Source organism: Anser brachyrhynchus, assembly GCF_964034855.1.
Source record: "Anser brachyrhynchus genome assembly, chromosome: 5".
Lineage (NCBI taxonomy): Eukaryota > Metazoa > Chordata > Aves > Anseriformes > Anatidae > Anser > Anser brachyrhynchus.
This window is the reverse complement of record NC_137699.1, coordinates 30,865,574-32,019,006: the sequence shown is the minus strand read 5'-3', so window position 1 is coordinate 32,019,006 and position 1,153,433 is coordinate 30,865,574. Positions and strand designations below refer to the sequence as shown.

The 1,153,433-nt window shown below is 39.7% G+C and overlaps 32 protein-coding genes and 5 long non-coding RNA genes across 147 annotated transcripts in view; 13 read left to right on the top strand and 24 right to left on the bottom strand.

Annotated features, from left to right (window-relative positions):
* LOC308196175 (cytosolic phospholipase A2 epsilon-like) overlaps positions 1–2,738 on the bottom strand; it is a 17,873-nt gene extending 15,135 nt beyond the window's left edge. For both annotated transcript variants that reach the window (XM_080594843.1, XM_080594844.1), the window contains exons 1-2: positions 2,585–2,738; positions 1,855–1,935 (exon numbers count right to left, since the gene is read on the bottom strand). In XM_080594843.1, the coding sequence (XP_080450969.1) occupies positions 1,855–1,935; positions 2,585–2,632 (129 nt within the window). In that variant the 5' untranslated portion in view covers positions 2,633–2,738. The remainder of the gene's footprint in view (positions 1–1,854; positions 1,936–2,584) is intronic.
* Positions 2,739–4,488: 1,750 nt separating this feature from the next.
* On the bottom strand, positions 4,489–41,456 carry LOC308196173 (cytosolic phospholipase A2 epsilon-like). 7 transcript variants are annotated; one of them, XM_080594837.1, is made up of 23 exons: positions 40,621–41,298; positions 38,141–38,253; positions 36,671–36,802; positions 28,355–28,427; positions 24,589–24,725; positions 23,210–23,341; positions 21,702–21,742; positions 20,708–20,750; positions 19,862–19,919; positions 19,272–19,438; positions 19,068–19,154; positions 17,836–17,873; positions 15,737–15,884; positions 14,715–14,851; positions 13,932–14,154; positions 13,437–13,551; positions 12,332–12,469; positions 11,082–11,189; positions 9,678–9,869; positions 8,707–8,873; positions 7,273–7,459; positions 7,074–7,117; positions 6,480–6,616 (listed from the first exon to the last, which is right to left on the bottom strand). In XM_080594837.1, exons 1-22 carry the CDS (start codon positions 40,676–40,678, stop codon positions 7,077–7,079), a joined length of 2,535 nt encoding a protein of 844 aa, XP_080450963.1. In that variant the 5' UTR covers positions 40,679–41,298; the 3' UTR covers positions 6,480–6,616; positions 7,074–7,076. The 7 variants fall into 7 exon arrangements, with proteins under 7 accessions (XP_080450967.1, XP_080450962.1, XP_080450961.1 ...); XM_080594836.1 differs by lacking the exons at positions 7,074–7,117; positions 40,621–41,298 and adding an exon at positions 41,322–41,456 and having other exon boundaries at positions 5,255–6,616; XM_080594835.1 differs by lacking the exon at positions 7,074–7,117 and having other exon boundaries at positions 5,255–6,616; positions 40,621–41,297.
* Positions 41,457–45,139: 3,683 nt separating this feature from the next.
* On the bottom strand, positions 45,140–76,022 carry LOC308196179 (cytosolic phospholipase A2 epsilon-like). 5 transcript variants are annotated; one of them, XM_080594855.1, is made up of 20 exons: positions 75,853–76,022; positions 74,629–74,701; positions 64,320–64,456; positions 60,930–61,061; positions 59,815–59,855; positions 59,346–59,388; positions 58,633–58,696; positions 57,658–57,821; positions 57,295–57,387; positions 56,555–56,592; positions 55,960–56,095; positions 53,995–54,131; positions 53,311–53,533; positions 52,619–52,733; positions 51,965–52,102; positions 49,903–50,010; positions 48,638–48,832; positions 47,995–48,161; positions 46,663–46,849; positions 45,140–46,485 (listed from the first exon to the last, which is right to left on the bottom strand). In XM_080594855.1, the coding sequence occupies exons 1-20, from the start codon at positions 75,877–75,879 to the stop codon at positions 46,277–46,279; spliced, it is 2,427 nt and encodes an 808-aa protein (XP_080450981.1). In that variant the 5' UTR covers positions 75,880–76,022; the 3' UTR covers positions 45,140–46,276. The 5 variants fall into 5 exon arrangements, with proteins under 5 accessions (XP_080450981.1, XP_080450982.1, XP_080450980.1 ...); XM_080594856.1 differs by lacking the exon at positions 75,853–76,022 and adding an exon at positions 75,806–75,826; XM_080594854.1 differs by lacking the exon at positions 75,853–76,022 and adding an exon at positions 75,701–75,754.
* Positions 76,023–79,253: 3,231 nt separating this feature from the next.
* Positions 79,254–105,534, bottom strand: LOC308196171 (cytosolic phospholipase A2 epsilon-like). Its single transcript, XM_080594829.1, has 20 exons — positions 105,142–105,534; positions 103,535–103,607; positions 95,730–95,866; positions 95,200–95,331; positions 94,282–94,322; positions 93,432–93,474; positions 92,919–92,982; positions 91,868–92,028; positions 91,572–91,664; positions 90,901–90,938; positions 90,056–90,212; positions 89,429–89,565; positions 88,351–88,573; positions 86,948–87,062; positions 86,155–86,292; positions 85,326–85,433; positions 83,157–83,348; positions 82,519–82,685; positions 80,862–81,045; positions 79,254–79,973 (listed from the first exon to the last, which is right to left on the bottom strand). The coding sequence occupies exons 1-20, from the start codon at positions 105,517–105,519 to the stop codon at positions 79,735–79,737; spliced, it is 2,820 nt and encodes a 939-aa protein (XP_080450955.1). The 5' UTR covers positions 105,520–105,534; the 3' UTR covers positions 79,254–79,734.
* A 2,304-nt stretch (positions 105,535–107,838) lies between these two features.
* Positions 107,839–140,507, bottom strand: LOC308196178 (cytosolic phospholipase A2 epsilon-like). The gene is made up of 21 exons (XM_080594853.1): positions 140,361–140,507; positions 139,874–139,909; positions 134,185–134,257; positions 129,806–129,942; positions 129,382–129,513; positions 128,726–128,766; positions 122,230–122,272; positions 121,672–121,735; positions 120,227–120,369; positions 119,986–120,075; positions 119,268–119,305; positions 117,272–117,407; positions 115,326–115,462; positions 113,919–114,141; positions 112,877–112,991; positions 112,027–112,164; positions 111,643–111,750; positions 110,999–111,190; positions 110,363–110,532; positions 109,458–109,644; positions 107,839–108,649 (listed from the first exon to the last, which is right to left on the bottom strand). Exons 1-21 carry the CDS (start codon positions 140,385–140,387, stop codon positions 108,441–108,443), a joined length of 2,439 nt encoding a protein of 812 aa, XP_080450979.1. The 5' UTR covers positions 140,388–140,507; the 3' UTR covers positions 107,839–108,440.
* A 6,427-nt stretch (positions 140,508–146,934) lies between these two features.
* Positions 146,935–214,189, bottom strand: PLA2G4F (phospholipase A2 group IVF). The gene is made up of 42 exons (XM_080595704.1): positions 211,970–214,189; positions 207,709–207,781; positions 204,907–205,043; positions 203,408–203,536; positions 201,942–201,982; positions 201,325–201,367; positions 200,017–200,083; positions 199,556–199,725; positions 198,607–198,720; positions 198,109–198,146; positions 197,006–197,141; positions 196,137–196,273; positions 194,817–195,039; positions 194,152–194,266; positions 192,779–192,916; positions 190,677–190,784; positions 189,669–189,863; positions 189,195–189,361; positions 188,466–188,652; positions 186,957–187,183; positions 186,274–186,346; positions 184,551–184,606; positions 170,547–170,630; positions 168,250–168,322; positions 167,315–167,451; positions 165,490–165,621; positions 162,347–162,387; positions 161,778–161,916; positions 161,060–161,123; positions 160,302–160,468; positions 160,057–160,149; positions 159,674–159,711; positions 158,488–158,623; positions 157,726–157,862; positions 156,206–156,428; positions 155,417–155,531; positions 154,296–154,433; positions 153,689–153,796; positions 152,689–152,877; positions 152,039–152,205; positions 151,038–151,218; positions 146,935–149,204 (listed from the first exon to the last, which is right to left on the bottom strand). The coding sequence occupies exons 1-42, from the start codon at positions 212,195–212,197 to the stop codon at positions 148,966–148,968; spliced, it is 5,403 nt and encodes a 1,800-aa protein (XP_080451830.1). The 5' UTR covers positions 212,198–214,189; the 3' UTR covers positions 146,935–148,965.
* Positions 214,190–214,331: 142 nt separating this feature from the next.
* Positions 214,332–237,882, bottom strand: VPS39 (VPS39 subunit of HOPS complex). 2 transcript variants are annotated; one of them, XM_080594827.1, is made up of 26 exons: positions 237,638–237,882; positions 236,145–236,210; positions 234,727–234,791; positions 233,880–233,922; positions 233,301–233,351; positions 232,792–232,886; positions 231,467–231,565; positions 230,769–230,861; positions 229,024–229,207; positions 228,393–228,513; positions 227,884–228,004; positions 227,251–227,380; positions 225,957–226,099; positions 224,960–225,103; positions 224,263–224,404; positions 223,870–223,956; positions 222,404–222,477; positions 221,711–221,809; positions 221,315–221,432; positions 220,706–220,834; positions 220,119–220,221; positions 219,159–219,204; positions 218,415–218,564; positions 218,127–218,261; positions 217,777–217,868; positions 214,626–216,849 (listed from the first exon to the last, which is right to left on the bottom strand). In XM_080594827.1, exons 1-26 carry the CDS (start codon positions 237,708–237,710, stop codon positions 216,774–216,776), a joined length of 2,679 nt encoding a protein of 892 aa, XP_080450953.1. In that variant the 5' UTR covers positions 237,711–237,882; the 3' UTR covers positions 214,626–216,773. The 2 variants fall into 2 exon arrangements, with proteins under 2 accessions (XP_080450954.1, XP_080450953.1); XM_080594828.1 differs by lacking the exon at positions 233,301–233,351 and having other exon boundaries at positions 214,332–216,849; positions 237,638–237,881.
* A 2,169-nt stretch (positions 237,883–240,051) lies between these two features.
* Positions 240,052–264,082, bottom strand: TMEM87A (transmembrane protein 87A). Of its 2 annotated transcripts, none has more exons than XM_080594860.1 (20): positions 263,896–264,082; positions 263,115–263,175; positions 259,527–259,624; positions 258,501–258,617; positions 257,217–257,270; positions 257,072–257,128; positions 255,299–255,449; positions 254,492–254,553; positions 252,482–252,665; positions 251,456–251,555; positions 250,667–250,760; positions 249,419–249,487; positions 248,323–248,431; positions 247,053–247,111; positions 246,692–246,795; positions 246,269–246,342; positions 245,007–245,068; positions 244,312–244,367; positions 242,994–243,024; positions 240,052–242,054 (listed from the first exon to the last, which is right to left on the bottom strand). In XM_080594860.1, exons 1-20 carry the CDS (start codon positions 264,028–264,030, stop codon positions 242,013–242,015), a joined length of 1,719 nt encoding a protein of 572 aa, XP_080450986.1. In that variant the 5' UTR covers positions 264,031–264,082; the 3' UTR covers positions 240,052–242,012. The 2 variants fall into 2 exon arrangements, with proteins under 2 accessions (XP_080450986.1, XP_080450985.1); XM_080594859.1 differs by lacking the exon at positions 249,419–249,487 and adding an exon at positions 250,045–250,116 and having other exon boundaries at positions 263,896–264,031.
* A 41-nt stretch (positions 264,083–264,123) lies between these two features.
* On the top strand, positions 264,124–287,755 carry GANC (glucosidase alpha, neutral C). 5 transcript variants are annotated; one of them, XM_080594831.1, is made up of 24 exons: positions 264,124–264,257; positions 265,189–265,251; positions 266,547–266,655; positions 268,260–268,387; positions 268,925–269,107; positions 270,216–270,261; positions 271,287–271,353; positions 272,713–272,809; positions 273,356–273,536; positions 274,019–274,172; positions 274,499–274,734; positions 275,706–275,832; positions 276,868–276,947; positions 277,860–278,003; positions 278,426–278,522; positions 278,900–279,001; positions 279,483–279,726; positions 281,406–281,470; positions 281,743–281,819; positions 282,826–282,900; positions 283,052–283,165; positions 283,609–283,721; positions 284,148–284,251; positions 284,971–287,755. In XM_080594831.1, exons 1-24 carry the CDS (start codon positions 264,229–264,231, stop codon positions 285,024–285,026), a joined length of 2,691 nt encoding a protein of 896 aa, XP_080450957.1. In that variant the 5' UTR covers positions 264,124–264,228; the 3' UTR covers positions 285,027–287,755. The 5 variants fall into 5 exon arrangements, with proteins under 5 accessions (XP_080450957.1, XP_080450956.1, XP_080450959.1 ...); XM_080594830.1 differs by having other exon boundaries at positions 270,219–270,261; positions 285,083–287,594; XM_080594833.1 differs by having other exon boundaries at positions 285,083–287,594.
* A 152-nt stretch (positions 287,756–287,907) lies between these two features.
* On the top strand, positions 287,908–320,250 carry CAPN3 (calpain 3). Of its 7 annotated transcripts, none has more exons than XM_080594848.1 (23): positions 287,908–290,319; positions 295,883–295,952; positions 296,822–296,940; positions 297,654–297,787; positions 298,194–298,362; positions 299,027–299,167; positions 301,716–301,799; positions 302,225–302,310; positions 303,049–303,126; positions 303,584–303,744; positions 304,275–304,444; positions 305,907–306,115; positions 306,759–306,795; positions 307,832–307,849; positions 309,100–309,201; positions 310,483–310,560; positions 311,245–311,302; positions 311,821–311,885; positions 312,894–312,962; positions 313,522–313,600; positions 315,405–315,521; positions 315,885–315,943; positions 317,192–320,250. In XM_080594848.1, the coding sequence occupies exons 1-23, from the start codon at positions 290,026–290,028 to the stop codon at positions 317,216–317,218; spliced, it is 2,424 nt and encodes an 807-aa protein (XP_080450974.1). In that variant the 5' UTR covers positions 287,908–290,025; the 3' UTR covers positions 317,219–320,250. The 7 variants fall into 7 exon arrangements, 6 of the variants coding, with proteins under 6 accessions (XP_080450974.1, XP_080450973.1, XP_080450972.1 ...); XM_080594847.1 differs by having other exon boundaries at positions 304,275–304,462; XR_013952116.1 differs by having other exon boundaries at positions 304,275–304,462; positions 315,405–315,943.
* On the bottom strand, positions 313,480–315,406 carry LOC308196186. Its single transcript, XR_013952117.1, has 2 exons — positions 314,290–315,406; positions 313,480–313,665 (listed from the first exon to the last, which is right to left on the bottom strand). It is a non-coding gene; the product is annotated as an uncharacterized lncRNA (long non-coding RNA).
* On the bottom strand, positions 320,092–361,852 carry ZNF106 (zinc finger protein 106). 3 transcript variants are annotated; one of them, XM_080594815.1, is made up of 22 exons: positions 361,717–361,852; positions 353,264–353,349; positions 351,903–351,964; positions 345,949–346,143; positions 341,580–343,676; positions 340,386–341,007; positions 339,516–339,585; positions 337,348–337,502; positions 337,192–337,252; positions 336,522–336,863; positions 334,414–335,191; positions 333,993–334,048; positions 333,357–333,502; positions 332,766–332,900; positions 331,732–331,848; positions 330,496–330,687; positions 329,117–329,179; positions 328,237–328,356; positions 327,695–327,766; positions 326,255–326,326; positions 325,472–325,618; positions 320,092–324,482 (listed from the first exon to the last, which is right to left on the bottom strand). In XM_080594815.1, the coding sequence occupies exons 2-22, from the start codon at positions 353,315–353,317 to the stop codon at positions 324,426–324,428; spliced, it is 5,613 nt and encodes a 1,870-aa protein (XP_080450941.1). In that variant the 5' UTR covers positions 353,318–353,349; positions 361,717–361,852; the 3' UTR covers positions 320,092–324,425. The 3 variants fall into 3 exon arrangements, with proteins under 3 accessions (XP_080450941.1, XP_080450942.1, XP_080450943.1); XM_080594816.1 differs by lacking the exon at positions 361,717–361,852 and having other exon boundaries at positions 334,414–335,188; positions 353,264–361,616; XM_080594817.1 differs by lacking the exons at positions 351,903–351,964; positions 353,264–353,349; positions 361,717–361,852 and having other exon boundaries at positions 341,580–343,699; positions 345,949–346,077.
* A 139-nt stretch (positions 361,853–361,991) lies between these two features.
* On the top strand, positions 361,992–379,823 carry SNAP23 (synaptosome associated protein 23). The gene is made up of 8 exons (XM_080594867.1): positions 361,992–362,122; positions 369,081–369,187; positions 369,750–369,791; positions 370,564–370,612; positions 371,395–371,512; positions 374,782–374,934; positions 375,493–375,637; positions 378,232–379,823. Exons 2-8 carry the CDS (start codon positions 369,131–369,133, stop codon positions 378,295–378,297), a joined length of 630 nt encoding a protein of 209 aa, XP_080450993.1. The 5' UTR covers positions 361,992–362,122; positions 369,081–369,130; the 3' UTR covers positions 378,298–379,823.
* A 4,360-nt stretch (positions 379,824–384,183) lies between these two features.
* LRRC57 (leucine rich repeat containing 57) lies at positions 384,184–389,450 on the bottom strand. Of its 3 annotated transcripts, XM_080594866.1 has the most exons (7): positions 389,318–389,395; positions 388,550–388,714; positions 387,710–387,845; positions 387,493–387,618; positions 386,343–386,611; positions 385,679–385,864; positions 384,184–385,077 (listed from the first exon to the last, which is right to left on the bottom strand). In XM_080594866.1, exons 4-7 carry the CDS (start codon positions 387,569–387,571, stop codon positions 385,036–385,038), a joined length of 576 nt encoding a protein of 191 aa, XP_080450992.1. In that variant the 5' UTR covers positions 387,572–387,618; positions 387,710–387,845; positions 388,550–388,714; positions 389,318–389,395; the 3' UTR covers positions 384,184–385,035. The 3 variants fall into 3 exon arrangements, with proteins under 3 accessions (XP_080450992.1, XP_080450990.1, XP_080450991.1); XM_080594864.1 differs by lacking the exon at positions 387,493–387,618 and having other exon boundaries at positions 389,318–389,450; XM_080594865.1 differs by lacking the exon at positions 387,493–387,618 and having other exon boundaries at positions 388,550–388,728; positions 389,318–389,441.
* HAUS2 (HAUS augmin like complex subunit 2) lies at positions 389,430–393,851 on the top strand. The gene is made up of 6 exons (XM_080594863.1): positions 389,430–389,758; positions 390,020–390,112; positions 391,480–391,549; positions 392,383–392,515; positions 393,093–393,201; positions 393,313–393,851. Exons 1-6 carry the CDS (start codon positions 389,501–389,503, stop codon positions 393,460–393,462), a joined length of 813 nt encoding a protein of 270 aa, XP_080450989.1. The 5' UTR covers positions 389,430–389,500; the 3' UTR covers positions 393,463–393,851.
* A 2,155-nt stretch (positions 393,852–396,006) lies between these two features.
* STARD9 (StAR related lipid transfer domain containing 9) lies at positions 396,007–502,860 on the top strand. 14 transcript variants are annotated; one of them, XM_080594813.1, is made up of 35 exons: positions 396,123–396,139; positions 400,484–400,634; positions 410,760–410,829; positions 413,469–413,585; positions 443,036–443,152; positions 445,163–445,195; positions 445,282–445,343; positions 445,935–446,047; positions 450,346–450,415; positions 452,922–452,994; positions 453,930–453,997; positions 455,244–455,341; positions 455,554–455,754; positions 456,153–456,250; positions 457,936–458,013; positions 458,864–458,938; positions 459,658–459,837; positions 463,842–463,893; positions 464,799–464,936; positions 465,835–465,917; positions 466,984–467,087; positions 469,220–469,267; positions 476,312–476,502; positions 480,039–480,522; positions 481,401–492,542; positions 493,300–493,497; positions 493,791–493,974; positions 495,317–495,463; positions 496,090–496,195; positions 496,797–496,939; positions 497,551–497,615; positions 497,703–497,908; positions 498,333–498,412; positions 498,765–498,923; positions 500,114–502,860. In XM_080594813.1, the coding sequence occupies exons 4-35, from the start codon at positions 413,583–413,585 to the stop codon at positions 500,213–500,215; spliced, it is 14,901 nt and encodes a 4,966-aa protein (XP_080450939.1). In that variant the 5' UTR covers positions 396,123–396,139; positions 400,484–400,634; positions 410,760–410,829; positions 413,469–413,582; the 3' UTR covers positions 500,216–502,860. The 14 variants fall into 14 exon arrangements, with proteins under 14 accessions (XP_080450933.1, XP_080450939.1, XP_080450935.1 ...); XM_080594801.1 differs by lacking the exons at positions 396,123–396,139; positions 400,484–400,634 and adding exons at positions 400,930–400,954; positions 401,075–401,138; XM_080594807.1 differs by lacking the exon at positions 400,484–400,634 and having other exon boundaries at positions 396,007–396,139.
* A 1,028-nt stretch (positions 502,861–503,888) lies between these two features.
* CDAN1 (codanin 1) lies at positions 503,889–532,889 on the bottom strand. Of its 2 annotated transcripts, XR_013952115.1 has the most exons (29): positions 532,670–532,889; positions 530,001–530,701; positions 528,226–528,450; positions 525,774–525,967; positions 525,206–525,328; positions 524,441–524,519; positions 523,916–524,036; positions 522,775–522,884; positions 521,998–522,087; positions 520,836–520,911; positions 519,580–519,788; positions 518,713–518,827; positions 517,749–517,892; positions 516,933–517,099; positions 516,235–516,316; positions 515,479–515,568; positions 514,264–514,318; positions 513,196–513,329; positions 512,486–512,589; positions 511,453–511,602; positions 510,933–510,996; positions 510,358–510,436; positions 509,743–509,833; positions 509,213–509,370; positions 508,970–509,077; positions 508,555–508,618; positions 507,203–507,405; positions 506,403–506,510; positions 503,889–505,602 (listed from the first exon to the last, which is right to left on the bottom strand). XR_013952115.1 is itself a non-coding variant. In XM_080594826.1 (28 exons), exons 1-28 carry the CDS (start codon positions 532,763–532,765, stop codon positions 505,477–505,479), a joined length of 3,975 nt encoding a protein of 1,324 aa, XP_080450952.1. In that variant the 5' UTR covers positions 532,766–532,887; the 3' UTR covers positions 503,889–505,476. The 2 variants fall into 2 exon arrangements, 1 of the variants encoding a protein (XP_080450952.1); XM_080594826.1 differs by lacking the exon at positions 509,743–509,833 and having other exon boundaries at positions 532,670–532,887.
* Positions 532,890–533,055: 166 nt separating this feature from the next.
* Positions 533,056–535,761, top strand: LOC308196182 (uncharacterized protein). The gene is made up of 2 exons (XM_080594862.1): positions 533,056–533,677; positions 534,354–535,761. Exons 1-2 carry the CDS (start codon positions 533,170–533,172, stop codon positions 535,010–535,012), a joined length of 1,167 nt encoding a protein of 388 aa, XP_080450988.1. The 5' UTR covers positions 533,056–533,169; the 3' UTR covers positions 535,013–535,761.
* Positions 535,762–539,048: 3,287 nt separating this feature from the next.
* On the bottom strand, positions 539,049–630,368 carry TTBK2 (tau tubulin kinase 2). 8 transcript variants are annotated; one of them, XR_013952114.1, is made up of 18 exons: positions 629,996–630,368; positions 608,511–608,670; positions 603,431–603,578; positions 598,747–598,820; positions 596,932–597,072; positions 594,096–594,200; positions 580,594–580,632; positions 576,255–576,320; positions 575,596–575,688; positions 574,436–574,561; positions 572,576–572,733; positions 569,168–569,384; positions 567,611–567,822; positions 566,430–567,033; positions 561,507–561,755; positions 548,299–549,566; positions 544,603–547,309; positions 539,049–544,262 (listed from the first exon to the last, which is right to left on the bottom strand). XR_013952114.1 is itself a non-coding variant. In XM_080594818.1 (17 exons), exons 2-17 carry the CDS (start codon positions 608,577–608,579, stop codon positions 546,841–546,843), a joined length of 4,038 nt encoding a protein of 1,345 aa, XP_080450944.1. In that variant the 5' UTR covers positions 608,580–608,670; positions 629,996–630,368; the 3' UTR covers positions 539,049–546,840. The 8 variants fall into 8 exon arrangements, 7 of the variants coding, with proteins under 7 accessions (XP_080450944.1, XP_080450946.1, XP_080450945.1 ...); XM_080594818.1 differs by having other exon boundaries at positions 539,049–547,309; XM_080594820.1 differs by lacking the exon at positions 629,996–630,368 and adding an exon at positions 629,600–629,908 and having other exon boundaries at positions 539,049–547,309.
* A 208-nt stretch (positions 630,369–630,576) lies between these two features.
* Positions 630,577–645,288, bottom strand: LOC308196679. Its single transcript, XR_013952339.1, has 6 exons — positions 644,333–645,288; positions 642,828–642,872; positions 641,369–642,532; positions 640,923–640,981; positions 639,175–639,276; positions 630,577–635,754 (listed from the first exon to the last, which is right to left on the bottom strand). It is a non-coding gene; the product is annotated as an uncharacterized lncRNA (long non-coding RNA).
* LOC308196674 (photoreceptor outer segment membrane glycoprotein 2) lies at positions 638,262–652,835 on the top strand. Its single transcript, XM_080596067.1, has 3 exons — positions 638,262–640,951; positions 643,484–643,730; positions 645,184–652,835. Exons 1-3 carry the CDS (start codon positions 640,371–640,373, stop codon positions 645,448–645,450), a joined length of 1,095 nt encoding a protein of 364 aa, XP_080452193.1. The 5' UTR covers positions 638,262–640,370; the 3' UTR covers positions 645,451–652,835.
* UBR1 (ubiquitin protein ligase E3 component n-recognin 1) lies at positions 652,037–721,482 on the bottom strand. 4 transcript variants are annotated; one of them, XM_080595924.1, is made up of 50 exons: positions 721,323–721,482; positions 720,845–720,921; positions 719,855–720,318; positions 719,714–719,771; positions 707,978–708,234; positions 705,384–705,462; positions 703,122–703,232; positions 700,979–701,109; positions 700,340–700,481; positions 695,870–695,932; positions 695,437–695,560; positions 693,478–693,585; positions 692,918–693,006; positions 692,036–692,134; positions 691,231–691,388; positions 690,491–690,590; positions 690,062–690,190; positions 689,066–689,249; positions 688,045–688,106; positions 687,725–687,835; positions 686,758–686,823; positions 686,493–686,594; positions 685,401–685,464; positions 684,888–685,012; positions 683,878–683,930; positions 682,932–683,034; positions 682,381–682,429; positions 681,183–681,337; positions 680,686–680,785; positions 678,854–678,963; positions 677,594–677,683; positions 675,991–676,178; positions 673,891–674,093; positions 672,297–672,390; positions 669,699–669,851; positions 669,145–669,242; positions 668,345–668,438; positions 667,645–667,793; positions 666,647–666,702; positions 666,286–666,382; positions 665,515–665,582; positions 664,522–664,672; positions 663,566–663,653; positions 661,843–661,976; positions 660,549–660,657; positions 658,708–658,764; positions 658,136–658,213; positions 657,362–657,532; positions 655,092–655,193; positions 652,037–654,615 (listed from the first exon to the last, which is right to left on the bottom strand). In XM_080595924.1, exons 4-50 carry the CDS (start codon positions 719,729–719,731, stop codon positions 654,474–654,476), a joined length of 5,214 nt encoding a protein of 1,737 aa, XP_080452050.1. In that variant the 5' UTR covers positions 719,732–719,771; positions 719,855–720,318; positions 720,845–720,921; positions 721,323–721,482; the 3' UTR covers positions 652,037–654,473. The 4 variants fall into 4 exon arrangements, with proteins under 4 accessions (XP_080452050.1, XP_080452049.1, XP_080452047.1 ...); XM_080595923.1 differs by lacking the exons at positions 719,855–720,318; positions 720,845–720,921; positions 721,323–721,482 and adding an exon at positions 718,430–719,186 and having other exon boundaries at positions 700,340–700,478; positions 719,714–719,746; XM_080595921.1 differs by lacking the exons at positions 719,855–720,318; positions 720,845–720,921; positions 721,323–721,482 and adding an exon at positions 718,430–719,186 and having other exon boundaries at positions 719,714–719,744.
* A 146-nt stretch (positions 721,483–721,628) lies between these two features.
* On the top strand, positions 721,629–752,377 carry TMEM62 (transmembrane protein 62). Of its 3 annotated transcripts, XR_013952332.1 has the most exons (17): positions 721,629–721,932; positions 723,433–723,544; positions 724,657–724,794; positions 725,883–725,928; positions 728,219–728,360; positions 730,448–730,572; positions 730,719–730,841; positions 731,901–732,056; positions 733,543–733,702; positions 735,424–735,537; positions 736,504–736,588; positions 738,140–738,244; positions 739,093–739,211; positions 740,145–740,569; positions 747,383–747,496; positions 751,846–752,100; positions 752,232–752,377. XR_013952332.1 is itself a non-coding variant. In XM_080596021.1 (15 exons), exons 4-15 carry the CDS (start codon positions 724,755–724,757, stop codon positions 740,469–740,471), a joined length of 1,542 nt encoding a protein of 513 aa, XP_080452147.1. In that variant the 5' UTR covers positions 721,712–721,833; positions 721,880–721,932; positions 723,433–723,544; positions 724,657–724,754; the 3' UTR covers positions 740,472–740,883. The 3 variants fall into 3 exon arrangements, 2 of the variants coding, with proteins under 2 accessions (XP_080452146.1, XP_080452147.1); XM_080596021.1 differs by lacking the exons at positions 747,383–747,496; positions 751,846–752,100; positions 752,232–752,377 and having other exon boundaries at positions 721,712–721,833; positions 721,880–721,932; positions 740,145–740,883; XM_080596020.1 differs by lacking the exons at positions 747,383–747,496; positions 751,846–752,100; positions 752,232–752,377 and having other exon boundaries at positions 740,145–740,883.
* Positions 724,728–730,439, bottom strand: LOC308196676. Its single transcript, XR_013952337.1, has 3 exons — positions 730,150–730,439; positions 729,144–729,877; positions 724,728–724,825 (listed from the first exon to the last, which is right to left on the bottom strand). It is a non-coding gene; the product is annotated as an uncharacterized lncRNA (long non-coding RNA).
* PTGR2 (prostaglandin reductase 2) lies at positions 733,813–761,527 on the bottom strand. 2 transcript variants are annotated; one of them, XM_080596060.1, is made up of 10 exons: positions 761,438–761,517; positions 757,619–757,687; positions 756,209–756,327; positions 754,667–754,858; positions 753,538–753,708; positions 752,379–752,588; positions 751,420–751,541; positions 750,490–750,577; positions 749,744–749,783; positions 733,813–734,570 (listed from the first exon to the last, which is right to left on the bottom strand). In XM_080596060.1, the coding sequence occupies exons 2-10, from the start codon at positions 757,653–757,655 to the stop codon at positions 734,515–734,517; spliced, it is 1,035 nt and encodes a 344-aa protein (XP_080452186.1). In that variant the 5' UTR covers positions 757,656–757,687; positions 761,438–761,517; the 3' UTR covers positions 733,813–734,514. The 2 variants fall into 2 exon arrangements, with proteins under 2 accessions (XP_080452186.1, XP_080452185.1); XM_080596059.1 differs by lacking the exon at positions 733,813–734,570 and adding an exon at positions 745,216–748,530 and having other exon boundaries at positions 761,438–761,527.
* Positions 761,528–761,591: 64 nt separating this feature from the next.
* Positions 761,592–842,687, top strand: MIDEAS (mitotic deacetylase associated SANT domain protein). 12 transcript variants are annotated; one of them, XM_080595981.1, is made up of 16 exons: positions 761,592–761,672; positions 765,775–765,811; positions 765,924–765,967; positions 779,704–779,790; positions 816,474–818,157; positions 823,489–823,809; positions 825,339–825,684; positions 826,149–826,215; positions 829,920–830,062; positions 830,946–831,049; positions 832,364–832,439; positions 833,652–833,740; positions 834,894–835,043; positions 835,247–835,420; positions 835,710–835,909; positions 837,333–842,687. In XM_080595981.1, the coding sequence occupies exons 5-16, from the start codon at positions 816,703–816,705 to the stop codon at positions 837,550–837,552; spliced, it is 3,345 nt and encodes a 1,114-aa protein (XP_080452107.1). In that variant the 5' UTR covers positions 761,592–761,672; positions 765,775–765,811; positions 765,924–765,967; positions 779,704–779,790; positions 816,474–816,702; the 3' UTR covers positions 837,553–842,687. The 12 variants fall into 12 exon arrangements, with proteins under 12 accessions (XP_080452107.1, XP_080452109.1, XP_080452112.1 ...); XM_080595985.1 differs by lacking the exons at positions 761,592–761,672; positions 765,775–765,811; positions 765,924–765,967; positions 779,704–779,790 and adding exons at positions 788,098–788,170; positions 789,431–789,775; positions 792,919–792,994; positions 795,799–795,999; XM_080595986.1 differs by lacking the exons at positions 761,592–761,672; positions 765,775–765,811; positions 765,924–765,967; positions 779,704–779,790 and adding exons at positions 779,849–781,065; positions 792,919–792,994; positions 795,799–795,999.
* Positions 842,688–844,462: 1,775 nt separating this feature from the next.
* On the bottom strand, positions 844,463–868,893 carry LOC308196673 (dynein axonemal light chain 1-like; the record flags this gene model as incomplete). Of its 2 annotated transcripts, XM_080596066.1 has the most annotated exons (10): positions 844,463–848,461; positions 849,931–850,077; positions 850,474–850,600; positions 851,570–851,625; positions 854,368–854,423; positions 855,414–855,523; positions 858,856–858,894; positions 863,919–864,371; positions 865,025–865,227; positions 867,930–868,893. In XM_080596066.1, 10 exons carry the CDS (start codon positions 868,891–868,893, stop codon positions 848,412–848,414), a joined length of 2,205 nt encoding a protein of 734 aa, XP_080452192.1. In that variant the 3' UTR covers positions 844,463–848,411. The 2 variants fall into 2 exon arrangements, with proteins under 2 accessions (XP_080452192.1, XP_080452191.1); XM_080596065.1 differs by lacking the exons at positions 863,919–864,371; positions 865,025–865,227; positions 867,930–868,893 and adding an exon at positions 861,076–863,798.
* On the bottom strand, positions 868,696–874,330 carry LOC308196667 (acyl-coenzyme A thioesterase 1-like). Its single transcript, XM_080596049.1, has 3 exons — positions 873,610–874,330; positions 871,673–871,875; positions 868,696–870,380 (listed from the first exon to the last, which is right to left on the bottom strand). The coding sequence occupies exons 1-3, from the start codon at positions 874,313–874,315 to the stop codon at positions 869,775–869,777; spliced, it is 1,515 nt and encodes a 504-aa protein (XP_080452175.1). The 5' UTR covers positions 874,316–874,330; the 3' UTR covers positions 868,696–869,774.
* A 5,105-nt stretch (positions 874,331–879,435) lies between these two features.
* On the bottom strand, positions 879,436–885,274 carry LOC308196670 (acyl-coenzyme A thioesterase 5-like). Its single transcript, XM_080596058.1, has 3 exons — positions 884,474–885,274; positions 881,463–881,665; positions 879,436–880,994 (listed from the first exon to the last, which is right to left on the bottom strand). Exons 1-3 carry the CDS (start codon positions 885,081–885,083, stop codon positions 880,413–880,415), a joined length of 1,395 nt encoding a protein of 464 aa, XP_080452184.1. The 5' UTR covers positions 885,084–885,274; the 3' UTR covers positions 879,436–880,412.
* A 3,117-nt stretch (positions 885,275–888,391) lies between these two features.
* On the bottom strand, positions 888,392–891,060 carry RIOX1 (ribosomal oxygenase 1). Its single transcript, XM_080596022.1, has one exon. The coding sequence runs from the start codon at positions 891,034–891,036 to the stop codon at positions 889,210–889,212; it is 1,827 nt and encodes a 608-aa protein (XP_080452148.1). The 5' UTR covers positions 891,037–891,060; the 3' UTR covers positions 888,392–889,209.
* Positions 891,061–897,707: 6,647 nt separating this feature from the next.
* On the top strand, positions 897,708–993,219 carry NUMB (NUMB endocytic adaptor protein). Of its 16 annotated transcripts, none has more exons than XM_080596017.1 (12): positions 897,708–897,820; positions 945,787–945,903; positions 957,753–957,896; positions 969,776–969,850; positions 975,111–975,143; positions 980,684–980,758; positions 982,638–982,778; positions 984,164–984,365; positions 986,256–986,555; positions 988,372–988,521; positions 989,376–989,519; positions 991,282–993,219. In XM_080596017.1, the coding sequence occupies exons 3-12, from the start codon at positions 957,771–957,773 to the stop codon at positions 991,983–991,985; spliced, it is 1,950 nt and encodes a 649-aa protein (XP_080452143.1). In that variant the 5' UTR covers positions 897,708–897,820; positions 945,787–945,903; positions 957,753–957,770; the 3' UTR covers positions 991,986–993,219. The 16 variants fall into 16 exon arrangements, with proteins under 16 accessions (XP_080452143.1, XP_080452130.1, XP_080452145.1 ...); XM_080596004.1 differs by having other exon boundaries at positions 975,066–975,143; XM_080596013.1 differs by lacking the exon at positions 897,708–897,820 and adding an exon at positions 898,213–898,456 and having other exon boundaries at positions 975,066–975,143.
* Positions 993,220–994,583: 1,364 nt separating this feature from the next.
* Positions 994,584–1,066,123, bottom strand: PAPLN (papilin, proteoglycan like sulfated glycoprotein). Of its 16 annotated transcripts, none has more exons than XM_080595978.1 (31): positions 1,065,989–1,066,123; positions 1,056,406–1,056,502; positions 1,045,306–1,045,458; positions 1,034,289–1,034,351; positions 1,022,969–1,023,084; positions 1,021,522–1,021,582; positions 1,021,124–1,021,226; positions 1,020,089–1,020,219; positions 1,019,629–1,019,752; positions 1,018,786–1,018,866; positions 1,017,925–1,018,097; positions 1,017,208–1,017,331; positions 1,015,982–1,016,108; positions 1,015,209–1,015,274; positions 1,013,024–1,013,231; positions 1,010,995–1,011,171; positions 1,009,513–1,009,669; positions 1,008,802–1,008,888; positions 1,007,984–1,008,266; positions 1,007,736–1,007,853; positions 1,006,908–1,007,037; positions 1,005,045–1,005,696; positions 1,004,079–1,004,216; positions 1,003,097–1,003,221; positions 1,002,029–1,002,167; positions 1,000,467–1,000,604; positions 999,701–999,828; positions 999,027–999,135; positions 997,528–997,703; positions 996,916–997,122; positions 994,584–995,159 (listed from the first exon to the last, which is right to left on the bottom strand). In XM_080595978.1, exons 4-30 carry the CDS (start codon positions 1,034,343–1,034,345, stop codon positions 996,947–996,949), a joined length of 4,104 nt encoding a protein of 1,367 aa, XP_080452104.1. In that variant the 5' UTR covers positions 1,034,346–1,034,351; positions 1,045,306–1,045,458; positions 1,056,406–1,056,502; positions 1,065,989–1,066,123; the 3' UTR covers positions 994,584–995,159; positions 996,916–996,946. The 16 variants fall into 16 exon arrangements, with proteins under 16 accessions (XP_080452104.1, XP_080452105.1, XP_080452091.1 ...); XM_080595979.1 differs by lacking the exon at positions 1,065,989–1,066,123 and adding an exon at positions 1,064,546–1,064,823; XM_080595965.1 differs by lacking the exon at positions 1,045,306–1,045,458.
* LOC308196683 lies at positions 1,023,101–1,038,315 on the top strand. The gene is made up of 3 exons (XR_013952344.1): positions 1,023,101–1,032,724; positions 1,034,407–1,034,716; positions 1,037,184–1,038,315. It is a non-coding gene; the product is annotated as an uncharacterized lncRNA (long non-coding RNA).
* On the top strand, positions 1,045,187–1,053,848 carry LOC308196685. The gene is made up of 2 exons (XR_013952347.1): positions 1,045,187–1,045,327; positions 1,046,398–1,053,848. It is a non-coding gene; the product is annotated as an uncharacterized lncRNA (long non-coding RNA).
* Positions 1,065,332–1,089,771, bottom strand: PSEN1 (presenilin 1). Of its 5 annotated transcripts, none has more exons than XM_080596054.1 (11): positions 1,088,521–1,089,771; positions 1,085,992–1,086,135; positions 1,080,839–1,081,092; positions 1,079,615–1,079,756; positions 1,078,464–1,078,531; positions 1,076,481–1,076,701; positions 1,074,177–1,074,275; positions 1,072,665–1,072,751; positions 1,071,635–1,071,802; positions 1,069,764–1,069,882; positions 1,065,332–1,069,459 (listed from the first exon to the last, which is right to left on the bottom strand). In XM_080596054.1, exons 2-11 carry the CDS (start codon positions 1,086,073–1,086,075, stop codon positions 1,069,304–1,069,306), a joined length of 1,398 nt encoding a protein of 465 aa, XP_080452180.1. In that variant the 5' UTR covers positions 1,086,076–1,086,135; positions 1,088,521–1,089,771; the 3' UTR covers positions 1,065,332–1,069,303. The 5 variants fall into 5 exon arrangements, with proteins under 5 accessions (XP_080452180.1, XP_080452179.1, XP_080452181.1 ...); XM_080596053.1 differs by lacking the exon at positions 1,088,521–1,089,771 and adding an exon at positions 1,088,157–1,088,419; XM_080596055.1 differs by lacking the exon at positions 1,088,521–1,089,771 and adding an exon at positions 1,087,023–1,088,133.
* A 1,731-nt stretch (positions 1,089,772–1,091,502) lies between these two features.
* Positions 1,091,503–1,125,226, bottom strand: RBM25 (RNA binding motif protein 25). 6 transcript variants are annotated; one of them, XM_080595994.1, is made up of 20 exons: positions 1,125,026–1,125,202; positions 1,119,320–1,124,388; positions 1,117,938–1,118,058; positions 1,114,918–1,114,967; positions 1,113,733–1,113,903; positions 1,112,572–1,112,629; positions 1,111,432–1,111,592; positions 1,108,119–1,108,301; positions 1,105,878–1,105,931; positions 1,105,534–1,105,617; positions 1,101,687–1,101,973; positions 1,100,582–1,100,786; positions 1,100,172–1,100,261; positions 1,098,877–1,098,950; positions 1,098,056–1,098,206; positions 1,097,310–1,097,634; positions 1,096,033–1,096,307; positions 1,095,494–1,095,592; positions 1,094,249–1,094,296; positions 1,091,503–1,093,032 (listed from the first exon to the last, which is right to left on the bottom strand). In XM_080595994.1, exons 3-20 carry the CDS (start codon positions 1,118,041–1,118,043, stop codon positions 1,092,940–1,092,942), a joined length of 2,514 nt encoding a protein of 837 aa, XP_080452120.1. In that variant the 5' UTR covers positions 1,118,044–1,118,058; positions 1,119,320–1,124,388; positions 1,125,026–1,125,202; the 3' UTR covers positions 1,091,503–1,092,939. The 6 variants fall into 6 exon arrangements, with proteins under 6 accessions (XP_080452120.1, XP_080452121.1, XP_080452118.1 ...); XM_080595995.1 differs by having other exon boundaries at positions 1,124,277–1,124,388; XM_080595992.1 differs by lacking the exon at positions 1,119,320–1,124,388 and having other exon boundaries at positions 1,125,026–1,125,226.
* A 3,935-nt stretch (positions 1,125,227–1,129,161) lies between these two features.
* On the top strand, positions 1,129,162–1,152,281 carry ZFYVE1 (zinc finger FYVE-type containing 1). Of its 6 annotated transcripts, none has more exons than XM_080595999.1 (13): positions 1,129,162–1,129,302; positions 1,129,969–1,130,841; positions 1,140,545–1,141,049; positions 1,142,952–1,143,166; positions 1,145,290–1,145,396; positions 1,146,356–1,146,464; positions 1,147,043–1,147,140; positions 1,147,248–1,147,365; positions 1,147,734–1,147,904; positions 1,148,718–1,148,898; positions 1,149,405–1,149,518; positions 1,150,129–1,150,263; positions 1,150,588–1,152,281. In XM_080595999.1, the coding sequence occupies exons 2-13, from the start codon at positions 1,130,344–1,130,346 to the stop codon at positions 1,150,818–1,150,820; spliced, it is 2,484 nt and encodes an 827-aa protein (XP_080452125.1). In that variant the 5' UTR covers positions 1,129,162–1,129,302; positions 1,129,969–1,130,343; the 3' UTR covers positions 1,150,821–1,152,281. The 6 variants fall into 6 exon arrangements, with proteins under 6 accessions (XP_080452125.1, XP_080452128.1, XP_080452124.1 ...); XM_080595998.1 differs by lacking the exon at positions 1,129,162–1,129,302 and adding an exon at positions 1,129,337–1,129,630; XM_080596000.1 differs by lacking the exons at positions 1,129,162–1,129,302; positions 1,150,129–1,150,263 and adding an exon at positions 1,129,340–1,129,630.
* Positions 1,152,282–1,153,433: the final 1,152 nt, after the last annotated feature.

Below are 1,153,433 nucleotides of genomic sequence, written 5' to 3'. Positions count from 1 at the left end.
GCTTTGGGCTTTTTGCAAGTGATAAAATTATCATTGTGGGAATCAGCTCCCATCCAGCTATTACACAAATCTGGACTCCTGGGTTACAGAATATGATTTTCTCATATTCCTGCTCTTTAAACATACAGTACTCCTAGTACTGTATCAGTATTCATAGGCTTGATGGAATATATGCCCATGTGGTGTCTCTCATAATGTTTAGCCCCAGCTACAGCTGGGGCTAACAAATATATGTTGTCCATACTGGGAGCAGTTAACAAGTAGGTTAGCGAAGAACAAGGTAAAAGTAACCTTCATGTAACCAAAGCATTCAGTCCTAGGAAAAGCCACAACATCATCGGTGCTGTTCAGCTGCATTGCCATTGGCTGTGTGCACAAATCAAGGATGTCAAACCCCAGCTGAGGATCCAAACAGCAGCTCTGGATACAACCATCCACTTGCATTCATGTCTAAAACCTAATTCTAAAGGTACAGAAATGAGGGAGCTACAGGTGGAATAGGTTCATAACATAGCCAAAAAGTACAGTAATTACCAAAAGGTGAGGGCACTGTGCAAGCCCTTGATGCTCAGTGAGGACAGAGCAAAGGTGAAGGAAACTGAAAGCAGATATTTAAGAATACGGCCTGTACTATCTGTATTTTTCTGCTTAGTCAATTTTTACTTTCCTTTACTCTCTTTGCAGCTTTATAAGAATTGCTGACCTTGTTTTTGCTATATAAAGCTACTTTACAAAGCTGCCTGTAAACTGTTGAAAAGCAGGCAAGTGTGGGTTGCCACTGCAAAGCGGGGAGCACAGAGCCCCTCAGGGGAGCTGGGCTGCCAGGGATGCCAGGCAAGGGGCCACAGTCTGGAATGACGAAGAGGAGTGAGGAAGGGCAGGTGTTGTCAGTGGCTGGCTTTGGAGAAGACATTCTCCTGGAAGGGCTCAACTCTGTTTCAGGAACTGGGTTCCCTGGAGTAACCCTCGTGGCCTGTGCTGTTGCAAAAGCAGCAGAGAGGGAGAACAGATTGAGGCAAGTGCTCAGGCACGTGGACATACCCTGCCATAACCAGCTAACCTTGGCTTAGACATGACAGAGGTATAGATCATGAATGGATGAAATTCCATTGGCAGCAGAAAGGATTGGTTGTTCCTTAAACTGTAAGCCCAACACTCGCTGCTCTGCATCTTAACTCAGCTCTGTTCCTAATTACTATTCTAATAACTATTATTCCTTAGACACGGTTCCTAATTATTATTAAATGGCAGTAAACTAGAGAGAAAAATCTCAAAAATCTCTTTAAGCACATCTGGTCCTATGATTTCTAGGAGGAAAGATTTCACATAACATGCCTGAAGTCTCCTGGAAAACTTCCTAGCTGGGATTAATTTTTTTTTTCTTTTCTTTTTTCTTTTTTTTTTTGGAGAGGCCAGAAGTAAGATTAATCCAGGAAATCAGGTGTTAAAAAGCCTCTTCAGGATTGTGACATGCTCTTTGTGGGAGCAAGTGGTTTGATTTTACAGTTATTGCTACCTACTCTGGCAGTAAATTTGTCCTTATGCTTTGGCAAGACATATGGAGCAGAAAGCCTAATCAAACCCATCCTTGTAAAATTATTAAACTTATTCAAACAGGATTAATTTTTCCTTTGCCAAGGATAGAAAACAACAGCAGGACTTGAACGTGAAGCAAGACTGCGTAAGCAAAGTGATCAAATGATAAGCTGGATGGTGTTTTGTGGAGGCAGCTGGATGGGTTATGAGACCTAATTACTGTTCAGCAGACACTGAAACCTATCTCTTCTCACCCAGGCTCCACCCAGCAGAAAAGTCTCTTCTACGGTTTTCTTTTAAAATTCTCCTTTATGGTACCTTTGTAGCCAAAGTCCACTGCTCCCCATCAGGATTCAGCCGCATAATTCCTTCTAGTGCACCAGTTTGGGTGATCAGCTCCTGCAACAGGAAGGGCCAACGTTACCCCTGGAAAAACCATCCTGTCTCTTATCAGCAATCCTCATTAGGAATTCACAACTGCAGAGCAATGGAGGGGAGCCCACGGTCGGTGCTGCCCACGGGGCCTCAGCAGGTAAAGATCCTTCCAGCTGTGCCCAGTGTCGCTGCCTGCGCTGTGCTTGCCCCACCAAGGCTGGGCAGAGGCGTAGCAGCCAAGCAAGGTCCACCCTTTGTGTGACACACCGGCAAGGACGACTGTTCCTAGCTCTGACTGTTAAAGGAACAGCAAACCTGCCTCTAGAAACACACCCTGTAATTAATTCTTCACCTTAAAGTGCATCTCTATGCTACTCAATACTTTTTTCTAAGGTTGCATACGGCACATTTCTGAAATGAAGAAAACCCCAACATATACAAAATACTCCTTTAGTAATCAAACTCTTACTCCCCAAGCAGTTTTCCCTTTCTTTCCATGTCTTGTTCTCATTTTTAATTTCCATAATGAGTTCTTGAAACACTGACTTTCTTATTCCTGTGCAGAGTCACTTACAGTCATTAATAGGTCAAGAAAGCAGTCCCGTCCGTGCACGATGTGCAGCATAACCTGCTGAGGTCCCAGACGCCTCGTTTTGCTCTGCACCCTTCTTACCTGAGACAAAACACCACCTGGCTCCATTGTGGCCGCTGTTACATACATGTCCAGCGTTATCTCTGGCAATGCAGCTTCACATCTCCCAGCTTCCAGAGGCACCAATAGTTTAAATGTCTCAAATGCAGGTGAGCAACTATTTTATAAACTGACTCAGAGCCCCACCTCTGCCTGATTTCTTAAACCCAGCTATTCCCCTCCCATTTTCTTATGCTAGGAAACTGAATCTTGTAGTAGAATAAATAGAAAAAATACTTCTCTCTGTACAATGGCTGGAAGAATGCTGTTTGAGTGACTTTGCCCAACACTGGCCAATGGGCCAACAATGCCCTTTTACCTGAGCAGGAACTTTCCACTTAGCAAGGCCCCAGTAAGATGCAGAAACAGTATATAACCTAAATGCAGTTAATCTGTGATAGTAAGTAGACAGGGTACAACAGCTAATAGGGGAAAAAAAAAAAAGAAAAAAAAAGAGAGGGACAATACTATTGCTCTCACACTAAAGTTTGCAAAAGCCAGCTGAAGGGTTTCTATACCACCTCTCTGCACTCCCATGCTTAGGTGTGCAGAGCAGGCACACTCACATGGTGTTTTGTCTCTACTCTGCCAAGGTCCAGCAGTGTTGGGTCTCTCCCCAAGCAGTTGTATCCTTTTCCCCTCCTTTCCTATGGCTTGTTATTATTACTTCTGTTTAGACGAAGAGTCCTGAAGCCATGATTTTCCTTAGCCTAGCTCCACCCCGTAAATACTTCTATGCTGCTTTCCAGCTCAGACTGACTCTGGCTGTAACCTGGCTCCTGTGACTGACCCAATAAACCCTGCCAGCCAGAGGCACAACTCAGCACTGTCCACCCACTGCCTTCTGCAACACCAATGGGAGGGCTCCTGGGCTCCTTCACAAAACCACCACTGCAGTGGGACACCTGTGTTGGCCTCTGCTAGCACCCAGCTAACCCCTATGTTATGAGCAGGGCTCCCAGCTCACTGGAAAGGGATTAAAAGGAGCATCAAAGGCTGTTGTATCTTCAGCAGGTTAGAGCAGAGAAAAATCACTGGGGTAAGGGAATCCTTTGGCATCCCTGTTCTCCTGGTGTATTACCTATGAGCAAAAAGTTAACTATTTCCTGAGCATTCCTGGGCTTACTTGTTAAATATTGTTACTAGCCAACACAATTCCTCTGCACATTCCCATGCAAATATCACCAGTCATCACAGTCACCTCGGTAGAATAAATTTTTGCTATAGGCTATGTTGTTTCACAACACAGTGAAGGATTGTGTCTACCTACCTGGCGTGTTTCCTCTCTATGCCAGTTGCAATTAGGTAGCTTGATGAAATGCATTTTTCATTAGATCATAGAAAACCCTTGGCAACATCAGCATCTTTCAGCCACAGTTAAAGTCAATACCCTCTTATGACACCTCCCTGGAGAGCTAAGCTATAAACCAGGACTGGGGCTCTGAATATGTCACTTCCACAGTGCCAATGGCCAAAAAACTCTCAGAGGCCCTGACAGCAGGGCTCTGCCATCCCACTTTCCCCTAGAAAATGAGACACACCAAATAGGAGAAGCCTGGTGGAGCACCATGTAGTCCTAAAACCACTGGAGTGTCCAGCAGAAAGCGCGTCAACTGAGGTGACACAAGACTGGGGCTGCCTGGTAGGACATTTGGGGAAGGTGCAATCACTCCTCCATTTTTACAAATAGCATTTGCAGTTCCACATCAGAGACAGCTCTTGCAGGAGGGAGGGACATGGCTCTCTTTGTACTCCTGCATTCGTCTCTGAGACATACCTTTGCTCACAATGCTCACGGCAAGTATTTGGGACACTCTGATGCTCTTTGCTAAAAACAATTTTGCTTTCCTGGAACAAGGAACTCATTGTGAACCTGAAGCATATTACTAAAATGCCTGAATATGTGGAGCAAGGCAGAATTTTGTTTTGCAAACAAGCCTTTATTGTCCAATATTATATACACAACATTTTTGCATGTAACTAACATTTCCTAAGAGCTGGAGGTGACATGAGATTATGGCCAAAACTTGTATTTATTTTTTTCACACCAGGGACTTCAGGTTCCAATGGAGGCAATTCCCAGGGTTATATGCAGAACATATAGCACCATATTTCAGATTATGACCCATGAAACTAGAATAGAACAAAAAAACCTGGCATAAGTTTATATTAGTTCAAAACTCAAAGGGTTTTAAATATTCATATTTACACTCTGATTTATAGGCTTGCAATATCACACTACAGATGCACAAAAAATAGTTTTGTTTGACATCCTAAATGAGAAAAGCATTGGAAAAAGTCATTTTTGAACCCATTTTTAAAGATAAGTTTGACTTAATAAGTTTCCTTGCCAAAATGGGAATCCTCAGAGAGTCATTTTGCACCAAGAGAAACACCTTATTTGATTATAAATGAAGCTTGTTATTTTCAGGTTGGGTACCCTGGGCTTACGAGGTAGGCAATCTATTAAAAAGAACTTCTGTTTCAAAACAGAGATGTTATGGAAAATATTAATATGAAATGTTTCAACTTACCCAAGCATTTTTCCCTGGTTTATTTCAGCCTCAGATTATGACATCTAGGTAACTTGTTTAGATAGATTTTCTGATAGATTTTCTCACTGAATAGACTTTTTTCCCCAGTTCCCCAAAATTTATCAGTTGTCATCAAGACACAGAATTTATTAATATAAATGTGTATTTTCAATTTGACTTGCTCCTGGAATGCAATGGTTGTTACAGATATATAATTTTTACAGCTCATCCTTAGCACTTTCAAGAGTTCAGAAAAGACACTTTCCATAAAAGGGAATATGAAGAAAGGTATGTCCCAAACTGTTTAAACAAATTCCACTGAGTTACGTAACAAAGTTTTTTTATGCTCTAGTGGAAGTTAAATATATTCATTTCAAGCACACATTTCTTTTTCATTTAAGAAAAGAAGTTCAATATGAGAACTAACTCAATTGGGAAAAAAATCCCATTTTTTTTTTTTATTTTGAAAGATTCAAAATAAAATTTTGACTTTTTTATATCAACACAATCAAAACTGACATAAATTCAAAGGAAATTCTGATGTTCCCAAATGATATCTTGCAATGAAAAAAAAAGAAAAAGAAAAAGAAAAAGAAAACTCCTACAATACTTCCTCCTACACTGCTCCTTCCAATCTATGTGTGGTGCATTCGCAGTCCAAGATTGCTCTGGAGATGGATGTGATTCACAGGGCTGGCCGTGTGCACACACTTGTCCCTATTACATTTCCAACCTCTTTAGCTGCTCTTCAGTACACTTGCAAAATAGAGTCAACTCAGGGATCTGATTCCAGCTTCCAGTCGTGCCTCAGGTTTTCTTCATTCTTCCAGGTTGGGATGCATGTTGTGTTCCATGAAGAAAAGTTGTAGGGAGCAGACATTCATACCCATACCCCCTTCTTGTGGCCTGTCAGTTTGTTAGTTGGGTTGTATTACTGTAGCACTTTGGTGTTAGAAAATGTTTTTTTTATATGTCATATAATAAATTAGGCTTAAAATAAGACTATTTTTAAAAATATAACAAGGATTTTAGGTAAAGAGTGTTCTACAGACAACCTTAATTTAGGGAACAAAACATGTAAAGATTTTCCAGGCAACGTCTTTGCCTAAAGAAGCCACTTCATGGGAATGAAAATAAAATAAAATAAACACTAAGCCACCTGGGGTAGTTTCTTTCTGTAGCGCAGAATGGCCAGTGTTCAAAAAGCTATGTTCTTCATGTGTGCTAGAGCATGTAAAACTCCTCCAAGAAGACATAGGCAATCAGATGTGTGATTAGCACATGTTTTGCCTTCTTTGCATTGCTGTTTGCAAGGCCTGCATAATCATCTGAGAGTTATTCAGGATATTGTATTCACTGAGGTTCAGCAGCCGGCGGTAATTCTCATCAGTATATCTGACCGAGAACATGCAGTAGGGGGAACAGCGACTGGTCAGATCGAGTTGTCCTCCCTCCATCTCTGAGCAACAGCGCTTGACACCTGGAGAAAAACAGAAGTTGTTGCTGTAGCACGGTGTGCATCTCTGTCAATGACAAGCTGTCCACAGCAGCCCCAAGAGGGGGGCTTTCCTCCAGGAGAGAAGTCACTGGGTTTAAATGCTCCAATAATTCAGTCATTTAAGGCCACTACTAGTCAAAGGCACATTGTGTGCATGAAGCAATGAGGGCAGAAGGGAAAAGTGAGGGATAACATTGGGAAGAGACTGATCTTGACATTGCAGGATTTGACCCTGAAAGCCAGGTTCTTGCTGCCACACCATTCACAAGTGGCAATGTGCATCCTCAAAAGTAGAATTAAATCCCTGGACAACACAGAACAAATGCAGGGGGATATACTTCTCCCATGATTTTTTCTTATAAATAGCTAGCAACACTTTGTTACAAATGGGAGTGACGTGAAGGTAAACACCATGCAGAAGACAAGGGCTGTGTCTAACCTTTTAGGGCCACAAAGATGACATGAATGACATAGCAACTTTGACTGGAATAGAGAAAGAAAATCTAATTAGCTAAAGCACTCCCTGATGAAACCAGCCAGCAAAGACAGCCAGCAGCAGGGAAATAAGGCTCTTTCTGAGTCAGGGAAGTGGGTAGTGTTGTCTTTTATTTGATATTTTGCCACCACTTTTAACTTACCAGGTGCTTTGTACTCTCGGAAAGTATCATTCACAAGTGGAAGAAAAATCACAATGGGACATCCTGGCGAATCTGAATCTTGGAAGATGTAGCACTCCTTTAGATTTTTCTTATCTTCATCACTCAAAGAAATTTTGGGGAATGGGATTTTCTGCTCCGAGTAGTATTTGCATGCCTTATCTAGAGACTAGTGTACCACAGACATGATCAGCATTAAAATTCAACTTGGCAGTCCTAAAGTCCTAAACTGGTTATCTACCATTAAGGTTTAGAGATTTAAATCCATAGAGTGGGTTCCTTCTTATGAAGGGCTGCTATACACAGAAATACCACATACTGTAACCAAAATACTAATCACAAGCTGTAAACACAATTTCAGAGTTAGAGAATTCATGCAGGATGCTGCTTTGTAAAAACATAAGCAGTTAGAAGCTTAGGGTAAATCATGTAGTGTTAGCAAGTGAAACAGTCCATTGCATAGAATTAATCAGAAAAATAAACCACAGCAAGAAAACATTTAAGGTATCTTACTACATGCTTAGAAGCCAGGAGATAATAAAGATTGAATGTGCAATTATATCAGTGTCTGTGCAGGCATTAAAGCAGTGTTCCTTTAGATCAGTGTTTTACTGAGAAATTCTGAAGTACTAGGCTATAATGTGCCTTTTCAGCTCAGCAGGCCAAGATGCTTATTACTAAATTTCTAACTAAACTCAGTTACTGAGGTGTAAAGACCCAAACTCTTTTTCTGGAAGGCTTTTTAGACAGCTAATTAGTTTTACCTCTATGAAACTGGAATTTCTGCAGGAAGATGTTTGTAATTGAATTTTCCTAGTAGCATCTTATTTCCCAGCCCAGAAATAACATCTGCCCTTGACTATCCACTTAGCCCCTTTTGTATTCTATTTTAAGTTAAAAGAAATCGCTCCTTATTTTTACGCATATTCCTGTGCAGGATCTGGAAATCTGCCCAATAGAGCATAAATCTTTAGAGGCTCTTCCCATCATTCTGGAAGAGACTGTGCTGATGTCCTCTTGAATAATTCAATATGTTCATAAGTCAGCGAGGGAGATTCCAGGAGAAGCAGGAACAAATAGGAAAGATAATTATTACAGTCAAAAACATAACCCTGACAGAACAGTTCCATCAAAAAGTCCTCCTCTGGTGTTTCTAAGCCATGGGTGCTAATAGCAAGATAATCTGAAGGGGGATGTATTCAAAGGAGTGACTGACATCAGAGATTCTGAAATGAGGATTTAGACAATTTAGCAGATTAATTTCTCCTTCCCTTGAAGAAGAAATCAATAACCTCCTCTAGCATTTAAAGAAGGGGATACAGTAATTAAAAACTAGGCAACTGAAATAACTAGTATTTTTATGTGCTACAGGAAAGCAAAAAGAGAGACAACACACTGTAACAAGATCCTCCTCACCGATGTATGTGATCCAGTAGTATAACTTAAATATATGATGACATCCACTTCCCTCTGTGGCCTTAAAAGTGGTGGACTGCTGGTGTTGATGAAAAATCCAGCGTCTATCATACCCAGGTGATGGGGATTTTGCATCAGCTGGTTAGGACGTGAGTCTAACACGGTGTCTAAAAGGAAAATAAGAAATGATATGTTGGTATTTTGACAGAGAAAAAATGCAAGGTGGATCTGACCATCTCACAGACCTGGTTTAATTTCATTGTCATAATACAGGAATGTCATATAGGCATGGGAGGGACTTCAAAACGCCACCCAAATTACTGTTCTTAAAAATCTTCTATATTGAGCTTCCAACCAAGCTATTCCAGTAATTTGCCATACTCAGTAGCATCCATAAACTATATCTAACCTTTATACTAAATCTTTCTAGCTTCATTTCAAACATTGTTTCATGTTTTATCCATCACTGATATGAAGTACAAAATATCCTTGTCCTTTTTTACGTATAGGTTTATGCTTCCCCCTGTTCCACTGTCCTTTGGACTACAAAGCCTCACTCCTTTCAAGCTTTCTCTCCTACATCATATATTCTGTGATATTCCAGTTGCATCTGAAGATAGAGGCACAGCCTTGCTGAATTAAGATGTCTCCCGTGTTCTCTTTGCTCTTTTCTACCTTAAATTTGGTTCTGTCAGCAGCAAGTCTGCCCACTCAGTCTGGGCCACAGACATCTCAGCTAAACCGCATAAACACACACTTATATTTAAAAACAGACTTATATATCTGGCAACTCTTAGTCTTTTCTCTCCATTCAGAAAACAAACAAAAACAAAAACAAAAAAAACCAGGCACTTTTGAAAGAGAGGTTTTTTTTTTTTTTTCCCCCTCCCAAGTCTGATAGGTTTCTTTCTTAAATTCCACCCCAAAAATCACCTGGATTTTGATACCTCCTAAATATGCGTTCCTATTACCTTTCCATCGGCAGAAGTGCTCATTCTCAAGGTAGTTGTTATGCAGCTGATAGCCCCTCAGGAAATTGTGATGCTGGGCAACTGAGAAGCGGTCGGTTAAAGCACCCCGAAGAGCACTGGAGAGGGGCCCAGGAGGAGTGTACATGCGAGTCCTTAGTTCATGGGGCCTTGTAGGCAATACTGGGTCTTCATCTAGAGCAGGAGAGAAACACTGATGAATGATTAATTAATTCATTTTCACCTCTGGTTGGCCTGGTGTGTAATAGATCTCAGAGTTTCTTCTGAGATGGCTCACTAACACAAAAACTATTCTGGAGCAGAAGAGTGGCTGCTGGACAAAGCTCTGCAGATGGTCTTGAATTTTGGGCTAAAGACAATTAATCAAAAGCCGTTTTTTGTTCTGGAAAACAGACACTTTAAGGGAACTAAGCAATTCAGAGAATTTCCAGTCAGAAGGAAGGTTGCACATCCACATAGGAAGGTACCATGAAACAGAGAAATGGAGAAAATGGGGCTTAAGCATATACCCCACTCACTCAGAAGGGCAACAAAAGGGTATCACAGGGTCTATATCAACAGTGGACAGCTTCTACCTGATAATCACCCACAGCTACATGAGAATATGCTTAACAAGGAGAATAAAAGCATTTCAGGAAAGCCTAAGAAATACATTCATATTTAGAAACTACAGGAAGTTTCCAAGGTGTCTACATTGGAGCATATGTGGGTGAAAAGCAGAAATGGCACTAGGTGTGGTTTCTCGAAATCACAGCCTACTTTGCCAGACCAGTTGGCTGACAGTGCAGCAGGAGAGACTCGGCAGTTTTTCTCACTGCACAGATATATTTCTTTGTTTTCAGGATGTCTGTAATTATAGCTGCCATCATGTTAAATGATTTAGCAATAAAACCATGGTTTCTGTATTGCTTCAGAAAATACCCTCTGGGCCTCGTTTATCTTTGTTCTATGATGAATCCTGCAATAATGCAATAATTACTGTACTGAGTAATAAAATCTAAATTCAGGAAATATTGATTAGCCAATTGATATTCAGGCTTATTCCCTGCACAAGCAGTAAAATAACTTTATTCTTTGCCACCGATTCTTGGTTCTGTATGGCTGAGTGAGAATGGGAAATGCCAAAACATTTCCTGTGAAATGTGTAACCTCTGTAAAGCTTCCTCTTAAAAACAGAAACTTTCAGTCGGTAGCATTTTCATAAGTCTAATAATTACAGCAGCATTTCCCTGATTACTCTCTTCCTTTTAGGCTTTACGATGTGAGGGGAAGTTGCTTTCTTGTAGTAGGATCCAGTTTGCTGGCTTCAAACTAGGTGAAAGGATGATGTCAAAAGACATCAAAAAGACTAAGGCACCACAAATGGAAGGTCTAAAAATTTCTCACCGACTTCGTCTATTCTGTCCTGGGTCCATCTCTTCCAGAAGTCTTCTGAACTGTGGGACAGTCCCCAGATTTGTAATAGGTTCACAGAAAATATACTGCTCCACATACCTGTAAAGGGAATTACTGAACATAAGGATACAATTAAGAAGAAACTGCCTTTTTCCTTCTCTTTTGATCTTCTGAATTCCTTTTTTTTCTTTTTTTGCCATAATTCAAATATTTCTAAACTTTTGGGCTGTTAAATTTATCTAAATTCTCTACTGCATCATCTCTAACTGAAGACCTCAGTTCATACTGCTGTCAGTTCTGTGCCTCATCTACTGCATGGCTCTGCTGCACAGTAAAGGAAGATGACAGTGGGAGAGAGGCAAAGGAGCAAAACCCACTCATTCAAGGAGCAAAATAAGAGCTTGGGTAATGCATACATACACAGTATTTGGCAAATGAATTTCCCAGTAGTAGCCCAGGTAAAAAGGGCCAACCTGAGAGGTAGTATTTTAACAATATCCCCTGGAGCTGCTGGCTATTTAATACCGCATCATGTGTGCTGAGACTGAGGAGCTTATAAGCAGCAAGAGTGTAAGAAGAGATGACTGAAACCAAACTCGCACTGCTCTGTATTCATCTGTTGGTTTGTTTGTGATTCTGACTACTCCAGCCTAATTCCTTAGCAAAGGAACTTTATTGCTTTTTCATACAACCCATCAGTACAACTCAGGCATTGATGAAAGGGATTCAGGCACCTTTTGCTTCTGGTTTCATTTTTAACCCCAGACACCTTGCATCTTTAGTAGATTGGATTCCCTACATCGGACTGAAGTTATACTTCACGGTGGAAGCACAGCTGCATGTTTCCTGCAGCGTCAAAACGTTCACAAATTGGAGTGCATTCAGAGAGGAATCAGAAGAGTAGAAAAGAAGTGGGAAACATTCCTTACGATGGAAGAATTAAGGGGCTTCATCTATCCCATCTATAAGATAATGTTTAAAAGATTAAGCATACCTTGAGAGTGATAAGAAACTTAAAAAGGATGAGAGATCTTCTACTGTAGTCTTTTGGATAAACTACAATACACCCCCATCTCCCAGCAGGTGATAGCACAGCAGCAGTTTTTGCATGTTTGACCAGAAATGTTTGCATGTTTGACCAGAAATGTCCACAATCTGGTTAACAGCATTGGACACACTCCTCCCCATCTTCAATTTCCATCCCCCAAGTGCCCCTGTGCCAGGGCAATGCAATATATCACCTTGAAGATAGCAGATCCGGGATTCAGGGAGTTTTTTTAACATGCGTCCCATGAAGAACTCACTTCCAAAATTCTCTGCAGGGATGAACGCACCGTACTTCAGCAACCCCACCTCGTAGGGGGTGAACTCTACCCACTCTGCAATACAGCCACAAAGGGACAATGTGAGCTCTTCCAGGCTCTCTGCTTGGTATGAAGCTGCTAGGACAAAACCCAGCCTGAATTCTGTTTGCTCTGCTGTCTTTGCAAAGCCTTGTTTATGAACAACCGCCTTCCAAACCAGGCAGCTGAGCTCAGACATGGTGGTAATGGGGTTTCCTCAGTCACAAGGAGGTAGGAGTGGTCTGGGCAGTGATGGTGGTGCCAGTGGGACAGGGCACATATGGGGCACGTGGCAAGACTTCGGCTCTGAAACACCTCACGTGCTTGCACCAATCCAGGTTTCACTATACCCTTGCATATACCACCTCTAGGTGAAAGTACCTCCACAGTTATCAAGACAGTTGACAGAATAGGATGCATTTCTTTCCCTTGAATAATTTAGGTATGTACTAAGACAGGTGCCCAGCTCTTCAAGAATGATTTTGTTTTAAGTGACCAGTTATGCTCTTTATGTATTGTAGTAAGGAAGACAGAACTAGTCACTGAGTTTCTCAGATGTCCCCTACAAGTAAGGTGCTATTGTCTGATATAACTGCAGCGCGAGCAAAGTCTGGGACAGAAAGATCATAGGCCATAATTTCCTTTTTCTTCAGAACTGAGTCATTTTTTTCACCTTAAACATGAAAATTTAACCTGATTTTCTTCTCCTCTTCTCCTCAAAACAAACAAACAAACAAACAAACAAAAAACAACCCACCAAACAAACAAACAAACAAAAACATAAAAACAAGCAAAGAAAAAGATTCAGTTGGGAGTAGATCAGCTGCTTTCCCAATCTTTGTCATAACTATCTTGTCTTTCTTCATATTTAAAATATCACTGGACATTGGCAAACAGACCGGGGCTGTTGTCTCTAAGTGCTACCAAGCAGAGAAGAGCAAATCAAATCATAGGAATCATGTTGCCAGTTTTAACCCCATGGGATCTGAAATATCATCCTTACCTTTGAAATCCTGAGTGCTGTAGTTGTCCCGGACGCAGACTGACACATAGATGGGCAGTGGGTTCTGGCCATCACACAGTGCTTCTCTCTGCTCTGAAAGTTTGTGGGGGTCTTTCTGGTTTTGAAGAAAAACAGTTTTGTGAGGAGAGGTGGAAACAATACATCTCAAAATCTTTCTGTATGTGTAATCTGGACTTCAGGCAGGCTGCCTGAGATCACCTCCGATTTTATTTCAGCACCATTCAGAGTCTAATGGCACTTTCCAAATGGCTGCATTCACAACCTAATTTATTGATATATAGGATGCATATCTCCTTAGGCAGACTATTGAAGAAAATAAAAAAGTTTGAGCATTTGTTGACATGGACAACTCCGCTCTGTTTTGAGGTATGTCCTCTGAACCGACAGGCTAATTTTCTCTCTATTTATTAAAGGCAAAAAATAAATAAAATAAAACAAAACATTGTTCTCTAAGAAAAGGGATAGACATCATACCCCATCATTTAGTAAGTATTCAATCATGAGTCCCCAGAGATCTATAAATGATGTCCTGTATCCTTCTTCTTTCCGCTGACATAGCTGCTTATTGTAATACTTCATGCGATCCATAGAAAAGCAGCCCATCTTGCATTTGGTTGCTTGTTTCTGTGCTTCAACAATATGCGAGTCAAGGTCCTTCTGTGACCAGTAGGCATCTCTGTATAAATTGGCCATAGTCCTGGAGAAAAACAACACAGAAAACAAAAACTAAAAGAAGAAAAAGAAGAATTCTTTTTTTTTTTTTTTGCTTTTAGAGACAGAGATCTACATTTAGGTATTAATTTATGTTCATACTGCTTTATTTTTGCCGTTCCATTCAGCAGAATGATCTCTTCAGATTTTCTATGATTGTTTTAGAGATGGCCCTGAAAGATATGGCACACACTTATTAATGTTCTTGAATTTTTTAACGACAAACTTGGCAGCACCATTAGCAATACAATTGCCAGATGTAAACATGAAGCATAAATTAGGCAGAAAATTACAATTATTTTTGCTTGTTTTCAAGAATCATAAATCAGTTCACACCAGCAGCTGTCTCTTGTTTCTGTATCATCTGAGGGCCTAAAAATTGTTTTAAAATAAGAAAAGACTGAACCATTATTTTTATCTTTGGAGGAGGTACTGATTTTCTGTAGCAGACTCTTTGGCAGTTTCCAGCAACCCTGTGATGGTAGGTCCCTGCAGGAGCATCACCCCAAAAAGCTTGGTCCAGTGTCCTGCACAAGCTGTCCTTACCACGTGGTGCCAGACAGCCCACTGATGTATGTTACACAGTCCAGGAGATTTAATTTCTTGAGTCCCATGAGACTGCCGTATAGTCCTGTCATTGACTTCAGCCCACCACCTGTCGTGATGATAGCTACAACAGGGACCTGTTGGACAGAGAAAGATGGGACATTTACACTGATGGCACTCAATGGACTGACATGGGGTCCAGCCACTGAATCCAGCCTGGGTCCTGATCTCACGGCGCAGGTCCCTTTTAGGAAGGAAAGGCTCCAAAATGGCAATGACTATTACTGCTGCTTCCCTTTGGATAAACATGGGATTAGAGATTAACCTAAACCTGGGTTCTTGCCCATCTCTAGTTTAGGGAAAGCAAGGACCCAGGGGAACAAGAGAAAACCCTTCTGTGGAGGCAACGATATATTTTCTCTATATTTCCCATTCCTTTGCCACTTTGTTCTGTATCTTGCACCTACTACTGCTGTTCAAAAATTCACATGCCAGCCCCACCAAGAAATACACCCAGTTCACACAGTGTTGCTAAACTACCTTCATCAATGTTGTTACTCATCAGTATCATGAAGTTCCTTTAAAATACAGGATATTTACTTTGAGGAATTTAAAAATTGCAAGAAAAGATATTATAAAATGCATTCAATGGAAATGCTTATCCTAAGCTCTCACAAAATGATGAAATTTGAACAATGGAAGAAATCTTTGCTATGCAATGTATTTAACATGCACATAGTATTTCTGAACCAAGGCAGCTATAGAATAGGATGGAAGGGATGAACGCACTGCAGATCTGTCAAATTTCAAATTTGGGAGTCATATAGGATACAACTACTGCAACTAATGTTTCTCAAAATAACAGAACTTGGCAGCAAAAGCAAAAGATGCATGCACTAGCTGGTCCCTACACAACAGACACATGCAGCCCGTTTTGCTGACCACTTATCTAGAAGGGAACACAAAGGCACTAGCAATGCAAGATCCTCCTCCCTGCCCCCCCCCCCACCCCCCCGCCATACTTCATGATCCTGCAGATCCTGTTGTAGGTGAAAAACATTTTTCATGGCACTTGCTACATATTTCTTCCTTTTGCACAGAAAAGCCATCTCGTCTGAACATAAGTCAAACCCAAAACGCATGTCCAGGTCTTGGCGGCATGAGCAATTACTAAGGTAAAAACAGACATATATTTTACATATTAACACACACATACCAATCTTAGGACTTAGACCAAAGATTCTCTACAGTGCCCTTCCCTTTACACAGGGTTATTCAATGTGACAGGAGAAAGAGAATATTCTCACTATTTTTAAAAGTAAGAAAACATATTTCAATTAGTAAGCTTAACCAGTAGCATTATATCCCATTAGTAATAACTAATGAAGAAACAAGGTACAGCAATTTAAAATGAAACCAAATATTTAAATGAATATTTTAAAACTAAAAGGACCACATATTTCAAAAATCTGTGCAAATGTTCCAAAGTGAGTGTACTGATATCCACTTTTATGGGCAATTCCAACATATGTTTTCTCATTCCAAATCTAAAATAAAGACAAATTTTCAAATGTTGGCATTTCCAACTTGAAGGAAATGTCCCATTTTGAGCAACTCAAGTGGGAATGCATCCCCCTCTAGCGGTGAACATGGCTGCAGAAAAAAAAACATCTATCTCTGAGGTGCAGGTGGCCAGGTAACCCTGACCTGCCATCTCTGGAAGGATGACCTCGGTGACATCCAGCCACTGGATGGATAGAGATTTGTCACCGAATTTAGTGGGGCAGGATCTCAACCCTGCTGTTCTGATCTGTCTGCACTTGCACAAGGCGTCTCACATGTCAGTGCTGCCACCTGTATTTCATGGCAAGCTTTACTCAGAAATCAGAAAGCACAATATTCTTCTGATGAAGGCTTTATTGGCATCAAATTTGAAATTTAATAAGTCATTCCTAATAACTCACTGTTTTAATATATTCCCCCGTGCATTTGTGCTCTTGTGCTCACTAATCTGACTCCTGTCCTACAAGACTTCACCAATGGGCAAGAGACCTGCCATAGTGTATCAAGGACAGAGCTACCTATGGACTCTCTGGCTGGCCAGCTAGCCATGGACAGAGACTGTAAAATAACAGGATTTTGATTTTACTTTCAGTGACAGAACTTTTCTCTTCTGCTAAGTCCATAATTTAACTGAAACTAGCAATGAAATTTATTTATGAGATTTTTCCTCCATCGGATTTAGATAAAATCAGCCAGACGATTACAACTATATTTGTAAGTTGAGCACACACAAAGAGAACTGAGTTAGGTGGAGCTGCAAAAGTTTGTTTCTATTGGATATCAGGATATAAACAAAACACTTTTAAAGTTGTCAGAATGTGAAATAAATAGATGGATTTTTTTTTCCTGTCCTGGAATAACACCGTTTTTCTTGTTGTCATTGACTATTTGCCTTTCTGGATGAAATGATAGGAAATTCTTTTTGAATTCAAAATTAAATTATTTTTCTCTTTTATTTCATAGTCAGGCACAAAGTGAAAAGACCAACTTGCCCATTTCTGTGTGTTACATATGGCTATGGATAAAATGAAACATCTTCATGTTTACTGCTGGGTATTAATGAGCATGTCTATAGAAGTCAAATCACTAGCCTTATTGTTTACCTTAGTTTCTGCTCAATATACTGAATAGCTGGACTTTACAGAATACAAGGTTCATTGTTACTGAATATTGACAATTAGGAAAAGAATGTTCATAATTTATTGTTATTCATAATTTCTGATCAAGTTTAAAATTTGCTCTTCTCCATTCTGGTTTTTGTTTGTTTTATTGAACTTTGTTCTTTTTTTGAATTTGAGAGACGGAAATTGATCAAAAACAATCTGTGGTCAGAGACTAAGTAATAATGCTAAAATAAATACATGTTAATCAACATTTATTTATGAAAGTCAAAGCCTCCTAAGACTAATTATATATTATATACTGAACGTGTGTTTTATGTTTTCTTAAAAGTACATTCTAGTTTTCACACTGAGGATGTCTGCTTGTATCCTTTCCATGTGGTTAAAACAAAGTGAAAATCAACAGCTCAAACCTTTAGGAACAGAAAATCCCTTACCATCTTTCTGCTTTCACATTCAAATCAAATCTTTTCTCCTGAAAAACAAGAATATAAACAGCACATTTTTATTTTATTTTTCCTTTTACTTTTTCTCCTTTCTCTCCTGGGGTCAGAGCTTGATTTAGACCCCAGCAATGTCTGGCAAGGATAAAGTTATATGCCTAAGATCTCTGCATATATTCCCATACTCATTCATTTATCCTCAGTGGAACATTCTTACCCACAGATCCCAAATGCTTCCAGGCCACAAAAAACATTAAAAATCTTGGTGCAAAGGATTATGATGCTCATGTAGTAGGTCCCATTTCCTGTGTTATTCAAGAGCTTTTTGCAGCATCCTGAAATACCACTGTTGTGTGCTTCCCATTCTTTATGCTGTAACAAACAGCAGATCTTTGACATCCTGCCTAGTCCTGCAGTGAAGAGACTGCAGTTCTGTACTCACTACTGCCAAGATTTCACCCTGCCTTAAAATCCTTATTACAACCTTCATATTGTTGATTAACTGACAAAAGGTGTTCCATTCTCAGGGGATGTTTTTATGGCCCTAAAATCTGATGTTCTACTTCTTCGCAGCCTAACAATTAGTATTTGGATGAGAGTTTCCCACATAATCTGGATATATGTAGGTGTTTCTTAGCGGAAACACATTATTTTATAAGCAAGGATCTATTTCTTATTCTATTTCTTATTTCTATTTCTTAATATTTTCTTGTGTTAATTTCAGTCAAAATTATACACAATTATTTTGAGCAATATTCTAACTACATTATTTAAAATTCTGATACTATATGTAATTTTTTTTATACTTTTTATATACAGTCCTTTGAAGTACATGGTCTACTGAAGGCATATTTATAGACTGTTTCCTAGTTTGTGTCCAAGAGGCAAATTTTTATTTGGACACTAAGCAAAAGCGTGAGTCTTTGGGTAAACATGGAGAAATCCTGTGAAGTGAAGGAATCATCATATTTTCTGGCATTCTTGCAGGTTGCTATATCTGCTGCTAATGGCACATAATGGAGACTAAAGGACAGACAACCTGCTTCCATGGAGAAAACAACCAGAGAAACAGAGCTCCTGTTTGTTCAAGGTCTGAGAAAAATTCAGAATATTTCTAACCTTCTAAGCAGATATCTACAGGGACTCCAGTGGAACAGTATTATGGGGGCTCACAGAAAGAATGATTTCTACTTGAGTGACCTTTTGTTCCTGGAAGTGATGCTCACCTCTGCAATTGTCGTTTTCCTTCCCATAGGCAGCGAATTGAGCATCAGCACTGGGGAGCCTGTTTCTGTACTGAACCTACAGGTCCACTGGGAAAACAACATGCTTTAGGACCAAAACAGTCATGGGTTTACCCTCTTTGCCTCCTCCCACCTCCTAGAGTGTGACTCATGGCCAGTTCAATATTAAGGCCATTTGCAACATACAGGGTGGTAGCGCCTCTTCTTTGGCAACATGACATCCAGCGTTGGCTCTGCATACTTGATGTAGTGGAACTTGGTGGGACCTGATGGGCTGACCACTCCGTCGGGGCCCAGTATGATATCCTGTGTCCCTTCAAAGGAACCTTTCACAGTAAGGGAAAGCTCTTTCTCTAAAAAAGCAAACAAAGCACATGAGAAATATCAGTACGATTTAACTGGTAAATTGTGCTGTCTTGATTAAAGGCAGACAGCTGAGGTGTAGAGATTGGACCACAGCTTTGTCTAATGGAAAACATTCTGAAAGGAGTGCAAAAAGTGCTGGGACTATTTTTAAAGAGGACTCTGAATATTCTTCCTTGTAGGTACAACCAGGATATCAACTTTGTCAGTTCTAATAGGCGTTATTGGCATATACCTAAGGGAGTATGAGATGCAGTCACTGAGGATTATAGCAACCTAATGGATTTGCCTGGTGTTAATCACACTGAATAATGCAAATACGATTTGTTTCATCATTCATTATAGGACAGAGGCATCCTCTCATCAGCAGGCATGTGGTTATTGTTAAATAGATACTAAAGTAATAACCTTACTTGATTTTTTCTGCTCCTTCTCATTCACTTCAACTTCCAAGCAACAAAGTTCACGACACTGTAAAAGACAGAGAATAATGAGAAAGATCATCCGTTACTGAGAGCTATAAATCAGTTGGCTTTTGGGAAAGTCTAATTGCCTGAAGTGTCTAATCACCTGTCTTTTCTGGACTTCTGTCTAGTAGCCACTAAAAAGAGGGAAAAGCTTTGAAGAGACTTGTAGAGCATCCTCTAGTGAAAATGATTTGGCACAATAAGAGGAAAGTACCAAAGAAGAAAATCTGGAGCATTTTCAAGATACTAGCATGCATACAAAAGATCACATGGGGAAAACCATAAATAAAAGATGTGGTGCTGAGAGATCTAGAGTCAGTAACAGAAAGCATTTTCTGAAAAAACATTGCTATTAATGGTGTGGATTTTTTGTTTGATTGGTTTGTTGTTGTTTTTGTTTGTTCTGTTTTATGGCATTCGCTTCTCTTTCACACAATCTAATTATGCTAAGTCAATTATTTAGTGCTGAGCTTACCCACCAGGCATGACTCATCTCCCATGGGGGAAAACAGCTGGTTAGGTTATCAGCAAGTGGCTTCACAGTCATATGACTGTGCTTTGATAAAGAGCAGTACATTTTTGAAGCAGTACTCATACCAGAGGAAGGGCAGAGAGGGATCTTGAAATACAGGACAAACAGAAAACAATAGGATACAGAAAAGAATTGGCATAGAAAGAGAAAAGAATTGGCATACTGGGTATCTTATAGTTCACAGTTTCTCTAACCCCACCTTTCCTTACCCTTTGTATTAAGGAAACAGTTACAGAAAAATTCTTAGGAAAAAGACATACCACTAGGACTCCATTGGTAGCAATGATTTCATGAGGACCAGACCTTGGATAAGAAAAAGAAAAACATGGATTTTTAGATCAAACTTATGCCTACTTATCTTTGTCCATGGTGTTGCTCTTTTTCCCCATTTAGAAGGATGACTGCCCGAGGAACCCCAGCAACCACACAAGACGCTCCTTCCCACACTTGCTTGGATTGAGCACTGCTCTGAAGGGACTTGCCCCAGTACCAAAGCTGAGTGATTTGCATCATGGCTACTTTTCTGCAGAGCAATCTCATGAAAAATGAAAATGGAAACTGCAGCTAGGCAGTCAAATTCTTCCTGTAACTAGAATATGGAGTACATATATTTCATCGGTAACATGTTAATACACCAGCATATCCCTGTAGGGAAGGCCAGCTCTATGTATTTGCTTGTATGCAAATACAATCAAAGGGACAGAGGATATGAATTACAGGAAAAAAAAAAATCAGATCATGCTGGAGGAAAAGCTCTGCACCAGAGCATCAAACATTGACACTGTGTCGAGAAGGGAAGAAAGAGAATTTGTAGGACCAAAACAGTGCTGCAAGGGAAAAATCAAAGGAGGCTGAGATACAAAGGAAACCTAAACAGAATGGCTCAGCATCAGAAGTCTGTCCAGTGCAGATACAAAAACAGGCATGAAAAGATTGATAGACATGCATGCACACACAAGCTTATGCACACGCACTTGGAAAGTCTTCTGAAATGTCCCACAAAAGACAGTCTGATGTTGGGGATGGAAGAGACTATGCTGGGAGATGCATTTTGAAAACAGCTACATACAGAACAAGCTGTCAGGAGGGATCAGCCAGGTGTTTAACTCCAGCGCAGGCTGCAGCAATGAAGAAAAATCTGGCACTTTTTAACAGAAATCCCACAAAGTGAGGCTTCTAGTGCTGTTTCTGTGTTTTAGCATTTAATGATTTTTGCATTCTTTAAACAGTAAACACACAAAGCCTATCACTTACATGGCTTCCAGTTTGAATTCAACCTCTAGCTCCTCCTTGGCCTGGAAACAAGAACAAGAAATTAGATGAAGTAGCTATGTAATGCTTTCTCCCTTGTCTAAACCTGGGTCTCCAGTACGCAATATTGAAGTAATTGGATACAACATACAGCCTGTGATAAACGTACCTGACTGGAAGGTCTGAAACAACCATTTCAAACCAGATAGCTTAACAATTCTTTCCTCACCATCTACCTTCTACAAGATATATCAAAACCACCTGTATTTTTATCTCATACCGTGAAGTTGCTCCAGTAAAAGAATTTGCAACTTGCTCTGTTGTCTCAATTCAGCCTTTTTTCCCTACCTGTTCCTGTCACTGTTCTTCCACAATGAATTGTCCTTGCTATTAGCTTGAAAGTTAAGGCACTTTCCACCATCACGTTAACATAGTAAACAGAGACTGGTATTACTGAGTGATTCAGTCACTGTTGTGCAACACACAATAAGGCAGTGTTGATAAGTATGAGCTAGTTGTGAGTGACCTAGTTTAGTTACCAGAAACAATCTGTCCATGGTAGCAAGAAGTTGCAGGATATTTCACTGATCTTATCCAGAGATCTCAAAGAGAATCAAGACTCTTTTTTCCCATTTTATGGATGGGTAAATCAGTCATTCACAGCCACAAAACAACACTAATCACAATACACTAGTACTTATCACTGGCTGAGTTAACATTGCAGTGCACAGCAGAGGACATTGCTGGGGTATGCACAGGGACACCTTCAGATTTCTTGCCTGGCATGCTTTTGATGTGAAAGGAGATGCAATCAAAGGAGCAGAGGGCAGTGGCTATGAATTACCTGGAAAAAACTTCTTTACAGATTGTTCACTCTGTAGCAGCTGTGCAGCTTTGGTATTGTTCAAAGATTGCTCGGTTAGATCTCTCCCCCACATATAACACTGTTTCAGTTATATGTTCTTTAACCATTTATAAAAATACCACAAGGAGGGGCTCTCCAATCCAGATTTATGACTGAATTTTTTGTATTTATATTTTGAATGGCAATGAAAGTACACCTTATTGGGGCAAGTGATCCGCAGTGGATTCAGAAACCTCACTCCAAGATTTTGGAATCATTGTATAATTCCCCACTAGTTTCTTGGTTGCTATATTTTAAACCCCTACCTGATCTAAATGATGGAGTCACATAGCTGCTAGATCAGTGACAAATTGGAGCAAAGTCCCTGAGTTCATTCACAGGAAATAAAACAAGGATACTCTGCCAAGAACATAAACTAATGCTGACAAGTAGCTGTAGCCAAAAAGGACTTCTTCATGGAAGATAACATAGAGAAGAGCTGCGATATGCATTGCCAGAGACATCGAAGTAGGGCAAAGCAATGCGATACATAAGCCAGGAAGCAGCAATACATTACAATTTATAGATAAGGCTTGAAAACTCAGGTAAGCGTGCCCTCTACACTCCATTCTGCCCGATCATGCAGGCACTGATCTCACAATCTCACCGTTGAGCTGGGCTTAAAATACAGGAGCACTGTTCTATCAATTGGAAGTTTAGCAGTATCAAAGAGTGCACAGAGGAGATGGTCATCTGGAGTAGCAAAATCCTCATCATACACTGTCAGCTCCAGCACATTCTGGAAAGAGAAGGAGAGGGATTTTAGAGTTTCTAAAGTCTGGACATCACTGACTCTAGGGAAGGAGGAATATTGGGAATGTGTGTGGGAACAAAAATTGAGGAATTAAGTATCATCTTTCTTGGGAGAAACATACTATAATTTGAATTCTCCCCCATTTCAGCTTAATTGCCCCAACATGAGTAATACAACTGCTATATCTACATGACAGCTTATTCAGCTTCCAGATTTTCTATCTACCTTGCACTGACTGGTAAGAGTCTCTAGTCTGCCTAAAACTTGAGAAAAGTGCTCAGTCCCTGGCCCTCTGGTAACACTAGGCTAGCATTCATACACACTGTATCAGGCTATGCAGACTGAAAACATCTTGAATAAAAATATTCTTTCCATCATGTTATACTCCTGTAAAAGCCAGTGTTTGTAGACTGGCACTTGAAAATACAAAGATTGTGTGCTTCCAACACCATCCCACCAGGGATAGGCCAATAAGGTCTCAAACAGCAAAGAGCAGCTTTTCATTCATCCAGTGTGGTTCATAAAGCTGCCTGGGTAGGCCAGAGACACCAGGAATGTGATATAGCACGTCCATGAGGCACAGCCACTGTGCTTCCACGACACAGGAGAAACTGTGTTTGCCCACAAGTTCACATTCAGTAAACCAGGCTACACAGAAAGCTTATCCATTTTGCAGAAGAGATACTGGGGAGAAATACCAGAAGCAGGCGCTATCTGCTGTTGCACTTCCACACTGTTCAGCAGCACATGAGATGCATGGCACACCAGTTACACACCAAACCTTTGTCTTATACGTGCATTAGTAGGACCCAATGCACAAATGTGTTCCACAGAGCTTTGGCATGATATGAAGTTTCCCCTCACAGTGTATCAGCTGCAAGGAAAGGCCATGTGGGGATGGAGTTCTACAAAAAGTCTGAATTCTGAGACCCCTGCTTGTTCACATAATTTCCAACAAACTGTATAGAATCTCTACTGCTTATTTAACGTCTAAGGTTTGCTGTACTAATTTAACTCTGAACTCTGGTTATGCCTCTCTAAGCAATTTAAACAGCACCATCAAATGTTTCCAGGCATGGGCACTCAGCCATCTTTAATGATCAATAATTTGAACAGTCTCTTATCTTATACTGTATCTTAAACAATTCCTGGGCATGGTTCATGGGATAGATAGGACCCACCATACACAAACATCTTCAGGATGCTTCAAGCAGACAACTCTGGCTCCTTACCTTGACCTGGCTCTGGATCCTGAAGTAGAAGGTTTCATTCCACACTGGGTCGTTGGAGTTTCTTATGGTTTTGGTGCGGGACTTTTCAATTGTTGCAGTAGGCAACCACAACGACACGTAACAATCAGCCTGGCTTACTGAGTAGGGAAAGAGACAGAGCATTGTTAACGTGACAAAGTAAGCAGTGCTGCATGAGACTGAAAAGGTGATCTTAGGATACCAACACCAAGTGTGATTTATTTAGAGGCAGATACACCTGAGGTAACACAATTCTTTTCAAGATATCCTTCTGAGAGGAAAAAGCACAGACAATAAGATGACCTAGAACAGGAGGTGTTTTCTGTTCTTCCTTATGTGAGTTATGGATGACAGTGAAGTGTATAAAACAGCATCAGAGTTTCCTGTTAGTGAAGGATATTCCATCCTATTTCTCAAAGTCACCTAAATTAAAGCACATCTCAAATAACTACAGCTAAGTACACAATGTATTCCGTGCAAAGGGAATGTTATATATCTTCATACAATTCATACAAAATACTGAAGGAGCCTTCAGCACTGCAAAACTTTCTCTCACACAGACATTTCTTAACAGTAAAATGAGCAGATACATAATGAAAAAAGTAACTAAGTCTGAGAATGGGCGTCCTTTGATAAGGAACTTTTGAGAGAGATAAGTGATGACAATAAATGGTGAGTACCCTTCAGCAGCAGCAGGTAAGGACTCTGCAGGTAGGTCAGGAGAACAGAGCTTGCACATCCACTCATGCAGAAAGACAAAAACTTGCTGGGCTGCAACAGAAGTTTTTTCTTGTCTTCTGCTTTTCTTTCCTTGTCCTTATGGTTTTGCAATATGTCTCCCTACAGCCATTTGTTCTGTATCAAACTGCGTGGAGGATGCATTTTATGTTGTTGAAAGTGTATTTGTTCAAAAAAACTCCCTGCTTTTCTTTTCGTGTTAGCATGAAGAACTGAAATTCAGAAATAGCTTGAGAAATTACTTAATGTTTTGTGCTTCATCAATTGACATTTTATTATTTTTATTATTTTTCTACTTGTTTTAATGTTATAATACAGAAATAAAAAAAATCTGCTGTAATTTTTCTAAAAAAAAGTGGAGAAATTAACATATTCCTGCAGAGTCAAAAAAATTAAATTTCTCTGATAGAAAAGTTAGGTTAGAAAATATTTGGCATGCCCTAACCCTCTCCTGGTCTTTCCCACTTTCCATATCTCATCTTGAACTAAAATACACATACACATACATGTATGTATTATTAGGTTCTGACAGCAGCTTAAGTGTCCTGTCTGGAGTATTATCTTCTGCTCTAACTAACTCCTACCTTCCCACCACTTTTCTCTCTTAGCCCCCTTCCTTGTACTTTATTTCTGACTATGCTAGTCAAGAGGAAATTCTGCCTTCAACATTCAGGTTTCTTCCTTTTCTTAAGGAACAAAATCACAAAGAGAAGAAAGGTTTACTAAGGGCTACCTGTCTGCTCTGTGTTCAAGCCCACAGGCAGAAGCAACAGAAATTACCCCAGTAGTATCTTTTTCCCCTGCACAGACAGCATAATGGGCTTCACAGACCGATGAGAGTGCGAACAGTGATTCTCAGGGATGTCACTTCAGATGTTTTGTTTGAATACTATAACCCTTTGCTTTCTGCTCTACTCATAGGCATATCCTTCTTGCATTCAGCTGTGGGAGACATACCCAGGTCTTCACAATTCCCGTGAGTACAGATAAACAATAAACAGCATCAAGAGCCTCATTAATAGACAACAGGGAACCACTGCAGCACAAAGTTGATGCGTATTTGCAGCAAGCTGCTAGGAAACTGCTAAAATTGAAAACATTGGCTGCTAATCTTAAACGTCTCCCTGGTGAGGGTTGGTCTAGTCAGCCCAGCCAGCCTGGCTGCCTTGCACTTTTTGCCTTGCTTATGCACATAAGTACCTCTCTGAAGGAGGGACTAAGTGTCTCATCCGCACCTTTTCCTTGCAAAGAAAGCTGCTTGTCTTTATTTCATTTGTAGACAGAGTTGATTTAGTGCCTAGATTTTAAGGCTGGCCTCCTTCTGTCTTAAAACATCACTTTTAATTGCCTACTACTTGTCCAACTCCAGTATTCAGTCTATATATTTCCAGGAAGCAAAAATGTCTGTCTCGGATGGGGCACTTTGAGAAATTCTTAATCATTTTACTGCTGGGCAATAGCCCTTTTGCACCTTTCTACAGAGTAGAAGAAAGAAGCTAATTTGTGGTGGACCTAGTGAATATATCCCTCTCAAAGTTCTTTATGAGCATTGATTTAATTCTGTAGGACTGTTTGTTATTTTAATTTTTGTTTTTCATCTGGGAAACTCTATGCAGATAATGCTTCAAATAATTTTGAAATTGCAAAAACAGGCATTCATGTTTCGATTCCCAGAAGTAATAATAATGATTTTAAAATGTTTTTAATGTAATTCTGTATGACTACTACATGACTTTGGTTTATCACTGGAGATCAATGCCTGCTTGGTTTACAAAGTACTCTGTTCTACTGATGTGATTCATCCTTCTTGCATATTAATTGTACTTTGAGATACAAAGCATATCAAGCAATCTTTAATTATATGAGTGGGTGCAGGCAAAATAGTTAGCTGTGCATTTAATTCAAAATACTGCTTCAGTTCTGCTTGCACAATCCCCTTCTACAACCTGGTTATTTGTGATTTTGTCTTGTCACCTGACATGCAGAAGAGCTTAGACAAGTCCTTGATGAAACTTTTCTCTTTTATTGCATCATCACACATGTGCCACAGCCATGGACAGGGAGGAAGATGCAAGTTGCAGAGAGTGTGACCCAATGAAACAACCTAAGATATGGCTAATTTATATCACTCAGAGCTGTGACACAGGGAAGTCGTCTGATACACCTTGCAGAAAAACAAGAAAACCACAGAGTATTGGAGGGGGGATCTTGCTCTCATTCTCTTGCTTGGTGCTGGTTTTTGTTTTGTTTTATTCCTCCAGGTTTCATATGTGCCAGCCACACAGAGGTATCCTTTGGGCTAGAGAATGAACAGGCACAGCAGCAAGGGTCAGCAACACTGATCAATGTCTACTTAGCAATCCCTCAGCATCACTTCTGCTTGTTAGAAACTGACAAGAAACTTCTTAGAGAACATTGGAAGTACATCTAAATTCATGAATCGCAGTTTTTATAAATGTATTAGAAAAACTGCAAATTTACTGGTGGGCATAAGAATACAGTCTTTTTCATCGGTACATGTCAGAAAATTTCCTTTCTTTGGGAGAAAGTACTTATCCTCAAAAGCACATTCACTTTTCACCCAGAAACCACTGAAATAACATTCAGTGAAACAGCAGGAAGCAACAAGGACTGACCTGGTTTATAACAGTTAGTTTAAATAAACACTGGATTATTTTAGAAATACTCGCAAAAGGTTGCTTTATAGTTATAAAGAAAACTTTTTGGCAGTACTCTGACATACCACTTACCTTCTTTTGAACAATATGCTGTTTTCCATACTATATACATATTCTCATTTAACCATTTATCCTTGCAGGATAAAATAGATCTTGATTCTTATAGTTATCTAATAAGCAGGCATCCCAAAGTAATGTATTTTTTTAGATATATCCTAGTGATGCCATCAACTTTACTTTTTTGATGTTTACATTTGTGTTTACAGTGTCCAGTTATCTCCTAAGTACTTTCAAGAAAATGAGATATTTGAAAGAACAATAGAGATACTTACAAGCATCTGCTCGCTGGAGATTTCTCATTCGGATGATCCTCACGGTCAGCAGGTAGCAGGGAGACGATTCTATCTAGAGAATGGTAGGAAACAGAGTATGAATAAAAAATTCAGCAGAAAAGAAAATAACAAACGTGCAACCTAATCAAGTGCTACAAAACAATAATACAGTCAATAAGAATTATTTCAACCTTCTCAGTGTTCTGCAGATGAAAATCTGCAACAACACAGAGTAAAAGCAATGGTGCAAGGATAACTGTAGGGGGTTAGAGCAGAGAGCTCGGGACCCCCTGCCTTACCATGGTCTTAGTGGGCTTGAAGAACACAGAGAAATACAAAGTGATATTTCCTATAACTGTTTTCCTAGCCTGCAGCAATTTGCAGTTTAAGGGCATTCCAAGCCAGGTGTGGTTTCTTTTTATCTGTCAAAAGCTTCTGCTATTAAAGAAGCCTTATTTGAACATTTTATACATTCTACTGTCTTAATACTGTGTCAGTCAGAGGCTGGTTGGCTCATTAGAGCAAACAAGAAAGGAATATATTCACGTCAAATGAGACTGTATGCAAAATGATTGCAAACGCTATAGAATATAGCTAAAATAAGTCTCTTGAACACAACAAATGATTTGGTGAGCACCATGATGTAGTTGTCAAAATACTGCTATTCTTCCTCTAAGTTACAGTCACTGTAGTATCCACCTATGAAGCCCCATTGCACTGAAAAGATATCTGTGGAGAACAGCTGTTGTTGCGTGGTGCTAAGCACTGCTCTGAGAGGTGTTTTTGACTTCTGCTTCAAAAACATGGAACAGCTATCTCCTAATCTCTCTCTTTTTTTTTCCCCATTACAACTCTCCAAGACAAAAACAAGTAAACAACAACAATAAAAAATGAACAAACAAACAAAAAAGCAATACTCTAAGCTGAGCTTTTCTAAATCACAAGTTCGTCATAAACTAATGGCTGAGAATTACGTCCAGAGGATTTAAGGGCTTAAGGAGTTAGGTATGGGTTGCCTTTGAGAAAAAAATTAACACCCCCTTCAAAAACCCTAAAAAAGGAAAGTGCTTAAGTTCTTCTGGCCCCTTTAAATATCTCAGCCAAAATCTTCTATAAAACAAGTCACTCCAGATTTTGTGACTGCAGGCACCTCTTCCTATTTATTATTAGAGGATAACGTGATTTCCTTCTCCTAAGGAAGGTGATTTCCTGCTGGCTCATTCCAAAAAGCCATCTCTGGCTCAGCCCTGTCTGCAGAAGGCTACTCTAACAAAGCCAATAAATAAATCAGCATTTCCTGCTACTGTAACACATGGTCATTTCCTCACACTCCTACAAACGTTTCTACCTGCATAAGTGGTTACAGCGGAGCCCTCCAAATCATTCTGTTTGACAATTGCTATTTTTATAAACTGATTTCCTCTCATTTAGGAGCATCCTTCTATTTCTATAGCACTTCAGAAACTTCCTAGAATGACTATAAACAGACAAAATAGATGTTAAGGCAGATAAAGAGAGGCTGGAAGAACCTCGCTTAAAACAATATGTATACTTTTGCCAATTATTTTTATTTTATTTTTTAATAGAACAGAACAAAAAAAAAGACTTTAATTTCAGATGGGAAGACAACTAGCCCTCTTCTGTTACAACAAATTATTTTTTCTACATGTGTTTAAAATCCTCTCACCTTCCATAACACATTATGCTATGTTAAAAAGTTACACTAAGATCTTAAAAAGGGTTCTGTATCCTCCTGTATGTGCCACAAGAAATCCTTGCTTTCTGCCTTACTTAGTACTTTTATTTCATGAAATTCACTCTCAGCAATTCACCTGCATTCTGTTTCAAGGAAGCATAACAGAAGCTGCCAAATCTGCAAGCAATAACTGATAGAGTGGTATGTCCTCAGAGCTACCCCATGCTCTACACAGGCTCACATTTCTGAAACAGTACAACCATATTAACAAAGTTCCCCACCCAGTTAATTATCTTCTCAGCTGGATAATTAGCAAAGGTGGATCACCACACTCACCTGTTAGGAACGAGCCTGGGCACCTTGGAGCCCAGGATATGCCCTAGAAGGCAGAAACTCATTGTTCAGTAGGATCTGCATAAGCGTGGAGCTGTTCGCATGCAGCTGTTTAGCTCAGGAGAGTTCGAAGATTGCACAAGGTGCTGCCAGCTCATGGATCAGTTCCAGTTATACTTCCTCAAGCAAATGGCTCCCTTGCTTGAGTAAGAACTGATTGATTCCGTATTTGCAAAGCAGTTTGAGATTTTTAGATAAGACACATTCAGGAAGTGCACTGGCTTGGTTGATTGTTTTTTGTTTTGTTTGTTTTTTAAATGATTTATTACTCAGTTGCTGCCATCTGATCACCTGTCCCCTGGTCCCCATGTAATGACTTTCTAATGTCAAATTTGGCCAAAGTTCCCCATCTGACATGGGGAAATTGATTCTCAGACATGTGGGTTTCACTAATAGACATCCTGAAGTTTCACAAAGAATCAGTGGCTTCATAGAAGCGACACAAGTTGGTTGCTGCACTCACACCGTGGGAGAGGCAGATGCTATGAGACAGCCGCCCGCAGAGAGGCAGCAGCCAGGCAGCCCCACCACCTGCTGGTGGGGTACCAAAACCGAGGAGACCTGAAATCACCCAGTGGTCAGATCTCATTAGTTCTGCTGCTCCCTGGAGAATTTGCTATTTTAATTAATTTCAGTAACTTATCAAACAAAGGAATTGTATTTAAACTGTGACAATCTTAACATAATGTATTAGCGTCTAGTTATACAAAGAAAATACCAGCTACGCATGCCTAAAATGAAGGATATAAGTTCTGTTATCCAGTTTACTTAAAACCTATTATGATGTCTTTACAAAAAAGTGTTGCTGCTCTGTCACCTTGTTCCACATACCAAGGGTTTTTAGCATTGCCTTGCATGGTGAAAGACCCCAAGCAGAGTCCTGCCTGGGACAACCCTCATTTAGCTCTGTAACCTTGCAGTTTTGCTTTTAACAAAAGCAAGATTGATTTAGCCACTCTGTGACTGTTCCATTGATTGTCAGTCTGCTAGCCTGTCTTCATTTCAGTGTTTCCCAAATTGTGCTTTATGTACATACTCGTATAACAGAACTGCAAACAATGTACCATGCTGGGGTGCCAGTGCATAAGCAAAGCTTACACTGCTAGTTTATCTGTACTCCCAGGAAAACAAAGTTTTACAGGGATTTTTCAAACAGCAGCCCCATCAAACATAGAGCAGACTTCATATTCTCTTCCACTTTTCCACCACTTCTCAAAAGAGAGAATACTGTAGTATGAAACTTGGCACCAAGTTACTGTGTTGGTGGAAATAAAGGATTCCTGCACCGTATGAATGATCCAACTTTCTCCCACCCAGTCTAGTAAGAATCTGAAAACAGAATTTTCTCTGTCATGAGTTCTCCAGGGATTCCAGGCAGTCTACATTCCTGACATATTTGTGTGTCCCTATGTCTATCCCAGCCCTCTCTAAAGTCACACTCAAATTCACATGTAGGTATGTGTGGCATGCATCCATCTCAAGAAGCACAGGTGTAAATACTCCAATATTTTAGCTGTGTAATATACATCCTGTCACATCGCAATTGGCTATGGAGCTCCAAACTGACAGTTCTTCCTAATAAGTCCACGAGACCAGAGAATGGTTATTCTTCTTTACCTTTTTTACTTGCTTTTCTCTCCATGCCTTTCTTCAGCCTTTAGACTTCTTCATCTAACAGACTCTTCCAACATGGGCTATTGCTAGCAGCATCTTCCTAGCTTGTGATTTCAATGGTACAGACATTCACTACTCCACCATGCCTACTGTAGATTACCCCAGCCTCACAGTTGCATAACAGTATGGTCAAACATACACCAGGTCAATGCATATTTTGTTTTTCTGTGTTAGCTGCCTGTTTTACCATAGATATTTGATCAGTTATCAGAATATGGTAGCTGCTTGCCCAAAACAGAGAACAGTCATCCAACGTCACTGACTCCAGAGGAGAATTTGCTCTTGAACTTCCAGGGACAGACAACGCATTCTCAGTCTTGATTACTGCCCTTTATAAATAAGTAAATTTACTTTTACAACAGTTGAAAAAGGCCACTTCTACAGATCCAGCTGAAAAAAAAAAAATGTTATCTATGAAAATCATGAAAAGAGCTTCCTCTCCACCCACACATTTTCCCTGCACACCCAATAGTAATGCCTCTATCCATTTCTGTGTCATCTACTGGCACAGCAGCCTTTCCTGGCAAAGATAACTTCCCTACCTTTACTAACTTCCCCTTGCAATCCTGGCCCAGAGAAACATTCTGCTGAGATGAAATCATGCACAGGATGTCACCAGGGCACTCCTTTCTTCATCTCTGGGTGCTACTTTAACTAGATGGCAGCCAGGGACCAAATCAAAGGAACTAAAATACTTTGCTGCTGACAGTGCATCTAGAGTTGGTACTGTGTGAAGAAGTGCCCATCTTGAGCCATCTGTGAATCAGGCCTCTTTAGACAGTGTGTAACCGCAGGTTTCTGTGGGGTATCTCTATAGGCCTATTTGGGATTCTTCAGGTTGTGCACGTCACGTAGTCAAGCCAGGCCCCGTCAACCACTGCCATGGGATATGCCAGGGGAGCCCACCACGGCACGCCTGCTCGGGTTAAGCGTGGCTAGCTGCTGGTTTTGGTGACGTCTCTGAAGTTCTTCCTCATTCTTGAGGAACCCAGGCTCCACACCGGAAAAGCAGCTGCTCTAATTGCTTCCTTCTTTCACCTCCTCCAGACACTGGGGCTGCACAGGAGCCTGGAGAGTGCCAAGGGGACAGATGCCAGCAATACAGCTGCCACAGGCTGGTTTTCACAAGTTGCTTGTTGCATGTTTTAGGAACATAACTTCTAATCAGACCTTCTTTTCAACAAAGTTAACAGAAGTCTTGCTTGGATGTTGTTGAAGTCAAACACTCTCATAGCCAGACAGAAACACTCCTTTCATGCATACAGCCATGATAATCCTGGTTTCAACAGGGAAAATTCACCTGTGCCTGCAGCAGCATGACAGGTGTAGACTAGGACACAGGAATTGTGTCCTTCAGATCATTGCTTCCTCATACACATATCCATCATGGGCTACTGAATATTTCCAAGGAATAAGAGTGTACACGTGGTGCTGTGCTTGAAACGTGATTCCAAAAAAAAGCGGGATTTCAGATACTGATCAGCACAACATGGGTACTGTCAGTGCACTGTGATCCCAGCTTCTGAGGAGGCTTACTATTTTACTGACAACTCAAGCTACTTGCTACATCAGTACTCTTAAAATTGTTCTCCATCTTTTAGTATTTCCACTTATTCAACAGTTGGATTTCTTCCTATTTTGAAAAGTACATCCATTTGAAAACATAAAACATTGAACTACTCATACAAAATTATTTCCACATGTAGAATTTTAGCCAGGGGAATAAGATAGGCCATCAGTGAAAAGACACAGCTCTTTTGTCCTGTTTTGCTCTTCATAACCAGAACAAACATGAGAGAAAGACACTAACTGGGTCATCTGACAGAGGGTTGAGACTCGTCACACGTAATTCCAGCTAGCTTTAAAACAGGTGTTTACACTGGACAGCTGTTAGGCATTTCTGGAGTCTCATCCTAAGGCAGACATTACCACAGGACATGCATCACCCTCTGAAAAATCTCTGTGTATGACTACTGATTCTCAGGGGAATCTAGAGGTCTATCTCAGGCAGGCATGTTTTACATTTTCAATGTCAAATGTGAGTAAGATAGACCTTATTTCAAAGCTAAGAGCTAATTGGAAGTGGCTTCCTTTGTCTTATTTTTGAAGCAGGAGGCATGCTGGAGTGCATTATTTCAGCAGCAGGGATCTCATGCCTGCTTCAGATCCTGATTCACTCCAAGCTCAGTGACAGCACGTGCTGCTGCTTCTCATAACTAAATCTAGCCTGTATAAGAGGCAGCAGCTTCAACCTCCTCCTAACCTTGTCATGCAGGGAAGAAGCTCCCCACTTTTCCCATGATCTTAGGAGCTGCTTCCAGCTCCAAAACCCAGTGGAAGCCAGGGTTCCTGCTTTGCACAGGGGTGAAGAGTTTAACCTGTCCCCCTTCTGTTAAAGTGCTGCCGTTCTCACAGCAGCATAAACTCTAAAAGAACAAGGAGTCCTTACCTGGCAGTGAAATGAAGTACCATTCACTGAAAGTATGAGGTATATGAGGTATCTTAGCCTCTTTAGGGCATGGCTTATGCTATATTCAGAACTATACATCCATTATTTCACTTCCCTTCCTCCACATAAATTGTTGTATGAAACCTGCTGCAATCCTTAAATACTTTAATATAAGCACTGATGCCTGCAACACCAGATCTGGCTCTGACTGCAGCTTTAGCATAGAGCAAAGTACCAGTCAAAGCCTGTATAATATATATTTCTTAATGCAGATAAAAATCAACATGTTGGCATAAAGGCACATGCATTTGCTGGGATCTGCTGTAATAGATATTTCTAACAGTTGATTCCTCTTAGCAGCCAACAACCCTCACTTAAGTCTTCCGATGTTTCGGTGATGAAATATTTACATTGGAGCATAACATTTACATAAGAGCATGTAATGTGTCCTTCATGCAAACACATGATATGCTGCAATAATGAAGTGATAATCATACAAGCACATAGGATAGAGGGCTATGTTCTAATCATAGAAGAGAAAACTGTGATCATGTAACCAGATGCAATAACAACAACTCTGTCCGTCACCAAGGGATTGTCATGATTTTTTGGAATTTTGAAATGTGAAAAATAATCCTTCTGTAAGAAACAGGTGCAGTATAGTGGTCTACAAGAAGGTTATGATCCCATACACATAAGATGCTTCTTTTGGTCTACTACTATCATATCTGCTTCCTCAAAATTTCACAACCCTGAAACGTCTTTGATCTAAGCCTATATCCTGAGCGGATAATGCAAAAACAAGCATATCATTGTGTGGGATTAAAAAATGAAGACAAGAAGTTACCTGTCGTATGCATAATTATCATGGGTAATTATAGCCCAGGAGTTCAAATCTTTCTGCTTTCCCTCTTCATGACTTTGGGTTTCTTATCACTTGTAAGTAGAAAGCACTGTACTAAAGTCTTATCAACTCATTTTTTCTCATCATGTTTTTTCTATCTAGAAAATTCTTCACCTAATGAATGTTTCAAAATTTTGGTATCCCTACAGACTGGAGATAACAGAGATTGTAAGTTAAATATTTGCAAGATTAAAAGCCCAAAAGACCCCAAACTGGTAGAATATATCCTGAGAAAATATAGTAAAATCTTTACATGACTGATTTTATTTTTTTTAATACAAATCCTAATACTGGGTAAATAGAAAAGCTAAACTTTGAAAAAAGTAGTGTATGCAAAGAAGTAAAAAAACTGGGAACGCAAATGTGAATTTGCTTTAAAAGTTTTTGTTGCCTAAATTTTACAAGGACTATCTCCATGTATATCTAGTTTATTGCAAAGCTCACCTGCTTACTCATTTACAATATTACTTCAACTTCTAGATAAAGTTCCTATTTAAGCTTCATTCTGTCTCAATATAATGTGTCTAAATCAATTATAATGCAAAATGCCATGCAATTATCTAGCTCAGAATCAGACAGTTCTTTGGAAAACATTGTTATATGTGATTCAAATCTTCATTTACGCTTCTCTAATCCTGACAGATAGGAAACAATGCCTGTATTTACTGCACAAGCGGCAAAGTATCACAAATGAGAACCCTCATTGAAATTAGTACATTCAAACATCACTCTATTCCTAAAATTCCCCATTACAGTTTTTTTTCTGATGGAGCATAGAAGTGGTGAAAAGACAGGGATCGATAATCTAGGACTTCCCCATAAATTGCTAAACTAGAGATTGCACTGGAAAAATCATTACAGCAAAACAGGGATCACTGTTATCTTTGACCATTTCAGTTATGAAAAGCATTGACGAAAAAGAAAGTGCACCAATGGATTTCCTTTACAAATAAGTGAAGGATGAAAACAGTGTGCAGATATTCTGCATAGTTCTAATAAAAGGTAAGAGAGAAATACAATGAGCAATTCTGGAAATCACAAATGTAAGTGGAATAAAACTATCCAATCAATAAATTTAGGGATGTTTCTCTTGTACCACTCAAACACCTGCCATCATTATTTATTTGCCTGAGCCTTCTCCCTTTCAGCAAAACAAAACCTTCATCTCTTTTTGGTTCAAAATTCTCTTATTCATAATACCTTGAAATCACCTTTGCCTGGTTCAGTACTTCGTTCATTTTCTTCTTGAGGTCTAGTACCTCCAAAAGGATCAAAAGAATCAAAAGAACCCAAAGAGTCCAAGTCCGAGTCTAAGTCTGAGTCGTCTTCATCCTGAAGAAATAAACGATAACATTAAAGCAACAACAACAACAGTATTATCAGGATAGATTATTAATTCCTACTTGCAATAACTCATGCTTAAACCCCAATTAGAACAGCTGTTGGTTACTCCCTGTTGTGGCACGGCACTCAGCATAATGAACAAACCACCACATGGTTTGTTGTACATGGGCACTAAATCCAGGGGGCAAGGGGGTGCACTTTTAACAAGTCAGTGAAGGAGGAGCAGTTTTAGTCAGAAGATAACCAAAAAGTGCCTGAATTTATTCAGTGAACAAAGGTTTGCTTTTTGTTTTGAATATGCTCTTTTGGCAACCTGCTCTCATTCTCAGAAGTCATTAAATCTTGATGAAAAAAATAATCCCGATCTGTCTACTCTGGGTTCACACTTCAATCTTGAGACATACTGTAATTGCAAAATTTTATAGATAGTATTTCATTTTTTCCGCCCAGGAAACAGAAGTCCAAAAACACTTCTAAAATGTAAAGTGCCCACTTCTGAAATGCTTCATAGGAAAACACCGCTGCGAGACAGTTCCTACAAAAATGTCAGAAGTATTCTGTTTCTGTTTGTAGAGTACTTCCTGAAGAGACGTGTCCTTACCCAAAGAGCACAGAGAAAAATATATAACATACTTCAGTTAAAATTAAATGCAAAGCTTGAAATGACACAAAGAATGAAAAATAAAATGGAAAATGGAGCAAACTGGGAATGTTGAAATTATATTAATTTCCCATTCCACATGCTTTATCCTGTCTGTAGCTCTTTTACAAGAAGAGAATGAGGTTCTTGCGTTAATTATAATGTATCAAAATTTTGTTATTGATACACACATGCTTTGTTTTTAATAAGAGATATCTGATTCCGGAACAAAAAGCTGTACTGAATACAAGAGCTTTTCTTTCCTAAAAATGTGAAGTATGGAAAACATTTTTTATTTATTTTTATTATTTATATTATTTGGAAGTAGCTCTGGGTTTACACGGGCAATTCACTCTCCTAAACATTGTCTCTGTCCGTGTTCATTTTTTCCACTTTCTCTAATTTTTCTGTTTCCTTGATAGGCAGACTTTCATTTTGCCCATAAAGCTGAAAGCTTTGGCTCCAGTGAAGGCAAGAGGATTTTTGCCACTGATAGCCATGAAAAAAATGTTTCACCTTAAAACTCCTTCATGCAGAGGCATTGCCACCTGGTCCCATCAGACAGCAAGTATGCACAGTACCATGTATATACCATGTATATCAATACAATCATAAAAACAGGTTTTGTTTTCTGTCAAATACATCTTAACTGGGCCGGTAACAAACTTTTAAAGCTGATGTCTTACCTCCAGTGCTTTGGTATCTGATGGTATCATGGTCTTCCCTGGATACATATAATAGAACGATTCAGGCACATCCACGGGAAGCAGTTCCTGAGACATGTTTGCAGGGTTTACTCCTGTAGGAGTCAATGACAAGTTATTTTATAAAATGACCTGAGGCCCCACCCATCTCATCTCTATAAGTAAAGGTCTCCCCTCCCATTGCTGGAGATGATGGAGCACCAAGGATGACTGCTCTAGGGAAGGCTCCTACAGGACAAGAACAGCTGCTGGAAGGGATGTGGTACCTTGCTTTAATCAGAAAGCGACGGCACCTATCCCATCCTGTGCTTGTCCCTGGGTCCCTCCATCACTGCCACCCTTTTGTCATGCCTGCAAAGAGGCACAGTTCTGCACCCCACAGGAGCTATCACCACCACAACCCCTGCCCCAAAGGTGTCATCCCCACCACTTGGCAGGCTATTGCACCAGCCAGCAGTTTCCAGCTCCTGCTGGGCTGCCTCCGATTCTTGCTCCTTGGGAAGCAAGGCCAAGACTGGGTCTTTGGTTTGCAGAACTGAGCTGTAGGTAGGAGAGGTGAGGGTCGGGTGTGGAGGAGGTGTCCCTGATTGCCTGCAACAGCAGGGAGAAAGTGGTGGATGTTTGCAAGGGTTAGCGAAGATCTCGAGGTAAATGCCTATGGCTACAATCATTACCCAGGACTACTGAATCTGACAGTATCTTAAATTAGACAAAAAAAGCAAGGAAATATATAATAACTGTGCAAATCAGGTAAGAATTATGTTTTTGTACATTTTCCAGAGAAATGCAACTGAACTTTAGACAGAAGCTGCTGGAAAAGTGTATCAAATGAAATAGGTGAATGTAATATACTATCCAGTGTTTTAGCTTTATTTTACAGAGATTTTATTCGACTAAAGAGCATGAAGAAAAGAGCACACGAACATCTCCAGGCATACCCACTGGAAATTACCATCTTCAAACACAGAAAAACAAATGAATAACAAACTAGCAGCTCCAGTAACAGTAGGCTGTGTCATAGCATCTGCATTTCCAGCATGAAAAATAGCTGTGCCCATAAAGTGCAGGAGCATCTTCTGGCCTCAGGTCACAGACTGTGCTGCATCCTGGAGAACTCTTGCAGCTGCATTCAGAGAACAATCATAACAATCATTCCTCTTTTTTTTTTTTTTTGGCCTTGTCAGTAAAGACCTGCCTGACCTTGGAAGACCTGCCACAGGACACTAAAAATACTTGTATACTTGTTATTAGACCAGGCCAGCTTTCCCAAGGCTGATTAGTTCAGAGAACCATCAGCATAAATGATGATGTTCATTTGGAAACCCCTCTAAAGGTGATGAATCTTAGGAAAGTTCAGAATCCTTTCATCAAGGAAACCTGTGGAGAAGAATACCCAGATTCTGCATACAGACTTCCATGTCTGTGGAGTTAATGCCCAGTTACATGCATACAGGACCATCTGGAAAGATTTCTATGGCCTTCAGTGAAACCAAGTTATTCTGCTCCTACCTGACTGACTCCACAGAGAACACCATAAAAGAAGAAAACTCTGAGGCTGCATTAACAACTAAACTAATGTTATTTAATTTAAAATCCGACTGTACAAATCTGGATGGTCTCAGTTTATAGAATGAAGAGCAAAGACTCCAAATGGAATTATTTTGTTCATTTACATATCATATTTCAGTAATTTGAGGATAGATAAAGCCAGGTAACCAAACTGCCTGACATCTAACTCTAATTCATGGCAGCAAACAGCACACTACTCTCTTCCTTGAGTGCTTGCCATACCTAGCCTGGGGTCATTCTGACAAGCTGAAAATACAAAAAAGACCAGCTGTGAGCACTCTTTGCTCTCAGACACATAGACACTTCTGCAAAAAAAATGGAGAGCAAAATCAAATGGGCATTCTGGCTCAGCTACATCCTCTTCCCACAGAAGGAACAGTGTCTTAGGCCATCACTTGTATCATCAGTGAAGGAAGATTTGGAGAGGAAAGGAAACTCACTGGAGACAGGGGCACTGCTGTTGTCTACATCTTTACCCTTGACACAGGTAAGAAATCTGGGAAATTAATTTTGAAACTAATCTTTAACCAAACAGTAGTACAATACTATAATACATTCCTGTTAGGACATGATGATGATACTAAGAAAATTATGGCGATTTATATCCATCACATTTATACATAAGCATTTGCATGCATCAGGGCAAGACAGTTCTAATACTGGGAGATATTATTTTCTGAGTAAAGAGACTGGCATCAACAACGATTTTTTATATCGCTGCACTCAAAGTTAAATGCTTGGCTACTTTTCTTTCACGTTACAGTTACTGATGTACTGGATAAAACCCAGCACTTACACATCCTAGAGCAGCCTATATAAAGTAGAGACCTATGCTCCATTTTGTGTCTCTCAGATTTTATGCATTTTGCAAACACACAGTACTCAGTAGTTACCTGTACAGCGATAAAGTCCTCCATGCCTGCAGTTAACTGACCCAAGGGCATTTTCCATACTTGGAGAAGGTTTCCCAGGAACAGAGTAAACTAGAAGAGTGGTTTCCAAAGTCTTCTGAAGACTCAGAAGGAAGTTCAACCTCCATATTTCTTCAGACTACATGCAAGATTGCCAACTCCTTATGAGCTGGAAACCTCCACAAGAGCAGTGACTGGTGTGACAGTTCCTCCCATGCCCCAAACTAGCTGTGTGTTACAGGCCATCAGTTCCTGTACCAGCAGCAATCATGGATCAGAGCTTAAGAATGGCCAGAAAGGTAGTTTTTGAAGCTCTACACTAAGGATTTACAGAAGGCTTTTCTGCACATTTAACCAAAACACTTTAATCTGTATCAAATTATAGGCCTTTTCATGCAATTTTTGCCCATATCTTCTCCCACAGATCCTGGTCTCTGTGAGATATTATATCATCAGTTAAATCTCAAAAATAAACCACATCATACATTTACCAAGTAGATGGCAAACAAAACAACTACAACTCAGGGAGGAATTTGGAGCATGGCTTGCTTTCAAGACTGGTTGGAATAATTTTGGATGTCAGCCAGCTGAGTAGCAGAAATTGCAAAATTAAAGAAGTAACTATTAATTGCTTAAGATTTAAAAGTGCATAATACTATATGAAGAAACTTGCAGCTCCCTACCTGATAGTTATCAGCCTCAAAGGATGATCCATTACCACATCAGGAGAAAGGAAATAGAAGGGGAGCACACATTTAATGTATTTACAACTAATTTACAGATTATTAGCTGAAAGAGGGGAGGGTGCAAAAAGCAGCAGCTGGCAGGAAAAGTCATACTGCTAGGGGCTGGCTTTTCCCAGTGTGTAAGGGAAGAGAAAAGAAGAGAAAGCTGCAAGTTGGCAAATACTCACAGCCTGTATATCTTGACTCTGTGCAGCACAGCAGCCAGAATCTCAGTGGTAGTAGTTTTTAATGCTATCACGTTTTCTGGATTACAGTTTTTCTGGTTGTTATGCTTTTTAATGGAAGAGCCTGTCAAGACATCTCTGAAGAAAGCAGAGGAAGGATATACATTGATCTCCATTTTAAAATGTTTGTCTCCATCCCCTTCTCATTCCTGATTTCCTCCTTATTTTTTTTTTCCTTCCTCCAATTCCCTGCCAGATTTCCTTTCTCATTGACTTCTTGGCTTTCCAAAATATGTCTTTCTTTTTTCCCTCTTAATACCACATAACTATAATTCCCTTTTTCAGTTCTATTCAAATGATCCAAATTTTTTTTTCCTTCTTCCTGTCTTCCCTCCCTTGCCTTTTATCCCATCTGTTTTCTTTCTCCTTTTTCTCTCACAACTCCTCTTTACTGCAATGGTACCTCCAGAAATTTCAGGTCTGAATGATGGGATCTTGGTCATACTTAGAACCAGCAGGAACACTACAAGTTTAGTATTTTTTAGTATTAGTATAGTATTTGGTATTAATAGTATTATAGTATTTGGTATTATAGTATTTGGTATTAGTATAGCAGGGATCAGGCCATAACATCCTGGTGAGACACCTGATCACGTAGAAAAAATATGATAAGAAATGGTGGGCTGAAGGGAAAGGAAAGGAGACCTCAGAAACCAAGGAGCAAGAAATTGGAGGCATGACAAAACATCACAGAGTTTTGATATGAAGTGTGGGGAGGGTCTTGGGGAAGTGCTTTATGAATGCTGTGGGTGTGGTGGGCTTAGATGGGAAACTTTCAGTGGATAGGCTTTCAGAAGGAGCTCAAAGGTCTAAGTGTTCAGTGGCATAAAAGACACAGCTGTCACCCATTGCTATCTGTGGACCAGCATACTATGATGAGGGTATAAGGAAACCAACCCTGTCAGAAAAGAGACCTTGATGGCCTCCTCTGAAGCATTGTCACTCTCTCTAGTAACATGATGGGTAATTGCACATACACAGCAGAGTTTTACACGTGGACAGGTTTTAGCACAGGGTTTCACAGAAGGGAGTCCTGCTCTATCACCCATATTCTCTTGTATCCGCTGTGGCAAATACTTCCCATAATTTATGTGGTGCAACATGTCGTCTCACAAACGAATTGCTCGCTTCGCTCAGACAGTTTATATTTTTTTTGTTTGATTACTCTATGGGTTACAGAACAGTATTAAATGGTGCTGCCAACCACAGCAAACAAAACGACACAGTGGCTAAAGTACTTTGAGAATCCCATTTGCTTCTGCTTCCTCAGCAGCGCTCGCCTGACAGGACTGTCCATGTACTCACACACCACACAAGGGGTTCAGAAATCCCACTGCTGTTTTCCTTAGGTTCCTACAAGCTGACTCACCTTCCTGAACTGCCCAGTGCTTGATGCTTCTCTGTGATAATCGGAAGGGCTGGGGCAAAGGTGCAATTGCATGCTAATACCTTCACTTACCTCCACATAATGAATAGGTAAGAAGGAAAAGCCAGACACAGAAAAGATGCAGGACATATTCATTACAACTAAGAAGGTCTCTGTGCTAGTGTATGTAATTCCTATTACCACAGCTGTCAAGACTTCTGCCTTTCAAAATATTTAGGAAAAAATCATGTTTACGATATTAGTGCCTAACTCTGAAATACAGCACAGGCCTGGATTTTTTCAGCATCTCCCCCTCTAGTTTGTTTCCTGCCTTAAGGGGATGATTTCATGGTATTACTCCTATTTCCTGTAAAAAGGGACACTCCCAACCTGCAAAACCAAAGGTGCTTTTAAATGCCACATCTGTAGCTATCACCTGCATTCCTTCAATGCCTTAGTACAGCCCAGAGGCTGCATGCAAAGAACACACCCAATTTGCAGCGAAGCAGAACATAAAATGCCAGAGGACAAAGCCACACAAAGCTCCTGCACTGGCTTGCAAGCAGAACTGACCACCAGGACTTTCTGCAAGCATTCCGTTCAATTAATTAATAAATTTAACGATAAAAAGCAAGCAGCAAATTAATCAGCCCCTAAGTCATAAAGCAGCTCTACTAAGCATGGACCGGGAGTGCTGACTAGATAGGAGTCAGAACAGGCCACTGCTGAGGAAGAGGCATCTGGAGCCACTGCTACTATTGTAGTACCTCAGAGAGGAAGAAACCAGCTGTCCCAAATGACTGTGCTCCCTCCTTTCCCCATGATGGACACACAAAGACAGGCTGCCTTGTCACATATTTCAGCTCAGGTTGCAGGGGCCTGCATGACTTTACAGGCCAAGACAAGGCCTGCTGTGCCAGGGGAGCACACGTGAGTCATGGGCGAGAAGGCCGCGCAATGGGCTTGACTGCAGATGACAAGATGGGTCTGGTGTCCTACACCCCAGCTCAGAAGCGTGACATGTGGGGTTGTTACATGTATTTGGGTGAAGGCCCCCACAGCCCGAGGATGAAGGATTAAGTGAGAACTTTTTCAGGGCCCATAACAACATAGGACACATAGGTATTTTCAGGGTCACAGCAAGGACCTCGCTGTGGGACTCGGGTGGCTGTAGGTAAGGGAGCAAGCTGCAGAGGTACATCTGCAAGAAGCAAGCCATGGATGTTTGAGGATTGCAAAGGGAAGATTGACAAGAAGATCCAGTTCTCATCCAAGATCTTCACCCACACCAGAAGCACCACTAGCAGCTATTGTGCAGGCCCGACCAGACTGCCTGTGGGTAGGAAGGGCACCTGGGGACAGGCTCAGCCCCTGTAGGGTGGAGCAGAGGAGGGGGTGCTCTAGTGGCACACTCAAACCAACAAACAAAAACACGGCAAGGGAAGCAATGGATTTATAGTTAAGGGCAGGAAAGGGAAAAGAGAGGCTGGGCTCTTGAAACTTGGTGTCAGTAAAGATCTTGGAAGGCAGGAAAGGGAACTCATTTGCAGCTTTTGAAGATGCCCAAAACTCCATCTGGAAGACAGGCAGGTGGGAGAAGTAGCAAAAATATGTGTCACCCCAAATAGATTTGCCATAATGACAAGCAGGGAAGCCCAAGAGGGAGTTGGAGCTAGGACAGAAGAGAGGCAATGCCGAAGGGGACTGAGTGATTCAGCAGCAGAGATCACAATGAGAAGAACCCTTGATGAGTACAACCATGTAAACAGTCACTGCAGCTCCGTGGAGATTTAAACCAGGGCTGCAAATTGGATGGAGGTGTGAGGGCCTAGAAAAGCAGCTGGGGCAAGGACACACCACCCCTAAGGGGGCTGATGTCATTAGAGGTGAGTATAGGATAATGAAGAAGACAAGGGCTAAAAGCCATAGAGGTATGCTTGAAGCAAGAGAGACAGAAGATGACAGCAAGAGAGGAGAGAAATTTTCAACCTTTTCTAAGTTCATGTTTCGTTTTCAATTAAGGATTTATCTTATATTTTGGCTATGATTGTATCTATTCAAGGTGAACACTCATTGTCCTGTGTGTGCTAACATGTTACTTCAACACAGACAAGTTACTGTGTTTTATTTAAATTTGAAGTAATTAAAGCGCAGCTGATACTGACTTAAGCATTACTTTTTTTTTATTTGTAAGATCAGCTTCTCTGTTGTAACAAAACAGGTTTGCTGAGTACTTGCATTATTAAAATCATTCATAAAACAAATAATTATTTTGGTCTCCATCTAGAAAATAAGCAATCTCAACAAATCGCCTTATGCTATTTATAGTAGTTGCACAAAGCCTGTGTTACTTGTATATATTCAAGGACTAACAAAGTTACGTAATTACCCATGAATTGCCCCAGGATATCAGTGTAAAACAGTTAGCTTGTCCTCTTACCACAAAATCTGAATATCTCTCAGTTTTTAATGTTTTTATTCTCACAGAATCCCTATCCCATAATAACAAGAAATACTATTAGACCAGTTGAAACTAATGGGAAGTAGATGATGAGATGGATATTCTAAACACCATAAGTATTTAAGGAAAAGCACAACCACAGGTCAGGTACATACGCATGCACCAGAAGAGCAGTTCGTGACTCACTACAGGGTATGGAGCAGTCACTTCCAGAGGATTTTCCAAACCCAAATATCAGTGGCATAATAAAACTGGTAAATTCAGAAGCATGGAAAATTTGGATTTTACACGTGAAATCTCAGTTTTTCTATATCTTTTATGTTTAGCTTTGCATGTTATTTGCAATAAAATTTCAGGCTGACATTAAAACAAAATCTAGTTTTCTCTTATTCTTTGAGATTGTCCACTTTTATTACATGTTTTTCTATTGCATTGAATTTGCAATAAATTAAACAACTGTATCTCATTTATCTTCACATACAACTTTTACTAGTGCAATAAATTTTGAGTTATTTCACTGTTCCACATTCATGCATGCAAAAAACTCATCAATAAGCCCCATATTTCCTAACCTTTGATTTACTGCATATAGAGATATATATAGATAAACACATGAAAAAAAAAATCACAAGCAGTGCAAACCTGCTTAAATAAAGCACAAGATTGATCATTAATCTTTTTGATGGGCTTATCCAGGATTGCCACTTGGTGGAGAGGGACTACAGGCTGAAATAAGTCTTAGTACTTTCCCAAGTCCATATATTCATTCATCAACAGGTCTTGATTCTTCTGCAGGGGAAGAAAAAGTGATATAGGCATCTTTCTGAACTCAGGACAGCATTCATTTTTTGTGTTGCTGTTTCTGCTCTATTGCTGAACTCAAAGCCTGAAGAATCAGATGCTTGTTGTTCTGAATGTTGTAGCTGGTCAGTTTTACCAACTTGTCAAATTGGTCCTCTGTGTAGGTAAAGCTGTTTATGCAGTATGGGGAAAAAAGGCTGGAAACATCCACATTGCCCTCTGCCATCTCAGCAGGGCTACGCTCCACACCTGCCAAATCAAGAGAAGTCATTGATAGGGCATAGAGATGATCATACATCCTGCTTTCCAGGTGGAGACCAATGTCTCTACCCTGACACCCACATTCCTCCCCATGGGAGCCATGGCAGCTGATGCCACTGAAGGGTGGGTGGGTGGTAGGAGGACCAACTCTGTCCCACAGCTTACCTGGCTCTTTGTATTTTCTGAACGTGTCATTCACCAGTGGGAAAAACACCACTGTTGGTGCCCCTGGGGTCTCAGCATCTTCAAAGATGTAACACTCCTTTAGATTTTTCTTTTCCTCTTCACTCAGGTGGATTTTAGGAAATGGGATTCCCTGTTTTAAGAAGTACTTGGAGGCTTCTTCCAAAGGCTGCATTCAGACAGGAAAAAAAAAGTCAGAAATTCTGTCCGTCTTCACAATGCACAACACATCCAGCAAAGGCACTACACAAAGATCAGGGAGCAGCTTTCACTGCCAGTGTTTCTTCTGGTCTTTGTCTCTTTCATGAGAAATTAAGTTTTGGTTATCAACAGAATTTCAAGATTTCAAGACTCCAACTTGCACTCCTGATTGTTGTCCTACCTCCTCTTTCTCAGCCTTTATCTGCAAGATAAATAAGATGTTCATAACTGTGGGGTAGGGGTGGCCCAGTCACTTAGAACACAGAAACATGTCCCTTACTGGAGAAAATCCTGAAATGAGCAGCATGGAGAGGAATTTAAGATGGTATATTTTTAAAACATCAATTCACAGAAGTACAAAAACTTCATTAATTTGGCATGAAATATTTAAAAGCCTCTAACTGTCCTAGATGCCTTAGATAGTTATATAAAGTGATGTAGGCATCTGGGAGCAAATGTCATATTGACTGAAATGTTAACTTCATCTTGGGGTGGATAAATTCACTTCTGAAACTGGGAATTTTATTCCTGAATCTGGTTGCCATTTATGAAAACTTTAGTCTTCAAGAAGCTCTGTCCATCGGGTACCAGGGATTATAGTTCAAATCATTAGCTATTTTTGCCATACTTTCTGTTTCAAATAAAGGACAATTATTATTCTCCATGACTTAGAAAAAAAAATCAAACTATTGTATTAGAGAGACAAATTACTTGTAATTTGCATGTGGATATCTTTAGGAGGTATCACAAGAAATTAAATGAGTTCATCAGTGGTCAATACTGGTCCCAGAGAAACACCCCATACAGAGTACATAGTGAGCTGTATTGAGGTCCAAGGAGCACACAGGTGTAGAAGGTAATGTTTGCCGATCACAGGCTTAATTAAAATACAAGATTTAGAAAACTGATACTACTTCTGTTGTCCTTAGGGGACTGGCTGTGGTATGTTAGCATTAGTGTGAGACCCGGATATCTAGAAAACTGGAGCTGTACACCAAGAATCCTTTTCTCCCAATATCAGTTTCTTCTACATAAATTATTCTGACTCCTTAGGATTTAAAAAGGGTGAAAAGACAGTTGTCATTACTGACAAGAATAGAGTGGTCATCGCACCGATGTCTGTGATCCAGAAGAATAATTTAAGTGTAGGACAACATCCACTTTTCTCTCTGGTCTCATGAGTGGTGGGTAGCTGATATCAATGTATCCTGCTGTGTCGGCAAGGCACAGGAACTCTGCTGTTTCTGTCAGCTGGTTGGGGAAATTCTCTAGTACAGTATCTAAAAGGAAATATTTCTTACAATGAGTGATTCTCCAAAGAAGTAATATATTTGCTGTTTGGCTAATAAAAGAGGGAATAATAATAATAATAATGAAATAAATGCCTCATTACTTTTTCCAAGACCCTGCTGCACTCCTGAAGTTCAGTCTTAACTCAGAAGAGAAAGATCTATCCACAACAAAAAGAGCTCCTCATGTCTGATGCTGCTGTTTTTGCATTCCCAACAAGCAGTAGCTGCCCTTCCCCAGAATCAAAAGATTTCTTGGAGTATCTGTTAAACATTTTAATTTCAGTAACAACAGAGCTGTACCACAATTACAGCTGTTTCGCAAATTCACATATGAAATTTGACTACTTATCTTGAAATTTTTGTTTCCAAAGTGAAGAATTAAGCCTGTTCATCATCTGCCTTCTCTTCACTAAGAAATATACCAACCATCTAACCAGCAGAAATTAATATTCGAAGATGGTTACCTTTCCATATATGAAAGCTTTTGCTCTGAAGGTATTCATTGTGCATCTGGAACCCCTTCAGAAAGTTGTAGAACTTTGAAACCATCACTCGCTCAGACAGGACCTCCCGAACAATGCCCATGATGCCACATTCAGGGGTGACTAAGTAAGTCTCCAACTGATGGTTCCTGGCTGGTAGAGAAGGCTCATCTCCTTCTGAGAGGTAGAAGAGATAAACAAGTTATTGTTTTGAAAGCATTATTTGCAATACTTAAAATGAACTAAATTGTAATATTATAATAATAATAATAATACATAATTATATAATTAAAGTGTACCATAATATCAGCTAAAGTAAAGAAGATCCTAGTAAGACATGGCAACATACAATCAAATAAATACCAGAATAGGAACAAGAAAATCAATGTTCAGTAAAGTATATTCCATAAAAAAACAAAGTGAGAACAGAAACAAACTTCTTAAAGCTAGAAAAAAGTGATCTATTGTTTGATAGAAATCATAGGTGGATTCCCTGTGTGAAAATCAATAGAGGCTAAGAATCCAGACCAGTTTATTTCAAAGCTAGTCCAAACTGGCTTTGAAAAAAATGCTGTCAGAAGACTTAGACATGTGGAAAAGAGAGAAAAAAAGGATTGTGCTAAATGACACCTCATCAGATTGAGAATGAGGGCCAATAACTTTCTGTCATCTCTGGCATTTACTGAGGGAAGGGTTCTGCAACACTTCCCTGGAGAAAGTGGTGAAAAGTATGTGAACCAGATTCATCGATCACATTTGAACACAGGGAAGACAGGCAACACCTCTAAATAGGACACAGAGTTCCACATAACTGATACATCCAAGTCTTTAACAACAACAACAGACAAAAAAAGTGTGATCTGACAAGGCAGACAGAGAACACAGCACTGAGTTTGTTTCAACATGCAGGTTTCCTGAAAGGCCCCTGGCAAAGATTATCTGCTTAAAACTTCGGTAGTTTTATATTTGGTGGCAAATCAACACTTACACAAATTCAGTGCAAGGGTGACCAGTGGAAATAACATTGCTATGGATGAATGCAGACAGAGAGTAAAGTGAAGTAGATAGTGGCAACACGAACCCCCAGGGGACAAAAAAAAAAAAAAAGAAAAAAAAAAAGAAAAAAAAAGCCAAAAGCTTTAAGATTTACAAAGATATAAAGATATCCTGCTATATGTATCTGGATGTTATATTCATTTATAGATTTGTAAAGCAACAGATAAAGTAGAAACAGAAATATAACCAACCAACATCAACAGCCCTGTGTTGGGTGCACCTCAGTGAGCACCTTTCTGAAGGATCCGATGAATGCCAGGCATCCAAGAGGTTGTATGAAAATACATTGCTCCACAGGCCTGTACAGTGATAGAGAAAAGGGTAACTGCTTAGAAATACTTAAATGGAAAATATCCCTTTGCTCTTTCCACAGGTTTTAAAACATAACTTTTCAGCTCTTGCAAGGAGTCTCAGAATGCCGCAAGGTTTCTGAACTCTAACCAAAAATGGTACTAAGTTCTTTTACAGCAGCTCACAGTTTATCCTCCAGAGGAACCTACATGGTTTTAAACATTGTGCCAGGCCTTCAGCCACCATAATTCATTGTCATATACAGTTATTACCAATATTTTGCAAGCCACTTTTTTCTAGCCTGCATATTCTTGTCCTATAAGCATCTCTCAAAGAGTAAAACCATGCCATTTCACATAAAGTAAGAGTCTGGTCTATAAAATGTCATATACAACTGTATACATAACTAAAGATTTAGAGTTTGCTCCTGAACAGCCAGGATCCAAGTAGTCAGAATACAATTTGGGATGGTCTGCAAAGCAGTCCCCTAAAACAAGACACCTTCAGTGCCAATTGTACACTTTCCCTTGACACCAGTTGAGTGAGACTAATCTCCCCCACATCCCTCTTCTTATTCCCATTGTCCTTAGTCACTTTTGTCCTTGCACTTAAGACATTACCTCTCCCTGCAAATGACACCTCACTTTTATCCTTAAATAGCCATGCTTAACTACCAGTACATTTAATTGTATCCCAAGAGGGCACTTAGGTTTCATCACTAGGTGGCAACATAGCTCTAACTCTCTAACCTTTCTAAAGATGCACTTTAGGGTCACCGGCCTAATTAAGGTACTGGGAGCAAGAACCCAGAGCTCAACCCAAACTGGATGTGCAGGGTGTGCTTGCTACCTGGCCACCTTGGGTATGACCACACCACTGTCATTGCTAAGCTGCAATGGAGGCGAGATATTCTCAGAAGGCTTCACAGTCCCACGTAGCTCCATGATCTATTTCCTATCTCTGGCTGACAGCCCAAGGCACTTAACAGAAGAAGAATACATGAAAATGGGAAAACATAAATGGGTCTCTTCCCCACTCTCTAGCATCTCGCGGTTCTGGATTTGGTACTTGCCTGGCTTGCAAGTCTTGCAAGTCTTCCTCATGCCCAGGTATTTTCTCATGTTAGTACCAATATGACTCTGGGTTCCTTTTGCATCATACATTGAGGTGCACAACTTCTTTGCACTTCAAATAAGGAATACAACACAATGTTGTTTTTCATCTGGGCTTTTCAGTCGTAACTAAATCCTTTCTTACTGGTCTTCTTGGTGTCCTGTTGTGTGTCATGCTTATTTACATGTAATGCACCTGTTGTTCAGAGTTAAGAGCAGAAGGACTCTTCTGCAGACAACTTTACTCCCATGAACTAGCATATAAAATGGTATGGTAGAGAATTCTAGCACTGTACAAAGTTAAAACAAGAAGAATTGCATAAAAACTGCAAAGCTGTCCTTCATGCTTTCCTGGGAGCAATTCACACATTACTGAAATAAAAATGGCAAAACTCACCACTTTAATCATGCAAGAAAAACTTAAAAAAAATAGAATACTATTAAACTTGCAAAAATATCAATAACATTTGGGAACACTACTCAGAATTATCATATTATATAACAACTTCAGTATAACAACATTGCTTTTGTTATAAAATAGTCCCATTTATAGACAAATTTGGCTTTAAGATTCCAGTTTCAAAATATAAATGTTTTCCCTGTGGAAAACTGCTACTGACCTGTTGAAAATAAACTTCCTTACGCAGCCCTGAAACTTCAAGCATAAGAAACACAATAGTGAATAGTGTTATTTGAGATGTTCACCTAAGGAATGCATCCAAAATTGAGAACAAAATGTCGTACTTTATATTTCAGTCCTGCATGTTGCAGAGCACTGTTGAATATGCAGGGACTGTATATATTAGGCACTTTTTTAAACAATCCAAAGTTTCTCAAGGGAGCACATCACCTTTCATGAAGCAGATCCGAGACTCGGGGAGCTTCTTCATCAAGCGACCCATGAAAAACTTGCTGCCAAAATCCTCTGCACGAATGAAGGCACCATATTTTAAGAACCCAACCTCATAAGGTGTGAACTCAATCCATTCTGCAGAGACACCAAATGAATATTTAATTCAAAATCCTTTCCATACTTTCTTGAAAGAAATGCTCTGAAATGGCAGGGAAGCAACTGCAGGACAAACCCTATCAGCAGGGTGATCACAGTCTGGCCTTCCTGAGGGTAACGGTATCATTCTGATAGTTTCAGTCACTCACTCAAGTAATTTTTCCCAAACTTGTTCCTGCAGAACTTCCTAATGAGCCTCTCCATATATGACATAAATGAAGTTTATATCAAAAAGGGTCAGCCTAAGTTACTCCACGTGCGGAGGTAAGGCTCTGATTTGGGAGTGCTTCGGCTGCCCTAAGGAACCTCCCCCAAATTTCTCCTGTCCCGTAGGAGCTGGGTTCCTTCCAGAGCCTGGGCACAAAGTCTAAAAATGGAAGATGAAAAGGAACTGGTTACGAATGCTATGGTTCAGTAGTGCAAGGGGTTGCAGGGCATGCAGTAACTGATAATACAGGTACACTGAGTCCAGATAGAGCTCAGTTTTGTCATCACCTTTAAACTCTGAAAGGCTGTAGTCATCTTTGATGTTGAGGATCATGTAGATAGGTAGGGGATTCTGACCCTGATTCAATGCCTGTCGCTCATCTGAGAGTCTGTGGTTGTTTTTCTGAGAATTGACCAGAAAAAGAGAAAGAGAAAACCAAGAAACCTTGTGACAGTGTACGGGCTTGCAAGATTATAGGAAAATAAATACCTGTTTCCAGCTACAATTTCTTATTCTCTCCATTCACTTTGAGTACAAACAATTTATTTAACCAAAGAATGATCTAAGCATTCACACACCCACTAAGGCTTATTTAATTACAGTAGAACTACAGGATGTTTTGTGGTACAGTGGGCTGTCATTCCTCCAAATAAGCGCATCCATTTTACATGGATTATTTAAGTTCTCACAGGGATGAATGGAGCAAAAGAAACCAAAGGCAGGACACCAGTACTAGGTGTCCTAGATACATGTATATACAGTATTAGGTGTATTAGATACATGTATAAGGAGATACAGGTTTCTTGCTCTACTGAATATCTCTTAGGCTGGTAATTATATGTTAAGAGGTATGTGGGGTCAAATGATCTTTGTCAGTCAGCAGAAATCATCTGCCTGATAATGCTAGCACCTGTCCCTGGAGCTTCATTTTCTGTACAACAGTATTCAGGAGCTGTTACGGAAAATACAGACATGCTACCCCATCACTTAATGCCTTTTCCAGCAGAAGCCCCCATAAATCGATGCTAGAGATCTGGTATCCTTCTTGCTTCCTCCGATTTAGTTCCCGGTCATAATACTTCAAGCTCTCCAGGGAAAAGCAGCTCAGCTTGCATTTGGTCATATGTCTGCGGACTTCACCAATTGGTCCCAAGAGATCCTTGTGTGACCAGTCAGGGTTCTGATACAAATGTGACAAGGTCCTGGGGAAAAGAAAGAAGTATGTTATCACATTTTTAAGTGTGCTTTCACTTTTAAGGCTTGGATTTAAGGACCACAACAAACAATCTAGCTGAGGTTCATAAAAAGGGCTTTGGGGCTCAGTACGTTATGAAAGAGAAAAGAATTTTTGATTTAGATCCCATAGAAATCTACCACATATGATTAAATAATTTCTTGCACTTCATTAAATCAAGGTGCTAAGCTTTGAGTTAGCTGTCAAATATAAGGCAGATGGAAATTAAGATAGAGTTGATTTGGGGTAGAAATTGAGAAATCTGATGCAATAGGAACAACTAAAATGTTTTACAACATGTTCCTTATGCAACAATAAAAAAGCTTGAAACTAAAAATATACACCTTCCTTTACCAAAACAAAGAGAATAAACCTCATATAGCAGGCTATAGAGTTGACAGACGACATCTTTGTTCAGGATTTCCTTACCATGTTGAGCCAGATGACCCAGTGATGTATGAAATAGCATCTAAGAGATCCAGCTTCTGAAGACCCAGCAGGTTGCCTAACAAAGATGTCAGTGCCCGGGTGCCACCTCCTGTTGTCATGACTGCTACAACTGGTACCTGTTTAAGCATAAACACAGCAGCTGGTAAGCAACAGCTTAGTACTCATGAGCAGATGTTGTCACAGCTAAATGAATCACAGCATTTCGGTCCTGCAAGAAATTCTGACATCTCACCATTTCCCCAAGCAGAGGAGAGAAAGAAGAAATGTTGGTATTTCATATAGAAATTTAAAGAAAATAGACAGTTTGGTAGTTTTGACATTTTTCAGCTAAAGAGACTGGGCTTCTAAATTCTTACATGCTGGCTTACTGAAACAGCTCATAACTTTTTTTCAAGGCATTTCAATCTTATGCTGTTTTCCTTCGTGTAACATAATCTCCTGAGGGGTCTATTTTGAGAACCAGAAAAGCTCATCCTCTTTTGTAAGTCAAATATAATGACTGGATTATATTTCTCATAAGGTACCTAGAGTACATAATTGCAGTGATGAACCACAAAGCCTGATTGCATAGAAAACTAAATTATATTACAGGAAGACACATTTCTCCAAGTAAAACCCACTGAGAGAAGAGGGGCCAAGTGACATTTTCTATACACATTTCCTATACACATTTCCAGGCAATCACATCAAGGAAATACTTAGCGATGCTTCTTTAAACTGATCCAAATCAAGCATTTCAGCTCAAAGCAAAGTATTCTGATTTCGGTTTAAGTATGAGGAAACATTCCCTTTTCTTGTTGGACAACCTGAAATTAGTAGCTAAAAGTAGTCCCATAAAAAAAAGTAAAAGCTTAGACTCCCCTCCCACCCTCCACCGCCCAAAACCAATATGTTAATGAGAAATGATCTACTGGTATACTGGTGTGATTAGTTTGTGTACAGGGACACCATTTTGATGATCTTAGAGATCTGTTCCAGCCTAAATGAGTCTGTGATTTATAGCACCCAAAGACATACTGTCATGTCATGCTTAATATGCCTTTGGCGCAGATGTTCTGGGCAAGATGAAAAGCACAGGTGAAAAGAAATCCTCAGAATGAAAAATTCTTCATTTCTGTAGTGCCTGATCACAAGCCATATTCCCTCCCTGAAACACCAACCATCCCCATGCCGGCATGTACATGAACAAACGCGAACCCTAACTCACTGAGTGCTAAATTCTGAGGTATTTTGTGCCTGCTGCCTCCTCTTGTTTTCACCCTAATATTTTCTCTAATAAGTGCCATAAAAGACTAAGGTCACTCTAACAGAAGGAAAAAAAAAAAAAAGGAAAAACAAAAAAAAGAAAAAAGGAAATCAATTCGACATTTTGAAAGACTAGAAAATTTATTTTGCTTGGATTCCCAACTGGAAAATGAAGTTTGAAACTCAGATTTGTTTCTGAAGGGGCTGTGGTTCTTATGCTCTGAGACTCATTTTCATTTTGCACTTCAAATGGAAGCTTATGGGATCTGGCTTATCCAGACTGATGCACAATTTCTAGACACAATGGTCCCACGTAGGAGAGATGAGAGGAAAATGTTGAATAACATTGTGCTGTTAGAGTAACAGTACAGCTGAAATGGTGACCACTGGAGAGAGCTGGTGATAAGGAACATCATCATCATTCAGTATCATTTCAAGTGCTAGGTTTTTTCCACTCAAAAGCTGACAGTATAAAATGCCCTATCTGGGGCCTTGGTAACTGAAAGCTCAGCTAAAAAAAAAGTATGATTCTCCAGGACTGGGATTAACAGATGAAAAAGAAGTAATGCAGAAAAAAATGCTGATTTTTATGTGGGGCACTGAACACATCAGTGCTGGTTAAGGAACAATATACAAACAGCTATGGACAACTCATTTCTGTTACACAACACAGTCCAGCCCCAATAGTGCTCCCCATACCTCATGGTCTTGTAGGTCCCGTTCTAAATGAAGTGCTTTTTTCAGAGCAGAAGCCACCAATTTCCTCCGTTTCTGTAGGAAATTTTTCTCCTCCATACATAGATCAAACTCCAGGCGAACATCTAATTTTCTTGACCTCAGACAGAGTCCACAGTTAAACAGGATATAAAAAGCCTATGTACATGATCAATTCCGATTAAGGTCTGGACCTATGCTTACAAGTCATAAACTTTACAATAAGGCTTTAAAAAGATGGTATTGTGGCCCCATGAAAGCATACCAGAAAAGACTAAGTTACCAGGTTTTGAAGTCTTACAGAAAAAAAAATAGAAATACTGCTTTTTTTTTTCCACACTGCTTTTCAAGAAGTGTCAAACATAAATATTGTAGTCCATAAACAGATACTATAAACAGTGAAATTTTTTAAATTCGTTGCCTGAAGACCTTTATTTTTATATATATACACAAGTATCTCGGATTCTTTACAAGCAAGGAAAATGAGAAACATTTTTCTAAACATGTAGCTCCATGATTTTTTTTATTCAGAAAAGATCTTTTTTTCACAACCACAAAACCCAAAGACACAATTTCTTACCAGTCAGTTGACTTCACATGTAAACTGATTATTTCATCCTGAAAACAAACAAACAAAACAACAATGAAAAAAACCACACAACACAATATAAGTATTGGAGATGATTTTATGCCCTCTCTTTTCAGTCAGCTTTAAAGGCCTTCACTTTTTCTGAGAGCAGTGTTAGAGCCACAAAGCTGTAACAATGAGAAATTCCATCCTATTGTTAGAACTTCTGCAAGTCCATTGTATTTTCATTAAAATTATTTATACTAAAGTTTAAGCTTAAAGTTACACAGAGCAGTATACAGTAAAAACCAACATGAGGTCTGCCAGTGTGCCCTGCCTTGCTTCATTTTTTGCATATTCACGGACCTGCAAACTTCAACACAAAAATAGGACAAAAAAGCCAGGTGTGAGTATCATAAATTGTCAGAATCACAGACATAACTTCAAACAAGCCATAAAGTCTGAGATTTGTCTGCTTCATCGTGTGAGTTTTAATTAGTAAGTGTTATTTAATCAAGTCCTTTCCTTTAAATAATCACCAAAGGACAGAGCATCTTAAAGAAACTCTACCCTTCCTACATTCCTCCCTAGCACAGCCTTTTATTATTTTGCATAGTTTTCTAATGCTTGCAGATAATGGAGGCTAGCACTTAGATATGTAAACTTCTACTTCATGGTAATGTAGTAAACTTATGCCCATCGATCTTGGGGCCATAGCTTTTGATTTATTCTAAAAAGTTGGTATCAATCACCTTTGCTACTGCTACTTTCTCCTTGAAGGGAAATGAATCCAGAGGAATCCTGAGGGATGCACTGCAATCTCTTTTCTCTTCACATGAGGTACCCTGAAAAATAAAATTTAATGTAGAAAAATATTTAACGTATATACCACAGAAGAGTACTGTCACCAACCTATCTTTTTGAATAGGGTCAACATTCAGCAATTTCCAAGTTGGCATCTATTATTTAGGTGTCTTAGTGGGTACAGCACTCTTCCAGAGCGGAAGATCATGGAAGATGACTTTTGATTAAAAATACAAATTCTTTCCATTTGTCTCAGTGAAGTATGGAAAAACATGATCTTACTGCGCTCTCTCAACCTGAAGATCACGTACCAAGCAGAAGGGTGGCTTCTTTTCTGCCAGAGCCATGCACAGCTCTGGCAGACTGTACTTGATATAATGGAAGATGAGGGGCTTTTTGGGTTGCTGGGCAGAGCCCAGTGACAGAGTCTGGCTCTCTTCATATGAGCCCTTCACTGAAAACAAGAAGTCTTTTTCTAAAGAAAAAGGATGAAATATATACAGAGAACATAATGGTTATGATCACAGAAATAGAACATTAAACAGTCATTTAGAAGTAGTTCTTTTTATATACAAGCCATTCAGCAATGCTTAAAAGTTCCTAGACTATCTTTATCCAAACAGGAAATATTACAGGAAACGAAACAAAACAAAACAAAAGAGCTTGTAAAAAAGCATTAGCTGTTTTGGAAACTCAGACCTGTAGGAAAACTGGGCAAAATGTAAACTGCTGAGACAGAATAATGTATTTACTTCCATTTTACAGCGCTAATAAGATTCATGCTCTAATTGCAAATCCCAGTTTTAATAGATAGTTAGCATAGAACAGACACAGCATGGACACAGACAAACCATCCAACACCTGTGCTTATTACACAATACTATTTACACAATAATATTATACAATATTACAAGATACTGTGTTTTTTTCCATCTCAGTTTCATCATAGTAGTGTGCTTAAGAGAGAGAGAGGTAGACCTATACAGAAATGCAGCATGCTTGAAGAGTTGCTTGGACTACTTTTGCTAAGCCCAGTGTTGTCCCAAGTCATAACTTAACTAAGGTGATACCCATCCTACTATCATAGGGACATTTAGGATTCCTATAAGGACAAAGAAGGGAAATTACTGGATAAGACAGTGACAAAAAAAGTTCTGAAATATCCAAATGGTTTATACTTCACGGAGTTTAAAACCCAGTCACCACGTTTTCTTTTTTTTGTATTGCATTTTTTGATGTTAATAAAAAATGTCAAACATATTTTTGTTTCTAGTTTAAAGTCTAACCTGAAGCTTCTTTCTTCATCTGTTTATTGTCTATCAGAACTTCCAAGCAGGAAATTTCACGAGACTGCAGAAGGGATGAATGATGAGACAATTAAATATCCAAAATGTGCGACACCTGAGTCACTTCACTGCTATTTATTTCTGGCCACCTAGGTTTCTGGGGTCTGAAGAACAGTCCACTTTGTGTTTGGTAGGCTTGTAAGAGAAAGATTTTGGCACTCTGATGGTGTGCTGGGGTTTCAGCTGAAAGAAAAATGGCTGTGGCAGTGTGGTCTGTCTGCAGGGACAGGGCTGGGAAGGGAGAGGATATAACCAAGGAAGGAACAGGAGCATGCTGAGGATTCCTGAGGGTGAATTGATAGGCCAGTCAAATCCACATCATCCAAGATACGGATGGCTGTGAGAGAGTCCCTAGAGCAGTCCCCAGAAGGGATGACACAAAGGCAGTAAGCCAATGAAAGAGCACTTCAGGCTTTGCCAAGAAGCTTGCCATCAGCTGTTAATAGAGGACATATCTGTGGATATCCCCAGTGACTGTGTTCACTCTTTCCAAATACATACTCCCCCACAGAGCCACACAGGCAGACAGCTGCCAGTGTCTGACCCCCTTCAGCTCTACCTGCAGTGAGATGTTGGGGCACCTCCCACATTCATCCCTCCCAACACTAGTAGGAAAATGAACACAGCAGAAAAGAGAAATAGTTTAAAATTACCACTAATACACCATTATTGACAAGACTTTCAGGAGGAACCGGACTGAAAGACAGAAAAAAAATGCAATCAGAACTAATATGTACTAAATACCTCTTTAAATGAACAGCAGGAATAACATTTTCCTTAAAGGTTGTCTCAACTAGGACAGTCTGTAATAGGTCACTGATTTTTTTTTCTGTTTTCAAAGACATCTGAAATATGGTTTTCTTATATATATTTTTTTATGGTAATGAATAGTAAGAAATATTTAGCACACTTGTTGCAGTTCTTAGTATCTTTCTCCCTCCTCCAGGAAATATCAGAATAAATTAGCATCCAGGATGATTCTTGGTAGATAAGGAACAGAGTGTTTTTGCCAATATGCAGCTAACTTGGTAAACACTATCTGTGGCTGCGATGCTATTTTAAACTACATTAAACCCTAGCACATGTTTTACAGTTCTTCAGTTCCATATGGATTTTACTCACATGCTCTCTGATGCAAATTCAACCTCCAGCAGCTCTTGTGTCTGTAAAAGATTAATTCATTTTAAGCATTCAAATTAATTTTCTTTCTTGCTAACTATGCTTGCTAATGATTATTTGGGCTCCTGAAATAGCTCTTAAAGTCTAATTTTCCTGTTTTAGGGTATGCTCAGATGATTGAAAGCAATTGAGTTAAAGTGATTTTGGAAGGTATTCTCCCTCCTCAGACTGCCTGTGCTTGTCCATTAAGTAGTGAGGCAGAATACAATGATCACACAGGGAATCCCCAGTCCTAAGTCTGCCAGAAGTGTTGGCTTAAAACTGTCTTTGGCTTTTTTGGGTAATGCTATCAGAGGACTGATAGTCTTGGATAGCACCGGGCATTCTCGATTCTTCTGATGGGAAGGGTTCCCATAACAAGGATAATACATTGACCAACTACTAAACGAGTTTATAGACTTCCTGCCGATATTACCTCTGTGTAAGCTGAATACCAATACTTACCAATAAGAAAAGTCAGTGAAACAGCATATCTACAAAAACATCTAAATTGGACATCCTTGTTGATGTCATCTTATATGTATTCAGACAGACTAAAGCAATGAAATACAGCAGATGGCCATCTACCAGCTTTAACATCTCAGCACGAATCTTTGTGTTATATTTAGGAATGCATGAAAAATTTACAGGCCAGGTTATCAGTTTTTAACTGAGCACTCCAACATCTGTGTCAGCATATGCCAAAACTCATAAGTGCTGGTCCCAGGAAAAGAAATTCTGACAGGAAAACTTTGCTCAGTGGTGATGGGATCTTCTATCCCCAGCAAAATCTATTAGAGCAACAGAGTCAAGAAAGAGGAAAAAAGGGAACTCTGCTGCCAAAAAAAAAATCCTACTAAGAGGGCGGAGGAGCTAACAAAAACCTTCAGCATGACGTCCAACAGAAGGAGCACTTTGCATTCTATTGAACTAGGTCTGAATGGTATTTTTCAGATTAATAAAGTACAAATGAATATGAAATAAACCCTCCCACCTACAATTGCTTTACAATAAGTTATTTAGGAGGTAACAGCAAAACTACGTTCCTTTTCTGTGGCCACGGCTACTTTATTTCTCACCTCTGGATTTAATCGAAATGTCAAGCGAACAGTTTCTCCAAGCTGTATTTTAGCAACATCAAAGAGGACAGTGAAGAGGAGGTCATCTTTAGTGATTGCATTTTCATCATAGACTTTCAGTTCAAGAACATTCTGTGAATAGAGGTAGAGGATTAAGAACATTTCTATTTGGAGACCTGATGGAGGAATGAGATGATGTGCTCAGAGATTTAAGGAAGACAGAGAACGGGGAGACATGAGAGAGCATGGTCAACTTTTCATCTACATAGAGCTGAATAAAAATATTCAGAATCTTAAAATAGTTGAGTTTGCTGATAATTTTCCCCTGCAGAGTAATTTAAATGACAAAGGCTAGCAGAACCATTGAACGCACAGGTCCCATGTTGGGAAACACGATCAACCTCTAGCTTGATTTGAGGTCACCATTTTTCCCCGAACTGTAGGAAATCACCCAGTGGCCAAGACTTTATTATTATTATTGAGGAAAAAATATATATGAATATACATATGTGTGTGTGTGTATCTTTGGATATAAGCAGTGATTAAAATACATTAAGGAAGAGCCATATAACTACTGAATTATGACATAATTATATCCTGTAAATTATTAATCAGATCACACATGGAGCTAATTACCAAGCAATCTGCAGAAATGGATATCTTTTTTTAAAATTGGCAAAAAACATCCACAGAAGCAGCAGAACAAAGGCCTATTTCCACTGGATTTCATCCTGCACCTCTCAACCTTCTGATCCTTCCTGTCATGGCAGGGAGCTTCTCCTCTCCCTCCTCTGCCACCCATGGTCTGGCCTGGCAGGAGGGGACGCAGCTCCACCAGGGGCTTCTTGCAGCTGCACGCCAGCTGGCTCAGAGGTGCCTCCCACAGTGGTGAGCAAAGTAACGTGAGCAGCTGTTTTCCCGGTGGGGAAACAATTCAGGCCCCAATAGGCAGCTCATTTTCATGAAAATTACAAGGACCTTTTATCTCAGAGGTTGCTCCTTATCTGTCAGATTCAAGTGAAATTTGCCAACGGGTTTGATGATTATCACACTGATGGGCCCACAATCTCACACACAAACACATCCACAAGAAGTGTGATCGCATGAGCTTTGTTGCCTTAAAAGTTGAGAATAAATCACATAAACTCAAAAGTCAACTGAATATACAAATGGTCTTAAAGAAAGATGAACCAGTTCCAAGTATTCTGGGAAATATCGACATCTAACCTTTCTGGAAGAAGCTGGTAAGTGAGAGATGGCAAGTGTTAGCAAATTTCAGTTTGCAGTTTGATGTCAGAAGACAGAAAGGCTGCTCTCCTTTAAGGGCACAAGTGTAAACGCATTACACTGTGGTTCAAACAGAAAAAATTATCCTCAGTGCAGAGAGGGTCATCCATGGAGCTCTGAATTTCTTTCCACCACCTTGCTAAGAAAAACAGACTGACAAGAAGCAGAGAAAAGCAGCCACAGCAATTAGGTTCACAGGCTGAAGAATATAAGAGGATGAGAAATATATATATCACAGAAATATATATTACAGTAATAGATACATCTATTATTGCAGCAGACTGTCCTTATTTGGCTAAAATGGTGGACATTTTCTAGTGTTGAAGGCAGAAGGGCCTCTGGGTGGTTCCCTGCTCCTGACAGAGGACATGAAGGCACCAGGTGCCTTGTGAAAGCGCTGGCAGAGACACACCATCCGGAGTTGACCCTCAGAGGGACTGGAGGCTGCCAACTTGGTGGTGGAGAGGCCGCCTGCCCCGTGCAGCAGCCTGGGGAAGCCCATCCTCACAGGCGGTGATCTGTCAGAAGTTCACCAGAACAGATCCCTTCCAATAAACTCACCAGTTCCTGACAGGAAACAGCGGAACATCAAAATGTTTTTATATTCCATGGTAACAGTGTATTGTGCGATTTTACTGAGCTCTAGCTCCCACAATTTGGCAAGATGAATTCCTGAACTATACACATGACAAGTGAGAAGAAAATAAGCAGAGCACCAGACTCTGGCTCTGCTCAGAAGGCAAGGAGCAGAGTAATTCCAGTGTATGCAGAGAAAACCATGAGAGCCTTAACTTGGTCTTTTGAACTCAGACAGCAGTGAGGTTGCAGTGGCAGACATGCCAGCGTGTTGTTGTCCAGAATTCCCAGAATATGTTTGTGCAGCCCACACTAAAGTGACAGCAGCCACTACCATACTGCTGCTGCTGCTCACCAAAAATTGCTGGGGCTACTGCCATATGTCCTGCCACAAATTTACTGCAGAGTAAACATAAGTCCTTGCAGGACTGGTTCAAGTAGCTTCCTGCGGCCACTGGCTGTGACATGGTTTTTTGGCTATTACATATGGTATCGCAATTTTGAAATACTTGTCATACACAAGCCATTGCAAAGTGCTAATGTTCTGGTGCAAGAGGTACAGAGCAGTGGGTGTTTGCTCTCATGCTAAAATGTTCATGCCTTGCCTTCTGCTTTCCTGCTAAACCTGAAGGGCTTGGTGAAATTGTGCCTCAGCGGTGTTTTGAAAGAAGCTGGACTTTTTTTGGTCTGCAAGGAAAACACTGGACTTAGGCCACAGACCAGTAGACGTGCTGAAGCTGAAAAAGTGTATGAAACAGGACCAGCACCACCTCACCTGGCAGAACTGAGCCTGAGGCTCATGCATAGGCAACTTCCGCGGACAAAGGAAAGAGGTATTGTTGACTGAAGACCCTGTGGTGGAGCTGTTCTGAGTGTCCTGTTGGCATTGATGATAAGACAGGTGGGGGAATGGCCTGCTGATTTGGCACCTGGTGGAACTGCAGTTCACCTGCTCTGTCAGCAGCACCAGGAACTGAAGGGTGCAAGTCTTAAAACAAGGTTTGATAGGCTGTAAGCCAACCTTTCTTCATGCCTAGGGCTATCTTAAGCTCTCACATTTATCACCATGGTAAAAACTTAGCTGGCCTTCTGCAAACTTGAAAATTTTGTTTTGTTTGCCTTTTTTTTTTTTTTTTAAGTTGAGGTAATTCCAAAGAAATAGTAAAAAAAATAAAAAAATAAAAAAAGCACTCAGGCTTGCTTTCATTACTTAGTTCATATGTGTCTGTCTTATGCTCTTCAGTCTACTCTGAAATTCTCACCTTTACTCTTCAAAAAAAAGGAAAAATAATAAAAGAGAAAAAGTGAAAAGCAGTAGAACATTATATGAATAGTTGTGAAATATCTCATCTATCTACTACACAACACAAAAATAAAATTTAATTTTGCTTCTGCATGCTACTGCACATTCCCTTACCCACCATCCCTCCAGTCTCTCGCACATAGCTATTTTTATGGTACCCTACATATGGATCACAAAATGAGATCTCCGCCCAAATAGAAAAACAAATACACTCTGCATCTTACTTTTACTTGGCTCTGGATCCTGAAGCAAAATGTTTCATTCCAGATTGGGTCTTTGCAGTTCTTGATGGTTTTGGTCCGGACAGTCTCAGAGGAAGCAGTAGGCAAGGACAGGCTTACATAGCAGTCAGTTTGACTAACTGTATTAAAAAAGATATATTGTAACTAACATATTACGATAAAAATCTTAGAACATAAGCTTATAGCACTGCATAGATGGTAAGCTGCAAAAAGGAGATACTGTTTTTATTACTTTTTCTAAACATTCTTACTCAACAACCCTCACTACTACTTGTTCTGTCAAGCAGGTTGAAGCTCTGGTCATTAATGGAGATTCAGAGAAGCTAATATCCTAATATATCGATACGTCCTAATATCCAATTATCCCAGTAAAAGGAACTGGTGAGGAAAAAAAAGAAAAAAAAAAGCGCTATTTCTATTTAACATATTGATATGTCCCCAGTTTGTTGAGACCCTGAAGTGAAGAGTATGGCAGGACTCACTCCCTCTGCACTCTTGTTCACTCTTACCAGCCCTCCAATTTGGAGCAAATCTGCTATCCTAGGTTCTGTACATTGCTCTGTACTCATGTTTAACACAACAGACATTTCTTTTGTCTGCTGGGCAACCACAGTTGTCTCTAATGTCTCCAACCTTTAGAACTCATTTTGTAATCACAGTAGCAGGTCATATTTGGTGTAATATGAGACAGTTTGGGACTATGGGATACATCCTGAGAGGCAGCGTGACCAAGCAGGTAACCTGCTGGAAAAGGTCTCATGACATGTTGGCTCCAATCCCAGCTCTGTTCCAGGCTGCTAGGTCATTGCAGGCAATTGCTTCCATTTAAATTAATCTTCTCTATCTGCATTTTCCCATCAATACAACAGTGATAATGATCATTTCCTCTTTTGTAACTTGCTTTGACATCCCATGATTAAAAGCATCACACACAAAAAATAACTACTATTATTATTACCAGATGACCCACAAGAAAAGAGCACCTTATCAGTAATTATGTTTTTCTTTCTCTGTCAGTCTTTGGTTCTCATTCCACACTTTCTTTAAACTTGTCGTATTACTCATGTGGCAATGAATAGGTATTGCTTAAAACAATTTCTGCAATCATGTTACATATGATTTATCTTTCAAGTCTTCTCATACAACCTGAATATGAAACATCTTCCAGTTTTTCAGCATGCATTTGATAGTTTCCACCTTACTGTCCACAGTGGAGAAGAAAAGACTTCACCATTACAAATACAGACCTCTATAATACTTGCAAGTAATATTAGGATAATTTAAACTCATTACTATAATTTTGAAATGCCAAATACATGTAATATACCTTTAGGTAACAATTTATTGGTTAAGGAGGTCATAAAAGCATTTTTTAGCTGTCTTCCCCACAATATTTTCTACAAGTCTTCCATTGATTTTTAATAAGTGAAAAAGAGAATATTAACTTTGAATAGGTACATCCTCAGGCAGTGCGAGAGGAGAAGGTATGTGTGTTTCTGAGAATTTGTTCACTTGTGGTCTGGGAAATCTCTTTGTCATACATACTAGATAAGAAATTTGTTTGAAAAGATGGGCTTTAGATAGTTTCTTTATCAAAGAAGCCAGTGCTACACTCTTGACCTACATCTAGATAGAGCTGTGTTGGGAACTTTCTTCAATCTGTCATCCTCTCTGAACACAGTAGACCTGTAGCAAAAGTTACTCCAGTCTTTAACAAGGCTGTTCACCATTAATAAGAGCAAAACAAACTCCCACAGCCTGATGATCTACACTAACACCGGCTCAGTTAGTAACCAGTAAGGCCTCAGTCTCAACATAGCCCAAGACAAGAATGCAGATAAAGACATTTGAATATGAAAACAAGCAATTACAACTAGATCACTGCATGAAAAATAACAAATGATGCCACAAAACTATACTGCTGTTGGACTTATCAGATAACTTACAAACACAATGTAGATTTATATAACTATAGGACCAGATCCCAAATACATAATGCTAGATGTACGTGCAGGAGACTGAAATGTCTGCATACACTCCCAGCCATGGACAAGAACAAGTGGATGCCCAGTGTCTTCCAGGTTCTAGCTCTCTTCCACTCACTTGCCACCTCAATCTTTAAAGACTTAACTGTGACCAATTATTGAAATGAAACATATCCAGATTGAAGAGGACTGTCTTCATCAGCCTAGCATATGAGAAAGAGCTGAAGGAATTGAGTTTGCTAATTCAACAACAAAGAATGACAAAGAAGAGGGTAACAATCAGTTATGGAATGTCCAAATGAGTGTAAAAAAAGAGGACAATGATCAGTGTCTCTGCATGGCAAGGTGGAAATAAACAAAAGATGTAGTAGGAAAACTGTTCCAGCTCTAAAAGTGCTCTAGGAAGCTCTATTGAGAGCCTTTTTATACATTTTCTATGATTCATTTCAGACAGTACTCCTACTCAGATAATTTATCAGAGACAGATAAAGTAAATTTGATCGTGCTTCAGGAGAAGAGGACCAGTCTAGGTGAACCTACAAATGTATCATATGGAATCAGGACTTGCTGCCACGTGATGCCCATGTTTATGCTGGAAGGCAATAAACAGAATAATCATGGCATGATTATTATATATATCAATTATATTACATGGAAACCAACTAACCAGTCTCCCTCCCAGACTTGACTGTCCGGGAAGGAAGTGATAGAGAAATCCTTATACTGTACACGAGCCCAAGTGAAAAATTCCCAGATAATATCTGGATGATGGAAGGCCTCATTATTTGCAAAACTACTGCAAATGTCAGTGACAATTTTATGATCCAAATTTTGAACATACAGGGCATAACATAGACAGAAATTACAGTTTGTTTTTAGTTTATTTCCTCATTAGGTCTTGATTAAAAGTTTATATCAAAGCAATGGTTCATCCTGATGTATATACTATGCTTTGGATGTGTACCATGTGCACAATGGTACAATCAAGTCTTCACATTATATATATATCTTTTCTACAAAGACGTCACTGTCAGCTTCTTTTACATCAAAGTAAACCACTGATAAACACACAGCATCCAGACTGTCTTTTATCATAGGACTACAACTAATCCCCTTTTCACTGTTAAACTAAATTAGTTCACACTTCTGGCTGGAATCCTCCAGTTTTCCCAACTGATCTAGGAGTTTACAGCAACTTTTCTATGAATAAGAATGAATGAAAACATTAAGAATATATATGACTTACAAAAAACATTTTCACCCTAAAACTTTTCTTTCTCCGTTTTCTTCTTGAACAGAAAGGGAACGTGGGAGAGAAATGTTGTAAAGATTAGGCCTAGATAAATAGAAGATGAATACCTTTGCCAGGCAGACATTCAAAAAGATTGTCAATTTAATAGCATAATAGGATATAAGCACCATCTCCGACATTTGTGAGCGAATCTTTCTTTTAAACTTCACTGGCTACTATTGCAGCACTACTTCATTGCCTCTTACTGAGGATACAGCAAGACAAATTACCTGGGAGGGAAGCCATAGACTCATGTGGAAACCCTCACGTGCCTTTTCAGTGATGCAGACTAGCACTGCCATGTAAAAAAACCACTCTTCTTTACATTGGCCTCCCACGTAATAGCAAATTACCTCAAGATTCTTGGCCATTATCTGTAAGGTAATCAATGGCCTCAATTCAGCAAAAAGTTTGGCTGAAGTTCCTCTCTGGAGAACATCACTGATAAAAGTCCTCAAGGGCAAGGTTTTCCCTGGCACTGCTTCAGGACAGGCCTCCACAGGGACTCTGACATCCCACAAGCCCTATCACATTGCTCTTCTAGCAAAAGGCTCACCTCAGCAGCATGCTTCATCTCATGCCTGTGAAGGAGCGCTAAGAGCACGCATACATAAAACAAAGCTGCTCTCTGCTCAGCATGTACGGGAAGGAGTGAATCACTGATTACAGTATCAGTCACATTGCTTAATGCACAACTGGATAATCTGCAGATACTGTTGTCTTGATGAAACCGGAGCAATAAGGACTGAATTAGAACAGATTCTACGGGATCTTTAATAGTACGTAAGAAAATCTGTTGGTAGTCAATGAAAAAGAAAAAAAAGTATTTTTCACATTAAAATACTGAAGGCAGGAAGTTGTACCTTCTTCTCCTCCTCAAAGGACTATCTCAAATATCTTGAAGCAAGTCCTGCAATGAGTAAATATGTGTATCAATCTTCACGTTCTTTATGAATTTCTCGGAATGTGCCACATAACAACTAATAGTACATCTGCTGATATTCTATTTGTGGTCACTGTTCAGTGTCAAAGTATACTTTGGTCTTAAATGCAATACACTACTGTGCAATAGTAAGCAGGATACAGAGTAAAAATATGATCATTATCAAAGATGGTCAAAAATGCCAAGGTACAATAACTTTTAAGAAGACGTGGGAGATGGTAAGCGTGGGAAAAGGCACTGCTCAGCTTAGCTTCATAAGGACTGAGAAGGCATTACACAACTCAGCCCAAAGAAATTTGTAAATACAGAATGCCTATTCAGAAATCAGAACACATATGGCATTGCTATTATCTGTTGATAACCCCTGAAGTTGCCTGCATATATTTGAAAGAAACTGAATGCTAGTCTTGTGCTGTGTTATTTATTAGCACAGCACTTCATGAAACATATCTCAGCTCTTGCACAGATGTCTATCCAAGTTTGCTGGAACTTTCCAAGCTCAAACATGAGCTTGTCATGTTTGAAACAAAGTCATGTTCTGAGCAGTGTGCCACAGCCTATAGCTCTGCAATCCAAGTGGCGGAGAAAGAATGAAGGGCCATGAAGCTCTGTATAGAACTGTGTCTTCTCAAAACACATGGTTTGGTTCTACATTGCTGCCATCATCACCTACTCATTCCAGCCTCTCTTCTCCACCCGAGCTTCTCCCTTGTTCATTTCCATTGCCTCCACCCTCTTCCAACCTGTTTTAAAACAGGTTTTGAGATTTAAAAAATTATAAAACATTTAAAAGCCCATTTCAACCATTCATTAGATAGGTATTTCCTCTAAACAATAGGATAGTGAAGTCTACTAAGAGCATGTAGTACCACCGAAGACTTTTATAAGATCATCCCTGTTCAGTGAAAGACAACAGCTGCAGTACCACTTGTGCTGGTACAGTATTAGAGCGTGATAGCTGCTCCCAGCTTTCGCCTTTGAGACAGGGATGAGCCTAACACTTTTATCAAAGTTGACTCCTTTCACCAGTCCTTCAGACTCTAAACTGTTTATCCTCCTAATGCCCCTGCAAGGTGCCTAATACCCATTCTGCAGTCCTTACTTTAGAGATGAGGAACTAAGGTTCTGAGTAAAAACACCTTTTCCAAGGTTACACCACAAGTCTACAGCAAGTCATGAGGGAACATTGTATGTAATCACCTTTAACCACCAAAACAGCTTTCTATTCTTGCACACAGAAGGTACACAGAAGTCAGCATGGCTACAGGAAGATGCATGTGTGCTTACATAAAACCCATTGATACCTAGCAGTAGGCATTTCCACCTGCAAGGAGGTGCCCTGATCAGGATTCCTAAACAAATAACATTTTAGCCACCTCCTTGACTGTACATGTATATATGTATACATGTATATGTACATGTATATACAGTACACTCCATCTTGGTGTTTCTACCAACAATTCACTAAGGGTCTGAGAAACAGGAAAGGGAAAGGCCTAGAAATAGTCTTCTGGACTAGAAAATAAACAATATGTGTGATCAGAGGGAAACTGGTTTTTGCACATAGATGGTAGCTGTGAACTGAAGAAGAGTGGGAGCAGAGTTGGATGATGAGTGAAAGAAAACAATGGGAAGATTTAATAGAAGGGAACAGAGGTTGTTAACAACTGCAACTGTAAAGTTGATTCAGACAATATTCATTAAGATCACCCATCCATTTGTTCTTCATATTATTAACCGTGGCTGTTACTTTTCTATGAGAAACATCGGTCAGGACCAGAGCTCCATTTTGCCAGGTGCAACTAGTAGTTATGCAATTAGACCTTGATCCTGATCTGAACAGCTTTCAATTACAGTAAGAAAAGCCTTGCTTCGGGTATGACATCACAGGGAGGAGTTTCTGGTGATCAGCAATTGCTTCTTTTGTGTGTTTTTATTTCAGTTTCTTAACTAATTAGGAAATCACTGTTTACAAGCCTTGTTGCAACTTTGTAGTTATCTACATAACTATTTCTCTGTCTTTGTTCATGTACAAGCATTGACCCATTGTCAAGCATTTCTCTTAGGCTGCCTTTAGGATTTCTCTCAATACAAACACAGCCCTCCTGAGGGGCTAGTAGCATAAGGAACCTATATGAGATGTCTTACAGGGGCAGCAATGCTCTTAATCATAGGACCATGTTTGAGGATTTCCCTCAACCACAGCAAAAGTCAGTGACAACATTCATTTTAACAGAAGACTGATTTCACCCTAAGGCATTAGTGCTGGCTGGCTCACACTATCTGTCTGCCTGCCTCACACTACAGCCGCTGCTGGCCCCTCGCACTCATACTACAGGCAGTGGAAAGGGTAAGAAGCAGCGTATGCAGCTTGTTTAGCATGTCTTCAGTCATTCCTTTTCCTATCAAAGTTTATTTTGGACAACAGAGCAACTAAAGTCTCACTATGGTGGTTTACCCAGGATTTAGATGATATGTGGAAAAAATAGTAACACTGCCTTTCAACTTTTAAAATCAATGATCAGTGCAGTATTATGAGTTTGTTACTGAAATGACACAGCAACAAGACACAGATTTAGCACTATAGCAAGATATAAAGACAAGTTTCATAATTTATCTAATGAAAACACTAATTTAGAATTAGGCTGTCACTTTAAAAATAAAAAATAAAAAAATGTATCACTTGGGCATTTCAGGAAACACTTTCTGGAACCTTGGACTTCGCTAAATGCAAAGTAGGGCAAGATGGTCTAGCAAATAGCCTCACTGAAAACAAGATCAACAATGAGGAATTTTCACAGTATGGGTCTAATTCTTGTTAGGTTGAAATGCAGTTGTACTTGGCTTGCAGCGAAGTCTTTCCAGAAAGAAATTCTTACATGTTAGAAATGCAGAGTCCTGCACAGAGGTGGCTTCAAAGGGGGCTGTGAAGAAATGAATGTGGGGACATGAGGATGAAGGCTCAGCTCTCTCTTTTAGAGATCTTGGCTGGTGGATCAGCCCTTGACAAACAAGACTTTTGCAACAACTGATCTCTTCCCACACATGGTGGTAGCTTCTGAAAGCCAAGCTCCACCACACCAACTGACAGAAAAAAACAAGGGAAGGTCACAGGAAGCCACTGGATGGAAGAACAAATTCAAGGCCTTTCAGTAGCAAAAGCCAAACTGAGTTTGCCACTGCAAAGATGAGCATTTAAATAGTAGCAAAGGTTTTTGTGACAAGGAAACCAGAATCTGGACAAAAATTGTTGTTGGTACATAAAGATTACATTGGCTCAAGAAGAGACTAGAAGAGTGGCTGCATTCACAGACATGCCGTTTGGCCTGGGATAGCACCACATCTGAAGTGCTTGGAGGATGAGAGAACACTACACTGTTTCACCTTACCCTCATCCTCCTCCCCAGGCAGGTGCCTTTGGCTGCTCTCAGACTTCAGCAGGAGAGACCTTTGGTCTGATCCAGTGCAGCCATTCCTGTCCCTTGTGCACTTTGATGGGAACACAGGAATGTGGAGAGGCCATGGGCCTTGGCCTGTGACTCCTGTACCTGGTGGTTCCTGCTGGCTACAGTTCACAGCTAACTCTTCTCCCAACAGCAGCAGCAAGGCTGGCTCTTCTCTGCCAGGAGAAAACAGCCATGGCCATATATCTGCCCGTAGGAATGTGTCACAGCTCCCTGTTTTGCCTGTGCCTCAAGCCACCCTGTTTGGATGACGGGTGTTCAGACTTTGGGCAATTAAACACATTTGTCCACACACTATCATGTACAGCTGCAGAGAAATAGCACCATCCAGACAGTGAATCCAGATTCTGCTGGAGCAGCGGGTACATTTGTGACAGCCACAAAGCTTTCACGGTTTAAAAACAAGAGACAGCTGCAGCTGTGCAGCTGTTAATGCTAAGTTGTCTGCCAGTTCTGGAATAAATGCAAGGGTGCAATTGTCTTTGTGTGAGAAAGAACCCTAAATAATATGTAGAAAAGGCCTTTTCAGGCCAGCCAGAAAATATCAGAATTTCTCTAGAAGGCATTTCTGCTGCCCAAGCAAGGCAAATAAGATTAAAAAAAATAATAATAATGTCCATAACTATTTAATGCAATATAAGCACCCCAAAGAATACTACTGAATCAGGAGCCAGACCTTGTGAGACACAGATCTCTCGGGAGATCTGTGGGAGAGTGGTGTGGTGAAAAGCATGCCTTAGTGTTTCTCCTGTCCAGAAGCATCTGCTGTAGGCCACTTCTGAGGACTACAGAACCAGATGAACCTTTGGACTGGTCTGGTATGACCATTATTACAACTTTTTATAGAAAAACTTTAGCTAAACTCAAATACGCCCAGAAATCGGGACACCATTGTCTTGGGAATTATGTGGACTACTTAGATTGTAGTTGCCTGATATCCTACATATGTTGGAGCAAATTCTTCTGATTCATGAGTAAGCCTTACTCATATCAGATTTCAACACACATTAGTAGCCTAATTCTTGTTATTATGCTCACACCACATACAGATACGACCTTTTGTTTGACACAAAAGAAAAAAGCTAGGAGATCATGATCATAGCTTATTGACATAGATATCCTGTAATATAAAAACAAATCCTCTATTATACAACTTGTGCAAGATCTAAGGAGGCAAAGATGCTGTCGATAGCAGCTCCTCTGCACAAAGGAGGACACTGGCTCTCCTTTAGCTGCACAGTGCCACAGAGCAAGAAAAGCAAAGCATACTTGTCTTTGACACACGGTCTTCCAAAAGCTACAGTTTGGCCTAATCCGAATGACTCCATCAAAGCACAGATAGGTTTTGCAACTTAAACTATTTCTGTTCCCTCTTTCAACTCTGTCAGCAACTCCCTCTCTCTTAACAACTTTAAATTATACAAAAATAGTAAATAAAACAAATAACTGTGAATGGGAAATATAGCCACTGTTCTCTGCTTTTTCTAAAATATGTTTTGTTTGAAATGTTTCAAATACTTACAAATATGTGAGTAAATTCGTGAATCACATGAGAAATGCATTCCCACAAAAAGTATTTTCCAAAATAATAACTGAACAAAGACTAATCCTAAGCCTGAAATTATTTGTAATTTTATTTAGAGATGCTAGTGTTAGTCTTTTGGATCTATAATGTAAAGAAAAAATATATATATATTAGTCGGTTTCAATTTGCTTTTTAACAGTGAATAATTTATCATTTATTGACCTTTAACAGCATACACTAGCCTTTTAAAATGGTGAGCAAAACCTTTGAGGTCAGTCCAATATTTTTCAGAAAGCCATGTGGTCTCCATGGAGGCAATTATTCTTGCTGAGTTCACTTGGGTTTGCTTACTACATAAAGGTACACATTCACTTCCTTCCCACTGCATTCCTGCCTTGTGTTTTCTCTCTGAGACAGATATTTGAGTTGTCCCATCAGCTTGGTTTGTCCTACATGAGTAACCACTGAGATTTTCTCTTTTCCACTCTCACCCACTACACCAAGCCCCCAGAAACATTTCAGTCATATTGTTTTTGCCTTGCAAGTCTGGTATTTCAAATACATTCCAGTAAACCGTTCCCAGAAAAAGTTGTTTGACAATAAGCTATATAACGCCTTTTTTTTTTTTCTTTTTTAAAAATCAGATATAGAAATATAGATGTGCCTGAATGTACTTCTACTGCCTGCAAAAGATGGACAGGTGATAGCAGAACTCCACATATTACCCCACAGCCTGTAGCAGCCACTCATCATCAGTGCTGGCATTTTCATCCAGAAGCAGAGGCACAGCCTGCATCACAGCACGTCAGAAACTGTAACTGACACTTACTTGTTAGCAGTTAAGACACTTCACAGAATACCACGGTTGACTTTTGGTATTTCCATTAAGAGTAACACTTCTATAAACTGAAAGGTATTGTTTATAAAAGAGTGTGTTCTAAGAATAGCACATATTCAAATATGGAACAATATCTGAAACCATGGTGACGCTTTGTACACAGATACATGTTACAGTGTTCAGTTATCCTCACTGCTTTCAGAATTGAACTACTGGGAAGTGCAAAGAAAAACTGTGATACTCACAGAGATCTGCCTTTCTCAGATTTCTCATCCTTATGATTTTCACAGAGAGGGAGCTGCACGGACATTCTTCACTCTGCAGGAACATGACAAAACAATTACTCGCATAAACATTAGATTGTTTATGCTTCATAAATCATGTCCTCCCGTAAATGTTTGTTGCAATTTTCAACACCATGCGACAAAATAGGAAGACTAGTTCTCCTGCCGTCTATCACTAAGAGGTCTTTAACTTTACTCTTTCTCATGAGGCTCTTTTAATGGTTAAGGGCAAGGGGGAAGAGCAGAGAGGATGAGGGGCCCCATTCCATGCTTTGAACACGTCTCCCACATGAAGACCATTGCAAGATTCTGTTCATTACTCTCCCCTCTTTTTGAAAAGATAAACCTATAGATTTGTAGGGTTTCTTTAGCCAGTTTACATTTTCACTCTGTTTATTTGTTAAGCCATGGAGGTCCCACACTGGAGGTCTCTGAGCCCTTCACTGGTTTCAATGAACTCTTTTGCTAACACATATCCCTGTTATGCAGAAATGCTCCGTAATTTCCATTTTACAGCTAGTGAAGATGGGCACAGAATGATTAAATAACTCATTTATAGTCAGAGAGCAAGTTAATTTCAGAGCTGAGGAGAGGACAGAGCATGAGACTTTCTGGAGCCCAACAGAGAGTTTTGGGGCTTCCCCTGCCTACGTTCCACCAAAAGAGAAGAGAAAAAATAAATAAATTCACAGACCAAGATTTTCTTGGGTGTCAGCCATGCACAAATGTCAAACTAGTTCTATCTTTGTGTCCATGATTAACTACTGTTGTTAGTCTGTGTCTCTCCTATGTAAACCACTACCAGGTGGTTGCTAGCACAGCTACATAGGCACAGCAAACGACAATACTCATAGCTGACAAATGCTGCACTGAGAAAGATCCCAACACGCTTGCATCAAATCACAGTTTCAGCCCAGGTCCTCAGCAAACTTCTGTGAGAAACCTCAGACTTCTTCCCAGCCCCTGCATGGGTCATCCAATGCAGCTGAACTTCTCTCCACCACCAAAAATGCCTCCGCAGGGATGTTAGTACCGGCAAAGCCGTCAGTCTGCCTGACGTAAGTAAATACATGCAGAAAGTTGGACTAACAGCTCCTGAATCCTATTCTAGGCACTAGAATCCCAGTCACAAACCCACCCCAGGTCATGTTCAGCTTCTAATGAATTTTGGTCTGAATTTCTTACCTCACGAGCACTCCAGTAGGATCCCATTGTGCTCCCAGCTGCATACAAGTCAGATACAGGTGTCACGTTAGTGTTAGAGGCAACAGCTGGCAGTGACTCATGAAGTACCTCTGCAAACTTTAAGGAGGCACCTGTTGAGCACCAAGTGGCTTATCTCTGCCCCACCTTCTTTATTGCCTGAAAGGGAAAGTATGAAGAGAGAAGGGGAGGGAATTTGCTGAGTTTATTTGATAGCTAAACACCACAGGTGTGTGTTGGAGGAAGGCTGTACACACCAAGATGCTTAGAGCTATTAGCAAATCGAGATTAAGGAGTGATAGTGTACAGCACTTGCATAGATACCTATGACCTGGCAGTCTAACAATGCACAAATCAGAGAAGATAGCAGTAGATATGTGTAGGCTGAAGGAAAACAGCAGCTCAACAGTAATTCAATCAAAAGTCAAAGGCATTGTGGACAAAACTTTTAAAGATTCTGCATTTCAACCAGATTTTATTTACTTTCCTAGGGTAGAGTTACATGCTGGTAGATTTTTCCCCGCTTTCATGTGTGTACTTGTTCAGTTTGATTATATGTTTTCCTTCTTTCAGGACTCACAAACAAGCAAAAAAAAAAAAAAGTAAAAAAAAAGTAAACCAAGACAAAAAGAACACATTTTCCTCCAAATTTGGGCATACATTCATTCATCTTAAATGCTAATGTCTAGTTGTTTTCAACACGATGCAGTGTAATTAAATTGATATAAAAATGACAACTTTTTTTTCTTTTTTTCTGGCAGAAAACTGCAACAGCAGATATGCAGGTGCATAGCCCTTCCATGTATCCCGCTACTGACATGCCTAGATATCTGGTATGAAATCACGATTTGAGGTCTGCTGGAGCTGATGCTGTATTCTCACAAAATGGTGGTAGTACCCATCACCTGTGTTCCCCTTCTACACGCATCAGGAAAATGCACAACAAAAAACCTCAATCCTGTACAACATTCCACCAAAAGCATTCTGTGTGGTAAGAGATCTTCAGCATTGTAATAACATTCCTTAAATCCTAATTTCTTCTATTGGCCTGTCTGCAACAGTCATTCCCAAAATCAAATCATCCTACTTTGTACAGTACTAAATAAGCATTACCAAGCTCAATAATCAGGTAAACCAAGTAAATGCACGAAAAGGTGCTGAATCAGACAAGCAGCCTTGGCTGTTTGTTCAAAGCTGAGAAACTTGATCAGGAAGTGGGTAAGCCTGGACTGTTTTGTTAGCTTCTGCAGTGGCTGAGCTGTTGTCTCCTGAGCCTTCCCCTGGGAAAGTCTGACTTGAATAGTTCAAGGAAAGAAAAACTCTGGGCCAGTCTCCAGGCCTCTATCCCCTCCTCCAGAGGATCTCTTAAATTCAGTGGAAGTGCCCCCCACAGTAAGCACTGGAGAGCATAGATGGAGCTTGAGGGATCCCATCCTAGACACTGGCTAGCAAGTGCCTCTGCTAGAAGAGGGCCTAGTGGTAAGGCCCAGGACAGGTACCTGGGACACATCTAGCGTGAGCCTACAGAACAGGAAAAATCCAGTAACAGAAAACACAATGACAATGTCCAAGAAACTACTGTTTCTGTTTTGGGTCACGTTTTCTGATATTTTAGGGTACATCTCAAATTCCGTTAATAGACATGCAGAAGGTGTAGCAGGCTGTAGGAGGTACCCTTAGGTCCATTTTCTAAGGAATGTGTATTTTCTAACTAGCCTGAGGCTGGTAAAACCAGGAAGGAGCAGGTGCTCACCATTTACCATCAAAATTTCCTGAGGTAAAATCAAGCAGAGTATCTAACAGGGTAAACTTCTAACAAAAGAAAAAAAAAAAAAGGCAACAGCTGAAAAATGAAATTGAACCAGGGTACCCCAGGAGCCCACAGACTTGACAAAGCTGATACAACACTCAGATCTTTGCAGTAACAGGACAACTCTCACAAACATGATGAGACCCTCCCTGGTAGGCACTGAAGATTCAAACATGATGCCCATTTTGACAGTTTGGGTTCCTTATTTTGAGCTTATCAGTGGCTTTTTAGACAGAACATCAGACAGGATTTAAGATAAGGGTGAAAATATCTACATGTCTTGCTGGTAAATGCGTGTAGAGAAAAGCCTCTTCTATAGCTCTTGCCTATTTCTTTTAGGCCAGGCTACACAAAGAGGTAAGAGACTCTCCTGACTCTCATCCTGGCTGGTCAGCTGCCAGCTACTGTCTGTTTCACAACCCTTTTGTGGGTCTAGGACCAAAATAACCAGCTCCAATTCTAGAAAAGACTAAAGACCAATTATCTTTCCCCAGTAATTTGCCTCTGAGGAAAAATTCATATCAAAAACAAACTACACTTCCCTCTATAGTGGTCTTTTCTTGACTGTTGTGTGTTTCAGTAGATTCCTTTCTCTGAGCAGCTGAGCTTTTTTTTTTTTTTTAAGCAAAACAGTTAATATTTTTTTTTTCATAATATCTAAACAACTGCCCAAAGGGGGGAGAGGATTTACTTATGAAATTTCTTGTTAGCTGAAGTGGAAGAAATATAAGATATTTATTCTCTTATATATAAACACGCATGTGCAGTGATGGTTGATCAACATCCATGATTTGGCAGACAAGCTCTCACTTCTTTGGAATGACACACAACCATTTCCTGTTCCTGTTACAAACTGGTCTCCTGGACAGCTTGAAGAGGAGTGCTGCTTTTTGTTTATGGATTGCTCGTCAGGTTGCCTTCATCATGTGTGTACGCACATCATTTAGTGCATTCCCAGGAAATGCTTTGGACACCTCTTCATCTGTTCTTTGGTAATCGCGGTGGTTGTTTGAGAGCTGTTACATTTTTGTGTGTGCTTAAATCAGCTTTTCCCCCTCAGCCACTGTACTTCAATACACTTGTCAAATAACTAGGTTACTCTGTGACAATTGTATCTTAATTTGTACTTGCAGATGTACTTTACATTTTATGGCTGTTTAACAATTGTGATGCAGTGAACAGAATATTGTTATCTTATTCCATTTCAATGGTGTGACTGTGTGGATGCAATTATCATACACCTTGCAATCCCCCTCACATACTACTTGTTTTGGTAATATTTCATCTCACTACATTGAACAAGTTCCAGATGATGCTGAAGCAAAATCACTTTTCAGGGAGGTAACTGCAGTACACGCATGTGACCCAAGACAGAACAACTGATTGTCAGAGAAAATGGCAGTAGCCCTTCAAAACAAACTCATAAGTTTGATTTAATTGTTAAGAAGAGACACTGAAGACCTAAAAGTCACCATCTATATATATATTTATCACCCATCACAAGTCTGAAAATTTAAGTATCCTTCATGTGATATTTCATGACAATTCATAAAAAAATATCAGGGCAACAAAATTTTTATGAGGTAGAACACCATTTAATTCAAGTTATTAAAACCAAATAAAATATTTTTATATGTTAAAATCACCACCTTCTGTCTGAAGATGGCTTCATAGATCTGTTACCAATGGTCACAATGAAATGCCAGAATATTTTGCACATGAAAAAATACTAACAACCAAACCATTAAGATACTGCAGAGAGAAAGTTAAAACTATTCCCCTATCACACACAGCTGAATTTGCATTCTGTGCATCACAATGAGATGGTGTTAACAACAGACCAGCCTGTCTGATATCAAAACTCCTGACCAAAAAAAGCAACTATATCAGTAAACCAAACCATGTGGCTCTGAGGTCAGTACTTCAAGTTTTCTTTTTTGAGAAGGCTACTTAGAAAGAGATGGCGCCCGCCAAGAAGAGTGAAGTAGCTACTGCATTTGATATATAATTCTGTGCTGTCATGATAAATATTTAGTAAGAGAGGAAAATGCTGTTCAACCAGAGGCCTGTGCCTGTGATACTGGCTGGCTCAGAGCTTGTTTCTTCCGTGCCACAGCCATGCGCAAGGCCTGAAGAATCATGTTCTCATTGTTCATTATGTTGTAATTAGTCAGCCTCTGAAGTTTGTTGAAATCTTCTGCTTTCAGCGAGACCTCTCTCGTTGAGTACGGAGAACAGAAACTGGAGAGATCAATCTTGCCCTGTTCCATTTCCGCAGCACTACGAGCCATGCCTGTCAGGGGAAAAGAGGAAGGTGTTTGTATAGTCCCAGGGAATTATAGTCCTCTGATAGACTATGTCAAGAATAATTTAGAGAGATCACATATGTGGTTGCTATGAAGACAATTGCAGTGCTCTGATCTCTGAAAAATGTACTTCTAAACAAAACCCTTTTCGAAAAAGAGAAAAAAAAAAAAAGCATCACTAACCATTCCATTGCAACCAGCACCGTCTACTGGCCAACTCGTGGCATGACATTTTTTGAGAGTTCACAGGTCATCAAGTCATACCATTAGGGTTCTTGAGAAGACTACATGCTAATGGTAAAAGGAATAACGAGATGTACAGGGCAGGAGGAGGCAGAATATTAGTAGCCTTGGAAATCATAATAAAAACAAAGGCAATGTGTCAAACAGTGGTCCGAAAGAACACTCTGACTGCATTTATCAAGTCTTAGTTTACATACTATTGCTTTGATTTCCCAGAATATACAATCAACATGTTAAACAGTGTAAAAAGAAAGCACAGTGGCCCTCCACAGGTCTATACTCTAAAGCTAATTCTCCCTAGATCTGAATGTCATAAAAATACATATTTGAAAACTAGGCTTTGTTCTACACCCTAAAGTAAAATTTTGGACATCACAAGGTGAAATTAGATCCCATTCCTCTACTTGAGAAACACATTTCTTCTTTCACTGAACAGCACCAAGATTCAAACTAAAATTATGCCCAAGATTTCACTGATTTTGCAAATAATTTGTGTCATCCCCTTTTGCAATGTATTCACTAGTAGGAACAAGCAAGCAAACAAAGGATTTTTGTATTGGGTTAAAGAAGAAACTCCCACGGAGTGAAGAAGTTAATTGGGTCAATAAAACAGCTGGGTAGTGCTAACTTACCTGGTGCTACGTATCTTTGGAAGGTGTCATTCACTAGTGGAAAATAAAGCAGGAGAGGAGCTCCCGGAGTGTCTGCACCATCGAACATGTAACACTCCTTCAGGTTCTTCTCATCATCCTTCAGCCCAATGTTGGGAAATGGAATTCCCTGCTCCGAGAAGTAACTGCAAGCCTGCTCTAGAGGCTGGTCAGTGCCCAACAGCAGCAGTGTAAGAAATGGAAAAGATACACAAGATCAGGCTACTGCTTCATGTTAAGCTGCACAAAATAGCCTGATAGCACTGGAAGGTTAGAGATAATGTGAGCACCTGCAGTCCCTACTTCTTCTGTTGCCTAAGGAGCTTTTTGAAAATAAACGTGCAGGAAAACACTTGATATTAAGTTGGTAAAGAAGATTTTAGATCAGTACCAAGGCACATCTTTAAAATGGAAATATGATTTAGGAACAGAACAGGTAATTTGAAAGATTGTTACAGAGCATCATTAATTAAAGAACTAAGAAAAATTTGCATCTAAACAAAAATAAATTTTCAGTCCAAGACAGTAAGGATTTGCAGTCATGTTACCTGTTTATATAGCAGTTATAATTTGTGAACTGACTTCAATAGATTTTAGCAGGGTTTTGAGACCAACTTCCCCATTTTAAACTTTGAATTTTAGAAATAATATGAATTTTCAAGCTAACATATTTTAAGAGTATTAGACTTCAAAATATAACACTAAAAGCATTTATCACAAAGCTCATTTGTGATGACCAAACTTTGTTAAATTATGTGACAAAACACTGAAGCACCACCTTTTTTATGTGAATTAAATATTTTCAGAAGAGTTCTGGCTACCAGAAGGAAATGCAGTATGAGTTACTACATGTGGTTTTTTTCAGCTACAGTACAGAGACAAAAAATTTTCATGTGGCATCACAGTGTAAGAGCAGCATGAGAGTATCATCCACTTATAAAATAATGACAAAATCTTAACCAGTGAACTTCACATTTTCTATGGTGCCTTTCAGGAGCAGGTTTACAATTACAAGTATGCATTTGGAAGACTAAATTTGTCTTCTTAAGTGGTAAATACCACTTCTGAAAACTATATAACCATTTTATAATCAGATTTCTTCAAACATAGTAAATGCATTTGATGTTTTACTTCAAGCTCACCGCATTAGGAGAAAAAATGCATTCATTAAAAAAAAAAAAAAGAAGAAATTCTTGACTCTCTAAGTTGTTCTTGGACAGCTGAAAACCACATTTAAAAAAATTAAAAGAGAAATAAAAATTTATACATTTAAGGAAAATGCAGAATAAATTATACATATGAATCACAGAAAAATTTTTTCCAGTTATATTTGTGCTATAAAATCTTATATTAAATTGTAATGGAAGTTGCAGCTCAACCATAATAATTTCATTGTGCCACTCTGCACTTTATTGGTGAAGCAGAGATCTCTGAGTATTCCATTTACTGTTCTTTCGAAAGTGATTCGAGGAAAAAAATGGAGTTGTTCTTCCCTGTGGGAATTTCCATTCTTCTTCTAAGGTTTGGAAACACAGTTTTACTAGTTTCTACTAATAACATTCTACAGACACCTATCTGAAAGCTGAAGAAAGCAAAGGAAAAGCCATTATTAAACAAAGTCATTTTTGAGACTTCTCACCAAGGTCTGCGATCCACCCGTGTAATTTAAGTGTATGATGACGTCTACTTTCCTCTCTGGTCTCATAAGGGGTGGACAGCTGGTTTCAAAGAAGAAAGCTGCATCCACCAGCTCCAGGTGCTCTGAATTGCCTCTCAGGTCATTAGGAGAGGTGTCTAGCGAGGTGTCTAAAGAGTGACAGATTTGGAGTTATTTACAAACAGCAGAAAGACACCTGTCAAGTTAGAAAACAAAAGAAGAGTGAGCTTTCCTCCCATGCAGGAATTTCCCTTTGCTTTTGGATGCCATGCAAAGGTTCCTTCAGCCTCTCCACTCACATTTTGTCAGTCTTTCCAAGCCCATAAGCTTCACCAAACCCATGGCTGGTTTTCCATATGTGAAGTCCCACCCCAATGATTTTCATCTCAGGAAGGACTGTCAGTACCAAATCTCCCCAAAACTGAACAGTCATGTTATTGGAAGTGAGGGATGTAAGGAGTTACTTCATTTTCCCTCTCTTTTCTTTCAGCAAAGGATAACAACTGACCACAAAATCCGTTCTGTTTTCTGCAGGATGTACAAACGTCCCACACTGAATTCCAACCCCTGTGCCTGCTCAGATGACCACTATGGCACATGAGCAGAAGTGCTGTCTACACCTTTCCATTTTGCAAACTGCTCGTGCTGGATGTACTCGTTGTGCATCTGGAAGCCCCTCAGGAAGTCGTGGTACTTGGAGACAGCAGGGCGGTCCGTCAGGATGTCCCGGAGAGTTGTGGAAAGGCTACTGGTAGGAGTGAACATGCAGGTAGCCATCTCGTAGGGCTTCTCAGGCAAGTCTGGTTGTTCCTCTAGAGATACATGGCATAAATTACACACAAATTATAGTCACAATTAAGATGTGAACCGGATGCAAAGAAGAGAAAGGATCAATGACTTCCCCAACAGTAGTAACAATACGTTTAGTGCTCTTTGTGGTCACCTTTTTAAAGGCCGGACCTGAAAGTTGCTAAGCATCAGCAAAAAGCAGTACAAGTTTTTTGACCCAGGGCTATATATGCATTTGAAATAAAAAGTGAGAATTAATCTGAACAGTATTGCCACAACATTTGCAACTTGTAAGAATCAAATGATAACATCCCAAATTAGTTCATTTCTCTGCTGACAATGGACTCACAGCAGCTCAGCTTCATGGAATATGAAAATTATTGCCTCTATAGATCATTTCTGGATGCTCTTCTGAATGCACAGGAATATATTTTTCCTCCTATATGCAACTAGGATAGAGAATTTGACACAGGTGTCTTTACAATTACATATCCAGCCACTCTTCAAGCCCATAGTATTTGTGTGTGTTTAACCATACAGCACATAAACATGACATCTGAAGTGGAGTTAAAGAATTCAGTGCTGAATGCGTTACACCATTAATTTAAACATTTCCATTTTAGCAGTGAATTAATAGAATAGAATAGTTCAGTAGGAAGAGACCTTCAAAGATCATCAAGTCTGACCTCTTCAGGGCTAACCAAAAGTTAGAACATATTATTGAGGTCATTGTCCAAATTCCCCTTGAACACTGACAGGCACAGGACATCAACCATCTCTCTAGGAATCCTGTTCCAGTGTTTGACCACCCTCACGGTAAATAGTTTTTTCCTTATATCTAGTCTGAACATCCCCTAGTGCAGCTCATCCCATTCCCATGTATCCTGACATCAGTTACCAGGGAGAAAAGACTGGCACCTCCCTCTCCACTTCAACTCACAAGGAAGTTGTAAAGAGTTATTTTGCCTTATGGTCTGCAGTGAGTTCCAGACAAACGTTTGATAAAATATAAACTCACTTTTCTAAACCGTGATTGGTCATATTTGATTGAAGTAGCATTTTTCTCATAAAACATGAGGATTTTGGTAGATATTAAAACAATTTTCCAAGCAAACAAAAAGCAAGTAAAATCATTTCATTTATACATTTGAAGAGGTTACTGGTTTTAGATTGGGCTAAATTTGAAATTCTAGGCTTATTTTGAAAAGAAAACTTGAACATTTTTAAATTAAATGTTTTGACTTAAAACAGTTTGTTCAGTTTGGTTTGCACATCTGAATTCAACTCAAACTTGCAAATTATTTATATAAACCCAAATATGGTTGTTTTGTTTTGTTTTTTCCCAAAATAAACATAGCCCACAGAAATGTCACGTGAGTCCATTCAACATGAAACCACTGATTTCACTTGAATTTTAACAATGAAGTTGCTCATGGGTATTTTCAAGGAATGGTCTTTCAGTCCAGAGCTGTCCTTCTCAGCTGGCATAATAGAACTCTACTCCACTGATCTCCTCAGACCTCTGCTAAATCTTGCAGTTCAATCAGATTTTGAGGGAGGAATACACAATGCAGGGGGAACAGAAACTGGAGAAAAAAAAAGAAAAAACTCTCAAGCTGCTCAACAAATAGAGATGCCATGAGGCTTTGATCAAAGCAAGTCTTCCCAAAAGTATTTTAACTCAGCACTTTAGGGATCATGTTATATAGCCATCCCTATCTTCTTTCCATCAAGGTCTGTCTGATAGTGCCTTACCTTCTAATACAAATCTCACTAATGCCAGTCTCAGATTAAGAAAAGCACTAGCTATTCGGCAACATCAAAGCACTTAATTTTCCCAGTACTTTCCCTAACCCAAGACTGAGAGCACCAGGCTGACAGAAGAAGGCAAAACATGGGAAATGTGAGTGCAGTTACTGTATCAGAGGTATGTTATTTCGTCCCATATCAAAGGGGCCTGGAGGAGGGAGGCCATAAGTCAAAAGGCACTGGAGATTTACCTATTTCAGTCACTTTGTCTTGGGTCCATCTGTGCCAGAAGTCCTCTGAATTGTCAGCTGCATGCCAGGCATCCAAGAGATTTTTGGAGAAGATACTACTCCACATTCCTAGGAAGTCAGCGATGGATAATGAGTAGTAGTGAGGTAAACACAAGGAATTGATTACAACAAACAAACAACAAAAAAACCTGCCTTCTGCTCCTTTCACGGCACTTTTCTAACTTCTTTTTTTATTAATTTCTTTCCAACTTTTACATAAGCCTAGACATCTATTTCAGTGATAGACTGACAGACTTGACTCAGAATGCAAACTCATTTCACAAGAAATTTTAAAGTTCTTTTCCTCCCACCTTGTTTTACCTAGAACAACATAAGTTTTGACAAATACTGCATTGCTATTTTCTTATTTTCATTTCCTTTTTCTTTCTATAGTGAAATATTTTCAACCAGCTCCTTCACTGACTCCCCTCCCTCATGTCCTATTTATTTCTTATTATTTCCCTCAGCTTCCACAAAGTTTCGTAGACTTTCAACTTCTAAAAGGTTTTGCACTTTAAGGTCAATGGTGATGTTTCAAACACACTTGCAAAGGTACATAACTTGTTTTTTTTTAAGTTTCATTTTCATAGTCCCAATGACAAAGCTAGCTGGGCAGATGAGTGAGTTTCAGGAGACGTGCTGAATGTAACTGACGGAGATACTGAACCACTTCTGACATGACCCAGTACCTCTGCTACCACATGCAGAACAACGGTTTGCTATGGATTAATTTCAAGAATCATTAGTGTTCGTATTAAATTCTTGTCAATCCCCCAGGCTGGTGAGTCACCTTGCATGAAGCAGATCCGGGACTCAGGGAGCTTCTTCATCAGGCGACCCATGAAGAACTCACTGCCAAAATCCTCTGCACGAATGAAGGCACCATACTTCAGGAAGCCCACCTCGTACGGCGTGAACTCCACCCACTCTGCCAACACACAAGCCAATAATGTTAGCTCCAGCAACCAAGGGGACAAAATGCTGCTAAAAATGGCAACGTCAACAGACACTGAGTGAACCTTTCAAGTGTCAGCTCTTGGAGGTGGCTGGTTTAGCTCATGCCCAAGGCAAACCCTGCTGACTGATGCCTCTCAGGTCTAGTAGGCGATCGAACCCACTATTGCACTTTCCACAAGGTTTTGAAAGAATAAAGTGAGGGCTAAGGGAAAATTTAAGCTTCTTTTTATCTAGCAAGCAGGAAGCTTTCTCATGGAAGGTGGACTAGAATTCAGTCTGGTTTCTACTGCATTTATTACCTTTAGCCAGCCATGAAAAATATACATTAAGTCAACTTAGAGCTTCTGTGAGTCATTTTCTTTAAGAATTTGAAGTTTCTGAGGTAGTGTCATGGATCTATGTCATGTTAGCAGTCTGAAGTTAATGTCTAAATATGCACACTTAATGTGACAGGGGATTTTACAAAATGTTAAACTGTTGCTGTCGATCCTATGGCTTCCCAGCTATTGTTTACATCTCTCAAGAGGACTTCTGGCTTGGAGCAAGAATTCGAAATGATCTGTCATTGTTTACAGGATCTATACCTATGTTAAAACATAGCTCTTATCCCAGAATTGAAACATTACCTCTAAAATCTTTGGTAGCAACTTTGTCCTTGACACTGAGGGCAAGGTAGATAGGCAGTGGGTTCTGACCCTGATTCACTGCCCGACGTTGATCAGAAAGTCTGTGGTAGCATTTCTGGATTAAAAAGAAAAAAAAAAAAAAAAGGTTTGCTGAAAATCAGTTCCATAAAGACATCAGTGAATATGGGATATTATTTATCTGAATTTCCTCCTAGGTTTACTTCCATATGCCCAATAAACAAAGGATAAGAAAATCATGGGAGCAGGAATAACTCTCACTAAGAGAAAGAGACATGTTCTATATTCAGTATATGACACCACTAATGAAGTACTTCACATGCTTTCCTAGCTTTATATTTTCAAATGTAAGTGAAAAAAACAAACAAACATGGCAGATCTGGCTAATTCTGCTATTATCGTATACTTATCTATATAACTTATCTATATATATCTTATCTATATCTATTCTCTATATCTATTATCTATATCTTATCTATATAACTTACCTATATAATATCCATTTAACATGAGTTCTTCAAGGCAGGATGTTAATGACGGTTCTAATCAAGAATTTTCTTGAAACTCATACTGAAGTTTAATATCCCTAGAGGAAAAATCCCTGAGCTGTCCAATACTAATGGCTTATGTTTTACATGAAATTGATATTTTGAGTGTACTTAAGCCAAATGAAATATTAACACATTTTCTAGGAAGCACTGAGGCCAGAAATACACTGTGAAATCTGATATGAAGTGCCAGTACTTTTTTTTTTCCTGTTTCACTTGGACAAAATATAAACCATTTTTTATGGGGTTTTAAAATAAAATAGCTTTTTCTCCAGTTAACATCATACTGCAAGTTTACATGGAAACTTTTGCTTTTGTCATTACAACAGAATTAGGAAGGAGCGGTCCTGCGAGACCAAATCAAACGCAGCTGAAACGCACTGCAAAATGACAGTTCCTCAGCAAAGATCTCTCAGGAGCTCTGGATCAATACTCTTTCATAGCACTAATTCAGGAACTACATAGGGGGATACATCTGCAGTATATTCAATGTATGACTTGTGTAAACACTGCAAACACTGCAGCAGCAGAGACATTAAACGTAGGGCTATAAAAAACACCTAAGAATCTTGAAAAAATCTTGGAGAGCTACAAATGTTAACTAGTATGCCAGTTACTTTAGAGTTAGTCTAAGCATTTCTGTTACATTTAGTCACACTTTAGGCTTCACTGTAGACATACACTGCATCTCCAAGTTATTAATGTAAATAGATGCTCTGCCTGCATACCAAGTATAGTGTTATTAGCCAGGCACCTCCTCCTAGGATTTAATTTTCTTGTAATAATCATAAAGATCATGTCACCAACTTTATGAGAAGAAAGGTGAATAGACATTACCCCATCATTTAACATGGATTCAATCATGAGCCCCCACAGATCAATAAAAGATGTCTTATGTCCTGCTTGGGTCCTTTGGCTCAGCTCTCTGTAATAACTCCTCAGACTTCTTAAGCAAAAAGCACCCATCTTGCACTTGGTTGCTTGCTTCCGAGCTTCAATAATTACTTCTCCGAGATCCTTACGTGACCAATCTGCATCTTCATACAGTTTGGTCATGGTCCTGTAGGCAGGAAACACAATGGGGAGGGGAAAGAAATGAAGATGATGGTTTTAAAACTGAGAGGATATACTTTGCAGAGCTTTGGGCACCTCTTATTGTTTTAGCTATATGTCACTCACCTACTTTGAGCTTACTTTGAACAAAAATGCAAATCTAAAGGCAATAAATCATAACCTCTTGATCTGGAAGCCAACACAAGCAGCTGCACCAGCTGTCTGTGTTGTTTCTGTCCAACAGTAATTAAGCATACAGGATCATTTTGCATTGGATTAAGGATTTTTGCACTACCAGTAAAGTCTCATATTTTAATTAGGGATAAATTACTTCAAAGACACCAAATATTACTGAGGGGGAGAGGAGAGGCAGGCGCTGATCTCTGCTTTCTGGGGACAGCAACAGGACCTGAGGGAATGGCATGGAGCTGGGACAGAGGAGGGTCAGGCTTGGTGTTAGGAAAATGTTCTTCACCAAGAGGGTGTTTGGGTACTGGCACAGGCTCCCCAAGGCAGTAGTCACAGCACTGATCCTGCTGGAGTTCAAGAAGTGTTTGTACAACACCCTCAGACACATGGTCTCATTTTGGGGTGGTTCTGTGTGGAGCCAGTAGCTGGACTCGATGATCCTTGTGCGTGCCTTCTACCTTGGGATATGCTGTGATTCTATGATGATTCTGTGAAAAATGTGGCACATAACAGGCCTTTCAAGGCCTATTATGAATGCCCTGGCATTCATAGGCCTAATATGGAAGCAGTAACTCATGACCCCTTTTACCCTTGCTGAGATCTAAAAACCTGGACAAAGCATGAGATTTGCTTCACATAATATCCCAACAATAGTATCAAAATGATTCCTCACCATGTTGTGCCAGATGAGCCACTGATGTATGAAATGCAATCCAGAACGCGCAACTTTTGAAGACCCAAAATGCTGCCATACATGGCAGTGAGTGCTCTTATCCCACACCCTGCTGTTGTCACAGCCACTATCGGCACCTGTTCAACACAAAGAAAAGGGCAGGAAGCACGGGTGGAAAAGTGACATCAAAGGACATTCACATCAAAAGAAGGCAGACATGAAAATGCAATATCCAGATGCTAGTAAAATAAAACACGTGGATTAGAGATAAAGTAATATTGGTCTATAAGCTATAAGCAATGTGAGTTTCTGGCCATCCCTGTGGAATATATTAACAGATCTGTGCACTTCATGAAGGATTTTTAAGAAAGATGGACCAGAATCATGGTTTGAAGTTCCTTTAAATGATCACTTGAAAGCCAAATGGAAATAGAGAATTTGCTCATCCAGATTGCTGAGCAATCCAGCTCAGATCACCCTGGATGCAAACAGGGCCCAGGAGAAGGAGCTGCTGACATAGGTCCTCATGCTTCATCTGGACAGAGGGGAGATAACACTCCTGTTGCCATCTCCAGGCCCAAGGGAAAGAAGAGCGAAAAATCCCACAGCAGTGCGTTTCCCAGCTACCTCGTGGTCTTGCAGGTCTTCCTCCAGATGAAGAACATCCTTCAGTGCAGCAGCAACCACCCTCCTCCGGTTTTGCAGGAAATTCTGTTCATCCGTGCACAGGTCAAACCCCAGGCGAGCATCTAGGTTTCTTGGCCTGAAACACAGACCCTGGGTCCTGAGACCAGGGCACCAACATTATATATTATTACTTGCTGTGGTCAACTCCAGTTGTGCTTGTGCGTGTGTTTACAAACCAGTTAATGGACAGCATAATGTAATAAATGAGAAAGAGCAACACCACAGACAGGCCTCAGCTAATTGCTGTAGCTGCTACCAAGAATGCAAATGGGAATGCAGGGCAGAACATGACATACTGCTCTGGTATTGGAATGAGGTACCTACAGCACTTTTCTGGTTTTGTTTGCTCATATAATTGATTTTTCACGTTTCAGCAGTGCCTACCATATGTGCCTGTAACTAGATAACTGCTGTCAACAGCCACCATGGTTAACTAGGGAAACAGCTACCACGCCTTGTCTTTATTTTGTTGGTATTATACAGAAATATGATTTCTGTGTAGAACTACTCTCTCCATCTGTGCGCATAACAGTGCACACAAACTGAGACCTACTTGCTTAAGTGCACTACAAGCTCAGAAACTTGGAGGAAAAGGGACCCATGATTTAGTTATCCATCACTGAATAAGGACAACCTGGCAATCAAAAGCCTGAGACCAGAAGTGGAACACACCTCTGCTTACCAAGGTCTGAGCATGCATGGCCCCATGCTGATTTCAAATGAGCTTTGTGTACTTGCAAATGTCTCCCAGTTACAGTATAAGGCATTGCTGGAGACTCACTTACCATTCATTTGCCTTTACATACAAGTCGATCGTCTTGTCCTGAAAATAGCAAATGAAATAATGTAAGCATGCTCAGGTCATTAATCCTGTGTATTCCTCCGCCACACCATCTACAGGCTGAGTTTTACTCTTTTTGCTGCTGTATGTGGCCAAGAAATGGTCTGGGTTATGAGGTATATAACAGGCCCCAGTGCAATCTGAGCTGGATAGAAACATAGACCCTCAGTTTTCCACAAATGAACACTTAGTTTGCCCTTTTTTTTCTAGGAAGCTCATTAAAAGCTGAACACCTGAACCACAGGCATGTGGATGTTCTCTGTTTTACCTTCTGCTTCAGATTGCCCCTTTGCAAATTATCAGTATTAAATGTCACATATACTGTTAGCTCACATACAGTGTTGATAAACATATTAGATATGCCCTTAAGAAATTAGTTTCCACTCAGGACAGGGTTGAACAGCATGCCTGGAACCACATGCAGCACAAAAGCCAAAATAATCATAATAATAAAAAATATCGCATAGCTATACTGTCACTGACAGTTATTCACAGTTTACAGCTGCAGCATGTGTTGTGCCTGACTGGATCCAAGTCACTGGAGTGTAAAACCCATATCACCCCCCAAAATGAGTATGTATTGGGATGGAGTTTTATTAAGAACTCACTTCTCACCTGTGCTACTGTTATTTTCTCTTGTATAGGAAGCAAGTTCAGAGCTACAGTCACAGACTCATTCATATCCCTTTCATTTTGGCTTGATATAGACTGGAAAAAAAAAAAAAGAAAAAAAAACAAACATAAAAACATAATGAGGAGAGTTACACAAAAAGACAAAAAGAAGTAAAAAGCAGTCTCCCCAGCCTCACATATGTGTGTTCACTTACCAATTCCCTGCATACACAGACCTCAGAGGTCCCCAAAGAAGCACACAGCAAAGAGCCATCTGCCCGTTAGGGGCGACCACGTACCCTGCTGAGCCGCCTCCGCCGCGGCAGCGCCACGGCCAGCGCTGACTGGTGGTATTTGATGTAGTGGAACCTGGCCGGTGCAGTCGGGCACAGGCAGGAGCTCAGCGTGTGGGTCTGGGTCCCTTCGTATGAGCCATCCACTGTTAGTGCAAATTTCCTCTCTGAAGGGATGACAGAAAAAACATTGTCACATCCTCACGAACAGGCCTTGCTATCTTAAAGCTAATAATACTCAAAAACACTGTGTGTCTGCCCGCACTTCTTAGCTATAAGAAAATTTCCATCTTGTGGGGATCTGAACTCCACCAGTCCTCACCGAATTCAGCAGGATTCATGGTTGTTCACCACAGATCGCAAGTAATTTATGTTGGGTGATAAAAAGGTGTTTCAAATTTAAGTCCTTCTAAAAAATGTGATTTGCAGTGTGAAAGTATCCCTTTTTGGTTTGCACCATAGCGTGTGAGGTTGGAGCCATCAGGAGATGCCAGAGCACAATGTTTTAAAAATTGCTTAGGAAATACATAGGTCCACAAGCATAGGCTTAACACAGTACTGATGTGCCTCTTTAAAATGTGCAACAGGTACTTTTGCTAATATATTGTGTGTGTCTCATGTTTCACCTAGTGGCATGTTTTATATTTTTACACCTAAAGAAATTTTTAAAAGTGAAATTGAGAAAGAGAGGCTCAGTCCTCATCCTGCCCATTTTCTTTTTCTTTGAATCCAAAAACAAGGATTTTGCTCCAGTTGAGGACTCGGAAAAATTCAATGCCCTGCACAAATGATTTGGAAAGTTATAAGCATCTGACAAGATATTATTATGGGGGAAAGTCTTTTGCAGGGAAACCAGACAACAAGCTCATCAGGCTGCACTCTGCAATTATCTCTGCGGTTTTGATCAATTACAGTCCCCTCCAGAGGCCACTGACATTGCTGAGATTTTGCTTTGCATCTTCAACCATTTTAAACCAAGGTGTTCAAGAGTAAAATGCTGAGCACTTTTGCTATAAAGCAGCCTACAGATTTGCTCCATAAGTCAGCAAAGGCTCACCTGTGCTATCCTTCCTCATCTTGCCGCCATTCACCTGCACATCCAGACAGGAAACTTCACGGGACTGGAAGAAACGACCAGAGAAAGAGAAAAGGCATTTGCTGCTGGTCAAGCTTGGCCTCAGCCAAACCCCTATGTACATGCCCAGGCTGGTGCCAGGCTGTCACCCCCCCACCAGGTCAAGGGAAGTGGCATTTGGCATCAGGAAATAGGGCCCAGGGGAAGGGGTGCAGGGTGGGCACCCCAATGAGGATGCTCAGCTTGGTTGTCCCCACGTATCGGGGGATGATCATCCACACCAGCCCTGCTCAGTTTGGGCAGAGGCAAGCACTGGAGGCAGCTGCAGCCTCTCCCAGCCTGAGTCACCAGTGCAAATTGCTGGCACCAGCATTTGCCTGCCCCATGTCCAATGCCTCCATGCCACTCTATGGAGCAACTGCCCAGCACCTTTAATCCTGGTTCTGCAATAAGCATGGCCATACAGCAGGGAAAGGGTTAGGAAATAAAAATTACCACTAAGACGCCATTAGTAATAATGTTTTCAGGAGGATCCGGACTAAAAGACAAAATAGAAAACAATCAGTTCACAACTAGCACTCTCCCAGTTCTTTTTTCTTTCATTATCTTTAGAAGCCTGTCTTTGGACAGGCAACATGAGTAAACAGCATATGAAATTCTAGCTGGACACAGTCCAATTTGCCTCTCTTAGGCTGAACATTAAGCCTGGGTACTCTATTTATGGAGAGCTGCTGAACAGAGGAGCTCCTTGCTGCATCAGACAGGATCATTTTCTGACTCAAAAGTACAGGAAGGGCAGAATTAGACTATTGCCCTATATTGCTCAGGTTCAAACCTGGGCGATCAGTACTGAAAAGCTGGTGAATTCATCCAACTTGCAACAGCAGCACTAGGACTGATTTTCTTTCCCATTCTCTCCATTAACTGTACAGTCAGCATAGAAACACAGTAAAAATATATTTGTAAATCTATTCCCACAACTCAAATTCCAAGTATTTTCCCACATTCTTATGACAAAGCAAACATCTGGGACAGACATCCCAGGAAGGTGTAAAACTTAAAATATCCTCCTGCAAAGAATGCCCCCTGCAGCCTGGCGAGCAGTAGCAACCAGGAGACATCTCCATGCCCATGTCAGTGCCTGTGCTAGCTCTTCAGTGTGTCTGGGTGCCTGGTATGGATTCACCCCTTCTCTGCTAAATGACGTACACAAGCATTTCCTGAACACCCAAAATTCCCTCTAGTTTATTCAGACTATGACAGTGTTAGGAGGGGCTGCAAGCATAAACAGATGTTTTGTATATCAGAAACATTTGTTTGCTTGCATTTCTGTTGATTGACTCACCTGCTCTCCATTGTGAATTCAACCTCCAGCTCCTCTTTTCCCTGGGAAAGAAAATGAATTATGTCACTGCATGTGGATTCCTCTGTGCTGAAAAACACCCTACAGGAATCTGTGCTCCTCAGGGAACTGGCTCCAAGCCAGTGTCCACCTTTAGTTTCTGCACACACCACAGATTTCATTTTCTTTGTGTTTTATCTGTTATACTTCATATTGCATACTTCTGATGTCGTAGCCATTATATCAGCAGGCTTCTAGTTGACACTTTGTAAGCCAAACATAATATATATTGCAAGATCTCTTGACAGTTGCTCTGCATTTCCGCAAGCTTAGATTCACCCTCCACTGCTTCACAGGCCACCTGCAATTCCCCTTTCCCGCTCACAAGCTCTCACTGCTCCCCACTAATTCTCAGCATCAGCAAGACTGAATTTCTCTGGTGCATCCAAATCACCCTGCCCCTCTCCCAAGCCTCACCCACAACCTGAGTGAATGGGCCTGGTGGCACATTAACATGGCAGCACAGTTGGGCATGCAAAGCCCAGGGTGCTCTGGAGAATGAACTTTGGTTATGAAGTCAAGATCGCTATTTTTTATATCAGTCGGACATGAGCCGCAGCTCAAAACCATGAGCTCCAACTGCAAAGGAAAGCCTAAAACTCTCAACATTTTGACATCAAGTAGAGCAACCAAACAAGCCTGATAATGTTGGCCAACTCTATCTGTAAAAGCAGCACCCAAAATTTACTGTAATTACTGAGGCAAAACTGGGCACCAACCCCTGAAACAGACGGGCGTGTTCTGATGACTAAATAGACAGTAGGAAAGGCCTCTATACTGGGCAGGTGAGATGAAAGCTGAGAAAACCACATTCTCACCTGACCGTGTCCCCTTAGCTTTGTCTTTGAATTTTATTCCTACCTGTGGATTCAGCTGGAAACTTAGCTGAATGTTTTCTCCGAGTTGGATTTTGGAGACATCAAAGAAAACAGTGAGGAGATGGTCATCTTGTGTCATGTTGTCCTCATCACAAACTTTCAGCTCCAGAATGTTCTGGGAACAGAAAAAATAGATTGTATGAGATTTAAAAAATATAAGATGCTACAGTTACTTCAGTTCAGCTGGAGGAATTTGGGTAAGAAGTTCAAGAAGGAATGCAAAGGAAACAATAAAATAGAAGTTTTACAGTTGTTCTCTACAGGCTCCATTGACTATGCAGTAATATACAGTCTTATGCACATGTCAAAAGCTAAATAACTGCAGTCAGACAGTGTGAATACTTCATAAAGAAACTCAGGAAGACCCACAGTGTGGGAAGCTATGGTACCATTTCATGTCTGGTAAGAAAAATGGCTTTTAGGCAAGGAAGGGGGCATCTGGGCCTTCAGCCTGATCATCAGGAGGTGGGTAGTAGGCAAATGCCGACTGTTGGGGATAGCTGTGGTTCCTACCTTAACCTGGCTCTGAATCGTGAAGTGGAAGGTCTCGTTCCACGTTGGGTTCTTGGTGTTTGGAATCGTTTTGGTGCGGAAATGCTGCACCGAGGCTGTTGGCAGGCTCAGGCTCACGTAGCAGTCAGACTGGGTTACTGCAGAAGAGAAGGGAAGCGTGAAAGCAATGGACCAGGGGGCCACATTTGGTACCCCGTAAGCTGTGGCACTGTATGAATTTTTAAGCTCTGTACACAGGACAATATGCACAATGTGAGCTGGGATTCTAGATAAGGTGCCATCAAGTCAGTGCTGTATGGCCAAACTGACTCCACTCTTTGTGAAATCCTAGCATTTTTCTCTTCTTGAGAGCTACCTCTTTTCATTGCGGGAAAAATAACAGTGAAAATAACGGAACATGCCTTAATGTTTCTGGGGTAGCTCTGGCTGTAAGTTCTGTCCTGTCTACTTTTCAGAGCATCCTTTCCTTCCATTAGCACATCTGGCTGCCAACACATTGGCAGTGGAAACTATTTGCACTGAAGGTTCTTGTGAAGGACCATTGCTGTCAGAGGACAGATCTCTGCTGAGGCACCTTATCTCTGGCTGCCTTCTTCCCTTTGGAAGATTAAAGGGAACACACACACTGTGAGAGTTCAACAACAGAGCTTCTCAAGAAAAGATGCATGTATTCCTGCAGAGGAAATAAACTGCATTTAATCCTTTGCTAAGTGGATTAAAATGAGCACATGGAAGAAAGGAATTGGAAATACTGTACAGTTTGAAGGTGTAGCATTTGTTTTGAGAAGCAGCTGTCCTGAAGGAGAGTTTTAGCCAGTAAAGCTCTATTAAAATATTTCTTAATCTCACTATTTTCACCTCCACCTTTGTGCCTCAGAGTAGCAATGACATTTGCAATATGATGTACAGATGAAAAAGCTTGTCCGTGCTTCCCAGCACATACTGAGATGACGTTGCTGCTTTGCACAAGATGGCATTGCTTTTGCTTTGTTGTTTCAATTAAGGGTGTGTTCAATTCATAAAGTTCACCTGTGAATTTGAATGTGCCTAGTTGCTAAGTGGGGCAAACTTTAGGGTTTTCATTTTCCTTTCCCTGACGAAGAGGCTAGCTGTGAAGTTTGGCTTCCCACATGAGCTCCTTCATAAGTGAGGAATATTTAGGACCAAGGTTTCAGAATGAAACAGTGTTCCGCAGCTGTCTGCAGTGCTTAGATCATCAATGAGCACTTTCATTCTGAAGTCAGAATAATTTGCCTGTGAATGCTTTTTGTCATAGTCATTAAGCAATAAAATCCAAATGTGAATCATGAGATGAGCAATTCTTTGGATTCACACTCCAGAGTCGAAGATGACCACCATACAGAACACATTTTTTTGTTAGGAGCAAAACTTATGTAAGTACCAAAGATAACATGATGGAATATTGCCCATAAATGCAAATCCCATCATCAGCATTGCATTTCCTCTATTTTTAATGCCACCTACTTGAGCATTCCTGCCATTGCATAGCAAACACACCTTCATATGACTACACTTAGCCTTGTCCCACTTAGTTTTATCAGTAGGTCTGACTTTTGGGAAACACAGAGTAAATGACTTGGCCCCTTAGTGCACTCTATGTGTAACTGAAGAATTAACAAAGCAAACTTTTTTTTTTTTAAATGATCCCCTATGAGACTTAAGTCATCTTTGTTTGAGTAACTTTGACTGATGAAGGTAGTTGTGGAATATGCAAAAATATATAAATTATAAGAATACCAAAATACATAGAGATATCCAAGTTTCTAACAGTCCTAATAGCTTCCAAACTTCCATGTCTATAGAGGAAAAGGCTGTATGAAAACATTTTTTGATGCTTGGTAACTCCAGATTGAGATCCACACATTACTGTCGGATCTTGTCCCCTCTAGGAGGAGGATCAGAAGGACCCACTGAAGTTTGTGAATGACCCTGATATTCTGCCTGATTGGCTGCAAGTATGAACTGGTGTGAGAACTGGCACTCCACTCTGCCCAAGCCTATCATTCACACAGCAAAACATCACATCACGTTATATAAAGGGACTCTTTGTGTATATATACAAGGCTCCCATTACCAGGCATGTGCAAACAAATTGTCATTATGGTACGTAAGCCTAAAAGCCAACTGACTACAGGAGATGAACAGCAGCAATGATGCTCACACATGATGTACCCATCAGAACTTCCCAGCAGCAACCTGTGTCCCTCCCCTTGACCATGACATGTGAGCAGCTGTCGAAACATGCTTGAGATGGTAGCTGTGGTATCACCATGGGGCAATATCCTGCCAAAAGCAGGTGTGGCAGCAGGTGCTTATGAAAGCCCAGTCTCTTCATGCAGTTATTACACTAAGTTTCTAATTAGCTTCCAGGATAGCAGCAGGACTGGATTTTAATTGTGCTTTACCATTAGAAAGCATTACAGTGACATGACCAATGCTAAACAACACGATGGCCCCAGTACCAATGCTGTACCCCTAAACAACAGCAGGGCACCAGCTGTTCTGGCTCAAACTGAAGTCTCACTCCTCTCATAAACAGCTCAAATTCAAACAAGGTTAAACCAAAATTTTAACCAAAATTTTTAATTTTATTTTTTTTCCCTCTTTTTTTTTTTTTTTTTAATGTGGTCTCAAACATTGAACTGCTTATCCAGGTCATCTCTGTGATCACAGATGTTCTTCACTTGGACCCATCCATCTCATGAAATACAAACTATCACTACCAGCTGAGGAAAGCATTTTTATTCTTCATCCAGCACCGGGGAGAAGAGAGACCTGGCTATGGATGGGTAGAGTGGCATTGCTACCTTCTAGAGTAAAAATTTAGATATTTTAGATCATTAATTAATTAATTTATTAGGATTTTTTTAAGACATGGGTTACTTCTGTGGAAATAAAAACCTTCATTTCCAAGGCCCTTAACAGACTTATGGTATTCATTCAGGCCTGGGAGAACGCTTCCTGCCTCCTGGCAACATTCAACATTAATCTCCATCACCTGCTAGCTAAACTTCAATAAAAAGCTTTCACGCACTCTCCCACCCTGCCCTTCATTTAGGGTGGCACACACTACGGGTATCCATAAAACTATCATTTTCATTTACATCTCTATAAAGCTGTCCTTTGCTGAGATTATGCCAAACAACAACAATTTTTCTGTTTTCTTGGCCCTTGTTGGGCTTTATCAGTCCACATCTTTTTATTTTATAATGAGATTTCAAGCAGCATCTAGAACAATAGGCTGTTGGTACATAATTGCAACTGCTTAAATATCATGGTGAAGTAAGTAATAAATAACAATGAAACTATATCAACAACAGTGCAAGAACCAAACACCGGAGGAAGTCTGCGGGTTCCTCTAATAAATATCACATTAGACTATAGTTCCTCAAACAATAATGTATTTCACTGGCTATGTTTCATTTCTGGATCTCAAGGATCTTTCCATTAATTGATTTCATACATGTCAGAACTGCAACTGCAATGCCATAAAATATTTTTGAATATGTTTTTAAATAAAATATAAACTATACTTCACAATTCTATAAATTATTATATACAAAATATCAAGCCTTACCTTAGAAAAAGATCCAAAATGGAACTTTGCAAAATTATCAAGCCTAAAAAAAAGCCCCCTCCCCACCCCCCGAACTTCAGAAAACATCATTATTGCACTTAAAAAATGCTGAAGAATATTTTTTAACTCTATGCCAGTCCATTTAGCCCAGTGCTCCTCAGCGTCCACTGAGGGCTATAAGATGTTTTCAGGAAGCAGGAAATGATGGCTTGAAAATGCTCATCTCAGCATTTCCATCCAGTTTTGCTTTTTTACTTTTTTTTTGTAAACCTTAATACTCTGAGGCATTTTGTTTTGTTTTAGTTTGATTTGTCGATTCCACTTAATTATTTTTTTTTCTCTCCAGAAATCTTGTTCTTCAGTCCTTTTGCCCTTTTTTAGGAAAGATCTTTGGTCTTACTAGGGTTAGACATCAGTGTCAGAGGAGCCCGTGACCTATATTTCGTGAGTGTCTGAGAGGGCAAACATCAGATAATACTCTTAGCCCTCACAGTTTTAAATTCAGAGACTTCCTAAGCCAAATTTCATTGCACTTTTTTTCTTCTAAGAGTTTGTCCAGTCTGCCTTGAACCCACCCAAATTTTTGCCATACGTAGTCTCCTGCTGTGAGGAGTTCCCTAAGTGAAACAGCTGCGGAAAAAAAGAAAAAAAAAAAAAAGACACTTTCTTCTGTTTGTTATCAAGCTATGATGGCTGCCCAAGGCCTGGAAAAGGCTGAGCATGAAATTTGAAATTCTTTACAGAAAAAGTACTGTTTTTAAGGGTGGATTGGATTGGTGTACATACAAGTCTCACACCATTAAGGAGTCAGGATGCAGATGAGGTCCACACCCAGATCTGGGAACTGGCAAGCGTAGCTGGTCCAGGAATACTAATAACCCCAATGAGCCTGATGGGGATGTGGGTGTGCTCAGTGGGAAGGGGGAATGTGGAGATCATAAACAAGCCACTAAAGTCACAGGTGATATCAATGATGTCACCGATGCATCAATACACAAATGGAATTAGTGTTGACATATAATTTACACATTGATGAATCAGTGGGAAAAAGATGGAATAGTACAAGGATGTATTAAATAAATTAAGGGCTAAATACTAGAACGAAGCAATTCAAATAGTCTTAGATCAAAATATTATCTTATGCACTGAACTTCCATTAAGGATGTAGTAATATCTGTTTTGTAGTAGATATTAGTGAAGTTTTGCGACTATTATGGTGGATTGTTTTTCCCATTTCCATTTATTATCTAGAAGATAAAGCAAATAGAACAACAATGAAACTAAGATGTGGTACCAGGTTGGGAGGAATTCTAAGTACAAGGTGAGTATTAAACACAGTGATACAAAGACTGCAGAAATCGTGCAAGAAATGGGATTCATTTCCAAAAAAAAAAAAAAAGGATGAGCATAACTGGAGAGAAGCAGAAAGAGCTGATTTAAAACACAGAAAATGTTTAAGATGGCTTGAAAGTAGGTGACACTTTCCACCTGGTTCTATCCAGAAAGGTTTCCAGGAAACGGAAAATTATATAAAAGAGCTTGAAAAGGATGAATGAAAAAAAAAAATCAGTGTTAGGAAAACGGTATTGTAAAGAAGTCAGCATAGCTGGTGATGGATGCCCACATGCTTCTGGGTTCCCTAAGGCTGTGCCAAGCTAATCTTTAGGGAATTGTAAAGATGACTGAAAAAATTTTTAAAATATTCCACAGCATTACACATACAAAAAAAGCTGAATTCTGTGAGTAGTGCATTTTTCATTTTAAGTCTCCTAGTTTGCTTCTTCTCAGAGAAAGTCAGATAGTTACCAACATGAAATTTGCACTAGCTTTTACATTGCCAGTAACTTTAACCAGCCATTAATTTATTTAAAAATTTGAATCATGTTTATTTTATATAATCAAGGGTACCTAAGTGAAATATGTGACTTAAACAAGTCTCTCTGTATATCAAACTACATGCTGGAAGCCTTAAAAGCAGATCTTCCAGAAAAATGTTATTGACAAATTTCACACTCGACAAAGAATGAATGATACTGGAAATAAACAGCAGTCAGTCAAAAATAGATTCAGAAATTAAGTGTATGCAAGGCAGTGTCATGACTGCTACAAAGTTTGTAATCCTCCAAAGTTTGTAGTCCTGGGTACAAAGCTGAATTTAAGGGAGGTGACATTACTAGTTGAGTCCTCAACTCCAGGAGAGATAACAAGAAATCCTAGTCAAGGCAACCAAAAAGCAGACATATCACTCCTGTTCCTTTGTCTTCCACCGGATGGAGGCTTCAGTCCATTCAGACTCACAAACTGACACGCTCACAGGCTGTCTGTGCTTCCTACCTGCAAATCTCCTAGTATGCCAGTTTGGATACCAAAAGACTGGCTGCCCTGCTTCACAGGGAAGGTATTTCTTCTATATCAAAATATCATTCCTAATATTCCTTCTACATCTTGGACAGTTCTTTTAGGGATTTTCTTTCCTTACCCAGTGTAAGTACCCAACAAACAAAGAATTCACCTTTACAAGTATGGTATTTGTTTTGTTTGTGCCATCCATGGTTTGACTTACATGACCGTTTCAAACAGATAACAGCTTGGCTATGTTGGTGGTGAAATGTTTGTCGCTCTTTTTTTTGCAAGCAACATCCAGTACAGGCTTCATAGTGTAAGGTAAAACAGCCTTAGCCTGGGGAGCCTATGCAGCTCCAGACCCCAGGCCATGCTCTGAATGCACCACTGCCTTCAAACCACTCCTTTAGGCAGCGGTACAGGCTGGGAACATGCGTCTGGCTGGGAAGCAGAAATGCTCAAGCATCTCAGTACCTGGTCCAGGCTCTAAATATTTCTACTATTGGGAAGGAAAGCAGCAAGACAGGCAACTCTCTTCAGAACAGAAATAGTTTGAAGCCAAAAATAAAACACGTTGATCTAGATGAGAATAAGACATAGAAGAATTTTGGTAAGCTCATTCTCATGTGGAGAGCTTAATAGAACATGAATATCTGTGGAGATATTTAAGGGCAGTATTTTTCAACACTTCCTTCTTTCAGCTCAGAGTGCACTTCAGTACCTTTAAGTAGATTTTAGCTATAGCAAGAGATTTCTGTCCAGCCTCTAATTGAACTTCAGATCTCCTTTCTATACAATACAAATAATTCATACAGACTCTTCTTCCCCATGCATTCAGCAAAAAGAAAGTACCTTAATTCTTGTCAATAAAAATGAGAGTGAGAAATTTCTATTCATATACCTTTGGGCTCTAGAGGACCAATAGCAGAACTCAAGGCAAATCACTATAGAAAGGCCCAAACAAATCTCTTGTACTGCATCATTTTAACTGAACAAATTTAACTTCGTGTGGTTCCTACAGAAACATTGTGGATTGAGACCTTCTTATCTATGTAAATGAATAAACACAAGACAATCAGCCATCTCCTCAGACTGGAGGTGATTGTCACTCACACCTTTTTCTCTTCTGCTTTACTGTTGTAAACATTACTAAGAATAAAACCAGCTAATAGTGCAAGCACTCAACTAAGTTTTGAAACACACATCTCCTATAGCTGAATCAAATGGGACAGTCATAGAATCATAGAATTATTTAGGTTGGAAAAGACACAGAAAATGATCTAGTCCAGTGATCACCTAACATCACCAAGTCCACCACTAAACCATGTCCCTAGGCACCAAATCCACATCTCTCTTAAATACCTCCAGGGATGGTGACTCTACCACTTCCCTGAGCAGCCTGTTCCAATATTTAACTAGTCTTTCTGTGAAAAATGAATCTATGAGAGATGTCAAATATCCATTCCTAAGCTCACATAAAATGATCTGTGCTATGGACAAGTTGGACATTACTGTAAGAAGGAACCATTGAAGTGACCACCACCTAAACTTCTCATTGCAGCATTCCTTATGACTAAATAACTGTTCTTTGTTTTGCATTTGAATCTGCATTTCATGCATTCTGTGCAAAAAGATCTTCTGAACTACAGCTGGTGGCTGGACCTCAGCATTACACTGGCAAAGATCTAAGAATATATAAAATTCTCTAACTACAGTTTTTCACCTTCACCATACCATAGTTAAACCTCTTCTCTGTCTTTCCCTCTCCTTTTATAAATACTCTGTGATGTTTGTGACACTCGGTTATTTTCCAGGTGGTTTTATAAGCACATGGACAATCCAGGGGTATAGTAAAAATACTCACACAAGTCTGCTTTCCTGGCGTTTTTCATCCGTATGATTTTTACAGTGAGCAAGTTGCATGGAGAGGGTTCTGTCTGTAGAACAGCATAAAAAAACATGGGATTAGCATGCAGAGAGAAAGAACAGAAGCATAGTCATAGATGGTTGGTATTGAAACATTTAATTGAACACTATCTAAAATGTTTCCAGACTGAGGTTCTTCCTTGTGCATCATCTTCTCTGTCTTCCCAGATTTACAGCCAGGTGTGGCCAAAGACCTCAAATGCACACTCAGCCACAGACCAAACCTCCAATGCCCTCCATTTTCCATTCTGAGGAAACTTGTGGAAACCCTCAACTTGTGGTGGCTGACTGACTCTTAAAATGCAACCACAGAAAAATAAGTGATAGTGAACATTGCTGTGTTATTAATACAGGTGATACACATCTTGGTCTGTGCAAATTCAGAGGATGTCATATATATCTACTATATTTCACAATAAATAGTTGACAATCTAGCAGGGCAGGAATTAGTAATGATATCGTGATGTAACGACACTGCATGTCAGCTGGTTTATAGTCATATAGCTCCATTGTTATGTTTGACATAGGGCAGCACTGGTTCTCAGACAATGAAGAATAAAAAATATCTTCCAGGAACCTAACCCAAATTTCTCAAAAGGGGGCAGTGAAAACAACTATTCTGTAATTATTTATGTCAGAATAATTCACTTTATCCGTTTTTCCTTATGCAAAGGTCACAGAAAAGTGTCATTGGAAATCCTGTAAAACCACCTAAACATCGGTGGTTATCAAAGATATTTAACAAACCTGCCAGGGAACTGGTTTGATTTTGTCATCCTCCCTCATCTAAAGCAAGGAGTGGACAAACATGGTACTTAATCAAAAGTATGGAGGCTGAAGGTGAGGTAGTTTACCCCCTAGATAATTGTTTGTGTTTTCTTCTTTTTTAAAGGAATAAAAGGAGAAAAAAACTGCATTTTTAATGCTCTGAACCACCACCAAACAACAAAAATAGGAATAAAGAATAAAGTCTCTGTAGCAATGTAACAAATATGTAAGAGAGCGCTCATGCACACTACCCATAAAGCAGGGAATATCACTGCAACAAATATGTAGATAGCTGTACAACAATGAAAGCCTTCTGTGTTACCGTTCATTCCCTCATGCCCCCAAGTTCCCAGAATTTCTAAGAGAGCTCATATTTCATTCCTTACATAATATCAACTTTCTGTCTTTCCCTATGCACTCATTGACATTAGTAATGCCTCTTTGGTTTTCCTTGGTGGGTTGTTTTGCCTAATCCCATTGGAGGGAATTGAAAGACAACAGCAACATATAAAAAGATGTCTTTTTTTTTTTTTTAATTGGAGATTTACAAAATATAGTAAAATTACAGCAGCATTAGAGCCTTTGCATTCCTCGAGGGAAAACACAAATTGGGCACAAAACCCAGGCAGAAGTCACCCACTGCTCTCAGCTCTGGTGCTGAAGAAGGAATCTCAGAGCTGAAGACACAGGAACAACAACACTTCCCACAGAAGATCCCCACTACTGCCAAGGCTGCCTACACAGTTCATCCCAGAGCCTCCTCTTCCCTTTTCTTACCTGGCTCGTGCTGTAAAACACCCCCATCGTGGTCTTCTCCGCGTTCAAGCCAGGTGCGAAACGCGGCAGCGGATGGGTGCGGAGGAGTGACCACGAGGCAGCTTCTCGCGCTTTAAGCTGCCTGGAGCAGACAGACAGGTGTGTGGGTGCCTGACTCAGAGCCCGCCTCGCCCCAGCCACTTGAGCAATTCCCCAGTTCCTCCTCCTCCTCGCTGCTGGCAGGTGAGTGCCTGCAGCTGACACACAGACACCCCAGCTCCGGCAGCGCAGGACAGCCTTGGCAGCTGTGGTCAGAGGGGCATCAAGACCCAACAGGGATCTTCCCTTCAGAGTTCTGGGCACTGAACAAATATTTGGTACTCTTGTGAGCATCCCCATTCCTTCTTTAGGGGGCCAAAAAGCTTTTGCATCATGGAGGGCTGTCAGACTGCAGCCTCTTGTGCAGAGTCAGCTGGCATCAGGCACGGTCCATCTGTCTGCCCAAGAACAGGAGTCAAGGGCTTCTTTGGACAAAGATATCCGAACAAATCATTGTGCAGACAAAATGGTTGTAGTTTTTTATTGCCTATAGGGAGAAGATGGGTATTTGCTTAAAGACAGATCTGAAAGACAATTTTTCATTCCTATCTCACCTTCTATGGTGCTCTCAGGCAAGAAGCTCTCATTCAAACAAGCAGTTACTGCAGTGAAAAATTGTGCATGAAACTTTGCAAATCAGCTGTTGAGACTGTAAGAGCTTCCATAGTAAAGGCAAAGCTTTAACAGTTCACCCACTTTCTCAAAAGTTTTAATTTTGTGCACCTAAATCAAAGTGCTGAAGCCAATGATCTCAAAAAGAATACATTTGTAAGGGTGTCACTTGAAATTAATGTTAATTATTCTTCATGTTCTAGCATAGTCGTTCTGTCTGTGCATTTATGAGACCCCTCTGTGCAGGGCACTGTTGGCATCACATTAGGTGGTCCCTGAGTGAAGGAGTGCACAAAGTGAATACACAAGACATAATGAGATGGAAGACAAAAACGAACAAACACATTACCACTGATATTATGGAATTTAATTAAAAAATGGAACAAAATAATTTCACTTCACTTTGCAATGGAATGAGAATTGATTGATAAATCTAACTTCACAGACATGTTATAACTTGAATTTCATAAAAGGTTTGACATTTAAAGGTACCCTACCTTACGAAATGGGTGCAACAAACACCATCCAAACATTAAACAGATGACGGATGGGTAACTAACAGATCACAAAAAGCAGTAGTCAAAGGAAATATTCCTAAAGTGATTGCAAACAGCTCAGTTTTAAGCCTATTGCAGGTTTTATAAATAAAAAATATTTTTGACACCCTGTTTCAAACAGATGATACTGAAATATTGGGAAGATAAAGAACTGTGGAGTGATCTGAGGGCTGGAGGAACTCCCTTAAAGAAGAAAAAGCCAGCTTTTGTATCAGCCAGCAGGACACAATGCAGGGATACCCCAAGGCTGACATGGGAAGGAGCATAGCTACGTCAGTGCCGTAATTAGTCATGGTTAGAAGATGGACTAATTAGTTCTTATGAAAAGTAGGGTTAATGTGGCTCAGGCTGTCTCACGCACCTATCTGTCTTTTTTCTGTCGTGTTGTTGAACAAGTTTTCCCTATAAAACAGACAGAAACAGCTTCCATCCTGCTCAGTTTCATTTCCACCAAAAAGGCCTAGTATCCATGACGGTCAAACCAAAGATAACCCTGGGAAAAACCCAGATCCCTTGAGCTGATTCTAGTGTTCTGGAGCTGAACTACAATTAGAGTTGCTTCACACCACGCAGAGCTAATAATGTCAATCTACACATGCAGTACTGCACGCAGTTACACCATGTCCTTCGAAGTGCTGCAGTAGCATGAACACAATGAACACTTTCATAGGTCAAAAACATGGCCCAGTCCCTTTCTTTCACCACACAAATTGCTCCAGGTGCTCCTTCAGCTGTTTTTCCCATAGCACAGAAGTATTTTTTCTCCCATTTCCTAAAACTTGGTTCCATATTAACAAATTTGTCACTTCAGAGCATAATCAAGACTCTCCCCTAATCTCAACACCTGTCCTATCCTGGAGAGTTGGTCTTGTATTCATAGCAATAATAAGACCCTTTTATTATCAAAAGCCAGATAACCCCAAGCATCACCTGAGCTGCTGTGAACAGTCTCTTTGTGTATCACAACTGCACAGTGCAGGGCTGCTATTGTGAAAGACTGAATTTGTCATCTAGTCATTGCAGAACTGTGAGAAAAGAGCCTCAGGCAACCACCTTACCCCAGAAAACCTCTAGGATTTTTGACAATGAGGAATCACTCCTTCAGGATAACTCTGCAAAAGACCATTTGCAGGGAAGCATTGAACAGCTGCAAAACTATGTCTGGAAGGTTGTTCAAAAGGTCTTCTTTCATTACCATATTCTGTGCAAGAAGCTAGCAGCCACTTCCCATCCTCTGAGACAAAACACTGGAAGGAAGACTGTTGACAAGAACACTCAAAGCAGGTGAAGATGAGTGAAACACAAAAGCCAACAACAACTCCAAGAGCGAATGAAAGGAGGAAAAATTGGGAAACATGACAACTATTAAGGCTGATATATAGGTGGTTCTGTGAATAGCAGCTCAAAGAATACTTTTGACCATATGAAACAAAGATAACCTGATTCAGGGTGGGTTTTGATTAATTTTTTTTAATGGATGGTGAAAAATCTGTAGATTTTAACACTGATTGTAACTTGAAAAAAGCTTATTTTCAAAGACAGGTGAAGAAAGCCAGCTGATTTAAAAAAATTATAGTAGACAATAACATCAGAGATAACTTTCAGGGTGTCAATAATTAAGATAAGCAATAACAAACACAATGGATTAGCTATCAATGAGAGAAATTCCAGTTCAAGGGATTGCTGTTCTGCTGAACAGAAAAACACATACGAATACTGGTTTGATTCACATTTTTAATGTGCTACAATATTTCACCATCTCAGAAAACATGATATTAAATTATATGGAATCTATCTCCATTGGTAAAGTAACAAGGTAACAAAACTAAATGTAAATCTGCTGCTTTGAAACTTGTTTTTGATTAAACCACTGTAAATTACAATGTTCATCTGAACAGTCAATTAAATAGGAGGATTTGAAGTCCAGCAAGTCCTCAGGATGACACATTTTCTACTGCAGATTAAAGTGTCAAGCATCAAACATTTTAATCTCACGAGATAACACACAACCCCAGAAATATCACATGGAAGGTTAAAACTAGCAGATGATAGCTAATAGTTTCTCTGCTTCCTCCGTGCCACTGCCATGCGCAAGGCCCGAATAATCAACTTCTCATTATTCAGGACATTGTAATCAGTCAGCTTCACCAGTTTGTCAAAATTCTCTTCACTGAAACACACCTCCCTTGTTGTAAATGGAGAGAGAATAGTGGAGACATCAACTTTGCCTTCAGACATCTCTTCAGGACTCCTTTCCACACCTGAGGGAAAAACCACAAGATGCACCCATCAGGTTTTATTGCAGCATGCGATTCCTATCACTCATTTAAGTAATTATAGGTAGAAAATGGAGATTTGGAGGGAAAGAGATGATTTGTCAGAGGGATGTAAAAGTGGTCAAGTAGTATCATGTTTTTCAGTGTTTGTCCAAACCTGATGTACACCCAAATGTCTGGGAACGAAAACAGCACATATTATCAGCAGAAGCATTTGTAGACCACTCATTAGACAACAAAGTCTTGGCTGCTCAAACTAGGAAAGAGATAGCAAGAGGAAAACGAATCATCTTATACTGGGCGAAATAACACTCACTGGAAGATCAGGAGAAATGATGGCCCTTCAGAGAGAGATCATAGCTCATATTAAACAAACAACAACAAAAAAAGAGATCTCAGTCCACTCAGTTCTGAAGTGATGAATGAATTATCCCCCAAAACTTCCAGAAGGTTGTGCTTCTTTTTGCAGAGAGTGGTGCATAACAAGTGTATGTCAATAGAGTAGAGAACCTGCTACCTATGCTGTACATATTTTGGGAGTTTCACCCTTGTGCTATATTTACAAAATCCTGTGGAATAAACGCCGGTTTTCATCTCAGATGTATTACGAGAGCTTCTGTAGTTCCTACAGTTCAGATATAATGAGACAGTATTTATCTTTGTCAGTGATGAGACTGCCAATATCAACACTAGAACGAAGGTCAGAATTGACAGTGAGACATTAGATATGAAATGGAGAGGACACACCAGGCAATTGACTTTTTATTAAAATTGCTAGCCACAGATGACTCACCAGGAGCTTTGTAATTCTTGAAGGTGTCATTTACTAGGGGAAAAAAGAGCACTGTTGGAGCTCGTGGACTGTCAGAATCTTCAAACACATAGCATTCCTTCAAGTTTTCCCTGTCTTCCTCGCTTATCTCAATTTTGGGAAACGGAATTCCTTGCCCCGATATGTATTTTGCAATCTGGTCCAGAGGCTGGATAAATGAATAAAATAAATAAGAACAACCAAAAATCAGAAGAGATCTAGAGTTTTGGGGGGGGGTCTTTTAAAAAAAAATAAAAACAAACAAACAACAACTTCAGCAGCTAACATTAATATTCCAAGGCTTGGATCTTCCTCTGGGAAGACATTGATTTTCAGAGAGAAACGGCTGTAACCACAGCATACATTACAGTTATCTTATTTCCTTCATTGCTTCAGGCAAAATAAGAAAATAGTCACTTTATACAAACTTGCAAATACAGCCAAAAGCCAGAGGACTGATTTTACAGTTCCAATTAAACATGTTCTATAAATGGGTTCAGAAGGGAAAGGCAAAGAAACTGCAAGAACAGAGAAGGAACCAATCAGTCCAGATATTCCGCATCGCCTTGACTTCATTGTTTACAGCTTTCCCAGTCTTTCTGTCCTCTGCGTGGTTTGTGACTGTTTGCTAATGACTTCCTGTTAACAACTATCAACATACCTTATGATCTCATAAAAAAAAAACACAATTTGTTTTAACGGCTATATTAACTGTAGGCCTACGCTTATTTTCATATTAATCTCCCTAAGTACACAACAGTAATTATATTACTTCTCATTATTAACCAAGTCCAGTTTCAGCCAGTCCATTTCCCTAAGACTAATATTAGAAAAAAAAATAAAAGACGATGAAGGAAAAGGATCTCAGATGCCGTGACTTTTCTTACCAGTGTCTGGGACCCTCCACTGTAATTTAAATGCAGGATGACATCCACCTCCCTTTTTGATCTCAAAAGTGGTGGGTAGCTGGTATTGATGAAAAATCCGGTATCAACCAGGGAGAGCTCATCATCTGCTGTTTCCATCAGTTTATTTGGGAAGGAGTCTATCACTGTGTCTGAAACCCAAATATTTCTTGTCAATAAGTGAAAAACAAGATTGACTGCTCCTCGTAGAAAGTTAAAGATGGAAGAATGGAACCCCCATTTTCCCTGCCTTTGATGACTCACAAGCAGCACTGATTTACAGGAATAAATGACACAATACAGTTCCTTCCTTCCTGGACACCTCATGCAGCTTTGGCCCTAAAGGATAGGTCACTCCTGTCTCCTCAGGTCGAGCTTGCATTGTCCACTGGAACACAATCCCCAGACAACCAAGTTCAAATTTACCCCCAAAACAAACAAACAAAAAAATGAAATGCATTTCAAATCTGGTTCCCGTTTCTTCCATCTAAGGAAGGGAGAAGTGGAGTTTCAGAAGTCAGTCATGTTTCCTCCTGTCTCCGCTTCATAAATCCTAAATGAATTCCCAAGCCTAAACCTGCCCAAAATGTTACTGAAGAACGTGCTATGTTACTGTGCCTTTCCAAGTACAGAATCCATCGCTCTCCAGGTACTTGCTGTGCATCTGGAAGCCTCTGATAAAATTGGGATACTGTGCAATTGTTGGGCGTCCTGTTAAGACATCTCGCAGAGCAGAGGAGAGGGTGGATGAGGGAGCGAGTAGACATGTGTCAATCTCATAAGGATTCATAGACAGAAAGGGTTCTTCCTCTGCAAGAAAGGAAGAAGTAGTTCTGAGTTTAGGACACTTTCCTGAAACAATCAATATTTTTAAAAACTGAATAACTAATAAACACAGTTGTCACCATCCCAAACCTGAAGGTAAACCAAATGTAGTTATTAGCCCTGAAACTTGTAACTCTGAGCCCAAATCAAACTCAGAATTACACTCTGAATTAAATGACAGCTACCTGCAGGCAGCAAGATCAAGGCAATAAACAATAAACTCAACCTCACACTCTAGGCTTCCTCAAATGATGCACACCTCTGTTGCAGCGTGAGGTGCAGAGAAGATCCAAGTGCTAAAACACAGGTCAACAGCACTGGCCTTTGAACAGGAAACCTCCAGAAAACATGTGACTGTCACTCAGCTGGAAACATTAGCTAACTTACGGGGCCAGTCACTCTGGTGGTAAAAATAAATAAATACATAAATATCTCACCGATATCTTTTACTCTGTCTCTGGTCCACCTACACCAGAAGTCCTCTGAATCAGCAGCCAAATTCCAGACATACATCACATCTATGGAAAATATACTACTCCACATGCCTGTAATGTGAAAGAGAGAATATAAACTGATTGGTGGAGTAGTTTTGGAAGAATTTTAATTGATACATACCTTCAGTCATTCCCCTTGGATACTTCCTTTCTGTCTGGATGGATATCTTCGTGGGCACACGTGCTAAGTACATCCTCACTAATGCAATCTCACACCTGCTCAGCCTGTTTGCTGGTGTCTTCACAGGGCTGTCCTCCACAAACCATGTGCTCACTAGCACCAACTCTCTTTTGAGTAGGCCACTTTTCCCTCTATGCAATAGTCACCTTGCATGTAGCAGATCCGAGTCTCTGGAAGCCTCTTCACCAGCCTTCCCATAAAAAACTCACTTCCAAAATGTTCTGCAGGAATAGACGCTCCGTATTTCAGGAGACTGACTTCATAAGGAGTGAACTCCAACCACTCTAATGGAGACAACAGCCAGATTGTGAAAAGGTGATAAAGTGTTAACTACTGCTAAACAGAATAGTGACTATGTACAAATTAAAAAGACACTGTCTAGCTCATAACATGCTGTTTGCCAGCTAGTGCTGTACCTATATTGCTCACAGTATGCTGAGAGAACACATGATGCTTTCACATCAAGGGAGGGTAGTCCTAGGCTGTGAAGTCTTTTGACACAGCAGTCTCCAGCAGACAAACCTTGGTATGAATGAAACTGTAAGCATTCGCTGCAGTTACTATTGCCCAAAAGCACGTATTGCTCAGGTATAACATCGTTGCTTTAGGGCAACAGTGACAGAAAGCCTAACATTCATCTGGCATCATGTACTCAGCTGTCCATATTAAATAAATACCGTGAAAATCAATAGCAGAGGAAACTGATTTTTGTGCCACTAGACCCAAAAATATGAAGTTCTCTAAGTATTCCAAATAGGACTAGGTGTAAATATCAGAAGTCAGTTTAATTAACAAGTTCCTGTGACCAGGATAACTTGTGAGTTTAGCATCTCCTCTGGTATAAATATATTTTTGCTCCTAGCAACATTGAGAAACGATCTTTTTGTGATTAGAACAAAAGGAGTATTGTGTTATTGAAGCTGATTACATCCGATTAGTCTTAGTTCAGATTACTTAAATTATAGAAGTATTAGGAAACTAGATTATAATCATTACCTCTGAATGCCTGAGCACTATAGTTGGACTTGAGGTTGATGGCCACATAGATGGGCAACGGGTTCTGACCATTATCCACTGCCTGCCGCTGATCGGAGAGTCTATGTTCGTCTTTCTGGTTTTAATTAAAACTGGTTAATGGAATGAGGTGACAAACAACTTGTACTTGAAATTATATAATGTGAACTGTGAGCTTTATCCAGACTCTCCCTCCTGATTTCATCTCACTGGACTGTTCACAAGTCTATCTGCCTTGGCATATTCCAAACTTGGCAAGTATCCCGCAAGCAACAGCCCCTACATGGGTTCTCAGATTTTGAGATACACAGAGAGGTTGAGTGTAGATTTAGCAAGGAAAAAAACAGTTCCCAGAAATAAATACGTGGCTAAGTGAAAGGTAAGGTACTTTCCTTGGCTGGATTTCAGGTAACAGATTTTATCAGATTCTAATATCATTCTCAAGCATATTCATATGCAAGAATATATCGTATTGCACATGACAATGTAAAACTTCCTTGTATAAACATAAACCAGGAGTAAACTATTAAGTTATGCTATTTTAAAAGTAATGATATTTCTATCAATCTCTCTTAGGCCTTGATGACATATTTAAAGAATGGCCTTTCCTATTATTTGAATAATCCCCCTATATAAAGCCTGTAACTAAAGCACTTTGTAAAAGCATATGTTCAATTATGTGAGTGAAGTAAATTATTTCTAATTTATAAGGACCTCTTCTAGTCATGTTTCATAATATAATGTTCAAAGTGATTAGGGTACATTTCCAAATACATTTTTCATAAGGATTTTTCTTTCTTTCTCAAGAAGAGAGAACACTTTTGAAATGCCACAGCTCCTTCAAGGTCAACCTCACTTTAAAATGAGAGTAGTGTTTTAATAATGAACCTCAATATACAGCACTTAATCAAACACTAATTATTTGCATTAGTAGTACTTAACAGCATCCCAGGATTTATTTTTTCTCCTTTACAGTTACAGATGTTCATCAGGCTTCTGGGAAAAAAAAAAAAAAGAGTAATACCTTATCATGTAGCATGGATTCAATGACAAGCCCCCACAGGTCTATGAAAGATGTGTTATGTCCCTCCTTAGTCCTCTCCATCAGGTCATTATAATAGTACTTCAGACAGTCCAGACTAAAACAGCAGATCTTGTTTTTGGTTACTTGCTTGCGAGCTTCCTTGATTGCCTCTTCCAGATATTTTTGTGACCAATTAGCATCTTCATACAAATTTGCCATTGTCCTGAATAAACATTAGAAGGGAACAATGAAAGAGAACTGTGTAGTTTGGCTTCAGACAACATTTTTGCAAGCTATTTGCCAGTTTCAATTCGTATGCGGGTTCACAACTGAAAACTAAACACACTTGTTCGCTGTCAAAATGAGAGGATTTCAAAACCTCTCCCAGGCTTTCCTTGCTTTGATGGTAAGACTTCGCAGGCTCAAGAATAATCTGAGAAATTCAAGGAACTAAAAACTGCCTAAGGCTATTAAATACACTGACTCCACAAGCCCTCAGAAAATCCTTTTCTTGTAAGGTGAGAAACACTCTAGGGAACAGTCACTACAAGTTTGCTCTAGTCTAATATTTTTTCCCAGGTATCTGCTGCTGACTCCTGTCTGTGAGAGGACTGGGCAGTTCTCGGGTCTGTGGCATGTCCTGGTATGACCAGTCTTATCTGTCTCCTTGAAATCACAGACAGGTACACTCAGATCTCCACATGCATCAGAGAAGCTGAAAGAATACTTAGACAAACCTGCCATTAAGTTTTGGACGTATATAAAGGACTGACAAAATTCACTGAAAAAGCTGTCTCCACTTTCAGACAAGTGTAGAGGAGTGGATCTAGCTAGAACCCACGTGCTTAAATACTTTAAAGGTATTTTAAATGTGACATTGTCTGCTGTATACCCACTGGGAGAAGAGAGCACTTCATAATGAGCAACAGCAATTGCAGTCTGTCTGAGGCTGGTAACTCAGAGTCATTTTCTGGATCATCTTCAACAACATTAATTCCACTAGACCCAAAAATGTCCTTTACCAGAGGAAGATGCACTCTAAATCCAAAATGGAAGTGAGATTAACCAGCAAATGGCAGGCATAAATTCTTCTTCCCATCTTTCTTCAATTTCCCGTATAAAGACAAATTCACTGCATTCAGTCTAAGGTATAATTGATAAAATATGAAAAGGTAATACAGCATTTACATGAAATATCAGGCATAGGCTGTGTCAATGTGGTGACAAAGCAGCTGATGAATGTGATGATCACTTATTGGGTATGTTTTGTTTCTCGGTTCTAGGTGGAAATGAGAAAATTGAAATCTTTTGCTTTACTAAATGCATCATAAACTGATGGTGCTCTACAAATAATCAATAATATCAAGCACAGAGAACAAACATGTATCTTGTTTGGGTCATTCTTACCATGTGGTACCCGATAAACCACCGATGTAGGAAATACAGTCTAACAGATTGAGTTTCTGGAGACCCAGTAGGCTGCCATACATTGCTGTCAGTGATCTCGTCCCTCCCCCAGTAGTCGTGATGGCCACCACTGGCACCTGTTCAACACAGCAAGGGAAAATGATAGAAAAAGCCATGCACATACTAGAGATGAGCCTCTTACTGCAGAAATCAAATAATAGGTTATAGGCACTGATAGCAAGCAATGGCATTACTTTGTGTAAAAAGGGCGTGATGCAAAATGCTTCCATTGTCACCATCGGATTGATTGGAGAGGTAAGGCTCACGTCTTACCCACTCAGATTGGGTTGGGGGAAGTTGTTTACTTAATATGTAATTGGAAATCAACCTCATCACCCTGGAATTCTTCTCAAGGTGTATTATTAGAAGCCGGCATAAAAAAAATACAGGATTTACCATGGCAGGGCAGATTAGGGATTCATGATTCTGCCCCTAACAATGATCAGTGTCTCAGAAGAATGCACAGCACCCTGTAATCAGCCAAACCACACAATAGCTGAAGCCTTCCTGACCTCAGGCCAGAAATTACTTTATGTCCTGAGGCACAATCATTGACAGAGCTTTTTTTTTTTTTTTTCCTTCCTAAATTCCAAGTGCAATTGAAGAGACTATTCTTCTCTTAATCTTTTCCTAATCTAGTATACCATTTGCTTCCGTTAACATCTCGAGTTGTGTGGATGCTTACATGCTGTATGGGAAATGTCTATTTTTACCTTTCAAGTACTAACTTCCAATTTCATCAAGTGATCAACTGTTCTAAAGACAATGAATAGAACTTGAAGAAATTATTTCTTCCATCTTATAAAACTACAAGAAACAAAAATAGCTGTTCTTCCTACCCTGAACTTAATAACAACTTAAAATATAAGAAATTATACAATAATAATGAGGAAAAATCTGATCATCTTCATTAAAATAAGAAAAAAATAAATATATATTTTAGGAAAAGGGAAAACCAACTTTTTCAGCACAAATTAAAGTTCTAATGATACCTTTGAACTGAAGATATACATTTTTTTAAGCCAGTAAACAAGGGAGTTAGGATATTTTCAAAATTGTGAGATTAAATACATGAATAGCAGTGCCAGAGTAACTAGACCTTTTTCAAAAACAAACTTTCGTCTTACCATTTTGGCCTTACCATCTCAACCATTTTTCCATGTCTCAGGAAACTCTCAGACAACTATGTAAAAGTGTTCCCTTTTATCTGTCAGCTAACAAAGATTCTTGCAGTTGGTGTGTTCGTACTTTTCTGATTTTCTACAGTCCAACTAGGCTTAAGCAGTTACAAAGCTTATACTGAAATATGGAAGTAGGAGGAGGACCTACAGTGATAAAGCTAAACAACTTATAATCAACGATTTCATCTGTACAGCTCAACTATGCTATGAGATTCACTCTCTTTTTCCAGCTTGGCAGATTTATTCCAATAGTAATTTTCCCAACAATGCATCTTTTCTGCTGCAGAAATGAACCAAAGTATTTTTAATTGTGGTTTCTGTGTGAAAATTTAACTTCCTCATCTCAGACTCCTCTTATGAATGCCATTAATATCGTCTTGCCTCTCCTACTGAGCTACAGCAAGCTATTCCCCAAACAGCACCCCCCAGCTGTTCTGTATCTGCTCACCATAAATTTTCTTCCTGAGACACATGAGCAATACCAGGAATAAACAGCAATGGGTTAAACTGTGTCTGTAAAGGCACATCATGCCTTCTCCACACAAACCAGGACACTGGCTTCTCTTGCGAATCTCTTTTTCTAGGTGGCTGGGCCTGCCCTAGAACAGCAGGATTAATTAAGCTATTTTACTATTTCATGTTTCAGTTTGTGATCCAGGCCCCAATCCCTGGAGGAGAATCACTACCAGGGACCATATGGCTTGCCTCATGCTCTTTCAGATCTTCCTCCAAATTAAGAATCTTTTTCAGAGCAGCAGCAACATATTTCTTCCTTTTCCTCAGAAAGTCCTGTTCCTCCATGCACAGGCTAAACCCCAAGCGCACATCCAGGTCTCCTGAGCTGGAACAGACAACAGGACAAATCAATGCACATGTCAGTTATAGCCAATTTCAGGACCTGTAAGGGCAGTTAGTCAGTAAACTCCACAAACAAGCTATTTCTAAGTCTACATATTATTCAAGAAATAGAAGAAAAGAAGCATTTCTATTGGCAGCAAGAAGTAGTGAAGATAAAAGAAGTGTCCAAGGCACCTTAGATTTCTTGTGAATTAGGGCACAAAAGGCAAGACACAAGCTAGAGAAAGATTGACAAAAGAGGTGTGTTTTTTCCTGTATCTATTCCGTTCTGTCACCACAACATCCTGGAAAACTCAACTGATGCCAACATCACCTGTTCTCAGGTTTTGACTGCTCACTAACATTATCTGAAAGTGAAGGTCTTAATGAGGAGTTTGATGGAGCTTGAAATCACAGGACAAGTCCCACACCATCGCTGCTCAGACTGTCCCATGAGATCCAGCTAGAACTGGAAGCTTTGCAGCATTGCCTGTCCTTGCTTATGTTGGATAAATAGATGAGTAATCCTAGGCAGTGCACATGACCCTCGTGGTGAGCATATTTTCTGCACACTGTTCTGCCTTTGTTGGTTTGTGGTGGTCGCTTCACCTGTGCTTATCAATATGCTCACTCACAGCTACACTGATTTGTAATGCCTTTCACCTGTGTGCTGAATAGATTTCTAGGTAAGCATTTACAAGCTTCATCCTGCAAATATGTAAAAATATCCATCATTTTTTTCTGCAGACAGCCACACTGAATTTTCTCCCCTGAAAAATGTGAAGTACAAGCCACAGGTTTTGCAGAAAAAAAGAACAAAACCAAACAAATGGCAATTAAATTTTTTGTGCCTTTCGAAGGGGCAAATATGCTTATTACTGAAAAGGGCACTCAATATTACCCAAATCTTCTGTATCACATCCCCCTCTAGTGGCTGAAAAATATTATTTTGAACATTACTTTCATTAGTATTCCACGAACACAAATGTTTCAAGGGTTAATGTTAGTATCTTCTGTTCTCCAGAAAAATTTGTACATGATAGCTTAATTTTGAGAACAGAATAAGGTGATTTGATTGACCTAAAAGCAAACAACTTTTTAGTGTAGATGTAAAAACACTAGCGCTTTCTTTTCTTCAGTTGCTCTTTCTATAATCTGTAAAATTGACATTTCAGTAGATTTCTTGTGGGCTGAGATTGATAAGGTAGATCTCTGTCCTATGCTCTAAATTTTATCTACACAAACTCCTCCCATACTCTGAATATCAGAGTTGCTTCCCCTGCATATGTCACACAATAGTGAGGTTGTTAGTGGTTGAGTTAACCATATGGAGTCTTCAGCTGTACCATAAAGCCTCATTCTTTTCAATTTTACCCTTCGCTGCTGCCATTCTGTTCCTGTGAGGTGCAGAGGTGCAGCTGGTCAGGTCCAAGTTCACATTTTGCTCAGAAGCAGAAGGGGCAGAAGCCAGGCTGCCCTTCAGTTTGATTGTTTGGGAGTTTGATTTTTTTGTTTGTTTTGTTTTGGTGAGCTTGCAAAGTCAAAGAGGGATAGAGTTTATTTCACTCATTATGTCAATAGATTTGCATAAAGTGGTAACAAAAATAATGTGCAAAAAGTGTAATTTCATTCATTTCTAAGAATGGTAGTCATAAAATGAGATAACTTACTCTGGAAAAAAAAAGTCTCAAACTCACATTGACTTGCATGATCCTGAAACTACAATGGATTTGCACTTACCTCAGGCACCACCTGAGTACAGGAGAAAGCACCCACATGGTGTTTTCCTCTCTCCACTGACTAGAGAAAAAAATAACTTGTTTACAGTAATCCTGCACACTAGGACAAGAAGAGGCTATCTTACCATTTTCTTGCTGTCAAGCACACCTCAAAGGACTGATCCTAGAAATCAAGAAAATAAAGTTAATTACTACCAAATTTTAAAATATTTCTTTCCTTCAAGCTCACACAAGGCTCATTCAGTAAGAAAGGAGCTTCTCAAAAGATAGTTCGTATGACTAGGATTCATATTGTTCTGGAACCAAATTCACTCTTATCTAATAAGCTTCCTTGGGACAGTGAACTTGCATGTTACGCTAACTCACAGCATGCACAGTTAGAGCAAGCACAAGAACCAGAAAAGTTATCTCACTGAAAAAAAAAAAAAATATATATATATATATATGTATATACACACAAACCACTCAACATCAATATTTAGGCAACATCCGAATTAAAAATCCTTCCAGAATATAAGCTTAATAGCTATTGTAGAATTACCCCAATAACCATAAAGAAACCTTGGAATACATGTGCATATGACCATCACTTTTGTTCCTTGAAACCACCTAATTCTAATTTTGGTATGTGGCTTTGCAAAGATTTAACTATTATTACAGTGATTGCTACCATCTGCTTCCTTTAAAAGCAAATAGGACAGTCTTATTTGTTAAAAAAAGATTTTGAATAAATATCCATGCAATTTTACTCAGTGATTTTGCATAGTTAGTAACCTTATCTCTATCAGGATATAATTAAGCACAATTTGAAACTATTTATTTCAAAAGGTCCACAGAACTCACCTCTTCTACCATTATTTCCTTCTGCAAAGGGAGTGAATTCAGAGGGAAAGAAAGGACCCCGTAGTTCTGTGTTTCATTTTTATCTGCCAGCTGAAACAATGTGAAAAACAGGGGGGATACATGTGAAAGGTTTATCATCTCTAGTACTTCTCTTAAAAGGGCTAGTTGGCTTCACTGTTTACATTCAGTTCTTCTGCTAATTTCACTATGGTTAATGATAACGTACAGAAGGGGCATATACCTCTTCTGGTAATGTGATATCCAGTCTTGTCTGGTCATTTATGACACAGTGAAATACGATGTTTTGAAGAACGGGGTCAGCGCCCAGTGAAATCTTCTGGCTTCCTTCATGGGATCCCTTCACTGTAAACATAAGCTCCTGATCTAAACCAAAAGGCAGGGAACAAAGAGAATTTTAAGTGGTTTTTTTTTTTGTTTTTTGTTTTGTTTTGTTTTGTTTTTTTAACTATTCCAAGGAAACACGCATAACTGATAAATAAAATCTGCCTTTAACATGTACGCTTTTTGTCTGACCTTTCTCACACTACAATCATTAAGTAGACTATGGGTGGCCAAAAGAAATCAAAAAATAATATAAAACACTTGGTAGATCTGTATAAATCATTAATACACAGAAATCACGCACTTTTGAAGTCCTGTAGTGTGTCATTACGCTTTCCAAAAATACATAAAACCAAAACTTTGATTTAAAGGTGTGTCAGTTTAAAGAAGCTTTGGATAATTCACACAATTAAAAAATCATTTATTGGATATCAATCTGTTCTGGTTCATCTTGTATATTTTATTGTATATCATATTTCCTAGGCAGGCGTTTCAGACTCAAAATCACGCAGAAATACTTGACACATGCCCTCTGCCATTACTCCTCCATGATAATTGTGTCACCAAAACTGAAACTGCCTGCCAACGCAAAAGCTGTTTCTTCACAGAGAAGTCTCGACATTTACAGAGAGATTGTATGCTGTTCCCTTGCAAGATCATTGTGTAATTTTAAGTGACTAGCTTTTCCTCCTCATGCTACATTTCAGACTGAATCATTTTACCATACAACTCAGCCATTGCTACCATTTTCTTCATAAAGGTCAATTTTCCATTCATGAACTAAGTAGAAATAACTGATTTCTTGAGATCTGCCCCATGAGCACCATTACATGAGCTGTTTGTTTTAACTGAATGAATTTAAAGACTATTGAGGAGTTCTGCTGTATTTATAAGGGCTATATTTTACAGGCAAAGTCCTGTTTTGCTAGTGGTTTGCATACTCAACCCCAAATTAAACATATAGGATAAGCCTTCTCTATATTAACTTGATTATAAGATAATTTTTTAAGGATTCAACTTAGTTAACAATTTTGAACTGACAATAACTAAAGAGAATGCACTAGTCCTCTTCCCCCCCCCCCTCCCCCCCCCAAAAAAATAATTCTGGTATATATGGCATTAGTTTTGCATCAATTCATCAATTTAAGATCTGCCAGGGAACCAAATACTTGAATAACTTAAATTTAACAGATACAATCTTTCTGCAAGGCTGAGCATGGCAAAGTTAAGTGTTGTGTGACACAGCTAGTGTAACATGCACAACAGATTATTAGTTTTTCAACATCTGTTATGACAACTGAATCACAACACAAAAACAATAGGTTAATGAAGCAATAACCTCACTTGTGGATTGCTGCTTCAGCTTGCCTGTATCCACTCTAACCTCCAAACAGGAAACCTCGCGTGCCTGCAATAAGAGAGGATAAACGATGATTAAGAGATGTGTAAATATCTTTGCAAGTTATTCATACTGTCCTTCACCAACCCCTCTAGCTCATCAATGGGCAACATTATTATTATCTATTAATATCTGCTCAGATGATGTAAGGATAATACTGACATGGTATTTTTTCTAGGTTGGAAAGTAAAGAGAAACAATTCATGAGCTGCTTGAACCTGGAAAGCCAAAGAAGTGATAAAGATGAGACCTATTCAAAATAACAGGTGTATTGAGATACCGATCTCTTTTTATGAGTGTTTTATCTCTTTCTTCATTAACCCTTGTTAGTTCTGGGCATCATGTATAAACAATGGGTACAAAATTACTCGTTAGTGCCAACTACAGACCTTTATTCTCAGTAGGACAACCTGGCTGACAGTACTGGCTTTGGGACATAGCTCAGTTTCCAAAGTTAAAAGTATTATGCAGTCATACGGAAGATAGTAAGAAATAAACATTACCACTAGTACTCCATTAGTAATGATGCCATCAGGATAGTCCAGACTGAAAAATAAAATGGAGAATGCAATGTTATCCATGGAACAACTCGGATAAACATTTGATTCTATCTGTTAATACATAGCTCATTTCATTCACCCACCCCACCCCACATCAGCTTTGACATTTAATGTTCATTCTCATTCACAAATTCTTTAAAGCTGTTAACAAGCAAAATTCTAGCGGACCATCCCATCCTTCTCTCACAATAGAATACGAAGCTGGGCTTTTACTGCTGTGGTTTTTCATCTTTGCTTTAGAAAAACACGTAATGAATACTGATGCAGAACATAAAGATTGAGGAGAATCTGTCCTGACTGTTTCAAGCATTATACAGTTTGACCCAAGTTTTTATCCTTGAAAAACTATTCGTCCAGTTTTCCACAGAAACATTAAGGTGGGAGACATTTTACTCACTTCTATAAAAAGACTTGCAATATGGACATGAAATTTTTACATATCACTATGTGAGAAGATGTGTTTCCACTTACCCATTTAAGGGCAGAAGTAGGTTCATATACTGCAGAAACCAATTTTTATAAATATTTTTCCCTCAAAGAATAAAACAAAGCACACACCACACAGGCAGTTCCTCATTAAAGATATCTTATAATTTAATATTTTATTAAATTGCCATACCTCATATAACTTATATTAGTCCTAAGGGAATACGCAAACACAGAAAATTATAAGGATTTAGCACCAGCTCCTCAATCTGACGCAGACAGCATGAGTCATTTATTCAGACTTTACAAACTACAGATTACACATCCTGTAGTCTCACAGTTACATAGTTGTGCATTTATTCTCAGCAGAAACTATGCAATAAGCTTCCTTTACAACCAGATTCATGACTTTATTAACAAATTAGATTATTTTTCATAAACTATTAGATACCAGCACAAACACATGACAAAAAATAGCTAAATGCAGCAAACACCACTCAAGAAAAACTATACAGTGGAAAGAAACAACAGTTAAGCACTGGAAAACATTACTTAAGAATTCTGTAGGATCGTCTCATACTGAAAGTATATTTTAAGAGTTCAAAGAACATCAGGCATAGAATTCACGCAGGTGTTTCTACCTGTTTGTAGGGAAATGGACTTAGTTACTACTCAAGATTTCTCTCAGACCCAAACTTTTGTACTTACTTAATTTGTAGTCAAACAGTTTTAACATTACATACATGTCATACAGTGTCACTAGCCTAAAATACTTCATTAAGTAATTTAAGGAAAGCAGAGAAAGAGCTTGACAGATATTAAGATTTCAGCCTGCATACCCAGGTAAAACGAAGGTGGAAAGATAGGAAAAGATGTCCCTAAACGGAGATAAGCATCCAGTAGAGTGTAGTGTTATTTCAGTTACTGTACCAGCGAAGTGTAAAGTTAGACTGATAATTAGGAAGTCCAAAAGCTTCTTCCACCCTTCAAAGAGGGTGGAAGAACATGTACTGTTGCACAGAGCAGCTTGGAAGACTCCTAAGAAGAGCAAGGATAGCACAGGCTTTAAGCACTAACAGACAAGATGTCCCGGGGGGGGTCAGTTGTGTGGACACAGCTGTAAAGCCAGCTGCTGTCAGCTGTTGGTTACTCCACGTTATGCTTTCAGCCTTTAGACCTTGAGTTTCAACGCTTCTGCTATTCAAAGCACAGGACACTTACTATCTGTTAATTTCCCTAACACACAGTCTGCTATCACACAGCCCTCATTACACATACTAACACTTCTGCTCTCCGCTCCATCACAGCTTGTGATTTGTGGCCTTTAGAATGCAGGTCTCAGTTCTATTAAGCAAACTAAGAGCACACTGTTGCCTGCAGCAGGGGAAGCCAAGAACAGATATATGGGTGCCTCCCCCACTGAACTTCTGTTGAACAGGTACCTAAGACTATGGTGGACTTTGTTACCCATGGGATCATTTCCCATCCTAAGCATCTGCAACACCTGCAGATCACATCACATCAACACCAGATCACATCGTCTTTTCCTCCTTCAATCATACCTGGTTCATAATGAAACAGTCAACATTGTCAGGAAGTTACAGCCACATGGATTCTCAGATTACAGCTCCAATTTAGAATAGAAAACCATACTGTTTCACCTGAGAATCTGGATTTTTGGATAGCTACGTACAGTATTTTAGTTCTTTCATGGATACAGCTTCCCATTCTTTTAGTGGTTTCCACACACTATTGTCTACTTTTCTGATGACCTGAAAGATGGAGGACAGTATGATTTCAATAAAGAAAATTTTATTAGCCTCAAAGATTCTTTGGTGGTTGTATTTCTTGACTTAAAACTTCTGCTTTAAGTGCTCCTTGAGGACTTGTGACTTCCTGCCACAAATACAAATATGAACAGCACACTTAGCCCTTGGTGGATTGAGACTCAGCCCACTCAGAGTTTTCTCAGCAGTGCCCAAACCGAACTGCTGGCATGAGCTGCTGTTCCCCACACGCAGAGGGAGGAAATTTCTCGAAGCAACACAGCAGAACTACAGAAAGAAAAAAAGGTTTTTATTTTCTAAAAATCATGTGTTTGCCATATTGCAATAATTAACATTCAAGTTTTATACAACTTTTTGTACATCTATTTACATTTATTTGTGTTAAGTGGGCTTTGTTTTAAACACTTTCACATTTGGAAAAAATAAAAGAGAAGGGAAGAGCTGATGGGAAAGGTAAGAGTGGTCCTTCATTCTTCTAAGAACTGTTAGAGATGCACCTCCTCAACTCAGGATTTCTGAAAGATAGAAAGAGGCCAAAAAGAAAATCAGCCGACCCGGAAATACCCAGACCCCCTCAGACCTCTCCTTGGAAATTCAAAGTACCTTTTTAGTTCATCAGAAGTCTCTTTGTGGCCACTTAATACCAGGCCTAAGTCTTCAGTAAAAGTCAGAGGGGAGGGGGATGTTGAGGGAGCGAAGCCACCTAGTCCAGCGGGACCCTGTCCCCGTAGCAATTCGTAAAGGCTCATGTTGTTGCTGGACCCTATCAGTTGAAACACAAAGGAGAAAGCCCACGTTACCATTGATAATCACCACAAACTAACACAAAAAGCACTAAGAGATGAAAATCTGCAACCTGTGTACAACAACCTTACCTTTTCTGTCACTGCTGCTCAAGAGCAGCAGCTCTCACGCCAGCTGGGCTCGTGCTATGGGCCCATAAAACAGGTGTTTGCAATCCCTTGGCTCGGTTGCTGGTGAAAAGGCACTTGGAGGAAGGAGCATGCCTTCCTCTCTGTGTCGTTAGGATCAAACGTCTGGCTCAGTGCCTGCCACAGGTAGTGGCAGCAAAGAGGGGTGCATTTGCAGGTACTGCAGGCAGTGACGCAAGAGTCAGGCAAAACTAGAGAAGGTATTTATGACGCAGTTGTGGAAACCAAGTTACCAAAGAAGAAGTTTTCTTACATTTTAAGCCAAAGATAACTGGAATGAACGCCAGAACCAATTTCAGAAAGATCAATGATGTATCATGAGGGAATTTTTAAAATGATGTTTCGTAGAAGTAACCCAAAACACAATTTTTGCAGTGAGGTCAATAGGCAAACTAAAATAGGCATGTGACAAAGCCATTCTTGTAGGTGCAATCCAGGAAACTTTCTTGGCCTGGGGTTACACCTCATGTATGATATTATTCATCTGAAGTGCTGGAAAGGAAGAATGGCCTAATACTGTAATTTTTGCAGCTGGTAACCTGTAGTCTGGAATGTAGATGTGGAAGGAACTACTTCAAATAAATAGTGTCAGATAATGTTCTGATGGTAATCATTTCCAAGATAAACTGCCATATTTAAAAAAAAAAAAGGAAAAAAAAAAAGCATATTGTCATTGTTCTCATCACAATATCAGATTTGTAGAAACTGTGCTGCGTGGTAAGCTATACTTCCTGTCATCGCTGTAGCTGGCTGTCCCCCTCTGAAAATTCTCTCTCATCTCTGTCAACACTTCTCCAGACCAGCAATGCTTTTGGGATAGCTTAGCTGTTTAAAGTGTCTGCAAAAATTATGGGAAGAGGCACTTGCACAGTCTTCTATTTGGTTCTCAGATCACTAAATAGCTGGTGATCTCTTTCTGAAGAGATCTTTTCCTCAGTACTTTCTTCCAAAGCTTCACTGTGTCCCCTCCATTGCTTAGGCTCAGCAGCCACCAGTTCCCCCTCAAGTTTCAACAGTTAAACCTTGATTTGGGGAACCCAGCCTCTTCAGTTTCCTTTCAGCAAGGAAGTCTCTTTTGTTATCTCTGACTGTACTACAGCATCTCAGCAGGAAAACAGTGACACTAACATACTTTAGTCTCTCCACAGAGTATGTCCACAATTGTTCCTGGATGCTGTTCCTTTTCCTGGTGTCAACTCTCAATCCGGGTGTCCTTCTCAATGGGAGAAATAGTCAGCTTTTGTTTCAAACTTAATATCGTTTTTCCCAGGGCTCATTTTATCCCTCTCTGGACAACCAAGGATCTTAATTTGGCCACTGGGCTCTGTTCTCTTGCCAAAACCTGCTGAGCTTGTTCAATACAGGCGAGGTCAGTTTGGTCCATAGCTTTCTGATGACCCATCTCAGCTATTTCAGTATTTCAGACTTTTTCAGGGCTCCGTAGTTTAACAAAGGTGATGCAGTCCATGTTCTCTAAGTTTAGTCCACCAAACCTTTCCTTAAAGGTTTATTCCTGACATCACGTTTTGCTACATTGAGGGGAAAAAAAAAATCCCTCTCCAGGTCAAAATTAGTACATTAGTCCCTGAGGTACCACACTCCATGAATAAAGAAGTGAATCAGAAGTGTTCTTGTTGTAGCAAATGACTCATGATTTTGATCTGTTTTTAAAAATCTCTTCCTTGGGACTGCCAAGGGTCCTTCTTACTTGCAAAGGCCCCAACATCATCTTCCAACCAGTAGAATTCTCTACTTCCAACCAGCAGAATTCTCACTCAGACAGAAACTGCAGAAACTGGTTCATCTCTGACTGTATCTATAAAACATGTCTCCAGGAAAATGCAACTGGCTGCAAGGTCCAAAATAATAGTTTCACACACAGCCAGCACTCACATGCTTCAAGAATTCCAGCCTCTGCCCCGTATACAAACCCACCCCTGCACAACACCCAAGCCAAAAACCTGCCCAGCCGTCCCTCATCAAAAGAACAGGATTAACAAGAGTATGATTCTATGTACCAACTTCACAAGCCATCCTCTAACTAGAAAGACCTTGGATAGACTGTGTGGGATACCTACTGCAGCTCCTTCCCCATTGCCATTATTGATTTCATGACACCAAGTTGCGATAGGCACCATTTGTCTTGCTGGTGCAGGGCCTTCTGACAGTTTGGGTACACAGTAAGCAACAAACAACCCACACTGGTGAGTTTCCATGAGCTGTAATAGGAGAATTTAGGACTTTTTTTTTTCTCTCTGATGGCTCTTTTCCTTGTGAAAAGAGACTTCTGCATTCATAACACTGAAATACTGCTCTTTCTCCAGCAATTCCTAATTTCTAGCAGGAATAAACACACTACTCAAATTCTTCACCAAAATATTACCATGACAAGCCTCCCAAAGTGACCCAAATACCTGATCAAGGTCTCAGCAATACCTCCCACCTCTAAGGTTGTTTTAGCAACACTTTCAGTCCAGTAGCATGGATCAAACTGGTAACAGAACTCCTTTCAAATAACTGCCCTCAGTCATAAAGCATATTATGGAGATAGACACGATCCTGCCTCAGACTCCCTCTTCAGGTGGTGTGACAAGCTCACAAATTTCCCCACAGTATCAATTAGCTGAAGCAAACATGTTCCCGAAACAGTTAAACACCTGAGCTCCACTGACAGCTTTCAAGCCGAACAAGTGAAGCTAGTGCTGCTCCTCCAGTTTTCCTGGTTCCTCAGTCCTCAGCCTCCCACAGTGACCTTGCTCTTTTCTTTATGCAAAATATTTAGTTCCTCTCCTTGCTGGAACTGATAATCAAGTCTACCACATCTCCCTGTGTGTGGCCAGATGAGCTAAATATATCAAGTTACAGGAGAGCTTTTTTTTTTTTTTTTTTAAACTCTGTGGATTTGAAAAGCAACTTCCCCTCAAAAGAGATGATATAAGATATTAAGACTTGGCATTCCTTCTTCTAAGGGTCAAAGATTCTTGAATAATGTAGATCTCCTTGTCCTTCTTCGTGTAGTAATCCAATGAGGAAAAGAGGACTGGAGAAAGTAGGTGCCCAGGAGGTATTAGTCACCCCAGAGGTAATAGCCAAACTGGGCAAAAACGGCTTTTTCAGATATTTAAAATCTAAAAATCTGTATTCTGTAATCCCAATTTACTAGACTCGAATGAAAATATCTAGATACTATGTTCAGAGAATGTAGGTTTGAGAAGCACTGTCACATATGAACCAACCTTCCCGACTTTTTACACTGAATACGAGAGTTTATATAGAATTTAGGACTTTACTCACGTGTTCTGCAATGTGAACTCCACCTCCAGTTCCTCACGTGCCTGAAAAGAGAGAAAAGGAAGAGGAAAGGTATATTACTTTTCTTCATAGCTTCCCTCACACCAGTTGCATATCATTTGTAAAATGTACATTTATAATAGCACTTGGGAAAATTCCCTGAACATAAGAATACTTTGCAGAAGAAATTGTGTTGCCAAATAAAGACATTTAAGATACTGAAAAAGCATTTGCTTTTGGTATTTTGGCATCTAAAGCTCATATGAGCATGTAGATGTATGATCTGATTATTCTAAAACACCAATTTATCAGATTTAGATTCCCACAAAAAGAATCAGCTGTGTTATTATTATGACAGTTCAAATTGGATGAGAATTCAGAACTTGTACCAAGAACCAACACACTGTGCCTGATATATTCTGGATGAAGGCACCAGGACAATTACTTCTAGCTGCTTAGAATTTGAGCATATAGATTTGTTCTTATGCAAAACAACTAGCATGGAGCATTGCTACAGGGATTTTAATTCTTCCTTATAATAGCAGGAAAACACAGTTCAAGTAGAGCTTTATTTTTTTTTAATAATGAAACACTGTATGAGGATATGCTTAGGTGGAATGACAGAATTTGCTTTTGTTCTCACTGATTCCATTGCTCACCAGTGGATTCAGCTGAAACTTCACTCGAACAGTACGTCCTACGGTGAGTTTATCTATGTCAAAGAGAACTGTGCAGAGTTCATCATCCCTGGTGATTGTGTCTTCATCACAAACCTTTAGCTCCAGTACATTCTGTAAAAAGAGTTTAAGAATTTTATAACCTTTCTACATCATCTTTCAAAGAGCTCCAAAAGGCAGGAAAATCTGAAGACTAGGATTTCTTTTTCCTCTCCAGTTTCAGAAGAGGAAATTTAATAGCTTCTTACTGTTTCTGAAGAGTGGATGTTTACGTAACAAATAGCTGGAACAGAATAATACCAAGGAGGATGTAAGTAACTGTAGTTGCTGTAGTTTTGCATTACCTATTTACTATCTGCAGATAATGAATAGTGAAAAACATTTGAAAAACATTTATTTTCATTACCTTGACTCGTCGGTCAATCTTATAGCAGAAAGCTTCGTTCCAGACTGGGTTTTTGCTGTTCCTGATGGTTCTGGTCCGAACCTTCTCAGTTGAAGCAGTAGGCAACCACAGCGTCACATAGCAATCTGAAAGGGTGACTGCATAACAAAAAGATGAGCAGAGTGACAATGCGCCTAGAAAAAGAATTACTGCAATGTCTAACTTTAACACTAATAAGTTTGAGATAACACAGTAGGGGATTTTTTTTTTTTCCTAAATTACATAGAGTAAGGAATAAATAATACAATGAGGCACTCACTGGAAAATAAATATCCTCACACATTTGTCATGCTCATTCCCATCTTTTCACTTCTAGTTAAACTTATTTTTCTCTTAAACATTACTTTTTATTTGAAATAGCACTGTACTCCACGTGTAGTACAGGCACACCTATCCATGCTGCATGTAACTCAATATTCATGATTGTCCAAATGACTTGGGCAGAGAGTAGGCTAATGTTGCCAAAACACAAGAATACTTAAGAGCGTATGCCCTCTCCCATATGCACTCACATCAGATGGCTCCTGTATAGCTCAGGCAACAGACCTCAGTCTTTGATCTGGGGTGGAAATAGACTTGTCTTCTAGCATGTCCTCCCCAAATGCTTGTTTAAATGAAGACAAATTTTATTTATGTATTTATTTTAGCCAAAAAGTGTTCCCCCCATTAAAACTGAAAAATTTGATTTCCTTGTCACAAACCAGAATGTGACAATTTCATATTAATATATCTGAGAATTTTTAGAAGCTTTGTCTTTCTCATTAAGTCTTCTCTCAGCAACACTATTAAGTTACTCTTTATCCTACTTCTTTCTACTACTCTATCTGCTGACTGGAAAATCTTGCCACCACTCCTGTCTGGGAAAGGAAACACCACCAGAGATGTTAGCTCCTTCCATATTCTGACCCCCTACATCTGGAGGGAGAATCACCACAGAGTGATTTACAGAAGCTTGTTATAGGCTCCAGTGGCCTTGGTCTCATACCTGTAACACAATTCATGTTCTCCAAATTTCATGTTAGCAATGTTTAACCAGTCATCTGATTCTCACAGGAATCTTGTGAGTCAGAAGAGGTCAAATAATTCACCCATAGTCAATCCCTGCATCATGCCCCAAACCTGTAGCAGTATCATTACATCATATTAAGTACAATTTTCTTCATATATTTCCTCTTTATCTTTTAGTAACAGCTACAGAATTAGGTTATTCTAGCAGATGTATTTTTCTCAAGCTGTGCCCTTATCACGCAATTAACCCATACTACTGCAGTCAGGAAAACCTTGGTAACAACCGTGGGAAGGACAGCGTTTCCAGGTGGTGCCCTTAGCCAGTTGTGATCAGAAAAGCAAAACCAAAGACCTTCATCAGAGGCACAACTGTAGGCAGATGAAAATTTAAATAGTTTTTGGTGATTAATACTAAAGCTTCTATTTTCAAAGAGCTTGACACACGATTAATTACTTCACAGTGGCAATGTAAGGATTAAGCAAGTGCCTTCAGAAAACTTGAATAACTTGCCCAGGATCCCATAATGCATCAGCATCCAGTCCAAAACAGACTAATTTCCAGGCCTATATCTAAATCTATTAAAATTGTCTTACACTGCAACACTAGTAGGGATAAATATTTTTAAAGCATGCTTATTTTTCACTAGTAAAATAAATAGTGATGGAAGACTCAAAAACCAAGCAGAAAGATTCACTTCAGTAAATTAAGCACAAATACTTAAATAATAAGAACATATGAAAAAAACACTGAAATAGGAAACACCGAGGTTTAATTAGAAAATCAGTAAAGCTAAAGCAGAAGAAAAATATTAGCTCAGCATTGTAACAAAAAGCCTACTGTTACCATTATAAAGAGGTAGAAAAGGGGTATTCTCCTACACTTAAAAATTCTGAGGCTTTGAAGAAAGCTAGCTGAAATGTTGAATTCTCAAACTTTTTTTTTTTTGATGCCTCAGAACAGGTAAAGCCCATCTGCTATATCCTTCCCACTATAGACAAAAAGACACAACACTTACTTTTCCCCACAATAATCTGAGTTTGCTCAGAAAACAAGTTTTTGGCTGAGAAAATACTCTTGCTTCAGAGTTTTCAAATCTCTCTGCCAAATACACTTTAAACAAACCTGTGAAAAGCCAAACCCAAGTTCTGAATTTGGTGCATTTTAAGGGAATAAGGACACTACATGTATCCATTCTCAGGACCTGAACACAAAGAAGTAAGGCATTATGTCGTGACAGACAAACTAGTAGCCTTCATGAAGAAAGACCAACTATTCACGGTGGTAAGGAGCAATTGTGAGTAATTTGTTCCTGAGAAGGACAACCACAATGAACTGAAGCATAAGCAGGTAACCTGCTGGAGTAGACAAATGCACACACAATTGTGAATGCAGGGTTGCAGATGCAATTGCAGTGACTACCCGGTCGAATCACATACTTGGTTGATGCAAATCACCACTTAGACATTTGAACATCTGTGGTTTTTTATTGTAGTTGTGAAATAAAAAGGCAGCGCATACAACTATAAGCCTACAACTAAGTGCATATCTTTGAAAAATTTAAAATGTATCTTTAATCTCTAAGAAACCCAGAACTTTACATCTTATAAATCTCTATAACTGTGTCTAATGAATCAAATCCTATTTTCAAATTACATGGCAAAAATTACCAAAAAGAAGTTTGATAATCCCTAATTTCTAGATTAACAAGCATCAAGATATAAGCAGTAAATAGAGAATTCAGTAAATTGTAGTGAAGTTTTCATAGCTGGAAAATGTAAGGTACCTGATAAATAAGTTCAGTAGTATTACACTGTGGAAAGCGCAGGCTTAAGTAACAAAGAATACCACAAGTGAGTGAAACAGATTTGTTCTCTGATAGCAATCATTCATTCAGAAATAATTGTTGCACAACTTCCAACAATATTAACCCTATCAGCAACCACCAAATCCAACTTCTGACAACTTTTCCCCCTATTATTGACCCATCACACCACTTAACGTCTCAAAATATATATATAGTACATTAACTGAAATTTACAGTTGGTTTCCTAAGAAACTATGACACACTGCATGACATTTTGTATGTACCATAAGACAATTAATTTTTAGCTATGCTCAGCAAGATTTTGGAGAAAATATTGTGGACTATTCCTCTTTGATTTACTTCTTTCCAGTTTATTCTTGTGGTCTTCAGATTTGGGACTTTTTCTACTTTCTTCATCTTTGTCTTTTTCCTTCATGTCTTTCCAACCTCTTTTACATGAAGCTTCACCATGAAAGTGACCCTCAGTGGCATACGCGCATTTTGAGAGGCACCTGAACAAGTCCCAGTGCACTCTGGAAAGCAACCCACATCGATGGAAATGAAGTGTGAGCAAACTCGTCAGTAAATTGTAATGTTTTAAAAATTCAGAATTGAACCAGTCCCTCCACTGGGTTAAGTGCAATGTCTAGACAGTAAGCACTGTTCTCTCCACCTACTCCAAGTCCCATTCTCCCACATAGGATTTTCTTTTTAAGTTTGCTGCCACACTCTGGTCAACAAGCTGATACCCACTAAAGTATGCTGACACAGAGAAGAGGAATCGTTACAGGACTTCCACAATGGGATATTATCAGACTCCATAGACTTCTTTGCTGAATACATTTTTTTTGTCTTGGGGTAGTTACTCTATTAACTTTTGTCCTGTGATCACACTATGACATTTTTCTCTTGCAGTCTTTATTCTAGACATCTTTTTCTTGTTTCCTTTCACAAACCTCACTTTAACTCCTTTAAAACTTTCACAGTAGCACTCTATTTTTATTTACTTATTTTTAAATTGTTCAGCCCTCTAATTAAACACATTCTCAGACTGAATTTTATCTTTTTTTTTTTAAACAAAATCTGCAGAACATCCATATGATTATACTTCCATTGTTTTCATAGACTTTCCTGCTACTTATGATTTTACATTTGCATCATCAATCCTCTCCTTCCTTCTGAACAGGAATTCTGTTGGAAATACTCAGCTTTCTCACCCAAAAGTAAAAGAACTTCCATAATGTAAAGAACAGCCCTCTGATAATCCTGATGCCACAAGGATAGGAAATAAGTTTCATATAACTTGGTATGAAGGCATGAAATCAAATGCATCACCTTGCTCAAGTTAGCCTCTTTGCACTTAAGAGCAGAAAGCAATGCTGCAGTATCACAGTAAACCTAACTCTTGAAAGCTTACAGCAACACATGTCAGTATTCCCACACAATTTAAGGACCATAATGATGACCAAATATTTACTTTACTTTAAGAAACTGTAAGAAATATTTGACAATTGCAGAAGTACTCACGCAAGTCTGCCTTCCGTACATTCCTCACTCTTAGTATTTTTACAGTCAGCAAGTTGAAAGGAGATACTGGTCTCTGCACAACAATTAAAAAAAAAAAAAGACAACATTGAGATGAGGATCGTAATCTATAATCAGAATAACGCATGCTGTAACCCTGAAGTTAGAAGTACCGGAGTAGTTGGAAAAACTAGATGAATTTTTGGCTCAGAACCTTCTTCAGGTCTGTTTAAGCACCAGCAGATTTCAGACCCATATGAGTTGAGAACAGCTGCTGAGTTTAGTTTGATAAGGATCAGTTCTTTCTAACACCACTCCTTAACCATCACAGTGAACACCCCTAAAGCGTACTTCTCAGCGTCCTCAGGTCCTACACATGCATGGCCTGCAATATAGTAGACTGCCTGTGAGACAAGTGTAGCTGTCAATAGCTTGTGCAGGTAGACCTAAGTGAGCAGCACAAGTTTCCGTACACAGTCTAAAAGACCAGAAATGGAGCTGACAGTCAGGAGATACTTCTCACAAAGGCTCTGATCTTCAGCCCTAATTCCCATCAGAAAGATACAAAACTCTTCCCAGAGATGATCCTGGGAATTAACTCATAACTCTACTGATTATCAGACACCTTAAGCTAAGAAATATTAATTTTATAATACCTCATAACTTTTTGTATTGTGGTTGACACGCTTGAGGGAAGGGATACCATCCAGAGAGACCTTGACAGGCTTGAGAGGCAGGCCTGTGGAACCTCATGAGATTCAAAAGGCCAAGTGCAAAGCCCTGCATCTGAGCCAGGGCAACCCTAAGCACAAATACAGGCTGGACAGAGGATGCATTGAGAGCAGCCCTGAAGAGAAGGACATGGGCGTGTTGGTTGATGAAACATGAGCCAGCAATGTGCACTTGCAGCCCAGAAAGCCAACCACATCCTAGGCCGCATCAAAAGAGGCAACAAGGACAATCAGAGGGCTGGAGCATCTCTCCTGCGAAGACAGGCTGAGGGAGCTGGGTTATTCAGCCTGGAGAAGAGAACACTGCAGAGACCTCATTGCAGCCTTCCAGTACCTAAAGGGGACCTACAGGAAAGCTGGGGAGGGACTCTTTGTCAGGGAGTGTAGTGATAGGACAAGGAGTAATGGTTTTAAACTAAAAGAGGGCAGATTTAAAATTTATATTAGATGTTAGGAAGAAATCCTTTACTCAGAGAGTAGTGAGTTCAGAGGGTGGTGAGTACAGAGAGACACTAGCACAGGTTGCCCAGAGAAGCTGTGGATGCCCCATCCGTGAAAGTGTTTAAGACCAGGATGACTGAGGCTTTGAACAACCTGCTCTAGTGGGAGGTGTCCCTGACCATGGCGAGGGGGGGGCTGGAACTAGATGATCTTTAAGGTCCCTTTCAGCCCAAACCATTCTGTAATTCTGTGTGCAATATTAATATGTCTTATTCCTCAGGCTATAATTAAACTTTCTCCCCTTTTCACTTTGGGGATAACTACTTAACGTGTTTCTCTCCCCTTCCATATTAACATCTCCTATGTTTCATTTGTACCATCTTTACTTTTAAAACCAGTGCATGTGTATATATATACGTATATATATACACAATCATTTCTCTTAACATTTTCTTTAAATTGGTATTTAGCTTTGAGTATACTGGTTCTATATTAGACCAGAAATGGATGTTTTGTGCCCCAGAAATGTGTGTAATCTCTCTATCTACACCAACTGGTAAGAAAATGTTAACTCTCCTCATAAATACTCTCATGCCTGTATTCATAGACTATTCATACTATGCCCTAATAAGGGAAATATAGTGTCCTGTCAGAACCACAATTTTATTACTTTTCATCTGAAATGCTGATATTATTCACAAGAGGCAAAAGTAAAAATGATTTTGCTGATGTTAACCAACCATCTCTTTCATACACACTGCACACTTTGACTGAACGTCTTTCCAGCTGCAGCACTAGTCTTATCCTGAAGAGTTTCACAACACTTGGACAAAATTAACCAAATGGAGCCATGACATGACATTAGACCCTAACACAACATGATGAACCAGATCCTTGTCCTCACCAATGAAGCCCTCAGCCTCTCTAAAATGCAGTTGAGATGGAAAACTGCCTCCAAGAAACAACCTGACTAACCCCTAGCGTATCCCTCTCCTACTTCCCTGAAGGTCCACAAGGGGCCTGAAGAGACAGAGCTGAAGGCCAGTGAGCCACTGGCAGAAGGGTCAGAGCAGTCACTGACACAGGCACATTCGTTCTACTTGATGAGACGACAGCCTGTCCAGACCCTACTGCAGGGCACAGTTTCATGGTGCAGTTTAGAAGAACCTGAAGTGTCAGCTATGCGATATTTCGGCAGACCGAAGGGCTATATGTTGCTTGTCAGGTAGGGTAGATAGTGGTATCTCACTACAGCCCTAAGTAACGTACTGAGATAGGATTTAAGATTGATGCTCCTGTGCTTAGCTTTCCCCATTAGGTGGGCATACCTACTTACATGGTTCCCTGCTCAGCTATTACAATTCCCATTCCAGTGCACCTAACTCTCCAAATACATTAAATCAGTCCTCAATGCCTCAGTCTGGGCTGTAGAAATTTAGAAGTCAAACCTTATAGCTCCTAAATTTAGGTGTGTGAATGCTTTGTTACATTTAGATCCCAGCAACTTCCTCAAAGTCACACAGAAAAAAAATATTGAGGAGCGTATCTTAAACTGGATCATCTGTTCTCAGGCAATGACTTCCAAATCATGAAATATCCGGGTTAGAAGGGACCCACAAGGATCATTGAGTCCAACTCCTGAATCTTTCCCTTTAAATCATTCCCTTTAATCTGATGATGACCGTATATCATCGGCTGGGTGAATTCTGAGGCCAGAAGCCTCCAAGGTCAGCTATTACACATACCTCAACTTTCGGCTTCTCTATTTATTTAGTCTGAGACCTGACTGTTACCTCATCAGCCGGAAACACAAGCCAGGCATTTTAATAATCACTGTTGAAGCTACTTAAATATATGAGATTACAAGAGCAGGACTTGGTCACAGTATCCTACGTCAGATAAAAGTTCAATTAAGTCCTGTGGCATGCTTGTGCAACCCTTACATATCTGTTCCTGGGGAAGTCAATGGAACTGTTCACAACCATGAGTGCTCAGCTATATGAATACGAGTAACCTAACTAGGCTCTAAAAGCATTATATTTTAGTAAAATTCCTTCTACATTTCTACAGAAGTGTAAAAGACCGATGTCTTTTACAGATTTTTTTTCCTTGGGGAGACTAGAGTGAAACACATACAACATTCCCAAGTTAAATCAAGTGAAAAGGCAATTATCAAAGTAAAACAGTGTGTCAGATATATTTGGAGCAGAGTACTCTTCCCTTAGCTTTCTCTTCAAAAAAGAAACTGAAATCTCATTACTAACTAAAAACTTGAAAGGCCAACAAAGAAAACACTCAGCCCTGTCAGAAAGACTGGTTCTGACCTCTTGCCTTGGTTCTGACCTCTGTCAGGTCTGTGGCACCTTTTAACTTCAAAGAGTTTTGGAGCCTCAAGGGTGGGCAGGATTTCATAGAATCATTTCATTATGTTACTATGTCTACCACCTCAGGCAAGGTCAGATGCATAAGAAACACTTTCCTTGTACTGTGTGTTTTGTATTTAGTCCACCCAATTTAAAATATCCTATTGCTGGGTCTTGTTAAAAATCAATGGAGCTCACTGGGGTTATCCCAGAATGAGAAGAAATGGAGCAGCATTGAATCAAGGCCTGGCTTTTTCCAAACGCTACGTAAAAATTCTGTGGCTTCAGACTGCCATTTTCATGTGGTTTTCCTTCTCTTCCTGTTTGTGACTCCACAGCTCAAATCCCACACTAGAACAGATCCAAAACTCAGAAGAGAAACTGAGTTAAACATTTGCACAGTTCAACATGGTTTTTTGTCAAGAACATGTTAGCCTACATTATTCTGATATGATACAAAAAAAAAAAAAAACACTTTTTGGTTACTCAAATTACTGTTTACATGTTTGTTTTGCTTCTCAATTTAGGGTCACTACCTACATTTTTCCACCAAATGTTTTATATTATCCTTTTAATTTAAATGGCCATTTAAGTTTTAATCACAGACATTCCATGGGTTGCCCTGAAATTGACTAGTAACAAAAGCTGTTTTCCTTACTGAGCTATGAAGTGACATAAAAACAACTTAGATATTCTATGTTTATATATCTGCCATTTCTACTATGTTTACATATTTACAAACTACTACCTACCAGGTGAAAAAAAAAGGCGGGGGGGGTGGGGGGTGGGCAGGGAAGTGTCAGACCCTTACTGATTTCTGCCTGGGAGCCCTGAAGAGTCAGGCTCTTTCTGAAAGAGACTTCTGAAAGATGTCAATTTCCTTCTTGAAAGACTCAGGGTGGTACTCTATATCATATTTACTATATTCAGTTTGGTTTAGCCATGCTAAATACTTTAAAGACAAAAGTGAACTATACAGGTCTCACACCTAGAGACTTATAAACAAAATTAAAAGCACTAGCGGAAAAAATTAAAAAAAAAAAAAAAGAAAAAAGATCCTGTAAACACAGGCTGAGTTTACAGGACTAAAAATAACAATTTATAGAATACTAGTATAGAGGGACTGGGATTCTATACACAGAAGCCTAAACATCATTTTAGAAGCTACGTCTTGAATAAACTCTGCCGACAAAGTCTTGTTTTGCCATAGCATTTCTCTTTGACTGAACATAGAAGGCATCAAGTGGCTCTCAGGCAAGATCAGGCATCAGATACTATGGATAACAGCAAACATTCATGAGACAAAGACCAAAATTATCATTTGGGAGAGCCTCCATAACACCACAAATTTCCACTAGAATCACATGCAACCAAAGCTCAAAACAAACCCATCTGGTAAACCACCACATCACTGAAGCAGGGCAAGAGCATCAAGCCCACAGCAAGTTTCTGAAGACAATCCTGTTCTGATGCCACTGCCCCCATTTGCTGACTCCTAACATCTTATCTGACATATTTTCCTCTATGCTAATATGTCTTAACATGAACATCTGCTAACTGCCCAAGAAGTTTTTATTTGCCTGCACGAAGTACTCATCCTCAGTTCAATCTCTAAAAAACACCCTGTTACTCTTCCCTCTCACCTCCCACTACCAGGCTAATGAGACCAGAGATACAAAACATGACATTTACTGCAGTTTTACATGTTCCGAGACTGTGTTTTCCATCACTGTATCGCCCAGTGAATGTTAAGTTCTATAACAGGTCATTACAATGCAAAGAAAAACTACAAGAAACACTGGAGCACTAAGAGCAATTGAAAGACCCACTCAAACACAGCCTTCTTATGAAGGAATAACGTACAAGGCAAGTGGGCATTTCATCCCAGGAAATCAATATACAAAAGAGGGCAGGAATTCAAGAATGAAAACATGTGAAGTACAAACCTGCCCAGATATAGCACAACAGTATCATAAGCATCTGAAAAGCAAGGCAATATTTCACCTACAGAGCTGAAGTTGCAGCTCAGCCTTTCCACGTTCAGTAAATATGCCAGTACAGTTTTCCCCCGAGCCATTGAATTCCCAACATTTTTTCTAGTGCTTTACATTCAGCACTGGACAGCATTTAATGAAGGGCCAACTAATAACTACCTACCGTTCTCTCCGCTGTCGCTGAGGTGCCCGTAAAAGTCTAGGAAAAACAACGCAAGGCAAAGTTAAGAAAACTGCATGTTCAACTTCTATTTTAGACTGACATTTAAAAACATCTCCCATTCAAAAACATACTTAGGGCTACGCGTATTAATGACGGTCATTAGGTGCTTTACTGATTACCAAACCCACGACAACAACTCTATGCCAGCTTGTTGTTTCCTTGACCTGAAGCTTTTCTTTTAAGCAAGCACAGTAAGTAACACTGCTAGCCCTAAAATTTATCTTGAAAATATACACGCCACAAGGTTTTGTATAAGGCTAGAGTAAAAAAACACTCCTTGCAACCATGAGATCCAAGGAAGAGCAAACTTGCTTTCCCTAGCTTGCCCATACACCTGAAACAGCTTGTTCTCTGCTGTGACCAATTGAACTGGAAAAAATCAGACAATTTTACCCGCTTCATGATTGCTATGGGTCTTTATTCTTACCTCATTTGAACTTAAATTTGATCCCATTGCAGCCCCAGTTGCATGGAAGTCCACTGACAAAAGATACCGAGCCGGATGGACTGGCAGGAACTCCTCATGCAGATTAGGGGTGGAGGAATAGGGATTTTATGACCAGGCTCTCCCGCCCCACCCCTTAATTACTTGCAGTCATTAGGCAGTCCCCTCCCTGCTTCCTGCAGCCTATTAGAGCACTTCTGCTGAGTCAGCAGAATGCAGAGAGATTTCTACCCACTGTCATGTTTTTGGGGGACACTGAAACTACTTTCTGCCCAGGGATTGCTTTCTAGGAAATACTGCTGTTAATGAAGTTTTGCATTTATACAATACTAACCCTCAAGTGAAGTGCTTGTTACTAACCAAATCACAGCTACCATAGTACTGTAGGGTACTAGGGAGAGGTCTCAACAGCTACTTTCTAAACCCTGAACTCAAGTACCTGTAGCAGATTCCTAGAGCAGCACGCAGTTTGGCAAGGTAGATTAACTCATTTCAGTGTCACAGCAAACTTATTGACAGGACACATGCTTTACTAAATATATTTGGGCTTCTCTGTGCTAGTCTCTGCAACCTCACCGAGTGCTCGTTGTCCTTTTTCTAGAAATTCAGTGTACCCCTAGGAAGAAACAAAAAAGAAGCCCTGTCCAAAGAAGCTTGCAGTTAGAGCTTAAATGCAATGAGAGGGAAGGGAGGAGCTATAAGCAGTGGGTGGAACAGGGGAGCGGACGGGACAGGCAGGAGAGGGCTGTGCGCTTTCACATGGGCCTGGAGATCACAGCAGTTCACTGGTCCTCAGAGCTTGCTTTAAAGGGTTCTTTTATGTGTTCACTCTCACAGGAGGTCCAACAGACACCACAGGGGAAACATCTGAGCAAAAAACCCTCCCTGCTGCCTTTTTACTCTGGTGTGAATTGACTCATTGCCTGTAAGAGCAGCGTATTACAATAACCCTAAATTAGCATGTGTGCACAGACTGGTAGCTTTCAGAGTGTGCAAGAGGAGATTCTAGCTCTGCCACACTCTTTCCTTCCTCTGTGCCTGATGACAGGAGGAGGCAAGTACACACTCTTGCATCACAGGACCCAAGTAGGGCACAGAGCATGTGGTGAGGAAAAGTTTAGTATCTTAAACTTATTTTTAAATGTCTCATTCATATTGGTAGCTAATTCATTTCATGTGGGTAAAGAAAGTAACCTCACGAACTACAGTGGATGCCACCCTAATGTACTCGCCTGTGCCATGGAGGCCAGTATCAAAGGAATGCTGCAGAGGAAGAGAGGACATTGTCCAAGGAAAGTTGCTAGAGTAAAATCCTCTTTTAACAAAGAAGTCTCTTCCTTCTATATTGATGCTCATGTGACGAATGTTCAGAAGGCCTTATCCAGAACACGCAGTGCTACTACCTGATAGTTTCCATCTACACCATCTAATAACCTGCCACTTGCTCCATAGTCTCACATTGCACAGCCTTCTCAACAGAAATGAAATCAGAGTAAAATGGCTCATAGTCTGAACCTGCAGCACTTGAAAGGCTCTTTGAATGAAAGACCAAAAGATAGTTCCAATGGGTGTTAGTATCTCTACACCAAACTTCTCCCTTAATCTCCCTTAACTTCTGTCTTTATTACTTTCTATCTGTATTAAATGCTTATGAACAAATTAAGGCAGAGCAGTCACAGTTGAGAATCATCTATTTCTGCTCTTGCAAAACTAGTCTGTCCAGCTTTAGAAAGAAGACTATTTTCCTGCAGAAAATCCAATATTAAAAAAAAAATAAATAAAGTAGGAATCTACTTGCATTAAAAATGTCTGTAAAACATTCTTTATGAAATGAAAAGGGGATAGGTTATTCAGGTCAATTTCCCCAAGCTGTCCCAGCAGATACTATCCCGGAGAAAGACATTCAGAGGAGCCCTACCCTCTCCTCATGCAAATAGAATCGATTACTTGGTCCATTTCTTAGCCATGAAACAGAGCAGGTCACTTATACCATCCCAGCTATTTCACAGCCAATACAAGACTGCCTCAGCATTGCTTTCTCTTACTCACGTCACTTAAGATCCACAAACAGGATACCACCACTTCACAATTCAAATAATTTTTTCCAGAATCCCTGCGCCTTCCCTCCTGAACAGCTTAATATTCTCTTTCTCAAAATATCATCATTATTCCCATACCCAAAACACGCCCCTAAATAACTCTCCTGGTCATCACCACCACCAAGTCTCGTTGCTGATGTTGCCTTCCCTTAACCACTGCTTTTCCCAGACACGCTAAAAAGCTTTGGAAGATAAGAACTTCAAAAGCTCTTTGAAAGCCAAGAATTATGATTAACAGTATTTTCATTCATGCACTAAGTTAATGAAAGAACTAAACACTGAATGCTCATAACACCAGTAACAACATTAAGTTCTTGTCATCAGTGAGAAAGCTTTAACTGCTGATCGTTTGTCCCCAGGGAAAGGTCATCACTGGTGTCTGCAAGGCCTATGCAATCTGTGCCCAAACAAATTGTGATTTTGTAGTTTGTTCCAGTTTTCACAGTATCACAGATTTCTAGGTTGGAAGAGACCTCAAGATCATCGAGTCCAACCTCCGACCTAACACTAAGTACTCCACTAAACCATATCGCTAAGCTCTACATCTAAACGTCTTTTAAAGACCTCCAGGGATGGTGACTCCACCACCTCCCTGGGCAGCCCGTTCCAATGCTTAATAACCCTTTCGGTAAAGAAGTACTTCCTAACATCCAACCTAAAACTCCCCTGTCGCAACTTTCGCCCATTCCCCCTCGTCCTGTCACCAGGCACGTAGGAGAACAGACCAACCCCCACCTCTTTACAGCCTCCTTTAAGGTAACTGTAGAGAGCGATAAGGTCGCCCCTGAGCCTCCTCTTCTCCTCCTCTTCTTCTCTTTTGTGTTAGGGAACTACAAATGTGTCCCTAGGATTATGATTTCAAAAAAGATTTCTACCTTAAAGTTTAAGAATCTTGTGGGTTTTTTTGTTTTGCATTTTTCTGGAATTCTTCCACAATTCAAGGAGACTTTCAAAGACAAACATCAAGCATGCAATCAATGTGTGAAATTACTCAAAGTCTAATAAGCCATATATTGGAACAGTACAGAGTTTTTTGACCATCACATTTCCAGAGTGAATAATATAAAACCAATAGTGTTCTTCGTATAGATGCTACTTGCACTCTTATTTTGTTTTTTAAAGACTACGGAGACTGTATTACCGACAAGAAAACACAAAGCAGTCTTTAAAGCTCCAAGCAATAATAAGGAAAGTAAAAAGGAAGTTATAATTTTCCTCTGCTCTTCATCTGCTCTGTAGTGCACATCTACATGCACACACTTTTGTATTTGTGTTAATTTAGACAAAGTGGAGCAAATAGAAATACCTTGTTGATCTGAGGCAGTCAAAATTAGTCAGAATGCCTTATTGCAAGCACCAGCTTCCCCAGCAGATACACAGTTATTTGAATAACTTAAGTGCAATAAGTTGTGGGTAGCAATAACAGCTGCATATAGCATCCTATGATTACCTCATATACTAGTTTGTCACCTTCTGATAATCCAGGACTACAGAAATGCATGACTAATGGGGGATTTCATATTGCTGCAAGAGAGAAGTACAATTGTACCACCTCTGTGATGACAATGGGAGCTGGTCATCATTTAATCACCTTAATTAGTGTTTAAACACCTAAACTGGTGTTTAAATTAAACAAGAAAGGTAGTTAAATATCTTAAAACATGCTAAAAGTGTTACAAAATGACAGCCAGATGTCACATTAGAAAATGAAATATTCAGAACTCACAAATAATGCAAATTCACAAATAAATAAATACAGTGTCAGGTCTACAGATTGGGATCTTCTCTGGCTTCAGCCTTTCAGTCTTTTTTTTAAACACATATCTGTAGGCTGCAAAATCTACACAGACCTCATCCTGCCAAGCAAACAAGACAGAAAGCAGTCCGAAGCCAAATTCCAATTGCGCAATGGGGCTAAGCTCAATAGTCTCTGCACATGAGAAGATTTACCATGGATAAACAGTGCCACCTCCTTCCCCAGGGCCTCAGATTTCAGTCTCTGAAAAATTCAGCTTTGGATGGATGCTCTTGATCTTCTAACTTCAAGCAATTGCACAGTGTAAAAAAAATAGCTTTCATATCAATGCATCAGCATTATATTTTCATATTTATACACACCCATCCTTCAAAACTCTACAATAGCCTTGAAGCGAGGGCTACAGAAACCATTCCATCAGTGCCTACTGTTTCTTTTTCTGTCAGGTGGGAATCATAAGACCTGTATGGTGCATTGCATGCAGATCTGCAGAGATGTTGAATGATAAAAGAGAGATATGGAGGTTGTCTGTTAGCTAAATAGAAATCAGATGTCACTATGATTTTCGGCATCATACACTAAAGTCTGAGTTGAAACACCTAGAGTCAGAGTTGCACCTTTACAGAAGCAAGAGGAGAGCTGCACTAAATCTGTGAAAACATGACTTTGGAGAGATGCTGAATGAATACAGAATTTTGCAAAGGATATTATCTTTGAGACAAACAGATCAATTTAGAAATATCAGTAACAAAAATTAATTTGTTCAACTGAAACTATTTCATTTTTTCTTTAAAGCACATTTATAAAAATTTCTAACATAGTTATTTTGAACTAAATTCTTTTTAAGTTTTACTTTTTCCAAAGTCAAAGATCTTTCACTACTGATATCTATCTTACTTTAACCAAAGGAACCTGTTGAAACAAATTGCTAAAGTGTTTCAAATGGTCTAAAGTGACCACGGGTGCAACTTAGAAAAAGTCTAAAAAAATCATTTATCACTCGTTTGTAAGCAGGAGAGAACTTCGGTCTAAAATCTGAATTCAAATTGCTCAGAATTCAAGGCGCAAAATCAGACACTGAAAAGAGAAATTACACCACCTGACTGATACATATGAAGGAGGACTTCTGCCTTTAAAACACTATTGAGAAACTTGATTAAAAATGATTCCGCATGCCCTTGATACGTGTTGCAGAGATAAAGATCTCACTCCTCCTACTCACTCACAGGAAATAACTGGGTGGTTTTGCTATACAAAAAGCATCAGTAAAGTATTGGCTCAGCCATTCCCAATATATGTAATCCTGGCTTCAGCTCTTTGCAAAAGAACTTCAAACCCAAGCCCCGTCTCAAAAAGCAGCAGCTTCAGACCATCATCTCTAACTCTCCTTATGCTCTGTAGATCTGAATCTCTCTCTCCTCTCTCCAGGACAATCTGAGGTTACCTGGCCTTCCTACCTTCATTCAACACTTCAGAAACCCTTCAAACAAGGTTTTCCCTAACCTTGTCAGACAACGTGTGTGAGGCATCAGCTAATTAGCCAGTAGCTCCTTCAGCATAAGTGTGGCAAGACACATAGCCCAGGACCTTTACAGAGAGATCTACAGCCCATCTGAACCTGAACCAATTCTCAGAATATCACGAAGTCACCTCACGTCATCAGCTAATTAAGACATTAATTACATCTACAGTCAGCCTGAGAGATGTTTGAGTCCTAACAGAGACTATAAATATTCACAGCTAATTGCTTCCAGGAGAGTGCCATCACATTTAGCAGAGCTTGTGTGACAGGTCACAAATGAGTGTTTTCAAACAATAAATTGTTGTTCACCTATCTGGATGCAGATCAAAACAATTTTGACAATGCTGAATCACTTCAAAAATCCAGCTGATACATAACTGGGCCTCAGCTCCTCTTAAAAAATAAATAAATACCCACACTAGTAACTGAACTTGTTCTCTCCTTTGTTATTTTTTATTTACAGTTAGCAAGCCATTTGAACAAACATCTCTTCCCCTGTACTCTTACACTACCTTTCAGCATAATGTCACAGGCAGGACTCTGAGGTATTGCTGCAATACCAACTGCAATACAAACCAGTTTTAACAGGACAGAAAAAGAGGCTTTTGCTTCCCCAGACAAGTCAAATGAGCCCATTGTGGAGAAAACTCATAAACCACTAAGGTAAGTCCACTGAATTTGGTAATACCAGGACACACGCTAACCTCGTGTGACGTTCAGTCTTTGGAGCCTGGTCCCAACACAAACAACAGCATTTGCCTCAGTTTCTCTCAAGTCAAAATATCAAGCTGCTAAGATAAGCAATTTTGACAGTCTAATATTTTCAATGGCTTTCTTAGCAGGCCCAGATTTCTTAAAATGGACTCCCCCTTTCCACAGCTCATTCTAAGCCATCCTAATTTTCTGGATCTATTGCCAAATACTCACACCAACGCATCACCACCACACCTTAGGTGAGTAAAGCTCAAGGCCTAATGCCAAGTGTTGCAACCAGCACCAGTCAGTGGAATACGCCAGCACAAATTGTACTGCCTCTGTTACACCTTCCTGGAACTGTGGAAAGGATTATTGAAAAAATGTTTAAAATACTTAAAAGATAAATAAAGTTTCTTATATCCCATAACATTATTGTTTAAAATCAAACTTATGAATGCAATTGCTCACAAAAAATTATTGCCATCTTAATGGTGAAACAGATGTCGAAATTACCCTAGCCAAGGTCCAGCAAAGATGAAAAACTGGCTTTCTGGTTAAGATTATGGGGCTGAAAAAGAAAGATTTATCATCAACTGAGAAATAGAAAAGAGTTCTTGGACACAACCATCCTAGAACATTGAAAAGGAGTCAAAGAGGTTGCTGCCAACAATAGCTTGCTCTTATGAAGGGAGGCATTTGGTTTGATTCATATTGCAAAGCTTGACAGGAGATAACAGCTAATGAATTTGAACTGTTGCATAGGACTTGCTTAGAAGTAACAAAGTATGATGTTATTTCCTACATAATAAAATAATAAAAAAAAAGATCTCTAAGACTGGATAAAAGAGATGACTACCTTCCGACCACTGCACAAGTTGCAGACACAAGATGCCATTCTCCCAGGACAGTGCCAGCATACCATACTGCTGGCATATGGATGCACTTTTTTTAATACTCATATCAGAGCAATGAAAGACTGCAAAGGGGTACAGAAAAAATAACTGAAAAGAAGTAGGTACGGTATAGAGCATTGGCAAAGCACTGCACTCCCTATTACTGAACAAATACTTCAGTATTTGCAAGTACTGGTTATTTGTACTTGTAAAACTCTCGTTATCAACCCTCATCTGGGCTCTTGAGGAGAATTTCCTTCCCCTTTTCATCTTGCACTGTTCTGTTGAAGCAGCGGTTTCTCTTTATCCTTCCTCAAAGGTTATTAGCAAAGTTCATGCTTGCTTTTGTCCCCTCAGTATTTGGTTTCTTGGTATCAGAAGCAAGAAGAACTTTTTCCCAGATAAAGCCACTAGATTAACTGAGTGTGCAGAACTTAATAAAATTACATACTTCAATGATTGCATCTGTAAGACTCATTTTTAATAAGATTATGTGTGGTTATTTAGTATTTGAACAGTAGCTATTACACAGTATTTATATTGCTATGCACAAGAGAAAGTAAGATCTTCGAACGACCAATAAATACATCATCTTAAACAGACCTTAATCTAAAATACATATGAAAATCTCGTGAACACTCCCCCAGGAATTTTGGATGTTGGTGGAAATAAAAATGTAGCAGCAGTTACACATTTACCATCACAATAATGCAGAAGTCAAGGAAATCGGTATCACAAGTTTTGTTGGCATCATGGACATATGTGAGCTTAGAGAAGATTAATAAATGAAGATACGATTACGTCCAAAGGCTAGGCTGTTGAACTCTTTTTCCAAACCCAGTAAGTGTAAAAGTCAAAACCTTAACTGTCTTCTTCAGCTTCAAAATCCACTTAGCAGGCAATAAATAGTCCAGACAAAAGTTCAGCAAAAAATGGATGCAGTCAGATGATTTTTGTCATACAGTTGGCAGAAAAATTAGGCTATTTGTTATATGTTGATCACTGTCATAGTTCATCAAAAATTTAGACTCAATACAATGACAGCCAGACAGGTAAATTCACTGAAGGTTAGACTTCTGCCTGAAAGATGGCTACTGAGAAAATAGAGGACATCACGTGCAGTTCCATTCTTCAGTTATCAGTCCTCCTTTTCCAGATGCAAGCATATTTTGGTATCTGGTTTACTTCTGTCACAAGCAGATGTCTAAGAGCAAAGGAAAGCTTTGCTTGATCTTTGCTTTGGTCTCTGGGTCAAAGATAACATACCGCCAAGAGTTGCAACTAAATTTGGAATAGACCTCTGTGAGGTTGAAACCTCATCATTTTATGGCTGTATATCCACATGGAGCCATTAAGCTTGATTAGTGCCTTCCCATTCACTAGAACAGTGGAGAAAGTTTCAAAAACTAATCATGATTTGCCTAGAACTTGAACATCAGAACCAGCATTAATCCTGACACACAGTACTAAATAAAATGAATGATTTTCCTTTTTTTTTCTTTTTTAAAACAAGCTAACATGCACTTTCACTCTGTATAGATTCACATTCCCTGGATATTTACTAGTCCACTAACAAAATGTCTATATTTCTCCTTCTAATGAGATTGGTCAAAATATTCTTTTAAGACTGTTTAGATGACTGAGGTTGTGAGCAGTTTTTAAATTGCTTCTTTCGTTCCACTGCAGCTTGCAAAGCTTGAAGAATTAAATGTTTATTATTCAGGATGTTGTAGTGGCAAAGGTTCAACAGCTTGTTGAAATTCTCTTCAGTATATGTAAGCAGACCAGTGCCATAGGGAGCAATAGAGTTGGACACATCTACTCTTCCCTGTTCCATCTCCTCAGGACTGCGCTCCACATCTGAAGGAAACACATAGCAAAGTTCAACACAGCAAGGCTACTGTGATGGAAAACTCCTTCCATGCAATGCTTTAAAACCCACACTGACAGCCCCAGTAAACTGAATTCTTTCAGGAAAATGGTTCAAGATTTAATTGCCACATAGATACTGCTTCTGCTCTACTAACAAAATCCAGCACTTTATTGATTGGACACAATCACGGCTGATCCAGAATTGATTGGCAGAACAGCTTCATCATGCAAAACACTTTCCTCTCAAAATTACAGTTTTCCATGGGAATATTTCATTTTTGCATATTTGGAATTTTATCTTTTTAACTTTTCCATTGGGTACGTGCAGATGACAGCTCCTTAACTACCAACTGGTAGAAAATTATTCCAGAATGCCCCTGGATGGGGAATTCTCCCTCTCAGGTTGCTGAGATTTACAGTATTCTAAACAGATGTGAACAGGACAAAAGATGAACTACATAAGGTCTTTCCAATAAGGCAGTACATTAATTGTGTTTGTTTGTTTGTTTTGAGGAAGGTTTCCTGGCCCATACTAAATTGGAAACTAAATTGGAAACAAAGCTAGAGTTGACACATGCAAAAGAATCAGCAAAATGAAACTGAATTTGACAAGTAATTTTTCTAGTGAAACAAATAAATCACTATTTACTCTATTGTGGAATTAAAGAATATAATCGGACAGCTTTTCAAAAATGACAAATATCATACTAGGTCATTACCCTGGCAAAACCTTTTATCCATTATGCTTTCCACACTTTCTACTCTCATTTTTCCCCCATGTAAACTAAGTAATAAGAGGATTCTAAGCACATTAACAATGTAAACCGTTATCATCTCTTTTACAAAAGACTGTTAAGTGATAGTGGTAACTACTGTTGGTTGACGAGAAGCTCAACATGAGCCAGCAAGGTGCACTTGCAGCCCAGAAAGCCAACCACACCTTGGGTTGCATTAAAACAAGTACGGCCAGCTGGCTGAGGGAGGTGATTCTCCCCCCTCTGATCTGTTCTCATGAGACCCCACCTGGAGCACTGCATTCAGCTCTGGGTCCCCCAGCACAAGAAGGGCATGGGAGTATTAGAATGAGTCCAGAGAGCCACAAGGACAGTCAGAGGGCTGGAGCACCTCTCCTTTGAAGACATGCTGAGGGAGTTGTGGTTGTTCAGGCTGGAGAAGAAAAGGTTCCACAGAGACCTCACTGCAGCCTTCCAATGCCAAAAGGGGGCCTAGAGAAAAGTTAGGGAGGGACTCTTTGTCATGAGTATAGTGATAGGGCAAGGGGGAATGGCTTTAAACTGAAGGAAGGTAGGTTTAGATTAGATATAAGGAGGAAATTCTTTACTATGAGGGTGGTGTGGATGCTCCATCCTTGGAGGTGTTCAAGGCCAGGCTAGATGAGGCTTTGAGCAACCTGGTCTGGTGGGAGGTGTCCCTGCCCATGGCAGGAGGTTAGAACTAGGTGATCTTGAAAGTTCCTTCCAACACAAACCATTCTGTGATCCTGTGGTCAGTGGATATAACTTATTAGCTGCCTCCTGTCTTGAGCTATCAAAAGAAGGCAAACAGTCCCAGATGACAGACAGTGAGTTTTGCCTCAAGCTACAGCTCTTCATGCTTCTAATTTTGAAACCCTTCTGTTCGATCCCTGATTAGCTGGCCAACATTATGTCTATCACAACAACTCTGTGACTATGGTGACTTAGCCAACGAAGAAACTTTCCAGTCTTGTTTTAGAAAGCATTGAATTCAGTGGATAATTTGGATGGAACAACCTCAAAAAAAAGAAAAAAATGAAAAAAAATATTAATGCTGTTAACTTACCTGGTGCCTTGTATTTTTGGAAGGTATCACACACAAGTGGAAAATAGACCAAGATCGGTGCCTCTAAGCTGTCCTTAAACACGTAGCACTCCTTCAGGTGTTCTCTGTCCTCCTGGCTCAGCTCTGTGGAGGGGAAGGGGATCCCTTGCTCCAAACAGTATTCTGAGAATAGGTCCAGTGGCTGGATCGACAGAGAGGAGAAGTGTAACACACAGAGGTTGAAGTAAAGCTAGAAGAGCCCATAACTGAAATTTTTGTCTTATAAATCACAGATTGTCTGTTCACAAATACAGGCAATTACACACTGGAGTAAGCATAGTCTCAAGTTTAATACATTTGGGTGATATAAATTTGGTTGATTTGCTAACAAAGTACATGTTTAAAGTAAGATTACTGTTCTCTGAAATTTATATTAAGGACTTTTTTTTTATTTAGTGGGTGCAGTAGCTGATTTAGATAAGGAAATTTTGATTACACATGGTGTCTCACAGATCAAAGGTTCTTGAGTGTTTGCATTCTGTGCATTTAGCAATCAACTTTTTCATGCCTTCCTACAAATAAATTACGTTAACTTCCATCATATACCCCACAATGTTTCTTCAAACAGCAAAACATAAGCCTGACAAACTTAGGCAAACACCAAGTCAAAGAAAAAAGAAACTCCAAATTTTCATACAAAAAATAGCAAAATTAAGCATTAACCAATTACGTTTTAAAAGTTAGTTAACTAAGTATTGAGGCACTTAGCAGCACAATGACAAAGCTGGACAGATACACAGAATAGATAATCTATTTCTCTCTCTGTGCGCCCCAAAAAGCTACTGAAAACAGGCCCAAAAATGATTGCGTCATCTTGGTCATAGTGTTGACTAGCATCATTGATACGATAATTTAAATTAATCAAAACCTGAACATTTTCTGAAAAATAAATAATATATTTATATTTCTGATAAATTTAGCTGGAGTCATACAGATAAAGAACCACCATTTCAACACATCACCAGAGTCTGTGATCCTCCGCTGTAATTTAAATGCAAAATGACATCCACTTTCCTCTCTGGCCTCAAAATGGGTGGGCAGCTGGTATTGATGAAGAAAGCTGTATCCACCAGCTTGAGGTAGTCACCCATTTCATTCAGTTGGTTGGGAGAAGAATCAAGCACTGTGTCTGAAAGTCAAAAACTTATATGAACAATTAATTACAGAAAGAGCAAGTCAATTTCTTTCCAAAACAGCGTAACAAAGAAAGCAAAGATAGATTACACTTATATTGGTATTTGACATCATTTCAGAGTCCATAGCTCAGACTTGAGATCAGCGAAATTGAGCAGTTCTGAGACTCAGAGTCATCCAAAATAATACATTAGACTGTTCAGTGGAAGTTATACATGATTCTTTCATGGCTTTTCCTAGGAAGAACAGAGCTGAAACAACCCTGCTGTTGCTTCTCCAAGACAGAAATGAGATCAGAAGTAAATCACCTGTGGCTCAGCAAACATTCTACAGAGAGCTTCCCAGTCTGTGCAATTAGCTGGTTATAACAGTATTATTCAGAATCTGCCTTTATGGTAAGCCTTATCAACTATTTGTCCCAACAGCTATCGGCTCTCAAGTCACCTTCAAAGATGCATCTAAGAGCAGATGCTCTTACCTTTCCACATGCAAAAGTTTTCATTCTCTAAATACTTGTTATGCAGCTGCAAGCCCTTAATGAAATTATGATAGTTTGAAACCACCGGCCGTCCTGTCATCATTTGTCGAAGAGTATTGGAAAGGCAACCTTTGGGAACGGATAAGGAAGTTTGCTCATGAGGCCTCTTGGGAAGAAATGGGTGTTCCTCTGCAGAAAGAACAAGAAGAGGATCTATGTCTGCATTAGCATCTATGATACTATTAATAATGAAGAATGAGTCTGAATTTATGATTGTTTCACATCAAGAAGTTGTCTGAGTACCTTAGCAAATGACAATGAAAAGAACTACTAATTAACTAGCTGAGCTCAGTGAATCCCCTAAGCAGAGCAAGCTCAAAATCATCAACAGTGAACAAACAGAACAGGGTTATTGCAGCAACATGCAACTTGGAGAAAATAAATGAACATAAAATTTAAAAAATAATAATAATTCCATGTCCAGCAGATTGCCAGAACTTATCAAGCACACAGAAAAAGGTGAGCTCAAGCCTGAGGGGACTGCCTGCTGGAACATGGAGAAATTAGTGTGGAGAGTGCACCCACAAAGCAGAACATACCACCTGTGTCGACTTTAGTGAAGGGGCTAGACAGCCACAGCTATAGCCTTGTCTGATGGGGTGCATGCACCATCGCACAGACTGTTCTGGGCAGAGGTGGGTTTCAGTGTCACAGCATCACCTTGCTGCTCCCTGCCTAGCCTCTCCTTTCCCAAAGGACTCGTGGTAACCTTCTCATGACTAACAGAACTCCCCAGGGATGCTGCACAGTGAGCAGACCAATGTTTTTTCCTCTTTTCCAGCACAACTGTTTCTTTCCTGCTTTTTCTTCTCTCCCAAAGACTTGGTGACCCCTATAAAATATGGCACAAAGTCTAAACCCTCCAAAATATCACGCTTCACATTTCAGAGAGGTGGGAACATGATGCAGATGTAAGCAAAAAATAATCCAAATAACTAACCTATTTCATGCTCAGTGTCTCGGGTCCATCTGTGCCAGAAGTCTTCTGAATGACCGGAGAGGTAGACAGCATCCATAAAACTCTGGGAGAATATATTACTCCATGTGCCTTGAAAGTTTAGAAAAAGTCATACTCAGTATTACTTTTGAATTTTTAGAGCACGGCTGTGGAGACCTACTTGGATGCAGGCCCTGTGGTTGTTTAAAAGAACACTGTCTTACTTATGAAATACTAAGATTTCCAGTATGAATACCAAATGCCATGCCATTCCATATAATGTTTGGATTATGATTAGACCATTTTAAAAACTCAAGTTGCTCATAAGAGTCAGACTGTAATTTTAAATACTTCAAAAGCTCATTTCTGTTTTGCTCTAACATGTTCCAGTTTGCTCCAACCTAAAAAATCCAGCAAATTCATTGCCATCATCTTAGAAGTTTGCTTCTTCTTTTGACACTTTTGGCTTATTCATTTCAAGTTTAAATTGCATGACATACGTGATCTGGTATTAGTGTTGCTAGTTGCAGACCAGTAGTTATTAAATGCCAATTCTCTGTAGCCAACTGTGTGTTTGTAAAGTTGATGTTTTCCTGAGATAGTAAATCACCTTCCAAGAAGCAGATCCGGGATTCTGGGATCTTCTTTATCAGGTAGCCCATGAAGAATTCACTACCAAAATCCTCTGAACGAACAAAGGCCCCATATTTCAGGAAACCCACCTCATAAGGCGTGAACTCCACCCACTCTGCAAATAAGGCATCAAGTAGGACTTATTTATGTGAACAAACGCAAAAGAACCAGCTCGTCAGAGAATCAAATGCTAGAAGAATAAGGCCTGTAGCTTCAGCATTGGTGACTGACAGTTTGAGCAAACATATTTTGAAACAAACAGGTGTCCCTCAATGTGTTGTGTGTTAGATTGGTGAACACACAAGCTTAATTCACCTCCTCCACTAACACATTGAAAACCCATTCAGATTAGGGTTCAGATCCATTTCTGTACAAGGAAGAAAAAAAAGGGGGGGGCTGGAAGTCCATGAATTGCTAAGGACCTCCACAAGATGTGGCGTTTTTAGTTCTTTCAAGTCAGTAACAGCACCAGCTACCATTCATTCTTAGCCTGATAGTCACTGCCTTGTTGAATCTCAAAAAAGCTCAGCTATACTGACCAGAATCCACCCAAATCTTAGCTGGACACAATGGGACTGCAAATTGTGTCTGGAAGCAGATGACCGGGTACAGTTCCAGTTCATTTCAGCCAGAAAACGCCATGGAAATAGCCAGTGGTTGGCACCACACTGTTGGCACATACTCTTAGATCTCTCTGGCTGCTAGGAAGCTCCTGCTCCCACCCACACTTCTCTTTTCCTCCCTGCTCTTCACAACTCTCCAGGACTACTGCCGCCTTCACAGTAAACCACCAGCTAAAAGGGCCCGTGCGGAGTAGGTGGGGAGGAGAGAAGAAGATCAGTGGTTTCTCTCAAGGCTGCCAGAAAAAGGCCTCTCCACACCTTGCAGGGCAGTAGTGTCTTTGCACTGTGATCTCCCTACCATATTATCAGGATGTAAGTTTTTCATCCAAGTCAGAACCCAGACGTGAAAACAGGAAAAGGAAAGGAATTATTTAAAAGACTTATTAGCTTGGACTTGCAGTAAAAGCTTTTGGCATTCACTCAAACTTAAAAAGAAGCTCCTTAGATCTATACAAATGTGTATAACAATCATTACCTTTAAAATCCAGAGTGGTAAAGTTATCCTTGACATTGAGGGACAGGTATATGGGCAGTGGATTCTGTCCCTGATTCACTGCCAGCTGCTGATCAGAGAGTTTACAGGTGTTTTCCTGTACATGAAGAACAGACGTCAATGAAAAAGATGAGCATGCTGCATGGACTTAATATGGTATCTAAGCATGGACTGTCGATGAAACAACTAAATCTCAGCAGATTTTGCTCTACATACTTCCGTTGTTTGACCACATGAATGTGATCATTTTCTTCTGTCTGGGACACTCTAAAACCTTGCCAACGTGTTATCGCTAACACTTCTGGGGTTTCGTTTTGGAATCGGGATGTAGGGGAAATGTGGCAAAAGTATTTCTTTGGTCACTAGCATGTGACTTGATTTAAGGAAAGATAAAGCTATTTAGCTACCTTGGAGGTGCTTCAGAGCAAAGTCAACCAAGGGACATCTGAATACCATTCTATTGTTTTTTGGTATGACTATATATTGCTATTTTTGAACTTTGCTACTCCTCCTCTGTATGTTACTAGAATAGTCATTTGATCTGAAATTAAAAGAGGAAAATCAGTTTCACAAAACCCTGCCTTTTTACATGCTCTGACATTTCTCCCAGATGCTAACATTTTAGGCTTACCATATTATTTTTCTTCTAAAAAGCCAAAGAAAGGGCCCTCCGGAGTTTTGAGAGCCTTTCATATCAGGGTATAACTGATTCTAGCATTCTAGACATGAAAAGTTAGAAGCCCTCTGGAAAAAAGGATGGATATATAATACCTCATCATGTATCATGGAGTCAACGAAGAGTCCCCATAAATCTGTGAAAGACAGCTTGTGACCCTCTTGCTTTCTTTCACAAAGCTCCTTTTCATAGTATTTCAGATGATCCAGGGAGAAACAGTGCAGCTTGCTCTTGATCACATGCTTCCGGATATCCCCAATTGGCCCTCTCAGATCTTTCTGTGACCAATTTGCATCTTCATACAACTTTGCCATGGTCCTTTTCATGGTAAAAAGAAAGGTTCAACACTGAACGTGAAAATTCACAGGCTTATATTACACACATGCATTTTGTTTCGGGTTACATGAGGTTCTTACCCTCCAAATTTTGCCTTCAAAAGCTCAAGCAAAATTTAGACTATACAATGATCTTTTTTAATTTATTTTTTTTTCAGGGAAGTATTCAAAATCATCTTAGCTTGTTTATTCTCAGAATCAAAAGAATAATAAAAGGTCACCCAAGAATTAGTACAAGCTTTTTCTAGAATTATCCTTCAACCGTCCAGGTTCATGCTGCAGCTTCTGTCTGAGGCCAGCTCCCTCAGCTGTTCCAGAAGCTGTGTGAAATGTTAAGCACTTTATCAGCAACCATTGTCTTGGTCAAACACAAGACCATCCTTCTCTGAAGCAGGCTGTTCAACAAGGACTCCTGGCACACATCAGTGTGTCAGTGAGCCAGTCTTTTCAGTTCCCAGAGTTTGGGGAGATTTCAGTCACCCTTTCTCATCCTGACTGTTCCCCTGCCAGTTCTGTATCATATCAATCTTTACAGTAGCCTTCCAGACACAAAATGTTTTAAAGCCCTAGACACCTGCTTGCCATGCAAGGCATTCAACTTCTTATGTACCACACTCTGCATTCCTCAGAGTTTTTCTTTTAATTTCTCCCTTTCAGAGCTGCATAGAAGTTGAACTAGATAAATACATAACAAAAGGATTTCTGTGATGTGTTACACACAGTCTAGGCAACCCAAGAGACGCACAAAGAACAGGAAAACAGTCATCCCCTACTCTCACTTCCTCATTGCTATCAAGCCCACTTGGTTCAAGTCTGAGTCCTTGCAGAGATTCAAGTCCCCAGAACTCCTGCTTCATGGCTTTTCTTGCACATCTACAGCATCTTCTCTGACTCTTGATTAAGATCCGATTAATCTGCACTAGCAGTCAAAAGTCCTCCTACAGGAAGCAAATTCTTACAGTACTAAGAAAATGACAGAATTTTGGGCTACCAGGTCCCATTGAGTCCCTTGTTGTTAGCCATGAACAACAACTTTTCATATAAAAGGAAACACTGAAACATCTCTACCACCCCATCTTAAGATAGGAATCTTTTCTGCCAGGTAAATCTGGGAAATGAAAAATGGATAAGCGTCTAACAGATACACTTTGTCATACAGAATTTTCATTAAAAAATATGTGCATTACACCCCATTCCCTGTTCCAGACACTAAGCAATATTCTTCACCAGGTTAATGCTCTGCCAACACCAACATCAAATACAAGCCCAACTCTCCTTACCATGTTGTGGCAGACAAACCACTGACATACGAGGCACAGTCCAAAACACCCAATTCCTGGAGAGCCAGAAGACTGCCAAACATCGATGTCATGGACCGCACTCCCCCTGCTGTAGTCACAACTGCCACCACTGGCACCTACTCAGCATACAAAGGCACAGTCATTCATTAACAGATGAAATAGAGAAGTGATGCATATGCAGAAAAGGTAACAGCAATATCCTGATTTAGTTAGGTTTAGACTCCATTCAGTTTATTCATGGCAGTGTTTAGGTGTATGTCTGAATTGTGTAAATTTTGGTGGTACTTCGCATATGCTGAAAGCATCATCCTGATCAGTGATGCTTCAGTAAGTCAGGAGCTGTAAGGATGCCTATCTAAGCTTATGATTGAGCTTACTAGTTCTGAGTATAGGCCAGAGCATCAACTGTGCTTCTCACTGCAGCCCCTTGTGGATACTGAGCAGACACCATTCATGTGTCCTGCAGGCAGGCTGCTCTAACCTCCACCTAAGGGAAGGTTGAGGACGGCAAAGAATAAAGGAGCTACAACTGACATACTGACATCCTTTCACCTTCTGTGCCAAAAATTCTTGGATATAGTCTCAGTGAAATGAGAATCTGGTTTATACACTTCAGTCTGACTAAAAAAAAAAAAAAGATGTGGAGGAGTTCTAATGCATAGGCGTGCAAGTACATACACATCTACTGCATTCAAAGGGGGGACAGAATACTTGAAGTCCCCGGGTTACTGTCCCACACACCTCATCCTCCTGCAGGTCTTCATCTAGCTCAAGAATGTTTTTCAGAGCAGCAGCAACTATTTTCTTCCTTTTGCAGATGAAATCCTTTTCCTCTGCACATAGATCAAACCCCAAGCGTAAACCTAAATTCTTGCAGCTAGGGCACAAGACCAAAACAAACAAGACACGTTACCTGTAAGACATTTCTAAAGCTATTTCTCAAGACATCAAACAAAAAATCAGCATCAATAATAAACCAGTTCAAATAATAAACCAGTTCAAATAAAAGCTATTTCTATGCACATGAAGACCCATATATACAAATGAGCGCAGGATATCACAGGCCCTGTATTTTTGCCTTACTATGGAGAATTCACGCAAACATGAGTGAATGAAATGAATCAAGTTCCCTGCTGATGAAGATCAAGAAACATAACTGAATTCCACCTGTTTCACACTAAGCCCCCAAATCTGGATACCTCTTTGTGTTATTTTCCTACATGTTTCCTGAAGAGCAGGGTGGGCCTAGCCATTACTGAAACTTAACACGCCTAAGGAAAAATTAAACGCTAACCTGACCCTAATAAGGTGTTAATCTCATCCCTGCTGATAATTTCGACTGTAAATACTGGATTGTAAATACTTTTCCCCTAAGAGGTTATTTTGTCCTTTTTGTGAGTTATGATCAGCAAAACTTCCGATTTATATGTCTGCTTGCAATGTGATGAACTAATCAGTAGGGGGTAATGTTGCCCTTCAGAAAATCACTGCAAGACAGTCTATAAATGAATTTACTCACTGCCCACTTGTTTCACTGAAAAACAACCTGCAGAGGATTGGTAAATGATGTTAGAAACATGTCAGAAATGTGTTACATGTACATGTATGTATTATAAAGGTTACAAAACTGAGGTATTTTTAAGCATCAACATTAGGAAGTATGAACATTAGGAAAAACATTGTGACTCATCACATCCCGTGATTACACACCATCTATTCCATGATATATTCTGTACTATACCAACCAATTCAAAACCATGGATTTATTAACCCCTCCCCATATCTTAATCTCCATTAATCAATTAGATTTTTTTCCTGTTTTCAAAATGATGAGCTATTTTAAGCTGTACCTTCCCTTAAGCCAAAGAACATAATATGAAAGGATGGGAGATGGCCAAAGTAATCATTTAAAAGAAGTAAGATTTACCTATCTTCTTCCTTCACAGACACCTCATAAGATTCACCCTGTGAATCAAGAATGAAAACACCATAAATTTGAAACAGTACTGAAAGTTTGCAAAGGCACGTGTTTACAGTCTTAGCAGTTATTCAGATAGTCTAGTGGTAAATCTTTGATCCATTTCTCAGACCTTCAACATACAAACATCACTACATTCTGCTTTTAAAATACATTTGAAGCGATGTTACTTTTTCCTTGAATACCAGATGTACATTCAAGTGTATGCAAAGCTGAGCATATTCTCAGCTATTACTTCTTTTTAGCAACAAAATTAATAATGGACTAGGTATCACATAGATATAGCTTACCCTTTGCTGAAATAATTGCAAACACTGTCAAAGTTTACTCACTCTCACTATTGTCACTTTCTCTCCCAAGTCCAGAGAATTCAGAGGCATAGTAAGGGGACTATTTACATCCATTTCCTTCCTATTTGAGCCATGCTGAATTAAAATGGGAAAAAAGTGTTATAAAGGGAAAATAATTTACAACCTATAGGTACAAATCTACCAGGAAAAAAAGAAAAAAGCAAATTCATCATGCTTCTCTCAAAAGTTACTTCAGCTGTAATCATTGTCAATAAACAAAAACATACACCACAGTAAAAACGCCCCTTTGGCAACACCATATCCAGTTGGGGTTGACTGTGCTTGACATAATGGAAGGTGGGTGTATGACTGTCTCTCTTGCTGCAGGAAGGACCCATGGAAACGTCTTGGGTTTCTTCATAGGATCCTTTCATTGTGAAGGTGAAATCTCTCCCTAAGAACAAAAAGCAGAGGAAAGAGAAATCTTAACTGCATCTGGCCCTGAAAAACAGCAAAAGAAAGAGAACCAAGTAAAGTTTCAGCCTTAATTGCAGTCAACACTAATTTGGCCCATAATGTTTGTCCTACTCAATCAGTGTGAACAAGGACCAGACTGAATAAGCACCAAATGGCCATGCAGCATTGCAGCTTCTCCCTTGCCATGCAACAGAGAGGTTGTGTCAGGCCAGTGGATGCCACTGGTTGTGTTTGCACCCCCCTGAGCTTCCACCGTAGTCTTTTCACTCTTGATGGTTTTGTCTCCCCTCTTTTTCTTCTGTCCTCATCAGCAATGTTTCTGTTCCATCACGTTGCAGAAGCGTCTCTGAGTTTTTCCTCAGCCACCTCCACAGTTTCCCTTAAGCTACATAATCATGACATCTACAGATGGCTCTTCCTACTAAGCGGGTAATTCCGGAAACACTCAATCCCCAAGCAGCTCAGACACAAACAGAGGAGGCTGAAATGAATCAATTATGCTCCAGATTCAGCTGCATCTTCCATAGCAAAAAAAGCAGTGAAAAACCATTTAAATCAATAACCTCACTTGTGTTAGGGCTCTTGATTTTTTTGTCATCCACTTGTACTTCCATACAGGAAACTTCTCGAGACTGGAAGAGATAAACAGTATCATCACCGGTCACAGAAACAGTTCAGAATCCTCACTGAGGATCTAGGGGGCCTGTGAAGGAGAGAGCAGGTTTGGCCATGGTGTCCTGTGAACTTCAGAAGTTACAGAGGTTGATTCTCAGTTTGTATGAATCATGGAAGCAATTCTGTGGTCAATGTAACTGGGACTGCTGAGGATATATCTTATTACATTTAAATATCATTAAGTCCCTAACTGTTAGTATAAAGAATTTTTCATCCCATCTAGAAGGGTTTTAATTCTTTTCTACAGAAGGATGAGCTAAAGGATACCTACAAGCTCTGCAGAACAGCTGAACGGATGGGCCTGTACTTTAAGACCTGTGGGTTGAAGCTGAAACTTCCCAAGAGTGCTGCACAGGAGTAAGTAGCCGCACAAAAACATCTTACAGCACTTTGGGCATGGTGTGAAAAGAGCCTTCAGATCCAAGATTGACATCAAGTGATAAGCTCTGCAGTGACACTGGATTCACTTGCTTCTCTAGTTTCCTTGTTATGTTTACAGTCATTTCATCAAGTGAGCCCCTCACTGGTTGAGTGATCCATGCCTCTCCCAACACAGAATGCACTACAGGGATGATGAAGTTCAAAGCTTTACAATCACACCTGTGTCTTACCTGAAAAACAAAGTCTATGCCTAGAGGCATAATTCTTCCAACTGCATCCTTCAGTTCTGCTCTACAATAAGAACTTAAGCATAAAAAAATGCTTACCACTAGGACACCATTAGTAATTATCTTTTCAGATACACCTGGACTGAAAAGAGAAAAGGAAAAGGCTTATTTAGTGGTGGGTATATGTGGGATAATCCTTCAAATGCAAACAGTTTGCTTAATGTTTTAATGACTGAGCACAGTTTTTCTAGACTCCAAGTGCCATCAGCTGTGCCAGGTCACAGTCCCACAGCTCTTAGGGACTTCCCCTCTTTCTTATTTCCCCAGTCAGCATCATCTCTCCCAAAGCTGAGTTACAAAATAAAAACTTCCCCTCAGCTATCAATGGTAACTGTGACTGTCACCCAAGGAGAGATTTCACCAGATTCAGGATAGAGAGGGAACCATTGGGAAGAGGACAAGTCGAGATGTCTGAGCATATGTACATGGAGCCGCTTCCCTAATTCTGCATTATCACTCTAAAATATCAAGTCTTCTAATAACAAATTCTGTAACATTTAGACGTTACTCACATGTTATCCAATAGAAATTCCACTTCTAGTTCTTCCTGATTCTGAAAATAAGATTTAGTTTTCTTTTAAGGAAAATGAACAAATAAGGTTTTTTCTTTTGATGGAGCATGAACGATTTTGTATAAACCTCTCCTTCAAGGTTTTGCTTTTCTCACAACCTTGGTGTCATAGTGCACGTGGATGGAGCCTTCTTCAGACACCCTCTTGTTTCACATCTCTCCACCACTCTAGCATTTGCAAACTAGCTGTCCCCCCAGGCAAGTATCATAGAACATGTTGTTCGTTTATTAGTGGGAAAGTATTAGTGGAAGATATGAAATGCAGAGAAAGTGAGGGACAACAGGTGAATGATGTAGAAGAAAATACTTAGAATAAATGGACCCAAGTGGTGAGAGTACCTGGGTTAAAACAGAAGAATTTGCAGAGTATGGTGATTAAACTTGAAAATACAAGTATAGGAAGATACCGACTTGGAAAATGAAAACCATTACAGTTAAGGGAAGAAGAGAGAATGGGAAGACTGAAGATGTAAAAGGAGACAAGGGCAAGAGTTCACAAGGGCCAAATCAAGTTGAAAAAAGAGGAAAGTGTATGAGAGCAGGGAACAGTAAGAAGAAAAATTAACACATGAACAGATGGGAGGGACTGAATAACTGTATTCCTTGACTGCAGCGATTTGCTTGATCAGTCATTCCTGTGTATGGGACACAGCCAACCCAGGAAATACCATGCAAAAAAAAAAAAAAACATGCATCAGAGATATCTTCTGCATCATCCACAGGGAGGAAAACACCAATTAGTGGAAGACACAAATCTTTCTGAAAAGCTCCATGTGGTAAAAAAAAAAAAAAAAATCATATTCAGAAGAGCTAACATTTACTGCCAAACATCCTTTCAGTCTGGCTGCACAGCATATTTTAACTTTGTGAAGAGACTGTGAAAACCATTTCAAGTTTGATAATATAGCTGCCAACAGAAAACCACCACTACGGTAAAAGCAAAAAGTATTTTTGTAGTTACTACTTCACATCAGTAAGTGAGAAATTTCAGGTGATTTAGAGCTGGAACTATGGCACATAACTCAGAAGAGGTTTTCTGCTTACTCATTTCGCACAAAGTGTCCATTTCATGAGAATTAGGTCAGTTCCAACAGTTCTTAACAGAAGGCTGAAAGATGGATTTTAGGAAGCAGTCATCTTACACAGATACAAGATAGACTTCATCAAGTGTCAGACTGTAACCACTGTGACCAGTCAGTGCTATACAAGCTGATGGTCTGTTCCAACCTCATCCAAAGTACAGCAGAAAAAATGTTCAGAAGAACTTGGCTTATAATATATATCCAGTTGTGCCTGTCTTACGTTCCCATCCTTCTTATTCTGCTGTATATACACATACATACATACACACAAATTGTATTTCTATCAATTCCCATTCACATTTTTGTGGGTGAGAAACCTGGAGCAAAGCAATGGAAAGACTTGTTAGACCACACAGTGAGCAAGAAGCACAGCAGGAAGCAGTCCTTTTGTTCTGACATAACCCATCCGCTCTCCTCAGCCCTCCTTTTTAAGATCGCTTGGTAGATGAAAAATCATTACGGGCAGACGTGGCAGTACTATTATTACGGTTGCCCAGCATGTTTCATTACTAAAGTCATTTTTAAAAAATTAACCCTAAGTGCTCTAAAAATCCACGTTCAGACCGCAATCTGTGATGTCTCATGGGCACCCAGGTAGGAGTTATGGTCTGAACAAGGAGAGCTTGACCAACACATTCCCAAGACACAGCTCACCGTGCCCTATCTCCCCAGCTTCCGTTTTGCTGAGCCAATGAGTTAAGCCAGATCCACACACACTTCAGAGCAAACTCACAGCTTGAATCACACATCCAAATGATCTCAGTCACATCAGGCTTATGTAAGGAAGGCCTTAGCATGCTGAAGTGGGTATATTGAAATTCTTAGTAGGGACTGGCTTTCTAGAAGAGTAGTTAATAAACATCTTCCAAAGCAATGATAATATAATAAATAACAGGCAAGAGCCTTTTCCAGACAGCCTGGCACAAGGGTTTAGAATTAAACAGCGCATGCACAATTCCTAGGAGCTGTGAACTCAAGCCCGTGTCAGAAACGTGAAGAAGCTCTGAAGTTAGGTTACGACACAGCCTTCAAGCAGAAAAGGTGTTTTATTTTGCAGAAAATAATCTGAGTATGTATTTTACCCTCTCAACAGATGGGTGTGATTTCTCTACCTGTCCTCTCAGCTACTTCACCCACCCAACACTGCATAACAAACTCTTAATCCTCTTTTTAATATAACCAATTTTCTTTGAAATACATGCAGTACAGAAAACTCGCAGGCCACACACTGACCTACAAGAAAAGAATAAAAACACTGAGGAGGTTCTGACTCATCAAGCCTTATCCATTCTCTGCTGAAATAAAGCTCAGCTGCCTGAAAAGAAATGTGTAATCATGTAAGAGAAGATTGTGAATAAACTTCCTGAGAGTTTTGCATTAAAATGTTGTTTTTTTACCAGAAGGAGGGGAAAAATATTTTTATTAGAATATACAGACATTTATCAAGCATGATGCCTGAAAGGACAGGATAGAGTTTCTGAAGAAGCTGAGAGGAGGTTCTCCCAACAAGCTACTGGCCAAAGATGCAGCTTCCCAGAAAGGGGGGCAAGTGGGAACTTTGTTCCCATCCCTGCTCTGTCAATCTCCTACAACACTGCAACAACGAGATCTCTAGCTATCAGATTCCTCATTTTTCCCTGTTGACACCCCTCAAAAAAAAAAAAAAAAAGATGTTCTATAATGGCCATCCTTTCTAGTGCAGAACAGTAACATTTTTCAGATCTCAAAATAAAAATCAGAACAGGAAAGCCGTTTTGCATCTAGTTGTAATCACAATTACAATTAGTGTAACTGTTGTAGGTGACTGTTTCTGACTTCTCCTAAACCTTGAACATTTAACTTCGTACTTTAATAAGGACCTTTTAACATAGTTTTCATGTGCTAACATTAAACATTGTATTAAATAACTGCAATGTTTAATATAGGCACTATGTTAGGAGAAAATTTTGACCAAGATTATTTTGTCTGTCTACCTAATTTCATTCATCTTTTCATTTCTCACCTCTGGATTCAAAAGAAAATTCAGGTGAACCTTTTTTCCAGGTTGGATTTTAGCTACATCAAAGTGAACAGTCAAAAGCTGGTCATCTGGTGTCAAAGTATCTTCATCACAGACTGTCAGCTCCAGGATGTTCTGAGGAGAGAGGCAGAGAAGGACATAAATGCCCTACTTGGGGACTAGAGATTCTGGAGGGAAGGCATGAAATGCTCCTGCAATGGTGCAGAGCCCGGCTGGCTGCAACAAGGCTTCATTCAGCTGTGCAGCCCCTGCAGCTCAGACTGCAAACTCGGGGAGCAACCCTAGAGAGGTAAATCATCAGATTTGCCAATGAACAAGAGCTCAAAATAAAGGTAGCGAAAGTGATGCGCATGATGGCAGCATGCACTGGAAAGAGTAGAGACTACACATATTGCTCATCGACACCTTTTTGGAGTCAAAATTTCTATCTTGAAAAATGTCAGCATATCAGCTGAAAGTAACAACAGAGGGCAAACTCAGCCCTTTACAAATGGAAGGTAAAGCACGTCAGCTTAAACTCTTTTACCAAGATTTAAATTGCAGTGATTTTCCTTGTATTTCCTCTGGGCTCAGGTTACTCACAGCAGCCTGAAGAGACACTGCACTATTAAGCCATAAGCCACTGACTCCATGTCTAGATCTTGCTACTCACACTCTGCCTGATAATCTATTTCTGCTAACCTTACAAACATTAACTTTACCAAAAAAAAAAAAAAAACCAAAAAAACACTGCTCTGGGACAGAAAGAAAAAAGCTCTCAACTTTATTCCAAACGATCTAAAACACTTCTAAGCTTACACTTCTTTGAAGCACTGGAAGGGCATGATTCTATTATAAATCTATGTCAGATGTAAGGTTTGATTTCTTGCAGCCTATTAGGCTTCTGAAAACGTGCCAGTTTAGTGATGGAATAGTTGGTATTAAAAATATTTTTTAAACCGTATTAAGGTATGTTACCTCTTATAATTCACAACAGCTTCACTGTGTGTGTGTGAAGCGGGTATTACAAGCTCACAGCAACACAGAGTGAAAATGCCTTCAGGATTGCTCATAAGAAAATATCACTAATCCTTTAAAAAGTTTATAAGACCTCCTACTCAATTCTTGGGGTCCAATCCCTGAAAGATGACAAAGACCAGTCAGGGCAGCAGAGAATCCGTATCAAGGTTTGTATGCTTACTTACTGCTAGGAAACACAGTCATTCCTATGTGTTGCAAATCTCTCATGTTCTCTGTGACATCTACTAAAAACATCCTTCCAAGTCCATAGAAATACCTTAAGTTCAATACTTAAATCCTAGTACTGCTCATACCTCAAGATGTCTACATTGAGCTTTCTACCAGCTCACTTCCAAAAATACCTAACTATTCTCCTCAGCAACCACTCAGGAAAAATCCAATTTTCTATGTCTACTTTCTGTGCTTTTGGGGGCATGGAAAAGTGACAGGTTGGGTTGCACATGAAAGGGAGGAGTGGATACTGTAGGAATAAAAGTCAGGAGTTACTTTGGTAATGTGTAACTGAGGATTGTGCTGGGTGAGGCTGTGGGAGATAAGAGGTAGTGCAGCAGCCATGACAGACTTCATGTTGGGAAGAGGGCTAAATAGGATTCACAGAGAGGAAAAATGGAAGCACTAATGCTTCCAGAGAGCATTAGTGCTCGGGGACTTGGTGTCTCAAGTGTCTGACATCAGTATGACCCCGTCAGTATACGCCTGCAGTGTGCAGCTGGTGCCAGAGACACACAGCAGGTAAAGATACCCCCTTTAGAAAGTCTCAGCTCATGAACACAGGTGTGGATCTTACCTTCACCTCACTTTGTATCATGAAGTGGAAAGTTTCGTTCCAGACAGGGTTTCTGCAGTTGGATACAGTTCTCGTCCGGGCTTCCTGGTGTGAAGCTGTGGGCAGCCACAGCTTCACATAACAATCAGTTTGGCTCACTGTGTTAAAAAAATAAAAAAAAAAAAAAAAAAGATGCATAATTGCTACAGTAGTACTATTTTTTATCATCTTTTACTCAGTCAGGTGAAGAAAAATATCCTCTGAGCAGTCCTAAATACTTCGTTAGACCCAAAGGAAAACATTCTGTGTTTATAGCAATTTAACTGTGTATAAATTTATGTCAATTTCAAACAAAAGCCTATTCTAAACTACTAATACTATTTGGTAACAAACAAAAATCAGTTTTAGCAATACAAAGTGTACTGGCTCTTCTGATTATTTTTTTTTTTAAATACAATTTTCAAGTACTTGCCAAGTTCCAATCAAATACATATATGACTTCATACCCTGAAACTTCACTCTTCAAAAAATGAAGAATATTTTTCTGGGGTCTTTTAGACCTGTTTCTAATTATAATGGACAAGACATCCACAGCCAAATAGCAATGAAGAGACGAACACAGCACTACCAAGTACAGCTACTGATCTTTCCTATATTTCCAAGTCCCCCCTTCTGAATGAAAATTGGCAACTTGTGGACAAAGGGTCATCAAAGAGTCAGGGAATGGAAAATATCAGAGAGCAGTCAGTGAAGGGAAGGATTACTTCTTTCCTGACATAGAATTTGTTCTTTTCTATTTTCTAAATAATTTTGAGTGTAAATGATGATGAAAACAGATATAACTTCATCAGTCAAAAAACAGACACTGTGGTAATCCAAGCAGGTGTACAAGAGCATTAAGGTCACCAGTAGTGACTCCCATGATAACATATACACATGCCACCGGTGATACTTACACAGGTCTGCTTTGCGGAGATTTCGCATACATATAATTTTTACAGTAAGCCAACACAAGTGAGGTATTTCTGGCTGCGAAACAATGAGAAAAATAATTATTAGCAAAGAACTCAGACGTAATGAACTCAACCTCTCCTATAGCATAGCAAAGGAGACACCTAGAAAATAAGTAATTATAGGCCATTCTCACATATTAATGTAGTGAATAAATGTTGTCTTTTTAACTATTTGCAAAAATTTCTGAGCGTAAATTCTTTCTTGTGATTAGACACCATATAAAAATAGATTCCAGCTTTGTTTACTCACCTTATGTGTTTTTTTCTTTCTTGTTTGCTTGTTTTGTTTGTTTCAGCTTTGTTTTTTAAAGGTTCAGGTTTTAAAGTTTAATTTTAACGCAGAGTAGTAAGAAATATCACAAGATAGTTTTCACAAAGACAACATTACATAATCGCTCCTATATAATCCAGCTACTTCCAAACTATAGGGTTTGCTTCTCTGCTTTCAGGCTGACTAAGCACAACAGATTACAACAGAGCATTTTCCAGTGTGTTTGCCCGGGTACCATGGGATGCCCTCCTTCCTCAGGCAGGGACTCCAGCCCATGTGCCACATAACATTATTGCAGAACAGTACAGATACACTCCTTTTTATAATGCCCCAGTCAAAATATCACTGCTACCAGCCAATCTGGCTGCATGATACCTAACACTACAATTATTATAGCAAAATACACCATCCTTAAAAACACATAAACAAATAAAAGATATAGAGAATGGTTCTAGAAATGAACAGCCCAGTATGGGACTCCAGAGCTCTTCCAGTTACATCAGGAGGAAGAAGGCTGAAATCAGAGGCTTGGGTAAGCATTCTTCCATTTCACATGAAGGTCCAGCTCCCTATAAAGTAGCTCTAATGCTTCAGTGTATTGGCGTATAACAACATATTCACATCCAATAGCACAGGGCTCTACAGGGCAACGGCTTGAAGGCTGCACAGCCCTATCCATTTTTAGTCTTCTCCCTCCCACTCTCCATCACAGCTACATACAACACTATACTTGGTTACAGGAAAAACAAGACAATCCTGAAGAACATCAGAAATAAAATGCTGCATACAGAAGCAGTAGCTCCATTAAAATGAAAGGAATAATTAAATCTTCAAAGCATCATGACTTCTAATAAATTGCTTCCTTAGGACCTCCTTGTATACCTCTCATTTTGATATACTAGTTTCTTGACAGGAACAGATTAACCACCTAAAAAAGTAAGTCAACTTCCTAGATGCTACTTACAGCCCACTGGAAAATTCTCAGCCCAATATTTTTGTCTCACAAAGTATGATTCAACCAAAACTAGCAGGTTTGGAAGAAACCCATCAACCTCAGCAGAATTTTTGGCAGCCATGTTTCTAAAGTGGATGTGAAGAAAATGGCAGGAGTTGGTGATCAGAAATTCTGAAAACTCAAATTTTCATCCTAGATACAGAGGATTCATTTTTAATCCTCAGTTTTAGTAGTGTACGTAAAAAGAAGTTTAGAGAAAGCTTATTCATGAGACAGCTGAAGGACTAAAAGAAATAAATACACAAACAAAAGCAATTATTATTCTGTAGTACTAGCTGGTAGCGAGGTCACTGCTCTCCCAGATCTAGCAAGCAGCTAGTTTCATAATTTTACATTGAGTACAGCAAAGAAGCAGATGCAGGAAAATCCCCACCTCTCCCTCAAAAATGTTTTTTCCCATAATTATTTTATAGCTGTCATTTAAACCAGCCATAACTCAGAAAAGGGAATAATTTGTTACATACTCAGAATGCACCTCATTCAAGTACCTTCCAACACCTTTTATTATTTCAAATTCATAAAAGCTAGGGATCAGAATTATTTTCAGCAGCAGACAATGAATAATGCATTCTATCTGTCAATCCATCTCCATAGAGCAAAAGAAAAATTATCTGAAGAAAGCCTTGGGTGTTACGAAGTATGCCTAACGTCACATTGTGGTGTCACAGTAAAGTCAAGACTAAAATCTAGCTCTCCCGGTTCCTTGCCCAGCATCTAAACCACGAGTTCATCATCTTCTTCACCTTCCCAACCCCCAAGTCATAGTAAACATTTTCCACTCTAGAGAGCACAGTCACAGAAGAAATAACTATTCTCTTACCTAACTGTTAAAAAATAACACCTCTCATAATAACAGTCAAGCTCAAGGAAAGACAGGAGCTGCTGATGGAAGACTCCGTGTATTAGAGCCATTGTTCATACCCTGCAGCCCAGAGGTTGTCCTCTGTACAGTACCTCATCTTCAGCACTGCACGGTCTTCCATGATTCCTCTTCTTGATTCCAATTTTCCTGTGTGGATTTACTCGGATGAATTGATCCTGGGGATGAGGAAACAAGAGGGGCCAGTGATGAAACCCACCAGTCAACAACTCCTGGTTTTCAGTTTCTACTAAGATTCACCAGGGCAATAGCACAGGGGTTTGTCTTTTCTCCTCCCCAAGATGACATCTCCATCTGACCAGTGATATCTATTTAGTTACTCTAGTAAATCTGCCAACTACAAACTTATTTGACATTTAAGGACCAAAATAAACCAAACACTTGCTTTTCATCAATCTCAACTAAAATAGCCAAACAGAACCTCCCACCCCACTGCTGATTTTCTCTTACCAAAGGTGAATAGGCTGATGAACCCATTAGTAGCTCTACTTCATAAAATGCAAAGCTATAATGGTCCAGTCTGTATGCCTCACAGCTGGCAGGTGGTTCCTGGAACACACTATTCTCCAGCCAGCTGAGGCAGGGAAGAAGAGCTGTATAGATTGACTCATAGCTCCACCTCCCACTGATTTCAAAAGTACAAATTATGCACTAGTTCTTTGCCACAAAGATTTCTTTCACCGCTGCAGTGATTTAGGGGAAAGAAAGACACAGGTCAAACATTTCATCTTTGTATAGTCCCAAAATAAAATAGCTCTTCATTGCTCTAAGGTTTGAATAACCATACACAGAAGGGTATGCTGGGCTAGTTGCAACCCTCACAGACTAGAGAAGACCAAAGAGAACATTGCATCTACTGTCATCTACTGAGATGTTCTCTAATCCTAAAATCCATATCTGTGTTTTGGCAGCATTAAGTGAACCGATCTGAACTTCTAAACAGCAGCATTCCAACTCTACCTTGGCCAGGAATGTAACTGCAAGGGTTTTGCCAAGATCTCTACCAATCACAGCTACAAAATGAATTCTCATTTCTCATGTGCGGTGGCAAATAAAGAAAACAGTTTAGAGCCTTTCTCCTCTCTTACTTCTGTAACATAAGGGATGTTATTGGGTGAGCAGAACCAGAAGGAACTTTTGTTATTGAAATATATTTCTTAGTGAACACAATGCTTTCAATTAAATTATGTTAGAAACACATAATTACATGGCATTTTTTCAAAATATTTAAACATTCATGTTTAAATTGTCATCTGATTTCCTTTTCATACTAGAATAGTTTGACATTATTTTGTTACAGCACATAGTAACAAGAGTACCTAGCACTATCACTAAAATATGACAGAAGCCACCTATTGCACTAAGCATTTTTAAAATCACTAAATTACTATTATTGAATAATAACAAACTGCAATTGAAATAAAAGTTTGTTTGCCTTTGTTTTTTGACATTCCCAAATTTCCTAAATCAGACAGAAAAGTACTTTTTGACGCAGCAGGACTTAAAGAAATTAAAAAAAAAATCTGACTTGCAACCATTTCTAACGAAAGTGTCTTATTCTAACCATCCTGTAAAGGAGAGCTGCCTTAGGACAAAGACTCAAACAATAATAACGATTAGTCTTCTCTTTCATAGGCTCAGGCATTGAACAAAAAATTTTCTGCCTTAGGGTGTGCTATCATTGATACGAAGAAGTGTGATGAGTTCTCACCCACAGTTTTTGTTTGGTTCCTGGACTTTTTTTTTTTTTGTGGCACAATCTTTTTACAACAGAGAGCTAATTCATTTTGATTATATAATAATACTTTTGAAGTAACACTCATTGATTTAAAGGAAAAGATTCAGCTAGTGCCGTTACAAGAGGTTGAACACAACAGTCAATGCATCACTTAGCTCAGACTCTGAAGTCATTTTATGGCTCATTTTGATGACAGCGGGTTCTCTCTAGTTCTTCAAGATCAAAAGTTACCCATACAATTAATATCTCCTATCCTTTCGCAATCTCCGTATTTATGCCTTGTGTGGACTTGATAAATTAAATTAAGCAATATCAACTATTCAAGCAATGATGGGCAGATGTAGCCCAGCAATGGTACAAGATTTCTTGAGGAGCACTGTGTATCATGAATAGTAGTGCAGGTGAGTCAGAAGGCACATGAGGAAAGACAAGACAGTATTTCACCAATACCATTATAACAACAGAAGTCTTCAGCAGTACTAGTTGCATGGCAATATGAGGACTGAAGTTGCACATGTACCTAAACTGGGTCACATACTTACAGCACAAGTGCCTGGGGTGGCAAAGGAGCAGACTATTTGCAGTAGGGTCAGCAGAGGATCAACAGCCTCTAGGGAGGCAGCTGTGAGAGCTGTCAACTCCCAGTTGCCACCGAGATCCCAGATGAATTTTGACACAGGCTCAGAATTACCTTCCTCATACAGAAGTCTGAGACTGATAATCAGTGGTATTTCCAAATTTTCACAGAGTTTCTACATCTAGTATGAGGCAAAGGGGAAAAACAAGCCTTGGAAGACTGCTACCTTCTGACAGGAAGGTGCTGTTGATTACAAGCTAAAGAGACCTCTTCGTCTGAGATGTGTCCCACCAAAGCACATACAAAGTACCACAGGGTACAACTTTATTTCTGAACATACTAATTGTTTTGTTCTTTACTCCGAAGCAAAATCGGCTGGGCAATTACTCTAAAAATCAGACTTCATTTACCTGACCCAAATAGAACAGCCCCAAACTGAATCAGTCATAATCCCCTGTTGAACTCAATTATGACAAAATCCCAAGTGACGGTGATTGAAATCAACAAGACATTAGGTCTCTAAACAGATGCTCTGAAAATTGTATGCTTGTGTTTGGGAAAGATGAGGAACAAGAGACATCAAACAGCATTTCTTGCTTTGATAAATACAGACAATACCACAAGAAACATCTTTGCTGTGTAACAATCTAACAAGTAACTTGTTAGACTTAACATTGTCTGTTGCACTTAAATTGCACAATTGTGTTAATATCCTTTTAGAATTAAGGTTTTGTTCTAACACATGATTCAGTAGAAAAAAAGACATACATTGCTGATTTGGGCCTTATTTGCAAATTTGTTGATTCATTTTCCTCAGATTATTTCCTAAGTACTTCAGTACAATTAGAAGTGAGCTGACACAAGTGGCAATGCTAATAGATGCACAAGTTGCCTTGTATTGTTGCTGAGGAGACAGCTCCTGAGGACTGAATTGCTCAGGAGCACCTTCCTCAAAAAACACTCCTAGAGTCACCGCATTCACCCCTCAGGGAATGCTAACTCACAGCACCCAGGATCTTCAGCTCAGACACACAGCTGAGATCAGAAAATAGCATCTGTTTATCTCTAATGCATAGAAGACAGGGTGGACCCACGCTAAGGGCTCTAAAGTGGAATCTACACAACCAGTCAAGTGTGCAGTTGGGCATGTGAACTAACAGCCTCAGGGCCATGGGATTAATCACACTAAGACAAGAGAAAAGATCCCAGGACATCTTCAGTGCATGTTCTTTTTTGACACTCACTTTTATTACTTGATTACAGTATGTATTGAGTATGAATTTCTAATTGCAGCTAAATCACCATCACTAGTTACAGGAAATAAACAGGCTAAAACATTCTCTGGTAGTGCAGAGAAAAGCTGAAACTTTCAACTCTCTTTAGTGACTATGATAATCATCCTGACACCACTCTGACACAATAGTTAGTTACCTATAGCTAGAAGCTTGCTTTCCTCACCCTACCTGCACCCCCCCACATCTCGTTTTTTTTTTGTTGGTTGTGGTGGTGGTTTGTTTTTTAATTTTGGAAAAAATCTGTGCACGGGCAGCTAGTAGACATGTAGCAACCATGAAGTATTAAAAAAAAACCACCTAGCAATGACCTTGTCAATTATTTTATTCAAACACTTATTTATGCATGGATTTGATTTAAGACCAGTTGAGATCTTCTGTCATCTGACTCTGCTAGCAAGACTATGAGTCTAGCAGCCATATTCAAGCAGACCTAACACTTGAACTCCACCATGCATATAAAGCAAGTGTCATAACTTCTCAAGCAGAAAGAATAAGGGCTTAAAAGATTTAGGCTGCTATAGGTAAATCCCAGAAAAAAAAAAAAAAGCTTACAGCAAAGCCTAGTCTAGGATCTATGTGTGTGTTGCTCTTGTCTGACTAACAAATTATACAGTGAAGTGACACATTGACATAATTGTAATAAACTGTGGTGGGTTGACCCCAGCCAGCAGCTAAGCACCTACACAGCCACCTACTCACCCTTTCTCCCCCATCTAGTGGGACAGATGAGAGAACACGAAGAGCAAATGTAAGCAAATTCAGAGCTTGAAATAAAATAAGTTTAGTAAGTGAAGAAAGAGGAAAAGAAACAAATGATGCAAAAGCAATCACTCACTAATTCCTATAAGCAGATTGATGCCCCGTCAGTCTCAGAGCAACAGCTACCTTGGTAAACAACCTCCCTGCCTTCTTCCTTTACCTCAGTTTTTATCACTCACCATGACCCTGTATAGTATGGAATACTCCTCTGGCCAGCTTGGGCTAGCAGTACAGGCTGTGATCCCTCACAAATTCTTGTATTCCCCTAGCCTGGTCAGTAGGAATGGGTAGAATGACAGGAAAAAAAACCAAAAACAAACAAACAAAAAAACCACCAAAACATGCAAGCACTGTTCAGCAATAGCCAAAACACTGCTGTATTATCAACACTGTTTTAGTCACATATTCAAAACACAGCTTTTCTTCATAACAGCCTGTATGGTACTAGCTCCACTACTGCCAGACACAGTACATAAACACAGACATTTGCTTAAACTGGGAAGACAGGAACTTGACCTGTTTTCAGGAAACAGCTGTTTGCCAATGTTAACATGGTAGTCCCTACAAGTTGTGTCATACTCTATCAAAAGAACGAATATCAACAGAATAAAAGATGAGCGGTAATTGTTCTCAGCATTAAATACCATCCAGGCCTTCTTCACTCTAAACCAAAGACAAACCTCAATAGTGAAGACCATCTTTACTTGATACACTTTGTTTAGTTACCCATTTGACTTGAGATGCTCTTGAGCACTGAACACCTAACTTCCCCAGGTGATAACAATTAGAGTAATCCAGATAAGGCCCATGCAAAATGTCTAATGAAAAGACAGCTGTTCTGGAGGAATAATCATCCATAAAATTCAGGCCTGATATCCAACACCAGACTTTTTTATATAATGTATAGCAAAATACAGTTTTCAATTGGATAAGTTTTTATTCACTTCTGGAGTGAAATTATACATTACACACACAAATCCTTCTGTTTTAGTGTCAGACTGAAGTAAATACATCAGACAGGAAAGACTCAAGTTTTCTGAGTACTGACTTCAGTTTATTACATCTCTTCCAGGCAAAAGCCATGCAAAAGGCTTAGAGAATCTGATCTGTTATTGTGGACAGTGCAGTTACTTATAAGTATTTTGTCTGAGCCATCCTTAGAGTAAGTCACATTCATCTAATTATACAGAGAGCAGCAGCTAGTGAGAGGTATCATTTCTTCCACCCCCTTCTGCCCATACAGAACTCTGCTCCACTCCTACAAAAGGAAGAAAAATTGTCCTATTAGCAAAGTTTTAGACTTCTAAGTGGTACATAGCTGGCATCAGTTTTACGGCACCTCTGCTTGTGACAGTTAGACAGTGGCTCAAAATATCTCTCCACTATGCATCCATTTTTTGAGAAGAATAACCTCAAAAACTGTGCTTATGGAATAAGCAAAAGGACAAGATGATACTCACTCTTCTTTCCTTCCTCTTTCTCAGGAGCAGTGGATGACAGGTACTGATGAAACATACAGCATCAACGAGGTATAGTTTGTCTTCTGACAGTAGAGTTGCCAGTCAGTCACCAGCATAATACTCAGAATTGTTCTTCATTGTGCAAGGGAATAAAAAGATTCTCCATCATAGACCTTTATCCCATCCTAACAGGGTTCCTCAGAGAAAAAGAGAGGCTTTGATTTGTTATAGCAATTTAGCTTTTACCACAGTGGAATAGGTGCCACAAAAGAAGGACTTAAGGAAAATTTATGTAAACTAAAGTAGTCCTGCAACTCTCCCTTGAGGGGTGCAGGGAGGGGGAGGTGGGGGAAACAAAAGCCATAAAGAGTTTCCAAAATGCTAGAGTTCTTCCCGTGATTCCACTAAGCAATAATTAGTTTTTAGTATATTCATAATTTCCTAAGGGATCATAACAGATCATGACGTTTTGCACTTTCTATGTAAATTATAGAGTGGTGCATTAGACTAAAGAGTGGACCTGATTTCAAAAGTTCCCATCTTCTTCATTTGTTAAGGGATTATCATACTTCAGCCTCAGTTCATCCAGAATTTGCCTAATGAAGTAAGTGTGAAAGAGCCCCATACCAAAAATAATAATAATAACAATCAGTTATGCAAACATCCTCTCTTATATCCCTAAACAATTTAAGCTTTACAGAACTGAAGGAGAACACATAAAAAATAAATGGTTGCATCACATGCTCTGGACAAGCAGAACTGTCCGACCTCCAAACAAAAAGCAGCATCTCGGGGATAGTGTTGAGAGATAGGTGTAGTTACAGCTGCTGTAATCTCCTATGAAAGAGTGCCACCTAAGGGCTGATTGTAGGGAGAGAAAGCGCACAACACCAGGAACAGAAACAAAAGGCCTCAGAAATCCCACTGAATTAGCTATATCATCAACCACGTAGTTTCATGATCATTGGTCAGAAAATAATAACAAATAATAATAATGACAATAAATAATATTTTCCTACTGTAGCTAATTGGTAGCTAATCTTGTAGCTAATTGGTTAAGGTACCTTAACAGAGGATTCACCAGTATTTCAGAAGACTGTGAAAGCATACTGCAATGTTTTCCTACGGGGGTTGTTGCGAGGAAGGGAATCACTAATAAAAATCTCAATCCTCTATTCAGCTATTTCCACAGGACTTACAAGAATTTGTCGTTAATAAATAAGACCAATTCAGTTAGGATCAGCCACAGGTTAAAAAATGTTCCAGGAGAATATGCATGCCCACAGAACATGATCACGTAAGACTTGATGCTTTACAAAAGAATCAGTAAAAAGAATTACCATTTCTTATGAATTTTTTTCAGCTTAATCCTATTCATATTTGTAAGTGAAACAGGGGCCACATAATAAGGCCTCATAATATTAGCACAACACAGCTTGGGGATTTTCCATTGACCTCTGAGTCAAGGTTAATTGTATAAAGCAAGGGGCAAAAATCAAATATAAAGGTTAAAGACAAATAAGTGTACAGTTATTGACATCAGAAAGTACGCTAAGCATATATACTTTTGTGCCACTCTGAGCAGAGGAGGATCCATAACTACTTTTGACTTCCTACACTGCTTATGGGTATTTGCAAGTATTTTCAAACATGCCGTTAGTAATTAATCCCTAAGATGTAGACCCTGAACATATAGGTTGAATTTCCTACTGAAGAGACTTGTCACAGATATGTATTAAAAACCTTATAAAGAGTAAAATAGCATGGATTATGAATTATCTTTCCAGTATTTGGATAAAGTTTATATACAAATAGATTCAGTTTATCTACTGATAGATTCAGCAAAGAGAGAGAAACCTGAATTAGCTAACAATTCACCAATAGCTAATGTAGTAAAATACAGCAAGATGTATTCCACAAGAGTTCTAATGTGGAGTTGTATCTATGAGAACCTGAACATACATATGAGCAGACATACATCCATGTGCTAATAGGAATATATTAGATAACGATCATTGGAAGTGTTTGCATACGTTGCCATTTCCTTTCATTTTCCTCATTCATATTGAGAAACACATGGCTTCAAATAGTTTCTACTAGTAACATTAAAATTCTCAAGTGTTCCTGTAGTGTACACCAACATGAAAAATATTTTCAAGAACAATTGGCAAAAGATGACTAAAGGATACAGGTGCAGTCCTGTTTAGCTCTCTGGCACAACTCCTTCCAGTAACATATCAAATGCTCATGTATTTCCAGGTATGACCCAGACCTTTCTGGGACCAGGTGGCATCCTGACATAGTACTAAAGACACTCAGTGTTAGTGAAGTAATTACTTCTGAAAGGTAAATGTCATATAGCCAAATATCTTCCATGCCTTCTCTCTACTTACATTTTAAGTATTCTGTATAATTTATCTTATTTCCACTGGTTCTTGGTCTGAAAAGTGGCTGAAAGTCATGAAGGAAGAATGACAACATGAGGACCACTTCAGTGAGAAGAGCTGTGGAATGAGTAAGTCTCAGGAAAAAGGAGACCAAAGAGAAAAAGAACAAAAAACAATTCCCTTCAAGCAGACTGCTCACAACTGAAATTCTTTGTAACTAAGAAAACAGTTTGTTTTCCAAAGAGTTTTTCTGATATGATATGGCTCTTGGCAACTGAGTTTTAGCATGCTCAAATTACCCACCTCAAACCTTCCTTTCATTTTTGTCACTGTGAAAATCTCCATCATTCACCTTGTTACCAAGGCCTGCAGAAAGTTGGGCATCTGGTACTTTTCTGCAGCCTTTCTCCACAGCTACTCTCCACAGCAACTCTTACAAGTTGCTAAGAATTTCATTCATGTTTTTATCTCACATCTTGGAATCTGTGACTTCTTCATTTCCTATTCTGTCATATGAAATTTTGTTCCATTCATAAACAAGAGCATATCTGCAAATTAGCACTCTCCTTGTCCCCCCATTTTTTTTGCCGTCATCACCCTTTGATGCACTTCCATGTGTTTTTGTCTCATCACTTACAGCACTAGAAATGTGTTTGCAGTTTTAGTCCATCAAAGTTTTAATTTTCTTTTGACACTTGAGCATGTGTCAATTCTTCAGACTCATCTTGATAAAAAAAAAAAAGTCTGAGCAGAAGTTCCCTGTTCTCCTTCAGTATAAGCAGCATCACCAACATCCTGGTATCACCTTCCCCTAGTTCTTTTCCTAGTAAATCCACTTATCTCCAACTATTTTATTACCAACATTAATATCAAGTAAGCTGTTCCTCAACACTACATCCTGTAATTTTCCAAGTTACATATTCCTTTCCGTTTCCCTAATGTAGACCTCACTTCGAGCTCCTGAAGGGTACTGTGGATTCGACAGGGCAGGGATTTCTGCATGTAATGCCAGTACATCTGTAGTGTTACTCTGTCAATAGTGACATAAATGCTGCTGATAATTTCATAGCATCCTACAAATGTGGTTGCCTTAACGCAAATAATTACATTTCCCATGGTTTTATTTCAATCTTAACAGCTTATCATGTGGAAACAGAAGGGTTACTGGTACAAGCGATACAGTTCAGTTGGTTTAACTTCTTGAGCCCTAAGAGCTGTCCACAAAATGATATCATTGTTCTAGTCCCACACAAATTACCATGATTGCCACCACTGTTACCTGTTTCTAAAGAAGGAAATGTCTCAGAATGAGCTAACAAACTGCCTCACCATGTAAAAGAGCTTTTGGAAGGTAGAAGAGTTGGCTATGGAGGGGATCTCAAATATAATGAAGTAAAAAAATAAGAATTCATGATTAGAGACTGAAAGTGTGCATTCTATCAGGGTAAAAAATTACCAGAGCAAAAATTATCTCAAAGAAATTTTCCATGAGTAATTTGTATTTAGAAAACCTGTTTTTGAGGCAGACTGAGAAGTTAATCAGGGATGATCTTACCTTAATCTGGCAACAGTTCAACCAGAATACTTTTCCTTGATTTTTTTTATTGCTATTTCTTCCTGACACGTTGCTTTAATGCTACTACTGCCGCATTTTAAATGAACCTATGGTGTGATATTTTCCTTAAAGCATCACATACTTCTCTATGCAGATTTCAGCAATGGATCCACAGTAAAGACCAAGGTGAAATTCACAGATAAAGCATGCTTAAACTTGCTGTGCTTCACAATAGAGTAATGAACACAGCTGTCTAAATGCCATTTTATAGAACTCCTCATTACAAAACACAGGCTAACTTCTGCAGACGAAGCATTCAAGAAGCACTTGTAAAATACAGCCTCAGCTACTCTGAAGCTATTCTCCAGCCAAGCTTCCCATTTCCAAATCTCTTTTCAATTTCCCTAATTTCCTGGCAGCAACAAAATTACCTGGTGAGTTGGAAAATAATCTTAACAGGAGGGGATCTCCATTTCTATATAGTGTCAGCTTGTGTCCAAATGGTGGAATGCTAAAGGAGAAAGATTTCCACACCTTACATTTAAAATTCGTTTACTAACCCTGACAATGACATAATGTCACAGTAGTACAACTGTTGTTTAGGTTTACATACAGTCAGCCCCTTTACAATGGGATCACATAAAAACACTGGAGATAGAAAAAAATATATTGCTAAGGTGCAGAATCTATCCAATCTACATCACTCTAATCCATTGGGGTTATGTAACGATATTTTTTGTTTGTTGTGAAGCTTTAGGCTGCATGTAAAAATTTCATTACTTACTAATGATATTGCAGGACTTTAAAGACAGAGAGAGAGAGGGAGAGAGAGAGGGATCTGAATATTAATCCATCATTTTCTGAAGAGCTTTCATTCTCCTCCGAGTTATCACACCTAGTTAGTCAAGCTTTGCAGCTCTATGTGCTTACCCTCCAGGTAAACTCAGCCTGGTATTTACATGAAAACTCGTGGATGAAACCATACGAGGCAACCACGTGGGTATGAATCAGTCTCTGTAGAATTCTCAACATGATTTCTGATTTGTAGGACACTACATAACTCTGAGTAGAGCTGAGCTGACTTGAATGCCATGGTCAGCAACCCAATAACCAGTTCACCAAGAAAACAAACAAAAAAAAAAAACAACAGCACACACCAACAGCACTGCTGAGCTTAACTGCAATCATGGGTAAATGTACAACAGTCAAAACCACAAGCATGACTACACACACAAGAACCTACAGCAGGGAAGACGGCATACACTACCAAGAAATTTTGCTTTCAGAAAAATACACTTGTCTCCAACTATTGTTCTCTAGCAACGAGATTTTAAATGAATTCCCATGTTTTTCTTTGTCTTTCACTGTAAATCTGCAGCTACTGCTGTCTCAAGAAGGGGTGGTTGTACAAATCTACAAAGTCTACACTTAAGCAACAGAAGCTTTCCCTGCTCTTTCCTGTATTGCTAACCCTGATTCCAATTGATATATTTGGCCCTGAAGTTTAAAGATCCTTCTGTCAGAGATGGCTCATCTCAGAGACGTTTGCTGAGACAGTTGCAGGAAATAGCATAGTAGTAATATCATTTAATGGCATGTGCAGTAAATATAGCAGCCTACTATAGCAACAGTTTAATGAAGTTACTGCTCCTGTACTTCAAGGTCTTGTGTTATAACACGGTAAGATTATAAATGTAACCAGTGCTGCTGTGTGGAAGAGCAGTGGAGGGACATTGCAATGTAAAAGAGCACTCTCCCTTTAATGCGTTTAAAAAAAATTGATTATTATGAAAGAGCATGTGTATACCTGCGTGTCAACGCAGAAGCACAGACCGTATAATCCAATCACTCTGAGGATGAAATCTCACTCTCGGGACACAATAAAGAAAACACCCCAAGAGGAGTGTAGAGCAGCCAGCAGTGTGGGGCTGAGGTTTCTTTGACAGCCCGAGCCAGGCAGCTGCAGCGGCAGCTCAGTGCTGACACTGCTGACACTTAACTCATGATGTAGACCAAGGACAAGGCGAGAAGGTATCTTGAAGCACTTGCACAGATACCTCCCCTCGTGTATCAGCTGCCTAACCATTCTTGACTTAGAACTCCATATCCTCTCTGCAGTTGTTTCAGAAGTCACTTTTTCTCTGTGCCTTCAGTTCTGCATGCTCACAGCTAACTAGCCCCATGCAGTGTTACCCTGACACAATCACAGAGCCATGGGACCTGCCATGCCACCTGGCACACAATTTGCTGGGGCATGGGGCTGCAGGGAGTGTAGTGTAGCTGTGCTCTTTGGGACCTTTCCTCATTTGTAAAACATGGATAAGAGTATCTCACTAGCAAGCAGTAGTATTAAGAGAAAAAACACATTTCTGATTGTATTTTGTGATTGGATACTGTCATAACAGAGCCCACAAAGCCAAGTTGGGTAAACATTTATTAGGACATTTAAGGACTGTCCAAAGAAATCCCATGCTCTATATATACTAATGTGGGGCGTTTCAAATTAGATCATTCCTTTTGCTCTTTCCCCACCCTTTGGAAACTCATTACCCTAGAAATGGCTGCCAAGCCTTCTTTTTCTGCAAATCCTAACATATGGTTTCCTGCAGAATAAGCAGTAGTTCACTACTCCACCCTACTTTAAGTACTAACTTCCTGCCATGTTTTGCAAGCTGTTACTTCTTGCAAGTACATTAAACTACTTTGGTGTGTTGCCCTGTGTTCATTTAAAAGCTTATCAGTTGTACACAGACCATTCACTCTGAATGTTTATGAAGAACCAGAATAGCTCATGTTTTCCTGCTGTAAATAAAACAGTGCTGTAAAAAAAATAAATAAATAAATAAAATTAAATAGTTACTTAGGACCCAGATTCTCCACTTCCTTTAATGTCTTCAGATGATTCCCATAGCACAGCTGGTACCCCTTTTGAAAACTGTATGACAGTGAAAAATCTCATCTCTACTTGCCCTGCAGCTCCCACAACTGACTCTGTCCTGCTCACAGAAACCTTTTGTCTTTAAGAAAAAATGAGCTGCACCAACCTCTACAACAGTCTTACCATATGAATTAAAATAAATCAATTATTTTTTCAATACTATTCAATATTAGTATTGCTGCAGAACCAGCATCTGTTGTATATGGCCCTACTAAATGCTACATACAAAATACAGTTTTTGCATTTCAAATTTTATGAGTTCTTTTGGACAGCATGAGACAGAGAAGATGAAGGAAAAGAAAAATCAAAATGAGAGCCCAGGTAGCACTCTTGGGTTAACAGTTGGTAAGAGCAATTCCAGTCCTCTGCATTTTCCCTACAGTATAATATGAATTTTTTTAAAATTATTTCACAGGATTAATCTAAAGATAAGGTTGTTTAAGTCATCCAAGTTCCCTTCACCAACAACAGAGCTGATAAAATATTTGTGTTTTTTTCCCCTCCATTACCCAGCAATCTTCTAGTGTGCATCTATGTTCATATATAATTCATTTAATTGTGAAGTACAGACATTTTACTATGATATGCTTTTCAGGAAAGACTAAATTCATAACAAGTGTTTCAGTGGACACTGCTTTATACCAACAGATGACTGAAAGGGATGCATGGGTTATGAAATCCACCAGGTGTAGACAACGACAAAATAATTACATGGTGTTACAGGAACTTCCCTTTCTCTAAATGACTACAAAGTAGGACCACAAAACAATTTCTAGAGCCTCATAATAAATTTTGTCTGTCAAAAATCAAAAAGTGCAATTACAGCAGAGCAGAGATTAGATCAAGGACACCACTCATATTCTACATCCAGGCAAGAGGGAGAAATTTAGCAAGTAAAATTCTGTGTTCTGAAGTTGTTCATGCCTTGCAGTCATAGGTCAGCAACCAAAACACTATACATGGTGAGAAATTCGCTTTTGAAGACCAATATGATAAACTTTCAAGCAGTTAATTTCAGCAAATAAGCAAGTGTTTGATACATGGGGGAAAAAACAGTGTGGCTAGTTTGGGTTATCTATCAGGAGGTGTATATGATCAGTTACGTGCACCCTGTCTCAATACAATGAAGTCTCCTTGGAATAAAACTAGTATATGAGAAAGACAAAATAGCCTGCAGGCCAGTTTTGTACACATCTTGTTTCTGGACTAACATGCAGCCTGCATGTGTACCTGCTCTTACAAATGAACAGTAAGAACGAACACTTAGACACTTAGGAGTTCTTCAGACAAAACAGGAGCCTATGGCTCCTTTCCCCTTAAGCACTCCTTTGTAAGAGAGCTCTAACAGCTCAAGCAAGAAAAACCTTACCTGCTTCCTGTTTCTCCTGAATGTTCCTCTGACTTGGGATGCAAGGCTGATCTCTCCTTAGTAATGGGCTTGAATTTAAATGCCAGAACAGAAGGCTCATTACTTCTACAGGACAAGAGGCACTTTTAACAAGACTGAAGAACATATGAAGGGCTGTGTGCACAGACTAGTCTATAGATAAGTCTTCTACCATAACATGGAGTTTCAAAAGAGGTGGCTACTTACATGCCTGTTTAACAAACTAAATTGAACTATTAAGGCCCCATATCTTGTTCAAACAGAAAAGCACTGCTACTATAGACAAAATTGCCAAGAAATTGTGCCTTAAAAGACTCCCCTGTATGTGTCCAGCAAATTTGAGTGGACCAAGTTTTGCAAAACATTCCCTTTTCACATCTATACACTGCTATCCAAATACCCACACCGTGGAATCATCTCCTATTAGGAGAGAACCTCAAAAGCAAGTAATCAAACCATGCAGTTCATTTCAGATTCACATCAGAAGAAAAAACAACACAGGAGGAACACAGGAAACTCCCATCTAGCTATAAATTCAAAAGCAATGGCAGCAGGATGAAAGGCAGCTGAGTCAAGAACACTTGAAAATCCTGCATGGGAAGGAAAATAAACAATGCATCACTAAACATGTATGGAAGATGTCAGATTCCTACAAAGCAGGTAGCTTTTTGGCACCAATGATAAATAAAAAAGGGTAACATTAAATTGCTGTTTCTCATATTTCAGCTTGAAGAAGTACTAAGGACATAAAGGATATGTCCTTCCAGATATCAAGGAAGTTTAAACACCCAAAGTCACTGTCTGGAATGTATATAAAAAATAAACTCCCCCCCCCTTTTTTTTAAAAAAAAAAAAAAAAAAACACTTCCTCAAAGAGAAGCTTTATAATGAAGAGATGAGTTTCTACTGCTGTGCGGCACCAGCCTGAAATGAAGTTGCTAAGTTACATTCCCACCTCAGTTATAAATGAAGTAGTAAGTGAAGCTGTACAGTACAGTGTTGACATTTTGCTTCCCTCTTATTAGAATAAGGACTATTAGAATAATAATATTGAGCGTTAATAAGAAAAACTGTGAAAAACTTTAACAGAATTAATATTTATTAGAAGAGGAACACATTTCAAAAAAGACATCAAGAACCTTATCTGTTCATACAACTATACATCATTTCAGAAAATGTTCCTCTCTCCAATTTTCAAATAAACAATCAGTACATCCAGTTCAATATAAAAGCCACAAAACTAAACAATACTTCTTTGAGAGGCTTTTGTATTAGGTATGTTCCAACTGCAAAATTCAGTCCTTTCCTCTGACCTTTCTGCAAAGTGAGGTAAATTCCAAACCACAGCACAGCAGCATCTGACATTATTTATTAACATTTATAAGGTCTTCCTACTTCGAACATCAATGTTCCGATAACATGGAAACACACAAATTAATTCCTTGAAAAAAGGTCTGTCTGAATTGCAAGCCCAAGGTTTAAAATAAAAAATCTATTTCAGATTCCTCCAAAGAGTCTTCTTTCCTCTTATGCAGAAAGACAAAGATTAAACTTGTAGCATTTATTTATTTTGAAATTTCATCAGCTTGTGATGATCAAACTACAGGAAGAAGCAGCACAATCACATGATGTGTCTTCAATTCTTAAATATATAAAAAAAGAACTACTATTTCCTCAAAAAAACATGTTTACCAAGCTAAGTTACTCTGCATTGAACTTTTGGGACACTGAAGGCCATTACTAATTCTTGAGACAGGTAAGAAGGAAATACCAGATATCTTAAAAGTCATGAATAGCAAAAATGGTTAACAGCTACTAACTGTTCAGTCTTATAAATATATGGGCAACCGCCAGTAGCAAGTTGAAAGCAAAAGGACATTTTCTCTCTCAGTGCATGGTTACAATCCATTGAATTCTATGCCAGATGAGGTAAATGGTAAAACCTCATGGAGGTTCAAAAAGCAAGACAGATAAAGACATGGAAGAAATCAGCATTTCTTCATAACTACCAGCATCTTTGACAAGAGATTCTTTATCCACGAATCAGTGGAGTTTGTGAGATTATCTCCAGATGCTCGCACTCTTTGCATAGTTCTCTCTAGTCATCAGCTGCCGTTAGATGAGATACCGGGCTAAATAATTTCCTCCTTTTCCACAGTCACACACAACCCTCTTTTTTCTATTTGACATAACAGTACAACACCGATGTTACTATCTCTTGGGTTTTTCTACGAACATCTGATTTCTTGAATGGATTTTCAATGTCACATGCGTTATTCCCTTTCCAAGACGACAGTTTCCAGCTATCAGTTTTCAGCTTTCAGGCTTGAACCACATGGCTTTGGTACACTGCAGCCTGCCTTTATCCTCACTTATGGAAGCTACTCATGTATTGGACATATTGATGACATTCTTCCGCTTTCTCCTTTGCAGAGCCAAGTTCAGGGTTTTGAAGAGAGTGTCCTTGTTGTTCAGAACATTGTAGCGATTCACTTCCACTAATCTGTGGAAATCATATGGCTCAAGGGTGAAATTTAGTGTACGGTAAGGAGAATCTTTTGTCTCAATGACAAAATCACCAAAGGATTTCTCATCTTCTGACTCGCGTTTAATGCCTGCAGGAAGAACATACATATATTTCTTAAAACGTCTCAGCAGTGGCAGACTCATTTTAGTTGCATTCTGCAAGGAGGCTATCACAGGTAACTCTGTTGAACCTCAAATCTTTCTCCAGAGCTCTTCCTCAGGCATTTCAGCTCCTTCAGGACACAAAGTGCTTGGAAACTGAAGACAAAGCATTATTACCTCTTCTACCTCCACTAGACTCCAAAACACAGGATTAAAACACATTTTCATTATGATAAATTTTTTAACACGTCCATAACAGCCATGTTTCCAATAGGTAATATAAAGCTCAATTCTTCCTGGAAGTGCTATTAACTAGATACTAAAAGATACTAATACCCTGAGTTCAACTAACCTCAAGAGGATAGTATAATTGTTTAAAATATGGCAACTAGTGTTTTTTAGCACCCTAACACTGAAATCTAAACACTAATATTGAAAGCTCAATATTAAAGTCATTTGCTAAAAACACTTTTGCTTCTTGGTACTACAGAAAGAACAGTCTTGAACCCTAGTCAGGCCTACCAATTTCAATATCCTCATCTTTGTGAGGTAATGCAGTGAGAGCCTGGCAATAGTCGTAGTATTAATACAGAAAGCATTAACAGGGTAATTTATGTTTCCCTTGTCTGGTCAGTCCTGCATATTCTTCTCTCCATATTCCAAAGTTTTTCTCAGGATGCTGCTCTCTCCCAGTAAGGGAGAAATACGGCATGGAATTTTGTTTGTCTCTACCTAAAAGTATAGCTCTAGGCTTCATTCCAGCACTCTTGCTTGACAAACAGGGATAGACCTTATGGTCTATATTAATCACATTAACTGAAACAGGGATTGTTTTCCTTAATCATTTGACCGTTACACTGCAAAGACACAAGACACTTAGCACTGTTATATGATCTGATGTACAGACTGGTCCACAACACTTTGCTACTTATTGGCTCATTCATATCCAATAAACCAACTTATTATTTAATCTGATTTATAGTGCTTTCCTGTATTTAGGGTAATTAGAATAACAATATCAGACATCAGGACAGACTGATCAGAAAGAAGCAAAAGCATTACCCATTTTGATTCTTTATGCCCTTTAGGTGGTTTTATTGTTTGCTTTTTGTTCCTGTTTTTTGTTTTGTTTTTTAATTGCCAGCCTCTTCTCTGACTCTCCCTTCCAAAAATCTGGTGGAAGTTGATCCTGCCTTAAATGAATGTAACAGTTTAATAATTTATAGGTAAATACTAAGGAGAGTGAAAGTAGGAACACTGAACCCTTACCCGGAGCTTTGTATTTCCGGAAGGTGTCATTCACTAATGGGAAATGGAGCACAATGGGAGCCTTTGGATTATTGTTATCCACAAACATGTAGCACTCCTTTGGCTTCTTTTCATCTTCATCAGTCAATTTGATTTTTGGAAAAGGAATCTCCCGCTCCTCACAGTATTTCTGAGCCAACTCTAAAACCTGTTGTCAAAGAACAAAAGTCATTTTGATAGAATACCAGCCATACCTCTAAGATTGCCTGACTACAATACTCAAAAGAAGAGAGATTCTATCAGAAAAAAAAATCCAAACAACTAAAAATTCATCTTCCAGATTGGATGAAGCAATTTCCCTGGCTGGTGATACAGAAGAAAGAAGAGTAAAACTAGGAACTGCTACTAAACATCAACAGTTTGCAACTAAAACCCTTTTTATGTTTTATTACTCTATATCTATACCTTGAGTTTTCTGCACTTTAAAATAAACACTAGTATATACAGGACATAACTTGCTTGCATGAAAAAAGTCACCAATAGCCTCTTTTTCATCAGAAGTATATAATTATGTAACAAAGATCTTACAAGCTAAGCAAATATTCTTATTTTAGGTAATATGACATACTTAGGCTTTTGAATCAAATCTTATTAGTTATCACTTCCTATCTCCTCATCTGATCTGCTGCCATCGTAGATATCATTCTGTGCTCTTATCCTCATGTAATAATGCTCAGCGATGTCTCGCACCTCAAACGGAGCTTCCCAGGAAAAATTGAACGACAAAATAACATCCACATCTCTCTCTGGCTGAAGTACCAATGGAAAGGGAGAGTTGATAGAAAAGCCACCATCCACTAAATACAAGCTCTCTTCCATGGGGGTCAACTGGTTAGGAAACGCATCCAGATGAGTGCCTGGAAGACATTCCAAGTAACTATAATGCTTCATTACACACCCCTGGGTACAAGCAACAAACAAAGTTTATGCTGGGGTTATACGAAAAAAGACATTCCAACACACATATTGAACTGAGAATGGCCTATAACATCTGATAAGGAGCTTGCCTCATATGAGCGAAGACAAATAGTGGATCAACTTTTTCCTATAGCATAAGAAGAGGTAAATTCTCTCACTTCAATGGAATAAAATCTGTCTGGACATGGCCCGTTACAGAACATGAACACACTACCCTATACCCCAGATATATACAGGTTCATTCACCTTTCCAAACCACAAATTTCTTGACTTTAACATAATCTTTATGAAGATACAATCCCTGCATGAAGTTGAAGGTCTCTCCACACGTGACCCGGGACTTGAAGAAATCCTGGAAAATTTGCAACAAGGGGCCCCCAGGTATAACCAAGCGAGTCTTCAGTCGTGTTGGATCTCGGAAATGAGATCTTCGACAGTCATCTACAGAAACCACAAAAGGGTGCAGAACAAATAGACAATGCTCATCCAGCTTCATCATTTCAATCAGACTTTTTTCTACAATGTTTAATCGGTTGTCTGAACACTGATTTTGTCCTCTAATTAAAAAATATTGTAATGAAATTTAAATAAGCTGCCATTTCCATGGTTGGATATTTACCTGCCCTATTTAAAAGGGATTATTCAAATCATTGTCCCTTTTCATCTCAAATGCACACAAAGAAACCCCTGGTAGCAAGTGACAACTTCTTCTAAGACAACAACAGTATTTATAGTTACAGCAGCAAAAGTGTGAAAAATAGGTCTGCAGAGAGGAAAAAAATCTCTTCTGCCTCTATTCCCTATGAGGTTATAAACATGCACCTAAGCAACTCTCAGCTTTTAATACACTTCCTTTTCACTACTAGAGAGGCATCATACAAATGGAGAATACAGACATTCAGCCAGATTATCCAACATTTAAAAAAAAATTAGGCCAAGAAGGGAACTGAGAACTTATTCTTTACCTCCTGCAAAGCTGTTAGGTTTCTGCCCTTCTCTTCTTGTGATAAGGACCCCTGAACTGCAGGAGGTGTTTAAGATAGCTCCCAGAACTAGCCAAAGTTATAGTCAAGGTCAGATTAAAAAACAAACAAACAAAAAAAAGAAAATTATACTCTATTCACTATGTATGCAATAGTGATATGTATGCAATAGAGTAATATACAGCACAAGAGCAATCTGTCCAAACCCATCCCTTATGCTAGCTTTGAAAACTACACACAATACATTCTTTAAATTTTTAAGTGTTCTTACCTATAACTTTGATAACATCTTTGAAAGGCTCTAGAAAGCTCAATCCTGTTCCAACTACTTTCAAGCAGATATCATCCAAGCTTGCAGCGAAGGCACTGCCCCACATTCCTGCGTAGAAGTAAGGAATAATTTAATACTTGAAAGGCTTTTTCTGGTATAACCAAAAGGCCTATGACTCATCATCATGGAGAAGGTTGCCACTCAACTCCTACTATTCTAATATTTGTTGTTTGAGCTTAAACCTTTGAGTGAATCATGACAAATTCTGATGCAATAATCTAATGAAGAAACTTCTATGAAAGGGAAGCTCTTCTATGACAAAAAGAAAGATGGAAAGAGAATGGGAAGACCTAAAGCAGTAGTTTTTGGCAAGTATGATTGAGAGTGGACTGGGTAGAGATACAGGGAATTAGAAGAGACTTAGTGCCTAGCTTTGCGGACAAACCTGCTGAGACAGAAGCTTAGCAAGGTATCCAGAGCAGACTCCAAGCAATAGTGATTGGGAAAGAAGTTCTATATTTCAGCTACATAGAAATACTTGTCTGAAGAAGCAGCTGCGCAGCAAGCACAGTTGCAGAGGAGTTGGAACTGGATGATCTTTAAGGTCCCTTCCAACCCAAGCTGTTCTATGATTCTATTATTCTTTAAGAAACCTTTAAGAGCTCTTGCAGGGCCTAAAGATCTTCTGACCCAACTAAAGAATTCCAGCTTTAAATAACTACCATTGTGTTCCAAATCATGGAAAGAAAATAATTCCAGTACATTAGCTTGAGTTCTTTTACTCTGACAAAAATATGATATAAACAATTTACAGTCTTCACATTCCTGACTCTGTTTCTAATAAAACAGCATCTTTGTATGTAGATCATCACTGCCTGCATACACCTTGAAGGATAATGCTTCAAATAGGATGCAGCTCTTAAATGCAAAGGCCGTTAGGACTCTCTATGATCATATGATATAAACAATTAAGATTTAAACATAAGATATAAAATAGACATAAATAACATAGGATATAAGCAGATATAAACAACTAAGGCAAATTGAATAAACCACCTAAAACTGAGACCTAGAGAACCACGCTCACTAACAGCATCATCTCTAGCACCTAACCCAATTTTGCCTCACCTCCTTGATGCACTAAACTCATGAGGGGTACATCACGGCTGAATTTGTTACTCAGGCACACCAAAGCACTAGTTCCAGGAAGGTAGAGAGACAAATGTCTAATACCACAACCACAGCACTTGCAAGTACCAATAAACAAGGCAGTAAGTACCAATAAACCTTGGAAAAGAACAACACTATCCCAAGCAAAAATATTTTGAAGCACAGGATGATTCACTTTAATTTTGAGGAAGCATTAGTCTTCCCTGGATTTTGGTCTACAGTAATTGTACAGTAAGTTTGATGTACAGTAATTTATTCCTACAAGAATTTCATTTTAATTGAGGGAAAGGTTCTCTAGTTAAAATACACATCCTGTTCAGCAACCTGTCTGCTCTCAGTTGAACACTGAACATTAAACTGACACTCCAAATACTTCTTTCTCTGTTCAGGTTCTGAAAAGTATTATATATGAGGGATCTTAAGAGACCTTTCACTAACACAGAAGATAAAGCTGACAGAAGGTAAATGATTTTCTGGCAAGCAGATAACACTATTAAAAACAAAAACCTTCAGAAATAAGGAAGAAAAGATGCTAATGGAATGAAGAAGCATGCTATAACAGACAACATCAGCTCCTACAAGTATGACTATATCTAAAAGCAATGTGATGCTACACAGCTGGGCTGAATGTTAAATTTTCTGCAAACAGTAATATCAAAAATATAAACCCTCATTTTCTGAATTAATATAGACACATTCACTGGGCTTTTGTAACAACACTAGGAGCTAGTATTTAAAAAGAGTCTGTAGACTAAGGAGTATCAGACTATAATACCATAAAACTGCACCTAAACCTCTGGAGAAAGATTTGACACGTTTACCCTCTTCAAACTCTTTAGAAAGGGACAAAAAAGCATAGGTTTAAGTTGATAAATCCTAAAAGCAATGTGGCTTTCCATCTCCCCCTTCTGTTTATTACTCTATGCTCATACCTTGTAGAAAACAAATTCTAGGCTCTGGACGTTTCCGGATGAGCCTTCCCATGAAGAACTCACTGTCAAAGTCCTCTGTTCGGACAAAAGCTCCATATTTGCGAAACCCAACTTCATAGGGAGTAAACTCACACCATTCTAAGAACAAGACAACCAATTAGTGAGTATTTACTCACCTCAAAGTAAGTGTAGGTAAAAAAATACTCATCTGATTTCTGTTTACACAAGTGTGACAGAAGGGAGTCTTTTCACTAAGTCTCTTCGACTTCTTTCACTATTACTGTGAACTTCCCTGCCATTCTTCTCATGGAGCCTCCATCTTACATACACATTAATATCAACTGCTGTACAGGCTTTCACTGACTCAATACAATCTCTTCTCTTCCTGGCTTTTTGGAGAGGAAAAAAAAACAACTTTTTTTGCTCCGTTTTGACTGTTACTGCAGAAATATCCTGCCCATTTCACCTCTACTTTAAACTTTTTTCATCATGTCAAAGGGAAGCTACTTCAATTTTCCCAGATTTTCCTCATGCTGTTTACTATCAGCAAATATTACAGTACTGACTTCACATCTCAGTTGACATACAGTGTTAGAATTCATTGTCTACTTATTGAAATGTCCCTTCATGCTTGAAAGCTTTCCACAAACATTTGAGAATTAAATTCATTGTCCTTCAACTTCTGCTATAAAATTCATTTTCCTTACGTACACTCACACACACATTCTTCCTGAAAAAAAGAAGAGCAACAAAAAGGAAAAAAATAATAGCGGTACGCAGATGGACACAACAGTTTGTGTTCCTGTCTCACTCTGTGATTGCTTGTTGCCTCGTGTTTAAAGTTGTAAGTGACATGGAATAGGACTGGCCTTTTTGTTCTGCAACTGTACAACCAACAAGAACCCAGGCTGTTAAATACCACTATTTTCATGACATATGCTGCAAGTTTTCCAATCCATCATTTTACCTGAATTTTCCATAAATCAGATATCTGAGATTATAAAAGAAAAATCCCAGCTATTTGAAGTAGGTCTCTTGATTACCAAGTACTTCAGTTCTCCAATGCAGACAAAGACTTACTTATTACAACAATCTTCCCTCCTTCTCAGCTCCTGAATATTTCAGACATTTTCTTGTAAAACATGCAGAGTGTCCAGCTGAGCTAATGCTCTTCCTTCATAGCCATAATGAAAACATTTGTAATTAGGATGACAACACACTGTTATTCATTACCCTATTGCCTCTTAAGCCGAGTTATCTGTTGTCAGCTGTTCATTACCTGAGTAGTGAGTTTCAACAAAAGACAATTGGAAATGTGTAGGTGAAAGGAATTTAGATTTTAGCAAACCAAAAGAAACCTGCCATGTTCATACCTGCAAAGTCACCACTACTAATATTGGGTCTCACATTGACAGCTGCATAGATAGGATAAGGGTTCTGGGCCCATTTCACTGCTTCTTGCTGATCAGACAGCTTTGATGGATCTTCCTGGTTATAAACAAAGAAGGAGAAACATACTAAGATAAATTCTGTCCCCATACTTCAATAATTTGAAGCTGTTTCTTACCATCTGACTGACAATTCAAAGTCCCTTTCCTCCCTCAGTCCATGCATGTAGTTAAGTTTTGTCAGGATATTTCTGCAGTTGTATAATTAGAATATCAGGTGTTATTAACAAGCTACTTACCCCTCTGATTTCAATTTGCGTAACAAATACTGCACAGTAATACAGTTTTGCAAAACCGATATCAACATTTTTTGGGCTTCGCCTGCCCAGTACAAAAGCTATTCATTTAACAAGTTATTCCAAATAAACGCTCAGTTTTTCTATAGCACTAATATATAAAATTTCAAAATTCTTTAGTAAAGAGGGGTGCTGGGATATCTGAGGCAGAAAGAAACAAAAACCCTCTATGTTTATTCCTCAACACTGTCTATTCCCAAACAGCCTATGAAGGCAGAGACTAATTAATTTATTGACATTCAACATACGGGTGTGCTGAGGTCCCAACTGGAAGAGAAACATGAACTCTTTTACCTTCTGTTGTAGGAAATACTCCACAATAAGGCCCCACAAATCTGTGAAGGAAACTTTCCGTCCACTACTTTCCATTGAATTCAACTCCTGAAAATAGTATTTCAGTCGTTCTGGGGAAAACGCCCCTCCTTTGCTGCTGGACACAGTATCCTGAGCTCTGCTGATTGCATCTTGAAGATCTTTCTGTGACCAGTGAGGGTCTTGATACAATGTCGATAAACACCTGAAAATGATTACATTAATGTCATCAGTAAAAGCAGCCTTTATGTTAACAATGAATTATAGCTAGATATTATTACTTCTGTGAGTAATATTTACTTCATGGCTTGAGAAGTCTAGCTAAAAATAAGACATTGTTAAGAGCCAGTAATAATGGATCTCTGTGCTCTAAAACATGCTGAGAACCCTGAGACCTGTATGACAGCTTCACCCTGATTCCTAACTTATCTTTCACGGACATTATAAAAATCATATATTAGCTCACATGCTAACTTATGAGTTAACTTCAGGCGATAACGACTCTGAGAGACTAGCAGACAGCAAGGGTGCTATTGCACAGTAATAAAGGCCATAGCCTTCATCAGAACATAGGTCTGGTTAAAATGAGACATTAGTTTGGATGCTTGGTTTGAGGATGACCATATTTATTTGAAAGTCTGACTTTGAATCAAAAGGTTAGTTGAGAATGCTATACAAATAGAAGTTCATGCACAAAGCTATGGAAGGGAGGGTTATATTGTCAAGACTCAAAACTCAGTTAAATCATTTCACGAAAACAACATGTACTTATAGGAAGGATGGATTTCAACACACACTCCAAAAACTGAGCTACTGAAACATTCTAGCCATGTCTGACACTTCAGCACATTACTCCAGACTACCAAATCCAGTGCTATTCCCCCACTCAGCTGCATATGCCATTTCAGAAGGTAGTGACTTAGTGTTCTGCATACACGTTTCCAGTGTTGCACCACCTTGGTTATCTTCTTGGCAATAGTAAGTCCATGGGGAAAGTTTTTGAAGTCAGGGTTCTGAGGGAATACACAGCAGCTTTATTCGTGTAATAAGTTCTACTACTAGTTGCCATGCTTGCTAAAGCAGCAGATTTATAAATTTAGCCAATAGCTGTATGGTTTACAAGTGATAATGAATCTTTGACTCTTTAGGATCCCCATCAGAACTCTCACGTGAGATCTGATTAAATATTTAACTTCATTGTCTGTCTACAGATGGCAAAAATACAGTTCTGGCCTTATTTTTTGCATCAATACTGACATACTCAACTATAAGTTTCCGGAGTCAACACTGCACACAACTTACCAAGTAGAGCCAGAAATCCCACTCAGATACAGCGCAGCATCCAGAAGGCCCAGCCGCTGAAGCCCAGCTAGGCTGCCGTAGAATGAAGTCAGTGCTCTCATCCCACCTCCAGACCCCAGTACTGCTACAACTGGAACCTGCAGCCAGCAAACTCAGGAGTGTCAATCATAGACTTTTGAATTGCCAGTAAATCAACAGTCACACAGAAGTAATCCTGTTCAAGTCTCATACTTAGATAGGAAATGAAATAACTGTTCCATTTACACTTCAATTAATTTTAGGTTTTATTTCAATCAGCACTCTTTTCCCTGTTTTGTAGTTGAAATACATGGCTTACTACAAAAACAGAAGTTATCTTAGTGACAGTGACTTACTGAAACTGTCATGTATATTAACAGACATTTACTTGCATGCCATACAACATACACATTAGAATAAGGGAAAAAAAAAGGGAGCAGTGATTCTCCTAACAGCACCTGAAGATCACAGGGGAATGTATCAGGATATCTAGAAATAACTGTCTCCAAATCAGCAATTTAGAAGCTGGTTCTCTATGCTGAGCTTCAACTAAACCATTCTAAAATTGTCTCTCCCATCATCACAATTCAGAGCTCGAAGTCCAATATATAGGAGCTCAGTTAAAGAAAGTACATACATTCTGAAATTTCAAATTGTTGTGTTCCAAATCACACACATCCCTCAGAATTTTAGAAATACAAGATGTAAGACTTTGGAAATGAAATGCTGCAGGGATCTCTCATGTTAAATGTAAACCATATTCTGTTGGTTATGGGCAAAGAATTCTACAATACCTAACTAATTATCAACAAAGCACAAAGGATTGATGAATTTCTGTCTGTGCTCAATACCTCATCTTTCCGAGGGGATTCCTTTAAATTAAGAGTCTTCTTCAGCGCCTCAGAAACTACTTTTTTCCTTTTGTCCACAAATTCTCTCTCCTCTTTACAGAGGTCAAAACCCAGACGTATATCTAGATCCCAAGTGCTGAAATAGAAATCAAAGCATACACAAAAAACAGTAAGTTCTGCAGGATTTGTAATTTCCTGGGAAAAGCATTTTCTGTAAACACATTCTAGGTGCTGACATGAATCACTGGATCAAACTGTTAGATTGCTACCACTCAGACTGCTGTCTGGAGTGTATGTCAATTTACTAGCTATTTTGTAGTAAGAGCATTTAGAATTAAAAATGAAACATCTCCCTGTAGTTTTTCTCTCTATGTCTAAATACAAAATTTGTGTCAGGCAGTCATTCAGGTTAAGCTTCAGGAATTTCACAGACAGGAAGAAAAGATTCTCAGCGGTTGAAAGAAAATTGTATGAGGATCACTTGAGAACACTGCATTGACATGGATGGAAAATGAGGGGAGAGTGATTTCAAAACAGAAGATTCTGGACTTAAGTGTCAGGAGGATATAACAGGAAAACAATAAACTTGCTATACGAGTTTTTGAAAGGGGAGGGGGATCTTCAGTTAATGACTATATACCCAATTACCCTACCAACTCATATGACAACTTCTCAATTTTGTGTTATTATTTCTTTAGCACTCCTTTTTTGCACTATTCCCCCATTCAAGCTCTTCATACATCGAGCTGTCCTTCCCTATTTGTCAGTACAGCACCGTGAATATTCTCAGAACTATCTGCATCTATCACAACTACTTAATATTTGCACCATCAGCTTCCCACACTTCATATGTTTAAGTGTTAGGAAAACAGAAAATGTTTTTCATATTTCAGCAGGATTGACACCAATCCAAGAGATAGTGTCTTCAAAGAGAATAGTCACATATGTGAAAAGAAAAATCATCAAGAAGGTTTGCTGTTGAATCTGTCCCAAGAGATTGATTGAGACAGCAGAGTTTCCCAGAGCAGCAGGGATAATCACTCAGCTCCCTGTGAGAGTTAAGACCTTTCCTCATTTTAGAGGTCTTTGAGGTTCCCACTCACCTCTCTTCAGCTTTCAAACTTATATCCAAACTTTGTCCCTGTGAAAACAGAACAAATCTTGCAATTGGTAGCAACTGCACAGGTGGCACTACTAACTAAAGATTATTACATCAACATGGTCACCAGATACTAACTAGAACAGCACTCATTCACAAAACTACCTCTGTGGAACACCTTTTTCTTCAGTCTATTCCAAACATTTTTAGTAGTCTGAAATAATTTATTTACAGTGACTAAACATGTACTCAGAGAGCAGACAAAACATTTATTTCTTCTGCAAGCTTCTGGCTTCTCTCCTCCTCAGATATTTTTGATTCTCATCTTTGCCAGCCATGAAAACATTTTTAGAAAAGCTGCACTGAGTAATCTCGCTATTTCGTTCTAGATCTACAAGAAAACAGCACTCGTAAGAATCATGTGCAGTTTAACTTTCCAAATGCCTAAAACCGGTGGGGGGTATTCAAAGTATGTTAAAATAGGTGCAATAGTTGACATTACCTCTCCCAGAGAAACAACTCTATCAACTTCTTGTCCAACAGGAAGGGAATTAACTGGTACAGTCCCCTGTCCCAGAACTGTAGTATGCTTTTCAATATCAGGGTTCATCCCATCCTAATAAAAAATAAAATGTTGCGTGCTTCAGAAAAAACGTTAATGATATGACTGTCATTAAAAAAAAAAAAAACATAGTAAAATAAAATAGCAAAGAATCCTGGAAATCATTACAACTAACCCTTTTCCAAAGCAGTCTAAGGCTTTCTGAGACCTTGGACTCCTATCCTGCTCTCTGCTTGAAGGATCTTTGCTGGGATTATTTCTGTCACTGAAACAGCTGTTTTTATTATTATTATATTTCTCTAATATAGCTGTCTGCCACACACAAAAACCTTTATCTCCAAACATAGTATTTTCCCCTAAATGGTTGTAGTGATACGTGTCAGAAAACCCACAAGGGAACTTGTATAGTCTTCAAAGCAGGATTTGAAATAGAGAAAAATGAATCCATATGAAGTGATGATAAATATCAACCTAAGCCTGCCCATCGATTCCTAATGCAGAACCAGGAAATACATCAGTTGAAGACAGAATTCTAGCCTAGAAAATTCTGATTTGACCTGGTACAACATTAGAGAGTTAACTCTGATTCTTATATCTGAAAGGTGTATCTGGAAGTGATAATTAACCTTAATAATGGATGACCCTTTCAGCACCACAAGTACCAACACGAAACTTGCTTTCAGTGCAAGCTTTTGAGATCCATGCATACTTAAACAATATATCCAAAACTGATATCCCTGGACATCTGAAGACATTCGCTGCCTTCCTATGATCAAATGAAGGCCATTCAGTTTATGTTTAAAGGCTTTTTATAGACCAGACACTGTTTTCAGGGTGGATTTATTCAAAAGTGTTTATAACTTTCGTAGCAGCCAGGACAGCTACTTACCTGTAGGACAGATATGGTTTGCTCCAACTCCACTTGCAGTTCTGGATGCATTTCTTTGTCCATGTGAAAAACAAAGGAGGTTCCATAATCCTTCTCATTATCTGGTCTCCAAGGAATACACAGCTGCTTCTGATACGCCCCTGGAACAGACAGCTTGACCTCGCAGCTACCTGTATATTAGAATAAGAAGTTTAGACTGCAGAATCCATTTGCTGAAAATCAAATACTTTTGTCAAATGTAGCTGAGAATATGAAAACACAAGACACTCAAGTCTCTCTCATGGGGCATCCAATGGAAGTGACCCAATATTATTTTGCTTTTAATACTAAATTAACTAACAAAGTCAATTTTGTAGCCAACAAATAAGAATACACTTGGTAGACAGTAAGGAGTCTCCCCTCTCTCCGGGAATAAACTTGCTGAAAAGTAGGTCTTCCTTAGACTCTGCAGGCAGACATACCTTGCTGTTTCTCTTTCATTTTTTCTTCTTTGTTGACGGTGCCTTGCAGAGACAAACAAGGATGAACCTATGAAAAGAAGAAAACAGCTCTGGTTATGAAGTTTGAATTCATTTTTTTGTTGGAGCTTAATCCACCCAGTATAGTAGGGATTCGGCTTACAGCTACAATCTTTCAAAAAAAAAAAACGCAAAAAAAACATTATTTGAATGATCAATATAATCCATAAAGAGCAAGTATTGTTTTAGCAAGAAGGGATTATATGCTCTAGTTTCAGAATAAAAACCACTTCTATTCCAGATTTTTTTTCAACCTGTACCTCATATTTACAAGTTTACCTTTTTCCTCCTCTTTCTTTCTTCTGTGTATGTTTATCTTTTTTTTTTTTTTAATGGACATGTGAGTACCTATACAGAATCTGTTCAGATCCTAGAAAACGCTTCATAAATTCTACCATGACATTTTGTCTTGGATTATCCATGTCCTCATGAAACAGTGTCTCACACCAATCCATCTTCACCTTCCCTTCTAGGACAGGGGATACAAAATTTATTTAGCCATAACTGCTCTCATAGATAGCAAACATATCTACTGCTTGAACATAAGACTGATTTGCTGCGGGAAATATGAACACAAGGGGCTCTATACTGTGAAACAGTCTGCAGAACTGAGCTATTACAAGCCATCAATTTTTTCCTGAAAAATGGAGGGAAGGAGTTCTCTCATTGTTGAAACGCAGAGTTTTAATGTGCATTTCAACAATGAGAGAACTCCTTCCCTCCCTTCTTTCCCCTATTAAAAATTGGCATTTCAGCCCCTTTCCTTTGGAAAAAGAAAAAAAAAAAGATTTTTAATGTATAATGTACTTTTTCTTTTTTTTTAAAATCCTGATCACCCGAAGAGAACAAACAAATACCTCCAGAATTATGATCTACTTAATAATGGCAATGAGAAAATCCTAGAAATAATAGATGTTAAGATAAGGAGGAAGACTACACCCAATCAGCATCTAGGCTAGAAAACTCAGGACGGTCCTCAAGACTCACTAGCCTTCTTAAGAGTTTTTTGTTTACATATTTTAAACAGGTATACTGGAAAAAAAAACACCCTTCCCAGGAGTTGGTATCAAGTTTCAAAAACCTGAGGAAATTTTTTAAAACAGCAAATTCAAAAGCAGAGGCAACTGCTGGAGAGAATATGAGTTATTTGGATCCAGGAGTTGAATCTTAAACAATTCTTGTCCTCTAACTATTAAACACCTACGTTCAGGGGTAAATCCCAATGCCCATAACTGACTTCAGTATACTCACCACAAGTACTCCATTGGTCAATACCTCTGTAGGGGTATCTGAGCTGTGAAAGGAAGAGGTTTAATGCAAATGAGTTCTAGTTTTAATTTTTGTGTCATCCTACTTTACAAACTAACTCTCTGGATAAGAGGCAGGAGAGGAAGGTCCTCATTGCAACATATTATGCAAACTGGACTGACACTATTTCCCTTGGCAGAATAACAGAAAAAAAATGACTGAAGGAAAAATTCCTCTACCATTATAAATGTCATTATTTTGATAACCTAAAGAGAAGCTGAGGTTAAATAGACTGTCATACAGATAACCTGTATACTTTAAGTGTGTAAAGCTTTCCACTCTTAACTAATTCAGCTTATGCAAAATATGTTGAAGCAACTTCCTTTGCAGTGTTGCCATTCCCATAAAAATCAAACTTTTATTTCCTCTTTGGTACCCCCAAATTTTGGTGGTTGGCACTTTAAGGACACTTGCAATCAGCCATTAGTGACCAACTTACGCACCACAGAAAAGCATAACGCATTAGCCTTCTCATGGAAAAGACTGTCACTGCTCAGAAAAAAGCGACTAATACATCTCTCTAGAGCACAAATTCATTTAGCTCTTCAGGTAAAACTCACCATTTCTCCAAGCAGAACTCTACATCCAGCTCTTCATTATCCTTTAAAAATAAAAGTTGGACACAGGTGACCCTTGAATGTGAGTATGATTACGACAATCTTTTCCATGAGATTAAGTTTTTCTCCTGTTAAAAATGATAGTAACTACTTCTGTTGCTTTTACAAAAACTCGAGCTAAGTTTTAGAATGCTTAAAATTCAGCCTTTTTTGTTGCTGTTCTTTAAACATTCCTGTCCTCCCAGGCATTTTCTATGTGACCAGACACATCTATGTTTGATGAGACAAGTGCACACAAGTGAGACTTGGCTCTCCGATCCATTACCCTGCTTTTCAAAAACACTCTTCCAGCTCAAGCACCACTGCAGTGCTGCCTCTGAAAACAGCTTCTACAGGAGACTTGGTGTTTCTTCCCATTTATTATTTCAACAGACTACACTCCTAGCTCATTGCTGCCTTTATTTTGTCATGTATAGACTTTGACCCCCTGCCATAGCAGTAAATGATTGACCCAGCGCAGCTTTTAAAATAACTAAGTAGAAGTCAACTTCGGTGATTCTCTTTCACTGAAGTTACAGCTTCCAGTTCCCTAGTTACTGATCAAGACTACTTTTTAAGCATTCAGCAGATAGGATAATGTTGTGGGAACAATAGAGTTACTAAGCCTCCTTCTGTGATCACAAATCATTTAGAGGGCCTGTGACACTGACCAAAACCTCCCTGCTAACTGCATACCAGTTCATCTGCTTCTGACCATACCGTCAGCACTGAAGCCAGATTTCTCAAGAAAACACATCATTAGCTCACCTGTACTCCAGGCCTATTGTGTTTGAGGCAATTACAAAAGAGATCGGATTGGTGACATGATTTTAGTTATGTAAAATAAGCTGTCTTTTTGCAAGGCCATAAATCGGTGCATAGGGACTGACAGCAGCTCATAGGCACCAATGTCATTCTCATGAAGCAGAAGTTACATTTAACTGAACACAGCTCAGTAAAAAATAAACTGTTCTTAAGCTTTTGACTTAGTAAACACAGAGGTAGCCTTTGCAGCAGTAAATTTCTTCATTGCAAACTGATGATGATTAAATAAATAAGATAGTCTGCAATCCACAAAACAGCTGACCACAAATGCCTTTCATTTTAAGCCCAGTTTACAAGTCTCTTGCCTGTTAAAAAAAAAAAAAAAACCTTCCAAAAGATTTCAACATCTTCTGAAAGACAGAAGTCACCCCAAAGTTTTGTTTAGCTGCACATCCCAAAGACTGTGGAACACACACAAAAAAAATCACTTGCTATTTTAGAAACATCTCAGATAACAGTAAGCCCATATACACTGCTATCTGTTGCTACATTTTCCCCTTGTGGCCTCTACAACAGTCAGATGCATGGAACAAGCATGTACTGCTTGATTTCTGTAACATGAGCTGTAGCTATTCAGAGCTCCGGGGAAGGAGCTGTGGACTAACCTCGGGGTTCAACTTGAAAGTGCGCAGCAGAGGCTGACCTGGCTTCATACCTCCTACATCGAAGACGATGGAAGTGAGTTCATCGCTGACTAGGACATCCTTGTCATAGAGTGTCAATTCCAGAATGTTCTAAAACCAAACAAACAGTCTCAAGTGAAGACAGAAGGACTTTCATGAACCTCAATAGCTGTAAACAACAGTCATTTTTTGCATTAATCAGTACCTCTGCCCTTTCCCATCCCTGAAGGGAATTCATTATATGCATATTCACTTATGCATAGTTAAGCACAAAGCTTCTATTTGACAGTGTTTAGCTAAAGCTTTTTCTCAGCTTCCCAGCTAGAGAGAGGTCACAGCAGAACATGTGGGGGGTTCTCTCCACCAGGTTGCCACAGATTTGCCTGAAGAACGAAAAGCGATATCCACCCTTTCAGCATGACTCAGTCGAGGATATTGCAGGGACCTATCACTTCTTGCTCAGCACTGTCTCAGAACAGTTAAGTTCAGCAGAAACTAACCGAAACAGAAGCAACAAACTACATATGGCAACAACAAAAAACAGCCTTGAAAAAAAATAGTTTTCAGCGAAACAAGGCTGAACTTAAATTTGTGCTGGTTTAGCCTCACAGCAGCAACCAGACTGCGGCTTCATGAGCCTGCAGGGGAAGAAAAAGCACACACACTCAAAAGTTTAGTTTGCAATTTTCTTACAATTTCTCTAAGTCCATTAGCATTCCACCTTCATCACCAACCACTACAGAAAGGCACTCCAGGTGAGAGGGATAATTTCTTGTTAATAAACCTTATTCCAAAGCCTAGGATGTTATTCAAAGCAATGGTTCAATGCTAAAAATAATCTTTTAAAAATACTTTTTCCTTCCCTCTGCCATGAGATTACTTTGAGAATGAATGCTGATATCCTAAAAAAATTGTTTAATGTTTCATTAGGTCCTGCTAAGAGGACCTAACATACTGTTTCTATTAAGAGCTTGAATTTAGCTTTTCTTGATCATTGGAACTAATGGCTAGACATCGATGAAGGGACAGATAAGACATCTGGCTAAGCGAGAGTGATTTGTAATTTAGTTCCCATTACCTTCCCTTAGATGCTTGGAATCCTAGACAATATGCAGTGTAAGACAAGCAGAGCTAGAAGAAAGCAACAGCTACAAGGTGGAAGTAGAAGCAACCATCAAACAGTAACATGCATTATCAAAAATTTCATTTATCTGATAGTGCCTAACTTCCCTTTCTTGAGTTGCATAACAAGGACATTTACAGTAAATTCTAGTTGTAGTTTGCAAAAAATGGTGCAGTTATAAACAGCTGTGGTTATCACTAGACGTGTTACAGCTTTTGGTACCACTGAAGAAGACCACCACCTTACACATGCCAGTGCTTTTGAGGATAAAGATCCCTTGGTTTTGAATGAATTGTCAAAAGCAAGCCAACATACAAATGCAGACAGTCCAACCAGCTCCACAAAGGGCGTTCCTTACCTTGACAGCACTATGGATTCGATACTGGAAGGTTTCATTCCACTCTGGGTTATCAGAGTTGTCAACAACCTGAGTTCGGTAGACCATGGGAGATGCAGTGGGCAATTTCAGTTCCACATAGCAGTCTGCTTTTGACACTAAAGCAGAGAGTGCAGAGACATATCACAACTACTTTAATCAAACACATTCTCTCCCATGAACTCCTAACTTACTAAATTGCATTGCATCATAAAAAATAATGTGCAAAATTAAGAGCAAATCTGTAGAGCAAATGTATTTAATGAAGTGCACATCTTTAAACAGCAGCAAATTGAACATTAGGTGTCAATGTTTCTTCTTTCTGGTTCATCCAAACCATAAAACCCTTCATGAAAAGGACTACTATTCAAAATGAGGAAGATATTTCAGAACAGGACTGCTGATACCAGGGCCAAGGTAAGATCATTTCCTTGCCGTCACAGTCCTGTTAATTCAGCATGAACTATTGTGAACTTCCTTCCATTAATTTGCCCTGAACTTACCCCATGAAATACAAATTCATTTTTAAGGTTTTGCTTTCAACACCAAGAATTGAGTAGTGGTACTGTATCGAGGAACAATGCAGCTATAATAGAAAAGGAACTAACTAACTAGACTCCTTTACTGCTATTTCATTTTCTGAGCTACACACAGCTGCTGCCAGACCACACTGTTGGTCTAGCCTCTCTCACATAATACATCCTTTCACAGAATTACAGAATGGTTGAAGTTGGAAGGAACCTCTTGAGGTCATCTTGTCTATCCCCCTGCTCAAGCAGGGTCATCTAGAGAAGGTTGCCTAGGACAGACTCCGGTGAAATTTTTAATATCCCCAAGGATGGTGACTTCAAAGACTCTCCAGGCAACCTGTGCCAGTCTTCAGTCACCTTCAGTAAAAATAAATAAAATTCTCATTATGTTCAGCTCGAACACTGTGCTTGTTTGTGCTCATTGCCTCATCTTGTCACTGAGCACCACTGAAAAGAGCCTTGCTCTATTTTCTTAACACTCTACTTTCAGATATTTGTACACAACGAAATTTGCAAGCCTTTTCTTCTCTAGGTTAAGTAGTTCCAGCTCTCTCAGCCTTCGCTCACGGGAGAGATGCTCCAATCCATTAGTAGACTTAGTGGCCCTTCACTAGACTTTCTTCAGTAGTTCCATCTCTCTCACAGCAGACAGAACAGCACTGGACACAGCACTCCAGGAGTGGCCCCACCAGTGATGAATACAGTGAAAGGATCATGTCCCTTGACCTGCTGGCACCACTCCTCTTAATGCAGCCCAGGATACCAAGAGCCTTCTGAGCAGCAAGGGTACACTACTGACTCCTGTTCAGCTTGGTATCCACCAGGACCCCACATGTGCTTTACTGCCAAGCTGCTTTCCAGCCAATTAGCCCCCAGTACATACAGGTGACTGGGGCTGATCCTCTGCAGGTGCAGGATTTGTCACTTCAGCTTGCTGATTTGCATGAGGTTCCTATCAGCCCACTTTTCCAGTCTGTCAAGGTCTTTGAACAGTAGCATGACCCCCTGGCACCATCAGCCACTCCTCCCAGTTTTCTGTCATCAGCCAACTTGCTGAGGGAACATTGCCCCATCATCCAGATCATTAATGAAGATGCTGAAAAGTAGTGGACACACTATGTACACCCTGCAGTACAGCACTACCTACTGGTGTAAGAATCACTGATCACTGTCCTCTGAGTTGTGCCATTCAGCCAGTTTTGAATCCACTTCAATGCTCATCCAGCCCATACGTCATCAGCTTTTCTATGAGGATCTTACCAGACGCAGTGTCAAAAGCCTTACTGAAGTCAAAGTAGACAATATCCTCCACTGCTGTAAGCCCATCTTGTTTGGCCAGGAGATCAATCTCCTCTATTTTCATTCCCTGAAAATAACTGATTCTGTCTTAAGCGTCCTTCCTTCTTCCAGTTAAGGCCTCTTTAATAATGCAAATGTGGAACTAGAGTTGAACAGAAAGGCCGTAACTCTCGTCACAATACACATGTTCAAGCCCTCAACATTTCAGCAGCTTTCCCATTCCCTGTACAATCATTTAACATTACAGTGGTCTGATGGTGGATGTCACAAACAAACTTAAGTCAAGCAGACCATCTTACTGTATTAACTCTAAAAATTATTCAGGACTCAATTCCTTCAAAGATCCAAATACCCCAAAACAGCCCTGAGAGCTTCACTCAACACAGATGCATAAGAGGAAGGGAACATATACCCTGCTATCACAAAAAGAAATAGGTTAAAAAAAAAAAAGCTTGTCTTGGAATCAGTCAATCACCTACCCCTTAAAAAATTTCAACAATGTAAACAAAATAAGCAGAAATATGAAAGAAAATACTGTAACTAACTGAGAAGAACATCTGGAAGCTAGAATTTAAGTGAAAATTTATACTTGCAGGTACAGGAAGACTGTTCAGCAACTGCAAGGGTGAACCCTCCCATAACCTGAGTGCTGAATTCAGACAGAGGACTATCAAACAGGCCACAGTAGGTCATCAAGAAAAGGAGCAAGGAAGTAAAATGGTACTAGGACTCACCTTATCTTGTTCTGCAAAGCAGTAGGGTTAATCTGTAGCTTGGCTACACATTACACCTTCAAAATGTATATATACATAATGACTTACAAGAAAGACCGTTGTACAAACATAAAAACAATACACTACATGTAGTTAAGAAGTTCACATAACACAGGTTGTATTGTTACAGATGACCTGTGAATAAAGTATCTGTTTTCATAATACGTTTACTAAATACTTACACAGATCTGTACCCTTGATGTTTCTGGCTCGGAGGACTTTTACAGTTAGGTTGTAGTAAGGGTGCTTCTCCCACTGAAAAGACAGGAACAAGGCTCAGCATGCAACTCAACTGCAATACCTGTTCTGTAACCACACTAGTATCAATCCAGAGAGAAGGTCCAGACCAGTCAGACCAAAATAAACTATTCATGACTCCGTTTGGGAATACAAACAGTATTTTTAGTTTCCTGGAGGAAGTCTAAAGGAGGCTAGAAGTAAACTCAATTCCCTTTCAGCATGGCAACGAATGATTCTTAGGGTAACTCCTCACAGACTTCAGAAATTAAGTTCCTGATTTAGGGTTTCCTGTAATTATAGATCATTTTTTAATTGCTTCATTAGCTCATTCCTGATGAAGGAAAAAAAAGAAACTGAAGCTCCTCAAATAATTTCAATTATAACTTGCCTAGTTTCTTCAGAGCACTTGCTAAGGGCATATGCATGGTTGAGTAATAGCAGATGTGGCAAGAACCTTAATAGTTGAATTAATTAGCCTAATGTATGAAGATGTAGAAAGCACATGCTGTTTACAATGAGGGAAAAAAAAAAATATACTTTCTTATAGAAACATACTTCATGGCAATTTAAGCAACAAAAGAAAATCCTGAAATTCCTGTTCATTCCGGACTGTAATTCATATCAGTACTCTAAAAAGTGCATGCTACTTTACCAGTATAGATCAAAAAGCAATTCTTGTTCTTGAAAACTTCTGCAAGGCTATTTTTGGAAGGTAGTACCTAACTGCCCAGGTATGAGGGAAAATATAAACCTGACTAAATCCTAGACAATCATGAAGGAGACAAGGGTGAGTGGCAGGGGACGACAAGAGAAAATAGTTTCAAAGGATTTGGTGCAGACTGGACAAAGGCAATTGTGTAAGGCTTGTGAACAGAATTGGATTCTGCCTCCTATTCCTTAGTTATAAGACAAACCAGGACAAAATAATGGCCAGCTACAAACGTTTCTATTAAATCCCACTTCAAAATGCTTTCCACAACTGGTCATTAGCCGTATATTCATCATTTTCTACATGGTGGACTTGAGACCACAGTTTAATTTCAGATATGCTAAGCATTCATTGACAACTGAATTCAACAGGATCTTTGCTTGAAACAAAGTGCTGTAGAGTGCCAAATGTTATATCAAAATGCTGGCCCTTCGTATCACTAATTAGGATCTCAAAAAAATAAGAATAAACAATGAACCCTTGACTGTCAAACTGTTCTTGAATACTCCCTATCTAATACATGGAATTGCACTGTGCAGTCACAAACTCATGGAGTTTTCCTCATTTCTTATCACCTTAAGATATTTGGTAGCTTTTGAAAAACAGGGTTTGAATAACAGACTAAAAAACAGGACATAACTAGTACACTGAACATCTTTGTACTGAGTGCCATCCACCATGAGCACCAAAGCTAAAAGTTACGTGCATAGCCTAAGATACCTCATACTCAACTGCCAAATAAAATTTGAGCAAATAAACTCCAATTATGCTATTACTAAAGAGTTTTTATTTGCAGCATCAACACATTCAAGATGTTCCTTCCCCCATTTGTTTCTGGTAGCAAGACATGCCTTTACTTCTGATTTCATCCTGAGCTCTGCTCTTCAGATGCTTTTTCTTTGTTTTTAAATATTTCCTAATCACCTGTATTTTTTTTTCAGTCACAGCATAGTTTCTCAGGCAAAGCCTGCCCTTCTTTCTACCTCCTCAAGCTGTGGAATGGACTACAGAAAGAAATTCAAGACTGCGTAATTTATTCTCACCAACCTCCTGAAGGTGCTACAACTCTTCAGGTTGTTGAAAAGTGAAGCTACATCACCATACTCTCACTGCTGCCAAAGCCATCTTCACTAATGTAGCTATCACCTTGAATTCAGCCATTAATGGCAGAGGAAGCACAGAATACCATAAAGATAAGCACATTGCTCTTTTACTGCACACCATCTGTCAACACAGTCACATGTTCAAAAGTTCCTTCCAAAGGTCTCCAGCACCCATTGATTTGAAGCCAGTCATTACATAGCTGAGGATACATTTCCCATGCCTGGATCATAATTTAAGGGCATATAGTGCAAGAGAGATCTTCCTGTGCTCCCAAGGCTGTGTTATCAATATGCCAGAACCTCACCTTCTGCCTCTTGTAATTATATTTCAGCCAAGGTTGTAGCATACTACAAGATGAGCTTACAGAGTAATGAAGCCTGAGTATTAGATGTGCTCTATCTGAACAAATCTCGGAAGAGGCAGGCAAGAAATGTGTGTGGGAAATTTATGACAAATAACTACGGTTCTGTCTACACCAGCATACATGACAATGTACCAATGTACATGACAATAGATGCAAGCAACAAATTTCTAATTTGCAGTTTAATGATTCTTCAGAACCACCCCTTTTTCAGAGCTCAGGAGAATCCGTCTGAAACAAAAAACATGAAATCCTCAAGTGAGAGTACAAGACTCAATTCTCACACCCTCAGCCCTGCTAACAACTGCCTGTACCTTTCATCTAAACTGAAGGTGGTGATGCAGCAGCGAGGGACTGTAAAACAGGTTATCCCAGGTACAGGATCCAGTAGTCTTCACTCATATATCCCAGAATACCTACCTTTATACAGTGGGATGTAAGTACTGAAATCCTCCCCACATCTCACAGTGGACACAGAGGACTCACCATAAGCATGACAGTTTAATTAGAGAAATGTTCACAATAGTAAATAAAAATGCAGCTGCTAAACCGTAGTTTGTGTTTGCTGCTACCAGGCAAAGGGGTAGCTAAGTAAGAAAAATCAACTTTATCAAGGGAGAATGTCCCCCCCACCCCCCATTTTGTTCTTGCTCCCAAGTAAAAATGCTGCCTACAAGTCCCCTCCTCCTAATTTCAGCCACGGTATCTTGCCAAGTTTGCTATTAAACCCAAAAGCAAATTCCTATCTTTCCCAGGTACTCTTTGCATTTTCCCTCTTTGTCCTAAGTGTTCACCCACCGTTAGGTATGGAGACTAAGACCCTGAACTGCAGTCTTCTGGAAGACAAGTTTTATAACCAGTCAGGTGATAACGAGTACTGCAAACAGCTCGGTATAACAACAGCAGTGGCAAACACTGGGCTCACTCTAAGCTTACGTTGCTTTCAGAATTGGGAAACAGGCTAACTTTGGAAAATTTATTAGAATAGATTAGATCATACTGAATTCACCAACAAAGCCAAAGACTGATATGCTTCCCTTCCCTTGACCACTTGCTATTAAAAAGTCAAAACAAAATTTCTCCCTACCAGTCAACACAACCTTGCTTTTTTAAGTAGTGTCTATTTTTTTAATGTATTGATTTATGTAAGGAGCACTGGAGTGAAAGCACCACATCCTTTGATTTACTGATTAATGAAAATCACAGCAGGCTAATAGCCTCTCCTACCCTGACTTGCTAAGTAGCGAACAACATTAAAAAAACAACACTCAAGTCAGCAACAATCATTTTGTATCACAAAGCAAACAGTAGACCAAAGTGGCAGCAAACCATCCTCTGATATTTAATGGTCACCTCAATTTTAACTTCCAGATTTATGGTAAGGGAGACAGGTAATCAGGTGACAGATCAGATCTTCCAGACAAAGACTCCTTCTCAAACAGCTAAGTACAATTCGAAATTGAGGTTATTGGCCATACCGCCTTGTACAATGGACTGATTATAAAGCAGCTGAAGGGCAAACACATTGTAACCGCTTATCAAATGTGCCTGTACTGCATTATGAATGGGTGGTTTAAGTCATACTCTAAAGCAGACAAACTATAAAGCCCTATGGGATAAGATGGACAGCAAAAAGGAAGGGAAAGGCAGTCAAGGATATTTTACAAGAAAACATGTAAGCACCATTCTGTCTCTACTACTGAGAAGCCTGATATGCTGGAGTTCCCCCAAAAAAGTATCAGCTTGTGTTCCCCAGAACCCAAGGAAACAGAGACCTGCTCTGCATTGTTTCACGCAGAACCCAAATTTATATATATATTTTTTTTTTAAAAAAAAAAGAATCTACATCAGCATTTTCGTTATCCACATCAGCATTTTCGTCATCCAAAATTTTCATCCAGTGATAAACTTTTTGGTTAATCTCTGCAGAAGTGCAGGACTGGTTTTTACATATGTGCACTAACAGGAAGTCATTGCCAAACAGATCAGCTAAGGAATGCTGTCTCAAAGACAACACAATTGGTCTTACCCGCCAGTGATAAAATCCAGTCTCTTTTCTCTCCTTTCTTTGGAAAAGCACAGCTGCCAGAAAAGGCAGCACTCTGTGTGGAACCGGGCCCCGAAGCACCTCACAGAACATGGAAAAAAAATGGCCTGTTATCTCAGGAGAAAACCTGGCAAGAAAACACAGAAGAGTCCCTAGGTTCCTGACTGTGAAGAGCTGCTTACTACAGGCTTGGTCTGAAGTTTTGCACATGAGCAGGCTTCGTTCCAACTGCGAGAAGCAGAGGTGTGGCTTGTGCTTGCCAAACAACCCAGTTCAAAGCCTCACTGGCAGGTTTTTCAAATCCTGTTGCAAGATAGCAGCAAAGCAGCACTGGACAGGGAAGCTCTGAGTAGGAGGAAGTACTGCTATGATTAAGCCACAACCTCACAACTGCCAGTCCAGATTTTCTTTGACCTGATTTAGTACTTTGACTGTTTCAAAACCTTTCCAGATTCCAGCACACCATAAAAGAACATTTTAAAATAGAAATGAATTCACATCTTGCAAGCCAGAGGAAAAGCTGTATTTCTTGTTGCCTGCAGCTGTTCACAGAAGTTTCTGGGAGGCCTGAAGTGAGACACTATGGCTTGTCCTGCATTAGGACTCGGAGAAAAAAAAAAATACAGCACCATATCTAACCTTGCACTGTGTGAGCTGTTTGCACAAATCCATTATTTATACTCCCCCTTTCCATGTAGCATTGTCTTCATTCTTCCACCAAAGGTTCTTGAAAAGTTGTACAATAGATAAGGCCATGGTTCTATGTGCTTTAAGAAATATCATAGTAGCAAAGGCAATTGTTTGCTCGAAGTGATGTTTGTTAACAGCTGCTGACAGCTGTCTCACCTGCAGGTTTTTACTAAAGAGTAAAAATTGAAAAACCAAACAAAAAACTGCACTGTTTCAACAGTTAGAAAGTGGTAGCAAACATATGAAAGCCAGTAATGTAGCATGTCACCAGCACAGACAAACGTGATAACGTGACACAATCTCAGTAAGGTCCCATTAATTAGTCATTTCCTGTCATTAGTGTCATTCACTAGCTTAGGATTTAAGAAAATTAATAAAGCATCGGTGCTGGTATTTGTAGCACAAACAAGTCAGTACTAGTCAGTGAATCCACAGACTTACAGTCAACGCACAGGCTGAAAATGAATACAGTACCATTGCAAAACAGCCAGCAGTTGCTTTAAACTCCCATGTTGCATTAAATGGTATGGTAAACACAGCTGAAAAAGCAATTTCTTTGCATTTCTCCATACCATTGCACTTAAAAGTGAAGGAGGACCCTATTCAGTTATATTTATAACAGAAAAATTACAGAACCATAAGCATGATTTAACTAATATAGCTCATGCATGTAAATTACGGGAAAATTGAGGCTGCCTCATACAGTAAGCTAACATGGAAAAATCACACATTCTAACAGTTTATTACAAGCAGTATTAAAAACATCCATTTTATCTTGCGAGTGCCCAATTTTACTTAGATCAGTCTTACCTGCCTTTTCCTGAAGTTCTCTGCACTCTTCCAATGAGATCTCAGTACAAGGATTGTATGTTTATAGAATTTCTCTCTCACAAGAAAAACTGAAAGCTCTTTAAAACATATACATAAGAACAGTTCCACAGTCACATATCATGCACAATGTTTGGGTACAGCTTTATCTATCTGTAGATACTGTTGACAGCCAACTTAATATCAAAAGTAGAGTTGCTTGCTTCTGTCATTTCCTATCCAACTAAGAAAACAAAGAAAATGGCTTCAAAACATGAGAAGAGAAAGATGGCCTCACATCTGGTAACTTTATTTCTGCTAGGATTAGTATCCCCACAGTGGTAAAGGTAGATGTCTATCTACATTTCATTCAGTTAATTTTCTGTCAGCAAGTATGAACAATTAACACCATTGCTAACCGGATTATATAGTGCATAAAATGTGCATAAGTAAGGCAAGCAACCCCTTTTTGCTCCCATTAACAGCACTGAAAGGAGAGCTGCAAAGTCAGAAAAGATGAAGATTCCAAAGGACAGTATCAATTTATTTTTTTTTTATTCTCCATGGGGTGTTTTTCTACGGAAGTAACAGCATACCAATGCCTTCAACTAACTGTCATGAAGACAAAGACTCTTCCTCAGAGACTTAATCTCCTTCCTATATGATGGGAAAACTGGACATCTGTATTTCATTTCCAACACTAGGCTCCTCTATGACCTACAATTCAAGCAACTGCAAATCTGTGAACCTAAACATTTCCTGATTTGGTCACACAGAGTTCAATCACCTTCCCCCTGAAACAGCATAACACCACTCAAAAAAACATGTCAATAATTTTAGTATTCTCTAGTAAGTATGTGTTTAATGGTATAAGACTTTCAAAAACATTATTCAAAGAATACAGAAGTGTTTTTAGTAGGATTTTGAGAACATTCACAAGCAATTTATGAACTTGTCGATCTAAAAACCAAAGTTGTGAAGTGGTAATAGCTTCATATGACACCATCTCATTTGGATTACACATTATTAAAGCAGGAGTGATACTGGGAGCCCCTCCATTGAGCCTGACTTCCAGGAGAAAGCGAGGACTAACATACAAAAAATAATCTAGAGCAGCCCAGAAAACTTAACCTCACAATGACTGAAACACACTGGTTCACAACATTTATTACAATCCATTGCTTTAGACAAACCTGCTGTATGGTTCAGTAAAACCAAACCACATTGCAAGAACCAACCAAAATATTACGGCACAAACCACATCTCTGTAAAAGGTATGCAAGAGAGGTGAACAGAGGCACAACCTTAACCGTGAAAGTAAGAGCACAATGGAGTTCCTCATATGTGAATACAGCTCTCCTGGTAGCAGATAACTAACGTAAATAAAAATCATACTAACAGCACTAAACCTAAGATGGGTAAAAATCAGAGCAATATTGTTATATCTGTATACAAAGAATACAGGGCCTTGATAAATACCCTTCTGTCGTTCTCAATGATCTGTAAACACAACTCTCCCAAAACATCCTCCCTCTGTACCTGAACTAGTATATAAAGGTCTATACAGAATGTGCAAATTGAATATAAGTATTTTTAGGCTCTCTTCTTCAAATAGAAGAAATACAAGGTTAAAAACACCAACACCACCCATCCCCTCTTCTCAGCTTCTACAGAAAGACATCAGTAGCAATACTGCCCAAGATCTCCAAATACAAAAGTAGCAAAACACTGGACCAAGAAATCCAAAGGAATGCACAGCATATAAACAATAAATACAAACACATGGAAAAATAGAAGAACAGTTATCAAGGGAAATTATTAACAGTGATAAATGAAAGTCAATTAGGACTCTTGCCAGCCTACAGCAGATTTGTTCCTAAAAACACACCCATGTAACAATGGCTTAACTAAACCTATGAAGTTAGCTGAGATCCAGTTACACCTTAGGCAGACAGGCTTTATTACTTGATCATTAAGAGGTGGTATCTGACAGTTATATGTCATGCGCCATATTATTTAATCATTACATATTTATAAGTATTGCTAGACCAGAATGTTTAGAGTCAAAGATCAACTCAGTTGGGTTACTTGCTACTGCTGCCTTTTCAGTAATGATGCTCAGATTATTTCTGCACGAAACATTTTAATATCCCTAGTACCAACTTGCTAGAGATTAAAGATTTCGGAAAAAGAAGTTAGACAAAAATATTACAGCCTACAACGAGTATGGTACAATCCAGTTTTTGTAGTTAAGACTTCTGGCCCAAATGTAACTTCAGAACAGTACCAGCCTGCACAGAACACAACTGTTCTAAAGCATTTAAAACAGAGAGATATTGAAATAGTCTAGATTTTACTTCAGTGCTGGCAAGTGAGCCAGGGACTGAAGAACTTTATATACACAAATCGCAAATGTAGTCTAGAAGCTCAAGCAATAACTGTAGTTCAATCCCTTGAAAAGTTGTTTTACAGGGTGTTCTTCGCTTTTTGGTATGAGTGCAGATGTGAACTCAGAACACTCTCTAAACTTCCAGAGATGCTACAAGTGACCATGCAGTGCAGTGCAAACAGCACAGAAGTTAATTAAATTTACAGCTCTCAAACTAAAGTTTGTGTTTGTTTGTTTGTTTTCAAAAAAAAAAAAAAAAGCAGCTCACCAGTGGTATCTACTATTTGCCTGACAACCCATTGTGGAAATTCTGTTTGTCAGAAGGTCAGGTGATAACACTGAATATCAATAAAAACATTCCTTTGGCCAGCATTTAAGTATTCCCATTACTGGGATGAAAAATAAAATTATTGTCTAGGTTGAGAAATAGGCACAGAAGCCTTCTCTATGCTAAACACCTGGTGATCTCCATGCAATGCTGATACAGCTGCAAAGACTTCAAAAGATTTTTATTTTTTTTGAAGAACTATTTACATACAAGACCAAATCACAATGTTGTTACTCTAAGGAGGTAAGCTTTATAGTAAAGCTTGACTTGTGAACACCCTACAACTGTCTGATAACTCACAAGGTTGGAGTGCATTACAAAGCTCACTGCTGATCAGTTTCTATTCTTCATCTGAGAGGTCCAATGTAGTTGCCAGCACTATAATGACATGGTTAAAGTCAATTTCTAGTAAATCAATACAGCCAGATAGGTACAGTCAGTCCATAGATACAAATTACTTCTACCCAGTGTAAGAGAACCTAGAAACAAGCCTCAAAAATCTCAGAAGTATCAACTTCTTAAGCCGTCACTTCTGAATTTCATGAGTGTTGGTATTATTGACCATGACAAGGTCAGGTGTCCAATGTGTTGACTTCTTTGGAGCAGAAATAATGCACAACTATTGCATTAGGGTATCGCGCAAATGCACTGTAAAGAAACAGAACACAAAAATCAATGTAAATACGAACAGTTTTCCCAAACATGCCCTTCAAAGCCTTACTGAAATTTACAGCATTAGAAAAATTCTAGACAAACCAATACTGCACATGCAAATTTAAATTCTGATACTACAAGCTACACACTAGTGACAAACTTGAATATGCAGAACAGTAAGTATATTCAGACCTACATTCATTAATATGTTTTGGAAAAAGGATCATTCCCTATCATTGTGAATGCTACTGATATATCAGAATGGTTCAAATCAACAAGAATGAATAAACCGATCGCGTGGCATTCCAATGGAGTTTCAAACCCAAAAAAGAAAAAAATGCAAATAAAATTTATCTTCCATACCAACCCATAATTACAGAATAGGGTATAGCAGAAGAATAGTTATTGGCATACAAGCATTAAGTGAATTAGTTCTACTTTTACATATCCTAAGATCATTACTAGACTACCAGAAGTAAATCAGCTAGGGAACCACAAAGCCATAAAAAGAGAGATTCCACATACATCTTCATTTGAGATTCTTTACATCATCCTCAATTCTAGCTAAAAAGCAGGTAGTAGGCAGAGTTCTTACAGAACATTCCAAATTCAGTATGACAAGTGACTTTTTGCCCTCTAGAATTGCAAAGTGAGATGTCTTAAGAATTTCTCAAGGCATTTTATTCTGCTTTATTGAAAGCAGGATTAAAACTCTTGCAATAAACTTCACTGACTGAACTTTGATGTTTTCCCAGCCATCGAGTGATATATTTTCTTAATTTGAACATTCATCAAATTTCTCCCTCATACTGCTGTTCTCTCTATATATAATGCACATTGAGTTTTGCAACATTCTTACTTTAAGTATACAGATTCGTATTCAATTCTGTTTCCCAAACTCTAAGGTACATACTCTCTTACCTGTTGCCTATCTTCTTTTTACATACAGTGCACACCTTCTCCTCTGTAATTATGCACTTCACTTGCTGATGCAAAATTCGCTCCTCCTGGACCTACAGGATGATAAAAAAAACTTTATCAAAAAGCAATGCCATGCTGCAGTTCCTTTCTAGCCTGGTGAAACTGAAAACCGTCATAACATTTGATTTTCAGTGGCTATATCTTTATTAGCAAGTTGTACGGTATACAAGAAGCAGTTCTGTAGAGCTACAGCACCATCTAGAGGACTCACACCCCATATAAGGAATAGTTAGTTTAAATATTGAGTTTTGAAACACCATTCCAATAAATAACGGATGGTGGGTACTTACCCTCAGAAATTCAGCATGGAGAAGATTCTTGAGTACTTGATTGAATCTCTTCTTTTGGGCATTTTCTTCGAGGACTTTCTCTAGGAAAATTCGAATCTCACTAATCTGTGTATTTGCGGGTAGAAGGTTTATTGCCTAAAGCAAAATAACCTTAGTTAGGAAAAATTTTAAAGGAATAGAGAACAAAATAGAACAGAACCTGACACACTTAGCTTTGACAGTGTTAGTCTGTTCACATTCCTACTCCAGTATCTTCTAACAACAGTACAGACACTGAGTCTTTGTTACCTTGGTGGTATCCAGTTTGCTGTGATGCAGCTCCAACACCTGCAGAGCAGCCTGCAGATTGGCTTGAGGCTCCAGCACTTCCATCTTGATTGGCCCTAAGCAATGAACACTAGGCGGGGAGAGATACATCCGGAGAAGGGATAGATAGACCTGTTTCACACAAAAGGAAAGCTTGTGAAACCATTGCACTCATCCACAACTGACAATACTAGTAGAACCCAGAGACAGTACTCGTGAAGTTGTACCTACTCCATTCAAAACTCTAAAATGGTCATTTAAACAGGTTTTATCTAAAACGACAAAAAAAAAACCAAAGATGTTCAAAGCCTTTTAAGACTTACATTCTATGCTCAAGTTTTTCTATTAAAGTAGTATTTTTTTAAACACATCTCCCTCATTTATCTTACATAACACACGTATCTTTAGAAAGCCGTGTCATTGATTTTTAACTCATGTGTAAATGTAACTGGGATAGGAACACAGCAGGTTTTCCTCTGAATTCCAAAAGAAATTTTCTACAGAATATATGCTCAATTCAAATGATATGGTAACATTCACAACAGAAAATAAAAATCAGTGAAAGCTAGTAAATCCTAACTTCCAAAAGCTTATACATAGTTTCCTGTCCACCTAAAAAAACTCCGAAGTCTATACAGAGCAAAAACTTTAAACTCCCTAACATGGCATGAACAGCCTAACACATCCTCACAGAAAAGGGAATACTGTAAAGATAAAGCTACTTACATCTTTGTTGCCGTCTTTGTTTCTGTCGTAATGTTTATGGCAGTAGCTAGAATAGAGAAGAATTACATAAAATGTAGGGACAGTTTTGGAACCCAGAGGATCATTCCAGAGAAATTAACATTTAAATGCTTGATTGCTGAGGCCATCCACATGAGATGACCATACATCCAATTCTGATCAATTGGATCAGGTCATGCAACACTGCCTTATGTGACAATGCTGAGAAAAGAGAGGTTTTGTGCAAGTTTCACACTTCCAATCAACTTACAAAGCTTTCATACAGAAACTAAATTTAATGACATTCAAAAAAATAGGAGGGGGGACAGACAATGTGATTGCATCTGAATCACAAGGAAAAGGTGTCCATTAGTGTACCACTACATACCACAGCTGAATGTCCTGTAACAACCATTTCATGAAACTAACTTTAAAAGAAGCTATGCTGAACAGCCCCTGCTTTTCAAACACATCTGTCAGTGCTGGCTAGTTTTATTTTCAGTTAAGTACTTTAGATTCACTTAGAAGGTTCCCTGGCACAAGGGATCCAGCAAAAAGATGCACCTTTACTGGAGGGCTGTGTCAAACTGAAGGTACTTAACTTTGCATCTGGGATAGTCAATCTCAATCACAAGAGAAGGGAAGCAAAGCGACATACACAAGTTCACAAACTAAAGACCAGTGGAAAGATGCATCTGACAAGGCGGAAACAAACAACTCATTAATGACAGTCATATTGCTCTAGACTAAAAGTACAGTGACAGAAAGGTAATCCTCAAGGGGATGATGTCATTATTTGTAATCAACAGATACCTGAAGAGCATGAAACTCAGGAAAACATGGAAACACAGAAGATCCTGAAGGCTTACAACACTCACTCCACATACAACAACATTTCGCTATACAACCTATTTGTAGCACAGTGAGCAAACTAACCCTTAAAAAAAAAAAGGAAATCCTTACTCTTCAGCCATGTTGGTGTCCTTCAAAATATGAACATAAATAAACAGAGCTTGCTCGTGCTTCCCCATACGACCCAAGAGCAGAGCACGTTCTTCTAGAAGACCTAGTGAGATAGCATGAAAGTCTAGTCAACAGCTACACAGAAAAATGACAGCAAAAGGTCCATTACTTCCATTACTGACCAGATTAACAGAAGGAAGCATAAGGTGTAGTCTAAGCATAGACTCAAGTTACACTGAGACTAAGTATACTATACACTAGAAGCAGTAACATTTCATGAATGCTTAAGTAATCGTAGGATACAATAAACTTCCGATCTGTTGAGCTACTCAAGGTCACCTAAAATTCAGGCTAAATATGTAAGTGATAGGAGATGCCACAAAGTCTTAGGCCGTCACTTAAAGGAAATCTGCAGAGACCAGAAACCCAATTCCGCCAGCAAAACCACAGCAAATATACACACCAGTGGTTTACAACAGACCTAGCCATCTTCTGTTTCCAGTTACCATAATTCTATAACAACTAAGGAAGTTCTGCTGTAAAATACAAGAAAAATGATTTAGTTAGTCTATGGAAATTGAACTCACCATCAAAGGGAAAGTCACTAATTAGTCGACTAGGTTCGTAACAGCTAGACTTCTCCAAAAAAAGAAGAAGTTTTTTCCGGTAATCCCCCAAGTCTCCTCCTTCCTCCCCAGCAGGCACTGGAGTTTTATCTGTATGAAATAAAGAAATATCAGCTAATGTACTACAACTATTGCACTACACTAGTACACAAAAGAAGATAGAAACAAAATTATGAGGACCTACATTCTGATGAACCTATTATATGGAATAAGAATCAAGTACACCTGAGAAACTAATTCAGCTCCCTAAAACATGTTAACCAGTGGCTGATTAGACAATACATGATTATTCAATGCCCTCCCCCTGCCCTTAACATGCAGAATAAAGCAAGCAGTAGCTGACATTTCTCCTAATCATGAACAAAGTGTAACTAGGTTCCTTAAGATTTCTAGGGAGGCAAGAAACCAGACTCCCTTATAAACCCACAACTTCCGTTGTTCCAGTTCCTTCATAGCATTTAGCGTATCTTCCCCTGGATATTAATAGTGCAGGCTTAGAGCAATACACTGTGAAGGCTTTCCCGCACCGTCCCATCCCCTGGTCTTCCCACCAGAAAAGGCTAAACATACCTGCAGGTAAAGAGTTGAGATATTCTTTCATTAAGCCCTGCACTTTCTCACAGTACAGCTGGATCAGACAGTTGTGAAAGTCTGCACCAATTTCTTCCCAGACATGAATGATGTGTTCCTGTAAATACATGTTTAGGTTCGGCTAAAGATACTTCCTCTGGAAAGTAATTTATTAAAAGCAAGCAACAATTCATTCCAAGCTTGCCTTTACCAAGCTCAACTTTAAGAGTTCATATTTGAAGTCATATTCTGCTTGCTCTTAGTTATTTTTCTCTGTACAACTTATGGCAAAGCTAGAGTTCTCCAAGACAGCATCATGCTCCAACACCTTGAGAACTAAAGACTTACATGTAATGCATACTGAACGTAATGCACTAAAACTAACTGAGTTCTTACCAGATAAGGAATAGCCAAACTTTTAAAGTTTTCTATCAAGAAACTGAGCACTTTATCTCGTGGCAAAGCTTCCACTTCAGGGAGGTCTTCTGTAAATATCTGTAAAATAAAAATTTATTCACAGAATATATTTTTTTTTCTTAAACGTTACAGTGTATTTTATCTGAGACACTGAAGCCCAGCATATCACCACATAGGCCTAAACAGTAAGCAGAAGTATTCAAAAAAAAAAAAACTGAGCAGCTTATTTAGGCACCTAGAAGCTGTGTCATATCTGAAATGGTTAACAAACATCCCCACTTCTGCCCTAGCTAGCACTTATCTTTTACAGCACCCAGCACCTCCTAAATACAGGAAGTCAAAGAAAAGTTAGAAAAGCAAATTAACATTTGACATTTAAATATTAATTTAGGCTCTTTTACAAAAATCGTGATATTTAAAAAACATTAAATGTTGTATCAAATGTAAGGGTTCTTAGCCGCTTATTACAACGTAAGGTATTCGAAGAATGGAAGAAACAGAAGAAAAACTGAAAAGCTGTCCTGCTCTATCTACTGATAAGCTTACCACAATACTGAACACAGACAATACCATTTATACACTAAGCTGGATTTAACGTTAACACATGGATTCTTAAATCATACACTGTACTAAGAATCTCAATGACAAGGTACCTGTTTAAGCCAAACTTACCTTCAGTCCATCTTCAGGAAAATCTCTTAGCACCCAGACAGAGTAAGAAAATACTAAATGCAAGTTCTCTGTGCCTGGAACACAAGAATTAGCAGTGCTCAGTGTTAGACTCCTGAAGATCTACCTACTCACAACACAAGCAGATGCTTTCAGAGCTGGCAAATCTTCATTTACAGAAAAACCCTTTTTTGTTTTCTCCTCTATAATCAAGGAAATCACATTCCAGGTTAAAGGCAATTTCATTACTTCGCAAACATGATTTCAAACAGGAACAAGTAATGACACTGTCAAATTCTAAACACCACAGAATTTATACAAGTCAGACCAAAACCTAGCTCTGTTGTCTGAATCTCTTCCCAAACATTTTCCCTTACGAACATCAGCCATTTGTTTTTATTAGGGGAGAAAAACACTATACTTTTAATTTGTGTAATTTCCTTCAGACAGTTTCCAGACTTTCAGTCTAATGTCTTTATAGCAAAGGGTCAAATATTTCATAATAAGTAGTAAATGAACAGCTGACATAGGTCCATCAAGATGAATTTATCCAAATGACAATCCTTTAAAAAAAAAAACAGAAGTTTGTTTTGTAAGGCTATCTGAATGTCACATACGCATCTCATTCTCTAAGAGATGAGTGGCGTTAGCAAATTACACCAGTGAAAAAGAAGTGTAATGTAAGAGACATGGCATAAATAGGAAAGGTCTCAATGTCAAGGTAAATAATGTTTACCTTTGAAAAAACATGTTGCTAACGAGAGCCAGCAAGAGCTCTTGAAAGTAATAATAATAAAAATATATATTAATCAGATTTTACCAATAATTTAAGACTAGGAAATAAACCCCTCATAAACCACTCTGGATGGTTGTGTCTGCTTTACTAGTACTGTGATACATCAGAAATAAACGGTATCATTGGATGGGAGAGGACTATTCTCATCATCAGCAAAACCAAAAACGGCCTTGGAAGTTCACAATAAATAGTCAACCAAGCAAATTGTTAGTATGACGCTGTGAACAGCAACTCAAACTGTTAGGTTATGACCTAGATTTCTCTATGTACAGCAAACAAAAACTTCATAAAGAATTCTTCATCTAAGAAAAAAAAAACAGCAGCTAGCAATAAGACTTTCAGCTGAAAAGCCTAATCCAGAAGTCAGACTTAGTCAGTGACAGCAGATCAACACTGGAATAAAAGACAAAATACTGTGGCATATTCTCTACCAATGAATTTTTGTTATTTTTCTTTTTAAATGAGAAATAAGGAATGTTTTCCATTAAGATACTTAAGTTTAAACAGGACACACCTGAAATTAATCTTTAAAGTTTGCATTATGTAAGAAAACAGACTAGATGACAGGGGTGTCCGTTAGCTTGATAGTACCTATCAAGTTGCTGAACAGTAAAATAACCAAAGCCCATGAATAGTTAACATCTTCACAGAAACAACGCTCTCCATCATTTACCCAAATGCTGCAGATATTGCACTGTCCTCTCATGACCCTTCAAAGGTGAGTTGGCTTTCTTTGACTGATCCACCAGTACCTGTAATGCTTTCAGAAAAACGAAGAGATTAATTCCTTTGCAACCATGAGTATCATTCCAAATTGAACCAAAACAAAAAACATATATGTTTCACATTAGGCTACCTGAGAGCAAAAAAGCTTTGTTGTAAACATGCAGGTCAGACAGGTAAGGAATTTCATCAGATTCAGTAAGACAGATTTCATCACAGGACAGACCCAGAAACAAGTTCTCTTCAGGAAAATTATCTTCAGTGGGCTGGCAATAAAGACTCAGGACTAGGAGTACATGCTCCTATCCCTTCTCTCCTCTCCCCAACCCAACATCGTACCTACCTTTCTCATGCAGACCTTTCTTCTCATACAGTATTATCAGCTCACTGTATTTGTGTGCCTTCTTTAGTACATGCTCACTCTCCTCAATATGGCAGTGATTGTTCTCCAGACGTAGCAATGGTGCCACAAGTGCTACATTTGTCTGCAAGCAAAAAGGGAGCATTCAAACATACTTCTAACGTGCTCCTCCTAAGCTCATAGTACACAAAGTGAATTGAAACAGAGAAATAGCACAAGAAGTGACTGCTTAACTTCTTACGTCAAGTCTCATCTTCCTTAAAAATTTCTATTCCGTAATTTGTTAGAATAGCAGAAAAACCAATACATCGGAGCTATTCCCTTTCTAGAACACAAGTCTACTTTGGAAAACATTGTTCACAAAGATGACACCCTTCTGCATTTAACAATAAATACAACACAATAAGCATTTCTCAAAACTTCAAAACACGTTGACAAGGCGATGTTCTTTCGACAGAGGCAGCCACCCAAAACAGACACAGCTGCTTTGTTTCACGAAACTGCCTCCTGACCAATGAGGAAACTAGCTAAGACTAAAGACTCCCAGACCATTTTTAGACCAAAGTGAGATGGCTGTGGGAGAATTTTGAAAATACCTCCTTATCCTCCTCCTCAAATTTTCCTTCTAAAATACCAATGCATTTTATAGGGATGACCTTTAAGCCAGTCAAAAACTCACATGGAGGTAACACTTCAATAGTGTGGTATCAATGATTTGTAGCAGCTTCTTTTTGGATTTGATTGTTGGTGTTCCTTCCATAAGGGGCGAAGTACTGGATTGATGGTCAGAATCATTTAGCTTCTTTACCAGTTGACTTCTTTTCTGGAGGACGTAAAATGAAATTTTAACATGGAAAGGCAATGAATTTCTCCATTCCACCCCAACAAACATATCCCACCAAGTAAAAATAAATTATATCAATTTAATAACTTATTTTATCAATCGGTTCCTAAAGAATTTTTATAATTTCTAACTATTCAACACGTTTCCCACATCATTTAGGTGTGTACATTTGTTTTGAAAATTTATACTTTTGTAAGACGTCTGAAGTCTCGAGAAAATCATCAGAAGGAAACAGTTAACCTGAACAGAGACATTTTAGAGAAATCAGTAGACATTTAAAACATTTGGAGGACAATCTACAATTTGAATCACTATATGCAAAAAATATGCCCCTTAAAACACAAGCTTCCTTTGTCTCGTAAGAATGGCAACAGAACAGTTCAGAGTCCAGTTGCAAGAAAATGACAGGGAGCTATAGTACCCACTACCTCCTATTCCACTTTTTAATTCATGCTTTTGACCCATCTCCTGGACAGAGTGCCCTCCATAAAATAATCATAAAAAAAAGAAAAAAGATGAAGAGCCCAAGTCCTTTTTGAAAGGCTACTGAAAATAAAATACTAGACTCACATTTGGATCTAGTCCATGAGTAAGTTTTACCCAGACCTCACAAAAGTCACATGTCTCTCACATATCTGTGTAATGTCTCACATCTTCCAATTTCACCGCTTTTTCAGGGCCTGCTGCCATAGAATTTCCAGCCATGAAGACAGCCTATTAAGGCTAGCCTGACAGAGCTGGAGTAGGCAAACTGCTTCCTGCACAAAGCTACCCAAGCAAATACACTACACCTGAATAACCCTGCTCTAAGAACAGATATACGAGCACTCACTTGAGTTAGGTAGTCTATCAGAGCTAAATGTGCCTTCTCCAACTCTGCCCCAGAGAGCCCTGGCAGGGGGTTGGGATACTGTAGCTGTTTCCTGTAATCTGTGGGCAGGAGGTCAGGATACAGACCCATCACATGAGTGGGATCTAAGCAAAAAATAACTAGTATTAGTAATCATTCATAACATACTATTTTTGCCAACTCTTAAACATAACTTGGCCTTTGAGTACAGTTAGCTTTCCAACAGAGTTGTTTGTTGTCAACTTGCAGTCCACAAGGTTTCAGGTAATACAACGTGCTTATTATAAAAAATAAGCTAAAAAGGCAAAAGCAGCAAGAGAAAGACTGTTTTTAAGTCCAAACAGAACAAGTTTCAACCTGCGCTCTTGGCACACACTGAAGACAATCCATTATAATCCTTTTACTGCTCTTCTTGCAGAATCCCAGCACTAACAACTCTGACAGTAGGACAGGATTTCTAGGAACAAGCAATGTTTTAAGAAAAGATTTACTGGGCTTTCGAAACATGAACTGAATAGCACTGTCTGCACTAATGAGCATCCATTTTCATGGAGTTTAAACAAATTCAGAATTACTGTCCTCTAATTTATGCTCTAAGTATTTCAAGTTCTAAGTCCTTCTCTTCCACTGTAGTTTTCAAAACTAAGTATGATGTTAAACATCACCAAGGAATGTAAAAGTTCTAGATTTAAATGCACAAGGGATGTGCTGTCAACAAAGAATATCAGTCTTAAGCACTATTCTATGGTACAGTCCAATTTTCAGGTGGTCTTGCAATTAGTACAAACCAGAGGAATAGCAGAGACTATTTTGACTTCCAAAATAACAGAAAAGTTTCCTGGCTTTGGTAGCTTAGTCCATTAAACAGGAAACAGGGCTGAGGGTCCTCATCATGGTCAGAGAACAAGGTGTAGCAGATCTACAGAAGTTCCTAATTTTCCTTTCCAAAATACAAGATGACTTTTGACAGCTGTTGAAACCCTAAGCTTTAAGGGTCTGTACATACCATATACATTGCAGAAAAGGTTACCAAACAACTACACCCTGCACAAAGGGCAACTTCATGTTTTACGTTAATTAACTTCAGTTACTTTAAGTCAAATACTATAACCAGTATAAGAGGCAAAACAGCTGTGTAGGCTACTTTCCATTCAAAATGAGACTGGTTTGCACAAGATGATACTATTTTAAAACAGAACCGAAACATACAATGATCTTCGAGCTTCATTTCATCTCTCCTAACCAAAGCAATCTTAAGGCCAACCCAAGCATTTACCTGTACCAAGTTTGGCAAAAACTTGCATGGATTCATCAAAGCGCTTCTGACAGAAGAGGTTGAAGGCAAAGAGGTTCTTGATGTGGTGTATTTGTTGTCGCTTCTCACTATCTGAATCATCTTTCATTTCCTACACACAAATTGATAAACATTAAAAACTTTGGGCCATCACAAACGATAAGAAAAGCTCTAGATAAATAACAGAAGTATTATCTTTTGGAGAGATTATGAAATCTAGAAGCCTGCCTTATTCAGAGAAGGATAATCTTCCCAAGTGAACACCTCTGATACTGATTCTCATGTGCTACATTTATTGTGTCTCTGAGATAACCTGAAAGGTTTGAAAGCTATTTCTGGTTATCTAAATACTTGCTATATCATAGCAAGTCTGTCACCATTCATTTGCCTTTTCAAATTTTTTTCCAGTTAGCAATACAAAAGGCAATTAATTCATTTTAGTGTATCTCTAGAGAAGTTTTTGGAAACCAGAAAAACCTACAGCCGTAAGAGCAATGTAATTAAACATACCGCTTCGGCATCTCTAAGAATTTACTGTTTCAGGAGTAACACAGATAACTATTACAATAATTTGCAGTCATTTCACTTCAAAACCAAAGAATTTTGAGTACTTACTGCCAACTGCAAAGCCAATTCAAATTGTTTATCCTGAAGAAGTTGCTGGATCTGTGTGGCTATGGACACTGGGATGAGTCGCCAAACAAAGTGATTACTTGCCACGTATATAATATTTGTCCTGCAAAGAAGTCAAAAGGTCAGTTACCAAGTTCCAGCACTGAGAAAGGAGCAACACTCATACAAACAATCCTGGTTAATACATGCACGTATCAATCAGATACAAAGGCAACTTAAGCAATATTGCAGAGCAGAACGGAGCAGAAATATCAGATATTCATACAGAGCATATATGAATATAGAGCAGTAATCAGATATTCACAAAGATGCCCAACTCTACCATAAGCTCCTTGAAGTACAGCACCCATCTTTCTGTGCATAAACAACAACAGACTGCTTCAATGCTGCTACTCAAGCCAGGGGAGTCAGAAGAGCTCCTATCCCAGTTTTTCAGCATGCTACCACACATACAGACAGCTCAACAAAAGCAATCATGCTCTACTTAGTACCCTCCAGAGGTGATGAAGCGTGGTCTCTGTAACTCAATACTCTGTACCAGCAGTCGGGGTTCAAATGTGCGGATCTCCACATACCTTGGCAGAACAGCAATAATGTAGGGAGGCTGGTGCTCTATTTGCAAAACAGGTGAAAATGTAAGTTAATTGTTCTCTCTTGAAACAAAGCAAGGCTTCCTTTTTTTTTTTTTTTCCTCTTCTTGAAATGCATGCCTTTTTTACTTATTAACAACAGAAGTCAATGCCCAAGGCTGACAGCAAGTTGCTAACAAGGCTTTTTGTTCATCTTTCAAGATACAGAATTCCTGTGGCACTCAGGTACCCACAAAAACTACAATGCTTTAACACACTGCCTTCCATTTCAAATCTTGTCCCTGTACAGGAATAGGCAATAATGCCTGTTTTTCAAGAAGGAATCAGGCAAGCAGACTAGAAGTAAAGAAGGGGAAGAAACAAAAATAAAGAAATCGAACTCTCCACAGCTGGAAAGTACAATTTGAAATACTTTAGAAACATGCTGTCACACTCCAAACCCAGCCAGTTTCTAAACACCAGGAATGCAACAATTTTAATCGCTTCCAAAGCAGTAAAGGGACAAATAAAAAAATTTACTGTTAATTCTCACCCATGGCTATAGGAATATCTGTCCAATTCAAGGCACATTTCTGGGTACAGATCCCTTCTTCATTGAGCACAACAGTTAGATCATCTTGGCCGACTGCAACTTTTCCATCTGCTACAGGGGCAACCAGTGGTTCCAACTGCTTCCCTGTTGGAAACAGTTCTTTGATGGATCCTTTTCCATCCACCTAGGATAATAAAGAAAACAGAAAATACATTGTTAAAAATAACTATTTCAAACATGCAGAAAAGCAAGTATCTGAAAGTAAAAAAAATCCATACCTAGTAGAAACATTCAGAACCCAGATTAAACACTAACAGGACAATTGTGATTTTAAATGCTAGCAACAGTATTTTCTGCATATCAACACTTCTCTTGCTTGTACATCATTTAGAAATAAAGAATTACTGCTCTTGTGTCTGAGGTGACATATCCCTATTACTATGGCAGCAGCTGAGCACAGAGATTATAAAGGCAGATAAAATGTCTAGCATCACTAAACATCACTAAGAGGTCCAAACACCTCTTGGAGTAACTGCAAGATTTAATTTGGGCCAAAACTTTAACATTGTTTGATTTCTAGCATGAGTAAACATTGCCACATAAGAAACAAACTAAAAGTAAAGCAAACTCCCCAGCCTTTTTCCCTGCCCTAGTTTCTCATTCTTGTGGCCACACACTGTCCAGGGAATTGAACTCAACCACACCACCACACACATAAAACCAAAAGAAACAAACAAAAAATCAGAGATGTTTCATGAGTTGGTCTAACAACTCACTGCTGCCAAAATGGAGAATCTTACTCCCTCAACTCCAGCTACATGTTCCTGTTGCTTCTCTTGCATTACAAGTCAAGCACTCTTATAAAAATCACCAGCTAGCCAGCAGAAAACAATTCCATAAAAGCGTGACTATTTTTAATGCATATTTGGTGAAACGAAGCTATTCAGTGATGGGCTGGACAAGTAACAGATCCAACCTGAAGTAGACACTTGGACAGCAATTCTCTACTCTGGTTCCTTGAGCAGCTGCACAAACATTTGTACCACTAAAACAGCAGGAATCAAAATCTACAAGAGGGATACAGAAATGCACCACTTCCAACAGCAGTATCAGCTTTAAATGACTGTAAAATTACCGCACCGTTTTCCCATCAACTAAAAAACAGAGTTGCCACTGTACATATGGTACACCTCATCCTCACCTCATTTTCCTATAATATAAGCAGAAGCCAATTTTAAAGGCAAAAAAGTGAATCGACTATAGCTATCATATGAAGCATAAGTGGAGACTATAACACTAAATTAACAACAGTAAATTTAGAGACATTCAAACAGAAGCTGCCACAGTTCAGCAAGAGAATCAAAAAAAAAGGTAAGTTGCTCTTTGTCCCAGACAAGAAATTATTTGTCTTTCAGTCATTTTAGAGTTAAGTCCTTTCTTAAAACACTAGATAAAATGTTTACAAAGACTGCTGCCCAACCAAAACATCTTTTCTGATGTCTTTTTTCTGCAAGAGCTTCAAACACTACATCCAACAGTGATAAAGCAACTATCAATTCCTGACAAAACCTCAGTTTAAAGAGGACATATTTAGATTTACCTTTCCAAAACCACATAAAACAGGAACACCAAACACTGTTTTTCATATAATCTACCAGCTAAATTCTTGAGCGTAGGAGCATCTTACATAGTGCCTACTGCTATTCAAGTCTCCTTAAATATCATATTCTAAAATCCGTTCTTACCCGTATCAGATAATAGTCCCTCTTGAAACCTACGCAGATTGAGTTTTCACACCAGGCCATAGACTTGGGTACATCAGGTACACTGAAGTCCCCCTGGGGAAAAAAGTCAAAATGGTAGTTACAAGAGAAAATCAAGTGACAGAGTGTAACAGACAGTACTGTTGTTGACATTGTGTTCCCCAGCACACATACACCAGACTTCTGCTGGCCAAGGAATAACAGTATTCAACTAACAGGCCAAATTCACACAGAAAAAAAGCATGCTGCAAGTCAGCTGTGTAAATGCTACAAAAGCAGCATAGCTGAATAAGCAGTAGAAATATTTAAAGAATTATCACTGTGGTATTCAGAAGTGCAGTTCTCTGCGCTTGTCAGCAACTACCTTCTGACTTAGGACCCACTTCCATAGTGGTATTGACAGGTATATATTTATAAAGGCTGCTTGCTAATGCATTTCACTAACTTACAAGCACACTATAGAACACAGCCTTTGACTTACTTCATGAAACTGCATTAATGCCATCAACTGTGATTTAAATCCTGTATTTGTACTTCTACATGCTGCTGTTTTGATAAATCACTGCAAAGCCAACAGGACTCAATGCTCTAGAAGTCAGTAGTGCCTCTAATAGGGATTCCACAAAAAGTAGTAGAGTCCCTGCTGAGGCATGCTAGACTATAGAAACAGTCCAACTCACCTGTAGTTCATGGAACTCTCTGTCCTTCCAAAAATAAAGTTGTAACTTCTTCCTCACTGCCACACACATTCTCAGCACCTCTTCCCCTGTATCTGAATGCTGTGAAAATACAGACCTAAACTCATTAATACTAGAAGGCAAAGAAGATAACATAAACCCCAATGAATCCTCAGTGGCAGCAAGGCTGTCAGCTGACAAGTGGCTTTGTTCATCCACACCAGAAAGGGATTCCCTAAACTTGGAAACACAGAGAGAAGGCAAGCAGGGTATCTGAGAATGAACTTTGTTTAGATGGCAAGAATTGTGACACCAAGGAAATACAAGAATAAAAAAATAAAAAGAGCATGGAAGACAGGCACATGCAAACAGAAGATACATCGAGAGCTATCAGCCCAGCCCTGAAGACCAGGATAAACAGCTTGAACTCTGTGCAGTATAGCAAAGGGGAGGAAATGGAACAATGCAAAGAATGTGTTACACTGATAAAAACATTAATGGCTATCTTTTATATTCCACCCTGATGGAAGTTTCCTGACAAGAAACAATAGCAAAGTTAAGTGCCTATACACACACTAACAGTAAGGCACTTCGGAATGACCAGATTTAAATGTGCCTCAAAAGACATCACACCTAGGAAGCTCTAAGTACTTACTATAAAATACTTAATACTAAGCTTCCCATGGTGCAAAGAGATAAAAGTACTGATGAAGAGCACTAACCCACATCTTCTGATTATAAACAAGATTTCTGAATAATACAAGTAGGCTGAGAAAGTCAGTTAGATAAAAATAAGTCACTCAATTAACAATAACACATTAACAGAAAATAGCTGTACCTCATCAAACCATTTTATGGCCTGAATCTACCATAACTGCCCTGGGAGTCCTTGGGCCAATGCAGCTTAACAAACAAAAATGCAATAAATATAGTGATGGAGATCCTTGCTGTAGGGAACCATTGTGACCTAGTTCACCAACAATTTAAGGGATGGGAATGGTTTTTACATTCAAGAGGACCTTTCAAAAAAAGGGCACCTTCAAACTTACCACAGGATGAAAATGACTTCAAGTTTTCTATTAGGAGGTTCAAGGCTACAAGCACAACAGACATAGGAATATACATAACAGAACACAGGAGGAAGATTATGGGGCCTCCAATCATTGCCTTAAGGAAAGCTTCAACATCTGTTACATATTTATTTTAAGAAGCACCAAGGAGCTTGTAAGTTACACAAAACTAATGAACGAAATCTATACAGCAACATAAAAAGGTACACTTATTACAAAATGGTAAGGACATCTGTGCCGCTGTGTTCATCCTCTTACCTGAAGATCACAAGTGAAGAGAGACGCACCTTTTGCCTTGGAAACTGTAGTGATTTGTTGAAATGTCAACAGGTCGTGGACATAAATGTTATTTTCTGTTTTAAACAAAATTCCTATTATTTTTCAATATTTAACACACATTGAGCTCATTGCTTATTCAAACAAATTATCACAGTTTATGTTTACATAAAAAGAAGAACTTGTGAGAGAAATTAAGAACTCCAAGAAAGAAAAAGGAACATTTTCCCAAAAACTGAAAAGTGCTGAGGCACAGAAAGACATGCAGAAGAGAAGACTAACACCAAGTCTGCTAAAATTACACGAAGGAACTGAGAACAGGTGCTAAGCAAGCAGAGGAAGCGAGAGTGGGAGACAGCAAACGGACCAGACTAGAGCAAGTTCATGATGGGAGATTGTATGAACAAAGACCATTTTGAACTGGCTCCTGAAATTAGTAGGAAGTGAGTAGTTGCAAATGGAGGATGCTGTGGTCAAGTTTTTGTACGCACGAGGACGCAGGCAGCAGAAATCTACGCATGCTGGAGTCGGAAGAGCCGGGACTTGGAGACCATAAAGAAGGGAGTAGCAACATAAGCAAAAAAAGACATAGGAAGATCATAAGGCTAAACAGAAGCCAAAGACAAGCAAATTTAGATCTTCCAAAGGAGAGTAAAAGATCACTATATAATAAACTGAATTTGGTGCAATACATCTCAGGTAATTTTCATACAGAAACAAGTTTGGACAACACAAGTTTTAGCACCTATCATATCTACGTGTATATATATGCCAATACATACAATTTTATATATATATATACACACACACAATTTAATATATATTTTTTTTCCATTTTTAATCACAAAACTTGTTGTTAATACTTTGTTCTCCAAGTTGGCTTGCAACAAGCAAAGCTGCTTCTCATTCTAAGCTGCATAATGCTTCCTCTGCAAGGTGAAAAAGCCTGAATACCAGACAATGACTTTCCAACAACTCGAGCACTATGCACGTGCGGAAGGAGTGCAATTGTTGGCCACATGTTGCAACAGCAAGAGCTCACTAAATATTACAACCTTTTCTTTACTTACCTAACAGACTGACCAGAATTTTAAACTGAGAAACAACATGAATCTGAAAGAAAAAATTCTAATTAGTGGTTCCATTCATAGACTATACCTCTGAAAGAAGCCTGATTATAGATCAAGAAAATACATCTTGTGTGCTCTCAAAATAATTAAAACAGCAAGGCAGCTATCTATGCACAACCTTCCTCCTAGATTACTGCAGCCCCTTTCACTTACACGCAATTTGTCAAGTAGCACATAGAGCTTGCAACCTAAGCTAATAGAAAACGTTGTAGTACATGGTACATTACTAGTACAGGTGTACCTCCGAACACATGCACAAGCATTGCTGCAAGAGACTGCATAATCTTTTTTGATATAAATCCTCTCCTAAGTATCAATGTAGTCAATGAGCCAAGTTCTTCCAAAAAAAAAAAATCATATAGAGGTAAGACTGGCAGTAGATAATCAGATACTTCAGTTCTAAATTCCAGGTAACAGGAATTATATTCACATTGCCACATTTCATTCAAGAGTCAAATTAAGTATTGCAGTCTGTTGGTATATTAACATAAATTTTATAAATATTCTCAGTCAGAGTAGATGAAGATTTACTGCAAACAACAGCATTTCCATACAGGCCAGAAATAAACCCCTACATCCTAACATTTCTGTTCTAACAAACAAACCAAGCATATCGCTATTATGGGAAGACAGTGGGCAAAAACACCAGGCTGTGCTGCCCCTAGAAGAATCTACATCTTCAGGATTTTTTTTTTTAAGCTTAGCACAGATTCAAGTCATACATTTGAGATTTTATTTCTTGGCTGAAAACACTGGAAAACTTTTCCAAGAAAATGTTATTTCCTACCTGCTGAATCTTTTTTGAGAAGTTCTTGTTGGATTTCTCTAGTGTCACTTCAAATCTATTGCAACCTACCAAAAAAGATTTAAGATAGTATGTAAACTGAAGTTGCCCTTAAATTTACGACTGAATAAAATCTTACACTGAATAGATCACAAAGAATTATGAAAGTAAACTTGGCCACGTGAAGAATAACTCTTCTAAATATTTGGGCTATCTTTAACTTAACAGCTAAATGCATCAGAAGATCTTCTACATAATCAGGTGAAAATTTAAATTATGCTACTTGTGCTTGTCTGAGAACCTCATCAACAGTTATGTTTTTGCCTTGCTGGGATTTTAGGTTACAAAATTTATTTTATTATTTTTTTTGGAAACCCATAGATACAAAGATACCCATAAAGAATCTATCCACGCCAATCAAGTATCAGAAACTTAAAATGCTAGGGAACACATCACTGCAAAGTAGACAAGGAATAAACATTACACCACAAGGGTTTAAAAGGAGTTTTATGGATAAAGACTTACAGACACTTTCTGATGATAAAACCTCTCCTGGCACTGATGCAAAAAAGGGGGAGAAATTTACCACGTGAGATAAGACACTAGCAACTCAAGACTAGCACGTTCTGATTGGAATAGATGGCCTACAAGTTTCCGAAAAAACAATCTGAACTCAGTCTCAAGAATCCAAGTAGCTACAAATGAATATCTTTCCAAGAGCTGATGAACTTCGAAAGAGATGTTTGTTTTCTTCCTCTGCTGTCCCACACTAGACTACATTACTGTGTTCAATAACATGAGTTTCTAAATAATAGCAGATATTGCAAAATACAAATCCATCCAGTGAAAATCAATTTTAATTAAATTTCAAATAGAACAGTGCTTTTTGTGGCATCTCCAGAACAGACTATGAACACTTATAACTGTCTAAGAGAGAGAAAGAAGAGTAAATATACAACAGAAATAGTTAGGAGGGCTCCTTCTCTCCCATCCCATGATGCTGATGGGCCCACTGAATAAAGCTGCTCTTTCATTCGTTTACTAATCCAGTCTTTTATTAATAGATAACAAGCATTAGACTTCTGACAACTAGCACACTGTCCGCTTCTCTGCATGTTTATGCACAATGAGTACTGTATTCAGAGAAACTATACTAACTTCCTGCAAAGAGAAGGTCCAGAGACCTTATATAAAGCATACTTTAACACAGGCAACAGGATAATAGTACCAGCTATCCTTCCCAAACACTTTATAAATGGTATGTACACTTCTATCAAAGATCCCATGCAAATATTCTTTCAACTCTAGGTAGGCAAAATCAGCAATTGAACATATTTGTGGTAACGTTACAGCAACATCTGAATTGCATGAAATAAAATTAAAATAATAAATTTTTCGTGACATACTTAAAATCAACTTACCCATGTCTTTCTTGATCCTGTAAAGAAGAAGATGCCCTTGTTTGGTACCAACAAGGAGCCACTCCTCTAAAAAGAGTAGAAAGGAAAGAGTCTAATCATTACCAGCAAAGACTTTCTTGGCTAAGCAGCGTTTATCAAAGCACCTGGAAACATGGTTCAAAAGCCAAAGAGGACTTCATGTGGTGACTGCACACAAGTCTCCCACCATCTCGCTAGTGCTGGTGATAGATAGATAGCAGCTTACATTCTCAGGAGATGATGGACAAAAATCAAACAGTAAAACAGAGGCTGCAGCCAAAACATCACATCCTGCTTATTCATATGACTGTGAAGATAAAAGCAATTGCATCTTTTGTACAGTCATGAGAGGAAATAATCTATTCTTCAGACATAGTCCCAGAGTGGAACACTGCTACGTAACGGAGAAAAATTGTCAGGAAGACAAACAAAGATTTCTGCCTTTTTTTTTTTTTTCCAAGAATTAGGTTTTTTATAACAACTTTCTGAAATAGTCAGCTATGCCTGAAGCAACTGTAGTGGCTTTGCTTAAAAAGCATTTGAATTGCTTGGACAACCAACAGTCACATTCAGATTTACAAAAGAGAACCGAACTCATTTAGATACAAACTCTGGCAAAGTTTCAGACTTTGAATTTACAGCATTTACAGCATGCAAAAGGCATAATATCTTTACCAGGTCTCAAAATCTGACTGAAAATTTTCCTCCTTGCTTAAGATCATATAGGAAAAAAGTACATACAAGTATTTCTTTCTACAGCTAGTATCTCCTCACTACCAAAGATACTTGTATTTTAATTAAGTTTTGTTTCCTGCAAGCCCTCCCTTCCATTGGTTGAGGGAAAGGTTTTAAAGCCAAAATTAAACCTTTTTATGCAACCTTGCTGTCACGGGCCCGTGGGCTTTGGTTCCTTTCACTTTGGCAAAATAAGTGCTTTCAAAGAGATAAAGTTTAAAACCTCAACACAAAAATAAATGATCTTCACGTCTCCTCTACTACATAACTCCAAACAACTCATGCTGAAACGTGGGAGCTTTATTAACGTTACAGTGTTCTTCAGACAGATGAAGGGGTGACGATTCCGCAAAGCGTGGGGATTTTTATTTCCAGTTTTGTCCCACTGTGGCACATCTGCTGGAAACTGCTCAAGCGCTTGGAGAAGCCTCAGCGCTGCGCGCAGACCGGTCGGTGCCATCACCTGACTAACAAACACCTCACCCGACAGGCCCCACACCACAATCCCTACATTTTCAGAACACTAACGCACACAAACGGGCTCTAAAATCAAGCTTTCAACGCCTTAACGAGATAAAAATCAGGCGGAATATAGACTACGGCTGTTCTTCAGCGTCGAAGCGGCCGCGCTCCCCGGACCCCGAGCCTGTCGGAGACAGCCGCCCCACCGCCGCGGCCCCAGCGGCCCCAAGGAAGGAGGGCTGGCGGGGTTTCGGCCCGGGAAGCCGGGGGAGGCTCACCCCAGGCCGCCAGGCAGTCGATCTGCAGCGGCAGCTTCTCCAGGATCGGCACATGCTCGAAGGCGTCGTGCATGGCGGCGGCTCGGCTGGGCCCGGCTGCCGCAGCGCCCGCCGACCGGAGGCTGGTGGGCCCGTACGGGGCTCCCCCTTCTCCGAGGCGGCCCCGGGGGTGGCTCCGCCGCCGCCACGGCCGGCGGCTCGCAGCTCCCCGCCCTTCCCGGCAGCCTCCGCCGCCGCCGCTTCCGTGCCGGGGCTCCGCCCGCCCGCCGCGGCCCGCCCCGGCCCGGCCCCGCCGTGGCAGCCGCACGCGCAGCCGCTGAGGGGAGCCGCAGCAGCGGTGTGCAGTTGGGGCCGACCCGAAATGGGGCTTGAAGGTATGGGGGTTGTTTGGTCTTCTCGTAATAACCTTAAAGCGGGGGAGGCTGTAAAGACAAAAATTGACCTGCATAGCCTGAAGAAACCAGGTGAGAACAGCAAAGTACCTCCCGTGAGTAACTCTTTCTGGAGGTCCTAAATTTCTCCTCTCTTAACACGATGGCATGTGCAAACTGATGTTTTATTCCTGTTAAAAGACTGAAATGCCATTGCAGATGAATTAATTTAGCCAACAAAGTTCACCCTTCACAAGGAAATCTTTGCCTCATCGCTTCCAGAAGAGGTGCAGCTGCATTTGTTCTGGTACAACACTCATGAGCGCTGACCAAGAAGCTAAACTATCAACACCGAACAAAAAAGAAGTACTGAGTTCTCCAAGCATCTTTGCTGACAGGCTGCTGTTTGAGAAAACAGGGACTAAAGATGGTTTGTGGTGGGAGATGTAAGTACAGGAATAGAAGAGCAAGTGAGGTACTCTTACATCCAGCTTCCCTGCTCAGGGATGAAGCCTAAAGCATGAAACCATGCTGTCGCATCTTCTTCACCCATAATAGAACTGATACCTCCAAAAGGAAGTACGGCTCAGGCACATGCCTGGTCTCCCTGCGTAAGACTCCTCCAAAAGGGAGAGGAGCATAGCACCATTTAGTGAAAGGAAATGTAAGATTCAGTATCACCAGGTAATAAATTCCTTTGCATGGGAATAGCTGTAATCCATTTCTGCCAGAGCACAAATTGTGCATGAGGTATTGGCCTTTTCAGCCTTAAAACAGCAGCATACTTTTCCATTAGTATATAACATAAAATGACATAGTGATCAGAATGATTAAAAAAAAAATTCCAAACACACACCCCCATGCCTGTTACATAACACAAACATACTCTGTCCTACCCTGGGTCTTATGATCTTGACTCACTGTGTGCCTGTCAATCCTGTTGCATTTCTGTGCCACACCATAGGATCTCTTACTGCTTGGTCTCTCCTTTACAGTTTCTAGCAGAAACATCACCATAATAAAAAGCTGGTCAACATCATCATTTTCCTCACTACTACTACTTTTAGTATTCCATGTGGCATGTACATGCTACAACAGTTGTATCAGTAATACCACGGCTAATCTTCAGAAACAAAATCCACACGTAGAACAAAGATTAAAAAAAAATCTCCCTGCATTTGAATTGCTGGCAGTGTGCATTCACAACTAAGAACAGCTTGTTGAAGATTTTTAAGAAATTTGGATACTGACTGCACATACTGTTTCTATATACTGTTCTAATCATTAAAAACATATGCAGATACCAGACCTAAAACACATTTTTTCCTTCCTGCTCGTTGTTCATCGGGCCTTCAGAGTGGTATGTACAGCTTGCTGTAAAGTTACAATACTTGATTTGAAAGAATGTATATAAATTTTACTTAAGTCTGTGTAATTAAAAGTTAACAATCTTGCAGGATTTGCAGTTTCATGCATTCATACTTTGGGAACTGGTCTCCAATAAAAGCTTAGCGTATGACTCCAAGTAAGCGTAAGTCTGCTGCACATGAGGGAACAGATGTTATTTACCGAGGCTGCAGCAACCCTGACAAATAAGTGGAAAAAATAAAACAACTATCTAAGGGAGCAAGAAGCTATAATCAGAATATCTAATGCAGCGAACGACCTATGGAATTCAGAACAACTTCTATTACTGGTGGAAGATACAATAGGGATAGAAGGGAAGAAGGCAAAGAGGACAGGTCAAACCGAATGTAGCTGTAGGCTCAAAGTATCACACCACTACTATATTTATTTTGATCTTTAGATTATTAAACTTGGACTAGAATCAGGGAAACCATTTAAATCTTTGTTTTGTTGAGAAACGTATGATTTACCCTGTTTGCTCTTCAGTAAACAAGCTTAATGGGGACAAAAAGAGCTATTAGAAAAAACTGCGTTATAAATGTAATGCCATAAAGAGTTAAGAAAAAGTGAGGGAGTTTTGTGAAGAGCTTAATACTACTTGTTCTCTCACGAGTAAGAAAGTTGAAGGAAACGATGTAAGCCTTTCTACTCTTTGCCTAGCTTTTATTAAATAGTATATACAAACTTCTTTTGTGCTTCCAATAGAGAACATTTTGCCTTGTCTCAAAAATAAACAACCCAAAACAATAGGACTAAGAGGAAAAAAAACATTAAATAGTTCCATGTTGCTTTATTTCACAAAATTTCTTCTCCCCCAAGGGCATGGATGCCATCTGGTTTCATCTTTATCAATTATGTATAGCGAATTAGAAGTCGATGTGTTTTCTCATTAAAGATCCATCCCCTTTTGGCCACAGGTAGATGCTGGGGGAAGTACTCCAACAAACCTTGCAGAGGCAGGTGCTATAGGCTCTTTTTTTTCTCTACCCATCTGCTGAGGGTTTGCTGCCTCCACAACACAGCTGACAGAAGACACTGAACTTACACTTCAACTACTCTACTGTAAAGTGCCATATTCCAGCATAAGCTGCTGATGAAGATGAACTAGAGCTAAGCCACCCCTCTTTACAGTGGAATCAAGTACAGGCACACATTCACTTCTGCTGACATAGCTGTGAGTGAAGAACAAGAAAAGCTGACTCCCCAAGCCCTTCCAGCAGTACCCGCAGTAGTTAGCCTACTAGCAGCTCCCTAAAAGTCTAACTCTGCTGACACGTACTTGGTAATTGTCAGATGTAAAGATTACGAACCCATATTAGAGCTTTTGTCATACAGTCTACATTGGGATTCCAAGCAGAAGTTTTTGCAAGCAAAGCCTCCACAGCCAAACACAACATAAAAACAGAAAACTGTCCAAAAGCTCTTTTTCATTTGAAAAGGAGAAAAAAGCAATTGTATACAACAAAAATCTACAGCATTGACTTAAACACAATGATCTTATCAGAGTACCTCTTGGCCAAATGGACCAACTGGGACAGGAAGGCCCATCGTCAAAACATTTCCAATAGAGGTAATTCTAAATGGACATGAGAAAGTAAAGTATCCCAGCACTGTGTAGTCCCATCAAAGCCTCTTCCAAGTAAGCTAAGTGGTGCAGCAGTGCTTGCACACTCTGGAAAGCAATGCCATCTTCCCATAAAAGAGCGCTGACTGGGTAGTGTGAGATGTTACATGTGCAGGGAGGAAGAGTTTTGCTGAAGTCTAGTTAGTATCTGCTTAACATGAATAGTCAAGCACGTGTGGAGCATTGCAGGAGTGCATTTGGTTTTTCTGTTATGTTTTTTTTTTTTAATTAAACCATGCAACACATGGAAGGTAGGGGCAAATATTTTTTCCAGGCATCCACCACATTGCCGGCAATGAGATGTGCCACAACAGCAAGTGTTAGCTCTACACAACTGTTACCTATAGGTCAATGGCATTTTAAAATAGAAAATCTCTTACACAGTGTTATGAATAAAATTGCACTTGATTTTGTTAAAAACTCCTATCCCTGTAACTTTTCCAAATATCTCTTTTCTGACATAGTAATTTTCTTAGTTAACAGGAGCTTCTCTCTAAAAACCTTTCATTCACGTTGGACATGCAACACAGAACAGCCTAAGCCCTTACCTACCAGAAAATAGGTCTTCTGTTTCTTCAGTGCTTATTTCTATCTGTTCCCACCCTCCACCAAAAAAGGTAAAGGCAATTCACCTGCAAGTGTCAACTTTAACACTGAAATACAAACTCCTCAAGCAGACATTAGGAATTTTAGTTTCACAGATTAAATATTTGAAAAGTTACAGAAGGTGCTGGAATAGTACACATTTAAATTGCTTAAAAATCCAAACTTGCAGCAACTTTGTAATTTCAAAATTTCCAAATGGTTTATCAATGTCCTTGTGAACTTCTTCCACAGCAAGACGTCCTCGTGACAATAAAGCATCAAACTTCCAACAAGGCTGTGATCAAGTAACAAATCAGCAGGATGCACTTGCTCCACCAAGCAACTTTAAAAGAGGCGTCTCCACTTCCAACAACGAAAGCCTTATCCTTCATTCCATTTTGGACCTTTCAAAGTGTGTAATCATTCTTTCCTGCAAAATAAAAAATCCCAATTCTGTTATTTCCACCAATAGAAATATATTACTCAGAAATCAGGAGGTATGCTATACACATTCACAACAAATGAATGCTCATGTGCACTTTACCACAGGAGTCCAACTTACAGCAGATATACCTCTTCTTTTAGAATGAAAAGTTATACTCTTCCACCCACAAGCTCTTCATCCATAGAATTATAGGATATAGGTCACATCATTCACGCATGTATTATTCACACGTCCACATCACAATTTCCACTACTGTGGAAATAACTCTTCCTAACTAGCTGATGGCTTGTGCTCTTTGCTTCTGCTCCACAAACTCTTAATACAGACTCCCCTTTCAAACATTTCATTTCTTCTACATGTATTATACTGCTCTTTAAATTGACTGAAACTGTTACAGTATTTAACAGTATCTTGATGCCAAGAATATCTTTGCAACAAAAAGTTCCAAGGGTATTCATTACCCACAATGTTAATCAAAAATTTTCTCCAAGCTATACAGCTCACTTGCTTTTCCACAGCATCATATGTCTCCATAAGAATTCAACATAACAAAGAAAGGAGGAGAAACTAAGAGTGGGAAAACCAGAACTATCCCAGTATGAAAAAAAAATTTGCATAGGTACACAGTCTTCAACAGGAAGGGCTTGTAATCACGAAAACAATGGTTTCTTTCTGCTGAACTGTGTTCTTCAACATAGGTACAATGATCCCTGAAATCATGAGCATGCAAGCAGCAAATCTTCACGACTTATTTGTATTCTTAGAAGTTGTAACACAGTTATGGCCACTATCCCTCCCCTTGTATTTTACTGCTGCACTAGCAAGATCAGATGCCAGTTCTAATAAGCCAAGTCCTTCACAGCTGACTCATGACTCCTTTGGTATGTCAGAAGACTGTTTTGTACTGAAGATTGGTTTACTGACCTCATCTGAATCCAGAAGAGCTGGAAGCGCGCTGCAAGGGAAACAAAAGTTGTTAAGATGGTTAAAGCACCTACTGAGCACATATGTTGACAACTGTTCTCGGCCTTATCTTCTACCTTAAGCTTTTTAGGGCAAAGGAGAGCAATAACGAAGATAGACCTTTCAATTAAGCACACAGAAATTACAGAAAGACATACGAAAAGAGGAAGAACCCAAGCAGTATCTTATCAATGACCTTCACAGCTTAAACATTATTTCATCACGGCTTCTAAACTTCTCATTACCTTCTGAACAATTTCAATGTTGCCATGAAATAAGTTGAACACACAGTATCTTACCAGTCTGGCTCCAACTACAAAAGGAGCATTTTGCAATGTAGAAAAAATCTTACACCACACTGAAGACATTCACAATATGGGACCCTGTTGTTGGAAAAATCCTACAAACCACACAAGTTACACTGGTACCATAGCCTTTTCAGCTACAATGACCTCCCACTTATGTACTGGGATCTCATCTCTCCACAACCCTGATCAACATACTTTCAAGAACAGAAAGTGAGCCTTCCTAGCTTATACCAGTCTTGTCCTTAAGGAATCCTACCATTCTTAAAAAAAAAAAAAAGTGCTAGACCAGGGAAAACACTTAATTTAGAAACTGCACTTTCCTCCACTTGAAGCTTGATTTCTTCTCTTCAATTGACTTCAAGCAGAAGAATTCTACTTGAATCTAGAGTCTTTGCCAAAATTCAGTGTTCAGATTTGTGAACATGAAGTGTCTGTCAACTTCTGTTTTGCTATGAAGAACTTAGACAGACACTGACCTTTTTAGGATATAAAAAATAGTATTTAAAGCAGAACAGATACGGACTGCATATACAGCTGACTATATTGCCAGAAGCGTAAGAATGACTTAGACATACCAAATAAAGTACAGAGCTAAATGAAATTCCATGGTTTACATCCAGCAAGATACCTGAATAAATTTTTAGAGCACTGAACAGAAAGAGGGGGTTCGTTTGTCCTTTGTTTTCTAGATTTATTTTCCTTATCTTTAGTGAAGTGCAAACAAATCAGTCTGTGGCTCCACAGTCAGAGAGGCTGTTCCTTAAGTCAGCATGTGTTCAAGTGGCAGGAACCGTAAGTCTGAGAGACTGCATAAAGCCAGGTGGAAGCATGCTAAAAGTCACGAGGCCAAATCCAGGCTGAACTCAGTATCTGTTCATGTAAGTGCAGCATGCAAGTTATAAGAACACAAATATATTAGAATGCCCTATGTCTGAGGAACCCACTTTTATTGTGACTACAAAAATACTCACACATCAGTCACCGAAGAAGGAACATTCTCTTCTACCCACTTCAGGTCATCCTCCTGCTACAAGTGCAGAAATTAAATGGAAAACAGAAGTCAGTTTTCCCAAAATGCTGTCAGATACAAACCTTTTTCTTCTCAGCCTACTTGACGAAAAACCTTCAAATTGATTTCTGAATTACAGAAAAAGTATTCCAACAGGAAAAAAACTAACTTGCTAACAATTTAGATTATCGATTCTGTAATACTCTAATAGCTACTAGGCAAAGCAGGCCCTCATAACATCATTTACAATAATACACACACCACCCCAATTGAATAACTGGTCAAAAAAAATCTCAAAATTACAAGGCAGTTTATTTAAAATATGGTTCAGCCTCCCTGTAAGCCTGACAAACTTGTTAAAACATATTATTCATTATCAGACTACAGTATTTCGAAGTTTTATCTATATTGCATTGTGCAAGCATTCCTGAAGAACAGACTGCATTCTAAAGTCTCCATTGGCATTAACAGGAAGTTACATGAAAAGCCTTTACAGAACTTCTGAAAAGCAAGTAAACACACATGATACTTGGACTCACTCCCACTCTAGAGCAAACCAGGAAACTCATTTATAGGTTGAAAACTTTGCATATTGTGAGCTACTACTGGGGGCAGCCAAAAGGGTTATGTTCCTCTGGGTGGTAAGGACATACTTACAGCTTTGTTTGCTTTCACATTCCCATTTGGTTCTTGCTTTGTACTTCTCATTTTCATTCCTTCTGTACACAAAAGGAGGAAAAAAAAAGACTATGGTAACTAAACTCTAATTGCTCAGAGACTGTAAATGAAAGTGTTGAGTGCTCATCTAATCCAAAGATTAAGAATAACAAGTTACTGATTAAGACAATACTTTTTCCCCATTTGAAAGGCTTGTGATACTTTATGAGAGGTGGAATACTTACTTGTCCTGAATTTTGCAATTTTACCTAGAAAATATCAATTTATACTCCTTTTCTCTAGACTAGACATAAAAAGCATAAAGCTCAAAGACACGGCTGCTCAGAGAGGCTGTGTCATCTTCCTCCTTGGAAATACTTCAACAGCCATCTGGACATCGATGGTCCTGGGCAAGCTGCTCCAGGTGACTATCTCCAGAGGTACTTTCCAACCTCAGCCATTCTGTGATATATGCAACTCCCCAAATTTATTTCAGCTCCTGACTGCTGATCAGCCTTGTTTAAGAGCTGAGAAGCAACACACATCTCCCAGCCTGGCAGACAGCCAATACAGCTGATTTAATACAGCTGATTTGGCAAACACATTTAGGAGATAACACACACTTTCTCAGCTCCTAAGTAAATCAAACAGCACTGATATATCCCAGCAGAACTAATTTCAGGACAGACAGCAGCAGTGAGTATATATCACCCTACCCTTTTTAAGAAATGGCTTTGTTTCAAGGACAACAGATGTAGTAGGGAGATGGGAGGCAGAGAAGGTTATTATAGTAGGAGGAGATGAATGGACAGAAAGGTGCCACCTTGTGTTATAAAGCAGGACTGCTTCAAGGCCCATCAGTATGTTTACACTGGACATTTGTGCAGAATTCAGAGAACATGTAATATATATATATATGGTTCTTTAAATTTTAAGAAGAGGAAGTGCATGAGCCCACTGTCTAGCAAAAGTATGAGACCTTTGTCATCGTAACTGGATCCAAACATATGGCTTTTTTTTTTGAAGTAGATATAGTAAAACAACCGTAACAGCAGCATCTTCAGTGTCATCTGAAAACCCCAGGATTAAACATGTAATATAAATGTTAAACAAAGCCAATATTCCTCTGCAACTGCATAAATAATTGCAACAGGCAAGCATGTACTCCACGTTTACAGCAGTAATGAACTTTATATTGAAATAAAGAACACCTCCCCAGGTTTCTCCAACACAAAACATGTGGAAAGAAATTTTGCTCTTACCAAAGCTTTCCTTCAACATTGGCTCTTTCTGCTCATCATCATCTTCTTCTTCAGACAGCGGTGAGAAAGCAAACCTTTAGGAGGGAAGGAAAGCTATCTTAGAAGAACACATTTTACCATCTAAGAGAGTCATTACCCTGACATTCACATCACTTAATTATTCTGTGTAGCATATTGTTTTGAAGACCTATGCTCAGCTACATACGAGTTCAAGCAACTTCTTTTCAACTAAGGTCACCACCAAGTACAGATTCAATTTTATCTATGAGACTTCTTCCATCTACTTTTCTCAGGCCCTACATATACTGCTTGGTATCCTATGCACCGATGTACTGCAACTAAAGTCATCCCTGAGGACTACTTTGGATAAACAAGGATTGCAGCAAAAAACACATTTTTTCAAACAGTTTAGAAAATCTGAACCTTTGGTTGTTAGCAGATGGTCTCCACAAAATCATGATGACAAAAAGGATCATTGAAAACAATAAGCGCCAGATGGCATCATCCACCCACAGCTCCTGCCAGTCCTGTCAAGGAAAACGGCAACACAAACAGAAAAAGTTGAAAAGAGTTTCCACATCCTCTTTCCATCTTTCCAAGGACGAATTATAGACATCTGACAAAGAGGCTTGCTTCCTTTAACCATATTTTACCATACGGTATACTACTCTAGACATAATCCACAGAAAAATCTGTTCGAGAATCCCCAATCTCACCTCTTACACTGCCAAATTTAAACTTACGAAGAGGCACCAACTACAGAAAGTATTCAGTATAAGCTCACCGACTGACAGTCCACCAGCCTGAACTTCATGGTGGTCCAAATGATAAATACAATGGATGCTGCAAGATGAAAAACAAACAAGCTACTTAGTACTACTACAAAGTACATTAGTGTTTGTATACTACTAACAGGATTGTGTTTCCCAAACAAAGGGTGAAGACTTCAATAGTGAAATTCTTGGAAACTAATTAATTAGGTTTGGAAAACATGAGATTGCCTTATTGCACTGACCGTATCAAGATGTTTAGGCACAGCCCAGAGTATTTTTTACTGGTTTGACAAACCAGAGACACAAGGCGTAAGTCAAACAGGAAGTACTTTAACGAAAATCCTCACCCCTATTTACTGTTCTTATATTCCTTTCATCTACTTTTCAAACCATGGTTTCATTATTGGTTGACAAACAAAAGCTATCTTGAAATAACTGAACATTTGATATTCCTGAATGTCTAGGCATTCAGATCTTGACACATAAGAGTCTCAGTGCACAAACTAAGCTCTCACCACAGTTTTAAAAGGCAAGACTTCCCTCCACTGGAGAATTCTACGATGATTAAGAACCAAATGCTGCAAGGAATTCAATCAGAGCTTTCAATTAAATGAATGCTGCTGCTTTTTTGTTTAAAGTTTAAAAAAAAGATAAAATACAGTGGTTAGAAGCTTTCTGCCCATCATATAGATGGCACTACCAAATAGATGAGAGAAGCAAAGCAGCACTGAGATTTATTCTTGGAGTTCAGTTTATCACTCCTGTCAAGAGACTCTGAATCTCTATTAGTCTCTCAGAAAACAGGCAGGACATTATGTTACAACATGAAGAATAAAGTTTTTCCAAGAGTCACCCTGGTCTTCACCTAAGGAGGAAGAACCACCAAAAATGATCTCAGTAAAGCACAGCCTGGAGACACCTTAAAGTTCCATTACACAGTGATACTGTGATTTTGGTACAAACTACCACTGGGATGTTAACAACACAGGATAAAACTGCCAGGTGCAAAAGATTATTAAGAGGAACAAAAGCACTCCATTACAAGAGCTCCACAGAAGTACCAATCTAATCAATTTCCTGACTAATAATCAACTACCTCTGAAGTATCAATGTAACACTTGACAGAGACCCACAATTAGAAATGGCTCAAGTGTTATTTCTAACATTTTCATTGCATTTACAGAAAAGTCACTAAACTGAAAAATCTGCTTTAGTGAGCAAATCAAGCTATATAAGTAAATAGCAAGCGCTCTTACATGATTCTTGTAATTTTCTGCTTACCTGCTACTGCCATGATGAGTGTGTTGGTGAAGTGCCGATACAAAGAGAGTTTCACAACATTCCTTCGAAGTTTTAGCAGTTTCATTGTTTGAGTCAAGCTGATGAATATGTATGAAAAGTCAAGGAAAGCCTCTGAGGGAAAAAGCTGCCCACAGACTTAGGAGAACATTGGTCTTAGGAACAACAGCCCCCCCCACCCATTAACACAGCCCTCTAAAATATAGACCAGACTCACAGTAGAAGAGGTCATCCTGTGGCAGTGATGTCAAACAGATGGATCTAACCCTTTCGTGCAATTTAGTTATTTAAACCTAAAATTTTTGTCACACCAATATGCTATCCAAACAGCTACTTTGGACTACAGTCCATTCCTCCACAAGAGGCGTCAGATGTACTTTTGATAAATGAAAAAAAAAATCAAGGCAACAAAACAAGTTCTTAGGGGAAGGCATGGTGGTAAGAGAAACATGGGGCTGTCATAACTGGGCAGCAAGCTATTCGTGTTTTAAATAGTTCTGCAATTGACTTTAGCTAAAAACACTATGAGGAGGTTTTGCTATGCGTTGCTTTGAGATCAGCATTTTTATAGCAGTTACTCAAATTACAATTACGGGTGCTTGGATGCAATAAATCAAGACAATGAAAAGTTAACTCCACCCCATGTTGTCACCTAACTACTTCAAGATTTATGCTGAAAATTTACCTGAAAGTTACAAGAATTTCAGGTTTGGTGTTGTTAAGAAGCCTTTTGTCAAAAACAAGCAGTCTTCTCCTAAGGTTATTACTGTTGTACTGTTAAAGTGTCACATTAGAACAAATTAATTTGATTCTTTAATACACAGAGACTGATAATTGACTTAACTAGTTTATGTTTAGGTAGCCAGTAGATGTGTTAGAACAGCTCTCGGTTTCCTTTGCAGTGGCTGAAGCAAAGGCTTACCTGAACACTCAGTTACGGAGTTCCTATTAACTTTACTAGAAGGAACATATGCTTGAAGCTCATTTAAAAAAGAAAAAAAAAGTTCAGCCAAAACAACTCCCCGAAAAATAAATTGGAAAGAAAACACACCACACCAAGTAAAATAGTGAAGGATATCCACCAGCACAGGGCAGTATCTAGGAAAGCCAGGGGAATAAAAGCCAAGGAGGCAAGATCATTCTGGGCCTGGAGACAAAGAAAGAGCCAGTAAGAACAAACCGAAAAGGAAACAAGGCATAGAAGAAACGAGGAGGAGTGTCAGACTATTTTATAAGAAACCACAAATAGTGCACGACAATGCTTCCGAGTTTCACTACAGAAATAGAGGGTTTGAAACAAGTGTTCAACCCAATGCACAGAGGGGTTTAAAAAGAACAAAAGCAGACTATAGCACAGTCAGTTCCAAATTCTCCACCAACAAGGCAAGAACTAGTTTCCAGATTAAGTTAATTTAGCACTGTTAAAAAGAGATGATTGTTGTGATACGGTCTGGCCACTTCTGTTACAGAAAATCAGCTTGTTAGAAATGTAGTAATGAACTCTTCTACACCATCCATAGAAGAACTACATGCTCCACCAGTATCCATGGGTTTCACTGAAAGTGGCAGAAATTGCCTTTCTGTATCCATCAAAAACTAATAAAGTTCCAAATGACAAAATCAAACCACTTTTCACTGCTTTTAAAGTGTCAGACATAAATAATTCTGTAAATTTTTAACATTCTGGAGTTTATGAAAGGATATCCACAAAACAATACAGGCATCAATCAAGGACAGGGCCAAGTTTGCTATCAGAGCCACAGTGTCATAGAAAAACTGAAAAAGTACCAAATATACGACATGTTAAATACCTTGTCCCAAGATATCAAAAAAAACAACAGAAATTCACACCCTGAGATGCACTTCCAGATTCAAACATATATCAGCACCACTCACGTGCGCTTCCCCAGGTCCAGCCTCAAAAACGAAAGTTTTTTTGTTTGGTTGTTGGAGTTCTTTTGTTGTGTGGTTTGTTTTGGGTTGTGTGTTTTTGTTTGTTTTAATATAAAAAAAACTCATGGCCGAGTGAATTAAGCTGTACATTTAGGTCTGGATCTAACTCTATACCCCAAGATCCCTACCTAAACTGAATGAAACCTGGCTAATCACAAAGTTCTGAAAATAATTTCAAAATTCACAAAATTATATGCTGATGCATAGAAAAGATAATCTTAAAACTGGTAATCCCACTAATCCTCATCTACAGTCTGAGTTTAACCACTTCACTCTCTGTTCCCTTCTTTCAGCATAGCCCTGGGACTCTTCATTGGTATATAAGACAGTAGCATGTGTAGCATACGAAAAAAATAAAGCAGTAGTTACTGACCCCTGTGACTCTAAGAACACCTTCCATGCCAGAAAATAACAGATAAAGGGCTCCAGCCATAACTACTTTATGAAGAGTAACTCCAAGACGAGGCCTGTAGGAAAACAAAGAAGTTTTTATATAAAGTGTGGAAGAAGAGCAAAGTCATATCAGCTTGAGTCTAGTGTAAGGCAAGATGCACATAAGACAATACTAGTAACTCAATTTTATTACGGTGCTATAAGCTTATGACATGGCTAAGGAAGAAATTGGTAACAGTTAACCTATTTGGCTTTTTATTACCATTTCAAGAAGACCCATGCCATATCTTCTTCCCCAGTTCCCCCAACATACCTCCACTTGCTGGAAGTTCCCAATGCCACATGAGATGTTATTTTACCGCTTGATACAAGATGAGGGCAGACAGATGAACAGCTTATCTTGTCAGCAGAACTCTCCTACAGCAGATGCTTATTACCAATTCATGACCTCCCCTATTTCTAGAAGCTCTTCCTTGCCCAAAAGGGGCATAAAAAGCTCCCACTGCAGTCAGTGAAATATCTCAGTAGTGAGACAAACCTACTCAACAGTGGTAAAGGCAAGAGGATGCAAGGAAAAGCAATTACTATATCAAACTGTATGTCTATGTTGGTCAGGACATCTAGAGCTTTACAGCACTTAGCTAGTTAGAAGTTAGGTGCTTTAGATAAGTACAGGGAGATGAATACTACCCTAAGTCGTTAAAGAACAACATTGAAAAGACTTGAATACAATACAACCACACTCCACACCTCTAACAGCATTACTCACTTGACTATTCCATATCCCAGGCTGACTATAATGACCAGAGTTCGAGCCAGTGACCGTTTCACAGCAGAAAGCAGTTCTGCCAGTATTAGTGCTCCTTGTACTACCAAAAGGAGAGAGAACGAAGCTAGGTTATTAAAAATATAACTTATGTTTTACTGAATACTGCATATGATTGTAGCATGAGAGCAGACATGATAATTTTCAGGAAGTAGGCTGTTAAAATTTAAATTTAAAGTCCTTTTATTTCCCACATCCAGAGCAAGCTTTCAGAAAACACAGGTCTCTTATTGTTAAAAAAGAACAAACAACACACACACAAAAAAAAACACAGCACACTAGTGAAAAATTAAGTCTAAAGAAAGTGAAGAGCAAGTGAACCGTAAAATGTTTATCCACAAGATCAGTCTGGATGATCTTTCAAGCAAGTATACCATGAAAACCCTCTGCACTGTGGGTGTGACTAATAAGTCAAACTTCATTATGACTTTGTTTAACTTCATTTGCATGCATCCATGCTAAAAACTCAAAAATAGTATCTCAAGGGTTTTTTTTTTCTTTTTTTTTTGAGACTGATTTGCTTAAGGTGAAGTATCAGGCTGTTGGCTGAAAAATCAGTTAATCTGCAATACTGTCATGATGAACAAGGAATTTCAAAGTCTCTCTCCAAGGCTAATACCAATTATAAAAAATGAATTACAAACTACACTTACAAAACCCTGTTTTAAACCTCAAGCATTACAGTGAATACTTTCAAGAATCTAGCATTCTATATTCCTCAGATACTACATTCAGAAGTCAGAGACAGTCACAGCATTTTAATTTTAGAAGCGCACACGTGGTCAAGAGATCATAAAAAGCATCATATATTAAAAAAGAGTGAAGGAACTCTGTTCCCTGTTCTTTGTTTTGAAGCAATCCTCAAGTAATCACATACTTACAATGCATTTGTCACCCCAATTCAGTATATGTTAGTGTAAGGCTTTAGGGCTATACTCAATGAGATTGCAAGCTGCAGTTTTTACCTACCGGATTCCCCCGTGTAGCGGATATTCTGGAACTCTGCATAGAAGACTGCTTTCTCAAGCATGCCCAGGAAGATAACCGCACCAATCCAGAACTGGATCCTCAGGAGATCCCGCCAGTAACACGCTGACCACGCAAGCCATAGAACCCCGAAGAATACGTACACAATACACATCACCATGAAAAACTATTACATAAAGAGAAGAAAAAAAAATAGGACCCTTAGACCGAAAAAGAGAAATACAGATGTAAGATAACTCTTTCTCCCTATGAATATCACCTGTTAAAGGTTTGAAACACATTGCTTCATTTGTCTTCTCTAGATTCTATTACAGTGACAATCTAGTTTCTTACTGACAACAAAGATGCAGAGAAACTGAATTTCTGAAAAGTTTCTCTTGAACAGCCATCTGCCAATCTATTCACAGGCAATGTTTAAACATGGTATCACATGCTACTCGCTTCAAAAAAAAAAAAAACTCAGATAAGAGTTTTGTCAAGAGATCAAGTACCAAAAACCCTGCCCTTTCTCATACATTATTCTTTATATTACTAACTTCCTTGTACACTTACAATACTCTACAAATGAACTTATAAGTCCCCTTTACACACCATTCCACAGACCAGAGATAAACAACTGATGGCTGTAATTCCTCTGTGCAAATAATTCGACAGCTCTCAAAAGCTAATTTTTAGCCAACTCAGTTTTTGACCAAGCTTTCCTTGGTCAGTCAAAAATCTGGAACTGAAAAAAGAAAGCCCCAAACCCATTTCAACGTTATCATCTTGTGATTTTTCCAGTCTAGCATTATCTGCTTCAGATGAACTTTCATAGTTTATCTCCTATGCTGAACAATCAGCTTGACAACGCTACTCAGTGCTGAGTTTTGTAAATCACAGCAGCATACCAGGGCAAGTTAAGTTATCAGAAAGCGCAATAAAATTGAAAAAGAAGAGGGATAAGAAGGAGAGAAAGATATGAAATGAATAGCAGGAACTACTTAGCCGAAGTATAGGACAGTGATAATCAACGACTCTCCTCTTGTAGAGGGTAGTCTTTTGTTTGTTTGTTTTTGTTGGTTGGTTGTTTTAAATCAAGCAAGCACTAAAGTTGGCTGCAAGATCCTCTGAAACCTTCACAAACTGAAAACATCTCCCTTCAGAGAACAGCTTAATAATCCTTAATGCATTTTCATGCCAGAGTGATCCATGCAGTTCACGTTAGGGATCTAGACATGTCAGTTCACATTCAGACATTCTGTTACAGAAATATGTAGACAGAAACCTTTTTCTAGACTTGACACATGGGAATATTCATACCAGTGAATTATTTGGCAATAAAACTGCTGAAGCTTTCATTTCTGCAGTGAGTAAAACATCTCGTTCAAAAATGCAATGAGGCTCTCCTCTTTAAAGGCTACTCTTGCCAATACAATCAGCCTACAGTTCTTACTTGTTACTGATCCCCAGCTAAAGTCTGACTACGCTAGATAAGTTCTTTCATTTTCTTAGCCTCCTCTAAAGAAGCAATTAATGATCAAGTCAACAATCCCTCTGAAGGGGAATTAGGTCTTCGTAGTTCAATTATGCTTTCATTGTCAGGCAGTATTGAGGACTTTCTCATGGCATGGAAGACGGCTGGTGGAGGAGAGAGATGAGGCTACAGAAGAATAAAGCAATGACAAAGGAAGGGGTAGCTGTAAGCAAAAACATAAAAGAACAACTTTTCTAAGATATGAGCTAAGGAGAAAAACAAACATCAGTAAGACTGCTCAGTTTAGAGTTAATGGTACCGCTACCTTCCGGAACGACAAATTGATAGGCATCGAGTCCAATACCTGCAATTTGCATCTGTTTTCTCTATCCTATACGCAATACAAAAAACTCTCTGCTAAAATTAGTTATTCTAAGCTACAGGCTGAAGCATGAAGTATCCTGAAGTATGGAAGGAGAGTATTTGAGATTTACATCCACTGACAGCTTTATAGGTCAAAGAAAAGCTGTTTTACTTACAATCATCAGAGGATAGTCTGCAAGTGATAGATACTCATATGGCCCCTTCAGTTCTACTGTCACTGTCAAAAGACAATACAATAACCAATTCAAACAAGAAGCAAAAACAGGAAGCCAGGATAAAGTACTTAAATGATTTTTACTCAAGCATAAAGAAATTCCAAATCTTCACATGGAGCAAGCTTTTAAATTTAAGTTAACTTTCTTTAATTAAAGTGCAAGATTCAGAACACACTCAGTTAATTAGATTATATTAAAGCCATTTAATATGCACCATTACCGAGTAACTTATGGTAGCACTTAAAGTGAAAGTACTTTGTGCTGGAGATTTCTGCATAACAGTGAAGTTATAAAACGCACAAGTTCAAACTTTTTATAAGAATTTTAAAACTTCTCTAAAATTTGGATATGTTACCAATACAGTTAAATATACTATAATAAAGATCATTGTTGTCACTTCGAAATTATATATTCTAAACTATTTAAGCTCTTTAATATAAGTCACTGTGTTGGTCTGGACATCTTTTAAATACCAAACCTCAAAATTGAACTACTCAGGATTCTTCCTTACTTCCATCATTACACTAACAGACTAACAGCCTTAGAATCTTCAAAACACTAGCAATTTTCTAAAGATGAGAATAGTTGTGGTAGGTACTATTTACAGCTACGTAAAGTAAAAGATACTGTCTTATAAAAAAGAACTGAATAGTATATGCTAAGAAGTACCTTAGAATACAGGCAGAATGGTATACATTGAAAACTGCAATATCTATTTTTAACTTACTATAGAAATAGCTATCTTACTTGTGAAGAGCTTCTCTTTGACATTTGAGGAAGGTGTTGTTTTCTCCGTTCTTTTAACTTTAGTAGTAGAATCTTTTGTAGATGTAACTCCAATTTGTACAATAAATATATATGGCCCATCTCGCCAAGTTTTAATAACAGCATTCATTGCCTGAAAATAAAATGTCTATATGTAGATAGCACAGCAAAAAAGGAACAAACAAAGATGACAAAAGCATGCTCTCCATAAGTGAGTGATATTTTCCATGTAAAAATAGTAAATTCAACTCTTCCCAGGCCTAAAACTTCTTAATAAATAATTTATATGCAATTTCTGAATGTACTTGTGAGACATAATACCGTAAAAAGTCAGTCTGACACAATATTTTAAAAGATAGTCTAGATTTTAATCCAAAAGAATCATGAAAAGGCAAGAGGTGATCAGGGCTTATTTACCAATTGAATACTGCCTTATTGCAAGAGTCATTTCAAAGGTACTGTAATAGGGTCAAATAATTCAGCAAAGCGTCCGAGTCCTTGTTTTCAGTCTAGGAATATTAGGACTGTCAGAGATAATTACTTGCCAAACACTTATTTGGATGAAGCAACAGGACAACTACACACAACTTGGTTTTCTGCTGAAGACTGAATTTTCTAGTGTAAGATAAAAGAGGTAGTTGAAGAGAAGTAAAAAAAATTCCATATTAGTCATTTCCTGTGGAAACTACTACTGCATCTGCAACAGCTCTCATACCTGTAAGATTCAAATCCTGCTAGTAAAGTAAGAATGAGAAAGCTTGCCCAGACTAAATATTTGCACCATAAAACAAATACAAATTCAGGGATTTCTTTTGAGCTCCAGTACCCCAAACCATTAGTTCCACAATTGAGGAAGATCCACCCACCTCAAAAACTGCCATAATATCAGAAGTTAAGGTTAAAATTAAGACTACCTAGACATACATTGTTTACACGACCTTTGTAGAATTAGCACAAGACTTTTCATAATGGCCTCTCCAAGAGAATGTCAGTATTAAAACCATGCATTTCTACTATAAATCTTCCTGCCTACAAGACCTAAAGCAAACAGCATTTTATGCATCAAAAAGGTTTATGCTAATATTGACTGGAATTAAAATGCTTAGTTAAAAAGTTAAGCTTTGATGAAAATATATTTTTGTACACTACTTTTGCCTTTAAAACACCTCTTGCTGCATTGATTCCTTATTACTACAGTCGCGCAAGTCTACATTTTAGCTTTAAGGTAAATGGCCCTGTTAGTACGAATGGAGTTAAGCACATTTTCTTTGTTGGCACCCAGGAAATGCAGTGTGAAGTTGATAATTGTTCCTGGCTAACTCTCGAACAGAATACATAACATAAATGCTAACAGATTTGAAACCTCAAAAGAAATCATTCAACTTGCTACGTACACTATTTTAAAAGATCAACTAGGCCAAGATGAAAACCAACGTAACCCCTAAATACTAGGGACCATTAGTGATCACTTAGATCATATCACTGATTACTTATCTTCAAGCTAATATATTTTGCGTACTTGAAATTACCTTTCTTTTTGGTAAGAATTTTATTTTTTGATTTATACCATTAGTTTGAATGGTTTGCGTTATTTCACACACACACATCCAAATAAACAAAAAAAAACACACCACACCAAACACACACAACTTCACTATCCCTGTAAACACTAGTAGTTTTTTTTAGAATAAGAAATATAAAAATAAAAAAAAAGACTGCTGGATTCTAAATTACATTTAAATTCAATATACATACAGTTTTATCTGCCACCATTGTGTGATTTGCTGCACTCTCCTTCTTATCTTTTACACCCTTAGAGAAAAAACAGAAAATGGATAAATCAGTAGGTCAAAATTCTCTTTCACGCCTACACTCATTCATTAGAAAGAAAAAAAAATACCTCTTGTTTCTCAGGTGAGAGAGGCTCTGGATGAACAAATTCTTTATAGAAAATCTGAAAGATCAAAAAAAAAAAGTACCTCATTTATAGGCATTATAGTTTAATATGGCATTACTTTACCAGAGCAGTAAACTTGAGTTTAAGGAAGGATTATCAGAAGAGCAGTACTGGAGAACTTTCATTTCTTTAAATCAAAGAACTATCCATTTGCGGAAGGAATCCTGACTACTTAGATAAATATTGTCATTTGAGAGTTGCTTCCCCCCCCCCCCCAGACAACAGGTCTCTATTTTTAGAACTAGACTCACAGACATGACAGCAGTGAAATTAATTTCATTTTCCAAATAAGAATCTGTTGACCATCTCCATCACTAGATGAAATCTATACAGAGAAAAACAAAATCTGAAGATTTCTGCCTCATTCTATAGAAAAAAAAAAAGTCCCTAGACAAGTGGGTGCTTATTAGGGATCCAGATTCTTCACATATAAAATGAGTTAGGGGCTTGCAAGAGACATCATTAAAACCCTTTTCAAGTCACGTTTAGGCAAACATTTCTCTTTAAGAAAAATGCTAGATTCAATACTTAGACAATTCCCAGTACTCATTATCCACACCCCTTTACCTAAAAGTAGGAGTAGTTCAATAAAGGGACAATTCTGTCCACTTTACCTTGAATCCTTAAGCAGACCGTAAAAGACAGAGCATTACATAGACACTGTCATTAGTATGACTGCACAGCTTCCCCTCGCGATATACAGCTTCCATGGAGGCTATGTTTGCACGTTACTTCACTATGTTATGTCACGCTTACTTTCTTGTTTCTTCCATTTGATTTGTTTCGACTACTTTTTGCACTACTTATTTTTCATTTTTAACTTACTATCAGTGTTAAGTAGCCTATTTTACAACACACTTATTTCTATTATTATAAATGATCATTATCTGAGCAAAAGTCCCAGTCCTTTAATGACCTAACTTCAGTAGGAGATTCACTCCGTAGCCAGAGACACACACTTCTCTTCTAGCAGCAGACTTCTGTAAGGCAATTCTTAGTGTTAAGTGAAATAGAAACGTAGAACACAGAACCACAAATGGAAAGAAGCGCTGGGCTTTAAAGTGCAGGGCTTTTTCTCTGACAAAAGAGAAACAGGCAAAAAGTAAGTACCTCCCAACCTTAGGAAATCCTCACATAAGCTACTAATGCACTTAACAGGAACTATCATCTTCTCTGTATTATTGTACAAGAGACCAGAGTGGAATAAGATTTCTGGGAATAAGATACCTGGGGCCTGAAGAGCTCAGAGCAATTTGGAAAGAGTAGAGACGCTGTGGCATAGTATCCTGACCAACCCGGATGTTCTTCAGATGTAGTCCCAAAATAGTACTCTGCCTGTTCTTCCTGCCAAACACAGAACAGAATTTACATTGGCATCCATTATATCAAATGTTTCATATGAGTAGGCAGCTGCAAGACCTGGGAAGTGCCAAATCTTCCCCCTGCATATACTCTTGAGCAGAATTTATTAGGATAAAAGCCATCAAGCCCACGCATGACTATTCTTCCTCCATTTTTTTTGTTTTTATGTATGTATATATATATATGTATTATATTCATTTATATATACATATACACACACACACACACAAGATTTAAATATTAATACCCAACTGAAAAAAAAAAAAAAAAATCTCAGTACTCCTACATGGGAGGTGCAGCAGCCAGTATAAACTCAAGTCTATATGAACAAACTCCAAGTCATTCTACTAAAGGTCTCAGTACTATGCCAGGCTAGTAGTTAACAACTGTCACAGTTAATATTTTAAGTAAACAAGAAAAATGTATTACAAACAGTATAGTTGTGTTCTACCACATTTGAGAGGCATTATACAGATCGAAAGACACATTTTGTTTAAGTCAAAAATACTTATAATACGCATGCAGGAAAGTACAGAATTAAGACTAAAGCATCTTTTTTTTGTATTTGCTATAATTAATGTTCTCATCTAACAGATAAACTCACCCACTTCAGTTTAGAGTTGATGTACTTATTTCAGAATTATTCTAAAACCATAATTTGACAAATGCTTCTACCTTACTCAAAACCCAAAAAATGTCAGTAATTCCAGACAGCTGTAGGTCAGTTCTTCTCCATCACCTTCCCACTGATACAGAAATTTCTTACCTTTCAGTGGAAGAGCATCTCTTTTAGACCCACCGAACAAAGATGATGCAAGTGAGAAATATCCAATCCTCTCACCCCCAGAACTGCTAAAAATCATAGCCCATGTTTTTCCACACAATTCTTACCCCAAAGTTGAAGACTTCATTGTAGCAATCAGAGTATCTTAAGTACCAAGTAACATTGTAACCTTGGGAGGGATCACAGGCCTTCTCATCCCCTTCAACTAAAAAGATAGGAACATGTAAGACCACCTTTCCACGTCATTGTTCTCCTTCCATTCTGTGCCAAACTACTGTAATTAAGTTTAAATGCAAGAAGTAAAACAATAGAAAAACATTATCCTCAAATAATCCACTAGTGTTCAGTGGAAAAAAAAAAGCATATGAAAAACAGAATTTGACTGCAACATCACATTAACTCCATTAAAGAGCTGAAGATCATTTGGAATTGTTTTTTTCTTGAGACAACCAGGGATATCCCAGCAACTGCAAACACCAAACAAGACAACAGGGACTCCCAGTGATCACAATATACAACATTATTTCCCTTTCCAAGATATTTGGGGGACATAGCAGGTGTCTAAAGCTAAGAACAAGTTAATACTAAAGGTGATTTGCACAGAACTGAAATACACCAATATTTGAGTAATACTTAAACAAACTGATAACACCACCAAGACAGCAGAAGGAAAGGTAAAGTTTTGCAAGTCAACATCCACCCCCCACTCCCAAAAGACAAACAATCCATCCATAAATTAGCTCACTGTCAAAGCTGCAATGCTACCTAAAACCACAATAACGCAACTTTTGCCATTTTGATATTAGACGAATAGGCACGGAAGATGAAACACAAGATTTCACCTACTTATGAAAGATTTTGTCACGGTATTTGTTTCAGATCTCACACCAAAACTAAAGTCTGATGAAGAAAATTTGATGTCGAGAAGGTAAACTTCACACGTAAACGAAATAAGCAGTGATTATTCAGTCTTGGAAGAGCCATTTAATGATTATATTTCAGTTTCGCCACTAAACAGATGGCAAAACAAAAATCAATGAGTTGACAGTATGTTTCTAGTGCTAATAAGTTCCCACAACTTCACAGTGAAGGTTTATCTCATACTACACCCCCACAAGTTTGTTACATGTGGTGGACTTTTAATGAACATTTCCCTATTGACCCAAGAAGAGAAAAAATATCCAACTAGTTGGAAGACCCTGCCAAGGAGCAGGAACTGACTTTAAGCCGTATGACTTCAAACCAAAGGAACTGTAGCCCTATGTATAGAGCTACAAACAAGTGGATCCCCAACACCAAAGATTAAAAAAAAAAAAAAAAAAAGAATGCAATAAAGGCAATCACTGAAATCTAACAGTTTCCTTATGACACCTTCTGGTATACATGCAAGTAAGACATATGTTTTCCACATAGCCCTAGATACTGCATATGGCAAAACAATGAAACTAAGAGGCACCATAAACACTATAATAACGTGGGTTGATAGCAAATTCTTTGGTGACAAAGGCTGTTCTGATAAAATTGATCAAGTGAGGAATAACCCTGAACAGTGCAACAAAGAAACAGTGTTATTTTAAAAATATTTTTAATCACATTTTTACCTATTAAAAATAGATAGGATTATTGAAGCTCTATATTCAGCAAGCAGCAGCAACAACTAAAGGCAAATCAGGCCACAAACAGAGTAACGCACCAATCTAGGCAATCACCACAGAAATGTTGAGAAGAAAGCACTCTAAGAAACACAGAGAAAGCACCCATGGCATTTACTGAATTCAGCAACAAGGAAATTGAAGTTCCTTTGCCTTCAAGCAAAGCCAGCAATATTCAACTCAAATGCAGTCCTCATTTATAGATGAGAGCGGGATTTCCACCATGATCCTAGACAGGAAACCAGATATCTTCAAGAACAGCACTTGAGAAAACTATCAGATAAAAATAAATTCATTACTGATAATACTTAACAGTGGCAGTTTTCCCAGTCAAAAGCAAAAAAAGAGCATTAGATACCAACACACAATATACACCATAAAAATCAAGAAGGGGAAAGAAAAAGAGCAGGAGGAAATACAGTTGCTATTCTAAATTCATGTAAATTTTTTTTTAATCACACTGGTATGTAAAATAGAGATCTTCTCAGGTAATTTTAAAGCTTAATCCCTGTTCAAAGGCTGACAAGCAGAGCGTAGTTGAAGTCTACATCAGGAGCCTGAAGATGTAATTCTTACTGCCAGATCTGCCACAAACCTCTCTTGTAACAAACAAACTATTTTCCCCATGCCTTAATTCCTTCCTTCTCTGTTATTTCAGCTGTACTCTTCATGATTAGACTTATCACACACTACTGCAGGGACTCAAGTCTCACATGCAGTATTAGTATGCTATAAAAAAACCCTACCGAACTTCCAGATGCCCTTTCAAAACCGCTTCCTTTTTCCCCAAGCATCAGATTTGCAGCTGTCTTGATGCAAGCTGTGAAACTCAGCATTTGAGCTACACTTGCAAAGTGGGAAAACCCTATTCCTTCAAAATTAACCACCTTAATACTAGCCTCCTATTTCAGATTCCTATGAGATTAATGGAGACACTTTAACAAGCTCCCTTTGAAACAGTCCCAAGATGGGCAGGCATCCAAAATTAAACCTGAAAATCCATATAGTAAGCATAGTAAACAGAACAGAACATGGAAATACACAATTTTATCAAGAAGCATCAGTTAATCCTACCACCTTGCCTTCTTTATAACTGAGAAAATTAATCACCGCAGTAACTACGTATTAAAGTGACAAAAGCACAGATCCCACTAAATATTTTTAGAGTGGCTTATTTCCTCATTTAACACAAATGCAGAAAGCCATTCACAGACACTGTATCTGTATAACCACCCAATTCACATCAGGAGAGCAAGAGCTTGTCCCTCTCATCAATGGTAACAACCAGTGCAAACAACCCCTTAAAAGTGCTCACAGCACATGGTAAAGATTCTAGCCTTTCTAAATCAGTCACTTACACAAGTCACCAATGTCATCTAGTTGCCATCTCAGTGCTGTCTTCAAGTTTACAGATCATAGGCTATTTTACAGACACTCCTTTGAGCACTGACCTACACAGCCCATAGCCCTGGTCACATCAGAAAAGAGCAAAAGAACGAAAAAACATGAGGGCTGCAAAGATATTTTCTCTGTAGCTCACTCGTATACACTGTGATCAGGAAGAGAGAACAGCTCTCAGAAGACCCGTCATAATGTCCAATGTCACTTTATAACTGCCAGAGGTGCCCACCTAAAAAAAAGGATCAGGGCCTCAAAAGCACTGGCTTCAGTCACCCAGTCAGGGCCAAGACTTCCCACAGGGACAATGTAGCACGCCTTCCTGCAGGGCTCAGCACATCCCACGCCTCGCTACCCTGAACCTGAAATGTAATGGTACTCCCATCGCCCATCTCACTCTTTCCACACACAGACCAAACACAACAATCCGCTTCCGCTGCAGCCAAAAGATACCACAGCTGGGAAGCTCCAAGGCTGTTATTGAACCCAACCGTATCAGACCTGTGGCTTTGATCCAATGCTAGGAGGTGAGCTGTCACTGCAACAAGTGTCGTTAAACACTTCACAGTCTTTTAAGTCCCAAATGCAAAGTAAGGACCCTGTCTAACAGCAAAATGAGCAGGATAATCCCCTGGGAGCACTTACATCTCAGGAAAATGGTGGTGTTGCTGAAGAGAATCTTCCCAAAGTTAAAAAACTTCTTCCCCTGGAAAAGCAAAAGGAGGAAAAGACATTAGTGGGCTTAATGTCACCCAACTTAAATGTCATTTTCCCTCAGAGTTTTAACCTAATGCAAAAATGAAAGTGAATACCAATTAGGAGCCAGCTTTACTGGATTTTCCGGTCATGCTTCATCACCCCTTCAATCTGCTTTTAAAGAGAGCTTGACAAGCTTTTCTTTTCTTTTTTTTTTTTTTGGTTCTGCAAAACCGAATTAGTTTACCACCACTTATTAAAACGATTTGCATTTCCTTGCTGATAAGGTCCAGACTTTATCCAAGCGAGCAAACTTTCCTCCTTAAGAAACAACCGGAGCGTTCATCCCAGCCCTCTCAGCTCCTTCCCGAAGCTCAAAAGTCTCACAGAAAACACGCACTACTCCCTCCCACAGCGCGATAAACACGAGATAAAAGAGCTTCTCCCCGCACTTTCCAACAGGCACGGCAGCAGAGAGGCGCTGGAAGCCTCCCCGGCGGCCGCAGCCCCGTCAGCGCAGCCCCTCGGGGGCGCGGGGCCCCGGTGTCCCGGGGCCAGGCCCCGGCACAGCCGGGCGGCGGGGGCTCCCCCTCGGGCTCCCGCCGCGGCCCCCTCTCCCCCTGCGGCCGAAGGCAGGCAAGGGGCCCAGCACCAGCCCCGGAGCTCCGAGCCGGAGCCGCAAGGCTACGGGCAGGCCAGGCCGCGGCCCGGCCGCCCTCTGCGCACTCACCATGGGCACCGGCACCCGCCATTTGGAGAGCTGCCCGGCGCCCGCCGCGCCCGCCAGCAGCAGCAGCGCCAGCAGCCGCAGCACGGCGGCCTCAGGCCGCCGCCGCTCCCCGCACCGCGGCGCCTCCGCCGCCATCGCGCCGCACGGAACCCGTGGCCGCGCCCCTTCCGCTCCCCGCGGGGCCACCCCGCCGTCGTGGGCGAGAGGGAGCGGCGCGGGGGGCGGAGCAGCCGCTGCCCGGCCTCCCCTCCGTTCCTCTCCGCTTCGGAGGGCACGGGGCTCCCCCGGGAAAGCCCGGCCTCCGCTGCCGCCCCTCCGGCTGCAGCAGCCGCGATGGAGGCGGCCGCGCCGGGGGAAGCCAGGTAACGCTGCCCGCTAACGGCTCCTGGGCCAGCCCGCGGCTCGCTCCCGGTTGTGCCGGGCCGGTAGCACACAACGGAGGGCCCGGAGCCGGCCGCCGGTGGGGACAGGCCTGCAGTGGCCGTGGCCGAGCCGCCCCCGGCTGCGCGGGGCCTTCAGCTGACGGGAGGGGGCCGGGAACGTGGCCGGAACGGGTGGGGGGCTGCTGGGAGGTCCCCCGGGGCTGTAACTACTCGGCGAGCTGTCACTGTCACCCACGGCTGCCCTCTGCGTTTGTATATGGTGTGTGTGTGTAATTAGTGTTCTGTGAGCGTCAGCTCTTCGTTTGCCAGGACTAAATAAAACCTTATTCTCTTCCATGCGTGGCTGAACTCGGTATGTTAGGGGAAACATTTTGATGACAGGCATTATTGGCAGTCCACTGTTTTCAGGCAAGCCAAAAATTTACACTTTTCTAGTAGATCTAGAAGTTCTCTCAAGTCCCGAGATAACGCAGAGCTGTTGGTAGAGCCAACATAAGCCTCCTCTTCGTTAGTCCCACTGCAGGCAGAAGAGGGACACAGGATTCCTACGTTTCGGCCAGTCCTGTCTGTCAATTTTTATTACTGGAACATAATGTTTAAGGACTGCAGAGAGAGAACTTGCTTCAAAAGGCAAAGCACCACGAATTCACTTATGCAGAAATTCAGCTCTGTTAGTCACAGATCCAACTGGCTGTCAAAATTCTCAGTTTAAAAGGAAATGGTTTAGCTTTGAACTAAACGCATACAAATTCTTCCTATATCCAAACACAGTAGTTCAGAGTCCAACAAGTTTTATGTCATGGTTGTCTCCACTCTCCTTAATCATCACCACTCTAGAGGGAGACACCCATCATCTGATCTGTCAACAGGTGGTTGCTGAACACATATAAATGTTTTCTGCTCTTTCTAGTGTTCAAGATGAAGCTGTGGACAAAAGCAACTTTAAGGAATGCAACCAGATTGCTTTTTACAGGTAAAGAGAAGAATTGTAGTGTAGGGTTTTTGGTTTTGTAAACTGTTAAAAGTTAGAGGAAGTAGTTTCACTTTGATTTTTAGTCACAACAACTGTGCTACCTTCAGGATGTTCCTTTCAAAGTGAGCATCCCACTAACTGGTCAGCATATTTTAAAAGGTGGAATCTCACCTCCATTGTATTTTGTCTAATGTTGCCTGGGTAAAGCAAACAACTGCCCAGTGTTACACCAATTAGCCTCTGACATACTGGGTTATTGTTTCAAATACCCAATTCTGTTCTGCAGGAAATTATGTTCCGAAGCCCCAGATAACATTTTGCCAATGGGAGCAAGACATCTTTTCACATCAGCCCTCTCTAGCCTGTCACCGTTTTAACTTAAGACATCTGATTTCTCGACAGGAAGTTACTGCACACTGGCAAGCCTCAGATCATGTTTTTGCTCTACTTTTAAAATAAATCCTTTGCGTGATTGCTCACATCTGCATAATGTCTGTTTGCAAGGAAACCAAGTCAGTTTATTGATAAAGAAGCGTCCCTTCGAGGTAACCTCAACGACACCCATCTTCAAGCAGTTTATAAAACCTGGGATCAGCAAGGAGAATTCTCCAAACAGCTGACAGAGCCTTTATTTCAGGGCCTCTGTCCTAAAAACATCATCAGGACCAAAAACTGCAGTCAAAACTCTGTAGCAGCCCATCCAGACTTTGGCCACTCTCCTTGTTCAGTTCCTGCTTTCATTTTTGCAGCTCAAGCATTGGGTCTTGCAAAGCAGAGAGCCATTTTAGGTCAGTAGGTTCAGGAGTATCCCCTGAAAAGCAATTTCCTCAGTGTATATCCAGGAGGTTACAAATTACAAGCATGTATTGCTTCATCACTACAGAATGTAGAAGCTGTTCGCTGGAGGGTTGGAAACCAAGCAGTGGTATATATAACAGAAAATAAAAAATGGATTATTCAGCTGAAATTTATGGGGTTCTGAAAAGAAGTGGAATATAACTGTGCAACTTCGATTTTAGTTGGTCACTTGAATTTACCCTGTTATTTAAAAAAAAAAAAAGATTTTTGGGATGGTGTTGTTTGACCAAGCCCCTCTATTTTCCATCTCATTCATATACACATATGTTTGCTTAGAACTTTATTCCCTCTTTTTCCCCTTTACTTGAAGCACTGATAATAATTGAAAAAATTCAAGACAAATTATTAGTAAACATTTCCAACTTAATGTTATGTCCCTATGTGTGATATAAGCCACAACAAGTAGGGAGACTAAAAACAATTCTCTGTCTTGTCAGGCGTCAGAAACTTCTACGTCCTGGAAAATCCTTGTATCGAGCATTGCTGGATTCAGTCACATTAAGTGATGAGAATGTCAAATTCCAAATTATTCATGAGGAGAATAAGGTGAGATCTTACCTAGTATAAGAAAGAGCAGTGAATATTATCACCAGGTCTGATAATACTTGCAGAAGGTTTTGAGGTACTCCAGTGGTAGGTACTTATGATGCAAAGTATCAGCCTAAAGATGTCCTTACTAGTCAGTATTTATTTAGCAACTTGAGACTGTGCAAGAAAAAGGGACATTTTAAGGAACTTAAAAAAAAATCTGTACTGACGTTATTAAAAATCTGAATAGAACTCTTTTTTTATGTGAAAAAATGTTTTTAATTCAGGTTTCCTCCACTATTCCAAAATAATACATTATTTTTCTGAAATGGAATAAGAAGACATATGTTTCAGCACCTCCTAAGCATACCTTTGTATTCCCGTGTTTGACGAATGGTAGCTTTTTAGGAAAAAAAGTCTTTCTCACCTATCAAATTATTCATATGTAAAAAGAGAGCCAGGAAGAGGAGTATCTTCCATTTCTCTCATTTAACAGAATACCAGCTAGCACTCAGGGAAAAGGCAACCTAAGCCGTCCTCAGATATGGGAGTTTGGAATTGCAGCTCTCCCCATTCCGTGCTCTAAGCATCCCATTACGCAGATAATGTGCATGAATGTATTTTCTGCCTTCTGTGTTGATCATGACCTTTGCAGTCAGCATAAAAAAAGGAGGCTGTCTTTTTTTTTTTTCTTTTTTTTTTCCCACCTAGATCTTAAGGTAGGTGAAAGACTGAAGACCCTGCAGTTCTGTAGACTGGGGGGTTATTCAAAGATGGCATAATGTGAAGTGTATCCTAGGAAGCAGAATCTGGAACTCCAAATTAATTTTTCTGTCGTGCCTACCCCCCATCTAGTCATATGGCTCTTTCATTCTTTCATGTCTTTGAAGAGAGTGGTGCTGATTAGCTCCCAGGTAAAAGGAAATGATAGCAGGCCAAAATTCTTCATCCAATTTTTGTGTCTCATAGGAGAAAAGATTCAGAAAGTGAAAAAAACAGAAGGGGAAAAAAAAAACATAAAAAACATCTGATTTCTTGCATAGAGATTCTCCACAGAATAAAAATGAGTCATTTTGTGTGACCTAGAACAAAGTGAGTTCACAGTTCCCTGAAGTATAAAATAGCTAGTTACACATATTTATGAGTAGAGCAGTATCATCCATTTTTCTTCAGGTGTCTTTCTGACATGGGTCATCAGTCTAAGTACCACTGTGAATACCAGTGAACACAGAGCGCTGATGGTTTTGCAAAAAGCCCTGATCTCGGTAGTACCCTGCTCTCACTTTTACACACCACTAGTAAAATTACCCAAACTTCAAGGTTAGTGTACACTATCCCTGTTTTCTTTGCTGCTTGTGGAGAGAGCTGCAAATATGCTAGGCATGAGAAACATGAAGATAAAGGGTCCACTTAAAAAGAGTTGCTCTTCAAAGAAGAAAAGTGGAGTTAGCTAGTGTAAATGAGGTGGATGGTGGTTGTTATTTTGTAGTACTAAAGAACATTAAATCAGAAAGCAGGCATGTGTGTTTTTTTCCAGACAGTAAGTGTCTGATGATGTTAAGTTGAAAAGTAAGTTGATGTTTTTTTATCATTACCAGTTCTATATGTGTGTTTGCTCCCAGGTTCTTCTAGAAGTAGAAATTTATGAAATAGAAGGCAATATATTTAGGCTTAAAATTAACGAGGCAGCTCCTCTCAGAGCAAGATATGAAGTTCCTGATGTTCTTATAAAGGAACCTACCACTCAGAGGTAAGTGAGGGGACAATGATTTAGCACCTTAGTTAGTAACTTTACAGCTTCATTTGCAAGGTTGTTTTGCCTTCTCCCTCATTTGCACTACACTACAGTCGACTCTCCACATTATAAAGTTGTTACAGGAAGAGAAAATAAAAATGCACATGGTTAATTTGCTTTCAAATATTCACGTTAACTACATAGGAGAAAGTTGTGTCATATATATTAGAAACATGAGGCTGTTTGACTAAACTGAAAAATAGTCTGCTTGTTACACTGCATCATTTTTACTAAAGGCATTACATGCTAATGTGAAAGGAATGGAATCTCTGGGTAGTTTTCATGGTAGTTCTGCAGCCACCTGTTGCACTGTGCAGTGAAGCCTGAACACAGCATGTATTTCTGGGGTTCATCACCTCAGCACAAGCCTTGAGGTTTTGTAACGTACGCAGACAGTCTTAGCCTATCTTTAGTTTCAGATTGTTATTTAGTTACAGTGGATTTCAGATGCTGCTGATTCCTATAAAACTGTTGTTGCTTTTCATTTGACAGACTCTCTATATCCCAGAAGGAGGCAGGTATTTTGATGCTGACTAGTGTTAATAAGGACTACATGCTTCAAGTCACAGCAAACCCCTTCCAGGTTGAGCTACTCTCCAAGGGTGAGACTGTTCTGAGCATGAATTCCAATGGGTTGTTATATTTTGAGCACCTACAACCACCTCCTAGTGATAGGTACAGTACCTGTCTATCCCACTATTTGGTAATTGAGCTGTAGCTGAAAATAAACAATTATATTGGAATAGCAATTTCTGTGATAGAAACTCCCACACGTTGAAATCTGTCTTCTCTATTACTTCATGCCAGTAAGTATGCTAGTGAAGTTTTAAAAAAGAATGTCTAAATCAATTAGCTGCAGCCTCTTTGAATCCCTTACAACAGCCATATGCTCATGCTAACCTAAGTTATTGGCCAATTCTTTAATAAACTAAAGTGTCTTGTTCCCCTTGTCTTTTGGGAAATGAACGATGGTAATATGATAAGGTTCTTAGTTTTGCCTCATTTTATGACTAAACTTACTCTTCAGGTAAGTTTTGTTCACCATATAAGCTCTTCAAGTAAGTTACAATATGCCATATATGAGCTTGCAGATCAGTCCCACTGCAAAGTGCTGGAAGAAAGAGAAATTACAAAGCAGACCGTGTCATGGCTAGGAAACAGGCATAGCAAGCACGTTTCTCATAGAAAGAATTATTTGAAAAAAAATTATTTAACAGAGAGCCCTTAATAGAGAACAAAGACATGAGGATCTTCTGGGTGGGTAAAATGCTGGCACAGATAGAAATAAATGTGGAATCTGAAAGGATGAATTTAATTCAAATGTAGAGTGAAGGCTATTTTAGGACATCAAATATTAAAATGATTTGCCAATCAGAGCTCTCTACTATTATCAGTTTTCAGAGTAGTCTGGCACCTTAGGACACAAGGAAACAATCTCAAGTTGTTCCAGGGGAGGCTTACACTGGATAGTTGGAAGAATTTCTTCATAGAGAAGGTGGTCAAGCATTGGAAAAGGCTGCCGAGGGAAGTGGCGGAGTCCCCATCCCTGGAGATGTTTTTGAGTTGTGTGGACATTGCACTAAGGGACATGGTTTAGTGATAGGTCAGGTAGATGGTTGGACTCGATGATTTTTAAAATCTTTTCCAATCTAGATGAGTCTATGATTCTAAGGCACTTATATAATATGTAAGGCAATGCATAATGCTATATGGTTTTTCTGTTTTAAATCCCTCCATATGTTAATAATAAACTGATTATTTTTTATATATTTGTTTTCACTAGAAGGTCTACATCAGAAAACGAGGAGACAGCAAGTGATTCTTCTAAGGTAGCCTATGCTTACTCCAATTCCATCGTTAATATTTTGTAGAAAAGAGAATTGATTAAATAGAATCACATTTGTGATTTCTTCTGGTACTATTCTTACAAACAGCCAAACTAACATGCAGCACATAACATACAGCAGATTGCAGTGACTTCATCTTTTTCATGACACCAGAATACGGTTCTTTTTCTTCCCTATTGGAATGTATTACAGTGCGCTTTGGGCTTTGTGGGCCATTCATTCACATGAGAGATGATAGTGACTGAAAGTCCCACATCAGCTATTCCTTTATGAGATGTATCAAATATATTTTTTTCTTAATCTAATCAATTTTCCAGTGAAATTCAAAGAGGATCTGATATTTCATATAGCAGTATGTGTTTTACCAGGGCTGTAGGAGGCATCAGCATGTAGATCTGGCTTAAAATGTCTTCCATGGCCATTGTATTTAGATTTTTTTTTCTCTTTTGTTCTTGATCTCTCATTTAATTTGGACTACGTATGTAACAGGGAGTTTCCTGGTGATATTTGCTTGTTTTCAAATTCCCTTTTCCTTGCAAAGAGAGTTTCAAAAGAAAGAGACCTCTTTTGTAACAGTCCAAAGATATACCTATACATACATCCATGCTTAGTACTGCTGTAAAATTCACTCTGGAAAAAGACCAGGTCCTGGCAGTGCATATAGGCACATGCCAGTTTTCTCAGGAGGCTGAGTTATGCCCATGGCATAATTTTAGCCTCCTGTAGAGCAGATGGCTTACTGTACTATCCTGTTAAAAATTGGAGGAGCTATGCTGCTTTCAGCATACTTGCATCTGAACTCTGGATTCTGCCAGGGAGTGTTCTTGCTTTGGAGGATTCACACTGCTGCAGCAGAATCTGAATTGCATTTTGGATTTATTTATATTAGCCATATTTGACAAAACAAAAAAAAGTAACAATGCATGCATCTCATGAATAAAGACAGTTTTCTTAGTACATGGTGTGAGTAGTTGCACTTATAGGCTTACCTATTTCTGTTTATATAGGAGAAACAGGAGGATCTAGGTCTCTGGCAAGAGAAATTTGGTAGTTTCCTGGATATCAAAGTTCATGGTAAGTCTCAGTCTAGTTCTGAAAATGCCTTTACTGCTTTGTAGTTACCTTTATTCATTCATATTTCTGTTTAGCTACTTAATGTTTATCAATGTCTCACTCACTCCTTTTAACTTGCCTGTAAGGTGTCAGTGGGTAACAAATCTGACAGAAGCACTGGAAATAGTCATTAGATTTCTGTTCAGCAGGAAGCACATTAAATGTGACCCGTTTCATCAGCTAACTGCCATTTCTGAAAGAGTGTAACACTATCTGCATTGGCTGACTACTATGTAATACACTATTTCTTTTTGTTGTTGTTTTCTGCTTTTTATATATTAGCACATAACATTGATTTCACGTTTATTCTGATGACATATCAGAAATCATGCTATCTAAGCAATAATTGTTGCAGAGAAACTTCTTAAGTGGGGGACTACAAAGGAAAGTACTGAGCAGTCTTAAGGGACACTAAGAAGGGGATAGATATTTGGAAGTCAGAAGCTCAAATACAGTTTAAATTATGAATTACCAAAACTCATGACCCTTTCCTGTCTGTCCAGTTGCATTCTGCATTAACTAATTCTGTTAGCTTTGTCTGTTACTTCTATCATGCTGCCTTCTAGGGCAACTGGCACTGCCCAGCAGCTGCAGTATGCAGAGGGAAGTCTAAAAGAGCTTCCTTGTGGTGACAGAGGTTTCTGCTCTTCACCATTGAGACACGCAGAGGGAGGAAGCTTTTGCCCTCGTTATTCATGCTGTGTCTGACATATTAGGCCAGCATCATGATTTTGCTGCTTCTCTGTATTGGGGGAGTAAAGTCCCTGGGGTAAGATTCTGATACCAAAGCCACTGCTTGTCAATCTAGAAGATCTCTGATCACCTGCCAGAATTTGCTCTGGATTCACTCGTGTGATAAGATGACAGCACTTAGCAGAGGCCCTTGAGGATGCTGCTTCTTTGGCTGAGGCTGAAGAGAAGAGTGTAGAAAACAAGCAATTCTGACTCTGATGTTCACTCTGCTGTACCACTGTGCTGCAAAGATTGGCTTGTAGTTGCTGGGATAGAAACAGGAGATAATTTTAAGCAGTTTTACTACATAGTAAAGGAACTATTATGTGCTTTTTTTTGCTTTTTTTTTTCATTTTATCTTCTTAAGCAGATCAAAACTGGAAGAAATACAATAAAACCTGTTGAAAATGTTACCTCTGCAGTATATAAGTAATGGTGAACGAAGTTGAAAACAAGTTTGAAATAGCTAATTGTTAAAACTTGATTTTTTTTTTTTTTTTTTTACAATTAGGTTGTGCTGCTTTATTGCTTTCAGCTAAGCTTGAGACTGGAACTGTGTGCTCTTCTCTTTTAATGTTATTACCACAGGTCCAAGTTCTGTAGGTGTGGACTTCTCTTTACATGGATTTGACCATATTTATGGAATACCACAACATGCAGAATCACTTCTTCTCAAAAACACAAGGTAAAGCTGGCAGATTGCATTATTCCAGAGGAGAGCTGTAATACTGTGTCAATAATTTAATAAAACAGCAGCTTGAAATATGCGTATTATATCACATATTTTATTTTAATGATATAGCAAACTGAATCATAGACTGTCCATGGGGAGTGAGTTGTTCTGCTTTACATTCTGCAATTTAATGAATGACCCCTTTTGTTCTCTCTCAAATTTCCATGCTGTCTTTATTCAGAATTTCACAATTAGTCACATCTAAGCAGAATTCTTAAAAGAGCAAATCCATGGGGGACAGGAGACTTCAGAATTCGTAGTTTAGGACTTGGAATAAATGAGTAGTATTCTCACTGATAGCCAAAATATTGCTTGATTGAGATAGGTAGGACCAAAGCAAAGAAGCAGTAGTATAGAAGGTCCATGTTTCAGCCTGGAGGGTAAACAAAAGACCATAATACAGAGTGTTCACTGAGTTCAGTGGAACAACAGTAGAGCTAAAATTGGCCTGGTTCAGGATGCTTACATCTATCAAACACATCTTTTTCTTTGTCCTAGCGATGGTGATGCCTACCGACTTTATAATTTGGACATCTTCGGCCACAAGATACATGATAAAATAGGTATTTATGGTTCAGTGCCCCTTCTCTTAGCACACAAGCCTAACAGAACTTCAGGGATTTTCTGGCTGAACTCTTCAGAAACGTTGGTGGATATTAATACAAAGGCAGTAGCTGAGGTGAGAGTTGCCTGCTTTCCTCGGAGTTTAATATCAAAAGAAAACACTACAAGGCAGGGCCAATAGCAAGACGGCAACATCACTGGAGACTGATCAACTCTTGAGCACAAATATGTGAATTATATTAAAACTGAAATAGTGAAAAAATCTTGCTTTATCCCAACACTTGATTACATGATTAAAATTGGTCATTTTTCTTTATTACTCATGAATGATTCTAAAGCAAATGCACAGTGAGATTAGAAACTAATCACAGAAAAGTTGTAATTACTTAGCCCCTCGTCATTTTATCTGATCTTTAACTGTACCAGTAACCAGTATGCAAAGTAAAGTATTTGTTAAGAATATATAGTAAATTGTGTATTTCTAATACCTGCCAGATATGTGTTAGTTGTAGAATTTTATTGGTCTCCATCTTTGATCCTTTAATGAACAAAAGTTTGATAGAGAAGAATTCAGCTCTACTTTGGTTTCCTTTAAAGCACATACAGTCCGGATCTGCTGCAGATACTGCTAAGCAGAGGGCGATGCCTCTAACTGATGTGCGCTGGATGTCAGAAAGTGGGATCATTGATGTTTTCCTGCTGATGGGACCCACTGCGTTTGATATCTTCAAACAATTTGCGCAACTGACAGGTACTAACTTAAATAATTGGAGTCAGCCGGTGTGGCAAATATACCTGGAAGATTCCCTGAGGAACATGCTGAACTCAAGAGAAGGTTAATATTTACGTAGCCCATTGTGTGCAGTAGGCCAGTTGTTCCCAATCACTTGGGAACAATTCCCAATCCCCGTCACTTGGGTGTGAAGAACATGCTCTAGACTCAATGTAGGCCAGCATTCCCCAGCTCCAGACAGTTATACGTTAATCACGGCTCTCAAGTTAACTTTTCTGTAAAGTCGTCAGAAGAAATTCTGAAAAACATTAACACTGTTAGCTTCATTCATATACTCTTCCTAGGCACTCAAGCCCTACCTCCCCTTTTTTCTCTGGGCTACCATCAGTGCCGCTGGAATTATGAAGATGAGCAAGATGTCAAGGCAGTAGACGCGGGTTTTGATGAACATGACATTCCATATGATGTGATATGGCTGGACATAGAACACACAGATGGCAAGAGGTATTTTACGTGGGACAAGAAGAAATTCCAGAACCCCAAGAGGATGCAGGAACTTCTCAGGAAGAAAAAACGCAAGGTAAATAATATATCAGAAAGGAATAAAATACTAATTTGTAGTGTGAAGTTACCCAATCAGCCTTAACCAAGGTACTTGAGATACTGGAAACAGTGTAACTGCAACGAAGTAAATTAGATTGTGTTGCAGTCTGGTGATGATTCTCATGTGCAAGGTTTTTTAATCCACCTCTTCATGCTGTTACATTGTTTCATAGTTAGTTCAGTACCCTAAGCATCAGGCTGTTTGACCCCTTTGAAGCTGTATCTTACAGAAGCAGCCCAGTGCTGTCCCTGATCAAAAAAGGAGAAAATCTTTCTACGTAACGTGAGCTTTCACCAATATGCTAACCTTGCCTCAGCTGTCCTTGCTTCAGTTTTTCTTTCTAATGTACACGTTTAAAATCTGAAAATTGTGAATTGCTTAATGCTTGATCTTTGCCAACAGGGGAACTGTTGAAATAGCATTCAAGTTTTATAGTCTCTTAGTTGGAGCTATAGTACCTTCTCAGCTTTAGGGCAAGGCAGTTAATGGCAGAAGAAGGTACCTGCAAAATGCAATACTTGGATGTTAAAAACAAGAAGAATTTCTGTTGTTGTTGTATGTCATACAAACTAAGATATATTTAAATGTCTTAAGGCAAATAAGTATATTTTCCCATTCACAGAATGTAGCCATGAATTAAACATTGTGTTTTCAGGGAGTGGGGTATTAGCTTTCAACTGAAACGTTTCAGGGGTCTAAGTATGAATTCATTCCCTCCTTGTAAATTATCTATTACGCATGTGTAGTATGTATGTAGGTATAGTATAGCGTATGTAGTATATGTGTAGGATATACAAACACAGGTAACTGCTTTCTAAAATGAGTGACATAGCTACCTTCTTTACCTAAAATGAACTCTTTATCTGCCTTGTATCGAAAGTTAAATTTTACTGTTTCACTAACTGGAGTTGATGATAATGATGCACTTTATTTTCTTATCCTGGCAGCTTGTCGTCATTGTAGACCCCCACATTAAAGCGGATCCCATGTATGCCCTGTATTCACAGGGAAAAGACAAGGGATATTTTGTGAAAGACAGAAATGGACAAGATTTTGAGGGCATCTGTTGGCCAGGTAAAAAAAAAACAAACAAAAAAAAACATGTTCCATCTGCATTTCAAGCAGTTAATTTTAAAAAATTTGCAGAATTGGGAGTCATTAAGGTAGAATTAATTTCTCACGATGCTTCTATTTTTTTAGATATTCATAATTTCAAATACTTTTGATTAGTTTGGCTTTTGTACGTTCATGTTCTAATTGCCTTGGTTGTACAACTTTGTTGTGTCTGTTGGCTCTGCAGATAGTCCCATGGCCTAGAGCTAGAAAAATTAAATTTTTTGATCAGAACTGCCATCCCTCTTCTCAAACTTGTGCTGGTTAAAAGAAATCCAGCCTGGTCTGTTGCACTGAGCACAGCTGTTGTAGGCTGGGTGAAAATTAAGCGAACCATGGAACTTAAGACTGATTCAATCATAATACAGTGATTTGACATGCTGTTTTTCATGAGGTTTTCTCAGAGTGAGTTGGTAGAGGGCAAAGGAGGTTGTCCTTGTTCTTTGCAGACAGCCCACAAACATGGTGGAACATCAATGAATATGGAAAAAATCAAGGATATATTACAACTTCTAGTAGCATGGCAGTTTTTAACTATTACCATTTTAACTATTACAATTTTATTCTCCCTGTGCATATGTATGAACGTAGAACTGCAACAATAGGTCTCTCACTCATACATCTCAGGACGTTGTTATTCAGCGTCACAATGGCACTTTCCTGTTTCAAGTTCAGAACACCAAGGGTGCTGTTTTTCCCTGGCTTCCTGTTAACATCCAAACATTTTTCAAACAGCTGGCATTCATCCTGAAATGGTGCTGAGCTTCAGACCTCCAGAGTCTACATGTGTTGATCTGCATATAGGGGACAAGAGGTGTATCGAGTTCCATGTTGGCCTGGAATTTGTTTTGGGGCTTTTGTCTTAGAAACAATATCAACCACATTATTGCTGCCTAATTATGGAAAGCATTCTAGCTGTAGGCTGCTGTATTTAGGCGCAAAGAAAACACATACTCTTAAGAGCAGCTAAATAACTGGGATCTCCCACATCCACAGGTTCCTCTTGTTATCTAGATTTCACCAATCCTGAAGTGCGAAAATGGTACGCAGATCAATTTGCCTTCAAAACATACAAGGTGTGTATTGATTTGTTCTGATCTACGTGTTCCAGAAAGCCCAAAAATGGGGAAAAGAGAGAAGATAAAAAACTGGCTAAGCAAGTTGGTGGGTTTTCTAGTTGTATGATCATAATGTACATGAAAATATCGTGAGAAACTGAAATACCATAGAAGGATTTTCTCCATGGACTTGTCTACACTGAGAAAGCTGGAACCTGTACTCTGCCACTGAAACTGCTTACTTAATTGTAGCAGCAGGATGGAGAGTGCAGGCTTTTTAGCAGTCCATCATCTAACACCACTGCTGCATTACCTGTTTTTACTACCATGACAACACGCAAGGAGTGAGATGGGAGTACTCTCATAGCTCATGGTCACAGCTCCTTCACATTCCTTTCAGCACTTCTGCCCAGTGCTGAAGGTGCCTGGGTGGACACTGCCAGACACCTCCAGCTTCTCCCACCCTCCACTGATGGGTGCTTCAACATTACTGCTTTTCAGTAATGTTGAAATCACTTCCCTAGCAGACTTTGCTTGACATTTCCCCAGTGCTTTTCCTCTACAGTTTTTCTTTTCTGACCTCTGTTTTATTTTTCTTCATGGCTGTTTAATGCTTCTCTTTTGGCCTTCCCTGACTCCTTTCCCTTACCAGAGGGTGGGAACAGCAGGTAGCTTTGCAACTCTGCTGAATTTTGTGAGAAGTGCAAAAAATAAACTGAGCTTTTAGGCTGCCACCCTGAACCTAAAGGCCACCAAGAGAGAAGGGGGGAATGACTGGCATCTTTCCAGTGACCACAGGAGCATAATAACCGTACCTTGCTTTGCTGCTGCTGCTGCTCCTACTCAAATCCCAGACTAGTCTGACACCCACTAGAGATTTAAGTCTCAGCAATGTCTGTCTTATGTCCTAACTGCAACCCTGTACCATAGGGGTCCACTAATATCCTCTTTGTGTGGAACGACATGAACGAGCCATCAGTTTTCAAAGGGGCAGAGCTAACAATGCAAAAAGATGCTGTGCACTACAACAACTGGGAGCATCGGGAATTACACAACCTGTACGGATTCTATCAGGTAGAGTATCCGGAGACAGACCAGGAATTATCTGTCCTCATAAGGTATGACTAATGTGATAAGGATTGTATTTAAACAGTAGTAGGTATTCTCTAACCTCCATCAGGTTACAGAATGAAATTCTGCTGTGATAGGTATTGCTGTATTTGAAATAAATGTCTCTGTGATTGGTCACAAGATAGTATGACAATATCCATACATCTCTAATGTAACAATGTAATGACATTGGCTGTGACTACACAAAATTAATATTTTTTTGTTGTTCAAGTATATTGTAGTAGGAAAGTGTTGGTTTAACAATAGCTATTATTTGTGGGCACACATTTCTTAATTTTCCTGACTAGGAAGGGCTAAAAAGGCAGCATTGCAAATATTTTAACTGGAAAGCTCATCCTCCTGACTTTTGTATTCATGATTTTCAGCAAATGGCAACTGCAGAAGGACTTATCAAACGGTCTTCAGGAAAAGAAAGACCATTTGTTCTCACACGATCGTTCTTTGCTGGATCACAGAAGTATGGTAAGCAAGGACTAGCTTTCCTTCTGGTTTGTTTTCTTGAGCTTGGTATGTAGTAGTTAAGTTTAGAGAGGACAGCAACTCTCTTAGAAATACTGAAATAGTGAGATCCTACAAGTGCAAGTGATTAAAAAAAAAATCAGGAAGGGCTGGCAAAGCATGTACAAGTTAAAGTCAGAATAACAATCTTTATCCTGGGACAAAACACTATGGTTTTTGGATATTTCAGGAGCATGCATATAAAGAAAAAAAAAGAAGTTACAATGAACAGCAGTTCACCAGTGTTCATGACCATCCCTGTTTTCTTTCCTTAACTGCAAGCATAAGTTGAATCATACACCCGACTTTCCTGTGTAATCCTGAGACTGAGTATTTTTCAGGAGCAGTGTGGACTGGAGACAACACAGCCGAGTGGGGTTACTTGAAAATCTCCATTCCAATGCTTTTGACCATCAGCCTGGCAGGGATTTCGTTCTGTGGAGGTAAGCTATTTAGTTGGAGTTGCTCACTATACAAAATATGCTAGTGCCACCAGACTTCAACACAGATAGTGAAAAGTTCAACAGCATTTCCAGTTGGATTCACAGATGAGTCTGATTTCAGATGCTAAAAACCTGTCTCTCACCATCCTCTCATCTCACCTGTCTCCTCTTAGTCTTCTGTAGCATTTGTGTCCTGGAACAGCAATCTCTAGGTGATGGTCTGTAGCATCACTGTGGCAGTCCTCTGCCACAGGGGAAGGCACTCAGCCTCTGAAATGTCTCTTGATATTTTTATTAAAGGATAACTTGTTACCTCCATTTTCCACTCTTGATTGGGCAAGCAGCTACTCAACAGCAGAACTTCAAATACACTGTGAAATTCATGAATTTGTATCCTTGGAATGTTTGTTAGAGGAGAACTTCAAGTTTTTCAGAATAGTTGTCAAAAATGTGTATTTTTATTTGTCTGTGCAATATCTAGCTGATGTGGGAGGGTTCATTGGAGACCCAGAACCAGAATTGCTTGTTCGATGGTATCAGGCTGGAGCCTACCAGCCCTTCTTCAGAGGTCACTCTAACATGGAGAGCAAACGGCGAGAACCATGGCTCTTTGGGGAGAAGAACACCCAGATCATCAGGGAAGCCATTAGAGAGCGCTACGTCCTCCTGCCATACTTATACACACTGTTTTATCGGGCATACACAGAGGCTGAACCAGTTATGAGGTAAGCACTTAAGTCAGGAGCTTTAGTGATTATCCTCAGGAAGTTACTTAGACAAGGGACTTAAATTACTGAATTACTGTCTCTTACAGTTGTGATTATTTATTTAAATAGTAAAAAAGAAAAAGCACAAAAATGTCTACATTCTGTTTTATTCCTTTCTGCAAGCCTTCATAATGTTACCAGAGAAATTTTTTTCTTTTTAACCAAATGACACCTAGAACTCACTAACTCACTTACAGTCTTTAAATATGTTTTTAAAGGACCGTGCACTCCAAAATTCTCATAGTGAAGAACATTATATAGGATTCTCACCCACACTTAAAACCATGCTTAATGGACTCTGAAGTTGCTGACCTAAAAACATAAAGGCCGTTTTGCCTTTCATGAAAATACTCATTATTGCTGAATTGTTACTGTTATAAAAGCTTATTTCATATTGATAACTTGCTCATTTATCTCTGTAGTATTTTTTATATCATTATTCTTTTAGTAGAGAATCTAGTAATCTAGAACAGAAATTAAATTAGAAAATGAGTTTTTGTCCTGCTCTTCTTAACCTAAGAAAATGTTTCAGTGGAACTGAATGCAACAGTCCTTTGAGGAAGAGAGGAATTGTCATCTATCTCCCTGGTATTGCTGTGACTTTGAGGTTGCTCTTAGAACTGTCTTTTTGCAGCACATTTACCTTTACTCATTGCTATGAAAATAAAATACATCTCCTATTTAAAAAAAAAAAAAAAAGCCTTTTTGAGAAGATTGAGTGGGTTGAGTTTAGAATATGATTTGCATTATAGACATTGAGTGAGCATGGCTGCACATTTATAGGTGTAGATGCCCCCGTTGTATGCACTGACAGACAGTGGGTTTCTGTCTGTCTTGAAATGAAGCTGGCATTGACGTGTACTGCCCACAATGTTAAATAAAGCCTTGAATATGTTGAACTTACTGTAATAGGTACAGAACAAAAGAGGAAACATGGTATTTTTCTCACAGACACGGTGGAAAGTGCGTCTCATTAGCAAGCGCATGACCAACAAGGCTACAGTGAACAAGTGAAGGTCTGTAAGTGAGTGGGTGAGCCAGGCTTTCTTTGTAAGGAAACCCAGAGAATTGCTGCAGACTGTGATTTGAATGAGCTGTTTTTCTTATACTCTCTCAAACTCTAAATGTATGACACCTATTGTGCACCTATTGCACTTCCCTTTTTTGAGAACAGAAGTTGAACTTCTGGTCGAGGTTATCCAGTCTGTGACAGGAGACATACTGCAAAAGCAGTGGTGAGCTGCCAAGAACAGGAAGGACTGTCCCTCAGGGACTAGCTCATCAGGTTTCAGCATTGCTGGTCAGCTTTGGTAGAAAGGCTCATCCATCTCTCCTTTGCTAGAGGGAAGGCGTCTGTAGTGCAAGTTCATAAGGAAGAAGGCAGGAAGGAAGTAAGCCAGGGTTTAGGGGGCTAAACAGTAGGCATATAGGAGTGCCATAGCCTGTGTTGTACTGGGAAATCTCATCAGTGACTCTGAAGTGGTACTTTAGGGCACAGAAGAGGACATTACTCTATCTTTGGTTCTTGATAGCTTTTAAGGAGAGGGAGAAAATGGAACCTAAAAATGCCAGAAAGTCTTGAACAAGCTGGTGGGAGAAGATAAACTAACTGAATTCCACTGTCTGTCTTTCTGCAGGCCTCTCTGGATAGAGTTTCCAGGGAAATTAGAAACTTTTGGTGTGGAAAATGAGTACATGCTAGGTAAGCAGGTGTGGGTGGGTGAGCAATACAGCCCAGCTGCATTACAGTACCGTAACAGAATGAGACTGAGCAACCATGAGCTCCTCACACGTGCCTTTTTTCCCAGTACAAAGTGAACATAAGCACCTGCCGTGGCTCAAGCAAGCCCTTAAAATAGCTTTGGGAGGTTGGCAAGCCCAAGGCAACACCAGAGCACAGTGCTGCTGCTGTGATGAGATGCAGCTTTGAGGACCACAGCGGTCACTCATTGCCACGTTTATTTTTTTCTCCAGGAAATGCTCTGTTGGTGCATCCAGTCACGGACAAAGAGGCCAAGGCAGTGAGTGTTCTACTTCCAGGGTCGGAGGAGGTGAGGATCATACAAAGCTGCTCAGCCCACAGAAGTGTTTTATATGGCAACCTCCCAGCTCCCCACCTCATAATTGCTGCACACTGCCACTGTGCTGAGTGTTAAGCCATTCTGTGTCACTCTGAGCCTTCCTTACATCTTGATACATCACGCACCTCACAGTAAATTTATTTCTGTGCTCTTCCAAGCTCTTCTATGCACAGATCTCAGGTCTCCTATAATTTATATCTCCCCTCAAGGCTCACTGCTTCTCATGAAACACCAAAAAACCAACTTCACTAAATTATCGATTCCTTTTCTTTTCTCATGTATTTCACATAGGGTTAATCTTCTCTTTTCACATGGAAGAAAAGGGCTGTTTGAAGGAAGGTCATAATGAAACCAGAGGGAAGCTGAAGGAAGGAAAAATTATAACAAGGAGATACAAGCTTCATTAGCCTGGGATGTGCATAGCAAACACTGACATGTACAGAGATCAGTACCTCTCTGAAACTGAGTTATTAATCCACAGGATGGCACTGTGATCCACTCCTACACAGACCATTTGGCTGCAGCAGCTGAGAGGTGGAGGAAGGGAAGGAATTTCAGAAAAACAGTTCCAAAGGGAAAATCTGAGTTTCAGCTCTAGAGGCAAATAGAGGAAAGACAGAAGTAAAGGAGAGTGCTAAAGACCATGCAAAGCTTTGTGACTCCACTAGTGCACCTGAGGATACTAACAATTCTTTCCTCAATTTAAGGAGAAAAACAGATGAGGCTCTCCAAACATGCTAAGAAAAATATTTTTATCAAGATCTCTGTAAGAATTCAGTACCTGCCATACCTAAAGTAGTTAAACCTGCTGGCAAGAGCGGTGCGTGGGAAGTTTCAGGTGTAGCTCTTTCTTGTGACTTGTTATTAGCAACTTTGTTGTTATTTTTTACTTCAATATAAATATGTTCATTCTGGAACTCAGCATTTCTATATCTTGCCATATATGGTGTGCTCATTCTTTTTCTATTTTTCTTAGATTTGGTATGATTTCAGAACATTTATACAAATGAAAGATCCAGGCACTCTGAAGATCCCAGTAACACTGGACAAAGTATGTTAATTAAATAGTTTTCTTTATGTGCTTGCAGTAAAAGTTTATTTCTGAGGTTTGATAAGAAAGAACTTAAGTTTTCCCTGTTCCCAGTTCAAATTATACAACTAAGAGTTTGTGAACCTTTCTACCCTGGCCTTGTTTTTGGCAGATTCCTGTATTCCAGCGAGGAGGCACCGTGATACCTCTTAAGACTGCAGCTGGAAAATCCACTGAATGGATGATAGATATTTCTTATGAACTCCGGGTGGCCCTGGACACAGAGGTACTTTGAGGTGACATTCCCTTTACAAAGTTGTCTTTTAATGCATTTATGCTTTTTTAGGTGCTTGTTCTCTGTTCAATGAGCATAGTGGTATCTGCATCTGGATTTCCAATGGCCCTCCTCTACTGTTCTTTATTGTCAGGGGGCTCCCACCTCCCTACCACTGTTTCCTCAGAGTAAAAGTATCAGTGTAGCACAGGCAAAACATTTTTGTGATCTTTCTCAGGCCTCTGCAGTTCCCTTAGAAGAAGAAACAGAGAATTGGCAAGCTACAAATTTCTTGGACATATAGACAGAACTTCCCACAACTGTCCTTTCTAATGAATGAAGTGACATCTGACACCCACATTAATAACATGTAGTGAGACTTTTTTCTTTTTAAAGGTTTCATTGTCTACCCCTAGAAGCTGCTGTTAATTTGGACTCTATCTGGTGTTTCACAGGCCCGTGCAATAGGTGAGCTCTACCTAGATGATGGGCATTCATTTCAGTACCTCCACAAGAAGCAGTTCCTGTACCGGAAATTCACTTTTCACAAGAACGTTCTGTCTTCCAGGTAACAGCAATTGATGAAGGCAAAAGCCACTCAACATACTGTCACTGGAAATGCCTTTTCTAGTTCATTATGACTGCCTTGCAAATAAGGAAATATTAGTATTATCTATTGCTTAGTGAAGTTCCAAAAATATCACTAAATACTTGTAAGTAAACAGATCCTAAATATGCCACTATCACACTTCTACTACTGAAATCTGCTGCTCATGCATAAATAGTACTGTGAAGTGTATAAATAATAAAGGCATTTCATTATTCCCTCAGGCTTCAGAGATATGCAGTAGGTGGTCCTCAAACTACAAAATTTAACATGGAGCAAAACTGTAGACGAGGTTAAATAATGTAGCCAAAAGCATACTTACAATTCCCTTATCTCGTAAATGAAAGAATATAGACAAACTGTATGAAATAATTCTCTTTTTTTCAGCTGCATGGATGAAAGTGGACAATACCACACCACATGTGTAGTTGAACGGGTGATATTTCTGGGACTTGGACAACAACCCACTTTTGTAACAGTCTGCTCCAAGGGTAATGCATTGACTTTCATTTTACTACAATTATTCAAAATACTGTTGTACTGCTGCCATTCATTAGAGGTGACAAACTGACAGCTCTACAAAGAAACTGTTATAGCACAGGGAACATCTTTGTTTATGTACTGCTCCTTGGGTAGCAAGGACAGAATATAGTGAAAGTAGCCAGCAGCTAATCACCACTAATATTACGTGCAAACCTGAAGAACACTTGCTTAGAAACGCAGTGAATATATCCGTAGATGTGCTTCAGAATTACCAAGTTCTGATAGCTGTCCTACACAGAATACGACCAGAAATAGCATTTTGATTGAAAAACTGTTTGGTCCAGGTACAGGTAAGATCTGTAAACTTGCATAATAGTCAAAAACAGGAAATTTGCAGACAAAAAAAAAATTTACTTTGCTCATTCAAAAGCCCCTGGACATCCTGACTTTTTGGGGAACTCTAGAAGTTGTGTCTACATGTATAGACAGAAGCATTTACAGAAAGGGCTTTTTGCTTCTGGCTGCTTTCCAACCACATCCCTTCACCTTGTGAATCATGTGGGTATGGATTTCCTGCCTCTGCCTGTCAAACTTAAGGGCTTTTAGAGTGCTTGAAGTAACAACTATGCTCAAACAAGGCTTAACTTTTGCAGAAAAATCTGAATAATTCTAGGAAAACTGATGTACATTAAGTCAGTGATTTGACTACTATTTGTTTTGTATTTAGTTCTTTCCACCAGTGGCAGGGAGTCTGAATTGAAAACTGGAAGGAGTCATGCATAGTTGTGTTTCAAAAGTGTTTACCTAAGTCATACAGTAAACTCTCTCGTCCTGTTCAGATGGGAAAGAAAAAGAAGTGGTTTTCACATATGATACGAAGACCTCTGTGCTGATGCTGGAAAATTTAGCCCTGAGCATTGATACTGACTGGAAGATTTGTATCAAGTGAAAGACAAGGCAACTTCTTCAGAGAATTCATTGAAAGGTTAAAGGGAAATCAGTTTGGAGGACTTAGAGCATTCACCTGAATCCAGTCAAATCAAGGAACCTATTTCCTGCCCAGTCAACCCCAAACTAACATCTTTTCTTTTAAAACACCAATTTGAACTTGGATAGCTCTTCTGTTCAGCAAAGGTAACAGCACTATGATTGTATCTGTGGGGAAAAAGGTAAATACTATCTGTTCCAGACTAGCTTCATTTAGGCTTTAAGATTAAGTTCTGCTTTCACTTGCACCAAAAAAAATCATGAATTGATGGTGTGAGATTGTGGCTTATTGGCATGGGGTTTAATGTATTTAGCAGTCCCACCTTTCACACATCAAAGTACTTAAGGAGAGATAAACTGTGCCAGTTTGACAAAGAACGTCATTAGGTACACCTGATACAGAGGTTATCATCAGAGTTCTGTCTGCAAGCTGCCTCGTGAAAATAAACCCAGAAGGAGACACCCAGGGTCATTACAGATATTTCCTCTTTTAAGTCTTTATGACAGTGCAAAATTAGGCAGTCTGTACAGGAAAGTAAACAACAGGCTAGCTGAACAGTTCACAGTCATTGAAAGTAAAGTTTGAATAAGTAGTGCCAGTCAGTTTCATGATAGTAAAAGACAGTGATGTGGAAGTGCAGAAGTCTTTCTAATAGCGGGTGAAACTTTTTCTGAAAAGGCACAGGTCTATAGCAGTGGTAGCAGGTTGGGGTAGCTGCTAGACTCCCATGGAAACATCTTCCACAGTATTGCTCCTCTCTTTCTGCCAGTGCTACTTAAACAAAAACAAACGTACAAAGAAAAGGAGAAGGTATTTTGTTAGGAAAGAATTGACCTGTTTCGAATAATTGAATGTCATTGGTTAAAGTTAGCCTGGTGAAGCAACAGTCCTTACGTGGAGCTCTGTTCCTCCACATCTTCAAGCGCTTGCTAAGATCTGGCTTCTGTTACACATAGTTTAGTAATTTCTTGGTCAGCTTTTAGAATCTGGCTGAGATTTGAGCTTTGTAGGTGACAGTGAGAAAGCTTCTTCACACAAAGGAAATTTGAAGTGCTTAAAATTTTCTTTATAGCAGAAAATGTTTAAAGTTAATGGGATAAATTCTGCATTTAGCCATCTGATTTCATATTTATTCCCCTATTCTTTTAAAATTGACCCTAATGCTCCCCTGCCTCTTTTTCCAACCATCTCTGCATACAGAACTGGTGTGTCCTGCTGTTTTCTTTCCTTTCAAAACTAGAAGACATCATGAGAGTCCTACGTCCTGCCTATTTCCACAGCCATTTCCATATGAGGTCTCTCTCTTCACAGGCTACCCACTGCCCTACAGTTCAAGTTGTTTGCCCTTTCCATTTGCTACACCTGTGAAGTATATTTAAAACCAGTTCTGCTTTGAGTCAAACCTAAACGTGCCATCGGTTGTGTTTTGTGGATATAAAAAGGCAGATATTACTTGATATCTTTTAATAAGATAAGGAAATATTTTCTAAAAACATTAGTGAATTAACTCTTAGGAAAGAGAGAAGGACAGTCCCTATTTTTGCCCACTAAAAGGGACATAATAGTCCATTTGTATGTTGTTTCCTACTCCTCATCCTAAACCCTCTCTGTGCTTGGCCAGTCATTTCCCACCTGCTGCTGTTTGTCCTCTGCAGGGCAGACTTCTGGGAATACCAGCACAGACTACATGTGACTACTACACTCTTGAGTACCACGTGCAGTTTGTTTCCCACCAGACCCTTAAGTTCCTCCCCCCCCCCCCTTCTGTAGAGCTGTTTTCCGCCCCTTCTAATAGACACCATGAACCCCCAGTCCAGGGGCTGGGAATTAGCAGCCTAAATACTGCTGTGCTTAATGCGGATAAGTAAATCCAGGTGGAACAGTAGCATATAGATCTTATACATCTGTGAGAAGAGAGACAAACCCTATTTTTGAGACAGACCCTATTCTTCTATCAGTTTCTAAGCTTTAATTGATAATTGCTTCTTTTATTTAAGCATAGCGATGCTTCTGACAGGGTGTAATTATTGTCTGGAGCATTTTAGTGAAATGTTTTAACTGATTTTTCTGAAATTTGAAAGTAAAATGAAGTAACAATGAAGTGAATTGTATGCTTATTCCTTCCAAATTTCTTTCTACTGTTGAGAATCATTTAAGTATTATTTGAAGTGTGTCTGATTAAAGTGAATGGCTAACAATTATGCTATCATTCTCAATATATCTGCACCACAGAAAGTACTCATAGGTCAAATTTTCAGTGTTATGAAGTGCCTATCTTCTGTGGATTTCAATAGGAATTATTTGCTCAAAACCTTTTCGCAGTTGTCTTTATATAATAAATTGAGGGGAAAAAAATCAAAAAATGTTGTTTACATTCATGTTTGTAGCAACTTGTGCTTTTCCACACATTTTGCCATAAATCAAGAAATAAGTTTGTAATATATCTCTACAGAAAGTAATTGAATTCAGATACTGAAAACAACAGCAGATAGAGCTTCATAAAAATAAAATAGAAAGATTATCATCCATGTAGATCAGTTTTGCTTTATTTCAGCAGGTGTTGTGGATTGGGGTACTTCTACTCACAAGAAATACTATTGCAAAGGGTGTTTTGATTCCTAATGGACAAAGGGATTTTTTGCTGTTTGTAGCAGACAGTGTATCCATTCTTTTCTATGGCAAATGGTGTTTCTGTAAAGACACTTCTTTTCTTTCACTAGCAACTCCTGTTCATCACAAAAAAGACCAAATCATCTGTCTAGTGTAAGAAAAAATAGAAAAGAAGAAGCTGTTTTTTGAACAGATATAAGCAGAAAATACTCCTGAACATCCGTAAAGAGCAACATTGGGTTAAAAGTGAGACATGCCATTCTGCCATTTCCCCACTCCAAGAACAAATATATATAAGCCACTGCTAATCCTTCACTTGATTCTTCTCAGCAGTCTACAAAGAGTCTGTCAGGTATCACACCTTGTGCTACTATTGTCTTTCCAAAACAGAGCTCTGTGTATGAGACATAACAGATAAATGTTTGTATTGGGCAAAACAGGAGAAGGTGAAAGAAAGAACATATGCATATGTTCCAAAATGAGCATTTTTTCTGAAGTTGTGCAGTGAGAGGCCCTTGCATTTTACTACTTGCATTGCTCTTGAAAAATCCTAGAGTGACACATGGCTATGCAGGACAGCTTGGCAGAGACACGTCAAACATGAGACCTGCAACCCTTGCATCTGAATGTAATGAGGAAGTCATCAATTCTGCAGCTGGACAACCTATCGTGAAGCAATTGCATTCCTATTTCCAGACACAGTCAAATCTGTCCTTTCTGACTGCCCTGTTGGTGCAGGAAGCTTGTAATTCATGATCAAAAGAAAAATGTCATCATTAGAATCAAGAGGATTAATAACTTGTAACTCCTACAGGTTAGTACAGCTTAACTATATTACCTTCTTCAAAAGGTTGCCCTCATGGAGGTTTTAAAAAGGGAACAACGAGCTATAGAAATGGTCTGTTGTACTCGATTTGAAATTAGTAAATTGAGCAAACAGCTGAGAAACAAAAAAAAAAAAACAGTGCTTTGGCATAATACCACAGTATTAGAGCAAAAGGTCAGCGATGCGTACATCAGCCAGACTCCAGATACTAGTTTCACTAGGCAAAAATAACATTGATGTCACTATGTGATTTAAGACTTCACAATCAAAAATAAAAATCAAGGTTTAGGGGGCTTTTCTTGACATACAGAAAATGTCAACTATTTAAAAACTTTTTATAGAGAAGAACAATGGGGTTAAGGAAGAGCAACTTGATTTTCTTTCATAAAAACACTGAATTTATCCCTTACCCCACTCTTGTGTTACAAAATAAATGTGCCAAGTCAGACATCTCTAAGACTAGTATATCCTAACACACACAGAATGGCCCAATTTCCATACTGGCCCCCTTACAAATTTTAGTGCCCCTGTATAAAAAGGTCCTTCTCACATGAGAAGTAGGTATCACCAAGTGAATCTTAGCGCTCACAAGCTGCTCTCTCTGATGTTACCTGGAGGATCCAACTCCCAGCTGGCAGGTGTTGAAATGACCTCAGTAGCATCAAATAAAATTACTGTTTTTGCTATTGGGACTGTGTCTTCAGATAATCATCTCTATAAAATGTTTGTTTTTTTTTTTCTATAGCAAAGGGCAGAAACAACAAGTCAAGTACAACAGTTCCTTAAGGAGTGTCAGGACTAGTTTATTGGCTAGGGAGACCTCATGAGTATGTTCCCAAACCAGTGGGAGTTTCACTGTTTTTTCTCTCTAGCAAAGGAAAAGAGGAGCTGCATGCACCAGGAGTCAGGCTGCACCCAGCTCCTGGCCCCAGCACAAGCTGTGCAGCAGACTGACACCACCACGCTAACCCCCTCCCTATCACTTTCCCTCTCTCTCACTCTTTGCCTGTAGATATTTTTAGATTTCACGGGTTAAAGCTCGCCTCTTCTCAGTGTTTCTATACACAGGGCCAGCGCACACACACATGCGCTAGTACAACTCCAGCACAGGAGTCAGCCTACAAATTACCTTGTGCCACATCAAGGAACAAATTCCAGCTTCTTACAGCAAAATACTGCGGCCCTTCAAGAAGATGCACGATGTGCTCAATCACAAGGAATTTCATCGCTTACAACTTTGACTAGGAGATTTTCAACAGAAAGAAAAAAGGGGGAAGAACAACTTCCTCTTTTCACAAATTTCCTTCTAGTTTTCAAGATCTTGCTTTCTTTCAACACTTGCTCGAAGGCTGATTCCCATGCCGTCCGCCATAAATGCAGCAGTGGCTCAGCAGACAGCTGCTGGGTCAGTTCCCAGCACTACTGTTACCACTACAGCTGAAGGTACAGGTGGGGGCACAGGGGGGATTTATTCTGCCATTATAAGTCGCAACCAGCCCATTATCAAAGTAAAGGAAAAGACCTATGAAGAGCTTCACAAGAAGTGCCTAGAGAAAAACATTCTCTATGAGGATCCTGATTTCCCACCTAATGAGAGTTCCCTCTTCTACAGCCAGAAAATCCCCATCAAGTTTGAATGGAAAAGACCACGCGTAAGTAATACATTTGCTGATAATTTTTTGTTTTCTGTAAATTGTTCACTATGAACATACATTCTTCTTGCAGAAGGAGTTGGGGGGAGAATAAGCTGGAAGTGTATTTGCTTAGAGCTCTCCTGGAAGATAACTAGCTAGGCTCTAGAAGCTCAGCAAGTATACATACTTCGGTATTTATGGCCAAAATACAATAAAAACAAAAAATAGAAGGAAGTATGTAGAAGTATGGAACTTAATTTTATTCCTACATGACCCGCTAGGAATTTTCTCATCTGACAAAAAAATTGTCCTCGTTGTTCTGCAATATACTGCTGGGTTTGCTGAGGCTTAGTGTTTCAACAGTACCTCATTTCACTTACAACTTGTCTTTCATATTCAGTTTTCCTAATCTGTGAAAATAAAAGGACAGACAATATTCCAAAACATGCTTTTATTCAGTTGTTAGTTCTCCACATTGCTTAATAGACTTGGCAAGGTTGGTTAGCTTTTTATCTGCTTGCCAAGAGCATGGGTGTTGCAATCACTATGAGGACAGACTCCTGCTTACAAACCCTCCTTCCTTTTAGTGTCTTGTGGCCATTCCTGAGCCAGCTGCCTTCTTTACCACACATGGAAGAATAATTCTTCAATTTATAACTGATTCCCTATCCTACTGCAGGGCTAGTTTTCCTCTTTCTCTGTCATTCCTGCTGGGCATCTGCTGTTTTCTAGCAAGCCAGCCCTGGGATGTCCCCTTGTCCCCTGCCTGACAAGAATGTGGTTCTGAGGAGCTTCACAGAAGCCACACCTCTCCAACACTGAAATCTGTGCTTCAGGGACAAAGTTAGCAGAGATAGATAATACCAACTACAGGAACATCAGTAAATAGCAAAAGACCAGGCACTCTAGTGGGTGGCTGTTACACAAGGAGAGGCAGGCCACACGTTGCCCTCACAGCAGCATGAGGGACATCTGGGTGCCCTGTGCATCTGCACTGTCACATGGCAGGGTGCAGCTTCACGCCTTCATCACCATCACCGCAGCTGCATCAGCTCCTGGAAATGGGTGTGAATGAGCTAAATGCAGCCGTGATCAGTCATCTTTAAAGGATGGGATTTCCCATATTTCTACAGGGAGGAATGCGGTATGGCAGTATAGTGGATAGGTACCAGCACCCTAGGGCAAACAGTCTACAAGTGTGAATATGAAAATATCAAAATATCAAAAACGCAATGCACCATCACCTTTGACTAATATAAATGAGCGTGTGCAGATCAAGCCTGTTTTTTTAGAAAGGTTCAGACTTCAGGACCTCTATCCCAAAGGTATTTCTTTAGGCCAGTTATTAACAATGAAGTTTTCTCATCCATACTTACTATTCACATAGCTACAACACATCTGAGACTGTATAAAACTCAAAATACAATCTAATTACCAAAACCAAAGCTATCTTTGTTTTTGCAACACAAGAGTCAGGCAAATGATGTATCCGTGACACCAGTCACAGGTTGGAGCAGATGCAGGGGCTCCAGAGAGTAGGGGTCATGGCCTGCTGAGTGCTGGCATGCTATGGGTCACAGAACCAGTCGGTCCTGACCCTAACGTGGGTGGCTACCCTGCTTGGGGCCCACTGGGCCTTGGTGGTTGAGATGCCTGTGCCTTCTGTTGCAAATGTATTTCTTTTAAAGCTACCCTGTAATTCAGGACAATGCTGTACCCAGCAGGTCCCCAAAGAGGGAAGAGCTGCATGTGATGCTTGCTTCTTTTACAATGGACCCATACCATGACTGCAAAATGAAATTTCTCTTGAGACCTGATGCAAGTGACCTATATATGTAGATCTCAGATTGACACAAGACTTTGCTTTATTGGACTTTGAAACTGAAGAATATATCACTGGCAGCAGGGCATGTCTGATAATATTCCACACAGGAATAGACATGACAGGCATATTAAAGAACATCATAGACTCAAAACATTACATGTTTTATAATACCATAAAGATATGGATAAGTTTTGTTCTTATCAAATTGTAATGGCATTTTTTTTGGCAAAGAAAGTGGCTAGTTTATAAACTGTGGTCTCGTAAAGTGGTAACTTGAAATTGAAGTTCACATTGAATTTGAGAACATATTCTAAAAGAAAACAAAATACCAGACCGTTCAGAAAGTCCCGAGAGAATATCCTAATACTAGCTTCACTCTAAATCCTTTTCCTATAGTGTATTGCATATGTCACTTACTCCCAGAAATAGCAAATAAACAAGTGGTCCATGTGATATAAGATTTTGTTTGAAACAGAGAGCTGGGAAAGAAGTGACCTGTTCCTGACTGCCTCTGGCTTTCTCTGTCACCTTAGCCATGCCATGCAACCAATTTATATCCAACTTCTTTCCCCCCAAAAAAAATAATGTAGGAGAATGATAATATCCATGAAAGAGTGATGCTGGTAGTAAATGAGCATTATTTTCCATGACACAAATCCACATGGGATTGTTGAATGAAAGTTTCTCCAGAATTTCCAAGTATTTTTCAAGGAATCACAGTCAGTCTAAAGGGCGCTTATCTGCCATTCACAAACACCGTAACCAAGCACTGGTAGCAGTGATGTTCCTCAGCTGAACAGCATGGCTGAGCTGAGGTCTCAGCATTACGTACTAACACAAGGAACGCCTGCTGCTGTTTCTGGGATTTCGGCAGGACCCCACAGCAGGGACAAGATCCCCCTGGAGCTACCCCCTGCTATCCTGCATCTGACCCTGCTGGCTCTTCCCTTCACAGTTGGGGCTCCCCAAGGGCCAGCTCCTCTGCCACCGCCTCCCAAAGTGATTGGGCACGGAGGTCACAAGGAGCGTCACCGTCAAAAGGACGGCTGCCACACAGGGCAGCTATGAAGCCTGCTGCGGGGGTGGCAAAGAGGCCTCTGTAATTCTATACTGTGATGGCCATGCCACCACCTGAATGTGAAGAGAGGACCTCGCAAGCACAGCTTGGGCAAAAGCCAAGCAACAGCTATGGCAGCCTTGTCCTGCTGCGCTGCAGGCCCCGTGCACGGAGGGAATCGGCCCTCCAGCCGAAAGCAACCAGAGGAGGCTTCAGTGCCTCATCTGACCAGGCTGCTGAGGTGCACAGTATGGTTTATCAGCTGGTGGTGGTGACAAGGGCATCTGGAAGAGTTTGTTTAATGTTACATTGAACTAGGTCACAGGGAAGCATAGGTTTCCTGTCATAAAATTAGATTGCTAACAGCTCCTAGGTAGATGTCCTGCTTTCCTCTGGAAATTTCACATTAGCTCTGGGAGATGAGGACACTGCTACCACAAAACAAGGACAGTGTTTATTACCAGCAAGGCAGGACTTTCAGCTGAGGGGAATCCAACTCTGGAACTCTACAACCAGTTTGATGTCTGACAAGGGTGGGCTCTGCCTTGAAGCCTGAAGTGCAGCCATGTCATGGCAAACAAGGTCTGGACCATAAGGGGCCAAGGGAAAAGCAGCAGCCCATGAACTCTTTGGCCAAGAAGATTCTTCCTCTGCTTGATGGGATGGGTTTAGGGAATTTACTTAGAAAACTATAGTCTATTACAAGCATTTTTTAAAGGAATAAATGCCTTTTACTGCAACAGTATAACCTGACTGCAGGACTTTTCCTGACAGAGAACAAAAGCTAAGGAAAATGTAACAGAAGTCAGATGCCATTTTCAGTTGCATGCTGCCTTTGTGTTTTCCATTGCTCTCTTCCAACTAGCACATAAGTACTCTGTCCAGAAAACAGCATGCACTATGGATGGTTTTTCCTTTAGTTCTGTGTCTGTTGCTGCAACGCTCACTCTGGCTCTTTGTAATGAAACTACAATACAAACTGAATCAACACAACAAATATAAAAGGTCCATTGGACAGTACCCAAGGCAGTCTGAGTCACACTGATCAAAGGAGACTCTTTCTAGATGAATTATGGCATCAGTGAGGTGCATCCTATTGGAATTCTCTCTGGTAACTTGACCTCAGAGATGAGGAGCAACCTGTTGCTCAGCCAGGAAGACTGGAAGATCACATGAATTAACTGCATCTTAAACACCAGGTTGTCTTGCTCTGCTGACTGTTTCTCATCAGCCTTGGAAGATGTTGAAACCTTTCCCTGCAACCTTGGCTGTACTCAGCACAACTAGCACAGCCGGAGATGAAGCAGAGTAATACAATATTGAAAGCATATCCACAGTGTACTAAATGCATCTAGCCACTGTGAAAAAAAATGCAAGAAAAGCATTTTGGTCATGCCTAAAATCAGTCCATATGGCAAATGTATGATTCCCTCCATTGTATTCCTTTACAGATCATCCTCCAAAGCAAATGAGCTCAAGATGTAGTAAATTGCACTGAGTAGCAATTAATCATCAATGTATATTTAATATTTGGAAACAATTAAGCATCATCTAACTACTTTAATCTAAAATACAGCATGCTGAATTCCAGAGCTGGTTATTTTAGTAGTAGCAGGGTCAGGACGTAAACGCAGCAATGGTGGAGGGAAAAAAATCCCAAAGCCTGATATCTCACAGCTAGTTTTCAAGACAGCACCATGACAATGTGAGGAAGCTAGTGGGTGGAGAACAGCATGAAGTTATCTCAAACAGCTGCCTTGACAGAACTGGACCTCAGAACAGCTGACTGAGGCTTGAAATAACAGGACAATCCCTCCATTCCCTTCCACAGGGAGAGTAAGGCTGCAGGGAGCCGGAAGAGATGGTCTCTATCTGGCTCTATGACTAATCCAAATAGTTACATCAAAGCAACCCTGCTGAACACTGCAATGGAGCAAAAAGTGGGTCAAAGCCAAGTGAAACTATTAGACCTGAAACATGAGTCTGGGAAAATCCAGGGCTACCCTGATGACATGGGAAAATGCTTCAGTACACAGAGGTAGCCACCTGTACAGTCAATTTTTCCACTCACACAAGCAATTATCAGTTGTATTCTCATTCTCCTTCCCACTCCAACCCTGTGATCTTCCAGCAAAATGGGTTCTTGGACTATGTCTTCTTCCCCATTTGCAGCTATTCAGGAAACTAGTCCTCAGATTGCAATATCTTTCTTTTCTTACCCTCGCAAGAGATGGTCCAAAAGTTAGGTGTCTTCCTTTTCTTCCCAAAACCAAGCATTTGAATGTGAGGGATGGGATAAAGCAGAGACATTAGAGATAGATTGTTTTTATTTCCCCCTGTAGGACAGATTATACCTACCACTTTCCTTGCCTTTCCAAACCCTGTGGGGGTTTTCATCCCATTTGGAAACCAACGATGTAGTGAATATGGAAAAGATTCTGTGCAAACACTGCAATAGTCCCACCTCCATTTGCTGGTGCTTCCTACATAGTTCTTCCCTCTGCTGCCTGAAACCTGGAATATTCAGATTCCAAAATATTTCATTAGTGAAGCTCTACAGATGAAACTCTGAAAGAGATTTTCATATCCACAAACTGTCTTACAGAAAAACCATTATCCTAAAACAGCCTTTATTTCTGTGGAAAACAGGCATCCCAATGCATGCTTTTTCTTCTCAAAAATCTGCTTATATTTTACAGGAAATCTGTGAGAATCCACGATTTATTATTGGTGGAGCTAACAGAACAGATATCTGCCAAGGAGAATTAGGTATGAAATTGTTACTTCTTCCCTGCACTTTTTAGTCTGCATCAGAGTTTAGCTCTCACTTAATTTACTTTTGCTTCCAAGGTGACATTTTAAATTCTCTCAGTATAATACTACACATGTACTAATTCTTTCTCTATAGCAAAATGGTGATATCTGCCTACTACCAGTCTAGGGAAGAACTTTGACCAAACAACTCTGCTTTTCATCAACTAATATCATGACTGTGTTACAAAGCACCACCTGGCAAAACTTGGTCTTTCTCTCAAGCATAGAGGATGAACAAAATAAGTCAAGATAAGAGATAAGGAGCTACTTGACTTGGATTAAAATCTCATCAGCTACCATTGTATTGTTTCAGATATTTAGTCTTGTTATTTTCAAACAGGAGCTTCTGGAGGTCTTCAGCTAAGTGTGTCTTGTAGTCAAGGGCAACCCCTATACTGAAGAACTTAAGCTCAGAAGCCCAGAAATACTTTGATATATAAAGCCACTACTTATGTACAAGTGACACCTCTGCAACTGTCATCCATATGGCGCTTACCTGCGCTGCTTTGGAAAGTCATTCCCCTCTCAGCTTTTCCATGTCTTTCACGGTTTTATAACAAATCACATGACTGTCTTCCTAATATGTATTAATCTTTCCATTCTATTTAACAGGTGTATGTAGCCAATAGTGCCAATGAGCACTTCCACGGCATAAATAAATAAGTGCTCAAGTACTGCAAAACACATTGAGAACAGCCCTTTACTGAAAGGCCATGGCATGCTGTACTAAGAATTAATTTATCACTTTGCAGTATCTCAGCTTTTCCCTCTGATTCTAGCTGCTCTGTCCCTTAATTTTGTCTGCTGCTTCCTCTTGTTTACAGGTGACTGCTGGTTCCTGGCTGCCATTGCTTGTCTGACACTGAATAAAAAACTGCTCTGCAGAGTTATACCTCATGACCAGTCCTTTATACAAAACTATGCTGGCATCTTTCACTTTCAGGTGAGTCCCTTCATCTAGCAGTAAGCAGATGTAATTATATTCAAAGCTCAGCTCTTAGCACCCTGTTCCCTCCCTTTCCTTTCCCCACTCTGTGGAAGTATGAGCAAGAGCAGAGAAGGAATAAGGATCAAATTCCCTCACCCTAAACTCTTCAAACAGGGCAGTCACAGAAGGGCAATTAGGGAGCATTAACCCACCAACGAAGCATGTGCAGATCAGCAAGGCCTGTGTGTAAGGGAAAGCAACAGGTGCTTGGTCCTGCCTCGCTGCTCGGATGCAGTGCTACAGCCAACACAAAGACATTGGTTGGCAAGAGCAACTATTTTTAGACCCACAAGCAGCTGGTCTCTGTCAAAAACAAGTTCTTGAAGAACTGATTTTTTTTTTTCCAGAAAAGAATGGCTGCTCTGCGTATTCCCCATGGTTCTCTTAAGAGACTCCCTTAAGATGGATGCATTGCCCTAGGTACTTCAGTATGGCTGCCTCCCTCCCCATGTCATTGCTTTTTGGTCCTGTACTGCAGGACCTGGCAGTACAGCTTCACCCCAGCCACAGGCCTTTCCCCATGCTTGTCCAAAATCCAGGTGGCTGCAGGAGCACCAGGTAAATCTGAAGGACTTGAGATTCAGCATAAACCAGAGCAGCTTTTCAGCCAGGTTTCCCCCTCTCTGCACAGAATGAACCCAGAGGTTTTTCTGTTTGCCTTCATTCAGTTTTGGCGCTATGGAGACTGGGTGGACGTTGTCATCGATGACTGCCTACCCACATACAACAACCAGCTGGTCTTCACCAAGTCCTCCCAGCGCAATGAGTTCTGGAGCGCTCTCCTGGAAAAGGCTTATGCAAAGTAAGAACCACCTGCTGCACCATGCCACACTCCCTGTGGTTGGGGAGGTGGTTAAACTCATGTACAGGACTTGTCAAATACACGTAGAGAAGCTCTGCATATACCACTGCCTTTTTGCATAGAGTCTAGTGGATCAGAATTAGGGATGGGGTAAAGCACATTTTCAGGGTATTCATTCAGAAGCCTACATTTTACTTTCAACATCTTTTTTATTTGCAGGTGGCATTTTTTAAAACTATAAATTTAAGGGTTAGCAAACAGATTCATTTAGTATATGTATATATATATTTATACATACACACAGTAGATAAATATATTACATATAAGAGAAAAAATATATAGTATATACATGTACATATCTTTATCTATGTAAAAGAGACTCTTGCTATTCTTTTCTCATTCCAAGACTCCACGGGTCCTACGAAGCTTTGAAAGGAGGCAACACCACAGAGGCCATGGAGGACTTCACAGGAGGAGTGACAGAGTTCTATGAGATAAAGGATGCTCCTAAAGATATCTATAAAATCATGAAACATGCCATTGCCAGAGGATCCCTCATGGCCAGCTCCATTGATGTGAGTCCATATAAACTTTACAGATAAGCCTTAAGATATGCAAAAATCTCCATTTGTAATCAAATATATACCAACTTTTGGAACAGCTTGGTTTAGTCCACATAAGCAAACATCCATTTGTAGGAGATAGGGCAGCCTGCACTAAACACTTATCATTAGAGAATGGAAAGTTCCAAAAGGTAAGTGAACAGAAGCAGAAGAGGGAGGTCAGGAGAAGGGGTCCAGCCAACAAAACCATCACCCCCCCCTCAGTGCCTTCACCTCAAGTAAAAAGAGGTTAGTAGAGGGGTGCTGCAACTTGATTGAGATGCAAATCTTCATGTCAAAGATGCTCAAAGTGTCCAAATGCTTAGGAAGTTAATCCCTTGATTCCCAACATAGCCTTAGATCGTCTATATTCACTGTGGTTAATTTAGAAGTGAAAGTAAAAAACCACTAGTTTCAATAACTAGTGTGACATAGCAATAAAAGCATGAGAACAACCAGTGATACCAACCACTGTAGATGAGTATGGACCATCTTGAAGAGATAAGAGAAGAAAAGCTATCTAGGCTTTTTTTAAAAAACGAACAAACAAAAAACACTCCTCTTTCTTGTATTATTTCTCTTTGCTCTCCCTGCCTCCTCTTTCCACGCTGAACTTTTCTCCTATTCTCTGTCTCAGGATAACTTAGGCTTTTCCTACGGATCAGCTCCTCGAAGCGACATTGGCGAACTGATTGCTCGAATGGTGAAGAATCTAGAAAATGCACAGATGTCTCACCCCACTGTGGACTACCAGGGGACAGATGAAAGGCCAGCCTGGGTTTGTACATTTCTAGAAGTAGTTAATTTCACAGGACTTTTATTTACAGAACAGTTAGAGAAACATATCACTTACAATTTTAAATCCTTATTTCACTTCACTGAATTATCCCAACAGTAAAGATCTGTTCTTTTGAATGCTATTTGACATACATGTTTAAGGACTTCAGTCCTTCCAAGTGTATCCATCACTGATACACCTATCTAGAGGGCTTTGCTGATACTGATGCAAAGGGCTGCTGACTTCTGGTACAGGCTTCCAATTTTCAGAGCTTACTTGTACAGTAGAAATGAAAGCAGATTCACATAAAATACGTCTAAGTTCCACATTTGTTATTAAGTTTAGTAACAGGAAACGATTAATGCATTTTAGCAAGTCCCTCACTTATGGAGGATGTAAAGAGTGAGAGAATTAAAATATTAGGATGGAACAAGTTCCCAGACTGCGTGGGGTTTTTTGAGAAAGAAATTAGTAGCAAGCTCTGTATAGCTCTCACTCCAGGCACAAAAGGTCTTGGTGAATTTACTTTGAAACAAAGAACTATGGAACACTGCCCACAAATGGAGGGGAGTCTGCTCGTGGGGTGGACTTGGAGTGAGTGAACACTCAGAGATAGGTGGAGAGCTCCTATTAGATTACTGCCTTTACGATCCTAATTTTAAAAGCACAACAAGGAAAAGGAAAAAACATGTCTAGTTTGGTGTGTGTTATGAAAAAAATTCATATGCTCAAGTTGCTGTGTATCTAGAAAAATAAAAGGAGGGCTATTAAAAACATTAGATAAAAACCCCATATCTTAACTTAAAACTTAAAAGCTTCCAAATCTGTAAATGAACACATTACTGTCCCCTTCTCTCTACCAGACAGTTGTCATACCTTGCCTTTTAGGGAGCTGTGTTTTAGTGACAGAAATTACTTCTCTCACTTTACCGAGAAGAGAAAAAAACACCAAAAAAGCATACTACATTTCTAAAACTTTTGATTATGCAAACTCTTCTGCATTTGCAGCAGAAGTAGCCATTTTTTCCGCTTTAGTCATCCATATTTAGTCTTCCTGAAAGACTGAAATGGTGTAACTCTTTGGGAAAGCCCAGTTCTTTTGCACGCATGACTGTCCAAATCACCCATGTTCTGAGGGGAATTTCCCCCTTGGTCACTGTCTAGTGATGGAACGTTACGAAACTCTTTCTATAGTTGCTGTGCCAGCAACTGTTTTGCTGCTGGTTGTTACACTCCTGAGCCATCACTAGAAAATATCATGGCTCTTGATGGAAAGAGGCAGACAATGCAGACCTCAGAAGCACTCCAGAGAAGTGGATCAGGGTTCCAGCAACAGAAAATAATGTTCTTAAATAGAAAAGAGTGAAAGGGGTTCTGCTAAGTAATGAAAGTGACAACATGAGAAGAAATTAAGAAAAATGGAAATAGATAGGAGGTAATAGATGGGAAGAGTATAGAATCTAGAGCAAGATAAAGAAACAAGAGCAGAAAGGAAATAATGGAAAATAACTGTGACAGCCAAGAAGTATTTGGATGAGATTCCTCCCTGCGCAACCTGAGAATGTAACTGTGTGACCTTACTAATTCTCCATTTCCAGCCCTGACTTTCTTATGTCCTCAGATGCATCAAAAAACAGATGGAAGAGTTACTGGCAGGGCCTCACAGTCATTTCTCTGTGAGGGAATGAAGGAAGGGAAGTTTCACACATGGTCCACGTGCACTTAGTGTAGCCTTCCTTTCCCACTATTCTTAGTGATTTCTCCTGCAAGGATACTGAACTATATAAACCTGCCACCCTGCTCTCAATTCTTTATCTCCCACGTAAGTAGTATTTTCAGACTTATAAATAAAAATGCATCACTTACAGTAACAGTTGATTACCAAGACATCAAATGTATTTATATCTGCTGAAGAAAGCTACACCCTTCCTGTGTGCCAGCTGAAAAAATTACAGTCACAGAGATTATGGAATAAAATGTACATCTCCACAGGAGATATATATATATTTTTTTAATAGTGTAATTTAGTAAAAACAGTATGAACTTTTTTTTTTAACATTGTTGTGATAACATTGCAGCAGTGTGTTAAGATGAAAGTATCCTAATACATGTTGAGCTGCTCTGAAGTTTCCAGTTTAATCTGCAATAACCTTACTGAGCCATACAAGAACACACTATTCCAGGCTGAACAGTCCTACTAATAGAAAATTTAATCATTTTGATTAGGTATGCTATATACTAGCATGTTCTGAGTGGAAAAAAAAAAAAGCAAACTACACAAAGGGGAAAAGGTAAATCACAAATTGTCCTCTACAATGAATATTATTAACTTTTTGCTCTTTAAATTAATTCTTCACTCCTTTTTAATCAATAATGTTAATTCTGTGGACACTAAGCTTGGTCACCTTGATAAATGGGAAAAAGGGAACAAGACAAAAAAAAAAAAAAAAAGACTTCATCACCCAAACAGCATCATCCTCCCTCCCGCCTCAGAGCAGCTGGCTGAGCTTCTCGTGCCTTTCACAAATTTTTATCCTGTGTCTAACAGACCATAGTGCCAATGCAGTATGAAACCCGGATGTCTTGTGGGCTGGTCAAAGGTCACGCCTACTCTGTCACAGCTGTGGAAGAGGTACGTACAGTCCCTTTCCTCCTACTGTGGGGACCTGTGGTCTAGAATGGCATAGCATCATGCACACTGGCAAAGTTGGGAATTGGGGGGCAAAAAAAGAGAGGAGGGGGAGATGAGTTATGAAACAAATCTAATAATTAAATGAAAGAGCAGCATTGTGGAGAAACAAACCCAAGTTTTGGCTTTCTGGGTAAATGGGTGTTCCTCCATGGTCTGCATGGGCAAAGGTGGCCATAGCTGGCCACCTCTTGGTCTTACAGTCTCCCTGCACTCGCTCAAGTCAGGTCAGGCTGGGTGATGGCCTTGAAAATCACCATCACTTGGGGGAGCTGGTATCAGGGATGAGTCAGACAGAGCATTTCCTTTTTGAGCCTATTTCTCACAAAATAATTCAGCTGATTTATGTTGCCTTCTCTTTCAATTAGACAATATTTAAAGGGGAAAAAATACGCCTGGTAAGGTTGAGAAACCCTTGGGGACAGGTGGAATGGAACGGACCTTGGAGTGATAAGTGAGTAAGAAGCATCCAGCAACTTCATTTGATTTAAACAAAAAAAATAATAATGCAGCTTCATTTGCCCTTAGACAGCTTGTGCATGGTCCTAGTATTTAACAAGGAGGTATTTAAATGGTCTTTTCTGGCATTTTGAAGAACATCATATTTCAGTGCTTAGATAAAGCTGTAGAAAGCAAAGCATACCTAGAAAAGATGTTGAGAGAAGGGGATTTAACCAATGGAAAGCCAGTCTAATGATACATTTAGTCTGTTTTTACTGTCTAGCAAGGTCAGCAATGTTCATATTCAAAACAAGAAGTTAAAGAATTTACAGTAGAAGAATCTTTCAAGTTATGGAAAAACTGGGTGAAGCAAGATGTCAGCACATGAGCATGTTTGGATGAAGCTTCTCATCATGTTTTGCAAAAAGGAATTTCAGTAGCTACTCTGGCAATGATCGTCTGCAAGCACTTTTGTCATTATGCTAAATAAAATAAAGAACAGATTTCTAAGAGCTGCTAGTAGGAAGTCTGAAGTGAAGGTGGAAAGGAGCAGAGCAATTCCTTCTCCGTTTGAGCATGTGGAGATGGTAGCATTGAGAACAAATGGTTGCAGATCTCACAAAGCAATTTTTTTTGTCAATGTAGAATGACAACACTTGAATTTCAACAGAGACTTACAGTAAAGAGCAGAAATTTTTAGAGAAAATTGTGTATTGCAAAAGTGTAATGTAGCTTGTTTACTCCTTTGAAGATCAGAAGAGTGGAACTTCATTAATGAAGCAGAGAAAATCCGTCTACAACACAAGATCGCAGAGGATGGGGAGTTCTGGTGAGAATATCAGTCAAAAAAATTGTGTTTCTCTAGATGTGCAACTACAGCAAAAATTAATCATACTGCACTACTTAAGTGTGTTAAAACAATTACAGTAATCTGTTTCCCCTCATATTTCCAAATAACCCCTGCTCTGCAATCTCCATCTCCCACCAGGGTTTATTGAGCCCTACCAGCACAGTCCCTCTAGTTATCCCACACTTGACAAGCTCTCTATCCTTCTTCCTATGCACCATCCTCTCATTTTGGTGTCCCCCATTTTGGAGCTGTACCTGTGTTAATTGACCAACAGGTCAAATGCGTTAGGAAATCACAGAGCTCCCATGTCAAACTTGCCCTAATGGGGGCAGTAATGTGGGTCACTCTCCACCACCTCTCCAGGAGCAGTATATCTTTCAGTTAACCACCCACCATGTACATTCATTCAGATTCATCTTCCCCTCAATTCCTCCAGGATATCTTTCGAAGATTTCATGAGGCATTTCACAAAACTTGAGATCTGTAACCTCACACCTGATACTCTGGAAGCTGATAAACTCCAGACCTGGACTGTGTCAGTCAATGAAGGGCGCTGGGTGAGAGGCTGCTCAGCTGGAGGCTGCCGCAATTATCCAGGTGAGCAATAAGTCTTAAGAGATATCACCACTTTGACAGGGACTATATTACATCCCACAGGCTACATCAGTGCTCAGCCATAGGAAATCTTTGATTCCTCAATAGATGAGCCAAGCGATTTTCCATCTGGAAATCTTCTGTCATCATGTTTGTGACAGTACCTCATAAACCCAAACAGGCAGGCCTGGCAAAGATAAATCATTGTTCAAATACTTTGCAGTGCCTCAGGTAAGAGATATCAATTTCACTCTATCAGCTTGATTTCACTCGGGAAATCCACGGATAAATTACGCCAGCTTTCAGTTCTTTGTATGTTTGTCAGATGCTAATTCTTCATTTTAAATCTTCCTTATAACTATGTAAAACTGAAAACACATGAAAATAAATAAATACATATAAATAGAAACCCAATTTTATCCTTTCCCTCAGGAATCACAGACAGGGAATGGAGAAGTTCTCTTTGGTCATAAGTATTGTTAGAAAACTGAAGCTTTACATGTTTGCTTGGGGTTGTTGGTGGCATTTCACAGATACATTTTGGACCAATCCCCAGTATCGTTTGAAGCTCCTGGAGGAAGATGACGATCCTGAGGATGAAGAGGTTATCTGCAGCTTCCTTGTTGCACTGATGCAGAAAAACAGGAGGAAAGAACGCAAGCTGGGAGCCAACCTGTACACCATTGGCTTTGCCATCTATGAGGTACCAGCTCTAGACTTGGTTCTTAGCATCAGGTCCCCACTTTTGGCAGTATGCTTTTACCAAGAGTCACTGAATTGTTCATCCTGACTACATGAATTGCAATTTTTACTTTGCAAGGAAATGAATGGAAAAGAATAAGGAAATTCACGGCTTTATAATCATTTAGCCCACAGTAACCTCAGGGTTTACCCTATCTATAAGTAACGCACTTTTAAAGGCTTTTATAGTGACTTAAAGCCAGATTTTAACATTTTTTTCCCATATATCCTTCAATCTCCTATTCATCCACGCTGAAACTAAACATTCCAATGGTAGAATCGTGTAAAAAGGGAAACATACCCAAGACAAAGGTAGTGATCAACACCTGTCCCCCTAGTGACTTCAGGAAGAAGTCAATTTGCTCAGTCCCTTGCACAGGCATATTTACTTCAAGTCTTAATGGATCTCATATAGATCCTAAGAAATCTGCAAAGGAAAATAAATTGATTAGAATATTTATATAACTTGGAGCATTTTCATTACTGGCTGCATCCCCAGAAATCTATGTGAAAACCCTTCTATATGATCTATAAGCAAGTGGGCTCACCTAATACCTCTGTTTCTTCCCTTTGTTTCTCCCTTAGGTGCCCAAAGAGGTATGAGCTGAATGGGAACTGGCTGACTTCTTGGGGTGTTCTCACAGCTAGAGTTACTGTTCTGCCTGTCTGTAAGCCAGTAGGAAAATGTCTGGTCAAGTTTTTTTTTCCAAGGATGTTACAGAAGTGAAACCACTAACCTTTCTGCTTTGAGTGTTTAGTAATATTTTGTAAGTCATTTTGAATTCCTTCTCGCTCACACCCTGTTTACGTCTGCACCTTTTACTCAGTCCTTCTTTTCTATTCTATGTGAGGCCCAGCCACACCTTTCAGAGTTGGTTGGTAAACCTGAACTGCAGGAAGCAGCATCAGCTAGCACTTAGACATTACACCCCATGCAGAAGACCCTTAAACCATTTCTGTTTCCTCCTGCAAATAATGCCAGCTGCCCTAGAGTTTGCTCTACAGTCTCAGAACTTGTTTGGAAAACAAATGGTATTTTCAGCCATTGAAGAAAATGCATTATAAGTGCACAGATGGAGTCGTCCTGATCCTGCCAGTAGCTGAATCTTTGGCACCACAAGTTCTGCAAATAAGCTCACATGAAGGCTGTGTTACCTGAAAAATGTAAAGTTGACAATGTAAATGGTGTGTTTGCAGACTTATTTTAAAGGTAGTTATTTCTGCAGAAGACAACTAGTATGTGTTTTTAGCCCACAATTCTTGACTTCATATTTGAATGAATACCTTTCATGAACTATCTTTAGCAAAAAAAAAAAAAAGCTTCTGCTGCTGAATTTGTGTTTTCTGTCTTGACCATGTGCTGCTTGCATGAGGAGCCACCTGGTAAATGGATAAGACGACATGCTAGTTCCTTTGTTCTGCAGATGCATGGCACTAAGCACCACTTGCAAAAGGATTTTTTCCTCTACAATGCCTCCAAAGCTAGAAGTAAGACCTACATAAACATGCGAGAAATCTCTGAGCGCTTCCGGCTGCCTCCCAGCGAGTACGTTGTCATACCATCAACATATGAACCCCACCAGGAGGGAGAATTCATCCTGAGGGTTTTCTCAGAGAAAAGAAGTCTTTCAGAGTAAGTCGCAGATGTACTTATCTGTCTCTAAAGGTAGAGGTGAGCTCACTAGTCTGTTATTTTCCCAGTCTGCAACACCCTGCTCTTCATTTTCTTAACCCCATTAGAAACTCCAAGCTGTGAATTTACTTCCACAAGTTTACCTTATAGTTTAACAAGAACCTGTTTAGAATTGTCTGTGGATAAGCTTCCTACTTGCAGGATACCCTTTGTAAACATATCCTCCACCATTTTTATGATGAAAACAAGTTTGTTATTTACTGCTCTGTGTCATGAACAGAATACAGGAATAGGTAGTTATTCCTTTTACATCCTGCTCTTCAACTAGTTTTCCAGAGCTCAAACTGCAGCCAGTATCACTTCACTTAGGCCATAAAGCCTCTGTTTTACTCCCGGCTGTTGACATTCAGTGTTGTGAAGGCTCTAAGAGGAATAAACCAGGCAGCAGTGCTCCTGGCAGCAGTACTTGGGATGCTCAGCTCAAACTGGGGAAGTTACATCCAGAGTCTGCTGCTGTAATGCTCAGAAACCAACCTATACCACTGCTGTTTGGAAAGTTCAAGTGGCTGCTTACTAACCAGATAAACAAACACTGTTCTGAACAGCTACTTGCCTGATTTATTTACTTTCTGCTTTCTTCTAGGGAGGTTGAAAACATGATTGAGGCAGACCGTCCATCAGTAAGTACTGTCCTGTGCCTCTTTTGTGTGTATAGAGGGGAGGGAGGGAAGGAGTGTCACATTTAAGGAAACCTATAGCAGGAAACCATTTACAACTACGTGACAGCTCCTTTAACATAAATTCTCACATTTTCTCATCAAGATACTCCTAATAACACTTGACATTATATATGCTACTTTCTGATTCAGACAGACCAAAATCTTTTTGCCAGATTTGAAATCTGCCCCTGGCATGAAGGTGTAGCATACTAAACCTTGCCTTTGCCTCCATCATTTGAGAGTATTCAGGTACTGGGGGAAGCCTAGCTCTGTGCTCTGGGATTTTTTGTTTGTTTCGTTGTGAAATTAGCATCTCATCTAATAAAGAAAATAATGTCTTATTTTGAAGAACAAGCTTTCTGGAAAGGGATTCTAATGATACTATGATTCAAACTATAATCCATGAGAAACTAACTCTGGCCTGGGGTTTTACACATCTGTATAGCAATAAATTAGAGCATACAGTACATTTAGATTTGGGGGGTGGGATCGGGGGGAGGGGGGAAATGCCCTTGTGCAGAACTGAGCTTCATCAAACCTTGCTCAGAAGTGTTTCTCTTCTGTTTGCTGTCATGATAACAGAATAGCTGTCCAAATCTGGTGGAATTTAATTGCCACTTCACATAGATTTGTGGGCACAGAAGTCCAATTTCCACTGACTGGTTGGGAAAAAGAAATAGAATAGTCAGAGATAAAGATACAGTAGAGATTTCATTCAAGTATACAGAGCCCCAGACAAGATGGGCCACCGTTTTGTTATGTTTTCCTCAATTTCTGTCCTTCAGTATGCAATTTCTTTACGGGTGTATTTTCCCTTCCTTTTGAAACCTGTGTGAATATAGGAACTAGATAGAAAAGAGCAGCTTCTTTTCTCTTTCCCTTTCTTACATTTATTTTCCCATTTCTACAGTTATACTTTCTTTTTTCTATCTCTGAATAATGTGGCTAAAATCTGTAATTCTGTTTAAAAAAAATTATTGTGTTTTTGTTCAAACAGAAGAAGAAAAAAGGCAAGGTGGGTACTTGTGCAATTTGCTGAATGGCAACAAGGCAAAAAGCATGTGCAATGCATGCAGCGGAGTTCCTCCATATCATTAGTGAATTCTCTGCATCTAGAAACAGATCTAGTTAGTCAACTAATTATCTAGTTAGCACTGAGTCAGAGGAAGTTTTCAGGGAGCAAAGATTTTGCCTTCCTACACTAAAATCTGATGGAATACAGCTATAGCATCAGGTACCTCTCTCACTCAAGGAGGGGGCAAAGCCGTAACAAAACTTGTTCAGTTTTATAAGCTTGAACCTCTGAGTTGCTCAGATGATCCTCCTGCCTGCCCCTCCACAGGCACCCTCACACCTCTTTCTGGTGAAATGCACCCCTTCTCCAGACACATGCCCTCACATTCCCTTTCCATCGCCCAGTGCATCTACTCCTCTTTCCTAAGTTTCTGTTCACCAGAGTTCAGGATTCTCCTTTCAGATCTATGCAGTATATTTAGCAACCGAAAACCATACTCTGAGGTTCCAAGGAATAGTATCAGCCAGAGGAAGGGTACAAAAAGACCCACAAGGGAAACATTTTGAGGATGAATGTGGTTGACTCCAATTTGGATTCTTCTTTCATATATACCCCAAAATTGTCCACAAATCAACATAAATCAGATCACCATATACAATTATGTTTCCTACAAGGACCTTGAAAATCTAACCAGACATGTTAATCTCAAGAGAGGTTGATTGCAATTAATACTCTAGGATAACACATTCACATCTGGTAGCAGCTTTCTTTGCTTTAAATACAGTAAAACAGAACAATTGCATGTGGCTCCTTAGAGTTGAATGCCTCAAGAATTAAAAGAGAAATAACATATGATTCACATAATTAACAAGCTCCTACACAAATACACATTCTTCATGCAGGATGTGGATTCTGTTCTTCTTTCAGTGCTACTGTCCTTCATAGAGAAGGGAAAATTCAGATGAATTGAGAATCAGTGAGACATTATCTATACATTTTTTTAAAACAACATTTAAAGTGTTAGTGCATTTCTGAACAGGAAAGCAAAGAAGCCAAAAATTGCACAAAGACTTCTGTAGATTTCTTTTTGGCATGAGAAGAACAGTAACTTCAGAAATTCCTCTTTTTTTTTTTCCTTTCCCAGATCTGTCTGCATGCACTTTACCACAAAATGGGTGTCCCCAAATACTTTCCCTACTACTGTTTCTTGTGTAATTTCCACTTCTCTTTTACTGTCTTCCTTCTTCTAGCCTATCATCTTTGTTTCTGACAGAGCAAACAGCAATAAGGAGCTGACAACAGATGAAGACGCTGGCAAAGATGGTGACAAAACCCACATAGATAAGAAAAAGGTTTCTGCAGCAACTGGCAAGGCTGGGGAGCTTGGTCTGGCTAGCATGAAAGAGTGGCTGTAGAAAGCACAGGAATTGAGCAAAGAAGTGTCTTTAGATACCCAACAGCATTTCCTCAAATCTCAACATAACTTACATCTATTTTAGGTGGATCTAACGAGCATGAGCAGAGACTATCCCTTCAGTTATTTAGTGCCTACACTAACACTGTAATAATATAATATTGAAAACAGGCCCTGGTTGTTCTCCTATACAGGGATCCTGACTGTGAGAGACCTCTTCCCTGCAAGCAGCATAGTTCAATCCACTGCTGCTCAGCCCCCCAAACCAGCACCCACTTTATATAGGGCACACATGCAAATAGCACTCAAGGGGCTTCAGGAGCTCCTGGAAGTGATCACAACTTCTTCCCATTACAAGTTACATAGCCCTATACCAGTCCTTGTTAGCCAGAGGACAATAGGCTGAGTAACCCCAGGTGCTCCTGCACTCTTTCCTTTCATGACCAGAGAGGAGAAAATCAGGACAGTGAAGTCAGAATGTGTGCTTGCCGAAAATGGGTGAGAGGCCTGAGATGCAACATCAGATCCTGCACCCAAGCTCATGGGTTTTGGAAGCATTGCTTGCATGTCTGTTTGCAAAGTGGGAACCAATCTTAACTTGCCTTTGTGTTCAGACACAGGAAAATAAGGACTAAGCCAAGAGCTTAATTTGCTACACACAAGGTAATATTGCAGGGAAAAGCATATGAATAATTCCTTTTCCAGTACACTTGAGAGTGTACATCTCAGAGTTCAGGCCTGGACTTCACATGTGTCTGAGAAAAAGGAAAACAATGAGTGTGAAATTATTGCATGTGATGTGTCTCTAGAAAGGGTCCTCCACATTATAAAGTGCTCTCAAGCCCCTAAGTCCCTCTGGACAATTCATAGGTTACATGGCAGCCATCGAACATGTTTTCCTCTTCTGCTCCAAATTTCTGCTTTGCAATGTTTCGAAACAAAAATTAGAAAATAAACATCCATCAGGGAAAGTAAACATTTAGGCTTATTTCAAGAGAAATGAGAGCAATGAGATGAAGCTAACAATGCAGCAGTCTTGCCAAGGAGTACATTTAACAAAAAGGGGAAAGGACCAGAAGGGAGACCTTTTCCTCTGAACAGTTCCAGCATCACTTAGAGGCTTGTTTGTGTGAGAGGGGAGTGAGACATCCAGCTCTTACATAGCTTCATTTTCCTGCTGGGCTTAGGTTGTATGTTTTCTTTGCTTTTATCTTGTCAGCGTCCTTCAGCAAAAGCTCGTGAAGAGAACGAAGAGGAAAAACAGTTTAGGAATATTTTCCAACAGATTGCAGGAGATGTGAGTATGCTACCAATTTCTACCTCTGCCTTCAGAGCAGCATAGCCACAACAGAAACTAGAACAACTTCACAGATTCACGACATTTTAAAACTTATCAAAATTTCTTTTGAGATCTAAAGCTAAGCAAAAGTAAATCAAAATTGAATTAAGCATACAGCTATCCTCATATGTACATCTAACTTATTCTTCTAATTGTGTACAAGGCAGCCTTATTTAAATTCAGATTTTTCTTTCTGTAACTACTGCATGAGGCTGTTTGGGATTTCTCCAGCAATTTTGCATAGCATGTGAAGTTATAAATACAATGCTGTCCAGTATACACTTAGCTAAGGAAGTCGAAAGTAGAAACAGATCAAAAAGCTACATAAATCAAGAGGGGTTACAGAGACTTTCACATTTTGCTGCTTGGCTCACAGTGACTTGAAATTACTGGTTGTTCTTCTAGTTGTAGTTTAATAAACACTGCACAGTAACTTCAGACCTGCTTTGTACGGAAGATGTAGCTGCAGTCTCAAAGATTTGAACTGCTGCTTATACAAACCTGGAATGCTCTCTATTTTGAAGCACACACCACATTTAAAAGTGACCTGAGACTTCATACTTTTAGCATATCCACCCATAAAATGATTTTTGTAATAAGGAATGTTGTAATTAATGGTTTTCTCCCCCCATTTCCTACCAGGACATGGAGATCAATGCTGAAGAGCTCAGGAATGTTCTAAATAATGTCGTAAAAAAACGTGAGTTTTAACATGTTTTTCAGTAACCCCGGACAAAGAAATCTGTGATATTATGTACCCCTCCTCCTCTGAGTTGCACTCTCAAAATTCCTTATGGCTGCAAATTCACAAATTTCCTGGTTTCACTTCTATGTGATCTGCATCTGAGACTTTACCTAGCAACATTTTAATAGAGATGCTATCTATGACTGATCAAGTACCGATAATGCAGTAATGAACAGAAGTTAATTGGAAGCACCACACATGATAATACAGTGCTTCTAGCAGTCTGCAAATGGTGTTAAAAAACAATTCCTAGTGGAGAGGTAGACTTTTCTCCCTGATTATCAAACTTCATCTGTCATTCACAAACAGTAATATTACTTGGGGCCTTTTCAGATTCCTTTCTCACTCATTTCTTGCTGAATGAAGCAAGCAGATTTGGTTTCTACTTTCTACTTGGAGTAGAGTCCCACCTAAGAGGAAGAAGCAGTTGCTGACTTGCATGATTTGTTTTTATCTGGGATGATTTATTTCAGATAAGGACCTAAAGACAGAAGGATTTGAACTGGAATCCTGCCGCAGCATGATCGCTTTAATGGATGTATCCTTTGCCAGTGATAGAGGATTGCTTGATACCACACTAGCCCATCTGAGTTTTACTTTCCCCCACCACACGCAACAGATCGTTTTTGAATCAAATGCAACTAAGTAAACTGGAAAACAGAACAGTACATCATAGTCCAGGTTCAGATAACGCAGCATTCCCAGTGTGGCACATCTTACTTGCAGTCTTCTTAACACTAGAGTAACAAAAATATACCAAAATACAGAACTACAGCATAAGTAATTCAGTATAACAACTTTCCTTTAACCTATCTCAACATAACTGCTGTTCTTGCCAACAAGCTTAGTGTAATTCTCTCTTACCTTTAAGTTTTTAAATGTATCACATATTGCACTGTATACTTAGTACGCAAAGCATATGGAAAGTGTCTCAGAGTAAGTACAATAAAGCATACAAGATGCCACATAGGGTTACCTCCAACACATCACTCAAGTTTTCCTATTTGACATAACGTAGGGTTTTGAGAGAACTTAAGCACATTCAAACCAAACCGGACCAAAATTATAAATACAACCTAGAGCCATAACAGTTGGAGGCTAAACACATTTTGGCAACATTCAACATTTTGCCTGATCCTCAATTTGTTCAAGCGAGGCAGAAAGGCTTCGCTCTAGGATAAAGCTCAGATATCATAAAAAATACTGAGGAAACTTCACCAGTATAAGCACTTGAAAGAGCCCTATAAAACATCCTGCTCTTATGTACTTTATAACAGCTCCAGGAGCAAGCCTCTTTCCTGTTTTAGAGGTTTGCTTCTACTCAAGGAAATAGTGTCTCACAATCCCGAAACAACACACAATTCATGGTAACTAAAGTGTTCATAAATACTTTGCTGCACTCTCTAACTAGCTGTCAGTACTGAAGAAATTCTGAACTAGGTTTCACATTCATCCCCTCTCACCAGGAGCTGCAGACTTATTTCATTTTCCCTTTAAAATACTGTTGTTGTTTTTTGTTGTTGTTACCTGAATGCTTGCATCGCAGACAGACGGCTCAGGGAAGATAAACTTTGATGAGTTTCGACATCTCTGGGACAAGATTAAAAGCTGGCAGGTATTGCTGGTATTCACAGCGATGTTCTTCAGAGCTTCTGCAGTGTAAAAGCTTGTGTAGGAAAACCAGATCCCTCTACATACACCACCACAACAATGAAAAATATAATGTTCAGAAAATTGCAAATTAGCTTTTAAGGAGGAAATTAATGTCTTTCTTCATCTTACTCTCAGCCTAAGAAAATTTCTGAGGCTCCAGCTTTCCTGTAAAGATTTCACCCCATGAGAATAGCAGAGAGACACAAGGTGGAGGAGGAGGATAGGAACTAGAATAAGGCATTGCAAATAACTTAATTAGGACAATCAAGAGAGAGGATTAACAGCATAAACTCAAGCCAAGAAAGGAGGGTCTCTAGAGGAGAGCATTTTGTTTCTCACAGCACAGATCTAATTTATATGTTGGTAATTAGAGGACTGCTTAGCAGCAGCAGCTGCAAAAATATGAGGCAAATGGCAAAACCTTCAAGTGCCTGAGGATACCACTCACATCAGTGGGTATGTTCAACAAAAGAACAAGCTTTTTATTTCTGCTGTGTATTTATTTTTATTTTTTTTTCCAGAAAATTTTCAAGCGTTATGACACAGATCATTCGGGAACCATTAACAGCTATGAGATGCGCAATGCAGTCAAGGATGCAGGTACTTCCCCCAGTGTCCAATGCCCAACAATCAAAGAAACCTTATTTTGCTTGGTGTGTCACAGGCTGAAATCAGGAACACAGTGCAGCGTTTAAAGAGGACCCTAGAGAAATTTAAAAATCCTTTTTTTCCCCAACAGAGTTTCTCAAGTATCCAAACTGCAAGTCTTGTACCAACTAAACAGATTTTTGAATGTTTCAGTGGATAATACATGATTATCTCAGTCTCACAAATCATCAAATCCAAAGAAGTACCAAGTTAGCATTCACATTTGCCCAGTTTTACCCTTTTATTGAGTGCAATGTTCGATTACACAGCACAATGCTTGTCCAACTGCCCTAGCAGCACACAGGAGATGCAACAGGAAGTCCAGCTGTTGACAGATGCACCTGTAATCATTCACTCACCCACCTAACCTACCCACTTGCTCTCACTTAAGCTGTGGATTCTTTATTTTTGTGTAAGTAACAATCAAAGAACAGTGGAAAATTTTCATCCCAATTGTACAGAAAACCGAGACAGAGCAGGTCAATGTCCAAGCTTCTCTTAGAGGCATTTGGATGGACATTTCTTGGTTTCAGTTCATGTTTCTTTGCAACTAAGCCACCTGGACTCAGTCTCCTGTCATGCATGTGCAGCACAAAAAAAAAAAAAGTATTTTTGTAGAAGTTGCAGCTAATGAAACTCACCCTGCAGAGCCTTCCAACATTTTTTGCTTCTCTGGACAGCAGGCTTCCCCCAGCAAATATCTTTACCAACAGCTTTTTCTCTAAAGGGGTGAGATGACTTCTTCACTCAGAAAAATCTGGAGTTTTATTATAAACATAAATGGGATGATTTCAGTGACACTTCTTCACTGGTATCTTGATACATCAGTTACCAGTTCATCAAGGAATAAAAATTGATGGCTGTATGTACTTTATAAAAGATCAGCGATTCAGTTCTTTGTTAAGGACAAAACTACATCTGGATTTGGCCTCTTGCTACAGTAGAAATATGGGTCATTTTTATTTTCCAGGTTACTATTTTCACCAGGAAAGTTATCAGTGTTTTTTATATATATATATACACACACATATAATAAATATAAATAAGTAAATTTATACTTAGATAAAAATATAAATAAAATAAGTATATATATTGTATATATATATATTTATATATATATGTATATATGTATATAATATATATATGTGTATATATATATATATATATTTAAATACCTCCTGACTTGACTTCAGAACTAAGAACACATTTCACTATAAAATTTCTTGGTCTCAGCCTTTCAGCATATAGACTGCACATGACCTTGTATTTAGCCATCAACCATCAGTACTCAAATCATTAAATATGCTTTAGGAAGCTAGGCTGCATATTGCAGCAGTCAGTGCCACAATTCAGTAACACCAAGATGAGCGGTTACAACCTTATCCTATTTTTTGACCATTGTGTAATTGTGTTTTCATAGCAACTTCCTCATACATTTCTGTTTCTCAGTTTTTGCTGCTTCACTCTCACCAGGCTAACTGAAGTTGTAAACTCTTCAGTGTACACTTCTATTTACAGCATGAGCTAACGTATATGCTACCAGAACTCCCAAACAGTAATGTCAAAATGTTACTTCTGTTTTAAGAAAGCAGCTCAACACAGGGCAGCCCCTTGTAGCTTTACTTAATATCCTCTAGCTTGAGCCCAGCCTGGCCCTGGGAAGCACTTATGGCCAAACCTTTCCTCTGGGACTGACTGGCACTGGTGCTTCCCCTCAGCTGTGGCCCAGCTGTGCCCCATTTCTGCTCCTCTGCAGGATTTCGGCTGAACAACCAGCTCTACGACATCATTACAATGCGCTACGCTGACAAGAACATGAACATAGATTTTGACAGCTTCATCTGCTGCTTCGTGCGACTGGATGCTATGTTCAGTGAGTGGCTGCCCCCATTTTACTGCATTGTTCCCTCCCCCATCCTCAAAATGCAGTCATACTCAAAGCAAACTTTATTTAAACCACTATTGCCTACAGATAGTTTTAATAATTTAAGATATTGCTTAGGGAATCAAAAATATGACAGTCATCCTGCACACAAAAGATAATAAGCCATTACATTTCTCCTTGTATAAGCTAAGGCAAAGCATAGCAGAAACACTTGCTGACCAAGTAAGTAAATATCTGCACAAGTTTGCATAACACAGCAGTAATACGATTTAGTTTGCTATGTGGGATCTTCTTTACACTTTGTCTGCACTAATTTAATCTATTCTGTATATTTTTCTTCTGTTGTTTTAGGGGCATTCCACGCCTTTGATAAAGATGGAGATGGAATCATTAAGCTCAATGTGCTGGAGGTAAACTGCTTTATGCCAGTATTTCTAACACATCACTATACTAATTTTTAGTTGTATTATTCACTGTACACATCCTCAAGGGAGGCTATGCAAGTTGGACTGAAATTGTCATCCAAGTCAGTAAGAGTCCACAAAGCCTCCTCAAATTTTTGCTGTGGATTTTACCCAGAAAACGTCTGTATACATGATCTGCCAGCAACAGCTGCTGTGTAAGACCCCAGCTGGTGCTGTAGGGCACAGCTGTGGATTTTTCGTATCATTTTAAAGTGTTTCAAAGCAACTTTGAGTGATTTTTATGAGGCAGTTTAAATTAAACACACTTCTTTATTTTAAAGGCATTAGCTGATAACGGGGGTCATCATAGTTCCTTACCTTTTTTAAATCTTATACAGAAGACTTAGAAAGTTTTAACATAAGATCATGTTTTCTGCTAAGGAGAACACACACAAAAAAAAATTACTTTTTGCAAGAAAAGGAGGAATAGGAGAAAAATGCCTTAGACAAAATTCTCCACTGCCACTATGCTTCATACTAAAAGTTAGCAAATAGCTGCCTTCCAGCTACAGAGGTTATGGCATTTCAATAGTAGTGGCATGATCTTAAATTTCTTCCCAGCATTGGCTCACGTGTTCAAGTTGTACATCGCCTTGCCCAAGGTGCTGCACTGATCAGGGTGTCTGAGAAGGGACTCAAGCCTCAAATGCTGTCAGTCCCTCAGCACAGGATGTGCCTGCACACAGCGAGGAGCTGCAAGGTGTCTTAGATCCCAGTCTTTACTACACAAAGTTCAGCTGCTCCAGGAACACGGCCCATAGTTAGGCAGCTGCTCCTTTGCTTTCCCTCTCCCCTTCCCACAGAATGTACAGACTTCAGCTGTAATTCCCATTCAGCAATCAGCCCTGATAATAACAGAAATCCTGCTGTCCAGAAGCACAGCAAATTTGAGGACTAGAGGAGGGAGGGGCACAGAGATGCAACATAGAAGAGCATGGACACTATTTGTACATACAAGTTAGTGCGGGAAGAGCATAAGTAAGAGGACCACAGCCTTGAAGAAGCAGTGAACCACGGGCAAGTTAGTACATCTAAAGCTGTTCCTTGCTCATTGACGTGCAGCACATTTCAAGTCATGAAAAGGGCAGATAGAGAGGGAATTGCCTTCCCTGCTTCACCTCCCCTTCTTTGCCCCCACCTCCCCACTAAGTCCTGCCTGATCTTTAATTCCTTTACTTCTAACTCTCCTTCCAGTGGCTGCAGCTCACCATGTACGCCTAACACCAGAGCCCTCTGCCACCTTCATCAAGAACATGCTCAAGACTTCTCTTTAAGTAATGAGCTCCATTCATCCTCAAGTGCAAACGAGCATTTCACAATATATATGTGCTTCACTCACTGAGATAAATGGCACATGAAAGAATCCCTTGGAAAAGACACAGCTGTACTGCAATAGACCAGTGCTCATAGTCTGTAACTACTTTTGTAGTATCTCTATGACATTTTACTTTGGGCAGCAAGGATTAATTTATTAATGACTGTGTTAAGATGTTTCTGCGTGGTAAAGACATGGAGCGTGAACCATTACTCTGCTTACGCTATTGGGAAAGTGTTGCCTCAAGTCAGTGCGAGTCAGGCAGAACTGGGACTGTATCTGAACTGCGAACGTCAGAGATGTTTACTACCACCTCGGAATTAGTCGTTAACTCTTTGTTCTGATTTTGGTACTCTCATTTTAGCCTCTTCATAATGTGAAGTATTTCACATGAGATTGTGCTAACTGCATTAATATTATGCATCCTAATAATGTATGTCACTGTAGCCATGCAGGTTGGTTCTCTGCTGTGCTAGAAACGTGGAAGTCAGGCACAACAGACTGCACCATCTAGGTATGTCTTGGTCTAATGCTTCAGGAAAAGTGGCAGAACAAAGCAATTTGTCTCAAACATTTTCAGTATCCCCGTGCAATCTGTTAACGCACTGGATAGCTTTACTTTTTCATCGTAACTGCATTCTCTGTAAAGTTGAGAAAGTGATGTTCCCCTTCCAAGAAAGCCACTCAGGAAAGAAAATCTCCTATACTTACGTGTATATATATATATAGATGTAAAACCATACATGCACACTTTTTTTGTCCTCAGGGTTCTATGTTGTTGACTAACAGTTTCTGGATTCTGTTTTAATCTCAAAAGCAGCTGGATCCCAACTCAGACAGAGTCCTTTCCCTTGAACTGGTAATCAAGTAAAAGCTACATTGTTGCTTTGTAAAAGGATCACATCTACTACTTTTACACTGAGGAACACAATATTGCCTTTTATTATTGTATGATCTTCTCAAGGCAAATAATTTAGGGGTTGTTGTATTAGTGTGTATGTCGAGGCTAGCCTAAATTTTCCTTCCTAAAACCCTCCTCTGTGCTGCCATCCCATCAGTGATGTGAGGATCCTCTAAAAGCTGTTTCCACCTCGTCTCATTTGATCACGATCGCTTTTGCAGTTTACATGCAAACTCAGGAGCCAATGATTAGGAGGAAGATTAAAAAATTACTAACTACAACCTAGAGGTAAATTTTAGGGACTCAGTAAATTAAAATAACACCTGACTAATGCAGAGAACAAATGAGCAGTGGGTTTTTAGTATAGGTTATCCACTAAAACAATGATTAACAACACACTTAAGGTATAGAAGTATTTCCTGACATTATTCAGTATTTCTTTATTGTAAGAGGTGAGTTTTAGCAGAATCAGACACTTCACGTTGGTGTGACCACTTTGGGAAGATGGTTAGAATGTGTGAGTAAAGTTTAACTGAACTGAAAATACATCAACTGAGTTTTGACCTTTCCTTTAGGGTTTATTTTTTTTAAGGAACAAAGAGGGATGAATACTGAGCACTCTTCCATCATTCTCGTGAATATAGAGCAGCTTCTGTACTTTTATTGCAAATGTGAAATCAGTTTAAGATCTTAAACACCAGTCAGTTCACGATCTGAATGCATTAAAAAAAGCAGGTGAGCTTGACAAGCTTTCAGAACTGATCAATCACTAATCAATACAAAATAGGATAGAAAAACATGCACAAGAAAAGGATGTGAAGAGACCAGACTTGGTCTGGAGAACCTTCTACTGAGAGGAAGCCCTTGCCTCATGCATGTATGCACAAAACTTTTGGTGAAGTCTGTATTTTAAATAGTGTGTTCTATTTTCTAATTCAATGTTAACATAAATGAAAAGTAGCTAGTCAAATTAAAAGCTCAGGGTTTTTTTTTTGTTTTTTCCCTTCTTCATGTGAGGCTTAAAAAAATGCAATCTAAGAAAACATTAGAATAGCTGCCTAATTAAGGCAACAAAAGATGAATAGTCTTAGTTCTCTAGTAGTGCAAAGTAACAATGCAAAACAAGCTACTATTGTAAAGCAAAATCGCAAAATCAAATCCTAGCATACTTACTCTGGTAAGTATCACATTTAACTGACTGATCACTAAGAAACAGAAAACCTTTTGACTATAAAGTTCTTAATGTTGTCTTGCACTGTAACATACTCTAAAAGAGAAAGAAAATCCTATAGTTCATGTAAGGAAGAGTTATTCTCCTTCAAATTCAACTTTTGTTTTAACCCAAATTAAGATTCTAAGATGACTCGAAGACTAGGAGCCCTAGGTTCCAGCCACACAGTATCTCCAATAAACTATTATTTTCCACAGAAAAATATGGCAGAGATGTTCTTGGTTGGGGTCTTCACAGGATAAAAAAAACAACAAAATCTATTAGTCAAAAAAATAAATAATAACACAGGATTTTTGATTTGCAACTCAGACCTTGTCCTTAAAGTCCTGCTGAGTGAACAATCAACAGCTCTAGAGAAGTTCTCTTTGCAACAAGCCACAAAGCAAGGGAGCCAGTGTCATCTCAGAGGCCCCAGCTGAGTGGACAGTTTCCATTTTTCCTGCAGAACTATGAAGTCTAAGATTCCTGTGCACTGGGAGTGAAAATTTGCAACAGTCCTGTCAGTTCTGGAGCCTGGCCACTGGAATATACAGCTCCAAGGTGGCCAGTCCAATTTTTTCTGACCCTCAAAGGTAATGTCATGTTCTACCAAACCCTAGGGAAGAATCATGATGTTCAAAACAAAGAAGAATCAGGCTTACAAACCATAACAATATAAAGAACTTTTATTTTTATTTTCTTTTCGTTTTTTGCTGTGTAAAGTTTTGTTATTACACTCACAGCTTTGTAACAAAATGAAAGAGGAAAAACAAGGTCAATCTGTGCAAATGTTCTACACAGCTTAAGTTATTAAATATTCAATCATATTGTTTTATCCTGTTTTCTTTCTTCCAAAACACTTGTTGTGTTTAACACTTGCAGCACAATGAAGTTTGAGAAGCTGGCAGGTGCATATAACAGAATATATACCTACACAGTTTGCTCTTACTTACAGTATCAAATATTTTACAAACAGCAGCTGAGACTGCTTCCTTATCCTTCCTCAAATATTCTGCAATTCTGGACAACTTAGATTATGTTTGAATGAGAGTACCATACAAGCCTGAAAACCAAGATTAATCCGTACCTGTGTTTTCATTAAGAAAAGGGGAAAATACCATCTCAGCACCACATTTGTTTCTGGAAACCTACAGCTTATTGTGAGCTTTCAGTTATTGTTTTACCTTGATTCAGCATAATGCACACTTTCAAACTGAACAGTCAAGATCTGCACTACTTCAAAGACATCGCACAGCTGAACTGCAATCCGTACAAGTTACACATGGCAAACAGAAGCTGGGGTATTGAATGCATTTTTGTTCCAACAGATCCAACGGTTTTCTCTCTGGCCCCTTCCACACAAAGCAGCAGCAGCATTAGGCCATACAGTGTTGCACTGTCAGTTAGCTGTTATTTTTCCTGTGATTTGAAAGGAAAAGGAGCAAGGAATACAGACCAGTCTTAGCATTGTCTTACGACAAAGTTGTTGGGTAAGGTTAAGCTTTGTGGCACATTTGAACTTTTAAGTGGTCACTTTATGCTATTCAGTCTCCTTTTTGAGCCTGAGTAGGCCTTAACATACATATGCTGCAGCCAGTTCCTCACTTTTTAAGAGAATGATATCCAACTGTGCTCAGTAATGCCTATCCCATTCTTTCTATTACAAAAGAGTACAATAGCTTTGAGCACTTGCCATCCACCAAGGAGGCTCACAGCTGACTAAGTACAATGTCAGTACTGCTAAAAAGAAAATGGTGGCTTGTACCTGAAAGGGACTGCCATATTCAGACAGCCGCGTGGCAAGTCCAGAGCTCATTGTTTAACATTTGACTTATAAGACACAGCTAACCATAAAATAAATCCTCACTCTACTCACTCTTCCACCCACAACTTTTTAGTTGCATAAAAAACAAACTTTAAACTAGAACAGTTCTGAGCAGAGGCTTCAGATGTGCAGTGCTGCTTTTCAGGCAAACAGTATCCCCAGTCAAATTTTCACATAGTCACCTTCCCTAAGTTTTTTCACTTTTTGACCAGAGGTGTATCAGAAGTCAGAACCATAAGTTGCAAGACTGGAGAGGATCTCATTAACGGCTACCAATCTAATACATCAGTTTACCATCTCTCTCCTCTATGTGTAGAGGAAATGAACGGCCATTAATGAAAGCTGCATTTCCTAAAGAAGTTCAAAGAAGTCTGTGGAACTTTACATCCACATGACAACTTTATAGCAAATCCTTTTCAGATATCCTCAGGACAAAGCAGCACAGTATTTTCCTCTGAACCCCTGAGCAATATTATACACGTGTGTGTTTAAACTTATGAAGCAAAATTTTTATAAATACTCGTGCATCTCTGCTATTTTCCTGGCTCCCATCCATTTTAAAACTCTAATAATGCACCTGAAACAACCTAAGTAGCAGCAAAAGACACCACTGTTAAATCCGGATTTCAGAAGTCCAGGCTTTTGGAAGGAGTGTTTTCAAGGACCAAGAAGGAAATATGGTCTACAAGAAAATGAAGTCTGCTTTTACACCAACTAGAAAAGATAAACCCATTAACTAATCAGGAATGCAAATAAAGTGTAATAACTGCATTTGTTGCAACACCTACTGAGAAGGATCTTTGCAGGTTCCTGAAAACAGTCATCAGCTGGCAGAATGAGAAGAATCACAAATTATGAAAATCTACTCACACGCCATTTTTACAACGATACAACTACTCCATATGCTTGTCCTCAGAACACACAGCTCCACACCATCACTTCAATAACAGTCTATGAAGAATACATTGAAAAGTTCACATTGTTTTTTTCCCCACACCTTTACATGCTCCCTCACTGTGGTTCAAAAACTCTTGAATATCAGTAATGTTGGAAATGGTTTAAGTCTGATGCAGCCCCCTGCTTCTACGCCATGAACAGAAAAAAGAGAGAAAACACTCCTGAAGACTCCAGACCAATCAGAAAACATTTACACTGCTCAGAGATTTCCATGAACTTGATTCTCTGAAATTGTTTCATCCACAGAATAATAATAAAAAAAAAGAATAAAAAAATCCACCCCCAAAAAAACACATAAAACTCTCAAAACTGCCTGGGGCCTAAGTCACATATTGTTTTTATTTCTCTGTCTACAAACAGTTTAATTAAAATAATAACAATAAAAAATACAACAACAAAAAACACTCAAAAACAAGAGCACTGGAACCTCAAGGATTCCTATGTGTTTGAAATAGGATGCTACTGTAACTTGTTCCTATTTTATTCCTGTCTCTCAAGGAAAAAACATCAATGTGTCAAGCAAATACAGAGAAATGATGCTCATGTGCTAAGACAAAATAAAAATTGTGTGCTTCAGAGAAAGCCCTGAAATTCCTTCATTTGATGGCAGAGCTGAGCATCCATGGGCTTCTCTCAATCACAGTCTCAGCCTAAAAAGACTTTTTTTATAGTCAAAGAATTAAGGTATAAAATTTATTTGGTCTATGGCTGGCATATGAAGTTTCAAATCAGTGGCAAATGAGATACCCAGTGAAAACAGTCATGCAATTTGTTTGAAAAGCGCTCAGTTTGCTTTTAAGCAGCTTGGTTTTGACACTGGAATTTCTTTACCTTCTGTTATAGTTTAAGGAAACCTGTTTTTTTATCCTGAGCTGTAAATTAGTCAAAAGCGAACAAATATGTCCTTGCCAGATTAGTCTTATTGTTTAAGAGAGCATCACAAATGTAAGAATTCCATTTCACTGAACTTCACAGGCCAATGAGAGCAAGTTTGCAACCCCAAGAGACAACTGCAGAGGGACCTGGACAAGTAGAAACATTCCCCTCTGCACTGGCTTCCCTGCATAAATTATGTACATTTCTGGAAACAAGATTTTTACACGCAATATGCATTTTGTATCCCCAGCTTCTGCTTGAAGAATTTTAGACTTTAAAATCCTTTAAAATCCTGCTCCATTCTTTCCAGTTGACTTTTTGTGAACCAAGCATAGCCCAAGCAAATCAAGCCAGTTCACAAGAGAAACAAAATACCATGGAAATAGATGATTTGGACACATAGTGCCTTTGAATTTCTACTTGTTTGCTATGCAATGCAGATACAGGAATTCCAAATAAAATAAAGAATCCAACTCCGGTATTGTATCAAGGTTGTAGTGGTTATACTGGTATTTAACTGAGAAACAAAAGCTGATACTGGTTCCTCCTTTCCCGAACATTAGGACCTATACGAGACTAAGATCACAAAGCATGTGAGTGGAGATGCTTTGCTGCTACTGGCATACCTTTCAAAGGACTGCTTTACAAAAACAAAACAAAACAAAACAAAGTCCTCCACCACCAAAATACCTCAGGAAGTGTAATATTTAGGGAAGTCTGTCACTGTATATATTGTGTCAATTATAGCAATTTTTAGACAATGATTAAAAAATAAATTACAGTTAACATTAAAAAAACTGATTCCAGTTCTCCATAAAATACTGTTCCTTTTTCTGAAGAAAGCCAATATGTACAGTGGACACTCAGGTTACACTGTCAGAATTTGTGACATTCTGGCTTGCAGATTTTTATTAAAATCAGCTAAAAAAATGGATACAACATAAAAACAGTCATATGTCAGTTAGACACTTAATAGGCTTCAAGCTGAGTGTGCAAACACCAGCATCCATTGTAATCTAGGTTCTAAACACCCCTCTGGACTTCCCTAAAACTCTCAAGAATATGCTTCTTCAAAAAACAAGGCAGACAAGAGGGGGGAACATTCTTATTTGTCAGTGAATTAAAAACTTGCAAGAATCTTATATTTGGGCCAAGTCTTTATAGACCAACCTTATTTCTACAGAGTGCAACACAACCTGCAGTCTCTGTAGCAAGGCTTTTCAGCCCCACTCCCTTTTTGCACTCCAAGTGTGAAAAGAAAGAGTAAAGACTGGAGTAAGAAACTGGTGTTATTTGGAATAATTCTGACATAAAATTACTTCCCAATGTGGGAGGTGAAAAGCTTCATGAGTCAATCCTGCTGTCATCTTCAGCATGTCTTTCTATGTGTCCTACAGCATCCTAGAAAAGAAACAGAGAAGTCAGGTAAAAAAATAACACCAAACTGCAAAAGATTTTAGAAACCTCAGTGAAAGTGACATTCTGGATAAAATGAATTTTTGGCTTAAGGTTTCTAAAAACCGATACAGAGCTATTAAAAACATATAAGGAATCTCAGGTACCATATGATTCAAGGCAAATAACACAACAGCTTACTTGCTGACTTAGAAGAGCATATTAAGTAAATACATCATATCCATAGCAAGTGCTTAAATGCTAATTAAGGACTCTACTTCTGTTTTTAATTTCTAAAAGAAACCTCCTTCCATTGTGTATTTTCAAAAGCATTCAATAAGGAGGCAGTTTATATCACCAAGGAGTAAAATGTGGGTTTTATTGATCAGTGTAAATATAACAGCCCTCCCAATTCCTTCCATATCACTTAATCCAGCTGGCATCCATTTCTTATGCCTCCTTCAATTTTCTCCATCTGTGCTAATTCAGAAATTCATGCATTATATATTTACATAAAGACTGCTAACAAAACCAATCTCATGTAAAGAATAAACAGCATCAGCATCCACAAAAATGAAGGGTGTGTGTGCGAACAGAAATTAAAAGAATAAAAAAAATACTTCAAACTGATGCTTGTTCATCTTAAACGATAAAACTTATCCCACAAAAACTGAACATCTTGAGTATAGTTACCAAAATTTCTTTTGGTATTTTGAGAATTTTACCAGTTACATTTAAGATTTTAAGAACAAAATGTTTTAAATTTACCATATCCATGTTATAGGCAGCTGCACTCCTCATCTATCACAAGCTGAACTCTGTTAGCCTTGCGTGACGTAACTATATTCAGTTAGGCCCATTACAAATAGAAGAATTTAACCCTCTTTCAGAGAAATTGAAGTCCCACACTTGTGGCGACAGCACTTACTTGGTAGTTAGGATTTTTATCTTTCTATTATTTTTCTATATATAACAATGTTATTTCAACCACACACCTGCTTGGAACCTTTCCTGGAAGTAAAGAAAGCATCACAGTTCTTCCAACGACATTTTAGGGTCTGAAAATTTGGGTTGGTGTGGTCAGTTAGCAAGTGTTGTTTCAGATGGTCGACAACGCCAAAGATCAGTGAACATCCATGCCACTGGTAGAAAAAACATGCCAGAATAAATTAGGGCAAAAGAACTTTAGTTAATGCTTTTATTCTTGCATCTCAGCAATATTCTGTCAAGACTGCTCACACACATGCCTCCTATAACTTTTAGCCTTCTTATTCCATTTTTATTCTCAGTGGTCTCTTCTTTTAATTTACGTTTTACACAGATTCTTACTGCCTCTAGCCAAACCTATGCCATCAGTAAGAATGGAAGGAGGAAGAAAGGCACTTAGCCTTTACAGAATTTAAATTTATCTTAGACAAAGCCATTGGAAATTTAATTGAACTTACTTAGTAAAGTAAAATAGTTTTTCTGTGTCACTCAGCTGAAGGTTTTTTTTTAATGTTTTAAGAAATTACATGTCACTATCTAAAGACTGAGCAAAAGAAAAATAATTTAAGACCCTACTATTGACTTGCCCCAAAGCACACACATACAAAGGTCATGAGGAATGCAACTGGCAGTGTATATATATATATATATATATATATATAGGTATTTGTAAAAGACCTAAAAGTTCTAATAAATTAGAACTCAATTTATTCAAGATTGACTAGTGACCACCTCCAGAAAATTAGTCTAAAATTGTAACAAAGTAAGCCTAAAAACATTTTGCTCATTACCCAGCAACGATAATTCTGCATGAGATTAAGCCTCACAGCTCTGACACTGCCATCATAGCATCCAGTGTAGATCTGTAAAAGAAATATTTTTGAAGCAAGTTGGGAATAATAGAAAAAATGAAGTCAAATTTTGAAGGAGGCTTCAGTATAGCATGTTAGGAGAATAACAACAAAATATCAACATGCAAGGTTTCCAAATTTTAAAAGTGTGTCTAAGTTAATTCTTTTGAGATTTGCATTCATAGTTTATAAAAAACACCTACTAATGAATAAGAAATGTTTCCATAACTTCTGTCATTGATAGTGTCATTTGTGTAAGAGTTCAGAAAACAAAAAAACAATGTTACTAGCCACTGAAGTGGAGAAAAGCAAAGAATCTTAGGTGTAAATATCACATTAAATATACTTCCAGGGCTTAACGGGTTAAATTAATATAAAAAAAGGGATGGCATGGAAAGGTGAGCAAGAACATCAGAATCTCAGAAAGAAGATTCTTGTAGTACAACAAAGATTAATTAATAAAACCAAGTCTTCAGATAATACAGAAAACTCTACAAGATGAAGATTTAATTTGTTGTTTATTTCAAGTCTTTCTGCCTACGGGAAACTCATCACTGGAATATAACTGCCAATCTGCTGTGGGTAAGAGACTACACCTTACCTCTTAGGCTATTACAGAAAATTATTGTCCTTCACTCTTCAAAAGCTGCTCATCTGAACACTTCTCTGATTTCAGAGTGCCCCAAGCAGACTATTACTGTTGGAGAGTTCAAGCCTCAGACTGTAAGCACATAGCCTGGATGCACTTAGCTCTTCATCTCACTCACATGAGAAGTGAAGCTAGGGCTATAGGTATTCCAATTCATAGATAATTTCTGTTATTACAGATAACTATTATACCCTTTCGTTTTACAATCCAGAAGAAAGTTGGCAAATTCCTACACATCAGGCAAGTAAGTGCTCTTAATCACTATTTTATGGAAGTATTTATCCAGAAGTACTTCAGAATCCTATCTTGCAGTGCAGACACATGACAAAATCTGTGCATGTAAGTCAGTTGACTAACTTTGCCTAGGTTCTTTCAAGGGTTACTAGATTTGACAATGAGTGAAGTTTTTCTCTAGCATCTGTTTCACTGTCTTTCATAGAAGACAAACAGAACTGATGCTTGAAAAGAGGAAACACTTTACTATTTCTAGATTCTTCATTGTAATCATCACTGTACACAGAACTACTGTTTTAAAACGACAGTAAACTAGAAGGTAATTTTCCCCCTGACAATACTCTTACATAAATACAAAGCTGCTGTAGCAGCTTTTTAGCTGACACTTCTAAATACCTCTGTCTTAGTTACAGAGCAAGTTGATTTCATTATCTGAAAAAAATAAAACTGTCTATATGCTCATGGATATAACAACCCAGTGAAAAGAAGGAAGTTACCATGCTCTTATGGATGGTCATACACATGATCATGTCTGTGTGGCCTCCATAGACTTGCAAGCGGTCATGTGACTTGAAAGAAACAGAAATAGACATTTAATGGCATGACAGTTAATAGGTATTTTTCACAGACATGCAAATGATGATGCTTCCTAAAAGAAGTTTCCTGGGTAGCAACCAATGCCCCCCTGGTGGATTCCAAGCTTTGTAGCCTCTATGAAAGCTCATTATTTTACTTGCATTACTTCTGTAACCCTTTCTGTCCAACCAGGCACTCGGTCCTTCACACTGACAAAACCAACAATTGCCCACTTTTCTGAGCTGTCATAATCCTTGGATAACCCAAGTTCTGAAAAAATGGTTTAGGTTTAGCTCTTTTAAAACCATGTATTTTGGCTGGTAAAACCAAATTAATTCTGAGTGACGGGAAAAAAATCAGTGGGCTGGAGAACTGTAAGCACAAAGATGACCTCCGCATTTGACCCTGAAACCATTAATTAACACATTAGATAAATTTCATTAATAACCATCTATCCTCTTACCTGTAGTTCATAAACACGAACAAATTTATCTAGACATGCTGTCACCATCACTTTCCCTAGAATGTTCACAACCGTTACTGCGTGGTTATGGCCTTTATAGATCCGTATCAGTTCTCCAGTCTGTGCCAAGAAAATGCAGAGATGATATGTATTGCAAAATTAAACAGAACAGTTTTAGTTTTACATAGATAGTGCAGCTAGCTTCAATGCTCACCACTCAGAGTACAGAAACACCCTTTATTAGACTTCCTGTGAAAGCACTTCTAAATTATGATCAAATGCTATTTATCCTTTTCTTTGCTTAAGTTAACAAAAAGCCATTCCAGTCCAATAGAAATGCATGCCACTATGAAGAGACTTCTTCCCCTCTTTCCATTATTAGCTACATGTTCCCACCTATCCTGCAACTGGCACTCTGCTATTAGTACTAGAAGTATTTATGTAGCCACAAAAATCATTGAGCAAATTCAGCTAAATAAAGAGAAATAAACAATCTTGGGGGGAAACTAAGTAAAGCTGTGGTAAGTTTTAGTCTCACTCATTGCAGCTATGAAAACCCTTTCCACATTATCAGCATCTTTGTAGTAATATTTGCAAAACCAAGATCCCCAGATAAAAGGGTGCTGTATATCATATTAGAAGAATCAGCAAGTTTAATGGATGTTTCCCAAGGTATTTTACCCTTTACTTCCCCCCCTAATTACTATAGTGCTTTGTCACATTAACAAAATCATATGACTACCTTTTCTGAAAGGTATTTTTTCCACCGTCATTCAAACTTTTTGAAAATACTGACTTTATAGCACAGTCAGTAGACTTTATAGATCGTTTTCACTGTCTTAACAGCAGAAATCATTCCAACTTGATATATTGGACTTACATGAATGTTGTGGGCATGGACAGACTGATCACTGGAACCACTGAATACTAGATCATTCACAACCTTTCAAAAAATAAAAAGAATAGTTTTTATTTCTGTAGCAGACATGAAAATGGGCAAGCAAAGGATTCAGGCGCTGCTCACTTTAAAGCTGCACCGTAATATTTCCTGTATCTGGCAGGCCTAAAAAAATCAATTGAGTACGAAAAAAAAATGTACACATAGTTCTTTATGTAAGAGCTAGAAAATGTTCTAAGCTAGCCTAATGGTGACTTCACAACTGGCATTAGACACTTAACTTGCAGCCCACCAGGCTATGTCATCCTACCCATGGACTACTCTCAAGGACAGCTAAGCAGAAGATCAGAGACCAAGTGAACTGAATGCAAAATACAGCTCCCCACACGCACAAAAAAGCCCAATGCTTCCTGGAAATATTGCATCTGTGGTGCACTTTGGTAACTCAAGACAGTGCTCCTGACAAGTACTAGTATAGAAAGGAAGCTTAATAGATCCACCATGGATCACGAAGGGACCACAGGATGCTGACACAAGCTGGACTAGGGCAAAGAGCTCACAGGGCAAAGAAGGCTGTGCCACTGCACCATTTTGAAGATAAACACAATTTACAAAACAGTCATCCCCCATCTGTAGATGACTGTGGTCAGAGCAAAGCAGCCAGACAAGCGTATATTCCAATTTGTAATCTCAGACACTTCATGTTACATCAATCAGGCTAAACAATAAAAAAATCATTAAGTGGACATGCTTATGTCATTTAGAACAATATAATTAAAACAATTATAAACAAGTCACATTATCTGAAATGTGATATATGTGATGCTGTGAGGACAGAAAGCTATACCACTAATCAAGTCCTTTTACCAGTGTCCTAAAATACATCCATGCTCAGCAGGTCAAAAGTTTCAAGCCTAGCCTGTAAATAACCACACTTTATGTATAGAATGAGTAATGATTCTTCTATTAAAAATGAAGAATATTTTTCTAGAGTTACATTTTTCTTCCCCAATTTCCAGAGAGGTTTGTACAATCAAGCTATGTGAAAGCTAGCTTCACCTTTCCCCCAACTTTCCCTTCATTCTCCCATTTCGGGGAACTCACATTAAACCGTTTCCCTGAATCATCTAACAACATGAAATAAGCATGCTTCCTACACATAAATATCAGCATTTATGCTGGGAACACGAGATATGGCAGCAAGACAGAATTTTCCTACCAAATTTCTCAATTTTCATTATTTAAGATACAGAAATAATCTATTCCCTACCATGATCTGCTAACTATTAGATGAAGAAGTAAAAGAAGAACACACAGTTTTATGCATTCTTTGTCAAAAATGTGTTTTTGGAGACACTTGCCTTCATGCAGAGTATAGTCTTGCTGTGCCCTTCCAGAGTTCTGAGAAGCAGCCCATTCCGTGCATCTCGCACACTGATGGTGCAGTCGTAGGAGCCCACTACCAACAACTTGCGTGCTCCTTCCTGAGCTGTGGCTAGGCAGCTCACTGCTCTAGGGCCGTGGCATTCAAAGGTGTCAACTTGCTTGTTGTTCTGTTAGGGGAGGAAAAAATAGTATTTAAGAATTAAAACTTTGCTCTAACACTGACCCTAGATCGCTGAGTCCTTTCTGTGTGGTACCCGGTATAGTATCTCATTTCAGATCAGTAACACAGCATATCAACAGCAGTAAGAGTTATATCTTAACAACTAAGTTTACAAATCAGTGAAATAACTCCTTATATTGGGCTTTGATTTTCTGTATTTAAAAAACAACAACCTTAATTATTGAGCAAAAGTTGAGTAAGTCCTCCTTCAGAACTAGAACAAGCAGAAAATAGTACTTAGAGAGAAAAATGCATGCAGGCGCACATATGTATCTGTTCTCAAAGTTCATTAATGAAATCAAAGCCTCTATGATATTTCACAGTACTTAATCAGCAAATGATTTTATAGTAAGAAAGACTTTTTCCCTCACAACAGATTTAACATAAGGGCTATCTGAAGACAATTTAAGATATTCCACTAGGACATTAATACTCAAGTAAAGAAAGCTTGGTAGATCCATAAAACATGGGCGTGAAAAGTAAAGAAAGAATAAATTTGAGGAATTAGTCAAGGATCCATAAAAAGAATAATCAGAATAATAATTCACTTAGCTTTCTTTGCTAGAAACCCATGTGAACAAGTCCCTGGAACTGCAAATGGAGCAGGCAAAACCAGCAACACATTAAAGTCTCTCACACTACTTTCACAGGCAAGAAAGGATTCACAAGAGGATTCACAAATAATCATCTCTGTCAGCAAACTCTCATGACACACAACTGGTAGACTAGGTGGAACCTTAATATCACCAGGAAAAATATGACAACACCGTAGCAGTTAGGAGAAAGGAAACTGGAAGGAAGGGGAGATGGAACAACTTTGTGCACTAACAAAATCAAGGGCCAAAATGTGGGGCCAAAAGTGACCACTTACACCAAAATACTTTACTTACAAATACACTTACTACTCAAGAGAAAGAAATCAAAGAAACACAAAGTGAAGAGAAACAGCATCACAAAAGGCTTTTAGGTGCCAATATTTGAACAAACTAACCTTTATGCTGAAGGTAACTACATTGCCATTAGCAAGGCCTGCATAAAGGATTCGCCATCTGCTGTGTAAACAGAGGACTCGATCTTCCAATTTAAACTGTTCCATGCATTCTTTGGTCTGGAAACAGAAAGAATTATTCAAAGTTTTCTAAACAATTCAGGGAAAACCAGCCTGGAATGAATAATGATTTTCACCCACCAGCCACATTTTTTGAACTAGCAAAGCAGGAGAAAAACATCTCAGTGTCTGCTGTCACCTGGCAGTTTGATTCTGGTTTTCAAGCAGCTCACTCCCATCTTTGAGACTTGATGTTACTTCAGCAAGCAGTTATAGCCCTAAAAGCTTTCTTCTAATCACAGCCTCAAATGTATATACAAGTTTAGACTAGGCCATATATACAAGTTTAGGCCATATATGAAAAACACCCTGTTACATGCTTGAGTTCAAGAAATGCCCATGAGCTTCTCTACAGGAAACTACTATGAATCATCAGCTTAAGAGTCAAAACCTCTGGCAGTTTGCCCCCTGAAGCAGATATTTAATGATTCTATGATTCTAGTCCTTGCATCTACATGTTGGACAAGCTTTCCTATCGTTTCTCCTTTGAAATCCAGCCTCAAAAAGCCCCAGAATGCTCTTCCACCTGTTCTCTCAATAGCTGATCTACAGAGAGCTGCATCTTACATAAGCAATGAAGTTAGAAACACAGATAAGACAAATTGAATATTCACGGTCAGACAACTGTCCTGCACATTAGTGTTCCCGATATTTGAGATCCCATCATGTTATTCTGGTGAAAACTGCAATAATGAACTAGACAAAGGATCAAAAGATTACACTAAATGGTTAGTTTTTTTGTTTGTTTGGTGTTTTTTTTTTGGTTGGTTGGTTTTTCACTCTGCTCCACTCTAACAAGGTATAAAGTGAAGTTCATGCCCAGCTCACATGGGTTTAAAAGGCTTGTTTCATTTATATTTGCAAAGAAACATTACATAAAAAAGCAGTACATGTTGATCACCACAGACTTTGAGTACCTTGATATTGTAACAGTTGATAGTGTGATCACTTGAACCAGTGTAGAGTGCAGCATTCTTCCCATTTGTCTGAGTGACCAGGAGGCAGTTCACTTTTGAAGTATGTCCTTCAAAGATAGCCACACACTTCCTGCTCTAGAAAGCAAAGCATGAGGTCTGTCAAACTAAAGGTCTGTAATATCTCTCAGGACAGGCTGCGCTGAGAGGTTGTGGAGTCTCCTTCCCTGGAGGTATTCAGAAGCCATCTCAACACAATCCTGGGTAATGTGCTCTAGGGAAAACTGCTTGCGCAGGGGGGTTTGGACTAGATGATCTCCAGAGGTCCCTTCCAACCTCAATCATTCTGTGATCTGTGACTGACAGAGAAGGGTGGGAGAGCTAACAAAAACATTACGATATGCAATGATCTCCTCTTACCCCTCTCATAGGGTGAAATAGTGGAAGGGGAGAGGAAGAGAAGTTTGAAGAGTAAAAACTTTAAGTACTCAAAAGAGGAGCTACTTCCTTAATTACATAATAAGGCTTTACAAAAACAGAGTTGCAACCTTGTGACTGGAATTACTCTTAAACCAATGTCACAACCTTACTTACAACAAGATTGTAAGCACAAACAGTTTTGTCTGCTGAGCAGGTGTACAATAAATTCCCAAAAATCTGAATAGCATTCACTGCAGCCAGGTGTCCTTCAAAGTTCCCCTCTGTCGGTTCTTCATCCTCACCTGGCTCTGACGACACTTCTGTAGGATAGAGACACATGTACTTGGATTACTTGAATGAACTCAAGCAAATACTGTACTGTTTTTTGTGTTACCAAACAGCCGAACTATTATGGGGGCTCAGCATCTTTATAGTCAGATTTCACTGCAGTTCTCAGCTGGAGCCTGTAAGTGGCAGAACGTAATATAAAATACCAGAAAGATCTTTGTATGATATAAAGTCCAGAAAGATCTTTCAAATAGCTAAAGGATTGTATTAGTTTTTGTCTGACAGCTCTATTGAGACCGTGTAGAAGTGTTTGTGTGGAATGGGGTGGTGAGGACTCAAGGCACAAAGCATTCAACAAGGGACAGGGTAAGTGAGCATCCATCACTTTACACTTCATTTTTTTTAGAGCAGGTTTTTGCCTTCAGGGCTAAATTCCTCTAGAAGCAGTTTGATCTAGTCATAACTGGAATTCTTGCAATATATCATACAAAAAGTACAAGATGAAAAGCTTAAAAGATATACCAGATGAGTTCTTTGATTCTCTTAGTGATGATATTGAAGTCTGCGTCTCAGCCACACTGTAACACAGAAATTAAGAGTGGAAGGATTAGACTTTGCTCATTTTCAGACAAGACAATAGTATGAGTAATACTCCAGAACACAGGACTCTGCACTATGCAGAAAAAAGCCTAAAACAGGTAAGCTCAAAAATATAGTTTCCATGCAGTAGGGCCATGTTCCAATTATCAGAGAAATTGGTAGAGAACAATACACATTTGTTTGGTGGATCAAAGAAGCAAATTTAATTTATGACATACAGAGGGACACATTTTCTCTCATTTCATTTCTGAATTAAATTAAAATTTACTGATGTTGTAAAACTTCCTGAATAGGAAAAATACATATATATATATTGTTTAATGCTTTTGAGCACTAATCTCACCTTTTTTTCACATCATCCCTATAATTTGTGCCAATCTCACTGGTAGAGCTCACTTCATCATAACCTGAGCAAGATGCCTCTAGGACTGCTTGGTCCACATTGCTGCGTGACTCCCTCTTTGATGGGCTGTCTGGTTTCTCATCTCCTGATTCTGATGAACCAATGTCAACCACCTCGCATTGTGGCGTTGCAATTTCCACTAGTTCCAGAGAAGCATCACTATCGTTCTCATCTTTGTTTCTTGCTGCTTGAGTAGTAGCTCCATTCTCCTGCTTTGGGGGAGTGGACGTAGTGACTTTTTCTCCTTTAGAAACCTTTCCACTCTTGACTTTCCGGATGGGCTTAGAGTCATTTACATCCTGTTCTGTGTCACTGTTCTCTGGCACATGAGCTGCCCTCAGAGTTTTCTTTTTCCTTAACTTTCTTCTCCTCCTGTTCCCTTTTTCTGTGGGGACTAGAGTGTTTGCTGTCTGTTGTTCAGACACATCTGCTGACAGTTTGGGGGTTTTATCCACTGGCATTTCTAGAAGGACTGAACGATCTGGAAGCGAGGTGCTACACTGATCCAGTAAAAAGCTTTCAGTCGCTTTATCACTTGCTTCTCTCTTGCTGAAATCAGACAGCGAATGAGAAGGATTTTCAGAAAGTCCAGCTTTTCCCCTGTCTCCAGCAGGCTTGTGAACGTTTTGATTAGTGTTTTGGAAACAAGCTGTCAGCTCTGACAGGGATATGGTTGCAGAGATAACTGGATGCACCAAAGTTTTCTGGCTGATCTCTTCTGAAGAAAAGAGACCAGTGTTATATTCGATCTCCACAGCAATAAATATTTATTCAAAGTTTGCTTTCCCTGCAATTTTCTGTTTATACTTAAATGTGCATGTAAAAAACATACTCCTATGTGTTCGAAGGATATGTACACGTGCAAATCCGCTATTTAAATTAGCTATCCAGCCTTTAAAAAAATGTAGCTTGAGAATAAAATGTTTACCTGTATACACAGAATCAAAGGAACGGGGCAAATCATTCAAGTCACTAGCTGACTAAATGCTTTTGAATTTCTGAGAAAAAGCCATTGGTGAATCCTACATTGTTGGGTTAAAATGCTATCACCCTTTACTGTGTTCTCCCTTACCAGCAGTCACCATTACTGTAGAAGACTGGTATTAACCAATGCGTGCCTAATACTCTTCAGCTGCTCAATGACATAGCTTGTGCTTGACCCATCTATACAGAAGAAATGAATACTCAGATGAGGTCTAAACAGTTACCGTGTTGAATTATACCAGGGCAAAGGCGCACAAACCCTTGTAATCTGAATACATCTCTAACATCACTCATTACTCATTTCCCACAAGAAAGGGCAAGGAAGGCACTTGGTCACTTAAAACAAACAAGAAAATAATAGCAATTGGCAACTTAATCTGAAATTCCTAATCCCCAAATTATTGATTCTGAGCACTCAGAGTACTGTAGGTGTTAAAAAAGTGAGTAAGGAAACTAATTCAGTGCAAGAAAAGTGAATTACTCAATTGCCCCGTCGGGAAGCAGTTAGTAGTCCCTCAGAATGCTGGCATTGAGGGAGGAAATATACTCTTTGTAATTAACCAGCAGGGCCTAACAAGAACACAGAATACTCTTAATGCAGTTGGTCATAATTTTTTAAAAGGCTTTCAAGCACACGTTTTTCCTTTGTAAGTAGATTTTCAGCTACCGATATTCTTTATAATGATGCAGAGTAGAAGAGAAAAATTATGGGGGAGGTTTTAAGTCTTTTTCGTTAACTAAATTATTCTGAGAGGATATAACATGAAAATTCATGTTTGTTTCATTTTTAAAATAAAGCTATTAGACTGTAAATGTATAAATCTACAATTTGCATGTATTTAACAATTAAAAAATGCGGAGTCCATTTGGATGTGTTGTAAGGATGGTCCCACCTTCTAAGAATATTAAGTTGCAAAAGGACTACACAAGCCAATGGGAGTTCATTCCTGCACAACAGGCTGCAGAGGTTTGACACCCAGCTTGTATTCTTCTGGGGAAAAAAAAAAAAGCATTTCCCATATCTTCTTATCACTATTTTTTAAAGCAAATATAAGCCACCATACCTTCCTTCTGCTCCACAACTTCTGTTCGTGAAGCACATAGAGAGTTCTGGAGTACACAATTCATATTTTCTTCCGAGCCTTTTGGAGACACAGGTTCTCGTTTAACTTGTACTGAGGAGTCTGCAGGAGTAGTCAATGTGAGGCTAGAAGATGACTGGAATGGCGTTGGTGTGTTGACACGAACAGAAGCTCCCAGTGGAGGTACAGGAGACAACGTGTCCAAAAGGGGCAAGAAGGAGCCCCCAGGAATCAAATCAGCTGCCACCTGAGATTTGCTATTTCTTCTCTCACTTGAGACACTGCTGGAAAGTTGCTCTGGCAATTCAGAAGGTTCATATGTTTCTAATGGCAAAAGAGGGGAGGAAAAAAAAAAAGAACAAAAACACATACATAACTTACAGATTCTTGCAATAAAAGTCAGCAGTTCCAAGAGCTCATTTTCTCTGGCAAACAGACAAGGAAGAGAAAAAATTGCAAGACAGCCACTAGACAACATTATCAGAGACAACAGATCATACCTGAACAATAACGACTTCTATATGGAAAGCCCTCTATTTTGTTCCACATTTTAAATGAGTCAGCTTGAGATAAATGCAATTTTTACTAGACACCAAGTTCAAAGAACATGCAAGTTAGCATTCCACTGCTGTAGTTTGTTAGTATGTCCTACCTTGTAGCCCTTGCAAGATCTGGATTCTCTGGCTTCTCAGTGTGCTCATTTCCATTGTTATCTGCAAAAAAAGTAGTGATTTAAACCAACTCTACTTAAGGCAGTTTCTCAGGCTGCTAACTTCTAGGTCAGACAGTCTCAAAAGCCTACTGTTACCTGTTGCTTTAATACAAGGAACCGTTGAACCTCAACATATGCAGCCTGCAGGGCCGCCCTAGCCTGCAAGAGACTGCTGTCCACACTATTCAGGGACTTGCTCAATTCTTCTTCTCTCAGTGAAATAGCCAACAACTGGTCTACTTGAGAACGTTCTGAAAAACAAACAAACAAACAAACAAAAACAAAACACAACAACCCAACACATAATTTAGCAATAATTGTATATGGCAATACATTAAAATAAATTACACACGATCGCTAAATAAATACTATCACCTCTGAATGTGAAAACAGATTAAGTCAAGCATTAATAGTTGCAGAAGAGGCTGAAGAAGAGTACACACAGGAACATTCATGTATTTATTACATGGAAGAAGAGTGAAGTCAAGAATTTCTCTTTATGGGATCTCAGCTTTGACCCTAGCAGCTTTTTTTTTTTAATTGTAGTTTTGCCAGCATTGACTTAATTTGTTGAACAAAAGAAGTCGCCCTCTTCCACAAAGATTTTTTGTTGAAGTATATATACATATAAAGTACAAGTACACAATTTTCATTAATGTAATCAAAAAGGCAAAGACTAACTTAATCTAAACATGAATTAAGTTATTCAGTTAATTCAGAGGCCATGAAAAGACACATGAAGACAAAAGGAAACAAATGCTAAAACCACGTACTATCCAAGATAGCATTTGGGCAGTGAGATTTGTATTTGCAATCTCAAGACAGAGTCTCCAAGCTCTGTACTCAATAAAAGATCCTCCTTTTTCAAAGATTTCTCTACAGAGATGCTTCAAGCCAATTAAGTTTCAGTTTGTGCACTGCTCAGCTTAATTCAGGTTATAGTTTCTTTTAGTAGATTTACACAATAATACGGTGCTGGAAAAGTCTCTCTTTTGCATTACTTTGCTCTATGTCAAATGCATTATTAGAGTAGTAGTCTCTGTAATAGACAGTAGTCACTGAAGATATAGGCTGATAAAAAACACTTTTTCATGTAGGGAAAGACTAGCTCCTACAAGATCCATATTAACTGCCCTGCTTTCTGAACAACTCAATAGAAATTTAAAAAAAAAATAAAGAGAGAGAAATGGAACATTTGAAAGCTGTGTTTGTAGCTTAGCTATGAAAACTAAGCTTCTGGTCCTAAAGCTCCCAGACGATGATGTAATGATTTAGCTCCCAAAGAAAATATTCTTCCTAAAAGACAGATGATTAGCTTTGCTATGTGGTGATACGGACGTGTTAGATTTCTTTGAAAAAGACCTGTCTAATGCCAAGATTAGAGCTGCTTTCTTTGTTGAGGAGAAGGAAGGAAGGAATGAGGCATTCCATATTCATTTCAATTACATCCAGAGAAGGAATATTCAAAATTGAACACAGCCCAGGTAACTCAGTGGCTCCTGTACAAGTTTTCTGGTAAGAACATCCAGAAGGAGAACAGGAAAGCTGAACTACTGAACTAGAATGGAGTGATGAGTGCTCTTTTCCCTTCAGAACTTCTGTCAGGAGAGGCAGCAAGACTCTTTCCCCTGAGCGGGGGAAAACACAGGTCCCATCTGTGCAGCTGTGAACATGAACTGCAAGCAGGAAGGAAGCACAAAGTCTTCTCTTAGAAACAACCTCTGACATTAATATGGGACTCTTCAGAGAAGAATGTGTTATGATGACAGTAGAAGGCAACACTAAGGACAACTTCGTTAAGTCAGGGCTCATCCTGAATGCCTCTAAACAAGTATAATTTTGATCAAGCTAGAAACAGGTAATAAGAGATACAGAAGACTTGTTAGGCAATGGTACAAATTGGGAAGAATCCAGAAATGTCAACCCCTGTTCCTCTGCATCTTGTACTGTAAAATGGAAAAATTAGAACATCATTCAGAGAGGAATGTACCAGTGGATTCTTCCACTGTTTTAAATTTCAGTAGCCCTCTGGAAGTCAGGACTCCCACAGCAGGATAGAGAGAGAAGGGACTCCACTGTACCTGGTTGCTCTGGCTCTAATCTTACAGGTCTCGCAGCCCTAATAGGAGTACACCCTATAACCTTCAGTAAGAGCCAAGAAGCACCAAAGTAACATTAAGGAACTGCCATTTTAGCCCAGTCAGAATACTACTAGGTATTTGTAACCTCTATCCTAGACAAATATATGCATGACAGTCACTCACCTTTTTTACCTTTGATTTTTCGTCTTTTATTATTTCTTTCTAGACTGGGGATTTCAGGAGAGGATCCCTCCTACACAACAAACAAATAAAAACACCACACACCTTTATTAAAAAAGTTGCAATGGCAGTTTTGCCTAAATCAAGAAATCAAACAATCACATTCTCAAGAAGCATCACTTGTACCCACAGGGAAGAAAATATACAACTTTGCACATTCTCATATAATTTGTCCTTCCCTCTCCTCTTAGAAGTAGGGAGGGCAACAAAGTGGGTGCCATGTTTTCATCTCAACTAGGACAAAATATTAAATAAGCAGGCAGCCTTCTACATGATCCGATGTTCAATACCACACGTGGTTCTGATTTTCTACTTCACAGATTTAGTTGATAGTGTAAAGAATGAAATCACTGAGGAATTAAAATTCTTACTTTCTGCATATAACAAAACCAGTCTGATTATTTTGATTGGAGACAATGAAACAAATTCAGATGGAGAAAGTTGTGGCTTAGAGACAAATGGGCTATCATCTTGAACATTTTTTACCTCATTTGAAGTACATAATTTTGAAATATTTTAACAAATCTTGTTTACTAGCATAGTGTACCAATTACCAAATCAAAATTAGAGAGCAATTGCTGTTCCTACAAATTAAAAAGATTAAGCAGAAGTCCTGCGCTAAAAAGAAGACTGAAATGAAAAAGATTCTTAAAAACTAAGTCAAATAAGCCAATTACTTTGAGCTTATCAATGTACAAGAATCAAATGAAGAAAAAGCCCTCCTTACAGAGATCATTCCAAGGTGGTCAAAACCACTGTCATGGAAATAACATATTTTAGCACACCAAAGTTGCACAAAAATTGTACACTTACTCCTGTTGCTCTTCGCTTCTTTCCAATTCCTTGGCTGTCATTCTGCTCAGTACCAGATGTGCAACTACTGTCGGTAGCTGCATCTATGTTATTAGACACTGCAAGAAGTACATCATTTGAAGTCAGAGTATTTTCTTCTGAGATTTCCAGTACATTTTGCTTTTCAAGAAGAGGTGTTCTCTTATCAGGGGTCTCCTGCTGTTGTTTTGTGAGGCCTGTGACCTCACAGGTGGCCTGTAGGCTGTGTCTCCTTCCAGAAGTCTCAGTTCTTTCAGACATAAATGGTGACAAAGGAAGAGAAGAGGTCTCCCGCTTCAAGTCAGCCTCAATGTCAGCTCTTGCCTCATACGCAGACGTTATGTGATGTGAGTGGCTGGCTGCAATTATTTGCCTTTCCTTGCTTTCTTTTGTTTTGGCTTGTTCACTGAAGAAGCTATAAGCAGAAGGGTTTCTGTCTGCAATGACACTGCTTTCAGAAAAGCTACGTTTTCTGGCTGACCCAGGCACTGCTAAGGAAATCCCTTCCCACTGGAATCCTTCCAAAGTAGACAGATCAGATTCCTCACTGAGTTCTAGACCCTCTTGATCATTTTGAACAAGAGGCACCATTTCTATACCAAACCTTTAACGAGAAAAAAAGAAAGATAATTACACATGCGAGAAACAAGCTGAAAAAAGACTCCCCCTCCCCCAGTTGCACATTATTGTCTTACGAGATCTAGCAACTCATTACACTGGTATTCTGCACCACTATCTCACGTGGCAATGGAATTGCTTTTGTGTATCACAAAATCAGATTTTGTTGCTAAGAACTGACAGCATGATCTCCAAGTCAGAAGAAAAACCTTCATTAGGTTTTAGGGACTCTAAAAATGTGAATAGCATCCAGAAGATCTGTTCATCCTGTTTTTACATTCTTTCGCTTACTAGAACTTGAAATGCAAACGTGTTGCTAGTGTCCATAGTCAGATATTAAGCACTGATTATGAACTGATCAGAACCTTTTCTGAGCAGCAAACTACTGTTACTCATTTGTGAATAGACTTCCACAGCGGCAATCACAAAAACGCGAAGTATTTGCACACGCAAAAGACAGCTGTATTAGAATGCTTCATTCTGGCATTCTCTTAAGACCTGGGGTAAAACAACCCTCTCCCCTAAACACACACATGGTTAGACTTGAAAGTTACCAACCTTGGTAAACCTTTGCCAAGTTCCTGTTTCTTCTTGGTTACCTGCTGGATGACTTGATCCCAGTTGACATTTCGCCGGGAAGCACTAAGAATTTGCCTGAGGGTGGGTTTAAGCCCTGACTCCTTCTCCGTCTCACTTCTCCGATGGCCACTCACATTCCGAATGCGCCGTGCGTTATTCAGATTGGGCTCAGGAAGATGTACTCCCACTTTGCTCTTCAGACTAATATGTCGTGTTAGATCTCTTTGCAGAGAGGCAGGGAGGCCAAGTTTGCTTAAATCAGGAAGGAGGAGGCCTACTGATTGGCTTCCTCCTTTCTGCAGATCGTGATCTGAAGGATTTTCAAAACCTTCCATTTCAAAGTGAGCACGTGACTTGACACGCTCTTCATCCCCTTCTCCTTCCTGGGAGGAGGTTTTCAAACCTACATGCAAGTGGTCTCGATTGCTTGATGGAGAAACTGTGGATTCCATCTGCAATGCAGAATCTTTTAGATCAGCAGAAGCAACACTTAGAGCAGATGGCTTTTCATCAACTTCCTTTTCAGCAGGTTTACCTTCTGCAGTGTCACAGGGTAAACAAGAACTAACAGAAGGACTCAGCTTTTCAGCTCTTGTTTCTGATTTCTCACTTCCTGTTAATTCATCATCACTCACATCTTCTAGTGAATCTAGTCTGAACTTGTTATTTGGTGATATTTTCTCAGCTTCTTCCATATTCTGATCACTTGTACTCTTACAAGAGTTTACGGGAGCATTTTGCAATGAGTGGTTGGATTGAACATCTTTGGATTTTTGTTCTGCTTCACTCAAGTTATTAACAGGCTCTCCAAGATCACTGTTAAGCATGTCTTTGTTGCCTCGTAAGTTAACAGCACATGCACCATGCAGCTTTGATGAGTAACAGGGGGAGTTGTTAGTTTCCAAGTTCAGTGCATTCAAATGGTTCTGCTCTTCACTAGTAGTTGAGGATAACAGCAGCCTGACATTTTTTAAGAGATTATTTGTGTCTTGCTTTTGGGAAGACAACTTCATGTCTGTGATATTCAGAAGAGGAGATTTCAGCAATGGCATCCTACTACTTCTGCCATCATTTTTGTCAGGTTTTTCATCACTAGCACAGTCCTTCACTACCTTGCAAGAATCAAGGTAATCTGGGGTTACATTAGAATGGGAAGATGCTTCCCATTTTTTAAGTTTTGGGAGGCTCACGCTGGCTTCACAAGTTTTTCCCTTACTTGATATTTCAGTAAAAGGTATAAACACAGAATCCATTTTATCTGGAGTTTTAGAAACATTCTCTTCAGACCATGGTTGCTGCTCTGCAGCTTTCTGGGATGGGTAGGGAGTCCAGCGATGTACTTTATCTCTGGAAGGACTCCCACTTTTTCCATTGTTCCTTGAAATTTTGTTTTCTGGTTGCTTGGAAGTACCAAAATCCAACGCCCCCTCACTTGGAAGTTTATCACTAGTAAAATCAAGTGAGTCAGTCCTATTACTTCGATCTCTGTATGGTAGAACATCGATAACGTCCTTCTCCTTCCACTGCCATGTATATCTTTCCTTATTATATTTAACTGGCTCTAATGAATATGCATCTCCAGAGCTTCCAAAATTCCAGCTATTTGCACCATGAGGATTGGACTTCCAGTTTCCTCCATAACTCTTGGAATTCCAGCTAGAAAAATTACCCGTTCCTTCTGAGTGCCAAGTAGAATTTCTCCCCCTGCCACTGTGATGCCAATTTAATGTTGCTCCTCCTCGCCCACTTGGATGCCAAACACTTCCAGAATTCCCATAGTTATGCCGATTTGAAGGGCTTCCTGAAACATTTTGGTGCCACCCAGAGCGTCCCCTTGGGCCACCCGGATGCCTGTTTATATTAAGGTTCCTCTGAGAGTGTGAAAATTTTCCTTGTCTAGGACTAATATAATCATCCTTTTCCCATTTCCAGTCTCTTTGTGATGCATTATGATGATGCCACGAAGACTGATCATAAGCTTCTCTTTCTTTGTATGCAGCTCTTTCTTCTCGCCTTCTCTGTGATCTCCTATCATCACATTCTAATTCTTGGTTTGCACAGCATGCTTCAGCTTGCCTACAAAACATTTCAGACAAAAACTGATGCTATAAATAAATAGATAAATTCTGATGCTATCCCAACTAAAATCCAATGCTACAAAAGCCCCCTCCATTTAACTTGCAGTAGGAAGAGAATGTTTTATATAAGAAGAAATGGAGACCATTTATTTAGCTGCTTTACTGTTCAGGGTTCTGTAGTGTTTGACTATCAAGACTAGTGTTGTACCTTTATTTAAACCTGGTATTTCAAAATTGCTCTTACAAGAGCAAGTGATTTGATGCAGGGACAGTTCAATAGACTAGTTCTTCATTATTTCCGTTTAAGTCAGAAGAGAACAGGCCTTTCTATTTACTAGGTATTGGACTAAGAGAACAGACAAAAAGAAAGCTTCCTTCTATTCTATAATCTTTGCAATTTGAGTAATCTTGATAGAAAGAAGAAAAAAATTAGTCAGATTTCCTTTTCTTGAAGACTACTCTGTTGGTACTAGATAGCATAACTAGTGTGAATTGATGCAAAATAGGAGGAAAGCTAGGCTGAGAAAAGCAGTTACTCTACTTATCAGAGAAAACAATTGAGATCATGTGTCAGTTTATTAAGCTTAAATAAAAACACAGATTTGGAGCATCCACAGAAGTTGTGCCTCAGATACAAAAAATATTTTGTCTTGTTTTAACTAACAGACAAACAGTCCACTGCATGCAATGACAAATCTGTAAGAGCCTCCCAGAAGCACTATCTACTGCCCTTTGGATAATACTTACACTTGGCAGTCTGTCATGAACACGTGGTAAATTATCACATGTACATTTAAAGACAAATGCTACCTTAATGCTGACAGCTATTCCCAGGATCAGCACTCTAAATATTCTAAGCATTTATTCTATAAAATGCGGAATTTTTAATAAAAGCGTTTCAAAAGCTGATTACAGAAATAGCACTCTAAGTCCCTTGTTAAGCGAGTCAGAAAGCTTTCACACCACTCTGTCTGCTAATGGGAACAGATTTACTGGTATCAGTAAACTGAAAATTTATATTGTACCAACTTCTAGGATTTCGACATATTCCAGTTTCGCTAAAAGACACACAAAGAATTACTGTCTAATGAAAAATGGGCTACTGCATGAGATAAAGCAAGCTTTAAGACAATAATTCAAATAAATGATGCATCAGTGATACCTTTAGTTCTAGGAGCTGGCTCAACTAGATTATGATCTAATGGAAACAATTTTGCTGTATTAGTAAATTTAGCCATGTACTTTTTTTTTCCAAACCTGCATCCAACAGAGATTTTATAAGATTTTAGTTGCCTCAGAATACCACTGTACTGACAAGCATTACTCTTTTTACCACGGAACTAAGAAAAATGATGTTGTTACTACCTACACCAACTGATATGAAAACATGACCACCATGCAGCAACCAGGATACCCTAGTATGGCTGAATGGCTTCAAAACTAAACAATCTCCTTAGCTTTGTGCATTTTGAGACACTAATTGAAATTTCCAGCCATAAGCAAGCAAGATCTTTCAAAAATCATGTGGCTCCTTAATACCATTGTCATGCTGTAAATCTATTGAAACAATATATTCCCAGTTGGAACATCTCGCTAGCAATGCACACTTGGAGAGTCACATGCAAGACAAAAAGTAGTACTTGTTACTCTCTGCAGCTTTCTGTTACACAGCCAGCTACTAGATTTATCTTTAGCTGATAGTAAGCAGGAAGGTAAAACATGGAAGAAATTTCATTCAAGGATTATGGGATTTCAATGTAACACTAACAATCCAATTCACTTAAAAAATAGACAAATTAAAGGTTTACAATGAAGCATGTTCAGCAACAGTTTTGAAAAGGCCAGGTTCCTACAGAACCACGCTCCTACGCCACAGACGACAATACCAGCACTGTCACATTTATTGAATCCTTCAGTTAAAATGCATATCAAATATTAAAATAACAGCATTAGACCTCTCAAAGCACAAGATTCCACATTAGGGACTTGAGCACAGCATAACTGTTTTTTTTGTTTGTTTGTTTGTTTTTAATCTATAATGGAGAATAGTTGTACTTCCTACAAATAGTGGATCAATAGAACATTTAGCAGAATCATGTTTACATACTGAAATTATAATCTCCACACAGTTCTCCTGGACTGCTCTCATAACAAGTATACTGCCTGCATGCAGTTTACATTTCATGAGCACCTAGTCCTTAGGAGCGTATCACAACTATACCAAATGCACTCCTATAATACTACACTTAAAAGAAAAAATGAAAACTCACCGGTTCCGTTCCTTCCTTTGCTTGATTAGTTGAATGAGTTCTTTGTCAAGGTATTCTTCTTCTGCCTCCTCTTTCTCTTCCGCTTTATCATGGGCATCAACATTGTCTTTGTGCAGCTGGCTGGAGATGTGCTTGGCATATGCTGACAAGCCCACCACTGTCACCCTGCACACCTGGCACTCGTGGTTGCTGTCCCTAGGAAGAGAGGCAGAGGGTGGACTTTCAATTCTGCCAACAGGCATGGTAGGTTATCTCTAGTCTTACTTTGTTTCCTCTGAATGTGCCTGTCTTTAGCAAAGAGCTTGCGTTCAAGGCAACTAGGTTTTGCTCAGTATATTTAAGTTACTTGAATTCTTTGGCTTTTTCATTCAAGGTCTATTTTTTTGATGGTAAGTTTTAATAGATTTTTTTCCAACAATCAAGAGGTAGAAGACTTGGTAATAAAGCTGTGTTAACTGGTAGGAGGAATTCTTCTTGAATTGTTGTACTCAAAATCTTTTCAGAGGAAACAGAGTGAGCGAGGAGGCAGAATGGAAGGCTTACAGAGCTAGCAGGAGCTGCTCTGAAGCCCATCCATGGTGCCAGCTGCACTGAGGAAGCCTGGTGACAGCTTCTACATTTAATCTTTGCCTTGAGCCTTCCCCCAGTGAAATTTAGAAAAAGGAGGAGGCAGTACGTGGATACAGCCAATCCTAATAGAGCACAACCTAAACTGGGACAGCTGAGACTGCTGCCTGGAATCCAAAGACTCCAGAGCACAGCAAGTGATGGGAGGGTGTCTTCAGTTCACTGTACTTTATTTGGTTCAAATGTGCATGAGGTCTGCTTTCCACTTTAGAGGACATATCTTAAAAAATACAGTAATTATTTCAGCTGGAGGAAGTTGACAGCTGTGTCGGACAAATGGATTCACTCATATTTCAGTGAATATTGAACTAAGGTTACAACTTTTTTTTTTTAATAAAGAAATTCAGATTTCTAAAAATACCTTATTTGTTCTGACAAATCCACTTGATAATCCAGTTAAGGAAATAGTTTTTTAATAATAAACCTAAACAAGGGAAGTATGTTCACCAGTTTAAAAAAAAAAGTCAGAAAAAAGCATAATGCACTGCAGACAACCCAGTGAAACCAAGTCAGGACTCACTGCCTGCCTCTACAATGCTTTCTACAACTCTGTCATTTAATTCATAAAGGCAGATTTACATATCTCAATGGCACCCTTGAGACTGAAGTCTTGTAGCAGTAGCTTTATAGTACCAACACAAACTTCCTGACTGGAGTCAAGAAACCGGGATCCTTAAATGAAAATGTCAATCATAAATCCATAGTTTTTAGAAAAAAAATAAAAATAAGATGATAAAAAGCTTCACTCAAAATATTAGGCCACTATCCTTACTGGAGTGCTTAACGGAGTATCTGCAGTTAAATACTAAAAGCAACGTTTTATTTCTGCAGTTAAATACTAAAAGCAACGTTTTATTTTTGCTACAGTTACGTTTTTCCTCATATCATGGTTGAGATATTTAACCAATTAAGTCATTCAGGCACAATCAGAGGGGAGGTTGTTTTTAATTTAAAAATTAATTTAAATGAAAACTCATTCATAAAAATTATACAATGAATTTATTGCATGTTGCTGCCTGATTCCAGATGAAACTTTTGGATAAATTTCAATTACAAAGTCAGCAGCTTACAGATTTACCCTGTGTTTGGAGAGGTGTACTTCATTTTGTACACTTCACACTCACCAAGAACAGTCAAAGCCTAGATTCTGTATATCATAATTCAGGCTATCTCATTAACCCAATGAAGATAACCATATACAATTAGTGAATTTTACTAATGCACTGGAAGAATGCTCTTTGCAATCATAAATGACCCAGCTATGCATTGCTAGTAAGTTTTGTTTTTAACTTCGGTCAGCACACAATACAAATTGCAGATTGTAAGCTGATTTCTTGCTGAAAAAGGTGCTCTCTTTCCATAATGTCCCACGTAAGTCAGAAGGACACTTCAACAAGAAACACACCTCAGGGATACTAAACAGTTTTTTGAGAACACTCCAAATCCTTCTTAAGGCCCACGTATCAATTCTTTCATAAAATTTCTATCATTCTCACTTACAGACTGACTAAATACATGCAACGTTTCCAATGTATTTGGACTTGGACAAAGCCAGTGAGTTTATTAACTGACTTAAAGACAAAGAACTTGTTTCTCTCACTTCTAACTGGTGTGACTTGTTACTAAGCTGTGGTTTTGGACCACTCCACAGTCTGAAAAGAAAAGACTCAAGGGGGGTAAGTATTACAACTCTATAATCGAAACAAACAAAAAAACACAACCCATACCCACACTTCTTTCCCTCCATGCACAACTACTTCAAGTAAAGAAGAACTGTCTGAGAGCTTGGATGGTTACACTAATGGGAAACATGATTTCTTTCACTTTTTTCCTTCCCCCATTCCCACTAATATCAGCTGTAATTGGGCGCATTCCCACCACACACACACTGATCTTGTCTATGCATTTCCCAACCTTAAAGGTCAGAGCTTCATCCCCTCTGAAACACCACACAGTCACAGCTGTTCAAAAAGAAGACCAGAAGCAGATAGAAATAAACAAGAAAAAAGTATTCTCAGTATGACAACATTCCAGAGCTTTATTTTTCTGCATGCGTACTTCAGATGGCAGACTCGATGTCCTTCGTACAAGAGCATTATTTCATTTTATTTTTTTTAAAAGAAGCTTACTAAAGCTTTGTATTTGACATCCAGTTTCCATTACATATCATAGGTAATAAGACCTCAAGAAGAGGAAAGGTTTCAGAAAATTTTTCTAGCCCTTGAGATTACCAAGTTAACTTTAGAAGGACAAAAGCAAGAACCAATATATGCACCTCCTTCACCTCTTCCTTACAGGAAATCTAAAAAAAGTGACTTCTAGATGGATGTTAAATTTGAAGGTAGTAAGATGCTGATATAATACACTTGGATGGTATTATCTTCTGTCACACAATGCAATGTGTGACCCTTATGAGGCTGTTGCGTTCCAAGTAGAAAACGTAGAACACAACCATCTTGCTATACAAGGCTGTAAAACTCCTAAAAAACTTCTATCAAACTGAAATGGGAAGGAGAGAGGCACAGAAGTGGGCAAGGCTGTTACTGCACCGTAAAAAATCAAGTCCATAAACCCTTTTTGAGAACAAATTTCTTCTATGAACAAATTTGAGAACAAATTTCTTCTATGCATTCCTGTAAAAGAAGGGATGTAGACAGTTACCTTAACATTAAATTTCTATTATGAAAATGTAATTCTGATGAAACGAGTTTAATTTTATTTCAGTCTTAAGGAAATAGGAAGCCAAGAATCATCAATAACTTGCAAGCTACTGTGGACATACGTGACTTCTAAAAATTAGTGTCACCTGCATAAATTTGTCATAAACTAGAAAAATACTGATTCAGAAAACCAGAAATAAGATACCAAGGTATGTGAAATTTTAAGCTGTAATCCCACCACTTTCTGTCCCTGTAGCTACCCTAATCTCAGAATCATTGTCTGAATAAAGTCTAGATGAGAAATACTCTACAAGTTAGCTGACCAGAAGCCCTACTTAAGCTTTTAGTGCTGAGGATATTCTGGTTTCTGAGCAACCACTTCCCAGCTGTTCAGAAAGAGAACAAATTCTTTTCACTCTCAACAGTACAGATACTGATGAGTATGATGTGCCTGATACCAGGCACATTTCAGAATGTTCCTAGCTCCCAAGACCCTGTTGTGTGGGGCCACAGCAGAAATGAACGCAAGATGATCTAGGTTTTTATTTATTACTTCTTTCTAAATAAGCAGCTGAACTCTGAAGAAAAGACAAAGGGTTAAGCAAGGGATGGCAACTGTAGGGGAAAAAAGGTGGTGGAAAGCAAGGAAGTTGTTGTTTCTATGCCCTCCCTCTTTAATCCAAAGCAAGTTTTATTTGAAAAATTAAATAGCCGCCAAGATGATGTTTCATACATTTCCTCAGTGTGACAAAACACCAACTCTATCAATTGGAAATCTGGGCAACTTTTCTGATCTCACTGAAACAACTTTAAGTTCAAGAGGAAAAGCTTACTTGATTTTCTTTACCATTTGTTGTAATATTTTGATAGATCACAGGCTCTGTCTAAAGACAGACTGATAGTAGAGATTCTGAAAGCAGAAGTTCTTTTCCCACTTTACTAACCTGTCGTGGAACCTCAGACAAGTTAATCAAATTTTAGGTGGAAGTCGAAACTGGTTAACAGTTTACTAACAGTGAATATGCAGCTTGAGGTAAACAATGTATTTTTACCTATACAGCATAAAATTTACAGAGTAGTTGAAAGTGCAGAGCTCCAATCCTAGCTGCAGTCTTTGTGCATCAGAGATGACAGAAACTTGCTGCAGACTAAAAAGTACATTAGAAGTAGGATGCCTTGCAATGCCTTGACTGTCCTGCAATAAAGGTTTTTTTTTTTTCATTTCATTGCAACTATTATAAATGCTAGCAGATTTAAGTGTGCATATTCCTATTCTACAGATTTTCTGGAGGACTTAAAGTAGAAACACATCAGGTTGTTAATTTAGACAAACTACAGCAATAATTAGCAATTACACGGAAGAGTAGCATAAAATATTATACAGCTTGCTCAAGCACATTCAGCTGCACTATGTAACGCAATCCTGCACTCCAAATGTGGACTCTTTTTTTGCAGCTACACATATGCTTTGCACACAAAATATTACCTAAGAAATAGATATCTAACTTTTGCTAGTCTTGAAGCATTATAAAATAAAGCCGTTTAGGAGTTTTACTAGAATTCAAACTGACAAAATTTAACTATGTTGACATTAGCATCTAACATAATATGAACCAGTCTTAGTTTCAGTCTGCTTTTGTTCAATAGTTAATTCTTTAAAAAAGGGGCCTAGAGCAACAGCAGCTGCTCCCATTTTGCAGAAAAAAAAAAGAGAATAAAAGCTAGTGAACCGAGAACTAACGTGAACAGACGCAGTCTACAATTTACCTTCCTTGGATTTAAGACAGATGTCCTAATAAAATGGATTTCCGACACCTAAGAGTTGAAAGAAAATCATTTCTTGTTCCTTTAAAAGGTGTTGAAAATAGATGTGCTATTTTCATATGATATCTGTGGTGCATGATGACTATAAGTTATGACTATTGCCTATGACTATTGTCTGTAAGTCAAATATTTAAGCGCAGACCATCTGATCTCTGGCTACCTCGAAAGCTGAAAAATCAACTGAATGCACTTTCAAGTGCACTCTGGTTGCACCCTGATTCCATATTATCAGGATGATATTTTAATACTCCTGAAAGCCCTCCTCCTGCTTTCCAATGGCTATAACTAAATCCATGGAAGCCACCATCCACCCTGGCTAACTCCATTAATTAAACAACTGGACCAGAGTGGCAGAGAAAGAGGCTTTCACATGCACAGATGAAGCCTTTACATCCAAGATGTCAGACTTTTTACAGAGGTTTAGAAGATCAACAATTATTTCTGCATCACTTTAAGCTTTTAAAGATGATTTTAAAAGGAAAATACCAGTGTTCATAATTCTGCTAAAGGCAAAATTCTAGTGCTTCCAAGAAGCCAAAGATGAAACAGCCAAGAACTAAAAAACACATTTCTGTTTGGTCAGTTGGGTTTTGTTTTATTATTTCATTACAGTCCAAGAAATGCAGGAGAGCATTTTTTCATATCATTTGTTTCAGTTAGCAAGCCTCCCAAGTTTTAGACATTCAGAGAATATGGTGATTGCCAGCTTTATCATAAACCATGCAAATGAGTGATACATAAAATAAACTATGCAATTCAGCTTGTATGGGAAATCGCACGTGAGTTCTTCCAGAGTATAAAACAAACTGCACCAAGAGGACAGATTCAAGATTGTTCTCATACCTTCCCTTCAGGTTTTCAAGTTCTCTGTGGTGAAGCATGCTTCTCATGTGTTCTTCCATTTCCTTCAACCAGGAGAAAGAAAAGTAGAAATGGTCATAGCAGAACAAAATGGTGTATTGCATTTGAAAAGCTCACTTGTGAAAACTCTCCTGCCTTGCAGGAAGTCATACCCTGCTCCTGTAGGGCTGCAGCAGTTGCTTTTCCTGTTTCTATTACCATGAAAGTGCAAGTAGTCACACTCTTAGAAGTCATATAGTGTTACCTTCTCAGCAGAAGGACACACTGGAGTCATTAGAATTCAAAAGGTGTGCAAAATTCCAGGAGAAAGGAGCATATGTAGCAAAAATTATTACACTGATTTTTGACAAAGTACTGTCAATCATTTCTGTTAAATGTCTCATTGATATCACCTCCCCAGCAGCACAGCAATTAAAATACTGTTTTCCTGTGCAATCTCAGTAGTCTCTCTGTATTTGTATTGACACAGATGCAATTTCATCATCAAATACTATTTTACTCTGCTAGCTGCACTTCAGAAAGTGAAATGAACATGTCAGTTTGTTGTTTACAGCAACCTTGATCCACAAACTACAGTGGTAGTGTAATTAATTGGGAATGAAGGAAAGCTGCTGGAGGAGAAAGTTCATAATTCAGGGAAATAAAACAGTTTGGAAGATTTCACTTTCTCTTGGTGCTTGAGCCAAAACATTTAGAAATCTTCAAAGAACAGGTACTAATCATTATCCTCCTCAGTCCTTAAATTCCCATCTGCAAAGGGAAAGCAACATCTTCAGCCCTCAAGAGTCATGTGAATTAATACATTGGCATTTGCAAAATATTCATGTGCCAGGTGGCTAAGTAATATATGAAAATCGAAAAAAAAACAACACTGAGCTTTAGTGCAGGCTTTGCATGATATCCAGTAAACAGAAGACATATACTAAATGGCAACATTAATGAAAACATGTTATGCTGTATAAGTCCACATTTTCATCCATATGGAACCAAGATAAAAGCCCAAAAGGAAAAAAGTGTATTACATGGTATTCTTAACACAGCACAGCTTATAGCTGAATAGGTTTTTGAGTGATTCACTTTATTAGCTTGATACAACAATATTAAAAAAAAACTCAAAGCCCTCAACGTTTTTTGCATTCAAAATCAAGGATCCTGCACAGCTCATTTCAAAAAGATGCTCTAAAGCACATATAAAAGTACTACTTGATTTGTGATAGATCTAGATCTATACATTCCTGATACAGAAAAAAACCTTAAGAGTTCCCACGATTTTAAAATGGAAGAACTACTTACACACGTTTAGTAATAGTATCTACTGATGTTAGATGTAAATTATTATTTACCTTTTTTGAGCTGTACACAATGTGACATAATATGCATTTTCGTTCTCGAACCATGCTTATTATTCTGGAAAGGTCTTATCCTATACCTGCAAATAATTTAAGAAGAACCAACATTCAGACTTGGATTTTTCTTTAATTGGTTTCAGTAAGCATTACTATTCATGAAAACATCTGTGCAGAGATCTTTTAAGAGAATACACACCTCTCACACATAGTCAACATTCTTCAGGAAATATGAGATAGTTTTGAGTATTCCTCTAAACTGCTCTTAAAAAAAAAAAGTAGATTTCCCTTGCTTTCACTTTTTTCCCCTTGTCCTCCAACACATGACACTCATACTACAAGCGAGCAAAGACCTGTAGGATTGCTCACAGATACTCAAATCAGATTAACAAAAAACTTTCCAGCTAGCATGATGAGAGGGAGGTAAGGAATTGAAGAAACCAAGCAGGATGAACTCACATTTTTATTACAGTATGTGTTGTATAAAGCATGTTTGTTCATTATTTCCCATGGCTATATTAAGAAGAATTTATAACAGTACACACGACAACTCAAGTAAGAAAATCTATAAAGATCTATAAGGACCTAAGAAAATGAAATGAAGGCTATTCATGACAACCAAGACTGATGGTCTTCATGTTTTATCAGTCAATTTATTCACTGTAAAATAAAACCTGAAGTGATTTAAATTCAGTATTTTTCTTCTTGATCTCCGTAAGAATTACATGTGTGTATATTGAAATACCCAAAAGTGTTTTAAATATATTCTCTAGCTTTATCACATGGACACATCATTTATTTGAAACATTAGTAAAGGCTATATATTTTCATTATTTGTTCCCAAAGGTACAAAACTATTATATTCTGGTGCAAAGTTTTTAATAAACATTTTAACACTGATCCACAGAAAATGTGCATATATGCATGTGAAGTATCAGCAGGTTAAACTATTATTTTTAATAATTTTGTTTAGTTCATAAGGAGAGCAATTAAATTAGAGGTACCCATATGTCTAGGTTATAATATGAAGGTGGCTGCATCTGCATAAGTAACAGGACATAGTCATTGCCCTTTTCTTTCTCTCAAGAGACATTAAAATGGGAAATGATCAACTCCTACAGTCACTTTTGATTGACTTGTCTGAGGCAGTTCCTCACCTTGTAGCAGAAAGAAATGTATCTTTCTACTGCCAATACTATTATTCATTTTTGTATCTCCACTCAAAAAGGCAATTCATCCCTAGCTTTGCTATTTTACATTAGTCAACTTCAGAGCTAATTTGGCAAATAGCACCAAACTTAACCTGCAAAAGCCTTCAGAAGCCTTCATCTGCATAGCTCATGCAGCCTACAAAACAAATCCCAATTATTCACCACCAACCTTCTGTTTCTGAGACACTGAACCCTCAGAAGCTGGCACTGACCAGAAGCTGTGAGCAGGAACTGTATTTACACCAAATCCAGAGCGCACAGAATTAAAGCAGCTCTGACCTTCAGTGCTGCTGCCCAACTGTAAGCAACAGAATAAGCAAAACCACACCCACTCTTATTCAAAATGTGGTTCTTGGACAAATAACTCCTTTCCTCTGGATTTGCATGTCCACTTACATCTCCTGTATGCACCAGCAGATGTCCAGCATAAAGGGAACTCAACTGGGAGCTGCAAGAGTCCTTAAATTTTCAGTGATAAGAAAGCAGTTTCCTCCCTAAAAAAATTCCATTACCATACCAAAACAAACATATTTAAAACAAAATAACAGATTCAATCATCTTGTGTTACCTATCCAGCATTCTTGGGGTGCCATTCTTGAAATACTTGATGGTGTTTAAATACGCATTCTCCAGCTTTATCGCATGGGTGCCTGATATACTTGAATCATTAGTAACAGCTATGTATTTTGACAAAGCATCCACAAAGGCACAAGATCACTCAGAACTCTGTACCACTCCAGGTCACGCAGGGCATACATATAAACTCACAGGACACCAGAAAGTGCATGCAAAAGCACCTGGCTTCAGAGAAGGTCAGAGCACAGAAATACAAAATTTCAGGACAAAATCTTTTGCATTTATCCACATCCTATTTCCAGACCATAGAAAATACAACTTGTTTGTAAACATACTCATATAGCTTTGAAGCTAACTTCTTTAGCTGCTCAGTTTGAGCAGAGATTAGCAAGTGAGATATCAGCCTCAGAGATAATAACCTCCTGGAAAACCTATGCAAGTACAAGAGCACATCATTGATGTACTGTTTAACATATAGATCCGTGCAGCTGCAACGGATCTAAGAGAATTATTTATTAGTGTACACACAACAGGTTTGGATACATACTCAATCCAGGAGAGCTGTTTGAACATGATTAACTTGAAGCCACTCCTGAAAAGCAAAGGATGCAAATGCTTGCACCAATTTTGCATGAAAACACGCTCTACTTCCCCAATACTCTTCACTTGCACTACTTTGTCATTTAGTGGAATAATACCCTATATGTGTTTAGGATCTTGCTCAAGACTACTTCAAGCACCTACAGAATTTATTCTGCACAAGGGTAAGACAGCAGCATGGGACTCAAACCAGGCCAAACAGGCCAGTAGAGCATGGCAACCTGCAGACACCAGTTAGCACATCACATTGAAACGCTTTCACAAGCAGAACTAACATTACACCTGTTTTGGCTAATTAAAACATATAGTAACTATACACGATTACAGGAAGAGTTTTAGGCTAACTGCCCAATCAACTGAGCATTACTTATGACAGAGTACTAAAAATACTAATGGAATTCAAATGCTATTGGATGTCACTATGAAAAGCAAAGCTTTCACCTCCACAGAGAGAGGCCCTTAGAAGCAAGGGCTCAGAAGCAAAGAGATTTTGTAGATACTACAAAATGCATATACAATGACTGGGAGAGGACAAATCCATGTTCTATTTCCAGATCACCTCTTGACTTAGTGCCTACACAGAGATAAACCACTTCCCTTCATGCTTCGCTTTCCCACCAATCCTGCTATAAAAGCCAAGGCTCACTTCAGTGAAGTACTTGAATTTCACTGTAAATATTTTCACAAAGTACTCCAAAAAAGCAGTACAAATTCAAGGTATTCCCTCATTCACTACGTAACAAGAACCAGACGGCTTCTGTGCCATGTACTCAGTAATGGCATTTCCCTCATCGTACGCTGGCCTGGTCCATCATACAACTTTTCAAGCTGAGAAATTTCAGAAACAGAGCTTTCCCTGCACAAATGTAGGTCTGATTAAATCCCTTTTAAAGAAAATAAAAATCCTATACTTAAATACTTAACAACCTTCAGGCCTTTATCAAGTTTTCCAGTTTGTGCTTTTCAAGTCACCAACTTACCACACAGCACAGAGAACTACTTCTTAAGGGGGCATTAAGTGGAAAAGGAGCCAATGCAAAACCAAGCACAGTCCAAGAGTGAGCAAAGATAAGATTTTGCCAACAAGAACCACCACCACCATGGAGAAGCAGCAAACCTCAACAGCAGAATGTCAAGCCTTCAAAACAAATGAGATGTCACGACAACTTCCTATTTTGAAGTAACGTTACCAATCAGTAGGGGATTTTTGCTTGTTTTAAAGCAAAGAGATGGATGTATTTTACAACTCTGTGATGTAAATGCAATTTGCCCACACCCTGCACCTGCCCAGAGCCTGGAAACAGCACACATGTTAATTAACTTCAGCAAGTCTGTTAGAGCTTTTGGAGAATGCTTCTCACAAGTAAAAATAACCTACAAAGAAAATAAGGCATTAGACTACTTCCTGCTACAACATCCATTTGCCTCCAGTTATTCAACCTCACCGGATAGCATACATTAAAAACGCATGTCAAGGCTAAATCCGCTGCAGATCAGTGGCTGAACACCAACTATATAAAGCCACAAGCGCCCCGGAGTGGGGCGGGCAGCCCGGCATTCCGGCTGCCTAGGAATCCTCAGCAGGCCTCAGAGATGGGCAGCGCTGGACCAACAAAGAGCCAGCCTACACGCTGTGTGTCCCTACAGGCAGCAGCGGTGACTTACACCTGACAAAAACAGGAGCCTGGAAGTTCATCGTGGCATAATGCCCTTCAGCAGCACATTCCTCAGCCCCTCACGGGGATGTCATTGTCGTTTTGCATCAGGGAGCTCTCTCCTGAGGCAACCGGTTGCACAAATGGCCAGGCTGAGCTGCACGAGAGTACCACAGCTGCCACAGGCCAGGCAGGAGAGGTGTGAAGAGAAGAAAGAAGCAACTCACTGCAAAGCGCATTCAGGAAACCTTTTGTTGGTTGATGGGAGGAAGAGGTGGACACCAGGTTCACCTGGAGGGAAGCCTCCGGTCTAGAAGAATGAGAAACAGGTAGGGCCTTTAGGCCCTAGAAAGCACTGAAGTAACCGCTGCTAGGCTAGAGCATGGGTAGTTTGGTTAGCAGCAAAACTTCCTTTGCCCATCTGCTGAGAAGCCTGGTCTTCACAAGAAAACCTGGAGAACACCACAGACATCTGAAAGTGGTATACAACCACCTATTGCAACCAACTAACGCTACATAGCTAATCAAAAACATAACCAAATAATTTATTAAAGCCTAGCAAAAGAGAGGTTTTCCTAAGGAAAAATTTTTATGACTATCAAATCATTTCCCTGTCCTACATGCTGCTGCAAAAGCCCTTGTACAGACTGCTGTACAAAACCAAGTAAATCACCATAATGAAGAGGGCCTATAGTCAAATTTCATCCCCTCAAGCAGAAGTTATATGGAATAAAGCACCAACATTCAAAAACTACCTTTCCTTTGCAGAATCACTGCCCTTCAGGCACCTGAATTCACTACGCATCTGCTTGCTAGACTCTTTCCCCAATTACCTGAATGTTACTTCAGGTAATTGGGGAAATTGCCCAGTTACTTCTGGGCATACGTGGGAGGTATTTTAGCATTCCTGCAGAGATGCTGATCTCTGCAACCCGGCCTGATCAACAGCCAAAAACTTACGGACTTACTATAGTTAAGCCATGACTAACAGCATTATTTTCCCCTAGCACATGAACAGAGTCATGCATTACACAAACTAGTTTGTGGTCATATTTTTTCTGAACACGGCAAAGGAAATAACTGTATTGCAGCACAGTAGTTACAATACTTGTACAAGATGCAAAACTTCAATTCCTCTCTGCTTCCCTGTGATTTAACTTCATCCTCATGACTGAGGGTCCCTGAGGGCAGCCGGAGGGCACGGGAGATCCCTCAGCACCGAAGCAGCACTACTGAACAGCAAAGGCTGTAACTGAGCTGCCAAGTGATCAACTATTTTGACACTGAGCCAGGAGATAAGAGTTGTTCCATAGATCAAAGTTCTCTAAGTTCCTGTTAAAAGCAATGAAGTTAACTACACTACCCTCGAAGACATCTGCAGGAAGTGCTCGTATGTGATCCCATGAATACTGCTGTGCCTTTTTTTTTTTTTTTTTACAATATACAGTGAAGGTATACTGGAGATAAGGAGACCATAGAGAAGTACCTTATACAACAGACCAGCACGTACGCAGGAACACCTGACATGAACACAGACTTTTCATTAACGATTACTTTTAGTACAAGCAAAGCTAAGAATGGGCTACAGACCAGAAGAGTATATACGCCTTAAATCACAATCAAACTGGCTTTCTAATTTCCTATATATAAGCAATGCTAATAATCTCCCAACATCCAAACTAAGCTTTCCTTGCTGTAAACTGAGACAGTAATACCTCCCAGTGAAAGTAAATACCTTACTGCTATCTTACTTATCACACTGGAAGATTCAGGAATACACACTGCCCTAATCTGAATGGAAAGCTGTTCAGAACCACTGTTGTACACTGTCATTTCAGAGACTTAAAAACCACACACCTGGACAACTGCTGTTTTCTCCTGTATTTCCAGTTCTTCTCCAGACTTATACAAACTCTGTTTCCTCAGGTGTTTTCCTCAAACACCTCATTTTTTGAGTGTACTAAAATTCCTGTTCCTCTTTCCAAATTGCCTACAACACTATTAAGGAAAACTGGACACACTACTCCAACTGAGACCCCTATCATTGCCCTTTGGAGAGGGGCCTTTTACTACCATTATAGCCTCAAACACCAATTGAGACAAAGTTTTAATAAGAAGCAACACAATGATGCACAAAACCTGGGACAAATAGCCTACTTCAGTTAGATATATCTGTGACTTCCAAAACAATTCCTGTCAGCTTATTCTGATAATCTTGCATTGCTTTGTAAGAGGTCTTCAATTAACAGACCCATATAAGAAAGACAGAACTAAGTACAAAATCAAGTGGTTGGTATTTCTGCAACATTTGGCTGTTTTATTAGGTTTGTATTGTTGTTGTTCTGTTTTTCTTCCCCTTTCCTAGGTATTTGAGCTTATGGTACCCTTCACAGGTGAGCAAACTACATCTCTTTCACAGACTGGAAGTTAAGAACAGGTACTCAAAAAACAAATCAAAACAGACTGCTTTACACTTCCTATCTATTGCAGTTCCACAGAAGCAGGTAGCTGGCTTTAGAAAATGACTCACGACTCCCTAACAAAGGTGTATGCACCACGTACTCAGACTTCCTAACAAAGGTCTGAGCACTAGAGAGTATTTAGTCGCTCACTGGGCTCTTTATACAATCACAACAGCATTAAAAACCCCTGTGGAGTGATTTGAGGCACTCAAACCAAGGTAGTCAGGTCCTTTGTCAATATATGGAACTTTAGTGACAAGTAAATTCAAGCTAAGGATCCCAAACATTAGGCTGGCAGTCATCAATGATTCAGCAATAGAAATACAAGCTTCTGTCCAAATTTTCACACCTCTGAAAGACAGTCATTTCGTTCCAGTGATGAATATTCAGGGCTCCATCAATTTGGGATCAAAATGTAGAATAGCCTAGGTCTAGATGAAAAAAAAAATCCCTTACCCAACAAATAATACTTATTTTCCTTTTTTTATTTTAAATAAAGCAAAAGCATTTTTGTAAAGCATTATATTTTTTCATTTTTGTATAATCAGCTCGAGTCAGGTAACATCTCAAATCTTATGTCACCATCTGGTGGCAAAGTTCACAGAAGACAAGTGTCAGATATTAAGAAGAATTTTATCAAGCTAGATTTGTCTCCAGATATCTTATGAACTTTGTCTTTAAAAGATAAAGCAGAAAATCAATGGAAAAACGTATTCATTTTATCTAGATGAAATTATCTAGGAATCTTAGTATCCCTGTACATAGTTTGAGTATGTATTTATATAACAGTCGTTGTCATAATTTTATTCTTTGTACTGAATAAATATCAGAGCCCTGCATAGGTTATGATGCGTTTGGCTAATATCTCTTCAAACACATGACATTTTCGGTCATAGGTGCTAAAAGTTACCTAAAATTTGGTCACAGTGACTGAAGTGATGGACTAACACAGTTTGGCTAAAACCAACTATTTGCTTGAATTCAGAGCGCTAGAATATATAGCATCTATTTACAAAACTTTACGTACAAAAATCCGTCCATGATGGAACATACATGGTGATGCAAACAGTTGTCTTTTACTGCCAGTTCTGTTGAAGCCAAGCAAGGACTGAAAAAATACAGCTGTCTTTAACAGGAGACACAGTCTCTTCTCAGGTCAGGATTGGAGTTTATTTCCGAAGGTAAAGAAGTTACAAACCGAACTTCACTGGCCCTAGGGTCCTGCAATATTCACCCCCAAACACTGCAATCCTAACGGGGAAGTACTTTCAAAGCTCAGCAAACCCATTAACGAAATTAGGATCTATCAGTTCAGCGAAGCAGTCCATCAGCTTAATGAAGTAACTGAGGCTTGGCTGAATTAGGCAGCCAATGAGAGACAGCCACAAACAGGCAGCAGAGACCTGAGACAAGCGGCCCCGGGAGCTCCCGCTGCAAACAAAGCCCGTCACACCCCAGCCCTCTCCTTGCGGGTCACTCCTCAGCATCTGCCTGCCCCACAAGCCTCGGCAGAGCTGTACCGCAGGGAGAGGGAAGGAGAAGGGAACACCACTGCAGCGGAGCACCAAATTTACACCGACATAAAAACAAACCCTACTCTCCCATAGAAATAACAAACCCTTACAGAACAACCCCAGAAACGCAGCACAAACACTGTGAGGCTGTGGTTGCCACGTGTGTAAACTTTTAAAAGCCCAGACCCACCAGCACCGCTGGGAAAGGCTCTCCGCTTCAGCCCGCGCGCGCAGCGCTGCCTGCTAACGCTCCCCTGCTCCGCCGCACCCCGAGCCCGCTACCGGGGGCTGACCGCGCCCAGCCGCGGGGCCACCGGCCGCTGACCGCCGCCTCCCCTCGGGCTGCCACTTGCACGTCCTGCAGCCCCGACCCCCCGCCGCCCTGCAGCCTCCCCCGGCAGGCCCGGAGCCGCGCCCGGTGCCGGTACTCACCCGCGGCGCCCCCCGGCGGGGCAGCGGCCCGCCCGCCCGTCCCATCCCCGCCGGCACCGAGCGCCCTCCACCCGCCCGGGCCCCGCCGCCGCCGCCGCCCTGCAGCACCAGTGCCGCGGCGTCCCCCGGAGACCCGCGGCGCACGGGGAGGCGGGGCAAGCTCTCAGCGCAGCCAATGGGGCGCTGAGGAGGCAGCCGCGCTGCAAGCCGGGAAGCTTTCCTCTCTCTCCCGCGGTGCCTGCTGGGAAACGTAGTCATGGTGGCTGCGCAGTGCCCGGGCGGAAGGGCGACCTCCATTACGCGGCCGATGGGCGGTGCTGCCTCCCGCTTCCGCGGGACATGGGCTCTTAAAGGGTCGGCGCGGCGGGGCGAGGCTCGACACGGGACGGCTCAGCTCGGCTCGGCGGTAGGTGCTTGTCCCCGGCTCTGTATTCTTCCGAGGCGCGTTTTGGGGCAGCGCGGTCGCTTTTCCGGGCCCAGCCGGGGGCGGTGGAGGGGAGCGGAGCGCGGGGCGGCGGCGTTAGTAGCGCCCGGTGCCCGGGCTGTCGGAGCCTGCTGAGGAAGGCGATAGGGAGAGCAGGAAGCGTGCGGGGACGGTTCCTGCTTCGGCCCCGGCCCCAGCGCTGCGGCCGCGTTGTTCGTTGGGCTCGGGGGCGTGAGGGGACAGAGGGCTCCGTCCTGCTGCCGAGACTGTGCACCGGTCCCCGTTGGGTGGGCACAATAGCCTAAGACGTAGGATAACCCTTTAGTGTGTCTAAGGAAGCGTCTATTTTTTAAAAAAAAATCTCCTTCTATGCTGGCGATATGAAATTTCTGAAAGCACAACAGCAGAACAAATCCTCGATAAAGATTCCACCTACCCTGTAGCCTCTCTAGTTTTTAATCTTTACAACAAGGCCTAGAAACTTCATAAATAATGGTCATTTTTCCTAAAAATACCATTTCCTGAATTTATCATCTCATGGGGAAGGCAACAGCTCATTTTCTCGGTGAAGGAGCCGACAGAGCATCCCTGGTCACCGGAGGCGGTATCAGAGCTGATGGCTGAAATTACAGCTCGGGAGATTCTGGCTCTCCGTCAGCTGCTGGAGCAGCAGGGTTATGTCACCTCCTGGCTCATACCTTTCTGATGAGGTTATCCTCAAGAAGGCGGAGGCTGCATCTCTCAGTCATGTTTTAGATATATCAGTTGGGAGATACTGAATATTTCTTCCTTTGTACTTGTATATGTAAAGACAGAAAATCAGTGGAAAGCATATTTTAGTGTATTCAATAGTGCATTATATTAAAAGGATTCAAGTACAAGAATTCATTTGTAATTTACCTGAAATGAAGAGGTAACCAAATATGGGAATTCAGGAATGGGAGGGATAGGATTCTTTCATACCACAACGTGCTAAAAATGAATAATGTGAACATAGTATGTATGAAAACTTTCCACTTAACTCTACAATGTGCAATGTCAGACTGTAAAGAACTTGCACTACATACCAAGGAGAAAAACAGCTTGAGGATTTAAGCATGGAGCCTTGCTGGAATACTTCATAGGACTTAAGTAGTTTTTATTCGTGGCTTGGGAATAGCTCCTCTAAAATCATCATCCTTTTGTGCTCAGAAGGGAAACAAATTTCTAGTTTCAGATTAGCAGTGTGGGAGGAAACCTTGTGGTGTTGATTAGAGCAGGCTAGGCTCGAATAAAGAGGACTGCTAGACAATGAGGAATTAATCCATGATATTTGGCAAAGGCAATGGATGTCTGACACTTCTGAAAGGTCTTTGGTCTGTTGGAGACACAGAACTGCTTCATGTCTGCCAGAGATGCAGGGCTGAATTTGGTGACCATTCAGGATGGGTTTGTGGAAGTACAGGTGATCAAAACAATTTTAGGTCTAATGCAAGCTAAATCCATCTGGTTTAGGAAAAGTTGTCACTTCTGACAGTCACTCCCTTTCAAAATTAAAATGTTTTAAGTGTATTAGGTCAGAGGAACGGAAGAAACGCATACAGTCTCTAGCTGTAATGATGTTGTAAAAATATTCCTATACTGAATGCAGGTTTCAAACAACTTCTGTTTACAGTAGGTATCTTGATATCCTTTCCAGATGCAGACGGTGTAATTGTGGCTCAAGAAGCACTTTTGTAGGCATTCTGGTAGCTTGCAGTTGGTATAAATTCATAAAGATCTGTAAGTCAGAAACTACTTAAAGGTTTTGAGTGCTTTGGATAGCACAACTTCAATATACCATGACTATTATGAAACAAGGAAGTAAACTTTCTGTTTTTTCTTAGAGTTAGTAAGTATTAGATTTGCTTTGCAGCCTCTGCTGGAGAAAAGCTTATTCAAGCTGTGTAAATTGACTGCCATAGCTTTTATTACCTTGAAAGCATTTACAAATATTTTTCTTGTGCTTATTTATAAATGAAAGCCAGAAAAGACTATTCAAAATACATCAAGAGCAAGGTTGCAACTTGCTTTCTTTTATATCTGTGCCTTGCTTATGCTGGAAACCGAGTGTTGGTATAACTCCAGTTAGATGAAGAAACTACTGAAACGCTTCAGGTGCCTTATGTGCATGTACCAAGTGAAGATGTCTAAGCCAATCATGCTTTGAATGGGTCTGCTAATACATGCTAATACAAGCCCCAAAGCGCCTCTCATATCACTCATTCCTCTGCAGGGAATAGCTTAATTGGGGTTTTAAACTGTTCTGTAAAATTGCCTTTGATCTCTTTTCCTTGGCCTTCTCTAACATAAATCTTTTGTATAAGAGCCTCAATTCAAGGCTTTTCCTGGGGTTTTGGAGCCACTAACTTGAATGTGTAGCAAGTAGGGGGGGGAAGAAGTCTGTGTAGACATGCATTTCTTTCCCTTATCTCCTTGTTCCTCTTGTCCAAGTGATAGAAGTAATTTAACTCTTGTCCATGCTCAACTAATATCAAAATTAGAATGTTTTGTTCTGGATGATAGCAGTAAGCTTGTAGAATATCTTAGCACAATTTGTGTCAACTTGTGAAGAGATAATGTCTTATCTAATGCTTGTGGTCAGAGCTGGAAATTTAGAGAACTTCCTCCTGTCCCCCAGTCTCCTAAGTAAAACATGTTGGAGAAGGCAGACCCTTATGATTTGCAGGCCTCGTGTCTGCTTGCTGCCTGTGTTTCTCAATGAGCCTCCCTTTTTATAGGGCAGTGATAGTTAAGCTGAAGAATGTATTGTCTTCTAACTTGGTAGAAAAGTTTCATGAGGCCCATTACTTCAGGAAAATATGCTTTTGATAGCAGCCTCAGCTCTACACTGTCTGTAGGTGCCAGGTTTTTGTATGTAGGGGTGGGCTACAAGGGGAGTTGCACTGGAATGTGTTTAACCATAATCCTTGTAGTCTGGTAGCTGAGTAAATACTGCAAGGAGCTGATAACAAAAAGCAAATATGGCTGACTCCACGTCCTTCTTTAAAGAAGTTCTGCTTTGAATTTAGGCACACTGCAAATGGATGTATAGGTCCTTGTGAGGCATGCCTAGGTTCTTGTTTAAAACTTGTTTCTCTCTAAACTGGAGTACTAAACTACAACAGCAGAATGCTTTTTTATAAGGAAGCAAAGAAAATGGACATTGATACTAAAAATAAATGCTTGTGTTTAGCAAAACTTATATTATGATAAAAAATATATGCCACGAATATTTCAGTCGCATTGAGTGTTTTCTAGAAAGAAAGACTGGGGCCTGTGTACCCTGTATGTGTGTATCTTGTGTTCTGTTGGGTTAGCTGAGCTACTCTGCCAGTAAAAATTGCTTTATCTTAGGTGCTATGTTCTTTAGGGAAGTCTTGCAGCATCCCTACCAGCTAGGCACCTGCGATGTTCCAACTACTCCAATTAGACACCTAGCTACAGAGTGTATTTCTCCATTGTTGGAAACAGGCTTTTTTGGAAATGTTTGATTTCTTCTCAGTTACTCCCACGTGCTTGTTTGGGTGTTACAAACCGCTGTGTGATGAGCAGTCCTAGGGAATATCTCTGTCTGGCACTGCCTTCCTCCGCAGAGCTACTGCAGTCTGCAAAAGCATGGCTGACCAGCTCAAATAGGAGAATCAAGTTACAGCCTGTTTTGGAGTCCATCAATTTTGGATATTCAACTTTGAACAGGCATTATAATAAAACCAATTCAAAAAGCATGCTATCCGAGGCCTATCTTAAGAAGGAAATGCATCTTGTACATAGCTCTAATGGCAGTGGCTGAAAAGTGAAGGTGGGTAAGCTTTTTGTGAAGTCCAGAGAAACAGAAGGTGCTGCTGCTGTTTTCAGTGGCATAAGATCTCAAGAACTGATCAGAAATGACTGGAACCCTCTTACCTGTGAAAAAGCTTGTCAGAACACCTGTCTCAAAGAGTCCGAGTGGTTTGGTTTGGCTTCTTCTGACAGAGGTCCATTATCCTAGCAAGTGTAACTGAGCATGTGAACTGTCTCTCCAGATTTTGATGTTTTGTCCCACAAGAGGCAAAACACTACAGGTATCCTAATATGAGCACCAGAAGAAAAGCACAGGCATAACTCAGCTTCGAGTCATCCTGGAATTGACTGGGTTAAGAAGGTTTTGCTCCATATTACGGGTGTCTGCTTTGTGGAGGGGCTCTTCTCTTCTGTGTCATGCAGCTGGATTTCTTCAGTGTTAGGTCAACTCACAAACAGTTGCAAGAACAACAACCATTGGTCTGAGGGAAAGCAGGACGGAAATGCTGTGGATTTCCACAGAACTTCTTGCTTTCTGGCAATAGAGTTGTCTAGAGAGCTGTGAGAAAGCTAGAGGAAAGCCAAGATCATCTGTGAGCTGATAAAACTTGTAGTTTCAGCAACAAGTGCTTACGTTTTCAAGCTGTCTGGTCTCGGATGCAACCTCTGACACTTTCTGGGTTTAATATTACTCCAAACTTATTTGTGCCAAATATGGATCGCTAGTTCTTTAGTAAGGTGATGTAAGCAGGATGAAGTTGGGGAGGTACGGTTTGATAGCTAATAGTACATGAAGTAGCTCTTCAGGTAATTCCATATTTCAGCATTGCCTTGTCTTTCATAAGACATTAATAATTCTGCAAGCCCAGGGCGAATTTGGGATTGCATAGGTGAACTTCAGTCCTGAAGTTAATTATTGCCTCACGGTAATATGTTACCTTCCAGATTATACCACCAAGAACTACTAGCTTGAGAATTGGAAGTGTTGGCTGTTGTCTCCTTCTCCTTTCTCAGTCTCGCTGCAGTTCTGTTTTTATTGTCCTCATGAACTTGTAGCTCTAGTGGCACAGGATGACATTCTGGCAGTACTGAACCAAGTACAGAACTCCTTATCTGGCCAGATAAGGTTTACACTCTTCCTTCAGACTTTAGGCGCTGTCATGACATGAAGGTAGTAGAGCAATGTATTTGCTAGTATTTATTCAAAAAGGCGAGAGCCTTATTACCCATTGAAGTCTTATTTTATAAACAAATGTTTATTTAACACATGGCTGAGAGTTTTATTTAGTGTCATACCCTGCTTCAGAAGCACAGAAACTGTTACTGTATTGTGTAGTGGTGGCCGTAACAGCCTGGGGCCATCAGTTTTGCTTACGCTGGGTAGCCTGACCCCACAGCTGCAAAGAGAAGCAGGACACCAGGGCTGCTGAGAAGGAAATCTCTAGATTGCTCTGGGAACACAGCTGCGTGTCCAGCCCTGTTCTGCAATTACAATGGGATTCTTGGGAAGCTGTTGCACTTGCAGGGCGGGGGCATGACATCCCTTTGGCTCTCTAAGACGAGAAATGAGTTTGATGGCTCCAAGCTGCAGAAGCATTTGACTGTTGCAGGTTTGGCCAGGCCTTCCCTGCTTCAGGTGCCACACAGTGACAGCAATCAGGATAGTAAAGAAACAGTTGTTCAATGTCAACTGTGTAACTGAGATTTCATCCTGCTTCTGAATATTAAGTAAATGTAATGTTAACTCTTCCAACTTAGTACTAACTTAATAAGTTCCTGATTGTACGGTCAGATGACTGGACTAATGTGAACTGAACTATTAGGCCTTATGAGAGCTTTTTTTCTTGATTGAAAAAGAAAAGTGTTGATAGCTACTTAGAAAAACCTCAGTCTTAGACTGAAGAGGTATGTCACATGCTAAAGACAGATCTGCTGATATACTCCAAATCCTGAAGTACTTCAGTTATATGGGATTGTATCAGATACATGTGCTTCCTATAAGGAGCTGTGAACATGTGTTCCCTAGCTGACAGCTGGGTGAATCTGGATGAATTTCTCCTTCTAGGAGCAGTTACTAATGCTATGCCTTCTAAAATATGGTTTTTGTAAGGAAAAATAGAACATGTTTTTGCCATACAAGCAGGACATTTTGGAGTGGGTATCTGGATAACCTGAATTTAATTGGAAGCTACTGATATGAAAGAACAAAGATGAAAAAACAACTCTTAAAGAATTTCCTTAACTTCAGATTATTAATGTCTTATGTAGCTTGGGACTTCTGTTCTTCCTGTTGCTAGGAGTACTGCCTTTATTAGCATTCCTCCAACAAAAATGCACAGTCTTAGCTTTAAAAAACACTTCTCTGATAACAATACACAATCTGTCAACTGACTTGCTTTTTCCTGCTGTCTCTTCAGGCAAAAATATCTCCTATTTACAGTAGAAGTTAAACCATAGTGTATTAGGACTTGAGTTATATCTAAAGAAAAATCTTGGTCCCATCTTATTACAAGGAAAGTGAGCTGAAACATTTGCAAGAGTTGCAGAGATACCACTTATAACTTCCTGCTGCTCTTGCATCTGAGGGATTCACCATATCATAACAAGAATTATTTCTAAAGTGCTCCTGGAATCCCTTTAGGTGGTGCTTGGTCTGTGTTAGTGCTTCCTCTTTGGACTGTCTTGTCAAAATCCTTCACATAGAAGGTGAAGAGCACTTAAGGTTCATGCTAGGAATTTAAGTACTTCAGAAAACTATTTCTTTCCAGATTACTGGGTAAACAAATGTTTTTCCAACATGGAAAGGCTTTTTATTTTAAGACTTGTCTATGTCCTGATTTTTGTCTTAAGCTAACAATAGATAGTTTTCCAAAAATGCTTATGAAGTCAAGTCTTGGAAAGGAAACAATTTCATGTACTGATTGTTCCTGCATTTCTTATAGCTCTTTGGTTATATTAGGTCAGCTGAACAAATCTTTTAGTGCCTTCTGAACATATATTGTGTTACGCCAAATGAGATGTGTATGTCTTCATTCTTGGAATTGTCTTGTTGCAGGGCAAAATACTGATAAAAGGCTGTTTTGACTTAACCAATAGAATTATTTCAAGTGTTCATACTGTCTGTTATCTCTTTCTCCAGGGAGAAGATTCTCTTTTAACTTGATTACTTGCAAGTGATAGTTCTTCATCATGGCTGAACTATCGGCTGAAGAAATTCATCTGAGGGCCAACCAGGTCACTGATGAGGTAAATACTTTAGGAGGCTATCTGGGTTTAGAATAGTTACCTGCCAAGATTACAGTATCTTTTTAAAATAATCTAGGGTGATGATTTTGCAAGAGTATAGCCAAGTGTTCAAAACCTCTCTTTACTTAGTAAATACTAGAGCCCAAACTAAATTCATTCTTAGTTTCAGGAATGAACTTTTCAGTTGTAAAGCCACCTACTTGGCGAGGCAGATTAGGCAGATTAGGTGCAAGGCAGATTAGGTGCTTATGCGTGATTCTTAGTCATGTTGACACTTCATGCATCTAATTCCTTTCTAATGAATTTTAGTTAAATAAAAATATACTTTCTTTGACTTTTGTATGGGATAAGCAAATTACTGTTAAGTACTAGAAAAAACAAGAGTTTCTGCAGTGGCTAATTAACCTCTAGGATGGTGATAGATAGCTGCAACACAGATGTAGTGTTACATATCGGCAGGCTGATGAACTTGTGTAAAATAGTTGCCTTACTACAATGAACTAGTGAAGAACACTTTCAGAGACTGATATGCTATTAACACTCAAAATTCTTCTCTTCCTAGTCTTTGGAAAGCACAAGGAGGATTCTTGGCTTGGCCATTGAGGTAAGGAAGCTTTTTTCCGCTAGGGCTTTATACATTTGAAGTATGAGAAGCAGCATTTTAACTATCAAAAAGTGATCTTCATCACTTTCTGTCTTTCTCAAACTTTAAAAAAAAAAAAAAATGTCATGGAGTTAGAATGACTTAAACCTAATGTTTTCAGATTATGTAATTAAGGTCACAGAAAGGATCGATGTCCTTTTTGACTGCTTTCCTCATAAGCAAAATAGCCTGGTCTCCAAACGCTACAGATCAATTGCATACAGTTCTGTGTCAGTCAGTCGTGGCTTTGGCAGTTTTGGTTCTCATAGCACTTCGCATGTTTCTTCTAGCTCACATTGTCTGTGAATAGTGTGAAAATGTCCTGCTTTGAGGAGGAGGGTATGGCTTAGTAGAGTGTGGTAGGGTAGTAGAGGACAGGGCTGTTCCTGCTTCTATACAAAAGTAGTTCTGCATATACCTTCTTACCATCTGTTCATCAGTTGTAATGTTAAAAATAATTAAATATGATAGCTCTCTCGTAGTTCAATCTAAGTATTACAATACATTTTATATTCTTTTGGTAATATAAAAGAAACTGAGATAGCATAACAGGTAATGATATTACCAGGCTAACGTAAGATCCAATTTGAGGCTTAGTGTACTTTACTACAGAAGTTATTCCTAGCATAATATTCTATTATGAACTTGAATTATAAAATCTACTCTAGAGACCTTCAGATTTTGCACTGGTATATTGAAGACTGTTTTTATGTACACAAACTTCTTTCTACAGTCTCAAGATGTTGGCATCAAGACTATTACGATGCTGGATGAACAAGGAGGTGAGTTCTTCCTTCTTCCTCCCAAACATAAATGATATATCCTACAGTTGTTAGAAAAAGGATTATAATTCAAGAGTTGTGGAAACTCAAGGCTTTTTAAAAACCTGTGTGTGAAGGTAGGTGACACGCCATAGGATGTGAGGAAATGGTCTTAAGTTGTGCCAGGAGAGGTTTAGATTGGATATTAGGAAGAATTTTTTCATGGAGAGGTTGTTGAAGTATTGATGTGTGCTGCCCAAGGATGTGATGGATTCCCAAGCTCTGGAGGAATTTAAGAAATGTGTGGATGTGGCATTAAGGGACACGGTTTAGTGATGAGACTTGATAGGCCAGGTTGATGGCTGGACTTGCTGATCTTGAAGGTCTTCTCCAATCTAGATGATTGTGATTCTGAAAATGAGATCTATTAATTGGCTATTCCCATGCATTTGTAGCATCTACAGGACAATTTAAAGTAGTTGAGAAACTAGTAGTAACAATGTGATGCACCTTGTGCTACTGAAGCCATTGCTTTCCACAACAGCAGGACTGACAGCATTTATTCAAAAAGCAGCAACAAAAGGGCTGTTCTGAGGATGGGGAAAATGGTTTTGATATAGTAAACAAAACTTAATTACTTAATCTCTTTCTACAAAATAAATTCCAGAAAGCAGGAAAGCAAAAAAGACACTTGTCTTTATATCAGGATGGAACTGTATCTTGTAAGTTCCTGCTGTAAAGAAGTGTAAGTTCACCCCCACCTCCAAATGTGTGTTTATTCAGGTTACTTGTTCTTCTTCTAGAACAGCTAAATCGCATAGAAGAAGGCATGGACCAGATAAATAAGGACATGAGAGAAGCTGAGAAGACACTGACAGAACTCAACAAATGTTGTGGGCTCTGTGTCTGTCCTTGTAACAGGTTGGTTAAATTGTTACACAGGTCTAAAGTTCTTGGATGTTCCCAATAGCTATTGCACTGGGAGATGGTCTTTTATAAAAGTGAAAATGATGAATCTCTGGGAACTTTGTTTTGGTTTGTGGAGGTGCACACTTTTAAAATCATATGAGACTAGCTAAAGCTTACTTACATCTGACCATATATTGTGCACCTTTCACTGTAAATGGAGCTACTGTGCAACATTTTGCACATTTGAACCCTAAACTCCATAAAGCAAAATGGTTCTATGATTCTGAAATGTCTTTTCAGTAGAATAGTACCAATGTACATACAAATGAGACCAAACTGGACTACAAATAGCTGTATGTAAATGCCTGTTTCCCTTAGAAATGTGATCCCACCAATCATTTATTCTCAAAAGTACTTCTCTGCTAACTTATATAAAGGCTGGTAATGGTGGACCATTCAATGTTATAATTCAATATCATGCAAAAAGATTTGTTTTGGAGGAGGGTAGTATTGGTTTTCCAGGCATTTAAAAGGAGTTCATGCTTTAAGGAGGAAGAGAGTAGAACAGATGTTGGTGTTAAAGCTTTAATATTTCACTAGTGACTATACAAACTCTTGCATGTGTGTTTCATGGTAATTAATATCACCTGTGTGTTAGCTTTTAGCTCTTTAGCATGAGGGAAAAAACCACAACTTACTCAACTGAGAGGTGGTAGAAACTTGAGTAAAAATCCTTTGGAGTAGCTGAACCTGCTTATCCAACAAAATAATACTTAGGGGATTGTTTGGGACAGATATGAATGTGGCTTCTAAGACTGAAAATCTTACCTTTAGTATCTTGAAAAAGCAGATCGTTCTGTTTTGACCTCTAGATAGGTGTGCATACTGTTTTATATTAGTTTTATCAAATTGATGGACTTCAAGCACTTTGACACACACAGTCATTGTTTTCTGTAGTTGGCTATTTTATTCCACTGAATTTAATTACACAGCTTATTGCCACTGAGCAAACTCAGGATCTGTAAACTGTTCCGGCACCCCAAATACATGAATAAAAACAGAAAAACATTGTGTACCAAAATGGGAAGTAATATGCAGGAAAACTTAATAGGTAAGTAGAGGGCAATGAGGAAGAAAACGAATGCTGTTCATATACTTTCTGGTACATGAAACTTTCTGTTAATGTCAGAGTTCTTTGCCAGCTGGCTGTCTCCAGAGTTTTTCCTTTTACTAAAGGTAAATCATAACATTTAACAGATGAAATACTGCTTTTTCTCACTTCCACTACACTAAGTTCATTCACAAAAGCTTTGCAAAACCACAAAATACTAGCAGTACTCTAATATAATCTGTGCACTAATATCAATTTACCTGTTCGCTGGTCTTTACTATGATTTCTTCTCCATTCTCTCCTAACACTGACGCTTGCTTACTTAAAATGAAGACTAGGATAAGAAGCTGTATTCGCTTAACTGGTGAAAGTGGATTTTAGGACAAGGTCAGTCTTATTAGCGCAGTGTGTATGTTTAACCAGCTGTCTAAGGTGATGCTTCTCCTGGATGTGTGCTTGCACGTGCATGTCGTTTGCATGCATGTCTCCTTGTGATTGTGATGTGTTGTAACAATAAATGTCAACTATTATAGATTGCATTGGCTGTGGGAAGCTTGACCAACTGCTTGAACCCTTGCTGTTTTGCTAGGCTATATAGATTGCCTTACTCTTACAGACACAAAACACAAGAAATGTGAATGCATAGTAGCTTAAAAAACAACTCTTAAAAGATCAGGTGATGAGATTTGTTCTTAGTAGTTGTGTTTAGTTTAAGTAACAACTTCTGTTTCTAGTGGTCTAATTCAGATGTGAAACTTTTCAGGCTCCTTTTTCAATAAATTCCTCACTGTTGCCTCTGGCACTGAATACTTTGTTAAATCAAAAGCCAAGTGTACAAATATCTCCAACTGCTGCAACTTTAGCATGAATGAGACAAAAATGTAATGCTCAATCTTGTTGCAGAAAACCTAAGGAGGTATTTAAGGCTCTGTAGGCACAAGCTGTTAGAATTGACGAGTTCAGGTTTCTTTAGGATTCTCCTGGGTGCAACATTTCCATTATGAACTGAGAAATGACTCCTTTCCTTCCCCTTGAGGTATTCATGCTAGGCTGTATTTCACATCTCAGCTCCTATGAGAAGTAATTTCCTATTGTGTTTACATAAATGTTCAAGGAATTAGAAGAGGATATTTCTTCATTATAGCTGATTTCACACCTTTTCAAATATGAAACATCTGGGCTACTGATGTTGAAGACACTATAAATATTGAAATATATTACTTCACAATTAGAAGTTAGATGTACTGGAGACACACACACACACACACACATATATATATATATATATATATATATATATATATATATATATATATATATATATATGTTGACTTTCACATGCTTCCACCAAAGCAGAAAAGTGGCAGTGGGGTCTGGGTTATCCAAACTCAAAAGTGACAACAAACAGAATGTTCTTCTCAAAATATGTTCTTTAGATATCTACATTGAAGTAATTTCTTGTGACAACTTACTTCTCTGTTAATTTCCTTTCTCTCTTGCTTTCGTAGATATGTTTTTGTAGATACATGATTCTTCAGATTGCTTCATGTTAGTGTTCTGTGGGCTTGCTTGTTTTTTTTTTTCTCGTGTATTAAGTGTAATGGTAATTTGCAGAGTGAAGGAGCTGTTACTGTTTAAACATGATTGTTGTTTTCTAATGTTTCTCAGGTTCATTTTGGTTAACATCAAGAAGAAGGACTTGGCTATAGAAACTGTTGAACAAAACAGTAGAGATGAATGGTGATCTTGCATAGTGTAGCTGCTTGTATTAGTGGGAATTTTTTTCATTCATCTGCTTTTCTTCCCTCAAAACTACCTAAGCATCACATTAGGTTAACTCTTGTTTTAAATGCAACTTCATGACAATGTAAGCTTTCCTGATACTGTTGTAAGCTTCCTCTCTTCTGTTCCCTGCTTCAAGGGAAATACTGTCTCAAGTGTTAGTACAAGCACAAGATTAGCCAACTGTCCCTAGAGTAACTTGGTTATGTTTGTACTATCCTGATAAAAGAAATTGTAATATCTAGACAAGGCTTTTCATATCCAAAAATCTAGTATCTTTAGGGCACAAGACAAATGTTTCTGACAATCCTAGATTAATTCAGGACTTCAATCAGGATGCCATTTTTTTCTGATGGAACAGTTCAGATATCCGTTTTTTATGGAGTAGGACGAAGAACTTTGAGTCTAGCAAAGCATACCGAACAACATGGGGAGATGGAATGGAGAACTCAGCAGATCATGTGATATCCATGCAACCAAGAAGTATAAATCAGCAGCAACCTCAGACTTCTGGAGGACCAAGCGGTGGATATATTACACGGTTTGTTTCTTCATAGTTATCTATCCTAAATGCAGGAATTGTAATCTACCAGTTGTCAGCTTCTTTCAGATAGAATTTAAGTGAAGGTGCTAAATAACAAGCTCTTTACTGTTACTTGGAGGATCTATTAGTCTTTGCCATCTCCTCTCCAAGTAGCACATTTTCAATAGTGTAATGTTTCACCTTGTACTTCCTTGCTCTTGCTCTATAGTGAGAACAGTAGAGTTCTATCTAGTGTTTCGTTTCTGATAATACTGTTAAAAATGTCAAGTACTCTTACTGCCATACAAGTACATCTGAGGCAATTTCTTAAAATTTCTCTAGTAGCTGCTATTTTAAATTCTAAGGCTATTTTTTTAGTAGTGGGTAGCCTAGAATCCTCTTTTTGGTGGACTGCCTGCTTGGAATTTATCTATTTTAAATAAGAGAATACCTTGGCTTGACTACATTGGCTGTCAGGTGACTTTGCAACAAAAAAAATCTATTAGAGTAGAATAATTTTAGGGTATAGTAAAGCAAGTTCTTGATTCATGGAAACACTCTTCAATATTTGAACAGGATAACAAATGATGCCAGAGAAGACGAAATGGATGAAAATCTTACTCAAGTAGGAAACATTCTTGGGAATCTGAAAAATATGGCTTTGGATATGGGCAATGAGATTGATGCCCAGAACAAACAAATAGACCGGATAAACGTAAAGGTAAGTGTCAACAGTGTTCTCTGCCTTCAGTGTAAGGATTGTTACTGAGAAGTGATAAGGCTCACTGTCTAATTGACCTGTATTTGCAGTAAAATATGCAATTAAGATCATAGCATCCTCTAGTTGTCATGACTTGAGTGAGAGAGAGAACTTGGTGTTTGGGTATGTAGCTGAAAACTCAAGTGCTTTAGAGTGTCAGAAGTCTTAAATACAGCTCTGGTCACTGCTTATTCTGAAAGCAACTAAATTACATTGGATCAGGAGTGTAGACTTTTTTGTAAGTCTGAGATCTTTGCTTTCAGGGAATCTTATTGTGCATGGTAGCAAATAGTTGGTGGTTCTGTGTGTTGTTTTAAACAATAGCTAAACTCATAAGGAATTCTTTTTAAAAATAAATACCAAAACCCAAACTGCTAGGTATTTCTTTGCCCTAACTCAAAATCTCTCCAGGCGTGTCCATGAGAAATAACAGCTTTTGTGGATGCACGGGGACATGGTCTGCTTTCATCTGCACATGAAGTTAGCTAGTCCCAGCCAGAAAAATCTCCTTGTGCCACCACTCTTCCCCATTTTTTTTTTTTAAGATGAGCTTCCTCAAATAGATTAATCATACATAAATCTGATTTGGGGGGTTTCTTCCAGTGAGCAACCAATGAGGAAGTTGGTCATATTTCAGAAATCCGCATATTTTAAAATGAACAGAAGCTCTTTTACAGTCTTCTTGGTTAAGAAGGGAAATAGAAGCTTTGATGAATGGTGTATGTTATGGATTTTGAAAAAGCAGAAGTAGACACGTTGCTGTAAACTTACAAAAAAAAAAAAAAGACAAGATGGGAAGTCAGATATCACTGAAAAGCCCAATAGGATTAACAGCTCTCAAATATTCAGAACAAGACTGGCTAGTGTGACATAGATGCTGCTTGTGCCTATGTCAGCATCTCAGTTTTGACTAGTAATTAGTAGTAGGTGTTATATTAATGTCAATCAACATGATCTTATTGGACGTGTCTTAATTGTCTTTCACTGTTCTCTGAAACTGCATATCTGAGGTAACTTCCAAGTGAAGTAACTCAAACATTTTAAAAAGACACTAGAACTAAAGTTCATCAGAATTCAAAATGTGATGTGAAACCCTTAGCACTTACAAAGTGGACTGAAAATTGTCAGTCAAATTAACTGCAAATAGGAATTACTATTTTTAGCATTAGTGTTTCTGTTCTGGTAGTTTCAAGCATCTATTTTGTCTTGATGCTTTCATTTTAGTGATCTGAATAAATCTTGTTCATTAAATATTACTAACTTCTATATAATCTAAAATTAGAATTTCTTTATGAAAGAGCAATAAAAATGCCAGCTGCAGCTCCTGGCTTTGAGACTAGCAATCTGACTATGGTCCAGCATACTTTAATTCTTTTCTGCAAATAACCATTTTTAAATGCAGTGAACAACGTGGAAACTGAATCAAGATGTTGAAGGTAAATCTCCAAAGGACAACACCATATAAAGAAACAAGGAGCAGTACTTAGCTTAATTCCAGGAGAGCTGATACGGATTTTTTTTTTAAGTCCAATCTATGTGGAAAGTATAGGCTTGATTGGGTGACTCCAGGTAGCCTGCAGTGTTGTTTTACAATCGTAGTCTGAATATATCCCTAGTAAACACATTACTGCCTTTTCCTTGGAAGAGTATCTGCTAGCTAAATCCATGTATTTCCAAAATGTGGGTGGCTTTGTTTGTGTTTTTGACAAATTTTTGTAATATATTTCTGCTACGCCCCAGCCATCAATGTGAAGGGCAGGAAGGAAAGAACATGATGGAAGGGCTTGAACTGCTGATGTTGTCATGCTAGTTAATTTCAGTATGAGTTTGAAATGGCTGATCATTGCCATAGGTAGAGCTTCTCGGGAGTTCCACTCCTCGTGGTGAGAGGAAAGGCTAGCTTTGTGCTTATTAACCCTATTGCTCATTCTCTACAGCAGACTGGATAGGGTATTTCAAAGCCGCTTATCATACCATTCAGTAAAACTGTATCTTGATACTTGTTCAGCCTATATACAGTGGCTGACTTTTTGTGATGCTCTGGTAGCAGTAAGGCAATAACAAAATAAAGGGCTTTACTTACAAACACCATGCTGTTATGATACCATGACACTATAGATGTGTGGGTGGAAACCAGGGATTTCCACTTAGCAAAACAATTCTAACATTATGCCTAGAGGTCACTTTCAGTTTCATCATTACTCTTAGTCCATAATATTGAAGCCTCTCTGTAGGGGTTCTTATGATGTCCAAGCACTTGGAGAGAGGTGATCCTTAACTCTTTGTTCTGTAAATTCTTCCTGACTTGCTGAAGCAGGCTACTCTATATTTTGAGGGTTAGCTAAAGACTAATTTTTTTCTCCTAATTTTGTTTCTGATAAAATTGACAGCCTAAGATGATTTAAAAATAAAATAAATTTACTTCTATCTTATAAAAATGGCTTCTGTTCTGTCTACTGTGAAAATATTCTGCAATTCAAAAGTTCCTGTCAGTTTAAATCTTTAGGGTGTTTTACATGCAGTTTGCAAATGACCTATGAATTTGTCTTTTTCAGGCAGATACAAACAGGGATCGCATTGAGCAAGCCAACATCAGAGCGAAGAAACTCATTGAAAATTAAAACCCTCTGTCATTGTTCAGTGACACTGTCTTTCCAGCTGCAAGCCACCATATTCTTGGATCTGTGAAACTTCCTCTATTCTGAAATGAGAGGGGCTGGGAAAAATGAAGCAGTACCCTTTCTATAGGGATTCCTTTTATTTTTTGTATTGCTTCATGTAAACGTGGTCTTGACTCCAAGAAAGCAGTCAACTTAACTTCCTCCTACTCATTTACCTTCACTTTCTTAAACTGCTCAGGGCTAAAAGTGTCATGGCTTTGAGAACTACTTCATGTTTTATTCCCCACCCCCCCCCCCCCCCCGTCTTTTTTCTTGCATCCAAAATACAGTTCTTTATTGAAGTTGAATAAGCAGGGTAACGTGAATTCACAGTTGTGGAAAGTTGAGGAGGGCACTTTGCACTGTTTGAAATACCTCATAAGTTAAGTGTCTTCACTAAAACAGGGACTTGGTGAGTATTGTCAGACTTGTATCTCTAAGCAGGTTAACCATGGCTTTACAGTTCAGACCACATGACTGGTTTGGGGTTGAGCATGTGGACTAAAACATTCAAGAGGCCCACTGATTACTACTTCTGGGTTGAGGGCTTTAAAAACACTTTCTAAACATACCAACTTTAATGTAAAGCTAACTGGAGGGGTGTATAGTTTTCCATTTCTTCACTGTAAATTGATATTTGGAGGCCATGACTAGGAAATCATGCTGCATTTTTCTAGTATTATTGTGTGTTTATATAACTGATCTTAAACTCTCTGTGCATGCAAGTAGAATACAATAAAAATCTCCCTGAAGCGTTTCTTTGATGGAAAACTGTGTCCATCGTCTAAAAGTTAGGTTTTTAGTGTTTGAGTGAGGCATCTGAACTGGAAGGAACTAAACAGAAAATGAGTAGAAAAGCATGCAGCTTTCTCACATCCCATATTGGATTCTATTTTGGCCAGTTCTCACTGGAGTTCAGTTTGTCTTTCTCCAGTGCAAAAGTGACTGAGATCATGCAGAGTTTGTTCTCAGAAGTGACTTTGGGGGAGCTTCGTAAATCTACTGAAAATGAAGATAAGTTTATTATACAACTTCTTTGTCATAAGTCTGGAGGAAGCTTGAAGTATGTAAGAACTGTTTGCTAGTTGTAAATAAACTAGTTCTAAATTAATTCCTGACTAGTTTATTATTACAGAACTTGGATCTGGCAGTCGGAAATACTCCAAGTTGATTACAACTAAAATGTTTCTCGTCTTGCAGAATAGAAGACCAGGTGAGGTAAAGCTTTACTCTAATGAGGAAAAACACTTCTATTTTACTATGATACAACCAGACTTATTCCCAGGGTTTTATTGATTTTTTTTTTGACAGTCCACAGGTTATCTTTGTAGCTATTAATAATAAATCCTAGGGCTAAAGAGATGACACTAATCTGCTGAAATGTAAGACGAACAATGTTAAATGTTTTTGTTTTCAGAAGTACAATCAGTGTTACGAATATATTGTCAGTTTGTTCCCAGCACAACTTGTTAAAAAAAAAAACAAAACTGACCAAAGGATGAAGATGCTGCATATAATAGGCCAGTAGTAGACTGTCTTATGTAGGACAGAGTGTTTTTTTTACAGGGACTGGATATTTTAGTACCATGTCTTGGCTTCTGTCTGGCATCCAGTAATTATTGGAAAGCTAATAAATTCTGAAAGTTCGTTATCTACCCCTATTGGTAATGAAGACTACATGCTTAAAAACACAAGTGGCAAAGAAGTACTTGTAAGAACATTGCATAGTAAATTTCTAACAGCCTCTTGCTTGGGAAAGTATAGGGAATTTGAATGTTTTCCTTCTTATAAACTTTGGGTTAATTGAAGGAATATTTGCTGATTATGAAAGCAAAGCATGCATTATTTAGCTATGATTGTCTCCTGGAACAGAATACTAAAGCAGTTTTGTGTTCTGCTTAGACCAGTGCAAATCCACTCTGTAGCATCTTGAAACACCTTGGAATGTTCTTCTCCCTTGCTATTGCAAGTCCATGTTCTTGACTTGCCTGTGCTCTAGCCACAAATTCTCATATTGACTGAGAGAATGCTGTGATTGGTATGCAAAATCTTCATGTTGCAATGCATATCACAGAAGGAAATAATTTCCAAGACTCTAAGCTTATGTATTAGCTAAATATAATCTTTTCGATGCAACAGGAGCCAAACCTGTCAGGGAGCTGGTGCCTTCATGTTAGTGAACAAAACAGTCTGCTTCTTGGATCATTTTACTGTCATCTGTAGAATAGATGCTTGCTTCCCATGTCTGTGGAATGTAATCAACACTTGTGCATCTTTGTATTTCTGGATTCTATTAAGAATGAAGGTTTACAGTTTCTGCTTTTGATTGTTAAACTATATTGTGCACAACAAAATACATACTTCTATAACTAAACATGGTTTAGAACTATTTTGTCTTAGAAATGTTTTTGTTTAATTTCCTGTCCTTGAAAAACTTGGCAGAACTAGTTGCTACTATGCAACCAGGAAGTTTCCCTTCTATTTTTATTTCTCGGAACTCCTGATGTTAACACAGGAAGGGATGTGGCTGGGAAGAGAGGAATATTCTGATCTTTACTTTTCTTAAACACTCTAAGTTTTCATCCCTGCATAATCAACATCGCCTGACTTCAAACTATCAAATGTGTCCATCTCTTTGAAAGACTGGTAAAGCATGGGACTACATTTGAGGATTTTAAAGGGACTAGGCCAAATAAAGCTTTCCTGTCGAGTATTGGTAATACTTGCTAGGCATCTATCTCGTCACATGAGATCTGGTGATTTAACCTTCTACCAATGCAATTTCACTTAGAGAGCAATTTAGGATTGTATTTTCTCTGTACTGGAGCATCAGATTCCCAGAATGCTCTTAGGAGTTGGAGGGGAATACAGACCTGCACCAGTTTTTAGTTGAAAGAACAGTGGTATCTGGGAGTGGCTTGGAAGAAGCGCTCTGCGTACTGTGGTGGAGCTGCCCTAGTATATTTCTACCAAAATTTAGGGGAAAAAACTATTTGAGACCACCTGAGCATATAATTACTGAGCATGTACTGTATGTCCCACATAGACACTTAGACCATGATAGCTCATGGTAAACCATGAAATTCAAGCTAGCGTACTAGATGAAAGGTGAGTTAAACCTGTTGACAGAGGGTTACATCTACATACAGCATGAGCTGCAGCACATGTTGCTTGTGCAGTAACTTGCAAAACTTCTTCCTCTGAAGGCTCTATTGTGAAACAGTTTGTGGTTAACACAATGCAGTGACTTGCAGATGCTAATTCACCTTTGCTGCACTTGAAACAGCAGAACACTATCTAAATGTTAATTGAATAAATATATGAAGTGTATCTGAATACCACGAAAAACTGGAGAGCAAGTGAAATCAAACGGAAATAAAATACATGCATGGATTGTTAAATGGTTACTTTTTTCTACCTCAGTAATTCCTAAGCTAAGATGCAAGTATAGTTACGCATGAAAAGAAAATTAGCAGTTTGTCACTTCTCCCCACACCCACTGTAATGCACAATTACTAATAGGTTAAGTGTACAGAATGTTATGTTAAATGACTTGAACGTATTTATTGCTGTGACCTAAAATGTGAGGGTGTCAGCCAGCTTTTTTTCCCCTGAAACTAACACCCTTCTGTTTCTGATAGAAATTTGGATAATCCAGGACTAATTCACCAGCAATCAATATTTGGCATGGTGTTTTCTCCCCTTTGCTTTACAAAACTTTTGGTAGCTGTTGTAACTCCGGGGTAGCAAAGGAGCCTAACAATGTGTAACTGAAAGGTTTCCATATGCACTGATGGTTACGTAAACAACAGAAATGTTGACTTAGTATCTAACTCCAATATTTCTAAAAACAGTAAGCTTTGTTTTTTATAGCAATGCTAACTGCATCTTTTTCTTCCAACTGTTCTGTTGCTGATATTCCCATACTTAACTACACCATCTATTCTTACATATCTTTTGACTAGTCAAAGGAATCCTGCTAAGTAAATGTTAAACTTCAGAAAAGTAGCATGTCTGACCACAGATTATCCCAGCAAAAAGACCTCAGCATAATATTGCAAAGTGGATGGCCTACTCTTTCATGCTCGTCTGACTGGGTGAGTTGCTCCTTTCTCATACAATGGGAAACCTGCCACATAAGGGGCCTTGCTCTATGGATGTCTCAAGCATTGCAAATCTGTAGGAAGAAAGCTAGTATTTCAAATGGGATTTTAGGTATCAAGTAGAAGGAGCTGAACTTGAAACAAGTCTGGGGCTTTTACCTATTCACTGCCAGATTTTTACATGTTGTAACCTGTGAAGTATGTTTGTATGGAACTGAACAGATTTCTACCTTCTGACTACAAGGCCCTGCAGTTATGCTGACATACATGGAGTGTTCTTGAAACATTCCCCTAGTTATGTCTTGCAAAACAAAGTAGCCTAGTAAACATCATCCTGCTGTCAGCTACTTCTGACTGGAAGCTACTATTTTTTTTCTATAGAATAGCACCTGGAATGGGAATTTCTTAAGTAAAACTGGCTCCCTGCTGTTGTCAACCTGTTGATTGTCAACCTGTTTATAATGACAACAACACTGATATAAGGTATTTGCCAGCCTGGGAACTCAGAGCATCTTTGAAATGCAGCTGGGTAGCTGAGAGCCTGAGACATCCTCAGATGTCCTTGAGAAACATAAAAACAAACTGCAACAACTGTCCCCCTGGAAACAGTAGAAATTCATCTAGGAAACCTTTTTTTATAAAGTTTGGGGAAGCAAAAGTTGGTTCGAGGAGGAAATAAACATGGTGGTTCCAGGTAGGAAAATAAAAGGTAGCAGGAGCAGATGGTGATGTCTCTTAACAATCCAAAAGTAACTTATTGTCTATACAAATTGGGGCTTCTCTGAGAGCTCTCCTGGGAGAATTTTTCTGCTTGAGATCTCTAGGACAGACTGGACCCTTGCTGGGAACATCTGGCTGATTCTGGACTCCACAATGCAGGTCATCTCAGAAAATGAAACTTTGTCTATTATTAGCTACCCCCAGTCCTGGAAGCAGTTTGGCAAATGCTACACCATATCGTAACACTTTAAATAACATATAGGTGTGCATAAAGTACTTAATCATAAATACATACTTGCTGTACTAGTGGCTATTTGTACTGATCTGTAATAAAGTAATGTAAGAAATAAAATGTGTCCTTGCGTACTATGGAGTTCTACAAACCTACCCTTGCAATCTTTGCATACCCACAGGCTATTCAAGAATGGATTACAGCCATCCTTTGAATACTGAACTGATGTCCCGTAAAATGTTTTTTAATAATAAGTATTACTGTGTAAGACTTTTCTGAGCATCTTATAAAATAAACACTTTATCATAATTATGGTTACAGAGATTGACACAGAGGTCACTTCGTTTTTCTTAATGTTTTCTTTCTGTTTGCAGCTAACAACCACAGTGAGTACACTTAATGATTATACTTGCACCTTTAAGGAGTTGACTGTATAAGTGCCTTTCTTGCCTCGTGTAGGAAAGGGAAAGGTTAGGTGTAGAATGTTAGTTAATATATTCAGTGAGACTGTAAGACAGTCTCATTAGGAATAGATGCATCCACGTTTATTTTGCCAAGAAAAGCACTTAGTACAGTTCTTCCTACTTCGCTGTTTTGAGGATGCAGTACATCTTAACTGAATTACTACCACAGTGTTTACATACTTGACTTCTCTGCAGTCTCAAAGCAGTTGAAGTACAACTGTTACCAACAGCTGATGGAACCGTGTATCTACAGTGATGTTTTTTAATGATACCTTTGTACTATTGGTTAAAGTGACAACAGCAGCAGCTACACCAAATAAGCTTGAAATTAATTTTTGAAAACAATTTACTAAAATAAACAAGTACATTTTCATCTTCAGTATAAGTTAAATAACTGCATACATTTTTAGGTCTTTCTAAATGCTTTTGATAATAAGGCAGCAGCAGCAGTAGGGTGACAGCTAAGACTTTTACAAACAGTCAGTGCAAGGATTTTATATTTTCCAGCAATATACATTTTACTGAATACATTGAAGGTGAACCTCATCTTTATTTGATGCAGCTCAAGCAGAATAGGACTGTAGTGCAATTCCTGCTTATGGGAAGAAAGTCTACGAAGGATGCTCAAACCATGATTGGTTCACTGGAAGCAGCTGATAAAAATTTAGCCATAACTGTGTGCTTCATTAGAAAAACTTGTAGAGGTTAAGAACTAAAACGTTATTTGTCGAAGTTCTTCTCTGTAGAAGAGTGCTTACTGCAAAATATACAACTTTTCAGATCTCCTTTGATAGCAAAACTTCCATGTACTAGCATGGAAAAATATTTCCAGGAGAAATGACTCTTATAGCTTAACACACAGCTTCCTGATGAAGGGGAACTGGCAAATTTGAAATGCTCTTTCCCTTTCTCTATTAAAGAATGAGCCCTGGCAAAGGAGAACATGTATTGTGTTAAAAGCTATAGTGGCTCAAAATCAAAACTGGCCCCTAGACAGGTTTACCCCTTCAGTACCCGTGTTCTCTAGTTCCAGTTTATTCAATATGGCCTTAACAGACTGTACGACTGCTACAGGGGAGTACTCTGATCATCTCCTTCACCAGCCTTGCTTCAGGTCTGTGAAGCGGGTGCCTCAGTCACTAACTCTTCTTATCAGGGATACACAGGATCAGAACAATGATCACGCAAACTTCTTCTTTGTAGCTGTAAACCGTTCCATGTACTACAAAGGAAAAAAAAATCTAAGTCAGAAATTAATACAAGGTTCATTACTATTGAAAGCAGCTAAATTTCTCCTTCAGACTCAAAAGCACTCTGAATCTAAAGCATTCTTTATTTCATAGATGCCAATGTTAGTGTTATAAACAAAAAAACAAACCAAAAACAACAGCTTTCTGCCATTCGCTGTAACTGATTCGTACTCTAGAATAGTCCATATGGTGCAGAAGTCAAATCTGAAGTGTTAAGGATAAACTGATGTTAAACCCTTAAGACTGCAGTATGACAGGAAGCCTCAGCCTCTTTTTTTAATCCTGCTTTTCCATCTCATCAAAGTGAAGACTTGCGTCAGCATACCTCTCATCATCAGCTACCCTTCAAAAGATGCTGATGAAAGAACAGAGATCACGAATCCTATAAGAAAGGTAATATTTGACAAGTTCTTGAAATTCTTTTCAGCTGTTAAGAATTCAATACACGTGACAATACCAATAGAATGTTTATGCTTTCATTCACCAACGTAACAGCTGTCTTAGAATTGTGAGGAGGTACTGGGTAAGGAGTTCACCAGAAGTTTCTTTAAAAAAAAAAAAAATCATATAAACCTTGTCATAACCCTCCAGTTCTCTGAGTTTCTTGATTTCAAAGAGGTTTCCTTCAACTGCAAGCAGTGAGATCTGGGAATCGCTGAGGATGCTTTGAGGAAGCATGCTGAGTTCTAAGCAGTTTTCCTCTAAACGCAAGACTTTGAGGCGTGGACAGTGGGAGATCTGCACTGAGATCTGGGAAATCTGGTAGAAATAAATTTTGAAAAAGTGAAATGGGATTAAAATGTTAGTTATCCATGACTACTTAAAGTGACCTGTGTTTCAGACTAATATGGAACAATTATCCTACTGTAAATCTAAATTATATTAACAGTAACTACTTAACAGTGTGTAAGAAGCAATAATAACGGTCAAAACGTCCAACTAACCTTCTATTTTTCTGTGATGACAGGCAATCTACATGGCAGTTTATCAGATTCCTACTCAATAACTGTTCAAATACTTTCTGTATGATTAAAGTCAGTATTTATTAGTTAGTCAAATCAGGCAGTTGGATGTTTCAGACCATAAATTCTAGTTATGATCTCTCATTTCTACAGTGTGAAAGTGGTATGTCTTTCAGCTATACAGTTTTGATCATGTCAGCTTAGACTTAGTATGACCACAGAACATTATATAAACAGCTCTGTCCCAAATCCACATGCTATCTCAGTTACCGGACCTGGTTCTGATTCAAATTGAGTTCAATAGCCTGCAATTCTCCCACAGTGTCAGGTACATTTTGGATCTGGTTTTTGGAAAGATCTACCACATCCAAGTGACGAAGACCACAGAGTTGCGTTGGCACAGTCCGAAGCTGGTTTCCAGAAAGACTCAGGGTTTTGAGAGCTGAAAGTTGTCCAAACGCAGCTGGTAGCTGCCTCAAGTGATTGCCATTCAAATGCAGTGTTTCCAGTTTTTTCAGTTTACACAGCTCCTCAGGCAGAGCAGCTAGAAATAAATCACAGAACAAAGGGAACGACCTAAACAAAGAACAGTAAAATTTCATACCCATTTATGTCAAATAAGCTTCTGCGTGGAAAACAATTATTTCCCACAGGATTCCTCCACATTTTCCAGTGAAGGCACAGATCCCTACACAGAAGGCACACATCCCCTACACAGAAACAGAAGCCCATTGACAACACGATTTCTAAACGTCTTGCATAAATATCTCAAAAATAATCTGCAAACAAGGTAGACCTTCAAACCACTAGCTGAAAACACTACTCTGAGAGGATTTTACACCATCAGCTACACCCTTTACTAACCACTTTGCCAATGTATTCTATGACATTTGATATACCACACAGTTCACAGCCTCAGGTCTGCTGCAACCCTTTAAAGGTATTACTCAACTCACTCAAAAGTTCTCAAACAATCCATACCATATCAGATAAGTCTCACTAGGTAAGCTCTCCTAGGGTTCATCCATCCCTCATTCTGTCTACACACACCTGTAGCACTCCTAAGCTGCACTATGGAAACAAAGAGATTTGTAAATGACATTTGTTTTTCAAAAAGGCAATTAATACACAATGACCACATAAAAACAGTTAGCTTCTTCATCTCATCCTAATTTTTCCATAAAGAGGTAAGAAATGTATTTCTCATCCAAAAGACAGCATCTCTCATAGCATAAAGTTGCCTGAATATTTTTGAACTTCCATTGATGTTTGTCCATGAGGAGCAGCAACAACCATTCAATGGCCAACATTTTCTACGAACCATCTTAATAACCTGTTCTCTATGCAAATACTAAACCATCTGACACTTAAACTTTCAGATCAGATAAGTCACAGCACACAAACCATATGGTTTTAAGTACTTACATGTCATTGTTAAACCGATAATACAACTAAGCTGGCAACTAGTTTTGAAGAATTTATGTTTTTTTTTTTTCCTGTACATGAATTCCAAAGATTTCAGTTTAGGTGACTAAACTTCCCATTTACATCCTGTGAGAGTTAAATCATTACATTTAGTTTTTGATCAGAGAAGTCAGATATTACTTTAAAAATCTGTGGAGATAATAATTAGCAGGCATACTCAGTTTGTTGTTGTTTAGAACAAGGCTCTTCAAAAAGGAAAACTTTCCAATGAGTGGTGGCAAAAGCTCTATTTTGTTGTTTGACAAATCTATTGTCCTCAAGTTGCTCGTTAGCTTCTGCAGATCTTCAGGAAACTAGGGGAAATAAAAAAGATACATCATCTAAATACTTGATACAACTTCAAATGTTCAAGTTATGTAGGTCTAAAATTTTAACTGAAATACATATCTAGATTACATGCTGTAATATGTATCACAATGTCCAGTCATTGTAGTGTGCAACTAAGTCGACAGATTTCTCCTCTGTATTTTTTTTTAAATATTTTTTCTTCTCAGGGAAGGAAAAAAGATATAAAGGAGACAGTCTAACATCTAGGAAGGGTACTTTTAATACAAAGAATTTAAATTAAAAAAGGAGAAGGAAGTACAGACTGTTAATGACTACAGTTAAATACAGTGCAAATATCTAAGTATGACAAATTGTGGAGTATCTTTCTAGAAAATAATACGGTTATAAAATTTACATTTTCTACCAAGTTTCTAGTCTTTCTTTTTTTAAAGCACAACAACATTTTAACTAATACTTCTTCAACATGCATTCATTCTAAAGCATACGATCAGAAGCATGCAAGTGTCCTGAGAGACAAAGCCTCAATCAGGAGACAATGCAAGCAAAATTCTTCTCTGCCAAAAAGAAAGAAAAAAATCTTAAAATATGATTTATCACTATTTATGAGAACCACGTGTATGCAGTGCATTATGACAACGAGGGGGGAATTCGCCTCCAGAAGTGCCAATCATACAAACAAACAGCCAGGATTCTATTACAGTTGTATTACCTCTGTAAGTCCCTTTCCTGTTAGCTGAAACACACCAGTTTTCTGTGCTGTTTCCAGGTGGGCTTTTAATGCGCTATTTCCCATCCTCACACTTCTTTGTCAAGCGTACAGAGCCTGTCTGAGCGATAGTTTCAGCCAGTTTTTCTGTTGTTCTGTGCTGGAGGACTGCAATAGAAATTCTGTTATAAAGCAAATGTAAAAAGTCATTTTACGAGTACTGTCTTAACACTAAAAGCTTCTCAATACACTGAACCATTTTGCTGCTGCATTTTCATCTCTCTAAAATTTTGGATCTTAGAATATTTACCCAGCTTAAGACGCATTCTTTATTGCAGTCTGCATATTGAAATAATGCAATAAATATGGTTAAAACTATGGGGAAAACTTTATAGTTCCCACGTTTCTGCTCTTTTGGGGCCCAGTTATATAAGGCTGTTGTTTATGGAGACTCTCCGTGATTTCAGTGGCATCTACCAGGACAGAGCTGCTTTTAATCCTACAGTTTCGTTCAGTTTCCCGGAAACACTCAGAGACCCTACTCCTTTCTCTTCCTTCTCCGTGCAGTTACTGCCATCCCTCTCCTGTCACGCCAGCAGAGCTTAAGGAGCTTCAGGCCGGAGGATCAGCAGGGGCAGAGCCAGCAGCCCCCGCTCCCCCGGACTCACCCCGCCTGCTCCCCGGGGCTCCCCGGCGACGCTCGCCCCGACCCCAGCTCCCCAAGCCCCGCCGCCGCTGAGCGGCTCGGGGAGCCCCCGCACCGGCACCTACCGACCCCAGCGGAGGCAGAGAGGGAGGGAGCCGCCCCCGCCGCGCCTCCCCCGGTCCCTCAGAAACCCGGCACCGGCCGCCCTTCCTCCCTGCCTCCCCGGAACCGGAACGCTGTCAGCAGGGCCGTCACGCCGCTCTAAGCCTCCTGCTCCTGCATCCGGCCGCCCTTCCGGCGCGGCCGCCATGGCGGAACGTCGCGGCTTGGTTTCCGCGGCAACGGCGGCCGCCAGCCCCGGGCCCCGCGGAGGAGCCGCCGGCGCCAGGCCCCGCGGAGCGGCCGGGCGGGCGCGCAGCGCGCTGAGGCTGCGGGAGCGGGGGGCAGCGGGGGCCGCCAGGGCGCGGAGAGCCGCCGCGGCCGGCCCCAGCCCCTGGGAGTCCGAGGGGCCCACGGCGGCGGCGGTCGTGCTGGCACAGTGCTTGGCCGAGGGCTTCGTGAGGCAGGTGCGGGGCCCGGCTGTCGGGAGCAAATCCTTCGCCTCTGTCCGCATAAAGGGGGGCGTTCTGCTGCGGCGGTTTTGTCCGTGAAGAGCCTAAAAGCAGCTGTTCGGGTTTACAAGCTTGTATTTTATCTTTTATGGGTCTGGTTGTGTGGCTTGGAGTAACAGATACGCAGGAAGTGCTGAACCGCGCTGCTGTGCCAGTCTTGAGAGTTTACCTGATGCCTTCTTGCTGCTGACTGACCTCGTTGCCTTCCTTTCACAGGAGACATTGGATTCAGTATGTCAAAATACCACATGCTTTGCAAAATTTGCCGAGAGGGAAAAAATTGCGAACATTCGGGCAGAAATCAATGAGGTACAGCCTTTACTTCTGTCAACGTACTCTTAACGCTTCATACTTAATACATTTCACCCAATGTGGCAGCAAACTGAAATATGCCGTTGTTTCATGTTTGTGTTTTGCTTTTTTTTTTTTTTTTTTTTTTGGTGTGGGGGGCGGGCTTGTTCTTCTGTTTTGTTTTTAACGGTTTAGCTGTTAAACAGTTGGCAGTTTTTTCCCAGTGGACTGAGTTGTCATAAAGCAAAGAATAACAAGATTAAATAAGTTTTCAGTGTAATCGGAAGGATGTAGTAGTTTGCATCTTTGACAGAAGTGTTACCTGAAGCTTTTCAAAGAAACTAAAGAACAAATAAGAGTTTATAGTCCACTTATATTTCAAAGAATGTTTTTCTTTTTAGGCATCTGGACCATTTTGTTGGTTACCTCAGTCATTTCCTACTGTCTGAAATGGATGGTTGATTTGCATTTTATGTTGATGTTTTCTTAGCATTTGCTCACTAATATGTGAGATGTATTTATTAAACAACATGGTGTGAGCTCCAGCAGCTACAAAGCATTACTGCGAAAGTGTAACAAATTCACTGGTCTAATTTTTTGGAGAATGAGTAAGTAGGCATCACCCTGTAGCAGAAGGAAGGAATAGTTTACAGCTCCTAGTGAGGTGGATATTTCCCTGCCTTTGTTGGAAGGTTATACTTACAAAATTATTTTTTGGACAAATGTTTGATATGCTGTCAGTGAAAGAGGTTAATTTTTGTCTCCTCTTAAGGAAGGCGAAGCAACGCTTCTGTGTCCTGAAAAACTATGTCATTCTGTTCTGTACTTTCCTTCAATCTTCTCCTGTCTAGCCAAAATGATCACAGCTTTCAGCCACAGGAGTAAGCATGCTGCTCTTATGCTCATTTATCATTGAAAAGAATTAAAGCTAAGAGGTTAACCAGAGAGGTTCCCCCTCAGCTTAAAACAATTAATATCACAAAACAGTGTTTGCCAAAAGGAGGAGACTTAAGCTTTGAGAGGTTCTTTAGCAGGATATAGGCTATGAAACTGCTTTGTAGGACATGTGAGCATCTGTGTTTTAAGAATGAATTGCAGAATCTGTCTCTTGCAGCACAAGTTCCCAATAAATCACCAAAATATTTTTTTTTGTATGTGTGGTTTTGGTTTTTTAACTGTCTCTTCCTATTAACCAGCAAAAAAAACCACACACCTTGAGGGAAATTGGTAGTATGCTCTTACGCACGTGGCTACTCTCTCACAAGTGCACTGTCCCCCTTCTTACCTCTCCTTCCCTCACCTTTTCCCTGCCCCAAGAGGGCCAGCAGTATTTGGATAAGTATATTAAAAATTCATTTTCATTTTGATTTTTATTCTTGTTGTAGAAGAAACTGGAAACTGAGATCCTGCAGTTGGAGAGGGAGACAGCAGACATTGTTCACCCTTTTTACTTAGGTAAGTTTTCTATGTACCATGGTGGGGGGGAGAGGGGAAACACAAGAGTTTTAATTTTAAATGACTGCCTCAGCAGATTTTTTTCATCTAAGTACATCACACTTCTAGAAGTTACTGCAGCTGTTCCCACTGCGTAGCTTGTTAGAGGTGGCAAGTATATTATTAACCTTCCCCAAAAGAATGTTTGCGTAGTATATGAACTTAATCAGAAGGACGTGCAGTAGAATCTGTGTGTGTCTGTCTGTGTCTGCCCTCAGCTCCCCAAGTTCAATGGAACGTCAGGAGTACTGAGATCATCAGTCATCTGTGTTGCTTCCTTTGGCATGTGTGATACTTTACTGCTTATCCAGTAACCTGATGCGTTTCTACTTCATCTGTGGACCCTAGAATTACTTGGTTTTTTATTTTTGGGGGAGCATATGGATTCATTTCCTTGGTATTTCTTGCTTTTCCCCCTATGACTTGACGGATACTTAAAGATTCTAGTTTGCTAATACTGCATTATGCTAGTAAAGTATACTGTAATATTTCAATCCTATGGCATAGTTTTAAGAAGTGGGTTTGATCTCTTCAAGACAGTTTACTTAGAACTATAGATGATGTAAGGCAATTAACAAAGCTGTATCTCTAAAAACTATATATGACTTTCTTTGAAGTGCGTGTTGATGTTAAGTCCTATAGTATCCAACACAAGTCATTCTGACTAATGATATCAATCTTGAGTGTACACTATCCTGAGTGATAGAGCAGATTTTTTTCTTCCTTTCTAAAGAAGAAACTTTGTTCTTGTTCCAGCAGGACAATAGCTTCAACTTTGCAATTTTATTTTATAGACAAAAAATGCCAGATATTGCAAGATATGAACAGACACTTGGAAGCAGTACTGAAAGAGAAGAAGAAACTTAGGAAGAGGCTGTTGAAGCCTATATGTCAAGAGAACCTTCCTGTTAAGGCTGAATATCACAAGTAAGCATATAAAAAGTAATGGTTCTTTGTTTGAGTGAGTCCAAATTAGTTTGAGCTAATTATATTTTAGAAAAAATCAGATGCTTTCATTCACTTCTCTGTGAATGTAATCTTTTAATGAATATTTGCTTAGTTGATTGGTCTTACTTTCTGAAGACTACACAATTGATTATGTATCTTTTTAAATGGATGTGTTAAATTCTTGATTCCTTTCGCTTCTCCATAGGTAGGAATCACTACTGTAGCTTTTGGTGTCTTCTTTCCACTATGACTTGCTCAGAATAAGTGTGTGGATGATTCCCAGAGATACGTAGTAAAAGTTTAAAAAATAGCGTTTCTCCTCATGGTCTAAAAATCTAGTCTAGTTACAGAAGTATGCACTTCAGTAACTCCTGCCTTACTTGTTGTTGAGAGCCATAAAAGAATTGTAATTGCACAGAAATTAATTACGTGACTAGGAACTCATATAAAAATGGAGAAGAGGACTAAGGAAACCCATAGTGGGAAAGAAAGGAATGCTTGAAAGTATTAGATCCTGCATTGTTTGCACAACTTCTGAGCTCATTCTTGGCTACAGGTACGTAGTAGAGTTGTTGACTGAGGCTGTGTCTTTCGTTGAGAAGCTTGAAAGTCATTTGCAAAGTGCGAAAAGTATCCCTCAGATACCAACTCTCATGAAGAACATGGTGAGTAGCAAAAAAAAAAAAAGCTTCTCAATGCTGTTGAGTTGCTTAGATTGTTTTTGTTTCCTGCTAGCTTGACAGGTTATAGAGATGAAGTCTAATTCTCTTCTTCAGGACATTGCTTTGACAAAAACAGAGGTGCTGGTGACAGACTTGGAGGAGCTGACAGAGCAAATATTGAAATGGAGGGAACTGCAAAAAGAAACGTATTCTGATGGCGTCTGCAATACTGCCGAATTGGACTTTGGCTTATCTTTAACCTAGCACATCATTTTTTTTTCCTTATATAGGATGGCTATTCGAAGAACTGCAATTTAAGCCTGTTAAAACTACAACGTAGTTGTGCCTTAATACAACAGGGACTTTGTAAGTAGTTCTATTTATGTTCTGACATTCTAGTTCAATGATTATCCATTCTCCAACTTTGAGCAGTAGCTCATAGGAAGGCAGACTACTGAAAAGACTGTTAGGGAGTTATTTTTTGAAATAGTTGGGCAGGATTCCCTCGGAGCCTGTATCTTCAGTGCAATTTTGTTTTGATATTTCTCATGTGTTTGCTATAATGTGTCTATTCATTTTTGCAAGTATTTTGATAATACACTGTATTTTGTATGTACCTATAAAACTTCAATAAAAGCACTAGATTTTAAGAACCAAGTTTCTTGGTTTTCATTTTGTTATGGAATCCCACATTTAAAAACCAAAGAGTGGTTCTAAGTGCTATGGAAGCACTATAGATAGGAACCTAATAGTTCAAACAAGCAATTATATTAGTTTTAGGTTACAATTTATTACAGCTATGACACGGTTGATTGGGAAAGCAGGGAATGGACTTGGTGATGTTTAGCAGTTCTACAGATTTGTAACCCATGTTTCTATGATAGTGATAAATACATTCTTCAGTCTCTCCTCTTCTATTGCTTGCCCTGTATTCAGTGATCTCCTTAGAATGTAATTTTTTCCATAAGTATGACTGACAACTTAGCTACTGTGCCTGTTCCAATTCACAGTCTCGGTAGCTTTTATGTCTTGAAAAGATGTGTTGGTAAAACGTCACTGCCAGGACATCTATAAACCAGGACAGTTGTCTTTTGTGAACACCCAGTTTTATATTGAAGAAGTGGAACAAACATGCAGATATATTCCCTTCTGTTACTGCATCCTCAGTTATCTTAATTCTTCTTAGCTACAACTTGATTTCGATTTTTAAAAGTGAGTCCTGTATTTTTTTGAAAATAACCACTAGGTGGCTCAATACCACACAAATTTCACCGTAGTTTAGGAGAGGTGCATCAAAACAAAGTAAAATTAAGGAAAAAATAGTTAGTTCTATGTTGAACACCTTCTGTTCAGAGTTACTTGTAATTGGTCTACTCAGTATTAAATATTTGAAAATTTCCAAGAATTCTGTTATTAATCTTTTTAGACTACATTATTCCAAAGGGTATGATGTCAAAGAGTATAACTTAACAATTCTCTAATATAGTATACAAATGCAGCTGATTTTCCTGTGCAGATTTTCCTCTCTTCTGCTGCCAAGAAATGTTAAAAAGACAAATTACTTGGATTAAGTCAAGCAGAATGTCAAGAGATAGGAGGATCTGAGCATATAAACTGGAGTTTGAGTCCTGTAAGCTTTCATCGGATCCCATTGTGGGATTTGAGCCCGAGGTCCCCCATGGTTCATTTCATACTTTGAAAATGATGGTCTTTTTATGCAATTGCAGAGAAGCTGTGATTTTTACATTCTGTGAGACTGGAAGAAACAGAATCCAGACTTCTGGAATTATGGTTCGTTGTCTATATTGCTGGTTTAATCTCTCTCTCAAATTGTCTTACAGTGATGCTTTAGGTCAGTCAGGTAAACTAAAGATATTGTAATCTAAGGCTCAGAGAGATAGGATGAGAACATTTCTAGTTAGGTTATTCATTATAATTCCTTGAAATGAAGATGAATTTGTACTTTTGCCATATCCAAAGAGCGAAGCATATTTTCTTGTTTTACTCCAGTATTGGAGACTTGTCTGTGGAAATGGTAGGGTTTAGTGAATGCAATTTGTCATTGATGTACTGATTCTTTCTTTAGTATGACTGAAGGGCTAAATCTATTGAATCAGACGGTGGTTCACAGCTTGTAGTATTTATTTTAACATCTCTGTGGTGGGTCATGAATTGGGAAAAGCAAGTCTGAAGGATTCATTGTATACCTTCACTCTGGAAGGTTTCTGTATTGTGGTATCTTTCATTTAGATTCCATGTTTCTGGAGCTTAAGTCAAGTCACCTAAGGGGGACGTCTATACTTAAAGTATATATAAATAGTGTAATTGAAAGGGAATGTAAGCATAGATTGCTTTATAACGTGAACCTATCTGCTGTGAAAGTACTGTAGTTGAGTGTTCAGATACAGCCCAATTTCTAGTATTTAGAAATACCCAAACCAGAAGCAAGTGCAATAAAATTAACAACTTTTGTTTTGTTTTGCCAGTCAGAAATCCTGTAGTAGGCCTGGTATCCTGTTTGTGGCTGACAAATGCTACTTGCTCTCACCTCTCCTCAGTCATGTTGGTATTTGACAGAAACAATATTCTAAACGCAAATTGTTCAAGTTTTGGTGGGTTTAATATTAAGTGTAAAACCTTTGTCAAGGCAATAGACTAAAATTGCTTTAAATTCATCTTTGGAGGTTTCAAATCTGCAGGAGGGCTAGCTATTGCCACCACTCCGCTCGCCAAATCCGGTGAGGGCGGTGTGAGGGCAGCGGGCCCAGGCCTGTGCTCGGGCCGGGCCCGCCCCGGGGGCGAGGCGAGGCGGGGCCGGGCGGCTCCGCCCCGGGGCGCGGAGCGGGGGGCGCGATGCGGGGCTGGGGCGCGGGCGGCCGGGCTTGAGGCGAGCCATGGCCAACGTCAAGGTGGCCGTGCGGGTCCGGCCGTTGAGCAAAAGGTGCGTGGGGGCGCCGCGGGGAGGCTCCGTGACAAGCTGGGGTGCGAGGCGGGGCCGGGCCGGGCGGCGCCGTGCTCGGGACGGGGAAGGGGGAGCGGGGCTGCGGTCGTCCCTCCGGCGCGCCCAGTGGCTCGGGAGGCTTGCTTAGGAACCCCGAGGCTTCCCTCCTCCCGGGCTCCCCCAGATGGGACAGTTGTCATCCAGCATGAGGGAGGCTTCTCTTCCCCCTCCGTTGTTGCTGGATTTTCCAGAGCCGGACATTCCCGCTGGCGCTCGGCGCTGCTCCGCTCCCTCCCCGGCTGCTCGTCTCCAATAGGAAGGGCGGCAGGCAGGCAATATGGCTTGAGGACAACTCCCCCAAACAAGAAGGTGCCGCAGCACAGCGCGCTGGTGGGCTCTGGATCTAACGTGTGGTTGAAACCCTGCTGCAGGCTGTGGAAGTTCGGGGAGGAAAAGGAAGGAAAAGCAGATTTTAGTGGCTAGTAATTTACGCCTCCTGTCAGAGGAATGCCGTAGCGCTCCGGGCAGAACTGCTCAGAGGGCTGTCGCAGAGATTGGAGGCTGCCTTCTGGTTAGTGTGAGTCCCACGTTGCCTTCTGACTTCACTGCCTTGTGTGATAAATAACCCTTTCACGGAGCGGGGAAAATGATTCTGGAAGAGGTGCCCAGCCAGCACACTTGCCTAGTTGCTTAGCCAGCAATACAGCAGCACACTTTGCACTTTTAGGTTATGATTTGCCTGTGGACTTTTTGTAGGAAGATAGCAGAGAATGCTGAATAAAGTAAAATAATGTAAAAACAAATCCCAAATAAACTAAAAAACAACCAACCGAGCAAAAACCAACCAACGAAACAAACAAAAACCATACAAACAAAACAACAACAACAACAAACTGCTAGTCTTAAATAATAGAAAAGGGAAAGGTGGAAAGTAATTTACAGGTTTTCAATAAATTTTACCTTTGGCTCAAAACCAACTGATCTAAAAATATTCTAGCCATAATGACATTAAGAAAACAGATGTTCGGGTAATATAATTCTGATCTATAACACAGCTGTGGATAGAACAGATTTTCATAGATAGTGGCATATTTTAAGAAAAGTTGCAGCATGGAATTAAGCAAAGTTTAGCCTTTCATTGCTTAGTGTTGCTTTAATGTTGGAGATATTCTCTAATTTACTTCCGTACTGGTAGTCATTCCTAGCACTGACTGGTTAAATAAATTGCCATTATACTCTCTAGAAATAAAAAGCAGTACACAAAGCAGTACACAAATGCGAAGTATTAACATTAAAATGCCACTTTGGTAATGAGATCAAGTTGTTCAGACCATAGGACTCTTTTGTTTCAGCCTTGCAGAGTTACTCTGGAGATTGCAAGTACTTCCAAGTTTGACTTGACGATGTATTTCATTGTGCAGCCAATTACATTTGTTTCTCCCACAATAGCATTTGGCTTTGCATCGCTTTTGGCTTATTGTTTCTTCCCCGATGGGCAGTATCTAACAGTGCATACGTGATTATAGCATTAAATAATGCCTATAACTCTGACAGGTAGGGTGTGACAAACAGTAAAACCTTTGGCATAGTCAGCGTGGGCCAGCAGTTTGATAGAGGGTGTAGTTTGGGACGGTGGGTGGGAACAGAAACACAGCCTGGTACACAAGGGTGAAATGAATCTGGCACTGAAATGGAAATGTTTGTACAAAGGGGAGAACGGAAACCCAGGGGATAAAATGGGCAGAGACTGTTAAATAATTCCACCTGCTCAATCTGTGGCAACATAACTGATGGGATGGGGAGGCAGAGACCAGTCTTGTGATATTAGGCCCCAAAGGCAATTGCTGTTTATTCCCTGCATTGTGTTGCCACAGCTGAGGTCAGCAAAAGTATTCATGGTGGCTTTTAATTTTTCATAAGGGGGAAGGAGAAGTGGTCAAATGTTGTCTGTGAATGCTCTGAACTTGCTTTATGGTCTTGACCAAAATTGCCTGAACATAATGACTTCGAGGCAAATACCACATATGTGAACACTTAACCTTGATAGAGACTGCAAAGCCTAAAGCTTTCAGTGAGAATAGAGGCCTACTCTTTCTATTTCAGTTTCTTAAACCACCTCCATATTGTGGTCACTTACACCTCTCACCCTCTCTATACACGCACGCCATGATGGCCATTAACAGGTGCCCATGTTGCCAGAGCTCCTAGGATCTCCTAGGTGCTTCAAAAGGAAAAGCTACCTGCAAAAAAAATTCGACTTAAACTGAAGTACAGTAATGTGTGCAATTGCAGTTCCAGTGATTAAACTTTGATTTTTAAGAGTCCCGAAAATGGAGAAGCTATGAGCAAACGCTAGCACCAAAGCGTTAGTTAGTTGGTCGTTTCTAGACTATGCAAACTTTACGTACTTATTTCTTCATTTAATTTACATGGGCAGGCAAACTTCGTTTTTGCATCTTGAAGTTTACAGAATATTTGGAAGTTAAAATATCTTAATATGGGACATAACAAAATCCTACTTTATGTATAAAGTATCTATTTATTATAAACTATTTTAATCACATCTGCTACTTGCTGTTTAGCGTAAGGCAAAGAGTGGTCTTTTTGTTTTGTGCCTGTACAGCACCCATCACAATGTATTCTTTGACACTCTGTGCCAGCTCTTCAGCTCCTATGCACAAATAATCCCCCATGGTTAAAAAGCACATACAGTTGTACAGAGTGCAGAAATTTTTCCTTTGACTGAACTTTAAATAGCTTGTGGCTAATGTTCTTCATAATGCCATCAGTCATTCTGTAACAGACTAAGCTATTTTTTGGCATCAAAGCATTGTCAGAAAAATCCCTTGAGTATGTTCCGTGGAGTGGCATTGCTTCCAAAAATCTTTATTACACATTTACAATTATAAGTCCAAAAAAAATTACATTGTGTTCACATGAATACTTGTTCTCCATAACTGCATTTGCCCCTTTTTGAACATCCGCAGTGTTAGGCATGCCTGTTGACTATTTAGGTAGGCCAGTAGAAACCAATGCTAGTTTTTATGTGCTGCTGGCTTTAAAAACATGTCTCTGTGGTAGCCTGCCCCAGTTGCAGTACCTAGTTGTGACAGCCGATTTCTCTTTCTGTGGTCCTCAGCTACGTGGTGCATGAGAGGAGGAAGGGGAGGCCGTGTCTGCACACGGGTGGTGTGTCCAGGACCGCATAGTCAGGACCAGCACAAGAGGGACATGGATGTATTAGAAAGAGTCCAGAGGAGGGCCACAAAGATAATCAGAGGGCTGGAGAACCTCTCCTATGAAGAGAGGCTGAGGGATTTGGGATTGTTCAGCCTGGAGAAGAGAAGGCTCCAGGGAGACCTTTCAGTACCTAAAGGGGGCCTACAGAAAAGCTGGGTAGGGACACTTTGTCAGGGAGTGTAGCAATAGGCCAAGGGGGAATGGCTTTAAACTAAAAGAGGGTAGGTCTAGATTAGATATGAGGAAGAAATTCTTTGCTATGAGGGTAGTGAGGCACTGGAGCAGGTTGCCCAGAGAAGCTGTGGATGCCCAGTCCCTGGAAGTGTTCAAGGCCAGGTTGGATGGGGCTTTGAGCAACCTGATCCAGTGGGAGGTGTCCCTGCCCATGGCACAGGGGTTGGAATTAGATGATCTTGAAGGTCCCTTCCAACTCAAACCATTCTATGATTTTATGACTGGGATGGAGCACAGCTGCCTCAAGCCTTTTCCTCCATGATCCATACGCAGGATGCATTCCCTTTACACAGTGGACTTTGGGAACTGCTATATACACAGTCTTTAAGATCAGAAAAAAAAGAATTTTTTCTAAAAAACAGCACTCTATACCACAATGAAAAGCCTCATGCCTTACTATAGGATTCTCTTCTTAGCATGCACCAGTGACTAGAAGACATTGCATTCCTTCACGGATTGTGGCCTGGGTAAAATCATTCACAGCAAGGTTATTTAATGGAATTGTAAAATGATAGCGTTGATAGTTAAATGTTTGACAGTAGGGCATGCAAGCTTCCCTGTGACACTTTTTGAGAGTTTAACATACTTCATTGGGCCCTGAAGTTTGGGAGCTCCTTGTGCAGGACACAGCAAAACAGAAGGTATTTTCTGCTGTTGAAAATCTCTTTTCAGTTGCCTCTGGTGCCTGGAAAAAGAGAGACTGGCAAGGAGTTCTTATTGGAAAGGGTCTTTCTGGGATCTTTATTAACTTCACAAATGAACTCCCATCCTCCATGAACCTCATAGACATGCCACCTAAAAGAGTCACTAAGCAGGTGAATTAACCAGAAAGCTGTCCTTCATTTTTTTTCTGTTTTGCATTGTTTCCAGGTTCTGACTTGAAGGCCTCCTGGCCAGCTATTTATTTCCCAGTCCCCTGATGAGCTCTGGAGCCTGTCCTACACACTGGCAAATGAGAGCTTCCAAGAAATGTCTGGGTAGTCCCAGGTGGCAGAGCTGAACCCAGCTTCCAGCTGTGCAGGTGCTTACTATCACAGTCTGAGCCTCAGCAGTTTTCCTTGCTGCTGCTGCTCTCTGTGGTACAGTCCTCTAATGGCTGTCCTGTGGTGCAGCAGGTAATGAGGCTTGAGGGTGGGATAGGGAAGGAGGAGTTAAGTTTGAAGTCTTAAGACCACAGGTGATGGCTGTGAGCAAGCCCAAGGCTGGGGGGGTCTTTGCCTGGGGTAGTAAGGTAAGTTTCTGTGTGAAGATTTCCAGAAAAGAGCTTAGTGTGTCAGGCTAACCTGGCAGTATGTTGAGTTTAGCTGTGGTGAACAGCTGAGAGAAGAGCTATGCTGATTGGTGTGATATCGTGTTAATATTTAAAAATAATTTCTATTAAAAAGGAAAACTTTATGGAAAAGCAGAATTGCTTTAAAGATCATTTTGAAATGATGCTATGTCTTTATTAAACTGCTGTAGGATCAGCTTCTTTAACTAGTCTATGCTGTGGTCCACCTCATTTGTTATTTCTAAGCACATTGTGGTAAGTAGAAGGAAATACTATTTTGTAAGAAGGACTTGTGGCTTTATAGGTTGTGATATTAGGTGTTTTATATGTTTCTGCATAACGATAAGAACTTAGATACAGCAATCTTGCCTGCTCTTGACAAGAGTGGTAACTTACAGCAACTTTGGTAAAAAACTTTCGTTTCATCGTATGCATAACAGATGTTAAATGTTGTGTCAAAATAAAACTAAAGCAATAACAGATTGGAGGCTATTGTTGGTCTCCCTCCTACGCCATCAAAATGAATGTGATTGTCCTGGTTATACAAGCATGTTCCCTTTACAACATATATTCTTCACTGGTTGCTTGCTGTTGTCCTTTTCAAGCATGTTTTGAAGCAACCATGGTCTGGTTCTTGTATCTCCATCTTAAAACTCCTTAAAAGGACCATTGTTGAGAAAAATGTATTCTGAGAAAAACATAGCCAGGTAAGTTTAGGTTATTATTTCAAAAACTTTACAAATTGGATTTAAAAAAAAAAAATGGCATTACCCTAGTTTATTCAGTATGTTGTGATACACATTTGCATCAAATACATCTGAAGTAGTGTAATGACACAAGGTGCTGGCATCATTAATATTTATAGTTTATTTTTGTTTACAATTTCAACTTCTGCTTCAGCTAGCTTTTCTCTACCTATTAAATAGTGTTTAAGAAGATTTTGTTTGTGTTTACCTTGAAAAGTCAGAGTTAGTAAGAAGAGAGCATTTGCTTTCCTTATAAAGGTTGATGTGAGCATTTTTTTCTTCTTTTTGATGCTTTTCTCTAGCTGACTTAAACTTTACTCTGAGACCCAAGTGTATGTTGGATAAATCAGCTCTCTGTTAATGGAACATTGCCATTATCTCTATTATCTGCTTTATGGATGTTCATGGAAATAACTTGCCTAGAAGTAGGTATATTTTACATTAGCACAAAAAAATAGTGATAATTTCTCTGGAAGATGGATGGATTATAATTTAGTTTTATTATTCAACATATTTTTCATATGGATGTGATTTTGAAATGTAAGGCAAAATACTGCATCCTTTCAAGAAAATGGCAAAACTGTTCTAGATTTCGAAGGGACTGGAATGTCTCAGTGAGAAGAAAAGGTATAAATATAGGAAACACCAGGTAACAGGCAAGAGTAGAAAACACCTTTTAGCTTGTTTAGTACTGCTAGATACTTCTCATGCTATAACAAAATTTAGAGTAAGGCAGGCCATTGAACACAGTGTAGTGAAATGTGTCTTCTACTCTGACTGTATCTCCTTACCCTTCTCAATCAGCTATTATAATTTATATTTTCTTTGCTACTTTGGTGATTAATCCTCTCACACCCAGACAAATGGCAGGCTATTTTTATCTTCTATGATGGTTAAATGAGTATTGTTCCTCTGTGTCCTGTTACTTAACAATTCCTCTTTTCAGGCAGTTGTAGTTGAGCGCTCTCAAAAGCTGTGGGGTTTGGGCCTGGTACCTGATGGTGAAAAAGAACTGTTTCAGGCCTCTAAGAGTTGCATCTGAAAATCTGCACAAACTCCATTGGTTATGCATTGTTCATGATTTCAAGCTTTTTTTCCACATAAGAGCTGGGATTTTTGAAAGAAAAGTTGAGGTTCAAATTTCGTATTTATAAAGTAGGTCCCTCTCCCAAAGAAATGTATTTTAATGTTTGTGTATCCTGTTTTGTAGACTAGTCTATTGTTAAGGTTATCTTGACATCTTTTCCTCTCTCTCTAGTTAGTTATCTTCCTTTGCCCAGTCTATTATTTAAAGTTTCATGTAAACTCTACTTGAGGTGGCTGCTCTTTTCTCTTAGTGTCTATACTTGGCACTGTCAGGTGGCTTTCATAAGCCACATCTGTGGTTTTTATAAGGGTACTGCATCAGCAACCTCTCCCAGATGTATTCTTCTTGCAGTCGCACAGAGCAAGTTTTCTATCTTATTTTTAAAGGGCAGACTTTCTAGCTTCTTAAAAGGGTAGAACTCTGCATGTCCTGAGTGACCGAATGCTTCAAGGCCAACAAAACCCATTCCACGGAAGATGATGCTTCTGTAATGATGTGCGACAATGCTGTGCCTGTACTGATGTAAGCTGGGAGGAGCACAAGGCGCTAACTTCTGGCAGTGTGCTCTCTAAAGTAAGAGGCTGATGGTCTTCTTTTCTCTCACGTGTTGCCTGTGCAAATGCAGCTGCAACAACAACACTGCTGCAGCCTTTTGAAACCCTTCTAACTGACGCTTTGTGTTTTCATAAAACACTTCCTCCCGAGTCCTAGAAATATTTTACAAACATCAGAATGTTTTGGAGCAGGGATCAGATTTTTTTTAATGAGAAAAGTAGGACAAAACGTAGGGCAAAAATCGGGAAAATTGTAATTAAATAACCTGTAAAACCATCTCTGTGCTGGACAGTTTTGTTCTCTAAGACCACGTATTCTGTCTGAGAAAAATTGTGTTTATGTATGATGATGCGACTGTATGTGTGGAGATAGCTGTACACCTCCCCAGGGGCATGGTGCAGAGGCTGGAAGCTGGTCTTGTGGGACCTGTGTGCAGTACATGGTGAGATACTAGCACTGTGCACAGGGAATTTATGCAAACTTTGGGTAGGGCTTCCCCAATTTCCTTTTCTTTACTCTTTTTTCCTACTCTCTTAAACTTTTCCTGCCAGCTTTCCTTCTGCAGTTTTCAGATATAGATTTTGAAAAAAGACAGTTTTGCACCTTTGTTTTTTAGAAGGTGAGGGTTCACTGTAGGAGCTGATTGTGGTGCAATGGGAGAGAGAACTAAGCAAGAGGGATGAGAGTGCATTCAGCATTCAGTGAAACTCATTTATTTAACTGTGATCACAGATGGAGGTTCTGTCCCAGCGGAATGAAGACTGACCAGTGTATCCAAATTCTGATTTGCATGGAAATCACATGGCATTTGCACAGGATTTCTTTGTTGTATAAGTTCTTTAATTGTACTGTCCTATTACTCAGTAAACGGCTGGGAAATCAAGGGTGGAGAAATATGTCCTTTGGATGGAACTGGTCTGCAACGTTGCTTAAATTGTCCTTATTTCATGCTTCTTAAATGCTGATGGTATGACAGAAGAGAGGAATTTTTCTTCTCCTCTTCCCTCCTCCCTTCAGTGCCTCTGGAATAACGCTGCTTTCTTTCATACAAGGCTCTTCAAAGCACTGGTGGATCGTTAGGAGCATTTCTGACTTGGATTGCTCAAGGAAGATGCCTGACACTCTTTGAAGCCTTCTACTGCTAGAGCAAGATGGTGCAGACAGGGACACCATAGGAGGCCATCCTGTGCTTCCTTTCTGAGCTCATCAAGATGCATAGCAAAAGCCTGAGTGTGATCTAGAAAATGTCAACTGTTTGAGCAGGCCTGTATCCCTACAGAGCACTGCTGATGTCTTGTGTTTATCTCTGCATCAAATATTCTCGTTTTTGTTGCTGTATAATATTTGCAAAGAAGAACAGGAGGTAACCACACTAGGATGGTGGTGGTCACTAGGAAAGGTGATTTTTTTTTTTTTTTTTTTGACCATCAGATTGTGTCAGCTGTTGCCAGAGCCAGTGGAAGCTTTATACAGCCAGGAGTAGCCTTGAAAGAACTTGAGCAACATGTCTGTTACAGCAGTGGGCTGTCTTAGTGAACTTTGTGTACTTGGCTTCAATATGGATTTTTAAATTATTTATGAACATCTGTTCTCAATTTGGTAGGAAGATTGCTGACTGGGTGTGCGCTCCTCTTTTGCAAGACCCAGTAAAACAATTAGGACTTAAAAAGAAATATCCAAAGTGGTATTGGGCAGCTGTACATAATGAAAAACACTGGCAATGAGTTTTAGGTAAATTATCTTGTATGCTGATACTTCAAAAATAAAAACAAATCCTGCATTAGCCAAAGGGAATGTGTTCAGACTGTTCGCAGCTTGCGACTTTCCCATGTTTCAGCAGCAGGGCTATGGATACAGATTATGTTGGTGTCATGGAGGGATGCTGTGTTTGGGAAAGTTGTGGTTGCAGGTACCTCAGCTTGTCAGGAGAGTGCAGAAGCTCCAGTGGCTGAAGGCTTTGACATTCTTCTCTACAACTTCTGATGGAGCAGCAGAGACTCTTAGTACTCTTCTCATTGCATCCTCCAAGCAGGCGTGTCCTCAATCTGTTTTGTCTAAGGTGTCTTTTCTCTCTGAAGACTAGCATAATTTAGAAAATATGTCCTATTGTTTGTTTCTTAGTTTCCATGGCAAAGGTCAGTCACTCAGGAGGTGCAAAGTCAGCAGTTTCTCAACAATACCTTTGCCAAGGCCACCAATAAAGAGGAGGCAGAGGCACTGTACAATATACTAGTAATGGAAGGTTAAACCTGAATACCCCCTGAAGTCTTTCCTATACAGACCTTCAGACTTTATAACCAAGAAAAAGCTTGGGTTAGATTTGCCACGGGATTATACTGCAGCTCCTGGTGTGGTGATTGCAGGGGGTGGCACTGGACAACACAAAATGTCCCAGGTAGAGGTGGAGGTAGTTTGGTAAATGCTGTACCATACTTAGAGACTTCCATGGCAATGGATCACGCACTGAGAAGCGACAGTCCCAGAGATAGCAGCGGTGTCTGCTGGCCTGCATTGTGCCAAGCACGCTACGGGAGTGCTTTTGGTTGTGTTTTTAGGCAGTGTGTGAAAACGCTCTCTGTCACAGAGGGCTGTGCAAAGCTGCTATTTCAATAAAAGTCTAGAAAACAGTATTTAAGTGAATTGTTCCAAAAAAACAGAACCAATGGGATTGCCCATGCCAGCAATAATCTCTGCCAGAGGGGGCAGACTGATGGTTGCTGTACTGCTTTCGAGCTGGCACTACCACCTCTGTCTCAGTATAGGCTGAGATTGGTTTTCGAGTTAGCTTGGGTGATGGGAATTGGCAGGAAAGGCATAAAATGCATGCAGCAATTACTTTGCATGATTATTTTCAAAATTTTTATGAGTAAACACATACTCTATTCTTTCTCAAATTATCAAGGGTTTCTCGTATTTGAGTGGTATATTTTGGCCTTAGTATTTTTAATTACTTTGAGTAGTAGGCGGTCAGTATTTGTAGAAGCTGTTTCGTTGTATGGCATGATTACTGCGAATGATTCCAGTATTTTTGGTTTACTGTATGAACATGTTTTTAAACAGGCAACTTTCAAAAGTCAGTTCCTTTGTTCTTTAAGGAGCTGTTATTCCTTAGATGTTAGTCCTTTGTTTAAGGACTGTTATGTGCGAGGATGGAGGCAAATTTTATAAAGCCTGAGCAATTGCCCTTCTTCTTCCCACCCACTGCTTCCTCTAGCTCTGTATACCTACTTGCACACTGCATCTGACCTAGTTTCAGTGAGATCCAGCAAGATGTGGCAACGTTCCTCTCAGGGGTCTTGATCCTTGATTCTTTTCTGCTGGCTCGTTCTTCCAGGTCTTGCAGAGTGTCTGCTGTCCTTCTGGGATTGCATTAGCTTTACATGTGGGCTGCAACAATGATTTGTCATTGGACCAGCAACTGTTAGAGGAGATTTTCCATTGAGCTTCCCGTGTTTTTTGGCTGGATTGCCACAGCAATTTGCTTCCATCGGGTCTCTGTTGTAGCTCCCTGTTACAGCCCTGCTGCTGCATTTTGTAGTTTTGTCACTGTTCTATCACTGGGTTTGCGTTTTGCTAAAACTTAGTGTCTGGGAAGATCCAGGATTTGACTGGGCTCACATACCATGAAATGGTCTTTCTGCCACTCTGCGTGAGAACAAGTTGTCTGTACTAAGTAAAGTAATCTAGAAGGAGAAGCATTTCCCACACACGGCATCAATTTTTCAAAAAGAGAGAGAAGGGAGGATAGGGAAGCTGAATGTTAAGATTGCTGTGACTTCTGAGCAGTGGGAGTCAAACATATTACAAGAGAAGTGTACTTTGGGGTTGATTTTATTGGTACTTTCATACCTGTGGAGCAGAGCATCCATTCTTAAGGATGAAAGATTGTTTTATTGGTAAAATGCACACTGTGGTACACATATGTAAGGTTGTATGGGTAAATACATTTTTTGTATTATCTGGAGTTAAGGTCAGAACATCTACAACAGCTGAAAGTGTGCTTTACCTGTTGGACTTCACATATTAACCAAAGTTTGGGAAGGGAAGCCCAGGTTTGTACCTAAATGAGGTATGAATAAACATATCTTTACACAGAGGTTGAATGAAAAGTTTGTAGAACTGGGGACAGCTACAGGTCCAGGTTTGTTGTATGCTCAATGCTCTCAAGCTGTAAATTGCTGCAGAAGGGAGTCTCCGTTTCCACCACTGCATGGTCACGCCCTTTCTCTTGCTTTGTCTTTACCAAATGTGTTACCACTGCATCCAGTCTTCTGAAATAGCTTGCTGGCCTGGGGCACACTGTTTATTTATTTTGCTGTGTTTGTTTTCTGATCACAGCTGATTTGAGTCATTGCACAGGGGTGTGATTCATAGATCAGATACAAGAAATGAAGTGAGAACACATGGGAAGCTTTGGAGAGAAGACAAATTGCCCTTTGCAACAACAGCCTGCAGCTGAGACAGATAAAGTAGGCTGTGAACCTGTGCCCAGAGCAAGGGGAGACATTGTTCTGTTTATGTTTGCCGAAGGCTTTCTTGTTATGTGAAACTTGAACAAAGCTACTTGATTGCTACATAAAGTTTTTTTTTCTGTAAAGAGATATCATCATAACACTGAAGTGTAAGGTGATGTGGTAATTTTATTTTCAGTTTGTATTGTATTGTTTTTGTAAGCTTATAAATATGAGCGTATTGATTTATGTGTGAATAATTTTCATACCTTGAGAGTCTTGCATTTGGAATTTCTTCTTTAGCTTGAGTCTTCAGTAATTACTTTGGTCTGGGAGTACAGTAGTCATTAGAACCCATTGTGTAAAGTCACTTGTTCGTAGGGTTTGTATAGCAGATGTGGGCTGCAGGCAGTGAGTTGTGTAGTTACTGTTGGTGGGGCTGGGAGCGCTGCTTGTTGTTTAGGTTGCCTTATATATGTAATGAGAATACCCTGGCATTTAAAGCTATTGGAAGGTACTGAAATTATTCTATGCACGAACACCTGCCTCAGGCTACCTATTTTTAAATTTCATCCAGAGCAGTTCAGCTGCTACAGAAGATGAGGGGAAATTAGGTTTTAAAATATTTAAAAGCAACTTAGAGTGGCCTTTTATTTGAATTTTCCAATTATTTAAAACTGGGGAGGAATAGGAACTCCCTGAACTTTAACTGAGGTGATAAGGCTGGAGGAGTAACAGTAGGACTGAAAAATAGAGAGTGGACATGGGATTAGGAAGCAGGATAAAGCCAAGATTATGCTGGGGCAGTGGAGAAGGAGGTATATGTAACTGAAACAAGCTCCCTCCTATATGATCCCTCCAGTTTTGTCTTTCGTGTGCTGTTCTTAAATTGTGGTGGAATTCTCAGCCAGAATGTCCCATTTCCTCTTAGATTTGCTCTGCTGTAGACGATAACTGTAAGTTTTGTCCTTTGGCTCAGCTGGCAGAGGTTTATGTATGGGTATGGAAATCCCCAAACTTACTTTTCTGGAAAACACTTGCTTTTCAAAATACCTAGGAAATTGCATGCATACAGATTAAATGCATCTGCAGATTTCTACCTTAGAAACCCGAACCTCCATCCTTAAGTACTTCTCATTCTTCATTTGTTCTTTAGGGAACCTTCTAGTGCCGCTGCTGGGTATCCAGCTGTATGCAAGGCAAATCCCAGGAGCATTTCTCTTTCTCCTGGGATCTAAAAGGGGGTTCTGGTGGTTGTTGAAGTACTCAACGCTCACAGCTTGACTGAAACCTAAGGGAGCTGTGCTTGAACCATGTGTGTATTTTCTGTGTCAAGTGCTTTGCAAAAGTTCATATTACAAAAGCTACAAAGTTCTGTGTGTCTCAACACTCAAAATTAGTAAAGCGAGGCACAGAGACACTAAGGTAAAACAATTTTCTAGCTGTAAAATGGGTACAGTGTATGCTCAGAAACGTATATAAATCTTCTTCATGCTTATAAAGCTCTCAAATTCTACAGCGATCATCTCTGTGGAAGAGTTGATAGAAAAAGTAAAAGCGGTGTCCTAAGGGTTCATTTTGAATGTTGTTTTGAATGGGGGTAAACAGTGAGACTCCAAAGGCAGGCTGTAGTGTGCTAGGTACTGTCTGAAAGTTAGCTGTCAATGAAAGGAGCTTGCACTTGGTCAGACAGTATGTACTATTCATACAAATGTAAGGAAATCTGTTAAAAGAGAGATTTGGGGCCGCAAATGAGTGGTGGTCAATCAGGTTTGAATTTTCTAACTCTATTTATTTGGTTTCTAACTGACTAGATGATACCAAACCAGCTGTTTATCAAGTGATATGTATACAGCTTATCACTGCTGATGCTGTCTGTCCCTTCAGCTTACTTTTAAACAAAGCGTGATAAAACTGCACTGGGGATGAAATTGATTTTATTTCTAATTGAGTTTTATTCCAGCTCTGCCAAGGCATTAGGCTTCATCAGAACAAACATTCTGATAAAGCTGCAGCTTACAAGGTTTGTCAGAACTGTTTCAATATCAGAGTGCAAAGGAATTGCACTATAGAAGGAATACGACAGGTAAAACATCTTTCCCCTGTTCTTAGCATTGAAGTGTGTATTTATTTTCTGCTGTCAGATAAGCAGACTGATAACCTCTTCTTCTTCATTTCTCTCTTACTATGTATAAAAACAATCCATGCTAGTTGTTGAGGGGGACAAGACTCAATGCTCCTATAAATAAGAGCATGCTTAACTTGAAGTATCTATCATGGTGTTGGCTGATAAAGTTTTTTGATTTGTACACATGCTATTTTTTCATTCTTTCCACATCCTTTTTTTTTTTTTTTTTTAGTAGAACTCATCCTTGGAAGCAGAAGTTGTATGTGGTAGATTCTAGTCATAGCTGTGTTCAGTGGGAATTTTATGCAAGTATATACATGAGTACATAGTCCTTTGCACTTGTGGAACAATCCTGTATGTTTACGTTTCAGGACAGTTTTGTTTTGCTAAAGGTAACTTGTTTGAGGACTACAGCAAACAATTTGGATTATGTGGTAAAAATTAGTGTTACTTAATGAAAGCTTCTGGCTTGTGGGTCTGTGATGTGGATCCGTACTCTACAAAACGTTGCCAGTCTACAAGGGCTGTGCTCTACTTCATAGTAACAATGCCAGTGCAGTTTTTAAAAAGTGAAATTACATTTCCTTTAAGTATACATTGTTTTTCCTTATAAATATAATTTAGAATAACAACTCTTAATTTGAAATACAATTCTGTTTTATTCTATTTTTGAGGACAAGCGCTTTGAAACTGTTTGACCACAGTGCTGTGTTTTTTCCCCTCTTGCTGTTATGATACCTGTCTACAGATCCGTGAATGATACTTCCTGTTATACTGTCTTATACACTGTTTTATATCTGGTTTGAAGGTCTTTCAAGTAAATGCACGTATCTGGGGTTTATGAATTTGAAATGCATCTTTCTGTGTCTTCATATTTTAAATGAATTTTTCAATGTGTTTTGTTTCCAGGGAGAGTGCGGAAGGAGGAAGAGTGATTGTAGAAGTTGATGACAAAGTAGCAACAGTAAGAAATATAAAGGTATGCTTTCTGTTTTCTTCTGTCTCTCAGTGTAATGATTCTGATGTGATGCTTTTCTGTGGTTGGCTGTTGGATCACTTTAAAAGAAATACTAAGGGAGACATTTAAACTGGCACAGCTCTTGATTTGCATTGAAAGTTGTTTTTACTTTCTTTTGTTTGTAGACAGGGAATGTAGCATCTAACTGTTATCTGTATTTTGTTTTTATTAAAGCTTCTGTGCTCTGGCTGCATGCCGTTATTCAAAGCTGTTAATAAATTGTTTGGGATTTTGCACTTATCTTACTGTAACTAACATCTGGGTGATTTCTTTCCACGTTTCTCTCCTCCTCTCATATTTACACTAAGAGTGTAACTGACTTGCATGAAATAGAGCAAAATGTTCTGCTATGCTTCATGCCTTGGTAAAAGACCAAGAGCTATAAGAATCAATTTAATGTAGCTGTCTTCCACTGAGAGCATTGGAGTTTACACGCATGGGAATCAACCCTATGTTTTAGACTCCTGTACTTAGATACTACTACTTATACTTAAAGCTGCCATGCTCCTTCACTGAATTAATGGGAACCAAGCTATTTTGTGTTGTCAAACTTCTGTCTGCTTGAAAGGCAAATAGATGAAATTACTGAGGTGACAGTGGAAATTCTAAAAGATGGATGCATTTTGCATTTCTTTATATCTGCAAGCAACCCAGTTATTCTAGAAGGCTGACTCGAGAAATACATAAGGTTTTGATAGAAACTTGGGCAAAAATAGAACAAATGGTTTTGGACTCTACTTTTTTTCCATGGGGATTTTGTGGTATTCACAGTGGGTGATCGTGTTTTTTAAAGACAGAAGAAGGAAAAGCATTAGCGGTATACAAGGTCTTATGGATGTGAAGTGTTGCTGATCTATATACTTCATTTGTTTATTGGTACTGGTGTTGAGGCACTGGTGCTTTGAGAGTTTGCTACTTCACCGTCAGAATTATGGCACTTGGGCTGACTGAGTTCCTGTTAGTAGGACAACACTTTCTCTGAAAACAGAGCTAAAAGTAGTGCGTAATCATTTCTTCCCTACTGGTCAGGTGTGAAAGATTGCTTTTTGCAAGTCCGTATTTGCAGAGTCTGAGACACACTACTTCATGAAAGACCTTTCCCTAATTCCTTGTACGTGCGATAAAGCTCTCCAAGAGACACTTGCTCTCCAGCTGTAAGCTGTCCCTTATTTTCTTTGGGAAGGCCTAGGTTGCCATGGCAATGCTGCAGGCCTCAGCTGGGAGGGCCCCTGCAGGCAGGTGGAGGCCTCAGTCCTGCAGCTGGGTAATTGGGCCCAGCTGGGCCCTGTGAGACCTAGTGGGTTATAATTTTATTTTTTAAAGAGGAGCTGTGGGCTGCCTTGGGGTGCTAGGAAGATAAAGCAGGCTCCGCAGGCCAGGTAGGGTTGTTTGGAGATGCAAGAGCCAGATCGTGAACATTTCTCTCATGATGTTTCATAGTTGGTGAGTTTCATAAAGGGAGTGAGTTTGTTTTCTGTGTAAACTTAATTTAGACAGCCCTTAATAAAGCCAAGTTAGTTTACCCTAGTGCATAAACTAATATTTATATACTAATATTGATGTTGTATTTGGGGTACATGGTGGTTTTAGTTCAAAACAAAAGAAAACCCTGCAAGTCAGTAAAGATCCCAGGGTTCACAAGGTACAGGCAGGTCTGCTTCTGTCAGGCAGGAGGGTATTTTCCTGAGGTGAAGGGATGTTTTTTTTGTCTTGGGCTGTTTTGGTTTGGTTTTGTTTGCTTTTTTTACATGCTGCCATATGAAGGCAGTGCTGCAAGCTATCTTTGTATATTTCTACAGAAAATCTAAGGAAATAAAAGGTAACTGCATAAAAAGACCTCTGAATCACAACATGGTGGAAACATTGCTGTAGATGATCAATAGGTTCATAAATTTGTTAGGTCTGGCTAAAGGAAATTTTGGGTGTACTTGTATCAATGTAACAACTTCAGAATCAAGTGGTGTTTGAAATAAAATGCCACTTGATGAAATTCCTTTAATTCGAAGATAACTTTAAATTACTTCTCTTTTATTTTGCTTTTTCTTGGTTTAATAAAAAAAAAAACATGTGCAAAATTGTCAGAGGGGCCTGTAGATTAATTTTCAATATTTCAGTCACTATTTCTGACTGCTCTGCTTGGAAAGGCTTCACTCTCATTACCGTTAGCCACTGCAGCGTGCAGTTACACCAAAAGATGTATTAGCTTGCTGACACAACAAAGCAAAGGGGTAATAGGAATAGGCCTGTGTTTTTAAATACAGAGTGAAAAAGTTTTTTTTCTTTTCACTTTGTGCCTTACTTCTGCGATGCAGTTCTCTTGTCATTTTTCAGTTTCACTGAGAAATATGGAAAGAGTTGTGGAGCCTTCCTGCTAATATAGGCTGAAGAACCTTATCTGTAGTAAATGATCCCTTCAGCAGATCTTTCATGGGCATTCCTGCCTCAGTCAGTGAATCAAACGAAAATGAATGAAGAGGATTAACTGTTTTGCTGTTCCTTTTCCACAACACAGATCCTAGATAAATTTCCTATTACTTTTTAAAATGCTACTTTTTGGTCAACTTCAAAGTGAAGTCTGTCTTTTTTCCTTCTGTTGTCAGGCTGACAGTAGGCTTGATGGCACTTGGGACTCAAGAGAAAAGACTGTGGCCTTCAGTTTTGATTACTGCTATTGGTCAGTTGATCCTGAAGACCCAAAATATGCATCTCAGGAAATGGTAAGTGATGCTGTTCTTCATGTGTCTTCCCACCCTGTTCTGTCCTTTTCACATTTAAAGTAAGTGATTGAGAGGTTAGATGAAATTTCATTTTCTTACCTGCCCCCATCTTTTTCTTATATTGGTTACAATACCCTTGTTTGTCAACTAATGTAAGCTTTCATTAGGTCTGTCAGTTTTGGTAGTGATCATTAGTTGCGATGATCTGAGGACTCAAGCTTAGCAAGGAGAATTTTGCAGGGGGCCTGAAAGGAATCTTCTCAAAGAAGGAAGTTCTAAAATTAAACCAAAAGTTTCAAAGTTGATTCTACCAAAAGGATCAACAGTGATCACATCTTTAAAAAAAAAAACAGTACTAAATTTTATTTACAGTTTATTTTGAGCACTTTTTCTTGCTAAATTATGAGAAGTCTCTTAACTAATTAGGACTCCTTGTAGTTTCAAGTTCCAATCTTTGATTAAGAAGAAGGTTGAAGAACTCAGTATTAAAATATGATAAGATTTTCTTTATTTAAAAATAATTATTAAATCTACTTTAAATAAATAACATGCATTGCAAAGCTATCCAAAGATATCTCTATGAGTGCATATAATTATGTATGTCAGTATTAAAATAGGCTTTTACTGCACTTTTTTTTGTCTTCAAAGTCATATCTTATTTCACTTTATTGTCTGGGCAGTTGTTCCCAACATTCCAACCTGTGTAACTGTGTTGTTTTTCGTAGAAAAACAAGCTTTTCACAGAAAGTATCACTTAAGACTGAACTAGTCCTGTGAAATTCTTTTTTTTTTTTTTTGGTGGCATTGAGTACAGGATTGTTTTACTTCTAGGAGTCCATCTTTGAATAACTATCAAATTTGGCAATTATCAGAATGTGTCAGATTCTTGATTGTGCGAGAATTTCTGCTTGGCACAGCAACATCGAAGAGATTTTGGGAATTCAGGAAGTGTTTAAAAAAAAAAAAAGCGAACTCTTCTCTCTAAAGAAGTACAGAGCATTGGATAAACTTCCACTGTAGGGATTGCAAATAATGTCTTTGTGGTCAACTGTTTTTTTGTGTGTGTTTTATGTTGTTTTTTTTCTTGATGTTGGTTGATTTTTCTCCCCAACCGCTTTATGTTTTCTGACTTGCTTATTTGGGTGTTGTGGTCTTCATAAGCTTCTTTCATACAACTAGAAGTATGTTTTTTAGAACTGTTGAGAATACAGTTGGCTTTCTAGCTGACAAGGTTTAGCAAATGAAATGTTGATAAATGCAGTCTGCTGAGTCAGCTTTGTCTCTACTCAGTATGAAAAGCAATTGGAGCTGCCAAATGGAAAATATAAATATTGGCTAGAAAGTGTAATAGTTGTTGTAAAATATATGTGCAACTGAAAAAGAACGTCAAATACAATATAAACAGCACAACTTCCTTGCTGGGTCTGAGTAGGTATTTCAAATACTTTGGGAGTCTTGCATTAACATAAAATATAGTTTTATCCAATAAAAATGCTAAAAGGGAAATGTGAATTCACTGGCCATAGAAGATTAAGTAAATAGACCATAGTTTCCTTACTCATAGCATAGCTGCTGAATGTGCCTTCTGGCAAAAGGACATCTGTTCTGCTGCATGTAATCGAGTTGCTGAGCCTTGGATAGACCTGTTTCATGGGTTAAGAAATGTTTAAAGAGGGACTGGCACTTTGAGTGAGACCTGGAGTCATGAGTGAATTCTTTGGGCTTTTTACCTCTCTTGGTGATTGTAAAACCAGTAAAGCATTACTATAATCTCATTTAGAAGAGGGCTGCTGGCATACTGCAATTTTACTGTTCTTGTCTGCTTTTATCTGCCCCATACGCTGTATGAATGAAGTTTATTGTACTAATTCCACATTTTGAACTCAACACTGAAGTACTGATGAAAGTTTCTAAGCCTCCTTACAGCAATGATGCTATTGGCAGCCACGGGAGGTTCAGTAACGTTTTCCTCCAGTAAAAGCTTTCTTTCATGAGCTGACCTTGGATTACTTTTTCCTTGAAGATGTCATGCCAACTGTTATCATACATGGTAGGTGTATTGTTTGAGGAGGCAAGGCAGATTGAAGTATCTGCCTTCAGGTTCACTTTTGTGGAATGCTGTCTTTCAGTAAACTGCCCTTTTTCTTTGTCCTCTGGACTGACGTATAAAAATGAAGTCGCGGCAGCTCTTTTTGTTTTATTGTCACAATCCATAACAACTGTAGTGGGAGGGCTGCAAATTGTAGTGCTTAAGTGAAAATAAGATTTTAAAGATACGGATCTGTTTCTCTGAATATGTCTTAGAGTTTAATGTGGATGTTAACATTGTTTAGGTTCTGGTCCCTTGAATTCTAGAGATGACTACACACGCTGCATTTTATTCCCTATATATTTTGATTGTGTACTTCGCAGACACTTGTGACAGAGTTAAGTACTCTGTTAAGTACTTAAGTAGACGTGGACGTACTTTCAAAAGTTTAGATGTGAAGTTCAATTTTATTGTTCAGTTTGGTTTTTTTACCAAGTGCTTTCTCTGCCACCTACCTGTATTCCACTTCTATTTGCCAAAATGTGAATGTTGCACGCCTTGTTTGTTTCTCCTAATATGTTCATATTAATATTTCTTCTATCCCTATTTTTATTTTAAAAGGGGGGAGGGGAAGAGATATTTTTCACTTTAGACTGGGGAGAACAGACCTTGTAATACAGTAAGATGAAGAGAACTGAACCAAATAATTAATGCCTATGTAACAGACTATATGCGTCTTCTTTTTTTTTTTTTAGTAGCAGTATAACTGGAAGTCCTTTTCTCTTCAACAAGGTGGAGCCGTCTCAAAAAGTAGAAGTTAATTTCAAGTGTTGCTGCCTGCGTGTTTCTTTTGGGCTGAATTGAAAAACTAATTCTCACTTCAGAGAGATACAAGTTTTCCTGATTGGCATTACATAAAGATCGTTAACCTTTTCATATCTCTGAAAAGAGGACAGTTGGCTAATTTAAAAACAAAACTGATTTTTGACTAGTGAAAGAAAAGCCTATCACTGCTGGTGTCTGGGAAGTAGGCTTTTTAGCAGAAATAATCTATTGGATAGTGGTTGGTTTCAGAAGATGACTTCAGGATAGTCTTTGCAAATCGGTTATTCTCTCATTCAAAATGTTTGTGAGGAACTAGATATAAGTCAGTTTTGTTATCCCAATTTCTCTCCTAACTATGGTGAAATATGAATCTATAGTGTTTCTAATGATGACTCAGTAATTTATAAGCTTAATTTAAATGTATAATAGCAGTGGTCTGCATTCTTAGTCTTCCTTTAGAAGATACATGAATTCATTACAAAAGTTAAGATTTGTGAAATAGCTGAGCTGTGCAAGCAGTATGTTCACTTTCCAAGTTAACTGAATGCTACAGTTTGCAAAGGGCCCTCTGTTTTTTATATGGCCAGCTGGAGGTCCTCGGGCCTGTCGCTTGCTTTCTCACTGGGCAGGTGAATACTTCCCCATTGATGTAGAGCTGAAGTTTTCGTCTCCTTTCACAGTGCAATTCTTTACAAGGGGGAGTCTGCCTTCTCTTTTTAAAGACGAGTTTATTCTAAGTGGGTCTGTTGGTACATAAACAAAATAGAGGAACAAAAATATCCTCAGGGAAGAGTCGCTGGCTAAATCAACCAGTCACTAAAGTAAGAAGGAAAGGAAGCAGATATGCTAAATCCTTCAATGTACATAGGGGTGAGCAAGGCACTAGGGCTACATGGCAGTGAAAAACTGCGTGTCAAAAGATTGTGTGTGAGCAGAGAAAGTACAGGTAACAAATAAGCATAAATAGAGGACAGGAGTGGAACATTTGATGGGCTAATAAGAAACAAAAGATAACTCTGAAAGACCATAAGCATCTAAGAGCAAAAGCTTATGCATGGTTTTTCTGATCTTACCTCTGCAACTTCTGTTACTTGCGTTTTCCATGGTTATAAACAGTGGAATGGTTATTCCAAACCTATCAGTCACTGTCAAATACAAATCACTGTGAAGATTTTTTTGTTTTGAGGAGGGGAGTAAAAGAGGCTCAAGCAACTGCAATATTTCTGTCCATGTTCCTTTTCCTGTTACTTTTCTGTTCCTTTTTCTCTTTGCCCTAACGCTGCAGAACTAGTTTGGTTTCACAATGGGAGAATGCTGAATGCCTGCACCTAAACTTTACCATTTGTAGTACAGTTTCACCATGTCTCCCTGCTTCCTTGTACTAACCGTTTTTTGGAAGGTGAACTTGATACTGTACAAAACACGCCTGAGTAAAGGGGGACACTTCAGTAAGAGTAACTCCTGCTTTGTCCTCCCTCCTACTTCCTCCACAAATGTCTTCAGGAAGCTGTGTGTAGCTTATGATTGTTTTTCAAAGACAATGTTGGAAATTCATTACTCTGGCAATTGTGTAATTAGGGGATTACCCTTAGTAGAGATTGATGACATGCTTCCATTTTGCAATAAAAATGGCTGCAAACTTGTAAGGCAGTAATGTTGTTTGATAATGATACTGTAATGGTATTTGTTTAGGGTTATAATTTCTAGCCTAATAAGCAGATTCAAAGATGCTGATTCATTCTGATAGATGAGTATCATAATTAATTTGTAGGTGCTTTGAAACTTTTATGGTTGTTCCACAAACAAACATCTAAATGTAAATTTATATAAATTGTAGCAGTGCTCTTATCTGGCATAGAACAGGCTGTTTCAGTCTCTCGAATTTCCTTTGTAATACCTAAAATAGCTCTTAATAAACCTTTCCTCAAGTCTGGTTTAGCTCCACCAAGCAAAGGAACTTGTTTAAAACCTCTGCAAAACTTAAATGCTCATTTAAACCTCATGGACAAAAAAGTGAAACAGAATCTTGAGAATGTTCTGCACAACTATAGAAGCCCATGCAAGTATTAAGTATTCTTCTAGCTGCTTATTAAAACTTTAGTCCTCAGCTTCCCTCCAGCCATCCTACCCATCCGGTTATTGTGTATCCGCAGTAACTGTGGTGGGCAGACTGACCCACAGGATGTAAGAGCAGGTATTTACACACAGCAGTTGCCATAGATAACTGGTGTGTAGTAATCTGTTCCTTTTGATAAGAGGAATACATCCCATGACTAATGGTCTATGAATGGTAGTGATGGTGAAACCCAGAAAGGTTTCAACAACAATTTCACTAGCATCCAGGTCTCTGAAACAACTTTTGAAGATATTAAGCTTAGGTTTTGTACCTTTTGTGCGCTGGTTAAATGAAGATTGTTTATGAGGGAGATCATAATTTAGACCTTAGACTCTTTACCTCAGGCTTCCTGAAGGAAGAAACACATGATACGCACATCAGTCAGGGTATTTCACGCTTCTGGGCCTGAACAGGTGAGGATTTTGTTTTGACTTGATGCAGCATAGTAGGATTATGCAGGTATGAATACTCCTTCAGTGTCTTTCTGAGTATTATCATTTTCAGTAATTCTGTGACTCATGCTGGAATCATAAAAACACTCAACCAAAAATTTCATGGCCAAACAAGAAGATGGAAAGCAATGTGAGAGCTCAGAGGTTGTTGTAAACAACTGAGTGCTGGTACAGTCTTAGATATTTTTCCCTGAAAGATTATATTGATGAGAGATATCTGCCTATCTACACAACCAAATCTTGTTTTCATTACTTAATATTGATTTCCCTATGTATGGAGGTTGCACTGTGATACGTTGCATGTAGAAAAGTGTGATCTTACAGAATTTACAGTGAGAAAGCAGTAGGGGTATGCAAACAGGTCCTACTACAAATATCAGAAATTGCTCCTTATTAGCACTGGCTTACTAATATAACTGAATTACTAATGTAATTGTGAACTGAAAGAAAGACTGATTCTTTTTTTGTGTGTGTACACTGTGCAGTTGAACCACTGAGGGTTTTACCAGATTGTTTAAAAGCAAAATAACGTGTTAAATTCATGACGGTTTATCTCTAAACTCTATGTAAGAAGTCATACAGAATCTCTCTGTATGTCCAGTGCAAATGTATATTATGCTAGGGAGAACTCCCTTCCTTTCAAACACACCATTTTGCTTGATTGTATAATTATTTCTGTCATTGTTTATAATTTTTCATTAGGAACATTTATTTTTTCTGTGTTTTGAGCCCCAAAATGGGGGTTGCTGAAGGAGGCTCCCGTGGCTGAACACAGATGACCTGTGAAAGCAGCTTTTTCCATTTCTAATTTGTTTTTAAAGTGTCATAATTGCTTTTCATCACATTTGACTTCCTATTGTATTTGCTTTGGTGCTGTGTGCTTTTTTTTTTTTTAATAGTAGCTCTAGCTAAGAAAAATAGTTGGGGAAAGGAGCAGAGGGGCAGATGATTTTCTTATCCCCCTGTCAGAGTGTAACTGAAAAGCAAACAGAAGGTGAAACTGATATGCTTGTTTTAATAAGCAAGATCTTCAGTGTGGTATTAAATTTAATGTTTGGATTTTGCCTGTTAGTTGAAAGAGTATAGGAGGTTGTACAACTACTGTTTGGAACTGAAACATTGCAACATAATTTACAACCACTCATGAGACAAAGTCACTGTATTTACTTCTTGTTTTGTGGTGTGTGTGGTTGTTTTTTTATCTTTGTTTTGCTTTTTTTGTTTTAATACAATCAAAGCGCACTTCTGAAGAACTTTAATTGAGGAGCCTTTCCTTTCTTTCATGGAAGTTTGTGACACTTTTATGCTTCCACGCGTTCCCTGTGACATTGAAGTTGTTAATTGTCTTGTCAAGTCGAGACAAATTGAAAATCCTTTACTTGGCGTATGCACTTTATTATAATTTTTAGGATTAAGTGCTAACTTAAATTTCTTAAAATCCTCAATTCTTTCTCTTTCTTCGTCTTCCCCTCAAATACTGTTCTTCCTTGTAATAGAAGGAAGGAGGAGAGGAGGTGGCAGCAGAGGCTGTGGGTGTAAGTGGCATTTTCTCATGAAATATTTCAAAGGCAGCATTCCATCACAACATTTTTTTCTCCAACCCGGAGTGAGACAGAAGAGAAAAGGAGATCATGCTACAAGAAAAAGGCTTTTTGTGTAATAACTGCATCAGTATATAAAGGATTGTGAGGAAGGAAGGGAAACCACCATGAGCGCATATTATGTGTCTTTTGCTAGCAACACAGCTGCTGTGTTCAGTTCACAACCAGATAAAGTCAGTCTTTCTGGCTATACCGAGATTACTTTGCTGTGCAGAAAACTTGTATGGGAGTTATAGTGAATAACTCTAAATGTCAAAGCAGGCTTTATTGGAGGACATAAAAAATCAATTGTATTTTCAATTTGCCACGAGTAACATTAATTTTTTGCCTCCCAAATATATAACCCATTTGGTTGTAAATAAATAAGGCACTGAATTAATTGAAAGAAAGAATTATGTAGTTATATGTATTCATATACAACTGTAATGCAGGTCCATTTCAAATATGAAGCCCAAATACATAAAGAAAGATTAAGCAGTGTATTGGTAAAAAGTTGAGGAAAAAAAAAGCCTGCTTCAAAGAGCAAAATAAGACATTTTCTGAATGTAGCCATGCTTTGTATCTGCTGGTACTCGTGCACTCAGTTTCACTGTTAGGCACCAAATGTTGCTCCCTACATATACAGAGCACTTTCTTTACAATAGGCAGGCAGCATAATTCACTAGATAGCATTAAAAGGATCTCTAACTGCATTCAGCAACTTAGAAGATAAAGAGAATAGCAAATTCTTTGGATTTCCAGTTGCCATGCATCTTACAGTAAGCCCACATGTTCTTCACCTACAATTCTTCTGTAACCGTGCATGTCTTGCAAGTGAAAGCAAGAACTTGGCACTGGTGACCTTCAGACTTCCTGAATTCACTTGCCAGCATGTAACTATTTGGAATGATGTCTTTAAAAAAAAAAAAAAACTTCTACTTTTTTTATTTATAAATATATTTTAAATTTGTTATATAGATAAGCTGTATACGGCTGCTGATTGTTCTTTCTTACTTGGAGAGGAACATTCACAATTTAAATTCCCTTGTGTAAGTACACTACATTTCATCTTCCTTGTTTACGAGAGAACAGGATCTTTGCCTCTCTTAATCTAAAATGAAGACCATTCCGTGTTCTCATCTCTCTGTGAACAAAATCTCTTGTTCATCTTCAAGTGTTTCCATAGCACAATTGCACACACAATTGAAGGTCACAACTGTGACACTTCTGAAGATTGATCCAAGACTAGCTTTTAATGTACAGTGTTTTTTTCCAATCTTTTAATAATGTTGTATGAATAATTTCACAAGTAGTTTGGTATTTTGGGAACTGAAATTACTGAAAAATTAGCCTGAGCTTCAACAAAGTATCCGAGATCTCGTTGGTCTGCAAGTTCTGTAAGCACTGGATTGAAGGATATGCTACTGATAGACTTATAGTAGGAGACTGAGACAGGTTTGGTGGGGTTTTTTCATTTTTTTTTCTTTAGCAGGCGGCTGGCTTATGAAAGATTTTATTGGGTAGCATTAAGCTAGCATTGAATAGCGAGATGCATTTATTGCAGGAGCTGTGATCAAGATCAACACAGCCATTTTGTTTATTTCTGAAAACGTGCCATGTTTCTGACATGCTGCAGCAATGAGATAGGACTTGGATACATAAATAGCTAAAGACTGAAATACCTAAATGATGTGCGTGTGCCATGTATGACTGTTTATTAAATGTTGGGTATGAATATCAACTGTTCCATTATAAATAATAAATAAAAAGACATTTTTTTATTTGTGCTTTATCTATTTATCTATGCTAGTAGCGAACTTTTATACTTTTCTGTTAATTGAGATACTCCTTGGAGAGAAGTATGTGTGGCCTTGAAGACAAACTGAATGAATCATCCTTTTGGCTGGATCTGAGCACCTGCATGTTGACTCTCAAATATGTTTTGATTTTAAACAACAGAAAGTCTGCCCTTGAGAGCTCAGTTGTGAAAAGCAAAATTAACATTTCTGTTCACTTGTGCTTTTTCTGCGAAGTAAGATTCTGTTGGCAGCACTCCTAAATTGCATAAGAAAGAGTGAAGATGAATAAAATGAATTCAGTGTAGAAACATTTACTGTAGCCTTAGAACGGTAAAATCTGAATTCTGAATGTTAGTTTAGGTTCCCTTCTCCCCAGATTTACATGCTGTTATGGATAAGTTCTCACTGTCTAACATCACAACTTCAGTGTTTTGAAGTCAGGACGTTCTCAGCCGAAGCACAGATCATAACGTTCTGTATCTTGGGCTGGCAAATATATTTTGAAGTATGTCTTATCAGACAATATCAGTGTCAAGGGAAGTAGTTGCAGAATAATAAGTTTTAGAATGGAATATCTGAATCAATCCGTACTTGGTAAGTCATATTTCCAAAGCGCTGAATGGCAATGAAAATTTTCCTGGATTTCTTTTTTGTGCCTGTGAGGATTGTCTTGATTTGAAATTACAGCTATTAAGTTTAATATATGGTTCACCTTCTGCTTTGATGTTATTCCAAGTGTCTTCCATCCTGGATTTTCAGACATAACTCTCCTGCTTACACATATGTTTTTGAGAGTATATTCCTGGGTTGCATCATCAATACTGTGTGCCTTACAATGCTGTTGGTGGATTTTCTTATGGAGAGAAGAGTCCGTCTCTAAAAAGTATGTGTCTCATCCTATGTGACAGACCTACATAGTAAAACATCAGGTCTGAAAAATGACGAAATGACTCTCAGGAACTGTGAGGATCCAGTTGAGAATTGATTAATTTGTCCTACCTCATTTTCTTTACATGTAAGTATTTTTGGTTTTATGACGATTTCATAGGCAGAGGCCAATGTATTGATGTCAGAGGGTAAGGAAAGCCTTCTCGAGTTAGTGTCAGAAGTAGAGGGAGAAAATTTTAGGGGCATACTTACTCAATTTAAAGTAGGCATACTTTCAGGGAAGATGTATTTGTATTTCAAGTGTAGAATCAGCCTCTGTAGGATTATGTTTTGTTGAGAATGACTAAAAAGAAGAGCTGAAATAACTGGCGCAAGACTGCTTTGTTTTGATAGCTTATTTTTTCCAAGACTGTTTTACAAGTTTTGCCCAGATGTTAACTTTAGCAGAAGTTTCCTTAATGTGCTTAAATCAGACTTGAGCAGAGCAGCATCCAAGAAAGAAGCATGCTCTTTGAAGAACAGAATGAAAGGAGACATGTCTTATCTTGTGTTAGCTTATGTTTAGTGTGTTCTGCTGTGGTAGCAGCAAATGGATTTCAGTAACTGCTGATAGAGTTAACAATAGATACGCTACTTTTGGCTAGAACCAAAATGTTGAAAGTGTCATGGGTAATACTTCGTTAACCTCACTGGGGAAGAGTGAGGTCTTCTAACGGACTTGAACTTGCCTCGCATATGCTTTGAACTTGTGCACCCTCCTCTCCAGGGACACACAGCATCTCCAGGACCTTCTTGTACATAGGCAGTGTTATTGCCAGGGGTGACAGCAGGTAACTGGGGTTACCCTGCACCATGCATGTCCTGTGTGATGGCCTCATGCAGTCCAAGGTGACGCTGTTCTGAGGCCCTTTTTCTTGCCTGTCTGTCTTACTCTGATGTTCTTAGATGCATTCCTCTTTCTTAACGAGTGAAAGTAATGGCCAGACAAGTTCATGAGCGACTAATAATTTTTCTTTATTGCTAAATTTTATAACTTCTTTCCTAATGGAACACAAGTTCCACTTTAAAGTGCATGAGTTTCTGAATTCACTGGCCTTTTCAATAGCTAAACACAAAGTAGGACCTAATTGCTTTTATCTTTGTGTGTGTGAGTTTCTCCTTTTGGTTCTGAAACTCATTTTAAAACTAAGCTACTTTCATAGCTGCTTTGAAATAGAGATGGATAGATAAAGGTAGAACCGTGTTAAGCATCCAGAGGAATAACTGATATGAATTTCATTTTGTTCAGCGAGATTTTTTTCTCATATTGCAGAACTCCTGTGCTTAAGTGCTCCCTGTGCTTACGTAGCTTTTGATATTTTTAACTTAAACTCCAGTTCAGCAGAAACTTGAAAGAACTGTCAGTGCTTTAAAGATATTTCTAGTCTGAAAACACAGATTTCAGAGGGTTGTAGAAATTTGCTTCCAGCTCCTCACATTGTTTTCCTTTACATAAATTCTGTATGCTTGACTTTGCTTGGTACAGCACAAGGCTTCCATTGTCTTACATCCTATTGCATGTAATTTGCATAAATTTATTGCTCATTACAGTATATGGAATGTAATCTTTTTCTATTCCATCTGTTGGCAATGTAAGTGGCTTTCCGCAATTAAATGTCATTGGCACATTGGGCTGAAATAGAGAGCAAAGGAGATCAGGAGGTCATCGTTTACTCCTCATTTTATTAACTTGGAGTTGATGGTTTTTTCCTCATAGCAAATTGAGGCTGCATCTATGTAAGTAAACTGAGCGGTGTTGCGTAATGCCAGGGAATGTTCCCTGAGCACTGCAGCTTGGTCACCTTTACTGCTGAGTTGTTAGAGTAGTTCCTGCTCCCGTTTGGGCTGGGATAGCCAGTACTTTCCCTAACAGCTTCCATGTGCAGCTCAGGAACTGGCAGGGCCTGCGACCGTTCCTTAGAGGCAGTTTGTGGCCTTTATGTTGGCACCATAACTGACTGCTTGTCTGTGGGGTAGAAGAGAGCCAGCAGCATGTAAGCAGCTGTGATGTGAAGCTCTGATGGGAGGTGAAGAATTCTGCTCCCAGCAGAGGGATTAAGTGTGCAGAGTTAAATATGGGACCGGGAATTTATACATTGTGTAGTGTCTTTGTTTAATGCTTTACCAAAAACCTTTTTTTAATGTGCTGTCCACAAGATGTCTAGCAGGATGTGCGCTGTGATGTTGTCCTGGTGCTGTGGTACACTTGAGGAAAGATACTGAAGCCCCTCTCACCATTAGACTCTGCAGAAATCCCTTTGCTGAGTCTGTAGGCCACCCTTTGAGAGTCCCTGCAGCTTTTGTTTCAAAAAAAGGATTTGACAGTAGAGCTGGTTCTATATAGCATGCTGCTGAAGCTGTTTCTTTCACCTTCCACAGTGTGCTATAATTTTGTACATTTATTTACTGATTCGGGCACCTGGCACATGGTAGATCCAAATCACATCCCGGGACATGTTCTTCATCGTATCTATGTGATGTCTTTCTCTTTCTGAGAAAGAAATTATCTTCTGTGTACTTTTTAAAAATGTGGAAAATGAGCCAGGGAGAGAAATTATTTGATAAAGGAAACATGGAAGAAACGCTGATATGTATAGAATAATATGAAAAAAAATATATGCTTTTAAAAAAACCTTTTCTAGTCAGCCTTTGACTTTTTAAAAACAGTCAAAGGATTAATAATAATGAAGTGTTTAGAGTGCAATGCTCTGAGTTATACAGAGCACTGTACTGCTTTCCCCTGTTTGTGCAGCCTTGATCAAAGCTGGCAGCCACTGTTTAAAGCAAGAGAATTTGCTTGAGATGTTTCTTGAGGAGAGCAGACTATACAGATGTTGGATGTAAGAAGCACTATGCATCTGCTGTAAGTCATACACACTGGAAAGAGAGAAGCTTGAGATGAATTTACTTGGAAAGAGATTGTCATCTTAGCTAGAACAGTTATCTGAAAATCGCCCATAAGCTTTAGCTCCCAGTTAATATATTTGATAATTTTCTAAAACAGAAATTCAGTTATTAGGAAATGTTATTTCTGGTTAGATGAATGCTGCAACTCTTCTCTACCTGAAAGAGAAACAGCTTAAGTAGAAATATAGGCACTTAGATTGTTTTTATTCCAGTACCCTCGGGTTGTCTGAACCTGTCTTTTTCTGTATCAGTTCATCATACTCAGGCAGTTAACTTTTTTTTTTAAATATAAGGAATATTTATTTAGAACATAACTGATTTAGCATATGCTCAGTAGAATAAATTTATCTGGGAGCAGAAATTATGTAATTAGCAAACTACAAGTGACAAAATATATACCTCATTGTAAAAGGTATTGTACCAACATGTTGGAAACCAAATACAGAAGGGTGTATAGTTACTTAAACCTCATGTAAATATATGAATGTTTTGCTGTTCAGTCCTTTTGCCCATTGTTCAGTCATGCTATTGCCCAATTCTTTGCCCACTTCATACCTGTTTTAATGTGCTGCTTTGCAAGAGGTTTTAATTTGTAAAGAAATAAAATTTAATATATCCCTAATTCAGGAGAACTTTAAAAGCTGATGAAATTTCTGTCTTCTGTCTCATTTAAAAAAAAAAAGCTTAATGTAGGTCATTAGTCGTGGATGAAATTATGCTGTTTTCCTTAGACAATCAAATGTGCTCCTCTGAATAGTTCTGGGGCACTTTTTTCCTTCCTTCCTTCCTGGAAAATATCATGTCTTACAGGGAAGCTCAAGTATTATCTTCACAGGAAATGGCATGTAATAATATTATGAAGAATTATGAAGAAAGGTTTTTTGACATTTTGCCAAAGGGTCTTTGTTTATCTTGGTAATACCAAAGATGTAGTTTATTACTGAGCTTGCAGTGACACAGAAATATGTGACTTTGATTGGGACTTAAGACTTCTCTGGTTGTGTTGTGTGTTTGTTCTCTAATCTTTAGCAGACTTGCATGGTTCTTTATTTGAAAATGTATGTGGTGGTATGGCTTTATGAAAGTGTTCAAATGATTGATTTCATAGGTATTTTACCAGCTACTTTTAAAGGTGTTTTACAGGTGCTGCAAAGCAGCTTCCTTTTTGCTTTCTGTCTATTTAACAATGCGTAGTACGAAGCATTGGCAGTTTTCATGGTACGTCATGCCCGGTTTTGAGGTTAGTGTAATGTGAAGTGAGTGGGGAAGAGAAGGACTGCATGAAGTAGTAGTAATGTGCAGCTTAAGCAACATCTGTCTCTGGAGGAACAAATATGGAAGAAACTAACAGTCCTTGCAGCCTTGTTAATGTAATATTTCTAATTAGGTGAGATACGATTGTTCATTGCATCTTTTGGCTGTTCATATACTGCTCCTCAGTATTTGTAAGCTGGAAATGAACAGGGGCAGCTGACCTGGCAGAAGAGTGGAACTGACAATTTACCCAGCCCCTAGTCCTGGCAAACTTTGTTGTTAATGTATTGCTAAGAATAAAATGCCAAGAGCTTTCTGCCTGAACTCATGTGTGACCTTAAATTACCTCCTGTTGTTTGGATTGTCTTGGAAACTACTAAAACCATACTAATTTAGCAAGTATGTTGTACGGCTTCAAAACACTTCCTGAAAATAGTTGTGGCAAGTATTGTAATCAGATCACTTTTTTTAATGTGATTTAAAAAAAAAAAGTTAGTGCTGCAATAATCTCTGAAGAGCTAAACCAAATTAAGAAATTGCATGAGGATTTGTCTGCTGGTTCTGAATTGTCTCAGTAGACATCTAAGTGATTTCTGAGTTCATACAGGTACGTATGCTTTTCCATCACATTCTTCTTTTTGTAGAAGTCAGTTGTACATTTAGTCTTCTGAGTGTTCAGGTAGTTTCGGAACATGATATTAAATGTCTCATTGCTGTAAATGGCTTAACTCAGTGGAAGCATCAATATTTCATGTCTCAGTACCTGTGAGAACAGTGGTAGTAGATTCTTCCATCATGAGCAATGTTTCATGAAGATAGTTGGGCCTTCTCTGAAGTCTGGGCTGAAATCTACATGTGTGTGAGCAAGGATGATGGGTTTTCTATTCCTCAACCTGTTGTTTTGGCAATATGCCCTGCACGTATTCTAAAAACTAGCCAAGATTGCCTAACAGAAAGCATGTAGTTTTGTCTGCCATCTCATATATTGGAAATCCTTTATTTTCAGGAAACAACTAACAGGAAAAAAAATCCCTCTAATGATTAAAACAGATTTATTCCCAAGTCTAATGCCTAAAACTAGGAATTAAGTAATTTACAACTTTTTTTTTCCTTTTGTGAAAAGCAAAAGTTAAAAGTGACTGCTGTGTGTTAGAAATAACTATCTTCATAACCTTCTCATCCCTCCCATTTTGAAGCCATAATTTATTTTAAATGTAGAAACTTCTGGCTAAAATGGCAACATTTCTGCTTCATATAATCACATCATAAAAAGCAAATACTGCTACATCTTGTTTTATATCCCAAATTAAAAACACAATACATGTCTAGATGTGAAGTGTATTGTAGAATCAGATTAAAAATTGGTTCTTTAATTCATCTGTAAAAGGTTGAGAGAGAATTTATTTTTCACTCAGTGAATTTGATGAGACAACCAGTGTACTAGACTAAAACGCCATGGTAAGCTACTATTCTTTGCTTAATTGCTGCTGATGGCATGCAAAATATAGATTCTCTAATCCTAACCTTGACAAATGGAAGTGCCTTTGCTTGTGAATTTAAAGGAAAGCACAATTATTGCAAGAAATCTCAAGCCTGTTTTTTATATATTTGTTGGTAATAATACAGTTGAATATAAAAGTGGAGAATTTTGTAATAGTTGCTCTTCATTAGATTTTTTCGTGTTCTGAACTTGAATAGTGGAAAATGATTTTAAAATGAAACTGCATTCAAGTAATTTTTTAGAGCTTCACTTTTCGTGCTTTTTCAAGTCTTCATGGAAAACTTTGAGTCAATTTTCAATGTAACTTGAAAATCGATACTTCTGGGTTTTCATTTTTTTCAAGATTTTGCTTTTTATTAGTTTATAGTATTTATGTAGACAAAATTCAAGACACTTTATTGAAACAGTGACTATATTACCTTCCCCAACAGTCATAACTGTAGTACTCAAAAACTGACATTTGAGGTGCAGTTGAGGCCAAGCACAGGTGAGCTCCATGAACACTTGCAAGGATCACCCAGACTTAGCAATTCTTCTAGCGATGTTATGATGCTATATGAGAGCGGAGAAATGAGCTTATTTCTAAGAAGGTGTATTCTAGTTGTAAGAATTGTTCTCCAGTGCAGTAATTTTAAGAGCTGATGATCTAATAGCAAAACCATTAACTTGAATTAGCTGATACATGAAAAGAGAATGCCCATTTCCAGCTGAAAGGAGAAAAAGCAGAATAGTTATTTTGATAAAATTCTGCTGTTCGAGTATTACAGAAGATTCTTAGCTCTTACTGAATTACTGAAAAATTTGGATCACTGCTTTTATTTCCCTCTCCTTGTAATAAAATCAAGGAACAACCTTTTTTTTCCATCACCATTCTCTGTTTTCTTACAAAATTAATGGGCAGTTATTTTCAGAGACAGATGAGAATCAATACATGTCCCTGCTGCCTTAAACAATAAAACTTACTAATTTTTTGTTGTTGTTCTTTTCTTTCACATGAAATCAGACATCCGCTAATGACCTGGAAGCCTAGCCAAGAGCTAGCAGTGGTGGGAGAATAAGCAGGATATTTATAACTTCATTATTATCTGTTATTTATTCCTGACTCTTTCCATTGCAAAACAGAGAGGTTTTTCTTTTAATATAGAGTTGTAACAGCTTTCTCAGAACTTATTTTGTTCATTTTAAGATGATATCAGTAAAAGTGCTCTTTTTTTCCTAATGGTATCACAACACTAAGTGTTGTGATTAAAAATCCCGTGATTTTTCCGCTTTTAAGACAGTAAAGGACATGAAGTCACTGCTGGGCCAGCAAACAAGGATATCTAAAGCATTTCCTGCTCTCGGTGGAGTAAAACAGTGTGAGTGTGGGGAGCTCATGCTGCTTCTTCCCCCCGTGACATGAGTTTTTGCTAGACCTTTTTTTTTTTTTTTTAAAAAAAAAAAAAGCTGAAGTTTGTAGTTTCCCCTGTGATTTCATTCTCACATTTTCTGCCTGAGTTCACTCAGGAAACATCTTCCTTCACTGTGCGCTGGTGAAGATGCACAGAGCAGAGGTGAAATCTGCCATCAACTCGGCAAAAAGTGCTTGTGGGGATAGAACAGCACTCAAACCTCCAAATCCCACGTTGCTGGCACAGTATGACAAAAGCAGTTGCTCGCCAAGCTGCTTATAGACACAGGGTTGCAAGTTGTGTGTAGCTATTTATTTGTTATTTTCTCCTTCCTCCTCTAAAAATTACAGAAGGTTTAAGGAGAACCTTAAGGATTTATGAGAACTTGTATGTGCCTAAGTAACTGTACCTTTAGAGACCATATTAAATAAGTGGAACAGGGCTCTTGGAAAAACAGAGCACCTGTAGGAATTCTGTTTTGAAGAGCCTCTGTATAGAAAGAAGGTTCAAGTCTGAAGCTAGACCTCTGCCAAGTGATCTGCAGATTTAGGTCAGGAAAAGGATGGGTTATCCTAGGGGACTGTTTCTTTTCTGCAATTTCCCTTAGTGATGCTCTGTGCCCTTATATAGCGATAACCATTAGCTGTGGCAGAAAAAATGGCAGATGTTTATGGTGAGTCTTCCTAGCAAGTGTTTGCTGCTCTCCTGGACAGAATTACCAAGCCTAACATCTGCCTTGCATTTCAGTAAACTAGATCAAAGGGGGTTTCACTTGGTTGCTAATGGATAGGATGCTCCTATGCTCATGCAGTAGGCAGAAGAAATAGCAGAATAAAACCCACGTGTTAACACAAGATATAATGTATAAATCTTAAAGTATCCATTAGTAAAGCCTAAAATTATGTAAGTTGTTTTCTGTGTGGTAAGGTTTATCACAACTGTATCCGGGCTGAGTCAGATAATGGTACAGTATCACAGGCTGTGTTTTTTGGATTGCATCGCTGTTGCATTCAGATTGTGGCTGCTGTTTTATAATTCCAGTGATAACATAAGAATCCGTGCTGGGCACGAAAAGAGGGATCTGAGATGAGTGTGTGGTTTTGTAAAGGGAGATGAAAATTCCAGGTGGTACTTTTGTGGTGGGTATCTGATCTTTCAGGTTGATGTTTAAAATAAAACACCGGCAACTTTTGAAGAGGAGGATGGAGTTGTGCCCGTGGTGTTGAAGCACTTTGGCAGTTCTAAAAATTTAAAATTTTTGTCAGAACATTTATAAATTAGATTGATGTAGTAAGCATAGTTTTTATTTTTTTCTCAAAATGAGAGAGGTTTTTGATGAACAGGTAAGGTCTATTTTCATGATGGTGTAATTCAATGACAAAAAAGGAAATAGTTTCTCGTTTTCCCACCCTCCATCCAGAGGAACAATATATATTTATTACGGTGTCTATGACTTTTTCTAGCATTTTTCAGTTACATGTAAATATATTTACTGAGCCTGAACTTCCATGCTGTTAAATATAGTGTGTGTGTGTGTAAGTACTTTACCATGTAAACAATAAACTGCTTTTGCACTGGAAAAAGTTACAGCTGATAAGATGGACAAAGAAATCGTTGTTGTATTCCACAGGGGGAATTAAAGCACAAAGGGATTTAAGGACAGGCAGGAAGCCTGTTGGCAGAGCCAAGACCTGAGCGCTCTCAAGTTCTCGTGCAAATGCCCCTGCCACAGGCCAAACTGCTTGAGTTGGAGGGAAGCCTGCTCTTTCACTCCGCTATTTCCTGTTCGACTGGGAAAAGAGACTGAAAAGGCTGGACACAGGGAAGGAAAAGTAATCCTGGCTGTGAAGCTGTGGCCTCTTAACAAGAGGGAAGAAATTTTCCCAAACGAACTGACAAATGCCTTTTTTTTTTTTTCCTCCTCTCTTTGATTTGAATGGGATAATGTTGCTGAAGTAATCCTAATGTCACAGTAGAGGTTTCTGTGCAGTTGATCAGCATAATGCACTTCCCTTTGCTTGCGTTTCCTGTGTGCAGAAAGCCCATCAGCTGACATTTATTCAATATTCTTTAAGAGAAAACACGTGCAGAAGAAGCCTTGCATTATTGGAGCAAAACCCTAGATTTATTTTCAGATACTTCTTCCTTGAATCCTCTTTCTGCGTTTTATTATTGAAATTAATCTTTGGAATTTTGTGGAGATTTTGGAACAGAGGCGCTCGTTATTTTTGCAGGAAACGTTCAGTTATGAATTTTATTTCATGATTTTTTTCAGCTTAAATGCAGGTCTTGGGTGCTGCATATCTGATGTAGCAGCAATTTAATAAAACAGAATTGGTACAGACAACGGCACAGACAATAACAGTTGTAGGTGGGCCAGTTTCTGTAAGGAAAACATGCCAAATATGAGGCACTGCATATCTGCAGTTCATGGTGAAGGTGGTAGCAAATAGATACTACAGAACTGAGCTATAAAACTATGTTTTATTATTCAGAAACTTGCTTAAAAACTGTCCTGACCTACTTGTTGAAAGCAATTTTATGTGTAAATAACAGTACTCTTTTTAATAAGTCCATTTTGTACCTGCATCTGCTGCAATTGTTTTAATGAAGTCCTGAAGTTTTCTGTCTACTGGGGAGGCATCTTTTCTTGTGTGCATGGCAAGTCTTAAATGGAAATGGAGCAGATGAGTTGTTTCAGCATTTATAAAGTCAATTGTTCTATAGTGAAAAGCAGCTGTTGGCCATAATGGTCCTATTTAAGTTCAGACTCTTCCTCTTTCATTAAATCAGTGGTATTTTTAAAGGCTATTTTTAAATTGTGCTGTGCAAGAAGATAATTTTCTTCTGGTTTTGGCACTGGTTATGAACCAATGGGAATTTAATGTTAGTATTCTAAGTTTAGGCTAATGTTTTATAGTACAAGCAGTTTTCTTTTAGTGAGTTGTTTGTTGATATTGATGTTCGTGGACTCTGACTTTAATAAGTAGTGATTTTATTTATTCAAAACCTTTTCTTTTTAAATTACCAAAAGTTTTTATTCTTGTCTCTTTTTCCTTGACCACACTCCCCTGGAGTTTCTGAAGTTTCCAAGATTAGTTTAGATTCCTGATGATGATATTAAATATTGACCATTTTGGACACTTGCAGATCAGGAAGTACTTACTGTGCCAGTAAGACATGATAAACCATTTTATGAGCTTTTTATTCCTAAAAGGTGTAGCTTGTTCCTCCCTCCACCTCTGCTCCGGTCAGAGTTGGTCCTGGCCTGTTCATTGTAGTCTAAGCCAAATGCAAACACTGCTTACCAGAAGTTATTTAAGGTTAAAAACAAACAAAAGTAATTTATCAGTGATGTTTTCTTAAATTTGCAAGCGTAGCATTGCATGCTGTCCCTGGAGGTTTACTGGATTTTTTTTCCATGTCACTTGGAGACTTGGCATATATTTCACTTTCCCAAATTATTCAACCCCAAAGCATAACAGACAATTTACTGTAGTTTAAAACAACTCTTTTTTTGTTTCCTTCTGCAATTCAGACCCTGATTGGGTTAAGAAAGGACAGCTTTATACTCTTGAAGTTCATATTGCCAAAAACTTCATTCCTCTTAGAATGCCCCCATTATCTTTGATTTTAAAGTATTTATTACTGTAAAAGGGACATTATCACACAATAAAGAGATTGTAGTTACAATGTCAAATACGTATTTGCTATCAACAACTGTCCTAGTTGCATATAATTAATTCAATGAAAAGTTAAAGATACTGATATAACTGGGCCTTGTGCTAACTATTCACTAGCATTGAATCGTATGCATTAAAGGAGAGTTCAGTGATTGCCAACTGTTAGTCAGGATCAAAAGAAATCTGACAGTCAGCATGCTTCTATCTTGATTTGTATGTGATGCATAGAAAGGTTATAACATAACAAAGTCCCAAGCCATCACTGTTGATAATAAATGTCTGCCACTTATGGTGTCTGGTTGGATGTACTCCATGCAACGGTTTATTTCTTCTTGGCACTAGCGCAAAAATTATGTATTTTCATTCCAGAAGAAAATACCGTCATGTGTCTGGTACGCATATTTGTATGCACACGTGTGAGTCTTATGATAAAATATGATATACTCAGGCTACTAAATAGGGTATTTTTCAGTGCCTTAAAAGCTCTTTATAGTAGCTTTTCTTCTTCTTAAATAAATTTTGACTTTGAAGCCAGCAAAAGAGATAGTTGAGAAGGCCTTGCACAGAAGGCTTGTTGCAATAACTAATCTGAAGGGAAATGATGCAACTGAGGGAGGGGGAGAGACAGAGGAGAAAGATGTTGATCAAATCACCGGTATTCCAGTGCACTGGCTATGCGTTTGGAAAACAGTTTCTCTGCTTTGGAGAGGTGGTGTAACACTTGAAGGCATTGATGATTGCAAGGTCCTTCTGCACTTCTGGGCTAGGATCTTGTAAATTCCTGCATCAGCTGATGCAGCGTGCAGTTGGACTCTCCAAAGCTTTGATCTTCACCTGAGTAGCAATTACATACCTCATATGCACAAGTGCAATTTATATTTCAGCCTGGTAGTGTAACCAAAGAGGAATGAAAGAGTTATTTGTATTTAAAGGGTCTAAATAAATGGCTCCAAAAATTATCAAGAAAACAGGTGAGATGAAACCGAATATAGTTAGATGTTGAACTGAATGAAAAGAGAAGTAGCCTCACTGACATAAACCTGTAAACCTTAACATGTTTTAAAAAAAAAAAAGTTTAAATGCTTTTTTTCTAGTATAGATGAGCTATTGACTAATAGTGTAATTTTGGAGAACTGAAGTTCCGTGATTCTTTATCAGAGTTACAAATAAGCTTTAAAACTTTAGTTGCTGCCTAAGAATCGGTAAGTGTTGTACCTTAGTAGATAACTAGTCCTGGTTTTATATGATCCTCCGTGGTTTCTTAGAGGCAGGACTCCTGCTACAATCTTTGTGTGTGCTTCTAACAGTACAGCTGCTAACGTAAGATTTCCACAGTGAGTGGCATAACTTCCCTGCTCTGCAAGTACTCTCCTTCAACTCTTTGAATGCTTTCTTGTGACTTCTAATGGAGTATTGAAGTATGTTTTGAACTGTTTCAGTGATCTGTTTTCATCCTTGAAGTAAATGATTCTTATCTGTTACATAAACAGGTTCAACCCCAAATATGTTCATATTGCAACAATTTGGACAGCATTTTGGTATGCCTGAGCTGCAAGTATGAGGCATTTTAGCTAAGTTTTAGACCAAAACTTCCCCCTTTCTCCCATCTGTAATGAAAGTCTTATACTGAGGACTTGTGTGAGTCAGGATTTACTGTATTTGAACTGGAACCTGGCTGTTTCAGAGTGAGCATGCCAGCAAAATACCTTAAACAATAACAGTTGTCTTAGTGCCCTCTCGTGATTTCTTCAGAAAGACATTGTTTTACTCACTGCTAGCAGAGCTGGAAGGTAATAAATTTGTTTCACAAATCACCATGGGATATGTACCAGATACAGCTGGGCGAGTGCAGAAACAAGGCATAGCAAAGCCAGTTAAGGCTTTACTGAAAGAAACATTCTTGCGTGGAACAAACTAAACAGTGCCACTCACGTAGAGCAGCCACGTACGGAAGACACAGTCTTTTCGGCTAAATGGCTTACTCTCTGCAGGAAGCTAAATCCAACTCGTGTTCTTTGACGAGAACACACTCTTATTGTCTTGAAGTTTAATTTCAAAAGCAAGACTTGGGAGAATCCAAGAAGAATCTTTTGTTTTCTTCTTTTCCTAATCATCAACAAACCCTGTGATTTCATTCATTATATTCTGAAATACGCTAGTACATGTGTCTCGAAGTGATTAATCATAGCACATTTTTTATAATGTGCAGCTGTTGAAGCCGATGGATATTCGGACTAATGCCTCTGATATTAGCACAGAAAAAGCTTTAATTTTGGTTATTTCTTTATTTTTAAACAAGTCATAAATCCGTTGCTATGCTTCGCTTCTCCATTTATCTGCAGTACACTAAAACTAAGAGGCTTTTCTGGCTAAACTGAGACTTTCAACTAAACTAACTGTAATTTCTCCTCACAAAATTAGGGAGGGTAACTTATCAGAACAAATACAAAACAGTCCAATTCAGCTTTTAGTAGGATTTCAGTAAATACTTTTTGAAATTCTAATTCGTTATCATCATAGGGTTATGGCATTGTCTTTGGAATTACCCAGTTTTGTTTGTAGTAATGTATCTTCTCTCAAGGTCCAGTTCAAGAAGGGCTCTTTTGAAACACATTTGAATTGAAGCATCTGAATAGCCCTGTATATTTAATGGAGAGTAAATGTAACAGAGCGTAGCATAACTGGGACTTTAGAGTACAGTGCTCTTCTTTCAAAGAGTGCAGTGTAGCTGCAGAGATACAGAGCACCATAATTGGCACAGTTAGAACTTCCACAGCACTTTAAGCCAAGATCCCAAGGAGATTGCTGGACACTAATAAGAACATCCCATAATTTTTACTTACACTTTACCTGTAGGAGTATTGGACCATAAAAATGTTAAATGAGTTGCACAATGCCATGCAAAAGTTTCAACAACAAAGCTACAAATAAAATGAGGTTCTTCCAAGTTTCCAACTTTATGCGGATGACATAGCTAGTGCTGCTATCCCAAAGGTTTGCCAGCTTGTAAAGATTTTGTGTTATAAATAGATCAGTTCCCTAAAGATCTGTGACGAACCTTCAGAAAGAAAGGTATTTCTTAATGAGGAAATTTTTGTAGAATTAAGATACTTTTCAGGGCTACATTTATTTCAGTTTTAAGAGGTTCTACCATATGAAATACAGGTTTCTAAACCAAAATGGAGTACACAAGCTGCTTATAGGCCACTTCTGTGTATACCAGGAGACATGCAAAATTCCTGATTTTGTGAGATACTGATACTTTGGAGGGAAGGGAGCACACACTCGCCTTGTTACTTCCAAGATAATACTCCCTATATTTTCTTATTCCTTTCCTTTATATTGCTTGACTCCAGTCCCATCCTGTTTGCTGCCAAGTCCTGCCCTTTGGACTCCGGATCTGCAAAACATCTGCCTTTTACACTTCTCTCACTGAGGTTCTTCGTTCTCCGTTTTGACCCAATGTTATGGTTTCCTGTGCTTTGGCTTCCAAACTCAACCTTTCCTTTATCTTTCCCACTAATTTCTTGCTCTCTATGGACATGACTCCCACCTTTCATCCCTTAACTCTGCCCAGTTTGGCTCCATCACCCTTTTCTTATCAGTCCCAATTTCTTTTCATTCTTTCCCTTCACTGTTACTGGTTCTCAGTAGTTATCATTTTGCCTAGTTGTTCCTCAACCTTCTCTCAGTGTTCAGATCTGGCTCTTGCCGTTTTGAACTTAGCTCAGATTCTTCCCTTCTTCCTGTGTTCACATTCCCAGCCACTGAAAGTCATTGAGCTGCTCACTCAAGAGGGACTTCCTCTTTCTTCTGCTCTGAATTTAAGTGCTTTGTCTTAGGCATGTTCTGGCTCACAGCAGTCCAGTTTGGAAGCTCAGTGAAAGTCCTTCTCAGCTCATGAGCTGGAGCATGTCCAGAGCAGGAAGAATATACAAGAGAATTAGCTGTTGAATGATAGAATATCTCAAGTTGGAAGGGAAGGATCGTCAAGTCCAACTACTGAAATCTTAGTCCGTACTGAATATGTGGCAATTGCAATCTCTTATCCTGATTTCCTGAAGAAATACAATTTTGCAGTGGTTGTCTGTTTCTTGCCCACATTTCCCAGTAATTTTTGAACAAACTGGCTAGGTTGAACCAGATTTGAAAGAGGGGTGGAGATCTTGGATATTAGGTTCCCAGAAGTTTTGTGTGCTAGCTGGGTAGGGAAGGTACCCTAATCCTGCTTCTACTGAAGGAAACTTCAGGGTTCACTGGAGGCCTTGGGGAAACAGTTGCGGTGGCTCAAGGACTCTGTTACGATCATTTCGCATGATGAGCAACTGGTATCTGTAACCGGTGAGTCTTTATTGGCCTGCATGCTCATTTGAGTTCTGAGTGCCTGTCTTGTCCTTGGTGTATAGATTTACTATCAGCGATTACTTAAGCAGATTTCTGAACTCATGAGACTGATCTATAGGCTGTACAATGTCAAGGAACTTGACTTACAGCCTGTGTTGATGGATGATTCATGCCAAGAATCAGTTACAGTGATTTGCAGTGCAGTCATTAACGCTCAGATGCTTTTCCAAATAACTTTATTGAAGAAAAACACATTAATCTGTTATAGAGGTCAGCACTATATTTACAGTATCACTTTCTTCAGTACAACTTCTCTGAGAACAGGGGGATTGCATTGGTATTACTGAAAAGAAATGTCAGAATCGCTGTTTTAAGATGTACCTTGCTCAATGTTTATCACTGCACTCTAAAACAATGGCATGATTATGGTCAAGTGTTGCATGCTGTTCAGCTCCAGGTGTTAGATGTGATTGCCTGTTTAGTTAGGTTGTCACAATTATTGCAGGGTCCCTGGAACAAATCATCACTCAGTTTAGAAGCAGAAACTATGCTGGGACAGTATAGGGACACACCGCACACTGTCCACATGTAGCCAAATTCAATCAAGGTATAATATGTGAAAAAGAGTGAATTAGGAGCAATGGAAGATTCAGAACGTGTTGTGAAAGAGAACTCTGAAACAAATACAGGGTCAAGTTCCACAGCCCTTACTCATGTAAGAAATCCCACTGCACTCAGTCCCGATGAATCCCACCACTCAAGTAAAATAAAAAGCAACAGAGCTAATTGCACAGATTGCTATATTTATTCAATTACTATTTTTAAGTGGAGCTTCCATATAGAAGAAGGGCTGTAAGTAAAAACAGATGTTGAAGCACTGCTCCAAGCAACCTCTGAGAAAACCCAACCCCCAGCTTAATCCCTACTTTTGTATTTTCCCACAACTCAGAAGGCAAGCCTCATGGACAAAGTGCTGCCTGTGATCTTCTTTTATACTTTCCAATACGTACGTGATTTATAAGGAACATTTTTTCTCTCAGTTTTAGTTGTGGAATCAGGAAACATTTAGATCTGAAGAGCGTAACAGAATAACTGTTTTTGTAAAAGCTCTGGGAGGATTTTTCATGGTAATTCCATTCTGCTGCTGGAAAGAAGAAACTCTTCTCTCCCCTTACCACATCAAATACAACTTTCCCTACTTACCTACAAGGTTCAGAACCCACTTTGTAACTGTTCTTTTGTTTGTTTTTTTTTTCACCTTTCTTTTGTCTGGTGCTTTGAAGCTACAGCTTTCAGTTTTTGCCTAGCCCATTTTAAGCTCCCTCTGATGCTAATGCTCAGGCTATTAAAATTCCTGGTGCTAAACTTTCCTCTTCTCCTCTTTTCTCTTAAACTGTGCACTTTCTTTTCATAGTGGCACCTTAAAATTGACATGTTCATGTGCTTCTTCTGTACTATTCATTTAAGCCCCGTCTCTGTCTTTTTGTGCGTTGCTGTGTTCTTTATACAAGTTCTAAACCAACGTCATGGCAAATATTTGGTTCCATGTCCCTCTATATAGGAATATCTGTGAAAGTAGTGTGATAATACTTTTAATTTCACCGTAACTTTTAACCATTACACTATAACGTCAATTATTTTTTTCATTCCTCCTTCAATTACGCACCGCTGATGTATTTTGCTATTACATACTTTAGTTTTTCTGCTTTTAAAGGTTGACCTTTTTATGGTATATTGTTCCTCATAAGGAATTACTAGGCAGCTGTGTTGCAACCAAACTAGGAGTTCTTTGTGTGTGTTCTGGACTTTGTGCTTTCATTTAATTATTTAAGACTACAATTAGTTGTTCCTAATAATAAACAATACAGCTAAGGAAGGATATGTAAGGTCACTCACTGCCTCCTGTGGACTCCTGGAGCTGGGGCTTCCTCTTCCCCAACCCTTTGAGGCCAGCCCTGTGTGCCTCAAGCCCTGGAGGTGTCTCCATCCCACACTGATGGATGGGGTAGCTGCATTCCCCTTTGTGGGTTCAACCAGGCATGAGTCTTGGTCTGCATCCTAACACTACAGCTGCTGGCAGGGACAGAGGACACGGGACGCTGACGGAGCTGCCCATGTGGGCTGCCCTAGAAGCCTCTGCCTTCAGCAGCACCCACGTACAACACTAGCAGCACACACAAAACATAAGCATAGGCAGTCAGGTTCCCTTTATCCTATCCAGGTGGTTGGGGCTCAAGTTGGCTGGTGAAAATGCATGCCCTATAACTCTCCAGGTCTAGGAATGTGCATGTGCCTGTCTGCAGATCCCTCAGATACCAGCATGGGCCTATCTAATACTCTTGCCTGGAGCGTGAGCACTACTAACTGCTGGGCAGGTCTTTTGCTTGCCTGGTAGCCCAGCTTGCTGCTCACTAGCAAATGTGCCTGTGCTCACAACCACCCTTCTGCTGAGTCCCTCAGCTACCACCATAGGCCCTCCATCCATTTAATATTCCTGGCTGGACTGTGGATCTCCCGCTCACTGGCACATCCAGTTTGAAGTTCACCAGCAAATTGCACAAGTGCACATCAACATGTACTGTGTCAAGAGAAAATGTCAGCCCTCCAAACCCCTCTTTTCCCATTACCCTTCTGGCCAGCAGCTGGCACCTGGGCCCTCAACTCTGATGCTGAGACCCTCACTTGCTTTACCCCAGTGGCTGGCACCTGGAACCCAGGCCCTGTGACCCATGGTCCCCTCTTTAGCTGCTGATACTGAGACACTCAGCCTGCTTCAGTTCCCTTAGTAGCTGGTACATAGACCCTACGGCACGCAATCCCACTCCAGTTGCTGTCACTTACTCCCACTCACTCCACTTGCTGGTGCTGCTGGTGCGATGCCTGCTCACCTTCTGGCTCCATCACCAGCCCTAAACTTGCTCCAGTCTCACCAGCTGCTGGCATCTGGTCCTTACAGCACATGCGTGGGGTAGAGGGTGTGATTACATGGGAACATCAAGAAATTATTAAATAAGAAAATAGCATTGGCTGTGGTGGTCAGGTATGGGGCTCAGTCAGACAAGCGTACTGATCTGCTGCTTCTGTGAGACCAGCCACTTCTGCGCTCCTTCCTCTTCCCCAGTCCCCTTCCCTTAAATGTACCTTAATAAGCTTTGCGTAGCCCTGCAGCTGCACCTCAAGTATCCCAAATCTTTCTGTTCCTCTTATTTCCCCTGGCTTGTTGCTTAGCAAGTCCGGATTGGCCCTCTCTAAAGCTACATGTCAGTTTCTTCGTGGCCCATCAGGGACCGACTGGAGACTTTCTCTGCCTCTGTTGGCCCTTGTCAAGTCTGTTTGTGTCTGTGAGTTTTGTTCATGACTTTCAGTGTTACTTATGGCTTTCTTTGAATTGAGAAGGTCCTTGATCTGATAACCTGAATGAAGCAGATGTTCCCACATTCTACATACCTTTACACGTATAGGCAGGGGTAGTCAAATTCTTCTAAATGGGGATGTTATTGATTTTTCAGATGAAAATTAGCTCCTTGTCTCAGTTTGAGTTGAAGTACAATCTGAAAATAAAAGTCTCAGGAGGAGGATTTTAATCTCTTCTGGGCAGTTTAGATGGAGTGGTAATAACTATGAAGTTCATTTTTCTATTGAATTGTATATCAAATTAATACATTTATCTGTCTGCTGGAGAACCAAATGACCTGGTAACGGAAATCCTATGCATCATTCTATATACCTTAGCTAGTTTCCTGTGTGAATGGCAAGATCATTAATAGTTGCAACATTTCTTTTGAAAGGCTAATGCTGTGTTAAGGGCTTGGCGGCCTGCCTACTGGAACCTTTTGATCCAATGTGCACTTCCTAGAAAACTTTGCCAGGTGTCTTTTCAGCTGGTCTGTGGCAAGGCTTTGATGTTCTGAGAACATGGCCACAATTTGGGGCAGCTGTGTCTCCGAAAAGGAAAGGGAAAGCAGAATGAACTATTATCCCGGCCTCGCAATGTGAGTAGTCCAGCTGTCACGGCCCAACTTCTGCAGCCGCGGCGAGACCAATGTGAGGTTTGGAAGCTACTGACGGTGGTAGCCATACCTGGCTCTGTGTTAGGAGCAGCAGAAGGCACGTCACTGTGTGTGTGCCACGAACAGAAATGCACTTTAACATTTGGTAGCATTGCTTCCTGACCAAATGGGTCAGAAAGAAGCATTGCCTGGGTGAAGTATAGCTTGCAGGCTATGGGTTAGGCTTTGGTTTTGACCTGTAATTCTCTTGTCTAATGCTCCTATTGATGTCATTGCTTCAAAGAGATGCTTTTCTGCTAGATTTATAGTGAGGACTATAAAAATATGGGTGGGTGGGGAAAGAGGATCCTCAAGAATTTACACGTCTTTTATTTTAAGCATAAAATAAGAGAAGGCAGGCAGGAAATCACAGTTAAACAGTGCTCAGTTTGTGCTTGGCATACCAGTGTCTGGATGATCTGACGGGCGAATGCTGGACACTTGACATTGTGCCTGATAAATTAGAAATACAAATGCTATGAAGCTCATTGTTCATACGGCGTTATTAAAGCTGAAAGGTCTACAAGTAATGCAGATTGTTTCTAGGGAGGTATGTTACTCATGGACTGTTCTGTCTCTGTTGGTCTTTCCAGGTGTTCCAGGACCTTGGCACTTCTGTGTTGTCAGGTGCATTTAGAGGATACAACATCTGCCTTTTTGCATATGGACAAACAGGTTCAGGAAAAACTTACACAATGATGGGAACACCTGTGAGTTACACCATTTGTTTTACACTTAGGGTTGAGGGTGGGATGTAGAAACATTGTTTTATTCTTAAACTGTGATTATGGTGCTGGTTTAGCAGAATGCTCGTGTATGTTTTTTCTTGGTGTTTTTTATATATAAAATAAGAGACAAACCTTTAGCCTTAGGTAAATAACATAGCATCAGCTAAAAAAATAGTGAATGTGGTGGTGTTGAAATATTTCTTATTTCTTTATTTTACTGTGTGTGAAACTTATTGCTGACTTAGAAGACATACTTAGAAGTATTTCTTCTCATGGATTTTTTTGGCAATTCTAGCCATGCTGAAATTAAATTACGTTCACAAATAAATCTGGATATAATTCAAAGGAATACTTTTATAACAAGCTTCATTATCTACTTGAGACATTTATCTGTTGCAGAAGCAATTCTTTGGCCTGTGGAAACTAATATTTGCTTTGCTTCCAGCTTTGAAATGAATTGAATGGTGTTTTTAGAAACTGTTGCATGTTAAGTTACTTGGCTGCCAGGAACCACTTACAGTGCCCTTTACCCTTGGTACTCAGTTTGATGGGAGTCAGCTGAGGAATTCCTGTGTTTGGCTGCAACGCAAGGCAATTTGTTCTCTATCCATAAATGTTATTGGTTGTTGGTTAAGTGTGAGTTGCCTGTTAAAAGGAGAAATTCTATTTAATGTTTTTTTGAGTGGGCAGCTATTTACTTCCCCTATGCTAATTCAATTTATAAAGTGAAATACAAATAAAATTTGTTCAAGCTCCAGAGATACAAAAAGACTGTTCTGGCGTGGTTTGTGCTTTTGACAAGAGTTTGGGTTTATTTATTTATTTTTAATCCACAGACATCACCAACTGGATTTTGTCAGATCATGACCTGATTCTCTGTTTTGTTTTAAATCAAGCTTAACTTCTTGAAATGTTAAAATAAAAGTTGATGAGAGATAAACTAGGCCATTTGTATTAAATTATTTTGGAAATATTTTAGCAATTCAGAATAGCCAACTCTTGAAATTATCATTATTTCTTTCTAAGAAAATTGCCAGGTTGTCGTGTTTCTTAGATATTTCTGGCTTATATAGTGATTTGTTTCCTCTAATGAAATCCTGCTTTGATTTAATCTTTAGTAATATGCACTGTGAAACAGTGTTCATAACTAGGAAGAATCAAGTGTCTAAACTGAACTTTTGTCTGTGGTAGTATATCTACTTGAGGAATCCAGAATTTCTCTGTACCTCCAACCCTCTTCAAGCATACCCTTTAAAAGCCTTTCATGCTCTTCAGCAAGGAGATTCCACCTAAGCCTGAGATTCTCTCTCAGTGTGCTGCAGTCACCAAAGTGTGAGCAATCATGTCAGACAGTTTGTTACAAAAAAGCATAGTACTACTTCAGTGCTATGTAGCCCGTTGAGGCAAATTTTAAATTGGGTAGTTTGAGTGTTTTTAGCAGCTCATATCTTTTCTCTGACAGACCAGGTTTATAACTCTAGAACAGAAAGTTCTGTGATGCCATAGCACAAAATAAAGTAACTAGAATAAGGAAAAATAAAATATCAGTAACCAATCAAACTAGTCTGTATTGTCCTGGCTTTACCTACATTGAAACACCCCTGACAAAGACCTGCCCAGTGTCTTTACATCAAACAGTGCTTGGAGCTTGGATGTAACCCAGCAAGTCTCTAAATTTCTTATTGATGCTGTGTAAGTTGCTCTAAAGTGACTTTTGCTACAAGAAACATTTTCATTGAAGCTAAGACAGGTCACATTTCACAGCACACTAGTCCCGTGCTAGATGCTTCAGCTGGAGTAGTAGGGCACCGCCATGCTGTACTGAACTGCAATACAGAGTGGTTTGTGTTGTAATCTACCATACAGTCATAACCTCAGTGCTGTGCCTTTCCATCCGTTTCTTATTATTTGGGTTTTATTTAAAAATTAATTTTGCAACAATGATAGCAAGTATATTGTTTAATTTTATTTTTTTTGTGTTGTTATTTGAAGGCATCCATTGGGCTGACACCTCGTATATGTGAGGTACTTATTTTTTGTTTCACTTGCAATTGTTTAAGCTGTTAGATTTTCTGGATGGATTTAAAATGTACATCAACTGGTTTGTGCAGGGCCTCTTTTCAAGGAAAGATGATTACTCAGACCAGACAGCATCTTGCAGAGTAAAGGTCAGGTAAGTTTGTCATCATTTTGGGAATCCTATGGATGCTTTCAAAAATAAATTCCTGTAGTCAAACAAAGCAAAGACTAGTTTATTTTGTTTCTGTTTTCTCAGATAATCATTTCGGGACAAGGGGGAGAACACGGGGGAACGATGAGAAAGTGTTGGTTTCAGTTTTCCATCTCAGTATAGATCTGTCTGTTCACTTTTCTGTAGACAGCTGAATTTACTTCCTGTTTAACTTCTAAATTTGAGCCATAGTTCTCCATTCCAATCTTATTCATGGTTTCCACTGGCTTAATTAAGCACTACATTTGGAAACTTGAGAATTTAAGCTTACTAGTGTTAAAAAGGCAGATTTTGTGATTTTTTAAATTGCTTGATGCCTCTTGCTTCTTGGAAGTTTGCTACTCTTAGTTCTTTCAACATGCACTGTGTAAGAAGGAGCAGTAACAGAGATAATGAATTAATTAACTTTGTCATGAATGTCAATGCAAGATTTAGGTAGTTACACTGTCTACGTATATTCTTTCTGTTTTTTTTGCGTGTGTGTGTGTTTTTCCCAGTTATGTGCACTTAACATTACATTTTTTTGCTTTTCAGTTTTCTAGAAATATATAATGAGCGCGTCCGAGATTTGCTAAAACAGTCAGACCACAAGAAACCTTACACACTCAGAGTCAGAGAACACCCTGAAACAGGACCATATGTACAAGGTGAGAGTTGCTTCACTACTGGTATCAGAAATATATGTAAATGTGTATCAAGTCTTTAAGTATTGCATATGTTCCTGTCTTGATCTTTCCAGGTGTACGTCATGTATGAGCCACAGTGTTTTGCTTTTGTTGTTTTCACATCTAACTTGAGCAAGAGGTCCACCAACATCAGCTCTAAATGGGTTGTACAGACCAGCCTAAAGTCCCTTTAATACCTGTTTCAGTGCTTGGCAGCAGTATATTTGTAAAATAATAATAATAAAGAAGTAGCTGCTTGATTAAACAATTAAACAATTAAAACAATTAAAATCTATATTACCCAAATGAGAACACAATATGCTTAATTTCCGTTCTTAAAACTCGTAAGGCACAGGATGAGTTATGTAAGTCTATTATTCAAACAACAACATCACATACTTTTTAACTCTCACTTGCAACTACAGTCCCTCAGGTGTCTTTGTGTTTTCTAGTGAATCATAGTTTTCAAATCAGGTGACAGAAGAGACTGGATGAAAACAAAAATCATTTTTCCATTTCAGATGTCTGTCTTATTTTTAGTTCTTATTTTCTCCCATAATTTTTGTACGTCCAGTTCATGTCCACTTTTGATTGGTACCTTCGCTTCAGGGTCATGCATAGCTTTAAATTGGAATCTGGCCACTGTTGCTTTGTAAATTAGCACGATGTAAAATTTGCCTGCTACATTGCCGTTTATCTGACCAATGTCTGAAAAAAGTCCTGTATCTCAAAATCAGTACACCAGTGCAAAATCATACAGAGTAACTTTACAGCCAAGATCAGAAGAAAGAACCTTTTCTGAACTATTGCAAGTTTCAGAAATTGCCAAGTTTGTTTAGAAACTAAATGTACACATTTCGTTTTCCACCTGCCTTGTCTCTCCAGTGTGCAGAATTCTAAACTTGCCACTGGTATCAGAGTCTCTGCAAGTGCTTGGCTGGCCACCAAGTGGGTAGTAACACCTGGGAGGTATACATTCAATATGCAAATGCAAAATGGGAGGTATACATTTAATATGCAAATGTATCTCACAGAATTGTATTGATTCTGTCACATCAGATCAAATACTGATCTGTTCTGTATTTTAAATATAGAGTTCTTGTTTCTGTTCATTTTGTAAATTCTTTTTTTTTGTCCCTCCTGGTTCAGTTGTCTCCTCTTTTTCTTTATCACATCATTACATGTCATATTGTTATCCCTACCTCAGAGATTTAAGCTGAGATATGACAACAGCTAGGGTGACTTGTTTGAGTCAGGGATTGAATGGCCACCTGCAGTATCAGTAACAGTACGTCTAACAGTTGATGGTTGTTACTGATTTCTCTCAAAATTTGAAATGAGCATTTGGGAAGTGTTTAACTTGCGTGGTCCTATACACAAGAGACTGGCATTCTGGTCATTTCAGCTGTGCTTTCCCAGCACATCAGCATCCTGTTCAAGGAGAGTTGGAAAATAGATGAATTGATGGTCTCATTAGTATGGCAAACTTATCATTCTTTGAAAAGCAGATCCATAGACATTTGGCCTTTATTGAGGCCTTTCCAAGATTCTCTTTCTACCTGCTTGTTATCAGAGAACATTATTGTTGGTGGAGTACAGATACTAATTATTTTCTTTTCGCAGCTGCTCATTCACCACACAAGAAAAGGTCTTTAAACTGCTTCCTTCCTTGGCAATTTCCATCCCTTTTCTCAGGACTGTATCTCCAGTGATTCCTTGGCTACATATAATGGAGTTTGCTTGTTTCAAAAGTAAATGAAGTTATAGCTTCTGCCAATGGGCTGGCTTGCCTTTTGTCACTATTTTGTCTTCATCTGGAACCTTCCAGGCCAAGTTTGTCGTTTCTATTCCAGTTCTAATTTATTTTTTTTATTTCGTTTTACCCTTTTTGAGTAAGGACTTACTACTTAGACAAAACTAAAAATTCTGGGTAGAACAGTTCTATGTTAGAGTACTAAAATATCCCGTAACACTTTCCTTTTGATTAGATTTTGTAATTTTGTAGTATAAGAGAAAAGGATAATGGAAAAAGGTTAACTTAAATAATATCCAATTTGTTAAGGACTAGCATCTGTATTTGCATCATACTTCTTGCAAGCTATCAGCAATTGGAAGGTTTGCAGACTTTGATGAGGTGCTCTCCAGTGTACTGATCGTGTGTCAGTCATGTGGTTGGTGTCAATGATACCCAGAGTACAGTTTGCACTTAGATGAAGAGCAGGCAGAGGAAAATCAGAATTTAACCCTTTTAAGGATGCTTAGTTGCTCTGATATTCGCATTGTCGCGGGCAATGTATTTTCCACTTGCAAGCCCAGTCAGGAAGTCCCAGCTCTGAAACTATTTTGAATAGTTTCCAGCCCATCATTTTTCCACGTAAGGGCTGTGAGATTGTAGCCTTTAAAATGCTAAAAGTGTTCCAGTGCTTTAGATTGGAATCGTTTCAAACTTCTCCCTCACAGATGGTTGCACTGTTAAGGAATCAGCCTCTCTTAAATCAGGAAATGATGCAATCTATTTTGTTTCTGAGGCGGATTTCTGGGGGAGATTCTGTCTTACTCTGAGACAGATTTCTATATGAACAAGAGGTTTTGATCTTTCTGTTGGACTTGAAGATGACCTTTCTTTCTCCACCACCCAAAAAAAAACACTTCATTGTTACTTCTCAAGCAACATTTACAAATTTAATTTACCTTATTGAAAAACAAAATGTTCAGAACTCTGTGTTAGATTCAGTATTCCATTACTTATGGAAATGTGGATAGGCAACAATTTCTTCCATGCTTTCATTATATAAATTATTTTTATTCAGTTAAGTAAAACCCTGAAAAATGGTAGGGGAAAACAATATATGATGGTTTCCATATTCTGAGTTTTGAAGATCCCAGAACTATTGGAAAAATAAGGCCTCTTTCTCAAATGGAAAATGTGATGACTTCTGGAATTATTGTATTGGAAAGCAACACTGGAGAGCAGAAGAAAAGCTTTTCTTTGAAAATTATCCTATACTTTGAGTGTGTGCAAGTATGTGGGGGCTTTTTTGAAGTGTGGGTAATTCTTTTTTTTTTTTTTCTTCATGTCAGGAGTTTATTCTAATTCTTTAACAACTATCTTTGGCTTAGATTTTGCTTTCATTTAAAGCTATGTGAGCTGTTACCATCTAAGGATAGACTCTCTGACAATGTCAGAAATACCCATTTCAGTCTTGTTGAATTTCATATTCATCTTGGCTCGAGTTCTAGCAGTATATAAGTTATTTGATCCAAATGAATAACTTTTTTTTTCAGTATTCTGCCTTCATTCACACTTCTGTGGTCTGCAATAAAACAAAACCTGAATCTGCAGTTGTGAGGAAAAAAAAGTGTCGCTGGACTGCATGAAGACTTTCTTCAAACTTGAGGGTTTTTTTAGGAGCCACTGCAGTACAAATGATAATCATCACCATAAAATGCAAATGAGGCACATTAAACCAGATTTATGTGAAATACAAGCCTGTTGAAATTAATTTTGTGTGTCTGCTAGAATTTGCATATTGTAAGGTGCTGGAAATGCCACTACAGCATAGCAGTGTGCTGCCCTCCACTGGGGCCGCGTTAGTCACAACGACCAGTCTGATTCAGTGGGCTCTGCAATGCAGTATTTCTTTCATTTGTTTTCTCTGTGGTTTTTTTTGGTGTTTTTTTTTTTTTTTACCCCTAAAAATAAAATAAAATACAGAATATACTGAAAGCAGAAGATGTAAAAAGGCCACGTGTTTCATATTTGAGTACCCTCTGGAAAGAACAGTGTGAAGACTCCTCAGTGTTGCAGACTCAAACATAGTTAAATAAATGGTAAATATTCACAGTAGATGGTTCCTAATTCTATTAGTCATGTGAGCAGAACCATTATTCAGAGGCAGTGACCAAAAGCTTCTTTACAGGGTGTGAACCCAATTAGTAGCAATGACGTAGCTGAAAATTTCTTATGGAGCTGCAGTTATACAGGTTTTTTAATACCATTGTTCTACAGAAAGGTTGGAAAAGGTCTGTACTTTGAAGGTACAAGGCATTTTTATACTGATGTCACTGCATCTGAAAGGTGTACTGCTATATTTTATTTTTTTAAATCGTAACTGTAGTTGAGCAACTACTTGTAGAATAGGCTGGTGTCTCAGTAGAATATTGTTACGCTCCTGATGTTTGGATGAATTGTTAGTATTATTTCCCAGTGATTAATAAGATGAACTGATTGAAACTTCCTGAGAAAAATATGCGTTTAACTCTTTTATAATCTTTGGCAGGATTATCTCAACATTTAGTTACAGACTACAAGCAAGTTGTAGAACTTCTTGAAGAGGGAATAGCTAAAAGGTATTTTCTAAAAAAAATTAAATCTTTATTTAACACTTCTTTCACCATTATTTTGATTTCATTGATGTTTGTTTTACATCCAGTGTTGCCAGTGCTTTGTCTATGATACAATGTAAGATACGATGTGTGATGCTACGTATCCTCTTATTAGCCGCAATAACAGTTACAAGGACTCGTGAAGTTGTTGTTTAACACATTTCTCACATTTCTTCATAACTGAACCCGTGCTGACTTACCCACAATATTCTGCCATCTGCCTGGAATAAAAAATGCATGCCAGGAAAATGTTTTGTTGTAAACAGGCTTTATTTCTTCTCCACTTCCTCATGATGCTTTAGACTGCATAGCTTTCAACTCATTTGTTTGTGTAACTTAATGATGTATAACAGCTGAAAAGATAGTGTATTTGTTTTATAATTATCTGTTAGAATTTTATAGTTTTGTTGTTGTTCTTACTCCAAATCACAAACATCTGCCAGGGCAGAAGTGTGGGAATTGGCATACCAGTGAAATTGACAACTTTGGCTCTCATTAGTCAAGATTTTTGTTTGTTTGTTTTACTTTTTTTTTTACAGGCGGCTTTGGACATCAATACAATTGCCATTAAAGTGATAGAAAAGGATATCATTTGAAATGACCCCCCAAAACCAAATCACAGTTCCAAGATTCACATTACTTCTTATCATAAGAAGCGTTGAGATGTTAGAATATCAGTGGTGCTGTGAAGTAAATAAAAAACTAAGCTGCATTATCATAAAAACATACAATATACAGCAGGATTAAGTTTTGCCACTTCTGCTTTTAGCGACCAATAGATATACTTCTGTGATAAGAAGGGGGTTTTTCGGAATAACTACAAAATTCCAGTCTGTCTACTAGTGTTGTCCTACAGTGGTCTCATTGCTGAGGAAACAGAAGATACAGAGAAAACAAAATCAGAATTTCAATATTTTGTGTGTAGGTTTCTTTGATGCTGAATTTTCAAATGAAATATTCTGCTGAGTATTTATTAGCACATTATAAATGCAAACAAGCTAATTTTAAACATCTGCAGTCTGGCATATGCTGCCACATGTAAATCAGCAAGCTGTTACAGGGGGAGAAGGGTTGGGGAACAGATCGTGGTTGTCTCACATGGCTGTAGGCAGGAGAGGAGCTGGTGGGGCATGATGGCCTGGAGGTTTATATAGGAAAGATCATGCCCTTGCATATGGGTGGTGCCTTTCACTTTTGCTTTATAAACTTCAGTGCTGTTCCCCTGTATTCTCTGCCCCTTGTAGAACTGTTTGCTGTTTTCTGCCCTTTACCTAATTGTTCGTCTTCCTCCTCCAAGATCTTGGAGATTAGTTCACCTTCTTCTGCTTCCTCAGTTTAGGCTCATTTATAGTTATGATGCATTAGACTGCTTGTAGCTTTTGGCAGTGCCTGGTCACATGTCTGTGAAGTTGTAGAAAGAAGGGAGCAACAGGTAACAAACAGAGTTCTGCTTTTGGCCTCCTGTGGTAGGCACACAGCTGCTGTGCTCTACTGCAGTTTATTTTTGCAGTACTCTTATAGCTGGGCTCAAAACAAAGACATGGTCCCATAGTCATTTTTTCCGCTGCTAAAAGTACCTGCTCTTGTCAATGGTAAGATGAACAAAACTGGTGCTGAAGGCTGCACATGTAACTGATAATCAATAATGAGTAATTTTGTATTCAAGAGAAACTCCAGGAGTGACAAAGGAAAGGATCTGTGACCTGGCTTCAGCCGTAGGCAAAACCTTTCTTTGGGTTTGTCCAAACAAGGACAAGAAGGACAAGAAAACAAGAACTTCAAGGAAAGTAGAATTTCCAGAAGTTTGTTACAGAGTGGAAGAGTGTCATTGATGCTCCTCCTCCTGCATCTGGTACCTGCCAGCCAGAATGCATGGGTCAGAGGGCTAGAGCCTGAGGTCTAACCTGTCCATATGGGAAAGGCAAGCAAGTGCTACGCAAGTGAATCACAGTATTCATTTGGTACTTGTAGGCTTGCTAATCTCACTGGGCTCTTCTAATGGTGTAAAACTACTGCAACAGCCCTGTGACAGAGGAAATATTCAAAAGTAGTGTAGGAAGCTTGTTGGATCCTTTGAAGGGTTAAGAAATAAAAAAGAGAACAATATGGAGAAAAAAGTATTGGGCCAGTACATTCAGTGATGTCTGGGGTGAGCTGTGTGAGGCTATGGCTGTCTGTACTTCTTTGCTGTGTTCTACCCTAGTAAAACCCCTTACGCCTGTACTGCAAGACACTTTGGGATATTTCTTCAGGGTGCTGCTGGAGGGCTAAACCACCTTTAACTTCACTGTTGGTTTCTATCCATCAGGTCCTGTGTCACTCTGTGTGATCAGATCCAAGAATGCAGCATACCATATTATCAAATTTTCACATTCCTTCATCTCCATCAACTCTGCTCTGTTTATTTGTGCTTTGTCTGAATACAGGGAAATAAGCCTTATGTAATTGAATGGTATGCTCTTCTTTCTAGAATCACAGCAGCTACACATATCCACAATGCCAGCAGCAGATCCCATGCTATCTTCACCATCCACTATACTCAGGTTAGCTAAAAATAATCCAACTTCCTTTTCACTCTAAAAAAGCATTATTCAATGTGTTGAGCATTGTTTAGCTGTCACTGTTTTGTGCTGTTTGTAATAATCTCGGTGGAAACTGTTACTGATTTCCTTTGGATCACACTGCAGATGTATTACCCTTCCTACACTGCCTGATGTGTTAAGTGTTTACAGAAGTATTCTTGTTTCTTTATGCAAGCTTATAATTAGCAGTGATGCCAAAGACTTGCTGTAAAAAGAAATGTTTAAAGCTTTACCCAGCCCTTTGAATTGCATTATGCCTTGTTAGGATGCTGTGAAAATGATCTGTGGATATGTTTGAGGTTATGTTTTGTCGCACTCATTTAGGATCCTTAACTAAAGTATATGCAGCATTAGTTTAATGCCAAAGTTTTGTATCTATCCAGCATTTCAGATGTGCTCATCTCTTCAGCATTTGGCATCCAGTCCTCTCAGAGACAATGCACCCTTTCTCTGGAGGAATTATATCCTTCTCTGGCAGGGAAGTCTTTCAGTGATCCAATAGACCTTTTCTATCTCACACTTCTAACATCCTGTAATCACAGAACATTTGGGGATATTTTTCAGTAGTTTCACAAGAGACCTTTGGAATACATTAGTGGAAAATAACTGTGCAAGATCTACGAGAAAGGCTTTCACAGTCGCTAGGCGGTAAAGTTTTTTGTTTTTTGTTTTTTGGTTTTTTTTTCAAGAGGAAATCCATGTAAGAGGGTAGTTTCTCTGTCAGCTGAGAAAGCTGTTGAGCTAATGGTGTGAACATGGCCAGTGAGTCAAGGTCACAAGGAAAGGCAGTGAGAGAGTCAGAAGTGCAAATCAATTTCAAACAAAAGAGGGCACCTATTTTATTGTCATTAATGAATTAGGAGGAATAATCTTCCTTATTTGTGTTTTTTCTTCAGGCTATATTAGAGAACAATCTCCCCTCTGAAATTGCAAGCAAGATCAACTTAGTGGACCTTGCAGGCAGGTAATAATAATACACCAAATGGCAAAAAGATAACTTTATCTGAAGAGGCTGTAGTACTGCCCTAACATATGAAATTTAATATTTTAAAACTTCAGTAACACAACAGTAAGTCCATCTTTTGTATATGGTAACAAGGAATATTGAGCTAATATTGTCTCTGTCATCCATTCTTCTCAATTGGGTACTGGATTTCATTGGGGAAATAAATTCCTGTGCCCTAAGGTCCAATACTGTGCTGTTTCAAACATTTAATGTAATCCCACTCAACCCTGTATTCTTTTTAAGTTTTTGTTTTGTTTTGTTTTTCCCAGTAGCTATTAGTGGAATTACCAGATCTGAGCTTGAAAAGAGAAAAAATGAATATATTTTTTATGGCTGCCTAGCATGGGATAATATTCTTATCTTTCTACTTAGGTTGTTTGTGTTTCAGAAGCTCCTAAGTCTCTGATCTTAGTTACACTTTTCAATGAGGAACAGGGGGGAATGGTTTTAAATTAGAAGAGGGGAGATTTAGATGGGGTGTAAGGAGGAAATTCTTTACTGAGAGGATAGTGAAGCACTTGAACAGGTTGCCCAGAGAAGTTGTGGATGCCCCATCCTTGGAAATGTTCAAGGCCGGATTGGGTGGGGTGTTGAGCAACCTGATCCGGTGGGAGGTGTCCCTGCCCATGGCAGGGGCATGGAAACTAGGTGATCTTTAAGGTCCCTTCCAACCTAAGCCCCATTCTATAATGTGCTTCTATGATACCATACATGTGGTTATGCTGGATGTGACAGAGAACATTAGGATAGAAGTTGTGCTGAAGAGTTGTAGAGCAGTTGGAAAACATGACATTTTTTTCTTCTCAAGAACGTAAATCCCCGTGCACATCTGAGCAGAGAAAGTAGTAATAAGGGGATGTATAGATTTTTGCACTGAGCCCATAAGGGTTGTGTAACGTATGTTGTCTTTTAGTTGGAACCCCTGCTAAACTTTGGTAGCCCAGTTCAGGCTTGAATTTATGTTCCGGTGGGTCTTAATCAGCATTTTGTTCCAGTGGCCTTTTCTGATGGTTGTTTGGAATTCAGAACCAGAGAGCAGTATTTCATGTGAAGTGTTCAAAATGTATTTTTTTAATCGTACACTTTGCTATTTCTGTTTTCTTGTGTGTAAGGAAAACGCGTGATGCTTTCACGTTGATTGTGTGTTAATACTTAAACATTTTTATTTGGTTTGCATTGTCTTTCCCATGCTTGTGTGCTTCAGTGAAAGAGCTGATCCCAGCTACTGTAAAGATCGAATTACAGAAGGTGCCAATATTAATAAGTCATTGGTTACACTTGGAATTGTCATCTCCACTTTAGGTAAGCGCACAGTAGTTCTTTATATTCAAGGGTAGCGATAAAAGCGTAGGACTTAACCAGGATGTGCTACATCTTAATCTTTACACTTACAATCAAAAGCTGAACAGAACAGCTGTGTGGCTTCATAAACTGTAATGACATTTAAGAAAATTAAATAGTCATGACAGAAAAAGATAACTAATTTCCTGAGCTCTGTTGCATTTCTCCTTCAGCACAAAATTCACAGATGTTCAGCAGCTGTCAGAGCATAAACACCCTAACAAGCGAAGGGGAGAGCAGTCATGTGGACAGCCCTTCCACAGGCAGTGTCAGTGGAACCAGACGGCCGGCTTACATCCCGTACCGTGACTCCATCCTCACCTGGCTTTTGAAGGATAGTCTGGGGGGCAACTCCAAGACCATTATGATTGCCAGTGAGTTTGATTTCTTTTCATTGTTATCATTTTGCACTACATTACTCCCCTGAAATACATCTCTTTTGAGGTGCAAAGTCAGCTATATCACTTAGAGTCTGACCTTGTAAAGATTTTCATAAATATTTCATAGGATATGTCAGGAAATAAAAAGGTGTGCTGATTGTTCATGAAGTTAAGCATAAGACTTTCCAATGTCATAGTTTTGATTTAATGTGATTTACTCAATTATAAATACAAATTTGAAAAGTCATTTTCTGTGAGCTTGATGAATCCCTAAGGATATTTGGGTTTTGTTTTATAAAGAAGTCAAACTGAAAAACATCCAAATTTTTGAAGTGTTTGCTTAAACTGATTGCTTCTTTTAAATAAAATCATTGTTTGCTTTCTATCTGTAGCTATTTCTCCTGCCAGCTCCAGCTACAACGAGACCATGAGTACCTTGAGATATGCTTCAAATGCCAAAAATATTATTAACAAGCCCAGAGTGAATGAGGTGAGGCCTTGAGTTCCGCTTTTCATTCTTGTTCAGTTTGTTGTGTGTATTATTTAAGCTTTATTCAGTATACCTATTCTCTGAATAAAATTCATACCTCTCTCTCATGTTAGCTGGAGCTAAATGGGAGACTGGGTATTACAGAAATGATTTGATTCCTTGCAGCTTACATAATTTAGAATTTCACACCTTTTTTACATTCTTCATATCTATCCCATCATTTTCCATCTTTCTTTCCTTTGAATAGTTGTGACATGCGTGTTCACCCTATGTCTTTATCCTAAATATTGGTGGAGTTACAAATCCCTTACATTGTTCACGACTATTTAATGTATTAGTACAAATGTGTAACCTTACAGCCCTTCCTTCAGGCATGTTAAAGGAACAATGCTAAGGTTGCAGAGTCAAGGATTCAAAAATTTTGCCAGGCTTAAGGTAGCCTATGTAGTCTCAATTTGTCTTCTTTGCAGTACACAACATGATGAAGCTTTTGAATACATGGGAAGAAGTTTTACCACAGAACCATAGCTTCATTCTTTGCACAGAATATCCAGGGGTGAACTCTGACTGTATGGTAAATTCATCTCTTTGATTGTGCAGGAGTCCTACATAGACTGCACAAGTTAAGAGGTGGCAGGGTGTTAAAGGAAGAGTCTGATGCTGCCTTGGAGAACTGAATGCTGTCTCTGCCCCTGTGTGACTCAACCAACCTTGTATATTTACTACACTAAAATTCTTTAGGTCTGTGTTTTCTAAAAGCATTATCATGTATTTTTTCTGTATACCATGAATTTCAAAGACATGACTTCCGTGCAGAAGTTCTATTTGTTCAGCTTCCTGAGTTAGACTCTGTTTCCATTCTCTGTTTAAAGAGTGCCTTATAACTAGTTTTCAGTCAGCACTAGTAGCAGTAATAGTCTGCTTTTCACAGCAGTGGTCTCAACTCTGACAGGCCACATGCGAGTAAATACGTTCCTCCTGGATCAGCCTCCTGTTTCATAGAGTCACTCAGCCTCCCAGCTTGTTTCCCCACTGCTCTTTCACACAATCTGTACTAGCCCCTTAACTCCATCCCTTCAGGTAGCTGCCTTCTTCCCCTCACAGCAAACTGAACCAAGTCAAATTGTCACTGGCAGCATAGAGACAATTATCCTAAACTGTCTGCAAAAAGCTCATTTCCATCAACTGCCTATGCAGCGATACTTACTCTGAAAGTGAGGGAAACGCCTCCACACAAGCAGGCAGGAACTACTTTGCGAATCAGTTTTAAGGTTTTTTAATACTGTGGTTGGATATGTTCTGACTTAGTCTCCTGTAGGTTGATTTTCTCCTATGCATGACAGAAACAGCAATGTTTTCTGATGTGTTGGGGCAGTTTTGAAAATACATGCATAAAAATACTGATGTGTCTAGCTATTGTCACGATGGGAATAAATATTATGGCAAATCTGTGTTCAAAAAAGATTTGGAACAAAGTTTACTGGAAAAGAAAACCTATCAAAGATGGGAAATGCTGACCTCTGAGCAGTACATCGCAGAGTCTGTAGCAGAGTAGAAGAGGGAGTATTGTTGTGAGTTTGCTTGTTCTCATCTCTTCTGGGCTCTCAGAACAGCTCTGCATTGCCTTCTTTAGCTAGAATTATTTTAACAATGGTTTTTCCAATATCTGTGTCTCAATGTTTCAGGATGCAAATGTAAGACTGATTAGAGAACTGCGAGAAGAAATTGACAGATTGAAAACTATGCTGATAAGCTTTGAACTGGTATGTAGGAACACTTCCCAGCATGAGCTTTAATGGCATTTTAGGTGGCTACAGTAACTTAGTTTCATCTAATCTGTTTATCTTTCCATATGTATTGTATCTGGAGGAAAATTAAATAGTTTGTTATTTTAAATTAAATTAAATGTCTGCATCATTTCCTGATAATTATAAGGCTAACTGCATTTTGGGTGTTTCTTCTTTTTCTGGCATTATGTTGATAATCCTGAAGTATAAGCACTTGTGTGATGATTAGAAAGGATTTCCGTGCTGTCTTTTGTAGAGTTGGCTGGCTTTGTTATGCATCGATACCAATACCTTGAAATAGAAATATTTGTTTGTAGGGATACACAAGCACCAAGACAGCCAAGTGTTAATCACTGATGTAATTTCCCTGCCAGTTCGTTGCAATCCTCTTTCCCCCAAAAAAGTGAACTAGTAGGTCTCAACAGTAGTTTGGAGGTTTCAGCCTGCCTGCACACTCTGATCCTCCAAAAGAGGTTGCGAGTGTTTCTGAGTCTTCACAATACAGCTGGCACTCTTTATGTCTTTGCCTTTGGAATAATAACATCATCTTGGCTTTCCATGCCACAGGGAGCATGTTCTGCTGAAAGACACTGGAACCACAATCCAGGATTTATTTACACAGAAATCTCTCTGTTAATGCACTTTCACTAGTTTTCCCCCAAAACTTGCATGCAATAGTTAGAGAGGAGTAGGCAGCATTGCATGTCTATGTTTTTTGTCTTCCCTTCTCCTGAATTCACCTTGAAATCTTGGAGATTGAAACAACATGCTTGCCAGTTGTTAATAAGGAAACCAACACAGATCTCAGTGACTGTTGTTTGTACAGAGGAATTCCAGTCCTTCTTGGAGCGATGACAGGGATGGAAATCTGACCGAGCTGGTTCTTCAGAATGAGATGAAGGTGTGTATGATCTACATGCTGCTGTAACCCTCTTACATTCCACAGGACTGGGAGGGATAGCATTGCCACAGTTCTGAAATGACAGTGAAAATGTGTTTGCCCTAATCCTTTCATGTTTGCTCTGAATATGTAGGAATTTGCCATCTTTAATGCATGTTGCACGCTCTCTAGGAATTTGTGGTGAGTCTCTTGTGTCCCTAATGGGATGCTGTCCATTGCATATTACTAAGTCTGCACAATCTATTTCTTGTTTGAAAACTGTCTAAGTATATCACAGTAATTTCATGATATGACTCTTTTGTCTTCCAAGTTTAAACTCCTCCAATTTATTTAAGGGAAATTATTGCACAGTCACCAAATTGCTGTGAAGATTTAGTCATCAGTGATGTGGAGAGGTGTTGGAGATCTTGGTTTTAAGATTTGCTTAAGCTTCTCAGGACAGGAAAAATAAGCAGCGTCATCATACATCTCTCAGATATTTTGGGAATGAGTATTCAGTGGGTTAGCCTGCTTCACTAGGTAGCAGCACAGGTTTAACTTATTTTTGTTGCCACAGAAATGTTCTACAATTAGAATTACACCTGCACTGCAACTGGTGAAAAAATTTTACATACAGTAACTGGAAAACTGTGCTGATTTTTTTTCCAAAGAAATTTATGTATGAGAAAAATTCAACTACTTATTAAATGAAAGAGTTTTTCCTCCTCTTCTCATTTAAGATTGAGCAACTGACCAAAGACTGGACAAGTAAGTGGATGGACAGGAAGGCCATCATGGAAGAATACAGTGTGGACATCAACAAAGAAAAAGCTGGAGTAACAATAGATTCCAGTTTACCTCATCTAATGGCCATGGATGATGATATCCTCAGCACAGGAGTGGTGCTGTATCATCTCAGGGTGAGATAATGTCACTTGTCTTGTTTTTCCTTTAAATTTAAAAACATGTTTTATTTGGGGGAAAAAAATGGAATTATGGTTAAGGTGACTTTACAACAACAGCTAACAAAAAACAAAGGCCACAATTCACAAAAAGAACAAATACATAGGTGAAAGGAGAACAGTAGCAGAAAAGGACAGATGAAAATGGAGGAGGCAGACAAGAATTCACATATGGAATAATAAGTTCACCTCCTATGAATGCCTGTGCAAACTATTTGATAATGTGTGGTAAGCAAAGTGAAATACCCTAATTCAGACTTAGTAGATTGTTCATAAAGCATGAGGACTGGTATGGATCTGTATAAAGGTAAAGGGTGGTGCTTAAAGTGTACCAGATTTACTGGTCTAGATTTTAGTAGGTACTTGTATACTTGAGACTAGAATATTTGTATGTTTGTCGATCATGTACAAAGGTAACCTTTGACTAGACCAATTTGGCAGTGACTTCGGTTTATTGCTATTTTCACTTTATCAGGTGCACCAAGTAGATTCCAGGTGTGCAGCATGAATGCTACTTACTTGTAATCCTATTTGAGTGGATATTTTCCAGGGTCAGGTGGAAGTCCTGGCTTCATAGAAAATGCTTTGCTGTGTAGCTGCTCATTTAAGGAATTGTTATCACTAAGAAATTTTCATAGCATCACATGTGTATTACTCTGGATTGTGGCTTAAGATGTGAGGGCCAGGTCAGCTAGTTTCAGGGGATTTTTTTAGTCAGGGCTAAGGGCTAAGCTGGGCTTAATTTTTTTTTTGATGTTGTTTAAATGAGTGGAAGTTACCAAAATATTGATGCTGTTTTAACATAAAAAGAATGATGGATGGGCACCTATTCAGAGATGCGCTCATTAGCAAACAATGTATTAAATGAAATTGTCTTGTGAAATTGGTCTTGTTGTGGATCTGTCTACTAATAAAATATCTTAATCCAAATCTAGGTTCTATGCCACTTGATACAGTTTTGGGATGTTGTATTTTTTTTCCTCTTAAAAAGCAGCAACGGATATTTGAAACAGAAATCACACTATTCTTTATTATGTTGAAAGAGAAACCTTACTAATTTGTCTTATGTCCGCACAAAGAAATTGTACTGGGTAATAATTAGGAACCAAATAATAACATCTTGCACTGATCAACATGCTTAAAATTTTACTACTCCATCCTACATTAACATGAAATATTAGTTTAAAGTAACGGCTACAATTTAAATGTTTTTCCATTATGTGTCAGTGTGGAAACAGTAAATATTTTCACATAGTAATTTTAACAACACCTAAAGTAATTTAAAGATACTAATTTTAATGGATAAGCCTAGTTTGAAGAGTCACCTTCCGAAGTCATTAGCCAGTGTCTCTGTCAGACTAACATCTTTGTCTCCTCTTTCTTTGCTCCTAGATGCTGCCTTTTCTTTTCTTTGTGCTTTGCATCTTTTAGACTCTGGTGTCTATTACCTTCATCGCATCAGCAAGAAGGTAAAACACTAGCTGTTCCTTACATATTAGGACTTTAATGTATTACGGCAATTTACTTTGTACTTCTAAAGAGAAGCAGCCCTCAGATCATGTAAAGCAGACATTGTGTTACTCTTTTATTCTCTTGTTATTCCATAATGTTAATTCCATTAATCAATGCTGTGCTGGTGCTTAATGAACCTTTCTTTCTTAGCTTCTATTTCTTTTTTCTGGCTTTCATTAACAAAAATAAGTATTTTTCCTATCGCCTAACTGACCTTAATAATAAGGATTTGTTGGTATCGTTTTAGATGATTTCCTCTTTTTTCCACAAACTTTTCTGTAAATTAGAGTACTCCAAAAACTGAAAGGGGGAAGTAATCTCCCTCTTTATGCTTCTCTAATGTGCTTTGGGAATTCCACCCTTAGTCAGGAAACACTGCCAGAAGAGAGAAACAACGTAAAATTACTTGCAGATATGAAGATGTACCTCAGTATGTTAAGGTGAAGTTATGCAGTCATTTGTTCTGAAACATCTGTCTTTCAATTTTTTAGGTAGAATATTCGATATTAATTAGGAAAGAGTATGAGTATTTAAATTATTAGCTCAGATAATAGCATTTGAAAAAATAACTTGAAATGGGTCTTGTTTATGCTTTGTTTTATGCTTTGTTTTTGTCTTTAACAAGTTAGTTTGCTTGCATGCTATCTTCACCCTTGCTCTCAGCTGCAGTTTTCATTTGTACCTAATCTCATCCAGATTCATTCCACTAATTGGGATGCATTTAACTATTGTGAATTTCATGAGCAACCATAATTATACTTTTCTGAATTACCAAAAGGTTATTTCAGCATATTGGAAAAAAGTTTTTTATGGTGTTGTAATAACTGTCTCCTTCCTTAGTCAATAAGATAATTGATGAAGAAGTGTTCTGGGAGTTAATTTACTTCTCTTTGTGTAAAATATGTGGTGCTAGCTCACTTGGTTTTGTGAGGTGCGTCAAAAGGCAAATGGTTCATAAGCTTTCTATAAGTTGTGGCCAAGGCAGGTGTCTATTTTGTGGTTCAGTCCGCTGACTGTTAAGCTGACATGTATCTTGATAATTACCCCAAAGCGGGGGCACTGGGCATAATGCAGCCTTCAGCTTCTCCAGCAAGGGAGGAGGTCTCAGCAGGGTTTGCAGCAGAAGGCTCTGTTAGTTGGCTCAGTTCCCCGCTGTTTAGAGACCCAAGCTCTGTGAGGAGCTGAAAGGTAATTCTTCCCTTCCCCTCAAATGCAAGAAATGAGTATGATTTACCCATAATTACCTATAACTGCATCATCCTCCCTTTTCCCAGTCTTGAGGCTTCAAAGATTACTTCTTACTTATTTTTAAATCTAGACTACAATATGCTTGGAGCAGAAAGCATATTCAATTTATTCTCATAAGAATATAAAAATCAAGTAGCTTAATGACCATAATTAATTGTAATATTACTTGCAGAGTTGCCACTAAAATTGTTTCAGAGTGCATACAATAATCAGTTTATAACAATTGAGTATAGTATCTCTTCAGGCCTGGGAAATGGTCTTGCTGTGTTTTCCTGAGGAGAAAGATAGAACCAGTAATGTAACATAATAGGCAAGTGGTAAATTCATTGCCTTTACTGGTAGTACGTTCTCATAGAATTGATTAAATGACACTGTTCTATTGATATTTGCACTGTACCTTAAGAATACTGTCTCCCTCCCATCACTAGCCGATAATGTGGTTTTGATCTGCTCGTTCTTAAGACTTTTGTTCCTGGGTGGTCCTTTTCTGTGAAGTTATTTGATGTTCAAGTTTAGGAACATGTCGTATGCCATATGTGCCATGTCATGGCACATATGCCATAATCACCAAGAAGACTTTTTATAAATGTCATTTATGTTTTGGAAAAAAGTTCACCTTTAGGTAGTTACTTTGAAGAATTCACATTCTCTGACATGGTTGCCTTGTTAAATAGGAATTCAGTTACTTTTATATCTTGATTTTTATTGTGAAAAAAAATAATTAACTGAGTAGTCATTTTGTGACTTCTTTCTTCATGCATGAGTACTTATTTTTAAAAAGAATTATCTCATTTCTGCAAACAACAAATCTCAGTGTAAAAGTTCAAAGCATCAGGACATGTGTTCACATTCAAAATATTTGTCACAAGCATGTTCCAGAAATCATCCTCTGAGGGTTACTCCATCTACTGGATTAGTAACAGAAGCTGATGTAGCTGCAGGATAAGAAGTAATTGCATTTCTATGGGGGGCACTAGGATGAAGTATTACAAAGTAGTTTCTACAGTTTGCTCTAAACAGTCCAAACATTCAGAAGTGATATATTTCAAGTATTTGCTAAGTTTCTGTACATCTAATCCTCATATAGAATTAAGGATATATTCTTTTATATATATATATATATATATAGCATGCTTTTTTAATCCCTATATAGAATTCGTCATCAGTAACTGACTTTTATATTAGTTGTTTTCTTGTTTTAGGAAGGAACAACCAAAATTGGAAGGAGTGATTCAGACCAAGATCAAGACATTGGTAAGAGAATGATATTACAGATTATTTTATGATATGGTCAGTTCAAAGCAAGTGGTTTACATTTGTTTGTGTAATAGCTAGGTGATGTTTCTTTTTGTCATCTGTCTTTATAGAAGAAGGTAAGGAGAGAAGAATAATTACGTAAGTTGGCTAAAATCTTTGTTTTTTTTTGTTGCTATATGAAGTAAAAAAAAGAAAATCAATGAAAGGGATTGAAGTCCTTGTAGAATTTTATTTATGCTTGTGAAATGCTGTGTTAGAGTTTAGAAATGTCGGTGTCCAACATCCAAATCCTGGTATGTTCTGTCATAAACTAATGGCACAGGTCATCAGGGTACATTCAAAATGTTTTTAACTCTCCTTGGGCACAGATTATTTTACATATAAAATCTGAACGATTCAGAACATTTATTATTTCATTTCATTTTTAGCCTTAATTTAAACAGAATCTGAAGAGCTACAAATGATACTAGAGTGTGAAACTTTCTACAGAAATTGGAAAATCTGGAACCTCTGCATTGGTTAATTCTGCTAAGTTTGGCTGTTTGATTATTTTCTTCCAATGGATTACCAAAATATAAATGATGAATGCCATAATAGCAATAAGGAAACTCAGCACAGTAGAAGAATTTGTGCTTCAGCTTACAAGTCAGAAAGTAGCTTATAGTTTTCCAGAACTGGAAATACTTTGAAAGAGAATTCCAGTTTCAGTCAAGTTTTTTTCTGTTATTTGGTATTGGGCAAACAAAGACAACAATTTGCAGCTCTTGTTCTGCAAGTGAAATAGTCCTTTGAGGTATGAAGTATGCAGTCATAGAGTAAAACTGCGTGGTACTGCATTCTGAGGAAAACAGTGTGAACCCAACTCCTTCAACAGATGAAATAAAAAGAACTGTACATTGTAGTTCTGCAGGGGCGTTGGATTGAAAAAGACCATTGTGTGATAGACAACATCTGTGGGATTGTAACCTTACGACCAGTTCAGGGGGCACACTGCACTGTGAACGGATGCGAAGTCACTGGATCATGTCGTCTATCACAAGGTAAGGCTTGCTTTTTCTCTGAGTGATGCATTGTAATCAACCTATTTCTGGCGTTTAGAGATAACAATTTACCAAGCTTATTCAGCTCTGAGAAATGCATCTTTCAATTTCCTACAGCTGCCTAGCACTGCAAGGTTTGACCTATAGCTGTAGCTTCCAGGCTGGTACAAGCAAATGAACCTACCCACAGAAAGCAAAAATGAAGACAAAGGTGAAGGCATATTAAGATGCCTTTTGGCAGCAGTAGTCTGTATCATTCTGAAAAGTGAAGATCTGTAGTCAGAGGTAGTGCTGTGGAAGTAGCGGAGATTGGCTCCAAGCCAGCAGATCTCTGGCTGGTTTTAGGGCAATTATGTAATATGGTTGAAATGACCTCCAGCACTAGCCATTGAGTCATAGGATATGGTGAATAAGCTCAGCTGAAATCAGGCTCCCTTATTTTTTGGTTGTTTAAAAAAATTAAAAAAAAAAAAAAGCTAGTTACTGAAATCTTGGATTGATCTGGATTCTTAAAAGGCTAGTATCAAAACAAGTTTCCAGCAATGTATTCATTAGTTTTTTTGTACAAAGTCATGCTGGTCTTTAGTATGAACAGGGAATTTACTGTTATGTTGGATTTGCAGAGTTCCCCAAGATTAGTTTGTTTGGATGCTGTCATTACAGAATGATAGCTGTGATGTTCCATAGTGGCAAAGTTTAAAAATAGTCCTCTGCTCTGTGACTGTCAGAAAGCTGTTGGTCAGAATATCTTCTTTTTTTTTTTTCTTTAACGGGCTATTCTATAGTGGTTTGAATACACAGTAGTTTGTACACAGCAGTTTAGAAACCTATACATTTAGGGCACTAACTGCTTGATACATTGTCTCTCTGTAGATTTCTAATTAATTTTCGTTTACAGGGGCCCTGGTTGTCCTTGGCAAGTCTCATAAGTTTAGATTCAATCACCCAGCAGAAGCTGCTGTCTTAAGGCAAAGAAGATCAGTAAGTTCTGAGGATTTGTATTTCTCTGTCCTAATTCTTTATTGATTTTCCCTGTTATTTTCCATCTTAAAAGCCAGCCTGAGGTAGATAATATTTCTTAATGTCATCATATTCGCTTGTTTCATTTCCTCCATCTAATGGTCTGTAATGACACTAAACCTTTTGTGGGAGGATACTGTTGCTTCTTTCAGATGTGCTTAGCAAACGGTGATGCAGATCCCCTGAATAATTCAGTGTTTCCTATTTCTAGTCATGACGAAAAGTGGGATTGAAACAGAAAGGCAGATGGCTGCAATGAAAAGACCAATTAAGAGTCTTTCCACATTTTATAATTTTCTTAATTATCCTCTATCTACTGTCATTTCACCATCCTAAATGATGTTTACTATCAGAAATGGAAAATTTACAGGATTAACTGCTTGAGTGTTGTTAGCCCTGAAAGCTTTTAATTGTTACATACATCAGAAATAGATGAAATATTTCTTGATATGTTGATCACAGGAACTAACTACTGCAGGATGTTATTTGGTCCGCTATTTTAATAATGTTTCAAGAAATAAAAATAAAAATAAAACATAGTTCTTAAAAAGACTGTCCTACATAGCTCAAAAAGCTACCTTAAGGAATGTATGTTTTCTGATTTAGGATATAACCATTTTAATAACTGATATTGGCAAGAAACTTCCTTTTAAAACAGATTTTCACATGGTAATATTTAGTACTTTCTGCTCAGCTGTCCTTTTGTACTCACCTTTGTAGTTGAAATAAGGGCTTACTTTCCATTTGCTTTCATCCTTTATTTCTTGATTAATATAACATGCAGTACATTAAAACAGAGCTACAAAAAGAAGTGTACTCAGTAACAAATTAATAGTTTTGCAAATTACTAAAGACTAGGCAGAACTGTGTGATTGTAAGTTCACGTGAGAGAGATTATTATGCATATCCTGGATATTATACAGCATTGCATACAGCAGTAAGCAGCAACAGTGTTATTGCTAAGTTGAAAGTTCCTAGGCTGCTGTGATATTTTTTTCTTCCTGTTCTTGTGTTGTGTGTTTTGTAGATTAATGATATCCCACCCATTCGGAGCTGTAGAGCTTTGGACTGGCTCAACTTGGATGGAGGTTGCACCCATTCTCCTCATTATATCCTTTCTTCCCTTGAAAAGTAAGTTTAAAAAAAAAAAAAAGAAAACAAAAGTTTTTCTCTTGTGGGACAATGTCTGAGGACAGGACTTCAATTAGACAAAACTGATTTGTATTTAAAATAAGTCCCATCACGTTTCCAACTGTTCAAAATCAAATAAAAGTGTCCAGGAAAAGGCATTAGCCAACTGATTAATTTTGAAATATTATGATATTCCAGCAATAAACTTCAAAATTATTTATTGATGCACAATGAATAGCGATGCTCAATCAAGAAAATGCCTTGGTCAAGACTGTCAGGCAGCCTTAATTCAGTACACTTCCACATCTGCGTTATAGCTGTTTTGATTTACAAGCTAATCTATAACTTTTGCAATATTATTACTTCAGTGCACAGAATGGACTTCTCTAGTTATGAATCAGGATTTAGCCAACATAATTATCTATTCAGTTTCCCTGCTAACTGTTGTGAAAATCAGAAGATCTTTTTGCTCGTAAATTCCCTGCAGCTCAGGTCCACATTGAGCCCTTCATCTCAGAGGGCCGTTGTGATTCGCTTTTGTTTTTTTAAACTGAGCAGTAAATAAGGCATAGACTGCTTCCAAAGTGTTGAAGAGCTGCTCATATCCACAATGTCTAATGTATGCTTTTAATGAGAGAGGCTTCCTGAAAGAGGAGAGGGTTGGTGTAAAGAAGACAGTGATTAATGTATATCAGGGAAATGAGTTAAGATACCTCCTGTGTTTCAGCTTGTAACATTAACAGAATATAGGAGAACTAAATGTAATTGGGTTCTTTTTCTCTTTTAATTCCTCTCAGCCTGGCACATTGAATTGACCTGTCAAAGGCAAGAAACAGCCGTCTTCTCATTCATATCTGTTGATAGTTCTGCTTCTTGCTAGACTGTTTTGGTGTGGTTACATACTGGGAATCTTTTTGCTCTTTCTGAGGGAAGAATCTCATGTCATTTTTATAAGCATAAAATGTTTTCCCTGTTTTTGAACATCTCTTCATCCTAGTGTTCAAGTGGCTTGCTTTCCACCTTGGGTAGTGTGTTTCTATGTGCTCTCTTTAACGTGCCTAATCTCTGCATTTGTTTTTCGATTTGCTGCAGTGGTACCTTTCTACAAAATGGTATTTGAAGTTTATTTGTTTACTGACTTACATTTTACACACATCAATCCTATTATTTTCTTTGGAAAAAATGATGAAGAATTTAAGTCATTTTCTAATGACTGTCAGAATTAGATACCACATTGCTCATTACATGAATTTAGATGTCAGAAGTGGAGCATTTATTATAGAACTTTGGTCCTAGAAAAACATGCAGAAATCCAAAAGTGTTGTGAATAGTTTAGCATAGCATTGCACTAGATTTTGCCTTTTTTAACTTGATGGGACTGGAGAACATTTCAGATTGTATTGATCAGTTTTTTAATCGTTTGGTCAGGACTTAAAAATATTAGATAATGTAACACTATGCTCAGACTTAGCCAGAGTGTTTCAAATGATTACTTCAATGAAAATGAGAAGCATAATGGTATTGCATTCACATCACTTTTACAAATGTCCATCTGTTAGAGAAATAAGCTATAGACTATGTCTAAAAAATAGTTGTCTTTCAGTTGATATAATCCATTGGTCTTTTTTTTTCCCTTGACTAATTTTTTAGCAAATGTAAACGGAATTGATCTACTCGTTCTTCTCTCACAATAACCAGTAAGCCTCTCTTTCTGTCCAGACAAGTAGTTCTGCTTATGGAGCTAGTTATGAGCAAGACATCTAGCCTAAAATCTGTAATATGAGAATAAAATGAGGTCACTTAAAACGTCTAGGTTTTACAAAGAAGTCAATATCAAGTACTAAAAGGTGTGTTTGAGGTACTTTGAACAGTAATATAGCACTGACTGGACTACATGGAGTGCTTATTTGCTGAAACAGTAAAAATAAATAAAATTCCACCTAGTATTTCACACACACGCACGCACCCGCACATTTAGTATTTCGTATATGCTTTACCAGCTGCTAGCAGCCTGTATCTCAGAGCATTCCTCCACTGAAAAATATAACATCATCTCTGTGTTTAAGTCTTCAAAGAAGTTCTTTTGCCTTCTGTTTGAATCTCTTTGTAATTTCCTATTTTTATTTTTACAGTCAAAAATGTACAAACTGTAAAGAAAACAAATGTTCTCCTGAAATAAGGTAAGAAAACTATTTAAAGCAATGTGTCTAAATCATGCTGATTTTTTTCACCCTTCTAGCTTTGCCTTTCTTCTGTGCTACACTGACTTCCTCCAGAAGAAGCAAACTAGGCTCCAAAATTTAATTTGACTTTATCATGTTGAAACAAGAATCTGTACTTGCAGCTGAATTACAAGCAAGTCTCTGCAACCATGTTCTTTTTTCATACTCTATCTTGTGCAAATAGCTTGCACATTTGTTGCACATGTAATCTGTATTTTGAAATCACAACTGCAGTGGGATTTACTATAAATCTGATGTCAGTGGTAAGTGTTGTGTTTACCCATTAGTATATCAAAAATTTCTTAGACAAATTGGTTTCTCTACTGTTGAGAAGAAAATAGGTTTATGTAAGAGTCCGAACAAGAAATTCCTAGTGCAGAGTGTGGTCAATTTATGCAAAGAGGCATGACAGCTGCACACAAAAATCATTCCGAAATTGTTGGGCTTCCATGCATTTGAGTACTCTTTAATCAGGAACTGATGGTATTTTGCTTTCTTCTGGAATTTTTATTTCAGAACGTATCAACATGTACATTATCATAATCATTAGTTATAATCTCATTTCTTGTGCTGTCAGTATGATTACATTATTTTTCTCATCTGCTTTCATTAGGTTGAATTGCCTGTTCAAGCTCTAATTTTATATTAAAATATTTTCAGAAATGAGAGAGGGAACACGTTTTTACCATTGAACCCAATTATTAAAACTTTAAGCATGAAACTTTCTTTGAAAAGAGGTAGACGTCAATGTACTTGTTACTTGGCTACTTGTTCATATTCCCTACACAAAAGAGCCCAGCATTTCATGTTTCTGATGCTTATTGGAGGCCAGCAAACACATGGAAGGCTTGTGACTGGCAACAATCATGTGACAGCATCACCACACATAAGTAGATAATGAGGTTCTTGCTCCTGTTTTAAACATACAACAGGAGTAGTTCCATTAGAGTCCAGGGATACAGCAGCACACAGAATGAATTGTAGCTGCTTGGAACATGTTTAAGGTTTCTCCCTGAAAATACCAAGACCCAAAACAAAACGTCTTTTAAGAATGTAGGAAATTCTACTGGATTAGAAAGGAAAAAGTATCCATAGATAAGGCATCTGATACTGGAGAACACAACAGCTAATGTGGTACAGTGCAGCTAGTCCAACTAGTATTTGTAAAAATAATACTTTGTGTTCTTACTAACAGCTATCACTTGAGAATTTCAAAGTGCTATACAAATACAAGTTAAAGAAGGCTTTTGCAACCCTTGAAAGATCCCCCAAATATTTCACAAAACAATTACACTGTTATATTAGTATGTCACTATGTCAATTACAGCAGCTCCAGAACTTAGAGCAAAAGGGTGATTTAGCAGGGGCCCTAACTAATTCTATATATAACTGAAATCAAAAGGGGTAGCCTGTGATAGATTGTAGTTACAGCTGAACTGGAATTTAGCAATGCAGCAGTGACCTTTACTGGAGTGTGCGTCTGTGTCTTGTGCCTGTGACTCCTTGCCAAAGAGAGGTCTGTTTTAGAAGTGTGTTTAAAGGACTGCCTTAACCAAGTCATTGCCTTACAGTTGTTTCATTTTGGGGTTTAAGCAAAGAAAAAAGGAGGTTTTGATTTGTTTTGTTTTTGTGGAAAAGCTAAAAACCAAACAAATAAAACTCATAAGCAAACGAGCTAATCAAAAATCTGAATGATATTTTGCCTGATGGTGACTGCCCTGAATGGGATTCTTCTGTGTACATATTTCTGAAGGTCCCTTACGTCCAAAGGTTTCTGACTCTGCTGGATGTTTTTACTGATTTCTGGTTTTCACTTCTGCCCCTCACCCCCCAAATTTTGCTTTGAAGTGTGTGAGTGGCATTGCTTCATAGCTCCTGCATCATTTTTCCCTTTGCTTTAGGGAAGAGAAGGGAGAGGTTTGAGCCTCAGTGCTAGGCAGAAGCAGATGTACTCAGTCTCCTCTGCTGGTCCCGTGCAGCTGCGTGCTGTGATGCTCTGAGACCCTGCGGGAAGGGCCCCGGATCGGACACGTGTGGAAAGGGGGAGGATGGAGCAAGGCGGGGGAATATATATCAGTGGATAGGCTTGTAACCCTGACTTGTGATTGCTCACAATGCTGGGATTTGCAAATATGCAATAGGTCTTGCCAACATCTTTTTTTTTTTCTTTTCCCCTCTGCTTTATTAACTCTTCTTCCCCTGGAAAAAAAAAATCATTAGTAAAAGAAAAATGGACTTCAATACTAGGCAGACAGAAGGACTGGGATGCTAACTTGACTGATGTTTTCTTTAGAGAAAAATGACAAATCACAGCTCTTAGCAAGTGTTCCTTGCTTTTTATTTTTTTCGCTTGAGTTTCTCTATCTGAGCCTGAAGATTTTGTTGCAGAAAGCATTCTGCCTCACCACAGAGCTATTGCTGCCATAGTTACTGAAAACTGCATTATGCTGTAGGAGCCGCCAGCCTCTGCATCAGCAGTGGAAGTGTTTGGGGAAGAGGGGAGGAGAATTGCACAATAGGATCCCGGAGAGCTGACGACAAAACAGGCTGGAAAAAAAGTGGATTTACAGATGGTTCATTTAGCATGCATCATGCAAACTTTGTGGAGAGAAAAATGAGATGGAAAAACAATCCAGCAATATTGGTATAATATGATATTTTTTTTCTCAGTAATTTGTTATATTTATTTTAAGGTTGTTATCTTGCTGTTGTAATTTTAATTGCTATTTTAAAAGGTTTGCTTGGAGGAGGGGTAACTGTTGACACTTCTTGCTGCATTTGGTACACCTAGAAATCTGCATGCTTTCATGAAATTTTATGCAGGGTTGCTTTTTTCATATGCTTTATGCCAGAGTATACCGGTCCTGTGAAACCAAGATTTTATGTATGTCTCAATGTCTACAGAAACGAAGCTGTTCGTCTTACATTTGTCCCGAGGTTATGTTATTTCCTGCTATAACTGTACTGAACGCAGTTTGCTTTTATGGGAAGGAAGGAACATACGCAATAGCAGAAATTGATCTATGTTTGATTCCTGTATCATAGGATTTCTGTATTTCAAATATTAATTTAATAGTACATCTTATTTAAGGCATTCTAGATGAAAGAAATGAGTGATTTTGTCCACCTATTTCAGAGTGACTATATTCTTATGTTAATTGAATTGATATTTGTTTTTAGTTTAATCATTCAAATATGTGCTATAAAAACTGTTCTTTACATTGCCTACTAGGTGATTTAGCCACTAGGTGTGTGTGAATGTGTTATTTTCTTTTGGGGGCCATTGTCACCTCCTTTTTGAGTTTAATTTGTGGTGGTATTTCTACAAAGTAGCAAGGATGTGTTGACATGACATAGCATGTTCAAAGGTAGAAAGGGAGCATTCTCAATTTATGTTCTTGGTTTCAGCAGTTTCTGCGAGAGACAGATCTGTACCCCAAACCAGTCAGTAAGCTCACAACCAGAGGGAAAAAATTCCATCTTGTACCATAATACCTGTATTATGTAAGCGGCTGTGCATCAGTTTTCATTATCTTTTTCTTCCACTTGAGAAAACCATCTTAAGAAGCGACTTTGTAAAAAGCTGTTGGATGTTCAGTCTCTGTATTCAGGTATTCAGAGTTGTCCCTACCACCCTGCCTGGCTGTTGTTTTGTACTATTAAAAATTAGGAGATGAGGCAAAGAGGCACTGAAATAGCAGCAGAACTGCCATTTGTATATATACCTTCAGCAGCAGTGGGACAATCCACCTACCTTTTATTATAGAAACTTCAGCCTTAGAGAGAGAATCGTTCCATCCAGCTACCTCACCAAAACATGGCAGTAATAATATGGTAATGGTTGCTGTGATGTGTTTCTTTTCCAAGATTTAAAGTGAAGTATGGCCGTGCCTCTGTACTCTTGGCTTGTATGGGATGTAGTCATAGTATGGAGCTGTCAGCAATAACATTAGTTTGGCCAGCATCTGCTCTATGTGCAAAAACACATGCCTGTTGGAAAGGATCTTACAGTTTCACGTCAGATCAGCAAAAAGCTATTACCCCATACATGAGGGAATACACTAGTGCTGCTGAGAACAGCAAACACCACACTTCTGTGTCCATTGTTTGCAATGCTTATTCCCTGATTCATTATAATGGCTGTGGGATGTTTTCCACATTGTTGGAAAGTATGGGAAGAGCTTGTTACTCTCTCCCACCTGTAAATAGGTGTTACCTAACTGCCCCCATGAGCATTTTGAGGTCTTACGATTGAAATGCAGCATTGAGTTTTCACGTACTTAGAAGTTCTGCTTTTCAATTTGTAAGCAGTTTGAATTATGATAGGATGACTGCAAGCCAAAACTCAGGTTAAGAACAGAAGGTGTTTTTGTAAAGGAAATTTTATGTAGTTTTAGTAAACAGATGCAGAACAAGAATTCTTTGTCTACTGTTTTGTTACCAAACTCCACTTTTCAGCCTTATTGGCAACGACTTACTCTGTTTCCTCAATCTCATACAGGATGCTGCTGATAATGTTAAATGAATAGAAATCAGTTCTTCTAATACTCGGCTTTCTAATATTTGATAAGGTTAATGGATTCTCCTCACTTCTCTTGGATGAATGTATTCTGCCTCTTTCACGTGTGTCTCAGACTTAAGTGATTTCCCAAGGTCATGCAAATGTTCAGTAACAAATGTAGATTCAGATTTTTCAGCTGTCCTACCACCATAGGAATCAGAGCTTTTATATGTCAGCAAAAGAGGCTGAAGTCTACCCCATCATCAGCATTGTGCATAGACTTAACATGTACAATTGCTATTAAGGTTTATTACTTTTAATGTATTGGCAAGATCTGACATCAAGGCTCTCTTAGGATAAGTACTGCATAAGTATTCAAAGGCAGTCCTTGCCATGGAGACCTTGCAACCTAAGTGCATGAAAGCACAGAGGTGATGTAACTGCTCCAGAATCAGAGGGGTCTTGTGTCTCAGATCAGTAGTTAAGCTACTGATTTAGTAGTTTAGCTACTGCATATTTATTGGAAAATATGGAACATAACCTTGAATCCTCATTTGTGGAAAACCTCCCTCAGGGTTTTTATTAAAAACATGGGAGCTTTTTCTGAATTAAACTCTTCAGATTTCATTTTATATTCAAAAAGGGATGATTCTTTAGTTAACCAGGCCACCTTGAACCTCTAAGTTTGTTCCCCAGTGGTTGGTGTCAATAGAAACAACCGAACAGCTTGGGTATGGAACAGCCACAGGAGCCTTACAGTGCATCAGTAAAATGTCAGTTCAAACCTACTTCAGGTGAATAAGAAACTAGGGGTCCCAGTTCTGTTTCCTGGGCATCGATTACTGTTCATCCAAGAGAAACAAATACAAATCACAGACTGTTGGCTTCTTAGCAGTCAAGCCAAGGACAAATGGATCTTGGAGCTGCCTATTCTTGTGATTTGTTTCTGTAGGTCTCAAATACACACAAGCCATTTAGCAGATGGCAGTGACAAAGTTTGTACTTTGACTGCACCATGCAATAACAGATATGAATAGAAGATGCTCCTCTTCAGTTATTCTCACCAGCATTATGTATACATAAACATTAAAAAAACAAGTTCTGTTTTCCTCAGGTGAGTGGAAAAGAGTCAGTAATATTTTAAATTATTGGGAATTTTAAGGCTTTGTGTAGTCAGGATTTCCTGCTGCTTCTTAAGAAAGTGAAAATGGATGTTACATCTAAAGGCGTTCCAGAAGACATGTAGGTTTTGGCTGCTTAATTGTTTCATCCGTTTTGCTGGCTAATCTAGCATACAGTCAAAGTTGTTGCTGTAGAAATGGCTGCTTCAAACAAATGCTTATGGTCCTAGATAGAGATTTCAAATAAATTCAAATGTAGCAAAGGGCAAATGCTCATCTGACCTTGTATTTGCAATGATTTTGTAAACAACGTGACATTTCCAAAGCATTCCCTTTGATACTATATTTTTCTTTTCTTTTGACCTTCAAGGACTCTTTAGTTTTTGACATCTTTGCTTTTTTTAAAAAAGCGTAATAAATTTATTTTAATACATCATTTAATACATTAGTAAGATATATTAACATATTTTTCCAGACTTAAATATTTAATTTTCTGATGTGTATATAATGTGGTGTTTAGAAACAAAATGTCAGGTAAAGATCATATATCTACTTCGTACATAACAAATCTTTAATGTTAAGAATTTCTGATGATGATGTACAGACAGGTAGAATGTATATTCCTTTCTTCCATAGGGTTACTAGATCTTGAATACTGTTGTGGTTTGTGCTAAGAATAGATACTATTTAGATAGTGTGTGTGTGTATAAATTTTTGGCAAACAGTCAGGAAACAAGCCTCTTGGAGGGACTGTAGAGTTTTTCACAGGTTAGTCACTTTCCTGATCACAGTCACGCTCCATGTATAGAAGTAGTAACCTAATGTAAAAGCTGCATCCAAGAGAGAATTGGATGATCGAGTTCTTTCCATGATACTTTCAGAGACTTTCACTGTAATCTCAGTAATTCCTGTAACCCTTTCGAGGTTGAAGATTTTTGATCTGTAAGAAGAGATAAAATGTTTTGCATTTCTTTAAAACTCTTTGAAGTACTCAGATGAGAAACATCCCATAATATTGGGTTATAAATTTATAAAACATTAACACCCCCTTCTCCCTCCAATTTCCTTTTTGGAAGATCTTCAACAAAATGACAAGTGACAGTATTTTTTACATTCTTTTTGCCTTCTTTCTGCTGATGGAATTTTCTGCTTCACCATGTCAACTTTCAGGAATGCTGGCATTTCTGATACTTACAGGACTGTGGCCTGCTGTGACATGCATGTACTCAGCTACTTCACCATCATGAGTTTTTTGTGTAATGCACCCTTACTGAACAAAACAATCCCCTGAATGTTGTCTGTCTGTCTTTAGTAAGATGAATCGTTTCGTTACAGATTTTTTTTTTTCTGGTTTAAATTCATTGTCGACATTTCTAACAGCAGAGAGATAGATGCTGTGCATGAAGAGTACCAGCAGAAACTGAGAGACCAGGAAGCTTTCCACAGAAAACAAATTCAACGGCAGCAACTCTATGTTGAGGATTTAAAGCAGCAGATCCTCAGAGGACAGATCAAAGCAGAGCGGGAACTAGAAAATGACCAAGCACTCATCAACCAGCAGATGCAAGAAAGTAGGTACCCGCCTCCTGCCCTCTCTCACTTCCCTTCCATTACTGAATTCTTTCATCCTCTTTATGTTTTTTTTGTCTTAGTTATGCTTTGTGTTATGGGTGGAAGTTTATTTTTACAGCTTATTACTAGTTTTCTCCTATAATTGCCTTTCCCTTGAGAACAATTATCAAGCTTTGATTAACAGGACTAACAGGGCTCCTTTGCAGTGCACCAGCAGCACTAATTATCTTTGCAGGTCACTGCTGGGAGAGACAGCACCAACACGCTACTCCTGCTGTGGCACTGAGCCTCTTGTCTCCCCAGCTGCTCCCCATCCTGCTTCCCTGCAGTTTTGCTCTGACTGTATCTGTAGTGCAACTCTCCCATGTGAGACTCATAGACTGAGTTTTCTATTGTATTTTACATTTTTCTTTTGATTTATCTGTGCTTCATCCATTGCATTGTACCGAGAGACTGAAATTGAGATGGCAGTGGTAGTTCAATACTGTAAGTTTTCAAGGGAAACTGCTCTAACAACAGCATGACATAAGAACCAAGCAGTAGTTCTGAGAGAGCTGATGCTTGGAACTGCAACACGTGTTGGTTAAGGTGCTCTGTCTATGCATTTGTCGATGATCTCACCGGTAGCACAGTGCAGACCTTATTCATGTGCTTTTAGTGAAGGCCCATGGCATAGGACCATGCTTCAAACTGTGGTTACCTTGTGAGTTTTAAGCAGTGCACATCTGAGAAGTAGGTGAGACATTGAAGTTCACTTCATGCTTAGTTCTAAGCAGATGATTTTGAAACACATTATAATTAATAAAGCTTTATGGTGTTTTGTCTGCTTGCATTTTCCAGATGGAAGTGTAATGAAGTGATGAAGTTCTAGTTTTTGTTGAAATATTGATTAACTTCAACAGGAACTCTACAGTGATCAGTGTTATATTGCATATACATCCTATAGGCCAGATTCAGCAGAGATACTATTGTAGTCCTGAACTGAAAGTAATCGGATAAAATATTGGTGATACTGGTCTGGCACAAACTTCAGCTCTACGCTAACTATGCCATGAAAAGCATATTTGGAGAGGTGTTTGCTAGCATCAGTGGCTCCCATCCCCTAGAGATGCTGCTTTGCATGCAGATAATATTCAGCAAGGTTTTTCTGGGTGACTGCCTCTTAAAGATTTTGTAGACTGATTTGGCAACATTGTAAACCTTGAGAAGCTTTCGACCACTGAAAATAGGGTTGCTATTGTGTTCTTCTAGTTACCTTCAAATGAATAATTTGATCCAAGTTTCTTGATAAGGAACAACAAACGCACCATTTCCATTTGGCAAGGCCTGCTATTGGTTCCTGGAAGAGGAATAATTTTTGAATTTTTTGAGGTTTCTCAGAGCCAAACTTATGCAGTCTGCCATCTTTCAATAACACCAACCATAAATAAGAGATTAAAAGGAAAATTGTGAAGATAGGAAGTAGGTAGACTTAGGGTATGTAGACAGTACAGTTTCTCCAAAATATCTTAATTTCTTGAATCTAGACTTGTTCTCTGCTCCAATCTAGTTTCACTGTTTATCTGTGTTCACACAAAGCTTAGCCAGACAGGCAGTTTTTGCCAGCCAAATACAATTCTTCACTTGGCAGCCCACCAAAGTTCTCTTGCCTTTTCTGCATTATCTTTTTCTCAGCTCCTGACAGGCAAGATTGTGAGTAGACATTAATTAGCATCTTAGGGCTTGCAGCTCTATTACAGGGACAATCTCATCTGCCAGATATTCTCCTTGGTAGAAACACAGTGCAGAGGACAGATCTGGAAATCAAGAGTTGGGAAAACTGTTTTTTATGTAAAAGTTAAAGATGCTATTAAGAAAAAGATAACTAAAACTATGATTAAAATGCTCTCCTTTCATCCATAAAGGAACTGCACTTACCTGTAGAGTATCCATACTTCTACGCATGTACTGTGTGCATAGCTGCCAACATAAACTGAACAGGAGAATCACAGAGGTGGGGATCACTAATGAATTACATTTAACAAGATTGGTAGTCACCAAGCAAGTAATGCTTACAATGCTTATGCCTAATGATGACTACATTTTTTAAATTAGGGAAACTTCCACAGCCTGAAATTCCCCTCTTGCCACTCACCTGTCTTACAAAGAGCTACAGATAGCCCTCATTCACCATATCAAAGTTAAATACCTCTGATTTCCTAACCCCGTGAATGAGTAACTAAAGGTATTTCTTCAGTAAGGGGCTGCAGATTGAAGATGAACCTATCCAAAAAAAGTGTTGCTGCTAGGAAGATGGAAGTGCTTTGAAAAGCTTCTGTCCTTTGAGAAACGGTCTACTTATGAAGGAATTTTACCTGTGATTTGTATGTTGCTTTTTCAGCTAAGGATTTTATTTTTTTGGTTAACTCTGTGCAGCTGATTATGTATATTTTCATACTAGCCTAAAAATGAACAAACTCTTAAAGAGAACATGCCTAAACACTGAAAAACCACTAAGCACTTCCCCTGCATGGAGTAAAGTGGTCTTGCTTCAAGAGTTAAAAACAAATCAACATGGTGTTCCGTCCTCTACTGCTTCCCCATTGACTGCAAAGATCAGGTTCTCTGAATGTTTAGAAAAGACAAAGAATTTAAACAGATATAAAATACTCTGTTATCAAATGAGGATAATCACTTGGTTTGTGAGAGAAGCATGTTTAGCATTTATGAAATATGGGGGACATCCATAAAAAGAGAGAATCTAACTCTCTTTATGGAGTAGACTGGTGATTTTATGAAAAACATGCATTGACTGGTGATATGTCTTTTTTGGATGTGTTCATCTTATAACTAAAGATTGCGTTGCCTTCATCCGTGTCCTTGCCACAGGAATTTTTCATTCATTTCAAGTACATTGCATGCTCATGTGCGAGATGTATGGGCTCCGATCAGGCATTTTTGCAAGTGCTTCTGAAGCAGCCGTAGTTGTTCCTGTGTTAACTTCTCTCACAGTGCACATATGTTCATTCCCTACGTAAAGCATTTGAACTTTAAGATGTGACTTCAGAGTAGTTAAGGCAAAAGTAGTAGTGTATTTCACATTATAAAAGCTGATCAAGTCATAGTTCACTCTGCAAATACCTACCTCATGTCTGAAAATTGTGCAGGAAGGAACTCGGGCACTGAAATATTTCCTCGGTATTTTAAGAAAAAAATGGAAATAATTGAGTGTAATCTTTGAGAAATTGACTATCTAAGTCTGTATCCTTTTGGAAAGTGTTAAACTTTTTGCTTACAAACAGTCTTATTCACCAGTTTCTTAGCTGTGTCAGCCAACCCCCCTGTTCATATCTTGCAGTATTAGTTGCTACCTGAGCGCTTATCCCAATGGGTTTTCTGTATAGTAATGATACATTTTTCTCTAAATGTCTTGTCAAGGCTTTGCTCTACCTACATAGGAATTCTGTTCTGAAATGGGCTCTCAGGGCCGATTAACTTAATGAATAATGTTTCTCCTATGATTTTTACTTTCTTTCAATCATTGTTTTGTTTACAGACCAGCAGTGGCTTATAAATGAGAATAACCGACTAGCTGCCCTTCAGCAACAACAGAGGGAGTTTGCAGTGCAAACAGAATCTGCACTGTATGCAGAGGCTGAGGTGCAGAGTAGCATTGGGCAGGAAATCTGCCCTTCCCTGCTACAGCAGAACAAGAAGAGACTGGTGCAACTGGAGCTCTTGCGAAGGTACTCCTTAAAAAAGGCAGAAAGAAACATTAGACGGAAAAAGGTCAAATTCCAGCTGGAAAGGATAGTCAAGAAGCAGAAATTATTGGAAGCCAAACAAAATCTAGAGCAGCTGGAAGCTAGCTGCTGGCTCAGTGAAGTGTGTGTGAAACAACCCCGAGTCCTAAACCAAAATATTGCAGTACAGGCCTCTCGGGATCACCCGTTACAAAAGAGGAGGAGGTCATTGGGTTCAAGTTCCTTGCAACGCAGGCAGCATTCGTTCTGTAACCTCCATCTGCCCCAGGTACCCAGGTAAGTTAACATCTACCAATTCCTCTGCACTCTCAAAAATAATTTAAATTTAGGTATTTTCACTGGCCACCTGTAATCCAGAATGCCTTTCAATTTATTGATACAATCCTAAAACTCGTGATATCACTGAATATACTATACCGTATGCCACACTGGAGCTGTTTGTTCTTTTTCCTTAGATTTGTACAGTGCATTCCTGGCTTAGGTCTCTGACACAGTCTATCTCAGTGTTTTGTTTCTTTCCTCTCTCAAGCCTTTCTGCATTTTTTACCTCATTGTAAATGCTTTCCAGAACTGGCTTAATTTTTAGTTCTTACCTTGTTCAAATTGCTGTTAAATAATAATTTCTTCATTATTTTATTGTAATTAGAGTCCAAGTATTTCTTCTGAGCATTTTTATCATTAGGGTGATTCTGGCTTGGACTTTGAAGTTGGCTAGCCTTTCTCAAGCTAAATAAACATCTCTACACAATGCTAAAAATTGGGGTGACAGTGTCACTATCACAGCATGGTCCCAAAGGCAGGAATTAGCTTAACTCTGCTAAGTGACTTACTGTGACTTAAGAGCTATCCTTTATTTTTAACTAACATTTTCAGCTACTTTAGACTACAGAGACTAAATACCAAGCCATACAACATAGCATCAAGCTATTCATTTCCGTTGTAGAAATTATTTCAGGATATCTAGGGAACTGGACTGTATGGTCACTGACAGAATATGCATTTTTTTAATTCTCTGCTAGAAACTGATTTTGAAAGGCATTGAGGTTCTTGCTTCATGTGCCATTACTCTTAAAATGCAAGGCGTTACTGATGTCAAAATGTAAAGTATGTTATTCAGGAAAGTATTGGGCTATATTTCTTATTTATTCCCACAGCTGTTTGTTGAAGGGGGAGACTATCTCAAAGTTATCTACCTCACCAAATACCGATCAATGCTGTGAAGGCAATGCATCTGAGAAGTTGTCATCTGTAGGATATCCTTTCAGAAAAGTTAAAGATGTTTCCAGGGATGATGACCTTAATGATGAAAAAGGTATCTCCTTTTTAGTACAGAAGCAGCTAACTGAAAAACAAAAAGCATCCTCATTTAGAAGTAAAAAAGGAGCAGAAAGGGACTCTAATGATTCAGCTATCATGCCTCATACCAGTAAAAATTATCAAAAAATGGAAAAGCTGGATGATAGCACAGGGCAAGCTGGATGTCAAAAACAGACTTCTAAGGGCTCTTCTCCTGATCATTTTAAGGAGAAAGATGAGCCTCAAACCTTCATTACAGGGACAAGAATGACAAAAGCAAAGGTACCAGGAGATTTGAGTCAGCCTGCAAATAGCTATCTAGAACAAAACAGAGCTCAAGTATCCAATAAAAAGACTGGAATGGATATCAACGGGAAGCGCCGTAGTTCTTCTCCAGAAAATTTTGCTAAAGAAATGAAGAAAGAAGTAGTGTACGGAAACCTGCCATCATCACATCTAAACCAAACAGCCAAGAATCTGAAGAGAGAGCCAGCCTCAGCCTTTCATGAGAAATCGTCAGTGGAACAGCAGGAATTTCTGATGGTAGCAACATCAGTTGGAAATCTCACTAAGATGAACACACAGGCACCACTCTCTTACGCTGAAAAAAAATGGCACAGTGCTGAGCTGTTAAGTGCTGGAGTGTCCAAAACAGCCACAGATATGCTGGGGAACTGGCAAGAAGATGATGAAAATGAGATTTCTGATACTGACAGTTCCTATTCTGTAGATTCGCTCTCCTGTGCTTATGCAAAAGCTTTTGCTGAGAAACTGAAACAAGAAGATTTCAGCAGAAATAAATGTTTTGCCAACCCAGAAGATTCTGAGAGCGATGACAGTCAAATGTCACAAGACTCTTTGGTAGAAAAGGAAAATAAAGTCAAAATGCGAAATAAAAGCCAGTTTCACAAGTTAAAGGCCCCCCATCAGCCAGCTAGGCTTTACAAAAGCAGAACTGAACACCATCTTTCATCTTTGGTGACATCCTACGCATCACATAGGAGACTGGGAAGGGTCGAAAGAAGCTTTTCTCTGGACAGCTTGGGTGATGGAGAAGAAGTACCAGCAGAAGACCCAGTAGAAGAATCCAAATCTGATTCATCTGATGAAGTGCCAGCAGAGATTTTTTGGAAGTTACAAACTCCAACATCACCAACTATACGGACTGAGGAAGACTCTGAGTCCAAGATCTGCGATAGAGATACAGAAGGAACAAATTACGACCTGAAGCTGAGTAGTTCCTTCTATTTGGACACTAAATCACAGCCTGCTTCCAGTAATGCTTGCAAGCAGTTTCTGAAGGAGGCAACGGTCTCTTTTGTACAACAAGAAAGGTCACTCGATAGAAGACTATATTATGGTCTTCCTGTGGCTGCTCAGTCTTCCTGTGACTCAAAGGTTGAAATCGGCAGCCCCAGAATAACAGTACCTTCTTCCCATGAAAATCTGGAATTTCAAGATGCTCGTCTCTACTCTTTGAGCAAACCAAAGGGTTGGCTGAAGAAAGATGACCTAAAACAGTCAGCTGCTGAATTTTCTTTTGTTTCTGGCTCTAAGCAGATACACAGCATTACTCATTTATCGCATAGTATAAAGGAAATAAACTCAGCTTTCTCCTCTGACACATCAGAAATACCTTTACCTGAAACAACAACAGCTGCAAGCAGAGTTTCTGAGAATGGATCATTAAATAGGATTACTGAGGAATGGACAAATGCTAATGAAAATTCTCCCTTGGAATCTCAAGACGTAACATCCTCATTTGTTAGTTCAGTAGGACCAAGCTCTTCGTTTGTTTGCATTTCAGCAAAACCTGATTATTATGAACATTCAATGTCAAATCATCCTGAACAAGAACAACTGAATGAATTATCTACTTACAGGTCTACCACTGAATGCATACAAACATTCGGCTGTTTGGAAAGCACCTCCACTGCAGACTGCTTGTCACTGGTACCTGGAAAAGAAGAGGATTCTCTCCAGAGAATTCATCCAGAGCTGCCAAAAGATCACAATCTGGAAAAAGCACCTTTTATTTCTGTGTTGCCTGTGCATGTTTTGGAGCAGAGGAATGGCTGTGTAGATTCAGATTTAGAAGATGATTTCTTCAGAAATATTGAAAAAGATGACCTAGATGATGACTACAATAACTTGACAGAACCAAAGATAACAGATTTGAACACTGGAAGTGCATCTGTCAATTCACCTGCTGCTGAATCTTACACAGGATTTGCTTATAACATGGCCTCAACACAAAGTTCTGCAGTAAAACAAGTTCAGTTTGGAAACCATGTGCAGCTTTTTCCAAGAAGGGAAATACCAACATGTTGTGATGAAGGTTTCTTTCTCAGTAACTTAACAAATCAGAACTGCTCTACAGGAAGCATTTATGAGCTTCAGGTATTGGCTAGACAAGGAGCAGAATCAGCTGTTACACTAGGTCTCCTCAGGTCTGGGGAGAGTAATTTGGAAACAATGCAAGATACAGATTATGAACAAATATCTGCAGAAGAAATAACCGTAGGCACAGATTTTTCCTCAAAGAAGGTAACATATAAATGTAACCCTTTAGTTCTTGCTTACAGTGCAAGTTATGACCAATCTGCAACACCAGTAGAGTTGTCTCAAAAAGAGAAGATCTGTATGGAAACAAGCACAGATAGCTTGGCAGAGATTGTGACAGAAGCACCTTCATTAAGAGATGATGAAGACTACGAACCAAAGGATCCAGAGTTGTCTTCATCAAATCATTACGAATTCAAAAGCAAACCTGTTCCAAAAAATTACTCCCCTGAATGTGTGCTAGCAGATGGTCCTGTAGGCTGCTTATCCCAACATATTTCAGAAAAGTCTACATTGTGCGCTGACAATATAAAAGCAGAAAGCAGTGAAAGCAATTCTCAGGCTGTAGTTCAGAAGGAGTTTGTACCCAAATACAAAAACCTAATGGTAAATGAAGCAAGTTATCTCACGGTGAACGTAAATGGGAAGGACACTGAGTCCTTCCCTGCTGCTGTTTGTGAGAGTACAAATAATTTGCTCCCAGAATCCAATTCAAGTGTATTTTACCAAGCTTCATCAAAAGTTAATCTTTTTCAAAGTGCTTCTGAGACTGAAAATTGTGATAAATTATTGGAGCATGTCACAATAGTGAAAGGAGATTATGATGCTACATCTAATCATACTATGGAAGTCAGTACCACAAAAAGTTGTTCTGACATAGATTCCAACTGCCTTTGTACCACATGTTCTTCAAAATCAACAGGGGAGAAGAACAGTATGTATAAGCTGACTGACATTTCTGTGGAATTTGATGCAACTATTCCATTGGAAACAAAAACAAAGAATAAATCTTTACTTGAATCAAGAGAAGAGAAAGAAGCCTGTTTTGAAAGTGATTGCCCGGAGGACATTTTACTTGTTGAAGATCATGTAAACTCAGAATTGGGAAGAGTATTTGAATACAACACAAATAAGTTGGCTACTGTTTCTCAAGAGGAGAGCCTGTATATAAATAAAGAATACAAGTTTTTAAGAAACCCAGAAACTGATCCAGAAGAAGCTATAGTTCCTTATCAGAATACAAAAGCCAACACTGATGAAGAAGAGACAAAGTTGATGAATAGTGCAGTCAACTTAGAAAAAAACATGTTGGAAATTAAATCTGGACAGGTAGAAAGTTTACCTGAATACCCAGTACCCAAAGCCCAAAGTGTAACTGCAGATAGGAGTGCAGAGAATTTTACAAGCATCAGTCTATCTCAAAATCCAAATAAACTTATTGATATTGTAGCTTCTGAAGTTCAGTGTGAGGTTTATACAAACCTGTGCCTGACACATGAAGAGGCAGAGAAAGATGAATCACAGGTAGGTAGCACTGATGTGGAACACACTCAGGAATCAAAAGCACTCATGTGTTCTGATAGCTATGTTAAAACAAACAGCTTTTGCCCAAAAAAGGAAAGTGAGAAAATAGAAATTGCTGTTTATTCACCGGAGCTTTCTGTTTCTCCCCAAAACACTCCTTCAGCTGTGTGTTCCCACACAACAGATGTTACACAGGATATGTTAGGCTTCCTTGATGCCTGTGAAGGGCTTTTACAGAGAAACAGAACAATAGAAAATGTGTTTGATATGGAGGACGTAGCTGCAACAGGGCTAATCACAGGTAGGCAAGGAAATATTTTAGAAAAAAATGAAAACGAAAAGCAAGTAGAGTCTAGCAATTTAACTGAACATTTTATACCAAATTGCTTACCCCATGAAAACTTTGACCAGGAAAACAAGGTTAGTGAATGTGAAGTGACTGAGAGCGAAGAACAAATTATCATGACAAACACTGAGGGACCAATTATTATGAAGCAAGAAGACATATGTACAGACAAAAATGTTTTATTTCCTGAAGAGTCTCCAGCTTTGCATCAGGTGAATTGTGATAGAGATGACAAAGAAGAAATTTTAAATCAGTATGAGATCCCTGAAAGATACCTTACAGCTTCAGGACTAGAACAGAATATGCTGTCAGTAGATGATTCACAATACTGTGATCCTATTGAAATGAGTGAAGATCATGGCTCAGTGGACTCTGCTACAGATACAAGAAACACAGTGATGAAAGATATCGATGTATATGAATGTTCAGTTGATGATAGTATTAATATTGACAAATATACAATTGGGCAAGAATCTAAACGTCTCCACGTTAAAGAGGACAGCCACACGTATATGAGTTGCTCTGTGCAATATCCTGAGCATGGTACTTCAGAAAAATTGAATGAAAGTATCGTTAGAAAACATGAAATTTGTGGATTGGATTCCATAGGCTCCAGAGTTGTTGATGAGAAAGTGCATTTGATGAATCTAAATCAAATGGACAAAACAGACAGAGAAAGGCAGATGTTTTTGGAAAACACAGAGGAGGTAGAACGGATCATTTTACAAAACCTCAGTGAACTATTCCCTGAAAATAAAGACGGTTGCCATAATGACAGTAGACTAGATGAAATCTTAAGAGAAAGCCAGTGGGTGTCTACCAGCTTTTCTGGAAGCAATGAAGAAACCAGCAAGCAGCAAAATCCACCAGCAACACTGAAGTCTACTGAAAACATCCACAAAGATTCAGATAAAGGCTCTCTGTGTCAGTCTGTAAATCAACTTTTCTATCTTGGAGTAAGTGATAATTCTCATGTTGTTCCAGATGTTCCCACTGCATCAGAAGGGCATACAAAACAGTCTAATAGCTGTGCTGGAACTGGAGTGGTTCTTCCTTACTATGAAACACTAGTGGAGAATGAAGTCTGTGTCAGTACTCCAGGTAAAACAGTCAACGAAGAGGGAGCTGACACATCTATTTCTGATAAAATTCAAAGTAGAAATGAAACTTTCCTGCAAAACAGGACCACGCTGGACAGACAGGAGGAAGAACCCTTTGTATTTAACAGTACACCCAATTCTGCACCTGGGCAACCTGTCAGTGAGAACAGCCCTTCTGTGCCCTATTGTGTGGGCGGTGATGAATCTGAAACTGTTGCACTTAAGCAAGGAGCAGAAGAAAAACCATTTTCCTTGGAAAAAATAGATTCGTCTGAAGACATAATTCAGGATATTAGCAAGTCCCATGAAGAACCCAGTGTGGATTTAATGGTTAACAAAATATCAAAAGACTGCTTTAATTCCATAGAAGAACAATATCAAGAGGAAAAGGATACCATCATGCCTGATTCACTGCACTTGGATAATTCGAACCTGCTTTCTTCTTCAGAGAAAGAAGCGATGGAAGATGCAGGGGAAAAAGCAAAGCATTCTACACTGGAAATCTCTTCTCAAAAAACGTTTCACAATATTAACGTGACTGAGACAGAACTTCACTCAGGGAGTCTATCACAACGTGATGACAAGGAGAAATGCTTAAACACAAGTTGTAGTATAACAAGCAGTAAAAATGATAATGCAGGGTTTCCTGGTATATCTGGATATCAGCATGAGCCAAGAGGAAATGAGGGACACAGGACTTCAGAAGAGTGCTGTGTAGACTGTCCAGAGAGCCCCATTTCTGAGAACATTTCTACCCTTTCAGAAAGTCTGAACAAGTCTCTGTGGGAAAATCCACATTCTAATAAAGAGCTTCTAAATTACAAGAGCAACCCTCGTCTCACGCATAGCCCAGTATCATTTGCAGATTTTTTGTTTGACAGCAATGGAGACAAATGTAAAAATGATGCTGTTCTCCCTGAAGAAACAAAATACTTTGAAAGAGAATCAACTGATTTAAGTGTATCTGTAACTTTTCCTGATGTTTCTCAAAAAGGAGATGAAAGGAATAATAATTCTGCAGTAACAGAGGCCACAGATGCTCGGAATAAAAAAATCCCTGAAGAAGCTGTGGGAACAGATCAAAATGGGAAAATAATTCAAGGTTCTTTCCAGAATTGCAATGATACTAAAGAAAACAAAATGCACGAGTACTTAGAGCACTACAGTAACACTTCTAGTATGACTGTACCAGAATCAGGCATGCTTGCTTTTCAAAGCCTAGGGAAGATTGGCAGTAAAGAATTCAAGTGTCTTCCAACCTGCTTCGCAGAAGATGCTCCAACAGATAAACTGTTTCAAAGCTCTAAAAATGTCAGTGCTTTCAATACTTGTTTACTTGATGACTCAAAATCTCTAATATTTAGTCATCTTGAGGACTCGCTTCAGGACACCATTTTAACCGAGCAAGTATCCTCAGGTTCTGCAGATGTGCAGTCTGTGAAAGAAGATTTTCCCCAAACACGTGCAAAAGTTAATTACCCATCCTTAACAGCATTTTCAGAATGTTCTTCAGCTGCAGATATAGACCATGGTGTAACTGGCACGTGTGGTATTTCACATACCAGTATATTAAAACATCCTCCATTTGCTGTTTTACAAATGCAAGACACTCAGTCTGATAAGTCTGTGGTCTTTGATGAGCCAGTACATGCTTCAGGAAGTATTTTACTTTCTCTTGCAAAAGAAAACAGGCATTATCCAGTATCAGACACAGACTCTACTTTGTATGAAAATTCCACTGTAGATGTGGAACCTATATATGGAAGTAATTGTCAACAATTTGACAATGATAACAAAGTTGATCAGCACCACTGGGGTAAAGTTCTAGCACAGAAAGCTTGCACGGAACACACAAAGAAAGTTTCGGGTGATGCTGATTCTCTGTCATTACCATCATTACCTCTTTGGGATACTGGGAGGTCAATTCTGGTTAAAGAGGGACAAATGAGAAAAATACTTAATAGAAATGAGGAACAACTGCATTCAAGTACTGAGGCTGAACAATCTGTAGTGAAGAAAAAGCAAAGAAAAACAGTAAATAGAGAAGCTGAAAGGCAAACTAGGGTATCTTCAAATTCTACAAGTGAATTAATAGACCCACAAGATGGAACAGATACATATTTTCCAGGAGATGTTAACATGGATCCTGAACACATGTGTGATTCATTTGGTCCAGCAAAGAGCAGAAGCAGTGATCCCAGACAACTGTATCACACTGTTTTAGGTTTTGAAAAAAGTCCTGCAGATCTGCAAGGCAATTGTCATTACGTGCCTACAGGTGGTGCTAATCCAGGTCAAACAAATACAGATGGTAGAAAACGGATTTTACTTTGCAAAAATAATGCAGATTCAAGTATTGATGCTGATGCAGACAGTTGTTCAACAACAGGAGATGATACAATGAAGAATGAGACTCTGAAATCAGAAAGACTCAAGTTTTCTTTAACGAATAATGAAACGAACCCCTTAAAATTTTTAACAGAAGACCATGATTTGCCTACACAAGAATCCAAATTGGTACAATTCAGGAGCAAAAGGTCATGGTCTACTACCCAGAATACAAACAGCTGTAAACAAAGTGAACAGAGACCTTATCTACAAAGTCATAGACTATCAGCCCCAGCTATTGCTGTGTTCTCTGATCTAGATTATACTTCTGAAGCTTCATCTAAGGTAGATCATTTGTTATATTCTGCATCTAAATCGTTACAAGATTTAAATATGAGTGTAGAGCCTCCATCACCAACTGAAGATGATCTTCACGGAATTGAAAGATTTTCAAAGCAGGAATCAAAGAACTTTCTGCAGGTTAAATCTAAACCCAGATTTCAGCAAAGAATGACACAGACTAAGAAGCTTGCAAACTGTGATCTAAAAAATGTACATTATGCAGCAAGAACCCAAAGCAGCCAGTCTTTAAAAGACAGTACTGTTCATTCTTCATCTTTACTGCATACAGCTTACAGCTCTGTGGGTGCAGAAGAAAATACCCATTCAAAGAGCAGTTCTGTAGCTCAGTGTAGTGAAGGGAGAGTTGAAGAAGCTGGATACCAGCCAGGAACAGATAAGTCTTCACACGACAATAAAGATGCAATGCATTTTAATTCAAGTGATATCAACCCGTATATTCATCCGTGGCAACAAGATGAATTGTGCAAGATTGGTTGGAAGCAGTATGTTTTTGGAAGTGCAAGTGATGTGTCTTGCAATCAAATGCCTTTAAACCTGGACAGTCGTAAAGTTACTAGATGTTCCAGTGTGGACAATGGATTGAATTCTCAGAATTCTCCTTTTCATTCTCATCTCAGTTCATATGCTACTGCGAAAGTTTTGTCAAGCACTTTAAGCAGCATTGAAGGTCTTCAAGGATGGGATGTCAGACAAGGCTTTGAATCTGCTTACTCAAGTGACAGTACCAAGCAGTATAGCAATGTATCCATTGAAACACTGAAAACTAATCCAGAAAATAACACTGCTGAATTTGTGAACCCTTCTGCGCATCCTGGTAACTCTGCAATGCAGGTTGATGAAATTGTGCTATTATATCCTTCTGAGTCAGAAAGGTCTTCCAAAAAATCACCAGGGATTACATGTGAGCAGGGAACACAAACAGTGGCTACAGCACGGTATAAAAGGCAGAGAAGACACCAGAGAAGCTACACAGATGTTTCTGCCAGAAAGCAGGAAACAAACAGAGATTTACTTCAGCAACATTCTTCTTGGACAAGTATGCAGAACCTGTCCATGCACCTGTCACAGCTTATCCAGAACACTTCTGAGCTGTTGGGAAACCTCTCCCAACAAAATATTATAGACAATGAACAAAATGCCAAAATAAGGCAAAGAAAAACTGAAGAAGGTGCAAAAGCTGCTAGATTGGATAGCTGCACTCAAACTACAGCAGATATAGGCACTCAAACTGAGATTTTGGAAGAACCTCAAAGCAAACATGAAGAAAAACAAGTGCAGGTAAAAATGGAAAATGAACTGAGGGCAGCTCGAGCAGTACGCGGTGATTTGGAAGGAGTAGGTGCAGATGTAGGTAAGGTTCCCAAAAGGAAGGAGGAAACTCTTGCTCTTGGAGAAAGAGCACAAGAACAAACAGAGATGAGAAATCTGGACAATCCTGACTTCCATGACAGTCTTGACAGCATTTTAGAAGATTCCTTTATGCGTCTGCCTTTCTTACCCAGAGCCTCTACTCCGACCTTAGATTTTCAAAAAACATCATTAAACACACAGCAGAACGCTGCATTTGCTAGTACCAGAGTTTCATCTGTCACATCATCTTCACTGAGTTCAGGGAAAGATGATTCTTCATGCACTGTTGTTAGCAGCCCTACTAATAGCACCTTTCAATCTCCAGCATCTTATACTCAGGATAAAAGAAGTGTCAATGAACCGGAGGTTCCAGTAGAAAGAAAACTTCATTACAAAAATACGCTGTTAGTGGATAGGGCCTCCTCTCCTATTCTTACTCTTAGTGCTAGCCCCAAAAGCCAGAATGCTTTCAGTAAGCCTACCTGCTCTATTAAGGAACCTTTTGGATATTCCGGTGACACTTTAAGTCCCCTTCACAGTCAGAGAAAGAAAAGGTTGGGTCCGCAGTCTGGCACAGAACCTCACATGGACAATTTTTCACAGACTGAAACAGATAGCGAATCAAGCACTTTTAGAGACAGCAAGGGCGTAATAAACACATCTGGAGGTTTCTCAGATAAGAAAGCGCCCAAAAAGTTTTTAGGAAAGGATGGTTCAGAAGATGTGGAACAACAGCGTAGATACACTGTTGGCGCACACACTACAATTTGCGCAAAACGACTATATCACTCCAGTAGTATGTTAGAGGTCTCTGGCCATACAGAGGTTTTAACAGGTGATGTTAGAGACTGCAATCCGCTGGCACGTTCACTTCATTGCACATACATCACAGGGGGAGGAAGAGGTTCTTTAGGTGGAATTAGACATGAAAATTATGTTGGTAATTCTGATTCTGCATTGATTCACAACTACTCACCTCCAAAATCTGACTTACTTTTTCATCAAAAAAGTAGTGCCACGTGTTTAAGTAAGGCAAACATTAACGAGTCCTCAGAACCTCTGGTAGAAGCATCTTCTCTACAATTCCGTGACTTCTGGAAAAATGAAAGCAGCTGCCCTCTCCTCTCTGATGTGAGTGATGTGCAAACTTCCTTCCAAGATGACAACACAAGTTCTGTCACTGAAACTGAATGTGACACTGAAATTCCTGTGAACAAAAATACTTTTGTAAAGCCTTATAGGCCTCGGAGCTACAGTCTTCGTGACTTACCCATACACAATAAATTCAGCAACTGGTGTGGTGTGAAGGGCAGTCCTCCTCCTTCGTTACTCAGCCTGAGTGGCAGTGCCACTGACTTACAAAGTCAGGCAGAAACTAAGCCTGGAAGCAAACAAGCAACGGAAATAGAAGGGAAATCCCAACTTTGTGACAGCAGAAGCAGAGAGATTGAGAGGCTTCAGAGAGAACGTGCTCAGATTATGTCTGGCATACACTTGGATCTGCATCAGCATCCCCTTAGTGTGGAACTGACCGAAGCAAAGCTGAATTACGGCATTGGGGAAACAGACGCGCTGCTGAGGGTTCTGCAGAGTGGAACTGCAGATGACCTGATGGCCATTCCAGTAAAGCAACAACTTTATGAAAGGTAAATTACTTAGAGTTGTATTAAGTATTTTGAATTCACTTCGCGTACAACCTCATGCAGCATAAATAACACACAGTAAAGGGCACTTAATCACTTGGTCGCACTGAGTGAACTGTATGTGAAGAGATACAGTATTGCGATTATTTTATATATAGTTAAATAATGCATTTAAAATTTAGAGGTTACTTAAAGGAAACAGGGACAAGTATAAGAGTCAGTGTAATTCAAATCTAATGTCACCCCACTCTTAAAATTTCCAGTAGCTCTAAGAGTGATCATGCGTACCTGGTGACCATGCAAGTGCATCCTGTTTACGCATCTCATGCTTCTGTGAATAAATGTTGCTGTGTGAATATCCAAAACTAACATTTAAATACCCATAAATACACAAAATGAATTATGAAAAAAATAAGTTCCTAAATTGTGATTGGATTATAGAACTGTTTTGGAAATCGTAACTAAAAAAAACAGGAGGAGCTACGTTATTCTTCTTCCTCACGTTTCCTTTTCAGACATTACAAGCCCTAACCAAGACCTTTGTATGTATTTCTTACTGTTATAAAAGCAGTGGAGTTTTAGAACTTCTGCATGTCTTAGCATGTGACTGAAGGGGGTACTTGCAGGAGGAGTGTACCTTATTAGATTCCTAGAATTCTTACATTACAAAGCTACCTAGTATTTAAGGCATTAAAAAAACAACCAAACAGAAATTGTAACTTTGCAGGGTGCACTTTGTTACTCTGTGTTTCTCTGACAGACACATGAGGACTATTGAAACCCTGAGGAAGGAAAGAGAGAAAAGGCTGCAAAGATACCACAGAAGCCGAAGTCTGAGTCCTCAAAAACATTTCAGTCTGTTGCAAACACTGGATGGTAGTCACAGGGATCTAGAGCTCCCTAGCAGACGCCGAGAATATCTGCAGCAGCTGAGAAGAGATGTGGTGGAAAATACAAGGTAGGGCATTAGAAACCTCCCTTTTGACTTGATGAACGTTAACAGTGCTCGCAATGTGTGTGCACTGATGAGACTCCTGTGGCAGTTGTCTCAGGATACTCAGTTGTCTCTCAGGAGAAACACGTGCCATTATTCAATTAATTGAAATCTTCCATCAAGTTTATTTCAGTTTATAACAAGAACCTGATTAATGCATATAATATATAGGAAAGCCAAGGATTCAGTCTTGGCTCATTATATACTGTTATATTGTTATATTATGTGTGTTTTCTCCCACTTACCTATCCTTACAGAGTTCAAGAACCGAAAAGAAGAAGCATTCAGCACCCTTCAGAGATTGAACTGATGCTCAGAGACTATCAGAAGGCACGAGAGGAAACCAAAACTGAGATTGCACGAGCTAGGGACAAACTTCGGGAGAGAGCTGAGCAAGAAAAAAGACGTATAAGGGAGCAAATATTTTCTCAGTTACAGAAGGTGAGCATTACAGAGGAAATTTTTTCGCATTGTACACATCAATGCATGTTTTTTAAAGAAACTTCTGTGGTTCAGTAATTCTCCTGTTTGACATAATGCATAGAAAAGCCAAATAATTAAATGGAAATTTGTGCTTAAAAAAATCTTAGTAATACTGAATTGATGTACTGCTCATCCTTCTGAAGTACATCTTTCTGGAGCTGTTGTTTCTTGAGCACAATTTTTCTGCAAGAAACTTTTGTTTTCTCATTGGATCAAGCTTACAGAGTCATCCTTCTGGGCACATGCCCAGTCTTTGGAAAACTTTGAAAAGGTAAACTGAGTTTATTTCAGCATGTACTTAAACAGAAAGGACATAATTGTTGTTGGTGTTTTTTCTGTTTTTTTTTTTTTCTCTTTTTAGACTGTTCTGTGTATGCATGTTTAACTTGTACTTTTATTTCTGCATTTTGTTACCCATCTTGCACAGTCTGTGTGTGTGAATTTTTCATTGTTATTCAAGGACAATACCTTGTTGGGAGGTACCTCTTCTGTCCAGTTACTGACTGTACTTTCATGCCTTAATCTTCGTCACTGCCTGAAAATGCAGCATTAGTCATAGCTGCAGACTTCCTCTCCTCGTATGTGCATATGTGGTGAACACTCATTTCATTGCTGTCCACCCTTTTAAGGCACCTAGAATTCAGGCATCACCAGTAGATGACTGGATCTTGCTATTTACTTATGACCAGATCTTATCTGCTTCCATATCTGTTGTATGAAACATCAAAGTACTTCAACTGAGTTGAAAAAACAAAACTTAAAACCACCCTTGAAAGTATAAATCTTCTTGCAGTTCTCAGTATTTTCTTATTAAGTAATTTGTTCTTCATCTCTTGGGCTGGCATTGACTGGTTGCATTGGTTGCAATAAAACCTTCAGTATTTATCAGCTACATTTGACCAGCATGTTATGCCAGGCAAAAAGTAATAAATGAGACTAAAAAAAAAGATCTTTTTTAAATATTCGTTTCCCCTTAAACATCGTAGAATTGGTTTGATAGCTTGGAATCTTGTAGCTGAAGAGCAATGTTAGGATTATCCAGATTTTCCTAGACTGGTGGTTTTTACAGGGTGGTTTGCTCTGTAGCTCATAAAATCTTACTGGTTCAAACGAGCCTGCTTGTTTAATACCTTCTGTATTAAGCAAAAAGCAACAGCCTTTGTCCTGTCAATACTCCTTGAAAGAAATCAGACTCCAGCTTATTCCTCTTTCATCTTTTAGTGCTGTTACTGATTTGACTAGGTGTTGTGCAAGGTAAGTTCGCGTAGTTTGATTTGTGACACTGTGACGTCTATTACAGGAAGAAGCAAGGCTGAAGACTCTCGCAAGTACAAGCACTTTATGTACAGAATCCAGCCTCAGCCTCTCCTCTGGCCCAACGTCTGGTTACAACAGTAGCAATACTGCTGCATATGCTGCCAGTAAACTCAGCAGCTGGGATGGACAGGTGAGAAAGAACTGCCTTGTGAAACTGATGTCTCCTAATGCTTCCACAGTAACAGAGAACAAAACCTTTTTTTCTGATGGGTCATATTCTGTCGCAGCTATCAAGCAGGGCAAGTTTGTGTCAGTAGTGCACAGACGGGTTACATGGGGTAGAGTATTACCACGTAATTGCCAGAGTACAGTGACTCTCTTATTTTTCTGAGATCTTTTTTTTTTTGTTTAAATGTAAGAGCCAGTGTGTACTGTTGACATTAATGCCACTATCTGCCATGTTTTAGAAAGAAAGAGCATTTGCTTGTGGTAAACCAGAATCTGGTATTTTCACTGTGCCTCCCTCAATGAAGAAAGATGCACAGATTGATTTGAGAGTTTGTGTGTGTAAACATGAACTTGTAAAGTACTTTTTAGAGTAGGCTCCTATGCTAGCTTGTCACACTTGGTTTGCTAAACTTCCAGAGTCGAGCTACCCTTTCTTAACCTAGTGAAAGGCAAAGGAGTTATCCTATGATAAAGAGAAAATTCCAATCTTGTAAAGCAGGTTTGTTAGGAATATTCCACTTGCTGTGTAACATTTTATTTTTCCTGGTTCAAACCAAAAGCCCCTCTTTCGGCTCTTTCCTAAACCAGGTTTCTTCTGGAAATGCATTGCTTTCAAAAGATGCACGAGGTCGTTCAGCTGTTAGAAACAGTCAACTTTATATGTTAGAGCAACTAGAGAAGGATTCAATGTTGGGTAAGTAAATCATACATTTGCTTACGTTTGAGTTGTATCCCAAAACCAAATGATATTTGTTATTTATGTAAATCCAAATCTAATTTGATTCTAGTATTTTGAGGCTGTCTTTCTATTACCTGAATTCAGAAAAATACGGTCCACCAGTAGCTAGAGTTTGGAAAAGTAAATGGAGATTTGGTTCTTTTGTTGTTGTAACATAATTGTATAGGCTTTGGAGGGGGTGGGAGGAGAATTTCTTGAGCAAACCAAAAAAGCATGGGACTAAGGCTGCAAAGAATATAGGACCATACATGCAAGTTGTTATTTTTATCCACAAAATTCATGTTGTTTATTCTTCTTTAGATTGTTAGCGTGTATGTGGTTAATAACTTTTAAAGTTGAGTGATGTAAAATATAACTGCAGTGTAATTACCAACACCCAGATTGTCTAGACCAATAATAATATTATCAGTCGTTCATCAGGATTGTGTGGATCAGTTGCAGTAACAGAGGGTTTAAATCCCTGTAAACTGCTTAATATTACACCTTCTGCACCGATTTAGTGATTGTTTTCTTCTTTATATTTTCCACTTATGACTTTTTATTTTGTCTCCTGCAGAAGCCAGCAGAATTCAGCCACCCCTTCCTTCTAGTAGCATCAGCTGTAGGTTCACCCATGGGTTAACTATTTCAGTCAGCTCCTCTTCAACAAAAGGATACCAAGATTTAGCCAAACATATCTTGGCCAATGCTACCACTGAGGTAAGTAAATAAGTACTTTTTGCATTTTCCTCTATCTCCTACTGGAAGTTGTACTGAAAGCGTTATTATTTTACACTCCCAGCAGCTACTTGTTAGGTACAGAGGGGGACAGTGATCAGTTTTAAATGTGGGGGAAGTTGAGGCAGGCTGCCGCAGTGGAAGAGCATTTCAGAAGAGACTGTTGCACGTTAGCTGAAATGTTTGAGTGAATCTGGTGAAAGTGCTGAACTGAGCTCTTCTAGTTCCCAAGGATTTGTACAGTGCAGGTTTTATATATATCTGTGTGACCACGTATGACTGTGTAGCCAGAAGGAAAGCATACAAACTTCATGTTTCAGATCTGATAGAATCACTTGATTTGGAGATGTGTGCTACCCCCCTCTCTGTTTTCTCACAGTAGCCTCGGCTATTGTATTGGTTTAGGCTCATATAAATCCTCCTTCAGCAGAGAACATGAGATGCAAGTCAGGCTGGCTGTTAATACTCCCAAAGGATTACTAGCACTATAAAGCTAAGTATTTATTGTAAAGCCAAATGAGTAGCTTGAGTAGAAGACAATGTATAATTTATACAACTTTATCTTACCTGTACATTTGTCATTGTTTTCTAAGGTAATGGCAGCATGCTCTCAGAACCTGAGGAATCTCTACACGTGCCAAGCAGCAGGTGGCTGGAAGTAAGCTTATGGCAGGTCTTTATAATGGGAGATTTTTAATGCAATTTACCCTTTTTTGTACCAAGACTTTTCATTTGTGTTTGACAGATACCAGTGTACAGAAAAAGAGGTGCTGGTTTACTACAAAGTCTTCCCTTCGGCAACAAAGCATGGATTCTTGGGAGCAGGAGTGATAGAAAGACCTCTCCCGTCTGTGTGGGGACTAGTGAGAGATCCTGGCAAAAGGCATCTGTATGACAGAACCATCAACACAGCTCGAATACACAAGAAGGTAACCAGCCACATCCAGCTGGGTGAGTACCAACACAAACAACTGACCAGCACTATCATTAGGTACTTTCTCAGCTCAGACTGTCAGCCAGGAAGAAAGCTAGAGGCATCTTATTTCAAGTTTTCTGGTTTGAATAATTTCAGTATGTAATAAGGGAACTTCCCTTTTGCAAGACCTGTTCCACGTACAGCTTGTATTAAACAGATGCTGCAGCAGTACAGATAGAGGCAGTGGTTTGAAAGTCAGAAGATCAGCAGAATAAATCTTTCGGGGCTTGGAAAAGTAGTATCTTAATGACACATTGTTTATAGCATATTAACTAGAGCAGCTGCAACAAGGAGTTAAAATGCATTTGTACAGTTTAGGGGTTGGGGGAGGTTGTGACAAGTTAAAGTTGTCCAAGCCTAATTCCTCCTTTCTTTCTTTCTTGGATGCTTTTTCCACAGTATATTTAGTGACCGATACCTCACTGTGTTACCTAAAGCAACCCCGGGACTTCTGCTGCATCACTGTAGAAGCCAAAGAGGTAAAATGCATGTTTTCTCTGAGTAACTCTTCTAAACTCATGGTTCAAGGACAGAAGGAAGAGAAGTTAGTGCTGATAATTCCAGAAATGGCAGCGGAGCAAGAAATGCTATGCTGATATGACACAAGTGAATTATGTATAAAATCCACTTGCAAGTGACAATCATGAAGCAAGCCCTATTAGGCAGTAACATAATTGTTACAGCTTATTCTGATCACAAACAAACAGGATTCTAGCAAAAACAAGAGCTTATTTAATAAGTAATATGAGAAATATGTGTCACAGTAAACAAATCATTACTGTATGCATAAAAAAACCTCAAGTTGTCTTCTTTACACTTTCTCATGTGCAGGAGAACTTGTCTGTCTTGGCTATTCAGTCTGTCTACGATGCTTCAATGCCTCACCCTTGTAAAGACGTGGTGAGAGGGGAAATTCTGCCAAGCGCCTGGATACTGGAACCTGATGTAGTGAATGGAAGAGAGATCACCAGAGTTATTTACATGGCACAGGTAAGATTTTGCGGTATGTCCCACTCTGGATGTAAAAAGCTGTTACACTTCAGAGGTAGGAAGTAACCAAAGAGATTTATATATATATATATATATATATATATACACACACATTATAATATATATATAAAATACATTATATATATATTATGCTATAATAGAAATGTATTAGTATATATATTATATATATTGAGTATATATATACACATATATATATGTATATATACACTTCCTGGAGCATAGCATAAAGAATTGTATTAAGTGACCATAGAATTCACCTCCACCTCATGCCCTGAATTACCGTACATCATGTTAGATAGCAGTTTTAGGACAGTGCTTTTAAGCATATCATCCCATGTTTTTACAGCACCTCAACCTCCATCCTTGGACACCAAGGCTCTTATATAAGTGCTTATTTGCAATTTTAGTATGTTACATTCTCATATGGTGAGCCAGTAACTGATCCATCCAGTGTCAGAGACTGGAGAGTCCTGTCTGCATTTTCATCTTGTTATAGACATACAAGTCCACCTCGGTTATGTTATTTTCAAAATGCATGGCAATGCTTACTGTTAACTTTCTTCAACAAAAGTCATTAAATCTGTGCACCTAACAGGTATAAAAGAGAAGTCAAGACAGGGATTGCAGTTAAGAATTAGAAGAGACTGCCGTCATACATTTATTGCAGTCAGCTGAGAAGTAGGCTGCATTTGATACAGCAGTTCCAAGCACCTAGAAACATCCAGAACAGAACACCATGCTGTACTATTAACTTTAAAGGGCTCAACTTAGAGATAATTTTAAAGAACTAATTCTATTTATAGGTTTTTAGGATACAATTTTTAAAATATTAGCTTTAAATAATTAGTGTATGCCTATGTAATGTATATGCATTTCACAATGTTATGTAATTTTATATTGCTCTTTAATTAATACATGTATATGCATTTTCAGCAACACTGTTTCAAACTAGCAATACTTAATCTAAGCTCAAACTCAAAACCAGTGTGGGTGGGAAAGCAATATCAAATATGTCAAGCTTTGAATGTCTATAGAGTATTGGGAAGAAAAAAAGATATAAACCACCTTGCAAATTGCAGCATGAGAGCTATTCCAGGCAGGATAAATGTTTTGTACAAAAATGGGTACAATACGCCCACAACCACATGCCTTTCTTCTACTTTCTACAGGTGGATCTTGGTGCTCCAGCTATCCCAGCAAGGCTCCTGAGTTCCATTGCAAAGCGCCAGCCTCTGGTCATTGCTCGACTAGCACACTTCCTTGCTAGTTAGCATTTAGAAGAAACCAGAATATTTAAAAGCATGTGAAAGATCATCAAGAGACGCAAGCATCCGTAAGGGTGATGTAAAATACTGGCTCATAAGACAGGCACAGTCAAACCTTACTTGAGGAGTCTCGTTGGTAACTTTGGACTATACAAAGGTACAGTTTAAAAAAAAAAAAAGGATCATTTTAGCAAATGCTGCTTAGAAGAAACCCAGCAAGTTTTTAATAGGGAACCTGTCTTTCTGGAGACAGATGTGGAAGAAATCCCTTTGGAGCAGTTAGGAAGGTGTGCTGCCTCTACCTACAGCAGAGGAAGAGAATTCTGTTTATCATATCCAGGATTTTACATACAGAAGTGTATTACTTTGTTTTAGTTTTTGAGGAGTTGTTATAAAGATCAACGTTCTCTCTTCAAAAAAGTTTAAGCAGTGGTGAGAAAAAAGCAATGGAAACAATGAAACGCACTAAAAACTGCAAACAGCACACAGGTGGCTTGAGAGCTTTTATAAGTTCTTAAGCAGAAGTGCAAGACTACTTCCTAATGATGAGATAAGTATCAAATGCAGAATTCCTCAAACAGTAATGATATAGACCACTTGCCAGGCTGAATGATTTACTTCCCCTTGAAGGGAAGTCAAAAGCAGCACGATATCCAGTAGTCACCCTACAACCTGGTTAGATTTTTCTCAGCTAGTTGGCTGACTACTTCCAGTAGACAGCATAAGGTGTTTCAGATTGCCACTACACTATGCAGCAATAGTGAAACCGCCACACCTCAGGACACAGTTCTACTGCACTGTAGATTTAGGTGCTTTGAAATAGAGAAACCAAACCGACATTTGTAAACAATAAGACTTTGTCATTAATAGGGAATAGTACTGAGTAATCAGCTTGTTGCTAGAATTTCAATCCTGCAAGTGAGTAGCTCCAGCACTTTTCCATAATGGCTTTTTCCACCTGCCTTTCTATACTTAAGCACACCCAAAAGCATTAAGAATTGAAAATCTAGCGCAGACCACATTCTTACCATCACGCTTCCGTTCACAACATGAACAGCTGTCTTCACAGCAGCGAATACAGAGTCTCCCCATTCAATTACCTCATTTCTGTTGAACTTTGTCCAACAGTCCTGTTGTTAGGCTTTACATGCTTGGTCACACATTCCAAAAATGAAACAAAACCACAATCAAATATCTAAATAACTTCATTTAGTTCTTCAGCACAACAGTAGAGAATCATTTAGATATCTAAGCAATAAAAGCTGCTATAATATTCTTTCTTTAGCTCAAAAAAAGCCCACATTGTCCAAGAAGCTGTTGCACTTGAAATTTGTTAAGTGAGAAATGTGTATTCAAGCATCCACCTTACCAGAGTCGGCCTCTGCTACTTTAACACACTTACTTTCAGTAAGAGACTTATTTTCCCAGCAGACAATGAAGCTAGTTGTGCTTCTCACCTTTGTGTCACAAGCTGAGATCTACTTTTAACTATATCCTTGCACAGGTGTAATTTTGGCTCTCAGCTTCTATGTTACTTCCTGTCATGAATAGATTTAAGTTCTAAAAGAGAAGATAGTAGCTGTTTTAAATTGATATTTAAGAAAATAGCAGTTTTGAGGCATACCAGCGCAAGGCTCTTTCCCCCGCCCTTCCCCAGACTACACCAGGTAGGACAATAGGTTTCACTTATAAATTTGCTTTGCTTTTATCTTTAGGTGGTCCTGGTTAAAAGTTACCACCGCTATATTACCATTCCATTTTGAAGAGACTCAGCCTTTTCTTAAAAACCTGCCAAACTGAGTCATGGCATGGTTCGCTTCAAGCGTTACCCATCTTCCATGGCCCCAGCAGCTGCACAAAAAGACAGCTTTTCACATTTGCAACCTATCATACCTTTTTGTGGGAAGCAAAAATAAAAAAAAAAGAAGATTGCATAAGGCAATATATAAAAGCCCTAGAAAAAGTGAGTGGAAACTGCAGCACAGGGTATTGGCTTTGGTCCCTGTGCTGCTTCCAACAGATTTCAGGCAGAGGTGAGGGAGGTCTTCATACACTCTACAGGAGATTTGCTCAGTGCTTCGCTTCTTTTCTTTTATTTTGGACATGGCACTAGTGTTAAAGCAGTTTTGTAGGAAAAACATCAAGGGGGACTCCTGTTGGTCAACGATACCAGTGCCTATGAAGGATAATGTCTTATTGTACAGTGCATCAGATGTTTATTTTTATATATACATAAGATTGTTTTTTCTATGTTTACAAATTAAGTTATTTATATATGCTTGTTTTGAAACGTTTTTATATGCTATCAAAGCTAATTTTTATTTTTATCGGTATTAATGTAACTTTTTTTTAATACAATCTTCAATTGATACTAAAAAGCCTATTTATATGAATGTTTTCATTTGCAAATATAACATTTTATGGTACCTGTTAATGTACGGCATTGGTTTGTTTGGAAGGAAGAAATAAAAACCTAGCAGATACCTAATCTGTTAATCTACAGTGGGAAAAACCCAACTTCCTGTAAATTACTGCTGAGCAGTAGATGATCAGACCAAGTGTATTGTACCACCTACTGTTGCATCTCTGCTCTTAATCAAGATTGCTATTTTCATATCCACAATAAATGGTATTTTCTACACAAGAAAAAACATGCACCCTGTGGTATTTTGCTCTAGTTAAGATACCTGCCTATGGAACTGTACTTACACAGGAAGAGGTGCTGTCCAAAGTGGACATTTACACTGGATTAAGGAAAAAACATAAGGGCTAGCTTGTGATATATGTTGTAGGGATCCTACTTCTCCAACTACAAATTTGTGGCACATAAGCCAAGCAGCTAATTACTGCTTAAAATTGGTTTCTGTGACTCCGTGCCCAGTCGAAGCAAAGGGTTTTTTGTTTTGTTTTGAAACAAGGTACTGACTGAAGCGTCTTACTGAGGCTGGTTACAAAGCTCCTGCAACCTGAACATCCATAAGGGAGTTAATACAGTTCAATTCATCTCTCAAAAGATAATGCCGAATAGTCTGCAGTAGGAAAGACCGAGTCAAGGAAGGCTGCACACTCTTACCTAAGTCTGCCATGAACTCTTGTCCCTACTGTCCCCCCCCAGTGCTATGCAATTGTTTCTAAGGCTGGCTATAAAGTCATGTGTCTGCCTTTACATAGTAACCACAGAATGCCCAGGAACTGTATTAACTGCACGAAGCTGCAAGAAAATAGAAAGAGATATTTCTTACCTGCTGCTTCCCACTGAAGAACTGAATTCTGCCCAACAGGGCACAGCTGTGCACTCTGGGAGTAGTAAACTGGTCCTCAGGCTTGGCCACCTTTCAAAGGACAATTTCCAGGCACGTTGTGTTAGAGAAGGATAATTCAGGTATGTTGAGTTTGTGAAACCAGTACCGGCTAGGGTATCTATGCAAAGAGTTTTATATATAATACCCAAATAAAGTCAGTTCTAGAGACGAGAACACATTTTTATCATTATTGATTCAACCTTCTCCCTCCATCTCCCATCATGTAACAATATATTATATTTCAGTATAAGCAAAGCAATAGTACGCAGGCCAGAAGTTACTGTATGTTCTCTGCACGACGCTTCGTGGCAACGTACCTTTCTGCACCTTACCCCAGTACACAGAGGTTGTATATCACCAGCTTGGACACAAAACAGGACATTTAATCATGTTTATTATGACAAACAACAACTTCAAGTGAGGGCTGCAGCAAAATGTCACATAATAGCCTCGGGGAGCAGGTATGGAATGATATGGTATATTTGCTACTTCCTTTTGTATTACCATGCCCTTACCATATGCACAGCATGCCTACTTTTAGGAAACCTCTGCTTCATTCAGGTCATTAAAAAAAAAATCCCTAAAAAAGGCACAGTGATGGCACATGCTGTAGCTTTCAATACAATGCTTAGTCACCAAATCAAGAAAATCTCAGTACAGTTCAGACTGACCTTCCTCTGTGGTTTCTCTCTCCATGTCACAGTTTAACAGAAGTAACAGTTCTACCTAATTAGTCCTGGTTGTGTTTTTCCTCAATTGACTCAGATGCTTTTTCCCATTTTATACACGAAAGCGGTAAAGTAGCAAGAGAAAGAGCACTGGGCTTCACTTTGTCCAAAACACAGTATTTCTTTCTGACAAACCAGCATTAACATCACACAGCTAGACGTGCTAGAGGAAAAAGTGTTCTGTTACAGGAAGAAAATAAAATCCTCAAGAGACATCTACTGAGTAACTAATATTCTGCTAACCACCAACAGTCCCTACCCCAAACTCCAGTTTAGAGATACTTGGAGGGTGCACGGAAGTCACACCCTTGGCGAAGATCTATCCACAAAGGCAGGAAGTGCCCTCTGGCCTTCACAGAAAGGATTCCTCTCAAACCAGCTCTCCAGAGGATGTCACACTGCTTTTTCACTACAATTTTTGTCTGGTCTTCCAGGCTGTAGTTTTCTTGCTGGAGCATTTCCTGTCTGATAAAACTCAAACTCAAGGCAAGGATTATAAACAACAGCGAATAGCAGCTACACGCCATTTATGTTCACATACTTTAAAAAAAGTCTTAAAAATACTGCCATCTGCCTTCAGTAAAAAATATAATCAGATATTTCCTCCCTTATTTCTATTAAAAAACCCAGGAAATTACAAGTTCCATTTCCATCAAGAGATGGAAAAAAACTTAAGCATCTACATCCTTTAAGAACAATATCATCAATGTTCTGGTGTATATATTTAATATGGTTTTACTTTTAAAATGAGTCTTAAAAAAATTAAAATCAAACCTCTGAAATTGAGCTTACAGTGAAAAATAAATATAGGCTCATCTCCATGTCGTACGGGTTTACTTTTTCCCTCCCCTGACAGTACAGTCTGTTAAAAGACAGGAAGAGAAGAGCCAGCTACCAGGCATGCTCTGGTCACAGAGTAACTTGTCCACTTGAACTGAGCCCTGGGTTTGGCCACAGTACAAATACAAAAGTGTTGGTGAGTCTAAAAAACGGCTGCTCTGAGCCATGATCAAGGTGCTTAAGGGATTTCTGACTTGGCGATCCACTTGCTGATGTGAATCCTTCAGCATAGTCACCACTGCAAAGTGTCTGTGAGCAGAAAGACCAGTGCAGTTTTTGCACAGATCTCTCATGCGCAGTATTCTCCCAGCAAGGGCCTCACAACGCATTCAGAAACACTAAAAAATCCATTTGCATCTTCATTAGTACTTTCTTTAATCCTCAGAGTTCTTCTCCACTAACTTTGTGCTGTCACGGTACCTAGTGATTGTCTTGTCAGTTCACGAGGGTTAGTCCTGGGCTCTTCTATACGATGTTCTGATGTAAATACTCGGGACAGCATTTCCAGTTCTTTTAGGAAATCCTGCAACAAATGGATACAAACCAGAGAACCTTTATTGGCAAGTGTCAAAGAGGCTTCTTATTTTTAGTAGAAAAGGTTACAACGTTAAACATGTTGATGGTTGTCCAGAGCAAAATCTGAGGCTACAACACTGACTGTAAGATGAACGCCTGTAGGCCAGCACGTTCAGTTCTTACCCCAGACCCTCACCCTTCTCAGAAAAAGACCACGTCACACTTTAGATGGTTAAACACCTCCAATATACAAGTACTCACCACCCACGAAATACAAGCCATTTCACAGCACGGCGCTTGGGCTGTTTCCTGCATTTTGGCTTTTTCTAGAGTACTCCTCTCCCTTTCTGGCGGTGGGAGGCAAAGAGGTCTGAAGGTAACCCTAGTCAGCTGTGCCCGTTCCCAACACGTCATTCTCAGTCAGAGCACAGCGAACACATCCAAGCCGGAACAAGAGCTGGTAACTGAGCCAGCTGGTCTCCAAGTTGTTTTACAATTTTTTTGGAAGTGTTTCCACTGCACTGGACATCCTGACATTCACACCAGGACAGATTTCAACCAAGGCACTAGTAACAGTAACAAGGTTGTTGACAGGCAGCCCTGTTGCTGCATTAATCAGGTGGGTTATGGGCCTCAACTACATGAAAGAGATTTACTGTTCTGTACCTTTACTTTTTATTTCTTATTTTACTTATTTTGCATCCCTGCCCATAGCAGGGGGGTTGGAACTAGATGATCTTTGAGGTCCCTTCCAACCCAGGCCATTCTATGATTTCACTTGGTATTCACACACATCTAGTTACTTACTGAGGGCCAAGGGAGCTCTCCAAGGCTACGCAAACAACTCTCTATTTCACTGGTTCTCATAAGATCATGTTCTACAAGACCATGAAGCACGAAAAGGAACAAGTCCCACTGCAGAAAAGAAAAAAAAAATATCAACATCTCAAAAAGAAATGGATTTTGTGACTGCTTCCCTATCCCTATACAGTTCATGTCCTGCCTTCCTGGATCAGAACACGGAGGAAAGGAGCGGGAGGAAAAAACAGTGAGCGACATACAAAATGAGTGAACAGAATTACTCGAGTTCATACACTGTACTCCACCATAAAAATCTCAAAATTTCTAGTCCTCAGTTCCAAAACACACCAAGTATTTCATTCATGCGTGTTCAGGAACAGCTTGAAAAACTCTTATTTATTTATGGTTTTAGCCTGCAACTAAATAGGGCACTTTTCAACTTGGTAGTTGGGGATCTTGTAAGTAACACCCATATGTGTGCAAAAACAAAAGCTGAAAATACAAAGGCAATCAATTACAAAATGGCGTGTTCAGTCCTATGATCTCCCAGGCCCAGCTGGTCATCTTGCCAGTTGTTCCTTAATTAATCTATGCCTCCGTAACAGCCCCCAGGAGAAACACAAAACACTGACAAGTGTGTATCCCTCTACCCCCACTCAAACAATACCAGCTAGACAGCAGACCCAATGCTGCAGGCCTTGCTCACACAAGCCGTCAGTTAATGTGGCAGGCGAGGGAACCGTTAACGTGGATGTATGGGACTGGAGCAGATAACTGGCAGCCCCTCAGAGCTGAACAAGCCCTACCTCCCGCTGCTTGACTTCCGAAAGGTAACCGATGTTCTTCCTGCTGAACATCAGCTGCACAGGAACAGGCGCCCCGAAGTCCTCCTTCCAGACGGAAAGCAGCAGTTTCAGAAGGCCGTATGTGGGATTGCTCTTTACTCGCAGCCTCATAGAGCTCTTCTCTGGGGCCTTGATCCCAAGACTCAGAGGAACACGATCTGACACTAAGAAAAGGAAGAAAGGTGAACTTCCATACTGCAAATTTGTCTTTTTACATTCGTCTGCCTGGTCCAAAGCACATTTTGTATAGCTCATAACTAAATCACTGAAGTAAAAACACTTAGTAAGTGTAAACCACTGAACTTAAGGGGACTAGAGTTTAGGAACAGGCAAAAACATGAGTTTTAAAACTATACTAAGTATTATTATACAGGAATATACTTATACTGCTCCAAGATAAAGAATGCCACTTGGTTGGCATGCAGCCTGAAGTCCTGACAGAAGACTGACTGAATGGAAGTTGAAATAATGACTAACATTTAATAAAAGAGGACATAGGTGTTACTCCGGAGAAAGAAGAGTAACACAGTAAAACACCATCTGAATCTACAAATAGATTAAATGGTTGTTCATAGCTTTGAGCTGCATATCTCTATACAAGTGAAACTGAAGTTATACAGCATTTAACTGCAGCTAAACACACAGAGAGGGAAGATATTAGGTCTTCCTCGGTACAATTTAACAAAAAGGGGCAGATTTACACCGCTCTCCCCCAGAATGACATTTCACAATATTCAGGCATGGACTGCAGGGTGAACCACAGAAAATCTCCTTAAGAAACTTCTTAAAAAAATAAATAAATAAATTAGAAGGGTGCTCACAGAGAAAGCATCTGCAAGCAGACCACCAGCTCACACTGAGAAAGCTTTGCATTTAACACATTAGACCAAGAGAAAAAAAATGAAAGCGCTCACAGAAGTCACAATACACAGAAAACAAGTTACTCCCATTCTCTAAAAAGAGATGAAGAAATATAATTGCATAATTTATATTCCGGGAAAAAAAGTCTGCTGCAACTTTTCAGAGGCAGAGATACTGAGACACGTATGACATTTAAATGGAGGTATTAATAAAGGAAAAATAATGAAGATGTGAACAAGAACACCAGATATGAAAGACAGTGTCCTTCACAGAATAAGAGTGACCATTCCAATTTGACAGAAAAAAGCCGCAAAGAGGGAAAAATTAGACTTAAAGGCACAAAGAGAACTAAACATACACAAGCTCTAAATAGTGAAATATCTGATCCCAAGGATCTAAGAGAACTTTCATACCACATTTTAGTCTTAAACAGCTTATCATGACTGACTCACCCAGCAAAGAAGCCAACTCAACTGTACACTTTGCCAGCTGCTGTTCTGATGTCGGACACATGAACTAGAAAACACAGAAAAAGTTTTATCTTTGTCCCATCCTGCAAACTGGACAAAACAGAGCTTCACGAGGGATAAAAGAGAGGAGCAGACAATTTACAGCAATGTAATCAGGTGTAATCAGGAGAAAGTCTGAAAGAAAAGAGATCCTGCATGACAAAGGGCTCCACAAAGGCTAGATGTAAGTGCCAAGTGTATCTAGAGTCTAAAAAACGCAATGCAACTTTGTCACATTTGAGCTGAGACAAAAAACATTCAACTGAACTCAACTGTGAGACAAAGCAAACTACAGATTTTACAAGTGTGAAGATGGCTTGAAGCGGTCCAACTTTGTTGTTGCTTTTTTTACTTCTACCTTTCTGCACCGAAGCGTCTGACTCAGTCTTCCCAGCAGGCACTCCAGCCAGTCGTGGTCAATCACTTCACCTTCATCCCGCGGGCCCACAGCAACACAGAGCACATCCTTGACGAAAGAGACAACAGGGATTCACTTACCAAGTCTGCACTTCCATGAACGGATCTTTGGACCTATGACAGAGGTGAAAAATTAAAAGGGAGCTAGGGAAAGACAGCAAGCCAGGAAGTGAACATTATGTACCTTAATCTCGTTGATGATCTGGGAGGGAAATGGGGCACGGTGCTGACAGCCTGGTGGGCAGTCCCTTCTCAACTCCAGAGCATCCTCGCTGGGCAGGGGAAGCCCTGGGACTTTCAGCATTCTGTTGAAGGTTGCCTTCACTTCTCTTTTTATTAGTGCTGCAAAGGAAAAAAGGGAACAAATCCTGTCTGCCTCAGTTCTTCTCTCCAGGGAGGCAGACAACTGTTTTCAAATGCTACCCTTACTAGCCTCCTATTCTGAGAGCCACCGTGACTGAGGAACAGCCAGTTCATGCTTTCAAACCCTCCTGACTCTGAGCTCCCATCATATTAATGGCCAGAGCCACAGGTGGGGAGCTACCCATTACCACCAGGTACCAGTGGCAACCCATTTCATTCCCCATCAGAAATGTTTCAGTAGCTTTAATGATCAGAATAGCTAAACCAGGAAGCAATGCCAAAGCAGAATGCCGAATCAGCATGACCATACCAGCTGAACCACTGTGCCCACAAAAGACATATGTGTTGTACCAAAATAAATTTTGAGCAGCATCCAAAACACTGAACTCCTGCTGCTGAAAACGGTGCTGGATATTCCTTCCCAAATTCTTGGCATCACCTCCTGAAACAATGGGTTTTGAGAGGTTCTGAAGAGTTGCCAGAGCACTACTACAGACTAAAAGGAATACAGTCACCTGCAGCCTGCTGAAAACATACCCAGTCAGAGAAGTGTTTGCTTTGAAGAAGTTCAGAAGTTCTCTGTACATGGGGACCATAACATGGCTTGACGGAAGCTGACTGTATCCTGTATCTGAAGTGCTATGACAACTTCAGATGGGATATTTTCAGAAGCTTTCCACAGCATTCATTCTCACCATCCTAACAGTCTCCATAACTAAAAATCACAAGGGCCAAGCTTGAAAAAAACCTGAAGAAGATTCTTGGAGCTGGAAATCACTCCTCTTATTCCTAAAGAAGGAGGGACAGAGCAACTGCATGCTTCCCACTAAAAAAAAAAAAGTGAGAGTCCTTTTCTTTTTCTTTACCCTTGAGTACTTCATGACACTAGAATAAACTTCTACTCCTTGATCTCAGAAAGAGTACAATATACAGGTTAGAAGCCCAGTTCCAGGTAAGGAAACTCACCTGCAATGTTGGCAGAAAGCCAGCCACAGGCCTTCTCAGTAGCTAGTTCCACTGCAATGTCTTCCGCACTATTCAAAACCTTTGCAGGGAGGATAACAAGTGATATACTGCCAGTCACAACATCAATAATCAGTGAGGAATCAGAAGTCTAGAGGGAAAGGGCTTAATATGGTCATGCAACATTTAACCACAGCACCACCATCTCTGGGGGAACTGCTACTCTGAGCACTAGGACAAACCCATTTTGACTTCCCAAACCCCATCAGCACCATACAAATACCCTCAACTCTTTGTGAAGTTTATTCTAAACCAAAAGCATTATCCTTGCAAGATGAATGCAATTTACCTACCACTCTAGTTTCAACAATTAGCTATTGGTTAGAGCATCACTGTAATGAGAACATCCGAGACAGCCTGGCAGAGGTGACTCTCCTTAGATGTCAGCCTCTACATCAGGGCATCGACAGATTCCATTGTCCTAAGCTATTAAGTGATAAGTGAAGCAGCAACAGAAAAACATTAACAATCCAGATGCACAGTCAAGGTCTTTAGTGAGTTTTAGTGAAAATACATACTGCTGCAGATGTTTCTTCTGGCAGTAACACCCTTACCGCCTCAGGACCTTTTTTTTTGCAAAATCTGCAAGAAAAGAAAGAATACGTGCCTCAGTATTAGTCAAAGTTCTTGGACAACAGTCAGAAGTTCATTACTGTAGGAATTTTCACATGCTCTCTTACAGTCAAAACTAGTTGGAAGACTGCAGTGAAGTATGTCAAACCAAAAGAACCAGATAAGGAAAAATCAGTTACAAGCCCCAAGGCTGCAACGTTCAGTTTCCAAAGAAGGGAAATACAATAACTGCAGTGGATGCCTGTTTGGAGCTGGATGCAGAGGGACACAGAGCACCTTTATTCCTTCCTACAAATACGGCATTAACTGGCTGGAGGCACAGCAGACAGTCACCCTAAGAAGAGCAGAGGTCAGGGTTTATAATTACCAGAACCTGAGCAAGACAGGCCAAGCCGAATGAGGCTTATAGATTCCACAATAAGAAGAGAAGGGAAGGCACAAGTTTAAATAACTTTTCCTCCTTACTCTCTGCCTTTGATGAGTGCCTGGGCCCCTTCCTCATACAGATGAGCGCACACCTCTTCAAGCAGCTTGTCGTGATTAGCATCCTCCTCCTTCACTTTATCCTGCAACATGACTTCAGCCCTTTGAACCAACTCTGCTACCAGTGTTGCCCTGTGAAAATAAAGAATAAAGAAATTCAGACACACTGAAATTGATAGAAGAAAAAATGCACACTAACTGAAACCAGCTGTTTGCCCCATTTCAGGAGGGTGTCTGTCTTTCTCAGAGAGAGATGCAACTAGCCACTCTGCTAGAAGAGAAAGAAGAATCACTGTGTTCACTACTACACCATTTCCTTGCTCTTTTTGACATGGAAACAAAACAGCAAATAGAGATCTCAGAATAGTACTAAGACTCAAGAGTCAAAAGCTTTTAAATATTAATAGAAACAGATAGTTACAGGTAACTTTTGTGGCACCAGTACTTTTACAATCAGTGGTTAGTGGTCAGAAATTCAGAGATGTCAACAGCAGCCCACTACAACCAGTGTTCCTCACAGGCTGATACTATTTAATGTCTTCGACAAGTTGGACATGGGACAGAGCCAATCCTCAGCAAGTTAATGAACGGCATGCTGGAGAGCAGGACTTCCTTTCTGAAGGACCCTCACAAGCTGAAGAAATGGGCTGACATCGGTGGTGACTCTGTATGCCTGTAATGGGCATACAGGCTGGGGTGTATCGGCCAGGGAGCAGCTCTGCAGAAAAGGATCTGGGTTCCACACAGACAGGCTGAACAAGTCAGCAGAGTCTCACGAAGGGCAGCCTAATGCTGGTCTGACATTACCAACAGTGAAGCCTGCAGGTCAAGGGAAGTTACTGCTCCCCTCACCACTGTGAAGCTGCACCTGATACCACCACTAAACTGGGATGATGGAACTCACGGCCTACAAGGAGAGACTGGGTAGCCAACTTCATTTAGCCTGGAGAAGAGAAGGTGAAGTGGGAACAGAGGGATATGTTCTTAAGTCACAGAACAGATAACCAGTACTTACTTGATGTGCTTAACACAGTTGGATCCCACCCTCTCTGCCACAAATTCAACTGTTCTCCGCAGGGAGGGAGGCTGGTTGTGGAAGAAGGCCTGCTCCAACTCCACCTGTTCAAGAGAAAAGTGCCACAATTGATTAGAACACTCCACTCAGATCCTCCTCTTCACAGGAGTGGACAGAACTACCGTATGTAAGTGAGCTAAAAGGCAGACAAATTACATATACTAGAATATTCTGCTACTGTAACATTCAGCACCTCTATAGGATACATTTTCCCTATTTTTTTCCTAAGCTGAAGCTCATCATCAGTGTTTATGAAACTACGAAAACAAATGACTAGTAAAGAGAAGAATGGGAGAGTTCTGGCAGCTCCTATGCAGTTCTTATCTTCTGTGGAATGCATGGCTAAAGTCTAACTAAAAGCAGCCTACGAGAAGTGTACTAACATTTTATGTAAAAAAGAGAGAGAGAGGCTAATTGTTCTGATTGCAAGAATGTTTACTGAATTTCTCTGGATTTCAACACTCACATGGTAATCCAGCCACACGATTTAACCAGAATAATGAGAAGTAAGAATACTTGACTATCAAACACAACTTTCCCTGTTGTCCAGGCCCATACTTTTCTTTCCCAAACACCAGGATACCACTGTGTATCCCATGCAGGCAATTCCTCCCACCCTGTTTCCACTTGTGACTCCCTAATTTCATTACCTGCAGTTTCCGTTGTGTGACAGAAGTCTTGGGTGCCAAAGACTCTGCAGCTGTTGGAGTGATTTTCCTTATAAAGCCACCATTTTTTGCTCCGCTACCAGCCACAAAAGAGGCAAGTAATTTCCGCAGCTCACCTGCACAGAAAAACATGCACCATCCCCATAAGCAACGGAACAAATCAAAAACTCAGAGAATTCCACGTTGTCAGTCCCGCTTCCAGAGCATATTCTCTCAGCTTCTCTGAAAGCTGAAGTTTCAAGAGAGCAAACAGGCATCCCACCCATCTAACTAGCAGGGCAAGGCTCCAAAGATAAAACAGGCTTCCAAAAAGCTCCCTGGCATGTGGGGGCTTGTTCAGAAGGATCACGGAGCAGCCATCGCTATGGATCCCTTTTTAACACAGGGAGCAGGAATCATAAAAAAAAAATACAAGGGCAATAAGACAAGCAGAATCACACAAAATCTTAACAGGATCAGAAGAAAACAACAGGGGAAAAGCCTGAAGATGAGTACAACCCCTAGAAGCTTTGATGATGGAAGAACATCTGGGTTAACATACGTTTTTCCTAGCAGCTAAGTCCCAAGAAGCAGAACAGCACTCCACCATCTGGCACTCTGTTCTCTACACATAAAGGTTTCACCAACAACAATCAGATCTCAGGAAAAAGATACCTCAGACGACAACCTGACAAAGCATCAGACAAAAAGGATTCTTCCCCTCTGCCTCAGCAGCAGAAATATGCTCAAGGGTCAAGACATTCCTCACAACACAGACTACACTATACCTAGGATGGAAAATTTGTACATTTACCCCTTATTGTGTTTCCCTCCAGTCGGTGAAGAATGAGCTCCCCCTTTCCTCTGTATTCACTGTCTGTAGGTGAGCTATCCTGACTATGCAGCCTCTCTCCCCCAACTTCACCAGATAACTATTCTCAGCTGCAGGCTCTTTAATCAAGGTTCACTTACACACAGCTGAGACCTGAGGCTGTGAGGAGGGCTAAGAAAGACAATCCAAGGACTCACAGTTCTAGAGAATGCTAGGACAAATATCAATAAAATACTCACCAAGGTAGGGACAGCAGGTATAAAGTAACTGCTGATCCACCAAGGGCACAGAGTCCTGGTGAGAAAATGAAGGAAAAGCTGAAGCAACACAGCAGGAAGGAAATCCTATACACATGGTCACATGCAGGTTTCAGAACGGAAATAACTAGATTCCAAATTCACAGTAAAATTCTACACTTGGCAGTCCAAGTGTTCAGACCAGCCCATAATGCACAATCAACTGCTCTACATTCAGTTAGTGTAGCTCAATCCTTGCTTCTGACCACTGTCAAAGCCCAACTGAACCTTGATGATTAGAGAATATAACCAGGACTGTTGACACAGCTGCTATTTGTAAAGAAGAAACCTACCCAGGGAGGAGAATAAATAAGGAACATCTGCTAAGCATTACAACTCCACAGGTATCTTCTCTCAGACTTGCTAGAACACCAGCTATGGAGTAGTGTTATCCCAATATTACACAGTGCAACCAGAGGCATGGAAGGAGAAACAGCTTTCAACCCCATCCACATGGGCAGTATATACTGTGCTCATCTGCAAAATAATCAGCTCTGCATCTCATCTCTGCCACTGAAGAGACAATGCTAAACAGAATTTTCTAATGAGAACAAACATACACATATGTCTTCGCAAATATACTGCTGATTTTTCACAGAATACCAGCTGTTCTCTTGCATGTCTGGGAGTGACCTAAAACACCACACATGCTACAAACTCAGCTACTTCTCTGATGGCTTAAACTATTTTCAGTTTATTTACCCTTTATCATGCAACTGGTAAGCAGGTGACAGCAAAGATCACCATCTTGCTTTTATAGACCCATCTTATTATTTCTGTTGTGTTCATCATTACTGTAACTCATCTCTGGGAAGAGCTGCAGTTTTATCAGCTCACCTTGTACTGGGATAATCAATGAGCAGGAAAACAGCATCTGATCCTCCCACAAAACTTGCCACCTACTCTGCAAGCTCTTGCTGCAGTTGGCCTTTGCCTGACAAAAGCCACTGAGCTCTTAACACACGTAGTTTACAATCCAGAATGCAATGCAATCTAGCCACTTGGATAAATTGGAGCATCGCATCCGTTGGCCTGTATATTCGCTGCTCAATGCAGTTGCACTGAAGCTGAGTTCTTGATATTATCTTAAACTCCTGAGGCCATTGTAAGCCTGCTCTCATCCACAGATTCAGAGGGCCTGCTGCTGCACTAACTCACCAAAGCCTGAGCAGACGTCACAGTATCCACCATCACTCCCTCCTGCCTGACATCAGTGGCAAAAAACAACTCTTCAGGGACCGATGGAACCTGAAACAGAAACCCCAGTAGGTACAACCCAAACAGCAGTCAATAACTTGAACCATTTCTGATAGACAGTAAAATCTTCCACCCACAAAAATAATAAAGATCATAAAGAGATACATAAAGAGATTTTTCCCCATAAAATTAAAGATTTTGTTTGATCACATGCCACCTTTCTAACTGTCCCCATATGGTATCTTTCACCATTCCAGCAAGTTCCTGCTAACAAGTTACCTTACTTCCAAAGGAAGGAACAAAAGGATTTTAAAAGTTCATCGCATACCATCTCTTTATCAGATAAAAATTTCCCCTTTTATTCAAGGATGTCAGCTAACGCTCCACCTTTGTGACAAGAGCTTCCAAGTTCTAACAGGAATTTACTGTCAGTGCTTACAACGATGCAGGTTTAAGGACACAATGTGTTTCAGCAGCAATTAGAATTCCTACTGGGAAAAAATGCTACTTCACACAATTTGACTACAGCAAAGTAATTCTCCATTAGAACACGGAGGATAGTTTGAACCCCAAACAAATTTTAAAAATACAAAACAAAATGAAACATCACAACCTAGTATTTTCAAGTGTTTTAATTTATTTCAATACTATCTTCTATTGAGTTCTGTACTCTGCTGTTTCTTCAAGGAAGAGCTGTGTGCACACAGGAGACTCTACCTGAAAAAGCCATCCCAGAACTGCAAGAATCAGCAGCTTGTTCAGGAAACTCATCTCCTTATCTTCAGAAAGGACCATTAACCTGCCATGCAGAAAAAGCAAACAGAGACAGTATTAGATTTCACTAGCGCAATTTTCATTAACAAAAAAAAAATCCCAAACCACTCAGTTTCTGATAATACTATTTGTAACCATGTTCACATTCCCTACTCGTCTACCAACAGAGTGGAGAGCAAGTTCTACCCTTTTGCATGTACCCATCTGAATAACATGCTACTTTAATGTCGGCAAAGCCATTGCTAAGTAACTCTCCAGAATGTGCTTCAAATTTTCCTCATGTATATAAGCAAAAAAAGTGGAGCATTATTTAGGCATGGGAGATGCTATGGGCTTAAGGCTTAAATTCAACGTTTAAAATTTGCAACTGCAGAGGTAGAGTGGGTGAATGGGGATTTAAAGAATGTTTACTTGATGAAAGAACATATTTAAATCAAATATTATTCTCTAAGTTTAGAATGTGCTCCTTTTGCAGCTTCATGTAAGATAAAAAATGCTCATGATTTGCACCAAAAAAGGTATTTTCTTAAGAATCTCAAACTAGGGCCAACGTGCACTCTCAAACACTAGGTACTTCTGAACTAAGCAAGAAAACATTTACACAAGAGTTCTTGAACTGATATACTTTCCCAGGCTCTTACCTGTATACCTGCAGCAAGAGACAAAATACTTTCCTATAGTAATCAAGGAAAGGAGCAATATGATCTGCAAGGGAAAGAAACTCCACAATCCAAGGAACAGTGAGGATAGAACGGTGATCCCGAATAGATTGTCTCAGAAGCTTCAGTACGTCCAGTACAGGCAGGGTCTTAATGAACAAGACAAGTTAAAACAGCAGCTTGAAGTTACCTTTTGATAATTACAGAAAAATCTTTTTCTATATCATGACTTTTCCTTCTAGGATTTCATCTTCTCTACAAATAGGAGCTGACTTTCTGGCTAATGAAAACATTTCTCTACACACCAGCAGAGGTAGAAAACACACTATGACGGCAACCAGAGGTCCTACTGGGACTTCCAAAGAGAAGGCTGTAAGGCTATAAGCATGACTATGTGCAAGCGGAGTCAAGGTTTAACCCCTGCCTCCTTGCATTCAGTACATCACACTGGCAGGAGGTGGGCGTGAAACTAACAAAAACTTTCCTGGTAGCTGGATTTCACACTACAAAGACAAGTCTTAGCTAGGTCAGAGTTCTGCTATGACAGTCCCAGATTAGCAGAAATAACAGAAGACTGAGTACCTCACTGTCAGTGCATTGCTCCCTCTTTTCTACATCATGCCAATTCCTCTGTTCTCTGTTCCCAACTTCAGAATATATGATAGGGGCACAGAACAGTGTAACATCTTCCCAGGAATCATTGGCTTGCTCTGAACAGGCATGACTCCTTGGGTGAGGAAACCTGACTGTCAAACAATAGTCCACATTAGACTTTTTTTTAAATGTTTGGTTTCTTACTTGGTTTCTTAATGCTACTGCAGAGTCTTGCAGGTCTCTAGTTGGCTGTTCCACAGTGCGATATGGCAAGAAAACAAGAAACCCCAGGAACTTGGCGAGGAGCCTCAGGCTTAGTAAGACCACAGTAAAACGCTTCTTTTCATCCTGAAATGAAAAAAGTAAGCTGGGGCAATGTCATCCTAAACTGGCAAAGCCATTACCTACACTAAACTTCCAATCCCTTCATGGAAAAAGGGTGGCCACATAGCTTCATCAGTGCTTTTAATAAAGGCTTCAAAAGGCGTATTTGTCAGGCATATTTCAAATTGGTTCTGCCTCCACTGCTTCACTTACTGTAAGAAATTAATGCAAGAGCTTTCTAGAACAAGAAGCTGCTCAGTCACATCTTCGTATTAACAACTTTGGGGACAAAGAGAACTGACCTCATGATGCCTCTTTTATACTATTACTGCTCTGCGAGTTTTCGTGAAGCTTTCGCTGCTACTTTGCTAACAGTCTACAAACTATGACACCTGTGATAGGTACAGGTGAATAAAGGAACATCTAAACAGGCATCACTACAAATTAGTTCTAACTAAAGTCTTTCTGTGTGGAATAGTAACAAGGATCTATTGCAATTGAATGCAACGATTAAACTCAGTTACTTCATTGATGAAACAGATTTAGCATGGGTACTAACAACCTGAAATAAGGCTCCCTCACAGGAGATCGCTTTTCAAACTAGGGTGCATTATCTCTTCAGACACAGTTCTATGAGGCATCCTGAAGCACACAAGTAAATGGAAAGGGGCTCGGACATCCCTACGTGTTGCAGAGCCATGATAAAATCAAATGAAGAAGCTCTTGTCCTATAAATACAGTGTGGGAAGCTCCAAATTACTTGCAACCAAAACAATTGTTTGGGTATAATAACAGTTCAGGGAAACTGCCAGATATGTCTGTGAAAAAAAAAAAAAAAGCTTACCTGTTCATCCATATCTGCTTCCCCATCACTGTGCTCATGCTCTACCAGAGTAAGGCCATCTAGTTCAAGTATCTTCAGGCACAGGCTATCCACCAGGTGCTGATTGAACTGATAACTTCAGCAAAAGATGATGAGTCAGATTGGGCTGAAAACAGCAGTAAAACCTCAACTAACACACCACAAAATTTCAAGCTGGTGTCTTGAGTTTATCAAGCATCAGATGGCAACCAAAGTAACTGACTGACTGGCAAGAAAACAATGACAAAACTAGTAGTGGCTGACCGCCTTTTCCACTCATGTTCCTTGGAACAGATGCTATTTAGCAAGTCCCAGCAAAATGTTAAAGATATGGATCTGTCCAAACAGGAAGCTGTAAAGTAACTGAACTTAGATAACTTAGATCCAAACCTCCCCTCTATCACAATGCATCCATGCTGTGGACTGTGGAAAAACTCATTCCAAAAAAAAAAAAAAAAATGAAACTGGCTTCATCCTCTAACTCTTTGGCTTCATGCACTACTGCACGAGGAATGTTTGGACAATCCAGTGCCCTTGCTATAGAGCACTGTACTCCTTGGCACTGGTAAATGCTGGTGGCCTGTGACAAGATACTGTGCTTTATAGAAGGAAGGTTATTACCATCTAGCCTGATGTAGCACTCTATGCCCCGGACAGAACCTATTAACATGTTCACTGGTCAAGGACACTACGTGTGGTATTATGCAGTTTTAAATCATTCCTGATATGCTCTGCCTGGGTAACTGCTATGTCCAAGGCTCTCAACCCCCTGCTACAAGAGCGACATGCTGGTTTTGCCCCCCACACACCCATGCTTCGTCAAGGAAACGGTAACCATGGGCAGCCAACCTTCCTGCGCTGAGGATGAAGTCCCTGAAGAACTGCTGGCACCCTGGGAATGAAGGGGGTGGGCAAGGTCCTCTGATGCTCTGGGGAACTACAAATCTTTCCTGCAACCTCTTCAGACGGCTCAGATTATCAGGACCCAGCATGTTAAGGACATCCTGGTCTGGGGTGTCTCCCCAGCTTGCGCCACCACCAACGGGACCTTTACACATCTTCAGGAGACAGAAAGAGCAGGAAGATGAACGATTTGTAATAAAGCATCATGTCATTTCATTACCCCACATGTTCTCCCTTCCTCATGAGACTTTGTTTTAGGAGGAATCCAAGCATGGCCTTTTCAGCCAGCCCACATAAAAAAGGTCTCTTCTCCTCATGACAAAACATGCTACCCACCTTGGCCAGAAACAGCCTAGAGATTCTGAGAGATGGATGATATGCAACTAACTCAGGCACATCTAGCAGCCAACATCTGGATGTGTGGAGAGAACACCTATCACTTGTACGGTCTTCATGAACTACAGACACAACACTGATGCAAATTCAGACTGGACACAAGAGGAATTTCAATATTCCAACAGCTTGCATCTTCCTGGAAATGCATGTGGGCTAACATTTAAGGGTTTTTTTTGTGTCTATTTTGCTATCCAAAAGAAACCTACCAATAAGCCAGCCACTTATAGAGAGAATACAGTGAAAATTTATACTTCAATCAGAAGTATAAATCATCCTTTCTTTCTTCATTCCTTCAGCTACAGTGAAGTCAGATGATGCTTGAAACTGGTCGGAAAAACTCCTGTAAACTACAACAGCAATACTATATCAAAAAGAGTCTGTTGGGCTGTTACACAGAACAACCTGAGACTCTTTGCAGGTAGTGTACTCATGTTGCTAAGGAATGGAACTGGGAACCTCTGCATTTTATACATGTTGAAATATATCGTTAACACTTCTAAAAATTAACTGTTCTAAAATTAGAAGCTCACAGTAAATAACCATGAAGAATGAATTCTTACAGCTCATGATGTGCTCAGTGTGCCTTATATATGATAGGGATAAGGGGGTTGTCTATAATTTATCACTGATTTGTATTTCCAGAAAAGAAAGGAAATTCCCTTCCTAAAGACTTGTCTCTCCCAAAAAAAAGTTTCAATAGGAAAACCTCAAACTTGCAAGACAGTTTGTTTTCTCAGGCTGAGGAAGGATCAAATCACTTTTGATGCGTATATTCAAGAAAACAAAAACAAAACCAACTAATTTACCTGGATGAGCTGTTTCTGAAAGAGCCTGGCAAAATGGCTGTGGTTGCAGGTTGCAGACAGGTGAGCCATCATGGCCCTGTGAAGGAAAACATCACAAAATGCTGACTAGATCTCTGAAGTATTAAAAAGTGGTTTAACCCCAAATTACACCGAAAGCACAAAATAACTGCTTTTAAGAAAGCAATCTCCAGAGCTTTTCAAAGGCCACTGCAAAAAGCAACATCTTTATAACCAAGTTTCACAAGCACTGAGCCTGATCTGCTGATCATAGAAACAAAAATTCTCCCTGGATTCTCCCTTAGCACCTGCAGAACACAGCTTTAGAGATAAAAAGACTCTCTTCCTTTCCTGCAATAACGCTGTTATTTAGGAAGACAATTAACTCATTCATCTCCCATTCTCCCCTGTGCAGAGCACTGTGTTGAGAGCCCACGTGGATGCAAGTAAGAAAACAGCAATAGCAGTACTTCTGACGCCCAAAGAGGACAAAAATTTCTCAGTTTAAATCTCAGCCTTGTTTTGCCCCAGACATGAAAAGCCCCCTTCATATGTGTAACTTGAGTAGGCTCATGGTTAAGACTAACACAGACACCTACAAGGCAACTGCTTTCAAAAACATAAATTTCTTTATATATATTCTATTTTGATAAAACAATAAGCATAAAAGTCTGCCTTCCATATGAAGAGCCAAACTTGTCTCGTTTTCAGAACCAAAACACCAGAAGCTCCTCAAATAGTTGGAAGAGATAAGAGCTTCTGAACATGTAACACATTTCCCTGTGCTTCAAAGGAGTGGGGCATTGGAAACAAAAACCGCATAGAGAAATGCATCCAATAGCCATGTCCAGATCACAGCACAGGTTGTGAAAATTGCACTTTCTGTGACTGGGAACATGGTAAGAGTTAGACCAAGGCTAATCAAATTATGCTACTGCCACTTTTGCCTAGTTTCTTTACGATGACAGTTGAAAATGTTAAATATAGAAGTGACTTTACCCAGACAGTATCTCCCAAGAAGCACAGCCCCCTACAAGTCAGTGTAGATGACCATTAGAAAGAACATAAAAATTAGGATGCTGACTCTGGTACACTGCACCAGTAATTCACCTATACTAGAGCAGCAGAAGTTTCAGTTCTAGCTGGAGTTGCACAAGACTCCTACCTTATCTTGTTGCCCAGAACTCTTTCAAAGTCCCAGCCAGTTTTTTCATGGTTATCCTCCCATTCACGCAGCAGTTCGTAAAAGATATCCCTGTGAATCAAGATGTTTAAGGGTATGAATTCCTCTTCAAGTTTGAAGTAAAAATAATTGAATATTCAATTGCTCCTAAGTTTCCCAGTGAAACTCTACCTCAGATTAAGTAACTCAAGCTTCTACACATTCAGATACCTTTGCAAAACTCATTAGTGTTAGCGGTACTTCAGCAAGTTTCCATTTTCCATGTCTTTGACAGCAAGTGTTTAAGCTTGTTATGCACAAGCTCAGATGGAATGACCAAAATACCCATTACCAGACATACCAAAGACTGAGAAGTGGGAAAGAATAAGCCACACGAAATAATACCTACGAGGAGAAAACAAGGACCAAGACAACTTGCCATTCTCCCCTCGCCCTGTTGCTGCAAGCGCAGAGGGAGGTGTCAGGAAGAATACAAAGCATACCAGATCTATATGCAGAAGCAATCCAGAAGGGTGACACACTGTACTGGCATTTACCAAAAGCCAATAAATCATGAAGAATTAGGCTGTTCTTCTCTAACGACATTAAACATTTAGCCCCTGCTGTCAATATGAACACTTTTTTTTTTTTAATTAAGAGTAAAAATCTCAATTTTTTTCTAGAGTATATAGCATACACAAGACATTCCTAATATCCTTTTTTACAATCATGGAAAGATTATACTCTGAGAGCCATATGGCAACAGCGAAAGAAACTTACCTTTGTTTCTTAAATATGTGAAATGCTCTGTCACTGGGAAAGTTAGAGCGATTGTCAGTTTCTGGCTGGAAAGAAACAGATTGTACAGAGCATGGCAGCAGAAGAGAGACCTGTTGAAAATATAAAAGCATAAGTCTCTGATTTATCCAACAACTTGACACCTAGAGAAAGCAGTGAAGAGAGGTGATGAGGAAAACAGGTATCACTAGTTGAGCTGTTCAGGCTGTAGCCACTTCCTAACTGCTTCCATTTGCTAACTGCTGGTAAACACCAATGGCTACAAAACCGGTATTACACTGCAAAGGCAGAATCGCTCATTATGAACGGAAACACCTCATCTCTCTAAGAAATCTCAGCAGACTAGATTGCAGCTAGTGTTTCCATGTGGAAACAATGATTTGCAAACAGCCAAAGTGTGTCTTCGATATAGGGCTTCTGAGAATGCAGAACAGTAGCTGGCAATTTCTGTATTCTTTCTCCTATTCAAAAAGTACATGCCTTCAGGCAACAGAAGACCTTTACCTACACCTTTAACTGACCTGTGCAGCTATTGATGGGCCCTGCTCTCAGAAAGTACACTGTATTTTCTTTGCCAAGAACAATTCCCATTTTTAAAAGATGGATGAAACTAAATACAAAATAAACTAAGGCGGGTATTCCAAGCATCTGCTTTCAGTTCCCTAACTCAGGTGATAATATCAGGAAACCAGTTTTCCCAGGCCGCACTGTTTCCTCTGAAACTTTGTTTTCTGAAAAGGAGTCTGTAGCTATGAAAAAAGTCCACCTCTCCCAAACTACATTCTGATATTGCATCTAGCTGGCCATTGTTCTGGGATCCACGTTTAGTAGACATGAATCTCAAAAGCAAAACTTGACCCTGTCAAAGTCATTGGCTGAGTCAGCACCTGGAGCACAATATATGGCCAGCCAGCAGCGATTCACAGCTAGCAGTCACTGCAACTTGCAATTCACTCACCCATGACCAAAAAAAAAAAAAGTACACTTTCAGACACTTCCCAAAGAAGACATGACAAGATACTCACAGTAGCAGGAATGAGCATAAGCATTAAGGCCAACATAAATAAAAGAACACTACCACAAAGGCATGAGATAGCATCAGTTGAGGTCTGCCAACACTCACCTTGGCTGTGCTGCTTTCATAAGCCTGCCTGAGCCTCTCATGCAAGGTAGGAGAAAAAGATGCAATCCGTTCATTTTCAGCCAAGAACTTCAGCGTCCCCTTTTCTAGATGGGAAATAATTCTGCCAAGACAACATCCATAAAACCCACAGACATACAGACATAAACAACACCATAAGCATAATCATTTCTTTATGTCTGATTATCTTATATGAAGCCACCAAGTAAAGAGTTCTAAGCCCCAGGCACCCAGGATCAAATCCCATTGGCATCTGTAGGGACACTTTTTTATGACTTTTTATGACACTCATGACTTTCCCATTCTTGCACAATCACACTGAAGTTCAGCAGACAGACCAGCATAAGGGAAATTCAAAGACACGTCCAAATTCAGGCCGAGTTGTGTATTTTTAGGGAAAATTAGTAACTCCATGCCTGGAAGTAGTAAAGCTCTAAAATCCAAGCACACTTGCTTCATCTCACACACATCTGCAGACATGAGCAGAGAAAAAAAGCCTCAACTCACTCATATTGATAATCCAAGACTTGAACAGCAAAGTAAACACAATTGTGCACACTTCGGAAATGCTGCCTCCCCGATGCATCTAATGAGAAGAAATAAGTGTGAGACAACAGCACCTGTCACCATTTATAAACTAAATGATCAACAATTAGCTCCTGAGGAATGTGTTGGACCTGGCACTTAGGGACATGGTTTAGTGGGTGACATTGGTAATAGGGTGATGGTTGGACCAGATGATCTTGGAGGTCTTTTTCAATCTTAATGATTCTATGATTCTAACTCCATATCCAAAGAGCTAAACAGTCTTCCAGACCAGCATCCAGTTTCCAGAAGTTCATATTTCCTTGCACCTCAACAGACAAATCCCCATCTTTCCTATACTAACGGCAGCTAAATTGTTTAATGCTGTATGGGAAAGAAGAGATTCCTGCTCAGCCTTCTCAAGTCAGCAGCACTTTTGAGTTGCAAGGACCAATGGAAGAGAGACTCTAGCATATCCACCCTTCTCTCTGAAAGTTTCTTTTAGCAAGTAGCTATGGATATTCACACACAACAGCAGAAAAGTAGATTTAAACATTATCTAGTAACTCTGCTCTATCATGCTGCAGAAGCACTGCCCATGCATGAATGTTTTTTGTCAGCATCTCAGATGAGTCCCACAGTGTTATTTATGGGATTTATGACTAATTGTCCAAGGTAAGGTCAACTTATCTATACCACATTATCATCCCATGAAGGACATTCTTTCCACTCAGTTCTATTGCTTACCTTTACTTCTTTCATTAACTTCAAGGTCACTCTCCTCTTCTTCTTCTGCAGTAGAAGTGCCTTTAGATGTTAACAGCTGCAGAACAAAAAAAAGCTCCAGAAAAATATTTGGTACCAGGTTTTCTGGAAGAGAAAAAATTAGATAGTAAAGATGAATATTCAGTATTAACCTGTTTTAATAAATAAAGGTAAAAAGATAGAAAACTGTTCTATGGCATAGTCAGTAAATAACTCCCTCCCCACACACAACCAGAGTATATATCAACATGGGAATTACAGGAAGGACATGTTAGGGAACGGTCTGGTTGCTCAAATTTACCTCATCAGATAGGATCATACAACTTTAGCCTCCTGCAGGTCAGAGCACTACATCAGGTTCATCTCCTTCCCTAAACTTTTACCTAGAATCCACCTGTTTTAATAACTGTGTCGATTTAGTTTATTTTTCCAGATGTTATTTGTACACTGTAACTACCCCACAACTTTCACTTCTCATCTATCTCCCCTTTGCAACACACATGCAAGTTCAAAGTGCACAGAAAGGTCAGTCTCACATCTTACTCCTCACCTGCTATGCATGATGAGTAGAGCCGTGCCAGGCACTCCAACTGCTTCTTGCAAGAAACCTTAGCAGGATCCGCACAGGTCACCAGATGGCTTTCAGCAGGAAGGCTTGCACTGCGAGTGTAACTAGGCTTAGTAGGAGTACCAGGATCAAGAGATATCCCTGCAGGAGAAGACGCCTGGTGCAGCAACTTGCATCTGAAATTCAAGAGCAGCAACATACCACGTGACTGAAGATGATACACAGCAGCCCTGTGATCAGAAGAGGCCTTTCCCTGGCAGTAGAGCATGAAAGAAATCCTGCAATAACTGAACTCATCATTTATACTGCCTAAGGCTGCTTGTAGCATGACAGTAATTTAACACATATTTTTCTTAATGAGACAGGATCCTAGGGCTAACAATCAAAAGAACCACAAATTCCTACTCTGCTGACACACCATGTCACTTTGGCAAAATTATCTAACTAACCTTTGCTATTGCTTCTTCTCACCTCAACTGGTATTTGCTAAGGACATTGAACCCATCCTAAAAAAAGAAAAATATTACATGTACAATTTCTGACAGCTAGACACTGTAAAATCTATGAAAATAAGGTTCACATCCATACTTTCAGCCATATTTCCAAGTTAATGATGCTCTGAGAAGATCTAATACCACTACATGGAAAGGCAATGCAACAACTGGTAAAATCCCATACTGACAAGTTAAACAACAGAAGGAACAAACCACTTCAATTGTGGGATTCTAAATCAGGAACAATTACTCAGTTAAATATAGGCATTGTTAAAAAAAAATGCCTCAGAGGTCATCCAAAATGCAGGAGCAGAGTGGCATATGTAAGACACATGAGAAGCAAGAAAAAAAGCCATTAATAGCAATATCAAATGACCATTAAAGATCCCTATGGAACATCCACGTTGGCAACATCACATCCACTTACACCCAAATTGCCTTAAAAGTAAAATTTAAGAGTCACTTTAAAGGCTGTCAGGATGACAAACATTTTTCGCTGTAGCAAAGAACTTTTCTGCTGGCCTAAGTGGGAACTGCTACAATGAAGAACAAGTCAGTCCCAAAATGGAAGTAGAAAGGTTATTCAGTAACGTATGTCTTGCAATGAACATAAGCACCCAATTGACAGACTGAAGAAAATTATTTCATATTAAGCACTTCTTAAACCCACCACAGTAAGACTCCAGTTACACTGCTTCACTTCTGCTTCAATGTCATCATCTACCTCACCATGAATTTCATCCTTTGCCATTGCTCAGTGTGACCCAGTTGGCTGGAAGCTGTCAGTTTTGTACCTCAATTCCCCACTGCTACCGAGGCCACAACAGCAGCTCCCAGCTCCAAGCACTGACCATTTCAGTGGAAGCACGATGGGTCAGAGATCACCTCACAGGCCAAACCCAGCTCACATACTGCTATTTCACCTGCTTTAGTTTGTACAGATTACTGGAACCTTTCAGGTAGAATTCAGACTGGAATATGTGCTTCACTGAAGTGCAGAGGCAGGTTTGAACCTGAGTAGTTCTGTTACAAGCCCCATACAAATGGTAATTCATGAGAATCTGGTGGGTCAGTTTCAGCCAATTCTGGTCCCACTAGAGTGAACTGCAAGGCTTAATAGGGAAAGAATTCCAACCACGTGTACCCAATAGTTTCCCCAAGAACAAAAGCTACAACGAATATTAACAGTTGTGTCAGCAATTGCAAAAAAGTTTCTATACCACTGCGCTTTGTTTTTGTTTGTTTGTTTTTTCCCCCAAATACATGAATCCTCACAGTCTAAGGGTGATTATTTTACATAGAACAAAAGTCACGCAGTAATTGAACATCAGGCACAAAACCTGAAGCTAGAATTCACCTCACCTCCCAGCACACACTATTTTAAATAGATAGCTGCAGTAGCAACTTCAAAAACATAATGTCATGCTACCCATGTCCCATATGCTCTGACTGCAAGCTAGTGTTTGTCTGACTAACTTGCAAAATCGTTAACACTTTCCTCACGTTTGCAACATTAACTCATTTTCTTCAAACTAAACTGTGCCTGCCACCACAGTTGCAGTCTTCAAACACAGCCCAGTTACTGTAGCTTGAACCCACTTGGTTCACTTGTGCAACTTAAGGAAAGCTGCACAGGAGATAATGACACGTGCAAACCCATGAAGAGGCAGTCATAAGAAAGCTGTAAAGACTCCTGAAGATAAAATAAGGGTCATTGTTCCAGAGTCAGCACACCTTCAAAACAACAAGCATGAGCTAACTGCGTTAATACGTAGTCTAATACCAGAGTCACAGTTATGTTTAGGCAAAGTATAGTTTGAGGTTACCAATATCTGGTTTAGATATTCTTCGGATAGTCTTCATTTCCACTCTCACATTGGTACCATCTTAAGAGAATTAAGAATCAATACAAGCCTATCACCATCATGCTCAGACCGTACCGTTCTTTCTTCAGCATCTCCCTCTCCTCTTGAAGGCTGCTGCTTATCACAGAAGTAAGGTTTCCTTCCTGGACAGTACTAAAGGCCTCAAGGTTTGACCCAGATGAAAACCGAGCAGCTGGAGACTGGCTGACAGGCGTAGAAGTGAAGCACGTCTTTGGCTTTGAAAGGGGGCGCTCGGCACTTACAGGAGTGGGGTTGATTCTCCTTGACGGCTTACTTTTGCTGAAAAAGTTGAGAAGGGATTTTGTTGAAATCACCAAAACAACAGAAGAAACTAGGTTGCAAGACTGATAGGCATTAAACTCCTCCAGAAGAACCTAATGCTGAAATAAACCGGATATCAAGTCAGGATAGTGAATTTCTAAACTTCACCTATAGTTGCTGACTTGATTCTAGTCACTGCCAGCAGCCCCGGAGCTACAGATGGTGAAAAACAGCCCGCTGCCGGCACAGGGCAGGTAACACAGAGTGCCACACCACTCCTCCAAACATGTCTAGTTTGAGAGGACAGGGTACGCTTTATTTTAGCAAAAAAATAAATTCACCAGCAGTTTCTAACAAAACCATAAAGAAAAAACAAACAAGCTGCCGCTGTCTATCAGTAGCAGTGCGGGCTCCTGTCCAGGCTCCTGAGCTACCCTTTAAGTTTAGGTAAACCCATTCCTCCTGCACAAGCTACCTAGACTGGTCCTTCAGGAAGAGGCTTTGTAATACAGTAAGAGAAAGAGGAAATTAGACACGGAACATAAAGCACTACATTTCTCAAGGAAATGCTGGTTGCTACACATTAATTGCTATAGGGTTCTCAAAATTGCTCTAGTGCTGGCTTCTACACACCGCATGACCTTTTTCCCCAGCTGGGTGTAGTGCAACCGAGGAAAACAGACTTACTGTCCACTCTCGGAATACACCTTATCTCCCTTGGCCAAAGCATTATCTAGAGCATTATACAGGCAGCTGCACCCTAGACAGCCAGCCTGAGGATGTTCTCCACAAACACAGCTCCCATACAGACCCAGAGACTTACTGATTTTTAGCTGAAATTTTACTTGTCCAACTAGAAAGTCCCACTTTCAGAGGCCACTTCCTGGTTTACAGAGCAAACAGGCTGATATGAAACTATTACACTTGGTAATGAAGATTTTAAAGAGTAAAATCTCAAAGATACAAGTATTGAGGCAACCACCAAACAAACGGCTACCCAGAAGAAAAGGCAAAGTCACCAGGGAGGCCAGGGCTTGCTGAAGACCAAAGAGAACACGGGTATTGGCCAGCTATTTTGTCCATAACTGCATTACACAAATGAAGCCGCGCACTAACGTTCATTACCAGAATTCACAGAACATCAATCAAAAAGCTTTTCTCCCTAGCATCAATAAAGCTGAAGAACCTTCCAGGACTGCTCTTCATTAGCAATTGCTATTGTGTTAAACAAGAAATGTGAAGAGCAAAGATAATGCTGACTTGTTAGAACACACAAGGAGAAAGATGTGGTCACTCTCATATCAGCTGGCCTGTGAAACGGCAAGCTGCAGGCACATCATAAGGCTGAAGAGGCAACCAGGTTGAGTTCAGAGCGGAAAGCTGACCATATTCCCCTACATGGCAACTGCTACAAGGCTCTCCTGGCCAAGGAGAACAATAAGCCAGCCCCCAGGTACTGTTTATTACAGCATCTTCTGTATTTGGACACGCACAATAGGATGAGCTAGTCAAGGAACAGTAACCTGCAGCGCAACACGAACGAGGCAGTGAGGCAGACTCGCTCTTACTTTGTCCAGCCAGAGGCTGCACCCATAGGTGGAAACTCCTCCAGGTTGTTAAGATTTAGCTGGCTGGGTGGGGATCTAGCAGAAACAAGAGGCACTTCACTCCGCTTTCTTCTCCCTCCACTCCACGAGGGACTGTCATTCTTTCCATCTTCCTCTTCAGCAAGGGAACGCCCCAGATCCCGAGGCACCTGCCGGCCAGAAGCGCTGACTGCGCTGCCGCCTTTCCTTCTGCCTCGCCTCGCTGGCAGGGCTTCGGGCGTAGCTGTCAGGAAGCTCCCCAGGCTGGCCTTCTGAGATGAGCGCCTCTCGCTGTGGTTAAGCACAGGGCTGTACCCAAAGCTCGGGCTGCTACTGGAGGCCATGCTAGGGAAGTCGCTGCAAGGGCTTGACAGGTTTGACCCTGAAAAGGAAGAAGAGCCACTGGATGCAGCAGCGGGGGAAAAGCTGGTATCTGTGGTGCACGAGGTCACCGAAGTCCTTTGGGAAAAGAGCTGCACTCGGCTGCTAGTCGCATGGCCTGCTCTCCTTTCTGATCCTGTCCTTTGGCTCCCGTGGGCCTTGGAATTGGGAGTTTTAGCTGGAGTAGAGGGTCCATTAGTCAGGATCTGGCTGGTCTGCTCCCTTAAAAAGTTCAGCAGAAAAGGCACAAAGTCTTTCTGAAGCAAACTGAGAGACACCAGCTTGTCATGGATGTGGTTCTCCTGCGAGGAAAGAGGACAAAGCATTAACATAAAGATGCTACCTGATTCCTTCTCTTCACTCATTTAGTAGTTACTGTGGGATTGCGATACACCATAAAAACCAACATGATTTGTCAAAGCAGGCCACTAAAATTCAAGTGACCATAGCACCAGTCATAGATCTGTAACCCACCCTCCACACAAGCCATTTTGGCGGGAGTTTTCAGATGGTGTCATTCACTTTGGTCTCCAACTGGGAATCGGCAGAACTGTCTCCCAGAGACACCCGTAATACCGAAGCTACAGCCAGCAAGAAGATGGAGCAACTGGCACCTTTAAGTCCAATGTTTCAAAGTAAGATGGATAATTCTAACATAAAAAAAATAAAATCTGCAACTTATCCATTACCTACTCATCTACAAATACCCCCTGCTCCCACAGAGGGGTGCTGTAATAACAAACATTTAAGCACTTTCAGTGCCAAATACAAGACGGAAACTGCTCTTCCATTTCAGTTAAATAATTTCCTTGTTTGAGATCCCACAGAGCTCTAACAGAGACCACGCAACCTCAAGGTACATGAGGTACATGAAGTTCATACTTAAGAAACCTAAACAAGACAAAAAAAATCACCACAGAATCAACACATGTAAAATCAAAACAGATGGTGATCTTACCAGAATAAAACTAGTCAAAAAGACTTCATGTGACATGCACAGTTCAAAGCTCTGTATGCTGGCTAATATTTATTTTATTCTTAATACTTTTCTGTTTCCTCTCAATGGCATTCATTCAGCAACATTTGCAATAATAGCAGAAGAAGCTCTCAGAGACAGCAACTTACTCCTTACTAACATTAAAATAATTGCAGGCACATTCACGTCTCCACTATACAAAAAGAGAACAAACACTATTTTGGAAGGAACTGTTTCTATGAAGGGAGGCAGTGAAAGCAGGGCCGTGATTTGTCTCCTGCCATCCTCGACACCAACAGTGAAGTTCTGATTTGAAAGCGTGGAACCTGTGCAGCTTCCTAGAAAAGTATGGGACTGGCACAACCCGGTAACAGACAGGCAGCCCCTGTCAGTGGGGCACTCTCATGCTCTGCGAAAAACGGGTCAGAATACAAACCCCATCAGGTGGCCGAAGACCCAGCTTCTCACCAGCTCCAGCGAGAAACTGCCACGAAAGCTAGAGCAAGACATGTTCTGTCATTCCCTCAGGTGCCCACCTGGGCTTAGTGTAGAGGCTGACAGGTAAGGTTACAGTCTGTGCACAAGGTCAGACAGTTTCTCAACGTGTTCTGAGTACAACCTGCTTCCACTCATCTTTCTCTCTGCAAGCTAACAGAGGTGCGGATCCTCCCCTGTGGGACAAGGGCAACCTGTCAACAGCTGCCAGCCGCAAGCCTGCCGCTTGCTCCCTCACCCTGAGCAGCCGGGCTGCTCCCAGCCATGACAGGCAGGCAGCAATTCCCGCCAAGGCCAAACTTTTCAGTCAGTCAGCAGAGCCCCCACAGCCCTGTGCTCTGCTACCCGTGCCACCAGGGCCACTTCTGCAAGTCACCCTTTGAGGAGCACAGTACGACCCGCGGTGCTTCTTCCCACACAAGTTTGGGGTGACAGCAGCGGGTCCTGATTTTACCTCAGTGCGTTCCGAGGGGCTCTGGTCAAGTGCTTTAACTACAGGTCCTCTTTCCCTACGTTATCACCGAAACACCAGCGCCCAGAGCCGGTCTGTGGGTACGAACCACGCGAACCCCCACATGCCCACGGCACAGCTCGGTGTGCCGGGGCCCAGCAGGAGCCCACCCGCCGCCCTGCCGGACCCTTCTCCGGGCCCTGCCGGGCCGAGCACCGAGCCAGGAGCTCGCTCCGGGCCCCACACCGAGCCCTCGGCCGGAGCTGCAGGCCCCGGGCCCGGCGGCTCCTAACGGTCTCCTCAGCCCGCCGCGGGCAAACTTTCCGCCCCGGCCCCGGCCCCGGTTACCTCAGCGGGGCGGTGCCCGGGCCCCTGGCGGAGCCAGCGCAGCACGGCGCCGACCGCCACCTCCTCGCGCAGCAGCAGCTCCAAAACCGCCGCCATTCCCGGCCGCTGCCGCCGCCGAGCAGGCGCACAAGGCGCGGCGGGGCCGGGCCGGGCCGCGCCGTGCCGGGCGGTAGCGGGCAGGAGCAGCAGCAGGGGCGGGCCGGCGGCGGGGACCGCGGGCGGGGGCGGAGCGGGCCGGGCCCGGGGCCGGGCCCCCTCCCCATGTCAGCACGCGGGGCACGGGGCGCCTGCGCCGGCCGCCCGCGTCCTTTCCTCTCATGCGCGGTGCTCCTTTCCCCGGCAGGGCGCGGGGCCCGGCCTAGCGGCGGCGGCGGCGGCCGCGGGCCGGGGCGGGGGAAGGGGCAGCGGCGCCCCCCGCGGCTCCGCGCCCGCCCGCCGGCGCCGGGCGGGGGCCCCCTGCGGGCCGCCCCGGCCCCCCTGAGCGGCGGCGGCGGCCGGTGATGATGGCCGAGGACTCGCCGAAGCGGCGCAAGGCCAATTTCAACGAGGCGGAGACGGAGGTGCTGATCGAGCAGGTGCTGAAGCACGAGCAGCTGCTGTTCGCCGCCGGGCCGGGCCGCGCGTCGCCGGGCCAGAAGCGGAAGGTGTGGGAGCTGATCCGGCACAAGGTGAACCCGGTGGCCGCCTGCCCCCGCGACGTGGAGGACCTGAAGAAGCGCTGGCGGGACCTGAAGCGCCGCGACCGCAGCAAGCTGTGCCGCCTGTCGCAGGGCTGCGGGCCGCCGGGCCCCGCCGCCGCGCTCGGCCTCGGCCTCCTGCTGGCCCCCGAGGAGATGCCGCCCGCCGCCGCCGCGCCGCCCGGCCGCCACCACCACCACCACCACCACCACCTCCACCGCCTCCACCACCACCACCGCGCCTACGGCTCCCTGCTGCCCGCCGAGGCCGTGCCCATCGTGGGCGGCATCGACACGCTGGAGCTGCCCGGCGCCGCCGTGGGGGAGATGGGTGAGTGCGGGGCCCCCGCGGGGCGCTGCCTTCGCCCCTTGAAAACGCACGGTGTGTGCGTGGGGCTGGCGGACTGCACGCTGCGCACCGTCCAAGTCGCATCAAAGCAGCACATGAGAGTAGACCCGGTGGCCGTGAGGTGCTAGACCCAGATGCTTGCATCCACGCTTGTAGGCTCTGTCCTTGCAAACGCAAAGATAAAACGCCAGCCCACAGTGCTGGGCTGTCCAAAGCCCTGCAAGTACATAAGTTCTTATGTCTACAAGAGACATGGCCTTAGTGCACTGAAACAATTACCTTCAAACTGAGGGATTTCTTGCAAGCAGTGCCTAGTCCACGCTGTTATGGGTTACCAGGCACACAATAGAGCACGAAATGAGCTTGCAGTGGAAATTTGTCTTTTGGAACCTTGAACTTGGCCACCGTGGTGGGGACAGTGAGGGAACTGTAGGATACAAAGATACAGTTAACAAGTGAATGCATCTTTACACTTTCCTCCCCCACCTATAGAGGTAGTGTGTATTCTAGAGACACGTCAAAGGTAATGCAGTGCAAGTCACTGCTGTGGAGTCTCGGTTCAAGGGCTAATGTTTGTGCTTAGTGGATAAGAACATATCTCACCATGAGGTTCCTCACTGACTCTCCTCTGCTTTTCCTCTCCCCCCAACTCCTCTAGGATTTAATGATGATCCTGGCCCATCTCATCAACCTGGTCTTGAGAAGATGAACCTAAAAGAAGAAATAGTAGTGAAAGTGGTAGAGCCAGAAGAAAGCTCTGAGGACATGGCAGTGGTTCCGCCTAGCCAAGAACAACTACCTTTTCTGGGGACATCAGGTGGTGGTTCCTCTGGGAAAGTAAAAGCCAAAACAAAAGGCAGGCCCCAGGCAGACCAAAATGAAATAACTGAAGCGGACCTAGTGCAGATTCAGCAGACCCAGATGCAGGTGATCCAGTCTGGCTTTGACAGTGTCAACCACAATCTTCGGCTGCTGCAGCAAGGCATGCAAGATCTGAGCAACAGCCTCAGCATCATGGCGCAGACACTTGTTGCTATCAAAAACGTGTATGTGAAAAACAACACTGGCCCGACCACGTACGCCACCACCTCTACTCAGACCGCAGCCGGGTACCTGAGCCCGGGTTCTCCCCAGGTCTCCCCCACTGAGGACAGAGGCAGAGCGCAAGTGGCGGGAAGCAGCAGCAGAAGCAGCAGCTGCAGTTCCAGTTCCCTGTCACAAGAACCAGGTCCTTCAGAGTTTCCTAGGCCCCCCCTGAGAACCATTAAGAAAGAACATCCAAATGGCTGCTACTACTTCTGCTTTGCAGACGTGTAAAAACTTGAATATATGTACAGTGACTGTGGTGTTAGGTGCTGTTGTATGTTCTGCTCCAGCCTGTGACTTTGAAGGAGCAAAATGGACTTGCCTCCCACGTTTTTCCCAGTGGGAAACATTTCACTATAGGTGGCATTAAACACTAATTACCAATCTCCTGTTTGTTAACTCTGTTGCAGCTGGCTAATGTTTTTCTTCTGTACTCATTATCCTCTTACTCTCTTAAACAAAAACACAGATTTATTTTGACTAAGACTCTTGTCTGTATTATCTTTTGTTTAATGTGACCTTTTGGGAAAATAAAAGGTGTGAGAGTGGGGTGAAAAAGTAACATTAAGGTTACTGACCAGCAGGAGCTGTCTTACAACAGTTGCTTAGTTTTTTTATTAAAAATGGCAAAAGTAGCTAATGTTTTAAAGTAGTTGCTTTTTCTAACAATTAGAATGTTGAGGCTGTTTGCTTGGTTATGTTTTTCTGTTTGGTTGGTTTTGTTTTGTTTGTGTTCTTGTTTTGTTAAGTCTGAGCTGTGCGAGGCATCAGGAAGGCATACCTGCTTCCTCTAGGAAGAGTTTAGGATTGGGCTGTTGATTCATGAATGTACTTCCCAGAATTCATACAGCTTTACTCCACCTGGCTATTGTTCATTCCCAGCTTGTCAAATGCACCTTCTCAGAGGCATTTTGCCTTACTTCACTAGCAGAGTAGGCTATTTCTTGTCACATGATTAAAATAGAGAAATACAGCAAAAACGATAACGGATGAGTGATGCCTGTTTTTAATACAGAGTAACTTCCTGGTATGGCTTAGAAGCAGGCTGTGTCTTCACCAGATCTTGCAAGCTTTCTGGAATCAGTACCACATCCATTGAAATACTGACAGCAAAAAAAAAGTTTCCATATTGTTTTACATGAAACGGAATTTAGACTTGCTGTTAAACAAATTACAGGAGGCAGGGGCTGACTTCAGATAGAACAAATGCTCTTGCATAGTTTATGAGGAGATGTTTTCATCTTCACCTGTCCGAGAGATTAGGAAAAACTGCCGTTCTCTTAACTATACATCCAAGGAAAAAGAAAGAAAAGGAAAAATCTGAGGAAACAGTAACCTGTTAGGTGCCAACCCTGAAACAAGCACAAACGAATTATTTTTTCTTAGTGTGACAAAGAAACATCTTTTCATAATTAAATAGGAGGAAACCATTGTCACTGATGCTATTCTTAAAATGTGTTTAAGGCTTGTGTATTTAAATCTTGTATATTAGTGGTTCTGCTTTGCAAAATTCAAAATTACCAGTGGTGTTATGTTTGTATGTGCAGTGTACTTACTGGACTTAAAACAGAAACCCTCTCACCTGCACTTTTATCACCTGAAAAGTCGTTCAGGTCCTCCTCTTAAACATTTATCACCAATATTCATGTTCTATGGATAAATTTGGCCTATGCTAATGACCACCTGTCTCTAGTTTTCCAGTGACTTAGTGCAAGTGTTCCTGCCACAAGAACATAGCAAACAAGTGATGTACATACAGAATGGCAACCCAACTACTACTCTCCCAGAAGCGTAAGAACACAAAAACATTAGGTAAGATATGTCCTTTTTGTGGTCAGCTTTGACAGAGCACTATACCATAGAAAACTAGAGGATCACTTCCTTTATTTATTAGGATATCAGGCCATTTACTTTAAAATGTGATAAACCTGGGAGGTAACTAGCTGCAAGCATGAAGGAATAATACAAGGAATGCTCCCACCCCCAGTTACACACTTAGAATAGTTACCTCAAATTAAGGTATCTCACCTCAAGTCTGTACAAGAGTCTGATCATGCTTAGGACAGCTGAATTTTAACAGGTTTCTTCTGAGGCACTGCTGAGCGAAGCATGGAAACAAAATTCTTAAGGTGGCTCAAAAGAACTATCTAAAAAAGAAATGAGGGAAGAGGATGTCAAATCCCAAAGCTCAGCCAGGTACTGTTTCAATTACAGCTATAAAATGACAAGAATACTTCGCTGATCAACGAAGCACTTGTGATTAATGCAGGGGCTATGCCTTGAAGAAGAGGAGGTTCTCGTTTTCAGGTGTCCCTAACAAAAGGTGAGGCTGTAGGTGACAGGTATGACTTATTCATAAATTGCTGGCTCTGAAAACAGGAAAGAATGAATTCTTTCAAATGTGATTTTTGAGTCTGCATTGTTACAAGCTTTCCATGTTAACCTGTTGGAAACATTTTTATTTCTCTCCCTTTAGTACAGATGGGTTCACTGGAGCAGTGTTTTCTGTAACCGAAACACATACCCTTCATGTGTGTTTTGTTCTCATGAACAAAGCAGCCACTTAATAATGTGACATTCCAGGTTGGATTAGCAAGATGTGATGTGAAGCTTACCTGGTATTTCTGGGCAGTGGTTTGAGCTTGTCTGGGTTGCAATAGCCAGTTCTTTCCTGTCCAACATTCTTTTGGTGTTTCAATTCTTTCTCAATTTTTTAATTCCTGCATTTCATTTACTACAGCCTTTCTAGGGACAGCTAGCCTGTGTGTACTAAACAGCTTTCTCATGTTTAAGTCTAAATGAGAGGAAGCTACAGTCCAAGGGCAGAGAAGTGCAGTATGATCTCAAGAGCAGAGTGAGTGGACTGGATCTCCTGTGTTAATGAAGATGGCAAGCCAGGTGATGCTGAAAGACACTTCAACAGTCAAACAACAACCAAACCTCAACACCGATCTCCTGCAGTGTTTTTTTTCCAGTCTTGGATCTTTCCCACAGTCTGTCAAATGTACTGCTAAGGTATACTGGAGCCAGGTCAAGACCAATCTTCCACTTCTGGTATGATCACCATTTACATAGTGTTCTTAATAATGAAAGATTATTTAGATTAAATAATGAGATATTAAATTATGTAAGCTCATTATTAAATAATGAAAGCTCAGTGAGCTACCTGTCTCACCTGTCTCTAGCACAGAGCGTGTAAATTTGTTATTTTCACCTTCAGATTAATACATCCAGTTTTCTATTTCTTTATGTGCCTTTTTCTGTGATCAAATGATGGTTTTGCTGAGAATGCCAAAAGCACACACCCTCCAGAAGCACGCCATTACATTTCTGGCTGCTCTTAACAGAACAAGGGCAGAGCTGGCCTTTAATTTGCTTCATATACATGGCGTAACAGTGATAATGCCAAGAAAGAGATCCAAGGAATTTCCTCCAGTTCTTCTGGACTTCACTAACAACCTCGTTCTGCTGTGCAGAGTAAGTAGTATTTTCCACAGCATACAAGGACTAAGACATGCATGCACATAAACCACATATAAATTATGATGACACTACTTTTATCTAGTATTACTAGGAAGAGAAATGAAAGGATCTTGGAGAGAATTAGAGCAACTGGTTAACACTGCATCTCCACATGGAATAAATGCTCAGATTCAGCAACAACTTTAGTTCATTAATTTCTCTGCTATCTGCAGCTAAAGTGTATTGCACTATTGCAGAGAGGATGTAATTTTACAAGAGGCTGTGAAAGCTCAGAGTGACTATGTCCAGACACCGGACACCTCCGAAGTAACTGATTAACATGGCCTCAGACTAAGTAAGAAATTGCAATTTTGTTTGTTAAAAAAAAATGTAGCTGGCCTTTCACAATAACAAGGCTGAAATCCACCATATTGTTATTAAAATTGATCTGAGTTGACCATGGCAATCATTGAATACAGAGAGTATGGATAAGAACAAGAGCAAATAGAAAGGGAGGGTTTTGAAGAGGAAGGTTGAGTTTTTTCTAATCTTACTATTATATAACACACCAGCCAGCCAAATCAGTAAAACTCCCATTGATCCAATCATTCTGATTTGCAATATGAGCGTCTGACTTTTGATGTGGTAGTACCAACAGACATTTGCTTTTTGCTTTCTTGTACCAGAAAAAAAAATCAAAGCTTTTTCTCTGTTTAAAGTACAGGGTTTACAGTGCAGCAGTAAAAAAATAAATAAATTCAACTTTATAAGTAGTAAAATCACCATACAAACACACTCAAGGGTTGAAGTTTTGCATGCTGAATGAATATTTTATTTAGAACCAGTTTATAAAAATAAAATACAAAATAATTTGAAAACAAAACTTAAAACATTGTACAAAGCCTTGATATGGTACAAATGAGAAAATAAATAATTACACCTTTATGTACAAATGACCATTACAAGGGCATCAACTCTTTATGTTCTTGGGTGCCTGAGCAAACTTAAAAGAAAAAGAATGGCTTAGAAGATTCCCAAGAAGGGGAAAGGGAACTGCAATTATTGAGCAAGAGAATTTGAAGGACTCAACACTTGTCTTCCTCAATAGTAACAAACAACCTCGGAACCACTTTCTACTTAATTTAATTGTGCTGCAGATTGTGTTATTGAGTGCTTAATTCATTATGGAGTGACAACATCGTATTTTTAGTTAACATACCAATTTCATTCTTTGTGGTATTGCCCAGAGATTTTAGATTAGTGGACATTGGCTCGCAGCTTCAAGAAGTCAGTACTTGTCTGAAGGCATTGCTAGTGATTTCCTTAATTTACTGGTTTGGATATTCATAGGAAAGCATTTGAAAATTAACATCGTTCACACACACACTGCAGCTTGTCTCTGGGTTGATTCTATAGAAAGACAGTTAGAAGTTCAGGAAGAATTTCAAATTCTGCTTTCTAGCCAAAGAAAGCAAAGAGGATGCAGAGAAGGCTGCTGGGCAATCAATCCAGATCTCCAGTCAGACAGAAGGAAAAGATGTTAAATACACCAAAAACAAAACCCACCACACCTTGTGTTAAACATTTACGACCTTGCCTGCCACACAGCACATAGGGGTATAAAAGAATCTGGAGCCGGGCAGACCAAGCTAATTATACCGTACCTTTTGGAGCAAGCCGGTCTGCTGCTATTACAGCTCCCTTACATAAGAGTTAGGTCAAAGATCAAGTGATCTAAAAAGGAAAAAAAACATCTGTAACAAATTAATTCCAGCTGAATTCTCACAGGCAGTTGGGGATGATCAGGACCTCTATGAGTAGCCCACCCGTGGTATTGTTTTTAGAAGAAACCACAGATTCTTGGCCAAAGCTGACTCTGAGCAGTAATTCTTACTGATAAGGGGGATCAAAAGGCATGTAATGCCATAGTGATAATTAAAAATATGCATTTTCCAATTTAAAATACAGTAACTGCAAATGTAGTATTTATAGAGTGAATTTATTCACTAAGTCCCTATGCAGGGAAAAAGAAAAGCTAAAAAAATCACAAGACCTTATACTGACTTTACTGAAAGTTTCACGTGCACAAGAACAGCAAGAATTCCCAAGGATCCAAGCTATTCATGTGGACAGAGGAGAAACAGAAGCAAAACACATAAATCACATATGCTAACATTCGCACTCGAAAAAAGGCATTGCTCAAAGCCTAGAGCAGAAACTTCAAATCCACATTCAGTATTGGTATGTAAAATTTTGTGCGTTTACTTTTGCACTACACTAATGGGAATCTTGACATGCCTGAAGCAAAACCAGAGACTCTCACCAAAACTTTTGGCATGCAGATTAAGCGGTCAGCTGGGCCTCTCCTGTGGTAAAGAAGGAACAACAGGATTCACAGGGCTTGTTTCAGAGCACTGTGATTACAATCCTGTTCTCCAAAAGACATTTTCTCTCTCTCAGCTATAAAAGGCTGGAGAAGACCGGTCAGTCCCCAGAAGCTCTGGGTACCCTGCAGACCAAGTTCTGGTTCCCTGCTGAGCTCTGCAGGTCATAATTTGCTCTGTGCTAAATTTGTTGCATCAGTCACATGGTTGCTTCTGAATATAATGCTGAAGAAGCCTCTCAAAAGGAAAATGTGTAACTCCTGTAGACAGCCTGCATAAATGCCAAACATTGCAGAAAGCTAGAAATTGGGAAAAAGCAGTATCTATTATCCCACAACAATGTAAAGTACTAGAGGGTTTGTCACTGCTACTGTTAAGAGAGGATGTGTTACCAACAACAGAGAGTAAAATCAGCCTACGTACTCAAACCTGAATGGCTAGAACAATTGCCAAGTTAATAGATTAGACTTTAAAACAATACATTCCTATTCAATTCTTCCTTAAAAACAAAATAAAACAAAAAGCCTCAGAGGTTATTATTATTATTTAAACCAATTATTATTATATTAAACCAATTATTTAAGCCACAGGCAAATGAGGTTTGTTGTTACTGTGACTAAATAAACTTTTCTCCATTTTACAATATCTTAACATAATTCCAGGTAGTTATTAATCAATCTAGGCTGACTGTTATATAATTTCTCTTTTACAAATGTTATATGTAGGGGAAAGGAAGACTGGCTTCGAATGGACAGCTGAGGTATTCTTGTGTGAGGTGCATGTGTTTATGTGATTGCATGTGTTAGCTAAGAACAGTATGACCCACGCCCACATACCGCATGTAGCCGAAACAACAAGCCTTGCTTCCTTTTACCAAAGTTACTGCTTACTGCAAATTGTCAGCAAGACAGCTAAGCCAAAAGCAAAACAGCAAAAAAAAACCCTTCAGTTCACTGCCTACTTGGTTAGCTAAAAAAGTAGAATAAAAATACTCTTTGCTATTCCACCTTTCAGAAATAGGAATGCGCATCTAAAGGATAATTGTCAAGATTTTTTTTTTCTATAGCTGACAGTTCTCTAACCACTCTCTATATTAGAAAAGCATATGGAGAACGTGCTGCATGGCATCACGGTGTTAACCTAGACACCTGAAAACCCCCTCCCTCACTGGAATTGAACAGAGAGGCACGGCTCTGATCACCTCATGGGATCATCCCTTCATGAAAAACCCAAGACCAGTATGAGTTAATTATTGAGCTAATTAATGAGTTTGAGCTCTCTTCTATTTTGCTATTCCTTTCTAAAATATTCAAGTTCTCTCTGATTTAACATATATATAAAAATTGGAGGCAAGAATCCCTAATGTGCAATTAGACCTTTTTAAAACATTGAAATAACCACCTTCTTACTAGAACGTATGCCTCTTAGTGTTCTACACAAATGTCTATTTCATTATGGAAAAATTCTGTGTACAGGAAAGTCTGTACTGTATGTCTGGCATTGTCTACATTCTCATCAAAGAGGAAAAACAATCTGTTTTTTAGGAGCACTGTAGTCAACCATTGCATAAATATTACTGCGATAAGAAAGACTTAAGGGAGTTTTGCCAAAGTAGGACTGTACGATCAGGCCTTGTAAAATAGAAGAGACACAGAATCAGAATTAGGGCATAGCAAAACTATGGTAGATAAAGAGGAGATCAGACGAATTCAAAGCACCACAGGCCTCAGCTCACTCTGGCAAATGAACTTCAGTAAACAGGATGCAATAGCTGAGACTGTTGCTACCTATATGTATATATACACACGTAAGTATGTGTGTATATATATATACACATATATAATATGTCTGTTTCTATATAGTATACAGTATCTATATAAGTGTGTATATACACACATGTACAAATGTATATTTATATATACATAAAATCAAAATTGTGTGTTTTGCCAGCTATGGTTAATGCCATAATAATCACAAATTGTAAGTGGTAGAGCTCTTGCAAGGCTTTTCAGATGAAAAATCTCTCAAGCTACTTTAAATATATAGGACCAGATCCTCTCTTCCACATCCAGACTGTTTAGCGGGATATGATAGAAATCTTGATCTCAAACATGCAGACTTCAAGGCAAGGATATGTCCAGATTTCCCAAGATAGGATGTGGCTGCTGGCTGTAATGAATGCCCCATGTCACTCCCCAGGGGTCTGCACTTCCTGAATAATTGTATATATTAGCAGTTAAAACCTCATATTGCTCCTGCCTTTGAGCACTGATGTTTTTTATGCTTACTGATCCTGCTTAAGTACTAGATAGGTGCCTACCATCATACAACTTGCCAGTGTTGTTCTACTGTATGACACCTATTACTTTTAACAGGGTTTTACTTAAATAGTAATTGGCATTTGCAATTAATAATGAGTTTTATTGATAGTAACATAGATTTTCGAGGTTGTCACTCAAATTCATTATATCATGCAAAACTGCGGCACAAAAGTCTGTGTGAAATCTTTCCAAGTTCTATTTCAGTTTAAAGGCCTCATGCCTCAATGTCTCTACAAATGCTTCAAAGTGCTGGAGGAAGCAGCACAGGAAACACCATAAAGAGGAAATACACATGCAGCATCTGCATCCACAACATGCCATGGCTCCATTGCACTGCACTCCAAAGAAATGGAGGCTTGAAGAGCACAAAGCAACAGCTCCTTGAATTACATTGCTTCCCAGCTAAAAGATCACAGTATAAGCTGCTGAATGCTATGCAGAACATCTACAGCTGTTCTAAATGATGAAGAAAAATCTTCCCGTCCCTGAAAATTTGTGGCAGATACCCTCCATAAACACTTCATTCCCCCTCTGCACAAGGGCCACACACATATATGTTTGCCAGTTTTATGCAGTCAGTTGCATATGCAAATGTTGGAGTTTACAGAGCTCTCGATGATCATACAGGCCCTCTAGAAATATTAAGGTAAAATCTATATATTAGTTGATCAGCTGGCCATTATCTAACTACATAACTGATTGCTACATTAGTCTATAGTATGCAGTTCTGTATGTTTTGGAGGGAAGGTATTAAGCAACAAAAACCTCTAGAAGAGCGAGTAGTTCAAGACATATTATTTACAACCACTCCCCCATTTCTATTTTCATGATTTTCTCACTAAATCCTGTTGAATACACAGGAAAATGCAATCAGTGATATACAGGCCTTTTACCTCTTATTGCACTGAAAGAAGCCTGGGTCATCAATCATGACTGACATCTCTTTCTCTATTTTGGCATAGTTTACTATTTTTAAATTGGCAAGTAGTTCAAGTACAGGTGATTTTCTACCACATTGATTTATTTTATACAGAATGTTTTGGGTTGGAAGGGACCTTTAAAGACTAACTCGTCCAACCCCCCTGCCATATATAGTAAAGTGCAACAATGGATAAGTCTGTATTTTTGGAGAGAGCACAAAAAAACCTTAGGTGCTATATTCTTTCTCACCTGTAAAACAATTACCTGTTTTTGGATCCTGCTACACTGCAGAGAAAATACAAACACCTCAACTTCAGCATTTCAAGGGAGGGTGCATAAAGTAGGTATCTACTAAAACTAACCATATTAATGTAGGAATGAGCTCAAAAGACCCTAAAAAAAATGGGAAGAAAAGGGAGAGAGGAGGAAAAAGAATTATAAGGTGCCACACCACCTTAACAAATAATTCCAGCAGTGCCCAAGGCAGAAATAGTACAAATGGGACTATATGCTCTTATGCTCTTTTTTTTTTTTTTCTTTTGGTATACTGTAATGAAACATACAAGGAAAACAGGAAGGAAAGATGGAATTTGTTACTGTCACATTCATCTACTAGGCATTCATTGACTGTTACTGCTCCTATATCATGAGCATTCATAACAATTAAGAACTCACGTTATGAAATAAAAACAAGTAATCAATAAGCCCTATTTGTAATAAAAAATAAAAATACCTTTGAGTCTCTGTTCTTGTTCATATGCAAATGTACTCACAATTCTAAAGCAAGAAAGAAAGCTGCAAGACAAAACATCGGCTGGTTGAGAAATCAGCAGTCTTCAATCTTGTACCAAGGTATAAAGGCTATTAGATTTTGTGCATTCCAGAATTTTTAGGGGGGATATAGGAGATGTAACGCCAGGAGTATTCAGGAACTAACAGAAAGGGAACTGTATTATTTGCGGTCCATAAATTACAAATGAAAAATGAGAGTGAGTTTATATAAGCATATACATATATGTATATATAAATATTTATATAATTTACCAGGAGGACATGCAATTATTGTTATAGTACCTATTATACAATATAATACAAAGGAGTAAGACTTTCCAATGGTACAGTTTCTTCAGAAAAAGCAGGTATACCCTACCTATTGCATTCATCTGTAGTGCTTGAAACCTGAATGAAATTAAGGTTCCACACTGTGCTACATTACATATGGTGAACAATACACATATTCATAGTAAGAAAAAAAAAACAACATAGTCTGACAGAGCAAGTGAAATTCAGTGCAGCTCCAGGGCAGCTTTAATGCAGCATTAGAATGTGTTAACTCAGAGACAAAATACTCCCTTTTAATCCAAAGGTATTACTTTGGCAGAGGTTAAATAAAAAAGCACAGATGCTGGCTGGAGAGGCATATGACTACAGCAAGCAGATCAGCAACTGAAAAGTCTCCTGCACATCCAGCATCCCCACAACAGGTATAACCAGGGAGAGCTGGCTGCACCTTCTTTAAGCTTGCATTCTTGTGTGTTACTGTTCTAACCCACTATTCTCTTTTGAATATAGCAAAAGGTGCTGAACCGTTATATTTTTTACAGAGATCCAGTAGACCACAAGAGATTATTAAGTAACTACTAAAAAAAAGTAGGAGGAATTAGACACAATGGACTTCACTGGCAGACAACAAAGCTTGGTTATCAAAGAACCATTTGTGCAAAAGAATAACAAGAACCCAACATCAAAAATATGATTGCTTTCTGTATATTTTGCTTTGCTGATTAATACTCTTACAAAGGCTTTGTTAGGGGTGTTAAGTGTATTTCTGTCAGCTAGAAGCTACCAAGGTGTTCGCCTTCCATGTTTTTACAAAAAGAACGAGCACAAAAAAAAATCTTGGTTGGTAATTGTTTCCTCAATGTAAGATCAGTGATTTCAGTGATCCATAATCAATGGGGAAAAAAAATAAATAAAATAAAATAAAATAAAATAAAAGCCAATAGTAACAAGGATTCTTTTTACAGTTCAGTTAGGGAAAAACAGGTACTCCTGTTTTCTAACTTTTCTAACATGCATTGCAATTTATTGTAAATCTGTGACATTAGGTCAACTGCAGACATCTCCTTTCTCTCATCTCCTAGACGAGAATGGTTTTCTATTCCACATAATGAGGTTTCAAGAACCCCCTATGTCTCCTGAAGAAGTATACAAAATGGAACCAAGAATTCTTCTTGGATCCTAATTAGTACTAAACAAATTTCTACAGAATACCACTACAAAAACATCTTGGCAACCGTTAATATTCATTTTTAAAATGTCATCAAAATCAAGAAGGGGCAAGTTACATGATACTTCTTTAGGTAAGCAAATCTGTGGTATGGTAGACAGGGGACAAAATGAGTACTGAGTGACTAAGGTGTGTGCAACTCAAAATTAAAGAGACTCATAAGGTAGAAATACCATTGTCCTCTGAACAGTGTGCTTTTTTAAATCGACAGAGGCATGCTTGAGCAGTACTTATCTCCCAAGTGCTGACATGATTTTGGGAATAATGGGTTTCACTTTTTCTTACATACTTCTTGAGACAGGCCCTAAATGATTAGGCCTAATCCTCTAAGCTAGGTAAACTGAAAACATAGAAATAAATACCCTTTTAAAAACACTCACCTTGGAGATATTTTTGACTTTAAATACATTGCACCTCTTTGACTATCAAGTCATTCTTTTTCTGGCCTCTACCTCCCCTCTCCTAGATCTGCTTGCTGCCTGCTCCTAGCCAATGCCTGGCCACTCATTTACACAGTATGCTTTCTCATGAATAGTTTATGATGCTTACATTCTTTAAAAAGCGCAGATTCAACACTGTTTTTTTATATACTTTTTTTGATTATTTTTTTAAATACACAGTACACAAACACAACATGCATCAGACTTAGGAGGCGGCTTTATACCTGTCAAGGCCCAGTTCCTATCTGCTAAGCTTAGTGGCTGATTTGCTTTTTCCTGTGGGAGTCTTAGTGTTTGGAGAATGGTGGAAGGAACTACCAGATCCTTTCAGACCATTCTTGCTTGGTTTGCTGTAGCAGTGCTCTTGTTGGCAGGATCTCCTAGAAGATGAGGAGCCTGAATGGCTAGGAGGTGATTTACTCCTCCCAAGATGTGGGGAGGAACTCCTCTGATCATGATGGGTTCTCCCAGCCCGTGATGGAGAAGAACTGGCAGTACGGGGTAAGGAAGAGCTCCTTGGGGAGGCACTCGGACTGCGGCGGGGGATGACAGGGCTTTTGGGTGGTGTTTTTGGACTATGTGGTGATCCTGGACTCTTACACTGGGTAGAACTCCTTGGTCTTTGAGATCCATTCTGTAGGATTTGAGCCAGACGAGAGATAAGATCTGAGTCCGAGCTGCTACTCCCTAGGACTCTGTATCTGCGTAACCTTAAGAAGAAATGAAGAAAAATTATTTTTTTTCTAATCTATTCACTGAAATTCATATAGAAACACAGTATCACTGGAAACTAAGGATAAGCTTACACTTCAGAACAGATATCTGGATCTGAACTTTCCTGTAAGATAGAGGTGTTTGGATCTAGGTTTTGGCCTTTGTGTTGTTCAAAACACAATAATTACATTCACATAAACTCACTCACATAAACAGTCTAAGTGTTTACAAGAAAACTGAAATTTCCTGGTGGTGCTGAAGTGCACTGAAGTGCAGTACTTACCACCTGTTTCGATGGGGTACATCCATTCCTGTACATCATCAGTACACTCCTATACACAAATAACGGATGACAAGGCACACCATAACTTTCCTCAGAGGATTTTGCACTACTGATTACATCATAACTTCCTTTATCTTGGTAATCTAGACACTGAAGAAACTAGATAATGGTTGTCTATACACAGAACTGGCAAAGGAAGGTTTCTAGAGCTCACTCTGCCCTCCATTAATTGACTGTTTTTACTTAGCCATGATCAGAGCATAGCTAACTGACTGAACATTGATGACTGGAATCTGCAAACCAGAATACTTAAAGCTTCTTCAATAAGAACAGTTAATTTTCAAAGGGACTGCATATGATAAATCCTACTGATTTCTACAGGTTTGTGAATAATCGACAGTTCTGAAAAAGTGATCCCACTTGGAAAAAAATATTTAGTTATGGATTGGCAGGTTTCACAGTTTTGACTACACATCTATTGATATATAACAATTACAGGTGAAGCAGACTCATTCTTCTGTAGCAGCCTCTCCTCATTCATTTTCCAACAATGTAAGATTTCTCAGAGAATTTAAGACCAGCATTTAAAAAAAAGAGTTAACAAAGGATGGAACACCTACACAATTACAGCTGTACAGTAACTGCAGTCTAGCTCAAACCCATTTTCAACCTCAAAACCGACTTCTATTTTCTCTGTATTACCTAGCTTCTACCCCAGGCCTAGTAGGCGGTTTTCCTGGTGGTGGCCGAGGAAAGAACTGAGCTGAACTTGAACTGGTGACTTGATCAGTGGTAGTCCAGGACACTGGTCTGGGTATCTTGCTTTTTCTGGACTGAGGGCTACTTGGAGATAAAGAACTATCTTCCGTCTGCTTGCTGAAATGAGAGTCCAGTGTCAATTTAGAAAATGAGGATAATACATCATCCTCAGAAAATGGTACTGGAGTAGCAACCATTTTTTCCTCCAGTGACTTATCAGAGGCACTTGAGAGGTCACCAAGGAAAGATTTGAGCTGTCTCTTTTCCACAAGTAGTCTGACCAAGTCTGTCTGATGGGCCTTTTTTAGCAGAAGCTTTTCCTTTGCTGAAACAGGAGAAGAGGAATCTGACGTTGAGTCTATCTCTTGTGCTAAAACTGGGATTCGGCTCTGCCTGAATACAAAAGGAGATTTAACCAAGTCCTTCTTAGATCGATGAGAATTCTCATTCGCTGAAATGCAGTGGAATAACTCTCCATTTCTGGGAGTATTTTTCTCCTTCTTGTCCTCCTGGTGCAAAAAAGTAGTAAGGGCCACTTGGTGGCATTGCAAGTCTTGGATATGGACTTCTTCCTTATTAGAATGAAAACCATTTTCCTGAACTGGTGCTATTTTGCTTGCCTGTCTATTACTGTGTGAGTTGATAAGTCTTGAGGGTGAAAAATCTGGTGTTTCAGGTGTTATTGACTTCAGAACTTCATCTTGATTTGGCACCAAGCAGACAGGCCTTGGCTTTGATTCTTCAGCAGCTTCAGTATTAGTAAGAAGTTCTTCCTCTGCAGATTTTGAATTTCCTGGCAAAGAATTCTGTTCTTTGCTTTGCATTTCAATGACATCCTCAGAAACTACTGGAAGCTGTTCTTCCTCAGTCTCTACAGGAAGATTTTCAAGTTCTTTCTCTTCCTGTCTCCTGCTATGTTGTTCAGGTAGGTCCTTTTGGCCACTGTCCGGGACACTGACATATTCTTTGACATGTCCTTCCCTTTCAAGCTCTTCTTGGCTGATATGAAGTACCAAATCTGGTGTGCTGGTACTACCTGGAAGTACATCATCTGTCACAACCAAACCTGGCAAGCCTTCCTTTGGAGACGGGAGTTCCACTGTGTGTTCCATAGATTGCACATCATGCTCTCTTTTCTCTAGCTGGTGGCCATACTGAAAACTCTCTGAAGCAGACTGTGTGGATGCCACCGAGGGCCTGGGTATTGTTACCTGCATTGGAAAATTAGAGAAGGAAAGGGTGAAAAGTTCAGGAATATTATAGATAACATTCTTTATATTGCATTTTTTATTCCATGTCTACAAGATACATCATATAATAATTCCTAGGAATCACGATGTTCAAATAGGGGCTAAACTTCATGAATTACATCTAACTAAATAGGAAAATAAAATATTCTATCATCCCAGGACAGAAGTGTGTAACACAAACATAATCTCAGTGGATAATGTTGCAGTTAGCAAGGAAACTCCTGGAAAAGAGAGAGAGCCTAAGAGGTAAGCTTTTTACCATTTTACATGAGTTTGAATACTTTTAGAATAAGTTGTAAATAAACATAAAATCTTTAACAAGTACACAACAATACGTTTTAGACAAGTACAGAAGACAAAGAAAACAGTGAGGTCCATATTCAGAAACTGACTTGAATTTCAATTTAGGCAGAATGTAGATACTTTGTTAACAAAACAAGTAATAAAAAACCTTATCTGCCAAATTAAATATATCAGTACCCACAATACCTACTTTTCATTCAGAACACACTTCTGAGTGCTCAAATTTTAGCGCCTTCTTTCCGTATAGAAACTTTTGTCCTTTTTTATTATTTTTAATTAAGCAAGCAGGCCGGGACTTCTTACCTAAGGTCATTAAGAGATTCACAAACTAAATATTCACACACCTAAATCCCCTGATGGGTCTAATCCAGTAGATATGCTTAAGGCACCCCTAAATCCTATATATAGTATTGAGTCAGAGTCACTGTAAAAAAACAGTTGGTTACGGTGATTGCTGCCTCTAGTACGTAGCTTAATTGTCAGAGCATGTCTAACCTAACATGAGAAACCTGTATTTGTGTCTCTCCCCAATTTGAGAGACACCAGCCCTCTTCCCCCACTTCCCATCAAGCATGGGCAGAACCAGAAGGAGACTGCTTCTTTACTTTCCCATGAAGTCAGGCCACTGCACAGTAAGAAATGCAAGTCATGAGGTCAGAGGGCAAGAACCCACACAAGTGCTAGGAGCTTTACCTCTACGGCCAAGGGAGGAATGCATGCTCAATGACAAGGTGAGCCCTACATTTTGGTTTATATATTTTGGATTGAGTCATTTGGTAAAATGTATAACATGTAACAAAAGCAAGGGGCTACCCTTACATCTTCCTCCATACGAATATAGAGTTCAGCTCCTTTTTTTATTTTTAGCCCCATGAATCTGACACAGTTTGCATTTGTAGAACTCGGAAGTGGAAAAGACTGGAAACTGGGTTTGGACATAACTTTCTTGATTCAGTGATGGTAGAAGAGACAACTAGTGATAACCTATTTCCAATGTTGCCAGGATTCTGCTGTAGTACAGAAGACATTTCACTGGAACTTGTTGCAGAAATGATCTAGACAGGCTGCTGAGCTGAACAGGTTTTTGAAAGACTTAGTATATTGGTACTTCTGGATGGCAGAAGCTGAGCCCATCTGTCAGGACCTGTAACAATTTATAGCATGTACTCAAACTTCACAAACGCGGAATTCTCCAAAATAAGAAATGGCAAGTAACAATGAAGGAATATTATATACTTCTGAATATGAATATATTTCTTTTCTTTTTTCCATTTTCTTCAAAGTCTTGTATAACAACATTTGCATCATTATGACTGTGCACATTTACCTCCATGAAACATAAATGTTCAACTGATTTGCAAACAGTTCACTAGAATAGAACATGAAATATACATCACAGTTCAGCATAAAGATGAATTAAAGAGAAGACAATTATTTTAGGTTGTAAATTATTTCTATGTTGTAAAATGTATTCCTAACCCACTTTAATTCAGCTAATGCAGTTTTTGGACCTTAAAATAAAAAACATGGTGCTTTGCTTTTTTTTTTTTTTTAATTGGAGAAAAGGGATTTTTGTATTTTTATGATTAGGATGAGTTGTTAAGCTACAGATAGTGGAATATTCACAGCACAAAAAGAAAAAAAAAGGCAGGAATAAGATAACTGAACTCTTGTTTTCCAAAGTAGACCTAAGCTGTCTCCAGCATTTTCCCCGAATTTAAATTTATTGAAATAGGGGGAGAGAGAGAGAGAGAGAGAGAGAGAGAGAGAGAAACCTGCAGCAAGAGACTAATTTTTGTCTTCTCAATAGTTTATTTTTAAGTTTGAGCCAATAATACCCTTTATGCTTGCTGAATTAAAATACCTTGACAAACTGAAGTTACTTAGTTTCAGCAAAACAGTTACCCTCATCTAATCTTATTCCAAGTCCATCTCTTTCCGCTGAAAGAAACACTACTTCCCTTTTGAGTTAGTGAAGTCTTTCCTACTGCAGAAGCTTTCTTATGAGAGAGTCCATGCACACCAGGTTAGCCACAGAAAGAACAGAGGAACGAAACTTTTTACTTGATCAGCTACTCTGGTTGCCAATTCAAATCCCTTCGGAATGAAAAAAAAAAAAAAACACCACCACACATCTCTGAAGAAGGATGGCTTTCCCTAGAATAGAATAGATTCTGGTGTCTTCTCTCAATTTTCAGAGGTAAAATATCCTTAGTTACTTCCTTTTCAGAAGATATTTCTTTTCTTGATACTTTTCCAGAAGGGCTGCAATTGCATTTAAACTATCTTTTGCATAAATATATTTACATGGAAACTCTTTTCCTAGTGACATGTCTCTTACATGTCAATTCCTTTTGAAGTGAAACCAGCTCTGATGGGAAATCTGTTTACAGTTTTCAACAGACTTCATTTCCTTTGCCATGACTGGAGAAAGAACTTCATAGTCCTTCAGTCGCTCTTGACCAATCCAGATTTAACCCTTACACCCAAGAAATAAACAAGTAAATTTGTTGAAGAATCCACAATAGAGCAAGCAGGAGCTATTTGTGGAAGGAAGATAAACATTGAACAAGAGAAGGAAAGTAAAGCATATGGGGTGACTAAGTATCATCAAAGACTGTACTGCTGAGTAGCTCAGATTTTCAGAAATGGCTTATTGAATGCATGTATCACTTTCTTGATTTGTGTTCACTAACAAACTGAAGTTTGTTTTCTCAAATGGTCAATAATCCTCTTATTATTATTCTCAAAGCACAAAGATTAAATTATATCCCTATTAGGCTTGACATTTCATCTATATGTGCAAGAAATTTAACTTGTGCAGAACTGCCTCTCATGCAAGTGTTGTTACAACTTCAGGTGCAGCTTCAAGAGAGAAATAAAAGAGCAAGACCAAAAAGAAACAAGCAGGATTTAAAGAGGCACTGCTTATCAACAGTGTCTGATATCTTATTTGACATCTCACTGGCTGAAAGTATGAAGGGATACACATTGTTATGTATGTACCAAATGCTAGTGTTTTTATATTGTAGGCTCACAGGAATATCCCTGGAAGGGATGGAGATTCATTTATGTGAGGGTGGATGCCTGTTCACTGAGATGGGGCCAGGAGGATGAGATGTACACCACAGCAGCAGTTCCTTTGTTTTTTGGCAGCTGTGGCAGGATAAGGAGATTCTATCCTAACTTTTAATTATGAAAGACTTGCTTCATGCCTCAACTATTCCTGACACTTTAAAGAATAGTAAATAAAATCCCTTAAAACAACTTAAAAAAATCATACAGTTTTGTAACCCTAATTATCCCATAAATAGTCATTTTCCTTGTGAAACCTTGCAAAACAGAAGGCATAATCAAGGAGTCTGAGGAGGACTGATCCTGACACTTGCTTTTGCAAGTTTAAATGGTTATTTTATACTAGTTTAAATGGTTATTAATTAGTCTAAATCAGGGAGACAGAAATCTCAAGATTGTCCAATACATATCTAGTTACAAAACAAATACTACGTAAACTAATATGAAAAACTAAAACCCCAACATCATCATAAATAATCATCACACTTTCCTTTCTTGTGCCATGAACTAAAATCTTACACTGTAAGATTTCTGTGGCTAACCACGTCAATGTTCTACAATACTGAAGCTGATGAACAAAGATTATAATGTGACGTGGACACCTCATCTAAGAAGAAAATTGCAGAGAATAGATTTAAAATGCTGACCCACAGTGTACTCTGGTAATCAGTTTATAACATTATGTACCTGGTTATCACAACTCCAGCACTTCAAAAGAAGGTATGATACAGCAGATTACTGAAAAGGACTGAGACAATATATGGAACAATGACTTCAAAGTTCTCCTTTCACTCTGAAATATTTAAAAGAAATTACTACCACCACAGTCCTGAATCCTTTAGTCTTTCCTAAGTAATTTCTTAATTTTTTTCTGATTTCTGAGGCAATAAATGAGACTGCATTTTCTTCAAGTAGCTTTACAGTATGGTGAGTGGAATGTTAAGAAGAAAAAAGAACAAAACAACAATAACATAAATATCTCCTAGACATCTTTTACGACATCTGACAAACTTTCCTCTCCTTAAACCTCTGACAGGCTGCAATAGCAAGTGATATGCTTGGATGAAATTCTCTATGAATACATACAGCAAATTGCAGAGGAATGAAATATTGGTTTTGGTTGTCAAAGCTGTTAAGTCTGAAAGATCTAAAGGTGTGAATACAGATTACTGTAAAACACAAGCAGGTGAACATGTGACCTCACAGATATAGTTTCTTCCCTCTGCTCATGCTGCCTGATACTTCTACGAGCACGTCAAGTGCCATCAGGACTCCAGGCCTCTTAAAAACATGGTGTACATACCTGTTGATAATCCCACCATTGTTTGTAACTTCTCACATTAGTACGCCTTAATCATATTACTCACCATTCTGAAGACACTTAAGCCTAATCATTTTATTCTTTAGAACTTCTTTCCTACCTCAGAAAAGCTCATGTATCTGTGAGAACAAACCTCATGTATCTTTTCTCTTCTCCTTTCTTCTCCTTTCATACACTGTTAGCTCTACAGCCTAGCAGCAATATGACAAGACATAGTATGAGTCCACAGCTTCATCAATACCAACCAACCTCCCTTAGGCTTTCAAGTTCACCACCTTCCTCTTCATGATTCTTTCTTTCCTTAAGTCACTTAATTTTCCTTGCACAACTATATACCTCTTGAAAAAAAGCTGAACTGCAATTTGTATCAAAGGGTAAAGGGAATGTTAGCACACTGTCCCGTAATTTACACCTACTGTTACTCTCACATGAACAAACCACTGCTACACTTACAACTCTGTAGATGTCTTACCCAGCTTACTGTTCTGAACAGCCCTCCTCTCAAAATCCTCCCTCCCTACTACTATCATTCCTTCTGACCTTTTACAGTCTAATCCTTTGTATCCCTTACATTCCCTTCCCAGATTAAAGTCGAGCAGAAAAGATAAAATTAATTATAGATTTACTAAACTACATTGGCTGTTTCTACAAATAAGCTAATATGTGGATAAACAGGAGAAGTATATGTCTGTAATTCATGGAGTTATGGAGTGTAAGACCAGAGATGACTGTAAGTCTTGATAATGAATCCCTTCTGACATACATACAGTACCACAAGCATTGCAGGCATTTGTAGAGCATAGTATCCTGGGGACTGCCAGTTTCTCTTGTTAAAAAAAAATCACACAAAGCCCTAATCCTTAACTGGAGAAAATAGCATATGAAGGCTTGGTTATATCCATCTGAAAGGAGGACTGTGCTGCTTTCCACAGCTCTTCACATATATTCTTTCTACTATTCTGTAACAATAATTTGTGCATTAATCTTACATTGATGCTGGGAGATGCAAGAAATAGGAAGAGGAGGAAACAAAGATGCAGAGTTAGGAAGGTACAAGACAGCCGTATTTTCATACCCTCTAAGCTGAAAGATATCTTTTGAGGATAAAGAACATGCATATTTGTGTGTACAGACTCCTGTTATTTAAGTGTATCTATTAATCATTGCTTAATTCCAGTATTTTTTAATTATCTTCCCTTTTTCAGTTATTCCTACACTACTTGCCAGGTGAAGGAAGATTTTATCTTATTCTAACATAAACCCATATCCAACATCCAATAGGGCAAAGATTAACTACTCTAAAAGCAGTAACTTTAATTGCTTTCAGAGAATGATTGTCATTGAAATAAGTTGCTAATTAGTTTATTAATAATTTGACCAAAACAAATACTCATTTAATTTGAAGCTTCTTCTATACAACATATAAAGCAATTGAACAATGTTCTTGAAATTTACTTATGTTGTATAGAACTGTTGGAATTGTTGGAGAACTGGGAAGCAGCTGCAATTACAGATAATTACTTCCTAGCACTCATACAATACTCCTGACATACATTGCAATTAAAAATGAGCCAGTATCATAATACTTTTGAGTTCCACAGAGACAGTCTTCTCCTAACAAAGCATCAGTTTGCCTCAATGTAGAGTTCAGAGTAAAAACCTGGTAACTGAAGCCTATTTCACATTTCTATCTCATGCTTTTATTTCTGTCTTTACAGAAACCAAATTCCTACTTTATCATGGTTACTTTCTCATGGTTAAAAAACACAGATTAAAAACTGTTGCTAGAAGCAGTCAGAGCAGTTACAGCTTAGCAGCTAGCTAATAAGTAAGCACATCTACCTGTGGTTTATGTAGAGCAATATTGTAGAATCACCAAAATCTAGAAATTGTAATACTAATTTGAAAATGAACCACTTTTCAAAAATTATATAACTGTAGCTTAGAAATATTAGAGACTTCTTACCACCTGTTCTAGTTTTCTTGTTTTCAAATTTTCCTTTTCTAAAAAGTTCTCTTTCTTTCTTCCCTATGAAAAATCTATCTAATCAGGAGAAAATGCTAGGATACTGGTAAATTCACAGTCTTCAAGTAAAGATTGTTTTTTTCCCCTGTAATTCTATTTGGACCTTGTTTTAATGATAACAGCCAATTTTTGACATAAGAGTTGATCAGCTCACCCTGGGAAATCGCAGATCGTCTAGCTTTCCTGAAACGTCTTCACTTGTCCTATGCTAATGAAATTTTGATGTTCGAAAAAATTTACTAAACAACATATGTTTGGGATAAGATTGCAATTTTTAAAAATATAATAAAAATTGATCATGTCAAGGACAGACAAGAATAGATGAACCATGTGGTTAAGAATTTTGAGAATCTTAAAAGTACTGCAGATTCCACAAAACACAAATGTTTAAAAAAGCAACTTTTATAGTGTTTTATTTTCTTTCTATTTTTTCCTCTCATTCTATTTTTGGCCCATCCTTCAATGCAGAATTCTAACAGTGCATGTGAATGCTTTTACTAATGCTAATTTATTGCCCTGACCTTCACTATAACTTTGCTGTTGCTGCTACTGATAGAGAAACTTGCAGAAGGGAAATGACCAAGAGGATCCTGTCAATAAAAATTGATCTGTTCTCCACAGGCAACACACTATTTGAAATAGTTTAACAGGTTCCTACTGACTGCTTGTTTTCCTCCACTGTTCATTCCATAATTTGTACCTTGGAAAGCTTCCACTGAAAGCACAGCTAACCTAACTTGCCTTAATTTTTAATTCTTCCTTATACTGAAGACAGATGTGAAAAAAGAATATCTAGAGAATTTCTCTCCTTCGGATATAAGGTCCTACCAAGCACTGTAGGCAGCATTTAGATTTCCAAATGTCAAGCAATTGCCTCTGCAACTTGGGCAAAAGCAATAAATAGGAAAAAAATTACTTCTTTGCATGAGGAGGAGAATTTGTAGATGAAAAACGTTCAAAAAAAATCATTATCAGTTTGAAACACAATTGCTTAAAAGAATGGCAGTAACCTGTGGGTTTATAGGCATCTTTGGGAAATCCTTTCTTTCCTTATGAAATAAGACTTTCTAATATTCCTGAATGCTTCCTGACATTCCTAATATGTGTTTTTGTATTAAAAATCCACATACTCCAGAGAAACTTACTGACAAAGAAAACAGTGAAACTATTGTTAGAGTTCATATGTTGATTGCCCTTCCAAGTACCAAACAGTAACAACTGAAAACAGTAAAAATTCTGAATCTAAGCTTGCCTTTGAATCTGGTCATAAGCGTTATCAAACAACTGTTTTCACTGAGGATGAGTAACAGCTGTAACATCATAGCAAATAGTAAGCTCCTGGGAAAATACTTAAACTTCATGCCAACTCAATACAGTTTCTATCAGGATAGGGTAGGGCATGACATCTCTGTAGTTCCTGAAACCAAAACCCTCTTTGCCACACTTGACTTCCATGATGGCAGCATTAAAAATCAGACTCACTGAGCAGAGAAAAGCCTTTCCCTCTTTTCATTCTAGAACAAAACTACTTGATAATGTAATATATCTACATTGGACAAATATATCCATTACTGACATTTCTAGACAGGTAGAATGCTAAACCAATGCTTTAGCTAGTTGAGTTCTAATTCAATCCTAATGCACATGACAGCTACAAGTTAACACCACTGACAAACTAAAAATAATTTTAAAGAACAGGCTAACAATAGAGGAGCATTTTGCATTTTTTGTTTTTTTGTGGGTAACAAAGCAGTTATTAAATGTGGAAATCAATGTAAACATTCATCTCTTGCTATTGCAGACTAGTGATACCTGCCAAAATTAGTTCATGAAAAACAGCAAAACTTTACATTTACATGCACTCCTGGCTGAAAAACCTACAATATCCAAAAAAGAACGACTATTACAAGGGGTATATTTTTCTTTTCTAAATACCCCTTGAACATGTCAACAAGTCTTACCTTATTCTTCCATAGGCCCCTGAATTCTAATGAGATGCTTAAAAATTAAGGTAATTTTTCCACATCAGATCAGCATATTACTTCTCATCTTGGATATGAATACATACATGATGGCTTGTATTTCCACAGCATCTTGTGTGGAAAGATTTCAGAGCATTTTGTAACTAATAACATAACTATATGCCAATAAAATAGTTTTTAAACTGTTTCAGTAAGGTAGATTATTGGGAAAAAATAAGAGCTAAGAGAAAGTATTAGTGAAAGTGCTAACCAGTTCTAATCACTTTACCTGAGAAGGAACAACTACAAAATCATTAAAATAAAATTAATCCCTTTTGTACATGTCTCATCAAGTATTTAAAAAAATGAAGACATCTCAAAAAGACATACAAATCTGGAATCCACTTATTTCAGGGCTGAATCTGAAACAGACAGCCAATTTAGATTTATTCTAGATGGCTGCCACAGCTAGAAAAGGTTTTTATATCTTATTAAAGAACTAGATCTGAGAAACCAAGAGACTGAAATACAAGGTCACTAATTCTGATTGTTTCTCAAGAAACAGTTATACATTTAGCACAACATCTACCTAAGCAATCTTTTCCTACACAGCTCTGGCCTGTTGTTACTGCACTCACATCACCTTTTCCATGGATCTCACTCAACACTCTATGCACTCCTCTGATGAGCAAAGTTCAGAGAAGTTACCTGGCTGAAAAATTCACAGAAGGAAAGAAAAATGTCATGTTTCAGGAGGATTTGCTGTACAATTTGACCACTCTATTTAAGAAAAGGATGCTAATAGCACTGTGACCCCACTTTTCAGAGTCAAGTACTGTCAAAGAATTCATTCTGTCTTTTGTTGGCTCTAATGCTGCAAGTTGAATAACTAAGGAAAGGTGAAACAAACCACTCCAATTCTCTTACATCATATATGTATGGCAAGAGAGGAGTTATCTTTATAGAAGAAATTAAAATAGACCTACATCCTATAACCTTCAGTGCACTAGTGAATGAAGAATATATAGAAATTTCACAATCTCTCCTATCTGATGCCAAACTAAAGAAGGCTGGTCTACAGCTCCTGAAGCCTCACTCATTAACAATCAGGAAAGAAAACTCCCTTGCCTGATTTCAGGAACAAATGTTATCATCATTTACTTTTTAGCACATGAAGCTAAATTCAACAGTAAAGATCCCTGATCTCTGTAATTCATTAATTATCAATGTTGAACAAAATGGAAAACAGTAGGAAATACAGGAAAATATATTCAATACCAAATATTTATACAGTATAATACATAATAGTATTCAAATTATTTTTAGTATTTAATTGGAGAAGTGCTTCATGTCATTAACATGCATATTTATCTTTCATACTTGCTAAGTACCTAACATTACTGTGACGTAGAAAATAGAAGGACTTGTAAAAGTATGTCAGTTCTTCAGTGAGCCAAAAAAGCACGCAAGGCCTTCATTGTTGGAATAAACTAAAGATTCATGTGCTTGTAGTTTCCACAGCAAATGAAACACTGGAAGTTACATTCTCAGTAGAGTCTGGACTGTCAAAAATCACAGCTTGAAAAGGAACACAGCAGTCAGGGACTTACCAGGTAAAAAGAAAGAGAAGGCTCTGAATGTTGTATATAATCTTCTCCCTTTCCCTTTTCCACTCTGCTCAGTAGCAGCACTTGGTACAATACCTATTCTTTTTCACATGACAAAAGAGTATATCACTTCACAGCCCCCATTAATATTGCAGCTGTATTCATCTGTTGAGTACTAAGGAAGCCAGAGAAAACTCTGTATGAAAACCTACTTTGAGTATTGTGAGGAGGTTGCTAATGACACCTGCAATACATTTGGATCGAAAAAATTAAATCATAGATATACAGGCAAAAAAAAAAAAAAGTCATTTTGCATCCCGGAATACAAATACTGAAAATGCTGAAGCTTAATTTCTAATGAGTTGATTTCTACAAAGTCATTTTCCCTAGTCAATATTTCAGTCATCATGAAGAATGTGGTATTCTGCCATCCCATCAGGTTCACAATAATGAACCTCTGTGAGCTACTGTTTGTCCATTTCCATAAATTGAGGGTAGAACTACTACAATTTTGTATTTAGATAAAAAACAGCCTAGAGTTGTTGGGGAAAAAATACTGCTTTTGGGGTAGGAAGACCAAATGCTGGCATAAATACACTAACTACTTTGTTTACCTTGTTATCAGTCATCACTGATCATACTGAAGTTTGAAAGAATCTAATGTTGATGGATAACTTTTTAAAAATCGATACTCCTGTGCATGCTTCATAGAAGAAAAATATGTCTTTCACATATAAATAATTACACTGAAAAATAGTTTGGAAATAAAAGACAACATAAAATATAATCCAAATTAAATATTAATGGTAAAATGATGATATGTTACGGTCTTATGCATCGATGCTTTATCATACTGCTTTACCAGTCAACGTGAGCTGATACTGCTTAGCAAATTTTTATGGCTGATATAGAAATTATGGTTTACTTCAACTTGATTCTAAGCCTTTACCTTTCTCATAGTGTAAATAAACTGGGAATACAAAACTATGAAAACTTTACTTTCTCTAGTGACATTTCCATCAGCCATTACCCCCGTTAATTCCCACCTTTGCTTTGTATACTGTAAACTATGAATTCTTGATGCCAAAGTAGCCATTTGACTAGCTCTAAATCCTATTTTCTCACATTAAAAACATTTACAGTACTCCACATTTTAATATGTGTTCCCAATTCAAAAATCTAACTAGTACTGATTATAGGAACACCTTTAAAATTATTTTTAGTTCTGAAAGAAAGAAAACTTTGTTTTCTGGATTTATTAATCCTAACTTTTCCAGGAGAAAATCTGAGTCTATCTTCCAGAACATCCAGAAATGTTCGGTGTTGCAGATCATGATAACCCAAACAACATCTCTTTAAATATTCTTCTCTCTAATTTTACCTCCTCTAAATGGGACGATATATATTCTTGTAAAAGTATCCCTGACTCTATTCCTTAATGAGATTCCCTAACTTGACCTTATCTTTCAAAATATTTTGTAAGATGTTGTGTACAGCAGTATGACTAGCCTATGCATAGTACCAAAGTATGCAGAGCAACTAAAAAAATTAAACTTTGCCGATGACTGCTACAATGCAGTCACTTTTATGAAGACGAGGCTTATTCACCTGCTGAAGTTGTGCTTTTGAGATGCGAATGACAGGGGGAAACTTGTTGCCACAGGGAATGACAGGAAGCTGCCTACGACCAGTTGAGCGTGAGGAAGAGGAGTGGCTCTCAGCTGATTGACTCCTTGGTAAACCAGCCTCTTTCAGAGGGTCCGAGTGGATGGATAGATAGGCTATAGGGCTCATGGTGCGGAGGATGGGACTTGAAATTCTTGGAGTGGAGAAATGCAGCATGTGAGATGAGTTGAGCTGTGAGAACAACATGGTGGGGAAAAAATAAGGTTCAAAAATCAGTATTTTAAATAATTCTTGTTTATGTCCTGCATACTTGCATTTTCTTAGATGATCCCATTGAAAACTCTCTCCCAGGTTGAAGCTGATAAATTAAGAGGTATCTTAAGTCTAATTGTCGGATTTCCCATCAACTTTGAAAAACCCAACGTCAGAAGCAATCATCCTTTCTCTTGCTGGCTCCTGTCAGTCAGTCAGAATCTAGGGCACAGTTAATAAACTCCCACGGTCTGTTCCAAGGACACTGTGTACAGAGGCTGGCTGATTATTGGCTGGTCCTTGCAAATGCTTAGCACATCCATGCAGCAGTGTTGTTTTCTGTGACGACTACAATTTTAGCATATGCACCCATTGCATGCTTTACAAATGGGACTGTACAGCTACAGCTATAGCAGTGCATATTAAGAACCATAGCTTACAGGATTAATCAGTAAGATTAGCACTAAACAGTTCTGATGAAATTTCCCAAACGTGGGACAGAACTTGCAGGACATACTGACACTGGCCTGGAGCATCCATCAACAATTGCTTCATCTTGAACTACATCCATCACTCAAGCATTTAGAAAAGAGAAAAAAAAAAGAATTTCCAGCATCTCATAAGTAGCAACTGAGGATAGAAGGTACATGAAAATTATACAGCTAAGAACTATGAAATAAATGGAAGTTTAAGAGCAGTTTCATTGATACAACATAGTAACACCTCAATCTATAAAATGCTAATTTCAGAAATATTACTAAGTAGTAAAAAATAAGTAGATCCACAGTCAAACAACTTCTATTACCATGCATATATATTTTATATTAGGTTGCCAACCAAGTGTGACCAGAGCAAACAGATGTTGAATTTAAACTGAAGTTGAAAATGGCATTAGTTGGTATATATTGGATTACTTTAACACTGTTATTATTTCTTTGTTAAAATATCTGCTTGACAAATACCATATACTGCAAACAATTTTGTGCATGCACAATATAGAGGTCATCACAATTCAATCCAAACACACTACATTAATGAGGCCATAGTTCAACAACACAGCAAGTCCAGCACTAGGCTCTTAGAATCAGATCAAGAAAGAAAAAAAAAAAGAGCACTATGATGCAAAGTGCTGCCCCAATATAAATTCCTGAACAGTCTAGATCAGTTCAAATCCTTTTGTCAAATTAACTTCACTCCAGAAGATGTTACAGCAAATCAAGTACTGTCTGTTCTTCTGCAGCCGAAGTCTACATAAAGCCAACATGAAAGCATACAGTCAGCATATACAAGCTAACATCCTCTGAGTAATTCAACAGAAATGTGACCAGGAGCCCATGGCTGAGCCAGATCAAACTGGTATGTGCTGGGTAATCTGGTTGTAGTACACAGAATCTGTTATTACGACTGGAAAACCATGATTGATAACATGAAAATTAGTTCTCTTACAGGCAGACTTTTTCATAGAAGATAGCACAAATTGCTGTAAATTTTTAAGCTTAAAACTTACTCATCACCAATCCAATAACTTACATGTTTTCCTCTTTTTTTTGAGTTCAGGTTTCCTTCCTGAACTACTACAACCTTATATCCTTAGGGGTGCTGATGGTGTTTGAAACAGGTAAGAAATGTTATCATCAATTACAGGAAATCCACATACACACATGATTTCAAGAAGAACATTTATCTACAAATGGAAGAACTGAAGACCAGTAATTTCTTTCCTTCAGGAGAAAATAAGATTAGGGGTGAGTATATGAACCTTCAATTTCTCATACAGAAACATCCTTGCTACTACTTAGTGAGCAATAAGGCCTTGTTCCCGTAAAAGGAAGAATAAAAGTTAAAAAGTATTTACAACAGGAAAATTATTTTATTCATTCATGTTTTGTAACATTAAATTAATTGTTTACATATTTAACAAACCTATCAGAATTCTCAGATTCTCCCAATAAGCTTCAAGAACATAATTCATTTTACTTTCTACTTCATAATAATTCATTTTTACTTTCTACTAAGTGATAACGTAGCAGGTCACTAGAAACGCATATGGGAGGTATATTCATAAGCATGATAACTATGAATGCTGACATGTCCTACAGTTGCAAGCCATTGGAAATGAGTAAACTGTTCAGAAATTAAATAAAGCTACTATTCAAGATACTATTCAATATCTACTTTTAAACCCTTTTAGCAACACTTATGTCATTTGATGTATGGTCCCAAACTTACACTCTTGGATCCAGGCTTGCTCTTAGTAACAGATGCAATATAATTAAAATCAGCAGAAAAGTGAAATGCAACCCTTTGCTCATTATTTGTATCGTTTGTCAGGAAGGTACTACCTAGATAATACTACTAAAGAACAAAACCATTTGATTGTAGTTAAGGTTGTTACAGTTTTGTAAACACTTATGACATTGAGTTGCACCAAGGGAGGTTTAGGTTGGATGTTAGGAGAAATTTCTTTACTGAAAGGATTGTGCAGCACTGCAATAGGCTGCCCAGGGAAGTGGTTGAGTCACCACCCCTGGAGGTCTCCAAGAAACATGCAGACGCAGAACTTACTAGCATGGTTTACTGCTGGACTAGTCAGTACTAGGCTAAAGGCTAAATGATCTTAGAGGTGTTTTCCAACCTGAATGATTCTATGATTCTATGATTAACTTCACTATTCAATTTATGCAAAGTCTTTCCAAGCAATTTTATTACAGGAATCATACCATCTTAGCCATTTCACACTGGTATCGAGTAACTTTAACTCTGCTCCCCAGTCTGATCTAACTGTTCTGTGGTTAAGAAGCATCTGAAGAACCAAATCATACAGTATTAGAAGTATAAATTTTTCTGGGCCTATCAGGCTTTATTGAGGGTTGGTGGTATCTGTCAAAGTTATCTTTGTATCTATTCAAATGAGACTCTCTTCTCTAAATATTATGGCTTTGGCAGCAGTTGTTGTACATCAGGAGTGCTAATAAAACCAACCAGCAGGCAGAGCACAGCCTCTCTGAGCCCCAAGAGATTAATGGTGGACATTTTTGTATGTAGTAAAGAAAAAAAATTGATGCTATTACAGAAAAAATACAGCATCAACATGAAATTTAGCATGAACTACCTTCTTTAATATACTTTACTTCTGTAGGGGATGTCAGATGGATTTCTAATATATAATAAAGATAAGACTAGTTCAACAACAAAACTGTTTAAAAAAAATCCATAGCAACTTTCAAACCTCACATGACAAATATTTTGAAGATTAGGGAAGTCTATCCTGCCTGGTTTTAATGGCCTTTCATGCTACCTCTAAACAGATGTACGTTAAGTAGAGATCTTTGAGGAGACCATGATCTTTCACTTTGTCTCACTTCTTGAGCAGATGATATTTTAGAGAGTTCAGCTATCATTTGCAACTTACCTATAAATACTTGACAACTACAAGAATCTGATTGTTTAGGCAAAGCTCTGCTGGAAACAAAACTGCTGGCAGACAATCTTTCAGTCATCTCAAAGTCCATGATCAAGGATCACATTCAAAGAACAGTTTCGTGTGGATAAACACTTTGAGGAAGAAGAAAAAGGACTCTCTGAAACAGCTTCCTAAGGTCACCAGGATTCTGGAATAGAGAGAACTACTACGTGAAGCCACATATATGTGAATGTCTCCCTATAAAGTGACTAGGACGCTCACCTGTAAGAACAGCTAGGTTCCAGTACCAACCTCAAGGAATATTTAACCAGCTTTTCTGTGAAGTGGAATACCATCAACAAAAGACACCCAAAATATCCTGCTGGGCTTTGTTTGGCTTTAATTCAAGGGCTAATGAAGTAGATGAAAGACTACCACAAACTGCAGTCACGGTCAGAATAGACACACTGGATAGACACAATCTGTTTCCAATTTATAAATCAGCCAAAGAATTTGTATTTTCTTTCTGCACAGAATTTGCTACCTTTCCAGATAACCTTACTGCACATTAATCGCACTGTAGTATGTGATACTTCCATCACCTCTACTTTCAGTTTTAAGTAAGGTAGCCATTTCCCCAAAGTGAGCCAAGTTTGTATACAGTGGGATACTACATTTATATGCAAAATTGCAAGCTGGCTTTTAATGACAAGCATCTGATAATATGTATTTTGTACAGGATTAAATGTTGCTCCTTCTGGTCTGTTTTACTAAAACTAATATTAAAATATAGAAATTGAACCTTTGAAAACTAATGAGCAATTTAAATTAAATTTTCATCTTCACAAGTTTCTAACACATCAAAAACTCGTGCAACTGATATTTTGAAATAAGTCTCAAAGATCTTGCTGTTCAACACCGTTCTGTAGTTTGAAAAACACAAAATGAATCGGTAAGCTAGTAAATTCACAATGTATAACATCAAAATATAATCTTGGGTGAAATATACCATCTTGCATTTTCCATGAGAACATAAGTGCATTTGAAGTTTTATTGTACAGCTACAGTTAATTACATTGACTAGCTTATTTTCACCATAGCAGATATTCCGTACCTTACAATCAGCGAGTAGCCGGTGAGAATTTTCTTTTTCTACTGAGTCGGCTGTAACTTTCATAAAATGTTACTATCTTCTCATATATAATTTTGAATAAAGAGAGATTTAATAAAACAGTGACTGTTTCTCTTACCGGAGTGAGCGCTCCTTCTGCTTGAGCTTCCATAGGACTTGTAGGGGTGGCTGCAAGAAGCTGTCCAGCAGCTCCGGTCAGAAGTTCCAATTTATCTGTAAGCTGTTCGGAAGCGGCAGGATGACACTCCATGGCTAGAACAAACTCCACCCCTGAGGTTTGGTTCTTGGCATGGACACTGTTTCCTGCCCAACCACCCTGTCTGGGCTGCTCTTCAGGAGGAGAATCCTCTAGAACTTGTAGTACCTCTGGCTCTTCATCTGAGGGACTTCCAGTTGTTTTGTGCCCTAAAGCTTCATTTGTCCTGAAATCCTGCAAGTCCCGTTCCTTATCTATTATCACCCACTCTTTAGAATCAACCTCCTGCCTGCAGGAGCTTAAGTTGACAGCTACAAATCCACTGCTAACAACACCATCAGCCTGTTCTGGAGAACTAGCTGACACAGGCTTTGAAGCATCTGGAAGATATTCTTCATCATAGTGCCAAACATGGTCCATGCGTGCAGTCACAGGAGCAGGATTGGGTGTTTTCTGAGAAAGAGGAGGAACAGCAGCAACCGCAGTCTCTGCCGCAGCATTCAAGCCTTTCTGCATCTTCTCCAAACTTAAGAAAATAAATTAATATCTGAGTTAGTTAAGAATGATGTAAGCTACATTTGATTATCTTCAGTAGAGGAAAACTAGATTTATATAAAAATTTCTTGTAAGCTGTCCTTCTCATCTCATATAAAGTAGTTGCATGTTAGCTCTATTGAGTACCTGATGTCATCATTCTTATTTAGTTGTACACACTATTTTCAGTTGTCACACTTATTTTCAGTTCTACTGACTGTCAAGACTATCCCAATAAAGAAAAACGTAAAAAACACCAGCATTATACCATTAGGGCCTGAAATAAAAAAAATATCCAGAGTATAAATCTGACTTTAGCTGTAGACTAGCACTATTTTTTTTTCTTAAATAAAGCAGAAGCCTAGTGGCAAAATCCATTAACTGAGCAATACTACGAACATACTGAATACTGTTTGCTGTAGCTTGCATAAGCACAGCTCAGCAACTCCGGTTTTGGTTTTCACACAGTACTGTTAATAGATACAGTAATAGTGGAAAGATGATACTATCTTAACTACATATTCTGAAAAGATCCAAGCATAAAAATAAAATAGAAATAATTTCTTTACCAGGTCTCAAGAAATTTATCAGTGTCTGGCTTTGACTCCAGCGTCAGACGCTTCTCCAGTTCAAAGCTGTGAATTGAACGTAACTTTCGAACTAATGGGACATCTCTGTCTAGCTGGGTAGTCTCTGAGCGGACACGAATTGGAGAACCGAGACTTGGCGCATTAAGCATTCCATTCACTGGTCCATGGCTGTTTTCTTCCTCTGTGGCAGCCTGTGCAGAAAGTAAAGTAAAAATGTTAACTCACTAGGAATTGCAAAACAGAGGAAGACACGGTATTGTATGGTGAATACCATCCAGGTTTTTATCCACTGATAAGCCAATTTGTATTGGAAAGTTCCTTAAGTCTATGTCATGTTTAAGGTTGTTTAGGTATGTCCTTCAGCACATACCTACAAAAGATAAAAAGTGCCTAGTAACATACTACTAGCAATATAGTAGCTCTGTGTAGGTCTGAGAACAGGAGTCTCAAAAACTCAGTACTGTGCTTAAATATACACTGATTTTTTCATGCCCATCTCAAAAATTTTCCTCAATAGTAGTCTGAAACCAGTCACTTAGTAGCATCATCAGTCTGCATTGGAGCCAAGAGCTCTTACTACAGAAATGTTAGTTTCCAAGCTGGCTTTGTGATCCTCTGGAACATATAACACTGTTAAACACTAAATCTACTATATATTTTTGTGACTTAGAATTACTTTTTTTCCAACTACGTAATATCTTGTATAGTAACTAGCACAATCCAGAGCTAGGAAATCATGATCATCTTTAGTTTCAGCAGGTGCAACTAATAAAAATTGTATTTGTTTAAACCAGAGTAATCTGCTTTCTCCCTCTTTGGTAAAAATAAAATAAAATAAAAAGTTAACAAGTTAATCACTTTTGAAAATTGGCACCAGTGTCTTATTCTCTCACACAGTGCATTTTTTCTAGCAAACAGGAAATAACAGCCTTAAAACTAGACAGCTATCTAAAGAACGTTTCAGTAACACATCCCTCTTTAGCTATTCAAAATATTTTTATAATCAAGAAAAAGGACTACATTCTCTGAATGTGAAGTGTAGTGATTGTGTCTGCAAATATGAAATGCTGTGATTGTGAACAAGAGAGACAGGAACCACTTCTCAAAGGATCACTTTTCAAACTTAAGCAACATTCTCTCCAAAAGATTAGGCCATGAATCTCTTTGGATCAGTAGGAAGGTATCATATCTTATGGAGACAAAAACACCATATGAATTAAATGGATACTACTAATAACACTTAATCTTAATTTGTCAATTGAAGAATAACATTAAACTGTTTTTTGTATATTCTGTATCTAATTTTTACACATGCAAAACGCAAAAAATCTGCTTTGGTTTCACTCAGAGAGCAAAAATTGAGATCATGTCTAAAGAACATGAATAAAATGACCATAAATCTGCCACAAATCTTGTTTTCTTAGATAAGTTTTCTTAGATTTAATTCATACTAGCATAACTGCATTATTAATTACATCTTATGTGCATCATGAGGACAGGAAACTGAAGAACTTCACAATACAGATTTGCAAATACCTTACAAATCCCCAGTTTTATTTTGTTTCTGTTTGCATCCATTTCTTCCCAAACATCTTTTTCCTGAGGACGTTGATGGCCAGGGGACCCTGGTATTTTCTCTGGTGAGACACCAACCGGAATACCATTCTCTCCATCACTAAGCTGTTCATCAGGGAACACTTCATCTGTGTTTTCTCGCAGCAAGTCTCCTGGGATAGGAGTGGCATTGGCAATTCTACAGAAGTAGTAAGAAAAAAAAACATTGGAAAGGTGAAAATTTTGAGATTCTAATGTGCTCATTTAAATGATTTTCTATCCTATTAAAATAGAAGGTAAAAAATAAATTACAAGCAAAAGCATGCTTCTGTAGAAAACTAAATCTTGTAATTTATTCAATATAAAAAAGCTAATTCTGAGGTTTCACAATTTCTGTTTCTTTAATTTAGGCACACAACAAAAGGAAAAAACCAACAAATAATAACTTTAAGACTACTTCCTGAATGTTTTCAAAGCAATTTCTGGAGTAAATTTGTTAGAGATCATATCTAACTATTATGAAGCACTGGATAAATACTGTTTTCTTCCATTGTTGGATGAAAACTCTCAATAAACACTGTTCAGTTGGAAATGTTTGTATTTTTTAGAATGAAATTAATCAATCACTTAGTATCCGCATATAACAAATTATAGTAACTGGAAATAATTTTCTCCTCTTGATATTTTCTGGAATAGGAATGGACTATAAAGACCTTCATATAGGTTGTACTCCTGAAATCAAAAAGGCTCTTTGATTGATAAATATCCTGGGCTGTTTTACAGAGTTGTGATGTCTTACTTATTATACTGTACAGAAATACAGTGAATGGATGATAGTATATAAAATGTGATTAATCAGTGTTATCATTTCAGAAACTATACTACCTGACTTCAACGACTAGTCCTGAGGAAAAACAAGTGTTAGCAAATGCTATTTACTATAGTCTGATCTTTCTACTTGTTTCCTGCAGTTTCTCTTTTTATTAAAAGGACAGCTACCTTTGGATTGGATTGAAAGTTTAAACACAGTTTGACAAACTCACGACTGTTCAAATAAAAATAAAGATAGTAGTAAAGTCTGAAAATATCCTACACACACACATACTTCATATGTATGAAAGTAATATATTCCCTCTCAAACTAGTACAATTTTAGCCATAGCCCAGACAATACTCTGTGGGTTCTAATGATTCTATTCAAATAACTTTTTATAAGTGCACATTTACAAAAAAACATAAAGAGAGATTGCACATCTAGTGCAAATCCATGTGTTTGTTTATTTAACTAGAATAACTTTGTTTAATAGAATATAAAGGTATGAAAAATTCACCTTTTTACTAGAAGGCTATTGATACAATTTTTGTCTCATTTCAGACTCAATGATAATCATTTCCTTTCCACCAGTATTAATTTCAGATTATTCATATTAAAAAATTCCAAATCTCAAGGCTAAGATAATAAAAATAAATAAATTATCCAATGAATGCCTAAAATATTGTTTCTGGTGTCACACATCATAGAAGGTATCTATTTCTAAAATTATACCATTTTAATCTGTGTAGGATTAAGGGGACATTATCTCATTAATGGCGTAATATTGCAGGGAAGAAGAGAAATCTGAGCTGATTTTACAAGCAACAGGTATGCATTTGAAGATGATGCAACTCAAACGATTAAAATTATTCCTGTTCATCAAAAGTCATTAATAGAACTTAATGATTTTTAAGAAGATTTTAAACATAAACTCAAAAAGCTTTTTAGTTAATAAAGCATTTAAGAAATGAATGTCTATGCTAGAAGGCTGCTGGTTTACAGTAATATTTGAGGTTTACATTCCCTTAATTAGTCTCCAAGATCTACTCTCAGAGATTCTGCTTCTTCACTGCTGACAGAATCACACAGCTGAAGCAGAAAGTGCCCTACTTTCTTTAATACCGTTCTAAGCTGCCCGGACCACTATTAGCTTATGAAGGAAAATCTAAAAGTTGGACTCCTAAAACAGTAAATTAGAGATTGAATCTATAGAATTCTATTGTGGGTTGGTTTTAGTGTTGTTTTTTTGTTGTTTTTGTTTTTCCCAGGATTCTGTTTTTCCTCTTATACGATCTTGGCATCTAAATGAGAAAAATTGACTTTCTTCAACTATTACATAGCTATTAATTTTAGCCTCTTTGAATATTGTTGCTTATAGAATATTTACAAATGCACTATTTGCAAAGCTTTTTAGTTCTTTTCATGTAATCATCCAAACACTGAGAAGAAGACACATAAGAACATGTTTGGAATAAGTAAAAGTTTTTCATATTCAGAAAGTAAAAACACAAAAAGAACACAAAACTCTTAATAAAAAAACAAAACAACACAGTCCCAGTGACTTCAGATTAAATAGGGCTGAGGGTTAGCTCAGTATCTGAAAATGAGGCAATGTTATTCTTGAAAAGTAAATGGTCAGGAGGCCAATTTCCTTGATGGTAACCAAAACTGTTAACCACAGCCAAGACTATTAGTAACTCTAGTGTGCTGCTTAGTGTGATAATGGGACTGAATCATACACAAAATTCCCGTCAACTTCAGCATGTTCAACAGGGCACACCATATACCTGTATAACAACATATTAATGTCTTAGCTGACATTTATTTCAAACCCCTTTAAAATATATTTAAAATCACCTTGAAATACTGTGGATTCAATACATTCTACACAAAATTCTGGCATTTCTCAGCCTCACCATGCTGTCAAAACTCCCTCACCATGAGCTCTGTGAGTCTTAGATAAAACATTGATCTACTCAATGCCTAAAACAGGCACAAACTCTTCCTCCTCATCCATAAACAACTGTTACATTCTCCAATCCCCCGAGATAAGTTTGGGTTTTATTAAGCATTATATCTCATCCAACTTACTTAATCACAGGTCTCAAAGACCACATTAAATGTTATATGAAAAACATACATTTGGAAAATCTATTTCAAAATTTCCTGTAACGATCCACTCATTTTTCAAAGTTACAAGGAAATTGCAGGTAATAGCCCATTCAAGGCTTGCAGAAGACAACGGGTTCCCACACAGTTAAACTTTGTATGCATCATTTAATTTTAGAAAATATGATTTAGCAAAGAATTGACTATCAAATTTACATACAATTTCCTGAGCTACCATTTTTTATGCTCTAAATTTCAAACCACAGTGCTGATATTTCAGGATAGTATAAACAGGAACCCGAAAAATGGAGATTCTTCAAATGTGCCCAATCCTCTATTTATTCAGCATCCAACAGAATAAATAAATAAATAAATAAATAAATAACAAATAAATAAGTTACTGAGATAATTTTCCTGTGGTGCTCTGTGACTGCTTTTTAAGTGACCACAGACAATTTGCATACATACCCAATTGCAGCTGGAGTAAGACGCGTGTGTAACTGAGGCGTGGTTGAAGTTGTTGTTGTTGTCAGAGAGCCATCAGTTCCACTCTTCTCCCAGTCAAAAGGGTCACTTTCAATAACCCCAAATGTTTTCATGCTGTTGTCAAACACAGACATGAGAAGCTAAAAATGAAGGAAAAAGTTAATAAGCTTCATTTTTGTCACTGAGAACAAGTAATTTAGAAATACCTTCCAGTAATAACTTAGCACACCTATTCTTCATGATTTCAACTGACAACAATTTTCTAAGAAAAGGACACAGTAGTTTATGTTTATCCTTTCTCATTTTCCAATATTTCAAAGACAAGATATGCTAACTTGTGTTGTTGGTTGTTTTTTTAAACAAACAAGCAAACAAATAAACCCTGTGTTTCCAGCATAAAAAAGACAAAAAAGACAGAAACACACACACACAAACATGACTAAGTTGCTGTAGAGTAGCATCCAATGACTCTACAACACAGAAGAATGAAAGAATATATTCGGTAACACCACTAAAAACAAGGAAATAAATCAGGAGTATATGGAACGATACTGATTCATTAATTTATATATTTATGTCATTTAGAACCATGTATAATTTACGTTATCTAATGCTGACATCTGTCCCACAGGAATTTCAGACAGGAAGCTTTACACTCATATTTTATGCTATGAAAAATCATCTAGACCAACTTGTGTCCACGAGAAAGAAAGAAATTTTATCTATATTCCTCTTGCTCTGGAAAAACTTGTTCCATTAATTGGTGGGAAGGCTGTGTCTTTATCACATCATGTCTTCATAACATTTCAAAAATTCATACTTTTTTTTCACTTTTTTTTTTTTTCCTAAAAGATAAAACTGGTTTTCATTCTTTCTTCCAATGAATGCTGCTGCAAATTTGTCTCTCTGGCTTTCTTTAAAAACACATATCTTTCAGCAACTTTAAATGATAGGAAGTTTAGATCATTTTTCTTACACAAAATGATCGTATCCATTTTATCCTTACTTTCAAGAACCCTCAAAACGCTATCTATCTTAGTTCTAAAACCCTACTGAACTGCACAAAGCCATAATTCTCTCTGTCCCATTCTCCCTTACTCTTCCTTTACACCTTCAGCACTCTCTCTGAAGTAATTTTTGAGATCATTCTTTAAATCTTTCCTATAATTTCTGCCATGACGCAAACACAAATGCTGCTTTTTAGATACTTACATAGACCAGAGTAACATTTTGAGGTTTATTTTTTGTTAAAACACGAGTCAACCCTCAGTGAATAAAAGCACATATTCTACAGTGTGTCCTCTCAGCACCCACCACTTTATCACTGAACTGAGGCTGTCCATTTCAGCAGGCAATACTCTCTTCAAAAAAGAAAAATCACTATATAGTTTTCTAGTGATCTCTGTAGGCAATACTTCAGCATGAAAAAAAACCAGCTTGGTTGCATGTTGTGCTCCAGCTGTATATATTGCAGGTGCTGAGCTCAAGATTTTGGAAAACTGCCTGACTATCACTGAGAAAACAATCTCGTCAACGTAACTGAAGGAGCACTTAATGGAGCCTAGAATAATACCAGCATAGCACCCAATCCTAACAGATTATTGCCTGAAAAACAACTGACAATAATTTTTAGAAACCTTACTGTTCCCAAAAGGGGGAAAAAATGACATCTTTGAATTGTAAAATTTCCATGGTACTAGATGGTCATTAAAATAACGTTGTGGTGGAACAATCCATAATCACTATCAAGACTACACAAAGAAATCAAAGGAAATCGAAGACAAAACAGCATACAAATCTGCTATTTAAAATCTGAGATACAAAATTGTAAAAAATATTTACCTGGTAATCAGGTTTTGTAAAGTAATCTAAATTAGAAATGTGGTCCAGAAAGACGTTGAATTCTTGAGGAAGATGTTTCAACATAAGTCTGTGCTCATACCTCTCTTTAATGGAGCCCACTTGCTCCTAGGAGCAAATAACACAACAAATATTAGCACCTTCATTCTGTGCTACAGCATATTCACATTGCGTCCTAGAGCCATTCAACACAATACTGACCAGAAAGACGGGTACGTATATTGCACTGAACAGTACTGAGGAAGGCAGTTCTTCATCACATAGCAAGATAAGAGATTCTATCATTGCTGTCAGTACATAAGCAAAAATATCAACTTCAAATTGAATATGAAAAGCCATTTACTTTCCTTCTGTGTTTGAATGCTGTCTGATACCAAAGACTATCATTAGACACTCCAACCCTTCTAAAGAGCATGTTTTAAAGATTAAAAGATCTGAAGTCCAGTCACTTTTTGGTGTATATTTGGTCATCACAGTACATTGTGAAAGATTAGGAAATCTTGCTTTGTGTAAGATGAGTACATCAAAATCGAAAAAAGAGAAGCAACCTACACACCACATTGTCATCTATTAATGCATAAACCACAAGTAACCTTGTTTTAGTATAATTTCAAAAGAAGCTGAAAGAAGTAATAATAATAGGCTAATTAGATACTGTTTTCTTATTATACCTCACCTATGATACGTGCCTAAAAGCACTACCGCACATTGACTGATTAACTTTTGTTCACCAGCAAATAAGAAATGTCCATTTCACAAATAATTAAAATAGATAAGAAATGTTCAGTGTCCCATAGCTGAACTCAAAAAACACTCAAGTGAAAACAGACCTACAAAGTAAGCGGTACATATACACTTACTTTTGCCTTTTAAAACGTTTTCATACCAGAAGAACAATATACTTTTCCACTAAAACAGTTCATAAAACTTGATTGCATTTTATACCTTGACATTAGGAATGATAAGTAATAGAAAAAAATAGAAAAAAAGAAAACACCAGAAAATGTAATGTTAAAATTAATGAACCAGTGATTCTTAGTGGAATCTTTATCATAGCATTTGCTTGCAGTTCAGAAGTAAATATTCCTTGCAGTTCAGAAGTAAATATTCCTTGTGCTGTTTGGTTTTACTTCCACGTTTACCTTATCTTTTATTTTTCGCCAAGGCAGTTGCCCAACCACAAACTCCACCAACATGTAAAACAGGGACCAGAGGTCATCATGCCGGCCCATTTCCTGTGGGAAAAAAAATATTATTCTAATGTAGCTTACAAATATCTATAAGACAAAAGTGAAGATAGATGCTTCACTGCTGTGAATACTTACATTACTATATATGAAAATTAATATAATCAACACTGTAAAACAAATTCTTATAATTAAATCAGGCACCTATTTCAAGTATGAAAGACAAATAAATTTCCATAAAAGATACAGAGAAACAAAACAAAAGTTGAAGTGTGTTAAAATAACCTTGCCAATCTCTATACTGGAAGAGCTGTTTGATATTAAGAAGATGTAGCAGAGATGATGTATTTTACAAAACTCAGTAATTACACCTTTTAATTTATTAACTTGCAATGCTACTGAACAAAGGTAACTCTTAAAATCACTCTTATTTCTACAACAAGAACATTTTTACTCTCAACTACTGTAAATTATATTACCCTGTCCCAAAATTTAAATGTATAAATTTCTACAAGACATATAAGAATACAAAACCCAAAATCGATAGCAAATGCATTTTTTGCTTTCTGCTATAAGATACAAATTTCAGACACGATACAGATTCAGATACTCACTCTGTTTCTATGAGCATTGATTGATGCATATCGTACTGTTCCTCGAAAACCAGCGACAGCTCGTGGCTGTCAAAGAATAAAAAAAAAAAAAAAAAAAAAGATTTTGTCAGAAATAAACCCTCTGATTATTTAACTAGGCATCTACAGAGTGGCTATAGAGCCACAACAAATACCATTTTAAGACTTTGTTTTATTTCAATTTATTGTGTTTCTACAGCTTATCAATGGAAATCTACGTAGGCATCAGAAAGCAACATATGTTGTAGTTTCTTAAACCATCTATTTATGTCAGTTTTCATTCTCCAGAAGCATCAGGTCCTGTTTACCTCATCCTTCAAAAAATAAACAAACAAACAAAAAAACTGTATGCCAGAACTATTCCTCTTTTTTCTCCAATAATGAAGTATTTCTTGGTTTTAACTAGTAAAAGTCTGAGGTTTAAAATTCTGACAGGATCTTAAACATAACAATTACTTCCAGTTTGCTCAAATGCACCGATATGACATGGTACAAGCAGACAACCAGATATTTATCAAAATGTACTGGCAACATTTTCACAAATTATTTTCTGAATCAGCAAACCAATCACTTTTTGAAAAATACCAAGAGCAAGTAAAGCCACAGGTATGTCTCTCAGCCACAGCATGGAAAGCTGAGGCTGGACAATAAATGGCAAGGGTTGCACTACTGGCACCAGTTGAAAATATTTCTTTCTTTTCTAGTTTCCAAATACCAGCTTTTCTTCCCTCACACTCTAAGTATTGTATGCATGTAAGTCAATTGCTGTTTTATAAGCACAGAATATATTTTCCCAGCCTTCCCTTCTTCAAGTAAAATGTTACAAAAAGAACTATATGACTAATAATAATAACATATATTTAAAAAAAAATCAAAAAGAAGTGTTATTACTTTGCCTAAGACAGATAACCAATCCATTCTGCCCTCCTTGACCAGTCATTCTATATATACTAGAGAGACCTGCCAGAACTGCTGTTTGCTTTCTTTTGCACTCTTTTCTTCCCAATGAATGATAATTTTTTTTGTCTCCTCTAACACTGGATGCAAGAAACTTAAATTATGTTCGTCACCTCTGACATATACTTAAAGAGGGTATCAGTGATCTGTCTGCCCAACCCAGACCCATAATAATTCTTCAGATATTAAAAAAAATGCACATTATATTGAAATACATTGAAATGCACAATACATTGAAAAATCTGGTTTGATACACACATGAAGATAATCACGATACAAAATAATTACCCTATTAAAAAAAAAAGCCTTCGGTCTTTCCCCACAATATAGGTGTAATGTCTTTTCCACCAAGACAAGCAACACTGACAGCTATCATTTAAGTATGCCAGGAACTGCCATTACTGTCAGTAACCCTATCAATTAAATCCAACAAGATTATGCAGCAAGGTGTTTTAAAAGGATTCAACAGCCCATATTATCAATGTCTTTTACAAAAAAAAAAAAAAAGGTACAATGAGAGCTGAATCAGTGTCAGTAAGGTGGAGAGTATTTTCTAGTACATTTTTAATATGAACAGGTTCTCAGACAATGCTCTGTATATAGATTTATCACAGATTTCACACATTCTCATTAAGTTTAAATGCTGCTTGGAACACATTTTGTGTCCAGGCAAGACAATTGAGTTACTATCTTAAATCCTGTGAGTACATCACATTCCACCCTGAACATTACCCAGAAACAAAGCATAACACTGCAGTTGCAGAAACTTCATGGCACAGCGTAATAATAAACAGAATAGCTCAAAATGTTTTGTGGTACTGCCAAGTTTCAGGATAAAATAAAGTCCTTTTAGAAAAAAAAAATCTCCTTCTCAATAGTTCTGAAGATCAGAAGTCATCCAAATGTGAATAATACAGCATCACTGCCAACCCAATCAGAACACATGTACATTTCCAAAGAGTTTGAAGAACAGCATTTTTTTAGAAGGGCACCAAGAGTATAACTTTAAAATACCTATAAATACAAATGCAGTAAATCCCAAGAGGATAAAATTTCAGAAGATGAAACCACACACATACTGTCTTCAACCTCTGATGTGAATGTTAAAAAGAAAGGACTATATTCACTATTACCAAGCTAAGTATTTCTATTATTCTAACAATAATGAAAAATATGAATAGTAGGATGGAACTAAAGCCTATATTCTTACAGTGACAACTTTAATTTCTACTTGACAATCGCAAGAAAAAAAAAACAAACAGTTGCTTGATAAGGAAATAAAAGAGAATAAGGAATGGCATATGAAATCTAAATGACTCCATTCAGTTTACAGAAATTGATACTCTGACCTGTTCCATCACTATCTTGGAGATAAAAGTCCACAGGAAGGATTTCATTGTGTATTAACTCAACTGCTTTTGAATGTTAAAGTCACTGCCATTCTTAGATATGCCTACAAAATTATATGCCCTAGGAAGATAGAGTTCCAATGTTTTCAATTATCTCAGAATCACCTGGCAGGAAAAAAAATGCATGAATACTCTTTCTACATATTACTTTATCATGAAATGAATTCTGGTTTCTTTACTTCTTTGAGGATATCTAAATCCTTTTTCAGTCTGAAGAGATACTGCCTTAGAGTGTAGTAGTACAAATCCGATTTAAGAGCATATGTAACTGTGCTACATTTTAAGAAACAATTAAATACCTTTTAGTAAGGCAGCTGACTCCTACAGAATAGTGTTATTACAAGGGCATGCAACAACAATAAATTAATTATATTGTGTGACTAACGTGAATGATGGTTCTAGTAGCCCAAGTCATGTTTGCCCAATTCAGTACAGAGTTTACAGACTTCTGAGCATTTGCAAAACTTCTGAAACTGTTGCAGAGCTCTTCATGCACCTTACATTTCATGTCGAAAAACACTACAGGCAGTAATAGCAACTCCCTGAATGATTCACTGAGTTTTTCAAATAAACTGTCTCTCTGCTATTACTGATCATGTTAATTTTTTTTTAGACATCTCTTTTTTTCCTATCTGAGCTCATGTGGATCAACTGAAGACAAGTTAGTCTTGCAGAAACATTGTTTATAATCTCATCTTCTAGATCCCTTATCTAAGAAACCTGCTACCACAGCAAATGAGCTTTCTTAGAGCAAAGTACATTTACTTGCTGAGGAAAAAAAAAAAAGCGTAGTAAGTCCAATTTGATTGGTCATTGAAGGTGACCTATTTAGTCAACCAACAAAATCTAGGGCATTTTTGGAACATATAGATACAGAAGGCATTTGTAGTAAAGATACGGTGAATTCTACATTTCAATACATCCATGAATTCCCTTGATTAAAATGGATCACATTACGTACTTTCTAGGACAAATGAAACAATTAACTCTTTCTTGTCATTTGTGTGTTGTTTTTTTTTTTTACTTGAAATTTAGTGTAGTTTGGTTTTGTTTTGTTTTCTTGTCAGTGATAGATAGGAGGAGCAACCATCACATCCAGGTGCTGCCTCAATTGCAGGGATCCATTAACAGTTCTCAGAAGATTCAGTACACCCAGTAACAAATTTTATTCTTCAGTTCTCCCATAATTTAACAGCTTTATTTAGCTTCCATTCATTTCTATTTATTTATGGCAACTATTGTTATCATGTGTGTTTTTTTTTTCCTTCACATAGAGTAAGAAAGCTTTTGAGGCAAGCAAATCTCGAATTGGCATATGGACAACTGGGAAATTAGGGAAGAGTCTTTAGATTCTGGAGTCACACTTTCTGAAGAAAAAGAATCCCTACAAAATTTTACCCCAAATCCCAGGAACTAAATTAGTGGTAATGGGTATATGGATCATATGAGTTAGATCTTTATTAGAATAAGGGATATAATTTCTAAGAAGGGTACAGTTCTTTTGTACTGGTAATGTATTTGACACTAAATATCTCAAAAGCAACAGTGGGATACTTCGCAAATTTTCTATAAAAGCATATCTGTTTGGATCAGTTTATAAATCAGTTTATTATATATCATTTTATAAAAAAAGGGTTTCTGGTGAACTGCTCAAGCAGTGATCTGGAAGTCAGAGCTCTCTGAGGTTTGATTACTATCACCAAATTCTTCAACTGCGACTTAAAAGAAATTATTTTGAAAATACATGCCTACGAAGCACTTCCACTGACTAAGAATAATTTTGCTACATGTAAAGGTACTTTTTAATGTAACATCAGTTTTCTTTGAAGGTTGCCACACCCTGGAAACATATGACAATATCTTAGATAAACTACATGCAGGAAATTAGGAATTCCTAGAAAAGTGAGTTATTGCCTCTAAGCATAATGGTTTGCAGATTCATGGGAAACACTAACCTTACAAACCTGTCCACAACTGCTGGGTCTATGGAGGGTCTGTGGAAGAAGAAAATCACACTTCTTTATCTCAGTTCAGTAACTTCAGAGAAATGCTCTAGGCTTTTTGCTCTGGGTAATGTTGAAAAGATTACATAGAGCAAAAAGTTAGCTTTTAACTACAATCATAGAAACTAGATAATAAATATGAAAAAATAAAATAATAATGACTTTCATATATTATATCTGACACACCAAGGTTATTCCCACCAGTCAGGCAATGACTGATACTTCTTAAGCATCTTTAGGTTTTTAGATTGAGAAACCAGCTCAAGCAGCAAATATCACCTTCTCAACGCTGCCTCTAAAACTGAATTCTAAAGCTAATAGGGGGATGGGTTGAGAAGCAGCTGCTTTATTTCCCTTTGTTAAAAACAGAATCCTCCTTTGTTCTCCCTTAAAAAAGTCAATCTCCTATTCTTTTTTCTTTTTTTTTTTTTCCACCCAATGGGAATATAATTCCAGGATTTACCTTTCTTTACACCAAATGGCTTCAACAATTTGCATTCCCAATCCCCCCTTTTTGTGGCTATAGGATTTGCAACTTCATTTAACGTCTAATATGCATTAGCACACATTTAAAGTAAATGAAACATTCAGGGATCATCTCAGTAAGGAAAGATCAGTCAGTTGAAATTTGCCTTTACAATATATTGTACATCACAATTAGTTATCACTGTATATACAGCTCTTCAAAGCCACACTTTCAGCTCTTTATAAAAAGCACGTTAAGTCACTAATACCAGAATACTTGCATTGAGAAGTCATTATTGAACCATCTCCTACTGTCAGTAGAATACACTACTTGGACTCAGTTCTACATAAACAGAAGCTGTGATTTCCAAAAACTGGTTGTAGCTGTCTGATCCTACTCTACCCAGTTCCAGCAGAAGCTGGGTAATAAGCTGAGCTAACATCTAACAGTACAATTAAATTATGTTATTGTGGATTCTAACAGACATGGTGACAAATCAAAATTTAGCACCAACTGACTGTGCTATAAAGAGCATCGCTGCCTCCAAGAGAGATATTTGATGCACGAACCAGCTCCTGAGCTGCTCAGTTTTCGAGCTGCTCAGTTTTCAATCTGGAGTGTTTGCTTAGGCAATGTGATGCACTGGCTGAAAACAGCAACGCTTTCAAAGCTGATTCATGATCAGACAAGAAGTTTGGTGGGCTGGAGGTGGTAACAACCTACAGTATGTGTCACAAACCTGAATTTACTCCAGTAAAAAATCCCACAGAACATATCTGCCATGTGCGTGTTTGCTTTGCCTTGTCTGATCTCTCTTCTTCCTCTTGTAACAGGAGCTGGAGCAGAGATTATTCTAAGAGAAAGACTAGTTACTTTAGCCAGCTAATGCACTGGCAGAGGATTTCCCCAGACAGCAGAAATATTGTTTTACTTAATCCCCACAAGCAAAAATGTTATGGTCTTTCTGCATTATCAGAAGTCCCGTGTTCTTAGCAGACTGGAGAACTCAGACATTAATTTTCCATTGCTTTGTACTTATTATACTTAGTATTTACAATGATAATACCACACATTACAAAGTTTCATGAATCCAGTAGTAGACTTATTTCAAGACTGCTAAACTAAGGATGAGAAACTGATATTTATATTAAAAAAAAAAAGACATTCTTTGTTTTCTTTTTAAACTATTCAAAATATTTTCTCTTAACTCAGCAAAGAAGTTAATCCATAGCTCAGAAAGAATTAGAAACTAGAAATTATGTTTTCATTTTGGTTTGCTTTTCCTTTCACTGTGAAAGAAATTTTACTGACCAAATTTTAGAAACCATCTGTCTTTCCACTATAATAGCTTTTAATTTCAAGCAAATATGACAGCTCTCAAAAACTTTCAGTTCCTTCAAGTTTAATGAAAATTGGTAATTAGAGACAGAACTTAAATTAGTATTGTGATACAGACACAGACAGTTAAAATTCAACAGAAATGGCTCACATCCACCTCAACAGACAACAATCAGCTGGTGAATCAGCACACATTTTAGGGGGAACATTAGCACATGCCCAGCCCTGAAACTGCAAGGATGAACTATTGTGATCCTGGTTAGAAAGGTTGGGTGTAGTATGGAACTGAAAATACTAAAATTTGGAGGGCACAAGGGAAGTAGAATACAAAACCATAGGAAGGTAGTAAATGTCACCATTTATGGAATAACTTGGATTTTTTACAAATATAATACCAAACAAAATCTTAGTGGGAAAATTGTAGCCCACTGCCCTGAGCACCTATCCATCCTATAGAAATAAAGGAACTGCTATGTCAGAATAAAGAACAGATATATGATATACAACACATCTGAATTTCTAATTTAAATTGTTTTGATTGCTTGGATATATTATCAGTGTTCCGCACATTACAGGAAAGAAAGAAAAAATATATATATATACACCAAAAATTGCAGAGCATTGTATTATGAGAATTAAATCTTTTTCATATCTCAACTATTCATCAAACTTTTCCTTTGGGCAGGATATTAAGATTGTGTGTTCTTTTTATTTTTCACCCCCCAAAAAATCCAAACACCAAATCACAAAGAGTCTTCCTCTCATGGAAATACCTATACCTGGTTTTCTTATGGTTCTCATTTTATTTAATTACTGCAAGAATATTCCATAGAGATGTTACAAAATAATATCACACTGCATGAAATTCATATATTCAATCTATTTGTGTCACTCTTTAATTTGATTCACAGTATTCTTTTTTTTTTTCTTTTCACTTTTTTTTTTTTACATTAACTCACTGCCTGCCTTTTTCACATTGTACTATCACACACAACACCAGCTGGCTGGCTAACACTGATTTCCTTCATTTCTTCTTTGTCAGTAATACAATCAGACTTTCAAGGATCATGTTCAGTGGATGCTAGAAATGCATATATATATATATATTTATAATAAAAGATTGTGCCTTAAATAATCTTCCTGTATGTCCTTGAAGGAGGTTATGGCAGACAAACATAATAAATAGTGTTACACTGGTTGGTACAATACAGCTTTATCTGATGCATTACTTCAAAAACTTTTGAAACTTAACAATCGAATAGTTGATTTAATGTCTTCTATACAAAAAGCAATGTCTGCGCAAAACTCTCCAAACTAAATGCCTTGTCTTCCCTGTCAAATTATCACTAATTCAGACATGAAGCCTCAAATGACTAAGGTCACAATTCTTAAAACTTATGCAGATTCCTCCTTATAGAAAGAAAAAAAAAAAGTCTCTTGGCTTAGTCTCTCCAGCAAATGACTATTAGAAAATAATTCCATGTAGGACATTTTGACATACAAATCTAAATTTTCATCTGTTTCTCCTGAGCTATAAGAAAAAATATATATATATGAATTAGACTCTAGGTCTTTATTGGCTTAGATGACATGAGGAGTAAAAGAATTAAGGAGTATGTATAGGATATTAAAAAAGAAGCTGTATGTTCACATCTTTCATAGAATAATAGAACGCTTTGCTTTCAGTGGCTCTGGTTTTATGTAATAATTCCTTTGCTACAGAACTGAATTATAAACTGAACTGAGCTATAAAGAAGATATAAAGCTGTAATAATTCATCTTGGACTCTTAGATCTCCATTTTACTGAAACAAAGCCTTTCTTTAAAGTAGTTATTTTTAAGTAGTTCTCAACTATTAAATGATTAGATCAAAATTTAGAAGCAAATCTTGCAAACCTCATCTACTTCCAAAAATCTATATAATGTAGTCTGACTGATGCAGATTTAGTGAAGAAAATCCAAAATTGTACTTTTAATTATTTGTTCTTTTAACATTTTCTTCATTCTACAGTACCAAAATGTTAACTCTATTTTCAGGAGCTTACCGCATTCTATTTGGCAGCTGAAATACATCACAGAAATCTCTATTACTCTTTTATTTTTATTTGTGCCGAACAGATTTTTGCTAATTGCTGTAGAGACATACAATCGATACAACAATATTCCAAGAAATCAAGATTTATACACTACAGATTTTAAATTTTCCTCTATTTTGTTACCTCTTCTTCACTCTATACTTTTCTGCTTTATGTTTTTTCCAAAATGGTTTACCCATCCAACTTCCTAAATATATTCTCCACATAAATTACACGGTAAAAATCTTTTTTAAAATACATTTTACAAAGAAAATTAGTTTTATGTTATTGGAGTTTAATAACAGTAGTGGGTTTTGACCCTGTCTCAAAAGGTATAATGTATATTTAAAATCCTAGGAAAGACTATTCAAAGTAAATGTTTATTTTTAAATAAATAATTGTAGCATTGTTTTCTTATGGCTGCTCATCTAAATCTCCAGTCATGGCCTTAATGAGAAGGCAGATGTCTAGTTCTAATTCAAGTATCCTAATACTGCAAAGATAGCAGATAAGAAACTGTAAAACAAACCAGAAGGTTACGACATTCTGATGTTTAATAAAATAAAGCAATTGCTGTCCCAGAACATCGCATTTTCTGGAAGGATTTTGGTTAGATATATAAAAATAGAAGAAGTTAGAAAATATTTCAGTAACAGCTTTAAAGAAAAGAAAACAGCTACCTGAAAAACAGCTCAAATAATTATTCAGTAGAAAGTGAATAAAGTGAAGGTACAAGATTCACATGACTGACTTAGTATGTGCATATTGCCTATATCAATAAACAAGATATCCTTTGAATTTGAGCTACCATTGTTTCCAAATACACTGAAAACACACATCCTTGGTATCCAGGAGACACAGACCGAGGAATTAAATGATGAAATAATTGTACTGTGCTATTCAAACAGCACACCAAGACTCCCTTGCAAAAAGGTCTGCTGACTATCAGAGTTCCGTACAAAGCTATTATGTATTTATAATGTTTTAGAGCCTCAGCTCTGAATCTTCCCAAGAAGTGCTGTAGAGCAGTGAATAGAGGTGGCTGCAAGGAGGCTGATTTCAGACTACATGGGTTAAGATACCTGTCCTATGGCTCGAGCTAAAACTGCAACTTGCCATCTAATTCATTCCATATGATGTCAAACTCCTCTATAAGCATGCAACAATGATAAACTGGATGTAATTTAGCTTTGTTGCATTACATCCCACCTCCCTACCATGTCTTCTTCCTCCCTTCATATAGATTAGAACTATTTCTAGAAACTGTTTCAAGAAGCAGCTGACTCAGCACAATGCTATAGAGACACATACAACTTTCAGTCCTGTTAGAGCACAGTGGTCTCCCCAGGTTAGTTAGCCCACTCAAAGCATCACACGAGTACAATCAAACTACTTCCAGTTTTAAAGTTCACTAAGGCATTTATGTGACACCTCTGAGATTATTACCAAATATTTCTTGTTCTTTGTTTAAGCAGCTGCTATCTTCACTTCTGTAGTAGAGAGGGAATGAGGCAGGAAAATAGTATTCATTCCCAGTCACCCTTTTTTCACCCCTCTCACCTCCTGTTTTTGCCTTGCACTTCCTGATACCTCACACACTCCACTCCTCTGTTTCATGAAATCTAATTCACAGACATGAGAAGGAATAAGGGGAAATCTGTCAAGAATAAAAGGAACCCACAGAAGCATTTGTCAGACAGGTTTAAAGAACCGGGTAGGGAGAAACCACTGTAAGCTATGCAACCATTTTCATGCCTGACATTGCTTTGCTGTTTTCATTGCCTTCTTCACATTAATTTCCATCTTTGTTATACAAACAATGGAGAACTACCTAATGAGAGTTCTGTTTTTAGGATTGCCCAGTTATGAACATTTAATTCTGGGAATTTTTCAAGCCAAATTTTAACATGCGCAGTAGATCTTTGCATTGTAACCATTAACGCTGATGAGTCCAGCTCATCGTAGACAGCTTTCATGCAAATGCTGAGGAGGAAAAATAACCTTTTATCACCTCTCTGCTCAAAAAAAAATGTTTTGAGATAATGGCTTATTCAATCAGATGGAAAACTTACGAAGGAACTACTCTGAAGTATATGCATGTATAAAAGCCTCAGAGGACTATTATACAGATAGGATCTTATTAACAAAGTTTGTTTCTTCCATCATTCTTCCCACAAGTTGAATATTTCTATGACAGTAAGGAGGAGTGGGTAATGGTATTATTAGTCAGGTACATGAACAGTAATGAACAGAACCTTTGCTGAGCCTAAGCAAATCAGCTCTGTGGGAGCACTGGAAAACCCCAGAGAGCCACACCTGAAGGGCTACGTAGCTCATGCTCAATTCCACAGGCTGCCTCCATGCTAAGCTCAACAATACACACAGAGCTATTCAAGCTCTTGTGCTTTTCATGAACAAGCTAGGAAAAGAGTAAAATTGGAAGGATAAAATAGGATTATCTTAACGTTCAGATTCCTCCTTGTAACATATCATGTGTAATACCATAGCACCTACAACTGCAGAAACACTTGTCACCTTTGTCACTTGCAGCCTGGATAACAACAGCCTTACCATACATCAGTGCAATTATTAGTGAGACGTGACTCCAGTAACCCCTGCTCACAGCAGAATGGCAGGGAAAACAGGAGGCTAAAATAGAAGAAGTTGCACTAAATGATAAGGAAATAACCAAGAGATTGCTGAAAATTTTATCAGAAGGGAGAAGGCATGCAGATGAAATTTAGAGAAGTCCGTGTATGTTTCAGTGAGACAATAATATGATTTGCTGACAACCTGAAGTTAAAATGAAATGGAGAAAAACTCAAAAGTTTATTGCAAATTAAAGTGACAACACGTGTTAAAGATGGGCAGTAGAGCTGAGGAAGATATGAAGATTTTAAGAGGAAAAATAAATATGAAACATGCGATCTTCGACTGGTCACATTGCTTTATAATGAATGTACTGTTAGAGACTGAGAGACAACACTAGTGGAAAAAGATAGCATCAGGTAAATGCCAGCAACAAAATGCTTATTGATAGGATGAAACAACCACTGAACAGTACATTTAACAAAATAACACAGACCATTACCCTGAAGCATCTGGCTTTCAACAGTTTCAGTCAGGTTTGGGAAGAATGGTCCTTTAGACCAGTTAACATATTTTAGCCATTTATTATATCCTTAATATGGAGTACTATCAACTGAAAAAGCTCCCTGGAACTTTTTTGTATTAGTTAATGTGTTTTCCTTACAATCTACTGCCATTTAGTACTTAAAACATGTCCCAGTCATTCATGAGTTTTGCTTTAATCTATGTAGAGAATGTATCAAGGACTGCTGAAGATATGATCTATTTTCTTGCTCTTTAAATAAGACTGAAATCTGATAAATTTTACAATTCTCATGAGTTGACTGCCTATTCTTTAAATCTAATGGTGTGTGTGTGTGTGCGTGCAGGTGTGTTTCTCAATTTAATATGAATTTTCACTCTAATACAAATTTCAATAACTATTCTTGAACAACTTCAGGTGTATAGTCTCTTATTTATGCATGCAGTCAAGTTATTACCCAGGAGTACTGACACAAACTCTAAATCATCAGTGTCATTGGGGCAAATAAAGAAAACATAACCAGTTTTAGCTGATATTGTCTGTGGACCACTTCCAACACTTTTTTTCATACCATCATAGAATAGATTGGGTTGGAAGGGACCTTACAGATCACCTGGTTCCAACACCCTGCCATAGGCAGGGACACCTCCCACTTGATCTGGTTGCTCAATGCCCCATGCAACCTGGCCGTTAACACTTCCAGGGATAGGGCATGCACAACTTTTTTTTTTTTTTTTTTTTTTTTAGAAATAACACTGTTTGCAGATCATATTATAACAGCATTACATGAAAAGTATATTGAAAAGCATGTATGAGCAATCTGTCCTTGCTCATACAAATCTGTGGGTCCAAAATATCTTCAGGGAGCAAAAAAGACATGCAGATATCTTTTTTTCTTACAACAGTATAGCTTTACCATTCCTCCTTTAGTTCTTAAAATTACCCCATTTTCTTGTCCATATAGCATCTGCTCTTTCAGTACTATGAGAAATATGTTATCTCCTAATCACAGAAATAAACAATCCACAACTTTGTTGTCTTCTGCCAAGACAAGGAGATGAGGTAGAATAAGAGGCAAGTACTCTACAGTCCTCCTCAGCAGTCATAATCACCCATTATATTAGAAGAAACACCATGCAATTCAAATGCATAACAATTCCCAAATCTTCATAAAGTAGAAAATAAAACAAAACAAACACCCACAAAATTAGAGGATAACATATACAAGCAATGTATACCTTCTATCTCTGTATTTAACTGAATTACAATAGCCTTTGAAAGCTTTCAAAATGGATTTAATAGATGGCTTTGATGTTTGCCAACACGTTTCTGTAAGCACTCCGTGGAGGGTTTTTTTGTTTGTTTAGTAGGATTTTTTTTGTTTGGTTTGGTTCTTTTTTTTTCTTCTTCTTTTTTTGTTCTTTTTTTTTTTTTTTTTTTTAAGAAATCAGCTTCTTGAAGCAATTTCCAGGACACCATCTGTCATTGTCCAAAAGTGAAATTTGAACATAAACACTCGCTGGAAAATCCTCAGAACCACAGAGTGCTAAAGAAAGGCAATCAGCATTTAACTGGTTTTGTACATAAACACCTGAATAGATTAACATGCTCATAATATGAAGCAAACAGATTTGTAAGTGTTTCCCCAGAGAATAAAAAGATCCAAGCATTTGCATTCACAGCTGCCTTCATTGCCTTTTTCTGTGGGTCAGATTGTACAGCTAATTCTGTATCTTCTGCTTTGGCAAGAGTCAGAATTTTGTTTCTGGCTGGTTATACAGCTCTTCACAGTACCAGTAAAGAACATGAGTAACACCTCAGAGAATTTTGGTGGATACTCATTCCCTTTGGACTTTAATACTTTTGTTAATGTTTAGAGTAAGAGTCTTGTGAGTCCTTTAATGCAAAGCCTATCAGAAAAAGAGCTACATTTCCTAGTTGTTAAAAATCACAACTGCCACCTTGGTAAGGTTTAAAATTTCAGATTTCCTGATAAAAATCTAGCAAGTTAGATGTAAAATACTGCAAACCTCTTTAATGTATGCTAAAATAATGTATTTTTAAATATATATATATATTTTTTTCTAATAAATACCGGAACGTTTATACACTTGATATTAAGGTCATGCTAAATAAGCCTACGAGGATGAGAATTCTGTTTACTGGAGGATAGGAGGAAGGTGAGGAAAGGGAGAAAGCAGTCATAGAGTAACTCTTCCTTTGGCCTAAAAAGCCTATTTATTGAAAATATAAGACCTCCATGGGCAAAACAGAGTCACCTCAGAATATTTTTTAACCTGCTAGTTTGGATGCAGCCAGAGGAAGCCCACATTCCCAACTATGTACTGAACTGGGCAAAAAGGAGTTTTCACCTTTGCTGAGTTCAAATCACCAGACTCAAGGAACTGTCTGTTAATTCAAATAATTCCTTATGTTGCCAGGCAGTAAGATGTATACTGAGAAGAAAAAACACAGATGCTTGAGATGAAAAGGTTTTATCCTAAACACCTCTTTCTCGTGGATATTTTTTCAAATTGTTTTTCCCTAGATTTGTCAACTCTGCTTGCATGCCTGTTACATCCTCTTCTTTGTAAAATTAATGCAGTTTATTTGGAGTTATTTGTAATTTATGGTTTGCATAAATAAAAGAACACAAAAATCAGGTCTGTGATAATACATGATGGTTGAATTTATAGATCTTAAAAGAATTATGAGCTCATAAATTCATTTTTAAGTGCTCAATAGGAGAAAGGTTAATCTGTCTAAGAGCAAAGATTAGTTATTTCTTTTTTCTTTTGTTTTGTTTTCTTCATATTAATTTTAATAGTACCTCAAAGAACACTTGCTGTTGCTCAAAGATGTTAAGAAGGCAAATGTCCTTCAGATTTTTTCTCTCAAGGTTTTCTATTTCTGCACCACAGCTGACACCTTCACTTTCCATTATCACCATGTAAATAGAGAAATGTAAACTGAAGTCTGTATGAAGTTCAGTTTATATTCGGAAAGAATCATGTACTCATTGTCACAAGAAAAACCAGATGCTTAAAATTACTACTTATTTTAGCTATCATTAAGAAAACAGGAAACAAAGTGGTGGCAAAAAATACCAGCCCTGACAACACCCTCAAAAGCAATAAACAGTAGACTATGAATTCTCATAAACATACTTAATTTGCATCCTGTTAAATGTATTTGCCTGATGATTAGAAAGAGTCTTCCCACAATTAAATTGTAATTACCCTGCTCTGTAGTAATCAATTCTTATGTATACTATTGATTCAATTTTTGGTTTCCTCTCTTTCTCTAGCAATTTATTCCCCTACACCCCTTTTCACTCCTTCCTTGATAGGCTACGTCATCTCCAGCAGCTCTTGTTCTGCACCGCCCCCCCCCCCCATTTTTTTCTCTTCTGATCTTTTCAGTAAACAGACAAGGCTCCTCCCATCTGCCCAGCACTGATTTATTAACCTACTTTCTAGCATTTCATCCTGCATCTACCCAAAATACCTGCATCCTAGTACTGTTCCCACCATGAAAAATTTTGTTTCAGAAGCCTATACACACATAGATTACTTCCTGAATTTCCATATTCTTCATCCTAATCCCAGCTACACACATATCTCAAAAATATATGTAATCAAAATACAATCCAGGCAAATAAAAATAACATGGGCAAAGAGCCAGGACTCAAGCCACTGAAAACAATTGCATAGTTGTAGAGAAAAATGGTGTATGCGCAACTTTTTTATATACATTTTTAACTGTTTAGAACAGACTATACTAGAGACTTGACTTTACTTTTTAGATACTGCATGTGGGTGTTCCATGTTTATAGCAATTTATTCCTAATTTTAGAAACTAGTGGAACACCTCTGGTTTTAATGCCATGTCATCCTTTGCACTGAAACCTTAGGATAGATGGAATGAATGACCCAGGCAAAATATCTTTGGTAGGTCTCTGGAAAACCTAACTGATAACTAAGAAGGGAAAGAGATACCTTATGTAAAGCATTTGTCCTTCAGATATGTGAAATCAGCACACTATGTGGCAGTAGTTCATATGGAAAACACTGTCTATTGACTTCAAAAGCTTAAGCTTTGTGACTGTTCTGCACTATTCCAGAAAAAGGGGGTTGGATGGATAAAAAAATGTGAGAATAAAGAAGATGTTAAGAACTAAAGGAGTAAATCCTTATATTCCATAATATTCTTGGTGGATAAACAGCACAATAGATCTCCTTCAAGTCGTATTTTTCCCTTCAAAAAATCAGTCATACTGTCACCTGCTGCTGGAAACCAAATGAAGGTCATTTTAGGTAATCTAATCCAAAGATGAAAACCATGGTATTGCAAATCCCACTGGAGAATAAAACAGTGAAATGGACTGAAAATTGCTCATTCCTCAATTCTGTAAACAGTCTACATATGACGCCCCAATGTAATGAAAAATACAGCAAGCACTGAAAATGTAGAGCAACTGAAGGGTTGACATGTTAGCCAGTGCAGTGCTGGCCAGTGATTTCTAGAGGGAAATACTGCCAAACTTTCCTGATTTAAACTGCGTTTGTCTATTTTGTCTTACTGCGCAACAAATGTTTCTGATCTGAACAAACAGACTTAACGGCCACAAGGAATTCCTTAATGTTGGGTGAAATACAAAGCTGCAAAACGGACTAAAACCTGATACCAGAGTTTCCAAAGCTTATCTTCTTAGCAGAACAAGTGTTCTTTTAGAACACTTGTCATGGAAGTTCAAGGATTCAGGGATGGTCTCTAAAATTTTAATTGGACTGGATTCTTTCTGCATAAGTTTGTTATATTAAAAGTTAGGCTTATCATAGAAATCTAATAATCAACCTTAACTAAGGAACAAGTCCTTAACCAATGGAGTACTATTTTTAACATATTCCAGGTTATTTGTACTATCTGCTAAAGAAATCTAATAAAGAAGAAGGATAGTATAAAGGAGAAGCACATAGGACTTTTCATGAAAATATTAACAAATTTTATTAGCAACCATACTGTTGTCCCTGCTAACTATCTATAGAAGAGTCATATCTGACTATTAGGTACAAATAAAACTCGTATCTTTTTTTCTTCTCACTGCCACTCTATTAATATGGATTACACTGTCAGAAAATTCTAAACAGATTAAACTGAAGAATTACTTTCATTACATTGTAGGGCACTGCAATGAAAAACAAAAGGCAAGAGCTGAGTTGTTATAAAAGAAAAAATAGCAGAAATATTAAATTCTCTGTTGTTATCACCTATGTTTTCTGAAAATACTACCATTGGGAATGTGTGGATATGGGTGTGTATATATATATATTGAAATTACAGAATCTTGGGATTTGTTTTCTTTTCAAAATTACAGGTCTGTTAGAAAAACATTATAAGCAGCCACACATACAGAACACAAAAACATTGATAAATAATAAAAATTTTAAACTACTTAAAATGTTTAGCTCACCTTTCCAACAGCAGCAGCCACTCTGTTGGTCTCCCCTGCTCTTTGCTTTCATTGCATTGTCCAGCATTATGGCTGAAGGAATAGAGTATAGCAGAACCTCGCTAATTTACCTTACTAATTCACACACCTCATAATTTGCACAGAAAAATTTGCCACTTTCCCAACTTCTTAGGAAAAATCTAATTGAAGAACCTGTACAGATGGCTTCAACACCTCAAATCGTGTCACATTACTAAATATGCTATACAATATCAACTGCTCATTAGTCAATGAGTCATTCAATATACACTATTCATTATTACCATAAAAATGTAAATTAAATTTGTTTAATAAAGATAATACATTTCTTTAGACATCACCATGTACCATGGTACTGACTTGAAATTAAAAAAGGGACTCCCCACCAGTGAATTAGGGAGGCTCTACTGTACTTAGAATTGCAATGTCCTCACTGATACGTTGTTCTCTACTATTTTCTTCAGACTGCATCACATTGGCATACAGCAACTACACTAAGCTATGTCCTGTTATATAATTAAAGTGTCCTATCACTGTTTTAATTATTAAAGCTTTCTCTTCCAGAAGATTATATGAAGTTTACAGTTTCATTTTTTTCTCCTGCACAGATTTTTTTCTGCAATATAAAATACCAAGTGAAAATCAGCTCTAATAGAGTACTCTGATATTTAATGAAAACCTATTTCTCACTCAATTTTCCAAATTAAAAGACCTATTATCCATAAAAAATCATACAGTAGACCTGTGCCTCAAGCCAGAAATCAGAATCCAGATTCATTTCCGATTACCAATCTTTTAATCTAATCAATAAATCAGCTGGCTTTTCTGATCTGGTATGATGCTTGTCAAGTTTAGATCAATCACGAGTTCAATGCGACTTATATACCTCTCCAGAAAAAAAAAAAAGAAACAAACAAAAACCTGTGTTACTGCATTCAATTAATCACATTGACAATTGTGAAAAAATCTTACTGGTCTGACATCCCCACATGAGTTGGTAAATTGCCGTGCCAAGCCAAAATCCAGCATATAACACTTCCTACAGGTGCTAGGAAAACGTCCCATAGCGAAGTTAGACTAGGAAGAAAAACAAATACAGATACAGACGTATTATATATTTATAGATATATGCTTCAATCTATGTACATATTAATGCAGTTACACAATCATAGAAAACCCATGTTCTGCTTCTCTATCTTTCCTTCCATATTTTCAGTTCTACTAAACTCTCAATAAATTTGAAGAAAACATTATGAAAATCAGGCACCGAACTTACCATATCTGAACTGCTGCCTACATAGTCCAAATAGATTGTCATCTAATTTTTGTGATTTAGAATCCACTCATTTCTAGCAAGAATTTTCCTGACGTCTCACCTGCTCACATTTTTAGATTTTGGTGTTTCTAAAAACTACTGACCTAGGAATTAACACGATCATCTACACAAATGCACTAATAACATAAACGCAGAATACAGAATAAGGGGTGCAAAGTTTCTTTTCCTACATGAGTGGAGGAAAAACAGTACTTAAGGAACACAGTATGAGGTGGAAAGTCAACGAAGACTTATGGGGGTAATTTATTCTGAAAACACACAATAAGTTTTCTTATTTGCATCTGTTCATTAACATACCACATTAACCCTGTAATTTTTTTTTTTAAACTGCCAGTCTATGATTTTTAAATGTGTTGGTTGAATCAGTTCGATTTTCTCCCCCCAACAAAATCTCCTCAAAATGGATCACAAAATATAAAAAAGAGAAAGCAAAAAATGATTCTTTGAAATGCAATTGAAACTACACATCTGAGCAAGCTGGAAGCTTAACAGAATTAACTCCAGAAAAAAACACTTTTGTTTTTCTGCTAAGGGAATCAGTGGTACTCAAAGTTCTCTATAACTCAGACAAGATTTCACTCATCTTTGGGAAAATCAGAGCCTAGGGAAAAAATGCATCAGATAAGTCTGAAAAGAATAATATCTGAAAGAGGCCACAAACTTACATGTGGTCCAGAGAAACAACAACAACAAAAAAAACCTATGGGAGTAGTTCGGTTATGCTCTTACAAGAAAGTTAATTCACTTTTCACAATACACTGGAAAATATCACAAGGTAACAGCAAATACTCAAAATTTAATCTACCACTTCTGTGAAAGACAAAAAGAAAAAGGCTGTTTTTCTAAACTAATCAGTTTAGAAAAAAATTATATGTATCCTTATTCCTTACCATCTTCAGAGAATTCAGAAAATCTCAAATAGGCAATATGCACTTCTACAGGAATCTTTTATTTCATATTGCGTTGCTACACAGTGGACCATAATTTCCTTGCTGAGTATAAATGACAGATATACCACTTTCCTATACACATTTTATCAGGTTCTTAACTGCTAACTAGCTACAAAGCATCTCCTTACTTAAGGAAAGACAACAAACTAAGTGGGAAACATTATCTGGGTTTTGGAATTATCATTCAGAACTTAAAAATTGAAATAAAAATATGGCTTTGGACAAGGGAGCTCTTTTCAAAACATCTTATTTTTATTTAGATAAACAATCAGATATATTTAGTAGGGGACATATGAAGAGAAGTTTGAAAACAACTTATAAAATATCCTCTAATACAGTTTTTTAGAAAAACTTCTCTGAACATTAACTTAAAGAGCTGTGTAAGCAGAAGCAGCAACATTTCAGAGAAGGTGCAACAAAGGTGAAGGGAAGTCAGAGACGAACTAGAAGTGCTAAACAATACTTAATGACACGTGTCTCACTACATACAATGAGCACAAGCTGGTTAAAATTTAGTGTTCAAAAATGTGACTATTCTAGATGATAAATATGCACCGAGAAAAGGATCTACAATAAAGACCAGAAGGTTACAGTAAAAAATTGTAGGCAGGAATATACATCAAGGAAGATCAGTGACTGGCTAGAATATCTTGTTGAAGAAGAATGTATAGATTCCATCTCAACAGTACTAGTTACTACTAAGATACATCAGAAATCAAGCCAAAAGCTACACAGAAAGAGCCGTAAGAAGACAAAAGGAACATTCAGGAATTCCTTTGAACAATGTAACAGTTATTTCTTAGGAGGGAGGGTTGCTTTTTTGTTTTTTCTTTTAACATATAATATAGTCTATGCTTCAGCTTGACTGACTCCAAAGGTTACAGTAGATAAGGTCCACACTGGAAAATTCATCACTGCAATACCCCAGAAAGGTAAAATGCCTGTTTCCAGCTTCTCATTAGAAATATGCAAAGAACATAATACACTATTTCCTAAAACTCTAGTGTTTTAATAATCTTCAAGATAAAAATTTTGAAGCAAAGTTTCAAGCATATAAAATCTCTTTCAGTAGAAATACAAAGCTGCAAGAGTAAATTCAACTGCTTTGGTTTTTCCCCCTAAAAACTACCGAAGTGTGTACTTAGATCTATTTAGAGCAGTTGCTTCATGTCAAAGGTTGAGGATAAAAACCAGTTGAACCTATGAATTGAAATATGTGTGATCAACATGCAAACACTTGTGCTTGCATGATGCTACAGACAAGAGTTGGAAATGTTAGCTTCCAACTTAATGAAATTGCAAGAAGGGTTAAGTACTGAAGACAATTGTGACAAAGACCAAGGTTATTACGGTTGCATTTCAATGCATTAGTAGGAAAATTCTGCCCTGATCAATAAACATTCAGTTTTCTATCCTTCCTCATTTTTTCATTTTATCATCTGGTATATAACCCATCCTTGTTTCTGCTGCCATCTAATGCCCACATATTACTTGCCTGTTTTGTTGTAATGAGCAGACTTACCGGCTTTATGTCCCTGTGCAGGAATCCCACAGAGTGAATACTTTCAATAGATTCCAAAATCTGCTTCCCAAGCCGCAGAGTAGTACTAATCGTGAATGTTCCTCGAGACTGGCTCCGACGCAGGTCTGCCAAATTCCGACCCTGGTCAAATTAAAAGGACATTTGCAGAAGAAAGAAACAAAAACAAACAAAAAAGACTAATACCAATATCCACAGATAGCATAGTTTTCCTATCCTTTCTTCAGCTGTTAATGGTTGAAATACTCTTATTACTTGATTTCATATTCAGGGATAAGATATCTCAACTTATGAACACATATCCCTAAGGATCTCCAACATTAAATTTAGAATCTATTTTTGAAAACATGCATCTTAGTATCCTTCTATGCCTAAATAACATGGACCAAACTAACAACGAATGCATTTCTCCATTAGATAATGTCGTATCTGTGGCACACTTGAAGAAAGATCAGAGAGAAGATAAAGACTTCTTTACGCTCACTTCTTTATGGAAAAGTATGTAATTTATTTAATTATACTGAGATGACTTAACCAAACAGATGAAATATATACATATAATTCATGAAATACGCTCCCATGACACCACAGAACTGTTGGTCTATCTAATTAACAGATGACAAACAATATGAAATGGAGCTCACTTCTTTCTTCAGCAGCATATTCTCTAGAGCCCCCTTCTTTATCCGGCATTTGTATTCACCAAAACGATAAAGGACAATAACACCATAATCTTAGATTCTAATCACCCATTATATAGTGACTCTATAGAGATCTGGGCAATCACCAACAATATTAAGTTTAACAAGAGCAAGTGTCAGATTCTACACCTGCGAAGGGGCAACCCTGGCAATATGTACGGTCTGGGGGATGAGAGGCCCTGCAGAAAGGGATCTGGGGTTTCTGGTCAATGGCAAGTTGAATATGAGTTGCCAGTGTGCCCTGGCAGACAAAAGGGCCAACTGTATCCTGGGGTGCAGCAAGCATGGCATGGCTAGCTGGTCAAGGGAAGGGATTGTCCCACTCTGCTCTGGGCCGGTGCAACCTCACCTCAAGCACTGTGTGCAGTTTTGGGCACCACAATATAAGAAGGACATAAAACCATTAAAGAGCATCCAAAGGAGGGCTACAAAGATGGCAAAGGGTCTACAGGGCAAGACGTATGAGGAGCAGCTGAAGTCACTTGGTTTGTTCAGCACAGAGCAGAGGGGAGGCCTCATGGCGGCCTGCAGCTTCCTCACGAGGGGAGCAGAGGGGCAGGTGCTGAGCCCTGCTCTCTGGGGACAGCAACAGGTCCCAAGGGAACGGCATGGAGCTGGGACATGGGAGGGTCAGGCTGGGTGCTAGGAAAAGGTTCTTTACTGAGAGGTGGTTGGGCACTGGAACAAGCTCCCCAGGGCAGTGGCCACAGCACCAAGCCTTGTTGGAGTTCAAGAAGCGTTTGAACAATGCCCTCAGACATAGGGTCTGATTTTGCAGTGGTCCCATGTTGAGCCAAGAGTTGAACTCAATCATCCGTATGGGTCCCTTCCAACTCAAGATATTCTATGATTCTATGATTTTATCCTGCCCCCCCCCTTGTTTTGTTTTTTGTTTGTTTTTAATTTCATGCAAAAAGGTAAACAAAATGAACAGACTAACATGCTATGTTTTACATTATTTTCCAGTGAAGCCTTCAAAGAAATGTGTATTATCTCAGTAAACACCTTTCTTTCAATAGTCAGGCCTTTCTAAGGATACAAACTTTCTCCTTTCTGAGAGAATTATAGCAAGCATATGAAAATAAGTTGCACTGACCTGCAACTGCATGACCACATAGTTAAATCTGTCATTCCTTCCACATCCAATGAATCTACAGACATGATCTTTTCCTGAGGGAATAAAAAGAAACAAATTCAGCAACAATCAATGACAATCTGTGGTTTTATTCCTTTAAATATCTAGCAAGCAACAAGAAAATCTCCATCAAAACCCTAGAACTTAGTCATATAGCTTCTAAATATTCTCACTTCACTTGACAGAAGAATGGTTGCCTGTTTATTGTCTCCTTAGGAAACTCCCTGCCACACAATTTAAAAAGGTTTTCTTCTTAAAAAAAAAAAAAGGATTAATTGCAATAATTTTAAAACATTCTTTTAAAAGAAACCTCTATAATTTCTGCAAATATGTAAGTGCTAAGCTATAAGTAATACCAATTTAAGTGAGATGAGCAATATTATTTTATGAAGGATTTGCAGCAAAATTCTCAAGATGAAATTCTTTATATTCATTGCTGCAGCTCCCAGTTAATGAAGTTTCATCTCAAATATTTATGACTCATTTTACGGTCACTGCGGGTATGCTGAAGGAACATGCTCAGAGAAACACATATTAGTCCACTTTTTTGCGGTCAGATTTTTATCTAAGAAATTCAGTAAGCATCCAGAACTTGGTTTGTTCAAGGAAACCCCATTTTAACTGAAGCAACAACTCCAGTTGTATGGTAAATTCTTTGGAAACTAACTTTCATAAAGAACTGATGAAATGGCAAAGGATAAAAGTAGAAAATGTACACATTATTCAAATAACCTAATTCTCTTCCACTTCAGTACAGCTACACATACCTATTACAACTTTGTAGATACCTTGAGGTCCTTTTCTCTCAGTGTGTAACACAACTGTGAGCCTGTGATTGTAGAGCAGGGGAAGAAAAAGACAGTAGTAGGCTGCACTGAATGGCTGTGCCCTTGAAAAGGTTCCTAGGGAGAGCATGAGGACTAAAGACCATTCCTCGAGCTGCACTGTATCACTACAGATAGCTCTGTGGCCCACACCAGAAGCAACCCATCATCAAATTATGATGCAGAGCTGTAAATGAGTGAGATAAAAGTCGTCGAGGTTGTGTGAGACAGAAACCAACTGAGGGAGTCTCACTCTCGCTGAGTGAGATTTGACAAATCTGTCTTCTCTGATCTGACTCTGTGAACAGATGGCCAAACAACATGATTAAATAAAATAACCATCTGTTGCAGCAGATTTCTCTTAAAAACAGTGTTTAAAGAGTTAAATGGTATTCTGATAACAAAAATTAGGAGACAGCATCACTGGCAGGAAAAAATAAATAAACAAATCAAGGATGCGATCAATGACTGAACTATAATAAATGGCCATATCAGTGAACATACTCCTCCCTCATAATTAACAGATAAGTCATACAGCTACTCACATATTTAAGCATAGATCAGGGTCTTAAAAGAGCTTCTTTGAAGTTTTTCTTTATTCACTGCACTGCATACCTATAAAGTTATGACTAATTTCAACCCTGCAATGAATGACCACACCGTTTTAATTTTCAAAATTTCTCGAAGCAAAAATAATAAAAAATAGTACATCCCTGCAATTCTGCCAAAAGTTATGCTCACTTCAGTTTCACAGTTTATGTGAAATAAGATTCTAATTCAGAAACACTCTGAAGTATGATCATAACCATGAGAATGTGCATAGTTCTAGGAAAGACTGACAGGTCTGTTTTGCTTTATTGGGACACATTACACCTGCTTATTTCCTCCCTAAAAGCCTGTTTTTTCACAAATTCCCCAGAAGTTATATATGATAATAAATATATATATTTAAATAAGTCAGCTCCACACATCAAGAGAAGTCTGAACAATACTGTCAGTTCATGCCAGCTGTGAGGTAAACACCATATCTTTCATTACATACTATTCACAGATCAAACCTGCCTGATGTTTGCAAAAAAAAGATTTTTATGACAATTACATTCATTCCTCTGATTTATGTCCAAGATAACTAGAACAGCTTGAAAGTAAGAGAACATTAGCCCTTTGAGAACAGAATAATAACTATATATATATACATACATAGTTACATACACACCAAAAAAAGGATAGAACGAGATAAAAATTGGTATCAGAGGACATACACTATTAGAAGGTAGTTATAAAAATATCCTAAGAAAATTGTCTACATTTTCACTTTCTCTGAACCTGTGAGTCTCCAGAAAATATATGTATGTATATCAAAAGTAAGAAAAAAAAAATCTGTGCAATAAATGAAGCATTTAATAAAAAGTATTCTTCAAGAAGCAAAGACAAAGTTTTTTTCTACTCCCCACTTTGTCCATTTTTCTTCCTTCTGCAATAGATTTTTAGCTCTTACACTCTAAAAACATGCAAAGGTAGATAAATTAATAGAAATGGCTTCTAGGAACCAAGATTTTATGTGAACCAGTTTTCTCTACCATAATGCAACATCTTATTTGATTAAAATCCTTCAAGCATGGATAAAAATATACACATGTAAAAATTAAGTTACTTATCTGTGCAAACTATAGATCTCAATACACCCATGAAGTTTACCGTTGACACATTTGTTACTGAAGCCACTTTCCTGATCATCCACAATGTTCCCTATCTAAAGGCAGAACAGTTACACTTGCACAGCAATGACTGACTAACAGTCACTGCTAGCATTACTGTCGTAAAAGCACAGGCTTTTTTCTTTTTGTTTGTTGGTTTTTCTTCTCTCCCCGCCCCCCCCCCTTTTTTTTTTTTTTTGGTATTTTTAAGATGTGTAAGAGAATGATTAGAGAGAAGAATTAAGGAATAATCTAGATTGTTTTCTCATAAGGAAGGTTGTCAAAAGAACGCCTTCCAAAGAACTTGTAAAGAAATCAGGTTTTAAGTTATAATGAAAACTTCCATTTATTATTTTCTCTGAAAAAAATAACATTGAGAAAATAAATAACAAAAAGTGAGAGCTCTTTATTTGGATTTTACATTATTTGGATTATTTGCCTCATTATTCCGTTCTTTTCATCTAGACAGCATTTCCCAGGATTCAGCAGAACTAGAGACTTTTCCACAGGAAAACTTCAGAGTTATACTCCCAAAGGAAGAACGATATGAAAATTATAGCTTCTGTAAAGCCTTGTAGCAATATTGACAAATGCTTGTCTCAGCCAAAAGGTAAAAAGACTGTAAGTTTTTAAGGAAAAATAAACTTTGCAACCTTTGAACTCACACTTCACTACACTTGAATTCAAAGTAGAAGGTTATACGCAACATTTTAAATACAAATTGAACAACATGAATGCCATAAATAAGTAAATAGGACTTCAGGTACACAGTTGGATACGGGCTACATTTTTACAAATACATTGGCATCGTAAAGTAAGCAAATTCCACAATTTTATTTCAGATATTATTTCTCTCCTGTTTCATCTATACTAATAATGGAATGAGACTTATGTATACAGAAAAAAAAAAGTAGAAAAATTAATTCTGAGCATTTAAAAACCTAGGATATACAAAGTATTTTTTTCTTCAAAACTCACAATTTCTAAAATAATTTCTTTCAGCAACCCTGGCCAATGGTTTCTAAATTTAGGATTGGTGTCTCTGAACTGGAAAAGCTACAATTCAAAGAAAACTAATACAGACCCCCCTGAAGCTTCTTGCTCAACTATGTAATTAATATTAGATGCTATTGTGAAAGTCTTTAAAAAGACATGAACGTAGGAACAGTTAACACTATCACATGTGACATGCTTGCCCTCTTAAATCTATAGAGGCTGTCAATTTCTGTTGCAATGTAACCTCTATAGCTGATTAGGCAGCACCATATGTCATGCAGATTTTGTTTTATTCGAACTCGGAGTTGGAAAAAAATCTGGCTGCTGACAGGGACTGATATATCAGTCAAATCTTCCAGATTCAACATAAATTGTTTAAAGAAAAAAGTCACCTTTGAAACTTTATTTTGAATCTTGTATATCGTATATATAATACATACAGCAGTGAAGAGATGCCACTGCATATTTCTCTGTATTAATAGCTTCAGACATTAAAGTATTAAAAGGCGCATCAAAAGTGACTATTCAAAGCCATCATCCTGAATGGGCAAGGAACTGAACCCTGAAAGTATTTCAGGATTTTACATACTAATAATTATTTCTTCTACAAAAGATTTTTAAATTGTGGGGTTTGTTTTTGTTTTATTATGCTTCCCATTTCAACCTTAAAGTAGCCTTTGCAAGTATTGCCAAGAAAGAAGAAATACAAATATTCTTATCCTTGTTGGTATGTTAAGGACAATATTCAATGCTAGATAGTTTTGTTTTGTTTTCTCTTTTTAAGATGGTCTCCTTTCTTTGTATTACCAACAAATAAGTCTAGAGCAAAAAACATAAGGAGAGTATATAGATCCAGAATAAACCACAGTTGAGCACAGGTTTTGCAAGCAATTTAATTATTTATTGTTCCTTTTATTTTCATGTCATACTGTTTCAAAGTAAAAGTTCATTGTAGCAAAACTTTCAGAAGCCGAATGAGCATCTATTCCATTCTTAACAACCGTTTATCAAAAATTTGGAAAATATGGGGAATATTAACTTGAACTATGACTAAATAGAGATTATTGTGATTTTTTTTTAAGTATAAACTGACATGCTACCTCCTCCATATCCAGGGTATAGTCCTACCTTGCAATTTCTTCAACACAGCTACTTCCATTTTCAGTACTTGCTTTGGCTGTTGAGCTGACTCGACCTTCAATGCAACATTTTCCCGAGTAAGCAAGTCCAGCGCATCGTAAATTTCTCCGAATCCTCCACCTCCGATTTTCCTTAACTACATTGAAAAAAAACAAACACAAACAAAAACAGATTAAAAAATTGGGAGAAAAAAGGAAACAAAACATCAATACTTCTTTGCCCTGTCTTTCAAACTGAAAACACTGTTGTATTACTAACAGATTTTAAATGAATATAATTGTATCCTTGAGTAAGTAAAAGAGCTATTGAAAAATCTAAAAAGGTATGGTTAACCACAGAAGATTAGGAAGAGAATCATAGGAAAACAAGTTAATATACCTGATGTCCATCTGCGCTAAAATTCCTTCATTTAATACTCTATAAGAGTACAATTCCCAGCATGATTCTGACCAGAGTCAGCATGCTGAATATATACTTTCCTCAAATAGCCATATGCTACCCAGAGACCTTCAAATACAAATGCACAGTAGCATTTAAAAATATGCCATCTTTTTATTTTTTTCTCAGAAGTACACAATAAAAAGGTATGCAACTTCTTGTACTTAGTGCAAAAAGCCAGAGATTTCTATTCTGTGCAGTGACTCACACGAAAGCTAAATCATAAATGAAAAAAATAAAAGGCTAAGATTACCTTTGAATATGTATATTAAATGTTATTCATCTACTTATGGTTCACTAACATTATTCTTATTAACAGACATTCCAAAGAAAGAGGCACCACTGCAACATGCATCTGTTTTAGGAGGAGGTAAAAAGAATGCTCCTGGCATATTAACTAGTTTACACTATACTCAGAGGAAATATTAATAGTTGTGTTTTCACTCTGCTTTAAATATTCACAGGGGACAATGATCTGTCTCTTTCAGCATCAAAAATGTCAATGTTATTTCATAATGTTTTCATATGGTGATCTCTCCTGTACCTACCATTGGTAAAAGAGAAACAGGGACAAAATGAACATAACCTAAGGAACATACAGTACTTTATCTTCTTTTTTATTTTTAATTATATTTTACCTTGAAATGACTGACATGATTTTCTAAATGTCACTTTAAAAAGCCTACACCATATTAGATGTTGTCGAAACATTCTGAGGATATACAGATCAGCAATATGCTGACCTGTCTTCAGATTCTGAAAATGAATCTAATGTCTCCTAATCGAGACAATCAGCCATCTGACTGAGAAGCAAAACACATTTTTAAAAATAGCCTAGACCTCTAAGAAGAAGGAAACAGATCAAATAAGGTATACTCACTTTTTTTCTTTGCATTTTTAAACCCAAGTCATATCATACGAAATTTTTATTCTGTAAGATTGCAACAATACTCAGTATTTCATCATGCATTTTCTGATCTGAAGACCTTTTACCATTGCAAGCAAGTCTTATTCCAATATTCTTAAGATGAGGAAAATAGGGTTCAAAATAGTTTTTTCACTTCCTCTGGCCTCACATTGCCAACTTTAAAAAGGTGCATTGGATAGGCGCCACATCAAGTTAAAACTTAACTAACTCACCTAAATATCAGCTTCTACTGCAACATCTGTTGATTGCAAATTCAGATGATCACTTCCTTCTAAAAAGCACACTAGCGGCTGACAAATTCAATCTCCCCTCAGACAGCCTGTATACGTTCTCTGAAGCAGGGTAATGAAAACACAACCACAGGCTTAAGGCTACTACTCCTTAACCAGCACATTTAAAAAAACTAACAAGTTCAGGTACAGAATATCACAAACCCTAAATAAGAAGCTAGTATCTTTGGACATGGCTTGTTTTAGGTAGTATTCAGGTAAGAATCTAGTGTTAACGCTAAAATGACAACAAACCATGAGAAATAGAGTATTTTCAAGTCCCATGAAATACTCGGTACAACATGGTTACATTCAGATGTATTTAACATATGCAGACCATTAGTCCTTACAGAAAGGGAAGAGATGTCATCTAAACATTGGAAAATCTAGCAGGTTTTAATGGGATTCAATATATATGTATTTGTATGCCTGTATGCACATATATCTATCAAAGATGTAGTATTGTGACTAATTTGGCCGCTTGACAAGCCATTTGGCCTGCACCTCTTGGTCTGGTAATGTTCCACCTCTTGGTCTGGTAACACCAATATCTTCCTGAGCCCTGAGCTAGTGTCTGGGTTCAAACAGCTAAACATAGATTTCGATCTGACTGTGGTTTTCAGCATAAGCACTAGTATAAGCACAGTGGAGACAGTGAAAATGCATGGTGAGAAAGGGGAAGGAGCAAAAGGAAAGACATGACACAGCCATCCTTGCCACTCACTGTACAGACTTAATACAGTTTATCATATAACTTCAATTTACCAGCTTTGAGAAATGGCCAGACTGAGCAATACTGCCTCTGAAAGTTTGTTGTTTTGTTTCGTTTTGTGCTTTTGGACTAAAATAACAAATGAACAAGCCACCACATTGATAAACAGATCAATTTCTATCCTCAGATGAAATACACCAGAATCATTAACGTACATCCAAGAATGATGGCAGTGAATAATTCCAGGCACAAATGAACCTCTGATGGCAGAAAAAGAATTTTCCACCTCTGTCACTAGGTCACGCATGACATTCAGCAATGACCTCACACTCTCCTTTGTGTTTTTGCTGCAAATGTCCCAATAGAAGCTTTTCTTGTGGCTTTTCATATCCCTCACCAGTTTCAACTGTATGCTGAGCTTTGGCTTTCCTAAATACTCATCCCAACACACAAAGGCATTGCCTCCATTTCCCTCTCAAACAGCTCATCCCCTTTTCCACCTTCTGGTCACTTCCATTTTGCTTTTGAGTTCAAACAGTATCTTCCTATTCACTCATATTGGTCTCCTCTCATATCCGCTCAACGTCTTCTACCTTGACAAGGATGATGTTGCTCTCTTTTACACCTGCGCGACGGTCTTCCACTCTGTACATGAGTTCAATGCTTTTCATCTTTGCATTCAGCTTCTCTCACTCCAAACTCATTCTCTCCAACCTCTTTTCCACTCCTCTCTTTGTATGCTTCAACTCTAAATAATTTCCAACATTTTTTTCCTTTGTGTTTTTCATTACACTGCATACTGAATGATGATTTTAAACCCATCTAAAAACAATTATCATTACATTCAAGTTTCTCTAGGTTGAAAAGCAAAGAAGGACTAGAAAAGACATTGACATAGGGAAAAAACAAATACTAATAGACACAGAAGCTGGTAGAGAGAGTGACACAGAGGAAAAAACACTTATATAACATCTTTTCTGTGTCTATTTTTCAAACTAGAATCACCATAAAGAATGTCTACATCAAAATTAAATTTAATTGAGCATAGTTTTTTAAAATGTCCATGTCCACAAACTCCCGGTATGTTTTTATGATTACAAAGACCAAGGTCCTGAACAGCAAAAATTCTGAAAATTACACTTCAACTGCAAATATATATACAATTTCCAGAATGAGCACGTATTTTGTTTAACTGATTGCCACAAAATAATCTCATATAATCAAACTACTGAGCTGGTGCCCTTCAATGGGAGAAAAAAAAATAAAGCAGGATAATAGAGAGCTCCACAAGAATCACAAAGACAGAACTCACAGGGGTCAGTAACTCATTGCAACTAAAACTTGAAGTCCGTTGGCTTATACCACCTCACCTTTCTACACAAGGAATTTTTGTTAAGTATTCTACTGCTTCAAAAACACTAACAAAAACCGTCAATACTTCATAATCTAGCAGAAGAATATTAATATATTAACTATGTTTAAGTACATATGTTAAGCACTATGGAATTTCTGATATTTCCATGCTCCTTTTTTTCCCACTGGCAGCCTGTCCTATGAATTCCTGATTTCGGAAAGTGTATCACCTTAGATGTCATTAAGAAATCCTAACTGTTTACCACAGAAATTAAGAAACTAAAGAGTTACTCACAGACAATGTTTGGCATTCATCTACCTGTAATATTTGATTTGAAAAACATGCAAGTTAAAATTTATAATCACATGAGATGAGCTAGGAAAGAAGATAAACCTGAAGAAAACAGCTCTACTGTTTCATATAATCAGACAACTGAGTAGTTTTGTGGATAGTGACATATTAGTATACTCTTTTCTATTTTTAATCCTATCTTATACTATTTGATCTGCCTAGAGACTATGGTTTCAGTTTTTACTTCACTCTAATATCGAGATACAAAAAGAGAGAGTGTATTACAAATACTTATAACTCCAAAGACTTGGTTTGGATTCTGTTTACACAAAACTACAAAACTAGTATCAGCTTCCTGCATTTTTAAATGAAGTACAGAACACAAGATAGTTGAAAATATTTTGTTTAAATGAACTTAAAATGAATGATGGATTTGTACCTTCTACGTTCAGTTTCACAATTTTAAACAAAATATTGAAATATAGGAGTATAACAAAGCAAAGACGATGCAAAAAATAGTGATTCAGTGTCTATTCACAGCCTACTAAACACACAGAGACCTGAGGTACCGAAAACATTCTATTATGAAGCTAGGTTTTTCCTTATTTTCTTTGCTTTGTTTTGTTTTCAATCTCAAAAAAATCTACATGAATCAAAATTCTAAAATGCTCAGGAGAGTGGAGAAGGAACTATGAGAACTCTGCTTGATTTCCCAGCAAAAATAGTTTAGAACAGATATTACGACTCTCTAGATGTAAATAAAGGATATGAACACCAAAATGGAACAGAGCTATTTACAGTAAAGCCAATATGGGCACACAATCAAATGGATATAAAACAGCCATGAATAAATCTTTGCTGCAATATAACAAACAAAATTCATTTCTACTTGGAAGAGCAACAAGGTCCTGAAAGACCATTCTATAAGAAGTAACAAGTCTCACAATCTGACTAGTTTCAAGAAGATGCCTGATCGATTTCCAAAATGGACTGAGATAATCACTATCTGATTGGATTCAATATCCTAACAGGAATATTTTTAAAGGAGAAAAAGAATTGCAGAAAGGCATACTCACCACCTTCCATCTTTCTTTGACCAAGATTCCCACACTGAGGATGTCAGGCTGCTCCCCTCCTCCACTCATTGCAACCTCCTGATGCGCGGGAACTGCTATGCGAAGTCTGGGTCAGCAAAAACCATCCAGATCCCAGGAGTGGCTTCCATTTAACCACTGCCTGCAGAAACAGAGCAGAACATGGGATATCAGAGATTAACAGAATGACATGAAATACAGAAATAGTTGTGGTTCTCACCTAGCATGTTAACTAGCTTTTTGGTATCCTATGGTGACTTACATCAGAATTATAGCCAACTTCCAGTACAGAAAGCAATCCAAGTATATTGTTCCTTAATTGTTTTAACCTGCTCACACTCAAACTACCAAGCTCACCCTCAAAATAATACCAGCAAATATAAACATTTTCAAATTTATATTGTGAATAAGAATATGCTGGCAGCTTCAAATTGTTGTAAACCATAATTACATTTTTTCAATTTTACTAATAACTTTCTAACCATGAAATAAATAATTAATACCTTACTAGATAATTGATTAAATAATAGTAATATATAATAACAAGCTTGAAAAGATATTAACATCAAAATTACAGAAATAAATACTTATATTGAAATTCTAATTTATATTTAATTTATTGTAATGCCTACCAACTACTTCATGTTTTACAATGTAGTTCACATAGCTAGTATTATTTATGATTAAATACGTCTAAAAGTGCAATTTCACTGGTATATGCCAGGGTACAAATAGCTAAAAGGTGAAGGAAAAAAAAATGTGTTGAGTAATTCACTTTAATTCTTCAATTTTGGTGATAACCTCAAAGCAAATTTTATATAGCAGTATAAAAATTTTTGTTTTGGAGCTTACATAATGACTCTCATCAGCACCCACTCCAACCAGTCAAAAAGCTTATTTTGTTTGCTATGAGCTTTTCTAGAATTGTGCTTGTTACACTGATATAATGATACAAGCTCACTTATTCAATGTAAGACTCTTCAAAAGTGTATTTACGTCAGTGATTTCAATCACTGCCAAAACAGTATTAACTAAAAGTGGAAAATTCTCTTACCCCTGATTCAGCACACCAATGGTATACAACATCAATACAACCATTATGGTTTAAATTAACAGGATACATTTTTATACATAGAAATGCCATATTTACTACTGTGGTTAAATTATACTTAAAACAAAACCAAAAACCAACCAACCAATAACTAAAATAAAATAAAATAAAATAAAATAAAATAAAATAAAATGAAATAAAATAAAATCACTATTTAATAAACCTAGTTTTAAAGATAGAGGTTTAATGTGACAGTGATTGTGTTTTGGTTCGTTTTTTTTTCATATTTATATTCTTCCATATTAATTTTTTCTATTTAATTTAAGCCTTTCTTGCTTTAATTGTAAATTCTGACATTCAAACCAACTCCAAACAAAGCAGAAACCTCTGGAGAAAAATTAATCTGAATTAGCTGAAGATTTGAATTTATACCTAATTAGTTAGAGTGGATTAAATACCTGTGAAAGCATGTTCATTATGAATACACAGCCTGAATTGGTTTAATTTAAACGAATGAAGGGAAACCAAATTAAGATTGTGTATTCTGAGTAAGAGTGTCCACCCTGGAATTTAATCAACTTGAACTAAACCAATTTCAATTGTACTGGTGCTGGTAAATTCTCCCCTGTAGACAAGGTCAAAATTCTAAAGAAAGCCATGGTGATTTATGTTAACACTCTCAGTGTTACAAACCACTGACCATAATTGCTGACCTTTGTAATAGAGTTATCATAACACATTCAAGAATTAAGTAGGCCAAAGAGAAAATGAAACAGCACTAACAAAGGGACAAAGGTCTATTAAACACTTCTAAAATTACACGTTTACAGCATGTTCAATGATTTTTCTATTTTTCTATTTGCCCAAACCTTTGTTTATCCTTCCAACACCTTCCAATTATGGGGTGATCTTCACTAAGTACTACTTTTACTCTCTTATCTTTTTTTGACTCTTTTTTTATTTCCTGGTGTTTGTTTATAAAAAGTAATGGAGAAAGTATTCATTTCACTGCAGCAAAATCTAAAACTGGAAACAATTTTGCTAAAGCTTTCAAACAAGAGAAATAACATCACCTGCAGAAAAAGTAAATGCTTTGCTAAAGCAAAGATATGACAACAATGGTTTTAGAGTTTTGTATCAGTATTGCTATCAGCCTTGATCTGGTATCTGATCAGATTTTTTATTTATTTATTTTTTTGGATACATTTCAAATGACAATTTATAGTCACAGCTTTGACAAACATTTATGAAAGCTATCGATTCATGGAGTTTTGAGCATGCTAAGGGAGCATCAGTAACTAGCCCAGAATGCAATGTTACAATACATACACCCAAAGAACCATGCCATATTTTAAGAAATACGGTAAAAGTACTGTTGCTGTAGATAATATCTGCATGGCCAGGATCACAAAATCTTCATTTATGCACAATTCCTCAATCCTATTCCAGTACATTAATTCCTTGTTAAATCTCTTGACATCCAATATCATTACAAAGCTAGAAAATCTATTCTACATCATCATTCTCTGATATTCAAAATACCAAAATCCCATGATGCATTAAACAACCACACACAGGAAGCAAAAGTTCTCTCCTGAGCCCTGGAGGCAAGGTGCTAAACACCTCCTGAAGCTTAAGAAGCTAGCCCTATTACAGTGCACGTAGAATAGCAAGCACTGTTTTACTTAAGAAACACAAATTTTATGAACATGTTGAGGTTAATTTGGACAACCTGGTTCTTCAAGACCCCAGATAAAGGAGCCTGAGTATTCAGGTATTCAGAATTCAAGGCCAGGAAGCCTGAAATTAGCCTGAACTTCGACCTGTTCAGGCCACCCTTGACCCCCTCAGTGAATACGCAGATGTACTTGATGCATGAGACTTGAAATGATGAGTCCCCTGCCTTCCCTGACAACATGTCCCAGCAAGTCCTTTCCTTCACAGCAAACAGGACTTGTTTTGTTTCAAGGTTTAATCTGTCCAATTTTAGTTTCTTACTACAGGAATTGTCACACTTTTTGAAACTGAATTCCATTCCTGGTAATTTTACCTCATTTAAACATCTAAACACAGGGATCAAATCATTTTAACCTCCTCTAAATTAAGCCTTCCTTCCTATCCCATGGGTCTTTTATGTGGTCCTCCTTTGAAACGCCTCTCCTTGCTCCACATTCTTCTTGCAGTATGGGCAGCAACCCTGAGTGAGACACCAACACTGAATTACACTCAGTTGTACAAATGCTTAATAAGGACAAAAGATGAATTTTCCTTTAATTTCTGCTCACAGTCTTATTTCCCTAACCTAAGTTTAAAGCTGATTTGTGCTTCTGCTAAATCACAACTGTATCAGATGCTTATACACCTGCATGTTTAATGTCATGCAGTGCTTAAAGCTTTTATTCAGAGTGTGTTATAGGTTGTTTTTCATTGTTCTAATGTGTACTCTAATGACCTTAACACCGTGAAAAGGAAAAATTGTTAAGACTTACTAATGTACTGCAGTGGATAAGTATCTTGATACTCCTTATCTAATGACAGAAAACATGCTCTGGTATGTGCAATTTAGGTTACCTTCTTCAAATTCATATGGAATAAAATGACATTTTTGGAGAGGGCAACCTTTAAAGGTCCCTTCCAGCTCTACTGTTCTCTGATTCTATGATAAAAGGACTTTTTGGACAGAAAATATACACATTTTACAGAGGGGGTACTCAGAACAAAACCAAAACTGAAACTTCTCTGAATTCTGGAGGACTTGAATTCAGATTGTTTAGATCCATTCACAACTCCACAGATGAAGAAAAAGTTCATAAAAACTCAGTCCCATTTATATTACAGAAGTACAGCCAGCTGTTGCTTTCAGCATAGTAGCTGAAGCGTTTATAATGCTGGTAAAGAATTTAAGAAGGTTCCAGCGTGCTCTGTATCCCACTGAAGCAAATGAATAGTCAATACTGTACAGTTAAGGTGCAAGTTTTTTCCCTTACTCATTCAAGGGATGAATCCTTGAGCAGTGCAGTTCTATAGGTGGCAGTAAGGTCATTTTCTGCACAAGGAATTTTTCTTTATTACTCTCCTAAACAAGTAAAAAACATTTTAATTGCAACATATTTCAAGAAATTATATATTCATCATTTTTTCTATCAGACCAGTTTATGTCAAGAGAGGAAACAGAGAGGATAACAGAATTATCGCAATTAAAGACAATTAGCCCTTAAGCAAATTTATTTCCAGGTGACAGTTCATGGAATAACTAGGACAACAAAATGAGTACAGATTTTTTTCCATAACATAAGCCTTCCTTTGCCTGGGAACTGATCACAGTGTAATACAAACAGTTAAAGGACAATTGGTCCTTATATCCAAAATATAATACTGTACACACAACATTAATTATTCAGAACTCTTGTACTCACTTAAACTGCTTTTAACTACATATCACTTCCCCAAAAGACTTCTGCAATTTAGCCCAAACAAGTATATTAAAAGATTATATAATATCAGATAACAGTGCAAAAATTACAGATAAAAAAGTCACATTTCTAAGGGCTGACTGTAGTCCAGCACACAAAGACAATCATGTTGTGTAATTTGGGTGCATGTACATGCGTACGTACCTGTGTATATAAGAACTTCTTTAGAGATCACCCTAAACTGAAGCCAATCTCTGCTTACCAGTCTTTATAAATGTTTAAATCTAGACCCAAGGTTGAGAAAATAGCACAGACAATTTTGGTTGAAGGCAGGTACTGTAAATTTCGGTACAAAACAAGGACAGAAGATTGCTTCTGTTCCACAAAAAGGAAAAATATAAGTCCTGTGGCCTCCCCTGAGAAATAATATCAATGCTTTGCTATGAGGAACTCTCTGTGTTATTATTTCTATCTGGCTGTCTTCATTCATTTAAATAACTGGAATACTCCAAAGTCGCTTTCCACTTCTGTGCTTTCTACTTTTGAGCAGAAGAAGAATTTAAACGAGGAAAGGAAAGTCAGCATAAACAGAAAACCAAGGCAGGAAATTTTCAAAGGTCCTAACTCCATAGAATTTATGGTAAAGTCTACTTCCATAGACAGGCTAAAAATCATTTTCATTTTGTAAATTCTAAGCCCAAAAATGCCTTACGTGCATCTATTTGAACGCCCAAACTAGAAAGCTATCTTACACTTAGAAACAGAATATTTTCTGCATACATTCATTAGAAGCAGGGTTCTTGAACATCACTGAAAATCATTATCCAGCATGTCAATGAGAAAGCTAAATTTAAGACCTTGACCTAAATTTCCAACTGTACTGGTTGTGAAGAGAAAAAAACAACAAAAAAAAAACTATACATAACCAATGCCATTTTATGTTTTCCTGTCTCAAGCTCTTGGGTGCCAAAATTCTCATCACCACTTGCAGATTCCAGGTGTGAAAAGCTCCCAACTGTCTTGTGATCTATTGCCAAAGAGTCTAGATTCCCTTCTGGCAACTTCTGCACATTCAGCTATGTTGTTATTACAAAAGTGGCAATATTTTCCTCAGTTTGAAGACAAAGTTAAATATATAACACTTAGTTTCAAGATAACAGCCTTATTTTAAAAACACATATTTCAAGCTACCATACTATTTCCAGTTTCAAAATAATCCAGCACAAGAAAATTACAAAAAAGTAAAGTAAGGCAAAGTTTATGGAATGACTATATTTATATTATCTTTTACTAAACAGTCAGGAAAAATATACAAGTTCTAGGCACACAAACCCCTTTTCAAGCCCAAATAAATGCAGCAACTTCAAAATTAAGTTTAACATGAAAGCAATTGCACTGAAATAAACTTTATTATGTTGCTTGATTAGACCAACTGAGAGGAAAGGTACTTGAGATCTTCCAATAATGAAAAGGAAGCATTGAGGTAAGTGTGTGACAAGGAAAGACTATAGGGTTATTGCTCCTATGAGAAATGCAGGACGTAATTTAGTACCAACAGAAAATCGGAAATTTTTGGTCAGGGAGAACTAGAATGTATCATAAAACAAAAACTCTATTCAAACCATGGTGGTTTTGCCATGGTATTTTTCAGTTGAGTGAGTTAATTTCCTAATTTGATTTGTCACACAATTGCACAAAGACTTATGTCAGAACAAGGGAAAAAGTGGAAGTTAGCTGTGGGGGAGAGGGAAGGGCTGGACTATTTTTGTGGTGCTTTCAACTCAAACCAGTTGTTGAACTACAGACTCAGATGCAGAGCCTTTAAAACTGAAGAAATTGAAACATAAACCTTTGAAGAAGTTAATTTCATTACAATTATATTATTCTCAGTTTCCTCACAACTTAAGAGTTCCAAATAAAAAAAAAAAGACGTGAAACCTTATTAATTACCCCAAAATCCATTAAAAAATAAATGTCATTTGTTAAAAAATACATAATTCAGTGTCTTCAATCCACTATAACTGATAGTTTCAACAAACCTAAATGGAACTAGAATAGTATTTTTTCTATGACAAGAATTTATTTTACCTGTCATAAAAGCCTTCTTCAAAAAAACTATTTCTCTGATCGCTTACATGATGTAAAACAATTTTTAAACACACAAATAGAAAGGTAGTTCTGCAATTACCTAAATTATACAGCATTACAATAATTGTTTTTAAAATCCTTGTAAAATTGAAGAAGAGTGAAGTGATATCGCATATGGTTTTGAACATTGATACAAAGACAGCTTGAAATCAAACAATGATTTTAAATAGTGACACGGTAATATAATATCAACCTATTTATGGTTTGGATTTATCTGCAAAATAACAATTCTTACTTACAGCGTTTTGAAATGTTGGAATAGTCAGTTATCTTCTTAGAATACACTTAGAATATTAATACATTACCATCACTATCACAAACTTTATATACTAAGGAATAACATAAAATGATCTTTTAAGATGATCCAAAGAATTGCCCTTTCCACTTGTACAATCAGTTTCTATTATTTGATAAATCATCTTTCTCAGTAAGGAAAAAAACACCAAACACAGGCAAACAAAGCACAACTACAGAAGGCAGGAAGGCAAACACCACACTGGTTGGAAGAACTTTTTCCAAAGCTTACCCAAGAGGGTGAAGCTTCCTGCCAGCAGGGCAATAGATACATAGCAATTTACAGAGGAAAAAAAGCTGCTGCTAAAGATTGGGCAAGAAAGGGGATAGATACAACTAATAGCTATTAACTTCTGAATATTTAATCCAATCAATAAAGTTCATGGTAAACTTTAAATATAAATGGGAATAACTTTTTTGAAAATACAAAAATCGGCAGAGGTACATTGGTGAGATGATCAGCAAGGTGACGTGAATAGCAAACCACTGTCTGCACCGATGGCCTTCAAGCGATACTCAAGCTCTGCCCAGCTGGCAGACCACCAGCCTATGTTCATTGTGCTGTGCCCAGTGCGCAGCTTCCAGTAACAGTCATGTGTGCAGGAATGATCTAAATAATGTCTGTTTGGCTTCCTAAAAAGTACTTGACAAAACCTTTTTAAAGAAACTAAACAGACATGGCAAGAAAGGACAAGTCCTCACACACACAAAATAGTTGGTTAAAAGGCAGGAAGCAGGACTAAGCAGTTGGTTCAGGTGATGGAAAGAGGTCACTAGGAAGAGTTCTGCAAGGAGCAAGCTGTGATCTGTGCAGTTCAGTATTTTCATAGATAACCTGGAAAACAGGGTGACAACTAAGGTAACAAAAATTGGCTGGCAATAATATCTGACTTAGTGGCTTTTTAGTTTGTTGGGTTTTTTTTGTTTAACAAAAAAAAAGGAAAGAAAAAAAAAGATGAGGGATAACTGTGAGGAACTGTTGAGTGACCTTATGGCACTGAATAACTGAGGAATGAAATGGTAGGGGAGGTTCTTTGTAGATAAATCTAAAATCATGTACATCAGAAAAATAATCCTAACTTCTCATTAAAATATATTAGGGATTATTTGCAATCAAAAATAAGATCTTAGTTATTATGATATACAGTTACAAGAGACTGCAACATAATGATAAATAGCAGTCAAAAAACAATGAAATGTCAGCAATTCAGACAAAACAGACAACATGAAGATAATCGTTGTGTTTTATATATCCATGGTTCACCGATACTTTGAGTACAGTATGCAATTCAAGTCCTTCCTATCTAAAAACTTAAAATAAAAAAGTTCAGAAAATAGAACAAGAAAATCAGGAACCATCTATCCGTGATCCTATTCAATAAAGGAAATTAAAAAAAAAAAAAAACAAAAAAAAAAACAGAAGAGGTAAGCAGAAGCCAGGATCAGAACAAACACAAGCAAGGAGTTCTTCATGAAGTAGCAGCTAACGTGGCAACTTGTTGCCAACAGATGCTGTGAACGATAAAGGTTTACAATGGTTCAAAGGGACATTAGACAACTCCATGGAAAAGAAAATTTTCACGGGTTGCTGAAAATATTTATTAACCATATCCAGCTCAGAAGTCCCTGAATAGAAAATTGAGCTTGTAAAAGGAGCATGCATGCACTCTCTGTTCTCATATTTTTCTCTTAGGCATCCACTTAAGACCACTGGTGAATACAGACCTTTAGTCTGCTCCAGAATGGCCATCTACACATGTCTGGGAAGATGGAGAGCGGAAAGAGAAAGTCTGCTCCTTGTAACACCATAAATTCATATGATCTGAATTGACAAGTTATGATTTGAATTAAATTCTTGTCCATAACCTTTTGTCAATTGCTTAAAAGAATCTCTGACTCTAAACCTGTTGACTAACTACCCATTGTGGGAACAATGACACAAATTTCAACTCAGGTAAACTTTTTTTTTCTGAGACTCCTGTAAGGCAGTTATTTTGGGGGAAAAAAAAATGTATATAAACTCTTGTATGCAAGAAACATTCAAGATCTTCAAGTACAATTTGTTCCATCATTTCACCTTCTATTTTCCAAGTTCTGTCTCTCCCTTTTTGGACTGGGTTTAGTTTATAATAGTCTCAACATATCTATTTATAGTACTCTTCCCATCAGCCAACACATTTCCCATTCCCTCCATTACCAGGCTTCTCATTCAAATTCAGATTTTCACATGCACATTAAAAACTAATACTAATCACTAATATTATAAGCATAAATTCTACCTCTAATCAAGGTGCATCAAGCCATGCTGCAGACAGCAATGAAATTATGTTGATTTAATAACTTTCACCTATACTACAGCCCTGTAAATTTCAACAATTCTCCATATTTGCTCATGTTTTTTTAATTACAATTGAAGTGGAATATTTCCTTTTAAATTTGGTACCCGTACACACAGCAAGTTTGCGATTCTGTCAAACACTACTGTTAATAATGCTCTCTCCAGGTGAAGTATCAAAATCTACTACGATATATATATTTAGAAAATATAGAATAATAACTCTTAAAAAATGAGTTTCTATGTATCTTTTACTAAATGTTAACTTATATTTAAAAAAAGAGAGATTAAAGAAAGCATGGTTTGTAGCAGTCAAAGATCAGTGTGGGGTTTGAAGCAATTTCAAGTATACCAGTGATCAAGCCATTCACAGGCTATTAAATGCATCTCACTTTTGGTTACCTTCATTCATTCATCTCCTTACGTGATGTGGTTATGACCATATTTATATTCTTAAATAAGTATCAAATATTCTCTTATAATACTGCTTTCGCTAAAATCCTTTGTAGTAAGGTTTTAAATTATACCTACTGCTATAAAGTTAAGCTATTCACAGAATACGCTATTACAGTAAAAGACTCAAATGTTAAAATGTACAGTGCTATCAAAACCACTTAACATCATGTAATCTTACTCAAATGATATCACAGCTGACTACAGCTACTTGAATTACAACAGCTCTTTAGATAAATAAAAAAACAAGATTAGTTTAGGAAGTACTATTTTTTCCTATGTACGTCGTTGAAAATTACACCACATGACAGAGAGATTCTGATTGCAAATTCTGGCAGCAGACAAGTAATTTGCTAAAACATTCCTAAAACTGGAGATTTGCTTCACAAAACATACAGATACTACTATAGGTCCATAGAATTATACTCCTCGAGTCTAACCTCACTATTCTGCTTGTCATCTTCCCCACTTCCCTTTGAGTAGAATTGCTTTCAAGGTAGCAGTGCTAGTTCAAAGTATCTATGTGTACACATGAAGCATAGCTGGTGTTAGGTTAGCTGGACATTGCCACTTTCAACAATTTATTTTTTCCTCTCTCTTCTAGCTAAAAGCCTTGCTTTACACAGTGCATTCATTTCTCCTACACTCTAATAAAAAAAATATCCTAAACAGGGAGAGATTATGCCAAAATATTAATTCGATTACTTAGAACCATCTTAACAACAACAAAAACTTGTGGAATCTGCAATTTGATTTAATTTTAAACCAGAAGCATGCCAAAAACATATAGGCATCATCATCTTTTAAATCATAATCACATCACAATCAGCCTTTAATGTTTATTTTTGTAATGCCTTGCCTACATCTCACACAGACAATGATTCTCCTCAGTAGGACTAAACACTAGGCAGTAGAGAAAATTACACATGCACAGAACTGAGCCAGTAGAGTTTTAAAGTATGGTGTGATTCAACAGTGGTGATCATGGACTGCTCCACAAATGTGAGGATCATGGATGGCTTCCACACATCAGTCTGCTGAAAACAGCAAATGTGTCTTAGCCATGAGGTCATTCATTACTTACAATTTTCCCATTATTTTATCCCACAGATGCCAAAGAATTCAGGCCAAGTGAATCTATGCCAACCCTAAGACAACAATCATCTTTGCTTACCATGTTATCGTCTAACTCTGTTACACACAAAGTTCAGTATGATGAAAGCAGACCGTAGCTGATTGATCAAAGATATTGAATAGACAAGGGATGTTTTTTCCTTCCAGTATCTGGCTTCAGATACAACTAGGAAATGCCTCTAATCATTACATTCAAATAATTCTATAGGTCGGATGCACAGAAATAACACATTAAGACACATCTCCTAACTTAAATTTATCTTTCTCTTAATGCAGCTGGTACAGACATTATGGGTCAGATTTTTAGTAATGGAAATTCATGGAATGAATCTGAACTCACTGAAGGCCAGGTACAGCAATGCTATGTTCTGAGTTCAAATAAAAACTTTTATTCCATAATCAGTTGTTACCTCAGGTAGCACCTACATAAATGACGGTGATTTTTACACAGGTGACATGACTAAAAAAAAATTGGGCTGCTGAAGACTGGAGCATCAAGAGAAGCAAGAGTATAAAAAGTCCCTGACCCTGACTTTAGTATTTACTTTAGGTTGCTTCAAGAAACTTTCAATCACGCGTTTCAGAAAAACAAACAAACAAACAAAAAAAACTAATGAACAGCCACAAACAACTGCCATAAAAAAACTGGGAAGACATATAATGCCCTTACAATATGAAACTGATGAAAAGGGGAACAAGAATTCCTGTAATTCTGTTGTAATTTGATACGATTCACTCTTCTAATAGTTTCACAGTTGGATATTCCTTAACATAATGTCATATGGAAACTCTGAATTTTAGCTACATTTTAATCTTAACTTTGCTACCTTTTTCATAGGAAACATAGTAGAGAGGCAAATCCTGAATAAATGCACTATCATAAGGCTTTTTTTTTTATTATTCAGTTCTTAACACTAGATTAAGCTCTTTTTCCCCTAGTTACACTCGGGACATATACACCTACTTTTGGTTGGGCACCACCTGCCTACAAATCAGAATGATGGAGAGATTTTAACATCCTTTTCTAGAGAAGTAGTCAGATGTTTTGCTGACATAGAATTTCTTCCCCTAAGAGGAATAGGCTTTTACTGCATTATTAAATATTAAAAACCCTACAAGACTAACATGCAGGGGGGTAGGCGGGAAACAGGGCAGAAGTACATTTCTTTAATCCATTTGTCAGTCATTATCAGCTGTCAGGTCTGACCGATGGACAACTTGCCCTGGGAAAGTTTGTTGAGCTGAGACAGCTAGTGATGGGAAAAACACAAGAAGAGATTCAAGTCTCAGATGCATTCTCAGAAGTTTTATTTCAGTGTTGAGGGATGCAGTACTGAAGTGTAAAAAGCATTTTTTCTTTCCTTCAGTTCAGTTAGTTCGCTTAGTCACACTGCACGGAATTGCACCCCAAGAAAGTGCGGCTCTTGCCTAAGAACCATGGAGCCATGGAATTCTCATAAAGGCATCCAAATCTCTCACCAGAAGAGACCTGAGGAAAATAAATCAGATGGGAAGAGGGGAGAAGGAAGAAGATGCCAGATGTTCAAAAAATCTAGTTTAGTGGCACTCCTTTGTCTTGCTTCTATCCCAGTTCACGTAGCTACTTTCTCATAACTGCTGATAAATACACCTAGCAAGCTTAGTAGCTTCTGCTCCGCATCAAGTCTCTGATATATATCACATTAATGCAAAAATTAATGCAGGGAATCAGACATGTAGTATTCTTTACAATACTGTTACACTAACATACTCTGTAATGCAGAGCACTGAATATGTATGAATTACATCCATATATATACATCATTTTATATTATATATATTACATCTATCTTATGTGTACTACATATACATATTGTTTTACATGCAAACAACTTATATGGAAATGCAGTGCTTCGTAACTGTATCAATGAGCCTTCATGTTTTTAACCATACCTGCCTACCTAAAACGGTAGTAAATTTGGCACTGTAACGACATATAGATGCAAATGAATGTGTCCTAATGGTTACTAAATGGATAATCGTTGAGGGGGGAGTGAATATCTGTAAATTACTAAAATGGGGGGGAAGTATTCCATGTACTTAGTATTTATTGAAAATGGTGCCATCACTAATCATGTTTGAAGTGCATTGAGAAAGAAAAGAGTGGTGTGGGGAAGAAGAGAGAACACTGTGGGAAATGGACAAGAATATAAACCAAACATCTGTAATAACCTGAAAGCTGTTTATAGACAGTAGCTCTATTTTCCAGGTTGATCTTTGGAGTCTGTTTTGTAGGATGCTGTTGAGGACCAGGGCCGAGAGGTCACAAGACAGCTGTTCTGTGACAAGTGCTAAGTTCCAGGCAGATTAATGTTTTTGCCCTTTATACACCATCTGAAAGTTCATTCTGACGTGCTGTGACTGCTCAAGTTTCACATTACAGTGGGACTAACAGAATCGCATTGGAAAGGTTTGTATCTCTTGCTCGAGGTTGGTAATAGATACGTTTGGCATAATTTGGGCCACAAGGAGAACACTTCTGGCACTGAACGTGATGCGAGAGGGGCTGTGACGAAACCGGAGGCGCTGACTCTGGGAAAACATCTTCGGCAGCAGGGTTTGCATCCAGCACAGGCACGAAGGGAGCAGGAACAGGAAGAGGAACGGGAAGGGGAGCCTCCTCCCGGTGCCGGGCAAGGGGCTGGCGGCAGAGGCTCAGCACCTTGGCCAGCTCCGCACGGCCCGGCACGGCAGCAAGCAGACTAGCCCCGGCCCCACATCCTTGGCCTGTAAAGGTGACAAGGCTGTGGCTCTTATTCTGCTCTAAGACATCTAAGCAGCACTCAGCAGCCTGGTTTTATGAAAATAAAATGGCAGAAAAAAAAATATAGATAGATAGATCACATTAAATAATAGGTCTCAAAACTAATACATCTCTAATTTGTCCCACAGGAATTGGTTCTTCACTTTATTCACACGATTTTTAATTAACAGCTTAAGAAAAATAGTTTCCAAGGTGTATTGTTGATCCTTAGATTAGGAAGTGGTACAGAACAAACTACATCAGTTGTTCGAAGTCCTGCAATCAAATGACACAGGGTCCGACTCCAACAATGGAGGGCATCGCATTCTTTGCTCCCTGCTGTACATGGAAACACCATCTAACATGATATACAGATCATCAGTCACTCTTAATAAAACACATCTACTCACTGTTAAGGCTATGATAATTGTGGATGAGTAGGCAAATAAATATTAAGGGAGATCATAAAACCTCTCTGCTAGTGTTAGGATTGCTGCTGGAGTATTATTTCCAGTTCTGTTGTTCACATTTCAAGAAAATATGCAAAAAAAAAAAATATTGGAGAATATGCATTGAGTTTCAAAAACATGAAGCACAATTCCTTTAAGTTATCAAAGATAAATTTCTTTAGCTTAAGTAATCACAAGAAATCTACATTCTAACATACAAAATCATAACAGTCAACAGTTGATCTGAACAGTTAGATCGCTTACAAAGATTAAAAAACCACTCTGTCGTCTTTAACTTTAGTCAATAAGGACGTTCTACTACTAGAACACTCCATGAATGATTTCAGTGAATTTCAGAAATTCTTAAAATGAATCCTTAAAAGATGAAAAGAAGTAACTGAATGAATTTCTAAATTATATGCTCCTATTCAACTACTGATAACAAACATGATTCAAAGAAGTCACAGAGAAGTTGGTGCTGTGCACGAAGTTAGCCTCAATAACTACAACAGCACTTGGTCTTAAAGCAGCCAGACTGAGACATGCAATAAGTCTTTAATCTTTCAAAATAAACTACAGAAATATATTTCATTATGGAAATGTATTATCTTATGTATATTTAGCATGCTAAGACTGCCATAAGTCCAGAAAAGTATATTTTAACAAGTCCAGGGATCAAGTTAAAAAAAAAAAGTATCACAGAATATGGCATAAAAATAAGTTTACAGTTTACATATTATACGCATGTGGATCAAGAGACTCAGAAGTTGTATCAATTTCTTACACATCAGAAAAGCTACAGTACAAGCTCAGATTTTAGCTTAGCTAGCTGACAAACAAATGCAAAACTATCCCTACGAACACAACAGCAATTTCCCCCAAAAAATTACAGCTTTTCATTTCATCCCCAGCTAAATAATGAAAAGTATTACATACTAGTATTGCATATTTTCTAAATATTGTCTGTATGTAAAAAAGACAATTGACACCAAATCTTTCAGAATTAAAGCTTGGACTTGAAAAATAATTCCAGTTGTATTGCTGACATATTTTCTGCCATATTTGTATATTTTGAATGTCTAAACACTTGATCTATACAACTAAAATCTCTAAAATTAGAAGTTTTATTTCAGATTGATTGAGTGCAGGTTTAATTTTGTAGATATGAAAACAGTAACACCTGACAACAAAAGTGTAATAACACTAAAATGATAAAAGCATTCTATAGGCTCTTGAATTTACTCATAAGAAATACCATCATATCCATACAAGCTAGAAGCTTTTTTATTGTTATTATATTTTAAACTAACAGGCATTAAATTTACTCTAAACTGTGGTGGGATATTTATTTCTTCATTATGAAATTACTACTTAAACAAAAATCAGTTTCTACTCTGGAAGAGAACATGGTGGAGATGAAATCACGTAGCAAGGAAGGATATGAGATTTCTACTGAGAAACAGGAGACATACAATAACATGGATGAAATCTGTGTACATCTTTTTATTATTGATACTAGAAACCAGAAAAGTAATAATACAGGTAATAAATAAGAATCTAGTTATTACTACTCTTAAGGCCAAGAACAATACAGCTTCCTCTGATCCCAGCTCTTACCTCTTTCAGAGCAAGGAACATGAGAGCATATTACAATTTGTCAGCATCGAATATGAGCAGTATCTACCGCAGGGCTACTTGCGTGGCAGGCCCTGGTCTTGATGCAGACTATAAATCAATTCTGTCCAAACCTTCACTTTAGGAAAAACAAATGTTTCAGGAAGCTGTTACAACACGCCGATGCAGTTCTTCACAATAGAATTGGTGCATTACCTACCAGCTCAACCAGCCAGCCAATGTACAGCTGCTCCCTGATGGAACTGTCCCACAGAGGGAGGTCAAGAGAAAATTGACTCAAAGATGAGTCCAGTGGTTGGAGCATAGCGTGCTTACAGAAGCACGGCCAAATGGCCAAGGCATCTCAGGCTCAAAACTAATGAAATACATAAGAACAATATGAACAACAAGGGCAAGTGTCCAGACGGAACATGGCATCCAGCCCAAATTTTCTTCTCCTAATCAACAGGGAAAAGAGTAGAGCGTGACTTGAATGCAGTCTTTTAGGTAAAACATTCCTCCTTCTCTTGTCTTCTTCCCAAGTTGACAAAAGGCAGAAAGATGCACCAACCAAGTACCCAAGCTATTGTAACAGAGAGAATCTGCTTGTGACTACTTCTCCCAGCTAGACATTCAGAGTGAGGTTGCATGTAACAGCATGACCCAGTAAGAATTATAAGCCTATCTCAGCAAAATAGCAATATAAACAACCCCCTTCTTGAAATCATTCACTGTCAAGTCTCTAAGTTAAATCAACACAGCTCAAAGATCAACAGGCACTAGAAAAGGCAAAGCAGAGGACATCATCTTCCACTTTTAAACAGCAGCCAGCTGTTAGATTGGTCCAGCAGTAATATGCAATTTTATCCGCAGTAGCTAACACACAAAAACTAAGTTTATGTGCATGCATGGCTATAAATAAATGACAAACACCAGCCAATGATGGAGCTTCTTTCCTGTATATATCTGCTTTACTGGGGGAGGCTTAAATTTACTCCTCAATTTCAGCATCAATTTCTAAGTTCTTGCCTGGTCAAAACAAAATATGACTGGGTTAGTTAGCACATACCTCCCACAAGACCAACAAATACTTTCTTCACACTGATCCATTTTGGGATTCTTTCTTTACTTTTCTCCATCCAGATGAACTGTTCAACAGCTTTCCTGATGGACATACTGTCTTACTCGAAACTGCACAAGTATCACTTCACCCAAATCATCATGATCATCACAACAATCCCTAGAGCCTTACATCACAGCAGATCAAATTTATACAGAAAAAGAATCCTGATCCAATATCAATTCTACTCCTTCAGTTCCCAGAGTACCACACATCAGTTTGTCCTAGGCCAACTCTTCTTTGGGAATTATACCTTGATTTTCTAGACCACCAGAAACAGAAAGTCAAAGTGTCACATATGAATGCTGAGCATTCAATGAAACTCAGTAAGTAGCACAGGCATTCCTCTTTTAATACAGCTTCAATCACTTGATAACACACATTCTGGATCTATTTAATGCAGAATGCTGACAAATGGAAAGACAGGAAAATAAACTATTTCAAGATAGTAGCTAAGTGGACATATTGTGTTTAAAATAAAATAACAACGCCGATGTTCTAAAAAGTCACCAGTTTGATGCTGAAAAGCAGCAAGCTCTATTTATAGATTCCTTCCCCCCCTTTTTTAAATAATCAACACTGAAGCTAAACAGACGTGCTTAATTTTCTCAGAAGCAGCACTGCTAGCCAAGAGCTGTATTTGAAGCATTACTGTAGCAGTAAACTTAACAGCTGCAACAAAACACATCCTGCTGTACACCAAACAAAGCAATCCAATTCTTACTATATTTCTGAAGAACACTGTATCAAATAACTGTCGCTAGAAATGTCACAAAAAATTAATATACTGAGAGACCGCGTGACAAAAGCAACAAACCTCATCTGAAAAATGTTTGGGAAGCGACAGAGAGCTGAAAGAAAGCCCTCTTTCACAATCAGTAAGTGGCTGCTGACTGGGGACAGTTCCCAAGCACTGGGAACAGGCAAAATCCATGAGGCAAAACCAATTCCAACTGCAGACCAGTCCACTGAAACAAGCCCATTAACACAGGCCACAGTGATGGCATGATGCCCGTTGCAAGAGAAGGGCTTCAAAAATGTGTTAACATTACCTCCGTTCACACAGATTGGGAGGACATCCACCTCGACCACTGGTTTCGCTCCATTTCAGCTCCATAGAGTAACTTCTCTGCACTAATTAATGACACCCTTCACGATATCCAGAAATAAGAAAGTGGCCTCGTATTACAAGGATTTCACATCTTTTACAAGCTCTCGAAGGGAGTTCAGCATATTTTACCCTTTCTTTATACATGAGACAGCTTTGTATTGGAAAATCTGACTGCTGTCACTGAGACCATCAGTGAGCTGGGGAACTTGACCCATGAGGAAGCGTCCAGCCTTCGCCTCTTCCAGCACTTCCAAAGCTTCCTCTGTAACCAGCCTCGAGGCTAAGCAAGAAATGCACGTACACATGTTTCTCTGAAAGGAAGAATTACCGGATGGAATTCCTCATCAGTGCAAATAATCTAATTCTTGATAATTGATTAATCTCTTCAGAGACAAAGCAACAGCATGAAGTAGCATTTGAGCGATGTTTTCCATCACAGAACCATGGAATCAACCATGCAGTACAAGAAGCACAGAAAGACACACCTGAACATAAAGATGAACACATTTTTGAAGTCTTAACAACATATGGCTTTGTTAGAAATGCTAATGACACCTTAAATCTCCCAGTCTGCCCTCCTTGTCCGCCCTCCTCTCAAATTCAATCCTTCCCTTCTCCCCAAAAACTCCTTAAGGTTTTCAAAGATTTTTCTCCATTAATTGAAAAACAAGTTTGAAGAGTAAGTTATTGGAAGTTATAACTTACAGGACTTCTCAAAAGTGGAGAAAAGATATTAAACTAGATCAAGAGGTGAAGGGTCACAAGGTCAAATTTTATTGTTTGAATTTTCCACTACTTAGGTTTCAAAAATCAGTGACGTATAAGCTAATAGAGAGGAGAAAAAAAAAAACACCACCACCACCAACAACAAAAACAGACTATAAATTGAAACTGCCAAGAAAGGCATCTCAATTCCATAATCAGCTTAAAAAAAGTACCTGATTCCCACCAGAGTACACTACTTAGCAGCGAGCACTGAAGGACAAAAAAAAAAAAAAAAAAAAAAAAAAAAGAAGACTACAATTCTAAAATTTTAATAAATATAATAAAGTTGTAAAGGTTAAATAAAAGATTGGATGATATTTTCAAAAAAGTAATTTTGAAGGAACATACAAGATATGGTTACTACCAGCCACACTATATTCTAGTATTTAGTGTTTCCCAACAAAGGCAGGGAAGTTAACTTTTATTCCAGCACTATCTGACATGGAATACAGGACAAGCATTAAAGCACTCTGTTAGTGTATGAAAAGCAGAAAATTAAAGTGCCCCATTTACTTGTACTCTACTGACTGAAATAATTTCCTCTTCTTCGAGTTAAATGTATTAATTCTCATTTAAGTAGCCTAAACACAAGCCTATTGAAGAAAAACAAATAAAAGATTAAGCATTTGAACAAGTTTCTTTCATTGCTGACAAGAAATCAAGTTGATGCTAAGTAATTTTTAAACAAACCCTGATGTGTAGCTCTTGGATTCCTTAGGGTACAGCTTGCATTTAGTCAATTTGGCTCATTTTAATTCTTGCACATCTCTACTTGAACAATTAGCCTGTCAGACGGACCTTCTAGATGCACGGCGCAATACATTGATCCATGAGATCAATCAAACAAAGTTCAGGTTTCTCCTCCACGGGAAGAGAGTGCTTTAAGAGTTAGGCAGGGGGAGGAAGGACAGCGGCTGGTCCATGTCAGACGCATCCCTGTGAGACCTCTGAGGATCCTGGTATCTTACGTTGAAGAGGCAGCTGCTCTCCTCCCCTCTAGCCAAACACAAAGGCTTTGTGTGGTGGTTTAACACAGGAGGAGAAAGACACAACACAAAACACAGAAAAATACAGTTAACTATACATCTCCTGTTGTTGAGTATCACTTCATTGCCACTAGATAAACAAGTCTTAGCCAAAACAGAAAGCACGGTAGTGTATCAATATACCATAGAGCATAAATTCACATGCTAAGGAAGTGTTTAACCATATATACACATATATAAAGAACTGGTAGAAGCTAGTCATTTGGAAATCAGTTTCAAACAGTGAAAGCTTCACCCACCTCTCTCTTTTACCACACTCAGAAATCTTTTTTGATTTAATCACTCACACTGGAAAAACCTTGCTAGAATTTGTCATGTTAGAGGCAACACAAACTGCAACATGCAGAAATAATACCACGACTATACTAAACCTAACAAACATCTTGATACCTCATCCTCTCAGTTTGCTCTTCTCATTCTAGCCCCTAACATTTCCAAAATGACAAGTGTAAAAAGATGCTGGATTTCAAGAGCACAGTGATACTTCAGAAATATACCAGAGAAGAACAAAGTATTTGTCAGAGGACTGATTCCATCTTTGCTTTTTTTAAAACTGTAATGCCTTGATGCATTGTTTTCAAAGTAACTTTTCCCCAATTAATATATGCATGCTGTAGTCAGACTTTCTTACATTTGTATTTGCATGGCTTTTAAGAAGATATAAACACACCTCTTGTTCATAAAGTTAAGAAAGTTTTAATACTTTTTTATGTGTAATTCACATTGTAAGACAAAGGAATCATCAGGGAGGGAGCATTCAGTGCAAATTAGCACAGAATGACAGCGTTAGGCACACTTGTTCCAAGAGTTCACATCGTAAGAGCCACCCTCAAAAAATCCAGAATGAAATGAGTAGCAAAGTAAGCTCCAACCTTTGGTTTTCTCAGAAACAGCAGCTAAAAAGCAGCTAACAATCTATACAAGTATAGCACGTGCTGAAGAGAGGCAGGGCATTAACTATGCAGAATAAATAAAAATTCTAGCTGTTTTTTCCAGAACCACAGTGTGGAAACCAACCGGTCACTTAGAGGCTAACAAGATTTCACGACAAGCAAGAGCACGCCTTATTTTAGGGCGCTCAGCCTTCGCATCGGTACACCTTACTAGTTGTGAATAATTCATCTCAGATTCAACTGGTTCTGCACACGCAGCCGAAGAAAGCTACCACAAGCTATTTCATAACCCGGTTCCTACGGCCCCTGTGATGGGAATTACGAACCCTGCTGGGATGCGGAGGGCCGGGGGTTTGCTGTGCCCCCAGCGGGGCAGCACGTTGGCGATCCCTACACCCGCAGCTCCCCCTGCCCGCACCAGCCCCGCCGCGGCTCCCCGGGGACTTACCAACCCCTCACCAACCTTTGTCCTCCCGCCGCCGTTCCTCCCGCAGGAGCACAAGGACGCGGGGGCAGCCCCAGCGCTCCCCGCAGCCCTCCGGGACGCGGCGTGCCCCCCTGCGGGGAGCTGGGCGCCCCCGGGCCGCGGGCACACGGCCTGGAAGCGCAGCCCGGCCGCTTCCCCACGGGCCGAGGACCCCCGCGGCCTAGCCGGGCGCAGCCGGCCTCGCCTAGCGATGCTACCAGCGGCCTGACAGACGGACGGACGGACGGACTGACGGGCGGGCGGACGGCCCTGCCCACACGCGGCCGTTAGGCGCTTGCCGGGGCTCGGCGCTGAGGGGAGACGGGGGGAGACGGGGGGAGAAAAGGGGGGGGGGGGGGGGGGGGGAGCGCCGCAACCCGCCCGCAGCCTCACCTGGAACAGCGCCGAGGCAGGCGGTGGTGGCGGTGGCGGCGAGTCCCTGAGGAGCCCGGCGGCCCCGGGGAAGGGCTGCGAGGCGCCGGGGGTTGGGGGACGGCAGCGCTACAGCGGCCCCCGGGCCAGCCTCCGCCCCATGGCGTGCGGCGCGGTCTCTATGGCGACTGCGGGGCCGGGACGGAGCCGGCCCGCCCGCCCGCGGGGAGGGCTGAGGGCTCGGCGCCGAGCGGGGGGCGCTCAGGGGGCTGCGGAGCGGCCCGCGGCCCCCCCCCGCGTTAACCCCCTCGCCGCCGCCATCCCCGCGGCGCCGCCGCCTCCGCCGCCCTTCCTCGGCCGCCGCGCCACCGAGCCCGCTGTCCGCCAGGGCCCGCCCGCTTCCAGCCTCCCGCAGCGCCGATTGGACGGCGGCGGAGATTCCCGCGGGGGGATTGGCTGCCGGCGGGGTCAATCACGGGGAGGGAGGCGGGCACGCCCGAGGCGGCGGCGCCGGGGTTGGTTGAGCGGCGCGGAGCCCCGCCGCAGCCGCCCCCGTGCGGCCTCGGGCCCCGCCGCGGTGCTGAGGGGACGGCGGGCGGCGGGGCCCGGCCCGGGCCGCGGGGCGGGAGCCGCCTCCTCGCTGCCCTGCCGGCCCCGGGCCCCGCTGGCCGGCTGCGGCCCGCTGCTGGGAGGGCGCCGGTGCGCCTCGGCCGGGGGCTTGGGGCTCCGTGAGGGGAAGGGCTGCGCTCCGCAGCGCGGCTCTCTGCTTCGGGAGGCTGCGGCCGGGTGCTCGGCCCCCGGTACGTGCGCGCCGACACGTACCGGCTGCCGGGAGGCGTCCGCAGGCCGCGGTGCCGAGGCAGGGGGCCCGGCTGGCAGGGCAGCGGCTGGGGGACGGAGCTGGGTGGTGGGGAGGGGAAGGGGCAGGGGTGCGCTCACAGCACCTCGAGTGAAGCGAATAAACACACTACGGCCTTCTGCTCCTGTGAAGTTTCTTTAAAGAGCGGGGGAAAATTGTATTTCCCTGCTGTCAGGCAGCTGAAATGACAGTGTGCATAATTTAGGCTCTCTTCATTCACTGCGAGGAGCGTAGTCAGTGAGTAGGCGCAGAAAGCGGTGTCTCCTGCCGCTGCTTTAGGAGGAGCGAGATCCCAGTGCCGCCGGTCAGCACAAACCAGTGACCCGGCCCTGGGGCTCCCAACCCAGCCCTAACTGCTGGGACTTGCTCAGGGGCGGTTTCAGAGAGGTGCTTCTTCCTTGACAGAGAACTAACATTTCTCCAGGTTGGAAAAAAAAAAAAAAAAAAAAAAACCACGCTCAATTGCATTTCCTGAAATTCTTGCTACTTTTCTGAAGACGGTATCTGCAAGTGTATCACGTCATGTATCATGGCTACAACTGATGCCTTTCTTAGTCCCCAGATGTTGACATGTAACACTGAATCTAAACTTTCAAGGAAAAAAGTTTCCAGCTCTTTTGGATACTAAGTTAATGCTTAATGTGTATATATTCTTTCTATTTACTGCTGAAATTAGTAACATTAGGAGGTATTAATGTTCCTACCCATTCCCCAGCAGCTGAACATTAACACTGAAATCATATAATGACTAGTTAAATGTCAACTTCCTCTTTTTTTCCCCTAACAATTAAAGTAAGAAAAAATTAATAAGAAAGCTAATACCATGAAGAAGCGTTCATCTTATGAATGGAAATGAAGCAACCTTGGTCGTACGTACTCAGGAATGGGGTCAGGAGGGTTGCTTTTATTTTCTTCAACAGCATAACTTTTCTCTAATTGCAAAATGGAGTTATGAGTTTTGCCTACCTTTGACAGACATTTACAAGTTTTCTGATGAAAAATATTCAACTGGACCTAAATATTCTTCCAAACCTGTCTCTTATAGGCACTGAAAAGGTGAACCTTTTTCAAGGATAGGCCCGTTCCTTATACCCACTCCTCTTAAGTGCTAAACAAATTTTTCACATTCCCTCCTGACAGGACCATCTTTCCTAAATTTCAGTTGAAGGTAGATGACTTCCCTAACCACCTCTTGTTTTAAATAATGCCAGCAAAACCTACTGTGTGCTAGGTCTAACTGGGAGCTCATGAATATGAATCCACCTATGCTTTATTGCTCCCCAAATAATGATTATTGCCTGAGGTGTACAATTCTTCACGAAAATTTTCTTATTTGATTAAAGAGAATGGAAAGGCCTTAACAAGCCTGATTGTCTGGTTTGTCTGTTTACCTATTTGTCATCGTTAAACCAAGGGGCATAGTTTTTCAGTTTGTAGCTCTGCTTGTTAATTCACTATCTAATATAACCACACTGTCATGCCCAGTATCATGGAAATCACATCATTAGCACATATCTTCTTAGCATACTGTTAGTCAGCATGCATGCTGCAAGCTTTAGAAGACCAAATTCTCTTTCCCTTCGTCATCAGTGAGCTTTCAAGTTCTAGCAATCTGTTATATCACTCGTTTTCAAATTACCAAGGAATCTTCATAAGTAGACAAAACCTGCATGGTTCAAATAAAAGTCAAGCGGGGAAAAAATAAACTAAAACTGAGTCTTCTCAAAAGGAAAATCTGTTTCCACTTAAGCACAGGAGGTCTTTACAGAAAGGATCTGATCTTGAATTCACTGCTCCAGAAATATACCAAGAGGTTCTTCAAGGCTTTCTGTTCTACTATTTTTGGTACAAAGATGATGGTAAATATAACAGATAACAGCATTTCCTCTCTCAGTGCAAACTTGCAGAATTATCTTCACCACAATAAATAAATAAATAAAATCTTTATGTAACTATGGAATTAAGCTACTCTAGACTTTTTTACTGCAATGCAATATGTTAAGCTTAGATGCACAGGGTTGACTGGACCTAGAAAAAGCTACCCTGAGCCAAAAACTGTCCTACACCCTCTCTTCAGATTTTACTGTGATTTTTTGTATGGGAGTTTGTCATGCAGCCTTTGAATCAGTATATCAAATGTATGTGAGTGAAGAGCCACCTCTGTATCTGCATGGAATGGTAATGAGTGTTCTAGATCCTCATATACAAGAAAGCTCTTAAAAACATAGCAAAGATAAACATTTAACTGTGATGTAGCTACAAATTCATCTAGTCATTTTTCCTTACTAGTTCTTATGTAGAACTAAGTTTCCTGAGAAACACTTACATTGAAATTAAGCTAACATTTTTATCATTTTATATTTGTACTGAAAATATCACTTTTATAGATAAAATGATTAAAATCACAGGAAGGAGAAGATCATGATTTGCATCAGCAAAGTTTCAGATATTTCTCAGAGAAGAATTTCACCTTGGAATGCAAAAGAACAAGTACTGGAAACAACTGTCCACTAGTTCAACTTTTCTGAAGTCCAGATGATTGGATCAGCAGTCTGTTGTTTCCAAAACAGAGGGAAAATGAAGTTATGTAGCAAATTTTTCTTAGTTAACTCCTGTAAAACACCACGAATGGGCATCACTGGATTTGTTCTGAAGATTTTTAAATATCTCAGGTGGTCAAAAGAGCAAAGTAAAAAGTACAGTGTGTCTTGTCATAGTTCAATCCTAAATATCTAACTTGGCTATAGATTGCAAGGAGACAAAAGCAAAGTGCAGCAGTCTAGAACTCTGTAGCTGGAAAGTAAGAGGATTATTGCCATAAATTATTCCAAATTCCAAAGGCATACCTAACAAAACTTTATGGAAAGCTATGACCAAATAAACAAACAAAAAAGAGAGAAAAAATTATTTGTGCTGGTAAGAAAACTGAGCTCCTACTGTCTTTCATAGATCATGATTTCTAGATACAGACTGTCAATACAGCATTTAGTCGCCACTGAAGGGACAGAAGGATCTTGGATCTTTTTCAGAAGAGCTCTATGAGCAGTGTCCAGTCACTGTTTTTTGTCTATTCGACAGCTTCAGAAACGTTTTGGAGTCTTTTTCTTTTTCATTTTTTTTAAATGGTCTCTTTTCTATACCTTTCTAAAAGGATATCAGATTCCCTTCAAGATGTCCTGATTAATGTTGTTTAGTTCAAATGTTGTCTAGAGAGTGAGAAACGACATCAACATCAGTCGTATAATAAAATGAGAACAGGGAGACTTCCTGATTAGAATGGGAGATCCAGAATTGAGGACAAATGTGAAAACTGTATGTCTTAACATTCTGCTAGGAGAAGAAGGGTTAATCGGCGGTGGTGCAGTGCAGCAAAAGTACTGATGCTATAAGTTATGGAATAGGAAAAGGAAATTTTACCTCATTATGTAAAGGGAATTTTGTTTTGAGCCCTCATAATATGTGCATAATTCCATTTTGCAAAAAGCTTCCTGATGACTGGCTTGTGATGTTACAGTACCTAGTGAATAAGGTATGAAGGTGTGTGGTCTTATTATGAATAAGGCTGTAAATATTGATTCTGGTCTTCAGAAAATAGTTACAGCCAAGATGGTTACCAACCCAAAATACAGCTCTGCTCTCCAGCTTTTCTATGGCTAAACTAAGGCTATTTCGATGCCTTTTCCATTTATAATGACTCACCATGAGTCAGGAGTGAATGACTCAGACATTATGGACAGTGCAGCTACTATGGATTGAAATCAGAGCCAGCTTGATAGGTACCTGCATGGCATTTCCCGGAATATACAGGAGCCCTGAGGACTAGCAGTTAAGTGCAATGCAGTTCATGCAAGTCTGCTATAATTTCCCCTTTGCCTGAAATTGGCTCCTGCATCCATGCAGTTATAACCTTTAAACATCTGAACAATGAAGATTACAGTATTTCCTCTCTGATTCATTTCATCTGTAAAGCTTTTCAGGCAATGAAATGAGTTACAGTCTGTTATAATTGACTTTGTTTGCAATAAGCTTTGTGGCATTCTAGTGTACAAATGGGGTTCTTTCAAATTGCCATCTATCCCCATTACCTCTTGCTGTTGAGTTTTGACATTCTCTTCCATCTCTGCAATTCCTTAAGAATTTCAAATGTTGTGATGTAACTTAGATATCTTTGTCTAACTGCAACAATCATAAGCATCTAGATACCACTAAACTTCCTTCCTCAAAGTTAAAAAATGTGTCATCTGAGGTGAACATCCTGTAAAGAAATGATTGCTTTTATTTGCCTAACAACTAATGCCTATCAGTATATACCATGTGGTTCACAACTTTACAAAAGCCAAAAAAGCAGATGGTCTACGTTCCATTTTCACGCCCTCTCCACATTAACATGTTGGTGAGAATCTCTTCCTGCACATGACCTCTCCCACCAAACCACTAACATGCTGAAGACAGGTTGCATAACACCTGCCTGTGTCAAACTTACTCAGTGGCTTCCAGTCTTAGGCTGTTACTCCAAAATTTCATATCGGGAATTATTCTTTGCACTAAACACAGGAAGAAATGGAAAGCCACCCTAATACAAAATAAAAACACTAGTTTTTGGAAACTAAATGTGAAATACAATTTGACTGCATGCATCACCCCAACAAGGTATTTAATTGGGCTAATTCATAACACATCTGTCCTTGTGGACTTATATATGAATAATACTCTACAGGTAAGTAATTGTCCAAACACTTAATAAATTTACCTCTTTCAGATCCAAAACCACAGTACACCAATCTCCACTGTTCGTAGGAAGTGTGTGTTTTCTTTTTACACCACTGGGTGAGAGTCGGCGGACCCACATGTACAACCTCTCCCGCTGGGTTACAAAATGCTGCTCTCATTATGGTCTTGGTGTCCAGGTTTCCCAGCAGGCCTGTAATAAAATGCGTTATGGTTAGTTATAAGTGACCACAAAACAATAATTCAATTTTGAATATTAACTTTACAGCTGAAACAACTTCCCAATATGAGACAGGACAAAAAAATACACGTAGCATTGAATCCTAATTTCATTAAGATTTGATTGGAGTTATTTCTTAAAATGATGAATTCCTGAGCTTCCGTTAGCTGGTTGAGTGACCTCTGATCTCATCTCTCTAGCACAAATTAAAAAAAGCTTCTTACTTTGCATAGTAGAAAAAACTACATACAGCAGCACTGCCACCTTCTGCTTGTTTGCTTTCATGCACGCAAGTAGTAGGTTTACACTGCAGAGACAGGTAAGATGCGTTTTTTGACTAGTAGGTATCTGAAGCGATAATGTCGTCACCTAAGACTCAGAGAAAACACAAGTCTACAGTTCCACAGATGTGGTATTTTTCCACGTGTAAATTTTGTCTGGGCAGAAAATAGGTCTTCACACGTTTGTCCAGGATTTCTAATACAACATAATCCATCCAGAGCAATAGCTCAAAAATCCCAGGAAAATGTATATATTTGTGTACTTGTGCTGTCCACAAGGACTATATAAGACCTGATGACTATGCTGCACATTTGAACAGATGTAATACGTTCTTCGCAGTCTGCACAAGTGCAACAAGTCCAAACCAGGAATGATCCATGTGCATAGGACAAATTCAGTTCACTTGGGGCATATTTGATCATCTTGTTTCTGCTTGTTCTGTCACTACCTGCCTGCACAAAAAGTCATTATCCATCTTTTCTATAAGCTCCCTTTAACTGAGGGCTTCACATCTTAATTGTTTTTTCTTCTCAAGAGTTGTAGTTATTAGTATTGTAGTTTGATATAGCAATCTCTGCTTTACTCAAGACTTTGATAAACCAAGTTGTATTGATAACTAATCCTTCACCTTTCCCTGACAATAAGCATGATAATACTGATGCATACAAAGGGGCGTCTATCCTTAGGAAAGCATGAGACCACAAACCAGGTGTATTCCCAGAATTCCCAAGCATATTCCCAGAATACACAGTTACAAAACCCAGTATGGATTTATTCCTTCTCATTAGCTGGGAAAGGCCAGCTAATGAGTTTATGCTGCTGAGAATATTCATATGCACTACAATCTCTGGTGCACAGTCCCTTGCAGTCACTTCTGCTCACCAAACTCTTTCTGTTGTGCTGATGTTGCTATGGACCCTATAGACCAAACCTGGTCCAGCTTAGTGACTCAGTTCTGGTACTAACATCACCACTAACCCGATTAAGCGTTCCTGCAAACTCAACTTGCCATTACCGTGGCCAGTTCAGTCCAACCAGGTCCATCCAATAAATGAAGAGCTCAGAAATGCCAGAGGAGGAGGATGTGCTTTTGCTTCTGGCTTGGGGTAAAGCTTTTGAGAATCTAGGAAAGAGGTTTCTACTTACTCTTGAACCTGGAAAGTTTCCTAAACTAGAGTCTACTGAGAGCCATACATGATGATCCAGTTGCTCCTGGTTACTTAATTCCTTTCTTGGACACAGTCATAGCCAATAGAGGAAAGAAATTCCATACAAAGCAACTAAATACGGAATGATAGATAAGGCACATTGTAATGAATGTACAAGGTGGTTGCCTAAGATGGCTTTTCCCTTCCCCAGAACCACAGTTTCATTATTCTCTCTCTTGGACCTGTATTTATTGGTAAGAACAAAATAAGAACTAATAAAACATTAGGAGATACTGTAGAATAGCCTCTGTTGTTTACTAGCTCAAGCTCCTGAGGGGTAAAATATGTTAACATAAATCCATTTTGCTACTGAGGTCTCAATTAACACTCAGTTAATTGGCCTGTTTTGCAGGATTTAACCTGGTGGCATAAGAACCTCAAAATACGATTAGAGATGCAAGAGAGATTAGCACGGGCAGGAGAGTTGAAGCCTTCATCTCCATTGGTGAGTCAGTGTAAAGACAGAACTACATAGACATCAGGAAATCAGTACTTCACTCTTCCTCAGAATGCCTGTTTCTGGTATTTTCTGCCTTGTACTCAGCAAGGTGCCAGTTTTGAGATCTCATTCTGGCCTCTGAAGCAGGTTAGTAGTTTCTTTTACAATAAGTTACAGATAAGAATGTGTGTCTAGCTAAAAAGCCCAATTTTGGTGAAGCTGGTGAGATAAGATATACGTTGTTTATGACAAAATTGCAAGCTAAATTTATGGGGACAATTTGCATTCAATAAGTAATTTTATAAGCAAATAAATAGCTGTGCTATGTCTTTTCCTATGTAGTTGTGGATATTTGACAGCAAAGGAAATAAGTAGCATCTTGAAAGCTAAAAGCTACAAGTATGCTGAGGGAAGCCCTGTGTTCAAAGTTGGACAAGAAAAGCTTGAGAACAGTATAGATAATATGGGATAGATTTCCACAGTTATTGGGCTTCTTCTGTTCAAAGAAATAAAATTCAGCCTTCTTTCCCATTGCCGGGGCGGGGGGGGGGGGGAAGCCTATATTTGTATACTTCGTAGCACTGGAGTGGCTCATGTATGAGGTGTGTTTCCAAGAACCTGGGGGGGATTAGTTCCACTCAACTACTAGGAGCATGTGTAGTTTTACAGTATTCCCACTCACAAATCTAACTCGAAGGAGAATATATACATCCTGCAGAGTAAGACAATGACACTTTCAGCTCAAACTTGCGCTTCGTTTTTTCCAGATGGAAGAACTTTCTGCATAGTGCTCAAAATTGCTACTACATGGCAGTGTTGAATAAATATTTTCAACACTTCACTGAACAGTTAGGGAAGGAATAACATATGGTATATTTACAAAATTCATTATAAGGGGAAGCGGATTTTCCTGTTATCTGAAATAAACTTCATAAATTATTACTGTAAAAATGTTATCTTAGGAGAAATATCCACATAGAAGCTGGGAAGACTAGATCTTTGGCCTGGTGTTTCCCAGAGACTAATTTCTCAGGAACAGATAAATTGTTCTTCTGTCCTAGACTCGATGCATTCAACATCATGCAAGCAGTTATCCTAAAGATTCTTTTTGCAATCTTTGTAGGGTCAGTCAAGGAGTGATTGCTCCCCTACAGCAACCAGTTATTCCTCTGCTTACCTCTGTCAGCATAGGTCATACAAAATAGCTTGTGCTAGGCAGATGTTCTACTGCTGGAAGTCTGTGGCATGGGTATCTCTGTTGTAGATGAATGTGAATACTGCATGAATCTGGTCTTGTAAATAAAATTGCACCAAAGAAGCTAGAAATAGCATTTGAGAATTATCAGAGGCAAGGATTTACTAGGAGAGTTTCTCTTGCACACGGAAGTTTCATGTTTTAACATTAGACATACATACAGACATATATATAGACATACAGACATACATATAGACATATATACATACATTTCACAGAAACAAAGAGTGCTGCATACACTAGCCATTGAATGTGAACTGTGTATCAGTAATTTCACAATAACAGATTCTCTCCGTTGCGTGCTCTGAGACCTGAGTATCAAGAGGAAAAAGAAAAAAAAACTTATTGCAGCAGCCATCTACAGCTATTTAAGTTCAAGTCATGAACTGCTTAACTGGTGAAGCAATCAAAGCTACTGTCTCCAGGCTTAGCAGACAGGCTGTCAGCTGAATTCTTATGGAGGCTTAATTCTGTACCAGCAGAGCATGATCCTTTTGAACAAGGGATGAAGCATACAATAGAAGAACAGTGTGAAGATAGTGTTGTCATTTTATCACTTAATCCTGAGGTACTGCAGCATAGTTCTAAATCCACATCATGTGGACTGAAAACGCATAGTCTCTAGCACTAACAGGTTTTATATCTTGGGTGTAAAGCAGTTATTAGTTGCTTCTACCTGTGACTGATATAACTGGATAGGTGCAAAAGAGAAGTTAGTAGTAGTCTTGCAGAAACCATAATGATACAAAGAAGTAAGATAAAATGTTGGGAAAGACGGTTTCTTAGATTGGCTAATAGCTGGGGAAAATAAGATAGATGATGAAATGTCTAAAAACACACAAGATACTGTGTTTCTGGTACTATTCCCGCCCAGACCCCCTGAAAAAAGTCTTACGTGGTTATGCTGCATTTGCTTGTTCTGCTTAGCAGCTTTTAAACTTAAATATGACCAGGACACATTAGTCTACAAATTATAAATTCCTAGAATCATCAAGAAAATACCAGCAATGAGTAGAAGGGAAAGACAGCAGACTAGCTCACTTGTAGACATCATAAAATTCGCACAGAAAATTGCTCTTTAGACAAAAGTCCATAGGAGGGCAGAGTTCATTGGTCCTATGGTTCACTTGTTTTTTTAATTGCTCTAGTCAGCTCTTAGAATTATTTTTCTAAGAGATTCATGTTGCATGAAACTTAAGCAAGATGTGGAACACACTCTTGGCATATCTCAGAGTGCGTGAGGCTGTACAGGAAGTTCTCTGTAGGCTCTATAAATACTCAGTCAGACAGGCAGTAATCTCTCTCTCTCTTCTTCAGATTTCTGCTGCATGCCTTGGACACATGCTCCTAAGCAGATTACGGGCTTTCCTTGACCTACGCTTCTTTTCCTAGTGCTGATCTGACTATGGCTGTCCTCAAAGTAAAATTCACCAAAACTAAAAGAGACAAATTGGCTCAGATCCTATGGATCCTCAACTGGGTTTCTGTAGTGAGTGGGATCGTTCTCTTCAGTCTTGGCCTCTTTCTGAAAATAGAGATCAAGAAGCACAATGAAGTGATGGCAAAAGGAGACATTAACTCTGTCCCCAACATGCTGATCTCTGTAGGGGTCATAGCATGTATCATCAACTTCCTGGGTGGCAAAATCTGCTATGACTGCTCAGATGCCAACAAGTTCTCTCGGTGGAAACTAGTTATGCTCCCATATATCATGTGTACCTTCTGTTTTACCTTCTGCATCCTGTTGGGTGCTCTCATGTGCTATACCATGAGGAACGAACTGGAAGAATCTCTCTATCTAGGATTGAGGGATGCTATTAAGTTCTATAAGGACACTGACATACCTGGAAGATGTTTCTTAAAGAAAACAGTGGATATGTTGCAAATTGGATTCCAGTGCTGTGGAAACAATGGCTTTAGAGACTGGTTTGAAGTTCAGTGGGTATCTGCTCGTTACCTGAATATGGCTTCCAAGGAAGTTCTGGAGTAAGTATTTACTAGTCTTGACGGAAAATTCTAGGGAAAAAAAACTCCTTCAACACAAATTTGTATTGAACAGAAAGTATATAACAGTAGTGTCAAAAGAACTTGAGACATATTGACTTTAAAGAGAATACAAAACTGCTTGTTTTCTGCCAGCAGCCAAAAAATCTAGCAGTGTTTTTTCCTCCTTACCAAAATGACATCCTATGGCTAGAAGACTTCTCAAAGATCATTCTGAATGACTGCTAACAGGGCTACCTCAAGAAGAGCTAACGTTTCTGTGATCATAGGCATGTTCACAAACACACTGGTGCTTTAATTAATGCAACAACTTTTAGTAAATAATAGCAGAAGTGACACTTTTTCTAGACCACTATTAGAGTAGTATCCTACTGTAAGTACAAAGGTAAAATATACTACCTTGTATTTCTGTGAGCCATGTAGAAACAGCAATGTTTTCCATGGGTCTTAAACTCATATTTCATTTGCAGGGTCACCTGTGCTCTGCCTTCATTTTGGAAATATACAGTCATTTAATTTTTGCCCCATGCAGACAGAAGACATCATGGAAAAGTATATGAATGAAATAATTACACTGCAGAATTTATTTTACTGCATATAAACTAGATGATCCCATCTTGATTGCTAGAATTAATGTTGGTGCTGTGTAACCAAATTATACTATTATTTCCAAAATCCGGTAGTAAAATATTTCATATGAAATCACTAGGATCGAAGTCCAGCTTGTAACATTCTGAAAGGAAGCAGAAGAAAATTTTTCTTGGTTTCATCTTGTACTGTATGTCAATTAGTATTTTGTAGATTAAGAGGCAAAGAAGTTGAAAATTCATACTTAACTCAAAAGGAATCTCTCCAAAACTGAACTTTTCACCTTCCTTCATAATCCTCTTCCCTCTCCTCTTTTATTTCTGCATTACCAACACCACAGTGACACAAGAAATTGAGTCAGTCAATGGAAATGGCATGAGGATGAAGCAGTTTACAGCAGCACAATCCTATCATTCCTTTAGTTAGATAAAAAACATTTTTTTATACAGTCTCATAAGCAAGTTCAGCTTTACAATGCCATATCTGAATTACAGCAATGAATACTGGTTAATGTCTCGCTCCCTCAGCTTTTGTTACTGAGCTCTTCCCTTCTAACAATATCAAGACAACTTTACTTAGTTTGCTACGTGGAGGAAATAAAAGGGCAAGGGGGACATAACCAAAGTCTGGAAACTGTTACTGTTTTCAGTAAAAAGAAGTTTCTTCAGTATCACATACATGGCAGGAAGGAAAAAAAAAAAAAAGTATACAGGGCATTTTGCTAGACTAGGTAAAAGCTTCCCTTTCACAATCTGCCTGCCTTCCTTTTCTCCCTCTGTAAGGTTTATTTTCTCCACCCATATTTTGGCCTTCTCTTCTGTACCTCACTGGCTCCCCTTGTTTCCTTACCAGTAAGTCAGTTTCCCTATGCCAGTTACGCTGCTTGCACACTTAATTCTGCTTTCTGTGGACTACATGGGCTCTTTTGTATTTTTTTTTCCACCAGTTGCTGTTACCAGGCCACAAAGTGAAGAGCTAGACATTAAAAAATGGAGGAATTAATGCCTAAATTTCTCTTAAGTGGAAAACAGCAGATGATCTTTATTTATTTGGAAATATCTTTGAGGAAAATATTATTGACAGAAAATTATACCAAACAAAAATGAGAGAGAAAATGCCCAGAGCAATAAAGTGAAGGTGATTATTCTGCCACCTCAGGACAGCCACAAATTCTGATATTCTTCTCAGCCTATGTTTCTTTTGAATGATACATTCAGTCCCCAAATGCTGGAGGAACACTGGACCACAGTGACCACTGCTTCTTTTTTACCTGAACAGCTTCTGTGATGCCTTCCTTCCCTTTAATTTAGGATATCTGTATGAGAAAAGGAAAATAAGATTAACAACTGAGGATGTCTTGCAAAACATTAAAAATTCTATTAGCAAATAGTGAAAGCTGGATATCTGGGATTAGGTTGTCTTTCATATATTCTAGCCAGTGGACAATTTCTACTGATTCTGTAGTGATTCCTATGGCATGCACAGTTGTTCCTGCATTAGCTTCTCTTTAGAAATGCTTGGATTCAGAATCAATCCAGAAGTAAAGACACAGGGTTTCAAGGATCATAACTTCCATTAGTGTTTTGCCAAGACAGACAAATTCTAAAATTGTCTTTAATATTCTCAGTGCAAAGATGTCTAAAAAGACATCATCTCCATGAACACCAAATCTGCAACTTACACATACAATACCAAAAATCACGAGATACTACACTGATCCCACACATAAAAATACTGCAAATGAAAAATATAGTTTTCCTGCAGTGAGCAACATTTCCAGTTGCAAATATATTCTCATTTTCCTTCTGTTACACTGGAGAGGCCCGCATTGCAGCAGACTTTCATTACATCCTTTTAGAAAAAATATGGACACATTCTGCTGCTGCTACCAGATTTATAATGCCGAAATTTTCTATCCTGTTGCAGCCGTCTGAAGAGTAATGTTGATGGGAAGTTCTTGGTGGATGGAGTACCCTTCAGCTGCTGCAATCCAAGTTCCCCACGGCCCTGTATCCAGTACCAGCTGACAAACAACAGTGCTCACTACAATTACAATTTCCTGACAGAGGAGCTCAATATCTGGGTGAAGGGGTGCAGAGAGGCCCTGCTGGATTACTACACAGCTATTATGAGATCCATTGGTATTGCAGCATTGCTTATTTGGTTGTTTGAGGTAAGTTTTATAAAAACGGTCTGTGTCAGATACATCCAACATGCTTGCTCTCTGGGATGGGAAATAACTATGGTGTAATATATGACGAGTGTGAGAAGTAGCTCAGTATCTAGAACAAGTCCATCAGCACTTCAGGAGTGTTGCAGGACTTTCCCTAGTACAGACAGCTTTCTCAAAGCCCAGAGCAGAAGCAAGTCTCGTTGAAGATGAGAACTACTAGAAATTATTAACATGATCCTGTACGTTTACAGAGCTTTTTTCAACAGACTATGGCAAATTCACTTCCCTGAAGCACTTACAGGACCAGATGCAGGATAACACATGCAGTAACGCAACAGCAAGGAAATTAGGTGGAAGGTATAAGGTTGTTTTGAGGCAGTTTTAGGAAAGAATATCAGAAATGTGAGGCAGGCCTTTGGTGAATACATGAATTTTATTTACAGTAAAAATTAAGCATAAATATTAACATCTCAAAGCCTCCTTTCTATATTACATTGCTTTACCATATAAACAGTACTTGCAAACACGGGATACATTTTAGATACAGATCAGATTGCTTATTATGCAGTCCAAATTAGCATATCACAAGCAAGCATACACACCTTCAAAGGTGCAGTCTTTCTACTGACACCTGTAAAAAAAAAAAAAAAGCTGTCTGGATATTGTCATCTGCATGCAGATAACCCCAATAGTATAGGCTAAAATACTGTTTCTTCTGTTTTTAATAATAGTTAGATTTTCCTGATTATTACTCTATTGCATAAATATTAACGGTATTTAAAATAGTTTGCCACAATAGTCCTTAGGCAGTGCTAGATTGGGTGGTGATGGCAAAAACGATAGATATTTGGCAGCACAGGAAAAAGCTGCAAGCCTGCTCTCTGTTCTCCTTTCAGTGTTGACAAGCTGAGCGCACTGAAAGTGGAGCTTTTCCCTAAACTTATACTTGAGCCTCTTCTGTAGGCCATCCTTCTTTATTTATGCATCAGCATGTACGACATATACAGCTTACACAGGAATGATTGAAAACCTTCAAGGCAATACTGATTTAATGAAGGTCAGTGGAATAAGTTCCATAGAAATGAGCAGACAAGTTTTTGGTTTTTGTCACACCTCCCCTCCGTAATCATTGATGGCTCCATTAAGTGATCATTCATTTTACGATTAGTCTTTGAGCCTGCAGCGTTCCCATGTAATTCTAGGTATTTATGCACTAATAACATGCAAGTGGGAATGGTACCTGAAGAACGGAAAAAAAAAAAATCTCTGCATGGTATTTTTCATTCTAAAACATGTAATTAACTGGGAGATTGCTCTAACACTGGGATAAAGAATGTATTTATTTTACTCAATTTTAAATAATAGACATGTAAATAAACAAGTCAGAAAGCAAACAGTGGTAGGATTGAGGCTGTAATTTAAGCTCTGTTTAACCACTAATCTTTTCTTACAGCTCTCCGTGCTTACTGGTGTCCGGTACCTACAAACAGCAATGAAGAATGTTCTTTTGCTAGGAGACCTGGAGGGTGAATCAGATGGTTGGTTACTAGAAAACAGTTTTGTGGCAACGGCCAAATACAACATCAATATCATTAAGAACCTTGGCAAAGCCAACCAGATCTCCAATGTCTCTGGCCTGAATGATCCCAACATTGATGTTCAAAACACGAACTGTGGCAAAAACAATGTTGCAACAAAATCTATCCCTGCAGCTAGCTAGACAATCCATTCAGAGAAACCATGTCACAAGTGTTGCTTTGCTGTATTACAATCTTTGATAACAGATTTTTTTTTTTTTTTTTTTTTTTACTTGTGGGGAAGAAAGAAAAAGTGGTATGACAACTGACCAGAAGATAAACTGGTCATAGGAACAAAATATTGATGCTTCTTTGGCCAGATGTATTTTCACTCTTGTGAAATCCGATTTTCATACCTGCACAACACAATCTTTTGAGATTTTCCCTCTTTGTCTCTTCTGACTTACATATTTCTGTCATCTGAACATGTCAGAATAAGGATTATACACAAGAAGACTATCAGCTTGGATATCAGACTGTTCCATATAGGATTGGTCTACTTTATATCAACAAAGTTTGTCATTATTGACACATCTATTGAAATCCCAGCAGCAGGGAAATTTCAAAAGAAATTACTACATTGGATAAAAAGAGATTTTTAAGAAAAGCAAAAACTGTAAAATGAAAACTTTTTAAAAGTTTATATTGGGATACAAATATATATATGTTGTTGCTCTTCTAAAAACTTAATAGCTAAGTGAAATTGAGTTGAAGCCAATTTAAGTTAGTTAGTAGAGTGTATTTGACTTCTTTTTTTAAATGAAGTACCTCTTCCTTTTTCCCTATAGCTTAGGGAAAGCCAGCTGCCATACATCTCCTGAAAGCCAATGGGTGCTTCTAAGAGAGCTAGTTCCCTCTGCTCAAGAAAACTAATTGACAGCTCATGCTAAGTTTATTAAAATTACAAGTACAATGTGATAACACACATTTAAAAACAAGCAAATACCTGATATAAAACAAATACTAATGATCCCTCATGTTAAAAGAGCTCAATTTCAAAAGTAGTTACATAGATCCACAGGCTCGTATACAGGAGATTATTTGGAACCTTTGGAACCAACAAAGACAAAGACAGACTGAAAGCTCTCCCATCAAGTTCCAAGGATAGCACTCGAAGTTTTTAAGTCAATGTATGCAGCGAAAGCATTTCTATACTTGTAGTTGCAGGATAACATATGACTAACTCATCATTAATAGTATGATTGTAAGCAGAAAAACATACAGATACAGAACAGAGGATAGAAGACCATATAAAAATATTTCCTGTTAACTGTTGTGAATAATACATTGCCTGAATATAACTTTGGAAAGCTCATGCATTCTTTGTACGTAATCAAGTAAAAGGAGTTATCCTGTCACAGTGATACTCAAAGCAGAACTACTTTGCTTTTGCAATCATACAAAAATTGCAGTAAAAATTCCTATACCTGTCCAAACGTTGTCGTTTTCTGTGACACTAGAATAACACTTTAAGAATATATTGTAAATATATTGCTTGATGGAAAAGTCTATACTGTAGGTCAAGCAGGCTATATGCATGATTGTAATGCCAAATGCAATCACATCACTGCTAAAAAAAAAATAGGCCTATATTTAAGTTTGTTAAAAATAAAAATGGACAGATGGGTTTTGTCTGCAGTAGCAACCCATAGCAAAGGTTTTGCAAAAGGCATATGAGAAGCAAGACCATTAGAAAATAGTTCTTTCCCTGTCTCCTAACTTCCTGGAAACAGCAGTTTGTGAACACAGTTTGACAAAGATTGTATTTCTATCAAGGTGTTTTAATAGCTCTCTACAGACTTTTTTCTTATGAATTCGTATAGCTTTTTTTTTTTTAACCCATTCATGGTTTTGATATCCAAAATACATCAATGAGCTTGAAATTTTAATTTCATACAATTTGATTCTGCATTTCTTGAAGAAGTGCTTATCTTTGCTTATTGACTCCCTGACAACTTAATCAGGTATCCCCTAATTCTTGCTGTAAGATGCAACCAATAGTCATTCTGTATTTTTTCCCTCCATGCCATTCCTGATTTTACCATCCTCTAATGTAATCTACCCTGGTTCTACCTTTCTAAGTGAAAGAAGCTGATATTTAATCTTTTATTCTATGGAAATTATTATCTTTGATAGTTTTTGTAACTCTTCTCCATTAATTATTTTTAAATGAGTAACACTGCATGTGTAGAACTGGGGATGTTATGAATTAAATAGGTCTTCTGTCCTTTTCCTAGTATTTCCCATTATTTCTTTTTTTTTTTTTGACCGTTTGAGCACTGAGATAGTATTTTTATGGATAGTTCTGTGAAAACGTTAAGAGAATTTTGATACTAGTATAAAGCCCTATTGTGAGATGTCAGTTTTTGCATAAGCTGGTGTATCACTCCTTCAACTATTTCTGAGAGCCAAAAATATTTCCACACCAGTATGTTGTGTTGTTTCTAAGTCTACCTAATGTCCTTAGGCTTGATCCCGACTCCCTTTCTTTCCTTCTTTCCTTCCTATCTTTCAATGTGATAATGGCAAAATTTCAAAGAGCTATATTGTAAGATTGTTGTGGTTTTTTTTTTGTTTGTTTGTTTGCGTGTTTTTCTGGCTTTTATTTCTCATTCAACTAAGAGAAACCTATTTGTCTCATGTTCTAAAAAGAATATTCTTTGTCTCATGTTCTTTTTAGAACTCCTGTTTCTTTCTAGACCATGAAAGAAAACCAATGTCAGTGGATCTGGGAAATGCAATCCAAAAGGAAGTAGGTGTGGTCTCCTGTTGCTGCAGAACACTGAGCACAACAGTTTCCTGAGCCTTACTAGAAGCACTAAAATTAGCTGATACAATACTGGAAAAGAATTAACATAGAAAATTTCAGTACTTTGAGGGACCACAAGAAAAGGCAGTCATATTAGACAGACTGCAAATTAGACAGACTTTTCAATGGAAGACAATAAAAATGCATTTTTTTTTCGTATCGGCAAAGTGGCACATGCTTCAGTCAACAGCAGTCATTTCCTTAGTACGATTTCAGTCCATCTACATTTGGAAAAACAGCTCTAGACTGCTTAATAAACAAATGGTGAAAGAATCAGAAATAGCTCAGAGAAGAAAAAAAAGGAAAACAGAAAAGAGATTTGTTTTCGTTAGGAAAAATAGAATCAAGAAGACTAGGTAGGAATAATAAAAAAATAAAATGCTTTAAAAATAAAGTAAGAAATGGTTCAGCTTGATGAAAATAGTTGTAAGACAGGAAATAAAAGCATGATGTTTTTAGATAATACTCTGTATTTTAGGAAAATTTTCCTGATGGCAAAACACATTTACCTGTAGAAGCAGATGAAACTTGACATCCTGTGCCATTTAAAATCTCTCTAGATTATCTACTTAGCTTGCAGAATTATAACAGCTGTGAGCTTACTCTTTTGATAACTCCCTAGTGGAGGCCCCTATTTGTCAAGAAGCTGCTCTGAAAAATAGATTCATAAGAAGAGGGAATTAAAATGATTATCCAAACTGAGTATCTCTATAAAATGACACAGAAATTTAATGCAGCAAGTGGTGTAACACATTAGCATGAACAGCAGTGGAATAAATACCTGGCTACACATCTCCCCTGGTCCACACACTTCATTTACTTTCATATGAAGAGGACACATTTTACTATAAAAAACTAAGTAATATTTGCTACATTAACCTTTCTCTCTCAGACAACTGCAAAAGCTAATGAAATGACTGGCTGTGTGAAAATTTATGAAATTAACTGAGTATCAGGATATATTTCACAGGGAACAGTTGCTGTCTTGATTATTACTAGTAATTACTTCGACATTAGATTGCTCATTTCTATGCTGCATAGGCATTTAGAGTCCACAGACATAGATATATTATGAAAGGATGACAGCTCATTTCACAGTACTGAGGACAAATTAAATCTATCAATTTGAAAATCTCAGCAATATTGACTGATTGTTACTTTAATATAAGTGCTAAAATAGGTGCTTTCTTCTTTGCCTTGTATGTATCAGTTTCCTCAGCAAAAGTGTATGCTAAATGTCTAACTTGCTTTATAGTACCTGTCACAATCATTTGGGTTTCTTGGAGTATTTAACATTACAGCCACTGTATCCAGAAAACAAACTCAGGTAGCAGCGTAGACTCTGTCTTTAATTCTCTGCAGTTTATAAAGACAAAGATGGCATTAGCAAGCAAAGCCTGTAAGCCGAGGCATCTGCTCAGATACAGAAATAAATACGATTTGTGGGACACTTCTTATCCTATTTGTTATTAATGCTTAATCCAGTCAGAAATAATAACAATTCATTTGTGCAACAAGACCCAGCCATTTACAGAGCAAGGAACTCACCTCTATACAAAACTATATTCTTTATGAATTTCTTCATAAGAAATATGTTCAGTTTCCGGTGAAGACACTATGACAGTTCCTGTAGAAATTTGCAGTTAAGATGCTCCCTTAAAGCTTTGATTATCAGTGAAGATGCTTGCTTCACATTGATCATAAAAAAATATAATGAATAATATAGGAATGCAGCACATTTAGAATTTCATTTGTATCAAAATAAGTGAAAAAACAGTACATTTCATTAGAAGCTGGAAGTCTCTCTTCTGCAAAATGATTTTTTAACTGGTATATGAATCATACTGTTGTCTACAACACAATTCATGATATTTAAAATCTGACAAATCATTTGGTACACATTTGCTGCTACCAGTTTCCCGCTATGGCAACAGTTTTGACTCTGCATAGGGTAGCCTGTAGTTTAGAAAAGAATCATAGAGGCAGGAAGCTCATGTAACCTAGGTAGAGTCCTTATTTGCTATGAGGAGACTATCACTTAAATGGATGCTCTTGTCCTGCTCTGCTCCTGCATGCCAAGTAACGGAGGTAGACTGCCTGGAGTCACACTGTTGTGCACAGTCTGTCTGGGTAAATCCAACTGCCCAGGGAAGTTCTGTGTAAGTCTGAATAGGGAAAATAAATACTCCTAGATCATTTTTCAGTATCACAAGACAGAAATACTTAGGTTTTGCAACTTTTAGTAAAAGCATGACTCACAGAAAGAAAAAGTGGATGAAAGAAATTTGGAGCCTTTTTTTTTTTTTTTTTTTAAATCATCTGTGATGGATTTCTCAGGCTGCCACAGTATGCTCAGCAAAACCTCCAAGCAGAAGTTAAGGTGGATTGGGATGGTCTTTCTCCAAGCAGTAGACTGTCTCAATACCCGTACCTAAAGAGGATACTACTGCATTTCAGGTATTTTTATGAGAATGGAGACGTTATATTCTGTAGTTTGCTGAAAAAGCCCAGCCACAGCTCCTCACAAATAAAGCAAGGACTTGAAATATCCATCAACTCCACAGCCCCAGTACCTACTTCAGAATGTGTTATGCAGGCTCATTCATTCAAACATGAATCCCAGAAACCTCTGAAGTCTGATAGATTCTAAGTTATTTGACAACTTGTAGTTAAATTACACAAACTATAGTCTTGTTTTTCTTGGCACTGTACTCAAGAGCAAATCATATAAAAAACAGTAAACTCAACTTTTGATATTTCAATTTAACTTTATACCTGGCCTCTCCTCTTACTCACCACTGCAATAAACAATGCATATAATCCCTCTAAGTTTCCGCTTGCCCTCTCTTGCAACGTTCTGTGACAGCTCCTCTTTAATGTACACTTTCAATAATACGATATAAGCTTAGAGATACATAGCTAGGACTAGAAATGACTGGATTCAAGAGACTTATATAGGAGTCCATTTTCATTGTTGTCCATTTGTTTTCTGTATCAAAAAAAAAAACAAACTTAGGCTCTGCCTGCAAAACATGGATAAAAAATTAATTTATTAAGTTTATTAAGATTGTGCCACAGAAACAAAACAACTTTAATCTTTGATGAAAGCACATGATGACCAAAATCTTCCTACATACAATTTTAATAGTTCTCTTAATTCTCTAAGAATCTGTTAGAGAAATGGTGCTGTGGCTTTTTTCTTTTTTTTTTTTCCCTTAACTGATGGGGCTTCTTGTTTTTCAGAACAGTTATGCTAGTAGACTTTAATCTACCTACCTTTGAGCTTTTCAGGAGTTAGTTCCTAAAAATTAAGGATATGCACAGAGAGCAACACTATTAACACTCAAACACTGCAAGCTTAGTGGTGCCTGAAGCTACAACAAAAGCGATGCCAGCCAGCAGCTTCTAAAATACAAAAATAGCCAGTACTTCTTACCTTTTTATATATAAGATTTCGTCTGTCTGTGTAGCACTGGACTAAAAGTTTTTTCCCCATATGTATCACACAGAACATTAGACAAAATACAAACTTCCACTTTCAAGAGGTTAAGTATCTGCCAGACTATACAGCAAGTTCTTCTTTGAGAAGTTATGAAACCAGAATCACTAACTAATCAGTAAAAGGACATCTGAATATTGCGTTATGTACTTAAGACTTCTTTTAAAAACAGAGATAGACACTGCAGGAGGCTGCATCTTTGAAATACTACGACAAGTTTCAAGTGGAATATTTATTTAAATAAGAAAAATCGTGCCACTAGTACTCATCGGTACAATGATGATATGGACTACAGCGATAACTCGTATGGTTTTCCTAGTCATTTACTAACTCTTCCCTTTTTCCATGCTGACAGACCCTCATATAATGCTCCTGTTAGATCAGCTGTGAAGTGTCAAAGTGCCTCCAAATAAAAATTGAATAATCTAAGAGAAGTTACTTTATTTCCTTTTTTAAATATACATATACAAGATATTTTATTTCAAAAGCACAAGAACATTATACAAGTTTCAAATTTACATTTTTGCAATTAAAGATACCAGTATGTGCATTATCAAATTTCTTCTGTCAGCTTGGATGGAACGGAAATCAGTGGCATAAGCATCTTGCGATCACTAAATACAGATTATACTCACAGTGAACAAAACTGCATAGTAATTTATGAAATGAAAGATGACCACACTAGTCAGTGAATGGTACGGGAGCCCATTTGCTCATTAGTATGTGCAAACATACAGAGATGCAACTTTGCCCCTTCCTCTCTCACTTCTTCAGATATAAAGATATTTCTAGAGCTTTAAACAGGAGCTCACCTGATCAAACCAGCTCGTGTCCTTATAAATATATTATAGTTCAGACAGAAATCAAAGTAAGAGTGATCTCACCACATATATATCAGAATTTTTGTATCAGTGAAGTGCAAGGTAACTGAAAGTTTTTGATAAATGAAAAGGTAAATATCAGAGGGGAAAAAGTGAATACAGTTTTGGTATCAATGAGACATACATTTGCTAGTTTTAAAACGTTTTTCTTGGTAAGTGTTTTGATGACCTTAGAAATCTCCAGTGCATGCAAGTCTTCATCACAACTGCTTTTCTAAATTCACTGTGTACAGAACTGATGTTTGTCTTTAAAGAGTTGTATATTCAGGTTTAAAAAAAAAAAAAATCAATATAAGGAGAATGGTCTTAACTGCAACAAAACAAAACCTGGAAAGCATACCGAAGCCAACTATTTGTATCACCAGGGAAGGATTATAGAGAAAGTTTTTTTTAAACAAGTATTTGAAATCAGAACAATGTTTGAGTCCGTCTGTATTCCCATTTTCAGACGAGTTCTGGTACTGTTCAGTGCACTCACACGTACTCTAAAAGCTTTAGAAACAAGGAGAACAGCTATATTTATATCTAAATCATTATTTGTGATTCTACCCTCGTCTACCCAGTAAGAAAAAAAAAATCACAAAAAGACACATTCTCAGATATCAATTTGAAAACCTCCCCTTGTGAGCCTTATTAACATGACACAAAAAATCCAAATAGCAAAGGGAGGGGAAATTTAGAGTACTGACAACTTCAAGCTTTGACACAAATGGGATATCCTGGGAAAGCATTTATACCCATTGCCTTACAAATTCCCTCATGTATATTATAGGTGAAATTCAGAAAACAGAACAACAAACATTTAGAACTGAAACAGAATCACATAGCATTGATAGAGTTCAATCACAATGTATTACTAACTACCAAAGGGAAAAGGGACAACTTAGCCACTTTTTTCTTTTCTGCTCTAACTAGCACTGAACCACTGAACATGACCCCCAAAACACATTTTCATTTATGCAGATAGGACTCCCATTGTGACAGAGTATGAAAGGTGGTAAATTCCCCAAACGTGGGCAAACAAACTTATTCCCAGTTCTAAAACTTGCTGGTTTAGGGCCTTGATTTTAGACTAGCGATAGCTTTGAAGATTGTTTAATCTGTTGAAGTCTCTGGCTCCCGTATAACTTGCAGAGATACACTACAACTATCTAACAATATTTTCCTGTTTGGCTCTCAGGGAAAACCTCAGGGGACAAACTAAAAGTAGTAAAACTAACCACAACCTAACCAAACAGCGTAGCTCTAACCTCTTCGGATTTACAACATTAATAGAGGACAAATTCATTAGATAAAGTGCAGTTCTGGCAATGCGAAAAGCACGGACTTTATTTTTTGATGCAACAAGCAAGATGGTAATTCCCCCATGCACTTTCTATGCACACTTCTCCTTTAAAGAGTTTATTAAAGAAAACTCTTCATTAAATCCCAGGATATAGCAAAATGCAGGCTTTTTCTGCACAACTTCACGTTTGCTGTACCTGTTGCTACAGACTACTACAGACCTGGCACCACTTCCACCCCAACGTTATGCCACAGATCTTGACCTATTAAAAAGTTCCAGTAAGCCTGGAAAAAGAACATAAAGAAAGTAAAGCAACTTTTTCCTTAACAATATCATTTAAGTACACTCTTGAGGCAAGAAAAGAATGTGTGTGCCCTGAAGCACAGGATTTGGGAAGGTGTCCTCATCAAAATATGTGAAACAATTACAACTTGTCAAAGTGGAAATATTTCTGGACCTGAATATTCAAATAATAATTATACAAGGTGGCTTTCTTTTTCTGGGGAAAAAAAAGAGCAAGACATATGACATGAAATTCTGTTTCAATGTATCAATACTACATCAAACCTAGAGAATCCATAGGTTGTATCTGAACTACAGTATCCACTTTAGAGTAGGTTATTTACTGCCACTCTCCTTTCCTTTTCCAAAGCACTGCCAAAAGGTAAAAGATTTCCCTAAAATCAGGAGACTCAAAGCAGTTGCCAATTGAATCCAAAGAAGATCTGGTTTGTTTCTTGGCTCCTGGCAATCTCCTCTATGATACAGTGTTGCTGCCATAGCAGATGGAGCTTCCGGTAACGTTCCCGACATAGGTGCAGGGGATTGCCTCTTCTTCATAGAAGGAAAGGGAGAATATACAAAAAAGCATATCAGAATATCATGTGACAAACTATTCCAGTAATAGTCTAGCATTAATGGTATTGACAGTAGACAGTAAAAATTGAATAATTGTATGAACAGAAACTCCAACAGGTCTACTGGAAAAAAAAATTTTACATGCAACAAACAGTGACTGTCATTTCCAAGATGACATTTTAGTAATGGCAGTTGCAAATTTCAGATTAAAAGTATAAAAAGTATTCTTGTGAAAATTAAGAAAATTTAACAGAACCGAGTAGATTTTTCCACTGCTAATGACCCATTCCCGACTAGAAACTGTCATCAGGATTTTGAAGTTAAACAAATTCACCAAAGATACATATTTGTGCTCCACATGTTAGCAGGAACAGCATGGTGCCTAATAGGTATAAGACAGACAGACACCAAAATAGAAATGAAGAAATCAAGAAAGCTAAATATTTACTTACTTCAGTCCTGGATCTGTTTCTCCATATTCATCCAAGTAGGGAGCAGGATATAAGCAACCCCTGGTTTTACCTTCTATGAGGACAACTTTGCATTCCCTGATTCTTAAGGAAAAATAGCTTCATTTAAAATAAGCATCTTCAACACTGCCAGAAATTTACAGTATTTTTCTATTAGCTACAACTTTTGACAGCTTAGGTAGGTTCTAAATCAATAGTAGATTCAATTAGCTAGGATTTGTACAAGTTACTTTGCATCAACTCCTTGTTAAATACTTACCATGTGCAAGTATTTTCCACTTCATACATGATGTAAGCATGGAGTTAGTATCCCTGTAGCTTTGCACCAAATTCCCTGTTGCATACAATCCCTAGTAGGGCTATTTTACCTAATAGTTGAATAGTATGAATTACAATAGATTAAATAGCATGGATTATCTTTAGCTTAAATAGAGCTAAACCAGATCTAAACTAGCATCTCAATACCAACGGCAAGGAGACTTATCTATCACCACAAGTCAATTTTTAAAATTGATTTAAGTTAAATATATAATCCTTGTTAGCACTTAAGAATTTAATAAAAGGAGGAAATATCAAGCTTATTTTGTAACATGAGGATAGCCATCATGGGACCTTATTTCCATAGGTCTTTACTGAGTTATGAAGCAATATCTACGTATCTACACTCCATGCTACATTGTAGGGTAGTGGGATGAGAATTAGAATAGCTACCAGAAGCCGTCTTCAGACAGTAGAAGTCCTGCTCTAGGTAAGGAAAACAGTGAATTAACCTGTACAAAGCTCCTGAAGTTATTGGAGCTAGGTGGTTTTCCATACCAGAACCAGTTCAGGTAACTCCAGGATATCCCAAAGGCACGCATTCCATTTTGAACACTGTATTGCTCTGGCCTAGATCCACAAAGGTTTCATCTACCCTCCAAGGCGCAAGACAACTCCAGTCTAAAACAAATATCTCATTACCGTGATTTGCCTGTGCTAGCAATTCCAGATGCTCTGGAAAACTTCAGAGTTTACAGCCATGACTTTGCAACAGGTATGCACCTATATACACCTAGTTTGGGCTTGGGTGCTTAGCTACTTCATTACTCTACTTGAAGAGTTTTTTCTTGTTACAGTCACTTCTGTGGTTAGCTTAAGCAGCCACGAGCCACACAAGAAACATACCAAACACTATTCAGCTGATTAGCCTGCCAGTCTTAAGAATGTACTTCCCTCCATTTACAGCTGTATGCGTGCACAAGTCTGTATTTCATAAGTAATAGAATGAGAAAAAAGTCAATTTACAGTAACTCTCTCTCTGATTACCTTGTGCAGGACAATACTCATCTGGAGCTACAAAGGTGTTCTGGTTTTGCCAACTTACAGGCCTCTGAATCGCTATTCCTACTGAGCCTCCTTAAGTGTGGAGAAAACTAAGTAAGAGTCACAGATGTTTAGCCTCTGACACCTCAACCGAGAGAAGAGTAGAGTAGGCTTGACAGATAAAGACTGCTGAAAAAATATCAATCCTAGAACTTTGGAGCCTTTATTTACAGCGTCATTTAAACTTACACAGCCTTAAAGAACAGTCACAAATTAGTTATTTCCTGTGGAAGATAGTACCATAAATAAGATCTTCTGAATTTAAGTCCCCAGGTTTCCATTTAACCTCATTATTAAAAATGTTACAATACATAATCCTCTAAACACACAGAAGCTCCACATAGCTCCTGCTATGCCTGAAATTAATCCTGTTCTGAAGTAGAAATTCAACTATTTTGTGAACTAAGAACAAAGTAACTAGATAAAGATCAGTTCTTTCTTTCACATTCCTAAGTAGTAAAAGAAAAAATATGTATTCAAAATAGACTGGTTTTAATCACAGGAGATAATCTCTAGATACTAAATTCATAGAACAGTTCATTTGAAAATCCCAGCTTAAGGGAATGGTACGTGTAATTCCAATATACTTGGAAAATTCTAGCCCAACTAAACCATGCAGTATAAACTAGTCACATCACCTGGAAAACAGGCGTACTGGTTTTATACCTGGAACTCTATACTCATTCTATAAAGTATATGATCTGACTCAGAACCTAGAGAACGCACGACAACTCCCAGCAGTGGTATAACTTTCGGTATGCTACATTTTAGGTCAAAGCAATGTTATTTCACCTCAGAAAAGTCAAGTGCTTTGACAGTGTTTTGTTTTTTTTTACCTTCAAATATTTCCTTTTATTCGTTAATAAGTTAAATTCTGGCTAGCTACTTACTTGAGAAACATACAGACACCAGCTCCACATTGAAGAGCATGAGACGTACAGGCTCCCAACTCCTCCCCATTCACAAGTTCTTGACAGCAAGTATTTTGGGAACATAACATAGCCCCACAGAACAAACATAACACTGGATGTTTTTGTTCATCATCAGAAGACCGTGGGCATCTAGAGAAAGCATAACCAGAATGTCAATTCAGAAATTTATCTTTCAAAGAAAAGCTAACAATCAATAACATTCCTAAAAAAAAGCCACACCTAAGACATATACTATGTCATAACCATGTTTCACATATCTACTTCCTCTGGCTCTGTTTTTACATTGCTTCAAAGATTTCACCTGCAAAATACCTCCTACAAGCAAGACGTTGGACTAGATGATCTGCTAAGTCCCTCCTCATCTGAATTATCCTGATTCACTCTTCCTGGCATAAAACAGTGTCAACCTGCTGGGCTTCTTGTGTCCAGTGCAACGATACTTTTCAGGTTTATGGGCCAAATCAAACCTACATTGCACTGGTGAAAAATGATCAGCAGATTAAGGTACAATAATTTGATGTGTTATTCTACCAAACACAAGGAACTTCATTCAGCAAGCTGCTGTACAGCAGACTTAAAACAGTTGTTACAGTATGGACCAGTATAAACACAACAGTGCCTTCACTTCCACAAAATCATTTCTGTATACAGTTGTAACAGCAGTTACAGTAACTGCACAAACATCAAAATGACAAAACGCCCAGCAAGACAACTAAATATATCATACCTTACCTAAACTGAGATGCTTGATTCAGAAGGCAGCTATAGTCTTCAGGAAGCTCTATTAAACTATTTCTTTTCCTAGGATATCTGTGTAAGTAAAAAAGAAATATTACAAGAAAAATTATCATCACAGCAAAAAAAACATGATGGACAGCTACAAATCACGATCCTGTTAAGCTTTTGGTCCATTCTGCAAACTTCTGCAGTTCCAGAACAGCTCTTCAGTCCTAGAAGCCCAAGTGAGAGGCTTCACATGGGAGCTTCAGCATTTCTACATTCCAGCAGTTTCAGCAGAGACCACAAAATTAAATTGCATATTTAACACATGTACAAAGACATTTCAAGTTTCTGTTAGCTTTTCTTTTTCCTTAGAGAAGGCTACATAACTTGGTTAACAGAATACTGTATATTCTTGATGAGAATTCACTGTGTGAGGAATAACATAAAGACACTTAAAGAGAAATGACTTTTGGTAGTACAGCATGAGAAAGAAAACAAGCACTGCTAACTTGCTCACAAACAAGCACTTAATTCTTTGAACAGTTTTAAGTAAAAAACAAAGGAAGAAAAAAACTACTAACCTTATTGCAATGCTTTTCCCCTTTAAACAACTTAGCACCACTGGGTCAGCACACCACCTATTTCAAAAACATTTGCAGAAAATAGTCTATGATAATAATATAACTTTAGTATCCATAAACTAAACTACGAAGAAATGTTTGCTCTAGCAAACATAGAGCATAGATAAAATGTTGATAGTTTAGCTTAAACTTAGCAAGGAAAACCTGCTACTCTTTACAGTTTTGCTTCAAGAAAAGAATATTTTAAATTTGCATGCAAAAGAAAAAAACTAGATGAAAAAACAATGCTCAAAATGATCAGTATTTCCTTGCGTATTAAAACTCAGAGTTGAGTTACAAATGTGAGCAGTCCTTATTGATGTATTGACATAGCAAGTTCTCATAAAGTTAAGTGGGCTACAGTGCATAGCTCCTTTTGGAATACATCTACTGAAAGATACAATATAAGATAATATCATACTGTCTACTAAGAAAACATTTATTACTTTTATTTAATAACCATCACCCAATGCTTATTTTACAATGCATTACTGCCAGATTTTTTTTTATATTCTTGCTTAGAATAGCCAAACACACCTAACAAAAAAAATAGTAGACATTGGCAAGTTACAAAACAGATGAATTGGTAGCTAAGATGTATTATTTCTATAAAGCAGGAGAAAGCAAAGATAACTGTAAGAGATGGTCAATCTAGTAACCTTCATCTAACACACTTCTCAACAACTGTTCAGCTTAGTCTTCTGGAATAAGATTCCTTCAGAAAATATAGGGGAAAAAACTCACACGATGACTTGACAACTGTTAGTATTACATAAAATAGGTGGTTTCTCACTCAAAACCTGTTTTTGGCTGGGAACACTATGATGGATTTGTTAGCCCTGCCTCTGGCGATCTCTTTCTAACATTCACAAGAACCTGCAAGAGATCTGTGCTGTCTTATGAGATCTGTGATGTTTTTGTGCAAACATGTAGGAACATAAGACAAACTTATTAAATAATATACTTGCAAACATGCTATTAATTTATAATCACTTGTACACACTACAAATGCAATTACAGCAAACTTCTATGTAGGAAGCTATTTAAGGCAGATAATTGAGGGAAGATAGGCAACAAAACAGAACAGAGGCAAAAACCCAAAAAGCTAATTTATGCCAGAGAATTCTGACAAGAACCAAGAATAATAATGCTACCATGGGCTATAACAGTCACAGTAAATACATGAAGACATTTTCCAACACAATAAAGCAGGATTATTCTATTATTCTCAGAGATGAAGGTTGAGGGGTGGTGGGTAGTTGTTTATTTTAACTTGGGTTTCTGAGTAAAGAATTTTAGCAATTATTTCCTTATTGTCAGATCGCAATGTACATGATACTAAAAATGCACCTTTTAACCATTAAGCTAACTTCTACATTCATCAGTTTATTTTGGAAATCCAGAGAAGATAAAAAGTACAAAGCCTCATATGGCAGGCTATAAAATTTTCTGTGTTCTCATTTCATAGCTCGTGTAATCAGCAGTTTTGCTATTGACAAAAATAGACTAAAGAACAGCAAACTGTATACCAAACACAAAGGTTTATGATAACTTCTCTGTACATGAACCAATTTCACGCATGTCTGCAAGCACGAGTTCTGTAGTCTATGGTAGTTTCATGTTTAAGTTACTAGAGAATATGTTTTACGTTTAAGTACTTTTAAAGATTCAGTATACCTACGCACGTCAAATGAACATTTACAACTCTAATATGAACTTGAGTTTGATTATTAAGAAATTTGACCTATTCCCACAAAGTCATTACACTGCAAAAACATGGCCTGTCCATTCTCAATTAGTACCTTTGAAGCAGTGGATTTACAGTGTCCCAGTATTCCTGGAAGAGCAGAAATAAATTGGTGGGTAGAGAAAGGTAACTACAAAGTGCCTTGAACTGCCCTTCTTCAGAAACTGTGAAAGAAAAAGAAAATACGAGCAACTGTTAAAATGTTTCCGCGCTGCTGAATACTTCATTCAAAATACAGTTCTTGTGATCCTTCTTCCATTGAATACCTATCTCCCAGCCAGAATATAGCTCCGTACATAGTATAATTGACTGTAACTCCATTGACTTAATCAGGGCCATGACAATTTGCATTAGCTGAATATCTGCTTTACATCTGTTAATAAATCGATTGTTATTATATTAAGTCATGAATAAGTCATAATTAAAACAGAATTCCTTGCTTAAACTCCATTTCACTGCACAATACATAAGACATGTTGGTACAGCAGATTTCCCTATTTATCATATTTTATCTTTTCACTATACTTTGGGCCTGCAATGATATTTAATTTTGCTATGATCAAATCAATGCTAACACACAAAAAGTTGTGCGAGGTTAATAGCTTGCTGAGTGGTCATTTATTGGCTCTTAGCTGCAGAAAATGGAACTGTGGCTTCACCACAGAGAATCCTTCCTACAGAAGGAAAGTTCCAGACTGACAGTAATGACAAGACCATATCCCAAAGTGCAGAGATTTTAACTTGCATATCCTAATCAAATTCAAACTTAGTTCAGTTTATATAAATTAAGACTACATTGTCTCAGTTGCTCGTAACAGTTTGGATCATCCTTTCCAAGCAGTTGATGATTGTTTTTCCCTGCATTTTGACAAAAAAAGTGTTTCTGTTTTAGTATCTGTAATGAATTAGAATTCCTTAAGGAAGAGGTTTAAGCTCTACAATATGCTTTATTTCTACAAGGCTTTATTTTGCTACATCTGTCTTAATATTTACCAACATTAGCAACTGCACAAGGTTTTCTTTTCTTTTTTAATATACTCCAGGCTATTTCTCAGATAAATGACCCTTAAATTAGTGTCTTTGTATCCACAAATACTACCTATACATCGTTGATAATTCATGTATTTGCACACACTCAGAATTAGCTCTTTCCCATGCCAAAAAAAAAAAAAAAGGCTTACACCACCCCACTTCTCATACCTGTCCCTTCCTATACAAATCAGTATTTCCTTTTCTTTCACAGTCTTAACGTATTAGGTATTATTATCATGAATATTTTGAAACCCCATTACTCCAGGAAAAGAGTAAACAACCTCAGGATATAGATACATTTGCTTTCTCATATTTACCTTGTTGTAGCTCCTCAGGTGGAGACACTCCCAGCAAATAATGAAAAAATAAAGCAGCGCAACGAAGGTAAGGCATGATGCCTTTTTTAACACAATCCCATACAAGCCAGCCTGGAATATCCTGACTAAAGCAACTGTAATACACAAGTGAGAAATATCTGCAGTAATTCACAATGAAAATCCTCAGAGCACTCTCACATTTTGGCTAGCACTGGTAGAATTGCATCTGAGTAGAAGCAGCACTGATGTACTCCAAATTCTGCAAAACACAGCCAGCAGCACCTAACTTCAAAGATTCCTTTTACCTAAGGAATGAGTATTGAGTATATGCAGAACACTTACATCACACCTTCAAATTATCTCAACTGATATTTCTCAGGAATATAAAAAATGAATTGCCAATAATAAGCAGTCCAGCAGTAGGCAACTCTTTATACTCCAATTTAAAAACTGTGCAATATAGCATGACACATACAACAACTGATGCTTATGCTTTTTTATAACGTAAAATCCACAGTTCCTTGAAATGGTGACAGTGCTTTTCATTAACATTCTGAATAATGCAATCCAAGGATGATTAAAATACAGAAGAAAAACAAAAAGCAGACAAAAACAAAATCAAAATACCCTTCATGTGCAACAAAAATAGCAGAGTTCAAAAAATTAATGTGCCTCATAATTCAGATTGTTTTAAGCTATCCTAGTCCCATTTTTGACCAAAAATACTGGAGTAATAATCATCTCAGTAATTGTTCTTGCAGTTTGTATGCTATCAGCATTTAGTCTAGATTTGATAGTACATTTAACTAACCTACAGTGTCCCTGTTTTCAAAAAACTTCAAACATAGCTAATTTCACATTTACACGAACAGGATGTTCACACAAATATTAACTGCAACCTTCTGAGGAACAACACGTAAAGCTGTATTATAACATCATTTCAAAATTATTATTCAGAACATGCTGTTTAAACACAGATAGGTCAGAGTTAAAGACCATGTGTACACAGAAATTAAAACACTTAAAATTTCAGATTGGAAATCCAGTTTCAGCTGGATTGCCTTGGCAATTAGTTCCATATTTGGTAACCTGACTTGCCAAAACACACAGCAACTATCGTGCATGTGAAAAATTACTCCTATTACTCAAATACCAAATTTTAAATGTTTAAAAATTTAGACATAAGCTTTTAGACATGTGGCAGCACTGTCAATCCTAGGAAAACATCTTTGCAACTAGCCTTTGGGGGTTGCAGTTGGGTCATCTTTAACGTTCCTTCCATCCCAAAACATTCTATGATTCTACAACGATAAATCAAAGCAGAATTTGTAGAGGGTGCATCCACATTTTCTAGCTTATTTTGTTATCTAGATAACAAACCACTCGAGCCTGTAGCTATAACCATAGAAAGTCTGGTAAGAAAGGCACTAGTGCTCAAGCAAATAAATAATTGTGTTTAGCTGTGCACTATTCACCCTTCCTTTTATAGTAGAATTATTTCCTTCTGTTTGGAAGGAAAATCTGTAACAGAAATCTAAAAAATTCAAGGCCAAAAAAAATAACCTCTCCCTACTTTACCTTACACAGTTTGTGACTGCATAGCCCTCCAGAATGGACGTAGGTGATTTTTCATCCTTAAGACTAAGAATTTACTCTGTTGCCTACAAGTTATTGCCTAGGGTGTTTCTAGAAAACACAATACTATAACTGAACTGCTACTTACCCACTAGTGTACTGGCAAACCTCTCTACAGAAAGACTGAGCAGAACATGCCTCTTCACTGTTGTCATGTGATCGAGCTGTAGGGGATTCTGCACAAAGATGAATCACACTGTAAATGCACTTCATTTGTGACACACATCTCATTTTATATAATCTGACCTCTTTTGTTCAATTGTATTACAGAAATGTTTCCACTTTATTTTGCTTAATTCTTTTCTATTTGTTGTTTTTAGCCTAAGAAGTGTTCTCCTAAAACTGCGTGCTATAAAGAATAATATTGATTAGCGCCCCTCTGCTTGACCTCATGTAAAAACTGCTTCCTTTCCACAATCTTCTGAAGTTATTGTCGTATATGGATTAAGTTACAGGAAATTGTTTCCTTTTTTCCTTTTTTTTTTTTTTTTCTCCTCATTTTTCCCCTCCTGTCATGTTCAAGAAAAAGCAAAATTGTAGCTAGGACTAACTGTAGGTTACTGACAGTATTTAACAGTAATATGAAATACAGAGAAAAGTTAAATTCCTCTCTATTAGCATAGAAGATTCCGTACTTCAGATGTAGGCATTAAATAGGTTGAAGGGTAAAGAAAAGTATATTTCCAAAATCCATGCTAGTTCTCACTGTGCAGCTCAGAGTGCTGCTGCTGGGCAGTGCTTTGTTTCTCCTACAAGGAGTGAAGAGTGTAAGAAGCTGCCTACATGACTGACTTGATCAAGCACTAATGTGTAAGTGTTTTGTTTTCTTCTGCAAAACACACAAAAATTATATAATAAAATGCTCCGAAAATGATATAGAGCTACTTTAAAAAAAAAAAGTTATTTCTACCTAGCACTAAATGTCATCTATTATGAGAAAGTTCATACCTGGAAAACACCAATGGTTACTATCAATATGTTCATCCATTATTTTTAAGAAATTTTGTAAAATGTTAAAATAATACAACCCAAATACACACCTACCTTTTGCTGAAGAGATAACTATTTGTGTTATGTGTGCTAGTGTAGTCAGATGGAAGAGGTAGAGGTGGTTATAGGCTGAACTAATTGATGAAGGTTGCAAGTCTACAGCATCCTCCCAGTATAAAGATGGAAACGATAACACAGTTCCCACCTACAGTGAAAGGGAAGGAGTAAATATTAAAGTAACAAAAATTTGGTAATAATTACATGGGTAATATGAATTATTATAACTTACATTCTCACTATATGGTTACGTTTCATTCCTGTAGTCAATTAAAATGCATTCATTTATCTTGCTAGTTTTAATTCACAAAGTGTAAACAAAAATCATTGAAAATAAACACATTGTGTCCCACTAGCATGTAGGAAACTCAGACAGTTCCATTGTACTTGCCAGTTTATAGATAGCTTGTCTGTTTCCTAGAAAGCTTAATTTCTGGTTCATCACATAAGAAAAAAGCACATTACAAAAACACTAGAAAGGAGACTAAGCACTGGTTAAGAAAGGCAACCAGTGCAAACCAGTTTTTGTTTTAAGGTAGAAAAAGCTATAATAGAGATTTGCATTAAGAATAGAAAGAAAAGGCTAAGAAATAGACAAAAGAAGATAATGAGAGCGAACATGAATGAGAAGGTACAAGAAGCCTGTTGAGACAAAGAGGAAATGAGCGGAACATAAGCTGAGAACTGGTATATTTCTCAGGTTTTTTTTGGAAGTTTGATAGCAATGTAGGTGGTAAAAAGATTAAGATTACAAGCATGAAATTCCAATAGAGTGAGACAAAGACTTGAAAAATAGATAAACAGTAGAACTAGACGTAAAACACCTGCATAGCAGCCATACCTAATAATATGCTTATAGGCAGTGCACATATGTAATAATTTAATTCATACAAGTGAACAGAATGCGGGACTACCCACAGGGTAAAATTACACAAAAACCAACACTCTAAAGAAGTGTATTAATAGGAAGAATAACATAAACCTACTTACCAAAACGTGGAACATATCTACTTCTAAGAGGGATGGAGTATCTTCCATTTTGAAGTTTGGTAGAAGAACTACAAAATAAAGATATTAATTATGTATTTGTTATGCACTTTCCTCTTTCGGAATTAACTGCAAAATCTGAATCTAGTGTCAGAGCCTGAACCACTTGTGTTTTCATCAAAAAAAGTCTAAGCCTCTGAAGTGATAAAGTATCTAGCTATTTAACTGCTTATCACTTACTTGACTGCATCTATTTAGCAACTTCCACATGCCCAAGCAGCTCAAAATTTTCATGACAACCTCTTCAAAATTCTGAGATAAAAATCTCTCATTTATTTCTTCATCTCACCCTTAACACCATGTTAACACAATTTAGCAGAATCCGAAAACCTGTACCACACCTAAGCATCCTGTCCAATATAAGGCGTCAAATAAATACAAGGCGTGTCAAATAATGGGATTCACAAAGGCCACCACGTTAAACAGATCAGCAAGAAACATGGGGGACAGGTATGTGTCTCAACCCAGTTCTACCCGAAATACAGGTATCTTAAACTTTTTCGAGGACTTCAGTGATACAGAGCTGGGTCAACAGAACTATCATTTACTTTAATTCAAGCAAAACTTGGTGATGTAAAGGAACATAAGAGAAACTGAAGTTAGCGTTGTTGTCAGTAGTCTGTCCTTTCCTTTTATGCTGCATTAATGGCGTGCATCATCTTTTAACAGAAACTTCTGCAACACAAAAGATAGGAAAGACAAGGAATACAATACCTCCTAGAAGACGAATCAGATGTTTTTGAATCAGGACTTGTGGTGACGTTGTTCTCTGAGCAGCTGCAAACTGCACTAATGCTTTAAGGCCGCTGTGCTAGAGCACAAGAGAAAACAGTTGGACAGGAACAGATAACAGTGAAATAAATCAGTAAGAACATACCCCTACAAATAGAAAACATCGATAAGTGAATTCATAATAAGTAAATTAAATATGAAGTAGAAGCATGCTGTCCAGTATGGTTTTTATGTTATCAATCTAAACTAAGTATTTTCAGATAGCTCTCCACAGAGAATGATCTTGATGCCAGCAGTTTCAACAACATATGTGTAAACGTATTGCAAATCTACTTGCTCATACCTGTCTATTTTGTAGAGATCCAAATAAAGGCTTGCCTTCTGTTTCCAAGAGGTTTTCTTAAAATTAAACACAGAAAAAAAAAATTAAGTTGCTTTGTTTTACAGGAACTAATGTAAAATTTCTGTTTGTCTTACACACTTAACTTGTTAACTTAATGCAAGATAAGTTTTCTTCTTAGTATACGTCTTTCTCTTTAAAACTTAGCATAATTCTGATAAACAACTCACTTAAAATTTTCTTGAAAAAATCCAGCTTAAAATCGCTCCAAAGGCTTGCCACATAAATGGCTGTAATAGGCATTTAAAAAAGAAGTTAGTTTTCAGATCTTCCTAACTATGGATTTAAAGGAATGGTAATTCATATTAATAAGACATTCTTTCGTGTTTTTTTTTCCACCACATGTATGGTTAGCAACTTCAGAATATGAAAGACCACATTTCTTCAACAAACTGTATAAGAATTCTTTAGTAATAAAGACAAAAGAAAATAATGAACCCTGCCACGTAGTTGATTCAAGGATAATTAAAAATATTAAAGTGTTAAGAAAGTGTTTTTTTTTTTTTGAAGAAAATCCAAAAGAGGAAGTGCTGTTTCATACTTGTTAGATATTTAGCTGCACAGTAGGCGCATGCATGTCAAAGATCTTTGTCAGCCTTGAGATATTCAAATGTACTTAATTAGTAACATGGAACATGATTGCTCCCAGCTCTCATAGGTTAAACTCACTAATGTTGGCACTACATACATTAATCAGATGAACTACCATGTAACAAAAACATCCTTTTATTTATACTGGATTAAAGATTATCATGTTATTGTCCATGTAATTACATATAATAAATATTATTAATCTATTACATATTGTTCTTCCTTCTATAGAACTATCATTATAATTGATAATTTGTAATTTATAGAAGCAGATAGTATACAATTTTACAATTCAAACGATCTTAAGAGTTCTGAGTCACAAAAAGAAGCAAACCCAAATTACACTTTACCTATACACTGGATGGTAAAAGCACATGTGCTCCAGGTCATCATAGGGATTCGATAATCAGCTTCGTTTGGAGCAACTTTTAGTCCAACTCTATAAATGGTGGTTGCAAACAGAATAAGCATCTCCTTGATACTGCTTGAGTATTTGGCTCTGCAAAAGTAAGCAAAGAATTTCAAGATAATTTCTGAACTATTAATAATGCTTGTTACTTAGAAGTCAATCAATCACTAACAAAATCAAGGTTATTCATGAAAGAATTACTGAATACAAAGACCATTTGTCTGTACAGAGGAGAACAAAATCACTAGCATCCAGTAGTAAACAAGTACCTTGATATATCAGCATCTGAAAACAAGTGAAAGCTATCCCTGAAACAGACATACAGCAGAAACATTAAGGCAGACAGAGTTTAACTAACGTGCCGAGAAGCACAGAAAGCGGTGAAAATCACTGGAATTGTGGATTAGAAGATTCTAGAGTCATAGTTCTGTACTAAGAGAATAAGAACTGCCAGACTGGGTTTGAAAAAGAGGTCCATCTAGCTGTGTATAGATCTGACATGCAGTGAACACTGAAGTACAGGTAAGGCCATATTCAGACCAAAAAATTCAATGTTTTCCCTCAATACGTATCCTGAAATATACTTAAGTTATTTTAGGGAGAATTAATATAGTGTAGAAAGAACTTCTGGTAATACTTACGAGGACTGAACTCCAAAACTAAGGATAGAATTGAATTCTAAAGCAGAGCTTCCCAATCCCTTGTTGACGAAAGCTGGAGCATTTTGTTTTTCTCCTTCCAGAAGAAGAAATTAGATCCACATTAGAATTCAAAGAAATTGTTACAGTTTTTATAGTAGCCTAACAGAAGTGAGACTTGTATTTTTAACTGTTTTGAAAATAATTATTAACAGACTTCACCAGCAAGACTGTTTTCTAATCATCCCTAACATTTTCTTCTATTCCCAAAAACATGAAGATTAGAAGTAGTGCTTTGCTACTACTTTTTCCTCAACTTGGCGAGGAAACTATAGCAGAAGCCACAAAAAAATACAAAACACTTTCCTGCACCACAGGACTGCAAGGAAAGCATTGATTCTCTGGAACTTCTGTTTTCTAAACAGTCATAAACGTTTTCATTTTGGCCCCCTTAATTTATTTTTTCTCCTTTTTACTACAAACTATTAGGCAAAAAAAAAATAATTAACTTTGAGTGTTAATTGGTAATCATCCTATCTAAATGTATGTAACTTTCTTCTACAGGGAAGGCAGCAGGAAATTAACAGAAATCAGAAAACTGGTGAGTTTTCTGGAGAGCACTTTGAAATCAAGGTATCAGATTAGAAAGGGCTGTGCCTTTAACCCCAACTTTATTTTATACTGTCTTGATTGATACCAAAACATACCCTTTATTTGATATTTTCTGTTGACATTACTTAAAACACGCACTGGAATATCAGATACCCCACAGAAAAGCTTCAGAAGGAAGATAATAAACAAACCTTTTGCGTTTTTCACACTGTAGCCCGATATCCTGACTAGGATAATTTCCAGCCACCTAGCTAGGGACAGAATTTGAGCTACTGCCTCTGCATCCTCACTGAGAAAAAGAAACGCAAAGAAGTTGTTACTTCAACACTCAAAGGATCTTTACAAATAATCTTTAAAAACAAAATGTGCATAGATCAAAACACAGTAACTCCATCTTTGCACAGTTTTGCACGCTTTGTAAATTTTGAGTAAATGCTACCAAAACAAGCATTAGCTATACTATACTATTAGCTGTACTATATCTAAATCTTTTCTCTTTTGGTGTACACTCCAAAAGTAGTTAGTCCAGAAATGCTTTAGAAAAGGATTCTGAGAGGAAGTATATTTGGGTGAGTAGTCAATAAGGAGATAAGTAGTCTTTTATACAGATTAGGAAGGTCAGCCCGAGCTTTCCTTCCTAAAATTTCAAAAGCCAACCCAACCCAAGGTCACACTTCTAAAAGATATATATACACATATAAATATAGATATAGAAATTTAAAGGCTACACAATCTGGAAATTCACCTGTTTATTTTTTGAGCCTGCAATGGAACGATAGGAATCACGGTATTGCACAGAGATTTGCAAAGTGGGCAAAGATACTCTCCATTCTCCAAGTCAAATATCTGTTCAACATGCAGACGTTGTCGAAAGTTCAGCTGCATGGCTTCAAAGTACCTACGACATTGAAAAGGGAATTGCTAGAAAATGGAATGGCTCAAACATGACCTGAAAACAAATGCTCAAGTAATGAAAAGTGTTATTATCTACAAGTACTTATCCAAGCCAACAAATAAGTCTTTTCCTTTTATAACTATTTCATATGTTTATACAGGAAAGTAAAATAGAACCTTTGATCATCTATTTGAACTCATTCAAAAAGGCATGGTATACCAACTTAGTCAAAATGATGGTAACTTTTTCTTGCTTTTAAGATCCTTCAAAATGCATTTTATTTTATTTTTTATTTTTTTTTTTACACACCGCACTCTTTAATTTTTCTACTATTCTCTCACATCTTCAAAGCAATGAAACACGGACGGTATCTAATATCTTTCATAAGAAACTCATTAGAGAAAAATTGAAATAGCATTTTTACACCTTTCAATTTTAGGAAAACCTACTGGTAACATTTCATGAATGAATAATCAACTATTTGTGGCAATGACCGAGTCTCATGACTCGACAACAAAACTGCAGCCTTCCTTTAGAAGAGAGGGTAATTTGCATTACAGTATCACACGACCTACTTTAAACTCAACAGGAAACTGAGAAGTAACTATGATCTTTTTACAGGTTTACATTTTGCTCCCTCAGCGAATGAAGTAATCCTTCAGATTTCATTAATGTCTCAGTGGTATTGACATTATTAGGAACAAAACCCAACATTCAAATCTGCTTGCCTGAATACAAGCAATTGAATTTAGTACTAATACCCAGACTGGACATGTAGGATCTATAAGACATGAAATTATTGAACTTTCACACTAAGGTAATTACTAGTTATTATTTTGCTTTTGAGTATTACATCTTAAGATTTAAAATAACATCTTATTTATCTAATAAGAGAAAATTTGTTTTCAGAGGTGATCAACAGAAGTCCTAATAATTACACAATATTTACAACAGTATTCATTACATATATATACACACACAATATACATTTATTTCCCCAAATTCAAACAACTATTTTATTGCAAGCAACTCTTCTTTCTCATACATGGCAACTACAAAGATATTCCATTCATTTGTAGTTGTACTGTTTTATAGAGTACTTTTGCAGTATTTTTAGGCTGCACAGATACTCTGCGCAGTGTGGCAGGCATCATTTGGAGGAATATTAGTAAGTTAGAATGTCTGTTATGTAATAAGTAAAAGACTATACTCAAACCTTCTGTGTCATCCCGTATGAGAAGAGCCTGTTGTCCATTTTAATCCCATTTACCCATACAGCAAGTCATCTTTTCTTAAAAAGAGCAAGGGAACTGAGCTCCAGTGTAGCACTACTTAGATTCTACGTAGATGTGGATGGATCTGCCAAGAGCAGATGTATTATACTTGAGGAACATAATTCCATATCATTTTAAGTGTGTGCACCTATTTATTTTGTACTGATGTGTTTTGTTTTGTTTTTTAATAAAAATATACAAATAGAAAAGTAAATAGTAAGCACTTGAAGTTTAGTCAAGCTTTTAAAGTAAAATGGCACAAGTATAAAAAACAGCCTCTAGAAATTGTTTATATCATTTGGCAGCATGAAGTAACTTCACTGCATGACCCAACTCTCTATCTGTTTATAACACCTCAGTGGTATTTAAGTTCTAGTATTATTTCACAGTATTTATCTTCTTTATCTTTTTTTTTTTTTTTTTAAGAGTTGCTGAATCTACATGTACTCAAAACGCAAAGAACACCAGCTTTGCTATCTGTAATCATGCACATATAGCTAGAGGCAAGAAGGATGACCATATTATGCAGGCTGAGTAACTTGGTCTTTTAATATTTCAGGCTGTATTCTAATCCAACATCCTTGGTTTAAATACTGGGCACCTGCAAACAATATATATCTAGTGTAGCTTTTAACCACTGTATCAATTCTTCTCTCTTTCTTTTTATTAGAGTTTGCTCACCATGGGAGAGGAACCTCTACACTGGCAGATCTAGTCTAAATGCCAGATTTTCATCTAAAAACTCACTGGCGTAACTCAGCTTCATCCTTTAAGCACTGATCAGATAACAGACTTTCAGAGACAATGGAGTGTTGTTGTAGAACACCCATCTGGACGACTCCTAATGGTCCTCATGGGACTGTTAAAAAAAATCTACTAGATATGGTTTCTTATTCTTGACCATTTTTACCCCATCAGTTTTACTTGCGTAAATTGATAACTCCTTATATATTCTTTGGGTCATAGAAGGCAATTGATACCTTTTGATGATGCTTTTCTTCATCGGTTAATAAATTCTCTTGTGCCATATTTCATTTTTAGATGAGTGCATAGTTTGAATTCTTAATTCAATAGCCACTTACTATTGTGTGTTCTCAGCGTGCAATTAAATGTTTCAGAAAACAGATCAATCAATATGAAAAACTTCAAAGACCTTGCAAAGACCTATCCTTACTTCTGCCAGCAGGCTGCGTGCATCACATGGCCACAGCTTCCTGTGTGGGTTCCACATGGTAAATCAGGATGCATGAAGAGAGGATCTAGTGTATCTAGAAAAACACAGCAGAAAAAAATATTGAAAGAACAGCAACATATCTTCTAATCAATATGAATAGAAATGAACGACAGTATACATAGAACATAAGCCTTCAGATTTTGTTTTTCCACAGTTCACAATCACATTATGCATTTCATGAGCTTTTCCAGATCAACACTCTAACAAAGTAATCACAAGACAGAACCCGTTTAAATTATTATTTAATATTATAGTATGCTTGAATCACACTTGTAGCTTTATGATGTGTTGTACATCCACCCTGGGATGATTTCACCTAAATATTTGGCTAGGCTGTTATTAAGTCGGACAGAAAAATAAATTATAATGAAAATGAGAATAAGTTAGCTGCTTCTTCCATACCTTCAAAACCAGTTATCCCAGTCAAAGAATTAGGGTGGCTTACTACGATCTTCTCTCAACAAATCCATGCCTTATATTTCTTATCCCTTTGTCTTTATAGTTTTTATAAACCTGTAATAATTACTGCCATTCAATGTACTTCTAGGCATCTAAGCTCTCTGAAGTCAGAACTTTTTAGTACTTCCTGGTTTCACTTTTTTTCCCCTAAGACAAATACTTGTTTGCTCTTCTTAGCCCTTTGAGCTCTCAACTATCTTCCATGCATTTTAAAAGATAATCAAAGATTATACTGAAGAAAAAGTTTTGAGAGTACTTTCAAAATTATTTTAATAGTTGCTAAGGTGAATACACCAGAATTATCTAGATAGTGTTGCAATACCTTTTATCTCGTTCTGAACTATTTCTTTTGTTAAAGTCAACAGTGGAACGCCTGAATTTTCTTTTTCAAAAAGAAGAGTGCAAGAAAGTCAGTGAATACTTCAGCTTTCCATTTTCCTTCTATTTATTTTCTTTCTTTCCTGTTAAATAATTGACCAAAATCTCTCTCATGCTTAATCAACTATTACTTACAAAAATTTCTGGTTGGTCTTTGTGTTTCTTGCTTCCAATATGTCATTATGCAGCTCTAGTTGTGTATGATTCGTTATATTCATTCTTGAACAATGTTATGTAATACTTGCTTATGCTTTTTTGTTGTTGTTTTTAAATGTAGTTATTACTTTACAGACATGAAAAAACACCTGACACTACCATACGGGCCTCTGATAACGTTCATGTATTTCTTCCATATTGTCGAATTTTACTGGTGTACTTGAATAAACAGGAACTGTTAATATTCTTTTTTTTCCCCCCTCAAAAGTGACTGCTCCCACTAGGTCTTGAAGTTGTATATATCTTCTTGTGAGAATAACTAAAGCATTTTCTGATAGCCTAAGGAAAAATGTAATTTTTCATACACTTCTCATTCTTAATTTTTAAAGCATGGATTTTAGGAAAGTGAAAAATGTTAAACTGTTCCAAGTAAGAGCTGGCCATTTAGCCATCTGACTGAATACAGAGTTTAAACAGGTTCATAGGAGACGAGGCTCTAGGTACAGAGCTGCTTGTGTTCTAAAAGAAGAAAATTGCTTACCCCCTGAGAGTTCAAGAATTCTGCTTCTATTCTGAGTTAAGGCAGTTGATTTCTGGACACAGGCAGATAATACCATAGCAGCACTTTCCAGCTTTACTTCCTGCTCCTCCTGACAAAGAATACATGTCAGAACTTCTTTCTCAACAACAGATGGACCTCGTTTGGGACCCAAAGCAATTCGGGAGTAATCAATTGAAGACATGCTGTAAGAACATAACAATAACAGATGAAAAATCATGAAATAACGGATGAAAAATAATCATTTTTTTCTTCTAACGAAACAGACTTACTCTTCCAGGCATCTAAAATCCTAACATGCTGCTAGCATCTCCAGTATTATACCAAAGTGCTTTACAAAACCAAGCGATGACAAAGTGACGAAGAAACACTTCAATCCTCACTAAAATGCTGTATTTTTTTTAAAAAAGAGAAAGTGGTAGCCACTTAACACTGAATAACACGTTGATATGGGTTCAGACAGCAGTACATGCAGGCAACTGTATTCAATACAGATTGAATTATATATATTTTAATCTTACAGATGCATTGTAATTTTATTGAATTCAGTGTTTTGTGACACAATCAACTTCCATGTATTTTAAAAATATTTCTTATTCTAGAAGTTCAGCAATGATTTAAAGATTGTTTTAAAAACTGAAGCTCACAGAAGAGATACGAATCCTCTTGTTGCTGTTTTTCAGATCTATTTTTCTGATTAGTTTTGTGCAGCCTCAATTAGACCAAAATTGCAATTGTATTCGGTATATTTTTGAAGAATCTCTAGAACAGAAGCAATCCATATGACCAAAATCGTATCACTGCTAAAACAGATAAACATAGCTACCCTTAAACTATTCTCCCCCCAAATGATAAACCATATCAAAACTCAAAGCTCTGCTTGGAGCATCAGAGCGGTTATCGATTGTCAACTGTACTCTAACACCTTGCCTACTGAAGTAGTCGCATCAACAAAAGTTCATGGTATAAAAAATTGAAACATTTCTGCACCTGGCTGTTTTTACCATGCACGGCAACACTACCCTTGTTATCCACCACTCATGTTAAAAAAAAAAAAGGTCCTCTCTCCTTCAACTGTAATTGGCTTCCATTTCCATTTATTTCCCTGCTAATGCAGTCTTTCCTCTAAAACTGACTCATTTAAAAAAACATTGCAAGAGTAGTTATCTAAAAACGCAATCAAATAAATTCAGCACAATAACTAAGAAGAGAGTAAGACACGAAGTGTGTGATAAACATTACAAACACATTATCATACATTGCTGTAAATATATGCTAAAGTTAGGACTTTAAAGTTAGGATTTATCATAATAGGTAAGTGGTTTATCCAATACAAGCAATGATGTGGTTACATATTTGAAGCCTCAACAGAGGAAAAAGGAAAAGCTTATAATACACCTAGCCACCTAAAGCAGCACAGGAGGAAATAATCATTTCTAAATTGTATACGACCTGCATGACAATAAAGGATTCACTTGCCATTATTATAGCATATGTAATTACAGGATATTGCAGAACTAAGTTATCCAGTCTGTAAAGCACCAATTCACTCTTAAATTATTTTTCCTTTCCACCAATATAAACCAAACATCTTAAGTATAAAATCAGATTTTAAAAAACAGTGAATAGAAATAGCAGCAACTTGAGCTACGAGAAGCATGTTTTCTTCATTGCAACTTAACCATAGCCAATATGCGTTATCAGATTCTTTACAAATTTAAGGTTTTGTACAAGGAAGACAGTCATCTCCTAAAGTACAGTGATGTCAACTACACAGATTTCTAATGATATTTTTCAAATGTTCCATAATAAGTACCTACGATTTGAAGAAATAATGTTCTTACTGTTTAATTTATGCTTATCTACAAAAAAGCAAATCGACTGTTCTAACATCAGCAAACATGCACTACTTCTAACACGATTCTTCAACAGAGGACTTAAAACTAAAAAGGGAAACAAATTTGCTGACTGTGCTGACAATTTATCTTCTGGACCGTACACTAGGTATTTTTATAAGGCAGTATCACATTTTAGGTAATGAACTCTTCCCCACCAGAGCTCTGGATGTCTGCTCTTTCTTACCTTTCTTCCTCCATAATAGCATCTTCTTTCCCTTGTGCCTCCAATGTGTTTTCATAAAGGAGTTTATGGGTTTCAATGAAATTCCTCTGCAGAGCAGACATCTGAGCCATTATCTTCTGACGATGTAGCCTAGCTGCTTCTGCCTTTCTCTTCCTCTCAGCTTTCTCTTTATCCTGAGTGCTCTGTGTCTGAGTACACCAAATCACAGGCAACAGAGAACATCAAAAATTAGAAGAATCCTTCCCCAATTATAAGCATATATATAGTACTAATATCAAATTCCTTAACTGATAACATTTTTGTTTGGTTGGTTTAAAGTTTTTTTTAGAGATTTTGACAGACCTACAAAATGTCACTAGAACCATAACTTGCAGAAAGATAGGATCAACGACACCTGATCCATTTTGTTTACCTTCTATATTCTTAGGAAACTTTAGTGAACATCAAGTTTACTAGTGTTGTTATTTCCAACATAAATTAAACTTTTAAATGAAGCCCCTGCTGTGTACTCCGTATCTCCCTTACAGAAATTTAAGAAACTTTTATCTTGAACTATTTGCGGAGATCAAAGCAAATAGATGGTTCCTTCATTTCTGTGGCAAAATCTTATGCATCTGAGGACAGCATTTTCCACTACTCTTCTTCAATGTAGAATGGACAACTATTCTTCTTCCAGTATTTCTTCATCTATCATATTTCCAAAAATTATAAACAAAGTATTTATATACTTTAGAAACATGGAAATTGAAAATACAGGTAGATACAATTTAAATATATGAAACCTAATTCCTCTTATTAAATACTTTAGGCACAAATTCAATATTATATGCAGTTTCCGTTCAGGATACCATTATTTTCTGAGAAAATGAAGTAACAAGAAATTGCTTTATAAGTAGTGGACCTAACAAATTGGTTTCTTACGGACTCTTGTGTTTCGTTCCCTTGCCTTTCTAGCTATCATATGACACCTTTCTCAAAAAAGAAACATGGCATATGCTATGATAGGTTTAGAGCTACACATGCGATGACTGGACGAGGGGTTGTTTGGCAGCAAGCTGTTGCCAAACAGAACGTGTAAGAGCAAACTGGCCTGTCTTCGCACACTATCTAAAGGTAAATGGATTTCTTTTCTGTTCAGCTGCCTATTGTTAAAAAAAATAGGTAGTGCTGCAGTAAACTTGAAAATCTCCACTCCACTGTCTCACTTGATCACCGGGTTTAAGAGATTACTTTGAGGGAAGGGGGTAGAGACTGATGCATAGACAAAGTAATCACCTAAGTTTGATTTCTTTATCAGGCAATCAAGGCATAGCGGATTAGCCTCTTATTAGCTCATGTAAATTACAACATAGCATTTTAAGTGTATTTATATTTGTACAATGACAACGTAATAGAAAAGGTGATCAAACCACAAAGATAAAGCAGAAATAAATAAAAGCAAATTCCCTTCCTCTTAGAGTCTAAATGCTATTAGTAGGCAATATATTACAAAGTAATACCTACAATGGTATTTTCATATAACAATAAAATTAGGTACCTATTTCAAAACACCATTAAAAATATTACATACAAGATTTCTATTGAACTTTATTATTACTATTACCTCATCACCTTTTGTAGCTTCTGAGACTGATGTAGCTGCTACTGTTGTCAAACTAGATTTTTCTCTCATTCTCTTCACTGTGTCAAACATCTAGGGTGAGAGGTTTAGACGTTAAAAATGTAATAACAGCCAAGTTGCATTTTATTATAGGTAAGATCAGAGCCCCTGATTTTTAATTTTACATCTTTTTCCGATTGTCAAATGGATGAAATCAACTGCCATACTCTTAAACTATAAAAAGGGGTCCTGCAGCCAAAGAGTAGTGCTCAGCATGAAGTAAAATTCTCCCAACTTTTCCAGCCCTCCAGCGCTCATACTGCTAAACAAATAAAGCTCTTTCATCAGAAAGACATCTGTACATCAGAATGGACAGACTGCTAGCTTATTTCAAGTAGTTGAGATATGGTCATCCCATGGAAATAGTCTGCAGTCAGCAAAAATCAACGTCTAGAACAGAAAGCTTTCCAGCTTATACCCAATTAGTTAAAACCAAGCCTAAAAATTCAATTTCTACTCCTTGAGCTATCTTTAATAAGAAACTCGAAATTCTGATAATTTTAAATACTCTAAATTTGTATATCATTAAAAAGAGTATATGTTAAGTACATTTTTTACTTTTGCCCTTAGAATTTCAGGAGAAAATCTTTTAAATTTGCCACCCTATTCAGTAGTAAATTTGCACCAATTTCAGTACTAAAGTAGTTTTGGAATCTTGCTGTGGATTTTTACCTTCTTTTCTACTTTTTTCCCAAGAGTTCTGTGTTTGCAAACTAAACCAAGGCCACTGACGCCCCAAATGGATGAGGACCTTGATAGTGCTAAGAAGAAGCAGCAGCCCACTTTTCTATGTTGGGGACAGTGTCATAGCTCTAGAAGTTTTTCCCGTCTCTCACTGGGGAAAGGCAGTGAGATGGTTGGAAAAATACCATAGATTAAATGTACGATGTGGCCGTTAGTTAGATCATTCAGACTGAAAACATAATACAAGCTGCCCCTAAAATGTATTCCTGATTTATAAACTTTTACTTATCACTTGCTATTATTTCACAACAGAAATATAAGGAATGAAAAATATTTGTATGTAAAATATATGTATGTAAAAATACACAAATGGAGTAGAAGTGTTCCAACAGTTTAAGCTTCTTAAGAAATTGCTGCAACTGCAAACACTAATGGATTATATATACAGGAATTATAACATCTTTCATAACAGCTTTCTAAATTACTAAATGAGATCACGCTTGTCTCCCCATTGAGTACCTGCAGTATCCAATTGATCATGTCCTTCTGTGCCTCTAATTGAGGAATTCTCTTTAATTTTTCCAGAAGCATTAATATGTTTACAGCATTCAAAGCTGAGCTTCCCATTCCTTTAAAACAGAAATGCATGGATTCGGGGGGGGGGGGGGATAACAACATCTTAATGTATCTACAACCATGAACATGCCTTAAAACATTGCTAATTATATAGCACACATTTATGAACACAACCTCTGTAGTTACCGTTCTGTCTTAAGTTCACCCATTTATTCCAGATAAATGTAGTATATAATCTTTCTCCATTGTACATTAATAATTTTTCCTATTTCCAAGAGTAGAATTAGAGGGAAAAACAGAATTGCCTTCAGTTTCAAAGAGCATCAGTGGAGCTCTTGTATTTTAAACTAGTTTGCTAAAAGGTTCATTATATATAAGTTAATTCCTGTCACAAAAGTACAATTCTGTTAATTTTCTTCTTCACAGCTTGGTAACATTTCATAAGATTTTTTTTAGGCATTCTTAAAAATAAGCATGCTTTAAAATTTGGACCATTCTCTTCAATTAGATTTCCTCTGCAGCACTTTCCATTTGAATTTGTTAGACATTTTTAAAAGTAAGACAAAAATGTTACAAAAACCTTCTCTTTTCCCTTTTCTGTAGGTTTTTCTTACCAAAAAAACTGATTACTTCTCTATCAGTTATGGAAATGTATAAATGTTTTTTTTTTTCTGGTTCTGTTTAATAAATTATTTTTTACCAGGGCAGAAATTTATTACAGTGTTATTAAAATGTAGTGCCTTGTACATTTGAAACCTTGCACATGCTGTCTTCCATGGACCTTGATTCAAGTCCAGAAGAAGCCTACGAAATCACAGTCTAGTATTTACACATAGGAAACCAGAACAGGCTCTAAGCGTTGTCAAAAGCAAAACTAAAACTGACAAAGAATTTTCTCACTAACAACTTAAATATGAAAACTTTTAGTCTACTTCTATAACGATCATGAAGCTTTTAAAACAGAAATACATTCAGTTTGATGATAATACTTCTTGCTCAATAAGAAAAAAATGACAAAAAAGTGACATAAGAGTATCTTCCAGACTCAGTAACACCTCTTTACACAAGGTTTTTGAAAAACTAAATAAATGCAGTTCAAGAAGCTTTCTTTCACAATTCTTATCTCTGTTCCAACTCTCAAGTGACAATTATGTCTTTATAAAGGAATTTTTTGTTTCCTACACAATGAAGCAGAAACTAGGTAAGATGAACAAACAATGGAAAACTATTTAGAAAATGTATGTTCCAACTCCCACTCCCTAGACTTGAATGTTAGATTTGGAAATGCTCTCTAAGGACTTTGAAAATAAAAAGAACAAAAGCACACTGTATAGCCATTAAGTTTTGCTTCTACTATCACTACCATAACAAAAGACTAACTTGCAGGTCAATCAATAACTGCATAGCTCAAGTGTATGAAAGATGGAGACAGTTCTCTACAATCCACTGTCTTCTCTTAATTTCTATTTCAATAATACTTTTGTGAAAGAACCACCATGTGGTACCTATCACCCATATTACTTTTTTTTGTTTCCTTCACAAGGAGATAAACACATCTCTTCTTCAACATATCTGTCAAGTGGTAGCAAAGCAAGCTACTCCAAACCTGATCTCTCTATCATTTCAAATAAATATTTCAGCGGTTTTCAATTCTAAAGTAAACAGTGAATCCTTTCTGACTAAAATAGTTAAATACTTTCTTCTAATTTATTTTTGTCCTTAGAAAATCAAGCTAGTCTGATTTACTCTGCTCTTTCAAGGAAAACAAAACATACTTGACGCTTTGTGATAAAAATCAAAGGTTACTTCTTCTTCCGGAGACTTCTGTAGCTGCTGCTTCTCTTCTAGTAACCCTAAAGAAAGGAGATGAAGCACCTAAAAAGAGAAAAATGTTAGCTGTCATTCATTGTTAAGAGTGCTGGAAAACCAGTACATGAAATAAGGATGTTTAATACAGTTTCTACTATAGGCTTATTATATCCATGATAAAACACAGAAACAAGAATAAGTGCAAAGATCATACATGAAAGGAGATATGACAAAACAATGTAATTAACTTTCTTTTGTACTTCTTGCACTACAATAAACTTTGCACATATTAAAATATGAATCTTATTTTACTGATACATACAAACCTATAAACATCTCTAAGATTTATAACAACAGGTTTGGGGATCAAAAAGTCATTTCTTATCTTTCAAAGTTAATCTCTGCACATTTTGATCATAAGCTTTTAATGTAATTATCATGGGAAAAACAAAGTTAACCATACCATTTGGATCATAGCTTCAGTCCACAAGTGGGTTTCAAGTTCTACTGCTCTCTGAAGGATGGTCCGCAGTATGTGCATCATAACATCACAGTTCAAAAGCCTCACCACATTACTAAATGCAGGACAGAAGTCTGGAGGAGGAGGTGGTGGCAATGCTAGAAAATGTGGATATGTGAAAATATTAGTAAATGTACTGGCACCTCATCAAAGATTCGAGCAAAAAGTAGAGACAGGAAGCATACTACTACCAGTGAAAGAACAATTAGATCTTTTCAATTAATAAAAATATGCTCAAATCCAATTGTTTGCCTAAGTCAGGTTTTATCTTTAGTAAAATTAAGTACTTCTAATAAGTTCTTATATAAACACATGCAAACTAAGCTACACAAGCAATCTTTAAATACAAGTCTTTAATAGCTTGCACTGCCTCTTGTCATTTACGTATCACTAACATACAAGAAGTTTGTTTTGCATCAGATACATTTTCTAAGTAGTTAAAACTTAAACAAGGATGGGATGCAAAAATTAAGATATTCAACTGAAATGGCAATCTGGGAAGAGAAAAATTATCTTTTCAGATTAACAAAAGTTGTCAATAGTTGATTTTTATTAAATTGTTTATTTTACTTAATTGTTTACAAAGTCTTCCTCAGATCAACTCAACTAATGCTCATGCCTTAAGTGGTTAAAAGTAAACTGGAAAATAATGTTTGTGTTGCAACAGAAACGTATTCTGTTTGTAGTTAGCATGTAGTTAGTAAAAGTTTGCAGCTTTTAAATAAGCAAATTTTGGTTTATAAAACACAAGCTATTTACAGAATGGGTAATGAGCATTAGTTCCTGCAGCAACCTTCTCTAGAGGACACTACTGTGTATCACGTCTGTGCTACAGAAATTACTCACAAAAATAACTTATGGTGAATAAATAGGAGCCATAAAGACTAAGTTGTTTAATTTATCAATAGTTATTATACCATGTTGATTTGTCTACTGGAAATTAAAATAACATTTCAAAAATTCCTAAATTACAAAAAAAAGTCAGGTGCTAATTAATTACAATTACCACAAATCACAACAAATGTAGTATGAAATCGGCTATCCATTGCAAGTCACAATACGTCTCACAAAGCTCATTTATATAAAAAACTACATGCACTACTGAATTATGTTTATTGAGACATTAGTTTCGTATGTTTACCTTCATCTCTGTTTTCTTGTTTTCTTCTTTTCTTTTGTGTATGTTCAGCCTACAGAAAAGGTAGTGTTTTATTATCATGTCTACAGGAGTATGCAGTGAAAAAATGAGAAATGCTAATCTATCAAATGTGGCAAGACACATAGTCAATACTTGGTCATGCAACTAGAATCCAGTATAAAAGCTGTTTAATACTGAATTTTGCATTTCATTTTGTAGTAAAGAAATAGCAGCACATACTTTCTTCTTCAATAAAATTGATAAAAGCAATATTTGCTTTCTTCAAATTCAAGGACAATTCTCAGCACACTCTGTTCTTAGCAGTTAAGAGAGTTAACACAGAAGTCACCATGGGAAAAATATTACAAGCCACACCACATCAGTTTGTATCAACATTAACTTCACTAGAAGTTTAGTTCTCAAGTTAGCTGTATACACTCTTTCCTATATCAGTTTCTTTACATTCCATCAACTCCTTTGATTCAGCAAAATTCTTTAGACAGTGATAATCACGTGCTATTTTTACCGTTGAGAGCGATTCTTACACTACCTACCTTACTGTGCTGGGTCTTAGTATAGTGATAAAAGAACATATTGAACTCTTTCAAGCATTCGTCTTTCAGTTCGTAAACTCCATGGCCAGACACTCCTGGTTTCCTTAAAGGAAATATTTCAAGACATACAGATTAATTATGTATGTTCAGCACATCTTTGAATGTACGCAAACCAGTAACAGGATTTATTTTCTGAGGAAATGCTAATAGTCAATGAAATAGGTGAAGGTTACTTTTTTAACTTAACGAGCATAGAGTGGGTACAGTTTTGAGTCTTTAATTTTGAAGACTGTTGACTATCATATATTCAATATATATATTCCATATTGTATGGATATGTTCAATCTTCCATATAATTCCCACAGCAAAATTTCTAGGTACACCTATAGCTGCCATTGATTAAACATAACCAATGTAAGATTTGAAATAAGGTATTCTAAAACAATTAAAATTACAAGACATTCTTGTGACAAAAAAATAGCAGACATTTGAACCGTTTTTTCTTAACTGTCACAATTGTTTTCCTTTTTTGCATACGTACTTTTTTTAAAAAAAAACATCTCCCATCTGAAAGCTATACCAAGTAGCACATTAGTAAATAAATGACATTAAACCAATGATTAGGTGATCATCAAGAAGTACAATGAGTTGTTAAGGTTCCCAACCATCTTTAAAATTAAATCAACTTTTCAAGATTTTCCCACTAGGACATGAGATCACTAAACTCCTGAGGCTCCTCAAACTGAATTTGAAGAGAGGAGTAAAAGGAGAGAAGCAGCAGCTTCATATATTCCATATACTTTTCTTTCTTACGCATGTTCTAAAGTATGTATATTTCAAGACAGAAAACATTAGCTGAATGGAGAGTGTCATACAGCTTGCTTAGCCCATATAAGCTATCTAATTTCATGCTCAAGGTACTTATAAAACAATATTAAGAACTTACTTAAATGTAGCCACTTTATCAATTACATTCTCCAAGCCAGTTTCATTGTTCTCCTGGTAAAAAATTTTGTTTGGCATAAGTATATAATGATTCAAATATCTTCAGTATTATACTATGAACAACAAAACCAGACATGCAGATTTAGAACAATTCTCTAATTCATTAATTATTTTGCCCATTGTTACTCAGAAAGCGGTTATTCATAACTGGCAAGTTACAAGGAAGTACCAAAGACATAACAAATACTTTCATCTGCTCATGTAAAATTTGATTTATAACAAAGCTGATCTCCCTGAACAGAGCAGTGCCTTACTCAACCTCAACGGAGGGGAAAAAATATTTCACTCCCTAAGAATAGTCAGTGTGGATCACGTGTTATTGGTTTCTGATTATAATCCAGGGTATTATATTTTCAAATAATCTGTTTTGGCATTGATTGTTGGCCCTGAAAGCTTGCACTATAAAATCTAAGCCACAGCTCTGCCTTGTGCGTAAGTTTTCAACAATTAGAATAGAATGGTAGGGTTTGAAAGCTATGACTTTTCAATGAACAAGTTGAAGTGATCAAATTAGAGAACCATGTTTATTGATGGCAAACAGGGCAACTGGATTCTGTTCTGCCCAGTCCTAACTGCGCCAAAAAAGAAAATTTTAAAACTTTTGTTCTTGAATCTGGAAGAGGTGTGTAAAAATATAGTGGGCTTTTTTTGTTTGTTTTTGGTGTTTTTTTTGTTTTGTTTTTTGTTTTTTTAATCAATCCATCTTTTCATCAAAATGCACAATCCCCATATGAACCCCTTCGGATTAGACATTGCTTCTATCTATGTTGTTTACCTTTACATCAGTAAGGTAGCACCATTTGTAATGCTATATTTTAATTCTCAAACCAACATCTGAGCTTTTTATTAGAAATGAAATACTTACTTCCATACAAAGATATGGAAGATAAACAGGAGAAAGACATAAAAACAGAAAAATTTAAGGAAAAAAAGTAGCAACCCAGGACTCACGTTTTCAGGCAAGGACTTGGTAATTGCACTATGCGCCATCGGCTCAATACATAGTAGATGGATGATTTCTCTCATGATAACATCTTCCTTTGTCACATTACTCACTCCAGGTACATATCTTTCTCCTACCGAAGTACATCAAAAGGAAAAGAATCGCATAAAAGACAGTTACAAAGCAAAATCTGGGAATGTAAACATATGCTATCCCAAGTGTCTGAGAGGTAACAAGACAGTTTTTTTGTTTGTTTTTAGCCTAGCTTCCTAAAAAAAATGGGCTGTTTCTTCTCATGTTCCACCTTAATAGGAAATTATTAAATTATCTTATTAGCTTTTTTCGCCATGTAAAACCTATTGCTTCCAGCTGACAAATGTTTGTATTAACAAACCATCTATTTAAAATAGGCACTTTCCAGTATACTCTCCATATCAGATTCTATGCTGAAGTAATCAAGCTTGTTCTTCCAAGCTGTAATTATCCATTACTACCAGAGTAGAGAGAAAAAACAAACTTACCCACAACATAGATGAGAATCTGAAGCATCTCTTCTATTAGTACGTTACATTGTTTAATCAATTCCTACAAGAATGAGAGAAATCAGTTAAAAAACATTAACAGGAAAATCTGTATATGAGAGTGAGTTTAGTATTGAGATGCACTGCTTCAGTGAAGCATTATATTGTGAGAAGAACCCTCCCTCTTAATGAGTTGGAAAAAGATATAGATATATAAAAGATATTATAGATATTATTGTGCTATTGAAGTGCAAGGTTCACATGCAGGAAAAGAAATAACAGAAAAATGTATCCCAAAGGAAGGGTTATATCAACATTCAAGCCTCAAGAAGTAGCACAACAATTGAAGCAAGTTTCATCAAAAATAGACAAATACTACATATATAAACTCTGTAAAGAAGTCATTTGCCTGTATTTTAGCAGATGACCTATGAAAACGTTATTAACAAGGAAATCAGTAAACAGTTTACCTTGTGAATGGGGAACACTAAAAAAATTGAAAACCTAAGGAAATATATGTAGAGAAGGCACATACTAGATGGGACAGGCATTGCTCTGGTCTTTTTATTCAATCTTACGCTGTGCCAGTAATGCTGTTCTCTGAACTGCCTTGCGACTTTGAACAAAGCACACCAAAGAGGGCAAAATCTGTTTACTAATTTTGAGTAAGAAAGCCTCCACTGAAAATATAAAATCATTTCTGTCTCAACATCAGGAAAAGCTTCTTTATTGAGCAGGTGAGTGAGCACTGGAACAGGTTGCCCAGAGAGGTTGTGGAGTCTTCATCCTTGGAGGTAAGGCTTCCCCATTCTCCCTCCTTGGAAATATCCCAAAAGCCACCTGGATGTGGTCCTAGGCAACCAGCTCTAGGTGGTCTTGCTTGAGCTTGGGGATTGAACTATATGGCCTCCAGAGGTCCCCTTCCAACCCAAATCATTTTGTGATTGTGTGCGATTTGTTTAACCACTAGGTTCTGTGTTGACTGACTTAATGTGGTCAAAAAATGCAGCGATCAACAGTAGCTACTTTTTCTAATAATGTTCCACGCACTCAAAGTAAACAAATTCATTAGCAGATATACTTGACACTTACCTGATCTTTGGTGGGTTTGATCCTTCTGAATGCATCAGCAAGCTCATACCTCTGCAGTATGAGCAACAGGAAATGATTTGGATCCATAAGAGATGCACCAATCTAACAAAAAACAAATATGAATATCAGTTACCATTACAATTCTTCATTAATTATGAAAAATATCCTTTTAATGAGAAAGTATTTTACAACAATACATATTTAATTAAGATTAAAAACATGAGCATGTTGTGAGTCAAGCAAAAAATGATTCAGACCATTATACCTGGAGCATGATGATATCTTTATCATACATCTCTTCTCTGCATTTAACATCTTGATAATAGAATACCTGAGAAACATGAAAACAAAATTTAAGCAGAGAAGTAATGTAAATGCTGAAGTAATGCACTACCAGATCTGTACCAGTTAATGCCTGTTTGAGACTTTGTCAAATTGTAAAGCATCTTTATTAAGGTAAGGCAAAGTCCCGTGTCTCTTTCAGAACAAATGTACTTTGATAGCAGTGAAAAATGATTTTTCACTTTTTCAGAGAAAATCTATGCCATATTCACCTTTTCACAGCCACGCTCCAAAATAACATAATTCTAATGCCTTCTACTCATTAAAAACCTTATTTTCTTTCTCCTACCCCAGTTCTGACAGACAAATTCTACAGGGGGCTACTAATATTTACTTTGATTTCACCAAAGGGTTCTGTGAAAGGTAAGTTTAAAAAAAATCTGCCGAAGACAAAAAAAAAAGTAAAGTCAAAGGAGGCACAATACAAGTACCTATGGGTAGACTCTTGCAACAGAAAAGCCCACCAGTATTATCGAATGTTTGTTATTTCGAGTTATATAGTACTCAGAAGTTTGATATGAGATTAAATAGTTAAATATTTAAAATTTTCTGTTAGAAGCAACAGTACTTATACAACAATTTCTTTAACAGATCTGAAAGTAGTCTATAGTAGACATCAGTAAAATTATTACCATTTCACAGAAGTCAGAAGCAGTACTAAAAGATCAAAACAGTTTTCTAACACAGGCAGGCAAAGCCATTGATAAAACTGGAAATAAAACCAAGTTACCTAAATTCCTATCTAGAAATCCTTTAATTTAGTAATTTTTTGTAGGAGTAACACCCATGACCTATTTCTACACTGGATGAAACTACCATTGAAAACAATACTGAGATACACCTGCATACATGATTAGGACCAAGTCACTGCTGTATAACCTAGAGAGTACCTGGCTTATCAGAGAGAGTCCATTCCTTCTCCACATCTCTGCAGCTACCTGAGCAACCAAAACAAGACATCGCAAAGGATATTCTACTAGCAGGTCCACCTGAAATTCTTCCTAGAAGTAAAATTAAAATGGACAGAAAGATGGAAGGAAAGAAGGAAGGAAAAATAAGTCAGTCAGTGATTTTTAAGCGTAGGTCTTAATAAACAAAGACATGTTCCAAGTTGCAAAATAACCTGTTATGAAAGTTTTAAGATATAATTTTAAGCTTTCTCCTTCCCAGAGTATAAATCACAAGCAGCATTTGAATAAGTATATCTTACAGGAGAAACAAATTCATGTAATCTTGATATTCTTCCAGTCTTGCTTAATCGTACATGAAGACCTACAAAACAAATAGGAAAAAAATATATCAAATTCATTCAAGTTTGTCTTCCAACCAGTTCCAAAAGTTAGCTAAACTGCCTGCAACTCAGAGAAATAAAAGAAAAAGTTAAAGTTTATTTAGGAAAGATTTGTTACTGCCATTATTATAATTTTATTTTTTTAAGATAGAAGATCTATTACATTATCACAACAGTTCTTACCAGTCTTAGAATTCATCCTTTTTATGAATAAATTTATTCATTTAATGAATTAATTTAAGTCATTTACATGGAAGAGATAAATAGTATTAACAAGCTTTTAATTTCACATTTAAATTGCGTAATGTCAGTAACAACAGAATTTCTAGACTACAAGGCTTAACAGATTACCATCTTTGCTATATTCTTGGTAGCAAATGATGTGAAGAAGAATCTGCAGCTTAACAACAGTGTATGATTTTGTTTGTATTGTAGAGAAAGTGGTGATCACCCACCGCTGTGGTTCTTTGTATTCTGACTGGAAATCTGTCCTGGAATGCTGCAAACGTATGTCTTTTAGAAGGGGCATTTTAACAGGCTTAAAATACATACAGGTGGAAAATAAATTTGAGATACAGAAGTGATGACTGTTCATTTAGGCATTTTAAGTAGGAATAGAAACAGAAATTCAAATAGTTTAGAGAAAACTCAAGATGTAATGTTATATTATTAAAATATAAAATGATTCCTTCTTGTCTGCTTTCTTCACTCTCTCCTGTGTAAAAAATATCCTCCAACCTACACAGCAAGCGCTTTTTTGCGAAAAAATTTTTCCCTTATGGGTATCTGGGGAACAAGGTCACCTGATTGTAAAAGCACCAGAAAGTCAGATAGCAACTGATCTGTGAAGCATTTAATCTAAATGCTTTCTAGAAAAAAGAAATGAGGCAGATGAGAAACCTAATTCAAATAGCTAACAGAACAAAGAAACACCACCTACCTGCAAGAGTCCTAGACAGCGGTAAATGTATGCTGACAGGATCTAAGGACACTCTGTAAGGTCTGCTCTCCAGAGTATGGCCACACAAGTGAAATGCTGTCTTTTCCCGTAAGCGGCTGCTGTTTGTGCTGCACCTCATCACAGACTTATGACATTCTTTGTAGGCCCTCAGCAACAGCTCTTCCTTGAATTTAAAACAAATGCATTGAGTTATATTCAAAAATGATGAAATATGCACTAAAATTGCTCACCTGTTTTTTTCTGAAGGAGCAAACAGTTACTACAAATCCACACCATAATTACTACTGTTTCCTAGTACTGAGAAGTACTGGACTGGAGCAATGGAGCATCAGCTGAAGCTAAAGCTAACTAAGAATATGCTTCTGTTCAAAGAGCTACTCTGTCAAACACTGATATCTATGCACTTATTTGAGCTGAACAATTTTAACAGTTTGCCTAGTTTGTACTCCAAATTGCATCATAAGTTCCTGATTGTAGTTGTAGTTCCTCCTTTCTCTCCATACTAAAAATAATAGCAACTCACCCCAAAACAACTTAAAAATAAGATTTTTACAGTCTCCTTTCCCACAGCACAGAGCTCAACTCCAGTACTGAGTAAGACAATTTACAGGGTAATCACACAATTACTGCAAAGCTTCTGCCTTCCACTTTAGCAATTAAAAATGAACACCATATGCTTTCAAATTTTTCAAACTGACAGTTCACTATGAACCTAATACATAAAGTATCGAACGGTGAGAAGTACTTCCTCTTTGTGATTTGTCTGATACTCTACAGTTTTGTCAACCAAATTACATCCTGGGATCCCCTTTCTCAGTGTCATACCGCAGATTAATGCTTTCAGCCTTTTTTTTTTTTTGTGGAAGCCTGTATTGCACAACACTGAGCTTCTTTAAAAAGCTACTACTTAAAAACTCCTTGGTAATATTCACAAAAGGCATGTGTGTAAGAACCCCAGATAACCAATCTGCTTACATCACAGGCACACCATTCTTGGAACATCAAGAGAATGTTCTTTAGCTGCATCTGTATAGCAATGGCTGCTTCCCAGTCAGGGTCCACCTCTATATGCTGACCGATCTGTCTTTTTATCTCCTCCATTCCCTGAAATAGAGATGCCACAAAATACTCAAGCTAGATCACTGATCACAGGCTTAAAACAACAGAAAATCTCATAAGCAAATGGTAAAATACAGATTGTTCAGATGTACCTAAAATTAATGGACATTACTTCTATAAAGTAAACATTACTTTTTCACCCACCCAAGACAGGATTGAAGAATTTATTACCTTAATCATATGTTTATATCCACAATATTGCTATGGACAAAAAGATGAGCAAACAAAAGCATTGTGGTATCTTTATAACAGCAAATTAGAAAGATATTATGTAAATTTTTGTACCTGCATGCAAGTTAAAATCCTTAGGAAAGAAACAAATCCTTCTAAAAATCGCTCCCTCAGACGGTCTGTCCATACTGTAGGTTTGCTGATTAAGACATACCTGTCCCCAAAGAAAACATTATCTTCTTTTGCTCAGATTTCTCTTCTGCTTATTTTTGAATTCTAAATATTAATTGTAATATTCAACACCATCAAATTACATCACTCTCCCCACCTCAAACTCTTCCTTTAGTTTTCACCAAATACTAGGGGTGCTTGGTGCAACTCCATTATTTCAAATTATCAGAACCTGAAGTCCAAGATATTTTGGGTGTTTTGCTTTTACGTTATTCAGTTCATTGAGCAAGAGTAACTTGGGACCTTTAAGGCTGGAAAACACCATGCAAATGAAGATTATACAGCTTTCCCAGAATGATAGTGAATAGAAGCCAAATTTCCCATACTGTCTCAGAATAGATGTATTTTGTTAACAAGATTGTTATTTGAAATAATATCAGTGAGAATCATTAAAAAACTGTCTATACAGAATATAGTTTTAGTATTTAAAAATGTTCAGCTTTCCACTTAAAAATAAAACCTTAGAATTCCATTGTATTTTTCAGGGGGGAGGAATTGGGGGTTTGGCTGGTTTTGCTCTTTTTTTTTTTTAAGCAGTTTTATCATCAGATTCCTGAACTGGAACACCTCATCCTACTTCCAGTTTTTTAAGAACTGTTCAAGCTTCTTGACTTTATGCTTACCTTAGGTCATATATTACTGCATATACCCGGTTCAGTTTGTCCAGGCTGTAGCCTTGGAAGTTGAACTTGTCATTTTTGTCTAGATACTCTGGAAGGACTTCTAGGAGTGTCTCTGTAATAGTGGTAATTACACTTTGCTCTTCAATAAGATGGCGGGCCTACAAGAATTAAAATGAAAACATTTTTCTTCCCTATTTCTGTTGGAGAGAACAGTCATGTTTTGTTTCTTTTGAATCCAGTATTTGTCAACTAAAAATTTTGTAAAAGCTACAAAAGCTCTCATAGTATTTATTATGTATGAAAATGATTTGTATTAACTTGGCACATTTTATTTACTTTGACAGCAACAATCTAACGGACATACCATTCTTTCCAGAGAGATCACATAGAAAAGGACTGAAAGAAACATATAACCTTTAAAAATACAGGTATGCTACTTTTATCCCCAGAGGACTTAACATATTTCACTCACACAAAAAGGCATTTAATCATTTTTTGACACCAAAGAAGTTTTTAACGCTACTTAAGAAGGTTAACACGAAGAGTAAATTCAACATACAAAGTTAATACAGAGAATGTTGCTGCCTAGAACTTCCACTTACTTGCATTCCCTCTATCTTCTGTAATAGATTCTCACATAAACTCAGGCTCATGCTTTCATATTGACCTTAAAAGTCAAAATCATTCATTTTCAACTCAGCAATGTATAAAGACTCTGTCAAGTACAGTACCACACAGTGCATGTGGCACTGCTAGCAATTCTTACGTTTACTTTACATTCCTAGAGTAGACAGGCTACACATACCAGAGTAGGTACAGTGAACATCTGAACTGAGAGTGCTGTCACAGAGAGAACTCTGTCATGATCATCACTGATGTATTCTTTCTGCAATGCTTTGTAATACTGGGAAAAGAGAATATTGGGGAAATTAAATAAATAAAACAAGGCTTAATTTAAAATGTTTCACTTTTTATTTGCAAGAATTATATTTCAAGTGTCCTTCTTCCTTTCTAACAGAAGCAGCTCAAAGAAAAATGCCACAAGGTTCTCAATGCAACAGCGTTTTTAACATGTGACCTTAGCACTGAAGATAAACACAAAATTAACTGCTCTGCCAGACTGCAAAGTTTTTTTTTTAATCTCCTACAACTAATTTTCTCCAAGAAATTAAGTATCTGAAAAAAGAATCAATGAAGACATTAAATTATTATAAACTAAGTCTTCCTCCTTTTCTAGTGAACTGCATTGACAGTTACTCAACAGCTGTCTACAGAAGTGTACAATGAATAATTAAGTCCTCATTTGTTCTGTTTCAGTCCCGGGAAAACCATGAAGTGTCAGTCATCTTCATTAAAATTAAAACCTCATAACAGTAAAAAAAATCCTGGTCTTACATTCTGTCTCTCTTAACTATTGCATCTATTTCATAAAAAGACTGACCAGTTGCACTCTAAGTGCTATTTCAAACTATACAGATAACACTAACAATACTGCATTCATAATATGCATCTTGCATGATCATAAGGAACAAACTGACACAGGACTTAATACACTCTTTAAACACTGAACTAGTAGCTGAAGCTCTTCTTGTTCATAACTTATTTTTATTGAAGTAATTATTAGGTTTTGGGGAAACTTTACAAATCTAATAAAAACTCATAGCATAAGAAGCAAATAATAATTTACCTTTACAAATTCCACAGCAAAATGTTTTTTGTATTCCATTTCCATGAAAAAACTACTGAAGATAAGTTCATGAAGAACCTTCCTTGCCCCTGTTAAGAACCAGTACACCTTACTTCACTTTATTGTAAAAAAAAAAAAAAAAAAAGTAGCTTTTTGTGGAAAACAAACAGATTAAGGAAACGGTAATTAAAAATCATTAAAAGCCTTGAAATAGTTATGAAGTATATGGGCTAAGTCATTCATATCATCTCTCTTACTTTTAACACTTAAAGGTATCTATTTAAAATACATCAAGCGTCAAAGTCACTCACATTTAAGCTACATTTTGTGAAAAGATTGTTCAAAATACATAAAGCAGGAAAAAATTAGAAGGCAAGTAAGTACCCAAAATATCAATTATCTCAGCCTTAAAAATAAAGGCTGTATCAGAAAGCATAATATGAAAACTATAAAGAAATGTAGCGCCACATGCATAACACTTATTTTTACACACTGGTTAAATACATAAAAGATGAATTTGAATTTGCCTCTTCAGCTTGTAGGAAGATGGATACACCAACCTTTATGAAGTTTTGCATCCCAAAGCATCAACTTGCTTATGGAGCACGGCTTTCCAGATCCTGTTTCTTCTTTGAGACATACTTGACAAAAGATCTGTCGAAAGTCACCTATAGGGATAAAACGAGTCATTTATACAAGAATGCTTTGACAATTAAATGACACAAACCAATGAGAAGAGAACTGTGGAATTCTGTTCTTAAGAAGGGAAAAAAGGAAAAAAAGGCACTTAATTATAAATTAGTTCTTAACTGGCCCTCTCAGTGGACATATTCCTACATACACTATCTTTACTAATTTTCTCCTATTATTTTTGCTCACTTTATTAAATTGATCCAGTGAAGAAGAATATTTTAAAATGAACAGCATTTAGACAACTTTGCAAAGCAGATTCTTACTATGCCGGCACAGAAATGCACAGGCTAGGCCAAGGTCCCTGCAATGCAATCTTTCCTAGGATTTCAGGACATTATTTTGCACTTTTTTCACCTATCAGTCAATACAGTATTTAATGAAGCAGTTTTTTGGATCAACACATCGGAGTCCCCATGGGTTACTAAAGTTTGGAAATGAGCTCTTACATTAAAAATTTCAGAAGGATCAGAATGAAGTTTCTGACAGCATGGAAACAAATTGTAAAGAACGTTTTTCAGTTGCTGTTCTACCACATGAAGCAAAACCAGGAAAGAAACAGGAACCATCAGACTACCAAAAAGTTCCAGCTGAGTACAGAATATCAGGTTCTCCAACCATTTACAAATACAATCCAGAAGAGCAAGGACAGGAAGAGCGTTACACTTCAATGTTTGTGCTTGAAGACTTACATAAAACATATTAAAGCACCAGTTAACCTACAACAATTTCCTGGGCCAAAATGCTGCACACAACATGGGAGACTTTTTTGATTTTAGCTCATCTCATCAGCAAAAAAACTAAAATTCTCAGGATTTGCTGGGGCACTGACATTGACTTGTCTACACTCATACTGATGAGTCAACACCTAGCTGTCAGTTGGTATTTTAAATGCAGTAACTTCATAAAACTAAGAAAAGTTATCTAGAAAGAAAAATGTGGATAAGAAACAAGCTTTCAGAGTACTTCACTAGACACCTTGAAATAAACAATTACACAGTCAGGAATTTGTACTGATCAAAAGAACAGGTTGGGGAACTCAAACCAGCAACAAAACAATCAGTGAAATAGATGCATAGTTGGAAATAACTAAAATTTATAATATATATATATTGCGAGAAGAAAAAAAATACAATTCTGATATCTGTATTTTAAGGGAAAGATTGAAAAGGAAGAAAGCATTCAGAAAAAGATAAAAAATCCACTTTATTATCTAACCTTACAACAGAGGCTAAAACAGACCCACAGATTTAACATATCAAAGCAGTGAGTAGAGATTAATCTATGCATGCTTGTAAGGTGAAAAGTTTTATAATGGCTTTAGTTTGGCTTAACACAGATATGACAAAACACAACATTAATCAAAATTAGACAGATTCAGCCAAGAAATTAAGCGTAATCTTCTTTAAAACCAGACATGTCATCAAGCACCAGAGAAATCTATGAGTTTAAAATAATATTTCCACTACTGCACCAATTTTTAAACTAAGCCTTTTTTTATTTTCTTGTTGTTTCTTTAACTGATAGTGTCTAATTAACAGCTATCAGACCTGACGCAGGAATTAATTCAAGTAGAAGATGTATGCTTTCACTGACAGAGATATTCTGCAGCTTTCCACCAGTACCTGGGACTGCAGCTTTCAAGCAAAAGAAGTCATCAAAATAGGGCATGTGATGCCGAAACTGGGGATGAAAAAAATTCTGGAGGAAACGAGAAAGCTCGTATTTTTATAAGGGGGTATCACATATAACAGTGCTAAAGAGAAATTTTTGAAAAAATTACTCGCTAAAATTCTGACATGGCATCGTTCTAACAAAGTTATACTTACGTGAATAGCTCATGAGTTTATTCAGCCAAGAGCCAAGGCGCAAGGCAAACTTCTGGTGAGCCATAACATCAGCATGCAGAACCTCCACATGAAGTGGTCGCTGAGAAACATTTTCAGAATGCCTCTAGGAATCAGGTAAGAATTAGCAGATATAAAAGATAACAGGAATTTCCATTTTTGTCTCCAACATTCATTACCTCCCCCAAGCACATGTTAACAGCAAACCCTAGCAAAAAATAAATTATCATGTTTCTTTTCTGAAGACATGTATCCATACCAAACGTGATAGGATAAGTTCAATTTTAAGAAATTCACAGACAGGCTATAAATGCATGAAAATAATAACTTTAAGACTGTACAACAGACAAGTCTTTGATAGTAATAATGATGAGGTTGATTTTTTTTTAAATGAGTGAATATTTTAGGAAGTTACCTTGATTTCTTCTTTTGCTTCCTGACAAGAGGCATAACGTCCTGCTTTAACAGCTCTCCGACCCTGTTTAAAGAAAATATTGAATACAGGAACAATTTAAAACAGAACCAAATAATCACAAGCCTGATCCTGGGTATGTTTTATTGTTTGTGGAAACTGGGACCAACATCACTTACAGTGCTTTTAGACATCTAGAAGCAAATCAAAATTAACTGGTTTTTTTTCCTAAAGATAATTATTTGAATTAGCAATGGAACATCCTAATGTGAACTTTTGATATATCAATACTATTTGATAATGAAAATGCATATACAGGGTAAAACAGACAAGATGCATTTCCACAGAATACTATAACTAAAAGCCAGATCACCTTTCTTCCTAACACAAAATACAGTCAATCCTGAATTGCTTTTCTAAAATCTTTCCTACTATTTCTTATTCCTGTTAAAGAATAGGAGGATAAATTAAAAGTATGGTTTTATAGTTCTTTCAATAAAGCCAAGAACAGCATCAGCTTAGTTCTCAAGTTCCACTCAATGGCTATCAGAGGTATGGACTTCGAAAACAAGTTTTCTACAAAGTGGAATTACGCATGTGAGGAAGTAGCTGTATGTTGTGGATCTGTTACAAACTAAACAATATGACCTAGTCCTAAGCTGTATTGGGTGCTTTGTAAGATGTCTGATCAACACTGGATCTAAACTCCAGGCTTCAATCAAAACAAACCCTTATAATTCAAAGAACATCAAATGTAACCTTTAAAGTTTCTCTATAAATCATATATGGTTACATACCTGGTACATATTTTACAAACCTTGTAACTACAAGACAAACCTTGTAATTACATAGGACTGACAAAGCAACTACAAATAGAATGCAACTAAATTTCCATTACCTAAACAAAGAAAGACATGAAAAGAAAACACTGTTTATAGACTAAAAAAGAATTCTAATATTATTAAGATCTTCTATAGCTAAATATACATCAAATACATACTCAGCTACAGAAAAATATAGTCTGTGGGTGCAAATACCTAAGTTTTATATTTTTGTGAGGTTAAAAAAAATACAGCTGCAGTTAAGCCACGCACTGAACATGCTTCTCCCCCACATCCCAGGAGGTAAAATACCAAAGAACCATAGAAAGGTTTGGGTTGGAAGAGACCTTAAATATCATCGAATTGCAACCCCCCTGCCATGGGCATGGACACCTTCCACTAGAGGTGTGAATAAACCTTAATATTTACATTAAATGGGACACTGGTTTGAAAAACAAAATAGTAAAATTGACAGGTTTGCCCACATTCCTTCATGGATTCTTCCTAGTTTTATTTGCTTAATTTAAAGCTTTAAGATTCTCGCATGAAGTCTGAGCCAGGAAAAACACTAAGCCTTGCAAAATTCTCATTAGTCTCAACAGTTCTCATTAAATATAACTGAATACGCATATTACTGCCTTTAATGTTTTAACAGTATTTTAACAGTATTTGTCTAAAGAACATCTCATCTGAAAAGAAAAAGAATAGGAGTAAAGAAAATATGTCAAACACAAAAGGAACAACTTCAGGCAAATCAGCTCTTTCCCTTCTCAAGAAGAAAAAATTAATATAGTTTTACAGACGGGGTGGTGGCGTGGCTCTCTACATTAGAGAATCTTTTGATGTTGTGGAACTCCAGGCTGGGAATGATAAGGTTGAATCCCTGTGGGTTAGGATCCGCGGGAAGGCCGGCAAGGCTAGCATCCTGGTCGGGGTCTGTTATAGACCGCCGAACCAGGATGAGGAGACGGATGAGGAGTTTTATAGGCAACTGACAGAAGTTGCAAAATCGTCGGCGCTTGTCCTCGTGGGGGACTTCAACTTCCCGGACATATCCTGGAAACACAACACGGCACAGAGAAAGCAGTCTAGGAGGTTTCTGGAGAGCGTGGGAGATAGCTTCCTGACGCAGCTGGTCAGTGAACCTACCAGGGGTGGTGCCCCGCTAGACCTTCTCTTCACAAACAGAGAAGGACTGGTGGGAGATGTGGTGGTCGGAAGCTGTCTGGGGCAGAGTGACCACGAAATGGTAGAGTTCTCTATTCTTGGCGAGGCCAGGAAGGGGACCAGTAAAACTGCTGTCTTGGACTTCCGGAGGGCTGACTTTGAGCTGCTCAGGACGCTGGTTGGCCGAGTCCCCTGGGAGGCGGTTCTGAAGGGCAGAGGAGTCCAGGAAGGCTGGGCGCTCCTCAAGAAGGAAATCGTGATGGCACAGGAGCGGTCCGTCCCCACGTGCCCAAAGATGAGCCGGCGTGGAAGAAGACCGGCCTGGCTCAACAGAGAGTTGCGGCTGGAGCTTAGCAGAAAAAAGAGGGTTTATAATCTTTGGAAAAAAGGGCAGGCCACTGAGGAGGACTACAAGGATGTAGCGAGGCTGTGCAGGGAGAAAATTAGAAAGGCCAAAGCTCATCTGGAGCTCAATCTGGCTACTGCCGTTAAAGACAACAAAAAATCCTTTTACAAATACATCAACGCGAAACGGAGGACTAGGGAGAATCTCCATCCTTTACTGGATGCGAGGGGAAACCTAGTTACTAAGGATGAGGAAAAGGCTGAGGTGCTTAATGCCGCCTTTGCCTCAGTCTTTAGCGGCAATACCGGTTGTACTCCGGACACCCAGTGCCCTGAGCTGGTGGAAGGGGATGGGGAGCTGGATGTGGCCTTGGCTATCCATGAGGAAATGGTTGGCGACCTGCTACGGAGCTTGGATGTGCGCAAGTCGATGGGGCCGGATGGGATCCACCCAAGGGTACTGAGAGAACTGGCGGAGGAGCTGGCTGAGCCGCTTTCCATCATTTATCGGCAGTCCTGGCTATCGGGGGAGGTCCCGGTTGACTGGCGGCTAGCCAATGTGACGCCTATCTATAAGAAGGGCCGCAGGGCAGACCCGGGGAACTATAGGCCTGTCAGTTTGACCTCAGTGCCGGGGAAGCTCATGGAGCAGATTATCTTGAGGGTCATCACGCGGCACTTGCAGGGCAAGCAGGCGATCAGGCCCAGTCAGCATGGGTTTATGAAAGGCAGGTCCTGCTTGACGAACCTGATCTCCTTCTATGACCAAGTGACGCGCTTGGTGGATGAGGGAAAGGCTGTGGACGTGGTCTACCTTGACCTCAGTAAGGCTTTTGACACCGTTCCCCACAACATCCTCCTCAAGAAACTGGCTGCTCGGGGCTTGGACTGGCGTACGCTTCGCTGGGTTAGAAACTGGCTGGATGGCAGGGCCCAGAGAGTTGTGGTGAATGGAGTCAAATCTGGTTGGAGGCCGGTCACTAGTGGAGTCCCCCAGGGCTCGGTACTGGGGCCGGTCCTCTTTAATATCTTTTTCGATGATCTGGATGAGGGCGTCCAGTGCACCCTCAGTAAGTTTGCAGATGACACCAAGCTAAGTGCGTGTGTCGATCTGCTCGAGGGCAGGAAGGCTCTGCAGGAGGATCTGGATAGGCTGGAGCGATGGGCTGAGGCCAACTGCATGAAGTTCAACAAGGCCAAGTGCCGGGTCCTGCACCTGGGCTGCAACAACCCCAAGCAGAGCTACAGGCTGGGAGATGAGTGGCTGGAAAGCTGCCTGGCCGAGAAGGACCTGGGAGTATTGGTGGATAGTCGGCTGAATATGAGCCAGCAGTGTGCCCAGGTGGCCAAGAAGGCCAACGGCATCCTGGCCTGTATAAGAAGCAGTGTGACCAGCAGGTCGAGGGAAGTGATTGTGCCCCTGTACTCGGCTCTGGTGAGGCCGCACCTCGAGTACTGTGTTCAGTTTTGGGCCCCTCGCTACAGGAAGGACATGGACGTGCTCGAGCGAGTCCAGAGAAGGGCGACCAAGCTTGTGAGGGGTCTGGAGAACAAGTCTTACGAGGAGCGGCTGAGGGAGCTGGGCTTGTTCAGCCTGGAGAAGAGGAGGCTCAGGGGCGACCTCATCGCTCTCTACAGTTACCTGAAAGGAGGCTGTAGAGAGGTGGGGGTTGGTCTATTCTCCCACGTGCCTGGTGACAGGACGAGGGGGAATGGGCTAAAGTTGCGACAGGGGAGTTTTAGGTTGGATGTTAGGAAGTATTTCTTTACCGAAAGGGTTATTAAGCATTGGAACGGGCTGCCCAGGGAGGTGGTGGAGTCACCATCCCTGGAGGTCTTTAAAAGACGTTTAGATGTAGAGCTTAGGGATATGGTTTAGTGGAGTACTTAGTGTTAGGTCGGAGGTTGGACTCGATGATCTTGAGGTCTCTTCCAACCTAGAGAAATCTGTGAATCTGTGAAAACTTTCTTGAAGAATGGCATACTTCTACAAGTGCTGATTAACAATTATTCTGCAACATGACTTTGTCTCTCCTTGATCTCCCGTGTCCCAGAAAGGAAGATTCTACGATCAAAAGACTATAGTGGCCCTTCCTAACAATTAAAAAGTGACCTTTTCACACATCCAGAATGTACTAACCTCTTTATCTATGGCAGTAGTATGCAACTGGGCTTCACCAAGTTCACAGCCGAGTGCTCTTTGAAGGCTATAGATGACGTGATCATAAGAATGATGTTCATCATTGAAAAGGACACAGTAGTAGCTGTCTACCTTCTCTCTACTGGGAAAAAGCCAATATTTCATCATACAACTGAAAATAAAAATGTAAATAACATCCTATCCAATATAAACAACATCTTACTTAAAAGCTTGAGAGAAATCTATAACAAAAATCAAGCTTTTTCTTCATGTTAAAGACACATCCCAAAACTCCCTTACCATATGTACCAGAAAAATCTGCATAAACCATATACCAAGTACAAAAGAGATTTACATTACCTGAATATTCTATTATTATTCCCTTTGCCATTTTATGATCCCATTTGTCATTTTAACCTGACACAGAACAGTCTTTTTTCCATTTGGAGCACAATCACACACACTATTTTTTCCATAAACTATCAAACATTTTTCTCAGTATAATTGTAGGTCAAAATTCCTCTGTTTACAGAGCTTCAGGCACTAATAAGTTTGCATGAACGTAGTAATGCCAACAGGCCCAAAAAAAAGAACCAAAATTTTTAACACCTCAGAGAGAAAGTTTGAAATGCTCCTTACCTAATTGTGAGCTCCGGAGGCAGTTCCTTCTCTTCTTCCCATATAAGCATATCTACCATGTATTTTATCACGGAAGGAAACACCCTCCTAGAGTGTTCCATAACTTCTTCATTTAACTGACATTCAGAATTCTGTAAAACAGGAGATAACATCAATATGCAAAAGAAATTTTAAAAATTAAAGAAGGGCTGGTAGGATACCTTATTACTAGAAAAATTTCAGGAAATAATACTTTTCATGATTTTGAGGCAAATTCATCGCACCTAAATTCTTTTTAAAATGATTTCATCCCAAGGGTTCTCCTTAGTATTCCAAGAGTTTCATCATTCATTTCATTCATTTTTAATCTAGGCTGTGAAAGGCCTCACCAAATGTTTTAGTAAATTTCAATTTCTTAAAAAGCTGATAAAAAGCTTTCTGTACACCTGATGATATTATAAAGTTTGCAGTCCAAATCTGTTTTTTTTCCTGCTTTGCTTACTTTTACAGGTTTTCTCCCAAATATTTGATACTCCTTGAACAGAATCATCTGAGGAAACATAACTCCGTTTCTTTCAGAAATACCTAAGAATGACACTCTTGAAAAGCTCCTGAATCAACCATGCAGTGACATCTACCCATTTATGACTGCTAAAAAAAAGATCAAGTAAAATTCTGTTGTGTCCATACAATGCAATGTACTAGAGGAGAAGTGTAAATGCATTAACATAAAAAACTGCTTACAAAGCTCTGAAAAACAGACCTGCTAAGCATTAGAAGAAAAACTTGTGGTCAAATATATAATCTAAAAGGTCTGCCAATGAAATCATGATATATAAATATCACTGTGTACATAATTTTGAATACGTTCGTGATAGATCTTTGTAATTAAGACTGCAAATACCTTGGCTAAATACTTTTCACTTAGGTGAACATTTAATTGATGAAATGAGATCTCCAATGAAATCTCTATTAATAAATGTCACAATAGAATGAAATTAAGATACATCTAATATAAATTGAAAGGGTAAAAGAATTTGCTCAAATTATGCCTCCAAAACGCATAATAATCCATGCTTCAAGTACGCTTCAAGAAACAAGTTTGTTGAAGAATAAACAACTTATGTTTCAGATAGCAAGGTTTAAAATAACTCACGGCCAATTTGTTATTTAAACCAAACGTGCCTAGAAAGGTAGGTTTTTTTTCCATCTCATCTCTGACAAATTTTTAAAATTCCTCAGTTTTCAAGGATATCAAGGATATATTCAGGCAAAAAGTGGTTTTGTTTGTTTGGTTTGGTTTGTTTGTTTCTTAATTATTATTATTTCTGGCTTAGCAAAGACAATTTGTAATAAATAGGGAACAGATGACTCTTAAAAGGATTGTTTTTCTGAGGCCATATTGCATACATGCATACAAGCTGTGCAAAACTGAGAACACTTTGCATCCTTACAAAAATCCAAATTAAACCTATATTCAACTAATGTACACCTCGTATCATAACTAATTTTTTCTAATCATGTCAGAATAGAATTTTCTAATCATGTCAGAATAGAATGCAAAACTCAGGAAAAAAATACCTGAAGCAACATATTTGCTGACATTCTTTTTGAAAATGGCTTTCAAGATGGGGTATTTCTTTTTAACGTACTGCTTTCTGAGGTACAATAAGCATGAGAAATCCTAGTTTGAGGTCGGTTTTAAACCACAGAGACTTATTTTCCAGTGCTAGTGACAGAAAGCTCACCAGAAGTAAATGAGAAAAAAAATTGTTCAGTAACACAGTAATGTGGGGAAAAAAGCATCATCAAAATCGAGTACTGTAACTAAACTATCCAATAGTAATCTATTTGTAAATAATAGCTGAATAGTACAGATAAAGAAAAGTGAGACACTGACATTTTTATTCAGAATCAGAGACAGAAATGGATGAGACAGGCTGTTGGAGCTGCTCTATTGTTTTTACTTTTTGTTTGGAGACGATATATGTTTTACCCCAATAAATACCTTCACCAAGGAAATCCTCATTCAACTCAATTGGACCTGCCACATGAATCATACGATACGTACTTTTATAGAAAGAAAAAAAGATTATTCCTGTATAAGTCCCAGAATTCCTAATATTTACAATATTTATTCTTTCACTTTAAGCAAAATTCTTACTTCTTTTGGAGAACCTGATGCTCCAGGCTCATGTTTAGTACACACTGGTCCAGCCTTCCATGCCTCCGTATCCCCACAGTCACAAAACCCACCTCCAGTGGAACTATGCATCTGTAAAAGGCATGAATTTCAGTCATGAAATATGTACATGAACAATGAGACACAAACAAAAACGTGCAATATTTAAGTCAAACACAAGTATAAATACCTACCTACAAAATACAAGGGTGCCTGTGTAAACTGCAGACTTACCACAACTAATTTATTTTTTTTTTTTTAGCTAGAAAAGTTGTCAGAGAAGCAAAGGAAAAAATAGAAACTTTTTGAGCAGGAAATAAATGGGAAAATACAGTTGCTGTTGCATCTTCAACAAATCTAACAAGAGGTAGATGAAAAAACATGCCTAATGAATAAGCATTTCATAAATGGCAAAATAGTATTTCTGGGCTTCCTAGCAAAATTATAGGGGTGATGCTCAACACCATCTTTACAAATTACTCAGAAAAGTTAAAAAATAATTTTAGAAGATGTGTGTATTAAACAGGTACTACAACTTAGTAGTACCTCTAGTCCTAACCAAAGAAAATAAGACCTAATCAGCATCTAAATACATTCTTGCAACTTTAACCTCACATTAATTACACTTGCAGAAACACTGACTCTTCATTTTGGCAGAAAGTTCAGATGAAACTCAGGCAAAAATAATTATCCATAGCTTACTCTAAAACCCCAATTCTAAAATAATTATAAAAACACTAAGTGACCCAATAAAAAACATTCAAAAATTCATTATTTACTTGATGTGTTTTAAAATAACCTGATCTAATTAGACAAGCTTCAAGCAGGAGATTGACTAGGTGACCTCATTAGGTCCCTTCCAACCTAAATTATTCTATAAACATTTGAAGAATACAATCTGCGTTCTTTAAATCATGTCTTTAAAATGAAAATGCAGCACAACTGCTACTATTTCCAGGCTGCTGTTTTGCCTGAAGAAAACAGTCTTGAGTTACTGAAAAATATGGAAAAGACAACAGGATACCAAACTGGCATCTCAACTCAGCTGTGATTCCAAATTGCTGTGTAATCATTATTGGCTGTTTTCCTGGGTTACCGTCTTATTCCTCCGTAAACTATGAGTGTTCACACAGGTATATGGAAGTTTTGCATAAGCAAGGCAGCTTTGTACATCTTTGAATAAATATTTACAACACATTTTCAGATCAGTAGACTTATGCAGAGGAGTAGAATATTTCATTTCTTCCCCAATAATTTCGGGATTGCTGGGACGTTCTTCCAAACTCTCAGTGAAACATATGCGCTTAAAGGGGATTTATGACCAATTCATAGTACAAGTAGGGCAAATCTCTGAAACAGACAATGCCAATTAATAAAATGAAAAAACACAAAAAAATCTAACCCAGTTTTCAGTGGTGAAGGATAACTGAATACATGTTTCTGTACATTTTCCTCACTCCTTGCAGCAGAATTAGACCAGCTTTAAAAATAAACACTGCTGTTCTCTGTTTTGGCTTCCAACACTATTAAAATTAAGAGGTATCAGTGTGGAGGGCAAGCAAACAACGGGCCTACAAAGCAAACAGTAGACAACAGCTTAGGCAAAGACTTAGTGAAGTATTATTTAAAAGATCTTTCTGTAGTTAAAGCATGGGACTCTCTCAAAGATAACACAGATTTGTCTCAAAGAGAATCAAGAGGATATCAGAAAGAGATGATCAAGTTCCACAACAAACTCCTTAAAAAGCTGATGCTTAACATTCCTTTTAACTTTTATAGTCCATGCTCTAAGCCTGAAGTAGTTTATGGATATCGAAATGGAGAAACAGTGGAAACGTGGAGACTGCATCAGTGATAGAAGCAATGAAATAATGGTCTCTGTAGACACATCCATTCTAAATTTCCAAACAGAATGTACTCTTGTATATATAGTACTGAAAAGGACTTGCAATAGGACTGTCATCTTCAGTCACAGCTTTTTGCTCTGGCATATACTATGTGATGTTGCCAAAGAGAACAACAACATATGCATTCATAAACACTTCCTACCCTTTGATTTTCTTAACTTATAAACTTACTGTTCTTTAAAGAGGCTTTATGTAGTTAGAAATGTGAGAAAGATTGAACTGATGAGTAAATTAGATTTTTTCTTGAATGAAAATTATTAGTTTATATGCAATTTCCTATATCTTCAAGTAAAATCTTTTCTAAATCTACGAGTAAAATTTCTTAAGATATTCGTACCTTGTACCGGTGGTTCTTGTGAATGCTGTTCTGAAAGCAGTCCATACAGAGTACACAAGTTGGATCAACTGCACAGTCTCTGCAAAAAAAAGGTAATCGGAAAACTTGCTAAAACAAACACGCAACTCTTGCACACAAAAGAAAATGTTATTCTGAAAACTGAGATTAACAACAGGTTCAAATTAGAAAAACATTGGCTATTCCACATCACAGAAGTATGAAATCCATTTTTTTAGGCTTGAACCAAATACCTGCCATTTCAAATTCCATTAGAAACATGCTTTATTTCCACTTTTTAAAACTTGTTGTTAACATTTATATCTTCACCAGGAATGAACAGCTATTAAAAAAAAAAAAAACAAGACTGACTCTTAAGTTCCCTTTACTATGGTTTCCAGCAATTGTAGCTAGTTTGCTATGCTACATTTATGCCAGGTTACCTCTGAAACTTTTTATAAACAGTTAAAAGTTAATATCTAAAGTAGAACTCCTTTACAAATTGAACTGAAGAATATATACTCTAAGATTTAATTTTAACAGTTTCAGTAAAGCACTCATACCCGAAAAAAAAACAAAAAAGCAATTACAATTCACGTGTGCAATTCTGTGCTCCATATGCATTTAAGCTTTATATTGCTTTTTTTCACCCTCAAACATGGTCATGCTTTCTTTAAATGCTGTGTCATTCTAAGCAAAATATGAATGATGTGTTTGATAACACATCAATCTTCATTTTATGCCATTCTTCACTACTTAGTTCAAGCCTTCCTTACAACTAAAATAGTATAATTCTGATTACAGAATCAATTTCCTCTCAAACCTTCCGATGATAATCTTCACTACAACAGTTTAATGGCTCACTACCACTCATTACCATAAACCTACTGCAATGTGAGCTAAAAGAAAAAATAAGCCAGAAGTGCCTGACGTATTTGAATGTCCAATTCAATACATTCAGATTTTAATGTTTCAGAGCATATTATTTTTAGCATTTTAAAAGCCTAAAGCAAACATATTTAACTTCAGTTGCAGTATAAGTACAGTATCTCACAAATACTACTACACTGTTGCAAGACAGGAAGTAAAAAAAAAAACAGATAACCCCGAGAGATACATCTTTGTCACTCTGCCTGTTGTCATACAAGAACCCTGCACGGCTACTAACAGGATTATTTCTGTTTCAGCAATACTAAACAGATGCCTTGACCATCCTTTTCCTTCACCCAATCATAGAATCACAGAATGGTTTGGGTTGGAAGGGACCTTAAAGATAACCTCATTCCAACCCCTCTTGTCACAGGCAGGGACACCTCCCACCAGACCAGGTTGCTCAAAGCCTCATCCAGCCTAGCCTTAAACACTTCCAGGAACAGGGCATCCACAGCTTCTCTGGGCAACGTGTTCCAGTGCTTCACCATCCTCACAGTATCCCTCCTTAAATCTAATCTAAACCTACCCTCTTTTAGTGTAAAACCATTCCTCCTTGTCCTATCACAACACCCCTTGACAAAGAGTCCCTCCCCAGCTTTCCTGAAAGGTCGCTATAAGATCTCCCCAGAGCCTTCTCTTCTCCAGGCTGAACAAACCCAACTCCCTCAGCCTGTCTTCGTAGAAGTGCACCAGCCCTTTGACCATCTTTGTGGTCCTCCTCTGGACTCATTCTAATACTTTAACGTCCTTCTTGTTCTGTCCAACAACCCACTGTCCAGTTAAGTGTACACATTCTAGCAAATATATAAGAACTTACTCAAAGACCACTTTCCTTTCATGTACAAGCCTAACTTATTTATAGAAAAAGCATAATAGTACATAACTGATTAAAACCCAATAGTGTAATTCACAAATTATTTTTACAGAGAGCTTTCTTTTTGAAATTTCCTAAATTCTAATGGCTGGATTTTTTATTTATTTATTTATTTTTTATTCATAGTAATATTCTTCACCCTTATTGATACTCTTCTGGCATTTCTGCTACAATTTTCTAGGCTTAAAGTAAAATGAAAACTACAAACCATGACAATTGCATCATAGCAAGACTAATGAACATCCAGAACAGTTGCAAACTTTAAATCCACCATAAAGATCTGTCATGTGAATGAATAAAATAATACCAAATCATTAGGTTGCCATTTTTAACATAATCCAGAGGGAGAAACAAGGAGAGAAAGGACCATTGTTTACACAGGTATTGCTTGAGCAGAGGACTGAGGATGCTCAAAAATGCTGGATTCCGATGCAGGCTCTGAAAGGTTGAATATTGCATAGTGCACAGATTTTCATGCCTGTTATCCCTCAGACCCAGGTACAGACCCCTATCAGACCCTATATTCCCATCTTTTTAATCAATGGCTTTCAGTACCTTTAGTATCCTTTCCATTTCCTTTCTTATTTCTCTGCCATAACCTGCTTTTTATACACAATTTTGCTCACTTTTTTCACTGTTTTGAAAACTGATGGCAGTATTTGCTTCAGAAAAGTAAAGACCTACCATGACACAAGCAACGATCAGTTAGCAAAGCAACTAAATTTATTAAATCCACTTACTGCATTATCTCACAAGAAAACATTCATAATAACACACCTTCAATTCCTACCTGCAAGAATATGTTGTCTCCCCTCCTTTGAACACCTTCCCACAGAGCTGTGAGGTTTCACTCTGTTGTAGTTTCTCTAGAAATGTATCTGGGTCTTCCCCAAACAAGTAACGTTCCAGGGGGTAGAGTATTGCTGCCTGAACCATTTCTTCTTGTTTCTCCAGCAGGGGGTCCATCTCAGCTGAGTAAATATTTGGCACATGTTTTGCCAAGCACTGTAAAAACGTAGCTTGGAAGTCGAATCTTTCGTCACACCACTGCAAGAAAAGTATACCCATGGATAAGCATAAAGAAATACATACAGAAAATGGGATTAAGCAGTTCTACTGTGAATCCAGAATTCTTTTCCATATCAGAAGTCAGTTCTGTGAGCAATAAAACTCAAGAAAGCATGGTTTCCCAAAAATTTCCCTGTTGCTCACCTTTCAGTAGCTACCACAGTAACCTCTGTTTTCTTGAAGTCTTCTGTTAAGGATACCATGAGGCAAAAGTTGGCAAGTGCTATGCTACTGTGGAGCTACCAGTGTACTTAATTAATTTTCAACTACATGCATGTCTGCAGCCCAGCCAATACACAAATCTTGATGTTTGTTCAGCTGCCAGCAAAAGGGAAGAGCAGCAGCAGAGGCCTCCCTATCCTAGCTGGGAAATAAATCTGGGATTTGTTCCTTAGCCTGCTGATAGCCGCAAAACATATCCAATTGTCTTTGAAATTGTTACACTTCAATAAAATTCTGTTGGAACTGCTCATCAGGGTTATAAAGCTACTGAGGGAGAAAGAAACACAACTGATTTTAGAAACTGAATATCCTTGGGAAACCAGGCTGAAGAAGTGAAATTGTATTTTAAGAGAAGAAACATACTTACATTAGGAAAGTTAAAAACCTCAGGCCAAAATCTAAGACCCTAATTTCACATGCAACTACTCTAGCTCTCCAAACAGCTCTCTCCAATTGATGTATTCATCCATCAAGTCTGAATATTCTTTCACATTATTCCCATTGTTTAGAAACAGTGCTTCCCCCCCATCCCCCTTCAAATCAGATAACAAATTCACCCATCCAGCCTTCTAAGGACAAACTCTTTTCATATACAACCTTGACTTATCCCCAAAGACTTTTTTCGGAAGAAAAAATATATATGCAACTTCACAAATAGCTCTAAGGGGAGCTTCCTCTAGGCCAGCAAGTAGAAAACGAGCAAAGCAACCACTGAAGAGTTTGGACTGGAGGGAAACCTCAAAGAAGCTGACCGTTCAACTTTTTTTAAAGGACAAAAATGCATGACATTATATACAAAAGGCAAAAAATAAAAATCTGATTTCTGACTTAACATAAAACCTACATCAATCGAATCAATGGATTGACCCCAGCATCGACAGAGATAAGGATTAAATACCAGATGTATAGATCTACAGCTCTCTGGTCTGCTACCTGCATAAGAACAGTTCTTTAACACCGAAAAAATAAATTAAACTGCAACAGATGCAGTCCAAAGTACTGCAACTCCAGTACTCTTAAAGCCAGATCTGCAAAATATCGTACAGAAACTGCATTTGTTTTCTGAAGAATTGTGTGTCTACCTGGTACAGACAAGTACAAAAAAAACACTACACGAAATCCAAACCAAAGAAACAGAAACAAGGTATCAGATTAAGACTGCCTAGCTTTACAGTAATATCCACTACCCACTGCTAATCTGTCAAAAGAGATTTGTTCTGTGTTCTAATCACATGAAACATTTGCTTTATGACTTGAATAATAAACACTATTCTTCTAGTATGTTTAGCTTTAGCCTGAGGCTTCTACCGGTATTTTGGCCACCAATCTACCTTAACATTACCCCAAGGTAGTTCATTATTTGATTTATCACAGTGATCCTTGAACTGCAAAGTTATGGAAGAATGCATGGCAGACACGGATGGAAGAGAGAAGCCACAGACGATGAGATGACCTGGTTACTGCATCTGCTCCTAAATGGAGCTGGGGATGGTGACCTCTCAGCACACTGTTTTTCCAAAGCACAAGAGACTCCCAGCCTGCTGCTCTTCTGTCTTAATAAGCGATGTTCCCAAGAGATGCTGTAAGTTTAGCTTCTGTGTTGCTGGAACAAACACATAATAGCTCCAAGAAACATGGGGCTAAGCTTTCCTGAAAATCTGCCAGAAGTGTAGAGTGGGTTCTCACAGCCCAACTCAAAAACATTTCAAGTATTCCTACGCAAAGCTTTTAGTTCTATTTAAATGTTCTTTGGAGAATGGAAGACAGGAAGTAGGGAACGAGAGGAAAGAAGGGAAGAGAACTCTCTCAAGTGGGCTGGTTGCCTTCTGGTAAAGACATTAATTTATATTCAACCTGTACATCATCCAATAAATAGTCGTCATGTTCAGAAAGAGAAATAAGAATATTCTTTCTTATTTCTGAAAGCTGCACAAGGCTAAATTTCAATCTATCCCATTCCTTCTGTGTCTCCCAGGAGAAGTAAATTTTTTTTACGATTTCTTAACTGACCATATATTGGCTGTTGAAGAGGAAATAAAATACTGTATCATCTTAAATTAATTTCCTCCCATCATATGGAGTGAGGGGGGCTGGAAGTCTCTAAAAGCCCAAGAAACGTGCAAGCCAGCTGCAGGCAGAAAGCAGGCGCTCCTTGCAGCTCTCCACCCAGCACTGGCGCGGGGGGTCCCGAGAGGTCGTGTGCTGTCGTCTGCTCATTTTTAGGAAAACCTACTTGAAAAAACAGACAGGCCATAACATGGAACCATGTGGGCACTGATATGACCCAGAAATAAACCACCAAAGCCAACCACCAGAAGGAGCTAGGGGAGAAACCATGGCAGGAATGCAATACCAGCATCCTTGGGGAGACAGCAAACCTGCATGGCACCCATCAGGTGCTGCTAACAGCAGGTCGATGCCACACTTGGGGACCTGACACCAGTGAAGTGTGTGTCAAAGACACTCCTTGCCTCCTCTCTCCTCCCTTCCACTTTGCCTCTCTAACCTTCCCCAGCCCCGTCTCTTCTCCTCCTCTACTCACTTGCTCCTGTCGCAGCCACCTTTCTGAGGATGACAATTCTCAAACTGTGAGAAAAAGGGAAGTGATGGGAACCGGGAGCTGAAAAAACACGTTTCTTGAATGTGAATAGTTGTGTCAAAAGAGCAGAGATAACATCCATTTTGTCCAAGTCCAAGCAACTGAACTACTCTGTGTAACAAAAGCAGTAATCTGTAGTCTTAAATGACCTTCCAGAAGATTGTGATTACAGAAGTGATACCTTACAATAAAAAAAAAAAAATCTTCAGCAGATCATCCCTTATCCTGTATCAAAACATGTCCTCCTCCATGAGGACAAACTACTAATATGCCTTTCATATGTATAAGCACACAGAGAATTGACCAATGTCAATTCCAGCCAAACATGCGGTTTTGTCCTACATCTGAAAGGGCAGTTTGCGAGCTTTTTCCAAACAGAAGGATCACGTTAGAAAAGGTCAGAGGATGAAGAATTCTGTTTGCCTACAAATACTCCTATAAAAAGAGCAGAATATCTGTCATTTTGAATGCATTAGTTTGTGAACACCACAAATGACAGGAATGAGAGCTAACCAAGTATGCAGTGAGAAGGGGAAAAAAAGGTAAACTCTTTCAAGTCACTTTTCACCTATAGATCAAGTGTCAAATGAGATTTCACAGCACTATGAGAGAATTTCTCTGTCATTGCAACAGGCTTCCTACCTAGTTAATTCAGTAGCCATCACCTCCATGACAGTTTGTTTTCCATTCTGAGCACAGTTCTCTCTGAATTCTCAAGTCTTTTTCAAACTAATCATTTGCATTTGGCAATACCATAAAAACCAGCCCTACTTTAACTGCGCTGATTGACACGCTGGTCTTTCACTGCATAAATTTCAAGACTACATTTTTAGAAATATGCGTTAATGTCATCAGTGAAAAAAAGGAATATTAGTACTTAAAAATATTGAATAGCACATTTTGAAGGAACAAACATTGCCAGTAGCACAAACTAAAAACCATACCTGGTCCAATATTCCAGCTTAAAGAAGCAGACAAAAAAAAAAGCCTAGTTTGTGCACAGCGTAAGTCTGTGAAGCAAGAGATGGCAATACCAGCTGCCTGTCAAAACAGCAGGCTCAAGCAGAATTTCAGAAGTAAATGTATAAAATGTTGGGAATGTGCTAATTTTGAGCAGGTGCCATCCAACAGAAATACCAAATGTAAAAGGCTGTTTTACTTCAATGCATAGAACAGTTGGTACTAAACAGATTAGCAAAACAACAGATCCCAGAAAACTTCGAATCTGACAGTGTCTGTCTAATTAAGCAATCATGAAAGACGCTTCAAAAGCATAAACAGGCAGAAGTTCTCTAAGTGTGCAGACCACTGAAAATTGCCTTTGAAAGCAAACTTTAAGAGATTCTTAACTAACATTTTCCTGTAAGGCTCTGGTTTTAAATTTTTAGATCAACTTTTCCTCCTGTTTATTTTAGTTTAAAATTATCAGTTTTCTAACACACTGAAAATAAGATCCAACTGCAGCGTGGAACACCTAAGCACTTTTTTAGTAAAAATAACAAGGAGACGAGGCAACCAATTTCAACTTCAAAGATACGTATTCTCCAAAAAAGAGGCTTCAAATAAGTACAAGAAACCAATTAGCAGATTTGTTCTCCCCTGCCTCAAGTCAAATTAAAAGCTGTTAGGTGCAGAAGTTCTATTATCTCAGGAAAAAAATAAAAGATTGTTCTTCCTGATTTCATTTTTGCAGATCCGTAAAGATAGGGGATGAGTAATGATAAACAAGACAATTACAATAAACAACCCTGAACACATCATGAAGCACAAAAACATCAAAATCATCTCATGTCACCATACCATGTGTCCAATACAAAACTGTTGAAGTACCAAACAGATTATACAAATGTCAGCTTGCAATAATTTGCACTTAATCCTTATATTCAATTGCTGGAAACAAACCAACGTACTGTATTCTCCAGTAGCCTGTACATACACAACTGTAGTTCTGTCCAGCGTACTATTCAAATAGAAAAATTTCTCTTAAAAAAATGGGAGGGGGACGGACAGGCACTCAACACTGCTCAGGGAATGAAACTGGAAGATGACCAGTGTTGTCATATTAGCACCATGTTGTTGTTCACAATGTGTTTCATCTACTCTCACAAAGTATAGCCAGTGGGTTAGTGGAGAATCTAAGCTTTAAAAAAAAGTTCTGAGTTCTGCTTAGAACTCAATTACAAAACATCTGCTTTCTGACACGTCAGTAACATGCCCCCTTTACATAACACAGCTGGGAACCAGCCACGCACCAAACCCCGGCCTGCTCTGGATATCAGTAATTACACTGAACGCAGCAAGTCTGGTTTCAAAAGTTACTTTCTATTGGCACAACACAGGTAACATTCAGAATTATTTAACACTGTCCTAACAAAACATCCACTCTGACCTGAAGACATGAAAGAAGTGTTTGATCTCTACATTCATTTAAACTTCGGCCCCTGAGCCAAAGCAGGGTGCCAATTAATGTTAAAAGATGCTTTAATGATGCAGGTGTTCACCCACTGGGAACGAGACTCTTAATAACAGTGCAGAGTACTAAAGCCTGGTCTACAGCAGAACCTACCTCGATTCCTGTAGTATCCAACACCTACCGGATTCGCAGAACTACCAGAGAAACAGAATCAACCAGCAGCACGATCAGTTACTGTTTCAGCTGCTGGACAGCTAAAACCAATGTCACCTTCAGGGTGTCACCTTGCAGATTTGGGCTGTTCAACCTCTCCGACTCTCACGTGGCACTTTTAAATCACGCTCATTTCCAAACTCGCACGAGCGCAGCTTCAGTTCCCTGGGATAAACACTTGGATGCAGACAGGCACCCAAGCAGCTATTTCAAGTGAAATCATGGCCTGTAGTTATCTATCAAACTGCCTGCCAACTGGACATGCTAGCTTAAACAGGCTGCAAAATTAGCAGGCTACTACCAAGTAGGCTCCACAGGCAAAACAAAGTAGCAAGAAACTAGAAATAATTCCCATGTCTTTGAGACGTGGAATCTGAACACCTTTCACATTCCCAATTTTTGGGTCAGACCTGACTTAGGCTGATAGCAGTGGATAATTAACATAGTAACGTGACAAGAAACAGGAATTCTATACTAGATATTAAAGCAAAACAATATGTACAACAAATACTTTGAAAAAAATAATTCTCCCTAGAAAAACAGCAAAATCATATTTGCAGAGTTATTTGTAGTATTCTGGAAGAGGCTTTAAAACAGAACCTTTTCTTTAAGTTCTGTCTCTTCATCTAACAGACTCGAGATCCCTTTGTTTCTAGAGAAACAAAGACAAGGCTTTGTTCCTTTCCTTGTTTGATTCTTAGCATCCATGCCGTGGTCTCCTATTCTCTGGGGAACATAATATCTACCAAATTTCTTAGCACCAGACTTAATTTCAAAAACTATAGCCACGGTGGATATTTATAAAGTAGCAATTCCATTTGGTATAGTTATGTTGGGGTGGGGGATTTATTTATACCAGGTTTTTGTATTAATTCCTGTGTACTCAGACTTGTGATACATTCATTCGATTTTTCCAAACATCATGAATTAATTTTAAGATCCATTGTAAATGTACTTTTATTCTGCACTGAATTAATGTGCTACAGAATTCAGATGAATCCATCAATATTCAGCACCGATAACGCAGCACCTTTCAAAACAATCTGTTTATCCCTAGCTTCTCCAGTGCTTTGGGATCCAGAAGCCACTTAGGCAGTCGCAGGCTATCAGCAACATCCACTCGCAGCTCCGCTCTCCAGGAGACACATACCTCTCGCAGCAGCATACAGCAACCGTAACTTGAGGAAAACTGACATACCTTCACAATCACAGTTCACTTCTGGAGTAACAAAAGGCACAAAAATTACCAAGAAATACGAGCAAACATGAAAGCAGACAAGGAAGGAAAAACCACAGCGTTGCTCAATGCCACAACAAAAAGGAAGCACTTCAATAGAATACTAAATACATAAGGACACGGGCAGGACCTTGGCGATGCTCCAGTTACCTGTCGCAACTTCACAGCCTCTGCTTCGTGGGCATGCTAATACGCTGCACTGTTCTAAAAGCAGTGGTTTGGACTACGTGCAATTTGGAGATACGCCAGTTTACCTAGCGATGATGTTTTAAACTAATTTACCTTACATAAATTGATGTAAAATTATATGGACACGTCATCGAGTGTTAACCCTGTTAACTCTGTCCAGGAGAGGTCAGATTTAAAACTGAAAGAAGTCACTGCAACTCCAACATAAGACATCTGACAGACACTTTATTAGTCTCAAGAAATAACCTGCATACGAACATCCACTCTCTATTAGTACTTGAGTACAACACATCTACATACACAAGGCTCCTCACATGCACTCTCTCAACTACATAATAGCTTTGAACGATATAAAAAGATCTGAAATACTTTAGAACACACAAGTGCCTGTGCTTGTATCATGCTTTGCTTCATGAATTTAAAATGAAAAATCACGTTACTTTCCTGACTTTCAAGGAGATACCCTAATAAAAAAGCTTTGCTCTTCCTTTACATCGCTATCCCACTTACAGCTACATTTTATATATAAATATTGACTGATGACAAAAGACTTCTGAAAAAAAAATCCCTTTTCTTCACAAGTATTACCGAGAAGGTACTCATAGATCAAAAATTGAAGATTTAGTATGAATGGAAATCTTTTAAGTATTTTAATACCTAAACCCTGGTGATATATTCCAGAGAGCAGCCACCAAAGCAGGTAGGAGTCAAACTGGAATTTGCTTGGAATACAGATGGACAAACAACCACAGGGCTGGATCCAGCCTGCACAGCAGGCTTTTATTTGGCCACTGGCAATGCCTGCTAGCCAGCTACTAGACGAGCCAAGTCCAGCCCATCAGTCAGACAAGCAAACTGGGGATGCTGCTAGGAACAGAAAACTAAAGGAACTGAAGTTTGGGTAACAGGGTTTACAACTAGGTCAGTGCCAGTATAGCAAATGCAGCTGTATCTTTTTCAGGGACAGCTCAGCTCAAGAAGCAATACAGCCACTACAGAAAAGAAAAAGGCACAGATGGGACCTTTAAGACTGCGACAGTGCAGTGAAAAACCAGCTCAGGTATTCCCAACTACCATCACCCAACCAGAAGAGTCAGAGTTAAGTGCACAGGCTAAACCACAGAGTTGGGCTGGGTGCAGAAGCGCTGGTTACCTGAGTCATCCCCATCCATGCCAGCCTCAGGCTGGCTCCTGCAGAACCATTCGGGTAATTCTGCACTGAGCACCCAGCGTGCCAGGAAGGTTTACTAGTCTAAGTGTCACACAGCCACATGTAACCCAGCACCACAAGCACCACCTGCCTCAAAGCCGGAGATGAGAAAGAAGAGCAAAAGTCTTTCTGACTGTACTGACACTAGGACAGATTTGATGCGTTTGGTCAGGCTTAAGCCACTCCATTCAGCCAGCTGCGTCTGCTTGTGATCCTTGCACCACAGCAAAAGGACATTTAGACCAACTCTATGCAGTGAAAACATGAGTCAGAGACGATATGTTAGTTCCATCTAACTAGTACCACCTTGAATACAGCAGTAAACTGGACACACTGCTTCCAGATTGCAGCTGTCTCCGTCACAACTATAACCATGTCTGCAATCTGACTTAATAAATGCTGTCAGACCCCATTTAAGTCCAAATCCCTAGCTCTGCTTTCCCCTTAAGATAATACCCCCACCCCATACTCACTCAGAAAATTCCTGCAGTTCACTAGGACATGTGGCAAGCAATGGAGCCTGGGCAGTCACCTGCAATGCCAACAGACTCCCTTGGAACTTGAAATCATAGTTCTGGCACAGAGACTCTCAATTAGCTGAAACCACATAAAAACTAAGACAACTGAGTGGACCAGTATCAACTCTGAACAACTGAGGAGTTCTTCAACATCTTTCCCTGTACTCTTCATGGCACCAGTATTATCAGTTTCATTCGTTGCTGGGGCTAACTCAGCCTCCTATATTCCCAAATAATGCAATTGCATATTGCAGATTGCATATTGCTTTGCCACCAATTGTGACAATTGCCCTCAGTACATCTCTGACTATATGGGGCTCTCAAGCTTAACAAGTTCCTCAACTCAGGTTTCATTTTTTGACATTATAATTCAAACAGATTACATTATTAATAGTTTAAAATCAAGCTGTTTATAACGCAGAAAAAAATCCACACGTTGGTCTGTTACAGTCACAAAATACAGTTCTCTTTAGGAACGGCTCTGGAGGCACAGACTGCATCCCTTGGATTTGATCCTTACAATTCTGAGGAAAAGTAAGATGCACGATGGTTGGTGGCTTAGCACTGCTGCCCACATGAACAGTTCCCTGAGTAACTTCCTATTTACATCTTCCTCCTTTCACTCACGGTGGGCAGTGCTAGGTTAAAGGTTGGCCCAGACGATCTCAGAGGTCTTTTTGACCTAAATGATGCCATCATTCTACAGGCTTCCCTGTGCTCAGCTTTTCAGTATCCCGAGTTTCAACACTGTACTAAATATTCAGGTTATTTGTTGCTCTTATCGGAGCAGGAGAAAGTAACATAAAATGTAAGATTCCCTATATAAATTCAAACTTTCTGTTAGCAAATTGACAGCCACCAGGTTTTAATCTACTTTAGCAGGAGCGTTTGCAACAGTTACAGTTACTTTGCAGGGTTGTAAAGGAAAGCCCACATGGCCCTTTACCTATTACCTCTAGACAGATCAATGCTAAGAAGTGCTCAGTGAACACTAAATCCATGATTAAAGCAATTTGCGGAGAAAAGCGAGGATGATTTTATTCAGCATAGAAACAGATAGCTGTCTGCATCCACACCCCTTCTCCGCTTCCCCTTCTGTCGCTTTATTCACACCGCACAACAACGACCGTTTATTCAGTTGCTCTGCAGTAAGATTACTTTTAACCACGAACCAATATCAGAATAAGGACAGGAGACACACGCACACCCCAAAACGTTTGCGGGACGCAGGAAAGCCTGAGGCTTCCTCACAGTTAGCTCTGGGATAACCACCCCCGGGCCAAACCACGACCCGGGCCGGGGAGGCAGCAACAGCCCGAGCCGGCGGCGAGCCCTCCGCTCCCCCGGGGCCGGGCCGGGGCAGGCCGCGGCCCTCCCGCCCCGCTCCCCGCCGCCGTTACGCGGCCGTCCCCCGGCAGGTGCCGGCACACAATGGCGCTGCCCGGCCCGCTCCGCTCCGCTTCTCCACCGCAGCCGGAAGCCCCCGGGGCAGCTGGAGCGAGCGGCGGGGCGGGCAGGGCACGGGCTGCCCCCGAGCGGGGGCAGGGGGAACCGCGCCGGGCAGCAGCCTCACCAAGGCCCGCTCCTGGGGCTGCGCGGGGACCCGGCCGCCCACCGCTCCCGGCCCTCCGTCGCCTCCGTCCGCCATTTTGAGAGCGAAAGACGCGGCCGCCGCCGCCGCCGCCCGGCCGAAGCTTCCGCCGCCCCCGGGCCTGCTCCGCCGCCCGCCCCCCGCCGCGGCACGGCTGCGCCGCGCAGGCGCCGCCCGTTCCCTGCGCAAGCGCCGCGGCACCGGGCCCGGCCCGACCGAGCGCCGGGGCGAGGGGTGCGGGGGGAGCCCCGCGGGCGGCAGAGGGCGGGGGGGAGCCGGGGGGCGTCGTGAGGCGAGGCGAGGCAAGGCGGTGAGCCTCCTTCCTCCCGCGGGAGGCCGATCTGGGTCCGTCAGCACTGTGTAGATAACAGTTTTAGTAATTTTCATATTCCCTTAAAATACATCGGGGCAGATTCTTCATACTTCAGCAGACTAGGGGCATATGTCTCCCATTTGGGCTACAGAAAAGCAAAATTCTATGAACTCTTTCACACAAGCGTAGGAGACATCAGTAGCTTCATACACATACCTCGTTCCAAAATTAAAATTTCTCCTCCCCACCTTGCTACAGCGTATTATAACTGTTCGGTGTATTCCAGATTTGCTTCTCTGACAGAAGATGAGGGCATTTAGGGACTTGACCCATATGTGACAGAGCTGGCCTAAACACTGCTGGAAGTTTTCCGAATTGCTGCAAAACAATTCAGTTGCACCTTCCCCCGCTTGTACCTTTCTGGGGCTGCGGAAAAAAATAGGCAAATAGCCATGCTTTTGGACCTTGCAGGCATACATACTAACAACCTATTGGATGTCTAATATTTCTGCTGTGAAGAAAACTGCCTTATTTCATTACAGCCTTACTGCTTCAAGCCTCCAAGCAACTCACACATTCCTCAAATACCGGTACGGATGGAATAATATTTGCAGGTGACCATTTCAGGTATATTTGTTAGATTTTCCTCAGTGTATCAGGCCAGAGATACTCCCAAAGTTTTTCTTACACATTAAGAACATACGATTGTACCTTTCCATGGTAGCTTCATGCCCATTTTTCACTTAATGCCCTAAAATACAGTCAGCAGCAGATTAAAGGAGCATGAGGAGAACAATCATATGTTGGGGCACATTTTAGCAAAATTGTATCATGCTACCAGATGAGAAAGATTCAAGAAAACATGGCCTTGAATCTTTGGCAGAAAGTCTGTTAAGTACTTATGATTTCAAAGATATTCATATGTATATAAATCAAGGATGAAGCAGTCTTACCAATACTTCTTTGTACATTCCAATGACAAAGCAGGTGACACATCAGGTGGTCAGTCTTCTATATCAAGAAGAGTCAAACAATTAGGAAAACTTACATGGAAATGGCATAATACTAATTTAGTAGCAATTAGGTTATTGTACCTGTGGAAGGCCAATAGAGGTGCCTGATTTGAATTAGATGTGTTGAACAGAGCAGATTTGAAGTAAGCTGAAGAATTAACATGGTGTATAGAAATCTTAGGAGTAATTTTGAGAAGTCAATGCACATTTATTTATCTTACTGAAATGTATCACTTAGAATTACTGTGTATATATTGCGACCGCGTCAACTTTAGGCGCAGAATATAAAAAAGTGAATGTGAATTTTGTAGTTTTACTTGTTGCCAATGAGCCAATTAAAAATCAATACGGAGCTTCATCTGTTTTTATTTGAATGTGTTGCAAATTTGTACCCAACCCTATCTGATAGCACAGCTGACTGGTAACCAGCAGTGCTGTTTGTACAACAGCCAAGTTTAGACTGCAACTGCTATGAATTTTGAAGAGTCCTCCTCATGTTTTAGCATCAACAGCAGCAATTGTGTAATCCAGTTTCTGATGTAGTCCTGCAAGAGAAACAAGGCTGTGATGCCAAGATAGCAACAAACAAGCTGAAGCAGCAAGAGGACTGCCTGCAGTCCCCTCTGCTGTGAGGCAAGCATCTTGCGTGGCTGCATCTTTTAGCTGAACTATTGTTACAATTTTGTTTAACTATGAGACTTTTATAAGAAGTTATGCTAATGTAAACCACCTGCTTTAGATGAACAAGACTATAGACTTTTAAACCAAAAAAAAAAAAAAGAGTTAAAACCCCCCAAAAAAGACTTGGAATCTACACATGCTAGGTAGGAGACAGCAAACTAAGTGGCAATAAACCTCTGAAATAACAAGTTTGCACTAATACACAGGCAGAAATGGCACAAAACAGTAAAATCTCCTTGGATACTAAAATAATAGAGAGAATAAGAACAAAATGGGAATTCAGATAAGTTGTAATAAAGACAGAATGCTGAAGCTTGGCACTCCTGTTTGCTAGAGCTAAAATAAAATGTTAGAGCTTCAAGAAGAAACTGAGCAAAGTAGGAAGATTACCAGGAGTAGTGATTGCTAACTCTTGGGTTACAAGTTGTTGTTTGGGGGGTTGAGCAGACAAACGAGGTGGGAGCTACCTACCAACAAACAAAAACAACAACAATATATATATATATACACATTAGGTTCCACTAAAAAAAAAATAAAAATAAAAAATAAAATGAAAAAAAAGAACATCTGGAAAAGGGTGTAATATATTAATAAATCTTATTTTTTGGTCAATGCTAAAAATTAAATCTTTGTCCTAAAAGAAGTTATCTGAGGAGTGTCAGGATAATGAAAAATAATACTGAATTAGAAAGTTCTAAGTCTGAAAATTTTATAGTGCTACATTAAATATCAAAGAAAACTCATGTGGCAGAAGCTTTTTCAGCTAAACTCCTGGCTAAGACTGTTAGCAAAAAGTAAAGAGCAAACGCAGACAGCAGTTAGTGAAAGAGCAAAGAATAAATTAGCAATTACGAAACCGTGCAGTTACCCTGGCAAGGTTTATCATCATGTATATGGAAAAAAAAAAATAGGTCCTAAAGGCCCTAAAATGAATTTTTAAGTATGTCACGAGCAAAAGAAGTCAGTCAGCCTTCTGAGCAGTGACAGAAAGCCAAGAGGGGGTGTTGGTGTGAGGGGCTGGGAGGGCAGCCGGACGAGCCACCCATCTCCTCTCCTCGCGTTTTTATTGTCCCTGCGGGGACAGCTCCCCGCGCAGGACGCCGGCGGGCGGAATTTTCCTTAAAAACCCCAAATCCGGCAAAACCCGGGAGGAAGCGGGGAGCTCCCCCCCGCAGGGGGCCGGCACCGGCCCTGGCCCTCCCAGCCAACCATAGAGGCGCGGCGGGGGCGGCCCAACGGGCGGCGGAAGTGCTGAAGCCAGCGGCGCTGCCCGGTGGCGGGCAGCGGAGGCCGCCTGAGGCGGCGGCGGGATGCTGAGGGTGGCCGCCGTGCTGCTGGCAGCCGCCGCCGCCGCGCTGCTGCTCGACTGGTACGCGCCCGCGGGGGCTCCGCGCCCGGCTCCGGCGGGGCGGCGGCGTCCCCGAGCCCCTCAGCCGGCCCCCGGGGCGGAGGTCGCCAACCTGCTGTGGGCAGTGCAGGTGAGCGGGGAGCGGGGGTGTGTAACGGCCTGGCGGGGCGGGGGGCGCTGCGCTGAGCGCCGCGCTGAGGAGGCTCCGTGATGGCGGAGGGCGCTGCCCAAGCCCACCGAGCTGTGAGGGGTCGGCTCGGCTTGGCTCGGCTCGGTCTGACCAGAAGCTGCGGCACCTCCGCCCCGGTGAGCGCTCCCCGCTGCTGTCACACAGGTGTCCGGGCAGCCTGCTAGGCTGCCCGAGAGGTAAGGTGTACGTGGTAATTAAAGCTCTCCTAATTGCTGCCTTATCTCCTATATTGCATCAGTACCCTGTCCTGCATTATATAACGCTCTACTAGGAAATCCAGCCTCTGCTTGCCACTCTTCTCTTCCAAAGTTCAGGAAAGTTGCGACGGAGAAAATATTACACGTGGCTTTTTGTTTTTAGCGTCAGGATGTGCTGGACCAGTACATGAGTGATGCCTGGTTGGTTTTACGCACGTGTAGCCTTGTTTCCAGGTTGGATGTGAGATACTTGTTAATCTGGCATGGTCTTGGAAGTGAACTGTCACACCTCGGTGCTTCTGTGGGCTCCTGCCTGACGCTGCTCCCCACAGCATTCCTCGAGCACTTAGTGTATAACTAATCATAAGCCTTCACATGTTTGCAGGCAATTGACTGCTGAGATGTCACAGAAGTTGCAGTGCAGCTGCAACAAATAGGCTGCTCCTGCTATTTCCCTTCTGTTCTAAAACTCAAGAGCACTTTCCCTACACGTATTAGCTGCAGGCACCACTCAGCCTGTAAGCCGGTGTATTATTAGTCCTTTTGTTCTCTCCAATTGCTGTGTATTTTCTAATTTTTTTTCCAGTAATTTTTCCTTAAATGATGTAAGGCTTATCTTTACTGCAGAATGGATTTCAAAATGAGAGGCATGATTGAGTTAAGGTAGATAAAGCCTCTGTTTTGAGTTTTTAATCTTAAAGAGAGTCTACTACAGCAGTATATAACAGTTCCAGAGCTATGCTGACAAACAGCATGCCATCTTCTCTCTGGTTATGTTAATGTCCAGTGGCGTTCTCCCAAGGATAGGTCACAGCACAGCTAATTTGAGACTTGGCTTTACTTTCAAGTGGCTCTGTTCTCTTTCAGGCATGCCCTTTAACAGCTGCTTTATCATTGGCCTAACTTGGAAGTTAATCAAGCACTAAATCCAACATTGTGCCAAATTATGTTGTGGGAAACAGGCTTCGAGCTCCCTGGTGACTCAACAGGTCTAGCCTAGGCCATGGGATCAAGTTCTTCCCCAAGCAGTTTCTGCCTTGTTTTTCCTCTCGTCCACAGGAACATCTCCTCTGAAAGTGAACTAAATTACCATCTCTGTACTATAACCTTGTATTAAGGGCTCTTTCACCTTTCTTGTAGGAAAAATGCTTTTCTTACATAGTGCCCAGTAGGCATTCTAGCCAGTGTTGGGCAGCAGTAACCCACTGTTTGGGACAGGGTTTCATTTTTCTCTCTTTTGCAGGTGTCAGATATTCATATAAGTAGATTTCGGGATCCCAAACGAGCTACTGACTTTGAAAAATTCTGTTCTGAAACAATTGATGTAATTCAGCCAGCACTTGTTCTAGCAACAGGTAAGCATCTCAGAAGTGTCAATTTCCTCTTGAATGTGCTGTCAAATGAAGAGCAAATAAGCAAAATTCTCAGATCTCAAAATAGAGCCTTAAAGCTATAAGGTATCTTAAGCAGTGGAAGTAGAAGCATGGGTGAAAGTAGATTGCTAGCAGCAGAAGAGATTAACTAGTAAAAGCAATAGGATTCGTTTTTGATTAATATCTTGAATTTGATGGTGAATTTAGAATATTATGTATAACTAAGACATAATCATGCAATATAGCTATTGTCTTCTCCCTGTATTTGTCACTAAACCTTAGTTGTGATTAGTAGTCATCGGTCCTAGTAGTGATTCTATGTCATCCTTTGCATGTGAAGTTACAGAGGTGAGCAGTATCTCTGATTAGTCGCTAAGAGTCAGTTTATCTCTCAGGTATTCTGTATCAGAACAATTCCTGCTTGTGTGTATAGAAGAGTGCTGTGAACTAACATAAGATTTTTATTGCTGGTTTCTGCTTGAACACATACCAAGAGAGGTGAAATAAACCTTGCCATTTCATTTGATACCTTATTACTGTTACTGAAATGGATTAAGTTTTAGCAAGCAAATTGAAAGACGTTTGAGCTGTTGCTATACATGAAGTTTTAGAGTTTTTGTGCTAGGTTTAGACTTCTTACGTGTCTACAGTTACTTATCTGCTGCTTGCTTTTTAAGTTAAGAGCTCAGAAATAGTTAGCATTCATCTTCTAACTAACTCTGCAGGAAGGCATTATTATATGAACAAATTGAGAATGGTTTGAACTTTAGTTGGAGCTTAAGGGAATACAGAAGGTGTGAAGTTAAAGTCTCTATGACTAGAATTCTCAAGTAGAAGGAATGCATAACAATTTCTTTTATCATGGCGTCGGTAAAAGTGCTGTAGTGACACGTCTGATAGACACTTGAACAGCCTCCTGCGCTTTCATTAGAAGGCATTTACCCTTACAGTAACCAGATGACAGGAATGTCCAGATTGTACACAGGAGGCCTGTGGCCTTACACTAGGAAGCTTGGATTGCATTCTTGACTAGTTACAGCATTTGCAAGAACTGTATAGACCTCTAGTTACATCTCACCGTTGTACATTTACAGGTGACTTGACAGATGCTAAGACGAAAGATAAACTGGGATCTGAGCAGGTAGAAGTAGAATGGAAAACTTACCAGTCGATCCTGAAGAGATCAAGGGTCATGGAAAAAACCAAGTGGATAGACATCAAAGGCAATCATGGTAAGGAGGAGATGAAACGTCTTTTCCTTTCCTGTGATTATAGAGATAATTTAAGTAAGTTATAATACAGAGGTAAATTGTTAGAAGTTGCTCGCGTATTAGTGGTGGTTATGAGTCAGTAGAAAGACTTGCCATCCAAGTATCTGCTCTACTAAGGGCACATTTGTTTACATTTGTTTTACTTACTGAAGTTCTAGTAACAGGGAAGTAAGACTCTTCATTTATTGCTTCTGCATGGCAACTGGTAGAATGTAGCTTCAGATGTTAGTCATTAGTTTGTATGCCCTATCTTTCAATGCAAGGGCAACCTGTAACCTTATCCTACTGAAGAAATGGTTTTAATTTACTTCTCACAGACCTCCTCCAACAGTTTCAGTTTAAAAAGTAGCACGTGCTCAGCAGTTGAAACAAAATCAATATCTTCTTAGTAGAAGGAACTCAGGGAAGTTTATACGTGTCATAGTTGTAATTCTAAACATTCAAGCACAAGCTAATAACCTTGTAACAGCTGCTTTATACAGGAAGGGCAAAACTAGAAAGCCTAGTATTGGGGTGGTGGGCGAGGAGTACATCCTTTATCATATATAGCCCGTAATACTTTACTTAATCCCATTTCCCTAGAAGTCTTCTGTTACCAGCCATCGCAGAGACGTGGACCCCAGTTGTAGTACAACTGTTCTTTAACATACGCTAGTCTCTGATGCTATTGCAACTTTATTTTCCCTAGATGAGTTAGGTCTTTATATAACCCACTGAACTTGAAAAGCTTCTGAAAAGGTTTGTGGCCAAACTGTAGTCATGTGTCTAGCTTTTAGCCACTAAATGACAATTTACATTTCCACAACAATTTTGTCTTTGAAATGAAACTTCAAGAAGAAAACTATTCACACTTTTAGGTCAACAGCATGAAGTATGTAATGTTTTCACTGCACACCTGGATAGTCTGCTTACCAATTGTGTTGTGTTTTTTTTTTAAATATAGCTTGCCATTGTCTGCTGAGACACTTGTCTCAACATCAGGACATAAAAATACAAATTACTCAATTTGATCTGAAAGTGTCCTCATTTCCTTTTTCTCTCCCTTACAGATTCATTCAACATTCCACACCTGGATAGTGTTCAGAATTACTACAGGTATTTTATTTACCACACATGGCATTTTATTGAAGGTCAAAATTGTTAAACAATATTCTGTTTTCAGTTGACACAAATGCTTTCTCACTGACTTTTTTTACAGCCAAGACCATATTTGTTGTTCCCATTACAATTAGTAGAGTAGGATAAATTCAGAGAATAGAGAATTCTTTTCTCAGACTTCTTATCCCTGTATGTTTTGTAATTGCATGTGTTCTAAGTGTCCCTGTGTCTAGGAAATGTTCTGTGCATTATGTATACAATTTTATGACATTTATGTAAAACTAATATTTTTTAAGAGTCTTTTCATCCTCAGATGAAAAAAGGAAAAAGCAACAAAACACATTTTTTGGTTCTTTCTGCATGTTCAAGGGCTTTTCACTTCATATGGGTCTAAATTTTATGAGCCATTTCTTCACATCTGAGTGATTTGTGATTTTAGAAAACCCAAAGTAGAAATAGAGATGCAAGAATACAGACAAAGTATGATGGGTGGACAAACTTTCTGAGGAGTTTAAATTCTCTGAGGAATTTAAATACTTAATATCTCATTGGAGATTTAATTATAAATGATCAGGAAGCTTTCACCTTGTCATTTGTCTTTTGCTTGTCCATTGGGGAGGTAGCCTCAGCTGTGACTCATGTTTAGTCCCTTGGTTTTTCCTGCCCTTGACATCTCCACACAAAATCTTGTTTCCAAATTTTGGTGGTGCATTTAGCTTTGACTCTTTAGAACTAGGGGAGGACTTAAAAATCAAATTTCTCCTTGAATTCAGGCTTTTAACCTATTCATTCTACAATAACAACAGAGTTTCAGTTTCCGATGGTTCACCAATTTGCTTCATGGCCCAGCAGGAGCAGATTATTTTCCCATAAATTCACTGAGATGGTATCCTACAACAGCTTTACTTGCAGAACATGGAATTCAGATGTGGATTTACCATGAAGGGATGAATGTGTGGCACTGATGAGGCTTTTGCATGGGCTAGTTCAGTGCATGTCCCTGTATCTTTTGCTGCGGTTGTGGCAACATAGCAGTGTAGTATTTATCAGTACTCCGGTGTATTTAATTTAAGGCTGCTATCAGAAGTCCTAGTGAATCACATGGCAAGATGTAGCACTAGTAAATCTGCAGGATCATCCCTGAATTGTTGCTGTTGGAATTTGGCCTAGACACGTTTACTGTTTGGAAAGAGCTATGGATCACCTTCCTCTAGTCCATGCTAAAAAGTCCAGTGCTAGCAAAAGAGATTATCCTTAGAGTGAAAAGGAAATTTCACCCTAAGAATTTGAGTGCAAATGTCAGGTTAACAAGTCTTTGCTTATTTATTACCAATTTGTTGCAAAACAAATGTATTCGCATTATGGTTTTTACTTCACTATAGTCATCATAAGATAAAGAAACTCATTAGAGATTTATCATAGTTAGTATCTAGGACTGAAGAAAGGCTCTAAGAATCTTCAGAAGCTATTAAGTGTTACTAAAAGGTAGAACTATCTTAAGAACAATTTTATTTAAATGCATATTTAATCCTATGCATGAATAAAATACAAAGATTAAGAGAATTTTTAGGTAATGTGCCACACTCTAAGGACAGAGAAGGGAGATGGCAGAGTGAAATGGAGTCTTGTGGAAGCCTTTTCTTCTACGCTACCCCCATGATGTTAAACAGTTAAAAAGACAGTGTCTTTTTTTGTCTGAGCCACAGAAAATCCATGTTTGCTTGCCACTATGTGATACATGAACAAATTGTTCATTCTTTGCTGCACACCTCTAGAACACCGTAGCTTGCATGGGTAAAAATATAGGCCAGGGAAAACAGTTATTCAACTCCCTGCTGTTCATTATGGATTAAAATTAAAGAAGGCAGTAGTTGTATCAGAATACAATGTTTTTACACAAAACCACTGTTTCCTGTTTTACTTCCACAGCATGAGCAGAGCATAATTCAACTGTTGTACATAATTTAAGTGGGACTAAAAACTGAAATTTTAGGATTATGGTACTGAGCTTCCAGTTCTCTTAAAGTTCATGATGTTCTTAAAAGTAACGTTAATTTGAGAAAATAAACCTTTTGAAAGGGTCTTTACGGCATTAGAAATATAATGCATCTTCTTTGAAGTACAGGCGTTTCAGTGCCATTGATTTTTAAGAGGAGACTGTACTGAAGTAATGGAGGTCTAATGCAAGAAGTTGTGCATGTTTCGTACACGTCATCTTTGTCATTGCTGCAAGCTCTTCTAACAGCGATATTTTCCTAACAGCGATATTTTTGTTTTATTTTTTCAGGAAATACTCTGCTTGGCGTAAAGATGGCTCTTTCCATTATATCCACACCACCTCTTTTGGGAACTATTCATTCATCTGCGTGGATGCCACACTCAGCCCAGGCCCAAAGAGACCCTATAATTTCTTTGGGATTTTAAATATGGTATTTTAGAAATCTTAGCATTCTGTTTTTCTGGCTGTGGTACTTTTATAGTGTATGAATCTGTTTGTTTTTTTTCCTTGTCTTTTACAAAGAAAAATTGTCTGAAAGATTTGTGCTCATCTGAAAGTGTTTCTACTTTTCTAAGTTAATATGCACATGAAGCTTTTGTTTAGAAAAATTAATGTCTTTCTTAACATGTAGAGTATCAGTCTTTTCTGTCAAGAAATAATCCAGTATAAAAACGTCAAATTAGTTGTGTTTTTTTTTTTTAGGGCACTGCCAGTAGTTTCTTAACATTTAGACAAGTTTATTAATAAGTTCTTTATCTGCTGTGAAGCTTTTTTACAAAAAAAAATAATCCAATTTCACACCTTTTTTCTTTGCTAGATGTTTTCTGTTAATGTTTGCAGATGAGAGAGTTGCACTAATTTATAGCATTATCTTTCACATTATTTCACTGATAAAAGAAATGTCATTTACAAAAGTGAGATCCTGATGTTCCAAGACCATGAAGATTACTGTTTTTCTTAAAAGAATAACACTAATCCCAATCTTTAAATCAAATATCAGTTCAGGTAACATTTTGCTCCCTTTTCGATTTTTCTTTGTAGTTTGTTGGTACATTTGTTGTTCTGGGGATACTCTTCTGAAGCATTGCATAGTTATTGTGTTCTGGTAAACAGATGTCATATTCTACCTGTGGTAACTGCCTCAATGATAAGTAAAATGTTCTTCTAATCTTGTCTAAAGGAGACTCAACTTAATTAAATGTTTGTAAAGTACCTGATGATAATTAGATGAAAGATGATGTAGGAGTGCCAAGTACGGTAGTGTTCTCATTGTTTACTGTAATTCATAGGCATGTCTGTAGAGTGTAGAAACTTTGCAGACAAACTCTCACGGAGAGAAGAAATGCAGTTGAGTCCGGAGCTCCAGTTCTTGGCTGCAATAAATCAAGTGTTTGCTTGCTAATTAACCAGCAGCAGGAGTCCAGAGAGTATAATTTGCAGATTTTTGCACAAATCTGAAGGTAAAGAGAAAAGGTAGCCATGGGGCAGTAGGTACTTGGAACTGTGTTAAGGATTAAACCTCTGCGAGGAATTTGAAAAATAAACAGCATTTATATCATTGATTTGATTGTATAGCTTGGGTTTCTGATAGATATCTCGTGTAAAAACATTCTTAAAGCCCAAATTCGTAAAGGCAAGTGAAATATTAATTTCACTTCATAAACCTGTTGCAGTAACTCAGAATGCTATACCAAATCCATTTTTTTAACATAGCTTTTATTTCTGTTTACTTTATCCATGCATTACAGCATTGCTTTTGAGGTAGGAAGGAGAATAGTACGTTGATTTTTCTCTGGTTTATACTAAAAGACGATTTCCAAAATGGTGAAGAAGTAGATTTGTATTCATCTTTGGCTTTAGTTTTCCTGCCTCCTCTGTTAAGTCTTTGAGATCCTACTGGTATTGGGAGTCTCTCTGAACTGGTTGATGTGGTTGATATCAAAAAGACTGGAATTCAAACAAATGAAAAAGAAAAATTTTGGTTAACATTAACAGCAATGGCTGAGTAATATTTTCAAGATTCGGCATCATAGTTCCTGCAGTTAAATGACTGAACCGTATGATGCACGGTTCTGGGATCTGTCATGCCTATAAAAGGCTGTCAAGCAAGTCAGGAGATAATAGGGGTGTAATTGCAAGGCAAATATATTTGTAAAATCAACTCAAGTGTATCTTTGGTTATATAAACAAGCAGTAGAAAGGATAGAAATATAATTTACCTAAGTCGGTCTTTATATGCCACCTTTCTTCTGATCAGTCGCAAGACATTTGAGTATCTTTTCATTTTTTTTCCAACATAGATTTTTAGGATACAGTTAACAGTGCAGTTTGTTGAAGCAACTGTAGGTGTTCTCTATAGATAACAGATGAATTGCATTCTTCATTAGCTTCTTTCTGCATTTCTTCTGCTGTTCTTTCTAAATAACCTAAATGGTAAATAGTTAAACAGTTGTATTTTTGTTCTGTTTTTGATGTTGTTTTGTTTTTGTTTTTTTTCCAAACACCTGTGTTTTTCAGAGTCAAATGCAAGAGCTCTCTATGATGGCAACAGAAAGCCTCTACAGCAATCATACTATCTGGTTTGGCCATTATCCCACGTCAACAATCATCTCCCCAGCCCCAGGAATACGAACGTTAATGAGGTAAGATTTTTTTTTTTTCCTGCAAATTTTCGGTGTAAAGTATGTTTCTTGCTTCTCTTTGCATACTTGTTGGTCACTTTATAGGTTTTCTGCAGTGGCATTTCCTCCCCACCCAAATAATCACAATTCTTACGTTCTTTTATTAGTTCTGCCACAGCTTATTTATGTGGACATCTCCATACAATGGGTGGGCTGATGCCAGCCTTGCACAGTCAACACCATGGTGGCACTCTGGAACTGGAATTGGGAGACTGGATGGATAATAGGAGGTAAGCAAATCCTGTGTGAACAAATTATTTTGTGGAACCTACCTGGTCCTACTTTAATTCCCTTTTATGCTGTTTGGAGAATCTGAAGAAAGTATTAGATCTGTCTGATTATTACTATTAATGTTTTTGAAAAATATCTCTATGTAACTTTGGGAATTTTCTTGATAGCAACAGTGTGCTAATAAGTTATGCAAACTAATGTCTTGATTCATTCTTGATATTTATAAACTAAAAAGATAGCATCTAAATATACCATCTAATACGTGTTTAGTATTCAAAGTAGGCAAACGTGATAAAATTCAGCATCAACACTTCCAAGTACTGTGCTCTGGACTAGCTGTTGGAATTCTAGAAATAAAAACAATCTACCTCTGCTGTTACCTTAGCAGCATATGAAAAAGCATATGATGCTACATGGAATGCATGGTAGTATATCAGCTTTTGTTCTGCAGTAATGCTACAAAAGATACTCATGTGTACAGGAGAAAGCACACGAGTCATTGTCCATGACTAGTGTACTTGCCCTTACGCTGCAGAAATGGACATTATATTTGAATTCTTTAACATAACATTCATCTGATTCATATGCAAAATTCAATAGACCTTGGCATTTCCAATTCTGAGTAGTGCTTCAGTGATTTAAAAGCAGGTAAACCTCATCAGAGGTAAACATCTTTGCAGTTACTGTGGCAGAGTCAGCTCAAGTTTGTTCAGCTATGTAGTAACTCTCGTGTGAACCTTGCCCTTCTCAAATCTTTAAGTCACTGTTTTAATTGTAGTAAATTCCTTTGAATCATTATGTTAAATTGGCTGATGATTACATACTGTTACGAATTATATAATCTAATGTTGTGATTTACTATAAAATTATAAAATAAATCTTAAATTGCTGTTAAATCAAAGTTGTGTAGAAATCTATTTGTGACAACATATGATCAAGTACAAAAGAGAATAAATGGAAAATAAATCAAACAAGTTCTGTTTAGGAACTTGGGAAGCATGAGAATCTGCTGCGCATGCAGTACTTATATCAATAAAATTATCTTCCTTCCCTCTTAGGTACCGGATCCTTGCATTTGATCATGACCTCCTTAGTTTCACAGATCTTACCTTTGAAGAATGGCCTGCAGTTCTCATCACCAATCCCAAATCCCGCCTTTACAGTAGTTCTTCTCATGAACCACTAGTAAAAATTCTTTACTCCACTCATATCAGGTACCCTGTAATCTGATTTTTACAATATTTGACAGTATTTCACTATATTTTATTAGTTGGTGTCTTTTTGTGGTCATGGTATATATGTGTATTTATATAATAACATACGCCTTAAAAAATATCGATTTTTCTCAGAAACTGCTTTTCTCTGCAAAATTGTTCCTGAGAACTCACTTTGTATCATAACTGTGATAAAAGCAGATTATTTAGCACTAATTGTTATTTGTTTTGTTTATGCGGTTATTTCCACTGAAACCTTGTTTGTGTGGCCAAAGCCGGTAGAGTTTGATTAATACTTAATCTGTTTCATCAATTTCACATGTTCACGTTGCCTTCCTTTATTTCAGGATTTTGTCTATTTTTCTGTTCACTTTAGATTTCTTATCCTTTTCTTCTGTTTTCAGTTTTACAACCCTGGTATATTCCAAATATTTATATTAGATATTTAATATCATATATTAAAATCTATGTCTCTGCCAGTTTTCCTGTTTGTTTTAAAGGTCTCCATCTTTTCATTTCTACCTTTTCTTTTTATATCTTTTTGTGTTCCAAATCTTTATGCGCTTTTCAATACCTAATATTTGCTATTAGACCAATAGGTATAAAATATACAGCCATATTGAATACGTAGAATTACAATCAAAAGAACTGTCATACTTCTCCATGTATGTAGCCATGTCCTACTAAGGCTGCCTACTTTCCAGTTCACTGTTTAGAATCCTATCTGAATTTTCTCATGATTATATTCAATATAGGAACTGGTAGAATAGCTCACAATAACAGTAAGAGACTCCTTCATTTGACTGACGTGCTCCCCAATACCTTTTGTATTAGCAGAAGTGAAAGACAGGTGAGCAATATATTGAGATTGTTAGTATCACTGTTTCTCTGGTTATAAGCGCTGTCAAGTGATACCATGTTTGTTGGTATCTCAAATCTGTAATACCAGTCTTGCGTTCCACTCCATTTCTCATAAATTCCATTGCAAAGACTGGAAGGTCTTTGTAATGTACTCTGACTAGCAAAGAATCAAAAACAACAAAGAAAATAGGTACTCCGTACTCAACAACAAAAGATTTCAGAGAGAAACTGGCAATTTTCAATGAAAATATCTCCAGCTATTTGAGTGCGCATCTGTATGTGTATAGGGCAATGCATCTGGCTAATATTAGCAAATGTTTCAACAGCAAGAGTTCTAAGATTATTTTTGCCGAGACCCAAGGATCTCCATTTTTGTCTGTTCAACAGCGTAGTTTTCTATCCTGTTGTTTTTGCACAATACCTTATAGAACTTCTTTTCTTAGTTGTAAGAAAGAGTTAGCATATTGCCTTTTGCCTACAGATATTATACCATTTTCACTTCTATCTCCTTTGGATTCTTAAGTATAAGGTACCATTATCTTTAGGGGCTTCTCTTTGGGAAAGTATGACAAATCTGCAAGTCCTGTAACAAATCTGTTTATTTTGCTGTTTGTTCAATCCTTAGAATTCTGGCCTTCTCTCCTTCTGTCATTACCTCTGTCAAAGTCTATATAGATGGAGTTCACTTGGGGAATGCTCATCAGGCATCTGGCCCTCTCTACGTGCTGAAGTGGAACCCGCAAAATTACAGTGAAGGGTCCCATCAAATAGATGTGATTGTCCAGGTAAGATACCCATTGGCATTGTGTGTGTTTGAATCTCTACATTGTCATGCGTTCTCCATCACCCTTCCGCATCATGTAGCCAGGAACAAAATGCATGGTAACAGACTTGCTTTTGTATTTGTCTTATTGATTACAAAAACCAGGCGATTTATTAAATGAAATTGACTGATTACTGAGCACTAAAACATTAATAAAGTATTGGGATAATATTGTCTCTTCATTTTTTTATTTTTGTTTGTTTAATTTTTTTTCATGTTTCCTTACAGGCTGGTACTGAATATGGTTTCTGTTTCCCAGAACATCAAACTTAACTGATATTAGGTTGCTGGGGAAAAAAGCATTTCTTAGTCTATGCTTCTGCTTCTGGAACATATTGTATTTCTGTCCCTTCAAGTGGCTGTCAAAGTACCCATCAGACTGTTCTAACATTCTGCACATTTGTACAATAGTAATGGGAAAGTCAGATTTGTCCTGCCTGGTGGAACCCAGCCAGGCATTATTTCGCACAGGACAAAGACAATAATGCTTCTCTCCCCACCCCTTTGGCCTCTCTGTACTGTCAGTGTTCTGTCTCCTAGCTTGTTACTGATTTCTGTGATGCTTTATTTAGGAAAAGATGGATTTTATAATCAATTTTTTTGATGATGATGATGAAAACATGTGCAAAACTGAGTAACTTTTGAAGACTGTTATGCAGGCCTGCATAGCAATAATATGCTTTGCAAATGTGTGCTTGTTTTCAGATAACTGAATGGAATTTTCTAAAAATTAATTTCATTTCCTCTCCAGCCATAAGTCACTATTACATCCAGTTACTGAATAATTTTGTGGAAGAGAGGAGGATGAAGTCTTGACTTGTATTGGTTACCTGTAGAGAAAATAAGAACAGTTGATTGGTATACATTGTTTCTGGGATTGTCTAAATGCTGTTGTTTTGGGTGTAATCACAGTAAACATACCAAATTCTTTAATATAAATAGACAGTTTATTTTGTCCTGGGAAATGAGGTATCAGTGTTATACGTGCACAAATATAAAATAATTCTGTTGAAATATAGCAGAACTGGGGATGAAAATGCCCTACGGGATTGAGTTTTTGATGATACTGTGTCAGTTGTACTGTAACTAGCAAATATGCTTGAAACTAAGTACAACAAAGCTTTAAAATGTTTTAAGACAGGTTATTAGCTAGAATTGAGATTTCAGAAAACAAGTGTTTGTGGTGGCCAATAAATAGTCACTGTCTTTCACAAGCTGGAATCATAAAATCACAGAATGGTTTGTGTGGGAAAGGACCTTAAAGGTCACCTGATTCCAACCCCTCTGCCATGGGCAGGACACCTCCCACCAGACCAAGCTGCCGAAGCTGTCCCCATCCAGGGATGGGGCATACACAGCTTCCTGGGCAAGCTGTTCCAGTGCCTCACGAACCCTCACCCTCAAACTGCTGAATCTCTGAATGGTCTCATACGCACCACTTTCAGAGTATAATATCACAATCACAAATTTGCTTGAAATTACCAAATTGTCAATAATCAGTGTTTTGTAGGTAGAAGTATTTGACATGTACGTGCCTGGCATACTGCCATGTTGATCAGATCTTTCCAGAAAAGTTGTAGATGTTGACTAGCTACTTTAACTTGACTTTCGTGTTATTTATTTAAAATCCGTTATGTTGGCACTACTGGTTTCTAATTGCTTTCTTATTTTATATCAATTTAGGATGCTTCAGGAAGAGTTAGCAAACGGGGTCATATATTTTCAATGGAAGAAAACCTTTCTCTTAAATTTGGCTTTTTGCCATCTGTTATTCTTCTTACTGACCACTATGTTCTAGTAAGTATTTTCAGCAAAACATCTGTCATTCTGTGCTGGTTTCCCCAGAGACTTCAGGAAGAATTTTCCAAATTCCTACTAGATTTGAATGCACTTTGCTTTTATCAGATGTGACACTGTTGGAACTTCACAAGTATTTCAAGTTGCTTTCCTCAAGGTGCACGCTTCAAGTGTGAATGTACCGCAGTGCAAACAAGCAGTTGCCTTCTGTGATTTAAACAGTTGTCCATTTTGAGGCACAGGTATACACACATTGTGTGCAAGCAAGAAATGGAAAACAAGGTAGTGGAGATGATAGAAAAAAGAAACATTAAGTCAAAGAAAACTCCACTATGATCTTTTGTAATATGTGTACTGGCAAGAATGCCTAATAGTCTCACATAAGCATAAGCTGCTGACATTATAGCTAGCAAAGAGGAAGGCAATACTCCCACTTAATTCAGTAAGTTCCAGATTATATCCGGACATGTTACAGCTCAGTACATGGAAAGAAGGAATGTCATAATAATTAAGGTGCACTTACAGAATAACATAGTAAAGTCTATATTACTGTAGGTAGTAATTCTGAGCCAATTACAATACTATATTAGTTTTGTTAATCAATAAACAATATTCTCCACAATGTCTTAACTGCAGTTCTATACAGGACAGTATTCAGAAAATGTTTTATATAGGAATTGTATTTATACTTCTTCAATGGATGTGTTTTACAAGCACCATTTTTGAAAGATTTAGTTATGTTGCTCTCATGCGTCCAACTCAATCCAAGTCAGTAAGATGCAAGTCTAGTAACTTTTAGAAACTCTAAGTTTTTTTTACTCTTTAGTGCAATGGTACCAAGACATTTTGAATATGTGTTTCATTAGAAATCTCTGTATCATTCTGTCATTGTCCAAAAGGCATGCTCATGGGTTGACTCTGGAAAAACTCCAGTGTTGGCAAAGAGTTAAAAACTGTTTTTTTCAGGCTCGTATGCTGTTTGGATTGATTGTGCTGATTCAGATTGCCTTGCTCGTTGCTTTCAGATACCTCCAAAAACCAGCACTCAGAGGTATGAATCAATGTTTATCTGTGTTTTAGAGGATCTAATTTTCCCTAAAACTACTTAGTATTTATCCGTACACTAACAATATATAAATAATTGTAGATTTTCACCATATGCATTTTACATCCAGTACTGTGTGTTTTGATTAGGTTCTTTGAAGATGCTGTTTTTTTCTAAGAAAATCTCCAATATAGCAAATAAAGTCAATTAAGAGTTTAAAAACTTGTTCAGATATCTGTTGAAAAAAAAAATCAATCAATTTAGGTCTAAAGCTTTCATTTTAATTTTCTCACTGAAGAATCTGATACATTGGGAAAGGAGTGTTCTATTTTGTATCAGTTCTATGTGAATGTGCTTGTTTCACTACAGCTGTTGCACAATTCTGTCTGTATTGCTGTCACCTGAGTGGAGAAACAGATTTCCTGCTACAAGAACAATTTCTGCTGATCTTTGCAAACAACATGAACAGGGTTGTGTCTTTCTGAAATGAAAACTAAGATCAGTTCTATCATAACCTGGTATTTTGTTCATTATAAATCTGATAATTGAAAATTAATACTGTTAAGCTGGTAGTGCTTATCCTTTAAACAGTTGTTTGAACCACACCTTACTAATGAGATTTTTCTGGAAACCACCTCCCTTCCTATTCATGTCGGTATGTTTCCCTTCCTTTACACCCATAGTCACGTAGCATCCTGAGGTAGCTACAGCAACTTTTCACACAGAAAAAGTTTTCAGTTATATTTATGGGATTTACCAGCTAAAAATGAAAAGAGCTAGCACTTTATGATCAACTAGGTCCCTGTAGACCATGGAAAGTGTTTCACAGATTAGTGAACAAACTTTAGAGCTCTTGATTTCCAAAGTTCAAGCATGCCCTCTGGGAGTTAATGCTTTGTGAGAAGGGCAGCCCTGTAATAGGTCAATTTCTAATAACTAGCTTCATTTGGAAGGCTCTTTGGAGCCTTCCCCAGTCTATGAATTGCATGCTGTGGTTAGATGAATATTGGTTGTGATTTCTTTTGCTAGTGTGACATGCTTGTCAAATGTTGACATTTTAACATCTAGTCTTCATTTTATCTGAGTTACTATCAGATTTCATCAAGTATCAAGCAGATCTAATCAAATACCCAGTTAATTTAGTCTGTGCTGACCTGCCTTTTTTGCATTTGCACAGCTACTGTTTTGAATTCTTATTTTTCACTTAATTTGAACTTTCTGCATATTTTTCATTCTAGCTAACTTTATTTTCTGGGTATATAAACATCATGCAGTTTTATTTGCATACAGTAAGTGTACTACTCATTTAGAATAGCAGCTTTTTCTGCTGTTATTAACATTGTTAAATTTATCAATTTCTTATTTCCAAATATCACAGTAATAGTAGAAATGCACTACCCTGCATTTATTCTGTACACATACTAAATATAATTTTTACATTTCTTAGTTAGTAGACTGAGTGGGTGATTTGTGCAGATTTGTTTCAGAAAGACCAATATTATGTGTGTGTTGCAACCTGAATCAAGTTTGTAATTCTGAAATGTTGCTTCTGTTTAGGAAAGCCAGGACTACTGAGTCTGACCTCATTTTCCCTTCATGTCTTCAGTAAAACAAACACCTTATATTACTCAATTCTGTTTCTGAATTTATACACGATTTTGGGTAAGTAACCTAGAGTACTGAAGGACGTAACATTACTATTTTTAAATTACACATCAGATTTTGATGGAAAAATAGACTTCTGACATCTTGGAGAATGGGGAGAAGCTACTTAAGTTATGAAGTTGATGTGGAACTTCAGAAGTTAATGTCCAAGGAAAATAAGTTTGCTCATTAAGAGCTGGACTTAAAATCCTAGAATGAATTAAGTTATTAAACTACCCTGAAAACAGAGTGAGTATTTTTAAGTTTAGTTTGGGTTTCACTTAATGAATAGGATCTGTACATTGGTATAAAATGAGCATACAGAATGTACATTTCATGTGACAAGTCACTAATACATCTCAGCTCTGATATCAAGAATTTTAGCCTGTTTCGCCTCTGATAATATGTTACTAAAATAGCTACTTTCATGGAAGTGAGTATAGTATGTGTAACAGTGCAGGTTGCCCATTTTGACTTTTAAACTGAGGCAAGCTGGGGCTGTTTCTGACTGTCTTTCATAAGTTTTATTGTAATTCTGGGGAAGGACCAGCATTTGAAAGGATCTGTTTTCACTTCTCTCATGAGGAAAACATTATCTGTGTTGTCACAAATTGTCACTGAGATGAAATCGAAAATATTTTCATTGCATGCCACAACTCATTGATGGACCATACCAAAAGGCCATGATTCATTCACATCAAGAATGTTCTTCAGATTGTTGTAGGTGAAAGATAAGATTTATTACTACGGACAAGCAATAGAGAAAGTTTTCCCCAGTTAAGCAGTTTGTACTAAGGATTAGTGAAAAATAGTTATGTCTATATTATATTTTCTGATGGTGCTCTGTTTGTTTTTCTTTCTTTTAGGACCATGGTTTGTAGGTGAACTAGTAGATGGCCAGCTGGGGGCCTGTTTTTCTTTCGGAGTTGTTGTTGGTGGTTCCTTCTTACAGGGCAGTCTGACATACGTGGTTGGGATTTTACAGGTATGTATTTAGAGATAAACAGTGACCAACAGCTTGCTTCTGGAATTTTTGTTTGTTTGTTTTTTATAGTTTTATAAAGAAAGGAGTTTTGGAAGAATAGAGATGATCAGTCAGTGTTAGGCCATGCCTGACTATGGCAAGCTCTTTCTAACCTTTCTTCAAATTTAAACTGCAGAACAGAAGGAGGTTTTGCATAGGTTTCTCAAACTTCTATTTTCCTCTATTTGATATTGCTTTGGACTCTCTGGATGCCTGGATTAGAGGCCATCTCTACAGGTTTACCCCTCTGTCTGATTTTTTCTTTTTTTTTTGGGTCCTCACACACAAGTTGCAGTGATTAAGCAAAAGGGACTCAATGTCCCAGGCAGCTCTCACACACTGAATAGTTCTTAGGATCAGTAGGTGTCACTCTCTAAGTAGACTTGAGTCTGGTTTTCCCACCAGCCTGACCTGGCTACCTTCTGGTTTTCCCAGCAGCCATTAGTCTGAAGGACGGGGTGTAGTTACTCAACATTTAATCCAGAGCAAGTCAGTGTTGCCTCTGTCAGGGTCCCTCCCTTATGCCAGTGCTAACACTTGTTTTATACCACAGTGAGCTGGGTCAGAGAGCTAAACTCACACAGAAGCCTTCCTTTTTTACTGTGCTATTATTTCAGTCAAGCTCCCTGAACCAGTTCCAATAAGAATCAGAAGTTTGTCAGTGCCACGCGCTGCAAAGGAGTGAGCAGGGATACTTGGCCTGGGACTGAGGCACAGGCAGACCCAGTTGTATCAGCTGCAGAGTCCTGGAAGTGCATCCTGAGATTCCAGCTATAGAAACTGCAGTTATCCCTTAGAATGGGACAGTTTTATGTGCTCTTATCTTTCTATGCAAAGATATGTGTTGCCCAGGAGATTTGGCTTGGTCTTATTTTCCTCTACTCTTCTTTTCAGATGTTGTTTTTCAACATGCCATTAATGGCCTATCTGTGCTGGTGCCTGTTGCTGCGGTGCCAGGGTCACAGTTTCCATTCTCACATCCATCACGTCCGACGCCTCTTGGCTGTGCTTATTCATCTGGCAATGGCACTCCTGCTGGCCTGGCAGGTCTATTCTTGCTATTTCTTGCAGCGAACCTATGGGACCTTGGCTTTCTTCTTCTCCCCAATGAGAACGTGGCTGGTGGTGCTGACCTCAGCTCTGATTTATAAAACCTGGACACTTAAACCATCTGAGCTCAGAACTTACATAGTAGAAATGAAAAACTGTCAGAGCTCCTGAAATACAATAAAGTAGTCCAAGTTCGTCAACTTACAACTGTCAAGACACGACCTATAGTTTTGTGTTGCTGGAATTCCATACAGCCCAACTGTGAAGTGGTAAGATCTGAAGCTGCACCTGCATCGCTACAAAACTGTAATAAATTGTAAATGTATAACAATATGTATTATGTGCTTGTATTATACATAGGCAGTATACTGTATAATACATGCTATATAATACAGTTATACATTATACGTGAAAACTATACAGTAAATTGTGTAATAATCTCTAGATAGATCTGTATGGATCACTAATTGAATTGTTTGCTCATTACTGCTGTAATACTTACTTTTATTCATTACGTTCTTGATTTTTATAATGCTGGGACAAATGTGAATAGATCTTGATAAGAAGCTCCAAGATTTATGCTTAACTTCGCTTTTGATTTCAAGATTTACATATATTTCTATGAGACTTAACTACAAGACCAGACCAGATGTCTTCATGAATTAATGTTTATTGCAAAGGTGCTGTGTGGCCTTCCCAGTAAGTCCTATGCTTACACACTCTGTTTTCAGTTCATAATGCTTTTTATGAGCAGTTTATAGGCCACTAGGTGACTGTATGCTTATTTGTGTGTATGTTTACCTGAGCCATGGTGTTAGCCTTATCCTGAGAGTGCTGGTTAATTAACATACTCCCTCTCTGGGAGGAAATAGTTGTTTTCCCACTGTTGAGGTGCTAATTTTCCCACTTTCGACCAGTGAAAGGACTGTGAATGATCAATGTTGCTGCAATTCCCAGTTGTAGTCAGACTTCAGCTTTAAAGCAAAGAATGAAGACGAAGTTATCAGGCTGGGAGAGACAGAAGGAATCCTGTGATCTAATGGCTATATTATGCCTAATTTAGGGCCTCAGGACTGTATTTCTGGGTCTCAGTCAAACAGGTGGACAAGTGACCTAGGAAACACATTTCTTTGTTTCTGTTTTTTCCTAAGTCTAAAAATGATAGAACAGTTACATTTATGAAGAACTTAATGACCCAGAGCCAAAAAAGCTGTGTCTTCAGTAATTACAAATTTCCTCTGCCCCTCTTCTCAACTCCTCCGGGAAATGCAGTTTTTTAATAGTATATTCTTGTAAAATGTGAAGTTCCTAATTTTAACAATAGTTCTTTGTTATATAACAACACCTTAAGGTGATTGCTAAGCTTCCTGCCTCAGTTTCCCTATCTGTAAAGTAAGGAGAACTCTGGCCTGCTTCAAAAGACTGCTGTGAGTAGAACATTAGAAGTACTTCATGTAATTTAGAGTAACTTATTTTTGGTATGTTAGAAGAGACAGCGACTGTACTAGAAACAGCAAAAATAGTAAAAGAGCAAATTGAATTAGAACAGAAATGCTACTTACAGCTAAGACTTTTGTAAGTTTTAAAATCTGACAATCTTTCTATTCCTTAATTCCAATTCCTCAGTGATTGACAATATAATAGGACCAACAGTAACAGCTCTCATTTGCATAAATTAAATACTGAAAGTTCTTAAAGTACAAGCCTTGGGGTTAGCCTCTAATTTAGCTGTCCTTACTCATAAAAGCATGTGGTTGCCCACTTTAACTGTGAATAACAAAAATCACAAAGTATGTGAGCTTTCCCTTAAAATTATATTTACATGGATTTATATTTTCGTATATATATGGGTTTCATAAAATAGCCCATCTCCCAGAACACATCACCAGTCACTTAAGGGAACCAGTGATAACCTCTGACACATATACAGATGCTATTATAATAAATCTGCAAGCCACTCCATTAAAAAAAATAAATAAACCTTTGCTCCTCTGTTGCCCTGTGGTGCTCAAAAGGCACTAATCAACATTGTAGACTAAAGTGAGATATTCCAGGGATAACGGGCCCTGTGTTGACCCAATTAATTGCCTGGTTTATGTCCTCTCTTGAAATTAAGCTCTTTTGCTCCCTGACACACCGCATTTCTCATGAGAAGATAACATGTATTCTAACTTTTACATCAATCAGCATTAGTGTAAGAAAGATTTCATAGCGCTGCATGGTTTATGACATGTTATTCCAGTTTATGGATGAATTCTGGATGAGAAGAGTTTAATTTTTTTACTTAAATGGAAGAAAATTACTTTGGCATTTATTGATTCTAGCATATAGGTCTTTTTCTTTTTAAAATATTACTCCTTGGCTGTTGGGGTTAACCGTAAGAATACAGAGGTCTTCTGAAGTCAAGAGTATCCTTTCCAAGCTGCTCATTAAGGGGACAAATAAGAGCTACACAAAATGAGTGAGCAAAGCAAGTAACAGATTGTGGAATCAGACTGAAATGTTATATGTTGCCAGCAGACATTAGTAAGATCTGTGGGGAAAAAAAATAACTTTTGTAGTATAAAGTATAGTATAAAGGTTTCTATTAAAATACCCTGCAGGTTTGGGTGGTTTTGTTTCTGGTTTTGATTTTTAATCTGCTTGGAGATGACCGACTTGAAATACTTGACTCCCATTTGAAACTACTCTAAAAGTGCACTTGAAATGGATTTCCTTTTTGGAAGGAAGCGTTCTGAGATTACTTCTCAAATACATTTTGTTGTTTGTTTAATGTGTTTTTGTTTTTAAGTTTTAGAAAAAGCATATGTAATTGTTCTTCACAATGTTCTTTGCTTATGAAGGAGTTCTGTTCATCAGTGAACAACATGCAAGATGCTGTGAAATGAGTAATATAAATAAGGAAAGGCAATTATTTTACATGCATTACCAGTGCTCTAAGATCTGAGCAAAACTCGCAGAGGGAAGTTCCTAGGGGAATGTCATGGCTGTGCATAATTTCCTATAACTGTCATTAGTGAAGACCTGACTGATCCAGTGATCCCAATAATAAGCTCTCAGCAGTCACTATGGTGGGAAGTGCAGGGATGGGGGAAGAGGCTTTTTCCATGTGCTTTTCTTACTATCTCTGTGGCATATCTTAAAAAAAAAAAAAAAAAAAAAAAAATCTAAGAGGAAACAGCTTCTTTCTGGAGTGGCTTAGATATCCAGAGAGGTGAGAGACAGCTGCCTGCAGGGCACTGAAGGCTTGCTCAGGCTGCCTGCCCTGAGGATACAGAACAGGCCCTTCCAGTTTGAAGTGCTGCTTGCTGCCCATGTGGCTTTCTAATGGGATTGCTGTTGCTGAGTAGATGACCACTCTGTAGTAGTAGTAGAACATAAAGGCAGAACCATCCCAGTAGGAAGAGCATTGGTAGACAGCGTCCTGCCCTTTCCCAGTCACCCCCCAGAACCAGGAGAAGAAAAGGCTACTGTGCTGGCATCTGTTCAGACTTCACCCCCATCAGCAGGAGTCCTTGGCCCCTTCCCCAGCCTGGGAAGCAAGGAAAGCAGGCAGGGCAGGGTGGAGGTGAAGAGGAAAGGCTCCATCTTCCAGAGCTGGGAGTAGGGATGGAGAGAGGGTCTCTGAGGGTGCTGTACTCAGAGAGATGGAGAAGCCAGTCCCAGAAAAGGTGGGAGCAGAGGGTAGACCAGAGTCCTATAAAAACCTCACTACTTTTGTTCACCATTTGCCCTCAGACAGTCTCCTATAAAAATAAATTGCATCTCCCTATTGCATAAACACTGCTTAGCTACTTTCAGTTTTCTTTCAATGCTGCTGGCCTGTTCAGCCACCCCCTTACTGCCACTTCACCCAGAGTGGAGTGCTGCACTACTGAATCTTGCTGTCCAATCTATCTTTGTGGTTGCAAAATTCATGTGGCTAAATAGTCTTGACTTGTTTTTCAGTCTGTGCTTTTCCTAAAGAGTTTCCAGTTGCATGTCACAAATTATTTTTTAGGTTTGGAGTTTATTCCAGCTGTTGTTAGCCTTGCAGGATAATGCCTTCTGCCTGTGATCTTTCATCCTGCGGCAGCTTGTTTATGGACTGTATAAACATATCCCCCTTTGAAATGAAGCCAGTGAAGAGAAAGGGAGTGTAGAAATAGAGGAGAGCAATGTTAGAAACAATGGGACTAAGTAATCCTGCATCTGCTTCTTCCCCTGTCAATGCATTAAAACATAAAAGGAAGGGATGAAGCTATTTGAAAGGCATCTGCCTTCTGTCTCCACTTTTGCTAAAACTGCTACTATAAACTGTAGTGGGACCCACCTACGTGGGGGCTGGTAAGCTCTCTTCATGGTGTCTCTGACATTTTCTATGAAATCCTGATGCTAAACTGTATGGCTTAGCACTAAAGCACAGCCAACAGCAATTTTTCACAGTATAAATGGAAAAGAGATGGAAATGGGAGTGCATAAAACTAGTAAATATAAACAAGCATAAAATTGACTGAAATATATTTTAAAGGTCTGTCTGTTCAATGCTGTTTAAATTTTATTGCTAGTTGTAACAAGAAATGCTTATTTATAAAGATTGCTTAGTCGAACTTCTAGTACCTTACTGTGGTCACACGCCTTCCACTCTTGACTTCATGCTTGCCCTTGCTTAAAATCATATATCCTGCCATGCGCCATCACTGAGGTAAGGCTTTGGGGACAGGTGCTGGTCCTTCTGCAGTCTGTGACTATCTGCTACATCCGAAGTGGCTGGGATTTTTCTTAGCACTTACTTGTTACCTTCTGTTAAATGAGACCTCTCCTACAGTGCAAAATATCTGATTGCTGAAGAGCCGCACTGTTACAGTAACTAAGAAATTAAGGTGAAAAATATATATGTGTATATATATATATATTTACAAATATGGGCACTTAGTTTAAAAGACTTTCTCCCTTTTGATTTTTATTTATCCTGGAAATGTAACATGAGCTAGGATTCACAAATACAGAAAAGCTTCTATGAGAATCCTAAATATTGGGGGTACCATGATGAAGTCTACTATGACTGTCCCCATCTTTTTTTTTCTCCCTATAGTCATTGGACCAATGCTGACAGAACCCCTATTCCTGTCTATAGCTTACCTAATCTACAGGAATGCTGCAGCAATCAAGCTGCCTTTATTTCTGTAAGAATCAATATCGCAGCATGATCTCACTTTAGATCATCCCTCACATATCATACTTTATTAGGCTTGCAACACATGTGGATTACTAAGCAATTGCTGTAAAAATAATAGTGCTGGGAATTTTATATTTTCTCATATTTTCAGTTGTGAAAAGTAAACTCCTAGAGGAGTGTCATTCCTGGAAGGTGTGTCAACTCACATAGTGCCAGATATGAGCTCACTTTGGAGTAGCTCTTTAGCAAACTGGTCAAAAGTACAAAATTCGTACTTTGGACAAGCAAATGCAACTCTGGAAACACAAATATGTCAGACTTACACCTTCACCCATAGCATATGAAAGGAAAACATTTTAACACCTTTTCAGTAGTGGTTATTATGATAGCTTTCTTATATTCATACAACACATGTTCACCACAGCTCATAGTTGAAGTCTCTTCTGAAATACACGGGTATGTAAAGTAATTGGAATACTTTGGATACTACCCTATGATATACTTCATTTCAAGCAGGCTTGAACTAAAACAGAAGGGTTCTCAGTTTTAAGACTAGAAGGTATTTCTCTCAAAACAGGCTGTTGAAGCTGAAATAAAATTTATAGATTGGAGGAAGCCAAATATAGGGAAATGCAAGTTAAAGGATGTTGAAATTTGTATATAGAAAGCACTTAATCTTCAGAAGTGGAAGGAAATAGGAAAACATCGTGGTAGCACCACACGCCTAAAAAGCCATATGCATTCATGTGTGAATAGGCACACTAAAACCAAACAACTGAAACAACTGATCAATGGAGGACTTCATTACTAATTAAAATCGATACCGTTTCAGCTCAGCAGCAATGGCAATGCTGCTACTCTTACTTGTAAAAATACTCTTGCATCGATACAGTTTTTAGGAGCAGTAGCAATGGATCCACAGGTAGGACCAGCTTCACAGTTGGGGTGTGGACTGTTTACTGTTGGTCACCTGCGTGTCGAAGTGGGTTGTTTTCTTTTACATTTACATATTTGCTTCAGGCATGAACTAGGATTTAGGAGTAGGAAGTTTATTCAGAAAGAATAAGTGTGTTAAAGTGCACGAAGGCCAAGCTGCTGCCTGGCAGAAGTTTTACTGCAGAACAGGGCCTGCATTGCATAACAGTCTACAGGGTGATGCTGTTTCAATCTAAAGTATGTGCATGTGAGAAGGAAGAAAAGGTGACAATAAAACAACATGACGTGGCATACCAACATACACGTTAGAGCAGCTGGTTCTGTTGAAAAGGCTGTATTCCCATTAGCGCTCTCCCAGTTAAATCCAGCTGATGTGACAGGAATCCAAGCCTGGAGAGAGTGCTCAGAATCATTGTATTTTCTCCTCTCTCTCGTTTAATACATGCACAAATTATAAGGTTTTATAAGTTTGCATTGCCCACATTTCAAGAGTGAGTACCATCTATAAATAGTCAATAAGCAGGGATTCATTGAATTTCATTCACCTGTTGCTGTCTGTCTTCATTTGCCAACAATGATTATACTGATTTTATTCCACAAAAAAAATTGGTTTCTGGCCCAGTGTGACACTGTTGTTAATGCTGCTTGAGTTAGTTATGTTGACGCTGGGTTCAGACTCTAGCTGAAAGTGAACCACTCACTAGTTAGGTAGTTGAAAAACGTATGCTTGAATGTTTTAGACCATCTAATGCTGTATTGCAGGTGTCTGTCTCTTCTTCAGAGTTTATAGCATCAGTCACTACAGAATGCTTTTTTCCTTCAGGGTCAGCTTCAACACTGGGAAATCAAGGGACTGTTTTTCATGTTGCTTGCAGTTATATTAGGCACTGTTGATACCTGTTGTCTTACTTTCCACAGTATGCAAAAGGATTTCTAATGCCAAACTTCTTGGATAACATTTCTCTCCTATTTCTTGGATTCCATTTAGTTTGAACCTAGGCAGTGACTCAAGCAGATCTAGAGGATCCGTCCTCTGCACAACTCAGCTGACCCTGCTGTTTGGAGGCACTTCTCATAAAGGCAAACATTAAAAACAAAACCTGTAAGTCAAAATGTGTCATGATCCTATTCACTAAATAAACGGGTCAATGTTTCTAAATGTACATATTCTCATGTCCTTGAGATAATTATCTGTTCCCTTTTCTGCTCCTTCATCTTGAAGACATACTTAGTTGAATCACTCTCATCTGGCTTGAGGTTATGTTAATCAAACTTGGAAATGGTGACTCATTTTTTTCAAGTTTCCCCGTTGAGATGGTAAAAGAGCATTGCTGCACCGAAATAAGCTAGCCCTAGAGCTGAACCTGCCTCCAATGAAAGTCTCAGGTGGTGTGCAGATGAAATTGTAAATGAATTAGGTTTCAAGTACTTTGAAAATAGGGTATATAATGATACAATACAGAGAAATGGGAAAGGTAATCAGTGGATATTTGTTCCAGAGGCCAAAATGGAAGTATCTTTGACATTATAGAGCTTGAATTCTAGAAATTGAATGTTTTATTGCAATTATCTGAAAAAATGAGAACACTTAAATTCTATGATGATTAGCCAGATTAACTGGACTGTCAGACTAAGCTTATACTAGTAAATTAAAAATTCCTAGAGAAGTTCCTGGGCACTGAGACAAACTAGCATGGGAATGGCACATATCTACACTAGTAAATTCTTCTAACGTCCAAAACCAGGTGGCTGCATGCAAATTGTTTACTGGAAATAGTTCCTGAGATGATCTAAATTCAAAACTATGCCCAGGAATTATTTGCAATTGTGCTAGTTGGCAATTGTCAAATCATGTCAAATATATTACTAGCTTCTAGTATAAATGATTGCATTCCTGTTTCCTGCTCTATTCAGTTTATTACCATGGGTTCTGCCTTAGCATCCCAGAATCTCTGCTTTCAGTACATACAGAATAACTTAATATTTCTTTTAATAAAATAGAAATTACTATAAGTAAAACTACCTCACTACTAGAGATAAAATCAAATTCTTTTTCCGAAAGCAATGACTTTTACTTAGAAACTAAGACGATCTGTTTTCCAATATTGCCTCCATTCATCATGGACTGGAAAGCAGCTTCAAGAGAAATAATGAAATAAGTTAGTGCCAAGCAAAATGTGCCAAGTAACTTCTTTTTTTACAGAAGAGTAGAAACAAACATACTAAATGGTTCCCCAAACAGGAGCAACCACATACTTATCCTTAATGATCTGCCAAATTAAGGAAAAACAAAAAACATGACAGTGTCTGTAACAAACTGCAAAAGGCAGATTTGTGTAATAATTAAAAATATGTATTTTTAAGTACCTTTTTGGCCCTATACAATTTAATGATTACATTTGTTGCTTCTGTGATAAGCATACAAACACCAAAGACAAAGCATGAAGGGCGAGCCCACAAATGCTGTTATTTTCACAAATTTTTGTGAAGGGAAAAGGCTTATAAATGCTCTGTGTAGTGCAATGAATTTGACAAATTGATGCAAAATAATAGATCTTTGAGTAAATAAAGCATTAAATATGACTGCTACATTTAAACAGATTCCTTCAAAATACATATGTGTACTACTAAGTAGCAACAATTAGAAATAAATGTAAATCTGTACATTTTGGCTAATGCCTATTCTAGAATTATTGGACTAAAGACTAAATGGGCTACATCATACTCTTTCCTGTTACTTGAAAGGGATGCAATCTTACAGCACATCTTGAGTCACCTAGCTCTTTAGCTTGGTCTCAGTGGAGTCACAAGACTCCCTTGTTTTTTATATTTGTTACAGATTTTAGGAAGAGAGTATAGGCTTCAAAGAAATTAATTTTGACCTTTTTTTTGGACGTCTGATGTTTTTTCCCTTTCCTTGTGCATACCTTTCAATATTATTTTTTGTTAGCAGATCAAGGATCAAGTACTGTTAGAGACTGTTTTTCTAAAGCATAAATTTGAAGTTTCCAAAATACCCTTTTCTTACATACAAGTTCCAAGAAATAGGCAGCCCATTAAATCTGTAAGATCAGGATGACTGGGAGCTGCTAAGGTTTACGCTTTAACCCTTTTCCTCCCTCCCCAAATAATAAAACTGGGGAAAAAAAGTCTCAAAATTTATATCCAATAATTTTTTTAATATACAATAACTTTCTCACAGAACATTTTAATACCTTGTGAAAAATAATACATTTTTTATTATAATACTAAAATCATGTTTTAGATTTTTAAAAGTCTGAATTGGCAAATGGCCTCTACTGCCACTGTACTTGGCCTTATTTTTAGAAAATGGTGTAAAAAAACTTACCACCAATATTTGCTAAGCCTTTTATCACAGTCTCTCTGACCTGTCAATACAAAAAAGTCCTCTTAGCTTTCTTCAAACAAGATTAACATTACTTAAGAACATTCAATGATACTGACACAGAAATCACCAAATCTAATAGATTCTCTTGCTACAATGAATAGTGTTCTACTTGGGCCAGGTTCTTTGATCAGAGAGAGGCAAATACTTTCTGATAAACCTGTAGGCAGTTTAGTCCTTCCATCAGGACTGGAACGTTTGTGCACCTGCCAAAATTTCACATCTCAGGATTTTCTGAGGGAAATTTATTGGTCTCCTGAAGAACCAAAAACTAATTTAGAAAGACCTCCCAAGGAAGAGATGGATAGCAAGAACCTACCTGTCACAAAATAATAAATAGTGATTGCAAAGCTTGAAACAAAATTTCAGATGAGATCCCTGAAAGCATTCAGGACACTAAATAAAGAAGTATTTTTGAAGGCCTGATTCCTTAAGTCAAAAAGCACTTGCACCCTATGCTAGAAGAAAGAATGCAGACAGCAGCAGCATGTTGGTCATACGACAATCACACCATCCTCAGTAGGCATCCACTGTAACAGTGCTACCTAATAAGCTTTCAGGTACGCTTAAACATTCTTAAGAAAATCTCTCTTCCTTCCTGAGGCATGGTAAGAGATGGACTTCCTGTAGGCAGACCACAATCTGAGGAGATAATATCAAAGGCCACAGATTAAATGTGAAATTCCTACCTTCAGTTTACCCTCTTGGATCCACTGACAGAGCTGTAGCACACTAGTTTCTTGTTTGTCCATGTAGTTCAACACCAAGAAACGTTCTCTGCGAAAGAAAGGAATGAACCTTGAGTTAAGAGATTGGTAAGCATATTTTGAAACCTGAAACTACATGGCAAGTATAAATTAACTTTCTGGCTATCCCGATTTTTGCATATCCTGCTGTCATGTCTGCCCATAGCAACCAAGAGAAACAGAAATGAACATCAAAAATGATAATTATAGCAATGTATTGACCAAAATCTCCACTGCCTTCTACTAAATCTTGTGAAAATTGTACTACAATGCACTGAATGTAAAATCTCATAAGACTTTGATCCTCATGTCTGCCTTAGCTCCACCTGAACCCTCATGAGAGATCCAGCGATCCCAAGTCATAATACAAATTCAATGTTTTACCTGTATACAAAGTTCCCATTATCTAATGAAAACCCAAACAATAAAAATGTGATTTCAATACAGTCACTACATCAGCTGCATCCTTCCCTTGAAAAATTTTTTTTTGATTTTCTCATTGGCCACTGCACTTGGAGAGATGGCACATGGCAAAACATCTGAGAAGAGAACCATGGCAACACCTTCTCTCATCCTGAAGAATCTCTCAGAGACTCCAAGCCTAAATTAAGCAATCACAAAAAAAACACAACATCAGACATCTATGTTAAAATGTAGTAATGTCCTTTCCCAATTTTATGCTGATACAGGCAAATGAAAAGAAAGAATTTAATGATGCTCTGATTTTAGCTTCCTTTTTTAGTATGGCACCATTCTGTTCCGATTACATGTGCCTAGTGTGGACCTGCAAAATATCTTCCAAACATCAGACTCACAAAGTCATGTGAGCAATCCACCTGGAACCTGGTTGCAAGTTCTGAAGGAGAACTGTACCTTGTGATGTTCCTTTCTTTCTGTATTTTTTCTATGTCAGGAGGCAGTGGGGGAGGATAAGGCACATCTTTGTTATACTGAGAAATCTGTCCGCACAGGATGATATGGCTGTTCTGATTCATCTGTTTGGGACAGCACAAAGTGAGATAAATTACATTCCTTGGTCTCAAAAAACACATTTTCTAGAGATGCACTAAAATATATTACAAAATGTTCACACAAATGTCCTTATCGAGAGTCACATTTCCTAGAAAAGAGTGGGAGAATTGCATGCAGTCCCATTCAATGTGTGACAACATTTAACTAGATAAATGCAGGCCAATAGTGGAAAACTAAATGCTATACAGCATATGTAGCATTTAATAAGGTATTTAATGTGAGGAATACAAGAATCTGTTATCTTAATATGTGCCTCTTTTTTTTCAGGAGAAGGGAACAGTGGGACAAAGGAAGTTGAATACAGCTATTGGATACGGACTGCGATTTAAAGATCCCAAAGATGGGGTTGCCACCAAGGCCTCCCTGCCATGAGACAGAAACCGTAGTTTCGAGTTAACAACGAAGAGGGCTGGTCAAGAGCCTGTACGGAGGCCCAGCAGAGCTGCTCTTTTGTGAAGCCAGAAAACCAAAGCTAACAAAACACAAGACTACTGCACTGACAGAGAAGGTTTCGAAAAGAAGGTAAGAACATTACCAAGGCTGCTGGCCTGGAAGAAGCAAGAAATCAGAAGCAGAAATTACGTTTCTGTTACTGTACTGCCAAGCTAGCCCAAATGACAGGCACTGATGTCAAATATTTGATTTCTCCTCAGGATGAGGATCAGCACCAGGGTTAGATCAATGAAGTGAAAAGCGGGTTCTGCTGTATTGTATGCCAGTCTCCAGTGTGAATTAATTCAAAGCTGGGCGCGTGGACCTTGGAGAATAATGAGAATAAACCTGACAGCTGGTATAATCACCTGACTTATAACTGTATCACTGATGTCTCCACCAACATTGTCAAAGTAAACATCCACACCACCTGGGCAGAGTTTGCGTAGTTGCTCTGCCACGTTCTCTTTCTTGTAATTGATAGCAGCATTGAACCCCATTTCTGAGACCAAAATGGAGCACTTTTCATCTGTGCCAGCAATACCCACCACTCTAGAGCAGCCCTCCAGACGGCCAATCTGCAGTTTAAAAAAAAAAGAACAATAAAGAGAAGTTAGATTGTTCATCTGCCCACACATAAATGTGCCACTGAGGGGACATGAAGTGATGTTACACTTATCCCCCATCCCATTAAAACCCAGGTGGCAAATTTTAGTGTACACTCCCATCTCATGTGACAATAGAAGCAAAAGAGCCTCTTTATATTCCCTCCTCACACATGGAGAAGGGGCAGATCCCAACAGAAATATGCTGTCTTTCCAAAGTCACTGACTGCAGGAGCTTTAGACTGTAGAACTACCAATGCCTGAAAGTACAGGAGAGCCAAACACAGTATAAAATCACCATCTGTAAAGTACAGTATCAGAGCTAAAAAAGGCTGAAAAGATCGAACAATAACCAAGTTAAATACATTCTTTATAGATTTGTTCACAAATAGTTGCTCCATAGTTCCTCTTTATCAGTAACTCTTAAGCTGGCTTGATACCTGTTGTGTTTGTATGTACATATAGATATATAAATGTTGATACATGCACAGAAACATACCCACAACATGTTCTGCAAAGCTGAGGAGAATAGAAAGGTCATAAATCTCAAAATACAATGAATGTCAAGGAAAACAACATGAAGAAGGTTTCCTACATTTGCTAAGGTAGAAAAAATGAAAGTTACCAGTCAACTCAAAGACCATACAAATGGCAGACTATAAACATGTAGTGAACACATGCATTTATAACATCTACTATATTTACCTTGGACCATTTTCTGCTATCTCAGCTTCAGGAAACTTAAGTTTCACACCTCAAATCTCTCAGTGAGAGTGTGAGCCAGATCTGCAAACCTGGCCCTTTCGATGGAGTTATACTTAATCATATTTATAATGATTTTATCTGTATGTTTACTAACCAGCATGTTTCAGGACACAAACTTAGTGACCACGTATCATTTCTATGTCTTCAGCCAACCTACCTGGCCTGCCAAAGAACCACAGGCACCAGCTGCTCCACTCACCACCATCGTCTGATTTGCACCTGCAGTCACGTGTCCTTTCTCTCTTATACCTAGCAAGGCCGTCAGTCCTGTAATTCCGGCTGCACCAAGAAAGTAGGAAAGACATCCATTCACAAGCTGTGGAACAAGCTACAAAACAAAAACACATGGTAGAATTGGATTTCTTTTTAAGGTAAAGTTTTGCTGTTACTTGGTTGTCTAATGATACAAGACTAACTCAGGATATTTACAAAGCAAGGTTCAAGGGGCCAGGATAAGCTAGCTATAAACTGTCTCTACCTTAATAACAAGTTTACACAAAATGAAACAAAGATTATATTTACATAGTTTTAGAAAAAAGTTTTCAAGCAAAGGCACTCACAAGAACTTAAATTATGGAAGTATCAAAAAATGATTGGGAAATAAGAAGTTTTCGGCAAGGGTAAATTATCCCTATGTTAATATATAGGATGAAATAGCACCACTAGCAAATATTAGGATTGCAGATCAGCAGCACAGCGGGTCTTAAAGTACAAAAGTACAATTTCTAATAAACTTCTTCAACTAAAATTTTCTGTGTTACGTGAGGATGAACACAATGTACCTAATCCACCGTTACCTCCCCATGTTCAATTTAACGTTGAATATCCTTTCTTCTGTGGGTGTAAAATCCCAAGTACAAGCTTTCACTAACACATTAGTGAAATAAATTAAATTAAACATATCTAAAGCCTTTCATGTCTTCTGACTACACTCCCATGGACCTGGAGTAGGTCTACCTACAATCAGGATAACTAACAAAATTAATTAGCAGAAGCAGATTCAAGGAAATGTATTAAAAATACAACAATTGAAATAATACTGTCATGCCTGATGACCAGCAAATGAATTCACATTTTTCTTTGTCAACGATTGAGAAAATTGATGCAGATTTGGCTACCTGTGAGCACGTCTACCCTGTGAGAACTGGTTTCTTCAATAACACCAACTTATTTTTTGATTAAGAAACAGTATAATTAGCTGCTAAAAAAAAATAAATACATAAAAATGAGTTTTAGGAAAAGAAAATGGTGACAATCTGGATTTGGGGGGGTTACATTTACATTACCTTTTGTAGCAAGCTTCCATCCAGAATGGCCACTGTCTGCCAGGGCCAATTGAAGGAAGTTACAAAGTCTCCCTTGGCAAAGTTATTATGCTTGCTCTCCTCCACAACCCCAATGCCCCCACCATCAGCAACTTCAGACAGCTGCCAGGGCAGGAGGTAATCTGAGCCTGTATCTTCATTCATTCGGCAGCGCTGAAAGACAAGGCTTTAATGAGAAGCTCTGGTGCAACACATGGTTTGATTATATGAAGTTCAGATGAGGCTGGGGATGAGATATGTTTAAACCATCAAACACAATGGGCTACTCAAAAATCTCTCAATAAGCCCCAAATACTCATAATCTTCTCTTAGATCTCTCTTTCCCCTCTTGTTCACTCAGTACAAAGGACAGATCATTCTAATCTCCTTCAGCAGTGTTACCAAAGCCAAATGCATTCTACAGACACTGCCTCAAAGTCAGTCTCGTAACCAAAGACAACTGGCTTGGACCCAATGAGAATCTCCTAAATGCCATTCCTTAACCGGATGAATCATAGAAATGTAGGATAGGGAAAAATAAAATAAAATAAAATAAAATAAACTCAGGAACCATTAAGTCCGAATCTACGCATTGGCGAACAGAAAATATATTTAGAGTATCCGTCACAGAGGACCATTTAATGAAACATCTTGAAATTTGAAATGTTTTCTATCTCCCCATATAGCCAAAGTTAGTACCTCAGTATTTTTAATTTTTTTCTTAATTTCTAAACTAAATATACTTACCTGAAATTAAGACTGTTTCTTTTCTACTATCCCCATCAATGTAGGGAACAAATGATCACCATTTTCTGTACAGCAAACTTTTACATACTAACAGACAGGGGTCTGTCTAGTTCTCCTCCTACCCTGCCTTCACTTCCATTTCAATCTACAGGTCTCCCAAACACAGGATTTCCACAGTTCTGCAGAATTAGGTGTAAGTGCTGATTATGGATCCATTCAACAGTCTTCTCTGTTTCCATTGCTTACGAAGTACTGCTACATTTTTGCCCTGCCATCACCCACTTAAGGAGAAAATCCGACTTTCATCTGTAAGCAAAATTGACAATATCTACGTAACATTGAACTTGAATCATTTACATGCTTTGCCTATAATTCTTTCCATGACATATTCTTCCTCCCTCCTGCTTCATCATGACATATCCTTCTTCTCCAAACTCATTCCCTTCAATTTTCCATGAGGGAAAAAAAAAAAAAAAGTAAATGTGTATCAAAAAAGGCACAGTTGAGATAAAGCTGACACAAACAATTCTGTAACAATATATCAGGGCTCAGAGTCTCTTTCTGGTCCCATAAAGTCATATTCCTATATATATCACAAGCACATTAACTCCAAATTCCTTCCCAATATAACTCCAATGGAATGAACTGAATTACTTAGTTATACCAGAGGTACATTTGTCCTACAATTGTTAACTTCAGTATTAAACATCACAACAGGAACAGAGTTTAAGGTAATTTCTAAAGAAATTCTGGCTTAGCAGTAAGCTCATCACCTACCATGTAGGGATCCACAGAGAGATACAGGGTTCTAACACGTACTTGGCCCTCTTGCGCTGTGTCCGGTATAGTACTTTGTTCCAGTCGGAAGTTTTCAGCCACTGGCACTCCATTCTTACCTAGAAGTATTTTCAAATGAAACAAATATATACTGAATGTAGAGCTTCCCTTAATAACTAGAGCAGGCCTTTTTTGTTAAGGCAGTTCTTTTTAAAATATGTTACCTTATATGCTGAGGCAGGTATAAAACTACCAACAAACTTTTGGTTTTGTACCACAGGCTCAGATTTACACAGGTGCTCTCCCACCACCCACACTAAAGGCCCACCCCCAAAACAGACTAATCCTCCGACTTTTCCAAAATGCCTAGTTAACCCCTCCTGACTAATGAGGACTAATTTATACAGAAAGGAACTTGAGAGGCTAATGAAGTATTATCTAACTTGTTACAAATCATCCAGTGTATTTAGCACACAGAGGCGTACACTAACCACTCTTCTGATTGTTCTTGCCATGTCTGTTCTGATGTGCAAGCAACCTTTCGATTTAGATTTTGTGCATTTTACTTATGAATATATATGTACATCTTCAAGTCTAGCCTACTCCATCTGAAAAGGAGCTCTTTGCATTTGTTGCACCGACCAGCAGTTTCCATGTCGTTTGTTGCACATCATTTTTATGAACAATTAAGTCAAATCAAAAAAACAAACAAAAAACCCCATATAGCTGGAACCACTGGCACTATAAGGAGTGAGCCAGACACACATCCAAGTTTTTAAAAAGGAAAGCTACTGCTATCAAATTTCATTTGCATTAGAAAAGATGTGTTTTCAGGATACACAATAGTTCTTACCTCCCAAGACTATTTTTGCATTTAGCAACATACAACCCCTCCAAAAAAAAAATACACACGTGGTTCTTCTGCAACTGACAATTTATAAACTCACTATTCAAAAAATTGTGTTGGCATATACAAATGTGAAAGCAAGGAAGCAGACATTCTCAAACTATGGATTTCAAAACCAAACATTTTGAAGCATGGGAAGACGAAAAATTCAGTATTTTTAAAAGAAAACAAAAAATAACAGCTATAAAATACTCTTGTTACCTCTACAAAAAGAACAAATGTCAGAACTAAAAAGCAATGCCTGAAAAACTTTCTTCGCTTTGACTCTCACACTTAGGGCTTTCTCATATATTATGTATGCATTATCTCTTTTTTCTCACCCAAAAGTTTAGAAGCCTCTATATACAAACTAAATAGACACACTTCACAGTAAACTTTGTTTATTGCTGCATACAATATTAAGATATGCAAATCTTGTTAGTTTCTGTTTCTACTCTCACCATTTTGGAGTATTAGGCAACCATGACAAACACATCGTTCCCTGATTGCAGAGGAATACATACCAGGGCGTGAATTCAGCACTACTCTTTCTATAATCATCCCTGCTTTTGCAGCAATTTCACACTGGGTTCCTACAAAGGAAAACATTGTTGAAGGCCTGAAACATAAAATTCCTTGAGAAAGAATATAGGGCAAAGTACTTAGCAATTTGGAAATGGGGGGACAGGGTTTAGGTAACGCTAATGTTTCGACACTGCTTACAAATCCCATGGGAAACATAACATGCCCCCCGCTCCTAGGCAGCAAACGGGGAGAGCTCAGCAGCTGCTCAGCCAGGAGCATCCCACCAGGCACCGCTTGGCTCATCCACTGCTCTGCTGGCGTTGGTTGCAACTGCAACCTCATTACCAGCCACCGAGCGTGGCGGGTAAAAAGAACGAACCGCCAAATCAATGTAAATGCAATAGCTCATCTGAAATGCACTTTCACTACACGTGAAATCCTGCAGAGACACTTCCAGAGTGCCAGAATCTCACCTGGTCTTTCACTCGGTCTTTCTGATGTCTGCCACAGCTCATGCTTTTCAGATAGCTCAGCCAAAAGGCACAGTGGGTTACAAAATGTTTTTGGCTCTATTGTAGTTGGATTTATCTGACGTGGACTGATACCCTGTCAAAGCAATTGCCAAGCACAGGCCACAGACTGGCTTCACTGTGAATTTGAAAAGAGGGGCCAAAATATGGGCCTCAATGACTTCAGCATTCATGCCCAAGAGTCATATAAAACAACTGCAGATGAAAAGTTAACTTGTGAACTGCATACCCACACAGTTAATACAATCTCTGTAATGTATATACTCAGCTAAAATCCTAAGAGGAAGGATGGCCTAGGACAAACTCTGGCAAATTGTGCGTTCAGTGCCACCTTCCATGTTCAGATTTCCTGTGTTGTCTGGATTATGTTGCTTTGAAATTATTTCACAAAATATTTTTCAGAACAAAATTCTAAATTCCTCTTCAAAACACTGAAGTGGGCAGGTCTGTTCTCAGAATGGCCTCATCTGGCTTTATAACGCATGAAAAAAAATAAATTGCATATCTTAACTTTATATTCCATGTCATTCCTGAGTAAACTTGAATGTAAATGGTTGAATTTTGCATTGTTGAGTACCTGAATCCTCTTAGACTAGCTTGGCTGATAACATTTGCATAACAAAATTACATTCAAGTGGTCCAGCTATTATCCTCAGAGCAATTGTCTTAGTATCTCAGAATCTGTGCTAATTCAATGAGCATTTTATAAACTGCCAGATGTATCTAGTGCAATTTAAAACCCTCCAGTAAATGATTTATGCACATACAGAACTTGGGGTAAGTTTATGGCCACTAATGACATTGCTCTGTGCAGAAACAATGAGTGAAGAATGCAGTGAATATAAACCAACAGTGATGTGACAGTTCACATGAAGTCTGGGCAAATCATTCCTCTAAACACTATTCATATTCACTGCAAATCTACCCCTGGTATTAAGGGTTTGATCCACTGGTTATAAACTATGCAGAACAGGCAGAATTGCTGTACAGCTCCTGCCTTACAGAAAGGTCCACTCTCAAAACTGCATGGCTGACTATTTTTGTTGTCCTGAAACTAAATACCTTTATTATGCAAAGACAAAAACCCAATCTGAACAAGAGATCATGAAAAGCATTTTTATTATGCCTAACACATACATGAAATATCTGCTTTCTACTATTCTACAGAGAGAGAAAAAAAAAAAAAAAGCCCAATAAAACTATTAACAAATTAAAACAAAGGAAAAGCAATACAGACTGGCACAGGAAGATGAGGGTGGAAAAATACACAATGTAAGTTTAGAGTACTTCTTCGAATGACAGAAGTTGTGAGGGAACAACAATGCTATTGATTTACCGGGCCATTTTCACACCTTTTGGTTGAGAAGCCTGTGTACTAATTCAATCTGAACATCTTCCAGATACTGTGAGTGGGTGGACAGAAAAAAACAGAGGCTGGCAACTGAACTGCCACTCGTTCTGTGACAGCTGACGCAGTAAAATAGAACACTGGAGATGGACATTTCCTTATAAATGTGATTGCACTTATCGTACAGTGGAAGTCAATAACCATCTTACACATGCAAATGTTGACACCAATAGCATAACCAATAGCATAACATAATACAAAACAATCAAACTTTCTTCACATCTTAAACAATTGGGAAGTGAATGAAGAAAATAAGTAAAGGCACTATCCTTTAGCACCATTGACCTAGGAAAGCTTTTGGAGAAAGAGCACAGATTTTTTTAAGTGAAATAAAGTAGATTTGGATCATATACATAATCCTTTTTGATATATGTGTAATGCAAATATTAAGGACACTTCTGGTTTATTATTTTTTTTTAATTGTAAAAGACCTACAAGAAATCACGTACTACCATTCTAGCTTTTCCAAAAAAAAATAGACTGAGCTATTTTTATTCTTTAAACCAAATGGAGTAAAAATTAACTGTGAGTTTTAACATCATCTTTCTATGTCAAGATCACCTGACCCACCTTTTGAGTAGAGGAGCATTAGGCAGCACAGCAGTACCTCCAGGGCACTATCAAACACATTTTAGCCCAGTTTTATTCTTACCCCCTTCTCCCCTTGTCTTTCTTCTCCCATTTTGCAAACAGACACATGGCAACTCTTTTTAAAAAGGATAAATAGATTCCTTAGCATTAAAATGCTCTGGTTTGTTTGTCCTTGGCTTGGTTCTGAGAACTACCTGTTTCCAAGATTGCCCACGAAACACTGTTTTCAGTTGCATATACTTTTGCCAAAATAATTCAGCTGCTTTCAAGCTGTCAAAGCCCTTGCCAGGTGCATTCTGGTGAAAAAAAAAAGGAAGAGCTGGTAAAAAGAAAAAAAAAAAGGCAGAAATTTCAAGGAAGAATGATTTGGAATGAGGAACATGCAGTAAGGAAGGACTAGCACTACAAATCAGTGAGAACAAAAAGAATGGCAATTAAAGGCTAGCAAAGCAGAGAAGAAATATAATGGAGAGATAGGACTGGAGAAAATGGGAATGATGAATAAGGATATGGAACCACCAAAATTGATGGAAAAGAGGGGCAAGAACCTTAGGACTGGGAAAAAAAGAAAGAAGAACAAAAAAAAGTAACTATGACTGGTAAAAGGAGGAGAGTGGAAACAGAAAAGTGATTGAAAAGAATTAGGCACCAAAGTCTTTTGTTCACCACTCCCCTTAAAAGCTCTACATTAGAACAACCTTAATTAAATTGCAAAGCTTTCAAAAAGTAGAAGCCAGACTGAATATGGACTGCCATGAAGGGACCCAGTAAGGGCTGAGCTCAGGCTGCAGTCTTTCCCTCAAGAAATTGGTGGGGAAAAAAAAAGAAGTAAAGAAGTAGCAGGATCTTGATCCAGCCTCCTTTTTATTTGACATTCCCAGAAACACGCAATACTGCTGAGCTTTGTGTGAAACTTGACTGACATACAAAACTCCAATCAAAACTCTGATCAAAAACTCCGGTAGGCATACAGACTCCTGTCTACACGCAGATGGACTGTATAAACTTTGCTTTTTTTTGTTCAATAATTAACTTGTGTTGGAGTAGCTGAAAATGGTTTAACAGAGGACCCTGGGCCACGGCCTGGTCGGCGGGCTCCCTAAAGCTCGCTTCACGCTCCTTTTCTGGAGACTGAGTGATCCCGAAGCCTCTTTTGACCTGCGGGGAGCCGCTCACCCCTGAGGGGACGGCCCCGGGCCTGAGGCGCCGTCCCGGCCGCCATTTCAGGCGCCCCTCAGGCCCGCCCCCTCCCCTCGCCCCCCGCGCGCGCGCCCGGCGCTCGCGCTCACCTTGAGCCGCGCCCGCAGCGCTCCGGCGCCTCCGCGGCGGGGCCAACGGGCGGCGCGCGCGCACGGCCCCGCCTCCCCGCGCACGCGCACGGCGCGTGCCCGCCGGGGAGCGCTCTTTCGAGCGGCGGAGGCGCGGCCCTGGTCCCCGCCGCTCTGGCCGCGGGAAGATGGCGGGCGGCGACCCGGCCGCCTCGAACCGTTTGGTGGAGGGTCTGGCCGCCTTCAGCCTGGGGGGGTGAGGTGATCCTGGCTCATCTCCTGAGGTGCAGGGAAAAGGCACTTGCTGCTTGTAAGGGATTTAAAAAAGAAAAAAGAAAAAAAGTTATTTTAAGGTTAACACTGAGAGTCACTTGCTCATCGTTTGTGTCAGTGGATGAGATTTTGTTCACTGGTGCAGTACAAGGCTGTTTTATAGCCTCATAGCCACTCCTAAAATTCCAGTGAAGTCACTGCTGTATACAACATAATTCTGTCTGTACTATATATATATACTTCTGCTATGTGTGAATGAGATGAATCACAGAATCATTACGGTTGGAAAAGACCTTCAAGATCATCTGGTCCAACGATCCCCCTACCACCACTGTCACCCACTAAACCCTATCCCTCAGCACTACGTCCAACCTTTCCTTAAACACCCCCGGGGACCGGGGACGGTGACGCCACCACCTCCTTGGGCAACCCATTCCAGTGCCTGACCACTCTTTCTGAGAAGAAATGTCTCATAATTTCTAACCTGATGAAGAGGGAGGTTTAATATGATGAAGAGGCGTTGTTATTTAAAGACCAGGTTGTAGTAAGAGGACAAACAAGTGAGGAGCTGAGGCTTTCCTGGGACGAGGCCGTGGGCCTGCCACTGTGTGGCTGTGCTTTTCCACAGGCTTACAGCCATATGCAGTGGTGGCTTGCCGTGGGGAGGAAGCAAACAGGCCAATGAAGTGGCCACCGAGTCTCTGGAAATTACAGTGAAGTGTAAACGGACCACTTAAAAGTCTGGAGAACTTCCAGACTAATGATCCCAATGACTTTGTACTCCACCTGTCACGTAAAGACAAAACCCTTCTGCTGTAGCTTTACCCATGGCATTTAATATGCCTTAAACAAATGATTTACGTTTGTGCCATCATAACATACAAAACACTGTTTCATATTAGTTTAAATAACATATTTAGTACCGGGATGGTCTAGAAAAAAAGAGGTACTTTAATGAGAAGACTTACACCTCCGTATTTTTTCCCCAGCTTTAATCAGTTGATCTAATGAAAGATCAACATTTTATTTGCACTGACACTGAAAGTAAGTTTTCAGGGCTGAAGTTGTTTCCATAGTTTCAAATGGGCATATTTTGTACGTAGATGGCCGGTATTAAAACAGATGAATACTGAATTGCCTCATCCTTATATAAGAGAGGAGCATTAGCTTCTGAAATAATTATTTCTGTAATGTTACATGCCATGAATGAACAAACAGGAAAAGAGTGTATTAATGGAGAAGTCCCTGATAATTTAGAAGTAGTGTATCTCAGTGACTAGTAATAATTGAAAGAAAACTAAGGAAAAGCTATGCATAATTTTATTTCCGTGTATTATATAATGACAATACTATTTTCATGTCTTTTGTATTTATATAAGATATCTGAGGAGCAGTCAAAATCTCTATAGGAGCCCACTTTGTCTTGCCTAGCATGTGGTGGCTTTGTATCCTCTGCAAACAAGGTTATTGTGAAAGGTGGATGCAGCAGTCCTCTGCAATTTAGTTTTCACCCTTATAATCCTCTTTCCCTCACTATTTTTTCTCTCATTGACTACTGCTTACATGGAAGTGAAGCTATTGTGAAATAAGCTTGGGTATGAATTTACAGTGCAGTAGCCCCTGTGCACTGGCTAGCCTTGTGGATACATGTTCCACGCTAGGAATGCCTTTTTGTGGTTCAGCCTAATCCACCTCAGACTAAGCTAAACCACACAAAGGCACCTTCAGTGTCAAATAAAACTGTCGGTGCGGGCAGGCTGTTGTGGAATAGCTATTAGGTAGCAGATATTAGGGGTTGTCACCACGTATAAACACGGGTAAATCAGCTGGGGTGTCTTTGTTCTGCGTTCAATCAGAGACAGGGCAGAGGTGCAAGCAGGGCTGTGATTGTGCTGGAAGGTGGTTGTGGCCATCTATGTTAAAACAGAACTCAAAAATCAAGCTGTAGAGGCCTTTTTCTTTAAGACTAATTGACTGTTTAGCTGATTGTAAATAATCTTTTTGTCCGTTTACCTGCCCTTAAGGTGGAAACAATAAACCTTGTATATTCCACATAAACTGTGACACTTAATTGCTTTTAAAGTACAAAGTAGTTCTGTTAATTTCCCAATATTTACTGGGCTCATGGATCATACTGATAAGATTATGTAAAAATAATTCACCTTTTACACATTTCCTTGTTCATAGATAACTTAGTCTTGGCAGATGTGTGCCCTTTCTTTGTTTGTGTTAATTAATATCACTAAAATAAACGGTCTTTTTAAATCCACATAGATGAATAATACAGATGTTGCTTACGTAATTGAAGTGCAGCTGTGTTTTGGCCATAAAAATCCTCTGGGATATGCACGAGCTCTGGACGACACAGGGTTCCTTAGCTTGTGTGTTTAGGCAGTCTGTGGGGTCCTTGGTTTCTTCTCACCACCTTTAATATGATAGAATAACTATTAGAATAACTTCACATTCTCTGACTTTTTTTAGAGGACAGTTCCTTAGTTGTTGGCACTATTACTGTGTTTTTTGTTTTTTTTTTTTTTTTGGTGTGTGTGTGTGTTTGTTTTTTGTTTTTCTTCTAATACCCTTTAGTGGTTTAATTATAATTACTTTGACAAAAATGATTACAGCTTCACTGATACTTGCAGTGGTACTAAGGCTAGACTTGCCAGCTGTGCACATGGTGAGTCAAGACTGTGATGAGATGTTTAGAAGTATGAGTCGACTGTAACAATAGCAGACTCCAAAACACGCAGGCATCTCTACCTGTTAGAGCATCTAACAGTTCAACACAGTAGACAGGCCTGGAAAGACCTCTCAGGAGGGAGAGCAAGGGCTGCTCAAGAAACATATTTCATGGATTCTGTGGACAGGAGTGATTGATTAGATTACTCAAATCTGACAAAATTTAAATCTTTCTTTTTGGTATAAAAAGTCAAGATGTCATCTGCTGTGGGGAAGCATTTTTCTAAGGGTAGAGAAAGTTAGAGAGAAATTACAGAATATTTTTCAAAGAAATTGATGAAATGCTGCTGAAAGTATCTTGAGGGAAGAAGTGCCTTCTCCATTTATCAAACAGCCTTTATGGAAGAGAACTTGGTGGGTGATACCTGTGTTCTAGGGTAACAAAAATACTTCACTTTCCCTGCAAATTCTAAGAATGTATTTCAGGCTGCAATAAGAAAGGATTATTCTAAAAATATCTGTGGTAGGCTTGATGTTTCTGGTTTTCCAATCTGTTTAATTATTAACCTTCAGTTAAGTTAGCTTCAGTATAAGCCTTCAGTTAAGTTTCTTGCCCCTCATCAGTGACCCAGCAGCAAAGACAATAAGAATGCTCCTTGATCATTTGGTGCAATGTCAGCTAACAGCCCGAAGTGCTGCTGAGTGTAATTGGAGCTAACCCACGTATTTTTGCATGAAATGTATTAGGAGATCTCAGATGATTCATTCTTCCAGCTAAGCTGTGGATGTAATAACTTGAGCAGAAGACAGTAACACCTTAGGCCATTTCAGCAATTTGCAGTGACTATTTGAGTCAGTGGAGGCAGTCTAATATATGAACTGAGAAATTTTAGATCAAGACGGCTGCTGAGGTTGAACTGAGCTCTTTAGCTGACTTTATATCAGTGACATACCATGCTGTAGGGTGCAGTTTAAAGGTGATTTGCAAGCAGCTCAGCTCCTTGTTGACCAAAAACGTTGGAAAGGGTAGACAGCTGGAGGAAAACAAGTTATCATCCACCTCAAGTTATGCTGTCCACTTCTGAAATGTTTCTGGTTTTGCAGTTTTGAAGTTTTTATTCTTGTAGGTCCCATTTTACAGTAGGAAACAACCCCTACGATGGGTCCCTGATAGGCTGAGCATTAGCTCAAGGCAGAAATATTTGTGGGAAAGTTTTGCAGGTGGCCATCTGTCTGTCAAATGAGACTAGTGCCTTCTGATGCTAACTGCTATCTAATCACTAAGCGGGCTTCATCTGTTCAGGGAAACATGCAGATAAGCAATTGCTGATGTTAACAGTACCTGCTATTTTTTTCTGATGTTTTATGTCTGGAAATGCCCCAGCTCATCTTTCTTTTTGTTTCAGATATTTCAGCTGGATTCTGACAGGCCAAAGGGCATAGGTAAGGTCTGGATTTGCTCTGTCACTTACGATTTTTGTGATTGTAAGGAAGATTTGCTATATAAACAGACTTTGCTAGTCTAAACTGCTGGGTTTGATTTATGTTCACACAGGAGACCATCTGTAGAACATCTTGAAGAATCACGTTCGTTTTAAGGTAAATAATTTGTTAGTAAAGTAAAATATATGTCAATAACACCTTTATATTTGACTTTTGTAAGAAAAACCCAGGGTTTCAAGGCTTTTACATAGAAGTCGTTGGGCCTGATCTTTAACTGTTTGGTATTTTGTAAAAATTTATGAAAACTGAGCACAATATGCTATTGTTTTTATCTAATAAGGTGATTACTTTGTGATTATCACAGAATCACAGAATCGTCTAGGTTGGAAGAGACTTCCAAGATCATCTAGTCCAACCTCTGTCCTAACACTAACAAGTCCTCCACTAAACCATATCACTAAGGGTTACATCTAAACGTCTTTTAAAGACCTCCAGGGATGGTGACTCAACCACCTCCCTGGGCAGCCCATTCCAATGCCTAACAACCCTTTCAGTAAAGAAGTTCTTCCTAATATCCAACCTAAACCTCCCCTGGCGCAACTTTAGCCCATTCCCCCTCGTCCTGTCACCAGGCACGCGGGAGAACAGACCAACCCCCACCTCTCTACAGCCTCCTTTAAGGTACCTATAGAGAGCGATGAGGTCTCCCCTGAGCCTCCTCTTCTCCAGGCTAAACAACCCCAGCTCCCTCAGCCGCTCCTCGTAAGACTTGTTCTCCAGACCCCTCACCAGCTTCGTTGCCCTTCTCTGGACTCTCTCGAGCACCTCCATGTCCTTCTTGTAGCGAGGGGCCCAAAGCTGAACACAGTACTCGAGGTGCGGCCTCACCAGAGCCGAGTACAGGGGGACAATCACCTCCCTAGACCTGCTGGCCACACTGCTTCTTATACAGGCCAGGATGCTGTTGGCCTTCTTGGCCACCTGAGCACACTGCTGGCTCATATTCAGCTGCCTATCAACCAGTATTCCCAGGTCCTTCTCTGCCAAGCAGCTTTCCAGCCACTCATCTCCCAGCCTGTAGCGCTGCTTGGGGTTGTTACGCCCCAGATGCAGGACCCGGCACTTGGCCTTGTTGAACTTCATGCAGTTGACCTCAGCCCATCGCTCCAGCCTATCCAGATCCTCCTGCAGAGCCTTCCTTCCCTCGAGCAAATTGACACACGCACCTAACTTGGTGTCATCTGCAAACTTATTGAGGGTGCACTCGATCCCCTCATCCAGATCATTGATAAAGATATTAAAGAGGACCGGCCCCAGCACTGAACCCTGGGGGACTCCACTAGTAACCGGCCTCCAACTGGATTTGGCTCCATTCACCACAACTCTTTGGGCCTGGCCATCCAGCCAGTTTTTAACCCAACAAAGTGTACGCCAGTCCAAGCCACGAGCAGCCAGTTTCTTGAGGAGAATGTTGTGGGGAACGGTGTCAAAAGCCTCACTGAAGTCAAGGTAGATCACATCCACAACCTTCCCCTCATCCACCAAGCGCGTCACTTGGTCATAGAAGGAGATCAGGTTCGTCAAGCAGGACCTACCTTTCATAAACCCATGCTGACTGGGCCTGATCGCCTGGTTGCCCTGCAAGTGCCGCGTGATGACCCTCAAGATAATCTGCTCCATGAGCTTCCCTGTCACTGAGGTCAAACTAACAGGCCTATAGTTCCCCAGGTCTACCCTCCGGCCCTTCTTGTAGATGGCCGTCATGTTTGCTAGCCGCCAGTTGACTGGGACCTCCCCTGATAGCCAGGACTGCCGATAAATGATGGAAAGCAGCTTGGCCAGCTCCTCCGCCAGTTCGCTCAGTACCCTCGGGTGGATCCCATCCGGCCCCATCAACTTGCGTACATCCAAGTGCTGTAGCAGGTCGCCAACCATTTCCTCATGGATAGCGAGGGCCGCATCCTGCTCCCCATCCCCTTCCACCAGATCAGGGTACCAGGTATCCAGAGAGCAACCGATCTTGTCGCTAAAGACTGAGGCAAAGAAGGCATTGAGCACCTCAGCCTTTTCCTCATCTTTTGTAATTAAGTTTCCCCCCATGTCCAGTAAAGGATGGAGATTCTCCTTAGTCCTCCTTTTTGTGTTGATGTATTTGTAAAAACGTTTTTTGTTATCTTTAATGGCAGTAGCCAGGTTGAGCTCCAGATGAGCTTTGGCCTTTCTAATTTTGTCCCTGCACAGCCTCACAACATCCTTATAGTCCTCTTGAGTAGCCCGCCCTCTTTTCCAAAGATTATAAACCCTCCTTTTTCTCCTGAGCTCGAGCCACAACTCTCTGCTCAGCCAGGCCGGTCTAGTTCCGCGTCGGCTCGTCTTTGGGCACGTGGGGACAGACGTTATCTCACAGCTTTACTCATAGTTTTGCTTCCTTTTCTGTATGTGCCTTTTTTCAACCTTAAGAGAATAAGAAAGAAAATACTGAGGTGCTTGCTGCAGAGAGTAATTTTCTTGTTGTCTTTAATATGTTGATGTCTTTTTTAAAATTCAATCCAAGTGCCATGTGACATTCTAATAACTTGCACATTATTAAATGTGGTGAAGTTATAGTTTGGTTTAGCTACTTAATGTTTATAAATGACCTGAGAGTATTGTAGACTAGAACTATCTTGTCATTATGCAGAATTGTATCAGGATTTCATCTTTAATTTTTACGGCAGAACAGTTTAGGAAATTAGGAATTTCTGTTTTAGAACCACACTGCTAGATAAACATAAGCCTCTGTGTAGAACGCTTGCTTTTCTATTGCTGTGTTTGCTGTTTCTATTTAATGATGTGTCAGTTATACAATAAGTGGTTGTACTAATATTTCTTCAGAAATCTGCTACCAGTAAGGTACTAATAGAGGTATGTTTTTTGTGGGGAATATTTCCCACTCTAAGACTCAGTCATGTGTTTCTGTATGAGAACGAAAATATATATATTTTTTAAATTTATTTCAAAATTTAATATAAAGCATCACTACTCATCTGTTGTGGACACCATTGGGAAGTTTAAAGGTTGAAAGATTTTTAAATGAGGAATAGAGATAACCTTTAAAGTATCTCTCCACTTAGACTAAAAAAATACTGAGAGATTAGAAACAAAATTGTTAAATTTAACCAATTCCTTATTTTTTTCTTGTTGCTTATGTGAACGGAAATTGGGAACATTTGGTGAAAAGGAAATTAAAACTCGTAACCTAGAAAGAACTGAGATCATCACAAATGAAGATGCATTATGTAAATATCCAAGATATGAGACCATTCTGAAAACGGGGATAGGGAAGAAATGTGGTCACACAGGCTCAAATGATTTGTGCAGAACACAAAATGGTCTTTGCAGAATCTCAGTAATGCTAAGTTGTGTTTCTTCAGTTTAGAAGTGCTGGCAGCAAATGGTCAGGACAAGTGTTTCTGTCTGAAATGCAGACTGAATACATATGGGCATCACTTGTTGAAAATGCTACGAATTGCTGCACCAGAGCAGAAGGCAGCAGTGGGTAGGTAATAATGTGCAGCACAAGGAAATCCCAATATAAATAGAGTATTACATCAGAATTTCTGTTCTTCATACTTAAAAATCAGAATCATTGTAAAACTGCCCTGTTTTCTTACTTATGCATCCTAATAGCAGAAAAGCTAATGCTAATAGCTAACTGAAGCACAGAGAGAAATGGGTCTAAATTTGCAATAAAGTAATAAAATGTTCATATGAGGGATGTTTTTGGGGATGTGTGAAATTCCATATAGTCTTGATTCTATATAAGACTACTTGGTATGCTGATCCTTGATCAAATAGAATTGAAATGTCCCATCTTGTGCATTTCAACCTATGTGTTTGGGGAAAAAACTCTTTTGGTATGTAGAGCAAATATACTTGAAAAGCAACAAAGAAGCTAGACTATTATTCTGTATCATAACTGATTGTCATATAAATCAGGGCTGTATTAGATTAAAAGATAGTGGGTGGAATACAGAATGGTAGTGTTTTCCATTACCAATAAAATTCTAGCGTTAATGAAGTTATTCTGAAATCATGTTGAAGAGTGCTGTGTATTTTGGGGCTGGGAAAACCAACCAACCTGTTTTAGTTGTTTTTAGGAAAAGTTTTTCCATACTGTGTGTGAAGGGCCACTGCCCTCCTGCAGGATTCCAGGGGGCTCAGCTCGTTCCTTTGGCCTTGAAAGAAGAGGGGGGCAGTGGTAGTCAATCCTCATACCCCAGACCCACATATATGGCTTTTATTGATGTGCGCTGCTGGGCTCGGAGGTGATGACAGGGTCTTATGACTTCCTCCGGAGTTGTAAACCTGGGCAGCAGCTATGGACAGGGTCACCCCGAAGAGGTCTTTCAGCACATTTTAGTAGTGTTATTTAGTTTTGTAAGTTTGCAAATGACTTCTCAGTTTAGTTTTGAAAGTAATTTTTACAGTTACCTTCAGAAGTAGTAAAGCTTAAACTATACCATAGGCAGAGATGGATGAAATCCCCTAAAAATGACCCAAGTAACTTTGCTTCATTGTTGAATTTTTGTTCTCAGGCTGTTGCCTTTGGACCTTCCAGGACTTTTGAAAATCCAAAGTACATTTGGGAATTTAGAGCTTTACATAATCAGAAAAATTCTTACTTGCAGACTCTCCTACAAGAGCACTTAAATTTTTGAAGGAGGGTGGAGCACAGTACTCTAACAGTGCAGGACTGAAATTGCTGAGTCTTAACCTCAAAAATTGAGAGAACTATTCTTAGTGCTGTTGAAGAGAAAAAAGAATAAAAATTAAGTCATTTTTTTAAAAAGGGGAACAGCTGTTTGAACCACAACTGCTGAGTTCTAAGGACTCTGGAGAGAAGGCTTGTGCATGCGATGGGATTTGTTTTGAAATAGGATTCTTCAAAGTAATTGCATGTGTGTTTGTTTTTTTAACTGCATTACCTCCATCACTATAAATCTTTGCTTTTGTGATGTTGCCTCAAATACGTTGATTCAGCACTGGATTAAATTATACTGTTCCATATAGCGTAGGGATTTCAGATGCATCTGTCCATTATTTTTTTCTTGGTAACTCAGAAGAACAGAAGCTAGGCAGAAGGAGCTAGTCACTGCATTTCACGTTCAGAGGTTAGACCCCCTGCAAGTATTTTATATTCTTCTATTGCATCCCATGACTCATTTCTCAGTTAGCTGTGCTGTTTTCAGTCTCCTATAAACCAGTCTGTGGTAGAACAGCTTTCCAAGTTGCACCGCTGATTGTCAGGTCCATGTAGCCTCGTGTGTGGATGTATCTCAAAGCACAAAAACATGAAAAGGGGGCTGGCGTGAGATTACTCAATATATAAGGCATAAAACCTAGTGCTGTCACTTTTAATTCACGTATCTTCAGCCCGTAACTGGACCTGCTAATCAGAGCATAGAGATGCTTCTCAGTTTGACGTAGTGTTTTTGTGGCTTTTGTAAGTTGTTACTTACAACTACAGTTGTAAGTGACCTGGTCCAGTGGGAGGTGTCCCTGCCCCTGGCAGTGGGGTTGGAGTTAGGTGATCTTTAAGGTCCCTTCCAATCCAAGCCATTCTAAGTCGAGGGAAGGAAGCTGACAAAAGGAGAATAGGACTGGTGTGAACATGGAGGGAAAAACTTCAGAAAAAAAACCTTTCTTGCACTAGCATCATGTTATGCAGTGCTATTTCTGAAAAACAAGTAGTGCTTTGTCAAAGAAGTCTGTGAAGACTTGTGAAGCCTCATGATAACCAAAAGCACGCTTTTGGAGTTCTGCACAAGGCTTGCTTCAGAGCTGCTGGATATTAGCAAAATGCTTCTCATCCATTCAGCATATGGACATTACCTTTTGGAATGCACTTGGTTGTTATCACTCAATTATTAACAACTTGGGTATCAGCAAATCAGCTGCTGTATTCCACTGGCCTGGAAATGAGATTTTGCAAAGACTTTCACCTGTTTCCTCTAAGGAAAAGAAGAGTGACCAGTGAGCACAACTGGCCTGGAAGGAATCAGTGGTGTCAGTGACTGTATTCTACAAAGCTGTGCTTGCCCTCTATTATTACGGGTGGTAAAGTATTTTATTGGAAATGTGACACTTGGATGACAACTGTTTGACTCTCAGCTCAGCAACTGCAGGATAACAATGGGGTCTGTCTTTCAGAGGCTGATTGACAACGGGTAACTGGCAGGTCTGAGTCAGCTAAGCAATACCTGCTTCAGATTATAACTGCATGCTGTGTTTTACTCAGCGTGGCTGGTTGGCAGCAGTCATGGTGCTATCTGATTTCTAAGCAATGCATGAGGCTATCTAAATGACAGTGTCTAAGGGCATTTGGGGGGATCACTTGTCCCATGATCACTTGGGGGATCATCTGCTGAGGAAATGAGATCTTGTTTGGATACCTTTCTTTCGTAGTTCTTTGTGCATGTTTCTGTGGCTTAACATGCGAGACGGTACTAACGAGATAGTCATCCATGTGACTGTACTGGGTAGTGGCTTTGCAAACACTGGAAAGCGTGTTAATTTTAAATAGAATGACGACTTGTCTTTTCTCATGGTTCCCACTGATGCTTTTTGGAATATGAAATGGCATGACATAATTTTGTTTGGGTGTCAGAGAAATGAAGACGGGAAGCTGAAAAAATAGTGGCTGAGTGTCCGCTAATGACATTCGTATCACAGCTGATGACTGACAAGACTGAAGTTCAAGCATTGTGTGAGAGTTGCAATTTTCACAAATGCTCTCCAAAAATATGTTCCTGTTTAACTCCATCTAATTTTGTATGTCGTTGTTAATTTTTCTGTGTGCCTCTTGTGCAACAAAGTTCCACCCTGCAATTACAAAGTCATCTTTTTGTAGTGCATCGTGACAATGTTAGGAGGTCTTCTGGTGGTTCTTTCTTGTCTTTCGTGTTGCTTTGAACCTGGGTGGGAAGAATATCTTCTACCGCTCAGCCACTCTGTTTTTCAAGAGCTAATCTTTCTCTAATCTAAAAGCAGAGAAACCTACTGTCAGAGTACTACCATTACTTTTCGTGGTATTGGAGGCCTCTCTGACACATATGAAGAAAGAGCAAAGAAACTAACTTACAATACCTATAAGCGGAGGCTATGGTAAATCCAGCAGATACATAAAGCTAGAGCAAGTGTTTTTGCTTGGTATTTCATTACCTTTTCCAATTTTTACCTTCACAGATCATGTGTATACCTGTGTCTGTTCTACCACAGGTCTCAGTTACATTAGCTTCTTGCAGTTGCCTTTGCTTTCTTGGTCCACTGTGGCTTCAAGGAGCTAGAGAATGCCCTGCAAGAGTACAGGAGAGAAGGGAGGAGCATGCATTTGCAAGGGAGGAAAGGTACTTCTAAGTTTCTGGGCAAGGAAGGGTTTTGAGAGTACATACAAAATGCTTACTAAATACAAAGTGCCTGAGATGCATTGATAAAAGATGTCATTGCTGCCTGGTGGAATTGCTGCTTCCCCTTTTTTTCAGGCTAGCAGTCTTGTGACAGCCATGAAAGCATGTGTTTGTTGACACTTTCACAGAATCACAGAACCATCTAGGTTGGAAGAGACCTCCAAGATCACCTAGTCCAAATTCTGACCTAACACTTAACAAGTTATCCACTAAACCATATCACTAAGCTCTACATCTAAAAGCCTTTTAAAGACTTCCAGGGATGGTGACTCAACCACTTCCCTGGGCAGCCCATTCCAATGCCTAACAACCCTTTCAGTAAAGAATTTCTTCCTAATATCCAACCTAAACCTCCCCTGGTGCAACTTTAGCCCATTCCCCCTCGTCCTGTCACCAGGCACGTGGGAGAATAGACCAATGTTAATGTATTTCTGGTAGTTCAAATCATTACTGACTAATAAGAAGTAATATAGCCACATCCATAGTTAGGAAGCATTCCTGCCTTGGAATACCACATCCTAGGTAGGGCTAGTGCATGGAAATTGCAGCTTTTGCTCTTCGTAGATATTGAAAAATAGCTCTAGTTGAGCTTTGTACTTCGGACATGAGTCTTTTTTAATTTCCCATTGACAAGGGAAAGAAAAAAATATGAGATTCTACTAAAAAAATAAGAAGGGGGACGAGGGGAGAGAAAAGGAAGTAAAAGAGAGGAAAATCCATGAGTTTTGTACTGACCAACATACAGAGAGGACCTGAACTAACTTTCTGTATTATCAAACACGCTATGTACTATATAACAGATTTAAGAGCACAGTAGGGCACAAATTTGCATTGGAACACAGCTTGGAGGACTGCCAAAATACATCCAGTGTGCAGGCATGAAAATCAGTATGATGTAACTTGCTTGTGAATCCTAGAAGAATAAAAACTGCACAGCACTTCACCAACTACCTTGCAGTATAACTGTGATGATATTAAAACCTCTGCAGCCTTGTTTGTACCATTGTCAACTGCCAGCACGGGCAAGCATGGAGCCTCAATAAAGAGGGATTAATGAGTGGAGAGACAGCTAAGATCATCAACCATAATCATGTGGTTTCACATTACCTTTAATATTTGGTACGTGTCTTGTCATATAACTCTTACTTATACATGTTGGTGTCTCCCACTGTGATGGATTTATATCCCCTTCCCTTTATATAATTTATTTATGGGATGGAATAGGAATGGAGTCCCCGTTGAACAGAGCACCATATGCTAAATAAGGAGCCTGATGATAGGGAAAGCTTACTTTCTGATTTTCCCCTTGCTGCTGGATTTATACTGCATGTGTTTCAGTTTAATTGCAGTGGCACTGAGTCATTGTCACTACAGTGACACTACAGGCTGTTTGGGCTGAAAGCTCCTGGAATAATTGTCAGTGTCAAGTGATTTGAAAAGGGCTTTGAGATTGGTACTTGTTGGCTACTGAAGCTCAGAAGTTCCCTGTTGATGTCCTCCATAAGAGATGTCTTAAGGATGTGCTGCTGTATTTGTACATATATTTACCCACATATTCATAAACAAGTGTTTATGAATTGTACCTTAAAAGTATACATAACAGAAATACTGAACACGGCTCCAAATCCTGCAGATACTTTTATACCATGTGACGTTAATTATGAGTTGCTTCTTGATGTCTGTAGGGCAAATAATCTACTTACTTCTGTGGGCACAGAACTGTTATATTTTTGTAAAGATATTAGCAAATTATCATCTCTATTTTCTTCATTATTTGATAGAGATTCTTCGTATGCAAAGGATAGATTGAATAGACTTCTTCAGGAATGGATACTATTTTTAATGATGCTTGACAACAGAAATGCTTTTTTACAAAATGCATTTAAATTTCAAAATGCATTGTGAGCTCTCTAATTTGAAAAAAATATATATGTAAGATGATGTGTTTGAAAGAACAGAAATACAAAGGACTCCTGTAACTCAGTTGCATTTCTGGTTTCTCTACTTAGTGCCACTGCGAAGGAATGTGTGCAAAAATATTCTTAGCATCATCCTTCAGGATTGCTGTTTTATTCCTAGTCAGTAGCTGGGACAAACAGTGGGATGTGAGGAAATCTTAAATCCTTTTTCTTCTGACAGTTTCTATTAATGAGCTGGATAGTGTAGGAACTATTCAGGCGGTATAGGACCTGTGACTTCCTGCACAAATAGGAATCCTTTTTATTCAAGATTAAAAAATAAATAAATCTTAGAGCTGAACGTTGGTTGTGTTCTCCATCCAAAGGAGAACAAGAGAGCATTGCCTTCATCCTGGTGTTCCTGTGAGGAACGTCATGTATGTGAAAATGAAATATAAGTTGAACCAAAGCAGATTAGGGTATTAAATAGACTAATTATCAATTTCAATAACTAATCTATGCTTCAATAATAAATTGGTCTACTCAGACTATTTCTTATTAAAGGAACAGCCTAGCCTGTCATCCATAAAAATAATTGCTGAGATGTAGCATGAAAGTTATATAAAGACAGAAGAATGTTCTGCCTCATTGTTCCTAATTCTAGCCTTTTTCTGTTACTACACTGAATTCAATGAAGCTGTGAATATTACTCTGCAGTAAATGTTCTCGATATTTGTTTTTCTTGTTGGTTTGTTGTTGTTGGAGCCCTAAGCACATCTCCGAGGGCCCTGAGTGCTTCTGGGGGATCTGTCTGCCTGGGCTCAAAGCCAACTTAAAGATAGCACAGATAGTTGCCTTGGGGGTGGGGGGGAGATAGACTTAGTGGAAGTTACCCACAAAAATAAGCCTCCATGTGGGCTTCTGCCATATTTACTTGGGAGCTGCTTTAAGCTGGGGCTCTTGCATGTGGCTACGTTACAGCTGCATCACAGCCATGCCTGGCCCTTGATCCTGACCCTCAAGTGCACACACAGCTTCTCCAAATGTTTTTTTTTCCTCAGTTATAAACAGGGAATGATGTTCCACAGACTATTGGTTTTAAAAGAAAAAATGGAGGTTTGTGGGAAAAGTGATAGTAAGCGCAGAAAGGCTGCAAAATATGTTTAAGGCTACAACCTAGCAAAATTAGGAAGAAACTCTCAGTTTTTGGTTCAGCATGCCATATAATTCTGTATTTCATAAATTCTTACGCTATCTTTTTTCACTATGGTGGCTGGGCTTCTTTCAGTAGTGTTCAAGCAATGTGAATAACTTTCTTACATGTGGTTTCTTCCCTAAACCACCGTGTCCCTCCTTTTCCCTCATGTAAGAAGGTCTCATCCTGGCTCTCAGAGAGTCAGTTCATGACACTTTTTGTGTTTATATATGTGTATATTTACACGCGCTCTATAAACACACATTTTTCTCTAAGCAAATCAAAGAAGCTGATTCTTCCTCAACTTTTAAACTTTCAGCTTTTAAATTCAGATATGAAGAGTAAAATAAATATTCAAGACTTTTTTTTTTTGTAAACTCTTAAAAAATGCAAAGCCTTTATTTTTAAACATTCTGTATTATTGCAGTAAGTTTTTCAAGAGAAGTTGTATCCTAGAATAATATTTCAAATGTAGCATCTTGGATAGTTCATTTTAATTCTGACAAAGATGAGGAAAAGACATTAATATGGGGGAAATTCAAATTTCTCAGTAATAGGGATAAATTCATCTTGTATAAAAAGAAAGACAAAAACATTTTATAAACATGTTCTCTTAAAATGCAGATGAAAAGTGCTGGGAGTGAGGGATTTTTTTTTTTGTATTTATGTTGATGGTCTTCTAAATTCTCAACCTGGAAATTAAAACCCTACCAACCTTAAATACATACAATCACTTGTATTTCCTATAAGACTTTAAAAAAATCATAAATAAACCCACTATTAAAGTTTAATTAGAGTTTCTCTTTTGTAAGATAAAGGGATTTGTTTCTTGAATTATAGAATTATTTGAGTTCAACACTGAATTCAGGCTGTGTTGCTTAGGGATTTTGTTTGTTTGTTTTTGTTTGTTTACTTGTTTGTTTTTGTTTTTTATGTCCAGTCAGGTATTGGAAAGTTCAAAGAAACGAAATTCCACAACTTCCACAGCCTCCTGTGGCAACCTGTTGTATTGCTTCATTATCTTCCCTAGCTGATTGGAACGGCCACTGATTCTTCTTATGACCCCACTCAATAAAAAGCCTGACTTTACCTTTCTTTCTAGGTCTTCTTGGTAAAGATCTAGGCTTGTGGGTACTGGAAAACTGCTATTAAGTCTCCCCTACCTGTTTTCCTCTCCACACTAGACAGGTCCAGTTCCCTTAGCCTCTTCTCGCAGGACATCTGCTTTAGCCCCTGACCATTTTGCCTCTCTGCTGGCTTAAGATTATCAACAGCTTTCTTGTGCTGGAGTGCTCATAACTGGATGCAGTATTCCAGAAGCAGTCTAACACATGCCAAGTAAAGGGAAATAATCATTTCCCTTTTCTGTTTTTTACCACACTACCCATGAGTACTCCCAGCTCCTATTCAGTGGAGCTGAGTGGCCTGTCTGTCCCAGCCTGTGAAATGGCAAAGGGTTTGTCTGGCCAAAGTGCAGGGCTCTGCTCTGTGTTGAACTTCATGCGGTTCCTGTCAGTCTGTTCCTCTAGCCTGTCAAGAGGCAGCCCTGCCCTTGAGCATTGAATATATTTGCAGGATAAACAGTGCAGCTATTTTTTACTGGTTTATGCCATTGCTTATTTTTGAAGAAAAATGCCGCATGCAATGGACATTTCAATGTAATTAAGATGTTTTTAGCTTATTGGAACGTAAAACTCCTATTACAAAGAGTGTAATTATTTTCTTGTTAGCTATAGTGATGAGGGCTTTCATTTTATACCTAGTTTCACGGAGAACTAATAGCTTCATGTTGGGTCACATAGTGCTGGAGCACTAGTCCAAACTATGACAAGTAGAAAGAGGATGGAACATTCTCTCTACTCTGACTCGGTGAAAAGAGTGCCACCTACTGAGTATATCATCCAGTTTGCAAAAAGTATGTAAAGCATAGTCTTTAATCCAAATTCTGACTCACTGCAATCCAGTTTATTAATGATATGAGTCAATGGTGTTACAGCACAAGATGTGTCTGTACAAGCTAAAGAAACCTAAGATTTTATATTATGATAGCTAGGAGATCTAATATCCTCCTTTAATGTAGTAATAAAGTAATGACATACTAAGGAATATATGTGTACTAAATTTTGTTGCTGTAAAATTGATAGAAATGCAGCCTTCATTCAGTCTCAGCATATGCTGAAAAGAGAAGGAAAAAAATAAAAAAGCTTAGCAAAAGCTGCTGCTGCAAGGAGGAAAATTGATGGCTGGCTCTGGAGATGTGAGGACCACATAGTGTGAGGAATCGAAAAAAACGAAGACTGTACAATGGCAGAATCTTTAGAAAACACTTCATAAAACTTGTTTATTGCTCAGTAAGGTAAACAGTAGCATACTGCTCTATAAACACTCGTCCTGCCATGGTGTCTTTGAAGTCTGATTCTTCTACTTCAGAAATATAAACTTGCTGGTGTACCTATAGGCTTGCCTGTATGTTTAGGAATTACCATGCCTTTCTATAGATCTTGCATCTTACAGTGTCTTTCAGCTTTGACCTTGTTACTATTTTATCTCTGGATCAGTAAAGAATGGATTCCCATCTTCCTTATACATTATTCAGGAGACAAAGGATGACAATGTTAAGATGTCTCCTAGACAAGGGTAGAAAGCATATTCCCTGGTCTGTGCAATGTTAGCATCTGTAGCCAGATAATGACGTTTCTGCCATTGTCTGCTGCTATTACATGATTATGTATTGTGAAATGTGAGATGCTGCTCATCATTTCACTTCCCAAACTCTAAACAGGTGAAGTATGATATGCATTTGTTCTGGCTGGAAGGAAGGGCTACACTTTGCTGTTACAACATGATTTACAGTCATGGCAGACTTCCCTCGCCCCATTGGAAGTTGAGATAAGCAGTTTCAATCTTATCAATATCTGATGTGTTTCACGGAGAACACTGATTGCTTAATGTCTTGTAACAGAGAAGGAGACAACTTCAGTTTATGGAATTTGTCCTTTTAGTCTTTATTAGAGCAAGTTAAACTCGTGGGTTGTATGCCTTTGACTTCAGTTTTGGTCATTGTATGTTCAATTACTTTGAGTTTGCTTTACGTATGAGGTAATTTGTGAACAGTTGTGAACACTTACATAGTTGTTAACCTACTGCTCCTATCTGTTCAGGAGTTTAGAAGAGTAAATGTATTAATGGTAATAAAGAAGAGTTTTCCTTCAATGTCCTATTGAGCCAGCGTTGCATCAAATGCTACCTATGATTGTGAAAGAAAAAGAAAAAAGCTTCACCAAAAGCACCTCTGGCTACTATTTTGCTGTATACCTCCATGTCTCACTGTTATTCTCTGTATCATGACAGGAAAAGATTGGGTGTGGTAATTAGACTTCTGACCTGGGACTCATCAGAGAAACCTGGTTATGCATCAGATACGCTTTGTAGTCATGGGTAAGTCACTTCTCCGGGCTCCCTTTTCTGTGCATCTTCCAGCTTCCCTGGTAAAAAGTTCTGCACAAAAGCCAGGAACTATTGTGAAAGAAATGCAAACTAGAGTGAGCAGTGCAAAAATGTTAATATATTTCACTCTGGTGAAATATGCATGGTAGAAGTGAAGCTGCCCTGCTGGTCTGAAAAAGGTATGCCGACCTGAGTGTGCTGCATGATCCAAGGCTGCATGGAGCTAAACGTGGCTATGTGCACTTTGGGGGAAAAACGTTTGGTATTTTCGTGCTGCTTGGCACTTTTCACTAAGTAAGAGTCTAATCTTTGAGTGCTGTCTACATGTTGTTTTCTGAAAGTTTTCTTGATTGCTAATAAACTCAAGTATCAGTGGCAGTCTACAGGGGGAGCAGTGACGAAGCAGCTGCTTTATTTCCTGCCTTAAGAGGAGCAGTGTGCCTGCGTTTGCCAGCACACTTTTTTATTTCAGCTCAACACGAGGGGAAGCCATATTCCAGTAGACGAGCTGAACGTTTTTAGAAACCTCAGCCGTACCGCAGTGTATGCTCTACGTGGAAAGAAGGATTTTCTTGTGAAAATAAATTTCAGATGTGTGCTAAAACAGCCAACAGCACAGAGGAAACCTACAGATTTGTGTTAGGTACAAATCCATTCCCTCTTCCCTCTTTTTCCAGTGCTTTACAGCTCTTCCTGAGGAGCAAAATGACCATAAAAGGGGATAGAAAATAACATGTTTTCTTCTGCTACAAGAGGTTTCTTAACAACCAAGTCCTTTTAGGGTCTGTTTGCCTGTTTTCCCCTCGGAGCAGGCCAGGACGCCAGGCGGCTCGGGGCGGCGAGGCTGCAAGTTTGGCCAGGTGCTGAAGGCGGCTCTGCAGGGCTCCCCTCCCCAACCAGCGCTGCAGCCTCTCCCCGCTCCTTACTTTTTGGGGCTTTCCGGGGCTTTCCAGCCCTTCCCGGCAAGCAGCAGCAGCAGCCGAGCTGCGGGCAGGGGCCCGGGCCCGGCGGGGAGCTGGGCTGCGGCGGGAGGAGGAGGAGGAGGAGGAAGGCGGGAGGAGGAGGAGGAGTTGAGGAGCCCGGGCCCGGGAGCCTCCCCGCTTACCGCACTAGGAAGTGACGCTTTCCCTGAGTCCCGGAGAGAAAGAAACAAAGTTTTTTTTGTTGTTGTTGTTGGGGTTTTTCTCTCGTCGCCTTCCCTCCTTGCCCTCTCCGCCAGCTGCAGCCCCGCACCCCCGCGGGCGGCCGGCGCGCCTGGCTGCGCAGGTGAGAAGCGCCCCTCGGTCCCTCAGCCGCGGGCCGCCGTGCTGAGCGCGGTTTGCTTCCGTTTCCCTGCCATTTTGGCGAGGGGGGTTGGTTGTGTGTGTGTGTGTGTGTGCCTGTGCGTGTGCCCTTCCCAGGGCTTCTTGTTTTGGGGCGGTGGGCGCCGGCCCCAGCACGAGGCGGCCGAGCCCCTGCGGCGGTGACAGGGGGGCCGGGGCAGCCGCTCGCCGCCCGCTGCGGGGCCAGGCTCGGGGCTCGGCCCCGCTGCTCCTGCAGGGCTCTCCCGATGTGTCTGCGCCCGGCCGAGCGGCCCAACGGGGCTCCTCGGGGGTCGGGGGATCGGCCCGGCCGGGCTTGGGGTTTGTGGGGGTTTTCCCTTCGAGCCGGGGCAGCTCCGCCTGTGCCCGGGGCTGCGGGCGCAGCGCGCTGGGCTCCAGGCGCCTGTCGAGGCGCAGCGGCTGGGTTTGCACGAATTGTGTTTCTCTGCTGGGATTTATGCAACGGAGGGGGGTGGGGAGGAATTTATTAGATAATTTCTGAAAGTCCCGTGCTCTCAAACGTACAGCTCTTGCTCTGGCAGCAGCTGAAAAGGACTGATTCTTTGCAGTTTACCAGTAAAAGCTGACAATACGCCCACGCACGTATGTGAGTGTCTTATATAATACTTACGGGTTTTTTAACAGGCGTAAGCAGGATTTATTTTTGGTTTGTAAAGTCTTGTGTGGTTGCAGCCTTCAGAACTAAAGAAATGTTCTTTGCTCGACAGAGATTTACTCGGCTGCCGCTTTAAAACAGAGAGCTTCTTTTTGATAATAGCCAAAATAATTGGATTTCCTCCTGACCAGGTTTCAAGTGCAGTGGAAGGGCTATCCGTACTGGAGCAAGTAGTAGGCATTCAAGGGAGGGGAAGAGAGAAAAGAAATGTCCTAATGCAGAGACTGATATTAGGTTGTTTAGAGGGCGAGACTGCAGTTCCACGCAGCAACAGCAGCAGCTTTATGACTGTGTGTAATTACAGAGTGATTGCATAGGACAGCATTGTTGGAACGAATACGTATACACAGGCTATTGTGCAAGATTTCGGTACTGAACAAAACCTGGATTTGCATTGCAAATGCTAAAATGAGAATATATTCTGTATTGAACTGCCATGTTCCTCTTTGACTTTACCGAAGAATTAGAAGGGGGGGGGGAAAGGAGAAGTGGAGCGAGGCTTGTCGTAGAAGTCACAGATGAAATATTCAGCAGAAACGCCACCTGTAGTGTCCAAAATCACAGAATACACAGAAAGCTTGTTCATGTTTCTGAAGTGATTATGCAGCAAGTGAGAATCGGTCAGGTTTGCTAATAGTCCTGCAAGTGTAGTATAATTCCTGCTCTGATCTAATTCCTTGTATGCGGGTGTGGAGAAAAATGCCTGTGTTAAAATAAGCAACTGCAGTTCAGCTATCTTGCTTGGAAATGGAGAGAAAAACATTGGGGAGAGTTTCTGTGTCAGCACACAGAAGATATGAGGTTGAAAGGAATACTAGACAAAGCATAAGTTTTGAACGTGTGGTTTAAACTTCAGTTATTTTTGTGAAGAGCTGCATGTTGTTTGGTGATCTTGCACTGCTGGCTGATAGGACAAGGCATTGAGAGTGTGCCACGGACACTAGTAGCAAGCTTTTTGACTCAGACTTTGGAAGATCAAAATTATGGGCGAAGCTCTTCTGGATACAATGGAAGGTACCTAAAGTTTGTTTTTCAAAGGTGCTGGCTACCTGTAATTTTCCATCCATTTGGAAATTGGCCTTTCCAAGATTAGAGGCAATTTTCTGGAAATGTTATATTTAACCGTCATGGCTGAGGACTTAATGCTGAAGTCTTGTTTTGAGCACTGTGCTGGAAAGTACTATAAAAATGTAAAGCTGCTTTAAAATTTCTTGGTGTTACACTAGAACATGCTATTTTAGCTGAACTCGCGGATTGTCTTACTATTGTTAGTTTCCTTAGACTGTTAACAAAATGCTTCATGTAAAATGTATATAACTTTGTATAACTTTGTAAATGAAGAGCGTGGTGATGTGCTGAAGCAGTTTTTGTTTTGTTGTGTGTTTTTTTTTTTTTTTTTTTACTCTAGTGAGTGGCTAATTAACCCCAGCACTAGACCTACCCCATGACAAACTTAGTTTCGTAGTGATTCTTCTGTAAGTTTATTGGAGCATTTCATTGAACACAAAATTAGCAAATATACTCTAGTCAGTGCATTGCTATGGTGTTCTATTTGTAGATATTTTTCGTTGTGTTATTCTTCATATCTTGACTGAGGTAAATGTCATACTTGGTGTTCTAATATCAATCTCTTCTGGGGAAAACAGATACAGTGCTTAAGGATTCCTTGAATCATTGTGGTAGTGATGCAACAGTCATTCCTTATGTTGACTTTTGCTTTGCACAGCCTAAGCGGTGAGAGAAGATGTTTTAGACCAGGATTCTTTGGACTTGTGTACGTGGAGCATGTAACTTTTGTCTGTGAGTTGTCCTCTGGTACTCAGGGCAATTAGTCATACGTTCATTGCATATTAGCAAAAGGAAGCAGTAGCCATGCTAGCCTTTAACCCATCAAGGTGCATGGGAGTAGTGGCGATAAGAAATGATGTCTGGGGCATGGTATGAGCCATGCTCGTTCCAGGGTTTAATTTATTCTTTTGCATTTTCTTTCTTATTGCCACCTGTGTGCGGTAGCTGCAAAACTACAGAAGATATTGTCGAGCCTGTTGTCTCTCCTGTGATGCTCTTATGTCAAGCTGCCAGGCAGTCCTTTATGGTGCCACAGATAGAGGACCTGCAGTCCTTGTTTGGAAGCAGCGGGTGGGGTGGGGAGAAAGGAGAGGGGCTTGGGCACATAAGGAGACAAGTGGCTGCCATGAATCAGAGTGGGAATCTGCCTAGCCTGTGGTCCCATCTCCAAAGGTGGTTGTGGTTTCGATATGCTTTAGTAATTCTGGAGGAGTTTCTGCTCAAGAAACTTAACTGCTATTTCCTTGAGCTCAGGTAAACATTTAGCAGCTACTTTTGTGATCAAATCATGGAATGAGAATACTGAAAGGGCTTGTATCAGGTCTAATATATCTTGGTTGTTTCCTTTGTCTTAAAAGAAAAAAAAAATCTGTTTTTTCAAGGTGTTGCATAAAATTTTAATAATGGTTGCATTAAATTACAGTTTCTGCTAAAATGAAATGCAATAAATGTGCATGTTGTTTCCAGTGCAGTTACTTCTATTCTAAGTAGCATAAAGGGAGAGAAGAAACTGCTTTTCTCAGAGTGCTCATCATACAAAATGCTGGGGGGTGGGAGGTGGAAGGCAGGCGCTCTGGTGGTGAGGTTTTGCAACATGTGTCCGGAAAGCTGGCAAATTCTGGCACAGGCAAGCCAAGGCTAATGAGTCAGCTTCCAAATGGAAGACTTGTCACCGAGCAATTTGTAAATGGGAGGGCTGTACTGCTAATTCAAGGAAATATCATCCTTAGCACCTCCCCTAATAATTGGAATAGTGTGGCACAGAGCTATCTGTCAGAGGGGAGTTGTTCGTGCTTTGAGTCATGCGTTCCCTCTAGTGCGATTTCAGCATTCAAACCAGCAAATCCCTGTCGTGCGATATAGGTCCCTGAAAGAGGTGGTTGCTCAAGTAATAATTTAAATTTTTGTAGTTGCATACCAGCAGCTTGCATGCTGCGTGGAAGCTCCTTGGCAGCTACAGTAGCTCCCAGTGCACAAATGGCATGTGTTTCCAGCATGAGGCTGCTCAATAGGCACTACACAGCGTTTTGCATAACTTCTGTTTCTGAATGGTCTCCAACTGTAGCCCTTCTAGAGTGCTCTGCTGATCAACTCTAGCAGCTGAAAAATACACAGACTTTTATCAGAAAAAGCTGTATACTTCCCCCTGGAAAGAAAAAAAAAAGTGAATGTGTGCTTTTTGCCAGGAGCTGACATTCAAGTGTTTGGGAGCAAATGGGGATGCAGCAATAAATCTCATTATTTAATTGTTTGCTTTTCTGCATTGACGCCTTTTATCAAGTTTGGTGCAACTTCATCTCCAGGCCTGAATTAATGTAATTCACTAATCTGTATTTAGCCTGGAAGATATACAGATATTCTTTGGATTTACGTCTCTTAAGAAATGAATGTTCTTTTCATGCACAAATTACATGAATGCATCTTGATGTGTTGACAGCTGGTGTTGATTAAGAAGTTAAAAACTGGGATAAGCTAGATTTGAAGGGGGTGGTGGCAAAGTGTTTAGTATTTTTGTTGTTTTCTTAAAGGCATCCTGAAAGGTCTGCAGCAAAACATGGAATACCATTTTCCCTTGTAGTCTTTGGATATTTAGAATTAAATTTGCAGTCCCATATTGTTTGATGACTTGCTTTAGTCCTCACCAGTACTTAAATGACTGAAGCAATGAACTGTGATACAGTTCTGGTATCTCTTTTTAATTACATTTTGCTGATTATTTTACTGATTCATTACGTGTTCAGTGTTGGCATGTAAAGAGATAGCAAGTGAAATTAAGTCAGTATTTGTGTCTTATTTCTTTCTTGCAATGTATCTTCTCACCTGAAAGTTGTTTCTCAGTTTCTTGGCCTTCCTCATTGTAGTTTACTAGTAGGAGAGGTTATAATTGAATAATATATATTGGTGCATCCTCTTATCGTGTTTTTCTCATTTTTTTGAAATAATTTTGTATGTTTGTGTACACACACAAACCGTTCAGTTACACACCCTTAAATTTCTCATCATCTTATAGTTGTTTCCCTGAGAAGCAAAGTTTATTTTTCCTGTGATGTTAGAGAGTACCATTTGTAAAGGACTACTCTTTCAAGCTTGAATATCATGCTTTTTTTTTTATCTTAATCTATTGTTTAATTGGTTTGGGTAATGTTAGAGCTATAGTGACCAAGACATGCATTAGTTTTGACTGCAGTTGTTGTTCTTATCTTTTTATCAAGAGCTTTTAACTGAGAAGACTTTAGAAATACTGATTTGGCTTTGCAGTTTGGTTGTGGTACAGAGTTGAATGGTTGGCTACCAGATCAGCTGTATCATTTCAGTGTGGGTAAACTGGAATCTGTTCTCTGAAGCTACGTGTTGTGGGGCACTAGACCTGCTGAAATGCTCCTCGTCTTGGCTGTGGTGTGCATTGCGATGGAGTGTCAAGATGAAACTAGCTGCAGAATTCTGAATAATCTCCAAATTGCCTCGTTAGGGTTTGTAGGGTGAAAGCGCATTTTCTCTTTGGTCCCCAGGTTGCTTGAGGATGTTGTGTGATTTCAAATTCTGTGTAATCATGCACACTTAGGTGTGCAAACTTAATCTGCTATTTTTGTGCATACTTAGGATTCCTTGGGCATCTCCTTTCATACTCCTGCATCTGTTTCTTAGCAATCTGTGATAAGTTATGTTAGAATTTTATAATAATGTGAGTCAACTGTTCTTGCAGTTTCTCAGTATCCTTAACCATGCAGATTCTTGATCCTTTAGATCATTGAAAAGTAAAGTAAATCGAAGTGCCATGTGTTAAAAATACTCTTGGGATTTTGTTTCTTCCTATGTAATGTATTGTTCATACTTCCAAGCACTTCCTGAAAGAAGAGTTTGGTCTGTTTATGGGAAACTACTACACTTGGGTGGAGAAGAATTTATCAAGCCTTTTCCTATTTTTGAAATTGATTTTATACCACTTCAGAACAGAATCCCAGTGCTGCCAAATTCCTGGTGTGAAGAAAGAGAGCCACAGCCCTAAGGCATTCTGATTGCTATGGGAGATTCCAGTGATGAGAATTTAGCGTGCCGAAAACTCATGTATGTGAAACTGGCACGGAAATCTGACTGCCACTATGGTTTAGTTTCATTTCATGACTTAGAAAATTCCAAGTTGAAATACTGTCTTGAATCTTTTTTGACAAGCTCTAGATGTTATCCTGCATAAGACATGCTAAACATTAGGAATATTTGTGAGATAATCTTTATTATATTGAATTAAAATTATAAATTTATTTGGAATATCTCTTGGAAATTGATTATTTTCAAATTATTAGAAAAAATATTTTTAAATATATAGCGTGAGTATATCATATAGTCTTTCTGTAACCATATTTGTTTAACAAGTATGTTTTAATGGGTGTTGAGATTCTAGGGAAGAAATATATGAATGCTATAAATCAAAGTAAGGAATTAAAAAGCATTACCGTTGAGCATTTTTCTTATAGTTTAAGCTGACCTCTTTGGGTATTTGGAAAGTCTTTTGCACATAAAGGGTATTGTTACAAGTAAACATTTGTGCAAAATATTGCTTTTGATTATGGTCTTAATTTTTCTAATTTAATTTCAGTATTTAAGTGGTCTTTGTTACCATGATTTTTTAAAAAATATGCAGGAATGCAAAATACACTTAAGAAACTTCTTTCCTACTTAAGTATGAGAACAATTTTGACTCCTTACCTTTTGGCTTTAATGCTATTCATTCTTTGGCAAATGTGAAATATTTCAGGTATGTACTAGCTGACTTTTTTTTGCTATTAATGTTATTTATTTCTGTAGAATATGTACTTTTTTTATTTTTCCCCCTATAGAAATAATGTCATAAAAATGCTCTTTTACTGCCTAAAGTATGAAAAGAAGAATGTGGAACTCCTTACAAGCAAGTAATTTTAAATTTGAATTTGAGATGCAGAGTAAATATTTGACATATTGAAGTATTAAAAAACGAGGAAGTTTGGAATATGTGATACTGTGCTTAGGTTATATGCTTAAGTGAATAATGGACTGCCTCACAGCAAACTAAATTGCAGTCAGTGCTTGATATTTTTTCTTTAAAAAAAAATGAACAAATCTTATCTTATGAGGTTAATGACTTTTTTCATTTGCAGTATAAATAAACCTAGTTACCTTACCATTACAAACAGAGGAAGTTAAAATACAAAGAGCTTTGTTGGCAAAGGAAATAAAATGCCGATTTCAGTCCTTGACTTGTAAAATTTTCTTCTACAGATGGATGAGCTCTTAAATATTAACAGCAACTGTTAATAAACTGCACATGGAAAGATTCAGTTTCCTCATTCAGGTAACTTGTCTTGGCATTTTAAATGAGCCTGCCTGCCTGCTTGCACGTGTATTCAAAGGTGCAGGGTTTTTGTTGGTTTGTTTAAGTATGTATTTGTTAAATTGTACAGCACAGGAAACAAACAAAAACTTGGGCAGACTGCTTATGAGGAAGCAAGGCCTGTCTCCAACAGGGGCAATAGAGCAAGATTAGAGACCTTTCACCTGGCTTCAGGTTGCACAGCTGATTTTTAATGAGTTTATGAATTTCTCCACAAGGCACCTCTGTCAGAGGTGTCATTAGGCAAGTAAGAGACCAAAGGCAGTGGCCATAATGCTTGTCAACATCAACAATTGCTTGACCTTGTGCACTGGGATGTTTTCTTAAAGGGATGTTGTAGCTGAGATTGGAAGTTGATAGGAAAACAGTCATGTTAGCAAGTTCTTCTTTTGTGCTGACTATAGAGCTGGGTTTGGGTGACGTTGAACAGCAAACAAGAAAACTCAGTATTCCAACCGGTTCACACATGACTCAGCCAAAGGGCAGTGATGGCACTGATGTTGACAGCAACTCTTTGTTGTCTAATGCAGAAAAATAATTTCTTAAGGAACAAAATCTTCAGGTTTTCTATAGTCTTGTGGAAAATTTGAGCAGAAATCTACTAATGAATGTTTGTGAGAGTAATTCAGATCTTTGTAGGATAGATTGCTTCTCCTGCTCTTCACATTGTGAGCACTAATAAAAAAAAAAAAATGCACCTAATTCTCAAGCTACATGGTACAGGTAAATCTACAGCTGCACTATTTTTCTTTCAGACTCTGAACCAATATGGTTTTACTGCTTCTTTTCACCATTTTAGTTTGAATAATATGTAACAAAGGTGTGGATTGCGCTTAGGCCTTTGGATGATCTATAGGTGTCCCTTTTGTTGAAAGGCCATTTGAGGATGTGATCTGCTAGTGAAGGTTGCTGTGCAGTGACCAGGTCTGTAGAAGTAGCTCTTATGGAGGTCCGTTTGCAGGAATACAGCCTAGAAATTGAAGTTAAGGGCTGCTTTCTAACGTATTAATTAGGTTAAAATGCTCAAGACGCCACAGTCATACCTTTACCAAGGAGTCAGTGGCTATTGTTTAGCCTTTAATAATGTGAAGTAAAATCTTAGTTGCGGTCTCTTTTATTAGCCTGAAGTGCTTTTAACTTTTTACCTCCTAGTTAAGAATAGGTGGCTGGGGGACCGGGGGGATTTATCATCATTTCATTGGGACTTTTATCTGTCTACAGATGCAACAAGCTGCCTATACTGAAACGCCGAGCAGCAAGGAACATGTACTTGGAACTTAGTCTTGCTCTTTGCCCTGACCCAGAATACCATTAGGTCTTCCAGTCATGGAATTTGCTGGATCTAATATGTGAGCCTACACTTAACGTTTACAAGCTGTTAGGCAACTGTGGGATAACTATGAGCAAGTATACAAAGATAGAGTTGAAAGAGAAGGCAAAAACAAACAAACAAACAAAAAAAACAACAAAAGCTCTACCCAGGGAGGAAGCATTGTCTGATGCAGTAGGACATGCAGCAAAACGGTTTCCAGCTTTCTCCTTTTCTTGCAGTCTCACTGCTGACAGGTAACTTACATTCTTTGTGCCGTATCACCCTCGTTTTGAGGTGGGGTAATTGCCTTCCTGATAGTGTAACAAGGGGGCTACGGAGCCGTGGTCTGACCCACCAAGTAGTGGCACAGTGTCAAGAGTAGGGATGGAGGTTCTGCCTCGCCGCAGAGGAGCTCATTGATGGCATCTCCTTAGGGGAAGGTGTGATATGAGTCTGAATTCGCATCTCCTGTGTCCGGGTGATTGTTTTGTCACCAGGGTTTGTATAGGAGGTCATCCGTACAAAATAGTGGCACCTAAACCTTAGGTAGAATAGCAACCTTCTTTTCACTCACGTGTTTGTTCGTGTGTATGCATCCTCTGTGGGCCCTTTGCATTGTGAAGATGAAGAGAACTTTTAACTTTTACTCAGTTTTGCTGTCTGCTAAAAAGTATTTTTAAGAAAACAGTTCCTTCTAAGTGACTTGATTTGTGAGAGAAAAGCACGCTTTGGAGGTGGAATGGTGTTCTGTGTTTAGTGACAGCTATCACTGAGTTATTGCAAGTGACAGGATTTGCTTGGGAAATTGCTCTAGATGAAGTGTAGAATGCCTGGGTGTGTTCAAGTACTCCTCTGAGCCGTACAGTTTGGATGCATGGAGGGAATGTGAAAATCTATTGACATCTTTAGTTACTCAACTAGTTTATTTTTGGGTGCTGATGAATTGGCAGGACATAGTGACCCCGTGTGAAGGAGAAAAGTGTAATGACTTTGAATGCAGGAAACTTAGTGAATATTTTACGGAGTTACTTGCTACCATTTCTTTGCGCCAACTTTAATGGTGATTAACTCTTTGCTTTCCCAGTGAATATTTTTGCATGGTGTCGATATATTTTCATAAAAATATGATAATGCTCTGCAAACAACAAGCTGTGCAACGCACAGTAAAATAGATTTGAAGACTTTGAGGCTATCTTCTTTGAAAAAGAGGGGAAAATGGTTAGGTGGTAGGCTGCTATTTTGTAACCCCTTATGTTAAAACCTTCCTAGGGAATAGCTGTAGCATGGATTTGAAATTGGCCCTGGGCATAACTGCTGCAAAGTGGAAAGGATATAGCAATCTTGCATGCATGTGCTATTGGATTGCAAACAAATAAGGAGCTGAGTGGAGCACTTTGTTATGCACAAAAGCACAACTGTATGTTGTGTGATGTTGACACTCATTTGCTCTATGTGGCTATACAGACCACAGCAAACAGGATTGAAAACTGACAGTAACAACTGCAAAGTCTTGCGGAAACTTTGCGCTTCCTATCATAAGTTTTCTGCACGTGACTGTCTTGCACACAACTATTACCACTTAGAATAACACATAAGAAAGACCATGAACAAGAAAGCTTCCTTGCAGTGTGTTCCTCGTAGCTGCTGCTACTACTCTAGTCCTGTTATGAAGAGCTGATAGACGGTCATAACTGAGGAGTTTATTCTGGAAGAAAGCTGGATTTCTTTTGGCCTTTGATATTCTGTACCCCTACGCTGTCAAATTCTCAACTGTGTTTTCTGTTTAATCAAAATTGGTTTATTGTTGGAAAAAAGTTACTTCAAAGTGTATTGCATTTAATGTTACTTGCAGTTGTCTTGCTGAAAAGTTAAAGCTGCATTCATTACTCTTAATCACTCCATATCCCTTTATTCATACAATTCACTTGTGGTCTCAGCAGCATTGCAGATTTTCTTACAAATGCCGAATTTTGAGAACAGATGACTTAGCAATCACTTTGAAGGGAAAGAGACACTGACTTGATTTTTCTGTGTTAATGCAAACAGTTTAAAACAGCTTAAGAAATAAAGCGAAGGTTAATACTTGGCATGCTGACTGGATTCCTGGAGTCAATATTACTTTAAACGTGACTTCTTCCCCACCCATTTTTTATGAATATGAAGAATTATTTTTTTCCTTTTAATAACCATTCTGAAATGATTCCAAAAAGTTCATATGATATGTGCAGAATAATGTCAACTGTCAGTTCATTTGTTCAGCAATAGCCCTTTATTATCATTAAATACAGTTGCTGGAAAAATGTCTTCAGTCTCACATCTTAATTGAAGGCAGTGATATTAATTTTAAGATTTTTTTTCTGAAGTGTTTATTAGATTTCAGTATCCTTGGTGCTATTTTTTAACTTAACTTTAATAAATCCATAGCTTACTCATTTGTCTGGCATTTTAGATGAGCTGTTCCTAGATTTAAGAAGGAAAGCGTCCTCTGTCACTGTAACTTCTAAAAATTAAAATTGTTCAAGCTGAAAAATATTTTTAATCTTTTCTCTCCCCTTTGTAGATCACCGTAAATGCAGATTTGAACGATTACAGCTTGTTAGTTAAGTGCACACAAAGAAGGCAGTTGTACCTTCATGTTACTTAACGGTTTGTTGATAGCTGAGAAGTTTTTCAAACAACTTTAATTTCTGGAGGTGAAAAAAATTCCAGTGCCCTGGATGCATCTCATGCACAAGTTTCATTTCAAAATTTAAACAAAGCAGTGTTTTTACAGTTGCTTCATTACTGCAAAGATACTGTGAATAGGCTGGAGTCTATATAATTTTATCAGATTGCTTGTGCAGTGCATGTTTGTTTTGGGAGATATTGTATCAGTTTGAGAAAAATATATGTAAGTAAACTGCTTATGAAGCATTTGTTCCATTTAAACTATTTTTTACCTGCATCGTGTGTAGTCATATAAATGTAAGCATGTATACATACAGTGTAGATATATATCCAACGTAGACTACAGCTGTTTAATGATCGCAGATGCTGCTTAGTGCTTTGACTTCAAATAAAATGTGCTTTGCAAATAGCACTCTTCCCTTCTTGCCAGACAAAAAAGTTAAAACCTTAGAAATGGCATAATAGTGTAAGAGAGAACACCACCTTTGATCAGGCTGCAATTATGTTAAGACCTTAATTTCATTGAAAGCATTGCATTTCCTGGAAGTTGGGGATTGAAGCAGTTAAGGGAGATCCTTTGTTTTAGGGTTTTTCTTGAGGGCTGTGGGTAGTACTGTATGGGTATTTAATGTCTGTGGGGGGGGGGGAAAAAGAACACAACGCATTCCCTGTCTGTGAAGTCTGAACTGTGTGATGTAACGAGGCTCTTTTATCTAATTGATCATTCTAGGAAGCTTGCTTTCCTTCTAATGCAGAAGTTGAAAAAGAAGCTGAGTATGTTCATTGCTTGTGGAAATGCAGAACAGGTAGTTATAATTCAAGACCAAAATGTAATGAATGTGTTCCTGGATGCCTTCACACGCACTGCAGGACCATGCAGGAATCCATGGTTATGCTGTTAATTTCAGTCTGTCACCTCGCCTGTCTTTGCAGGGTGTTTAGTGCCTGGCCGGGGCAGGTGGTGGGGCCTAAGTTACTGGAGAGGGCCCTGCATGTCACAGCAGCCACAGCCACAGGTCACGGCATGCAGACTGCCAGGTGCCTGGTGTTGAGGGCATCCTGTGCTTCCTGACCCCTGGGAGTGGTGAGTTCAGCTGCGGGGTAGACACAACCCCTTTGAGAGATACTGTTTCTTCAGGCTAGGACTTGGGCTCTTGTTCAGCAGCTGATGCATTTCATTGGGAAACATAACATCAAAAAAGCATGCTTTTAGACTCCAAGTGGCTTTAGAGCAGCTGTACTACAGCTAAACAAATATAACCCTCTGTAAGAGGAAACAACTTTTCTACCAGATATATGCACAGATGGATTGTAATCATACTGAGGCCAGTGTTTGCCTTCAACAAGAGAAAAAACTTCTTAGAGGAGAGCTATAAATGGAAATTTGTGCTTACATTAGCCTGCAGCAGCAATTTGAGAATACTTCCACAAGATGCCTAGTAGGAACCAGATAGGCATCTTAGGGAGTTTGAAAAACTGAAGGAGTTAGGGAGATACAGGCCATGAAGTACAATAGGAATGTACATTACAATTAATTGGTCCACAGCTGCCTACCCAAATGTATTTTGAATATAAAAATGGGCTGTGTTTTTTTCTTCAAAAAATGCAAATTTGGAAGAGATTTAGTCATTACAGATACATTTCCTAAAATATTTGATGATAAATAGAGCAAAGTGCAGAGCTAAAATTATATTGTACTGCACTTATGAGAGCTATTGCTGAAGATAGGATTCTTCAGGAAGGAATTATGATGCTTAAGTAGTGGATCTTGTATAATTTTTTTTTTCTTTAATGAACACATTAATGAAGTATTCTTCACTACTTCAAATACTAAGATAATGAAGTGGGTATTCTTATTTCTAATGGGATTCTGTTTTGAAAAAGCAACTTCAAACTGAAAACAAACATGAAGATTAAAACAACACCATTCTGTGTCTTAAAATAAATGGATTGTATCTCCTGATATGGTGCCAGCGTCCAGAGGAAGCCTCAGGGCCATGTGATGGAGTCGCATGCCTTAAAGACTAATAAATGACTTTAAGCTGGTGCATACATTTGCAATTGTACACCTTTCTTTCTCTTTGGGGGAGAAAAGAAAATAAGGGAGGAAGAGGTGTTCAGTGATTGCTTTTAAGCGTGGCGGTTTTCCAGAGAGCTTGGGAAGGATGCAGTGCTGTTTTTGCAGTGCATGCTCCCTGAGGTCTGAGCAGCAGAAGAGACCACAGCAGCTCTCTGGCAAGAGTTGCTGTGCTCTGCTCCAGGCCAGTTTTCCACAACTCTCAGCAAGTTGGTCACCACAGATTGTTCTTTCCGCATGTCAATTTTGTGTACAAAACTACATCAGGGAATTGAAGACAAAATTCAGGAATCAGAAGGTTAAGCATTTCCCTTGTCTTTTTGCATCTGTATGCAATTTGTTTGGGATTTTTGTCCAGGGGAGGAGGGGAGAGTGTTCACTACTTATAAATGCACATCTCTTCTCATTCCTCCCCAGAATGCTTGTGGAAATTATTTCTGGTAGATTTAGTGAAACAGCTACATCCCTCTCAGTAGTAGAGACTGTTGTAAATACACAGATTAGCAAGAAGCAGGGAGGATATTATTGCAGAATTATTGCTTCTCCGTAATGAACAGGAAAAGAACGCGTTCATATTCTGCTGATGGAAGTTTTACTATTGCAGCTAGGCAAGCAAAATATCCTTACTACTGTGGACTTTACCTTAAACTGTTTATTCAACGACCACCAGAAGTCACTTTACTTGCTTAAGATATAAAAAACTTTAAAAGTTGGAATGTGGTAAGCAATTTCCTTTTTTAACATTAGAGTTGCAGATACGCTTATTTTAGAATTTGACTAGGGAGCTAGTGAAATGATACTGGAAATTGAGCAACTGACAGCTGTTTGGTGTTTTTTTTTTTTTCCCTACTGCTGCTGGGAAAACCCAAAACTTTAAATCCAATGTCAATGATTGCTGGGGGGAGGTATGTGTATGAAATCTTCCAGTATTTCCAAGCATTTGTAACAAATCTTTCAAATTATGAGCAGTTTCTACAGTGATAACGGAGAAATTTGGCGCAATATTCTTTACATATCCAAAAAAGTGTGTATTCCTCTTCATGAAACAAATATCTGTATAAAAATAAAGTGTATATATTAATATAAATGAAATGTATGGGAAAAAACTTTATTTCTTTAAGGGAGGGAAATAAGGAGCATAATTAAAATTAAATTTAACTTCTTTTTACTGGTTGTAGCTGTTTTATGTCCAAATCTGTCCTATTACAATCAGATAAGGTAGAAGTAAAAAATAAAAATAAAAAGTACGCAATTGTGAGAAGCCACTTAAAAATCAAAGTGACAAGTTCTTACGGCTGCTTAATTGGATGGGTGGTTCTCGTCTTTTGAAATAGTTTGTCTTACTTACCATGGTGTTTTGTGGTACTAAATGTATTTAACAGGAAAGCATCCTGTTCTAGCAAATGGACAAAATGTACTGGGAATGTAGGTGTAAGAGGGAGTGCATCTGCAGACTAATATGCTTATGGCTTCAGAAAAGAGCTATTTCATTCTTCCTCCTAGTTACCTTCTCACCTTTCTCTCACATGTTAGCTTCCTACATGTTACAACAGGAATGGAAATGAAGCATTGTACTTGGTCTTGATCTAAAAATTGGAAGTGATAAATTCTTCAGCCCTGAAGAAGCCCAGAAGCCCTGGGCCTCTGAAACTGCTTCATGAAGAAATCCCTGTCTCTGCACAGATGCTGGTGTGAAGCTTGATGCCAACTCCAGAACTGTGCATCTTGCAGAAGGTGAGCTGAAGATACCTGAGGAGTAGAAATCTCATTAGTTTAAGCAAAGCTATGTGTTTATATGAAAGTAGCCTGCTACATGTAGGATCTGTGTAAATTTAGAAGCCTCTGTCATCTGTTTTTATTTCCGTAATGGTCTTACATGCAGGCAGCTATGCGTGATTTTGTTGTTGTTGCTGTTCAATTGTCTGGTTGGGCGGTACTTTGATTTGGCATGTCTCATCTGCAAGGGAGCCTTTCATGCTGATTTGAGGTTTTTAATGAGGATGAGAGAATAAAGCCGAGAATGTAAGTAGAGAGAGACTTAGGAACAGAATTGACACAACTTAATCTACTGTAATAGGTGAATTTCATCACACTTATGTCCAAATTATTACTTGTTCTTTCTTTCGAAGTAATGCTGTGACTTAACATTCCTCATGCATAACTCTCAAGGCTTTTTTTTTTTTTTGGTGAGCAGCTGCTATAAATGCATAGCTTTTTATGGAAAGGGGAAAAAGAAGACTTGCACTTTCCTCTCTTGTGTTTGTGTTTAAACCCTTGCCCCTATTTTTTTTTTCCCGTACAATGATACTTCCTTACATCTCACAACCAAATGCCTGCAAAAGTGAGGGTCTCACTGCCCTTTCCTGTGACAGCAGAGGCTGTGCTGCCTTCCTCCCAAAACTACCATAAGCTGCACTTTTAGCTTCTTTGAGGCTGGGGTTAAGCAAAACTGTTGGAGAACTGAGGGGGTGGGTGCTCATCCCTGCAGGGGCGCAGCTCCTGTGTGCGGGCAACATGAGGGCCTGGAAGCTCATTTGTGGCACCTCAGATGAAGTGGCTGGGGACAAAGAATGATCTTTCCCCTTGGAGAGGTTGTCGGGAAGGAGGTTTTGAAGACAGGAGGATTGTATTTGTCGTGATAATTGCTAAAAGCACAGTCTTGCAGGATTTCAGAGCTCCCCTTCCTTTTTTTAATTCTTGTACTCCCAAGTGTGCTTTTATGGTCATGGTGATCATAGGTAATTTAAGCAGATGAAAAAAATATATGAAAGATGATCAATTTACAGCTATAAATCAATATATTTCCTTCTTTCTTCATTTTAACTTGTTTCTGCATGCAGGGAGAGGATGTGAGGAGGTTATTCAGCGCTGTCAGCTAAGCCCTAGACAAAATTACTCTTAACGTCACACTTGCAGCTGAATAGGTCTGCCTGGTATTCCTGAATTGCTGCTGTGTGTGTGTCCTGGGCACTAATACAGCCAAGGCTAGCGTATCACTATGCATGTATGGCTTATAGACGACAGCTCTAATAAAAGCCAGAAAAATATTCTTAGATCCGTGATAAACCTGCATTGACTGCTATATATTATTAAAGTAATCTTGAATGTATTATTATGCGTGGCAGTTCACAGAATATTATGGGCAGACTGAAATAGGAAGAAATGTTTCAGGTAGATTTCATTTGCGCTTTAGCCAACCTGAGGATGGGATTTCAAATTGAATAAGAGATTAAAGATGATTAAAAGGGTAGGGCAGTAGCTTGAGACTTGCAAGTCCCAAGTTCGGTTCCCTGTTCTGTTGTAGCCATCTTAAGACAAGTCATTTTTTAGCCTCTCTCTGACTTACTCCTCTTCAATAAAAAGGGAATAATAGTTCCCTCCTTTGCTGAGGCGTTGCCAGAGTAAATGCATTAAAGAGTATATGGAGCTGTTATACTTTGTTTATGGGGCCATGTGCCTGCATGAAATAGAAAATGTTGTAATTCAGTTTCTCTACTACAGCACAAGAAATGAAGCCATGGACAATAAGGAGATTATACCTGACTAGTGTTGTCATTTTCTTAAATATGTAAATAAAACTCAGTTCAATTTACAGAAATGCCAGAGACATTCACCTTAACGTGCAGTTTCAGGCAGAGCTTTTGGACTGCACCACAGCATTTCAGAACACTGCACCTGCTCTGAGTATTGGTTAGAGATCTGTAGTATGATGCTGCCGTATATACTAATGCTAGAGCTTTCCTACAGATATGGGTGGGTGACCTTTTATGTGTTTTAGAAGACATTATAATTTTATATCAAAATAGCTTTAATATTTACATGAAGGTGGGGAGAGTTCTAGAGGATATTTTAAGCAGTAGTGTTCTGTACTTGTTTCTGGATTTTAGTGCATCTGATCAAAATGGAGATGTTTTACATGACATCTTGCAAATGCAGTCTATGGTTGCACAGTATGAAGGAGTGAACAGTGGACAAAATTGAGATCAAGAAATTCCAGGAGAGTAATCTATTCATTGGCTAATTGCTGGCTACCCTTCAGTGCAAAACAGGTCACCGCCTCTCTGTTTCCCTATTAAAAATACAGTATGTTGCATGTTATGTACGGTATGAGGTTGGGTGAATTGGTGTTAATATATTGCTTTTGCCATTGCGAAGTAGTATATAAACAATAAGTAGTCCAATAACTGCAAGTTTGTTTGTGGGCAAGTTCCTTTTACTACTTTCCTCAAACTAAAGATTTGTACAATGTAAAACTGAAAATGTTTTTCTGCCTCGATTGAATCGTAGCTCCCAGATATTTTTCCAGCAGGTGAGAGCTGTCTAACAAATGTCAGCCTGCTGACAGGAGGCTGGCCATTCTTTCTTATTTTCTGGAGATGTGTTAAAAATAGTAAAGTCATCAGAAGCTGTGGGATGGAAGTTGAACCAGTAAATTGTTTGAAATAAGCGTTATCGAGCTGGTGAAAAAAAATCCTTTAGAGTCTGCTAAATGTGTTATGATTGTAAAGGAGCAGCAGTCTCAGAATTTCTTTCTTCAATGTAGGAGGATCAGGTTAATTGAATCCATACACCTGAAGGGCTGATTAGTTCATCAGCCTTTTGTTCTGAGAATGAAAATTGTTATGTAGGGGATTTTATTTTTTTAATGCTTAGCAATTTCTTTTGGAAGTGGTAAAGTGTTTAGAACTGAGCCTCTTATCAGCTTTTCTAGTAAGGTGCTGTGCGACTTTCCAATAATTTATGGCCTTTCTCTCAAGTGGGAAGGACTTGCTGTTGCTGTTAGTGGCAATTATATACTTAGTATCTGCAGCAAATACAGCTATTTAAAGCATAATATGGGGGTTAGTGACCTAGAATGTTGTCACTTCAATTAGAATGTATTTATACTGTTCCAGTACTTGTAGAGTGAACTGTGTAAGTGCAGAAGGAAATGTAAATGCGTGTTGTACTTCTGATCTGCTTAACTCTCACAGAATTCCACATGCAGGTGGATAAATGCAGAAGCTTTTTTATTTTTTTCTTCTGTCATATTAAACGTGATCAATGTGACCTTGATTTTGTCTTTTACTAAAAACTGAGTCCTTTATTTAATTTAATATAGTTTTGTAAAGGTTCTTAGTTTTCTTCTTGCTGTTATTGAATGACATTTTCTGTATTGGTTATGAAGTGCAGGGCAGGTGGCTTGTTTGGTGTCAGGTAGGATTGTTGAGCTGATTCTTTCAGGAAGCTGCTGACTTTGCTCTGAGTAAGGCTGATGTTGCTTACATCCACTTGTTGAAGTGCTTTATAGCACTGGTCAGTAAGGATACAAAAGAACCACTACGGGAATGGAAGAAACTAACTTTGTGTTTGATCCAGTATTGGCGTCAGCCATCTTCTCTCTTCCCTTCCTTCACTTAAATCCCCCAGTCTAAAAGGAGGAGAGTGTGGCTTTGGGCAGGTAACTGGCAGGGAGTTCTGAATCCAAGGGCCTGAAGGATGCTCTGATTGTTCAGTTAAAGATGAAGGAATTGAACTCTTCTCTAGGCCCCTGGAATCTTTAAACTTCTGGGATGGTCATGCTTGCCCAAGTCTTTCGCTGCTCCTACCCCCAGAATTAACTAACGTTCATTTACTTAGCTCTATAGCTGGCAAAGAACCTGGTGTAAAGAACCAGCACAATAAGAAGACTTATATTCAACAGTGGCCACAGGACTTCTTTAAAGACATATGTCATGTTAGAAATCTGAACTGAAGTCCTGTCTCTGCTATTAAAGACTTTCTACTTGAGTAGTTTTTTAACAGATGAGCTCAGTCAGTCCTGGCATCTGGCTGGCTGCACACGGAGATGCAGACAAACCATGACCGCCACTGCTTCAGGTTAGGTAACTGCTGAGAAACAGAAAGATATTCCTGGGCAGACTGAGGTATATGGCAAAAGAACAACTGTATGTTAATATTTGTGTGACCTTTTTCCTTCAGTTTTGTGGACCCCTCCCTCTTCTTTGGTTATCACTACTTGTATCGCGTCTCTCATTTGACTTTAAGCTCTTGTGGTAGAATCTCTGTTCAGCATATCAGTGGATACTGTTAATGTCACGTTTATGACTTCAAAATACTTCATGAATATCAGTGTATTGGGTTTCAGGTATTATTCTAATTTTATGAATGGATCTGAAATGGCTTGCTTAAGATGCATGTCTGTAGCAGAGCTGGAAATTGATCCCAGCTGCTCTCAGGTTCTCCCTGTGCGTTAGTCACAGCTATTCTCCAGCCAGCCACATGACTGATGCCTGCTTGTTGGTGTAAAGTGTGTCTCTGCCAAGAGCAGGGTATTGAGGGCATTTGTATATCTCACAAAGAAACCTCTGGAAATGGAAAGTATCATCATCTCTATGACCTTTCACCTTCCCCTACCCCTGTCTGTAGGCTGTTACCTCTTGCAAAGCCATGAGGGAATCTGAAGCACTTAAAGCTCAGTACTCTGTACCCAGGGCACCCACATGCCTGCCTTTGTGTTGAAGTGTTGGAGAGGTGAGGTCAAGGGAGAAGTAATGAACCTGCAGCAGTCTTTCTTATTGCAGCTTAACACATTCAGATGTGTTTTCTTCTCAGGGCAAAAGTGCAGAGAGATTGGCTCTGTCTCTGGGATGTGTCCACCCAGCGGTGCAGCTGGTGTGTTTGTGGCAAGGGAGGCATTTAGGGGGAAGGACGCACTGTGGCTATGTCAGCTATGTGAATGCGAGTGCAGGGAGAAGCTTTTGGCTTGCTCTTTGCCATTCTGACTTTAGAGCCTTCTGTAATTCCTGTATGTTTGAGTCCTTGGTTGGTCTCTTTGTTGCTAGCAACTGCCTTCCCTGACAGCTCCAAACAAAAAAGTTTAAAATAGCTATCTGAGAGTTTACAATTAGAACTGTTAACCCGTTTCCAGTGGGAAAGAATAATAACTTTACAAAAGACTGAAAGCAGTGTTTCATATTCCTTAATTGCGCTCTCTGCACTCTAAGGCTGCTTAAGCCTTTTCAGATCACAGCATTTGTCACGATGGTGGATTATAATAAATATTGCGAACTTCAGCACAGTTTATAAACATTAGCTAGTTTTAGGAATGTGTTGTGTATCTAACTGGTTCAAGTATAATTCTGCACTCTGTTTTAAAGCCATTTGTAAAGATGGGCTTTCCTGCCTTTTTGTTTACAAAAGGATGGTTTACGTCGCTGTCTCTGTCTCCTAGTTCTCTCCAAGAACTGCGTGTTGTTACTGTGCAAGACAAAGATAAGAGTCTGGTGCAAATCATGAATGTTGAGTTCTCTCAAGATGAGGGGTGGGCAAAACCTCAGTTATTTCAGAAATACCACTCATACTTCTGCTTGGATAAATTAAACTGAGAATCTAGTTTGTATTCAGTGTTGTACCTTTTCAACAGCTGCTAGAAACAACATTGTCAATTCATTTAAAAACAACTCAGTTATTCTTTTCCTTCATTGTTTAAGTATTAAGTCTTTTAAGTTTTAGTATTCCAGTCTGTTTCTTTAATAGTTGTTCTTCCTCATCCATGCTGATTTTGTTCTGGTGGAGCTTTTAGTGTCAGAAATTTTTACCAGGCTGGTGTAAAATCCCTGAGATTGAAAAGCGATCCTCCAAAATTTATATTCAGTTTATAGCTTGAATTGAGGAAGGCAACACAAATGTATAGCTTATTTTTGGCAGGTTCCTTGAAGGCACAGAACTCCCTCCTCATAGAATTGTTGTCTGGAAACTTCTGTTTTGAGAATTTAGGTATGTGTTTGCTAGTTCCAGGCAGGCACCTTTAGGCAACAGTGGAAGTTGTCAAGCTTCTTGGATTGTTTTTTCCTGTTTGTTTTTATTTGTCTGTGAAGCTGTTTTCCTTTGATATTTTTGTCCCAATTATGGGTGTCCTGTAGAGTTCCTTTTTTGCGAAGCAATGCCATTTGAACCAGTAAGCCTTCCCCATTTTCTAGCTTTGTTGATTCCTAGGACTTCCATCTGATACAGTTCCCTGGGTTAGTCTCTTAATCAGGTGGGGTCAGAAGGATTGATATTTGCTTCTAGTCCTTTGCAGTTATCTTCTTTTAAGCTTGAGACTGTTCAGTTGGTTATTCTTGTTTGCTCACTTTGGGCTTCGTTTGCTGCTCTTCTGTGGTGCTAGGCTCCTGGAAAATACACTTCTCCCTGTAGAGACAGGCTTTCTAAGTATCTGTGGCAACTGCTCTACAATACAGAATAAGGTGAAGGGGACACTAACCCTCATCTTCCATTTACTTTTTTGGCTTTCTTGGACAATGGTGCATTTCTCACTTGCTTTGAGCTTTCCCCTCCCTGTCCTTCGGGTAGCTTGCTGTGCTTTGCTCCATGGAATTTACAAGCATAGTCTATTTTCTGCTTTCTCTGTTCTGTCCTGGGGCGATCTGTTGGAAAGCTGTGCTGCTATCCTTCCTGTTGAAGGTGTCTGAAGGTGGTGAGTGAGTGGTTGCAAACAATCTGCAGGAATTCTGATGTTGCTAACTGTCTGGAAGAAAATGTGACAAAGTTATGTGTGTAGGAGAGGCTTTTGCGGAAGAGATTGAAGCTGTTGTCGCTGTTGTCATATACATAGGGTATGGACAAGCTGTGCAAAAGCATTGCAAATCCTCCACCAAACGCAAAAACTGTCCCATGTTTTCATCACTTCCTTGGTTTGTACTTGAGACTGTTGCAATAAGTGGTGGCGGTTTCATAGGGGCCAATTTCTGTTAGCTAGAATAAGCTTCTTGTTTGTGATGCATGATAAATCTCCAGCCATTTACAAATAAAACCAAAACCTACATTATTGAACTCTCCCTGTCCTGCTATTGAACTGGAGGAATTGAATTTTCTTTCCCCTTGCTGTGTGAATGTAAATAGCATATCCAATTTTTACCTCTTGCACATAGATTTAAACAATGTTTTCTTCTTGATTTGGAGGGAGACTGGTAACTAGTGTCCTGTATCTGTTTTCTGATTTTTGACCTGGTTTGTTGCATGATCTTAGAAATGACTTAGTTCCTCTTTGTTCCTCATGGGTTAAATGTGTGTCATGATTTTTACCTGTTTCATAAATATGGGATTTGACCATAAGAATGAGCAAATTCAAGAGGGGGGGGCGAGATTGCTCTCTTAGGACACTGACTAGCTTGCTACATTTGACTTAAGTGGTAAAATTATTTGTGGAGTCTGTTGATCACCACTAAGTGATTGAGCTTCTTAAAGGAAGATCAGTAATTTGAGTTGCTAGCAGCAGGAGGATTTAGCGGGAATTTATTCTCATCACTCCAATTTGACAGATTCCCTGCAAGGAACTGACAACATTGTTGTGGGTAAGGCTGAGAAGGTACATTACCTAGCACTCATCAACGTGTTTTTTTTTTTTTTAATTTATCACATTGTTGTGGTTTAACCCGGCTGGCAGCTAAACACCACACAGCCGTTCGCTCACCCTCCCCCCTCCCTCTCTGGGATGGGGGGAGAGAAACGGGAAAGTGAAGCCTGTGAGTTGAGATAAAGACAGTTTATTAAGACAGGAAAATAATAATAACAATAATAATAATAATAGTGATAATGGTAATAGTATTAACAATAATAATGTGTAAGAAAACAAGTGATGCACAATGCAATTGCTCACCACCCGCTGACCGATGCCCAGCCTATCCCCGAGCAGCCGGCCCCCCCACCCCGGCCAGCCACCCCTATATATTGTTTAGCATGACGTCAGATGGTATGGAATACCCCTTTGGCCAGTTTGGGTCAGCTGTCCTGGGTCTGTCCCCTCCCAGCTCCTGCTGCACCCCCAGCCTGCTCGCTGGCAGGACAGAGCAAGAAGCCGAAAAGTCCTTGGCCTGGTGTAAACACTGCTCTGCAACAATTAAAACATCAGCATGTTATCAGCGCTCTTCTCATCCTAATCCAAAACATAGCACCCTACCAGCTACTATGAGCTACTTAACTCTGTCCTAACTGGAACCAGGACAGATATCCACCCCTTATTCCATACCATTTATGTCATGCTCAGGTTACACTCTGTCCAATACATTCTAATTAATCACCATTTTCATCTATGATATATAGCAATCATGGTAGTGATGACATACATTATTATATAATAATTAACATACTACAATTCAACTCATGGGCTATTCTCACCCAGTATCAAATCCCCTTGAGGTACACACCGGACCTCCCCATTCTTTTGCATTACCCACCAAGTGCATCCAGGTCCCTGAGCAAAAGCAATTCCACGAATGGGTTTGCCTTTTCCTGAGGCAGGAGTAGCCCAGACTGTTTTACCCAGCATGTTTCTTACGTGCACTACAGGAACTTTATCCCCTTCTACAGTGCGTAACAGGTTTGATTGGGCAGGTCCAGCTCGGTTGGCAGATCCCCTGGTATTGACTAACCAGGTGGCCTTTGCCAAATGTGTATCCCAATTTTTGAATGTCCCAGCACCCATTGCTTTCAGTGTAGTCTTCAACAGTCCATTGTATCGTTCAACTTTTCCAGAGGCTGGTGCATGATAGGGGATGTGATACACCCACTCAATACCATGTTCTTTGGCCCAAGTGTCTATAAGGTTGTTTCGGAAATGAGTCCCGTTGTCTGACTCAATTCTCTCTGGGGTGCCATGTCGCCATAAGACTTGCTTTTCAAGGCCCAGGATAGTGTTCCGGGCGGTGGCATGGGGCACAGGATATGTTTCCAGCCATCCGGTGGTTGCTTCCACCATTGTAAGTACGTGGCGCTTGCCGTTGCGGGTTTGAGGGAGTGTGATGTAATCAATCTGCCAGGCCTCTCCATATTTATATTTCAGCCATCGTCCTCCATACCAAAGAGGTTTTGACCGTTTGGCTTGCTTGATTGCAGCACATGTTTCACAGTCATGAATAACCTGTGCTATAGTGTCCATGGTCAGGTCCACCCCTCGATCACGAGCCCATCTGTAGGTTGCATCTCTACCTTGATGGCCTGAGGTGTCATGGGCCCATCGGGCTATAAATAATTCACCTTTATGTTGCCAGTCCAGGTCCACCTGAGCCACTTCAATCCTAGCAGCCTGATCCACCTGCTGGTTGTTTTGGTGTTCTTCAGTAGCCCGATTCTTGGGCACATGAGCATCTACATGGCGTACCTTTACAACCAGGTTCTCTACCCGGGCAGCAATATCTTGCCACAATGCCGCAGCCCAGATGGGCTTGCCCCTGCGCTGCCAGTTGTTCTGCTTCCATTGCTGTAACCACCCCCACAGGGCATTTGCTACCATCCATGAATCAGTATAGAGATAGAGAACTGGCCACTTTTCTCGTTCAGCAATATCTAAAGCCAGCTGAATGGCTTTTACTTCTGCAAACTGACTCGATTCACCTTCTCCCTCAGCAGCTTCTGCAACTCGTCGTGTAGGACTCCATACAGCAGCTTTCCATCTCCGATGCTTTCCCACAATACGACAGGACCCGTCAGTGAACAAGGCATATTTCTTCTCATTTTCCGGTAGCTTGTTGTACAGGGGGGCTTCTTCAGCACGAACCACCTCCTCCTCTGGTGATATCCCAAAGTATTTGCCTTCTGGCCAGTCCATAATCACCTCCAAGATTCCTGGGCGACTGGGGTTTCCTATTCGAGCCCGCTGAGTAATCAGTGCAACCCACTTGCTCCATGTAGCATCAGTTGCATGATGCGTAGAGGGGACCCTTCCTTTGAACATCCAGCCTAGTACCGGCAGTCGGGGTGCCAGGAGGAGCTGCGCTTCAGTACCGACCACTTCCGAAGCAGATCGAACTCCTTCATATGCTGCCAATATCTCCTTTTCAGTTGGAGTATAGCGGGCTTCAGATCCTCTGTATCCCCGACTCCAAAACCCCAGGGGTCGACCTCGAGTTTCCCCAGGTTCTTTCTGCCAGAGGCTCCAGGTGGGACCATTCTCTCCGGCTGCGGTGTAGAGCACATTCTTTACATCTGGTCCTGTTCGGACTGGCCCGAGGGCTACTGCATGAACTATTTCCTGCTTAATTTGTTCAAAGGCTTGTCGTTGCTCAGGGCCCCATTCAAAAGCATTCTTCTTACGGGTTACTTGGTAGAGCGGGTTTACAATCAGACTGTAATTTGGAATATGCATTCTCCAAAACCCCACGACACCTAGGAAAGTTTGTGTTTCTTTTTTGCTAGTTGGTGGAGACATAGCTGTTATTTTGTTGATCACATCCATTGGGATTTGACGGCGTCCATCTTGCCATTTTATTCCTAAAAACTGGATCTCTCGTGCAGGTCCTTTAACTTTATTCTGTTTTATGGCAAAACCGGCCTTCAGAAGGATTTGGACTATTTTCTTCCCTTTCTCGAAAACTTCTTCTGCAGTGTCACCCCACACAATGATGTCATCGATGTACTGCAGGTGTTCAGGAGCTTCCCCCTGCTCCAGCGCAGACTGGATCAGTCCATGGCAAATGGTAGGGCTGTGTTTCCACCCCTGGGGCAGCCGATTCCAAGTATATTGGACTCCCCTCCAAGTGAAAGCAAACTGTGGCCTGCACTGTGCTGCTAGAGGGATGGAGAAAAATGCATTAGCGATATCAATTGTGGCATACCACTTGGCTGCCTTTGATTCCAGTTCATACTGGAGTTCTAGCATGTCCGGCACTGCAGCACTCAGTGGTGGCGTGACTTCGTTCAGGCCACGATAGTCCACTGTTAGTCTCCACTCACCATTAGACTTTCGCACTGGCCATATGGGACTATTAAAAGGTGAATGAGTCTTGCTGATCACTCCTTGGCTCTCCAGTTGACGAATTAGCTTATGGATGGGACTCAGGGAGTCTCGGTTGGTGCGATATTGCCGCCGGTGCACAGTTGTGGTAGCGATCGGCACTTGCTGTTCTTCAACCCTCAGCAACCCCACAACAGAAGGGTCCTCTGAGAGACCAGGCAAGGTAGACAACTGTTTAATGTCCTCTGTCTCCAAAGCAGCTATGCCAAAAGCCCAGCGGAACCCTTTTGGGTCCTTGAAATATCCTCTTCTAAGATAGTCTATGCCAAGGATGCACGGAGCATCTGGGCCAGTCACAATACGGTGCTTTTGCCACTCATTACCGGTTAGACTCACTTCAGCCTCCAATACAGTTAACTGCTGGGATCCCCCCGTCACACCATAAATACAGATGGGCTCTGGCCCTTTATAGCTTGATGGCATTAGAGTACATTGTGCACCGGTGTCTACCAAAGCCTTATACTTCTGTGCGTCTGACGTGCCAGGCCATCGAATCCACACAGTCCAATAAACTCGATTGTCCCTTTCCTCCCCCTGGCTGGAGGCAGGGCCCCTCTAGTCCTGGTCAGAATCTTCATTTCTGTGTTTAAAGGACTGCCTGCTGGAAGTTGGAGCAGCAAACCTTTCAGAGAACTCCTTTTTCCCAATTGTTTTCCTTTGCAATTCACGTACCCGTGCCTCTAGGGTCGCAGTAGATTTTCCATCCCATTTTCTCATGTCCTCTCCATGGTCACGTAGGTAAAACCACAGGGTGGCGCGGTGTGTGTGCCCACCATATTGTCTTCCTTGCATAGATGAACGTTTACCCCTAATAGCTGAGACACTGGTTTGTACAGGTGGGGAGGAAAATAAACTCTCTTTAAGTTGGTGGATCTCTTCAGAAAGTTTCTCCAAGGTATTCTCTTTTAGCTGGTGAACACTAGTTCGTTCAGGTGAAGGGGAAGATAATCTTTCTTCAAGTTGGTGGATCTTTTCAGAAAGTTTCTCCAAAGCATTCTCTTTTAGCTGGTGGACACTGGTTCGTTCAGGTGAAGGGGAAGATAATCTTTCTTCAAGTTGGTGGATCTTTTCAGAAAGTTTCTCCAAAGCATTCTCTTTTAGCTGGTGGACACTGGTTCGTTCAGGTGGAGGGGAAGATAAATTCTCTTTAAGTTGGTGGACCTCTTCAGAGAGTTTCTCCACAGCTGAGACACAGGCCTTTAGGGAAGAGGAGAGATTTCCTTCGTACTGCCGGAGTATTTTAGTCACTTCATTCACTGTGGGATTCTCCTCCGTTTTCCAGGTTAGTATTGCCAATGAGTTGGCATATGATGATGGGGCACTCCGTACAAACTTCCGCCACATGGGTGGTGTACACTGGACTGCATCTGGATCTGTGGATGTTTGTGCGTCATCTAGGTCCTTATAAATTACTTCCCGTACGGCCAATTCCCTCAGGTACTGAATTCCCTTCTCCATGGTGGTCCATTTGCTTGGTAAACATACAAGTTCTTCCTTGAAGAGATACCTTTCCTTCACAGCTGACAGGAGACGCCTCCAGAGGCTGCGAGATTGTGCTCCATCTCCAATTGCTTTGTCAATGCATGCGTCCCTAGCAAGGGATCCCAGCCGCCTGGCTTCCTTGCCCTCCAATTCCACATAATTGGCTCCCGTGTCCCAGCACCGGAGCAGCCAGGTGACAAGCTGCTCGCCTATACAGCGACCAAAATCTTTTCGCACATCTCGTAGCTCACGCTGGTATAGAGTCCGGGTAGTTACTGTTGATTTTTCGCCATCCTCATCCTCATCTTCAGTCTCCTGCACCTTTGATGGCCCAGCCTCGTCTTCACTTCGCCCAGACTTAGCAGAAGACTGTCTGCGTTTTAAACGACCTGAGCCTCTATACCATTTTTTCACCTTGTCTACAGGGGCAACTTGCACTGCTACAGCTCGTTTCTCTGACCCAGCCACAGGGTCTGCCACAGGGGTTGGAATACCCTCTGCGGGGTCAACTTGCACTGCTACAGCTCGTTTCTCTGACCCAGACACAGGGTCTGCCACAGGGCTTGGAATACACTCTGCGGGGTCAACTTGCACTGCTACAGCTCGTTTCTCTGACCCAGACACAGGGTCTGCCACAGGGGTTGGGATACCCTCTGCGGGGTCAACTTGCACTGCTACAGCTCGTTTCTCTGACCCAGCCACAGGAGTGGGAGCAGCTGCACGAGCTGGGGCAGCTGCAGGAGCTGGGGCAGCTGCAGGAGCTGGGGCAGCTGCAGGAGCTGGAGCGGCTGCAGGGGCTGGAGCTGGAGCGGCTGCAGGAGCTGGAGCTGGAGCGGCTGCAGGAGCTGGAGCGGCTGCAGGAGCTGCAGCTGGAGTAGCTGCAGGAGCTGGAGCTGGAGCGGCTGCAGGAGCTGGAGCGGCTGCAGGAGCTGGAGCTGGAGTAGCTGCAGGAGCTGGAACTGGAGCGGCTGCAGGAGCTGGAGCGGCTGCAGGAGCTGGAGCGGCTGCAGGAGCTGGAGCTGGAGTAGCTGCAGGAGCTGGAACTGGAGCGGCTGCAGGAGCTGGAGCTGGAGCTGGAGCGGCTGCAGGAGCTGGAGCTGGAGTAGCTGCAGGAGCTGGAACTGGAGCGGCTGCAGGAGCTGGAGCGGCTGCAGGAGCTGGAGCTGGAGTAGCTGCAGGAGCTGGAACTGGAGCGGCTGCAGGAGCTGCAGCTGGAGTAGCTGCAGGAGCTGGAACTGGAGCGGCTGCAGGAGCTGCAGCTGGAGTAGCTGCAGGAGCTGGAACTGGAGCGGCTGCAGGAGCTGCAGCTGGAGTAGCTGCAGGAGCTGGAACTGGAGCGGCTGCAGGAGCTGCAGCTGGAGCGGCTGCAGGAGCTGGAACTGGAGCGACTGCAGGAGCTGGAGCTGGAGTAGCTGCAGGAGCTGGAACTGGAGCGGCTGCAGGAGCTGGAGCTAGGTTGCTAATAACATCAATTGCAGCTCGATAGGCACAAGCCAGACCCCAGCACGCTACAGTGATTTGTGTCACTTTGGAACTGCCAGAGTCATGACACCTTTTTTTCAAGCATTCTGCCAGCTTTTTAGGATTTTGCAGTTGTTCAGGGGTGAATGTCCAAAACACTGGAGGTGACCACTGCTCTAGAAACCTGCCCATATCCTCCCACACTCCCTGCCACTCGCAACTATCCCGCCTCAAGACAGATCTCCGGATGAGATTCCTAAGTAGTTGTTTAACCCTCCACAAAATCTGAAGCGCATTCAGGAGACATAACAACAAGAGCAGGCTGGTCTGAGTATCCCAAGGATATTCAACATCTCGGAGAACCACCGTAACTAACTCGGGGGATAAGAGGGTGGTGGTGAAGGAGAAAGGGAGAGTGAACAGGTAGGGAAACATGTCTTCCCCTGTCCCCTTCACAGATTGGCTCCCTAACGAAAACAGGCAATAGGTGTAATTGCTAATAGTTTCCGAGATATGGGTTCCAAAGTATAGAGTCGACGTCAGTGCTGAGTACAAATACCAGGTTAAAGTCGTGACCAGATATTTCATCATTTCATAAGCCATTGTTACACCGCACAGTACCATAACAATCTTAAACCAGGGCCCGGAAAGGATAAACAGTGCAACAGGGAGCACATACAGAAAGTAACGCACCATAAAACTCAATTTGGAATACAGGTACAGCAGACTGGAGATTAAGGCAATCAACATCGTGACTAGCAACTATTAAGCAGGTCCAATACTTATACCAATTTTAGTTTAACACACTCTGGTCAGATTTGTCGATATCTCAACCCTTCGGGCCCCACGTTGGGCGCCAAAAAGACTGTTGTGGTTTAACCCGGCTGGCAGCTAAACACCACACAGCCGTTCGCTCACCCTCCCCCCTCCCTCTCTGGGATGGGGGGAGAGAAACGGGAAAGTGAAGCCTGTGAGTTGAGATAAAGACAGTTTATTAAGACAGGAAAATAATAATAACAATAATAATAATAATAGTGATAATGGTAATAGTATTAACAATAATAATGTGTAAGAAAACAAGTGATGCACAATGCAATTGCTCACCACCCGCTGACCGATGCCCAGCCTATCCCCAAGCAGCCGGCCCCCCCACCCCGGCCAGCCACCCCTATATATTGTTTAGCATGACGTCAGATGGTATGGAATACCCCTTTGGCCAGTTTGGGTCAGCTGTCCTGGGTCTGTCCCCTCCCAGCTCCTGCTGCACCCCCAGCCTGCTCGCTGGCAGGACAGAGCAAGAAGCCGAAAAGTCCTTGGCCTGGTGTAAACACTGCTCTGCAACAATTAAAACATCAGCATGTTATCAGCGCTCTTCTCATCCTAATCCAAAACATAGCACCCTACCAGCTACTATGAGCTACTTAACTCTGTCCTAACTGGAACCAGGACACACATGAAAAAGACAAATTAAAATATTTAAAAGCTAGGATTAAAGTGATGAAATAGAAGATGTCTGCTACCATTCATTATAATTTCCTGCATTCTTGACTTTGTCAAGGTTTGAGGAGAGGTCAGGGTCTTTCCAAAGTTACTTCTACAGTTCTCTGTCAGAGAAACAATCTCAAAGGATGTTAGGAATCTGCACCATTTAAACTTGCTTATCGTGCCAAGTATAGGGGGCGTAGCAGATGAACTAAGCAAAGGACAGGACTTCACAACCCTCACAGATGGGCTGAAGAGTAGTGTTTAACGTTACTTCAGCCTGTGAGGTCGTGAACTTGGTGTGTGGAATTGTGAAATATGTGCATGCCTGATGGAAGACAGTATGTAAACAAGGAGAAGAAATAATGGTGGGAGGTTGTTAAATATATAGGCAAAAAGTTTTATATGGAGATATTTTTTTCTATAGGAAATGGTTGCAATGTTTTTTAACTTGTCCATCAAATCACATAGACTTTTTATTCTTAAGTTAAGAAAAATACTTGAAATTAAAAAGGTTTTATAGCAAACTCTCTAGGCTAATGATAAACTGAGATAAGCTGGTTGCAATGGGTAGAGATGTCTAAACAGTTCTGCAGAAGCTGCTTTCAATTGAGTAAAAATCTATTAAAGGAACCTCAGGGCTGGCACCTGCCTTGCGAGTGGCTCTGAATGCCTGTCCCCTGCACTTCTCAGTGGCTCTCTGTGTCTTGAAATTACTGTAGCTGAGAACAGCGTCCTGGATGCTGGCAGGGACCTTTTTAGTCATGCTATATACTAAAGTCTTTCAGCTGACTTTTCTGAAATCCCAGCCGCATTTTGTATTTATGGTATCTTTAATAAGGCTCTAGCGTAGATATGGTGGAGAAGTTTTAGCTAAAAAATGCTAACCTTGACTTCTCTCAGTAAGGTGCCATAGGTTACTTTGCTTATGCTTTTTCATTCCAGGAAATGCTGCATAAGTATCAGTTGGCTCTACGTGTATCTGATTTGACATTCTTTTTCATCTAGAAGAGAAAGCCTTGCACCACAGAAGAATTCTTAGAAGTCTTAAAATATTTGCAGTGTTAAAGGAGGTGATATTCAATTCATATTTTTCTGAAGAAAGTTTGAGTTGTCCTTTACATGCCAGGAGTTACTGGAAGCGAAAGTAACTGATATGGTGCATGCCAAACCTTAGAGTTATTAAATGTACTGATGTTAGGTTTTGTTTTTTCCCTGTGCAATGTAAAAGCAATGCAGTATATTGTAACACCTCAGGATATTTGGAGGCAAGACACATTATCTTCTGGGAATTATGGTATCATACCTGGCACTGTGCTTTGTTTGAAGGTAAAAACTCTTCAGAAGCACACTGCTCCAAAGCACATTTAAGCCTGAAAGTGTGTTGCCATTTTACTGTGCTACTTCAGGCCGACTCTTGTGCTGAAATTAAAGTAAAACAAAACAAGAAACCCCAAAGCAGATAATTGGCTGGGGTGATGATAATGTGAGCTTGTCCCTTGACCTCAGGGAGGGAAGCCTGCTTAGTCATAGAGCTAGCAGCGCTCAGCCAATGAAGCTGCCAAGTGTGAGCTTTCCTGGAGCATAGTCATGCTGCAGCTTGAACATCTATAACTTCAGCTTAAACTATGGACTATTATTATTATGATGACTTTCAAGATATTTTCCAGCTGTTTCCTATATTGAAATAAATTTTAAAATGTTAATTTTGTGATGTTTTATCAGATAGCACTAAATGTGCTAAATCCTTTTTTTTCCTTCTTTTTCCAAGAGGAGACTTCTCAGTTAGGATTTGTTTTTGCATGCAATTGGGAGAGCTGGGATTTTTCGCTGTGTTTTGTTCAAAGTACCTTAAATCCCTTTCCTCCCCAGTAATGTCATTTTCACTGTCTTGGGTTCTGTGCTGTTGTAACTTCAGTTCTTCAATGACTACAATCTTCTCAAGTGACAAACAAGGTAACTTCTGTAAGAGGCACACAATATTTTTAGAAGCCTGTTTTTGCAACACGCACATACATATTCCTTTTCCTCTTTTAGGTTATCTCTGAACTTACTTGTTTTTGGTAAACTTTGTTTCTTAATACTTTTGTTACATCTCTTTTCTAGACAAATATAATTCTAAACCAGTCCAAGATAGACTTTGTAATACCTATGGTTTCTGATCTAGTAGTGGAGGATCCACAACAAGTGCAGGTTTGGAGAGCTCTGTAAATGCAACACTTTGAAAGCTGAGAGAGGTCTTGCTAAAGGTGTTTTGAATACTTCTGAATGTGGTTGCAGACCTCAATCACCACTTTTTTGTTTGCGTTGGTTGGTTTTTGTTTGTTTGCTTCATTTTTAAAGGTTAAAAACAAGGATCATTGAAGTTGTTCCCCAGCTTTGGGGTTCTTTCTTTTGAGTGCTGCGTAAGAGTAGCAAATCTGTTTCAGCAGAGATCTAAAGGTTGTGTTAGAGGTTTAAATTTGTTCTAGTGGTAATGTGTTCTGATATACAGAAAACAAATACATTGTTCTATGATAATTATGTGATTGATCAATACAAAAACCACACAAACATCAGTGGAAGGAAAGCAGGTATGAGGTCTGATTTGGAGAGAAAAATATTTTGTGATGATTTCAAAAAGTAAGATAATATCATAAACCATTATTATTAGTATTACTAAGGTATTGTGATTAAGCTGTTAGCTCTGTTAAATTTCTAGCAGTGCTGCAAAAAGCGAGAGAATAATATTAACATTCTCGAGAGGCATATAGCAACATTTTCACCTCCTATGTTTTCGCTACCAGGGATCAAGTTTCCTGTCGTGGGATATTTTTTTCCTCTCATTGTGACATTTTGATAGAGGATTTCATCAAATAAACTTTTCCTTGTTTTGTGCACTAGTTGCAATTTAAAGATGTTTTTTTTTCATCTCATGCGTCCACAATTTCTCCTAGAGTTATTTTTGTCTTGTTGAAATGGACTGGTAAATGAGCTGAGAAGTTTTGCTTGAAGAAGGAAGGAACGCCCTGGCTCTGTGATACGGGGTGGCAGAGATCCATGGTTTGTAGCCAGGGCGAAGGGGGAGGGAGCGTGGGGGGGAACAGCTATGTAACAGACTGAGGAAGTGAGTCACATCTCTGTGAAACACAGGCCCATGGTTCCACTAGCACTGAAGCCAAGCCTGGCCTCCAATGTGGAAATTGCGTAAGTTAATTTAAACCCTTTGTCTTTTCCTCCTCATCACACTCCCAACTCCACCCCAGTGTTAAAATCTGCACTGTAGCCATATCCGTTTAGAGGAGACTCAAGTTACAGGACTTTAGCAAGCTGTACACTTCTGTTTTATTATTTTTCTTTTTCTGTAGAGAGATGAAAGGATTTTTTGCAGATTTAAGTGGCGTGTGTATGTGTTAGTCTTCCCTGCTTTGTGTGGACTTGTGAAATTCAAGGGCAGTTTTTTATAAGAAATGGCCTTGTTCTTTCTTGAGAATTTTCTGGTATGTACGCAGTACGAATAGGAAACCTCCTGCCTTTTCATATACAGGAAGAAGGGATTTCTCCTGCAGTCAATCCCTAAATTGCAGATTTTTTTAAAACCACTTGGTGACTCTGGAATGAAATGTACTATTCTAGTAATAGGTATTAGTGAATGTACAGACCTGCTTTCATTTCATCAGTCAAGAAAAATGTTTCTCTTTGTTTTAAATTCCTGTTATTCTCTGAGACTTAAGGCCTTTTAGTCCATGCCTACAATTGGTGCTTTACTGGAGGTTCTCCCACATTTGTCTGTGACCAGTTCATCTCAGGTAAGGGAGTCCCTAAACTTTTTCAGGTTTTGCAGAATCCTTGAAGAAGTACATTGCTATAATTGTTCACGCCTGTGCCTCTGAAGCTTGAGAATTATACCCGGTAGTCAAGGGAAACATGATTTTATAGCAAAGCGGATGCAATAAAATTAGAATTTTTTTAATGATCTCTTAAAACCTTTCTGAAGCGTGTGCACAGTGTGACTTGAAGTGGAACATAATGTATATTGAAAAAAGATAGTAATAGAGACCTGCATATTGTTACTTGGGTGTTACTAGTTTAACAATTTTACTAAATTTAAAACTAAATTCCTTAAAAGGCTTTAGGTGTCCTAATAGAAACACTAGTACGTGTATTATATGCATGCATTAGACCTTAATCCCGTAAACGATGATCTTAAAGCCTGAGTTTGTGGCTAGCTTTTTTCCAGGGAACAGAAGGGTGGAATTGTCTTAGGCTCTTTGTTCTGGAAAAAGTTTCTCCTGTTACGTTTTTAGCTTTACAACAACAGATGTTTGATGATTTTCAGGAGCAGTTGTGATAATCTGCCAGAACTACTTTGCCACGCGTGTGACCTGAACAGGAGCAGTTGCTTTCAGCTATTGAAAAAAGCATCTGAGAGGGCAACAGGTTGAGCAGGCCCTGTCTGCAGCGATTGGATGCCTGATGGGCAGTTCTAAATTGGAAAGCAACTGTAATGATTGGGGGCTAGGAAGAAATGATGGGCTGCTGCTGGATTGTTTCCTTCGAAACGTTGAATGTAGCATCTTGCTGTGTGTGCAGCCTTGGCGTGTGTGTGTTTTTAATGTCTTTGGGAAATGTGGCCTGACACATCATTTTTCTCTTTGCTCAGTCATCAGTTTATTTTAATTTATTTTTTTCCTGTGTGATTTTGAGTTCAGATTTTCCTGGCTACAGGAAGACATAGAAATAATTGCCCAGAAGAGAGAGTGTTTAAGAGAAATGAAGAATGAGCTTGAGGGATTAGTCAGAAGTCTGTGTGCAACTGGGAGTTACATTATGTAAATATAATATATCTGTTTTGTAAAACTAGCTTGTCTTACATTTTCTTAGCAGGTCATATCTATTGTTTCTTAGATATATTGCACTGATCTTCATTTCCGTCAGAAACAGGACAGACGTGCACATCATTGCTTATTGCATGACTGCTTGTATTCCAGTTGTTTGCTGATGATTCATGGCAATTGCTTCTCTGTTTCAGGACCTGTAACTAAGGGGACCCTGCTGACCTCTGAACCACAAAGAGTGAAAAGAAGTGTGAGAAGCACGCGAAATAAAAGGAAGTGGATGTACTTTCATCTGGACTTCTTTCCTGCCCTTTATTATTAAAACTGAATGGAAAAGACAGACTTACGTGCCTTTTCTCCCCCAACCTCAGGGATGGGTGGATTGTAAATACAGTGTGTGCAGCTGGGAGAATAGACTGAATCATGAATCTTCAGACTCAGCAAAAGTCTTCAACCAAAAGGACTGGGAAACGACTTGCTTATTTTAATGAACAGGATATAGCTGTGTCATCAAAAGAACCACAGCAGCAGCTTAAAGAAGGCCAGTACTATGGTCATGGAGGGAATATACCAGTCTCCCAAACCATGGAGATTCCTCACACAGGAGGATTAACAAGTGCCCCCAACAATGTTGCTTTGATGAACTCTGTTTACAATCAAGATAGGGGAGAATCGATGATGATGTCCCAGCCAGTGACAGCTGTCAAATGGCAGAATTCACTAATGGGAAACCGGTTGCCGGAGAGAGGTGATGCCCACTGGCAGTCTCCACCTGCAATGTGGAACCACAGTATGGTTTTTGGGGGCAACCCAAAAGGACCCCACTCCAATGCTGGTGCCCCAGGGTTCTATGGCCACCCAGAAGCCCTTAAAAGAAATCAAGAGAAAGGAGTGTTTGTGTCACAGCTGGACTTGTATGAAGATGCTGTCCAGCAAATGATGTCCCAGAAGGCTCAGCTGGAACAGCAAGCCCTGGTTAGACAGCAAGCACAAATGAATTCTTTTCATCAGATGCAGAAGCAGCAGCAGCAGAATCAAAGTCTGCCATTGCAGCCTTTCCAACTTGCATTTGGTCACCAAGGCCAGAAGCAAGGTCTTCCTGAATTATTGCATGTCTTTCAAGAAGCCCCAGCTTCTTCCAGTCCGGCATTTACTGCTCAGCAAAAACAGCAAGCTCTTCCCCAACTACAGCTGTTTGAAAATTTCTATCCTCAACAGCAGCAGCAACAGGCTGCCACGCAAGCCTTCAGTCTACAGCAAACTGCTTCCATAGCACAGCCTCATGTGGCAGCTGCAGCACCTCAGCATCACATGATGGCACACCAGTTTCAGCAAACAGAGAGGAACCAGGAACTATTCAAGGCTCTAACAGAGCAGAACCAACAGACAGTGCTACCTCAGACCCAGATTCCCTTTCCAAGAAGGTCACGGAGACTCTCCAAAGAAGGTGTCCTGATGACGTCTGCAGGAGACGTGTTGGCTTCCAAGCAGGCAGAAGAACAATCTAGCAATTTATTTCTCCATCACTGGCACACACATCAGCAAGAGGTCCCAATGCAGCAGCCGCCTGAATCGCTGGCCCACAACAAAAGTAGCTATTCACACCCCAAGAGGATGGATCTGGGGCAGAAGGACGCCCTGGTCAACAGTGAACTGTGTCAGATGGAAACAGAGAGGCAAGCCGTGGCCCAGAACGGTAGAGATGGGGAGAAACAGACAGCAGCAGCTGAAGAAAACACTCCGAGAACTAATGACTTTCAGGGTGTTAGAGGGGGTGTAATCCAGAGTACACGAAGGAGACGGCGTGTTTCTCAAGAAGCCAATTTGCTAACTTTGGCCCAAAAAGCTGTGGAGCTGGCTTCTCTTCAGAACGTCAAGGTAAGATACACATCCTAGCCAATATAGTAAGAGGACTGGTTTAGGCAGTAGGGCCGAAATGCAAAGGAATTAATGTACTTAAGCAGGATAGGATGGTATCTTGATTCAGGAAGTTCTGTAGTGCAGCAAGGGCAGCTCTAGAGTTGTGGGATGTAAGTTCAGCTACTGCAACTCACAGGCATGGGAGAATAGCTCTAGTGCAGTGAAACCACCTAAGGGCAGTTTTACTTCACTAGTACCGAATGTGATTTTAGCCCAGGACTTCAAAATTCAGATGTTTTCTGCTTAGGCCTCAAGCTGATCAGGAGTTTAGAGCAACAAGCGTAAGCAGTTCACTTGTTATCTTTTGACCGTTTTAACATTCTCCTCCTTTTATGTTAAAACTGCTGCTTACCTACTAATTTTTCACTTTTAGAGGCTGAAGTGTTTCTAAATTGTGCTATCTAAAATTATATGCTACTTGCATGTTCAGTATTTCTCTTGCCATGACAAGATGGCAAGGGTCAAAATGAGCACAGTAGAGGCAAGTGATGGGATTATGGAGTTGGCTTTTGCTTGTTTGTTTATGAGGTGTTTTTTGTGGTTTTCTTCAGGTAAGGTTTGGCTAATCTTTCAATGAGCGCCTCTTATGAGAAGTTAAGATGCACTTTTCTTTGGAAGTTCTGTTGCCAGAGAGTGATGAAATATGGGTGGTAGAGCGTGAGCTACTTTTACCTACAGTTTTGCCGCTTGAGTTGATGCCCAGTCAGACAACAAAGGGAAGGGAATTTTTTTCCTTGTTATTTTTTTTTCCTAGTCTGTCTGTGGCTGTTTTTTCCAGTATTTTCCTTAGAGGGATGTGGTGGTTGAGTAAAAGAACTGGACTAAGAAACAGCGAGACAAGTATCCATAGCCTACTCCATTTCTTTCACGGCAGCCGGTGGCTGTTGATGCAGTCTTCAGTCCATGTTGCTCTAAGTCCAGCTGAACAGGCAGTCCACCAGAAGATCTAATATAAAACTTAGAAGTAGTTAGCAGCGTGAACTATTAATTGCTTCTGTTCCAGCCGTTGCATGTTTATATTGCAGGAAGGCCTACAATTAGCACTGCAGTCTGATCAACACAGTGGCAAGAGAAAGCTAACAGCATCTAGAAGGGCCTGACAGGTGAAAATTACTCATTTGGAGGCATGGCTGCTTGTAGCTTGATTCATAATGTAAAGACCAGAGAAAAGTTTTTTCAGACGCTCGTTTGCTCTTTGCAGTTTTCACAGGCAGCTTGTTTGCTGCCATGATTGCACTAGCCGAAGAACTTCTTATGTTCAGATCTCTTCAGGCTTTCAGGATGAGGTTTTGAAAGAGGTTAAAATTCTTACCCTGTGTCTGATGAACTCTACATCTATTAAGGGGGTTGCATATTACGTGAGGGGAAAAAGAAAATTTTTACAGGAGAGTCGTGTCCTTCTCTTACCAGTGTCTTTCTGATACAAACAACCTAGAAGCCTTCCTTAGTATGCGTTATGTGAAGATTATATAAGTAAGCCACAGGATTAAATTATTGATGAAAGAAGATATATTCCTAATTTGAACTAGTTTGAACATTCCAATGTAGGTGCGTGTACCTTATGCAAGAACATTATTTTGAACAGCAGTGTCAATATATACGTGCAGTGTCACAAATGACACTTTGCACCAGAGCTGCCCATCTACTGTGTCTGTCTTTTTCAGGCAAGGTTATTGCTGCCTACAGACTACAGCAAATTCTCCAACCTTAGCTTTACTGTTTCATTTCACATATAACTCTGATGTGAAAAGGTGGTGTCATTTGTTTTCTTTAATAACAATGGAAAAAAAATCTCGGATCTGGAATGATCTTCTCAGAGGTGTCTGGGTTTAAATATTCTTTTGTGAAAAAGAGAGAGAGGTTGTAGACCCTGCCTCTTTTCTCTTCCATGTGGCTTTAGCACGTGTCCCAATTCTAAAGCAGAGGACCAGTTGCCACATGCACAAAACAAAACAGAAAAATAAAATTATGGAATCTCAGTTCTGAACTCGCCTCCTTCATGAGCAAGCTTCAATTTGACTTCTGAGAGAAGCTGCCTTACTGTTAGCAGGAGTTCCTAAGGCTGGTGTGGTCTCTTGTTTGGTCACAGCAGTGGCCTTGGAACAGTTCTTCCAGCTGTCACGACTGGGTTTTTTCTCTGAAATCTAAATTTTTTAGAGACTACTTGAGGGGTAGAGATGGTCAATAATAAAATGACTGATGGGTTTCTGTGAATCTACTGGAGGACTCTAGGTCGGTAGTGCATCCTTCAATATTTATGCAGGAGTCTAAATAGAAGTGCAACAAGTTGTGGTTGCTGGAGTTATCCAGCAGCCCTCCTGCCACCAGTTCTGTAACAGAAATGCTGAACTGGCTGAAAATCCCTAGCAGTTCTGCAAATGAAGGTCCTGTCCCTTGTTTGATTCCTTTCTGCCTACCTCTGACCATAATCAAACAGCTGAGAAAACTATTCAGGGGTCTGAAACAAATGGCTTGATCTAAAAATCAGTTGTGTCCCCTCTTAGTAAACAGTAGGTATGTGTGATCTTTCAGTGCTGTGGATCAGAGCATCCTTGAGGCTATCTCAGCTATTGATATTAATTTCCCAGTAGTGCTTTTTCGCTCTCTCTTCTACTGTTCTGGTCTCCTCCTTCCTATTTTCTCTAAAAGCAGTTGTCTCTCCCATCACCAAGGATGAGAGTTCTTTGCTGGTTACCTCCCAGCCTTAGAAATAAAGGGGGCGTAGTTATCCCATCATACTGCCAAAGAAACATGGCGTCTTGTGTGTGACTAGCTGCCATAATTTCCTCCTTGCAGTCAGGAAACTAGTTCATGTTTCTTGACCTACAGAGATCTGTGTAGCATGCAGGAAGTACCTGAGGTTTGTATTTTGGTCAGAACTGATGCTCTTTCACATATCCGTATTGCTGTTACTTGTTTGTGCTGTCATTGTTCTGTCAGGTAGCCATAAAGCATTTACTGGAGTGTTTGTGGTAGTGCTAGCTACACGAGGCAAAAACCAGTCACCTGATTACGAACAGCACCTTTCTCTGCAGCAGTCTAAAGAATGTAGTATCAGTACAAGTAGCCACAGAACACTCTTAATTTTAGTGCAAAGCCATCTACTGTAGATGTCACTGCTGGAAGAAAACTCCAGAGCTAACCTAGACAACTAGGCTTTAGTAATGAGGTGATGATCAGCTTGGGTCTCCCTGATGCATGTAGGGCCATGTGTAGCAGCATGAAGCTGTGTGTGAGCTGCTTCTTCAGGTGTGGACTGGATTATGTGGAAGTAGGCATCTGTTGCCAGCAGATGATTTTATTTTATTTTTTTTATGTTTAAAAAAGCATCCTTGTTTGCCTCTTTCCTGAAGTACTGAATGGAGGCTACAAAAAACTTGCAAGAGCCCCTTACTATCTAGAGGTAGTGGTCTTGAGTGACACATCTGGCAGCATGATGAATGTCCTCCAAATCCAAAATTGGTAATCTCAGGGGAAAAAGTGCAGGTGCGTATCATCATTCTGGAGTGAAGGGCGGTTCTCAAAGCCTGTGAATTCCTTCTGCAGCACAATCTGGGGCAACTGATGCCAAATGTGACTTTTCACTTCTCGGTTTCATTGTTGTGGAATGGGGGATGATATCTCCAGTCTGCAGAAGCAGTTAAATTTCCAAACTACAGCACTGCTTATGGGATAAACATTTCTGTGCACACTTAGCCTTATTCTAATAAAAGATCTTGCAAGGGGGGAGTCCTCAATCTCCTTGTTATGAATGATTTTATTTGCTTGATCTTGGCACCTAACTTTTTCGAAGGCTTAATGTTTCAGGGTGGACCTGTTTGCTCTGAAAAGCAACAAAAAATACTTGGTCTCTCCGAGAGGCCAGAGCCCCAGCCTCAGGCTCTGGCTGAGGGATCTTGTAACAGTGAAGTTGCACTTCCTTCCATATAAATGTAGTATTGAAGTGAGACTTCAGTTTAGTCCTTTGGTTATCATTGTTTGTTTGTTTGTGTGCCAGCTGGAGCATGTTCTCTTGCTCATCAGTGAAGAAGTTGGCTGACTTGATCTGTAACCACAGTGAAATGACAGGAGAGGTCTGAAACCTTACAACAGAACCTTCTTATGCTATATTTTTATCAGGATTAGATATTCTTAGTGGCACACAATAGATTCTTTTTCAAGACCTGAAGTAAACCTGCAAAATTGCTGAAGCCCATGCTGGAGACCTCTCATCGTACCTGAGAGATAACGTTGCTTTAGTTTCCACAGCGCAGAACTGTTGATGTAAATTCCTCAGTAGGTTGTCACTCACAGAAAATGAGTTTGCATACCTAATTGCATCCAAAGGCTTTCCAAACAGAGTATTAAGTTTGAGAGAAGTTCTGAAACACCAAAAGGAGCATCTTCTACAGCTTCTAGATTGCACTTCACCATAGCTTGAGAAGGCCTTTGCATCCCTGAGGGGGACTGTTTTTGAAAGTTGTCCTTTGACATCCGGCTTCCAAGTGAACTGGCAACTGCTTTGAAGTTGGTCCTAGAGTGGAATGAACATGTGGATAGTCATTTGAAGCAGCAGAAATCACTTGTCTAACAGTACCTGAAGTCATTTGGTGTTACAGTATGCATGTGCTTGTTCAGTAACTCAGCCTCCTGTCCTATGTCCTTGGAGTTGTTTTCTAGGGTTTGCATGAGTAAAAGAAAGCAAAGACATGGAAGCTGTAATAGCAATGTAAAACGAGCTGGCTTGCAGTTGTGCCTTGCTGATTCTGCTGAGAAGTTGTTCTTCAGGCTTTTTGGACAGAAAACCTCAAAAGCTCCAGTTATAAGAAGGAAAGCTGTTTCTGTCACGTAAATTGGAAGAAAATTGATAAAAATCTAGCTTTTTTTTTTTTTTTGCATGAGAGATTTAATTAGCGTTACCATTGTTTGGTCTTTTCTGGAACAGAAGTGTGATATTTGAAATGAATAACCTGCAGCTTACAGTCATTACTAAACCTGAAGAACCTTTGGGGAAGTTATACGGCAGGGCACAATTTCACCTGGAAAATAAAATGTCAAACCATAGGTAGTAAAATGATTCTTATGGATGACAAGTCCAAGTTTTCTACTGGTTGAGACTTTAGGGAACCCTCAACTAATTCTAACAAATTTTGCTAATACTTTTTGTCAAATATTCTTTTTCCTCCAATAACATTTTCTAAAACCCTTTCAGCTTGCAAATTGCATAGAGAGAGTTGATATGCTGTGTGAGAGATCTGATTTGTTTTGCAAGTGCTACAGAACTTTTAAGGAATCTATCTTTCTTCTCAGGAACTGGATACTTCAGAAGAGAAGAAAAGTGTGCTGATAGCAGCTCCAGGACCTACAACCGCTAAAAGCGTTGTGGAATTTGCCAGTTCTTCACCAGCTCCTAAAAAAGCCCGGGAGGACAGCAGTCTTGTGCCTCTTATCATTCCTGTATCTGTGCCAGTGAGAAAAATTGACTTGCAGAACCTCGGAAAGGAAAAGCCTGAGGATGGGAAGCTCCAGAGAGGCCAAACAAATGATCGAGGTCCTTGTGAACGCAAGCCTTCTGTGATAGTCACTCGGAGGCGATCTAACCGTAATACTAACATGGAAACCTCAAATCAGGTATGAGCAGGCAAAGAAACCAAAGAGAGCCAAATCTGTTATATGTTAATTATTGCCAGCTCAGTATGAGCTGGCGATTTGCCTTACAGCCCAGAAAGCCAACCGTATCCTGGGCTGCATCAAAAGAAGCGTGAGCAGCAGGGTGAGGAATGTGATTCTCCCCCTCTGCTCTGCTCTTGTGAGACTCCACCTGGAACACTGCATCCAGCTCTGGGGCCCCCAGTGTAAGAAGGACGTGGACCTACTGGGCTGGGTCCAGAGGAGGGCCATCAGGATGCTCAGAGGGCTGGAGCACCCGTCCTGTGAAGACAGGCTGAGAAAGCTGTGGTTGTTCAGCCTGGAGAAGAGAAGGCTCTGAGGAGACCTGCAAGAGAAAGCCTGCAAGAAAGCTGGGGAGGGACTCTGTCAGGGAGTGTAGTGATAGGACAAGGGATAACAGCTTTGAACTAAAAGAGGGTAGATTAAATTAGATATAAAGAAGAAACTCTTCACTCAGGAAGTGGTGAGGCACTGCAACAGGTTTCCCAGAGAAGTTGTGGATTCCCCATCCATGGAGGTGTTTAAGGTCAGGTTGGATTGGGTTTTGAGAAATCTGGTCTAGTTCTTCTATTAAAGTAGTTGGATCTCAAGGCTTGAACTTGGAATGGATGCAGTCTGGGGACCATGGTTTTTGTTTTTCTTTTTTTTGCATTTCATAATATTGCCATATATGTCATTTTCATGGACCGTTACTGCTACTACTAGTACAGCCAAACAATGCCCAACTACTAAGCAGTAAAGAAATTCAGATGTACAATAACACTAGCATAAATACTCTGTCTCTCCTTGAGTAAAGAGTGTTTACTCCATACGTACATTGATAACATCAAATTGTGAGTAGTGTATGTATCTCCATGTGTGAGTAAAATCCAAAGTGGAGATTCATTCTCCTGGAATTTTAATCTTGCTGAGGTTCTGAAGATCAGTACTTGAGTGTTTCCTTTCCAGTACAGGGTTTGCGTTCTTTAAACTTTTTTGTCTATTCTGTTTGTCTGTTGAGAAGTACAATAGAACATTCTGATACCATCAGGAAATGGCAGGCATCTAAGGAGGTTTCTGTGCATTTACATGCTTGACCATCTAAAATAATGCTGTTATGTATTCTTCTGTTCTCTAATCACTACCTGGTGTCATCCTGCATCTGTATCAGAGTTCTGCTGAACTTATATGTCCCTTTTCCTAGCTACCGTGAGGTCATTATCATCTTTCCAAACAAAGGTTGGACCAGACGCATGTGATTCCTAAGCACTCAGAGGTAGCATTGCTACCTAATAGTTCATGTAGTATAGTAAAAAAAATAATTGTGAGTTCCATTCCCCATCATCTTCCTCCTGCTTTCCCTTTGTGCTAGTTGTTGAGACCTGTCCTCTCCCCAGCTACCCTGTCTAGATTTTGACCTGCCATGAAAGAATGTTGTCATATCACGGAAATTCTTCAACTGACCTGAAGTTTTAAAATGAAATTAAATGTGTAACTTTTTTTTCTAACAGCATGAAGATGCTGTCCCAAAGGATGAAGCAGAGGGTTTTCCCCGGAAACCAAAGCAGCGCCCAAGACCTGAGCCACTCTTCATACCACCAAAAGCTGGCACCTTTATTGCACCACCTGTTTATTCTAACATTACCCCGTATCAGAGCCACTTACGGTCACCTGTCCGTCTGGCAGATCATCCTTCAGATAGGAACTTTGAGCTACCTCCTTACACTCCTCCACCGATTCTTAGCCCAGTGAGAGAAGGATCTGGGCTATATTTTAATGCTATCCTCTCTTCAAGCGGTCATTCAGTTCCACCTCCAATGACTCCTAAAAGCGCTCACAGAACTCTGCTTAGATCAAGTAAGTTCCACTTTTTCCTTCCCTTTTTTGCTAATTTATGATAAGGAACTATGGAGAAATAGGAGGAAAATCATGACTTTCAGAGATGTGGGTATGTGGAACTGGGATTTCTTGCTGGTGAAGTCTGGGCAGCTAGGATGGAGGAATTGCAGTGTTCTTTCCATCTGGCCATGCATGTTACGATGTGTTCACAAGTAATCTCTGACACCCCCTACTGACGTTATCAGGAATGGAAAAGTCAGTTCCTCTTCTATAATAGACCGTCATTATGTTGACCAGATACATTGTTATTACTAAGATGTAGATGTTGACTAGAAGCTGAGTTCTTGGACATCTTAAACTCCTTTAGCATATGGGTACCTGTTTTAAGAGGTGGATACCTCAGATAGATTTACAAGCTGTGTGAAGAATATATCTCAAATGTGAAGATGATCAGTCTGAGCAGTTCTTTCTTTGCCTTGCAGATAGTTCAGAAGTTACCCCTCCTGTTCTCACAGTAGTGGGAGAAGCCACGCCGGTCAGCATTGAACCGTAAGTACCCAACAGAGTCTTAGCTTGGTAGTAAACCTGCTTCTCTTCCTGCTGCTAAACCTTCAAGCTGCTTTCTGTACAGTTTAATATCTCTTAGAAACATTAAAAGTATTCCTATTAGTGACTCAGAATATAAATTGTCTTATTTAAAATGACTCTGTGCGATAAATGACACTTGTTTGGGCAAGTGCACCTTTTAATTCTGGTGATTTTACCTACTTTCTATTACTACGGATCTGTCTTTGGGCTGAAATAGCATTGGTTATCTAAAGGTGAGTGTCTTGTGTTGTTGTATAGGAACACTCCTTTGTATGCTACTTGTTTTAGAGTGAGAAGAATAATACTCCTGTAGAGGAAGGCCAAAACAGAGTGTGGACAAATGTAGTTAGATTTCATATGCACTGGTCAGGTTGCAGGTTATCCATGTGGTGTGTTAGCTTCAGTGCAACTGTGAACGTGGCTTTGCTCCCTTGTGAGCTGACGCAGACTGAAAGCACTGTAGCCACTTGCATGCAGCATGTAGCCTGAACTAATAAGCCTAATTAAACTTTTTAGTTGGTTGTGTGCAGGGAAAGCTCAGACATATGAGGACCCAGCAGCACTAGAGAACACAATTTGGAGACACTGAAGCTGGAGTTAGGAGCTTAGGTTTGGTGCCAGTCTTGCTAAACCTGTCAGGAAAAGCAGTGTAGCAAGTGTCCCTGCACAGCCTTTGTAAACCCTCTGGGAAGGTTATCAGCCACAGTTAAGGGCTGTAGAACTACAGCAAAGTAGTTCCAATTCAGTGTTACGTCTATATTAATGAACTCTTGCAAAATCTATTCATGGAGATGCATGGCATGACAACACCCATGTGGCTCTGCATTCCTGACTCTCTGCAGCCAGGAAGGAATCTCAGCTCTAACTCTGCAGCATATCCTGTTAACATTTGAAATATTTAATTCACAGTCCCCAAATAAATAACAGGCCTCTTTTACTTTTCTTCCCAAATTGCCATGTTTAAAGATTAACTGGAGCATTTGCTGTAAATTTATAGGACTTCCTCCCCTTCCCCCATTCTGCCTTCTTGTTTGATGTTAAGGTTTTGTACACTTTTGGCAACAGACAGCCCTGAACCAACTGAAAACTACTGCAGTTGTGAATGAACCAAGATTATTCTTGTCACCTTTGCAGATTCCTTCCAGGACCAGTCTCTGGTTCCATGACAATCCAGATATAAATCACTGTTTTTCTGCTCCTGTATCCTCTATTGCACCAGCACTTGTTCAAGCCCATTCATGGAAATAAAGAAGCCCATTTGTTAGTTTTAATCTGTCTTTGACAATGGTTTAATTTGTCTTTTTGTTGTTCATTCATTTCACATAGTTCCAGGTGAGCCTCTTCTTGAACAGATCTTTTTTTCATACCAGGTCTTGATCTTTGAACTCTGCATGGTGCAATTGACTTCGGTTGTTGTGTCTGTTGGTTTAAATTACTGAAGTCAATGGCGTAATGTTTGCTAAAGACTCAGTCATTGATGAGAATTTTCAAATATGTCACTAGAAAATTCCAACTATGGTGACTTAGTAATGAAGGTTCATTTTCTGTTGCCAAAAGGGGGTTATGTGCAAAGAGCCATCCATCTTGCTATCATCTTAGGCTTACTGAACAGATGCTTGTGCAGGTTAGTTAACTTTGGATTTTAACCAAGATGAATTAAGACTATTGACATTCTGTGTTGTCAGAGTAATTAGTTTGCTGCTTTAATGCTAATTTGTGCAACACTGTTGTGGTCTGTTATGTGGGCATATCTTCTATCAACAAAAGATGGCAGGAAACACATTTTTTATTATTTTTTTTTTTAGAAAAGAAATATTTAATTTGATCCATTAGTTTGTATTCTTGACTTTGTCAGAAATTGACTATAAGTTGTGATTGCCATATATTGTGTTCTTAATTGCTTGTTCTTTGCCAGACCTTCTGCTAATGCTTCTCAAAAGGTCATTGCATTGCAGAGATTCAGAATAGGAAATGTGCTAATGAAGCTTAATTCTTCTATTTGTGAAGTAGCTTAATAGGCAGCTAGTGTCACAGATCTGTGTTTCACAGGTCTTGAGTTCAGTTGCTTTCAAGCCTCAGTCACTTCTCAGCTAGCCAGCCGCAAGTGCTGCTGTGGTGCATCGTCTGGGAGTTGCCTTCCCAGTTGACAGCCTCAGTTCTGGATGTTGCCACACTTAACCATACCACAGGGCACCCCAGGAGCACTGTCAGTGCTTACAGGAAAGCTTTTGCCATGCTGAAATCTGGGCTTCCTTGTTAAAGGAATCCTGAAATAACTTAGCTTGAATGAACCTTGGGAGGTCATCTGGTCCAAGCCCTTGTTTGGAGCGAGACAAATTAGATCAGGTTACTTGATAACTGATGAGCTCTTGCAATGAAAATCTGTTTTTATTTGGACATTGCAAGTGCCAGGTCTAACTCTTAGGCTCTTCCAGCCTAGGGCTACCATATTGGAAGTTTAGTTTGAAGATAAAAGGCAATTGCTGAGGTATCTCTTCAAGCCCACGTTCTTTTTTTCCAATTCGTCCAGCTACCTCCCTCCGTCTCACAAGTGAGGACAGAGGAGTCTGTCTTGGGACATAAAACCTCCCATATTTCCCCAAACATTAACAGCCTTTGTATCTGTTTCCAGTTGACAGCAAAGTGTCCGTTGCTGTCAGTCATGCCTTCTGGGGGGGGGGGGTCAGTGTCTAGAACCTCTTCCACCGCCGTGAAACTGCATGCTGTAACGATAGGTGAGACTAATTGCAGTGAGCAGCAGACTCCACACTAACATCATTCTGCAGTCCCTCACAGTGCTGAAATGAGAATCTGCAAGCGTTTTTAGTTTTGCTTTGTATTTTTTTTAGCAAGGGCTTCTCAGTCTTGCATGAAATCTCTTGTTTTCTATTTTGCTGTTGTGCTATATCTGCCTAACAAGATAGTCAATATCATGCTATTTCTGTCCAACAAGATAATCAAGAAAGGTGAAGGAAGAAGTGGAAAACTATGGAGTGTTACAGGTTTAATAGACTTCTGTACCTGTGAAACGCTCACAACAAAACCGAGTTCTTCCTGGGGTTCTTCGTTCTCCGTGCCCCTTCCACTTTTAGTATGTTTGAAATCAAATAACCTTTGAGAAGCGGTGTTTATTTATTTTGTTGAGTCTGTTTTCTGAGACATCCTGAAACAGTTAAAACCATTGGCATCAGAGGGAGGACATTTTCAGCTGTCTTAGTTCTCCCGAGCCCATACCATGCCATGAGACATATAACGTCCCTATCACTTTACCTTTGATACAAACTGGAGATAATGTTTTGGGGAAAATGACAGACAGTATATGGTGGCCTGTCTAAAGCTCTCATGCTACATTTGCCATGACTGAATGTCATCTCCTCATCACCTACTGGATGGAAGTTTTTTAAGCAGTTATTAGATCCTTATTTAAATATGATTCCAAGCATTGTTGATCGATAAGACAATGGAAACTGGTAAAGGCCGTAAAACCTCTCACCTTTCGAGTCATACCGGTTAATGTAACCGACAACACCTGAAAGCTGTTCTTGTTATTATATGCCACAGCCTGCTGCATTTCAGTTTCTTCATAATTGTTGCTTTTAGCAGACATGAAGGATGTCTGGATATTGTAGAGGTTGCCTGACCATGACTTGTTACTTTTTCTGCAGGCGTATAAATGTAGGAACTCGCTTCCAAGCAGAAATCCCATCGCTCCAAGATAGATCTCTGGCAGCAGTTGATGAACATAAAGCAGAGCTGGTGTGGCAGCCATGGGGTGACCTGGAAACCAACAAAGTCACCCAAGAGAATGGTAAGAATGTGGAAGGCTGGTCAGTAGGACTGAATGCCACAGCTTTAGTGGGGGTAACCATGCATCTACTACAGGCATAATTTAAAATGTCTTAGAGCTGCAGGTCACGTGGCATATTTAAATAGTATTGAATACTCCATATTTAAATGGAGTAAAACTTGGTTTTGGGGGTTGTGTGTGGCGGCAGGGAGGTTAATAGGATTTTTTTAGATAAAAGAGGGCCTGGTCAGGCAAGGAGGGAGCAGCCTTGAGCTCAGCAAGGCTTCCTTGTCTTTGTTAACATTTGAATGCCACATGCAGTCAAGTTCTATATTTTCAAGAGATGTTCTAAACATGATAATATTTGGAAAAATCAAGCTGTAGATGGAAGTCAGGATGAGGAAACAGGAGCTGTAGCAGCTAGCAGCAAATTGAGGAGCTGTCTGCTGTTGGTGCACATAGGCTGTGGCATGTACAAATGCTTCTTTTGCTGAAGCAAAGAGGAAGTGGGCAGGCCTGGAAGAAATCTTTCTGAGTAAAGAGAAAAAAGGGTGTTATGAAATGGAAACTTTGTAAAGATCATAAGCTAATAGAGGGGGGATTCAGGAAATCTCTGAGGTGAATGGAGATGGGAAGACATTACAGGAGGGAAAAGAGGAGATTAGCAAGAAACTCCATGTGTAAATAGCGCTGGATGCAGCACTGTGCTATGTGACCTTGTAGTCTAATAAATTCTAGTGTCCAAATTTGACCCAGATACATTTGCAGTGACATTCAGCATGTCAGCTTTAGCATCTGTTATGTCTAATTCTGCTTCAGAAGGGCTAGTTAATCATGTGAATCCTATAGGAAACTGCATTTTAATATTCTAATCCGAATATGTTTGGTATCTCTGTGGAAATAGTGGAAAACCTGCTAGCTGCTGCCTGTTCGAGCATTTTTCCTGGGGCTGGAACCAACCAGGAGCTGGCGCTGCATTTCTTACATGAAGCAAAGGGAAGCATTCTGGTGAGTGTTCCCAGCTTTTCGCCTTGATGTTAATGAAAGATTTTACTGAAGGCCAGATAGCCTGTTATTTGATGAAAGGAAAGCCTTGCAAACTCCTTCCTATGCATCTAGCTCACACTGTTTAGTGTCCTTTGGAGATGTTGCCGTCCATAAAGTCCTCTGCCGGGTGTGCTCTGCCGTGCTGACTCCTTGTGCGTATTTCAAACTTTGACGTAGTTGGCTTTTTAAAAATAAGAGGCTGGGGCTGAAGCTGAGACTTAAAATGTAGTGTTTTGCTCCTCTTACTTTTGACAAATCCATGTAAGTTCTCTGTGCATGTCTATAAAGTGGCTGTGCTCACTAATTCTGTACCAGTGTTGTAAGATAAGACACACAGTTATTAACGCCCTTTGACACTCCTGGGAGGTACTATCAAAGAACAGAGCATAGCACTCAGCACAGGATCATCAGCCTTTTAGAGTTCTGTGATTGACTTAACCTGGCATAAATCAGTGCCGTGGTCAGACGGTGTAGCCCACCCTTTTGCCTGGCTGCTTATTGGTTGCCCTGTACTGTGCCAGCACTGGCATTTGTGAGACTCTGTACTGACCTGCGTTGTAAAAGAGGAAGAAATTAAAAACGTTTTTTCCTATGTTAGTTTTCTTCCGGAAAGGTTCACAGAACCAGCCCTCCATTGTGAGTGCTGTCGCTGACCTTAGGGAGGAGAAGGGCTGCCCCTTGCAGCCAGAGCTCATGGCTGAGGTGGTTTAAACTGCTTGCGGTGGAACCATGGCTCCGTTCTTTTCTTCTGCTAACTTCGGAAGTAGTTGCAGTTTAAAAGCAGGGTAAAAAGCAGATTGAGAAGATTTTTTTGTGTGTGTGTGTGTAGAATCTTTCAGTCACATGACAACTGTGTTTTGTTTCGAAATATTGAGTTAAGATCAAAATGACTTGGATATTTGACAGACATCATTTAGGACAGGGTTTTTGGATGAAAATATGTAACTTAGACTTTCAGTAAAGGAGCGGAAACTGCTGCCTGGTCTCTGTCTATGGAATTAACTCTCTCCCATCACCCTGGTGATGGGGTTGGAAAGCGTCAATTCAGAGTTGTGAAGAGGTGCTGAGAGGCTTACCACTTGCCAGGGGTAGCCAAAACTTAGTGGACAGTCAAGAATGTGATTTTAAAGTTGTATCCCATTCCACATCCCAGGTGTTAATTGTGCTATGGGAAAGAGCTTCTTTTCAGTTAGCTTACTAGAAAGGAGGGGATTAACAATCACCTGATCTTTGCTTTCAATACACCAAATATTAATTTATTTGTGTTTATTTTAGGGAGCTTTGACCAAGCTGCTATTGAAGAGGCCAGTACGATCACCTACCCATCCTCTGGCAGATTATCACTACACAGGTTTGCTAACCTGATTAACTTTATGCTGCTTGTCTGACGTATGGGAATTCTTTCATCATTTTCTGTTCTTCTAGGGAACTCTGTAACACTACAATAAGAGTTAAAGGCCACACTTCTCTCTAGTAAATCAGATGATGGCTTGCCAGGAATTTTGCCTATGCAAAACATGACACTTATAACACAATATAAGAAACTGCATCTCTCAGAATATGCATATGTGTATTCTGGTTTCCTTTATTGGGATAAAGGAATCTGATCCCTTGTACTAAGCCAGAAAAAATGCAGAAAGACAGCTAGTAGATAAAGGAAAGACTGGTAGCCTCAGAACCACAGACTCTCTGCCACGGATTTCTAGGTGGTAGAGTTAAGAGGGGTTCTGTAGGAAGAGTTTTCAAGCTTGCTGAATAACGCTAAGAGATGAAGAGCTTGGCCAACTGTTGATGGACATTATTTCTGCAAAATGTAAATGCTGTAGACTGACTTTGTAGTGTTGTTCCTAATTAGGAAATATTAAGCTGTATGGTACTAGCTAACTTCAATGATCTAGAGTGACCCTAGTCACCTGAGAGACCTGATGCAAGGTAGTAGAGTGACATCTAATAGCAGCTGCCATAAAGCATAGAAATTGCATTTCTTTATTATTACACACTACTACTATAATGCTGTTGCTTGGGTAGTATCTATGAGATAGGAGAAGATTCTGGAATGTTTTTATTATTATACACAAGGGCACTAGAATAGTAAGCATATTTGGGACGTAATAGATCTTCAGGTACAGTTTGGTGTTACACCTGATCTAGTATTATTGTGGATTGCTGCTGAAAGAGAAGATTCTGTTCTCCTGCCCTAACACTTTCCTTTTATCAAATCTGATGACTGGGCCACCAAAAAATGCCCGTTAAGTTTACTGTTTTGTTGGAACACATTTTAGCTCTTCTAATCAGCTGGTTTTAGCAAGCTGAACTGAGTTAACGTGTGGCGATGAGTACTAGTACATCTAACGAAGGAAGGAATGAGAGCAGGGCCAAAGTGGAGCAGTAAGGAACAGGTTAACAGCAGCCTGCAGTTATGCAGGATTAGGTATACAGTGAGACTGTACCCTTGTATGTGTGCATTGGTTTTATTTAACGGGAACTTGAAGGAAAAGTACATAAAAGAGTTAACATTTGGAATCGCAAGGGCTTCAGTTATAACTTTTTTTTTTATCTACAGGATCAGACAATTGGAAAGTTGCTGAAAAGAAACTTTTCAACAAAGGCATTGCAATCTACAAGAAAGACTTTTTCTTGGTCCAAAAGCTTGTAAGTTACTTTTTTATGCTTTTTTTTTGATGTCAGTGGTATGTTCTTATGTTCAAATGTTTAATACAGGAAGTTCAAACTTGATTTTTCTCAAACATCAGTATTGAGCATTGAGACCTGCACTGAGAAGATTTTAGAGAAATTTTATCCTGCAAAGCATAAAATCTCACTAGAAATAGCCAGAACAATAGTATTTGTTTTGCTGTTGTTGTTTACTCAGCCCTTGTACTTACTGCATTACTTCCATTAGTCCATGCAGTGCAGATATCACTTCCACAGGGCATATTTATAGAGTGCTGGTAATGTTCCAGGACGGCTTAAATGGCTTGCTTATAAAACTAAATAGAAACACATCCTTGTTGCTGATGAAAAGAACCAAAGAAGGATATGTGAATGATGCATCCTTTTGTTCCCAGTTTTCTGTGACTATGATAGTAAAAGCAACCACTCCTGTTTATTTTCATGAGGCATGCCACTTCAGTGGGAGAAAAGCACTTGAGGGAGTTAGAGTGCAGAATTGGGAATTGCATGTATATTTCCTCTGAATAAATAACCAAAATGCATTTAAGTTGCAAAAGCACAGAAAGAATATACTCCCAAACTTAAAAAATAAAAATAAAATCACTGATAGAGAATATATAGATGGCCATAGGTCTGTCTGTACTGATAGTTTTCTGTCACCATACGTGCATGAAATGCATGTGGCCAAAATGGGAAAGTGCTGCAAACCTTCCTTTCCATTTTTGGAACGGTATTCTGCTCTGCTCTTCTCTAAGTGCTACTGTAAAATAAAGCTCCCCCATGAAACTGAAAAGCTGCTCTCAAGCCTGACAGCTCAATTGGAATGTTTCAGAGGCTAAAAGGTGCATTAAGCTTACAAAGTGCCAGGTTCTGTCACCTTTACATTGACCAGCTTTTCTTTGGGAATTTGGTCCTGTAGTTATCAAAGTGAGTAACAGTGGCAGTAGGGGATGGGCTGTGGGATGGGGCACACAGGAGAAGATAACATGGAAAAGAAGGCTTTAACAGCAGTTGTAGTGGAGTAGAAGCTTCTGGGGGAAAAAAATACAAAGTGTATTTACTGCACCTTTATTATTCATAAACCTTTTTTAAAATCAATTAATCCATTGGATGTATTTTTCTTAAACACCAGATAAAAACCAAGACAGTGGCTCAGTGTGTAGAATTCTACTACACGTATAAGAAACAAGTGAAAATTGGTCGGAATGGGACCTTAATCTTTGGGGACATTGATGGTGCTAATGAAAAATCTGTGAGAGATGAAGCTGAAGTTGACATCAAGGTAATTTCCTAAATATATCTCTTCTCTTGAGCTATGGTGCTAAGTCTTATTTTATGTGTTGTCTTGTTTGCTAGTAAAATCAAGAGCAGACACAGTCTGGCCAGTGTGGAGGGGTAAAGACTCATAAATAAGCTTGTGTCCTGTGTCACATAACATTTACTTGCAGACACCAAAATTAACAGTTTCTTTATCTTCTGGTGAAGAGTTCCCATAGGTTTGCACGTGTTCTTCCTCTCAGAAGGGACATTTACAGTGAAGAACAGGGACACGCGGAAGAGGAAGAAGAGGAGGAAGAGGAGGGAGATGAAGGGTTGGATAACGGAAAGAAGAGCACACTTCCCCTCAAAGATGCAGAGACACTACAAGCTGGTGTAACAGTAAGTACTGCATTGTGCATATTGTACGTCCTACCCCACACTCACTCTACAAGTAGTTTAGAAAATACCAATTTCAGATGTAAATGTTTCTACCTCTAACTCCTCCCAGAGCAAGGGACTGGGCTGAGGTAGCTTAGAGTATTACTGGCAACAAGACTGTGCTGTTGTGGAAGAACTGGGATGGGTAAGGCGAGGAAACCCCATACAGTTATTTTGGTTGATGTACACATAGGACCATGGTAAGAAGTGAATTTAAGTTTGTTTGCCTTACCTTTCCCTCTCTCTGAAGGCCAGCGATGCCAATATAAGGAGTCAAGAAGTAACTGCCACAGGCAGAATTGGAAGGAAGCCAAGGGAGACAACCATGAAGCCTCGAAAGCCTATTACTGTTCCAGTGCAGAGGAGGCGGCGAAAACAGAAGATAAAATCAGATGCTACCAGTAAAACTCAGAACACAGAAAACACATTTCCATGTAAAAAATGTGGCAGGTAAGAGCAACTTAGCTTCCAGCAATAGTCACCGAATTACAATAGGGCATTTCCCATGGAAGCTTGTTCTCAAATGAGCTTGCTTTCTGTCTGTTTAGGCCAGAGAGACTGACAGTAATTTTAATGATTTTATTACCCTAACGAATGTCACAGATTAAGGAAGGTTACGTTGTTTTTTATAACTTGCAGCTTTGAGGCGTCTTTCATGTCAGAGGTATATTGATATTAAGATAGTGCTACTTGGATAATTACCTTCTGCTATTTTTCTTCAAAGGAAGGAGACACCACCTGCATTTCAACTGTGTGTGGTATTTGGTGTTAAACTGCACTTTCAAACAGCTGCTTTATTGCCCCTCTAACATTTACATTTATGTATGAATTGATTTCTGTATATTTACTAGCTCACATATTAAGAAATTTACTCATGAACAGAGAGAGAAATACAGAACACTACCATTGTTACAGCAGCAGATGTTAGGCTAGTGGTTATACAGTTCATCTGGTTAAACTTGTAGCCATCTTTTGTGTCCATAAAATGCATTTGTTTTTCCTTACAAGGTTCTAGTAGTTCTTGTAGGCTTGTTGCCAACAGATTCATAAATGCCAAGAAAATTCAGTTCACTACGTAAACTGCTTATTCTTAAAACAATAGTGAGTTTTGGAATACCAGTGGTTGTGCTTTTATTTAAGAAAGACACAAAGCTAGGGGATGGCAAGAAAATGAGATCTCCATCTAGTTAAATCACCAGAGCTGTTGACAAGTTCCTGCTGTGGCTGGTGCTTACTTGGCCCTGCCAAGTTACCCTGTCTCTGTGTCCTCAGGGAGCGTGTGGCACTGGAAAGGGCAGAGCTGTGAGAGAGAAGGCAGGCAGTTAAGATTTGGTCCTAGTCACCCGCAGAGGAGAAGCAGGCAAGGAGTCATAATGGTGTCTAAACCTGTCTTGTAACATTTGGTGCCAAATTCAAGTAGTTAATGGTGAGAAAGATTGTGGAAGTGCAGAGCTGAGAGATAAAAGCTCACGTGTTTATAGCTGTGTGGACGAGTGTTAGAAGTGGCAATTGGCCTTTGTTCACCTCTTTATTGTATTTTTGCAGCATAGGGGGAACACCTAAAAAGCAGGTCCATGTTGTGTTAAGCAGCATGTGCGTGCTTCAGTACCAGCACTGCCCCCCTGAATTTAGAAAATGTAGGAGCTGCAGGTGTATTAAGAAACAAAGCGAGTGGTTTGAGGGTGCTCAGGACCTCCTGCTATCACTTCATCCAGTTGGAAGCGGTGTTTGCTGTAAGGCTTTGTTGCCATGCCAGGGTGGGTTCCTGTGCCAAAGCTCACAAACTTGAGGCTGGAGCTGTAGAAAACTCTTTGGGAGAATTCCTGAAGGAGGAGGCTGTAAGAGACCAGCGCTAACGTACGTGTTTCCTCAGGGTGTTCTACAAGGTGAAGAGCCGCAGTGCTCACATGAAGAGCCACGCAGAGCAGGAGAAGAAAGCAGCCGCACTGAAGCAGCAAGAGAGAGAGGCAGCAGTGGCAGCAGCGGCAGCAGCAGCAGCCCACAGCGAGGCCCAGCAGGAAGAGAGCAGCGAGACTGGGAGCAACAGCAGTGGAAGTAGCAGCGGGAGCTCGGATGAGGACGGAGAAATATAGCAGCAGGCCCGAAGTGGAGGGAGTAGCAAAGCTGGACCCATCTCCCCCTCAATGATTTCACTATTTTGCTTGCACTTTTCTTACCTGAACCATCAGTTTCAGTGCTGCAGTTTCCTCATGCCACATGTTCCATTTTGCCTTGCCAGTACTGACCAAGCCAGAATGGTGGACAAAAAGATTTGTTTCAACTTGGATTTTTTTTTAAACAAGATTTCTATTTATAATCATACCTAAGGTACATAACAGAACAATGTCACCTGCAGTGGAAGTAAGTTCTCTCTCAGGTCAATCAGACCTTTCTTCTTGTGCTTTGTCAGGAATCATGATAACGGGACTCTTGGATATAACGCTTTCCAGACCAGAGCAAGAAAATGATGCTCTGCTCTGAGCTAACTGTATCCACTTACTGTGACACTGGTGATTTCTAGATGTTTTCTTTCTTAGCAAGTTGTTCTTCCTGTTACACTATCCTGCCTTTCTTTCTGAGCATTTATTCAGGCTGCCAACAAGTTTTGTGGAAAGATGGCTTGCACTTTCGGCCTCTGCTTCACAAAAATGAAAAGTGGGGTGAGCAAGACACGCTTCTTCCTTTTGAGAGGAGGATTTACTTTTCAAAGGAACATGAGGTGCTTTTGTTTTTATGCTGTTACGAATGCAGCAATAGATGTAAGGATATCCTGTGGGATTAGAGTAGCCACAGGCCTTGCGGGTTGTCTCATCATGGAAAATGAAATAGTCAGCCTTTGATTAACTTATTGGAAAATAGTCTGGGCTTCACAAGTGCAATTTGAAATGAAAACTGCTGTTTTTGACATTGGTTGTAGGGAAGCAAGCTTGTTTAGTGAAAATGAACCAGGACCTTGTATGTGTGTCGGACTGTGTGCACCCCAGAGATGGGAGGAATGGACTCTGATCTCTATCAAGCTCCTTAAATCCCTCAGCGAGTGGCTCTTACCTCTCAACACGTCTGTTTCTTTCTTGTGGCAGCACTCGCTTATTCCTTGAAATTGCCATCATTGAGAGCTTGTATTAGGTGGAGCCCTAGTTTTACAGAACTTCCTGTCAGTGTGTGGCTGTGTGTGCAGTGGGAGCTTTTTGCTTATTTCCACGAGTGGCTGGACAGCTGTACCTGCTGGGTTGTCCCTCTGTGACCCCTCGGCTTGCTGATGTGCTGACCTTTCCTTCAGAACTGACATATGCTAATAGCCAAAAAACGTCTAGCCACCAAAACCTGCTGGTAAAGGAGAGTTAAGATGATGCAGAAGTAGTCCAGGTGACACGTTAGATTTGCACAGGATTGTTCTGGGCATCTTTGTAGCCCACGTTTATCATTATTTCATAATGATGTAAAGAATCAGATCTCTTCCTTGCTCCTCATGGCCCGTCAGCCCCAGCCCAGTACTCTGGCTGCCCAGCTTGTTCCCTCAGACCAGCCAGCCCCGATTCCTCCGTCCCCTGGGTGCCAGCAGTGTGCTGTACCACACGTGTGCTGCTCTCATGGTGCAGTTTCGAAGAAGCTGATCGCTCCTGCAGCACCAAGCAGGGATCCTAGGTGGGTTTACTGCATGTGAACTACAGCTGTTCCCAACTGGCCGATTTCCTTAAAATTCGGCCCTTCAAGCTGCCAAATGAATTCCAGGTAATATATACTTGTCAAGTTATCCATGGAAAATGGATCTGATTCCAGCATGCCACCTTCTTTTCCTGCCCCACGTAACTTCATGCAACCATGATTACTTCACTGCCCAAGTCGGCAAGGCTGTGTATTGCGCCACGTTTTCTTTGACACGTATATGCTTTTGCATAGACTTTTTTTTCTTGGTAGAAACAGTTACTACTCTTAAATTGAGTAGCGTTATCATTAAGGACTGCACTTTTTTCGGTGTTGACACTTTTGCCTGCAAGTGTCTGCCAACACTGTATTTTTCATCCCTAACACGATTGGGCATCCCTTTTGGCATTTGGATGGCTGTTCTGTGTTCCTGCACGTATGGGTCTTGTTGACAAGACTGCGGAAGCAGATGGCATGTCAGAAACTATTAAAATCCATTCAAAAACTGCAGAGAACTGAAAGCTACAAATCTTTAAAGAGAAGCTTAAGCATATCAGTCTTCCCATTAAGAATCTCAGTGTTATTATCTTTTTCTTCATGTAAATTGGAGAAAAGACTCATCTACCATTAAATTATCCTAGGGCCCTTAGAGAGAACAGAAGCTGTAGCACACTGTGCCAGGACAGACAGTAGGTGAACCAGCTGGAACTCACAGCTCACTTGTAGTGCTGGGATTCATTCCAGTAAAAAGCAACGATGCAATTAAAGTCCTGAAGTATGTCTCTGGGAAGTTGCCAGTGGTTCCCAGATCCTGAGAACTGCAAGGCAGGGCAACTGTTCAGCAGGGCTGGTGAGTATAGCTAAAAAGGATGTAAAATAATGTAGATGTTGTTATGCTGTTGTAATGAACGCATCTCCCCGGAGCACCAGTCTCGGCGGTAGCATGGTGCACACTTACTTAAGGGACTGGGAAGGCTTAGAGACGCAGAACAAAGAAATGGAGATAGAGGTAGAACTGGTACAGGGCAAAAATGGAGATTGTTTAGATTGGAGAGATCTGCCTAAACCTGAGAACTAAAATAAGGCTAATCAAACTGTCTTAGGAAAATGCTTTCACTATCCTTGCTAAAACAGTGCAGAATCAATTAATATTAAATCCTTTGAGAGGGGCAAGGAGAGAAGAGCCTGTTCCTATAGGGACAAACGTAATGGCTAGTTCTGCGTCTTGTTTCTGACGAGTAGAACAGGAAGATTAGATACAGGGAGGTCTATTACTGGAAGAAAATCAGAAAAGGGCTTTTTCTGAGGATGGCCACTAAAAATTATGGGTTAGCATGGCTGACCAAAATTGCTTAAGTATTCCAAGTGAGTGGCAACAAATGCTTGATCTGGAAATGCTTTTGAACATGCTTACATATTGCTAGTAGCCACTGGAAGACCTCTTTTCTATCATGGTAGTAAGGAAAAATGCTCCTCTGAGTGTGTTGTTTAAAAACAAACAAAGCCAAACCTGCTGTCCACTTGCTTACAGTAGCAGTTTGGAATTGATCATGTGTCTGAATTAGATCAAAAGTTGGCAGAGTTGTTTCCAAAAAATACAAAATAAAAAACAATTCCCCAGTCACTGTAGACAAAGCATTTGAATTGAATTTGTCTGATCAGGACTGAATTCTGGTATTCTTCTTTGTGGGGAAAATTACTTGAGTGGCTCTTTACTGCAGCACAGTGGTAATTTAAGGCTGTGTTGTTCCAATTATGATTTTTTTTTGTTTTATATTCTAATGACTTGTCCATTTTAAAGCTTTGTGTGAATTATTTTCCATTGTTTAAAAGCACTTTGACAGATCTCCATTCTCTCTGTTCTTGCTGTTAATTTAGAAAAAGGCACTGTGTGCTTCCTTACCGAGCTAGGTTTGAACAAGGAAGGTGTCTCTTTGCATTAGCTGTCTTTTCTATGGGAACAAACAGAAAATGCATAGACTGTAGGTCTGTAAATGTGTGCTGATATCTGTGCCTTTTATAGTGCAAGACCAGGCTTCGTGTGGTCATATAGCCAGTAGTCAGGTGGCTGCATTTCCAAACCAGTACCTGTTTGAGTCTTGATGCCAGCTTTGGGTGTTGCAGAGATGCCACGATAGAAGGTCTACCGTCACATTTTGCCCTGGTCATGTGCTTTTGCCCTTCTGTCTGTGTTGTCTGCCCTTTACAGATAGATTCAGCCTTTCAGGTTTGTGCTCTGCATGGGATAGCATCTCAGTTTTGTAAGACCGTGTGTATATAATTACTAGATACATGCACGCACTTCTGATACGTATCTGATATAGCTACAGGTGTTTTGCAGTCCAGCTGCAAGGAGAACAACTCTACATCTTAATTTATTGGATGTTTTTCCATTTAAAATCATGGGCGGTTTTGCTGACCAGGTAGCGGTGTCATAGGGAACTCACCTCTATGAGCTGCAGGCCCCCAGAACTGGCTCTGCAGGACTTGGCGTGTTGAGAGCTGGGGCCCAGTGGGACTGGGCAAAAGGGACGTTCTGAAGCTTAAAGGTAACTCCTCTGTTACTCCCATACTAGTGATGTAACACGAAGTCCAAATTAGCTAACAACACATCTCATTTCTCAAACCTGATACTTAAGGTCATTTCTTGTATTGCAGCAAACTTACCTTAACAGTCAACGTACCAAAAAGGTGTTTGCTAAACCAGAAAGAGTGCCCTTTCTCACTTAGCTATTACGTACCGCTTAATTCTCTTTTGGGCAGTGGACTTGGAAAGTCCTAATGCGTGTCTTCTATTTTAAAAAAATGCGAGTGGGGAAGACAACAGCCATAGAAGTCTTGTCTGCTTTCACACAATGGCACTTTTAGTCCAATGATTACCTCTGCCAGAAACCTCCTTCTCAGCCACGTTTTCCCACGTAATCTTTCTCCCTGTTTTTTCTTCTAATGTATGTCTGCAAGTTTATAAAGCTTTAAAGAGACAAAGAAGTGGTGTCTGCAAAACGTGTTTGATATTCGTGGGGGTGAGTTTCTATGACTTGGGTTCAGCTGCTTTACTTGCCCTCAGTCTCTCCGATGGCAAGTGTTAGGAAGAGACAAACTTTGAACCCGCAGCTAAGGGTTTTTTTGTTCAGAGAGTAGGGTTCCATCGACAGCTGAGCCTGAAAGATCCTTAACTTCTCAAGATTATAAAACAGCATATATTTTTATAGAAATGTAATTGTATATTTTAAAAAAATGTTTCTTGCAGCTTCTCCATATGTATTTTTCCCCTCGTAGTTCAGATTTGATACAAGCTTTTTTTTGTGTTCATTCTTTTTATGTTGTTTTTAAATTTGTAGTCAAAGCTTTCATGTACTGTACAGGAGCAGTCAGCCTTTGTAATTACTGTATAAATGCTTTATAATAAAGTATATTACTTTTATTTTAACAAGCGAGCAGACACTTCCTTTTGTGTGTTTGCTGCCTAGGGCACCTTCTAAAAGACTGTTACATGTTAAAAATGTACATATATAAATATAGTTACCTGTTGCTGTACAGTTGTGATAGACCGGACTGAATTTATTTTTTGTGTGCTTTTTTTTATAAAATATTAATACACTAAAGGAAATCTTGCTGATGTGATTGTAATGTACTATGTAACTTATTTACTTAATATCCTCTATATATCTAAAAAACCTTTTATTAAATGAGGTTTAAAAAATAGTTTCACAACTGAATTTTTTTGTTGATGTGGCTGCAGGGCTCGGGGTGGGTATTGGCGGTGATGCATTTGTGCAAAGGAAGCAGTTGTGGGTTCTGTTATGAGTTCCTTTAGCTCTTGTGCTCTCTGATCACGTTTACCCCTGTATTTTCCATAGCACCCCTCAGGGCTGTTTCTCAATATTTTCCCTGAAGACATCAGAAGCCAGGAAGAGTCTAGAAAGAGTTCTTAGAAATATGCAAGGAATGCTTCCTCAGTCCACCTCTGTGCTGCAAATAAGGACAGCTGAATTCTGCTTCTGAAACAACTTCAAAGGCAGCATGAAGTCAGTCAGTACTTGGGGCCTGCATCAAATCTTGAATTCCTGAATGGCTGTTGGGTGGGAGAGAAAATAGGGACTGAAGTAAATCTGGAGCCGCTGGAAAAGGAGGTAACACTTTCCTGCTGCTTAGTAGTTGAATCTGCTGGTTGTAGAAACAACGGCAACTTGTAATTTGTGTTGTATCATATTTTCCAATGGTAGATTTAATATGTGTATATATACACATATATACACACGTTATTGAATACTGTCTTACAGGCAGTTGTCTGTTACCCTGGATTTTTTTTTTTTTTTGAATTTTGTAATACAGCACTAATCCAATTTCTTCTGGCAGTTGGATGTCTTGCTGCGGGTTTTTAAATATTGATATACCTCCCTCCACCTTCAAAGCAAAGGTTCCTTCTCTTCTGGTAGTTGGCTGTTCATCCATAACTAGCTGACTGTTTCTGACACCTGGGGGCATGAAGTCTTTAAAAGCTGCAAATGTTTTGCTACATTAAGCATACTGTAGAAATGTGTATCGATGTCTGACTGGTTTCCTACAAGCTTTCAGGTAGAACCAAAGGTGGCTCTCCTGCAAATAATTACTTTTTTGTTGTTCATTTATGCTGACAAATTTACGTTCCAAGACGGACAAAGCTGACAGAAGAAAGATTTAGCTGAAGACTTTTTTTTTTTTTCAGCTCAGGGTAAGAGCCCTTGCTTTAATTTACTCCTGCAGATGTGGATGTTAATCAGCAATAGCATTTGGGGAAGTAAGTAGCATTTTGCGTAGTTGGCAAAGACAATGTGTTGGCCTCACTGCCAAAGCCAACTGCCAAAAGTGTCTCAGGCTGACTACTTTGTACTAGAACTGTGAAGCCGTGTAAACTTAAGTTTGGATAATGCAAAAAGCCACACGTCTTGGGCAGTTTGGTTTTCTTTTTTAACTGGTGGATCCAAGGGCAAGCTTACAGAAGTCATTTCAACTGCATAAAAAGACCTTATGAAGTGCTTCACTGATTAGCAAGCTTAAATGCATTTTGAGGTAGTGGCATTGTGAGGAATTTTGCAGTAATTCCCTATATGTTTGTTTGTGTTTTTTTTTTAATAGAATTACAGCTGTTGTTGCAGGATGATATTCTTGTCATTATTGAGACTGCTGTGGACTGCAGTGTAGAAAGCTTTTTCTTTTATAGCTGAGTTCTGAAACTATATTTCCGTAATGCTGCTTATTGAAGGCTAAAGTTTCTGTTACAGAAGTTTATTACAGAGCAGTTGTCCTGGCTGGATGCAGTTGATTGTATAATGCTATTCACAGCTTAAATTCAAAGTGAATTAGCAATTTTGTGTTGAAGTGAAGACTTACCCTTTATTTAACATTAAATGGCCTTTTTTCCCTATATAAAAGTAAACATTTTTTCTTAGGACCTAAGAACAAATCTGACAACCAATGTCTTTCTTAAAAGATCGAAAAATATTTATGTATCAGATGACAACAATCACAATATATCAATGCTTTTGAAGTCTAAGTTATTTTCTATTCTAAAATATAGAGGCAATAAGGGACAGCACTTACAAACTAAATTGCTCCCTGAGCAGCTAGGAAAGTTTTTAATGAGAACAACATTTAATTTCTGAAAGCTTTCCAGAAGTTGAACTATTCCATTACACAACAGCCAAAGTTTTTTGTATAAAATAACATTCTATTATTTTTAAACAAGTTTCACAGAAGATCATTTATAAACATAGGCCTAAATAATTTAAACACAGCAATTTTAACAGTTTGGTCATGCTACAAAATTACTGTATACAAAAGGTAATCAAAAGTAGATGTTAAAAGTGCTCTCTTGCTTGAAGATTTTTCTAGATGCGTCTACTTCTAGTGTAACCTGAGTCATTTGCTGGTTCTCAGGTCTCTTTCCAGCCATTCGCAACATAATCACCGCATACATCGGCTCTTTGAAGAGAGATTAGTGTGCTAACAAGTAGGTAAAATACTTATTTCCTATCTCTAATTTAATTTTAGATATTTTTCTAAGGAATAAAGTGGATGCTAATCCTCCATAATTTCAGTGGGAAAAGCAGAATTCCACATGGCTTGCAAGTTTTACATGGGTGCTCTTTTCATCCATGACTAATAATGTGCTTAGGACTTTAATGGATGTGGTGAGATATGGAAGCGCAAAGAATAATACAGAAAGACAAGTCCTTCAACATCCTACTCAGCCACGCCTCAGGGGCATGCAGTCTGATCATCTGTTAGCTTATAAATGACACAGTGCAGCAGCAACATTAGTATGCAAATCTGCTGCTGTAATTCTGTCATCTGCGTACATCTTCCACCACATCCAGTGCATAATTTTAAAGTGCAACTTTTAAAAATTTATGAAAACTTTTCTTATTTTGGAGGAGAAAGTTAATGGGGTTTAGCTTTGTTCTTGACAGTAACCGCAATTCATCAGGCACAGCAACATTAAGCTGAAACTTCAGAAGGGTTTTAATTTATATGCTAAGATAATGCAGCATGAAGGGTGAACCATAGAGGAAAGTTTGTAAACGTACCTTACTGCTGTTACAATGGTGCTGATTCTGGATGCCTTGTTCCTTCAATAATGATTTGTGTGTGTGGTATTTATACTGCAGCCCAAAATAAGAGCTAGAGAATTTGTGCTGTTAATCCATTAAAAGAGCTGATGACAGTGGGCTACATGATACCCCCAGCTCCACCACCTAACACCTGCACCAGTTACTGTTGGACTGATCACCATACACACAGCCTCTGTTTGTCACTTACAGGAGCCAGCCTGATTACCTACAGCCCTTCCTTGTCACCTACAAGAGCCAGGAATTGTTCTTTCACCCCCCAAGTCTTGACAATGGAGCTGTGCTTTGTTCCAGTTGTCACCACATAGAACACTTACCTTTCTCTTCTGTTCTCAGACTGCCCCAAAATAGTCTGAGTCTTTGCTCTTTCTAATACTGCCTTCATAAATGTACACACTTAGATCATATTTAGATATTAAAAAAAATCAACCAGTAGGATTATACGGCATTGGACCATGTTCTATCTCCCCATCCTCTCATTTCATTTGAGGAGCTAATTAAGCCCTACATACAATAATTAGAAATTATACTAGCAAAAAACAGTTAGTTACAGAGGTTTGAATGCATTGCTTCTTGGCCAAGCTCCATGATTCTATTCTGGAAATATCTCCACACACATACATGAATTTGACTTTTCCTTTTGTTAGTATTATCCAGAAGTCAGGTTTTGTTCCACTCCAGCTCTGACTCAGGATAAACACATTTTAATTACAGTAGTCAAGAGCACGTACCAATCCCCTATCACCCTAACACAAAAGATGTGGTCAGTAGAGGCTGCGTGTGCCAGAAGATAGGTATTTTCAGAGCACGTCCACTTTTCCAAGAGTAGTTGCTAGTGAACTTCATGGACTAGCTCTAAAAGAGGACAATGTGAAATCGTTGTTGACTCCTTATCATTACATGTGGGTACAAAATCTGTAAAATACATCCAGTGATCAAGTTAACTAAGAACCAGCTTCTGCTTGCCAGAGCTGCTCTCCAGAAATGGTTTTTGCTGGATGAGGAATGTCAACAGCATTTGCCATTGCTCTTCTGGCCTTTTATTAAGAAATGGCTCTAAATCAAACTCAAATCTTATCTGCAATTGCCAACTTAACTTGGAATGCTTACAAATTCTTCTAACACTTAAAGACCAATGAGAGAGAATATATTGAAACTAAATGCTGATTTCCTTGTTATCTTCTGCTTCACACTTTTCACTAAATTCTATTGCTAATCAATTTCTATCTTCTACTAAAATTATACCTGGAGCTCGAGATCAGTATCACTGTCGCCTAGGCCAATTCCATCGTTTTCTCTCTGACCATGACTTCCAGGATATCAACCCCTGCCATACCTTCACAAACAAAACAATTAAAAGTGGCATTCTGCCTCCATCCCTTATATGCCTGTTCTAAAACCAGGAAGCATGCTTCTTGCCATTCTAATTTAAACAAAGATGATGCCATGAATTAGAAGAAAAACTTAAAAAAAATAAATAAATATAAAAAAAATCTATTTAGATCACTTGATCTATTTTCTAAAGAGAGGAAAGGGGAGTAAAAACATTTGGCATCCAACAGTGCAATCAAGTATGTCTTCATTGTTTTAGCACTTTTCACTAAAAAATAGTTACCTGTCATATAAGGGGGCTTTATTAAAACTGGTTAGCCTGCAATATAGCACATTTAATATGTCTTCAAAACTTATTTTCCAACGCCCACTTCCTATCTCATCTCACCTTCCTCAGTAACTACATACACATTCCACTCACTGCTTACATCTGTGCTTTAAAAAAAAACCAAATGAGTATCTCAAAACCAGAATTTTAAATCTCAAGCCCAGGTCTTTGTTCACTATTTGAGTTAGTAGTAGCCTACTAAGTTACAAGAAAATTCCAGAGCTGAGAAGGATTATGTCCATCAGTGAGCCAAAACAAAACTAGGAACCAGCTGTAGACTAATAATCTACATTTTTCCAATCAAAATAATTTCTTAATGAGAGACGAAAAGCTAGCAGACATTTTAGTCTCACTGAAACCATGCAAAGAACTCCCATTGCCTCTTTAAAATAAATAAACATACACATTGTACGTGGCCTTCTAAGCTACAAAGCTACAAGTTCCAATGCAAGAAGCCCAGTTCAAAACTTAGGGCCAGTAACGAGATCATGAGCCCAATACCTTTTTTGTGCGTACATCCACAACTACTGGGCCTATTTGGCATAATAGTTAAGGGGATGAAAAGGCAAATTCACATACTTAAAATATTAAGGGATTCCCATGAGAAAATTAAACGTAACGAAGTCTGTAATGTATCTATAAAACACAACATTGTTTAGCCTCAGTGTTTCAAACGAACATTGGCCAGCTGCACCTAACAAGCTAAAATTGTTGTATTATAACCCGAGAGTGGACAACAAGCACCACTAATCAGGGATTAGGAATAGCTAGGTATTATTTTAGGTAAAGATTACTTACTAACCAAAGAGCAGATAAACTCAGCTCCACTGGTCTCTGCAGAAGATGTCATAAGCTTGACAAAATTGGTGTGCCTGAATTTTGGTAAATAATTCTTTGGGTGAGAGACGGTGGAGATAAGCTGGTCTTCTAAAAATTGCCCAAAGATTTTCTTCAAAACAAACGTTTATATCGAAGTTCTATGTGCTGAGCAACCTGGAGATACTTAAATAATTAAATACCCAGAACGAAAGTCTCATCAGTTTCCTCCTCCTTCTTCATCTTCTTCTTGTTTAATAACTAGGATACCTAAGAGGAAAAAAAAAAGAGAGAGAGAAAAAAATCTGCAGAGATTTATGACTAGATTATGCAGAGAAAGGTACAGTTTCTGCCCCGGAAAATACCTTACATACTTATTTTTGTCCAGAAGATACTCAACCATTTCACCAATTCTGAGGTGCCTATATATTAATCCTCACATACAGTGTATAAAAATAGCAGGATCTTGGGACAGTGTAACAGCAAGAAATTTACATCCAGTTCTAGCATTTCTGACATTTCTTTTACTCAACATCTTTGTTTTCTGTGGCTTCCATTCTTAAACATCTTTCTCTCTTTCTAAACTGCATAGGAAAAGCACCTGCCTAATTCTGAGCTGTCCATTGCTCCGGGCTGCAGGGATGCTTAAGAAACGAAGGGTGTAGCCTCATGTGAACAAGGTTACACTTTGACTTTACAGATACTTGCCCTATTACATTTTTTCTACTCTCAAAGTGTTTTTTACTACAGCAGTAAATGGACTATTGCAGGCCATCCTCCATAGCAGCACATTTCTCTCACCGGGCTTCCACTTCCTAAAAAATTCATATTACTTCAGTGGATCTGGTTTCAATGGCCCATCTGCTGCTCCCTAAACTGATGCTGTCCGCTTGTACCTTTCCTGCTGCTACTCTGACCTGTTATTAGTGTTACCGGTCCTGCTCTCCTCTTCACTGCTTTAGCAAATGGGATAACAGAGAACAGTTAACATCTCCATTAGCAGAAATTAGGATATGTAAAACAGATTTTAAAACTATCTCACTTCCACTCACAATTCAGGACATTCTTTAATGTATTTTCATATCAGTGACTTACAAAGGAGAGCAGCAGAGAAGAGGTCATAAATTCAGGCTTACTGAAATGAAGAGAGGGCAATACTCCGGCATTTGGGAAACTTGCATGAAGCTTTGAAAAGCTGCCTTTGTACCAGAAATAAAGAAAGAATATATCCCTGTCCACCCTCATTCCCCCAAATCACCATCTTTTGTTGGAAAAAAACAAATTTGCTGGGAAAACTGTAATTCATCTTGCCTGACTGAAAGCTTAACTTACTTAATGACAAATACTTAAGTATATAATTTCACAAGTCAACATGTGAATTCCCCAAGAGAACTTCAAACCACTATTAAATGTGTATATATATTTCAGTTTCCTACTAGTTATGTGCTAAAACTATTTCACTGGATAACTTTAAGAGTAAAGCCCAACTGTGGGCTGACTGCAAGGCTTCTTGGATTTAACAGTCTAAAACACATCAGACATTTTCAGAAGATCCTGCAGCTGGCACTGCAAAACTCGGCTGCCACAGGTTTAGCCTACTTCTGAATAACCCCAAAAAGAGAAGGGAGGAATATTACATGGTCACACAGATGAGTTTCTGAGGTTGTGATTCATTTGCTTGTGGACTTCTTTGTATTAATCTCTTCACTTAGATCAATTGCCTCGTGCCCCAAACTCACCATCCAGCTTTTTCAGCTTGGGCACCCGTTTGGTTGCTTCTTCAATCCAATTGTTCTTCTGGTCAGAGGCGTATTTCTCTTGTAGTGGGTTGCCTACAAACACCAGATCCTCTAGTAATGGCAGCTCTGCCAGTCTCGCAAACTCTGCTGCAACCACAAATGTGAAAACACCAACCAGATTGTGGAACGTGGAAAGTACAACTGCATCAAACCTTCTTTTCAAACTCCATGCAAACATAAATAGCATGAGATACAAGAGGATAGGGATTGTTGGGGCTTGAACTGGTAGCAGGTTAAAGAACAGGTACACGTTTCAAATAAGTCCAAGCAAAATGATTCAAAGAACAAACTCCATTGGGCTTAGAAGTTAAATTCAACTTTCTAACTACTTTTAATCTCTTGCATGAGTGGCTGTTTAGGGATTCAGTGCGCCTCTGCAGGCTTATCAGTAAATCTTAAGCCCCAGACCAAACAGAACTATTTTTCACTTGCTCATGCATTCACTATACTACTTAGGAAGCTAAATAGACAGGAACGGCTTACCCCAGTCTTTCACCAAATTATTTGACATATAAAGAACCTTCAGCTTCTTCATTACACGGATACCCCTCAGTTTCTCAATGAAGTTGTACGAGATCCACAACTCCTCTAACGTGTCTCCAACTGCCTCCTGGAAAATGACAGGACGACTCAGGTAACTGAAATTAAGTCTTGCTTATTCTTCAGATTTACTCTTCTTCACCCCTACAGACCACCTCATGTAAGAAAATACTAAAGTATAGCGGTCCTCATTTCCTTTTAAGCAGGTCCCTAATTAAGCATTACAAATATCAGTGACAATTAAGAGCAAAGGATATGAAATATATTTTGGAGGACTGAAATCACAATACTAAAATAAGACAAGGAATAGTTGGCAGAAGCAATTGTTCTTAAGGCATAGGGACAGAGGAGACAAATTTGGCTGTTTGTGCACTGCAAATATCAATAAAGTAACTACAGTTCAACAACTCAGGGGTTTTTATGCAGTATGAGAGAATGATTCATTTCAACTGCATATACATTTGTACCTGAAGAACAGAAGTTGCTTTCATAACTCCCTCAAAAAAAGAGTTTTTGTAAACCAACCACTATACATTGAGTCTGCAGTTTACAATTAAGAGATAAGGCATCTCTGAGGGCAGCAATAGCTTCGAAGAGGAATATTCTGTGGGGGAAACATACAGTATCTCTCAAGGAAGAAAAGAGTTTCTACATTTATTAAAAAAATAATAAGTTGATCGAAGAAAAGTTCTGCCTTAATGCAAATGTAACAAGACTGATCCCATTTTTTTTACCCAATTCCTCCCCTGCCTGGTAAACTCAGTCCTTCTTCCACCTTCTGCCCCAAAGCCCTATTGCTCAGGGTGCCAGGTAACATAAATGGGACAGACTCTCATGAAGCATGTGTTCACAGGCCTGCCAATATTTTTAGTAAAGAACCATAGCTTAAGTATGAGTTTTCTGGAAGAAAAACCCTTACAGAAGTCTGTAGGAATTATTTTAATGTAAAGCCAGACTTTTATGAACATAGGGAAATTAATCCACATCCTAGACAGCACTCCCTTTTGTTAGTAAAGACTTAATACTAAGAAGCACGTACCAATCCATTCAAGTTCTTTATGTTATTTCTTCCCAAAGACAGAATCCTCAAATTTTCTGAAATGGATAAAAGAAAGTTTCTTGTTAGTAAGAGACTTTTGTGTGTAAGAAGGTGCTGTAAGTTAGTAAGACTCCATACTCTACTTCTAAAAAATAAACAAACAAACAAACTCTACATTCTGAGTAGGCTGTCCTAAGAAAGAATGACATAACAGAAAGAAAAACTCCCGACAATGAACAGGAATTGATGCAGTGGACAGATCAGAAACATGCTCATGAATACAAAGCTTGTTACCTTGTTGAACTGCAGTCCAAAAAAATACTGGGGAAAAATAATCATCTTGCACCTGAACTCTTAACTGCTAACTTGCTGGGTTTGATTTCACATAGTGAAAATCCCTTCTTTGTTCCACTTTCATTTTAAGGCAACAGATTTGATTTTTAAAATAGAGACAGCATATACAGCTTCCTTACAGAAGTCTGGTGAGAAACATCTCAACTTAGCCTAGTACCCAGACAAAGCAGCTTTTTAAGTGAGCTGTTCTTGCTGGATTTTTAAACTCAAACCATGACAAAAGAGCAGTCCTTCTGTAAAACTCATTTTCAGTTTTCACGCAAGCTTTCTTGATGGTGTAAATAGGCAAACCGAGTTGCAGCATATAGCTGGGTTAAGTGTGGATCAATACTTCTCACTAATATTTCAAGACTTCTTATTAGCTGAAGGATGAAACACTTAATGATCTTGTTTTCTTCTTCTATGTATAATGATTGAAAATACACTGTGCAATAATTAATGGCAAGAACAATGAATGTTCCAGTCTAGTAGCAACAGGCTGCACTGATAGCACTTGCAGTGGCTAGGGACTGCTATGCACGAAGACTCGAGGCTGATCTAGAAGACGTAATTATATGTTCTATCTCAAAGAATGCAGGGATGAAACCACACCTGGTAAAACCACACCTGGCAAATATTCTAAACCAGGAAGACTAGTTATTAAAATTTTGAGGTACAATCAGAATTTATTTATTTTTTTAAACACAACAGGTTAATACGCAACCAGGCTCAAAGTACGGAAACTCATAATCAGTAAGTCTAAAGTCGACCACAGCTGATATTCTCCAGAATATCCCTAAGGATCCCCATCCACATGGGAAAGCCTTTGGGTCTAGCCAGCTATCCTTACTCTCTTTGAAACTCGCATTTAGAAATTACAAGTTTGCACTAGCTCTGGAAATTTCTAAGAGATGAGAGGATACTTAAAAATACAAAAATGACATTGGTTAAAAAGTTATGCCTTAAAACTGTTTCTAATTGCTGTTACTGCTCTTTAGTACTCTTGTTCTGAGATATTATATATTTTAGAAGAAGATCTCCCTCAAGGAATATTTACACACATTACAACACAAAACCAGCACTTGTTGCTATCTAAAACAGCTTCCTCACATGTATGGACACAGGGGTGTGGTCCTTCACACAGAATTATCTACTCAGCATAATCCCTATATCAGGTATATACACTAATATTCATCTTTTCTGTCTGAAAAGAGTGCTGGATGCTTGAACAGATTTCTCAGCTTCCTCTCTGTAATGAATAAAAGCAAATACCTAATAATAACGTGTTTGCTTTCATTGCTATAAACACCGATCTCTCTCTCTTTCACAGAAGCCAACAGAAATTGTGAGGTCCTCACGTACCTTTAAGAGACAGACCACGTAGTTCTATGTTGTCTGGTCTCCAGATCAAATATTTGGCACAGAACATTTGTTTTGATTCTATATTTTATTAATATAAATGTTTAAGATGCTTTAAAAGACTTGTTATGTTTTATGCCACTTAAGACTTGATTGGATTCACCTTTATTATGTAACTGCCTATTTATTTTTCGCTCGTGACAGAGTTATCCACATTGAAATATTACAGCATAGTTATTTGGGAAGACTCTACTGAAATATTTTTCCCTGATTGAGAAAGTCTGAGCATATTATGAAGACAGTTAAGTTCATCAGGCTCCTTGACATCCCTGTCAGTGTGTAGTTGTGGAGGACAGTATTCCAGATTCTTTATCTATCTGCCTGGCAGTTTGATGGGGACAGAATAGCCTGGAATTTCTAGCCCAGAACCTTCAGCTCTTTGCCAGCCTCATGCCACAGAGTCAGAGTCTTCAGGACAGACCTTTCGGATTTCTGTCCAAAAGTAGAAGAGAAACCCAGTGAGCTTCAGGGTTTCATAGACAGCTGCCCAGAGGTGTTCAGTTCCACCTTCTAGTCAGTTGGCACACACCTTTCAAGCAAGAACAAAACCAAACCAAGTACATCCAAGGATTAGTACATCCAAACCCCCTACAAAATGGAATGACATTTATCCTTCCAGATCTACATCACTCCAACCTCAGCAGCAGACAATACCACAATTACAAAGCTGTTGAACTGCAGACTGTCCCCATCATGAGTGTGGAAACTGGCTGTTAAATCATTCTAGAATCAATTAGGTGTTGGATATCATAACTCAGGCCACTGGAGGTTACAAAGGTGTTTCTGAATGGATTTGTTTTGTTGAGCTTGCACAGCAAGACAACTGGCAAGACTGTATAGAGGTACTTGCTTGAATACAATATTACTGCTAAACATGCATTCTCCAGAAAGACAGGTAATTTTAAAGTCAATTGTAATTTTCTATGAGGAAGGAGTTAAAAAGAATAAGAATAGGTATACAGCTGGACACATATGACAAATTGTGGTATATGCCCTATCCAAGCAATTAGAAAACAAATACAACCAGTCACTGGTGTGTCACTTACTTAGACTGTTCAAGTTGGCGATTCTTTCAATGCAGTTTGTAGACAACGACAATTTCCTTTAAAAGCAAGAACAATTAACTCAGAGTATAAAAGGAATCACTGTATCAAGAGAGTTCCACATCCAAACACTATTGCATTAGAAATAACTGTCTATTCTTCTCTCATTAGATAGTGAACAAGCTGTATGTGTGAACAGAGTCAAAATATCCGCAAACCCTCATGATTTCTGTAAATTTATTTAGCTTCTAGGAGAGTACCATGTGCTACTAATATCACATATGGGGTTATCTTTTTACGCCTAGCCTTAACAAGTGCATGGACATCGATTTCTGAAATGGCTCTAAATCCTTTCCAGAAGTCCCCTTTTTTCTCTGTCTCCCATCTCCTAGATAGACAATACTACATTTTCCTCAGTTACCCAACGGCCTTACTGATTTGGTACCCAGAGCTACTTAGACAACTCTGTGTGCCACTATACTGTGCCACATGGGCACATTAACCAAGGCAACATGTTGTACAGTTATGAGATTAATGCTGTAGGACTCAATACAAACAGAATTTTAGGAAGAAACTCTAATTTGTTGCCAATCAACACAGAAAAAGCCTGAGCAAGTGGATGAGATACTACAGACTTTGGCTTATATCACCAAAGAAATAATATATAAATAATAGCTTTTGATGTTAAACTGCGACAGGCGTGCATAAATTTTAGAATGCATCATAAATGTGTCAGCTAGCTGACAGATTCCAAGCATAGACCTGTAGCTATATACTGGTGAACAATACGACAAGTTTCTGGGGACAAATATTAGTACAGAATCTACCATAACATCTTCTTGATTAAGTGACAGAGATCTTGGAATTAAAAACAGGGACTGCTGGTAGAAAGAGAAGCTTAGTTGAGAAAAAAAAGAAAAAAAAACATTGCTTAGAAAGTCACACTTAAACATAGCAAACACGTATTTACATAGTGGACAGCAGAAAAATGAAAATTAATACAAAGAGAAGACAACGGTTGTTTCCAATTTGTTTTTAGCTGAACTTACTCGCAGTTAACAAGGGTGGAGAGAGATTCATCCATCCTCTCTACAGGAGGAATCTGGCCGTACAGTTTCACCTCTTTTGCCTCTGAAGCCTTCTGGCCATTTTTTTCTTCCTAAAGAAAAGAGAAGGTGAAGAATGTGCACACTGCTACATGCAGTTACTAAGAATTACTATAACATTCCTATAAAAGTAATTACTATAGGGATCATTCCAATATACTACTAAAAGAAATTACTGAAAAGAGGGAGCACTCTGAATACTCTTTATCAAGAGTCCAGTTGGTGAAGCATGAAGAGGGGAAGGGTAGCTTTGTTGTAAGATACTAAAAGCATGTACACATTACATAAGGTTTTATCTTTTTTTTTTTTTTGAAGTTGCGTTACACTTGAGCAATTTCATTCAGGCATCCTCTCCTGAAAAGAAATGGAGAATAACTGGAGGTCTGAAAGTCTGAATCAAAGCACTTTCACAGAGACTGACATGTAGGAGCCTCAACTGGAGCCAATCTGAAACAGAAGCACATTCTTAAAATCTCTCACAAAAATCTCCTTTCTACTTCACCCAGAAAGCTCAGGACTCACGGCTAGCTCACAACACAAACTCAGAATGGGGGGGAGTGCATTTTGGGGGAGAGTCTCAACAGCATTTTTCTCAAATCTTTCCATGTTTTTAGCCATTTTGAATAGCCCCTAGATACTCCTCTTTGTGAAGTTGGAGCTGTGACTCCTGCTCCCCTGTCTGAGGTGGTAGCTTGCACCCAGCCTCAAATTGGTAACTCCGTCATGCAGTTATACCTCCTAACAGACATGTACATGAAAAGAGAAACATCTTACACTCTTCTGAAAAATGGAAAAAAAACAAAAACAAAAAAAACAACACACCATAGGACAAAGAGGGAGTCCTGAGTCTAGACTGACTGTATTCTACCTTTGAATCAAAAGCCAGTTAGAAATCATGGAGAAGTTGTGATTTAAAGAAAAGTATAAATCCTTACCATTCACAGAATTAGGAGTTGAAAAAGAATCACCTCTAGTTAGTCATTAAAAAGGAGCAGAAGATTTCACACTTCAGAGAGTACAGTAAAAGACAAATTTCCTGTTTACAACCTAAGCTGATAATTTTCTAGATTATATTCTTTATAAAATCCAGAGATTTAGAAAAATAGTCATAATTTCAGCATTTGGGTGTGTTTATTTAAAAATACAATCTATTAAATCTTTTCAAATTCTGAAGTGATGGTAATTATTGACTGAACACTTGGGCCAAGTCTCTTTTTCAGTAATAACACTAGTTTTGACAGCTGCTTCCCTGCCAGCACAAAGAGAACATTTTGTTGATTCCCTCAGCATTCAGTGGGAGGGCTGGAGGTCCGTTAACAAAGGAGAAATCTATTTGGAGTTTTCAAAACAAGGAGTCTTGTTTTCTCCCCCATTTTATGCAGCTGTTGAGAAGTGAGAGAGCTGATGTCCGGCCTGTTTTCTCTCTCTTTTATATCTCTACTTTTGAACGAAATGAATTGCTTCCCAGAAGCATTTAAGAATACCACAGAACAAGATCAGGATTTGATAACATTATTTTCTCTCTTATGTGCCCAAAATACTTCCGGCAACTTAATTTGATAGAAAATTATTACATTGCTACATGCGTTTACTTATATTCCAGTTTCTGTCCAAATCCAGTGTGATAATATTTCTGTTCATGATTAGCAATTTAGTAAATAGTATGTCAGATGTTTTGCTAGAATATGGCGAATGTGAAACTTTGAGTTTCTTTTTTAAGAATCAGGATAACGCTGTATCTATTTGCATTTACGCTTAACTTTTAATCTACCATCTTAAACCAACAAATAAAAATACATTTTTTCTTAAAATCTGACAGAGAGGGAGCTCCTAACATGGAATACAGCCATGAGTGAGCACGTGCAGAAAGAAAATTCAGCCTGCTTGCCACCCACCAGCGGAAGGAAGGTCTGATGAAATACCACAATAAACCACAGAGAAACCACAGGTAGAACAGGCACTTTATAAGCACAAGTTACCTGTTTGCTGAGTTAAAGTTGCTTTGATTTAACTAATTTCGTCCTGACTGTAGGGCATAGGTAAACCCTTATGCCAAAGGGTTAGAAATACATCTGGAATGCAACACAACAGCAGATCTAATTCTACAAGTCACATGGACCCAGATTAGGAGCAGTAAAGGGAAGCTTTAACTCCCCCCAGACAACATGAACAGAAAAGCACGTTCAGCACTTTGTAATTAACATTAATGGAAACTCACTGACACGGATCCATTATTTCTAAGAAACATGTGACAAAGGAGCAAATGTAAAATAAATCTTTAACAGAAAACATGGAGTTGAGGTTTTGGAGGGCAGAAAGAGTGAAGGAGGAAAAAGGAAGGATACCATTATTTTTAAATTCATTTCACATCTCTGGTAATACTACTGTCTGCAAGTTGCTGCATTCTAGTTCTTACCAGGGGAGCAAGTGTGAAGTTTGTGGGGCATAGCAACATAGCTGAAAATAAAATGTGAAATACTGAAGGTGCTAAATAACAGCAAAATTCCCAAAGGAGGTAATCTTCAATTGCAGACTGGTACCTTAAACACATGCTAAAGATCATCTGGCTTCCAGCTATACCTGTTCACAGAACTTCATATCCCGATCTTCTAGAGACAAAAACATTTATAAACTCTCCCTCTCACTCTAGCTGCTGGCCAGAATTAGAGAGTGCAAGCATGTATATACAATGGCTCATGTGTGCCCTCATCTCAAATTCACTGACACTGGGGAAAGATCCTCACTGGGTTCAGCCGACTGAACCCCAGAGGCATCCTGTGCCATCATTTGACATTATATCCACTTTCTTTCCAACAAACAGCTTCCTAGAAGGCTCCATGACAAGGTCAGTCACCGCCCCAAATAACTGTTTGTATTAACAGAGTACTTTAAGAAGAAAAACAAGAAACTCACTCTGAGACAAGCTTTGCACAGCGGCCAATATAAGGGACAGTCTGTTACCAGACAATAGGAGAAGGTTCACTGACTTCAGTACAGTCAGCATTTCATACCTGTTTACTCTGTGGGAAGAACTGTACTCAGGTAAAACGAACAAGGCATAATTAAAGCATGACATCCCCAACTATAAACTTCTCTGTAGCTTCGGGCCTTCTGTCAATGCATATTCAGCAGAACGAGGCAAGAGAGCAAAACAGACTTGTCTTTACCAACCATGTGGGTTTACCAAGAACATGCAGAAAATCCAACACAACTGATTATTCCTCAATAACAGGAATAGAATTTTTACTTTGTGAAACTTTGTATGGCAGATGTTTCAAGCAAACATATGTGTTACAGTAAGTTTGAAAAATTAGTTTATTTGAATGCAGTCAAAATCCACGCCACCGAGTACCACAAAGCAGCTAGGTACTGTTCTAGCACTTACCCACTTGGCTAGAGCTTCTTTGATAGTCGTTGCTTTTGCCTAAAAATAAAACAAACTAAAATGAATATTCATTGCGATTTTTTAGCTGGCATGTTCACTGCAAACCTTCCTCCTCCCCCTTCCCTTTTCCAGTCCTGCTTATCTCCCCCTTTAGGGCCTTATTGCCCCCTAGCCGATTCTAAGAAGCTGGAACCCACCAGGTGTCTCTTCATTTTATTTTCTGGGGAACTCAGAAGCATTTTCAGAAGGAATCGGTTGGACTCACGAGAGCACATCATCTTCCTGACCTTACTTCTTGCCCAGTCTGGACCATGGGTTTGGTCACTGCTTATTAGCTTTGACTAATTCAATTGAACTCAAAGGCTCAGAGGTTACTGCACTGAAAAATGTGGTTTAATGCTCTGAAAAAAACTCACTTGCTATTAATGTGCATTAGCAATTTCCTTTCTGAAAATGACTCAGTGAATAGACAGAAAGATAAAGCCTGTTAAAGTTCACCAAAGAAAATAAGGCACATCTTGCCAAAAATCAAAAGCAATCTAAAATGTTTATATTTGTTTTTCTCCAATTATTTTATGTTCAGTCACATCATGAGATGTGAATACATATAATATTCAGTTAAAAAAAATCTGAGAGCTCCTGTATCAGGCTTTTTAAGGATTCACCCACTGATCGACCTTCAGTTGTCTCTAACTTTTCTGCATCTCATAAGTCCCATCAACACTAAATGACAATAACCAGAACAGTAGTATATAGAGACACTCGTATATCCTAAACATTAAACATATTCCAAGAAGTTTTCAAATTAAAAAGGCCCCAGAGACCGATCTTTCACAAATCAGCAGCCTCCTGCCTATAAAATCAATGCAGCCCTTCAGTGTAGCGCTAGCACATGCAGAGCTTTTCAGGTAATCAGATATCAAAAAACTGACCACAAAAGTTAAAACAAACTAACTTCAGCTCCAGATCTCAGAGGTAGTCACCTCAGGTCACAAAGCTTTAATGCTGGGTACTTTAAACCCCTGGAAATTTTGGACCCAAAGGCAAAAGACAAGGGTTGTGGCAGCTGCAAACAGAAGAATGGCTGCAGGCACTGAATACCCAGCAACAGCCTGAGACCCAACAAGAGTAAGGGCTCTGAGCTCCATTTCAATCCCATTTCAATCCCATTCATATTATGTGCTAGCTAGCTCCAGGCCCAGTGCAGTTAACCTGGCAAACTTCTGGCACGACAGCATCTGCTTAGAGCCTGGCGGGGATAAACCCCAGTGACTCCTGTTCAGAAGGCTGCATCCCTAGTCCCCGCTCTGACAGCCCCACGAAGCTGAGGGTGCCACAGCTGCCAGGGTGCCAGCAAAAACCACTGGCTTCCAGTTAATCTTTTTTTTTTTTGGATGGGAACTTCCTCACATTTTTTCACAATTCTGCTAGTCTTTTGTAACAGTATTTGGGTGCGTGATCTCAGTCACTCACAGGGACTCTTTCTGTTTCAAATTTCTGCCTAGAACCAGATCAGACTTTGATCCACGAGGAACGGTTTCTTCCCTGACCTCTGCTGACTTGTCTCTCCCGTTATAACGTCCAATTTGACGGAAATGAGAAAATCAGCATGGGGGTTATCACGAGAACACATACCAGGGATTTTTTGTTTTTTAGGTTACTTCGGGGAGATTTCCCTCAGAGAAGGCTATTTTTAGGGGTCCTCTACGTGCATATCGAGCAATGTCCTGCAGGGATTTAGATAAAAGTCGTACTACTTCAAGTATTCAAAATGCCAAGCGCTCAAGGGCTGGTATCGTCACCCTGCAGAGTCACCACTAACCCTGCCGGAACAAGAAAAATAACACCTCAGGGGGAAAAAAAAAAAAAAAAAAAAAAGCAAGCACGTACACATAAAAGTCTAAATTGAAGAAGTAGTTTTCTTCCCCAGGAGATGGCTTTGAGCACAGAGCGTTGGCCCCGGGCTATTTACCACATCCCCCCGGGAGAAGAAGCGAACCAGGGACATTTCGCCTCGGTCAGCACGCATTTATTCACCCGCTAGGCAGAGCGCTGCCCCCCACCACCGGCGGGCTGCCCGCAGCCCCCGCCGCCTCCAGACCGGGCACGGGCTCCGCCGGGCACGCGGCGCCGCCCGGCCCCCTCAGCCCGGCCCCGGCCGCTCCCTCCCGGCGGGGCCGTGCCCGCCGCCCGCCGCCCCCCGGCCGCTCCCGCACCCACCATTGCCGTTGCTACCCCGCACGCTCCGGTTGCTAGGGCACGGCCGCCTCCCGCGCATGCGCACCGCCGGCGGGGCGGGGAGGGGAGAGAGCACGGAGGCAACCACACCTGGCGACCATAGAGAGCGGGGAGGCCGCCGGGGAGAAAGTCCCATCCCGGAAGTGGCGCGGGGGCGGCCCGCGGGGCATTGTGGGAGGCGGCGGCGGGGCTGCCCCAGTACGGGTACGGGCCCCGGCCCCGGCCCCCCGCGGTGCCAGTAAAGAAGAGCCGCACGCCGCCGCGGGTCCGCACGCTTTATTTCATCGCTCGGGGAACGGGGGGTGGCACACGCCGCGCTCACAGCCGCGCCCGCACACCAGCCTCGCCCCGCCGGCCCACAGCCTGAGGGGCCCCCGGCATGGCCCGGCCCCGGGAGGCGGGCACGGGGCGTGAGGAGCGGGGCTGGACGTCAGGGCAGGAGGTCAGGGCCGCTGCGTGTGCGCCTCGTGAGCGGCTGCCGCCCGTCTGCGGCCTGCCAGGAGCAATACGAATACACAGAGCACCAGTGCAAGAGCCGGTCGGTTTTCCATAGGGCAGTTTTTGGATTGTTCCGTCCGGAAATATCCTGACCTGTTCACAAAGCTTTATTTTCCCTCCCTTGTTTACAAGATGTTAACAAATAAGGTGATAAAAAAAATGTTCAGCTTTCCAAACAAGTGACCTACACAGAAACAAAAACCCAATGTCACATTCTTACACTGGCTTTCTTTTTAATAACTCCTAAGTGGTTGACTTCTCTTTCAAGCTGCAGATATCTGACAATATCTAACAGTGAATTATTTTTAAAGGTTTGGGGACTTGTAAGCTACCTGCTTTTCGTTATTTCCCAGTCAGCATTTACTTCCTCAATCTGCAGCTTGCCATCTTGCACAGCAGCTGACGTGGTGTGGTAGCACTGCGGTAAGGAGACGGGTATCAATACCAGGAGGGTAACAGGAGTTACGGGCAGCACTGCTCTACCCCAGCCAGTCATACCAAGAGGTCCAACTGCTGTGGATACACATGACAAGGACAGACAGAAAAACAACAAAACAAAAACCGCCTGCAGACAACCCTTTCCTCTATGGCTGCAACTTGGAAAAAAGGCAGGGTGCTACGGATGAGCACCAGCAAGGTGCGCATCACAGCAGGCTGTGGTCCTGGGCTCCTGGGGTGGGCAGTACCAGGGGAGGCTGAAGCACCAGGCAGGGCTCTGCGAAGGTCTCCTCAGGCAGAGGTGAGATGAGGTGTGAAGAGGTTGTGTGTGGAGTGAAATGGCTGGAGCATCTCTTCTAAGGAGTGGATGGATCAATTATTCAATAGGCAGTGACGGTGCATGGAGGAAGTGTGATTTCACTCAAATGGTAAGGAGTAATATGAGCTGCAGAAAGCTAAAGAGACCTGAGCATAATTGGCAGTCAACTGGAGAGAAAAGATCCCTGAGAGCGAAGTAAAATTCAGTGCCGTAAGTGAAGGTTTTGAGTCTTCCTGGGCAGCTCTCAAACTGGTCTGACAAAGTGACCTTGGAAGGAGATTTGCATCAGTTTAACCCTTGCTAACCAGGCCTTCGGCACTGGCAAGACCCTTGCAAGAGAACAAGTCTTTTGGGAAGAAATGTTTCTTTCTACCTGAGTGGTAGGGAAAAATAAGGCACTAGCTAAAAATGAATTACAGCAAAAAACAATCCTGGGCATCCCTGGGACAGAAATCCTAGTTGTTGTTTTTTCATATTACGGCTGTAAGTTAATCATCACCACAAGATGACAGCTTTTTTTACAGCCTACCTTCCAGTCTTCTACTCATCAGCTTTTCTCTCAACTCAGCTTCCTCCCCAGGAACAGCTGTCACCATATGTTGACATCATTACCAAGGAGTTTCACAATCCCTAACGTAATGGCAATTGTTCTTAGTTCAAAACAAGTGGTGAAGAGAGAAGTAGGACTTGCACATGGCATAACTGCATTTAACTCTGCTAACAGAATTTTCATTCCCTGTCCACTGCCAATCCAAGGCGTTATAGGAACAGATGATGATGTCCCTAATACAAGACAGCACTAGTGCTGCCATTCCCCCTAGATGACAGGGAAAGTATTCTTGGTTTTCCCCCTTTAACAGGCAACTGTTGCTGCACAAAACCAAGACTGTTTCCAACTGTTGCCAGAAGACCACACTCTAAGGTCAAGAGACTCACTACAAAAACCTATCTCCAGCTTTGTGCAAATGGAAGACACTTCCAAGGTACGGGCTATAAATCAGTCCCGGGCTGAAGTAACTGACAGCCCCAAGCCAGGACCATTCATCATTTCGATGTCCAGGTCTCTCATCCACAGGTTGCCGTTGTTCCGCCAGGTGGAAGCAGTCTGGCACTTCTACGGGGCTGCGGTGTAGTTCTGTGAGTCGCAACTACTGCAAGCCGGACAGTACCTACCCCTCTCTTCAGACACTTGTTTCTTGGTGCCACGACCAATTCAGGCCATCAAATCTGTACTACAATGCAGCCTAGTTATGATGGGGTCACTTCTCCTCCGTGTACCTACTTAAAATAACTTTGGCTAGTCCAAATAAATCCCTTCCTGTTTGGATGTGTTTGGATGCAACTGTCATTTGGTTATTTCACATTTCAGACCTTTTCTCAGCCAGTCCCTCCAGTCATTTTGGTGGTTCAAGCTCAGCAGCAACAACTTACAGGTGCTTAAGTGCTTTCATCCCAGATGCAAGTGCAGAAACTCCTGAATCTTTCCCCAGGAGTGCTCCTGGGCATGGGCGTGTGCTTTGCTCTCTCCGCCCCCCAGAACGGGCACCCCCAGAACACGATCCACAGCCACCTGACAAAAGGGAGTAGAAGGAGGATCGATTCGGTGACCTGCTCCGGGATAACTCAGCAGTGCAAAGTTTTCTTTCCCATGCTGGCGCAGTCGCCCAATTGCCAGCTGAGCATATAAGGAGCTCTTCCACATACGATCATCTTCCCCTACCACTAGGAGAAAGTGACCTTCTGCTTTTTCAATGGGAATTGCGCACGGAGAATTAGCAGGATTCGTTGGGTCATCCAGAGCTTCAAAGGTGTCAAACACACCAGCGTCAGAAACACTGACCTTATTCATATCGAAACGCAGCCCGGGCAGAGTCATCTCACCATAGTGGAGGTCAGCAACTGTGTTCGAACTACAGCCAGAGATACAGACTGCAGCCACTACCTCTGGCAGGAAGGTGATCATGGAGAGCGCTAGTTCTGCCCCCTTCCCAGTCCCAATCACTCCAACTCCTGGCCCCTTCACCTTCAGATAAGATAGTAGGGTGGGGAAGAGAGGAAGGAAGGAATAAAGAAATTATGCATTAGAAAAGGATTAGCCATTAAATGCCTTTGGACTGGTGCTATTAAAAAAATAATAATAATTATAGATGTGGCCTGTTGGAAAGCTACAGCCTGGATCCAGACTCCTCCCTCTGTTCAAGGGTCTTACTTTTTCAGAGAGAGCAACAAGTGTCAAACCCCATCAAGTAACACTGGTGCCATGTTTGTGCTAGACACAAGTACAATCAGCTGGACCTCACCTATTGCACATTTTGGTGCAAGTATTTTCTTTTTCCCAAAGCAGGTAGCAGGAAATTCAAGTACAGACTATTGCTATATAAGCATCTTTATCACCACTGCTCCTGTTTGAAGGCTGTTTCAGCACTTCATTGCCCTAACGATCAAGAATTATCTAGTTTCCAGTGTGAACTTATTAATGGCCTGTTTGTGCCAGAAGAAATTCACTCTCTGTGGAGATACGCATGGCTGCCTGTGCAAGACCTACGCTTTTTCCATTACTTGGCCTAAACCTGCCAAGCATAAGGTGACACTCCAAGAAAATCACAGCCACCCCTTGGGCACGACTACCAAGTCTTTCCTAGTTCCTTGTCTGGAGAGATCTCTCATTACACTCACCTTTGGGTGACGCTGTAGAAATCTAGCTGCCTCCTCAAAGTACTCGAGGTTAAACTCTTTCATGACCTTGGGCAGATCTTCAAAGTCAAAATATGGCAGAGAAAGAGCAGCAAAACCATGGGTAGCCAGGAGACTGGATCTAAATTCAATCAAACCTCCTTCATCACCATACATGTCAATCACTCCTGGGAAGGGGCCATCCCCTGGATTAAGAGGAACAGAGGACAAGTTATCAACAAGACACTAAAAAGTATCTAGTTAGGAGTGAAAAACAAAATATAAAAGGCATAAGACACGTTCTATTCCTAGAACTTCACTACTGTTCCATTTGCACAGCGGAGATTACAGAATTAGTGCTGTATTCCACCTTAGCTATTTCAAACTAAGAACAGATCCTCAGCTTCCTCTTAAAATATGTATGCAGCTAAACGTGTTTTTTTTTTTTTTTTTAAATCTAAATGTATTTCTCAATGGTCTTAACCTCCCACCCTTGGAACAATCATACTCTAAATCAGCTATTCTCCCACCAAGAAGTCATACTGTAATTAGCAAGTGCAAGCGCATTGCTAATGAGGCAGTAGCACAGAGGCCTAGAAATAAATTCAATAAAACTTATGCAAACTCTGAAATCAGGTACATTAAAAAAAGAACAGTGGAGACACCCACTGCTGGATGCAATCAGCTGAACTTCCTAGCTCTATCTCAGCATCAACGGTGTAAGAGCTGGCAGCAGACCTGCTATTGCATGTGTGAAAAGACAGGGTAAAACTGACAGGGTGTGGTTACGTGTGTGCAACCGATGCACAGATAAACGCGCATATACATGTGTACCATCAGTCCTGCAAGGCTTCAGAAATATTGAGAACCACAACCTTGAGCAAGCATGCTTTGCAGCCAAGGTTGTGTTGTGTTATTGCTGTCTGTTGTGCTAGTAGATTTTAGGTTAAAGGCTCTGGGAACCATAAAGACCCTGCGTAATTCTATTATTATTTTTTTGTCTGGCCACCAGATGTCACCACTGATGCATTCAGATAGAATGGAAATAGAATAGCTCGGCAGAAAAGGTACCTGCTTGTGCAAAAGTGCATTAACTCTCTGTCCTCATCTATATGCAACAAAGACAAAACCTGTGACATTTCAAGGTGCTTGAGAAAAGGAAGTTTTGGAAAAGAAATGCTAGATGGAAACCTCCTAACAAAGCATTAGAAAGTCAGAAAGGCACTAAAACGTGCTTTTGGGTTCTTTTTCTTTCAGTTCTAAAATTCTTTATTGAAATTCAATATTCTGTGTGAGAGAAGACCAGTACAGATAAATTTCTCATAATGCCATGATCAGCAGTAACCTATAGTTAAGAACACTCAGCCTAGATGGCTAGGAAAAAACCAAAAAAGTACTCTATCACCCCTATGTGGAAAGCTTTCTAGCAAGTACATTTGATAAAAGCACAGTCAAGCCTTGAAAGAGTCTTCTTGAGAGAGAGAAACACAACTTCAACTTACAGAAGGATCCTCGACTGCCTTCCTGAGTGCCTACACATGTACATGTATAGATTCTGCATCGTTCACTAAGAAGTAGGATGAAATGCTAGACAACTTTACTGATGCTTAAAAAAAAACCCCTACAGCCTGTAACTTTTGTGCCTGAAATGTGAAATCCCTTTCACGTTATAATTACAGTGTAAGCCCGCTTCTGTAATCTCACTTTTACTGAGGACAGTTGACCTTTACGATTCCTGTCTTAACAATCCCTGAAGCAAAGAAAGATATGGTGGTAATGCTGTAACTGGATCCTCCATCAAGAAGGATGCCAGCATCATTTAAGCAATAATCCCAGACTTTTTTCATAACATTACAACATCAAACTTTGTAAAGGGATAAATGCAGTTCCAGCTTGCAGATTTCTGGATTCCCACTGAGCTCAGCAGAAATTCAGCTCACTCTCTAAGACGGGACATATCAAAATAACCACGTCTCAGTGTTAGAAATTCCAGAATGCTGACTAAACATTTGATCCAAAATTCAAAGTTCAATCTATGCTGTTTTCTTCTTCTTCGGTGGACTTTGGATCTGTATCTAAATGGATAAAAAAAAGATTATTGGTTTGGAAATCATTCACCGAGAAGATTTAAATCCCTAATAATTGTAGTGGTACTTGCAGGATTTGGAGAACTAATCTATTATAAGTTAGAGACAATATGGACTGCAGTTGTAGTAGAACAACACCAAGGAGAATACGGAAGTTTAAATCATGGCTCAAGTGTTCAAACGCTGTCATCAGTGTAAGGTTTCATTTTCCAGCAACAGTAGCAAGCCATTGGAATATCACACCTCATAAAACACAGCCATCCCACAAGCAGAACAGGTAGAACTCGTCCAGAAGTCTGTTTTGCATTTGTACCACAGAACAAATGAACTAATTAAACTATTAACTTGGCTTCGGCTCTAGCGTAGCAGAGGTGGAATACTTCTATTTCCCAGAATCTGCCCTGCTGCTCTGCTCATTGGCATGTATGTGTTTCTCAGGGAGGAAAAAGGGCTTTTAAATTAGATGCCACTCAGGGTGAAAGCAGTGGGAGATTTACCAGAGGCTCACAAGGTGAAGCCTATCAGCTTTTCTGAGTATTACGGATTCTGTAGTTCGGAACAAACATGGAACGTAGTGCAAACCCTTGACTGCGAGCGGCAGCGTGCCAAACCCTACAAGCACTGTTCTCATTTCGCTTTCTGCCCCATGACAGCCACCTGCCCGAGCCTGGCCTGCCGGGAGGACGGCGCAGAGCCCCCAGACGCCGTCGCGTCCCCGGGAGATCTCGGGGAAGAGCCACGAGGCCCGTTCGGCCCCGCTCCGGGACGGGCATTTCCCTGGGCCCGGCCGGGCAAGCCGCGGGGTCCCGAGGAGCACTCACCCGGCGGCAGGAAGAGGGAGCCCCTCACGCCTCCCTCCTTCAGCCGGATCCTCCGCACGCCGGGGGCCGTGAACCACCGCTCCACCTCGGCCTTGGCCATCACCGGCCCGTGGATGGCGCCGGGCTGGCTGTGGCCCTGGTGGACCAGCATCTCCACCTTCATCGGCGTGCCGGTGCTGCGGGGGACGAGCCGCTGGTACGGCCTCTCCATGCCGGCGGGGGCGAGGCTCCAGAAGAGCCCCATGGGCTCCACGCCCGTGTAGTCCCCGCCGTGCGAGGCGTCCGTGCCCAGGTGCAGCTGCCCGCGGCCGTCCGCCCGGTAGTGCGCGCACGACTGGAAGAGGCAGCCGCGCTCGTCCGCCACCACGGCCCGCAGGGTCACCGGCTGCCCCGGGGCCAGCCCCGCCACGCGGGTGTCCACCCGCTCGTCCGCCAGCCCGGCGGCGGGAGTCACGGCCACGCTCACGGCCCGGCGGCGGGGCGCGGGGGGCGGCGGCGGGGCGCGGCACAGGGCCCGCAGCGGGGCCGAGGCGGCGGCCGCCGCTCTCCACATGACGGCGGCGGCGGCGGGGCCGAGGGCCGCTGCGCCAACGGCAATAACGGCCGGGCGGCCGCCGCCCCCGCCAGGCAGCCTCAATCGAGAGCTGAGGCCTCCCCCCCCCCGGGGCCGGCCTCGCCTCGCTCCCGCCGCCCGCCCCGCGGAGCCCGAGGGGTGCCCGGAGCCCGCCCCGGCCCTGCCCGCTCGCAGCCAGGCAGGCAGGCAGGCAGGGAGGCAGCCCGAGCTCACGGCTCGCTTTAATGAGTGACAGAAATACAGCCGGTGCGCACCGCGAGGGGCGGCCCGTTCGTTACACGCGCGCGGCTCGGAGCTGTGAGGCGCTGACCCGGTAACAACCTGTGCGAAGGCACCAGCGCCTCCCTTCCTCCGGGCGAGTGTGCCTGGCAGCCGATCGCTACTCACCATCCCCGCTCTTCCCCTCTTCTCAGAGAAAACCCAAGGGAAGGCGGGAGGGCGTTACGGCCTTGCCGAGACGCTACCACAGCCCCACAGCCTTGTGCACAAAGGGCCAGGCAGCCCTGCTGAGGTGACCACATGCAGGCCCAGGTGTCACCACCAACAGGTCCACGCCAGTTCTGCTGCTTTCCCTTATGCTTCTGAATGTTCCAAAACCACGAAGTTCTCTCATTTCTACTGGATATACCCAGAATATTCTGTCAGGCTATGGGCTGTTGTCATCTATAAATTAGTTAATTTGTTATTTCAGGATGCTGGCACAGTATTGCCACACTTGTAAGTGAAAACCATATTAACACTAGATCTCAAAATTGACAGTGTTAAGGCAGATGCATACGTTTTGGTGATGTGGGAGAGGAGAAAAGAACAGTAAAATAGAAGGAAGTGCACATGGAGAAAGAGAAGATTACTGGAGGTAGGCAGAAAGAAGAGCTGCTTCTAGAAAGAATAGTGCAAGAAACCATCTCTGGTAAGGACGATGGCATCCAACACACTTCCTCTAAGGAAGCCCTGCAAGGTAAATTTTCATCCCATTTCTCAGCTCAGCTTAGTTACCTCCCACTTAAACTCATATTCAAAACAGACCCAGCCTTGCCACCATCATTTTTCCACAGCTTGGAAACCCATACCACGTACAGTAAGGAGGTCAAGACATCCCTGAGGTTAGAAGACACTGTGAAAAGAAGCAGCTCTCATGGCTCTCACTCACTATCTTCCTCAAAGAAACTCAACAGCTTATTTTCTGATGTTTTTTTGCTCTCACTCAGAGCCATATAACAAAACAAATCTGAAACACCAGCATCTTCCTCTGGAAAGTAACCTAACTCACATCACAGCTTATTTGTTGTTCCAGGTGGCTTGCCATTGAGGTGCCTGTGGAAGAAGGCTTGGATCTGCTGCCAGGCATCTTTCTGTGCCTCGGAGTGTGCCTTGGGCTCCCCTCCCCACATCACAGGCTTGCCAACTAGCAGGTGCATTGAGGCTGCGCACATTGGGAAAAAGGGGGGTTCGATATAATGCCCTGCTCCAGGATAACAGACTATCTCAGGCTTTTCCTTCCCATGTGCCTGCAAATGTTTGCTCCCCTCAACTGCAAAGAATTCACTTTTCCAGTTGTGATCATCCTGGCCAACAATGAACAAGAAGCGACACTCGGCCTTCTCCAAAGGGATAAAGCTTTGGCGGTCAGGCCCTTCTAACGGGTTGTTCAGTACATCGACAATATCAACAATCCCAGACTTGTTGATCTTGATGCGTTTTCTGTCGGCACCGAGGGGGGGAATGGTGATATCCTTGTAGCGGAGCACTGCGCCCACATTCGCCACCGAGCCATTGATCACAGCGGTGGCCGTGATGCCCTTCAGGAATGAGGCCATGGAGAGGCACAGGTCACCCCCCTTCGAGAATCCAAGCAGCCCAACCCCTGGGCCTTTCACCTGGATGGGAGAGAACGAGAAACCACAATCAATAAACCACCGCTTGCTATTTCTTTGAAGTGCTGCCATGTTCGCAGCAGTCTTTGTTCTGAATTTGGACCCCAGATAGAGGCATCTAAGGTCCTGTGTGCAAGGCCCATGTCTGAAGGACCTCGGAGCACTGCTCTGTGCTTGATTTATTACCACAAGTCCTGCTGACACTGCAGCAGCATCCTAACAGAGGACACTGGAAGATGGTTAGTGAATATCTCAATTGCTCCAACATCCAAAGACCCTCTGGGCTAAAAAGGCTCTGAGACAGCACTAAAATTTAATACCTTCTGTACCTTAGCACCAGCATGACAGGCTCCACACCCACTGTCTTTGAAGCACAGAAAAGGGGGAAATTAGAAAATACAGCTCAAACTTTGCAAAACGTTGAAAACATGGTGGCAGGTATCAGTGAAGGTGTTAATGAGAGGCTAAGATACTGTTGCCAGGGGGAGATAAAAAAAAAAAAAAGTAGTTTTTGGGCAGAGGAGTAGCAAAAGCAGTTAGGGTTAAGGCAGCTGAAAGGCAACCAAGGCCTTTAACAATTACTCATCTTTCTGAGGCTGAGGAAGGTATTTATTTTGAGCTCTCCAGTGAGGCAAGACACTGCCTTGTGCAATTCTAGCCATGGCTGTGTACAGCTATTTGGAAGAAGACGCAGAACTAAGCAGGGCTCTCTTCCAAGAGGTGCCATCTTGATGCAGACCTAAGCAGAGCTCGCTCTCTTCCAAGAGGTGCCAGCTCAGGAACCCTGATCCCTGAGTTCACAGCCAGCTACTAAAAGCCACACACCACATACCACCATTTGGAGTGACTACAACAGCTTATTACAATACACAGCAACAAATGTGTATTTATGGACTTCTTAAGCCCTGGATCACAGAGGCGTATCACATGCTCCAAGGCTGAAACGGACATTTAGTTCTCAAGGACATTTTACAGAGCGTAAACCTCAAAGCCCTGTTGGAAGCCTGATAAGCCTCAAGGCTCCTGGTTCCCTAGTTACAACACTGGGCTGAATGAAGCAGAAATTACCAGTATGTGACCCACATGTCATTGTGTCACCCGACCAGTTCAGAAGAACTGGAATAATCTGCCAGAGAATCGCTGTAATGGGAGTTAAAGATATGAAAGGAACAATTTACAGCCAACGTGGACAGAGATGCTATTTTAAATAGAGCACTTCTGCCTTGTGTGCAGTCTGACAGGACTTAACTAATGACAATTACCAGTAGTGAGAGAGAGTCAATAAAAAAGCCAACCTGGGTGTGTTTTAACATGTAGTTTACAGCTTCTTCAAAATACTCCAGGTGGAACTCCTTCATCTCCTTGGGGAGATCTTCATAGCCGTAGAAAGCCAGAGCCAGCACAGCAAAGCCATAGTTGGCCAGCAGGCATGCCCTGTATTCAGGGAGTCCTCCCCCAGTTCCATACAAGTCAATAATTCCAGGAAAGGGGCCATTTCCTGCAACAGACCACAAAACAGATACCTTAACCCATCACTTTTCATTTATATCCCAAATTGATAGGACAGGGAATGTATCTTTTAAAAAAAAAAAAAACATCAAGAATGGTACTAAGCATCCTAAATTCTGTGCCAATTTTCAGTAAATGGCTAAATTGCTTCAAGATTAAACAAGACAGCACAAAACAGCAGTCTTGCTAACGTTTTAGTGAACATCAGTGCTGGAAGGGAAGGGCTCCCCTGACAGTCACATCTAGTTCCCTATACAATGTAAACTCCCTGCAAAGATACCAAGCTCTGCTTCAAAAATAACCAGGAGGATTCTCCTCACTGCATTTCTTAAAAGATGGATCCAAAAATCTCATCTTCTGATGTTCCGAGCTTCTCAGTTCCTGTGTTAATGTACTACAGCAGGTTAAGCAGGGCACTAAGGGAAGAAAATACTTGCAGTCGGCCTTGCTACCCTCATGAGGGAAACTCTGCCTTAGGCTCATCAGGAGACAGGGATGGAACGGAGCTGAGAGGGACTGCTACAAACTGATAAAGAAGTATGGAAAGGAGGAGGCCATAAGGATTCTTCATTCCTGCTCTGAATATAGGCAATCTCAGGTGTCCACACACTAATGTGCAGAACTTGGGCAACAAACAACACAAACTGGAAACTCACCACCAGCCACAGGGCTACAACGCAATCATAATCAGGGATGCTGGCTGGGACAACACGTATGATTGCACTGCTCTCATGGAGGAGCTACCAAGGGCAGGCAGGGAAGGAGGCGGGGAGGGAAAAGCGCATGCTATGTAGAAGTGCTCTCTGACTCTGTGGGGTTCCAGCATAAAACCAGAGACACACCTGGTGAGAGCCTCTGGGTCACAGGGAGAAGAGAAGATGGGAATGTGTTGGGGTATCGTGACTGCTAAAGAGCACCTGACCAAGTCAAGGTGAGAGATGAGGCTTCCTACTGACAACCAGCATAAGCCTTAACAGTTGCTGGGAGGACAACACAGCATTTTTCAGGCAATCTGGAAACCTCTGAGACCCTCTCGATAATTTGCCGACAGAAAGGCTGTAAGGGCAAACCTGTATAATGCTCTACTTGACTTCCTGCTTGGAAGTGGAGAGAAGTGGTGCAAATCTGGCAGCAAAAAGCAGCTTGGACTGCAGCAACTCTGAAATGACTGAGTTCAGGATTTGGGGAAAGGCTGGGATGGGCAGCAGCACAGTGAGGACCTGAGGCTTTTGGACAGCAATGTTCAACCCTGAGAATGACTAGTTGAGTTCCCTGGAGAGCAGCCAGGTAGGGGAAAGGTAGGTTGAGAGCCGGCCGGCACCACACGTCACCACCACGGCATTTGAAAACAAACAAGTGTTCACACACAGCTGTTGGCCAAAACCAAGCTTTCCTCTGAGCAACCTACGGTTCTGTATCAACAACTAGTACGGTGACACAGTTTGTGGATGGCAGGAAATCTGAGAGAGCACTGAGGGTGAGCTTCAATCCAGGGGGATTCTGGTGAATTTACAGACTGGGCTAACAGACAGGTCATGAAGTCTTCTCCCACGGTAAAGGGTGAAGGTGTTCTCTGGGCACAGAGCAATCACATGCAACCCCACACCTTGGGAAGTGACTGCCTGAGCAGCAGCCCTGCCGAAAACAACCGTGGACCCCGGGCTGAACAGCAGTCACTAAAACAAACTCACGGGGCAAGGAGCCCGGCAGGGCCGGTACTCACCGGGGGGCAGGAAGAGCGTGGCCCGGATCCTCCCCTCGCGCACCGGCACCCTGCGCACCCCGTCCCGCAGGAACACCCGCTCGTGCTCGGCCTGGGCCAGGAGCTGCCCGGGGGTGTCCCCGTGGCCCTCAAACACCTCCAGCTGCAGGCGGAAGGGGGTCTGCACGTCCTTCTTCACCAGCCGCCAGAAGGGCTTGCGGGGCTGCAAAGCCCAGAGCAGCCCCATGGGCTCCAGGCCACTGAAGCTGCCTCCCGGCAGCGCGGGGCAGCGGGCCAGGTCCAGCTCCCCGTCGTCCGCCGCCTGGTACCGGCCGTGGGCCTCGAAGAGCTCTCCCGCCTCGTCCCGCAAGGATGTCCGCAGCGTGACCTGCTGCCGCGGGCCGAGGCCCTGCACGGCGATGGCCAGCGGCTCGTCGAAGAGGCTGCGGGCGGCCGGCGAGAAGCGGATGGCGGCGGCCATGGAGGACAGGCTGCGGGCGGGGAGCGCACCAGGGAACCGCGCGGGGCCGGGCCAGGGGAGCCTCTGCCAGCAGCGACCGCTCACCCGGCTCAGGGAGAGGGCAGCGACCTGCCCCATGGCCCCGCAACGCTTCCGCCTCGGTGGGCCGGCGCTCTGCCCTGCCCGCCCGAGCCGGGCTGGGCTGGGGCGCCCTCGGCCCGCCCGCCGCCGCTCGGGGTGGGGCCTGGGCGCTGCGCGGGAGCCCATGACGGGGAGCGGCGGCTCGGCTGTGGGGCAGTGCCAGCGTGTTAGGGCCGAGCGGTGTTACCCCGCGGCCCGCCCTGTGGGGCTGTAGCGCCTCACACAGAGCGGTGCAGGCTCCCAGCTCGCATCGCTGCAGGCGAAGCCTGGTCACGGCGAAGAACCTGGCGGCGTGCCGCCTTCCCTCGCCCCTCGGCCGAGGCATCGGAAAGGGGCCGTTTGGGACGGGATCCATTCGGGGTGTTTTGAAGTGCTCATAGGAGCAAAATCAGCTCATGCCCGCCATTTTGTCCAACCTTTTAGTCACAGAGCGTGAGCACCAACCATGGGAATTCACATTCGGGAACACAAGTCCTGTGAGGAGCGGCTGAGGGAACTGGGGGTGTTTAGTCTGGAGAAGAGGAGGCTCAGGGGAGACCTCATTGCTCTCTACAGCTACCTGAAAGGAAGCTGTGGGGAGCTGGGGGTCGGCCTCGCAGATAACCAGTGATAGTGAAGCCAGGGATAGAAGAATGGGGGCTTGTTTAATCACATTAGTGATTTCTAAATAAACAATCGTTATTATTAAATCCAGGAATGGAAGAATGGGGGCTTGCTTAATCACATTAAAATAGATGTTGCTGAGTGTCTTTGCTTACTACTGTGCAAATTAACCGAAACAAGGAGTCTCGGGGCCCCTCACAGAGGATGTTTCCTGACAAAAATGGGGAACCTGTCTCAAAAACCAGCTGAGACCGACCTTGTGGTTTGGACAAGAGCCAAGGAGCAGCTGAGTCTGTACAAAGGCAGGGGGTCAACTAGTGGTGATGAAGAGTTAGTTATCAGCCTTCATCCCCACGACCCCCCAGCGACCACCACCAGAAGGCACTGAGCAAATGCAGACAGGAGGAGTTTATGGAAATGACTTCTTGGAGCTAATTTTAATACAAAGCGGGGATAGGTTATGCATATGCATAGGCATATTGGGAAACTTCATGCATATGTAACTCTTTACTCCATATAACCAGGGCAAGTTGCCACATTGGGGCACGCATGCCTTTGGGAGCTATCCCGCATGGGCCCGGTGCCGAAATAAACCACATACCTACTTTATAACTCATTTGGTTTGAGTTGGAGAGTTCTTCCATGAATCAATAGGACTAGAGGAAATGGCCTCAAATTGCACCAGGGGAGGTTCAGGTTTGAAATTAGGAGACTTTTCTTCTCAGAAAGAGCAGCTGGGCATTGGAACGGGTTGCCCAGGGTGGTGGTGGCATCACCATCCCTGTGGTTGTTCAACGAAAAGTTGGACCTGGTGCTTAGGTACAGGGTTTAGTGGGTGACGTTAGTAGGGGATGGTTGGACCAGATGATCTTGAAGGTCTCTTCCAACCTTAATGATTCTGTGATTCTATGACATGTGCAAATCCAGCACTTGGATAGATTTGCCACAACAGCTACCCAAGCTGCAAGGTTAAGGAGAGAGATACTTCTCCATATTCAATAGGTTCCTAATCCATGTAGAGCATAGCCTAAAAATGTTTTGGTCAGAATTTGGAACCTCATTTCCTGTGCAATTAATGTATAAACAACTTTTGGCTTAGAATAAAGTAAAATTATACAAATTAATTGTAATAATATTTCTAAATAGTTGTAAAAGTAATTCCAGAGGTTAAAGGAGCAATTGAAGATGGATCTGATTTTCATGGTCAGAGACCATGTTATGGTCATGCATCCTTGTGACCGCAGTCCAGTCACAAATCCAGGCCTGGAGCAGAGGGTTTAAGATTAAGGGTCAGCATCGTGTTTTCTGGAGGGGGCACCTTTCTGTGTTGTGTTGTTGGGTGGTGGTACCTTCCTACAGGGAGATTCACATACCTGGTGGGGAATTCCTTTGCTTTTGATGGCAGTGAGGGTAGTGCAGTGTAACTGGTGTGCTCCCTTCCAGAATTCTTTCTCTGGCGCACCTTGATGTAAGCCCAGCCTCCTGGTTCCAGAGCGTGGCACAGTTTGAAGGAAAGCTCTGGAAGATCTTGCATTACTTGAGAATGTACAGTTATTACATGTTTCATTAGGGGCCTGCAATAATTTAATGTTAAAACATCAGTCAGTTGCAGGTCAAGTCTATGCGGTGCTTCAGGTGGTGAATGGGAAAGGCTCATAGGCCATCCCATAAGGATTTCACGAGGCAAACAGCCATGCTTCCTATTTGCTGTGCTTTGCATATACAACAATGGTAGTGGCTGTGTTTCTGGACATTTTAGGCCTGTTTCTTAACATGCCTTAGCTAATTTACTTCTCATGTCAGAGTTTCTTCTTTCTGCTGTACTGCTATATTGAAGATGGTAGGCGCAATCCTGGTGTTGCTTAATCTTTAAAGCTGTGCAAAAGTTTTAATCACTTAGCTTGCGAAATGAGTGCCTTGATTACTACCTGTTGTAAGAGGAAAGCCAAATCAAAATATCAAGTCTCTTAAAAGTTTCTTGGCCACAATAGTGACATGAGCATGTTTGCAGGGATAAGCCTCAACCCATCCTGAGAATTTGCAATGGATTACAAACACATATTCTGGATTACAACATTTAGCCGTCTGGAGGAAACTATCTGCAGATTATTTGCAGGTCCCAAGGTTAGAGATGTGCTGCAGGGGTTGTTTCTGTATACCGGCCTGTGTTAGGGACTAGGCACATGGGATAGGTACTGCAATACTGCCGTGCTTCACAGAAAAATTTGGAGCAAACCATTCTCACTGTATAGCTGCAATCATCCCCCCTTGGCTAGTGTGAGCCACAGAGTGTGACACACGCGCAAGACAGGGTAAAATGGAGTGAGGCATGACCAGAGGACTATCCGGAGAACGCCATAAAGAATCTGGATGAAATTGGCAACCACTGTGGAGCCGAGTCCTTCTCAGTTGCAGGAGCCGTGTTCTACAATAATTAAAGTTCTGAAAGAGACGGTGAATCAGAGTCAGAAAGACAAATGACAACAAAATCCAGAGCCCAAGGGCTACAAAGGGCCACAATACTGGCAGGATGATCAGCCAGGTCATTTCCTCATGTGACAGTGTCATGGCCCCATGTTGTGGTTTCAGCTGGCACCATACCAGCTACTATGAGGAAAATTAACTTTATCCCAGCTGAAACTGTGTCAGCCTGACATGTAACAATAGATAAAGAAGAGGATAGAAGAAGGGCTTGTAAAAGAGCATCACGTAACAATTACTCTTAATAGGAGAACCTGTACAGGTAGGAAAACCAGTGATTCCAAAGCTGACCAAAATCACGTACAACACCAAAGACATAGCAAGAGTCAGGGTAGATGGTTGCAGATTGACTCTGATCCAGAACACAGGCACAGATAAATCAACAAGATCAGCAACTCGTGCAGAAGAGAGAGAAGGAAGAGCAAAGCCCTCCAATGTGCCATGCACAGTATAGACAGCACAGCTGGAAACAAGTTTTCCAGTTGCATCTTGGAGGCAAGAGCCACTCACAGAAATGATAAGATCTGGGTTGAGCAAAGGCACATTCTGAAGATCAGGCCATGAAGTAAGGATCTGTTTGGTAAGACAGTCATGAGATTCACCATCCATAGGGGCTGGCAAAAGAGAATCAATTGCCAGTCAGATACCTTTCCTTTGAGATAAGTTACTGAGAAACACACAGGAGAAGCTTTTCACAGTTTAAAGTAATTTGGACAGGTTCAGCACTTAGCATGTGGCCTACTTCATTAGTGTGAGAACACCAAATCTGTAAAGATGTCCTGAAGTCCCGATGTCCTGAAAAATGTCCTTGCTCCATGATGTCCTGAAGAAAAGATGGGTCTGGAGAGACAGGTGTCAACGCAAGATTAGATTGCCAGAGATGAAAGAGAGAGATGAATTCTTCCTGATGCATTGTTGACATGTCAAGAAACATTCCATCCAGGTAACAGTGGATGGCACAACTTAGTTTACATAAGAGATCTTTGCTCAACAAGTTACTAAAAGCGGTAGCTATTAAAAGAAAAGTAAGATAATCAGAAACAGGACCAACTGAAACACTGTCAGAAGTTATAAGAGGACATAGGATGGATTATCCTGCAATACCCACACCATTTACAACTTCAGAAGAAAAGGTAATGTGGGAAGTCAGAGGCAGGTGAAGTGGAATGAGAAGCTCCGGTATCAAGGAGACAGGTTACAGTTTTTCCTCCAACAGGACAATTTAGATAGGGTCCATACTTAGGGCTAGCAGTGGAATCAATTTCCTCCTCCCCCTGTTCATCTGAGTTATCCGGAAGGTATGGGGATAGATGAGAAAAATAGCATAAATCTGTAAGGTCATCCACAATATCTAGCTGTACCAGAGCGGTAGTATGAGAAACAGATGTCAATATTGAGATGGTTTAGTTTGTTGTTCAGTTAATTTCTCTTTAAAGTCTTTAATTTCCCATTTTAGGTTGTCCTGGGAATCTTTTAGGATCCAAGTTTTTTGATTCAGTGCACTGCTTAGATGCTTCACTGTACCAACTGAAAAAGGCATCCCAATGAGTCTGCGGTACCTTGTTTTTGTTTTTTTCCTGTTTTGTTTAGAGGGATCATCCTGGGTATAGGAATTTCATTTTTGAAAACAAACAAACAAAAAACCTTGAAGGTTTTAGGAGAGTAACATCTATATATAAATTGGGCTGGGTTCCCATGAAGGGAAACCTCTCTGACTTTGAATGGTCTGGTGCCCATCTGTATTCAGTCTCAACACATACACATGTGCCACAAGGTTACACTTCAGGGAATCCCAGACCATGTTTTAACCTCACCGAGATGTCTTATGTCAGACCATGATTTTAAAGGTACCTTTTAATTGCTTTCAAGACTTAGTTTTATGCAAAAATAGTGGTTTGCTATTCAAATCCCAGCCTGCATTTTATTCACACTGAGCTGACAGCCCACCGAAGGCATGAAGGGACCCTCCCATTGAGTCACAGGAGTCAGTGGACAGCCTTGCTTTTTGAACTCCTCTGGAGCCTACCTGCAGCTGGATCCAATCTTAGTCTCAGACTTGGTCATCAGCTCCTGTCTAATAGAGTTTGTCATATTTGTACCCATACAAATGGCTGGACAGTCACAAACAGTTGCAGAAAAAAATGAAGTAAATTCCCCCAACAAGAAGCTTCAGCATGCAGTGCTGGGTGTAATCACAAGTTTGTTCACATGCAGGAGCAGATCCTAACAGAGAGGGCCCTGAAGGCATATGCAACTCCTTCTCCTCCACACTTGGTGACCCAAGAGCAGGGGAGTGAATGTGACAGGGACACATGTCAGTCTCCTCTTATCTCTTCTCCCCACCTGGGCAGCCCTGGCTCCCATGCTCCTGCAAGTTCCAGACTGGTGGCCCAGATACAAAGATCCCTGCTTCTAAACAAAGCACAGCAATGACTCCATGGCTTTCAAATCTCATTCTCTCTTTATTTAAATTCTTGCTCTAATAGTTCCCCATGTTGTGGGAGAAGATCACAGTGATTTTAAATTTGGCTTTTTCAATGACATCTTGGAGCCAGAAGTATCCATGAGCCAGAGCCCTTTCTTCTGAAGGGAAGATGGAAACAGAAGACAACTCTTCTAGAGAATTAACCAGAGACACCCCAGCATCCTTATTATAACATCCATTATTGCACACTTACAGCAGCTCAGAGATCAGAGATATTTCCATTTGTGATGAGACATTCACCATAACTGTGGTGAAATCCACTTGCCAAAATTAGTATTTGAGAGGTCTTGCTTTAAGTATGAGCTGTGGATATCATATGCATGTGGAGACCGCAGCAATTTGCGAAGTACAGTCAAATATTAAAGTAGAAAACAGGTGAGAAAAATAACGAGTATTTTTTGTTTGACCTATTTTATCAAGGGCTAATGTGAAACTATTCTCCATTCCTTTTCTTAACACTTGAGCAAAAATGTTGAGGGAAAACCAGAAAACTGAAAGCTATTTCTTTTCTGAGTAGTGGATGTGCAAAGTCATGGAAGACACTATAGCTGTACTGGTACAGCTGTGAATGGGGTTTGACCTGATAAATGTAAAAGAATTCATCAGATCTGGTTGTTCAAAATTGTGTGTTACTTGTACATTGCTTCTTCCACATTACTTGTCATTTAAATATTTGTGGAAAAAAGCCTGGATCTGTGGCCAAGCATGAACCTGTGCTTTAGAATTAGCCATGAACTCCCCACCCAAGACTGCCCTCTTCTGAAAAAGAGGGTGGTTTCCTATCCGGTACAAAGGGAAAAAGGGAGGGTCGAGGCAGTGCCCTACTCCAGGGTAAATGAGCATCTGAAAATTTTCCTTCCCTTGAGCCTGCAAATGCTTGCAGGCTTCAGTAGCAAAATACTCACTGTTGATAATATGGTCATCTTGACCAGCAATGAACAGTAAATGTGCCTCAGCTTTCTCTAGTGGGATCAGGCTTTGGTTGCCAGGAGCTTGAAAGGGGTCAGAAGGAGCATCAGAAAAATCAAGAATGTTGTCATCATAAACCTTGTTACGTTGTTGATCAGTGGGCAAAGGGGGGATGATTTTATCCTTGTAGCTGAGAGGAATAGCTGTATTGGCCACAGGGCCATTAATGGTAGCAACGGCTGTGATGTTCTTCAGGAAGGAAGCCATGGAGAGAGACAGGTCACCTCCTTTGGAGAAACCGAGCAGGCCAATGCCAGGCCCCTTTACCTGGTGGACAGGAGAAAAAAAAAAAAACATCAGTACTGAGCTGAAAAATACAACAGCTAATTACCGGAGGAGGATATTGTGTAATGCTGAGAGTTTACATGACAGTACAGAGGAGAGGATGGCAACGATTAGTTTTTCTGCTGGACAAGTGCTAAACACCTGACCTGAAGGAGGAGGGACATTAGGTGGCAATTCACAAAGGCTCTCTCCTGCACAACCTCCCCACCTTGTTACATTTCAGCTGTCTCCTGTGAGATTGCTTTGTGATGTCTCTCCACTGACCTTCCAGTGCATATCTGTTTGACCCTTCCAACTTTCTAGAGTTCAGACACCCAAACCCCTGCATATGCCAGCCATGGAGCCAGGCAAGCGTTCGGACGCTTCCACAGAGATCACTCAGGTGAAGGGACAGGCGCTCTGGAGAAGAAGCACTCCCTGGATCCCAGAGGACAGGGAGTGTGCTCCTACCTGTGGGTGCTGCAGCATGTAGTTCACTGCCTCTTCAAAATATTCCAGATGGAGTTTGGTCACATCCTGGCGCAGATCCTCATATTGGTAATAAGCCAGGGCCAGTGTGGCAAAGCCATGATTGGCCAGCAGGCTGGCTCTGTACTCACGAAGGCCTCCTCCAAGTCCATCTATGTCAATGATTCCTGGAAAGAGGTCCTCTCCTGGAACAGGCAAGAGCAGTATTGCCTGAAATGACTCATTTAAATGTTTCTCTGGTTTAGAATGCATCAAATCAGGTACACAGTATGAACTGCAGAAGAGCATATTTGGGGGAAAGGACGTGACAAGTCACTCAGCTGTGTAGTGCTGGCAGGTAAAAAAGGCTCTTCCTCTGCTGTTTGCATGCAGGTGACAGCACATCTACTGGCTTTAGATAGACTGTGAGAATTCAAAGCAGTGGCTGTGTACCGCGGAGACCAGTACTGCAGTTGCCCGTACCCATGTCTCAGTTAAATGTAGCAGAGCACTGTTGGCCTACACTGAACATGCACAGAAAAGGTCCTAAAAACGGGTAAGTCTTTCGACACTGTATCCCATAACATCCTCACAGACAAGCTCAGGCAGTGCGGCCTAGTTGAGGGGATTGGCAGTTGGCTGGATGGCAGAGCTCAGAGGGCTGTGCTCAGAAGTGCAGTCTAGTTGGAGGCCTGTAGCTATTGGTGTCCCCGAGGGGTCAGTACTGGGTCCAGTCTTGTTCAACTTGCTCATCAAAGACCTGGACGATGGAACTGAGAGCGCCTTCAGCAAGTTTGCTGATGACACAAAGCTGGGAGGAGCGGCTGATACCCCAGAGGGCTGTGCTGCCATTCAGAGGGACCTTGACAGGCTGGAGGGCTGGGCCGAGAGGAACCTCATGAAGTTCAACAAGGGCAAGTGCAGGGTCCTGCACCTAGGGAGGAATAACCCCAAGTACCAGTACAGGCTGGGGGGTGACCTGCTGGAGGGCAGCTCTGCAGAGAGGGACCTGGGAGTCCTGGTGGACAGCAGGCTGACCATGAGCCAGCAATGTAGCCTTGTGGCCAAGAAGGCCAATGGGATCCTGGGCTGCATTTGGAAAAGTGTTGCAAGCAGGCCGAGGGAGGTGATCCTCCCCCTCTACTCAGCCCTGGTGAGGCCTCACCTGGAGTACTGTGTCCAGTTCTGGGCTCACCAGTACAAGAGGGACAGAGAATTACTGGAGCGAATCCAGAGGGCTACAAAGATGATTAGAGGACCGGAGTACCTGTTGTACGAGGAGAGGCTGAAAGAACTGGGCCTGTTTAGCCTGGAAAAGAGAAGACTGAGGGGAGACCTCATTAATGTACATAAATATCTGAGGGGAGGGTGTCAAGAGGATGGAGCTGGTCTCTTTTCAGTTGTGCCCAGCAACAGGACGAGAGGCAATGGGCACAAACTGAAGCACAGGAGGTTCCGGCTCAATATGAGGCGGCACTTCTTTACTGTGAGGGTTAAAGAGCACTGGAACATGTTCCCCAGAGAGGTTGTGGAGCATCCTTCTCTGGAGATATTCAAAATCCGCCTGGATGCCATCCTGTGCAACATGCTTTAGGTGATCCTGCTCGGCAGGGGGATTGGACTAGATGATCTTCAGAGGTCCCTGCCAACCTCAGCCATTCTATGATTCTGTGATTCTGTCTGTGGCGGTGCTCAGGGGAGGTGGGATAATGCTGCAGCAAAAGCTCTTTGGGCTCTCCATCTCTGTATGGCCTTAGGTTGTTTTCTGATTGGTATCCAGCTCTTGAATCATAACATAGAGATGTCCTGTATGGAGAGCACTGCCAGGAATGGAAAATCACGACTGGGACATCTCAGTACAGGACAATTTGAATGTGGTGAAATCACAATGGGGAAATACATCTCCAAATGAAGCTGTGCAACAGAAATACTGATCATGCTTGCAGTCTTGTGAAGCTGAAGATTTGCTGCAGTGTCTGCAGGTTGAGAATAAACTCCTTGTACCCTGTGCCCAGGAAACAACAATTCAAAGAGCCAGGGACTGTGGCAAGGGTCTATAGCTTTAAAATACACACTAGTTAAAGGAGCAGGTCTCAGGACCCTGAGAAAACGAGACAGCATTTGACTTACAATAAGCACCTCAAGTGAAGGGAAGCAGGGAGGTTTGGATACAAAATGCATGCAAGTGGCTTCCTTCATCTCCTGGTCAGCAGGCAGGGGTAGAGGTGGAGCAGGGAAGGGATCCCTGGCCACACTGCCAAGGGAGATGCTGAACACGAGAAATCAGCCATTCTGCACCACGGACTCTGGCAGGAAAGTCTCTGTTTAACTACTTAGTAGGTACTGCAGCCTGGTGGTGTTCTTGAGCACATCGTACAGCTCAGAGAGGAGATCCTTTCTGAGAGCAATTAATTAATGTTTGTCTTTTCCGTCTGGAAAGGTGTCTTTTCTGTCTGGAAAGGTTTCTTTTCCATAGAAGTTCTTAAGTCCATCCTCTTCTGCCTTTCATGTACTGAAGTTGTCCACAGAGCGTATGTGCCAACAAAGGAACCTGAACATGGTGAATCGTGTTCACCATATAGTGGCTGCTGTGCAGGGGGAGACGGAAGATTCCCCCAAACCCTCCAGGAGGACTGCCTCATTTTTCACATGGAGCCAGCTCTGGGCAACAAGGCAGGGCTGGTACAGAGCCTCTCTGCACCACTCACTGCTTCAGCATCTCAGCCTCAGACACTTCCTGGCACACTCACTGTCGCTTGCTGAGTGTTCCTCCACATTTGTGGCCTCAAGCTGTGGGAAAGATGGATTATTCCTCTGTCTGCAATCTTGTCCTGGCACCTGCACGGCCAGGTGAATGGGAACAATGGTCAGGCAGGTCACTGGGACCAGCAGATAGGAGGAAGAGAGGATGGGGGCTTTCATGGTCTCCTCTTTATGCAGGTCATAGAACAGCTTGCACTGACTAAACATGATTCTTTTAGAAAAACAACAGGATGGCCACAGCCAGTACTCACCGGGGGGCAGGAAGAGCGTGGCCCGGATCCTCCCCTCGCGCACCGGCACCCTGCGCACCCCGTCCCGCAGGAACACCCGCTCGTGCTCGGCCTGGGCCAGGAGCTGCCCGGGGGTGTCCCCGTGGCCCTCAAACACCTCCAGCTGCAGGCGGAAGGGGGTCTGCACGTCCTTCTTCACCAGCCGCCAGAAGGGCTTGCGGGGCTGCAAAGCCCAGAGCAGCCCCATGGGCTCCAGGCCGCTGAAGCTGCCTCCCGGCAGCGCGGGGCAGCGGGCCAGGTCCAGCTCCCCGTCGTCCGCCGCCTGGTACCGGCCGTGGGCCTCGAAGAGCTCTCCCGCCTCGTCCCGCAAGGATGTCCGCAGCGTGACCTGCTGCCGCGGGCCGAGGCCCTGCACGGCGATGGCCAGCGGCTCGTCGAAGAGGCTGCGGGCGGCCGGCGAGAAGCGGATGGCGGCGGCCATGGAGGACAGGCTGCAGGCGAGGAATGCCCCAGGGATCCACGGACGGCTGCGGCGCTGTGGGGGCCATGGCTTGGGGCCAGGCCAGTAGTGTTGCCTCTGCCAGCAGCGGGAGCTCACTTGGCGAAGAGGGAGGGCAGCGACCTGCCCCATGGCCCTGGATCACTTCACAGTGTCTGCATGTGGGCTGGAGCTTCTTGTATAAATGCTGCTTCCCACCCACAGGGAGGAGAATCCTGGGCAGGGACTGCATGGGCCCACGCTGGGCTGGGAGATATCCAGGCTGCCTCAAGCTGCGGCTGCAGCCCTGTTGGCATCTGTGGCAGGGTGGTCTCAGTGCAGCCAGTTCCTTGGCACCGCAGGAGCATTTCCAAGGGGCATCACCTCTGCCCAGGCACTTGTTGATTAGCAGTGTGCATACATGCGGTGGTGGCGGTCCTCATAACCAGGTCTGTTTGTTACTGCTCCTTGCAAGACTGGACCAAGAAGGAGGCTCAGCTGCAGCCCTCCTCTCTATACCAAAGTTTCTCTCACAGGTTCTCACATGCATCTCCCAAATTTGGCCAGGCCGTAGGCTCCCAACATGAAAGGTTACTGCTCTTCTGTATGCAGACCTGCACGTAATTGGCACCACAGACTGGGAGCAATTTGTCAGCTTGCTCCTGCCATTCCAATGAGCTGCTGCCCCAGCAACATGATCCTGCACCCTGCACGTGGCATCATCATGTGCAGCCAGCTGCAGGCACGGGGACAGTCTTGAGCCTCTCACCAGATGATAGCATCTGGTGTGTCCACAGGCTGCCACAAGGTTCCATCCTTCCCTTCATCCCTCCCACACTCCCACCTACTCTTCTCCCTCCCTTTCCCTCCTTCCATCACCTTATTAGCACAAGGGCGGGCCCATGGGTGTTGGCTGGACATGTTGGGAGCACTGATTACAAAATATACTAGGTAGGGAAGGGTGTTTCATTTGCTACTAATTCTCTTCTATCAGTTCTGATCTCTTTTATACAAGAGAGATTTTTCAATCCAAACACAAAGCTGCAGACATACATGAATTCTTTTGGGAGGAGACTGAAGGAAGCAGAACAGCTTCTTGGATGGCCAGAGCGTATTCAGGCCAGAAGTGGAAGTTACCGGTCAGAGCATGTCCTTCCTGAGGGTAGGTGAACACAAGGCACAGAAGACACAGCTTTTCCAGAGGGAAAATCTCATTCCTAGCAGCCTGGGAGCTCTTAAGCTGGGACACCGGTATAATTCTAACATACCACGTTGCGTACTAGAGATGTTTCCATTTGAGATGGGGCATTCACTGTAAATGTGGTGAAATCTCTGTACTAAAAGGTGCATATGGCAGATGTCGCTTTAATCTATGGGCCAAAGACGGTATATACGTGGGGAGACCACAGCTATGTGGAAAGTACAGACATTTATCTGGAGTTCACAGACCACCAGGGAGATAACAGCATATTGCATATGATGTGTTCAGTTAAGATCAGTTCAAATGCTATTCCTTTTTTCAATGCCTGATTGAAAAAGATCAGGGAAATTACAGGAAACGTGAACGCAATTCTGCTGACAGCTGTGGGTATGTGAAGCCATGTTATTGGGGTTATACTGATGCAGGTGTGAGAGAACAACATTAATTCAATAATTGGAAAAGCACCTGTCAACTCAGGTCCTTCAGACCTGGGTGTGCTTGCTGTTGGAGTAGAATAAAATCTAGACCTCTTGCAAGCATCTTCCTGGCTACTTGAATGAGCTTTGTGATCCTCATTCCCCATCTCAGAAGGCCAGCAAGTTCAAAATGGGCTCTTTGTCACTGGGTTCAATGGTGAAAAGGAAGGTTCAGCATAGGGGAGGAGAACATGTCTAGCATTTTCTTTCTTTGAGATTGTAGACAATTTTTGTTTGATTGATTAACAAATTACTTGCTTTTGCAGAAACAACCTGATTACTCAGCTCTGCCCAGGCCTGGTGTCCCACTGCTGAACAGGCTGTACCTGCCAACCCTGTCAGGCCAAATGCCGCAGGGGCAGTTACCAAATAGCAAGTGCAAACACATGGCACAAGGTTCTTGATAACAATCTGCCTTCAGGCTTGCTGGTTGTTATCCTTGGAGGAATAGACCCAGAGGAAGGCACAGCTGCAGTCCCCCTCCCTTGGATGTTGGTGGTATTGTACTGGTGCATCTGTGAGCAGAGGTTGACCAGAGAAATTTCAAATAAGCTAATGAAGTCAGGCCCTATGCAGCTATTTCCCAGCTGATGTGGAAAGATTCATATGCAAGAGTACACCAGCCACCCTACGCTGAGGCTCGTGAGGCTTGCAAAGGAAATTTATGGAGCAGCTCAGGTAAATGTTAAACGGCAGGCCAACTTCACTGTTGCAAGGGAGAGATCAGTTTGTCACTAGGTCTTAAGTCCTCATTAACATTTAGGCATCTCATTATTTTTCTCAGTGGAAGTCAGTGTGGTGATCCTGACCAGAAAATCATTGTACATCAAGGAGTCAATGATTCACAGTACAGTTAACCTGAGCACAACCAGGCCTGTGCCACATTGTGCATTGAGCATGGCCTCCAGGCCTGTGCTGTGCTGCTGAAATCCTGTGGCCTCAGGATTAGCTCAGGAAACTTTTAATACCAGAGGAGCCTGTGCGCAGCTCCCAGTCAGTACTGGCAATTGTGTCACCCTCGTGGCCTTGCCTTTATGGTAGGATCAGAGGACAGATATCCTGAGTGGGAAGGGATCCACAAGGATCATCGAGTCCAACTGCTGGCTCCACATGGGACCATCCAGAAATCAGACCACGTGTCTGAGAGCATTGTCCAAACACTTACTGAAATCCAACAAGCTCGGTGCCGTGACCACTGCCCTGGGGAGCCTGTTCCAGTGCCCAGCACCCTCTGGGTGAAGAACTTTTTCCAAATATCCAGCCTGACCCTCCCCTGTCACAGATTCATGCCATTCGCTCAGCTCCTCTCACTGGTCCCCAGAGAGCAGAGCTCAGTGCCTGCCTCTCTACTCCCCTCATGAGGAAGCTGCAGGCCGTCATGAGGCCTCCTCTCAGCCTCTTCTCTGGGCTGAACAAACCAAGTGACTTCAGCTGCTCCTCATACATCTTGCCCTATAGATCCTTCACCATCGTTGTAGCCCTCCTTTGGACACTCTCTAATAGTTTTACGTCTTTCTTATTGGGGCACCCAAAACTGCATGCAGGACTTGAGGTGAGGCCACACCAGTGCAGAGTGGGACAATCCCTTCCCTTGACCAGCTAGCCATGCCGTGCTTGATGTACCCCAGTATACAGTTGGACCTTTTGTCTGCCAGGGCACACTGGTGGCTCATATTCAACTTGGCATTGACCAGAAACCCCAGATCCCTTTCCGCAGGGCTGCTCTCCAGCCTTTCATCCCCCAGACTGTACATATAGCCAGGTGCAGAATCTGGCACTTGCTCTTGTTAAATTTAACATTGTTGGTGATTGCTCAGCTCTCTAATTTGCCAAGATCTCTCTGCAAGGCCTCTCTGTCCTCGAGGGAGTCAACAGCTCCTCCTAATTTAGTATCGACAATGCAGCGTCTTGTTAGATACTAACTGTGCAGCAAGTTCTCAGGCACCTGTTTCTGTTTGACTGTAGACATGATACTCAGAGCTGTATCCTTTTAAGAAAACCCTTTAAGAGCTTGAATGACCAGCAGGGGAGTATCTCTGCTGTGGGCTATCTGCATGGCATCGTGCTTGTGAGTTGGAGTCCAGTTTGATGCTCAACATCAAAAGGGAACTAAGATTGTGCTATTCTCTTCTCATAACGTTAGCTCTCACAACATTTTTAATGATACCTCACAGAGTCTAAGTGCCTTGCTTACCAGGATCATAAACAACCATCACCAAATATGTCTGTATGTAATAAGAGTACTTCCCACAGTAGTGCAGGCTGCTTTACAATGCTTGGTAAACATAGATGATTTACAGATTATAAAAAGTTCACTAGCTTCCTGAAGTTACCTAGGATGTATATGGCTGGCAAAAGGGGAAATGAAAAAAACAAAACAAAACAACTTTCCTTCTCCAGTCACCCAGCCATGCAGAGTTGTTTCTAGAGCGGATCCTTGTTTTAATCAGAAAATTTGATTTCTCTGCCCAGGTCAAAGCCATTCTTCACTCAGATCAGATACTGCGATCAGACTGCTCATTCACACCTAGCAGGTATAAGGTGAAAACAAGAGAGAATACCTTCTAAACAAATGTATGTTTATTTTGTACAAAAACAAGAGTTACACTTGCACCAGTGGTTTCTTAGTAGTCAGAATGCCCTTCTCGAACAGGAGTGTGGCTAAAGAAATCTTGTCCTCCAAGGTTCCACATGGGAGGGTATCCACAGTGACATGGTTTGGATAGGAAGACAGAAGAAATTCAATACTGTCTGTATACTCAGGATCTATCTCAAGGTACTTGGGTTCTTCCTTATGATACACTCTTGAATTTTCTGTTGTGTAGTACAGCATCACACCTGCTTCTTCATTGCACAACCTAATGATGCCATGACGGAGAAGACGAACTTCTGTGTCTTTTGTTATTAGTATGTCAACATTGTGGGGACTTCCATCTTGCCACTGGGCCGGAAAGCCATACACACTTAGCTGTTTTTCACTTTGAGTAAGCACTGGGGGGAGACAGTCATGAAGAAATGACTTGGCTCTCTGATCCACAGCAGCATCAATGGGTGCATAGTCAACAAGTTTCTTCATCAGTCTCTGCAGCTTCTCCACAAAGGCTGTTCGGTGAGGGTCAACTGCATCCGAGTTGGCGACCCCCATGTACCCCAGGTAGCCCATGGGAAGCCCTTGCCGGTACTCAACATCCTCCTCTAGGGCCATCTGCAGGGCCGCCGGGAGGAGCTTCTCCAGGAGATCGCCCCAGGAATTCCTCTGGTAGGAGGACACCGTGATGTGGAGCGAGTGCGCGTCAGGCAGACAATCGCCCTGGTGGATAAAGCCCCGAGGGAAGTAGAGCAGGTCCCCAGCCTCCAGCACCACCTCCAGCACAGGCTTGCCAAGCTCAGCCTGCGTCAGGTTAGCACTGGAGAACTGGGGCAGCACCTCGGTGTCTGTCCGGGGGCTGTAAACGCGCCAGTGCTTCTTCCCCTCCAGCTGCAGCACGAAGGCCTCGATGTCATCGTAGTGGGGGGCGAAGCCCTGCGTGCCTGGTGGCGTGAGGTAGGTGTTGGCCCCCGCCATGCTCCCGAAATACTCCTGCAGGATGGAGAGCAAGTGCCAGACCGTGGCAGAGAACGCCTGGGGGTTGAGGAGCCGCAGGGAGCACCCGTTCTGGTAGAAGTCCCAGACGACTGCGGGCAGGGCCCGGCCCACGGGGTTGTGCGTCTCCCGCACCCCCTCGGCGTAGCTGGTCACGTCCAGGTGGGTCCCGAACTGCACCTCGCCGCTGCGCAGGATGGCGTCGAAGTCGGCCGTGGAGAACAGCCCCGCGTAGTAGCCGGGGTCTCCCCGCCGCACCAGCAGCGGCTCCCGCTCCCAGTGCCGCCCCGAGAACTCCCCCGGCGCCAGCGGCGCCACCAGCCAGCGGAACAGCTCCGCCGCCCGCCGCCGGCTGTCCTCCAGCCGCCCCAGCCGCCGCAGCAGCCCCGGCACGCCGCCGCCCGAGCTCGCCGCGGGGCCTCCCGGTGGCTTCGTTTCGGTGCTGCCAGCCGGAGCCTGCACCCTCGGGGCGCCCCGGTTCGCCGCGGGGCCTCCCGACGGCTTCGCTTCGGGGCTCCCAGGCGGAGCCTGGACCCGCGGGGCGCCCGGGCTCGCCGCGGGGCCTCCCGGCGGCTTTTTCTCAGTGCTCCCGGGCGGCGCCTCGGCCCGCTCCACGCGGCTCGGGACGGCGGCGCTCGGCGGCGGCGCCGCAAGCTCCGGGCCGCCTCCTCCTCTCGCCGCTCCGCGCCTCGGCCGCGCCTTGGCCCGCTTGCCTCCCGCGGGCAGCGGCGTCCCGCGGCGGCGCCGCTCCAGCCGCTCGGCCCCCGCCGCCCGGCGGTACACCGAGAGCGCCGACAGCCGCCCCAGCCGCCGCCGCTGCGGCTCCTCCGCGCCGCCCGCCGCCATGGCCGCCCGCCCCGTCTCGGCCCGCCCCGCAGGGCCGCTTCCGCCGGGGTGGGCGCGGTGGCGCCGCCCAGCGCCGGTCCCCCCGTGGGGCCTCAGCGAGGCCGGTGCTTCGGAGGGCCCGGGAGCCCGCAGAGGCTTCTTGTTGTCCAGAAGATGTACCGTAATGGTGCTAGGGAGACGCCACGTGAAGGGCTGTGTCCTCTCAAAGCATCCCCCAAACCAAAAGACTGTCTCGTCATGTCACGTTTCGTTTTGCCAAATCCACCTGCTGCATAACTCCGGCACACCTTTGTCTGCGCTCTCTCCATTTGTCTCCGGTGCTCGGAGCTCCCCAGAGCGATGGTGACGGTGGCGGTGGCAGCGCTCTGACCTCTCCGAGGCTGCTGCTTCAGGCACTAGGCTATGCTGATGATTTCCTGGTCAAGAACAAGCTTCAATAGGAGAAATTCACTGAGCAACACTTGCGTGAGAAAAATCTCTGATGGACTGACATAATTTGTGGGAATGGATTTTGCATGGGCATTTTTCCTCCTGTTAGTCCAGAGCATGTAACTGGAGCAATTACCCGAGTGTGCTCGGGAAGCTTACGGTTTGCAAAGGTGTTATTAGCCTCTCACAGATCTGAATATCAGCTTCACAGAGGTATGTATTTAACATAAAATAAGCAGCTAACATTCACAAGGCACATGCAGATCTGTTGTGTGGGCCACTTAGTGTAACGGGCCTAGGATACGGAGCTGGAAGGCCAATTTTGCCTCTTCTGCCTTTAGCATTGCCAGGATTTCAGCTCTGACCGACATTTTCGTGGTACCAGAAGGCAGGAGCAGAAATCCCCAGCCGGGCCTAGTAAGGGTGCGTTCAGCTGCTCAGTCTTAACTCTGGAAACAGACACCTTACAGGTTTAAGATATTTTGGATTGTCTTAAAAATACATCAACCTCAAACCACTGCGTTGCAAGCCTCATTTTAGAGGTGCGTGCACAACGTTATTGCCTCCGGTTTAACGTCTTGAGCATTTTCGGCCTTGCCAGCAGGTGGCAGAGGCAGCCCGGCGCTCTGGCACCGCCGGCTCCTCCGCCTCGTGTTTGGGGAAGGCTCGTAGAGATGCCGGTCTGGTCATGGGGAGGTTTCTTGGCAGGATTTCTGCTCTGGATGGGGTTTAAAATGAGAGGAAAGTGGAAGCAGGCTGTGTGTTCATGTGTATCCTGGGAGAGAAGGAAGGGTGAGCTCTGCATTTCAAACCGTTCTTTGTTTTCCAAGGTTAAGCCCTGCTTACCAGAATAATCTTATCAGCTGAAACCATTTCAGCAGAACTGGGCCCTAAACAAAACCAAGAGGCAGATGCTTTGAAATAGGGTAGAAATTCGACTATTGTGTGCTTGAATTGCATGTAAGCATGGCTAAGTAGGCTTTGGGGGGAAAAAGACCTTTGAAAACTCTGGGCTTCTGAGGTGTTACTCGTGTTACTGTTTAATTTACTCGAGTGCAACCGATTCTTAGATGCTGAGTGCTTGGTACAGAGCCTGACCCGAGTTGCTCTGGAATATCTATAATGAGTTCAGCAGTGCTGTCCTGGGTGTTTACCAGTACAGTGGGTTCAAAGTCTCACTCTGGGGCTCTGATCTTGGTACAAACGTCACTTTCTACTGCTGAAAGATAGATGACTGACATTGGATTTTTTGATGTGTAACAAAGTCCCAAAGTGAAGTACATGGTGGAAAATAATGGTGGTGAAATCTCTATAACAACAAAACGTTTCTTTTGACAGTTGAGCCTTTCCAGTGGTAAACGCTTTCATGAATAAAGAACGTTGCTACTTTTCTGTGCCACGCAAGAAAGGATTTTGACCTACGGCGCGAAGAGAGAGCTTTCATATCACTTACAGAGTACTCAGATGGTTTTCTAGGAATAGCCAAGAGGTTTATGTGCTGTTTTCATTCATTGTCTGATATTTCAAGGGAATTTGTTGAAAAGAAAGTAGAATGTCACATAAAACTCTTTAAATAAACAAAAGGAAAGTAGCACAGATCTCTGAGTGATTAGGTGGTCCCCAGCTGCTGCTCACATAGACATAGTAGCAACTGGAGGCTCAATTAAATTTCTTAATTAGAATTTAGCACAAAGTTACTCAGATTTTATGAGCATATAAGCTGCATTACCAAGAGCCACACACATTTTATTTAAGAGGATATAAAAAACGTGGTGAGTACAACTTATAAAAGAGCCACAAGTGACTTCAGAAGAAATAAGTAAATGGCACCTCAAAGAGGTGCAGGGCTTATTTGATATTTTAACCTTTTTCCACTGATGGTTCAAAGAATTGAAATCTTGGGTTTAAAGAACAGCTTGTATAAGGCATGATCCTGCAAAGCTATGAGCCATATTCACTAAGGAGTGGAAAGGGCAAAATTATTTGCACAATCGGGCCTAATCCACATTTTTTACTTCTCTGTATACTGGATGCTCAATTGTTCACCATCGTGCAAACTGCTCAGTACATTCTCTTAGTTCCTGAAAAACCACTAATGTAAATCGGTCACTTTTAGAAAGTTAAACTAGGTTTAATCCTTTTTCTCATGATTACTTCGCTGGCAGCCTTCCTTTCGCACTGTCAGTTTTGTTCTCGTGCCAAAAGCAATATCCAGTAAGGAAAAGGAACATTTCAAGCCTTCATTAACAGGTTTCCTCAACTTAGAGCCCTGAGAGTCTTTCTCATACAGCCCAGTGACATCCAGGATGTCATCACTGGAAGGACACTGGGCAGGATTGTGAAGCCTGCTCCTCTTTGTGAAAGCTATAAAGTTCACTGCCAGATAACAAGACTAAAAGCTAATTCAGGAACTGTTTCTCAAGAGCTATCCTCTGGCCCCCTCATCAGAGTGAATGCACTCACTCAGTGAAGCATCTCTTGGCAGAGTTTTTGGCCTGTCTCCAGCTGTTTCTCTCTTCTCAGTGATTTTCTTATTCAGTGACTGGTTGTAGTCTTTAATCCTGGTTATCTGGCACACAGAGCCCCACTGAGAAAATATGCCGTTCCTGCCATGCGAAAGTCCAATTAAAACAAATTTATAAAAATAATAATTACAAGGTCCAGGCTCCCCTATGACATTATCTTTTTGGAGGAATTGGAAGCACAGACGTTTCCTCCTGTCCTGTGTGACACTAAAATATACACTCTGTAACTTGAAGCTGAAATTACATAAAATATTTGAGTAGGACCCTCGACTGAGCTGTCACCTCATGCCTACTGGAATCGCAGGGTTTACTTTGTAGGCATTTCAAAAGTAATTTTATGAGGGCTTTTTGTGCTCTTAATATATGTCATCTAGCATTTGGTAGCATTGAGCAGATACCATCTGCAGTGACTCCGTAGGCAGTGACTAACCACAAAGCTGCAGACACCACGGCTCCAGTCTTCTTGCTTTTCAGCAGAAGGAGAGAGGTAAATGGCCATGAAAATCCACATCATAAAATGAAAGCAAAAAGAATCTGAGTGAAGTACTTGCCCTGTAAGATTGCTCACATACAGACAATTAAGACAGAAGGTATAGTCAGGCTGTTGTGCATGCACTGTGTATCTGGTGGTAGAGAATATGCTTTTGATATGCAGAGATGGCTCTTGACAAGCTGTTTGGGTGAGGCTTTTCCAGGGCAGAAGGATTGTAAAGGATTCTTACTATTCATATCGTTTCTGTATTAATTATGGCAACTGCACACCTTTGCTTATTAACTACATGCATGCCCTCTATTTCAAAATGAACATATAGCAGTTCTGACATATAGCTGTGACATTTAGCATTTGGTTCTTCAGTGCGTTTCTGCTTTTCAGAGGTGTTGCAAAAGACTTTCTCCTTTCTTGGTAAGTGGGCAAAAAAGCTGTCTACACCGAGTTTTTTCCGAAGTACTCTGAAATCGCTTGCTCACCTCTGACGCAGCATATCAGATGGAAATATCTGTTCAAACAGGATGTCTTGGTTTAGCAACCATATTGTTCAGGTTTGCTCAGAGCATGACAGCAGAAAGCCTACGTAGTACTTCTGTATTTTTTTCCCATAGTAGATTTGTGTAGCTACTAGAAGCACATTTTTGAAACATTTTTTAACATTTTCAGAGCTCATCCACACACACAAGCTCTCACATTCTACCTCTACTGTCAAAAAGATGGAATTCCTCTGGGGTGAGCACAGTTATAGCAGCATAAAAATGCTTATGTTGTAGTATTTATACTGGTATGGCTTGTTCCTAGAAGGGATAGTATTACAGTGTGATTAGAGAAGGGAGATTTAATCGCCAACATTGTTTTAGATAGCCAATAGGAAAGAATGATGTTAAGCCTCCGGGTACCTGCACTGGAGATATGGAGTTTGTATTATCATGAGTGCGCGTGTAATGTACTCTCAGGTCCTTAGGGGATGGCATAATATCCTACTGTCCTGGTGAGACCAGAAAGGATCTCTTGTCTAAGAAAGCACCACTGACAGGAGCACGTGGGCAACACATAAACAGCCAGGTCCATTAATCCAGCATATTACCCTATCTCTTCTGTTAAAAGGTGGAAAAGGGGCAAGGGCTGGATATATTGGGTGTGCTACAAAGTCTCTCCCAGTGCTTCATTATCCATCAGGATTAAAGAACCTTGAAGCCTTGCTTCCAATATCAGGCCTTGGATAATTCATTTTCCTCCTCTCAGGGAAACTCTCTGCAGGAAGACTGACTACACAGAACGTGACCCGCAGATGAGCATAGTGAATGGGCAGTTTGCTGTGTTGCATGCTCAGTTCGTTCAGTTAGGTGACCTCTAGGGTCATGGTCCTTTTCCTTTCCCACCACAACCCCCTTTCCCTTTGGTTACCAACGACTACATGGGGAGTTACGGAGATACAAGTGGCTGAGCAGAAAAGTGGTAATAGCAACAAATCAGTTTAAATATCCAACAAATATTTGTAAAAGCTATATGTAGCTGAAGCATATATTAGAATTTCATTTACAATAGTGTGTCCTGTCCTTTTCCTTACCCACTCTCAACTCTTTCTCACTTGGAAGCAGAACATCTTTACAATACAAAGACTGTTGCTTAGAAATTAAGGCTTAAGGCACCATGTTTCATCAAAAATTTAGTCAAAAATTCAGACTGTGAATAAGATGAAGAGTTAAACCAAAGCTATTGGGAATGCAACATATTAAGAGCTATGCCAGGTCAGAAATGACTCTAGGTTTCATAACAACAGAAGAAAACTCAGGACTGGTAGAAATATCTGTCTAGTCATTTTGGAACACTGGCTCAAACATAACTGTGTTGTGCTGGTGTCTGAGAGCAGCACTCAGAGTAACCGAGAAGCAGCTGCGAGAAGGAGGGCAGCTATCTGCTTTGGTTTTGCTTTCCAAACAGAGTGACATGTGGAGACCTTGAAAAAAAAATAGTATGTTCTTGTATTTTCTTCTTAATTTAATTCTTGAACATGTGGTGATTTGGGGGTTACAGAGCGTCATTCTGATACTTGGGGTTTGTGTCACCCTTCTGCTTCTGCCCCAGCACCTCCAATGTGAACTTGGTAAATGAACTTGCAGGTGATGTTCTGAAATGACCGCGGATTCCAGTTCCCATATGTCCTGGATGTGTGCTAGTTGACACACATCCTTTGTTGTTCTGTTCCTTTGCTTGATTTAGAAACAAAGAGGTGTAAGGGGTACAGTGCACGCAGGGAGAAGATAACGAAGATAATGATACAGAGAAGCCTTATGTAATTTTTGCATTTCAACTTCCTGATTTTTTTTTTTTCAGCCCTGCGAACTGCTCTCGCTTGCATTTTGGTTGAAATAGCTGCGTGAAAGCCTGGCGAGCGCTGTCGGGAATACGCCTGCCAGCTGGTAACGTGCTTCGGTGAGGCCCCTGGAGCGCAGCCGCAGGGGCGCTGCGCGGAGCATTCCCCTGGTGCCTGCATCCAACACCTGGCGCTGCCCCCGCTCGGAAAATGGAGGCCTGCTTCTGCTTCGCGGCCTCGGGGAAGGCGAGCGGAGCACATTTAGCTCCCCGAGCAGCCCGGGCACGGGAGCTAACGCGTGACAGAGCGGCCCGCTCCCCGTTCCCTGCGGCCAGCCCGCAGCCGAGGGAGGATCCCTGGGGACGAGAGGCGTCTCCCTGTACCCCCGCTGGGCTAACGGAGGTGGCACCGGGCCCTGCGGCAGCACCAGGCACCACGGCCTGGGGGCGAGCGCCAGGAGCCCTTGGTGGCCCACGCAGCCCCGCCGAGGGGCTTCAGGCGGCAGCAGGGGCCGAGGGGCCGGGCAGGCTCCTGTCGGCCCAGCCGGGGCAGGCTCCGCGGGCGGCCCGCGGGCACGGGGCCGGGTTTCTGCCCGGACCCCACCGGCAGGACCCCGCCGCCGCCCGGCCTCCGCGCACCCCACCCGCCCCCGCCCCAACGCAGCCTAACCCCGAGCGGGGGGGCGGGCCCACCGCCTCAGCTGGCACCTCCCGCAGCCTATCGCAGCGCTGCCCTCCGGCCCCTTCCCCCAATCAGGAGCGGCAGCTGAAGAGTGGGGGCGCCAAAGCCTCGGAGTGAATAAAACACCGGGGGCCCGTGGGCGGGGGGGAGGCGGGCTCGGCGCTTTGACGAGCAGCTCGGCGCACCAATCCGAGGGCAGAGCGGCGGGGAGGGCGGCCAATGGGACGCCGGGATGGGCGGGGGCGGGTGCAGCAGCGGCGGCGGGGCCGGGGGGGGGGCGGCGGCGGCGCTGCTCGGTGGCGGAGGGCGGCGGCTGAAGAGGCGGCGGCGGCGGGCGAGCAGGTGAGCGCCGCCGGGCCGAGCTGAGCCGGGCCGGGTTGGGCCGGGCCGGATAGGGACGGCGGGGGGCGAAGCCTCAGGTGGGGGGGGAACCGGGGGGGAACCGGGGGGCGCCGCCCGGTCCCCGCCCCGGTGCAGGGGGCGGCGGGGAGGGCGCGGGTGGGGCCCCGCTGGGCGGCACAGGTGGGGCCGGCCCGCTGCGGAGCCCCCGCGGCGCTTCCGGGGCTGCCCCAGGCCGCCCCCGCGCCCCCGTTTGCCGCGGCGGGGTCCCCGCTGGGCGCTGCGGCTCCCCCGGGGCCGGGGGCTTTATGTAACGTGCTGTGAGCGCCGCGTAACGGGGCCCGGGGGGGCCGGGGGGCTCGGGGGGGGGGGGGTTGCTGCTGTGTGCCTGCCCTGCCCTGCCCCGGTTCTGCTCCGTGCGCCTCGGCTCAGCCGTCAGGGCTGGGAGATGCTCCCGGCTCCGAACAATGTCCGATTGTCGCCTCCCAGCGCGGCTCTGGTTGGGTTTTCTGGTGGTTTTCCTCATTTTTCGGTCTTCCTGCCTCTCCGGCGAGGCTGCTGAATGAGAGGGTAAAATGGAAGGCGCAGTCATGCTGCTTGGCCATAATACTACTCCAGCCGTGGCTTGTAGAGAAAAGGGTAAATATTTAAATGGGCTTCTGACTCATCGCTTCTATTTGACTTATTGATCCATGGTTACTGCTGAAATGGGCTTTATGCTTATGCAGAAGTTAATTGTTGCCATAGAGAAACGGTATTGTTTTTCGGCTCATTAGTGTGTGTTTTCCATTTCTTCATCTCTTGGCAATCCTCGCTGGACGTGCTGCTTTTTCTTCCCCCTAGCAAAAATCTCATGGAGGAAATAAAAAATGATGCGAGTAAAGTCCAAAAAAATGAGTCTATGTTCATCCTTGTTGGTGATTCTCTGATTATTTTCATAGCTGGAGTTATCCTACAGCAAGCTCTGTTTCATCTGTAATTGCATAAAGCCTTGGTTTTAAGCCTCAGCAAAACTTTGATTTGTAGAGCTCTAAGCAGAACACGTCAAAGAACCTTTTTTCCCTAAAGCTTAAATAGGAGATGCAATTCAAATGAAACATTTATTATGCTTATTAGCTGTCTTTCTTTTCTTTTTTCCCAGCCTGGGAATTACTTCCCTGTGTTTATTACTTCTCTTAAACGTGTGGAAGCTGAAGGTGCGTGTAAACTAGACAGTAGACAAGTTTATCTTCTTACTCTGGTGTTGTTAAACCTTCTGGTATTGTATTAGTATCTGACAGCATTACACATTTAGGAAGAAGAGAAACAACCTAACGAGCCACACTGGGCTCTCAAAACTCCCAAGACTTCCCAGCACTATGTTTTGTAGTGTAATACAGCTGCTTGGTGCTGGAAAGATCTTTACGTACTTTTCTTTCCTACCATAATGAGAGTGGTGGGTTTAAAAACTTGCTGAAATAAAAGTCAGTGCAAAAGTGCTTGCCTCCCCAGTAACAGGGGCTAGGAGGAATACAAAATGTTGTGGGGTTTTAGTCGCATTTTTTTAACAGCTTGTTACAGCACTGTACAGGATTCTTCAATTCTGCCTGTAGCTGCTTTCCACTACCAATATTGGTGGAGCTGCATAATACTTAAAATCCAGCATTTTTCCCTAACGCAATAAAAAAGTAGATCTCCTGCACTTCAGGAATGCTGTTCTACAGCATCTCTAAGGTGAGAGGTGCTTGTGGCAGCCTAAGCTCGTGTAATTGCCAACTTTTGGGGTCCTATTGTGCTTATTTCACTCATCTGACACTCTGACCTTGTTTGTTTTTATTTTAGGGAGGGATTAAACGTTATTTATTCTGCTTGCTTATCAAGCAAGCATGGTTTAAGCTAATATGAAATCGTGGCTTTAGTCTTGCTTTTGGAGTCTATGATTGACTGGTGAACACATTAAAATAATAGATACTTCTTCAGTCCAGGGATCTGGATCTTTAATAACTGACACTACAGCATATTGTCTTTCCTTTTCTGCAGAACACCAAGTGTAAAGTCTATCAAGCTAAGACTTTAACATGTCCTCCACAGCCATGTTACTGCACTACCACCAGAGCAGCTTTGATTTCTCTGGCAATGCTTTCCCCCAAAAGAGCTATTATTCTCTGTCACTCCCTCTTTGCTGATCCAGCTGAGAATGGTGGTACAGAAAATATTGAACTTCAGTTGGATCGACTGCCTGAACTGGCTGGCTTCGTGGCTATGCAAACGTTACTGCTGGTGCAGGAGGAGGAGGCTGTGACCGCTCTTCTCTGAAGCAGCTCTCTTAGTTTTGCCTAAGCTTGTCAAGATCTTGGCAGTTTACACTGGGGCTGCAGTGGTACTGCCTCCTCCTTGTCTGTGCATCTTCCCTTGCTGGCACGGGAGTATTTGCAGCCATGAGTTAACGTCAGGGAGTTATCAGGCTGGTGTAATGAATTGCTTTTTCACTTTGTTAGGTTTTGGCTGGATCATGTTTCTGAACTGGCTGCCCATTGAGTGGGTGAGGAATAGGGTGGGAGATGGGGCCATAGTAGTTCTGTAGTAGTTCAATTCGCTTGAGCTTCTCTGGAACTGTACCTTTCCATCAAATGATTTGGGTTAACAAAGACCTCTAGGAAGCTGTTTTGTGTTGGCTTGGCTGGTAAAAACACAAATTGGAGAGTGTTCTTCCGTTTTTCTCAGCTGACATGTTGGTGTGGGCGGTAATGATGATGAGGGGAGGGTGAGGAGCTAGGGCCAGGCTAAGGGCAGTAACCTTGGACTGACACAGCCGTGTCTGGAAGAGGAAGTTTGTTCTCACCTTAACTGTGGCATCCATCAAATACCCGTTTTGAACTGCTATTCTTTTCAGTGCACAGTTAAAGGAGATGTTGCATCAGAAACAAGAAAACTTTCGTAACAAACAAGATCGGGAGGATTATTCCGCTGTGCAGTAGGCAGTGCTCTTTTTTCACTGTCATTGATTGAGACTTGAGCTGATAAACTCGCGAACATTGATAGGCTGCCATCAGTCTGGAAGTACAAATGGTATTGCGTCACGTGAAAGCGCAGTTACACATTCATCCGGAGTCCTTTAAACTGAGTTGGAAGAGATGCATCTATGAAAATCTGAACCGTTCGGCATTTGTCTTTACAGAGTAATTCGTTGTGGAGCCGTGATGTTCTGTTGTGATCACATCTGATGTTTCTGGAGAGTGATTTATACACCTTCTGTTTGTGCAGTGTTGTGACTGGAAGTGTGGCAGGACAAACGATTTGTGTATGAGCCCAAAGGAGGAGTAGGGATGTCCGAATGTGAAGGTACTCTTGGGGAAAACGTGCAACAACGTCAGAGTTTGGGGGGCAGAAACAAGTCTTTGGCTTCTTGAGTGCTACATCCATAGGGTTCTTGGGTTTTGATGTTGAAGGCAGAGCCCAAGTTCTTTGCCTTCTAAGTGAAATGCTGGTGTCAAATACAGTGTTTTAAAGCTTGGACCGAGCTGTCTGGAATTTTTTCCGGTTACCTTTCCTTTTCTAGGAAGCAACAATCTGGAAATTCCTGATGGATTGGGTTGTAAACAACACTCTCTAATAAACTCCCAGGGCATCTGTAAAGATTAATCAGAGCTGCTTTTTGTAGATACTTGGTCATTGGCTTGGGCTTCTTTACTGGGCACAGATCTAGGAACTCCAAGTACTATTGAGGCTCTTAAGAGAAAAACGTATACTGACATGCTTGGCCAGAAACACTTTTACCATATTTTAACCATACTTAATCTGAATGTGACCACTTCTATTCAGTTTATTTTTTGTAAGGGAAAAAACAAAAACAAATGTTAAGGGTTCCTCTTCTACTTTTAATGTTGTTTAAACTTGATTAGCACTGTTTTATTCTGTGTCTGGGCTTCACTCCTAACAGGGAATTGATTTTTAGTGTTTTTATTTTCTTAAGTTAACTTCTGTAACCTGCTAAGACCAGAGATGCTTTGACTTTCCCAAGGCTGTGCTGCTTGCTGAGGGGCAGAACTGAGCATCCAAGTGCCAAACTCATAGTTACTCAGTTTACCTTGCAAGCAAGTGCTTCGTGGCTGCTACTCATGAGTCTTTGGTTAGCTAATGTCTTTGTGCATTGATCTAAGACTTTGAGTGAGGGTAGTCTGCTTTCAAAGGCATTAATTCATCAACTGTTAAAGTAAAGATCTGTGGAGGGATGGGAGTTAGTTCCTGGTACAAAGGAATGACACAAATGAAACTTGATTCCCAGTCAAGGTAGGCCAGGTCTCACTTTTTAGTAACTGACAGTAAAAGCATTGGGCTTGTATTTAACTTTGTATGCATGGTATGAGAGGAAAGAAAGTATGTATCTTCTTTCTAATGTGTTTAACAGAAATCATCTAATCTCGTTCTTGGATTTTTTTTCTGGAACTCGGTAGCATTCGAACAGTTTGAAGCGAATTGTCAAATACCATGGTCCCTAGAAACTTCACTGCTGGCTTTCCTTTTTCCTCTGATATTTGTTTCTTTCTTGAGGTAATAACCTAAATTCTGTGGAGAATAATCACTGGATACTCCTTGTCATAAAACAACAGTTGGTCCTTGGTTTGTACAGGCCACTGTGGTGCCACGGAGCCATACAGGCTCTGTGCTGGGGACGCGACTGGCCAGTGCCTCAGTACTGAGAGGAGAGAGATGTATTTTACAGCCTTGTCCCCTGGTGTGGATAGCTTTACTAATATGTTTTTGTGAAGTACTTTTTTTTTTTTTAAGGCTGGTTGCTGTCAAAGATTGCTTCATGTAATCTTCCTGCTGCCTGTTTTTTGTTTACAATGAGAAGGGATCCTGTTCCTACAAAGCCTGCAAGGCTTAACCTGGTCTAAAACCCCCAAGAGAGAAGTTACTTGTGACCAAGGTGGTGGTAGTCACAGTTCAGTGGTCTGTACTCGGCACAGGGTCCTGTGCGGATCTTCCTGGCGTTCCCCATCGGCGCGGAGTCTGCCTCTACGTTGGGATGCTGCTTGTCAGGTTCAAGCCCGTCACTGCTGTCCAGTTCCTTCCCTCAGCTGGAAGCATCGTGTCTGAGAAGTAGTCTGCTCGAGGGCCTTACACTGACCAGCTGTTGCAGATCTCTGTGATACTGGTTTTGCTTTTCAGGTTTTGGCAGCTATTTACCAATATAGGGGCTTTTCTGGATTTCCTTCCCCCAATAGCAGATTATCAGTAGTCTTGTTAATGGTTAGAGGTAATTGTTCACTATCTTCTCTTAATAGCCCTTGAAAATTATCACAGGTTAATATTAAATGTTCAGTTTTGTTTGGGGCCATAAGTTTTGGTGTTTTTGCATGGGTTAACGTATCTACATGAAAAACATCTCTTAAATCCTGTTGTTTTTTTTAACTGTATTTCTATGGGGTGGCTTTGAAAGTGTCATGACATTTGTATTTATAATATTTACATATTAGAATTACTTGCTGTTTTCTTAAATTGCATGAATTTATATTCTTTCTGAGGCAATTTGTTAATTTAAAGGTACCTTTCAGCTGTGCTATGCATGGATTTTCCTATGTAAAGAAAGTGGCCTGTAAAGCCATTCAGCCTGGGCAAGTGGTCAGCCCTGGGTGTTTCTTGGTAGCAGAAAGTCAGCCTCATGCGAAGGAGGGAAGGACTGCATCAGCCTACATCTTTTTGTCCAGATAGTTATCCATATCCTTCCACAAAATGCTTGTTTTAAAAGAGCCTTTCTGTATTTGATCATACATTTGTCATCTAAGCAGAAATGCTTCACCTAAGCAGTGTTTTAGATTTAATATATGGGATTGGTGGAAAGAAGGGAGTCTGAATTCTCTGAAAAACCCCATGGCTGCCTTTTGGTTCAGGGCATCGTGTTACGATAAAATCTGGGCTGCTTATCGTTTCATTTACAGTAGGGTTATGCAGAGTCAATTTGCTCTTTAGGCTTTGTTTGGGCAAATTGTGACCAGCTGGCTGAGATGGTCTAGGGACTTCTCCACCCGTTTGTAGCAAATGGCACGGTCGCTGCTTTAGGGCATTCCTGCGCTGGCCCCAGGAAGGGTGCAGAGGTGCATCAACAACTACTAGGTCTTCTCTTGGCCTTTTACCATCCTGAATGCTCTCGCTCCGATTTTCATAAGCAGTGCTCAGTCTGAGAGCCTTCCAAATAAGGTCACTGTTATTTTTTCCACAATACTGTCATACAAAAGTTCGTGATTGTGCAAAGACACTAAAGGAGAGCTTGGAAGGTTAGTTTGGCACAAATTTGAACAGCCGAAATGTTTATTTATTTCTTTGTCCTGTGAGGTAGCGTATGCCTCTTTAAAGAGGTGTATGCTTAGTACTATGTGAAAGTTTTCCTCATTCTTTAAAGTACAGAATTTGTACCTCAGAAAGGATGATTTTTGCTTGAATGCACGATCTTAGCTAGCCATTGATACAGACATAATGCACTTCCATGTTGGTTACCTCGTGTCAGACACAGTCCTGTATTTCAGTTGTATTTTTAGTCATGATAACTTATTCTCTGTGTAATTAAGCCTTGTTTGGACATTATTCACTTTGCATGTGAGAGTTTGTTCTCAACATAATTGCATACAGATAGTGTTTTTAGTATCTTGCCTGCACAGAAGCTAGAAACATAATTTGGGCTGGAAAAATCCATGTGGCTTGTCTGCCTACAGGATTTGTTAAAATTAAGCTAAGGACCCATTTCTGCAAATCTTACAGAGTAAACAGTATTCGTCATTTAAGTGGAAAAAAAGAATTTGGCTCCAGCACGTGGCAACTTAGCAGTTGTTAAATTAGTATTTTAATGCTGTAGGTTTAGTTCCTCCCTCTTTCTGTTTGAGGCAGGCAGAGCTGAGGTATAGAGATGCCCTAAACATGGTGAGGTCATGTGAACTGTGGAAGCATTATTCTTGTTTTAAAAATACTAAGGATAATGAAGATGATGATCTAATTTATTTATGAAATCCAGGGCAAAAAATCTGAGTCAGTCTTAATTTCCTTATTCCTCAATTTCCTGTCTTAATTTCTTAATAATGAACTGCAACGCTTTGCTGTGAACGAGCATGTTCACTTGGTTGGAAAGAAGTTTTCTGCAGAACAGCTTGCTGTCTCCTATTAGATGTTGTCTCTGATCTGTGGGAATTTGGTTGATTTGACGCTTTATTACTCTCTTTCACTTCCCATGTTTCAGAAGAAAATAGTATAGCTATGCAGAGGTAGGAAGCTTTTTGGAAATACGATGTATCGTGGAATGGTCCAAGATGCCGGATTGTCACTGATCTCCGGTCTTGCTTGATGATGGCTAACCTTCTTGCACTGCTCAGTTGCAGTTCAGGATCCCGGGACTGTTGGAGTGTATATTCCTTTCTTGAATTGGTTCTTGCCCAGAATGTTTCTCTGTTCCTGCAGCCTGGCTTGTTTTCCAGACCAGTATTATTGGGTGGTTAGTTGTCACTCAGCTCCTCAGGTAAGGCCCTGACTGATTAGTAAGGATCCACACTAGGTCGTCATCTCATGCATTTCAGATCTAGGAGCTCAGCTTGATTAAAAATATATATATATATATTTTTTTTTCCATGTTTGTTATCAACAGGATCAGTTCCCTTTTTCTGCTTCTGCAAGCACTAGAACTGGAGCTTTGGGTGGGGGAGCAAGAACAGAGGGGCTGTGCTGTTGTTAAAAGGAAGTGACATGGATCCGGTGCGTGCTGCCAATGAGGCTGTGAGCTAGTTTGTTCTGGAAGTGGTCCTGCCTGCGTGCCTCACCCTCAGAAGGGTCCACCTGAAGTGAAGATAATGCATTTGGGAGCTCTTTACACGGAGTTTCTTCTAGATGTATAAAGGATCTCTGCATAGGAGAGAGGCCACCAATAACTTGGTACAGGTGCCTTGTCAGTAGAGAGGGGTCTGTAGCTCTGGTCTTACGAGTAGTCAGCTATGGGTTGCCTTGTTGTAGGAAGTAAGTTTGCATGATGAGAACACAACTCATAAATGAGATGAGATCTCAAATCCATCCATGAATGTAGATCTTCTCATTACTACACCGTTATCTTCCTGTATACTTCTAGTAGACGGCAAGATGATATCTGAACCAACTGGATTCTGTTCTTCGCCTCACTCCTTGCTCCCACCATAGCGTTTCACAGGCTGTCCAGCCCTCTAACTGCAGGTAAACGGTAGTAACTGAATGGGCGTCTTGCTTTCTACAGCATTAGATCAAGTGGGAGATGGAACCAGTTGGTGTGGCCAGAATGCAGGCAAATGCTGAAATGATTGATGAGATGATTGTGAAGATACAGTTGCATCTTGCCAATTATAAGGTTTCCTTAGGGGGGAAAAAAATCTAGTCCTAAAATCTTTCTTCCTTTAGATCTTTAGCAATGAATGGAAAACTTCATTTCTTAAAGGAGTTAGGCTGTGGGGTTGGGTTTCTTAATCCCCCTTGCTTATACGTGATTGCCTCTGGCTCCAGTCATATCTGAAAATGTACAAACATGCTTATTCCAATCTCCTTAGTGTGGCTTTTACATAAATGATTGTTTGTTATCCAGTTTACTGCTTTGGTGTTTGGTTTTGGTAAATTCTGCGTAAGCTCCCTTTCTGCTTTCAAAGACGGTCTTTCAGCTTTCTAATGCACATCTTTCTGCTGTTTGCCTTTTAGCTTCATGAACTAATTAACAATTTATTTACTCAACTATTTGAGGTGACATTATATCCGGTCTAGTTCTGTACAATGAGATGGTGGATCGATCTGCTGTGATTTGCTGTCCCAGTTTCTTCAGTGGGAAGGGACTGGCATCGTATCACCCCCAGATCCCAAGGACCGCTCATCTGTTGTAGAATAGCTGTAGCCACAGTACTATGAAATTCATGTTGGAATTCCTTCCTTCTTCCAGATTTTTTTTTTCCAGATATACTTTGTTACTTCTGTGAATATCACCAGCAAAACCTTTGTTTGTTTGTTCTTGGACTGTGCATTCCTTGGTTTACCATGTGGTGTGGTGTTTGTAAGGCAGGTATGGCTGGCAAGGCCTTAAATAATACTGTCCTAAAGCTGCAGGCATAATTCTTGGGACATATTGTTTACAGAAAGTGGGGAATGGTGCCAGTACAAAATATGCTGGGAATTGCTTCTCCAGACAGCTGTTTTCATGGAACTGTGAGTAGCTCTTTCGCTCAGGACTTAATAGCTCATAAGGCATGAACAAAGCAGTTTGTTGAATCCTGGTCATTCTTTGCTCTTTGCTTCTTTTAGGCATATCAAAATGATTGAAGATGATTAGTTTAGGAAAGTAGCAAGGATGGTCTTTTATTTTTTTTCTCAGAGTACCAAAGTAGGTGTTTTCCCCCTTTAAAAGCAAACAAATGGTCGTTACCATATCAGGTGCCACTCACAAGGTATGTGTTCAAATTCAACAAAGTCTGTTTTTTTAAATTAAAAATAATAATAAGAAAAGATGTAATTCCAGTAATTCTGGTATGGAGTGCATGGGCATTCATCTCATGTAGGCTTAGGTGCTAAAGCAAACCCCATTTCTGTAATGTTAGTTATCACGTTATTCTGTGTTTACTTTAGGGACCTCATTATCTGCTGTTTTAAGTTTGGAAGTGGATTACAGGAGATCCTAGATTTTTATTCTAATTCTTTTCTTCCATACAATTTGTAAGTTGTTTTTACTTTTACTAAAGATAGGAATTCATGGCCTGTCACCACCCTCACTGTATTCCCAGCATTTGCAAAACCAAGACAAGTGTCTGTAATGTACATTATTTTCCTACAGTTATAATTCTTTAGTGGAGTTGGGATCATTTAAGCTCAGATACTTGGAAAATATGTACAGTGGTTACTGTTTAGACTGTCACATACTTTTTTACTCTGTGCTGTCCAGACAAAATTAGGGTAGCTCTTCACAGTTAACGTTTTTTTTGTGACTCATCCTTCTTGGAACAGAGATATCATTTACTGTTTATCTGAAAGGCGTCGCAATAGTTTCTTCTAATGCTCTTGAAATTCTCCTTTATTTGGTAATAAGTCTATATTGTCTAGTGGCCTTTAACCAGGTAGCAGAACTTCTATTTAACTGTGACTAGTAGATGTCTTAAGATCAAAAATTCAGGCTGACAAGAAGTGGGAGAGGCAGGACTGCAGCAGATTTTATAATTCTTTGTTCAATCAGTGAACTAAATCCTGTGTGTAGGTCTGATTCAAAACAGAATTCTTGTGAAGAATGTTTTAAGAAGGATGCGAATGTTGTGAAGAATGGTGAAGAAAATTGCGAATTCTTAGTCTGTTTTGCAAATTAAAATAACACTCTGTGGTATGGAACAGGTTTGTTGAAGTGGAAGGTGGTTGATGGATCCTTCTTCTCCTTCTGTATGCTCCCCCTGGGAGCTTCAAAGGGAAAGATAATTTTTTTTTTTAGTAAAAGACAATTTTTTTTAGATCTGACAACTTTATTTTGTTCTATACATCTCCTATTTGTTAATGTTATTTGGTGTTATGTCCAAAAAACTTAAATTCTGCTACCTTAACTTCATTCACTTTTAGGTTCCTGGCATGCCAGGCTCGGGGTTGTGAGTCATGTTTTGACCTTTCGTTTTGATGCACAGTAGAAAGTTATGCGTGCGAGAATGCCATTGAATACATTGAAAAGTATTTACTGCTCAGTATAGCAAATAAAACAGACAAGACTCGAGCCCTTTCTAGGGTTAAGGTGCCACATTCTAAGTTGCAAGATGCCCATAACCCCTGGAATTTATGGTTTTAAGCCTCATTTGAAGTTTATAACATTTCTGTGGTTTACAGGTCGTTCCTTCTAAAATACCGCTGAAGGAGGTGGTAGATGAGCCTCTAGGCAGTATTATGACATTCAGAGAAACAGCCCAGAACGTGAGCTGTAAAGTCAAAATTGAGTTTCCCCAGATAATTTTGTTGGCTAACGAGTATTTTTCATCCTGGCAGTGACACTACTCAGGAAGTCCAAGGGTGGCCATGGTTATCGCATGAAGTTTCAAACTGTTTGCCACCACTGAAAGAAGTGGTCTCATTGCTGACCATGTGTTTCTGCAGTACCTGTCTTGTGTTTGGCTCCTTGATAAAACCATAGCCACTCATTAAACCATCAGGAAATTAAAACAGAAAAAGAAGCGAATCTTTTGTGCTGTTGTGAAGAGCTAAATCGTCTCTAAGTTGTCTGGCAAATGCTGCTGTAAGGGAGAAAAGGAACTAGGGGCAGCAGTGGGCGGTTAGATTGCCACTGGCATCTCCTGCAACCTGGTCTTAAACATGAGAAGGATCCTAGCTTCCTTCAGGGCAGGTCCTCCTGGGAATCAACAAGACCACTTGCAGTTCGTAGCTGAAACTAGTTCTGATTTCCATGTGGAAGGGATATGCTGCTGATTTTGGGGGTGTTTGGAGAGCAAGAAGGTTGTTTATGTTTTGGGGGAGGAAGTTGCACAAAGCAGTAAACAAAAACGGAATTGCCTGTGAAAAAGTACAGTGTTTCAGCTTTAGGAGAGGTAAGTGGTTTATGTCATTTCTTCAAGGATGTTTTTCATTGCAGAAATGTAATGCAAGATTTGCTGGCCTAGAGAGGCGGGAAAGGGCAAGCATGGCCTTCAGGCCTGTTTCTCAGGACACTTCTGACTGGGGGAAGGTAGAAGTCCTGGGGACTGGATATGGGCTTTTTTTTCCTTTGTGCATGGGTATATCACTGATACTTGCTGTGTGGTTTTTCATTTTTGAATGAGGGTTCCTCATGTGGAAGATGGGCTGGTGTTAGGAGAGTAGTGGTGAGCATGTGCTAGCCCTGAGGAAATCTGTCAGGTGCCTGAGCTCGTTAGCCATGGCTAAAGCCATCAAGTTTTAGGCTTGTGGGAGCCAGGTAGCTTAGAGAACTTCACTTACACAAAACCTTGAGCAATGATAGACTTAAGCCATGAGAGGAAGGAAGTTATTGCTTGTGGGTCCTTAGTGTCTGTTTTCATCTCCCCCCTGTTGCTGGCTGTCATTCTCTGTGCTTCTGAAGAGACTGGAGACAAGCCTTTTGTCTGTGTAGTCTGCCTGGGAGACCTCGTTTATTTCAGGAACTGCCCCTTACAATGCTGAGCTCAGTGAGCATTGATTTTTGAGATGTGCTGTAATGGAAACAAGTGCTAATATATAGGAGTTTTTGAATGTTCTTGATTTAATCAGCTCCTGCTTTCAGGAAGACTGAATTGCATCTTCATAGGATTTGTGTTTCCGTGCTTGAAACCCTGAGGTACCGTGCGTGCAGGTGCAGTTACTTGCCATAACTGTTCAGTATGATCTGTAAAATCCTGTGTTTTACTACTTAAAAGTGAGAAACTGTTGAGATTTTCTATCTAATGCATTACAGGCTATGGCTGTGACACAGTTACTCTGTCACTATGTTCTGTGTTACTGAGGTATCAACTCAGTGCCTTTAAAGTTAATTTCCATTTCCCTGTAATGCAAAAGGCTGTGCCGGGGCCACATCCAAACTGGGAAAGATGTCACCACTCGCCAGGGCTCTGAGTCCCCAAACAGCTCTGCCGAGAGCACAGGATTTCTGAAGAGTTGTTAATTTCAAGCAGCCTGTGCGAGGAAACCTGGAGTATAGCTGAGCTCAACTGAATTTGAAAATACACTGCATGGACCAGTTATTATGAGGTAAACACCTTTGTATTTATGGGAGAGCTAAAGAATTTTAGCCATGAAAGAAATGTTGTATGATTATAGACTCAGTAAGATTTATTTGGGTAGGAGGAAGTGTTTAATTTCAGTTTGCTCCAGCCAACTTTCTGTAATACTCTGTGCTGCCAAATGCCAAGCTGAATCACTGTTTTTAAATGTTATTTCAAAGTAAACTTGCATTATACCTGTAACTTAGCAGAAGAAACTGAATATTAAGTGCACTTTGGTCTGTTTCCCTGGTAAAGATGTCTACTTTGTTTACTCAGCTATAACTTAGCACTTGATCCTTAACATTTGCCTGGAATTTTCCCACTCTGTTAGTTCGTAGTCTCTTTTTCTTTAGAGTGGTGATTGAGCGTTGCTGTGTGCAAGTCTGACTTTCTGAAAAGGCAGCAAGCAGCAGAGTTCAAAATATGTTTCAAAAGCAGTTTCCCAGTTTGTTTAGCGCTGCCATGAGGGTGGTCAATCTAGAAAACTAATGGATTATATGTGTTATAAGGTTTGGTTTTGCCCCAGACTTCGCAACATCACTGTTGTAGGTTATTAACTGTGGTCTGCACAGTTCTGTATCCATAATAAAGTCCAGGTGCTTTTGCCATTGAAACATTGTCATCTATTCCTATTCTTTGCTTTAAAAGTCTCTAAATTTGCTAGTATTAGCAATTTACTGATAAGACACTATTTGGGCTTGAGTTATAGTCAATTTTGAGAAATAAGAGTATATACTTTTTTTTCCTCTTTATTCCGGTGCAAGACACCAAGTGAGCAGTTGGTTTGCTATGGCACAGCTGTGATTTGGCTCTTTTTGTCTCATGGAGTTGTCAGTTTTCCTACAAGATAATACTGTAAAAGAGATCCAATAACTTGTGTATGTGTGTTGGGTAAAGCTTATTTTATGCCAGAAGTAATGAGGGGTTATTTTGTATGATGGTGTCTTCAAAATTAAGTGTTCTGGTATTTCTAGAAAAGCTCTACCAGTTTTCCAAATAACTTGTAAATCTCTATGTGTATCAGAGACATTATCAATTCCCAGCAAAGCAGAATCAGATATCCTGTCCTTGTTTTGCTGGATACAAATATCAAAATTCTTTCTGAATGTGGCAAATAGCTTTTGAGTTGTTTCATGAAACTGAGTTTTTTTTAAATTTATTATTTTCTATATGCCTTGATGTCCTCATAGGTTATATACGTGGGTACAGGGGTTCTGCTGCTCGGTGCCAGAGTGAGCTGCCTCAAAGTGAGGTATGAGCCTTGTGTTTAGATAGTGCTGCAGATATACCTTAAGAAGATTGCTGCAGAGAAGTCTGAGCCTGGGGAAAGCTATGAATAATAGATGCCTTTGAGCACTGTTTGATGCAAAGGAGGTGTTAGGACAAAGTAAGTGATTGATGATCCAAGCTATTTATTGACATCCTCTATCCTGCAATGATTACTTGTGTAACTCATCTGATTTTTCTTAAATTATAGTGAAGATGAATTGTCTTCCGCGAGTTGCCTTCAGTCCAGCTGGTTATCCAATTTGTTTAACTCTGACAGCAGTTATTTTAGATTCTGACTTGTTTTGGTGCTACTTCTCTCAGAACAAGCTGTTCACTATGAATGTGAACAGGTTTATTTCAAAGTAAAGTGTCTAACAGAAATTAAACTAGGAAAAAGGCTGAGAACCTTCAAAGTGAGAATAATGTATATTAGCAGAGACAACGTGTGAAGGCTTTTGGAGAGCAGTTCTTTGATTCTGAAATAGTCTGGATGAAGTCCACTTTTTAAAAGTTGATATAGAAAGGTTTTTTTCTTTTCTACTCATTTCGTAAGACTTAATCATGAATAAAATTGATTTTCTTGTCAAACCCAATCTTCCATTATTCTTCATATGGGAAAGCTTAAGAGTTATAAACTTCTAGAAAACTTGAAAGGGCAGATCTTATCTTGGAAAGCCATACTTTTGTGCTGAGTAGATGAAACAACACTTCCTGTTCATTTCTTCATTGGAAATGCTTGCTCAGAACAGGTAGGGCTTAAGAGGAAGATTTTTTCCTGGATATGGCTTACAACTCTTGTCCCTTTACATCAGCACCCTTCCTCTCAATCCCAAAAGTGCTGCCTGTTGCTGCTGTAAGTTAAAGCTCAGGTGCTGTTTTAAGAGTAATCAATAACCTAGAGGCCATTGAAGCCTCTGACTAAATTGTGCAAGTGGAGATCTTCCTGCAAAAGCATTGGAGGATGAGATTGTCTCATTGCACAATTGTTTTCTGTGGGGCGTTTTCTTTTATTAGCACAGAAGTACTGGTGTATGCACCAAAGATGTATTAGCAACAGAAGTGGAGGAATGTGTTACTTTAAACACATTGCTATTCAAGATATGTTTTACCTTGTGGTTCTTCGGTCATAGGGTAGGTTAGTATAAAAAATGATCTTGGAGCAGGCAGATGCAAGACAAGCTTTTTCTTCCTCCCACGATCTTATTTTAAATTTGATCTCTTTTAATTTAGGGGGGTTAAAAATACATTTGTTCCTCGAGACATAAGGGTGTGTCCAGAAGACACTTCAGGGAGGAATAAAGAGTACAAGAAATAAAATAATTAAAGGTTATAGGTAAGCAGTGAAGTCTATTTAAACAGAAGTAACTTGCTAAGCTTGTGTGGTTTTATTCTTTATGGATCCTGGAGTCACAAGGTCTACCCTGGTGCTTTTAAAATCAGCTCTGGATACAGAAGTGAGGGAAGGATCTCACAGTTTTGGTAAGTCACAAGTCTGTAATTTAATTTTGCAATTAGTTCAGCCATGCTAGTTGAAGCTCTTCAGGCTCATAAATTTAGGAGTGCTCATGATTAATCTAACCATTAGAACTTGTGTTAAAATACATAGGTTTAAACACCTAGAAATCCCCTGTGACTGCAGCTTTGCTGAGAGCAAGTATGTATGCTTTGAACCAGACAACATGATTCTTGAAAACTGGGTACGCTAGAAATATAACAATGATGGAAAATGAGCAATGCTTTTCAACTGACATGACTTAAAATGTGAAGCCTTGTCTGTAGGAACCCTTCCTCTAAAGGCAATTTCAACACAGTTGCTAGGAGAACCTTGGGTCAGTTGTTAGTGGCAGAGATGGAAAAATGGCCATTTCCATTTTCTTTCCTGAGCCTCAACTCTGCCGGGACTGTAGCAGTGTTAACCACAAGCACCAGTCTAAAATGCTTAAAAGGTATGTGGTGATAATTTTTCCATTCTGACTATGGGAGAATGGATGCTAGCTGACACTCCCAAGAGAAGGTATTTATTAGCAGACTTGAGAGCTAGCCTATTAATAAATGACAACATCAACTTTCAGGAAAAGGGATTTCTTTCTGGATGAGTAAGATGATTTTAGGGATACATATTTGTCTTAATAGTACCAGCAAACAAACATGAAGCCTTTGTCTCTGGATACACTTTGTAGCAGACTTCTATTCCTTGTGCAGCTTTCAGTGACAAAATAGAACTTTAAATAAAAACAATAGCAATAGTAGAAAGAATATAAATGTCTGGAAAATGGGTAATAACTGATACTGAAACAATTTGGTATTTGCTGTCCTTACATTTAGCACTTTTGAAACAAACAATTCGGAAAATGTTTATTTACCAGTAGAAGTTCGTAAGTCCTATAGACTTGTGGTGGAGGATCTCCTTGCTTTTGCAGTCAATGGTTATGGAGGCAGATTATTCTTTACAGGAACATAATCTGTAACATAGCTGAGACATACTTGACTAATAAGGTACAGAACTGGTTGTATTTATTCATCATCTCTTCCATTATGCTCTTAAACTTGCAGGCAATTTAGGTGTCAAGAACAGAAGAAGCTGAATTTCTCGCAGGTTTTCTTTGCTTTGTTAAACTAGGCATTCTTTAAAATGTACATTCAAATGAAGGACTAAGACAAGGCCTAGTAATTACTAGTAACGCAATAAAAAGTACCAAGTTCCAGTTACGTACAAGTGTTCACGTAAATCCATATTAAAGCAATCTCTACTGCTTTTCTGCCTTAATTATCTTAATGAAGGCAGACATCAGTTGCTTTGAAACTGTGTGGTGGTTCAAGTCTTTCAAAGGTTTGTTCTAATAACCGGGGGAGGTTGTTGCCAAAGTCCGAAAGAAATTGTGAAATGCAGTTTATAGTAATTGATGTAATGTGTTTTAATCTTTTGTTCATGAAATCTACCTAGTAGAAAAACTACTGGCTTTAGGAAAAAATATTAGTACTAGTGCAGTCACAAACTGGACAAAGGAGGACAGGCTTTTCAAGTTCCAAGTGGAAAAGATTGTCAGCACTAGCAAACTGTACAAATCTGGATTTTGTTTGCTCTCCTGGGGACATTAACATGTTTTTGGTGCAGTGGAGTTAAAGTCTGAGTTTACAGGCTGTAGATTGTCCTCTGTGCTTTCTGAAAAAAATCTGCTGTAGGTTACTGCTCGTTTAATCCTGGTATGTTAAGCTAGTGGTGGCTGCTGTGCTTTGAAGCCTGCTGGCTATAGCAAAGATAGCCAGCTGTTAGTTCAGGGTCCAAATCCAGCCTTTAAGATGGATTTCTTTTTCCTTTCTTTTTTTTAATGTGTTTCCTTTTTTTTCTTCTGAACCTTTGTAATGCCTAAATATAGCCAATATTTTGTTTTTCTGTTGGGATTTTCTCTGGATTGCTGAGCAATAGATGCAAAGTCAACTGAAATCCTGTAAGTCTATTAGCTAGTGCTTATTACTGTGCCTCCAGACCAGTGATGCCTGCAGGTCCCAGCTGGGCTGTGGAAGCAGCACAGCTGCTGCTCTCAGGCTCCGTGCAGAATTACAATTTCTCCCCAGAGCTGCTTGTGTGCAGAGCAGACTTGTGTGCCGTGGTGCCGCTCTGGTCCTCTTCAGCTGCTGCATGGCGCTGGCTCTGTCACAGAGATGCTGCCTTTTGTAGAGCTGCTCTGGATGTGCCTTTTCACTGGGCTCCCTGCCTGCTTTCGCTCCTTGCAGGAGCTGGGGGAGGCGAGCAGGGGTTGTTACTCAGGTGTGTGCTGTGCTGGGTCCCTGCTGGCTCTGCACCGCTGCTCAGCATGGGGCTGCAGCTGCACCCCACCGATCCCCCAAGACCCAAGGGAGGCGTGGGGAGCCTCTAGCTCCTGGGCTTTAAGAGCAGTGGATCTGAGCTGACCCGACTTGGGTGGGTCCCAGGCTTTGTTGCTGGGGATAATATGCTGCTGTAGCTCAGCCTGCCTTTGTCCTAGGTAATGAGAGTCTGTCTCTTTGTATTGATTCAGTCTGCAAACAGTGACTGTGTAAAAATGGGTCCCAAGCTTACAGAGTTGTCCACTCTCAGATGGTGCAGCTGCTGTAACTCTTTTTCCCTTCTCTCTTGGAGAAAGAAAACAAACTTTGCATTGTGGTATCTCCTCTTCATCTAAAGGCTCCGTCAGTTTAAAGGAGTCGTATTTCTGTGCCAGCAGAGCACAGCAGCACTCATTTCCTTAGCTCTGTAAAGCTCTGTGGTGTGGAATATGTACTTAAGCGCATCTCCAATTGAAGTAATCTGTTTCTAGAATACTTAGAGTAACTAAAGCTTTAAAACAACAACAACAAAAGCAAACAAAAGCCTAGCAGCAAAAACAAATCGTTAGACTTTTAGTGAAGTGTCTCCTAGTCCAGAGTTTGAGTCACAGGTAAAGCTCTGTTTAATTACAAGTTTTGTGGGACCTGGAGTATTAATTTATCAAAATTGATATAATTAACGCTTCTCTCATTGTTTCAGATGCTCGGGATTCAGGCTAGGGTGCAGGTGCTGTGCTAGGTGCACATTTGCCCTTTGTCTGTATGGAGCACACCTCAGGTGCTGGCCTTTATGAAATTCCCTATCAAGATAGTAAGGTACAGAGTTCCCTCGTTGTCTGGAAGAAGGACCCTGATATGCATAGAGTAAGTGTGCTTATCTAGAAGGTCCAAGTGTATTTGGGCAGATGTCCTTAAAGAACCTGGCCAGTAACAGTACTGATTTTTTTTCTTGAGGAGCAATGCTTAAAAAGTGCTTAGAGAGAAGAAGAGAGTTAGACAATGTGTGTTATCATATGTAAAGGTGAACCTAACTTGGCCTAGTGGCATTAGGGCACCAGGTTCAATATCTCAGCCTGGGTCTCTGCTTGCCTCCCCACCCCAGCAGAAAGGAGAAGGGTGGCACCTTTAAAATGCAACCAGTCTTGTCTCTGGTGTGCAGACATCCACTCCTGTCTCGACATTTCCCTTCTTGATGTTTAGATAATGCTGGTGTCGAGTGTTTTTTCCCTTGTTTTGCTGTCTTTCCTTATGGCAGCATTTCCAACCAAACTAGCAAAGTCTAATTGCGTATCTTTTATTAGGCTGACCTATATTGTAGGTAGAAATAAGATGCTGTACAGTTTCTTTTGGTGATGTCTGTGGTAAAAGCTTACACAAAACAGACCTAGATCAGCAAAGCCATGTTTTGTTAGAACTGTAGCTTATGCTTCCTTTTTTTTAAACTTCAAATGTTTGATTCACCTCATATGCTGTGGCAAATTATTTCAGTGGCTAGAAGTATGCTACAAGTATTAGTCTAGTATCAAATGACAGCTACTTGATCTAGTAGGGAAAAAAAAAACGAGATGAAAAGAAGCTTGAAGTCTTTGTAATTTAGATTATGATCAAGTTGTTACTTAATTTTCTGTTACATATTTCAGAAGTCAATTATCCTAAGAACTCGGTTTTTGTGTGTGTGGAATGGAGACTTAATATTACAAAGCTTGCTTTAAAACATGGACACCAGAAATGTGAGCAATGCTGCAGTGATAAAACATGATGGAGACGCAGTGGTTGTACTGCTGATAGCTCTTACCCTGTTTATATGTTCCTTCTTCTATCACTTGCAGCATCCTGTACGCACCTGGTCCTCACTCTTTTTTCAGTATAACTGGAATCCAAGGTAGTCCTGTGATGGAAACTTACTTTATATTCGTTCTTGAGTATATACATCGTATGTTTCATTTGTCATAACACATACTGAAAAATTACTCTGAGGGAATCTGTCAACGTAACTAGGCCTTTACTACCTCTGAACTTGTCAGTTGCTGATATTTGCAGATTTTACTGTTAATTACTTCTTCCCAGGCATAATTACAATACAAGCAGTGTTAAGCCTAAAGCTAATCTCCATTGGACACAAATAGAAGCACCTTCTTTCCCCTTCCCTAGTGGGCTACTGTTTGCCTTTTAATCCAATTAGTTGGTCACACACATAAACATTTAACCCACTCAAATGGAGGATTGTGCAGCTAAAATTTATGGATGCTAGCTCTATTTAACTGTGTGAAATTGTGATGATGAGGGCTAGTTTGTGATTATGAGGTTGCTTGTGACAAACTTGGAGCTTGTGAAAGAGTGAGACTGCACTTTTTTATTCCATAAGTAGTATTATTAATTAAATTAGTATTATGGAGGTCAGGAAACTTCTGAATATATAGAGAAGAAAGATTTCATTACTGTATGATCAGATTCATTTTTAAATAAGTAATATAAGAAACCATGCATAACAATGAGCTTTGAAGCACTTCCTTTAATTTGCTGAGTAGCTGCTATGGCCGTGGCAAGAGCTTCCACAATGTGAAGCAAACATCTGTGGAGCATTCCTTTTAAAAATACTTTATTTTTTGAATGTCGTAGGATTTACAGGAGAAAAAGCAGGATATAAAATACTTGTCGTGTGGATCTGACTGAATTGTGCGAGTCAAAACCTGTTGTTTCCTCTCTACCAAATCTGAACTGATTTATATTTACTCCAAGTAACACATAGAATATGTTTCAAATTAGTCTATTTTAAGTTGTTTAGATGAACTTCCCTGAGAGTAGTTTTTAGGAAAATGGAGTTTAGTATTGCATTTGAATGTTTAAACATGCTTATTTTTTCCAGAGAAGCTGAAAAACCTATTGTACTTGTCTGCTTTTTTAGTGCAAAGTGTTGTCCAAACTTTTGGAAATAAAGCCAGAAACAGCAAGCCAGAATCTTTAAAATAATATTTCATTCCATACATCTGAAAGCAGTTTATGAAAAATGTTGTTAGAAACCTCAGATGGCACCCTTCAATTTAAAGGGATAGTAAAGTGACTCATGCTTTAAAAAAAAAAAATCTTTAGTGCTTTTTGTCTAGTAATAGGAAAAGGGATTGACTCGGGATATAAAATGCTGACCTTTATTGCATTTGCATTAGCCAGAATTATTAACATTGTATTGTAGAGGCTGTGGCACATTTTTGGCAAGCTGGTACATTCCTCTCTTTCTTTGTTGCTTCCTCCCACTCGAGAGCTTTTGTCTTTCTCCATCTGCTTTTTGAAGAGAAATGCTGTACGCATGCAGACCTCAGAAACTGTAACTTGAGTTTGGGTTTGACGTAATGCTAAATTGTTACCATAAATTCAGACTACAGAAATATGCAGAATTAGAGTTCTGTTTTGTTATTTAAATAAGAGCAAATATAGTAAAGCTGTAGGATCAGCCTCTAGGAAATTAACTGCCCAGACTTTTGTAACCAATACCCAGCAGAGCTGAGAAACATTTGCTGTGAAAGTTGATTGTGCCTGCTGTGTGTGTGTTTGTGTCGTTTTTCTGTTTTGAGAATGGGCTGCTATGTAAGATGACAGTGGGTTAAAATATTTTTTTAAAATGTGTGTATAGATACATAAAACAACTTGTCATGGCAATACAAGTGCATGGTAGTGATGAAAACTACTGTGATGCTCTGTTTTTTAGCAAATATGAACTTGTTCCATGTTTTTACTCAAAAAATTCAGTCTGTTGGATGGGATTTTGGGGCAGAACAGTGGAATTTTTTGTTTAACTTATGTTTTCATAGTTAAACCTATAGCTGCGGATGCCCCTTGGAACATAGCTGAAAGTAAAGACAGTTATGTGCCATTAGCTGGTACTTTGGAGGATTCTTACAAGCTTGTCATATGCAAAACCCTGTTAACAAGGTTCAGGGGTGGCTCCACGCGCTGCAGGCACATGAGGTCTTTTATGAGCGGCTTTGGAATTTGACGTGTGGTTGTTTCTAAAACAAACAGATAGTAACTCTTCCCCTCTCCCTCTGTTTATATATAGACATACAGTAATTACAAAACTTGCTTAATCTTTGGGCTGCTTTTTTAAAAAGGATTCATAAGAAGTGAAGTTCTCCTTTAAGGAGATATTAAAGTAGTTTAGGACTAATATTTAAGCAGGTAATTGTTTTTATAAAGTTAGTATTGATTTGCTTTAAAGATATTTCCGGATGGCAATTGACATCTGAGGCTGAAGAATTGTATCCTTGATGTGAGAACTGAGAGATGGAGGGGGGGGGGAAGAGAAACCTCACAACCAAAGCAAATCAGCTGAATTTTCATAGCGAAAAATGTCTAAAAATGGGACATAAGTAGTAATATTAATTTTCTTTTTTATAGCCTCTTCAAATTGTATGTAATGCCTGCAGTAGAAAGTAGGTCTAATCCTTGTTAGGAGAAAACAGTAAATTTTCTGCCTGAAATGTTGAAAGGTGACTGTTGTGCTGTGAATGTTGCAGCTTCTCAAATTTTGTAAGCTTCTGTGGTCTGAAGGGAGGACGGAAAAACATCTGGTAACAGCATCCTGCAGGTTTTGGGTCTGTGTATGCAGAGCAACATTGAATCTTGCAGACAATTCATTTCTAACTGAGTAATAGAGGTGCTTGTTACAGAAAAAACGTTTCTATTCCTGTAGGTTGCATACATCTCCATGGAGCAAGGTTTCTGGCCGTCAGTGTGCTCTTACTCATGGGAAATTGTAATCCATGAGTGTCTTTACAGTTGTAGCTATTATCCCTAGTGACAACACTGCTGAAAAACAAAATAGCTAGTAATTTGATGGTGAAAAGCCATCTGGCTACTTCCAGACATAGCTTCTTAAGTGATGGCAAATATTTTAAAGAATAAATAAAAATCTAAATACTTTCTCTAGGAGACTGTCATGAAAGTTCAGATTCTCAAGCAGGGTTCAGCACTTCTGAGGAAGTGCTGCATCTTGCTGGCTCTCTTCATTTGCAAAACTGTTGGTGTGGCCAAAGGTTTTTAAATATCTAGCAACCTCACAACCCTTTCAGCTGCATTAAATTCACATCGTTAGTGGTAAGCTGGTGTTATGGCTTTTCAGTATGATCTGACGAATAGCCTCTGCTGGCCATTGCTTCTAGGCTGCCTTTCACATCTTCAGGCAGAGAAGCTGTGGAGCACTGGAAGTGCTGTACCCTCTGCAGTCACTGGGGTTTCCTGAGAAAGGACTACTCATTTTGTTCACTTTACTAAAGCTGAGTTAGGGAAACGTTGGTTGGGCAAGTCACACTCTTCTTTTGTCCATGTGAGCGAACCAGTTTTTCTTGTTCAGTGGTAACCAGCATAATGTAAAATATGTGTATTTGCATTGTAGTTCCTTCTTTTCCTTTGTAACCTAGCATTTGGGGGATTGTTTTAGGTTTTCCTGCGCTGCTTGTATCAATCTGTAAGTTTCAAACTGTAAAGCTGGAATGAAACCAGCAGTGTGCTTCGGGAAAGCTAGCAGAAAAATTCAATTATTCAGCAGGTGAAGACGTTTTATTTCTGTTTTTCCTCTTTATGATTGTCTGCTGCTGTTTGTTTCCTCATCCGTTGTGCACACAAGCCACAGTGTGCTCATCATCACTTTAATGCAGACAGGTGACCTTGTGGGGACTTACACTGTGGTGTTTAGCAGCATTGTTCTGATCATATCAGTGCTCCTGAAAACAATGTCTATAATGCTTTGAGAAATTTGACCTAGCAGAGCTCCCTGGTAGTGCTCTCAAGTAGTGCTCAGGAGAGCTGTGATGAGCTTGTTGCTGACTTTCATATCAAAGACTGACCTATGATATTCCTAGCCCTGGAGAGAAATTCCTTGTTAAGGATACGCTGCTTTTCCTTGTATATACTGAGATCTGTAAGACAGAGTAAGAAACTAATATTAGGGTCTTCGACTATTGTCCCAGTTCTGTTTTTAGGAATGCTGTAATTACCACCAACTCACAGGAAAAGCATTCCCCAAACTAAAGGTACTGTGGTCTTTCTTCAGACTCACGTAGCACAAACAGGTTGTACAACGCTTCTTGTTTGTGCTCATGATTGCTAGCAGTGGCCATTAAATAGAGTGAGATCTGGTAACAAAACATTGAGACTTTCTTTGGAAAATAAATGTAATTCTATGAAATGGTCCACAGCATGGAGGTGATCATTTATGCTAGTTAATCCAGCCTTCTCAGTTTTGTAAACTAAATGCCATTTCTTTAGAAGTCCAAGTAGCAAAGTACAAGGTGGAGTTGTCTCTCTCTGACCCGGGGGGGACACTAGTAAAAGCGTTCTGCTTTGCTGTGCTGAAGATTTTTTGAATGTATGTTTTGCTAAGAAACTCAATACTATGAGACTAATAGAGCTGTGGATCTGCTAAATTACAGAGTGCTACTAGTTTCTGGAGGAAAATAATTCCGTTAAAATCTTTTAAAATCTTTTTAATAAAAGGTTCTTGTTAGTCAATGGCACTTTTTCCTTGGACGTGTGTAGAAAGCTTTTAGTGGTACAAAGCAATCTTCTTTCCATGCTTTAATGCCTGCTTTTGACATAGGACATAGGTGTTGTGATCAATAGTTGTGTATTGAGTCAGTTTTTCAAATACTTGCTCAGAATGGTGTTGATATGCGCACAGCTTTGGGTGCGTTGGCCTTTAGGGAGACTTGAGATGTCATGGCTCTCGTGGTGGTACCTGGATTTTCACTTGTATTGGGAAGTAATAGTTTTGCTTTTTGAAAGAGGGAAAGTTAATGGTGTTTAGTTCAAATTTCTTCATACTCTTTAATGATAATTTGTGTAGAGCCTCACTTTTTTTTCTTTTGCTGTTGGTGTTTGTTCTGAATCTGATGGGCTAATAAAAAATTCAATTTGTGCAGGTATGGTGCATTTTTACTAGTAAAACTACTTGCTCGAGCATAACTTTGTATTCACCAGCACACTTAAGCAGACACACAAACCTCACCAACTCGTTTCTGAAGGTACCACTCCCAACATTTCTTCATCTGGCATTCTGCTTCTGTTCATCTGCTTGTGGAAATCAGTTGAAGTAGATGAAACAGCTGCCTGCTAGCTGTTTCAGTTTGCGTGGTTTGGGGTCAAACAAAAATAGCAGTACTTACATTGGAAATAGGGAGGACTGCACTGAACTGATTATACTTGTAAATGCACTGGAGTTTTACCTAGAGCACTGAGCCAAAGTGGTTGCTTGTTTTGGAATAGACTTAATTAAAGTTTTGTTCAAAGGCTTTTTGGGTAAACTTGTTAAATCTATTTGGGAGCCAGTGATTTGAAGGGAACTGGTTAAGGTAATACTGCTTTTTTCTTTTCTTTTTTGTTGCTGTTTCTACAGGCATTCAGACTCCTTTTCCCCTTAACAATAACTGTAAGACCCACAGTGTAAAAAATGGCTGTGATGCCTCTATCAGAAGAGTATTGTTCAAGGGAACAGCAATAGTGTATATACCTACCTATAGCAGGAAGATGAACAGTAGGAGGGGAACACTCATGTTGCATTAGTGGAAGCTATGTACGTGTGTGTAGGTGGGTTGCTTGTGAACTTGAGGGAGGGAAGATTCTTGGGTGGGGTCTGTTAGCCACTGATTGTTACCCTAAGAATTAGTTTCTGATACTTGGTACTTCTTGTCAGCCTCTGTCAGAGGTTTTCTGAAAATCCAAGTACTTTTTTCATTTTTAAACAACTTCGCTAAATGGAATTGACAAGTTCTGATGGATGACTAAAGTTTACCTAGATTTTTCCAAAAACTGTTTATTATTTGTCCTACTTAGGAATTTCAGAGTAATTTATTTCAAGAGGCTAAACCATGGTAATAGTTTATTTTTTATAATTGTAAAGATGTTCTCATTTTGTCTGTCTTGACAGATATCAAGCTGTTAATGTCAGCCAACCTGTGCATCTCTGAATCTCTTACTGCTGCCGTCTGCTCACAGTGCTTTGTTTAAACCACTCTATTACCCTAAATTAGGGTTCATAAGTCATTCTTAGAACAGCTCCTAGCATCTTCTAAATGTGAGTGCAACATTTACTACCCTCTGGCATAGAAGCTGGCTTTAGCATGCTCATGTTAGTAGTCTGGTCATTTGTTCTGTACAGTCAGAGCTCTTTAATGCATGTTGTTTGGACCCAGTGAGTTGTTTGTATGATTCTAACATTATGCCTCTTGACATGTGTGACAGGGCTGTGCCCTAGAAAGGTGGGGCGGGCTGTAAGGTGTGAGTTGACAGGTGAGATGAAAGAGCTGTATGTTCTGAAACACCAACATGTCTAACCACTGGGATGCATCATTTCAGTTTCCTGGAAGTCAGAATTTCACTTTCATCGTGGTTATAAACAGGGAAATTGTGCTGCTGTTGGGGGAGACTACTGTCTTGCTACCTAATCATGTTCATTACAGTGCATATCACAGCTGTCAGTCAGGCTCTCTGTCTTTGACTGCAGGAGCAAACTGAGCCATCATTAATGTGATATTTGTGTTGTAAGGTTAAGCAGGTTGGAGAGGCAATTTGCAGTTAATTCTAAACAGTTGGTTAAGGTTTGTGTTGCATTACAAAGGTTGTTAGAATACGCTAATTAAGAAGGTTTTCAGGAAGAAATCTTTCCCTTATATTGTACTTTCTGCATCTGTATTTAACTGCACCTGCTTCTTGTGTGTGTGAGGAATGGCAGTAACAGAGGGTGGAAGAGGTGTGACTGAGAGTGTCTTTGGACCTCCATGTTCAGGTAACTGTTCTGTCGCTGTAGGCTAGGGAAGGGAAGGAAATACTGCTCCTGAGTAATGTGCTGCCACTCTCTGCCTGAAGATTGGTGGCCAAAGGATGTAAGGGATGCTTTCTGGAGTTTGGGGATGTTAAAGCAAGACTTTTGTGTTTCCATCACCCTCTCCTAATTGCAAGTATTTCATAAGCTTCTTGCAAATCACCAGTTGCATGCGTGACTGCAGTTTTATGGACGTAACTTAACACTAAGACTTCAGGAAAAAACAAGACTACTTCTGCAGCTCTTTTTCTGTCCTCTTGTGTGGGATATATCTAGTGTGGTTGCATACATTCATGCTTTGACATAACTATTGACTGAGTAAAATGTTTAGGGTCACTTTGTTTAGCTTAGAACAAAAATGACTAGTACACAAGGTAGTGAGACCATATTGTGTTAGTGCCTGAAGGCATTCACTTAAATGAAATGTGAGGTGAAGTAATACTCTTCAAACCAAGCAGTAAGTCAATTGCAGATCAGAAGAGGTCAGTGAAAGCAGTTGTATATCCAAAAGACTGTACAAGCACTTAAGGCTAGGTTTATTTAATGCTGAAGTATTTTAAAACAGCATGCATGTAGTAGTCTAACTTCATGTTTATTTCTAAAAGTATTTTAGGTCTAAGATCATACAAGGAAGAGCCTTCCTTGATTGTGGTAGTGATTTTGATGTGCATTTGAGCCAGTAGTGCTGCTGATAGAAGCAGCTTTCTGTTCAGTGCCCTTGTACTAAGCCAGCAGAGAGCTGCTTTTTAGCTGAATGGTGTCCCTCTTACCTTCCACCATACAGCCTTGCAAATGCTGAGTCTGCCAGTATGTAAGAAGTGGTGCAGGTAGAAGATAACAGCTAGAATGAGGGAAGGATGAGTACTGTTTTCAGAGGCAAACCTGATTGAAAGGTATGTTAAACTACAGTCATTTTTGAATAACATAGCTGAACGTTTTACTTCCCAGCTTTGTTCTACCTAGTGTTTAATAACCAAGGAAGAGGAGTAGAATGGTAAGTCATGTCTTTCTCCTCCTAGATCAGATGCTCAAGTCTTTTATTGTTCTTCAGTTTGCATTAGCAGTTTGTTCATTTCAGTATTTAAAAAGCTCTTGAGGTGTGCAGAGGCAGGGTTAGGAAAGCCAAAGCCTGCAAAGTTAAATCTTGTTGCCCTTTGTGATTCTTGCCAGAAGGGCTTCTACACGTATATCACCAGCCAGAGGAAGAGTAGGGAAATTGTGGGACATGGATAAGGTACTTGATGCCTTTTTTGCCTTGGTGTCTACTGGGAAGATTTGCCTTCAGGAATCACAGGCCTCTGCAACTAGTCTGGAGCAGTGGAAATTTAGCCTTAGTAGAGAAAGATCGGGTAAGGGAGCATTTAAATTCTGCAAGTCCGTAGGACCTGGACTGATGAGGGACCTCGCTGGTGTCATTGCAGAGCCATTCTCAACTGTCTTTGACAGGTTATGATAATTGGGGAAGATCACTGTGGTCTGGGAGAAAGCAAATGCCAGTCTTCCCTTCAAGAAGCACAAGAGGATCTGGGGATTTACTGACTGATCAGCCTCAATTACTTGAGCAGGAGAGGTGGGACGAGACGACCTCCAGAGGTCCTCTCCAGCATAAACAATCTGTGATCCATGGGAAGGTGATGGAGCAAGTTCTCTTGGAAGCTGTTTTCAAGCACATTAGGGACAAGAAGGTGATTAAGAGTAGTCAGCATGGATTTATGAAGGGGAAGTCATGTTTGACCAACCTGGTAGCCTTCTGTGATGAAAAGACTACGTTACGTGTGAGGGGAGAACAGCTAATGGTTTTTTGACATTGATTTTTGACACTTTCTTCCATACTGTTGACAAACTGATGAACTACAGGCTAGGTAAGTAGTGAGGTGGATTTCTGAACTGCTGGGCTTAAAGAATTGTGAGGGTTGGCACAGAGTCCAGCTGGAGGCCCATTACTAGTGGTGCACCCTCAGGGTTGCTAGTAGGACATGGGCTATTTAACATCCTCAGTGTTCTGAAGGGTGGGACAGAGTGCACCATCAGCACGGTTGCAGGTGATAGAGAACTGGGAGGAATGGATGATACAACAGATGGTTGTGCTGCCTTTCGGAAGGACCTCGACAGGCTGAAGAAATAGGTTGACAGGAACCTCATGTTCATCAAGGTTCTGCAAGCAAACCTACTAGCAGGTGCCTGCATTCCAGCACTGTCATCCCGTGCTTCACTGCCCTTGCCATTGCCTGCTGTTGGCAGACTGCTTGTACTCAGGCTTGGACAACATAGTACTGTTTAAGCGTGGTGATTAGACTAAAAATATGCAAAGCTGTTTGGAGAGAGCTGTCAAAGTCCTAGAGAAGAATGTGATAACAAAACTAAAGCATTTATTTTAAGAGTACTTGAAGTGTTGAGGAAACAATTTTTACAGCTCTAGACAATTATTTAAATGTTACTTGATGCCAAAGTTCAATGAATGAAGGAATGTGAAAGTGCTTAATGCACAACTTATGCAATGACTTGCAAGCTGAAAAAGTTACAGGTTCGCTGCTGTCTGGCCCTGCGTTGCTGAACCCACAGTATATTGCGCTTTATTGGTACAGGCAGCCCTGCTGGCACAAGTTTCATGCAGTTTGTAAGTTACTCCTCTGTGAAAATGAAGCATTTTTCCAGCTGTCTTTTAAGTCTTCAGCACTAGTATTGCTACTTTACATTATTGTTTGTTTTAAGCATGTCTTTTTCCAAGACTTCATATGTTCACAAAGTCTTGGTTTGCAGTTCTCATCTTCGGAAATATTGTAGCTGGAGCTTATGGTTACATGAAAAGTAGAAGAGACAAAGCATTTGAGTATGAAGGCTAAGAGGAGTTCTAGGAGCAGGCTCCTTAAATTGTCTGCGGTGAATAACCAAAAGAGCCCCAACAGAACTGTTGAGATGCATATAAAGCATACATACAGGTAACTGTGGAAAGAATTTGATAAAAGCAACTGGAAGCCAAAGGAAGGATTTGAAGAACGTGACCTAGATTGATTGTCACACCCAAACTTGCACAGTAACTTGGGGTTGTGTGAGTACTGGAAGGATTTCACAAACCTTTCAAAGCAAAATTCAAATGTGACCACAGTCGCATGTAGGAGCAGCAAGTGTCACTTCTATTGCATCTGTACTGAGCCAGATCTTAAAAGCATGTAATAATAGTTCATAAGCTTCAGGAGGAAAGTTTGGAATAGCTATATGCTATAAATAATGCTCTTTTCTGCTAAAAAGTCCAATGTATAAATTTGTATTACTTGGAGTTTTTTTGCTGGTCTGTAGTACATCTTCATCACAGTCTGAGACTGACATCTTTCCATGGTTTTATTCTTTATTGAACAGTCTTTAAATGACTGAAAAACATCACAAGCCTCTAAATTTTAGGCAGTCTCAAGAATGGAGATACTCATTAACATAGTTAAACCAAAACAACAGTGACAAGAATACTTGTAGATTAATATGATTAGGTGAAGAAAAATCCAAACTCAGTGCCATTAATACTTGAAGGGGTTCATCACAGGCATCTGTGGTTATCTTTTTACTTATGGTGGCTTGGCAGATTCAGTACAGCTAACAGTGAATTTTAACAGTGTATCCGTGTTAGATGTCCACATGTGTTCAATTAGGTAGTGAAATTGCACAGTATCACATCTTTGTGTGAGAAGGCAGAAGCCAGGCTGGCTGACTGGAGCTTTAACTAAATAATGGTATATCTTCTAGTATGCTGAATCTTCAAATAGTATTCCATGGACTGCAGGGATTCCAATGCACTGTTCTACAACCACTTCTAAAGGCAACTTCTCAAGCTAATTTAAAAATCAAATTTCTGAAGACTTAAATCTGCTTCAGCATTTTCTGTTGACAAATGCACTTAAATGTCTATACATCATGCTGCAATCAATTGCAATCAGTTTGGCAATCTCTTAAATAATCCTTGTTGGAAGGAATGTGTCAATGGAAAGAGGTTCCTGTTTTAACCCTAATAATGCAAACTGGAATGTGCGTTGTCTGCTGGTTGTTATTTGAAGTGGATGCCAGAAATTCTTACGATAAAATCAGTGATAATCATTCTGCCAATTTAAGGAGACACCAGCTCCACCCCAGAAGTTCATAGGAAACAATCTGGAAAATTTGATCCACAATGAGACTGTATGTTGGTCCTGGAATACCTCTTGCATACCCAGAATTTGAGTACCTGAATTCAAGAAGCCAGTCTGCCTATGTGACCTTTTTTTTTTCACTGTGAAATTGATCTTTGAGTTTTGAGATGCTTTTGGCAAGGAATTGATAAGAAAAATATTTGTACAGTTGCAGCTCTATGGTTCTTGCTCATGAATGTACTTGATTCCAGATGTCCAGATCCAAATAAGAATTAAATGGGGTTGATTTTATTTTAAAGGGATTGTAGTCAGCTCCCCAAGATGTGCAGCAGAATGACTGCTATGGAATTTGGTGAAGATTCCCAAGTTACAATACTGCTTATTTTAACATGATCTTAGCAGAGTTGGCTTCTCATTTAAAATAGGGGCACAATGCAATGTGTGAATCGTAGCGTTGCAAGTATGTAGGAGGTCCAAGAAATTTATAAAAATTCACCTGAAGGTGTCTGATAAACTTTGCTCAACCTGAAATTGGTCCTTGAAAGCTAAAGTTTTCACTTAAATCTTGCTCAGTGCAATTTAAACTGAACCCTAAACATACAGTGAAAACAAAACAAATTTCTAGCAACTCTTTGAAGTGATTTTTTTGTTGTTGTTGCTGCAAGCTTGTACAAAGCCCAAGTACCAGCTTGTACCTTAACTGTACTTTGTAAAAATGTATCTATGGATCTCCTCCATATACTAACATTTTATCACTGTTTATAGTAACATCTGTGAATGTAGCAATTTTAGTTTCTGAAAAAACAGGTCTTTAATCTTATTTTGCTTTATTGTAAAGAATGTATATATTATCAGGAATTAAACTGGAATTTAAATCTTCACATAATCCAGACTGAATAAACCACCTGTAATTTGCTTTGTCATTGTGTAAAAAGCACAGTATATAAGTGCATTTCACAGTTTGATTAAGGATTTAATATCAGCAAGCTCAAATTTGATTCAGTGATTTGGCTCTATGTTTTACTGTCTGTATCTTATACAGTTTTTTGGTATTTGATAAAATGTTATTCTGTTCCTCAAAAATTCATAGCTGTCGTTTTAATCCAATGTTGAAAACTCAGGTAATGTGTTTTATCTAATGCATTAAAAACTTGAACTGTAAAAAAAAAAAAAAAAATTAACTACTTGAGATATCATCTGCCAGCTTTTTTCATTCCCCATCTCAGTTTCAAATGCAGCCATCTAGAAATGCAAACTGATTGCTGTCGCTTGCTGATTGAACTAAACACAAGAGCAAGGCTCATCCAACTCTCATTCAAGTAAACATTCTAAAGGTTTGTAGCACTAAAACACAACTCACTAAATGAAACTTTTTTTGTGGTTCTCAGTAGAAGTTTTCCTAAAAATAAATAAAAATAAAAAAGGGTGTTGTTTTGCATATTTCCTTAATGCTGTTTATTTGCATAGGCTTCAAGAAAAAGGCAGAGATTAGTACACACACCATCCTCGGGAGAAAGGGTAACTAAATATCAACTTCTACTATTTAAAAACACATTAAAACTACATTTAACGTAGTCGATCAAGTAGTTGTGGACAGTCTTTTTCGTAATTGTGTACTTGAAGATAGATTCTCTGATAAGGAAAGCAGTAATTTTACCTAGGGGGAGGAATGAGTAAAAATAAATATTGCCAGTTCACTTATGAGCCCTGCAGCTTGTTATTGACCTATCGAACAGCTTGTTCTGTCAGGACTTGGTGCCAGAATTCAGGAACAGGAAAAATAAGCTTGATCAAAATACTTGTTCCTTACTTGTTCCTTATGTCTTAGTCATCTCCTTGCAGGTCTGAGGACCTACTCCTAAAAAAAGAAATGCATAAAAAGTCATAAAAGCATACAAAAAACCACCATCTTTCTTAAACAGAGGAATACAGTTTTCTTAGCGAGCAGTCCTGGGCTATGTTTTGATAAATTCTTAATCTCTATATTGGAGGAATAGCAAATAAATATTTTGTTCTGCTAAGCCAATTTCAGGAAACACGTAACATCATAACAGACTGGTAATAAACGAAAGCTTTCACATTAAAACATCCCCTACAGAGCTTAACAAATATATTGTTCCTACTGTTCACTGGGATTTCTGAAGTGGGCAGTACTTGCCTTCATGTTCTTAGGCAATAATTATTTTTTTGGAAGTCTAAGTAGCTAGCAAAACTACTTATTATCCTGATCTCCAAATTTGCCCACTTGTACTGCTTTCCTGACAGGATGTTTTGAAGGACAGTGTGTCCCTCCCTTTTGGTCAAGGCAGGACAGGGAACGGATCCTCATCCTTAAGAACTGGAGCCATTTTAAACAATGATGCACCTTTGATATGTGATTGTCTGAAGAGACGAGCGGTATCAGCTAGAACACTTCCTCATATTGTTGCTTACTCAGAAGCACGTCACTCCGAAGGTCTCAAATCTTTACAAAGTCCATGTTGTAATCTGGAATGTGCGCAAAGCTGTAATTTATGAAAGCTCGATTTCTTGAAGACCTTTGTACTAGTCAGTTTAAAGCTCTATGCTTGCTTTGCAACTACAGTTTAGCAGGTTGATTTGCTGTGTGACACGGCCATTTTAAGCGTAGCAGGATTAATGTTGATTTTTTTCAAATCATGACTAATTTACGTAGTCCATACAGACTGACTTGTGAACAGCTTCATAGTAGAATTAGAGGGTTAAGGGTTTTGTATGCTTTACTCTTAAAATACGTGTTTTTTGCTGAAACCCTCATCATGAACTTACGGCCGAGCACCTCCCTTCTGTTGTCATGATGGAGATGTGTGTTGGTGCTAAGCAGGCACTGCTGCTGGATTACTTGGATTATTACTGCTTATTACGTAGGTTTCCCAATTTGAAGCAGCGTCACCAGTTTAATTTCAGTGACATGGATGTAACATTTCAAGAACTACTGGACATAAGGAATGCTGGAGGTATCGTGCCAGCTAATGAACGTCAGGCTTATTTGCTCATACATCTGCACACTGCTTTCTGAGCCAGCAGCTGAATGGCTTTCTTACGCGTAGCGTTCTGCTGCGCGGGTGTTGGAATAGAAAACCTGTCCTGAAAATATTCCTCAAAAAAGCTGAATCCCGTTTTGCCTGTGACATATAACAGGCTCTCAGATGAGGAGGAGGAGGAGGAGCTGTCTTTGCAAAAATGGTGAAACTTTGTGGGGGATTGTTATGCTATGTTTTTTCCCCTAAATTTCGTATGTAAATCTGATAGCTGGTTATAATTAAAAGGGCTGCAAGAATATCTAATGGTATTTTGATAAGCGGTTAGCTCTTTTAGGAGTGGTGCTGCAATTGAATATCAATTTTTGTAAGAGGTTAGGTATTTCATGTGGGGAAAAAAAGCTGGTCAATTCAGGCAGTAGACAATAATATCCTTTGAAGCATAAAAACATTGTTGATACAAAGCTATAGATTTCCTTCAAAGCAGAAGGTTTCACTATTGATGCTTACTAGGAATTTAGGATTTAATTAAGTTGCTGACTTGCAGAAAGCCACATGCTGGCCTAAGCTAATGTATAGAATTCTAATAGAAAAGGGATGCAGAAAATAATAACAGCTAGAAGTTTCATCAGGGATTATCATGACTTTATAAGTAATTCTAGGTAAATTGGAAATAATTCTGGTGCACTTGTGGCTGCTGTAAAGCAAATATTTTCCCTTTAAATGGAAGTGGGCAAAGGATAGGAGAGGAAACCATGGGAGACAGGATGGGTAGGCTATTTGGATTGCTTTTAATATTCACAGCATAGTGGTGTGTTGGCTACTGTGATGAAAACTTTCTGTTAGTACCTTCAGGGAAATGGGGAAGAAGGGATTATAGCTGTGACTTTCCTACTGAGTCTTTAATTTTGCTTTGTACAGAAGTGAAGAGGACAATTGTCCATGACTGGGCTATTCTGAATATAAATGTGATGTTGCCTTTCACTTACTGGATTGATACTTTTTTTTTTTAAGCTGAGAAGTGCTTTCTATCCTCTGCTGTTTTTAATGGAAAGGAAAATAGAGATGAAAGAACTCTCTCGAGCCTGGAGCTTGCACAGAGGCCCTTCGCTCTGCGTCCTCCCGTCACGTGGGTTGCTGAGGTGACCAAAGGCAGCCCGCGTAGCGCTGAGGTGTGAGGGCCCAGCGGAGCCTCCTCTGCTGCGTTCCCTGCAGCGCTGGGTGCTCTGAAGACCTTTGTCTTCACCGTAACGTACGTGCAATACCAGTCCAAGTTCTCCTTTAACCCATAACCCCAAGCATGATAGCAATTTGGATTGATTTAATTCAGGCAGCCTTTTTATGTGGGGGTGAAGGGAGTGAGATAGCAGCTTAAGAGCTCAGCATTATTCCGCAGTGAAGCGTTAGGTTACAAGTCAAGTGAGGTAGAAGTCTGGCCCTAATGTACCTTTTGCTAGTAATATCAGCACTTTGGATGCCTCAGGTCTGGTATAAAGTTCTTTTACCCTCACGTTTGCCTATAGGATATTTCTCTCTGAGCGAACGTGTTCTAAGCATACCACTTTGGTATATGTTTAAATAGTAATTGGTGCTGGGGGTGGGTATTTCCTGATACTTAATGATGATTTAAAAGAGTTAGTCATCAGTGGTCAGGAAATACCAACTCCAGATTAGACCGAGTTCAGTTATCTTAAAAATGTTTTAAAGGTATTTCAGTGTCCATCTAAATGTGGTATGTTGTCAGAGACATTGTGTGCATAATGGCATCTTGTTCTGGTGTTTAATTATAAGAATAAGTAGTGGAATGTGGGTACTGTGTGCTTTATATTGTTTTGGAGTAGTTGCCACTACTTCCCCAGCTTTTGGGAAGTGGTCACACTGTGTTGCCTAAAACCTGGCTTAAATTCTGTAACTGTGAGATTTCCTTTTAGATTCTCAAATTAAAGAATACTTGCAACCTCCCCCCTCCCTTGGCAACCACAATGGCAGTCTATATGTAAGTAATACAGGACACTTCAGTTCAAGTTCAAAACTTTCCTTTGAGGTTGACCAGGTACCTTCCGCTGTGCCCATGGCAGCAATCATTTTGTGAACCCTGCAGGAAGGATTTTTTTCCTCAAGCCTTATGGATTGTTTTATGCCCTGATGATGCTTGCTTACAGCAATGTACGTTCTTCAGTTTATAGATTAACTTGGCGCCTATACGTACTTCCGTTCCATTGACAGAAAGTAAAGTATTGGTGTCAGAGAACAGCACAGTTTTACTCTCTCCCCTTTCCCTTCTCCACAACCTTTACACGAGTTGAAGAAGATGGTTGTTTTGCATATTACACTCTTTCCTATTACAGCAAAGAGCATTTTAGACTTATATTGGATTTTCACAGAAGCTTGTCAGACTTTTTTCGAGGTGGATTGCCAGTCTTTTTATATGGTTTAATATGCCATGATAAACTTCAGATCACTATTTGAGAGATCTTGAAAGATAAAATACCAGGAAGGCTGAGTAATGCTTCCTTTTTAATCCCATTCATCCTGCTTAGCTCAGTTTAGATAAAGATGTGTCTCCTCCTTGCAGGAAAGGGTGCAGATGGAATAAAGCCTTTTGTACCATGCAGATGGGATAAAGCATTTTGTACCAGCCAGTAAAGCAAACTGGTCAGATAAACCAGATGTGGAGTATACAGTAGATGATGAATAATTGTGGATATGAAAAAACAACACAGTACTCCCCCAACCCAAATTGTTGATGACCCACTTGTGAATTGTATCTTATTACTGTATAGCTTGTGCATTTTTCTGTGCTGTTTTCTCAATACTGAGAACTCTCTCAAAGGGCCTGAGATTCCAGATGTAGTGTATCACCTAATGTAGCACTATTTCAAATACTTCCCAATTTTTATGTGTGGGTATAAATTTATGGCAGTGTTACTCTTCTGCAGATACGTTTTCAGAATTAGGAACCTGTAATTTTTTTTTTTTAATGCATATGGTGGCAAGAATTCATTTTTCAGTGTAAGATTGGGGTCTGAATCATTACTTAAAAACAAAGTTGAGGTGTTGAATTTAAAGCTGCTTACAAAAGGTTAGGTTTGATACAATTATAAGGCGAAATGAATTCTCCGATTACAGCTATACTGTTTTGCTAATTTGGGACTGCATAACGCTTTAACATGAGAAATAGTAACCCAGGTTAGTGGTATTACCATAAAATAGTTGTGTATGCGATTGGAAGAAGATGGGATATATTACAGAAAATATATATATATATATAGCAAAAGAGGGCTACGTGCTATGTCTTTTCTGCCATGCTGCAGTGTGCTTGTCAGTAAGGGTGATGCATATTATCAGTGGATGGCAGCAGCATGTTAGTTCTGATAGTTCCAACTCTTCTAGGACACGTGCATGTTATTACTTCTCTTTAAAACAAGTAACTTGTGGGTTATGAATCTACTCTCTTATCTTAGACGAACAGCTCATGCAGGGTTCATACATTCATGCAGGGAGCTTTTAATCCAGTGTACAGGCCTTATCCTGCACCTGGCATGATGGAATAAGTTTAAGAAAACTGGACAAAAATGCAAAGGTTGATGTATGCTGATATCAAACAATCATGGTAGTTATTTTTAAAAGTTACATCTGACATTTAAAAAAAAGTTTTTGTAGGTTCTAGGGACGTTGCAGATCCTTTTTCCAGAGGTATTTAGTACAGATATTTGCTCCAGTCTTTGCTGTCTAGGTAAGCCATGTTGAATGAGTATTTTTTGGGGTGGGAGGTGGGGATGACAAAAACAAATGAAAAACATAACAAAAAACACTGACTTCTGTAATTTAAGACTGATGTGGGAAATTCTGGGAACATCTACCTGACTACTCCAACTGTCTCAATCTCGTTTCCGCGTTTTGACTGCTTTCCTTCTTGGAACAGGTGATTTTTTTTTTTCCAGCTGTAATCTTATAAAGAAGTACTTCAGGACTTAACTGGGTAATTGTATGCCTCTGTGCTTTCATTAAGTATTACACTCCTTTGGAGTTGGCCGAAGGTTCCTGCTGTTTAGGCTTGTAACTATTTTACTAGTGCCCCCAGATATCCTTTCTTCTGCAGTTATTTTGGTAGGCGCATGCTGAACAATAAAAGTAGCTTTATCAGTCATACGACAAACTTGGATACTGCAGATGAAAGAAGTATTCATGAATAACACTTGACTCAGTTTATAAAAGTAAACATACTCTGTTTTGTGAGAGCTGATTTAAAATGTTTTGCTCCGTACGTTGCCCTGCTCCTTGCCAGGTTTTTTTGTGAGTTTTCTTAGGCTATCAGCGAGCACAGCTGGAGTTGGCTAAATCTTGCTCATGACTTGAAGACACAGTGGGAAATGAGGTATTTAGTGTAGAGAGCAGGTAACCTGTAGTGGCCTCTCCCGCTGATGCCATGATCATTGCATTGCAAAAAAAGGCATGGTGGCACTGAAGGTCTCTCTTGGGGTGTACTACTCAATAAGAGAACTGTTGCTTGCTAAAAACCACAGGTTTCTACCCTCTGTAACAGAAGAATGGAGTTCATGAGCATGTTAACTGCAAAACAAAAATAAGGGGCGTAATACATAGTATTTTTAGTTTTATATAGACAGGATAAATGCTGCTTTTGATGGAATGTAGTGAGTGGCAGTCACAGTAAGCTCCTCTGGTTCTCATAGCAAAGTATAGCTACTGCTTCTAATAGAGATGTCCTAATGTATTATGATTGTAATGCTGTCTTATAAAATGTTTGCCTGTCAGTCAAGTGTCTTAGAACTGATGAAGCACTACCAAAAGCTAGGTAAAAGCAGACAGCCGAAGATGACTTTGGTTTGTGTGTATCATGGTATCTCAGAGATCTGAGATAAGCAGCAGCTAGTCATAGCTAGTAGCATAGTCAGTGTAGCTATTATTTTGACCTGGGGTCACGTCCAGTTTGTTTAGGTTTCCCAGAACTATTTTGGTGTACCTGACCCAGAAAGAAGACTGTGAAGGCCCTTCCTGTTGTGTCGCTTGTGTACCTACCAGGAGGGGATGTGGGTGGTGTAGGGAATTTGTAGGGAGTGTCTCAGGCTGTCTACCACAGCACGCCTCATAGCTGCATTCTCGTGTTCTGCTCTGTCTGTTGCAGAGGTTTCCCATTTTATGCTATGAATTTTTGAGAATTATATTACCAGGTTTTATTTGTGTATAGTGCAGCCGGCCAAGACTGTGTGGGGACTTCTTAAAACAACAGACACATTTCACATGGTAAGTTAAGTGCTATGGAAACCCAGGACTTCATTTTATAGGTAAAAGTGAGAGCTCATAGGAGGCTTTTCTTCTCAAATCCTGAATGTACTGAATTCAAGTTGCTAAAGAATATATTTACTAGTGCTTCTCATTGAAATAGACACAACCTTGTAGTCTCAGTTTTGTTTAGCTTTCTTTGACCAGTTGAGTAAAGTGTTCGTTTTCTGACCTACGTTTGTGAACTTCTTTATTTCTGAAAAACTGAATGCCATATCTTTTTACCTTAAGATTGTGGGAGTTTTAAAGTTTGAGAAATTCTATGAAAGTTTGTACATGAATTTCTAGGCACCCTTAGGAAGTTTATTCCTTTCTTTAAATGTGCATCCTAATTTAGCTGAGGACATGATGTGGCAATGCTTTTCAAGTTCTTTGAACTCATCTCTTCTAAAAGTTTTATTTAATGAGATCACTAAATAATATTTATTACTGTACTCATAGTGGGAATCTTCAACCACTTAACAGTGTAGTCAGGAAACCATTTTCTATTTACTGATGTGTTGAAACAGTTTGAATCTTTGAAACATATTATAGAAATGCTTTATCTTAACATTGTATTTAGTAGATCAACCTCAAATGTTTCTGTAGTTAGAAAACTTGAGCCTTGCTTGAATTACATTTTGTCCACCATGAAATATTCTCAATACACTGATCCATAATTCAAAATCCATTTCTTTTGTGATATCTGTCAATAATTAGCTACTTTAAAGCCAGATAAGGTGCACTTAGCAATAGGTGTGCTAACTGTAAAGTAGGTTTTTTTAACTTGTTTCAGTCTGTATTTCTGTAGTGTTTTTCCCCTCAGACATAGGATGTAATGCAAAGTCAATAATACTGACACACATTGGCTGCTTCTATAATCTATAGATAATGTATATTTTAAAGATTCAAAAAGCACTTTATTTCCTTTCTTCCCTGCCCCCAAAATAATTGTATGAAGGAGAATTGGAGCTAGAGGACTTGGCTGTGATTTTGCACCAGAGTGGGCATGGATTAACTTCACATAGTGTGCATCAATCTGGGATGCTTAAGTTTTATAGAGGTGTTTGGTCATTTCTTGCTGATATACTGCGATTCTCGTAGTCCCTTTCATAGTGCCCCTTCAGAGAGAAGGGGAGCAATGCTGAGAACTTCACATGTTGTAGCTATTTTAATCCTACCAACATGGCCATTTTTATGTGTAATGTAATATTACTATCCAGCAGGAAATGTACCCTCCTACTGTGAACCTCCAGACTATCCAATGTTTTAGGAATGCTTTCTGACCTTCTTTCCAGCATCAGGGAAATCAGTATGTCAAATATCCCTGTTTTGCACAATCCCCACCCTTCCACCCACTTAGGAAAAAAATTTACAAGCTTGCTTTAGATGTCCTGATTCTTGTGAAATGTAAGATTTTTTTTTCTCCTATTCAGATTTTAGTTGTTCTATATGTCTAGAAAGTTTCTTAATTCCAGGTGCTTCTAAGAGAGGGCCTTAGCAGTAACAAAATTTACAAAAATCCCTGTTAGTAGAAAACTCACTTAACTACTGAGAGTATTTTGAAAAGTAAAAATACTCTTAACAGAACAGCATCCCTGAGAAAAACAAACAAACAAAAAAACTTAAATTAAAAACAGACTAGGCAAAAATTGATCAGATGTATATTTGTCTGTGAGTAGAATCTTTTACGTATGGGCAGATTTAAGTGTGTTCTGTAAAGTTAACAATAATAAGGTCACTCAAATCTTTTGGGGTGTTTTGCCTTATTAGGTAAATAAGGAAGAATGGAATCAGTGCCCGAATCAAGTTTAAACTCGTGTTGTTTGAAAACTTTTAAAGATTAAGCTCAGTATTCTGGAAATTACCACTAGATCAAATATTGTAGACATTCATTTTAATAAAATACATGTCTTCAGTCTGAGTACTTTGTCGAGTTAGTAGCCTATACTAGGATTTTTTACTGCAGAAGCAGGACAGGAATGAGGTAGAGCAGATGTGGAATTGCCTTTTGCTGCAGACTTGGGTTTGCAGTGCAAACCCTGAACTCAGACACCTCTTCTGTCTTGGTCCTCGTGCCTTGTCTTACAAGTCACTCAGCTAACAGTTAATGTGTTTTTGCACAAATATTCTTCTGTCTGGAAAAGATAATTCAGCAATGGGATTGCACACATCAGTATATAATATACAGGGAAAATTGCCTGTAGTCCTGTCCCCTGATCTCTTCCCCAGCCTCATCCAGCTTGTGCTCTGCTTTCCCGGCAGTTCTGAGTGCGTGGGCCTCAGTGTAGGCTGCTTCCCGAATCTCCTCCTCTTCCTTCATTTTATATTGCTGTAGCTTTATGTGCGGTTATTATCTGGGTCTCTTGCATATGGCTCCAATCTCCTTCTGTATCTACAGAACTGGATATTTATAGCAAGCCAGCCTAAGTACATTATTCCAGCGGTGAGAAGCTGATTGAGTGCGTATTGTGATTCCTCTTGCGCCTACATCAGTGAACAACTGTTGGGTTTTGGCATGCGTTGCATTCCTGGGTGTGGTTGTAGGACAATCCAAGATAGCCTCGGTTATCTTGGCTTTGTTACAGCAGCCCGTCACAGCATAGAGGTTCACATTATAGGCAGCAGAAGGCCTTTCATTCCAGACTGAAATTGTTTTGTCACCTTCATCTTCAATTTATTTATTTATTTTTGGTAAGATTTGAGAGGGAGAAGTTACATGAGTAACTTGTAGGCCTGGTGTAGTTCACAAACTCACTATTTTTTGTTTGTTTTTAAATATTGTGAGTCACAGGCAGAAGTTTGGTCTTGGACGTAGTTGTTTTTGCTTTTCAGCTTCAGGGTTTAGAATCCTGGTTATCGTGAATTTCATCCTGTTCTTTCTACTATGGATTTGGGAGGTTTCATCTTGCAATATTGGTATGTATGGTCTACTTTCAGCCAGTGTGAATGTTTAATCTTGAGAAGCTAAAATGCAAATTGGTCGGCCAGCACAGGACTCAGCTGTGAGTTAACACTGAATGCAGAAGGACCAAGTATGAGAAGGCAAATGAGGAATGAGCATGGAAAAAGGAAACCCCCAGTAACTGTCAAACATGACACACAAGACTGCTGCCCCATCTTATGACAAGAAACTCCCTACAGGCAACGTGAATATGAATGTGCTGGAAGCTGTTGTCACTTCGTGGTGTTGGTATCACTCAAACTCGGGACTTGCAAAGGCTAAGAAAGTTTGTGTTGTCAGACACTGTGTACTTCATAGAAATGTTTCTATATAATCCCTGTATAAACAGTGCTGAAGGTCAACTTCCAGCGCTCTTAGTTGGTGAGCGAGAGCAAGAGAGAGGTGGAAGAAGAGAATCTGATGCTTGCAAATGTGTCATTTTTCTTTATAGGGTATTTTCTCATAGACAATGAGGAAACAACAAAAAAATAAAACTCGTTCAAATACTTAAGCTCTTTAATAACAGAGAAGATTGAGTGACTAAACTAGGCTGCCCTTGCAAATTCTTCTTTTTCAGTTAAGGCTTCTTTAATGAAATTTATTTATGGTTGGAAAATGTTGAGTCTAAATAACTGAAGAGCATGTTATTGCATAGATGAATGATCTTTTTGTGTAATGTGTGTGAGTTTACCACTTTGCCTAACCACTGGAAAAAAACAGTTTGGCATAACTCTTAAATATCCTTGGTGTGAAGGCTGAATAAAGGTGGTTTGTGGCTTCCAACAGTCTTTTTTGAGGCATGTAATTCAAATGCCTGTAGTCACTTGCATAATTTTGCTGTCATGAAGCTAAATTGGACAAAGAAACATACATGGAATAGCTACTTAGCTTTTTTTTCCCTCCTAATTTATGCCAGTTCTCTGCTGCTGCTCTTTCTAAGTAAGATTCCAACTTCTCAGTCTTGATGCTGGTAAAATAGTGTGATAAAATGCTTATATTTAGAAGGAAAGGCTTTATATAAATGCTGTCAGCATCTCTGTCTACAGTGGTAAGCTAGGCTGCTACAAATGCTTAAAGAAGACTATTATAGAAAGATGACAAGCTCTGTAGTCCACATATGAAAAACCTTTTCCTCTCCAGAAAAAAAATACTGCTGGAGAAGACCTCTGCCTCGAATAGTGGCAAATGTCTGGTGTGATGTGTGCAGCCCAAGAAAATGGAAGGGAAGGTGCTGCTGCACAGATGAACTCAGGAGGTGAAGTTCCCAAAGTCAGTAGCTGGACACAAAGCTTGGACACAAAATTCAGACACATAACTGTGTCTTCAGGGTGGGGACTGTTCTCCAGCAATTAGTCGGGATGGTGTGCTGCTGCTGCAACCAAGCCCGATGGAGCTGAGAAGATACAGAACAAACCATGAGCAGGGCAGAAGGATGACACTGGAATATGAATGTGGCACCTGAGAGATGATCAACATTGGATGCAATGAAGGTTACCCTTTAAGAAGTGACAGGAGGTTCCTGCACCCATCTGTGCTAGGAAATAGACATAGGGAGAGCCTACAAATACTGGTATAGACAACCACTGGTTGAACTTGGTGTTTGGTGATGTATGGTCACAAGACAGTAGCTGCCACGAGTTAACCAGGGGTGAACAGTGGTGTGGTTTGAGTGGACTTTCTGCTGTGTGCACTTACGTTTTCTGGTACTCATGTTTTTTAGTGATACATAATGTCAAGGGGATGTAAGGTGATGCTGGTCCCCCAGGGACTGTGGTCAAGATCCACTGTTGTGGAACTTCCAACAAGAATGGATTATGCTGGCTCCCGAGAAGACCTGATTTTTGGCAGAGTGGAATAAGTTGGCTTTTATCTGAGTTCATTACCTGTGTCACTGACTCTGTGCATCCCCTGCTCCTAAGTTCATTCCTGTGAATGCGGTAAGGTAAAGTGTAATGTACGTGGGGGAATTACAGGATAATTGAGGAATGCATAATTGTGAGGGAAGGCAGTGTTGTCTTCCACCTAACTTTAATGACATTCTAAATGGTGGTATCCGTGTTATCAATGCCTAATGTATGAAGGACAACTGCATGTTCTGCAAGGAATAGAGAATTTTGTATGGTTTCTGGACTTAAAAAAGGAAGACAGAAGGCACTGTTGAGAAATGTGATCTGTGTATAGAGTAGTTATGCTAGGGTCACCTGCCCCAATAGTTGAGTTCATGCAGTGTACCGCTTGATGCAGTGGACCCTGTGACTTGTCACAGGTGAAGGTAACACAGCTGTAGCTTTTATGCTGGTTTGAATCTGGCAGTGTAACATCCAGTAGGCTTTGCACCCCGTTCCTATCATGCTTGCCGCAGTGCTGGGTGCCAGCTGTTACACTGCGGGCATTTTTAGAGTGCTCTCCTGTTCATCCTGCTTTCTGTTTCCCGGCTCAGTTGCCACCCCAGGAAGCAGCTGTCTTCTGTGGAAGTAAGGCGTTGTGTGGCTGTCTTGGTATGGGGAACAGGGCGAGTCTTCCTTTCATCTTTCCACCTGCACATCAGCAGCCCAAACTGTTCCAAAAATCTTAGTACCAGGAGTGAAATACATTGCTTGCAACTGCAGTCATACATCGGCGGGCAACACGTGATATGGCGATGGCAGAATCTGCACGTTCGGATATTCGGAGAAAGCTTCTGAGAGCAATGACTTTGATTTGCTCCTTGCTCTGTGCTGTGCCTCTTTTTAGGGAAGGTGGCTGGTAGCAGCAGGCATGGAAAGGCTGCTCTGGGTGCAGGGCTGTAGGATCGTCAGGTGATATTTCTGTCGGTGCTGAGCTTGAAGCTTCATTGAGTGCTCTGATGAGCATGAGACAGGGTGAGAAGGAAGGCAATTTTCCTGGGTGTTTCCTGTTTGACTTCTCTTGTTCCTTTGCCAAGCAATTTAAAGTCGGGCAGATGACAGCTATCTGTATGATTCAAGAGGTTACAGCAGCCATATGATTTTTCAGCAGGCGTTACTTCTGGGCAATGCATTTCTTGGCGCACTCTGCCACCAAGCTCTGAGCAGTGCAGGGTAGGTGCTCTGTGTGCTGCAGTAGATCATTATAGATGCTTTACTGAAGTGAAAAATTGTTGGTTTAGAAAGTTCAGAGGCATCTGGGATTTCACTGTCCTACCTGGCTGAGGTCGTTCAGTCACTGGTGTGCTCTTGAGGGCTGTAGGCATCCGTGGAGTCGCTGTATTGCCACTGTTCTTGGCAGCCCGGCCTGCGCTCCGGCACTGGCTCATGGGCAGCCTGACCCCCCTCTGGGAGAACATCAGCTGCCACGTGGCAGTGGGATGTGTTTAACCATCTGAAAGGGATGGAAGCGTGATCCCCAGTGAGATAAACGGGATCCTGTTTTCCCTGAGATTGTGTCAGTGAGGGAGGCAGTTTCTGTGCTGGTGACATAACTAATGCGAGGGCAGCTTTAGGGGTCTGTAGTCTCCGTCCTTACCTCGGTAGTTCAGGGTGATGTTAATATTGGACTTTCTTATTGGATTTGAACAGCAGAAATAAGAAAGCCAAGAGCTCACGATGTTTGTTATTTGGACAACTTTAACCTAAATTTCATCGGAAGCAGGTTTGGTGGATTAATTGAGCCCTGATATGTTTTTCAGTTAATGGTATTTTTTTGCCTGAATGTAGTGATGCTGAAATGAGTTAACTTCCTGTGAGATGTTGAGATTTTTGACCATAAATCCAGTTTTTCTTTCTTGAGGAGTATATTTTTGTCCAGCACCATCTACTTAACAGCACCCACCTGAATTCCCCAGGACTTTGTGCCTTGGTTTGCTCTGAGAGAAATGATGGGAAGAACAAGTAATTGGAGGTCTAATTTTCAATCAGCTTTTATTCAGGCCTGTGTTATCAGTCCTTTAGGTTCAGTAGTAATTGTTGAGACCTGAAACACCAGACAATTACAATGCTGATAGCTTCAACCAACTTACCACTTCTCCCAACTAACAGGTTAGGCCAGGCCATACACCTTTATTTTAATTAGCATCAAGTAGAAAAAAAATCTGCAAAAGTTCATCTCACTTCACTGAAGACTGCCTTTTTGCTTTTCTCAGCTGGCATCGTTTTTAAAATAAAGTTGATAGGTGCTCAGTTGCAGTATGTGACATTTCTGTAGCTCTCACCTGGCCCTCACTGACAAAATCCTTACTGATAGCTTGAGATATTTCTCACTTATTACAGCAAGTATTGCTTGTAATTATCCTTTCATTTGAGGATTTTGCTGAAATAGATGGGATTTTTTTAATATTCTTCTGCTGTCTTCCTTAAAGTGACCGTTTACTTGTAGATCAGTGGAAAAATGAACACTGTAGTTTAGATCCTTAGATGGGAGAGCAGCTCCTGGGTAATGGGGGATGAGGAGCTTTGTGAACATCCATGGTTAGGGGATGGCAGCATTGGTGGAAGAAAGCGGTCGTCTCAGCTATTTGTGTGGTAGACTGGGAAACTGAAAGGTAGCACTAGCATTTTGAGATGCATATCCTAACTTGCTTTTGAATCTACAAATGACCTGCTGTTAAATTTCATGTCACTAATAAGCGCTCAGTGTCTCACTGTACTAAGAATATGGTAACGCTTCTGTTGTTAATATCCAGATCCTGTAGACAACTTCAGTGCAGATTGTTTATTATTACTACATGAAGGTTAATTTAAACTGCTCATGTTCGGGGGCACATTACGGTCTTTTCTTAAAATCCATTTTGATCTGAGTACTTCTTGCAAGGAAAACAAACATGCAGAGGCTTGTTCTGGTTTTCATATGTGTGTGTTTGTAGTAATTGTCTGTATTGTAGCAGAAAGTCCATGCTGATCTTGAAAGAGATAATAAAGCCTGGATGTTAACAGATGGAATAAGTAAGTGCAAAGGAAAGCTAACAGAAAAAAGCTGAATTAAAATTCCATTATCTTATGACCAGGAAGGCAGCATGGTGAGGCTGAATACATTATATTCTAAGCCAAAGACTTGGCTTCTGCGCTAAGTTACTGTAGATTTAATTTTGACTTGAAGTTGAGGTGCTGATGTGAGCACTTGTAGTGCAGGTAGTAGGTGAGGCGGTTTTACTCGTTTGAAGCAGTCTGTCTCGGGTAATGAAATGGGATTTTTTTCCCCCCCTTTCTCTACTAGAGGATATGATAGTGGACTAATTGGTTTAAATGTGGTCTACAGGCTGGAATTAAGCTCTCATTGTGGTGCTGGAAAGGCGAAGTATTTTGACTAGACTGTTAAATTGCTCCCATTTTGTGATTAATGTTTTCTTTTAAAGAACAACTTCACTATCATGGAGGGATTTTTAATTATTAATTTGGTATTGGGCAAAAAGGTCGTAAATGATCTAGTAATGTTTGTATGTTAAATACTGAGTTATTTATTTAGATAAATATATTTTCATTGTCAGATACACTTAAAATAGATCTGTATAACTGTTTTTTTTCTCTCCACTGAGACTAAAGGGAGTCTAAATAACCAGTTGGATGTGGACCCCTGGATTTAAAGACATCTCAAGCAGTCTTGATAATTCTCAGCGAGTATGTAATTGCAGATTCGCAGTATGTTATTGCTCATCAGCAATAATGTGATACTGATTCTAGTGATCATAATGAAATCTGGTAACTTCTGTGAAAGGAAATGTCTGAGAGAGTGCTGTCAGTATTTGAAAAAATAGTGCCAGTGAGGTTTTGTAGCAAGAGCTGTTAAATACCTGTTCTTGGCATCCCTAAACACAAACATTACTATCGTTAGTAGAAGGCTTTAAATGCCAAGCAACAGGAAAAAGGAGTAGGGAGGGAATGTATCAGTTTATATGAGGCAATCTGAAAACCTTGATGTGGAGTTCTTCAAGACAAAAAGCAATCCAAACAAAAAAAAACTAAATGCAGTTTGATTGATTTGTCTTTCTATCCCTTAATACTTTCTGGACAACAACTCCCTGCCCTCCCACTTGGCCATTTCTAGCACGTTGGACCTGACTTTATCATCTCTGTTTTCTTTCAGCCCATAAGTTCTCATCTTTTCGTGTATCCATGGAGTCACGGTTATAGCTCCAAGAGAGAAGAATTTTGCGAGAGTGATTTTAAGAAAAGCACTATTGCAGGACCCGAGAAAAAAACCGTAAGTACCCAAGTCAAGATATTCTTACTACTGTAGGAAAGTTACATTCTGTTGATTTTGATTCTGTGGTACTTGGGCTTGGGGAGTTGTTTTAGCCACAAATCATATAGATCAGAGTTTTATGAAGATAAATACTTTTAAAAGATACCATCTCTCTTCAGTTATGTTGCTACATCTGAATCTCAAAATTACTAAGTGCGCCATTGAAGTTGTGCTTGGATTTAACATTTCTCACAGTAGGCAGATGTGAGAAACATGAGGCATGAAATGAGGTTTTACGTGCTGTGTAATCATAAAGAATACAAGTTGTGTATGTACAAAATTGTACCGAAAAGCTGGCGTTGTGTTAAAGAATCCCCTGATTAGACACTTCTCATAGGGGCTATGGTGACAGACTTCTTAGACATCTTCTGAGTTCTCTGGTAAAGGAACAGAATGGGTTGTATTAGAAGCTAGAGAGGATGAAGAATATTTTTAAATGTATTTAACTGGTTCTCTCACTAATACCAGAGGAAGAATTCAGAAAACATTGCATCCTGTGTGCTTAAAAAAACATAAAGTTTGTATCTTATTTCATTAAGCTAGCTTCTGGTTTGATTATATTTGTGTAAAACAAACAGATTTAGGAAATAATACTGTTAGTTCTAGATGATGTTTTGCAGAGCTATTATGAGAAAACAGTTATGAAACAACTCATACTTGCACTGAACAGGTGTACAAATGTTGACATTAATTCCTAGTATAGTAAATAAGAATCATATTTCTGGTGAAGAAAGATTTGTTGTTATAAGTCAACCACAGTTGCTATGTTGGACACCACAGGGACTTCTCTAAGAAGATTTTACCTATCTTACATGTTAAAACGAACTTTTTTGTATTGCTAGGCGTATTGACAGATGGTCAAATATTCTGACTGTCAGAAAAAGTTACTATACTTCTTCTCTAGAGTCATTTCCATTATCAAACCCGCTATTCTCTCAAAAGCTTGACACAAAGCCTTCACAATTTCACTTTGAGTTTTAAATTAATATTAAAAATGTCTTTGGTAGCAGTTAGTCTTCTCCTTGCATTGGCTGCAGTCAAAAGTGTGTCTGATTTAGTGTGAACAAGCTGAAGAAAATGCAGAGATAAAAGGACCTTAATTATATTTATTCAACTGCTGGAGGATGGGAACGAGTGAAGTGTCTTGAATTGCTACATAACAGCTGCCAAGCAGTAATGGACATGAGTGCTGCAGTAACAGTATAAAATGGAGTCATCTGTCATCTTGTGAACATACTTTGAGCTTATTTTTTCCTCGTACATAGTGCATGGTAGTTTAAGCAAACTTTGATTTTCTAATTGAGATTGACTAGTGCACACATGGCTTGTTGCCACAGTAATTCAGATTTGGTGAGCTATCTGTAATACACAAATTCATGGGCTGATTTTCATTTAAATGTCTTTAGCTGTGGAAACTTCAGCTTCTGTGGGCTTGGGGAAGAGAGATCCATACCACACAGGGTGAGCCAGCTGTTGTAGGTCACAGTGCAGCCGGATGGCAACAGCTCTAGTGGGATGCTGTGAAAACTGTAGCATGAGATCTTGGCCAGCTGAATTCGTGGTGAATGGAGACCAGCCAGAGTTGTGCTGGTTCAGAACAAGAGCTCTGCAGCACAATATTCTCTCTGATCTGGTGTGGTCAGTAGTGGATCCCAGGGAAAAATATAAGGTGAAGGAAGACATGAAATAAGCCTTGCCAACTTGTCATATTGGACTGGACATCTCCACTGCAGTTTCTAATAGCCTTTGGAATTTCTGATCAAATAATTACATTTTTTTTTTGAATCCTGTTGTATTTTGCAAAACATCCTGAGGCAGGGAATTGTGCAAGTTAATTGCGTATCATATGAGAAATAGTCTTTTATTTTGAAACCTGTGCTGCTCAAGAATTCAGTTGTTTGTCCTCAGTTTCTAGAATATAAGAACTGGCAAATCATCATCCCGTTCATTTTCTGATGCTTGTGGTACTATACGTTCTGTAGCTCTACCCACTAGCAAGTTGCTTTTCTGAGGTAAATACCTTTGTATCTAACCTTTCCCTGTACAGAAGCTGTTATGTAGTTCTAATTGTCCTTGTTACCCTTCTGCACCTTTTTGTTTCATTTCAGAAATGATGGAGTACCTACAAGAACTGCACAGTATTAAAGATGATTGCAGCCTATTTTTTTCTTGTGGCATCTTTCTGGTTTTGTTCTATTCCTTTCATAGTAACTTCTAATAATGTTTGATTATTTGACAGCTACATTTTCTATTTATAGAGGACTAAACATGTCACTCATGATGTTTCCTAAACAATAGTAATAGCTGAAATCATATTCATTGTTATTTATAGTTAATGTCATTCTCTTACCCTTCTTCCATTTTGAGAGCATATGTGAATAAAATAAAAATCACTGTTTGCAGCCGAGATCCCTGTTCTGCATCCCAGCATGCTGCTGTCCTTGTAGATTTACCTAGTTTGATTTACTTAGTTTCTCTCTGTGTGCCATACTTGCTGACAGACTTGTCCACGCTGGTATCTGTTTCCACTGATGATTTCTCATAAAGCTGATAAAAATTTATAGCTTATTGTTCCAAATATTTTCAGAAAGTGGACCATTCAAACTTGTGGACTGGACTTAAGGCTGCCGTATGTTCTCAGTGGAGGACATCGGTGCTGGATCAGTTGTCCAAAATGCTGTGGTTTTCACCTTTGTGCTGATCATTTCCATTATGGAGAAAGCATTGCATAACCCCTCAGTAAAATACATCTTTTTCTTTTTTTTTTTTTTACCTTCCTGAAATGGACCCTCCAAATAATCTAGATTAGAGTGCATGTTGGTTCCTGACATGTGTGCCCTGGATCTGTGGCTTGTTTTTCTGCTTTTTCTGCTGTCACTTAAGATCCAGAACCAAAAAGAGCATGTGCCTTCATGTGTTTCAGACCTAACAGTAAATAAGTAACGATCAGGTCAGTAGCACGGAAGTGTGATTTATTTATTTATTTATTTATTATTTGATCTTTTCTACTCTTAAGTAGGAGATGTTTGCTATTCTGGATACAGTTCTTTGTCTATTCAAAAATTGATTACTTGGTTATGAAACACTCACAGGTATTAGTGAAGTAACTCCAGCGTAAAACCATAGATTTGTATGACTGATTTACCAAACAAGTAGGCTTATTTTACTTGTGAAAGATTTTCTTTCAGTTCTGAAAATGCATTTATTTTTGTGAGTGTTGACATTTAACTTCAAGCTTTGGTTCCTGGATTTAGGTGACTAAAGGAAATCTTTTCCCACTGTTTCAGCCCATTCTGTACTTTTTTTAATAGTATCTGTTCTAAATTCAACATGTATTTGGACAGATGAGTTTTAAACCTGAAAGGCTAATTTTTGAAAACCTTAGTTATCCAAGAATTAGCTACCCTAGAAATAAATGATTCACTTGGAAGCGGAATGGCTTGGTTAGTTAGCATTCGTCACATGCATCCAGATGAACTGCAAAGCAGAATTGCTTGAATTGCTTTCTGTGAGGCACAGCTAGTGTTTCTTTAGAAAACTTCTGCTTATTTTCAGTTGGTTTAGGTGGTATAATTCAACTAGCTTTGTATCACATAGAGTGTTTAGGAGACCTGCTTTTTGCTATTGGTTGATGATCATTGCAGGTTATTTTTAGAGTGAGCCCATATAACAAAGGGATTTACTGCCTTGTATCTCTGCACTTAAACATAGCAGCAGGGACTGTAGTCAGAGCTTGTAATGGCTGTGGAGTCTGATGAATTGGGACATTTGCTTTAGAATAGTTGCTGATGGAGAAAATGAGGATTTGTTTTTTCTTGTATTTATCGAATTTCTGCACTGGGAGGGACACGTGGTTTGTTATGATTGGTAGAGCATTACCTATTACTAGGAATAACTTCAGCCTTACAATGATCAAATGTATTTTTCTGACAGTTTAACTTTTAAGAGTCTGGAATGGGATTGCTGTGCTGCTATGTCTGTTGCATACAGTCATGGAATACTGAACACTGTTTAATTGCCGCAGCCTGTGAGTATTTGTTTGAACAGGCTGGCATAACTTAAAAAATTCTGAGCTTTAGGACAGGGCTTATGGTAGCTCAGTGTTTTAGCCACCAACTGTTAATAGTGTGTTGGAGAACAATTCATGATTTCATTTCCTGGTATTTCATAATCTATGTGCAATTTTTTGTTTAACTCTGGTTGTTTGCCAGTAAGACCTTGTTGTGTTAACATTTTTTCAATGTTTTCCACCCCTGTCTGTGATGCAGATAAAATTAGCGAGTGCTGGGAAACAGCTGTGGAGTGCTCACATGATCAGTTACCTTAGCTCAGGTATGAGACCGCACAAAGTGTGGTAGATAGAACATCTTCAGTGTTTCTACAGGGGTTTATGATGATTGGATTAACCTTTAAATGTGCCACCTTCTGCATCCCCTGGGCCAATGTCAGCTTTGAGAGGATAGCGAGTACCTCGCATCGTGTGGCGTCAGAGCATCACAATTTCGAAGAAGAGCATCAGAGCAATTGGTATTATCATTACAGCTCTGATGCTCTTCGTGTTAACATGTGAAGGCAACGATTTCTGCTGTATTTTCAAGCTATGGTCTAAACATTACTTTCACTACCAGAAGCTGGGTCACTAGAAACCATCACAAGTTTCCCAAACCGTGAAATGTGCAATCTTCTACAGCTGATATGCTGGTTTTAGTGGTCTTTCTATTATGTATCCAATGCTTTATTTTTCTGCATCAAGGAAAATACCCTTAACTTAAGCTCTAATTAACAGTAATAATAATGATAAAATGTATTTACTGGCTCAACAAATGAACTCATGCTTCACCCTCATGTATTTTGACGTCTTAGAATGCTTACTGGTAGTATTGTATTATTAGATCTTAATTGGGTAATGAAAGGGTAAATGGGTTGGAAAGCCATGTGGTGCATAATGTGGTTAGTCATACTGTATTGCGTAAGCCGAACTGTTAACATTTTGGTGAGAATGCTCATATGGTTACATGCCTTCATTTGCTTTAGTGTGACAGTGCTGGATTTAATTAGATTTTATGGGATCTAAACTTACAAAAAGGCTCAAAGTTCTGCATTCAAAACCTGACACGTGGGATGACCTTTTCTTCCTTGGAAGATAAAGGTACTCTGTGTTCTTGTGCTGGTGAATAATTGCAGTGAAGCTGTTGCAGGGCAATTGCAGCAAGTTTTGGCTAACCTTTACAGTAGGCTTGAAGAGATAGGGCATTGCACGTTTTTGTGCTGTGTAAGTGGGAGAGAGGGGAGAGCGTTTGTTTAGCATCAATGCTTAATAAGGATTTTTCAGAGAAATAAAATTTCATTCTTGCAGCTTTTTAATAGACAGGGACATGCTATTTACCTTGTCTGTGATATGCTTACTTAACTAGCTCATCTTTTAAGTGAAACTTTCTTACATTGTCATCGTAAATGTAGAGATTTAGATGGTGCATTAGAAACCAGAACAGATCTTAATATTTTGAATCATTGCTTGTATTTGCACTCATACTACAGTTAGGGCTGCCAAAACTAAATCTTGTCAAGAAAATGAAATAATCATGTTCTTTCATTGATGTCGTCATGTCCTGGTTATAAGCAAGATTTACAATAAGATTAAAGTATCAGCAATGAACTGATGTTTATAAGAAAAGGCAATGTGCAGTACTATTCTGAAATATGGATGTTAGAGTTATTTGTACTTCTGGGTACGGATGGACCCTTACGGATTTCATAGTAAAATCCAAGTTTTAGTAATGCTAAAAGATGGCTGCTAGGCATGGGTCTTTGGACAGGTGTGACCAGGTTGTACTTGCACAAGAAGTCAAAGCCACAGAGTTTTCTGAGGAGAGGATACAAATCTTTCCAGCCATGCTGAGGAGTGTGTGTTAAGTTTTCTCCTAGTAAGTTAAGTTAACATTTTCTTTTATGAGACAGATAATTTACATGTTCTCTTAGATCTGAAATATTGGGTAACTTTGGAACATGCTTATTCACAAACCTATGATATATAGAAATGCCTGGTTTTTCTTAGGCAAAAACCAGAGATGATTAACCTGTTGCTCTGGGTTTTGAGCTCTGTTTGTTGTGGTCCTTTGTATTAGCAGTATTAGATATGTTTCACTGGGAAAAAGCCCGTAGGAGCTGATAGTTGTGCAGCTGCTCCTGCCTCACCCTTGTGCGGCCAGCAGACAGCAGAAGTATGAAGAGACTTTTTTTTTAATAGTCTGATTGTAATGTGTTTATTGAATTTGTTTTATGTGGAGTCTATATGAATTATTTTAAAATGTTAGAAAGATACTTATAGCACGTTGTTCTTAAGCCCAGATTTCTCCATTGTTTGGAATCTATACTTCCAGGAATTCTGTAGATGTGTGAATTCAGTCTGCTTGTCATGCCTTATGCTTGCAGGGAGGACCTGAACTTCAAAGCAGGAAGATTGCAGGGCGGGTGCTCTCTCCCATACCCTGGCTACTCCATTTGTTGCAGGCTGTCAGGAGTGCTTTGCCCTTATTTGACCCATGGCTTTTTTTTTTTTATTGGTAAAGTAAATAGGAAACTGTATTCAGCTCTCAGAGAACACAGCAAGTAATCCCAAGCCCTCTGAATGGTTTCAAAAAAATCTGGCTGAACTGAGGAATTGCTTAAAATTCGTTTTTATCCCTTTCCACCACAAACAACAACAAAAAGATACCATCTATCTAACTGAGTGCAGATTAAATAACCTTTCTTAAGGCTGAAGTTCAGAAAAATGTTAAAAATGGATTTGTACTGGTTTTGTTGTCTTCAGTGTTGAAACTGTAAGTGGTTGCTCTAAGTGCAGAATTTGTAGTACAGCTAGTCTAAAATCTAACCGCTTAAATTTGTGAATGCAGTTCAGGTCCTGCGTTGTCCTTTTGCCTGCAGATCCCGTAGTTTGAATTAGCTTGTAGCAGCAACTGCTCTGTGAGAAACGTTTATGCAAAATGTAAACGAACTGCTTATCTGAAGGTATGGGTACACGAGTAAACTCCTGAAAGGCCAGCTAAGCTCCAAATTTGCATCATCAGCAGCTCCTACGTGATCCAACTTCAGTTCATGTGAAAGCTTACCCAACCCTTACTGAAGGATAAATGGCTGGTTTGCATTTACAGAAAGGTAGAAGTGAATGCACTTGTAAAGCAGTGCAGCTAATAAGACATGAATAAACATACTAGTTTATCGTGCAGTAATTTGTTCTGTAGCCATAACCTGATGATGCACAAGGCAATTAAGCCAATTGAATTGAATTGGTTTCTACTTTTTTATTGTAAACTCTGCATTTTTCTACACTTCACCATGCACCTTTTTCTATGTTTCTGTCACTGTGCTGTCCCTTAGTTGTCCTTGAACTGCTATGGATTAAAATGAGACTTTTTCAGGTGGTGGAGAGAACAATGGTGCCAAAGCTCTCCTGAAATTGTTTTGCTATAGAAAAAGAGCTTTGGAGCTGTGTTTTCAGAATATCAAAATATATCAATTTGCATAAAAATAATTGGCAACATAAATTTATAAACTCACTAGGTGAATAACTTGCCTTTTCCATGCCTTTTGTAGAAGCTTGTATAGTGTTTTGGGAACGAGTCTAATGTTGTTATCTCTTAGATTGCAAAAGTGGTGGAGGATTTTTGTTTGTTTGTTTGTTTGTTTATTTTGCAACGGGCATGACCATTCAGACGCTGAGCAGTCTGCAATAAGCCTTCTGGTAAACATAACCTTAAGGAGCTGCAGAACTTGAAGTGGATCTGTTTCCTCTTCTCACCAGAAGTTCAATGCTTTCAGCCTTTCTTACCTGTTCGACTCTCATGTGACACTACTTTTTATTTTAATTAGTTTTTGAGTTTCTCATCTTGCTTTTTAACCAGGTTTGTCTTCAAAAATTATACCTCCACTGTCTTTTCTCTTGGACCAAACTGGATTTTGGGTTGTAAAAGTGAAAAGGAAATAGTTTTTTGTTAGTGGCTTGTTTTATTTCTTCTTGTGCATGTAAAAAATATTTTTAATTATAGGACAAAAATCGGTTGCTAAGTATAGAAAAATCAGTGCCAGAACTTTCAACTTTCATAATCCTAAGACAGAGTACAATACTTTTTGGTGTCAGTAATGCTGTCAGTGTAGTGGAAAAAACCCTGCTAGCTTGTCGCAGCCTCAGTTGGCGTCTGTTGGTATCTGCAGACATGCTACACTTACGTGAAAACGTGAAATACTCTGCAGGGAATTGAAGTAGAGAATGCTCACTCTGGATGTTTTCTACAATTCCAGGGTAAGGATTTTGAGCTTAGGTATATTTAGTAGGAATTTCAGCATTTAATTGCAGCAATTCATGTGCTTCTCTCCTGAATCCTCAAATATGCAGCCTGTGTGAATTGTTTTACTTAGCACTTTTGCATCAGGTGGCAGTTCTAGTTATATTGGGATGACATGCATGTTACCAACAAAGTAGTTGTTTGTAAGGCAAACTATTTGACAGCCTACTCAAAACAGTCTGATGTCTCAGAAAATACAAGTGTGGCAGTTGGAGAAAGTTAATCTTGCCACTTGTAAGTATTTCTGTTAAATAGGAAGGCTATTTTTAAACTGCTTGTTGCCAGTGTGACCACAAAATTAGAACAAGTAGGAAAATGGGTTTGGTTTTTAGGAAAAAGGAAATACTTTTGGGCAAAATGCCACTTGAGCTTATCATAGGAAGCATAGTTCAGGAACTCTTATTCTCATGCTTCTCTGTGGATTGAGATTCCTGGTAGGAGTAAATTGCTGCTAACGTACCAGTCATATGGGCAAATACATATTTCCTTGGACATCTCCCATGAAATACTAGTTATGTAAGTTTTACAATAAGGTGATGAGACTGTGATTTCAGAAGTGGCACAGTGGCTGTGTGTTGTTTTGAACTCTTGTTTTGTTGCTTACTGGAGCTTTTGAGATTCGGAGTACCTTGAAAACTTTTCCACAAGTTGTTTTTACACATTTATAGGTTTGAAATTTCTACACAATGTTGTTTCATTGGTCATATCGAGAATGCTGGCAGATGAGCCTTGCTGTGTCTGTCCGTAGCTGGTGAAGAGTCCGTTGCTGTTTTTGGCAGAGCGGCCGAAGGGAGTACAGTACGTGTGCCCCTTTCTCAGTCACCTGAGTGCGAGGTCTGGCGGTTGCACTGTAAGCTACATAGCTGCCCAGGCCTGTGAACTTTGCACTGAAGCAGCTGGAGCAGAGGTTTTCCTTGTGGGGCTGTGGGACTACCAAGCTTCAGCAGGGACAGGAGTGGTTGTCTGTCCTGCCGAGTTGAGGTATGCTGTGTAGATCTGCTGCAGAACGTGTCGCCTGCCTGAGGTGACTGCTAGGCCCGCTTGAATTTCTGCTTCCTGTAGACTGAGAGGCCCACAGACTCCTTTGTCTGCAACTTATAAAGCAAAATATATAACTAATAATGCTCTAATGCCCCTCTGGAGAGTAGAAAATTGCATCTCCTCTTAGCAGAACTTCCAGAATTTGCACGTTCAGACATTTCAAAATGGCGGTAGCTTGTAATCTGAATCCAAAGGATCCATGGTTGTAGAGGAGCTGCTTCAGCTTGTTTAGTGATAAGAAATATGCATACTTTTATTTTTTTTTTTGTATGTGCGTATGTCTTCTAAAGTAAATTTAATAAAAAATACTATGTTATTTAGATGTCATGGCTATTTGAAGCCCTTGATTCTCTTCTAAGGACAGTCGCCTGGCCTTTGCTGTACATCTAAAACCTTCACTGAATTTACAAGAGAGATTTTGATTGCCTGAGGTGCTATACCTTACTGCTTTCAAACACGTATCAAGCAGCTTTGAGCACAGGTAGTTGCTGCAATAGTTGGAGTTTGCTTTGGCTGTTTGCTAATGTAGAAATACTCAGTGAATTATCACATGCTCAAAGAGTGCCTCACAATGCTGTGGGTCCAGGTAGCATTGCGTTAGTTTGTCACTGAACTCCTGCACCTAAATTGCACACTTACTCGCACTTCAAGTATTAGCTTCAGCGAACTTCATTTTCCCAATTTCAGTGATGTAATGCTGTACTCTTTACTCGTGGTCCTATCTTTAAATCATCACTTATTTTACAATATTGCTTTTAATTAATAGATTACAGAGATATGGGAGTTCTAGAGGAATAAGCCAGTGCTATGCCCATGAGATTAATGGGAACTGACTTTCCTAATGACTTGCAGCGTGAAGAGAAAAGTAACAATTGCTGAAGGAAAGCGTGGTGTGTTGGTGACAAAACTCAGACTTTTGTTATTTGGAATGGCTAAAGTACCTCCTGAGATATGAAAACACTTGAATGTTTTTAATTTGCCTGATCAGTAGGCAGTGTTTTTTCTGTAATGGTTTTCATTTTTGATTTGTGTTCAGCTTTGAAGTTGTTGCATTTTGAATTTAAGCTTCTTAAATAGGTACTAGAAACATGTATGTACCGATTTTTCTCAACTGTTAGTTACCAAGTAGTTTTAACTGGAAAGCAATGTAGGTTTTTTCAGGGTTTAAAATAGTGTTAAAACTGATTTTAAAGCTGCTTTCATTCTAAGTGCACCTGTTGACATCCATAAACATCTATATTCTGCAGCTTAGTTAATGTAATGGGAAAGAAGTGTTTATAATCCAGTTAGATTTTGCTGCCTTGCATTCTGCAGCATCTTTGTTATGCCAAAATGAGATGTAATGTTTGTCAGAAGGTTTATTCTTCAGGAAAGAAGAGTAATAAAGCCTCTTGGCAAGTTTTCTATATTCCCCGCATTGTATCACATGTAATTTACTTCTGTAGCTGAATATTGATTCTTTTTATTAGTACTTTCTCTGATAGCTTCTTTGCTAGTTTGAATCTCGTAGAAGTGAGCATGTCTAAACTGTAGTTTAGCTAGTATACAGAAATTAGTATATAAGTGTATAGTGTATAAAAAAACATCTAAACCTAGGCTTTGGGTGTGTAATTAGAGAACTCTCTTCCCCCTTCAAAGAGGAAATTTTTTGGAGATTTTCCCAGGACATGGAAGTCAATGCAGTGCCTTCCTCAAATGTATTTCTCATCATAGTATAAGACATTGCACCAGTAGGCGAGGCTGGAGCTGGACTGTGCCCCTCGAAGCCTGGGCTCCCATCTGCCACTCACTGTTTACCATTGCTACACTTTGGGTTCATCATTTCTTGAGCTTGTGGCTTCCTGTATGTATGCACGCATGCTTACATATAACACAAGTGTAGATGTTCCCAGCATCATCTACCAGCATCATCTGCTTCAGTAGGACTTTAAAAAGCGTGAGCCCATCACCCATACTTAAAGAACAATGCAAGCACCTAATTTTAAGAGACGTCTTAGGACTATGAATCTTTGTCTTGCATGGGTGCTGGAGAAACCTATGGTATTCATGCCCTGTTCTTCATTGCCGTAGGTGTTTAAATTCAAGGAGGCAGGATTTCATGCCCATCACTCTTCAGAGCTTCTCCGTCAGCTATTTTAGGTAATTTTATGCTCAGAGTAACAGTTATTTCTGGGTCTAATGCTTTATTCAGTTGTTGTAGAAGGATATTAAACTAGTAAGTTGGACTTGTGTTTTCCACTTTGAAGTGACTATATACCCCTCTTTTCTCTGAATCTATATCCAAAATATTTTCCTTTCACAGGGACCTCCATTCGTAGCTGCAGAAGCTCTCAATATTTTACAGGGACATTAGTTGTGATGCTAGTGAACCTAAAGTGTGTTTTGGTGCTTATTGGCAAAATATTTTTTTAATTCTTCTAGGACGTGAAGATCTGAGAAATGAACAAATTACGGCAAAGCTTTAGGAGAAAGAAAGATGTCTATGTCCCAGAGGCCAGCAGGCCTCATCAGTGGCAGACCGATGAAGAAGGTGTTCGTACTGGCAAGTGCAGTTTCCCTGTTAAGGTAAGAATTTCTGCCTTTCTTTTGGATATCCGTGAGATACTCTTGCCATGAATTATTGTTTTTTGGTTTATTTTTTGGCAAGCATAAGCCAGAAGTGTGCTTCATTACACGTTGACCTATTTTACAGTTAGCCCTCATTACAAAGGATGTGTTTTGCTTTGTTTTTTAAAGCCAGAAGAATCATCTAACAAATGCCTTGTCTGATATATCCTATATTATTATTTAGCTGAAATAAATCATATAGCTAGGCAGAGGAATAATATAACTTGACTTCATTTTTCTGGAAGGGCAGAAATGATAAACTTGTTGGATTGCATGGAAACTTACTCGGTTATGTCTGTTAAAAATGAAGCTATGGTTACAGTTTTGCTTGTAAGGTAGGTGGTGGGTTATACTGGGAAAGGAATCCTTCCTCCCTTTTGATGATTGAAAATGTTGCAAAGAAACACATGGGCTTCCTTCCAGTGCTTGAGGTATGAGCACTTGCTAAGTTTTGAGTGTCTTCGGTGTTAGTTTTTATTATTAGTATTTTTGTATATTACTGATTATTAATGCATATGAAATTGAAATGACCTTTTTTTTTGATTTCTAGAAATGATTCCAGATTATTTGAGTACTGTGAATCGGTATTTTCTTTTATTGTCTCCATTTCCTCCTCCACCTTTTTCAGAAATAACATAAAATAAATATTAAAATTATAATAATATATAATATTAGTAGGTAAGAAGTAAGGAATTTAAGATGTCTTGCCACATATGCTCACCTTGTAACCAAAAGCTTTCTTCTTCAAGGTACACTAATAATAATTCTACAGTAGACTGTAAACAGATGACATTTATGGAAAGCTAACAGTTTAAATATCTATGCACAAAGAAAATGTCTATGGTTCTGACACCTAAGAATCCTTTATTAGTTTTTATCTGTTATACTTAAAGTAATTCTGTTATTAAACAGGTCATGTTGCTAGGTGAAACTCTTGAAATTGTCTGTTGCATATTTTTGTAAACCTGTGGGTATGTGCAAATGCACCACCAACTTAGAATAACATTCACACTATGTTCATGCCCTGTTTTATCCTGCCATACTTGCTTGTGTGTGCTTTTATGCATGCTCTAGGATATACAGTGTGGAAGCTAACTTTCTAGTTTGTTATGGTTGGCTGCTTATTTGTCTTTGTCTTATGTTAGTTTTCTGCTAGAATGAAGGAATTGTAATTTAATACTAAAAAGAGATGGTGTTGTGCCAGAGCTCTGAAACTGAGTAACTGCTTTGTGGAAGCTTGAACGTATATTAGACTTTTTAAAATGTTAGCAGTGTCTAGGAGGGAACAGAATTGCTAGCTTGAGGATCATCATTTTAATTATTTATCCATTACAAAAAGCTAAAATATCAAACTCAATTTTTAGACAGAGTTTAACTCAAAACTCTCTGTCCTTCAGTGAACACAAAGGATGTGAACTACTTCTTGCTGTTTAAAGTCTGAGGTGGTTTTTTTAAACTCCTGGTCAGGACTTGTACTTATAGTGACAAATGCTTCCTGTATTTAAATGAAGCATTCATCTATTCTAGGCACATGTACCCAAACTTAAAAAGGTTTGGGGCCATTCTTCGGTGAAAAGGCATAGAAATGCATCCTGTCCTCACACTGGGACTTGTTAGCCTTATTTGCCTGCTTTGTATTAGAATTCACTGAGTTAATTTGGTCATTGGAAAAATTACTCTGAAGTAAACTCATCTCTTCTTATGAGAATGCTCCACTGAGAATATCAGGAAGTCAAGATGTTCAACTGCTTATATTTAGCAATCTTGCAATTAGATGAAAACTTAAAACCAGAGCAATTGGACATTGAGGTGCTTTAGTTTATTCGATTTTAATTTATCTTCTGTGCTTTGAGATGGGCATTAGGGAAAAAGTGTTATTAGGCTTGAGATGCGAAGTGGGTGTTAGCTGTTGTTTCATAGATACAGACGGGAAGTATGCCATTGTGAGCGAACAAGATAAACCAGATGTAGAGTCATCGTTCTAGTGGGTGGTACTCTATTTTGCTCACAAAAAGAATAGCACTTTGTGCTCTTGAAGGAGAGTATCCTGTCATACAGTTCTTGGGTATTATTCAGAAATACATGCGTTCCAGGAAAAGTATGCTGCTACCTGTGACCTTAAATATCTGATGGGGTGTCTTTTCTTCCTGATATTCTCAGAGGAGCAGAAATAACAAATCTTGCTAAGAATAGTTAACTAACAGGAATGCTCTCAAGTCTGAAACAGTGAAAATATCTTTTTTTGTAAATCCCTATTTGGTATTCCAGTGTGGTCCTGTGGTTGCCTGTAGTGTAGCTTCTCAACCACAGTTTAATGTGTCTGTGGGGGTTAATCTGACCTGATTCTTTATGGTCTGCCTTGCCTGCATTCTCTCTAAAAATCATCAGCCTTAGTTATTAAAAGCTGAGTGGAAGTCTAGCTTTGGAAGTGATGAACAAGATTTTAGCTGTATAGCTGGTGAAGACCCAAGAATTGTTATCACATATTCTACAGCTGTCTTTAAGATATTCTGTATGAAAGAAAAATACAGGAAAGCAATATAATAGAAGCCATGGTGAGGGCTTTGTTTCTTCTAATGCTTGCTAATTTATTTAGGTAAGACTTTTTTTTTTTTTGAGGGAGAGAAGACCAGTGCAAACACAGTAGGGAATGTTTGCTCTCAGTTTCTCTTGTAAAAGAGAGATCATGAAAGTTTGATGGGAGAAAGATATGTCACTGTTAAAAGTAGTGTTAAATTGGTGTGTTTAACTTCTTGCCTTCAGGCGTTTCTTTTTTTTGCCCAGAGTTGGGGTGTTTGTAGAGTGCTAGCACAGATTTATCCTTTTTTAGATTTTACAGAACATGTGGAACCACTTTGAAAATCATGTTGCAAATGGGATTTCATCCTGCCTCCAGGCTCTGTTCTGTTAGTGTTGGACAGGGACTCAGTAGCTGTTCATTCATTGTGCCTTGAGGATGCTGTATTGCAAACAAATTTAATGTTATTTAAAGTTTCTCTGCATTGGCACTGTTCTTGAAGCTCTTCCTGTGCTACATCCTCAGCTGATCCTGATTGTTAATTACAGTCTCTAAGTGTGGTGTTGGATTTTAAGCAAACCTGATGCATCTAAGGAACATCTGTGTTTTGGTAGAGGTAATGCTTTGTGGAAAGTACTAGCAAAATTCCTGTGGCATTGTTGCCTTAAAATTCAGGGAGGTGGATTTGATGCATGGTTTGTTCAGTGCTGTGCTCATAAATTTGGAGCTCATAATCCTGGGTTTGTACAGTTAATTTTAGGCAATAACACCTCATTTTTTGGTTTAGCAATCTGTGCTTTTCTACTGTTTTCAGAATGTCTGTGTCGTATGTAACAAGCTGCTGGTTGTATTTTCTCAGTCATCCTAGTGTGTGTAGGATTTTACACATAGCCCTTCGCTGCATTTGAAATCTAACCACACCTGAGGAGGTAATCTGACACGTTCACAACAGGGCCTTGGAATGGTCAGCGACTTGCCTGCTTTGCTCTTTTATGTGAACTCTTTTGAATTGGCTAAAGTTGCATTGAAAGAAGAGCCTTGATACTGGAACATACAACTGAGTGTTTTTTTTGCACTCCACATCAGCAGAGAGACAGGTGCATGTCTGTCAGCAAAGGTATGAAAAGGGTATTAGACCTGTGTTTAGGCAAGTGTGACTTGCAGACTTTTACTATCCCATTAGGCAGAGTTGTAAGGTTCTATTAACCATTGTGGTGTGGAGGCATGATACATTTTATCCTTTATAGATGCACCCAGAGCGGCCTCTTTATTAAGTGTGGAACTGTTAATACTGCTTGAAAAGTCTGCAGAAAATATGACAGACATTCAGGTCTCAGACATGACCATTCTCTTCCACTGTCCTAGAAAATTAAAGAGTAACTGCTGTGCTTCAGTAGTGAATCTTCCCTCTGAGGGGAAAAAAACCCTGTGCCATATCTATGTAATATATAAGAGGTTTAGATAGAGATATTGTATTTACAATTATTCAGAAGTCGATTATTCTAACAGATGTTAAAGCTGCTCTTATCAGTGCTATAATTTATTTTTACACAATCTTTATAAATTATAATTGTCCAAAATGAAGTTCATTGACATACACATTTTCAAACTTGCTTTCTTGCTCCAGACACTACCTCACTGAGAACATGCAGCTGTTCTATGTTTTAATGACTAAAATATTTGACACTAGGGCTTCTTTTGTCTGAAATGCCTTTCCGAATGTCCCTCTGGGTAAGTAGTTTTTGTTCATACAAATGCACTGTAGAGTAACTGGCCTGTGAAATTTATATCAGGAAAATTAGGTCACTTCCCTCTACTTACAAGAATTAAACAAATTGAACATTTGCAAGTTCTTGGTTCTTCTAACCAACTGGATGTATTAAAGGGAACGTTTACAGCTGATTCCTACCTGTGGTTCTAGAGGACTCAACAGCCAGATGTAGCTTGGATTAATTGGATTAGTTTATTCTGTCACTCACTTCCAAGTTTCTGGGTGTCAATCTCTTTTGACCTTAATGTGTCTAAGGCTACTGTTGCCTGTAGCCTGCAAGTTTACTTGTGTATGTATTTTATTTCATTTATTTCAACAGGAAGACTAAAGATATCAATGAATAAAGTCAATGGGGAAGAGTAACATACCACACTTGTGTTTTGAATCTGAAGTCCAGAGTTTGCTACTGAATGCATGGTGTCATGTGAATTAGCCTCTCCACAGAATCTTGATTTCTGTGTTAGTGTTGCCAAATAGAAGTCATATGGATACAGTAGTATCTTCACTGATGAAAGAATTAACTTTTCAGATCAAATACTCTTCAGTTGTTTTCTCTAATTCTTGCTTTGATGGGAGATGTTTGGAAGACGTTAACACTTTATATTAATATAACTTAGTATATTGTTTATAATTAATAATAATAATAATAGAGAATATTTTTAAAAAGCACAGAGGAGAAAAAAGGGAATGACTTGCTCTGAGCCTCATAGAATATTGTCACTGGGTCAATGTGACTTTGAGTGCTGGCTCTCATCTCTGGGATCCCTGTGACTGAGCAGTGGCTTATGCAATTAGTGTGTATGAAGCCCGCCGAAACCTCCCTGAGTAGGAAGTAGGCCACGGCTGTCCCTTTGCTGTGTGCTCTCACACCACTCATAGCTGCCCAGTTGTCTTCTTTTGTTTTGGAATTTACATATTGAGCCTTATTGCTTAATGTCGAAGATACAAATCTCACATTAAAAATATTTTTTTTATATTTTGAATTAGTTTATAAACACAGCTTGCATGCCATTCCCTTCCTCTAGATCAGAAAGGCTGGTAGTCAGCACAGGTGACTGGCTGTTACTTTACGTGTTAATACATGCACTTCTAGTTGTTTGAAATAATAGTAGTTGTGAAGGAGTTTACTTGCTTGTTAATGCTGCAGTGCCTTTAAGTTAGGCATGTGGTATTTTTGACTGTGGAAGCTTGAGATACTTGAACAGTCTTTGGGAACTATGTTAAGCATTTTTAAGAAGTTAAAGTGACAAATCTGCTGATGTTTGAAATGTCGCACAGCCTTACATATTGAACACTACAAATCCCAACCTCTTAAGGCATGAATTGATGTTAGCAATGAACAGTAAGCATACATATGGCATGCTAACCTAGCAGCAAGCAAATGTAAATTTTTAAATTCCTGCAGCATTTCAGATCCCAGGAAGACAGCTAATTATAACAGAAGGTGTAAGACTTATCTTAAATAAATTCCTATGCACTTTTGTCATGACGAAAGGAATGCAATTCAATCCCTAATCTTTAAACTTTTCAGATTTGTATATAGCCTTTAGTTTTGTTTGAATAGCCTTGCAAACAAGTTTTAAATGAAACTTCTTACTCACTTTAAAAACCCTCTTGTCTTTGGCCAAGGTCAAATTCTTACATTGTTTAATAAACTTCAAATTGTTTTAAAGATATGAGTATTCATGTCTAGAGCCATAAAAATGGTTTAGATGTCCTTGTAGAAACATATCTTTTAAATGTAATTTAAGTATTGAAAATTAAAAAATGTGTTATTGGCTTATCCTTTTTAATTTTGATTTTTTTGCTAAACTTGAGGATTTCTAGTGTCATAAATGGAAATTGATTTATTTGCAGGACTTGAAGAAAAGATGCAATGTGCACCTGTGCATTGTTTTATCAACACTTGTTTTTTTTAGTTTTTTTAACAGACTTTTAAGTTCACTTATTAATACTGAGTTCCCAGAAATGTAGGAATTGCACATCAAAATGAACAATTGAAAAATTAAGACTAACAAAACATGCATGAAGCTGTAAAGGGGCTCGGAGAAATAGTTGGTCTTTTAAGCCTCATCAAGGGAAATTTAGGATAGGCATTCACATCAATAACTCAGCAAAACAACCCCCCTTTCTAACAGTATGTCATGTAAGCTACAGGGTGGATGGCATACCCTATTGATCTCCAGCTACAGAAATGTTGTAGTGCTACCGGGCTGACTTCTCTGATGTAGATGTGGAAGTAGATCCTGCCTTGAGGCAAGTGGTGTCCTACATAACCTCCTGGGTTCCTTCTCAGCCACATTTTAGGGATTTGTGAGACTATGAAGAATGCAGCATTTGTGAATCCTACATTGAACTTTGCTACTTCATCTTCAATAGTCCTAACTGAAAATGTTTTTTATTCCCTCACAGTGTTTTTTCTGTTCACACTGCTAAGTATAATGTGAGAATCAGTAAGAGGAGTACAGCGTGACTCTTAGATGGGTGTGGTGTGAGAGGACACTGAGAACTACCGGTACACATATTGCTTCATTTTTAGAGTTAAATTCTTTTGGCCCACACTATTCAAAGACATTTAGTGGTCATAGCTGTTACAGAGAATGTTCGCTGAGGACTTAACAAATTAATGAGGCATTTTCTGTTCTGGTGACTTAGGGAAGTGGAAGAAATTGGACCCCAAGGGAATGTATAGCATCACAACTAACCTGAAGTTTTGAATAAGCAGAATTTAGCTTAGTTTGTCTGGTGATGCTTAATCATGCTTTTTTTTTTTTGTCATTATCTGTGCTTCTACAGCTCTAAGCAAACATCTGTTTCAAACCAATAAATTAAAAAGCATCAGCATGAATATGAGAGAAGAGAAAAATAATGTATTGAATATTTGGATGTAAATCTTACAGAGGTCAGTGGAGAAGTAGCTCAGCTTTGAGACGCATCCAGGCTTCTTGGATTTAATCTGGTATCTAGTTGCAAGACAGGATTTCACCCTGCAACTGTGAGTTAAGTACACCTTAACTGCGAGTTAAGAACACCTGTTCTAGAAGCGTATCTACGCATACAGATTCCAAGTATTCAGTCTTCAAACGGAGTATTATTTATAGCAGTAGAGAGAACAGTATTTACACAGAGGAAGAAAGAGGAATGCTACTGCCTCCAGGAAAAATACCGACGAAATGGTAGTGTGCTGCTCTCAGCAGCAGTTAGCTCTCTAACATGGGACACCTTGGCCAAGACTTACGGTAAGCTCTTTTCTTGTGTCCATGTAGTTTAAAATATAATCTGAAGAGCCTAATCTGTTGTTGTAAATAAAACAGTGCAAGTGAGCATCTGGCAGTGTAGAGAAAACTTCCGTAATTTGTGTATCTGCCTCTGTTTGGAAGAGAAACTGTAACTGTGTGTTACTGTTTTTCCGTAACTGCAAATGGCTCCAGTGAGTTGGCCAGGTGGAAGAAATTCTGGTGAAGGACCTTTCTTTTTGCCAGCAGCTATTGAACTTTGCATTTTGGAAAACTGGAATAACCAAGTATTTGTGAAAGAAAAGAAAACAAAGAAGTCCAAGATAGTATTTCTTGTAATAGGACACAAACTGTAGAGCAGTTCCTTTTCTGACCAGCAACATTTGTGGCCTGATACATCAGCCCTTGATGTTTTATTAGGAACACTTTCAATAGCATATGTTTGGGGGAAGACAGTAGGACAGCTTCACCAAAAATACTTGCTGTGATAACTTAGGTCGTTCATTTTTAGAAGAAATTGGGAAAAGCTTAAAATGTTGAAAAAGAATTAAGTTTTTCAAGCACTTTTCAAGTTCCAAGGGCATTTTGCTGTGTGCCAGTTTGACTTGTTCCTGTGTTGATTGCTTTGTAGTGTTTGACTGAAGAGTGATACCGAACACCTCTGAAAGAGGTGTTTCATCTGTGAAGGAGAACAGAAAGTTCATTGCCTAGAGGCAGAGAGGGAAGTTTTTTTATTATTTGCTATACTATCATATCATCCTTTGGCGTTTTTTTTCCCTGAAAATGTTAATATAAGCAAAACCTTTCTTTAAAAATGTTTATGAAAACAAACATTAAAAACATGTTTGTTTATGAAAACAAACATGTTAAAAAGGGGTTTCCCAGCAACTTGAAGGTATTTTATTTGGTTTAGAGCTTTTATTTTGTGTTACTCTTTATGTGAATTCTGCCCACAATGATTTTAACTTTCTGTAAAAGCATTGTTCATTTCTGATAGAATGATTAAATCTCTCACAGAACATCTTATGGCTGAGAATCGCCAGTATGGCTATCATTCAATGGTTGCTATGGAAATTAAGTAGGAATGCCTTCAATATTAATACTGCATTCCTATTACTTGCACTTCCATGATGGAAATATACTTGCTTTCTCCAGGAATGTTAGGCAGTGTGATTCTTGTGACGTGGAGAGCTCTTTGCAAATATGTCCAGGGTTCCCCTTCCTTACTGTTCTGCAATGTGATCAGCTGCAGTTCACATCTGTTCTGTGTAACCAGTAGTTCTGTGTCCCAGTCACTGAGTGTGTTTGTGGTAATATGCCATGATGGAATTTGGAAGAGGTTTTGCTTATATTTGGCAGTCTCTGTCCAGGCACTTCACAGTATGTTTCTCCTCTGTTAGTTTGAAAGGGAAGTTTTCTTTCAGAGATGTTGAAAAATTGTGTATAGAAATGCGGGGTGTATGTATTGCCTTTTTAAAGTGATTTCCATGTGTTCTCTTTGCTGTGACAGAACTGCAGAATTTGATTTGTTTTTTGTTGCATGGAAGTTAAACACCAGGATTCAGGACTTCAGGCTGTAAGGATCAGAGCATGTCTTAATCTAACTAGCAGCTGTATTTTTCTTACTATATTAAATTTTAAATTGTCGCTCATAAAATGCTCTTGCACTAGCAAGTTGAGCTAATGTTTCAAATTTAAGGGTAGGTAATGATATAACTACAGTTTAACACTTCTGATTAAAAATGTAAGGCTACTGGAAAGGTTTCAGTCTATAGCAGAGCTGTTTGCCAAGTTTCTTGAAGAAATACTTGAGCCTTTGATTACTACCAGCTAAAAGTCAGATAAGTAGAAGTTATTGCAGTGCTGCTTAAATACAGGAGCCATGTATATCTATGCGTAGCCTGATGGGGAAAAAGGGTTTTGGAAATAAACCTGAAGATGTGGAAAGGATCAGCTGCTTAAAGGAGACTTGACTTGATGTTGCAAAAAAAAGAGAGGACTGTAGCATTCTGATTACACAGTTGAAAGTTATTTTTATAACAAAGAAACTTAGAAATATATTGGGATCTATAGGAAACTCAAAAAAACCACAACCACAAAAGAAAACAAAAAGAACAATATTCAGGGAAGACTTTTGAAACCACCCATATAATGTACAAGGCCACTGATATTGATAGCTGTGAGCTTCTGGCTTCTGCAAAAATGGTGCATTGGGAAGAATAAGGTTTTTTTTTATGAAGGGCTTTAAGTGTAAAGTGTAATTGCCAACAAAGCACCTTTTGTCCTCATCATAAAGAAGTATTGTGTGGCAGCGTAATTTCTTTTATAATTCAGAATTGATTGATGCTCGATGAGGTCTGGGGATTGTACCCTTTAAATGTGGGTAGATGCACTTGATATGTGCAATAATGTCCCCATTCACTGGAGTGGAAGCAGTATTGAAAACTGCAGCAGAATTTGCTGTCTCTAGCAGCAGAGGCATGACTGATTGCCGAAAGTTGGAGCATGTGACTTGAATAGAGGTTTGGCAACACAGGGGAAAACGGTTGTCTGTTTTGGAGTGTGGCAAGAGGCAATATTTACCCTGCTCTGTTTCTCCCTTTTCCAAGCAAAAGGCAGGTTGCCAAGTACAGGGACTGAATGGTTTGGATCTTCAGTTGGAAACATTTTGCCTACACTTGGGTAAATGAGATGTGCAGATAGCTCAGGAAAGCTGGAGGTTGTCCTCTAACTTAATAGTAATGCAAGCTAGATGGCTTATTCCATGCATATATATATATATTTTTTTTCCCACCTTCTCTAAACCTCAGCCTTGTTCCTGTCTATATCTCCCCTCTTAAGGAGAAGTTGGCAAACTTTTTTAGGTTACTGAAACCAAACTTTTCCCATCATGGAGATGCACAAGCACAGGATTTCTGCATCTCTGGAACTTCAGCACAGACATGGCAGAACTGCAGTAGGTGTGGGTGTGAATGTGTGCTTCCAGACACAAAGTAAATACATCTTTAGTTGTTTCTGTTTGTGTATTTTTAGGATTAAAATTTTCTTGTTAGAGAGTGTTATGGAGAAATGAACATCTTACGCAAGTGTTCAGAAAGTTCAACTAAGAGAGTACAGTCGCTGTTTTGGCAGCTTCAGTGTTCAATTATATGGCTTCAGCCCCTATAGAACTCATTGTGAAAAAGCTGTAAGGCGTCGGATCCTTTTTATTTACCTTGAAGTTTTTGTGAAATTTATTCTTCAAGCTGTTCTCCAGCTGTGAGGGCTGGTTTAAGTGAAATTCTTGCAGAATTGTTCCATCCAGATTTAGATCTACTGTTTTAAAAATCCCACATACTGAGACTTAATGTTAAAGCCCTCTATCATGTAAGGTCCTTTCACTCTCAGCAGTTTTATGTTAAGTAGGGTGATGTGTTGACAGTACTTTTGGAGCATCTTGCCTTGCATGAAAAAAACCTTAACAGCAACAACACACAAAAAACAACTCTCAATGTGCTATTAAATCTTGAAAACAATCTCTTTCCAAGTTTGTCCTTAAGTTGAATATAAGGAGTCTAGGTTGAATCTTATGTTATTCTGGTAGAGCACTTCAATATGGTGGTAAGGAATGAAATCTTTTTCTGGCTGTCTAATTAAGCATGGTATCCTAATTAAGGAAACAAGTAACGGAAGATTTCAGATACTTCATGACAGAATATTCTGTGGTGGAGTGAAACTTCTCCATCCATTATTAAATCTAGATTTACCACTGCATTGTGTCACCAGTCCTGGTTCTGATATTTTAAAACCCTTTTTTCACTCTCTAGCTACTCTACAATATAAATGCTGAATTGCATAAAATTCTTATAATGCTACATAAATTGGAGCAAATTTCTTTTCCCTCTAACTTTCATTATAAAACTTCAGAAAGGTTTTAACAGTTCCTATGGTTTTCTTCAAGAGTTAAGTACTTTCAATAAGGATACAATTGTTTGAGAGAACGTTTCCGTCCCTTATCGAAAAGAACTGCAATTGGGAAGGGTAGGGGGAAACTGGAAAACATAAGGAACTTTTTTTTTTTTTTCCCAGAATGTAGAATGAAAGTACCCAAAGTTTCCTGAGCACTGCACTCCAGTGTACTTCTTGAAAATGCTTTTTCTATGGGCTAATGTTATTCCGGGTCATGTTGTTAATTTAAAAACTTCAGAACTTTCAGTTTCAATTCAATTAATGAATTATTTATTTTTAGGTAATGGTTGATAATGTAGATATACAGAAACGGGTAGTTTTTAAAACCATTAAGCTTTTTCTCCTCCTCTTCTCTTTCCCGCAGTACTTGGGACATGTCGAAGTGGACGAATCCAGAGGAATGCATATCTGCGAAGATGCTGTGAAGAGACTAAAATCTGTATGTACATTTGTTTCATGACAAAGCTGGCTTTGGGGCTGTGAGTGTTACTCAAAAAGGTCCGTTCGGCAGCAGTGCTCCAGCTAAAGCCTGAACTTTTGACCCATGTTAGCAGAACAGTTGGCTGGTTTGAGAGCACTGCTGTGGTGGTTAGGGGGACGTGCTAATCTGATGATGCGAGGGAGAGAGTTACAACTGTTCTTTCTACTTGCAGAAACTATTTGCAAAACAAATGTGTAAAAATCCTCTGTGACCTTTCAGACTAAGTTGGTACCCATATGGGGCTTCAACCATTGTTTTTTAACAGGTCTTTCTCCCTCTCTCTTTCTCTCTCTCTCCTTTCTCCCCCTCTCCCTCTGTTGCCTGCCACTTTAATAGTGACTTAATTCACCTTTATTATACAAAATATTACTTGATTTAGGCTGCTTTTTTTTCTAATGCACTGCAACATTGTAGTCATGCATGAAATAATCTGGCTTGCATCTGCTCAAAGTGGCCTGGAGGCTGCCTAATTCTGATATGTCATGAACTGGGCTGCTCTTAGTTTGGCTTCTGTGAACGTTTGCTCGTGTAAATGGCACTCGTTCAGAGCTCTTTGTATTCCTATGGCTCATTTGAAGAGGTCTTGTCATCTCTTTCCTGTAGTTTTAATATTGCAAAATCCCGTGGAAGTAGCAAACTCCAGAAAGTCAGAGATCAATCTGTCGAGGGTCTGAGGCTAAAGCAGCATTGAAGAGAAGAGGAGGAGAAAGGACATTTGAATTTGAAGTCTGAGCGAAGATAGAGAACTGCTATGCTTTTCATCACTTCTCTTATGTGTCATAGCTACCTATACACAGCCTTCAGTAGTGCCTTTAGTGGAAGAAATTCTTGTATCTTGTATCTTTCTAGCACAGCAAAATTACTGGAAGTAAATCAAACATTTCTGCACCTTTGCTAACTTAAGATCTCTGCTACTGGATATATTTTTTCCCCTCACCAAATGTGAGAGTTCAAATGGCTTCCAACTAAACCTGTTCTTTCCTTCTGCCTAGCACATAACAGAGGATTATAGATTATCTTTTCTTCTTTCTGTTGTGCTGCAAAGTTTGTGAATTGGTTTACTGCTCTGATTAAAATCAAGTCTTTTCATTCTTTTCTCTCTCAGCTAATGTATAGCAACCTGTTAAAGCCGCATACCATCTGTTCCCATTCAGTCCAACAGTGATTAGTGATTGATTTCTATTAAAAAGGGCCACACAAAATATAAATGAGTTTCTTTGTTCTATGGATTTAGTTTATGTAGCTAAAATGCTAGTACTGACCACATAATGAATCGCATCCGTTTTTGTCCTGTTCTGGTTTTCATTGTATCAGGATACTTTCTGTTAGCACACCAAATAATGTTGCAGTATTTACTTTATGCAGCTTCTCTCATTGTCTTCTCTGGGGAGCTATGCCGTGAAGTATTTGCTTTCTAGGCTTTTTATAAACTTCAAGCCCACAAGTCAGTTAAGTGTAGCTAAGCTTATAAATAATGAGGCATAGTAAAAGCATAGCACCCAATTTATTCTGGAATCCATATAATCCCAGGATTGTGATTCTTGATCATCTGAATTATTGATTCAGATGTGAGATATCTAACTTCTGTAGTGCATCCTCTGGAAGCAGATCGCTTTGTTTCCTATTCTGTGCTATATGATTATTCCAAATTCTGGATGGCATCAATGTATTGCCCATTCTCATAAATTCAATATTTTTTTCCAGATAATTTTAATTTCTTCTGCTGTTTGAAGTTTTTGACGTTTATCTACAAAATGGTCTCTTAAGATTGCTCCTTGCGTTGTCTCATTTGTCAGTGCTGGAAGCTGAGAAGCAGGTGTGAAATTCTCAATGGGCCCCAAGAGGAAGATTCAGATTACTGAAACTGCTTTGTGCACTTCACTTGCTAGCCTCCATCAGGCCCAAGGTTCATTTGGAGTTGCTTATTGCAATGCAAACCTTTTCCCCCCTTTCCAGCTCCCCACCCTGAGCATATAGGTTTAAACTGGGAACTTTTCTTTAGGATTCTACCTTTATTGAAAGTTCTCTTCTGTACAATATATTCTCTTAATTAGGAAAAGCCATACCACTAGATGTTGTTTCAGCATGCAAGGAATGTGATAAGAAAACAGTTTGTTCTTCTGGTAGTCTCTTCCTTTCACAGTGCTTGGTTATTTTGATGGGGCTTTCTCTCGGTCTTGGAAGGACTACAGGTTTGAGCTGAAGTGCTCAATCAGAAAGACTAGCTTAAGGAAAATTGGACTTAATTTTTAAATGTATGTGGCCTATGTTAATCTGTATTGTTTTCTTCACAGGTAATATATAGGTTTTTTAAATCAGTCAGTAAATAATAGTTCTGTTCTCGTAGAGACAGAATCATTGAAATACTTGTAGTTTCTAAAACTAAGTTCTGTCTACCTGTACTTTTTTCAATAGATACCTTTTCCTCTTAATTCTTGTTCTCCAATAGTTCGCAGTTCATTTGGGGAACTGAAATATGTTCTTTTTTAGGGTTGACTATTTGATCATAAAACATTTTACGGGATTTGTCAAGAAAAATACAAACCTGTTAATCTTTGGTTTAGGAATATCTTTATTTCTGCTTTGCTTTTTGAAAGAAAAGATGCAAACAAATTCTTTTCTCTCCTGGGGAAGTGTTCTTCCATTTTTTTTTATTACCTGGTGGTTTAATATGCCGTAATTATTTTTGAGCACTGCATCTTGCAGAACTTAAAACCAAATAATTGTAAACATTTTGTTCAGGGATTTTTTAATTGATAACTGAGTAAAATAAGACATTTTTAGCTAGAGAATCCTTCATCCATACTCTATTCTGTTGTTACAGTTTTATAGCTCTGAAACTGCATTCCAACAGGACTATGATGTGCAGATTACAATTTTGCTTACAATGAATGAAGTCAAACTTGAGTTATGTCACTTTTGTCTGATGAAATGGTACAGCAGTTTCGTTAATAGATCAGAAACTGCTATCACTGTCTATTATTAACATGAGTTTATGTTACCAAAAAGCTTACATTTTTCCCTTAGGATATATTACTAACTGTATATTCATTTCATATCTGGTAGGATCCTCATATTTTGATACTAAACGGTTTCTTCAAAACTATTTCCCTGAATTACTGGAAAATTACTTTGTAAGGACACTGTAAGGTAGCTTTGTAAACGTGTTTGATTTAGGTATGGGGACATAGTATAAAGACAAAAGTATTCTCTCTCATGTCATGTTTTGATTTTTAAATCAGCTTTAGTGTGTAGTATTGGTTTCTAACTTGCCACTTTTTGTTTTAAATTATGCATTTGTTTTAATATATGTTCTTGTTTTAGCAGGTAAAGAGACATAATTTAATATTTTAAAACATGCATTAGTTATCTCTAAACTACATTAACTTAGTGGTGTTTAAAACCCATTTTGCATGATGCCTTTTCCATTAACATTTCTAGTTTATTAAAAAAAATAAATCTTGTTTAACAAGCATTTTGCTGAGAGCAAAATTAACCATCATCTAAAAATGAGGTAGCTTCTGGTGAATCTCTTTAGCTTTTGCTGTCTTTAAAAAGCTGTTATTTAGTGTAATTGCTCAACTTGGCAGCAGCATCCAGCCCCTTCTCATTATGTATACAACGCTGTGATTAATCCATTAGTTCCCCTCCTAGTGTTCAGCATATCCTGTCCAAATATACATGACCGTTCTTGTTTCTAAAAACTGTTAAGCATTTCAGCTGACTACACTTAGAGATGTTCTTATACAGTGCCTGTGTTGACATAAATATCTTATGGATACTTGTTGAAAAGCTCTGTGGAAGGGCATCAGGCAGAGAGAAGCACTCAGCAGCAAAAGTCAGGAAATGCAAAGTCGAGATTGACACTCCCTTCTTAACTTTGTTTCCTGGCTTTTGTTGGCTTGCGTCAGAACCATAGCTTTGTTTTAAGTATAACCTTGTTTATCAATCAATTCTGGAGACACTGCCTCAGGATATTTGTAATAATATTTTTAATATAGCATTGTTATCAGCGAGCAACATGCTGGAATGACATGGTGGTAATTTGGGGTCAGGGCTGTCAGAAAGCCGCCCTCTGTCTCATGTGGAATTCTCCACCTCCTCCCCGTTACTGCTCTACCACAGTTTTCTTGCAAGCTAAATAATTTTTAAAAATAGCAAGAGTAGTGATATGCTTCAGCACCAGCTTCCTTCACGTACTGAGCAGTGTGTAGCTATGCATGCAGGACACCAGGCCCAGGAAAGTATTCTCTCATCAGATCAGATCTTGCAGTTTTCTTTTCACAGTCTGGTAACAAAACAAAGCCAGTAAAACTAAACTGCATGCAAATATGCTTAAAATTGAGTCCTGTTTTTTTCTGAATGTGAATTGGGCAATCATTATAATCACTTCCAGGCTGAAGAAATTCAGGAACTTGTAGTTCAGCTCTTTGTATCTTTGCCTTTGCCTAACTCCTCCTTCTCAGAGCTGATTTTAAAGGTTTCTTGTTCAACCTATAAACCCAGAGTTGTAGAATGAATATCCAGTAGTTGCATAAATTTGTTTAAAGTCTTGAAAGACTGTGAAAGAGAAAAGGAACTCATTTGTGTTTTAGTTAAGGTAAGAAGAAATTCTTTGCTGGTCGGAGAAGACTGTATAAAATGCAAAGTGTAAGAGTAGCCTGTAAACCAAAATAATAAACGGAATAAAATGAAGCACCAAAAATGCTTTTTCAGCATTTAACAGTGTGTTATCCCAGCTACTATATGTGCTTCTCCAGCTTATATTCTCCACTTGCTTTGGGAAAATGTGATCAATACAGAACAAATTTGACTATAGCTCTGAAGTTAGAACTTTGCATTTCACAAGAGCCCGCACAGTGTTTTAATTGTTTAACCACTATGTCTGCTGCCAAGTTTTGTTTATAACCCAACTAAAGGGGACTAAACAAGGGAGAGTGAAAATAAAGTAACCACTTTGCATGAAATTGGGGCTGAGGTTCTCTTCTTTCCACCAATTTCAGGGCAGTAGCTTATTAGAATCGTGTGTGTGTCCTTTGATCTGCATTTTCATGGGATTATTTTCACATTTGCCTGTCGCACCTTCTCATGGATAACTCTAAAAACCCCTTCCTTTCCCTCCAAACCCTATTCTTGTGTGTGCTTGTTGGTTTGAAACCCTGGGACATTTTAGCTACCTTCAGTAATAGCGCTCGACTTGTCCCCCCTGTTCCTCCAGGAAAGGAAGTTCTTCAAAGGCTTCTTTGGAAAAGTAAGTTTAACGCCTCGTTTGTGCTTGCACTATAAGGAGTTACATCCCTGGTATAGCACTGCCATAAAATTAGGGTGTTGAGAATTCCTTAATCTGTTTCAGAGTATTTGTTTCTAAAATCCAAGTCTTCGCAGACTTGGAAGTATATTGATCAAATAAAGAATATGGTTGAAAAAGTGACCTGAAATAAAAACTTCACTCCATATGGACTGTATCAGAAATCCAGTGTTCTGAAATGATTTGATCTTCCTGAAAAAAAAAAATAAAAAAGTGAATTTTCTTTTTAATCCCTTAAACTTGTGCCAGCCTACATCACCTGGGCAAACATCTCGAGAACAGTTGGTGTCTGTGCCTGTAAGCACTACAGGACTGGCTGCCTGGCACCGCACGCTTGCCCAAATGTTAGCGTGGGGAGAAAGCAGCGAGCCTACATGTACCATCTCCTAAACCTTTCTGTTTGGAGCACGGTCCAAATTCAAAGATGTGTGAAGATGAGATCAGGCATTTACCTGCTATTTGTTTTTCTAATTGCAATTCTATTGTGTAGCGGAAAGCTTTGCTGTTTATCATTGCTCTTGTTTTCCTGTGGACAGTGTCATAGACGTGAAGGGAAGCAACTGTTTGTCCTTATTAAGAATGTGCTGTACTGGAGACTGGATTTTTTTTTTTATTCCTGCTGTCTACATCTCCATAAGGCAATGTTTGTAAACCTCTAAAAGAGCTCTTTGACCTCCCATCTGTTAACTGCCTCTGCATTTAAAATTCTTGTGGAACATTTCTGTGTAGTTTTTGTATGGAACAAATCTAAGATACCGCTTTTGAAACATCTTATAAGCTGAGCCTTGGCTTAAATAGAAACTAACAATTTCATAACTTACATACAAAAATCTTTCAGAGCAGGTTATTCCGTGCTCACACATTTGTCTTGGCTTTGCTTGAGGAGTAACTAAGAGCTTTTTCAGCTGCCTTTTTCACTCTTCACGCAGATTGTGGTGCGTGTCATAGAGGGACAGGTATTTCTTCAGTTCAGGTTTCTTCCTATGATCCGAGAAAGCGTTCTTGTCATGTGTAGTGATAGTGAAGAAAGAAGCTCTTTTTCTGGGGGGTGGGTGTCAAAATACCATATGTAGGAGTTAATCTGTCAGGTTCATCTGATCATTCCTACATGCAAACAAAATTTAAGAGCTGAAATCTACACAGACTGGAGTAAAACGTTGTTTACAACCAAAAATGTGAATTTCTTCTGTTATGTTTGTTTTAAACAAATTCTAAGACTCACCTCAACCTGGTCAAATACCAGTTAGGAAAAAGAAAACTAATATGCTATTAATTCGTGTTAGAAAGTAAAGATGTGTAAAGAAAGTAAAGATGTGAAAGGACAGAGTTTGCATAGCACTTAAAAATCTCTTTTGCTTTTTTAGGAATTACCTGTTAAATATGCCAGCTTTCTCATTACATCTTTCTCATTACATCTTTGTCACTTTTTAATGAACTCCAATACTTTGCCATAGCCTTGTAGATTTGTTTTGCCTTTTATTATAACATTTTGCCAAAGAGAAACCTACTTCTACTTCAGTCAGTGAAGTTACATTAGTTAGCACTGAAACCACTGAAATCCACAGTGCTTAGATATCCCTACAATGTTGGTATGTCTTTACTACACTTCAGCCTACAACAGCTGGCTGAATCTAGGGAAAAAATATAAAGAAAAAAAGTTATTCTCTTATTAATATTTGAGAAATAGTTATAACTAATAGCTTTTGTCTGTCTCATCTATAATTTCTCCCCAGATGCTTTGCTTTGGGATTAATATAATATTCCAAACCACAGAATTGCTTGAAATTCACTACTGGTTTTCAAAAGGTCTATGCGGACAGATTTACTTCTTTCCCTGTCCACTTTTTTCTCCTCCAGAAAAGTAAATCTGAATGAGTTGTGTCAGGAAGTGTTTTTTAGTCATGGACCTGACATTGAAAATACTTCATTTGCAACTTTAAATAAAAATAGGATGTCCATTGCCAGCTCCAGGTTAGACTTCTGCTGTTTCGCTTTGTGTACAGAAAGTGACTGAATCAGCAGCCTTTTTAGGCAGCTCTCCATATTTCAGAACTAAGCCTTTTCTGTGGTAATGAATAGTAGTACAGATTCAATGATCTTTCTCATGTTTTGCTTCCACTGAGTACATGTATTTCTTGGCATACAATGTTTTGTGCAGAGACTGAGATGAACATTTTTCTTTTTGTATATCTCAGGCTTCAGATACATCTTACAGCTGTTTTTAAGTCCCTTGCCAGAATAAAATAGGCAGATATTGAGAACTCTGTAATCGGCCAAAAGACTAGGAATGGTTTAGAAGTATTTAAAAATGCATTGTTGGGCAGCATTCATTCTGTTTTGGTATCCTTAAAAATTTACTTTCCACCTTAGAGTGCAGCTGCTCCTTAATTCCATGTTCCTATCACTTCTGAAAGCCCAATTGTCATGTCCAGCACTGCTATTCAGGAGCTATGCATTTCGGCTTTAGTCGGCTTCATTTTCTTGTCTTTGATGCCCATGTCTAGGGCACTGCCTGCTTGTCTGAGAGTTCCTCACACTTTGTTTTTAGCCTTGCCTTCTGTTCTTGAGGGTGCCTCACCTGCCTTCCTGAGGCTTCTGAGGGCTCTGAAAGGAGTAAGAGAAGGAGTCTCGTGCTGGAGCAGATTACCAACCTCCCAGAAAGTGCTAAGAAGTGAGCTTCCTATCATGGCTGATTCAGCGCTGCCAAATCAGGCTCCTGGGAGCTGGTGCCCTGAGTGGCTCCACTCTAGCAGCGTCGTCATCCAACAGCATGTATGTGAAGACAGCCTACTGATACGGACGTCTAGATGAGTCCTGATATACACATATCTGTATCAGGAGTGCAAACAGATCTACATTCTAATCACGATCTACTTGGCAATATCCCACGTTAATAGAGTAGTACATTGATTTTTATGTAGCCAATATAAACTAATTTGGCAAAGCTGTGTTCTTTAATACATCAATCTCTCCACAGATAAAATGAGGATTCAGTAGATGGAAAAATCATATGTTTCCCAATGGTAGTAGCTGTGGCTTTAGGATAGAGAGGGTAAGAACTTATTCTAAGCATTGCATCCACCATAAATCTAGGATAAAGGATTTGGAAGGTAGACTTGCTTTGGCTTTCTCTTAGTGTAACAAACCTGCATTTGATTATCTTGCTTGAGGAAGCTTACGTTTCCAGTGCGAGAGGAGGATTATTCAGCCCTTTAGCCTTTTATTTTTATTTTGAGAAACATGGAGTTCCATGTCTTAGCTATTTTTAAGTCCTCATTTAGTACAATAGCAGATGAGGACTAGCTCTGCAGAAGTTCAGTACTGCTTTATGAAGTATCCATCTGAGTTAAACCCAGCTTGTTCAATGCAAACTTCAGAAACCATTCACTGTTTCACTCTGCAGACAGAAGGTTGGTTTTGTTTGCTGGGAAAAGACATCCTAGTTTGTTGGTAGTTCAAATGAGGGATATGATGGTAGTCCAAACTGAGCAGTTACCCCTAGGTGTTGTCTTCTCTCAATTTTTCGTGTCACTTGAAATGAGGATTTTAAGACTACTAATGGCTTTTAAGAAACTGATACTCCTTCATAAAACAGTTTGAGATAAATCTCTACAAGTCATCTCTTGTTGGGATTAACAGGGATTTTTAGGCTATGAAAGCTACCCAAGCACTGAAAATACATACTATATTTTATGCTCGTTGATGTTTACTGCCTCTTAAGACCAAAAATTACAGGCAACTTTTAAATGCTAAAATGTTTTTTAACGTGTATGATGGTAACTTTAAATACATCCTCTTTTGTGAATAATAGTCTTTCCATTAGGCATTCCAGAGTCTGAAAGTTTTTCTTCAGACCTTCTCTGGGATATTCAGCAGGCTGGATGGACATTTAGAAACTTGCTTCTGCAAGCACTTCTGTAGCTTGTTTTCATACTGTGCTTACTTTCTCTCTTCTCTCTTTTATTCGCTGTTCTGCACAAGTCAGTGCAGTTCTCTGTTCTCACCAAGCTGTCTGAAAATGCTCTGGTTGTCATTGCTGCTTCAGAAATTGGGACAGATAGTTCCTCCCCAAAAACAAACACAAGTCCCGCCAAGCTGGTTTTCTTCACGCTTTCTGCTTTCTCTGAGAGTGAAACCAATGTGATACAGCAGGTGATTTATCTGTCCGAGACGATGATGATGATAAAAATAAAAATCATCCTTACAATGATAAAATCAGAGTTGCTAATTTGGAACATGCAGTAGCTTATGCCAGAATGTATCCTTGCTCAGTTATGTGCCATATGATTATAAATTATATGCATCTGTAGTGAATTATTAAAAATAAAATGCAATTCTTGCACAAAGCCACTAGTTGATATCCCCCCCCGACCACCCTTCTTTTTCTGTTGTTGCTCTGTTCTTTTCCTGCAGTGGTCAGTGGCAGCTGCCATTAGCAGCCCCAAACTAAACCTAGTGCTTCAAAAAAAGTTAAGGGGGAGAATAGTTTATTAACTTAAAGGTTTAAAAAAAAAGAAAAAAGAGTATGGCACGTTAAATCAAAGTAACACATTAAAAATAGTGGGGTTTTGGTGGTAGTAGTTCTCTGTAACAACCCATAGATTATGTCGACACGTTGTGCCTATCTGATGAATTCGTTTCAGAGGAATGTTGTCTTGTGTTTATACTGTTTTCTGCAATTCTCCCTTAAAACATAAACAGTTTAAAAAGAATCTGTAGTTGATACAGCTCCTGAAGCCTTCCTGTGTTTCCCACTTTTACTCACCCTCAGCTTGTGGCAGCTGAAAGTTCCCACAGTCAGATCTTGGATAACAGCCAGAGTGCTCCTCCGCTGCTTCAGCCTGCCGCACAATTGCTTTTCCAAGATACGCATCCAATGGTTAACAAATCACATTTTTCTAGCTCTCTTCCAAGGTGTGACATTCGCCTCTCAATAAATTAGTAAAACGTGTTTGGATGATTGATCTTAGCATTAAGCTCATAACACCATAACCAATGATTTCTGGGTGCTTTTAACACTGGTTTGAGCTGATGCCATGGTTCTGCCATGCTAGTATGGGGGCAGAGGGTAGGGCTGGTGGAAATACCAGGTAAGAATTTTCCTGTGTTTAAACTTCACTCAAGAAGCTACCTGGGGTGTAACTCCTTATGAATTAGTGTTATCTGACTCTTTAGTGGAATTCTTCACCCACTTGGTCAGTCTTGAATCCTTTACTGTACATGGATGTACACCCTATTTTTGACTCCACCTGTTCCGTGCCCTCTCCCCATCCCCATAATGTGCTCTTTCTTAAATACTGGCTTTGGCTTGGTTCTCTGAATGTTTTGCAACTTCGATTGAGTATCTGGCTTTGGGCATCCCACTGAACGTGGACTTCATCTACACTTAATGTTATGGTTCTTGGAAAGGGGGAATGGGTGGCAGTCTTGATACCGTTGACATAAAGCTGTTTTTTTTCTCTTTCTTTTTCTTTTTTTGAAAGACTGGGAAGAAGGCAGTTAAAGCAGTCCTATGGGTTTCGGCGGATGGACTCAGAGTTGTAGATGAGAAAACAAAGGTTAGATTTCACTGGACAGAAGTTCAAAGTTTCTTTATAATAACATATATGCTGTAACTTTAAATGAACATCAATCTTTGTCTTAATGCAACTGTTGGTATCTGAAAGAAAGATTTGTGTATAGTTGGTTTAATCATTTCTTGCTTGGTAAACATATGTACGCCTGTTAATTTTGTTTCTCTATTAATTTCACAGTATTCTGAAACCACATTTGATAAAGTGTGGCAGGTAGCAGAAGCTTGGAGCTATTTTTGTTGTATTTGCCTGAAGAACCGTTCTTCCTGATGAGTACTGTTGACAGTGAACTTGTAGCAAGTCCCTTGGCTTTTGTTCTGTACAACTGCAGAAGGCCATGAGAGAAATACACGAGGAAGTTCATGTTAATCAATATAATTTTCAATGCATCCAAATCCCAGAATAGGTCTGAATGAACGAGAACTAGCTTCCAGAAATATGATGAGGAGAATAAATGAAATAGGGTTGTCTCTATATTAAACATCTTAAATTCCCTTCAAATTTAAGATAAATGGATATCAAATTCTGTAATTCCTAATTCTAGTATCTAAGCTGTTGGTCTCAAGTCGAAGACTAATGTATTCATGGCTTCCTCCTAGATTGTTTTAGATTTTTTTATTGTGAAATAGCACAATGTGTAGCACAAAAGTGCCTGTGTACAGGTAAAAGCAAACAATTCTTGGATTTAGCTAGATGTAGGCAATTAGAAAGAAGAGCTTTAGGCTTGCCTCTGTAAGGTTACTAGTGTTTTAAAAGATGACGTGGCAATCAGAACAATTTTAATTAGTCTGAAATTAATTTGTTCGTTATTCATGTCATTTAACCCTTACTTTGTTGACCTAAAAGATGGTTTCTGCAAGCCAACACTGAGGATCAGGTAGAGATAATTCATATCCCTCTGCAGTGTAGTTACCCGATGAACACCTGCTCTGTGGGTAGACATCTCCAGGGCTGTTGTTAGGGTATGCTTCATCAGCTCTGGAGTTTGTCTTTTGAGAATTTAATATCAAATACAAACATACTGAGGCAGGTGAATTTGGTCTACTGATTGCCTTTAAAAAAACAACAAATGTATATATTTAGAAATGTTACTGCATATATTTCATCCTTTAAAATGAATTTTAATAAGATGTGCAGACCTTGGAGGTAATTAAAAGCATAGGGCTTAAAAAGAGAATATAATATTGCCTCCTGGTGGTTGAATACATTAGCACAGATACCAAGTACTAACCACCAAAAAAAAGAAACAATTCTGAAAAACACTGAAAAAATATTTTTTTAATGAAGATAGCATAGTTCTTAAATTATACTATCTCTTTTTTACAAACACTTCTCCCATCAGTTCGTAGGAACAAATCGGGGGTGTTTGATACTACCGGTACTGCTGGTGCTTTTCCATTTCATCCTTGCTTATCTAATTGGCGTGTTAGCTTTTGCTTTTTGTGTTGTAGCTGCTAGATCTTTTCACATTTGTAGACTTCTCCCATTAATTTTCAGGATTGTATTTTAACCACACTAGAGATTTGATTGCTAGAGCACAGTAAAATTAAAATGAAACAAAAATTCCCCTTTCCCCCAAGTTAGCTCCATAGTCTAGAGGAGAGATCTTAAGAATTGTGTTCCTGAGTTCTTAAGTGGTTGCCTTGTCGCACTTCTACCAAAGATGGCTGGTGGAAGAAGAGGTCTGTCCTTTTTTGTTCATACTGGGAATAGTTTCTGAATGGCAAAATCATTTGACAAATAATTGTAGCCAAGTGAGGTTATCATCTTTTTAATGTAATGCATTTTGCAGCTAGCACTGAAAATGACTTGTTCCATTGTTTCTCCACATTTCCTCATGTTTCTTTTTTTGGGGATCCTCTAGGATCTTATAGTTGATCAGACAATAGAGAAGGTTTCTTTCTGCGCGCCAGACAGGAACTTTGACCGGGCATTCTCATACATCTGTCGAGATGGCACTACGAGACGCTGGATATGCCACTGCTTCATGGCTGTAAAGGACACGGTAAGTTTTGTTACGGCGTGTGTCTTCCTGCTTCTAGCTGCAAGTTACACTAAGAAAACTTAACTACGCAGAATACTGTGATACATTTTGACTTCAGCTAAAATATTACTTTTTCCTTAAAAATTATTTTAGTTCTAATTCTTTATATCTGAATTGTTTGCCATTCCTCTGTGATGTCTTCTTGTGGAGAGAAACGGTGCCCAGCATGGTGTGTAAATGGAATGCAGTCAGCCTCAGATATCTGTAGCAGAAGGGAACTACTCTTCTAAAAATAGACAGAAGATACTCTCATCTGAAAGTGTATACAGCCAAAAACTGAAACAGCAGTGACAGTTTTTCCAGGATAAAAATCATAGTGAGTAAATACAGACTGGTTATGAATGTAGCCTCTTGTATGCAAATGTTAAGGGATGGAGCTAAAATGAGTTAAATTAGGGTCCTATTTCCTTCTAAATGTTAGAGATTTTTGCATTAGAAGGTTTGAAAGCAAGTTACCTATATCAGTCTTCTGCTGTGTAGAGTTAAGTCATTTAACTCCCTGATCTAGTCTTTTACTTATGTGGCTTTTTATGGAATCCGACTATTACACAATGGCTTTCTTTAATGAGAAACAATGAAGTTAGAAATTCCCGTTTAAATGTATGTTAGAGCTGGAGCATTTTTATTTCCTTCTGTGTATAGCAGGTCAGTTCATTTACTGATTATTGCAGATGAGGTGAGCTACTGTTAGTAATAGCACCTCTGACTCAGCTGCAGCCTCTGTATCAGCTGGAGTGCCAGACTTCCTCTGACTTGAATTTCATTTCCTTATTGCAGTTATTGGACAGTGGATCCTTTTGACCTCACTGGTTAATCATGGAAGTACCTTCTGGAAGGCGCTCTCAATGCTAATTTCTGCATTTGGTCAGGGCCATTAAGGGATATTAGTAGTCAGTTGTACTTTCAAGTTTCATGTTTGCACACAACAGTATTGTCTCCCTGCACCCTCTGTAAACCTTTTCTGTTTGAGAATAGCATTTACCTATCCTTCAGGACTTAAACCTGCATAAAATGGCATCACAAGAGTTCCTTTGTGCACAAATGTATCCAGAGGCAAGGGATCGGTGCAGGCACATTATCACACTACTATTGTAGTAGCAGTTGAGCTAAACAGATTGTCTGACAGTCTTTCAGTCCTGGGTGGCCTTCGTGCTTGTGCATTTGTGGTTGTGAGTCTTTATCTATCAGGTTTAATTTTAGAGGCATACAAGGTGGCCAATTACAGTAGTTCTCTTTAATGCCTTAATTAGATTTCTCTTGTAAGGGCAGGTTATCAGTTTGCAATGTTTGAAGCACATGGATGTTGCTGTTCCAGTCACTGTATGATGCAATATTGTCTTGTACAGGGGGAAAGGTTGAGTCATGCCGTGGGCTGTGCATTTGCAGCATGCCTGGAGCGCAAGCAGAAGCGAGAGAAGGAGTGTGGAGTGACTGCCACCTTTGATGCCAGCAGAACCACATTCACTAGAGAAGGGTCATTCAGGGTCACTACAGCTACTGAACAAGCAGAAAGAGAGGAAATTATGAGACAGATGCCGGATGCTAAAGGTACGGGGTGCAACTTACACAGTCGTCCATAGTGAGCAGAACAAGCACTGAGGCGCTGTAGAGCCCCTGCAAGGACAGGGCTTAACATCCTCGCAAAATTCCCTCTCTCGAACTTGGTTATGTACAAATCATATTTCCAGACACTTGTCACTTTGCAAGATGAAAAGCGCTCCCAGATTCAGTCCTAGGGCGTTTTTCCCTATTTCCTCAAGAAAAAGTGCAAGGGGCTTCATATGTGAAAGCAACTGGACAAAGCTGCTTCCGCTTTGTTCTGTCTGCCTGCTTTATGGCAGAGGGCATCATAGGCACCATACTGAAGGGCCTTATTAGAAAAAAGTTATGAAAATGTAAGAGCTTTGCCAGACTTGAAGTAATCTTTTTTGTTTTGTAAAGGTTTTTGTAAATGAAGAGAAAGTGGTGTCATTTTTCTTAGAAAACAGTGTAGTTTTATTTCACTTTTTAGAGCATGTTACAAAGTTTCTGTATACTTATATTGCATGAGGGAAGTACAGGTCGATCACAGTGTGCTTTCTAAAAATAAAACCAAAACCAAACACAAACCACCAAAAATCACATACTAGTTATATTCAAAAATAGTAACTGGCTGTTTTGAGAGGAGCTCGTTTTTACTACTTAGCCATTTAAAACATGGCAGTGTTCTCAAATTCAAGTGAAAGTAGAATTTCTTACCCAAGTTTTATTACCAGTACAGTTCTACTTGTCATTCTACAACTAACAAAAAGTAAGTATTATAAATATTGTCTACAGTCCTCTTTACAGTGGAGTTGAACTTTCCATAGCAAGTTTTATTCTGCCGCTCTATTGCAAAACTTTAATCTTCGTTTTCATCATCCATCTGCTTGTTCCCATACGTTAGTTTTAGAATGTGCTAAATGAAGCTTAAACACAAGGCCTTTGTTACTGGAGGGCATGAGTCAAAGTCTTGACTCAATGAAGGTGTGTGAAATCCTTTCCAAGAAAGACTGATTAGAAAAGTTTCACTTGAACGAGCAGCTGCAGCTCATGGGTACTGAAGCTTGCAAGACAACATAATTAGTTCCTCTGACCACTCCAGCTCCTCAGAAATCTCCAGTGCGGCTCTGCTTTTACCAGACTTCTGGTTATTCTGTTGATGTGTCAACAAAAACAGTCATTGTTTCTTGTATGAAGTTTGGAAAGCATTGTAAACGTTGCTGATGCTAGCAAGGCCTGCCAGCTCGGGCTGGATCTGCTTTGCAGCTCACTTCCATCTCTCTGTAATGTATTCCCTGGGGTTGCTGAGGAGCTGCTGTTGGAGCACTGAATGCGGCCTAACCTGTTAAGTGCTAACTCTGGCCTGCCGGAGCTTGTGCAGGGTGCTTGGCCACTGCTGCTGATTCTGCAGGGGTAGGAGGGTGGCTTTTGAAAGAAGCTCCTAGAGCTGTTCTGTTCCCTGCAGCTGCTGAGCTACACCACCCTCATTAACTGAATAAAGTTAGTAGTAATATTTTGGCTGTGATTTATTCTTCTAGCTCTACTTGAGGCAAAATAAAGGCCTCAGACACACAGTACACTTTTCAGTCTTAATCATAAATGAATTACAGGTGTTTCTAGAGCAGTGGTCTCAGGGACAGCTAGGAAGACTACATATACAAGGCCATCATTTCTAAGAAGTGGCTAGCCTTAGTAAGCTTTGCTTTGGAGAATGGATATATGTAAAGTGACATGGTGAAGCCTATGAAGGTACAAAGAAATAATTTTTCTGCAGTGGTATTAGAAACCTGTTTGTTGGAAGAGTACTAGCTATGCAAATTCTTGCAGTTTCTCTTTTCAGAACAAATGGGAGTAGGGGCAGGCAGTTGAACAATATATTGCTTTATTCATCTAACCTCACCATATTTCCTCCAACAGTTGAAACAGAAATGAAAACAGTAGCACCAGGTGCTGCACCAACCAATACTGCCCCCTCTCCTGGCTCCCCAGCCTCTCCTACTACTGATGTTGCTGCCTCTCTGGATAAAGAAATGAGCAATCCCCACGCTATTCCACGAAGGCATGCCCCTATAGAACAGCTTGCCAGGCAAGGTTCTTTCCGGGGCTTCCCTGCCCTTAGTCAAAAGATGTCTCCTTTTAAGCGCCAGTTGTCCTTGCGAATAAATGAACTGCCTTCAACAGTGCAAAGGAAGACTGATTTCCCCATGAAAAACTCAGGTAAAATCAAATGCCTCCAGTGAAACATTTCCTTAAATTGTCTCTTCCTCCTTTCCTTGTCTGTGGCTTCAAATAACTCATTATGTGTAGTAAATCCTTCTTCCTGCCTCATGTGAATCATTTCTCATGAGCAAACATTGTCAGGTCAGAAAACCTCTACCTCTGGAATATGCAAGAATTTCAAATACTGTATTCACATTCAGAAGGCAAGCAGCTGTAATCGTTTTCTGAAATACTGGAGCACAGCTTGAAGTGTTCCAGGAACGGTGTTAGTGAATTAGTAGATGCTGCTCTTCCCTCTGAGTCACTGAACCAGTTCCTCCTCTTAATGCCAGGGCATCTTGAGAGACAAATCCTGTCAAGGCCTTAACCACAGGCCGTGGGTTCATGTGACGTTTTTCTGCAGTCTCTGTCGGCCCTTCTGAGCTCTTCTTTCTGAGAGGAAAGAAACTGCTTTCCACCTTGCATTAGAAGGAACTTTTCTGTTTAGGTGGCACAACTGGCTGCACCAATAATGCATGGTACAGGTTTCACATGGTGGTAGTGGGGTTTTATAGAGTCATCCCAACATAAACATCTGGGGTGATCAGTACCTTGCACAATAGCCTGGAATCCCTTTAGCTAGGTTATCCTGCAGGACAGCTGTACTCTCAACTTGGCAACAGAGCTACTTTTAGGGTTTAAGCTTTAAAATAAAAATCTCTGTGGCAAAGGAAAAAAAAACACAACAAAAATACCTATTTGGTGACCTGTGCTTTAAGACCAGTGTTGAGTTAATCGGTTTAACAGTAGTGGTGTGCTGCTTACTGGACTTACGCTGGCTGAGCACACAACAATCTGAATTCTTCCTAATTCAGAGCATTTGATGCACGTTCCTGTATATGAAACTGCCGGTGCTGTTTAATGTCACACGATAGGTGCTATATTGGAATATCCCTCAAAGAATCAATTTTTGGGCACACCTCCCCCTAAATGTTCAATATACTGCATGTCATATCCACCCATCCTGTGGTTTTTGTACTGTTCCATTTCTGCTTAATTATGCCTGCTCGTGTCAGTTCGGTGCAATGAAGGACTGATGAGCAGTACTTCTGAAAAGTTGGGCAATTAGAAATAAGGAGAGCAGCTGGTAAGTCAGTAGTTTTACTCCAATGTTACTTTATCTGCACTGTACTGATATTTGGTTTAAAACTGAGTGTCCATTTTACTTGTGCGCTCAACTTCTGCTTTCAAAATTTTAACACAGGAGCTAGTGAGTTCAGCTACCACTGAACTATGGCAATTGACACTCTAGAATTAACTTGCCTCTACATATTGCTGTCAACATGTTTATACTTCATCTGGTTTCTGTACAAGTACAGTGTTGGAATAGTTAAATCTATCATAAGTACTTTCATTTCACAAAATGTCAAATCTTAGTGCCAAATCCTTGGTATATTTAACACTTTAATACTGAAAGATTTAGAACTCATATTAAAAGCTATAGAAAAACCTTTTATTTTATGAAATGAACGTTCTCTTGCATTAACATAGAGAAGACGTGATGACTGACTTGAAATCTGGAACACTGATCTCCTTACCCTCTTGCTATGTCATAAAATACAGTGATATGGCTTTGTATTTCTACAGTTCTTTCTATTTCTGTCAGGTCTTCAACACCCAATTTAAATTAAAAAAAAAAAAGGCTGTCCTCCAAGTCAGTAGTCGAAACATCTAAGAGATAAAGAAGCTAAATATATTTCAGTTTAACATCTGTATTTATAAATTGTTTCTGTATCCCTTAAATGTTATTTAATGAATTTTATTTACATTTTAGTCCCTGAGGTAGAAGGGGAAGCAGACAGCATTAGTGCCCTGTGCTCTCAGATCACCAGTGCTTTCAGCACACCATCGGAAGACCCTTTCTCTTCAGCCCCCATGACGAAACCAGTGACAGTAGTCGCACCACAGTCTCCTGCCTTTCAAGGTTTGTCATTTCTTTGCTTGCTGTGGTCATGCTGGACGAGGCTTGAATGCACAGAATGTTGCTTTCCAGTAACACATAGTCTTAATTTCTTGTATCAGTCTTGCATCTTAATTTTCTGTATCCGTATTTTGGGGTCATGCATCCTGCTTTATTCATCTCATCTGTTCAGTTTTTCTGTGTTTTTAACAAAAAGTTCATGCACCTACCACACGATAGTTACCTGTAAAAGGGACTGGCTTTAAGATAATGGCTATTTTAATCATTCTGCCGCCTGAACCGGAAAAATCTTAACAATTGTGTGTCACAGAAACCAAATCCAGCACAGTAAGAAGATTTTGTGCCACCATGATTACCATTTTTCACACAAACTCCCAGATAACCTACGGAGACGTAAACTATAGAACTCTTAGTAGCCTCTAATCTTCATTCCAGTGATGTTCTTTTATACAAATAGTGTGGGGAAGAAACCTCTCCTTGTTAAATGTAGTTGTTATTTTGCATCCAAAATCCATTGTTCTTTGGAATTTAAAATTAATTATACTGTAACTTCTGGTGAGCTATATCTCTTCTATAAAAACCAACAAATTTAACTTTGGTCAGTCATGAGAATTGAAGGGCTCATGAAATAAACAAAACCCCACCATCCCACAACTGTTAACACGAGTTGGCTTGGTGAAATGGAATTTACGAGCTTCATCAACTGTCAGTCCAATTTGGCTAATTTACACAAACTGCTGTCATGTGGAAGTGTTTAAAATTGTATGTTAACAGTTACGACATGGCCCACTAATATTCCAGTCATGTGCATGCCTTGCATGAATTAATTGCACTGATGTTGTCTGCTCCCATTTTAGTTAATGGCACTGCCTCTGCCTTCTGTGTGCTTGCTGCTAAACCATCCCAAGCTGCTGTTGTGTCCACAGCTATGCCAGTTCGCGAAACCAATCCTTGGGCTCATGCTCCTGCTGCTAATACTGGAGCTGCAGCCATGGTCTCCGGTAAGATTGGAAGTAGATCCTGTGCATTGCTATGAGAACTCGGATCAAAAGCATAATTGAGCCCTTGAGATGGCTGTCAGTGCCACTTAATGAAAAGTGGAAGGAACAATAACAAAAGCTGGAAGTAGTAGCGTTTTGCACAAGTGGATGGAGGGAAGCTATGAACTCCCTGGTCCTGGGTCTGTAAGCTAGACTGTTTCTTATTTTGTCAGTGTTTTAGGAAATCTGATGCTTAAAAAAGGAAATAATGAAATAACGTGTTTGGGGATGAAGAGGAAAGAATCTGTATGCTTACCCAAAATGATTTTTGTGCATTCTTGCCATGAACGTAGATAAGGAGAGATTAAGTTGGGTGCTTGAAGACTTCAGAAATTAATTTCTTCTGTTTAATAAGTTTAGTCTGTCTGTACAGTCCTTGTCTATATTCATATCCAATGTAAGGTGGTAATTTAATGGCTGTCACCCATATGGACGAATACGCTAGAAAGCTATGAACAAACATTTCCTGGTGCAAGTGCCACCAGAAAGAAACAACCTTGCTAGTGAAATAGGTTCTGTTTGCCCTTGTAACAGCACCAGGCCCATTACCAGTCAGTCTTCCTCTGTAAGAGAGAGACCTTAAGCTCTGCCTTCGAGTTACCACTGTAAAAAAACAACAGTGAACTGATCTTAGGTGGAGTTTAACTAGTTGCTACGATTAGACTGAATGAAGAGTACTGAGCAGTAATGATTTTCTACTTTTCTAAAACACTGAATAGCACATGAATTGCAGAGCATTCCAGGTTGCTTCTCTCATCACATTAAAAAGCTGGTGAGGTCCTATGGGAAGGGAAGAGAATATAAAACCGTAGGGAGAAGGAAGATTGTAGAACTCAGCTAATGGAAGATGGTTTTGAAAGCGTAGGAGGAATGGAAATGATGGTGATTTTTTAATCACTGAAGATAAATGAGTTAAAATAAAGCTGTAGTTGTAGAAGAAAAATCTGAAATGTTAAGCATTGAGCACTGCAAAAGAATTTGAGAGGTTAGCAGCACGAGTTGTGAAAAGACTAAGGGAAGAATGGAGATGGAGAAAGAACATAAACAGGAAGTCATAGTAAGTACAGTTTATATATTACATGGCAATTTGATTAGATGCACTGCCTTAAATGTTCATGTATATAGTAGTGAGTGCTCACGCTTCACTTCAACACGTATGGGACAAAAAAGAAATGTTGCCTTGAACTCCTTATGCCATTGCATTGCTGTACTGCAAAGGGTAAAGCCTTAATTTAGGAAATAAGGCGAATGAGCCTTAAAAAGTTTCATAAAGCTTTGTGCTATAGCAGTCCACCACTCCTGAGCTATACATGCATAAATTGATATTCCCCTAATAGAGGAATTTTAGAGGTTATGGACTAGATCATTGCCACTAAGTAATGAAGGCAGGTGGCAGCTCTTCTTCATGCCCTAAAGTTCCAGCCGTCTGCTATTAAAAAGAAAAAAGAAAAGAACAAAATAATAACAAAAAAACAAACCAAAAACATCACAAAACAAAAATCTGCCCTTTAGGGAGGAAACTTTTCTCCATCCCTTCTTGACCGACACTCCCTGTGACAGAACAGTGTACCGGCTGCAAAGAGATGCTCTGGCTCTGGGTAGCGATCTCCTGGCTGCAGAGGGAGGTGGCCCGACTGACCTTGTGTGCATCCTCCATTTTTTCTAACCGATAAAAGGGCGAGGAATAGAAACATTAATGACTTTCCCGTGCTTTCGTTCTCAGGCACTGAATGGAGTGGCACCTCCTCGGGTACAGCCTCACCAAGTCTCTTCCAAGGAAATCACAGACGTACCCCCTCAGAGGCAGACCGCTGGTTGGAAGAGGTCTCAAAGACTGTCCGGGCCCAGCAGCAGCCAGCCCCAGCCCCGCAGCCACTACTACAGCCTCCTCCAGCAGCTTCCCAGTCAGCACCAGCCTTCCCCGTGAGCACCTACATTGCACCCCAGCCTGTGCCGGTCGGCGTGGTACCGCCCATGCAGCCACCATTTATTCCAGCTCAGCCCTACGCTGTAGCAAATGGGATGACCTACGCAGCCCCGAGCGTACCTGTGGTGGGAATCACGCCTTCCCAGATGGTAGCCAACGTCTTCGGTACGGCAAGCCACACTCCAGCAGCCCACCCACACCAGTCGCCCAGTCTTGTCAAACAGCAGACGTTCCCTCAGTACGAAAGCAGCAGTGCTACGAGCAGCCCTTTCTTCACTCCGCCTGCGCAGCACAACGGCTCTGCGGCTTTCAACGGAGTTGACGGTGGCAAGTGGGCTGCAGAGGACAAGCATTCGCAGCCTCCCGCAGCTGCTCCGCAGGTAGACCCCTTTGAAGCGCAGTGGGCAGCACTCGAGGGCAAGGCAAAGCAGCGCACTAATCCCTCTCCAACTAACCCCTTCTCGAGTGATTTACAGAAGACATTTGAGATCGAACTTTAAGCAGCCCTACGGGGGTAGATAAATTGTACATTAGGCTAGAGGGATAAAGGGAGCAGAGGGGACTGTTTCTGATCAGTTTGCTTTGATAATCCCAAAGGTCCCTTCGAGTGAAAATGGGTTAGAAAGAGGGAGCAGTTATGGGGAGGGTATAAACAGACACAGAGTTTAACGTTTAAAAGGAATCCGGGAGCCACCCCAGTCTGCATTCCCTCCTTACTTGGAAAGCTGGACGTCAAACACAGCAGAGGTGGGCACCCAGTCCTGAAGCCTGTTCTGCAGAAACAAGTTATCTCACAGAAAGGAAGGCACATTTTATATTTGTGTCCTTCTGATGCCCTGCAAGTCCTGGACATTCCCCCTCAGGGAAAAATGGGGTTTGGGGGGGAAGTATGGGTGGGAGATTGTCACCTGCTTAGCAAAAGCTAGGTTTGTGGAAAAAGTTGAGCTTCCATTTTGAGTAACAAAGTGAATATTATATGTAAAGAATAAAGTAAAGCCAAAATTTTTATTTTTATGCATTTAGGATATTTTAAATAGTGGATATTAAAAGCCGTATGAGTTGTAAGTAATCTTGCCAAAGGTTTAAAAAAAAAAAGGGGGGGGGTTGGATGTAAGAAATTGTATATAAGATTGATTTATCTCTGATTCTTATTGTAAGTAATATCAGGGGGTGGAAAAAGGGGCTCTAGCTTGTTCTTGTATCTATCTGTTCATTGTAAGTAGCATATTGCAACAACAATCACAACCAGTAAGTCATTATATCGTAGTTTTAAATAAAATTAAAGAACAGTATTGTCATGGTTTGAAAACCATGGGGAAAATTAACTGTTTTTTATTGGAATCAAGCTACATATTATATATATATATATAGTATGTTTTTTTCTTTCATGTATTGCTGCAGTTTTCTTGTCTTAATCGATTGGTTCTAACACTACTGTGACAACTTACCGTAATCATATCTACATCCTGGGGCTACCTAGGAACCCATTTTTTTGTTTGTCTGTCAATAGATCTTAAAGGTTTTTTAACTTCTGTTTTTATTTTTTTCCACTGATTTGTGAAACCTTGTGGTTAAGGCTGCAGCTGGTCCAGGTTCTGCCTCCGGTGAATCGTGAAATCCATCTCATTTTAACTTTACTTTTAAACTTTGGCCTTACAAGCAAATGTAAGTTATATATATTTGTACTGATGATTTATAATCTGCTTTAACAGAAATAAATGTTGGTGGTAGAAACCTTGTCTGTGAAGCCCTGTCTTATTCCCACTCCCTGTTTTCGGGATTTGCCCTTTTGGGTTTCTTCCCTGTTGTTAGGTGGCTGTAGAAAAGCCCTGCCTGCTAACCTGTAAGCTTACTGTTGGTATTTGCACACTTATTACTTTGTATGCCATGTTATGTTACCTTGAACTTCAGGACTGAACTTGCAAATATCCTTTTGACCCATAGCTATTTAAAGCTCTGCAAAGGAGGGCTTTACTGAAAACATTGGATTCTGGGTTTGCATCACTGAATTTTCTAATTGAATATTTACAGAGAGACAAGGATGAACACACTAACATTCAAAAAGGAAAACTCAGTTTGGTTTTCTTCCCTTTGCTTTTAAAAGGAGTGAAGACCCTAACAGCCACCGGAGAAGAGAATGTATTTTCACTCCTTGCTGTTCTACCAGTAAGTTGATCCCTTTTCTTTTAGTATGATTGGTTTTTACTTCAGTCTTACGCATATGAAGTAGTTCTAGACATTGAAAAGAAGTCAGACCTGAAAGGGGAGGAATGGTCTCCTGATGTGGCCGTAGCATTTGAGCTCACCAGGAGTTTCCATTTCTAGACACATACTGTGATTCTCACAGTGACATGGTCTAGAAAATTGGTGCTTCTTTCCTGCACAGGTTTGTTCTTACATAAAGCAATTAAGTTCAGTATGGTATTAATAGTAATGACCAACGCTCTTTATGGTATTGGAATCGCTCTCAATACTTAGCTGTCGAAAAGCAAGTGAATACTTGGTCATACATGCTTGGAGAACTAACATTTATAATAAAATGTTATAGATTTTTTTTTTGTTTTTGTTTTTCCTGTCAGTTCCCTAGACTTTTACAGCAGTGTCCAGCAATCAGATGAAAATAGCCCACTGCAGTTACACCCTTCCCCTGCCTAGGGGATAACAGCAAAGGAGGTATCTGTGACCTTCCTACAATCCATTGTTTAGGGAGGAAAACCGCTATCTTGATTTGCAAATCAAAAATTAAACAGTTAGGAAGTTAAGTGATGCTACGTAGAAGGAAAATCTCAGCTTGCTAAATAGACAAAATACAAACACCCCTTAGTTAACTATTATAGTCATGGCATGTATTTGAAGCAGTGAACTGCACGCCTTCAAATACTGTCCTTTTTACTATGGTTACACATCTGAAAGAGGTCAGAGAATAAACAACAAGGAAAAAAAAAGTACCTTCAGTTGTAAAGTCCAGTCCGTCAGAATACAGGTGCCCATTACAGACCTCACCAGGCTTGAGGTAGCACTCCCTGACTGTGTTGTATGTAGCCATACAGCTCAAATGAAAGCTAACTATTTAACTCGTATAAAAATAGAGCCTCTGACAGAGTAGAAAGAGATTTATTACAGAAACAACTGCTTATCCTGGGAGAAAGGGATCTGATGTAAGCATAATCAACGGCTAACCATCTTCCTGAGAAGGTTCACAGACCTTAACTCCCCTCTATACCTGCCACACATGACTGGAATTTACACAATTTTACATTAGTCTGTGGTCTCTAAAGGCAGAGTTATACTATATACCAAAACATCCTGTACAGAGCGCCATTTTGCAATGTTAAATGCAAATTTATGTACAAACACAATTAGAATTTATCTCAGGGCTTGAGTTGTCCTCAAATAGTCAATGAATGCAACGTCACAACTTGTCACTGTAACATTCTATGACTTAGAGCAGAGGAAGTTTTTCCTAATTGCCAAATTGAAGGGTCTTCATTGAAAATAAGTTTTGTCATTTCTAGCAAGCAGACTCTATCATTGGCCTCAAAAAGTGAAAATAAAAAATGCCCCAAATAGCTGTTTGACCGTGTCACCTGTTGCTCCTTTACTGGATTGCTTCGAGACTGTTTGGTGTGTTCACATCTTAAAGCATTGTGTCCAGTCCTGAAGCCATACCTGTGCTGAAGAGAGTGCAATCATTAGGTTAGTAGTTCTTATTTTTAGATGCAGCTAAACTGATTTACTGGATTTAGCGTCCAAGCCAGCTTTAGGCTGCCAAGCCTGGGGATTTACACCCATGTATTACTGCTGCCCTGAGCGCTGGTTCTGGGCTGAAGGCGCGGAGAGCAGTGTGATCACAGCCCAGAATTAGATTCCTTCCGTAGAAGCCATAAATTAAAGCAGCAGAGTAGGAAGAAAAACAAAACCAACCCAACCACAAAAAAACAAATCCTTACCACCCACCTGCAAACACCAACGCTACACATCACTGTACTGGCCTAGATGTACAGCTACATCTATACATATAATAAATGGGGATGTGGTGCTAATTATTATGAGTAACCTCTCCAAGGCTGAGCAGGGAGTGTGGCATAAGGAAAGTGGAGTCGCTGCTGGGTCTAAGGGTGAAACCATGTTTCTGGAGGCTGTAAAAAAAAAAGTGGTTTTGCTTGGAAGTTTTAATTCCATTTTGAGATACTGAAGATACCAAATGCCTGGTCACCTGGGTCAACAAATCATCATGTAATATCACCCTCCACACCCACACCTAGCTTAATGCCTGAGAATTTCTCTTTCAGAGCCTCATACGCAGATAGCTACCGCTCTGTCTTAGCCCAGACGTGACGGATGCTTTTCAGCTATAGCTGCTCCGCATCTGGAAGTCCTCATTTCTTAGCACGTATCAGCAACAATCAGCCCAGGACCCGTGCAGAGCCAGGCGTTCTTGAACTTAACTGAGACTGGAGCAGATCATTAGGAAGTTTATTCCAGCAAGTAAAGTACCCTACAACTCTTTGTATGTACATATTATTTGCCTCTCCAAGCAGCACAATGCTACCACAGAGCCTATCTTTGCATTAAATTCAACAGCACTGTTCTGCCTCTGAAATAAAAACAATAATATATAATAATGATAATCCTTTCCAGAGATTTTTATATTTAAATTGCAGCATCTCAGAACAGATAATAATGATCCTATATTCATCTAAATTGTCCCTACCATTTAGAAAGGGCTAAAAGTATTCTTCCATTTTGTCCTAAGCTTTCTGTGAAGCATTGCTTCTGCATTTCAAAGCTGAACACATTCAAGTAGAAACCAAACTGACCCAAACAGAAATTTATCTGAGTATTGCAATAAAAAAGGTACAGTATGTGACATTACAGCTGCATCGTTAGAGCTTGTACTCTCAGAGGACATGAACACTAACTTTATACACATCAAGCTGTTTCTAATGGCTAGAGTTCTTTGCATTTAGATGGAAAATGCTCCCCAGGATTATAAATGTTCCTCAATCATTAGTGCTTTAGTTGAGACAGTTCAGGCCCACCTACAGACACTTCAGACTTTTTTTTTCCTTTTGTTAAGAGCTATTCTCTCCTTCCTTATGTGAAGAATCAGGCTCTTTCTCTTTTATGCTGGTTATCTGCCCTCTCTAAAGTCACAGTCCTTACATTCCCAGCATCACCTGCCTCCATGAACAACAACTACTGTTACGTGAGGAGATGGGTTAGCTATTGCAAGGCATAAGGGAGTGGGGTGGGGAGGGGAAGAAGTTAGCAGTAAGCTGGAGGATGGTGGTTCTCCCACCTTTCCATGGTTACACCCCCTACAGTGTTACATTCACCCTCTTGAGCTTTCAAGCAGGACGGAGCTCCCGAAACAGTTTCATGCAGTACAAGGACAGAGTTCAGAATTCCTGTCTTGTATTCAGTCACCTGTTGTTTCGTGTGGCCTTGGAGGTCTCTGTCACCCGCTGTGACGCGGCGGGCTGGCCTGCGGCTTGTAGTGAGAGCAGCTAGCGCAGCAGAAGCTGGAGTAGTACTCGTTACTGCAGAGCTGGGCCTGCACGATCAGGTCACAGTTGGCGAGGTGTGGCTGGTCCACGCACTCTCTGCTCAGGTCCACAACGTGATTCACAGCTGCTGCAGCCAAGCAAAAGGTAAAGACAGCTGAAAACACAGTCCCCCAGCTTGTCCTCAGGTTTCATTTCCCTCTCAAAAAACACAGCAGGTTCCTGCTCTCTCCACCCTGACAGCTCTAAGGGTGTTATTTTAAATACAGTCCAACATCAAGGATGGGTAAGAGAAACTGACACCTCTGGTTAGACAAAGAAAGAGAATGCAGTTTCTGGGATTGATTTCTGAGGTTCCCAGTGCCCTGGCGGGGAGGTTTGTTTCCACCACCCTGCTTTTGAGCTCACCCAGAGGCTCCTGCTGCTCCCCAGTTTCAGAGATTGGTGGTGGACGGGCACACAGTGGGCAGCCTTACAGCAATGGCCAAGAGGCAGGCCCTGTGCTGGAGAAGCAGGGAGGACAAGTTGTACTCACGACTAGGCCTGTTCCTCAGCACTTTCACCTCGGTGCTGGCACTGACGGAGTTGCTGCTGCTGTAGGCGCTGCACGTGTAGGATCCCTCGTCAGCCAACTGAACGTTGCTTATGATCAGGCTTCCATCCTGGGACAGGTGGATGTGGTGACCGTCTGCCCGCATTGGGACACCATTCCTGCAATGAAAAGCATTTTGTACCACTGTTCCCACCCATGGGAGCTAAAGAAACCTCTGTGCTGTTTGGAAACTGATGCTTCATGAAAGGGGTGAATTGTTACAAATTCAGTGCAAAGGAAGACCTCGTCTTTTGCCATAACCTGGCTCTGCAATTAGGTAGTAATTTGAGCCTGAGCGAGTCTGCTTATTAGCCCACTGCCTCCATGGGAGGCAGCTAGCTGTGTGCTCTGTATAAAGCCTTTGCCTTTTCCAGTATGACACATTTCTGAGGTTTGAGGAACTAAGAGAAAATCCAGGGTGCGTTTCCCTCTCTCCAGGTTGTGGTCTGGCAGTGCTTGTTTGGCAGGCATTGATAGCTGTGCATATGCCTGAGGAACATACAGGGCAGTGAGCAATGCAACCTCCTTCCTCTCCCTTAAAAGTCTGTTTAAAAATGTTTAAAATATCAGCAAGATTGTATCTGTTCTGCTCCTCCTGGAATACTCTGTGCATGGCAAGAAAACTGCCTGAACTATGGACTCCCAGTTACCAAGGAAAGTAAATTTTATTCACTGAAAAAAGTTTCATTCATACTGATACTTGCATCATTTTGTTGACTCAAATACCAAACTTACATATGGAAGAATAGCTCTTTTTGTGAGATGGCCCACTTCAGTCCTACCGCTTGGGACTAGAGGGATTGAAACAATTACTAATCCATCTCCGTGGATCCTTTGCAAGAAAGCTTCAAAATGGAACTGATTTTTTTCAAATAGGGAAAAAAAAACACTACCCAACCCACCACATACTTGCACAAACTCATTTTCACTGTAAAACATCATGAGAAGAGGACACAGCCTTTACCCTTACCAAAACACTTTAAATTCCCATTTGCTCCCGCCTGACAGTAGAGGGGGAGAATTGTTACAGCACAAAGCTGGGAGAAGAGATGCTATTCTTGCAGGGGCTAAAACGTTTGCTAGGGTTAGCCACAGAGAGTGTTCTAAAGACCAACCAAAAATCATCCTCTGGTTTCTAACTTTAATTTTTGCTATTGTAATGTGTATATGTATACACATTACATTAATATATAATCTTAGCTCAAAGTCTGCTTTCCTCCTCATGTGACTGGAATGTGAACTTGGTGACCACTCTTCTAGGATCTGCCTAGGATTTTTAGGGTAATGGTCAAGTTGGTTAGGAAAGGGTGGGTGATGCCAGCTGGGGCTGAGAACCATGGTTTTCTCCCTTACCTGGCAGGCATCCTGCATTATTAGTTGGAGGATAAGTGATGAGGTTCAAGAAGAGAAGGGAAGGCCAGCTCTGTCTCATTTTTGCTCACCTTGACCACCTTATGTTCACATTGTTGCCAGTCACCGTACAGCGAAGTTGAGCAGTTTCTCCCTCGGGTACCGTGATGCTTGGCATAAGGCCAGAGATCCTCAGTTCTCCTAGGCCAGAAGGGAAATCATCACTAGCAAGGAGACAATGCCACGCATTCCCTCATGGGAAGAGTCCAACATATGCTGTGGTGAGCTACAGGCTTCGAGGCCTTTGAACCAGCACGCTGGGAGTTCTGACAGCTATTGCTGTGGGGAATGTCGTATTTCCTAAGGGCTTTGGCCCAAGCCAGCGCAAGCAGCAGAGGTTTCAAACAGCTTTTTCCTCCAGCTGGACACAAGCACACCATGTGCGCAGAACTGCCTCCCTATTGCCTCTTGCTTCTGCTGTACCCATTCCGTACCAGCATCCTAAAAATGAGGCTCAAGAGCCACTCTCACTGTGCTAGCAGTCCGTCTTCTCAGCTGTCTGGAGCACCATGATCTACTAGGCACATCAGATTACATTGGGTAGAAGAACCTCACTCTTCCGTCGCCCTCAAGCTGCCTGTTAAACATGAGGTATGAAGCCAAGAGGCATCACCAGAGCAGAAACCCACGCTCTGCCCAGCCCTCCCTGTTTCACAGTGTGCACACGTGTGTGTACAGACACGCAACACTGCCACCCGTTTGGTACCTAGAGGTCGGAGCAGGACCTGACGCTGGTCCTGGTCATGTCCGTTGGAGGCGATGCAGGTGAAGAAGCCACCATCTTCAGCGCTGAGCCGGCTGATGACCAGTGCCCCGTCTGACTGCTGCCTGTGCCTGAGGGACAAAACCAGAAACCTCCTCAGCCTGCGCTTGGGCCAGGGTGGGACTCCAGCCACCAGAACTGAGGCTGTGCCTTGCGCACAACTTTGTAGTAACACTGAGCGAAGATTTAGCAGCAGCCCAGTTCTATCTGCAATACAACCCTTGGCCCTGAAATCCCACCACCAGTGCTGTGACCTCCGGAAAAGCTTTTGGCTATAGCTGGTTTTCTGGGAGCAGCAGGTGAAGTTGCAGGACAGCAGCATAAAAAGCTCTGGAAGTTCACTGCAGGCACCCTGATCTCTTTGTTTGCTGCGAGTCTCTGCTCTGTTTTGCATAACAGGTGTTTTTTGGCAAGTTTCCTCTTTTTTGCTAATCTTGTAGGTGAACGAATTCCAGCTTCGGCTCACTTGTAGACTCTCTATCACAGCTGTTCACTTGCGAGCTCAATGTTCAGGCTCTGACCGGTGACTGAAGCTAGGGCAGTCAGGCAGTACTGTCTGGCCCTAACAGATGAAGCTGCCCGGCATAAAGCACAATGGGCCCTACCTGCATGGCCAGCAGAGCTGTTCCTTCAGGAAGGAAACAGGAGATTGGGGCTCTCCTCCCCACAAACCTGCCTGTAGGTATGGTAGAGCCATCTGGGAGCTCACCTGGGAGAGGAGAGGGGCTGCCCATCTTTCTGCCACTCGATGGTGAGAGCTGGCGATGCTTCCACTGCGCAGGGCAGTCTGACTCTCTCCCCGACGCTGGCCTCCACCACTGAGGGCTCGCTCTTATCCATTTTCAACCTGCAAAGTCCACAAGCACAGCAAAAGATGCATCAGCTTTTTCATTCAGCATCTGACCTTCAGCACAAGGCCTTTTTAATCACAAACCTTATTTTTTGCCTCCAATGGGAAAGGGCGGTCTCCCTGCTCCCATCAGAGCTCTAATACTTGCCATAAACAACACTCACCACCCTCAGAAAAAAGCAGCCTCTATCAAATCCTGCTCCGGTTCAGCACAGCGTGGTGCTGCACTCCTGCCAGGCAACTTAACCCTTCAGGGACAGCAACCCAGAGCATCCCTCTGGCTAAAATCCTCGGAAGCATTAACACCATAAACACACAGCAAACGGCACAAAGCCCCTGAGAACAGGGCACCAAGCAGGCTTCCCCCCAGGTGCTTGTCTGGCACATGAAAACAAATATTTTTGGGGGGGTATGACAAGCCCATTGCAATCACCTGTCTGACTGCATGCAAGGGCATCCACTGTATGCAGCTGAAAGGCTGGACACAGGCTTTTACACCACTCATCTCCTCATGCTCTTTGCTCTCTTTTAACTACAGATAAACACCATTTCGGAAGAGAACTAAGCCATGATGTTCCCAGAGTCAAAGAAAACATCATCTCCCCAACCCCCATCCTCTGACCTGAATTCTTGATCTCAAAAAACAATACCAAAGAGCCTTAATTCAATGTTCTTAATTCAATGAATCACTTCTTTCTGCTTTTAGGCAGAAGCAGCTAAGGAGGTTACTGGAGAGTTCAGCAAATTGGCTGGGGTTTTGGTTGCAAAGTCAAAAACAGAGAGGGATCAAATCACGGTCCCATTTAGTTTGGAGCCCCAGTGTGCTGCATTTAAGGCAAAAGCAGCTTTTACTCTTTTATTTCTGCAGGACCTAGAAGCATCAGAGAAACAGGCAGGAAGCTACAAAGTATTCCACCCAGTACATGAGAAGACAGCTTGAGTCAAACTCGTTTGTTCACAAAATATTTAAAATAAATGGGTGGGGATTAAAAGTATCTGGAGCTTTTTTTAAAAAATATACATATGTCTATTTTGTGCTAGTTAAGCAGTTCACACTTGCTTTGCTTTCTTTTTTCCCAGAAGGGGTTTCTCTTTCTGGCTGCACTAAGTTGAACAGCTAAAGATGCTGCCCCTGACATTTCTATATTTGTTTGAACCTGGCTCCTTTGCTGTCAGCTTCCCTGAGCATCTTTGCTCAGGATCTGCTTCTTTCAAGGGACCCTTGGGAGGACAGAAGACAGCTTGCAACCGGGATCTTTGCCTGCTCCTGTCGTCAACAGTTCAGTCTTCCTTGCCTCCCAACTGTGCCCCAGAACAGCTGACCCGGGACCTTTCCAATCTTCAGTTTTTCTACATGAAGAGATGCCATATGGTTCATCAGCTGGGCACGGGGGACAAACTGTTGCTGTGTGTGAACTCACCTATATGCGAATTGTGGATGCACGGAGGAGCTGGCTGCCTGCACAACCTTCCCGCCTCTGGATAGCTCTTGGTGCTGCTGATTTTCCTTGTGAAGGACCTGACCTCTCTCACCCTCTGCCAGAACAGCACTCTGGTACTCTATTCAAAATAAAATGCCATATGTGAATAAAAAGACCCTTCTTACTGTGACCTCTTGCGTAGGGTTTCTGTGAGCTTGGGAGAGCTTGCTGAACTGGAGCCAAGGAGCCCTTCAGCCATCTGTTTTCCGACTGACTAGTGCAGTGAGCCTGTGCTGTTGACTAATGAGAGTCACAGACCTGCAGGCAAGCATTTTTAGGCGCCTTTCTCTCCTCTGTCAGCGAGTATGTTGCAGCACCCCTTAGGCCACATTGCCTTCTGCCCTCTGAGCCATTGCTGTGACAAGGTACGTCTCAGGACTGAAGGCTGCAAAGGGTGGCTTGCTGACCCATCTTTTTAGACCAATCTTTTGCATTTTTTTGGTTTTGTTTCTTAAACAAGACATGGCTTCTTTGCAACAGGGAATAACCTGTTACCCAGAAGGACTTGTTTTGGCAAAACAAAACATAAATGCACCAACAAGGGCAGCTATGGCAAACTGGTCACGTTAGAGCAAGATGGAGGGCACAGCAAACTGCAGAGAGCCCTTTTCTGTGGCCTCCTGTCTGGGTTCAGGAGGGCACTGATGGCTCTCAGGCAGGACAACATGCCTGTTACGCTGGAAATGGGGCAGGTCACAGGCAAACCACAATTCCAGGCATTGGGATGGCTCTACAGGGGGGGAAATACTTTTCAGCAAGGGCTTTATCATGACACAACGCCAGAAGAATCCCTGCTACCTCCGCTCTCCCTCTTGGCTCCTGTAGAGCACAGGAGACTGGCTGTGTCACCTCGGGACACCATTGCTATGGAGCGAAGGCAATGCCGCTAGCGCAGCGTGGCAGCAAAGGAAGTTTGCTCCTGCGATTGGCTTTACTGCCCCCGTTGTCAGTGTCTGTTATCAGGGAGCCCTGAGCTACCTCTTTGGTCTCAAGCAGAAGATAAATCACCTATGATCTGTAACTGAATCTGCCGTCTCTCCGTCTTCCCATCAGAAACGAGGCACGTGTAAGTCCCGGCGTCCTCTGGCTTGCTGTGGCTGATAACTAAGGAGCTGTCGGACTGGTAGGTGTGCCTGCAACGGGAGCAGGGATTAACGGCCTCTGCCTGGCCAAGGCAGAGCAGCCTTCAAGCTGGCGTTACATAAACCACCAGCATGTAGTGCCCTCCCCAGCTTAGAAACAACAAAACACTGTTGACCACAGAGGGGTCACAGGCAGGGGAAATAAGTGCAGCAGAAAGGAGGTCAGGAACAGAGAGGAAACTGAGATGGGAAAATAGGGAACTGCTTTCAGCGATCCTCTCCCATGAGGAGGGAAATTGCCCTTCCAGGCAGGAGCTCGAGCCCCAGCAGTCATTTGCAAACATAAAAGCAGAACTTGGCTTTTCTTAACAACTGTGATTTTCATAACAAAAAGTGACTCTCTGGAACCAAACTGTTGCAGGAAACAGATTTCCCAGGACAAAAGGCTTTAAAAATGCTTTTAAAAGCATTGCATTTTAGATGACAGTACCAGAAAATTCCAGCCAGAGGAACTTATTTGGCTATGAGCTTCAACCTGGACTACTTAGTGGTGACCAAGAAGAATCCTACACAGCCAACGTTTTTCTGTGTAACTGCCCACAAGTCAATTCGTTGGCGCCTTGTTAGGGGGCAGAACAAGTGCTGCCCCAAAACACTGCCCAATGCCTCAATACTATTGCAGAGTGTCTCTCTCTCTGCCATGCACAGGCCAGGTGGACAGCTCATGTTCGGGGTGCTGTTAGGTCAGTACATGAGCTTGTTCCTTTATCAATCCTTCTTTCCTTTTTTTTTTTCCCCCAAAGAATGTTAACAATGAGATTACAAAGAAAGTGGGCAACCATTTAAGCATGTTTGGCACTCTGCCCAGCAAGGACTGTGAACTCTACAACGAAGGGAGCTGAGCTCACCTGTCAGAGGAGACTGGCTGGCCATCCTTCATCCACTCCACTCTGGAGAAGGGGGACGTGCCTGTCTTGCAGACCAGCTGGATGTTTTGTCCCACGACTGCTGTCACCAGAGAGGGCTTGGCTTCCTCCAGAATCGCTCTTAAAAGAGAAAGTGATTCCATTAGCACCTCTGCTGCCTTCTCTCCTCTGGGTCCTCTAATGTGGCGATGGGTGAGTCCCAACTGCAGTGCAAAGCAGCACTGGATGCCCATTTAGCTCTGAACAGATGCGTCCTGTAACACGGGGAGCCCTCTCCTACATGACAAAGGCTGGTCTGGACAGACCGAATGCTACAAGAAATCTAAGGAGACAGACACAGCCGGCTCTCCTACATGACAAAGGCTGGTCTGGACAGACCGAATGCTACAAGAAATCTAAGGAGACAGACACAGCCGTATAACCTCTCTTCTGAGAACTATGCTCAGCTCAGCTCACAGACACAGATCCAGTGCAGACACAAACAGATCTAGCTCTAAGCAAACCTGATTTTCAGGGTGATGCTGTCTGGATCCTGACCCAAACTCTGCATTTTAAAGTCTTCCCCGGAACAACCCCCTGCTGCTGCATGCAGTGCTGAGATAAAGGCTCTGAAGTCAGAGAGTCAACTAAATTTATTGGTCAGAACAAGCAAACCACCTATGGATTTTCATTTACAGTACAGGAATGCCTCCCGAACAAGGGCCCCAGCATCCTGCAGTCTTTTCACACACACTACTTCCAGTGCTGTCAGAGAGCAATGAGAGTGCAAGGAATGGGAAAGCAGATTAACTCCAGGGCCTGGATGACTCGATTTACCAAAGGGACACATTTATAGCCAATCTGTTGCGTGGCTAGCTGGTCCTGGCTGGGTCTACACTTCCACTCCAGAGGAAGCTGCACTGATGCTTCACAATGAGCGGGCAGAAAAGAGGAAAAAAAAAAAATCACCTGTGCAGACCCCGTGCTGGGAGTGAGTCTGCAGACACCTGGTGGCCCAAGCCCTCCGTTACGGAAGCATCTGCTCCAAAAGCCTTATGCCACTGCTTGCCTTCATGTGGCAGCACCTGCTGGCCACTGCTGCTCTGCCTCTCTGGGGGCCCAGGCACTGCCGTTTCCGACACCAAGTGCAGCTGGCTCAGGCTGTTCAATCGACTTTGCTGGGTGCCCCAGCGCTGGCTCTCCAGCACACCAGTCCTTTGCACAGTCTCTGGCAGCACCTCGCTCCTCCAGCTGTCCCCTCCGTGTCTGTTCTGTGGGGGCTGTAAAGCGTCATAGGCTCTTCCTTCTTGGCTCTGACTTGCAGACTCTCTCAGCGGTGGCTGCTGACCCCGGGAGTTCCCTGTGTGAGAGCGGGAGCCGGCGTCCTGCTGCTGCAGGGCTCCTGTGCCAGAATAGGGCTGGCGCGCCAGGGGGCTGACCCCCCCCGAGTTGTGGCATACTCTCATGCACTCCTCCTCCGAGGCAAAGCTGTTTTTATTGCCATGACAGCCGCCGTACCAAAAGCGGTTGCACTTGCCAACGACAGTCACAAAGTACCAGCGAGTGGTCCAGTTCGCACAGGGGCCGTGGGCACTGGGCAGCAGGCATATGACGGGATACGCTACCAGAAAGAGCAGAACAGAAGGACATGTGAGGGCTAAGAAACACAAAGGTCCAGGTGCTTCAACCATCTACCCAAATGATCTGATGGGCCTTGTGGGCAGAGTGCTGGTGGGAAGGTAGGAACACATGAATTTTGCATCCAGCTCGGCTTTTAAATTGGGCAGCTGCTCTGCTGTCTCCTTCAGCCCTTGTTTTCCTGCTGGTAGAAGAGAAGCCAACCTCAGAGACATTTCTGAGCCTAAATGCTAGACTGACACTTTACGGCCTTTTTAGGGAATTCTGGTGCTGCAAGGGGCACGTGGCTGTCATTTGCACATTGCCAGCCCAGAGAGCAGGGGGACTAGACCCAGTTGTGAAGACTCACACACTATAGATTACACCACTGTAAATAAAGAGGAGCACAGCCCAATCTGTCTACAGACCTTCCCTGTGGCCTGAGTCACATGTACCACAGCCACTTGTTGACAAACATCGGATGCAGAGCTCTGACTGAGAGGTCCTTTGCGGAGCTGTGGCTGAGCAGAGAGGATACACAGACCTTTCCCTAAGGCAGCCTTGCAGGGCTGGTGACCAAGCAATCCCTGTGCTGTAGCAAAAGGGGAAAGCAATGCAGCAGACATCTGCCTGCAACAGATACAGCTTGGAACTAAAGGAGCAGAGGTGCTTTTGCCCACCCAGCAGCTCTAGCATCCTGGTAGTAGAGCAGGCACTGTTCCCTATTGTTCTCTGCTGGTTGAAAGCCTCCATGCAGCCCTGAGCAACATCCTTAGCCGTAGCTCTCATTCCAGCCCTGGGCAGACAAGCTTGTCTGAAGGCTGAGCATGGCCCCAGTTTCTCAGAGAAGGCCTTACTTCACCTAAGCCCAGGTAATGAATTTGGAGCACTCAAGGCTGTATCAGGTTGTCTTCCCAGGGGCAAACAGCTCCCCAGAAATCCTACAGACTGACAGATTACATACACAGAGTTCTGTCCAAATATCAAAAGAGGACAACATGAATTTCTGTGGTAGCTAACTGAACCATTTGGCAGCTTTTCTATGTTCCCTCCGAGCCTCCCCTCTCCCAGCCACCAGGCTGGATTCCTTTTCAAGGAGAGGATTTACTGCAATTTACAGAGAGCAAAACCTCTACACAGGAAGTTTCCATACGCTACTGAATTCTGTGCGACTCTTCCTCTGTTCCTAACCAAAGAAGCCAAAGCATCACTTACGGTAGTTGGGCCTGTTGAGACATCCTTCCCCTTGAGGACCTGAAGCTGAAGCGACATTGTCAAAACAGCAGCCGTACACTGAGCTGCGGCACTCGCCCGAGGGGTGCTGCTGCAACAAGGCTTGGCTTGCCTTAGAGATGGGAATTGAAAGCCAAAAGTTATCATGTGTACATGAGGGCAGAAGCACATGCAAGACAGTGTCCAAGCTGTTGGCTGCAGAAGGCCAGCCGTTAGAGGAACCGCTATTCATTTGTTTGCCTCCTGGAGGCTTTCCTGCTGGCAAGGGGGAGGAAACTTGGCTGCTGGCCATGGAGACAGTGCTGCACTTCTTTGCAAAACACACCTAGCCAGCCAGCAGCAGGCCAGCTTTTTGATCTGGCCCCACCATACACCCAAACCATTCCAGATGAATTTCCTCCCTGAATATTTTACCCTCAATTAGTCTGCAGAGACGACTAACAAGGGCAATTATTAGTAGCATGTTCTTTCCTGTTTTTTCTCCTAGAAATTGGATGGCAAGTTTCTGACGGACAGAAATCTCATTACCCATGATTATTCAACCTGTTCTACGCAAGATGTTCCTCTCCTTCTCAGACAGCTCCCAACCACCTACGTTGTCCCCTGCTGACAGAGGATCACAAGTGGGTGCCCCATATCAAACAGGAATGAAGTGGGCCAAAGGGCCAGATGCCATGCATGGAGTATTGGTTCTCCAGCATTACTGGCAGAGACGAAGTACAACAGAAGCCCACAGTCTGAGTCATCAGGGTCAAATACAAATCTTCACATCTGATGGACTGCTAAGACCCAAAGGGGTTTTGTACTTACTGTTGGAGCAGCTGCAGCAGGCCAACTTCTGCTCATTTGAACCTCACGGTTGTACTGTGGGCATCCCATGTTGTTCAGACCTTGAGCAGCTGACACTCCATCCGGACAGCATCCATACCTACAGACACAAGGCAGAAGGGCTGCAGCAATACCTGACCTGCCTGGCTTGACAGGCACAGGCTATAAATTTCAGTAGGCCTCCAGGAAAGGCAGTGCCTCCCTGGTCAGGCCTATCTACTTCCAGCTACCTGTTTTGGTGACAGCTGCTGAAGGGACAACCTCTCCCCAAAGGGCCTGAAGCCGGAGTGCGTCCATCTGGACAGCAGCCGTGTGGGCTCCGATGACAGTCCTGAGAGCCAGTCCCTGCAGTGGGGTACTGAGGGAAGCTGAGCTGATGGGAATTTGATGAGTGTGACTGGGATTCCCAGCGAACGGGCAACAAGTTGATGCCACGGTCCTCAGTAGACTGGATGTGGTGATTCCCAGAGGTACCGTGGACTGTGGAGATCCCAGCGAGCATCCTTCCAGAATCTGGGAAGAGAAATCCTTAGAGCATGCAGGCAAGCAACAAAATCTGGGCAGTTTTCTTCATCTCTGCTCTTTTTCCTTTTACATGCCTAAGGCTACAGGGCAAGCTTTTCTGTATCAGGGTTTCACCTGAATACGTATCTTCCAGCCCACCCTTCTGGATTTGATTGTCCTGAGGTTTTTTTGCTCACTGCTGTGAGCATTCTTCCTGCAGTCCCATGAGAAATCACCTGCCACATTACTGTGGTCCCCTTGCAGCAGGACTTATAATCTGCTTTGGGCAGCATTTCTCTCAGGCAGCCTTTACATCATGCTGCCAGAACTTGGGATGTAAATACTGTAGAGTCTGCTGCATGCACAGAATCAGATATTGTTCGCTATCGGTGTAAAAGAATATATAATTTATCCCTGGCTCCAGGAATTTCTAGAAGACCATGAGAAGAAAGAGAAAGGAAGAAAAGGAGGAATCTTCCCCTTACCACACCCTGTTTCAAGTCCACCATCACCAAAACCCCAAACAAACAAAATTCTTCTGAACCTGTGGCAGGGCTGTTTGGGTTGTAACGAGTCAGCGAGGACTGGCGAGTGACATCATATCCCATAGTGTCCTGCATACTGGGGACCTCTGCAAACAGAGACATACACAAAGCAAGTGCAGTTAGTCCAACTACGGTCAAATAATTGCAAATGCATCCAGAAATCAACAGGAGACTAAAGTTGATGAAAATGTGTCTCTTCTTCTGGAACAGCTGTCAATCAGCATTTGGATTCAATTGGACTGTCAGGACAGCTACTTGCAACATGCAGGCAGGGAAAATAGGCCATTTCGGCTCTGGCACGAAGACTAGATGCAGGCAAGCAAAGTCTTCTGAACAGCTGTGCCTCCTTTATAGGTGGTCCACAACAGGATGAGAACTGGCTATAGTTTCTAGCTACTGAGCCTGCCAGGGTGTCAATCCTTCTTAACGCTGGGAGTCCTAGGGTCAAGTCTGCAGTACAAACTAGGACAGAGCTATCACAAAATACTGAATTCAAAATGGACACATTAATACTAAGCCTGTTACATACATTTCAAACAGTGCAGGTACTGGGACTCTGAAGATGCTATGGTTATGTGTGCAAAACATGAACGTACAGGACAGAGGCAGGCAGGGAGCTGAGAACACAAGCTTGTGCAGACTCTAGGGAATTTCTACTCCTACAGCAGAAGCATCTTAGAAAAAGCTGGGTGTCTATCAATACCACTCACGCTGTGGCAAGTAGCAGGGCTGCATGTTGCAGCTTCCCAGGGTGGCTGGTTTCTGTGGCTGGATGGCTTTGCATATCTCAGCACTGTAGAACTTGGAGTCACCGTCAGCACAGATAACTTGGCGGGTCCGGATGCCTGAACTGCAGCTCTTCGAACACTTGGGCACAGAGACAAGGCAAGTGAGCAGGAACCAGAGTCAGAATGCAGAAACCCCACAGCCTTGAAGCGTGGAACAGCTGCATGATTTGCTGCAGGCTGAGCCCAGCTTCCTCCACCAAGACAAGGCAAACAACACTTCAGCTGGATTTATCTGAACAGTTACTCAAAGCTATTTTACCAAATGTTGCACTCAGCCCCGAAGCATTAGGCTCCAAGCCGTGCTCACTCTGTAACAACCAGATGAGCTGCTGTTACCAACAGTGGTATGGCAAGGAGTTGGAATAAGCAGCAGGAGTGAATTGTTTCAGCCTGGCCTGAAGGCATTTCAGTACTACTGGGATACACCAGCTGTGAGGTCAGTTCTGAACTCTGCATTCCAAACAGCAGGCACCACTTTAAAACGGGAAAGCAAATGGGTGACTTTCTTGTAAGCAGCTAACTGGAGTTCCCCTCATTGGAAGCTGTGGATGAAGAGGGAGTGATGAGCAGAACCTCGGGGGGGGGGAGGGCAGTGGAGAGGATGCGGTAACTGGGTAACCAACCTGCTCGTGGCAAGCTTTACAAACTTTGGGAAGGTATTTCTTTCTTTTATTCAGATGCAGGCAGGAACCCTTCTGATATTGGAAAGCCTGAGGCCAGGAAAGATCAGATTAAGGTATGCAACACTTTAGCTGTTATTAAAACAGCCTACATCACACAGAGAACCAGATGTAACATGTTTTAACTCAGAACTACCTGGTCTGACTAGCATAGAAGGGGACAAGCGTGTTTGGAAGTAACATGATGCACTGGATCTGCCCCTATCTCTTCTCTCCCAGCACTCTTCCCAGGCTGAAAACAGTCTGGCTCCCTCCACAAAGACAAGACTAATCCAGCTGAAGAACAGTTTATCTGAACAATTACAAAAACATAGTTTAAAACATTTCATCAAATGTGATGACCAGTCCTGAAGCCTGTGGCTCTAAGCCATACTCAGCCAGAGAGCAGCTTTACTATTCACGTCAATGGTGCGAAGAATTGGGAATAAGCAGCAGGAGTGGATTGTTTCTGTTTATTGGCTGCATTTTGCTACTGTCACAGAAACTATAATCTCCCCCTTCAAGAAGGATTTATTTTTGTAGCAGCTGCAAACAAAGCAGGCAACAGATTAACTGGAGCATTACTAGTGCCAGTTACAATGCAACCGTGAGCCAAGGGACTGGTAATGAAGCAGTACATACTCCCAGCCTCAGCCAACGTGCACACTGCACTGATTAAAGCTTGTTTGCAAGGAACACAGCAATATAATCAGTTATTCCTGAATCACAAAAGTGTGATGCTCACCAGGCCCCAGTCTCCAATGTGCCAGCCGATTTCCTGGATGCAGTTCTCCTTAAGGCAGGGCTGGGTGGCTGGTGGCTTTGGCTCCATTAGGCAAGCGAAGTCCCGAGCTTGAGAGCCCTGCTGCGTTCTGCAGGTGACAGTCCGGGTCTGGACTCCTTCCCCACAGCTGGCTGAGCACTGCAGAAAGGGGCACAACAGGTAAAAGAAAGCACATAGCTTCTGCTTCCACTCCCAGGCTGTGGTCCCCAGCATTAGGGCAGCATACCATTTTGGGAACGCCTAAAACAAGCAACCATCATAAAAACCATCTTCTTGGATGGGAATTAGTTGTTTAGGCTGCAGAAGAGACAATAAGGCATGGTGGGTAAGATCTAGGGGATTTAGAGCTCACAGGATGATTTTGGCCTAGTTACGTAATTTTTCTTGCTTTCTACCAAAGAAGTCATGGAGAATAATTTTGGAAAAATAGCAGTACTGCACAATACACTGAGAACAATAAATGGTAGAAGATACCTGGAACCAGCCTATGGCAGGGGGGTTGGAACTAGATGATCTTTAAGGTCCCTTCCAACCAGAGCCATTTTGTGATTCTATGATTCTAACCTAACTATATTCACTCCTGATTAAAATTAGCTAAAAATAAACAATTCAAGAAAAAATTAAAAGATTAAGTTCTTGTATTGCTCACGTCTTTTTCCTGAAGACCTTGTGCTCCTTTTTATGCTGTGTAGCTGTGAGACAGAGTCTTTTTATAAAGGTAACCGGAATGTGATATTTTCAATGCCCTGTTAAATTTACAGTGGTTTTGGCTGGAATCCAGCCTGCGTCTCTGTGAATTACTAAGATCTCCTACAGAGGAGACTTGGGAGCAGTCTGAATTGATTTATATGAGCTTCTCAGCTGAATTTCCATCAGTCATTTACTAGAGTGACCTTGTATCTTCAAGAGTACAAGGAACTCAGTTGCTTTTGGGAACCCCAGAATGAATCACTTAGGAATCACTTCATAAGAGCGTGTCACTTTGTGCCTTCCTCAAACAGTGCTCTCATTCTACAACCCTGAATCCATCTCAGTATTCACACCTCACGTCTGATGAGAGGAAAAAAAAAAGATTTTGCGGTCTAGGTTATAGTGCCTCAGAGTTGCATTTTATGTTCTGCACTACTCAGACAAAGAAGTACCAAAAGATTGTAAATCAAATGTTGCAAGCATGCATGTACTTCTTTCAAAAGACGGAAATTCTCTTGTGCTTTAGCGACTGAGTACATGCACTTCAATGATACGTATTATCTTTACTTTCTAAGACTTCTGAATGCAGGATGTCTTCTATGTGCACGGTTGGCAGCACTGAGCACATACTGTATAAAGGGTTTCCTCTCCTGTAGATTCAAATTCATACAGGCATCAAAAACACATGCTGCAGCTGTGTCCAGAGATGCCCTGGACTGATACAAAGCCTACAGCAAACAGCAGGTCACCGGCAGTTCAGGAGCATCTTGCTTACTGACTGTTGGGATTTAGTATTGTCTTCCAGAGGCTAGTAATGCTGAGGAAGCAATATGCTTGGAAATAAACAGCCCAAGTGGGAGCCATGAGCTCCTGTTTTACAGAGGAGAGTTACTGCACATCATCAGCTGAGGGAGAGCAGCTCTTACGCCTGCCCTCCACCTTCACAAGGCCTGGCTCAGAAACTCAGCAAGGTCTGGTCGATCTGATAAAATTACAGAAGTGGGGAAAGGACTGGGAGGCTGGAGAAGAAAGCGAGCATGTGATGAGAGGAACAAGGGTGCAAGGTCACGAACAGCTTTGAGGAACAAGAACGAATTTATAGGAAGGCAGAGCTGATAGCAACCTAGAGAACTTGTTTTGAGGATAGCAGGGACAAGTCTTGTACCTCTGCCCATTACCTATACAGGGACACACACATTTTACAGTCCCAGAAAAGATACCTGCCTCTTTACCCCCAAGCTTTGGCAGATCCTCCTTCAATAGATGCCAAAAGGCAGTTGCCTCCCACACACAAACTCACCTCTGACCAGGGACCTGTGCTCCAGGTTGCACACTGTCTCATGTTGCAGGGCTGACTGCTGCGAGGCTGCTGTGCAAAGGCCATACACTCAGCGTTGTCCACGACCCCTTGAGAGCTCTGGCCATCAAATGCCACGCAGTAAACGGAGCGAGTCTGGGTGCCTCCACCACAGGTAGCTGAGCAGGGTCCCCACTCCCCCGTTGTCCACCTGCACGTCACAGAATGGAGCAAACAAATAACAGTCCAGCCAAACTGCCCAGAGGCACAAGGGAAGTCAGTGTCACATCTCTGTTGCAGTCAGACAAGGAAAATCTCTTTGCAGAAGAGAGTCAGAGACAAGCTCCCATTTCACCAAGCGCTGCCCAGCTTAATTGGCAATGCAGAGTAGTCTCACCCCAGAGACAAATCCCCAACTACTAAGCACTTGTTACTTTGGAATTGCACAGCTCTCCATGAGGGGAAAGATTTCTCTCCATGGCTTTTGGTCTCCTGACATTTGCAAAAATATTATGTCTGGAATGGAACACCAAAGGGAAAGGAAAAAAAAACCACAAACAAACAAAAGGAAAACAATCCAGATCAGCTAAAAGAAAAGCAGTCCACAGCAGTATAACTACCCATTATACTCCAGCCACTAACAGAAACAGAAAACATCACCAAAACGACTGACCAATAGAAAGCTGGTCTATTCCACACATTGGCTAAATTATCTAATGGAAGCACACAAAAAAAAAGGCAAAAAAAAATTCTTTAAATAGATTTTGTTCTGTGTTTGGTCACTGAAGCTGTTATGGAAATGTTATACCCTTGCTAACAGACGGTGAAATACCCACAAAATGATCACACGCTGGATGCTAAAATACCTGCCCCTGTCTGTTCCTGTGTCTTGGTGCTGCCCAGGTGGCTGGGAGCATAGCTTGTGTGGCCTGGCTTCAGGGACACCATGATGTTTCATTCCAGACTCCAGCATGGGGTGCAGTTGAAAGGCACTGGTGATGCAAAGGGGACACCATAGTGGTCTGCTATCCTCCCTTTCCATCACATAAGCCCCAACCAGAGAGTGAAGGCAGTTCATGTTTTCTCTGCTACCTTCCCAGTTGCTGCCCTGATCCGCTCTCATCACTCCTGGACTGAGTTTCAGGCAGCCAATTCATATTCTCACCCTACCAGAAATTCCACAGCAGATGTTCATCTCCTGAAAATGCTCTTCTCTACTGCTAAAGATGCACACACCAGCCCAAAACTGAACACCATTTACCATAAAATAAGATATTCCCTTTGGAAACAGAACTACTACTTCAAGTACAAGCCACTTAGAGTGCTGTGGTTACTGAATTCAAAACAAATTCATCAACTGAGATTTTTCAGAGGTTCCAAAGGGGCTAAAAAAAAAACAAAAACAAAAATCTCTATTCTGCCCCCTGTAAAGCAAGTGTACAGCATTAGAAAGGCTGTATCAACTGAACGGACTCACCTATGGCTTCCTTCAATTGCCAGTCAAGACATCTTCTCCGACACGTGTTTCAAGTCCTTTGTAAGACAAGGTCAGCCATAAAGATAGGACCATCACCAGAGGCAAATCATAAGCTATTAGCAGTTTGCTAGGGAGCACTTGTTTTGCCTTTGATCTTTTTTACTTCTAATACCTCGCTGTACATTGTAAGTATTGTATCTTTCATATCCTTGCACTCACCACAGTATATAGGCAATTTTCTGCATGATACGAGTCCTATGCCAAAAAAAGAAGAGCTTTTGAAGAACTCTGAGGCTTTTCAATGGCACACTGGAATTTTGGCCGATGTTTCAATGGCCCTAATCCATCGTGCTCTTTTTCCTTTGTTATTTATCTTGATTAACCAAACAAAAAAATTTCCAGAACATTTCTTTACCTCTCTAGCCTAATTCCAGAGAAAAAGCAGTAATTATGTAGCCAAAAGCTATGAAGAAACCGTCCCCTAAAAGTTAGGTTACCAGGAGCACTCACAACCACCTAAGCAAAGCTTAGCCAGGACCCAGCCAGCACCCTCCACCATCATTTTCATTGGCAAGAATCAAAAGCAAAGCACCACCTTCTACCACCAGTGCCAGAGGAAAGCCCCCACATCCTCCAGTAGGCAACTAGGTGGAGAACTAGGAGCAGAAGAGAGCAGCTGCCTTCCTGTGCTTTCTGTAGTCTCCTCATTACCTCTTCATCTGAGAGCTCCGTGCTCCGCTGTGGCTCCAGGCTTGTGGTGGATAGATGTAAGAAGTCCTTTATACACAGAACAAAGGATTTAAAGTACTTAAAGCAAGTAGCTAGGGGCTACCATGTATTCAGAAATGCCCCCAGTTTTTCAGGTGCCCTCTTGCCCACAACAGCACACTCACAGGCCTCCACAATACGCACCAGATACACAAAGAGATATGCAGTTGAGGCTCTGGTTACCTGTCTGGATGCCCATAAGAGCCACGTAAAGCCAACTGCAAGGCTATGTAAGCAAGGGACAAAGGGGAAATGTTTCAGTAAAGGGATTTGAAAATGCTAGAGAAGAAATAAATTTCAGGATTCATCTCTTTTGAAAAGCAATGACACTGAAAATGCAGAAATGATATAAAATTATACTGGCTCAGACCTACTCCTCTTTTTTTTTTTTTTTGGAAGCTCCAGTTGAAGAGAACAAAAACCACAGAATCTGTTTCCTACATCCTATATGGGCTAGCAGACTATCTTCCATAATCAGATGCTAGAAAGAAAATGTAATTGATCTATGAAATGATCACATCAAGTCCTTTTGCACATAAAAATGCTTGTTATAATGTTAACATCACTATCCTTTGTCTTGGGCTTTCTCTAAGAAGTGAAACATTTCCTTGGAGAGCACCACGCTGGAGGGTGGTAGTGGGAGGGTCACTCTTTTTCCTGGCTCCAAAAGCACCTCAAGAAGAAGTTAGAGCCCACAAATGGAAAGGAAACCTTACCGTTTTGTCTGGGGACAAGTCTGACGGCCACATGTCCGGTTATTGTCTGGTTGTGGTTTATTCCTGCACATATAGTCTGGATAAATTTCATTGTCAATGGTACAAAACACCAAACGGGATTGGAAACCTAAAGGAGAATCAAGAGAGTATTCTGACTTATGTTTGAAATACAGTGGTGTTGCCAAGACAAGATCCTAATGTAGTGGTGAATTCACACCTGCACCCATCAACCTGTAAAAAAGTCAGGTGCAGCTCTTGGCCTGTCACTATACATATGAATGATGTCTACCCACAGTATCTGAGTCCACAGAAAATGCAGAAGAGACATAATAGTTCTGTGCAGCTTAGGGACCTTTTCCTGTTATTTGAGTGGATTGTGACTCACAAGACAAGGGCCATATATTGCTTATTAAGGAATGCTGCTTGGTGTGTGCAGTATGCAGCAGCAGATCTGTGGACCTCCCATTAGACCCAGAAGATCAATCTTGTAAAGAGTAGACACTGGAAAAAAAATTGGAACTCTTCATGCTTTCTACAGGATGAGAGTGCCCAGCAAAGACAACATCAGCTCCTACAATCACGGCACGGCAAAAATTATTGAAATGACCATCAGCAAAGAAGACCAGAAGAAACAGATAGCAGCTCTACAGACTAGTTGGCTGGAGATTTTTGGCTTGATTGCTGTTTTTGTTTGTTTGTTCATTTGGTTTTTAGCTTAAAAATCCATAGCTTTGCTCATGGAAGAAGCTGCAAACTGAACATGTTGTGACACCCCAGGAGATCCAACAATCTATCCCCTCAGAGAGAGGGAATCTTGCAGGCTATGAGAGAGGTATAGAGGTATGATGAAACTCAGTTTTGTAGGCCAGGTCAGCTTGGAGAGGACCTCTCAAGTGGTTGAAAAGGCCTGAAAAGGACACAGAGAAGTGAAGCTGAACAAAACAAAACAAAGGTAACTCATGAAAAGTCTTAACAGACCCTAGTAACAAGTCTGAGGACTAAGATGTGAAATTAGAAAGGACAATGCAAGGGGCAGTCTCTTGTGATTCCATGTGTGACTCTCCCTTGACAAAACCTTAATGGCCCCCTGTAGAGATCTGTGCTGTCTTCCAGCAGGAAACCGCTGAGAAGCAGCTGCAGAGGGCAGCACACAGTCACACAGTGTCTTCAGGGTGTGGATATAAACCCCGAACCAAGCTGCCAGAGACCAGGTCCTGTCCCCTTACCTCCTCCACATTCAGAGCTGCACTCACTCCATGAACTGTAACTCCAGCTGTAACCTGAGGTCTGTCCCTGCGCGGGCAGGTAGTATTCATACTGCACGCCTGGGTTTGGCTCCTGACTGATGAGCTATGAAAGCATGGGATAAAGTCATGGAAATAGCAGCAGCACTTTTCCCCTTCACAGCATTTCCCCATTGTGCCTGAGGGTTCAAGCTGACTTATTTTGCTCCAGTACAAGGAGTACTTATTCTCTAGACTGTATTTTCTTCTTGCCTTCTGTGATGCTCTAGGGAGCATCATGTTTCAGAGAAGGGTGCATTCATTTCTCTCATAGGCAGAAGATCTACATGCTCTGTAACAGTAATACCCTGACCCAGCCTACAGCACACCATAACATGCACTGCCCTAGAGCCTATCCCTTCCCTCCAACCCCATTCAGTGCTGACTCTCCTCTCAAAGTCAGAACCCAAGGGAATAGGCAACACCAAGCCTTGCACGTCTTCTTACTGGGCAACAGCACCAGAACAGAACACCATGTGATTTCTACAAGAAAAACACCTAGCTTAAGGGTCTACAGCTCTGCTAGATTCCTGGGGGCCCGGTTACTCTTCTGTAGTCTTTCCCATTTAGTCCCCACCAATGCACTCCCACTGCACAAAGCAAGGGCTGCTACACAAAGCAAGAGAGCGAGTATCAGTAGGGACAGGCACAGCCACTTACCTCAATGATTAAGGGTTCTGTGGTAGGGCCCCTGGCATGGAGGAGCTCTGGGGCCAGATCACCTTCTGAGCCACGGTCATAGTGCATAACTGTGCTAGCTATGTGCAGAGCTCGGCTGAAGTCAATGGTCCAATGCCCATTCAGGTAATATTCCCCTCTCACGTTCTTGACAGCTGGACAAACCCACATGCCAGAGAAGAAAAGAAAGTAAATTAACACACCTATCACTTGAATCCTGGTTCTAGATTCTGCAAGACAGTGCCTGCTCTAGACTTTCAGGGTACTGGCAACACACAGAGCTCCACCATTTGAGCCCCGGCTCCTTTGCATTAGTATTGCAATCCTCTAAAGCGTAGTGACAATCTAATATGGCAGCATCTACCAACACAGCAAAAAAGCACATATCAAAAGAGGACCATAAGAATTCAACAGAATTCAATAAACTGTTTTTACTTAATACTGAATCACAGGTGCAGAAAATAAAGGTGAACACCATCCTCCAACAACGCTGACCCCACTCTAGTGCTTTCTTGCCAGAAGCTGCTCCATGTTCAGACAATTCTTGCCAGCTCTGCTGCAGAGAAAGAAGTTTCTTGCTGCACAGCCAAATCCCTCTAGCATATTCCTGTCCTGTCTCTACCTTTACCATTTAGTCACTGAAAATGAGGTAAACCTGAAGCCCAGAGTTGAGCATCACTGACACATCAAGGATACTCAATATTCAGATCCTGATTTTCAAAGAATTTTTTCCTCTGCCATATCAAGGTCTCAAGGCCCAAAGCCCATTGTACCTGAAAACCAAATTTTAATGCAGTCTGGAGTCCAAACGGACTGAAACACAGGTTCTGGTATCAGTCTTACCCAGAAAGTTCCTGCTGGGCATAACCTCCTTAATTTGGATGCTGGTGGCTCCCACGGGGATGATAAAGATTTGATTGTACCCTGAAGAAAAATGAAAGGGATTATTCAATATCTATCTGTTGATATCAAAAAGTCACACTTCTGTGCCAATAATTCTCCCAGTTTCATTGGTGCTTGAACAACTGGATGAGCTTTATGACGGTGGCTCGAAGCATTTCAGCTGCCATTTTATCCGCATTCTGAATAGCTTCATCAAAAACTCTCCAGAGGCGAGTTCATGTACACAAAGTTGCAACTCCAACTCAGAAAAGTAAGCACAGGGGCCAGTGCAAAGTCTGTTTTCCAGATATTAAAACCTTTAGGATTTTAGCAAGTTCAATATTGGAGCTCTTCCCAGAGAGATTTGATCACAATGCAGTTGTTGTCTTGAAAGGACTCAAAACTGGCCAAATGCAGAAGATACGATTCCATTTCTAGCCTTGCAGAAATTCTGGTGGGGCTGTCAAGACACTGGGTAGGGGGATAGTCTTATGAAGGAGATATTTAGAAATATTCATATGTACATTTATAGCACCTGCTGGAACAGGGAAAGACACCAGTAGCATGGCAAGTACATTAGGCTGTACTGAGACTAAGGAAGTGATTCCCAGGGTGAGGCAATCAATACACTCTCTGATGGTAAATCAGCTGAAGAGCCACGTGCCGTACTAACATTTCAAGTGAACGCCCAAGCTTGCCTACATCAATAATGCAAGCAGGTGTTCCCACCAGCCCCTGCAGCAGCTTCGGTTTAGGTTTAATTCTTCCCTTCTCACCTGCCCGAACTACCCAGATTCTTTGTACCTTTGGGAAGGTTGGGCACATCAAAAGTGCCCTTCACACCATAGCAAGTGCTGCCGTCTCCTCCACACTGCAGGCACTTGTCCTCCTTCTTGGCAGATTCCAGTATGTTATCGCAGCCCACGGCCTGTCAGAGCACAGGGGCATTAATATGAATAAACCATAATGATGAGGGCAAGAAAGAAAAAATGGCCAAATGTTGGATCGGTTTCATGAGAAAACCTGAATCTAGGGAGTCTGGAAAGTCAGGGAAGGAGTTGTCAGGGGAAGGACAGAGTTGGCATCTTCTGTTTCACTTCCAGAGACAGACAAATAAAAGCTGTTAACACGTTCCTCAGCACCTCAGAAACTGAATGAATGCACTTTTCAGGTATAATTATGAAGGGCCAAGAAGAACAAAGGGAAGCACCTGAAAGACTGACAGAAACAATGGTAAAGGAAGGAAGCAACAGCAATGACTCACCTGACAAACTCCCTCTACGCAGATATCCCGCCTGCCAGGTTCACAGGTAGTCCCATCTACCACAGCTTCCTTGTGCCTGTAGTAAAAGTTTTCTCCCTTGGGAATACAGTTTAACTCACATTTATTGGGTGCTGGCAGGAGAGAAAAAACAAACATTGCATACCACGGCTTGCTAATGCATCAGGAGCCTGGTATTAGATCACAGGAGCAGAAACAGAGGGGTGGACTAATATTAAGTGACAGATATTGAGTGACTTTCTGGGTCACAAACTGCTGGGTTATGGAAAAGTACCCTGAAAAAGCCTCAATGCACGTATCCTTTTCCTTGGGCACCCTTTTTGGCTAGTGGTGGAGAGGGGATGCCAGGTAGATATTTGGTTGTTCCTTAGTAGGACTGTTCTTTGCTCTGTGTACAAAGCTTTCTAGGATGAGAACAAGTGCTAGTACAGAACACAAGAGAGCTGTTACTTGAACAGACAACAAGCAAAACTTTAAATCCAACTTGAAATCCCTCATAATTCATTAAGCCACTGTTAATTATGTCAAAGCTCAGACCAAGGACCTCTGGGTTCCTATACCTGCCTTCTGAATTGGTTCCTCACAAAGTGTGGGCCAACTGCAAGATACATCATGTCTTCTGAAGGACTTATTAATCATATGCATTTGTTTCTCATTTGTTGTGCTAGTATTTCCACCAATATTGAAAAATACAGCAGAGCTGCTGCTTCTTTATTACTTTAGAATCTAGCTGCAGGCAGTTCCAGCTTTCTTGAGCAATGTTTCTGAAAGAACGACTGTTACAATAGACAACTATATACTGCTGCAGTGGTTCATGTCTCTTGGCCCATTGTGTCTTCGTGAGAGCAATGCTTTGCTGCTAGCAAAAAGATTTTTCCATGCCTCAAACCCTCCTGCTACTCCAGCTAAGGAAGTACCTACTATGAAAGTATAGTCAAATACATTAAAGTCACTTCAAAACAAACTTTTGACAGTCAGGGATAAAGAGTAACCCTACTTTGTAAGACTTATTATTACCTCCATAATACGGAAGCCATGTGTATTTCTTTCCTTGAAATTCTGTCCCATCAAACTCTGCACACTGCTCTGCCCGGAAATCCCTGGAGCCTTCTGGGCAGCTCTGTTTGGAGGAGAAAACACTTGCACAAGGCCATTATGAAAAGGAGGACAATTAAGTGTACAATTAAAACCTGTCTCTCCTGGCTCCCATATAAAATCAGCAGCATAAATTCTCGTCTGGGACCAATATTCTTTTGATGAGGTACTGTTGATGAACATCATCCCTCAGTGATGCCAGAGAAACAGAATCTAACAATTACTTTTGAACATGAACAATTTGTTTGGGGAAAAGGAGCAACAGGCGAGCAAAACCAAAACCAACAAACAAAAAAACAGACTACAAACAAGCATTGTACCTGAATATTGCATGAGCGATAGCTTCGAGTTGGTCCAATACAACTGGAAGCACCTTCTGTCCTGAAAGACAGAAAAAAAACCATGAAGCTCTCTGAAGAATACACAGGCAAAAAATCATCTAATGGTAAACAATACAAATCACCTTCACATTGAGCATATCGTACTCACACAGTTTTCTGAAGCAGCAAAATAACTAAAATGCACTTTTTTTCTATTAAAACAAATTTACATATTCTAGCGGTATTTTCTGCTATGGTTTGCATTCTGGCATGAATGAGACGCTCACCAAGAACAATTGCAGGATAGTTCTTCAGGGTTATTTTTTCACTAATTAATAGAAGCAGAGCTTTTTGTCCTTCATCCACTAGCACAAGCTGATGTGTCCTTACCTGACCCACACACGTGCTTTGAGCAGGAAAGTAGTAGCCAATTCAGAATAGGTATGCACTTCACTTACCATGCTATTTATGTGCATACTAGACCCATTAGTAGGGAAGAGAAATATGCCCATGAAAAGTGTGCAACACCCTGGTTCCGGTCAAATGTTTCCAGCTGAGAATTATGGAAAATAACAGCTGTGGAGGAAATTGATCTGAAAAGCCAACAAATGTCTAATATCTCAGCACTTCTAAAATGGAGAGACAGGCCCCATGGGATTCTGGCTTGGCAACAAGACATAGGTGTATCCTATGACAGGCAGCCTTTAAAAAAGACCTTTCTTTAAGATGGATGGGTAGAAGCAGTGCTGGATAACACCGGATTCTTCTACTAAAAAGCAAACAGACAAACAACCCCCCCCCCCCAATTTCTCTAAATATAAAGAGGCTGTTGGTTTTGTTCAAGGTATTATTGAGGCTCTGGCTTTTTATTTTATTTTTTTTTTATTTTTCTTGCTTTTTATTCACAACGGGAGCTCTCAGGTCCATTGTTCCTTACACGCCCACTCCCAGTCATTATCATCACTACATCTAACCCAGCTGCAAATGAGATGGCACTGCATTATCACTGCTTGAGACAACTCCACTCTTCTGTTTCTCCTGGGGCAATTTACCTTCTTGGAAATCATAAGTCTGAGAAAACCTTGGCACAGCCACTGGCTCTTGGGAGAGAAACACGATGCTCTGAACTCTCTCCCCACTCCCCCAGGCTTTCCACACTAGACCTGATTGAACAGCTGCTGCCATACCAATTATACAGCCTCAGATCTCACAGAGAGACCACTGTCTTCTAGCAAAGGAGGCAAAGCAAAGACATGTCAAAGAGTGTCTTCAAAAGAGCAGTGATGAGACTGATGCTAAGGATCATGTAAAGTGGACGCAGGTGACTTTTTTCCCCTGGAACCAAACACAAAGCGATTTTGGTTCTGAATGTATATTGGACCATACATGCAGGAGCTCAGTAACAGAAAAACACATTTAAAGAAAGAAAAAGGAGGTTATCCTTCACCTTTGGGAATAGCAGCGCCGTTGCCGAAAGCTGACTCCACCGCCACAGCTCCGACTGCACTTGCCCCATTCACCCCAGCTTCCCCAGACATCAGTCTGCCGCTTCATCCTGCGGCCCTATAAATAATACAAAACACAGACATATGAAACAGACGTGGCAACACAGGAAAACCAAAAACAATGAAAATGAAGCAGAGCTCCTATCTGTTCTCTTACAAAAGACACTGTTGCTGAGCTCTATTCCTAGTATGAAAGATGGCAGAGAACAATACATGAGAAAAGCCAAGCCTCTAACAACTAGTAGTATTAGCTTCCTGAAGCCATACAGAACATCAGACGTTATAATTTCCCTTAAACTGTTTGTCTGTTCCTAGAGAGAATCTCAGCACTTTGGAATAGCCATCTGCAAAAGGATAACATCTCCCTCTTGGCAAGGCAGTAGAGACAAACTTACTTCAGGGACTATGAGCACTGTCACTCCAGACCAGATCAATAGAACCCCTGAACCCCAAATCCTTGGCTCAAAAAAAAAAAAAAAAAAGGAATAATTGCAAGATGCAATGTTTAAAAAAAGACAGTAAATAAAAGACAGTAAATGCAGTAAATGCAGGGAACGACACTGTAGGGGATTTGCTGTAGACATGGTTTGCTGCACCAGTTAGGGCAATTTATGTATACATTATACAGCTGAGAAGATAATGCATAACATTTGGGCATTTAGGTATTTGGGTTAATACGGAGCAGAAAGGCAGAGAAAGACACAGAAATGAGTCAGAAAATATATCTTTACAATCTCCATCTCCTTTTTCCTCTCATTTTAACAGTCTGGATTTTGTTTCAGCAACATGTGAGGATCCACAGTAGCTGTTGCTTGTGGTACATTACTGTAGAACTCAGGCTGTGGACAACAAGCCACATTTCTGCTCTGGTAGAAGGATTACAAAGATAGGTGCACATTTGGGAGTTTAATCAGTTTTCTATCTATACTAACAAGAATCTATCTATTCAAACAAGAATCCATGTGGTCGTCTAGTTGCAGTAGTTATTCATGCACTGAAAGACAGCAAAAGTCTGTTAACTCTGCAGTGAGAATTGCACATGGCCTTGGTAGGTCCAGGTGTCTCTTTTCTTGCACATTAAGGATCAGCTTCTGAGAGGTGGGTATTGCAAGCAGGCATCACTTCACGATGTCATTATCTATTTGCAGTGCAGTTTCACTGCTTGCTGGTTCATGCAGGCCAATCCTAACTTGGCTACTTCAGATTAAGGCCGTTATTTCAGTGTGTAATTACAACCAATTATTGAAAATAAAAGGTAAAAAAAAATATTAAGATTAAGCCTAATTCCCTTTCACCCACACTGTACCCCAAATCTACATAACCACTAGATCTGGCTTGGAATCCATCCTCTAGATTCACAGAGTCCCTTTTGTGACTTGAGTACAGCACCCCACATCACCATCCTCTACAGCTCCCTGCTTGTGCTGTTATTATTCCTTCCTCTTGTCCCTCCTGCATCCTCATGTAAGCTACTAGCTGGTAAATGCCATCGTAAGGGTTTTTTGCTGGAGCAGAGGTATATGCTAGAGATGGAGAATTTCACCATAGCAGGGTTATTAACCCTACTCAGCTCACACTTTCCACCAACTCAGGTCACTTTCCAGGGCCTACAGAAAAAGCACAAGCTCCTCACTTTTCAAACATATTTTTTACTTCAGTTAACCATAAGACATCCAAGGCTCTGCTAGAAATAGGAACTATCCTAATATATTATCCAATGAATCCAGCTTGGGCAAGATGCACAGGTTAATCTTCCCTTGTCATTCAGACAGTTCTTGTAATTTTCTGCACATGCTCCCTTCTTGACTCTAAGTCCTTGAGTTACAGTCTTTTCTTTCTCTCACTTTCTTTTAAGGAGTAATTCCCTGCTGCTGGCAGAGCAACTCAGTCAGAGATACCATCTCACCATATTTATGCAGTTGCTACCACAATACCCACAACTATCTAGCTCCAGATCCACCCCATATTATTCCTCCCTCTGTTACTCTAATGTGAAGCACCTTCTTCTTGGCTCATGCTATTTGACTTCCTTTTGGTTTTTGCAAGTTTTGTGCAATTCTTTCTAACCCCCCTGCAAGCAAAATCCTTCAGGACCAGTTTTCTGGTTCAGACTAACTCTGTTTGCCTTCACCCTGCTCACCCAGTGGCACTACCCAGGTTACAGCCACTTTCACATACCTTCTCTCTGCCATGTCAACATCTCCCTGACCCCTTGCCAAACCTTTCTCCCATTCTTTTGTTCCAAATATTCAGCTCAGTGTTAGTCTACTGCATTTTCATTCGCCTTTCCAGGAGTAATCCCATCAATAGAGTTTTAGCTTTCAGAAAAGCATCTTATTTTCCCAAGTTTTTCTTTCAGGCACCTAATTCTGCCCCCTGTAATCCCTCCTCCCTTACTCCCCCCAAAGAATGAAACAAGCTACCACTCTGTTTCTCTACAGTCTTATTCCTCTATATCAGCTGACTGATTTAGGAACAGTATTAGCTCACCCTGGAAACAAGGAACCTTTCAGTCAGCATAAGGGAGAAGAAAACATGTAGATAAAAATCCAGAGGAGGAGCATTTGAAAGTCAGATTACTGGAAGGCAGTTAGGATAGAAAACCCTTCCCTGACACACACACCAAAGTGATAAATATTCCAATATCCCTCCTACAGAAGTAGCATTCTTTATTCTTCTATAAAGAGCAAAATCTGCAGGGACTCTTTGTTGTAAGGCTTATGCATAAGCAGAGTGCAGGAACAATCATTTTCTCAGTATCACTCCATTTATGTACACCCCAAAAGAAGTGTCAGCCAGAAGAAGCCTTCCAAAACTGTATGGTGTTAGAAACATTTTATAATAGGGACTCAACTCACATGTTTAGAAATCTGTGCAGAGTCCTCATTACTTCAGGAACTGCATGCATGTGCATACGGGCAAATATAAAGCAGAATATTTATAATACATATGAAATCTATTATTATTTAATCTGATACCAAGATGTTTTAAGACAATATCAGCTAATTTCTGTTTCTGCTCTGTTCAGACTCTGGAATGCTTTTATCTATTGTCAGCCAGTATGACTAAATCCCAGGCCCTGCTGGACCCTGGAACTAAAAGTCTAAAAACTTCATGACTGTTACCAATTCACTTGGCTTCATTCTCCCCTCGCTTCAGCTTTGCATGCATATAAGAATGTAGACCATTTATTTATCTGCAGTAAGTATACATTTTACCGTCTCAGGAAATGCCAGAGGAAGTACACAAGCATCTTACTTGACTTCTGAAAATCTCAGAAAGGACAGTCAGTTAACATCCAGCTGCTCTGTCTAGCTCTATTGCCTTTTAAAACAACAGAAATGTCTATCTTCTGGCAACACTGATGAGACACGTGACCCTGGCACCACGTACTCTCAGTGCTCTTTAGTAAACAGGCTGTGATGGTCCGAAAGTTTAGAAGGTCAATGATTTCATTTTTATGAACAGTGCATTGTTTTCATCAATTCCTTGATAAATGCATTACTGATATAGCTGGAGCATCCGTAGTTATCAGGCCAACTGAATCTGATGTAACAAGCAAATAAAAGAGTTATGCCTCTGAATCACTGGAACCACAGACTTTGCCTTTAAAGAGAATCTCAGCATATAGTAGGATATGTAGTACTAAATAGTACTAACAGTACTAAATATAGCATTAAATAGTAGAATATATAGGATATAATATATATTTTTATATATGAAACATGCACTGGAAAAGGTGCTATGAATGGGATTTGACTAAAAATGTTGGCAGTATGTAGAAACACTTCAAAGAGGGCCCTTGAAACACTTCTCAGTCAGTTTGATGAGATGGATAAGAAACTATACACGACAGAGGACTGCACATCCCAGTCACGCATTGCAGGGATGCGATGATCTACAAAGTTCATATACCTGAACGTGGACTACCAAGTCAGCATAATTTATAATTTAAAATAATAATTTTATACAACTTTCAAAATAATTTTGAAATAATAACTTTATACAATTCCAATGCTATCAACAAGCTATGAAAACAAACATCAATTTACTATACAGTCCAAAGTGAGCAGTGCAGGTCTGTAGTCACAGGTCCAAACAAACTAAATCCCAGCCAAGTTCTTCCACCCAGTCTTTCCCTGCTCAGTGGGTACCTTTAGTGGCCTAGAGATACTCAAACTAAATTATTCCGTGATTCTTTATGCTGCCTTTCCAAACTGAGAAGCATCAATAAAACATCATGTTATACCATTCCAATGGTCACTGCTAAACGCACATGATTACTGATATCCATGCTATGCCTGAGAGGTTTTAGATGAGGTTAGTGCTCACTTTTAGCCCAGCAGCTCACATACCTTTATTTCATTGAGCTGCAGTTGAAGCATCTCTTTGCTGAAGTGTTGTTATTTTGACTTCTGGAAATGCATCACACAGTTAGGAGATTCCATTCAGATACAATAACAAACTTCAGTGCCAACACCAAGACTGGTGGGAAATTATTGATGTTGTAAGTTAACGTTTGAAATTATTTCTACTGGAAGTACAAGGCCCTGTAAAATTGTTACCCACTGAAAATAGATACAGCTGCCTATGATAAGATGAGTAATATGGAATCGATTCCCTATGTGTCACTGTCATTTTATGCAGCACTTCTGTAGTTTATAGTCAAAATAGAGTGCGTCTCTTCAATCTTTCTCACTGTTTCTCAAATAACACTACACTACTGTTGCTTGATAAACATCAGCTTTCTGGGGTTTACAGTTTCTGAAAGGTTTAAGTTTAGTTTAACACACCCTTGAATTGTAGCCCCATTGTTGAAACATCTGTGAAAGGAGGGTGAAAACAAATGCTTTACAAAAGAAAGTTATCACTGCGGTCATTTATTCCATAATGGTTTCATTGCCAAAGCCTTGGCTAATAGGAAGTCTCCAGGGAAAAATGCAGCTTTGCTAAGTTTGAATAATAATTGCTTAGAGAATAGTTAATTGCTAACAGAAAGGTTAATGAGGGAGGAAAAAAAAAAAAAAAAGCTGTCAAGGTGCCAGGATGGCTGGCTGCTCCCTGTGGGCAGGGGGCCAGTGGTGAGGGCTCCTAGGGGCAGCAGGGCAGGGCTGGGCCTGACAGCCAGGCCTATCCCACCACCCCAAACAGGGAGCAGGGCAGGCTGGGGGAAGCCCAGGCCCAAACATTGGGCTTGTCCCTAGGGATAGGACAGGCCAAGGCCAGGACATGGGCCTATGGGTGGGCCTGGTTCTTTGGGCCTGCGCCCAGGCAGGGCAGGGCTGTGGGGAGCTGGAGACTGGCCCTGCTGCAGTGTCACTGTGTCAGGGCTGACAACCCCAGGGCCTCAAATGGCATCCCAGGCTATGGGCAGAGTGGAGGGAGGTTGGTCAGGGCCAGTAAAGCCTAATGGCCCTGAAAGAACAACAGGCCTGGAGCGTACACTTAAGCCAGGATATGAACTATTTCCTTCTTTTTCTATCCAGAAGACCTGCCCTGTACTACTGTGATGACCACCCATAATGCTTCCATGCAGCTAAGCCCTGCAAGATGCAGTATTCAACATTTGTACCTAATTGTCAGGGAGCTGAGAACATTCAGTGTATCTCAGATATTTGTAATGTAGATGTATTCTACTATTCAATAGAAGTATTTTCAAGATAAATCTATATGTAACCAGCTATGCTATTAGCCTAAAATGCAACAAAAAATAGGTGAATGAACGAGAACCACATGAACAAAGCATTTTTTATAATTCCGTCTTAACCATTGATCTTGGCTCAGACACAGCAGGCTTGTAAAGAGCTTTGAAGGTGAAGAATGCCAAGTACCATTTTTTATGAATAATGAATAAGCAATCAAAGAATTGCATTTGAAGGAACCTAGAAAAACAAGAATGAGAGTGAATAAGATGGTGACAGCAGGAAGCGAAACACAAAATGGTACAGAAGAAGAGAGTAGCTTATTAAGACAAACTGCTTCACAAAGAGGAGAAGAAAAAACAAGGCTTCATTAGTTTTAATGGCTTGCAGTTTACACTCACTGCATATATCTCCTTCCACTCCCCTCTACCATCTTAGCCCTGGCTTGTTAGTGTATGCCCTCTAGCAAACTCACTAAAATCCATCAGTTCCCCTACATCTTCAGCTCCCCCAAACACTTCAGGTTCTCCCTACACTGCTTAACCCACACCTTCACAGTTCCCAGCTCATTCCCATGTTTCCTATGTTCACTCCCTACCACTCCTCACTCTTTCTACCTTGTTATGGACTGTCACACAATATACCTGGCTCCTTCCACATTCCCTGCTTTCCTGTCAGCTGGGAAGGCTGCAGCAACTGCCTCACCTCCCGCAGAACTGGGAAGGTGCTGCCTCACTGGATTGTGCTCATTTGCAGGCTAGTGGACAGAGCAGGTAATAGTTTTCATAAACAGAAACCTTCCACAGGTCTGGGTGGCCTGGAGCTGACTAGTGTGTAAAAAGAGCAATCTAAAAAGATACAGCCACTGCAGAGAAGTTAAATTAGATCTTCGAATCCCTGTGGAAGAAACAGGAGACATTCAGAAAACTCCACAAAGAAGGGAATGAGAACATTTTATGACCACTGACTTATTTTGGAAAAGTGATCAAAACAAACAGTATGAAGTCACTAGAAACTGTTTATCCAAAGGACATATCAGGAACTCAAGATTGAAATGGATAAACTATTACATACTGGCAGACAACCCCGTCAGCTAAAACTACTTCCGTTTGCGATTACTGGGAAGCAGAAAGTCTGGCACTAATTTACCAAAGGATCCCAGGGGAACCCAAGGAATTGTATACCCACATATTATAAAACTGACAGCTACTAGATAAATGAATAGAAACTATAACAGAGAACAGAATTAGCAGACACCTGCATAAATACAGTATATTTGGGAAAGTGTCAACCAGGCATTTTTAAAGGCATGTCCTTCTAAAGCTACTGCAGTTCTTTGACAGATTAGCAAACGTGAGCAAAGGCAACCTGATACATTCAGATTTCCAAGAAGCCTTCAACAAAATCATTCACCTAAAGCTTTGAAGGAAGCTAAGCAGTCCTTGCATGGATGACAAATAGGTGACCAAAAGATAAAAACAAACGTAGGAAAAATAAAATGATGATATATGAACTAATCACGAGAACAGGATCTTGTTGTCTTGATATAAATGCTGTGCAGTTGGAAGTCTACATGGTTTCAAGGAGACACTGAACAAATTCAGGGGAAGTGAAATAGATTCCAGCTCAAAGGGTTCATAACCCACAAGTGACTGGAGACTGGAAGGTCATTAGGGAAAATTGTACATATTTGCCATTCTTCTTACATTTTTTTTCTAAACATTTGTTTATGATGTAGTTGGAGACAGGATATAGAGCAAAATAAACCTTTGGTCCTACCCAGTACAATTATTCTATTTTTTCTACGCTTTCCCTCAATGAGAACATTTAAAAAATCTCCTCCCCTTACTCTCTCCTCACAGTGATTTTCACTGTTTCTTTAAGGTCTTATATACCTTTCAACCTTTCCATCAGATCTGGTTCAGGGGTTTAGAATTTTAATCAACAGATTAACAATTTTTAAACAATAACAACCTTCATTGCTTCAGAAGAAATTAAAAACAGCATTTTAACCTGGAAATGCAGACCCATAGAAAGTAATGCTGTCCAGATGGAAGTCATTTGAATATGATTTTCAGTCAAGCTTCAGACTAGCTTTCACTGTAAGCACACCTGCAGTACAATCTAAGAACAAATATAAGTATTTGACATGATCTAACTAACAACTAATGCATAGAGATAATAAAGCATTAAATTAAACTCTTCCCCTTGATAATAAGCTTTTCCTTGAAATAGTAACATGATATGTGTGGATAAGACATTTCAAATCTGGAAAGAAGAATTCTAGTTGTAAAAATTTGCCAATGTGAAACCACACTTGTAAAAATAAAATTGAGGCAGAGAAATCTGATGAATGTCATGTTTACTAAACAGAAAGCAACCCCAAAGTATACAACGCACATACACAATCATGCTAAATACATGCACACAACAAAAAAAGAAGTTATTCCCATGGAAAATCTTCAGCATTCATTTTCTCTAAATCACCAGAGGCACTGTTCTTTCAGCAGTAACGCTATCAGGCAGGACCCAGGCAATTTTACCTTTACATCACTTCATCCTTCTCCAAAAACACAATAGGAGTCATGAAAAAAACACCGGAACCTGGCATTTTCCATTATTGCCACTGTACCCAACTTTCCTAGAAGCAATGACAGGATGGCCTGAAATTGCACTAGACTGTTCTTTTTTATCTTTCTGTCTGTAACAGCCACTAACACAACTCCTCCTGGCCATCAAGATGTAGTTTCCAGGTACTACCACAACAGAAACAATAAAGGAGCTACATGTAACAGATGACCTCCTTTTCTAGATCCTTTAAAGCCTGCTATAAAGGGACAGACACCACAGGTGCTGCACAATAATCATAGAATCATCTAGGTTGGAAAAGACCTTTAAGATCACCAAGTCGAACCACCAACTTGAGCTACTGAGTCCTATCACTGAACCATGTCCCCTAATGCCATGTCCACACGTCTCTTAAATACCTCCAAGGATGGGGACTCCAGAACTTCCTTGGGCAGCCTGTTCCACACTCTAAGACCCTCTCCGTATTCTACCAGTAAAGAAGGGAAGAAGAGCCTGGTGAATCTGACCAAGGATGGAGCACTGGGCAAGAAATTTTCTGCAGCCAGTGGCTTTTACAAACAGGAGTCCCTTTCTTGGCCCTTAATGCTGTCTGCCATATCTGGCAGAAAAAAACAGCCACTCTAAGACTGCAAGCTCACAGCAGATGCAGGCAATGGCCTCAACTGCTCTGACAGTCTTGGCCCTGTCCACATCTTTTCCCTTCTTCCACTTGCTGCTTTCCCTAGCCTAACAATCAACAAAGCAAAAACAAGTAACTCCACTCCAAAAATAGGAAAAGAGATGAAAAACAGCAGGCATCAAACTACACTTTTTAATCACAAGCAGACACGAATCCCTGTAGACTAATCTTCTCCATGTAAACCTGCAGCTCAGACATTTACAGTTGTACTTCCATTATCACTATCAGTCTGTGTGTTTACAAACTCATGCTTTCCTGCTTCTGGGACAAAAAGTGTCCAGAAGCAATAATTTGTATAAGTGGATAGGATGGATCTAAAGGTAAATGTCTCATTCTGGAATACAACCTACACATGCTAGTCTGTGCCTTTTCTGCTGGTTTCAGTTCTTCCACCACCAAACTCTTCCTGGGGCGTACACTATTCACTGCAAACCTGGAGGTCACCCACCTTTCCACCCACGTGCTGCTATACTGGCAGTTCATTTGATATAAAAATTCATCTGTCTCGGCTGCAAGGCTGCTCTGGGTCCAATGTTTAGCAGAGTTAAGGTGACAGAGACTCACCTTTTTAGAGAAATGCTCCTATACATTAAAGGAAGTGTTTCCCCTTCAGTGTGGGGAAATGTACCATGCCACCTAATAATGTCATACCTCTGCTTCTGGGAATTATAAAAGGAAGGCACAGAGAAGAGACTTTTTCAACGTTATGTGACATGAATTAAAGTTACTCTTCAATAAGCCTGCCATTGCAGGTGAAGCCCTAAAGGAGTACACACTGGCATAGAAAGGTACGCAATTCTCTAACTTCTTTTTCTCCCTTGTAGTATTCCCTGTCTCAGTTTTCAGTCTCACCCTTTCTTTCTCTTTCTTTCTTCCATCATATATGTGTAAAATTGTGCTGCTTATAACAGCAGGGCTACCACTCCTCTCTGCAGCAGTGAAACAGGCATGCAGGCACTGCTTTTCCAGAGCTGTCCCACCTGTGGGAGTTCACAAAGCCCCACTGTTCGTTTGGTGCATAATCCAATTTAGCACAAACTTGAGTTGTCATCACTACAATTAGTCCTTCCAGCTCTCACAAGCTGACCATTTCTTACTACAGTCCAGCCCAGACACATTAACATCTGGTAAAGAATGGCCCATTCAAAACCTACACCATTTCTATCTTCCCTCCCAGAAAAAAAATGGAGAATCACCACAGCAGAATGCCTATGTGCTGCTAGATCATCCTGTCTTTTTACAGCTTGGACAGATGTCAGGGCTGGGACACCATGTCAGGGAAGCTCAAATTAAGTAGTGGCCAAGCAAAATATTTTCCCTTCATTCAGCATGCCTTCAACAGGAGCTACTGGTTGCATGCAGGGGACAGCCTAATGCTACAGAGAAATGTCAGCCTTTGCAGTTACAGGGTGTTTCAGCCATTTCCCTTCCAAAAAAAACCATGAGGTTGCAAATAGACAGGTAAACAGATGAACTGAATATAGTATATTCTGGTTCTGCTTCTTTTAACGTACAGCATCATCTTCTATCAGATGTTAGACAGCAAAATTTTATTTAAGCATATTTCCATCTGTAAATTGCAAAGTCTATGATAGCTAATGAATTCTGCTTGATTTCTGGCCTCTCGTCCTTGATCTTCAAAAGAAAGCCTACAAAGCATTTGCAAATGATGAATATGGGAATATAATTTCATAACTGCACTGGTGAATAAATGTTGTGGACTCATTAATTTCAGTGACATATTTATAATTCCTCACTACTCCCACTAAACATTTACTCAGGGTAATAATTACCTCTCTTTATTTTTTTTCCTCCTTTCTGTTCCTTCACACATAATGTATCACTTCTTCCTTTGCTTACACTTTCCATCTACTCAGCAGGTCACATTTTACCTCAGACTGTCCAACTCATTAATATAATTGAAGTGAAATTCAGAGAAACTGTTCTCAAACTGCATTTACTTCAGAAAGATCCCACATCTCTCTCAGAAAGGAACAGGAACCCCAGCTCCTAATAGCTATGTTCCTTTTCTGCCTCTATTGAATTGGTTTGATATAAATATTACCTCCCCAATTAAAGCTAAACCATATGACTTTTCTCTTTTGTGTGGTCTTAGTGGTCTAAATCAGTCAAGCAAAGATTTATTCTTCTTATTTCAAGTGATAACTGTCATTTTGAAGCAGTGATTACTACTTTGCAGATAACAACCCTAGAGACAAATTTTCTTGTTTAATTGCCACATTAGATTTTTTGTAACATGTACTTTCTACAAAATACTCAAGTTACAGATGTTGACAGTCCTTAGCAAAAATATCTTTAATTTCTTTTAAGTATTCAGAAAAGCTTACTTACTGAAAATGCAGAAGGTGGCATCACTGCTAGCATGAGTAGAAGGAACAAGTTCTTCATCTCTGTCTGTGGGAATAGAAAAATTACTGATAAGAATTGCTTGCTTCTTTGCTGCTTGTAGGTTGGAAAGCTAAGACACCATAAAGGAAAAATTGAGGAGGAACTAAAATGAAGGCAAGAGAAGAAAAGCGATTTTATCACTACACTCCCTGGATAGATGAAGGCAACTGCAAAGACTGAAATTACCTTGCACAGAAAGCCAGAATGTAATTACTGAGCACAAATATTTCCCTGAACTTTCCTCTGATATTATGAGAACACCATCCCCGGGCACAGTGGAAGATGCATGCTGCTGCTTGTCTGCCCTCCCACCCTTTTACTTATACACATGACAAAACCTTGAAGATTGTAATGACTTCAACCGACCCAAGGTAAGAAATTCCACGGTTAACATTCTGTACCCTACATTCATCGTGCGTGGCTTCGTGAAGCTTCATGTCTTTCCTTGTGTGATCGTGCTTGTTTAAAATCCTACCATTTGTCCTGGGCAGCTAAAACTAGATTCAGCCAACAGTAGTTACAGCCCTTCTGCAGAGCTAGAAAGGAGTTTAGGCCACACAAACTGGAAACGCAGGATACAACAGTTCCTAAAAACTGGGGCATTATGCTTATTTGGGACCACAGTTCTATACTGGTGCATTGCCTCTTGCTGCTTTATCTTTCCTCTTGTGAGCTGCAGCAACCAAACCCATGTGAAGCACCATTCACCAAAGTTTATAGTTGTGACAAAGGACGCTTTGGTCACTAGAAACTGCCTGTTTCTCATGGCCACTTTCTCATGACCTCATGACCTGTTGACTGAGCCCAGAAAGAAGAGATAGACTAGACGCTCCCTAGCATAGTTTTTATCTAGTCCAAGGTTCTTTCAAAATTAGGAAAAGGAAAGAGGAAGAAACCTTCTTTTCACAGTGCATAAAATAAAAAGCATCAACAATGAAATGTTTATCTCAATAGTTGTCGTAACAACACCCCTTTTTAATATTAAAACTCCTTTGGCCAGGCCTATTAAATCCAGATGAACTGAAGAATGTATATCACTAATAACAATCCAATTACTGATATAAAATCATTGTTGTATGAGAATATCAGATCAGAAATAAAAAGTACTTGAAATGAAACATGCTTGATATAGCATTTGGATATTTCAGGTTGCCTTATGTCAAGCAACCATTTTCCTCATAGTGCTAGGCCTCGCTGAACCCACACAGCTCATTATGGTTCTATAAGTCCATATGTAACACATTTTGACATTCCCAGTATCCAGAGTGCTAGGGATGAAAACCTTGTTCTTTACTATTTTTCCTTTTGGATATAAAAACTACTAAGTGCTGAAAACCCAGCTGCACCAAATTCTTTGTCCACACTATCAAGGAGCAGGGAAAATAAGCTTCTGTCACTATATACTGAATGCCAGTCATGTGACTCATAAGAAAATTAAGCTTTAGGAGCTTTTTGTATGAATAGACTTTCATTCACTTTGGATTAGCCTTCTTAAGAAATTGAGGAAAGACTACGTACCGTTTATCATACACCCATGCTACTAGCTCTCTTTCAAGTCAAGTCAGGGAAGAAACAATCTAGCGCTGCCCTACATAAGAGGTTAAGTACACTCTCTATGTAGTTGAGGCCAACAGCCAAAACATAGGCTAGATCTGCATCACAGCCCTATTCAACTGTGAAATCATTTTCAGATGGGTAGGACAGCCACAAGAAATGAGGAAACAACCCTTTTGCCACAAGTTCCATGCACAGAAACAGCAAAGCTTTTCTTAAGCAGCTTATAACATCCTCACACCGCTAGCAAAGCGGTAAGCTGTAAGAAAAGCATCTTTTTTGGGTGGTGTTGGTGTCAGACAGAGCTAGATCTTTGAGACTGATCATCTCCTCTTCCTACTGCCCAGAAAACTCTCTCTTCCCTAGCATCTTCTCTCACATCTCCCACTCCAGGCACTTCTCAGGTTCACAGAGACAGCTGTGGGAATCACATCCCTTGCTCCGACAGCCTGTCACTGCTGGTAACGTACTGCCCACTCAGCTGCTCTTGGCATCTGAACCAAGAGGCAGATAAGGAGCTAGGCCCAAACCACATGATGCTCCTGAAGAAGAGGCTAGAGAAGCAAGCAGCTCACCAGAGCTGGCAGGGCTCCCAATCTCCATGTAGTTAGCATCTTGGAGGTTTTCAGCCAGATGGGATGAAGACATTCTGTGAGGAGACAACTAGGAACAGCATCAAACATTTGGGACAACCCCCTACAAAAAGCAACAGGTTATGGCTCTGGTGCTTACTTGTATCTTTGTGCCATTGCACTAGCCTGGAAATTGCTGTCATATGTCTAACATCTGGCCTAAATTTAGCATTAAAAAGTTTAGACCATCCAGCCCCCTCAAATTAGTCAACAGATTCCAGGAAAAAATGGCCAGGAGAAATAGGGCCTTCTGCAGCCTATTAAATCTTCCACTGCAATACAAATCTTGTGTCTTTCTCTGAGCTTCAACGAACTTGTTACTTTAAAAGCTTCTCCAGATGCAGTATTCAGCATTAATCCTTTTTGCCTCCCCTTCAAAGAGAAACAACACAGATTGGATTGGTGAATCTGTCTGAAACCTTCACAAAACAGGGTCAAGGTCTGTTTCTGGATTTAATGGCTCTTGCTCTCCTTGTATGACCTGGGACACAGCAGCATATGTTATTCTGTTTGCCATTCTTTTCACCGAAGCCTGGGTGTGCGGGGGAAGGAAAGAAAAGGACAGTGTTTTGCAGTGCTTTCACTTGTAACAACAGCAGCTGCTGCTCTCTGTGCCCTCTGTCCTTCTTTAATTCTTTTCAACACTCCCCAGCTCCATTTTCCTACTGTGCTAGAACAGCATCTCCACCGCTTTCCACCCTGAAACAGCAGCAGGATCTGAGAGGAAATGGTGACTATATGCTCAAGATGGAACAGCTGCTGGAAGGCTCACATGTAGGAATTCCTGCCACAGAGCTAAAATCTGTATTTATATCAAGAAGAATTATGAGAACCCCTTCACAATAAGTAAGGAGCAACCTGGATCTTCAATCAGAACCAGAGGTAGGCCCAACTGAAACCTCAGTTCAATATACTGGAAGAGATTAAAATTTTCTAGCCATCCACATCTGTCATCAACTGCTCGGGTTAGATAAGTAAAAGGCATGAATGCTGACGGGTTCCAGCTATCTGTGTATCTGTATAGACATCTGAACTATGAAGCTCTTCTCTCTGATGGGGCCAACCCAAATTGCTCTGAACATGGGAGAAGTTTAACCCTGGAACTGAATTTAGCAACTTGGAATCCTTACTTCTGTTCCAAAACAGTATGGATCAAATTATATTTTGTGGAAATTTCAGAAACTTCTGTCTGACGACACCCATAAAGCACGTTCTGATGCCCTTTTTAAACTGCATCCACACTGCCTACGTCTGCTTGGTGATGTGGACAGGAGGGCCACAGTGCTACACAGGAGATAGCTGGAATTTCAGAAGCTTGGACTGAACTTCTCTCTCAACATCCACCTTCCTAAGGAAATAAGACCTCCAATCGCCTGTATATATATGCGAAAATAAATAACAGCTAATTTAAAGGTTTCAAATGCATACAGTTAACTTTTGTTTGAGGAAAAAAAGAATACAGGACTGAGATGAAGAGATATATTAGATTTTTAACTCATTTAGATGATGACCTTACTGAAAACTGGGATAAGCATCCTCATTTCAGGGCTTAACAATGAACCTACTCAGTAAATAAACTTTTGCCTTAACAAATAAAAAGTCTGGAAAAGCCAGATGGGCAGTCTTGGAGATTTCTCTATAGTGGAGCCAAGTGAACTGCTTTAAAATATTTTAGTTACAAAGTCTTTATCCAGAGCCATGCAGGCTTAGCAAGATCAGTGAATTATTCATTAAGACCAGGAGTACACTTGAGACAAACTGAAGAGAATAAAGGACAATTTTAATGACTCCTCTGTTTTCTTTGCGCATGCAAATCCTGCCTTCCAATGCACAAACAACATTCAAGATCGCCTACTTCAACTTGGCCGCTTTTCCAAATCATCTCTCAACATCCATGCTCCTAGGGAAACAGGACCTACGTTGCCTGGGTGTGTGTATAGAAGTGTAAAAATAACTTTGAAACAGCTGGCTAATTTCAAGGTTTCAAAATCATAAAGTTAACTTTTGTTGGAGGGAAAATAAATACAGGACTGAGATGAAGAGATATATTAGATTTTTAACTCATTTAGATGATGACTTCTTTTCAACAGGAGGGATCCAAACTTGAAAGTGATGTTATGAATAAGCCAGCCTTGTTTACATGAACACTTAAGCTGTTTAGATGCTACAGAATCAAATCACGTGGTCCAAAGAAAACTGGGTTCATTAGTTCCATTGCACACAGATGTATTGGTCTGTGTGCACATGCTTCTCACTTTTTTGGGGGGCATAATTGGACAGCCAGTGCTATGTGGCTCTTCTCTGTTTAGCACATAAAATGGACCAATCTTTTGCCTGTGAACCGCATTTCTAAATCACCCTTTGGCCAAAGGCACACACCACATATGTGGGACAGGGACTGTTCTGGAAGTGGTTCATAGGCAGAAGATAAAAAACACCTTCAGGGTTGCCACTTTTCTACTGCCAGACAAGATAGAGCCAGGCTGGGCAAGCACTTAAGCGCATAAGCCACCCAGCAGTACTAGCTTGAGCAGCCACTTAACCTCTTTTCGTCTTCCAGATGAGGATTTGAATTTCCCCATGAAGATCTACTGTTCTCATCCAAGGTAGCCGTGACAGAAGCTGTCTTTGCACAGCTTGAGACACACGTTAGCAATTGCAATAAATATTTGCTCACTGCAATATAGATTGAAATTGCTTATTGTAAACTTTAGCACATCTGGCATTGAAGCAGAAGTTGTCACTGTGACTCTGCTACTCACACATTTTCCGAATTTTCTTCCCCCTTCTCCACTACTGCTGCCCCCAGCCCTTTATATGTTATATCTTACTCAGTTACTTTATTTTTAGTAGCCTGATGAAGGAGGGGGGAAATCAGAACTGATATTACAATGTCCAGTGGCATCAAGTTTCTTAGTCACTGACTCAAAGTCACTTGTTGAGTTTTTAAGACTCAATATTTTCTGAAGACACTACTGGTTTTTGCTTTGCTCTCAAAGCATCCAGCATAACTTGGTTCCAGCTTTCTTTTACTATCCTTGTCTACTGAGAAGCACCTTTCAAGTTTGTGGTGGAAGAGTTAAAAATGAAAAATAAACACATACAGCCAGGAGGGAAATGTGCTAATGTAGTAGGGATCAAGGGTAGGGAAAAAGCTCCTTTTACTTACACTGAGAGCAGCTTTGGGGGAGCATGAGGACCACATCACAAAGTCCACAGAAACAAAGAAACTGGTAATCCCTTTAGACAGAGGACACCACATTCAAGATAATTCTTACCAAGGTGACTGCCTGTTTTCTTCCCTGACTACAGCAAACCCTCTTTCTTTTCTGGACATTTTTCCAAAGAAAATCCTGAGCCTGATGCCCTTTGGGCTATAGTGGATAAAATAATTAATGTGCACATGCCTATTAAAGTGGGAGGATGCTGAATTTCCTTTGTCTTGACCACACAATAAGCCACGTTTATAAAAAAAAGTATGCATATACAAAGTAGTGGATAAATGTTTATTAAATGTGTGTTTAATCACAAGACTGGTTGAAGGCACTTAGTGGTATGGGAAGGGAGGAAAAATAAAGAAAAACACAACACAAGCTGAGTAAAAGTTTTACAGAGATATCCTTATCGTTGACACACCAATTTATTAATTCACTCCAAACATGTGCTAGGGATTAAATAAACCTCATCAAAAGAGTATTCCTACTGAGATATACTTTCAGCAATATTATGCATTTTAAACTTTCAGCTAGAATAAGTTTAAAATTTACCTTGTTAAATTAAAAAATGCTAGAAAAAAAACATACCGAGCACAGTAGCAGAGCATCAGCCAAGAGTACTGGCAATGTACAAGCATCTTCTAGACTGCTCTATCAATAGGCTTTTGTCTCAGCCTTCTGCCTAATCCAGAACAGGCACTAAACCTGCACTGGGCCACTGCTTAATGTCACTGCCTCAGACCGACCGACTGTTTTTACAGAGGTCTTCTAAAGCAACGTCAAGTTCAGCAACACCCAGGGAAGCTACAGTAGCCTGTGTCATACAGTTTTATCTTGAATACGGAAATCACAGAAGCTGAAAAATCATCTGGTGGCAGAGCGAGATCAGACTGCAAACTACATGAACTCTTGCAAGGCACCACACCATACCCTATCAGGGGGTGGGGAAGAGGAAGATCTGCTTCTTTCCCAATCTCCAAAATCTACAATGAAGTATCTAAAATGTATGTTATTGGAGCTGCATCTTCCAAGTAAATGCAGTCACTCTGCTAGACCTCTGCAGGAAATAATGAAGTATTTCATAAGGACAGCTATCTACCTATTAATATCAGTTGAGATTCAATTTTCTGCTTCCAGACTTCCCCTATTAGGTCTGCAGACAGAAATTCATTATAAGAAGATAGGATTCTGCCTTCTATTTTGGTAGTCTCACTGTCCTTAGTTGTTAATTAAATGTGTGAGCAAATAGGGATAAAGACAAGTGCATGCAGACTGATTTAGACATTGCAACAAGCAGCCACACACTGCCTATGGAAAACACATGACAAGGATATAATATCCCAGACACTAACAACTGAAAAGGAATGTCTAATGACCTTCTGGATCAACTACTGCCCTGTCAAAGCTCAGGCTTTGCTTATATGAATTATTTAACCTGATCTAAAATACTGACACTGAGCACTACTGCTGTTTATAAGCACACCATATTATAAGCCAGCTGATATCAACCCCTTTGAATTCAAATTTTGGAGAATTCCTTAGGAAGGTAAGGGATTTCAATGCTGGAGAACTACTTCCAATTTTATTTAAATTCATGCCATCCCAAATAAAAATGTGACAATTTTCTGAGTTGTGCAATGGGTTTAAAAAAAAAAAAGTGAGGGTTATCTTAAAAGGAATCTTTATAACTATACAAAGTGTTTTCTGCCTTTTTGCAAGATATGCTTCTCTTCTCTGAAAGTACATTAACACTACATTCAACAGTATGCTTGCAGTGTACTTAGGGAACATTTGCATTACCTTTAAATAAATTTGTTTGGGGACTAACAACAACATAAGTAGGAAAACATGAGAGTATTTACCCTGACCCTCATGCAGGTTTTGATTGCTGCTACCTCCCCATCTAATATACCTTTTTTTTTCTAAAAAAAAAAAAAAAAAAAAAGCTAACTCAGTTTTACCCGTAGATATCTGCAAACATGCCAAGCACGCAAAACTAGTATGGGTACAACTATTCCTGAAGGAACCAGCCTTGCTGACTGTGATGCAAACATACCTTCAGTTGTATGAAGCAGGAAATCCCCCAGAGAAGTCAGTAGGCTTACTTACATTACTATGCAATGGAAAGATGATGAAAGTGAGTAAAACCAAAGGAAATGGGAAAAAAAAAAAAGGCAAAAAAACTTTTGACTAACAAACTTAGGAAGCAGAACCTGTACTAGGGGAATTAGGGCTGCAGTCTCTAAAGACATCAGCCAAGCATCTTTCATCTGTCACTAAAAATTAACTTCATAAAAATGATCTTAGGAGAGTGTGATCACACCGCAGTGCCTGGAGAGAACTGAAAGGAAGCACATGCTCGACTGTGTGATCACAGCAAAATGACAACAGTAGGATCTAAAAATAAAATGGTTCCTTGCTCTCAAGCTGTTTTCTCCCACAGATACCCAAACCAGAACCTCCAATTACTGCTTTAAGAGCTAAGCAGAGAAATAAACAATCTTTTGACAGTACTTGTTTTCCATACATCATGTCTGCATGTCAAGAAAGTTTGAGCTTGTTACTGTGTGAGAAAGCATGAACAAGTGGTTTGTACATAGACTATGTGTATGACTACTTACCCGCTCAAATCCTTTAATATTAAAGACACTCCTCACACATCTAGTAACTGCTGTTAGTCATCATCCAAGACAAGATACTGGACCACAACAAATCATATTTCCAATCCAACAGCAGAGATAAAAAAAATGAGACAGTGAAACTATCCAACAGAGTATCATTTCCAGTGAAATGATTTGTGAAATGTGAAATTTATTCTGACAAGTCCATCATACCATGGGCATAACCGCAAATGACTGTACTAGATAAGAGCAATCTCCCATCACTGTCTAGTCTTCGTAGCTATGCTAGGTACTCTGAGGAGTTTATCATCAGTTTTGTATAACACTTCTCACAGACCTAAGAGCAAAGCAACTTATTTCCTCTGTAGTTCACTCAGCATCAATATGCCCTTAGATCAGTTCCCCCTTTGTATCAGCTAATGACAAGGCTATAACATGAATCATGAGAACACCTGCAACTGTATCTGATGTATTCTAGGTGTTGTTCTCATACAAAATAGCAGATCTTATAAAATAGTTCCCCTTATAAAAAAAAAAAAGCTATTATATTCTGTGTACCAATGAGTCACAAAGTACATACATGATCTAATAAAATGAGTAACATTTGAAACCCTCCTCTGAACAAAGAGAAAGACTTTTGCCAGCATAAGCCCTACCTGTTCAAAGACATAGAATATTATTTTGCCTTATTTCCCTTACATTCAGAAGAAGGGGACCTCAATCAATATTGGATTTTTTTTTTTCAGGTTTCCCATTTTAAAAGAACACCAATGTTTCTTTAGAAAAAAAAATTACTTTTATAACTAAACTCAATTACCACCATGAAAAACAGTTGCAACAATATACTTCCTTTCCCATTTCCTAAACCTTTCCAACAAGTCAGGGCACAACCATTCGCAGAGATGCCAACTGAATCTCGGTGCCAACTTTGTGAGGCAAGTAATCCCTTAAGCAACTAGATCTTTTACCAAGCTGGTAAGTGAGTGGATCAAAAAGAGGAAGGGGGGGGGGGGAAGAGAGAGAGAGAGAGAGAGAGAGAGAGAGAGAGAGAGAGAGAGAATCCCCAAAACAGAGATAGAGGATCTACATCAGAAGGTTATCACTCATTGAACAGCAGCGTTTAGGATCATTCATTCTACATCCACAATTTCTTTGGCAAAAACCTTTTCTCAAATGCTACATTTAGACTGGACCATTTACTCGCAAACAGAGTTAGGATATGCAAATACTACAGAAAATATTTTAAAAACAAACACCTCTGAGGCAGCAGGATGCTCCCTGGGTTGTAAGAACCTAAGAATGCACATGAAAAAAGAAGTCTCAATTATTTCACACTGGACAAGAAAGAATGCTAAAAGCAAAACATCTGAAGACAGCAAATTTGCTACATGCCTTTTTTTTTTTCTCCATCTTATTAATCATTCTGTTTACTAACCTGAACAAGCATTAGTTTAAGCTAGTGCCGTGCCAAAGATGCATGGTCCTATCTACTTCCATTGCACATCACAAACACCTCCCTTTGCTCCTAGTAACAGTAAAAATTTGTCCTGAAAGTCCAAGGATGAGGCTGTCCAGTACACATTTGACCATGTAGCACATCAAGCTGCACCTCTGAAAGAATGTTTTTTTCATGGCTGCTCTATTTACAGAGCCTAGGAAATGCTCTGGCATTACAGAGGATAGCACATCTTTAAGAGACAAGGAGAAGAACATACAAGTTGCAATCCAGCTTGCAGAGAAGCTGGTGAAGGGCCTTCATAAGTGCAAAGCAGAGAGATTAAAAAAAAAAAAACTTCTAAGTGTTGTGAAGATACTTCCAAAAGTAATAGACAAGGTGTTTACAAGCCCTCTTTAGGGTCTCTACAGACAGACCTAAATAAATTTACCATTTCCCTGACCTTGTTACTAACAGCAGTTATTCTTAGACCTAGGAACTCCATTCAAGACCAACGTTAACTTTGTCAAAGCTTTGAAACTCAGCTTGTAAGCAACAGCTACTCACCTCCACCTGGCCACCCACAAGGAACACCTGGACATCAGACAAATCTACTGTCCTGCCACGTTGCTGCCTACCTGTTACCATCTCCTTGCCAGTACAGGTCCCTTAAGCAGCTTCTTGGCCTGCCTCACATGCCAAACGTCCTCAGGGATGAGAGATCCAGTCCCATAAACATCCCCTTTTGCAAGTAGGCCCGTTGATTTGGACAGCATCATTGACTAGAGATGGCCTCCAGAATGGATCCTGCCTCACCCAGCTGAAAGCAATGCTGGCTGATCAGGACACACTCCCTTCCTTCAGCACCCTGCCCTGCTAGCACATCATCAGAAGCAGCTGAGCAGTTGGGGGTGGTAGTTAGGGGGGTTTTAGTCCTAGCACCTGTGCAGGCTTTTACTCCCATCAGCAAAAGTCATATTTCTCCAGTTAATATCCCTGCTACGTGTGTCTCACTTTCTGCATTCTTTCTGGCAGAGTACATGTGTCTGCCCCCCAGCGGGCTCATCCTGCATCCTATCAAACTGCTACCTGACCCTTCCACCTCCTGTGCTGCCCACTCACAATGTCAGGAACAGCTTGGATTACATTAAGTTGCAGTACAATTAACTGCAAGTGAAAGGGATTAACGTTCACCAAATACATGGAGTGTCTTCTTCCCTCCCTACTAGGAAACCCAGTTTTGCAGTCACAGGGACTCTGGTTTGTCCTCTCCCCTGTGTTTGAATGAAAGGGAAAAAATGGTGGGAAATCGAAGACAGTTTAAAAAAACAAAACAGAACAAAACTCATATATATATATCTTATATATATATGTAATTAAAAAACAAAAACGCACGCACACACCAAAAAAAAAAAAAAAAACAGCACTGAAAAGACTGAAAACAAAATAGATGTCCAGGGAGAAGAATCAGGAGACAGCCCAGGACACAAAATCAACTCTTACCTTCCGTGTGTACCTGTGCAAGGTGAGTGCAAAAGTTGGAGGGACTGACACCACTGTAGTCAAGCTGCAAAAACCACTTTCTTATCGTTCTGGTTCAAACGGTGGCTCTTAACATGCTCTTCTCTCCAGCTTCTGTTTGGTTACTAATCCTTACTGCACAGGAAAAGGAGAGTTGGGTTTCATTTAACCCCTTCAGCCTCTAAGTTTCTTCACAAGTGTTTTCTCTTTTGCTTGGGAAAGTCAGAGTTGTAATCATGCATGCGTGCATGCATGATGTGGAGTTGTTTCTAGCTCCTGTAGTCTGTGTTGTAAGCACACACGTTGGCTCTAAACAGTGCCTTAAGTTATTGAAGGGGTGGAGCCCTTTATAACTAGTTGTATTTTAGCTGCAGGCAGCATATCAAAAGTGAGACAGTTATCCACAGATCCCTTTGGTACTCATTTCTGTAAGTTCCTAACTCTATTAGTTAATTTAACATTTCCTTTAAAACTAAAGCCTGAATCACAGTTCACAGATATTATTTTGACCAAAGAAAGTCCGAGCTTAAATAAAATTCACAGCTAGATCTGGCTCTAGGCAGAGTTAAGCAGATTCCCAAGGTCTGAAAATACCAGCAGTTTGGATACAGATATGAATTTAACCAAAGACAATGGCAGCTCAGGTTTCTCTGTTTTTGCCTCTAACAAATGCCACGCTATTCAGATACCCTCTGAAAAATCCCATGAAGGAACGATTTAGCAATAGAAAAACTGCCCAGGGAACACAAATCTAGCTGGATGCATTACAAGAAAAACTTGTGCTGTTAATCATGTGGATAGTGGAGAAATCATTGCATAACAACTTACATGTTACTGTTGTTGTTTTATCTAGAAAACAGATTGTTTTCCCCCTCTGTTGATTTTTTCCTCTGCATAGTATAAAATATTGAAATACAAAGGTCACCGATCTATAAAAATAGATCCTGGTCCAGCAATTATAACAGCTGCCAGCATTTCAACCCTACTTAAAAAATACTGTGACAGAAGTCTCCAAGATTATGACAAAATCTTTAAAGTCTCAGGTTTGGGTTGGTCTTTTTGCTTGCCTTCCAGTGTTAGAGTCCTTTTTCATCAGCAGTTCATTTGAAACAACAAGAAACAGAACCTTGCTTTCAAAAGGAAAGCTGAAGCTTCTGCCTTCTGCTAACTCCACGTGCTCGATCTACAAGGAAGATATCAAAAGTGCAATGAAATATCCAGAACTGGTATCACTGCTCTCTTCTCGACCAAGTTACTGCTTTTGATAAAAAGAGACAATAACCTTGGCAATTGTTGACAAGCCTAGACAGCTCCAAACTGAAAAGAAGCTTCTAACAATGTTATAAATGCTCCAGGTGACACAGAAGCACGTACACTACAGCAAGCAATTTTATTCAAAGGCTACAGCTGTTTTAATCCCTACTGGTCAATCCCTGTCTGGCAACAAGCTACAAAAGGTACAAGCTACAAAAAGTACTCAGATCCTATGGTTACACATGCCATGTGGGACGGAGTTCAAATAAAGTCACATCTTTTACACATGCAAAAGCAATCCTGTACTTTCCTGCCCCAGCTAGCTCTGCCACAATAAACAAAGTCTACGGGATAAACTCTAACAGGAAAACCAGCACAAAAGGTCAGTACCTCCAACAACAAGAAGGGGGGCTCCAAAGTTTTAAAGATACGACATACCCCAGGGGAGCATCTAATGGTGGTGCTGATGCATGGCTACCTATGCTCCCCCTGTCAGAAGAGACAACAATTGTACACTGTTAATGTCTAATTAAGAATATAGAGACTACTGTCTTTCCACTTTACAATCAGATTTTCCTTTAAGAAAAATTTCTTTGGGCCCTTCCTTTCTATCAGAAAGATGCTACAGCATCTTATGCTTTTTCTTTACACACCCTTTACTCTTAACTGGCCCTTGGCTACTGCCATGCTGCCAGCTGTCACAATGATATCCCAAGCTTCATGATATCCAACCCCCACAAATACCAGGCTGAACCCTTGGCCTTATATGAATAAACCACGCTTTCAGATCAGTTCAAAGTTTTTAGTGTATATCATTAGGAAGAAAAGACTTGAAATTGAGTCCTAAAGGTTTGAAAGTTAATAGGGAAAGAAAACAGCTCCAGATGAATTTACAAAAACCTCATTCTTAAAATTTCTTCTCACAGCAGCAGGACCCTTATTGAATGATTTTTTGGAAATATCAAGTTTAGTAATGTCCTTGTGGTTCTCCTGCTCTTGCTGATAGTTATAAGGCTACAAAGGAGTTTAGAAACAGGGAAAATGTGACTGCCCCTGCTGGAATCTAGCCAGGACACATCCGAAGAACAGCTGTGCCTACTGCACTAAAGCAGATACTGCGTAAACACATCTGGATTTATTTTTAACCCCATAAAACCTTAATAGATAACCTGCTAAGATGCTGAAATAACAAGAAGTGACCAGAGTTTTACTGCAACTAAGCAGCATGAAACATTGATGAAACTCCTTTTATTAAGGGAAGAAATGGAAAAGTCTGCTCATACTTCCTGGTTACCAGCAGAGACATGACAAAATCAGAACCTATTCAGGAGGGATTTGAACTCAAGACCCGTCCTTACCAGGAAAAAGACAATGCAAATATGAAATAAACCTTTGCCCTGCAGCTCTAAAGAATGTTTTGCGTGTGTACCTTTTCTCCGTGAGAAGGGACATTATCCCTGTGTTGAAATTACGTTCATCATGTGCCATTTAGTAAAAGTACGATAATCTACTGATTCAGGACCATTCTTGTCCCTTGATAATTGATAAGACACCCACAATTCACTATGGAGTGAACACAGTCAGGACCAAAGGCATTTCCCTCTTGCCACTAGCTCTAGCCAGATGGGTAGCCCACAGGCAATGGCATCTGGGTGTTATGGATGAGATCATCCAGAAGAATCAGTTAAGGTGAATGCACAGTAAATAGGTGTTGCTGAACAAGATATCCCTCCTAAGCCCATCAGTGAAGTGCTTCTGGCAAGAAGCAATCTCTACAGCAGTTGTAATGCTGGGATTTCAACAGTTACACAGAGGTCAGCAGTAAGACTTCTGCTTTCTTTTATTGTACTCCAAAATTACCTTTCACAGAAAGAAACCACCAAGATTCCTTACTGCCGGAGGCTGTTTTCAAAGAATATCTAAAGATTTGCTTGCTTTACTGGACACAGCTCCTCTCTAACTAGTTAAGGCTGTCTAGCACTTTTACAGCATCATCTGTTTTATTTTTATCTTCAAGCAGCATTGTTTCTGTTTTTTCAACTAGAAACCCAGTTGGGTTCAAGTCAGGAAATTTAGGTTCTATTCTCAGGTATCCCATAACTTACCGGGCAAAATATTTTTCAGAGAAGCTGGTTCTCAATGAGATAATGTGAATTCAGTTCAGGCTGGCTTTAAAGCACTGGTATCCAAGAAATTCAGATGAGACTCACAAAGCCTCCAGAAGAGAAGCTCATCTCAGTGGCTTGGGCATTCTCCCCAGGAAGTGAAGGATCTGTGTTCAGTTTGTTTAGGAGATCTGAACCTTCCAGGACTCTACTGTGATCAGGAAACCATGGCATAGAGACACATTACAAACTGTTTTTCTTGATCTCTCCTTTAGTCCTTTAGCCAAAGAGAAAGGATCTGTGATGTTATGGTTATGTTAGGTCACACGCTTAGAAATGGGATGTTTGCTTCCACTTTGATTTCAAATTAACAACCAATTTCTCAGGTAAGTGCTGTAGCCTAACCAAAGGAAACTGACAGCCATTCACATGCTTTGGCCTAGTGCTTTAGGGCATTTTATTCAGGACGTATCTTCAAATTCTTTTGAGCACGTGATACCACTAAGCTGTAATCTGACATTCCAGGTAAGCGTGCTGATGCCTGAATGACAAAGGGATGTCAAACCAAGTCCACTGCTACCAGGGACACTGCAGCACATCACTCCTTCTATCGGGTGCACAGGGGGCTGAAAACAAGAGGCTTCAGCTCACTCTGAAAAGCAAGCATCTCTTGACATACTAAATTCTTTTCTTCTTACATTTTAAAGAAAAGGCAGAATAGACAAATTTGATTCAATCTGAACTTTTTTCAAATTTGCATAGAGCACTAGTAACTCAGTTCTTCCCAGCCTCCTACTCACTATCACAGGATAGGCATGTCATTTAACCCTCTCAATCACAGCCTCTCGGTACATAGAATGAAAACCCATTGCTAACCCTTCAGGAAAGAAGGCTCAATTTCATGTCCAAGAGACATTGCGAAGTCCTTACAGGAAAGCCAGAAAGTACATTACAAGGCTACACACCAATCAGCTCTGCTGTACAACTCAGCTGCATCAAAGCCTGTTATCCCCTTGCAGTAACTCTTGCACTGCTCCCTCTCTCCCCTCCAGAGACCAAGAACTCTTCAAGTTCTGAGGACTTTGTAGAGCAGTTATCCAGTACATCTTCAGTACAGGTACTGCTACTAGCAGAAATAATTTTGTTGTTGTTTGCCAGCATTCAGTTCTGCACAAGTTCTGCTGGAGACACTGTATTTCTGAAATCTGGAGATCTTTCCAAAGGCAGGTTTTCATGAAGCGCTGATATGTAACAAAATAAGTATCATACAGGGCTCTTTCACCTCTTTCATACAAAGGTCTTAGAGCTGTGCTTTTGTGAAGTTTTGGGGACTTCTAGGTGACTTTTGAGAGATTTTCCTCATGTTTTCCAGGAAGAAGCACACTTTTCCTTGCTCTAAGGGTCAGTAAGAGAGTACTCCCCAACAAGTTTGTGCTCCTCTTTATTTGTACACCTTAAAAATCCCAGGTTACCTCTAGCTTTTGATTTTTATTCAGCAACATGTGTTTTTGTTCAGTGTGAGCTACTAGCCCAGGATTCCCATCTATCTGTTTATGTGCTCGTGCGAATCATCCAACTCCCTCCCCCTCACCCAAGCACACTCTCTCCAAGCCACTTTGTCACTCACCTTGTCAGAGATTTCCTGTAATTAAGGTACCAGCTTCATTCCTATCCAGCCACCCTTCTTGGGCACTTCCATTTAATACAGCCCAGAACAGTGAAAACCAATGCAGTCATCAGTATTTTGCTACAATCTGTTCCAGGAACAGACCAACACTTGATCACAGACACTTGGCCTGATGGGTGCCCTTCTCTTAGTCCCTTCCTGACAACTAAGCCAATTACTGTTCTGCGCTCTCCAAGACCGACTTCAGATAAATTGGCTTTTTGAATTCAAACAATGAGGCACCTCTCTTCATCCTTTTCCAAGATGAAGGAAATGGTAAGCCTGTCACTTCATATTTATTTTTATTCTCATCCAAATCAGGCAAGGCTTCTATTCAGGCCAACTTTCTGAATAAGCTGATGATGCTACACACACATTCCAGCTCTTCATCCTTAGGCCATTTAAAGAAGAAAAGAAGCACAGACTGATAACATTGGTGTTCAAAAAGAAAACAGCTTCCATGTGCTGTGACTAATTCTAGACAAACTTCATTTTGAAAGACACTCCAATACGCTGCACCTCAGGATCCAAGCAAAGGCACTGGTCCATTGCTAAGACTGTACTTGGATACACAAAGATTTGCATATAAAAAACAGAGGGCCTACGCATAATGGAACTTAGACTGATTTCAAACCAGCCCGACCACTCCCAAGTTTAACCAGTGTAAGTAAATCCAGGATACAACTGAGTCTATTGGAAGGGTGTACAGGGTTATATTATTTTTTTCTACCATTGGATAATGCATCCTCTGTTTTTCCAAAGTCTCACCTCAAATCTTAGGATATTTAGGAAATTAGACACTTAGAACATTGCTAGTTATTAAGAAACTCATTAGAAGGCCACTGTAATCCCATTTTCTTTTTTTGTATCATGGATTTAAATATTGCGTAGGGCGAACTTGGCAGTCACACAGAGAATCTCATTTAGAGAGATTAACCTGAGGACACAGAGAGATCTGGAGGGTCTTCATTAGTCCACTCCTTGCTGCAGAGGATTTAAACTGGAATAATTATATTTAGCAAGCATACACATGCACACATAAAATAACACATACATGCATTAATTGAGGCAATGCCTTATCCAGAACAGACGTTCCCTCAGCTGTTTGTTTTCTTTTTATTGTTGATTTTACATGTTAATTATATATAAAAAGTAGAAGAAAGCACAGGTGGTAAAAAGATATGGGCTAGAAAATTAATTTCCAAAGAAAACATTTTTAGTTCTTACACAAACAAACATAGTAATGAATTATTTATTGTGCTCCCCAAGCTGTCACTGGTGAGCAAGGAGCAAAGGGTCAAGGCTGATCATTTATATTCAGATTAGAATTGGAAACATACAGGACAGACTCTGATCTCCCAAATGTTTTCTAGATATTTCAATCTGCTTCACCCAAAAAAGCAAAAATTGAAGTTTAGAGTACACAGATTTAACAAATTACATTGTCACAGCTCCTACTTACAGTGATTCACAGAGAAAGCTGTTCCCCATGGATGTCCCAGTGCCCTGACTGCCAAACAAATAGCAGCCCTCTACTCAGGTCTGGCCCAGAGCTCAGCCAAATTAATGTGAAGATTTTCATTTTCAAAAGCTTTGGATCAGGCCCAGACTGAAGTGGCAGAGGGCAGAGCAGAGAAGGAACAATAACTAACTAATTCTAGGCCCGATCTTGGTCTTATAATCAATGACAAAACTATATATATTTTCTCCAGTGGTGGACTGAATCCTAAAATGTCTCGCTAAACTGTCCTGCCCTTGCCTGAAGCTCTACAGGGTAACCAAAGCAGCCAGGCTTCCCTTTCCCCCTGGTGATGACTCCCTGCTCTCACTATGGTTAGCCTCCCCCTCTCCAGCACAGTGTGCCTGTGTTCCTGATGAAACACAGACCCCGAGTCCCTCAAAAATAGAAACAGCATCCCTGCTTCTCCCAAACTTCGGTCCTTGCAAGGGGAGGGAGCTTGCCAGGAAGAGATAACAATACAGCAAAGCTTTGAAGGGAAGAAGGAAGCTGACTACATCACAGCTAACATGAAGAAAGATCCTCCTGGAACTATTCCAGCTCTTCTCTGTTTAAACATTCAGGCTTTTTTCTCGCAGCAATCTCTCCAGACTCCCCCCAGAGATCTCCTGCTATTCACTGTGCAGTCAAAAGTCACCTGCTCTTAGCTGGGCTTGGCACTGACTACCCCAAATGCCATTTAGGAGAGACAGGAGAGAAAAGTTGAAAGCAAAACTTCTGACAAGCAATTCCCACTCCCATGCCCCAAATACATTTATCCTTCTAATTCCCAGTCCATTTATACACATTATTTCTGCTTAAGAAAAGTAATTCCAGTGCCAAAACATGTTCTTTGGTTTAAAAAGTGTTATATTCAGCAGAGGTTTAACTCTAGCATGCTAAACATGGAGTCATTAAGATTTAGCTCTATTGAAATGGAAATTGAGACAGAAACCTTTCCAGTTCTTATACTTCACTTTGGAAATGTAAGACGATAGGAGTGACTGTAATAGCATTAAAAGATCCTCTGGACCAACATGCCCTTGATAGAAAGAACTTGGAAGCACGAGGCACAATGTTAGCTCTCATCGAGGTCTTCCAGTGTCAGGCAGCAAGGAAGCTGACACCCAGCTAAGGGCAGCATCACAGCCTGGCTGTGCACAGAGAAAAGCTAGCAACGAAATAGAGCAACGGGGGCTGTCAAGATGATGATGATCCTTCTCTCTGTCTTGACAGACACAGCACAGCTCTTCAGTGGCTCAAGGCAGAGACAGTTCTTTTCCCAGGTTCTGTCCTTGTGCAACCCCCACGGGGCATGAGAAGGTGCCCAGATCCTGGCGGTGTTGCTGTACGCCTATGGCTCATGTTTCTGACAAGGGATTCTGGAATGAGATTTCCCTCCCGGCATAATGAGGTATTTAGTCATTAACAAAGAGCCTTCTGGGGCAGAATTCCAGCTGTGTCTGAGATCTTGCCTCCACAAAGATTTTTTTTTTCCCTGTGCAAAGGTTTAGTCTGAGGAGGAAGGGAAAGGGTTGCTTTAAAATACCAGTCCAGGGATTTTTGGTTGCAGCAGTCAAAGGTTTCTGTTTATTCTTAGACCAGGTTAAGATATCTCTTCCTTCTCTCTCCTGCTGCTTCACAGCTGCCGGTTGAGCTTCTGTGCTTGCCGCTCCTTTGCCTCAAAGGCAAACTTGGTGTCCTGCAACTGGGCAATAGCCTCCTTGGCTTCCTTCAGGTCCTGACAGATGTGCTCGTACTTCTCTGTCAACTCCTTGTTCTCTCGGCGCAGTTCCTGCACCACCTGGTTCACCTCCTCCGTCTGCTTGGTGCAGTGGATCTTCAGCTGCTCTACCTCAGAGAGCATGATCTCCATGTTCTTGACCAGTGACTCCAGCTTCTCTTTGGACATGGTGTCAGGATCGGTTCTATTCGGTCGGCCTAACCCAAACCCAAAAGGGACAAAGATAGCCACCCTGTGTAACATGCACCGGGGAAGCCTAGCACTCAGTCTTGTGCTCTCTTTTTATACTCCCTCCCGCTCCTCCCTTCCCTTCCCCAAAGTGTCTCTAATCTTCTTTGCTTCGTTAATCTACTTATTTTTATTGCGCTGGAGAACGGCTGACAACCCCGCAGTAACATATGTGCTGTGCAGCAAAAGCCAGAGCAATAATGAGACTCTACGCAGCCTGCCATAGAAAAACAGCTTTCATCTGAAGAATTCTCTTGGGAAGCCCTTGTAGTGCCCATTAAAGTACAAAGAGAACTCTTCAAGCCAGACACCTACTCCAGTCCTGCACAGTCAGTCCCAAGAGTACAGCCTGACTTTCATCTTACATATATTGAGATAAGCAAGCTTACAGCAATATAAGCCAAGTGTAGGCAAAGAAGAGAAATAGTGTCAGTTTCTTTTCCTCGCTCCTAATCCTAAATTTGGAGGAGATGAAAGGAAAAAAACGGTCTTCCTTTCTTTCAGAAGAAGCTCAGTCCAACAAGTAACTCCACAATCGCCTGTATCCAATCTTTTATTGAAGGAGTTCATGAACTTTATTTTTGCAGTTATCACAATCAGTGGCTACCCCAGTTACCATTATCATCAGTAGTTGGGCCATGTACCACTTCAAGGTGACTTGTATTCCTTTAATGTCAAGCAGGCTAGAAATAATAAACTCTGGTTTCATTCCTCTTCTGAAGTCTTTTCAGCTTTACCAGTGACCCTAGCCCCTGAGGTGGCATGCTAAGTGACCTAACAAAAGGCCTCCCAGGCTACTTCCAAGACGTTGCCAGGTGCTGCCTGAACACACACAAATTTCTTCCTGGACACACGTCACCCACAGGTCTCAAACTGCTGTTGAACACTGCTCTGTGAACCTGTGAGAACTAGGACTGAGCTACGTCAGCCCCACAGTACACTGATTACTCAGGTCATACCAGGCATCAGGATGATCCCAGCAGCCACAAGGGATTGAGAGAGTCTGTCTGACTTTCTGAAGTTTGACCCGGACTTTCTTCTGTATTCACTTAATTAATGCACTTGCCTAGACAATAAGATTCTTTAATTCATCAGAGATCTGATGTAACAACACTATTCTTGAACAATTAGTTCAGTTGAAAAGAAGGTGTTATTGTGTGTGGCTCTCCAAGACAGAACCCTTGCAATTAAGCACGGAGGGCGCAGACCACAGCAAAGACAAGAGGACAGCAAGTTGTCCAAGGGCAAGCCTAAGGAAGGCCAGACAAGAACGGCTCTCTCCTTCCTCCCTACATCAGGAACATTTACTCCAGGCTGAGCCTACATCTTTTCAAAAGCCCTCACCCTGTTCTACATACACACAGAAATGCAGTCTCATTTGCCATATATTACACACAAACACAGACCTGTCCTCACCTCGCAGGAGTTGCAGTCCAGTGCACAGTATTGCATGAGGGCCTTCATTCTTTCATACTCATTTGCAGGCAATTCCCTTAAAAAAGATCCCTAGGTAAGATCCTGTAGTCCAATCACATACACTCAACACTAGTTTGAATACACATGTTCACATACACAGCTCCCACAAATACCTGTTTCCTCCAGTCTTTAGCATTTAGCCACAAAATTGTTTGTTTTTTTCAAGTATAGAGACCTTCAGATGCTTCATCCCACAACTCATTCCTTCCTTGTCCCCTGCCAGGCTCAGAGAAATGAAGCTATTTCTTCCAGGGAATTTTACATCTCCAGCACTGGATGAAAGCACTGCTGGACACTGGCCAGCTCTGACAGCATTCAAAGGCCTGGGACTTCTCACAGCCGGAGGTTAAAGAGTCACTCACAAAGCCAGCCACCCTACTGCCTCTCACACAAGTGCACCAGTGGGGCCCTCTCGTAATGGCAGATGGAGTGCTTTGCACTGCACTTTGAAATGAGCAGAAAGAGCGACATCCTTCAGATGAAAAGAGAGTGGAAGATTCTAAACGTAATTAGAGTATGTCCTAAAGTCCTTGAAGAAACATTTGCACTGGCTGTCAGCCCAGGTCCCACGTGATGCACATGGCACTGGAACAGGCTGGAACACGTTGCAGCATTACAAAACAGCAGGTCTTCATTAGTGAAGAATTTTCCCTGTCTACACAACTGTACGCACGGCACCCAAACATTTTAAATCAAGCAGAATTACAATGATGTATAAAGGGAGTGCCACAGAGATAATTTACTTGGACATTAGTAATTGATACATCACCTCTCACTATATTACTCTCAAAATTATTTAAGTTGCCTTGGATACAGACAGAATCTTGGCAACAGAATCTGGGTACGAGACACTACCAAAATAACAATGTAACGTGAAAACAAGGAGTAGCATGAGAGGAGTTTCTAATGAAGAAAGATGGAAATCGTTACTACGATTGGTGTGATTCAAAATATTCTTTGATGGAGGAAGAATAGGAATTAAAAACATGCTCACGTAAATTGCAATGGGAGAACAATGTAAAAATCACTAGAGCTAGAGAAATACAGCAATGAGATTCTAACTATAGTGTTTGTTTTTTTTGTTTGTTTGTTTTATTTTATTTTTTTTTACCTTTAGTCAATGCTGGACTCAACTCTTGCAGAAGAACTGGAGGCAGAGGCAAACATCAATAAGTGGATTCATCTGGGAAAAATGCAGAACAGCATACCTGGGAAAAACAATTCAAACCACAAGAATTCAGTGCATAAGGACGCACACAGCAAACAGCAGAGTTAGGAGTGTAGGGGGAAATAACATGTTAGATGGTAATTTATGATATAACATATCAGGGAAAAATAATAAAGCACTGCTAGACTCTGTTATACAGAGGCATTGCACCATAGGGGGTGGAAGTCCCATCATCTTCTCCCTCCCTCTGCCCCACTGGAGGGGAAATTTAATGTTCCATTCTGGACATCTTATTATAAGGGACAACAAAACAGTTTGAAACTGAGACAAGTGACGAGAGAAGATGCTGATTTCAAAAAATCAGGGGATGCTAGGAAATAGGTTTAGGAAGGATTGAAAACTTCATGGCAAGATATTTCCAGGACAGTTTTCCAGTCATGCCCAGGTTCTCTGCATATTCTAGGGAAGATAGCTCCACTGAAAGAATGCTTCTGTAATAATTAAGGGCCTGACTGTGCACTCAGCACTATCAAAGCACCAATGACTTCTATGCACTCAGCCAAATGGTGCCTGTCTGGTTATTTCAGATTCATATTAAATCAGGAAAACTTATTGTTAAACCTCTCACTACAGTATAGACTACATTGAGAGACACCATTCCTAAAAACTATTGGCCCTCTCTTGCATGTTTTCCTCTACTCCACTATTCCCTCATGCACATGGATATACAAAAGCAGGAAAGACAGAGATAATTGTGAACAAAATAAGTGATCAACCATCGGGAACACTCCTGCTACTGTGGGCAGGAAGATTGTAGAAAGCACAGTGGTGCTTTCCCATAAGGGCTGGGAGCTACCACATCTGACTGCAATACCACACTTCACTATGCTGCTTTTAGCACTAGAAGCAAGTGAGAATATGAGGTTGCCAAGCTGAGCATGGTTCACATGAGGCACGTTTGTGTCTTCTTCACAGGTCTCTGGGCCAGAGAACCAACCGTTCCTGTTACCCAGAGGCAGGCACAAGCCAGAAATGCAGGTTTCTATCATGTGCATACCTCTGAGAGACTCTGAGGAGGAGATGCAAAATGCATACCCTTTAAATATGTTTGAAATCAGACCGCAGACATTCCAGTTTCTAGCTTATTTTAGAGAGGTTCTGGGAACATTTGTGGAACAAATCAGTAACCTATCTTACTCACTCTCCAGGGTTTTCTCAGCAACAGAAGGGGGACACAACTCACTAACCTAGATTTTTAAATGGGAAGAAAAAACTGCTAACCCCAACAAGGAAGGCTTTTAAACGTCTGTTCAGGCTGACAAAGCAAACCGCTCAGTATAAACCCTGAGGAATAAGAAGTACAGCTACAAACCAACATCTCATCTTCTCAGGCACACCCTTATAATACTCTTTCTGCTTGTAGTTTTTATCAGCCCCAGACAACAATGCAACATTCACAGAGCTGCAATGGGAGACAGCAATTTACTGCCTCATAGTAGCTGGTTTAAGCTTATCGTCCCCAGCTAGTAATGATCACTATTTTAGCAGTTTTTATTTATACATTCAGCATATCACTAGCTCTAGTGATAGCGTTAGAGCTCTCAACACTGTTTTCTCATGCAGCCTTTTCACTTATCCCTGGTTTATCCCCAGCAACCTGTCTCGCAGCCAGTGCAGTATGCGTAAGCTCTGTGCTTCACCACCTAGGAAGTCCACTTGGGTAAACTCATTACGCAAACAAACTCATTACAAGATTAAGTATAAAGAGCTCTCCTCTCTATAATTATAGTAAAACCATTAAAAAAAAAAAAACAAAAACACAACAACACTAAACAACAAGTAGCACCTGGAGGCACTGACCATTCCTGTAAGAGAGTGGGAGACATTTGTACCCAGCTGCTCTGTTTGTTTCTAAGAAAAGAAAAACACCATTACCGCATGTGTCAAAATATTCACTGTGCAAGACTGATATAACGATGATCTCACCCTGCAGAGCTTAAAGGCTGTTGAGAAAATCTGCTTTCTTATTAAAGCATGAGATTTAATTTTAGCTACTATTATAAGTATTAATCATATCTCACAGTATTTGGCAGAGTTTGAGCTGAGCTTGATGTAAAATTACATGATTTACAGACTTTGGTTTAAAACACTGTACTAAATGGATACCCACCCAAAATTCTGACCAAAATGCTTGACAAAAATCAGAATAGGATGCCTCAATATTACAACTGTCTGTAGAGCAGATTTACTGAATACAGAAGGACTTTTTTCCATTCAACCCCCATCTACTCACCAGTCAGAACAAAACATTTAAGATTCAACTTAGCATAATATGGCTGAGTAAAGAAAAACTGATGCCTTTAACAGAGCTATCCCCAAACTGGCATGTCTGAGAAATCAACTGGGTAATGTAAATAAATACCTAACAATGACAGGTTGCTTTTATAAACTGAAGAGAATCCCACTCTACCAGTATTTTTACCATCTAAGAAGAGGAAGAAAGAGTCACATCATGCCAAAAACCTATTGAAGATTTTTTTGGGGAAAAAAAATCCAAATTGGGTCAAAGTGTTGAAACCTTCAGATTAAATGAAACACTGAAAAATGTGAATTACTTTTTTTTTTTTTGAATATGTTAAGAATGTTTCAAAATAAAAGCTATTTTAAATTAAATATTTTCTTCAGAGTGTCAAATTGGAAGGGTTCCAGAGCCCCTCCAAACAGTTCTGGTGGGAAGACATCTTCCATCCCACCCAACCAGTCTTCTGGCAAGCACATTACACATTCAGCAAGCCAGCCTTCTGCTCTGACTCTGCAAAGCCATTGCAGAGGGATATTTGGATACCCAATTGCCCAGTACTTTACAAGAAGCTTGGATAAACCCTCTTTGTGAAAAAAAAAATAAAAACCCAGTTGTAATCTTCAGCAGACTTCATCTCCGTGAGAGCCAGTGCTGATCCCCGCATGCCTCAGCCTTCAACCTGAGATCACCCACAGTACCTCTCAAAAACTGATCTCCAGCTGCTCTTTTGGCTACCCTAACCCACAGGCAGGAGGACAAACCAAACCAAATTATATGCTGCTGGTGACCACGCTCAGCCAGCTCTGAGCAGGCCAGGGAGGCAGGTATCGGAGAAGAGGTTGGAGAGTGCATGGGGCCTGTGGGAAATGCTGTGGGATCCTGCAGGGGCTGGGAGTGCAAGGCTAGGCCAGGGACCGCATGAAACCAGCTGAGGGGATTTCATCCCCACAAACAGCACCACACCAAGCTTCATGGCATGTGCCCCAGCTGGGAAGTGCTCACTGCTCCCTCCCCACAGCGCCTGAGGCCAACACTGTGAAAAGGCAGGGAAAAGAGGAAGGAACCATCTTCCTCCATGCCTCAGTGTGCATGCGGGCCAGCCAGCACCTCCAAAGCTATATAATTACACTGACTGTCACAGACAGAGAAACAGGAGTAACAGTCAATGGTTTGTCTAAACACATCTTTCCACGTCATGTTGAAGTACGGGCTGCTAAAGAAATGGCAAGGAGCAAAAGCCTATTATCCATGATCAAAACTTTGTAGAGGAGCAATCAAATACTTATTCTTTTAAACTTGCAACTAACGAACCTTCTTTTATTTACTCTGCTGTCTAATTTGTCCTAAATACTGAGGGTCCATCTAGCCCGAACATGTGTACTTCAGGAAAAAAAAAAAAAAATCTCCAAACAGTTGCTATTATTCGGTACATACGAATCAAAATACTTGTTCAAACAGAACATGCATATTGCTTCTTATTTTAGGAGGTGAGGTTATGCAATCCAGTACTGTAGCCAGACTAAATCAAATAAATCAGCAATGGAAGAGATTTCAGTAATTACTGGGAAATCTGATCTGGTGAGAAGGAAGGTCTCGTTTAGTTCTGGATACATATGAACACTTTCACATCATTTTTGGTTTCAAATGCAAAATTCTATTATAATGATTATTTTAACATGACATTTAAAATTCTCTAGCTAAAATGACTTTCAAAAAAACTTGAAGAATTGTCAGTTTTCCACAGGTTTCTCTTGACACCACTACTAATTGTGCATTTAAGAATAAATCAGTTTGTATTATCCAAATACTTCAAGAAAATTTTAATTGCATTACCTTTTCAAGGGCTACAGACTTCACAGCAGTATACAGAAATGACTCAGCACTGCTTGTAAAGCCTCAGAGACTCTAAGGAATAGAAGCATTCAGGTTGAAAGGGCTTTCTTAAAAAGGATGCTTTCAAACTATGGGAGATCCATGAGAGTGGCAAGCTCTTGCCCAGAACAACCTAGGAACACTTTCATTTAGCCACCAAGACAAGGTGTCGGTGCCAAAAACTGGTATAAATGACGGCTAGCTTCCCAGGTGACAGTCCTCCTATTAGCTTATCATGAGATCTACCTCTCAGCAAATGCTAATCGAACACTATCAAAACAGACAAAAGCACTAAACTTCCTCAGAAAAAGCAGCATCTTTTCAGTGCTGTATCCCTAGTTCCCTGTCATACAAACAGCCATGACCATCTTTAAGTAGATTAAGTCCACAACAGCTTCATCTCCACAGGAAGTGGGATTAAAAGGTTTATTGCTACTATGACAACAGCCAGGTCCCACTGTTCTTAAAATAGTTTTAAAACCTTAGCAGTGACTGGAAATGTGTACGTCTCCCCTGTCGGATTCATCATGTACTAAGTACAGTCTTCCAAAAGGAAATCATATTTTATAACAGCCTACTTTTTTTTAAACATATATTTTTATCGTGCTCTTTAATCCGTTGTTCCGAACGCTAGGAATAGAAAGTGGTAAAAAAGGCACTGTGCTGCCATGTGGCTGTGATCACACTTTTAGAAGTGCTATTGCTGTAGACACCAGGAGGAGAAGCACCGCGCTCCCACTTCTGCTCCAATGCAGTGTTTGTTTCTTGCTCTGACTGTACCCAGCCCCTTACTGACCAGAACACATCCGGGACCAAACAGCCCACATGCTTGGTGTCGCCAGATACCAGCCGTTTCTGAGCTTCTTACACATCCTCCCCTTGACATCTGCAGGTATTCTGCTGCATCTCACGTTAAATGAGCTCCTCCTCAGGGGTTACAACGGAATGGAGAATTTGCTCGTTCTCAAATAGTTTGTGCCGGGGGCTTAAGTCTAACAATAACCTGATGGTACCAGGATGGCCTCCATTTGAGTATGCTATTCTATCAGTAATTAGCATTTTATTGTTGGGCATGGCTAAATAAAGTTTTGATTCAATTGGATATGCAGCTACTACATACGATGAACATCCAGCTGAGCTCTGAGGCATTCTCCGAGTACGTTCATGCTGACTTGTACAATGAAACGATAAGTACAGTGCTTAATTCTGATTGCAACACTACCAGGATCAAAGTGGGTAACCCTTATCTAAAACAACTGAAATCAGAAAATTAATATGAATACAGAAGCCTATTCATTACTCTAGACATTTTGGATTAAAAACATATTTCAAAACAAAGAAAAAGCACGTCTAATCCAATTATATTGGTGCCATCCATTAGTGTCTCTTGATGCCAAGCTGAAATCACCTTCCTACAGCAAATAAAACTTTAAAAAAAAGCAGACCAAATTCAGGTTTTAAGACTCAGGAAGCAATTGATCGTTTTCTTATAGAAAAAACAGTTGCTAGCTCCAGTCAATGAAGGCTGGTTCTTTTCTCCGCAGAGTTCACAAATTCTTGACATTTATAGACCAGAATTTGTCCTTAAGCACACTTTCAATTGCAAATTTTAGGTAATTTAAAAATACTACTACTCAGACCAAGCTGAATTCTCCATGCAAGCCAATGCTGTCAATAAAAGAAACTTACTTACCTATCCCTAAAAGATTACATTAAAAATGTAATGAAGTAAGAAAATAAATTGGTAATTAAGTTAGAATATTAGAATTATATCTCGAAGTTCAATGTTAACCTCAGTAAGATAAATTAAGCAATCCATGTATTCTGGCACTGCAATCCAACTGCAGTTGTGTCCTTCAACCACTACGCATTTAAAATTTACAGTAACTAAAGGAGGAAACCACTTAAAATCAATGTATTTTTTAAAATCTTTTAGGGTTTATCTATTCCCTAGAACCAAGTGCCCAACAAAGGCAGTTGCATCAGCAAATTGTTGAGCGCTTGCTTGACTTGAGGAAACAATCTAAATAGTGCAGATCTTTACTGAATACTTTTCTTCATGCAATTTGAAAAACTACAAGCTTCCTTTTTCTGTTCATGACAGGTGATTCACAATTATTTGTTCTGTTCGTGTTATCATATAATGGAAATTTTGTGTTTATGCAGAATCACAGATTTGTTTAGGTTGGAAGGGAGCTCTTGAGATCACCTAGTCCACCCTACCTGCTCAAGCAGGGTCAAGCTACAGCAGGTTGTCCAGGACTGTGTCCACTTGGGTTTTGAGCACCTCCACAGAGACTCCAAAACCACTCCGGGCAATCTGTTCCAGTGTTTGACAACACTCCAAGTTAAAAAAAATAAATAAATTGTTTTCTTATGCTCAGATTTTTTTTATTTTTTTAAAATTTGTGCCTATTGCCTTTTGTTAGTGGGCACTACTGAGAAGAGCCTGGTTCCCTTGACTTCATTGCCTCCCATCAGGTGTTAATATGCACTGGTAAGATCCCCCTGAGCCTTCTCTTCTCCATGCTAAACAGTCCCAGCATTCAGACTATCCTAAAATTAAAGATGTTCCAGCGCCTTAACCGTTTTTGTGGCCCTGTACTGGATTCAATCCAGTAAGTTCTATCTTTCTTGTACAGGGGAATCCAGAACTGGACACTCCAGATGCAGCCTAGCAGTGCTGAGCAGATGGGAAGGCTCACCTCCACTGACCTGTTGACAACATTCTTCCTAATGCAGTGCCCAGGATGCTATTGGACACCTTTGCTATAAGGGTGCACTGCAGGCTCATGGTCAGCTTGCTGTCCACCACGACCCCAAGGCCCTTCTCTGTGAGCTGCTTTCCAGCTGGTCAGCCTCCAGCAAGTACTGGTGCCTGGGATTACTCCTCTCCAGGTGCAGGGCTTTGCAACTCCCCTTGCTGAATTTCATGAGATACCTTTTGGCCCATGTCTCCAGCCTGCTGAGGTCCCTCTAAATGGCAGCACAGTTATCTGATGTATCAGCCACTCCTCTGTTTTGTATCATCTGCTAACTTGCTGAGGGTGCACTCCATTCCATTGTCCAGATCATTAATACACACGTTTAACAGTACTGACCCCCGTATCAAGCCCTGGGTTATACCACCAGTGTCTTACCTCCAGTTGGCTTTATGCTGCTGATCGCACCCCTCTGGACCTGGATGTTCTGCCAGTTTTCAATCCATCTCACTATCCACTTACCTAAACCACTGTCTGCTTGCCTGGTGATGATGCTATGGGAATACAGCATCAAAAGCTTTACTGAAGTCAAAGCTAACAACATGAACTGCTCTCCCATCATCCAGCAGCTAGCCACCACACTGTAGAAGGCAATGACATTACTCAAGCAACATTTGTCCTTTGAAGTCCATACTAACTACTCCCAATCAACTTCTTGCCCTTCATGTGTTTGGAAATGCTTTACAAAATCATTTTCTCCATCACCTTCCCAGGGACTGAGGAGAAGCTGACTGGCCTGTAGCTCGTCAAATCTTCCCTCTTGCCCTTGTTGAAGATAGAATTGATATTTGCTGTCTCCAGTCTTCGGGAACCTCTTCCAGCGGCCAAGACAATTCCAAGACTATAGAGAGTGGCCTTGCAGTGATGTCAGCCAGCTCCCTCAGCATTCCTGCATGCAACCTGCCAGGCCTCAGACTGCACATCCAGTAACTGGTCCCCTTCCTCCACCGACCGTAGGTCTACCTTCTTCCAGACTTTCCCTGTGGTCTCAGTGGCATGGGATTCCTTAAGGCCAGTCTTACCAACAAAGCCTGAAGCAAAGGCATTGACGCGGCCATCTTGGTGTCATTTGTCACTAGTTCCCCAGACCCATTCATCATGGGGCCCACCTCTTTTCCCTTTCAGTCTTTCTTATGCTGTTACTTACATAGCTGTAGAATCTTTCCTCGTTGCCTGTCACATTTCTTGCCAGATTCAACTCCAGATCAGCCTTGGTTTTCTTAACCCTATTGCTGCAAGACCAGACAGCAACTCTGTGCTCCTCCTGGGTCATCTGCCCCTGCTTCCACTTCTTGTACACTTCCTTTTTAAGTTTCAGTTCAGTTAGGAGCTCCTTGCTCATCCCTGCAGGCCTCCTGTGCTTGATTTTCTGCTTTTCAAGATGGATCTTGAGGTCTTCCATGCTGATCTTCTACACAGAGACAAGGCAATCCCCCAGAGAAATATCTTCAACAGTGGTCAGTCAGCTATGACAAATTTAACTTTGTAGTGAGTATTTCTCCAAAAGAAAACAAAAAATTCTTCTAAGGTAAAGAACTTTTTCCTACAGCATTGGTATGAAATCAGCACTGAAATAACAATACAGTTCATGAAGTGCTTTCTGTCTGAAAAACCTATGCATTTTCCTAGGTAACAGTAAGTTTCATTGTGCAAGGTAGTGTTTGAATATAATCTCATACAGCTTTTTCATGCCTTAATTATAACTTACAGCTGCTTTTGCAACAGGTTTTGACCAACTCTTTTAACTTGAAAATTAGCATTTATGAGGAAGTACTTCTATAGAAATCAGTTTTAAAAAGATATTCTACTGGGAGATAAAGAAGCTACCTAACTGTATTAAGACAGAAATCTTACTTCTTAAATGGTTACAGCATTTAGGCCTCTAATAGCATTAAATAATGGCTTTAAAATAATATAGTAAAATCCAGGTAAGTCAAGATCCATGCAATTTTTATTTTAATAATTAGACAAATACAGGAAATTTTGCAATAATCTATCAAAAATGTATCTTATCAAGAACCGGAAAAGTGTTTAAAAAACATTCACATTCAATTCAGATTATGTACAAACCAGTGTTTGTAAAAATGAAAACTGCAAATGCTTTGAGTGTAAAAGAATTCCATTCTAGCTCATGTTTCAGCACTCCCAATGACTACGTTACCACTGAGATGCAATCACAGTGCAGACATGTTCCACAGTCTTTTATACTCATTTCCAATAGCATCACTGCCAAAAGTAATACTTTTTTTTAATAAAGCATTTTGAGAAGTTTCTTCATACAGTACCGCCCACCCAAAATAAACTCCAGCATATTTAATTCTTCACTGCAATAATGGCAGAACAGTTGTTATCTAAAGGTCCAGAGTGCATACAATATTTATCACTATAAGTACAGGTATGTATCTATATATCCAAGAAGCACCAGTCTCCTATGCCTGAAAAAGCCAGAGTCTGCTTTGTACCTTGAGGAGATCAGCCGTTTTTAGTGGAGCACAGCCCTTGAATATTTGGTTCAAAGTAAAAATTATCTGCCTAGTCAGAACTATTCTGAATGTGTTGCAATATACAAGTGCGTACCTTCAAGACTCACCTCACATTGATCACACTTGAATTTGAGTGCCACCTTAATAGCCATACATAGATATGACAGTGTCATACACCTCTGCTACCAGGAACAGTTTCTGGGGATCTCTTGTGGGTTTTTTTGCTGTATTAAATCCTCAACACTAAAAAAGGAGAAATGAAAGCGGTTGGTTTTTTTGGTCAAATCTGTAACTCAGTACTATGGTTTTTTTATTTGCAGAAGCGTAGCTAAAGGAGACTAATCATTAATTTAAGCTGAAAGGGGAGAGAAAACTATCAAGATACCCAGTTTCAAAGTATGACTACTGAAAGAAGTCACACAACAGTTACCAGTTAGTCTACCTGGGGCACAAAAGAGATGAATCTAGCTAATGGGGCTACGCAATAGTTCACTGAGAGCTGCAGCCTAATGTGCTGTCATCAACATACTAATTTAATAATAGAGAAAAACCCTCTCAAAAAATGCAGACTACATATATCAGAACTCTTTCATTTAAACCAAGCTAACCAAGTTGAAATGGTTCACAACCTCAAATTAGATAGGTGTTTTAAGACAAAGGAGAGAGAAGTTATACAACCTTCACACTTACGTAGAAACAATCCAAATGCAAACAATCACTTTTCTTAAGTGCACCTTTTGGACCCAAGTACTTGAGATGATCTTTAGTTGCAAGATCTCGTTTGGAACACAAGGTACCAGGACTCAGTGTAAGAGGACGAAAATGTCAACCGTTTTTTGATGTTGCTGTTTTTGAAGGTGTACATAAGACTTGCTAATAAGCAGTGTACTGTAACATACATTGGCCTTGGCTTGAATAGCAGATTTCCCTTTTTAATTTGAAATTCAAATACATAAACTTGAACAACAGTTTCTGTAAAAACACATTTTCTAATCTCCAGCACTGTAATGTCACACTAGCTCAGAAATTAAAACTTCAGGATAGGAGAAACAGTTCTAGGGAGAGGAAGACTGTAATTTAGCGTTTGAAGAGTCTGAGCTCTTCCTTGGGTTGTACATCTAACTCCCATTCAAGTATGTGGGAAGGCCTTTGCATATTTCTATGGATTCTAAAGCAACTCTTACTGGAGTCAACACTCCAATGGTACATATTTAAGCCATAAAAACAAACAGTGAAGACAACTGCTGCGTTTCAACAACTCTTAACTGAGACTTGTCTCAGATATGCAAACAGATACTAGTGGTGTTGACTCTTAGCAAGCCTATTCTATACAATAAAATTAGTTAGGATCCCCAATAAAACATACAAGGGAAATTTTCTTAGATAAAATGCTCGGGAAAAGAACAAATTACAATAGTATAAAAAACCTTGGAGTCTCAGTAAGTGGAAAAAAAGCCTGTTTTAAGTCAGGCTTCATTTCAGCAAAACATGGAATAGTGATTTATGTTAGAAAACACAAGCAAGTTTGCTTTGAAAAATCAGTGTAAGGGATTTTGATATGGTTACTTTATTAATGCTATCCATGATGAATAAGCACACAAATGAGATGAATAAAAGTACTTTAGAGGAGACAACAATATATTTTATGCAAACGTAAGTGCTAACATTACAGTTAGCAACTCATACTGAATGAGACAGATGTTTTTGTCAAAGACAATCAAAGAAAGCAAACCTTTCTCGGTTTTGAAACAAATTTATACATCACAGTCTTTCTTCCCTTACATGGGCAATGGTTGGTGAGCATCTGTGGTGTCTCCGTCCTTTGAATCTATAGGCACAGAAGAAAGGGCAAAAAGAGTTTGTGTTGGGATTTTGACAGTTGTCCTACTCGGCAAGGACTCCAGTATCAAGATGCAAGTAAAACGGAATGCCCATCAAGAGTATCCACTCCCTACGCTTCCCTCAGAAAAGACTTGTACAGAGTTAAGAGCCTACAGCAAAAACAATGTAATCTCATACAAATCTCATTTCCAAGCAAATACGCATAAATAAGTTCTTTCAAATGAAGAACAAAATAAGAGTTTAGCAGTTTGAAGGTTAGAATCAATTCTTTATCTTGTAAGAAAGAAGTTCAAGATCTTGTTTCTTCTTTTCAGTGATTTTGAGTTGTCTGTCATTTCTCCAGTCTTCTGCTCCTCACAGGAGAGGTAATTAAATTGAAGAGGGCCACAGATCTTTTTCCTTTGTAACAAGTAATATCTCACCTAACTTCAGTAGCCACACCAAAAAAAAAAAAAATCCCTGCTTAGGTCTTAGATGGTTGAAAGACCAACACTTCAGGTCAACAGAACTGAAAAGCAAATTTTTGAAGAGAAAAATTTCAGTGAAACATTACAAGTGCTACTGATAGTACTTCGGCCTGTAGATCTGGCAGGCTAAAATCCATCTGGGACTGTTGTGAATGTCTACTTATTTATGAAAACTTCAACAAAATGAATATATAGTAATACTGCAGTCTATGCTGTTAGTGGCTGTTCTCAAATGCAGGGTTTGAAGTGGTGTTCTAACAAAACCATTTGCAAGAGCACAAACAGTAAGTCCTAAAACTGCCTTTTAGTGTAGTTTACCAACCTTTTAGAATCTTAGGTCCGAATTGGGACTTCATGATCCCTTATGCCATGTAATTCAGTCCAAGTCTAAGTAGCTACATAAACTGGAGTAGGTGCACAGAAGGTGCACTCCATGCTTGAGAATACCAAGTATTAAAAGTCAGAAGAGGCTCTAGTTCCAGTGTGGAAAAAAAAGCTTTTAAACTGACTAAACCAAGCACACTCAGGCACAGAGGCTATGAAGTGGTAGAGCACTCTGTAAGAGTGACAGTACTTTCTCCCTTTGTTGAATTGCTACAAAGTCCTTTTTCCTTACACAAAGCAGAGTCATATTCAGCTGTCAAAAGAATCACTGTTGAAGAAGTTTGGATTGGGTTCTCTCTCTTCAAATGGCTTACAGGGACAAGTTCCATTTGATTTGTCAGCTTCCTCTGTCACCATGAAGGAAATCCTGAGCACCCTTAACGCTTCGAAATAATCAACCTGTGCTAAGAGATCACATTGCTGGTGGAAGCGTTAGCAATTTTCACACAGGTGGTCCTTACCAGAGATATGTATATCAGATTACCTCTGATATAACAGCACACAATTTAGGTCAGCCATCAGGAAGAAACCACTTTCAAACAGGAAAATTCATATGGTGCCAGTGCAGCAGTTGTCTCAGAAAAAAAAGATGGAGGAAGCTGTAATGATTCAGGCTTGGAATCTTGAGTATTAAGCTTCAGTTTCACTTGAAAACTGAGGGAAAAAGTATTTCCTCCTCCCACATTTGCTACAAATACAAATATCCATAGAATGTGAGCATCAAGTGTGCTAGATATAAAACTGATGGAACGCTAGCTGGTCCATAAAGGGCTGCACCAAGTTATCTGTAGCAAAGTAAAAAACTAGCCCAAAAGTTATGGAGATTGGAAGAGCTGGTAAGGCCTTCTTAAAGATGGCAAGAAGCAGAAGTGTAAGGCACAGACCCTGAGGGGAAAAAAAAAAAGATAGGAGAAATTATGGAACTCCGACATGCAAAAGATTATAATATATAAGCACTAATTCCACAGAAATACAAGGAATTTTAATGCCTTCCTAAACTAAAAGGTGTGATAGATGCACAGCCAATGCGAATCACAGCTGAAACTCTCATCAGTTTTTAGTCAGACCATCAAATAAATCAAATTCCAAATTAAAAAACAAACAAAAACAATCCCAGCAGTTATGACTATGATTCTGTCCCTGATGAACATAAGAAATGATCGCTATCATCTTGTCACATTATACTTACAATTAATATGGCTACAAAACACGCTAAAGTTGTATTCCAGTCCCCACTTGCTGTTGCTGAGGCTTTGCCAACCAGGACACTGTAGAAAATGAAGTCTCCTAAACCAAGTTTTACTCCTCCTGCAAAAGTGAATGTATGGCAGAATTAAGCATCACACAGTCTAATATTGTCAAGTATCAGTAACTGTCACAGAATAAGACAGATTTACATTAAGTACCCAAACTTACTAATAAAAAAAAATAATAATCTCAAAAATAATACCACTCCTGAATCAAGTGATAAAGAAACACTCTTATGAAACAAGGTGGCTGAGGAACATTAAACCACTTAATTTATCCTGTAATAAGATTTTTTCTGTATTCCTAGTCTACTGTAAATACAAATGCAGTATATACAAACTCAGAACTTTTTATTACATTTCGTAGGGTTCTCTTTCCCACTTCTGATTGTTGTGTCATAGTCCTTCGGCAGAACATGGAAATATAATTCCTTCAAGCTGGTCATTAGAGGGGGAAAACAAATGAGTCACTTGCAGATTATGATTTGTTTGTCAGTTAGAAATCTATATCCAGCAAAATACTCCACCTCCTTACCAATTCTCCTACAGAAGTCTTACTAAGGTAGTTCTAAAAAGCACTTGCATAAAATTACAGAGCAAATTAGAGCCAAAACGGACACATTTAGTCTAAGATATGAGTCTTACTAAAACTCATGAGCTAATGTGTTATTTTTTAAATAGTAATTGGCACCATAGCAACAACTCTGAAAGCACAATATTCAATTATTTCTGTAAACAAAAGAATGATAATTTCCTGAACACCACTTCAGTTTCTGAGCTTTTAGTCCAAGATATTAAGCTAGAGAGGGCAAACATCAGGTCACCAGCTGTTTTCATTTAGCCTATCTTTTGCTTTGTCACCTGATTACAGTCCAGCCCCAAACTCACTCTTTAGAGTTCTGCAAGGAACTCAGCATCAAAGCAGAGGGTTATGTCTGGTTGATCATTTAATAAACAAACAAATGCAACCCTACTCTCTTTCAGCAGGCCTCCAATATCCATTTTGTGACAGTGCATTCACTAAAAGCTGTTAAGAAATACAATTCTGTTTAATTGCTGAAACAAATTTGGAATTTTTGAGGTAAATTCAAAAATTGAAGTTTTCTTAAAGTAGATGCCTATATTTTTAAACAAAGAAACACCTAGGAATCAGAGGAAGCAGGAGCACCTGCTAAATATGGCAGCATCACATAAGGAGAACAGTTCATTAGACAGGCAGATCGTCATTTATTTAGAGCTCTTCAAATCTAATGCCTGCTTAAACTCAAACTGGAAATCATAAGTCTGTTAAAACCAGTATCTGAGTATTGATGTCACATGTGCTCCAAAGATACTGAACTTCAGCAAGGTGCTGGAGAAAAATACTCAAGCCTCTGGTATTCTGAATTCGTTTCAGTCCCCAAACAGGTCTTTAAACACTGCTTTGTCCAGAGTGGACTGTAGTCATTTACTCTTGAAGCAAAAAACATTATGACTGCATTTACACAGCCCCAGATCCAAAAGGGCCGATAGATGGCAGAACATTGCATGAAAGAGACAGAAGCTAATGCAACTGACTGCATAATGGTCTGAAAACAGCTTGGCAGTTTGTGCAGTTAAAGTTTTGAATCTATGTATCAAATGTGAGATCAATTTGGCCAATATTACTCTTGCAACAGAACCAAAACCTATTTCTGTAAAGCATGTCAGTATTGATCAAGAGTACTCTTCAGCTTGCTCTTAGCTCACAGCATAGCGTATCTGTGCAGTCAGAATGACTAAGACTAACTAGCTTCAGACTTATTGAGTCTTTCAAAGAGTACTCCATACTCACGTTCTTCAGGGTCTTCACTGGTTTGAGAGTTACTGGGTAAAGCCTGAACAGCAGCTCGTGATTCAGGCGTTGATTCAATGGGTCCTATTCTATTGTCTCTTTGTTGCTGCCATTCCTGACTAAAGCCACCATCATCTGGTTCAGCATCTTCATTCTGAGTCTGGTTTGCTGGAATAATAAAGGCATTTAAAATATTTAAAATCTACTTTAAAAAAATACATCTTCTAAAAAATGACACTCTCTCCATATATAACATCATAGAAGAGTGATAGAAAAGAGGTATTCTGTACTATTTAGCAACATCTAATATTGGCACACACCATTACAAGAGATTCTCACTTACCATTTTAATACTTTTTTTTAAACACTTGGGAGTCAACATGCACTCTGCAGTTGCTGCAACTACATGTTGCACTCAAGCCCTGGTATTCAAGAGTACCTTGATGAAACAGAGTGGTGTGGTGACCTAATTTAAAGATTTAACTCCCATCTAGTATTAGCTCATCTAGTCAGAAAATTATTGACAGTTTAATTTTCCAGTAAAACAGAAAATTTTATTGAAAATTACATATTATACATACACCCCCTCCAAGCATGGCAAATTCAGAAACTCTGCTCTTCTGAGATATATATGTAAATAAACAAAACCATATTTTTAAACAGTAGCTGCATAGCTAAGAGGGCTACATACATTTCCATGTGATACCAATATAAATGTGAGTTGACACTATATAACATTAACCCAATTTGACAACCAATTGAGCTCAGTCAATAGTTGTCTACCAAGAGTCATTTCATCACCAATATCCTGTGTTCCCGAATAATGAATGCAAGAACACTAATGGCACAGTAAGTGAGGAATTCTTTTCAGTCTCCATGGATTTTTTTCAGTCATCTTTCCTAATAAGGTTTATACTCTTTCACTCTTCTACAGTAGCCAGTACACTTAAAAAAAAACATGTTTTCATAAACATGTATTCCAATAAAATGACAATTAAGAAAAAAAAAAACTTGTCAAAGAAAAACTTACCTTGTTTATCATAGGTGGAGTTTTTAGAAGCTTTCCTTTGGGCTTCTGGATCTTCCTCAGCCATGTTCACTAGCCATACCATCGTTGCTGTTAAAAACAAACAGCATAGCTAATGTTATCTTCAGATGCATGCAATTCTGAGCTAGTGTTGGCATCAATCCATTCTTTTTCTGTTCTTTCTGTACAGCTATCTTTCGCATGAGGCAATTTTACTCTCATTAAATCATAGTAATATCTGGAACACAGCCAGTACCAGCTACAACATGCACATACAGAATTTGATGAACACGAGTTTTATTTTTATTGGATGTTGGAAAAAATGGCAGCAGCTGTGTGTAGCTTTAGAGAAATTACTTCTACGTATGAAGCCCACTCTGAAAGTCTGAATCAATTATTTCTTTACTTTTTTTCCATTAAGCAGTTCTTTTATCTACAAGAGAAAAGGTCTATTAAGACTGGTGCAAAGGTAACTTCAAATGAGAGGCAGCATCTGCATCAAAGTTAATTGTTCTGTGTCCCCCACCACCACCACAAAGAATTCTCCAGTCTTGAGACAATTAAATGTTGTCACGCTTAAATGGTATATTTTAATTCAATTTGTGGTTTCTCAGCATTAGGCTCTCCTCCCTCAAAAAAGACAGTCAAGCAACTACAAGTAGTATCAGTAAAACATAGCAAGAGTGAAAGATAAAGACCCTGCCCTTTCTCCACTGTAATCTTATCCCCTAAGAGTTGTGGAGTCTGCAACACAACATACTTCATTCTTTCAGACACAGGCCTTTCCTCAGCACCAGTAGCATAATGATTTATGATTAACCCATTTCACTGTTATCCATGTGTTTCTAACTAGCAACATGGAACTTCGGTAATTGCACAAGGCAATTTTACTCTCCTTAAAACACAATAATATCTGGAACAAAGACAGTACCAGCTACCACATGCATATACAGAATTTGATGAACACAAGTTTTATTCTTGTGGAATTCTAGAATTTTATTCTAGTGGAATTATCTACTGATTGATACACAGGTCATAACAGCAACATGCCTTCAGTAGGTTATTTTTTGCAACTGAAAGAAAAAATGTATCAAAAAAAGACAAGCCCTGGAGAAAATAGTTCTGCAAATGAATCTCTTTGTGGCAATTTCTCCCTTTCCTTTCAGTAACACTGAATATTTAAGGATATTTAAGCACAGAAAGCCGATAAATATTTTCTGAAAAAGTATTCCTTTTGAAATGCTTGATTCACAGCCTAATGACATTTGCTTTGGTGTATTACCATTTTTTTTCTGTTCCTATTTTGTAAGAACAAAACATGCTGGTTTTCATCTTGAAAATCTTAGCCAGAAGACGTTTCACATTTTTGAGTCAACAGCAAAAGGAAAACTGAGACCCAAACGAACAGACTGGGAATTCCAGCTGGCAAGCAACATGTTAAAACAGAAAAATGAGAAAATCACTTCAGCTGAGTGGGTGATTGTAAGTTTAAAGTATTTAATAGAATATACTTACAGGAATAAATAAGTGCTGGAAAGAGGGTTTCATTTCTCTCTTGAGCTGTTTCAACTAGCATACGAAGAGGACCTTTAGGACATAAGACAGCAACCAAATCTGGAAGGAAAAGTAAACAGATCTTATATCACTGTAGACATGCTTTGAAGAAGGGTGTTTTTTTTTATATATAACACTTGCAGAGACCAGTAATACGGTAAAATGCTACCCTGAACAGAGACTTCTGAGAGAGACACTAATCAGTCACAAGTCAGCATCCTATAGAAAGTTAAATTTTTCCCTCAATCTGACTTTTAGACCAAGTGTCTAAGCATACATATGTCACTGCAGACCACTGTTACTCTTCAGACCCCTTCTTCAGCTCTCTTTTCACCTCTTTCTCCCTTCCTAGCTGCATGGCAATATGTTACCAACACTTGAATATCCGCTTAGTCTTACATCTTGCACACCTATAATGCCTGGAGACCAGGCAGACAAAGACTACCGTATAAAACTTAAGGTGATAAATTAATTTATCCGGTCCTGTTCATGTCTTCTAGGTATGCCGACCTTTTCTTAAATAGTTGGTCTTTCTCCCAAGTAGTAAGTAGTTCAGTTGCATACTGAAATCTAGAAGCCACACTACAGACATTTAGTTTGATATTTCATTACATGCAAGTCCTCATGAGCTTGGATCACCTCAACAAGCCTCAGCATTTTCTTCCAAGACAGAACACACTTTTGCAGACCACAAAACACTGAATTAATCTTCTTCAGGCCAAATAAAAAAACACCATCTTATCACGGAACTTTATTACTCCATCACCCTCCATGAAGTTTACAGATAAAATTCATTGAGGAGAAGATTAAGTATTTCAGTTTCTTAGAATGTATAACTTGACAATATTGGCTTCAGTAATCATGAGGAACACCCAAAAATATCACTGCTGTGATGCTCATTCTTTGATTTTCAAAGGCTTTCTCTTCAAAAAAGTTTACCAACTTTAAGAAAGCATACAACAAACAGCCATTTGCACAATTTCATTACTTCAATCAGATGCATACTAATCAGAGGAGGAAATTTAGGGAGTCTTACACCAACAGTATGAAACCAAGAACTTATTAATATTTGTAGTTGTAGAACTGATTTTACATATTATTATAATATACAAATAATAAAATATGAAGTTCCTCGCTTAAGATGTTATGCAACTGCAAATGTTGCCGTGTCGCTATGTCAACTTGCAAGTTGAAAGAAAAATAATTCACAAAAAATAGTATTCAGTTTACACACTGGAAATAACCAAGCTTAATTTCTATTGCCAAAGATTTTTCTTAACCCAAGTTTAATGCTAAAACAAATTGTAAGACAACAGGTAAGTGGGGCTTACATAACTTCTGTGGATTAGAAACAACTGCCGGTTTATTCCCACTCAAAGAAAAAATGTGAGTGTGAGAGTGAAAAGGAAAAAAACTGGCATACGAAGCTTGGCAGAAAAAAAAGCTGTGTTTGCATAGATGAGAGATGTTGAAAGCACATTTAGTATAACAAAAAACAAAACCAGCAGCTTTTTTCAAGTGTCCAGTGCCCTCTAAAGCTCTACGAAAAAACTACATCTAGATACCTCTATTTCAGTCACTATTCTGAAAAAAAAATTAATATGCAATTATTCAGATTAATTTTATTTTTGTTTTAAGAACAAGGAAACAGATCTCTAAATTATAACCTTCTATATGGAAAATGACTGAGCATTCTGAAAATGAATAAAAATTGCCTTGAATCCTGCCTTGATTCCTACTCATTATTAGACATGGATCACGGTGAGGGTGTTATGTCTTCAAATTTAAGTAATTTGTAGGCTGGGCAGACCTACACAGGACTGTACCCAAAGAACAAAGTCCTAAGTTCTGAACATACACTGTATGTAGGTTTCCAAGGGTTCTTGAGGAAAATGGGAAGCACAAAGTCTCTCCACATTCATAGAAGAGATCAAGACGGCAACATAGGTCTCTTATCTCCTCCTTTTTTGAATTACTTCAATTCTAACCTTTCTTCCTCCCCAAAGAATCTAGAAAGTCCAGAAACGGCAAAGGAAGATGGCATCACACAGTCACAAATGTACTTAGCTGCAGGTCACTTATTTTAGTTTAGGTAATTATCCTATTTCTGAATCTGTAATCACCTTATCCACTACTTTGTATGACCTCCCCCCCCCCCCCCCTTCTTTTTTTAAGGTCTAGTCAGACCAATGGAAAACGAGTAATCAGGAAACAGAAGAAATTCCTGCCATAATTTCTGTTACTAGAACTTGCCCCAGACCTTACCATACACTGAAATGACAGCCAGGATAAGCCACGCAGTCCATTCAGGAAGATACTTAATGAACACCAACGCCATGAGAGCGCTTATCATAATGAGATATGCCTGCTGGAGCCGGAGTGGGCCCTTCCAGTGAATACAAATCATTCCCACAACACCGAAGTTCCAGATCATGAGTGCTACCGTAATGTAGTCCATGGCAACATTATACGTCTTAAAAACCTCGCTAAGGGAAAAAAAAAAGGAAAAAGAAAATGACTATGGACTGCATTTGCTTAAAACAATGGAAACAAGTCACAGATGCAACCTTCAGATTTATTTTTTTTTTTACATCTTACTGCTCAATGTAGTGGCCCAAATGTAAAGTTTATCTCCAATTAGTATTTAATTAAAAAAAAAACTGTTCACAAAGGAGACAGTTTTACTGATGTTTACTTCATACCAACTATTTCATCCTTGTGCAAATTTTTATTTGCATTGTCAATCTAATCAGAAATTGACAGGAGAGGACATTACTGTGTAAACAGTCATTTTTATCATGCTTATTATTTCTAAAAGTCAGAATAAAAATTTGTGAGGTTATAAAGAATCTTTAAAGCCATACAAACAGATCTTTCCTTACTTACCTGTATCCCATGGAATGGAAACACTTCGCTAATTCCTAAGTATAATATACATCATCATTCTATTCTATTCTTTGACACAAACAATGAAGCAAAACCCTTGCTTTTAAGATAAACCATGCCACTCTGTCACACCAATATTATAAACCAGTTAAGACCTTCAGTAAGTAATAAACCAAAACAGAGAAATATGTTGTCACCAAGACACAGGTGATTTTCTCTGACCCAAGGGAGAAGTGGTTGCAATGGCTGTTTGCAAATTCTGCTACTACCACCTCATCAAGCCACCAAGAACCTTGCATAATTTGCATGATACTTTCCTCCAGGAAATTTTTCTTACCTAGCCGTTAGCTAGCCTTTGAGATGTACAGTGTTAGCATGATGGCCCTTATTGCCATCACCTATAATTGGTCTACAAACTCCCCCCTCACTGGTCCTCTGCAATAGGAAACCAGAAGCGTTGTGAGGTGGCAGAGACAGATGAAGGAAAGCAGAGGGCCAGAAAAGCCCTCAGTCCCTCTGCTCACACATGCTCACTGAAGAGTGCCAGCGCCAACACAAACCCAAAGGAAGTGAGCCTAGCAACTTGCCTCCACCCAGTCTACACTGCCTTTGAGCAGCACACATTGCCTGGTTACTGAAGTTAGAGGAAAGTCTTAAGGTTAGAAGAAAACACTAACCAAAAAAAGCACCATAGGCCACTTCTGGTAAAAATTAGTGACTGAAAGAACCCCATTTCCTATCCCTGGAGACCAAATTAAAAAAGATTCCTCAAAGAGAAGTGTATCTGTTACCAAGTGCTACAAAAATACATGCGCTACAATAATTTCGCCGCATAACTCTTGTTACAAGCCCTGGTCAGCTTGCTTGTTTTAGAGAACTCCGAGTAATATGTACAACTTTTCTTTAAGTCTGGCTAATGGCATGTTTCAGAATTTGAAAAAGAACTCTAGAACATGTAGTGGAGGTATATTCTGGTGACAGAGAGGATTCTTTTCAGTTGATTCTTTCCTACTCCCATACAAACAGCCTTTGCATATAAAGCCCACCTCCAAAGCTACGATGTAAACAGCTGCTCTTCAGTCATATGGTTATGAAAAATTATATCAGAAGTTGTGCTAACAGTATATGCTACTCTGTGGAAGATGCCTTATTTCTGGGATGAGTATGCCATGGGCAGTACACTATCAGATGCACTACTAACCCATAAACCTCTCTATGAAACTATATAAAACTAAAAATTCTACTTCAAGAGCAATAGCTTACTCAGTATCATCCTTGTTAAGATTCAAGGGCTAGTTCTAAAACAAACACAAACAAATAACATCATACATGAAAAATAACATTAATGCTTAGTTCTCTTACCCCAGGTAGATGAATGAAAAAAAGAAGAGCAGCAAAAGAGAAGAAATGATAAGCCAACCATGGATCACCTGCAAAAATAGATATCAACACAGACTTTATTTAAGGTTTCATATTTTAAAGTTAGTATCTACTTAAAAGTGCTTTAAATGCTACTTTCCCTTTTGATTAAAGCGGGAGAATTGATACTCAGATCCCTCTCTCTTTGGTTGTTGCTACGTTCAAATTTAGCACAGCCTATACACTTATGGATTTTAAGCGCTTTGTGGTCTTTCACCAGAGGTTCTATAGAATGCAAACTACTTTTTGTGTATTTTTAGGGCACTTTGAAAACAATGGCATTGTAACATGGCAGAAATATACAGCATTAACACAGATGGAAAATACGGTTCATTTCTGTGCTAATAAAACCACTGCTCTCATTCCACACAATTTTCAGAACACAGTTACAGTGTGTAAAATTGGAGTAAAGGTTTGTGCCAGTGCATGGATCCCACAGCCTGCTTTATTACTATTAAACAGATTCACTGTACACGGGGAAATTCTGTTATGTCAAGCTTTATCAAATTGGTCATTAAGACCAAAAGACAACCACAAATTCTCATGAATAGCTCCCAGGTAGGTGACATTGCAATTATTTATTCTAAGTCTGGACTTGCCTAGATTACATCATTATAGGATTGAAGTCTTTCACAAAAGAGCCTTTGAGTCTCTTGTGTTTGCCATAAGGATATCACCTAGCATGTACAGCCATGCACACATCAGTCTTGGGAGACTTCTATACTTGCAGGTAGGGTGGGGGAGAGCAGAGCCCTTGAAGAGCCCCTGAAGCCTTGAACAGCTTTCCAGTTGTAGGACTATGCCTGTGTTTTGTATTGTTGACCACAGGAAGACTTCAGTACATAGCACATTTCAAAGGAATAAGAAGCAATGCCACCCTAATTCTAGCTGATAAAACAGCCAGCAGTGTTAGCATGGGGTTACTGTCTCCCTGTTTTGTGAAAGAAATAGAAGCTACAAATTTGAAACACTTAAAATCACCGATCCTGCAACTTTTGCTCACTCATCCTTGATAATCCTTCATTTTGTTCCATCCTTGATAATCAGTACTAATAAATAAAACTAGCACAATTACTCGAGTCAATTACACTCACCTTGTAGCACCTGTATTTGTAAAGCACAACCAGGAGTATGGTCATGACAATGATGACGCTGATCATGATAGCAGCATTGAGAATTGAATTCAGGGCCCGTTGTCCAATCGTCTCTGTCTCTTCTGTGAAGGGAGTGTAGATGCTAAAACAACAAAGAGTCAACTGAAATGCCACTGTAGAGTCCACAAACGTTTGTGATATGCAAGGCCAACATGAAATGAAATTGCAGTAATCTTTCAATTCAGAGATATAAAAGTGACAGCTATTTTCTACTTAGCCAAAACCTGAAAGGCAGCACAGTATCCTATCAGACAAACTTTAATAAAAAATTATTATTCTTCCTTAGAAGACCTGCATTTCCTATATTCTTAGATTACAGCTATTTTCCACTTTGTAAAACAAACAACAAAGAAATCTAGGTTGTTTGATGAACTTGCTCACATGCTATGACTCATTAGACTATTACTGCAGCTAGACCTTTATAAGCACACCATCTAGTGGATTTACAATGAAGTGTCCCCCAGTGATTCCAACAAAAACAGTGCATGAGCTCAACTTTCTCACAGCAATAAAACAAGCTGGGGAGAAAAAAGCACTTCATTACACGACAGGAAAAAAAGAAAATACTTACCATAAATCAAATCCCAAGAAAAATCATTTTTGATCAACAACTTTGTTTCATCAAAACACAAAGTTCCTTTTCATTACCGTTTTATGACATTCCTACATTACACAAACATTTCAAAGCCAAACACACTTTGAACCATTTTGTCTAAATGTTTTTATGGGGGTACATTTAGACTGATTTGCTTCAGGTTCTGACAGGCTCAGTGTTCTTTCTTTGTCTCCTTTCTCCTAAACCAGCTTTCATTGATTTTGTTATTTTTTGGCAATATTAGTATCTTGCCAAAAATATTTTGATTGAATTTATTTTATGAATACCAGAGAGCACAAAGTGTTAAAACGAGGATCAGGATTTGAATCAAGTAGTAACAAGTAAGATGTCATCCAGACTGGCTGTCAGACATAAAATGAATGTGAATAGTACCATGACAAAGACTTTGGTTTCCGGAAGTAATAAAATAAAGCTATCTTTGAGCTGGTGAAGGGGAAAAGGGAGACGAGGAAGTTCACTGTTTCAATTAAAATCCTGAAGAAATGGAGATTAAAGAAAATGATCTAAGTGGGTCCATTGAAAAGACAGGGGAAAAATTTGATACATACAGCTGTCCATCCTTGCGTGTATAAAAGCTGACAGACTTGATGGTTGCAACAACGACCACCATGCAAAGTGTGACAGGTACAAACAACATAATCACATGTTTTGCCCCATATTTCAGTGTCAGCTCCTCATCTTCTTCTTCATCTTCCACCACCTGCTGAATGTTGTTCTGTGGCTGTCCATTGGTTTCAGACCCAGGATTGTCATTTCTTCTGCGCTCACTGTTATCATGACGCCGTCTTTCACTGTTATCATTCTGCAATATATAAAACACTTTCATCAGGAACTATCCATAATCATATTCTTGTGTATTAAGATGGTCTTGAGGGGGGGCACGTGTAAGGTAATATTTACTGTCAAAAACATTTTTCACACCGAGGACCTGAACAGGAGTCATTAATTGTTTCACATAGTTGTCAAAAGGGTAGGAGCACAGGGTTATGTTAGAAGCATTTATATTAAAAACAGCAGCAGGCTGTTAGATGCAACCAACATTGCTATGCCATCTTTTCTATAAACAGAAGAAAAAGGTAAGTAAAAAAAGGCAGCTTATTCTCTTTGTCCAAACTACAGTTGATACAGGGGTGCATGACAGTAGATTACTCAGCTTGACAATTAACTGTGTCTCCTTCCAGAAATAATGCCAGAGACATTTATTAGCCTAATTCCCTGAAAATCCAAGGAATATTTCTATTTTCCTTACCATGTTACTCCCACTACAGTACGCTAACTAGAATATATATTGAGTTTCACCAAGTATTGTTCACACATTTTTAGCAAGAAGAATGACATAGAAACAGTGATCAAACTCAGATAATTCTCACTCGTTACACTGAGACTTGACCTTAAAGTTCTACTGTGATGAGTTAAGCATGCAGATTCCTTTTCTCCTCTCTCAAGGATGCTACAGCCACGTCCTTTTGCTGATATTGAAGAAATTCCACCACCCCTGTCAACAAATATAAAAGAGCCTCCTGGCCTTCCTGATACTAAGTGAAACATCAAGGCTATAATTCAAACACAAGGATAGAGGTAGATTTTCCATATCTCCCTCAAAGGAATTAAGATTAATCACAAGCAAAAACAATCTAGGAACTCAGCTTTTACAAAATTATGAGCTAAAATACTGTCTATGAGTAAATGATCAAGACTGCATTCTATAACAGGGGGCATTTAACATTTTGTGTTGTGTGCACATATAGAGAACATAGCAGCAGAATAAGCTACGTTTCACCTGTTCTGGACCACATAGCAACAGAATTATTTTATGTTTCTCAGTCACTCTAAACAAGCCACAAAATGCAAAAAGTTTATACAGATTAGTCTTTTTTTCCCCACTCTACTATCATGTCCAAGTCAATGCTGTACTGTTCCCCTTCACTCCACCCAAGGGGGTCAACATAAATGAGACATCCTGGACATCAGGAAGAGGTTCTTCACCGAGAGGGTGGTTGCACACTGGAACAGGCTCCCCGGTGAAGCAGTCACTGCACCAAGCCTGTCTGAATTTAAGAAGTGATTGGACTGTGCACTTAGTCACATGGTCTAAAATTTTGGGTAGACCTGTGCGGTGCCAGAAGTTTGACTTGATGATCCTTATGGGTCCCTTCCAACTCGGGATATTCTATGATTCTATGAGATGTAATACAAACACTTAATTCATTACAAAATGAATCTTACGACTTCAGAATTACTTCATTTACAAACAGTTCAGCTTGAGTAAGTGCACTAGAACAGCTTAATATTGGCAAGTACAATAAACTGTAACGCCTTAAAATACCACTTAGTAAAATTGCTTTAGACATTGGAAAAGACATTAAAAATAACCGAATGTATTTCTACTGGAGAACTGTTACACAGGGTTGTTTTTTTTCCTTAAACATGCTACGTTAAAGTCCCATTACCTGTTCTTAATAGCATTTTCAAACATAAACTGCTAGCCTGTGTCCAATTAACTCACTGAAGTTTTTTGATAAATTCATAGTCATTTCGGAGATTCTTTATACAGAATTGTCTCAGCCCCACCCTCAGAAAAGATAAGACATTAAACACACAGTCAGAAACTCATAGTTTCAAAAGCACTTAAGTGATTAAGGAGTACAAGTCCCTGGACTTCGAACTGCAAACACTGACACTGCTAAAATCCTGGTTGATGCTTTACAGCTTCCCTAACTCATGAAAAAGCTACTTTCACAGAACTTTACACACTAGCAATACATACCAAACGCTTTACCTATTTACTTCTTTCTTTGTGGTATCCTCAGAATCAGGCTCAGTAGGGTTTCAAGAACTGTCCTCTAAGAAAATTTGCTTTTTTATTTTTTCAAAGAGGAAACTGAGTATAGGGGGAAGAAAAAACATCTAAAGTTGTCTTAAGCAAATAAGAATAGCAGGCAACCAGATTTTTAGAATTCAATTTTAGCCTTAAATTGAATTTAGTATGATAAACTTAATACATGCCCTAAGAAAGATTTCAGATTCAAGATTATTTCTTACTAAATGAAAGATTCATTATAAATTACTTGGTGTATTTTGTATAAAGTCCTCACATACAATTATTGAAAGCCAGATAGAAACAGGAATATTGGAGAATGCAGTGTTCTGAAACTTTAATTATTCTGTAAAGGCTGCATGCATCTGGACTTTTTTCTGTACAGATTATAGCTCAAATGTAACATTTTTCACTTTCTTAGTGAAAGCGCTCCATTTCCTCTCAGCCTACAAGACAACAATAAGCTTATCTATCTATCTAAACTGCCTAAGATGACCATAAGTAACATTACACAAGACATTATGAGAATCTTACAACAGTTCACAAGTAAAGCAGACCTAGTACGTAGGTTTCTGCACACTTGTGGAACATTTTGCTCTTTCTCTGTGGTAAAAGCAGTTCTACGTGAGGGAGCACTTACCCCTCTCAGGCACAGAAATACAAAAACTAAAATCAAAATCTACAATTTTGCAATGAAAACATAAAAAACACCCAAAGAAAAAGCCTGATTAACTAAGCACATCACTACAGACAAACTGCAAAATTTAACACAAAGAAAAACTGAAGAAATTAGACCAGTGCGTGCCACTCTGTTTCCTGCACTAGTTAGGAACAAAGACACAATCACAAAATGTCTTTACATATTAAAGCACAGTGCATGAAAATCAGAACAGCATCAAGAAATACTGTAAGATATTGTAAGAATTAATCTCTCACTTAAAAATAGAAAAAAGTTGTACTGTTCAGTCTAGTGAACTAAAGTGTAGCTAAACGTGACATGCATGTGCCCCTCTGCTTAAAAGAACAAAGTACACTCATATCCTACCTGATCAGTATTAAAGAGAGCAGAGGCCATGGACTCTTGCTGAAGTGGAAGCAAAGGAACAGACTCTTCACTTTCCTCAGACATAGTTAAAAGTGAAAATTCTGAAGCTAAAAAGTCAGTAACACCTGTTGTAACACCGTAAGCAAACGTAAGTTATGAACTACGCGCTTTCAGGTGAATAAGCAACATCAAAAGCAACTGATAGGTTTCTTTCCTATCAGGAAAATAGTTAATAGCAAACCCAGAGCAAAGCCCCTGAATCAACAGATAAAAAAACCCAGCACATTTGATAAAATATTTTTACCTATTGAATACAAATTGATGTATTATTAGCGGACCCTGACAGTGGGCATAGGCTTGTCAGTTCTCACATACACCATTTATGTTTAAAGGTTGTTATACAGTGACAGGGCACTGAAGACTGGGCTGAACTCTTGCTATGTAACCAGAAGAGACTGCAAACCACGCTAGTGATTAGTGATTTCTCATGCTGAATGCTAGCTGACAGAAGCTAGGTATTACCTATGCAGGAAAGAATCTTCATACCTCTGTTCAAAAACAGCGGACATACGTAGGGGAGAAGAATCACTACACCTAAGTATTGAAGCTACCCCTAGAATTACACTTGAAAGAAAAAGCAGTAGAACAGTCTGTCAGTGAGAAGTAAATAAAACAGTCTGTCCCCCATTGCTGGGAAGTAGCACCGGTAAGCTTTCTGCAAGGACAGTGAGCCCAGAGCTAATCATAGAGCTCTGCCTTTTTAATCCGGCAGAAGCGTTCAATAAAGGTTAAGCTCCCACCTGTCCAAGATGAAACTTTTTTCATTCCCTCTGAAGTAAAAGCATAAAGTACGCAGCAGGAAAGTTTCCACTTTTTTTTTTTATTTTTAGCAACAGTTTCTATAATCAGTAAGGTCTTAAATCAGTCTAACTTCTAAATTCCAAAGATAATTTTCAAATGTTCTGTATTTTTGCTTTTTAGCAGAACGTTGACCTGAGATAAATACAAGAATTTTTCAAAATTCTATTTAACCTGTTGGATTGCATAGTGGAATTAGAACAGAGATCAAAACATTGTCTTCAATCACTGCTATAAACACAGCTACTAGTGGCTCAATCTCCCAGGAGCATTTCTATGTCATAAGGAAACCTGATACTCAACAGTTATTACAGGAACAAAGAACTGGGCATGACAAATCCAAGAGCCTGAGCACCACACCCAAGTAGACCAACTAAACTTGGTTTTATCAAAACACAAGCGCTAAAATAAGCATAGTATTAGCAATAATTACACAATTACCTCTTTCTAAGGAATGATTTAGGGTTTGGGTTTTTTCCCCCCACCGCAAACCTCAAGAACTCTGTGAACACCCCGACAATTATTCAAAATTAGGACAAGACAGTGCTGCTCCTTCTGCACAGGAGTAGTACGCTGGTAACAACAATGACAAAACCCAAGCTCTACCTAGACTAAAATTAACTCCATGACTGAACCCCCTGAATCAAGCAGACCATGGCTGGAGTTCAAAAAATCACCTGGAAATCAAAGTTTGTTATGGGAATATCCCCCCTCATTTTTTTTATTTTTTTTATTTTTTTCTAGAGGGCCTAGTCACTCCAGCATCCCTTTAAACAGGGAGAAGTCTACCCATATATAAAAATGAGTTTAGGAATTTAGATAATTTACAGAGTATTTCTTTCAGCACTGCTTATCACAACAGTCAGATGGAGAAATCTACTCCCGAACAGATTTCTATAGTTCTGAAGTGTATTTTCATCCACGCTGGTTATTCATCCCAATTTAACTGCTATTGGGTAAGAAAATTGTTTATTACATACGGTGTTGCTGAGGTGGTTATCAGGGAAGTTTTCTGTCAGCTGCCCATGCTGAAACTGGGGTAAATGTGCAGACAGTTCTGTCATTGAGGCTGTCCTCTGGAAATCACTTGTTTCTACACAAAATGGATCTTTCCTCTTGAGATGCTGGAAGGAAAAATATGTGTGAATAGTCTTTTTTCTTTTATGAGCAAATTCACTACCCCCTCCCTACCCAAATTCTTAGAGTTCACACAGATAGATAACCAAAGATAACCATTTTCTCTCTTCACAAGGATACCAAACTGTATCACGTGTTTACTGAGAGGTCATAACAGGGATTTTCCAGCACAAAAATAAGAGTGTCTGGGTGTTATCAAAATAGTTCATCAACCACGGAAGTCAGTCAGCAACAAACCAAAGATTCAAACAGTTCTCCATTCCGTCTTGTGCAATAAATGAGAAGTACTGTGCACTTGCTCAGAGCACACTTTGTATGTCTTTATCTCAGAGTCCAATTCCTCCAAGTCGTTTATTTTTGGATGAACAAGCGCAATCTTCAAGCAAGGATGATAAAGTTACACTTCATTGTTTAAAATCTGGACATGACATATGCTTACCGCTGTAATACCCAAAAAGGGACCTAGAGCTATACAAAACAGTATTTCAGCTGAGCCTCAAGAACTAATATGCATTCCCCTAGCAGTAGGTTTTATGTATGAGCTAAATGTACCTAAAATTCCTTATGCTTTAATAGCTTCAAGTGTCCTTACACAAAAAAGTTGCTTACTAATATTTTCCTAAGCAAACGTGAATAAACCAGAACTAAGCAGCTGCTCTGTAACAAAGGAGAATAAACAATTATAGGAGAAAAAGGAAGAAGAGTGATGTAAGCGTGGGTTTCAGAAAAAAAAAGTAGTTTAAAGAAACAATGAGTAGACCTGCATAAATCACTGGCTTGGTTGCACAAAACGCAGCGAGCTGAATTAACAGCCACTGCTGCTAAGAGGGAAGTGCCAGTCCCCACTTCCACGCCAAGATGCTCCTGCTCCTACCTTGTGCCAACTCCAGCACTCATCAGTCCTCTCTGCAGTACGTTTAACTCAATAAAATGGAAGAAAGCAAACCCAGGAAAAGAACACAATCTTCTTGTGCTGTTGTACATTCAACCAGTGTCTGGAGGGATCTAAAAAAACATATTAATGAAGGACATGCAGACACTGCACAAAGCAAGGCCTCTCACTTTTGACAGCAACAAGCCACGAGACAGCATCTTACTTAAAACAGGAGGTAAGCTCAGTTTCATACATACAAAGATGCAGAAGCTGTTTCTTCACTGACAAATAAGTAAGTCTCTTACAAGATTAGTTTGCAGTGCTTACTAACTTCTGCAGGGATGCAGCTTACGCTGAAGGGCCATTAGGAGGCAACACCAATTTAACAGGTCTAGTGGGAGCATCCTACCGGTCTGGAAAGGCAACATAGCATTCGCTAGGAGAATGGCTCTCTTCTGTGCTTCTAATTAAAAACAGAGCGTCTAGTTTAAAACATAATGAAATGTAAGACTAAAAGAAAATAAATAGGTATTATGTTGCTCTTATTTTAAAGTTTTTGCTCTAATTCTTTAGTTGGACTACAGAACATACACGATGCTGCTTTAAGTCTGCCATCTGTGAAAACCCTCAGTGACAGGGCAGCTATAGAGAAAAAAGTTCAAGTATTTTTTATCCAAATGTGGATTAGCAAAATGAGACTTCCCCACAGCATCATATCAAAATCCTAAATAAACTGGGCAAAAAAAAATCGAAAAAGAAAACAACAACAAGAAATGCCACCACAGGATCCTGCTTAAAGGCCATAAAGGCCAAAGAAAACCACCACAAACCCATCCAACGAAACCAGGAACTGAGGGGCTGAGAGAAAGTGAGGAGTGCCTGACGTAACTGACACGACAGGAACACTGCAGCTTCAATAGCAGTGTCTTAGAGATGTCAAAAACTATAGTATGCTAAAATGATCCCTTCTTAAAACTCAAGAACTCAGAAATTGCATTCAGGACATCTTCAAACATTTTTTTTTTTTTTTTAATGAATTAATGCCCCCAAGTTTGAAATTTAACGACGAACGAACAAAACCTACAAACAAGCTGCGCGTAAGCAGGAGCAAATCGAGTTTTTCACCACCTTTACCTCAGAAGAGACTCTCGAAAACATTTAATTCTCTAACGAAGCTGTGATTTAAAACCAGCCTGCCTAAAGAAGTTCCTTCTCGCTTCCCTTCCCCTTCCCAGCGCCGCGGTTTCCCAGTGCTCATCACCCCCAGCGGCCGGCAGCCCCCCGGCCCCTCAAGCCGGCGCAGGGGCAGCACCCGCCGCCAACCGCTCGGGGGCCGCCGCCCCCCTTCTCGCCTCCCGGCACGCAACAGGCGGCCGTGAGGGGCCTCCCGAGCCGGCCCCGGCCCAACGGCCCCCGACGTGCGCGAGCCCCGGCAGCCGCCCCGCTCCCCTCCCGCCTCACGCCGCTGCCCCGACCCCGTCCCCGCCGCCGGCCGCACCTGGAGGGCGCCGCTCCCCCGCGGGCCCCGCCACCGGCTCCTCGCCGCCCCGCAGCCCGGCCCCGCTCGCTTCCGGCCCAGGCGCCGCCTTTCGCCGCCACCTCACGTCCGCCGCCCCAGGGCCGCAGCGCCGCGGCCCGCCCGCAGCGGGGGGAGCCGCCGGTTGAGGGGCGGCCTCGCGCCGCGACCGCGCCTGGACGCTGAGGGGAGTTCGGGCCGAGCCCGCCGGGCCCCGGGCGGCAGCAGCTATGGCTGGCGGTCCTGCCCCTCCGGCTGGGCTTGTTTACCTCACGGCGCGCAGGGTGCGTCCGCGCATTAATTCCTCTTCGAGGAGGCTACAGCACAGCTTGATTGCCCAGTGCAAGCTTGGCCGTCGTGACCACGGGATGCAAGTAAACGGGGGTTTCAAGGGAGAATCCCCCCCCCCCCCAAGCACCCAGTCAAGTCATAAACGAGGGAGGCTGTTTCAGTATGATCCCACACTAAAAGCGTTATGAAAAAAAATGTACTTTGTACCTCAAAATACAAACACTAGTTTATTTCGTTTGTTTAAGCTACATGGCATCTTTTCCACAAAGGCAGCAGTAGAGCTGTGACTCACTCGTGGAAGAAACAGACATTTCCAACCTTGAAACTTACCTTGCTATCCCTGGAATTTGACAAGTAATCCACACCTCATTTTTGTATACACATAACCTCACCGAGTGACGAACACATACAGGAAATGCTATGGTCTGCATAATCACTACAAATGTAAAAGAGTAACGGCTATGGAGAGACCATGGTGAATTGTGCACGTTTAAAACTGCTGTATTTTATTATTCAACCACATTCTGGGAAGATCTACAGGAAAATGAGGTGGCAAAAGTATTGCACATTAGAATTGTGCAATACTATCCCTTAACTGAATACTGAATAGAACTTCAACAAAAATATCATGGGCATTCAACTGTCTCTGTTATTAATATTGTTTAGACCTAAGATGAAATGCCTATTACCAACACCTTACATTGGTTATGCTACATGACTACATACTAATTTGTAAGTTTGCATGTATGACATACTATGCTCCTGCATAAGAAAATATATAGAATATTGAGAAGTGTGACCCCAGTGTAAGCCAAGAGCTTCCGATTGTAAGTGTATCCACCTACAAGCAAGCTACGCTCCTGTAAGCGGCTATCTAGCAACTCCATTTAATAAAGGCATACAAAAAATAAATCCAATTCTTCTCTCTCTTAGTAATGGGAAAGTACTAGTAGTGAGAAATAGAAATTAAATGGGAAACTAAACTTACAGTTTGGGGCCTTCCCCCTGTCCACATTTAGAGCCACAATGGTCTAGCTAGATGATTTTTAGTGCAGGCTCGTGTTCAGAGAGAAGACAGGAAGCCCTAAATTAGAAATGTAAAAAGACTATATGAACATGTTAAATATTCTAGGAACAAAAAAAAAAGTCTGAAAACAACAGCAGTAATATAAAAATATATCATTCTCAGTAATTAATGTTTCTTGAACAAGGTTTCTTCATTTCAGTGCATGCTAATGGAAACAGTACTTTAATGACATACCATTGCTTAGAATATGTAGTACGCAGAAGGGCAGTTGCACAGCGTGATTATGAGACAACTTCAGTTACAGTATAAACCCCAAGCCCAGCTCCACGATGAAGTCCAGATCAATGACCAGCATATCTAGTTCTGTTGTGGAAACTGCTATTTTCCCCCTCTATACATTAAGTTTTGAGGTACTTAATTTCTATCATGCAATGAATCCATTGTGGCATATTGCACTGAATACACATAATTTCCAAATGGCTTGTTTTCACTATACCACTATTATTCTGTGCATTAACATACTAGCAATACTAAATTGCGTATTCAGGCAGTAAAGTGTTGTAATTTAGAGTCTTCTCCTGATTTTTTTTTTTGCAACTTAATCTTGAAATAATTCTGTTCCTGTGTGTTGAAAGAAAAAACACTTAAAGGGAAGTTACTTGAAGAACCTCTCAGCAGTATGCAGATTTGTGATCTACCCTGCAGCATCACACACACACAATATATTGTTATCAATGGGAAGCAGTAACACTAATTTGAGTAATAGGTGACACCAGAGGTGATTTTTTAAAGCAACAGCTTGCATTAGAAAAGAGGAAAACCTTGTTGAAGTACTTGCAAAAACCATACAGTGTAGTGACCGTTCCTTCTTCCTTCCATTACAGATGAAAGCCTCAACTTCTATAAAATTAATTTTTTAGCATGTTGCAACAGAACATTTAACATTCCAGTTTAAGTTTTAGATGTCTTCCTCAGAGATTCCTCCTTTGGTCTCCTTAAGAAGATTACAAGCTTATGTCCAGTTCATAAATAAAAGTAGAAGATAGAAATACAGCTTTAATGTAGGGCAAAAGAAAATAAGCTGAAGTTTCATAACTTGATCTTTCCCTGAAGAATCTCAACAAGCACATCAGGCAACCTGTCTCACAGTAGCATTACAAGGCATCTGCTGTCTTTTGCCTGTTTAAATACTAATTATGACAGAGAATGCTGTATTAGAACAAAAAGCACCCATGAAGTTCACCTCTTCTCTATGTGTACTAAAAACAGAACAAATTTTGAACTACTTTAGAATTTGGCATGTTTTTTGGCAAATACTGATCCAAAACTATGGAGAGAATGGGGAAGTTGCAGCAAAAAAAAAAAAGGAAGATTGCAGCATGTGTGTAAGCGTCATGCAAACTTAAGCATAACATAAAGGTAACATCCAAGCATTAGACTTCAAGGTAAAGAGCATTCTGTTGCAGGGATGAAAAAGAACACACTGGGATCACATCTGTATTTGCAGGCTTCTAGTGACCTGAAGTGCCAAGTTTAAAAGAAACACCCCTAATTTGTGAACACTTCTTGATTCATTGGATTCAGAAAGCAAACATTAAAATTGCATGTTGCACTGCACAAGACTCAAAAAAATGTCAGTCCTTAAATCAAATATATACATTTTTAATATCTGAAATATTTACATGGTGGAACCTTTACACGATCCCATTTGTTAAGAACAGTGTTTTCAAGTGTCCTCTCCAGATACAAAGAACTAGTAACTCAAGGTCACAGTTATGTTTTCTGGACAGGTCAACCTGTATCCTTCAGTTAAATACAATACAGAGATACTGGAACACCTTTACTTAATTTGTTTGCTATTAAGAATTGTGTTTAAAAATTAAAAATGTTTGACAGTTTGCTCCCTGGAACACAGTCCTCCTGCAATCAAGACAGCTCATAGCACATTATTGATTTGTCTTCTTACCTGGGTATGAGATAAAAAATGCAGTTTACAGTACATCTCATCATTTGTATCACATCAGCCTATTTATAAAAATCCATACAAACAATGCAGGAAAATATCACCCTCTTTGTGGACAATAGACTGCTTACAGTAGAAAACAAAAGTCAGGGCTTGTTTTAACAGTATGGATAAAAACAAGACTTCAGTTTTGTTTGAAAAATTTATGGTTTAGTTTTTGTCAACTGCTACACTCAGTTACATCTCTGAAGCTTCCCAAGCAGGTGTTTTTTCTTCTTTAAGTTCTAAAAAAAAGTTTTTAAAAATAACTTTAAAAAAATCTGATTACTTTGGAGACAGAAGGGATAATAGAGAAGGGATAAAATGAAATTCAGCAGAAAATAAGCTAGGTTTAAAAAAAATTAAATAGCACTTATTGAATTGCGGTCCTGCTCTTGTTTTAACTGAGCTGAGAATAAAAAACTTCCTGCAATTTGCACTTTCTAGGAAAGAAGCAGATCATCTGCAGGAGATTAACTTCCCAGCTTTACTAGTAACTCTAAATGGGCAATGAAGTACCAAGACTACTTCTGGTTCATGTCAGAATCAGAAGGGAACTTCTTTTCCAGAGGCAGTAAAGGACCAGAAGAACACACAAAGCTGTTCTGTGAAAGCAGCTCAAGCCGCTTATTTTTGAATTGTGTTCTGATCATTCCTTAAATAAAAATAGGGAGAGTAGGAAAAAAAAGCTGATAAATTTGCAGTAAAATCATCTGTCTTCGTACGTAACTGATAATAGTTCCACATTAAGTGCAAGTGTTTTGCAAAATGGGCCTTTTTTTTCCCTAATATTTACAAGAATCAAAGTAACATAACAAGATAACCAGAGAGCGTGTACAGTAGCTGCAGCTTATAAAACATACCGGTAATTGTACCTGGTGAATTATAAAGAGAACCAATGCAGGATTTCAGATAACTAACTGAGAAGGGTAAAGGGGGCCTCAAAGCAGAGGACAAAAAAATTCACATTTTCTACATAAAAAAATACAGGTCTCAAGTCTCTGAGAACAGAGAAAATTCAAAGTCTTTGAGCGATGGAAAAAAAATTGAAAAATGGAACCCTAGAAGCAAGGAGAGTGCTTTATTTCACTAGACCAATCTTCTTGGCTTCTGTCTCGTATATCAACAACCTCCACATTTTGACTATGAAAACTTCAGCTTCTTCATCTAGTACCTGTAGGAAATACATATTTTATAGATTATTTTTTAGGTTAGGCATTCTAGTAATCAAGATTAGTCCTAATAGATATATCAAAGTCTGCCATTTATAGTCAAAGGAATGACAATACCATTTTCTATCAAAGTAGAGCTAATCAAATCAAAGTTAAGCATTTGAGTGAGGCATTAGATAAATTTTATTCATTTCATCTGTCCTGCATTTATCACCTGGCTTGACTTCAGTATATACCTTATATACTTCATACTTTAATATGACTAATTATATACCTGTCTAGGCTTTAATTATAAACTTGTATAAGGCAGCTTTGAGCACAAAGATATAAAAGCACCAATAATGAGTTTCTAATAATGGCTTGGGAAAAGGCAGAGAAATAACAAGCCTGGGAAGAATGTTAAAAAAAATGGACAACGTGGAATTTGCTATTAATTCTCTCCAAGTCTCTGCTCATTTTCAGCTTGGAACTTCCTTGGATCCTATTTTATTTATTAAGTAATCCTTTGATGGATTTCTCTTCCTTGAGCTTACTATCCAGGCTTCTTTTGAGTACTTACAGAATTTATACACACAAAACCTCTCAGGAAGTTTCTCATGTCACACCAAAAACCACCTACTGACTTGTGCTGTGAATCTGACTCCTACCAACTTGACGCCTCTAAATCTTCTTTCCAGAAGAGAGGAAACAATCAGTACTTAATCACCTTTCAATCTATGAAGACAAGGTGAAGCAGTAGCCTTATTTCATAAAGCTTCCTCTTTCTAACACCAAGCAAAAAACAAAAACAAACAAAAAACCCACAAGTTTTCATAGTCTACAGAAGATCACCTTTTACTCATTAATTAGGAATAAACCTACTATAACACTAATTATAAAAATCTAGTTACAAGAATGAGAATAAATAAAAGTTCAGGTTTCTGGTACAGCTCTGTTATTGTCAAATCTTACCTCTACTGTTAGGGACAGAATTTCCACATTCCCAAATATGAAGAAGCCTTCACCAGAGATCAGTATTTTGTATTTAGATGCCAGAACTACAAAGTCATGTCTGTTTTAGCATTACCTGTTTAATCAAAACAGCTTTCATAATTCCCTACAATATGCATGTTCTATGAACACCAAATACTTCTTTTATGGACTCCTACTAATTCACACAACTGACTACTAGCTTCTGTGCTATGCAGAAGGTGTCTTGGTTATACAATTTTTGCTTACCATGGCAACATCATCCAGTATGCTTTGTGGTGAGCTGTGAGCCATAACCTGAAAGGAACAAGTATTTTTAGTTTGAAAACTCGAAGTAAACTATATGAACATCTTTGGGGGGAAAAAAAATCACTCTGCTTCTCAAGGATTTTGAATACTTTGTACATGAGAAAGTGTTTCCAATTTATTAGTTTCTAGTATTAGCCAGGGCAAGATTAACATTAAACTACATCAGATTCAATCATAGTGAGTACTAGTTTATTGCTCATTACTGAGGATTATGTTACAGCAAGTTTCAGAGACTCAACAGGACCTCTACTTGCTGGCTATTTGTGCAACAGTTAAGCTCTCCTAATTTAAATAAGCTCCCCTTTATCCAACAGTACATTCCTGATAGACGACTACAGCAAAATCTTGAGCAAAATTCTCCCTGTATCACTCTTTATAACTGAATTTTAAATCAGTCTTTTGAAGTATTTCACAGTATTTTAATTTTTCAGAATCATAATATATCTTTAAGACTATAAAACATTCTATTTTTGTTTCTTTTGAATATAATTTAAAATTTTGCAAATATTCAGCTTCTGCTTTTCACTTTCTACTAACCACCCATGCTACAAAAGTGGTTTTTGAAATTCCCTATTTATGAAACAGCAATAAAGTTGTTGTGACAGATGTAAGAAAGCAAGTTATTAGACTTTTAGTTTCTAACTTGATGGAATAATCTCTGCAGAGTTTAGTTTAAACAAATCATGTAATGGCTAAAATGTATGGCAGAATGACATCTAATTTTAAGTCTAAAACCTCAGTATTTGTTTACTACTGAAGAAACAAAGAGTATCTAAAAAGCTTTTTAAGAAATTCATCTAGTTAACGTAAAAATTATGCAAAGTCAGCCTACTGGCTTTCCCTGAATTCAGGCATCTTGGTTTTTTAAGTTAAAAGTGTTAACAGCCAATGAATTATTAACTCTGAAATCTAATGGTCAAACTATCAGGTATAACAGCTACTTTTATTTCATCAATCTAGTCCATATGTTTATCTAAGAGAACAGCATCTGACACGTACAAATTGTATGCAAGCATTAAAGGAGGCAATCTGTAAAACAGAGTACATACTAACTTCAAGTACGTTGACCATTTCTGCACACAATATTATATATTTATAGAGAAGATAACAGACTGCCTTCAAAAACAGATATTGCCATCATTGCTGTAGCTTAAAATGTGAACAATGGACCAAGAAGATACTAACCTTTGAACAAACAAAGTCAACTAGCGTGGCTTCTTCTTCACCAATATATTCTATTATTTTCTTGTTTATCCACGGTCTAATTCGACGTTCCATTAGTGTCTGGAAGAAAAAGCATACCATAAGTTCCATAAGTTTTACTTCCCTGAAACAATACTGGCAGGAAGGCAGCTAGAATAAACCCAACTATTTAGTGAAAGATACCTTTTGCTATTAGCTTAGAAAGAACCCATAGTGATTTGGAATCAGTATTTCTGACATCCGTTCAGAAATGTTTCTAGATGACCCCCCCACGCACACACACACACCTTCTATAACGCTACTAGACAATTTATAACAATTCAGGAGAGACCAAAAAAATAAGCAGGCATGCCCAGAATAAGTATTAAACATGGAAAAGAAATATAGCACTCAAGTCTGATTCCATTTGATGGTGCTACTTAATCCACTGCAGTCCCAGGAATGATGTGTTTCTATGCAATTCAAAAGTTTGTTTGGAAAAAAATATACTTTTTGCAAATTATTAAAACAAATCAACTTACTGAATCCACAATTGACCAGTCAAGAGGATATGCAAAGAGCTCTGGTTTTGCTGTAGGAATCTTCTCAATAAGACTCTTAATATGTTTGCGTTTTTCTTCTGTATTGACACTGCCTTTAATATTGCTTTTATCTTCATCTCCATAATCCAGGGGGACAAGTTTCCTTTTCCGGGGCACATCATCACTGTCTTCATCATCAAATTTATTGAAAACGCTATCCACAGCAAGCTTCTTCCTTTTCACAGCATTGGGCTGATTAGGACTATTGCAGGCACCTACAAACCATAAGACAGAATTACATATTCATAAAATTCAACTGAAGCTAGTTTGCTCTTCACGTATTTCTCAAGGAGTAGATGTGTTATATAAGTGTCTATGAATGTCACCAAAGATTTTAATCTCTCAAAATTTGTTATAAAAATGCCAAGCTCAAACTGAGCTTCTTCAAGGTTTCAGGAAAAACAGGTTGCTCTTTTCTACCCTGAAACCAATTAGCATCCCTAACTGAGAGAAAGGGACTACAGCATGAGCCCAAACTCTACCAGAGGCAAAGCACAGAAATGAAAAGTTACTCTGAATCCAACGCTAGGAAAAGTGTTAATCTGTCAGCCCAAGAGCACAGAGTCTCTCTTCATCCAAGATTTAAGCATGAGCTCAAAGTGCAGCCCTGATATCGTTCAATCAAAATAATAAATCATAAATGCACAAGCTTTCTGAAATAAATATCATTAATTCTGCTACTCAGAACAATTTTTATTTTTTTTTTTTTCAAAACACTGGAAAATTGCTGAAGTGCTAAGAAACTCCGCACTCATGCTCTATTTGCAATTGTCATCAATTCCACTTTAAGAGGTGAAAAACCTCATTTTCAGTTTTCTTCTTTGAAAACTGGTCAATAGTATTTGTGAATAAATAGAGGAAGTACCTAGGGTTTAATTAACACATACTTGCATCAATGAAAAGTAGCAAAGAGCTTTCACATGGAATTATTAATCCCAGCTCAGAGCATTCCTAAAAAAAAATAGTAAGGCTTGAGGATGACAGAACTTCCCTCTCTCTTCCCCCACCCCTAGATTTTGGGAGAGTGATCCATAAAAGGTATCTACTGAATAGTAGAAAACAATCAGATTATCTGGGTAACAACAACTTGATAGAATACGTCAAAATGTTCAGTATATTTAGAAAACTGTGTGGCTGCTTATTTTGGCTTTTTTTTTTTTTTTTTTTTTTTTTAATTGTGAACCCATACAGAACATCAAAATAATATGTAAACTTGCCCAGTTTGAGGCTAAGTCCTATTTTGGGCCGATGCTCCTCCGGCTGTTGTTGATCAGGTGAATTTTCATGAGGGATAATAATGCCACAGGGAGATTCATCACCGGGTGTGTTAGGGGTTGCATTTCCACTAGCAGAAGAAACAGATGGGGCAGAACTGATTGGTCGTAAAGTTGGTTTAAGGCAGGGCTTTTGTTCAGGCTCCTCCTCCTCCTCCTCCGGCTCTTCTCTTTTTTCTTCTTTTTCTGCCTTTTCCTCCTCTTCCTCCTCAGACTCTGGCTCTTGTTTGATTTGTGGCTGCCTACGCCGCTCAGCCTCCTGCTCCATCTACAATGAAACAGAATTAGGAAAAAAACTCTCAAAACCAGCACTGTTTAAAGAGAATCTAGAGGCCCACTGCTTCCCAGGCAGTTTGTTAAGAACAAATATATGCAACTACTGCCATTTTAGTAAAGAAGAAAAACAAACAAGAAAACCAAACTGGTCAATCCACATTTGTTTTTGAGCTCCATCCTGGTCAATCCACATTTGTTTTTGAGCTCCATCTAAGCACAGATCTGAAGTTACTTTTCATTTCCAACATTCTTACTGCTTACCTGGATATTTTTTTTTTAAAAGAAAGAAAATAGAACAAATATTAACCATCAACTCTCTTACAAATTTTTGCTTGCTAAATACATTTTGATTTTACTGAATACCAGCAGAACACTAAGGGATGTTTTCCCCTGTCAGACCAACAGCTACTTACCCTCTGGAGTTCTGCATCTGGATCTGGGTGTCCTTCTGCCAGAAGGCGCTGCCTAATTTCTTCTAGCTCTTCCTTTTCCCTTTTCCTATCCCGTTCATCTGCTTCCATCTCTTTCTCCCTGTCTCGTAGCCTCTTCTGAAGAGCACTACCCCTACAAAAGATACAGAATTCGCATTTCAAAGAATATTCCAAATGTGAACCTTGTATGATAATGCAAGAAACACCCGATACAAAGGTCTTCCACTAATTAAAAACAAGAGTTGTAAGAGCATCTACTGTCCTGTATTTTTGCAACAGAAAAATACAAGTTCCCTGCATTACTATACAGAATTTACCTCATCATATTAAACAGAAAATGTGACTGCCAATCTCCTCAGGAAAAGAATTGAATTAATCAGAATTGGTTTTTGACAAGTACATATCTGTAAGACTAGTTTGACCCAAGTTTTTAGTTAGTACCATGCTGAAGGATTTTCCCCATCCTTAATACACTTGTTCTTGATACAACTCACAGCTTCCTTGTAGTGAACTATTTAGAGACATGTTTCATCCATTCTTCCTGCCCCCTCCACCTTGATTTGTAATTGATCACTGAAGTGACAGGAAGGAACAGCTGCTCCCAAGCATTAGCAAGTAGCAATAAAAGATCTTTTCCTTTTCCCTCTGCCACTTAATCAAGTAATGCCGAAATAATTCATGCCCCTTACATCACCACCTAATCACTCAAATGTAAGCTTCATGAACCTCTGCCAACAAAACCCGTAATTTTGTTAAAATGGTCAAATAATATTTTCTTGCCTGGAATCTATACAAAGACATACCTGTAGTATTTTGGATCATCTCTGTCATCATCATAATCTTCTAAGAATTCTTTTAACCGTTTGGCTTCTTTTGCCTGCAACAAATTGAAGCATAAGTAATGTTATTTCTGGTTTAAAATCTAGTAATAAATTAACTTGCTAATATTATCTGCCATGCTTCAAAGTACAGAGTTTTCCAGACATGGAAATACCATATGACATCATGCTCAACATTAAAAGCTGGGAGTAAAGGGGGGGGGAACCTTTGGAGTTACGGCATTTGTCTTCCAAGTAGCTGCTATCCATGATGAAGCCTAACTTCCCTGGAAAATGCTAAATACTTGCCTACCACTGGGAAGCAGCAAATTAATTCCTTATTTTGCTTGCTTGTGCAGTTTTTGCTTTATATATTAAACTGTCTTTATCTCAAACCATGAGTTTTCTTGCTTTTACCCTACCAATTCTCTTCTCCATCCCACTGGGAGGGAAGGAACAAGCAGCTGTGTGGGGCTGAGCTGCCTTCTGGGGTTAAAACAGAACACCTCCCAAGCTTTTAGGAGGAAAAAGTTAAATTTCGTGTAAACCAAATGTCTTTTTTTCTCATTTTTGTTTTATTCTTTCCCATATCCCTTTCCAATTTCTGCTTTGCAGCAATTCCCACTCCACCTCCTACTTAGAACTCTCTCGTATCTTCTCTCCTTCTCTAGGAGAATTATGAAGTGAAATGTTAACACCGTCATTTAAAATAATTTCTTCAGCAAAAAACTATCAGCCCATGGAAGCATCTATTTTTTAAAGCTGTCAGTTCGGACTAGACTTTCAAGTATTACATTGGTAACTGTGGTAATTTCACAACTAATGAACTAAACCCATAAATTTAGCAGTACTTAAATATTATAGAAGGTTCAGGCACATGAGCAGGTTGGAAGTAAGAAGACTGTTCTAGTTCCACTGGTATGGCATAGAAAATGTAGTAGGTTTTCTAGTAGGTTTTGCTAAAAATCTGACAAAAATACAGGTTACAAATGGAGTAGTACATGATGATCAAACCATAGCATTTTCAGCTGCCTACTTCTTATTCTTTTGCCTTCATAAGATCAAGCTGCTAGGTTTTGTCTTCTAGACTCTCAACAGTACTCCCGCTTCAGTTTGACATCTTTTTCAAGTGTAACTGATATTTTTGTATAAAAACATACATGCATGTATACAGAATTGAAGCTCTATCACTATCCATAAAGATAGCAGTAGACTGTTCTATTCTAAATAGGACAGAAAGAACAAGGAGAAAAAAAATCACAGGTAAAACCAAGCCTTACCATTTCCCTCCTCCTTTCTTCTTCTCTTTCAGCCTCTTTTTCATATTCTCTACTTTTCTTCCTTTCTCTAATTTCCCAGTTTTTAAGACGCTACAACAGAAGAAAAAGACACACTATTGTCTCAAGAACATTAAAAACAGCGCTACTACATTGAAGTTAGTTTGAATTATTGTTTTGAAATGTTTACATTAAAAATAGGTAAAATTAGTTATTTATAGTTTAAGACCCTAGAATAAGTCCAATGTTGTTCTGATTAACTGACCCACCTGCCCCAATTCATACAGTCAAGAGATTAAAAGTGTATTAAGAAGAAGAGAGAGAAGGAATGGCGTATTTTACAGTAGAACAGTTAGTTTCACCCAGCAGAAGTTTTCTTTTTTCCTTAAGGAATCTTAGAAATTCCAATCTACCTCTTGATATGCAGCTTCTTTTTCCCGCAGTTTCCTCTCTAGCTTTCGGCGTTCATAGGCATCTTCTTCATCTTCTTCTCGGTCTCTCTTTTTATCTTTCTCTCGTTCTCTTTCTCGCTCTCTTTCCCGTTCTCTCTCACGTTCCCTTTCCCGCTCTCGTTCTCTTTCCCGCTCCCGTTCTCTTTCCCTGTCTCTGCTTTTTTCTCTGAATGAAGCAAAAAGTCCAAATTTAAGTACAGAGCCCTCAATGTCCACTCAATCTAATGATGATTCTTCAAATGCATAATGCACTTCTTATATAGTCTTGCAAGCAGTCTTGTGCAATTATACATTATAATTAGCCAATACAGCAATAGGCACGGATCAATATTTTAATATATTCAGTACCTCTTAACTAAACGTAGTTGTTTGAACACTGCAACCGTTAAATACAAGTATCTACAGAAATTAAGCATGAGCACATGGCAACTCATACTATGTTAGTAGTTCTCCATAACAAGTAACAGCTACAAATACCACAAAAAGGGTATGCTTAAATAAGTCCTTCATATTTACATAGCTTACAGATAACATGAACCCTGTCTACAAGAAAACTTAACGTGAAACAGCTATTTTTCCTACACTGAAGAGGGAAAAAAAGCAGCATCTAGAGCCCAACACAATTAATCATAGTTTAAGACTGAAAGAGGAATCCCCTTGCATTAAATATACCCAAGAAAAAGGTAAAAAAAAAAAAAAAAAGGTGAAGTAAAGACACTGGAGAACTTCAAGGAGAAATGAAACCACCCACCAAGAGATTAGAAAAAATCTTGATAAATTGAAAAAATTTTTTGATAAAAAATTCTTGATAAAACCAGCATACAAGCCATGGTTGAAGGGTTGTTTATGGCACATTACAATCCTTATATTCTTGTGCTGTGCAGGAACTAAAGTATTCTGATTTGTGTAAAAACAGTATTTTCTAAAATTTTGATTTCCTTTTTTACACTGATCTTCCAAAAGGACCATTCTTTTTTTGAATGGCAGCTGATGTCGTGAACTATATACATTCAGAAAAGAGCACTAGGAAAAAAACTGAAATAGATAGCAATTCCAGTCTATTTACCTTGATCTGCTCCGATCCTTGTTGCGATCTGAACTCCTTTCACGATCTCTGTCCCGATCTCTGTCCCGTTCACGGTCTCTGTCTCGGTCTTTAGTTCGGTCACGATCCCTATCTCGCTCCCGTTCACGCTCCCGTTCCTTCTCCTTCTCTCGTTCACGTTCACGCTCCCTCTCTCTTTCACGCTCCCTCCTTTCTCGTTCACGCTCTCGTTCCCTTTCTCTTTCTCTGCGTTCTTTTTCAATTTCCTGTCTTTCTTTCTCCTTTTTGCCTTTTTCCTCCTCCAGTTTCTAAAAACCAACAAGAGAACTTTCATAGTTAATTTTGCAGTTATAGGAACTGGATCTTCCCGGCGCAACACACAAGGCTGGTAATGGAAATACCAAAACCGCCCACTGATTTTAAAATATTAAATAGGGTTTGGTGGGTATCTTTTGGAACTCATAAGTATGAAATCAAAATGCAGCAATCACAAGACTAGATTTCGTGCAAAAGCATAGATCTACACAGACCAGCAATCTCCAACCTTAGCAGAGCAGGGCTGGCCTCATATTATAAGCTGACTAAACTGCACATACACAGTGCACTGCCAGTCATGATTCAAGTGGGCCACAAATTCCATTGGCCCTATAAGCCACTTGGGTACAAACGAAGTGAGCTTTCATCTATAAAAATATATTTCAGTGGAATGCTTACTGGACAGTGTGGGGTTTTTTTGTTTTGTTTTCGCAAGAAGTCTTGGCAGACCAAAACCATCCTATATGAAAAGTTGGGTAAAGAAATTTATCCACTTACACATGGTGCATGTGGTTTAACAGTGAAGAGAGCTGCAACCTTTCCCCTTTTCCCTCCCTAAAAAAGTTCTAACAGTTCATTGGTAAGAACTGGACTCTGCAGAATGGAATCCTTAACTTCCACCACTGCAAGATGGAGAGAGTTACAAAAAAAAGGTTGGAAATAGCTCTTTTGAAACACAGAAACTAAAGGGTTACCTGCTACAGTTTTACTAAAAATTGTACAAAATTGCAACTTTTTTTTCAATTAGAAACAGTTCCTATGACCAGAATTCCTATAAGACAATAGAAAATACATCAACAGAATGATAGATAAATCCATCCTTGGAAGCAATTGTTATGTGTTAACTTACAGATGCTGTGCTAGGACATGGACCGCCAACACTGGATTAACCTTGCCTATAAGCTATGTTTCTGGGAGGAAGAGCAAGTACACGGTTCACAAATATACCAAATAACAACCAAATATACCAAATTTCAACCTGACGGATGCCAGAATACCACTTTTTTTGAACAAATATTGAGCAGAATAAACAGGTTTATCCCCTTTGGCTCCACGTTTACCACCACTGAAATGAAATTAAAAACTGGAACAATCATACAGCATTTTCTCTGTTTTTTTTTTTCTTTTCTTTTAAACAAAGCATTTAAGACAACTTTAAAAAGCAATCTTACCTGATAAGCGTTCTTCTGCCATAGGCACAGGGACCAGAGAACCGACAAAGGATTACAGAAATAAAGCTAATTCACTAGTGATTAATGTATCCAGTGAAACTACACTGCATTGATAAAACAATACAGGCAAACCAATGTTGGATACATTGAAATCACAAAAGGAAAAAGGGACTAAAAATGGTAGGAAATTGGTAGAAAACTGATATGAAAAACAAAACTTAGGTTCTACAAGATACACGGGGCAGAAAACCAATTTGTAAAGGACTGTATTTTACAGGAGCTTTATGGTATTAAACCTCAATACGGTCAGATACTAACCTAGGCTGTCAACTTTTAAAAATACAACTTACCTCAAATTTCAAATACTTTTAAAGAAAAGTTTATATACTGAAGTCGTTGATACTTACAGGTTATCTTAGGTGTTCCAATAGAAATTTCTTTGGTAGAACTCCTGCTTTTTTGCCACTCAAAAACTTTGTGGTGAGAAAAGAATTTCTCAAGAGAGGTTGTTTTTGTTTTACTTTTAAAAAAATATATTTACACATGTGTAAATACACAAAGTGTTCTGAATTAAAATCCATTTTGTAGGCCCGCTTTCTTAAAATCCAATCAAAAAAAATTGTCTACTTTGTAATCAAAATCTGACCTCATCAACTTCTATCAGCCTAAACAAGAGAATCTGAAAGGGTAATGGGATGGGAACGGTATCAGATATATTGAAGTAATGAACAGAAATGAACAGGTAGAAGAATTATAAATCTTACCTTGAGCTCTCTTCAGACTCGTCCGTGCTGTAAATGGACGCCCCCTGCAATGCTGATACCCTGACAGTCTGTGGTTATTGTTTTATAAACTCATACCAAAAACATGCAAAGGTTCACTGTGCTCACTAGCCAGCTGCTAAAGATTCAGCCCCTTTTAAACATATCCAATATACACAATGACTACTTCCAGTTGATTTTTTGATGTTAAGAAACCCCAAAACGCCCCTCCAATAATAAAGATTACAGGCAGTAAAATGCCCAAAAGCTTCTGAAACAACGAAGCATGTTTTGTTGTTGTTTTGGGTTTTTGTTTGCTCGTTTTTGTTAAGCATATAACTTGTTTGTATGTCAATACCAGTGACTTGCCAGGGCTTGGAATTTAACACAATTCTACTGAAGTTTCACCATGAACCAGTGTTGCATTCAATTGCTGAGCTTCTCCAGATGACTTCTTCTAGAATTTTTCCCCACATTTTCATCTCCAACAACTTCAGTCAAGTGAAAAACTGAATATGTATACATCCAACAACGTGTAGTCGCTTGTGTTTACATGGATAAAGTTGCGTGAAAACATGGTACCATCCCCAATGACTGCATGTGGTAAAGCTGAATAACACGGGCATACTTCACCTTGCTGTAGCTTCAATGTTTTCATTAACGTTGATTTAGGGATATTTTGAAATAAAAGCATGTGCTCAAAAGAGGAGCCTGTTGATATTTCCTTACACCAAGGACCATTCCAGTCTCGTTGGGGAAAAATAATACCAACTTTAAGCTAAACATTAAAACAAGAACATTACATGCATATTTTCCTTACTACCTATAAGTGCTATTTTCCATAGCAGAAACATTCACAGATGCAATAGCATTAATGGAAACTTCTGTACGTGGGAACTGAGGTGGGATTTGATATGCACAAACATTTCCAAGCCAGTTACCCCTTTGCATATTTTTCTGAGGGGGCATCCATAAGTATAATAAAAAACAGAAGCTCATACTTACATCCTATTCCATGTTACTTTCCAAGCTGTGAGTTTCATCTTGCATTAGTCACCATATGATCTCTATCATAATGGTGGGGGTCAATGAATAGATTAGCTTTATGGGAATTTACAGTTCTTCCATGCATCTAAAGTTTGGTAAGTCTGGTAACCACTGACCTAGTTTTAATCTTTCCCCCACTCTTAAACTTAGAACTATTAAAATAAAAGACTTAAATTTATTCAAGTTTCAATTCTTCATAAAATCTTGGATTATGTTATAAATCTACCTACAGAAACACACTCAAGTGTATGTCTTATACTGCAGCCCCGTTTAGCCTTTAGTTATAAATATCTTGACTTAATGTATGTGTAGAAACTTAAGTTGCCTTTATTCATGATAAAGTGAGAAGACTGCAAAATAATCAGTAGCAATCAGAAGTCTTAGCATAAAGATGTCAAGGGCCACTTTAACGTGGTATTTGTCTTTTGACTGGTAAAGAACTACATGTATATTAAACCTAATATAAACATCATTTTAAGTGACATTGCAACGTACGACTAAATTTTTATAATAGTGGTTTTTTGGATTTTGAAAAAGCCTAATTTGTATTAAGCGCAAAAACAAGAATACTACCTTGTGTGTGTCTCTGAATTTACTGATCTCTCTTGATATCAGGTCTCTTTTGTCTTCCTCCATTTCTATAGCATTTATATCCTCCTAAAAAACAAGGGGGACAGGAGGAAAAGCATTAAGAGCCATTTGTAAATACATAGGAGAACAAGAGAAAAGCTGAAGGTTAGAAGTTTTCAACCAGTCTTGTAAGAGATAAATAAAGTCCTTCTGCAGTACCAAACCTGACAGTCTGATGTTAATGAGTGAAAAAAAAAATAAAATAAAAAAATCAGATGGACAAGAGTCACAAATCTGGCAACTAGCAGTAAACATAGTCATTGTCAAAGCCTACAATGTAAACGAACCTTGGTGATGAGTGGATAAGGTATCAGTGGGGCCACTGGAAATCTGCGGAAAATCTGCGGAAAAATCCACGGAGATTTTTTTTTTTAAAAATAGATTGCACACTACTCTGAAAAACAATGTTTTGTATGTTTGTACTATAAAGCAATATTGTATTGCTGTGATCTTATTTCTTGATTCAACAAAATTACAGAAGAACCTCGCTAATTCTCCCTTCTCTGAACTACCTCAATAGATAGTGAGGTCTCATATTAGGAAGACTTCACTGAATTGTGAAGTACACTAGAGGATATTAGTATGCTATGAGAACATTATAAACAAGACTAAACTACACTTGCCAATATAAACAATCAGGATACTTGTGGTGCATTAAGTCTTGATTTCATTTACTCGCTAATTCGCAAAATTTGGTAAACTGCACCTACTAACTAATAGTGCGAATTAGCGAGGTTCCCCCGTGCTTGAAATAGAAGACCAGATTCCACTCACTCTGTTCCCCACACACATTTTCAACTCCCCCACATCAGTCATGCCTTCATCCAGAAGAACTAACAATAGACTCAGTTGCTAACACCATTGGGAGTCTTCTTCACCCCCAAGCCCTTCAGGGGACAACAGCCCCAAAGCTAGCGAGCTTCTCCACCCCCCTAACATACATATATATGTGCATCCATCTTCCCTTTCCCCCCACCCCACAGTCCTCCTCTTCCTCTCCCCATTACGGCCAAGAGAGCAATGAACTAGGACCATCTCTTCACTCCCACCTCTATCCACACAGGCCAAAGATGGCAACTTTCAAGTTCCTTTTCCTCCTTCCCAATATGGGAGGGATGATGGGGTGTAATTGCAACCCACATTCGCTAAGAGCGTATTTGTCTACTTTACTAGCTCAGATTGGTCAAATTCTACATCACACAGAGCTAGCAGAAACTCTCTCCGTCCCAGTGACATACTCAGCGCTCAGTTCTTTCAAGACTACGATGGCCTCTTACAGTATTTAACTATCTGTCATTATTCATGGCCATATATGTACCCACAGAACAATAAACATTTTAACAATGCTTGTAACAAAAAACACAGCTGATATCATTAGACAGCGACTCATTTGTAAGTTCTCAACCAAGAAAGCATCTTCTCCCAAAGGAAGGGAGAGAAAAGAAAGACAAATTCTCAGCTCAGCACTCCTGTACTTCAGGTTAGCCATAGCTAACAATGCTGTGGGGCAGATATACTCACTCCCTAAGGGAGATACTGCTTCTTGCACCATGCTTAAACCCCATAAGCATTTGAAACTGAATTATTGCCTTCGAATAGGTACTTTGCAGAAGACTTTAGTGAGAAAATATCTCGGTCAAAGAATTTTCCAATCTTTCATATTAGGTGCAAATGGCAAGTGTCAGAGCCCATTTTCCCACGGTTAGAAATTTGGCTGGAAAAGCTAAGTCTGAGTTTGCTCATTCTTACTCCCTCTTCTCCAGAGTTTGTTTTCATCCATAAAAAGGTCATCCACAGAAGCAGGTCTAAACCAGAACATTCATTCCTGCTTAACATTTTTTTTCCGCATTACACAATATAGGAAAACCAGATGATCAAATCCAGCCAAATTGACACATGCGTGTAAAAGTAATTTTGTAAAATAGGAAGATAACAATATGCCTTTCATCCCTGAAGGATCCCTCCAGAGTTTGTGAGGCATACATATATACAGCTAAAGAAGTTCATCCACATCTGGAGAGACAGCTGCAGGCAGTTGGATCAAGGCGCACTACAAGAATGCACACTATAAGCAAAGAGAGGAAGAATTTCATCAAAAACTACCAGAGCAAATCCTTGCCATTACAAAAGTGCCCTGGCATCTTTCAAAGGAAACACAAGGCATGCAGGACCTTTTTACAGTTGTTTTTAAAAGTTCTCATCCAAAAAGCCTACATGCACATACAGTTTAAACTGCACTAAATTCAGCATTTCCACCTTCAGAGGGATGAAAGGTTGATTCAAACCTGCCCAGATTCAAACCTGTCGGTCCAAGAAGTCTAGGTGCTTAGATCCCTAAACCATCCCAAAGGGACAGTGTCTATAACTGACTAGCTTTCAGCATAAAACATGAAACTGCTGCTGACATCAAAGCTTGTTGATTTGTTTTCTCATCAGAAGTTTAGGGTTAAAGTGTTTGCACAAGGTTTGGCCATTATATAAAGGTGAGTTGAAGAAAAATCTGTTTTGTCCAAAATCAAAACACATACGTCCTCCTTCTTTTCCTTTTTCTTCTTCCTGGGGTGAGAGTCAGATTCCTGGGAGGGGGCATTGAGCTCGCTGGAATATTCTCGTATTAAGACTTCAATGGCCCCTTTAATTATCTGATCTCTTCTCTTCGTTTCCTCATCCAGTGCTTCATCATCATCATTTGTGGTCTCTGGTCTGGAGTTCTAAGGAAAAACGGCAAAGTAACAGAAATCAACAAATTAAGAATAATACTAGTTTTATTTCAGAAGTTCACCTTTGGTCATCATTATTTGTTCACCTATAGCATTTACTAAATAAGGACTCTACAAGTAGTTATCAATTGCATTATGTTACCCAGATATTTTCACAAAAGCAGTAACACGGGGACCACAGTTTTACACGTGGAATGACAGCAGAGAACAACTGTAGGATTGCTTACTAAAATAGAACAGACTAAGGAGGAAGACAGGAAAAGAGAGCACACACACAGGCAACGACTATAGTCCAACCCTTGATCAAAAGTTTCTGCCTTGTTTCCTTCAGAACTTAAGTCATTTCAATAGCAGTTCCTCAATGCCTACTACTTAAGCACCATGCAATACAAATGTCTAACTATAACTTTTTAATTGCAAGTTATAAAGGGAGAACTATATTAAAGAAACATTGTTAGAGAAACTATTCCTCCACAGCAAACAATTTTCTTAGTATTGTTGATCAATTACTTCATAGTTCCTCTCATCTTTTTGACCCTTTCCACCTTGTAGCAAGGAAAGGGAACAAACAAGACGTGCATTTCACTAAACATTATCTGAAAGGGTAAAACAGCGATCTGCATACCAAGTAAGGTAACCCACCTCTCAATCCCTTCAACCTTTCAAAAAAAATGGAATCTCACCTGAGAATCCAGCTGGGTATCTTGTCAAGCAACAGGTGGTAGATGGAGTGAGGGGGAGGGAAAGGTCTGATAGAGCAGCAGCTAAGAATGAGGGGAAAGGGAGGGTTCAGCTGGTATTTAAGAGGCTGCCAGGCCAAGGAGGAGCAGGCTGAAAAGAGCTAGAAGGCAGTGACAGGGTGTGGAATTGTAGAGCTCCAAGGAGAAGTGATCACAGGGAGGAATTAATTTGATAAGGGTTTGCTTGGTGTGCTTCTAAGAAATCGCGTTGTAGTATACGTTTATTTCTTTTAAAAAAGATTAAAGAAAAATGTTGCAACTTTTGGATGTGTGGCACCAGGATACTAATGATGGTATGAAAGGAACTACAAGCAGGATGATTAAAATACACATTTATCAAAATTCCTCAGCAATTCACATCCTTTCCTGGCTCCAAATATCTCTTTGGTGGTGATGGTGCTCATCTCACCCTAATTCTACATTTCCTACGATCACCATCCACTGACGTCTTCTGAAAAATACAGCTTCAAAGCCACAAACAGTACCCTCTACTTTATTACATCAGTTGCCCAACAACCCCCAGGAGCTCACAGAAAACAAAGTTCATGAAACATACAAAAAGCTTCACTGGTGCTTTAAGCTTCAGCTGTGAAGCACGGTATTACAAGTGATGCCAACAGGAAAAAGGGAAGCCTACAGCCAAATCAAACCGCTATCTAGAATAACAGCTAATATATTAAGCCATTCAAAATGCATGAAGTTAGTACTCTCCTTTATTGAGGTACTGCATTTAATACCATATCCTAGATACACGGGCAAAAGCACCAAGTGCTTCCAGTCATCGCTATGCCTCTAGCTCTGGCTAAATAAAAGAAAACGGAAGTACATGCGCTCACGCTGTACTTTACACACCACTATAAGCAAGTCTAAGACTTCTAAAAATTGACTTGCTAGTGTGATTAGTATTTTCAGTTTCCTGAACAAGAGCCTCTTCTCACTTTTGTTTTACAGTTGGTAATTATTTTAAGTACCGAATACCTTAATGCATCTATAGAACTTTAAAAGAGTTCCAGAGCAAGCCCAACAACTTGATTGTGATGGGTAATACATTATTTTAGCAAAAATAGATAAAATTCATTTTAACACAAATTTGGCAGTTGACTGCCCACTGCCTGGTAACTACATCTTCTACTGAATGACGTGCTTCTTTCCTTTTCATTAGTTTGTTCCAGAAGATCATCAGCAGAGGAGAAAGAACAAACAACTTCTTTGTGAACTCTGGAAGAGTAACTAATTCTAGCATTTATAAACTTTTAAAGAGTTTCTAAACCAAACTGAAGCAACAAAATAAGGTATGGCACATATTACTGAACTTTAGAATGAACTAGAAATTAATTCTAGATATCCAGTAGTAGTTTACAAAGAAGTTCGAATACATTAAGCTTCAGTCATGATCAGCAACGTGCCCTGGCAGCCAAGAGACGGCCATAACCTGGGGTGCATTAAGCACAGTCTAGCTAACCATTCAAAAGAAGCGACTGTCCCACTATGATCAGCATTGGTGCAGCCTTACCTCAAGTACTGTTCACACTTATTCTCTACCATATAGAATAGACATAGAAAATAGTAGAATGTGTACAAAGGATGGTATCAAAGATGATGAACAGACTTGAGGGCATCGCTACGGAGGAGCGGCTGAGGATACTTGGTTTGTTCAGCTTAGAGAAGCGAAGCCCGAGGAGTGACCTCATTGCTGTCTACAACTTTCTCACACGTGGGAGTAAAGAAGGAGGTATGTATCTTTTCTTGCTGGTGACCAGCAAGGGAATGGCTTAAAACTGCATTAGGGAAAGTTCAGATCAGATGCTAGGAAAGGAAGTTCTTCACTGAGAGAGTGGGTAAGGCACTGGAACAGACTCCTCAAGGGAAGTGCTCATGGCCCCCCAAGCCTGTTGGTGTTGAAAAAGCATTTGGACAACACTTGTAGATATATAGTTTAACTCTTAGGTTACCCTGTGCAAAATCAGGAATTGGACTCGATCTTCATGTGTCCCTTCTTACTCAGGGTATTTCATGATTCTATGATTGTAAAAGTTAAATGAAGCTAACTTGTGCACTGACACTCTAAAATCTACACTGCTGTGTAAGTTTACATGGGAGAGATAGAGCTATTTAAAACATATTAACCATGTATGCAGAGTAACTCAAACATTTGTAGTAAACACAGTGAAAGTGTTCAAGAGTGCTGCTGAACTAATAGCTTACACTTCACTGCCTTTCAACTTATCTTTAGACTCATTTATGTGATTCTGGCAAAACCTAAAGTGAATTAACAGCAGAGACAAGAAAGGAAACCAGGAGACCTGCTCACAGTCTGATCTAGCAAGTATGTTATTTTGGCCTCCTGCCAAAATACTACAAATCATACATTATATACGTACCCCATTAGAGGCCTTTTTCTTCGCTTTCCATTCGTCTAGCTGAGCCTTTGTCTTTGCATCAACTTTGACTAGCAGCTTCTTCTCTCCAATCTGGAGGTCATGGAGTAGTCTCAGTGCCCGTAGTGTGGATTCTGGTTCTTTGTACTCACAAAATCCAAAGGCTGAAATGAATGATTGAAATGAGAAGCAGAAGCATTAAAACTCTTCAGGTAATTCACTTTACATAAAGAAACAACCCATGTGTTCCGAGTCAATACATTTTGAACACAGGCATTTCTCTATTTAAAACCAGGAATACATATAAAAAACAGTCAGCAAGATAACTCATTGCATTAATCTTTGGTATAATTAATGGCCCAGTGAATAAAATGTAAGCAATGAATACACTATGTTTATATCGCTTTTGACATGACCTCAACTAACGAATGCAATCTATATAAAGACATGTCTCAGGTAGATTTGCAATTGTCTGAGGACCAAGGATGTCAATCAACACTTCATTGTTAAATGAGTATTTCAAACTAGGTTCTTCACAACAAGTACATAAAGTTGTGAGACAAACACCTTACGAGAGCAAAATAAAGAATGATATATGACACAGATGAAGAAAGTTACATCTTAATAAAAAAACAACCTATGGAAGATAATTTTTGTTATTATGCTTCACTGTTAATGTTATTTCCTGTATCCACTAGAGAAAGTTTATGGGAAGAAATAAATCATTTCAATCTGGGGATAGGGAAAGAAGATAAATTTTAAATCAGGAAAACCTCCTTAACAGTATGAATAACACATAGTAATGGAAGAGACAATTACTCTCCAAAAGAGCGAATTTGCAACACTGTTAAGTCCAGACCAGCAAACATCTCTTGGGGATGGTCTATAAACTCTTGAGTCAGTCTCGGAACAGAAAAGTGAACAATGTTAGTCCACCAAATAAACTTTTGCATTCATTTTTCTGTCTTGATTCCAAGGACGGAAAATACTAACTCTTTATTAGGAAGCATTTATCAGTTAAGTATTGTATGCAGTACCTTAAAATGTTAAGTATTAGGATAGCAATGCGTCAGACATTTGAAAATCTGTCAAGTAATAAAAACGGTAGTCTGACTAGAGACTTTGAAAAGCATGAACATTTACCTTGAAGTTTTCCGGATGCCCCTTGTACTCTCTTCCAACTCAAAACCAAGCCACATTTCTGCAGTAAAGATAAATTTCATCAAATCATTAAGGTTGAAAAAGACCTCCAAGATCATCTGGTCCAACCAGCCCCCTACCACCAATATCACCCAGTAAACCACGTCCCTAAGCGCCACGTCCAACCTTTCCTTGAACACCCACAGGGACGGTGACGCTACCACCTCCCTGGGCAACCCGTTCCAATGCCTGACTGCTCTTTCTGAGAAGAAATGTCTCAGAATTTCCAACCTAAACCTCCCCTAGCTCAACTTGAAGCCATTCCCTCTAGTCCTATCACTAGTAATCTGCGAGCAGAGGCTGACCCCCAGCACCCCACACCTTCCTTTCAGGTCACTGTACAGAGCAATAAGGTCTGCCCTTAGCCTCCTCTTCTTCAGACTAAGCAACCCCAGCTTCCTCAGCCGCTCCTCATAGGACTTGTGTTCCAGGCCTTTCACCAGCTTCATAGCCCTTCTCTCATAGCCCGTTCCAGGGCCTCAATGTCCTTCTTGTAGTGAGGGGCCCAAAGCTGAACACAGTGCTCGAGGTGCGGCCTCACCAGAGCAGAGTACAGAGGAACGATCACCTTCCTGGTCCTGCTGGCTACACTATTCCTGATACAAGCCAGGATGCCGTTGGCCTTCTTGGCCACCTGGGCACACTGCTGGCTCATGTCCAGGCGAACACTGACCAACACCCCCAGATCTTTTTCCTTTGCCATTATTAAAATTGACTAAATATTTATTTTTAATATTCATTATGTATTAGCACATTTTATTACTGTATTAGATATATTTAATATTTATTAAATATCACCATTTTCAAATATTTATTAAATATTGCTGTTTGAAACACTACAAAACCTTTAATACATTGCAAAGGAAGACAGGTAAAAAAGAATAACCACTACTAAAAATAAGCTACATGTCTACATTCACTGACACATACAACTAAAAAAAGATTTACTCTTCATTAAATTACTGACTTTAAACTCAAACCTAATTGACTGTTATTCCAGTGAGTAGGACCAATTCTGCTTTTAGTTTCAATTTCACTATTTGGGGGTCACAACCTCATTCATTAGCCAGGGATGAAATTTAACAAGCAGCCCACTGTACTTACTGCTAGAAGCTGCCGTATGAGCATGTCCGAAGCCTTCTCAGAAATGTTGCCTACAAAAACGGTGGTAGTGGGACCGCTGTTTTCATCATTTTCTTTGTTCTTTAAGCCTGGGTGATCTTTTCTGGCTCCTAAATGTTTTCCAACCATAGACACTGTGGTAGGAACTAATACCTAGAAAGAGGAGAAAAGGGAGTGTGTGTGTTTTTCTGTGTTTAAATCTCTAAAACCAAAAAAATTGAGCAGACGTATTTGAAAAATATTTTTTCATATGAACCTTAGTTAGGCGTATGGAGTGAGACATCAATAAGTAGTTCACACTTTAATACTTCACACAACACAAAGAGAATGCCTTTTTCTGGCAAAGAGACAGAAAAAAGGTGTACCTGAATATGGCTACTCAAAGGCCTCAAGGTGAGCATACAGTAACATTAAGTATTACTTGTTCTACAAATTACTCATTTGCAACATTTGAGTCACCCCAAGTTGAAGCATCTCACCTAACAGTGTACTGTATTCTTAAAAAAACAACAAGCTGCAAATAGAGAAATAACTCTGACTCAAACCTCAAAAGGCTTCAATGGACAAATGATAGGTCTTAAGGCTTTCACGGAGTGAATAAATGCTACTGTTTTAGTCAATAAACAGCTCTTAGCCACTTGCTTTCAGTTAAGGAGCAACCATTTGTGAAATAGACTGTACAGAGCTAGGCACAATCATTTGTTCCATTTTGCTGCACCTCCGCAGCAAAACCCTAAAATTAATCCTAGGATTTAATGTTAAATACGCACTGAGTATCTCTTCTCAAAACCCCTTCAAGCAGCGTCACTTCTACTAAAAGTAATTTTATCAGGAAAGTGAATAATGCATTTGTTCCAGTATTTGTTTGTCTTAAATACACCAATTATCATGAATATATCCTCCTGTAACACATAATGCAAGCTATCCAAAAATTCAGTATTCTGGGGAGATTTCACTTATGCAAAATCATAGGAATGGTAATTCACCTTCACATCGAGAAGTAACCTTCATCTTTAATTAGCATATTAACATAACAGCAGCAATAAAACCTATTTCCTTTCACAGTATGAAATCTGATGAAATAAAACAAAAATACTGTTGGTATCTACTACCTATGAAATTTTTACTCTCCATTTTATTGCCTCTCATCCCTACTGTAATACTTACAGTTGGAGCAGGAGCCATAATGCCCATTGGCACAGGAATCATAGGGGTCCCTGAGAAAGATAAGACATTGATATCAATCAATCTGTTCCGTTGAGATTACTGATGAATACAAATGAACTGATTGCAGGCGTGATTTTCAAACCAGTGAGCAATTTTGGTCGCAAGAATTTTAGTGTACTGATTACCAGTCATTCCCCAAGCACTCAAGCACAGTCTGAGCACACTAATGTAACATGAATGTCCTGATCAATTTCAGCATGTTCACATTTGCTCTTCAAATGAATTTCTTTTCAAAGCACATTCAAACCATAGTATTGCTCTAGAAGATAGTTATGTGATGAATGAGGCAGGAAATTCCATAGATAAAAAAACAGCTGAAATCCTATAGATGATAATCATTCCTGACTTGCTCAATTCTGATAGCACAATCAATCCTGCATACAGTTTAGGGCCAAGGTCCCAAAGCATGAAACTTTATAGCATGTCTATTATTTATGAAAAGGCTTAATAAAGTTGCATAGAAAACCTCAATCCAGAAGCACTCTACCTTTTTTAACACTTGACTTGAAATCTTTAAAACTTAATTTAAAACAGTATTTAATCATGTGAAGTCATGCCATATCCTCCTTCCCACTACAACATTCACTGATGGCTTTAAGTACTATAACGTGAGCTAATATTCGGTCATAATAAAGGCTGTTTACCTTTACATGCCAGCTGATAGAAAAAAATAAAACAAAATGTTGGGCATCATCAGGGAAAACACTGACGGTCAGGACTACGGAAGTCATTTTGCTGCTATATAAAAACTCAGTGCACCTGTACCTTGACTAGGGCCTAGAGACCCAACTCTGCAAAGCAAGAAGAGCATGCAGCCTTAGAGAAGACAACTACATAGCTTGAGTTTTGAGGCAGCTGCTTTACAAGGAAAGACTTTACACTGAGACTCTTCAAATGGGGAGGTTTGCAAGGCATGGAACCCGACTGAGGTCTACAAGACCACTGAATGACATCTGCCAAACTCCCACATCAGAATTCAGAGAGACAGGGGGTTTAAAGACTGACATAAGGAAGTAGCACTTTACACAGTAAATGATGTTTATTGTAATGAAATTCTAGAATCTGATGCAACAGTGGCCAACTGTGGTAACAGTATCAGCAGGCTCAAAACCTTAAAATGCTCAAGAATCATAAGTCCCTAAGAAGAAAAAAGGAAGTGCAGGAGATCACACATCCTTAACATATCAGCTGTGGAAACCACAGTTATATGAGGGAACAGACCTGGAAAGCAGTTAGGTGTAAATGTGCACCCTAAAAATCATCATCTATTCCCATTGCCCAGACAAAACATCAGGCTATATGGACTGCTGATCTGACCCTACAGAGCATTTCTTACATGTAAGATATAAAACTCAAATTAATTTTTAATGGTATCTGATTAATCTTCAGAAATGATAGGAGATACCAGAATCACCAGAATTTTTATTTTAACAGCCATATTTTTAAGCAAAGCAAAACACTTTTCCTAACTTAATTCTTACACAAGCAGACTGTTCTAGCCAAAATTCTTCAATAAAAAAAATTAGGCTGGATAACTGGAACATGTTTTTTGCCAAACAGCTAGGTAAAGATAATATTTAAACCAGTAAAATTGTGATCTTATAACATGGAGTAACTTCAAAATAGACTTTCAAAAGGTCATTGTGGCGTTTTCAAATCTATTCACACACTTGGGCTGAGAAATGAGAGATCCTTATCAAAGTGCCATATTATCTCTACATGTAAGCAAATCATATTTCTAGTGTGCAGAGAAAAATTATGTTCTCTCCTAACACCAGGCTCCTCCAATCCACCGTCTATTTGGATTACTAATACTAAAACAAGACTATTTTTATAAAAAGTCAAACAGTGGGAGCACAAAAAGATCTTTGTTGTACATGTTAAGAACTGAGTGTTCAGAGCAGAAATTTGTATCAGGCATTTTAAAATTTTCTTCAGAAAGGTATTTTAAAAATTATCTAGTGCTTTTCACAGAAGTCTACATAAATCATAACTAGTAAAGATCATAGGTAGAGATAACATCTCATGGATCCTGGCGGAGGGAGGGAAAAGTGAACCCACAAGTAAGGCTTAGCATGATGAATGGATGCGCACAAACCATTTCTGAGTTCAGCTATCTGGTGTTTGAAAGCCTTTATTGTCTACAAAATACTTGTGCACAACACAGCTCATGACCATACAGCCAGAAATTTTCTGCAGCCCTTAATTTAAGATGAATTTTAAAGGGGTAATTCTCTCAAGTATTCCTCTCTCCCACTCCCTCTGTCATCTCCTGCCTCCAGTCACTTTCAATCCTGGCAATATACAGAAAAAAAGGTGGTTCCAGACTGACAAATTAAAGTCTTAACACAAAAACAGAGGCTAAGCTTAAAGATGAAGAAAGGAAAAAAAGAAGGTGGAATTAGTTTTGGGAAGATTAGAAAGAATGAGAAAAATAAGTTAGCAAGACACGTGGAGTAAAGCATGTAAAAAGTAGAATGAAAGAAAGTGGGATGAGATGGACTTAAAAAAAAAAAAGAGAAAACAACGTGAAAAGTTGGAGCTTCTCCAAAAGCTGCTCCTCTATTTTCACACAACACATTCTCAGTGCAGACAAGTCTTTTCAAAGGCTATTACAATGTTTATTTGAAAGGAATTAAAACCTGTCTAGTGTCAAAGCACTGGCTATTAAAATACCTCAGATTAACAAAATCACTACATAGGTTCAGTCTTGAAAGAAAGGACAAAAAATCCGGTGTTGTCTCTAATGGTTTGATTTCTGGTCAGAAGTAACCAGCTATTGGCGGACCAAACAGTTTGTTCACATGAATTCCTGCATGGGTGCACTAGAAACTCAATTGCAATGTACATGGATCAGTGTTACTAAAATACGTTAATACCCAGTAACTTTTACAAATAACACTACTTAGAATAATGAGGAATTGCTTTCTACAACAGTTTGATGTACTAACATAACTTACCAGGGGGTACAGGTGGGGGAAAGCCAGGGAACTGTGGAGGTGGAATCCCAGGGGGAAGTGTTGGGATTCCCATAGGAGGGCGATTCAAATGAGGTGGAAAAGACATTCTTACAGTTGTAATCTGTCAAAAAAAATAGAAAAGGAAAACTGCATTAGTCAATTCCCAAACACATTATTACAAAAGGGGTGCAAATTACAGGTATCTATGACTTTAAAACTTTATATGGACATTCAACTACAAATTAAAACTGTCTTTATTTCCTCTTTCCCCAGCTGATCATTAAGTTTCCTCCATAGTAAATCTTCCCTCACAATGAAAAAATAGTACTTCTACAAAAGTGTTTCAGAAGGAACTTAAAAAAACAGAAGTATACCTGACTCTTCATACCAATATTTTACAAAGAATGTGAATTAAACAGCGTTTGATAGTTGGCAGTTTCTTTAAAATGAAGCGGGGTTTTTTTCCAGTATCTGGAAACAGAACTATTTAATTTTGGTAACTTTTTTTCAATAAAGTAGCTTTCCAGAACAAGAAGTGATTACACACAATCTAACTGTGGAACAATTTGAGGGAAAGAACTGGGACATCCTCATGCTCAGCACCGGCAGGAATTGTGGACCGTAACACAGACATGGGGGAAAGCCCCAGACTCCAGCACAGAGACAGTTAAACACTCAGAAGAGGGTTCTCTGATCTATTTTTAACATCCCAGTTCACACACCTTCTAGAGCTCAAATTAGATGATAGCCCATGAGCTAAGGGTCAATATGCTATCACAGAGTAAGAGCTGTTTTAACGTAATTTGCTGCTCAAATGGGTATTGTTATGTAGATATTACTGACCCTGTAACAGACACTGCCTCGTAAGATTCAAGATCACTCTTAACAAAATTAACATTCTTGCTTCCAGTATTTTTTCAGCAACCTTACACAGTCATGTCTTCAAAAAAGGTTGGCCCTCAGTTCTAAAGAGGAAATGGAGCGCTGGTTACCAATACATGCATGTAATTGGTCACACCCAGCTTCAATCTTTGCAGTTAGGCTTGTGAAAACACACTAAATTACTCAGTAGTAACTTGGCATGCCTGTTATTTCCTCGCAAGCACATAGGTACATTCATCCTGCAGACATGAAGCACGAGAGGAACTTCAAACGCGCTGGTTTATGCAGATACAAATCACAATGAGTATCAGAGAGTAACGAGAGCCCAGTTAGCCTGCTGTGCAGACATGTTCCCTTCTCAGAGGACCGTACAGTACCACAGGTTGCGGCGCAGTCTGCATCTTCACTGCAGCTGTTTTCCAAACATGCAACCACAAGTCAAAACCAAGGCCTTGAGTACAAGAATTATTACGAATAAAATTCTAACAACTAAAACAGACCTGTAGACTGGATGATGCATGCCCTGGTTTCCTGGCACCGAGCACAACTGGAACAGGAAATGAGCTTTGCTGGAGAGAGATGTGCCTTCCTTATATGTGCAACAGCAAGTAGGTAATGACAGTCTTAAACACTAGAGCTAAGAGCTAGTATCGGTCCTGTGCTGTAATGGTAGATGCATTTGAAAGAGTTCAAAAATTATAATGAATCATGCACAAAACTTTATTCCCATGGAGTGGGGAAACAACTGAGATAAATGCATACAGCAGACTAGAGAGGATGAAAGGGAAGCCCCTATGTATTTGGTAATATCTCTGAACTCCAGAAATCACATATTCAAGTGTAACAACGGATACATGATCCTATAGCATAATTCACCCAAAGACATATTTGCAATTACATCAGTTACAAGAGGTTCATGATGACTGCATTCATTAATTGGGCCCAAAGAGCATCATCATCTCACCAGGAGAAGAGAGAAACACTCCTGGGACACAGGGTCACAAGGACACAAGGTCCACCCCACCAGCTTAGGCTGGTGGTAGACACAAGAGAGCAAATGCAAGCTTTCCTCCAACAGTTCAATAAAGATTTTATACAATACAACAAACGGAAAGCCTTTTTGTATTTTATAAACACTATCTCCTTATTGTCATCCTTGACTTTTTAAAATGAATAGGCAAGCAAAAGTAGCAAAGGTGTACTGCCAAAAGCTTTGATTTGGAGGAACGTTGTTAATAGACTCTTTGCACTACATGCGCGTCAGCAGATGTTCCTCTAGAATCCGAAGCTTGGGTGGTACAGAAGAGACCAGGACTCCCTGACCTACCTCTGTACCACTACTCCAAACCATTTCAACAGCAACAAAAACCAAACCAGCCAAGGGTCCCAGGAAAGATCAGGATCTATAAGTCTCCCAGAATCAGGAATCTATAATCTATAAGTCTCTCAGCCCTTACATATATTGCACGCTGGTAGCTAACTAAACAAAATTCAAAGCAGTTTAGGGACAGGATGTCACAATTAACCTGTGGTACAATTAACTCTGAGAAGGTTCCAGCGGGGCTACAGCAGCATTACACAATCTGAGGTCCACAAGACATTAAAGAGTGAGCTGTAAAACAAAAAAGAACTGGGGAAGTAATTTTCCAGGCTGCCAGTAGGTGCAGTCCCTCCTCTTGCTCTCAGAAGCACTTCATCTGAGACACCATTTTGGGGAAGCTTAAAGAAAAAAAAAAAGGACTAAGAAGTGAAACAGTTCCTTGAATTAGAAAGTGTTGAAACGTACTGAAGTTTTTTTTAATTGAAAAAAATTAGCAGTCAAGTAATCCTTACTGCATAAAAGTAACAAGGCAGTTTGTAAGAAGAGATCAAATTTAGTCTTTGTCTTTCAGTCAGATGGAAACATATTGTTACCTGCAGAGCTTCAACAACTTTTTTTTTTCACTTGAAGCACTCATTTTTTCTTCCATGCTTGTACAGTTATTTGCAAAACAGCTAGAAAGCTGCTCTGCTGCTGACTTAATCTTGCATGAACCAATACTAGTACCTCTGCTGTCTGTGACACTGAAGATCGACAGTACAGAAAGCCTTGGTCTCTTTCCTGCTATTGTAACTACAAGTGTGAAACCAACAGAGAAAACAGTTTAGTCCCGTTTCCGTTATGAAAACTTTGAGAATCGGTGGGAGCCCAACAAACTGCTCAATGGAGAAGTGAAGAGATCCAGATGAGAGAGGAAGATGCCTCCAGTTCCTTGCAGTAGCCAAGGTGCTGCAACAAAGGAAACCAAATAGCAATTTTTGCTGTCAACAGCTGGAGAATGAGAAAAGTACATGTTCTTCCAGCACCCAGAAGGGTCTCAAATTTATAAGCAATTACAAACCAGGCACTGAATATGGGAAGTTAAGAGATTCTAAGCTGGGTCCATGGAAAATACTCTTGTAGAAATCTCAGAAACAGCTTCTAATTTCTCTACAGACTGTCTTATAACCCCACAAGTTCAACTCAGTGATTGTTGCCTGATGTATGCACTGTGGTCTCAGCATTGTATGTAGTGATCTTCAAATTTCCCCAAAATATTCAAATGTGCAAGTAAGGACCTAAAGTCCTGAAATGTTTTAAAATTCTCCTTTGATTTACATAATTATTCCCTCCCAAAGTCAGATGTATAACGCAGCTATCAAGAATGCTGCTTAACTAGCAGCAGTTTAAGGGAGGCATTCATTTGTATGACTTTAACAGTGACCACAAAAATACAGGTATAAGAAAAACAGTGAGCATCTAGCCCGACACTATTGAAAACACTGAAAAAATGGCATCTACAAAACCCAAATGACGGCCTTGCGTCAGACTGGAAGTGCAGTCACTTTCGTGTCTGTCAGCAAGCTGCAGCAGGTCTGTTAAGTCTGACAGAGCTGAGAGCCCGATGCTCACACAACACATCTTGAGGAGGTGAACTCCGGAGGTCCAAATGCCCATTTACAGGTAAGGAGGGAAATGTTCAGTGTGTTTTCACCTGAAGGGAATCCAATTCATCCACTGCAGCAGTACAACTGATGTGAAATAGTTTCCTGAGCAGGGATGACTGCGAGACTTGCTTCAGCTGCACAGTCCTGATCTGAACTAACACAGTACCGGAGGCACACACTTTATTACCCTTGGACAATTTTTATAAGCTGCAGATTAACAATGCTATGGATAGCAAAACTTTTAAGCTTACTCTAAGCAGACCCAGCTCAAATCCTGCCCAAGCTATTAACTAGAGCTGTGCTTGTCTAGCACTTGCTTTAATATTTCATGTTCAGTTTTGGCCTAGGAGGAGTTCGGTTGCTTTCATTTACTGCTCTTCCAAGTTAATAAGTGCTGGTGGAACCAAACGTCAAGCAGAATCGACTGCACCCACCTTACCCTCATGGCTCTAAGGTTTGGCAAATTCCACTGAGACTTATTAAATCTGACTCAGTGCTATCCCCCCGGGCCTGAGCTCTGTGCATCAGCCGCGTGCTAGCTCTGACACCAAACTCAACAAGTGTCCGGGGCAGGCCTGAGAACAGCAGGACCCCAGTGCCTGGAACCACCACAGCTCAGAAGTGCCATGAAACAACAGTCACTGTTGTTCAGACACCACGGTCCCATGTATCTGAATGATCTCTGACTCCTACAATTCCCCATAAGAGGGGAATTCCCCCTATACGAGAAGACAGTTTGGCATGACTGCACTGGAACCACCATTTTTATAAGCTATACCATAGCATTCTTTCACAGCCTACTTTTGATTTACTCTTTTTTTTTTTAAATTAAAGGTATGAAAAGATAAGTTATACAGAACACTAGTTACCAGTGACTTTTAATAAAGTAACGTATTTCAAACTGACAGTTGTACCACCTACTCAGAGCAGCATCCTACGAGCCACAGAATTAATCTCCTTAGTATTTATAACTGTGTTTACAAATTATAACACTTATTTAAAAATCTGCAAAATGTTTTAACGATTTCCAAAACATTCACGTTCCCCATGAAACAGTGACAATATTTACTGTTGAAGTATTATTAACTAACCAAAGTTACGATTAATGCAGAAATCCTGAAGGATTAATGCATAAACTGAATGCATTTTAGGGACAAATATATGTAGTATCATAGCAGCAACTGCATGACTGACCTAGCTTGATTTCAGTTTGTCTGAAATCAACTCACCTACATTTCCTAATAACATTCTTTTGCACCACAAGAAAATCGCTACACTTACTCTAGACAGTTGTACAAAGTAGCTACACAGGCTAGTCCCTCAAATCAGGGAGCACTAAGCAAAAAATGTTTAAAAATTAACTAAAATGTAGCTTTGACTATAATCTTACTCCTTAGATGAGTACAAAACAAGTAACAAAATCCATGCCTCTTCTGAGGAGGTAACATCATGTTATTTAGTAGCACCCCAGTTAAAGAGATGTTACACTAAGACATTTGATGAAGAAGATTTGATTGTCCACGTTACTATGTTTCACTGAAACTTCCCTACAGAAAAACCTGCACACTTAAAAAATAATGCTAATGTTTCTAATGCTTTTTAAGGATGAGAGTATTCCATATTACTAGTCTTATGAGGCTTTTGCATTTGGTTAGAATGTCTAGTGCTCGCTCTTTGTTGCTGCCTAGGTATAATTGCCTCTAATTCATGACAAATTATTTTGTATTTTGTGTCAAGACAGGTGCAGCTGAGCAGCACAAACATTTTCAGAAACAACTGGAGAAAACATCTGCAAAAACCCAACCTACTGAAGCCATTCCTGTCACATAGGGTTTTTACCTCAGTCTCCATATGGTGTATGGAGTTTTAAGCCACTCCACTATAAAACTAACCCTACAGTTAGTCACCCCTTGGAGATACTGCCTACATTACTGCATCTCACAAAGAGATACACAGATCCCTAGAATTCTCTTTTACTTCAAGCCAATAGATCCCCTACGTGAAAATTTTATGCAAAATATAAAGCCCTACAGTTTTCTCCAAAATGGCCTGCAAGCTAAGCAAGACATCTGTAGAAAACAACAGCCACGTGGAGAGAAAAAGTTATAGATTTTTGTAAAGATGTTTCTGAACAAAACTAGTACATGTTTAAGCCTGTTTTTTTTAGACAATCTAGAAAGCTCACTAACTGCTATCCAGTAAGTTGCATCCCAAACTATTAAAATATAGCAACTAAAAAGCAACTTCCTTATCCAAACCAAAGCCTCTGCCTGAAAACTCCTTATCTAGGGCTCTACTAAACTTGTACCAAGACTTCAAGATCTTTGATTTTGTTCCTAATTCTGTGCCCATGTAAAGCCCTAGTCAGTCAAATAAGAGGCTTTCCACCCTAACTTTGCTATTGCCTCTTCTCAAAACACAAACAAGGCTGTGGCATTACAAAATTTAAGTTAATGTCCAGAGACAGAAGTGAGAAATGCGAAGCACTACCTACGATGCAACTCCTTCATGGGCAATGTATGACTGCCAAGTGCTTCCTTGTTCTAGTCTGTTCTGGACCACCTTCTGTAAATGCTGATGCAATACTTGGAGCAGTGCTTTCCTACCCCGATAAAAAAAAAAAAATCGGTAAGTAAACATTTTAACCAGAATAGAACGAACTATACAACTTCTAGGCTGTAGTTTCTGTAAGCCTATGTAAGACCTGCTACAAAAGAAAAAAAAAAAAAGCTAGTTGCGATCGCAATGCTCGCTGGTCTGTACCTAAAGTGAAAAATAAAATCCAGCGAAACTATTTTCCTTCGGGCAGAAAGAAGTCTTGGGCTATAAAGGAAAAAAAGACACCGTGAGAAAGCCACGCCAACGCGAATCACGCCGACTGCTGAGCGCAAGCTGCCCCCTCACACGTGTTTCGGGACGAGCGCCCCGCAGCACGCCAAGGCCGCCCAGCAGCCGGTAAGCGGCCGGGCAGCGACACACAAAACCCCACCGAGGCGGCGGCCGGGGGACAGCAGCGGGCGCTCCCCGGGGCTGCCGGGCGGCGGAGGAAGCGGGAGGCCCCCGCGAGCGCCTCCCCGAGGCCGCCCGGCCCCCCCCGCCCCACGCCACCTCCCCGCCGGGCCGGGCCCCGAGAGCGAGGCCTCGGCGGAGCGGCGCGGCCTCCTCCCCTCAGCGGGCGGCCCGGGCGCCGCGCCGCGCCTCACCTCCCCGCCCGCTCTCGCCGCCCCTCAGCCGCTCACCGTCGCTCGCTGCAGGCCGGGAGCCGCGTCCGGAGCGCCGCCGCGGCCCGTCCGGGGAGCGCGGGCCGGGGATGCGCCGGGGGGAGGCCGCCGGGGGCCGCGCGGGGAGGCCCCGAGGCGCCGCTAGGCCGCGAACGCGCCGCGCCGAGCCGAGCCGCCGCCGCGCTGCGCGGGGTCACGTGATCCGCCCCTTCCGCCAGCGGCCCGGCGTGCACCGCGCCGCCTCACCATAGAGACGGCAGGGCCAGAGCGCCCCCCCAGCTCCCGCGCCCGGACAATAAGGCGCCAGGCCATAGAGCGGCGGCTAGAAGGGCAGCGTGAGGCAACAGGAGTGTGGGCGGCCGCCATCTTTGGTGGGGGCAGCACGGGGTTCCGCCATCTTGAGGTCAGGTGCTGGCGGCGGGGGCCGGAGGCTGGAGCAGCGCCTCGGCTCTTCTCTTCTCGCTGCCGGCCGCCGGCTGCCCCCGCCGCCATTTCGTAGCTCCGCCGGGCCCTGGTGGCTGTGCCCGAGCTGTGACGGGGTAGGTGCAGGCCCCGGCCCGGTGGAGAGCACGCCGGCTGCGTTAAAACAGGCTGCTCCTCGGGGGGGAGCGGGGCTCTGGGTGTGCTGCTGCTGGGCAAGTGTCAAGGGCCTGAAAAGCTCAAACAAAAAGCAGTCAGTAGGTATAAAGGTATGTGGGAGACTGTAAGGATTTACAGAACAAAAAGAGGAAGCGCTAGTGCTCTAGGCAGCCACATCCTCAGTTTAAAAAAAAAAAAAAGTGTGCTGTATAGAAACTGGGTCTAGGCATGGTCTATGGCTGGTAGTTTCCCTGATCTACTTTCAGCATTTAGATTACATTAAAAGAAAATATTTAAAATGTATGAGTTCCCCTCCCCATATGTACAGGTTACATATGAGAGAGTAATTGTAGTTGCCACAACGATGGGAAGCAGTTGCAATTGGAACGAGGAAGTAGCTGTGAGTGGAAGAAAGGTGGTCTTGCAGATGATTGCAATGGAGACCACAACGTGAACATACGTGAACAAAGCTGTTTAGAACATTTTGGATCAGCTAGGGGAAGAAAATCTCGTTATCTATGCCACACTTTCCAATGTTTACATACACTGTATAAAGAAAAACGCTCAAAGGATTGCAGTCTAATGGCAAACAATCCCTGCCACCTGTATTGGAAAGAAAAACATTCAAATTAAACACTGTTGACTTCTCCATACAAAGAAGATGAAATCTACCTATCTGAATTCGTATATGTTACTGAACAGTCAACAAGTGAGCTGGAACTGAGGTCCTTTTCATCACCTTGCTGTACAACATGCTGATGTGCAAGGGTTTTCTAGTAGTAGCAGATTTAGGGAGTACTTGAAGATCGAATGCAATTCCTTCTGCTTTAAGAAACAGTATCTTTGTTCTATTAATTGCAATTCATTCCATACACCCTGCATTATTCCCTTCAGTTAATACAAATTTAGTAACTACAGTACTAGTAGTAGGTGGCATCCCTGCCCATGGCAGGGTTTTGGAACTAGATGATCTTAAGGTCCCTTCCAACCTGAGCCATTCTATTATTCTATAATACTGACTACTATTAATCGTTCAAATAATTTATAAATCTTTATACCTATATAGATAAAAATGGCACTCATTTTGCAGCTTTGAGGAAAAACAAGGAAAAGGCAAAAGAAAAATCTTCTGAGTTTTCTGTTCCTTTGCAATTCTCTCAGCTTGAAACTATTACCTGCTTGAAAAAAGAAATGTGACATCTAGAGTCACTAATATTGTGGTAACTAGTCCTTTTATTTACAGGAAAAATCACTAATGCTTTGCTGATGTAACTTCATCTGGTTTTGTTTAGCCAAAGAGACCATTTTGCATTTATTCTCCTTATACAAATCTTGAACTTTAGCTTCTAATATCCTTCCTAATCAAGGAGGAATAACATCAGAAACATCCAGTGAAAGTAGTTACTTCCACATCTCTACTCCATCTGCTGTTGAATTTTAGAATTAACTACCCCTGAACCTATCTGTGCTTTCTTTTTACTCTTCAGTTATGAAACTGAGATGCTACTTTTCAGTCATTGATCCCAGTTAACCTGATTTAGTTACTTGCTGTTGTCTCCGAAGTTTCATGCTCAAGTCAGTCAAGAAAAGTCCAGTCTGTGGCCTTTAAAATTAAGCCCAATATTTTGAGGCATTTTTTGTGTCTGCAAATTTTTCTGCATTTCAAGTGTGAGAAATCATTCCAAACAGGCTAGGCAGAATCTTAGGGTACAAAGGTCAGATTGTTTCTCGAGTGTGCAACATTTTAAATGTTTTATGGGTGGAACAGAATTCTGGTCCACAGCTCTACTTCCTGTAGTTTTCCTGATCTACTTCCAGCATTTAGACATTAAAAGACCGTTAAAAATGTGCAAAGTAACTTTGTATAACTTCTTACTTTTTGTAGTATTGTAAATAAATGTAGCCCTTCAAACGTACTTTCCTTAATACTGCCTAATAATTACATTTTGTCTTCTCTTCCTTGTGCCACTTAATCTCTCCATCTCTCACATTACCAGTCTCAATACAGACACTTTGAGGAAGATCCCTTAGATGCCAAACTCTCATTGATTTGATTCCTTGGCTCCCCATGAATAGCACTGTGAGATTTAAAAGTTTCTACTTCCTGTGTATTGATTATATGCGCTATCTAGAAATTTTTCACTATGGACATTTGGCTCACAACAGTTTATTCTTCCAGACATCAGTTTATTTAATCTTTTTGATTACTCTTATCTGCAAAGCACTGAATAAAAATACATCATTGTAACAGTATGATTGGGAATAGGGAAGACGGCCACCATGCCAATCTTCAGTCATTCACATCACTAAACTGCACAGAAGAGAAATAGATAAACCGTATATATGCCTAGCTACACAAAAATACATAGTAGAATCTAGTAGAATAAAAATACTTCAGCAATACACTTGAATTCTGACAGGGCCTTGGCTATTCCTAGTGTTAGAAACTTAAGGAGTCCTTCTTTTTTTGTGGTAGTTGGACCTGCTGACTTAGTTTTGTGAAATGTGGGTACTTCACCTTACAAAAGGTAAATTCATTATCACTGCTATCTCGCAGATATTCAGTTAAGTAATTTGCCTCCTTCTTGAAGTTATTGGTAGACAACCAAACCAGGGGACCAAATATCAAAGCACTTCCTAGCTGCATTTCTATGGCTGTTGACGTGTAACCCCACTGAAGTGAAACAGCACATCTTCCCCCAGTGAGATGGCCATTAGCGCTTGATCCAGCCAGCCAGCCAAAAACATTTTTTAGAAGAGAAAGGGAAATTGTTGGTGCACTGACCATATTACTACAAAAATACTTCTGCGTGTTACCTAAATCATATACCTTCCGTAGGTATGCAGCAATTGAAAGATGACTTCACCTTCCGCGTAGTACCCTGCCATTTCCAGCCAGCACCCCAAGCAAAAGCTTGCAGGGACGCGGCTGGTTGAGGTTAATACCTCATCGCGGGACCTCTTGCTCCAACCCTGTGCACGGTCTCCACACCGCCCGTTTACCACAGCTCCGGTTTCTCACTGCCTGTCTGCTGTTTTTGGGCAGTCACGTGCCTCAGTTTTGGATCCATGGTCTCTTTCCACTAAAATAAGTGGTGGCGGCTCACACATTGGCTGTAACTACCATCATAAATAAATAAAAGAGGGGGTGCTGATAATTATAATGAACGGTGGCACTCCTTGCCACGCCTTATTCTCAGCGAGCACCAGGCCCAGGCCAGCACAGCACACAGCCCTCTCAGACAGACCAAATGGGCCTCCAAAGCCTAGAAATGGCCCCTCGATCGCTCTTCAAGAAGCGGAACTGACGAGAGCTTTGCTCCCCGAGAAATGGCAGGGATGCGAGCTTTGCTGTGGGGTTTTGTCCCTCACACACCTGCTGGGGGCTATTTCCACCCCTCTGGGACTCCTTCCACCCAGGAGAGCCACCAGCTTGGGGTGGGGAACGAAAATAAGGCAAAGGGAAAAGAAAGTTTTATTTAAATAATATTTATTTATTTATTTATTTATTTATTTATTTATTTATTTATTTATTTATTTATTTTCCTGGGGACAGAGAAAGGCGCGGAACCCCCCCCGCCAGACCGGCCCCAAGATGTCGGCCCCCGCGGCCTACAGCTCCCAGCGGGCCCCGCGACGAGGAGCGCGCCGCGCCCCCGGACTACAACTCCCGGCGTGCCCGCGGCCCCGCCCGCCGCCGCCTTCCCGGCTCCGCGGTAAGCAAATAACCCCGGGGCGCCCAGCTGGGCCCGGCCGGCAGCGGCGGCAGCGGGCGGCGGAGCGGCCCCGGCCCGGCCCTGCACGGTCGGGCCCCGCGGGAGAACCGGGCCGGCCGCCGAGGCGGGGCGGAGCGGGGCGAAGGGAGCGGCGGCGGCGGCCGGGCCCCGAGCCCTGAGTCAGCCACCGGTGCCGGCAGCAGGGAGGGGCGGCGGGCGGCCGCCGGCCTGGGCACGGAGCCGGGCCCGGGGCCGCCTTTGTTGCGGCCGCCGCCCCGCGGGAGGTCAACGGCGGCTGCAGCTCCGCGCCGCCCGGCCGCGGCTCGAGGTGGGTGCGGGGGGAATCGTGTGCCCGGGGGGGGCACGGGGGAAAGGGGGACGGGGGAGAGGGGCCCGGCCGGGCGGGGCGGCTCGGCGCTGCCCCGAGGAGCGTGCGGCCAGAGCCGGTCCGGCTTACCCGGCGGAGCCCCTCGGAAATTCCCTGCAAGTAAACACCGCGAGCTCCGAAGGAGGAGCTTAGCCGCGGAGTGAAAGCGGAGAATTTTCTAGTATTGACACAATCCTGTGCGTGTGTGTGTGTGTGTGCACGCCTATAGGCGCTCGTGTGTTTGTGATGCCTCTTTGCCTGCTGGGTTACCAACTGTCTCCGTCTGTTCCCTGCTTTAGGAAAATACGTGCCCTAAGCTGCTGAAGTACACCAGGCTGGTTTCTTCTCATCACTGAAAGCACATCACACAGCTGAACAGAGAAGGAATGGATGCCGGCGTTGGGGTATAACAATAAGTGAAAGCAGCCACATTGCTTAAGCTTCTGTGACAGAAAGAAAACTTCACCTGCGGCTAGCAAGGCTCTGTCAAGGAGGCAAGTCAGTGTGTAAACTTTACAGAGACATCTATTAATTATTTAAAATTCTGTATAGACAGAACTCCTGTTGTTTTTCTCTCTCCTGTGAAAAATACTAAATTTGCAACCAACTTTTACACGTATCGCTAGTCAAAGCACAACCAGGAGGGAAAAACACTGCTTTAAAGAAATCTGAAGATGAGCGCCCACACACAAACTGCAGAGAAAGGGCAAAACACGACACTCCTGTGCCAGGAAAGCTATGTTTGCAGTGGGACAGATGAAGCAATCTTTGAGTGTGACGAGTGCAGGAGCCTACAGTGCCAGCGCTGTGAGGAAGAGCTACATCAGCCGGAAAGGTTACGGAACCACGAACGGACCCGTATAAAACCTGGCCATGTCCCTTACTGTGACTCCTGCAAAGGTGCCAATGGGAATATAATGCATGCCAGCATGACAGGGTCAAGACAGATAGCAGCGGTGAGGTGCCAGGTGTGTAAAATCAACCTCTGTGTGGAGTGTCAGAAGAGAACGCATGCTGGGGGGAACAGGAGGAAGCACCCTGTCACCGTGTACCATGCTGGCAAAGCCCAAGAGCAGGAAGAGGAGGAAGGGATGGATGAGGAGACCAAGAGAAGGAAGATGACAGAGAAAGTTGTGAGTTTCCTCTTGGTGGATGAAACTGAGGAGATTCAGGTAAGAACTGCTGTGGCCTGTTTGACAGGTGAGATCTTTAGTTTCTGCCTTAGTTTAACATATTACTGGGATGCATGATTGACACTTAAAGTGTAACTGACAGCAACAAATTTACAATAGGGACTCTTGGCAGTAAATAAGTGTCTCAGGCCAAAAAGACACAGTGCCTAAGACTGGTCTTGCTCACCAGTTCCTCAAAGGGCAGGTTCACTAAGACCTCTTGTGTGGCAAGAGCCTACTCCCAGAGGCTTGGTAAGTGAAGCTGGTGAAAGAATTGACTGTACTGAGACACACACAACCAAGATAAGAGCTCAGTATACAGGATGCTGATCATTCCTGAACAAAGCTGAACTGAGAGGATTGCAGTAGGTATCCTGCAAATGGGAGTGCTGGCTGCCAATCTCCTACCGTATGACCAGGAGTGGGCACTGTACCAAGCAGTGCTAATGGGAAGACTAAAGCCCCATGCTACCTTCCTTCACCACCAGTAAATCCATATGATTTTTTAGGAATAGGATAAAGTAGAAATAAGGGCTTTTTAAGGAATCGTGACTGTATGCCATCCAGGTCCTACAGACACCATGGTTATGCAGTGTTGCTAGTCACAGATATTGTTTCATGTTAGCCTTCTACCAAAATAGGGGGACATAGGCCATCAATTTGGGATAGGTCTGCTGGGAATAATGATAGAAATACTTGCAGACCAGGAACAGCGTCTCAGGAGACTTGATTTTAGAGTCTAGCATGCAGTACGTGCATTTATTTAACTTTTCTGCTGGCCTTTGTGATTGGTAAGCATAAGCACTTTACAAATGTAAAAATATTCTGTGTATACAAAAGCAGCAACATGTGAAAGTCACAAAGCAGATTAGTTATCCAACTAAAAACTTGGTTTCATCTTTGGGCTTCCAGTTTGCAGCTTTCATGTTAAACCTTATTCAGGAGATAGTGGAAGAAAATGTGTATCACAGGATGGCTCAATATCTGGTTGCCCTAATTTAACATATTCATGCTGCCAGTGGTAAAAAGAGTTGTACAGAGGCAAAAGGGGAGAAAGGATGATGGTGACTGTGAACTATCATCACAGTTTCAGGTGTGGTAGCAGTCCTAAATTTGTATGCTTCCCCTCAGCACACGTGTTGCCATGTAATGCATGGCAGATGCAACTATTGCTGTACGATGCAGGCTCTTCAATAATCTTCACCTGGCCACTAGAGCAAGCTCTGAAGTGTTTCAGAACATGGCTGTCCTAGAAGGCTATTCACAAGCCGTGCCTGCATGTGTTTGTACAGTTTTAAGTTATTTTTATACTCTAGAATCTGTAAGCCTTATTGGGGCAGACTTCTGGCTGCCTCTTGCAAGCAAGTGCATTACTATTTAAATATCATGGGCAATAAAGCCAGCTTCCTTATTGGGACTGCAGTGGTCCTTTATCAGATCATAACAATTTGATCTGAACACGGTTGGAAAAGCTCTCTGAAAATGATCTTTCCTCTTATTGAGAGCTTGAGTCAGAGTTCTTCCATCTCAAGTGATTTTTCTCTTCCTCATAGCTGACTACTTGCCTGACAACTCACAGCCAGTCTCAGAGCAGTTTGAGAGTTTTCAATTACAGTACGTTCTGGCAGCTGAAACTTAGAGTTCTTGCTATTATGGTGATATTTCTGCTAGTGAGCATGAGAACCTTTATTTAGAGAGCATTGTCAGATTATGAGCTCTCAAGACGTGTTCTGTAGCATCTTTTGCTCTTGATAAATACTGAACAGACAATGCAGCTATCAGAAAGATTTTAAGTCTTTTGTGCTCATCATTAGCAAAATGATGTCTGATTACTTAGGAAGAAATCTTTAGTTCCTTATTTAAACAGACTCATTGTCCAAAAAAATACCAAAGCAGTAATAACCTGAAATGCGAAGATTCAGGGTTTGAGGGTGTTTGGCTTTTTAAGCTTGAGCAGCCAGGAGAAGGCTCAATCAGAGTTAGAGAGTGCAGCTATCCTTAAGCGTCTGTTTTCTGACCTTTGGAACTTGAAGATTGTTATCTTGGTTAGGAAATCAGAGAGAAAACTGCTGAATTGCTGTCAGTGGCACATTCAGCCCTACCAATATTAAATGCTAGTCCTACAAAATTAGGCAGAACAGGTTATGCTGCTGAACAAAAGTTATGGATCAAGATGCTTGCTGATGTATACAGGCTTGCTGACGTCTGACTTGGAAGTAGTACAATGAGATGGGAATATGGGACAAAGATTTTTTTATTATCATGTGAAACTTGGAGTTGTTCAGCTCAAGTGGTTGTTGTGTGCCATCTCACCATTCCTGTTGGCTTCAGGAGCTGGTAGTTCTGAAGCTCAAGGATGTTCATAGTGTGTAAGCAACAGCAGCTAGCTTCAAATCCAGAAGCAGTGTGGCTTCATCCATAAGGAGCTGTGCCTCAGCAAATTAGTTTAGCTGAGAGGTGGAGATTCTTATCTTGGGCTCAGCACTGCAGTGTTACAGCTATGGTAATTCTGAAATCTTCATAATAGTCTTTATGCCATGTAGCACGGATGTGCTGGCCTGCTCAGAGCTAGCTTGGAGCTTTTTGCCCTTTGCAGACATAACCAACCATAAGCTCAAAAAGCGGAGGACTTAGGCTTGTTTCAGATTTGCTTGGAGTTGGGAAAGGTCCCATTTTAAGCCACCACTGGTACAGCAGTTGTTTGTAGAGAACCAACAGTAGCTTAAGCTCATCCCTGTGAAATGCAGGCTTCTGTGTGATGTTCATTGCAGCACTATATCTGAGCACCTCAAAAAGAGGTTGTTTCATATTAAGAAAATGCTGCTAAAGGTTAAATCCAAGCTCACACTTCAAGGCTGTGGAAGAAGCAGAGAGAGAGGTTGTTCCTCAGGGAGGTCCAACTGCTGCTGTCTCACATACCAAATAGCATGCTGTCTTGTGACTTAGTCCCCAGCCATCCTGACCTACTACTCCACAGATTTTTTTCCTTCACTTCTTCCAGGACTGAAAAAATAAAAATAAAAAATCTTGCTGGTGTTTTACAAGCTGGCATCACCTGAAGTTTAGACCCCATTCTAGGTCCTTTTTCTCAGGCTATGTTATAGTTTTACAATTTTTCTTTGCACATTAAACTTTTGCCTTGTCTATCACCTGTTATTGTTCTTGATAACAGCAGCATTTGTTTGTTAATTGGTTTTGATATATTTGTCTTAGTTGCTTATCTCTACTCAGAATGATGTTGCGGGGATTATTTCCTCAGCCAGTTGCTCTGGTCTTGTCAGTGCTGTCATTAATCTTCTACATCTCTTCTTTGCCGTGGTAGGCCAAAACTGTCTTCTTCTGTTATGTATGTAAATCCCCCAGCTGAATCTCCTGATCTTGTTCTGAGGAGGTGTCAGCTTTCCTTTCCTACCTCAAACCTGCTGAATTTCCAAAGAAGTACCATTGTACTATCACTAGTGCTGCCCCTTGCACGTGCAAGGCACTTCTCTTAGGAATTTAGAGAACAATTCATTGATCTCATTAAAATTGTCCTTTACTCTTGGATCTGTTAAGAAAAACATACCAAAACACACCAATGAATGCATGACTAGGGTTGGGATAGCTGGTTCGAGTCCTGATACTCTCTCACTCTCTCTCGAATTTTTCCACTGGTCTGTATCTGTCTTTGCATTTTCATGTACTTAATGTTTATTCAGTTTGTAAAACAGCAGCCATCTTTGCTTGGTTGTTACACAACCTTTGCAGTGGAGTGGAGAGGTATCCATCAGTTGTACGGTGACCTCTATTTACTCTTACTCCTGCGGTAGGGGAGAAATGCTTAACAAGGCATCACAATTTGATATTGTTATCTTGGGGACCAGATGTTGAGGGTTACCACAGGGTCAGAACTCCGCTTTAGTGGCATCAGTGGGTTCTATGATAACACTTTGTCAGAAGCTGTAATTGAGGACTGAGCACTTAGAATCTACACAAGGGGAGGAAGTCTTTCACTTACCCCAGCAGACAGGGAAAATGCTTGATAGTTACAAGTCTGTCTTCGAATTCACTGATATTTGACCAGAAACTTTCTCTGTCACAAGAAATTACCCATTCTCTGGGTTTCAAAGAAAAATAAAAATGAACTGACTTTGTAGCTTGTCTTACCAGGGAGACGGGAAGAAAATAAAGGTTGTTTTTTTTTTCTCTGAAGCTAGTCACTGTACAAAAATGAATGTCCCAAGCAGTATAATTTTATTTGGGAGAGGGAAGCATACATTTATTTCTGTGTCTCCACTGCGATACCCACTGTGATCTGTCTTTCTTTAGTTAGCAGGGCTTTTTTTTATTTTGCCAATAGACATCTCCATTTCCTAAGTCCAGCCCCATTCCTTGAGTTCTTTTTATTCCTGATAGCAGGATTAGATATCTAAAGGATTATTAAGCTCTTCCCCTCAGCCAGTACTGAGCAGGATCTATGTATATACTACTCCACAGCCAGTTGATGACTGAGACTGACCCACTGCCTTTGTTGAAATGTAGACCACTTGATGCAATAAGCAGCCTTTAACAGTGTTAACAGTCCACATATCCTCCTCTGTCACCTCTTTTTAAAAGTTACATGCATGGAGTGATAACTCTTCAGGAGCGGTAGCTGCTTTGCTTTTGTCACTTCTGCTGTAAGCCTGATGAAAGTGCTGTGGCTTTTTCTTTATTACCTGCTGACTTGAGCTTGGCCAAAGTCTAGGGATGAGAGAAGGGAGAGTCACTAGGAATGCTTTTTCTAATTAAATATTTCTGTGGGTCAATGCTAGCTAATGTATGTCTTCTAAGAGAAGATCACAATCTCTTAAATTTCATTGCTTGCCTCTGTAGTTTAAAAAAGAAAAAAAGGCATTTGTCTAACAAATAGTACTAGTTTCTATGACACTCTTGCTTGACTTGGTGTTGGGAGAATGTTTTTGTTTCATGCTTTTTCTTTTTTACTGCCTCCTGTGAATTTCTTGGGATTTTATTTCATATCCCTGTAGCCTGAAGAGTTGCAGCTGGTATATTTTCTATGGATATAAAGGAGGAAGAAGAAATGTTGAAACATCCAAGGTTTTTTTAGGTCAATGTGGTCTGTTGGATCAGAGTTTGTAATTTCTGTCCCTGAGTTCTGTTGCTGTACTGTTGATGAGTTTTCCTCCTCTTTGTGCTTCAGAGAGGTTTTCTTGCCAAAGTACTTTGCTATCTTACACTCCAGGACTATTTTTCTTACTACTTTGCTAGTTTTGAGTATTCTTCCCATCCTACTCTGTTACCGATTTTGCAGTTCCCTCTCCTGCAATTCAGTGCACTGGTTTTCTGTCCTTAGAATAAAGTAGCAGGACAACTATACTTGCATTTACCTTGAAGTCTCTGTTAGTTTTGAGGTGTTGCAAAAAGGAAGAGGGGAAAATGTAATTCTTCAGTTAGCAAACAGGTTAGGGAGGTGTCTAGTCTTCGGCTTTCAGCAATTCCATTCAGCTCAGTTGTCATCTACAAGGGTGGATTATCTGCTAATAAAAATATTTCAGTCAATATTGTCTCTTGGGTTAGGGAGGTCTCAAAGTAGATTACCTCCCATCCACCTATGTTGTGTTCCACCCCTCCCAGTGTATTCTGTCCTATAGCCTTTGAAATAGGGTCTATCCCCCTAGCTAGGGTTGATAAACAGGATTCAACTCTTATCTCTTTGTCTCTTTCCTGAAAGAGTTCTATAAATGATAGATGTGGGCTTCCCCTGTGGGGAGCCTCTATCCTTTGCTGCAGGGACCTCTTCCAGCCTGAATTAGTCTAGGATCGTACTGGAAACAGGGTTTGAGTCAAGATAGTCTAAGGCACTTCTCATGCCTCTACTGATGTTCACATCAGTAGATTCCCCACAGGGAGCCACCCAGTCCTTTTTCTCAGTTGGTAGCAAGAAGCATTTGGGAATATCAACAAAGGTTTCTCTGGGGCAGAAATGGGTTGTTTCCAGCAGCTTTTTTAATAGTGTGTCACACCTGAGTTTCTGGGATAAGCCAGCTGTGCTCCTTTGCATTCCCTTGGAGTTATGTCTGTGTACAGGGGCTGTGTACATTGTGATACAAAACATCAGATATTGTGGTGTTCTGGTTGTCAGACAAGTCTAGTGACTCATACATTTAATGATTAATATAATGATATCTTTATTTCTTGATTGCAGAAAATGTATTTTTGTTATTAAAAACACTCTGTTAAAATTAGGTTAAGCGAAGAGTAAGATTTCAAAGTACACCAACAAAAGTACCAACATAACTCACAATGACAGTGTAAGACTAACAAATGAAAGCACTCTGAGGAATCCTATGCCAAGCACTTTGGGTTTTTGTTTTCAGCTGTTGTCATCAGGGCACAGCTCTAGCTTTGTGCACCGCTTCCATGAATGCTAGCCAGCCTTAAAGGTTTCATGGATAGTTTTAAAAGAAGAAAACTGTGGTTAAAAAATGTCTGATTCACTTAATGTGTTTGTTTTGCCTGGAGGCGAAGTTAAGGTTGTATGAGTACAGCTCATTGGAAACTCCATTCTATTTTATGGGGTTTGTTTCTAAGCTTTTAATATGTTATTGTTTGAATAACATCGTTTCCAAGAAATTCATAGGCAGGAATGTCATTTTTATCAGTTCTTGTTTCTAGACTTTTCCTAAACAACTCTACTTTTAGTATGGCTTGGATCTAGGTAACTTGTTATGTTAGGTATGGTACATTTCAGAGTATGAGCGACGAGGAGGCTGGACATCTACATGCATTCCACAGCAGTGTGGTATGAGTTTTTGTGTCCTCTTTAGAGAGGACTATAGCTGTAAAGCTTTTAGTTCTTCCTGCTGAAAGCATCCACCTTCAGTTCAGCTCAACTCAAGTGGAATGACTGACTGTATGGAGGGGTGCGTGACAATTGCTAACAGAAAATGTAGTTTAAAATGGAAAATCAGGCTAGTCAGGATTCTAACCTACAGTGGAATAAAAACTATTTTTTCTAGATGAAATTCTTTTTCTGAGATCTATAACAAAAGTGTAAATGAGTTTCTGATACTAGAAATGACAAAATACTTCAGGGAAATAGAGGAGGAGCTGGAGAAATATGCCTCTTAGGGAAGATTCATTCTTAATCGTCACTGCTATGTGATTTAAGGAAGGTTTCATATCTGCCCTTTGCTGTTCATGTCAGAGATGTGGAGCTTTTGGACAGCATGGGAGCGTACAAGGCGAAACGTGAATCCTTTGCATGTGCAGCAGAAGGCGGTACCAAAAAAACTGCTTTAGGGATGGGGGGGAAGAAACAGGGCAGGAGCCCCAAGTGGTTTAGTGCTTCAGCACACTTATTACTCCCAGCCTGTCTTTAACTGTCTTAAACTTGGTTGAGGGAGGTAAATTTGGCTACTGATAGGGGGGTTGTTGTGGATGGTTCTTTGAGTGTGTCATCCCTGTGCTCAGCAGCAGTTAAAGAAGATAAATGCACAAGAACAAGGAACACTTCACAAGCTACAACCATCCTCAACAAAAGGAAGGTTTGTCAACCTGGGAAGCTCAGCCTGGGACAAATTCAGCTGCAGTGGAATTTGTATGAGCTGACTCCTGTTTCTCACTTGTGGGAATGTGCTGCAGAGCTACCCTTATCCCTGTGTTCCCTGTTGTCCTTTGTATCTTTTGCCAATACTGCCGCAGCCCCTTGCAGATGCTCTCCCAAACTGATACCAGAATATGAAGCAGTGCTGCTTAAACGACCTTAGTTATTAGCTGCCCTGCCTACACTTGGGCAACTGTTTGATACTTCCTTGCACTGTCAAGAGTGCATAACCGGAGTGATTAGGTCTGATCAGGCACTTACTTTGACAAAGAGTCTGCTGCTACCCTTATGGTAAGAAGTTTGGGAGGCAGTAAAATAAAGAAAAAAACAATCTGGAGAAAAAAAATCATTTTCCTTTTTGTTTACATACGTGCAACATCATTATGTAATCAGTGGCTGCTATCCCCTGAACCAAGAACTTGCTTTCACCTCCAGAGGCACTAACTGAAACAGTCTATCATCTAAACCACCTTCCTGACAACAAACTGATAATCACAGCTACCAGAAAGGCAGACCCTTTCTTGTGCACATAGATCTTGAGTGTGTCTTGATGGTCTCCCACAAACGATTCTGTTGAAAGCATTCTGATTTCTATATTTCCTGTTTTTCTCCGCACTGTGAGGCTGCCTTGAATGCTTTGAGCCTGTGAGTAGGTACCGCAGCCCCACAGTCCCCAGCCTTTCTTTCTGAGCACTGTTCCCAACCACAGCCCGGTGCACTGGCTATTTATTTTCCTTCCAAGTCTGGATGCTGCTGATAGATTTGACCAGTGAGACTGGATGAGCCTTAAACTAATTTACTGATCTAAGAATAAACTTGTTCGAAGAAATCATTTGCTACCTCATGGCCTCTCTGGATCTTGTATCCTGAGACCTGCCAGCGGTGTTTGCTGGGGAGCAGAGGGCAAATAGCCAAGCTGCCTCGAGCCGCTGAGGGGCAGGCGAAAGGGAAAGGAAGCCCCCTTCCTTTTGGCTTCAGGGATTTTGCAAGGAGGGGATCATGGTGGAGGGAGTGGATTTAATTCTTCTCAAAAAGTGTCTGTCCTATTTTTCTCTGTCACATAACGTCTGGGATAAAAGCTTGTTGGGAGACAGAAAACCAACTGATAAGCAACCGTAACCAGAAGCGTGAAACCTTTGATAGCCAAGGCTGTATTCTGCAAGGAAAGCAAGATAGGCTCTCATGCAGAGCCCTACCCTGTTGCATTGCTTGGTATCTGTTCCCTGTTGCTCTCGGATCTGAACAGAAAATGCCCTATTCTCTATCCTAAATAGCACGATGCTTGTCACTTAATCTATGTGAAGCCAAAGAAAGGTGATCTGCTGAAGGTTGTTACTGTCTTTTGGCTGTGTGTGTTTGTTTTGGGGGCGAAGTTGTTTTTGTTGTTGTGTGCGGTGTTTTTTTGTTCTTTAAATGAAAGCACGATACAATAAATTATGAAATGAATCGTTGAGGTTGTTGTGGCACTTCTGTAAAAGACAGTTTGACCTTCTTCAGTCGCCTGACTTCAGCGCATAACTTGGCTACTTGCATTTTCTTCTCTGTCCCCTGAGGTGCGCCAGGACAGGCTGTGTCTGACTGCATCCATCCCACATCAAGGGGCACCACTGCTGGAGAGAGGAGCCTTTCTCTGAGCAAACACGTGCTCAGACTCTGTGCATGATGCAAGTTAAGGTGACAAAAGCACTCACCTGTTTTGCACTTGAGTTCAGAGACTTGCCAGGGAGACCAATGCTACGGAGAGTGTCTGCCACACTCCAAGTGGCTATTCTGGCAGACATGAGAGTAGGGTTTTGCTCTCTTCTCTAAAAGAGATTGCCTCTGTGAATTGGGTAACATTATAGAAGAGATTTCACTGGACAGATAATCATAGTGAGGTATCGCTTCCAAAAACAGCTATGTGATGGACCAGCCTGCATCCCATTGATGTGTATGTATTAGAAAGCTGCTCTCTAATATTTTGATTTGGACTTCTTGGTGCTTCAAAAACTTAATGCAAAATCTGAACAGGAAATTATCGCTCTCATTAATCTTATGAATCCTGAAACCAGCTGTGTTCTGAGTTGTCTACTCCAGTTGCATAGTTATAATACTATTTTTTTCTTTTTCCTCAAGGTAAGGAATGAGGAAGAATTTATCAAGAAACTGGACTGCAGTCCTGACCAGCATCTAAAGGTGGTGTCCATCTTTGGGAACACGGGGGATGGCAAGTCTCACACCCTTAACCACACTTTCTTCTATGGCCGAGAAGTCTTCAAGACATCTCCAGCACAAGAGTCCTGCACAGTCGGAGTCTGGGCAGCGTATGACCCTGTCCGTAAAGTGGTGGTGATCGACACAGAGGGCCTCCTGGGGGCCACTGTGAACCTCAGCCAGAGAACGCGGCTGCTGCTGAAGGTCCTGGCCATCTCTGACCTTGTCATCTACCGTACTCGTGCTGACAGGCTCCACAACGATCTCTTCAAATTCCTTGGTGATGCCTCGGAGGCTTATTTAAAACATTTCACTAAGGAACTAAAAGCTACTACAGCCCGATGCGGCCTAGATGTTCCTCTGTCAACTTTGGGTCCAGGTGTCATCATCTTCCACGAGACTGTGTACACCAAGCTACTGGGCTCTGGTAAGTAGGCAGTAAAAACTGCTCACTGATGTGTAACTGCTGTCTACAGGTTATCAGGCTGCACTGAATATTCAGTGTTCTTCGCTGTTGTGTAAAAGATGTGGTTTGAGTTTTGCTCTCGCTTGTTCCAGTCTGTGAGCCAGGCTGCGGAAGGAGCGGAGCATTCCCTGATGGTGGTCTGACTACTCTAGATCAGCTGGAACGATCCTTTCAGCCAGCTGAGTGTTGGCACTGAGTGGTCACCATGGGAGTTGTGCCAGCCTTAGGGAGGATCACTGTACAGGATGATGAGTATGGGCGATATGGTAGACGAAGGTGAAAACTGAGACACCCTGGGATTTTGGCAGGGGTATAGAGAGTCTTGTTGCAAAAAAAGAGAGGGGGGAGGAGGCGAGAAGCAAAGCAAAACAAACCAAAAACAGAAACAGAATATATGTAGAAACTAGGAAGAGCAAGAATAGCGAAATTGGTGAACATCAATACTCACAGTACCCTCAACCTATTCTTCTAATTTCTGCAGACCCAAGATTGATCTGAGGCTGGTGTGAGGTTGGGACTGAGACTGCGGTGGCACAGGGCTGACACTGCTTTTCTCTGCACCCAGGTTTGATGCAGACAAAGCAGCAGGCCTGGCACAGTATTACTGCCATCACTTTCAGTGTTCTTTGCCAACGCTTTTAACTTGGCTCATGTCATACTGGATTATGCATATTTAAATTGTGTGGTTTATTTGCACATCTGAGTGAAATGCACTGTCCTATGGAAGTCAAGGCAAATTTTGGTTTTGGCTATACAGGATGTAAATTTCTTTCCTGGCTCTGTTTTTTCCATGCTTCAAAAGGCATGATGAAATCTTCCTTCATTCTGTCAGATTCTTTGATGAGCAAAAGCCCTAATGAATGGACTGCCATAAGTAAGATTCAGTCCTGCCCTCTGTGTAATACCACAGTAGCACCCTGTTGGCCCATATTTTCATTTTTTGCCTTTCTAATGGGTGAGATCTTGAGCTAATAGAACTTGGCATTCTTTATGCTGTTTATTAGAGTGCCTTCTTAATTACTTTTAACTTACCTGCTGTGACAGTTCCTTTTCTTCCATAGCAATTTGCTGATTAGCAGTGGAGAGTTTCCTATAGCTGTTGAAATTTGCTATTTCAGCAAGTCAGATTGTGACCCACAATGATACTGGCACCTCTGTGCAAAGTCAGGGTAGTAAAAAAAAAAAAAAAAAATCTGTTTTATGATTCCTTCTGATCATGGTATGAATAGGGAAGAAACCTTTTAGCACGTGGATTTGCATCAAATTGCAATCACCCTTCTTGGGAGGTAATTGTGAGATGGTTGTATTTGTGTAGTTTTAGGGCAGGGAAGAAGAGGCCTGTGTTATTCTGAAATGTACGTGAAATTCTGAAATGTACGTGGCCAGATAAGTGCTTCGCTTTGTACAAGGCGTTAACAGATTCAGTCTTCCTTGCTACAGAGCTGGCATGCAGAGTAAGCAGCCCATGTAAGGTTTGTGTCCTCCACTTATCAGGTGCTAGGACAACTATACCAAGTTCTGGTCTGGTGAGAAGAGCTAGCTAGTGTGTTGACATGGAGTTGCCTTATGTTATAAATTGTTTTTATATTTCCAACCCTACATGTTTCCACTTTACCTGCGGATTTGCAGTCTCTACAAAACTTGGTATTAGGATCTAAAGCTGCATTACAAAAAAAACCCCACAGACTGCTCTTGGAAAAAGTTTTTATTTCCTTGCTTGTGAAATGTAATGATAGCTGCATTTTGGATGTAGTAGAAGAATTAAGAAAACTAGCACAGAGTGGCATATGAAAGCAGTGTGCAATTTAAATATTATTTTAAACCATCAGTTGTTTATATACTTCCTGATACTCTTACATACAGATCATCCTTCAGAGGTTCCTGAGAAGCTCATTCAGGATCGCTTTCGGAAGCTAAGCTGTTTTCCTGAGGCTTTCAGCTCAATCCACTACAAGGGAACAAGGACATACAATCCTCCAACAGATTTCTCTGGACTTAGGCGAGCTGTGGAGCAGCAGCTGGAGAACAATACAACTCGGTCACCTAGACAGCCTGGGGTTATCTACAAAGCACTAAAGGTAAGTCCTCTGGTTTGGAGATCAGTTCAGTACAATCTGTTACTAGCAACTATCAATTCTGGCTAATTAAGCCGGAGCAAGTGAACCAGTGACACAGAATTGCAGATATATGGAAATAAAGTAAGTTTTGGCAAAGACAATGGTTTCGTGTAACAACTAGGTAAGCTGGATAACTTTTACTTTAAAAAAGCAGACAAAAAAAACAACCTTAACAGATATTGCAAGGTCAAGAAAAGCTGAAGAGCAAAACAGAACAAAAAAAAGTGAGTTGGGAAGAAACTGACTGGGGAAGAAAAAATAACGAATGTTGCGAGTGGTGAGCACTTGATGACGGTGATTTACAAACAGGAGGCCCCTCAGTGCAAGGGGAGGGAATGCAAAAGACTTGGAGGGAGTTAATGGTTGGCAAACCTGGCATTGAGCATAGTGTAGCCGAAGGGCTATGAGGTGAAAAGGAGGAAAGAGATGTGTTGGTAGCTAGGGAAGCAGATGGGATAAAGCCAAATGATGTATCATTTCAGAGGTGCAGCATCAGATCAGAAGGCTGATGAAAAGGAATTGGAGGAGAGAGCAGCTGGTGATTTATTTATTTTTTTAAGGTTCACCTCGCCAGAATGTCAGAGGGATTTTCAGGTCTTAAAAATTTGCAGTCCATCCTCAGAGTTTCTACGCATTGCTTACCACTACCTGATTAGCAGCATGTTTTCATTGGCCTGGAAAAACATCTGCCTCACCACGGGAGCAGGAAGTAGGGGCTTATTTGCAGAAGGTGGCAGTGTTAGCAGCCTTTCTTGATGTTGGTCACAGCCACTGGAATCGAGGACTCCAGCTGCTCTGTATTTCGGGTAACTGAAGCCCAGAAGAAGGTGTCAGGGTAGCGGGTACACAGTTCCTTGCACTGGGAGCAGACAGGTAGCATGGGAGAAACAGCTGGAATGGTTAATTCAGGTTTACTTGATTACTGTGGTAAGTGTGTAGAAATTAAGGAAGTTTCAGATACAGCTACCACTATACATCAGCTCACGTCCAGTAAGGTGGTTGCTGTGTTCAGATCACTACTGAATACAAACATTTCAGCTTCTCTTGCTGGGAACTTACCGCTTGCTAGGCACCTTTGTCTATCCCATGTGACTTCTGAATCCATTGGCCAGTATCAGTCAAGCTTGAAAGATATCTTAAAGATAATTTCCTTGGAGCTCTGTGAAATCAGATTTTTTTGTAGACATCTTTAACTGAGAGAAGCTGTGGTGAGAGATATCTGTATGTGTGTGCATATGCACTGTCAATCCCTGTCAGACAGCAGATGTGTTTCCTCCCCCTGCCTGTCCTGGAAGGGAAAAGGGAGGAGGAGACAAAGGTAGTAATTATAGTTAGTTCAACTGCAGGAAGAGTTTCAGATAGACCTCATGCCTTCAAAGATCTCCGTCAAAAAAAAGTGCTTTGTTTCAGTGGTTACCAATCTAATTGTTTCTACCATAACACCCCCAAAAACTGAAAAAGTTAAGTGTGCCAGGGTTAAGGGCTGAATTAATCTAAGAACAGATGCTTCCAAGAAAGGGAACAAAACCCTTTGTCTCAGGCTTGCAGTTTCACCAGCGTAGAGAAGAACAATTGTTCACACAGCCAGAGGAACGCTCGGCAGCACTTCCTGAATGAGGGGCAAAGAATGTGTCCTTGTGTACTGTGTGAAATGGCTCTTCAACTCTCCTTCTAGAGGTTTCCAGAATACAAGCCTCTCTTAGCTAAGGTGGCAATGGACATAAACTGAAACACAGGGTTTCATCTGAACATCAGGAAACCTCACATTTTCACTGTGAGGGTGACTGAGCACAGGTTGCCTAAAGAGATTCAACCACCTGTTTCTGCTGTAAAATTCAAGGCAGGGGCAGGAGGAGAGGAGAAAAGTAAGTGTCTTACAAGCATTCAGGTCATTTCCATACAAGTGCAAGATTGTCTCTCTTGCTTAGTTTCTAATCTTTGTCTTGGTTTCCAGGTTTGCAAGACACTGTTAGCTGTGTGCCCTCTTTCTGCCTCTGATTCCAGAAGAGGAACCCATGCTTTTGCTTGGAAAAGCTTTCATAAAATGTCTGCGTTGCTCTAATTCATTCTTTTCTGTTTCCCAGGCTCTAAGTGACCGGTTTAGTGGGGAGATCCCTGATGACCAGATGGCTCACAGCTCTTTCTTTCCAGATGAATATTTCACATGTTCCTCTGTGTGCCTCAGTTGTGGGTAAGTAGATGAGAAATGTACCCTCATCTTTCTAGAAGTTAGTGCTGCTCTGGTCTACAGCAGTAAAACGAAGTTTTTGTGATGTCTTGACACCTGACATCTATCATCAGGTAGTACTTCCAGGCAGAATTTTCTTGAAATTAGACTCCTAAGTGGAATTGGAAGGCTGTTATTGTCATGTCCCAGCTAGATATGTGGCCTTTGCCCACTCTATTTTTGTGTACTGCTGCGAATCTGTTCTGCCCATATCCTTTCCCTGGATGGTTCATGAATAACTTGGCTGAGAATTGCAGACAGGGCTAGAAGAAGGGAATGTCTAAGGAAACCCCCTGAAGTCTTTTATGATGATATCTACCTGCTGTTTTTATTACATAAACAATACTAAAGCACATGTTATGGGCCTGGACTGTGCCCTGTGAGTAGTTCCAAGAAGACCCCCAGGTGTGATTAGAGCTTGGTTTGTAGCTCTGTGGGAAGAGTCCAGAGATTGAGCCTGCAAGTGCTCTGAGTCTGTAAAGTACTATAGCAGCAGGATGTTAGGGCTGATTATGCTTCTGCAAACATTCTCTCCCAAATATGCTGTAGTGCTATGTTCATGCTCTTTCATGTTTGTTAGAAAATTCCTACCAGCTTCTTGGAAAGGCTGCACTGTTAACGTTGTTCTGGCAAATTTCCAAGCTTGGTTAGTCCTACTTAAAATTTTCTGTGAAATTTAAATTGGCTACAGTGATCACTTCCTACACTGAGTTGTTTTGTAGTGCTGCTTTGTGCTATGAAACAGCTGCTACGACTCTTTCCAAAGAGCCTGCCTTTCAGTAATAGGTGACATCATTGCTTTATGTACAGTTGTTGGGGTTAGAACGCCTACACAAATGCAAGATAGTAACATAAATGAACTCTTAGTGACATCTGTCCCATATCTAACAGTACCAGCTCATGGCTTGCTTTTGCATACTCAGGTGTGGCTGTAAGAAGAGCATGAATCATGCGAAGGAAGGAGTCCCTCATGAGTCCAAAAGTCGATGCAGATATTCTCACCAGTATGATAACAGAGTCTATACTTGCAAGGTGAGTAGAGACACACAAGGACAAGATCCGAAGAGTGAAGAAGGAAAGGATGGCCCAATGAATGAGGGATATCACAGGCATGTGCCTGTTTTGTTGCTTTTTTTCCAAATGGGAGAGGTGCTCTAGCCTTTGCAAGAAAAATTAATCCCTGTTGAACTTATAGTTTTTGATTGGAGATGTCCTCTCCACTACGGGCTGTGTGTCACTTGCTAGCTAAATTGTGAGCTCAGCTGTTCTAAACTTGGCTGATGTTGACTTTCTACATCTACACACTGGATGCAGTTACTCTCTGTACTTGCCTATGCCTATTGCTTGATATTAGCTGATTTTTCTACGGGGTGTGTGCAGGAGACAGGAACATTTTCAGCCACTGTCATGGTATTCAGTATGGTAGAAATATTTACCAGATGTAATTATTGGTAGTGGTTTCTTTATTTGGTTTTGATGAGTGGCTTCTTTGCTGTGGAGACCACTGTATGCCAATTGCATGCTTTATGTCACCAAACAGCTGTGAGACCTGGAGCCTGGGATTCCAAAGAATGTGTTTTTAATTGATCCTTTATGTTATTGTGTTATAGGCCTGTTATGAACGAGGGATGGAGGTCAGTGTGGTGCCAAAAACCTCTGCTTCCACTGACTCCCCTTGGCTGGGCCTTGCCAAATACGCTTGGTCAGGGTGAGTACTGCAGCTAAGATCTTTGTTCTGTTCTCTATTGCTTCTAGTGTTCTGGACTTCCAGCATCTCGCTGAGGCAACCTGTCTTCCTTTAATCCTCTCTTGCAGATACGTGATTGAGTGCCCCAACTGTGGGGTGGTGTACCGCAGCCGACAGTACTGGTTTGGCAACCAAGATCCTGTGAACACTGTGGTGAGGACAGAAATTGAGCATGTCTGGCCAGGGGTAAGTCTGGTTGCTGGATAGTCCTTGTGTATGTGTGCATCCACACAAGAGGGTCAATTATTCTGGACATTGATGGAGAAAATGGGTTGACTTTGATTCGAGCAGGTCCCCTGTCTGCTGTTTAAAAGAACTTTTGCAAGGGCTTTTGGTCATCTTTTGGCTTTCTTAAACTGGCAATTCAGCCATTTCATGAAATCTTTGTGTGAATATTACACCACTGAAAGCTACCCCTGTGTTTCAAAGTAGGGCTGGTGAAATCTACCAGTTTAACAAGTTTAACAAAGAGCAGTGGGGTTGCAGAACAATCTGCTTTTGAAAAATCAGGTTTTCCTGTTTTTATTCTCAAATGAATGCCCGTTTTATTTCAGACTGATGGATTTCTGAAAGACAACAACAATGCAGCCCAGCGTTTGTTGGATGGCATGAATTTCATGGCGCAATCAGTATCTGAACTTAGCCTGGGACCCACAAAAGCTGTGACCTCCTGGTTGACGGACCAGATCGCCCCAGCTTACTGGAGACCCAACTCTCAGATCCTGGTAAATAGCTGCTACTGTACTTCCATACTGAGAGAAAAGCTTTGCATAGCTAAAAATCTTTCCTCACCCTTTAAGTAATATAGGATTTTGCAGACTCTAAATGCTTCTTGTTTTATTGCAGCAAGCCCTTCTCCTACAATTTTGACAAAACTGCATGGTTTTCAGCTTTTCCCATTCTTGACTTAGAGTAAGAATGAACAGAGACTCTGCCCAGCCCTGCCAAATAGACTCTTCCCTCCCTACTTCTTGTTACCTCTTCTCCCAGCAGTAGCACCACTGAAAATCCTGGTTTCCATGAACTTGCTCTTAGAAGCAAAGAATCTACATCTTATGTCTGGTTTCTGTGGTTGATAGTAGTATTTTTATAGGTACAGAGATTTAACTCTGGTTTCATACCAGATGCCAGAATCTAGACCCAGCAATTGAACTAGAAAAGAATTCCATATGTCTTGCTGGAAACAGATACTTCTTTAGGGAAAGCAGCCTTCTGAAATCTTAAACCCCACCAAGACCAAATACCCACCATTCAGTCCTGCATGGTGTGGCTGTAATTACTGGTGATTGGGACTGAAGGGATCACAGCAATCCATTGGCCTAACCCCCGTATTTGTGTATAGTTATATACACACCTTCCTGAGTCACTTCCTTGGGGTGAAGGTATGGGGGTGGTATCACCCAAGTCTCAGGTGTAACTATAGTTTTCACAATCTCAGTCTGAGTGATGCCAGCCTGGAATTCTGCTCTATTTTTCTGCTATGAGACCATTAAGGAAGATCGAGCTAACAGTTTTTCTTTCTACGTTGTCCTGATCAGAGTTGTAATAAGTGCAACACGCCTTTTAAAGATAATGACACTAAACATCACTGCCGGGCCTGTGGAGAGGGCTTCTGTGATGGCTGTTCTTCCAAGACCCGTCCTGTGCCTGAGCGAGGCTGGGGACCAGCACCAGTGCGCGTGTGTGACAACTGCTATGAAAACAGGGGCATCCAGTTAGGTAATTTCGAGTTGACTGTGACAGAATTATCCCTGGGTAATAGGCTGAAGTCTTTGTCCTTGGCTTCTGGATCGCAACCATTCCCATTGGGTGTAGACAGCAATGTTCAAGTTGGGCTTCGGTTTAGAGTTTTTTTTCTAGTGACGCTCAAGAGCTTGATATTTTTTGGCAGGAAGATTGCAATGAGCTGACAGATATCTGACTCCCTCATAGGATTATTTTCTAATTGGATCTCTACTTTTTTTCCCAACGCCTGTTGGTGGTGTGGAGCTGGCATCAGAGCAGGGATGCTGCTGTTACAGCAACCTTTGTTTTGTCCTTTATTTCTGAAATGAAGTGAAAACCCTGCAATTGCAGATTGGGGATGTGGGAGATAAAGGCTGAGGAGAGGTCCCAATCTGTCTTTTGGGTTTGCTGCTTTTGGGTTTTTGCTAATGCAAAAGAATAAATTTGGCAGAAATTGTACTGGAAATAGGTGTTGAGTCCTTAACTCTTGTGTCATGCAGATGTGGCTGAGCTGCCTTCAGACGAAGAAGGGGGGACGCTTATTGCCAGGAAGGTGGGGGAAGCTGTACAGAACACTCTTGGAGCAGTGGTGACAGCCATGGACATTCCCTTAGGTGAGCTGTGCTCTCTTTTGATGATTTGTCTAGAGGTGTTTTTGATTTCACAGGGCAGAACTTCTGACTGAACTTCAAGAGGTGGTATGACAGACTGTTAACTCCACTATGATGCCACTTGAGAGTTCTAGAGCCCCCTGCAGCTGATGTTTCCTCTTGATTTTCAGCATGCTATTTTTGCACTCCATATTTTCAACCTGTTCCTCAAACTTGTGTGCACCAAACTGCAAGTAGTTTGTGCTGCCTTGATGCATCACCTCAGTGACCTACCAGTTGAAGTTCCCTCAGGACTGGCTGATTAGAAAGCATTTTGTCAGGCTTGGTTTTCTCCCAGAGATGCTGAGTGCATTTGAGTATGTTCATGGAGACTGCTGGCACTTAGTACTTCTGCAAGGAAGGGCTGAGAATCTGAAGCTGTCCAATTTGGTTTTGATGGAAAATGATCAGTAATGTCATCTTTAATGGTGAGCTTAGTACAGGAAAGGTTGCTGCTCTTTCATGTGCTGGGTAGTAGTTCAGGTATGTCAGCAAACGCTTTGCGTCTGAATCTTCTGTTGTTGGAGCTGAACTCCTCATTGCTCAGATCATTGTTTTGTTGCTTTGCTTACAGTCTGTCCCACCATCACCTCTGTGGGCTGTTTGTTGCCCAACTTAATGAAAGGAAGAATAAATCTCTTCCTCAGTTCAGTGTTCCTGAATGTTTGGCTTGGTGACTGTGTTTTCTTGGCCACAGCTGAAACTGAAGGTAGGGAAGAGCAACTGTCTCATCATACTCACCTTCTGGAAGAGTATGCGTAAGGGAAGATGCCCCAATTTAAACAATCTGTTCCTTTGACGAGAGGCGGAATGTGGGAGAAAGCCATTACCCGTTTCATCCATTCTGTCAGTCTGTTACACTGAAGTATTGTCAGAAGGTTGTCTTCCCCTTAATGGCAGTGTTACGGCTTGCAGTGTGTGAGGCCTTCCACCTTTGGAGGAATTTTGAAGGAATGTAGACGTTCTTGACATGCTCATTTTCACAAATTTTCTTCTCCATCTTTCTCCCCCTGCCCCATCACTTCCCCCATAGGTCTGGTAAAAGATGCTGCCCGACCTGCGTACTGGGTACCAGACCATGAAATCCTGCACTGCCACAACTGCCGGAAGGAATTCAGCATCAAGCTCTCCAAACACCACTGTCGGGCCTGTGGCCAGGGATTCTGTGACGAGTGCTCACATGACCGCAGAGCGGTTCCTTCTCGTGGATGGGATCACCCAGTCCGAGTTTGCTTTAACTGCAATAAAAAGCCTGGTGACCTTTAACCCCAGGCTCTTCTCCAAATCTTTGCAATTCCTTATGTTCTCAGGGTTACAAATGAAAATATCTGGTCTCCCTTTCACCTCTTAACCTGTTGCAGCCAGAGTGCATGTTTCCAGTTTCTGGCCTCCTCTCGTGTTATATCCATCTTGGAACGCTGGGAATGAGCTTAAGTTCAGCCTTGAGGTTTTAATTTCAAATTAACTGGAGAAGGGAGGGAACTCCCTTGTAAATGAGTGAACCAAAATTCGGTGTATTTTATTCCAATTTAAGTATATATATATCTATATATATATATCTATGTATAATTCAGTATATTAAGAATGCAGGTGGCTAGTGAAGCATTGAGTATTCCTAGTTCAAATGATGGATAGTGGTGTTCTTTGCTATGTTGGATCAGACTTACGGCCTTCTGATTCTTCTTTTGGAATGTCTCGCTGATCACGATGTCCTGTGAGGAAGGTTTGGACTCTGTGCTGCCAGGAAACCACAGGCCTCTCCAGTGTCGGTTATATGAATTACACCTGGTAATTCGAGCAGCCCTGCATCTGGAGGTGCCATACTTCTGGCCATGGAAGATTAAACTCAGATTCTTTAGCAAGTTTGTTTGAACTGTGATATGAACAGTGGTCTTGCAGTGCAAGAGGTATTAAGTTGAAATAACCCCCCTGGGAGAGACCAGTAGAGTTTTTAAAGGTAAAGCAAATCATGGCACAAGGCAAAGCATTCCGAGTTTGCCATTTCAAGTTCAATACCAGATCAAAAGGTAACAACAGGGTCTTCATCTCCCTGGCAATGTTCTCATGTACTCAGGTTTTTTTCAGCTTCCTTTGCCAGCTTGTTGCAATTAAAAGTTTTGTCCAGAGCAGAACAAGAGGACAAGTTATGTAGGCAATTCTGAGATAAGTTTGAGTTGCTTGGGTTGTGATGACTTTTCTTTTCTCCCACTTTTTAAGTGATCCCTGAGTGTATGGAGCCTCTGTGTTCTCAGACGTGGTTGCATAGAAACTGCACAGATTTGACGTATCTTTTTTTTTCTAATAATAAGAACTTTCAAATCCACCTGGAAAATGGGAACCTTTCTTCTTTGCTCCTAGCAACTGGCATTCACTGGACTTCATCCTTTTATTAAAGGACTGCATTGAATTCATTGAATTTTTTTTTTTATCATCAAAACCACCACTTAACCTAACTAATACTGCCTTGTACTGTGGACTTGTGGTTCCAGTTGTAAGAAGAGACCATTGTGGATTGAACTGCCTAAAATTCTCCCTTGTTGGCTTACATAGACAAGAATTCTTCCACAACAGGAGACTTGTCTCCTCTTGGAGTTTGATGCAATGTCCTGAAACTGTGGTATTTTTTTCCCCAGCTTATTAAATGTGCTCTTGTGTAGATGGGTGCCCAAGACCCTGTTTTAGGACTGTATTATTAAATTAACTACTATAAAAGACTTTATCTTCTGAGCAAGTGTACCGACTTTTTCCTTGTAACATGTAGTTCTCACTTGGTTTCTGAAAGAACACACAAAGCGATTGCCCCTTCGCAACTACATCCAGCCTGCACATGGAAGTAGACTTGGAAGACATTCCAGGATACCTTCTGTTCTGGCCGAGTTTGCTGGGGACTATCTCATGTTTTTATACACAAAGTCTGCCATAAACTGACAGTTGCCCAAGGCTGGGCATGAGCAGGTAGAAATCCTCTCTTAAAAGACATTCTGCACATCCAGCATAACTCTGTGCTTCAAAGTCTTTTTATTTTTTTAACAGGTGAGCAATGTGTTCTTGGTTTGTAGGCTGTGCCCTGTGTGCTGTTTATGCATGAGGCTTTACTATCATGTTAATGCACAAAGAAAACAGCCATGACATTCCTTGTATAAAATCTTTGGCATCTGTTTAAACACCTTGTCTGACTTTTTTCTTGTCACAGACATATTTACTACGAAGTCTAAGTGAAAATATTGTCTAAACATTTTTAGTGTATATGCTACCTTAGTAATTTAGCAGCCTGCTGGTATGCAGAGTCCACTCTTGATTTATTATCCTGGAGCTGATTCTTTTACACTGTTGCTTGATGAAACAAAATCTTATTTTGTGCTTAACCTGCAGCAGGCTTGGCATTACTTCTTCCAGACAATGTTGAGAGGATTACGTGGGTTCTTTGTTTCCCAGAATGAGGGAAAAAATTATCTCTGAGGCTTAAGTTCACTGCAGTTTTCTGTAGACAAGAGCTTTTCTTTATTCTGCTTGTATTGGGTGCTATGAGTACACAAAGTATAGAATATGGGTATTGAATGGATTGGTTATTTAAGGGGGATAGATGCATGTTTTTGCAGAGCCCAGTGCTACCTGGTGCCGACACGTTAGGGTTATCAGGATTTTATTTGGGGAAAAAAAAGGCTCTAAACAATGTCTTTGGATAGAAAACACAGGAAACTTAAATAAAGGAAACAGAAATCCTGGAGGGGGGAAAATTCACTAAAGCAACATCTTGTGTTTAGAGTGGGACTGAGCCTGAAGTCAAAGACTAATAGCAGCAGTAGAAACCTGTGACAGTTTTATTCCTGAACTCTTAGGAGAGAGGCTTTGCTTGCAGAGGTGTTGGTAGCATCTAGC

Bases quoted from the DNA above. Each gene is read 5' to 3' on its own strand.
- LOC308196173 (XM_080594835.1), bottom strand. From the start codon at position 40,678: ATGGAAAATGCCCTTGGGTCAGTTAACTGCAGGCATGGAGGACTTTAT. The intron at 19,155-19,271 runs GTATGTTGCAAA...TTGTTTTCCCAG, and splicing joins AGAAGAGGCGCTACCACCCT to TGGACCTGTAGGTTCAGTAC. The intron at 14,852-15,736 runs GTATGGCGGGGG...TCTGTCCAACAG, and splicing joins AGGATCTGCAGGATCATGAA to GTCCCTGTTGTAGCTATCAT.
- LOC308196179 (XM_080594854.1), bottom strand. From the start codon at position 75,739: ATGTATTTACTTACGTCAGGCAGACTGACGGCTTTGCCG. The intron at 58,697-59,345 runs GTAATTTTAAAC...TCCCTTCTGCAG, and splicing joins TCAATAATGGTGTATTAGTG to TCTCGTGAAATTTCCTGCTT. The intron at 52,103-52,618 runs GTGATGACAAAA...GTGTCTCTGCAG, and splicing joins CAGCCTTTCAGAGTTTAAAG to AATGGATTGAGTTCACACCT.
- LOC308196171 (XM_080594829.1), bottom strand. From the start codon at position 105,519: ATGGGGATGCTCACAAGAGTACCAAATATTTGTTCAGTGCCCAGAACT. The intron at 95,332-95,729 runs GTAGGAACCACA...TTCTGTTCCCAG, and splicing joins CGATTCAGAGCCAGGTTAAG to AACATTCTGGAGCTGAAAGT. The intron at 82,686-83,156 runs GTGTAGACAGCA...GTCACTCTTTAG, and splicing joins GCAGTTTGCAAAATGGAAAG to ACACCTCGCTAGACACCTCT.
- LOC308196178 (XM_080594853.1), bottom strand. From the start codon at position 140,387: ATGGGATCAAATTTAAGTTCAAATGAG. The intron at 129,943-134,184 runs GTGAGTACTTCT...TTTGTTATGCAG, and splicing joins TGTACGGAAGGCAGACTTGC to TCACCCTTTCAGATTGCTAT. The intron at 112,165-112,876 runs GTAATGATTATA...TGTCTCCATTAG, and splicing joins TAGTGCTCAGGCATTCAGAG to AGTGGTTGGAGTTCACTCCT.
- PLA2G4F (XM_080595704.1), bottom strand. From the start codon at position 212,197: ATGTGCAAAACTTCAGACCAAGCCTGTAGTAAGCAGCTCTTCACAGTC. The intron at 197,142-198,108 runs GTGAGTGGGAAC...TTTCTATTTCAG, and splicing joins AGTTTGAAAGCTGAAGAGAG to CACTTGGGATCTAGATATAC. The intron at 152,878-153,688 runs GTTAGTTATTTG...TTCTTTCTGCAG, and splicing joins AGACACTGAGCATGAAATAG to AGGAACACCCATTTCTTCCC.
- VPS39 (XM_080594827.1), bottom strand. From the start codon at position 237,710: ATGCACGACGCCTTCGAGCATGTGCCGATCCTGGAGAAGCTGCCGCTG. The intron at 219,205-220,118 runs GTAAGGATTTCC...TCTCTATTCTAG, and splicing joins GACACCAACATGGCTGAAGA to CTACTGCCATAAACATTACG. The intron at 216,850-217,776 runs GTAAGAGAGTAT...GTTTCTTTACAG, and splicing joins AAAAAGAAGATAGGCAACAG to TGCATTTGCGCGATACCCTA.
- TMEM87A (XM_080594859.1), bottom strand. From the start codon at position 264,030: ATGGCGGCGGAGGCGCCGCGGTGCGGGGAGCGGCGGCGGCCTGAGGCC. The intron at 250,761-251,455 runs GTGAGTAATGCT...GTTTTCCTACAG, and splicing joins CTGGGATATGGAATAGTCAA to GCCTCGTCTTGGAGTTACTC. The intron at 248,432-250,044 runs ATATCCTTTCAT...GACTTTTCATAC, and splicing joins ATGCCTGTATTGTTTTGTGG to ATATTCATCAGCTTGACTCA.
- GANC (XM_080594833.1), top strand. From the start codon at position 264,229: ATGGAGGCGGCCGCGCCGGGGGAAGCCAG. The intron at 274,735-275,705 runs GTAAATAATATA...TTATCCTGGCAG, and splicing joins TCAGGAAGAAAAAACGCAAG to CTTGTCGTCATTGTAGACCC. The intron at 275,833-276,867 runs GTAAAAAAAAAA...CCACATCCACAG, and splicing joins TGAGGGCATCTGTTGGCCAG to GTTCCTCTTGTTATCTAGAT.
- CAPN3 (XM_080594845.1), top strand. From the start codon at position 290,026: ATGCCGTCCGCCATAAATGCAGCAGTGGCTCAGCAGACAGCTGCTGGG. The intron at 303,127-303,583 runs GTGAGAATATCA...CAATTCCTCCAG, and splicing joins GCAGAGGATGGGGAGTTCTG to GATATCTTTCGAAGATTTCA. The intron at 309,202-310,482 runs GTTTCTGCAGCA...TTATCTTGTCAG, and splicing joins CCCACATAGATAAGAAAAAG to CGTCCTTCAGCAAAAGCTCG.
- ZNF106 (XM_080594815.1), bottom strand. From the start codon at position 353,317: ATGGTTCGAGAACGAAAATGCATATTATGTCACATTGTGTACAGCTCA. The intron at 336,864-337,191 runs GTAGGACATACT...TTTTGCCATTAG, and splicing joins GATCTTGCAAGGGCTACAAG to AAACATATGAACCTTCTGAA. The intron at 333,503-333,992 runs GTATATCTTTTA...TCTATCCTACAG, and splicing joins AGAATCAAAGAACTCATCTG to AAGTGTCGTCAGAGCCAGGT.
- SNAP23 (XM_080594867.1), top strand. From the start codon at position 369,131: ATGGCTGAACTATCGGCTGAAGAAATTCATCTGAGGGCCAACCAGGTC. The intron at 369,792-370,563 runs GTAAGGAAGCTT...TTCTTTCTACAG, and splicing joins TTCTTGGCTTGGCCATTGAG to TCTCAAGATGTTGGCATCAA. The intron at 375,638-378,231 runs GTAAGTGTCAAC...TGTCTTTTTCAG, and splicing joins TAGACCGGATAAACGTAAAG to GCAGATACAAACAGGGATCG.
- LRRC57 (XM_080594864.1), bottom strand. From the start codon at position 388,633: ATGGGAAATAGCGCATTAAAAGCCCACCTGGAAACAGCACAGAAAACT. The intron at 386,612-387,709 runs GTATGCCTGCTA...ATTTATTTCTAG, and splicing joins TCTAAACAACAACAAACTGA to CTGCTCTGCCTGAGGAGCTG. The intron at 385,078-385,678 runs GTTTATATGATT...TTTCCTTTGTAG, and splicing joins AACTGGAGGGTTATGACAAG to TACATGGAACGGTTTACAGC.
- HAUS2 (XM_080594863.1), top strand. From the start codon at position 389,501: ATGGCGGAACGTCGCGGCTTGGTTTCCGCGGCAACGGCGGCCGCCAGC. The intron at 390,113-391,479 runs GTACAGCCTTTA...TTCTTGTTGTAG, and splicing joins TTCGGGCAGAAATCAATGAG to AAGAAACTGGAAACTGAGAT. The intron at 392,516-393,092 runs GTAAGCATATAA...TCTTGGCTACAG, and splicing joins GTTAAGGCTGAATATCACAA to GTACGTAGTAGAGTTGTTGA.
- STARD9 (XM_080594801.1), top strand. The intron at 452,995-453,929 runs GTTAGCTAAAAA...TTTTTTCTTCAG, and splicing joins TCACCATCCACTATACTCAG to GCTATATTAGAGAACAATCT. The intron at 467,088-469,219 runs GTAAGTTTAAAA...TTATTTTTACAG, and splicing joins ATCCTTTCTTCCCTTGAAAA to TCAAAAATGTACAAACTGTA.
- CDAN1 (XM_080594826.1), bottom strand. From the start codon at position 532,765: ATGGCGGCGGTTTTGGAGCTGCTGCTGCGCGAGGAGGTGGCGGTCGGC. The intron at 520,912-521,997 runs GTAGGAGTCTTG...TTTCCTTCACAG, and splicing joins GTTCTGGGCAACAAGATAAG to GGCCATGATGGCTCACCTGT. The intron at 511,603-512,485 runs GTAAGTACTGGT...TTATTTTCACAG, and splicing joins AACTGTGTTAAGCACATCAA to GGCAACACTGGTAGCAGAGT.
- LOC308196182 (XM_080594862.1), top strand. From the start codon at position 533,170: ATGATGGCCGAGGACTCGCCGAAGCGGCGCAAGGCCAATTTCAACGAG. The intron at 533,678-534,353 runs GTGAGTGCGGGG...CAACTCCTCTAG, and splicing joins CGCCGCCGTGGGGGAGATGG to GATTTAATGATGATCCTGGC.
- TTBK2 (XM_080594818.1), bottom strand. From the start codon at position 608,579: ATGAGTGGAGGAGGGGAGCAGCCTGACATCCTCAGTGTGGGAATCTTG. The intron at 567,823-569,167 runs GTATTTGCAAAT...CTTTCTGCACAG, and splicing joins TAAAACTGGGGATTTGTAAG to GCTGCCACAGAGGAAGAAAA. The intron at 549,567-561,506 runs GTGAATAAGCCT...TTTCCAATGCAG, and splicing joins CAAAAGCACAACTTCAGCAG to GTAACAATACCCAGGCCCTC.
- LOC308196674 (XM_080596067.1), top strand. From the start codon at position 640,371: ATGGCTGTCCTCAAAGTAAAATTCACCAAAACTAAAAGAGACAAATTG. The intron at 640,952-643,483 runs GTAAGTATTTAC...ATCCTGTTGCAG, and splicing joins GCTTCCAAGGAAGTTCTGGA to CCGTCTGAAGAGTAATGTTG. The intron at 643,731-645,183 runs GTAAGTTTTATA...CTTTTCTTACAG, and splicing joins TGCTTATTTGGTTGTTTGAG to CTCTCCGTGCTTACTGGTGT.
- UBR1 (XM_080595921.1), bottom strand. From the start codon at position 718,834: ATGAAAATTACTAAAACTGTTATCTACACAGTGCTGACGGACCCAGAT. The intron at 693,586-695,436 runs GTAAGTATAACT...TTATCCCTATAG, and splicing joins TAAACTCATGAGCTATTCAC to GTGACTTTCGACAGATCTTT. The intron at 672,391-673,890 runs GTAAGCAATTTT...GTGTTTTTCTAG, and splicing joins AATTCTTGAACTCTCAGGGG to ATACACTAGATCCTCTCTTC.
- TMEM62 (XM_080596020.1), top strand. From the start codon at position 721,765: ATGCTGAGGGTGGCCGCCGTGCTGCTGGCAGCCGCCGCCGCCGCGCTG. The intron at 724,795-725,882 runs GTAAGGAGGAGA...TCTCCCTTACAG, and splicing joins AGACATCAAAGGCAATCATG to ATTCATTCAACATTCCACAC. The intron at 739,212-740,144 runs GTATGTATTTAG...TCTTCTTTTCAG, and splicing joins ACGTGGTTGGGATTTTACAG to ATGTTGTTTTTCAACATGCC.
- PTGR2 (XM_080596059.1), bottom strand. From the start codon at position 757,655: ATGATTATAGAAAGAGTAGTGCTGAATTCACGCCCTG. The intron at 754,859-756,208 runs GTAGGTGATGAG...CTTGTCTTTCAG, and splicing joins TCTCTGTGGATCCCTACATG to CGCTGCCGAATGAATGAAGA. The intron at 751,542-752,378 runs GTGATTATACCA...TGTCCCAAACAG, and splicing joins GTGATACAGTTATAAGTCAG to ATGAATCAGAACAGCCATAT.
- MIDEAS (XM_080595981.1), top strand. From the start codon at position 816,703: ATGAATCTTCAGACTCAGCAAAAGTCTTCAACCAAAAGGACTGGGAAA. The intron at 818,158-823,488 runs GTAAGATACACA...CTTTCTTCTCAG, and splicing joins CTTCTCTTCAGAACGTCAAG to GAACTGGATACTTCAGAAGA. The intron at 823,810-825,338 runs GTATGAGCAGGC...TTTTTCTAACAG, and splicing joins ACATGGAAACCTCAAATCAG to CATGAAGATGCTGTCCCAAA.
- LOC308196667 (XM_080596049.1), bottom strand. From the start codon at position 874,315: ATGGGCTCCCGCGCAGCGCCCAGGCCCCACCCCGAGCGGCGGCGGGCG. The intron at 871,876-873,609 runs GTGAGTACCGGC...GGTCTGTTGCAG, and splicing joins CACGCTCTTCCTGCCCCCCG to GAAATGGCCCCTTTCCTGGA. The intron at 870,381-871,672 runs GTTGGCTTTTTT...TCTCCCATCCAG, and splicing joins ACATGTTAAAACACACCCAG to GTGAAAGGCCCAGGGGTTGG.
- LOC308196670 (XM_080596058.1), bottom strand. From the start codon at position 885,083: ATGGGGCAGGTCGCTGCCCTCCCTCTTCGCCAAGTGAGCTCCCGCTGC. The intron at 881,666-884,473 runs GTGAGTACTGGC...TGCCTGTTCCAG, and splicing joins CACGCTCTTCCTGCCCCCCG to GAGAGGACCTCTTTCCAGGA. The intron at 880,995-881,462 runs GTAGGAGCACAC...CCTGTCCACCAG, and splicing joins ACATGCTGCAGCACCCACAG to GTAAAGGGGCCTGGCATTGG.
- RIOX1 (XM_080596022.1), bottom strand. From the start codon at position 891,036: ATGGCGGCGGGCGGCGCGGAGGAGCCGCAGCGGCGGCGGCTGGGGCGG.
- NUMB (XM_080596004.1), top strand. From the start codon at position 957,771: ATGAACAAATTACGGCAAAGCTTTAGGAGAAAGAAAGATGTCTATGTC. The intron at 986,556-988,371 runs GTAAAATCAAAT...TTTACATTTTAG, and splicing joins TTTCCCCATGAAAAACTCAG to TCCCTGAGGTAGAAGGGGAA. The intron at 988,522-989,375 runs GTTTGTCATTTC...CTCCCATTTTAG, and splicing joins ACAGTCTCCTGCCTTTCAAG to TTAATGGCACTGCCTCTGCC.
- PAPLN (XM_080595964.1), bottom strand. From the start codon at position 1,036,513: ATGCTAACTACATGGAGATTGGGAGCCCTGCCAGCTCTG. The intron at 1,021,583-1,022,968 runs GTGAAGGATAAC...TCTGTCTTTCAG, and splicing joins CGGCGCTGCTATTCCCAAAG to GACAGAAGGTGCTTCCAGTT. The intron at 1,007,854-1,007,983 runs GTAGCTGGAAGT...TTGTGTCTGTAG, and splicing joins AGCAGCTGTCACCAAAACAG to GTATGGATGCTGTCCGGATG.
- PSEN1 (XM_080596053.1), bottom strand. From the start codon at position 1,088,180: ATGTTTTCGAGAGTCTCTTCTGAG. The intron at 1,079,757-1,080,838 runs GTATGTATCAAA...TTGTTGTTTTAG, and splicing joins ACACGCAAGGATGGACAGCT to CATCTACACTCCCTTCACAG. The intron at 1,069,460-1,069,763 runs GTAAGTATAATG...TTTTCCCCTCAG, and splicing joins GTTTTGTAGCCATATTAATT to GGTCTGTGCCTTACACTTCT.
- RBM25 (XM_080595992.1), bottom strand. From the start codon at position 1,118,043: ATGTCTTTTCCACCTCATTTGAATCGCCCTCCTATGGGAATCCCAACA. The intron at 1,113,904-1,114,917 runs GTAAGTATTACA...TCCTCTTTCTAG, and splicing joins TTATGGCTCCTGCTCCAACT to GTATTAGTTCCTACCACAGT. The intron at 1,093,033-1,094,248 runs GTAAGCAAAAAT...TATTTCCTACAG, and splicing joins TACTGGATGATGTTGCCATG to GTACTAGATGAAGAAGCTGA.
- ZFYVE1 (XM_080595999.1), top strand. From the start codon at position 1,130,344: ATGAGCGCCCACACACAAACTGCAGAGAAAGGGCAAAACACGACACTC. The intron at 1,141,050-1,142,951 runs GTAAGTAGGCAG...TCTTACATACAG, and splicing joins CACCAAGCTACTGGGCTCTG to ATCATCCTTCAGAGGTTCCT. The intron at 1,147,141-1,147,247 runs GTGAGTACTGCA...CCTCTCTTGCAG, and splicing joins GCCAAATACGCTTGGTCAGG to ATACGTGATTGAGTGCCCCA.